We start from the raw sequence: 1,117,906 nt of genomic DNA, 5'->3' as shown, positions 1-1,117,906 counted from the left end.
TTCCCCCTCCAGGGGTTGCTGGCGTGAATCCCAGTGGGGGGGGGTCAGAGATGTTGAAAGTACTCAAACTCTGCACTCATGTAGAAGGACTGATACTTGTTTAAAAAAAAAAAAGAGTTCACTCATGTCCAGACCCGTGAAACTCGCATTCGGGTAGCGTAATCACGTGTTTGCACTTGATCGCTTCCCTTCCGCTGGATGAACGTTAGATGAAGGGGCTCGGGGACTGTCGGTATTTTTGGAAAGTCTGACTTCATGGCTAGCGCTGTGACGAAAAGCACTTAGAAGAGTTCCCAAGTCAAATAAACAAAGCATGAATTAACATGTATTAATAATAATGTGTTGCTTCGCGAACAAGACCATGCACGCTTGTGTGGGGGTGTGTGCACGTGTGTGTGCGTGTGCGCACGCAAGGTGTTTATTAAAGGGATGATGAGACACAAGTTCATTGTTAAGGAGGTTACTTTTTATTTTGTTAAAATGTTTATTTATAAGGAGCTCTGGTACTTGAAAGCAGCCCAACTGGAGCCCCCCCCCCAGAACCCCCCCCCCCCCCACCCCCGTCCTTAATGAATGGATTTATTCCAGCAAATGCACCCGCCCAGCTTTGCCCTCTCCTTTCAAAATGCCCCCTTTTTCTTTTTTTTCCGCAAGAACGCAAAGATGCCCGGAATGTCGTCTCCCGCCGATAACAAGCGTATCAATTCACATCGCACAATGACGCAGATAAACAATACACATACAGAAATACCTTTGAAGAAAAAAAAAAAACCCGAGCAATTACTACAGAGGGCCACATTCCGTTGGGAACGACAATCTGTTTCCACGGCGATGATGTTATCAACACTATTTCTTCACATTAACACCGCCACTGTGCTAAAAATGAAGACGATGAGAAGGATTCTCAGACCGTCAAATGTGACCGTAGGACCTCTCCCGAGCAACCTGAACGAAAACAAAATCCACCTCGTCGACGCAAAAAGCATTCAGCCAAAGACAAATTCGACTCATGCTGTCAGGAGGAAAGCCAAGCCCTCGATCTCGTCTGATTGTCGGCAGGTGCTGCCCATGAACGCAGGTGCAAAAAAAGTGATCAAGGAGGGCGGAGCCGGTCTTTGTCCACGTTTAATCTTTGTCGTGTGAATCTGTCCTGGGACACATGATGAGACGCCGATACCGGCCGTCCCCTGTGACCCCATTAGCGTACCTCCAAACTTTCCCATGATCCCTGAGCCTCGTTGATAACTCTCACACTCGCGTGCGTTTGCGCAACGTCTCCCGGGACGAGATTGATTAGCGATGAGGTCATAATTGCTGACGAAATCAGCCGGGGCTTAATCAATAGCGTTGGCGTGGGGATAAACGCGTCGGCCGCGAGAGGACGATTCCTCACGAGGCCGTTGCGCGCGTGATAAAGGCCGTTTTCAATCATCCCGCCTGGCGGATAAGCGGACGCCAACGGTGCGGCCATCCATCAATCAGCGGCGGGGAGGGGAGGTCAGCTTTGAAGATCAAAGTCAAGCGTGCGTGAGACCACGTGCACGGGACACGCCTTTGAGAGGGAGGCAAGGGTATAATCACCTGCTCCAGTCCACCTTCAGCTGGCCCATTTGTCTCTTAATCTGCAGGTTAACTGGACGTGGGAATAGATTAGCTTCCCATTATCGGGCCACCGACTGAAGGAGACATTGAAAGCGATCAAGAGAAAGTTCTTCAAAAGTTTGTCCAGTGGACAGTCCTGTCGTGACGAGCTTCTTTGAACGGGAACACAGTCCCGTAATATGCCAGATCACCATCCTGATTATTTGAATCAGGTGTGTTGCAGTAAAAGACAGATGGAAAACGGGTAGGATTGCGGCCCTCCAGGAATAGGATTGAACACTCCTGTGACCTCGACCTTGGATATGAATGAAGAAAAAAAAAAAACATTACATTTGAGTATTTTCGTCTTTGTCATCTGTCTGAGAGGAAATCTTTGGAGTCAGTCGTTTGATCCAAACTACATTTTGATTGCAACACATTACATATATTCTAAAGTCTCAAACTAACAGCATGTTTGCCATAATTGTTGGTCGGTCTGGGGAAAAAGGGATTGAATGGGTTTTGAAAGAATTGAAGTATAAGGATGCACGCAGACGCCGCTTGCATGACTCAGTCTTGATAAATAATGCAATGCAGAGATCCACATATCAACGTGTGATCTGAATCCAAGAAACATTCCAGGCTCGGGGTGGGGGTGGGGGGTCCAGAATGTTCCACCATTGGCGGGCTTCAGCATAATTGGCGACATTGTGTCTTAGACCATGCGGAGTCAGCAGAAACTGGCGAGGCCTCATCGCTAAACTAACAAGCGGCCGCTACGTGATCAAAGCTTTCGCAATTTCGGCCACGTTTCTGCAGCGTCTCAGGCGTGTTTCCGTCGACGTTTCAGAAATGTTTTTGATTGTGTTTGAAGAGTGATTCGGTCGTCTCAGGTCTGTTTTAGCACTCTTTCATCCATCTTTTAGTCCAATTCCAGCACGTTTAGGGTATGCGGTGCAAAAACCATCAAACTGGATCCTCAATCCTGTTCCTCAAAGGCCGGTGTCCTGTCTGTTTTCCATCTCTCCGCTGCAATGATCAGGATCGTTATCTCGCTTCTGCAGACCTTGTTCATTATCTAATCATTAGAATCAGGTGTGTTACAGCAGGGAGAGATGGGGAAAAAAGCAGGACACCGAACCTCGAGGAACAGGACTGAGAATCTCTGGTTTAGGGAGTGTTTCAGTTTTGTGTTTAACCAGAGCGGTATTTTTCCCCCCAATTTAGTTCAGTTTTTGACGCTTTTGAGTGGTTCAGTGGAGATTCAGCGGTGTGTGTGCGCCCGCAAGAATAAATGACCAAGGAGGGAATGCGGTGCGCCCCCTTCATGAATCCATTGCGCCCGATAAGGCTTTCAAAGTGCTTCTTTCTGAGCGCCATGTTTCAAAGTCTATATTTAACGTGGTGGCAAAAAGCATCATAAATCTGCAAGGTCCTCATCGCTTCTCGGCGCTGGCAGTCCAAATCAGTCAGCGTGCGAGAAGGCTGACACTCCCGCCTTTGCTGGCCCGCAGAATGGAAGCTATCTCTTCGGAGATCCTCCTGACTTGCGGGTCATTTATCAGGCGGCGAGATATCCCCTCTGCCTTTTGTCGGTGGAACGCCATATTTTTGCATCAAATCGGCGCGGCGTCCTCACAGTGACGTTGGCCTGGTCGTCGACACACAAATATGGAATCCTAATGTTGCCAATGGTTGGCGGGGGTAAAAACCGAACAGGTCATTCGCAGTTCATTAAAATAAAAGACAAAATGGGCTTCAGGAAAAGCATTTAAAAAGCTCCAGCACATATCATGTTAACAGAAGGTTCTGTTCGGTTCATTTCACTACATTTACTCGCTCAACTATGGGGAAAATGAACATTCAATAAATCGATAGTTGTTAGCACATTTCTCAGTTTCAGAAGTGAAATCTTAACTCCAGCCTGTGCAGAGCTCATTTAGTCTTCAGGTTGGCACTATTACAATGCAACTGGAAAAAATGTCTTCATCGTAACTGAAGTGCTGCCGAAATGCAAATAAAACAGCGTCCAAACTTTTTGATGAAATGTTTTTGGGGTGGCGTGCCCCAAGATTTCCCTCATTTTCAAATATGTGCCTGGTTTGGGAACCCCGCCTCCGAGAGAAAAAAAGCCGCCTCGTTCAGCGAGCCTGCGTGCTGTCTAACGAAGGCAAATATGAATAAAAGAGTTGGCGGGGGTAAAGCAGTTCATGTAAGTTGAGCTCCCTCAGATATCCATCCTTAATCCATATTCAGCGGCGCTCTCCATTGATTGGGAGCGCTCCAGATAAGAGATGCTGAATCGCGGGCAGATAATACATTCTCCGGATCACAGGAATGCAAATCAAATCTGATACGCATGCAAATTTGTGGCAAAGTCATCTTAAAGCAAAAAAAAAAAAAAATGGTGTTATTAATTCAAAAGCCCTAAATTTCTTATTTCAAGTGGGTACCTGTGAGATTAACATTTTAGACCCCGTTTTCCCTCGGATACCGAAAATATTTCATGTTTTCCAGGGAATGTCTTCTGTCTCTGCCAGAAGGTTGTCGCTACATTTGGGAAACGTCCCTTTGGCCTTGTTAGATTGTTTGTCAAACGGCGGCGATGGAGAAGACAACCGGTGGACCTTTAACGCCAATCAATGGTGAGCCGGCGACCAATTCTCTTCCGCTCGATTTGCGGACGTTCCTAGAGGATTCATCGTCACCGGAAAACGTCGAGGAATCCCGCTCGCGCTGTGGCGTAATCTCATTTTAATGAACTTCAAACAGCGAGAAAATAATTCCCTGCGTGACATGTTCATATATGTAAACTGGCCACTTCATTAGGCACACTTTGTTAAGCAAGCTGTGCATCAAAAAGATAATTAGGCTCCGTTTGGATGCCGCAATTCTGGTATTGATCTCATTACATGTGTGCAGTCCCTCAGTGAGTTGATTTGTGTTCGTCCAACAATCCACAAAATCATTTCAATAAATGAGACAGACCCGGATGGTTCGCGTACGAAATGACACGATGAAAATCAATTAGTCCAACGATCCACACGGACGCGTTTGCCGCCTCAAAAGGGTTGAATTCCATCAGCGCCGCTTTCTTTCTTGCTCTCTCCGCAAGCCGGACCCAAACGACTTTCAGGCTGCGATCAAAACAAAGCCGGGATAAGAAGCGGCCCGGCGGTGTTCGATAGAATTATGGTCTTCACAAGTCGTTAAAAATGAGAAAAGTGAAGCGCGGCAAAAAACAAATCGATGGAAGGAGCAGATGAGTCCAATTGCGCCTCATCAGAAGAATCCGCCGGGACTGCAAACCATTACTGCTCAATCCCGGCCCAAATCCCAACACAAAGCCGCCGTATCCTCGGATACAGCCGCTGAACACTTGACATGAGGACGACCCGCGATGCAGGAAGGACGTCCTTGTGACCTCGTCTGCGACATGTCCAGAAAGTTAAATTAATTTCAAAACAAATTTAAGGTGACAAATTTTGAATAATATATATATATATATATATATATATATATAAATATATATATTTATTTATTTATTTTTTTCATCTTTTTTCCCTCCCTATGACCAGCGAGTGCAACGTAATTTAAGCATTGTGAAAGAACGCCAAATGAACTATCGGTTGGCAAGACGCCGCCAACACAACATCTTCTTTTATACGAGCGCAAGGCCTTTGCACAAGATCACGCGTAATAAAAGTCGGCCTCCGGCACTCCAGCGTGTCCTTCCCCGACATGGTCGCGCTGGACGCTCGCCGCGCGATGGCCAATAAAAAGAAAAATGAGAAAATCAGGTTAGCGAGCGCGGGGCCGAGGTGAGTCGTTACCTGAAGGATGCGGCGACATTGAGAGTTGGAAGAGAAGTCGAACCGGCGACCATCTGGTGGCGCAGAGGCCAATGCACCCGCTGCTTGCTCATCAATGTCAGCGACAATGAAAGACACCAAAAGAAAGTTTTCCCAGCGAGCGTTACGCTTTCAAGTTGGCTGTCAAAATGCAGTTTGAAGCCTGCATGAGAATTTTAAATTTGGGTAAAAGTTTGGAAGCAGTTTTTCGAGGTTTCGATTCGGGTTTCAGAACAAGTCCGGCTTTTAAGAACGGGTTCATGTTATAAGGTAGGACTAAAGTATAGAAAGGGTTTCGAGTTAAGGTTCGGGTTTCAAACCAATTATAATAGATCTTAAATTAAGGTTCCAAGCCTTTGAACAAGGGTCACGGTTTCAAGTTAGGGTTTCAAGCCAGGATTCGGGTTTCAGGTTAAGAATACATTCTTGGGTTTATTTATATATTTTTTTTTAAATAAGATTCGGGATTCCAGGCTGGATTAGTGTTTGAAACAAGCCGTTCATATTCGAGTTTTGACATTTCTGGCTCCCGAGGCTCATCACCATCCAAACGACCCAACGTCACGTCGCCCTCGGAAAACGAGATGACGCCAGCTTGACCGGGCGGTACGGCGAGCATCATTAAGGCACGAGGCCCACCCGGGCTTTGTTTTTCAAGCTCGGATCTTATTCGTCACACTGTTTGCCTCTCTGGAATTGAGCCGATTGTGACTCATGCAAGTCGCTCACGCGTGACTCACATTTGCTCTTTCTGCTTTGCCGCACACCGCCACGTCCTTATGAGGCCCGACGTGCTCCCAAAAAAGGCTTTGATTGGACTTAAACGTGCGTGGTGAGCTGCGAGTGGCGCCGGGTCACTTGAAAAGCTTTGCTGCCTTTTTTCAGCGACGCCACTCAGAGGGGCCACAAATACAAAAATGTCATGTCAGGAAATATACGCGCGTGCAGTTGACATATAAGGCGCACGTACACACAAGTTTTTTTTGGTTTTTTTTAGAATTCTCGCTTTCATGCTCTGAACGTAACTTGGATTTGGAGCCTTCGTTAGTATTTCCAACAAAACTGATGATTTCAAATTAGGTTCTAAAGTCAGCTTTCAAAAAATGATTCAGGTTTTTAATTGGTGTCTCAAAATCAAGGTTTGAGGGTGACGGTTTCAGCAGAATGTTGCAGTTCCAGGCTAGATTAATGACTTGCAAGCCTGGTTTTGGTTTGCGGATAAATGTTAGGGTTTGAAAATCAAGGTTTTAAAACTGGGCAAATTTTTCAAATTAGGGTTTCAAGCCTGAAAAGTGTGACGTTGCAAGACGATCGCTTTTGGGAGTGGGAGAAAGCTGACGTTGTTTCCATACGAGTCGTTTTTGGAACGTCAGAGGACGTCTACGACCTCTGCCCTCGTATCGTTTTCATGCCACAAACAAACAAACGGCGGGTGGCGCAATGACGTCGCCCGAGCAAATGACGCATTCTCATAAAAAATGGACAAGCGAGCGCAGCTGACGGCCGGCGAGTCCGCAAAGGTCGCACGGACGCAAGCGCCGCCCGAAGCTTTGAAGCCGCGAGAGGGACCCGAGGGGGGACGCCGCCCAACGCCCGCCCACCAAGACGTTATGAAAAATGGAAAAGACGCATGAATAAAAGATGGCCGGCATCCGTCCAAAGCAGATGTGCGCAACACGGCTGACGTGTTGCGGCCGTGAAGACGAGTCGTCGCCTTCCCTCAATAATTCAACGCTTTTAAACGCTCCGCTCAGGATATCTGATTAGGCAAAGGGGGTGCAAATTAATTCAATTACGGTTTCAATCCAGGGTCAGTGTTTTCAAGCAGGATTGCGTCGTCGACACCTCACACATTCAACTCTTCTTCTGTCTTGGTCGCAAGTCACCGAAAGGTTTCTTACTAGTGACGCCAAGTCTTGATATTCTAAGTGCTCGTCAAGCTGGCGCAAAAAAACGAACGCCATTAGCGGCTTTAGCCGCGACGTCCAAAGAAGCCTGCCGCTAAATATACAAGCTGGACCACCATTAAAGGTTCCCAAGCTGGCAGGAGACGCGTCACCGCCGAGCGCTCGGCAGCGCCAGCAGCTGGCCCAGCGGGGCGTCTGCGCCGCGAGTGGCGAGCTCATTGGCCAGGCGGACGGCGGCGAGACGTGATCGGCTGAAATGTGACAGCAGACGGCGACTCGAAATTGTCAGCGGGTTTCTTAAGTTCCCTTCGGAGTCTGATGAGGATGTCACAACTAACTTTGTTTAGGCGAGTCACTTGAAAGATAAGGGGAGGTTTTCGAAGTAGGGGTTTGAGATTCGAAACAAAGGTGAGGGTTTCAAATTAAGCTTTCATACCTGGTTTACTTTTTCAATCTTTTTTGAGGTTTTCAAAGGTTGCTTCATTTTGGGTTTTATACAATGGTTAGCATTTCCAAAGAACACGATGTTATGGTTTCAAATTAAGGATTCAAATCAGGATTAGGGTTTCAAATGTATTCTCGCCGGTGCCTGCAAGTGATTTTGTTGTAATTGTCAGCCACGGAAGGCCTTGCGTATCATCCCACAGCTTGCCCGCGTGTGCTTGATGACAGTCGACATCTCAGCATGCATGACAGAAGCGCGTCCAGCAATCGGCCCTCCTTTCCCCCCGCGAGGTTCCGTTCCAACCCAACTAATGATCACCGTTTGTGTCCGCACCAGCTGGAACGCTTACACACGCGCCATCCAACATTGCCCACCTACTTGGTGATTTTCCTGCTTCGCCGAGAAAAAAAACAAAAAAAAAACGAACAACACGGAGATGCGGACAAGAAAGAAAAAGTCATATTACCACTCAATTAACTAACTAGAAAAATAAATAAATAATAAAATAATAAATAAATAATAAAAATATATAATATAATATATATATAATATATAATAAAGAGCTGCCCCCGAAAAAAAAAAAATATATATATCTAAATACAATTTACTCTAAAAGTGAGAACAATTTCTTTTTTTTTTAGGGAGAATAGTGAGGGTGCACCGTTGTCAACCTTCCCCTCGCCCTGCTCGCCGGGTTCTAATCAGGTTTCTGCCGACCTCCATCCATTGGCGCTCCACCTGATCGGCTTTGCTGCCACTCGGCCAACGATTGGATTGCGGCCACGGAGAAGTTTCCAGTTTGTGAGGCTCTTGGAGGAAATGGCCTCCCCGCGGCTTCCTGATGCCCGAGCGATACTGAAGATTAGCCGCTGGACTCTAGTGATTAGCCACAGGCCAAATGGGAACGCGGGGCAATCACTGTCAGCAGTCTCACATCTCACCAACACGCACACGCACAGTGTCCGTGTGCGTGCGTTTCATCTTGCAAAAATAAAGTTCTTGAAATTCACTTGTTAAACTTTGACTTCAATATCAGAAGAGCACGACTTTATCTCGGAAAGTTTCAGTTGCACACTGAGAACGCACAGCGAGGTACAACACCGTCTGATAAATTCACAAACACGGTAAACTGGACTTGCCCGGGCACAGAATAAAACGTGTGCCACAAAATTCTGCCGAATGGATTGTGACGGATCCTTTGAATATTTTCTCTCTTGCCGGACGTCTCTTTCGCGAAAAACTTTTCAACGCAAGCTCCAGCCAATCGCGTTGGCCACAAACAAACACAATGAAGTTCTGAAAAGTGAGCACTCATCACATCTGGCGACATGCTTTTTGCCACACAGTCCGTATGTGGTTTCACCAATTTTCACCGGCACGTTGAGAGCCACCGTAATCACGACGTATAAAACGGTTTCTCTGCTGGATGTGTGTCTGTGTTTGGCATGAAGACACACGCGCATGCCGGCCGCTCCGTATTGTCATGCCGATTGCGCTTTTGCTGCAGCTGATGAGGAATTGTGAAGCTTGCGTAAACTGCTGCTTGCATCCGTTTCCATCAAGTGTTTGAATATTCATCCCGGGCAGGGTCAGCCTTGGACGCCAGCACAGCAAATTGCGTCTCCTTCATATTTTAAAAAGCCAATCCCACAAGTCCGGCCGAGCCTTGGAGATGAAACGCTCGCTTCCGCCGGCTTCCCCGTAACGCAATCTCAAAAGAATGTCGAGCTAATTCATGAATCACGAGTTGTTATTTGTGTTCCTTTGGCGGCTTTGATGCAAAGACCCGCTTTGATTGGCCGACGGATATTTTCAGGGCTAATTGTGGATGCCGTCGTTTGCTGGCGAGCGTCTCTCGGCTCCCGGCGGACTTCGCCCAGCTAAGGCTAGCCTTGGTGGGCTAGCTGAAAGCAATTAAAAGGCACCACCTGTTTCATCCTCCACTGCGGCGTAATTGGAAACCTCTGTCTGCCGGCGCTCGGCTGCAGCTGCCCCAGAAAAAAATAAATAAATAAAATAAAATATATATATATGTCTCTAAAAATAAGTGGTTTAGGGACAGAGTACTTTTAAAATTCATACGTTTTGTTTTTAGTTCTCCTGATTAAAATAAAACTGGAATGGTTTTCTCTGTGGCTTCTTCTGACGCTTCATGGCGGGATGGTTTTTCTAAAGGCAGGGGCGGTTCTCATTAAATGCGCTCCAAGCACTTGTTCCAGGTAGGCTAGCGTGACATATCGAGTCCAAAGTATGACTGGACTTGAATAATGCCACATGGATTTGCACAGGTGGGTCAGTACCATCGATCAGGGGATCTTCCGTTTGAGGTGGGGTAAGAAATCAAATTTAAGACTTTATGTGGCCTTTTTGTCAGGTCAAAGAAATGTAAGGACATCGGACCGGTGGGACTCAATATAATATTGCAATACGTGTAATCTTCAATCATTTTTTTTCAGAGTAAAATCTGTCCAGATCAGTCCAGGGTCCGACATTAGCTGGGGTAGACCAGATCCATCGTACCCAAGATCCGATTCATCCATTCGAATGACGACTTGGAAGATAACGACATCGCAACCTGGTGAAATGACTTTGTTACATTTTGGCGTTCGAAAACAAAATACTTCAACTGCTGTACGTGGAAAAAAATATCACTCAGGGTGCCTGGATTCCAAAGCCCAACCTCGGAACGGCAAATTTTGCTCACCGCTGTCCCAGTTCGTTGGAACCGTATTGGAAAAACGAGGTCTTTGACTTCTGCAGTTCTTCATTGCGCTCTACATGACCCTCATAATCTTCTGGCCCTTCTAAAGGTCCATTAACATTTCCCGTCTGCTTTTGCACTCACCAAAGTCCGACTGAAGTGGTCGGCGAACCCGATCGGCCGTGAAATTGAGCACTTTGGGCTTTGTCAATAGGAACAAAAAGTAAACGTGACGTCGTGTCCGGGGGGATCTCGCCGTAGGGATCCAGAATGAAATATTCATGTGGGGGTGGGGCGGGGGTGTCATGAGCTCGAGTGGCCCACGTGCGAATCGGTAATCGTCGAGCGGTCCTCGGAGAGCTATTTAGCGGCACTTTAGCAGCCGAGCTGAAATGCGTTCCGTGCGCCGGCTCGCTTGAAGGACCTCCTGGTGGTTCTGTTTCAACAGCGCAACGACGGAAGCATCTCTTGGATGGAAATGACCGTCTTGACTCGGATGTTTGCGTTTGCAATGGATGTGGACTGACGCTGTGTGCTTGCCCGGTTAACTGGGGGGTTGCACTCTCGGTGGGAGCGGACCGAGACTTTCGAATGATACAGAGCAGCAAGTGGGCTGCTGTGACAAGACATTAATTTGCCACAAATTATAAAACGGATATTTGTGGAATAGGCCAAATCTCAAATCTAATAAATATGATAAATCACGCCCGAGATGTGTTTAAATAACGATGAGTTGATATCGCTGGCGTCGGGCCAAAACCTTGTACCTCCAAAATACCAAAACCACTTTTCAGGGGACCCCCAAAATGGCCATTTTTCAACACCAACAGTTGAAATTTTTTAAAATTCACCAAAATGTGGACTTGTGAGGTTTCGGCCATAAATTCAAATTGAAAATACGGTCCGACCACTGGTTGGCACCTGTAGTGCAAATATGGCGTGAGATAATGTCCGTTGGAGATAAGCCAGAAGTCGCCTCCGGCTTCTTGACAGAAGCGGCGATGGATTCCTGGAGACGAACGCAACAAGCGCAAGGTCGTCCGTTTTCCGCTAAGTCAGAATTCCGAAGCCGCGATGGAGCTCACGACGGTGGGGTCAGCGTTGTAGCTGTTGATGCTCTCCCATCCGGCATGAAGTAGCGCGAGAATATTTCTTTCTTTATTTTTGAAGCCTGTGTGGTCATGACTCTGGCACTGCACTGCCGTTGCCATGGAAACCACCTGAAAGCGCGCCAGCATCGCTTACGCTCATTAGCACATTGTGCAAGTGCTACATTGTTTTTGTTTTGTTTTTTTCTGGGGAGGGGGGGCGGGGGACCACCTGTCTCGCCCTGGATGGTCAAGAGTGAGGAGAGATGATTTCGGAAACACCTTGCATGTATGTGCGCATGCGTGTGTGTGACATGGGTAGAACCTGCTCTTTGATCCGCACTGACTCACCGCTGCTGTGAATTCATTCAGAAGGAAACAAACATGGCGAGGAGGTCGGCGAGTGCATGCACCTTTCGTCATTGCATCATTGTCCGACATCACCCTGGAAACATGCACACCAGAAAACGACATGACGTCAAATCCCATTGTGTGCACGTCAAAAAATGGAAAGCGTTCGGAAAAGGTGTTTCTTGTCACTAACCACCTCCGCCACCACAATTTCAAAAAATGTCATCATGGGTTACTTTGTCCTTCAAAGATTCGCCGCCCCAAATTATTGGAAACCTGAACTTTGAGAGGCACTAGACATGCATAAAAGCTTTTGGTTCAAAGTGTTATTTTGGAAATTTCAAATAATTTCTTAAAAAAAAAAAAAAAGCCTCAAAAGCCATGCTCGGAAAGATTTAAGTTTGGAACACCGACTCCACCAAAAATGGACTTTGCAATTTTTGAGGAAATTAATTTTCACTCAGCAACATCAAATGTGGTCGGCTCCGTTTTTTGCCCATCAAGGGACTGCAACGTGATTTCCGGCATTGAACTTGCTTTCGTTTGATTTTTCAAATGTGGAAAAGTCTCAGTGCCATCCATTGCAGTCAAAGCGGGGCGACTTCCACGCGTGTGCGTTCCATTCCAAGCGTGGACGACGCGGATGATGACATGATGATTTGTTTGGCTAAGCGCCGTCCTGGCAATGAAAACAAGCCAATCATATCAGATCAAACTGTGCTCTGCTGCACATGGCAATCTGTCATTCCTCGCTGGCAGCTTTTTAATAAAAACAAATACAAGTTACACAAAGTGGTTAAGGGCCGGCCTTTCAATCTCATTTTGATTCCGTTTTTTGTACCACATGGAACTTTATTTAGCTCTCCAAGTACCTCTAGCGTGACCACAATTAAAATAATGTAGGAGGCTGGGCAATTGAAATGCTGGAGGCGGTGCGGGTTCACAAGTTTTCTTCACAAACTTCCTAATCAGATGCATGACATAAATCAGATTTGGACAAAATATGTGCAAATCATCCATATGTGCTCTTAATGTATTTACATTTTTAGAATACATTTCTAGATGTATGTTTGACGCAAACAGCAAAAAAAGCTCAGAATGTGAAAAATGACCAATTCAAGGATGGCACAAAACCGCTCAACAAACTGACAATAAGTGGAAGATTTTTATTTATTTATTTATTTTTACAAAATAAAGTCAACCAGAACTTTTTATATTCGTGAGGTACCCATGTTTGTCCTGCATATTATTTCAAATCTGCAAAAAAAATAAATAAATAATAATTCTGCATACTCACAAAGGGGGCAGTATATGTCGCCGTAAGCGCAACTAAGCTGTGACTGCCATCTAGTGGTGAATGGAGATGTTACAACTTAAAACTTCAGTCGACCCCTGCATACCCCCAGATTCACATATTAGTTGATTTTGTTTTCCGGTATTTTATTTTGACATTTTGGGTATTTTCTGTTTTTTTTCTCAGGATTTTTTTTCTCTCAATTTTTCCAGTCAGTGTTTTTTGAAGAATTTTTTGGGGTTCATAAAAACATGAAAAAAAAAATTGTACAAATGACCTCATTGGGTTTCCAAGCTTTCTAGCGACTCGTCAAGGATGCAGCTCACCCACATTTCTAATGAGCTCAGTATGGAAAATGGATGGCTGGACACGTCAGGCAGGCTTCTAACATGGATGCGTGTGTGTGTGTGTGTGTGTGTGTGACTCCCAAGGACCAATGAGGCGCTTCAAGCCTTTGTAGTAATTGATGCCTCCACCTGAGGGCACTGCTTTCTAATCTAATAGAAAGATAAATGTGTTGCGCCGCTTCAATTAAGCGGCCATATTGTGCACCTGTTCTCAGAATAAGATGATTGTGGCCTGAAAATTAAAAAAAGAAATGAAAAATGCAAACAAAGTATCAGAAGTGAAGCACTTGTTTGTAGGAAGCCGCTTTGAAGCCGCCGCAACCGCCTCCTCATTTGGCTCTTCATTTCTTCTGCAGGCGCTCGGGAGGCCAGCCGGCGTTGGACGCGCCTCTGCCCGTTTGCTTCTCCTCTCCAGGAACAATTACACTCTCCCTCCTCGTGACTCCATCACAGGCGGGAGGCACAGCGAGGGAGGGAGGGAGGGGGTGGGGGCGAGAGGCCCCGGGCCGGGCCCCCCCACCCCCCCTCTTCATCCAGAGAGCGTCGTTTGCTGCTCATGTCCATCGTGAGTTCTTCCTTAAAACTCCTCAACCGCTGCGGCAATTGCAGAATTTCCTAAACAAACCCCCGATGCTGGTTTGAGCGAGTCGTGAAGCAACCATTTCCGGATCATCTCCGCCAAGTTGGTAGTCAATTGTAATCATTTATGCTTGACAATCCAGTGATGCTAAATTGCAAATGATTTGCCTTTCTGTCAACGTGTGTGGGCGGAGCATATCTCATCACCTCGCATGCGGCAATTGGGCCATCCAAACAGTCACAGAGAATGAAAGTCAGGAATACAATAATCAGTCCGGCGCCGATATCAACATTCCGGGGGAGGAGCCTCGCGCACCCTCGTCCTTTTCCTCTTCATCCATTTTTTATCCGCCGACTGCATGCATGCCTCGCTCATGCCAATAAAAAAAACTGTTCGGGAACGTTTTGTCTTCAAGTCAATAACTCATCTCGAGAGCGAATTTCATTCCACTGCAGGTGACCAGCGAGACTTGGACACAATTGATTTGAAGGGAGGCGAAAACAGCAAATTCACGCTGATTTGGTGACAAATTGAGATGAGCCCGCCGGCTCATTGGCAAGCCAACAATTTGACTTGACGTCACAAAACATTCACCTTGATTTGAAACCATGAAGAGAAATACTACTTTGGAGCCCCACTTTGAAAAGCAAACCCGTGCTTTAAAACTAAATCTAAATCCAAATCTTTTTTGTGAAGTTTAACATTTTTAATGGAATTAGCCACTGAAGTGAAGAAAAGCTTTAAAGTCAAAGGGCAATCAGTCAAAGAAAAATTCAGAGCATCTTTGTTTGTTTTTTTGGATAATTGCCACGACTTTGAATTCCAAACAAAGGTGTCAAATCCCCCTCGAACGGATCGCGTCGGCCTTGCGCGGCGGTTTTCTTTCTATCAATGATCCCTTAAAAGCAAAGCGAGTCTTTGAAGACCAGTTTGGCTGATGAAATAATGAAATATTTGCCTTTGAGACGACGCCATGGCGTTTGTCTGTTTGCTCGCGCTGATGAGCGAGCGAGCGACGAGCGTGCGTGCGTTTTAATGAAGCGCCGAGACGTCGTTTGATCGCCCGCTAACCGGATTAGCGTTTACGCAGAACAAACCATTTAAGAGCTCGGACGATAACGCCGCCGCGTCAACGCCCTTTTCTTAAGCGCGACCGATGCTCTTTTAATTCCCGCGCCGGGGTTGCCGCGGAGATGGCGAAAGCCCGTGTTGGATTTTGTTCGTCTGTAAATAAAATAACGCGCGGTGACTTGGCCCTCGTGTTGGACTAATTATGAGACGAGCGCCGCGTCGGCCGTGATGAAATAACACACTTTGCTGATCTTGCCTGTAACCTCATTTTGTTTTTTTGGCGTGGCGCTGCCTGCAAGCTCATTTTCAGCCTTAATTGACAAACTAATTAAGGGCAAAACACGCACCGGTTGACGGTGGTAATAAGCGTCGAGGCCGTGACACAACACCGCCTTCGATTGTCTCGCTTGCTTTATCGCTGACTTTGATTTCCCACGTCAGCACGAAAAGGCCTTCCCAAAAGTAGGAAGGTTCCAGACACCAACGGGGTAAGGTTTGAAATTAGGGACCCAATGTATTGTTGGGGTTTCTTGCCAGGGTTCGCATTTCAAATGTTTTTAAGGGTTGAAACCAGTTTTCAAAGTGGGTTCCGGTTTGTGATTCAAGTCAAGTTTAGGGTTTCAAATTGGGGCGTCACGGCATCGTGAGCCAAAGCGTTTAGCGCGCACACGCGCCCCAATCCATCACCAATAATTGAATCGGTCAAGTTGAAATTGCGCCCGTGGGATTTCCTCACGCTCGCTCGTAAAATAGGTGCGAGTGAATTAGCGGCGGCGTTGCGTGACATCATTATTCAAAAGTCGGGCAACGCTCCGTCAAGATGAGCCGCCTGCTTCGAGCTCCATACCGGATGCGGTACATCCAAAAGACGTTTGAGGCCATGCGCTTCGTTCAATATCGCCACCCAAATTTTAAAGTGAGCTTTTTCAAGGCTTCGGGCTTCAAATGAAAGTTTCGAACAAAGGCTATTGTTGAATTGTCGGCTTTCAGCTCGAAGTCGGGTTTTCAAGCCGAGCTTGGATTTTCCAAAGACATTTTTTTTTTCAGCCAAAGTCGAGGTTTAGTGTTTCAAACGAGAGATAGGCCCAGGTGACGGTTTCCAGCGAGTCATCGGACGGAATGGGTCACCTAAATGCTTCAAAAACAAATAGCGGGCAGCACTGCTTACAAAGGCCAGAAATCGAGTCTTCCGGGATGTCTTGGACTTTTGAACTCACGCAAGACGAAAAAGACGAATGAGAAGTGGGAGCACGCCGGGCTTGAATCAAAAAACACCAGCGTTGAATGAAGTGAAGTGTGAGCGCTTGAACGCACATTCAAAGTCACAGATACGACAGAATGTGAGGATGATTCCGTGCATATTTTGTATTGGTATTATCCAAAATGTTTTCAAACGTATAAATTTGAAGTTGCCACTTTGCAGATTTTTGTCGGTAAGAGAAATTGCGGTGCACTTTGATGGCGCCACGCTTCGGCGTAAACTTCCTGTAATCCCCGTCGACTGTTTCCGAGTGCAGAGCGCTTGGCCCTCGTTCATCTAATCTGCTAAGTAAACGTTTGTGCTCGCATGTCTAAATGCTAATGAATGTTGACATGGAAGCTCTCCGCTCGCCTTCGCCCGTCGCCAAAAAGCACTCGCCGACCAACGAGAATTTATTAGTCCCGCCATCACAATGGCGGCGGGAACGGCGTGCGGCGCAGTGCAAACAACCAAAGCGATTCATCAGTCCTGCGGTGATGGTGTGTGTGTGCGTGCGTGCGTGCGTGCGTGCGTCCGTTGGAGCGCGGCTGCCACCGCGGGCCCGGTGAGTGCAAAGTGACGTTCCCCGTGTAGTCGGAGCGCCGCGTTATTACGCCAGCGAGATGGATCGCCCCGTCCACTCGTCCTCCATCATAATGTCCCTGTTTACTAATCCCCCGGGAGCACACATATACATTATTAATCCCCGGGCCGGCCCGGAGGCGCGGCACAGGTCCAGCCTGTGGAAGTCTCCTCCAATAAAAGGAGTTCCGCAGGGAGCACTGCCGGGCTTCTTTAAAGTTCACATTTATTTGACTCCAATGAAAAATGGACGACACCTTGCATTGTTTGGAATGGGAATTTGTGGGAGCGGGCTGCCACTTGTCATCCGAGAAGCGTCTCGTTACAATTGGGGATTTCAAAAAAGAAAGAAATAATCGCACATCGCCCCAAAAAAAAAAAAAAAAAAATTAGCACTACGAAATAAAATGGAAAGAAATGAAACATTTTTTTTTTTTCAATAGACATTGAGCCGCTGCTTCTGGTATGCCGCATTGTTGTCGGTTTCGTACGAGCGAAAGAAGACGTGCGCTGTGCTCACGTCGTCCTTGCGAGGTTTAAACTCGAAGGACAACTCGATACAGCAAGGTGGTGGTCAATGAAAAAGCATTTATGGGGGCGAAAAAAAAAAAAAAGAATCTCGGACAGAACCAAGGCTGAGTCATGAATGAACAGCTGCCTCCTGTAAGCAATAAATTCCACGCTTCCCAACACAAAAAAAAGGTCCTTCAAAATATGGATATTGTTGAGGTTCCTTCTCCACGTCGACATAATCAAAGAACCCAAAAAAGAAAAACTTTCAAAAAGAGGCCATTAGAAACAATATATTTAAAAAATAAAATAAAAAAGGAAACAAATCCCGATTACAACGTCATTAAAGTTGTTTTTAATTAATTTTGAAAAAAAACAACCAAAAAAACGCTTGTAAAAGTGAATTAATGGAAGAAGAAAAAACACCGATAGACTTTTAATCTCACGCTCCAACAACTTGCGGAGGAATTTGGGAGCAGGAAAATGACTGTCCAAGGAACAAAAAAAAAATTTAAAAAAATAACATATGTGAACATGTTGAGCTCTAATGTGACCACCATCGTCAGTGTTGGCAAGTAAAACAATGTAACATATAAAATACACAGTCTGCACTTTTTAAAAAAATATGCATTATTAATAATTCATAATTGCTAAAATGTATTTTGGGGATCCCACAACCCGAATTGAAGCAACTCCGCAAAATGGATGACGCTGAAGGCCTTGGGCAGATGACGTTGACATGGCAACAATTATTTTGGATTAATGGAACAAATCGGAGAATTTGGGTTTGTAAATAAAAGTCCGCGGCGGCTCTTCAAGCCCGTCGGCGTCGACACTCGAGATTCGTGTCCACCTTTGGAACACTCGGATCGATACTCCAATAAGTGCGCGACCTCAGGCTTTAATAGCCGGCCGAGCCGCTTTCATTGTCTCGCGCCATCGACTGTCGGCCGAAGCGTCATCAGCAAAGCGTCGGCGTCCTCTCGCCAGCTTTTCCTGACTCCGACGTTTCCCATGACGGGACGCACGGAAATAAAGCCATCAGCCGAGAGACACGACGCCGCTAATTTAATCTCGGCCGAGAAAAGACAAAACAGATCCATTGATTTTTTTTTTTCCTGAGTGCAGCCTTCCCCTTCCGCTCAAGTCTTAATCTTGATATCAATGAGCGGCGCCCGTGTCGTAAACTTTGTGTCGTTTGACGTTGTTTTGTTTTCTCAAGCTGAGCAATTTGCTGACCTGAAAGTGAAAACGTTTCACGGCGAGGGATGACATCTCAAGAGATGACCTTCATTGGTTAGTCGATGAATCCGCTTCTTCTTTTGGATAAAAGTGAGCTTCGCCTTTCAGGACCGGGTTAGGGTTTGAAATCCGCTCAACTGGCTCTCAACGGGTTAGAAAAACGTTAAAAAAAATGGAATCAAGTGCACGTTCGGCGTTCAAGCCCGCTCATTTTTCCGCTAAGTGCATAATTCGCAAACGTTTGCTTACAAAAGGAGGAACCCCCCCCAGGTGGAAAAAGAAAAAAAAAAAAATCAGTGTGTATGAACTGAGCGATCCAGCTGTCACATGTCAGCCGTCAGCGGTGGCGTGTGGGATGATTGACAGGCACGGAACAATGCAGCATGTCACATGCGAAAGGTCACGAAATGAAGAACGCGTCTCAAATGTGACAAGCGTCCATCAGGCTCCTGACGGATTGTCACCACCGGGAAATCCACCTCCAAATATTGCCACGGCGAATTAAAGCGCGTCGGGATTAGTCGCCGGCGTGGGATGGGGGCAGCGTCGAAAAAGCATTGACGGGATGACTGACAAGCCATCACGCGACGCCGCGCGCCAGCTCCTTGTTGATAAGCCGCCGGCAATTCATCACCGTCAGAGCCCGACGCAAAGCAACTGCGGTCGCCCGGCGAGAAAAGACGCTTTCGCCGACGCCCGGCGGCTCATCCGCTCGATGAGGACTTGGCTCATGTCCAATCAAACGCCATTACGCCTTTTAGTAGTAGCGTGGGATTGGCCAGATGACGCCAATCTTTGCTAATGGTGTTAAACGCAAAAGGGCACGCTGCTGAATCTGCTAACCGTTTATTGATCGCAGAATGCCCGAGACTTTTTTTGTTTTGTTTTATTTTATTGCTTTCAAAAGATGAAGATTGGCGCGAGCTCACGTGCATCTGCGCGGTACGTAAAATTGAGACTTCTTGAATAGCTGAGCCTGGTGGTTGCTTTTATTCTTGTCCGTGTTGCCGCTGTTCCATTTTTTTTTTTCACCGATTTAAATACTCCAAGATCTCAATCAATCAATCAAAAGCTCAACCACCGTCTATTTTCAGTCATTTGCCAAAGTTAAAAAAAAAAAAAAACCTTGACACCATTTTAACAGAGTAGAAAGTTCAGATAATCGCTTTATGAAAAGGAACAAAAAAAATTACTAAATTAAAAAAATTCAAATTGTGCAATTTTCTGAAAAACAAAGAATAAAAATATTTATACTTTATTCATTCCCAGCTCAGAAATCTTCTGATGTGCATTTAAAAATCCTGGAGAGGGGACAAATGGCCGAACGGGGAACGTTTCATTATTCTCTTTAATGGTTTGTTTTGTTGAAAGATTGCGCCACTCTGAATTGCTTTACAGTTCATTTTGAATGCCATTAAATGACAATAAAAAACGTTTTGCTTGATTGCTCGGAATTTCTTGATAGAAGGCGAAACGCACATTCGTCCCGATTATGCAAACTTGATGAGACAAATGTTCACAGACCAAAAAAAAGAATTTTTTTTATTTTATTTTTATTTATTTACTTTTTTTAAGGAAAGCCAATTTTCACAACAACAAAACTTGAGATACCAGATTAAAATATTAACAGTTTACCTTGAAGTAATTTATTTATTTATTTTTACGAGTATATGAAACAAAAAGAAGGACTTTTATTATTGTCGCGCAAGCATTTTTATTCAAGTCAAAGCAATTTCCAAGCTCTTCAGCATTGCTCGAAATAAATCCGACCCCAGACCAGAAGCAAAAAATGCAAAACATCTTTTGAATATTGTCACTGCCGTTTGCTTTCTTTCAAAAGGCAAGAAAAAAAAAAAAACCCTGACAAAGCGAGAAATGTGAAATTTCATTCCCAGCTCGACGGGACGTGACAAAGTCCAGCGGCAGGATGCGACGCTTCGCGGGACGCTAATGCGAGCGGCGCCCGTTCCCGCTAATAAGCCGCGAATGTGGATTCATCGCTTCTCCTTTCAGGCAATCCACTCGGGGTCCCCTCGGCGATGACCTCACAGGCCATTCCCCCGTGATAGATTTTGGCGCTGATAGCCATTTTAATAATACTGTTTGTTACTAAGTGCGCCTGAGTCAGCAGGGCATAGCGGCGCACGCCTAATGGGCTACAATAAATGGCCACGGCGAGCGAGGCGCTAATCACGCCATTAACATTGAACGCCGGCCAAGCGACAGCGGCCATGTTTGTTCGCCGCCGCCTCAAATGAACATTGTGCAAATCGAATTAAGGACGAGCCGCCTCCTCTCGTTGATGCGCAGCGTGTCCGAGTCACCTTTGGAAACAGGTCACGTGCTTCCATTTTATTGTACATTCGCTTGAATGCGAGGAGGTTGTTGCGCATTTTATGACGGCGGCTTTTACAGTCGGCAAGTTTTTTTTTATGAGGCCCTAGGCTGACATGAAAACGGTGACAGATCACGTTTGGGAAAGAATCACAATGACTTGCCTTGAGAGTAAAAACGAAATGATATTTTTTTCATCATGTGTAAATAATTCGCGTCGTAATTCAAGTGAATCCTACTCAGCCTAAAAATATCGTATTGCAATCGTAAAATCGGAATGAATTGCATCGTATTGTAATTGGAGTGAATCGTATCACGTTGAAATGAGTCCGAACATCGCCGTAACGTAATTTCACGTGAATTGTTTGTCCTCATATCATATTTGGAAAGAATCGAATTAAATCGTATTCAGGGAGCATCGCATCGCATCGTTTCATGAATATTTTCAATGCAGGCAGTGTATCGCGATACCACCGGATATCATCCTAATCTATCGTTAAAAATGATCGTCTAACTTCTGCAGCCTCTGTTCTACGTACGAATGTTGCCTTGCATGTTTCTTTTGGAAAATGTTGACATCGACTGTACTTTGTCAGAATGTCGCCGTGCAGCAGACGGGGGCTTTGCTTTTGTCATTTCCAGTTTCTTTCCTCCAGATGCAGCCGTCGCCCGGGAGCGCTTCATCGATCCCGGCTGCTGTTTTCTGCTTCGTATTGACCGGCACCACAGCGGCAGCGGCAGCGGCTGCGGCTGCCCGTCACTCACTTGAGAGCGACTTTTCATCCCGCAGGAGCTTCCGCGACGCCACGGGAGAAGCTCGCATTCTCAGAACGTTCCCGTTGGGTACTTGCTGAAGAGTCAATGAAGAAATATTGAGAATCCGTGCGTGATGGAACGCAACAAAATCTTTGACGTTCTCATGAACAAGACTTTTCCTCTTCTGACCTCATGAAAACGGCCATTATCTCGTTCGTACTTTTTACTGCAATTTTGGTATACTGTCGGAAGTCACTTCCAATGTCGCTGGATAGAGTTCCTTTTGTAAGAAAGGACAAACGGCAAGCAAAGAAAGAATCAGGCACTGAAAAATGATAGTTTGGACCCGACAATAGAAAAGAAAAATTTGGACTTGACTGATTTCTGAAAACAAAAAAAAACAAAAAACAAAGCTGCGCCACGAAAATAAAACTTGTAAAAATTATTCTTGAACTTTTTAAGAAGAAGAAGAAATATCTTGACCATGACCACGCATCCTTGGTCTCGTTTTTAAGATTCCAAACGATCGATTACGATCGCTGAAAATGATGACAAAACATGGCGCGTTCCTCATCTGTCGGCGTTTTTGTGTCCTTCATCCAACCGCGCCTGATTGACAGCGAGAGAAGATTGCTTCCCAGCAGCGGAAGTTAAGGCCGCGCCAAAGTATTGACGGCACGCCGACGCCGCTTCGGGTCGTCCGACGTGTTTGCAAAGCCGAAGCGCTCTTTGCATAAACTCCCTTTTGATTGACTGCCGACGCATCCTTCCGAGATCACCGGAGGTAAACTACTGTATAATAGACACTTTTCATATTGACAGCTAACCGATAAAATTAATTCCCCGCTCCAGAATTGCGGAGGTGAGTAAACAAGGATCTCCACAGAGTGTTGCGCTAATGAAATGAATAAAAAAAAAAAACATTAGCTTTCTTCGCCGCTATATTTGCAGATCAAGACGCTCTAAATGCACCCGCTGATGAAATATTCATTTCTCTCCGGCATTCCCACATCGGATTCAGCCGACATTTTGCGGGAAATGTGAATCCTCGCACCGTGCGCGGATATTTATTGCTTTTCCACGTGGAACATGCCGAGAGCTTTTTCCCCTGAGCGGAATTGTCTTCCGTTCTTGATTGATGACGATGACTAATGACCACCAAGGAGCCATCTGCAACTCTTGGGAATCATTTTTCATTTGGAGCCCGAATGGACTTAAACTAGAGCCGGACTCGGACGGATTTGATCGAATTACGGTGAATGAAGACACCGGCATTGGCTTGTTATTTTCTGGAATGGAAAACATAGAGAGTGGCGGCGGCGTGAAGCCGTTGCTTTCGACTTGGACTTTATTCTGGTCGACGACCACACCGGGATGTCGCTGGCTTGCTTTGAAGCGTTGGCGCTTTGAGGCCAAACCGTATCTTCATGCCGACTAATTAGAGTTGTGAGTATTTTCGCCCCCCCCACCCTCGCCGTGCGGTGGAATGTCGATTGTCTGCACAAGCACATTTGTTGCTGAGCTGTTTTCACGAGCTGCTCGTCGTGAATACAAATATTGATTCAGATGCACTCAATCAACTTGATCCTGTCTTTGCGGTTCATTCTAAAGACGGCGACACAAAAATTTGGTTTGCTCTCACGAAATGTTTCAAATATGTCACCCACGCCAGAGGAATGAACGACGACGACTTTGTGACTCCCCACCTAAGATTCCGATGCCAGGAAACCTTTCGGATTAACGCGAGATACTTGTCATTGGAAGACTTTTTGAAAAACGCCGTCATTGAAAGGCAGTTTGAGGTCTTGAACATGCACATGGCAGTTTTTTTTAACAATCGTTTCCAAGTGGATCAGGGAGAAAAAATATCGTCGCACCAAGTTTATAATCTGTCAGAATCACTTTTGCGTCAGGAAGTGGAAGAATGCTGCAAAATCAAGAAGATGAATTTATTCATTTATTTATTTATTTATTTTTAAATCAAGGACATGAAGTAGTCGTAAATAGAGATGATGTATCGATCAGACGACATATTTGAATGTGAGCAACGGCTAAAATAACCAAAAGAAGGTGGGCAGAGATCCATTGGATGACATTGATACAACATTTTTTTTTTAAAAATCCACCCAAAGATCAGGAAAAGCGACAAGAGGAAATCAGAGTTGTGTTTGGGAGCAAAACGCGACTGAGAACGAGAGTCTCAAAATGCTGCGGCAACAATTAAGAAGAAATAACTTCCACCTGTCTCACTGAGACTAAATACCCCGCTGATGATAATCGCCAGCAGGTGCGACGCTGGAGACTCCGCCCACTAACACTCGGCGAGGAAACAGCAACAGAAGGGGAAAAAAAAAACATAGAACATAAAAAATAGAATTGTGACAACAAAATTTGGTGACTTTTCCGAATCGTCGCTTGACTCCAGCTCATCTTTGGACAGATTATTTGAGCCCAGTTTAAATCCGACAAGTTGGATGCGTATTTTTTGAGTCTTGAGCCAAATGATTCACTTGTGCACGTTAAATGTTTAAGTCACAAATAAGAGCATGTCTCTCCTCACATTGTTTATCACAACAAACAAAATAAAACAACAAACAAACGACGTCAGGTGCAGAAAGTCTTGACCCCCCCCCCCGCCCCCTCCCCAACCGCCAACAATTAACGAGTCAACGACTTCCAGGAAGCTGTGCACCTTGAGGATCAAAATGTCACCGCGTCATCTCGAACCGTGAGCGGTAGAAAAACAAACGAGACCGCCCAACTTGTTAATTAGCGCATCGAAATGCCTCACGCGCACCAACGAGCGGTCGCCACGCAAGTGTTGCATTGCTTTCTTCTTGCATCACTTGGCTCGCCCGCTCCGTGTGTGTTCTTGTTGTTTATTCCTACAGTTATTTTGCGGCTCCTTGGATGCCGCTTCAAAGGGAAAACAAAAGCCGTGAGGTTCTTTCTTGTGAGCGAGGATCCAAGCAGGTGGCCGTGCCGGAAAACGCCTCGGATAAAACACACATTTTGGACCACCGTGTCCAAATAGTTGCGTACAACACGACGGAGGGAACATTTGCGAATAAAGGCCGACCGTGTCCGCTTGCTTTGCGTAAGCGGGTGCAATTTCTTTTCAATCCAACATGGTCCACCTCAGGCGCGAGGGTCTTCAATCCTGTTCCCGAGGGCCGACCGGTGTCCTGCCTGTTTTGGCATCAAGGCCATTCAAAAGTTAAATGTTCCGTTAGAATTCTACCTCCGGGGGCAGTGTCGTACAACATGTTGTCGTCGCTGCCATCTTAACGTGAGAGCGCTCGCCAATCCACTCGATAGAAGACGTAAAGAAAGCAACGTGAAACGGCAAGAATGGCTGATTAGGGCTGTGATTGTCGTGAGTAATAGATATGGCCCATCAAGGCGCTAGAACTGCTCCATTACAAGGCCAGCATGTAATTGTCCCCGCGTTTGTTCCAAAGCTATAAATTGCTCAGACAAAAAAAAAAAAAAAACAGGCGGCGCTGGCTCGGATGGCGCCCGACTGGGTGGAAATTGATTAGCGTGCGTAAATGTGAGATGGCGACTTGCGTGGCCAAATGTAAAAAAAAAAAGACAAAACGACAAACCAAAAATGCCCTTTTGAGGCCAAAGTAAAGAGGTTTGCGAGCACGGCGATGACGGCAGGTGTGCGCCATCGCAGAGCTGCTAAATGATTAATAATAGCCCGTAGCTTGAGGTGTGATGAGGACGCCGGGGAACGTTTATTGGCCGTTTCTTTGGACCCCCGCAACTTGCGGCACCTGCAGCGAGCACCAGTTGCCAGAAAACATCATCAACACCCCCCCTCCCACCGCCCCGCCCACGCCAACATCGCCCTCTGCAAAGCAAAGCGCTTCTGGCCACTGAACGCATCTGCTCGTTCCACGCATGGGCATCATCCATTGCTCAAGTGCAATTAGGCATCAGAGATCTCAAATCAGGATGGATCGTGCCGCTGCTTGCTTTCTTTCCTTCTTTTCTTTTTTTTAATCACTCGGAGGGACATGAAAGCAACATGCGTCACTGCCTAAAAAAGGATGTAGCATTATCCGTACAGCATGTCAGGATCTGTTTTCGGGATTTGTCGGATTTCAAGGATGCAAGGAATCGAATCAAATGGAATCGTTCCATGAACCGTCTCTGAATCGTTTCACACCCTCGTATTGAAAACCTTATCAAATTGAGAAGTACAGCCCTAATATATATATATATTGGGGTGAACATTGTATTTGTGGTTCTTAAAAGTACGATAAATCAATGATTGAACGAGATAAATAGCAAAGTTCCCTCGATGTTGTAAATGGTAGCTGGGCCAGATTAAAAAAAAAATAAAAAAACAGGCCATATTTTGCCCGTCCGTATTTTTGGACTTTTGTGGTCCTGCCCGCGCTGCATCTCCCGCTTTGGCGTCGTGATGATCTCCCTTGTATAATGTTTCACCTCTGCACTGAAACGTGAGCACTACAGCGCGCGCCGCATAAAGCCGCGTGTTGGACACGATCAATCCTCTTGTCGTGCTGCACTGCAGTGGCGCATCCATCATGTTCCGTGCAAGGTCAGCCGCTAATGAAGGGATCTTTTAACTGCTCGCTTTCACACTTTTTGCTCACATTGTGCCAATATTACACATTTGTGTATGAGTGTTTGCTTGTAATTTTCTCTGCTTTTTTTTTTTTTACGCTGCATTTTCATTCAGTGCGCTGAGCATAAAAGCCTGAGGGAAATCACAGTAAGCACCCCCCCCCCCCCACCACCACCACCACTACCACTTTAATAGGTAGCACGCCACCCCAAGCATTCAGCCTCGTTCTTTGGACTGTAAACACATGTCATGGCCATTACTGCCAATATCAAGTAAAAAAAAAAAAAGCGATTCCGTAACATTATCTTGCTCCCGCACCGCTTTGAGAGCACAAACAAAGACGCCATGTTTCACTTTGGAACAACTCTTAGCGCAATATGATTTGTTTACCGTCAGTAAACTGTGTGCACATTGACCCCTGACAATTCTGTTTCTGTGCAAACTCAACGGCTTCTCCGCGTCTACGAAATGTAATGAATAGAAAAAAAGACGGCGCTTCACGTCGGCGAAACTCAACGGTGGCGGCTCAGCGAAGGAGTGAAAGCAGCCTCAATTACATTCCGTCCCACGTTAATAATTAATAGTTGATGAACGCTAACCAAGACAGAGCCAAGTGTCATTTTGGTTTACCCGAAGGGAGCTCGCTCCACTCGGAGAATGAACGACGCCGCTAAACTGAGCTCGTCTTCCACTTCGTCGGCTTCGGTGAGGTTCTTTTACGTTTGACAATTCGGCTCCAACGCAAACTTCAGTTGATTCGCCAATGTAGGACATTGTTCAACGTAGCCACAATCGGCGTCTGTCAAACGTTAATCCAGGGGTCCTCGAGGGCCGCTTTCCATCGGTCGCTGCTGCTGATTGAGATGATCGGATAATCAGCGAGGTCTGCAGAAGCAAGATTACGATCCTGGTCATTTGAATCAGGTGTGTTGCAGCAAGGACCGACGAGGACACTGAACCTCCAGGAACAGGATTGAATAATTGATGACTGCGAACCAAGAGTGAGCCAAGTGTCATCTTGGTTAACCAGAAGAATCCTTGGAGAGAGCTCGAGCGACAAACACGCTAACCAAAACTCCCTCGTCTTTCGTTTTGTTCGCCTTGTTAGGCAATTCTGCTCCGATACAAACTACATTCATTCAAAATGAAAAGAAAAATGTTGGGCTTCTCAACCGTGAGGCTTTCAGTGTCATCGTGATGTTCAAAGAAAGCACAATTGGCCTTCTGTCCTCCATGAATTGTTGATGAAGGCTGACCAAGACCTCGCTGAGTGTCATCTTGGTTTCCCAGAAGAATCGAAAGTAGCGCTTGACCAAGTCGGAAAAAAACAAAGAAGACGCAAGATGCTAAGAAACGATCCAGCGCAGCCACGGGACGCTTGATTGGGTTCAATCATGACCAGAAAACATGATCTCATCTCAACGTTTTTAAAAAATGGGTTGAACACAAAGCTATTATTTGGTTTTATGAACGGCAACCGGTGGATACAAAAAAAACTAAAATTGTCACATTGCAGTGGGCTGCAGGTAGCCAAATGTTTGTCTACGTAATAAACACTCAACCTGGACGTCGTCTTTGGCGCAATTTCTCTTCTTGGTTTCATTCAGGTTAATAGTTTCCAGACACAGACACCATTAAATTAATTAAAAGCAAAACGGAGCCGGCGCATAACAGAGATGGATGGGCGCTCTGGCAAAAAAAAAAAGAAGATATTTACAGGTAACTTAATTACATTTACCAAATAAAACACATCTAGGTCACAAAGAGGAGAATTCTAACTCGGCAATTAAGACACTGCTAAGAGCCTTAATAAGGGAGGCAAAGTACATAAAATGAAGGCAAGTAAGCGAGTGTCAGTGCAAACGACTTTGCCTAACACCATTCATCATGGGACTAAGTGCTAAAATGGTGTCGGCCTTCTAAATTCTAACAGCATTAATCCCAGATAGCGGCGCTCATAGCAGCCAAAAATCAATAATGGCAATAATAAGTCATCTATCTGGAAGCCATCCAAATCCTGACTGGCTAATTATGCTTCCCTCATGAATATGCCTCCAGGTTCTCGGCGGTGGGAGGAGAAGAGGAGAGAGATGGAACGAGGGCAACAATAGCGCCGTCGCTCATCCAAATAGCTTTTCGCTCGCCTGTCGCGGCTCTTGATCACGCCGACGTCACCTTCGGGGACAGATGCTGGACGTCAGCGTCTGCCAGTGTGACACGGCTGCATTTTATCACTGGCGGACGGCGCAAAGCTTTTTGTCTTCAGACGTCACGTCGCCTGACGCCAGGATGGAGTGGGATCACGTGAGCGGACTGAATAAAATTGCTCTGGCATTTCATTATGGATCGCGCAGCCAATGGCCAACATATCTGATCTGAGGCTCAACCAAGACCCAACCGGGCCAGAGTATTTGGGCCAAGAACTGAAACTTTGGATTCAAGCCTTGACCCCGGAGCAAGTGTTCTGGTCCAAGACTCAAAAACATTTTGTTTATTTGGTTGCAAATTAAGAGTTTCAGGTTTCAAGGCTGCGTAAGGGTTTTAAGACCGGTTTTGGGGTCTTGGGGGCTTCAAGTCCGAATTCCAAACCAAGGTTAAAGTTTCAAGTTGGAGTTAGCTGGGGTGGAGGGATTTCTACTTGGTTGTTTCTGAGCCCTTTTCTCATTAAGAATGTTCTGCGAGAGCACTTCCGTCCCTAACCTAATTCTATCCTTTAAGATGAGCATCCCCTTAACTTTAATCCCCAGTCGCAATAGCAAAAAAGCTTCCGTCCCAGAAGTTTGATCCCTCAGGGCCGGATGCCCAAATTGCGCCCCGCTTCGAGCTGAAGGTGCACTCACGTCTTCTCTCCGGAAAATGACACTTAAGAAAGAAAAAGCAGCGAGTGGATGGCGTCCAAGTATTTTCATGTTATCGCCGAGCTTTTTATACTATTGCTGGAATCCATCGTCCATAAAATATGAAGAGTAACCGAGCGCTATAGCTGTCAAATAAACATTTGGAGTGGACTCGACCCCGTTTCACTTGACTCGCCCGCCCCTTAGCGCTCGCCACTCGATGATATTATAGCGTCAGTGAGGCCGATACCGCCCTCGTCTCAGTTGGGAGAACAATGATAACGGCCGCGCTGCACTACAACTAACCTTTTGTAAAGGTCGCGTATAATCATGAAAAAAGGTTCAGCCGCGACTTAATGGAAATGGTTCTCAACGGCGGCCGGCGCCGAGGATGGCGTCGGTGTGTTCGCACTTGGCACGGATGAACGGGAAAAACACTCTCATCCATCAGCGCGCCGGCTGACTTCATATCTCTTTCATAACCGGCACGGCAACACGTGCCGTAAACAAGATGCTGCTGTCGCTTCGGGCCTGTGCTATGAAATGACCGAGTACAAATACAGAAGTTACCCGACCTGCGAGTTTCTTTCATTCGGTGAACAAGCTTGCAAAGTCACTTTTCGCGGTATCGAATTGAATTGAAACGCCGTTACCGCGCTCTATCATTTCCATTTGAGTTAGGGCGGACGGTTCAGCCACACGGCAAACAATCCAGAAGAACCATTATGTCAAGGGTCATGGTTTGTGCGGTGATGATTAAAACCGAGGACCCCGAGTTCAAGGAAGCAGTTGGGCAAAGGCAAGATGCCGAAACATGACGAAAAGGGCAAACAAACAAAAATGAACCGGCAAAGACAGAAAAAAAACAAAACGCAAGCCGAACAAGGCAACGAAGTTCGCCTGGACGAGAAGAAGCGGCCAGAAGGAGCTGATTGGTCGACACGAGGAGCAGAGTCGACGAGTCAACAAAAGCACTGATCACGACAATCGCAGATCAAAATAGATTGAACGGAAAGGTTAGGTTTGACAAGGCTTCCCAGGGGGATGGAACGATTTTGGGAGTGAAATCGCAATGTCTGAGATCGCAATTTATTTAATTTTTTAAGAGTGCTCTTCTGCCTCACACTAAACAGCGCCATACTTCGAAATAATTTTTTTTTTAAATCGTGAATTTTTTCCCAAAATCGTTCTGCCCTACTTCCCAATTAACCACTGAATACGTCTTTATCGTATACGCACGTAACTCTCCAAAACGTCGTCCACACTTATCACAAGTCGAGTAGCACGTTTTGTCGCGACCCAAAAAGTTACTCTAGCCTCTAGCACAGCAGAATGTTCCGTGAATATTTCTAGCCGACGACGTCGAGTACTCGCACCGCTTGCTTGCGGGGAAAATGTTCTTTTTCTTATCACGCTGAGACGAACACAATCCTGATACCACGTTTGTTGTGCAATCTGTTTTGCCGTACCAAGTCCAATATCATCTCTTTGGCTTTTTTCATTTCGCCGCCATGTTGCGCGATTGTGTTTACATTTCTGGACAAGACGCATTCGGAGTGTTTGCGGGTGGGGTAAAAATAAATAAATAAAAAAACGGCTTTCCTGCTCGCTTTCCTGATGACTTCTCCGCACCGGAGTCATGTTTTTATTTTAACTGTAATCTGTGTTTGTCTTCTTGCAAATAAAAAGGAATTCACTCCAAATATTGTTGGTTATAAAGTCAAGAGATGCTGTTATTTCTGTGCAGACAAAAAAAAAAAAGGAAAAAAGTGTTTTTAATTTGAGGCAGCCTATCGACCAGCACGTCTGTGAAGACTCAGCTCATAATTGAAACATATTTGAGTGGCTTTTGATTCCCAATTCAATTTGTTGCTAACAGAAAATCTCATCAAAATCTAATGGCAGGCCATTTGCGCATATGAAGTCATATAACGCGTTTACGTCACATCATCGCACAAAGCGTCGTTACGAGTGCTACAACGCCTTCATATTGGAAATGTGCAACGCCTCCACAATAAATGATGGAAAGCGGCTGCAGTCGAAGCTTACAAAGGCGTCACAATCATCCAAAACGTCACACTTGTTTGACCGATTTCAACGTTGATCGCTTTGAATACTTTTCGCACAACGACAAATGTAATTCGACGGCGCAAAATGAAGGTTTAACGTCGTCAAATACAGACGAGGCTTTTAGGCTCATTATTTCCCGGCATTTAAGTTAAAAAAAGAAATAAAAGTACACATTGAAACCTCCCACATGAAAACACATCGCCCCCCCAAAAAAAGAAAAAACAAAAAAAAACGCTGCTCGTGGTACACTTCAAAAGAACCATCTGATACAATAAAGCAGACGGCGGCGCAGAAAATGTAATCGGCGGCGCCAGATTGAGTCCAAAGAATTCCTGATCTGTTTTTGTCCTCCGCCGCATTACATTTTGTCAGGTGGACAAAGTTGTCAATCAAGCCGGCAAACCTATTTTACGTCGTCAATAGGACAGAGGAGCGACTGCTCGCTCCTTCAATAGAGGCCGAGAGATTAAAGTAGGCCAAGCAGAGAGGAAGGTAATTTTCTGGGGCTGATGTATTGACACTAAGACTCGATCATCTGCCGCATTGTATTTCTGATCTGCTCCCAGAAAGACGGCGCCGGAGGAACGCTGCCGCTCACTGCTGCTCGCCGCTTCCTCCGACTCATTTCGACAGGAATGGCTTCGTCTCTCCTTCCGTAATGACGTGGCGGAGGAGATTACCGAGGTGTTTGCGTGTATTAAAACACAAATTTGTGTTCAGCCCGGCCTGAATAATGCATATTTGAATCAACATTCAAATGACTTGCTTTTGGACGCCTTTGGGATTTGCGGCGCCACTCTTTACTGACTCGGCTTGTTTTCCCCGAGACGCACATCTCACGTCGACTGGGGGAATAAAAAAAAATTAAAAAACAGAAAGTGATGGCCGGTGAGTCGCTGATTTTGGGAGAATGTCAGCTCGCTGTTCAACAATTTCCTACCGCATCAATAAAAGGCCTTTTCATGGCTGTTGTCTGATTCAACTGGATTATTTTTCTGCAAGGATCTTTTTCTTGCCTAGCCTAAAAAAAAATAAATAAAATAAAATACAAAACGCTTAGGAAAGTAGTAATTGATGTTAAACAAGTATTAGTACTGTCAATTAAAGGTCACTGCATATTTATTACTTTTTAACAAGCTAGACACCATCGCACTGAGGTGAATGATTTGAGATGAACCCCAACGTTAAGGTTGGCTTGGATAAGATTAAAATAAGTACGTTCCTCGTTCGACTTTTAAAAAGCAAACGTTCCAGTTAAACAAGGCTGGGCAGTCCGACCCAGGGATGGAACGGTCTGACCCTCCGGCCCGGCCGGACGCCCGTTTCGGGGTCGGTGGCTGACAATTTTTTGAATAAGGCCGGAACCGTACCGAGACGGCACCCGCAGGGGTCAAGGGTCAAGTGCCCAGCTCTGCAATGCAACATAGACAAGAAATTTGCATAGGAATGAGGGTCATCATTTTCCTTCCAAAATAACTCCAAAATGAACATGCGCGGTGCAGCAATTCTTCAGTTGTTCATTTTCCTCATTTTATCGACAGACCATAAACTCAGATTATTCCGAGAAAGGGGAAAAAAAATTACAGGTGAGTATTAATAGAACGGCTTGAGAGGCCGTTGAAGCCGTTTGCAGCGTAAGGGGTTAAGAGGAGCGTTAAGTATTCACGGCATGAATATGCCATCAAAAGTGTCCAGAAACTGCACCATGACAAGCTTTTAAAAAGGCGAACTTGCAAGCGGAGCATGTTGAGTCAAAGGCGCCTCTAATCTATTCGGCTTCCAATAGGTGAACAAAAGTATCGCTACTGTACTCCATTACTGTCGGCCATTTAATGATCATGTCAGCGTTTCCGTTCAAAGGCTTCCCTTCTGATCCCCTTATTTGAATTCCCTTGAACTAGAAAATGGATCTTCCTCGTCTATTGAGGGGGTGGAACTGGATCCGAGGAGTGCTTTTGGACGGGAATTTTGGTTAACGACATAAAAGTCCCCGCGGAAAGTGACCGGCTTTCGGGAAAATTCTCTCGCTGAGCCGGAGAGCGGTAATGGCGGCCGATTGGATGACGGCAAGAACGCCGATAACGTCTGCCTGAATTGTAGATATATATATATATTAAAAAAAATATAAAAAAGTCCCGGGAAGATGCCGGTTCAATAAATGGCCTTGGCGAGGATTAGCTCGCCGAGTCGCTGGATGTTTTTCCCTTCACGGCGCTTGCAAGTTTGATCATCAGCGAATTAAACGGCCGCTTTTATCTCTCTCCTTGTCTTCCTCGTCGGCGGTAACCTTGAATGTCTTCCCATTACATCGCCCAACTCTGACAAGTATCCATTTTGGCCCCGGGGAGCTGAAGATAATGAATCAAATGTTGCCTTTATCCACGATCCTCAGCCATGATAGCTGCGGATTGAAGGTGGGAAGCTCCGGGGGGAGACGGCGGAAGGGGAAAGTCGTGTACTGCGAGGTCAGCCAAACTCTTGCGGTCGTTCCACCTCAAACCTCACGTCCAAAACGGAAACCATGAAGGTCAACGCGCACGATTCACCGGCTTGAAGAACCAAGACCTCCCAAAAAAGGGGCAAAGAGTCGGTCCAAACTTGAATGGCAAACGAGTAAGCGCTTCAACGTACGGAATTTGTGCCGGGCATTCAAGTCCTGCATTGTTCACCGTGTCTATAAACGTCCCGTCCAAAGCGAAACTAATATTTCGGATTTAGAGCATTTGCTTTGAGCTCGTTAAGACCGCATCCCGCCGGCATAAGGCCTCATCATTAAACGGCGGAGAGTTACGTCCCCCCGTTGCGAATGCCGCGCCGCAAAGCATTCTGATTCAAGCAATTTTATGGGCGCTCATATAAGCGACATTAGCGTCTCTTTCAGCGAGGACCATCACAAGTGCCGTATCGATCCTTCTCCGCTCGGAGTAAACACCTGATTTACGGGGAGGAGGAGTCCGGAAAGTTATAAAAGTGTCGGCAGCTCAAGCATCTGGAGGAGGAGTCAATCAAGTTCATTCAATCGCTCATGCTCGGGATTATGAAGCACTCGCGCCGCATGGCGAAGTGAGCCGCTGCGAGCGTATGACTTCATTTGCATCCTGGCCATGCAATATTTAGAAGTTATCTTTTCATACGGGAGGGGTTCAAGAGGGCAACGTACATGCACGTGCGTAATGCGCATCTGTTAGCCTTCATGCTAAGACGACTCAACATGATTGTCACGCCGCTAGTTTTCAAACGGTCTCGCCCATTAGATTCATACATTGTCACAGAATACGATATTGCGTAGATCTCGAAAGTCTCGTCAAAATGCTTTGAATGACTTGGCAGTGAAATGGAATTGGTCTGAAACATTTTTTCAAATCCGTTTTATTGCCACGGTCGTGTACGTGGATACGAATGCAGGATAACGCCGAGCGTCCAACGCTTCTTTGGGAAGGCCTTGGTGAGAACAACAAGTCAGCAATCAAGTGTTGCACACCTGCACTTGCACGTAACAACCAATGGGGGGGCAGAGGTCGCACGCTGCGCCGCGCACGCTCAATTGGAAGCAGGTGCGGCGTAAAGACCTAATCACATTTGCGGCTCATTACCCGGCAACTGTGTGCGCATATTTGCCTCTCGGTGTCCTTATTAATCAAGCCCAGGCAACCCCGAGTGCTCCCCGCCACTTTTCCGCACGACTTCCTACGAGCAACAGTCGGCCGCAACAAGCTGATGAGACCACCTGCCGCCGCCGCCGCCGCCGCAGCACCTGCAACGCCGACGCTCATCATCCCCCCCACTTGACCTCGGAGCGCTCGCCAAGTCGAAGAGCGCCGAGCGCTTGATTGTCGCCGCGCACGCCTCATCGCAAATCAGAGTCGAAGTGTTTTGCTATTTATGCGCCGTCTGCTTATGTTTGTCCACTTGGAGGAGGCGTCAACATGAGATCGGGTTTGCCACACTGACGAAACGGTCTCGGCTAGAGATCTTCGATTCATCGGTTTTTGGATTCCATTAATTAGCTTTTGATTGAGTTTTTAATTGGACCAATTAAAGTGATTTTTTTTTAACTAAGTACATTTCAAAATATGTATTTTTAAAATATGAGATTGATTTTGAATTTTGAATAAAAAACAATTAATTTCCGAAAAATATTTTAAAGGATTTGATTTTTCATATTTTTTTTTAGTTCAATGAGGACTGAGAGCGAATACATCCCAGAGGAAAAATATGATTTTGGACGAGCGAGGAAAAGAAGAAACTGCGTTGATGCGACAATTGGCTTGCGCACACACAAATATTTCATGGCGGGTTCAATCGGACAAAAAAAAAAAAAAAAAAGTGTTTTGTTTTTGACGCGTGTTGTTTGCTTATCTTAGAATTGGACAAATATGTCCTTCGTGGGTTTTCTTTTTTCAAATGTAATTTTTTTTAAATTTTTGTCAATATAAGTTACGTTTTCTGTAGGTTTCTATTTGGTGCACAACCGCTACAATATTTTTTCATTTTTTATAAAACAACAGCAAAGTATCCAGACGTGACATTGGAAAAAAACAATTGGGCGCTCTACCAATGTTGAAGTGGAGAAGTGAAAGTGAAGGTGAGCAAAAACAAGGACAACCGGCTTCGGCTGTCATGAATATTTCAGGACGGGATCACAGCTTGCCGGTCCAAACGGAAAGAAACATTTGCAGCAGCAAACAAAGGCTAGGTTTTTTTTTTGGGGGGGGGGGGGGGGGGGGGCGGGGGGCATTTACTTTTGGTCCCTGAAGGGGGGGAAAATTGCCTCGGAGGGTTCCACTCAGCGCTCTTCCTGTTCTATTTGGATCAGACTGTTGGCAAAATAACCTGGCCCATTTTCCGGTTTTATATATTGGTGAAAGATGTTTGACAGAGAAAAGTTTGAGTCAAGAATAGTGATTCCGTCACACTTTTTGGGTGGTTCTATCCGCCGCTCTGCCAATCAAGATAAACAAGGATGATTTATCTTGATGTCGAGAATCAAACGTCTTCGTTTTTCGGCCTCAAACCATAACATCCGTATAAGTTTCTATTCAACACTTTTTAAAAAAAAAAAATCTGCTATTTGAGGGTTGACATATGTTTTCGTCGCATTTACACAAGAAGGAAGTCCGTTGAATGCGCCGCCAATCTATCACCTCGACTGGTTTAATGATGTCGTTTGTCCTTTTATTTACCATTTTCCGATGCGGTGAAAAAGGTCATTAAAAGCGTGTTGACTGCAAGAATTTCATCCTAAGTGTCATTCAAAAGGCTGCGATGTGCAACAAATTGCAGAGAGGACTGCTCAGATGTGTAGAAAATGAGCGTAACGGCAAATTCAAAGATGTGTACCGCATACAGGCCACCGAACAAAATCTTTTCATATCATCGCAAAAGCTTACTGAATAGCGCCTAATGAAATTTGCTCTTTTGAATATTGCGACAACTCCAGCACGGAACGTCACCATATAGTTTCACGTACTCGGAGGATTTGTTTTTTTTCCATGCGTGAAAAGTAAACAAGCGGCTCGTGGATGGAGCGGGTGAAAATGTCCGCGCCGTCGGCCCAACCTGAAGCTCGCTCGGGCTCATTCTTATTCAAATGACGGCACGGCGCCCGCTCATAAACATAGCATTAGATTATGCAAATGAGCGGTCCGCGTCTATTTCCAGCTAATTCCTTTTGGGAGACGTTTTAATTTAAAGCAAAAAGGAAAACAAAGCCGCAGCAACGGGGCGTTCGCCGAGGCGATTGTGTTTGCGTCAACAGGCAAAGTGAATAATAATCTCTCAATTTGACCATCAATCAGTCATCGGCGAACACTTCATTACCACTTTAATGTCTTTTTAAATATGGAACGGTCCCGACTTGAGACGCGCGCCAGCTGCTTGTCACTCACACTGTTAGCTTGCCGCAGACGTGTCCTGATGCTAATGATGCTAATGACCTTGCGCGCTTTTAGATGCATCGCACAGCTGCCTTACACTTCTTTTGGGTGGTTTCTTTGCACACTTTGAATTATTACTTACCACTTGACAGAGCGAATACATTTTTATCGCTAAAAGCAATTAAATAAAAAATCTGCAATTTTTCTATTTTTGTAATTCTCAACTGATTCAAAACCCTTCCAAATTTCTCCAACTGCAAATATTCATTACTTTTCTCATTCAGAACTTTTTGAGTTTTTTCACAATTCACCATTTTTACTCACATTCCAAATTGAAAATGTTGAGCTCATTCAACCCTGCGTGTTAATTGAATCTTTGGAAAATTAGAATTTCAATTTTTGAAAAAAAAAAAAAACAATGTCACTTTTCACACCTGTAGTTCATGCATGTTCATCTTTGAGGTAACTCTAAAGATTGTCGTTAAGCGTTTGTGTCAGTAATTCACCTGACACACAAAAGCCAAGCTAATTGCTATCGGTAGCTTGTCAGCTAGCCGGGCGCTATTTAAAAAGCGCATGATGAGAGAAGTGTTTATCATTTTTATTCTCGTTGATCTTCCCCCGCCGTTGTCTCACTGGCTCTAATTGCCAAGAGTGACGGATGACTTGCGAAAACTTCATGGCGGCGGCGATACAATTGAAAGGAAATGGCCCCGAAAATGAAGCGAGAAGACACCCTTAGTCACACGTTCCTGAACTCTAATCAGCAGCGAGAGTCATAAAAAGATGCATTTAGATGCAAACGACGTAAAGCACGGCGCCGCCGCCTTTTGAACTCGGTTAGACCTCCGCTTAATGGAAGTCACTCTTTGGGCGAGGAACGCGATCAATCTTTAGAACAAACCACATCACGTCAGGTGAGTCTCTCATTTAAGCTTATTCTGTCCACCTGTGCTTGTCGCCCACTTTCCCGCAGCCTTCTTTGCTTTTTTTTTGTTTTCCTGACATTAAAGTTCCTCCTGCATTTGGGTCCTCCTCAAACTCCACGCAAAACCTTGACAAAGGCGAGGAACGGACGACAGTTGCTTGACAGGAGACAATGAACCGACAGGACTGAAAGGAACCGGGGAACGAAATGCACACAAATTGACGAGACAACAAGGAACACCTGGACAAGACACAAAGGGTTGGGGGTGGGGAGCTGAACACTCGGGCGTGGACGACCAGCACAGGTGGACAGGATAAGCTTTAACGAGAGACACACCAAAAGAACCCAAAGAAAACCATGACATTTAACCGAGCAGGCAGCTTAATAATATACAGTATCTGCTGAAGCAGCATGTGGCTCATCCAACCCACTGTATCCAGGCGCTTCCAAATTTAATTTAGGATTATTATTATTAGTATATTTGTGTTTGTGATCGCAATCAAGTTCATGGAAAGATACCAAAACAGACTCCTCCATGCGATAAGAAATGTTCTCATGAAGCAGCATGTGGCTGCTTGCCCAATTCTATTTCTGTGATTTCCAGCTAATTAAATAATTTCACATTTGTCACCACAAAGCAGCTCAAACTTGTAACAATTTGTGATGATGAGCCGGCTCGGTGTTGAAGAAGTCGGCAAGCATCTCCTTCTCACGTTGACCTCGACTCTGTCATGCGACACCTCAAAACGATTTGTTAACGACGGTAACGGCAGATATTCAACATGAAAACTGGGCATTTTCCTGAGTAAGAGCTTATTTTATTCAGCGGTAGACCAAACGACACGAATAAACAACTGATTTGCGGCCGCCATTTACGAGTCTATTTCTGCCAATGTGCCTCGACGATCTTCCGCCAGGCCCAAGAAATGGAACATTTTCAAAGCGCCATGAATAAAACATGGCTGGACTGCCTGTAAACGGCAGTCCGCAATGTTTGATTGACATTATATTGTAAATCAGACTATCACGCCGCACCCATTTAGCGTTTGCCGCTGCGAGAATACAAATGAGCCGTGAGATGCTGTACGGCTACATGACCCCCCCCCAAGAAAAAAAATGAGATGCAAATGGTTTGAAGGAAATGTTTCATTCCAATAACAATTCTATTCGAGCGCAGGGCTGCTACATGTGATCAAATAATAATGTAGTCGGCGCACAAGCATGTGGCTCATCGTCAAGGTCAGATTTGTACTTTCAGTTTCAAGGAACTGTCCAAAATGATGTCCGTCATCACGAGGCGGCTCATTGTTTCGTATTACTATGTTATTAACGTGCAAATTTACTAGAAGAGTATTCAGTGAAGCAGCATGTCGCTCACTGAAGAGTCATGAGCAAAAAAAAAAAGACATTTGATCAGGCGATGAGCCACATGCTGCTTCATCTAAACATTTCTTATGAGCGCAGATGAGCAAATTTCCATCTTTAGTTTTGGGATTAGCGGAAAGCTCTCCGTGCGTGTTGGCCAATTTGGCAGACTCACCTCAGCAGAAGGGACGCGGTCGCCTCAGTCACAATTTGGTAGGCTGAATTTTTCGCCTGCTCAGATCACGTCGGAGTGGCAGACAGCTGCTCGAACGCAACTTATTTTCATTCATAAATAGAAAAATAAATACGGGGGGTTGAATGGAACGATCTTTCGCACCTCTCCCAGAGATACGAGGGTCAGCCATGAAAAGAGTTTTGTAATAAACACTAATGATCAGAAAATTTGCTTTGCTATCAACCAGACTGTGCCACACCAAAAACACGTTTGTTTCTGATCACATGTAGGAGCTGGTCATGGCGCCAATGACATGATCGGAGTCAACGGATACTCAACAATAAGGGCACCCTGTAAATCACAAACGCACAATTGTTCACAGTTAATTGGAACAGGGACATTCAAAAATAACCGCCGGCAATTAGCCACATGCTGCTTCTTCAAAGACATTATCATCCGATTACACGTAGCAGCCTCTGCGGGTAAATTTCCATGAGACTAACTTCTAAAAAAAAATAAAAAAGTCTGGCAAATGAGATGCAAATGGTGTGAAGCAAATGTTCCATTCCAATAACATTTTCATTGCTGTCCAATCGACTGCCTGCGTGAGATAAAGTGTCAGTGAATGGGAATGAATGTGATGAGGAGAAATAATCAGAGCTCTTCATTAGAATGCGGCGCGACTCAGCCGCCACTCGTAATGTAAACAAATGTGGGATGCACTGTAAAGCGCAAGCGGGGGGTCAATTCGCCAGCGCGACGCTGATGTTTACTTTGCACTAGGAGGACGCCATCTGCGAAGTCGCGCGTGATTCAGGCGGGAGACGAGCGGCAAATAAGCTTCTCGGCTGTCTGCCGCCGGCGGACGTTCAGATGGACTCCTCCTTTGGGCTCAGGCTCTTATTAGCCTCGCCGAGGACACCAAAGTCCAGCCGAGGGACGCCTCGCATAGAGCCGGATGCTTACAAGCACGTCATGGGGCGCAAACAAACCGGGGAAGGCCCTTAAAGTCAGGATTTCAGCTATTTTTACCCAATAATATTACAGTCCACCTGCAGAGGACAGGCTTCCGAAGCCATAAGGCCACCACCGCGGCCCATCTGCAGGTGCGCCATAATAGTGCAAGGGAGAATGTGGGGCGGTAAGGTTTGTGTGATCATATGAGTGTGTGAGTCTGTGTCATTTGTCCCAGCCGACACATCGTCTTGTGATCATAAACATAGAATTGTTTGCAGGCAGTCAATCACATGCTGCTTCACCAAACACGTTATTATTGGATTCAAATACCTGTCAACCTCGGACAGTGACTCCCCTTATAAACCAGTGTAGTTCCCCTTATAAATGGATAAAAAACCTTATAAACACAATCGCGGCGTTTTTTAATTATATTTTGCAAAATAAACACGGAAAGTGAAACGCAGTACAATACGCATGCGCTCAAAATAATCGTCAGAAATCTGACGAAAAACCGTTCAATCTGGCCGTATCGAAAAAATAAACGCGCGGCTGAGCATAACTTTCGCTAGTTCGCTGCGCCAATCGTCGTCAGGGACCAGCGAGACGAGACATCCGAAAAGCGTCAGTCGATACCGGTTGGATCCGAATGGCGAGTCGATATCGGTCTGGACTGAAACGTCATTGGGATTTTTTTTTGTTTAACTTTTTTGTGGTTTCCCGTATAAAAGTCGTTATACGCCGTATGTGATTAGACATTGTCAAAAAACGTCTAAAATACGGGGAAACCGTATAAGTTGACAGGTATGGATTCATTGAGTAACAGTGAGCCACTTGGTGATCACAAACACACTTGTTCAGAGTCAGATACTCATTTGACATGATTGTGATTTTTTTTATTTATTTTTTTTGTCTCTCCATTTTCAGTCTGAGGCCTCTCGCTCCTTCACGGCCGACTGATTTGAGACAAATGTCGGACACGACCTCTCGCTCGCAACGTGACTGCTCTCCAGTGGCTCTTACGTCCTATTAAGCATGATCCGCCATTGCGGAATCAAAGCCACGCAAATGACCGTGCTGCCATTTGCGGCCCAATTTATCCCAATATTCTCCGCGAGACAAGCGAGGCGACTCCGAACTCCAGCGGCGCTTTGATGTGCACTTTGGCTTTTTTTTTCCGTTCTCAAATGATGTAAGCGATCGAAAACCAGATCAGGGAGCTTGAGTCCTGGGATGGCTGACGGATGACGTCTATATAACGGAGGCGGGGGGATTAGCAGGTCAATTATGTCTCACATTAATTTCCAAATAATTAAAAAAAAACTAAAAGAATTTGAACTGTGCCGCTTGAAGCGCACGTTTTCTCGATTTATTCCCGAACAGTCAATGCTGTTGCTGTTGTCTGGTTACTCATGCAAGAAAAATATCAACAACAAGAGTTTTTTCGCCCCGCCGCTGGCACGCTTGTCAAACGTGACGATGAGTCATGATGGCGCAAAGCGAAAGAGACAATGTTGTTTGCGGAATGAGCTGGAATCGATATGCCGCGTTTAATAACATTTCAAAGATGATGTATGATTGACACCAAAAAGAAACACGCCGCGTTTTCTCTTCATCTGACAACAACAAATTGGACGTAATAATGAAATGACAAATGTCGGCGTCTCTTTTTGGCCGCCAACGGGGGGGAACAAAAAACAAAAGAAAAAAATGGGGACTTAGTTCACGTTACTGAAGGTTTTCCAGCAACATCTCAGGAATAGATTTTTATAAACAACACATGTTGACTTTTCACATCAAGCGTGCTTCAACTTCGGACAAATATGTTATTATTAGACTGTCACCGCATGAAGAGGTCTTTTTTTTTTTCTTTTTTTGCTTGTCTATTTGAAAAACATGCGACAATTCAAGGGAACAGGCCTTTGCTAATGCTAACAAGGAGCGTCTTGGTCATAAACTTGCGGATAGTTTGCGGATTTGTTCTTTGGGTACAGTTTTGAAGAAATTCATATTATGGTAACAAATCAGCACAAGTCACTGGTCCGCTTGTTAATCCCCCCTGCCGCCAACCGAACGTACGCTAGAATTAGCATTTATATGGCCCGTCTTTATGCGTCCGAAAGGCAGACAGACGCTCTGTCAGGGCTGAGCCGCCGACTGACGAGTCCTCCGGCTAAATCCTGACATGAGACTCCAGTCTTCACGATATCAGGCCAAACATTAGCATTAGCATTAGCGATTGTTGGCATTTGTCTTCTTCCGGCTGGCTAACGTTGGCAGTCTTTGCTGACGGTTGAGTGACTGCGAGCTTACTGTCGCGTTCCAACATTAGCAAACCATTCCGATTGTCGAGCTGAAACCGAGCTAGCATTAGCCATACATATCAACTGGAGAGCTAACACTGCCTATTGAGCTAATTCTCAACATTGACCTCGGTCCTATCATTCTGCTAACGTAACAGAAACATGTTGCGCTAAAGCTACCTGACATTGGAAAACCACAGGACGTTTTAAGTCAAAACTGTCTCGTTTTGACAGTTTTTTGTAAAATGTTGAGCTAAAGTTAGCGGGACTTATCTCAGCTCATCCTCAAGCTAAACTTTGTTCACATTTGTTTGAACCGTCGACAATAACGGTTCCGGTAAATGTTCCGAGCATGACCAAACGTTAGCCACAGTTGGGCAATCCATGACGGATGTCAAAATAAACCAGCCCAGCATTTGTTAATTTCAGCCAAGCGTTGCCCTAAAGCCACTGAGCATTAACAATCCTTCCCAATATGGCGTTCATTTTCATTCGCATCTGCCTCAGGCTGCCAATCCTTTCTCAAAAGCAATACTGCGCTTATAAATAAAACCCCAATAAATCAGCCACATAAGTCAAATATTGATTTAAAATAAATCCATGTATTTTACAACAAGCTCCGGAGAGGATTTAAATAATCCTATTCCGTCCAGTCAAACCTCGGCAAAACATTGTATTTGTTCCCCATCCGTGATCCATCTTTAGCACGGCATTCAAATCATTATCCAAATATTTCTCTTCCCAAGCAAGGATGATGTAAATAGGAGAAATAGAATCGTATGTAGCGGCACGGCGGACCTCTGCCTCACAATTCAAAGGTTCCGACCTTGAATTTCAAGTTCACTTGCTCTCGCCATTCATTTGTTGGTTTTCCAATTTGTTCCCAAAGTCCTCAAAAGCGTCATTGAATTCTTGAAATTGTCTCTTGGCTTTCGATGCCCTGCGGTCGCCTGGCCTGCACTCTAATGAGGACCGATGGAAACTGGATGTCTGCGGAACATCGTGTGTTATTTTGATGCCTTTGATTGACACGTATCTGGCTGGAGGGGCACCGCCTCTACTGCCCCGAATGCAAAACCTTCTCTGACTATCACGTCAATGGCGGAATTGATGAAGGTCAACGAGAACGGCGAGGCGCACCTTCCTCAAGGAACCGCACATGTCATGCAAAGGCCTAATTGATTGCAAGTGAAAGCGAGTGTCCAACCTCTGCGGGTGGTGCGCCCGCCAATTCCCCCCCCCCGGCCCCTCTCCCTCCACTTGATGCACCCCGCCAGGCGTCACCCACCCCATTGTGCCATCCAGGAAGGTCTCATCGTTGCTTCCCGCTGAGATTGAAAAACGAAGCCGTGCTCTTATCTGCTGTCATTTCTCATTAAAGAGATACCAATCGCTCCCGACACCGTGTAATTGTTGAATAGTAATTTCTGAGAGGAAAAATTCCGAACGAAAATCACACTTTGAATTGGAGATGGGGGGGGATTATGACACTCAAAAGCTAAAACAACAGCTTAGTTATTAGTACTGTCAAGCGATTCAATTTTCTAACGAATTAATCGCAAAAAATTCCGTAATTAATAGCGATTAATCACATTTTACAATTTTTTTTTGTGACGTTTGAAACAGTAATTTACTTGGATTATATCTTGTCATGAAAGTAAAATCATCAATTATTACATTTATTTTAAGTCAAAAACTGTTCTAATAGCTTTCTTTGATCCTTAAATGCAGTCTAAACGGTGTCACCTTTACAGGCATTAATCGTCGAAACGATTCTCCACACTTATACAAGAAGTTGTGTCCACGAGCAGCAAACTCCAGCAGTGATGGTTTGCAAGGCCCAAGTGGAAATTTGAGCACGGTGTTTTTGTTCTGAGATGATGTGCTAAAGACATACACCTAATATGGTACAGGAAGATATGCAAATTATTTTTGAAGTAAATCAAGCTGAGTTAACTGAGTTACAATATTTAATTGCGTTAAAATGTTTTTTTAATTAATCTTGAGTTCACGCTTTAGTTTTGATAGCTTTATTCTAAACAAAGCGGCATACATCTTTTTTTTTCAGTGCGTGGGAGAGTTCTGACCGATGCTTGCCCTCTCATAAGCAAAATATATATAAATATATATAACACAAAGGAATAACACTGAGGGCTTTTTTTTTCTTGATTTAAGGCCAAAATGTGTTTCATACAGACGCAAGCCAAAACAACGACAAGCCGAAACAGAAAAGCAAGAATTGGAAGCTACTGACTTTTCCCTTTTTGACAAAAGTAGCACATGAGGGGAGTGAAGTGAGTCGGATCAGGAAGTTGTGACGTTCGACGGGCGAGCTACAAGCAGGCGGCAATTCGAACTTCTAGCGGTATAAAGCCCCCCCCAGGAAGGCAAGAGAGTCCAACGCGTCACAGATTTAATAGCTCTCTTCTTCCTTTTACATTCCTAACGGCAAATCTTTTATTTTGTGTACCCTCATTCTTCATCAACACCCTCTTCTTGGTTTTGTGCAGGTGCTCTGCGGCGCGTGCACTCCAGCCCGGGAATGAGCTCAACTTGTTCCAGCGCCGTGCTATAATTGGTCAGCTAATATAAATAATAATAAAAAAGAGCTGAGCCAGGCCTGGCATCGCCTGGCAACAACACTGATTAGCATCACTGGGAGAACAAAATAAAGCAATTAAACAATGCTAATAATCTGACAAAAAAAAAAAGGAATCACGAGGTCGAAGTTTGAAGAGGTTGCGGAGCTTTGTAAGACCACGAGTTTAACTTTTAGTCCCTGGAGAGATCAATGAGTTTTTAAGTCTACTCCTAAATCATTTTTGAGGAGAACGCGGCGCTCTTACCAGGAAGGCTCCTGGGGAGGCCGTACGTCATTCTACCTTTGCCGCAAAACCATCGAGATCTAAAGTGATTACGCTGGGATTATCCAGGGATTGATTTGATATTAAGAAATTGGCTTTGGCTCATTTGGATAATTAGGCTTTATTCTAATTAAATTGACATCAGATGCGCGCAACACAAAAGCCATCCATTAGTTCATCAATTCATTCGTCAATGATGATTTTCATTACGTGCACTAATTACGAGGCTTTGAGTTTCAAGCCAATCATTTCTAGTCATTCCATCTACATCTGCGTGTTTCTTGAAATAATCGAAAATGAGAACTTTCATGATCAACGATGGGCCAAAATGAGGTCGAGCCTTGACAACCCGTTCCAGAGCTTCTGCCTTCTTTCCTTCAGTCTCCGTCCAATGTTAATTTACAATTCCTTTTCTCGGATTGCACCTCTGCGTGTCTTTCCTGCTGCGATTGCGACGAGATGTAGTATCACCTGATCCCAGGACAAAAAGATCCAAATCCATAAACAACTTGTAGCGGCCGGGTCGTCAAAGCAACAGGGGCGTACTTCCTCACGGGCTCATCGCTCACATGGGTGCCCGCTCGCCATTGGTGATTCTGATTCTGATTCAGTTCCAGTTCTAAGTCCATTTGCTGTTCAAATTTGTCTTTGATTTCTCGTCGTCCGGCGAGTGAACATGAAGTCCGAGTTTTTGATGTTGGATTCCAAACGCCAAAAGCCATTGGATGGGAACGACATGAGCAGTCTGTAAAACGGTGGTACCACGATTATAGTTTTGAATTTCATTGGCCACCGTGCGAACAATGTTCCATTTCAGATGTGTTTCACAGTCAACACGCGAGGTTGCTCTCACATCGCGCTTTGCCTCTCAGCCGCCAACAAGATTTACACGCCGCCGCTGGAAGGACTGAAAGGTGCGTCCAGCGATAAAGTGGCGGCAGAATAAACACAAATGCAAGCGCGCTCACAACACCATACAAGCCTTAAATAACATTTTAAAAGGTTAGTGTCGGAAAGAGTCAACAACAGATGGATTTTAAAGCCGACTGTGGCTTCTATTTCATTTCTATTGCGACAGACAAATTCTGGCTCGCTCTGCTTCATATTTACAGCCTGCCCGTGTCCTGTGCTTGAGCTTTTAGCCCCAACCCTCTGAAATAAGGACCAGTTATATGGTTCTTGCTGGCTCAAACTTGGTACCACATATCCGGACCCTTTAGAGATTTTAGTTGCGGCCCCAAATGTGCTGGCGGTGGCCACCTCCAAAAGTGACATGCAGGTAAAACTCGGCGTCAAGTGTCATCCTATTCAAATGCCTTCCTCGAAGCCAAGTGTTATATTGTGCAGTCAAATTGGGAGCGCAGGTGTTCCTCCAGTCAGCCACTTTATGAAGCCGGCTGTTGCTCCATGCGGACCAGATTCACTCTTCATTAATTGGACCACTGCTCCCATTTGTTGCCGCCATGCATTCATCGTGGAGTCAACACGCGGGAACATCGCTCGGCAGCTGCAGCCTGGCGGATGGCTTTGTTAGGACCACACCGCACTCCGGCGCCTTTGACGGATTCATTTGGAGGGACTTGGAGGCCCGAGAGCAGTGCCGATTGTGGACTCGCATTTATCGGCCGCTTGGCGAGACAAAATATTTGAAGTCATCCGGCAGACCAGCGCCAAGGTTGAAGCATTGACCAAAAAAGCAAATTGTGTTTTTTTTTTTTCCATCGGTATGGTTGCATGCGTCAGATGGCGAAACGCTTTTTGAGCCTCGGAGGCCGTTTTTGTGTCAAACATGGAAACGAACGACTCGGTTTTTGAGGGGATTTGTGTTTATTTTTCCGTCTGTGCCTGTCATTTTCTATTTCACCCAAAATAATCAACGCCTGTGTGAAGCTGAGAAACATCAAGTGAGTGTGCCTTGAAATGCTGACGTAATTAGTGGTGGACATTTTCAGCTTTATGGCTATTACGTCATTATATGTCACATATTAACAAAAGAATTCAAAATCTGGAAAGCCGTCATCAAGCCCTTTAATTTGATGTGTAACTTGAGGTGTCGAAATGAAATTTTTCACGTTTGTGATGAGTGAAATTTGAGTGAGCAGAAAAAAAACAATATTCCGCGTTTGGCTTTCCTTTCGTTTACCTAAATTAATATTTCAAAAGAAACAACTCTTAAAGAATAAATTTCCTTAACTTAAGCTAAAGTACATCAGTCACTTCACTGTTTCGAAATAATAAATGCAAAACCGCGTACACGAGTGACAAGAGCACAAGCTAACGTTGATTAGCTTGCGCCAAGGGTGTGAACAGCAGCACCCGTTGAAATAATATTCACCTCCGCTTATTTACAAGTTGCAAAGAGGCATCTCAAGAGCAGTAAAGATGGTAAGAAAAAAAAACGGACGGATGGAGAAGAGTAATGTCGCTTGAGAGAAGGCGAGAATGATGCCAAACAAATTGCTACATGAGGAAGAAGAAGAGTGTGAGTCATATTCCATCTCGCAAAGAATTGGCCAAAGCGATCCGGCAAAAGTAATGAAAATGTCGACCATGTAAATACAAGCCGGCGTGGCTATAATTACATTTCAAATCCACTATGGCTAAAAAGTCGCAGCTTGGATCTTAATAACTTCCCTCATGAATCAATTTCAATTTCTGGGCGCCGATCGATCGCGTCGGATGTGGAACGTTGCCGGGTGGGTGTGTATTGTGTTTTTTTTTTTTTTTTTGACGGTGAGGGGGTGGGGAAAAAAAAAAAGTTGATTAATTTTTTCTTTATTCCTCTGTGTGGAAAATGGAGGCAGACGCTTTGTTTGCAACGTTGTTTACATCCTGGCCTCGTTTTCCCGCAAGTACATTTGACACAAAACCGTATCAGTCAGCATGATGCAGTGCAGTGGTACGGCGCCACATGGAAAAAAAAAAGGCCAAGCACAAACGTGACTGCCTCGCTGACAGCGTCAATCAAACGTGAGCTGGATTGTTTTTGTAAAGACTTCAATTGTTGATATTGGAGCTCATTAGATTACTTACCAGGTCTTCACCGCATGAATAAAGTCTTGTATTTATATATATATATATATATATATATATTTTTTTTTTTTAATTAAAAAAATGTTTTTCATGACCAGATCATATTACTTGGCTTGACATTATTTCCTATGGAAAGGATTGCTTTGGTTTTTGCTTTCTGGAATGGATTACTCACGAAAACCAACATTCCAAAGAAAACATAAAACCAAAAAAATTACTGCTTCACGTACTTTTCCAGTGTGATTACTGTCTGATTAAAAAAGAAATTTAACTCCGGTTATCTGTAAACCTGTTGGCAAAAATGCGTCCGTTTGAGTAAAGGTTCGGGTGGATCGAAGAGCATATGTCAACATCTGCAGCCGCGGAGCACGTGAGCAGCATGTGCGGTGGTCAGCAAAGATAAATTCCCGCCGCTGCTCTCCCGAAGTGTCGACGCGTCTTTGTGTACGACAAGACAGTTTTACGGCAGACAGCTGCTGGCTCCTCTCCGCTGTAATTGGTCCAGCTCCGCAACGACACCATCTTTTGACATCTGGCAGACGTGGTGCCGAGAGAACGTGCGGCTCGCCGCGGGCCCCGGATGGCGACGAGAAAACACATTTCACGTCACCCGATATAACGTCTGCGCTTGGCACGGCGATTCTCCTCTGACAAAGCGGCCAAGTCGGCGGCGTGAACACGAGTCTGACTTCCTCCTGACTCACCTTGGCTCGCCACCACCAAAGAATCTAATTACGTTACGAGCTCAGCGCGTGTACGTTTGCCTTTTATAGCTCGTTGCGTAACTCCAGCTCGCCTGCCATCTGCAGACTTAATGAAAATGTGTAAAAATTAGAGACGTGATCATCTGCATTTTCATGGCCGGTAGCGAAGGCCGAACTTTGCCGCCATGCCGCAAGCCCGCCTCGTGTGATGAAAAGTCATATGCTTGGCAATTGAACGTCATCCATCTGTCTGATATCGCCTGTCGCAATACGCAAGCGATGCAATAATTCCCCGGTGAGAAGAAGGTTAACGCGTCATTTCTTGTCACGCCGTGACCAAGGATGGAATGTTATTTCGGGATCTCCTGAGGGTGGCTCTCCATTTTTGGTCAAGATGGGAGATTGGGAGGTGTGCTTAGGAGAGTTTGGAGCGACTACGGAGCAAGTGTTGGACGACCTAGCTAGTCCCACTTGAAAATGCCCTCGCAAGTGTATCTGCAATTAAATCCACACTTTTCAAAATCAAGAATATCTTTCAGATTTTCGAACGGTCGCCAGTTACGACTTTCTGTTGTGTAGATTTCGCATAGCGCTGCCCCCCCCAAATCACAAGACGCGTTCGTCGCCTTCACTGCAAGGCCAGCGAGAAGGCCTCCCGGTCATCAACTCCTGATCTGATTGGCTATCGCAACCGTCACCTGTAAAAGCCCCCTTGAGACACAGAAGAGTCGCCCGCACGATTGTATCTAAAGGCCGAATGAAATTAATGAAATCTGCCTGGCAACACGAGCTAGCTGAAATCTGATTGGATAAAAACTCTAAGCTACAAATTCCACACCAGGATATGATATGACATCAATGTGAAGAATATCATCATGATTTCTTCATCGTTAGGTCAGCAGAGAAGACCTTGAAGGCCTTGACCGCCCACCACTGGCACGGCCCATACATATTTACGGATATATAGAGAGCGTTACGATGATTTCACTGGAAGCTTTTCTTCAAGGGAATGACGACATGTTCAGTCTCCCTCGTCCGCCCGCCCCTGCTGAGCGTGACGTAAAGGCGAAAAAGAAAAGAATGAAAAAAAAAAAATGAGCTGATGAAAGCGAGGCAAAGGGTCATTAAACAGCAGGTCGGGAGATGGCGAGCGACAGCGAGGGAGACATCGAGTCCCAACTTCATCAAGATGGATCACTGGCATCTGGCGCCTTGGAGGACCTAGTTAGTAACCCTCCTCACAAGCCCCTCGCTCGGGTGTGAATCATGGATGCCAGCCGCTCGCTTGTTGTATCTTTTGTCACGCTGGCTGACAACAACAACAACCCCAAAAAAAAAAAATGGGGTGTAATGAGAATATCAACACAAGCGTGTTTTAAATCAGACGGCATTGACGGCACGCTGGCTGACATCAGCTGTTGCAATCAACAAACACTTAGCGGCGTGATTAAAAGGGCCAATTAATGTCCCGACATTAGTGAAAAGGCACAACCACAGACCATTTACATGTGATTTATGTCAAGGGCAAACATAAATCAGGCTTTTTTCTTTTTTTTTTTCCCGCACATACATGCGTGCGTATTCATGCATGGCTTTAATTATATGTTGGCGGGAAAAGAAAAAGTGGGCTTTCCGTTTATCCGTTGCAGATCCGCATAATCAATTATAATCACGACTGTAAAGCTGAGGATTTGGTCATGTGCCGATCCATATGAGCGCCTCCGGCATGTGTGAGGGAGACGTGTGTGTTTTGACGTGGACAGCCATGATACACACTGAATTAAAAGTAAATAATTAGCGGCTAGGAATCCTTTCGTCCTGCGAGCAGCTTGCACGGGGGTGGCGGCGAATTGATGGTGGCGAGAGGACAGTAGACAAAGGTCGAGTGGGATGCGAGCAACGGGGATGGCGGGGGCGAGGGGGGGGGCGGTGTTGGAGACTCCTCTGTGCTAACGACGAGCCTGAAGGAGGCCAAGCATGCCACATTGTTTTTGTTTGGGCCGAGGGCTGCGTTCGCCTCGGTTGTCATTAGCTCGAAACAACAACACCACTACAAAGAAGCTTTTTTTTGGGGGGGGGGGGTATGTGCTGCAAAACGCGACATCAGAGCCACGCGAAATACATCTGATCATTTGCAACTCCTCACCTTCATTTCTGACAAACACTTCCGAGTAGTTGGGTTCAAATCTTGAGCGCTGCCTTCGTGTGTGGAGTTTGGATGTTTTCCCGGAACTCGCGAGGGTTTTCTTCAAGTGTCTGTCATCGAGACCAACGTTAGAGTCGACCTTTTTGGCAAACGAGTGACCTTTGTCCTGGCTCTGCACCTCGCACACTAACCAATCGAATCCAGTTCGGACCATCTCGTCACACATTGTCACACGGGCGAGGTAGAAGGACACATCGGACCTTCTTCCACTTGAGAGAGCCGAGAATGGACACTCTACCGGTAGCGTAATATTGTCAACATGAAAGGTAAAAAGACTGGTAGAAGTTGGTGCCGTGACCCGGATTAAGCATTTTTTTTAACAGTTTTACCGATCCCAGTCATTTAAAGGACTTAAAAAAAAAAACACGACGCCGCAGTGTAGCTACCTAACACGTGACATCAAACAAAACGTTTACAAGTGCCTGGGAATGAACGCCGAGCTGATGACAAAAGTATCTGATCTCATGTGGAAACCAGCGCGGCGACAAGCGCACGATTGCGAAATGCAATTCAACTCGTCGGCTTGTTGTTATTGTGCGGCAAAGCCAAGTATTGTCAACCCGATAAGAGCGACAGGTATTGAAATCTTCCCGCTGCGTTAATCTGATGGAGACGCTTCTTACCCATGCGCGCTATCGCAAATATCATATCCCGTTTTCCACCGGTCCAGTCCTGCCTTTTTCCATCAGTGTATCGATTGGTAGGAAAGTGAAGCGATATGGATATTAAGAAGCTGGAAGCTGCCCGAGGGGCCCCGAGTTGATTCATTGGCGTTCTGGAGAAGGAGTTCATTTCCGGCCCGGTTGGCATTTGAAGGAATCAAACCGAGAATTTGGCAGGTGGTGCCCGACGCCGCCGTCACTGCCGTTATCTTTCAATTACCCGTCCTAATCCAGAATTTGCCACGATTTATTGCCAAGTTTGACTTTCTCCTCATCGCAATCACGGCGGAATATTTCATCCGAATGGCGTCCATTGTTGCACAAAATCACCGCGAGATTATCATTCGGCAGATGAGGCGGAGGATGGAGTGAAACATTTTACTACGGGGACGGGCTATTATTATTATTTTCCTTTTGCGGTAATCCGGTACCGTCCCCCTCCTTCTCTCCCGCCCTTCCTGATATAGCCTCAACCTTTCTTACGGCTGTCACTGCAGGGAGCCAATTAACACATTGTGTCCGAGGGAGTCATTCCTCCCTTGTGTTTTTGTCACACTGCCGGCTCGTGGGCCGAGCCACACAAATTAGCAGTGTGGGCTGGAAGGCTCAATTACCTTTTAAGGGCTTCGGAGGTAGTCGGTGTCAGGCTGCCTCGCAGCTTCCTTCCACCTGCCTCCACAAGCTATCAAATGAGGGGTGGGAGGAAGCGGGGCGGCTTGCCGTGTGATGCCCAGGGTCGAATTTCCAACTGATCTCATTCGCACATCGGATTCGCAGCATCCCCGTCGCTTTCCACCCCCAGCTTCTCCTGTCTCGCCCTCCCTTTGTGTTTTCTATCAGTGGAAAGGGGGGTGGGGGGGGGGGCGTGGTGGGAGTCAGCAGAGAGTCCATCGGATCAGGCAGACTGATGGAGGTGTGGTCTCGAGAGGCAAGATGTTACCTGACAGAGAATGTTCGACATAGATGAATGCTACCAGTTCCCCCCCTAAAAAAAAAAAAATAAATAAATAAAATAAGAGAGCACATCAGACATGCTTGAAAGCATCCACAAGCATTTTTGTTCGTAAATGTTGACGGTTGTAAGATTCAATGTAGACTGAAAAAAAAAAATCGGCTTTAGCTCACTTTGAGAATCGTTGTCGTTGATATTTACAAATCGCTATACTCGGCTGAAAATTGTTCAAAAGTTTCGAACAATGTTCGTTCCCCAAAAAAATCCATGTAAAGTTCCATGAAGGTCAGCACGCTAATAGAAACGTTCCGATTGTAAATGTATTTTAATTGCCGCATCAGGGAACCGAGAAGACGACCTGTTCACATCAACTCCTCTCCGTCCGGAGAGAAGTCGCCGTCGTCAGTCGACGTGGAACATTAGCGAAGATGACGGCTTACAATTTATTTATTGATAGTGATATATTCATCTGGGCGCATGCATTATGCATGCGGTCCTAAGGTCTGCATAAATCTTTGCACAACAGGAAGGGCACGGTGATGAAAGAGCAGGTCCGCCGCCGAGTCGGCACGGCGATGATTAGTGGCCGCCCGTCAAGTTGCAAATCAAAGCGCAGAGGCGAGGCGCTCGCACAACCGCGCCGTGTCGCCTCAACGCAAACATAACCTTGCTTACTCTCTGGCGACTAATTGCGCCGCTAATTAATTGAGTACCGTCAACCCTTGCGGTCTGCGGGGATTCGAAAAGCAAAACCCCGCCCGCCACGTGGAAACATTTGCTAATATTGGACGCCCCGCCACAAAAACTCATTTTGGGCTTTCAACCCAAAACACCTTCATATCATTTCAAACCCATCTCGACGATTCAGATACACGTTCATCAAAACTTTAGTGGTCAGAAATGATTTATTAAAAGGAAATTGTTGCCACATTAAAATGATCAAAAATGTATTTCTGATTAGTTTAACGTTATCGAAATTGGGAAAAAATGCATTTCCCTTCGAAATAAAGTTTGGTTTTTTGGGGGTAATCATTGACCATTTGTCCTCATTTTTGTCCAAGTGCAAGGTTTGCTGCGTGTTTTGCTAATTTTGGCCGACTGTTGTCGTCTTTGTTGTATGCTCTGATCACTCCCACTGCGGCGCAGCCCTCCTACAGATCTGCCGGCCGGATTGTGCAGGATTTACACCGGAAAGCAGTACTTTAATTTGAATTTGGTCAGCTACTCTGCTTTACAATGAACAGCTAGCTTTGAGAGTTGAAGTCACGCAAACGCTTATTGACTGTCCACCATTGTGTGTTTTTCCATCGTTCCCTCATGAGACCTTGCAGAAGTTGTGTCCTATCTGCTAAATGCGCTCTTGAGTCGTGCCGTATTCGCAGCACAACAGAACTCCGCTTTTTGTTGAAGCTCTGAAGTGGCGTGGGACGCGAGTGCGGGGAGAACGACCACTTTAGCCCACAACCCAGCCTCATTTCGTTTACATGCAGATGAGCAGGAGAGGAGTCACATGATGCAAACAAGCGCTCGGCTGCCTGCCTGAGTGGCAATAGCACCTCTCAAATCTTCATTTGAATCGCCAACCCGCGTTTCAAACCCTAAATGTGTTTCCAAAACCTGATTTGAACCCCTGATGTAGCTCAAAATCTCAATTTCAAACCCTACTCTCATTTGAAACCCGAACCCTAGCCTGAATCCTCCACTCTGTCTGCCTGGTTGAGCGCCATTATCATTGAGAGAAGAAAAAAACAAAAAGGAAAACAAAACCCAGCAACCTTGTCCTTCTTTCAATTTGTCACGACCACCAGGGGTCACTGTTGTGCCGGCAGATTGATCCGGCCTAACCCCCACTCGCCGCCTGCCGCCCCAGAAACGATCAAAGCCCTGCGACCATTGTGAAAAGCAGCCAACTGCATTCGTCACAAAGCCATCGACGCCTCACAATTGACACTCGTAAGCGCTCGAAATGTTTAACTCCAAAGAAATCCAACAAGATGTGTTGAAAATGACAAAACACGCACATACGTTTGACAAGAGGAAGGCGAGGTGACACATCGGACACTTCATTAGGTACACCTGCACCATTTCATGTGATTCTCCAAACATTTGGTTCTCAGCGTACGAGCACAGAATCTGGATTAATGCGCAACATTCAAATAGCAACAAGGTGCTTTTTGTCCGTTTCCCTGTGCACAACTTGCTGGTATGATTTTTGCAGCTGCGGGTACACCTGTTTGCATTTGTGATCAATTAGCCGTCTTCAAGCTTCCCAGCACACCTGCATGTTGCCTGATCGTTCCTTTGTCTTCTGTTTGCCGCGAGCATTCTCGTTTGATCCTCTTTGCTTGCAGTCCAGTCTCGTGGAAGTTTTTTTTTTTTTTCTAGTATTAATCCTTGACGGACAAGTTTCTTAATTGATGACTTTTTGTTTGTACTTTGCAATTCATCCTTGTACTTTTTGCAGCGCTTTATCTTCATTCTTTTACTTTGTATAGTTCTCTCCATACAAAAAAACTAAAACTAGTAAAAAAGAAAACAAAGCATTTCGACAATAAAATGTTAACAGACCTGCTCTAAAAACGAACTAAAATTAAGCCACAAAAGTCACAATTAAATCAAACTCTAGTGAATAAACCAAAAATCTTCCAACCTTGCTCGACACCCTAAATTCTTATCTTCTAACCTCAACTATGGCTTGAAAAATGTAAAAAAAATTCTTGTTTATTCCTTTTAAGCCCCGTCAATAATTCAAACGTTCTCATTTGAAATTTCGGCCACCGACCTCATCACATGCAAACGTTTCGACTGAGTGGAGGTCCGAGTCCTTTGCGATGACATCACCCTCCACGAGAGCCCAAGTTTCAAGGCTTTCTAAAAAGGTCGCCATCACTTTTTCCCTCTCGGAGGTAAATAAACATTGCGAGCGGAAAAGAAGTGCAAGTTGAAGCAAAGCCGGTTCACATGCCGACGCGCAAACAAAGTCATCCATCACTGACCGCCGGCCGGCGAGGTAAAAAGGTCGGCCGCAGTTAACCTTTATTGGCTTTAATGCTTCGCAGGCGCAATCAAGCGAGTTGGCCGTCCCCCGAGGGCCAGCGCCGGCACTTTGGAGAGGTCGCCACCTCGGACGTTGCGTGACCATTTGTTCTCATCGCGTATGTACGCGCCTCGCCTCGTTAAAAGATGTTTTTACAACAAGTCAGCCCAACAAAGTTCGCCAGTCGCTCGCATTCCCTGCCGTCCGTTCAAGTAAACCGAGCCTTGAACTTTGGCTTGAAAGCCCAACGCCGACTTGAGAACCTCATTTGAGACCCGAGTCAAGGTGAAGGTTGAACTTGGAAAAACTAACAAAGACAGAAAGGAAATCATTGGAATTGTCACAGATAAATAGCATCTGTGTGGTCGTGTTATAACTTAAAGAAACAAACGGTGGAGCAACAAATGTAGACAGGCAAATCTGTAGAAATTGAGGCAAGAAGAAAAATGGGAATTTGGATAAAGAAAGGAAATCAAAGCAGGAGGAAAAAAAAAAAACAACTTCAGATGTCATTTACTTTTTCTATCCGAGAACAAAATCAGTTAAATTTTATTGTCAGGCCGCAATTCAAAGTCCTGGATCCAAACATTTGCAAATCACGACCGTGTTTAAATCTCCCACAACTTTAGTGCCGTCGTCCTTTTTCACGAGCTGCAAATGTTTCTCATTGTTGTTATTACGTCAACGCGCTCCCGCCCACGTCGAGCCATCAATCCGCCTCGTGTTGTTTCGCAATGACGCCGTTTATGTCGCGATAAAAGTCAAATAGATGAGCTAATCTGCCCTGACCGTTCTTGTTTACGGCGTTTTCTTTTTTACGTTCTCGCCGCCAGCCTGCTGTTTGGCAAGTCATCATTAGGATTGGAAATGATGCTGAAGATTTATTTATTTTTTTAATTTTCTTTTTTTTTGGGGGGGGGGGGGGCTGCTACAGAAATCTGTGACATCGACGGCTGCTTCGGCCTCCCATTTAAAAATCAATAAGCTCCAGTTGATTGATTGATTTATTTTTGGTCCCGGACAGTTTTGGATTTATTCCGGGAACTTACTAAAAGGATTCAAAAGACTAAATTGAGGGCATGTGGAATGTGAAATTGAACACAAAAACATAACTCGAAGAAAAAGACTTAAAAGTTCCATTTGGTTTGCAAGCACCAACCCAACCTGGAAACTCTAAACCGAGGATTTGTGTTCAAATATTCATTGCTTAAAAGAATTCTTTACTGTGTCTTTTCAAATATTATGTGTTAGCATTAGCATTAAGCTAGCAGACTTTGACTTTTAAATATCCTACATGTAATTCTTTGTCTTCCGTTGAAGAATAAACTTCCACTTCTTCTTGAACAGCAACATCATGAGGTATTCTAAAAAAATAGAAATTAAAAAGTCACCACCTTTGCTATACAAATCAAGAAGTGAGCTGCGGGAAGATAAAAGTGTCTCCCACGGTGATTAGCGAAGATTCATAAAGCTGGCGGGTACTTAGCATTAATTAAGACGCCATAAAATATAAATCAAGACGAGTTTGTCACCGTCGATCTTACGAAAGGAGGAGCAAACACATGCAATAGTTGCCCGTGAGTGACGTGCTCGGGCGAGCGCGTCGCTCCATTATTAACGCTGACGATTATGACGTCGTCAATTATTAACCAGCGCCGCTCGGGTTTCCGCGGCGCACAAATCAAAGACGCCGCTTCGTCAGTGAACGGAACAATGTTTGCTCACTCCAAAAGTCAACTCGTCTTAACAACCGCTTCCTTCTGGAGATAAAAGCAAACTACAACTACTTAAAAACTGGAACTCGTGTTTGGAACTGAAACAAACAAGACGCCAAGCCTGACTGGAAACCGTCAAACTTGTATGAAACCCAAATTTAAAACCTAACCCCGGGCTTCAAACCAGAATTTAGAGGCCTGGATACTTGACGAAAGCTCCTTTGAGACTCTTAAATCGGGTTTCAAACCAAATTTTGAAACAAAAACTTGAAACCATCGCCTATGTCTCCGTAAAAACCGCAACTTTGGGTTGTGGACAATCTGACCGAGCACAGGTGTGGACAATTTCTCCAAAAGAGAATGAGACACAGGTGGAGGCCAGCATCGTCAGGAGGAGACGCAACTTCTGAAACGTGAGAAAGCGCTTCCAACAAAAAGCAGCAACAAGGACGTCAAAAACACGATTTCCAAACTAAGAAGTTGACATGAACAAGTCGTACGTTTACATCGGCAACATTTCTTTAATCCAATTTGGATTCAAATGATGACATGGACAATAAAAATATTGATTCCATTCGGACTTGCCTGTTCATCACAAACAACTGTTTTGACACGTGCAGATGGACCAAATATACTCGGCAAGATACGTAACGTCCCGCGGGGAAGTCCGGTACTTCCACGTCCTTGAAGTCCAATAAAATAAGATTGCATCGCGCATTGCACCCGAGAGACCAACCGGTGCGGCAGCAAGAGATTCTTCACGAGACAAAGAGCAGCAAGGAGCCGTTAGTCCTCATATATTAGGAGTTGGTCGCTTAAAGAAGGATTGAATCATCCGAGCTCCAGCGAGGGTCCGATTCGCTTTTTTTTTTTGTCCCCATCTACGACACGTTTATTGCGGTACTGTCCGACCCACCTGGATGGAGGAAGATTGGGTGTCCTTCTTGGGTCAACCTTTTATTGAAACTAAGTCAAGTTGGTGTCACAAAGGTCCGATTCCAAGTTAAGTCCGAGTCCACAAGATCTGAGTCCAAGTCAAGTCCATATGAGATAAAGCGTAAACCATAAGACGGAAAAATATTCTTTTCACAACCACAAAAAGTTCCTTTTGAAGGAGGAAGTTCATTTTCACAAATAACAACAAAAACATTTGACTCGGTCGAGTCGATACAAATATTTTGCCAGTCCAATGAGCGTGTCGAATGCCAAGAAGTCCGAGTGAAGTCCGAGACCATAGAGAACCATGTTGAGGCAGACTCGGATTTGGGTACTGATCATTTGAAGACACAAGATGACATCTCTGGTGTAAAATGTTCACCTGGCCTTAAATGAACTCCGGATTTTGCAGTTCAGCTCTTTTGTAAGACAACAAAATATGCCAAAAAAAACCTGAAACAACGAGCAGTTGGCCATTGTTATTCCTCAACGATAAATCCGCCACCTCATGGATATGCATGTTTCCATTCCATACATCCAAGTTTTGACTCGGTTAGCTGTCGAGCAAGTGCATGGGCGTGAATGTTAAACAGCGGATTAAAAAAAAAAAAAAAAAAAGAATAATCATAAAAGCAAAGTCGACAGTGCCTCCACCGGGAGAAAAGGCGCCGTAAGAGCACACGGGCGGGCGGGCGAGAGCGTGGACTTGATTGCGATTCTAAACAGAAAGCGGCGCCGCTTGTTTATCTGCCAGGCAGAAGGCATCGACGGCCGCTTGCTTGGGCTCCTTTCATGGCGTGCATTAACGAGTGCCACGGCGTTCGCGGGGGCGACAGAGGTCACGCGTGGCCGCAAAAGTGCCAAAGCTGAATGGGAAAATGACAAAAAAAAAGAAAAGAGAGGCTCCATTTTGACTGAAGAGGATTCTTGTTTTAATTTTTGTTTTTTTGCAACAGCGGTAATGCATTTGATGCACTAAAACCTGTTTGTTTGGAGTGTTTGTCAGTGTGTTTTTCAAGAATCAATACGGTGCTTCAGCGTCTGTCAGAAAGAGTCGGTCTGTTTTTTTTTTTTGACAAAGCCTGAATTTTAATCTGTGAATTTGGCAAGGAAAACGTGTAAAAAGTCATTTTCTGGCTTCTCACACAGCTGCAGAACGTGCGGGGGAAGGGATTTACGCCAAAGACCTCGATTTTTAGCTAACGTGACTGTGAAATTCATGTAGGACCAATTCGATCAGCTAAAGCAAAAAAAAAAAAAAAAAAAAACACTCTTACGCAAGTTCGCTTCCGAGCGAAGGAATTTTTTTATTTAAAATTTTAGTGTCGGAACAACGAACAATAATACGAAAGACGTGATCCAGCTAAAGAAACATCGCCTGCCAAGACTTATCAGCTCTTTAACGAATACTTCCTCGACACCGATAGTTGCTTAATTTTTTTCTTGTGTTACAAAACGAGCAACAAAACTCACGAAAGGTGAATTCCTCAGCGAATGGCAAAAGGACCGTTTCAACTTAGACGAAATTGTGGCGAGGTGGGGGGGCTTTCCTACATTTTCCGCCCGGGGCCCCGTTTGAATCCACTTTATTTTTCGAACTCAAGGTCAAAAACCGCATTCCTCCTCCATGATGTCTTGCTATTTGCGAAGCAGCTGAACCTCATATGAGCAAGCGCTTGGTGACAAAGGCGAGGTAAAACTGAGCCCGGGATCTCCGGAGGAACCTTCTGCAGCGGCTGTTTTAGTGGAGATGAAGACAGAAAACGTAACAATAATTCATATTAGACACGGACCAATTTCCAGCCGAGCACAATCTGATTGGCTGCTTGCAGAGTTGAGAAAACCAGCCCCCTCTTTGAAGTTAATTGCCTCCAATTAACTTCTTCTTGGTGAGCAGAAAGGGGAGTGGTGAGCAGTTAAGTGCAAAAGAGCAAGAGGAGGTTGGGTGCAAGACTTTTGGCTCCGTTGATTGCATTGTCCTAAAAACAAAGAAACAGCGCCAGCGGGTGCTCGTTAGCCCCAAGGACAACATTAGTAACAACAGTAATAAAACCTAAAAATACCTTTTTATATATTTGTTTTCAACTTCCGTAATCAGTTTGTGACATTGCCGCAACGAATGTCGAAAAGTTTCAAAACAACCACAATGTTTGTCCCTTCCTGCCGCTTCAGAGAACTTGGGAAAGCGCTAAATAATAGATGAGCATATTTGGAGCGGTGTCCTGCGCGTCCGCAGGGGTTTTGGGTCCTGATACTTTGGAGAAACAAGCAGGCAGCCGCTCGGCCGCTCTCCCTTTTCACACATTTAACCGGATTGCTTCTTGAAAGCTTTGAGGAGGAGGCGCCAGTGTGAAAGTTGCTCTGTGGAGGCGTCAGGAGAAACAAAAAAATGTTTCCGGAATGAGCTTCTCCGAGTGTGATTGAGCGGCGGGGAGATAAGGACGGTGACATTAGATATCCCGGCGGGTAGGGGATGGGCCATTAATCTCATTGCGGGTGATGATGTGTCTGAAGTGAGTGCCGGTGCCGGTGCCGGTGGCGGTGGCGGCGGCGGCGCGCTCGCGAGCGCTCTCGGAAGGCTCCTTGGCTTCCAAGGGCAAGGGGAGCGCTCACGCGGGCCGCCGCATTGATTGCTTGGCGATTTGATTAAACTCTCGGCTGTGCTCCAAATGTAAGACAATAGCATCGGGGTAATCTCACCTTCCCTCCCGAGGTCGCGTGTAATGCGCTTTCACGATATGGCCGCGCACAAAGCCTCGGCCGGGACATTTGGAGGAGTTACACGCACGCGCAACGCACACGCATTAGATCAGCTTCGAGACCAGAAGAAGGTAAAGTGGGGTGACTAAGAGCCAAACGTCTTCTTGCAGTTGTCAGTAAGTGCAGAAAATACAAAAGAGTAAACAAGGACACATCGTTTTTTGTTTTTTTTGTCTTGTTTTCATGTTTTTCCCCTAGTTGACCATTTTTATTCTTGCTTCATTTCAACTCAAATTGAAAATTCAAAGTATGGACTCGTGCATAAATCATGCGAGATTTGACATGATCAAGAGCCCGGAAGTATGTGTTAAATCCAGACACTCCCTCCTTATTGAATTTAATTTAAATCTAACTTTTCGATGTATTAGAATTCAACCCATTCCAAATCAAATAAAGTCCAGGAATTATTCTTGTGTCTCCTGAACACAAAAGTTCACGCCCTCCCCGTTGTGGAAGCTACTTTTGGCGCCACATATTTCGCCTCCAACATTTGTGCTGGTGAAGCCAGTGTGAGGCTAAAAAGGAGCACGAGTGGCCCGTGGCGAGCGTCTTCGTAAAGCTCATTAGCGGCTCTCTTGCAAACACGGGTGCACATTAGCGGGCGGGAAAGCAAAACCCCCGGCCAAGCGCTAATTGACGCTGCCGCAATTTGACTCATACGCCACATTCGCTAACGACGTTGCTCTATTTGCTATCGTACATAAATAGTCCTTCCTCGGCCTATCTGCGACCTCTCGTTTGGCACGAACGGAAATCCGTCCAAGCACAAGAGAATGGCGGTTTGTGCTCGTCGGGAAAAGCCTCGAGGGGTATTCTGAGGTGGCTGCTGCCTTTCCACCTCAACTCTTGACAATCAATCAAATCCATACGAATGTTAAATTCTGTTTAAAAATGTTCCCGATTGTTTGAGTCTGCTCCCCGCGAGTCGGCCCATCGATGTGGTGAGGGGTCAACGGGTACATCAAATCACATTTTAATGAAAGCTAAATTGGCGGGCGACACCGCAATGGCACCTGCGCCTCCTCGTCCCAACAGGGCAGTCATTTCCTCGGCGCGAATCCCGCAAGTGTCGAGATTCGAGTGTAATCTTCTTTTCTGAGACCCCCTCCAACTCTTGACTTTCCCTGCCGGTCTTTGCATCTCCTGGGCTCACTCCATTAAATCCCGCAAATCCCTGTAATGACGACAATTAACCTGGAATAACGGTAATATTAGCCACGCATGCTAATCGACTCGACTGTTATTAATTTTGACGTTAGGTTCCAATTAAAGATAGCCAAACACTGATTTCATTTCCTTTTCATTTTGGGCTGGCAGATAAGGAGGCCATTGATCACACCTGAATGACTCGCTATGTGTGCGCCGCTAATTAAAGAGCCAGATTGCAATTAAGATTAAAGCCGCGCAAAGTTTTCAGACACACAAAATTGGGTCTCGTTGAGAGTATGATGTCACATAATCCGAGGACAACCCCAGGGTTGGCAATTAGTCCTCGCTCCCGGCACGGCCCTTGGATGAAATATTCAGAAAATTGCTCCAAAACTTTACTCATCAACGGACACCAAAGTCGATTTGTCAAGCACTTTTTTTCATTGGGCAGGTGTGGAAAAGGTTCTCGACCAGGTTGCCTCTGAAATGGCGCCGCTGCGTTCACTGTCAAAATATTTTTCAAACTGATTTTTACTTTTTTTTTTTTCAGAGCCCCAAAAAATCTTTAAATAAGGACAATTAAGCACCCCTCCCCCCAAAAAAGTCAAAAAATAATGGGGAAAAATGACCCCAAAAAAAAAAACCAGAAAATTTGTGAAACGCCAAATCGCAAGTATGCAGATTTGTCTGTAGCTTTAAGTTGTAATATCTCCATTCACCACTAGATGGCAGACATCTTAGTGGTGCTCACTCCAAGTCATATACGGCCCAATACAACAACATGAGTAAGTCTTGATTTTGTTTTGGTGAAGAAAATGTACAAAATAAGTTCTTCCCAACCAGGTTTCTTGTTCTGCAGTTTTGTGCCTACGTTGAATGCTAATTATGCACTTAAACTGAAAAAAAACCCCACAAACCCTTTGTTGTTGGCTTTGGATAGTGGATCTTCTAAAAAATGGATTCCATATATTTTTGTCTTGGATCTGGTTCTGAAGAGGGTGGTCCTGAGTGTCTCTGCGGTATTTTGCGAGGCTGAACCAAATCAAGTGTTGAGCGGTCTCCCTCGCCCATTTGCAAACATGTTGTAGTTGTCAAAGAGCGCAATCGCTACAAGGTAAGCGTGTCATTTTCCAAACCTGTTGTGGGGAAGGCCGTCTCATTAAAAACAATGCCGCGCCGCGCGTGCATAATTAGGCCGCGCTTTGGATTTTTTTTTTTCCTCCCAATGCAAATGCTGACCTGATTTTCCTAATAAGTCAAAGCCGAGCGACCGACGTTCCCGGGCTGTGACGTTGAAAGGAATGCGGCCTAATTAAATGAAATATTCCTGATGCGACGGGCGCTTGAGAGGCAGGACGGTGATTTTTTTTTTTTATTGCCGGTGCAAATCCACATGCAGATTGCCCACCGCTAATGCAGTGGATGCGATTTGTCATTCATTATTCATCGGCCTCACTTTTCCATGACCTTCTTCAAGTCGCACTAATGAGCACAGATTCTTGTCTGACGTGCCGCTACTTAACTTTGACGAACACACCTTGATATACTCGTGCTCATCACTCACGTCACGCCACCTCATGATGGCCGCCATTTTGTGTGTTTACACCGTGTTGCTTGCTAATGAGTCTTGTATTACAAGCAGTTGGAACACTTGCTACTTTGACAACTAAATTCAAATCCGCCCAGAATACAAATTCAACAATTCCCATTCATTAAAAGAGACGACGTGAAATATAAAAAAAAAAAAAAAAAACTAGGCAAACTAAGTACATCGCTGTCGTATTGGGTAATAAAAGAGATTTGCAGAAAAGTCCGCAATGAGATTTTCGAAGAGAAAAAGCCTTTTTTGTGTTCCACAACCAAGATGTGTTCAATTACGTCCATTTAACTTTTTTCATTTTCTCTCGCCCTAACTGTAAGATTGCCCCCCCGACTGTACTTCACCTTCACTTTAACCGCATACGCCTCACCCCAACTTCATTTGCCGAAACTTCGACGTTGCTCAAAAAAAGTCAATTTGAAGCGAAATGACTCATTCTAATCAAAGCAACCTATTGAATTTTGTCATAAGCACTCCCACTAAATCCTCCTTAATCAACAAGAACCCTAAACACACGTTGCCACGGCAACAGAGCCCGATTGGCCGTCTTGTCGCTGATGGGATTCCCGACGATCCCGACTAAGTCGTCCTCCAGCTTGCTTGACGCTTGGCAGCAAAGAAGAATAATTAGGCGGCTTTTTTGCGCTTGGCGGGCAGGTTGCAAATTGATTGCACTTGAACTATTAGTGGATTTATTAAAAATGCACATCCCACTCATTATCCCGGGCGGCTTGCTGTCTTGTATCATGTTCTTACATTGTGCTCCACGTGTGCGAGAAAGCATCCCACATGCGCGCTATTGAATGTAAAATGTCCTCTCACACGACGAGAGCAATTCGGCGTCGCCATTAGCATGTATATCCAATCACTTTCTTCTTACTGCCGCTAACAAAACGTCTCGTCAGGAAAAATGAGGTAATTAACACCAATAAATTAATCAGAGATGGGGAAATTGCAATTATGCATCTTCTTAAGTTCAACCATGAAATAATTTCTTTTTTTTTTTTTTCATTAACGCATTGTTATGTAAGGCTCATTATTTAAAAAAAAAAAACCAAAAGTGGTTTGTTCTGAGAAGCTCTGCAGATGTTCTTAGGATTGGTCTTTGCGGATAATTATCATCTATATTGGATGTCAAGTAGATGCCAGGACAACAGGAGGCGCTATATCTCAAACCGGAAGGCCATTTTAGCGAATCAGAATCGTTCCAGAAAAGATGCCTTAAAAACCGTGAATGGAGAAAAAATTTGAAATGATAATAAGTGAAATTAAAATGGCAGTAAAAAATTTTTTTTTGTATAATATTCATATTCTTTATTTTCTATTATTACTGCAGCTTACTGAGGAATTGCGGCCGTCTCCTCGTATTGACAGTGAATTCATCATGATACACAAACTTTTTGCTTATTCACATATTTGGCTTTGGAAAGTATAATATCATAGAGTTTCATTTTCCTCAGCGCTATGTATTAAATGTTTGCGGACATGGCCTCATCATCATTCTCGCACTCAGGTACTGAAGGAACGACCACCCGCTATTCGAGCAGCGGGTTTCCTTTTTTCTGCACAGCCAAACAAACAAACCAAAAAAAAAAAAAGGAAACAGATCAATTTTAATAGCAGTATTAAAAAAAATCAAATAAAAATCCAGTTCCAGATGGTTCAACACCGAGCGGTCACGCAAACATTCTCAGAAGCCCTCCGAGGCGTTCGGGGGTTGTGTTAAGTCAATGGAGTCGCTGTTATCAAGCTGTGCCCAACACATGCTGGCAACGCCGTTTTGAGCAGCACGCCGCCCACCTGGGAAAAACGCCGCTCAAAATTGCCAGTCCTGAAAAAAAAAAACATTTTGAGAGGGGAAAACAAGGTCAAAGAGTGACTGGCCATTAAATAAACAAACGGAAATACCTCGAATCCTTATGCCACCTTTACACATGGCGCAGTTTAATAGCGCCACCTACGGGTATGCAAGTCGGCTTCTCTGTGATCACGACTGATCAATTGAATTAGATTAGATTAGATTAGATTAAAACCTGATCTAGTAGAATGGAGCCACCTGTTTTCACTGAATTCTGCATCGAAAGGCTCTCACCATCACCACCTTGGCAGAGGTAACATATTTACATAGTGAAGGTCACAAAGCGAAGGTGTCATACGCAGGACATCCATAAAGCTGTCCGCAAACTTGAAAGCCGGCCATACCGTCAGGGCGAGCGCAAAGTTGCGGCAGCTGTGGCTGTCGCTCGGCGGATGGATTAATGTCTCGTAATCACACTTCATTATTACGCCCATCTGCCCCGTACGTCCCGAGATGGCGCCACGTTTAAAAAAAAAAAAAACGAACTGAAAGCCAAGCACGTCTCTCCCGGGAGCGGCTTGAATGCCACCAGGCGGGCGACTTGCGCGAGGAACGCTCAAGGCTGCCACGTCGGGCCCAAGAACATTTGGAGAATCGTTGGGAAAAAAAAATACACAAAGGTCAGCGCTTCAATGCCAGAAGCAGAAGCTATGACAAGATGCCAACGTCGTCCTTCATCGGATAAGGGTCGATACTAGTGCTGAAGGAAATGATTTGATGAGCTGGTTGAGGGAAATCACCTGGAAAATCTTTGGGTTGGACGTTCTGTCAAATCACACCAAAATGTTTGGACTGAACGTTTCCTCAACCGTTTCTTGGATGTCTGAAAGTTTATCGGTTGAGGTCGAGGACTTGTAGCGCACGTCTTTATAACGTCAGTCCGTCATTCTGTCTTCACAACTCCGGATGACGGACAGCGAAAGCATCCGGGATTGGGTAGCCTTCAAAATCGGCAGCGCTCTCGGTGCCAACAGTGAATAATCATCTCAGAGATGTTCTGTGAAATCGCATCGTATCGATCGATCGGAATTTCAACGATTTCTCAAACACACTGTGATCGCCGTGAAAATAAACATGTTTCTTGGTCTTGAAATCAACACGAATCCAAGAGCGTCGGAACGTTCGGTCGAAGGGAACACGGAAACTCCTGCTGATGTGATTTTTGACCTAATTTTTCTTCAGACATTCTGTAAAATTGTATGGACTTGAAAAATGCGTTCCAATGAGCCGATGATATTCGTTGTTGTTGCTTTCAAATGAACGTCGGAATTTGCTTTCATGCTTTGGCGCTGGACTGGATCGTGGTGATGCTTCACATATTTCTTTCCGGGGCGTTATTGTGGTCATCGTATGACGCGAGACGAGGAAGCGGACATATTTTCGACTTCCTGCCGCAATGCGGACAATTAGCTGCGCCCACAACCGCATTCCGCGCGCACAAAAGTGTTTTTTTCTACCTCCGTTTGTTGCGATCAAAGCGACGGCGGCGTTTGTCTGCTTTCCGACGAATTTGCTTGGTATCTCATTAAAAGTTGCCGTGTTTATCTTTTGCCATAACTTAATTGCCGCCGGTGGAAACAGATGTCTCGACACCTTTCATTAGGCAGGGGTGGGCTGCGAGATCCAAGAGTACCGCTCCGCAGGCCGCCACAAAGACGGCAAATGTGCGCTCATTGGATTAGCGAATGGAAATTAAATAGCATCTTAATTTAGCTTTCAGCCCAACAACACAACATTCTTTGGAGTTTAATGAGTCTTCGTCGAACGCTCGCGCTGAGTGTTGCATGACGAAGAGTTTAATTACGTTAGAAGGCAAATATATGAAGCTGTAAGTTTTTGTTTTTTTTTTGCTTTCGACGCAACATCACACAACGAGCTCTCCAGCGGTCGCCGGGGCAAAACGACACTGGCGGCATTTTGAGTGAGGTAATGAGGCGCGGCCCCAGGTCGTGTCGTTCCCACTTCGTACTTTGGAACGCGGCGGAGCAGCTAAAAGCAACATGGCAAGCAGTAAATTGAATGGCTAATGTGCCCGTGTTTGTTTATTTCCTCGCTGATTCATCTTTAATAAAGAGGAATGGATGGGCTTATTACCGTATCTTTCCCAGACGACGAGACGACTCAACAACAGACAGCGCGAGCTTGATTTATACGAGTGCCTCAACTTGTGACTCACTAGGCAAAATTTGGGAATCCGTCAAGAGATTTCATTGAACTAAAAAAAATTCACCAATTGTCTTTTCGATATTGAGCGGGACAAACAGTCAGACAAAATGAAAACACTCACAAGGAGCAAGCACATGGATTGTGTTTTCCGAAACATTTTTAACTCACGAATATTCTAGTTGACTTTCCAAACCCTGTGTATCAGCTCGTCAAATAAAGCCTCAACGTGCTCTTCAAAATGGTGACTAACGATGAAATAAAACCACAAACAGCACAGTGGGAAGTAGACGGTCTTTGCCGTCAAGCACATCAATCGGGAGTCCGGCATTTCTTTTCCAATTATGCAAGCTGATCGATGATGCTCACTTCCGGGAAGTGTACTTGGTCTACTTTGTGGTGACGTTATAATTACTGTCACAACTATGCTCATTTCTGGTAGCGTAACGCTAATCAGTTATCCTAACATTAAGCTAGTGAACTTTTGTCAAATGAACGTATATTTATTGGAACATTTAATTTGACTTATTACTTGTTACTTTTTTGGGGGGGCGTTTTACAGAATAATTTAACGGAGAGTGACAGATAAACACATTGAGTGCGAAAATCACGCGATCCCAAGAGATGACATGCTGTTGTCCTGTCAAAGGAACCATCACGCTTCCTCCTCCATCATCATCATCGTCATCATCACGGTGGCACTCAGCGCCGCGGCAGATAAATCCCCCGCGCCGCTCGCTCGCTCGCCACGCCGCTTATCGTCTGCGCCATGATGCGGTTGCAGCATACGCAGCGAAAAGGAGACTGATCTCCACTAGGCAGGAAGTCACTACTGCTGCACACACGTCAGATTGTCACTTCTTTCCAACCCCGGAGTCAGCTCATTTCACGCGGAGAGTAATTAAAGTTGCCGAGTCGACATGATTCTTCAGATTTTAGATCTTGATTCCTAAAAGAAAAAAAAAAGTTTTGACAGGAAGCACTAGTGGCTTTTCGGAATATTATATTCTGGAAATGACAGGCCAGCTAAATCCTTTTGATCAATACGATGTGACGTCTTGTTAGCGTGAGATAAGGAGGTCATTTTACGGCCGGGAATGTGTGGATAACGTACTTCTTTGAATCACTGGAATATTTTGGTTTTTTTGTCACTGACGTGTTCTTAGCCTCGCATGGAAGAGGATTCGTGATGAAAGCTAAATATGATAGCTGCAGACAGGTGGCGCCCTCGTCTGTCTGAGCACTTGAAGCTTTCATCAAATTAAAGTACGCAAAATGAAAAGGACGATGAGAAATTGCATGGCTGGCATAAGACACGTGCTGCTTCACGCTGCCTTGGCAGAGGTCTGCACACCACTGATGGACATTTTACTTATAAATGGTCATCATTAAATTGCTGAAGACAGCAAATTTAACGATGCTCAAGACTTTCTTGTTTGTTTGCTCCACAACGATTTTGCGAGCGCACCCGGCGTGTGAAATTGTCCTGTCCCACTGTCCCGCATGCTTCACGGGGCCCCGATGCCTCATTTGCTCGCCCCCCTATCCAAGCATGTGACACTCACAGCGCCGCCCATGTGGATAATTGGGCGCCGTTTCAAGGGGGTGGAAGTTAACGTGGCGACGCAAGGTCGTGCCGATCGGCATCAGAACAGTTTCGAAGGAGCCATATTGTGCGTTTTGTTTCACACGTTAAAAACGGTTCCCAGGCGTGCCTCTGCAAAAATACTCCAAGGATTAAGATGTATTAGTTTTTACAATATTTCTTGCCCGTGTGAAATTGGCTAATTTTACGGGCAGATCGGTTTCATCCCACTCCATTGGCGGAGAGCACTCAAGCGAGCGCCCACAGAAATTCCAATTTATTGTCACCGGTCAAGACAGAATTTCATTACCAGGCCGCCAATACCCGCCAATACCCACTAGGTGGAAAACTTTATTCTAAAATTATTATTAGACGCTAATATTTTAGCTAATGCTAGTGCAAACACCGGAGCTCTGTTTGTCTTTTTGGGTCCATGGGACAGACAAAATTCCGGTCACCCAGGCTGTGATCGTCAAAAATGCGGTTGTTTTGAAAGAGCAATATGTATACATAAATAGAAGGTTGCAATGTCAACCTGGCTACACTTCACACATTTTTACTTAGCGCAGAGGTCATTTGATTTCAGTTTTCCACTTGAAATCTGAAGAAGGTCTATATCGGAATATAAAGACGAAAATATAAAACGTGATACTTGTGAACCGCGATTGCATCCAAACGATGTCGGTGCGCTTGAGCCCATCCCAGCTGATTTTGGGCAAACTCGGGCCCGGCCGCCAGCCAATTGCAGAACATTCAAGTCATTTTTCCAGAATATGCCCCCTTTAAAGCTCAACCCCCGCCTTGGGACCCCCGCTTAGACGGTTATGACGATGCGCTCATGTTTAGTGATGGCACGGCCACAAAGTTTGGATGATTGCAGTGCACAGGGTATAAATTTCAAATATGAATCGCAGCCTCGCTTTGCATGGCCCAAGGCCAGGTGCGGGATGATGGCAGGGGCGAGCGTGGCGAGGGGGGTCGGGAGGCGGGGGATGACTTTTAAGGTGGCGGGTTTCAACCCTGACAAAATGGACTTGACAGGTGTGAAAGATTTAGTGGACACCATTTAGAGTGATCATCTTTTCCTCTTTGTCAGCAGGTAGAGCGCCGCCCTTGCCGCGTCCTTGATCCCGCTTTCGACGACCGAGCGGGAAATCCCCTCCCTCCGCCGCCACCTTCGCCGGCGCGGAGGCCGCTCGTCGACTAATGACTGTTATCGTTGCCGTGCGAGATGATTATTATTAGCTGTGAGCCCGCGTACCCCGAGCGTGATTTCCATGCGGCACTTAGACGAATGACTGCAGCTGTGTGGGCATGGTTGCACTTTAATCTGCGGATGGTTATCAATCAAAAGATTATTACTGTCCTCTTGAAAGGAATTGCCGTGCTTTTGTTGTCGACTTCTATTTCCGCACACCGGCTGAACTCGCCTCGGCGTCACAGTTCAGCGAGACTTTCAGCAAACTATGAAATTAAATACTGGAGCTCCTTCTTGAATTGGATTTAAACATGGCCATTACTCTGGCAAATGAATAGGGGGGGTAAAAAAAAAAAAATAATAAAAGGAGCTAGATTAACTTTTTAAACGATGGTGAGAATCCTCCAGTGCTGCTGCCTGGTAATTGGCTAATTAGCGCAAGCGTGATGAGTCTTAATCCGTCCCGGTGGCGAGCGCGATAGTGCAGATCCGTATCGCGGCGCCGGAAGTCGCAACTATTTTTTTGGAATCTTTCTCAGACAATGAAAGAATACAATGATACAAAAAGTGTCTTGAATGGATGCATCTTAATGGCAGCACTCAACCTCAAATGTCTGACGGCAATTTGTTGCTTTCTTCCGTCGCAATTGCGCGACGTCGCGGCTAAAATGGAATTTTTTTCATCATGACGTCATTCAGACTTCCGAGTGACTTGAAGCGTTTTCTGAGGCCAACAAAGTCGATCATGTCATTTGACTCCGGCAGAGTGATTGAGAATTAACTCATTCACTACTATTGACGGATATCGAAGCCCCAAAAGTACATTCATCCATAAAGCAGTCTTGCAATCAACCATTTGATGAAAACTCAACTTTTGGAGGGAATATCTGACGGTGCAATCCCAAAACGCAACCTTGTGGCATATACGTAAATCATCGGTTTAGGGAGTGAACGAACAAAATAAGCAGAAAAAAATTGCTTTCTGTATGTTTAAATGACTGACTGAAAAAGTTGAGCGATTTGAAGGTAAACAGGAAGGTGAAACGACAATTACCGGCGAGACTGCATCTTTCCCGATATTGCGCATAATGACATGAGGTTTGCAGTGATTTAGCAATTTCATTCTGCACATTTATTATTATCCCTCCCTCTGTGTTTATCACACACTAAACAGGGCTGTCGCTCAGCGGATGAAATACCTCAATAAAAGAAGGAAATTAGTGCCTTGTTCATAATGGAGGAGGTTTTACAACCCACACACTTAATGGTCAGGAAACAGACTCTCGAAGAATAAAAGCGGAGTTTACGGATTAAAAAAATAAAACACAAAAAACAAAATCTCAAAGCACATTCTAAACAAGTTCAGATTTCTTTCTTTCTGCCACTAGGGGGCAAATTTGCGCCATGTTTTTTTAAACTCATCTTTGGCGGTATTGCGTCGTCTGCTAGCATTAAACGAGCAAAAGTCTAATTCCCATCTTTTTTTTGTATTCATAAGCTCCAAACTGAATTATATATATTTTTTTATATGCCATGCCTGGAGATACAAGCTTTTCATTGGCGAGTGTACTCATTTGTACTTGCTGCTGAAGCCCAGCGCAGCGTGCCAGTGAAGCACGTTGAACAAGTGAGCAGCGCAGGCAGGAGACGAACCTTTGCTCTCAAACATGTGTTTTCCCCCTTGACCTTTTTCATTTGCCGCTACCAAAGAGGTGCTCTTGAGAGACAAAAGCTCTTCCTGTGGAGATGTGCCACCGCCTGCACTCGCGCTTGTAAAAAGCCACAGCCTGGACCAGCTGATGACTGAAAAGAAAAAACTTTTTTTATTTTGGGCAAATGAGAGGATTATGAAGCTCCTTGTGTTTTACTCTCTGATGGCACATTCGTTTACGCTTCATCACGCACAAACGTCGTGCCGAACGATAATCAAAGCAGGACAACAGAAGAGAACGCAGCACATAAGCATATACAGTCCCTCAGGAATGAAGGAGTTTTATTTAAATGACTCCAAAGGAAATATTTATTTGCAATTCCAACTTGATGAGCTCTGTCACAAAGAAAAACAACAAAGCATTTCCCGCCTGGATTTCCGATCAAACGTTTTTGACGGAATTCAAACACCGGCCACTTGATTAGGAACGTCTGCACAGCGCTTTACATGTGTTTACAAAGCCGTATTCACTTGAATCGTTGAAATATATCGGCGTGTGTAGCGCACACCGTTGTTTTGACAAAGAGAAGTTAACCATTTTATTTGAAAAGAATTTCCTCATTAGTCCCATTTTAAAGCTAGCCATAGCGCTATTAGCCTCATCCCGCCTAGCAGTCAGCTAGCTCATCTCTTAGGTTCGACGTCCATGTTTGAAAAGCACCTTTTCTTTCTTGCTAGCACAACGTTAGCCGGATAAATATTCATATTGTGAGGACGGTGTTATCCGGCAAAATATTCCCATAACTACTTCGGAGTATCTGCTTAAATGTAGTGCCTAAGTAGCTTTCACACATGTGCACTCACCATGTGGATATATGGCGACGGGACGTTCCTCTATTTCGACAATATGTTATGACACATACTGACTGGATTAGCGCTCATTTTCACTTCTCAGTGATTTCACACGATTTTTTTTTATTATTTCCCCAATTAACGTTGAACATTACTGAACATTTCAAAATTCCCCGTTTTGAATTATAATGGAAATTGTACACCCCTTTGTCAACCTAGGTATGAATCATGCTGAAACTGTCAGAGCCCGAAGCAAGATTTGATAAGTGTCGTGATGAGGGCTGAGCTCCGTAAGAAAGTGGAGATATAAGAGACCGGCTGGAAAAGTGCATGAAAAGTAGCTTTAGAGGAGTCAAAACACTCATTATGAATGAGGAAGCTTCCTCAGAGGAAATTTTCACGAGTGCGGGGTTTCTCATATAAAAGCAAAAAAAAAAAAAAGCTCCAATATAAGGGGGCTCTTTGGGTGCCGCCGGGAGTAAGGGAACGAGTGAGCGGGCCGCTTTGAGCCGCTACAGCCGAGGATTGTCTTTGAAAACGTCTCAAACTGGCGACGTTCCAAATGAAAGAACGCCAGCGTCGGATAAAAGAGTCTCGAAGTTTGGTAACGGCGGCGAGCACGGATGCAGCGATGGGCCGCAGGGAGCGGGTGGAAGCGGCGGCAGAGACGAGCGGACATCCTGGCCATTTGCGCCGCACGTCTCACTTGTCGCCTCCGCCAGATCCATCACGGCCATGATTGGAGGCGGAGGTCAAGTTAGCATCTGGGCCCGTTTGGGGAGCGCGTGGGGGCGAGCCGCCTCGGCACGCTTGGCCTGTTTGAGGTGATGCAAAGCGTTCCTGATGGATGGAGAGCTTCCATTCCATCCATCATCTTTGCGCCCGGAAGGGCTTTAATCTTCCACAAACACGCTCTTCATCTCTCCCACCTTGACTCCTTCTGAGGCGCTTCTGTTGTCGTAGCGACGTAGCAGGGCAGATGACTGTCTGGAGGGGATTGTGCATGTACAACATTTGGACTAGCGGTTCTCAAACTTTTTGTGGAGGATCAATTCAAAGGAAACAAACAGTTCCTAAGATGTAATTGCAAGTACATTGAACTTACACAGACTGTTCCTGTACTACCAGAATCTCTTTTACCCCAACTAGAACTTTCTAGACCATTACAACCCGAAGAACTTTCTTAATACCCACCTTCACGACCTACTAGTGGACCACCAGAACCCCCTTGATCAGGACTACAGCATCGTCGACCATTGGAGGCTATGAATCATTCCTAATTACCACGTTCGCAACCTTTAGTGGACTGTCGGAACCTCTTTGCAGATTAAACAGTACACATAGGATGTTAGAACCTCGAATATTGTCCTAAAAGCCACACCACGACCGTATCGTCAGCTAACAAACTCCTTGATCATGACCAGAACATCCCAGACCACTAGAACCTTGGAACTTGGAATATTCTTAATTTCGATGCGTACAACCTTGGAAGAGAGATCGAGAACTAGAAACTTCTTAATGCCAATTTTGACAACCTTGTATTGAATTACCGGATCCTCACCTTTAATACTTCTAGACCAGGTGTCTTTCATTCCTGTTCCTTGAGGGCCGATGTCCTGCCTGTTTTCCAAACAACTGATTCAAATGATCAGGATCGTTATATAGCTTCCGCAGACCTTGCTGATGATCTGATCATTTGAAAACAGGCTGGACACCGGCCCTCGAGGAACAGGAATGAGGAGCCCTGTTCTAGACCTTTACAACCTTCTTAGTAGTAACAACCACCTCCGTTGTGGTAGACTACCGGATTGTCTTTAACCACCACAAGAAAATTTAGACAGGTAGAAACTCTAAAACCTTAATGTTGGAGACAACTTTTGTTGTTGTTGTCATAGCAACACAAACTCACTGTCGTTCCTGGTTCGTGGCGTGCTCTGGAGGTGGGGAGCACGCCGGAGAATCCTCACTGTACCTGTCTCATTATTTATTAGCGCACCGACATGAGTAATGCACAAGCAAATGTTTGCTGACGTGCCATTAATTGGTATCAGCCCGGCCGCTCGACACCGCACCCTGGAAGTTCACGCAAAGCGTCACCCGTGCCTGACAGTCGTCGAGGAGATGCAACACGCACACGCCACATTAATCACGTCGAGGTTTGTGCGCTCGGTGCAAGCTTGCCACTCACGTTATATCAGTCGCGCGCGGCGGCGCAGGCACAAACTGACACGGATGATATTCTCTCTTCACTTTGCATCGCCGTCACTTTGTCTTTTATGATGTCAGTCAATTGTGGCCAGCTGTTTCCAGATGCGAAGGACAACAAGCGTAATTTGCGCTATGTGAACTTTGCAGAAGTCATGGGCCATCATCAGATCTGTTCTTTTGGCAAAGTCAAAATGATAGAATGAAAAACACGAAGCATGAGGGTGGGGGTTGCAGCAACATCCACACGTTCCGACGCCGTGGACCATGGCGCACCTTTTTAATCGGCCTCAAAGTTGCCGGGCCAGATCTTCTTCATTGACATCACTTTGCGCCACGTCGGCGACGGACTGGTGAGCGCATGCCATTTTTAATATGCTGCTGACCTTTAACGAGTTCATTTAAGACTCTCCGTCTCCTTTTCGTTTCAGCGGGAAGCTCATAAGTGTGAAGACGAGGTGCCTTCAGGCAGTGACGATCTTCAGGATGCCAAAGTGAGCCTTGTATGTTATTATTATTCTACCTTGAATAAATTTATATCTAGATGCTGTATTTTTGGGGAGAGGAGGCAGAGAAATGGTTATTACAAGTTGTTATTATTAGAAATAGCATGCACTGCGAGCAGGCTTAAGCATCGTTTGGGATGTCACAATTATCTGCACGAGACCGAGAGCCTCAACACACATAAATGCTTGCGTGTGCAACAAACTTGTTAAGTCCACACTGTACTTCTTCTTAAATGTGAACTCTATTTCCCAATCGTTACCGATTGCAATTGATAATAGAGTGGCCTTCAAAGAGCCAACGTTTGGTTTTTCTTCTGCTTCCTTCGCGACCGATCCGGCGCAGCTGCCTTGGGTTTCTCCCGTACTACATAAGAGGAATTATTTAAGGCTCTCGAGTCCAATTCCGCACGCCTCAGCATTTCCAAATCAATGGTGAACAAAAACAGATCCCCTCACATCCATTTCTGTGCTTCTGTCTTGCACCTACGCACGCATGCAGGCGGACAGGCGAGCCGGCAGGCAGGCACGAAGGCACCCGTGTGCACCGCCAGCGTCTTTTGCGCTGGTGTGCTGCCAGCCGGCGTGAAGCTGGGTGGCCGCTCTCTTGAGTATATAATCACTCTTTTCTCCGCCATGTTCCCACAGGCCGACACCATCAATCCAGGGGGGGTGAGAGCTGCAGGGAACAGGAAACAAAAAATATAAACAACATTGTGACCACCAGAGAGAAGAACAACAAAACAAGGTTTGCACAAACGTAATCGCAGAAATACTGTCGATAAGCTCCCCAAAAACGTGACTGACAGACAGCGCTGGTTGTGTTCAGTTTTTAACGTTGAACGTCTCAATAGTCGAATTATTTATTCAACACATGACGGTAATAATGACTTCCGATTATTAATATTATTTAATAGATTTTTTTTAAATTAAATGACTATTATGCTAATTCTAGTTTATTTTATTTAGCAAATTCCCGTGACTTGCTGTGTTGCTCATGTATGATCTAGCATTCGACTGTGTACCTAATATATCGGCCAATCCAATATTTTGATTGACAGCTGAGTCACCCTGAACAGACTGCTATCATCACTTTGGTCTCCAAAACCATTAGGAGGTAATTTAAAATATTTTTGGGAGTCTGACTGTATAATTGGAGTACGCGGTGAGGAGTCACTGCAAGCTGCATCTTGGATTTGAAATAAGTGGAAGTTGAATTCTTATTTGGAGTTTGTGTTAGCAAGAGTCAAGCATCTAATTGCGTTGGTTTATTGGCGAGTGGGCCAATCATTAGCCGCGTCTGAAACACCATCTACCTTCATTTAAACCTCGATTAGAGCGGCATGAGCGCCAGCGCCACGCTGGGCTGGCTGCCTCGCAACCCCCCTCCCCCTCCTTCCCCCCAAATGATGCTGACACCGTGTTAGCCCATGTGTCACTGTCGGCGTGTTCAGCACAAAATAGTGACTGCGAAAGGAAATTGCCTCAAGAGTTACTGTGTGAGAGCTTTATTTGGTCGAGGCGAGTGGGAGGCCGCTGCCGCCGTCGCCGCCGCCGCGTGCTCTCCAGAAATATTTAATGCCCGTGAGAGAGACATTTTGAGTGCTCAGACTTCACGGGTATGCACACAAGTTGCCGTTTAATGCCACCGATTTAATGAACAGGCATTTTCAAGTCATCATTTTTCTACAACTGCTGTTGCGGAGAGACGTAAAGAAATAAACTAGATGTCGTCTTGACGCAGGCGGAACAAGCTCAATGGATATTTGAGGACTTTATAGAAACAATCAATACGATGACAACGTCTTAGTCTCATTTATTTGAGCGTGTGATGGGAATTTAACAAGAGTGCTGTGATACGATAGTTTTGTGAACCGGGACGTGGCTCCTTATACAACGTTATGTATTATTTGTACTCGGTTCCAAGTTGCTGTCAAGTAATCGATGTGACACTCGCCGGTGCATTATGATGATAAATTGGCCAGATTTGGAGCTTGATTCACGCCTTTCAGAATAATTAGAAAAAGACCCAATTATTGCATGCCTCGGACAAATTATCCCTTGGTGTAGTTATTATTATTTCCCAAAGCGCTTGTAATATAGTCTATCTTAGAAATGTTTCAGTAGTTATGATTAGAAAATGTCCTTTTACGTCAATAGAGAGGTGGGATGAACTGCAAACATGGTGATTGCGACGTAAAACTGAACGCAAGATACACACAGACTGAATTTGAGAATTTCGCCCTACTTGCAATCAAAGTCTGCCAAGGCCTGATTATCGGATGTCTTAAAAGATGATCCTTGGCAATTATCCTGACGAGTGGGGTTTGTTTGGAGGATCTTTAGTTTTTATTACTCAATCGGCTCGGGAATCGTGGAATCATGAACTTGAAGCACCCCGGCAAAAGCGTCCCTCACTGCCGACGCCCATTTATCCTCCATTCATCTTCATTTAGACCTTGTCCCGCATCATGTAGCGATGCATCCGGCCTCGGAAAACACAAAACGCAACGACACTCGCTTGCTCTTTCGTAATTCCAGGCGCTTCTGGCAGCCCGCGCCATTTATATCGTAATTATCGAGGCGTCCCCTCGTGGGCATGTTGTCCTTTGAGGCACAAGTGCGAGGTGCGAAACACACTCCCACGCCTCAGACAGATGTGTTATTTTTTATTTTATCTGGCTGTTGGCTGCGCGGCCAAGTGAAGTGTAAAATCACAGAAAATGTTGCTGTGCCAAAGCTTCCCTCGGGCTGCGAGTCAGCAACAGGTCTCGGGAATCCGTGAAAAACCAACACTAATAATAAACATGGCACGCCGAGTCACACGTGGCTCCGCGTGTGTGCTGCTTTTACAATATTTAATGGCACCGTTTTTCTGTGGAAACCGTCGTCTACGGGTGGCATCAATAAGGCGCTGGCGCAGATGGGAGCGAGCACAAATCATGACCTTTTAGAATGAATAAAAGCGAGAGAAAAAAAATTAGATCAGGACTCGAAACAAGCTTGGCAGGAGCAGAATTTGGACGGCGACGAAGTCCAAAGCAACCTTTCGAGTGTGACGTCCCCCGCAAATTCGCGGTTCAGCATTTAGACATGAGACAACTTGACCAGATTTGAAATCAGCCTCAATTCTGGGAAGCAGAGTTCACGTCGGGAATTTCAGCTTTAACCGTGCTATCTCTCCAAAAAGGTTCCTGGACATCGATTGTGTAGATTTGGACTATTCCACCAACAGGAATAAAATCAACAATACCTTGCATGTACACGCTCAAATCGCAGGTTTTCTGCCCTTGCATGTTCACTAACGGTCCGTTTTCAGCACACACATGATATGGACGGAGATTTTCTTCAAGTGCAAAGGCGAGCGCCCGTCTGTGAAAGTGTAAAAGACTCTTGTCTTGTTGCCATCATCTCCTTGACTGAGTGCATATTTGTGTTAGTTCACACTTGCCTGAGGGCAGAGCGCTGTAGAACTCAGCTCGGGCTGCAAGTGCCAGAGGCAGCGCTCTGGCCTGCACTTAATAAATAACGAGCAATAAGAGGCTCTATTGTGATGGACTATGAAAAATACAGCATCCATGCCCCTTAACCTAAACAATTTATACACTGGGGCTTTGAAAAAAAATCCAATCGGGAGTTGTCAATTCATTGCTGTTGTAGCGCCCAAATTAGTGGACAGGGCAAAGTTGTGCTTCAACCCTTACAGGTAGTCACTTTGGACAAAAGTTCTGGATGGGAAGTTTGCAAACTGACTTCCTGATGCAGAGTCTGACCAGCGTGCGAGTGGAGGCGCACACGGAGGGATGCTGGCTGCTAAATAAATAATTCCCCCAAGAGTTCATGCCTCGCGGGGAGAACACAACAAGCCGTCTCAACTGGGAAAATCGCTGCTTGGACTTCACCTCCATTTCTGTGACTCACCGAAATAAATGTATGCAGTGGAGGTGATTTAAATCAGTGCGACACAAAGGGAATGGGCGCGTGGGTTGGAAAAAGCAGCGACCGTGACGTCACTATGGTTTTCATGTGGACCCGGAGAGGGGTATTTATAGGGACACGGTGAAGCTACATGGAGGCCGTGTGGACCCGTCCAGGAAGTATGATGCACAAAAGGTCTAACTTTGAATCATAAACACATGGGACAAGTCCTCAATAAGAACATTTTTACCAACCTAACCTGTCCAACCCAATCAGCCTTCCGGTCCCGCCCACCTTCTGACGTTCCCAACTCACATACTGACTTTTCTATCCTACCCGTTGATGATAATAGATGAAAGCAAATGTCAGCCACCACTACTTCCTACCCAATCCAACAAACTACCTTAGCATACTCACCGAGCTCACCAAGCCCATCCATCTGCCTACCGACTGAACTACCCGCATACCCGACCCATCCAATTCCAGACACCATCCAACTACCTCGCCTACCTAACCCACGACCTATCTGCTTGGACACTCTTTATATCTGTTTACGGCAGCAAAACCTGAGTTGAGATTTGAATCCAGAATTTACCTGCCTGCAAGGCAGGCATCCTAACGCAACTTAATGTTCTGCCTCTGACAGAAACAGAAACATCAAACGTGCACTGCTTGCTACTGCTTTAAATGACTTGCTACAATAATAGCGGAGGCCCAGCAGCTCTCCACATGAACCGGCAACAACCTCTATTCCCTCCAAGCACTTTTATCTTTGGAGGATGCGAGCGCAACTAGAAATCCAATCTGCTTCCCAGAAATCACTCCCACGTCCGCTTCCCCTCTCCGGGTGCCTCTGGCTGCGCCACACTGCTCGAGGACTCTTCACGGCAAACATCAGCCGGGCTGCCAAGCCGTGACCTTCCAAACAGAGCTCACTTCCGTTCCTAATCGAAAACCATCGCACACCTCATCCACCGTGTCCCGCCCCGACAGGGTGAGAGGTTCTTGACACAATGGGGTTAAAGGACAAGGAGTGGGTGTACTGCTCATTTCGGGACAATCTCCTTCATTTCATTTGCATCGGTGGCTGGAGAGGGAGCCCTTATCCGCGATTCATCAAGTTATTTCTTTGCGTTTTCAGGAAAGGGTTCCGGAGACTTTTTTTTGCAGGTGTACTCTTGATGGACATGCCAACCAAAGTCCGCTTTGCTGAGTGAATCGGACTTTGGCACCTGAATTTTCTTGAAAGTAAAAGCCTCATGCCAGTGTTCTCACTTGCTCCAATTTGAAGAGTTCCAAACACACACCTGATGTATGTTTAAAATAACGCTCAATGTAAAGTCTTAGAGTTCTTCAAAAGTGCCGTCTAATTTTCCACCTGCTGCTTCCTCGCATCATCAGTATTCAGCCCGGCTACCCGTTGCTTCGTGTCGCCCCCTTACAGAGCAGCCCTAAGGGCATCCGCCGTGGACCTCTAGCCACATGGGACCTGCTGGTCCTCGTGACACCTGTCTGCCTCAGGTTGACCCAAGTCACGCTAGGAATCACACGACAATGCCTCACAGTCGTAATCTGCCAGCACGAACGCACTTTGACGGGCAGACACGGGCGAACGTCACGCTGCAGAATTTTGAGCACAAAACAACCTTCTGTCGAGCCCAAGGAAGAAAAAAAGAAAATTCTAATATTTTCTGGTCACTTTCACCATGTGACGGTTGGTTGTTTGTCAGGAGATACACTGCACGCCGTCAAAAGAAACTGAAGAAGCCATTGATTCGGAAATGAGTGGTGTCGGCTCGACCGTGATGGACAAAGTATGACCCGGGGCCCATATATGTCATCAGTATAAATATTATTTCTAAATAATCATTTCAAACTCATCTAGTGATGACCCGCATCCATTAAATGCAGTCGTTGAGCACACAAGTTCGTCCACCCTTGAGCTCAACCGACCAGATCACAACCTCACGTTTATCGCTGCACTTTTGTAAGCAATTCATATTTACGTGAAATTGAGAAAAAGCGTGTTTGTCTTAAATCGCTAAATTGAATTTGCCGTTCACTCCAAATAATTTGTTTCTCCACCTGCGGCAAAATGAGCCGGAGGATTTTTGTCTTGCAGATGTTGGGATTACAATATGTCTTTTCATTTGTTCAAAGGGATCAACTTCATCCCCCCTCGTAGCAATGCCTCCATGGATGCGTTTAGAAAAAAAAAATGTGACTAAAAGATGTGCTAATACTGTAATACATTTTCAAAACTAGTTTGTTGTTTGCAGCATACTACAACAAACAAAGCACCTCGAGGGTACCTCCGGCAAACAGTCCCAATCTCGCTGGCTTCTTCCTACATAGAATTCGATAGAATGCATCTTTTTTTTTCGACAGATGTGGGTGAGAATGCTTGTTTGCTTGCCTTGTGATTGACCTGCAACCAGTCAAGGTGTACCCTGCCTCTTCCTCGAAGTCAGAATAGGCTCCAGCTGAACCCTGATGAGATGAAGTGGTCTGGAAAACAGATGGTTGGTCTTTACATGATGACTTGTTCCATTTTGCACATCGCCAGCGCTGCCCGACACATAAATGCTTATACAGAAACGAATCTGACGGGCAGTACGTTTGATGCAGGCCTCAGTATAAGTTGCACGGTGGCGACAATGTCCCCGCCATCCGTCACCGCCCCCCTCACTGTGCTCTGAGTGTCATGTTGCAGTAGCATCTGCGCAAAGACGGCGGCGTGAGGCCAAACACAGGCACAGGCACTCACCTCGCGGGAGGCGACGTTCAGTTTGTTTGTCATCTCGCTACCTGCTGAGTCGCATGCGATGCCGGCAGCCCTGCCAAGTGACCCGTGACATGTTTCTTCTTTCGTTAAATGCGCCCTGCACAGGCGATCGCCGACACGAGGAGATGGCAAACGGGGATTTTGATGCTTTTTTTTTTCTGGGAGTGTTGGTCTGAAAGAATTTGCCGCTGGAGGGAATTTTGAAATGCCCCAAAACCGTTGGAAGACATGAACTTCCCTGGCTTACTGATGCTGTTTGATAATTTTACTCATTTAATTTGAATATTTGATTAATACATATACGGTAAATGAAAAGGTCTGCACCGTACCTTATACATCATATCTGATGCAAAACAATCCTCATTGCAAGACTAATGAAGTTTATCTTATATTATCTTAGCCTAGTTAACAACCCATACCCGTTCAACAGGGATTTCGCCTTTTCACAAGAGTCCGTGTGTTTAAATTTCCAACTGGATGGAATTCTGAAAGCTCCAAAACTGTTGGCAAGATACGCAAGTGTCCGGATTTTGCCTATTCAGCCCGCAGGGGAGAATTTTTCTGGCTCGCTTAGCTTTTCCAGTGTACTGGTGCTTCTTCAAACATTCGAACGGCGTCGCTCAAATATTCAGCCGCTCGCCGCGGGTCATCTCTACGGCAACCTGAGTGTGCGATAAGGACACAAAGATGTTGGGAAAACGGGCAGATGTTCAGTGGCTGCATGCATGCATACTGAAGTGATCCTGCTTTGGATTGATAAACAAACATGGAGTTAAAGAAAGGCGGCCAGGAGCGACAAGCAGGCCAAGTGAGTTTGCGCCGGGGCTCCCGCAGATGTGTGAAATGTGTTCTTGTCGGCCTTCGGGGAGGGAAGCTGCAAGACTAGACGACAGTTTGAGGAAGCACACGGGGGAAGAAAAGATCTGTCCTCCGTAGAGACCTTGTCTGCGAAAAGCAGATATGGCGCCAGCAAAGATCCGCGGACAAAAAGTTCCCAAAACACAGCTCCCCGTCTCAAAATAGTGCCGAGTGTTGAAAGGAGGCAGAAATGTCTTGACGGAAGGAACAGCGTGGAGCCGCCTGGGGACTTGAAGAAATAGCCATCTGTGTCACATGCCAAAGCCGACATCCGCTTTTATTTCGGAAGGGCTGTCAAAAGACTGATTTCGGGAAATCACTTTTTTCACTTTCACATTTGATGTCTCCTTGGACGTTTTCTTGCTTGCTTGTTCATCCAATCGAAAAACTTCAAACGCGTGTCTGCGTGAGGGCAAAAGATGAGAAATAATGAATCTTTGCTCTAGACGACGTTCCCAGCGAGCTAAACAGCAGATGACTTGAATCACAAGCAATGGCCTGAGTATCGGATGTCCAGAGCGGTGACCCTGAGTGAGTAACTTGTATTTGGGGAACGATCGCATCTGGTCAACACAGAAGTTGACTGAAGTATGGACTCTCTGATTGGGACTTGAAAACAAAACCAATTAACGATGAATCCGCAGTTCCGACTGTTTCCCTGGCTTTAGAAATCGTCCAGTTTTGACAATGTAGGTGTGACGGATTTGCGTCGTAAGCGTCGTGTTGCCTTTTGGAAGAAAGACATAAACTACCCGGTAAAGAAAAGTTAGCGTCGCGGCAGCAGGTTGAACGGCCTTTGATTCGATCCGCAGGAGAAGATTAGAAGGAGGAACAAACAGTTAGCGGTGGCAAAGCGCAATCTCTGAACCCGACACGGCATCTCCTTGATGTGCGACGGGAACACATGCGGGCGCAAAACACCAGAGAATACGCAGGAGCTAATTTAAATGGAGCTTTATTTTAGCGGCGCAATAGAGATGGGCCACAGAGGAATCGCTCATCAAACAAAGCTGCAAGCGCCTCGGCGGGACGGGAAGAAAGGAATAATAATTGTGTACACTCTGAAGGTCTCAGATTTGTCATTAGAGAAGGAGAGAACGGAGGCAGAAATAATGGGCCGGGGACTTTGTCGCGTTATTTAAAGACGTTCTAATCATTAGGCCGCCGTGCCGCGTGGCCGGGGAAGCCGCCGCTGCCGCCACAACCTCCTCCGGCGAAGCCAACGCCATCAAAGAGGATTAAGGTTAAATAAGTTTACGGGGCAGTTAGACCACGGAGCCAGCGGGGATCGCTCGCCCAGTGAAGAAATAAAATGAAATAATACGTCTGGCCGCTTTATCCCAAGAAAGTGAAAGGGCCTTGCATCTATCCAGCAGGTGCCCGCTCCAAGTTGACTCGCGACCCACTGCGACCAGGCAAAGGAGATCAGTGGCTTTTGCAAATGCTATGAAAATGGGAAGTCATGTTGTGAATTTAATCCTAAATCAGATCCCTAAACGTGGGTCTCTGCTGAAATTGATATGAAAAATGGGATGAAATAAAACACGGCCTCAATGGCTATTTAGTAACGGTAGCGTTGACGACAGAGTTGATAAGGCGATAACCGTATCATCCGTTTTTCTTTTTCCTTATGTGTTAGATTGAGACAAGCCCCAAGATGTTTTTGCAAGGCCAGAGTTGAGATTTGATTTGACTAATGTCCGACGGCATCAAGGAATTTAAGGAGCTTTCCAGGCGCTATGGCTAAAATGCGACAACATATTCCACCTGTTGCATTCCCCCTCCCAGCCATTGTGGCATCGATGAACGGCAAGTTGCAAAAATGACGGAACGGCTCTGCAAAATGATTCGGACTCCAACAATGCTCTTCATCATCTTATTTTCACTCCAATTTAAGGCCTCCCAATTCTTCGTCTCCATTACGTGCGTTCGACCTTCGGATCATCTGGACAGCCGGGATAAATTTCATCATGTTCTGATGTCCCTTAACGTAAAACGCAAACGCTTTAAACACGGCATCGATTCTCCAATAACGCCCAGGGCTCTTTTAAAAACACTTCTCTTGTGGCACAAATGACAATGAATAGCTTTTAATATGAACGCCAGTGAGTGTTTTTTTTTTGTCGAGTCAGCTGCACGGAAAGATGAATCACCATTATCAGGACAATTTGATGATTTGTTCAAGAACAACAAAATGAGAGCTTCATTAGCTTTGTTTCTATTTGGCTGCAAATGAGCATGTCACACTTCCTTCCCTCCCTGCCATTAGTCACATAGGCCCATTTATTAAACCTATTGGCTTTTTGTTGATAAAGTACCCGCAGAGGCTGATGGAGACAAAATACAAATAATATGCTGACGCTGGCAATGTAACATATCATGCAGGAGCCTTTCATCTCGGCAGAAGTGACTTTTTCTTCACGAAACTGTTTGTCCTTGGAATGACGCTACGCTAAGCACCTATCAGTTTGCTTCAGGAGTTGTCAGAGATCGGCCGCCGCCGCCGCGCGAGGCTCACCTGACAGCACACAACCCTCTCGTGACAGCTGGATCAACGCCGAGGTTGTCACTTTGACTGCAGCAGCGTGACAAGCGCTCGCTGGAAAACGGCACAAGTGTCTCATTGTCCTCGATAAGCAGACATAATTGTTGATTCACGTGGGATTGCTTGTTAGAATTCACCTCGGATTTAATAAAATGGCTGGACGTGCCTCTAGATCCTTTCGAGGAGGGGTGGCAAACTAATTTTTATGGACGGGCCACATTGGAGTTCGAAGCCAGTAAGTTATTGTTTGTTCAGCAATTTTTCAATTTATTAAAAGGGAGGATCGGAAACAAATAAATGGCAATGTCGCATATCTCAATGTTGTTAAAAGTGAAGAAAATGGGCTAGAAACAGGAAGTTGACGCTCATGAGTTGCTCTTTGCGGGCCACAAAAAATGAACTCGTGGGCCATATCTGGCCCTTGGGCCTTGAGTTTGACACCGGTTATTTAGATACTTAGAATCCCAAAGACGAAAGAACGATGAGGTGTTCACACGTGAACTGACCGTGTTCAATTTTCAAGCAGCTTCAAAGGCAAAGGAAATGAAACTTTTTCTCAGATTGATTAAACCAATTAATGAAATAATTATTTTGCTCACAACGCCAACATGACTGTGTTCGGTTCAACTCTTTAATTGGAGGGCGGGAGAGTTTTGTAAGTGCACAGTAATTACCACTTTGGATGTTTTCCTCAGATCATTCAGCTTTGTTGTCTGAATTAACAACACGAAACATCACATTTTGGATCCTTTGTAGCTCCTCGCGTATTTGACTCTGGTCAAGTTCTAGTGATGGGAAAATGAAGCTTCAAAATTGCTTCATGAACCAGTTGTTGTATTGTTTTTGTGGTGAGGGGGGGCGGGTGCTCACTTTTCCCGCACGAGAATGGCGTAAGTAAGAATGTTTTCTATTCACCTTGTCTTTAACATTTGTTATAGTCAGTTAGACTTTTTCTCGGATTGAGTTTTTGGTCCTTTTAATGTAATCCGAACCAAATTGTTTTCGGCGCACTGCCCGCATTACTGTGTTGTGTTGACCTCTTTAAGTCTCATAAATTGTTTTCTACCACCAGCGAGAGGGAAAGCACTTTTGGACCCATCTCATCTCACCCAGTTTAATCTCTTTGACGGCCAAGGCGGGCAAGCACGGCGAGTCGAGGTCGGCCGCTACACTGAGCTAAATTAACTCCGGGGAGTTTGGGCAAACAAACAATATTTGTGTCCTGATCTCCCGCGGCCCCCCTGAAAGGAGAAATCTCAAGCAAAGACAGCGTTGTGGTGGTGGCGTGTTTATGATGATATTGTTCCCGGGCAGCGCAGCTCAGCAGTCGGCGTATAAATAATGAAGCAAAGCCCCGATAGCGCAGAGAACTGGCAGATAGATATTAGCCGCCCGCAGATATCCAGGTATTGTCGGGATGCGATGCGTGTTGCCTTTTCATTATTGTCAAAGCTAAATTCTCTTTTTGTGTGGCGGTGCTGGCGAGCTTTCAAGTGGCGAATGCGCGCGTGTCACAACAGCTGCTGAGCGTCATCATCAAACTGTCATGTTGCCCAAGAAAAACACACACTGTAACTAACTAAGAATGAAAGAAATTGGCAGAAGCGACACCAGTTTGGAAAGCCGCCGCAAAGTCGTTTACGCGCCGCCGCTGATGAAGAGCTCGTTAATTGGAGGGAGCATTTCATAAATGTAATTGCCTCTTTGATTGTGCTTATTGGATCATTCATCCACATTGTCTGCATCGCGTAAAATTTGGAAAATCTTTCCTCAAGCTTCTTGATTTGTCACACGGACGATCAGAGTTTGTTTGCAATGGAAAGATTGTTTTGCATATGCCTAGAAATTGTCGCAAAAAAAAAAAAGACGCTAGGTTACTGAATTGAAAGGTCCAAAATCAATGCTGCCTCTGTGTAAACAGGATTTCGAATTCATGAACAGCGTAAATGCTAACAAATTTAGCTGTCAAATTGAATCGACCCATTTATGTGTTGGTTTTAGAGTTGAGCAAAATATTTGTGGCTCAGAAGCGCAAACATCAGGTCAGAGGCTTAGAACAAGTAAAAGTGAAGTTAAATGCTCCTCAAAAGTCTGTGAAGTAACGTGGTGTGCCTCAAGGTTCCATGTGAGGTCCTTTATTGTTTCATTTATATATGCTCCGCCTCCGTCCGGCTCCAGAAAGGAAATACGGAAAAGTTCGATGGAAATATGAGTGATCCGCTCAGGTATGCTTTGATTGAGAAAGGCTGCAATCAAAAGCGGGATTGAATTGGGTCAGGTCAAAATCTGCATTTGAGGTCTGCGGGGTGTCGCCACTTGTGACAGAACGCTGGTTTGTCCATAAACGATGGCTGCTGACAGTTCACCACTGATGTTCTTTGAAGAACAGCAGCCCTGGGGCGCTTCTGCTGCGCCGTTTCTTTTATTAACATGTGGGCTCAACGTACCTGCACGGTGGCATCTCTTTGGATGTGAAGCCCGAGGTGCGGCGCATCACTGAAGAGAAACAGAGGGCTCATTATCAATCGCACACAATATGATTCTTTGTGAACCCTAATCCTAACAACTCATGCAAATAAAAAAAAAAAGGCCAGAATTAATTTGAATGCCTGCTTAAGAAAAAGGACCGCAGCTAATTAACTAAATTTCCTCTCTTTGAAAAAAAGACACCAGCACTGACCCCCTGTTGGAGCTAAAACAAAGGCAGGGTGGCATTTTGAAAAAAATAAAAAAATAATTATAAAACATTTATATAACCGTACGCGCTTTCTTCGCGACCACACGTCCCACGGGAAAAGGAAGAGGAGAAGAGAGATTGGAAGGTGCAAATATCTTCAGTCCATTTGAAGCTTCAAAGCCCAAGGAGGTGCGTGCTATTAATTCATTCTGCCTGCAGGGACTCCACAAAAGCATTTTCTGTGCATATCCATTTGGAAGTTAAGGCTGAGATGTCGATGAAACAATGCAGATGGGCTTCAAAGGCACGTACGCACGCGCTGATAATTTGGCCGAAATTCAACTCACCCTTATGATTAAAATCATCAAAGGCCCAATTATCGGACGCCTGTAATGTGCGATACACACTTACAGTTAATCTGGCCCGATTATCTGATGGCTCTAAATCAGGGTACGTACGTACCACTAATCGTTCCTAATTCGATCAAGTCGCTCCTCCCAATCAAAATCAGCCACGGTCCAATTATCAGATGTCTCCAAAGTGAGTACATCAAAACCGATAATGGAGTTGATTTTCTGTCCGTTTTACAAGTTCAGATCAAGGTGAATAAAGGCATGAACACAGATCTCTCGAAAGCAGGGCTTCTCAAATAGTGGGGCGGGGCCCTCTGGGGGGGAACGTGTGACCCTTTGGAACATGCTTTTTTTCTGCCTACTACAATAAAGTGTAATTGCACATCCACTCCATAAGATGGCAGTAGCGCTCTCCTTCGCCATTGTGTGCAGCGAGTATTAACTCTTTGCTGTAGGTTTGTCTTACAACAAAATTATTTTTAGTTGTGGCCGTGATTGGGTGGGGGGGGCGCAAATAGTTTTCTTCATGCTGGGGGGGTGGCGTAACAGAAAGTAATTGAGAAGCACTGCTCTAAAGCGAGCTACGCAAATATCAATAATCTTGGGGAATCCAGCAATTGGCGGTCGACCAATTCACGGTGTACGCGGCGCAAACATTGCCGGGTTATAATCAAGGTGACCCTTTTACTACTCGAGGAATGGAAAATGGATGGATGTTGTAAGTCGATGCGTGTGTACCCCACTTTAATGATACCAAACACTCTTTTATTCCCTTTTCTCCTTGATGGGAATAACAACGACACAGCAACTCGCCATCAGGTGGACTCATTACACGCGATGCATAATAACGGCGGCAAGGACACGGACGAGAGGAAGCCATTAAGAGCGCCAATAAGAGTCTGATAGCAAAGGTCAGTCCGGTGTCATGTTGTTAATCGACACAATTATCCATCAAGGAGCAAATGAGCCATCAACATTTACCGTGCGCTCTCCATCACACAAATCACCGCTGATTGCCGTCAACCACCGCGAGACCTTTCTGTCCGACGGATGTCCCTTCCTTACGCGCCGTTAAGCCCACCGGAGTGGTCACAGCATATAACTTTCAAAGAACAAGATGTTTTAAGGCAATTCAGCGACGGATATTTATGTTTTAGCTAAGTACACGGCTTTTCAATGAAAAAAAATTGGACAGTTGCGGATTTCCCAATACATAAATCAAGCTTTGGGTCGCCAAACTCAGATGAGCTACAAGCTCCTTGGGTATTGGTGAGTCGAGCGATAGTGATGTTTCCTCTAAAACAGGGGTGGCTAAACTTCTGTGCCATGGGCCAAAACGTGGCTAGCTGTTTAGCAAGCTAATGCTAACCCTACTAGCCGTGTACCTGCAGCATTTTTAAGAGTTAGCAAGCTGGGGACTTGTTAGTCTGCTTGTTAGCCAATTTACCTTTTTGTGTTTGGGGATGCAGCTTGGTGGGTGCAATAACAGTGACCAAATCATTAGCATAATTATGCTAATAGGGCTTCTGGAAGCGGATTTACCTTTCTAGAAATATGCTAATACTTTTATCCAACTTTTTTTTCTTTTTTTGGGGTACCAGCTGATCTTTTCCCTTCTCCCTCATTCACGTCCTAGCTCCACATGCGCTCATTTATTCAGCGGCCAACACATCTCCTGCAGTCTGAATCATTTGGAGCAATCTGCCTTGTGGTGGGCAGGCGGGAGGTCATTTCCTCCTCATTACTCGCCTCAAGCATGTATGAAATAAACTCATCGACGTTCGCCGTGCACCACAAGCACCAAGTCAGGCTTTTTTTTTTTTTTGTCTTCCCTTCCACACAAAATCAACAAGAAGAAAAGACCGCCGCACGGCTCCACTCTGCGGCGAGTCTAAGAAATGGTCTCGCTCGCCGCCTCCATTCGTTCAGTCCTCGGCCGCCACGGGCTATATTGGTTCTGGACTATTTCAGCGGGAGGGATTGACGTGTGATTGAGTTGTTTCCCTGTCTTTTCAATCTTTTTTGCAGCGGGACTCGTCGAGAGGAGCTTGTTACCAAGCGCTGGATGTTGAATGCACGTGTTTGAAAAGCTCGCAAGCAGTTCAATCCGAACCAACAGAAAGCAAAAAACTCAAAGGGTCTAGTCAAAGCTAGACCTCTCCTCTAAAAAAAAAAACATATTACTGCCAGAAAATGAAGAACCCATGAGTTAATTATTACCTCTACCAAGCACAAAATAATGCAGTGGATGTTAAGTGCATGCGAAAACATTCAGAATAAATTTCTCACAAAGACCGATGACGTTATCAACATTGTCAAAACAATTATTTTCCGAAGTGTTGCGTGGCATGACAAGCTCACACTCAAGCAACGCGTGGAACGACCATCGTCAAAAAGCATCACTAAAAATAACCTGTGGCGAACAATCTGACACTCATGTTGTCAAAACAATCACTCTCAATGCTGCGAGTGTCATAACAATCACAGGCTTGCAAATGAATGTGCGGCATCAAACTCTCACCCTCAGCTCATCGAAACAATCATGTAAAAAAACGAATACTTCAAATCACATGCTCGCGTCCTCACAAAATTGCGCTCGGCTATGTGTGGCAGAACAATCCTACGCTGGAGGCCACATAAATCGGAAATCCAAACCAACTGTTCCTTTCTCTGAACGGTGTTGTTTCCAAAACTTTTCCCAAGACCTCGGCGTGTCTGTGTCCATGGCGCAGCAGACGGAGGAAGACACGGCAGCTCAATTAGCGGCCGGTGCTGCTTTTTGTCCTCACTCTGTCGCGGCTGATGGAAAGTTCTGGCCCAGTTGTGGATCTGTGCGGGTCTGGAGGGCTGAGGAGAAAAAGTGTGGCCTCAGGCGTGGGCAGCTGTGTGCTGGGCTGTCACGGGGAATACGTTGCCCTCCCTCCGGGATAACCACAGCTCCCTGGTCACTTTCACTCCGTGACCCAAATGGCCGCCAAAAATCTGCTGCGCGCTTTAATTATAGATGTATATCCCCCAAATCGCAGCATAAGCAATCCACACTGCAATTATGTATGAAATGCGTGCCTCTGCTTGAGGATCGATTAACGAGGAGTCACGTGTTTGGTAAATCAAAGACACAAAATTGTGAGTGACAACGGTTGTTTGTCCACACCTCTCGCCCAAAGTCGTCTGGGATAAGATCCAGCTCGCCCGCAACCCAAGCGAGAAGCCGAGTGACAATTAATATTTGTTGCTCTCCAGCATGACTGGGGGATGATATGTATTGGAGGATCGATGCTTGTTTACCGCAGTATTGTTCCAATTTCCTTCGGAGTCACGGAGGCACTCAGTCGGACGCAGGCGTGCATTCAGCATGTTGTGTCCTCTCTCATGATTTTTTTTTTTCTGAACAGAAAAACATCTTTGTGCCACCAAGGCAGCACACAATGGGGCTCGTAATGTTGCCCCTTCGATGTAAGTCACGGTCGTATCGAGTCCTACTAATTGTTGTTGTTGTAAAGTTTGGATCTTTGGCTAAGAGTGAAAAGAGGTCACTTTTTTTTTTTTTTGGTTTTCTGTCAACCATCTAACCATCCCATGCTGGTAAGAACCATACCACACATGGCCTGCAGGGGATTCTTCCTGATTAGTTATGCTTGCAGTCAGATGGCTGGTTCTGTCCTTCTCCAGCTTGGTGGGTGTGAAACTATCGAAACAATCAGTCTGAAATCGGCGTGTGGCATAACAATCACTTTTGTGTCTCACGTCACCATAACAATCTACCTGTGGCAAAACAATTGGCGCGTAAATGAATGTTTTGTTGGTGTCTTTGCAACTTTTATTATTTCTTCCTTCACTTTCTCAGAAATAACGGCACATTTGAGACAATTTTCTTCATATTGTGACTTTGAATTTGAATGAGCGACGATCCTCGTGGATTTGCCTGCATGGAACTAAAAGCTGCGATGAGGATTTTGAGCTTTACTCACTTCTTTAAGCGCGTTGCTATTATTCGGAACACGACCGCATCGTCTACGGCGGGCGTGGTGACATGAAACCACGGGGCGATGAAGACAGCCATTGTTGCTCTTTTCCAACTTTTATGCAGCTTTTCCACCCTGGAAGCAATTAAAGGTCAGGCGTCACGCTCCCCGTGATGCCGGGCGCGCTTGAAAAGGGCAAACGTTAACGAGCGCACCACGCCGTGACGCGCTTCTCGACACAACGTCGTCCATTATTTAAACGCTCCCATGTGGACAATTTGCGACCAACAACCTCGGTGTACCAACACACAAAAGGCTGATCAGCGTGACGACGCCATTTGGGCAACTTTCTTCATGCATTCAACCCTCGCAATTTGCTTGTGTTAGCGACCCGCGTCTGCCACGAATAGCAACGACTGACAAAGATTACAAACATTTTTCTGGATAGCCTAAATCGTGGTAAGGTTAGGTTAGGGTTAACCAACACTCGGTGGATTTTTTTTTTTATGGCATTTGGAGCAAACTTGTGGTTAATTGCCAAATGTGATTTTTTTTATTTTTACAAGGCTAGTCATCAGGTTTAAAAAAAAATGTGTAAAAAATATGTTATTTTTATTATTTAATTAATTGGTTTACTTCAATTAAAATGAAAAAAAATCTGAATCAGAAATCCCTTTATTGTCATTGTACTCAAGTGTGCAACGAGAATGTTTTTTTCTTACAAAAAATCTATTTAAATAAAAAATTTATATATTTCAATAACTCAATTAACCAAATGAAAATGACATGAATTAATGATTTATTTATTTTTTTGGGAAGGAGGGGGGTGACTGGATCAATTCCTGCACAGGATTCTTGATGCATATGCTTGTTGAGCCCAAAAACGTCTTTACAATACTTTATTTTAAAAATAAGTATGTATATGAGTAAAGAAAAAGGCAAATAGGAAAGTAGTAATTAATATACAGACTAACCTCATTTTTTTTTTCAAAATGAAATAATCTATAATTATGTTTAAAAAATTGATTTGGAATCCTAGTTTGTCATCAGTGCAAGGTTTAAACTTTGAATATCGACATTTCTACATGTGTCTTAGGGGCACGGCGACTATTCCCAAATGTTCCTAACCCCCGCGCTTGTGGAGGTTAGACTTTATACACAAAAGTTCATGGAGCTGCGTGACGACATTCGCATGTCCAGCCTTAGCTTTGTTCATTTTTAAAACATAACGCCACACAAACCAGTGCACGGACTGTTTACTTGTGTAATATTTCTTTTCAGCGTCATGATTTTTTATTTTTTTGCAGGTGAAAATGCCGATGGAGGCAGGCACCTTTCCCAGGGAGCCGTTAATAATGCATCATCCCTCTGCAAAGCTTTGAGGAAACGCAATGTAGCTTGACCACTTTTTTGACTCTTCAATATTTCAAATGCATAAGCTGGCGTTGAGTGGCGTACGATCGCTTTGAAGCACGTCATTGCCACTTCACGACTCTCCTGCCGACGTGTTGGCGCACGCAACTGCGCATCACAGAATGCAGACATTTTTAGATTTATTATTTTTTTTAATGGATTCATCATGGTTAACATCTCGCTTTGTCATAAATATAAAAGCTCATTAGCAGCCGTCGATGTCGCCTGAGGCAGAAGTGAAGGAGCGAGCTAATTAGCATTGTGCATTAGCATAGCAATAGATTACCAATTGCAATACTTCACACTTAAGAAGCGGATCCGTTCCAATTGCTACTTTAACACAATTTGAACTTTTCTTCCTCTTCTGGGATTCGGAGGCAAAATCTTTTGGGTTCGGAAGCACATACCTGGGGTCAAAAGATCCCAAAATATGAATGACTCATGTTCGCGTCACAGCGGGCGAAAGACTCACCGGATTCCAATTAGTTTCACAATGTGTGCTGACTTCATTATCGACATCCGGAAGCCATTAAAGCATAAAAGTACGTCTTAAAACGGTGATTCCAAGACACATGCTGTTTCTTCCTCAAAATTAAATACAAAAAGTACATCAAGCACCTTTGGGAAAAGCGTCGGCATCCTCCCGGGGTTGGTGCGACTCTAAACGCTGACATCAACAATTAGCATCTTGTTTGCACTTCTCGGCACTTGAGCTTGGCGGAGCCCCGGATGCATCCTGTGCGCTAGCCTCCAGCTTTTCATTTTATCCCGTCACTGTCGATTGACTGCAGCGGTGCACTTTTCTCACCGCGTCGCTTTTGGCTTATACATTTAAAGAGACTCGATACAGAAATAAGAACCGACTCAAGACTTGTCTTCAGTAGCGCCGGACTCTAAATCTTCATCCGGAACATGCCATGTGGTTATTATGTGCCTCGTCAAAAATTCCAAAATGGAAAATAGAACAAAAAGCTACTTATTATTTAATTTTACAGTGGAAAGGAACTCAGGAGACCCAACTCCGCTTATTAAAAAGTCAATTTGACAAAAGATGTTCCTTTAATTGTGGTTGTCTGTCAGTCTGATTCTCGCGAAGGTCCCAGAAGCAAAGCAGCAATCTTTCAGGTCCGCCAAGTCAAACGGAGATCAGCAACACATGCTGGTGTGCCGAGTATGTCGCCGTGTACTTACAAGCTTCAAACGCCTTAATGGAGCCCATGCCCTCAGGCGGCGTGTGCACCGCACGTGTGTGCGGTACCGTATGAGCCTTCGCGGGAATAAAATGGCTTTTCACCTTGGATGGGCCACATCTGGCGCCATGGCAACGCATGCCGTCGCCTCCCGTGGGAGATTCCAGGCAGAGAGCGCACTTTATTCACTCGACTGACTAGCTAACAATCTCCTTTGAATATTTCACCTCCGAGATACTTGCTTGCAAACACCACTTTATAGTCGGTGCTGTCTCCATTAAGGAAGAAAAAAAAAAAAAAGGGCCCACCGCTTTTATTAGAGCTGCGCTTTAATCGTCAGTAGATCGGCCCAAGTGTGATCGTAAATATTGAACATGGTAAACATTTACGATAGTGGCCCGTGACGTATTTCCAAGCAGATCACGGCGGGTCCTTCTGAACACACCCCACCTTATCAGACTCACTTCAAGACTTTGACCGTTTGGGAGGGAATCGAGCTCGTGATCGGTCCGGTTGTCGGAGGTGCGAACCAACTTATGACTTTCCCAACAGCGGGTACATCCGTGGCAAGTGTTTTGCTTATCTGATATTAACTTATCTGATATGTTCATAACGAACCCACCTCTGCGCTCGACTCAAAGTTTAAGGTTGTCTCACCTCCCCACCCTCATACGTGAATCTTCTGTTTTTGTATTTGCACCTGCCGCAAAATTATTATTTCTAGATTCTAGACTGCTTTAACAAAGCTGCATTGTCATCGGTAGCACTCCACTTCCCATCCAGCGTGTGTCATCTTTTCCCTGCACGTGCAAAACAGACAAAGTTCAGGTTGAAACGGCGTGCTCTTTTCCCACTGAATCCGCCGCATTGTTTCTGATTGCCATTGACAATCTTCCATTAATGAGGCGCAAATGCGAGCTGTCATCTGGCGTCTGCTGGCTTTGTCTCCCCGCCGCACCGTGTTGACAGCGTTTGCGTTTCCCGTCGCGCGTGCATTGCCGCCACGCGCTGGCCTTCTCGCAGGTTTTTGTTCTGCTGTCACGTCGCCGCGTCCTTCGATTTTTCCGTCCTCTGTGTTATAATGAAAGACTCGGCGAAGAACTCTTGATTTGTAAACTGTTGGTGCAGCACAGACTCATTTTTGTCAGAGTGCCGAACATCTGAAAAGCTCCAAGAGGACATTTTGGGAGTCTTGGACAAGCAGAAATGTCTTAATGGCATTCTGACCTTTCAGAAAGAGAAAAAGAGGGTGAAGGGAGGCAAACCTTTCCGCGGTATTCAGTTAGTTTCTGGTATCAATTATTGGTGACGGTACCAGAATATCCGATCCATGCAGTTTTGGAAGTTGGGGTCTTTAGGCACTAAAACAAATGTTCGAAAGAAGATTGTGACGCCAATTGAGTGGGACATTACTTGGATTTTCATTGACAAACATTTTTTGGGTGTCAAATGTTGTGCAAGGTAGCAGAATTTCAGAAGGCTACCGTTGGGGTCTTCAGACTCAGAAAACATGGTGGTGTTAAGGCACTTAACTGAAAATGCTTTTCAGTTCCTGTAAACGCCAATTAAAAAAAAACAAGTCGGCTGAAGCTGCAAAGACTTGAATACCTTGGAGGTTCATAGAGATGCTTTTACAGCTGTATTGTTTGAATTGTTTCCACTGTTCGCACAAACAAACCTTGCGCAAAATACTCCTTAACTGCTACACGTGCGTTTTATAAAGATCTTTTGTGCGCTTACCTTGCTCGACATTGGCGAGGTTTCAGCATCGGCGTTAGCCAATGACAACAATGTACAAGGTTCAAGGGTGCCACAAAATTGCGCTTGCACCTTCCGTTCTCCAGCTGCGATGGCATCATTGTGGCAGCACAATGCCATGACAAATCGCAGCGGCTCGTCGTCAACAAACAAGCCTTGACCCGCGCACTCCTGACTTGAATGCCGTGCTTGAAAAGAAAATGAAGAAAAATACGGTTTTGTGTTGTTGTTCGGGATCTTTTTGTGTGTGTGGTGGGTCACGCAAAATTGTAGATGTACAACGCCAAAGCTTAACTTCCTCCCGTCCTCCTTTTTTGTTTTTGTGCAAAACGCTTCCGGTTATTGAATATTTCTTGGAGTGTAAGGCGCCCTTAAAATCATTAAATTTTTTCCAAAAACGACAGCAAACCTTCTAATTGAGTGCCCTTATGTGTGAATGTCAATTGGAGGTGGAATGAAGTGTGACTTATTTGCTGTGCTGGTTTGTTTCCTTTCATGCACCTTATTACCCGGTACGCCTTAAATATGGATATTTCCCAAAAAATCGACCTTTTCATTGAGATTTGGACTTATCATCCATTGCACTTTATAGTCTGAAAAAAAATGCGTAAAAAATATTGGAATTTATCTTGTGAATGTATGGAACTGTTCTTTTCGTGTTTAGACCACCCGAGAAGGTCTCGCTGCCCCTGACCAACGACCCCTCTTATCTACTGAAGCATCTTTCCGTCGTATTTACCTTCTATGCAACTCTGATGCAACATATTTAACACAAACACAGACACAGAAAGGGATTGTCAAGGGAATTTGCTTGCTGGCTTCTTGCCTTTCACACTGCCTGCCGCTGACACACACACGCACGATCACGATGAGCGCATCCGTGGCACAAAACGAGCACAAAGAAGCGCAAGAGGCAGCAAAACAGCGCTAATCCCCCCGAGGAGGTCTCTAAAAGGCTTCCTTCAAGCACATTTGCAGCTCGCCAAGACTTTCCAGGTCAGCTCTGTTTACGGTGGCGCTCAAAAAGCTTCCCGCGCGCCACCTTTCCACTCCGCTACTTCCTATTTCCTCACGCGGCCTTTCCGCCGACCGCTCGTGCCCTCTCGCATTTTGTCTCCCTGCACGGGGGAAAATGTAGGCGTCCACGCGGAGAAAGCAAAGGCCACGCGAGACGCTAAACATTCGCCAATCAAAGTCTTGCGACGCCAACCGCAACATCCCGTAGAACGTGAGGAAAAGATTTGTGGAGATTGTCGGTGGGATGATGGGTCGGTTCAGGTTCCGGTTCGGGTTGGTGTCTGTTTCTTTCAAATACAAAGTTAAAGCACGAAAGTAAATGGCGTCCACGTACTTCCAAAATGCATCAGCAAGCAAATAAGAAAAAAGTTCTCTCTGGCAAGTGATAAAAGGCGCTCCCCTCATGAATGCCCCACCTCGTGTTGTCATTGTGTTCAGCAAAAATGTAAAAATAAAATTACTGTACTGGTTTGTTTCCTTTCATGCACCTTATAACCCGGTGCGCCTTAAATATGGAAATTTCCAAAAAATCAACCTTTTCATTGAGATTTGGACTAATAATCCATTGCACTTTATAGTCTGAAAAAAATGTGGAAAAAATATTGGAATTTATCTTGTGAATGTATGGAACTGTTCTCAAATTTCAAAATCTGAAATGTGATGAAAAATGAAATGTACAACTTGACTTGATTTTGTGCCACATCGCGGTGAAGTTTGGTTTGTTTTGTGGTGTTGCTGTTTTATTTTGAAAGGTCGACTCTCCTCTCGTTTCAGGTCACTTGCTCTTCCTCCAGTCTGATTTTCAACCTGGTCCTGATTGTCCCCACCTGTTGCCCCTTTACCTCGTGTTTAAATTCTGCTCGTCTTTCTTTGTTCCTTGCCAGTGTGTTTTGTGTGTCGGACGAACAGCTAGTTTGATGGTTTAGCCTCGATTTTGGTTGTTGGAGTTTTGTTTTGGAGTGGTTTCGCGTTCCTTACCTTTCCATAGTTAAGAGCCGCCAATTTTCAGGGGTGTTTTTTGTTTTTTTTTCTGATGTACTGGATTTTCCTCCACCGTTTTGGAGTCATCTTTCATTTTGAGATTGCATTAAATAGCCTATGTGTTTTCCTTATTTATCTAAAATTTTCGAAATCATCTTTGTCCAAACCCAGTATTGAAACTTGGAATCTATTCTTGTGTACATGCGTTTTCCTTGAGTGGAAGTTGTCTGCAACACATTTTGTACTAACAAACCAATCAGGACGCCCCAAAAAAATGTAAAATAAATCATAGTTTTGCATATTAAATTATTTGATTATCGTTATAGAGTCGGTATCAATGGCAATATGTCACAACAAAATGTTGACTTTCTCTCTTTCTAAAAAGACAATGCTGTGCTTCAGTGTAGTCTGTCCTCATCTTGGAAGTGATTGTGGTGTTTATTCATTTATTTTTTTGGTGCACGCTTCTGAAAGCATCTGCGAGGCAGCTATATTACCTGATTTAAAAAAATTCTTTGAAGCATACATCGCCAAGCCCAAACGTAACGAAGCGTAAAACGGAGCGTCTTGCGTGTGGCTTATTAAAAGCGATGGCGCTCGTAAACAGGCCGCAATGTTTCCGGAGATTGTGTTGCTGCTGATACCATTTGACAAATATAATTGTGACAAATTCACTCTCTTATTACCTGTTTCATCTGGCGCCCAAAGAGCCTTCAAAGCGTCTATTACTCAGCGCCGCCCCTCACGGACGCTATTTCATCATTTTCGCAGCCTGAGGACACGGCAAAAGCCGACAGAAACAGATGTGTTCACATTTATCTGACGCGCTTCAGGTCGCCAAAACCAATATGAGGCTTGCAGTTGAATCACACTCTTGTTTAACTTTGCGGGAACTACTCAAAATGAATGCCGGCGTGTAATTAGTTGGCAGGCGTCTGAATGAATCCATCGGTGAGACTTTGGATGGCTTCGTTGCGTCCGGCGTAGCGTTCCAAAATAATAGACAAACAAGGCCACTAAAAATGTCTGACACCGGCCAGTCCAATAAAAAAAACTTGAAATGGCTAAAATGGGCAGAAAAAAAAGACATCAGACTGTTGACTTGCACTGAAAAGAAATAACACTTAAATGTTTACATCAATTTTTTTTTTTTTAATTCAAACCTTCAATTTGATTCCAGACAAACAAATCGCTTTTGCTGGAGTCACCAATTTACTTGACCGCAAATTCTAAATACTACATGTCAGGCACCACATTTTTATGTATTTTATTTCATATTTATTTTTATTTAATTATTTGATCTATTATTTATTTTAATCAAATTTTAAAGTAATTATTTAATTGATATGTTCTGTTATTTATTTATTTTATTTTTTTTTACAATTAAATTACAGAGCCAAAGTGTTGAAAATGAGCTATTTTCACTTCAAGGGGTAAAAAAACCAAATTGTTTTATTTTAATTACCTGACAAGTAATGATTTTGGAGAAGCGAGCATTCCGCCCTCCAGCGATGTTATGCAAATAAAATGTGATTAAAAATGTCCACATTGTACTCGCTTGTTGAATTATAAACGCATTCAATAACGTCTTGATGATGTCAATCAAGTCAGCATTAGCATGTATGCGAAGGCACGCAATTAGACAGGCCGTGACGAACCGCACGGATTCAAAATAAGCTTGCAGGAGGTCACGATAGCAGCCGGTTTGCCGCCAAATTGAGATTTTGCATGCGGGAGTGGTCGCGCACGCACGCACGCACGCACGCACGCAGGTGGTGTCGTGACTTCATTTTCCTCGTCGGTGATCCGTGACGGCGTCATGTTCTTCGCGCCTCATCGTGTCTTTACACCGCGACCTTCATCCCGCTTGTCCAGAACCCGACTCGCCCCTCCTCCCCCACGTTCCTCACCTGTCTCCACTGAGACACCAGACATCCACAAATAAAAAGTCTACACACCCTCTGGCAAAAATCAGCATTTTGTGATGTTAAAAATTAATTGTGATTTTTTTTTTTTTCCCCACTCTTAATGTGACTAGAAAACTGGGCAGCCCGATTGGGGATAAAAGTAAACAACTGTCATGATGTGGTTTGTAAGAGTACGCACACGCTTAGAACGAAGACAGAGTGGGCGCCGGCAGTGTGAACGGGATGAAGCCAGCATGCAGATTGGCTTCACAAGCCCTTCTGTGTTCACGTGCGTGTGTGTGTGTGTTTAGGCGACAAAGAGAGCGAGCGCTTGTGGGGAGAAGGCTGCGAGGCGTCAGGGAATTAGATGTGAACGACAGGCGTAAATAATTCCACTTGATGATCCCCAACTGTCTTTAGCGAGGACAAGTTAACACAGCACGGGGTACAAACGTCAACAAAAGTCTGACTTGAAGTAAAAACGAGAGCTGCGAAAGCCGATCAAAAATGTGCATTATTATTCTTGGAAAGATGTAGAACATTCCTACGTTTGACAGCGCAAGGAACGTGAACATGAAATATACTCCAGAAAGAAATATTGTGGCCTTTGGGCACCCCTGCTCGAATAGAAACGTTGAACCTCCGAATTTAAACGGGTCGTCATGCGGGCAGTCAATTGTCTCCCAAACATTGGTGCCAATCAAACTGGAAGATTGACGTCACCTTCACGACATCCAAGCGAGACTTTGGCGAGCTATTATTTTGGCGAATGATGACAGCAAAGAAGAAGCAAAGTGACGCTTTGATGAAGTGGAAAGCAATCATTCCGTGAGTGCGGGACAGTCTCGGTCCGGAGGAGATCTAATTATCAGTGACAGCAAAAGCTCACGCCTCGCACTTGTTTAGTTGCTTTTTTCCACAATGATGATTTATTTTTTGGGGCTTTTGACAGCAAAACATCCAAATAAAACATTTGGCCGGCTTAAAAGGGGGGAGCCGTCTGCCTAAATTATTCACACACGGACTTAGTGGAGGAATGAAAGCGTGTGTCTTGCGGCTAATCCGCAGCAAAGCTTTTGGCTAATAGTGCAGCGCCGGAGACTTGATTCTCACAAGACTCCATTCAGCAAACTTTGCCGTGTGTGAAATGGGCGGCTGACAGCCCCCTTTTTCCAACGTGATGGCGCCGGTTGAGCCTCCGACACAAGCGCTCCATCTTCACTTGGCTTGGATTTTAATTGGGATGTGTGAGGGCTGCTAATCCAGCGGTCGGCCGCCACTTTGGCGAAGGCTGATCACTGCTCATCGTTCTTCCCAAATGAGGGCAAGTGTTCACTGCAAGGTGTTGAATGCCGCTCCTGGATCAGGTTTAATGTCAAACTAACAATCAAGCAAAGAGAATGTTATGTCATCCAACCAAAGCACATCACTTGCAAAAAGTCCACTAGCATCTTGCTGAGAGAGAGAGAGAGAGAGAATTTTTTTTCTTTAGCCTAATGTGTCACTTAGTCATGAAATTCTTCTTTCATTTCCACCAGAAGCACATCAGTCATGAATTATTTTATCAGCCTCCTGTATGCTGTCGAGTGCTAATTTCCCTGTTTAAAAAAAAAAAAACCTGTTCCAAAAATATTACAAATGTTTTTTTTTGAACCGGCACTTCCATTCAGTTCAATGAGTAAAGACAATTTGGGAGTGTTTTGAAATGAACAGGGACACTCGACGGATTAAACTTGTCAGTCAAGGCGCCCTTGTGTATTGAAATTACATTCATCAGTTAAAAAATGGTGTAAAATACATGAAAGGAGAATGCAAAAGACTGAAGTGGCTTTTATAATTGGATGTACTGTTGCATCCGTGTGTTCGATGCGTGAGTGACCTCAAGAGCTGGAGTCGTATGTGGCAGATCCTTGTGAGTGTTTTCATATTGTGACTATTTGTTCCCTCCAATAAACAGCTGAAAGTGCACATGTAGAACGGCCTCTTTTGAAATGTAAGCAGGAAAGAAAGAAAAAGTCCGAAGTACGTTCTATGCATAATCAACCTATTTCTTTTTGAGAACTTGCAACTACTGGTGACTTTTGAGCAAGATCCACGGACTCAGGGACAAACAGTCCACAGAGACGTTGTTCTGCTCGGCTAAAGTCGGGTTTAGCTTGTCCATCCTTGAAAGACTTAAGCGGGAGAGCGTCTCCCCGGGGCCAAATAAAGCTCACAAAATGGCTCGGGTCCCCCGTTGGAGTTGAGTTTGGACCGAAAACTCACGGTGCCGTCATCCCCAAAGTGCAACTAAAAGACTCTTCATGGTCACACGTAATGCTTTTGCCGTCATTTGTTCTTCTGGAGCCACATTTCATAATAAACGGGGTTTTTTTTCCAAGTCTGATAATGGATGGGCAGCTGCAAGGAGAAAGTGCGGTCACGGGAGAAAATACTTCAACACTCTTACTGCACAACTTGGTAACTCTCTATTGACTATTGCAATCGTTCAAAAAAAAAAAAAAAAAAAAACCTCTGGCCTATATGAGTGATTCACACAGTAGTGGAAATGAACAGCATTGATTTTTACACCGGAGAAGAATTTTTAATTACAGTGAGTAAGTGCTTTTTTTTTTATTTGGTTAAAGATGGAATTAAAAGGGAAATTTTCACTTTTAAACTCGTTTTGTAAAAAATAAACACATAGCACGCTTCTCTGCATTAAAACATTTAAAATCATTTTCAAACAAAACAGTTACATATTTACCAAAGAAATAATTGTATCGCCTTTGTTTTGGTTTCACTTGAAGGAAATTTGGGCTTATTCGCTTTTTCATTTGTTTTACACAGAATTGCAACACCTGATTTGAGCTGGTGGCATAAGCAACATTTGCATTCTGAACAATTTGACCCAATTGGAGAACATACAAAAGGGGGCCAAAGATTGACCCTTGAGGGACCCCACACATCATGGCCGTTCATAAAATAACTACAACTATAAAATATAAATAGTAGCCTAGCAAAACAAATTCTAACAATGTTTGTCCGTACAGTGACGAATCACGAGGTGAGCGCAGAGCAAAGACGTCCGAGGGTGTGAATTAGCTCAACGCACACCTGACCCCTGCCACAGCACCTCACCCTCTCCTGGTTGTCTTCCTCTCATCCGCGGGGCTGATGGATGGACGCCGTGACGGACGCCCCAGACGCATGCATCAACCGCGGCGACCTCTGCCAGCGCGCTTGTCAAGACCACACAAAAAAAAAAAGAAGAAAAATCCACAGGAACGCACGCGGCAGGAGCCGAGCGGCGTTACCTTTGACACTAAAGGATGTTTCTCCATTTCTCTGGTGGGATCGGGCGACTTGTTCACGTGACTAATTAGCGCCGGCCTCCCCGCGGGCTGCGGCTCTTCATTAGGCCACAAGAGCAGCGCATCCATCACCGTTAAGAGCTGATGATGAATTCACCTTGTATTTTTAAGACGCCATCAGTCATCATCAGTAGCGCGGGAGAAAGGCAAATCAAGCCCACGTCGTTGGACGCCGCACCAAAGAATCGCTTGAGTCGCCCATCAAACATGACAAAGGACAAAGCTGCCTCCGTTTAATAAGCCGCAAAGTTTCCACAATGAGTTTTTCATGTGGTCTGGGGTTTATACATGCACAAACGAGATTCAAAATCGGGTTTTAAACTTTAGTTCGGGTTTCAAACAAGGTTCGGGTTTCACTTGTTGTTTGAAGTTGAACTTGGACTTTCAAAAAATGGTTTCAAGCTGTTGTTGATTTGAAACAAGGTTTCGGACTTTGACACAAAGTTGAGGTTTCAAATAAAGGTTTGGAGTTTTTAAGTTAAGGTGTGAAGTCAAGGTTAGGGCTTCAATTTAGGGTTTCAAGGGTTCGACTTAAGGTTTCAAACAAGGATAAAGGTTTCAAGAAAGAGTTTCAAGCAAAAGTCTGGGTTAACGTTTCACACTTGGGTTAAGGTTTCAAAACAGTAAACACACTCCGAAGTAGAGTTTTGCACAGGAGACGCGTCTCCCTGTGTGTCCTCATTCTGTTGAGTACATGTCAACATTCTCTCTGCGCGTCTCAAAGTCACCCGGACAAGCGAGCTCTGTAATAGCTCCCCCGATGAGTCAGCACCTTATTTGCACTCGTACGGGACGCTATAACGCGCCGCGTTAGCGAGGGCGATGGGGGCGGGAACGGACGGGCAAGCCGCACCAGGACTGCAGTCACACGATTGACACACAGGTGCTTTTAGCATTAGGGTTAGGGTTGTAAATCAAGGTTAGGGTTTTAAGACAAAGATTAGGGTTTCAGGTCTTGGGTAGGGTTGTAAGTATAAGTTAGGGGTTTTTTTGCGCGTTTTTGGGTTTCAAATTAGGTTTTTAATTAAAGTTCCGGCTTCCCAAATGGGGTGTCAAGGCAAGGGCAGGGTTTCAAGCCAGCATAGGGGTTGGGTTGTAAGGCTAGATTTTCAAGCACAAGTGCGCGTGTCAAAGACTTTCAATGATGGTTCCACAGGGTCAGGGTTTTGGAAAAAGTGTTTGGCTTTCAATTTATCTTTTCAAAGTTTGTCAGGGTCAGGTTTTTAAAGGGAGGGTTTCGACTGGCCACCCGGCTCGCTGCTTTGCCACGAGGGTTCGGCCGGTCAGCATCTAGGAGCAATTAGCGAGTGTGCAGCTTCAGACACGACCATCCATCACCGAGCTCATCCTTTACAAGTCAATGAAGATAAGCGCCGTACTGTCCTGTCCACCTGAAGCACGCTTATTCTTTGCACCTGACTTTGACTTGATAGCAGTCAGGCGCGCGTGCGCTCGGAGGAGGTCATAAATTACAGACAGGCAGCTGGGGGCGGCGCTCGCAAGGGCGGCGTGCTCCGTGTTATCCCGGGTGGCTCCAAACAACACCTTGTTTGTCACCGTCTCTTTAAAAGTACCCCAGCGGCCGTGCTAATGCTAAGCCGGGTGCCCGGTGGTACGGTTTCCAGTGAGTCACTCAAGACTGGGATAGGGTTAGCTCTGGCCTCCGTGCTCCAAGTTGCATTTTTTTTTTCCAAGTGTTCGTCGATCACCAAAATTTGCCAGATTGACGACCCGGGCCTCGTTCCTCGATGTTTCCTCGGAGCTTGCCTTGGAGGAGGTAAAGCAAAGCCGAGTGTCTCCAAACATTTGTGGTGACGAAGAGATGAAACGCTGCAGCTCGGAGGCGTCGATTTTTGTCTTCCCTTTCGTCACGATGGCCCGAAGGCATGAAGGATTTCTCGGAGGAGACGCCGGGAGGCACCGAAAAGCCTTCCTGCTCAAATCTTTTTTTTTTTTTAGATTTTACTGACGGCGGTCACAAGAACTTATTCAATTTCACTCTAAAACTTTATTTTTGGTCATCTATCTATGCCAGTAATTTCTGCGTAAATTCAGCCATATTTAGCGTATAATGTATACGTTTTGTGATATTTTTGTGTATCATGAGAATTTCCTGTAAAATACAGAAAGTCACAAAAAAAATGGTATTCATGCTGACGGGCTGCAACGCTTATAATATATTTGGATTTTACTGTCGATTTCGGGTACATTCAAGAAAAAAAAACATGCGCGGGTACGGGTCCAAGTTATCTAACCCGAATCTTCACCCATCATTTCACGTGCGTGAACCAACTTTTTTTTCTCTTGTGGAGTTCGATGTCCAAGGTCACCCAGAAGGTTGCTTGTATATCTGCTTCAAACGGATTGCTCAAACGGACACCTTATATGTTCCATAACGGTTCGCTGAGAGTCTTGTGAGGAACTCCACATGGACAACCATTTTGCAAATCACGTTAGCGAAATGAAACGAATCGTGCGTGACCTTGAAGTCGTCTCTGTCCGATTCACTTGGCGTTGCCGCCCCGCCCCATCCGTCACGTTCTCCTCTTCACCTTTTTGTCTCCGAGGCAACATTCGCCACCTTCTCGCTTCCTCCCCGCCAGCCCACCAAGCTCCCCCGCATCCCCTTCCTCGTATGCTCGCCCCTCCCCTCCTCGCTGACATTTGAGGGGGAAGTCGGCCACAGATGTGTTGGCGTGGACGCGGCTCGGAGCTGTCAGGGATGCTTCAAGGTCAAGAGTGCTTAGCTGGATATTGAAGAGACAGATGGGTGAAGGGAGCCGGCGAGATGGCCACGCAATGCAATTACCCGAGTCGAGCAACCCGCGATTTATTCAACTATTCACAAATTCACGCACGGTAAGCTTCAGCATTCCGGACACATCCGCAGTCTGTGAAAATCTGCAATACAAAAAAGTTTTACCTCGCCACGTAACCCAAGAGCCGTTAAAAAAAATCGGTATTAATCACCTCATTTTCTGATGGAGCAGGAATTTAGTAGAAAAAAAAATCAGCAATACCGAATGAAAATGTTAATGAACTGCATTTTTTTTACCACCATTTTTTTTTTATGAAACTTCAATCTCATTTATTCACTCGCCTCGTTTTTTTGTGCTGATGCCGTTGCCATGTCTCATGTAAGAAGTATCGATTTGCCGCCATCTTGTGGCATCTTGGTGCCGAGTAACTATTTTTGAAGTGAGGGGAAAAGCATCATTTACACATTTATAGCACTGTCTAACAAATTAAAAGTAGTGCTTTGCTGCCATCTTGTGGCATCCGTAAGCAATTATCAAACTTGAAGGTTTCGTTTGAAATATCGTTACGGGTCAAATTATAAGTTGCGAATTTTTATCTGGAGCTCCGCGTACGATGCCACTCGGGTGATGTGGGGAAAAAAGTAACCAGAAATATAAAATGATGACACTCACAAGGAGCATGAAAATGTAATCTCTTAATTAAATGTAATTTTTTAAAATTTAATTAATTGATTTTTTGAGGATGGAATGGATATTAACAACATTTCAATTCATTTCTACAGGAAAAACTTTTATTTTTTTTCACCAAAGTGACTGGAAACAAAATATGATTTCCCCTGCAGACATTTTCATGTCAGCGTAAGAGTAAGTTCACGCTTGTTTGTGCACGTGAGCGCCCCTCGCTGGGGGTCCGCAAAGGCGGGTGGGCGGCGACATCGTCTGATGGTGGTTGTAACGGCTCATTAAAGCGGCTGAGCGACGGCGTGCGTGCGGCAAGAAAAGAGAGTGAGTGATTGATACAGTGATACAGAGTGTGCTCCCTCCACAAGCCCATTAGAGGTGATTTAGTGCCACTGTGGAGTGCGGGAAAAAAACAAAACAAAAAACAGTGTTCTCTGAATGTCTGATAGCAAAAAGCACCAGAACGTCTCGCCACAGTCGGCTCTGATGGTTTTTTTTTTTTTTTTTTTTGGGTGGGGAGGGAGATGATTGCACAGGTAGCGTAATTGCCCGCGTAATCGCCGGTGGATGCCCCGCTGGGTTAATAGACTTTTATCGTCTGTTTGTTTTTCTGCCCCGGGTCATGATGCACACAAACATTGGCAGTCGCCTCTCATTAAACGCTCGACATTTTTTTGGGTCCGGGTGGCACGGTACGAAAATATGACGAGAAAAAGAAAAAAACGTGAATGAATCGTTAGGGTGCAAAAGATGGACGGAGATTTCCTACATTCTGATTGGGTTCAAGCTTGAGTGCAAAATTCTCGGGAGTTTCAATTTTTGTCAGCATAACCTCAACGCTTCGCCGTCTTGCAAAATTGACTCCCACTCCAAATTTTGGCTCCCTGACTGCAGTTGAGCTCCTTTTTTGGCCGTCACGCTGTTCCGACGTATCGTACACTTCATGGCAAGTTTTTTTTAAAGCAGGAAGTGGTTTTTTTTCCACCACGTGACGGCGATCATACTACGACCTCAACGGATGCAAACAAACTCGTAGCGAGGGCGTTTGCACAAAGCCAGGGGAATGTTGAGCCACACTGGACGTCGTTTCGGCCGATGCTTCAAAGAGTGACGAGCGTTTGCATGTGCCAGCATCTCCGGCTTAATGCCTTTGAACAACAATAACTTTGTTTTGGTAGAGAAGACGAAGGCTGACTCACTTCACCGCCGTCCGAGCTGTCATGAGGCGGATGGAAATCAAAACGGAGGCAAGCTGGAACTTTCCGCAACTTTGAAGAAGACCAGTCAACTTTCTTACGTGGCTCTTGAAGTCAGTCAATAAAATAAAACATTTTTATTTCATCTTCACATCCTGCTCGTTGACGTGTGGAAGCAAACACACACGCACGCACACATACGCTTTGTTTTATTGAGTCGGCTTTGTACGCTTTCAACGATTCTTTGCGGTTTAACATTCCGCAACTATCATTTGAAAACACACTAAAAATGAAAATTAAAAAAAAGAAAAGCGCTCGTATAATTGAGACTTTTGTCCTCCTTTGATTTATTGTAACTCACTTTCCTTTGTTCTAAATAAATCAAATAAAAGAATGACGACATTTTTTTCCTGCGCTCATATTCGTGACTTGTTCAATATATAAAATAATGTCGATTTTAATGAAGTAAAACATATCAAATAACAGCATGTGTCTGTAAATAAATCAATGCTGCGTCTGGTGGTTTGTAAGTGAATTTTGGCTCCTTCCGAACTAGATTGCCATCTGCAGACATGTCTGCAAGAGTCATTTTGTGCCCCCCCCCCCCAAAAAAAAAAAAACATAACACGACATGAAATGCATCTACACAATAAAAGACGTTTGTGTGCTTGATGACCGCGTCGCTCGTCAAACAAGACCAACATAAACGAGTCAACGTGAGTTCATTTGTTCCGAGCCAAAATGAAGAATCTCCTCCCAGGACGGCAATGACTCGTTTAGCGGCGGTCCACATCTGTTTTTCTATCTCATCTTTAAATTGTCACTTTGGCTCATTGTGCCGCTTCCTGTACAAAGAAAATTCTGCTCGCTAATGAGAACGTCCACACGCAGTCCCCCCTTGCAGACGCACATCAAAAGCTTTTTTTCAAAGAATGGAGAAAAGATGTGGAAATGGGAAAGGAAATGCATAAAAAACCTTTTTCTTTTTTTTCCCCAAGTGTGCCGGCATCCAAGCAAGTTTTTTGTTCTTTGCCTCAGGCAGACATCAGAAGACGTCAAAGGTGATAGCATTAAAAACATGAAAACATCGTTTGACATGAGCAATTTCATTCTTTTAAAAGAAACATGATCATTTTTCAACATTTTAAACATATCGCAAGTTCCCCGTAACAAAAACGGGCGGTGACATTTTTCAGTCCAACTAAACGGTGGTCAGAGACGCCCCGACTCTTCTGTCGCACGCCGGGAAAGAATCCGAAGCGGAGCAACAGGCTGAATGAGATTGGAGTAGATCGCTGACTCATGTGAAGAGCAGCGGAACAGACAAAAAAGCAACAAAGGCCTTGGGGGAAACTCGTCTCTCCTTTGAATCATCGGGCTTCCAAAAGAGTTTCAAAAGAGAATCATGAACGCGCCGCCGCCGCCGGCCTATTGAACGCTAGCCAATGACCGCGTTTCATCCGCCATCAGTGGCGGCGGAGACGACATGAGAAGCGACAAATGATCAGTGGTGACGAGAATAATCAAAGGCGCTTAATCTGGATAGATTGATTTTTTTTTTTGCAATCAAGCACGACGTTGGAGGCTAACCACATGTTAGCTTTATTGCTAAAGGGTGGTGAGTACGTTTGGCTCCCGATCAATAAAGAGCTCACCCCTGCTAAGCGTTTGTCAAAACCAGGTTAAATGGGTCGGTCGAGACCACGATTGAAGACCACTCATTTAGAATCATCAACCAACTTCAGAGTCAGCTTAGACCAAGGGTAGGGAGCTCCGGTTCCTGTCTGTTTTTTGACCTCCCTACTCCAAACACACCTGAATCCGATAATCAGGATCGTTTGAGGCTTCTACAGAGCTTGTCGATGTGTTACCCCTGGCCTAGACTCTGGTACCCTAACCAACCATATAAATGATCCAATCGGGCCAATTTAGCCCAAAAAGTCGAGTGGGTTGACATAAGTTCGACCCCAAGCACACAGACCTCCCTCGACGGCTGAGACTTCGTAGCTAAAAATAGTTCCTTGTGGTTGAGTACAGGAGGCCGGCGAAGACCCACCTTGGACCGCCAAGATTTTTGGGTTCTGAATTTTGGTGACGTTCCATTTTCGTTCAACCGGAACGGGGAAGCCCCAACACCAACCAGAATGTTTCGGATCAACCTGAAGAAAATCCAAAAAGTTCAAAGCTAAGACGCAGACCCAGAACCTCTCCACTCGTAACCAATAGCCACCCTGACGCCCCCACATCTGTTTGAATCCGACTCAACGCTAAGTTGTGTTGAAATCAACTTCCAAACCGAAGCGCGCCAAGACGGCAGCTTGTTTACGAGGCTTCATCATGTCAGACATTTGTGATCTAATTCCACCGGAGACGAAGAGCAGCAGACGTGAGACGAAGACGACAAAAAATGACGACGTTGCGGTCTCTTGGGTCTCTCTCGGCAGACGCAAAAGTCATTATCATCCCGGCGAGTACATCTGCTTCAAAACAAATAGACGCACTCGCTTAAGTAGCGCAAGAGAACTCCGCACTCTCTCCTGCTGTTGGAGTTTCCTCACTTTTCTGCACGCACCGTCGCACTCGCACAAATCGGCACTGCGTTCAAAATTCAAATGCTCATTTTGGAACGCTCCCTCATTTACAAACATGATTTTTATTTAACTTTTGTCTTCTTCCCGGATGCAGTGGGGCGGCTCCCTAGCGCCCTCTATTGACCAACCGCCACTGACACAAAAGACAGTGAAGATATGGACAGCCAAAGAAAGAATTTAGGGGGCCTTAATGCACAGAGTGGACCGACTTTTATTACTCTTTTATTGCACTTCAGTCTGCAGCAAGCACTTTAAATGCCACTTCAAGTCCCTGGCGAGCGCAGAGTGTGACATCTGCCAATGAGCGGCCATCCTCCCGAGCCGAAGACCACGACGACGGCGGCGTCGCAGCCAATCAGCGCACACGAGTTCCAAGTCCGCTTTAATGACACCGCACCAGCCGGCGGCTTTCTCCCCGGAAATCCTTGCAGGTGAAATCCATTCAGGGATCGTCACAAGTAGACCGGCGCTTCCTCTCGCAAGGGATTAGCCAGTCATAAATAAATTAGGAAACTTGTTGTTTGTGGCAGGGATGAGATGAGATGGAACCGGCGTCGTCTTGTTTGAAAAGTTGCTGGAGACTAAACACTCTAGAACTCAGTCGTCTATTCAAGTGATCCCATCCCCCTCCTGATCCAGTGAAACTTGATGACAGCCCACCTGTGCCATAAAGTGCTGGTCCTAGTGGGCTGGCAGTGTCCCCCCCCCCTCCGCCTTCCGCCTTCTCTCTCTATCTCCACTTCCTGCGATGACGAGAGGCCGGCGGGTCGTCAACAGATGGTGACATTCAAAGCCTGAAGGTTGGCCTCGAGTCGGAGGAGCACCTGTCAACGGGCGGAAAAAGGCCCTCAGGAACTTTATTAACCTGCGTTGCCACATGCACTTAAACCATCAATAACGGATGTGCGTGCGTGTGTGTGTGAGTGCAACCTCTTGTAAACATTTCATCATGGAGGACCTTTGCCCGTCTTGCCATCTGGAGCGTGTCACCTCCACAACCGCAATTAATTGTTTCTCCTCCTGCAGGCTGTTGTTGATTTGGACACTTTTGCATGTATTTGCCCGAGTGGAGCGGCGCCTTGCATGAGTGCTTAGCACGTCCGCCTCAAAGTTCCGACGTTCACGAGTGGACTCTTTGCTTCGGCCTACCTGTGTGGAGGTTGGATTTTTGGAACTTTTTCATCACCGACCGAAAAAAATAACTTGTGTATTTTTGGGGGGTTGGGGGGGCCTGAGGGGCCTGGGGGGGGGATCAAAATATGACTTAGAACATTATTTTATTTTTTTATTATTTGAATTTCCGTCTCGACGTGTGAATGCAAGAAATGAATGTCACTTTTTCCATAACGTGTCTTCTTTCATGATCCATGCGCTCCAAACACGAGTTAAAATTGTTATTGAGTTTTAAAGCCTGTGCTAATGATTTCAAAGCAAAAAAAAAAAAAAGATCTGACTAATAATAATAAAAAGACGCAGCAAGATAGTGAGTGTGAGATATTTCGGAAGGGGAATTCTTATGCTGCGCAGGAGAAAGAAGAATCTTCTCATCATGCGAGTCGTTCTAATAAGAAGAAGCTCCTTTGCCCAAATAATGATGCAACTTCTCATTAGAATTACACTTGGGTTCTCCGCTTAATGACTCGCCGTCTCGGGAATAATCATTTGCCAACTATGAGTGTACTTTCTTCAAATAAGTACTCGGCACTTGCGTCCCACAGTACTTCAACAGTCGCAACTCATTTTTAAGAGATTTGGGAAGGTTTCTTTTTTTTTTTTGGGTAGTCGTTGAGACACATTTATGATTATAAGATACTTTGTATTCGGGAACGAGGCGTCCTCACAGGGCTCGCCGTATTTTTAGTAAGTCCACTTTATGAAGTACTTTTAATATAATGAAAACATCTCATTTATTTCAGGTCTCAGCATGCTGGAAAGCGGACTATTTTTGCAAGCATCCTGCTGAAAATGTATTTGGGGAGATTTTTGAGGTCCCCACAACAACCATCTAAAATGTACACAGAAATTTGGAAAAGAATTACCGGCGTTGCTGCAGCCGTTTTGCAGATCGACACCAAATTGCTTGTCGAAAATGACAGGACGTGAAAAGGTTCAAGGAAACGTGCTCAAAGCCAAACAGGAAGTCGACCATTTTGGTTTTGTACTTCAACAAAATAGCTGGCTCCCTCTAGTGGTGCAAGAATTAAATCATTCAAACGTTCCAGTGTGTTCACTTTTTTTTTAATCCAGTGACTACATGACATTTGATTGGCACACTTGTATTGTTGTATTTAACTTGGAAGTACAATCAATCTTTTACAAATGTTTGTTTTTAAACATTTATTCATGGAAACCATTTTATTTCACTGATGTGCAATCTTCAGAACATTCATAACAATCTACATCAGCTGCAGATAGAAAAATATGAGGCGAAAAAAAATGCAACTAACTTTTAAGTCTGATGCAATCCTTGCAAGGCCGACACCCGTGCAGGCCGCAGTGCGACACCTCTGAGCCTGGCGAGGACCGTCGCGCTATTCATATTTCATAAGAGGAAGGCGTCCGGGTCCGATCCGGTAGAGGAGAAGACCTTCACTTCTGATGCGCAAGCGCGAGAACACACACAGATACAAGCACACAATTTCATGCAAACACTAGAGCACACACAAATATACAACTATGCACACAAGAACACACACACATTCACAAGAAGAAACACACACTCGCAAGAACACGCATACACTCAAAAATACACAAAAACACACAGAACATCAAATACAAACACACACAAAATGCAAGCAGTAACACACACAGACAAATTGGAACACACACATGGAGGCCCTGAGGACACAAAAAGCAGCCAAAAAGTGTGCGTGTGTGTGTGGACGTGGTCCCCGTCCCCAAAACAGCACAACGCCAGCAGGGACGGCGGTAATCTAGCAGCCTTTGTCACAAATCTGTGCATGTGAGTTTGTGTGTGTGCGTGCGCACAACCCGTGACCTCCCGACGGCGCTACAAGGTCCAACACAAAATAATAACTGCTTTTCATATTCATCCTCATGCAAGGCCTTCAAATAGATTAGCATCAGTAGTTTAGACGCTCATGAAATGCTCAACAGTGCTCTTTTTGTTTTTTTTATGTTTTTTGCAGTAGAAACAACAAGAATTGTGATGGTTGTCATTGTGATGCGTCTAAGAAAAAAAAAAAAACCTAATATAGCGATGTCGATGAAACTCTATTTTAGAGAGCGATTTTGTGCCAACTCCAGATAGCAACAGACTGGAAGAGTCACAGGAAAGCATCCAAGTGGATGACAAGTTCCTGCTGTACCTTGAAATTCCTCCGGGGGCACCAGTGAGTTATTTGTCACAGACTTCCAGCTCAAACATCATAATGAGTCTGAAAACAAATCTTCCATCTTGTCCAGATATATTTTTAAGCCTGATGTCGACGGTGACACGGGCGGCTCCGACCGAGGGGGGTCCTCGCGGGGTCAGTGACAACACGTATGCGAAGGCAGAAGAAAATGAGGACGCTGGACTGTCAAGTTTTCAGTCTGGTGCCCGCCCGCCTGCCATCGCATCCAATTAAGGTGGAGAAACAACGCGCAACAAAGGCGCTGCGGCAAAAACACAAGTGCAGGGAGGTGACGTGAACTCACTCCGAGAATGTGACGCTCACACCTCCATATGGACACAAGCGTTGACAAACAGCTTATATGTATATATATATATATATATATATATATATATATATATATATATATATATTACTGATTTGAAAGATGGATCGTCTTTGTTGGAGAGCTATACCGTAAAAGGACACGGTACCGATAAGTTCATTCACATGAATGTAAAAAGACAACAAAAAAGTAATAGAGCGAGTCGAACCATATCGAATCGAATCGAATCGGAACCCCACTGAGCGAATCGTTCCAATTTCAAATCTAACCGTCTTTGAATCGGATCGAATGGTCTTTTGTGGAGAGACGCACACCCACCCCCAAAATATAAATATCCGTCCATCTTCTGATGGGATCTGTTGTTCGTTTTTTTTCGATGATGTCCTCCAAAATGTTGATTGCGTTAAGTGTACTTTTGAATCACACGTCCTCCCCCTATTAGGAAGCTTTTTTTCTTTTTTTGTCCCGGTATTAGTTGAAGTTTCTTTCCATCGGGTCCCAAACTCTCTTTTTCCTCTCTCATCTGATGTGATAATGGCGCGACACAAAATGAACGTCGGACGACTTCCTCTGTTGTGCTGACTCAGGATCAGCCGCGCTTGTGCGCGCCTTCACAGCGGCCATCATTTATCAGGGCCGGGAAATAACAAAATGTTTTATGCATTGCCCGGCGACAGCCAACATTATTTTTTGCTGTATTTCTCGCTGATAAACAATCCATTAACCAGATAAGGCGGCCGCATACAAATATGTCGGCGCGCAGTTTTTTCATTGGCGACTTTCAACCGGTGAGCTATTTCTTCAGCATAAGACAATGGCGGCGCAAAATAATTGCCTGCATTATTATCAGCGGCGGCGGCTAAGAACAAAAAAAAAAAAAAAAGAATGAGAAATCGGAGGCCGGCTTGTTTTCACGTCATTGTGATCTTGATGGAGGGAAGGCGATCTTAAGAGGAGCGATAGTGCTTATCATCGGCAGCAGGCCAGCAGATGCGTGTTCTGCTATCTGTGATGGAGGATGGAGGTGCAGGGGGGGGGGGCATCCTTCCCACAAAGGGGGTGGTCTCTGATGCCGGCCGGCTTTGCACCTCGCCACGTAATAGAATAAACGGCGGCTATCTTTGGGCGGAAAAAAAATGAGATTGTGCAAAGTGTAATCCGAAGCGCGGGGGGATGCTTTCAGTGTAATCAATCTGCAAAAAGGCTTTTAATGCAATCAATGCAGGCGAAAGGGGATTGATTTCCACACATGGGGGGTATGTGGGGGGAGGGGCTGTCGTTTTTAGACGTCAAAATGGCTCCGTGCCGCCAAGTAGGTTAATTGTGTATCGAGCGATGCCGACCGTTTATTTCAAAGCCTATTTTAAATGTGGACATTTTTCGGACACTGCCGTCGTTCTGGTTTCGGTGTTGGCTGGAAACATGTCGCGTGTTTTCTTAAATTGCGGTCTTGACAATCGTTTTCACATCGAATGACCGATGTTGTCTTTTTTGAAGTATTTCCACACCCGTCAATGATTTCAAAGGCAATCGCATCTTTGTCTTTTGCGTCTGTTACGTTGCGGTCAAAGTTCGAGTCTGAACCAGATCAGGGTTGAATTCTGTCGACGTTCGTTCCTTATCCCTCCTCAATTTCGAGATCCACACACACACACACACATGCGATGTGTCTCCATCATGTCGCATCACGGGTCGGGGAGGACATCGGCCCGGCGGACACGCGTCTCTGCGGTCACGTTGCTTCTCGTTCCTAAAGGAACAAAAGAAACGATTCAGCGCAAGGCCGCAGGGCTGCTTTTGTTTTTGCTTTTTATTTTGATTTCAAATAATTTTCACGCCTTCACGTCCCTCGCGGTGATCACACACAAAACTCTTTGCTTGTCATGACACGCCTTGATCACAGACACTAAAAAGTATGAGCTACTTTCGAATTATTCAGCGTGGTTCTGCACTTATTTTTAAAGAGGATCTTTATGAATCGTAACAGAACTTTATTTGTTCCAATCCTGTCCTGGGCTGGTTCGGATGATTCTTGACAGCGTGGAGCGTCATGTTGTTTGTTTTTTTTTTTGTATGTTTTTTTTTTGATTTGGTGGTTTTTGTCATGTTTTCCCTTTTTTGTCCGTCTCTGTCTCATTAAGTTTTTGCGTCCACCAGTGCTCGTCAACCGGGTCGCTTGTCTTTGGCAATCAGCCTACTTGTGTCTCGTCCAGGTGTTCCTCGTCATCTCGTCAGTTGCTTCATTCTTGTCAGTTGTCACATTCCCACGGTTTTGGACTTTTGTATTTTTTTTTTCATTCCATGTGAATTGTTTCCTTTGTGGAATTTTGAGGTGCAACTTGTGATGGTCCATAAGAAAGGAACGAGTCAATAACCACACCAAGAACCAAGTCAAAAATCAGTCAAGAACCACATTGAAATAAAAACTATTTTTTGGAGATGCACAAGTACCCGAGTGACACCCAAGCAGCATTGGCGTTATCTCAGCGTGAAAGGGGTATTAGCGGAGTGATTGATTCGGTTTGGTGGCACGCTTTGTCTGTTTACGCTGCCGGACTTGTGCAAATGCCGATTGAAAGATCTATATTTGAATTTTCAGCAGAACATCCTTCTATATTTACATTTCCTTTTTCTTGGAAATTCATCCATCCATTCAAGCTACTAAAAGCTTCACTTATGGCTAAAGATAGCAAACGCTCATTAAAGCTGCAACAGCATTGAGAAGGGCGCCGATGTTTCTGGGTCACTTGGTGACTGGCTAACAAAAGCCGACCACTTCTTTTTCTCCAGTATGGGGGAAAAAAAAATACCCAAACGATGAAGGAGCTTGTCTCAAGTTCTATTAACTCATTTAATGCCAGCCATTTTCACGAGAGGAAACACCTCAATCAGGGCATTTTTTTTCTGTATTTTGACTGATTTTGATTTAGAATATTGTCTTCTAAAAATATGAAAACATAGAGGTATGATGCAAAAAAAAAAAAAAAAACTAATACGTATAAATACGTCTTTGGGAGGCAGGGACTACAATTTTGAAAACGTATATATTGAATGAGTTAATGATTATAAGCTTTAGTTCAAACTTTCAGTTTTGATTTGATCCCAATCAAAATTATTAATTCCATTTGACTCCGCCAAAAATGTACATTAACTTGACGTCTCTTCCTTATTTTCACTCGCAAATTCTTTACAACTGAGATGGTGCTCAGGACCATCTATGGAGATATCTTTTAATCAAGCCTTTACTGACTTGGATTTTACACTAACTTTATTGTGTTCCGCGATGACATGTGCTCGTGCGGGAACATTAAGTGGATCATGCGAGCCGGCATGCGTATATCCGACCGCCATGTGGTCTCCTTCTGGCCTCGGGGAGAGAGAGCAGCTTGTGCAAGAGAAAACCTGATCTAATCAATACTTTGCAATCTGCCGTCATCGGCCTCATATTAATACATCGTCTGCATATTGATTAAAGCTTCAATTCTGGGAATATACTGTCGGAATTAAGGCCATTCCAATATCAGTGCCTTGTTGATTTAAGTATGATTTCATTTCAGAAATGTTCTGCATACATTTTGAAAGAAACCGAGCTCCATTTGATTGACCAAGGTCGCCTAAGCTTTTCATTGGCCCAAAGCTAAGGACTATCACAATTTTACGCGTTTTGGAGTTAGCAGCCGCTGATCGGTTGATTATTTGTGAAGACAATTCCAGGTTGTACAAGTCAGTCAGTCAACTGCAGCGTAGCGATATGGAAAATGTTCTGACGCATTCATGATGTTTTTACAGGTTCATAGCGTGGTTGGGAAAAACAAGAGGAAACCAAAGTGAAAAGCACTGACTGCACCGGATGACTCTTCCATTTTGTTGTTTGATTGGTGACCTCTGAGCAGACGCTGCCCGAGGGGTCCGCCGCCACCTTTCGGGGTTTCGTCATCTTGTCCCACCGCCGCCCCTCCCACCTCCATGCCCACAGGGTGCGGGGCAGACAGGGGCCAGCGATTTTACAGATTCCATTGCCGATCGGGTCCTTTCAGGCCCCATCAGGCAGACAGGATGTTTGCTGGCATGTCATTTCACGCTTCCTGTGCGAACGGTGCTCAGTTGGTACCGTACTGACCCGTGACATTCTGCATATGGTACCCCGGGCGTCATCCGTCACTTTTTGACAAGCCGTGCTGTTTTGCTCATGCAAATTTGCCTCCGCGTGCCCTTTTTGTTTCCGAATTCCACATCCTGAGGATTTGGGTTATGCAGAGGACGAGGGCGTCGGCGGGCGGCAACGGCGTCCGTGGCGGCGCGGCGCAGGAGTGGAGGATAGAAGCCGCCCCGCTGGAGGCGTGCCGCGGGCTATGTCTGACATCCCTCTCTCTGACGGACTGATGAGATTACCCTGACATTTTTTTCTCTTCTAACTTAAATTGCATTACCAGCTGGATCTTATGTTAGGCAGATCTCCATATTATTCTCGGGGGATTTAAGTTCCATTTTGCTCGCCGATTCATTCTCCCCTCACACTGCCAGGGATGAGATCGTCTTTGCATGTATTATCCGTATCAAGTCTCCGTATAGCCCGTCGCAGTGCTGGCGTCACCGCTTTCGGCAGGTCCCGCCCCCCCAGGTCAGCGGCAGACCTTTTAATAGTCAACTATCCTTGCACGGCCTAGTGTTAACACAATGAACTAACCAAGCAGCACTGCTGGAGGGTCGCTGATAATTAAAGATAAGCAATGTGAAAAGCAAATCCAAACATAGCCCATGAACCGTACAGATTGGGGTCAGGAGCGCATGTTTTTAATGCCACTCATTTGCATTCACCCTTTGCAGTTTCACCTTGACATTTAAGGTTAACCAGCAAATTAGGGGGCAGGGTGAGTGTGCGTGTGTGTAAGTGGGGGTGTTTGTCTTCTTGCATGCGGAGGTGCCGCATAGCGTAATGGTGTCCATTGGTCTTGAAGTCAGGGAATCTACTCCTACCTCACTGCATTGGGCTGTCCTGTCTTGTCCTTTCCTGTCCTGTCCCCCTTGTTGCCGGAAATAGTGAAATACCACAAATAAATTACTTCCCTGCAAAACATGTTCAGAATGGATTTCTAGCGGACTAGCAGTTATAATCCTGAAACACTTGACGACCCTGCAATGAACTCAAAGGTTATACATTGTAAACCTCGTTGTTGGGGGAAAGTCACAGAAGACGACAGACCAGCAAAGGGGAACAGAGAGACGGATTAGCATCCAATGACAGCAGACATGAAAATACCCGGGGAAGGGTAGCACACCAAAGAATCGGAATTTGTAAATAGCGAACCATGAATACACGAGGGAATCTGTATATAAAACTCGCACAACATAACTGTTTCAGCATTGAGAGCCAGACACATCTCGAGCCTGCTGAACAGGACAGGTTAGAAAATAAATAAATACAAGTTAAAGGATAATTCACCTCACCGAGGGCTTCATTTCTTCCTAAGCAGGAAATGACACTTGAGTAGCTCTTTAAAAAGACGATGAGGACACACCAGGAGATGAATGCGGTAAATCAGTTTGGAAGCTGATAATTTTGTGAGGGGGACGACATCTTCAGACACGCAGGTGACAGCGGAAAGCGCGCCTGGCCGCTTGGAGACGGCGTCCAACTCGGATAAATGAGACTAAATGATACGTTTTGTGTGTGTGTGTGTGCGTGTGTGTGTGTGTGTGTGTGTGTCACACGCCGTCATGCTGTCTATGCAAAGCAGAGGCGAGCAGCAGGTAGCGCACGCACACTGTGAATTATTTCGGGTAAGCGGCTCAGGGACGTCGGCGGTGACCTTGGATCCGCCGGCAGATAAAGATCTTCTCCATATTCATCCCCATCCGGACACCATGACTTAGCAATCATTAAAACGCTTATAGATTTCTGCTCTGGGGCTGCTGCCATTTATCACACCTGTGCTTACATATTAGCGCGATTGTTAGCGTTCCAGAGAAGCGAGGAAGGACAAGTAAGCCAAAACACAACTAAAGACTTTGGTTTTTTCATACAAAACTTGGTGTGTGTAGTGTGGCAATTGCTGTAGAGCGTCAGGGACAAACACAAAACCTGGGGTAAGCCTCAGAGCTCAGTCTTAAGACTACTCTCATTCACTATTTATACAAGTCCTATCATACAACCAAAATATTTTCACCCAAATTCTGTCCAGGAGCCACTCCAACCCAGATTTTCTCAGATTTAAACCATTTAAACCATCCTTAGCCTCAAAGCTCATGCTGACATGTTTCATTTTTCTTGTGAGCTGGACCATCACAGTCAGCGTTTAATTCTTGTCGAACTCTTCAAGAAGACCAAAGACTATGTTTTCATGACTTTCACTCCGGAATTAGAATTGTTCTCACCACAGATGGTTGATTTGTGTATTCAAACTTCCAAGGACACGCCAGTCGTTTGGTCTCCAAGCCTCCCAGACGTTTCAAGGACCCCGTAACCCTTTGAATCGCTTCAACCGCTTTGAGTCTCCAGTTTCTGTCACAAGAGCAGATTGAGGGTGAAGAGCCTTGGGGGGAAGGAGGGGAGGGGGCGATTGGTGGCAGCTCGTAATGGAATGAAGTCTGTTGCTGCATTGTTGCGACATGCGTGGGAGTCGCGTGGGTGGAGTGGAAATGGAGTCAGAACGCCATTCTTTCCTGACATGTCGGGCCTACAGGCCGCCGCCCCCAATCCTGCCGCCTGCGTTTGATGTCCAAATGGAGCTCTGTTTCATGCGCGCCCAATCTGCACTCGTCTCTCTGCCACTACCGCGGGCACAGTGAGCCTCGTGTTGGACTTTGGATCCAAAACATGTCGCCCACCGTGTAAAATGACAAATGGCGCTTGACGAACAGACTGGTTGCTATCGCACTCTCACCTCCCAAGGTATGACGACACCCGAAGGTGTGCAGCGTCTGGGTGCGAAAGCAGAAACAGCAACCTCGTTCCAGGGTTGAGCGCAATTTATTTTGCTCTGTTCTGGGAGGAACGTAAGCACGGCCCATCCGTACGTTACTAACAATTCCTGGACGAGTCCACGTTTAAAGGATTCAACATTGGCGACGTCATTCCAAAATGGCCGACTTCCTGTGTTGATCTGGGCATGGCGTCTTGGGACTTTTTGTGGGTCTACCCATGATAGACATCAAAGTTGTATTTTGCGAAGGTCAACTGCGTCCAGGGTCGGAATTTTCAACGCAATGTCATATTCAATGGAAATGTGTTCAGTTTCGTCCACACGTAAGGTCGCAAACTCGTGATTAGCGTTTTTTGTCTGTCTGGTAAACATGGCTCCACTTTTGAGTAATTGGAGAATCCTTCATGAAATTTCCCTAAAATGGCCACTTAAAAGCAAAATGGCATCTGACACCTTCTCTTTGGAAAATGGTTTAATTGGAAAGGAGACGATTTCCCATGATGCTTTGTGACATTCAAAATCGCAATTAAGTTTTTTTCCCCTCATAGGAACTTTGTGCAAAAAAAAAAAAAAAAAAAAAAGCATGTGTGAGCTTGTTATCTTACACCACCATTTTTTTCAACACATGCAGAGGCCAAACAGGTTGCCATGACAACCAATCAATGCATCAGTGGCGAGAATCAGAGCCGCTCAGAACCACACAAGTCGCCACTTGCTTTGTTTGGAACTTTTTTCAAAGCGGTCAATACGCCTCGTGAAACATGAACCGACCAGTTCCATTTCAATCCATTTTGGGTATCATCTGAGTCAAGACGGGACCACTGCAAGGGTCCGGCCCTCAGAGTCCTCACGGCACCTCCCGTCTGTTCTTGTCCTCCCTGCGCCACTGAGTCTAACCAATCACGGTGCCGTTTGGTTAGTTGTCAGGATTTTCTGCTTTGTCCATTTTTTATGTCTTTGGACAGGTTCAAAGAATTTTGTCGCTCCATACCCGTCCGTGCATGTACAATCCCGACAAAGTTGACTCCATTCAAATTAAGGCTTCAAGCCGTGAGTTTCAAGGGTTAGGGTTTGGACTCAGCGTCAAGGTGACCTGAAGGCGAAGGCGCCCCGTGCGCGGTGGCACTTCCTGGTAATTGCGAGCGCGTCTTGGTGGGGCGCCCTCAGCTCATAGGCGGCGCCCAACATGCTCGTTAGTTACACGCCTGTTCCCCGCAATTATCTGCCGTACGCTCAAGGTCGCATCAATTTCATCCGCGGACCTGCTGCCTCTTCCGAACGCAATCGCACACACACACACACACACACACTTAAAAGCATAGCGAAAGCCCCAAATGGCAATTATATCACGCAATCATCGTCCTCGCACTGTCAGCCTGCAGCTTGTTTTCTGGCCTCTCTCGTGATTGGTTGCTCTCCGTCATGCATGTTGACTTGCTGAAAATGATGCCGCCGATCCCCCTCGGGGTGACTTCCCGAGTCTCCGCACGTTGTTCCGCTCACATTACGGCTTGTGTGTTAAAAACCGAGTCGATCACAGAAATATGTCAACGCAAAATCGGATGTTTGGACACCAGATTGGCGTCGAGCATAGCCACGAGAATTTCATGACTGGAATTGCAATTACTTGATTATTTGATGAAAATGTCGTTAGGATAATCGACTCAATTGAAAATGACTCGATAGTGACAAGACTACCAAAGAGTGAACCGTTGTTTCCATGGAGGGTTCCAAACCAGAGTTTAAACAAAAATTAGAGGCGATGGTTTCAACCCCACAATAATGGTTTTAACCGACGATAAAGTTTTGAATTGAGATTTTGAGACTTTGCTCAAATTTAACATGAGGGAAGCAAACCAGATTTCAAGGTTTCGAATTAGGGTTTGAAATTGGGGTGTGAACCCATTGCGTTTGCGCTTTGGCAGCTTTGTGCTTCGCTCGAGTGCGCTTTAAAAGCTGAGCACTGCTCCAATCAAGGCGCCGCGCTGCACGACATCTGTTTGGACATTTTAGTTCATTTGCTACCACGTGGCTTGGCAAAGCGCCCACGCCGCCACCTGTTTACCACACCACTAACTCAGACCGCCACACCACCACTCAACACGCTCAGTCCCAATTCAGCAGCGCAACGGGAAACCTCATCCGAGCAGCGCTAAGTGGCCTTGATTTGTTTGCGCTGCCGATGAAACGAGTGAGTTGTCATGTGCCAACAACGGAGGAGGTTCTGGTGACACGGGCCGATTGTGGCGCTGATTAGCCAAGACGCCGTGGAAAAGGGGCCAGGGGGGAGGGGATGCTTGTTTTGTGATTGAGTGACGGTGTGTCAGGAGTATCGGGCCATGCCATCAGCGACACGTGTTTGCGCGTCCTCGCCGCTCAGCTGATTGAAATTTATCAGTCAACAGGCAGCAGCAGCTTTGAGTGGGTCCAAACACCAGGTCAAAAGCTGGCTAATGTTTTGTGAATCATGCAAACGATAGAAAGATGAGAAGAGCGAGAGGCTGAGTGCTTAGCATCAGACCGCCCCTCCTTCCTCCTTGTCCTTCGCCCCCCAGGGGGCGTGGGCGATCTCGTCCCGGGACTGGCAGCTACTTGGCCTAATGCGTCTCAAAGCTGTCCTTGAGTGCATCCAGCAGCCGCCGTGTCACCGCCGCGTGATTAATTGCCGGCCGGCTTCGGTGTGGGGGGAAAAAAAAGGTTGTGGATGCCCCCCCTGGGGAGCAAACTAAACCGCTTAACCATTTAGCGCCTGCAGGTAGCACTCCATCCACACACCTGACACCAGGAAGTGTCTTACAACATCCTGAATCTTCTTCATGTAGACAAGAAGGTGAGCTCCAGACAACCGGCTCAGGGTTTTACTGGACAGGATGTAACGTGGTTTTACTGCTCGTAACGTAGCTGAATGCTCTCATATAGACGATTTTGAATCTTGTGTAGTTTTACTGAAGGTAATGTGCTTTTATACGCATTTGTTTTACTGCTTGGGTGCAAGGAGACAAATGTTCAAAAATAAGTTCCACAGAGAGTCAGAAGGAGGCAAGACTCAACTAATGAGAAATAATTACTTGTCTGTTAAATTCAGGAGTCGAGTGGTGTCATTATCAGCTCGTGGCTGAACCCCCCGCCCCCTCCGTCCAAAGCGACCCCGGATTTCCCCTCCGAGGCTCCTGCGAGACGTGAGTGTGCAGAAAAAGCTCAAGTGTGTCCTGATTCCCGGCCAATCCCCTGACCGGCCAGCCTGCGAGTGAGACCGCAGACAGACTTCTGTCGGCGCTGATAAGGGGGTCGGCGCCGACTCCTGGCGGTCAGAGACCTCGGCCGCTCGAACAGCCGCACCTGAGCTGACCCACATTGGCCGACGTCTCCAATTGGCCCTGAAGGAGTCGGCGGCAGATGGCCGTCATACTCCACAGGCTGCAGATAACGGCCATTCATCAAAGCATTAGAGCGCTGCCACAGAAGAAGGCCAGCGGACATGCATCACGCTCTCCTCCAAAATGTAGCCCATAAATAATTTGTCCGCCTTAACAGCCCCGGGCCCGTCTCGTCGGATGGCGTATTTTCATAAATAAGACCGTTTATGGCCGCCGATGGCAGACTGCGTCTTCCCCCCCCCCCCCCCCCCCCCACCCACCGGCTGGCTTTGCTGCCCGTTAGCGCTCTTGACCTTTTTTCATTTTCTGCTAAGGAAGAAGAAGAAGAATCCTGATATGTTCCAGAGCCACAACTCAGCAAGTGGAACTGATTTACTGGATCCGATTCTTGTAAAGCTTTTCGGAGCGACAACTGACACCTCCACAAATGCACTAAAGACACGAGGATGGCCAAGTAGCCTCGGTATCTTGTGACGTAATTGTCATCAATAAAGTCCTTGATGAAGTCTTTGCGGATTCCAGTCCAAGTGTAAACTCGCCCAAAGAAGGCCACCACTCTCCATCTTGAGGAGCTTGATTAGCACCTTGCAAGGTCTCACTGGCCACCAATAGGCTTGATTATAATTTCCAGCGCATTGTAGTCACCGCCGCGTCGCCTCCAGACGTTTAATTTGAGCTAATCAACACAGCGCCATTCCGGGGCGATTTGCGGCCGCCTGATTGGCTATTTGTCATGTGCCGAAGCTTAAACGGGCGGCATTAGCCGTATGGGTCAGCGGTCGGAGTCAGCCTGTCATTGACCGCACGGCACGCCGACATATTTCGTAATTAGCTTCATTGTCAAAGTCATTAAGTGGACGACTTGCTCGTAAAACATGAAAAACCACGCGCAACAACCGTCTGCTTTTTAATAATCGAGCAAAACTCGACACACTGAACTGTTTATTATATATTTTAGTACTTTTCTGTCTTTGATTTTTCTTTTGTGGTCTAAAACACTTTAAAGACCAAAAGTATCTTCAAGTGTGATCAAGTGTCATTTTTGTCGCGTCAATCCGAAAATCGTCGTAACCATCGACGGGAACTTTGTGATGTGAAATGGAACAATAACCAATCAAAAAGTGATTTGACGCCGTCACCATCTGGATTGCGGTTGATTCTTGGTTTTGATTCGATTTTGTTTTTTCATGGTTTCCATGTCGGTCTCGTTATGGTTTGGTGTCCACCTGTGCTCGTCAACCAATCGGCTCCTTCAGCCACACGTGTGTGTCTTGTCCAGGTGTTGCTCGTTGTCTCGTCAGTTTGTTTGCATTCAGTTGACTGGATCCTTTCAGTCCTCGGCGGATTGTTTACCACTTGAAAGTCATGTCTTTTTTTTTTTCAGTTTTACTTATTTTGGACTTCTGCATTTCATATTTGTGTACCAATTCTACTTCCATGGCAACTTGGAATAGCCGTTTCAAATGACGACCGATTCAAAGAAACGGCAAAAGTCTTGGGATTTGAGTTCTAAAGTGTTTTCCAATTTATCCAAAATTCCAAAGACAAATTCCTTGCTTGTGTTGTGCAAAAAAACAAAAATCCTGAATGTGTTTCCGATAGCGATCTGTTAGCAATTAACAAACGGAGAGTGAGCGAGAGCCAAAAATATCCCACGTGACGCTTGGGATATTCTCTCATTTATTTGTTTGTGTGAAAGTCTCGTTCATTGTGACGCACGTTTGTACTCAAATGGCAAACTAATTGAAATGGAACGCTTCCTTCCGCTTTCATTTGCCGACGATGCACACGTTGACGGACGTTTGTGTGGCAACGTAATTGCATCGGAGAGAAAAGCGAGCGCATTAGCGGCCTGCTCATCTGTGCCGTGTATTTTATTTCCTCATCCTCTTCCTTGATGGAATTATTAGCCTCTTTGTCCCGAGACGCAGGAAGCCATCAGGACGGCAGCCCACCCCAGAGGGAAGATGGTCCCCCGCGATACGGCTCCAGAGATCCTCGGAGGGCAAACCGTCAGATTGGAGGATTTAGAGCGACACTTTCCTCGGGATGGCGCCGCGTCCGTCATCTTCTTTGGCGGACTTATTCCCGAGCCCTCGGCTTTCCTTATATTTATCCTAAACATTTCGCGAGGCATCTGTTGTTCCGGCATTCTCGCACGAACCGTGCAGATTGGCAGGATTTTCTCCTGCCTGAACCTTATCCCCCCCTCCCTCGTACCACAATCTCACATATGGATCCAGCCCGGCTTATGGTCTATCTTCTCCGATTGGCTAATGATCCATTCGGAGCAGTTGGGAAAATATCCGTCTCAGTTAGTAGCGCTGCGCCGAAGTTTGAGGCATCGGGAGTGTGAAATCAATACGGCTATCAGGGAATGCTGGCATGATGTATGCCCACTCCACCGGAGCAGCCGTGAGGGGGTGAATAAAAAAAAAAAAGAAAGAAAAGTTGATCGCGACTTGTCGTTTTTTTTTACAGCATAAACACTGAGCAAGATGTAGTGTTGTGGAAGCCTTTAAGTCGGAGGTTTAAACGTTGCTTTTGTTGACTCGGCAGGAAGCTTCTTTGGGTCAGGCGCTTTTAAACTTTGTTGAGTTGACTCCCCGGGTGTCCAGAGAGAGCATTCAAGTCTTGGGAAAGCACTTACGCTAGCTTCATGCAGGATGCGGAAACACTTTTAGCTCAGTAATTATTTGCTGCAATTACAAGACGGAAATAAAACAGGAGAATTAAACGTCGTTTTTTTTGGGTTTTTTTTAAACTGAAAAGTCATATGACGAAAGTCTGTTAGCCTCATGCTAGCATACCATTTGAAACGCTCACGCCAACTAATTAGCGTAAAAGTGTCAAAATTGGTTTTGCAATTTTGTTGACATCTGGGCCTCGTTTGGACCACAACATGGCGTCCTCCCTGGAGAGATCGGTAGAAATCGTCCGTCCGTCCGTCCCGCGCTTCCTTGGTACAACGTGTCAGAGTAGTAATCCCGGACGGACGAGCCAGAATTATACCTGCAATTACAGCGTTAATCTGAAAGCTCTCGCTCGCTCGCTCGCTCGCTCGGTGGCAAGTTGGCATCGTCATTCTTTTCCAATCCAGGATTTAGCGGCGCGGCGGGAGCGCCGGCATTGTCTGAGCATGCACGGCTAAATGAAGAAATATATTTTGTTAATGAAAAAAAAAAAAAAAACGCAACAGATGGCGTCGGTAAAACCCGCTCCCCGCAGAGCTTTAACGTTTGCGGCGGCACGGCGCCGCGGATTAAGGTCATTTTTGCCTGCTTTTTCAATTTTGAAATTCATGCTCGGAGGGAGAGAAAGTGGCAAGCTGCCCGCGCAACTCGCAGGAAAATCCAAATGTCAATGAGCACATATTAGAAACGAGCAAATATTAGGGCGCGAAAAGCAAGGCACGAAAAAGTGCCAAAGTTGCGCCGAGCCCTTCAGAGTTGCACCGTTGTTTTTGGACGTGTCATTCACCGCATTCACTTATGACTCGAGCTCCATCTTTTTATGAGCGCTAAAAAGATTCTTTTAGAGTAGAACGTGGCTTCAATTTATTTTTTCCCCCCTCCCTCCCTCCTCCTCGCGGTGTCCTTGCACAGCCGGCAGACTTGCACCAATGTCGTTTGAATGTCAGCGCTTGAATGGAGCAATTTTGCACAAGACAATGGCCAATTTCCAGCCGACAAATTACATTCCATTTTTCTCCCACTGCTAAGTGAATTGAAAGCGCGCCGTCGTGCCTCCGGCCACAGTCATTTAGGGAAAAACACAGGTTTTAGTTTGTGTTTTTTTTCATCTTCTTGGTCTGCAGCAAAATGTCATGTTTGTGTTGACTGCGCGGCGACATGTTGGCATGGCAGCACACGCTTGCTACAAACACTAATTACGGCCGTGATTGCAAAACACGCGTCGCACCGACGAGCTCCACTTTCTGCTTACTGTGGTTTGAAAATGTCAAACGCCATCGCCGCTGTTGCTTTTGTTATTGTTGTTGTTGATGGTCACAATGGGGTGGGGGCGCAAGGGGGGGGGTGATGTTGTTGATGTTACTGCTGGTTGCCATCTTTTTTTTTTTTTTTTGTTATTTTTTTGGGAGTGGTGGTATTGAAAATACACGTTTGTATAATAATGCAATATGTTTCGTCTTTAAAATGACTATTATCATTTTGAATATAAAATGGTACCGCCTCATGAGCCAAATATCATGAGACTGCGGGCTAAATTTGGCCCGCGGGCCAGAGTTTGACACCTATGCTGTTGAATGTTGGTATCAGTGTTTCTGTATTTGATGTTTTAGATTTTTACGGCCTCAGCAGCGAGGTCCCTCTTGTTCTTGTTCTAGAAAAGATTATTTATTTGAATTGTTGCGATTGTTTGATGGCAATATTGAACGCCCTAAACATGCACGAAAACTCTCCAAACGTTGTGAGTCTCATCGGGCCTGGCGATAAATTAGATATTTTCAAGTATTGTTTTTGTTTTTGGATGATGACGCTATTTGATTTCCCACTTGTATCGAATGAATCGGAAGTGCATGCGAGTGTTTATTTCGAAGGCGTAATTACCATAATGAACCCTTACGTCGCCGCCGTCAAATCCCAAACCTTAAGAAGAAGAATGGAGTCATATTATAGCGTTGATTTAATTGTCAAGGCCATGCATGAAAAAGCGAGTGATATTGCAAACTGCAAAATGGCAGCGGATCAACGCGGTGCTGGCAGCTTAACGCCATTAGCACAATAAGCACGACGAGAACAATCGGCACGCGCCTCAAGTGGCGTGACAGATGTCACGTTTGCATATGTTCGTCCTCAACAGAAACACAGCGCGCCGCTTGGGAAACAACACTTTTCTCGTAATCCTGCCGCGATGGGAGAAAGCTTGCGCATGAAGAAGGGGGCGGGGGGGATTATTAGGTGGGCTTGTTTGTCATCTTACAAAAAAGGAGGCTGGCAACATTTAACCCCTTGCCATCTGGACTTCAACCTTGAGTGTCTTTAATCTTCTCTGGCTTTTATTGCACAACAATCATCATCAGGATAACTCGCAAAGCCGTACTTTTAAGTTGACTGCTTCCTGTCGACACGTCATAATAAGGAGCAGAGTCAAGGTTAGTGTTAAAAAAATGGTTTCAGATGGATTCAAGGTTGGGTTTCCAATTTAGTGTTCAAGCCTGGGTTAGTGCGCCAAATTTAGGTTTAGCCTAACCCAACAAGACCACCATCCATGGCGACACGAGGGGCGTGGCCGAGGATGCTGACGATGCGACGCTACGCTAATGCCAAGATACAGTGCTCGCGGGAGATGACGCACTCCCGTCAGAATCGAGGCTCGAGTGAACTTCATCCCGAGCGTCAAAGTGGAACGAGCAGCAGGTGAAGCAATGTGGGCGCGTCGTATTTTTAGAAGCCATCAACCTGGGCATTAAATATAGCTCAGTGAAATAGGCCTCCTTGTTTCACTCCACTCAAGTCTTGAGGACGTACGAGGCTCGTCACGCCGCCTCATCCAGATTGATGGACGCGGCCCCGCCCGACCGCCGGCAGGAAAATTCCGGATGACTTTGGGAAAGCTTTGCGAGCGCCACTTTGTTGTGAATCTTCTCGTGTAACAAACGACTGTACGCGGCAAGTCCAAATTAGGAACGCGACATCTGTTGTGTCGTTCCAAAATGAGCCAACGTGACTTAAATGTATTTCAACGTTTGATTTTGTTATTTTTTTTTAAATATTTTTAGAGTTTCTTCTGACACACAAGATGCACCAATAATTCCAAGCCTCCGTCTTCCACCGTTGGGCCGGATTTTCCATTGACGGCAAGCTGATGTGACTGAGTTCTGTTTCTCAAAGGCGGAAAAGTAGAAAAGGAGAAGTGTGATGGTGGCAAGAAGAACAAAGACCAGCGGCGCAGCAGCCCGCCCGCCTGCCGCTTTTCTCCCCGGGGTGTTCGTTAATCACCCTTTTAGATCCGTCAGCCGGTGGGTGGGCCCATTACCCTTCAACGCCGGCGAGAGACTCTACCGCCGTTGCCGGCGCTCTAAACTGAGCAAGACAAGAGTTAATGAAGAAATAAACACAATCAAGTGGCAGGAGGAGGGAGGGAGGGTGCGAGGGAGGGCGGCGCCAAGAGCGAAGTGCTCATTAGGACAAGGTGCCAGGAACCACGCTGGCACCCGGTGGAAAAACCGCAGCTCGCCACGGAGAAAGTTCTTTGCATCTGGGGAAATGAAGATCCACCTTCAAAGTCGTCTTTGAGCTTGATGGTGAAACTTGGAATCCACTTCAAGGAGACGTGTTGCATGTTGCCGACCAAATAAGCGGCCAGATCAAGCGGCTTCTGCTCTCGACTTGAACAAATGAAGCAGTCGCAGGTTTTGCAAATGAGCGAAACAAGCCATTACCTTAATTGACGTCGTCAATAAATAAGCAGCCAATTAGACTGTCGTTTGGACGCCATCTGCTCTTTGTGAAGCCGGCCCGGTCTGACCTTGACTTCATGAAGGTCACGGGTGGAATTGAGTCACAGGTAAAGGAGCTGATGCGCTTCTGGAAATGTCGACAGAAAGGGGGTGCAGGGGGGCCTATATCCCTTTTTGGAGCAGATTGGCGGCAACTCGGTTGATGGCCGAACGCCAGCCAGTCAACTCCTTCCGGTGTTGACTCACTCAAGTCAATAAGAAACAAATGAACCACAAGTCCACAGATTCAGCTCTTATCGCCTGACACTAAAGTCCAGCGGGTCAAACCAAATAACTTTTAACGTCTCTCACGTCACGTCATTTTAAACTGGGTCTGTGTCTTCTTTTTTTAAAAACATGTTGAGTTGTCTTGCAAATGAAAAGGCGCAAGGAAGTGAAAGCGAGGTGTTGTTTTCCAGCGAAGCGCCGCTGCATTAACACTGTCAATCCAAAAGTAATAAAAAGGACGTTCGCCGATAAATAAAATGGAAATCGAACAAGAAAATGGAAGAACAAACAGATGGCAGATGAATTAAGAAGCTGCCTCCCTACGTACGCATTAACATTCACCACTGCCATGTTTCCTGTTCAGAGAGAAACAAAATGGGGAAAAAAAATCAAATGGTCTTGTAAGCACTCCTCGACGCTCCAAAATGAAATGATGCGTGATTTCACGCACACACAAGACAACAAACGCATAAAAGCTTTCAGGCTGCGCAAACGCCGCAGGAGGTCGTACGTCCCAATTAATCCTGATTGCTCGCTCGCCTAATGGACACAGACAACACCTTGCCAGGTGGAATCGCATTCCTCCCCCCCTTAGGAGATGTTGCCCGGGTCCGGTTAGATGTCCACTCCTTTGACAAGAGCATTTGATCATACACACACATGCACGTGCTACTGGGAAGAACGCGGGCTTGTGATGTCATCGGAGCGGACAGGGCATCATCCAGCGTGCCGCTTCCTTCACGTCAAAAAATGCAAATGAGGACCACAGCAGGTGGACATCTGCGTTCAATGGAAAAGCGAATGCATGGAAAGGTGACGCAAACAACGTCGAGCAGGTTAATGAGCTTGCGGCCTCGTCCGGTGGATAGAACGCGGCGGTATCATTCACTTATTGGATTGTCTTTTGGGACAAACGATTTGGTACCAATGATCGGTGCAAGTCAATCCAAAAAGTTGGCAAAGTAAAAATTAACAACCGAGATCATGTGGTTGCATAAGTGTACACACCCGCTAAAAAAACAATCACATTCAAACTGCCAGCAACAAAAGCGCCCCTGGTGAAGTCTGAATGTTCTATTCCTGACAGGAAGGATTTGTGACTCCTGTTTGAACCGTTCCCAATTTCCTTTGCGTTGCGTCTGGCCGGAAAAGTCAGAAAAAGCCCGCTAGAACAACTGAACACCATTTGGTGTTAAATCAGAGGCACTTTAAGTTTGAATGTGATCAGTTAATCTTCCCGTATCACAAAAAAGCTGTCTTTCCAGCAGGGGTGTGTAGACTTTTGAAATCCACTGTCGAAAATAAATGAATGGATCCATGACGGCTTCGGGTGCTCATTCAATTCGGAACCGCTCCGAATGTGATGCGGCGCGGCAGGCGGCGAGTGTGTTATGTCAAGTGGCATTTTCACCTCATTAACACGTCCGAGCAGCCTCCGTGTGGACGTCGCAGTGGAACATGAAAACGGGTTGTCCTTGCTGCAATTGTGTGCTGGAGTTCCTCATTTCAATCAAATATGATGTGTGTGTGTGTGTGAGGCCAGCATAATGTTTGCGGTGGGGGAGCAAATGAACGAGTGGTTGTTTGCATGTTCTTTGTTTACACAAATAAGGCCTGATGCTGCGCGGCAGACGTACGTCTTTGGCTACCAAAAATCTCCACTCGGAACTCAACCGGCACATCGCACACAACGGGACAGTTCTGCGCATGACCGCTCGACACGCTGCAGTCATTTATTGATCATACATCAAACTGGATTTGATACAGCGGCCGTCATTTAGTTGGAAATTGTGCAAAATAATTGGTGGTGTTGAAATTTGCACCAATTGCTGTGGCACTCATTTTGTCGAAAATTGTTCGTGTTACAGCTTAATCGTACATGGAACCATATTTGGTATCAGGGTGGACACGAACATGGACGTGCACCAGATAATATAAAGCAATAGATGTGAAATCAGGACTAATAAAAATGATGAATGCATTTTTTTAAAAAAATCTTTTTTATTCCTGTGACGGTTTGATGTGATTACATGTTCAAGTGTCTGGCCTTAGTGCTGCCTTGAAGGTGGAGGGGGGGCAGTGGGTCGTGGTGGGGGGACGTGCAGTGACAAGGTCAAAGTCATAATAATGTTGCCTTTATTAGTCCCACAATGGGGAAATTCGAGATTCGAACCCAGGCCTCCTTGGGAGACTGGGTCCTGAACGCGGCGCCTTAGACCACTCGGCCATCCTGGCAGCCATCTACATGTGTCAGGGAAGTGCGGCGTTTGGAGAACGCTTCGGTCGGCGACCACAAAGGAAACAGAGGCGCGCATCAAACACGCGGCTCTTGGCCTCTGGGGGGGTCTCGGTTTGCCGCTCACCTTGGATGCCGCGTCAGTGTCAGCTGTCAGTGTCACGACGTGCGGCCCTGATGCTAACGGCGGCTCACAGCCAACCGATTTTGACAAGATTTATATTTTTTAAAAAAATAAAAAATCTGCATCAGAGTTGCCTCCACTTAAATACAGTCAAACTATCAAGATCATGTCGTAAGAAATGTCGAAGCATTTGCTGGAGTTCTGCGTTCTCTACCGCTGGATTTAATTTTACTGTGCGCCACAGAACACGTGGCCCAAATAGAGTAAAAAAAAAAATCCCAAACCACATCCCTCCGGTTTTGGCGACGTGAACGCAGCTTGAACCGTCGCGACCTCACTTCACTGCCATTATCCAGAACATTCTGGTTGGGTCAAAAAAAGAACCGGAATGTTCCGCTTTCACTTGGACTTCTGACTCCGAACAGGCAAAAATGGGAGGAACCTCGAAAGAGTCCAAGTCATGTTTCTGGTATTTCAGTTTCCCAAAGCTGCGTTCTACTGACCAAACGTGGACAGAAAATGAAGCCAACGGCGAATGAAAAGTACGTCAGCGTGAAGTCGATGCAAAGACATCAAATTTAATCAAGAGTGACAACAACGTTGCCCGAAGGGCAGAAGCTCGACGATGTCAAATGTTTACGTCCAATCCCAGCGGAAAAAGAATCTCAACTCATAAATCAACCACCAATTACATCTGCATACTCGGGAGAAAAAAAAAAAAAAAAAACGACATCCCGACAATTTCTGCAGCCGTCGAGGCGACGTCCCGCTGCTCGCCATCACGAGGTGGACAACATCGGGATAATTAGTCCGGAAGAAGAGCGGCAGCTGCTCCATGTCCTTCTCGGGAATCTGAAATCCGGCATGTGTTTAATCGCAGCATGTTGGAGTCTTCTCGTGTTATTAGACCGGAAATGTGCTGGATGAATAATGACATTTTCTCGCACCTCGCACTCATTTTTTTTTTTTTGCTCTTTTTCATTTGCCGATGCCTTGGCAGCATCTTTCTCCTCGGCGGGAGGAAGTCACCTTGCTCTGACTCCACGGAGGGGATTGAACCCGAGGCAAATCTCGCCGCCGCCACTTCAGCCGTTTTCCTCCTGGACCGTGCAGGGAGTCGGCGGTGGGGGGTCTTGTGAAAAGGGGCGGGGGGGACTGCGAGGTGCCCATGCAGAGACGACTTCTCAATCCCAGCAGAAGGAGTGCTGAGACGGAGACTTTCCCAAAGAGGTCAGGAGGTATCAGCCAGCCGAGGCTTTGGATTGAATCACTGAACGGGGGGATGCAAGAGGGGCGGGGGCAAAGCGGTTCGAGGAGGCCAAACTCATCGGAGCGCCAACATGGAGCCCACGATTGTGTCTGTTAATAGACTCGGCCACTGGAGATAATAAGAGGGGGAGTTGTTTGGGGGGGTTGGGGCCGGTCACGGCCGATCCGGCAGAATGAAGGACGCGGGATGCGTGCGGAGCTGCTGCGTTGGGGAATTGCCCGTCCTTTATTTGTACAAGTTCACCGAATTGGTCGGTCATTATCATTAGCAATTAGCAATTAGCGGTTAGCGCAATTATCACTTGGCCCTGAGCAATTCCAGACACCTGGCTCCGGAGGGAGGTGTCGCATGCCGTCGGGCCCCACAAGTCCACACGTGTGGGCCAGGAAGTCTTCCCAAACAAATCGGACAGCCGACATATTCCAGAAGCGCCGTATTAGTCAACGTCGAACCGAATCATGTGGACTTTGTCTTTTCGCAAGTAAAAGTCAGCACAGCTGTGTGTGGAACAAGTTGTTTCACGCGGACTCGACAAAGACGGTGAAGATCTTTTTTTTTTTTTTTTGATTGACAGAACACGGATGGATGTATTCATGGACTTCAAGTGCCTTCTTCCGTCACCATCGGCAACATCAGCGTCGCATGCATGGATTGCTCTCCCCTGGTCGGCCCAACTCATCCGACGTGACCTTTTCACAACGGGGGAATGATAGCGGCCTAAAGAAAGTATCAAATGAACCACGAGCGCAGCAACATGTCTCAAACGTAATAAGGCGCGACTCCTGCTGGGCTCGTCGGAGGGTTTCTTTTCCCGCAATTACATTTTCTGAACTGGAGAAAGTTTCTCATTTGATGACCTTTCGGAAGGACGGGCGCAATTTTGCTCGAACAAGTGTATGATATGTCAAAAATCTATTTTGATTTTGAAAATATGAATTACGTTTATTAGTCGTAGCATCATTCATTCATTTTCACACCGATGAATTTATCAGCAGGTGCTGACTCCTCCTCACACTTTGCGACGATGTCATCAGTCTATTTTGTGCTTGCCGTGGACGCCCTAATGACTTGTGCATATTTCATCGGCCAAAGCGTCTCTGGGCCGCTCCCGTCACACATGATCGCTGGAGATACGGCACACGGGTATTTATAGTTGTGTTGCCAGAGCGGCCAGCCCGCAAAGACACGCGCTGATTATGTTACAGTGATAAAAATAATGCCGGCCATCCATCACGGGCTCGCCGGCGGCTTTGTCTTTATGGGCGAGCCGCTGGAAAGTAACCTGACACGACAGATGGATTTGTGATGGAAGCCACTGCAAAGCACTTGCACCACCAAACTCGGGAAGGCGACGGGACAATACTTGGTCCTTCTCCGACAGATCGATCCTGTTTACAAAATGTATCGATGACTTTGTGATGTACTATTTTGTGTCCAGGCAAAACGTGATGAAAATATGCCTATTTGTGCCGATAAGTGAAGATGAAGACGTAGTGGGAGTACAGAATATGGTTGCTGTGGAATGCGGGGAATTTTTTTTTTCTTTAGGGGTCGCTATTGAGCGAGTTTCCCTGGATGTGCACGAGTGACAAAAATTGTCAGATATGTCAAAGACTCCAAAGCGGCAAATGTTTCTTTAAGGTTCTGCAAAGCAACTCAATTAACAGAGCGTTTGCTGTTCCGTTCCGATAAAACTGCTCCCGCGACAACCGTCAAACTATCGTCTTTTGCCACTCATTGTATCGCGAGCAAGCGACTCCCCAGAAGATGCACACTGGTCGTTATTTCGGGGATGATTTCGAAGAATTCCCTGAGTGTATTTTCACAATGGTAGCAACAACAATCATGTGATGTCCGGCGAGTGCCAGCGAACTCTCGGAGGGGGAAAAAAAAAAAAAACATTCATTTCCAGCAAAGCTCGCTGGGAGTCCAAACATCCAATCTCTACCTGGCAGGTTACCGGAGCGCTGTCCGGATAACAAGCTGCTTTTGTTTTGGGGGATTTTTTTTGTGCGTGTGTGTGAGGCAGTTGACTTGTAATTGGGCAGCCAGAGAAAAAGCACACAAGCAAAATGGAAATATTTACACAAATGAATAAACTCAGCAGCTTGGGAGGAATGTGAACAACCTTCTGCCAAAATTTCAATTTTTTTCTTTTTTTTTCAATAATAATCGCTCCCAAAAAAAAAAAAAAAAAACGGAATGAATGAGTTTCTACTTTTGTTTGTGACGCACTTGACCTCAGTTTGCTTTTACGCTCGTGAGGTAATTCACGACAAAAAGACCTCAGCATTCCCGCGCAGGAGCTTCCTGATCCACAAATGTAAGATGAGAAGACTAAAAAATAAAAAACCCAGGAGAAGCTCGTCGGATGCAAAATGCTGCCAAGTGAAGGCAGACGCGTCCTCTGTGGTTGAGAAACGCAAGTTGGCTCTTTTGGCGCTCGAACTGCATGCGAGCCCAAAATAATGGTGAAGCAGCATTTGGCTCATTGTCCAAGGTTATTCTTGCACGCTCTCTTCCAAGTTACGAAACAATTTGTGCTCCCTGCTACAAGTAACTGGAACCCCCCCCCCCCTCTGGTTTCCATGTTCTTCGGGACTTTCAGCAACGAAGATGCTGCGAGTAAATCTGGTACGGGAATGTGTCTCCCTCAGCTCATCAGCGTCGGAGAGACGACGCCGCCAGCAAACACTTGGAGAGCACATCCCATATCTCGGACATGTTTTGCCCTTCCGTGGAGATAAGATGCAATCGGATGAGCCGGCTCGTCAGCCGTTTGGACCAATCAGTGGTCATCGCGCGCGCGAGAGAGCTACGCTAGCACAATCGCCAAACGTGTCAAATAAGCGCAATTATCGCGTCAGTTCAGAGAACAGTTAGAACGGGCCACAATTGTCCCTCCGGATCGCTCCGCTTTAAACCTCGCGTGGGGAATAATGCGAAAAAGAATTCCTGCCGGAAGAAGGCTGCATTGTATGCGCACAACAAAAGGAATACTTCTGAAACTTCCTGCTGAGCAGCTGAGCTCTCCAAGCACACGAAAGCCGATGGGATTCATGTTTAATTTCTTTTTCTTTTCTTTTTTTTACGTTTGCACCTGACTCTCAAAGGCAGCGGCTCGAAGCAGCTGGAAGAAGGTGGCTGACGCGGAGGAGGAGGAGGAGGAAGATTACCGTTGTGCTCCCGTGACAATGACGCCATTGTTGCTGTTTTCCGCCTCCTTTTTGTTCATTTGAAACAATCTGCGCGCAATTACCGCCGCCATGCGAACGCAATTATCCCCAATGATATTCTTTGTCAGGCGCGTAACCCGCATGCAGATGGCCGCCTCGCCAGCGACGCCTCTCCGCGGTCGGCCGCGGCCTCCGCCTGGGCCGCAAAGCCCTTTCATCAGTTGCCGGCGGCGGACGGCAAGCGTTACTTAACGGCATGCGCGGCCCGCCGCGGGAATTCCGATGGGCGTCTGCTGCGGCGAGCCTTCGTCACTGAGGTTGGCCGCCACGCACGCCTGCAAGTTGGAAATTAGAGGTTGATTTGTCAGGGCAAAAAATAGACCACGGTCTTTCGCTTTCTGGAGTTCTGGGGGTGTTGTCAACGCCACACAAATTATTCTAATAACAATAATTCACCACCGATTGGACTTCCGGGTTCTTTTTCGAGTCATTGTTGGGGCTCGTCATGGGCTGGCGGTGGGATACGTTCCACCCACGATGGCCACCATACAAAACATTTTACCTCCCACAAGCGTGAAACATTGTGAAACTTACATCATTCAAACACGTTGAAAACAAAGTTGATTTCGAGAGAGACCAGCATGCAACCAGATTTTGAGGAAATTCCGCTCAGTTTTCCAAATGTGCGCGGCCATTAGCGTTAGCATACCGAGAGTGCTGTCCGGGCAAGGCAATTTGCTTTTAGCGTTCGTCCTTTTCGCCGTTTATGTTGTGACGTAGGAATTAGCCGATGTCGCTTTCAAGCTAGGGAACGTATCATGTGGTCGGAAACGGCACCACATTCCTCCGTTTGAATAGAAATGAGAGAAGCTAGCTAAACGTGTTAATATGAACGCTACTGACAAGCTAACTGCCATTAACATTTTATCCTGAGTGATGAAAAAGTGCAAAGAGAGCATTTTAAAAAAACAAATCAAAAATGCAACCCATTCGTCTTTTCAAATAACTTTTATCAGACGCCAAGGTTTACTCACAAGGTTTGCACACCTCTTTCATGAATGTAAGGCAACTTGCGTGAAAAGGTCCAAAAGTGTGCAATTTATCTTGCCTGCCGGCGAGCTGAGCGCCCGCAAACGTCTGATCCCCGACTGGCCCGTTCCCGATCATGTTCATAAAAGTTTGAAGAAGATCAACGCTTCTCCCTAATCTTCTCGTCAACAAACCTCTCATCTTCTGCACTCTCCGGAGCTCTCGTGGAGTTTGTCATTAGCGTCCTCCAGCCACGTCTCGACTTGAAGAAGGGCTGTCGGCCTCCTCCTCATCTTCCTCTTCCTCTTCCTCCTTTTGTCTCCATCGCACTTGAGATGCTTGTGGCTCACAACAAGCCTCCACTTTCTTTTCCCGCCCCGGGAGCCGGTTCGTGAACTTTGTGATGTCACGCCGACGCTTAATAAGCTTCATCGGCGGCTGCTGCTGTTGTCACGGCGATGACAAAGGAGGACTACGTTGTCTCGGGATTCTTGCCGTCTTACCGTGCCATTTTAACTTGTACGAAACAGTTCAGGCTTCAACAATATTCTGACAAAACGTGGGAAATTCAAGCACTAAAGGAGGCACAAGTACCTGGAGAGAGCCGATTGGCTGACACGAGGAACGAGCTGATGAGGACAGCTGAAGATGAAAAGCTAACAAATGCAAGAGAAATTAAAAGCAGAGCAATTATGAGTCAATCATACTTAAACGACTAATAGGAAAGTAGTAATTTTCCAAAGTTGCCTTGAGTCAGCATGAGGGGAAAAAAAAGAAAAAAAAATCTTCCCTGTGGTGTGAAAAATCATCAGTCATAAATCAATACGTTGTGTCGCCAGCCCAAAAGAAGCGGCGATGCAAAGTGGGACGCGTAAACGTTCTACTTACGTGAATCGCCGCACATTTTCTTGTCACTTTTCCTTGTTAGCGTGTCGCTCGCTGTCCGCTCGCTGTGACGCCAGGTTGACGCGCACGCACGCACGCACTCGTCATTAAGATGATATTGTTTGTTTTGAAGGAAGAAGAAATGGCAAAAAGCATGCACAGATCATCAAAAAAAAAAAAAAATTATTATTTAACTCACTTCAATATCTTTCATTTGAATTTTTTAAAAATTGCGAGTACTTTTCAAGGGTACGCCGTCTGAAAGCAGGTCGAGTGGGCCACACAAATAGAACATCCTAATGAAGCTCCTCATTCTGAAAACATTCGTTAACATTTTCGTTTCTTTGCTTTTATTCCCCCCCCCAAAAAAAAAAAAAAAATCCCAACATGCCGATCGCTGCACAACACGCAAGCACAACAAGGCAACGTGCAATTTAGCAGCCAAGCATGCCACCGCTGATGATGTTTCCCATTAAGCTTCATCGGTTGCCATGGCGACCACCGCATTAATTAGGAAGCAAATGCTGCGGAATTCTTGCTTCCCTCGCGTCATTGTCAGGTTTACGAGCACTGAGACGCTTTTTTTTCTACCAACTGAAAAAAATAAATTCATCAATCAACCTGGGAGAGTTGAAAACAAAACACAAAAAGCATATTTTGGAGGCATAAAGGCATATCTTTATTTTCATCTTTCCGACATCTTAAGTCAAAGTATGAGAAACCTTTGTGAGCAAGCACGATCAACTCGGCTAACGAGTGCGTAGCGGTGTAGCAGGCGCTTCCTCGGCGCTTCCTTTCGGCGCGCCCGCTTGCCATCTCGTCCCGCGGCGTTCATGTAAATGTCAGCGAGATAAAAGGCGGCGTCGCCGATGGGGCGTCGAGGCGCATTTAACGATGCGGGGGATGCGCGGCGAGTGCCAACTCTTGATGGACGCCGAGCGTCGGATGGCGATGCCCTTTTCAACCGCCGAGCTCCCGTTTGTGTGCTGGAAGATTCTTTATGCTGATTTGGAAAAGCCCTCTCCACCGGATGACTTTGGAGTCGTTGCGGGTGGAAAGAAGACACCAGAGAACAACAATCATCATCGAAAGACTTCCACCAAGGCCCGACTTTATCCTTCCAATTATTTGTCATATTCTTTATCCTCTGCAAAGAACACGCAAGCTATTATGTAATTATTTCATTCATAGCGTGCCTAAAGCTTACTCCAGACTTTGTTGTTTTTTTTCAACATTTGTGTAGCTCACCACAAGAATTAGCGTTAGATTTGTACAAATTCTCAAATGCGTTCCTTTGCGAAACCAGTATCAAAATTGCTAATCGTTTGTGCTGGGCTAATTACGGAGCCCAAATTTCTGTCCCGTTCCAGATTTGTTGGAGACTCGACAATGTCGACCTCTCTCGCCTTCACCTGCGGACTAATTACCCGACTGCGAATTGAGATAATTAGTGGAACGGCAGCCCTCGCTTTTTGTTGGCCTCTCATTAGAGGCGCTCGCTTTGCGGCCGTCTTAATTTCAACGCGCCTTATAGACATTTGCCGATGCGCGATGGACGCGATTCAGGATCCTGACTTTGGATTGTAGTTTTGATTTTCCTGCCGCTGTATCGTTATTTGTTTGCTTTGATTGTCTTTGCGTTCTTTGGTCAGCCTACGCGTCGTCGCGATCCATATGCCCACGAGGCATTGCACGCTTTACAAGGTGGAAAGCACTCAACTCTTCCAGTACGCGCCGCATTTCTTGATTTGAACTAAATGCCTTCAACGTGACGTTAACATCCTTTTTTTTTTTTATCTCAATTTACGGTTTAAAAAGCACCCCCAAACACAAAACGTTGTAATGCAGTGAGTTCAATTAGCTTGATGCTACGTCCACAAAAAAAAAAAAAAAATCATACAAATTTAAAAGTGTCCTAAAGAGTCGGATATTAGACGTACAAGCATGATGAACATGTTGTACTTTTCTCCGTAGGTAGAATTCACTGTCAACACTTTTTCATGACAGCTGTGTTAACTGTCTTTTATTGCTGCATGAATATTTCATGTTCAGTCAAGAAAAGTGCTTCAAAAAGAGCTTTTTTTTTTTTTTTTTTCCTCCTCGGAAAGAAATTCAATGACAAATTATGCGCTTAACATTTGTATCATTTGTTTTTTTTTTTAAAACGGCCTTCTTTTATTCGTTGGCTGTGGTGAAACGTCGTTTTTCACCACGCACACACACCCACATGCTAAGCAAACGTTTGTCGATGTGTGTGCGTGTGAACAGGTGGCGGTGAGTCGCTGATGCTTTAACACGGTGATTGCGAAACATCCGAATATATGAATGTGCGATGCATCTATCACCTGCGTGTGATGACATTAAGCGCGTGTGTGTGTGTTTTCTAGTCATGTATGTATTCAAGAGAATTTTTGTGCGTTATTTTGGGGCCAATTTGCCAACAGATGGCGCTGTGGTGAGCAAGCCGCATCATTTTAGAATTATTTACAAGAACAGATTTAGCCTGACTGACATTTTATTTTTATTTTTTTAAATTGGGCTTTGGAGACGTGAATGGAATTATGCCGCATAAAATCTGCCTAGCAACAAGCAGCCAATAGTGGGAGACGACCGTTGCGGTGTTGCTGGCAGGAAATGTCATCTTCATTTGGCTTGTCAAAAGAGTTATTATCTGCAGATTCAAGATACCAGAAAAAAATAAAAATGAAATCATTTTATCACGCACGTTTTACTTTTTCATTAGTGAAGTTTTAATATGAATCACGTTGACGAGTGCCCACACGCAAATTACCGTTAGCCGACAACCGGCTTTAAAAATAAACTCAGTAATGACTGATTCAAAACCCCGTTCTGCCTAGCAACAAGTGACTGCAAATTTCACTCCCCTTTTTTAATGCCAAACATATATTAGAAATATTTGGGGCCCTTGTAACCTCATAAAAAATACAGAAAGGCGGCCATCTTGGTTTGAAGCAGCCACCTTGCAATTCGGATTCCAGCCCTCGCAAAATCGTTATGAAGAATTTGTCCAAATAAAACCCGCCAGAAACAGATGATCAAATTCATTACATACAAAACATCTTTGCTTAACTCGGAACAACCGCCTCGAGCACAACGGACATTCCAAAGAGGACGCGTATATTTGACACGGAGGACCCGATTCAGCTCGATACCGCCTTCATGTTGGCGTGGGGATGTTAAAAGTACACTTCGCACCTCCAGGGCAAAAGACCAGACAAAGCTGCCAAGCAGACTGATACTGATGAAACCACTCCGCGTGTGTGTGTGTGTGTGTGTCGCATCTAATTGACATATTTAAGCTACGCGTGTCAGTGATTATATGAGAGTGGGACAAGCCCCCAGCATGCCCCGTGTGTTGTTTTTTTTTTTTGGAGCGTCCTCACATTGACAGTGTTCCTTGCGGGGCGGCCCTCTAATGGAGCATCGCACTTAAAAGATGGCGGCGTCTGGTGCGAGCGTTCCCCAGGTCGGCCTGAAGTTAATTACCTGCGATTGAACGGTTACTTTCCGCCTCTTTGGGGATGCGCACAGGAGAGAGAAGCCACGCATATCCAGGTCAGTGCCGCAGGAAAACAAATAACTTGTTTGGACTTTTTCCTCATTTAAATCCGCTCGCGCATGTGTGTGTGCGTGTGTGTTTGATTCATGCATTTGGGCAGAAAAGTTCCCGCTGTGAACTCGCTGGCAAGACAAATGATCTTAAATAAACATGCATCAGATAAAGAATTTGAGTTCAAAATCATTGGCAGGTTTCATTATTTTTACGGCAGCAATAGTTCACGTCAATTCGCGTTTGCCGACACCCGACATCATTCTGATGTATTTTTTCAACTTTTTGGTCATTTACGGCCGCCAACCACTAGGGGCACCAAATGCAAAATTATAAAGACACCTTCAACGTCCGTCAAAGTCCGCCCGATGTCACGTTTCAAGTATAAATACCAACATGGGAAATCATGATCATGACCTTTGACCTCCATGCAGGAACTTTGAGTACTATTCGCTAATTGTAGCTAAATTTCAATTTACGTTGCCGGTTCTGTTCAGATATTTGCAACGCTTCAAACCTCGCCATTGGAAAGGTTTTCTTTTTGGTTCCTCATATATCACCCCAGTCACACAAAAGTCCTTGAAGAGTTCTGGGGCTGAAGTTCCTGCTGTCCAAATGCGCCATTAGTTTGAGCTCGGTCTCATTTCCACGCTAATGCCGTGTCAACATTCTGATTTATTTTGCGCTTTTGATAGCACGCTGTCAAAAAGAGCAAAGCGGCCATCAAATGTAATCATTCTTTAAGTGAGCAGCATAAAAGCGGAGCTGAGTCATCAGAAGTTATGCGGTTGCCATGGCGACACCTTCACATGCCTTTTTCCGCGTGTACACTGTAAAGCAGCGTCAAGTCGCACGTTTCGCCCAACGAGGGCAAGCGGAAATAATTTGCAGGGTGTACGGATGGGGGATTAAAAAAAATAAATAAAAAATGAAATAAAGACAGACGGAGAAATGGCCACGAGCCGAGGCGCATTTATGGGGCCGGAGGGGCGATGAAGAGTGTGGGGGGGGGGGGATGATGGGAGGATAAAGCGAGGAGGGTGTGGTTGGTGATGTTTATCCCCGAGCATCCGGCCGGCGAGTGTGCAGCGAAGTTTGCCTCGCTCCGTAGCTTTTAATAGGAACACGGCTTAAGAGGCCCTTACATCTCTCGTTTCACTTCGACTTGTCACTCACTAATCCCTCTGTGAAGTGTAATGCTGCCGGATTAGCGCCGTCAACCCCAGATTCTCAAATTATCATTACAAACCTCCCCCCACCACGCCCCCCCCACCTCAAAAAAAAAAAAAAAAAAAAAAGACACACTGAATGTTGCTGCTAATAGGAAGAGAATTATGCAAAAGAGACGGAGCACCCGGCCCCTCCCCCCCGGCCACCGCCGGCCGCCCCCAACCTTTGGCTAAATTCATCACGTCACTTTAGTGAGTACACGTTGTAGCGACGCAGATTAGCATGTCGCAAAATTGATGTCCAACGGATGAGAACAAACAAGCACGTGAATGTACAACATCGCGGGGGGATTTGTTCGCCGTGTCCAGTCGGCGTCCATCTGCACCGCTAATCCCGCCACCCGACACGACAATGCTGAGCGCGACCCCCTCCCCGCCCCCGACACGATAGTTGCAGACTTTTTGTAGCCGCAGCGAACGCCATCACAGCAGCCACAATCCGTGGAGGAGTCACAAACTTGGAAATATCCTCAGGAGCAAGCTCAGGTCCCAAATTCGGGTTTCAAGGCAGCATTACGGTTTCAAATAAGGGGGAAGTTTCCAGTTTTGTGTCAGTTGATTTCGAGCCTGGGTGCAAATATGAATTTTGCGTTTCAAAATTATTGATTTTCAAGATGAGATCTACTTTTCAATTTGCTGATTCAAGACTGGATTAGGGTTTGTAATTTGGGATTCCTGACTAGGGGTAGGGTTGCAAGCCTGGTTTGGGGGTTTTCGATTCGGATTCAAACCCACAATTTGTTTTGAAAAAGGCTCGGAAATGTTTTACATTTTTGAATTTCAAATTTGTCTTGGATTAGATTAGGATTATCTGTGTTAAAGTTTCAAATTAGCCAAGGTTATAACCGTTGCTATAGTTCCAAATCGGGGTTTGAAGCCACGATTCAGGGCGAGGGTTGGTTTTTTTTCGTTTTTTGACTTTTCTTTTTGGCTTCAAGCAAAAATTCATTTTAACCCCGAGTTAGGATTTCATACAAGGATCACCGTTTTAAAATTTGTCTTACAAACTAAATTTGCATTTTCAAATCGGGGTTTGAAGACACAAACATGTTAAAGGCTCATTTAGTGAAGTCACATTGCGGGGGAAGTTTTTCCGGACTAAATGTAGCAGAGGAGACGCATTAAAGACTTTTTTTTTTTTTTAATGAGGTCTCATTAGGTGTCGTGATGAATGCGACTGACTTTATGACGCGCTTAATTGGAAGACTTAGAGACGGCCGGCGAAACAATCAATAGCGACTCTTTCCAGACGTGGCGCTCCGAACAATCGTCTTGGCGATCGTTGCGCTTTCAGAAACGGCAACAACGCAAACATCCGCAAAATGTGGTCGCCGCCATGTTTCTCGTGTCGTTCCCCGCAGGCACGCCGCTTGAATGGCCGCTGTGTTTTCCCGCCTCAACAGCTGATGATCACAAGTATCCCTTGCAGGTTTGACCTCGATATGCAGAAAATGAAGCGAGCTAAAAAAGACGACAACAACAAAAAAAGCCTTTCTCCTCCCCTGCCCTTCGGGGTCGGGGAAATCACGGGATAAGCAGACAAAGAGGGGAATGATATTTTCCGACGACTTGCGTGATAAAGGATGGAGGAGATAAAAGTGGGCCGAACCAAACCGCGTTAGCCAGTGTTTCTTCTTTCTTTCTGAGGAAGGGGAGGGGCTTAGGGGTCGCATTGGAAACGGCACTTTTGACCTTGACGTCATGTCTAGAGAAGGACAACAAATGCTTTGGTCCAGTTTTTAAGCGACCTGCACATCACAAGGCGGTTTGGAAAAGAACCTCAGTGGAAAACGAGCATCTCACGCCTGCTCATGTTTAACTTTTTTTTTTTTTTTTTTTAACTTGGCTGGTCGTGAATGAGTTAAAGACTAGTTTGAGAGTTTTTAGACTGAGCCCAATCACAAGGAACTTGACGTTGGCGAGGGAGAAAAAAAACAAACAAAAAAAAACCACAAAGGCAGCCGAGTCCTAGAGATGAGCGCTTCCTGTCCGGCACCGTGACCCTCCGGTGGAGCGCCGCCGGTAGAAAGAAGGAAACAAAAAAAAAAAAACACAGAAGAGAAAGTAAGCGTGCACATTGTGAAGGCATCATAAATCACGTTGCTCACGGCAGGCGGCCCAATTGTGTCGCGAGGGCACGCCGTGGCCGCCGTCGACCGAACATCCTCCTTTGAGTCCACGGGCTGCGTCTGAGGGAAGAAGTGGAACAGCAAAATAAGATCACGCTCCCACAAGATGATTCCCAAAAGGCAATTCCAGCGAGTCAATTTGGGACAATGCAAAATGTAAATTTCTGTGTGTTGTGGGTCGCAAAGCGGGACGTTTGGATTGGACGCATGAAGCCTTTCGCTGGCAAAAGTGCGGGTGTGAGTGAATCCTGATGTGCTTAGCTTCTTTTTGCACTTGTATGACAGTTAAGCATGTAAAAATGTGTTCATTAAAACGCACTTGAAAAACGGTTGGGTGAAAAATTTTGGTCAAAGGTTGACTTGGGTTAATTTGTCCTAAATTTCAAATGCTATCAACCCAAATAAAAAAAAAAAAAATTCTTTTATTTTACAAAATTATTTATTTATTTATTTATTTTTATTTTACAATTTTTTTTTTTTTTTTTTTTAAAAGGGTCCAGTCCATTTTTTTTAATCAAAATGTTTTTAGAGATATTTACCATGATATGTTGCAGATTAAATTGAAGCTATTTGAAAAAAAAATGAAAAAAATGTTCATATGATTAGAATTAAAATTATTGTTGGCTTAATGAATTCCTTAAATATTTTTGTTTAAACAATTTTGCTTTGACTGTAGAGAGGATACGCTTATTTATGTCCTTTATAAAAAAAATAAAAAATAAGGTTAAAGAAATGTAATATTCATGGTCTATTTTTTGTTTTTGCGGGGCTGATTTAAACATAGAGACGGTTCCGCTGACCCATGAGTGCTGTTGCTTAGAAACAAACACGACGGGAAGGTTAAAACATGCCCTGCGCAGTTAATAAAGGATGAAAGATGGCGGCAGCGTGACCCTGGAAAAGATTATTTGTGTTTACATGATTGCATACGGGACAATTTGATTGTGGCTCGTGTTTACTGTTTGCCGCTGATACGGATCGGGCCGAAAATTCCCTCCAACAGGAAGCGGCCTCGAACGGAGGTCTGGCGTTCACGTTACGGAGTAACCGCATGGCCTTCTGCGGCCGTCATGTGTTGTTGGGCTGTCAAGGTTGGCGCTTGGCGTGTCGTCTGGGGCCGATCTCCGAGAGCAGCGCCCCCACTTGGCCTGTCCCGCGTTTGACGTTGATGCCGGGGGGAGAAGTAGTCGCTTGGAGACTTTTCCAAAGCGAAAATCAAGACACAAGCGACACCTAAAAGGTTCACTTTTGACTTCATTTCCCAGGACAACGACCACCACACACTTTGCAATCCAGATCTGATCCGGATTGGAACATGAAGTCGAAGATCACCATGGCCAGGAAATCCGAGTGACGATGAAGATTGTTTTCCCAGAAGATCTTGAATGAGAGTCAGAATTCTTTTTTGTTGTTTAGATGCTGTGATGTGCGAAACAAAATTGGATCTCGATTCAATTCGGTTTCGTGCCAATGTAAACAAAAGCGCATTCGAAACCATCCACATTGGAACAGCTTTACAATGGGAAATCCCGTGACTTGTGAAGATAATTTTGTCCGATGATTTTGGATCAGATAAACTTGCTGTTTGTTTGATGATCTGCTCCAGATATTTTCACTTCACTCATTGGCGGGCATGTCGAAGCCTTGGCAGAGGTCCATCACCCGGAACGGGGACGCGAAACTCCCGCCCCCCAGCCCGACCGATTTGGGGAAAATGATCTTTGCTATCTGTGGAGTAAATGAAGTGAGTTGTTTTTGCGGCGCGCATCTCTAAATCTCAACTTCATTATGCCACGCTTTACACAACTTAATGACTTGGCTTTCTTGTGATAATAGCATTCCTTATCTTGTCATCGGGAAGCAACACTTTCCAAAGGAATCCCACCTTCGACACCGCGCCGGCTGATCCCCGCCGCAGATACGCTCCACGCTTCCCATCACACCAAATTACATTTGATAATTTCATTAAAAATACAATCGTGGCGGTTGCTTTTATCATGTTACATTAATTAAGAGTAAGCTTTACGCAACTCTCGAACGCTCGTTTGGACGCTTCCGATGTTCTGTTTGCGACGTCGACGTCGCGTCGAAAGGCTTATCGCTAAAATGTGGGACTTTTTCCTTGTCGAATATTGCAGCTCCATGTTTGCGCCACAACAAAATTGCAATTGTTGAGGTTGCACACGGTCGCAAAACTCCCCAACCTCATTTCCAACTTGTTCAGCTCATAAACATTTTATTTGTCGTCCGCTCGCTAAGAGAGCGCTTAAGAGTTCATTACATGTATATGTCCACACGCACGCACGCACGCACGCAGAAGAGATTAGAGGGCAGTAATCTGGTGGAGGCCGCGTGCGCTGGATGAAGCAGTGATGAGCTGCATTAGTTTGATTACTCTCTAACCCAGCAGTTTACATGTTGGCGCTCTAATCTGATTTCTGGCCGGCACACCCGCGCCTCCTCACCCCCGTCATCGGCCTCCCAAAATGAAAGCAGCCCGACTGTCAACATCACTAAAGACACAAACAAAGTCATCGACCCCGCAAAAAAAAACCAGAAAATGTTCGCAATGGGGTGACATCGGTCAAACCGAAGGGGTCAGGGTAAGCGACCCTGAGGGATGCCATCGATAATTCTAAGCAACAAAGAACACCAGCAAGGGTACTGCTCTGAATACAAAAGTTCTTAAAACTCACAAACCGAAAGTAACCCCAGCAAACAAAAAGACGGAAAGAAAGCAGCAAACTCAACAGACAATGAGGAACACCAAGAGCGGCTGAAGGAGCTGAGTCGACCACACAAGGGACCCTCTTGACCAGCAAAGGTGGAAAGACACAAGAAAACAAACCCCGAACAAGAAAAAAGACACTTAATATAATCCAGACAAAACACAAAACGCGTCAACAATGACAATCCAAAATAGTGCAAATTACTCTGCCAATGAAAAACAACATTTTTTTTTTTTTGCTTCGGCTTTGAATAACTGCATGTAACATGCACCCATTATCCAAGCCGCAAACAAAACAAAAGATCAAAAAAAAAAATAATGTCTTCGTCGTCAAAATCATTTTGCATGAATTATTCAGAACTGTGACATTTATATTCATTTGTTTATTTTCCCAAACGGAAAATTGTTTTGTACCAAGTCAATATGCATCGGAAACCTCAATTCCACTCAGGAAATGTATCAAGTGAAAATAGATGAAACAGAAAGTGGCGTTCAAGTTGAACGCGGTGCTTTTTCCTCGCCCCCCCCCCTCCCTATCGCCCCCCTCCATCCCTCTCCGTCACCCCCTCTCTCCCTGCCGCCTGCTGCCGGGGACTCGACAGCCAATGGGCGGCTGGCGTCCCCTCAGCCTCCGTGTCATCCAGCCAGCGAGGACGCAGTTGCTGCGGACGCACGGCCGACGCAGGCTGCTCTCAAATCGGATACTCTCGCCCGCTTCTTGCCGCTTCTTGCCGCTTCTCGCAGCCTCGCCGTCGTGCCCAGGTGAGAGGCTCTTCTTTCGGCTCGCTTTGCGCGCTCGCCTCGGAGCGACCGGGCGTGCTTGTTCCGGGCTGCCGAGTTTCTCATCATCCCGCTTGTGTAACAAACGACCTCTTTACGCGTTCATGTTCATTGGCGGAACAACTTGAATCTGTTTTTCTCCCCGAGTTTAATTTAGATATAAAAGCCAACACTCGCCCCCCCCCCCCCTCGCCCAGAAATTAATTCGCGAGTAGTCGCGCGGTTCATCGGTGACACACGAGTCCGACTTTGTGCTCTTTTATCGGCGGGGGGGGGGACTTTATATCGCGCCGCCTGGGTCGCATCCACTCACTTGCACCCCCCCGGGAGGGGGGAGGGGGGGTTCTCCGCTCCTCTGGCCGGGCCTCCTGCAGCGAGACTCGGCTGCGTCCAGGTGCGACGCCCCGGTGCAGGCGCAAGCTGCTGACCAACTGCATGGGCCTTTGTTTTTTTATTTTCTTTTTATTATGTTTGTTTACTGGCGTCTAGTTTGCGCTCGTTTGAAAGATACTTTTTAGAAGCGAATGAATTGCACAGTTAAACACTGAAAAGTGATGTTGGATGATTTCTGTGAAGTACTGCAAGTTTTGAGTAACCAGCATGGTTTTTAGACGCTTGCAGGCGGTCAGTCTGAACTCCCCGCTGGGGTTGTGATTGTGATTGTGCAAATTGTGAATTTAGGATTGAGATTGAGTGCAGCACACACTTATGTTCTCTACACACACACACACATGCGCTAATGAGAACTGGACCAGGCAGGACACTTGCTGGACAAGCCTCAGCTCCTCCTCCTCCTCCTCTTTCTCCTCCTCACCCTGGTGTGAACAAGTTGCCTGTTGTGGAGCTGGCCATGGCGAGCCGCCCGGTGAGAGGAAACGAGCGCGAGCGGGGCAGGCTCGCAGTGCAGGTTGCACCGGTTTGATGCTCGCACATGAAAGCTGGCACAGTGGAATCGGAGGCTGATCAAAGACGAGCGGGGAACACGCCAGGTGCTGAATATTTAAAGGGGCTGCAAATAGTACAGGCTCATATCGGCATGTTGGGTCCAGTGTGTGTGTGCGTGTGTGTGTATGGATACGGTAGGTGTGTGTAAGCGAGAAGAACTGATGTGACAAGCAGGGACTGGGAAAAAAACAAAAAACAAAGCGCCATCAGAGCGCTTTGCATCGTTTCGAGCAGAGTTGCAATTCCAAAAGACACGAGGTTCACTTTTCATCTTTCTCATCTCACCAACTCAGCAGATTGGGTTTGAAAAGAAAAGGTCTCCATCTGTCCATCCCCGTGCCCCGCGGGGCCATGACGTCACCCGATGGTGGCGCATACCCGGCGGCGGCGGCGGCACGGGGCTGACCGCTGACCCCGACTTGATGACGTTACGTGCGCTCCAGATGGGCCACGTCGTTTGCGATGATGGCGAATGTTCTTTCCGCCACACCGCCGCCGCTCCGTGGCCGAGATCTGCAGCTAATAATGTAAAAAAAAAAAAAATCCCAGCGACCGGCGCCCCGTGGGAGAGCCCCCCCCACCCTCCCCCCACCTCCTGACTTTTCTGGAGCGAGCGGTTGGTGATTCTAATGGACGTACGGCGGTGACATTTGGAGACGTGAAAGGCCCCTTCAGGCCGGATGTTTTCAGTCTGAAATTTCACGAGAAATGTAGCTTAGCTTAGCAACTGACACGTTCAATTTGCTGGGCATGATGATGCTTTGGGCTGGGAACATTTAGCGAGACACACGCAATTTTTTTCAAAGCTTTACAGTGATTATCAGAAAGGTCAACGTGAAGGTCAAATTTCTAAAAGAAAAAAAAAATTTGTTTGTGTGAGAAATTTCAAGCTAGATGGGTTTAAGGGCTGTCTGAATTGGGGATGCTAATAAAAAAAAAAAAAGCGGCGCCATGTGATAAGCGGCTGGCGCCGTCCGTTTTTTTCTTCAAATTCCGTGTTTCTGCACGCAATGATTCAGCAGAACATCCAGAAAAAATCTTTGTGAGAAATGTCAAGCTTGCGTGACTTGTGGGGTCCCCAAATTGTGGCATGGAAAAAAAAAAAAAAAACCCCACCACCAAATGACAAATTGCTGAGGAAAACAATAGAACAGCCGATACCTTCGGGATGCACATTTAACAAAAAATGTTTGCTGAGGGAACGAGGAAGCATATGTTGTCAGTGACGGAAAATTTCAAGCTACGTCGACTTGTGGATTTTGAAATTTTGTTTCTCAGGAGCTATGAAACCACATTAGCATGCGACGGATTGCTGAGGCAAACAGTCGCGTCGCCGAGACGGACTTGTGTGAAAAATTCCATGCGAGGCTGACTTATGAGCTGTCAATTGTGTAACTTTGGCATTAAAAAAAAAAGAAAGAGCAGCAGCATGTGACTGATTGCCGAGACAACAGGACCACATCTGGTCCGGGTTTGTGTGAGAAATGTCAAGCTTGGCTGGCTTATGAAGTGTGAGCGGCGAAAAGAAAACCGAACGACAATGGTGACTGATTGCTGAGAAAAAAAGGAGCACACCTGAGCTGAGCTGCAATTAGGCGGGAAATCACCGAGTCACAGTTTGCTGATCAAAACAATCGCGTACCTGGTGAGCTCCAAAGCAAGCTTGTTGAAGCTCTTTCAATTAGCGATGCGTCTTTTGCTAAAGTTGCTTCCATAGAGGTGGAGTCGTGTGGTTGTTTGTTTTTGTTTAAGATTGCTTGACTTGTGTGGGAGCAAAATTGGAACTAAAAAGCAGCGGCACCATCCTGCGGATTGTTGAGAAAAATAATAATAATTAAGGATGCATCTTGGGCTAAAATGACGCGTTTCTGCATTCAACATTTTTTTTCAAGCCATCTTGACTTGTGGTGCATCAAAATTAAACCATAAAAAAATGTCATTGTGTGGCAGTTTGCTGAGAAAAACAAGAACTCAACTGAAGATGCTGCGAATGCTGATTTTTTTTTTTTTTCTGGCTGAAATTGTGTGTTGCATGGAGATTTTGCTTTGGAGAAACAATACGACACCCGATACGTTAGTGATGCATCGTTTGCGTCTCATGCCAGCTGGCACACTTGTTTCGCATTTTTTGCGCAGCCGCCATCTTTGTTTGCTCTCGACTTGTGGTCATGTGACGACAAGAGCTTCTTTCGCACCCCCGATTCCTAGCGCGCAAAATCCTGAGCGGAAGACGTCTGTTTTCCGTTCCGCCTGCCATCGGCCCGACTGGAATGACTTGACTTTTATGACTTTGCGTTTGCCGCGACAACTGACGGCGATGAAGAAAAAGGCCTCATTTGTCTCCCCATGTGGCAAAAAGATAAACATGCACGGATCGGCGCATTCGCACCTCGCAAAACAATGCCTCATTAGCTCTCCTGCTTTGTGCGACACTTACGCTCAAGTCCTAAATCTATTTCCAAAGAGGCTGGCTGGAGATTGTGTGTGTGCGTGCGCATGAGTGTGCGCCGACTAAAGCTGGCAGGATCGAGCAGATGCCGTCAATTGAAAGTGAAAGAGTTCCACTTGAGGAAAATGTCTGCAAAGCCGACGTCTGGAAGATAATGCAATGAGCTCAGATCATGTACTACTGTCGGTATGTTGCCGGCAACCTACTCAATTAGGATTGATTTATTTCAAAGTACTTCTTGGGGAAGAGTTGGATTTTTAGTTCAAACATATAAAGAACTTAAAAAAAAAAAAAGATTTACCTTAAAAAAAAAGAAGGAAAATTTTACAAGAATAAAGTTGATTTTTTTTTAATTTGGAGGCAATCTAAAATATTTTTGTTAATATGTGGTAAATCATAAACTTATAAAAAAAATCCAGAGATAAATGTTTGTAATGTTATGGGAGTAACGTCTTTTTTTAGACATGTTTGTATTCAGTCATTTTTTTCAAGACAATTATATTTTTTTACCAAATGAAAAATAATCATATATTTTTTTAGAATCATGTTGTAACCTTGTAGAAATTAAATTATACTTGGTAGCGAGTAACATGGCCTTTTTATCCGTAAAAAGTAAAAAAAAAAAAAAAAGATTCATGTCAGACCACGTTGAATAACACAACAATAAATGCATAAAAGGTTGCTATATTTTAATCCCGAACGTCAGGCCAACATAGTGTGAGAATGGGTCCAGATCTGGCCCCGGCGCCGCCTCTTGATGACCACGAGTGCACAATGAAAGAAGTGACGATGAAAGAAAAAGTCGCTTGGCGTTTGAGGATGAAATCACTTTGGATTTGGTCTTTTGGGTGGGAGGCGGTAAAGTGCTGCCAATGTTGAAGAAGCGGCTGCCAGAACCCCCCCCCCCTCCCCCCTCGCCTTACCCACCACACCCCCCACCGCACACGCTGGCCGAGCGCCACCAGCGTTTCTAATTATGAGTTTTAGCGTCCTAACTTGCATGCTGACTGTCAGCCGGGCTGTTGGTCCTCACAGGTGCAAAGAGGCGTCAACAAAGGGCCATTTTCCTGGACGCCCACCAGCATCTCCTGAAAATTTTGGGTTTTAGTCTTTATACACTAATTTATCGTGACAAATGAATTAATTTGTTGTGCGTTTTTTTTTAGGATGGTGTTTTTTTGGAAACACATCCAAATGCTTCATTTGTCCTGCTTGTTGCTTGGTACGTGCCCCTCCTTCTCACGAAATGGACTAATCCATCTTCTGATTGCACAAGAGCAAAATTGATTCAGGAAAAGGGTCGCACAAGCAAAACAAACTTTTTGGTGCACTCTGAGGAAAATGAGGGGGCGTTATGTCGGTGGAGCGGAGGAGAGAACGAAGATAAAATGTTCATTTTTTTCAAGTCTAAAACCTTCATTTTAAGATATGAGGACATATTTTTGAGAATTAATTCAAACTTTTACAAATAGAAACAATTTTTTTCAAGACGAGTCCTTTTTCAAGAAAAAAAAATAAAATAAAAATAATCTCGTGGGAATAAAGTTGTAATTGTAATAGATTTTCAAAATATATTCAACTGCAGTAAAGAGGTGCATTATTGTCGAATAATTTTTTTTAGAGCGGAAAGTCAGAATCTAGCAGATTGAAATAGATTTTGTCTAAAATGTTTTAAAAAAACTCCCATAACAATAGTAGTCATGAAAATAAAATTTTCAAGAAAAGTTCTCATTTAAGTAAGTATAATATGGAGGTTTTTTTTATCAAGAATGAATTAATTAAATAATAATTAATTTCCAGAAAACAAAACATATTATATTGATATATATATTTTCCACAAATATTTAAAAAAAATAAAAAAGTGATTTTTATCAAAATGCAATGTCAACGTAGGAGAATAAAGTCAAATTATTATTTGTTTTTTTAATTTGATAAAAGTTTTATTTTGGATGATTCTGTCCGGAAAAAAGTCTTTGGAAGGTGCAGGAAGGCTTCTTTTCCAACTCGGAGACAAGTGACTTCCCTGAAGGATACCGAGTATCCGTCTGTCTCGCGTTTGAGGTGAAATCGATTTTTTGACCCGGCGACGGCACGCGGGGGGGCTTTTGGATTGGATTTGGAATGAAATCCTCATATCCAGCGCGCGTGTGTGTGTGTGTGTGTGGCTGCACGGTAATAATCTAATAGTGGGAATCACGGATCCAGATCACTATCAAAATCTAATCAAGTCTCGCATGGCTGCGGGCGCGTCGGCGGCTCGCGTTTGCATGCGGCCGCTTCCTGCTGAGCGGCGGAGGTGACCACGACCACCGCCACCACCGCGTGCTCAAATCAACTCACTAAATTACTTTCCCAAATTGGAACATTTTTGTCGCCGTAAAGAACATGTAGCATTACGGAAATGATTTTTTTATAAGCATGAAAATGATCTTTTTAAGAGAAATAAAATGCCCACAATATAGTCAGAGTTGAGGTTTCAACGGACAGCTTCAAGATAGGATTAGGTTCTGAAGTTCGGGTTTTTAAATGATGGTCTCCAATTCACATTTCAAGCCAGAGTTGTTTTTTTGTCCGTTAACTCTCTTCCCTGTTGTCCTTGCAGCATGTTTGTGTGTAAAGAAGTGTGTGTGTTCAGATCCCTCCTGACGCCGGACCCGCCCCCGCCCCCGCCCCCTCGTCCACCAAGTTCTTGTCGATGCAAAGCCCCGCAGGCTTAAGCGGGCCCGAGCGAGCGGACGACGGGGGCGCGGCCGCTCAACGTGACAGTCGGTTAATAAGCGAGCGCGCGGCCGACGCCAGGGCCGACATGGAGGTGTGGGTTCGGAGGTAGTAGCGAGGACGGCGGGGGGGGGGCTGATATAGACCGAGGGATGACAGCGGGCTAATAGGGGATCAGAGAGTCCACGACGAACACAGATGCACTGCAGAGCTGAGCGAGAGTCACATGACCGGGGGAGGAAGTCATGAGGGAGCATATATTCCTCGAAACATTTGAACTATAATCATTTTTTTGTTTTGATCGGCAGAATATCAAATGACATTCTTGTAGCGTATTTCCTCACTACTGCTTTGAAAAAAAGTTTACATGAAAATTCACATTTCTGCCGCAGCCCGTTTAAGCAGCAAACTTGTCGTGTTGCAATGAAGCACATGGATTAAATTTGGCCTGACAGAGAAAAAAAAAGAATCCTTGACAGTTGATGAATCAGCAATCATGTGCGTGTGAAAGCAGTCTCATCATGAAAAGAAAATATTTGCATCTGGACGCCCCTGAAATGTCGCAGCAGCAGCAGCCCGTTTAGGCGGCAAACTGGTTGGGCTGCAGTGACCTTGCCGCCGGCCTGCCGCCAATCGCATTCATCCATCTGCTGGAGCGCAAATTTAACATGGTGGACAAAACGCTGATGAATCAATAATCGATTAGTCAGGTCTGTGTTGTCTCATCAGATGCCACTCGCCACAATTGTGTGTGTGCGTTTTTGTGCGCGTGTGTGTGAAAGCAATCTAGTATTAAAAAAAAAACAAACAAAAAAAACTTTTACCTCCAATGCACTCAAAACTTGGCCCAGCTTTTGTCAAGCTTCACAACTCGTCGGGCTGCGATAAACTGTGAATTAAAATGTACACGATGGACAAAAATGTTTCAAAATGGATGAATCGACAATCGATTAGTCATGCCTGCCTGCTGGTTTGCAGTCATGATGCTTCTTGTGCGCTCGGCTGAAGGTCGTCTCTTCAGATGCCACATAGTTTGTGTGTGCGCGTGCACGTGCACGTGCGTGTGCGCATGTGATTTGCTTGTGCTCTCCAGCAGCCTGCAGGAGGAATGATGGGCGTTATTGCAGATGACAGCAACACTGCGGCTTTTAAAAATAAAGAAAAAAGTCTCTTCCCTGCTAGGCTGGAGGGGAGGGGGGGGTGTTATTGGGAGATGGGGGGCAGGGGATTGGCTGTCTTGGTGCGCACAGTTCTTCCCCCCGGGCCTGTCACCCCTCCTCCTGTGGATAATGGTCTCCTGTCTATTTGGTGAATGATATCTGGATTCCATTGTGTGCACAAAAAGCCTTTGTGACTTTCTTCTTATCATTTTTTTTTTCTGTAAATGAACAGTCGGCATATCAGCAAAGCTCCTATTTTTCTTTCAATCCGGCCTCCCAGTGAAATTGGTAAACCGGGCATGATTGTGGGCTCCCTCTCCACCATTTCTGCGCTTCACGGACAAACCGGGAAATAAAATGGAAGGCGCTTCGAACAAACTACCTGTCGAACGGCGTTGTGGCGTCGTGCGCGGGCAGGACACAAAGCTCACATGTGTGCTAATAATAGCGAGCGAGTGTACAAGCCCGTGCTGGCGGGGGCGGCAAAAGCCGTCCACTTTGAGGAAAGGTCATCCTCGGCGGCGCCTTGACGCACGGCTTGGATGGCGATACGTGACAAATGGATGTTTGGGGTCTCGCAGGCCTCCAATTATGTTTTGACGGAACGGATGCAGGGCGGGAAAAAATGGGCGGGCGGACGCTGGCGGTCTAATGAAGCCCCACTCGAGATACGGAAGCGCACAACATGTTTGGACTCCCCAACGGATTCGCTTAACGTTCCCATTTGTTCCGAGGCAACAACTCCCAAAGAGTGTTAATCAAGTCAAGTCGCAGGCGTTCAGTTTTATGAGGGGAACAAGGGGGGGGGGGGCGTTGTGGAGCAGAAACTTGACTGCAACGCCGTCTGATTGAAAACCATAGGAAGACTCAAATGATGATTTCGGCTTTTGGGAAGACAACGGGTGTTCATGTCAACTGGGAAGCTTCCCGTTTTCCAGTGACTCCCGTAGTCTGGGGATGGGAGGCGGCACTATGGGGTCGGTTGGTGTTTCGCGGCAGTGATTGGATTACAGCGCAGAGTCGAATGGATTAAAAGCAGAGGAGGACTCAATGGATGAGGCCATGACGTCGCGGAAGGACGTTCCCGTCTTGAGGGCAGTCAGCAGTCAGGCCACGCATTTCCCCTCCCCTTCTGTCTCGCTCTGGTTTGTGTCAAGTGGAAAGCTTCCAGTTTTCTGAAGAAACAAGGGCAGGGAGCTGGAGGGTGGGGCTGTGGCCGGGGGTGGGTGGACACTAAAGCGGTTGGATGGCGGTGCGGAGAAAAGACGGAAGCTCCGATTAGATCGAGTTTGTCGGTAAAAAAACAAAAGGACGACTCGAGTGAGGATGCCAGGAAGGGCCGGGAAGTGGGGCGGGTCCTGCCAGCGGAGGCTTGGCGGCGCGATGAAGCCCCCCTCGAGTGTCAGGAGCTCGGAGCAAGTTTGATCTAATGAAGGCAAAGTCGGCTTCTTGTTTGCCAGAGGATAATCCCACTGTGTGCTCGGGCAACGGCGCCGCCGGACTTTCTTTGAAATGGAAAAATTGCATTAAACATTCCATTTGGATTAATTCTAATGACAATCTCATTAGCATCGGCGCTCTGAGGGTTATAGACACACATATATAGCTGGCCTGTTGCTGCGATAAATCAACGCGTCAGCCATATTGGATGTGGCGGCTCCGCCCTACAAACGACTGCGACCGAACGGACTGAACTTCAAAAAGCGACGACCTGCAAACAATGGGACTTTTAATCTTCTTCACATCTTAAATGTTTTGAAGAGAAACAATGCTACCAAGGTTTGGGGTCCGTTATTTTTGACAATTAATATAAAATATAAAAATGTTCAGGGCTAAAAGTCCTGTCAAGTCTTAAACCTGAGCTGGTTTGGACTTGAAAATGTTCGTTACGTGTCCAAAGAACAAATGAATCAAGCCAGAAGCCCCCCCTTGGAGAAATCCCATCGAAATTTGGCGTTCGCGGCGGTCTATGTACGGACAACAATGGACTGCATTCCTTCTCCTTATCTAGGCTGCCATGATGTCACCCCGTGACACGCGACGTCCAGACGTGACGCTCCTACGAGACGTCGCTCACTCTAACGCTAATTTGATTCCGCAAAGCTTTAATTCAATCCGGCGGCCTGGGAGCCTCTAAGTGGCTTTTAAGAGAGTCTGAGGGGGGCTGGAGGGCCTAGATGAGGGAGCGAGTGGGATTAGGTGACACACCAGAGGTCGTAGGGTCGACTAACAGCAGCAAGTAGCGCTTGACAAAAAAAAAAAAGTGATGGCAATAACGAAAGCGCTAAGGTCAAGTGGTGCACAGCAGGAGGGCCCCAAATGTTTTTGTTTTTTTGAACAATAAACTAAAAATCTTCCGTATGCTATTTCCTCTAGAGCAAGGGTGTCCAAGTCGGGTCCTCGGAATCCCCTACCCAGCCAGATTTCGATGTTTCCCAAAGTCCAACACGCCTGATTTGTATGACTCACTGTCGAATTGCGAAAGGTTCTTTCTTGTTTTTGGGACGATCTCCCGAACGTTCAAGGCGAAACAGAGCAGCGAGTGGTCAGGATTTTACTTTGGGGTCGTTGGACCACGAATCAGAGGAAATCTGTCCGACTAAAAACACAAGACGACAACTGATGACGAAGGCCTCGGACGGACGGGGTTCTCGCTTTCAAGGCAGATCAGAGTCTGTCCGACGGGTTAAAACCACAAGAAAACTCGAGTGATGACGGCGCACGGGCCTCGCGGAACCTGTTCCCATCTTCAAGACTCCAGTTGGGACGGTGGACGCCACTGTCCTTAGCACTTTCTCTCTCTGGTGAGAAATGGTCCTGCTTGTGTTTCGGAGGAGCTCGCGGCCCACGTTAATGTCAAGTGACGGCCCACCATATTGGCGTCAACAAACACGCGTGTGGCTGGAGGTGCCCGTTTACTTCCTCCTCACCAAACGTGAGGCTCCGGGGGCATTGTGTGCGTTTGGGGGGGGGGAGCAGCAACAGCAAGCGAGCGAGCACGCTGCTATTTTTATTTATGGAAGCACAAGCAGGACGAGCGACTCAATTTATGCGCCGAGCAAGTCCGAGAAGAATTGTCGGAGGGACCTCGTAAATAAACTGGGGGGGGTCGGTGAGGTGGGCGGGGTCAGCAGGGCGTCGGCCGCAGTGGAGCTTGTGCTCCGTTCGGGACATGTTGCCCATGTGAGGAAAGTGGTGTTGACAGAAAAGCTGACTGATGCTTCGCCGGCGTCCATTATTTATGAGCGCGTTTCGCAGGTGCCTCCTGCTCCTTCTTCGATACTTTGTGCTGCATTTGGGGTGAGCACGTTTCGGCTCGCGTGGGTGGCTGAATGCGCGTCTTGCCCGATGTGCAAGTCCAGGCAACTTTTTTTTTTTTTTTCGGAAGACAACAGCAGTCCTCCACAGGGAGCCGCGTAGACGAGGAAATGAAGCAAACTTTGGAGGAAAGCCGGATGAAACATGGCAACCACCCGACTTTGGCCCACCGCATAACACGCTCCTGTTTTTTTGTGCCAGCAGTGAGCAAGCAGGAAGTCAGTGTCAGGTTAATCAAAGGGAAAAAAAATGATCCGGACACCTTCGAGTTTGTAGTTTTACTCAGCCTTCACACTTTCTGGGAAGGTGAACATGTTGCGTGATGCCACAAACATCAAACTGAGCCTCCACTTCTCATCTTGTCTTTAATCCGAAAGCCTCCACACACCAATCCGACGTCAGCCGTCGGAAAGTACAATTGGGTCGGGCTGTCGGGTTCAACGAGCACTGTGATTGGCTGTCAGATAGCGAATCGGAGCCCTGGACAAGACCCGGAAGTGACGAAAGCGGAAAATTGTCTTGAGAACTAAAAGATCTTTGGCGCTGGCATGGAGGGGTACTACATCTCACATGCGCAGAAGGCTCAGAGTTGTTGGCGACTCTCGGTTATCTGGATTTCTTCCCCAAAACAACGAAGGGAGCTTTCACACCACCAGAGTGAGTGAGTGGGGCAAAATAAAAAAGGTCGGTGCGTTCAAGTCGGGAGCGACTTCCCCGGTGTTGGCGGCATCTTTGGCAAAGTCTTCTTGTTTCCAATCTGACATTCAAGATCATCCAACAGCAGCTGCAACTGCAGCCCCGTTCGCTTGTTTCTCCGTAAAACTGAAACTTGGCACTTGTCAGAACAAACGTCGCCAGATCTCCCCCAAAACAACAAGGGAGGTTTCGCACCACTCGAGCGCGTCTGAGTCAGTCGGGCGAGTGGAACGTCTTCCTGCGTACGGGAGTTTTTTTCTCTCCGTTTTATTCTGCCAGAAATCTACCGCCGCCCAAGCCTCGTCTCTTCTTGCCGTTTACAATCATCCAGCCAAGTCTTTTATTTCGCTTCTTATTCGATAGTTTGTGGAGCTGGTGGGGGGGCGGATCCTAATGAAAGGGGACGGAATGAGAGTGTTTGATTGGCGTCTGGGGGATTGCGAGGCAAGTCGGGCCTCTTCATAAGTGCGCCTTTGTTTTGTTTTTTTCTCATAGACGTTCCCAACAAAAAGCTCCCTTTTTTTTTTTTTCCCCCCTCCATGGCAGCTTTGGGAACGCAGATGCAAATGTGCCGCATGGACGAGTTGCAAAGAGGAAGTGGGACCGCAGGGCGGCCCAACGGCCTTTTTCCCCCCGCTCCTTCCCCTCCCTCGTGCAGGAACAGGAACGTCATCAGAATTCCGTCCGGGGAGCGGTCATCAAATCGAGAGCACGGCAATGCTTTTAAAAGTCTGGCTGGGAATCGTGTTTAAAACGTCCATTGGTCGCTGTGAATCGATTGGCCGCCAGCCCCGGCTCGCTCGGCAATAAACGTGGTCACCTTTGCTGCAAAGAAGGCGAGCGCAAGTCTTTTAACGGCGCGAGGGGAAGCGAGCGAAACATGCGCTGACCTCAAACGTGACCAAGTGACGCTTGAAGTCAGTCGAATTCCGATATATCATTTTTCCAGTTGCTGAGCAAGATTAGCTGCTCAAAGTGAGCCGGTGACATTGGCCGGCGAGGGGGACGCATTAATGCACTATTGATTGTTTATCTCGAATAACGGCGAGGAAGCCGGGTGGGGGGTGGGGGCGGGGCATGTGGGCGGCAGCTTTGCGATAGATAATTCCGTCTTTTGAGCGCCGATTGTCAATCGGAACACGAGCTATCTCGCAACATTCCAGGTGTGAAATGGGAAATAGAAAGTGGGCCGCAATGTGGTGGCCACGCGATAACGACAAATAATTCAATCTCTCATCCGGCCCGGAACGACAACTTCCTCAGAGCTCGCCCGGGTGGTTCGCTTCCAGCCAGCGTGAACTTTCACCCGCTTTTACCGGAGGTGTCGGACACACCTACGTCCATCTTCAGGAGAGCGGCAAAGTGACAGAATGCAAAACGTAAAAGTGCTTTGCTTCTTTTGGGTCACGAGAACCAAATTTGTTGACGTGTAAATGACGTTGAAATCACACATTCTTACGAAATATTACATCAGTAGTTTGTCATCCTTTTAAGAAATAAAATGTTAGCGGCGACAAAGAAGCAGTTGTCATTGCCTCGACGCCATCTGACGGCTCGTATTTCATTTTAAATTTCAGGGCAAATTCCGACCCCGTCGTTCCCACGGTCCGCTTTGGTCTCGTTACATGACGACGCTTGGCTCACAATACGTCGCCTGTATGCTCACTTGCAGCCTCCCTGAACTCTTCGCTGGCTTCTTTGCTGCCTGATTGCAAACAATCAGCAATTCAGCATCGCGGAGAGCGCGACCATCGGCGAGGCCAAGCGTGCGCCTCGCCGCCGCTCGGGAATCCAACGCCGATCAATCGGACTCCTTTGTTCAATTAGGGGCCTGCTCCCGTGGGGGTCGGCCAGATGGCCGTAAAAGCAAAACAGAACATCACAGGCCTCATTTGGCCGAGCGGGCGGCGCCCCCGGGGGGTAACTAGCCGAGGTAAATAAAGGTGAGTCACGGCCAAGGTTAAAGCGCATCGCAGCCGAGGAAGCGCCGATGCCATGGTTTAGGCCAAACACGGGAACACCATGACGAGGAATGATGATGATCAGCCAATCGGCATCAAGAACAAATAATTGCAACAGACCTTGTACATCAACAGAGCTGGGCACTTGACCCTTTTTTGCCAGTCAGTCCCCCACCCTCCGGCCGCTATCTCGGTACGCAACGGGCCGCCACCCGCCGGCCTTATTCATAATAATTGTCGGGCCCTGACCCCGTTCTGCCTCCCACGTGCTATTTGGGCATACCATTGCAAGAAGGGGGGGGGGGGGCTATAAAAATCATGAGCTGGCTAATTTACTATTAAAATGGGTTGGGTTCAGGATTTGATTTCTCTCTTCTCTCTTTCTAACATTGTCCACTAAATTGTCATAACTTAGCTTAGCGTAGCTTGCGCTAAGCACTGATGGAGCGTGAGTGTAAAATGACGTGATGATTGTGGGAAGGCTTCAGCTCCGAAAACGGAATAGAAAACAGCACGGAAATACGTGAAGGAAGTTGTCTGCGAAGGGTGAAGGCCAAAGAGCAAAAGTCTGTTTCTTCGCGGCGCACGTGCGTTGCCTGCCGGCGAGTGACAAACGACTTCCCTAACACCTGCTCGCCTCGTTGCCGGCGCGCAGTTTGGAAGAAATTTGCTCCAATTTAAGAGGCGTAAAAAGGCGGCATGTGAGGTCGTTAATAACGCAAAAAACGGGCGCTCCCGACTGTCAGCGTGTTGTTTTATGGCGGCGGCGGTGTAAAGGTCGTTACTCTCCGTCGAGGGGGAAACTATTTCCAACGCGCAGCCCTTTTATTGCGGCCGTATTTTAGCCGGGGCTTTGTTTTAGCGCCATGTATTATTTAGTGTTGTGTGCCAATTGTGTTTTCTTGCCATTGACCCTCTGCTACAGTTAACGTGCGCCCCCATGAATACGTAGCCCCCCCCCCCCACACACACTTGCTCCGCTCCTTTTCCCTCCCCTCTGGTAACCGTGGTGACCAACGTGGGAACAGAAGTCCACTTTGTGTGAGGGTCAACGTGGCCCCCGAGACGTCTGCTTCTTCCCGAGTGCAGCATGATGTCATATTCATGATCCATAAACGGCAGCAAATCATCCCAAAGAGTCACAAAATAACCGACTTGGAAATGGACATTTTTTACATTTTTTTTTTGGCATTTGATCGTCTCACTCGCCGATTTGCATTGAGCCGACTGGCCGAGGACCACAAAGACCACAGCGGGGGAAGCAGGAAGCCAGTAGAACCCCACTCCCCCGCCCCCCACCTTTGTCGGTCGGCCCTTCGTGTGCGAGCTGGTGGCGAACGCCACAAGAAAAAAGGAGTCCAAAGACGCCTTTGATGTCAACAGACGGCCTCCATTCATTCGGCAGTGGCGTCGTCTCTTTAAGGATTTCGACTCGCTCCATGAAGGAAGTGAGCTCGTTGTTTCTGGCTGCTGATTGGCTGACAAATGTTATTTTCAATCAGTCAATTGCCAGCCAAGATTCGAACCCAGAACTTTCGGCTTCGTCACAGACGCGCAAACCACCCGCGCGTTTCTCCGTTCTCATGTCGCTTTTATTTTGATGGCATTTTCACATTTGGGAAAAAAAGTGTCGGTTGTAAGCACCTTATGCACAAAGCCACCGGGTGTTTTGGAGCAAGTTGGTGATGAAGTGCTGCCTCCACCAGTGAAAATACAACCCACCCTTGTACGAAATTTGCACTTGCTTTTCTAAACTTGGGTTGGATGGAGCCCAATAAAAGAAATAAATTGCCCCGCCTCCTTCCATACGTTGGCAGAGAAAAAGAGCTTTGGTGGGTTTTGCCGCAAAGCCACGTCCAACATAAAAATGTTGCATTGGCGCCACCTTGCGGCCAAGAAACTGCACTTTAGTGACAGACAATTATAAAAATTTGCGGGGTTGCTTGGCATGTGCTGCCATTTTTTAAGCGAAATACAAAACAAAAGCAATTCAATAATCAGTGTACATGCGGACGTGTCGGCGGCGTTTCCACGTGAGCGGCGAAACGAGACGTGGACGCAAAATGAAGGGCGAGTCGGGCAGGCCTCGGCGGCTTCCAAAGTGGGCCACTCCGCAGCGCCGGACTGACGGATGCGAGGGGAGAACGAAACGGAGGCGAAATTGGGGGCTCTCGTCGACCTGGCCCAGATTGTGTGATTTATTCCACTTATTTGCAATGCGGCGGCGGCGAGAAGAGAGCGCGAGGGAGAAGAATGAGTTGGCGGCGGCGGCAAACACATTTACGCCAACGGCTGCCACTCACTCGCTGGCATGTGGCAGAATGATCACGTGATTAATTAGACCAAATGTAAATGATGTTACGCAAGCATGTTGAGACAAACTAAAAATCGGATCAAAAAGACGATGAGGAAGAAAAGAAAAACTGGAAAAAAATTGCATGCTCGATGGGGTTGAGGTCAGGTGATTGGCTTGGCTTTTTTTTCAGAAGGCATCCGGTATTTACGAGTCCTCGCAAGCCTTTTGGGTGGCTTTTTCTTTTTTTTTTTTCATTTTTGGACCTTGATTTGAGTTGTCGGGACTTTTTCTTGTTCTAATCATAAACACGCGGCGGATGCAAAGTGATGAGTGTCCTCACCTTCACACATCACATAAAAAGCGGCGTCGGTGTTTCTGCGACAAAGCGTCCGGGAGTCTAGACGGCGGTACAATCGATCAATACGTATCGATGAGCTTCCGAGGGGCTTATTTCCGTTTGAATCGGAAGCCGAGCGCAGACGGCGATTGGCGTTGTGATAAATGAGGACTTTGCATTCGTCACGACATTTACAAAAATGATGAATTATTAATCCTTCACGTTCCAGAGAAAACATCGCAGGTCGGCGTTCGATGTGTTGGAAAAACTGTGCGGCGGCTACCCAGACACTTCTCCGGACTGTTTCAAGCGTCCTCTTCAACCGTGATCGGACAAATAGAATCGTCAATTAGGCAGCTGCCGTCCGCATCTCTGCGGCGGCAGCGTCATGCACGGACGTTTTTTGAACGACGTCGGGGGCCGACATTTTTCATGAATAAGGCCGGAGGGTCGAGGCCAGAACCGTACCGAGATCTCGGCCAGAGGGCGGGCGACTGACCTGCAAAAAAACTTTGGTCAAATCGATTTTAGGAAACGATGGTCAAAATAATGATCTTTTTTCAATTTCATTTTTTTTTTTTCCTGGTGATTTTTAATAAACGTCATCCAATTCCCAATTTGACCCAAACTGCTCAAGCACGTCCAGGTTCCGAACCTTCCCGGCAGCTCGCAGCGCCTCCGTGTTTATCCGTCGCATCGCTCCCCTGCGCGCACCTGCCCCCAATCTCTCTCTTTCGTCTCCCATTTCTCACCTCCATCACGCTCGCTCGCCCACCTGGCTGACATTCTCCTCCCTCACTTTTAATTGCACCCCCGGGGCCGCGGCGGGCGCCATAGGGTGCTTCGCCGTGTCGCTCACGTCGCTCGTTAGAGGCGAAATACAAATTCAGAGCAAGGCCGGGGTGGGCCGAGGATGGGTTGGCGGGGGGGGGGGGGGTCGCTTTCCATGTAAAATGCCACCCGGCCCGTCCGCGCACATGTGAAAGGCCATTAACGACGCGTATTGATGAACGCGTTTGTCTCCATGGTGGCGGCGAGCGCATTCGATAAAACCAATAGCTACCTTTAATGGCTAATTGTTGTGATTGTAAATGTTCCGGCGGGCGCGCCGGCGAGCGTCCAATCATCAGGTTGCACGCTGGGAAAATTGGCAGCAAACACATTAATCTTGCTTACCGGCGAGCGTGAACGCTCAGGTCTTATTGCTCTGCAGCCTGCGACACGCAATTTAAAGCAATTTGCTTTTTTTTCATTTTCATTTTTTTTTTTTCTCTCATGCAATTAGGCGGCACATGATATGAGGCCGAAGCCGAGGACGAGACAAAGAGGCCGGCGGTGTTTCTGCCAGGGCCGAGAAAATAAAGGGCGCCGTGGTGTAAACAGCGGCTCTTAAGTGAGAGAATATGATTACGGTGTCATGTTGGATTACACACTTTGATGATGACGGCCGCGCTCGTCCGTGAACGCAACACCGGTGAGGCCTTTCCGAAAGAATGACAGAGGAAGACGCTTACTTTTGCTCTCCCACAAAAAAAATCAACTCGAATAATGATCACTATTCATTTAAAGGCCACTTTATGATCCAGCGGAGGCGCTTTTTTTTTTTTTTTTAAACGCTATTAAGTGGAGATAAAAGCCAAAGAGAAGAAGTGGCGCGTTCCAAAAAAAAAAAGGCAAATTTACGCAGCTTTTATACACACACGTCGCATTCTTTGCTTTTATGTAGAGCATTTTGTGCGACACTTAGTAGGCACGTTGTCTTCGGTTGTCATGGCGACGCCAGCTCGATTGATCGCTGACATGAAGCATTTTGTTCGCGGATCTTTATTGGATGCCGAGTGCCAAACATTTTGGGATGTCCTGATACTTTTGTTTGCCATTTTTATTTGTCAATTTTGGTGTCGTTTTCCTCTTCCAATATGTTATTATTCGCACTTTGACTGCCGCGAGTGTCCCAAAACTTTTGTCCAGCCGGATTGAGAGAATTTTGTTTGTTGTGCAATTTTCTTTCTATGTTTCTCTTTATGCGACTTTCATTTTTTAATTTGCCTTTTTTTTTTTTCCTGCTTTGAGTTGGCGTCCCAAAACTTTCGTCCAGGGTCCCTATTTTCACTTTTCATTCCGTGTACGTGTCCCAAAACTTTTGTTTGCTCCCTGCGGTGCCGTTTATGATTATTGATTTTTGAGCTTCATTGAAAGCTTTTGTGCGAGCTCTTCGGTAAAAAGTGTCTCGTGTGTCTCTTCCTTGCAGTCTGCCTCCATCTTCCCTTTCTCACCCTCGCGCAGCACAAATGTAGCACGGCAGGCATTTTGTGATCGCCACCGGGCGACACGCGGCTCCATCGCTTTCCTAACCGGTGGTGACTTTATTATTTCTTTTTTTTTTTATTTGACACGGCAAAATAAAGCTTTGGCCGACTTCTTCCCGGTGTCGTCGCCTTGCCAGAAGATTTACGGGTGCGGGGGGGCAGGGAGGGCCGCAATCTGGCCTCGGGGCTTTGACAAATGTGGTCAAGGGGGCGAGTGTTCCTCGGGGAGGCGGCGCCCGCCGCTCCCGACGACGCAGGCATTAGCTTTTCCGCAGTGACATTATGAAGAAATCCATGGAAAAGGCCGACGCGGCGCTGCTGGGGGACGGCGAGCAGAAAGCTTCATGAGCCTCCTCCAGGGACGTCTTGGTATTTTCCAGCGAGTCCAGGCCTACAGCTAATCAATGGCTCCCCGTCCCATATGCTCCGAGCTGCCGTCAATTAAGTCAATTCATAAAGTCCAACGTGCGTGCGGGGGGGGGGGGAGGGGCACGCCGTCATTTAGTGGATTTGGAGAGAGAGGAGAGCTGAGAAGAACGTGCTATGAATCCCGTCGGCATCTCAATTGGAATTTTCTTCCACCGTTGGTTCATGAGGGCGTCCCAATACTTTTGTCCAAATTCTACATTTTCTCGACTTTTTGCTTCCTTCCCGCTTCAATGACGTCAATTCATCAAGTCAAGTATGAGCGAACGAGCGCGGAAGCGAATCGGCGCAGTCATTTTAGTGAATTTGCGTGGCAAGGGGAGCCGCAGTGGCGGTCACGGTCCGGCCCACCGGCGCCATTATTAAAGCACCGGCTCACTTTCACCTGCTTCCATCAGCACCTCCGTCACCGTTTCAGTTTTTTTTTTTTAATTCCCGCAGTGGCTGCTGATCCCGGCAGAGGACACATGCAAAGTGAGTGGCTTTCAGAGCCAAGCAGAGCCGTCATGCATATCCGCTTTGGCCTGTGCAAGCAAAGCAAGCGGCTTCGGGTGGGGCGGGGGGGGGGGCGTGCTATAAAGTGCAACGCAGAGAGGGGGGAAGAAAAAAAAAGAGGCTTCAATTTGCCTCATAAGGGGAAAATGAGGGCACGGTGGCCTGGCGGAGACAGTAATGGATGGACCCGCGTCCCCCGTCGGATTGCTGACGCTGCTCTGACAGGACGTCCCCTTCACGCCATCCCCGTAAACCTCCTCTCACGCTTACGTTAGGAGTTCGTCAACGAACACGGCGGTTCAAAGATGATGGGGGACCTGCGCCATCGGCGTCAAGGCAATTCCACGAGTTTCTTTCTTGTACTTGAAAGGTCCAGTGAACGGGTACCCGCTTCTTCATTTAGAAAACGGGAAGATGTCAAATATTCATCTCGCACCGACTTCCCTCTCCCGAGCCACTTCATCCAGCGCCTCCGTGGGAACGGCCCAGACCAACCGAGACGTCCCGAGTCGGACCACCTCCCCCTCACCGGGGAGGTGTCCAGGAGGCCCAAACCAGATGCCCGAGCCACTTCAAGTGGCCCCTCTCAATGCGGCGCAACCGTTAGCTGGTTACGACGGCCATTTTCTCTGCAGAACTTGATTTATGCTCCTCACCCGCATCTTCCGCTGGGAAATATCTGGCAACACACAACTCCCAGCGCAGCAACTTTTAGTCATCATTTTCGGTCCAAGTCAGCGATCGTCAGCTCGCTTTGCGGCACCGGGAAGTCGCTTTGTCTGTTCTTTCTAAACATTCTGGAAAGGTCTGCTCTATTTGTTCAAACTCCCGCAAGTGGTGACTTTTAACCAAGAAACGGTGACATCATCACGAGCAGCCCCTCCTCGGCCGTCACCTTTCCTCGGCCCGTTTTTCTCGCTCCATTTCCCTCCGTCCCTTCGGAGTCTTCGGCTGCGCTTCGTCGTACAGGTCAGGCTTCTTAATTCATCACTTCTTCATTTCCCAGCATGCACCACACTGTGACAGCTGCCCCCTAGTGGACCCGCTGAGATCACTCCCTTCCAAACGGGGAATGAGAACGTAAGAATGGGAACCAAAAGTCCAGTACGCCAGCACCTTCTTTTTTTTCCGTGCTTCCTTCGCCGCCCACGTGGGCCTTCCTTGTGTACGTTTGGCAAACAGTCATTTACTGTAAGGCGCTATCTTCGAGTAATGAAGTGAGCTTGACATTGCCGTGGTCATTCTGCCGCGCGTGATAACGTGTGATGCTTTCAACAGATACAGACCCGCAAACCCCGCCCCCCTCCTGCCGGGCGCCCTCCACTCCATTATGTGATGATTCTCAGACTCAATGCAGATAAAGTGCAGTCGCATCCGTGTCCAACCACGTGTGGCTTTTCTAATCTGCTGTTATCGCCGCAGGCCCGTCCATCAAACGGCAAACACATGATTGCGCAACGGCTCCAGCAGGAAGTGTCCATCAAAGGCCCGCAAGAAGTTTGAAAGCTTCTTTCACGCGCCGGTTCCGCCAAATAGAAGTTCAAAAACTGCCGCATCAAAACGTTTCGTCCGCCTCGTTTTCGCACGTGTTCGCAAAGATCCCGGAAAAGCCGTACTGTACCGTGCTCGGCATCGTCCCTCGACTGGTTTGGTCTGAAATTGCTTTTCTTGATTCCAGGCGCGTGTGAGGTGTCACTTCCTGCTTGCAAACCAGTATGACGACCGGCACGTCACTCTGACCCGAAGACTGCCGGAGACAAAGCGTCGAGGGAGGGAGGCGGAGAGAGGCGGAGCGAGGGTCTGAGGACCCCGAGGCCCGGTCGCCATGGCAACGCTGTGCGTGTTGATGGCGCTGTGGGCCGCCGCCCAGCTGGGCACCGCGCCCGCCGCGGGGCTGAGGCCGGCACGAAGGACAGCGGCGGGCCTGACGGGCCAGGACGCCAACGGGGTGCCGCTCAGGCGCTCCAAGCGAGGATGGATGTGGAACCAGTTCTTCCTGCTGGAGGAGTACACTGGCAACGACATGCAGTATGTCGGGAAGGTAAGACGCAGAATTTCAAATGTGACGTCCATGACTCCTTTAAGCAGAACTCAAAGCGAAACTCATTCTCATTTTGTCCTTGGCCGCCCTCTGCTGGAGACTGAAATGGATGTGCCTTCGGGCGCGCATTGCGAATGGTTTGCCTGTTTTCTGGCTCTGGTCACGTGACATATATTGAGACTAATAATGTGAATGTTTGCGTATCCAACGTAAAAGAGGCCAAGACGCTAATACCGTATCGTGGTGGCGACGAGAGTCGTCTGCCGGTCCACATGACGGTGACGCCGCCGCCATGGCAAGGTCAGGCTGTCAGAAGAAAAGCGCTTTTGTGCTTGCCACTGAATGGACTTGACTACTTTGCATTCGGCCCGCGCGGCAGGACTCAGGATAGACTCCTTGCAGCAAATGAGACGGGGGCCACGTACGTCCTCCCCGAGGCGGGCGGCGAGCGAGCCGTGACTTTGAGCGAGCCTCTAAAAGGATTACATCGGCGACAACACAACACGTTCCAAAAGAGGACAGCGAGGAAACAAAGCGACACTCAAAAGTGGCGTTGCGCTCGCCGCATGTCCTCACTAATAGACAAACCTGCGTGTGCGTGCATACAGGGTGTGTACATCCTTAAAAATGGTTGTTTAAATATAAATAAATAAAATATAAAATATAGTAAGGCAATTTTTTAAAAAAACGACCGTGTATAGCAAGGCTTTGGATATTTTTTTGTTTTGTTTTTTTAAACGAGCATGTATAGTAAGGCTTTTTTTTTTTTTTTTTTTAAACGACCATGTAGACTGTAGAGTAAGGCTTTAAAAAAACAAAATAAAAAAAAACACCACGAATAGTAATTTTTTTTTTTTTTTTAAAAGCGTTTAAAAAAAAAAAAAAAAGACGACCATATCGTAAGGCGCTTTAAAAAAAAAAAAAAAAAAAACTACAATGAATAGTAAAGCAGTTTTTTTGTATTTTTATTTAAAGGCGAATAGGGTAGTCGTGAAAGTGGCGCTAGTTTTAACTATTTTTTTTCCTTTTTGGGGGATTTTGCTAAAAAAAAAGAAGTTCATTACGGGGCCGTGCGCCGCACACACACACACACACACACGCGCGCAAGCTTGGTGGCCTGCGGTGGAGTGCCAGTGTTTGTGCGGCACTATCATATCTCATCAAGTATTTACAGCCCCTGATAGGCCGCCGCTGCTGGCGGGCCGACTGGGCAGACCTTGCCGTGTGGCGAGCGCGCGGCTGCTGGGTGAGGGCGGGGGCAACACTGCCAACTCATTTGCGAGGCATGTTGCTGGCTGGCAGCTCCAGTTATTGCTACAAGTTGCCAAATCAATTATGTGATTGCCTCACGACGCAACTTTGGCAAAATACAATGCAAGACCAAAACCGCTCTCAAAGATCAAAAGGTCATAAAGTTCAAATAAAGTTCAATGGACCTGAACTGTACCTAACAAATATAGAAATACTGTCCAGAATGGGAAAAAAAATACAGTTGACGCTGCGGTAACATGAACATTATATTAGTGATTCTTTCACATGCCACTAGAGGGAGCCTGCTTACCACATTTTCGTTGTTGCCTTCACATTTACATCGGATGAGTTTTAAAGATATGTTTGCGTAAATACTTTTGGGGGGAATAAAGTTGCTAGGATAGCCGGGAATCTAGCAACAAAAGTGCTAAGTCGCCATTAATGGGGTGGGGGGGGTGGCCTTGAAGCAGATGAACGCGGACACAATAAGCTTGCGAGCGCTGCATGACTCAGCGGCCGCAGCAAAAGACGGCAATGTTTTGTGACGGCCCAAAGCGTGCGTGTGCGTGTGCGTGCGCATGTGTGCGTGCGTGCGTGCGCGTGCGTGTAGCGCGGGTGGCGGTGGACCAGCTGCTCGTCTTGGCACGGAACAAACAATATGGTGCAGGCCCTACGCTACCTGCTCCGTGGCAACCCCCCCCCCCCCGCAGCACATCAACATCATCTTCTTTTTTAGCCTCACATCCAAAAATGCAAACGCATACGCAAAAATGTCTGTATGACGGTGCATCTTCGTGGAGAGCTGTGACATCTCTGAATAGTAAATGGACGAACTCATCATCATCGGATAATAAGAGTGTGCGAGGAGGAGGGGGTGTGTCAAGGGAGGGGGTGCTCACTTTTAATAACACTCATCCCCTTTGCAGCACAAGGATACACCAAGATGAGGATTCATGACCCCCGTGAGCCGGCGCGATATTAATATCATAATGAACATCATAACATGCACTTCATCTCGGTGATCTTGAACCTGCCGCCATCAAAGTTACGTGCAAAGCTTTCTGGATTTCTTTTATTCGGGACTGCAACCGTCGTCGCGTGACGTTCGCCCGGCAACATTTTGCTCCGAAATATACGTGTCGGGACACGTGATGACTTGATGTGCAGGAAGATCACGTTCACGTTAGCATCACTTCGAAGGGACAAAACAAACCAAAAAAAATTCGGTTGCACCTTCAAGTGTGCGCTGTTCCTTTTCTTTCCACATCACCACACGTTGCTCGCTCGATTTGTGAGCGAGGCGACCATCTGGCCACTTGAAGGCAGCCAGTTCTCTACAGGCCAGGACACGAGGCCTGTGAGGCTAACTGGCTAATTGCCCTGAGTGCCCCCCTCTCCCAACCCCGCACCCCCCCTCGCCCTCCCGGCCACTTTCTAGTGCCATCTTCGCGACCGGGCACGGCTCGAGCGGCGTCTGCATCGATCGGGTGCTAACATTTGCTGCGCTCCCGGCGGATTCGCTTTCCCAAACAAAAGATGGCTGGCGGCTAAGTTGCGCCGCGCAGATGTCTGATAAGCCGCGAGATCACAACGGTTAAATGACACTTTACGTTTTCACAACACAATTCAGGATTAGAGCTAGCAAAATTAAAGCGTGAACTCAAGATGAATTTTGTAAAATAGTAGTTGAAAAAATGAAAAATGCGATTAATCGCATTTTGTGCGATTAATTAATTATTATATTTAAATTTTTTTTTTTTTTTTAATAGTTGTGCTCATGCGGCTAACGCTTGTCCAGCTGTGCCACTGGAATTGTATTTTCAACAGAAATCGATCGCGTGTGTGCCACGTCGACCTTGTGAACGCGGCCGCATTGATTTCTGTTCCGCTTCTTTTTGGCCTCCTGGTGAGCTGAGCACGTCGTCAATGGAGCCGCCCGGGTGCAAAGGAATGACATAAGCAAACATGGAGTGTCACCTGTTTGAACCCGGGGATGTCTCAAAGCTGTGGTCAAAACATGTGCAGGTCACTTAGAAGAGGGTCAGAAATCATGAAGGAGGTTTGAAAGCAAAGTTCGGATCGCTAGACAATGTTAGAGTTTCGACAATGGATTTATTTTTTTGGGGGGGGGTTGAAATTGGAAAAGAAGTAACGACGCTGTTTTCTTCCTCGCAGCTCCACTCGGACTCGGACCGCGAGGACGGCAGCGTGCGCTACGTGCTGACGGGCGAGGGCGCCGGGACGCTGTTCAAGATCGACGAGAATTCGGGCGACATCCACGCCACCAAGCGTCTGGACCGCGAGGAGAAGGCCTACTACGTGCTCCACGCCAAGGCCGTCAACCGCTTCACCAACGAGGCCCTGGAGGGCGAGTCCGACTTCATCATCAAGATCCACGACATCAACGACAACGAGCCGCGTTTCACCAAAGACCCCTACGTCGCCAGGGTGCCCGAGATGGCCGACATCGGTACTTATTTGATATGTGGACCGCGATCGGGCACGAAAAAGCCCTTCCAAAGTGATAAGGGAGTATTCGATTAATCGTGATTAATCGTTTAAGTAATGATAAACAATAATAACATTTAATTATTAGAACGCGATTATTAATTTTACCGAATATTTAGTCACGTGATAATTATGAATAATAGCATTCAAATATAAAAATTGAAGTACTATTTTATCATCAAAATAAACAATTTCACACCTAATGAAGTCAGCTAAAAGGTAATCAGTCAGTGGTTTCCGTGGCAACAAGCCAAGCTGTTAGCATGTTAGCATGGTAGCATGTGGCCTGATGGATGGACGCTTGCGCTTTCAGCAAATGAGCCAAGATGGCGGCACTCATGCGTGTTTTTATTTTTGTACTTCTCGCCCATTAAATGTTTCCCCTCAATTAAGTCGGCGCCGAGCGTAATGAGGCAACGCGGCGGCACCACGCGGGAGCTAGCACTTGGCTAACCGTTCTTTAGCGACCCTCGTTTTCAGTTGGGGTACGTCACAATCATAGCAACCGGGAAAATGTCGTCAAACGTCATGGCGGGCTAGCGAGTTTGGACAAATCTGAAATGCGGTTCATCGGTGGCGCTAAACAAAAAATTTTGATCCAACCTTGCAGGCACCGCCGTCATCCAAGTGACGGCGCTGGACGCCGACGACGCCACGTACGGGAACAGCGCCAGGGTGGTCTACAGCATCCTGGAGGGCCAGCCCTACTTCTCGGTGGACCCCGAAACCGGTTTGTGGTGTCTCACTTCTTAATTTGCTTCCTCTTCATTGCGCTCCTTCCGGAAGTCATGTCGGAACAATCCTGCAGAAATAAGGACAAAGTGATGAAATTATGCAAAATATTTTACTCTCAAATTTGACCAAATTTTTCAGAGTAAAACGGAAATGACAAGCATTTAAGCAAATAAAATCAAGTGGGTTTAAGTGGAAGCAAAATGGCGTCACGTGTGCTGCAGCGGCTGGCTGCAAGCCGACGGTGGGGGTGCAGCGGCGGAGGGGTCAGCGGAGGTCATGTGGGGATTTGGAGCAGACGCACACACACGAGTGAAAGGACGCTTGCTACTTTTAATCATTAATGTGCGCTTTGGATCCCATCCTGACCATCAAACAAAAGGCCGGAGAGGGAAAAAAAAAAAACAAGCCATTTGCAGATTAGCAGCTGCATTAGCGTTAATATGTTTGAGGCCACATGTGACGTGTAAGATGACATGAGCCGCACACGCATGGATGCACACGGTATGTTCGGCAAACCATTTCCGCACACAACGCAAACGTGCAACTCAAAAGTTTATTTTTGCGAAATAAAAAAAACTCGGCAGCTCTCATCCCCTTTGGATTTTTCTCCGTTTTTATTTCCCCGCGGAAATCTGCTTTTGACATTCGGGTGAAAGCGATGAAAGGTCGCGAACGCTTTTGAGTTTGCATTTCGGCAAAGGTTTTTTTTGGGGTTTTTTTTACAATTTTATCGATTCATGCCAGTTTATTTTTAAAGTTCCTCAATAGATACAAATATAAATATATTTTTTTAAGTCAGAAAAAAAAAAAATTCAATGGTCTTAATTGAAGGTCATACCCGCTTCGGCTCAACTCAAACCAAATGAAAATATTTTTATTATTAGATTTTTATTTGCTTGCCCTTGACGTGATGAGTTGACGAGAGCACGTGAACAAGATCTCGCGCGTTTCATCTCCGTCTCACACGTTCGGGTCACGTTTGCAGAACTCGTGCAGAAGACTTTTTATTTTTGATTTTTAATTCCACATAAAGGAGTGACAATAAAAAAAGTAATTAACGATCAGAACTCTTAATTTGCGCAAACGATCCGCATAACGAGGCGCATCGATCACTCGGCGACGACCCCTGAATTAAAGGCGCGCCACGCGCTCGCCGGCGTCTCGGCGACTTCATTACGCGCCGCATAAATCTCCTTCGCTGAAACGTCGTTAATTCCGGGCGACTATTTTGAGGTGCGCGCTGGGATGTTTGATGCGCCGGGAAGGAAGTTCATTATCTTTACGATGACGCTTTATAAAGCTGCCGTCAATTACGCGACGGGGACCGCAGCACAAGGATTCACTTTCAATTCACTTCGGGTGCAGCTGATTATTAGTATTATTATTATAATTATTATTACGGGATACGACTTTCAAATACATAAATTCTTGTTACTGATTTTTTCCCACATTCACTGACAGAAAAAGCAAATGAGTGACATTCAAACCAAATTTTAGTTTTTATAAAAAAAAATTTAAAAAAGGCTGCATTACATTTGGAGGAATTTATGGATTATGAATTCTTTTTCTCAAAATTGTCACCCAAAAAATAAATAAATTTACATGAAAACAAATTACAAATTTATTGAAAACAGAAAACTTATTAAAAATAATAAATTAATAAATAAAATTTTGTTTTTATGTTAATCCAAGGCCTTTTTTTTTGTTGTAGGCGTGATCAAGACGGCACTGCCGGGCATGGACCGGGAGGTCAAGGACAAGTACCAAGTGGTGATCCAGGCTAAAGACATGGCCGGACAGATGGGGGGGCTCTCGGGGACCACCACGGTCAGCATCACCCTGGCGGACGTCAACGACAACCCGCCGCGCTTCACCAAGAGTGAGTCAAGATGAGAACGAGAATGCTCGTTCAAACGTTTCGGGGTGTTGGGGGCCTGTCGGGGCAAGTTCTGCTTTTTTGGAAAAGAAAAAAAAAAAAAGCGCCGTGATTTACAGCCTCCCTCTGATTTCAATGAGTCACGCTTCTTGGGCAGTTGCCCACACATGACGATGGTGGGCACGACTGAAGTCATGACGGGAGATTGCGCAAGCCAGGCGTGATTCACACGAAAAATTTAATTAATTAAAAAAAAAAAAGGTGGGGCGGGGGGCCTGCAGTTTCAGAATTTTTTATTTATTTATTTATTTCATTCAGCAATCTATGATTAATTGCAATAATAAAAGGCCCTCTCTGTTATCAATTCCCGCCCAAATGGTAATTTATTTTTTTTTCTCCAGCTCTCTACGAGTTCAAGGTGCCCGAGTCCAACGCGCTGGGCTCGGCGGTGGGCGTGATCCGCGCCGTGGACAACGACATCGGCGAGAACGCCGAGATGGACTACAGGATCATCGGGAGCGACGGGCCCGGGATGTTCGACATCGCGACCAATCGCAGCACGCAGGAGGGCGTCCTCGTGCTCAGGAAGGTGAGCGACGCTCGGCTAGTCGCGTTTCACCAAATTGTGAAATTCTGACGGTTCTTTTCGACTCACCCGCCAGTTTTTAATTGCTTATGGTGTACGGTAAATCTCCATTTTCTTATTGTGTAGAAGCCATATTTGTTTGTGTATTAATTAGCCTAACGTGAAGGTGATTTTTTTTTCATCTCCACGCGTTCACGCAGCGTGTTGATGATTGCGAACATGCTAGCTGCATGGCGTCAGCGCGTTTTGATCCTTTTTCATTGGACGTGAGGGCACGGTGACAAAATTGCCCTCTGTTGCCATGGCGGCACCGGGGGCAGAGCATGTGCGTGCGTGTGTCCCGAGATCTCAACCCGCTAATTAAACTAGCTCGTCAAGTGGGAATAAGTCCCATCTGGGCTTTAAAAGATGCCAAATAAAGGCAGTGCCAAGGGTGTGTGTGGTTACCTCCTCCAGGGAGCTGCAGTTTACATCGCTTGTTCACATGGATTTTGAAGGAAGACATTCACAGACAAAAAGAAAAGAAAATGAATTCTTCTTTGTTGAGAGAATGAGGTCACAACGGGGTGCGCAAAGTGCGGCCTGTGGGCCACGTATGGCTCGCTGGGCTCTTTAATTTGGCCTACCGAGCATTCATGCTATCAAGCATCTGTAATATTTGTCGTAATCATTTAGTAGTTAAAAAAAAGGAGACTTAATATTGAATAGTTTTATTCATTTATCTCATTCAATAATTAAATTATAAAATGTTGATAAATAATTTTAAATAAAATAAATTACTATTATATGATACAAATGCTTGGAAATAAGCAGGACATTTTATTAAAAGCAAATTTTTGTTTGCATTGATTTTACAATTTTCCCCTATAAAATTAATTACATTTTTTCCCATTAAATTGGATAATTGATTTATTGTAAACAAAACAGTGAAATATGTTAAAAATAAATATATTAACTATTGGTTAGTAAATTATTAAATTAAAAATAATAAAATTGGAACATGTGAATGAATTATTTCATGAACAAAACAAAACAATTGACTGCATAAATGTTGGCATGTCGCAGGGATCACGTGTGTTCCGCCGCTAATGGGCCTCTTTTAAGGCGGCTCAAGTGTGGAATCGAATTCAATTCCGATGCATTCCTCTCAAAGTTTAGGTTTTCCTCAACTCTAAAGCGACGCTTCCTCTTCTAGCCGCTGGACTTTGAGCGCAAACGTCAATTCAGCCTGCGCGTCCAGGTGGAGAACATCCACGTCAACCCTCGCTTCTTCTCCATGGGGCCCTTCCGGGACGAAGCGTCCATCAAAGTGACGGTGGAGGACGTGGACGAGCCGCCCGTGTTCGAGCGCGCCAGCTACGTCATGGAGGTGCGGGAGGACGCCGCCCCCAAGACCGTCATCGGAACCGTCAGCGCCTCCGACCTGGACGTCAAGCGCAGTCCAGTCAGGTAGCAACGTCATCTCATAAAAAGTGTCGCGCGGAAATGCGTCACAGCAAAGCTCAGGCGGCCGAGTCGAATAGTCTTCATTTGTCACTTTCACTCGCAGGATAAATAAGAAGCAGCTGTTAAATTTGGCTTTTTCCAAATGGACTTTGGTGGCGTTTTATTTGCTATTCATTCTTCCTCCAAAAAATGTTCTGCTTAGTGAAGGGCTTTTTGTTGTCTTTGAAAAGGAGCAACCTTCACTGATCAAATTGAACAAAGAAACATTTTTCTGTCAGTATCCAATTCTTTAAATCCAAGCGCAACACTGCCCCCGGAGATTGACAGAGGTACTGCAACATTTAGGTTGTGTTCCAGGCGGCGCATACAATTGCACGCAAGACGTCTCCATGCATAATTTAATTTCAAGTGTGACGACGAGCCCTCCAGGGGAAATTCCGTCAAATAATAATTCAATAAAAATTCAATGACTCAGTGAGTCATTAAAATGAGAAGTATTCCCAAACAATGGAAGAGGCTTCAGAAGGACACAACTTACTTGGAGTAGACTGACTTTTTCAGGGAATAGTGGAGGGGGGGAGGGGGGGAATGCCGGTGGGTTGCTGCACCTCGGCTTTTTCTTTTTTATGATGCGCTGAGGGAGTTGGCTCTCAAGGTTGAAGTTCTCGCACTTTATTGCAGGTGTCAAATAGGATATGATTCTCTTTTATCGGCCATCATCAGCAGGCTAGCTGGCCCGTGGCATTTGGGGGGGGGGGGGCGCAAAGGGGGGTTGGGGGGCTGCGACGCCCAGAGGGGGAGGTAGCGGAGGAAAGGGAAAGGGGGGGGGGCGCAACCGGTCACGAGGAACCTTATCTTTATTACGAGGTTGACGAGCGAAGTTTAAGAAGCCACACACGTCTCCCGCTTTGAAAATTTCAATTTGACTTCTTTACAGTCGTTCAAAGACGTTTTTTTTCTCTTCGCACTCGCATTCGTGTCACCAAGTTGGCTTCTATTTCATCATTTGCACTTTACAAAGACAGTACGATGATGTTTTGCACCTCACGTATCACGAAAGGTTTATTTCATGTTTTTGGACGGACGGATGATTGACAGCTGGACGCAGCTCATCCATCCGAGCATCTTCTCGCTCGACGCCTTCACTGAACGGAAGTCAGTTTTGTGCAAATTTGGAGGCCTATTTTTCCCTTCTTTAATGAAAAAAAGATGGAAATAAATGGAGTGCCTAACCTCTGCGCGTGTGTGTATTTCCAACGGCGCCGTAATTGAAGCCTCCTGTTTTGAATTTGCGAGAATTTAAGCGGCGGTGGCGGCAAAGTGTTGAAGTCGTTTGCGCAACTCCACTTGCACTTGTAAAAAGCAATTTGCGCCCCGCTCCACAAACATGGCCTCTCCTTTCAAAGACGACGCCACGCAAACAAAAAAAAGTCTTTTTTTTCTTCCTTTCTTTTCTGCTTCTCCTCATGAAAATCGGCAGGGAGAAAAGAAAAGGCGAGGGCACGTGAATCATATTTAAAGGAGACGTAATATATATTTTTTTATTTTAACAAAATGTGAGCTGGTTAGCACGTCCGCCTCGCAGTTGTGAGGTTCACTTTTAAAAGCGACTTTGTGCGTGCGCACGTGTGCACGTCAGGTACTCCATCGACCGGCGCACCGACATGGACCGCGTGTTCGACGTGCACGCCATCAACGGCTCCGTCTTCCTCCTCCGAGAGCTGGACCGCGAGGAGAACGCCTGGCACAACATCTCAGTCGTCGCCTCCGAGTTCAGTGAGTCGACGCGTGGATTCAATACGTCCACAAATACGCCATTATTTACCAGATAAATTCAAGTCCGCAGATTTTTGCTCTTTGCGGCAGTGATTAGTGTAAAATGTTGTGCGGCAGTCATTTGTCACCATGGAAACATCCTCCAATCAAGCGCTAATTAAGGCGATTGTGTGTGTGCGCGCATTTCCCAGACAACCTGCATCAGATGAGCCGCGTGTCCGTCTACATCAGAGTCCTGGACGTCAACGACAACGCGCCGACCTTCGCCACCAACTACGAGACGTTCGTGTGCGAGAACGCCAAAGCTCAGCAGGTGGGCATGCCGCCGCCATCGTCGTGGTTACGCTTAGAGGGTCTCGGGACTTCTGGGAAGATTGACGTCATTAAGAAAGCATGTCATGATTATTGTTTTGTCTTACCGTGACATCATCGCATTCTCTCGAGCTCATAGCAGACGTCCATCAGGATGCAGGTGGTACTGGGAGACCTTGTTTTTTTGGGGGGGTTCGTGGAATAAGGAGAAACAAAGCAGCAGAGTTGCACAATAAGTTAGGCAAGAAGAAAAAGGCTTTCAGCATATCATTGACCTGAGAAAATACAGGAAATTTAATAAAGAAAATATTTTTTTAAAAAAGAAGTGGATCCAAGGTCGATCCGTGAGGAACGCCTCTCGGCTTTTGGACATCTTAATCATATTTTTGCCTTGGTCCTATTGGACTCATGGTCTTACCAGTGTTCTAATCCTTGTCAACTTTGGTCTTAGCAGTGTTCTTACCCATGTTCTTTGGTGTTCCAGAGAATCCAGACAGTGAGCGCCACGGATCCAGACGAGCCGGTAGGAGGACACCGCTTCTTCTTCAGTCTGGCTCAGGAGGCGAGCAGCAAGGCCAACTTCTCTGTCCGCGACAATAAAGGTAGTCCGCTCGCCATCTTCTCTTAATTCCTGAAAATGACTGAAGTTGTGACGGTCCCAATTTGGCGTGCTTTCAGATAACACGGCATGGATCCTGACGCGGAGGAACAGCTACAGCAGCCTACTGAAGAGCGTCTACCACGTGCCGGTGGTCATCTCGGACAACGGGAACCCCGTGAAGAGCAGCACCGGCACGCTGACGGTGCGCGTGTGCACGTGCGACCGCGAAGGCAACATGAAGCTGTGCAACGCCAAGGCGCTCACCGCCAGGGCCGGGCTCAGCACCGGGGCGCTGGTGGCCATCTTGCTCTGTGTCATGATCCTGCTCAGTGAGTATGCGGCAGACTTGTTTCATGGCTTCACGTGTTGACCGCGGCCGCCATTTGTTCGGGTCTAAACAGAAGTTTTAGACGCTTACTCATTCGCTGCCAGGCCAGCTGAAATAAAATGACTTTTTGACGTCTATATCCGTCAATGGCAGTGAAAGAGTTAAGAAAGAGGAGAAGGCGCAAAAGTGATCTCCCATCATATTTTCAAGATAAGAGGGGCCTGCAACAGAACCTCAAAAGTTCAGGATGGCTTTAACATCAGCTAAACATTACAGAAGAGTGGAAATCAAATGAAAAGATACGTGCACACAATATATGTCCCCAATGCCGTTCTAGTGAGCATAAAAAATACATCATAAATATTGATATCGGTTGCAGTCGTCGAGCAGAACGAAGCGGGTCCGTGTCTGTGTCGCACTCATCAGAGGGGCGCTTTGTTCAATTGTGATGTTAAGCAGCGACATCTGCCTAACAAATCCGTAACGCGTCCGAGCGCTCGCTCGCTCGCTCGCTGTACAAAGTCCAAAAACATCAGTGAGCGCTCGCCACATCAACAGGCGCCCCTCGGGACTCGGAGCCGCTCTGAGTTGCTTGTTTTGTGCCCGCAGTGATCGTGGTTCTGTTCGCCGCTTTGAGGAGGCAACGCAAGAAGGAGCCTCTGATCATCTCCAAGGAGGACGTTCGGGACAACGTGGTCAGCTACAACGACGAGGGCGGCGGCGAGGAGGACACGCAGGCCTTCGACATCGGCACGCTGCGCAACCCGGAGGCCATCGAGGACGGCAAGCAGAGGCGGGACATCGTGCCCGAGACGTACTACCCGCCCGTCCGCCGGCCCGCTCCCCTCCCGGCGCGGGACAACAACGGCGACGTGCGGGACTTCATCAACCAGAAGATCCAGGACAACGACGGCGACCCCACGGCGCCGCCGTACGACTCGCTGGCCACGTACGCCTACGAGGGCGGCGGCTCGGTGGCCGAGTCGCTCAGCTCGCTGGAGTCGGCCACCACCGAGGGCGAGCAGGACTACAACTACCTGAGCGAGTGGGGGCCGCGCTTTAAGAAACTGGCCGACATGTACGGCGCCGACGACAGCGACCGGGATTCCTAACGACGTCTCGCCGCGTTCGAGGGCGGGGGGACATTCGGACGGACCCTTTTGAGTGGACGTAGGCCGCGTGTGTCCCGTCGAGTGTTAGGGCAGGGGTGTCCAAATTGCAGCCCGGGGGCCATTTGTCGTCCATTTTGTCGCAGCGTATCCTCCAAAAGTCAGAGCTTGCGACATTACTTTTTTTTTTTTTCCTTTTCATTACTGCCATTAAACTTGTTTCACCTCACACGGGCAAACGTTTGCCCAAACGTAAGACCCACTCCCCAACGGGTGCGACACCCCTCCTTGGCGGCTGCAACGCCGACTAAATTGGTTTTCTATTGAGACTTCCCCGATGCAAAGAAGCGATTTCCAACGACAAGAGTCACGCCATTTCTTTGCGCAGTGAACGAAGACGATTGAAAAGCGGTTTGCACTTTCTGCTCCGTGTCAAGGTCGGATTTGTAAACGCATTACGTTAGCGATCCTCAAGTAAACGCGGCGAGAAACATTCTCGGCTTACTCGAGATTTGCTTCTGAATGTGGAGATTTGGGGGGGGGCGATTTAGTCGACAGCGGTACACCTCCACCCAAAAAAATAAAAATAAATAAATCAATCAATCCTTTTCACCTTGAGTAGAAAACGATGACGTCAACGCTGGATGGACACGTTTTGAACAAAGTTGAAGAATGTCAAAGCATTCTTCAACTTTTCTGTACACGGCCCTCGGAAGCAAAAGTTCGGACACCCCTGTGTTAGGGTATTGGGTGTAGGCCACGCCCACGTATATCTACCGATGTTTTTTCTTTTGTTTTTCTTGATGCGGCGGGCGCCGAGCGGCGGCGTACTTTTCCGTGTTTCTGCGCCAAACTGCTGCCGCGTATATCGTGATCTTCTGCTTGTGTACGTTACATGATACAAAACACTGTACAGCCACTTCACTTCCTTCATCTTCGTCCTCTCACGGCGCCCCCTAGCCTTCAGGAGCGGCATCGTCGTCGTCACGCTTGAAAGCCGCTGCGGTCCACGTCGTCACTTTGTCGAGCGGGCGACCAAAGCCAGCAAATCGATGTAGATGTCATCATTTCGAAAAACTCATCGGGAAAATTGACTTTTGTTGCGGCAGCTGGACGCTTGTTGAAGACATTTCAACTTTAATCCAAAAGGATTCTTCACGTGTCATTTCTCAGATGTGGAGTCCTTTTCATGTGGCTAGTCAGTTTTTCGTCATCGAGTAATTGGACCTCCAAGTACCAACGTAAATAAATATTTGAAATCAAGCCGTTCTCCAGAGTAGTTTTTGTCAAGAGAATCGTTGGGCTCGAAAGTTTGTCTCCGGAGGACACGCCCACCAAAGACGTCTGAAGAAGCCTTTTGGATTAAACATCTTCAGCAAGCAAGAAATTGCCTCCATTCAATTTTTGTGGATTATCGCGACCCGACCCGGCGGGCTGAGAAACTACACGGACGTTGCTTGTGCGGATTTCGGCCGATCTTTCCGGAAGTCCGTCCAGGTCAAGTGGTCCTGACTGATGATGGCGCTTGTAGATGTGTTTTGGTGCAATGTGGTAAGCAGATCACCAGACCCGCTTGATGGAACGGCCCGGCCCGCTGATCCAAAAGGCACCGAACGGGCGCTTCGTCCTGACGGCATCGCTCGTTTCCTTTTTCCACAAAAACGCTCGTCAAAGAGGCTTCTAACAGCGAACAACGAGCTGAAAGTTCATCTTTGGCCCCACCAAAGAGAGATGACAAAAAAAAAAAGGAAAAAGCAGCCTTAAAGAGACGTAACGATGCAACCCGAAGACGGAAGAATGAAAAGTGGAAGAATGAAGCAAGCTCGTATGCTCCTGGAGCATCCGTCACGCGACTTTGTGGCCGTTTTTACGTGGCGTGGTCAGCACGTGGTCATTCTGCTTTTCTTCCTTCTTCCAAACCCCGCCCCCCCGACCCCGACGCAAACGTGGTGGCGCCATCAAGTAGACGTGTGCTTGTCGATGTGTAGACGCCGTTGGGCCGCTGGTGACAAACGTGGTGGAGTCTCTGTGAGCGTAGAAAAAAAAAAGTGTCGAGAGTGGGGGGGGGGGGGGGGGGGGGGGGGGTTGGCGAGGGTAGGGGATCGCCGTCGCCTGGCGGGCCCGCAGCGTCCATCAGTTCTGCTTTGTACAACGTGACATTTTGTACTGGATATTTATATGACACGATTAAATATCTTCAAAAGCTGCTTCCTCGGCGTCTTCTCACTCGCCCGCCGCCCAGGAATTGGAAACGGATCGCATGACGTCACTTCGAGGAAATGAAAAGACGACCCGCTCGCTCGCACCGATCTCGACGAGGCGAACATTTGAAAAGGAAATTAGTAATTGCTATTTTTATGGCTCCGCAACCTTCTTGGCGAGGAAAACAGACAATTAGCCGACCTCTAATTAAACTCATCTCGACAGCCAATCAGATTTGAGAGGGTAAAAAAAAAAAAAAATGAACCCAAAGAAAGAAAAACAATTTCATTTGGATTATTACGGGGGATGAGTGTTGAGATGGAAGACAGATGGTGAACATTTGGCAGCGGACAACTTGAATTCATTATTCACTTGACGGGCAGACAACTTTGTTAGAATTTCATTTATTTACTTTCACATTCAAGCTTAAAAAAACGTTTGTGCGGCGCGGGCGCTCGCTTCCGCTACGATTTCATGCAGTGAAGAAAACAATCGGCTTGAAAACTGCCGTCCGCGTTTCTTACTTTGGGTTTTCCCGCCGTTTTCTGGCTTGGGAGCGAACGTGACGTCACCGGCGTGACTCGCATCGCGACGTTGCGACACAAACGGCGGCGAGTCCGGAGCGATCCCGACCGCTTCACTTCCTGCCGGCGTTGGGCTCGTCGCCGTCCTTCTCCTGGCGCTCCCGCTCGCGTCTCATCTCCTTCAGCTCCTGCCGGTACTTGCGCTCGATGAAGCGCTTCTGATGGGCCATCTGCGGGAAGTTATCTGGCGCGGCGGGAGAGAACAGAAAACGAGGGTGACCGAGAGGAACGCGTCATGCAAAAAAAAAAAAAAAACAGGCGTGGCGTAGCGTGGCGAGTGGCTGTTTAGCGGCGGTCTCACTTCGGTCCAGTGAGCGAAAAGATTGGAGGCGGTGCGGCCACGTTGTTCTTTGGTTATTAATGACGCCGTGAAATTGGACGAGCTTGTTTGGTGTCAGACATCGTTAATTAACAGACGAAGACTTCATGAGAGGAGTGACGCATTCGGTACCTGAGCCTTCATGGAAAGTGAAGGCGGTGGTTTGTGAGCAGAGAGCCAAGATGGCCACTGGCAAGACCCCACCCCCCCCACGTGGTTTTCCAGGGACGGCGGTTCGGACAAACAAGATGACTCGGTCTCGGACCGTCACGCTTACACATGGAAGGTCGCACTTGAAGCAAACTTTGCCGTCAAAACCGAGCGATGAACACGTGAATGCGCACTTGAGAGTGTTCAAAGTGGAAACGGGCTCAATTCCATGGAGAACGCCGAAAAGACGCGCCCGCTCGCGTTGGTAATTTGCACTCTGACCCGCAGACACTCCACAAACCGCTCGCGGCGCTTCATTCTGCTCGCCGGCGCGGCGACTCGCTCGTATCAGCGCCTCTGAACAGGTGCCGTCGCGTTTGACAAAACCTCAACGCTCGGATGACGATATGCAAATGAGCACTCGTCGTCTTGCGGGATGGACGCTTCCGTTATGGAACACACAGGCCGACATGTTGACCAATCTGGCTGAAGCGAGCGCGCGCCTCATCTGCATGCGGATGAAGTCCACGCGGCACCTGCAAAGCCACTTCCGCAACCCTTCGTCCTTCCCGAAAAATGCAAACGCCGTGCACAATTCCAGGAATTGCTCCCAAGGAGGTCCGCTTGGTCAATGTGACAAGTGGACTTTTGTCCAAATCCACTCGGACATTCAATTCCCCTTTCACAACACGTTTACGCCATCTGGCGTCGATGGCAGAGTGGGCATTTCGCAACTAACAGAAGCGGACGCGATGAGACGATTCTTTTTTTTTAAATAAATGAAAAAAAAAATGGCAGTTTTTTTTTATTTTTTTTTTTATTCTTATTCACGTGGTGGTCGCTAATAGAAATGCGTCGGAACCTTTCACTCGATAAAAGAATGAATCACTTCGTCTTAATTGCTGACAATAAATAAATAAATGGACTGTTCCCGCCTGTCTCCGAGCGACATGACAACGATCAATTGAAAGAAGCGGGCGTTAAGTCTCTCAGTGTGTGCGGAGCTTTGGACAAGAAAAGCTCCGTCTTTGCCCACGAGCGCCGCTGCGAGTGTCGGTCAACACGCCAAACGCACGCCAAACGGCGATGAAGCGGATTTGCTTCCACGGCAAAGGCCAAACAAAGAGCGATCCTTCACGCTCCGTTTTGCTCGCGTTACATCAGACGCTTTCATCGGGAGATTACCAGCTTTGCCGGGAATGGAGCTCTTGTGGAGACGCCGCCCCTTTTTCAAGCGTCATCGCATTGTCAGGGAAAGAGAAGGGCGAGCCACGAATGAGAGCGGCTTAATCCTCTCTCGTGGTTTTATTATTTATTTATTTTTTTTAAATGTCGTCTTAGCCCAACGAGCGCGTGGAGCACGCCGCCCGAGGCGCCCGCCGAGGTGGTTGGCGGCCGCCAACGCCTTCCGCCGGCGCCGGAATCACTCGCCTACCTCGCTACTCGTCGCCTTTTTCATTGCTCTTCCACCTCGCCGACCTTCGGCGCTCATCGCCCGTCTCGCCGCCTTTTGGCCTCCATTTGTTTTCGCTCACGTTTAATTCTGCTCTGATGTGTGCAGGCAACAGGCGTCAAAACGCGCTCCGTCAAAGTACGATGTGAATCAGCGGCGCCACCAACGGACACACACAAAAAAAAAAAAAAAAAAGAGAGAAAGGCCGTCTGAAAGAGCCCGCAGCTGTCGGCCTCTTTTCCAGCCTCGTCTTTTACCTCCGACATGGCTGCAGTCACATATCCTGTCAGCCTGCACAAAAGTGGACGCCTTAAATAAAACATGGAAATGTATCCTGACACACAGAGTGCAGCAGCCGCCGCGAGCCGCGAGCCGCGAACCAGCCAGCGAGCGGGAATGTTCGGGTCGATGTCGGCGTGCGAGAGGAGCCCGGGCTGAAGCGGACGATCAATGACACCCGAACTCGTGTCCTTGATTAGGGACGTTGTAGCCACAAATGACGCGCAGGCCTCAAACATGGGCGGCTCTTGATGAGTCGGGATGGGACCGTCACACACACACACACACACACACGCATGCTCGGAAGGTTAACCGTTACTCAGGACGTCAACGGATTGTATAAAACGAGCAGCGCTAAAAGATGTCAACAAAATGTCCAAACGGATTCCTAAGTTGCCGCAAGTCGACGGATATTGTTCATAAATGGCGGCTCTCTTATTCCGCCGTTATAGAAAGTACGGTAGGCGCACTAATATTAAGCCGTCCGAAATATGTGCATTAATATCTTGGAATTATGCAAATATGTCCTGCAGAAAGACGCCGGCAATATCGCGCTAATGTCGGCCGACGCGCGACGTGAACTTCTTCTTCTCCGCAGCAAAATGAGAAGCACGACAAATATCGGAGCATCAAAACAAGCGCATTCATAACTTTGAATTATGCAAATGTAATCCAGGAAAAGAAGGCCGTCATATTGCGCAACTAAAAATCTTTGTCAACAAGTTAGCAACGTGCGCGCTTAAATTGGACTAATAGAAAGAAAGCACGCCGACTCATTTTGCTCAATTACGAGCGCTAATATTGTAGCGTAAGCGTGTGAGTTCAACGAGCCGACGTGAAAAGACGGCAAGCGGACTAATCAGGCCAAGGCGTGACGGGCGGGAAGCTCGCGAGCAGCCGTCAAATGTGACTCGGGGCAATCAAATCTTGACCTCCGTTTGCTCACGTGCGCACCTGCGACTCATTACGGACTGGCGCCGTAAATCATTCAAAAAGAACAAACAAAGATGAAACGGATGACATCATATGTTCGGGTTTGTTTCCATCATGCGCCGCGCTCGCTCGGACGGAGGCCGAGATTTTTTTCATTTGTCAAGTCAAGTCGGCTAATTAGCATACAGGAAAAAAAAAGCACACACAAAAATAATGAAGCTGCTCTTGGTGGAAATTGAGGTGGGTGAAATTCTGTAGTCAACTCATTTACCGCCATTGACGGCTAAAGACGTCAAAGATATATTTTTTTTTTACTTGGCTCGGAGTGAAAGAGTTGAATTTCTAGTTCGGCGCCAAGGTTGACTTGCAATTATTTTGGAACTCTGTGGTCAAGTTTTCCGTTTTGCGGCAAAGCAAAATGCTGCAGTGCCTAATTCTTGGGCCAGTTCCTCATTAATGTGAACATTTGAACATGAAGTCTTGTAACGACTTGACTGTGCAGAGAAGGACGGCGGTTTTCTTCTTCGAGTGGACTTTGAAGACAAGATGGAGGGAAAAAAAATGAGCGAGGGAGGAGAGACGCCGTGAAGACGACCAAAAGACGAGCGGTGAGCTCCGAGCATCCCCGAGGGCGCGAAGATGCAAAGTGGGCGCGGCCCCGCGCAAGCACACCAACGCCAACGCCCGTTTCAACTTCCTTCAAACTCGTATTGAAACAAAACCAAGGGCAAAAGTTGGCGTACAAATTGCTGGCAAAACAACAACAAACTTCAAAAGTTCACACGCGTGATTGGCAATCAAACGTCCTCAATTCATAACTAAATTGGAGTTTATGCCAAAAGAAAAAAATTTAATAAAATAATTTGCATGTTTTCTTTTTTGAGGGAAGTTTTTGAAATTGGAGATAAAGTTTGAGAACATAAACAAAATTTTTTTTGAAATAAAAATGTTACATGCGTGTGTGTGTGTGCGTACTCACATTTGTTAAGCGCGTCCATGGCAGCTCCCATTTCCGCCTGCTGGATACTAAACGAAAAAGAGGTAAGGTCTTTAGCATATTTTGCCCCAAATGCAATGGAACGAGGGCGGCTTATTCTTATTTGTTTGCAACAATGACAGCGAGCAGCACAGGCGCCACAATCAGGCGGCTTACGGGACACCTTTGGCACCCGTTTGCGGTTTTTTGTTTTTTGGGAGTCAGGAGGCTTAAGTGCAGCAAGGCACAAAGATCCAAACTCATCTGCACATGAGCTTGCTTCGGGCGTTTGCGTTTGTGACCGATTCAGCCGCCGCCAGGCCTTGAAACCCGAACACCGACTTGAAACCCGACTCGCAATCCGAAGGCAGATTCAAATAAAGACTCCGATCCGGTCTTGAAAGAAAGCCTCACTGGAAATCATCAACATGGTTGAAAAAAACTCAAAACCGGGCTGAAAAAGAAAAACATGTTTGAATCCCGAGTGCAAAGCTCAACGTCTGAAAGTCGAATTTGCGTCCTTTCAAAGTGCCTTGAAACTATTTGGAAGTCATCGTTCGGGAAGCCGACGCCAGTCTCGAAAGCCTCATTGTGGCACCTGACTGGAAGAAAGCAAGCCCGGCCGCCTGCTCGCACCATCTGCCCGCCGCTCCCGTTTCTCCAGAACGCAATTTACGTCAAATCAATAATGGATCGATTTATTTTCATTGTGCATAATGCGTCTCCCGATAGAATGGGGCCGACGAGAGCTTAATTGCGGCAATAAACGTCGGCGCTGAAGCGCCGCCGTTACTCTGCGGCCCATTAGGAAGGAGACGGCGGCCCGGCGGACGAGGACGTCGCGTACGCCGGTCACGAGGAAGTCTGCCGTCGTCACCTTCATCCTTGGAGGCGGGTCATTACTCGGGTTGCGCAACCGCACTTTTGGCGCCTCTTCCAATCGCAACGAGGAATCTTCGATGGCACTTTTTGGAGGTCTTAAGTATCGCTGGCCGGTATCGCTCAATACCTCAAAATAAGGTCGGTATCGGCCCGATACCGATTCCTGAAATCTATACTTGCCTATGCTTAGCTTTAATCAAGGTTAGGGTTTTAAACGAGGGTCTCAAAATGGGCATATGAGCCTGGGATAGGGTTTTAAACAAAGGTAAGGTTTTTAATTTAGGTTTCATAAAGAGTTTGGGTCTCAACGTAAGCCTTGAAACCAGAATTTGTGGTTCATCTAAGGAGTAGGGTTTCAAATTAGGGTTTGACAGGACAGTTTTGGAGCCGTGTTTTAACACCAGGTTCAGATTTTACACAAGTGTTCGGGTTTCAAAGTCGTGTTGGGGTTTCGAGCCGGGGCTAAGGGATTGTTTTCAACAAAGGGTGGACTTTAAGGCTTGAAATTTGGGGGTTCAAGTCAAGAATTCAAGAATGTTCGAAAGTGGGGTTGGAAATGAGGGTGCGAAGCGCGCGCGCGCTGACCTGGGTCCTTTGCCGCAGCCGATGCGCTCGCCCTTGAAGTAGACGGCGACGGTGTAGGTGCGCGCGTGCGACGGCCCCACCGTCTGCAGCGTCCTGGAAAACACAAACACACACGCAAACGTCAGCTGACATCCAAGCAGCTCCACCCGCAGGCGACGCTGAAAAAAAAAAAAAAAAGTGGAACAAATGAAATGAAATTCAGCCCCAAGAACACGGGAGGGCGCTTGATTTGAAGCAGACCTCAACGCCGCATTCAAAATCAAAAGCCGACTTTGATACTTTGCTCAAAACCTTCATTTGAAACCTTACCACTATTTAAAACCCTGACCCTGAAGCTTGCTCGAAACCCGAACTCGGAGCCAAATTTAGAACCTTAAACCTTGACTTGAAACCGTGCGAGAGTCGCCCTGTGCTCTGAAGCATGTTTGCCAGTCGCCATGGCAACAACAATCGAAAGGTGACGGCAATGGCGAGAACGACGCCGGCGCAAACAAAATCCGCCCGACGACTGCGAGGCTAAACACGGTTGATGTCGCTCACTTAAGAAGACGACGACGAAGAGCCGTCGGCCGCGCTTCTTCAGCGGGGAGCGACGGCGTGAACAAAACTCGGCCGATGTTTGAAATGTTAACATTTGCATAAACTGAATTATTCACACGCAATTGACTTATTTGCGGCGAGCACGCGATCCATTTTTCATGCAACCTGGTCACTTATGACAACTCGTCAATAATTCACCTGCCGCTGCAAACGAGACGCGGCGAGGAGTCGCCGAGGCGGGCGTTCGACGGGGCGCTCGTGAGCACCGCGCCAGCATCGAGAAAAAAAAAAAAAAGCCCAACACGGAAAATTTGTTTAGAACCAGAACCCGACTTAAAACCATGTTTGAAGACCGGAACCTTTTGAAAGCCGAACCAAACCGTAAATTCAGATTTGTATCCAAATCCGAACCGTTGACTTTACTCCTCGAAAGCCTCTTTTAAAACCAGAGTTTGAATTTCTACCCGAGGCTTGAGAACCTTGCCCGTTTTTTTTTTTTCTTCCCTTAGCGCTTCATCGCTGATCAAACCCAGTTTGACACGGCCAGAGCAAACCGTGTTTGTCCGTCGCCATGGCAACAAGCACGGCCCGAAAGCCATGCTTCGGCCTTGACCTTTGTGTCCAAGGGCGAGGGCGTTTCTTTATCACAACCGAACGCGGCGGCGGTCTTCGTACACGTTTGCCAGCCGGGACGAGGAAGGAGGAGGAATGCGAGCGCTGACGCTCTTTGTGAAGCTCCGATGCTCTGGTGAGGTCAAACTGGAGGTGGGGAAGCTAAGCCAAAAAGTGCGCCATGCACTCTAGTCTTGTTTTTAGTTTAAAAAAAATAAATAAATAAAATGTTGATTTGATTGAACTTTTGTTTTTTGACATGACTTACTTGTAGAGCGGAATGTCGGGTTCCTTGCCCTCCGTCCTCAGCGTCAGGCAGCACTGCTGCAGCTGAGACTTGGGGTCGTTCCAGTCCTGGTTGAGAATAAACTCCTGCAAAAAAAAAAAAAAAATAGAAGAAGAGAGACGCGAGGAACGAACAAAACTGTGCGCTTTGCAGTGGCTTTTATTTCATTTGTGCCGCCGTGGAAGCTCCCTCCTCACGTGGAGCACTCTCCGTCTGGTCTTGGTCGCCCGCGCCGACAAATCACAGGCTACTTAAGACAAAAGGCCAATCCGCGTCCAGAAATACCAAGCGGCCGGGAGTGTCCCAGGTGTGCCGCCCTGATCCAGGAGGGACTTCTAAAAGCTCTTCCATTAACAGCGAAGAAGCCTTGTCATAAAACGGCCGACTTTGAATCCGCAACTGTCTGCTCCGATTAATTTTCCACAAAGAGTGCTGCGGCTGCCCGCTCTCTCGCTTTATTGCTCGCAACCTCTCGGTCTGTGCCGCGCCGCACTTTGTTTCCCTTTTTCTCCTTCCCACTTCCTCATCTCTTGGGCAGGCGGCGGCGGCGACGGCATCGGCGGCAGCCCATCGAAAAGAAATGTGGCTGCTTTGTGCTCGGACTAGAAGAAGTCATTATAAGGGAGGGCCCTTCATGGCTTCTCTGTTTCCGTCCAAATTGGATGAAACGCGAGGCCGCGCAACTTTGGAAATGAAGCGACGACGCCGCAGAACCCGGCCGGGCCCGTCCAGAGTCGGCGAGTCTCCCCGGAGAGGCTCACCGAGACGGCAATTAGGCCGACGCATCAGACCGCGGCGGAGGCTTCACAAGAGGAGGCCGCCGCTTTTGTCGCAGCGTCGCGCGGCTGCCTTTGCGGCGTTCCCACGCCGACGCCATTAGCGCACGTTTACGCTTTGCGAGGCCGGATGATGAAGTCGCGCCTCGGCCGTACATTTGCACGACTGCGGCGATTTGAAATTGACGTTACTCTTTGCACGCGTTCGCTTGTAAAAAATATACAACGGTTTAGGAAAGTAGTACATTAGAAGCAACAACAAAGAGTTCAATGACTACCGAAGGATTTTTGAAAGTTACTTGAGATGTTCAGATAAAAACGGATTTATGGAACTTACTCCCATGCGATACAAAGTCCGAACCCGACGTCACCCTCCCATCCTGCGTCGGAACCTTCCACAAAGTACAGCGGGAAAATAACGCGTCCTGGTCTTCCTCCGCACGTGGAAGCGCTCTTCTGAATCAACGGCAAAATAGGCGACTAACAAGCCGGCAGCAGATCGCCGGCAGCGCGGCGATTCCCGTTGAGGACGACCAAAAATAGCGATCTGAACGCCACACGCCGCCTTTGCGTCAATGCTCGCGCCATTAGGCCAGCGCCATTAAGGCCTCACCCAATTGGGCACACTCAGCGGCTCATTGATCAGGCGGCGCCGACGGCTATCAATAGGCGCTCACCTTCAGTCGAGGGAAGAAGCAGACGTTCATGAAGGTGTGCACGAATTCCAGGTCCTTATCGATGTAGAGCGCCGCGATGAAAGCTGCCAGACAGGAAAGGAATTTCTCTCAGGGATTTTCGGGAAGTTTATGACATCGGCAGAGCAATTGTGCAATCACGAATGACGGATTATGTTGGATTTTAGGACAGTAAACCCGTTATTCGACAGTATAAGAATGAAAAAAAAAAAAGTTTGATGATTGCCAAAATGAATAATTTAAAACAGTAGTTTCGCAGAAATATTGACTATCAGTACGAATACCGCTGAATATAATTTCAAACTGGCTTATAAATGATTCGATTTTGAATGAATGCACCAGAAACGGACATGTGGCAAAACTCTGTCACTTCCACTAACAACCCAGGCTAAAGTTAGCTCCATTGCATCCTACCTGCGAAAATGTCAAAAATCGATGGCTCAGCGCTTTTGCTGCCAGTTTCAGGCACGCAGAGAAGTCAAAAGCGAAAAGGAGATGGAAGATATAAGCTGAGTCAAAGTGTGCGGCCCATTTGAAATGGAAGCTGCATCTGGCCAGAGAGGGAAGATGGGTAATATTTGCTCATATGCGCAAAAGAGGCGCGCTGCCTTTTTTTTAAATTTTTTTTTTTATTTCCGAGCTGACCCTCGCCTCCTTCCCGCGCTGCCAATTACCATGGCGGCCCGACGGCGCGAGCTGAAAGGCAAACGATGGGAGGTGTTTTGTTTTTATCTTTCCCTGCATCACTGATGGCTCCTTTCTCTTTGGCTGCACTCGCCAAGAGATTGATTCTCAGCATGCTGCAAGCACTTGATGATGACCATTCTCCTCCGAGTGCTCCACGATACTAACAATCCTAGAAAGAAAAATGTGGATGTCCTTTATCTATGCAGACTGGATCTTTAACAAGGGCCGCGAATCGCAGATGCAATATTTTTGCAAAGGTTTCATGCATATATTTGTGATAAAGTGACAATTGAGGTAAGAAAAATTCCAGACACAATTTATAAAAAAATAAAAAATTCCATAAAATAAAAATTATTTAAAAAAAAAAAAAATTAATTAAATAATGTTATATATATATATATATATATATATATATGTGTGTGTGTATGTGTTGCTGATTTTGGAGTGCTTTGAAATAAAAACAAAAAAATAAATATTTGCTGCTGCATCGATATTGGTGCTGAGCAGTCAAAATAATAAGATTTATATCGTGCCTCTTGCAGGGAGCCGAGAAGAACACTTAAGTATAGGTTTGACGTGGCATGATGAAATGTTCCAAAGTGTGGAGAGCATTAAGTGTTTGGACTGGGAATAAAAAAAAAAAAATGGGGCGCCTCAGCAAATGAACACAATAAAGACAAAAGTATTTTTAGACGCCACATCATTTGTGTGATTGCTCTTGCCGTGCAGTCATTTGTCCAATTGTAGAAGGCGACGCAACACAACTAATGACCGTGTTTACATGACGTAAGTCCCACACGCGAGCTGACGAGCAGTAAAAATGAAGATTTAACGACGCGTCTCGTCAGCAGCCCAAATTGGCCACTTGTTTGTCCGCGAATCACTCGCCGCGTCTTGTTTATTTATTGTGCCGGCCAAATCGTTTTGAGTCACACTCCAGGAACGGCGGATTGGAAAAGAAAATATTGAGCAATAACGAGCGTTTTAATTAAAAGCTATTGAATGCAGACGCGCCGAAGCAATCCAGACATGATGGAGAAAAGTTGGCGTTCGGAAACTTGCTTTTTTTTTTTTTTGTTTGTTTCCAAATTTGTCGAGCTGTGCTTATTTGAACGGATGCGCATGCACGTAATCAATACCGGTCCAACTGTAATACGCTACTGAAAACGGACACTTTTGGGATATCAACTGACAACTAAACGAGCATGTCATCTATCAGCCGCAAAGTTTGACACGGCGTGGCCTTTGATCTTCAGGGTAACCACAGCGGTAGAAAAACTAGCGGATTCCCGGACGATTGAATGCACGCTGCGGCCACTACATTTCAAAAAAAGGAAAAGATTTTATGTTATTACACTGTAATTACCAATGTTGTTTGCAAGCCTGTTTTGAATGTTGTGTCACCGCTTAGCTTGCGGAGATTCCTAAAGCAAAGTCGCGGGGGTGTTTTTAATACACAATTTTTTAATTGCCAGCATCCAGCCAACTAATTTTGAAATAATGCTTGCAAGTCGAAGCAAAAAATGAAAAATGGGTAATTGGCGGCGGCCATTTTTTAAGCCTTTTCTCAAATTTACCAACAGCAAACGTTGACTGGGGTACACTATTTAACGTCTTCATTTCGTACTTGATTCATTTAGATTTTAACAGAGTTTACTTAGAATGAATTAAATTTGATGCAAAAAAAAAAAAAAATCTGAAAGCGCCGGTTGGTACGTACACTCCAGCAAGTCGGCCAGGGTCTTGGTGCGGAGCGCCACGGGCCTCTTAGTTTTGTCGTTGGTGATGGCGAAGTCCTGCATGCCGAGCTCCACCGCCACTTTGGCCTGCGTGCGGTTGTTGACCAGCGAGCTGCGCAGAAGCTAACACAAAACACAAAACACAAAACACACAGTCGGAACAGGAAGCGTCATGCGGTCGTCCGCTCAATTAAATTCGTTCGAGGGACCCGATTGACATTTTTGGGGCCAATTCACTCGCTGGATCTTTTGCTTTGCGTCGCGAACCGCAAGACAAAATGGAAACACTCGCAAGGAGCATGAAGGACACGCAAATAATCGCAAGACTGGAACCTTTTCAACGGAAACAAAAAAGTCAGCTGTCGCTACGCTACATGAAAAGGATCATTTTGTCTTCCATTCAATTCTTGCCCACGACAATTTCTTTGCCAATGCCGTTTGCTGACGTGTAGCGTTGCGATCTAAACATTTTCTGCATTTTCTGCTCGTGCTCCAGATGAGGAAAGTGTGACCACTGTAAAGATCTCAAATTCTTTGATATTTTCAATCTGACTGCGCTGCTCGTGTCCAATTTGCCGCGGTGCAAAATGTCAAGGAAATTACGACAAAGCGACTCCAATTCCGCCAAATGCGGTGCAGACGTGAGGCCGAGGAGGAATTAAATGCAGGATTTTATTTACTGGGAATAATTTAGGAGAAATTTCTTCCTGAAGAATGCACGAGCGCAATCCAGACATCTTCCGGCGCGATGAAGGTGCTGATCCTTCTTCTGATTGCTGGGCCTTAACGGAGATTTTGTGCTCCACCGAGGGCTCGTCTAGATTGAATGCGGTTATTTGGCAGTGTCTCCAGAAATTTGTACGAACGGACGGATGAATACATGTGATTACGTGTTTGTTGTTTTTTTTTTAAGTACATAATAAAAAGGTGAAAACAAAGCGGTTCTCTCAGTTCTGGCAGGCTGTCTGCGAATCATACGCCACCAATGCGAGCGGGAAAATTGCGAGCGTCTTCCTGGCACCAACGCGGCAAAAATATTCCCGTCTATCACTCACAGCAGACAACGTGGCACTCGAAAGCGGTCTCGCCAGCCCAAAGCCTTCCATAAACTGGCTGGTCGCATTTCAAAGCAAAGCAAAAATGTGAGCCCCCCTTGCTCTTTCATTGTTCTCTGACGGACAGGCAGGGACTCATGGTCAACAACGAGGCACTCTTAAGTCGCCACACCAAACCGGTCCTCACGTCAAATCCAACTTTTAAAAATCAACTTTGCTTGCGCTTCTGTCACTCGCGGTCGACAACGAGGCTCTCTACCGCGCTTATTTCTTTACCGCCCGAGTAGAAATTTTTCCGTCAACTTGGCCGACAAAAGCAGGTTTTCGCTAGCAACCGGCTTCCGGATTGGAAAACGAGCACAGCGGAACAGCCGAATGAGGCGCCACGTGAAATTATTCATCACAGGCAGAAATGGTAATTCCACAGTAAATGTTTCGGGGAGATCGCACGTCGCTCTGGTAAATATTGTATGCTCGACTCGCGGCAGAGCGGACGGCGTCGTGTTCTGCCGACTGAGGTACAACATCCACGTCCCCAAAAGGAAAAAAAACAAACATGTTAAATATAGCTGCGAGATGCATCCACGGAGGGAAGGCGGCGGGGGGGCAAACAGAATGCAAGATGATGTGAAGCTCTCTCGCACACGCTCGTTGAAGAGGCGCTTTTATTGAAATCCATTTCAGATGTCGCTTATCTCCATCGGGGTGGCTCGGCGGCGGCGATCGGGCCTCTTAATGCAGCCTGACGTCACCACGGTGGGGGGCTCTCGCTCGCTCGCTGCTTTCAGCCCACTTCAAACGCCGCAGCCCGCAGCTGATCGTCGTCGTCGTCGTCAGAGCGAAAAGAGAAACGCTGACGCTCGCCAGAAAAACAAAAAAATCTAATAAAAGTCATAAAAATGGCCTGCCGCGCCTTTTCAAAAGGTGCGACGGCTCGCTTTTGTCGAGGCGCTTGACAGCCTCGACGGGAGGAGAAAAATGCCGACAAAGACGCGCGGCGGCAAACCTTGCGAGGTTTGTGTCCCGCGACAATTGACGAGGTGCGGCAAAGTAAACATGACGGGAAGGAAGAATACTTACCTGACAGACAATGCGGGACTGAAAAGACTGACAGGAAGTCGACAAGTGAGGGAAAGACGTGAACAAAAAACGGCGAGGAGATCAACGAGCGCGCATGTAAAAAGCGTGTGAGACAAAGGTGTCAAAAGAAGGAATTTCAAAGCTAAACGTCGCCGCCCGCTGTTGCAAATGTCTGACGGAAAGTTCAACGCGTCCGTCATTCCGAAAAGAAGAAAAGCGCCCGACGGCTGCCGAGACCAAATGTCGTCTTTTACGCTGCCAGGCTGTGATGTCATCATCAGACGCCAATTTTGGATCGCGTCGGAAACGTGGAACAATAAAAATCTTTTCTCTGCTGCTTTCCATAATTCAAATTGTTTTGCGGTTTTTGCGACCCCTGTTGTGAATTTTTTGTTTTTGTTTTTTTTTGCCGACGCACGAGTCTGTGTGATTTCGAGCTACAAACGGCTCAAACTGTTTGAACCTTGACTGAATTGTACGAAATGCCCCCCCCCCCCCCCAAAATGTCAACAAAAATAAAAACGTTTCAATCTTGAAATCGACGCCCTTTCTCTCGCATGGTCTCTACTAAAGGGCAGCCTGTTGGAACGTTGGCTCAATTGCAGCTTATCGAACGTTGCCGGTCCATAAATAAGCACAAAACCTTTCAGAATGCTTCCTTCCGATAAACGAGTCTCGAGCTTACTCAACAAGAAACACTCAATAAAGTTGCGCTCGGGATGCTTTGTGCGAGGCTACATTCCAGAATTAAAAAAAAAAAAAAAAGCTGAGTCAGGAGGGCGGGCTGATCCGTTTTGGCACCGACCGATTTTCAACTGCTGCAAAAAAAGTGTGAGAAAAATTTAAATGAAAACGCGCATGCCGGGCACTTGACCCTTTTTGACTGGTCAGTCCCTCGCCCTCCAGCTGCGTTCCGGCCTCGACCCTCCGGCTTTAATCGTAAAAATTGTCGACCCCCGCCCCAAAAATGGGCCCCGAGTTGGACTGCCCAGCTCTGCTGAGCTGGCGCTTTTACGCTGCCAGAAGTGTTCACGACGTAACGCCATTTCCCCGTCAAATTTCCAATGTAGAGTGTCAAAAAGAAGCAAAGAGGCGGCGCGCTTACGGTCAGGTGTCCCTCGTGGTGGTCGGGGAAGTGGATGAAAAGATACTCGGTGGCCACCAGCTGCATGATGGAATCGCCCAGGAACTCCATCCTCTGGTTGTGGCCCCTGCAACGACAGACGACACACGCGGTCAATAGCCAACAGTCAGAAGCCGAGAACGAGAAAAAAAACTAAAAAACTTCTTCAGACTTGGGCTTCAAGTCCATGAAAGCAGCAGGAGAGAGAGAGAACAACCTTCTGCTTCTTATCAATTCCAGAAAGGAAGACGTTTGGCGGCGAGCTTCGCAAGCAGGCTGGATGGACGTGAAGAATGCTACTGTAGCGGCCATCCGGTTAAAAAAAAAAAAAAAAAAAAGGAGCATTGTCGATGGAAGGTAGCATGCAGACAACGACACAGCAGCCGTCCATCCGCCCATGCGAGCTGCCGGCGGGCATGAGAGAACAGGATTGCGGAGGAAGAGGAGGCTGACATCAGAGAGAGGCAAAACATGTCGCAGATTCTTCTTGGCTTTCTCGGACCGCCGCCTTTTATCAGCTGTCCAAATGCGAGAGCGACTTCAGTCCGATCAGGACGTGCGCCGCGGGGGGGCGATTCAACGTTGCTTAATTGGACTGATTATTCATTTCTTATAAATAATGTACGGAAAGTTTACGTTTCCACAGGTGGGCGCGCAAGAGGGTCTTGTCAAGCTCATCTGTGAAATTCAAGTGCAATGCGCTCATCAGATAGCGAGCGATTATCCGCGGCGGTCGCTCGTAGAAAACGTTTGTCGCCGTTGTGACAAAAAGACCAGGCAGATCACGTCAATGAATGGCGAAGGCCGCGTAAAAACGGCAATCTCGCTGTGAGTCGCGGCCGTTTCTTAGTTTTGTGATCAAAAAGTCTCCTTTTACAGTCGGAGGTGTCACAAAAGCGCTAAATACGAGCGTCAAACTCAATGTTTTCTTTTCACCAAGAGCTTGATTTGTTCACTTTGTCGTCAGAAAATGACATTTCTGGTAAAACGACCCACGCTGATTACTAAAGAAGAGAACAATTCTATTCTACCGATACATGTGCGGGTCTTGAACGAGCCGTCCAAATGCTCCGAACCGGGCGACGAGGAGGCTTTAATTATGCCTTTACGATTTTTTCCAACTATTTGTTTTGTGGCGCGCTCTGAGATTTTTCTGGGCTCAATAAAGGTCGGAACTTGTCGGCTGGCGAGGGACGGCCATTAGACGTGTCGCCGTGTCAATCATATTTAAATGATGCCCATCATATAATTGAGGCGCTATTTGGAATTCATTCATTCACTTGCAATTTTTTTTCTCTGTTTACCTCAGAAAAGGAAATGCAGCACCCATTGCCCTCCGCATCTTTAGGAATAATTGTACCGTATTTATTTAGATTTTTTAATCTGACAACAAATACTTGGGCCCCCATTTACTTGTCACGTTTTTAATTAAGTCTGATAAAGTCCATTATTTAAAAAAAAAAAAGACTTTTCCTCAGGGCCACATCATTTTTTAATTAAAAACAGCTCAAAATGATTTATTTTGTATCATATCAAAGTCCCTGGTGAGTCACACCTCACACTGGCGTTCAAAACGTGGGCTTCATATTTGCAATGTCTGAGGAAGGTCTCGAATTAGTTGGGATTTAATTTAACATATTTAGTGACATTTTGTCTGGCAAAATCACGCAAACGTTTTTTTTTTCTTTTGCGGCGCCCTCCGGTTGGGGATGAAATTATTCCCAACCTCCTGACTTTATAACGCAAAGTGTTCAAGATAGACAATGCACTGCCCCGTCATAACGCCAGGCCCCCTCTAGGGGGCGCACCCCCAGTTTGAAAACTACCGTGCAAAAGGGTTAAAGTTAAACTGATGCTTTTTTTTTTCGTCATGTCATTGCACACGTCATCACGTGACTATTGGCCAATCGGACAAGGTGCCAAAATTATAAACAATGTGAAGAAAATTGGACATTTTACGGACATCTTTTTGTTTGTTTTTTTAAATAAACCAATTTATCAAAACTTAAGCAACCAAATTAAATGTGCTCCAGGGCCCAATTACATTTTTAAAAACATATATATGAGGTAAAAACAATAAAATAAAATAATTAATTCTCATCTTTATTATTTTTAATGAATTCAATTGTTATAAAACTAATTAATAAATGCTGCATTATTTATTTGAGTAATTTTCCATTTGCAATAAATGAAATCATTTGAATGAACCAATTTAAGCGGGAAAACCAATAAAAAAAAAAAAAAAAAGTTAATTGATTGCAACACACGACAGGACCGTTGATTACGTAAACATTCCGGAGAACTGATTAAAGAACTGAGCAGGCCGCACTTAAAAGGGCGAAACTTTGTCTCCGCCATGCTAAAATGACTTTAATAGGCGAGGAAGGAGCGGCGGTTTTCTCGAAGCAGCAGCACATTTCTTCAGCAACAAGGGGAAGAGGAGGCAAACGAGAGTGGGGGGGGGGAGTGACGAGGCGTTGGAAGCGAGGGAAAAGGGAGGTCAGAGAGGAAGGCTTTGCTGTGCGAACACTCTCGTCCTTTATTCACTGGCACAATGCGGCAGCGAGCTGGAGGGGAGAGACGGGAGGAAAGCGCCGCACTTCCGCTTTGATGTGAAACACCTTCATCAGCTCGGCTGAAGAAGAAGAAGAGGAGAAGGAGGAGTGCGAAGTAGGGCTGGCTGCTCGCTGCAATGGGCGCCATTTTTGGAAGCCGACTGAAGAAGACAAGGAGCGAGCGCTTTGAGGATAAATTGCAGCGCGTCAAAACTAAAAGAAGGCAGACTTGCTCCAAGGCCCAACAACCTCAAAACGTGCCGTCTTAACTGACGAATAACAGCGTGCCGCGTCAGGCGGTTCCACTCCAGCCCTGTAGGTGGCACTGATTAACATTGCAAAGCCACATACAGCAAACTTTCTTTTCGACGGGAACGAACCAAGTCACGAGCAAACGAGCGAGTGAACTGAGATACAAATGAAACGAGCATACAAACAAGCTAACTAACATACAAACTACCTAATTGGCAAACTCACTCACTCGAGAAAAAAAAAATTAAAAAAAATTAATAATCAACAAAAATTGCCGTGGATTGAATTTGATGTTTCTATGTCAGTTAAAAGCTACAAAAAAATATATAAATATACAGGAGATAATTCCAAAGGCACTTTGGTGTGCCCACAAAAATTCCTCCCATTAAAACTATCGAACCCATGTTCAAGATTTCAACATGCAAACCAACACAGAGCGAGATGGAGAAATGGTTGCGGCGCTAGCGAGCTAAGAAGACCGGCGGCCAGTCGAGGGTCCGCCTCTCCACAAGGTCACCTCCCACACTTGCCATTTTTGAGGTCACTTTGTCCTTTGTCGCCAGGCGAGAGGTTTCCAGGTCAGCCGGCGTTCTGTCTCCTCATCTGCTGCCTACGTGATTGTGTGACCTCGCTCCATCTCGTCTCACCTTCTACCTCTTCGGCTCGCTTTCGCTGCAGCTCGACCCACTTTACGCTAACCTTTGCTCTTTTGGGAGCTTTGGCGCCTTCAAGAAAATTTCCACTATTTAGGTCGACCTACCTCGAGCCGGTGTTGCGCTCATGAACATAAAGAAAATGCAAGCACTTTATCTCAGTTGTTTCGTTTGACTTTCTTTGATTTCAAATCCGTCCACACGAAATAAACATTCTCTCTACGTCGTTTAAAATCGTGCCGCCATATTTGTTCAAGATGCCACTTACAGCGTGAGGTGGTTGAAGCCCACCGTCCGCAGCGTGAAGGCTCGGGCCAGCAGGCGCACGTGCGTGAACAGCACGCCGATGGACTCCTCGAAGTTGGTCAGCTTCTGCAGCACGGGCGACGTCTCGATCAGCTGACGGTCCGTCTGAGGCTCCTGGACCTGGTTGCGGTTTTTTTTTGCCCACAAACAACATACAGTCAGTCTCATAGGGAAAAAAAAAAAAAGAAATTCTCAAAAGAATATTCCAGCGCCATCGGTTCACTGCAGGACAAATCATTTACATACGGACGGCCTTCAACCTTGACAGCGAGTGAAGTGGACGACCATCCAAACTGTCACAAAAAAAGAGATTAAGGCTGACCCACATGTCACCTCTTGAGAGTGGAAGACCTCTCTGGTCGCCTCCGGGACGAATATGCACGTGTCGACAATCGGACGAAAACTAAATAACGATGACATTCTTGCTCGAAGGAAGCCTCGGCTCTAAAAATAGAACGGAGTTGATGGCTTCAATGTTGCCAGAAAGTACACGGACGATTCGTACGATGGGAACTACCGCGACACGCCATTTAAAGAAGAGAAACTTTGGAAGAAAGGTCCGGGGCCGCTTTGCTCCTCCTGGACCTAGACGATTATATTGAGAGTCATTCATTTCCAGTTGAGAGTAAAATCATGCAACCATACTGGGAGCCAAAGCCTTACATTCCTAATCCCGATTGGCCCAGTCACAATTGAACAAAAATCGCCAATCGGGACGGTTATCCAAAATTTTGGGCGGAGGGAAAGTGCAACGGGCACAACGACAGCCGTTGACCGATGACGCAAATTTTTTCAACTCAATTCTCTCCAACAGGGCCAAAAGGTCTCAAATGGAGCAAATTGGAGTCGAGTCACAAGCGGCCGCACCACTGGGCGACGCCTCCGAGCGTAGACCGAGAAGAAGAAGAAGCCACTTCCTCAGTGCAGTCATTCCCCCTGCGAGTGTCCTGAAATCAAACATGCGCCGCCTAAAGTGTGTTTTTCCCTCCGCCTCAAAACAAACTCAAGAGATGGAATCTGGTCGTCATTAAGTGCAAAGTCAAACCGTTCCCTTTCTCCTCTGGCCGTCGCGAGTGACTCAAAACACTCCATTAATGCCGGCGTTGCGAGGAGATCCGAGCTTTGATCAGGCTTTAAAGGCCGGCCGGCCGCTGCGGATCGGACGTCAGCGTCAGCCCGAGGGCCCGCCGAGTCCGGCAAAAAATAACTCATTAGAAAAACAAGTCATATGCTAAGAAAATATGTATATGCATGTTTGTTCAATCAAGATGGCGTCCTCATGGGCGCGTTAATTAGCCTACGAGAGACGTCTAATTGGTCTCAGCGTGCTTCAAGCGCGAGCTTGACCGAGACATCCTTTTTGCCAGGAAATTAAGGCGCGTTCCCGTGACCTTGTGGGCTCGCTTCATTAGCCGTTAGCTGTAAAGCGGCGCGGCCGTCAACAAGAAAACGGCGCCGAGCTCGTCCTCGGGCTTTGTCTTTACGTGGAAATTGCAAATAAACGACTTGAGTGTATTTGGGAGTGTATTTTTAAACAGCCGACTTTTTAATTGGAACGCTGCCGGTAATGATGTCACGACTCCATCTTCCGACACGTCAGAAGAAACATTTCATTGCCGTCACTTTTTCCACCCTCCGTTAATTAACGGAAGGCGTTTAAATGTCACGCATCGCAACTAACGACATCTGAAGAGTTCGGCACTCGTGGGCGCGAGCTATCCTTGGGGGTAATGGTCAGCGACGAGGCTTCAAACGCGGCGGATGAGGGGGGAGAACTGCACTTATGAAAATGTAAAAAAAAAATAAAATAAAAAAAGAGACACTTTTGAAGGGGCTTCAAAGCCTCACTTTCAGCTCAGCCCGGAATCGAGCCAGAATGGGAGCCTCGGTCCAAAAAGTCTGCCGGCCGGCCGGCGAGAGCAAAAGGAGACGTTTTGAAAAAAGATTGTTAAAAGTGAATTGACAAAAAGGTTCCAAACATTTTTGGCCCGGGTGGTCCAAATGTCACATGGCATTGTTCTTGCACTCAGCAGCAGTTCCACTTAACGAGCTTAAGTGGAATATCGTTTTCTGGTTACAACCGAAAGGACAAAAAATATTTTCTTGATAAAAATCAAAGAAAGGCTTACGATTTTTGGCGCAGGGCTCGGCTCTCTTGATCGACATTAAACCTGAGACAAAATGTCACCGTAACTTGCGCTCCCATTTTCGACTCGCGTTCACGGTCGAAAAGGTTCCGCGCCGCTCGGAGACGTTTGGAAAGCTCGGCCAGATAAGCGGCGCGGCGCTTAATTATCCTGGAGAGTTGCAGGTGATGATGCCGACGAAAACGTCGAGCACGCCGCGTCCCGTCGCGTTTGCGAGGGCGCGTGGCTATGCTAAGCTAATGTGCGCGCGTACGCCATCGACGGCGCGGGCATAATTAAACGCCGCGGCGAGCTGCCACGGCTGCGCACTCAAAACTCGTTAAGGCGAGGCCTCGTTCCCCCTCGCTCGAATTTCCTCCTGACGGGAGGCGTCGGACGGCGAAGCCTGCTTCGCGCTCACAACAGACGCGGACGCATTCAAGCCCAAACACGGAAAAGGCCGTCATTAATTATTCAATAAATCGTCAAGTCATTCAACGAGACAAGCCAGGAGGGTTTAAACTGCTAAATTTGATCTGACGGAACAAAACGTAGCAAAACTTGAGAGAACGCGCACTCAATTTAACATTCAATAGCAGCTCAGATTAATGGTTGAAAAAAATGACTGATGCTTAAAATAAAACTTATTTGTCACTGTCTCAGAGCAACGAAAATCCGGTCATTGCAAAAAAAAAATAATAAATAAACCTCTAGCGCAATCGCACTTAGCGCTAAGCAGATGCTAACAAAGTCAGAAAAATAACGAAAAAAAAATGTGGAGGTAGAATCGACTCATTTTGGACTCATTGCAAACAACCGAATTATTTATTTATTTAATTTTTTTTATTGTGCTCAGACAGGATGTTTTCCACTGCGAGCCTTTTGTTTCGCTCACGTATGCAAAGTTTGGAGGTTTAATTTCTCTTTTACGGAAAATTTGAACAGAAGCGTTCCAAAAAAATAAAAATGTCGGTACAGGAAAAAAAAAAAAAAAACAATCGCAAGCTAACTCATGAGGGCAACATTTTGTAAATCATATCACCACATTCTCATGTAATTAGAGCTGAAACGGTTTCACAATATGACAAAGCGCGAACATGCGCATATTACACTTTCAACTTTCGCAAATCATAACCACCTTAATTAGCTTCTGTGAACCGCGGAAGCCACGAACCAAGCGTGCGAAACCAACGACAAGATGACGCTACCTGAAAACGATGCGCAATACCGCTTTTCATGACGATGACATCGCGCCATCCCAAAGTTTTCTCAAGCGTGACTCACATGGCAGAGGAGCGACCACCCGTTGCGGTCACGAGGTTTGCGGCGGCAGGCTGCAAACAGCCGCCGAGGTTGCCGTCACACCGCAGGGAGGCGCCGGCGGCCCGACCCGGGCGCTCCACCCTGACCATGCCGGCCCGCAACTCGGCAGCAGAAAACAAACACGAGTGCCCCTGTTATTTTGGGCCAAACGCGGATATGCAAAAAAATTTAAATAAAAAATGCCCGCGTGGAGCCCACGAAGGGAAGAACACGCGGCGTCAAGACAAAGAAACGCTCGCTCCTCAGCAGCACATCAGAGAGCAGGAAGCCCGGCAGTCCCTGTGGGGTCCGTGTGATCCGGGACTGTAATCCTGTTAGCGCATCTTTCATGTGCTCTCCCCAATCCTAATTTCAACACAAACACCCTTGACGTGTGCCGCGTTTTGTGGGCAGATGATGCAAAGGCACTCATGACATCAGCCACAATTTGCAAAGAGGACCGAACGCCGGGGGGGGCGGCAAAAACCTCGCAGACGCTTTTTGGGGAGTCGACCGGAGGGAAGACAATAAATCAAAGGAAGAAAAAAAAATGGGTACCTGCAGAGGGTGTGACGGGTAGTGGAGCCAAACATCCTGCAGGTCCTGCAAAGAAAAAAAAAAAAAAAAAACAGGGTTACGTGTGTTAATACATCAAATTCTAGAAATGTGGAGCTCGGGCCAAAAGGGGTTGCACGGTCGTAGACGGCACGATTCAATCAATAAATCATCAGCGGCAAGCTCGGCCCTTTTCCGGTCCGGAACAGAACTTTTGCACCGAGGGCCTCGACGGAAAGGATGAGGCCATTTTCGGAGTCAAGGACGAGCTCCGGCCGGCGTCCATCTTCAACATCTTTTGAGAGGCGCATCTTAGCCCGGCGTAGCGGGCGCCGCTAAACTTAGCATTAGCGCTTAGCAACAAGAGCCGGGAATGTGATTGCGTAGGTGTGCCTAATGAAGTGGTAGCGCGGACCCCGACGGCTTATGTTTCAATTACAGCCGTTCGCTGAGACGAGGCAGACAATGACTAAGCCGGCGTGGAGTGGGGATTTAAGAATAACATGTTTTCTTTTCTTTTCACCCCCCCCCCCCCCCCTCCCTACCGAGACGGCTGTAATTACCGGGTGCGCAAATCAACTGCAGAGAAACGGAAGAAACGGTGTTGCGACGGCATCTTTAATGGGATCTGGAATGAGGCGCCAGATGAAACTCAACGGACTCCCCGTCAACATGGCGCTTCAATCAAAGGAGTCTTTAAATCAGCGCCGGCCGGCACGCCGGGATGGCCGTTCTCCACGCGGGACCGAGGGGCCCCTCCATGATGGGGACATCACGGGGCGCCGCTCCGACAAGGTCCGGCGCTCGCTGACAAATTGGTCTCCGGTCGCACGCTGCCAATCAATCCATCAAATGTAGTCGTGCAGCAGAGCGATCGATAAAAGATGGACCGGCGGATCGATACGCGCATGAAAGCCACCACCGGGTCCCAAAGCGAGCGCGTCGTCAGCGAATGAGCAAGGTGAAAACTCATTTGGACGCTTTTGGGCTCGCGTCGCCGTGTGGGCGGGAAACAGGAATGTGTCGGGACAATGGCGAGCCGAGGCCTTCCTGTTACAAAAAAAAAAAAGCAAGGACGCCAAGCAAAAAATGCTAAACTTTTTGCTCCAATGTTGAAAATATTACTTTTGAAATTTAAAGTTGGCATGGAATTAATAAATGAGCGAAACTAGAATGTCACTCAAGAGCTGATCAATCTTTTCTTTTTTTTTTTTGTAAAATGGCGGCATTCCCGCTCCTGTTCACGCCTACGGACAATCTAGTGGAATTTCAAACGGCACGCCTGGTGATCCGTCATGCCACAGTGGTTGGCAAAAAAAAAATTGAAAAAAGGTGATCACAAAAAAAAAAAAAGATCCCTGAAACGGCTTCAAAAGTGATTTTGGTGCGACTGAGAAGAAATCTGAGGGGCGTTGTCGGGAAGTGTCATTAAGCACATCGGAGTCGTCAAAGAAAACTTTCCATGCTTGTGCGTGTGCGCGTGTTTGAGAGAGAATTAATGAAAGTACGAAGATTGGCCAATGGGCACAAAGTGAATTCATCAAAATGATGATTGCGCCTCCACAGAGGGAATTCCCCGAGGACGGCGCGGTGGCATTAAAATCTCCTCTGCCGAGTCCAGGTTGGACGGGAGCGACTTGCGAACGGCCCCGCCCACCACCGCCGCCGCCGCCACAAGCGCGGGCTGTCATTCTCCCCACCGAGGCTTTAATAACCTCCACTGTGCCGTCATTAGACAATTAGCATCTCAAATTTGCTCCCGGCTTGTTTGGAAACAAAAGGTGACGTGACGCCGGAGGAACGAACAAGAAAACGTTGAGATCCGCTCAATAATTTGCAATCAATTTCGATTCAATGGAAGAGGCCCGCAAAGCAAAATTAGGAAATTGAAGAAAGTGAGTGACGGGGTCAAAAGTGGGAGTTCACATGCGCTTTTCAACTTTAAAGTTAGACGCGTCAGGGCAGAAGCGGTGCAAAACATTTTCAAGGGTAAAATTACCCTCGAGTGATGATGAGCGGAAGGAGAGCAAGAGGGAGAAAATAGTCAGCATCTTATTGTTGCAAGACGAAGAAGGAGGAGGAGGAGGAGGAGAATTCACTCGGCCAGGTGTGAAGACATTTTCACCTTGAATGGGGGCGGGGGGGGGGCTACACTTTGCCTCTTGCATCTCATTAATTTGGTAATGAAGCCCACTCGGACGCTGAGCACACAAATGGATTTTGCACAAAGCCCAAATATTCTGCACCCCCCACCCCAAAAATAAATAAATTAATGGAAAAAAAAAAGATTTCAAAACCAGCCACGCCAACCCACCTCGCCCACAACACCACCCAGACGGCCGTCCGCTTGCCTCGCCCGCCTGCTCGCCGCGTCCATCTGTCTCCTCCTCGCAGCTTTGTGCAGCAGAGCGGCCGTCGGGAGGATTCGGCGAGGACGGGTTACAAGTCAAGCTATTTTGATCGACAGGCGCCGCTAACTTTCAAAGTTGTCCGACTTTTGCGCAACGTGCTTCGCTTTGGGTTTTTACGCTTGTTTTTCATGCCGGGAAGCCATTTTTGTTGACTGATTCATGAAATAATTTTTTCTTTTTTCAGATTATTCTTTTGTTTTTCTATCGGATTTTTCAGCGGCCTAAACTCAAACAGCAACATGACATAAATGAGGGTTAAAAATTGCGGAGTCCCACCTGGCACCCCTTCGAGGACCCGATTTAGTTTCAAATTCAAGCCGGCTACCGTTGTAAAGTCCGTTAAAGAGACTTTTTTTTCCCCCAGGCTATAGAAACTATTTTAAATGCTTCTTTGGGATAAATCTCAGGCTAATCCCCGTCAGATTAAAAAGGCTCTTATTTAAAGGGGATTACCTTTGTGACGGTGCGGAGGAAAGCCCAACAATAAAAGCTTTAATGAGCACCGATTGAATACGTCCTCACGGAAGATGAATATCGGCGTACTTACCAAGTTCAAATGTCTCCACGTTGAAAGTTTAATAAGAACGGATGAAAAAAAAAAAAAAAAGCCGAGCCAGAAGACAATAATGAAGATGGCGAGTTGAAATTGGTAAATTGAAACATTTGAGTTGAATGAAGAAGATCACTTTTTAATCCTTGAAGCCATCTCCAGCTGCTCTGACTTTTGGGAGATGCCATCCATAATTCATGATCATTTCCCCCCGTAGTTTGGAGCGCTGAGATGTTCAAATATTTAGTCGTCAAACTTTTTTTGATGTGCGGCGTCAAACATCTTCTCAGGTCTGGATCAAAAGACTCGGCCAAACCACCTCGTGTCTTGTGTGGCTTTGCGAGTGTGCGCCGACTTGACATCTGACGCACTCTTTTAATTGACTCGAAGCATTCGTGGCCAAGATAAATGCAAATACTAAAGAAGCCATCAATTATTCATGGTTGACAATCGCGCGCACACACAACAGCAGGTGTCTTGCGGCACACTGCAAATGTTCCCGCTGCACTTCATCTATTTTTCACTTTTGACTTCTTCTTCATTCTATCTTGATGTTTTCGTTTGGCAAACGAGCCCAAGGAAGTGAGGATAAATGAAAATGAAAAAAAATAAATAAAAAATATTAAGGACTTTCATTGGTTATATCGTTATTATATCGTGTCGTTTAATATCGATTATGAACTCATTTGTGGCCAGGATTTTTATTTTATTTTTTTTTTAACTCGGGTGGTCGTGAATGAGTTAAGTCCAAAGCAGGTGAGGTGAGGTTAAAGCGCTTCGTTTTTTTTTTATCTTTATTACGCTTCGGGCAACCGAACCGCCATTTGAGTGCTCTCGCAACAAATTATTGTAACTGGGATTTTCTTTTTTTAAACTTTGCCATTTTGGTTTGAAGTAACATCATCATCATTTCATCGGAATGTCCTTTATGAGGAGACGCACACCAAAAAAGTGGCAAGAAGCCATGTTTGAAGACACGCTGGAAGTCGGCCATTTTGGTTTGAAGGCAAAACTTGCGTACCCGATCTCATTTGGTTCCGAGCTTTCGATGTTGCGGCTGCATCTGCGCATATTACTTTGCATTATTGAAAGCCACTAAAAGCAAGACAACTAAATTAAATCTCCATCTCAAAGTGCAGAATGTTTCAGATGCCACCCCCCCCCCCGGCCCCTCCTCGTTCTTTTCATCCAAGAGCATCAGTAGTCAAATAGCGTCGGTTGAAAATAAATATGCAAATGTGAGCCATGTTTCATGTCTGGATGCATTGCTTAAAATAATAAGAGCAGACGTTCCAGCTGTGAAGTTGCGTTTCCTTTCTCAAATCGTACCGCGTGTCAACTTGTGGCCAACTTTCATCTCCCTGTGAAGTTTTACTCGCAAATGAAACGCCGATGTTTATGACGCGTCTTCGACCGAGACCGGAGTGCGTTCGTCGGGCTTGATCGGGAGCGACAGAAAACAAACACGGCTGACGAGATGAATAGAAAAGATGAGACGGCGTGAAAAATTACCTGGCCGTTGAAGAGAAGTCGTCCGAAGAGCTGCCGGGCCTCGTCCAAGCCGCCCTCCAAATAAACGGCACCTGCGCCGGACAACATTTACACTTGAGTCATGTGACCACTTGACAAAAAAAACAAATCCATCCAAATCATGTCACGACAATTAACTCTTACGTCCTACTTTTTGGCGCCTATATCCGTCAATGGCAGTAAATGAGTGAACATTGAAAATTGCGTAACGGGCGCAAACGAATGTTTGTCATTTTGAGCCCTGCGATTGGCTGCCGACCAAAAGTCACCCGGCAGCCTAATGAGGGCGAGCGCCGCACAAAATGGATGAAGAAATTGCTTCATTAGAAGGCAAGGACTGCTCCTATCGCTTTGTCGTTTTTAGGACGCAAAATGACCCCGAGGGCTCGTGCGAAGACGAAGGCGGCAATAAAAACTCCACCCCGCCCACCAGAGATGATTCGCATTTGCCCAACTCGGAACTATAAAAGTCACAGCAAATACTTCAACAAATAAAATAACACAGCTTTGTTTATCCGCCTTGGAAACAAAAGACATTTTTATGCAAGCAGCGCACACCCAAGCAAGACAAAAAAAAAAGATGAGGAAGAGAAAATAAATTGGACAAAAGGACCGGTCCAGAATGTAAGAACGCTGCTGGCAGGGCGAACATCACAAACGTGTCTCTCGCTCGCCCGCTCACTCGTTCTCTCTCTCTGTTGGAATGATTTGCAGCATCTGGCTCTCTTTTTTTTTTTTTTCTTCTAGCAGCAAGTCAGCGCTCCTCCGCCTCTTTTGTTCTTTTACTCAACTCGCCGCAACTATCAGAGTGCCTTTAAGCGGCGCGCAACTTGCAACCATCACACTTAGGGCGGCTCATTCAATTTGGAAAGTAATAAGCACCTGGCAAATTGGGTATACAATCATGCGGCCCTTTTTATTACGTGCATAAATGAGGCGCGGGGAATGGGCGCGCACGAGAGAGCGAGCGGGGAAGGCGCGAGCGGCTTTCATGGAAGACATCAAAAACATATGAGGGATTCATCATCAGGGAGGAAAAGTGCTTTCAGATGGCAAACAGGCCATTTGCAGCGCCGTGCGGCAAAAGCCCAGAAAGAAATACAAACAAATGACAAACACGCAATGGCGAACACTAATAGACGCGCGCACACACGCGCGTGAGGCTGGGCTGGCGCGTCCTTCGCCAGCAAACTGCTGGCGTGGAACAAATGTTGTTGAAATGTGATTAAGTCTACTGACGACTTGCTTTGACCCGGTGAGACGCAGCCTGCGGCTCACTTGTTGCGCGCACGCGTCGTCGAGCTCAGAGCTAAAAGGGCGACATTGGCGGCAAAATGGGTCGTTTGAACGCCACGTCCTCGAAATATGCTTACGGTCACGGTTTGAAAAAAAAAAACAACATAATTGTCATGTGGGCTTCGCTTTGACGTCACTTGATTGGAAATTTTGCGTGAAGACTCAAGTTGTGAATTTCTTTTTTTGGGGACCAAGATTTTAAGGGAAATCATATCTCGAAAGTTATTGCCTTCATTTTGGACGACCGCTTGTCCTCATTTTGGAGTTGCGGCAGTTGCAGCGGCTCGCCAAGTTAAGTGGAAAGGCGGGAAACCGGACCGGTTGCTCGTCAATTGCAGACATGGAAACAATCTAACGAGAGCCAACACCGTCGCAAAGCCAAAAGCAGTCCAAATGGTTTTCCAAATGCGTCAACGTGGATATTTTGAAAACAGAATTGGCAAGCGGCCTTGAGATTTAAGTTGGAACTTGAAGACTGAGGACGTCGAGGTTGGAGTTGCACCAAAATTCACATTTGGACGTTATCTACAGCATTTGGTTGCTTTTGAAGCGCTCAAGAAATAATGTTGAGTTTTTCAAACGCTCCAGGTATGTTCTTTTTAACGGGGCGGCCATTTTGTCACTTGCTGTTGACTGAAAAAAAAAAAATTTTCTGCTGAATTCATATCCCGCAAAGTACGATTTTCCATAACATTATTTGCAACGACAATTTTCCCCTTTAAATGGGGCAAAATCGTCCATCCAGCATTGTTGTTATTATGCCTTTTACCAAAATGGCTTTTACGGAAAGGCGTACGTGTTGGCTCGTCAGCCGACGTCACGTTCATTAATGTAGGCTGAGGTATTCGCAAGAAGCGTTTTTTTTATAACTAGTCACGCGGCACGTCGTGCAGCCTGGACGTAAACGCTGCATGAAAAGCAGCTCACTGTTTAAGTCCTTTCAGATGTGCGAGGCAAGTGTCATTTTGTCTGGGGAGGGCGTGAGTCGCGACCGCATGAAGCTCTCCGGGATGCTCTCCGCTAAGTATCGGCACTTTGTGGTTTCTTGCAGAGTTTGACAGATGTTGCCTCTGGAGACCAGCTGGGAGACAACATTTCAATGGCTTTTAACTAACACTCATAAGATATTTGTGTGTGTGTGCGTGGAGGGGCTGAGTCGATGAGGGCGTGTCCAGGAGGCAGTTAACTTGATTCTTTGATGACACGACACATTCGGAAAGCTCCCCCAACGGATGCGTCAAAGTCATCGAAACACAAACTTTTTGTGAGTGATCACATTTTCTTAAGTTCTCCCATGAAGGAGCAGAGGGGGGGGGGGGGCGGTTGAAACGAGGAGAAACCAGCGGAGCGCCGTGGGGGGTTTGAAAAGGTATTAAAAATCTGAAAGCAACACCTTTGGTGTCAATCAAAGGGCCTTTGGATGAAGAAAGCAAGATATGCAGTTAATTCATGACAAGGAGGCAGGAAAAAAAAAAAAAAGTGCCCTAAAGCCATCCCATAAATTGCACAACTTGGTGCAATCATTAAACGGAGACGTGTGAGCGCACCGCGGTCCGGCCCGGCAGCGGCGCCAATTAAAGATGCCGGCATCCCGTTTGCAGAAGAAGCATGACCGGGCCAAACCGCCGCACGGCTTCCACAGCTGGACGGCGTTAGCGCCGCAAGACTTCCCTCGTCATCGACACTTTGAAGGCGCTCGCTTCCTTTCCATCCAAGCGCGCAAATGTCTCGATACGACGAAGAGGACTCGTAAAAGTCGAGTTTGAAAATCCGTTCTGGATGTGTGAAGATGTTTGCTCACAATCATTTGCGGGGATAACATGAAACGACTTTTCACCATTTGTGTTTCGTCATTTTGGGGGGCGTGGCTAAAAGGAGGTCCACGTGACACGGCGGTTGTGGCGCTCAATGGCGACGCGCCGGTCGCTTTGCCGACAGCCCAACAAAGCATCTTCCACCGTTTGCGTTCGAGTGCCTCGTTGCGGCCCCCCGATGACCCGGCGGCATGTTCAATCAAGTCACGGGAGGCTCAAGCAGGTCGCGTCAATTTCCCCAAATCGTATCGCTGTTTTTGATTGACAGTTGCGCACGGCGTGGTTTCATTCGCACGCCCCGAGTGTCCGGATTGCTTTGTTGCGTTTTCCCCATTTTGAAGCCCCAATTTAGATAGTCAGCACTTTTTTTCTTTTGACATTTGTCAGTTTTGCCAAACGTGGACGAAAATTATTTTCCTTTTCTAGTGGCTGACATTCCTGATCCCTTTTTTCTTTTTTTTTTCAGAGCGAATGCGCACAAGGTTTTTAATCAGTGGCAGCATTGAGGCCTCACCACACAAGGGCAACCTCCGCTAAAAATTAACCTTCATTCTTTCTACAATGGAGCGTTTGTCCGCTTGAAAGGAGACAAAATATTCCGATGCACGGACACCTAAGCGCTCCTCGATGGATCTTAAAAATCATAAAGTGCGGCATTCCGTCAACTTTGCCACGACGGGCTTTGCTCAGTGCCACCATTAAAGCGGCAAACGCGAGTGCGACGGCGAGCCAAAAAGTGGACGATGGTCAGCGAGACACACGCTGAAAGTTTTCAGGAGAAGGCTTGCCTCTAATGAATGTCCACATCTGTCAGAAGCCTCATTCCGCCGCGCCACGTTTGGGAGCGAGAGCCTTCCGTGACCACGAAAAAAAAGCGCCAGTCAGCGGCGTAGCAAACACCAGCGGCTGACAGTCACATTAATAACCCAGAATGAATTATTCAAAAACGCTCAGACTCTAATCCATCAAATAATATATTAAGCTCCCTCTCAGCTCAATGCGGGCTGAAGCGGCAGACGGACGCGCAAAACAACACGCGAAAGAGCGAGCGACAAAAGGAGTCGGCGCCGTTGCAACATCAAACAAGTCGGAGAAACAAGACGGACCCCAACGCCACTCTTCCTTCGACCCAAAAAAAAAAAAAAGGACATTTTTGCAGCGACAATTGCTGCAATTAACAAAAGGAACGGCGCTCGCACGAATCTGATATTGGGCGAGCGGGAGATAATCCTTTCTCTCCGTTCTTTTAATAGGAAGAGCTTAGAGAGAGCCCTCACAAAAGGTTCGCCATCTGTGGCTGCTGGCGGCGTATAATCCACAGATCAACCGTACAAGGAAATTAGGGCCATCAAAACAGAGCGAGGCCCTCTTTTCTTGGTCTTCGCCAGCTAGCGTGGCTTTCTCTCAATTCCTTTCAGTCGCAAGGAAGCCACGGCAGGCTTATCCGAGTCGAGGACCTGAGAGGCAAAACGGTCGGGCGAGCGTTTCGATGAACACGGCGAGTGGGTTGGTTTTTCTTTTTCTGCAACACCAAAGAGGTAAAGTGGGCGCCGCAGAAGAGGAAGGTGTGCGGGCCAAAAGAGCCCAAATGAGAATGGCCCACTCTGGCACAAGTTAATGAAAGCGAGATTTCCATTCAACCCTTGGAATTATTCAGGGTTGCAGGGCAGCCATTTGCATTGCAGATGTCTTTGCTTTCCATTCTCTCTCCGCCAGAGAATTGCCCTGCCGCCGGCTCCAGATAGACGCCTTCTCCGCTGCGCCCATGCAAAGCGGCAGATTATCTGCCACTTGCGACGCAGCGCAGGTTCAGCGGTCACCGCGCCGCAGAAACAAATAAAACAAAGGTCAAAAAACATGCACGCCGACTCAAAATGTTACCAGTGCGTTCTATTCAAAGACGCAGAAAGGAGGAAAGCGGCGGCGCGCATTTGCAATTCGGCACGAGGCGCGCTCGGCCACCGGGGCGGATTGGACGAATCAATCGAGTCATTAGGAATCGTGTCCACGGCGGAGGACTTAATTAATACTTGGCCCTGACGAGGATGTCGATGTCACGACCTGGCAACGGGCTCGACGGGCTGCGAGAGAACGGAATGACAAGACGGTGAACGGCGGCAGAAGAAAACAAGACAAATATATGAATCGGATCTCATTAATTAAGGCTCAGCGGGTGCGCCGCCGCACAAAGAAAGAGTGTCAACGTTTTTATCCGAAAACACATTCGGAATATCAACGAGAACAAAATGAAAATGTCTTTCTGATGTCAGCGGAATAATTTTACATTTGACAAACTACAAACTATTTGACTAGTGGTGGTGGTAGTTTGTAGTGTGTGTGCACATACATTATGCCATCGCTTCTACTTCTGAATTTAAATCACCTCCGCCATCTTTTCTCTCTTTTGTCGATTAAACATAAGAAACGCTTTGAGCTGCTTTGAAAGGTTCGAATTTCCAAAGATCCACCGTGTCCATTTCGGCAATCCAAAAGAGGCCCAATGCTGCCATCTGATGGCCATAATTATTTTTTTTTTCTTCACGGCTTTCAGATCAAACCTTAGCAGACTTTTCTCCACATATTCTTTTAAAGAAACGTAGATGACGACAATGTCCGTCGCCGGTGCTCGTCATTAGGGTTGCCATTGACGACCTTCCACCTCGTTGGTGCTCAAAGAGTTAATTGAAGCTGCCTCAACAAGCTGCAAGGGAAGAAGAAAATAACAAGATCCGGAAGAAACCAAATAAGTCTTTGTGACGCTCAGTCCGGTACGGGGCGTTAAAAAGGACATCTCCAAAAGTAAATAACGGAGAATTGTCGCCTTGCTGAGACTTGGGGAAAGTGTTATTTGTTATTTGGGGGGTGGCAACAGTGACAGCATGACTCATCGCCTGCGTGGCACGTCTCCCGGCTAATAAGAGCCAAAGCCGAGATGAGAGCGCCGGAAACGAGGCGAGCCGAGCGAGAGCACAAAAGACACGCGGAGCAAGTCGGAGACGGCTCGCTAACAAGGTCTCGAAGCCGGCGTTTGAGCGGCAAAACTGAAATGAAGATGACAAAAAGTCCCAGCGAGAGAAAAAAGGCGACATCAGACGGGAAAGTGACGCCCTCAAAGGCGCGTCACTTTTCCTGGCGTCTGCCGTTTTTTTTTTTTTTTGTGTGTGTGGCTTGTTTGGCAGCGTGTCTCTGACAGCACTTTTCCTCGCGCAGGTTCCCTCAGAACAGCGTGTTTATTCATCACTTTTATTAAGTTCAAATTGGAGATGGGAGGGGCCGATGAAAGCGAGGAGACTTCCAGCTTGGCGTTCTTGCTCGGATGCGCGCCGCAACGACAACGCCGCCGACAGTCACGGGACAGAATAGATTACCACTTTGTCTAGGCCGATAATGAACCCGTGACAAGTGCGGGGGCCCCGGGGCCGACAGGGGGGCCGCGATGCCAGTCAGCACTTTCCCCCCCACCGCCTGACGCGGGGAGGAGGAGGAGGAAGATCTCTCGAAAGCCGGCGCGCTCCCTGCTGCCGAGCGCGGCAATCAGGATCGAGATAAGATAAGAAAAGCTGCAGACGCTGCGGCTCTCCAGGAGGCGGGCCGGGTTTAGCTCGCCGGAACTGGCGCGCATGTATACGTGCGCGTGCACGCGTGTGCGTGGGCATGTGTGTGAGGCGACAAAGAGCAAGGGCAAAAAGGGGGTTGGCCGGCCGGTCCCGAGGTCATTCAAGGTCCATACAGCGACCGGGAACGAACACCTCTACGGGAACCGACGCTCGCGTGAAGGTTTTAAAAGCGAAAAGGAAGTCAAGTTTAAAGGGAACAGAATGGACAAAAGATCCAGCAAGATTGAAATTGCTGCCAAAATTCATCTGGGTGAGATTATGTGCAGATTTCTATACCACTAAATTGACTTTTATTTCATAAAATTCATAGAAAAGACATTTTCACCAATTAATAAATCAATTGTTACATTTTTACTCATAAAAAAATTTAAATAGGCAGTTGTTTAACTCATTCACTGCCATGAGTGTACTTTTTGACGTATAAATCCGTCAACGGGAGTGAATGAGTTAAGTGTAATGACAGTACATACTGTAGTATTCGTGTAGTGAACGCGTGCCTGCAAGGAGGTGGAGCTGGGCTGGCCGGTGAGCGATTGGGTGAGTTGTGGCCTACAGCAGCTCCTTGCAAGTGTTCGCTTCCGGTGATGGGCCGTAACTTGAAAAATTAAGTTGGGGGACTTCGCAAAGTTACAACTGTATGTACGATTTGTTATTGGGCCAATGTTTGGAGGTGTGATTTTTTTTTTATTCGTGACTCATTAAGAATGTTAATTGAAGTGTTAGTTTGGCTGTTAATGCAGGAGCTACATGGGCATCACTTGCTTTCACACTTTCCCTAAACCGTCTATTATTCATTTCCTGTTTTATAACCATTGTAAGGAACAGGTTGATGACTTTGCACGGAAGTGGAAGAAAACTGTCAACTATAGTTCAAGTTCAGAACAAAACTCTTTGGCGGAGGTAACCGTCTCACCGATGAGGGCCTCGAAGCAGTTAGCCATGGCGTGCCGCAGGTCCGACTCCCGGCACAGGTCCGGCCCGTGAGCGTAGAGCATGAAGCGATCCAACTCCAGTTTCTGGAAAACAACATCGGTATCAAGGAGGGCATTTTCTTTGCAAACCGAGACACCAAGTGGCTTCACCATCCTGCGAGGTGTTGGAAATGAAAAACGCCATTCGCATGCTAACCGTTAGCACCAGTCGTCTTAATATTGGTAAAGGAATAATATTCTTTGTGGGAAAAGTGTGGTCACGGAACAAATTCAATTTGTACCTCAAGGCATCACTGCATTTATTAAAAGCTGTAAGTTGTATGGTTTCAAATAAGCGGCAGCATTTTTGCAAACTTGCAAACCGCAACTTGACTTCCTCTAAAGCACCTCCAAAGTCCAAGTCGCCTCGCAGCCGACGTGCAAACAAACAGCTTAATTACGGCGGCAAACCGTTGGGGGTATGCCACCCGCTGCGACTCAAACGCCGCATTCCACGAAGGCTCCAACTTTCAAGTCCTTCATGCGGCGGATTGTGACGATAAATACACACATATAATTTTCTTTTTTGGGAAAAGATAATTACGAGTGTTCTCGAGCGGACGGTTGAACAAGTTGGCAACGGCGAGGCGCTGGATGGCGCTCGCGTCAGCGCGAGCGGCAAATCGAAACGAGGCCGACGGCGGCGCGGCGCTAACGCCGATTGGAGCGGCCGCATCTTTGTATTCAGCGGGGAGCCGCATGAAAGATGCGACTTTTTAATTGCTTTCGCGCACCGTCGCCGTTGTGTACTTTTGCTGGCGAGCCGGTCCAGCGAACTCAGCCAGCATGAGGAGGGAAGGGATGACGAGGTCGCCGAGGTTTGAAGCCCCCCAACCCCCCAGGCCCCTCCTCCAAAACCAATTACAAACCTGTAAGGCCAAAATTAGGGAAAAGAACAGACGAGGGGATGGCAGCTCAACAGGATTCCCGTTCTCCCATGCGCCCTCTTAAAAAGAAGCGGAATCTCAAACGATCACACAGGGGGTGCGAAGGGGTGGGGGGGCGACTCACCTTGGCAAGCATGGCCAAGTGCTGGTTTTGCACGATGGCTGTTCTGTAGGTGGCCAGGCCTCCTTCTTCCAAACTGGGGAAAAGGTAGTACAAGTGGACACTGCGGAAACAAAACACACACGTTCCACGGTATTCAGTCTCTCACCCAAAACTTTGAGAACATTTCGGGATCGTCTCCACCTCACCCACGACACGAATGACGATAAAGGACTGAACCGTCGATCGTCATTTCGAGGCGGACGGTTGAGTTATTCTCCGTCGTAATTCGTTGATCGAACTTTCGGTGATGACTTTGCGAGGCCCGAGCTGGTTGGAGCCCGCCAGCGGACGCGTCGGTGCTTTGGCAGCTGGCTTTCCGAGGCCAGCCGCTTCCATTTTCATTAGCAGCCGGCGTCGGCCAAAGCTGCGGCGTCATTTTGATTTCATCCCAATCACCAACAGCCGTTTAATTCCGCCATTTGTAATCAACGGCGGCGTAGGAACGCAGGTGGCCAAATTTGTGCTGGAATGTTGGCCGCGAAACAAAAGCGCTTGAAATGAATAAAAGCCACGGAAAAAAGATTATAAAGTTTACTTAGAAAAGGGCAAAGTGTGGGAAAAGACAGATCAAGAATCCTCCAATGTTTGTCCAATTTTTTATTTTTGTTATTTTGTCGTAAAATGGCTTAGTTAAAATGAATGTATTCCTTTTATGTTTTATCTCATTAAAAATTGAGATGATTATTTCAGTGTGAATGCTAAAAAAATCTTGGAAAATATTATTCATACGTCCGTTAAATAGCTTGATTTAAATTAATAATCAAATAATTACATACATGAAAATTAAGCATTATTGTACTATTAAAATAAATATTTTCTCATATTCATACACGTAGTCATTGTACATTTTAATTCAGCGTTTAATCAGTTTGTTTATGTATTGTGTCTAATATATTCATATTAGTAAAATAATTCAAAATTAAATATTTACATGCATTTTTCAAAAAAGAAAAATAAATAAATAATCTATCACATAATTGAAAGAAGGAATTAATTGGACTAAAAAAACAATTATAGGCTTTGGAACCCTTTTCTGTCCATGTCGGCACGCTTGGACGACTTTGGTGCACAACACCACCTTTGGAACGAGCTCAAAAAGCCAAATTCCAAAAAAATTGCAACACGCGCAAGCTCCCAAAACATGAATCGTCTCCAAGAGGAATTCGTCCAAGACGGCGACTGAACTTTACTTGCTCCATCCTCTGAAATATTTATTCGCAAATATTGCTGGAGGACTTATTTCTTTTACATCATTTGTTTTTAAAGCACATTCCTCCACGAGGAGAACCGGCGCCACGCATCGCTGCTGCTCCCGTGTGCGGAATATTCTGCTGGCTGGACAGTGCCGGCTCAGATGGCCTCCGAGGGGCAGCACACTGTGGGGTGTGTGCATGTGGGGGGGGGGGGGGCAGCAGGCATTTTGGTCGGATCTGCTGTAGCCATTTAACTGGACAAGAGGCTGATAAATAATTCAGAGAGCCAGAACGCAGGCTGAGCATGTCTCATCCGACGCTAACAATCCAAGACGTGGGCAGAGGATGGCAAGACGGGAAGTGCTGGCCAATTCTTTGTTGTCTCACAAAGTGAGAGGCTGTGAACCAATGAGACATGCTTTCCATCTGGACAAAAGCCAGTACAGAAAAAAAAAAATGACTTTCTTGTGTGGGTTCTCCCCAGTTACTTCCTCCCACATTCCAAATAAAATGCGGCGTGGTAGGTTAATTGAAGACTCGAAATTGTCCATTGTGAGTGTGAATGTTAGATTCAGGATGATGCTTTGGTCTGAGGTGCGTCAAAAGCGGTCCACGATTTTGGGGTCGAAAAAGGCTCAAGATCATGTGAATAATAAAATGACAAAATAAAACTAAATCTTTAAAATTCGTTTTGTTTTTTTCTTTTAGTCCATACTTGTGTAAAATACGGTCCCCCGTTCTGCTGGTATCCTTAATTAGACGAGTGATAAATATGCATGAATAAAGATACCGTTAAAGGGTCAATTATTTTAAATGTAAAAAAATATATATATATATATATATATATATATATATATATATATATATAAAATATATGTGAGATTAAGGTCTTTCAAAAATAATCTGTTCTTTTTTTTTTTAAATAACTTATTAAGATATATTTTATAAATTGACATTGGTTTAAAATAAACTCTTTTTGAAGCTGTTTTCAAATGAGTTATTTTTAATAGGTACTGGTAAACTTCATAAACAAAAGTGAAAGATTTTTATTTCCTCTCAAGCCGCCCACCCCTCATTTTTAAAAAAAATAAATAAATAAATAAAATCAAATAATATTCCTGGTACTGCCTGACGCGTAACGACTAAATGGAATCTATTGTCGTCTCAAAAACAGATCGCCTTTTGTGAGCAATTCCTGTCTGGATGCTTTTTCTCTGCCAACTATTTGTTGAGAAATCATTTTGTTTCGCCACTAAAGCCCCCCTGGACCCGATCATTTCCTTGCGGTCAAATCCACGTAAGCACGTTGGTCGTGGTAGGCGGTGCGCTCGATTAATAATGGCCACGTATAATTAGTCCCAGGCAAGGCTAAATGGCGGGCAGCAGTGACCGACTGCGCGAGCCCCGCAGTCAATAACACGCTGAGCGTTGCAGACGGCTAATTGCAGGTTGTCATGACAGCAGGCCGGCAAAAAAAAAAAAAAAAAAAAAAAGAATCGCCGCGTGGTCGGGGGAGGCAGGAATTACGTCCACGCTTCCAATTACCAGCAAATCGCTGTCTCTGCACGTCCAAAGTGCAGAGAAGACTCGTGACAGACAGACGAAGAGGAAAGAAGGAGTGAAGTGGTTGGAAGTGGCGGCGAGAAAACGGCTGACAGCGTTTGCAGTCGCCTTCAATTAGCGCTCGCGTCCATCAGGCGTGGCGGCGGAACCTTCTTCTCACCTGGTGAGGAATTCCACCACAGCGTCGCCCAGGAACTCCAACCTCTCGTTGTGATTGATCCTGACGACGGCGAAGGAGACAGAACAACATGAAAAACGGCGGAGAACAAACGCGCACTCAACCAGAATAGAAGCGCGTGGATGCCGAAGAACGAGCAGCACTCTCGCACAACTTGTTCATAGATTTTTTAAAAAAAAGGTCTTACCTTAAAAATCGCGAATTGTTCTCACCCCCCAAAAAAAAATTAGGATTTTTATCGATTTTTCCTCTTTGTTTGTTTTACTTCCCCTGATCCCAAACGAGCTTTGAAACATTTTTGCCAGCATTTATTTCATTCATGTCCACATAAAAAAATGCTTGGAATTATTTTTTTACTTTTTGGGAGTCGATGGGAAATGAAGTCCCATTTCTCACTCGGCGCTTTAAATATTTCGACGCTTCCAAATTTGTCAAAAGTGGAAACTAAGGATTCTAAAAGCCCAACAAAATTCTTATCATGTCGCAAAGTTTTATTGAAGAGTTTTTTTTTTTTTTTCGTAATCTTGCTTACAATCAGAAATGAAGGCAAAACCTCCCCGGCGAAGGCCCTTAAAACGATCTCATTTCATTCTCAAGTTAATTTTCCTGTCAGCGGGCCTGCGGCAAATCTTAATCAGGAGACCCCGCTACCTTTGATTGCTCCCGTGCTTAGCGATAGCATGAAGACGCATTTGCGCGGCGGCAGGCGGCCTACCTGGAGGGCGACGGGTCATCCTGGCCCAGACGGGACATGATGTTAATCAAAGTGTTGATTCCTGAGAGGGAAAGAAAAGCAGCAGGGCGGCGAGGTCAAAGTGCAGTCGACGACGACGACGACGACGAAAGCTCCTCACCTTTCTTTCTCATGTACATGTGATGAACTTTCCTGTCGCCGTATTTGGGTTGTCGGATCCCGCAGTTGGACAGCGAGTTGCGGGCGTGGTCGGGGTTCATCCCAAAGTTGAGATGGTGACTGGGATGCGTCATGGCCAACTGAGGAAGACGAAGACGAAGAGCAGCATGAGGGAAAACGTTTTCCGCATTTTTGATTGAAAAGGTCATTTTGCACAAAAAAAAAATCGTCACGACAATTCAGGGAACGGGATGAAAAGGTGACTTTTGTTGAGCACTTGTCTGCAGTCGGTCTGCTGACTGATAATTCGGCTCATGTATCATCCGCCAGCAACAAAAACAAAAAAAACCTTGAGATCGTCCTTGGCCTGATCCAGGGCAAGATTTGCCTGACGAATACCTGACAAGCGCAATCGGCGTCGCGCCACATTATTTCCATACAACTTGGACAACAACAACGGCAGCCGTGACAAAGGACTGAACATAAAACACAAAAAGACAATCGTAAGATAAAAATAATGCAATCGTAAACGGCACAGTGGACACGGAAAGATTAAGCCGAGAAAGTTCCGCACCAAAAGCAGCAAAAATAAATAAATAAAAATTTTGATGCGTGTGAGATTTAAAAAAAATAAAAAAGATGCGGAAAAACACTTATCAATGTTACATTAGGCGAATGTTAGTAAAAAATAAAAAAAAACACTCATCTGCGCTCCCCCGTCAACTTGTCGCCTTTCAGACAACTTCAAATCAATTTCAAGCTCCAATGAGATATATATGTAAAACCTAAACGCGTGCGCTTCAATATTTAGCCGAGCACAAGAGGCCGTCTGCTTTCAAGCTGTGAACACACTCCGCAAAATTCGACAGCCATTGTACTTTTTTGTCATCTGGCTTCTGTGCGAGAGACGAGCACATTTGTTTGCCGCCGCCGCTCCATATTGACACTTGGATAAAAAGCAAATAAAACTTTTTTTTTTTCTTTTCTTTCCAAGTGGTAGTCCGCCGCCTCCTCACTCCTTGGCGGCGTCAAGCCATGTCACAGCTTCAAAGAAAGAAAAACACATCAGTCACTTGAGCAAACACGGCGGCTTGTTTGCGCTTCAGGACAACGTCCCAAAGCAGCCATGTTCTTTCGAGAGCGGCGACGCGCGTTCCGCTCAACTTAACCAACGAGCAACGATGCCCGCTCGCTCGCTCGCCGGGTCGACTGAAGGCCCATCAGCTGTCCATCTGCTTGGCAACGCCGCTCATCATGGAATGCTGATTTATTTTTTTTTTTTAAGTTAGCTTTTGTGTTTCTCAATCAATTACTTTACATTTGTAACATTTGCAAATGTAGCAAGAAAGGCACTAAAATATCATGCCGCCCCCAAAAATAAAAATTTAAAAATAAAAAATAAATTAATTAATTTAAAAAAAAAAAAAAAAAAATCAACCTTTAAAAAATATTTTTTTATTTTTTTTAATAAAGTCTACTGATATAAAAATGTTTTGGTGTACATTTCCGTGTTTTTTTTTTTTTAATATAATACGATTTCAGATCTAAATGCTGTTTGTCATGAGTTGAATTCAATTGAATTTTTTGGCCCACAAGTTAAGGAAAAAATGAATATAAAAATTGACATTTGGTTGTGTTTCAAAACCTTTGAAAGCGGGCTCAGTCGCATCTCGAGGGAGTACAAAAGAAGCCAACTAGCGGCTACAATTTTTTTTTTTCTTTTAACATAATTGATTTGGTTGACCAAAACATTCCATTAAAAGCATGCTCATTATTATTGTATTACATGACGACTGAAATGACTTGAGAATTCATGACTTAATAACACACTGCCTCATTAATATGTATGACGCGAGTATTTGACTGCAGCGCCTGACGACTCGCATTACTTGATGACATAAGTAGCCGCAACAACATTCCCTTCGAGTCCACGCGGGCGATAACAATTTGACGTGCCAATGATTTCGTGACTCCTTCAACGTTACAGGACGTGCGGGTCAGCGGCGTCGCACTGGGCGCTCGTAACATCATTGCCATGGCGACCACACGCCGTCCGGGCTCGGCGAGGAAGCGCCGTCAAACGCCATTTATCATTTAGACAGAGAGAGAAAAGAGCGGAATGTGCTCAAATGAAATGCGGGCCAAACAAGAGGCTCGGCGGAAAGTCGTGGTGAGAACCGGCGCGGCCATGAATAAGACGACAAATAAAATAGTGATGCATGCGCAACGGCGTGCGTCGGTGGGGGGCGTGTGACAACACAAGCGGGATGGGGGACTTGTACACTTGAATTATTGAGATGTTCTGTGATGCCTCTCGTGCCAGCGTGGGTCCAAAGTGAGGAGTGGGGGGGCCGAATCAACGGGGGGGGGGCAGGATTAAGGCCGGCCTTGATGGATGCACTCACATGCGGCGGGCAGACATCAACACACAGCGATGACCCCCCCCCCCCCCCTACACGCAATCCCCCCCCCCAACTATTTACATGCGAAATGTTTAACAGGGAGCCTCTCAGAAGAGGAGCTTCAAAGCCCGCGGGGGGGGGGGGACACACAGAGGCTCTCGTCATTTGCCTCACGCTATCTAAGAGCGGTACTTGAGTAAAAGTAGGAGTATCTTTCCAGAAAAGAACTTTGGTAGAATTAAAAAAAAAAAAAAAAAAAGGAGAATATGGAGTAAAAAGAAAAATCTAAAACACTCAAGGAAAAACAATGAATTCCAATTCTGAGGCAGCTCAAAGAATTCAGAACCAAAACGGAATTGTTGATCATCTCTTCTGGATTCTTCATTGATTGTGCCGCCGCCCCCCCTCCCAATTTCAAATGGAAACATTTTGTTTCGCAACCCTCCAACACAAATGAATCATGCTTGCGGCTTGTTTACCCGACTCGAGGGGCGTCGCTCAAAGGGGGGGGGGGGGGGTAGTGAAGTGCGCGCATGTTCCAAACTAAAACTGAAAAAAAAAACATCATTGAGACCTCACCTAAAAATCTTGAAAAATCTATGCAAAGTGTTTTAAGATAGGAAATTATGACCGGTGCACATATTAAACATTTTGGAAGCGTCGAAAAAAACCTACAAGCATTTAAAGTCTTTCATTTTTTGAACATTACGCCAATTAAGTTTTTTTGCACTTTCTCCCAAAACACTCATTAAACTTTGCCCGAGCAGGCTCGTCGACGAGCCCGATTAAAATTATTTCAATGACCCACATTAGCCAAACGCACAAGTGCGCACGTGCTCAAATCAAATTGCCATTAATAATTCAACAACGGAGCGGAATCATTTCTACAAACCACACGAGCGACCACAACACGTTTTTGCAAACAACTTCATGAAGAGCTAGAAACAAAAAAAACGTTTGCGCTTCAGGGACATCGTTCTCAAACGATAGTCGAACTCCGAGACTTTCCAGGCAATTATTTGATTCATTTCGTCTCGAGAGGAGACGATCCGGCGAGAAAGGAGGCCATGTCGCGCTCCGAATGAGCGCTTGTCAGCCGGCGGCGAGCCTCGTAGCGGGCCGGCGTTTCCTTTTTGTCGCTCATTATGACAGCTCGTCACGGCACACTTGACAAATGGCCGATCAATATGTGCAAATTCCGCCAAGCTCGGGCACCGGGAGCGCTCGGGCTTCTCGCGCAAACGCAAAAAAAAAAGAGGTGTGAGTTTAACGATGAAAATGGCACAGCGCCGCGCTCTCGCTGATGGCACCTCGGTCGGGCTTGCGGGGGGGGGGGGGGGGCCGTGACGAGGCAGAGCTGGCGTTTGGCAGGACTGTACTGTCACGGCAAGACACAGCCGAGCCAGCAAAGTTGTGACTTGGGTCGGCGCCGGCTACCTTAAGTGACTCCCGCACCGCTCTTTCCGCCCGAACTGTCTGAGCGGAGGCGGCGCGGGTCCAAATAATGAGGAGTCCGCTGCCACACAAGCCCAGATCTCACCGCAGGCAGGCAGGCAGGCAGCCGGCAGCCTCAAACCCAGCGCGCTCGGCTTTGTCTGGTCGCAGTTCTTAACTATGCCGGCCTTTAAATAATGCAGCCGTGCCACGGTGGTGTCACATCACTCTGTCACTCCGGCTGTCCAACGCAGACGGATTTTGAAACATGCGGCAATCTGACGACTGCATCGACGACAAGTTGGGCAAATTCAATTTGAACCTCACCGTAAAATTGATTTGGAATTGAATCTTGGATTTTGTCCACCAGCGCAGTCGGTATTGACTGCAAGTTTAAGAGCCAATGCAAAGCGACCTGACATGACAATCGCGGGGGAAAAAAAAAAAATACAGTTTGGATAGCTAGATGGCTAAATGGCTAGTTAGCGAGATAGCTCGAGAGCTTTTTTGCCGGGCAAGACCCCGCCCTCCGGCCGCGATATCGATACCGTTCCGACCTCGACCCTCCGGCCTTATTCAGAACAATTGTCGGCCCCATCCGTGCATGACGCCGTCGCGGGAAAGGCGCTAATGGCAGCGGTTTATTTAAACATCATCAGCTGGCTAATTTACTATTCAAATCCGCCACCTTGTTTTCGGCTAATTATGGTCCCCCCCCTCTGCTTGGAATGGTATGCCCCAGTAGCAGGTGGGAGGTGCGGGTTACGTGATGTCAGAATAAGGAAGCTAGCTTAGCAGCTAGCTAGCATGTGCACAAAAGTGGAGTCAAGTTTGGCCGCATCGTGTGGGGGTTCTTTAAACCGGACAACATTATGAGCTTTCCATTCCAGACAAAGTAAACGAGTGTCTGCGCACGTCTTACCTGCAAGAGGCAGCGCTCCTTGAAGACGTAGCCAATCAGCTCGTCCAGGTGCATGAGGCACTGGTGGTAGCGGATGTGATGGGTGAGGACGGGTAGCATCATGGCGTGCTGTGGGAGCACAAAGAGAATTCTCAAGCAGGCGGCTCAGGAGGGGGGAACCTGAGTGGGGATCATGTCTGATATGAAAGAGGAGTGACGGGAACATGTTGGAGGGGAATGTGTGATGAAGAGATTGTCAGAAGCAAAGGCTGAGAGCTGATAGCGGGCAGAAATCAATCAGACGCTCATTATTTATTAAGTGGCGCTAGGCAACACATAGATGAAATAATCACAAACCCGATGACGGACAGGAGGGAAAATTCACTTTGGGGCAGGGCGGTGGGATCGAAGCCCATTTGGCCGCGTTGACGCGCTCGCCCTCACACGGACCCCGACAGCCTGGCGCAGAGAGAGCAACGGCAGCAGCCGCTGGTCGGCGAGGAGAGGAGGCGCCATCATTCGAGACTCGACGCAAGATGGCCGAGGCGCTTTTCACAACATGAACCCGCCGCCCGCACGTGAGAGACGAGCCCGGCGTCCTTGTTTTAATTTGCGCCGCGGGGCAACAGGTGTTGACAAGGAAACCCGGGGGCCGTCCCCCGTTTCTTTGACATCGTTAAGCAGCCAATTCAAAACTAAACAAGCTTCGTTCCCTTCGAATTTCTGTGAATGGCGAACAGCCTTCGAACGGCCGCGGAAGGCGGAGGACAACGGCAAGCGAAAATTCCCCATCGCTGTCAGTAAAGCGAAGGCCGGACCTTGGAAGCGCCTTTCAAGTGAAATAACCTTGGTGGTGTCGAGCCACGCCAATCACAAGCGGGCCCATTTTGCTATCAAATAGAGCAAGTTTGGGCTTGAGATCTGCCGCTATCTCTCGACAGTGCGACGCTCGGTGCAGAGTGTAGCGCCTGAAATTATTCATGAACCAATTAGTCGCAGCAGTCCAGCTTGAAGCAAATATAATTGGGTGGCAATTATGGATCGGATCCTCTTTGCTAGACCTTGCTGCAAGAGAGGTCTGGCTTATGAGACTCACACTTTGCTGTCATGCCTCTCCAAACGTGAGCAGCGGCTGCAGGCGATGCATGCGCGCTCGCACAAGACCGCCAGGCTGCCAATTATTGCTTTACAGTTGACGGGCGGCACAATTGGGAGAGCATATTAAAAAAAAAAATAATAAAATACGAGAGAAGGAATTGTCAAAAATAAAAGCAGACGACAGCGTGGCACTTGGCATGCAAATTTACGAGCTGCCGTCGTTTCATTTCGGGCTGACAAAGATCGCTTTTTGATCACAACGATATTTCGTCAAACTAACGTTCGTGGACTCGCAAGGGAGGCGAAATGAAGCCGGAAATCGCAAGCCGATTCACTTATTTCAAGTTTATTGTCAAACAAAAAATAATGACAAATTGTCGTAACGCTCACTTCCACATTCCATCGCGACTTTCTTCTTCTACTCTTTTTATCTTAATGTAAGCGGCACCACACTGCCCCCGAGAGGCCAAAGCATGCAAAGCAGGACGAAATAATTCCACTTTCGACGAATTTACACATTTTCTTACGTTTGACTTCTGAATGGGCGGGCACCGAGGCCGAGAGGTTCGTTAGTTCGCGCAAATCGCTGGTGTTGAATTTTTCAATTTTGTGCAACAACAACTGGAAATGATCGTTTCTTCCATTTCCAAATCGCGAGTTAGGTCAAGACCGGCGCTTAAGTGTGCCTTGAAGCAAAAAAAAAAGCACAGAGACGAGAGGCAACGTGAGGGCGAGACGGACTGAAGTGGCCTCGCCAAACGGAGTCAAGTTGTGTACGAGCAAAGTGCCGACGCATGAGGCACAGCCGGGCCGTAACGAGGGGGGGGGGGGACGAAGAAGCACCGGCGCAGCGGGGAGTCCACTTTGGCCATGCTCATATTGAACAGGGGGAGGGGGGGGGGCATGACGCAACACGTGGCAACATCGCAAGTCAACTTCAGGCCCACCCGGCCGGGTCGACCCGTCTCGCAGTCACCGAGCGTTGAATTATTTACAGCACGACAAGACGAACTTGACCAGTGAGCTTGCCGTCTTCATTCAGGGCATTGATTTTTTTTTTTTTTTGCAATAATTGAATTAATAACTATTTAAATATATAAATAATTGTAGAAAGCTGAAGTAACATTTGTTTGAGAGAATAAAGTGTTTGGGAGTCACAGTTTAGGGTAGATTTGGGGTTTTCTAAAAGGGTCAGGAATGTTTTTAGGCCAATATTTAAAAAAAAAAAAAAAATCTCGTTTCGTGGTCCCGTTACACTTCCCAACAATTCCGATCCGAATTGCATTTGACTGTTTTGCAGGAAACAACGCGTCTGTGTTACCTGACAGACGTCGGAGCGGATGCCCGTCTTCCAAAATCCCTGACTGCTCAGTTCCACCGTCACCTCGCGGCGCATGGTGTTCTTCTGACGGATCTTCTGAAGAGCTTCCTGCCAAACAAGCAGCTGGTCAATTATTGATCAATGGCAGCAAAGCCGGCGGGGACGGCGCCCATCCTTAGAACACACACACACGGAGACACCAGCGTTCATATTCCAAAGCTCCGCTCAACCCTCAACCAGTTTCATTCCCGCTGTGCGAACAGATGCCGCGTGCAACGTACGTGACACACGCGGCGGCGGACAGCGACGGCATTGCCGCTTGCGACTGCGTCGAATTGAGACCTGGCCGTCGGTCGGCTTGGCCTGTCAGAAGCTTCATGCCCGAGCGTCAGCCCCGAGCAAGAGCACGGGCACCGGCTTCCGATCAGGTGGCAGGGGAGTCCATCTCAGAACGGGGAAACCACTTAAAAATATAATTGGCCGTGCCGGGCAGTCCGTCCCGGGAGCGCCACGGGGTCGGAGGCCGACAATTTTTATAAATAAGGCCGGAAGGATACAGAGGTTGCGACCGGAAGGCAAGGGGGACTGACTCTCAAAAAAGGGTCAAGTGCCCAGTTCTGATAATTGGGTGCCAAAAAAAATCTGAGTTGGCTTTGTGCTTTGGTCTGAAGTTCGTAGTTCAGTTCACACTTGGTAGAGTAAGGGACCAAATTGCAAAACAAAAAAAAAATTGTTGACTTGCTTTAACTTTTTCAAATCCACTACAGTGCATGTTTATTTTTTGAAGTATTTCACTTTTGCTGTGCATCAACGCGGTGGCACTTGGTGCAAAATGTCTGCGAACCGCCGTCCGTAGGTGGCGTGACGCACACCTGAGGTTTCAGACCAACACGCCGACTCTCGGGAACATACAAAAGTCATTATATACATATAGCACGTCAGCATACGTGGGTGTGTGTGTGTGTGTGTGTGTGTGTGTGTTACAATGAGCCAAGACGCAATCGACTCCCGGTGAGCCGCCTCAAATGGAACGCCAGGAATTTTTGCCTCGCAGAGGAAATAAGAACAACAAAGGAATGAATAAATAATGCCAACCGACTTTGAACTCGGCATCAAAGTGAACACGCTCGCCCACGCCGCCACGGTGCGCGCACGCACACACGCCCGACGTGGGCGCGCTGCACAGCTGCATCGTTGCAAATGACATGGAAATGTTTGTGCTGCGTGGTCAGGGGGGGAAGGTCACGAGGACTAATTATTGGAAATTTGGAAGGCTGGAAGAGAACGCAGTCATGCAAGTTGAAACACACCTACGAGGTCTTTTCAAGGTTCGATTTAAACGGCAGGCGCCCAATTCAAGTTTATTTTTAAGTGTCACGTATCCCAGACGTCACCAAAACCGTGTCTTCCATTCACAAGACTCTGAGCGGGGTGTGTGAATCCAGAGGGACATTGGAACCAGCAAACTTTAAAAGTCGAGTCCATCCTAAAATAAATAAATGAATGAATGAGCCTACCTTTCTTGAGCGGATGAGAGAAAATGGAAACATTCCTGTTTGCGTGGAGCTGCGAGACGTCTCACAAGTGCATTGACGTGATATTTATTCAAATAAGCATTAAGACCATCAGAAAAAAAAAAAAAGAAAAACGCCCATTTCATGTTCACCAAAGGAGGCTACAAGACACGGTGTGACCCACTTATCAGCATGCTTTTGTGTTTTCTTGGAAAAAAAAATAAGAGCAGCACTTAAAATATCAAGTCAGACTGCGAGTGTGTGCGTTTCCTTTTATGACGTTTACGAGTCAAAAATTTATTCGGACATACAGAATGGCCACTAATTTTTATTTGTATTACCAAATTATTACGAATATGTATCGTCTGCAAAACGGGAGGGACATTACGCACGTCAAAGCATGTTTTTTTTTTTCCCGGTGAAAAGGTCAGACGGTCTAACAGTTCCGCTGTTTACATATTTGAAATAAATATGCTGCGGATCATTCATTTCCTTTCCTCACAGCAACAACAATTCAACATTAAAACGGTGGTTCCTTCCAAATGCAAAGTTTAGCGATGACTCCAATCCTGTAGACGGCGCTAACGTGCCTTACAAACTCATCGCCTCCAAAAAGTACAACAACAAATGAACGTCATCTCCTCTGCGTCGACAAAGGTTAACGAGTTCTTCCCTCGCCCACCCGTTCCCAAAACTGGATGGAAATCAGAAGGCTACTTCTTGACACACACACACAATACATGTTGTACACCAAAAATAGCCCCCTTGGGGGAGGTAATGAGTCCTGACAGGGCAGCTAAAGCACACAAGCTGAAGACACAGCGCTCTACCTAGCAGTGCACGTGTGCACGTGCACGTGTGCACGTGTGTAATTGCCGCACTTTGACAGCAGGACATTCAGGCCCTGTTGGCCAGAGAGCGAACAAGAAAAGAAACTAATTGAGTCCAACTTCTCGCTCCTTATTGGTTGCGCTCGTGTCAAGCAGGATGTGGATGTACTGCCGAGAGGTTAGGGGGAGTCCCGTGGGGGGGGAAGTTCGTGAATATCACCTGAACTAAACGATCTCCATCCCCAGCGTTGCTGTGACCTTTGCACTCAAGGCTTTCGACGCTTACAAAAATGACGAGCCGGCGAGCGTGCGGGGGCGCGAGGCACTTAGCGCCGTCGTGCACGGCCAATGAAAAAAAAAAAAAAAAAAGAGCAGCAACGATTAATTGAAAAGAGACGAGCGATATTTACGAGATGCGCCGAGCTTGTCACGGCGAGAGCGGAAATGAGCGGGTGGCATTTAGAGAAAGCCCGCAAAGAGCAAACTTCTTCATTTTGTTCCTTCATCAAAAGCTGCGTCGCTGACACTCGGGATGGTACCTCTGCCGGGGAGCTCGTTACCGGCAGACAACGGGACCCGGCCCTGCTGCCATTGGTTTAAAAAAACTAAATGTTTAAATTTTTCTAAAATTGACCTCACTGTTTAACATCTGACTTCCTTTCAAACCAAGTTTCGTCGGGACCTGATTGATTATTCTCGGTGTGCGAGGCGTTCCCACGTATTCCATCGAAACGATTTCTCGGTCACATCTCATCGTGAGAGACGGCTTTGTATCGGATGATCGTGGACTTTCAGGAATGAGCTCACCTCCCTTTGCGTCAGCTTCTGCTTATCCAGTTGCTTCACCTTGGGGCTGTTGGCAAGCAGGTGGCGCAACTTCACGTAGCTCTTCCACAGTTTTTGGTACCTGGCAACCAGGAAAGAAAAAAAATGTGAAAAATGAGGATTCCAAGTCCAACTTTCATCCGCTGCCCGCCTGATATTCAACTTAATTGGCAAGTCGCCCGCAGACGTCGCTCCATTAGCCGCTTTTGTTTCGGGGCGGCAAACGTCCGAGGTTTTCGTGTCTGCCGCGTGAACTCCGAGTCGGGTTCACCTGCGTCGGACTTTCTCGCCCGCTCCTCACTTTCATTCCGCGTTGTCTTTGCTCTCATTTGCATGTGAAAAGCGAGTCGGGTGTTATCGGCAAGGTGACATGGAGCCGCGGCGGAGACCACCCTCCACCCCCGCCGCGCCCCCACATTTTCAATCAGGACTTGTGATTGATGCACCGAGTGTGACCGTTCTGCTCCCATTCAGCAGACTTTCTCCTCATTTAGCCAGAATTATTCAATTATGATTGGTGGGGTGGCGAGTTAAGGTGGCGCGGCGCGGCCGATCGGACAGAGTGAAAGGGCGAGAGCGACGTACGCCGAGATATGAGAGCGCGGGTGCCTGAGCCAGCGAGGAGGGCAGCGGAGGGGGCCGTCGCCGAATAGAAGAATTATAGAGCTTTAATACGGGAGACTTCATTAGAGGCCGAGGCGAGGGAATGAGACGGCTTAACGGCGGCGATTATCAGCTGTCCGCCTCCGCACGGAAGCGAAAGAGGAGACGGCGAGGGGGACGAATATCCAGCCTGGGAGGCCCACGCGTCCCCAGTCTGCAGCCGTGACCTTTCCCGGAGATCCGATGTGATCTCGCCGCGGCGCGCTCGCCTCTGCATCAGCATATGCTAGCGCTTCCTCTGCACACCTCCAGCGGTTTTTGGCGCGGAGTTGGTATCAGGTGAATCGCTCGCCGTGTTTCCCACATTGGGTTTTTCAGAGCAACTTCGTCGTCGTCAAGAGGCTGGAGTTCAGATTCGTAAAAGGTGCTGCACATTCTTGAAATCATTCTTGGATGAAGGTTTTCCAGTCAGGTCTGTTCCGAGTTTTTAATGACACTGTACGCTTGTTTTGTTGGATCTGCGGACCACGCCATTTGGTTGGCTCGTTTGCAGCACCAAGTGGGCATTAGTGGTAGCGCTCCAGAGTGGTCTCGATCCAATTTGGCACTCGGGACTTTTTGTGTTAGCCTTGGCTGCCTTGAGTCCCGCTCTGCCCGAGCGCCATATGGAGTTCCGCAGGGTTCGGTTTTGGGGCCCCTGATGTTTTGATTGTATTTGCCGTCTCTGGGGTCCATCCTCAGAAAGCAGAAACGCGCCGTTTGTCGAGTGCTTGCGTTGACATTGTCTGGCGACCGGTCCATTTTGTTTTCCACAATTGACCTCGGCGAGCAATAATGCAATTGAATCTCAACGCAAGACAACAGCGTTGGCTTCTTCTAAACAACACTTACTTAATTGCTTTGTGTCGTGCCTGCCTTGCTAGAGCCAAGGCGAGCTTGCGGGCCACGAGGTGAGCGCGAAAGCATGTCTGGAGCCGCGTTTTCGTTGTAGCGGTTCGACCCTGTGAGTGCTTGCTTTTCCATGACACTTTTCAGAAACTCCGCCGAGGCGTTCGCTGGCCGACATCACTACCTTCTGATTGGCCGACAGATCTGGGCTTTTCTTACGCAACGTAACCAGCCATTTCCTGGTTTTAAGAGCCGAACGCTCAGCATGAATAAGCACTCGGGTCGAGCTTTATGTGCCGTTTCATCCGCGGCGCAAGTCAAATTGGAAATATTGTTGCGATACAACGTACGGGATATACCACATTTCAGTCTTGACCGTGTCTCGCCGGCTTTAACACAGAAATTGATTTTTCATCCGGCGATGGCAATTCACATTTTGAAATCCGTGTCCAAGACTCGGCACTCGTGAAATGCGAGTGTGCACTTCGGGCTTGCAAATTCTCATAATCAACATCAAGCTTGACAAATTGCTTTTCACGAGCCCAACATTAAAAACGCTATTGTTTTGGGCTGTTTTTAGTCAAGATACGATCGCGTCCGATCTCTCAAATACACAAACCCAAGCGACTGTCGAGTGTTCTCTGCACGCCAAAGCACCCCAATCGCCTTCTCCGTTCGGAGCGCGTTAAATGTTAATGCTCCCATGTGGCCGCCTCCTCCTCCATTTTATTCCCTGACCTTTGACCCGTCTCCTCAGTATACGCCACACAGCAACTTGAGGGTCCGGCGAGGGTGGCAACACCCACGGCATCTTCCTTCCAGCGACTTCATAACGCATGTGGCGTCCGCGGCCCCGCCGCTGCCACCGACACGCTGCTCAGCGCCGCAGATCATTAGCGGCGGCGGCGGCAAAAGCCGATGCGCCGACGCCACTAATGACGTCCCGGTCGGTCCATAAATTTGTCGGCATGTGCCACTTGGAGCCGTTGGACATGGCGGCAGGGCGTGCGATGGATGAAAGTGCTCAGTGGGCAGGCGGCGAGGGGCGAGGACATGGAGGGAGCGCAAATTAGTCCTGACTAATAGACCGCCCGTTTGCATCCTCATGTCGCCTCCCGACGGGAGTGGTCAAGAGCTTGGCTTATTTTGGAAAATGGGGCAGCACGGTGGCCTAGTGGTTAGCACGTCTGAAGTTCAGGGTTAGAATCCCGCCATCAGCAATTTCATTTCAAATTTTCCATCGTTGTGAATAAGAATGCTCGATGAGAGAGAAGCGCCCCTAAAAGACGCCAATTTTCACCGAGGCAATAAATATGCGGTAAATACAAGTCTATCATTCTTGATCCTTGGGGGTATTTCGACAAAAGCATGTGACATACTGTACGAGCTGCTAAGGCACCTGGGAAATGTTTCAAATTGCGAGTTGTCCTTTAAAAGCCAAGACAACTTTTTTGCATCACAACGCCTCCGGGATTGCAGCTCTGATGATCTTCGACATCGCTTTTGTTAATTATGCAGCAGCACAATACACTATTCCCACCTGCGGGCCGCGCCATCACTACGTTCAAGAAATAAACCGCACGGGCTCCCGCGGCGCAGCCACCCGACGGAGGAAGCCGGCACCCGTGACGACGCATGCCAAAATGTCACGCCGCTCGTCCTTGTCGCCATCTATTCCCTTTTCTAATCTATCAGTCTGCCCGCACTTTGCCTTCCGCAAACTCTCCAGCTTCGGGCGGCGGCGTGGCGCACAGGGGGACGGCGCCGGGCGTCTGGGGAGACCGCCGCTGAATAAGGAGGAGTGGGAACAAGAGAGGGAAAAAAAAAAAAAAAGCTAAAAGGAGCTGGATGACATTCATCTTGGGTCCGACGACATTGCTTCTCAGATTCCATGAAACGATGATCACGAATTACTTCGATTAGAATCGCCTTCAGTCGTGAAGCAGCAAAATATTTGATGGACGCTTTGTCACATGGAGCCTCCAAAATAATTTTGAGCGATTGGCATCCAAGTCTGCTTCGCATCTAAAAACGCATGCTCGATAGGGTTTAAGTCTAGTGAGTTTTTTTTTTTGTTACTCCCTTCATTCTCTTCTTTCGCGGGTCCCGAAGTTTCCGAGTTTCCTGACGTCCCTACGCAGATTAGACAAGCTGAATTTGGACTTAAGTCGGAACTTGCCGAAATGAAAAACACACCACTGAGTCTGACTCACGGCGCGGTGTGTATTTGTTTCCTGGAAATGTATTTATTTATATAAAGCCTGTTAGAGCACACGTACTAAAATCTAATAGAACAATAAGTCCGTCACTAACGGAGCATGGTCACATAAATCTACACATAAACCATCGCATGCCATTCGGAAGCCGTAAAACCTCGGACCGCCTCGTCCCGAGCGTGAATATCAAGCGAAGAAGGCATATTTGTCTGAAATACTCCGGTTGGCATTCATCAGTCAAGTGAAAGTAGCAACAGATCTTACTGAGGGTCTCCGGCGTAGCTGAGCTGGGCGGGCCGTATCCCGAAATGAACGATGATGGGGAAAGTGATGACGTCTGGGTTGAACTGCTCCCGGTCCAGCTGGTCGATCCGCACCGAGCTGGGTTTCTGGGGAGCGACAACGCCAAACGCGGAGGTGAGCGTGTTAGGATTGTAAACAAGCCGGCCCACAATCATTGGCCGCACGGGACGCCGGCAGCAAGCGGACCCGCTCACGCCCGTCGTCAGGTAGCCAGTCGCACCTCGGGCAAAAATCAAAACATACGGCGTGAGGAGCTCCTGCGGCAGATGGCTCTACGTTAGCCGCGATCACGCCACACAAAGTTGTTTTTTTTGGGGGGGGATTCTCACCAGTATCTTGCCCTGACTTGAAATTTGGAGGTTATGACTTGAGACTCGCAATCCATCAACTGTAAGTACGGCGGATGCAAAGATATCATCAGGAAGAATTCCTGGAAGTGAGCCGCTCATCCAATGCGGAGCCCTTGCACGTCCACATTGTCAATGCAACTAATAACCACCAAACTTTGATTGACAGCAATGCCAGAGATTAACCGACCCCCCCCCCCCCCCGAGACCTTGACCAAATACAGCCAAGGACACCTAATGAGGGTGAAGTCACAAATATGCAGTCAGAAAAATGTGCTGATTATTTCATGAATTAAATCGTTGTGAATAAAAGCAAATCTTGAACAACAAAAAATGAGGAATACTGAAAACAGGAAGGTGAAAATGGATGACAAAAAAAAAAATAATTGGATGAAACGATCCCTGACAGATCTCACGTTTCCTTCACTTTATGCAGGTGGAATGCGTCCCAATACTTTTGCTCAGGAATAAATATAGCATCAGTCAGTCATTTATGATCTAATGCCTCGCCGCTCTGATGGAATTTTCCGGGTCAGTGCCAGGTGAGCCTGCAAAAAATTGGACACTGGAAGAAGACGGCGAAGAGCAGAAAGCGTTGTGAAGGCCAAACTGCCATGAGGAAAATTATCTTTTAGTTTTTTTTCCAAGATTTGTCCATCCGCTTGGTATACATGATGAACACCCCCCTCGTAACTTTGACAAAGTGATGTCTTCATCGACGGGCGAGTGCTCCAAACTGATTTGATGATGAACACACACACACACCCCAAAAGCCCCCCCCCATACCCCGTCCCCCCACCAGCTATCTGACAACCCTGACAGCGACCGTTCCGAGTTGCCTCGGGGAGGAGCCGACTCAATAAGTCACGCTCGCCAAAGGTCGTTGGTATGCAGCGCTTTAGCCGGCCATGACATCGCATCCCCTTCGCCGGACACAATTATTGCACGGCCCCTCAAAGGCTGCGCCGATGCAGAGGTGAGCTAGCGTCATGGTGACATTAGCGTGTAGCTGGGGGAGGGTGGGGGGGGGCGGCAGGGGGGGGTGTGGTCTACTGTATGAGGATAGTGACAAGCAACGCCCTTGGGGATAATGGGTGAGCGTGCCGGTGTCACGGGCTCACGGGACAAACGCTACAACGGGTTGCGTATGCCCTTGGACCGGCGTCCTACGGAGCGAGCCAAAAAAGAAAAAAAGGCCTCACTAACCGAGCCCGGGTTGGTGACGATCATGCCCTTGCACTCTTCCGCATACTTCTGCCACGCCAGCTCCTCCCACTGCAGCATGTCGGCGATCTGCTCCTCGGGGACCAAAGGCTTGCTGCTGTTCAGGAGGTAGAGCAGCACCTGGTGCATGGACAGCACCTCCTTACCACCATCTGCGGAAGCGCAACCATTAGCTCACATGGAGAAACGGCGCAAGCAAAAAAGTTGAAAAGACGCGCAAAAAGTACACCTCTTTTTTTTTTGGGTGATTTAAAAAATAGAAACCATGATAAATGAATATTGTTCATTATTAATGTCACCTGTGACCTGTACAAGTCAATTAAAAAAAATTAATTTCTTTTTTTCCATTTGTTCAGACGGGGGCACTTCTTACCTTTTCGGTCAATTATTTCACATGAAGATTAATTTTTTTGACTTGATGAAAGCAAATCAGATTTTTTTTTTTTTTAGTTTTTTTCTCTAATATAAGAGTCACTTTAAATGGCGGCAGATGTGTGCTGACTCCATTTAACAGTTATGTGAATGCAAACACACCACCACTTCAAAGAGGGTGTGCGCACTTATGCAACCACATTGCCGCAGTGGTTTATTGTTACATCCCCGCTCAACAGCTTTTATTTCATTGAGCTATACAGGTTATAGGTACAATAATTGATCGGGTCTAATTTTTTTTGACCTGCTGTTTGAATAGGGGTGTGCAGACTTTTTGTATCCCGAGTATGTGTGAACGTGCGCGTTTGTATCAATACGCAGACGAAGTCGCATTTCAAAAGAACGTCTCCCTGAGGAAAATAATGCAAATCATCAGTTGCAGGCTCAACAACAGAACAGGTTCACAATCGAGGCAACGCCATATTGTGATATATTCCCGACGACAACATTTTATGTAACGCTGTAAACCATCAACCAGGAAGTGAGCGCGTTAGAAAAACAATCCAGATGGTGCAAAAATGACACATTTTTATGTTTGACATCAACCAAATATTAAAGCAATAAAAACGATGAACGTGAGCAGCATGAAGCGATGCGCTGAATTTTGAACACTTTTGAATTTGAAAGAAAAGAACAAATTCCCCCAACCAAGGACAAATATTTCACCAGCTTTTTCTTCACACTTTGCGTATTATTGGCTTCACAAATCAAGGCTGATGTTGCTGCTCGCCGCCCCAGAAAAATTAAAAATTCGCTGTGCAATGACAAGCGGCACAATGTCAACCCCGTGATGATCTTTCTCACACACACACACACAAACATTAATAAAATGGAAGGGGAATTCTAAACGCAAAAGATGGTGTAGATGGGTCAAGTAGAGTTGGCTTAATAGACCCTCATGCAATATTGATCGACCTGCATGCAGTGTTCTTGCACATGGACACGCACGGGCGGTGCTGGCTCCTGGAAATGCATTCGGACACTAATAAATACATGCCCACACACTCACACAGACGGACGAACGCTGCATTGGAGAAGTTTTGTGCTTTTTGTAAAAAGAAGAAAATATGTGTGAAAGGCCATCTGACAGGGGGGAAGGGTGGGGGTGAAATTGTTTATTGATGGAAGGTAGGTAGGTGGCTGGCTGCGCTGCCATAACAACCGGCCAGTGGGGGGGAAAGGAATGTGGCAGTGCAGCTGCGCCATCTAGTGGACAAGGGAGGTGATGCGCTCTTTTCAGGAATACGGTTAAATAATGTGGCGGCCAGAAGAAGACAAAAAAAAAGTGGTGGGAGGAGAAGTAGTGACATTCACGACTCACCGGGTAAGAGTCGAACAAAACGAGGCATGAAGTGGAAGCGCTGGCATCCGCCGCCATTATTCTCCCAATCGGGGCCTGCAAATGATGGCAGAAAAAAAAATTAGAAAGCGAACAGAGAAGCGCTCGGAGCTTTGATGGTCATTTGGTGACGCTTTGACACGGTTTTAAGTCCGGGCAATTTTTCGGTGCCGTGTTTGGAAAAGCACAGAATTTGGCACTCTGGTCGTTATATTTGGCAACTTTTCCGAAAGCTCCAGAAACTAATTTTCTGTAAAACGCCACTTTGATGGCTCATTTTATGCTAAATGGAAAGCAAATACTTTCGTTTGGTCAATACAACACATCGTGGCGACTGACAAGTTGTATCGATTTGCGGAAAAAACATTTTTGACAGGTTTCGTCTTGACGCCAGCAAATGGAAAAAAAAAACTGAGGAAAAAGTGTTTGAAAGATTTGTTATCAAGACAAATAAAGCAAAGGCCAGCCTCCCCCCCAAAAAAAGCTAACGTCAATTTAAAGTCAAGGTCACTTTTGAATAAGCAAAGAGCGAAGCGTGGGGGGAAAAACATTTTTTAAATCAAGAGACATTTTCGGCCATTCCTGCAAAGTGTGGAGCAACTTTGTGATCTCGAGGACGAACTCCGAGGTACCTGCGAGGTTCCAGTCGTACAGCTCCAGAATGTCCTGGAAGAGGAAGGAGGCGAACAACTCCAGGCCTTGGACGCAGTAGTTCTGCAGACGAGAGAGCAGCGTGATTGCGAGCGCTCGGCGGAGACCGCCATTATGCAAACCGATGCGACGTTCCAACTTTATCGCGTAAGCCACCTTATCGACGCCATCATCCCTCTCGCCTCTTCTAAAGGGATTAGCACCTCGGCTCAGGAGGCGCTGAGGTGTGAGGGGAGACGCGTGGCTCGGCGGCTCAGACAATCCGGATAAAAACAAAACAAAAAAAAAAAAAAGGCCGCCAAAGGAGTGGCGAGATAAAAGGAGCTTGCACTGACCTCGGGCGCCATCTCCTCTATGAAGTGGATGGTGTAATCTATGTTGAAGCGGATCACCCGGCACAATGGAATCTGGGATGATGAAAGGAGCAGAGGAGGCCGTGAAGAAAAGACGCGCCGACTCATTAGCGCCGCGCGAGGCCGAGGTGACGGCTTTGCGACGGAACTCATTAAAAGCTCGACTTTGGCAAAGCGCCGCGCGCGACCGGGGGCAAAGACGCCGTGTAACGTCGACGCACACGCTCGACATTTAAACACCTCAAATATCACTACCCACATAAGCCCCCCCCCCCCCCCCGCGGCTTTAATCTCCCGGTTACACCCGCTTTCTTGTCCGAGCGGGGGCACTTTGAGAGATTAACCTGCGAGGCACATCCGCGGCGCTAACCAGCAGCTCGCCGAATAACGCGGCGCTCCGAGCCTTTTAATCCCCGAGCCGCCACCAAGCGTTTTAAAGGCGGAATGCTTGAAATGATCCGGTTCAAATCGCGGCTAATGCTCAGGATGCCCCCGCTGCGAGAAATGCGCACCCAAAAGGTCTCGCATTCAAAGACGCCACGTTATCAACTTGGGCGTCAGCGCTCGGACTCGCGTGACCTCACTCGGGTTGGACTCGCTTTGGAAAGCTCAAAAACGCTGACCACGAGTACTCCGAGGACTAGACTTTTTCAAGAAAAAAATTTAATAAATAATTAATGGAACAAAGATTCAAAATGTGGCCCACGAGCCATATTTATGAACCATAATTCACAAAATTTAGCAATTATTGATGACGCAGACAAAAAGGTGTAGAATCGTCGATAGATATCACAAGACAGCGACAGAGCACTACTTTTTTCATTGGCAGAAAGGAAGCTTCTTAGCTTCACTCGGTCCTGTGGCACCAAGATGGCGCCAAAGCAATACTTTTATATTAGAGCTTTGCCCTCGCACAAAAACAAGAGATTTGTCGTCACATTTAGGAATTTTTTTTTTTTTTTTTTTTTTCAATATTTATATTTCTCGAGCATGTATTACCAGAGCTCAAAATAGCTCGCCGGAAGTTAGCATTAAGCGGAGCTGTCTGAACAGGAAACCTTTTACATGACAAAAGTATTGACCACACCTTTTGACTGGCAGCTAATTAACTTTCGCACCGAGCGAATAAACAACGGCGCGTGACACGTCGATCGATTCGAGCGATTGCCAATAAATAGTCGACGCTCCCTTCTGAAATAACGCCACGGCGATCGCTTTCAAATTATTGAAAAATAAAAACAATCTTAGAACTCGGTCAGAGCATTCCAGCGCTGGGAAATGACTTCATTGAATGAATACTGCAAAAGATAAATATTAATATAGGAAGAGCAAATGGAGATTTCCCGTTGCCATGGTGACAGGTGCGCTTACACTGGTGAGACGAGTGTGGGAGAAAACGGAGAAGCCCTCGAAAAGATAGTCGTGCTCGTCGTAGTTGATCACAGTGGGACGGTCCATCTGGAACGCAAAAAAAAAACGACAAGAGGAACGCAACAATCACGACGAGTCTTGAGCATGTAAAAGCTCGGCAGCGTTGTTGCGAGCGAGTCGATACCAGGAAGTTGGTGGGCGGAGACACGGTTATCCGGTAGTGGAACAACTTCCCGGCGTTGTTGTTGATCCCGCGACACAATTCGACAGGCTGGAAAACACAAATTTCAAGTCGACCAAAGTCACAAGCGAGGAAGGCAACACAAGACCCTCCCGCGAGCTCAATAGAAATCAACATCTTTTTGGGGGTTCGGGGGTGGAATCATAATTTTTAAAAACAAGTTGCACGTCCGGAATATCGAAAACTACTGTGGACTTGGTTCTCAACCATTTTAAATAGCACCATCAAAAAGATGGAAGTGATTTTATTCCTAAAAAACATAATTTAAGATTATTATGTGCCACATAATGATCAGTCTTCAGTCAATTATGTCCAAACTTGAATCATTAATTTAGAAACAAATCTCTGAATTTAATTTACAAGTTCTTTAAGACGATGTCAAATTTTGCACAGTTTGAGGATTTAATTCTGCTATTATTTGTCCACCACTAGAGGGAGCCATCACACTTTGACAATCGCACAGAGGCACATGAGAATGAGGATGTTTCAAGGAGCCACATTCAAGATGGCGCGATTTTAATTGTAGCTCGCACCTCTTCCCCCGGGTAGATGCTGTGACGAATGCCAGTTCGTCGAGCCTTGGCGCTGCACTTGCAAAGGGGGCCGTCGTTCATCTGGAGGAAGGCAAAAATGTGACGTCAATCAGACGCACACTGAAAGGCCAAGGCGACAAAATGGAGGACGACGAAGACGAGCGCACCTGTCCCGGGTCGTTGTACCACAGCTCATCGTGAAGTCGATCCGGATGCGCTTTCTTCCTCTTGATTTCGGCAATGACGTCAAACAACTCCGAGTCGGAGCTGCTCGAACAAGAACTTCCACCCTCGTCCGACTCGCACTCCGACTCGCTGCTGCTGTCGCCTGAAACACGCAAATAAAAAACATGATCGCGCTCCGAGCGTCTATTCCAACATTTATTGAGCGCAAAGCTCAATTTCATTTTATATGAAATACATTTCCCCTCCTGAAATGCCCATGATCATAATGATTTTTTTTCTGGAATAAGCGCACCGGGATCCTCGTCCAGTTTGGTCTGAGGCGGGTCCCACTTGGGTCGAGACCGCTTGGCTCTCGCCTGCCGCTTTCCCAGCTCTTCTTCAAAGCGCTCGTAGAGGTCTCGCAATTTGCTCGTGCCCACCACAGTCGAATCTCCCTGCGGTGAAACAAAACTAGTGCGTGAAGCCACACCCACAGGGGAGGGGCTGACGGACGCAAATACCACTTGATCCATGGGGTCGTTGGAGTAGAAGCTCTCGGCGTGAGTGCAACGGATCCAGGCGGGTTTCAGCAAGTCATCGTCCTCCGTCTCGTCCTCGCCTCGATCCTTGTCCCGCTCGCCGTCTCCTGGCTCTCGCTCGCCACCGCTGGCGCACTCCTCGGCATCTCGGCTCCGACCGAAGGAGCGGCCGCGCTCTCGGCTCAATGCCGACGACGACTCGGAGCGGCGGTCACGCTCCTCCTCCCAGCGACTGCGCTTCCGGTCTCTGCTGGTTGAGCGACTGCGGAGGGGGAGAAATGAAATATGAGGACAGAGACGTGGCAGAGAAGGCGGCAGACATTTGGACGACGGAGACGTCAAGAACTGGTCAAATATGACGGCCAAAAGTGACGACAGTCATCAAATTGGGATATGAAGTAGCTGACGGATCCAGCGTACCTGCGAGGCCTCTTTCGATAATGTCGGTCCGGCGTCAAGGATCTTCGACTGTCGCGATGGCGGTAACGTTCCCTTTGTGCACACAAACAACACAAAATGAAGACGTTGAGGGATTTCAATAGAGTGACTACCTCTGAGGTGCCTCTTGTCTATTTCATCAATGTTTTTTGTTTTGTTCTTCTTTAGAAATATTTTTTGAAACCTTTGGGGGGGGGATTTTTATTTTTTTTTTTAATTAGTCAAAGATGCAAAGTTTCGTTTACCTGCTGCGATCGCGACTCCGGCGTGAGCTGCCGGGGGAGCGCCCTCTGTCGTACTCGGACCTGTACCGCCCGCCGTCGGTCCTGCCGTGCCTGTCCGGGCTCCTGCCACGGTCCTTGCGATCGCCGGGAATGTCCGCGCGGTGCCTGTCGCCATAGCTCCGCTTCCGGTGGTCATCGTGGCGATACCCTCGCTCAGGGGACCGCCGCCCGCCATCACTGGGCTTCTCATACTTGTACTGCTCCCTGCGGTGGAAGCTCTGCTCGGGTGTGAATGAGCCGGGGCTCTGGGTGTGTCCCGGTGTGAAGGCAGGGGGAGGGAAAGGTGGGTGGGGAGGATGGGGGTAGCCCATGTGGTACGGAGGGGGATATGTCATAGATGGAGACAACTTTGGAGGTGGCATGGGAGGGTGGGGCAACGGCGGCGGTGGCACAGGCGGCATCATGTAAGGGTGGTAGGCGTGATGCGGCATCAGGGAGCCAGCCACGGGAGCACCGGGCAAGGGGGGAGGCGGAAAGCTCGGCGGTTTGCCGAAGGGTGGACGCACTGGAAACGGGTGAAGAGAGCCCGGCGGTGGGGGAGGCACTGGCGGCGGGTACGACATGAAGTCAGGGTGGGGTGGCAAGTAGCCGCTGCTGTTGCCGTGGAAGCCCGGCGTGGTGGGAGCTTGAGGGTCATACTTATGAGGGGGTAAAACAGGCTGAGGCGGTGGGGGCCTCAGTTTAGTGGCTCGGTAGTTTTGCCCGGTGGGCACTCCTCCCCTGGGGACCCCACGGTCTTGATGGAAAGACATGACTATCGGATAGAGGGGAAAAGTAGTTGAAATATAATATGCATTAAACCACAATAAATCACACATCTCTTCATTGTGTCTGCCAAACATTATTGCAAGCCTCAATAATTCGGCAAACACATTAGCAACCAAATTATGAATTAATGCACACCATGAAATTATTTTCATGCAACCAATTAAGCAAGTGTAGCAATGAATAAATGACACTAAAAAAACGAAATGTTGCCGTAATGTTACAGTGGCGAAGCAAGAGCTTGCAAGAGCTTGAACATCATCGCTCTGTTCGCGACCCAGCATGCTAGCAAGCTCGCCGGTCCATCGAGCAAGAAGACTTACCTTAAGACGTAAATACCACGTTGAGCGGTTCGGAATGCACTTCATCAACGTAGTATCGTAAAATGCATATATCGCACTTGTGTACGGGGTGAAAGCAAGCAGGTTAGGACAAAAGGTTGACACAACGATGCATAATGCAGTCTAAAAATGCCGAGCACTACGTGTTTGCAGTCGGAACGATTACTACAAGACGCACAGATGGACCAATCACAGTCCTCTGTTTATGGTGATTGGCCAATGACAAGGCGTTGTAAGGTTTTACTTCCTGTATGCCAGTACGTGCCTGTCAATCACGGATTTATACGTGATTCATATCATGTTTATGTGTATATATGTAAATCCCATAAATTCATATACATTTATGTGGCGTCAATACGTTCTGAGGCATTATTTAGTCATATTAATCGTTTAAGGAATCAGCTTTGAGATCGTCTCTTAGATCGACGGACAAAATATTGGGTACACTTTGAGAAGCGGCTGTATAAAACGATAACAATGTTCATTTCTGATTAAACTATCATAGCTGTTAGCATTAACGACGTTGTTGGCAGTGGTGTCGGATTACACAGCTCCGTACATTACTGCAAATAAGCAAAACATCTCTTGGCCATGGTTCCACTCGCTAGCCTGTAGAGGGCAGCAGAGGAATATTAGAACTCGGCATCGTTGAAACTGCGTTACCATGGCAACTCCCTGCGTTTATGCAAAGAAGAGTCCGAGGAGGATGACATACACGGTTGAGTTCATTCACTTCCTAAGGCAAAACTCATTTTGTGCATTCTTGAAGAACTCAGGGAGGGGTTCTATTCGCTTCCACATCACTCGCAGTGGGAGTCCATTAAACTCACTGCACTCTGTATCCATCCATCTCATCAGGTGATGATGCGACGAATTTCCACCTCACAGCTTTAACTAGGGTGGCGCAAACAAGTGTAAATAATCATGTATTTACGCCAATAACCATCATCATATTTTAGTGAGTGTGCGAGCCGAGCTGGAGTCTAGCTCAGCTGACTTTGGTTAGCAACTGACTTGGTTGGTTGGAGTTGTTTTGAATCGAAGTGTTTGTGTGTGCCCGTGATGGCTCAGCGTTCATATTCGCCACCATCCTGCAGCCTGACTCATCTCTCCCTTATAAAAGGGCAGAAAAAAAAAAAAAAAGGAAATTGGTCTTGCAGCTCCTGTTTTAGCATGCGTGACGTTACGGTCTAAGGGAGCCTCAAACCGTGCTCCTTTGAATCCTATTGTTGTTCGATAATGTTTTCTGTCCTTGCACAACATGATTGCCTTCATCCCAGGAGCGTGTGTGACAAATAAAATGTTCTGGCAGAAGCGGTTTCTTCACAAGGGCCGCATTTTATTTTTAAAACAAACAGATGGGCGCGATCATGATGTGAAAATGACAATAAAATCTATTCGTCCATCTTCTATTGCACTCATTCAGTTTAAAGTCACAGGAAGCTGTAATCTATCGCAGTAGTTTATTCACAAATCCTTTTCATTTTTAATTGAATCGTGTCAAATGAATTGAATTATTTAATAAACTAAACTTCTTATTGTGCTCCTTAAAACCGAATCCTGAAGCTTCTTGGCAACATATTTCTCATCCGGTCACTGATGATGCGCTCAGGTGGATTATTGAGCAAAAGGAAATGAAACAAGGGTCAAGGAGTTTTCCCTCTGCGGACTCCTTAAACATCTCAGATGCTGTGAAATGATCCCAAGAAATATTGGACTCCAAAAAAATGAATCCCTTGATTTGAGGGCTCACAAGAAGCGAGAAAAGTGAGATTGCTCATCTTCTGACGTGTATTAGCTCCAGAATCGCCATGGAAACCAAATTGTCTTAACAGGCGTGCGCCATGAGGCCAAAGTGCACACTTCACACACGTTCATTTACATAATCACAATTATGCATTTGAAGTGCAAAAAAAAAAAAAAAAAAGTTTTCTCGGAACTTTCGTGTTTTCAGGCATCTTGGGAATCCATCGAAAGGCGCATTCGCCTTGCCAAGAATCGACTGACTCATGTTGCCGTTTGCCCCGCCGTGATTCACAACGCTGGCCCTGTAAACAGGAAGTAACCGATTGATTGACAGCAAGTGGAGAGCACGCAAGCGGCACAAAAAAAAAAATTCCAAAATATTAGACACGAGTTCACTCGGCTAGGAGATGGCCGCTTTGTTTGCCGAGGAAGGCAAAAGCTAATTAGCTCTCGATGACTTATTCACAACCTGCGACTCGACCTGCGGATGAGCCGTTCATCATCTTGCGGAACAACTTGAATATTTCAACAGAAACGCCAACTAGAACTAATGAACGCCCAAGCACAAAACACACACCAATGATTCAAAACAGCAAAGAGGTCACCAAAATGTTGATTTTTTTCCTTTCTTAACCAGTTTCCAGTTAACAATTTCTGATTCTGAAATCGCATGAAATGATTGTGAAACCTTGCAGGCAAAATAATCTTCACAACCTGTCGCCATTGGCCAAATTTGATTGTAGGATTTCTTTTGCGCAAAATCACCGATTTCCAGAGCTGGGCACTTGACCCTTTTTTGCCAGTCAGTCCCTCGCCGCGACCATCCGGCCTTGTTCATAAAAATGTGTTAGGTGTTCGAGGGGTTGCGGGGTTGCCCCTCTCTCTTGGAATGGTTTGCCCCAGTGGCAAGATATTTTCTCCCGATAATGAAACCAAGCGAGGCAGTTTTCGCAGCCACATTTCGTCAACGCACGAGGCTTGGAATCGTCTCAAATGGCGACTTCAAAGCAAAATGTCCGACTTCCTGTTCCTGTTCATCTTCCAACGTGGGTCTTTTTATGAGCCACGTTGGCCCGATTGTGTGTGGAATGTGTTGCTGGAAGTGGTGTGAGGCGCTCAAATGTTTCAGGGGCTGCTCCAAAGTGAGTATCGCGTCCATGCCTCCTGTGTTGATTCTGATCGTTTAGAAAACAGCTGTTTTGCTTTTTTTTTTATGGCTCACCGCGAGAGCCGGCACATGCTGTGCTGCCTGTGAGTGCGTCGTGACAACGTTGCGCGAGCAAGAATGAGGACTGGTGAAAGAACAGGAAACAACCATGGCAACGTTGAGGCTCTCGTGGCTGAAATGTCTCATCGGGATGGAGGATTTTCAATTTGGTCCACGTCGCTTCCGAGATGGTGTCGGAGGCTGTTAAGTTGAACAAGCCACGATGCAAACGTGAATCCATTTTCCATGTGCTTGTCCTCAATGATCTTGCTACTAAGGCAGTTTTGGAGAGCAAAGATAACGGCTTGATTTTTCTCACCATTTTGAAGCGTCGTTTTAAATACTTGATTTATCAATTTGGCATTTTGCCGATGATCCACATCAGCCTTTTTCTTTTTTTTTTTTTAATTAAAGGACGATAAATTAAAAGCTGGTTTATTTTGGTTTGCTGCAGCACACTTTTCTCGGCTGTGCTGGCGACCTTGCCTGCAGAAGCGGCGCCGTCTGATTGTTGTTTTTTTTTTTTGGTGCAGCCAATCAGCAGGTCCTGTGAGCAGAGGGACGTAAGGCAAAGAGACTTCGCCGAAATATTTATTAATGAATGTCAGTCTCCTGCAACTCACAACTAAGAGAAAACTTGAAAGAGATGTTTGTTTTCATTGAACGAGAAGACAGGCAGCTGAGCGTGGGAGCTCAGTGCAATTTTTGTGAGACTTTTTAAATGAAATGGACTATTTTCAAAGACCTAAAAAAGCTTTAACAGGTTACAAATCACTAAAGTTGTTTAATAAATGTGCTTAAAGGCATTTAAACTTTATAGGGACTTTAAAAATCAAAAGGATTTTTTTTGCCTCTCACAAAAAAAAGAAATTTTTTACGTAACCTTGCATCCCGGTGTTATTATCTTTTTATGAATTTCTTTTTTTTGTCACTCAGCAACCGAAGCGCTGAGTGAAGAAGGTGAACAAAGCCGCACCTCGCATGCACACTCGCTCATATTCGCCACTTTGCACTTATTTGCCCGATGATTTAGGGAGTTGATGCCAATTTGTTTCCTGCAACGCCGCATAAGATTCACCGGCATGAACGGCCACTTAAAGCGGCGGCGCGCTCGTCACGCCGCAAGTCGAACGTGAAGGAAGAACATTTATTTCCGCCTGGCGTTCAACAACATCTTTTGTTTGTGAGGAACGCTCGGCGGAAAGTCGCATTCACGAGAACATCCCGAATTCTTGCATTGAGACGCGCTCTCGTGTTCATCGACTATTTTCAACATCCACTAAATTGAACTTTTTGGTTTTTTTTTTTGCTTTGATGAAAAAAAAAATAAAAAATCCATGTCAGGTTGCGTAACTGAGAAAACTGATGCAAATGTGGCACGAGCACGTCAACTCCACTCGGTCACCCACAATCAAAGCCTGAACGTCAAAAATGCGAGGCAAACGTGTGGACCGTCAAGCCCACCGCGCCGGTTCCGTTATTTCATCATAGAAAAGAATGCAGAATGCAGCAAGACGATTTTGATCCATCAAGGCCATCGTCCTTAATGACGTCGTTCGTTGGACAACGCTGAGTTGTCGCCTGCAGTTTGCCCTTCACGCACGCACACGCGAAATGCAAACGTCAGAGCGAGGACCAAAGATGACAACTTCTTGGGCCCTCTTGGCTTCGACGCGGCCGTGCCGATTTCTCCGTCAAGAAGGAACAACGTGAATAGAAAAGTAATTGTGCCGGCGCTCCAAATGCTCTCGGCCACCTGACAGGAGGTCACAAGTGAGAGTTTTGCAAAGGTGGGGGGAGGGGGGGGGGAACGCTGTCGGCATGCTGAACGCTAATTGCTCATCAAATTGCAAAAATCAACGTTAAAGTCTTTGTTTCTGCTTGTGAATTTGTGACATTCCTCAGACCAAAATGTACAGAACGCAAACGTCATATTTCCTTTGCGGGCTCCTTTTTTTTATTTTATTTGTATTTTTTTGTGCGTGTGTCCGCACAGGTGCACACTCAACGATTTGCATGCGGCAGCTTTCCGAAAGTCACAAATGGCTCTTGCGTAACACCCCCAAGCTGTGGAGCTGACTCGGCGTGCATGAACGAGAACGTGCCGCGCAGTCATGATGAGTCGTTGAAAGTTACAACGGTGCGCTTGCACCGCCATCGGCGGGAGAGATTTTAATTGGAGCGCCCCGCCAATCGGTGCTCAGGGTTTTTAGCGATTTGAGACGGGAGATTCCGAAATTAATTGTGATCGTTAAAGGGCTTTAATGGCTGCCCGGGCAACACGAATTAAGATGCAAAGGGCCTCTTGGATTCGTTTGGAGGTGAGACAAGCCACTTTGATGTATTTAATTAAAAAATTATTTCATAAAAAAAAAAAAGTTTTACAGATCCAACAAGAAATTGTGATGATAACAGGAAGCAGAAAAATAATCATGCCAGATTGTGAACAGGAAGTCGACCATTTGAAAAATGAAAATTTGAAGCTTGGATGCGAGATGAACGGATGAAATGAAAATTGTGAAAAATCCAACTTGTCTTTACTGGTGATGCCCTGAGAAAAAATAATTTGGAGCCGCGTCGTCATTTCGGCAACATGGTAATGATGTTCATCTGCGACGAATGACGCCCTCGCCGAGCGTCTGTCCTCCTTCAAATGCATTATCAACGCGGCCACATTCGCACCGCCGCGTCTCGCAAAGTCAACACTCCATTTTAGGCGCGCGACCGCCGATCTGTCGCGTTCGCTGACTCGCGTTTGTGTCAAGTGGCGCTTGATCTTTTGTGGAGATCGGCTTCAAAACGGCTTTGTGCAAAACTCATTTTGTGCAGCGGAGTCCTCACAAAAAGTTAACCATGTTGCGACTCAATTTTAGGATGAATCCAACATGCAGAAATGGCTCAACTCAATCTGACATTTTGAGAATAATTTTTTTTTTTTTGCTGTTTCATAAGAAGGAGCTGAATGGCAAAATTAATAGTGAAGAACAACACCCAAAAAATTGCACAGACCGAAATGGCTGAACAATTTAGCAATTTGGAAGAGTACAACCAAATATTCCAAAATAAATAATAAAAATGTGGTTCAGTCACCTCAATGGCGGTGGAAAGTATTTCATCTTCCGTCCGAGTCCACTGTGAAGGTTTTTCTTCCACCGCAAACTCTTTTTGGTCATCTCACGCCTTTCTGGGCTCGGTTTTGTGCACTTTTGGAACAGAAAAGCAAGTTGATGTCGTAAGTGAGCTGGACATGACAAATGAAGCGCGGCGTTCATCGTGAGGTTGCTCGGCGGCCTAAAAGAAAAGAAAAGAAAAGAAAACGCGCGCGCGCGCGAGTGTGTGATTCTTTGAGCAGATCAAGGTTTCTTTCAATGTCAGCGACACGCTTCACTAATGTGTGTCGTCATGGCGACTGCAGCGTCCTCAACGCAAGCACACCCATGCGCACAAACACATGAGACACGCTCACACTCGTTTTTTTTTTTTTGCCTTTTGTAAAAATTGAGACGAGGATAAATCATCGTGAAACTTTTGCCACCTGCAAATTGAATGAAGCGTTTGCACCAACGTGTGTGAATGTGAAAGCCGCATGTCCACTTGGAAGAGGGTGTGCACACTTTTGCAACCACATTAACTCAATTGTTTATTTTTACCTTATCTCTTAAATATAATTTTTCCAGTTCAGTTTTCTAGCTTTTAAATATTATTATAATATATTTTTGAGGGACACCAAAAAGGCGGACTGGAAAACTTGGGCGTTTTTTTTTTTTTTTTTGTGTAACTTGTCCAAAAAGTTCCACATTGAAGGACCTCTTTCAGCGTCTTTTGGTTACAAGCTTCTTGCAATTTTTATTTGAATTAATTCCAGTGAGACAACTGAGCAAATCCTCACCAGGATGAGCACGCCTGCACCAAAGACGACGAAGCGGCCGAGATGCAAGCCGTGCGATGCGGCTCGGCTAATTGAACGCGACAGCGAAGGCCTGACTTGGGAGTCAAATCAAAAATTATTTGCAAACGTTGTAATTGGCCGCAAGCGTGCAAAAGCACCCGGGAGGACGACGCGATCAGGATGGCACGCGGCCAAATAGAGCTAACGATAAACGCGGACGGCTTCTCTCACAAGAGCTTCGATTCGCAATCGACTTGAAATCGTCCATCGTGGCCAACGAGGGCTGTTTGGAATTGTCGCTTCCACCGATCATTTGTAGCCAAAGTGTTGTGCCGTTCTTGAAATATTTACTGTCGAAATCGAAAAAAAAATATTTTTTCTTTCTCAGTAAGATGCGAGTAGAACAAAACTATTTTGTCAGCGCTTTTATAATTTTTTTATCGTATGAAAATTTTTTTTTATACATTCCAGAGTTTTACTATGAATGAAGTAACAACTTTTGAATCGTTTTTAAAGAGTCCTCAGCTTTTGATTTTTCACTTGTGCTGACGTCACAAATTGTTTTCAAGCGAAACTTATCAGTTGACGTTCCTTCCACAGACTTTATCATCCCAACTACGATACAGTAGAACTCAATTTGTTTTTTCCTCTTTTTGAACGACGAGCAAAAGTTTGTCGCTAAACGTTGCAAAAGTGCGACGAGGCACCGAAGCTCCGACTGAATGACTCGTCCTTCGAGGCAGTTTTGTGGCGCAGCCTTGAATGCCTTCTGAAGAGGCTGAAAGTCTTTGTTGGCGCTTGAAAAGCGTCCTCCCGTTTTGCGAGTTGATGTTTTACACAATTTGTTCGTCGTCTTTTTGGAGACTTTGCCTGCTCAATCGTTCCATTCATGAACATCCTCTCCTTTGGAGGCTTCTGCGCCAGCCAATGGGAAAGATGAGCACCGAAAGCAGTGGGGGGAGTCGCGCGCGCGTGTGTGTGTGTGTGTGCTGAGAACGTATAATAGCGGCAAGTGAGAGGCTCGCACTCACCATCTCGCCGTTGGCCCTCGCTGCACTCGCTCGCCGCTCTGTCCGCCGCCAGCTTCGAGTGAGGAACAACCTTTCCGGCGTGGTCCAGGTGAGCAGGCCCTCCTGAAAAAAATGGGGACTTGTGAGGACGCAAGTTTTTAGAAGCCGGCGGCGGCGGCGGCGGAGGAGGAGCAACGATGAACGCCACGGGGCAGGAGGGAGCGACGGCGGGCTACCACAACGGGAGCCAAGCGTCGCTGGCGGCGGGGGACGCGCAAGCTCCCGAGCGCGATTCGTCGGAGGGCTGCTACGAGCAGCTGCTGATCTCCACCGAGGTCTTCCTGACTCTCGGCATCATCAGCCTGCTGGAGAACGTCCTGGTGGTGGTGGCCATCGTCAAGAACAAGAACCTGCACTCGCCCATGTACTTGTTCATCTGCAGCCTGGCGGTGGCCGACATGCTGGTGAGCGCCTCCAACGCGTCCGAGACCATCGTCATCGCGCTCATCGACGGCGGCCAGCTCAGCATCCCCGTGCGGCTCATCAAGAGCATGGACAACGTCTTCGACTCCATGATCTGCAGCTCGCTGCTGGCGTCCATCTGCAGCCTGCTGGCCATCGCCGTCGACCGCTACATCACCATCTTCTACGCGCTGCGCTACCACAACGTGGTGACGCTGCGGCGGGCCACGCTGGTCATCGGCGGCATCTGGAGCGGCTGCACCGTGTCCGGCGTGCTCTTCATCGTCTACTCGGAGAGCACCGCCGTGCTGGTGTGCCTGATCGGCATGTTCTTCACCATGCTGGTGCTGATGGCTTCGCTGTACGTGCACATGTTCCTGCTGGCGCGGCTGCACATGAAGCGCATCGCCGCGCTGCCGGGCCGCGCGCCCGTGCAGCAGCGCGCCAACATGAAGGGCGCCATCACGCTCACCATCCTGCTGGGCGTCTTTGTGGTGTGCTGGGCGCCGTTCTTCCTGCACCTCATCCTCATGATCAGCTGCCCGCGCAACCCCTACTGCACGTGCTTCATGTCGCACTTCAACATGTACCTCATCCTCATCATGTGCAACTCGGTCATCGACCCCCTCATCTACGCCTTCCGCAGCCGGGAGATGAGGAAAACCTTCAAGGAGATCTTCTGCTGCTTGCACACGCTCGTGTGCGTGTGAACGCTGGGCCGGTTCAAAGCGCAAAGTCCAGGACCGCCGTGGACTGGAAAATGTTTGTCGTGAATTATTTTTCTTTTAGATTCATACGACAATGTTCATCCATTCAAACGGAGATTGCAAACATAAATTCGAAGCGGCGTCCCAATACTTTTGGCCAACATTCATCGATTGCAGCTTTCTCTTCATTTTCCCGAGCACGTCCCCCCCGAGGTCCGATTCCAGCGAGCGTGTGGGAAGAATCGGGACACCCCGAAGGGCTGCCGGGTCATCTCATCGCAGAGGAATAAAAAAAAAAAAAGAAGTGCGCCACAAACGGCGCCAAATGTAAGCAGATTTACTGTGGCCTCTCCCAAAAAAGACGGGAACGAGCTCTCTCTCGGCAAAATCGCGAGGCGACGAGAGATTGGTGCGCTCGGCACAAAGTTCTCGTGAAAAGTCCGAACGGTCGAGTGGGACTGAAAAATTCACTTCATTTGTCCGCTTCGCTACACACGTTGGCAAACACAACGCGTCAAAAAATAAATGCCTAATGTTACAATGATAAATTTGTAGTTTTGGGGAGGAAAAAAAAATATTTTTAGCATTATTGTTTAACAATGCAAGTCAATTTTACTCTGTTGATGTCACTCCTTTAATTCTGTTCAACACGCCTCTGCTCTCTAAGAAAAGTAGCAGAGGAGTTTTTGTTATTTGTTTGAAAAAAAGAAAAAAAATCAGACGTCTAAAATAAAAAAAAGAAACATACACATTGCCTTCTAAGAAATATAATGAGACTTTTCTTGTAATAATACACAAAAAAATATATATATATTTATGTCGGGATGTAACCTTTTTGTGACGATACGTTCCAATCATATCAGCGCTTTAGCGTGTTCGTGATCGACAAACGCGCACACAAAATGTCATGTTCATAAAATGATTTGCGACTTGAAAATGATGTCGTCACGCTGAAAAAAAAAACTGAATTGTGTCGATTGTGTGTCGCGTCACGTCCATGTGGCGCTAAGCTAGCATTAGCCGTCCGTCAAGATGAACGCTTGGTTGCGGTTCCACTCCGCTCGCGCTTCGCAATCGACCGTCACGTCTGTCAATACGACCATGTGACTCAACGCGTCGTGGTGGAGATCTCAAAAAAGTGACACGAGAATTTTCTTGAGAACAGTTGCAAAGCGGCACCGCAGCGAGCGCGGCAAGGACGAAGGGGCGGGGCCAAAATTTTGACCTCATGCGAGATTGGGCCAAAGAAGGAAAAAGTCCAATGACTTTGACGTGAGACTAATTTGAAAAGTGGTCCCGACTTGTGAATTGCCTCCGATGAGATTTGGGGATTCGCTGCAGACTCACCAAGTGATAAAAATTTGACGAACAATTTTATTTCAGGACCAGCAAAAGAACCGGACCAAAAGATACTTGGGACTTGGGAGGATTCTGAGACCGTTCTTCTTTGGGAATTTTAGCGACACAGCAGACTTGGAATTTGCGGCACAAAACGGGGAAGGTGACTCAGGAATAGGTCGGGACTGAAATTGGGCGGGACTTGGACCAAAAAAGGATTCGTTGAGCGGTCGTGAACTGGTTTGATTTGAGACTTGCTGGAGTGGATTGTGTCACAAGTTGCTTCTTGTTTCTTGGCCTTAAAAGTGCAGCGTCAGCATCTCCAAGAAGAACGGAGTGTAAACGTGTCGTAAAGATTTTTCTTTTTTTTTTTGGGTGTTCTGTTGCTCAATGTGACGTCATGCTGCTCGGCATCACGTGATGTTCAACTTGAATAAAAACGCATCAGTGTTTTTAAAAGGCCTTTGAGTCGGCTTCATTTTCATTTTTTTTTTTTTTGAATAAAATGAAATGCGAATCTCATCAATTGATGTCCTGAGTTCAAGGAACATTTGTTGGTTCTTCATTAATATTAAACAAAACAAACCAAGCCATCAGAATCCAATCCCATTCAAGTACACACAAATCAGCTCAGTTCTTTTCAAAAATGATTTCAGCGCGTTATATTTCGTCGTGTTTTGGCAGACTGATTACGAGTTTGTTTACAGTCAGAAGCAAAGCTAAACTTTATTTATTTATTTTTTTTTTCACGTGAACATTTGCGACCTTTGGACAAAGTCACTCAAACTCACCCGGTCTCAGAGGACGCCACTTTGCCGCTGTACAGCAAAAGCGGCTCCATCAGGCTCATTTGCATAAAAGCAGCCAGACAGCGTCGTGGAAAACGTTCCTCGCAGGTAGAAAATGTGAAAAAAAAAAAAGAAGAAGAAATGAATGAAATGGAAAAAGCAGTCGCCAGGAATCTTAGCTTGTCACATTAATAAGAGGGGGAGAAAAATGAATTACATGAAAGAATTAGCTGAGTTGGCGCAATTATTAAAAAAATATATAAGATAAAAAAAAAAAATGAACGTCCACATGTGCCGCAACCAATAAAAAAGCCACAAAACCAGCACAAGTCAAGCAAAACTTGTTTGGAATAATATCATAGTCATCGACATAAATCAAACGGCGGGATTTTCTTGTCAGGATGTAACAAACAACCTCAAACAAAAGCAATTATTTCAACCAAATGCGATTCTTCGTGGCATAAAAGAAAGTGAAAGTACAGGAAGGCTTTGAAAAGTGCATTTAGGGGGAATGTGATGAGAAAACGCTTGGAATTAAATGTGGGATGACTTATACAGCCTCACAAAAATACTTTGGTTTCCACGGCAACACAGGAAAGGTGAGCATCCAGAGGACCATTCGGGGACGGAAAGCGCGTTCAAAATATTGATTATGACAGATGGAGCATTTAATTAACAACAGGAATTCATCAAAGTTTACACCCACAACATCTGGGCTTTCTTTTTTCTTCCATCTCTTTTTTTCTTTTGTCAGCTTGTCGCCCAAAGCAAAGTTTGTGGAATGGACTTTTAATTAACATATTGATGACTTTCAAGTTTTTTTGTTTTTTTGTCGCTGAGAGGTGAAGTAAGTCAGTCAGAATCTCAAAACTTTGGCAAGTCAAATGTCAAAAAGCAATTAAAGTTTTTTCAGATTACCAGATTAAATCACATAAAGATGCCCATATATATATATATATATATATATATATATATACATATATAGTATTGCACGCATAGCTGAAAAATCCACCCAAGAATTGCAACAAAAAAGTATTTGTGGATTTGTTATTTCCCCGCACTGGATGTGCAAGCGAGCACGCACGCACACCCAATCAGAGGTTGGTGCGTGGTTCTCATGCGCAGACGCCGGCCGCACCAATCAAATGCTAATGCATGTGAGCGGCCCGTTTCATAAATGCAGTAAATGGCCACGAGCGTCCGGTGCGGCTGTGACGGGCTAATTGGCGCTGATGGGCACACGCCCGCCCGCCGCGCTCTCGTTGTTTTGCGGCCAGCTCCTGCCTGTCTGCAGGTCCGCTCGCATTTCCCGGAAAAAAATGAATAAATAGCACACAAATCACGCACAAGACAACCGGAGAACACACACTTGCACTTGTTGAACCGAAAAGTCCCCACAACAAATACAGTGCGGCCAAACAGCAACATGTGACGCTTAGTGACCCCTACAGGCAGTGGCCTGAATTGCATTTTTGGTCGACGGGCCGTCAGTGTCAACGAGACAACATTTTAATTGCGCCACTATCGCGTTCCAGTCAGAAAATCTGTCAGTACGATTAAAAATATGGCAAAACTGTGCCATAGGCATCACCGGGAGAAGTTCCCAAATTTTTACTTACTAGTGTGACAAAAGCAAAAAAAAAATAAAAAATACAAATGGAAAAACTATTTTGCTCTGACTAACCAATCATTGCGTCTCCGAAACAAAATCAGGACATTGAAGTGATGATTGCTGTTTTTTTCCCCAAACTGGAAACTTTGAAAAGTTTGTAAATGTGAACGCAAACGTGCACGTTGGCCAGCAAGAAACGTACACACCGAAACATTTTGTGAGGAAAATGTTCAGTGAAGTGTCGTAAACGGCAAACACACTTTATGATTTCAAGTGAAGTCACGTCGCAGATGCTGAGTGCTTAAAAGCAGCCGCTCGTTCATTTCAAATGTCACATTTTGCAACGCGCCGCTAAAAGGCTCCTTAAGCGCGCAACCATTTTCGATCGGACTTGTCCTCATCAGCCGCGCGGCCAAGATGGAGCCGATCGCTGATGACTTTGCGTGCCGACGGACAATTCAGAGTTCTTTCTTGCTTTTAGGATGACGACATACAAAGCGCAGGGCTGAGAACCAAACGCAAAACTGCGAGGCGGGAGAAATAAACACGACTCCACCGTGTTGTAGTTAATATTTGTTAAATATTAATAAATATTAATTTACTTCTAAATACAAAAAAAAACAAAATGCTATAGTTTGGTAGTTTAGGGCAAATAAGGGACTTCTATGTCCGGCAATGGCAGTGAATAAGTTAAAAAAATAAAAATAAAAAAATGAGAGTCACGACAAGTCCAAAGTAAAGTTCCAAGACGAAGACGAGGATGGCGGGACTTGACTTGACTCCATCGAGGACAGAGACGGCAAACAAATTAAAAAAGGAAGCAAACAAGGACTGCACAAAAGCAGGAAATGAAAGACAAGCCAAGTGACGAGACGGCAAGAAAGAAACACGTGCTCAACACAAGAGTGTGAGCAGGCAGCCGATTGGATGAGGCGAGGGGTCGGGTTGACGAGAACACAAAAATCATCATCATCGCCATCATCAGGATCCGATCATTAGGCACATGTGTGTGCGTGTGTGTATAATTCCATTTTGATTCAGCACTTGCACCCTTTCTGCTTTATTGAGTGTCCAACCTGCTGAGTTGCCATGGAAACGTACAAGAGCTCCTCAGCGTGGAAGGACGTGGATTTTGTGCTGAAAACAAGTCATGACTGCAATCTTTTTTTGCTAATTAAGCAATAGCCACGCAAGGATTGATGTCACTGATACGTGAAAATAGTGTACAACAATGCAGAAGGAGAAGCAAAAAAAAAAACTTCAAACAAGTTGGAAAGGTGATCAAGGACGCTCTGGTCGTATTTAAGTCGCAATGATCCAAGAGTTCACAAACTCCTCCATCACATCACACATCAAGACACAGGCTCACGAAAACTAAACATACAACTAATACGAACAAAAATAAATAAATCATTAATGAAATCAAAACAAAGCGGAACAATTAAAAATTATGAAAGACGTGATTGTCATTATTGGCTGGGCGGGTTGTTAGATTTTTTTACATTATTATTATTATTAATATGATTATGATTACTGAAAGGAAACGTCACAATGTGAAGTTCACATTGTTGTCATGAGGTCGTCAAAGGCAGCGTTGTGGCGCCCTCTGTTGTTCAAAAGTAGAAGTGCGTCTCGTGTGAAGCTGTCGTTGAGATTGGGCGCTTATTTTGTTTTGTTTCCTCCGGTTTGCGAGCAGATGTTTCCACGCTGATCGGATCGTCATGCTTTGATGCACACACACGCGCACAAACGCACGTTGTCCAACAGATACAGGGGGAAAATGGCAACTTTTTATTTTCAATCTCTCGCCACACAAAATCTGAAATGAAAACAGCACTTGTTATTCTCTGATCAGAAAAAACGGCATGTATTAAAAAAATGCAATTTCTGTTTAAAAAAAAAAGTGTGTAAATGGTGTCGAGCTGATGCCGAACTGAAAATGTTGCGGAATGGAAAGAACTGTTACATGGGAGAAAAAAGTGAGATTTGCAGTTGGATTATGTGAATCTCTCCAAAATGTGTCATAAAATAACCAGACAAAAACAAAACAAGTTATCCTACTGCAGCTTTGCTGTGACATATTCTTCTTTGCGTCTTTTCATCAAATCAGCAGACTTATTGACAGAGCACTTAAAAATAAGAATAAAAATAAAAGCAATAACAAATGATGAAATCATCCTGACATTAGATTTGTTCTGAACAATAATTGATTCAAATGAAACATTTCCATTCCAATTGTAAGACTTGACATGGCGTCATCATCACCTCTTCAACATTTTCCTTCTCTCCTCAGCACTTGCACTTTCTCATGCTTGGAGCGCCTCGAACGGCCACTAGGGGGCAGGCGAGCACAGTCGTCCATAAAAGTTGGAGTTAAACATCCATTTTTTTTTCCAAGGAGCTTTTTTTCCAAACACCTCGAGTGTTGATAAGACGGGGGTGGAGCTCCACGGGGTAATAAACTATTCATTACCCAACATGCATCACTCCACGGACACTCACTGTGTGCGCGTGTGTGTGTGTGTATAATCACACATCACTCACTTTTACTTAGCAAGTCAGCCGTGAAGGCACATGATGTGTTGTGACGCGTCCGAGCAAGATGCGGATGCTGGCCGGTCGTCACGGCAACCGGGGGTGAAGTTCAACAGCAGACACGTCAAGTTCTCATCATCGAGCTCAGAGGGTCTCAGACTGGGGCCTGTGGGTCCCGCAAAGATGGGCTATGTCAAACGGCCGCATTGATTTGGGAATTTAATGAGATCAACAAGGTTTTATTTTATTTTTCTAATTAAAAAAATAAATAATACTACATTAGTCAAATGGCCACTGAGCTGCTCGTTCTGTTGTGCCCATTTTGGCCACCAGAGGGTAGTAGAAGACAGACAGACTGTTGACTGGGTTGTCACAACTCCTCTCTCAGCTCATCATTACGGCACTGATATCAGTCGTTGAAAAGAAAAATACATCCAATCACGTGTTGCTGCACGTTCTTGTTGAACACGAAAAGGTTCAAGAACGTTGATGCTAGTTTACTTTAGCATGAAGCTAAAGGACCGCAATGCTAAGTTGTGTGGTTGTTTGACACAAACGCGTAATTGTCTTTGTTGAATGTTTAGTTTGAAAATAGGCAACTTTGCTAGATTGACGTAATTCTATTTAAAAAAAAAAATCGCCTGAAGCGATAAAGTTTGAGAAGCACATTTGGACTTCCTGAGCAAAGGCATCGACGTCGTCGTCATCGTCTCGGAAAGAGCGAGTGCAACAAGACAGCAAACATTTCTGGAATTGGTGAGGATGAGATCGAAGGATGAGGAGGTGAGGAATGGAAACGTGTCGCACGGGTTGAGAAGGACGTTGTCGCTTCCGACGCCTCCTGAAGGTGACTCGGGATTACTCGTACGTACTTCCCATTTCGTAATCGACTCCCGGAATCTCGGATGGCGACATCCCGCGGAATAAGCGCCTCTTCCTCCTCCTCGCTGGCTTCTTGGTGTGTGATATGCTTTCAAAATGAGACGTGAAGAAATGAAAAAAAAATGGGTGTGAAAATGACACCATGTCAACAAAAGTATTGGAACACGAGTCGTGCATTTGCAGTCTTCGTACAATCCTGACGTTTCTTCTCCTTTTGCTCGTTTTGTCACTTTTGCTTGTTTTCCCTAAGAAAAGTTTTTCGGGGAGGAAAAGGCGTGAAATGTCACGAGGTGAGAGGCCCAACCTTTCGACATTTACGCGGTAATCAATCATCCCGACAGCTGCTCGGCCTTATGACGACTGGTCGGGCGTCCGCTGCGTTTTGACGAGGGGGGGGGACGCGGTCGCTCGGGCACAAGTCGTTAATTTGCAATCATAGCAAAATGAGCAATTACAAAGACAGCGAGGTCCACGCTCGCTCGCTCGGCCTCGATGCTTTCTCAGAACAACAAGCGGGCGATTGAAAAATGTCTTCAGCAGGGCGCTGGCCGGCACTGAACAATGCTAACATGCTAACATGCTAACATGCGATGACGTCGGTTGATGGAACTAAACTGCTGCGCTCTCTAAAAAAAAAAGTATCGGTTTTGAACACGTGGATGAATAGAACAGAACAAAATGGAGGTGTCAAACCAAAGGCAGGGGGGCCAGATGTGGCCGGGTGCATCATTTTTTGGGGCCCACTGAAGGAAAAGCACAACAGAGACTGGATGGATTGGCCGAAAAGTTCAGTAAATGTAATGTATATATATATATATATATATATATATATATATATATATATATTAAGGTGAGAAGCGAAAAGAATAAATCTTCCCAGTTGTAGTCAGGTGGACGTCACGGAGGTGAGTAGTTAAGCACTTGTGATGTATTTGGCAGCAAGCTGGCGCCTCAGCGCTTGTCATCTAAACATGATTAATGTTTTCTGTGTGCCACACTCGTCTGCGTTCGTAAATCAGCCCAAAAAGAGAGCGTCCCGCCTGAACAAGTTTCAAGGCCGACCCGAGTGAAAGACGGATGACGTCGGAACCACATTTTTGGGGGATGGCGGCAAAAGCGAGCCAAGCGGAAGGGAAGGAAGGCCTTGTTGTAAAAAACAACCCCAAAAAAACGATGCGAGCATCCAGACGCGTTTCGGAAGCGATTGAGCGAGTCAGGATAGAAACGGGATAACAGAGACGGCGAAAGACATCTGCGCGTGACCTCACGACCTTCAACAGCCGCCTCAGCGCCTTGGCAACGCTCCACTCGCCACTTTAAAAGAACAAAGTGCACCTCCAACCCACGAGAACTCGGGAGCATTTCGTAGTTTTTTCTTTCGTTTTCAAGGGAAATGTAAAGACATAAACTCTGTGACATAAAGCGAAACGAGGCGTCTTTTCCCGACAAATGTACCCAGAATTCATTGCGTAAGACCAGAGCTGCTTTCTTTGTGCGGCACCACAAAGACACATTTTTCTTTGTCGTTTCATCATCAAAAAGCGTCCTCTCGCTTCATGTGAGGTCGTTTGCAGCCTCAAGTCAAGACTCGAAACTTTTTTTTTTTTTTAAACACACTTGGCCTCATCTTTGTCACTTCTTCAAATCGAACCCAATCCACACACAACTATTTTTTTAACACGCTTATTTTATTTTAACTCCTAATCAAATGTAGCACCGTAGTTTGCCCAGAAGATTCTTTTTAGCTGCGTTTTCCTCGCAGGCTGCTTGTATATAAAAAAAATAATAATAATAAAAAAAAAGAACACACATTTTAAAAAAGATATTTTCAACATGTTCTGAGGGCACGAGCGCTAAGCAGAAGGCACCAAAAATAAACCGATTAATTTCACCTCCCGGGAGGAAGCGCCCTCTTCCAAGAAGTCTTTATTATTATCATTATTATTATTGTTGTTGTTGTTACAGCCTCCTCCTCCTCCTCCTCGTTCGTCATGACGCCATGAAGAGCGTGTTGCGCCTTTTCCTTGCAGGCGACTGTAAGAAGTCGGCTGACACATTTTTTTTTTTTTTTCAAGGTGCCGGAATGTGCATGCGATTCATCAGTAGCCTTTGAAAAAAAGTCATCGGGGTGAGGCGGGGGGGGGGGGGGGGGGCCTTTGGTTGCGAGGGTTGCTGTGACATGCATGGCGAAGACTTTATGAAGACGCACGATGGTGAATAAAAGTTATCCGGAGTTCATTAACCTTGGGCTGGCAATTTTTTTTTTTATCGCCGAGCGCTCAATGAGACGGAACGCGCGAACGTTTGGTGCCCAAGCAGCCATTTTGTGGCCTGTCAGCTGACGGGGAGGGAGAAAGTTGCACGAAATGGCTGCAAGCGTATTTTGGGTGGCGTCTTTATGTTGTTTAGAAGTAGAAGAAGACATAAATGAGTTGTCAGTGTGACAAACTGCCTCAGTATAGCGCCAACTAGTGCCGAGGAGGACATACTCAATGTCCAATTTATCTTTGTCTCAAGTATCGGTGGCTGCTATCGGCAGTTTCTACAAGATGAAATCAACTTCTGAATTTGAACGTGAACACTTGTGGCGCCATACGTGTCCTGCGATTGACGACGGCGACCATTCCCAGCAGAAAGAAGAAAATCACGTGTGTGAATATACATGATGATTTCTCGCAACGTATACCGTCCGCGCTTGTTCCTGTCCTCCCACAGCCGTGTTAAAATATGCACACCGCTTCTGTGCTTTTTCTTTGCTTGAATGTGAGACGAAGACGAAGAATATGTGCGGTGTATTTTTAATGTTTGCTTTTAAGAGTTGTCTGCACTCAAGCCTTGCGCTGAAAAAAAAAAAAAAAAAAAAAAAGCACAGCAGGCACGCTAATGCCAAACATGAACAGAACATTTTTTATGTTGCTTTTCATGTGATCCAGCTTGTGGCTCGTGCTTAATATAATATGACGGCAGCTGTCAAACTTAGGATGATTATTTCGCATCTGCTTTGCCACTCCCAATTTGTCGTCTTTATTGTCGCAAATAAAAAACGACAACTTTTGGCGTTTCACAGTCAACAATTAGATTTGTGAGCGAGGATAAATGTGTCACACAATTTATCCTCTTCATCTATTAGAGTAGCCGCCACATTTAAAAAAAATAAATAAATTGTCTAGCACGCGTCTTGTTTACAATAAACAATTTAGACGAGATTTGCGCGAGCGCGTCAATGAAATATTGAAAGCGCTTTTCCCCGGATGAGGCGGAGATTATGCATGAGGGCGAGATTGCCGCCGCGATGGCTCGGATTGCTCGGGTGGCTTCTGCTTACTCGAGCGCGGCTCCTCCGGCCCGATAATGCCAGCAATAATTCACGGCGTAAACATTGGGCCCGACAGCCATTTGTGGAGCGTTTCATCCTCGCTCATCCCGACCGCGGAGGGGGCGGAATACGTTTGCGAGGAGCGAGCGCCGCGGCTTCCATTATGGTCGCCGAATGCACCGTCTACCTCGTGAGCTGACTTGGCGCCGCCCCTGTCAAAGATGGCGGCGGCGCCAACACAAAGGAGCTGATCCCGCCGCTTTGTTGAGCCGCTGCGACTTTGATTTGCTTCGGCGCTGTTGCAAGAATGCGAGCTTTGGAAAAAGTGTAAGCCGAGGGCGACGGAGGAGGTCACGCAGACGATTTCGTCGCTTAACATTCAAACCTAATCGAATGTCAACGATCCTTTTTTTCCCCCGTTTGGCTTCCAAAAGTGATGCGTTGGAGGCAGCAGAATGCCACAAAATGTTGGAAAACATCTCATTTTGAAGGCGAGATGTGAGCTTGCGTTACTTCATCACAAATTCGGCACATTCTCTAGTTACGATAAATCCGAAGTTTTATTTTCTCCCGTCGAGTAATCAGACTACAGTTACGCTAACTCAGTGCTTCTCAAATAGTGGTTCGCGATGTGATGCTGAGGTGGGCGCCCGGGAACCTGGGGGACATGCTTTTTTCCCACTGAACTACAATTAAGTGTAATTGCACCTCCACTCCACTAGTTGGCAGTGGCGCTCTCCTTGCCCATTGTGCGCAACAAGTATTAACTCTACGGTGTAGGTTTGTTTTGCAACCAAAATGCTATTATTTAAGAGAGTGGGTGGTGGTGGGGGGGCATGAATTGTTTTCTTCTTGCTGGGGGGGGCGGAACAGAAAATAATTGAGAAGCACTGCGCTAATTTAACGCTACTACATAGAACGTATTGACATCAACTTGACAGTGTTTCAAAGAGTCGCACCTTTACCCACCGAGTGCAGTTGCAGTAGGCCGCCACCAGGCTGCAGCAGTGAGAAATGATGAGGCGCTCGGCATATGAAGGATAACGAAACGTTATTGCAGCACGGCATATAAATGAGAGCATTCAAATTATTTGGACAAACTCGGCCTAAGAATGAAAACCAATTAATCGCAGGGTGTTGTGTTAATGAAAACGTAAATTACGTAATAGGAGTGTGGCATATTAATAAAAGCATTTTGACTCAATAGAGACGTTTCTTGTTGCGGGTGCAAACTGATTAAATGTTTGCTCAATTAATGAACGCGTTTCGATTCATGAATAAGGTCACGCTCCTCATTAATGTACAATCGGACATCCAATCAATAAATGAGAGCGGCTGGAAGTCAGGCAGGTGTCGCTCGTTATCATGAATTGCGCGTAAAACTCCCGCAAGACGCGCCATCTCCATCTCCATCTCCATCTCGGCGTTAGCAAACAATCAAGCGCTGGGTTTAAAAATAAAAATCCCCGCGGCTCCTGAGAGGCGGCCTGCTGCTCCCTCTTCCTCCTCCTCGTATCGCCGGCTTGCTTTTCATCCGCATTGTTTTCTCCTAAAGGCTTCTTAACCTCAGCAACGCCGCGCAAACAAAGAGACGCAAACGTCCTCGTTAGCGTAACATGGCTGCTGTTGTTTACCCGCTGTGTCGCCGTGGCAGCTGCTCAAACTACAAATGAGCTTTCTATACGTTCACGCTACTTTCTAACGTGCTGGAAAAGGCATTAAGTAACAATCGAGCAAACAAAACCTTTCGTCAGAAAACAATGTGACTGATGAACACACTAAACACACTTTCCATTAAATAAATATAGAAATGTAGATGCATATTATAGATGTATAACGGTTTTTAGCTGTCTTCAAATTTGCAATATTGTGTTAGTATTCTATAAAGTGTCGCTGTCTTTTTTCTTGTATTTTTAGGTTAATGGGGTTTCTGCACATTTTTAAAAAATGGACATTTTTCACAGAACAGCCATGATGATGATACAACATTCAATCATAAAAGTATTGGTGTCCCATTGGCGGGGTAATAGATAGCAGGGAAAGGAAATTGCATGCTTTCTCAAGATGAAAAAAAACAAATACAATGAAAACAGCAGGGGCCCCAAAATTTAACCCTGCGGAACACCACACAACAGCTGGGCAGACCGGTGACACTTCCGAGCTATCTGGCTACACAACCAAATCGAACTGTCACCAGCGTCCATTAAACAACAAGGGTGCCTGGCATGCACATCGTGTTTTCACCGATTGCCCTTTTCGTCAAATTTCACATTTCATCGAGTCAGGATGCTACATTGGAAGGCAAATCAAGCGGTCGGGATCAAGTTTGGAATTTCACAGGCCAACTTGAAGTTTTAGTGAGTACAAGTTGAGCCAAAGTTGACTTGAAAGCGCGATGGCAAGTTCCCCCAAAAAAAGCGCAAGGTGTCACATTAGATTTTCGCATGAACTTTCCCAGCGGACACATTTTTGATTTCATCTTTCCAGGTGAGAGATTCTGTCAGCAGGGGGTCGTCTCAAGGAATCGGCTTAGCCCTGCGCGCCGGTGCTAATCTTCGCCGCGTTCGTTAGCGCAACGTGCCAAATTAGCATTAGTGCTTCAAATACGCACACGGCGGCATCAAAGCGCGGCCGGCGACGTTTGCAGGCTGTGTGGCGAGCACAGGTGGGAGCAATTAGGCTGAAATATGGAAAAGATGTCAGAGGTGATGAAAGGCCGTTGGTGCAACGAGACTTTGGAGGGGGGAGATGGTCAGCCGGGATCTCGCGGTGCTAATGACTTCTGACGGGAAAAAGAGAGAGAAAAAATAATTTTACGGATGAATGTGGTCCTGAATTCTCATCGGGTCACATGATAAGGTAGGCCGAAGAAGAAGATGAGCAGATTCAGGTTTGGTTTGCTTGTCGAGAGCGGTTTTGCATCGAGATCTTCAAGACTCGGGTATCTTTTACAAATTGATATTATTTCTTGTTGGTCCCTGAAATTTGTAGTCCATGTACGGATTTTGGCTGTTCCGAGTGCTCCCGTACGTGTCTTTTCCAAAATCGATATCTTTCCTGCTTGGTCTCACATTTGAGGATTTCGTCTGCTGGAGAGCTGACAGGAACTTCATCTCGGGTCTTCCTGAGGTGGCGCACACTAAATGGCTTTGCAAGATGGCGGCTGCGGGTGAACGCGGGGGAGGTGTGGTCATGCATCACGCCGGCGGTCCGCAGCAAACGAGCGGCGTCCGACATCCAACTGCCGCCAGCGTCATTAGAGCGCCGGTGAGCGGGACTAATGAGCCGATGAGCGATCCCGCTTCGTGCGTCTGCGTCACGGCGGCACCCGATTGTCAGCGTGATGGCGGTGGCTTGCTCGTTAACCTCATGAACAGCAGGTGAGCGGCCATGATGGAGCGATGTCGCCGCTGTTGCCGCCGCCGCCGCACATTTCGGGAGACAGCTGGCGCCGTGTTCATTTAGTTCCAAGGTAACATTTCTGACCAGCCCGCCGCTCCGGAAAACTGAAAAGTCAGAAATTTCATTGGAGGTTTTGCTAACAAACACTCCTTTTTAAACTATTTTACTCTTGCTTAATTCTTTGAATTGAGAATTTTGACTCGACTCTCGTCTTGTTGCTGATCGTGGCTGCTCGAGTGCAGACAAGAATTGTTTGACAGCTCCGCATTTAATCGGCGCTTTTTGCAAACATCTTGATTCAGGAGTCTTTTGTAAAAGGATGCACTTCTCGCTTGATCTCCGACACGTGAACATTTTGGCTACGCCAGCGTCGATGAGAAACGTCTTTTCGCCGACATATTGTAAAAGGTGTTGGACTTCTTTTGCAAATCGCAATCTCCGGTGACGTGTGGGTTGAATCACTTCGCTGGTCCGAGTGCCGATGAGAACTGACCTTGAAATCTTTCTTGCAAACAAGAATTTGGACAGCAAATATTCTCGACCGCTTTCTGATCTCGTTGTGTTGAGTGATATTTCCTTCCAGTCTCCCGTTTGCAGCTTTTGTGGTTAAAGCGTCACCTCTTTCTTTTTTTTTTTTTGTTTTGTTCCGGTCGTCATCATCGTCTGAGTGCCGCAACGCTAATGGAAGGCCGCCGGCGCGTGCCACGGCCAATACGAGCGCTCATTATCGTCTCGTGCGCCTTGAAGACAGACATGAAAGCGGCGGCGTCCGCTAATGGCGTACTTACGCCCGTCCAGGCGGGCAACTTTTCAGCCGCCTTTGCCCGGCTGGCCCATTTTGTGCTTAAATACGCTTTTGTCTCATCGCCACAGGGCCTTTTTTTGCTTTCCCGCCGCGGTGATAATGGCGAGACCCGGGCGCTGGTTTTTGAGCTGCTTCCCGGCTGCCTCCCGCAATCAAGCGTCATTTAAGATATGACACACGTAGGAGCTAAAAAGGCGCCTGGCCACACGAGGGTAATAACGCCGTTATCTGACATCTCGCACCGCTAATGAGGTGACGAGATACATGGACGTTGGCCGTGATGTGATTCGCCACATGCTAATGCTCAACACGCCTTTCCAATATTTGCATGTCTATTTGAAGATTTGGCTCCTCGAGTGCAGAGGAAAACATTTTTTTTTGTTTTTTTTTGTAATTGCAGCAACGTTAGCAGGGATAGGCGCCAGCGCGCCCACGACACTCGTGACAGTTTCGAAGTTGACACGAGGAGTTTAGCTGTTAAAGCGCTGACTAGAAATGTCTGTCAGACTGACTTTTGACAACAAAATTTACAAGCGACTCAACTCATTTTTTTAAATGAATATTTTGTATTTTAGTGTAAGAGTTTGAGGACTCCTGCTGCTCGAGCAGATAAGAATAGTTTCTCAACGTGACTTTTGACTTTCTGCTAAGCACTACATCGATCCGCTGTCATCGAGGTGAAAATAAATATTTCCGAAGCGGGAATCCTGGGGCGGCAAATGCAACAAAAACAACAGGGGCCCCAACATTGAACCATGTGGAACACCAAACAAATCGGAGCAAGCAAGGCTAACATTTTTTGTTTAATTTCTGACGGAAATGGCTTGTCGTCATCTTTACTCTCGACTGCAGCTTTTGCAAACATTTTTGTCTCAGACATATTTTACAAATTGATGAAACAGGATTGCTACTCCTATTTAGAGTTATTTGTAATTCTATACAATAGATTCCTTTTTAAAAAAGACAACGGTGCAGTTAATTTGTACGGGCCGACATGATTGTCATGTTTTGTTTTTTGTTTTTTTTTAAAGCATGACATGTTTTGATTTGCCTGCAAATCAAGGCGCAAGCACTCAGCCTTTCAATAAAACAAGACCAGAGTGACAAAATGACTTGTTTCTTGGATTGAGGAGTCGGAGGAAATTACTCTGACTTGGCAGAATGACTTTGTCACCCAATTTGGTCCCGCTGGAGCGCTGCCAGGGAACGCTACGTCCTTTTTGGACTTCACTTCCTACTGCGGGGGAGAAAAGTGCCGCATCAATAAATGCACGCACGTCGAGCTGCTTCCTTCTCAGACGCGCAAAACAAGTCTGGCACAAATGATGATGTGACTCGTCAACAGCTAATCCACTTTTTAATTGTAGCCGATTGTATTTGATTTGAATTTTCTTCTGTTGCATTTCGATATTGCAGAGTTGAAAGAAAAGAAACATCTCCTTTCCATCCTGGCAAACACTCAGCGGAGATGCTGAGCGAAGCTCTCGAGGCTAACGATTTCCTCCCCGGCGCGAGCGTGACCTCACCTCGTTACGACTCGGCCTCGTTAGCCGTCGCCCACCTTCCTTGGAGGCCGTCCATCTCCTCAAGAGAGACACTCCAAGTGAGATGAGCTCTCCTGAGATGATTTTCAAACTTCCAGAAAAACATGGCCGTCTGCGCTCATCCTCATTTATAGTTGGCTGCCATGCTAACGGAGCTAAAATGCTAATCGAGCGGCTCCGGTTTAATGCTAGCTTAAATTGCGTCTATATAACAGTGCATGAAGTCCAAGAACAGCAGCTTGTGGGCTCTTGCGGACCCGATTAGGGCCCGAGCGGTGGCGACACGTCAGTTTGAAATACTGTCAATGTCGCAACCGCCGCTATCCCTTCTGAGCCGCTTTTAGGTCGCTTGAAACGAAAAAAGAAGAAAAAAAACTTGAGTTGCTGCGTGATGGAGAGCGGCGGCGAGTGCGTTTGCGAGGCTAATAAATTGTGGAGTGCGCGGGACGGCTGGCTGTATTTACTCTGCAGTCCTCTTGACAGCACCGTGAATGTGCTCTTTTCCTGCACGGGGACAATTAAAGAAGGTTCCAGAGGGAGGCTTTCACCGCGCTATTGATTTCATCCTTTTGACCGCATGCAGTGGGGGGAAAAAAAAAAATGCAGTGTGATGAGATGCTAATGTGAAATTTGAACTCGGGCAAACTTTGAGTGTGAATGTGTGGGAAGTCAAGAAAAATATGCGGTTATAATAAAAAGTCGTCATTTTTAATTCAATTTGCCAAGACAATCCGAACGGTTTGATTCGTCAGGTCAAAACGGCCTTAATGATTTCTTTCATGAGTTCAGGCTCCTTCCAGTTTGATCCATCGACCACCAGGGGGCAGCGAAAAACGGTAACAACTTCTCAATACGAGTAATATTACCGCTCGTCAATTCTTGTGGAATATCTGTAGAACTGCAACGTGGCCACCTGAGGATCCCGCTCTCGTCTCCCGAGTCAAGGCTTGAGCTGATTACTCTTGGGCCTAAAAAGTCTGTGAAGGTCTGCTCGCCAAAAGAATGAATCGCACGTTTTGCGCTCGAGAGGCCAAACAAACGCACACGAGTGACAACAACGAGTGTTGTTATCAAGCAGACTTGACAGCAAGTCCGCCTCTCCGAGGGACACAAAACAGCTCAGAGGAACACTGACAATTATTTCTCTTGCTCACCCTGCACTTCATAGAGACTCTGCATGTGTGTGTGTGCGTAGCTGAATGGGAGCAAGTCGCAAAGATGGAAAATAGAGTTTGAACGCTTTCAATTCCCTCCGACTTGAGCCTTGATTGTGTTTTATCTCTTCTAAGACTCTCCACACTAGACAATGATTACAACAATTGTTACGGCGAGCAAGCAAACATTGTGGCAGCTGTGGGAATTTGTTTTCACGCTTCTTTTTGTGGATGGCTACTTTTTTTGTTAGTTTGGCAGGAAGCCAGGTAGGTTGGGATCGCCGCTCGGTTGCTTGTTCGGATGTCGAGGTAGTTGCATGGAGACGTCTTTGGTCAGCTAAAGAAGAACCAATGTTTGGACTGCTTTTGTGGTTACCGGTTTGGTGGAACACGCTCGGTTGGATGTTTGAGTAGATGGGCAGGTGATTTGTTCGTGATTGATGGAAGTTTTCACGTCGGAGGTAACGAAAGCTCGTCAAGCAGCATGAGTCACTTCATTCCGAGTGAACGTGAGCCAACGATGGCGGGGGAGCCTTCCGGTGTTCATGCCACACATTTTGGGGCGGGGCTAAAGCAACCCCTTGGGCAGTCAAGTGGGCGAGAGGGTAGAAGAAAGGGGGAGGAGGAGGTGAGGATGCCAAGCAGAGCTTTCATGTCCTTCCAGTGGCAGGCAAGGCGAAGAAAGGCTTTAGTGGGGAGAAATGTGCCGCCTGTGCTCCTTTTTGCCTCCCTGCTGGGATTTGTTTCCACAAAAGGGAGACATTTGGACTGGAATCATCTTGGGCGCAGACCTCCAAGCCTCAGCTGTGCCAGAGAGCCTCGTCGTCTTCCCTGCCAAGCTCCTGAGATTCGGGGGAGCAACTCGGCAAAGTCCACTCTGACGCGCCGCCGTCGCCAAAAACAATGAGCGGCGAGTGTAAGACCAGAACGCGAGACGACAGGCGACTCCGTCGCAAACAACTATTTGCTTCCCTGATTCGCGATTTCTGTGCTCAGTCCAAAGACGTCAAATAATAAAATAATGCCGTCCTCTTGTTTAAAAGGCAAAAAAGTGATGTACTGCCATCTTGTGGTACTTTGCAAGTTGGAATGGTTATAATAACCCATTTTTTTGTCCATTGAATTTGGGGAAAAAAAATAATAATAATGATAATAATATTAATAATAATTCAAAATTAATTTGATGGCTTCCGACAGGCGCTTTTCAGCACCGGCACAATACCTGGGCCGCCCCCGCACGTACGCAAATGAAATCCACGCACACGTTTGCAGCTCTTTGTTTCAAAACACGCCGGCTAAATAGAAGCGAGCCACGGAGATGAAAGAGGAAAAGATGAAGTTCCGTTTGCACTGAAAGCCACTGGGACATTCGGAGCATTTGGGAACGGCAGACAAAGAGGGCAGCGCGGGTATTCAGCGATGCGGAACGAAAAAAAAAGGTTGAATTCATGTGCTAATTCATTAGAAGCTTTGCAGTCAATTAGCACAGCTTGCAGCGGGATTGAAAACCATACGAGCACAATCATTTGGTTGGAGCACAATCATTTCAGTCGCGCCGCGTGATTGCATGTTCACAGACAAGACGATGGACATTGTTGGAGGGGCAAATTACATTTTACAACTTTTTTTAATGCGCTCAAATACACCGTGTTTTGCATCGCAATACAGTCAATGCTATCATATTGGCACTATTATGCTAATTAAATGTTCCAAAATATAGTCATACGCGGACATCGGTGGGTTGAGTAGTGGGAGGAGCCAATTTAAAGTTTCAGGACCCTTTTTTTTTTACCTCGGACTCGCTGCATGTCACACAAACAATTCATCCTCAGACTTGTCAACATTTTGAAATAGATCTGCACGATAAGAGTGTTTTATAGATGAGCAGCATTTCTGGAAACGCGGCGGTGCTGTGCAAGCACAACGTAAAGTACAGCTGTCAAACTGACGGCTGCTGTTGGGATAATGACTCCAAACTACCTCCAGATTGTAAAATAACACCTTGGCGATGAAATCTGTACAAAATTGGGCAAAAGTAAAGAGGCCAGGAGCATCGTATAGTGACATGCGCAGAATCATAACAGAAGACCGTCAAAATGACGGCTCTGGGAGATCTGGTGTCAACCATGCAAAAAATGTATTTTTTTTTTTTTTAATGCCAATTTGCAATCGTTTGATAGAATTTTCCGAAGAATCTCGAAGGAACATCATATTGGACGATTGCAGCCCGACATCAGACTAACAGCTAACATGCTAGCATGAATTATTATTATTTCAAGTATGGTTATCAAAACTAACAGACACACTTTTTTTAAAGACAGCGTCTACAAGCAATTGATGACGACAGAAGTGTTTCAACGGCGCATCTAAATGCTGTCATGCATTTCCCTGGTGGTGGTTTTGGCGGTGATCACAAAATGTGCCTTTTGCAGCATGTCAGCCAGGCAGAGGAAACAGACGTGTGGCATTACATCAAGACGCAACACTAACTGCCATTTATGTGATATTGTCACGTTATAAACTGATTGAGTGGACTTTGCTTCCGCTCGGCTGATGTCTGGCAGGCGGGATGTACTGACAGCAGCGGCACATCAACTACTGCTCACTTCCTCTCGGATGATTTGTTTGCCGGTCATATCCTGGTTCTTGTGCATCCGCCACTTGTGCAGATTGAGGCTTGGATTTCATTTCTTAGTCGGGGTACGACGACATGAACATTATGAATTCTACTCTGCTTAAGAAGCATCAGCATTCTATATTCGAAAGTCATTAGATGTGCACATTTTGATTGCATTTCCAAAGGTACAAGAAGATGAGTGGCGAGATTCGTAATCCATTAGAAAAGACCCGAGAACATACGGAATGAAACAGTAGAATTGTTAAGAACAATTCAGTTTTAGTTCCCCTCGGCTGTATTTTAACGTTGCCAATGTTGGTGGCACTTTGAGTTCTTTTTTTCAAATGGCCCAAAAAAAAAAAAAAAGTTTGGCAACCACAGCACTAGAACACACAAGTGGCTGGATTTGGACTCCATTTGAAATGCACTAGAACATGCGGAAATGGATTTTATTTGCATTTTGAAAGCACTCCAATATGTGCAAATGGACTTCCATTCCATTTCAAAGACTCAATAACAAGCGTTAATGGCTTTGATTCTCTTCGGAAAGCACTCCAAGCTGGCTTTTTCGCCTTATTGTCCAGTAAACAAGCTCCAGGACGCACCTGACACATGCTGTCAAATTGGGTCTTCTTTCATGCGTTTTCCCCGTTAGGTCAGGCGGGGAATGAAGACGATGGAATCCACTTCAATCAACCGTCCTGAGCGGGAAGCCGACAGAGCCAATCAGCACGCCGAGTCCCGACATTCCCTCCAGAAGCGTCTCCCGCGCATCGTCGTCATCCCACATTAACTTCCCGCGGAACTCGGCCAAGCTCCTGTGGTCACCTGAAGTCTGCTTTCATCGCAGCTCCACGATGGCTTGCTTCTGAGGAGCTCATCAGCGTGGCAGGTGAGAGCAGGAACTCTTCTGATTGGCCGATTGCTCGCTCACTCGCCAATTGAGTTCAAACTCTAAAGGAGACAAATACGGACTTTTTTTTCCCCTCAAACAGTTTGCCAGGTGTTTTGATTCTTAAAGGCCTCTCCATTCAACATGTACAATCGGCGAAATGAGCATCGTGATTGGCTGTTAGCTAGCAAATCGGTGCACCGGACAAGAACCGGATAAACAGAGCTGAATGGCAAAATTCCCAACATGAGACGCAAGACGATGCTTTCCAATTGATCGCAGTTGGAAGTTTTCGCTGCACTTCGGGTGTCATCAGCAGGTGGCGACAGAGACACTGGAAGAGTGGCAGAAAGGCAGTTGAGCCCCTCAGCAAGAACGCTGAATTGAAGTTCACTCATTTTAGCTGCCGAATGTCTTAAACTCCTCAAATAGATGGCGACATTTCCGATGGAATGGGAGTGCACCCGCCACGGAGGTCCGCGTCCTTCATTTCTTGTCATTTGCATGTGAACGAGTGTCGTCAGGCTCGTTAGCGCTCGTGTTGGCGCCGTCCCGCGTGCCCCGGTGGGATGTCAAACGCTGAGCGGCTGATTGGAGGAAATGTCAGCGTGATTATTCCCGCCTGGGAAAGGTCACCTGCGAATGTGGCGCGGGTAAAAACAGAACATCCACACGGAGGAGCCAGCAAGGAATGGATTTTGTTTTTCTGCTGAGGTGAGCACACACGTGCAAACGTGTCAAATGAGTCATGTGACACCGACGCTCGTCATTTTCCTTCCACAGGTGAGCGAGCCGCTTCCCGCTTTTCGGAAGACGAAGGCAGATTGCTTTTCCCGGATTGTATTCTTGACAAGGCAGGAGGAGGTTCTCCTCCGATGGCCGCAGCAATTTTAAGGAGACATTTCACGAGAATGTCACTTAATGGTGGCAAACAAACAAATTGCTGTTATTTGGTCTTAGTACAACTGTGATTTTTCTACCTTATGTGGCTTTTTGGGGGTTTGGTGTTTTTATTACTTGGTGGTGTCTTCATCCATCTTCTTTTATTTCAGTCGTTCCATTTCAGGGCCGACAATCAGAAAAAAGGAAATGATGAAAAGCACTTTATCCCCACATTCACAACCAGATCGTCTCTGCAAATGTATCTTCAAACACGTATGCGTGTGCGCAAACAAATCAATGATTTCACTTTGCGGGGACTTGAAGTGTATTTTGGCGACTTGTTGATGAAATGTTGCATGAAGCGTTAACGTGATGCAATTGCGACATTGCGGCGCTGGCTTGATGTGAGATAACCGCGTTAGCTTCTGATGTACGACATTTACTTGATTGGCCCGTGAAATTGTAGGTTGGCTATTGGTGTTTACAGTTTGGAAAAATGTTGCCGTCGCCGTGGCTGCTTGTTTGTTTTCCTCACGCTGGGCTTTGCTTTCTTGGCTTTCGCAAATAGAAGCAAGCAAAAATTGAGAATAAGCGAGCACGCTGCTTGTTGACAAGGTTGTTGTCGTGCGGAAAAATGAACAAAATTACTCAAAACTGCTTTAAAAAAAAAGGGGAAAAAAAGAAATAACTGCACCTTATAAACTACAGCAAAAAGGTTTTTTGCCCATTAATATCATACATGAGCTTTTGATGTTCATTTTATGTATTTTCAGGTCATATTTATTTTAATTTGGATTGAGAATTGGAGTTTATGCAACAGTTAATTTGTTGGACTTTGTTCCGTATTTTTATAGTCACAAAAAAAAATAAAACTTGAAAAAAAAAAATCATATTAAGACTGATAATAGTAATAATAAAATGAAGCATTTTTGAAAAAAAAAAAAAAATATATATATATATATATATAAATATATATTATATATATATATCTAAAATATATAATAAATAAAATATATAATATAATCTATAATATATAAAAAATATGAATTTCAATAAAAGAAATACATTAAAAAAATACTAAAACTAATAAAAAAACTAAAACAAATTATTTTTGAAAACATAAAAAGAAACAAACCTGCTCTCAAAACTAAGCAAATTTCAAAAAACTAATTAAAAAAAAAGTCACAACCAAAGTAAAAACTAGCCACCATGAAAAAATGTGCCAGTGTGGCTCTTTGCAGAGGACAGATTGAACCACCCCTAAAACAAGACATTTTCACCATTGTTGATCTCTGGGCTATTTTGAAAAAGGAAAAAAAACATGCCACAGACGTATTATTAAGACTGACTCTGTTGTAAATTGTGAAAAAGAAAAAAAAAATGTTTGCGTCTCCTTCAAAGCGTCAGCTCTGGGTGAATTAGAGCCTATTGATGGCGGCGCTATCTGCTTTTCTGCTTTTGATGTTGTTGGGTGCGACTCCCCACCGAGGTTGCTCTGCTCGTCGTACGGCACATTCGGCAATTTGCCTGCCGCCTAACAATGCAAATAATTCGCCTCTGCAAGCTCACTCGCCTCCGGAGTTAATTGAGGGATCTTTTTATGTTTTCAATTAGCGCCTCCTTTTTCTTCTTCTTACATGTCTGACATTTGTTCTAATTGCACAAGAAGCGCGCCGGCATCACAACAACAACCTTTATTTTCCCGTCAATCTCCTGCCACGGGGGAGGAGGTGTGAGAAGGAGTTTACGAATAATTACAGCCGCGGATGGGAAGAAATAAAAAGATTTCTCTCGTTTCTTCTTCTTCCCGGGAAAAAAAAAAAAAACCTCACACGTATTCCTCTCAGGATGTAATTACACCAAATATCGACGACTGAGCGGCGGCATCGTCGGTTTCTCTTATTCGGCCTCGTTAGAGCGCTCCTTCCTTAACTATGCGCTAACTTCAAATCAAAGACCGACGCCGAGCGTGACGTTGCTTTCAAACGCGCGAATCTCCGCACATTTTATGACTCGGAATCGATCAGATTTCAACCACCTGACGAGAATACAACACCGACGACCGGGCGATCACGGCGATGTCGGTGAAAGTAGAAATTTGGACGGGATCGGTAAAAGATCTTCACCGATGTGAATGAGGCTTATTTTTGTTTTAAACTCGATTACACGCTTGCCAATAATCAAGGCTCGGGTGATTATTTTTTTTCTCCAAATCTAATCAAACTCAGCAAAGGCCCGTTTATCGGACGCGTCAGCCTAATTAGGTTTTAGAGTTAGGTAGGATTTTTTTTTTTTTCCCTCGCTGATCTGCCCAGAAAACAGTTGGGGCCGGCAATCGTAAATGTTAAACATGTTTCATATCACTGATGGAAAATCTGTGCGTGTGTGTTCTGGCCGGTAATCCACCAAAAGGCAAGTTCCTCATTCGCCGGCAATCGAGTGTGAAATGAGCACTTTGTTTGTACTTGGTGCGGTTTAACTGGATGCTGAAGTTGAGAAATATTTAAGTCGACATCTGAACGTGAATTTCCACGAGCTGAGCATTCCAGAGTACCAAAGCCCAAACGGAGAATTCTCTAGAACCTGCCGACTTCTTTTTAGCTCTTGGAATCTCCAAAACGCGGTAAAGCCGTCAAAAATCATGACGAGTGAGCAAATTGTCCCGGGTGGCTCCCGTTGTGGCACTGGAAAGAGGTTAAAGTCTGTGCGCAACGCTTCCCCGGGGAGCAAGTGGCAGATGCACAAACGCACACAGAAGCTCTCCAGAGCGGCGTCTGAAGCGGAGCCAGAAAACCAAGCTGGGCTATCCCAGGAGGAGCTCAACACAACCACGGACTCGCCCTCCAATCCTGTTGGCTCGCGACCTCCGCACGACAAACTGGAGGCGGCCAGAAGGGACATGCGGGGGTGTTGGGGGGGTTGGCTTGGTTGTTGATCCAGTTTTCCCAAAAGGTCCACCCAACCATCCATTTTCCAAGCCGCTTCTCCTCACGAGGGTCGCGGGGGTGCCCGATGCAGTAGACGGGGTACACCCTGGACTGGTTGCCAGCCAATCACAGGGCACACAGAGACAAACAACCATCCGTGCTCATACTCATACCAAGGAACAATTTCCAGTGTTTGATCACCCTGCCATGTTTTTGCAATGTGGGAGGAAACCGGTGTACCCAGAGAAAACCCACGCAGGCATGGGGAGAACATGCAAACACCACACACCGGACCCACGACCGCTGCACTATGAGGCCACCGTGCCGCCTACACAGTCGTTTGGGTTTAGTGCAAAACAAGATCATCTCACAAACAAAGAAAAGTTAGGGTGAGGATTCTGCAGAAAATGTTTGCATTGCGTTGCTGACCTTATGTCAAGCGAGTTCCAAAAATGTACGGTAGGTCTGCCTAATGATGCCTTCCCCATGATAGAAAATCCATTGTGGTCCTTTGCGATGCCGTTTGTCATCTGCAAGTTGGATTTGACAAACAGACAGACTTGGAGAATCTGTCGAATTTTTTTCGCTCGACTGATGCAATACTTTAGATTGCATTTTTTTTTTTCATTGGCCCGCGTGGGATTTGTCGTGCAAAATCTCGCACAGAGCCCACCTGGGGCGCACTCACGCGTCTTTTTCGAGACAATCCACTCCACTGGCCCTGTGACTGACATGCAATTGCACGTTAGGCTTTGGAGATAGATTAGCTGGCGAAGCCCGTCACGATCAAACCTCGGCGGCCTCGCACTCAAGTTGTCTCCGCGCCCAAATTATTCAACAAGAGCGTGCAGGACAAGAGGAACATAAGGAATACTTACTAATTGTTAAAAATAGATGCGACGCTGCCGAGAAGATGGTCGAAACACATAAATCATGCACCCAGCATTGACACCTCTCGACAGTCAACAATTCAACAAAGTCGGCGCGGCATGTTTGCACTTTTTGTTTATTTGAGCGTTCCAAACGCATTTGGAAGAAATTATTCACATAGTTAGTCGTGTACTCTTTTATGCTTTAGGGGCGGCACAATATATTGATAAAATATCGTCATCGCAATAACGGCACCAGTTAACTCAATGCTACTTGCTAACAACTATTTGCTATTTGAAAACGTAACTCTCCAGATGCGTTGCCGTTGTGCATTGATTCCCAAAATATTTTTAAAAAATGACAAAATGAGGACGCCACATATTTTGATGTTTGTCAAGTATATGAAGAATTAGTCCTGACGTGAGTGTGCTTACAGCAGATTAGGATTTGCTATACATGACTGAATAATACGATATAATAATCAATGTAGATCAGCCATGGGCAAACTATGGCCCGGGGGCCACATGCGGCACGTTAAACGTTTTAATCCGGCCCACTGAATTTGAAAAAATGAAATGAATAAACCTTGTTCATGTTTTATTTTCCCTGTAATTCTGATGTGTCACCACTAGGAGGCGCACTCTAAGACAGATATTTAGTTGCAATGCTTTTGTTTATTTTCATTTCGAATGAAAGCATATTTTGGCTATATACGATATGTATTTTTTTCTCACATGAAGTGACGTTACCAAAACACTCCATCCATCTGCTCCTGGTCCGGCCCCTCTGTCAAATTTTACAACCCCTTGTGGCCCATGAATCCAAAAGTTTGCCCGCCCCTGATGTAGTTACACTTGTCAGCCTCATGAAGCCTTTTGGCCCACTTGATGTTTCTTCTTCTTTGTCTTTAATTGTTTTCGCAAGGCTCCGCGGTGGATGCGTGGACATGGCCTTATTATGGCGGCTGATCGACGTGATTTATTGCTCCTGGAGGCCAAACATGCAAACTGTCTCATCTCCTGAGGCTAAAGCGCAGAAATCAATGGCTCACCGGCTGGCTGCGCCACAAAGCATCACGGGAATCAAGTCCAGTCCACAGACTTTTTTTTTTTTCGCTTCATCTTTTTTTTTTCCCCCACACACGCTTGAAAAAAATCCAGCCTGGTGATCCACTTGGAGTGTTTTCATTGAGAAAGGTTTGCCAGCATGCAGATGGCAGCCTTGTTTACATAATCCCATCAATGTCCTCCAGCTGTGTTGCTTACACTCAACAACATTTCATACTTGTTAGAATTTTGTTGAGAAAAAAAAAAAAAAAAATTCACCAGCACACGGCCCGAACGTCAGTGGTCTTGTTTTGGGTAAATCGATCGCTGTGGTGCTTCAAGCTGATTGCCGACAGCGTCGGGTACAATGGAAGCTCGCGCATTGGATTCTTCTTTGCTCTTAATTCCTTTTCATTCCTGAAGCGCCGCATCCACCAGCTGCCAGACAGCCCATTAAAATCAACATGAGAGCACGGACGATCGATACGCAACATTTTAGCCTCATGCTTTACGACTGGAGAGAAGGAGAGAGCCTCGTTCTCGCTGTCAGGGCGGCAAAGACGTCCAAATTGTTGCGGACCCTCCAGGGGGAGCGGGCGTCAGTTGGTGTTAAATATTTCTTCGGGGGTTTTCTCTTGTGACTCCAGCTTGCTCCCACGTTGCAAAAAAAAAAAAGTCACCCTACGTTCCATCTAATCACTTTGGTTCCGTTGAGTTCTGATGCCATGTCCATTGTCCAAATAATTCTTTGCGCACGTTGGGAAAAAGTATCACCCGCATCCATTTTTACCTGTGTCACGCTGCTAAATGGCGTTGGCGCAGAGCCTGGAAGCTAACGGCGCGTTGCTATCACCTCCCCGGCGCGACGCCAGGGAGCTTTCTCCAGAACAACGGAGACAGAGCGGCGGAACACAAGACGCTGGCCGCACGCCACTAAGAAGCTCGTCGCTACCTTGCAGGAACACCAGCTTTATTTCAAGACGCCTACTCCAACATCATTTGGAGTTGGAGAACATTGATGGAAATAAATCGTCTTTTTGAGGGCGTTCACATGCCCAAAAGCTCATCGATGTTGGCAAGCCACAGCATCGCATCAAAATAGTCGCAAATGCAAATTGGACAATTGGACTATTTTTGGGAAATGTCAGACCGTACTTATCGCAACCAGTCAAGCCAAAACATTTCTTTACAATTTCTTCTAAGCAGATCCATTCGTCCAAATATGGCCTTCTGATGAATATTGCAAAAAAATACATTTAATTTGAAATGAAAGTGAACAAAAGCATTACAAAAATATATATGCCTTTTTTTTCCAAGTTCGGCGGACCGGATTAAAACGTTCAACGGGCCGCATCTGGCCCCCGGGCCGTAGTTTGCCCACACCTGCCGTGGACTTTTTTTTCGTTTCTCTCTTTGAGCTTTGTAAAGAAGCTCGTGACTTGAGTCCTAATGATTCAATTTGTTCAACAGCTTGACTCATTTGCGGACAATAAATGATTCATCAGAGGAGGGCCGCGGGTAGTAAACATTTACTTATTCATCAAACATATTTCTGGTTAATGCTCATGTTTGTTCATTTCCTCATGCTGGTCTGCAGGGAGCGGCCCGATAAAGCAATCACTCGCCTCGCCGAGGCGCGATTGCACCTCTCAACGGGGTCACAGCCACCGAGACGTGGGGGTGAGGGAGAACCTTAAGAACAATCTTAAAAGTGGGCGAAAGTGAGTCGGGAGTGAGCGAATTTCCAATCCCGCGGGTTAATTTGGTGCCGTTCAGCTGCAATTGGCGTGTCTAAACATTCATGAGGCGAGCAGCAGCAGGGTTACAGGCGGAGGGGGGGAGGAGGGAGGAGGGAGGAGGGAAGAAGGAGGGAGGGCGAGGGCAGCAGGAGGATGAGGAGCGCCGGGAAGGCAGTCAGTGCAGGCAGAGGCGAGCCGGCAAGAGGAAGTGTGCATCATCCCCCGAAATTTGAGGAGCAACGAGCAAAGAAGGAGGAGGTGCCGTCGGTTTGGTTTTGCCAAGATTTCGAAGAAAAGAAGTTGAGCGTCCATTTATCAAAAAGGTAACCATTTCATTTTGTTGACGTTGCCTCTCAGCAGTTTAGAAAGTGACGAAGGAGAATTTCTCTGTGGGTTGGATGGTGGAGGGAGGAAGAGGCGGTCAGGAGCTCTGTAACCACGGCAGCCAAGGGGGGCAGCAGAATTTCGATTTTGCAGCCTCCGAGACACCAGGCAGCGATGCCAAGTCCGCCGCCTCTGAGGAGAAAGATTTCATTGTGCGGCCGATTGATGAGGCACCGACGTGACCCCGCCACAACCTCCCAAACGACTCTCCGCCGTGAGGCTGTTGTGGCATCAACACTTTCCCCAAGCGACGTGCTGAATACTAAAAAGGAGTTCCATTAAGCCACGCGGGGTCAGCGCACTCGTCACCGACTCTGAAGTGGCTTTCTTGTTTTAGCTTGTCTTCTTCTCGCTAATTCATTCAAATCAGGCTCAGAGTCAAGGTCACGTGCGGCCAAGCTGTTGAGCTCGAACCTGATTTGGGTGGCGAGAACCTTAATTCCAAAAAAAGTCAGAGGCAAAACATTTTGGAACGCAACCAGGTTCTAAGTATCTTCCACGGTGACTTTGGAGTCTGGTATAAGATCCTCGCTTGAATCTTTTAAGTGCTCTGATTTGAAATTAAGAACAAAGTGGTAGCACGGTGTGTTAATGGCGAGGTGGTGTCTGCCTCACGACTCCAAAGTTCTGGGTTTGAATTTCGGCTTTGGTGTGGAGTCTGCATGTTGTCTCGGAGCTTGAGTGAGTTTTGTCCCCGGCATTCCAAAAGCACGCATCTAGATATATACTCTGTTTGTCTACATGTGCCCTGCCAGGAAATGGCGACCAATCCAGGGCAGACCCTGCAAATCTCACCCAAAGTCAGCTCTGATCTCATTGACGATAGATTGCGTCACCACAACGTGGATGTACGGGAAATATCCAATTCTGGTTTTCTTGCTGGGCCGGAAGGGATAAAAGGCATTTCCATGCATTGTAATGGGAAAACTTGATTTGGGTTTCAAAGAAATGAAACTCAGTCGTCAATGCAGCGCTTCAGGTGAATCGGGAAACTGAACACCTGTCACGTATCTCCTGTTGTGTTGGTTTTCTTTGATGATGCTTTTGTTATTGGACACCCCGGCGTCGCGCCGCGCAGGTCGTCATGGCGATGACAAATAAAACATTGGCTCCAGGGGCTTGCTGACGATGATTTTTTTATTTATTTATTTTTTTTGTGAGCTTTTCCGCAGGGGTTGCGTTTTGTTTGGAAGCTCTGAAGGCTGAGGATGGATCAACTTACCGCCGGGTTCATGTTGCAACAACATCCCGAGCGACAAAAATAAAAAAATAACATCAACGTTCGCTTGAAAGACACATGAAAAGAGCACACAGGTGCTCGAGCGAGGTTTGAGAAGCTTTGATACTTTGTGTTTGGCCTCCCCAAACGGACCCAAAGGGACACGGCCCTGTTTTGTTTTGGTTTTTCTTCCCTTTTTTGTGCATGGCACGATCCTTATTTGGATCAAGTGGGTCCAAACTCATTGAAGGCTGATGCGCATTTGTGAGTTTCCATTTGAATGAAGCAGCTGCTGCAACGGACTGGACTGCAAGCTCACCGAATGATTTGTGGCTGGCTTGAAGAAAGCAATCAGTGACGCAGGCTGAGGCTCCGTCTATTACACCGAGTAATTACATCCCGTAAGAGACACCGGGACCTCCACTGCTCAATTAATTGGGATTGATTCACTTCCTGCTTCCATTCAAGTCGTCAAGGACACGTGTAGAAATAACAACATTGTCCTTAGCTTTTAAGGAAAGGGTGGGCAAAGTACAGCAGGCGGCCCACGTGAGGCCCGCTCCATACATCAAACCGGCCCAAAAGAAAATCGAAATAATTGAGAGACCTGAGGTATTTGTTGCGTTCATTTGTTTGTTTGTTTTTTTTTCTAAAATTGATGTCTTAATCTTTTTTTATAAATTCATCACGTTTAATAAAATAAAAATAATACTATATAAGATATAGGGAGTAGCAATAAAATTCAAATTAAATAACTGGGTGATTAATTATGAAAAATGAACTATACATGATATTCAAAAATATATTTGATTACATAAAGGGCTAGATGAGCAGGAATTCTTTTACACATTTTACACAACTGACAATTTCATAACCTGGCGCATAATTTAAAACAGTGAATTGTGGGCCTTGAGCAACAAAGTTTGCCTCAACTTGTACCCAAGGAGTACTTGGTTGTACTTGTCCTTGTTGCATACACGTGTACATCTCTTTTGTACTTCTGGCACTGCTAACACGGGTTTGTGATGTGACCTCAGGACAAGTTCCCACTGCTCGCTTTCCTCTACGACTCGTGACGTGCGGGTATCACCAAACTTGGCCTACAGGAACGCTAGCAATGAAACGCGATACGGACACGCTCACATGCACGCCTTTCACAGGGGACCCGCACGTTTATCTCCTGCATCACTTGCATCTGATGTACGTCCTGTTGCGTTTTGAAGCATCTTTCAAGTGAATTTTGTTGCTCAAATTGGACACGCTGGGGTCCTTTTGACAAAACGACGGATACTATTTTTTATCGAAACGTCTATTCAGTGAACACGGGATGTGAATGTGCCCAGAAAATGTTATTTGCTTAATTCTTTCATGTTCCTAATGAAGTGCAATCATGGAAAAAGAGTTATTGACTTTTTGAGGAGCCTCTGAGCCAACAAAAGGTTTATTAAAATAAACAAGTGATCGAAATGATTTCTCTGGGTGTAAACGGCTGACTTTAATCCCGGTTCCTGCATAAATCTTTCTTCCGTTTTTGTTATTAGCTGACATGTCGTCTTTTGTGGCTGCTGTTAAAGTGTTTGGTGTTGACGCGCGGGAAGCGTGACATGCGACATGCGAGGTGGCGGCGCCGCGTGCAAACAAAGCAAAGCGGAAGCCCGCCGAGTGCTGGATGGCGGATTTGTCAAAGTTTGTCATCTGCGCCGCACAGAAGTCAACATCTGGCGGAAGCCACGCAAACACCACACGCTGAGCTGCCGAAAGCGAAGATGCCCCGCTGTTGTAAAACATCACTCATCAACGCGTCGGCGCTGGCGTGCTAAGACAAAGCAGCCGCACTGTTTTCCATTTGAACTTAAATGGCCATATCATGGAATATTGACTTTTAATCATTTGCATACAGATACAGTGGTACCCCAGTTTATGGCTCTCGAACGTCACGTCTGATTCTGGACTTGGTCACGTGACATTTGACTATGACATCATGGAGGGCGGCCCTTTTAACCAGCTTTTTCCCGCAACGTAAATACCAGTCTGTCTCCAACCGTGACCAACACGAGTGCTCAGACCGGTCAATTCTGCAGTACTTTGTAGTCTTGAACTTTACCAACAGAGGGCGCTAACACGCACCGTAAAATGCCCTCAGTTGGTCAGGCAGAGTCACACGTATACAGATCTATGGAACTTGGTCTTTATCCACGTCCACTCACGCAATTGGCTCCTCCCATGACTCTGAAGCTAGGGTGGGTGAAGGTCCACCATTTTCAAGTGACAGCCGCATGAGACAATACAACTCCATCAAAAGAGACTTAAAAAGGTTGGGGTATGTCGACAAAAGTTACGGGAAAAAAATCATTTCAATGTAATAATGAGGCCTCCTAGAAAATTAATGTTGCATCGCATTTTGAAACATGGACAGTCGTGCAGCTCTAAAATGAATTAACCACCCGTGTCATGTGAAGCAGTAAATATTTTGACTTCAGACTGGTAACAAATGTGCCGTGAGTCGGTACTGGTCCGTGGCGCAATAGTAAAGCGGTGACGATTTCACGCCAGATTAATATTTCTGCTCTTTGGACTCCAAGGTAGCGGTGTTTTGCTCACTCCATCAAAAGCGAGCATTATTATGTTTATAAAGGTAAACATTTTGTAAAGGCATCTCGTCAGAAAATTTAAGAGATTTAGTCATCGGGTCGTCAAAGAAAACGGGCTGTTTGCAGAGATAAGTGGCGCTTCGTGAGAAAGCAACAAAGAACATGTCATGTAACTTGCGACAAATTGGCTTTATCGCTTTAATCGAAAGTGTACGCAACATCGCATGTCATGCACGATGCATCGCGTTGTTATTTTTTTGGGAGTCTGCTGGAAGGGACCGAAAATTGGGAAAAGGGGGGGGGGTCTATATGGGCTGTTTATGGCAGACTTGCATCTTAAGTCAATTGTCAAGGTGATTTATGGAGATGTGGGCCATCTCCACAATGCCTCCTCAATCTTCTCTGACGAATGGCGCCCATCAGCTCATGTAGAGGCCGTTTGTTTCCCACCGCCGGACAATTTTCAGCCAGACAGACGAGTTTAATCTGCCATGTTTCTGCTGCCGGCAATTTTATCCTCGCATTCTAATTTTTTCCCCTCACATATAAGGTGTGTCCAAAAAGTTTCAAGACTTGCCAAATCTAAACTAGAAAGTTTTCCCTGGGGAAGAAACCCACTGGGGTTTCACGCGTTTATGAGCGTCTTGATCTTGGGAAAGAGGGAAAAAAATCACAGGTGGTTAACGAGGTTACACCAGCACGTCAACGGTCTTCTCGGCCAGGAACTGTCAGATGCTCAGGGTGTTGTCATGGTAATGGAGATTTGAGGTGGGGGCAAACGGGACTGGATCTCTTTGTCGCCGTGCTGCTTGATTGTTTGGTTTGCACAGAAAGGAAAAACAAAAACAAAAAAAACTTTTTTTTTTATGACTTCATTCCTGGATCTTTTCGGACACACCTCGTATGACCCGCTCGTGATTTCCCGGATGCGTGCGATCGACGAGAAGAAACAAATTTGTGTCAAACACTGCGGCGGCCCGGTTGGCCTGGTAATGAAGGTGCAGTGTCCAAACACTTAATGGCTGTTTGGATGACACGCACCACTTATTGTCCCAATCATCCGTTCTCGCTCAGCAGCACCACTTGATTAATGCGAGTGTCAGGATAAAAGCCCGCGCATATTAGCGAGGTGATTATACCGCCCAGGAAACTCTTTGGAAAACAACAGAAAGCCTGTGCAATCAACACGCTAACTTTTTCAAACTTTGCCTATTTAAGTTTTTTAATTGACTGCCCACCCCCGAAAAAGAAATGAAGGTCTCTGGTGAGCAATCAGCTTCATCTTTTGCTCAGACTCTCCTGCAGATGAAGATGAATTAACGACGGGCAGCGGGAAGTTGTGACCTCCGTAACGTTCGGGACCGTGCGCTTGCATGCCGTAAACACTCGGGCATAAAAAAAGGAAAGAAAACACAACAATGGAAGAGAAGCTATTCAAAGGTTCATTGTGGAGAGACTTAATGAGAGTCGCCTGCTCAAAGGACAACCTGTCGACTTTCACTGCAGAGATGCTCCAAGAATAAAAAAAAAAAAAAGGAATCCCGAATAGACAAATGCTAATGAGGACCGAAGACAACAACACTTCCACTAGTTTTCAAAAAGGTTGCAACCTTCTTAGGACTTCACATCACAACAGTGCGGATTAAATGAGCCTCAGGACAGCGCAGACTGCCAGCAAACTTCAAATCAAGATAAAAAAAAATTGAAGGAAATGTTTGTCTCAACGGCAGCTCATTTGTAAGGTTCAGGATCCACATTGTGGCCCTGGCTGTCCACGGTAGATGAACTTCCCGTACTTGTGCAGGTTTTCCCCAAAGACTCGTGCTTCCGCCCATGTTGGAAAGACATACAAGATCAGTTTAGAAGACAAAAATGGCCATTTACATAAATGTTTGTCAAAGTGCATCCTGCGTTGGAATGCTGACCTCTCTTGTGTGTTCCTCACATCTCGCCCAATGTCATAATCATGTTTAAGCAAGGGGAGGAGCTTCATGGAATCAGCCCAAAAAAAACCTTACATAGAAAAGTAGTGCTTTGCCACCTTTGTATTGCGTCTTTACTAAGTGTAGAAAATAATTGCCTTGAGAGACCACAAGATGGCGGCAAAGCACAACTATTACACAAGTGAAGATCCTCAACTCAACTCAACATCGTTCCTTGAAGATGGCTGCAAAGGAAAGCTTTTATTCCCTTGGCTAGAGAACAAACAATGAGTGGAGGTAAAACGTTCCTTGCAGATAGAGCATCCGCCATCCGAAAAATCATCAGTTAGCTGCAGCAAAATGTAAGCCCCCATGACAGTGGGCAAAATTAAATCGAAATTTGAATAAGTACTTGATGTGAAATCCACTCAACATGGTCACCTTGGAAAAAGTCACAAGACTGCCACAACCTGTCCTGGCGGGATGGTCGTTAGAGGTGGATGGTCTCATAGCGATGAGCAGGACAAAGAAAAAGCAAAAGAAGAGCGCGGCGCTTGGTGATTTCAGGACGCATGGGTGCAAAGCACAGAAATAAACACGCTCTTGCTTCACAGTAAGACTTTATCAGCAAGCCAAGCGAAAGCCGAAACACTCGCAATCCCAATTTCATGCGCACAAACAAACAGAGAGGCAAGCGGCGCTCAGCGGGCGCTCGCCTGCGATTGCCGCTCCCGCAGCGTGATTCGTGTCGACACGCTCGGCAGACGCACCTTGAGGACGTCGCATGGGGTCATGAGAGGCGGACGCTCGCCCGGGGGGAAAAGCCGCCGAGCAGATGAGAGCGAGCGAGGGACGAGGAAGTGGAGACAACTGGCGCGCCGTGACATTTGGCGGAGAGCGCTCCTTCTTGACTGCCGTTGCGATAAACAAGCGGGAGAGCGCCAGTGGAGTGATGAGGTCCCATGTGACAAGTTGATCCCACCTCAGCAAGTCCGATAATAGCTTTTGTCTTTTGCAGCTGTGAGGTTAACTCCACATCCAGACAATTGTTCCAAAACCTTTTGGGACCGGTCGGCAGCATGTGGCGACATCTGGTGAGGACGAACCCTTCCTGAGTTTTGGCGCCAACGTCATGTTGGACTTTGTGGTTCTTAAACTTTTTACGCTTTTTCTGAGGAACCAATCGTCAGCTACGCCACTGAAAATCACTTGAGGTTTTTTTTTGTGCTCTTTCTGTACTGTCCTAAGATACCACTATATGGTGGCAACTCCCAAAACAGGAAAGTAGTCTTTGGTGGTCCAGATGGCGTTTTCGAAGATATTTGCCCGTTTGGGTAGAGAAGACGCCCACTTCTTGTGTGATCGGAGCTGCGGCTTTTCGTCAATGATTCTGTGTCGATTTCGTATTATTCCTTTCACCTGATCTCATTTTTTGTCTTTGTGATCATGCCGGTGTCTGTTCAAGCTATTACTGCTCCTTTCACAGAAGAACCTCCGAAAGGAAACGAGCGACTTATTTCGCGGTCAGTCAGCAATTAAAGCCTGCTGAGATGTTTTTGAATGGACTCAAGATAAAAGAAAATGAGAGTCCAGAATGTCACCCAGGTCGTGAACCTCAGGCAACAAGCATGGAACGCTCCCGAGTCCATTATCTCCCTTTGTGCGGATCCTGCTATGTCATTCCTGCCGCTGGTGCCGACCTCCCAAGTATTTTTTTTTTTTTTTGTGAAAACAGAGAGCTTCTTTCACTGTCTGCCAGGAGCCGGCATTTGGGGTCTACCTCCTGCTGAGATCACAATACTAGAAGATTGACTCAATGAACACAATGAGAACTTGGCAGACTTGACAAAATGGAGAAAGCTCCAAGCAAACTCAAGGATGAGGGAGTAAATAGACGAGACACGACGTTAGGTCGGATAGGCTGACGAGAACAAATTGGCCTATCAGAGGTCGAACGGTTATTTGCGTCAGAGTATTTCCATGTGGATGCAAAAGCTTCTTGGGTAGCAACAATCGCTTTCAACACAAAGTCTGTCAGGCGTTGAGCTCTAAACTGTGGTTTCCTTTTCCGATGTGGAATTGGAAGCCTCTAAATTTGCAGGGTGGCTTGCCTGAAGATGCCACAAGATGGCAGCAAAGCACGACTGTCTCGATGAAGCGCCTCAACTTAGTTCAACGTATAGTAGTCGTTTGAAGATTGCAGCAAACATGGCTGCCAAGTCCTGCCTAAAAGGAAAGTAGTACACTGGAGACAAGGAACTAGGTTGAAGTGAGATAGACAAGCTGTATAATGGCCACGTTTTGCCTGGATTGTGACCGCAAGAACTTAGTCCGCCATTTTTAGGGTATTTTTTTTTTCAGGCTTGGGATTGTAGTTAGGGGTATATTTACGTTTTCTTTAAAAACGGTTGTCGTCAGTTACTTGTTTGCTTTATTCTCAGTGTTTCAATTTCTATACCTTCTCAACAGCACAGAAAGCTGGCCAAACTCGGGCTTTGATGGCCAGTGTGAAAGGGGAGCACAAAAAAGAGGCAGGAAAAGTCTTTCAAAAAGTTTCAGATCTCAGCCAGGGCAGCCTGCAGAATTACCCACAATCCCCTTCCCAACACGTATGGTGCAACACCCCCGCCGCCTTGTCGACACGCTCTGATGTGATGCGTACAAGCAGCAAGACAAAGTAGAATGTCTGGCAGGCATGTGTTTGTTCTGTTGCAGAGTGAAGGAGAAGATGAAGAGAAGATGTCAGGATTGATAGCCAGCTTATCTAAACCTCATTGATTTTCACGTGTTCTTTGTAGCCCGTGCAGAAAGCCCTCTGAACAGACTCGCTGGGAAGCTTGTCAGAGTGGATGAGACTGATGAGGAGAGCGGCAGGGGAAAAGAAAATAAATAAAGAAATAAACACAAATCTGTCCGCCCACACCTTCCTCACAGCAAACACGTTTCCCCTGTTCAAACCAGAGGACGGCGCTTCTCCTGGCGGACACACAACGGCGTTTGCGCACAGCACAACATGCGAAGTTGGCCTCCAAGCCTGCAGGTCTGCTCGGCGAGGGTTTGACCCATCAGCCTATTTAAGGAGCACGAACGCCCACTGAAGTATGGAAGGCCCAACACCGGCAGTCTCCAAAACATTCCACGCAGAAGACTCGCATATCCAACTGATGTCACCTGGAAAACTATCCTGCCTTTCAATTATTCAATCGCTCCGAGAGCCGATTGAGATGCAATATCTTCGGCTTCAGTTCCTCTGTAGCCTCAAATTATAACACGGCACACTGGAGGAACCTGACAGGACTCCAAATCATCGCCCTTTCACACAATGGACAAACATGACTAGGTGAGCAGAATTCTAAGAAGTTTGTATAGCTCCACAGGAATTAAATGGAATAAACCAGGAGTTTTCACATCATTGAATGTTGGCCATCGACTCAAATCCATCATTTTCTGTGGCTGTTGGAACAATCGGGAACCCTTCCTTGCGGTATTCCACAAGGGTCAATCTTAGGTACTATCCTTTTGCACTCAGCAAATATCGACTATAATTTGTTCTAAAATATTTGGCTTTCATGCAAGGAAAGTGGTACTGTATGTTGCCCATCTTATTTTCAACGGGTAATTTTAACTCAAACAGGGTTGTTGTTGTCACTTTTAGCGTGGGTGACTGACTAAATGGTGTCAGAAGTGGGACATTCAGTCACGAGGCCTTACGTCGTTTCCCCTTGGGACACGGTGAACACTCAACCATGAACAGTTGCCTGCTGTTTGAATAGACTGCTTGTGCAATGCATGCCATATTTTTCTGAATATTCGCCGTACTATTCACAATAACCTTGAAGACGAAAGACAGCTTGCGTTACATCATAAAGACAAATGACTTGCTGTCTCGCTTTCCGAAGGGATGAATGACAGGAAAACATGACAGCATTTGTCATGTTTCATGTTGACAACAGTGCGCTGGGTTAGTTTTCCGCAAAGAACTCAAGAGTTCACCTGCTGACAATAAAGTACAGCTCACGTTGCGGTTGAGAACGTTGAGCGTGAGGAATGAATGTCACGCTAAGATGTGAACAGTAACACGACGCCAGTGTCCTTGGGCTTTCGACGCCATCCAACGATGGCAACTTTAAAAAGAAATCTGACTTCCTGTGTCTCTTCCGTCATGGTTTCTTGAGTTTTTTTAGTGGGTGTCGTCATCATATAGATCCATCCATCCATTATCTGATCCACGTCTCATTACGTGGAGGGCGTGTTGGAGGCTATCTGGACAGCAGCCAGGACACACCCTTAACTGGTCGCCATCCAAAAGGTCTACAAAATGTCATGCTGCAAAGTAAAAGCGGCTTTGTGGACTAAATTTATCAGACGTTTTTGAGACCTTTCTGGAAATAGCCAGAAGACCATCAAAGGGCTGCTTTGCTCCAAAATGGCAGACTTCCTGTGTCTTTTCAGACATGTCTGTCCTCATCCAAACATAATCCCTCCACGGGGATCCCGGCACCATGTTTAACATCTCCATTTATCTCCCTCCACCGTTGGCAATGTCGGCGCTGCCCAAATCCACAGGACTGCCACCTGCTCCCCTCGCCCCCCCCCTGCAGACGTCTTTTGAAATTCTGCGCTCTGATTTACAACAGCATTTACGTGAAAGGGAATCTCTGAAGTTATCGGGGGTGGGGGGGGCTTGTGATGCAACACAAACTGTGACACGTGGAAGTCCGCTGGGTTGGAAACGAGCTGGGGGAGGCACTTTTATCCTTCGTTGTCATGAAAGTCATCGTTAAATCATCTTTACTGCCATGCCAACATCTCGCCACCGCGGCTGCCAAGTGTCATTGTCACGCTGATGATGATGAGACACATAGAAGGGTTTGGTTTTTTTTTGGTTCTTGCTGAATGGAAACCGTTTATTTATGCCCGCAAATGTCCTCAATCTGCTTATCGGTTTGATAAGCACATAAATATTGTATTCAATGATCTGATGTTCATTTTGTTTATAGTCAGTCTCATGCAGAATAGATGACAGTTTGGATTTCTTGTTTGGATTTTCATACCGCTGACGTGGAGCAGCCCTGCATATGAAATCAAGACGTTCATGTTGCGGAGCTTCCCGCCTTCCTGACTGACTTTTTAATTCTGTCAACACGACATCTTTTATATTTACCTCAACAGACAGTCGATCCTCCACTTAGCTCTGCATAGATCAATCGGCAGACTATTTAGCTAATTGTTGCCACTTGTGAACCGTGTGTAATTCATCCCAGAGGTGTTTGAGCGTGGGGGGGAGGTTCAGATGTGGGGTGAGGCAATCTGTCAGTGGGTCGATTGTATCGGCGCGTGGAAGTCTGCATGTCTCAACGTGTGTTTATCACAACTCTGCAGCTCGGAGGAAGAGGAAGAGAACGAGGAGGAGGCTTATTAGTCTTGTTGATGGATGGGCCAGATGCTCTCACTGCCGTATTAGTATTATTATTACTTAGCTGGCGTTATCATGTTTTTTTTCCACACCAGCAGATTAAAAAACTAGAAATTGTCTGCATGCTGTCAACAAGCAAAAGTGCCACACAAAGGCGATTGAAGACCGCGTAGCAAATTTCGCCATTGTGGGACTGATAAATGTTATCTCGTCTTGTCTTGGAGGCTGTTCATGGATTGTTAAATTCTCAAAAATGCAATGTGTTGGTTTCCAGTTGTTCAGAAGTGGTCAAGGCAATGTATGATGAAGCGAAATTTGGGTCATTTGCATATCGCCTCTGTCCTGTGAAAAACATTTATCGTATTTATACTTACTATAAGGCGCACCTGTATATAAGCCACAGCAACTCTTTTTTGGGGGAAAAAAAATATATACAAGCCGCACCAGGGTATAAGCTGCAGTTTTCTATATTGAAAAAAATGAGTTGTTGACTGCATGTACAGAACAATTTTGTACTGTGAATGCACATAAAAGTACATAAACATAGTGTTAAAACAGTGCCTTTTAACACGACAACAACTTTGCTCATTAAAACTTGAACAGACCCAAGAGAAAAAAAAAATCCAGATTTATTTAGCGTATTTTCTGAACTATAGAGCGCCCCTAGTGGTGAAAGAAAAATCCACAGAAAAGCCACGCCATCGTATTAGCCGCATGGTTCAAAAATCTAGGAAAACTGTAGCGGCTTATAGTCCGGAAAATACAGTAAGTCCATTTTCAGATTTCTTTTTGAAATTATTTTTACGCTCATGGGGTGTCTTTATTAGACAACCCATAAACATGAAAAAATTAAAAGTTTGGACACGTTTTTCATAGGACAGTGCCGATATGCAAGCCTGTATTTTCTTGTGTCCTACTGAGCCCAAATCAGCCAGTCCATTTGGTCAGATTTGTTTAAGGAGAGGTGTAAATTTTGTTCAAAGCGGTCTTTAACGTGACTTTCCAAGCCCTTCAGAAACCCGGTAACACATCACAAACAATTGCTTAGTGAGCATGTGTCTACTGACGCAGAATCACCTTGAGCAAAATTTAAAACGTGTAATTCTCAGAAGTTCAGGTTTTGTGTCAACGCTGACAGTCAGATGCTTTTGCGGGTAAAATCGATGGCAATGCTGACATGGGGATTGCAAATCAATTGTAGTTAAAAGGAGGCACAAGGCGGCGAACAAAAGCGCAACATCTTTGCACCTGAGAGCTGCACGCCGCTGCAGCCATTTTCTTTTTTTTTTTTTGCCATGCACACACAAATGAGCTTGGACAATTTGCGCCAATAGAAAACACTTTCAAGAAGCCTCACGAGTTCTTCAGTGCACTCTCCATTAAACATAATTACATGTTAGCGGCGCAGGCTGCACGCTAGTTTTATTCACGTGACACTTTTCACACTTTACAGTACCTGTCGTGATGCCCGCGAGACCCTACGGGATAGGCTTAGCCTCGGATGACTCCCGTTTTCATAATAAGCTTAAGCAATAATCAGTTCGGATATGAAAACCCTCTCAAGACAAAAACATTTGTGTGAAGAGTGGGGAAGTGTCCGTGTCCATGTCAAGTTGTTCAGTCCTGAATGGAAGTTCCGCTTCCCTGCAGCGCTGAAACCGGAGCAGGAAGCGGCTACACGGAAGGCAGTCGTGTTGTACGTGCTGATTCTATTCAACTTGATGTACAGCGCCAAAAGAAGGCGGAGGCACAGCGTGACTCCTATTACAGCTTACGTCTCATATTGTGAATCATTTATTACATTTGCCCACACGGAGGCACGAGCTAACGAGTACACGTCAAAGCAACAGGTGGCGATACAACCCCTCACCGCAAGATCATCTGGACTGAGGAAGAGAGAGGTTGAAAACGCAATCTTTTTGAAAGTTAGCATCACACATCTGTCGTCTCGTGTTTCACATTTGGTAGCAATAGCATCGCAATAGCCTTTTTTTGGGGGCGAGGGGAAGCGACTAAATTTCTTGTCGCTAAACACTCAAAATTCGGATTTATCACCGCGTAATTCAGAATTTTTTTTATACATTTTTTAGGGCTGTCAAAATAAAAGCATTAACTCAAGATTAATTGTTTTTAAAAATTAATGCGATTAAATATTTTAACGCAGTTAATTCAGTTTTATTTTTTCAAACAATAATTTGCATAACTTAACAAAAGCCAAATTCCAAATTAGCTGTTCATCTTTAGCACAACAAAACACCCCAAAAGTTACCACTGGGCCTTGCAAACCAACAATGCTGGAGTGTGCTGCTTACAACTAAACGTACTGTATAAGTTTTGAGAATTGTTTCGAAAACAATTCCTGACTCCGTTTAGATCATATTGGATCACACACTTTATATTTGGTGATTTTACATTAATTATAATATATTATTCAAGTAAATACCTGTTAAAAGCCTCACAAAAAATAGGAGTAGAAAAAATGTAATTAATCGCAATTAATTACTGATTTTCTTTTGCGATTAAATAGTTAAACATTTTAATCGCTTGACAGCACTAATATTTTTTTTTTTTAAATATCCCTCCTCATCTATTCAAGGGTTGATTTTCATTCTAGTTTGCAAACGCGTGACTCAGTGAGTTTGCATTTGCAATAATGAAATCATTTGGTTTTAAATTTGAAGAGCTCCTTCTTAGGTCATGCTGCCTCAACCGAGGTCACCGCAGTCCGCGATTTGAAGATGATGAGCCAAATCGCAAGTAGTCCTCTTGTTATGATGAAAGAGTGAAAAGGTAGCGGAACATTTATCCCGACCGACAAGGGGGGGTAGCGCAGCAATACGGATAATTACGTTTCTACCTTTCTCCGCCAGTCGCATTCATTGTCGTAATTAATTTCATTATTTCCGGCGCTGGCTGTTGAGAGCAGATTAGTTCTGTCGGAGTCGTGGGGATAAACACAACGTAATTGCTTATTGCTCTCTGAGGCCGCCACAGATTATAGCTAAACTAATGAATGAGAAAATATCCAATCACCTCCAACACCGCCGAGTCGCCGCCGGCCGCTTTGTTTGCTCGCCTTTTGTTCCGCTTCACGGGAAGTTCGACTTCTGACTCAAAAACTCTTTAAAGTGACGCCCCGTTGACCGAGAAGCGGAACGCGGGAAAGACGGACAAAAGTATGGGGACACCCACCGGATTGGTGCAAATAATTCCATTTCAAAAATATTCCCCTCAATTGATTGCATCTTGTTGCCAAAATCAGACGAGGCATTTGAAATTTCTCCAAAAAACGGTTGCAATTTCAACTGCATGATGAATCCATTTCTTGTTTTTAATATACTGCAAATTGTCACTTGTTAAGATATGAAAAAAATCATCTCTAACTGAATCTGATGACTGACCTTTCGCAATAATTCATTTCTTGGAACATTTCTACCGAAGATATTCATTTTCACAGAAGCGTATTCTTCACAGTGGAACGTGCCACAGACTTTTATAGGAAAGAGACTTTCCTTTCTCCCGAAACTCGGCATTTTTCGCAGTTTTAGGAATCAAATCCAGAGTCGCAGCCAATTTCAGGATGTCAGTTACAGTAAATTGTTGTCAGTGTGACCTCCAGTGGATAAACAACAACAGTTAGCCTTATTGAAAAATTGCCGTCATTGTCTTCTTGATCCCAAATGGCCAAAATGGAGCCCCTGATGGGCCCCTTCTGCTGTTGTTGTATGTCCTAATAAACACTTTCTAAAAATGGATGCCTGCATCGTCCCGTGTCCGAGCAAACTTGTTAGAAGCGTTAGCGAGCAGCCACTGCAGTCTCGCTCCTGCCGAGGGGAGTCTGGCACATGAGCTTCATCCGCTCTCAGATCTTTCCCGCCATCAAGCAGCGTCAACGTGGGCCGCTGTGCAGCCAAGCAGAAATTCGCTCTGATGGAGCAGAGGGGCTGCGCGCTGAACGCTAACGCTAAAGCTAATGGGGTCAGACAGCTGCGTATTAGCCGCGCATGGTGTGCTCTGACGCACCGAGTGGTGTGCATACCTGGACCTGCAGGCATGGAACGGCTCAGGAGTGGTGAGCTTCCCCAAATACAACCTGCAGGTACTCCAACCCTCCACTTTGAAACTTTTTGCAAGCTACGCAAGGTTATGCAGGGGGCGCTCAGTTTACGACAGAATTCCCTTCTTTGGACGTCATTTGAATTTGCGGTGGGAATTTATAAGCGCGTATAAACGTGCCACTAATATATTTAGTAAAGTCATTAATCACGAAAAAAAAATTTTTTGCAAGTCAGTAAGTTAAAAAAAAATGGAGGTTGATACTGTGTAAATTGAAGAGTCCATTTTAAGCCACGTCTACGAGTTACCATCACTCGGCATGGCATCCGTGTTATTTCTGTAATATGCCGCAATCCGTTCAATACTGGCAAGCCTTTATGGATCTTTCTGTTTTGAAAACACTCCTGGATGACACCCGAAGATTGCATATCAGTCCTGACTTTCTGCACTCCACTTAAGAAAAAAAAAAAAAGTGAGCGGTGACAGTTCTGTGAGTGTTAAGGTGTCACATGCCTGGGAGAAATGAGTCACGAGTGTAATTGTCCCCAAGGTAAGCCCCAGAAGTGTCACATCCTCACAGAGTCGCACGGTCAACTACGACATTTGGCCTGATTTTCTTACGCTTTTGTCAAATATTTCCACACGTCAGACGAGCGACTCCCTCGACTGCAACTTGTTGACTGTGACTTTGATGCTCACGTATGCGACGGAAGTGTCACGTTACAAGGAAGAGTCAATGGAGCGGGCAACATTGACTTGGGGGGGGGGGGGGGGGGGGGAATAAATCACACCCGTGGCAATCGTCCTGCTTTAGGATGAAGCCCAAAAGTCATTTCCTGTTGCTTTGGATCAGTCATCAAGCGGCATTGAGGTCAAAAGACCTTCACGCTTCCTTCCTGCGACACAACAGCACGTCAGGGTCAGGATCCAGTCAGAGAACCTCACACCATCCCCTTCTTGTTTTTGTATAAATAAAGACTTTGTTGGGGTGCGACTTGGGTCAATTTCACGTGTGTCGAGCATTTTCAGCAATAGACAATGTCCCGGAATCGTGATCATTTATTTTTTTTTATTTATTTATTTTTTTTAAAAACAGGTGCTATGACATTTGTATGAGGCTACTCGTCAGAAGATGACCTCGGTCTTTGGTTTCTAACGAAGCTCATCAATGTACAATGAACAAAAAAAATCATCCGATCAATTAATATCAGACAGCCTGTTCGTGGAGATTTAAAAGATTGCTAGCTCATAATTCGATATTATCTGTCTATTACGAGGATATTCTTGGGCCAAGTTAAATTTACCTGGAACATATTACATGCGCTTGGAAAATGATCAACCAGTAGCAGGGTTCAAACCACCTTAAAAGGAAGCAGTTTGATGAAGTTTGTTTGAAGTTGGCGAGATTTGAGATGTCGACAGGCAGGCGGTGTCACTGTTCAAACCCACGGAACGATTGCCTCCTGTGATCACTGGCTCAGGACTCGTCCCAACACACACAAAGCAACACAGGAGACATTAATCTGCTGTGTTCCAGGTTAGACAACCCCCCCCCCCCCGACCCGCTCCATGCCTCAGCCCCCCCCCCCCCGGTCTGCATGCCAAACGTGTAATGAAGCATGCGCACTGGCTTCTAATTGTTATTCCATTGACTCTCCGAGTGACTCGGGCCGACCTGCTGATGCGTGCGCCAGCGACCGCGACGTGAACCAAACGAGTGAGTCCATCCAAGGGGGGCTGTTTCATTCCATTCCCTGGGGGAGGGCAAAGAGGACAAATGTAGATGCTACACTAAACAGCCTGTTTATTTATTTACTTAATGGACGGTTGTTGTGGCATGTTCCAGATATTCGAGAATTGAGTGCCAGAAGCAACCCTGAGTTTCATGCGATCTTGATGGGGGGGGTCGAGGCAATCCCGTCAACTAAATCGAGTTTGAGGAGGCTTTAACGTGCCTCAAAACTCGCCATCTTTGACAAAAATATACAACATGATGAAAACCGATGTATGTTAGTGGTTCAGAACTGGAAAGTTACAAACTATCGAGCCTCTGACCACAGATCCACCAGTTGGAAGACAATAATCCTTGAGAGTTTGAATGACATCTTCATGCTGCGAGGGATCGGGGGATGTTTGGCTGCGATGTGGGGACCTGTAATCCTGCCCCCCCACCACCACCACAAGCTCACTTGTGTTTGCTGTCAGAGTGAGCGAAGGCACTCATGTGTTGAGTTGCAGGTTAATAAATATTGAAGCTGCATCCATAATGGAGCCGCTCGCTGTGTTTGCCTTGCGTCAGTCACAACACGTCGCCAGGCAGCCACTTCAAAAGCCACTTGGCTCGCTCAGATGTGCTGGCGCAAGAAGGGGACACCAAGAACAGGGGTGGCATGGGGGTGACCAAGTTCCAGGGGGGTTGGGATTGTTAAAGTATCAGAGGGGTCCACGGTCCCGCCGCTCCAAGGCCTCACATCTCCTCAGCTCCCGTCAGCTCATCAAGGCCAGGTCCCCGTCGGAATACCGTATCAAACGGCTCGGGGAGCCTTTTATCCCCAACGCTCGCCACACTTATTCCCCCTCCCCGTCTTAACACAGCCGGGAAGTTTAACATGGCAGAGCGAAAGTCAATACCCCGCCACGCACACACATGATGAAAAGGTCACTCGGAAAAGGATCCAGAAAGAAACAGCTTGTCTGAGGCCAAGCCGCCCGGCAGGAAGTCACATGACGCCGCTTAATGCCACGGTTCACTCTCCCGACCTTGCGCCAACTGCGACGTCTCACAATTAAAGCTTGGAGCCACCAATTACTGAAAAGGTTGCCGCTTTGGCGCACTGCTGTCTCCCACGACAACAACAACAACAACGGCGGGGACTCATTGCCACATTTGAATTCCCATTCGCCAAAATCAGCAGAGATGGCTTAAGTGCTCACGATCAAGTATAGATAAAAAAATAAATTGAAAAAAGTTAAAGTCAAAGCATTGGTTTAATATTCAACCCCAGTAAAAGTAAATAAAAAAAATTGACAAAAATCACTATTCCACAAATACGATCATCAGAATATCGTGTTTTGCCTAGTGCTGACGCGAAAAAAAAAAAAAAATGGGTTGGTTCCAGTTTTCTTCCTCCAAATTGTCCTCAACATCTAAATCCATCTCACCCGTAGTTGACTTCCTACCTCTATTTATGTCTATTTTTATCTCATACCTAGCTTGGAGGTTGAAAAAAAAGTACCCAGCCAATTTGGACCAAATAAGTAGTAGAAAGCTTTCAAATGGAGGGCGTATAACTAAATAGTCATCGAAAAATTAAAAAAAAATAAAAATCTACCAAAGTATTGCAACAGAGTATTGGTGAGTGGTTACTTCCCGCCGCAGCGAATTAGACGAGAAGGTTTGTGGGCGCCCCCCAAAGACACGGAGGAGCTCTTTGTACGTCTCCGTGACGTTTTTAATGTGAAGCAGCAGGGCCGAGAGCTGAGCTTCTTATCTGAGATGACACGGAGGCTTTAGTTCCTCTCCGGGCGTAACCGTCTTTCACGCCGACTCTTCATAGCGCCAGCGATACAAGCCGAGCGCTACGTGGGCTCGCTAAGTGAGGGCAGGTTGTTTGCTTCTGACCCAAAGTGTTTCTGTTATTCCGAAGTGCCTGCCAGATGCACAAAATGAGGATTCAAATTTGCAACTTCAGTGCTTGCATTCCGTGGACGAGTAGTCCGGCCTGTGAGTCACGGCTAAAAGGATGTTTTTTTTGTTCGTTTTTTGGGACAGAGAGTCCAACAAATAACATTTCTTTAAGAGGCAGCGTTTCATTCATTCATTTTGGGTGTCCTTAATGCAAACACTTCCTTTGGCTTTTGTGCTAGCAAAAAAAAAAAATGAACGCTGCAATGTCAGCCCAGTATAATAACGTGAATACATTAGCACCTCATACACACTTGCATATTTCAGCTAATATTTAAATTAAACATCAGCAGCACTTAAGGACAATGCACGCTTGTTTGCAGTCATGCTTCGGTGGCTCATCTTATTGCATATTCATGTTTTCGCACATTCCGTGTGCATTCATTTAGCTAAGCGTCAAGCGCCGACTCCTTCTTTAATCAGTGGGACCGTCAGACGTGCCCCTAAATCAAGAACGTTACCATCCTGTTGTTTTATGTTCGTGGTGTGCTAACATATTGAAGGACAAACCGGCAGACAGTTAATTTAAAAAAAAAAAAAAAAAAAAAAACGGTGTGCAAGTCACTTTTTGTTTTTGAATTTCTCATGAGCAACAGTAAGTAAAAGGCAGTCACTCGACCGCAGTGGCCAAGCGGGACAATGAAATCTACCAAGTATGAAGGAACCGGACTATTGAGGACACCGAAAGTGACAGCTTAAAGTTTTGGACCAGATCCAAAAATGAAAAGGGACCCCCGCCCCAGGAAGGTTGCCAAAACAGGAGCGATGTGGCCGAACTTTGGAGTCGAAGCATACCAGCATCGTTTGAAATGGACTTAATCAGTTTAATTATTTGGACACGGTCTAATGAAGATGAGGATTGAAGTGCAATAATCAAAATGTGAGGAGATAAAAGCATGAAAGATCCTCTCATCATCTTATCAGGGTAAATAGAATCATCTGCATACAAGTGATATGAAATACTTTCACATTTGCAGAGAGGAAGAATTCTGAAAGGGCCCCAAGACTGACCTTTGAGGAATACCACAAGAAATGCTACAGACTATGCCAACAACCACGGGATTTTTTCTGTGTTAAAGACGGTCCCAAGATACTTTGCCAGTCAAAGTCCGTCAGTCTAATGTAAACGCTCTCTTTAAGATGCAATCTAAGTACAAAAAACAAAAAAAAAAAAAACACCAAAAAACTCAGCCGCTATTTTGCGCTAACATGCCGGAGCGTCCCGGAGCGTCGCTCTTGTCATCTCGCACCTTTTTATTCATCAAATGCGCCAACCAAAGCACTCTCTGCTCGCTAAGCGTCCCCCGTGAGCTCATTAGCCTAGCATGGTAGCGAGGGCTTGCCTCACTTCGCTTCTTGAAAAAGATAAACTTGTCTGCTTTTTGTGCTGTACTTTTAACTTTTTTGAACAAAGACAGCTTTTTGCACATTCTCTTTTTCCCCAAAGTTTGCAGAGTCCAGTTTTTGCAGACTTTAGGGCCTGCGCTGCTTAAAAGAGGGATATTATGCAGGCGGGGGCGAAACATTACCACAATTTTTGTTAAGTGTATTTTAATGAGGAAAAATACAGTAGAAAATTGTACAGTAATGACGTGATTAAGAAAAAATAAAAATAATTTTATAATAATAATAAACACTTTTTTACAGTAGCAGACTGAAAAGCTAAACTGTTTTTCTTTTTTTTTGGGTGAGCAGGTCACCTTTTACCAAAGTGCTGCTCCCTTTCCACAACATGTCCCTTTTAAGAGTTTTGTGCATAAAATGAGCTTTCATGAGGGACCCGAGGAGGCGGCGGATTTCCGGCGAGCTGACCCGACATGCGGGGCCCTTAAAGGAAGCTTTAAGGGGAGGCGGACTGGAGGCCACGCGTGAAAGCACCGTGTCCGTTCAACATCTCACATATTAGCCGCTAACCAAAGTCCACAAGCTTGCGCCACGCCACTGTATCCAATCTATTTCTACGGCGGATCTGCGCCTTTGTGCGGCGGACCTTCACGGACTTGTTTTCCAAATACACCCCCCTCCCAGCCTCCCCCTGTCCCCCCCTCCACCAAAAACAGACTTTCAAAGCTGCTCCATAAGCCTTTTGGCTTCAATTTGTTCTGCCAATTATTATCCCGGCTCTGCCACAGTGATGGAAGCTCCTGCTCGGGGGGGGGCATTCTGCCTTTTCTTCCGTGGGAGGCGGGCCTGCTCAGGCACCCGCTGACAGATTGACTCGGGTACTGAGCACGGACAAAGATGACGGGGGGGAAGGAGGAAGAGTTTGAGGGGACTGACGGGGGTGTTGAAGAATGACCCGCACACCAGAAACAGAAATGCAGAAGAAGCAGGGAGAAGTTGACTTCTTCAACCAGCTGCTTGTCAGGAGCTCATTCAGTTGAGTGTGAATTTATTTGATTTTTCAAAAATTGTTTAAAATGGATCGGGACCTGTGAATTAAACAAAATGAACGGAATTTGACGTTACAGCTTACAATTTTTTTTTTTAATGTTTTAATGTTTTAAATACATTTAAATCAAGTTTTTAAATTTTTCAACTGATTAAAAAATGGTCAGGAGTGTTTTAATTTCACTTCAAAATTGTATGTTATGTAAATATTTTTTTAAATAACTCATGCTAATAAATTTAATGTAATTTTCCTCTATTTTTTAATTGTATCGAACCTTTTAATTCCGTCTGATTCAATTGTGAAATGCAACAAAATAATGGCTCTGGAATTAATTTAATTAATTGTCGTTTTTTTCATTTTTCAGAATTTTCCTTAATTTGGTTGCGGCCTCTCAATTTTAATAGACTTAATATATGATGATGTGCGTTATTTTATTTTTGTTTTTTAACGTGACGGGACCATACAGTTTGTAAGATTTATTTCGAATGTATAATAAAAAATAAATAATTTTATAATTTAATTTAATTTAAAATGGTTGGGTAGCCAATTAAATTCAATTTCATTTTATTTACCTTTTCTAGTTTTCTGAAATGTTACCACATTTAAAAGAAAAAAATTAGGCACCTTTTAGAATGGACACACAAAAATATAAACAAGAGAGGGAGGAAGGCTGATGGGAAGCAAGTGCAGACTGACCTTGCACACCACAGAAAAGATGTCGAACCCCAAAGAAACATGGCAAAAAGAAGTTTTCCTCAACTGCCTCCAGTCTTCAGCGTGTTTTTTGAGTGATCGAGAGGGGGCGGACTTTGTAGGAAGTGGAATTTTCCATCACTTTAGTAAATCCAATATTTAAACACTTGCGAGTGTGTAATGAAAAGCAAGAAGGCGTGCACGCAGCCGCCTGTTCCTCTCTAATATATTCTCATTTCGCTTCCAACATGCTCCATCGCCTCTCCGATATGATTCTCCCGAGGAGGAATGCGCGTCGCCCGCTCTCTGGCGGCGCCGTTCATTCCGTGATTGCCTTTGCGAGACCCCTCGCCTTCTCCCAAAGCACGGATCACATCTCCGTGACCGTCGACCAATCTTCCCCCCGCCGTCGTTTGTGAGCGCCCGCTCGCGCCGGCTCATTTTTCAGCATTTCTCTACAATTTGGGAAACTAATTGCCGCTCCTCTGACCGGCCATGGGTGCAATAACATGGGAAGCTTCATCTTTTATGCTCATGAATTCCTCAGCAGGCTTCATTAATGCCAGCTGCACTCCGAGTGACGCCGCGCGACGCAACCCCAAAATTACAGAACGATTCAGTCGCATCGCTTTTGCAAGCAGTTGTGCTGCGATTCCAAAAGTCCAATCGTACGTGAACGGCATTGCAGCAGCGGCATAGGGATGCGCACACTTAATTGTCTTCATCCACAATTTCCAGGAGTAAAGATGGCAAACTCACACTTCAGCCACGGGGACAGGCAAACAATCATGCGAAGGTAAAACTCGTGCTGTGAGGTCGAAAGCGGAGTGGATTGAAGAGGTGGTCTTGTCGTGTCTTTGATGAAGCACCGTCAAACAATCTTGACAGCGAGCGAGTCATCGACAAAGCTTTTCGGCTCATTTGTATGCCTGACTGTCAAAGACGAGCTTTCTGCGACTGACAGACAGTGACAACGTTTGCATCGGGACGGGAATGAATGAAAAGGATTGTAGAAGGGACTCTGCCTGTCTCTGACCTTCCTTGCATGTCACTTTCCTGTAATCGCATCAGCCTTGCGTCCTCGAGGTCAGGTTCGGATTTGAGCCGTCCTGCTTTCTGTTGGCCTGTCCTGTCGACCGTTTGTGTTGGGCTGCAACCACATCGCAGTTTGAGTTTCGTGTGGTCTAGTCTAGCGTACCCCTGCTCATACCGCGACAGTTTGTGTATTTTAAGTCAGTAAAGGAAAAAGCGATCTCACTTCAGGTTGAACGAAAAACAAAAGTCAAAGGGTCAAATTTGACTCAGAGAGTAAAGTAAGTCTGATTTCCTCCCCAGCCTCTCAACTATCACGTCGTCAAATGCCATCTTGCAGCCCCTCCTCCTCCTCCTCCCTCCTCAGTCTCCTCCTCCCTCAGAGCTCTCAGGATGGCTGCATTAGCAGGGGGGGCCGTCCCGCCGATTGCATGAAGCAGGACAATTGGCGCTCGGTTCCGATTGGCTGCCCAGATTAGCAACGCCAGCGTCCATGTGGCACAAGAGAGCGCAGAGACTGAGGAGGCGGCCAGTCCAACAAAACTCGCCAAAAGGAGCGAGTGGGTGAGGACTCAAGGTGACTTTGCCTGGACGAGAGATAAGTTAGCGAGACGAGACGAGGACGCGGAGGAGTTGGAGAGTACGAAGGTAAGACGAGATCGTTTGAGCTGTGATGTCACACGTGAAGAAAAAAAAAAAAAGACACTCGAGAGCCTTTTGTCCTTTTTGACCGACTCCTCTACTTTTCTCCAATAGCTCATTTGCATTTCAACTGTTGCGCACGGTCGGAAGTAAAGAAGTACTTTAGTACTTTGGTACCGGACTGAATTGAATTTCCAGAGAGACCGGGAGAGTCACAGAAAGGAATCGAAAGTGTGTACTCGACTACATTGGTACATCGCGGCTTATAAGTTGTTTGCCAAAAACACCAAGAAGAAACCGAACACGACAAGTCGACCGGCTAACATTCTTCGGAAAATAATTTGCTTTTAATCCGGCATGTTTTCTTGACGAGCACTTTGGGACAGTTTATGGGACTCAAGAAACAATTCTTTTTCGACCAATCAGTGGGCAGAATTCTGTTTAGATCCACACAACAAGAAAAAATAAAACATTTGAAATTTAAAAAAAAAATGTAAAACAATTCGTGCTCTACATCAATTAAATTTACTTCTAATTTTATTCACATTTTAATATGAAGAAAGTTGTCCTTTGTTTTTGTTTCCTTCTTTGCACGTTACATTGTGTTGCTCCACTATGGAGGACAACCAATTCTGAACCTTGAACTGGACCGGACCACTTGGCGGAAACGCGACTTCAGACTTGTGAGGCCTGACCTCGTGGTGATTTTTGTAAGAAGATGGCAAGGAAACACGTTGGAAGTTGTCGGATGTTCTGCTGAGTTGCCATGCGGAGCACGCGCAAACGCCTGTTGGCATTCAGACCTCAAAGCTCAACCTGAGCCAGCTGAGGTTCAACTTTCTTCTCATGACTTTTTTTTTTTTTTTAAAAGATCCAGACCTGAGGTTGAGCTCTGAAGCCTTTTTTTTTTTTTGCAAATGAACCGACGGCAATGGTTGACTCTCCGTGATGTCGTGTGACTTAATTTGAACGGATGCGTGGCTTCATTTGCCTGACGCTGATTGCAAAAAGTCTCCGTCTTGATGTTCATGCCCAGTGACATCATCCCCTCGCCTCGGACCGCTGCCAGTTTGTGTGATTTAATTTCGTAAATGACAAAACTCCTTTTATGGCATTCGGCTGATCGCTAAATGAACCCGTCGGGCTTTGAGCGACAAGTCACAGGCCTCCGGGCTTTCGAACCGCTTTCAAATACTGGGAAGGTAAAAAAAAAAAAAAGTATTCCACAGTGTTGCGCAACTTTTGGGGGGAAGATTGAGGTGTCACTCTCAACTTGTTGTGAATTCTTTCCATGCACAAACGTTCCAAAGCAGCCCTGCTGGGATCCGGCGTGTAAAATTGATTGCGCTTAACAAATTGGCCGTGACCCTTCAACCAGCCAGAGGGGGACGGGAGCCTTTTTCACGGATCCTCCCACTTTGAAAGAGCCGTTTTCACGGCGTGGGGGGTTTCTTTTTGCATCGGAGGTGCGCGTATAGCGCAGACACGACCACTGTGAAATTAACACTTGATTGCACCTCACGTTCCCAAATTGTACGTTTGTGCCACACACTGAGATGACTTTAGTGATCTCAGCCAATTTCATGGCCAATCACACTCAGGAGAGTGCAGACCTCCACCAAGGCACAACATCACAATGCATACACTGCGCTCTATTTTCTTGACTTTGATTGGAGAACATGGATATATAATATAGCTTTTAATTTTAAACAAATACATTTGATTTCTATGATTTTACTGGCATGCGTTTGAATCTATTTTCATGCCCAAAGAAATGACTTTTTTTTTTAAATCCTCAACTGTTGAGCTTGCAAAAAAAAAAAAAAAATGTTAAAATCCCCAAATCGTGACATTTTTGCAAATGTAGAAAAGAAAATCCCCAAACATGCCACGTTTATCCATATTTGCAATTAAAATGTCTCCTGTCCTTGGCTGTTGAATTCTTTACTTTCCGTAGCGCCAAAAGAGTTGAAGAGTGTGTAAAAGTGAGATTTAGTCGGTGGGGCGGCTTTGGGGTGACACATATTGATGAAGTCGTAGCTCGCCGATATAGAGTACTCGCATTCCGTGCTGATGATGAAGTGTGTTGTTGCTGGTGCATTTAATGGAGCAGCAGGTGGAGCGGCGCTGAGGCCGTGCTCCATCATTCCATCCCGGCAGATGCTCGCGCTCGCCCGCCATCACCTCCTGCTTTATTTGCCCTTTTACGACGTCAAACAAAAACGCAATTTTTTTTTTCCCTCTTTTGGGTTCAAGAGCTGACGTCGCGTGCGTATTGGAATGCAGTGGGGAAAGTTAAGTCAACTCGAGGCCTCCTCCTCTTCATCTTCAACCAGCTGCTCATTCTTAAACAAGTGGCTGGCGAGTTTAAGGCAGCGTGCGTCGCCTCCAAAAGCTGCGAAACGGCTGCGACCTCACAGGGGCGGAGTGGGAGCAAATTTGGCTTCATTGTGGAGAGCGGCGAGGTCAAATGTCAACCGTCCCGCCCGCCGCACGCACACAAAGCGGCCACGCCCCCCGCGAGGGTCCGGACAATGATGGAGCGAGCTGGCAGATTGAGCGAGTCTGCAGACAGTGACACAAAAGCGCCGGTGCTCACAAAAGCATCATGGAGTCCGGCAGTCTATCGGCCTCACAAAAGTGGCATGAAGGCGCAGCAGTTAAGAAGGAAACTTCTCGGCTCCTCCCACCTTGCTGCCTTTTTTTGCCGCCTACCGGCTTCTGAGCAGATGCGCGCGTCCAAAGCACGCAGGCGGCAGGCACTGCATGACAAGTGCGAGCCATGGAGCAGAAATGTCAAGTCCACACGGCCTAACGCGAGTGTGCGGGGTTGCCATTCAAAAACTGCAATCGCACACGCTATCAACCGTCACAGATGCACACGTCGCATCCCATGAGCATTTTTAATGAGACACAGATTTTCAATGTTACAGCTATTGCTATTCTAACAACTCTAATCATTATTTGCAGACAAATTACCAGTGCCAAGAAGAAAAGAAGACTAAAGAGAGGACTAGGTCAGTGGACTTGATGATGGAACCCTGGTTGGCATCGTGGCTGCACATGACCCTCTGCGTGATGAGCCTCCTGCCCCAACACCTGCTGGGTAATTACGCAGACTCCACGCTGAGGGTCCAGAGGGTCAAACGAGGTTGGGTGTGGAACCAGTTTTTCGTCCTGGAGGAGTACACCGGGCTGGACCCGCTTTATATCGGAAAGGTAGGGCAACACACACCGACACAAACATCGCTAAATGTTGATTGGTCCATGGCTGCGCCCTGAGACAACTTTTGTTGTGAAAAGGAGCGAGATGAAGAAATGAAAGTGAATTGCAAAAGACAATCCCCATGTCCTCTTGTTTGTCGCCGAATTGCAAACTTGGTAGAGAACTTGCAGCAGCGGCATCCTCAGACTTAGACAACTTCCTGAAAATGTGCAGTCTTGATCCTGAAAAGCCGGCTCGGAGAGTTCACGTTGACTCAACGGACTTTGGCGGTGTTGGAGGTATTAAGCGATCATCCTTTTAGAACTGATGCAAACCCAACTAATGAGCGCGGCGGGGATTCAGGAGGAAAACTGCCCCCGAAAAGACCACAATCGCTTGGCCGGCTAACGAGTCCGGAGGGAAAGGCATCTTGGGAATCCAAGAATAGAAGAAGTGCTCCGTTTGTGGATTATCTCAAACCAGTCATTGGGAAAGACACTCTTAATCTGCTTCAACTTTGACCGGACCAAAGTTTCCACTCGCGCCTTGAAACAAATTCTCAAGTTTTATTCCATAAAAATCCTATTTTCTGCTTCAAGTCAATGATTTTCCCTGCATCTTTACAAAATCGGTAAGTGCGTCCTCTTGGGAAAATATTCCATTCCCTCGTTACTTGCGTTGATTAATACACAAGAAGGCTGTCAAGTGGTCCATTTAGCCGTGCTGTTTGACAACGACGAGGCCCTTGTCAAAGCCCAAAGTGATTTCCCATCAATAGGCTGCCATTTGCACTCAACTCCCGGACCACAAAAGGGTTCTGATTGCGGCGCACGGTCGTCCCGGGCAACAAAAGGGCGGTGATTCGCTTCTGATTCTACGGTGATTAGGAGTCACCGCACCGACGACATTTCACCGCTGGTATAATTTTAGAGAGGTCAACATGTGCTTTTGTAGTTGCGTTCCAAATGTCAAAATTAGCATTGATTGCAGCGCTTATTCTTCCCTGCATTATTTTTAATTAACATCATTTGGAATTAGCCCCCCGCAGAATCAAAGGATTATCCCATTTTAAATGCAATCATGAGTTGAGCCGGTCGGCCCGGTGACATATTCGGAATATTTCATTACAAGAACAGACGGATCTTTACTTCCATTTCCATGTGTTTAAGATGAAGGCTTAAGATTGAGCACATCATTTGTTGATCTTTTCTTTAGTCGACTTTGTTTAGAAGCGTGCTCATCAGGGAGGGAGTTCGAGCGACTGATCCTCCACGTTGAGAGGAGCCAGCCGGTTCATTTATTCTTCTAACCAGGAAAGGCATTTGAGAACAACAATGCAGACGTGACACTATTTAGGCTTCAGGGTCTCTCCCACGAACACTTCCACAGCAGACGGTCGGACGAGCCGCTCCACCGACCTGGAGGAGGCCCCGGGTCGACCTAGAAACTTTGTCTCCTGGCGGCCCTGGGAATGCTTTGAGATTCCCCCCAAAAATCTGTTGTTGAAAAATCCGTTGTTTTCCCGCAGCTGCACTCGGACATGGACAAAGGCGACGGCTCCATCAAGTACATCTTGACGGGCGAAGGCGCCGGCACCACCTTCACGATTGACGACAGCACGGGCGACATCCACGCCATCCAGAGGCTGGACCGCGAGGTCAAGGCTCAGTACGTGCTACGAGCGCAGGCCCGCAACCGCCTCACCGACAGGCCGCTCGAACCTGAGTCCGAGTTCATCGTCAAGATCCAAGACATCAATGACAACGAGCCCAAGTTTCTGGACGGACCCTACCGGGCGTCGGTGCCGGAAATGTCCAAAATAGGTACACCAAGTCGGCTGATGAAATACGGGCAAGCTTTTTGCACATAGTACATCGCTTAAAAATCCAAATCCGTCATTTTCATTTCATCTCCAATAAGTGAAATTGGACAATGTAACTCAGAAGACCTTCAATTTAGTCAAGCCATGACCTCCATTAATAGAAAAATTGCACTTAGTTGCCATCTGCATACAATTGAAAACCTCCATTGGCAGATTTTCGCTGTACTGAATTTGAGATGGGATCCAATTCCTCCTTTTCAGGAACGTCAGTGATTCAGTTGACCGCCACGGACGCCGACGACCCAACGTACGGCAACAGCGCCCGGGTGGTCTACAGCATCCTGGAGGGTCAGCCTTACTTCTCGGTGGACGCCAAGACCGGTACGCAATACCCATTCACTGCAACACGTGTTTGAATGCCGCAGAAACTTTAAGACCAAAGACTCTGGACTTGGCTTTTCGGTTGGGCCTAACCGAGCGGGTTTCTCCTCAGGTGTGGTGCGGGTCTCGCTGGCCGACATGGATCGAGAGACCAGGGAGAACTACACTGTGGTCATCCAGGCCAAGGACATGGGCGGACAGCTGGGTGGCCTCGCCGGAACCGCCCGCGTGGACATCTCGCTTGGCGATGTCAACGACAACCCGCCAGTCTTTGATCAAAGTGAGACAGCAAGACACTCCAGACAATTAGCGCCATTTTGTCTGAATGCTTAGGTTGCAAATTAGGGCTTTAAGATCTGTTGGGATTGGAATTTTAAGCAAGGGTTCATTTTTTTCATGTGACGAGAGGTAAGGTTTCAAACTAGGGTATAAGCCAGGTTTCAAATTAGGGGGTTTTCAACCAGGGTTAGATTTTTAAACAGAATTCCAAACTAAGATTGGTGTTGAGCCTGGGTTCGTACTGTAAGCAAGAGCCAGAATCAAAAAAACAAACTTGTCCATAAAATTCTAAACAACTACAGTACCAAAACAAAAAAATGCAATTTAAGGAAAATTATATTTACACTTTGTTGTTTTCAATGAAAATTCAGCCACTTTTTTTGTAGTGTTTTGTTTGGATTTCTGTTGAAATTCCTTAGTCGCCTTCCTGAGCGGAGGCTTAGCTCCCTCTGGCGGCGGTTTGTGGAATGACCAGGGCATCCTGTGAACAGGGTTGTACCAGATGAGCATCCCAGAGTCTGCCTCGGTGGACTCGGAGGTGGGACGCATCTGGGCCAAGGACCTTGACGTGGGCGTCAATGCCGACATGGCGTACAGCGTCATCGACGGCGACGGCAGGGACACCTTTGGCATCGTCACCGACCCCAGCAACAGATACGCCATCATAACCGTCAAAAAGGTAGGGCTTCGATATACGCCATGTCTTAAATAAGGGTTAGATTTCCAGGTTAGGGTACCAATACACAATTGGAGTTCAAATTAAAGTTTGAAACAAGCATGGCTCCTGGTTTCAAATAAGGCATTTTTTTTAAGTGAAGCAAAAACCAGTGGTAAGGTTTCAAATTATAATATAATAATAATGCCTTTATTAGTCCCACAATGGGGAAATTCGAGATTCAAACCCAGGCCTCCTGGAGAGACTGGGTCCTGAACGCGGCGCCTTAGACCACTCGGCCATCCTGGCAGCCACGAGATTCGAACCCAGGCCTCCTGGGGAGACTGGGTCCGGAACGCGGCGCCTTAGACCACTCGGCCATCCAAATTGAGGTTTTAAGAGACCATGAGGGTTTCAAATTTGAATTTGAAACCTCGGTTATGGCATTAAACCCAGGTATTGGTTTCAAGAGTGTGTTCAGGTTTCCAATTCGGGTTTGAACTGTTGTCACGTGTTTGTGTGGCAGCCGCTGGACTTCGAAGCCAAGCGCAGTTACACACTGAAGGTCGAGGGCGCCAACACGCACGTGGAGCCCGCCTCCTCCTCGTTTTCCCGTCATGGCATGACGGCCTTGCATGACGTGACCATCGTGCACGTGAGCGTGGACGACGTGGACGAGCCGCCTGTGTTCGACGCGCCCGCCTACCTGGTGGACGTGGCTGAGGACGCCGACGTGGGCACGCTGGTCAGGACGGTGGCCGCCCGGGACCCGGATGGCGACAACAACACTGTGAGGTGAGACGTCACGTCACGTCATCAGGGACACACCTGCTCCACACGCATCAACGGTGCAGGTGTTCCTAATTGTGTGGCTCATTAGGGCAACGTGTCAGCTGATACTAGTCAGGCGCAATTCTGCTTTGTTGCCAAAAGAGGTCGCCATTACATCACAAAAGTTCTAAGGGTGATGAGCAGTCTCCTCTTTCTCTTCCCTCTTCTCCTCCAATTCCTCTTCTTTTTCATATTTTTTCTTCTCCTCGTACCCACGAACTCCTTATCATCTTTCTTTGTCTACCTCGTCTTCCCTCACCTTTTCATCTGCTCATGCGCCTCCTCTTGTTTCTTCTTTTCCACCTCATCCTGCTATTCCCCTTCCTCTTCTCCTTGTCCGCTTCACCCCCCCCCCTTCCTTCCCAGGTACTCCTTGGACCGTTCCAGTGACCCGGACAAGTTCTTCTACGTGGACATCACGTCTGGCGCTCTGATGACATTGCGTCTGCTGGACCGTGAGCAGCTGGGCTGGCACAACATCAGCGTGCTAGCCATGGAGATGAGTACGTGCAGCGGGCGCCACTTTTGCCTTTTAGCCGAAATGCAGCATCAAAGTAAAGTGGACTTGGCAGAAACCAAGATTAGGGTTTGAAATTAGAGTTGAAAACCAAAGCTCAGCATTTTAATCAGTTTCAAGACAGGATTAGTTTTGTTAGCGGCGGGTTGTGTCGCAATTCACGGTTTCAAGTCAAGGTTAAATATTATACTTGTAGGTGTGGTCATGTTATGTTTAGATCATCGTGTACTGACTTAAATGCAACGTTGACGACATGCAATACAAAAAGTAAATGGCATAGGTGGGCAAACTACCTACCTTGTGATGATGAACCAGTCAGAAGTGCACATTCAGCACAAAAGCATAACACGTACTTTGTAGGAGGCTAACAGCACAACTAAGCAGTCAGTGTGCCATACCTGCTCATCTTCTCTTTTCTCTGAGTTCATTCTCTCGCCTTTCCATCACTTTCACTTTTTTAAGGGGGCAGTAATCCTTTCTTTTCAAGTAACCTGGCAGGGAAAGAGAACATCAAAACACATCAATCACGTGACTGGATTGAGATTTGTATTTCCAGGAAATGCCTTTCACATGATGTCTTAAGAATTATTTTTTAAAAATGCTCATGAGCCCTACCTGTTCAAAGCAGCTCTCCACAACTATATGAAAACAGGTCAGCTTCATGCTAAAGAAAAGTTACACAGAAAAAGACATCAATACCATTTTAGTTATATTTGCAGTGTTTTGTGATTAAACAAAGTAACCGGCGTGCACGCGGATGAGCAGGCAAGCGGACGTAGACGTTAAAAAAATATTCATGTAATGTTGTCAATACTGATAAAATGGATGTTTAATTACGTTCATGTACAGTATGGATCTTTTTTAAATTGCAATGATGGACCAAACACACAAAAGTTCGTAAGTCTTAGAGAAAGTGGAGCCTGGGGCTCCTCGCCGCAGGTCTGCAACCGCATAGAGACTACAGGATGCCTGTGTCTGAATCGCTTCAAAATTAAGTCAGACGACAAAGTGAGACCGAATGGACCAAGTTAACGTAATCATGCAAAACCTACCAGAAATTGCAAGCTGACAGTTCAGAAAGTTGTGGTATGCTGCTCTCCTCGCTGCTCCCGCAAAATGGGTCCATACAGAAACGCCGGTTGTTCAGGCGGAATAAATATTCGCCAACACGCAACACCAAGGAGTCTGTCAATCATGGTCAGAGGGGTGGCCCGGCCATCGTTATGGCGAACCGAACCAAACTGCAATCGTCAGGCCAAATGTTATTTTAACCGCGCTTCTGTCATCACTTCCATCAGTAAATTTGACCAGTCCCACAGTCCGTCAATCCGTCAGTCGTAGTACAACTCCACAAAAAAAAAATAGAATGGCAAAACCTTGTCATTATTCTGCAATTTTTGACAACCTATTCACTATTTCAAGACATAGAGTTTAAGTTAAACCAAATGACCAAAATGACTTACCAGATATGAAATGAGCGCATTCCCGATCGAGTCCTCGATCCAGTTTGAGCGTTTAACTTCCAGCAAACAAGCTCCTCCCATCTTTCGTAAATGGCATTCTTTTTTTAGAACTGATTTCAAGCATTTCCAAACTCTGATTCGAACACAGAACAGCTAATAATCTTGATATTGTTTGAAACTATTAAAAAACTACGTTTGAAAATAATTCACAACCACGTGCGCAGCTTTTGATGACGTATTTGAAAATGGCTTCTTCTCTTCTTTCTCTCCTTCTTTCTTCCTCTTTTGACCCGTGCGTGCTTCTAATCCTGCCCAAATACCTTTGAATCCTTTTCTTTTTCTCATTTTTATTCATCATCTTCTTCTTTTTCTTCTTCATAATCATCATCGTCATCATCGTCTTCATCGTCTGCTTCTTCTTCTTCTTTTAATTTATTGTCTGCTTACAGCTCTTTGGTGCATACCGCCACCTACTGGACAGGAAGCGCAAAGGTGTTTCCAATAGAGTTAAAGCAAAGTCGGCAAAACGGGCAGTCACGGGTTGAAAGGTCCTTCAATACTTGGCCCGTTTCGTGACAATTACACCACCGAACGAAAACCTACATTCGTCAATGTTTAGTCTGTCATTATTTATTTATTTATTTATTTTTATTTTTGTTTTTCTTTAAGTTTCTCGTCAAATATCAGTCACCTCTCCCTGATACCTTTAATAAGTCCGGTATCGGCCCAATCTGTTACCTGGTATTGGTACTATTGCATCCCTAAATTTAGGGTTTTTAACCAAGGTTAGCGTGTCAAGGCATGGTTAGGTTTTCAAAGTACGGTTTCAAGCCAAAAGTTTGTAAATGGTGTCAGGGTTTCAAGTTATAGTTTCATGGGGTAGGGTTTGGAATGTTTGAAATGATTGTGCTCATGTTGTGCCTGTGGTGTTTTCCATGTGTGTGTGTCAGATAATCCTTCTCAGTTGTCCAGCGTGGCGGTGTCCATCCGCGTGCAGGACGTGAACGACAATGCGCCCATGCTCAGCGACTCCCTGGAGGCCTTCGTGTGCGACGGCGCCAAGGCGGGACAGGTAGGGAACGCGCGTCACCTGACGGCAAGCGTCACTTCAGCTGCTGACGTTCTCTGCTATCATAGTTGATCCAGGCGGTCACAGCCGTGGATCCTGACGAGCCCCCCAGTGGACATCACTTTTCCTACGCGTTAGCGCCACATGCCGCCAACAATCCCAACTTCACCCTGCGCGACAACCAAGGTAAACCAAAATAGAGAGAGAGAGCCAGATATTTTGAGAATGCTAATATCATCTTCTTCTCGTCTGGTCAGACAACACGGCCTGGGTCCTGACGCGTCGCGGTGGTTGGTCCCAACGTGAGCAGAGCGTTTTCTACCTTCCCATCACTGTGACGGACGGCGAGGCGCCAGTGCTGATCAGCACCTCCACGCTGAGCGTGCGCGTTTGCGCCTGCGACCGCGACGGAAACCTCATGACCTGCAACCCTGAAGCTTATAGCCTGCCCGCCAGCCTCAGCAGGGCCGCGCTCATCGCCATCCTGGCCGCCATCTTCGTGCTCCTGGGTGAGTGACACACCGCAAGAGCTAATAATCGAAGAGTCGAATTTACTAGCTAAAAAACTAGCTCGTTAACAAATAACACGATAGAAAACACTCTTAGTAGCTGTCAGACTAGCTTCCGAGCTAATTGTTGTTGTTGTGTCTTGTGTCAGTGATGATCTTGCTGATGCTGTCGCTACGGACACAGCGCAAGAAGCCATACCTTAGCAACGAGGTGGAGAATGTGCACGAGAACATCGTCCGCTATGACGACGAGGGCGGTGGCGAGGAGGACACGGAGGCCTTCGACATCGCTGCTATGTGGAACCCGCGCGAGGTGCACTCCCACGCGGGCGAGACGCGGCAAGACATGTTTCCGGAGATCCAGACTTTGTCTAGCTACGTACCGATGGCTCGCACCGGCGGCGGCGGCGGCAGCGGCGTTCACGGCTACGTCCTGTCCAAGCTGCTGGAGGCAGACGTGGACCCGTGCGCGCCGCCCTACGATTCCCTGCAGACGTACGCCTACGAGGGCGAGGGCTCGGTGGCAGAGTCGCTCAGCTCGCTGCAGTCAGGCGCATCGGGCAGCGAGCACGAGTACGACTACCTCAACGACTGGGGGCCGCGCTTCAAGAAGCTGGCCGAGATGTACGGCGTTCTGGATGCTAACAGTCCTCCTATGTGGTAGCAACACGCACGGTCTTCGAGAACCTTCTGGAACCAACACAAAGCATCAAACTGAATTGAAATTGGATTCTGGGCCTGGTTTCAACCCTGCAGCAACTTCTTGACAAGTTAGTTACAATGTCAAGACTCTCTAACATGGTGGTCACACACTGGACTTTCCAGAACCATCCCGAATGATCATAAAGACAGAATTCCGCCATAACGGGCCTGGTTCAGTGGTTTCCAATTCAGGGGCTCCAGTGAGTCAACAAGACGAGCGCCTGAACAAAATGCCGTCACAAAAGTAGGATTAAAAAAAAAAAGGAGAATGCCAAAACCGCCGACTCATCGGGTCTGGAGCTTAATTTGTTTGGTGTCTATTTATGTTGGCACAAACTTGTTTCAAAACAAATTCAAGTTGTATAACATCCTGGGCTGGGAGAATCCATCCAGGTCGTAGCAAAACACACGGCCATCAGAAGTCATCTGGAAAGAAGACAAAGCAGCAGGAATCGAGTGAATTACGCCTTGACAGGCCTGGTTGAAACATCCAGTGGTGCCTCGATGGTTTAGCGACGTTCACGTTTCAGAGACTCAAGAAAATGGCTGCGATGTACAGTGTGCGAACAATCCTCTGATGTGAAAGAACTATCTTGAAAGAGATCGGCCTCGACGGGCCTGGTTCAGTGAGTTCCAATTGGCAGCCTCCAGAGAATCGACATGAACGCACACTGGAAAAAAGGGCATGACAAAAGAAAGTTGAATGTGTCTCAACAGACAAATGCTGACACTGCCACCAACTCATCGGGTCTGGATCTTAATTTATTGGTCTATTTATGTTGGAGCTAACAAATTTGAGGAACTGATAAAGGACCAGGCCAAGATGTATGGGGTTCTGGACGAAGTGTCGTTCATTAAGATGGATCTAATTCCACCTAGACGGGCCTGGTTGTGATCCGTCAGTGGCTTCTGAGACAGAACTACTTGAGAGCGTCAAAGCACACATGAACAAAACAGCACCACAAAAGAATACCGATTCCCAGAAGACAAACACCTTTGCCGCCTCATCGGGTCTGGTGCAAAATGTATCGTTTTCTATTTATATCGGAGTTAACTTATTTGAGGACAGGAAGCAGCTGCTCACTCAAACAAGAAGTCATCATGAGCACTTTTCATCCCGGAGACCATCGTGCCAGTCCGACGGCCGCACGCATTGACGGGTCGGCTATGTCGTCGCCGCCACGCGAACGCTACTTGACGCTGTCGTCTGCATTAAGTGCCAAATGTACAAAGAACATTTTAGGGTTTTAAAACAAACAAAAGAGCACCAAACCGTGAAGGTACTTTTTGATCTTTTTACTTGAACATGTCAGGGTGCTCATGCTAAGCTAACGTAGTAGGCGAATGTCGGTACTTTTTTTTGTATTCTTGCTAATAAAACACTGAAAAGTTATTTTGGTGTCCTGATTATGTTATTACAACGAGGCAAAGCAAGGCAGCTTTACGTATCTCATTCACTGCCAGCCCAGGTAAAATGAATATACTTTTTGACGCCTTTTTCCGTCAATGGGAGTGAATGAGTTTAAGATACTGGGCTGGGAGAATCGAAAATGAAGAACTACGTCACATTTCATCTTCTAACACCACAACTTTAATGACAACACCGACTCAGGTGACAGTTCATACACAGGCGTTGTCCTTTTCCACTCCCAAGTCTACGTCCATGGATTCACATCAACAAATGATGGACTTGAACTTATCACAAACTAAACAACCAATCAGACAAGCCTGAGCCTAGAATAAGAAAAGGGTCAAGGGAAGGACTGGATGAGTTCTTGAAATTGTTTGTTTGGGAATGTTTCGTCTCCAAAGGTTGACCCACGAAAGGTCGTTGACCCCGGCGGCGGTTCATCCACAGGAAATGACGGTGAAGCGCTTGGAGACGCACGACATGTTGTGCAGCACGATGCCGAGCAGAAAGAGCAGCACGCACGCCACCAACACCACCGTGCACACGCCCGACCACGTGGACCCCTTGGCCGCCACGCCCGCCGCCGGCCCGCTGGACCGCCGCTCCCCCTCGTCGCCGGCCTCCAGCTCCAGAACGCCGGCCAGAGGCCGCTGCTCGGGCACGCTGACCACCGCCACACCCTTCTGCCCGCCGCCCGGCAGAAAGCGGCACGCCAGCAGGCTGGGCGCGTGGTCTTCGTCGACGGGCAGCGGCAGCACGTAGCAGCCGCTGCCGGGCAGGCGGATGAAGACGGGCGTGCGCTCGGAAGCGTGCGGGATGGTCACGGCGGCCACCGCTTCGGGGTCGTCGGGCAGGTGGGCCACGGAGAGGCCGGGCGGCAGTTTGGTGACGCCGCGGCACCACGGGCAGCGGATCTCCTTGTGGCTGCTGCGCATTTGCGTCAGGCACACCGAGCAGCACGTGTGGCGGCAGTCCAATAGCTTTGGCCGCCGCCGCGGGCTGAAGTAGTTGAAGCAGATCTGGCATTCCAGCAGGGAATCTTGCGAAAGAGTGTCCATGGCGGGGGAAAAAATGATCCCACGATCCCGCACTGATATCAATTCACCTCAAAGGAAATTCAGAAAACGTCCTCGTCCTCGCCTGATTCTCTGCCTCGATGGCGTCGCAGCGACCTCACCGCCTGCTCGCGGCGACATGCTTGTCCATCTGCAACAAAAGAGATGACGCGTGAACATTCAAAAGAAGCCTTTCGTGATATTTGGACACATTAAAACGCTTCCCAGAACAATGACCGCTCGCACTGGATTTCTTGATCCCTCTCAAGGAAGTTTACAGAGCAGAAGTTGCAGTACCAACATGAAGCCCCAGGGGGAGTGCTGGCATTGGAAGTCAATAATTTAATTTCATTTAATTAATACCCGAACCTAAATATAAAACCCTAACAGAAACCCCGAAATTGTGTTTAAAACACTAATCTGCAAGCCTGAACTTGATGAAAGGGTTTCACACTAGGGTTAGGGTTTCAAATTGGTTTATGACTTGAAATTAGGGTTTTAAACTCAAGGTAGGGTTTGAAATTAGTGTTCCAATCTTGGATTATGGTTGAAATTTGTGTTTTAAACTGGGGTACGGTTTGAAATTTGGCTAGTTTAAAATTCAAATTTGCTCTTTTTTCACCAGTGACAATGCACGGTACAAAAAGGGCGGAGCTCAATGGTGATTGGTGGCGACATCCATGTGACATCATGGCTGCTTTCAGTGGCGAGTTTGTCAGCGTGGCTTGCGAGAGTTAGTTCAAAGTGCCGACTCATGAGTTGGCGGCGAGTGAGCGTGAAAAACGCAGAGTCAGCGCTCGGCCCGCTTCAACGCCCGCGAAAATCATTTCAACAGAAACAATCAAAGACGCACTTGCAAAGACATTTTCAGAGGAAAAGGGGCGAGAAAAATCACCTCTCCATCACTCACACGTTTACTCTCGCTCTCTACGTCTCTTCTTTTCGCTTTATCGCCATCTCGCTGGTTCTTTCTCATTCTCTCAATCTTGTCCTCTTTTTTTCCTTTCTTTTTCTTATTTGTTCTCTCACATCACTCTCTTTTCCGCTTTCCTCATCTCTCTCTCGGCCTATGTAATTATTCTTTTCCTCTCTTATACTAGCCTTCAAGAAAAAATATTTTTCTTCCAGTGACCACCAAAGATCTTTTCTCTCGCACTCTTTCTTTTCTCTGTCACCCTCCATATCATCGCATCCTTCTCATATACATTTCTTTTTTCTTTCTTTCTTTCCATCTGTGGGGGTGATGTGTGCGGACTGGTCTCGTCCCACATCCAAGAAGTCTTAAACAAATCTCAGCGACTCTCCATTGACGACATTAAAGGCTCATGCACGCCACCAGACCAAATTTTTGCATTTTGGGTTTTATCTAGGTCACCTAAAATAGACGTTTGTGCAACAAAAATGATAGAGAAATGTTCAAATGAAGGCGATTGATGTGGGCGTGGGCATGGCGCAACCATGACAACCATCAATGGAAAACGCGAGCCTCTAGGGGGTGCTGTTCCGAGGTCGCGTTGAAACGGCAAAACAGCGATGATGTCATTTGATTTATGACTGGGAGCTACTTTGTATGACCCATTTAAAACACATGCACACGCACGCACAAACGCATACACGCTAATAGGCAATATTAAAAAAAATATTATTGTTAAAAAATTACAGAATTTTTATTATTAGTATTATTACTATTACACACATTTGAAAGGCATATAAAAATTAAGCGAGTAGTTAGCAGGATAGGATATAATAAATAGGAAGTAATTATACAGTACAATTATTAATTTATTGTATTTTTTTGTCCTTAGCATGAGTATGAATAATTTCACCAGAGGGTGCTCATGACGTCATCAGGGCAGGTGGCGCACACGCACACACACTCAAACGCACGCGTAGACTCCCTCGAGGCATCCACATACAATCAGCCAAAGGCAAAGTGCACAAGTTAAAAATAACCACCATGGCCGGCAGCATACACGCACACACGCATTCACACGCACACGCACACACACCGGCCATGGAGTGTGAGGACGCAGCAAAACACCTGCAAGAAGCAGCGCAGCTCGTTAAATGTGAGCCCCCCCCAGCTAAAAATGTCAGGCAAATGTCACGCTAACCCCATCCGGCGCTTGGCGTGACCAAAGCGTGTTCGTGTTAGCACCACTGGCAGAGCGAAGGGGGGATGGTGGGGTCACTGGCCCCCCTGGAATATGCGTAACCCCCAACACACACACACACCCACACACACAGGTGCCAGGCCAGATCATTGATATTTGGGTATTTTTTCATTTTTCCAGGAATTTTGTTCCACATTTCCCCACATCCGCCCTTTTTTTTTTTTTTGCGGCAAGAGTGGGAGCCCAACAGGAGGCGCCACATGCCCTCAAAGATAATCAGAAAGCAGAAGAAGAGGAGCGCAACAGTGAAGGTCAATCACTCATGAAAATGACGCTAATAAACATTCATTGCGGCATTTTACGACACCGCGTTTTCTCTTGAACGTTTGCCAAGTGCATGCGGCTGCTCTACAAGGGTCACACACACACACACACACACGCACATTTGTTCTTGTCTTTGTGTTGTGGGACGAGCTGCGACAACAGTACAATGGGGGAACAAGGCTTAGTGAAGTAATTCTACTGCCTAAACGGGCTGCAGAAGTCATTTTAACAGGAAGCAAGTGTTACAAGCGCAAAGAAATTAAGGCTGTTGCCAAGATTAGAACTTAAATAAAAACATCTACATTCCCTAAATTCAACCGGAAAAAAGAACAGCTGAAATGTCCACTTAGTAAGTTAGTTAGGTAGTCGCCTGGATGGGCAGCAAAAAGATATTGAAAAATGTCTCGAAAGCAAAATTGGGTGCAAGAATCAGTTTGTTGGCAAATCAGCCTTCAACTTCGTTCAAAAAAAAAAAAAATTGTGTGCTAAATTTGCTGCCTAAACGGGCTGCAGGAGACATCCACTCAGGAATTTAACGATACAAGAGTTTAGTTTGCACGTGAATAAGTCTGCATTCAAGGTGATATAATCAGTCAGGACACAAAGTCCAACTTAATTGATTTCCGTCAACACACACACACACACACCTGGATGCCTTATCGAAACACTTTGGCCCACCTGAATCATGCTCATGTGCTCGATCTGATTACAGCAGAGGGTGGCTGCTGTGTTACCTCTGCCAAGGACATTGATTGGATCAACAGGCGCTAGATTTTTTAGGGGGTGGGAGTGAAGCGCCATGTACGCACTCACTCGCTGATACTGATCTTACAATAAAGATCAATAAAGTTTCTTTGATAGCTTACGTAAACTAAGTAATCAACCTTTGATTAGCTGCCTGGTCGAAAGTACAGCTATGCTAAGCTAACACTAGATGAGCAGGTGACTGTCAAGATAGCAATGAAGCTAACAGTCAATGTAGCGCTAATGCTAAAGAAATGAGTCTGCAGAATTTTGCTGAGGTGCCAACCTTTTAATGACGTCCTCGTCTCGGCTAAGCGAATAACGCCAAGCTAAAAAGTGAGCCAGGATAAATACAGTCAGAAATGAGCTGACGCCAAACCTCTGCTCTGATAAGATCGTACTATGAGATTGACCAAGTAAATGTGTAGTCAGCGCTAAACAAATTAGCCCACGGGAAAACCGCTGAGGACTTCACCAGTTCATGACGTGTCGCAGCTATGCTAAGCTAACACGCTTTTTTGCTGCCTGTTTTGTCTTTGCGTTGCCGTGACAAGCGGATGCTGGCGTCATTTGCATTCACTCCTCAAGGAGGAGCAGCAGCAGCAACACTCGTGCGCACTCACACTTGATTAGCCGAGATAATTGATCGTAATCGTCTCCGTGTTGCATTCGGGCAACCGTTCATTGACGACGCACTCGACTTCAAGTGGTCCCAACAACACAACACGCAGTCCGCATCTCTATTCACATTCATTTTCTAGAGCGTTTCTCTTCACCGGGGTCGTGTCCGAGTTGGACGCCGGTCGCAAGGCACACACAGGATAGGCACTTACATTCCCATTTAAGGACAATTTCGAGCAGGGCTCACCAACTCCGCTCCTCGAGGGCCTCTATCATGCAACTTTTAGACGTTTCCCTCCTCCAACGCACCTCATGCAAATGATTCGGATCGTTATCAGGCTTCTGACGGACTCCTGAACTGATGAGCCGTCGAAAAGCAGAGTTGGTGACCCCTGATGGGGTGTCTTCATTGAACATGCATGTTTCTAGAATGTGGGAGGAGGAAACCTACAGGGGGGGACATGCCAAGGCCGTACTTGGGGGTCTTCGACTGGATTCGCAACCGGCCCCAAACTCAGAAAAGTGGGGCAGTTGTGTTCACCACTGATCCACCGTGCTGCCTCCTCACACACGTCTTCATTTCTATTCACGAAATCGTCTGCTTGATTGCTTTTCCTGGAGCAGCATCCCGCCAATTAAAAGACGGAATGATTCCGTGCTCGCGCAGTCGCGAGGCGGCCAGCCCGCGGGGTTTCTATCTCATTAGCGGCGTCATTGTGGCCCGCGGCGGACGGGCGGGAAGGATTTTAATAACATTTTGTCTCGCGTGCGCTCGCCGGCAAACCAGGTGTGAACTTCAAAGTGGGATTAACCCACAATCCGATTCGTGCAAAAAGCCGCGCAGGTGTGGGCACTGATTTGCCACCTGTTAGCTGGCTTGAGACACAAGTCCAAAGTGGGAATAATTTACTTGACCCCATCTTTAAATTCAACTCTTGTCCAAAAAAAAAAAGAAAGAAAATGCATCCTTCTTTCTTTCGACCCCACTGAGCTGTGTGATGTTGCTACACACACACAACACACACACACACACACACACACACGTCAGTGCCAGGCGCACCATGTGACCTCCCACCGCAGACCTTGCCAGTAGCAAGGTGACGGGCGAGCACCCGCCATCGGCTGGCACGGAGGTGCAACCGCACGTTTTAGGCGGCAGAAGGTAACTTTGCCATGTGCTTCAGTACCGATGCTGACTAAGTGAGGCCGGGAGGAAAAAGAAGAAGACAGAAATATACTGCATGAATAATACGATAAAAAGAGTTAAAAATAAGACTTTTTTAAAATTGTAATAATTAAAAAAATGAATGGAAAAAGGCTTAAATAATTGAAAGAAAATAAAACCAAAGGATAAGTGATAAAAAATGAAAAGCAGTTAAATCAATGTCAAAGCCAAAAGAAAATCTAAAAAAAATAAAAGAAAGACAATTATTTGAAAGTATTGAAAATCATAAATACTGTCATTTTAGAAAATTAAAAGAAAAATTATGACAACAAAATCAAAACTAAAATATGTTTTGATTTTTTTCCAAAGAGCTCAAATGTGAGAATAAAAAAAAAATTCAAAGGAAAAAAATCTAATATAATTTAAAATTAGCATTTTTCTAAATAATTTGAAAGAAATATAACAGTGAGAAATAAAATTGTAAAAATTCAAGTTAAATCAAATAAAAAGTTAAAAACAATTTTAAAAATATCATTAAAAACGCACCAATTGGCTGGCAACCAGTTTTGGACACGGCCGGCCTCTCGCCCTCCACAACTTCCAACACAAAACTAAAATACAAAGAATCAAAGAAAGATTTTTTTTTTTCTTAAGAAATCCCAAACTAATGTCTTGGTGACTTCCACTCAAGGCACATTCGAGGCGCCCGGCGGAAGATTTGCGCTCTCACGCTGCTGCAGCCCCCTTGGTGGCCGCCATCAGCTGCTTTCTTATCTTGTCATCAACACGTGCGCGAAGGCCGCACGTCAGCTCCAAACATCGGGTCAACAAACATCTGCGGGGGCGCGTGTCGCCGCCCGACAGACACGCACAGCGCCTCTCACCACGACGTTTGCGGGTGAATAATGCCGATATCAGTCACTGATACTGAAGATAAAAAATTTTAAAAAAATACAAATCTGCCCTCAAGTAAGTCCTCCTCACCAGTAGTTGGCGTCGTTTGACATGGCTGAGTCATCGTGTGAGAAAGAAAAAAGGTTGTCGTTCAAAATGACCTGTGATTGCCTCGAAATGTTTATTCCCAGACGCGATCATCGTCAGACGCGCGAGCCAACGTGATGGTGTGACTGTTTGTGCGTTTGACCCATCTCAGCTCTGTCTCAGTCCAGCCTGGAGAGAAAAAAAATTCTATTTTTGCATCCCTCCTTTTCCCCATCTGGCAGGTCGCGGCCCTTTTCCTCATTAGTCAAGGTCAATGACGGTCACGACGCTTCCAAAAAGAACTGCAACTGGCTTCATCATCATCATGGCGAGTAGGAGGACCGACGAGAGGGAGGACGGCAGCCAAACCCGACTATGACCTCAGTTCGCCTCGGTATCTTGATTCAACATCGACTGGATTCTTGTTCGGAGACACGCTGAAGCGTACAAATCAGATGAGGCACGCAAGAAAATCAGTTTGAAGTCTCGCCCGGACGCAACACAAAGCTTTGAATTCTTGAAGACCATTAAAGTCAACACGTAGTGATGTGCCTTTAGGGGGCGTGGCCTAATGAGCGACATCAGCGGTTAGCCATGCTCATTGCGAGTGCTTTCATTTTGCGTTTGACTGTTTGTCGCGTTCCAAATTAAATGCTTCAAAACAGCTGACATGAACAATTGGAATAAAAAGAATGAAAAACAATCCTGACTCATAAACTTCAAATTCAAATCGATGAATCACCGAGCCCAAGAAGAAGATTCAATAAAAATAGACGCAAATGATACATGATTGCGATGCTCATCGCCAATAAACTTTTGACGCCAGGCTGACATTCTCTTCACGTGACGTCAGACAGAACTGGCGGCCGCCTCCCTGCGCTTCTGGTTTTGTTTGAGTAGCCCCGCCCACTTCCCCTTCGCTCGACACCACCCAAATAAAAAAATAAAAGCCACAAAGAGACCCATCAGAAGCCACAAAATGGTTGCAAAATGCATCCCGACAGATGGGGAGCAATCACGCAGCCGAGCGCGGACAAACACGCTCGGCCTTCCCGGGAACGTTTCGGGAATGCAAATGAAGTGCAGGTGCCGGCCGAGGAGAAAAATCAAAGAGGCGAAGGAAGCCTCATTAGCTTGCTATGCTAATCAGGCGAGCAGTCTGATCAATCGCACATGTTGTCGGAAACAGGTGGAACGTCCTTTAAGATTCACACATTCTGCTATAACAAAATGCAAAATCCAAGAGCCGAAAAAAATTTGAAATGATTATTATGACTTTTTAAAATCAATATCTTAATGTAACGCATTTGAGTATGAATGAGAAATACTTTTTTTTAATCCCTCATTTAAGTGTTATCTATGCTAAATGTGCAAAAAAAACGACCAATTTTGACTTTCATTGGTTGCATAAATCAGATAAATACATTCCAGCACAGTCAACCAACAAGGAGTTCCCTCAAGACGCATTTGGGCCCCTCGGGGCCCTTTGGCCTCTGAGCCCGTGATTTCATGAGGCTAAAGTGACGCCTTGTTTGAGATTCCCGGGAAAACAACAAGCGAGGGAATGTTTGGCATGTTCTCACTGACTTACAAAAACATCTTATTTCACACACACACCAACACGCGCACCCCCCCCCCCCACACACACACACACATCCCCCCCCCCCACCCCCACACACACACACACGCACACGCACAGAGTTGTAGACAAGAAGCAAAGAGCTGTCAGGGACGCTCTGTAAAAACTCGGGTAATCCTGCAGGCAATTACACGGGCAGATTAAGTCGACACTTCTTAAAAGTGGGGGCACATCCAGCTTGTTATTTAAAGAAAACCACTTTTAGAGAGGAGGGGGGTACGGGGGGGGGGGGGTCTCAAACTCGTCCTGATGTGACCTTCCATGATTCTTGCGTTCACACTGGGAAGAGCTGGGAACGTGGGGATGAAACAACAACACGCACACAAAATGACTGATGAATTCAACTTTTGTCTGCTTGTCTCGCGGTGGCTGGGACAATGGAAGCGTGCACGCGCAACGCGCGCAACACGCGCCATTCACAAGCGCACACACAAACCAACAGCATCTTTACATGAACTTGAACGCACCATTTGTTCCAGACACAACGGTCCTGCACGAAGACACACGTGCGCGCACGCAAACACACGCACACGCACACACACACGCCAAGAGGACGCAAATCGTGACAGTCAACACAAAACAAAAGGCGAGGAGACAAATGGGGACGCAGGAGGAAGCGACTCACCTCGCGCGGCAGCGTGCGTGTTGCTTGTGCGTGTCTGCGCGTGTGCGCGTGTGTCTGCAGCTGGTCCTCGTCGTCGCGAGAACGCGACACAACAACACAACAACACAAGGGGAGCGGACACACTACAAGGAGGCGAGCAGGCGGTCGCCTCTCCTAAGGCGGACACGCCCTCCCTGCCCGCCTGCCCCCCTCGCGCATGCGCAGTCACTCACGCGCAGGTTGTGCAAAGTAGGTTTGGGGATTGGGATCGTGTGGTTGCACAAGTGCGCACACCCTCTCATAACTGGGGATGTGGCGATGCTCAGAATTCAACCAAGCACATTCAAACAGACGAGTTGGCAGCATTTCAAATTCCAAATAAAAATGAGATGTTCTAGTAGGCTTTTCCCGACCTTTTTGTTGGCAGCGCAAGCCGCAATCAGCACAGCGCTTCCACTGATATCAATCCAGAGAATTCCCAAGGCATTAAAACTGCATTCTCTGGACTTGTGAAACAGCCACCATTACTGGAATTCAATTCGGAACTTTCTCTGCCTTTTCTTCTAGCGCCACCTTCTGGTGCGGAAAATTACTTCCTCCCAAAGGCCAGAGCATCTGTTTGCCTCCCAGAGGAGGCCGGGGGGTGGGGTTAACCTCACAGCAGCAACACACTTTGCCTCATCTGCTTGTCGGAAGGGAACAAGGAACGTCGGCTTTCCTGGAAAAGGAGGTCACACGCAAAACGGGGCGACAACCACACCAAAGACGACGCTCTTCGGAGGAAATGCTGTTCGGCCGTGGTAGAAGGCGTCGGTAAATAACAGGAAGATTTCTCATCCCAATGGGATCAAACTCTATAAAGTGACGTAACGCGGCGGCCACCACAGCGTCAAATGGCCTTCTGGCGTCTGACGCTTGCTGACATGCGCACCGAGTGAAGCCCACTCACGTAAATCTCCCACAATCCTCCTCATTTCTTCAACATGGAGAGGGAGAGAGAGAGAGAGTCATAATCTGTGAAATTCAAGCACAACAAAATCTGTCGGCCTCTTGGCAGCCTTCCTGACCACATTTCTTCTTTAATATTTCCTTATCTGGCCAAAAGTCTGACATATATTTTTAAAAAATGTCAATAATTATGATTTCATTCGAAAATGTACGACACTTTTGACAGGCCCATTTTGCAATCGTGGACCACAAATGTTTTCCCACCGCGGTTCCAAATTCAGTTCTTGCTCGTTTGTCCGCGAACGAATTCCCAGTGTGAGACGAGCCGACATCATTAAAAACGTTTCCAAAAACCAAACCTGATCAGTTATTTCTCTGCTGCAAAGTTTTTCTGTTCACATGTTGACTTTGTGGCTAAACCGCCGCCGTCGTCGTCAGCTTATTGATCAAGAAAAGAAAGAAAACGCCGACTCAAGGTTGCATCGCGCTCGTGTTTATTTATGCGCCGGCGATGGCGATGAATGACAATTACGATAACGACGCTCGCGATCAATGTCACTCGGCGGCGCGTGCGCGGATGCTAATTACCTGCCACTTTGGCTACAAACTATAAATTGGCGCTAAGACGACGCTAATTAGCTGCAACTTGGGCAAGATTAAAAGTTTGGTCACATTTATGAAGTGAATATTTATTTTTAAATTATTTGCGGCCTATTTAAAAACTTAGCGCGTCACTCCCTGATCGAACCGGTTTAGCGTGTTCTGTCTTTTAGAGTCAACATTTTCCACGAGTGTTCCCAGCCTAATTACAAACCTTCAACATTGTTTGAAAGCGTGACTTAGTCCTTAAATCGTTTTTTTTGTAACATTTTCTCCAAAATAAAAATGTCTGAATGCCAGCATTTGTTCCGCCGCCTCTGCCCTCATCCCAAAACTCTGAACGTGGGCAGGCTCATTTTGACTCTCGTAACCATGACAACAGCTTTGCAATTTTCAACTGTTCCATATGGAGCACGTCAGAGCCTTTCCGTCCAAACGCAATCAAAATCTCCGCGGTGGTCTGGAAGGTGACCTCGGTGCAACGTCGGATAATCGGATCCGCTGTGACGGGGAGATTGAGTTTATTCCGGCTGCGGAAGGTCCGCTCCGGCCGGGAGATGAACGCCCGGGAACGAGCGGAATCACTTTATTGGGCCGAGATGGAGATTCTGTAAGCGGGTTAACCTTCACCAAAGTCGTCCTCACGCTGTCAATATCATCTTGCACTCCAAAACATTTGAGTAGATGACGCGGGGAAAGACCAAAGTCTTTCTCGTTTATTCATCGCAAGGAAGAGAAATTGTTAGGTCACAAACGCCATAACGAAAAGCAAAACTGAATAAAAATAAAAAAAAATCTTACATTTGCTAAATCAAAGGTGGCGAATATTTTGGGTTGTTCTCGAATGTTGAGCGAACGTCTTTGCAACCGTTTGCGCTCTTGAACGAGACCTAAACCCCTTAATCTGAACCCCTCGGAAACTTTCCCCGCACGTTTTGTCAGGTCGTGAGATTTGTGTGGTTTTGGACGTCGTTTGGCCCGCAGTCGCCGCAAATGTGCCGGCGACGCCTCGGCTCAGCACTTTTGCTGCTCCTGCCGCGCTAATTAATTCTCTCATCTTCTCGCCATGGGTGATGAATGATCGCCGGCTAATTTGCTTTTCACTTTGGACATTTTGGAGCTCGGCTGAGGGGAAGGTGGGGGTGGGGGGGCACTGGGAGGAGGACGCATTAACATCTTGGAAATGAAGAAGAAATTGAATTTTCAGGCTAGGCGCCTCATTTTTTTTTCACCTCACTCCTTCCATCTTTCCTTCCTTCCTCCTTTTCGTTCTGTCGCCTTTCCATCTTTCTTTCCTTTGTTTCTCCATCCCTTCCTTTCATCCTTAATCCTCATTCCGTCTGCCTTTGTTTTCTTCTATCCTCTCTTCCTTTAAAAAAAAGTTCCTCGACACTCACGCACACACCTTGACATTTGTGCAACGTGTGTGTGTGTTTTTTTTTCTTCAATCTAGTTTGTGCAGCATCCGGAGGTCTAATGACTTTTTTATGAGCTGCATGGTCTCCGTCGTTTCCGAGACCTGTCAACGCGCGCACTTGAAGGCGGCGCCGCACCGCACCGCACCGCACCGCACCGCTGGACATCTGCCGCCGCTGATCCGTGATGCGGTGTCGGCGGCCGGGGATGAAGGATTAGAAGGAAAAAAAAGAATATGATATCTTCTGTGAGCAGGAGCAACTTCTTTGACTTTAAGAGTCGTCTTCAAGTTTGTGTGTTTACGAGGAGTGTCAGAGCACTTGCAGACTCAAGCCTCACACCCTACCTTGCATTGAAACCCTAATCCTTGTTTCAAACCCTGATTTTTCAAATCAAAACCCTGATGTGAGACCCTGCCTTAAAACCTGACCCACGCTTGAAACCTTAACCTCAACTTCAAACCCTAATTTTGTGTGAAGCCACACATTGAAACCTTATTTTAAAGCCCTAGCCTTGTCTTGAAACCTTAATTTGAAAACCTAAGCGTGGCGACGCAAGCGCCGAAGCTGACAATGCAAGCAGCAAAGCGGACTGCGGTCGCGATCAGCGTTGAAACGCAAAGTCGTGTCGGACGTTGGATCAGCGTCTCATCCATCTGCTGCTGCTAACAACCGCCACGACCTTGATGGCGTCCTTGCCCACACACACACACACACACACACACACACACACCTGAGGGCGGGAGATCCCAGAGGAACGCCAACTGCCGCCAACTCAACCAAGCTGAGCCGAACAAGAGAGCGAGCTCGGCCCTCAGTGGGGACTTACCCGACTTCACGTTTTAACATCGCCAACATTACATTGACATTATTGAAAGCATCAAAATTGAAAAGTTGATATTGGGAAATTTGTATTGAGAATGACAATATTTCTATTATATTCTCAGTATCAATCCTGCCAAACACTACAAAATGCTTCCCACGCTTTTGAGTTGTGGAACGACCGTAAGCACGATATTTACTTTTTTGGATGGAGGTCAAATCAGCAAATCCAATCATAAATCAACGTAAGAAACATCCGAAACAAACGCCTCGAACGCAAGTCTGCATGTGTGGAACGGAGCCGCATTTTCATATTTACTTGGCCCGCAGTCAAGAAAGCGATTACAAACGATAGCACTTTCCCGTGCTGCACTACGAGAGTCATTCAACGCGACGAGCGCAGCCAAAGACGCCTAATCACCCGATTCAATACCGCGTCGCGTGAACTCGAATAGCTTCGGATTCAACACGATTCATTATTTATTCAACACGTTTGCGCGTTTTCAGGCCCTGCGGTCTGACATTACAAATTATCGGCCAATAATGGAGTTCACGGTCGCCTGCGCCGCTTGATAGAAACAATGCGGCTTATGTGAATACACGGCAGTCCAACATTTATTTGAAAATGGGCACCGTGATGTGATCAATAAGTTGATGAATACTGTCGTCATTTCAGTTTCCGCAGTTCGCATGATGCAGACGATGGAAAGGTAACGGCGTTCAATGCTAGCAGGAGTATTCGGTCTGAGAAAAGGACAAAATGCCACACAGCACAACTCTTATTTGTGGGCGGAGATAGAATGTTTTGACAGCTCAGTACCAACATTAACCACATTACTATCCTACCTAAATTTCAATAATGCCACTTTCACACTTAATCAGGAAAATTAGATGCGTTTTTTTTTTTCAAGTGGGGGTTAATCACACTTAATTTTAACAAGACTACTTTGCCTTCAACTTGAACAGTAAAAAGGTCACTAATCTCTCATGACGCGCTTTTTGATTTCAATTTCTATAGTTGGCCTTAAAAAAAATAAAAACGCCACTACATTTTTAGTTCCCATCGACTTTTCTTGCAAAATACTTTGAAGGCTTTGTTGTGTTTTGCTGCCCCCATCGGTGATTAAGTGGTACTGCTTAATTGTTTCGATCACAACCGGCTCTGACAAATGAATTCTCATTTATCATTCCCGTTACGATACAAACAAGGCAACCAAAATAAGTCAAAAAGTCAATTCTGTGTTTATTTCATGATTAATAAATAGTGAACATTGTGATTGTAGAAATAAATAAGTGGAAATAATTTACGTGTTCAAAACATTTTAAAAAAAAAAGTGACGGATTGGTGCGCTTGTGCAAATCAGCATCGAGTGTCTTTTCTGTGAGTTCCTGCAAAGACAGAAAAGAAGGTCAAACAATTCACAGGTTGCTTATCTTAATATTTTTTCCCAAAAGAACATGAACTTTTTATCAGTGAGACGGAGCGATGAGGCACCTTGTGAAGGTGACGACTTGTGTTGGTTCAAGTGTGGTGATCGCGTGACGTCAGGATTGGCCTTTTCTGCTGCATGAAAGAACAGCGTTTTTTTTTTTTTTTAGGCAAGAACGATAATGGAAAATGCAACATACTCAAAAATCCAAAAGGCTTATTCAGTTCAGAAGAAGCCTTTCAAATTAAAAAGGGAAAACCTCACCAATTGCCTCAATAATATTTTTGCAGGTTCTCGTTTTAAATATTGAATTTTCTATTAAGACAAGAGCGGGATAAAGAAGCATACCTGTTTGCCACCTGTGAGTCCAATAAATCTGGTCGTGGTGCCGCCACGTATTGTGCGGGGACGCTGGCAAGTTCTCGTCCAGCTCTCGAATGGCGTTGCCGTGGGGACAGTGGTGCAAACGCTCGCAAGACGCAAGTTGGCGAGGCGGCGCTTCGTCACACGTGCAGTTCTTCTCCCAGTTCTGCTTGGAGCCCAGCGGTCTCTTCTGCCTCCCGGGTCGCCACTTGAGGCCCGCGCGACTTGAGCTGTTGTCCGATGACTCGCCCTCCGTGTCGCGCCCGAGCCCGGCAGCCCGGAAATCGGGGATGGAAGCTTTCCTCCGAATTTTCTTGCTGGTGCGAGCCTTGCAGGCGTCGCAGGTGGACATCAGGGCCTGGTTGCGTTGCTGGAAGGGGACGGCCTTTCTTTTGAGGCCTGGACCGGGCTTGGCCAAGCATCTGGTGCACAGTCGCTCACTCCTCAGACGAGAGCGGTTCTCGTTGAAGGTTCTGGTGAGGCAACACTCGTTGTCAGAGAGGCTTTGTCGATCCATCTTGCTTTTGGGTTGGTATCGCTCCTTGGGCTTGCGAACAGAAGGCTGCTCCAGGTACTCCAGCTCCAGTTTTCTCCTGCGAGTGGGAACCTCCAAGACCATCCGGTTGACGGCTTGGTTCTGCTTTTTGGGAGTGGGTGGCATCTTGCTACAAGCATAAATTCGGTCAAAGTCTGCCAGCCAGCTGCTGGAGGGAAGGTACGTGGGTAAGGACTCAAACGAGGTGTCCTGGTGCTCTTGGAAGATTGGTTCTTGCCTGGGTTGGGTTTTAACTTCGGGATGAGAACTTCCCAAACCAGGCGGAAGAGGAGCCTCGGCTTTGTGCTTCAGCTCAGACGATTGGTCCATCATAAAGCACACCTCCGCTTCACAGATCATCTCATTCTCCACGGAGGGACCGGAGTCTCCGGTAGGAGTCGCATCCGAAGGCACTTCCTCAACCACATGAAGCCTTTCATCGGATTCCTCCGTGTGGGTCGGCGAGTCAGGGGAGGGAACCAAAGCGTCCTCTATGGACCACACCGGTTGCTCGTGCCGAACTTCAGATTGGACGCTGGATTTTGAGGCCAGCTGTAGAACTTTCTCATCAGTTCTCTCCGGAACCACAGAACCAGCGATGGCATCTTGGTGCTTCTTTGTCTCCTCCGACCAGAGAACCTTCTCACCGCGCAAGAGGACGTCAGGACAAGGTTGGTATGTTTTCTCTGCAAGAAGGCCCGGCCCGTCATTTGTGGGGAACCCACGGGAGACCTCGGCCGTCTCGCGGGAGGGAAGAAGTTGGAGTCCCACGGGTGTGGTGCAGCATTCGATGGTCAACTCCTCTGTCTGGATGACAAAACTTCCCTCCGGAGGAGCTCCCACCTCGAGATGACACTCGTCATCACTCGGCACCGCCAAAGCGGGTTGGTGGGGCTGACGGGCGGGTCCGTTCGGTGCGTCCTCACCCCCACAGACTTGAACGGCCTCAGGGTTGCTGGCGACATGTGCACCAGTGAGCGGTTCTGTTTGGACCTCACTACTGGTGACTTCTCTGGCCGGCGCACTTTGCTGGTAGCGGTACCGGCGGGTGTGGTAGGCCATGGTCTGGTAGTAGTACGGGTTGAGCATGCGCCTGTAATCTGTCAGGTGGAGGTGCGAGCGGGGCATGACGAAGGTGGGCGTCTCCACGTAAGGATTGGGTGGGAAGTGTGGCATCATCGGCATTCCGTAACCTGGAACACACGGCACGGACTTAGTGGGAAGCGCCAACATAGTTGATTGGATTTTTGGCTTCAGTTGGGAGCAGCGTCACTGGGTGTCTCCAAAGAACGACCCGCAGGCCGCTTCACTTTCTGATCCAACGACTTCAAATTAATAAAACTTGAACCAAAGTTGCAAATGTTTTAATAATACATGTGAATCATTTGAAATTTTAGCGACATTAGCGCGAGACTCTGTGTGCAAGCGCGAGCGACGGAACGAGACGGAAACATAAACCAACCTAAAGGCGGGCAGCCGTAGTAGGCGTTGTAGCCGAGCGGCACGGCCATGTGGAGCGGCCACTGAAGTCCCTGCATGGGCAGATAAGGCTGCGAGGGCGGAAAGTAGAAGAGCGGCTTGCGGTTCTGCTGTCTGTGCTGCTCGTCCGGGCGCGGCTCTCCAGGAGGCTCGCGGGCCGGTGGAGCGCCATGCGCAGGTCCGTGAGGCACGTTTGGACCGTGAGGGCCCAAACCGTACGAAGCGTGCGCTTTCGAAGAGTCTGCGGTCTCCATTCCTAAGTCATGACGCAAAGAAGAACAAAACGTGAGTTGGAAACGTGTCGAACGAGCAAGCGAGGCAAGTTTACTCACCAAAAGAAGCTGCGGGACAAAGCAACTCAGCTCTCATGGCGGCATTGAGGCCAAAGCGGCAGGTGAGCACTCCTGATAATGCTTCACAGCCGGGAAGGCTCGGCACTGATTGGATGGGGCGTGGCTGCACGTAACGAGCGCCCAATCACATCGATGATGTCTTGCAGCTGAGCGCGCAGCACAGATCGAGTGCAGGGGGCGCTCGTGAGGCAAGCGAGAGCTGCCGGCAAGTTTGCTCAACTCGATAAACTGCACACATCAAAAGGGGCGGGCCTTCTCGTATTCTTTTTATTTTTTTTAATTTATTTAGTTTAAATTTATTTATTTTTTTTATCATCTTCTATTTGACAGTCAATCAAAAAGGTCTGACTTCCATCTTTAGCGGAAGGCGGCATGAGACGTTCAGGCTGCATGGTGAAAACAGGTGTGAGAGTGTATGCCTCACAGAGGTCCGGGTTCCAATCGCAGCTCCTGTGAGCAATTTTGCAAATTGGGGGAAAAATAATCATCAAAATCCATAAAGAACAGTTGGACAAATTAGCATATTTGCCTCACAGTTCTGAGGTTCTGGTTTGAGTCTCGTGAACATATCTATCTGAATTATTGTTGTATTGCACTGGAGAGGGGAGCTCTCTAATCTCGTTGCACACTTGTGTACAATGATAATAAAGGGATTTCTGATCTGAATATGAGGACTATGAGTGGTTGGGAACTACACACACACACTAGAAAATGGATAGATGTACGATGTAACTTTCTATTTCCAGATGTGTGAAGTTAGCTTGCAGTATTTAAATGCAACTGCATTTGACAATTGTAAAGAAATTATTTTTCTTTCAAATTGAGAAATGCAATCTCTCTAAATGGATGCGACACAAACTTCCATGCGTCAACGTTTGTAGTTGTAATAAATAGAAGACAACAGTAATGACAACATTTTATTGGACTGGCCCCAAACAGTGACATCAACGGCAACACAACCTTTGAGCCCACATGCCTCTTGGTGCAATCCAAAAGTGTGAAAAACATTTTTCTTTTTTTTTTCTAAAGGCTATGTGCTGTGCATTTACACCCGGTGCCCTACAATTTTTTTATTTTTTATTTATTTTTTTTTTTAAACATCCTCGGAGAATATTTACACCATCAAGGGGGACCTGTGGAGGAAGAAGTCATGTGATTAATAATATTCATAGTACACATTGCAAGCATGGTGACTCACAGTTCAATACAAGTCAGTCATGAGAAATCATCTCGGTTCTCTCACAAGGAGCCTGGAAGAAAAAAAAAAAGACATTTGAAAATTATAGCCCACGAAAAAGAAAAGAAAGAAAACCCAAACAAACAAACAAACCTCTGTCCCAGTGCAAGGGCAGCAGTTCCTTGTCATCATCGTCATCGTCGTCATCTCGGGGCCTTTGGTACGGCATTGCTTTCCTCGGAGTGCTCGACTCTGTCAATCAAACGCCAGTTTGGTCACACGGCTCGCCGTCGATTCTACGCAAGTGTAAATCCGAACTAAACCAGGTTTAAGCGCCCAAAGGCGCTCAGATGTTCCCGAATTTCATCACCAAGTGCGCATTTGTCTGCTCCGTCTTAAATGCTGCAAGTTGCACGTGACAATCAAGTCATCATCTTTGGACCTTGTCGCTGCAGAGGAGACGCTTGCCATCTTCTGGGAACGCCGCCGCCGCCATCGGCCCTCTTGCCTTGCTCCGACACGTCGCGCTCATCTCTGCAGAATCCGTCTGCAAACCACCACATGACTGCTCACAACCTCGATCGCCACCAATCGGCAATCACAGTCCTGTTAAGTCCTCACATCACACTCGATTTTTTTTTTTAAGGTTGAACATATAACAAGAGCTGACACACCCTCACAGGTTCGGCATTGCACCTCGCCGCTGCTCGTCTCGCCAGGCTTGCCGTCATAAACGTGGTCCGGGTCTTTGTACTGGCTCCTTTTGTACCAGGCCATGGCAGGCTGTCTCGGCGGGCCCACGTGAGACTTCCTGGGGGCAGGATGCTTTCTGAGTGGGACTCGTCCGTAGCGGACGTCCTCTTCGGACTCATCCCAAAAGGCCTTGGCACCGTGGTGGCCTTTGCTCCGCGTGCCGCCTTTGGGAAGACTTTTCCCACAGCAGGCGCAAAGGGGCCTCTTGGGGGAGGGAAGCCACGCGTCCGCCGCAGCTTGCTCGCCACCCACCACTTCTGCCAACCTTCCGCCCGAGTAGGCCCGCCTGGGGAAGAGGTCCACGTCGTCCAGGTCTGTGGAAAACATCTCATCCCGAGAAGAGAGCTCGTCCAGTGACGGGCTGAGGACGCTCATGCGCTCGTGGGTGGTCTGCACGGAGAGGCGTCGGTGGTAGTAGGGCGGAGAAGAGGGCGGGACGTGGGATCCTGCTTCTGGCGGGAAAACACCTAAAGGCAGCCGGAGGATCTTGTAATGAGTTTCGACTTGGCTCAAAGCTTTGGAGAAACTCTTCTCATCCGAAGGCGTCAGAGAAGGCGATGGAGGCCAGACGGAATCGGCGCGCTTCACGTCGTCGTCGTCGTCGTCACATTTGGGAGTGCTGCGATCGGCCACACGAATATCTGGCTGGATATTTGTGACCTCTGACTTCTCATGAGCGAGGAAGAACTCCAGCGACGGCGAAAGCTCAGGATCTGCGGCGTCCTCATGAAGGGACGAGCTATCAAGCGGCAGATCCACTTCCAGCCTTCCAGACCAGCACACCGGAGGGCTCAAGGGGTCCAAGCTCCTGTGGCTGGATTCGGCATCGTACACGGCTGTGGTGGAGTCGCTGAACGCCACAGCCGGCGACTCCAAGCGGGTGGCATCCGGCACCTCGGGCAGAAGCTTCGCGTCGCCCTCCTCTTGACCTTTCTTCTCCTCCACCGGGGAGAACATGCCAGAGGAATGCGACGCCATCCCGGAGTCCAGCTCCCTCTCGGTGGCTCGGATCTTGTCCAGGCACTCCAGCAGCTTGCTGATGGCGTCGTTGGGGTCAGTTTGGACCTCGGAGCTGGCCGTCTCTCGCCGGCCGTGAGACTGCTGAGGCTGCGGCGGTCGTGGACCGTCGTTCCAGGCGGGCGCGTAGAAGCGGGGCTCAAACATGCGGCGGTAATCCATGGGATACAACGGAGCGTGAGGGACAACAAAGCCGGGATACGGCAAGTACTGATAAGGACTCATGTAGGGACGGCCGAAATGAAAACCTGCATTTTAACACAAAAAAAATTAGCCTCATTAGTAATAGAAGAGGTGTCCGTGAAGTCACTTTAAAGTACGGAATAGCAAATTTATTAGAAAAAAAAATTGGAACAACAAATGTGGATATTAGAAATTCAGAAGACATTCAATTTTTTGGCCTCTTGTCATTTCCTGTAGCACAGCCTCAAAATTGATGACAACGGCAAAGACGATCTTTCTCTACAGGTTGTTGACGACCGATGTATTTGTATAATACACGATGTCGTTCACATAAGCCCATCGAAAAAGTCCCGGGGAATTCCTTATGTGAAGATATTTTAATTTGATACCTGGTGGCAGACCGTAGTGGTTGTACGGGTTGTGCATCTGCCATTGCTGGTAATGGTAGTAAGGTTGGGATGGAGGCTGCACGAAGAAAAAAGGTCTGGGGTGGGGATTTCTCTGCTGCCCGTTGCCACAGGAATGTGGTGGCCTGCCTCCATCTGGCATTAAAAGTACAATTTAAAATGTCATTTTCTCCCCTTTTACTCGGATTCCTTGCAATTGATTGATTATGCAAAGTACATTTTTATTTATAGCAAAATACTTAAACTTTCCAGAGTTGATGTGAGCGTGTCAAAGCGTTGAATGAACAATTTACCTTCCATGTCTCCCGTCCTTCTTTCCTTGCACTCCGCCCGTCCGAGAAAAAAAAAACACGCACCACCGAAGCACGACGGCCGACAAATAAACAGCAAGAAGCTTGCTTTCACATTTACTGTCCGAATCGTTTAACGAGTCGCTGAGGATTTGTTATCACGACGTCCACTGACTTGCAATCAGTTCAACAGCGCACACCTGGCTGCAGCTAGACCTGTCAAGTACACAAACTAACAAAATAACAAAACAAAATCAATAACAGAGACATTCATGGTGGCGGTGTGACACGAAATCAACGGTTTGGTGTGAAATAAAAAAAAAAATAAACAAACAGACGTGTTTTGAAACAATTAGGGCAATAAAAACTGTGAAAAAAATGCGCATGTTGAAATCATGGACAGTTTATACGCATGCGCAATATGCTCGCTCGGACAGTCGGAAAAAAGAAATATAAAAATTAATGAAAACAAACAAATAAATAAATAAATAAATATGTAAATAGATAAAATTAGACAGTCAGTCCAGGTGGTGGTCGGACACTAAGACAACGTTTTGGTATGAAATGAATAAATAGACAGACGTGTTTTAGTGAACAATTGAGCCAGTTAATGTGAGTTTGGAAAAAAAAAAACGAACGCACTTATTGGGAGCATGGACAGTTTTACACTCGCTCTCGGACGTGAATGAATGAATAAATACATAAATTAAAAAACGATAGACAGGTCTTCACTGTGCCAGTTTGGCCGGTAGAAACGTTTACGTGAGTTAAAAAAAACGAATGTGGTCACTGAATTCAGTGGGCGATTAACACGCATGCGCAGTTTGCTCTCACGCTGGCATGGGGAAGTGAACAAGTAAATAAATACATAAATAAATCAGCATGCAAACAAACATTTGGAGTGTTTTTATAGCACTAACACATATTCTTTCCTCCATTTTATACGTTTATGAGGTAAAAAAAATGACAACGAATGTTGTTACGGACAAGTGGTGAATTTCCCACGCATGCGCACTGCGCTCCGTCGGCCTCCACTGCTGTGTGCTTTCGGGCGCTTGAAAATGCGCTGGAAGGTTGTGAGATCGGCTCAACCGAACTCACTTATTTACCATCGAACTCACCTTTGGACTACGATCGACACCCTCCCGCTGGCGACAAACCACTTTGTGACGCTTCATCGCGCGGAGTCATCATCAAACTCGCGTGAGAAAAGCATTTTTTGGTTGAGTGTTTGAGGTTCTCCGGCTGGAGGAAGAGCCAGACGAGCTTGGAGTTAGCCGTTAGCCGAGCCGTGTCGTTAACCAGCAATGGCCGCCCTCTCTTGTTTTTTTTCTCCTCTATTTTTTTTATGATCAAGTTTTAAACGTTTCACTCCATCCATGTGATATTTAGACTTTGGCTTGTGACCAGGCGGCCCGATCGATGGTGCAAAGACGGGGAGCTAAAAGTGCTAACTAATTGGCCGCGGCGTTGCTAATGTTACTTGAGCCGCGTATGGAACATTACATAGAGGCGGACTGATTCAGACGTGTGCTCGGTTAAAAAGGCGAGGGCGCTCGTCAACCGGCTCCTCGGGAGTGATTTGTCAACCAGCCTGCGAGAAGAGTGTGTTAAGTAACAGTTTAATGCGTTAATGCAGAGGAGTCGATTGTTTTATTTGGGGACAGTGACGTGATGACGAGCTAACAGCAATTGTGCATCGTAAGGTTACTTGCAAAACGTGATGGATGGAAAAGTCACTTGCAACGAATAGGTCGCACGATTTTGCTGTTTGCCGACACAGTGAGAAGAGTGGCTTGCTTGTATCATCCAAACCTCGCTGCTAGCGTTTGCATGACACCGCACCTCGCAGCGGATTGTTTTCGTTGATCAAAAACGTCGATGGTGTTCATCAAAGAGGTGAATCGAGTGTAAAGGTGCCAAGAGGGCACTTTATATATGCAAGATAGATGGGCTCATTTGTAGAGGTGAACTTAGTGATTGTGTCTTGATTTGGTTTCAAGTTGCTGGTGAATTTTCAATTAGTTCTTGGATCAAACTGCGAACAGGGAATGTTTTCAAGTAACATTATCAGCAGTCATACAAGGGAAGCACTGTTGAGATGAAAACAACAATAAACCTCAGGGGTGTTTGTCATCGGCTTTTCCTCCGAACATGTGACTCATCCCAGCTGCTCTGTTGTCTCCCGTCTCTCGCAGGCCGCCGCTGATGCAGTCGTGGTGTGACGCTGGTCCCGCGTTCCCGCTACCTCCGGCCTCTTCGCCGTCGTATGACCTCTAAGCTCCATCCGCTGCACATCATCAAGGCAGAGGATACCTTCCGCCGGGGCCCGCAAGCTCTCCTTTCGCCTCCTCGCCAAGAAGCAGCATAGCGACTGTGCTTGGACCAGAGGAGCCGTCGGATCCCCCGCCCTCCCTCCTTGTCCCAAAATCCCAGAGATAAGCGGGTTTTTTTTCTTCTGGTGGTATCGAGTCCGGCTCGGCCGGCCGCGCGCACTCTTCAAAACTGGGGCGCGATTCGTGTGATGCGACCATGTCGGGTCTGGGCGAGCGCCGGCCGGTCAACGCGGACTATGCCGTCTCCCTGCTGGAGCAGCTCAAGTTTTTCTACGAGCAGAAGCTGCTGACGGATGTGGTGCTGCTGGTGGACGACACCGAGTTCCCGTGCCACAAGATGGTGCTGGCCGCGTGCAGCTCCTACTTCAGGTCAGTTAGTGTGTGTGTGTGTGTGTGTGTGTGATCCCTCCCTCCTCCCCCAAACATAAACAACAGGTGGATGTGCAGGTTAAATGTGCCTGCCCGTAATTTCAAACTGCAATGCAACTCGTCCTCGAAGGCCGGCCTGCATGTGCGTTGCCTTCATCGGTGGAAAAGTGCGACACAAGAGCAAGGATGTGTTTGGGGTTGAAAGGCAGTTGGTACATCTTTGCTGGGCACTTGTACACGCCATCCCCTCAAGGCCCTCTGGAGGCCCCGTTTGTAGGTTGCGTAATGTCGCCCGTGCTTGCTTGAGCTGCAGCAAATTATGTGAGGGGGCAGCAGCAACTTGGTCTGGGATGGATCGTTGCCAATATTAGACGGTACAAAATAGACATTGAAGTGAGAAGTTAGGTCTCACGCTATACTCCACCATGGCGTGGACGTCCTCACGGGGTGTCCGCCCCTCCCTTCCTCTAATCGCCATGCATTCCGCATTCCAAGAAATCAGCCCACACGCGTCAAAAAAGCCCCCCACTCTCCTTCTGTTTCCCGTGCATTTGTGATCTGGTGTGAACATGAGAGGCATTTCCCCTTCAGGGTTCAGAAGTTTCGCACGGCTTCCTCTTGAATGCCACTCGGCCCTCCTTGCTCCAACAAAGCACGCACACCGTCTACACGCAGTCACGCCTCGATAGGGCTGAGCGAGAGCTGGCGACTATGTTGCCGCTGAAATTTTGGTCACGTAGGTCCCCAGATGGAGAAAAAAGAAGAGGTTTGGGGGTGCGGGACTTTTGCTGCAGGGTTACGTAATGGCAGATATTCACCCCGTCAGCGTAAAGCCGCAATTGCAGTGACGACCGCCTCCTTCACATTTGACATGCAGGAGATTGTTGTTGACTTGTATGTGGCGGCGGTGTGCGTGCAGGGCGATGTTCATGGGCGGCCTGAGCGAGAGCAAGCAGACGCACGTGCACCTGAGGAATGTGGACGCCGCCACGCTGCAGATCATCATCACGTACGCCTACACAGGCCACCTGGCCATCAGCGACAGCACCGTGGAGCCGCTCTACGAGACGGCCTGCTTCCTGCAGGTCGGCTGGCCGCTGCCGTACACTCGCGCAAAATGTTATTGAGCTGAAACGAGTCCTGGCGTCATTCGGTTCTGTCGTCCCCGTCCAGGTGGAGGACGCCCTGCTGCAGTGCCGCGACTACCTGGTGAAGAAGATCAACCCCGAGAACTGCGTGCGCATGCTGAGCATCGGCGACCTGTTCAGCTGCAGCGAGCTGAAGCAGAGCGCCAAGCGCATGGTGGAGCACAAGTTCCCCATGGTGTACCGGCAGGACGCCTTCCTGCAGCTATCGCACGAGCTGCTGCTGGACGTGCTGAGCAGCGACAACCTCAACGTGGAGAAGGAGGAGACGGTGCGCGAGGCGGCCATGCTGTGGCTGGAGTACAACATGGAGGCGCGCTCGCAGCACCTGTCGTCGGTGCTCAGCCAGATCCGCATCGACGCGCTCTCCGAGGTGACCCAACGGGCCTGGTTCCAGGGCCTGCCGCCCAACGACAAGTCGGTGGTGGTGCAGGGTCTCTACAAGTCCATGCCCAAGTTCTTCAAGCCGCGGCTGGGCATGACCAAGGAGGAGATGCTCATCTTCATGGAGGCGCTGTCTGAGATGCCGGTCATGAACGTGATGATGCCGCTGTCGCCCGCCGCCATGGTGTGCTACAGCCCGCAGGCCGAGAAGGTCTACAAGCTGTGCAACCCGCCGCGAAACCTGCAGAAGGTGGGCACGCTGGTCACTCCCGACAACGACGTGTTCATCGCCGGCGGCGAGGTGGTGCTGGAGAACGCCTTTAGCCGCGGCGGCGGCCTCCAGGTGGCGGTGGACAGCTTCTTCTGGCTGGACGCTCAGCAGAACGCCTGGGTGGCCAAGACGCCCATGCTGTGCGCCCGCCTCAAGCCGTCGCTGGTCTACTGCGACGGCTGCATCTACGCCGTGGGCGGCGACAACGTGGGCGGCGAGCTCAACAGGCGCACGGTGGAGCGCTATGACCGCGAGAAGGACGAATGGAGCATGGTGAGCCCGCTGCCGCTGGCGTGGAGCTGGAGCACGTGCGTCGTGGCGCACGACTGCATCTACGTGCTGACCCTCGACCTCATGTACTGTTACCTGCCGCGCGCCGACGCCTGGGTTGAGATGGCCGTGCGCAAGACCAGCCGCTGCTACGCCTCGGCCGCCGCCTTCGGGGACCTCATCTTCTACCTGGGCGGTCTGCATGTGCGGGGCGGCTCGGGCCGCGGCGCGTGCCCGCCCCCCGGCGCCACCGACGCCTCCTCGCTGGACGTGGAGATCTACGACGTCAACAAGAACGAGTGGCGCCAGGCTGCCAACATCCCGGCCAAGCCCTACTCGGACCCCAGCGTGCACGCCGTGGTGCTGCTGGACGGGCTGTGCATCTTTAAGCGCGAGACGCACATGAACGACCGGCCCAAGTACGCCATCTACCAGTACGACGTGGCGCTGGACCGCTGGTACCTGCGGCAGCCCGTGTCGGAGCGCGTGCTGTGGGAGCTGGGCAACGGCTTCCACTGCACTGTGGGCAAGCTGTACCCGTCCTGCCTGGAGGAGTCGCCGTGGAAGCCGCCCGCCTACCTCTTCTCCCCCGACGGCGCCGAGGACTTCAACATGGACGGTGAGCTGGTGTCCCTCCCGCTCGTATAGCTCTCAAGCAACCCCTTGGCGAGCCAGCCCGGGGGCGAGGAGGGCGTTAATGTCGCGTCCATAGACCCTTGAAAGAACGCAGAGACTGCGACTCGTGGACGTTGGTTGATCTCGCCAACTTCTTTCCTTTTCTTCTTGAACTCATAACGCAGCGAGGTGGGGGGAGGTTGGGTGTTAGCACGTTTGCCTCACGGTTGAGAGGTTTAGGATTCAAATCTCTTGCTTTGCTGCGTGGAGGTTGCATGTTCTCCCTGTGCTTGGGTGTTTTGTTTTGGGTTTTTTTTCCTCCCAGCTTCCTCCCACATTCCAAGAACACGCATGTCAGCTCAATTGAAGACTCGAAATTGGCCAAAAGTGCAAATGGAAGTTGCAATGCTTAACTGGGACTGAGCCCTGCCATTAATAGCAAATACCACAAGAGGGTGGCAAAGCACTACTTTTGACTAACTCCTTAATACTTGTTTTACACCAAGCAACAGAGCGAGTGGAAGAGTCACAGAAAAGGTTCTATTAAGATCACTTTAGGTTCATTCTGAAATTTCAGCACCTAACTTTTTGGGAGTTGTGTGCCCTGCAACCTCCTCTTGCCCTAAAGGCAGCTGGGATCGGCTCCAGTTCTCCAAAATGCGGCGAAGGGCTCCCCAAAATGGTTGGATGGCTCATCTGCGGGCGCTCGACTGTGATTGGATAATCTGTTCAGAGGAGCCGATAGGGAACCCCGGGATCAATCTATCAAACTGGCTGGCATCTTTCTGGGTAAAAAGTACAAAATAAAAAAAATAACAAAAAAAGGCGTGGCGCAGCAGCACAGGGATGGGGGGGGCGGTGGTGGATTATTTTTTTTTTTCTATGTTGGGGAACAGCAAGTGCGACTGCGGGTCCAGTCGCTTGCGTGCTGTGCCCTCGGCCACGCCCATTGCGCCCGGGGCCTTCCACACCTTCGGTTTACGCCTCACGCTGCGCTGATCGTCATTGGTAATACACACACACCTCCATTATCAGCATTTCTCATTTCCAAGCTGCTGAAGTATATATTATATATATATAAAATGATAAATATCTATTTTTCATATGTTTTAAACACGTGTTAAAGTGTGTGTGTGTGGGGGGATAACCAGTTCTAGTTTGTATTAGTTTTTTATTTTTTTTTTAATTTAATATCAGACATTACTGTAGTGCGATTGTGGCTAGAAGTTGGTCCTCATTCGTTAATGTTGTTTCTGGAGGAGTTACAGTGAAGCAGTCATGCGGGCCTGGGCACTTGTTGCTATGGAAACCAGCCCCTGGCAACCACTACCAGTATTCTGGCGGGGTGGGACCTTAAACTCATGAGCACAGGTGCTTCATGGCAGACGTTTCCTTTCGAGCATGTTTGGCTGCATCATATTCCGTTGGCACTGTTGTTTTGTTTTGTTTTGTTGTTTTTTCAATGAACGTTAATTTATTAAAAAATTATTTACCAAAAAAAGAGTTTCTCCTTTTTATTCATGTCCATTTGAAGACGCGCCTAAAGATTTAATTGCAAAAGGCCCTTAAATGACAAAAGGCCTTTATTTTTCAATACAGCAATATAGTTTCTCTTTTTAAATTACAAGCATCTGTCAAGAAAATAATTTCAATACACTATTTTTTTAAATTACAAAATGGAATAAATTGTCAGAGGAATAAAAAAAAAAGCAGCTTGACATTTCTTACAATTAAGTATAGATAAGAACGTTCGAAGGGGCGAAAACATTTCTGAAGGACATGCTTAGTTGTGTATACTGGAGTTACATTTGTCACACAGCATGAAGGTTTTTTTTTCCCAACAATACAAGTTTGAAAACATCAATTTCTCCAGTGTTCAGACAAAACATGAAGACAGATATTTGATTTCGGAACATCATACGCAAATAAATAAGACCAATAAAAGTAGAAAAAGGCCAAATGTGACGAGCATGTGAAGGTTGTCAGTTTTCATTCGGGAGGTTGAATTAACAAAAAGATTCTTGTCATAACAATGCGTCTCTCTCGTAACAACATTTGCTTACTTTTCTTTAAGCAGGTTGTCAAAGAATCATTCAAGTACAAATCATTTATGTCTCATACGGAGGTGTCAAAAACATATTTATGGTCTCGAAAATCCCCAACTTACCTGTTACTGAGCTGTTAAAATAAGCATGTCGATAGCCTAAATATTTTAGAAAATGGGGAATTTACTCAAGTAAAAATTTACTCATTAAAAACTGAATTCAATAAACTATTTGCGACTTCCAAGCTTACATTTGAGCAGTCAACAGTGCCGCGATTCCACATTTGTTACCATAAATTCTTTACAAATGTTAACATTTAACCATTACTAAGACAAGCACATTGTTGCCAAGGTAACCAGGCTGGGACCTTGGCAACTGTACTGCTACCAGGACAACCATGCTGTTACCAAGGTAACCACGCTGTTGCTCAAACCATCGCGTTGTAAACAAATATGGAGTTACCAGGACTACCAAGTTATTCCCATTGCAACCGGTCCGTTGCCAAGGTAACCACGCAGTAACCAAGACAAATACAACTGCACCTTTACGAAGACTCTCACACTGGTAAAAAAGCTTACAGGTTGCAACTTTGTTACTATGGCAACATGGCTGTTCCCAAAGCAATCGTGTTGATTGCAAGGCGACCCGGTTGTAACCAACGTGTGCTGTCAAAGACAACTACCGTTGCCAAGGTAACCCAGCCATTAACAACCGTGCTACCAAGACTGTTACAAGCGGCGGTGTTGCAGACACCAAAGCAACCATTTTGATACGAGACGTTAGCCGTGTTACCAGGACAAGCGGTATCCTCAAGGTAATCATGTTGTTAGCAAGACACCTATGCTGTTACCAAGGCAGCCACAATGTTATGACAGAAGCAGGGCTGTTGTGGTATCAAAGCGACGGCATCTGGCATGCGTCACAGAGGGTACTCCAGCGAGCCGAAACGGCAGTGATGTGAACGGTGCAGTCACGTTGGCGCCACTTTTTTTTTTTTCTTGTCAAGAGGTCAAGTCTCTGGTAGGGGTGGGTGGGTTCGGTTGGGGGAAACAACCCGAAACAAGCAGGTCAGGGTTGGGCCCGGTCAGTGGGAGCATCCGGGTGGGATGCGGCGGCAGGCTGGGCCAAGGTGGAGAACCAGGTGGACATGGCTGACTTGGCGCTGGTTAAAGCTCCGCCTACTGACTGACCTGAGGGTACAAGGCGGTGGATGGCCAGTCATCAGCCAGAGTGAGTAAAGGGAATTGGACTTATTCAGCGGTCAGCCAGTTCACTCTGAGTTTAGCTACAATGTTTTCCAGAGACCGAGCTGGAAGAAATGCATTCAAATTCTTCCAAATTCAATGTTTCTTCAAATAGCAATCTAAAATAATGCCAATTATTATAAAATGGTATTCAAATGTAGTTTGCTTGTTTTTAATACAATAAAATGTTTCTGCTGACTCACCGACGGCCTTCCCGGTCTGGACCACGCTCCTGCTGGTGGTCATCATGGCGTTCCCGATCTTCTTGCCGCGGTCGCTGTTGTTTACCGAGCTGCACGCAAGCAAAGTTGCAAAGTCTGTCTTGGGAAGGTTCCCCGACTTTTTGTCTGCTAGTGTTGAGCTGCAAGTGGGCGGGACTCACTGTGTCAGACGCAGTTTGACGTCGGCAACGCTGTACTGTCCCTGGAACGGATGTCTTTGGCACACAAGAAGTTTGTTGGATAACAAAACATTTTGTACTTTATTTTTACTTTGTTTAATCATCACCCAACTAAAGTTTCACAATTGCTTATAAATGCCACAAGATGGCAGCAAAGCATTGTTTTTCGATGAGGTGAATGGTGTATCTAAATAAAGACAGGGAACCAAAAACGCAAATAAATAAAAATGTGTAACGAGCTATTGGAAGGGAGGACGGACCGAGCGGGTCGGGCATGTGTAGATGACAAAAGAACAAGGCGGAGTTACCCCGGCGTGACGGCGGCCATGGCGGCGTGCTTGTTGCTCTGCCACAAGCGGTAGTTGTGCGTCACCTTCCAGCTGGCGATGAAGGGGGCGCCGTAATCCGCCAGCAGCCTCTCGTTATCTGCCACAAAAAGATGTGTGGGAATGTTTATGGCTTTCTGTTTCATCAAATTATATTTGCGTATGCCCAAAATGTCAAAATGTTTTTCGAACTGATGCAGCCTTTATGGCTTGACTTTGGACGTGACTCCGCCCACCTTGCTGCAAGCAGGACGCCAGCAGGGCGTGCAGGTAGAGCGCAAACTGCGCCCGGATCCACTCGTCGCCGCCCTCCCAGCCGGTCCCGTCCAGGAAAACGTCGTCGCGGTTCTCCGTCACGTGCTTCAGCAGGTAGTCGGCAAAGCGCAGGTCGGCTGTGGTCAGGCCCAAAACTTTGCGCAGCTCGGCGTCGTGGATCTGGACGCTGGCCTGCGGGAAGTCACGTGAGCGATTCGACTCCAATCGGGAATAAACGCTTCGAGGGATTTTCGTCCTCGCTCACCTCCTCGACCTCCACCACGGCGTCGCTCAGGTGCCTCTGCTGCCGGAATAGGATGTTGGTTGCCCCGGCAACGAATCCGCGCACCGCCACGTCCGACAGAAGGTGGTGTTGCTGCAGCGCCATGTACGGGAGACACAGGTAACCCTGCGTGAAAGGTCGGACGCTTCGTTAGGAACGGGCCACCGCAAAAATCATTTGACTTTTCATCAGGGAAGCACGCTGGACAAGTGGTTTGCAAGTTTGTCCAACTGTGGCAAAGTTCTGGGTTTGAATCTGTGCCCGAGCCTTTCTGTGTACACCGACATTAACCACTCGTCCGCGTGCTGCCACACATGAAGAGCGACGAGCACGTGAGTGTCGACTGAACCAATGTGGAGTTGCGTTTACTTTGGTGAAGATGGCGAGCGGCATGCCATACTGGTCCTCCTCCAGACCCGACAGTAGCCCCTGCGCGACTCCGCCCTGCCCCCCGAGCGGCTGCACCGTGATGGGCGCGGCCGGTGCCCCGCCCTCCGCCCCCTCCTCCAGCACGCCGGGGTCCAACGTCTCCCAGTCGCTCTCAGACGACTCGGGGGACGCGCGGGAGGGCGGCTTGAGGTGGGGCTCGCCGCCGTTGCTGGAGGGCGACGACTGGGCGTCTCCGTCCCCCCGCAGCTCCGAGGCGGACACGGACTCGAACTCCTCGGCACCAGAGACGCTCGCCGCCAGGTTCGAGTCCTCCGACACGCTGCTCTTGGGCCGGTAGTGCGACGAGTCCACCAGGCCGTGCTCCATCATGCCTGCGCTCGCGCGCGCGCGCACACACACATGTGAATGCTGTACCTAATGAAGTGACCACTGTTTGAGCATAACGCACCTGGGAACAACGACAGGACAGTCATCAGCGTTCCCACGAGTCTGCTGACGGGCGACACGTAGAAGAGGACCTACGGAGGTGATCAATCGTCAGTCCCATACGTGCAACACGGACATGGAGTGCGTGTGTGTGTGTGTGTGTTTGCTTGCCACCTTCTTCTCCAGCAGGATGAGCTTGAAGAGGATGAGAACCTGTGGAGATGAAAGACGATTATTTGGATTTGGTCATTTAAATTTTTACATGGTGGATTTTGCTGCTTTTTTGCACGTCCCCCTTCATCTCCTACCTTGTGTCTGAAGTGCAGGATGAGATCTCGCGGTGACAAGCCTGCAGGGAAACCAAAGCGCTCATCACCGAGAACACAAAGAAGAGCAACGGTGGACATTTGGCCCTGACAAGGACGTACCGAGGAAGACCTGCGAGCCGTCCAGAACGGAGCCCCTCAACGAGCCGTTCATGTGCTCGTAAAGCTCCTGCGGGAAAAGCCAGCAAACGTGAGTGGCGTCCACACGTGAGGTGCGGGGGATGCTTTCTTACCTTCAGGATGGAAATTTGAGAGAAGTCTTTCTCCTCAAAGTAAGCGTGTGTGATCAGCTGCAGTTTGGCTTGAAGAAGACCGAACAGTGGCTGCAAAAACAACTCAGATGTGGACAAAGGTTTGTACCCGGCAATCGATCAGACGATGGACTTTTTGTAAGTTTGCACTTTCTGTGGGTGTCCCAATACCTTTGACTTAAGACCACATTTTTATTTTTCACTTCCTCTTTAAGTGCCCCGATACGATTTATTTCATGTACTTGAGGTGTCCCAAAACTTTTGTTCAACTTTCGCATTGTTCACCTCATGCCCAATTTCACTATTCTGCATTAGCGTTGGCAACATAGCATCATGTTAGCGGTGCGCCTCACCACCCGGCTCAGCACGCAGACGCTCTTCTGCACCGTCTCCCGGGTGACGTCGGCCTGTCGTACCTTTAGCGCCTGAGGCCGGGAACGACACACGCACACATTCAAAAAAACAATTGGTGCACTGTCAATCAAACTCGTCGCCGTGCCAACGTGACCGACCTTAGCCTCGATCTGCCGGTAGCAGGACACGCCATAGACGCACTTGTCGTCTCTGCCGAGGGGGGGCAGGTGGAAGTAGACCGTGTCTGCGGGACACAAAAAAGTTTCATGGGTGAGGGGCGGCCATGTTTGTTTGACACAGGAGGCTAAAATTAGCTTCTGAGTTAGCATTAGGAAGCTAAGTGAGTTCAACCCTCACAGCCCTTGAATGAAAAACAAACATGACAACGCTGTCCGTAACTGAGCGGCGACGCCCACTTGTTTCTGCATGAGTCATGTGACTTGTGAATCACTTTCTGCTCTTTTGTTTTTCATGTGTGGGAAGTCACATGACCGCCGCTAGACCAATCAACAGTCTTCACTCACTATGGAATTAAGTCTGAAATTAATCATATGAAGATGTGGAACTACAATATGTGCCAAGAGGTGGCGCTGTTTTTTTTCTGTTATGTATTTCATATTAGAAGCCTTAAACTTTAAGTTGCGTCCTGTCTTGAAACCTTAATTTGAAACCTTAACCCAGACATTACACCCTAATTTGACACCTTCCACTTGGTTTAAAACTGTCGCTTAATAATAGTTTTGTTAAATAGTTAAATAGTTTAATCGACACAAGTATAAATCTTTTTTGTTGGTACCTTCCTGGTAGTTGTGCGCTCCGTCAGGGAGCGCCAGGAACGGGAGGTACTTCCACTCCTCGGGCAGCATGTTGCTATCGTGACCCTCATGCGGCATCAGCGGCGGGTACGAAAACTCCACCTGATGTTGGGAAGAAAGAAAAAAGTTGATACTGGAATTTGTAACTCGGTAATTCGATGGTTTCCATAAATTGATTTGTTGTGCTTTCATTGCTCAGTCGGCACATTTAAATCCCTCCCAAGTGACAAATGCCACTAAAGACTACGATTGCAGGCTAACACAAGTAGTGACATTACAAAACTTCACTAGTACACATCTATGAACTAGTGCTGCACAAGCAGCTTGCAGTTTTGCTTCACTAGTAACATGCAGTTGCCCAACGAGTGTGCAGAACTGTCAAAGACTAGCAAAACGAGTTGCGGACTTCAGCTGTGTGACAATGCAATTCGCACACAATGGAAGAAGAAGAAGAAGAGCCTGTTGGCAGAGTCACATGCTTCCAAACCAAGCGTTCTGCTTTTGTCATGCAAAAGGCGAAATGGCAATGTGGCCGCCTGACAGGTGTTAAGTTTGCAGAACAGGTTTTGTGTACGAGTGCAATCAAATCACAACTTGCAGGTTTGGCTTCCCACCAACAAAGATGACGACAAAGGACCAGCAAGATTGTTTGCCAGGAAACCCAAATCCTAACCCTACATTGACATCATAAGGCAGGCTCTTTGACACCTTAACCCTGGTTGCAAACCCTAACCAAGCCTATTTTATAGACCTTATCTCTTAATTGAAACCTTAACATGAAACCCTACCCTTGTCTACAAATCTTAAATTGAAAGCCTAATCAAGGCATGCCAGCCCAATCCCAACCCTGGTTGGAAACCCTACATGGAAAGAAACTAATCCAGACTTGAAACCCTACTTTAAATCTTTATACCACATAGACAACCATGGCTGAAACCCTAATCCGGTGTTGAAACCTTAACCATGACTTCGAAACCGCAACCCAGTCGAAAAAAGCCTACTTTTCTACTTTGGGACACACATTTTGTCGCCTTTTTGCAACAACAGCTGTTAAGATGTGCAGGACATTACGTAACCGCCAGGGAACAGCTGAGCGCATCATCATCATCACCATCATCCTCCTTCTACTTCTCATCGCCCCTGTCTGCTTTCATGTGGACGTAATGTAGCAGTTAGCATGTTGCTATCGCGGTAAGTAGCAGAAACAGTAGGTTGACGGACCTGACAGCCCTTCTTGTGGTGAAAACCGACCACCACGATGTGGAGCACCGGCCCCCGTGGCTCGTCCACGTCCTGCGGCTCCATTCGCTCCTTTCGGGGCTCCCACTCGTGGGGCGTAACGGAAACACTGCAGCGAAGGAGCCGCGGTTTAATGCAGTCAACCCACAGCTGAGAGAAACACAACAACAAGCACGGTACCGTTCGACTTGATTCTCACTTCCGCTTGGTCAGAGCGACCAGAGAACAAAACATAGTCAGAGAGTACACTGCGATGCATTTCCGGGATCACGCACTCGAAATCACGATACATACAAACGATCAGAGATCATACAATTATGATGGTATTATGTGTATATAGGCAACGTTTTAAGAATACATTATAAAGTGTATTTCTATCTGGTTGTTCTACTTAATTTATTTCGTGTTTCGTGTTTTTTATTTTGTTTGAGTAACCAGATTCACGTCAAAAACGACCGCCATCTTGCCAGCATACCCCAAAATTATCTTGATTTAGACCCTGTACTCTTTGAAATTCAATGATTACGTCATGTGTTGACCAAAACAAATTGCAGCGTCGCGTGATACCCAATCGATTTCACCTTTGTTTAATATTAATTGAACCGAACACTCGCATCTTTTTTTTCACACCCATTTTTTTAATCTAAATTCACATTCGACAAGAGAAAATACTGAACGTCGGCAGCGTTGTTGATCGATCTGGACTCGACTGTGTTGGTCTGGCTTGCGGCCTTCAATTGCTTCTGTCTGGATGCTTTCCTCAAACATGGCGGCAAATCAAGCAACGAATCCTTCTCAGTTGCTCCCTTTGGGTTTGTACATTTTAAGATTTTTTTCCGAGTATATATTAACATTATTACGTTGGAAAAATGACCCTAAACACACTAAAATTCGCCTTGCTTTACTTTTACGATAGTTAGCGTTTACAGCTCTTGTAAGCGTCTTTGGTCCAACGCGTGCTCGTCACATTTAATTTTTATGATTTTTTTAAAGATAATTTTATAGCATGATGTTGAATAGTGGATATATATTAAGGCTACCTGTTGTAGCAGTAAATTAAACCCAGCATGATGACACAATTGAATGTGTTACATTTACACGCCAGTGCAGGTGTCCTGATTCCAAATTGCATTTTCACAGCTGTATGCATTTTATAGTTCTATAAAATAAATATTATTTCTATTATTTCTGTGGAAGTTGATGCTGGGGGAAAATACAGAGGTGCTTTGGCATCAGTAGAAATAAAGCAAATCATCTGGATGGTGGGGGTATTTTTGAGGTTATATACCCTCAGCTCTATGTGGCCCTGTGTTTTTCCGCGTATCTGAATAAATGTTTTTTTTTTTGGTGTTCCAGAGCTTGTGGACAAGTGCATCGGTTCTCGCATCCACATCGTCATGAAGACGGATAAAGAAATCGTCGGCACTCTGCTGGGCTTCGACGACTTCGTCAGTATCCTAAAAAGCAAACTCTGTTATGTTTATCATTTGGCTATCCTGATCATGGAGATTTCTTAACTTGTTTTGTTAAGACATGGTTCTCGAAGATGTGACTGAGTTGTAAGTTGTACCTTTTGTATTTTTCTGCTTCGTCTTGATTGTTCATTCATAGCACATTTTCTTTTTGCGATTTAGTGAACTAACACCAGAGGGTCGCAGGATAACCAAGCTGGACCAAATTCTGCTCAATGGCAACAACATCACCATGGTAACTAACTGCCCAGTGTGACAACTCATGAGTAATCAGTATAAAGCTTGGAATAAACATTTTGTGTTTCCTGTGCAGCTCATCCCAGGCGGAGAAGGCCCGGAAGTTTAAGACCAGCCACTGTTGGAGTTTTCTTTTTTTTATTTGTTTATTGTTGCTTCTTTAAGCAGAAAAGCACTATTTGTAAAAATGCTTCTCAGTTTGACAATAAATGACACAGACAGACAAAAATGAGACATTTTTATTATTTCAGTGTTGAAGCCAGTTTATCTGATCAGGATTAAAAAAAAAAAATGCCTGTTTCAGTACATGGACGGTTTCTCCTCGCCTTTGGGATTGGTCACCTTCTCCAAGTTCTTGCTGATCATGTCGTAAAGTTCCACCTGTAGAGAAGGAAAGCGGTGAAAGAAAAGCCGTTTGCGGAACCATATGTTTGTGCAACTCACGTAGAAGCTGCGCAAGTCTAGGATAATCATTCGGATGTCGGAGTAGACGGCCACGTCCTTCTCGTGGACCAGTGAGCGATAGTCCATCTGGAAAGAAAATAAATCCAGCTCCATGCTCCGGGAAAAAAATGTCACAAAGCTTTAGCGATAACTCACCACATGAGTGTCTTTGGAAGCGTTGGCAACGGCGTCGCCTCTCTCAAGCAAGTACCTAAATCAGATCACGAAGCGCCCATCACAACACGCAAGTTCTTTTTCGTCTCTTCACACCTCACGCCACCTACTTGTTGATGTTTGTCTGGAAGCCGTCCACTTTTGTTTTCACCGCAGCGATTCGCTCCAAGATTTTCTCCTGCAAGCCAGCAAAATGAATTATACGAATTGGAACATTTTAGCATTGGGGCAACAATATCCAAATTAGCCCTACTGTGACATCACAGTCGAGGCAGGCTCAACTGTGATCAGCACCCAAACTAAAACATACCTGAATGGCGACGCCAAAGTTGTTCCCGTCTTCAATTTTAGGGATGAGGTGCTGAATCCAGCATGTGACCTACAAACACAAAAAAGAAAACATGCAACAGTTGAGTCCTGTGGCGAGGGACTCTGAGCAGACGCGCCGCCGGCAACTCACGGTGATGATGGTCTCTCGCAGGCTGACGATTTCGGGTTTCAACTTGCCCACCAGTGCCAAGATCATCTCGTGGGACTTGATGAAGCCGCATTTGGGTTCTGCGGGAGCAAGCAGAGGGCTCAAGCGCCATGACATCACAACCAAATCCCCGCCCCACAGAAAGCATAAACAATACTTGACTTTTCTTCTTCTTCTCTTCATCTTCACTGGTCTCCATGTCCTGTCACAACATCACATGAACAAAAATAATAATAATAATAATATCTCCCACCAGAAATGCCGATTCAGCATTTCCTGATCATGTCATCCATTGTATCAATCAAGCAAACTTTTATGATTAAAGTCAAGCTGCAAAATGACAGACACAATCGACTGACACGCAAATTTCAAAGCAATCATGGTCCATAGAAGAACAATTGGAGAGTCACCACCTCATCGGGGGCAGGTGGGTCAGGTATGGGGATGTCCAGTGGAGCTTTGAGTGAAGACATGTCCGTCACGCAGACATCCTGACAAGAAACATGTTATCGCTTGACTGCTTTGATATATCACATGTGACTTTTTAGGAAGGATAAAGTGTAGCTTTGATGAAGGTGTGTGATGCTAAGCCGTAGAAATGTTCCATTCAGTTTGAGTAATTTGATCCTGACCTGGAGGAGCGCGTCCATCTGCAGGATCTTGGAGGGAATGACAGTGGAGAAGAGATTGTTTGCCTAGAGGGGAAAAAGTCATGTGAGTATCTCATCATGAAGTCATGATTTGAGGACAATACATGAGTGGTGTTTTCTCTGTATTTTTTTCACATTTGTAATTTATAAGAAGAGGAATCAAAGCACATTCTGAGCACGAACCTCATTAAACAAGGCCTGGTGGAAGGTTTCCACCTGTAAGATATGACAAATAAAGAAGTGAGAACAGAATATAGCATTTTGTCCCTAACTGCTGACTCACTTTGCATTTTACTTTCGTTTTGTGTCAAGTGAATGGCTTCCATTGCCAGTAACACTGAATGTGCTGAACAGGGCAGGATCGTGATGCTTAACATTGTAGAAAGTAGAACGATTCTGCAGGCGAGTTTATGCTCATTTTCTTTTGTTTAAAATGAAGAAGAAAAAGATAACTTACCCTAGCTGCATTCTCGCTGCTTATCTTCAACACGGTACTTTTGGGCATGTCAGGTAGGAAACTTTCTGTTTCAACTAATAAAAACAAAACCTGTGAAAGTCAGAAAAGGTTCAGCGGCAAGACTCAGTAAAGTTTTATTTTATTTCCTCATACGCTTGCGTTTACTTTCGATTTGAAGCACCGCCTACGTCTATCTTCAGCCTGACTGAAATCATTTCCGCTTAGACTTTCACGACAAATAAAAAAATATTATTCAAAGAAATAAATCATATCACTAAACCGTATTACGTATGTTTATGTTTAAATGTGGTTTATAATGACAATTTTCCGCTTTTCTGCAAGATTTTCCTTTGAAAAACACAAACCATGACTGAAGTATACTCCGAAACATTTCATTTTGCTTTTACTCTGAAAAACAAACAGCCCCCGACAAGAAGTACAGTTCGCACCCAAACTTCCGCCTTTGTACGCTTGTTTTCTTACCATCTCCTTCATGACGGTTCGCTCAAATTTAGGTGAGAATAAACTTCGCGATTGTGACTGCTTCAGTGATTTATTCTTAAATGCTCCCTTTCGGGTACTCTGGTGTTAAATTAAAAGTTAAGTCAAGTTAAAAAGAGCCTAGCACCTAGCTGTATGAACGTGATGACTCTTATCTAACTAAAGCAAAGTTGGAGTAAATGGATCGTCGACGTTTGGCCTTTCGGTTGCTAGTTAAACTCAGTCAACACATATAAAGAATTAAAGATGTTTTGACAGGATGTTTTTTTTTTTTTTTTACATTTTTTTTCTTTCTTTATTAATTTTGTACTTTTAACTTGTGCCCGGTGCCTCAGATTTGCGGAGCAGACGCTCGGGGTGCGTAGGACGAAGCCAAAAGCTCTGAAGGGATCGAACCGTTTCCCCTTTCTCTTTGGAATTATTAGAAATAAAATGAAATGACCCCCCGCTAAACGTTTGGCAAGCTTTCCATCTTTAAAAGTCGTCTTAAAACGTTTATTCTTTGACTTTTGACTCAGCTTGAGTCTTGGTTATGGGTTTACTGTTTTTGCACTTTTTATTACTCTGTTATTATTTGATGGTTTTATTATTTGATATTGTATAGCTTATTTTTGCTCCATGTACTCTGCACTTTGTATTCCTTGGTGATTGTCTTAAAGTGATCTATGAGTTGAGTTGAGTTGAGATATGTTTTTCCTCTGAGTTTTGGACTTCCCCTTGACAGGGACTTACTGGTGTCAGTGAAACAAGGCAAGACATTTTTGGCTCAAAGAGACTACCAGAGGAATCATTTGCAAGAAAAAAAACCTACTTAAGTTCTGATTTCTTGTCTTTGTTCTCTGCACTTTAAGTGTACTAACTTCTCTCAATTGTTCTCCCCAAGTTTGTTTGTAGTGAGCAGAAGCATTAGGCAGATGGAGGAGGCGAGGGAGAAAGGCCAGGCCATCCTTCTCTTCGAGATGGGCCAGGGCCTGAAAGACCAGGTCAAGTTGATGGCCAACTACCCGCTGCCGCTTTCCCAGAAGTACCGTTACCTGGAGGTGGAGACAATGCTGATGGAAAATTTGTCTGGCAGCAGCAAAGCTCAGGTCAACACTTGATATTATTCATATTTTGCTGGTTAGAGTAGATACAAGTAGAAGTCCGTAGTGGTGGCTTCGTCATCCATTGTCTACCGCTTAGCAAGGTTACGGCTGAGAGCTACTTGGATTCACGTGAAGGGACATCATTTTCATACACACTCTGAAAGAACACATTTGTTGAGCATTATCATCTTTTGCTCATTTTGGAATGGTCTCCTCGTCCTGTTTTTGTGTGTTATTTTCCATTGCACTAACTATTCTCTTATTTATCAAATTTATATATTTATCTGAATTATTGTTGTATTGCACTGGAGAGGGGAGCTCTCTAATCTCGTTGCACACTTGAGTACAATGACAATAAAGGGATTTCTGATTCTGATTCTGATTCTGTCAGGTGTTGGCGTCATTGAATAATTTGGTGAAGGCCTTGAGCATCCTGGAGAAGTACGGCTCTAACCTGACCAGCATCACCAGGCCCAATTTCTGGCGCAGCGTCAAGTTCAACAACCCGGTCTTCAGATCCACCGTGGACGCCGTGCAGGTGAGCGCCGCCACCAGCGTCACGTTGCCGCCCAAACCGGCGCCTGACGACCGAGGTGCCGTCACGCAGGGCGGCCGCGCGGTGCTTTTCCTTTACGGCTACACCAAACAGCAGTCGGACGGCCTCAGCTTCCCCGATGACGTCACAGAGCCTGACCGTGAAACAGTCGCCGCGGTTACGCTGGAAGTCATGACGTTGCGTTTGGAGCTGGACATGCTCATGAAGGTTTGCCTCATCCGAAACCAGCCTTTCGCCAACTTTGCCGATTCACAGTGTCTTATTTATCCATCTTTAGGGCACGCATCCTCATCAGGAATTCTTCAAAGACTTTGTCCCGGAGTTGGCCGTCCAGCAGGTCCGCGTCATATTTCGCACTCTCGCAAAGCCACGATGGAGTGCTCATTTTTATCTAATTCCATTTTTCTAATCCAGGATGCGACAGTGATCGACGCCGTTGTGATCCCCCCACAAGAGGAGAAGACACCAAGCAAGCCGCCGCCTCCGCCGCTGCTCCCTAAGCCCAAACTAGCAGGAATCGCCACACAAGCTCCCAAACCGCCATCGTCATGTCAGTTGCACGCAAATATTGACTCAGGCGCCGCCATTAATCAAATTGAAATTCTGAAATTGTGCATGCAGCGGACCAGTGCAATTTGTGCGGCGGCTCTGCAGCGGTCGTTTGCCCTTCGTGCGACAACCAATCCTTTTGTGACGCCTGCGACGACCTCTTCCATCGCCACCCCGCCAGGGCCAATCACAAGCGCGACCGAGGGCTCAAAACAAAGCAGGGTAAGCCAATTTCGACGTCAGACTCCGAATTTGTTTTCCTTTCCTTGAACTTTTTTTTTCTGTGTTTGTCGCGTGTGAAGGGCTGTGTTCCATCTGCGGCGTGTCACCCGTGCACGCTCAGTGCCCCACGTGCGTGCACATGTTGTGCCTCAAGTGCGACGGCCTCTTCCACTCGCACCCTGAGCGCCAAGGTCACAGCAGGAGGGTGCTCGCGCCCGCCAAGACCAACAGGTAACGGCCAGCACACCGCAAAGTGTGTTCTTTTTTCTTTTTTTTTGTGTGTGTTTTGTTTTTTCTTTACTTTCTGGGTTTTCGTGTTATTTAATTTTTCTGCGCCCAGCACACCTCCGTCGAAGTGGACATGCGTTCACTGCGCCGCCGTCAACAATCCGCACGACTCGCTTTGCGTCAGCTGCCAACGCAGCTCGACGCCCTCCAACGCAGGTGAGAGGCTCTCCTTGCTGTGGAGATGCAATTTCGAAAAAGTTAAGATGGGGAAGTTTTTCAAATGAAACAAATTAATCATCATAAACTGACATGCATGCACGCATGCATGCAAAAAAAGAAATTGTATATGAATTTTGTGTTGCTAGAGTGGCCGTGTAAGAGCTGCACGGTCATCAATCCAGGCAGCAGCATCCTGTGTCAGGTGTGTGAGCGCCCCCGTCTGGCCCCTCGCCCATCTGTTAACCCGGTGCTTTCCACTTCTGGTTCGGACACTGAAGAGAAGGTTGGTTGTTTGTCTGTCGCAGTTTGACTTCTACGCAATTCCGAGAAACACTTAAAACAACTATTGATTATTTTTTTCACAAATACTTGTGTGGCTGATGATTTTTATTATTTGCCTCTTTCTGACCTTTTCTGTGAGCAAGCATTGAAATCCTGCCAATACCTAAGAGTCGGGCCAAATAACCACGTCCAAACCAAGTTGCTCGGCCAATGACATGGGCTGTCTTTCTGCTTTCCACTGCTGGAAAACAAGGCGTGATGGACATTTTTTGTCTCCCTTAGTCTCATTGGACGTGTCAGTCGTGCACTTTTGTCAACGCCACGTCCGTCGAGGCGTGCGAGTTGTGCAGTTCTCCGGGTAAGCCGTCAGACCTCCGCCCGCGTCCTCCGAAGGCCTCAGGCAACGCCAAGCATCAAGACGCATCGCCCAAGCCCAAGCCGAGAGTCAGCCTGGATCTGAAGAGGCAGGAACGTATGAGGGAAGACGGCTTCAAGCTGGTACGCCAGATCAAAGTAAGGATCGCTCGTCGTTGCACCGTGTGGCAGACTTTGGAGGAGCAATTAAAACATGGTTTACTTTTGTGGAAAACGGCATCTTTTCAGAACAAAATCACATTTTTTGTGATGTTATTCCATTTTTTAGATCACACTCATAATAATTGCACCATTGCAATAAATGTAGTTGAACGGTGCAAAGTATCACGCTCTTCCCATCACTCCAACATAGTTGGCGCCAAAGCAAACGACTCTAAATATTTCTCCGACATGGCTTTGGCCGTAACGCGACTCTTTGATTATAACGCTCTCTCTGCCTGCAGGAAGCCGAGAAGCGCGGCATCACCCCCGAGGAAGTGTACGCCGCGCTGCGCGCGTGCGACGGCAGCGGCGTGGACCCGTGTGATTGGCAGACGGCGGAACTGCCGCACCTGCTGGACGAGATTTGCGCCATGGCCGCCTCCATGCATGCGAGCGTCTCGGCCGGCGAAGGCGAAGGCATGAAGCTGTCCAGAGCGGAGGCCAAGCTGGCCTGGTTGGCATCGGGGGGCGACACCGAGCGCGCCGTGACGCAGCTGCTCAGAGACCGACAGATGAAGGTCCGAACTTCGTTTCACCCACTTGCCTTTTCCCGCCAATTTGGCATGTGGCACCAATGAAAACAAATGTAACATAAAACATTTTTTATATATTATGACTTTTTTTTATGCCATATATCGCATTTATGTTATGGGAGGAAAAATGTGAATTGTGTGACGTACAGCATGCAGTGATTAAATGCAGCGTTTTGGACGGCCGGTGTTGCTCTAACTACGCGAGATGTACGTCCAACTAGCTGACTGTAAGAAGTCATTTGATGAAATACTACAAAGTTATCTCAGCTTGAATTTACGATTAGATAATGTCAAATAAATCAAAAATTTTAATGAGGCGCCAACCTATGAGAGACAATTCTCCTGTTTAAATCTGTCAACCTGCGCAGCATAAAGTAAGTTAGTGCATAAATTATTGGAAACAAGGTCAAGCAGATGGCTGGAACAGCTTGTTCAAGGCTAATAAGAAAAGAAAAAAAGAAGGAGGGAACTTTATCGCAGGGTGAACATTCCAGACCCACTCACAATAGGTGAAAGTCCATGATTTAGTGCCATCGTATAAAAACAATGTAAATGATCTACAGTTTTGTTGTTATTAAAAAAAAAAAAAAAAACATGATCTGAAATATGTTGTTGTTTTTGCAGCTTTTCATTTGGCGTGATTTGAGTCCAGGTCCGAAAATGGCCGGCGGCTGATTTCTGTTGTTGTTGTGTGAACAGATGAGGGAGCTCCAATCTCTGGGCTTTCGCGACGCCTTCCAGTGTGAGGAGGCCTTGCGGCAAAGCGGCGGTGAGGTGAAGGGAGCCCTGTCCGTGCTGCAGCGACCCCTACTGGACGCCTTCCACAAGCGCATTTGGAGCGAGCAGCCAGAGCCGCCCGTGGACCCCAACCACCCCAACAAAGAGGCGAGCGCTTAACGTGCACGGCAGCATTTATTCGACGTCCTTGATGCGAGCATCCACCTCGGAGGATGCTCTTTGTGCTATCTTTCCACAGCGAGCTTGGCTAATGTCTGTCTTCCACCCCGCAGCGGATGTGCCGACGTCTGCTGGCGCTGTACGGCCTGCCCAGCTGGGGGCGCTGCGAGCTGACCCTGTCGCTGCTGCAGGAGCCGGGCGTGGCCTACTCGCTGGAGGACGTGGTGCAAGCGGTCAGGGAGTCGCACGACCGCGACTTCATCAGGCGCGTCCTCAACAACGAGTGTCCGTGCTGCCTGTGCATCTTCCCGCGGAGCAAGGTCAGCTCGCCTGCTGTGACCCAAACAAAAAAATAATAAATCAATATTATCTAGGAGTTCTCATTTGCGACCAGCCGAGTAAAAAAAAAAAAAAAAAAAAAGAATCTTTGACGTCTTTAGCCGTCAATGGCAGCAAATGGCAATTGAATGTATTCATTCCTGATCAGATGCAGTCTCTGACGTCATGTCAGTGCTCGGTGTGTCTGGAGTGTTTCACGCAGCACTTCACCATCATGGTGCGCGACAGGCACATCTGGGACATGGTTTGTCCCATCTGTCGCGGGCCCGACATCACTGACCCCGAGCAGCTCAACAACTACTTCTCCACGCTGGACATCCAGGTGCGACCTGGAAGCGGGTGTTGCATGTGCACGCAGGATGTGAGGAGCCGCCGTGACCTCGCCGTGTGTGCTTTTGCAGCTGCGGGAATGTTTGGAGCCTGACATGTACGAGCTGTTCCACAAAAAACTGACGGAGCACGTGCTCATGAAGGACCCCAACTTCCTGTGGTGCTGCCATGTGAGTCAACGTGGGCGCATTGTGATCAGTATTGTAACTTCCCATTGACTGCCGACCATTCTTGGCGACCCGCCCAAGTGGGTTAAGGCGGCCCAATTTGGAGCGTTTCACCTCTGGGTGCGCTCGCTTTTGTTGCCAGTCGTTTACACGAAGGCCATTGCGTGACGACGGATTTTTACGTCCCGCAGTGCGTTTCGGGCTTCATCAATGAAGGCGACCAGCTGAAGGTGACGTGTCTGTCCTGCCGCAACAGCTTCTGCGCAAAGTGCAAGAAACCAGTGAGTGACGACGCGCATGCGCTGTGACCCGTGTCGCCTTTTGATACGCTCACCGCTCGATTCTGTTGTGTTGTAAGTGGGAGCCTCAGCACCTGGATCTGACCTGCGAGCAATTCCAGCAGTGGAAGCGGGACAACGACCCCGAGTACCAGCGGCAGGGCCTGGCTGGCTACCTGAGGGACAACGGCATCAGTAGGTGGCGCCATTCACTTGGCTTTCGCAATTCACGAGTCAGCACGCACCCAACACCATTTCAAGTTCAGCTGTTCTCGTGAATTTGATGGGAGGCCGTGATATTGGAATTTCGTTTGATTTTAAGGTCCAAGCGTTCACACTCACTCGACGATGATGATGCGCGACTAAACGTTGGCTTGTCGTTGCAGCGTGTCCTCATTGTCGCTTCCAGTACGCGCTGGCAAAAGGCGGCTGCATGCACTTCACTTGCTTGCAGTGCAGGTACCAGTTTTGCAGCGGCTGCAACAACCCTTACTACACGGTGGGTGACCAACCTGACCTGCTGCTTTTATCGCACACGGCGTTAACGACGGATTCGGCCTTTTCTACGTGCCGTGCACTAGACGTCAATGATGTTGAATCACAACTTTTCCACACGAGAATGTCGACAGTCTGCCCCCCCATGTGCTGCGTGTTGCAGACGGACTGCAGGACCGAGCAGTGCCACATCAAGGGATTCCACGCTCATCATCCTCGCGACTGCCTCTTCTATCTGCGAGACTGGGAGGCCACGCGGCTGCAGGCGCTGCTGCAGAGGAGAGGCGTGGACTTCAACACGGAACCTTCTGATGAACTGCAGGCGGGTATGAATTGGAAATCCTTTAAGAACGCAGGGGTCTGCACTCGGCCCACTGGTGCTTAGCATCAGGATGATGAATTGTTCTCCTGTCTGACGCAGACACGTGTGGCGTGATGGAGCAAAAAGAGGAAGAAGGTCAGCCCGTGGACTCGCCGTGTGGCGTCCACACTCAACCGGGCCAGGCCGGACTCTGCGAGTGAGTACGACGCTCCTCACTCAATTCCGTCTTGACTACGCCCATCTGGAGTCGACATAGAATTGTCCGCACAACCGTATGAGCCAAATCACTCCAAAGCACAGCCCAAGATCATTTTTAAAGATATCGGATCACTAAAGACAAAACTGGGCGGGTTGACGGTTGTCTGCGTTGTTGTTATGTGCAGGAAACACTACCGAGAGTACCTGGTCAGTCTGATCAACGCCCACTCGCTGGACCCCGCCCTGCTCTACGACGCCCACGACCTGATCCGAGCGTGCGAACGCTACCAGGTGGACACGAAGCGGGCCGACAGCGAAGATGATAACGCCTACCACGCTCGACTACGCAAGGTAAAATCTTTTCATGCAACAAGGCAACGACTTATGAAGGCCCTGATTTATGTTTTTTTTTGGGGGGGTGGGGGGGGGGGCTTGTTTTTGTTTGACCTTGATGCTTTCCTGCAGAAACTGATGGATGTTCCTCTGGGCGAAAAGGTTCCCAGGAATGCAACTCATCAGCCTCACACAGGCTGAGGCAACGTTTGTCCAGCGTACAGCATGCAGTGTGCAAACATTTTCAAGTGGCTGCATAGCTCATGAGTCACTGTTCAAGGTTCAGCAGTCATAAATTGTCCGGAGAGAACAAAGATGTTTTGTTGGATTTGTCTATCCTCTTCCTATGTACTTAAATGTGTCAAGACTTGGTGCTTTACTGATGACGATCAATAAACATGTACTCACCCAGCAAGTCTTTGTGTGACATTTTATTTGATTAATAGCACATTTGTTGCATTTTCAATTTTGGAAAGCAAGACAAATGCAACATCTTAAACAGGAAGTGTTTCGTGGCCTTTATTGCGCATTACCTGGACGCCTGACGGTCGACTCAGACAGAAGAGAAAAAGCAACTTTTTTTATTGACTTTAACAAAGTGAATGATTAATACGATCAATATTGTTTATAAAGCAAGAAAAATTTTATTAATACACCTAAGAAACTCCTTCAATTCAAATTGTGGCGGGATATACATCGTAATGAGTCCTCGACAAAAGGCGCAGCTGATTGTGCTTATGTACGTTGTCTCCCCCTGGTGGCTGGCAGGTGACAGGTTTTCTTTGAATCACGTGATTTCTCCGAAGCGCCTTTCTTGCTTCTGGTGCGCGTTCGCGCGTCTCGGGACCACACAACCACGCCCGCAAACAACTGGAACGCGCGCACAATAATCCCGAAACCAGAGCAAAAGAAGCTGCGGCGTCCAACGAGGTAAACGAAACTTAAATCTACTTCCGAAATGTCACCGCCGACCCTTTGGGGCAATTTTAGAATCATTCTCGCTTTGCTAATTGTTTTTTTTATCGTTTGAGCGACCGAGAAAAACATTTAATCGTCGCCGTGGCTAGTTTTTCATGAACAAAAAGTGTTTATTGAGGAAGTGCCGTCTCGCGGACTAGCGGAATATATCGATGCATTTATTTAGAGTTAGCAACGAATTATGCTTAATTTTATTTGTTTTAAACGGATCTCCAATCCCCCAATCCCCCACCCTCTTCCACAGCGTGCCCCGGAGTCGCTTCCTTGGGAGTCATGGCCCCTGAGAAATTGCGACGCACCCGCAAACTGCGCGTGTGGATGGTGGAACAGGTGCGCTTGAGACAGCTCAGGATATATATATATATATATATAGATATATAGAAAGAGGGAGAGACTTTACATTCTAAATGTAAGTAAAAGAAAATTATTGATATTTCATATCTATAAAAGTAACCAAGAATTAATAATACACATAGTGTGCAATTTGAAATGGTACATTTTCAAACATTTCTGATAAGTTGTCATGGAATACCCACATCGGACAAGTAAAGAGGAGAAACATTTTCAAAGTCTCTCAATCATGACTAAGGCAAAGCAATTCATGATGCTCTCCGAATCAAAAGTGATGCGTGTTGACAGGTGAGCAGCGGGCAATTTCCTGGTCTGAAGTGGGAGGATAAGGCCCAGACCATGTTCCGCATCCCGTGGAAACATGCAGGCAAGCAGGACTTCCGCAAGGACGAGGATGCCGCCATCTTCAAAGTGAGCTGCATGTACATGTGTGTGTGCGTGCTTTTTGTTTTGGATTCTGTTTGGAAGGGCATCCTATCCTATCCTGCTACTGGGCCATATCATCACAAGATGGGGGGCAATGTCACTTTTTTGGAAAAATAGTTGCTAGAGGGCTCAGAAAAGTTGCTAAATGTAGCGACCAAATGGCTAAACTGGGAACGGCGAGCTTTCGTCTGTTCGTCACCGTGTGGTTGGTTGGTTGTTGTCATTTTCCTCAGAAGCGGATAATTGTTGTTGTAAGCAGTTCACGTCAGCAGAACGACACAAGTTGCCAACAAAAGAGGACAAATATGCCGTTTGTTTTTGAGGCGTGGGCGGAGTTCAAGGGCAAGGAGAGTGACAGCAACCCTGCCAGCTGGAAGACGCGCCTGCGCTGCGCCCTCAACAAGAGCCCCGAGTTCAGCGAGGTGGTGGAGCGAGCTCAGCTGGACATCTCGGAGCCCTACAAAGTCTACCGACTGGTACCTCCCGGCGAGCAGGGTGAGAATGGACTGGTCGCCATATGACTAGAATAAAGTAAAAGTACTCCACATTACCCCACTGTATAATCAAATAAAATGAGTGCATTAAAAGAAAAAAAGATAATGACTCTGTTTGTTTGTATGTCTATCCAGAAGCACAAAAGCCAGAGAAGAAATGTCGTGAAAAAAGCGTGAGAAAGTCGAAGCGCAGGAACGGCAGTGATGTAGCGGCGGGTGACGACGTCGTTCACGTCAAGCACATGAAAATGGCGGATGACATCAAAATAGAGCTGGTGCGTGCCAATCCGAGTGTACAAATTCAAAAGATTCTTGCCACACTATGTCCCAAAAGACAAGAAGATGAGAAGGGAAGCTCGTCGCGTTAGCCTGTTAGTATCCTTTGTGTTTTGTTGCTGTTAGCGTGTTGGCATGCTAGCTTGCGTAACATTTGTTTTCTGGTTGCGGCGCAGTGTGCTGAAAACGAACATCTCCTGACAGAACAACTTCCGGTCCAGATGGACGGCGCCGCGCAGGAAGCCGGTGAGTTTCAACCGTCATTCTAAACACCGCTAACATGCACGACTTCTATGATTTATTTATTTTTTTACACAAACACTTTGAGGAACGTTGACTGAGTGCGCCCTTTTTTTGCACCTTGCAGCGCTCAGCGAGATCCGATTGGACGTCCGCATTGAGGAGAGCGTCATGCCTCCTCAGGAAGGTAAGCGCTCCGCTACGTCTGTCCCGCTGTCTGTCTGTGAAAGAGAACAGAAAATAGAATGTCATTAACTGCAAAATAAGACTCAAAATTGCAATTATTATTATTTATTTATTTTTACATAAAAAGGACATCAACCAAAAGGTAATTAACGATAGAATAAATGGCAAAATTCCATCTTATTTAGATTTTTTTTAAAACAAAGTTTTAGAAAAGTGAAATATTGTAACAAGACAAATTGTAAGTTTAGAAAAATTATTAAAAAAAATAAATGTAATAATTGTTGCAAATAAATTTAAAGTTACGTCTTAAAGCTTGAATTAAAGATAAAGTAAATAATTGCGATTTGTATGTGACATACATTCAGTAAAATGCAGTAAGTAATAAAAAGCTAAATAAATAATCACATTTGACAAAAAATAAATAACAAATCCGATTTGTATGATATGAAAGTTTGCCTGGAAAAGGACTCGCTCCATGTGGCGGTGCACTACTTGGGCCAGCAAGTGTTGACGCGTCACATCCACGGGCCCGACGTGCGCGTCTTGTACGCGCCGTCGTCCTCGCCCGTGCCTCCCACGCCGGCCCCCGACGTCTGCTTCCCGCGCATCCATCTGCCCGAGCCGCCGCCGGAGCCGCCCGCCAACAGGGCGGCGCTGCTCTCCCTGTTGCCCTTCATGGAGAAGGGTGTGGTGCTCACGTCCACCCGGCAGGGCGTCTACGGCCGCCGCTTCTGTCGCGGACGCGTTTTCTGGACGGGGCCGCACACCACCTCGCCCGGCCTGCACAAGATGGAGAGGAACTCGGACCCCCTCCTGCTTTTCAGCAAAGACGCCTTCAAGCAACGTGAGTTTGGATTCTTATGCGTCAATATCTGCTGAGTGACCCACTTGGTTTTTAAGTTGTTTTTGTTTCTTTTTTTTTTTGATTTTTCAAAAAAGATGCTAAGAGTTCTTTTGTTCACAATTTAAGAAAAAAACAAAACTTGCATTGGTGTCGCAGTAATTGTGAACCGTTAAACAAGTATCTGACTCCAAGCGCTAGAGACTTTTAGTTCTGACACGCATGTACTCTTAATCTTCTGCAAAAAACAACTAACATTACGCAGTTTACTGAGTCACTTAGTTGTGAGCATCTTCCTCATGTATACACGCATGTAGTGTGAATACTAGACTGCCCCCTGGTGGCCAAGGTGCACAGACGCAAAGGGCATTCCAGCATGACATAATGCACAAAAACGGATGGATTATTTTCATTAGGTTTTATTAGACTGCATTTTTTTTTTTAATTATTCCAACTTTTGGTTTTCTTTGACACAAGCGAGGTCACTCCCTCCTCTGAGACATCTTCAAATGCCAGGTGACTTTTTGTCCGGTTTCAGAGTTGGACAACTTCCGTGTGAACGGCGGCGAGCCGCCGCAGTGCAGCCTCACTCTCAGCTTCGGCGAAGAACTCAGCGGCACCGACGATCCGTCCGGAAAACTCATCATCGTTCAGGTATTTGAGAGCCGGCCGGCGGTGGCGCTTCCTGGCACGTCCAGGGACAGATCACTTGTTCAGATGTTTGAGTGGGCATCACGGTTCATTTGTTGTTCTTGGCGGCGGATGTCAGGTGACGCTGCCGTGGGCCGAGCAGCAGGTGCAAAACGCTCGCTCCGTCCTGGACACCTTGGGCCTGCTGCAGTCTCCGCTGGACGAGATCACGCTCAACTTGGTGGCCGTGCAGACGGCCGAGCCGGCGCCCTGACGGACGCTCACGGCAGGTTTTGTCCCCAAAATGGCACTGACGTCACTTTTCTTGCATTGGCGGGCGTCATTTCATCAAGTTTGAACTCTGCCTGACTGAAGGTCTTGAATGGAACGACGTGGCGCACACTACAAACTGGAACAAAACACTTTGGCTGAAATTTCAACGGAGCCCCAAGTGGAAAATTGCAATTGAATGCCGAGATCAATTTTTTTTTTAGTCTCGGGACATAAAAAGTCTACACACCCCTGTTAAATGCTACATTGTTGAGGTATGAAAAAAAAAAAAAAAGACCAACAGATACGCCCTCTTATAACAAGCAATGTGTAGTGTTCCGAATTCACAATCGCATAAATAATTTAATTGCGGGTCAGGGACCCACGAGAACAGCTGAACTTTATTTGTGGTTACTGACCATTATGAGTGCAGGTGCACACCACATGTGTTGTTTTTGTTTACATCGCCTCACAAAAACATTTGCTTATTTGCCCCAATTAAGTTGGACAGGTGATCACAAAAACTTTTTGTCCAACATGACTGTTTACATTCTTAGGACACCTCCAGGCGCTCAAATTGCATGCTAATAACTCCACACGCGTCAACACGACAACATGGATGTGTGCAATCATACATCCAGTAAAAAACACAAATGTGAAATGTTACTTTGCATTTGGTTAGGCTGGACTGACCTGCCCAACTTATTTAATGTTCTGTGCACCTCTAATGTACTATTTTTGGACCATGTTTCATGTTCTTTGCTTGAACAGTAATGTGGATTTAAAATAGTTTTTTTTTTTATGTTTATTCGTGTAGGCGTCTCACGTTGTGTATTTGGATGACTTCGGAATGTTGTCGACTTGGTTTATTCCCAATTGTGGCTTGAGTGTGTGTGTGTGTGTGTGTATATATATATATATATATATATATATATATATACCTGATTCGAATGATCAGGGCCGTCAGCAAGCTGATTTCAATCAAGAGTTGTGAGTAGGAAGGCAGAAAAGGGGTTCTTTAGGACCAGAGTTGCCTACCGCTGGTTTAGACAAAAGTACCGGTAGTGCTTTGCTGCAATTGTTTGGCATCGACCGGCAATCAAACCATTTTTTTTTCAATTGTTGGTTTACTAACAAACACAGTGCATGAGTTACAGTAACCTGTTTTTATTAAACACACTCACTAATACATTAGAGTCATTTAATGTCATCTTAGGCAGAAAACTTGGAAGTGGGTGGAATGAGAAGTGGACTCTTCTAGGGGGGGTGTTTACATGTCCTTGAAGTCATCATGACATTCCGCTGGAAGAAAGGGGAGGGAAGGGTGGGGTTGGAATCTCCCGTCGCTCTCGTCATTTGTTCTGTTTTTCGATTGTGTTAGTGAACCAAAAAGAGCAACAATAAAAACGTTTCGACAGCTTGTTGTCGTCATCGTCCCTCCGTATTACAACAAAAAAAGAAAAAAGGTTGAGGAATTACTTGGAGCACTTCTCCCCAGGGTCTAGATGTTGCCATTAGCCGGCGAGGCCAGCTCGGCAATCTTGGCGTTGAGCTTCTGATTGGTCCAGTCTCTGGTGATGTCATCCAGGTGGCTGTCAAAATCCACCAGGAGCGAGTGGTCGCCTGATTCCAGCATCTGGCCGGCGATCGCACGGGTCTCTTCCCACTGCCTCAGCATGATCCTGAATGGAAAAGTTAAATGTTTTTTTTTTTTTTTCCAATGCAGATTTTCAAATGAGCATTCCTTACGTGTGCTTGTCTTTCAGCATCCATCTAGAGTCATTGCGTTCGTACATGACGATGGGAGGAACGCGGTAGTCTGGAGACATCTTGCTCCCGTCCAACTGTCAAGGACGACAAACAAGACAACAGATGAGGACGCCTCGTTCGGCAAGTTTGTCGGTATGTCATCGTTGAACGTTCTGACCATGAGCAAAACGGCGCCGTCGAACTGCTCGGCGATCTTGTCGGCAATCTTCAGTGCTGCTTGTGTTGGGCTGAGAAAGGTCGGTTGCTTCCGTCACCAATCTTGGAACTCAGTTTACTTGAACATGCTTGACAGACTCACCTGCAGTCTGTCACGCAGGCGTTGGCTTGGTAGTATCCCACAATCCTTTGCTGCGTCTGCGCGCACCACACGTCCACCTGCAACATTGCGATTGTTTAGCCCATGTTACATTTGAGTACGTTGGGTCAAAAGTCTCAAACCATCTAGATGGGTTTACTGTTTACCTGTGTGAGGGCCAGCTGAGTGACGGGCGCAAGAGACAGGTGCGAATGTAGCAGAGGCACGCAGTCAGTCACGCAGACGGCGCCCTCTGCCGAGCTGGAAGACAACAGCAGTCCGTTGACGCTGCAACGGGGGAACAGGCAAGCGTGCAGATACATCTTGACGTACGCCCTGCATGACAGCTCCACCTCGCCCATGACGACGGCGGCGTCTTAAATTCGAAGAGCTCCGAATCGTTAGCGAGTGAGAGGCTAAAAGTAGCTCGCTAAAAGTGATGGAGAATGTGTTATATTAGCATGGGATTAGCATCGACGCTAAACGTAAGCAGTAAATGCAGGCTTACGTCGAATGCAATAAAGATAAACATACAAAAGCGTCGACTGTCGCCTCGAGAAAATCAACTTGTTACAAAAATGTAGCGATTCATTTCAATATATCATCCAAGAGCGAACAAAATAAGGAGTCTTGTTGACAGCAACTACATCCAGTCGAGGTGCTGCTACTGCTAACGCTAAAGACTTGGTTCTGTTGCCTAGAACAATCATTGGCCAACAGTGACGTCACCTGATTGGAGGAGACGCGAGCCAATTATTTTTTGTTCTTCTGCGACATTGTGTCCTGGCCTCTCCCGGAACAGATCATCCATTGGTTAACATTGTGTCACATGATTGGAGGAGAGGCTTGTCGGTTATTTCTGTTTCTTCCGCGGTATCGTCCAACCCAAAAATAAATCGTACGTAAATGAAAACGAAAAAACATTTTACTTTATATTCTAAATACATACAAAATCATTGTACCGCAATGTATTTTAGTATAATACCTTCCTCTTGACTCGCGAAGAAGGAGGAGGAAAAGAAGAAGGCTACACATCTCTACCAGCTGTATTTTCAGTGAGTAATTACAATATCTTTAAAGTGTCTATTTGCCGTATATGTATGAATGTAAATGTATATATTTACACAATTTATGCGCATAAAAACGTCGCTTAGACGGGCGCTCTAGTTTGTCTATTGTTACTCACTGGACGATATTTTGACGGAGAGCATTTACAACGTTCATGTTTTGAAAGGCTATTCCTTCTCCGTCCGCTTGGAGGCAGTGTTGCCATCAGTATTGAACGGGAATGCACTATCTCCTGTTTCAAATTTGAAAATTGAAAAACTGAAAAGAAAACGAGTCTTTACCTAATCCTTTAATCGTTGTATAATACAACCGTAATTTGTTTCCATTGAGCTTGTTTTGCCTTGACACAAAGTCAGCGGATTCTTGTTGCAAACAAAGTTCTGATTACAGCAAATAAAACGGTAAAGCGTTAGCAAAGTCAACTTGGTATGAATTTGAAGACGAACATGACAGCGTTTGCTTCTTACGTCGCATTATTGGTGATCGTGAATATCAGTGTCTTCTTGTCTGCTTTTGTCAGAAAACAAAACCTCCATACTCCAGGTCACAAATACATCGCATTTCCCACCCACAGAAATACGATGAATAAAAAAGTCAACAGGGCCATTAGCTTATCATTCTTGTTTTATTTTTCATAGAAAGTCTCCCTGTAGGTATAAAACAAAACAAAACAAAACGAGGTGGTGCCACACCCCAACCTGATGAACAAATCTGACAGGTCGTGGAAGAGCAGGAGAATATGAGATTAATACAGAAAAAAAATCTTTAACATTCCTTGTTCCCAAAGCTTGAGCACAGAATCCCCATCAGACACATTCATGATTAAAGTGGTCGCTGAAGCCAAGTGCAAACCACGCGGGCCTTTTGTTTTTTTTGTTTTACATGCTACATGCTAACGTAGCTAACATTTCCTCGAGTCTTGCAAATGAAGCAGCAGCTCCCAGTGCCATGGAAACCTTGGGATGGATGTAGAATGGAGAGAGAGGGAAAAAAAGACCAGTTTGAACATTACCGGAAAGCAATCTGAGCATTTATTGGACGAGCGAAAACCTGAGCCGTAATTATTTACAGTTCCTGTTCACAGACGATACGTTTGCACCGGTGAGGAAGTACGCTTGTTTTTGTTTCAAATGAAGCTTATCGCAGGTGAAGAACATCGAGCGGCATGGACGCCGACTTGCTAGTCTGGCGCCGGCCCTGTTGTTGCTTGCATAACTCTGTTCCCAGCCGACCGGCATTTCTGCGTAACTGATGTCCTCTCTCTCCCCCAAAAAGGGTTGGAATTGCCGCAAGTTGGCAGAAAAACATTACTTCTCGAAACAAAGTTCTTCAACTAACTTAAAAATAGTTCCTTAGCACCAAGATGCCATCCTTGGCTTTGGCCTGAGTACAAAAACTGTGAATATGGAAGATAGGCATTTAAAAAAAAAAAGTACCGGTAAATCCAGAAGCCGCGAATTATGCTGAATATGAACACTGCAAAGCGCTGCAAGGCCGACTGAGCATTTATCTATCTTAAGGTGTAAGCGCGATTACACTCTTTGTCCTCACTAATGAGATAATTCAGCACACGCGCAAATTGGCTGTGCTAGTTATAACTAGTTATTTTGCAATTCCACTTTTTCTTTTTTTTATGGGCTATTCCTGTACGGGGCAGTCTCAAGTGAGGGCCGCTAAAACCTTTTTTAATTAAATTTGATTGGACCATCTTCTGATCGGATCGGTGATCGTTTTTTAAAAACTTGTGGATTGTCTCCAAAATCCTGATTGTGTAAAGCCTTGCTACTAGTACTACGAGTGAGGTGCTTGCTACATGTTAACTTGTAGACTGTAACTAGTAGGCACTGTTTTGCCTCACTGGTAACATTTAGTTGGCCTAGTTTAAGGTCATACTAGTGCTAGAAAAGAAAAAAAATGATTGTGACAGTCATTCTAGTAGTGTAATGAATTGTTTTACTAGTGAGGACAATCCGGGTACTAGTACCTGTACAACCAGCTGGATATCAAATAAACGCGCCAACGGCTTTGCAAAGAGGACCAGACGCAGAACGGGTTTGTCACCGAGACGACAAGACTGACAGAAGACTATCCGGCTTTCGGGTGCGACCAATCACGAGAGGTCACGTTTGCCGTCATCGTGACGACGGGGAAGTTAAAAACAAAGCATCTTACGTCTTGAAATGAGCTTTATGTACACGCGCGCTCGCTCCCTGGTCTGATTGTCCAAAGCAAAAAATCCACAAGTTGATCCCGGAAGAACGTGGCCAGCCGTCCAATCGGAAGAGTCCGTCGAGTGTGCGGGAGGGCGGCGGCCACAGTGCGCTCCTTTGTTGGGGCGCCGGCACTTCCTGGATTCCATCAGTAGTCTGTCCAAGGTCAGCTAGAGGTCAGAGTTGACGGGAGGTGAGGGAGATCGAGATGGCGGACGTCACAGAGCGGTGGAAGTGAGCTTCTTCACACCCCTCCGCTGCGCCAAAGTGGAGCAGCCCACCGGCTCCAGAACCGGCGGGACGTTCCTGTTCAGGGCCGAGTACGTGGCCGCCATCGCTCCCTGGAAAGCAAGACCGCAATTAGTCACGGTCTTCATACGGCGCTCGAGTGAGCTGATATAAACCGAGAGGGGCAACTGAAATCTTTTTTTTTTTTTTTGTCACCTTGACGAGGTGCGGCGCGTCCTGCCTGTTGAGCGTGTATTTGGGCAGCTGGTCTCGGTGTGTGACCCACGGGTGGCGCAACACCTGACCGGCCGTCAGTCGCTGGTGGGGGTCCACGTGCAGCATCTTTGACACCAAGTCCTGAGGGGCCACAAACGCAAACATGCTCATCATCATTATCGTCATCATCAGCCGGGGCCAGGCGATATGACTTCCAAATAAAATATTTCAATGAAACTGATAACATCGCTTCAGCTCTTGCGTTGAGTAAACGTGTGTTCTTGAGGGGAAGTACCTTGGCCTCAGAAGACACAGAGTTCCAGTATCCTCCAGTGAGCGAGAACTTCCCGCTTCCAATTCGAGCCAAAATCTCCTCTGGCGTGTCCTCGGGGCCGTTGGCAAACGGAGTGAAGCTGCAAAGAATATGACAAGTCATCAAAAGTCACACTTGGGCAAGGAGGAAATTGAATCTTTGCAACTTTTGTACCCAGTTAGCATGGTGTAGAGAAGCACTCCAAGACTCCAGATGTCACAGGCTGCGTCGTAACCTTGCTTCTTCAGAACCTGCGAGCGACACGCATATCAACGGTGTTGAGGGCGTGACATCTTAAACTCACAAAAAAAAAAAAAATCAATAACACGACCCACCTCGGGAGCTACAAAGTTAGCGGTGTAGCACGGCGTCATGAGCAAGCCGTTCTCCGCCCGTAGCTGCTTGGCGAAGCCGAAGTCGCAGATCCTGATGGATTCGGCGTTGCCGCTCTCGTCCACGTAGAGGATGTTGCTCGGCTTCAGGTCTCGGTGCACCACCTTCATGTCACGCAAATTCAATTTAGGGGTTAAAAGTACACAACAAGAAAGGTCGTGACGTCGGGCGTGTGGACGTACCCCCTGCACGTGAAGGTACTCCAGCGTCTTGGTGATGGTGAAGAGAACGGCGCTGGCCTCTCGCTCGGAGAAAAACTTCTGCCGTAGGATTTTGTCCAGCAGCTCTCCGCCCTTCATCAGCTCCGTCACCAGGAAGACGGAGCGGCCGTCGTCGTACACCTGACGCCACGAAAAAGTGAGAAGATATTGTTGCGAAAACTCCGACGGCAGCCACACGTTGTGAGTTTCGACTCACGTCTTTGAGCGTGATGATGTTGGGGTGCTGGCCGTAGCGCAGCAGGATTTCCACCTCTTCTGTGGGGTCCCGCTTGGCTTTGTTGATGATCTGCAACCGGAGGTGCCGTTTAGGGTGGCTGCGACGGGTTGGGCGGCGTACACCGTGCGAGGCGCTCCTACCTTGACGGCATAGTCCATGCCGGTGCCCTTGTGCACGCAGCGCTTGCAGATGGAGTAGGAGCCCACGCCGATGTCCTCTTTCACATCGTAGGCGTCGCAAAACTGAGACGTGCTCCGGTGGAGCTGCTGCAGGGCGAGTTGTCCAATGTCAGTCACAAATTATGGTGTGAATAAAACGTGGGTGCATGCGTGCGCACCTGAACAATGGCGTTTGGCATCGGTTGCGTCTCCTCCTCTGTGATGGCCACAAAACTGAATCCTCGGAAGAGCTGATGGGCGTTGGCGCTGGGCGGGACTCCCGGAGAGTCTGACACATAAACGCACTCGTTAGTTTGTCCGCCCTGACTCCATGTGTCATTGTGAGGGGGTAGGCTGACCGCGGGGCGTTTTAGCGGTGAACTCTGGGTCAAAGTAGAACGTGTCGTCGGGTCGTCCGGCCGCCGGCTTGAAGGGAGGCGGCAGCTCTCGGCGAAAGAGTTTCTGCAGGATGAGAGAAGGAAGCATCCGGTGAGTGAATGAGTCACCGCGGCTGGGACGGACGGAAAGAAAAAACAAAAACGGACATTCCAGTCGATGGTGCTGAAGAACTGATGCCTCTTGATCTCCTCCACTCCGTCTGGACCGGCGCCTTCACACATGGAAGTTTGCAATGAGCAACTGATAAAAAATGATCCGAATTGAGTGCAATTGAAGCTCACCTAATCGGTTGGACGGGTTGCGTTTAAAAAGGTTCCTGAGAAGACTCTGGGCTTCTGAACTTAAAAACTGCGGCATTCCCAGCTTGGCCCTGCGCACACAAGTTGAACGCTGAAGATTCAAAGCCATCCAAGGTGACAAGTTGATGTTTCCCTTCGGCTTTGCGGACTCACTTGAGGATCATGGTCATGGTCTCTTTGCGGTCTTTGCCTTGAAACGGCAGAGTTCCCGTCAGCATCTCGAACTTGAGGAAAAAAACAATCCATCAGGAAGGACACACGAGATGATACGATATGACCACCAAGTCAAATATCAGATTTCTTTCACAAAAAAAACAAAAAAAAAACAACTCTGCGGCTCACCATCAGCACGCCGTACGACCACCAGTCGGCGCTGTGGGTGTGCCCCCGCCGGTTGACCACCTCCGGGGCCATATACTCCACCGTCCCGCAGAACGAGTACGCCTTGTTCTCGTGGTCGATGGACTCCTTGCTCAGGCCGAAGTCTGCAGGCGCACGCACACAAATTTGAGAGCCGCGTCGGTTGAGGAGCTCGGCGGCTTGGACACGAATGACACACCTGTCAGCTTGATGTGTCCATCCTCGTCCAACAGGATGCTGAAACAACAAACGTTCACGCTTCAGAGCCAAAACCTTTTCCAAAATGACCGCGTGCACGTGCACATGCACGTACTTCTCGGGCTTGAGGTCCCTGTAAATGATGCCGAGGCCGTGAAGGTGATCGAGAGCCAGCGCCAGTTCTGCCAGGTAGAATTTGACGTCTTCCTCCGTGAACATCACCTACGGACGCCATTTTGACATCAGTGTGGACGACTGAAGTGAATCGGATCAGGATTCGGATAAAAGCTTGCCGTGTTACCTCTTTGGAAAGCCTCGTGAAGAGGTCTCCCCCTCTCAGGAAGTCCAGGATCAGGTAGAGCTTCCCCTCCGTCTGGAAGGCTGAAGGAGTAAAGGAAACGATACAGATAAGATGCGCGCGTCGCCTTCCTGTTGGGGAAGCTAAAAAGTGGACAGGAGGGCTGCGATTGGCCGGATGCCGGCATGGTGACTCATTGCGCCGATGGACCGACTCACCGTAGTGCAGTTTGACGATGAAGGGATGGTTGACTTCCACCAGGATGTCCCTCTCCATCTTTGTCCTGACCCGGTCACGCACTAAAAGCACACATGTACACGTGAAGTTTTAAAATTGACGTCATTTTACGCCTTTGGCAGCTGGCGTTCGCTGGCAGCGCCGCCATGTGCACGGCACGCACCTTTCAGTGTTGCTTTCTTGAGGACTTTCATGGCATACAGTTGGCCAGCGTCGGGACCTGTAACCTTCCTCACCAGGAACACCTGAACACAACGGACACACGCAAACACGCGCGCACGAGTCAGCATCGTGTTGCTTGCGCTTTTCACTCCGTCGGTGTGTGATGGAGTTTTATTAACCCGAAAGACAACGCAGGCGGGAGACTAATTGCTCATTCATAAACATGATGACACTCAGCGGGAGCGTGAAGGGCCCTCAGCCTGCCGTCTCCATGGCAACGGCCTCTCAAACATGAGCGCGGGGGGCCCTCGCGGAGTGCATCGGCTGCGAGCACACGCGCACCTTGCCAAAGGATCCTTGACCCAGGACTTTGCGCAGCTCGAACTGGCGCGGGTCGGCCTTCTCGCATCCTTCCTTCACGTGGTGAGTGATGCTTATCTCCTTGATGGGCACGTCGTCCTGCAACACACCACAAACACACCAGGTCATAAAGCGGAATTACTGGAACAAATTATTGCCATTTGCATTCATTTCAATGGCGAAAGTTGATTTGAGCTATTGCATCTCTTTCTACATTGCTAACATGGATAGATGAGCAAAAAAAAAAAATTGGGGGGGAGGACAATAATGAATACTTTTCTGACCAATTGAGCAAAATTGAAGCCCTGATGATGTCTGGCACATCGTGGTTAGGAATAACTGGCGCGCATGTAATGCAGCCCCTGTAAAGAAAGATTTTGCCTTGGTGGAGGTCCGCCAAGTGGCCGCCTCGCTTGTTGTTCCGCTCAACGTCACAAAGTTTGCGGGAAATGAAGCAAAACCACAACGCGCCGGCGTTTGACGACAGCCGGCGACAGGTTGAGCAGGCTTGCTGGGCACAGAACAACGTGAGCGCACGGTTGTCATGGAGCCGCCCCCGGTACCTGCTTTGTGTCAGAGTGACTAATGATGGCCTACAGTGCCGGCCTTCAAACTCTTTGCAAACGGAATCAGAATCCTCCTCCTCCTCCCTCTTTGCCGCCTACCTGGCCTTCCCAGGTGGCCGACCTGCCGGCTCCCGGTGCATGCTGGGTCCTGTAGTCCAGGGTGTGGCCCAAGCTGCGCGGCGACAACATGCTCCTGCACGGCGACGGGACTGAGCGGTACCGAGCGGCACCGGCTTCTGATCATTCTTGACACTTTGTCGTCGTCTTTCTCTCTCTCTCGCTCGCTCGCTCACAGACGTTCTCTTCTCCTTCTCCTCCCTCCTTTCCGCTTCTTCTCCCACCTTGCCGCCTCCTTTCTGCACACTTGTGTCTTTCTTGGAATACTTGTCGCTATTCTCACCATGACGCAAACAATTTGATCCTATTGGGGAAGCGGAAGTAGCCGAACAAATCAACTCTCGAGCCCATCCGTGTTTTATTTCGGGGTTTTTTTGTTTTTTTTTTCAGCGGCTTATGATTAAGTCTATGCAAGTAAATGGTGATGACAATGTTAGTGTGTGCAACAGTTAAAAAGAAAAAAAAAATCGATTGACCGCGGTTTGAAAACAGGAATGTTTGACATTTCAAATGTGCACGCATGTGTGAGTCAGAACACAGATGGCAGATCAGAGCCGGAGCGACACGATGCTCATGTCGCACCTCTTAATCACGGGATCAAAAGTACAAAGCCAGCGCCTGTGCTCAACACACGCACACGCACACGCATATTCAACCGTGGGACAGTACAAAGGAAGTCACCTTCCACGTAATTTCTTCTATTATTGTTTCATGTCGACACACAAGCACACGAGAATGTAGCCAAGACAATGCTAAGCAGGTGGGTGGGAGTGGGGGGAGGGGGGTCTCCATCTGAAACATCTCCCAAAAAGTTGAAGCGAAATATCTCGCTCTCGCGTTTTGATATTGGCAGTGCTCATTTTTCCACAGCAACTAACGTTCCTCCAGACTCACGCACGACTTGGTGCCGAAATAGTTGGCGCGGTGATGCCGAGCCAAAACTGAGTCACAACCAAAAAACGTCACAAGTTGAAGATCCTTTGCATTTTGCAAGAAAAATAATTGAACAAACGGCAAAAAAAAAACAAAGAAGCCAACGCCGACACCCATGTCACTCACCAGGTCAGACACACAAAAGTCACGGCTATTCGGGCGTGGGACGTGTCGATTGTGACTGTGCGGCTTGAGAACATGCGTGCGAACCGACTCACAGTCCAGCTGCGGGTTGGCGACCCCAAACAGCCCAACATCGCCCCCCTCTTGCCGGCCGGCTCGCGGCAGCCGTCGTCCGTCCTGGGGGGCGGCAGGAAGTGACGGAGCGCTTTCAGTCGGCCTCGCAGCGCCCGGAAGAGCCCGGTGAGAGTGCACACGCGTGGCGGCTTGATGTGAGGCGCGCGGTGCGTCATTGCAAAGAGTTGCCGGCGGAGCGACACTTTGTCGCACTGTGACGGTGGACGAGTGCGAGCCGTGTGAGGGGATACCCATCGTAAGAAGAGATGTGGAGTGGGGGGGGGAGGGGGTGTCCAAATGCGGAGCGGGTGGTTACTGGGATTCCCCACACTCTCCTCCCCTTGTGAGTCACACTCATAACCTCCCATCCAGAGTTTCCATCAGGTGTCCTGTAGATTTCCCCCAACACGCACGCACACACGCTGCCCGATGACTGACAATCGGCGTTAGTTTTTGGAGATGGCCTGCATGACGAAGCGGCGTGCAGCCTGGACTGGTCGCCGGCCAAACCCAAAATGAGTCATGATGACTTGTTTTGGTGAGTGAAGGAAACACAGCTTGCCAGCGCAGGTCGAACTCGCCACCACCTTGAAAAATCGCACACAATGTGCACGATGCCAGCCAAGCGGCGCTGACGGCCGGGTGACATTTCTTCGGTTACCTGCACCTGTTGTCGCCCGCCGCGCCAGCACACCCTTCCATTCGCGCACAATCAACAGTGGCGTTGCACGCACACACACACACAAGAGAAACAATGTACAGAGTGGATACGCACACCGAGACACACTGAGAATGCGTTTCCGTCAGCCATCAATTGAAATCAAGTGTGTGTGCGTGTGTGTGGCATAGCATCGCAGATCAAGCGGTGGTGGGATTCCATTCCACACAATCTGCAACCTCTAATCCTGTTACGCAATCAAATTAACAGGCTGGATGGCCACCACGCACACACACACAAACACGCGCATGCACACGTGGGATTTTGTCAGGTTGTAAGTGCATTTCCGCTTGCTTGGACATCATGGATCCAATAACAGACACACCTACACTAAAAAAAGAAAAAATAGGAATTGAATATTACATTTAAGCATAACTGTTAACTCGGCAAGATTTCTTAGATTAAAAAAACATCTTAACTAATGTTATTCATACTACCTACACCTACAGACTGAGGGGATTTCATATAAAACATAAATGAAATGATAGTTATCATTGTGTTCCTTATATTTTATTCTTTATAAAAAAACTCAAAGGAGCATGTATCCTATCTTGACGTGCTTATTTTTAATTTTTTTACAGAAATGTTTCGACATGAGAAACTTGAAAGTGACTGGGCGCACCCGAGCACCTCCTTTTGTGCCCACAGCACCACCTACGGGAACGTTCACGGCATCCTTGAGGAAAAATGAGCGCGAGAGGCTTTCTGACCGGAGCGCGTGAAGACGACATGATGATGGGGTGAGTGTGAGGGAAAGAGAGGAAGGAAGATCGATGAGGGGGAGCAAATCGGGACGTCATCATTTATTCAGGAGCTGGCAACAAGCGCACACGCAATCGCTGGCACGCAAGGACGCTTCCATCATTGTGGCGGGCGGCTGCATAATTCGGGAATTATCATACACAGCCAATCGCTGTTAGGTGAAGATTTGCAAGATAGAAAGACTTTTTTTTTTTTTTTTTGGAAATTGATGCTATCGAACGAGACGCACGCCAACCCACTGGCGGGTTTCAGGTCACATTTAACAGCATCACCAACGGCAGCGCTTTCCATTGCTTCTGCAGCGATCACAATAAAGTCGATTCTGTCATGACTAATCGCGCGCTCGCTGTGTGTCAGTACAGTGCAAACACAAAATGACTCAGCCAATCCACTCATGCCACTTTTTTTCCTCTCACGGCAGCAGCAAGGAATGCTGGGAAGCAACAAAGGCGTCTCGATGCGAGCGGGACGGCCCGGGTCAGAGGTACGTGTCCCACGTTGCCACGGCAACATGTCCATAACACACACACACAACAGAGTGCGATGATGTTATTGACGGGCGGTCGGGACATTTTAATTCTCGTCTGTCCACTCTCACCGTTCACCCTCAAACACGCGCACGCGCACGCGCCTCCCTCTCTCATTAGTGGAATCAAAGCAGTTGATCGGCTGCCAGTGGAGCCTCTGCAAGCCTCTTAATTATGTTCACAAATGCAACACTATTTTTTGGGAGAGTTCGGTGGTGGGCTGGAGTCGACCACAGCAGACCTTCGATCGCCTTCAGGCCATAAATAGACAAACACGTTTTCAAAGTCACAGTGGACAATTGAGAGTTTCCACTTAACCTTTGAAGCATGTGTTTTGTGCAATATGAGAGGAAAGAAAACAAAAAAAAACACAAGCATCCATAATTGGCACAGACGCGATGTCAAAGCAGGGCGCAGCGTTTTGAGAAAAGACAATTAGTGACTGGCAGACACACAAGAGAGCGCTCTCAAGGTAGGAAGGCTCTCACTCTCATTGTTGTCGTTTTCTTTATTGTCTCGCGTCTGCTTCAAGTATCTCATGACAAACGGCAATTGGCCTGGCGTGTTATACAACAAATCGATCCTGGCACCAAAAACAAACACATAGCTGTCAAGACTACGTGCCTAATGCTGCCAAACGGGACCACGTAGAAACTCTTTGGAACCAGTTTGACGTGTACTACTACGCACACACGCTCGTTGTGCTTACAAGATAATTCCCTGCACTAGTAGAACGACTAGGGCACAGCGTCTTAAGAGAACGGCATTCCCGCTCCTCGTGCCATTTTTAGCCGACGTTACGATGACGACGACAGCACGTTACTAGTGAGGCAAAACGGTGCACTAACTTCATGCTACTAGTGCAAATAGTCGATAAATCAGATGACATCTCGCATTTCCCCCGTAGCAGCAGCAAGACACACGTCAACTAGTGCACATTTTCCTTCATAGTAACATGTTGCACAATTATGTCAAAGATGTCTACTAGTCAATCGACTAGCGCGCTGAATCGTCAAACAAGCAAGCGGATATTAAGTCACAGGCAACATCTGTCAGCGATCGCGGCACGCGTGCCGCACTTTGTACCTGAAGTGGTCGTCCCCTGACGTGCAGCAAAAGCGTCTTCATGGCGCTCAGCCCGTCATGGCGCCCGCAGAGCGCCTCAAATCGCAAGTTTGAGTGAGAAGCGGCGAACCAAACCCGCATGCACGCACAGGAAGGCCCGCCAGCTGCTCGTCACGTCCTGTCATTGTTTCCCTGGCAACAACATCTGCGCAGGAAGGCAAACATCTGTGCACGGAGCCACCCATCTCACGCACACACGCCCACATGCGCACGCAGCCTCCATTCAGCGTTTGCATGTTTGTGTTCATCATTAGACGCATTGTAGGGAAAACACTGAGATTTCCCACTGGTCTTTGAACGCACCGTCAATCTGAGATGGGAAATGGTGAGGAAGCATGACGGTGCTTGAAATTCCACATGTGCCAGTGAGGAGGAGGAGGAGGACGATGAAGGATGACGGGAGGAAATGAAAGCAAGTTTGGAGGCTGCGTGTCAAATTCCTGCTCAGGTCAGCGCAAGCCCAGCCCGCCGACTCCTTCTCCACTTTCATCTCAATTTACCAAAAAGGACTTTACGACTCATATTCATAATCAGCCGTGAAAGAGGATATGTGCTACCGGACAAAGGTTGTCGACCGCTTTTTCTTCGGTGTTTTCGCACTGTGCAGGAAAACCAAACAAGCTGTGCCAAATGTTCATTTGAGTTTATGTTGCGGCCTGCTTAAAAAAAATAAAGAAAAAAGAGATAAATAAAAATGTTAAAAAATGGACGGCCTTTTTTTAAACTGTCCCCTTTAAGAATCGGAATTCGAGAATCGTTTGGAAAGGAAATCTAAAAGTATTTAACGACCGTCGTTACAGCTAACATTTTTTTTTTTGCCACAAATAGAGCCCTTGTTGTGCTAAAAGAGCGCCAACTTGGGATCAGACACACACACACACACAATGTCCTCAGAATGATATTGTGTGACGCAGCTGTGATTGGTTGCTTCCTGGAAAGAGCCACAGTGAGCGAGCGAGAGAGAGAGAGAGAGAGAGAGAGCGTCAAGTTCAGGAAGGCGAGTTGGACACATTACATCATCACCCTGTGACCTCTCACAATGGCAACACCCACAATGCACTGCTCTCAGCACACCACCACGCCTGGTACAGAGGATGCACACACACACACACACACCCCCACAACATTCACTTTGATTCCCACATCGTTTACGTTTCTTTTTACGTTATTTACCCAGACGTGAGATGCACACACCTGACCGAGCAAGTAGTGGGGGTGTGTGTGCGTGTGTGTGTGTTTAAAAAGACAAAGTCAGTCCAGATGGTCACACAAGATTAAACTTCATCTGCCAGTGAGCACTACACACAAACAACACACACACACACACACACACACCCCCATTGTGACATGATATGTGGAATGTGAAGAACGGGTGGCCAAATAAAGAACGACGTTCATATTTTTAGCTTTGGTGCAAGAGGCCTCGCTCCCTTTCTTGAATAATTAATGCTTCCTTTGATCATCAGTCTCCAGACCCGGCCAAAGGCGGGCGGGAGATGAGGGTCCACATGTCATTAGACCGTGTGTGTGTGTGCATGTGTGCGTTACTTGGGACGCTTAGAACAAGTATGGATCAAGTAATCGGTCATCTGAATATTTGAACAAGCGACCTCATACAGTACTAAATGTGATACACACGCACGTGCACATGCACACATACGCACACACCTGAGATGCAGCAGATGGCAGCAGATGTCAGTCGGTCTCTCAAGAGAGCAGCAATGCTCCTAATGTGGTCTGGAAGCCATTTTCTGTTCACACTGGGCGTGCGGGCGCGTGTGTGTCCCAGGGCCCATTTGGGACATTCAAACTAAACTCAGAACATTTGTTCCCTTCACAAGGTGACTTTGCACATTCAAAACACACACTCACCCAGAACACAAAGCATTTTAAGTCCATTATAAGTGTGCTCTTCATACGCAAGGGTGTCACAGAGTAACTCATTATCCCAATTTAACCTGACGACACACACACACACACAACCTTGTGCCTCTAAGTGGAGAATCCGGGGTGTGTGTGTGTGTAAGTGAAGCACTCTGGAGAGACAAGTAATGACTACTCAGCTCTTCTGAGACAGACGATCCATAAGCCATCTCCTCTGCATTTAAAAATCGATGACTGCAGCTGCCGGCAACACAAGCACGCATGCACACACCCTTTGACACACACACACACACAACTCGAGCCTTTTGCGTGTTCAGAATAAGAAAGAAACGGCACGACGTCAGTCAACCTTCAGCGTCTACACAAGCATGCTTATGTACTGCGGCTGCATTTTATGTTTGATTTATTCTCAACGATCTATTTTCTTGACTGCATTGCTTCCAGTATGTGGATGTTAGATTTTTACTTTTTTTTTTTTTTTGCCCAATCAGATTTCAGCCCCAATGTGTTGCCATGTGAATTTAATCCGCCCGGGGCCATCGGCATCGATAGCGCCGGCCCGTGTAACTTCAACTAGGAGCAATGCGACGGTTTCTTTCACCAATGGCGATTTAAATTCATCCTTCAATCTCATTTTCCTGTCCTCTGATTGGTTGGTCGGAGCAAGCCAAGTTGGACTTGCAAAATATCTGACGGCATCTGCACACATGCAGTACGTTCGAGGATGAAATGTGGCAAAATGAGGAGGATCATAAAAGGGGGAGCATGAGGAGGTTTGTCCGCACGTCGCCAAACGTGGAAAGGAGGACGGCAGCGGTGCTAACGAGCTGAGCTTGTGTATGTTTGGGGATGAGTCACACGCGGCTCGGCAGCCGCAGCAAGCGTCACTCTCGAGGCGGCAATTATCCTGAAGGAGTGGGCGTCAACCCACCACTTGTTTGTCAATCACACACATACGGCATGCCCACAATTGGCACGGGTGAGGTGTGTGCGCTGCGCTGGTGACACGCAGCCAGAGAGAGGGGGACGCATGAGGAACTCACATCGCAGTGCGTCACGCCGTCGTCCTCGCCCACCGAGTCCTCAAGGTCGTTTTGAGCATCCTGGAAGAGCACAAAGGTTAAAAGGTTAACATGGGAGTTGTTTCCTGTGTCTGACAATGCTAAGCTAAGATACACTGACGCTTTTCTCAACCCGTGCACACATACCGTAGTATGCGCCAGGTCAATTTTGACACGGGAAAAGAATATTCTCCGCTGCTAGAAAGCAGAAATTTCTCAAAAATCCTACAAGAACAGCTCAACTTTATTGGGGGTTGGTCAGAGGCCTCATTTGACAGGACGGTAATTCTAAAAACAGCCACGTGCAAGTCATAAGAGGGTGTGCACACTTGTGCAATCACATTGTTTCGGGTGTTTATTCTACTTCCGTTCTTGAAAAGTTTTTTCTTCTCCAATTGATTTGTGCAGTAAGCCAAGAGGCGGAAAAGCAGACAGGAAGCGGCGTGAAATCCGGCTGCTTAGCGGCCGGTCGACTTCCCTGCTCAAACGACAGCTGTGATTGCGACATGGACGGCAACAGCCGCCGATTACTACTTCCTGTTGTCGATATCCTGCGCTGAAAAAGAAGCGGGCCACGGCAGACGGGAGAATTTGGAGGAGGAGCAGGCGCACGTTGGAGGAAAAAAGAAACGGCCGCCACGTGCTGCGACACGCTGCGAAATTCCAGGTATGACGCCAATTTGACTGCAGCGAGGCTGAATTTGATACTTGACGTAAAGAAACACGCACCTGACGACCTGAAAAGATTCAAATATTACCGTTTTTAAATAACCGGACAATCTCAGGACGTGTATGGACTACTCGTGCGCTGAGTTGTCGTACTTGAGGACACACATAAATACGGAATAAAAACTCAGGTTTTCCATTCGTGACAGTTGTCGTCAAACACAAATTTAAAGGGGAAGTCAAGTCAAAATTGAAAAGTCAAAAACTTGAATATTCTCTTCCACGGTACCATTCATTTTGGGAATCTGAATGAAGCGGCAAAATTAACACGCTTCGATGCATCGCAGGGGGCGGCCATTTTGCAACTTGCTGTCGACTCAACATGACATCACAGTTGCTCAAGGCTCAGTTAACGACCAATCAGGGCCAGAATGTTTTCCGAGTTTCCTGAGCTGAGCCGTGATTGGGCATTACCTGGACGCTGAGCAACCGTGATGTCCTTTTCAGTCGACAGCACGTGTCAGCACAAAGAATATATTATTTTGAATAAACAATTTTTGATTTGACTTCCCCTGTCAAGGCAAGATGTAGGGTCAAAGTTCAACGTCCGTCGTAGCTCCGGTGACAACGCCGGTACGCAGGAAGTGGACGCGCTTACGCAAGCTCCTTCCTGAATTACGTGGCAAAAACGCCTCCTGTTCGCTGCTGAGATTTTGAAAAACTTGAAGAACTGGAACACGCGGGCGCGCGCACGCCACTGACTCAGTTGGTGGAGCAGTCCCACACTTTTCTTGAAACATTTCCTGCGTGTATTCATTCTTTTGCATAACGCCACAAACTGCTAAGAATAGAACGCAGAGCACAAGACAGGCTTTGACTTTCAGATTCTATTGACGTCTGACATCCATTAGGCCCAACTGATGTCATTAGTCAGTCGGCAAACTTTACAGCACCATCTCTAACTGCTCTCCAAGACTGTGCATGCAATTAGTCTCGTTCAAGGAGCACAAGACGATTTCATCCAATTACAAGATTTTCATTTAAAATGGGTTTGTTTTTAGGTGTGTTTGAAAGCCACTTTCAAATTTACAAATAATAAAGTGGGTGTAATTACGCAAGTTACTAAGTGCTTATTACAAATATTTTGGTCTGTTCTGAAGACATTTTGACTTGGGCAAATTTGTCACGAGGCTAAAAGAAATGTAACATGTCAGTTATAAAAATTCCGCCCAAGTGAGGTCAATCAATCTCAAACATGCCATGTAATAACAAAAATATAGCAGATTTATATGATTATTGAAACTTGGAATGAAGTAGCCATACTTCTATTTGAATGGCAAGTGGGTTTTTTTGCCACCCCGGATAATTGATAGTAGATGGGGTTTTTTTTACATTGTATTCAAATAGATTTCACTCCGCATTTGTTTGACTTAAGTGCACGAGTTGAATGAGTACCTCAACCAGTCTCTTTTTTACTTTTTTTTCCCACACAAGCACCTGTACTTCTATAGCATGAGTACTTGATTGTTGAAGTCGAAAATGCGTTTTTACTTGGATACTAAAATACAGTGCAGACTTTTCTTGACATTTAAGTACTGGGGTTGATGATGTTTTGCAGTTAAATTGCATGTTCATTTTGGTACTCCAGTACTTTCCAGTCTGTATTATAGTAACTACTACTTACGTACAGGAGTTCAATGAAAATGTACTTCTACTTCAGAAAGAGTATTTTTTTTTGTTTGCATAAGTACTGAACTGTCACTTTGTACTTCGGTTTAAGTGTGAGTACTTTGGCCATTTCCGTGTGTGGTTCACTTTGGACTTAAAGACTCACCTCCCCCGTCGTGCCCCCCAGCGGCATCTTCTGCCAGGGATCCGCCAGCTGAGCCAGCGGCATCTTGTCCTTCCTCTGCCTCGACTTGTCCTGGTCCTCTCCCTGCCGCTTTTACTTCCTCTTCCGTGGCCCGGGACCTGCAGTCAGTGCAGCCGCCCTCGCTTCTTTTTCTCTCGCCTTTCTTTGGCAAAATGTGAAGCTAGTTCCGCAACACTTGGCCGGTTGGCGCCGACCCGCCACGGAGCTCTCGAGCCGATGGATCGCGACCTATCCGCGGGTGTGGAGTGGCGCCGAGTCCGCCCCTTTCTCCGGACACTTGAACATGAGAAACGGCAAATCGGACGCCGGGTTTTGTTTTGTTTTTTTTCTCAACCTCGCAGCCACACGTAACAGTCGCCAATCACTACCGTAGTCTATCTGCCGCCCCCTCTCTGTCTGTTCCGTCTTCCCCCTTCGCTCGCTCTCTCGCATAGACTTCCTGTACTTCCCAATATGGCGGCCGGTGTCGGCTTACCTGTGCTGCTTCGTCACCCTGGCGGAAATCAGCCAATCGGACTCGTAATCGCCAAATAAACGACATTAAAATAATCGCTTTGTACTTGTCCTCGCTCTAAAACGAATCGTAGGCAAAAGTAGCCAGTAACGCGTTACATTTACTTCATTTAAATAACTTTTGTGGATACATTGTACTTGTTGGAGTGGTTTTGATGCAACTTGAGTATTTTTATTACGAATTCAATTTTATTTTTTGTCTGTTAGATCTTTTTGAACCGACCTGCGTGAGGTTTTTGTTTTGGTTTGCCAGATTTGTCACGTGACTGTTTGGAATCGGTGGCGACGTTTTACTCAATTTGACCAATCAAATGGTGACATTTAGTCACATGACGCGAAAGGAAGTTTTTAGAAGTAGATAACGTTTAACTTGTTTTTCACATTTGCATTTTTATATTGTTGTAATTGGCACTCAGGTTAAAAATTAGTCACGAGTGTCAAAGTACCTGTAGTTTTTTAAAATTAGTCTTATTCACGTTATTTGGAGGACAGTGTTGTTTTAACTATTACTTGCGTGATACTTTTCAAATAAAATAGTAAAAGAAAAATGTAATTCAGGTAGCACTGAGAGATGCATGGCGCAGTGTTGTCGGTGCCGTCCGAATTAGATTTTTTTTGTTGAAATAGTTCAGTGTTTGGAATTCAAATTAAAATAATTGGGTATGTGTGTGTGTGGTGGCGTGAATATTTGAATGTACAAAAGATTTGAATGCATGTGTGAAAACAAGTCAGCTTGTAACAGTCTGTTACTAGCTTCTCAGACACATTTAGCAGTAGATTTTAGAATAGGAGAAAAACTGCAGCTCAACTCTCGGCACTGAAGATGTTGCAAAAACTGTGTATTTTTCCTCTTTATTTTACTTTGTAAATGACCTTTGCTGTAAAACTGACATGTAAATTGACAACGTGGAAATTAAAGTGCTCCTTCTGAAATTGTATGTTTAAAAGATGGTAAACATTGGCAAGTCTTGATGCATGGATACAACTCGTAATATTGCTTAAAATGGAGTAATAAAAAATACTGTATTGTACAGTCTTCAACATATTCAGCAGTCATATCAAACTTAAAATAAACAATCTGAATATTAAAACTTAATCCTGGATGCAACTACTTTCAGGTGAAACAGCAGTTCAAATAGAATACAAGTTCATATATTAATAATAAATACATCCATACAAAAAAAGAAAAAAAAGGAATAGGTCCAAGTCCCAGATGAAGAATTCTGGGCAGACTCCATTTGCGGGTCCAGCTGCTGGTCTAGCTTACCGACTTGAGCACTGACCAGGGGTTGGTCCCACGTACCTCCAGCGGGGGGTCATTTTTAAAGATATGGTTGCACATATCGTCCAAAGGTGGCTCGGGGTCAGCCGTTGCAAATTGCGCTGCCTCCTCCACCTCCTTCCGAATGGCCACGTCTATTTCCTAACGAGAACAATACAAGCGTCACAAATGCAAGACATCAATGCATAATGTTTGTAAACAAAAGATGCCAGGCTCCTTCTGAGGAGGCAGAGCAGAGAGAAGATTGCGGGTAACAAAAGTAGCAACTGTAAATCTCACATACATTTGTAGGTAAGCATTGGCTATTCACAGATTTTATTTCTCTTTGGTGCCATCTGGTGGAAACACTGCGCTGTTAGGTTTGATAGTACCTCTCTATACACAGCGACTTAAAAATAAATAAATTAGAAAAAAAAAAACGTATAATCTACTTCACTGTCATAATTTGCCAATTTTCTCCCCGGTCAAATACTGTATTTCATTATTAATGAAATGAAATTGTACATGTTTTTTTTTGTCCATTCAGATTTCAGCCTAGCCAACTGTTGCCATGTCATTTCATTTTTCCTTATTTTCCTCTAATCTCGTTGCACACTTGAGTACAATGACAATAAAGGGATTTCTATCTATTCTATCTAATTGTCCAACATGAGCACCATGACATACTTGAAAGTGAAGCGCAAAAATCAAAATGTATGACCTTCAGTTCCTCCACAGACGACATGTTGTTGCTAAGCATTTGTTCCTTCAAAAGGGCGATGGGGTCATTTTTGCTGCGCACTTCATGGATCTCCCCCCGAGAGCGGTAGCTGCGGGAAGTTGCATCACAGACTGTTAGGGTTCATCTGTGAACGATCGATCAAAGATTTGGAGTGAGACAATTGGCAAAAAAAACAAAACACCGGCGGTACTCTCGCTTTCGTGTTACACTTCCACTAGGCCAGAGTGCAATTTGTCTCTTCGACTGACAAAAGTATCCCAATTGGCGATCCCTGATAAAGAGAAAAAGAGTCCCACCTGACACCAGGATCACTCATGCTGTGTCCATGGTAACGGTATGTCTGCAGTTCCATCACAATTGGACCCTAAAACAAAAGAGCAAAAGTGGGTGTGATGACTACATAATGACACAAAACTGCCGCACACATCACCTGGAACAGTTCAGAATCAGTGTGCAGCGAATAAGGAAAAATGAAATGACATGGCAACAGTTGGCTAGGCTGAAATCTGAATGGACAAAAAAAAACATGTACAATTTCATTTAACAGCTACTGTATTAGAATGATGTTTGTGAACCTAGATCTGTGCTTCCCATCCAGCAGAAAAGGCATTTCTGTTCCTGACCGCCAACCACAGTGACCATGAAGCACCACAAGCGAGCCTTCTCACCTTTCCGGCTCGACAGAGATCCGCTGCAAACTTGACTGCCTCTCTCACACACAGGACATCCATCCCATCCACCTGTGCCAGAAGGACTTCATTAAAGTAACAAAGAAAGTGAACACACACACACACACACACGCACACACATGCATGCATGTTTTGTATGCAGTATCATACATGAGCATCAGACAGCTGGGTACATGCTCACACCTGCAACTGCCAGGACGCAAGGCAGGCGTCTTGTTCTAATCTAGGTCCATGCAGGGCAGCTCCAGCAAACGGTCTTGCTGCAGCCGCGACCCAGGACCCATTAAATATTTTCACTGTAACGTCGCATATCGTCATTTCTAACAGAACCATATTCAGAAACATGACATCATGGGGGTGTCACTCGATCACGATTCTCACTCGTATCCCCGGGATGTAGTCTCCTCTCTTGTAGTAGTCGGTGCTGGCCGACGCCCTCTCCGCCGACGTGCCCATGCCGTATTGGTTGTTCTCGCAGATGAAAATGCACGGAAGCTTCCAGAGGGCGGCCATGTTGAAGGCCTCAAACAGCTGCCCCTGTTTGGTGTCAGGGTTGCAAAATGACAGGAGTTCTTTAAGTTGCAAACTTCTCATAGGAATTATTTAGAAAAAAAAAAGAACAGCAATGTATTAATTTCATAATCCATTACATTTCGTTTTAAATCTTCAAGTTACGTTGTGTCACTTGATCAATGTTGTTGCTTGTTTGTAAATGCCCAAAGGTGAGTTCAATGATTTAAGCAAGTTGCAAAATAGTCACACCCTGAAATGAATGCTTCATTGATATTCCACATACAATAATCATTAGACGAGTGAAGTTAGTTTGTTTGTTGAATAATAATATTTACGCAACATGAGTCCAGGGTTGTGCGGCTTAGATGCGTCTCTCCATTTTAACTAATTTGGTGCCATCTTGTGGCAACTCTACACAATTACATCTCTGAAGCTTTCTGGGAATTGTTCATTCCATTAATCACTGAACATTTGTTGCATTTAGACATCATTTTGTTACCTGATTGGCAGCGCCGTCGCCGTAAAGTGCTACACACAACTGATTGTTGCCCTGGTACTGACATGCCAAAGCGATACCGGCTCCCAGTGGAACCTGAACACAAAATAAGAACAGAAAATAAGTTCTGCCAGGACAGTGGGACATCATTTGTTTGGTGGTGTGCATTAAGATTTTTCACATGGAAGAAAAAAATACTAAAATTGTGTTCATATTGCCCGCTCACCTGTGCCCCCACAATGCCGTTTCCTCCGTAGAAACGCGGCGCGTACATATGCATGGAGCCTCCCTTGCCTTTGGAGACGCCGCCTCGTCGACCTGCGCAGCGACACAGCTGAGGCTTGGCGTTGCACCGCTCGACTTCTTTTAAATACGTTCTTACCCGTCAGCTCGCACAGGACCTCCTTAACAGACACGCCGCGGGTGTACGTGTAGGCATGAGCGCGGTACGCCGTGATCAGGTGATCGGTGGGGTTGATGGCTGCCTCCACGCCGGCAGCACAAGCTTCCTGTACGACACCAAAATATATATATACATGTAGTTTTTTTTTTTAACTTACTGGCATCAAGGCCTTTTCGATGAATGCAGATTGGTGGTTTTGGTTAAAAGTTGAAGAAAAAAAAAAGATGCATTGCCCGATGCGCAGCACACATTTTCTGACCAGTTTGGGCCATCCACATGCATATTCCCCACCTGTCCATCATAGAGGTGGCAGAAGCCCCGGATGATTTGCTGCTTGTACAACTGATCAGCCTTGAGCTCCATGCGCCTCACCGTCTGCATGGTGCGGTAATACTGCAGGCCCTGCTCCCGCGTTAGCTCCGCCTTAACGGAAGGCCCCTCCTCCAAGCGGTGCAGATCGCATTTCTGTTGGTAGTGATGAAACATTGAAAATACCATAAAAAGCAAATGTTTGGAAAGGGGCTGGGCGACTACATTTTGATGGGGAGGATTATTTTATTTATTTTTTTTAAATCTTTTTCCAAAGTTAACCGCCCCATAGCGCAATTCGCCCAGTCCTGATGAAGTTCGATTGCTTCTTCAACACACCTTGATGTCCAACGTCACCTGAGGTGTAAAGTCAGCGAAGGAACGGGAAGCAGCGACGCGGGCGGCCTGGAGACACACACACAGACACACACGAACTACTAGCAGACTAAACCCAGAGTAGAAAACCTAAAGTCCACATGTCAGCGGATGGGGAGGCGCCGTCGAGACTCCTCACAAACAAACAAGAGCCCCTTTCCCATGCGTCATATTATTTGAAGGCATACTTTGAAGAATGCTGCCTGCAGCCCTCGGATGAAAACGTTTAGACGCCCCTGTGCGAGCGAAAAAGTCAATGAAATTCATTTGTGTACAGGTTTGGCTCAGATTCAGTTTTTTGGCACCATGACTTTAGTACAGATGAAGAAGGCAGATTGATCCGAAGTTGAGTGTAAATGTGGCCCATGCCCGAGTGTTTACAGGGAAAAAGTTAGGAACAGGCACGCAAGTAGACATGGAGGCCTGAGTCTCCGCTTCTTACTGGTGTGGCTAACGACGTGCTAGCTAAGGGCACCGGGCTGGCTTTAGCGCCGACTATAGGCGAAGGTTTGGGGGGCAGCTGCTGCGTCTGTGCCAAGTCGGGCGCCGCCGGCAAGGTTAGACTCACGTACTCTGACAGGCCAATCAGCAACTGGGGAGCACAGGAGCCAACCAATCAGAGCCAGCGAGAGACGGGCTACCGGGACTCAACACAAAGCTTCTAGAAGCCAAAAGCAGAGACTGAGGCAGGCCAACTGTGTGTATAATTTGACATTTGAGCGATGACAGTGCGTTTACACTGATATGACATTATTTAAACACGACCACTTCCCGGGATTACTTCTAAATTCCTGAGGGAACAGTCACACGATTAAAATAAAGTAACAAAACCCCAGCCCATATTTCCTTTCATAATCTTATTTGAGTTTTTCTTTGTGTGTGTGTTTTTTCACCCACCACCATCAGGATTAAAGGGCGAATTCTCATACTCAAAAATACTTTTGAGAAAGCGTTGTGAACAGAACCTAAGAGAAAAATATTAAGTAGGATAGCTCTAAGCACAAATAAAACAGTTCAAATGGCTGCTTCTTTCAAATTATAGGATGGACTCCTTCTCTAAAGCAATAAGTGTCATTGTGGTGTAAAACAATAAATGTTACAAAGGATGCTGCGAGGGGAAAAGATTAGGCACAAACTGCAGCTGAGTGGTGAGCATCTTACCTCCGACACGGTTTGGGGTCCCTGGGGTTCCGGTTGAAGTGGGACAAGAAGCAAGACATCAATTTGGCTTTGTGAGCGATAGAGCATTAAAGAGGAAAAACAATATGTGATACATTCTGTACGGTGGAGAAAAAAAAGTGAATAAGCAGGATCAAACTTCATTTTCTTTGCATGTTGAATCTCTGGTAAACATATTATAAAGGTCCCCAGTGAGAGAGGATTGTGAATGCCACGCTGTTAGAACAAGGAAGCACTATTGTTTCAAAAGAGAATGTGCTGACAGGCAACCTTGCTCATGACGTACTAATCTGCAAACTTTTTCAAATTATCTCACTCAGCCCATCTAATGTTATTATTGCGACATGAATGCACTCCAAACTAAAACCTATTTGCACTATGCATAGATTTGTAACACATGCATCCTAAGTCATACCATGTCTTGAAAAGTCAATAAATAAAGAAATAGCAAGGAAATATAAATTAGTGGAAGTGTGTGAACATTGAGACTCTGGCAAGGTCAGCAAGCACTCAGCCTGCACAGCAGTAGTAAGCTAACGCACTTAGCATCATGAGCTCGCCCGGAGGAGGAGGACGGAGAAAAAAAGCCCCCCGTTAGACGAGCACCGCGGCAGGCACACTTACCGCAGCCCTGCCGGTGATCCGACACAGCGCGTTGGAGAGGAGGCTCAGTATGTTCTGCATGCTCGTGGTTTTTTTAAGAAGATTAAAGGCGATTTGTGGTGTCGCCTCCGCAAGACGGCGGTTGCGCGGCTGCGCTGTTTCTGTCCGTCCCCGAAAGAAGGCCGATTGACAAACGCAGTGGGAGTAAAAAAAAAAAAAAAGAAATGTTCCGCATTAGGATTTATAGTCTGCGTAAACCCCGCCCACTTTACTGTATGTTCATTTATCATTCATTTGGGATTATCTCTATGGAGGAATGAAAGTGCCTAAATTAAATACATAAATACACCATGAAATTTTTAATTTATTCATTTAGCAATTTTATTTAATTAGTTAATGTGCATTGATTGAATCATCCGATTTATTTAATTCCATATATCATGAATGTATGACACAATTAGACAGGCAAGTAATTTATTAAACTACTCAATACATTTGTTATAATATAATTAAAGATGATCATGAGTTGTTTTATTTTTCCGATTCCGATTTTTAAAAAGTATTTGCGGCGCTCATCCATCTCGAGTCGACTGCCCCCTTCAGTCTCGCGAGATCTTGGACAATCCCGAGATAACGGCCGCGGAGCACGGCTATTTCAAGGTACGGCCAGCACTTTTCTGCTTTTATTGACTATGACTTCGTTTTAAAATGGAGCATTCTAACTGGTAATTCTCACCATGTGTGGTAATTTTCCACTTTTTGTCCCCGAATTGTGGGTTTGTTGCAATTTGGGCCAATTTATTGTGGCCACCGCCGGGGCAATCGGAGAATCCTTCGAAATAAGAGCACAATGTTCTCCGCGCCTTTTGGTCCCGTGTGAGCTGGCTTAGCTTCAACTTCTCCTTCCGAGCAGCCTGAACCTTCAAACGGGGGACAGAACCTCTTCGGAACCGACGTGTTGTCGAAGTTATGCGCTGCGAAGTGGACTCAGCGCCCCACGTAGAAGGCGGCGTTTTTTTGTGAAGTATTAGCATTAGCGTTAGCATTAGCATCGAGCGAAGGCCTAGTCAGGAAGCGGGAGGGAGCTTTTATTTTCCAAAACTTCTTCTTATTAGTCGACTGCGAGTGCTCTCCATTCGGCTTTCTCTAAAGCGTTTGTTTAATTCGCCTTGGTATTTCTGTGACAGTTATAAATGTCTACTAAAATAAAGCTCAACTTAAAAAACCCGAAACTTGCCATAGAAATGGAAGTCTAGCTTCAAACCGTATTTATACACCAGAACCTTAATGTGAAACCTGGCTTTCAAACCCTACGTTGACTTAAAACCCAATCTTAAATTCTTAACATTCCTTAAAGTTCTAACTTTGGGTCAACCAAAACTCGACTTAGATCTTAACCCTATCTTTAAACCCGACTTTAAAACTAGACCTCTGGCTTGAACCCTTCCATAGAAACCTCACACGAACCCGAACCCTGACACTGAACCCCAAGCCCATATTTAAAATCCCAACGCTGTGTAATTTTTAAACCCAAACCCTTGCCTTATTTAAAACCCTAACCCCAGCTTTTGTTTCTTGCAGATCACAAGTGACATTAACAAATTACTCAACTTCTCAGCATCTCTGGCACACTGCTGACAGTAAGAAAGTTTTTTTCAGTGTTACACGCTCTAGATACTCCTGCAGTGTAACTTTTTTTAACGTAGATCCCCGCCTTCACACTTTAAAAGCATTTTTAAATTCACTCAAACAAACTAACATATGTCAAAGGTCACTCCACTCATTGTCACCTTTTTTGCTCACACACTTCTCATAATAACTTGAATAGCATGCTTGCTTCAAGCTGTTAACTTCCTGCTCCCAGTTGCCTCTGTAATCGACACATTAAACAAAAGAGAATTTAACATTATGTAAACTCAATGCTTAACCAAACCATATCATTTTATTATAACTGAAGTATGCTAGATCTGTGTTAATTAAGAATGTGAATCACCGAAGACTGGCACAAATAAATTATCATCAATTGATGGAGTGAGGTGAATAATGTCGACTCTCTTGTAGGGATGGCTCACGGCGCCAATCATGGCAAGCTGCTCCTGCAGCGCCTGCATCAGCAGCGGGAAATGGACTTCCTGTGCGACGTCACCATCATGGTGAGAGACGTGGAGTTCCGGGCGCACCGAAACATCCTGGCGGCGTTCAGCAAGTACTTCTCGTCCCAAGCTGAGAAGGACCAGGACGTCACCACTTTGGACCCCGACAAAGTCAGCCGCTATGCCCTGGAGAAACTACTGGAGTTTGTCTACACGGGACAAATGAACCTCAGCAGGTAGCCTCCCTCCTCGTCATCCAGCCTTCAGTTTTACTCGGGCTTCATTTATCTTTTCAGCTTTATCTGTGTCACAGAAATAATGATTTTTCTTTTCTTATATTTTTAATAAGATTTTTGCCTATTGTTGTCGACCAATATGGTTGTATTGATGGCGATTAGAGCCAAAAACAGAATTTCATCCGTACTTAAATAGAGGCCCGAATTATTTGTAATTGGTTTCTATCTACAGCTGATTATAAATGTCTTATATTTTGTATGTATGTTATTTTCAGCACCAGACAATCTGCTGTCCGCCGAGCCGCCATCTTCCTGGGAATGTCCGATGCCACAAGGTATCTGGAAGGAGTTTCTCAGACGTCCGAGGCCAGCGAGGCGTCCCACTCCGAGTTGGACAAAGAGGCGGGACTCTCTTCGCTCAGTCCGGGCTCCCCAGGCAGTCCTCACACCCCGGTTTCTCTGTCCATCGTCTCAGTGTCTGGTGCATGTGTCGATGAGGGCCCGGATGGTCAGGATGGCGAGGGAGGTCAGGATGGCGAGGGAGGTCAGGATGGCGAGGGAGGTCAGGATGGCGAGGGTGGTCAGGATGGCGAGGGTGGTCAGGATGCCGAGGGAGGTCATGATGGCGAGGAAGGTCAAGATGGCGAGGAAGGTCAGGAGAGTAAAGGTGTCTGTTTAGGTGAGGAAGGAGGAATTCCGAGCGGTGGTCCGGCAGAGCCCACCAGCTCGGCCCACAACATCCCTAAACCTCCAGCCCACAGGGGGAGGGGCCGTGGCCGAGGTAGGGGCAGGGGCAGAGGAAGAGGAGGACTAAGCGTGGTCAAGACCGAAGAAGACTTTCTTGAGGATTCTGACACCAGCGTGAAGGATTTCGGCGACACGTCGGCCGACTGGAGCCCCTCGCTGGACGAACCGCCCGCAAAGAAGCACCGCATCGGGGAGGTACGGCGGGGACGTGGCCGGGGCCGAGGAAGGGGCAGAGGGAGGGGCCGCAGCAGGAGCAAAATGGAGGGCGAGTACGACGACGATAGCGGCGAGGAAGCGGCGGAGGATGCAGAGCAGAACCCCTCAAATGTCTCGGAAGAGACGACACGGTCCTGCATCGAGTGCAACAGAACGTTCAAAGACTTGTGCAGCCTGCGAAGGCACGAGCAGATCCACGCGGGCCTCAAGCCCTTCATCTGCATCTTCTGCTCTAAAACCTTCCGACAGGCTACACAGCTCAAAACTCACCTGCGCACGCACACGGGTAAGCAGCAGATGAGCTCAAAATCCCTGTATAATGATTAAAGCTCTTTTCACACTGCACTCAGCAGCGTGCTTTTTGGCAAGACGCCTCAAATTTAAAAAAAATATCTTTTCGAGAGCGTGGTAGGCTGCTACGTTAGCAAATTTCTAATAGCTAAATATGTTGACTGTGGCACCCGGGGCGTCGTCGTCTCTCTGCCCTGCTGTTCAACCCTTTCACACTGAGTGAGCGCACTGCGAAAAGGTCCCAAGGAGTCGGGAATAAGTGATAACTGTGTTCGGAGTCATTAATTATTCCCCACTGTCCAATCACTATGCAGGCGTCCTTTAATTTGAAAACAAATGATCACATTTGAACCGCACTACAAAATGGCAAACTCACAATGTGAGTCCTTAAGAAATCCTACATTTTAGTCTTGAGTGTGAGGCAAAGGTCATTTTGACATCACTCGTCTGTGTTTGGCGCAGGTGAGAAGCCCTTCAGCTGCACCGACTGCGAAAAGTGTTTTGCTCAGAAGTGTCAGCTGGTGGCCCACCGCCGCATGCACCACGGCGAGGAGAAGCCGTACACATGTGATCGCTGTGGCTTCAAGTTTGCCACCTCGTCCAACTACAAGATTCACGTCAGGTGACGTACCGCACGGAGACTCGGGCGTGGCCCAGTGTTTTACTATTAATTGCATTTTGCTCAATGTTTAGATACATATGTGAACATGATCCCAAAGATGTCAGTCAGAAATGTTTATTTCTGTTACTACCCCCCACCCCCTCCAGGCTGCACAGCGGCGAAAAGCCATACGTGTGCGACGTGTGCGGCCAGGCCTTCGCCCAGTCCAGCACGCTAACCTACCACAAGCGGCGGCACACGGGCGAGAAGCCGTACCAGTGCGACCTCTGCGGCATGTCCTTCTCCGTCTCTTCCTCGCTCATTGCACACGCGCGCAAGCACACGGGTAAGCAAGCGGGCCGCCGTCACAAACGGACGCCGTTCGACGCCGTCCTCGTTTGACCGCCTTCTGTTTGCGTCCAGGCGAGACGCCGTACAAGTGCTCCCAGCCGCAATGCGAGAGCAGCTTCGTCACGTCGTCGGAACTGAAGAAGCACATGCGGCGACTTCACCCTGGTGAGCTTACTGCCTTTGAAATCATTTTTCGACATTTTGACTTCACTCATTCATAAGGCTCTTTTGTGCGCGTGTGTGTGGACTCAGACGGCACCAACGGCGTGCAGTGCCTGCTGTGTGGCAATCGCTTCGCTAGCGTGAAAAACATGATCAAACACCAGGAGAAGGCGCACGCCGATGAAGTGCGACAACACAAAGAGAGAGCGCGGGCAGGTGAGTCAATTTCGATTTTGTCGCATTTAACACTGAGCCAAAAATGACACAGCGTTTTTCCCGTCACGAGCCATCACATGGTTGAGACTCAAATGTTACAGATGCGCTTTCAGCTGTTTTTTTTTTTAACTTTTGAAATGATCAAGCTCAGAAACACTGCTCAAATTGATTTTATGGGCACGTTAAAATCAAAATGACCACTGCAGCCATAACAGTGTCTTCTTGAAAAACAAACTCCTGCCGGGCCTCCACTTAGGCCAAAGTCACATGGCAATACGAAATGAGGACACTTTTATTAACTCAGCGCACGACTTAATTGATTCAAGTTGTGTGACCAGCAGATGGCAGCAACCTTCTGGTCGAGTGTTCTCACTCAGTTCACAACATGAGCAAGTTTTTGGTTTCTCATTCTATCACCATGTCTTTGGATTTTGTCACCCATAACATGTCCACCTTGTCGTAGGGAAATACCAATTCAAAACCTTTCAAAAATTTCATATCGTACTTGTTAAACAGTACACAGCTTATAAAGTGAACCATGTCGCAAAGTGACGAGCCTCCATGTACTCCATGTTGAAGTTAATTTATATAATAAAAAAAACAAAAAACGAGTGGGCGCTTGACCAACATGCATTTCAGCATAAAATCAAATTAACCCGTAGAACATTGTTACTGTTGGGCAGATACCTCGTATGCCCAAATATGATCAATTTAATATTTTTTTTCCACAAAATGAAACTATTGTTTTGGCTGTGCTTTGGCCTGTTATTTTCACACCTTTTTTTTTTTTTTTTTTTACCAATTTAAAGTGTTGAAAATAGCTTGATAACAAAACAAGTTTTTATTACCCCTCTTAAACGCTCCATTGTCTGAGAAGTTTTGTAAGACGCCGCCTATTCCGTCTCACTCTGCGGGAGCCATGCAGCATTATGCCACCGAAAGAATTTTTGGGTAAGCCTGTTTTGTTAAAAACGGATCGCTGTCATATTTCAGTACAGAAGAAGCAGACGCAAAGGTAAGTTGCATTTGTGATTTATTTCTGCCTTTTACACTGCTTAGTCAGCTTGTCGCCTTTTTATGACATCACTCACGCCTCTTAAGACTTTTGAAAAGGAAGATAATGTAAAATGGGCAAGTCTCACAGGCACCTTGTGATGATATTGACTCTTAGTTTTACACTAAGTTCAGATGCGGAATCTTCTTTTATAAGAGTCTTTTAGAAATGTGAAGTCGAGAGCGTGAGAACATTTGCCCCCTCTTGCTTTTAAGCGCCATTTTAATAACTTTGTGCTTTCGTATCCTCAGTCGTCCTGCTGGCATCCAGCCACCCGATCGCCTTCGTGCAGAGCAAACTGAGCAAGGACGGCAAAAGTCTCAGCTCCATCCCCGAAGCCGAGCCCACCAACCCGGAACCGGCAACACCTCAGGCCGGCGGCCCGTCAGACGCCGGCGTTCTGAGCGACACTCTGCAGCAGCTAAAGGTGGAGCCTAGCCACACGGCCATCTCCCAAGCCGAGCCGGTGGCCTTCGAAGCGGACCCCGTGTCCACCATCAACTCGGAAACGCTCCACGCGCTAGTGGAGCAGCTGAGGCCGCCGCCCTCGCCGGCGCAGAGCTTGGAGCAGATCGTCATCATCCGCACGGTGGACAATATGGAACAAAACGCGGCGCCGCCGCAGTGAGGTTGGTCGGCCGTTTGGATGGCGTGGCCTAAAGAGCAGCTTTTGTTAACGTTGGAGCGGGCGGCTCTTTCGTATCCCGGATAGACAATTGTGGGTCCATGTACTAGTACGCTCAATGACGTCTTTATCTTTCTCATGACGATTTTGGCCTACGAGTACACAATTAAAAACATTTTTAGTGATCACCAAGAGGGTACTACTGCTGTGGTACATGGACCCTGATTTGGATATTCTCAAAGAGTTTCATTTTAGCCTGTATTCCCTCTCCAAGGTCCATCAACTATCAGAAGGACAACAATAAGTGGCGAGAGAGGCAAAACTGTACACTCGTTGGCAACTGCCCGCTTTTAGTGCTACTCATGACATTGTATCGTTCTGCCAGTTATCTAGTGAACTTAGTTAATTTCTAGCGGAGGGGTCGGCAACCTTGAATACTTTTTTACCCGTATGTATGAATAAAAACGAGTATGTTGCAAATTAATGAACTGCTACAGAGCACACCAAATCTTATCTCGCGTTACTCTTCTTGGATTCCTGAAATTAAAGCTACATTTAAATGATCCACGTGCGGCAAAACAAAACTGCTGTGTTGTGTAATTATATTATTACAGCCAGCTGTTTTTATGAAAGTTTGTGTTGGGAGCGGCACTCAACTGTTTATTTTCTCCAGACGCTTTTCTTGGACTTATCCATCGTTTGCCTACCGGAAGTCAAATAGCTCCGTAGGTCATGGCACCAGGTGATGCATATTTTTGAGCAATTTTAAAAAGGCAAACAACAAATATTTTAATGTTACAACAACACAATCATCTTCAAATTTACATTTCCATTTTGAAAAGAAATGAATTTATTTCATGTCAGAGAGAGCCAGAGCAGTTGGATGAAAGGCCAGCAAGTTGCAGACCGCTGGCGTTTCACTTGGAGCATGTCGTTGGCCGACTTGTGTGCGCAAATGTTCAAAGGTCGTAGGGGAGGCCCCGTTGTCTTTAGACATAGTAGTGAGGACAAAAAGTGTACTAGTACAGAGACCTTAAAGTGTATATGAAATAAGATCATGTGTGTGTTTGTGGCTCATTTCGTATTGTGATGCAAGCACAACATCTTAACCTGAAGACAAACCTGGCCGCACTCCCGTTAGAACATTTGAGACGTGTGATGTAATGATGTAGTGCTTCTTCACCTCTTGCACATGCTAAATGGGTCTTCTTTCTTTTCTTTTTTTTTTTTTTTGATGAGCGTGTTGATGTATGTACAGGAATACTCATTACTCTTGTGACTGGATAAAAAAAAAAAGCGATTAAACCCAACTTGTTTGTCGGCATTATCTGTCTTCTTCCAAAGTCACCTTTTGAGAAATCTTATCATGCATTTTATTGCAGTGCAGTAAAAGAGTGCAACTTCCTGGCAGAAGGAATGCAATTTCAAGTCATTTCAATCACATTTTATTTCTTTTTAGAAATACATTATGTGCAAAATTATAACGTATCATCTCTATACAATTGCTCTTGTTTGTGAGAAGTAAACTTTTATTTTTTTTTTTAATAAAGCAACATAACACCAGCCCTTCGCAACTCAAAACAACTGCACAAGTGTGCTAACTTGTTTTTGTCTGCAGATGGCTCGATACTATAGCTGCAACAGCAGCTGTTTGCCAAAAGAAAAGCGATTTGCAAATTTGTTTGCGATGGTCGATATTTTGACTGATTCATTCATAGCAGACAATATTGTTTTCGGTTGTTTTGTTACCTGACATGTTTTTCGGCGAGTCCTTCAATCAAAACTCATCGTGGCCAGCAAAGACATTTTATGACTCTTTTCCGCTTCCTCAGGAACCAAATCATGGCACAGCTGGGCCTGTGTTTTCCTAAATGCATTTTTTTTAAGCACCAAAAGAGACAGCAGGGTGCACGGCTCCGATTCCACATTTTGGTTGGAAGGCCGCATGAGACGCTTTCACTTTTACCATTGAGGAAGGACCTCATTTTTCTCCCCGAAATGTCACCGGGGTTCCGTTCCAGCTCATACGCAACCATCAAAAGTCCACGGTTGCCAACGCTCGTTTGTCTTTCCGTGCCTTGTCATTGACTGGCGACCAGTCCAGGGAACAGGATGTGGTCCAAAGTCAAGTCCCGGTCCCCCGTTCGCTTGCGTCTCTCATTGAAATGTTCTCCTCTCGTTTTTTAGTGGTCCTCTCCGACTGTTTCCTTTCTTCTTCTTTTTGTTTTCCTGACGATGACAGCCAAGCAAACCTTTTCCAACATCTCAAAGTGGAATACTTTGGAGTTTGTGGACATTTTGTACGATGCTGACCTGTCGTTCTCACTGCCTCTTATCTCATGAATGTCTTACAGTGGAAGTCAAAAGTCGTTATATGACTCCATTCTGTGTCGTTGCGCTGAAGCAAGATTTACATTTGTACTTGGTGTACAAATAGATGACCGCCACCATCGTCGCGCATACGAGCGCTCCGAGCACGCCGAGCACGATGCCGGTCACGTGGGGTTGGACTGCAACAGAGGATTAGAGTTGAGTTGTTAGTCGCAATGCCATCTTGTCATTTCTCAACAGCAGCAAGCATGTCAGTGCTTTCTAAAAATATGCAAATTAGTTCAAACCTCAAGTCCAGCCTAAACTATGATTCCGAGACATAAGTAGTGTATATCGCAAACGATGTAGTTGGGCACGTTCACCATTGCTAGTGGCGCTCCCGACCGTTCTGTGCATCATCTTGACGGCTTTCTTGCCAATTTGTGGCTGTGGTCGACAGCAGAGGAAAACTTTAAAAATAAAGTTTGTAATATGGTGACGTGTGTTTGCATACGATAAATGTGTTGAAACCTTTGCCTGTGAAAAAAAAAGAGCAAATGACAATTCGCAGCTTGACGAGGCTCGACTTGACGTCTATTTGTCTATTTTAGTGACGTCTCCGCAGTTGGAGCTCACCGTCTTCCGTCCCCGTCACCCTCAGCAAGACGTGGTGAACGCGCGTTTGCGTGCCGTTGCTCAGCGTGCACGTGTACGTTCCGCTCTGGTGAGCCGTCAGTTCCCGCAGGTTGAGGCCGCCCGCCTTGGACGCGCCCTTCACGTGCTTTTTCCATTCCTCAGCAACTTGGAGTTTGTGGCCGGCGTTCCTGATGGCGATGACGTTGCTGCGGTTGAATGTCCACACCAGGCCGATTTGGTGAGTCACGGGCGCACACTCGATGCTTGTTTCTGTGTCGGAAGTGTTCACCACTGCAAGGAGACATGAACCGTTGAAGTTGGCGTCAGATTGAGTGGTGGGGATGGGCGATAGGATTTTAAAAAAAATTAAAAAGCCCCCAAAAAAGTTATATTCCCCCTTTGCTGAAAGAAGATGCAAATGACTCTTATTAATTTCCATTTCAGGGATTTACTTAATTTCTGATACCCCTCAAAAATATTTTTTTATCTCCCCATCTAACTGAATTTCCACAGACACAATAAAAAAAGTGGTCATTTTTGGAGGGGGAATAATTAAAAAATGGCGCCACGTCTCACTTGTTTTCCTCCACGTGGCTCTGCCGCTGCTGCTGCTGTTGGAGCTGATGACGTCACAAACGTATTCCACATCAGGGTGGGCGTCGCCCGCCAGCTCCAGCGAGCCGCTGATGTTGTAAAGCCGCGTCTGCGTCTCTCGGTGGACCTGGCTGGTGTTGAACAGGGCATGAGGCAGCACTGGCTTTGTGGACCAGCGGAGTTTGGGTCGAGGGAAGATTCCGTCCGATCTGCAGATGAGCTGCCGTCGGTCAGCTTGATGAAAATGGATTTGTGCGACTGGCGCTGCAAACGGACAGTGAGAAAACAATGTCCAGGTAGCTCACCTCCATTGAAGCTTTGCAGATTATCATGACCTGACAAGCAGGTCCTTTGGAGACTCACCTTCTATGTGGAGGTTGATGAAGGTCTCCGATTGGCCCATGAAGGTTCCCACATAGCACTTGTACCTCCCTTCATCTCCAACAACCACGTCCCTGAGCAGCAGAGAAGCGTTCCCTTTGCCGATGTTCTCTTTGAACAGCGACGTGCGGCCCCTGAAGCGCTCGTCCTGATTATCTAGCCGATCGGCATCGTGGTAGAAGGAATGAACCTGAACCTCCTGCTCCTGGATCCAGTGGATGACCACGTCATCCCCGAGGGAGAAGTAGGCCTCTAAAAGGCAGCCCGTGTTCCAGCGGCACCAAACGTCGACATCTGCAAAACATCACCAGCAGCAAATCAGATTTAGTGGCATCTGAAAACAGATTGAAACCAGAATTCAATCAGATCATAATTGAATCAAGAATACTTGACCCTTTTTTTGACAGACAGTCCCCTGTCCTCCGGCCATTATCTCGATACGTTTCCGGCCCTATTCATTAAAATTGGCAGCCCCTCACCCCGTTACGCGATGCCGCCCTCCCCCCCAAAAAAAAAAAAAAAAATTCCGTGCATGGCGAGATGCTAAAGTCCGAGGTTTGTTTAAACATCATTCGCTGGCTAATTTGCTTTTCAAATCTGCTTATTATGGATTTATTCGTCTCATTCTTCATTCTTCTTCTCGAACTTGCCCAATGCTACTAAGTACGCTCTGTTGGTCTTCTAGGGATTGTGGTACGTATTCGGATCAAGGGAATCCGATTGAAAGTGAAACTGAAACGACACTGCATTTATACGTACAGGGAAGTCAAGTTGAAACCACAGTGACTTGCTATGAATACACAATGCGTGTCTCGGTCACACACACAAGAATGTACTGGCGTCCTCGCTCAATCACAGATAATGCGCCGGAATGCCGAGAAGCTTAACTTTGTTTTTCCCTTTTATTCAAGCAGCTACGTGTAAGTCTGACTCGATATGAAATATCCTGTTCAAAATGGACCTGCATAAGATGGCGCCACAGTTGAGCGTAAAGCGTTCAAAAATACAAACGGCAACATTCAACTAATTTCATGGAGCAAAACTCCCTGAGACAGAAATCATTCCAGCCTGACGAGAGGCGCATGTTGGGAAGGCGCGACCTCGACCTTGGCATTTGCTTCTGAAAGGTGATACATTGTGACGACATTGCAGCTTTTCTCTTACGAATTTGATATTCGCTCTCTGAAGGAAGCAACCCAACGCAGCTGTTTCCGCTGGACCTCAAACGTTTTACACCAAGTACCAAAAACTAAATACGTTTACTGCAGGCTGTCCACGTCGCTCCATCGTGACCGACATTAAAGTACATGAGCGAAGTCGGCCCAAGTGAGGTTTTATTCGTTAATATATCATTCCAAGTGAAATACAACTGAACTGTAAGTCGGCAGTTATTATTTCCCTTCCCACTGGTGAGTTTGATGTAGTGGCAGAGAAAAACAGAACGTGATTTGTTTCTCCCAAAAGGTGCCTTTTCAGACTTCAGTTTCTTGTAAACGTTTTTGTCACGCTTTGACACAAATCATCGAGTGGAACAACAGCGTGCAGAAAGGAAAGCACCAAAGTCGATTGCATGCGCTGTGTTTAAAAAAAAAAAACACAGCAAGTGCCGAAGGTCTCTCTCTGTACTTAAGTCGAAGTGCTGATTCAACTCTTTTACAAATGTAAAAGTAAAGAAGTAAAGACTTTTAAACAGCACAATGAAAGAAGCTGACCCACCCCAGATAGTTTCCCGGTTTCATTAAGTAAAGAAAATGGGAACTTTTCTGCCAGCTAAATACTGACGAGCTTCTCCGGACGGAACCGACAACATGCAGGTCCCACACGGACAAAACGAAACGGAACAAAAAAAAAAAAGATAAATAGAATGACTGAACAAATCAAAGATTCAGATTCCATTAGATGAATTTTTGAGCGTGCCAAACTTTTCATACTGTACAATACGACGGCGCACAACGTCAAACAGTTGCCTCTTTGACATTCATCCCGTGAAACGTGATGTTTATTTTTTCCTGATGTGGAAGCGGTATATTCTTCCGTGGATGCCTGAAAATCTTCTCCAAAATATTTGTTCATTGTTACTTCCCAACACTGAAGACTTTCTCCTCACCTCCATTGACCAGATGCCCCAAGAAGTGGACCACCAGCACCAAGTTCAGCACAGCCGTCCGCGTCTTCCTCATCCTCTTCCACTCATTGACGTCGACGTTCACAAACTGCTCCACCGACATTCCATTCCATGCAGCTGGAACTCAAATTGTCGACCGACCAAAAGCTCTCAAGCGCAATCCACAAAGTGTTCTGTGTGTGTGAGTAGCGAACTCTCCCCCACTACACACCCACAATCACATGTTGTGTTATCGCCACCCGAAGATACTTCGCATAGTTGCTTTCTCGCACTCACACAGGATTTATTTTTACAGTACTTGTCATTCATGAACAGGTTGAACTTTTAATGAGTCATCAGGTGAATAAACAACTCAAGTGCTCTCGAGCGCTCTCTAAACCGGCCGCCGCTGATATGTTTTATCCCTCAAAAGTGAGGACCCCCCCCCCCCCTCAAATGTTTGCTTCAGTTTGTCCAGCAAGGCAGTGGTCGTCTTGGCGCTGCGTTTGTGTCATTGGAGTGTCGGAATGCTGCCCCGTGGCCCACTTTCTGCAGACAGATGCTGACATTTTTGGCTCCCTCAGCAGGGGGGCCGGGGGGTGGGGGGGGGACCAGCATTGCTGTTGTTGAATGTCCATGTTGACGGCCTGAACATGACTTCGCTTTGGGACTGAGTGACGCTGAGTCAATGCAGGCAGGACGTCAGCAAAACATTCCAACGTGCCTTCTCAGGCAACATCGCACATTGAGCTCCCCTTCCCAAAAGAACATCTGGATTGCATTCTCTCTCTCTCTCTGGGGAGCTCAACGCCCAAATCCAGAAGGTTTGTTTTTGATCCAAGAAAGTTTCCACGGAAATCCACTTTTTGCCTTTCTGTCACACTTCCAGTCTCAGTCGCGACCCGCTGATGGCATTGCAAGCTCGGTGAGAACCGCTTTGAAGGCTCGCCAGAGCGTCGTCAGCGGCTCACAGAAAGGCATAGACGTCAAACGTTCATTTATCAAACATCCGTTGTGAATTTTGCCGGTCAAAAGTCTACAGAAAGTCGAATAATGTTCACGTGGAAAGCTTTTTGTGTGTTTTCGGTTGATCCTTACATTTCAAGTTTTTGTGAGTCGTTACATCTCTTCATACAAAATGTCTTTACAATAGACAAATAATTCTGTGTGCGTGTGTGTGTGTGTGTGTGTGTTTTTGGTTGGTCAGGAAAGGCCCGAATGTCCGTTGTTGCCTCCAGCGGGAAAACGATTGCTGTTCTCGCGTTCGTCCTCCACGTCTGAAAAGGCCACAAAACACCGTAAGAGAAATATCATTTCACACAAATAGTCAATTTGGCCGATGTGATAAACCGGTAACTATGAAAATATTATTTACACTGTTCAAGGGCAAATTAATATCAATATCAAATATTTTTAAATATTAATGAAATATATTTTTAAAAATAACATTTTTATTGATTGTGCTCATTTAATCCCTCAAGGGGAACATTTACCAAATTAAAAACATTTTTTACCATCAAACATCTGAAATGCTGGAGTCATTTTTTCATTTTTTTTTTAGTGCTGATTTAAATTCAATGGTCAATAATGAACGTTGCAAGTGGACTCTGCCAAAACGATACAATGGCGCCACTTAGTGTTCATGTGGGAGTATTGCAGCCTTTGCTCGACTGTCCCCTCTGAAGTACCTTTAAACTGAGTTCAGCTCCGTCTCCTCCTCAGGGTCACGTGAAGACGATTTCTCTGTGTTTCCTGAGAGACAAACAAACACACAGATTGTGAAAACACACACACACACAAACATGTTCACATGCACATGCCTCCCGTCGTTTCACCTCGCAGCTTCAGGTAGGCCAACATGGCTGCCAGTGCCAGGATCGTCACAGCCACCACCAGGCCGACAATCCACCAGTATGACGTCTGCGGCGACGTGCTGCGATTGGCTGCACACACACACACACACACGCGCGCTTGTAGTTCTTCTGAGAACTCTTTTGGGCAAGTCGCGGTTCATGTTGAGCAATTCTTCTTGACAATGTAAAACTCCAAGTTGTTTTGTTTTCCGTTTTGTGTCCATGATGCTGATGTTAACGCCTCCTTCTGCTTACCAGTGGGAGAGTTGATGGCGACGTCGGAGCGCTCCGTGTGCGTGTTGTACGGCATGGAGAAGACGCAGCTGTAGGTTCCCTCGTGGCGTGCGTGCTCGGGGTCCATCAGGCGGAGCGAGCCGTCCCCGAACGGAACCCTGAAGCCGTCCAGCTCCACGTGATGCTCCCAGGCGGCCGCCGAGGTGCTGTGGTCCGAGCGGCTGTCGTAGGTCAGGATGTGCGCCGGGTCCTCGCCGTTGGAGAAGCTCCAGTGGAGGACGGGGCTGTTCAGGTAGGGCGGGGCGAAGCAGGGGATGGTCAAATCTCGACCCTCACTTCCTGTTATTTCTGTCGGGGGGGGGGGGACATCATTGCATTCGGAATTGAGTTAAGCAACAAACCAAAAAGAAAAATTTTGTCCCAAGAGGGTTGATTGTCTTCGCAAATTAGAATAGATTTTTTCTAGTTGTCTTAATCTCCTTGATGTCTGCCTTTGAGAGTCAAGCAGTTGCTACATCTTCCCCCATTGCCCCACTTTGTCGTGTCGCTCAAGATTTAGCTCTTAACGTCAACACTCTTACCTCTCTCCCGCAGCGAGGACGTCCACGCCGGCCCGCCGTAGGAGGTGGTGACTTTGCAAATGTAGATGAGTTCCGGCTGGCCTTTCAGAACCTTCAGCCTGCTGTCGGCCGTGTACAGACCCCGCTTATCGGCCAGCATGCGCGTGATTGGCCGCAGGTCCTCGAAGGTGGGTGGCTCCGTGGCCCAGGTGACCCGGGGCGGCGGGAAAACGTCTCGCACGGTGCACTTCATCTCCTCGTAACCGCTCAGCCGTGAAAGCTCCAGGAAAAGGCCGCGGATGGGCGCTGCACGCATGCACAAAAGTCAAACTAGTGGCAGGAAAAACATTAAAAAAAAAAAAAAAAAAAACATTTCACAAGAGCCACTTTTTGGAATTTCCGCTCTATTGCGTCGCTCAAAGTCTGATTGAGGACATGAAACGTACCCTCCACCTTCAAGACGACTTTGGCGCTGTGTTCCCCCTGGGACGTGCGAACGTGACACCGGTATGTGCCCCGATCCTTTAGGCCCACCTCCCTGAGGACCAGTGTGGCGTTGCCCCCCGCGATCACGGGCGGGGACATAACGGCCCGCCCAGCCAGCGGCTGGTTCTCGCCGCGCTTCTCGCCGAAGCTGAACATCACCACGTCCTGCCGGAACCAGCGCACGCTCTGGTTGGGGGCGGGCGGGAACATGCACGGGAGGTGGCACTCCTCTGACATCAAACATGTGACGGTTTCATCTGGGTCGGGAAGAGAAGACTGTGGTGGTCAGAGTGGATAGCCAAAGTCTACACACCCTTGTTCAAAGGCCGGCTTTACATGAAGCTCGTTTCCACCATTAAATGTGACCCATAATCCGTGCGAGATTCCCGTGAGAGAGGGTAAAAATCAACAACTGGCACTTGAAAAATACAATTTCTATACATGTACATACTATATATTTATACTGAGTACATATAATTGTCAGTTTTATTATATAGAAGTAAAAATTACTCATGTACCTTTAGCAGATTGTTTCTTGAACTCAAGTATTTTATCTGTACTTCTACTTAAAAACAAAAGTGAATACCGAGAGCAGATTATTGCGGCAGTGTCTCTCTTTGGCCGCTAGAGGGAGACAGTAGTGCGCGTGCAGGACTGCCGACTGCTTCCACAGCACTCGAGATGAATTGAGGTTACACTATTAAACAGTGACGACAAGGCAGTAAAATTTTAAAAGAGAGGATGTAAAGTAATAAATGGTTTTATGAGGAGTGATTAAGTGAATGAATCCAAAAGTCACGCGCCTACTGCTGGAGGATGTGTGCCTCCAATGGGCGTGGTCTTGTGCATGAAGTCAAGGTCTGCTATCAATCGGGTTAGCGGTTTAGTTCAATTGCAATTAGTTGAGTGTTCGCATATGTTCCTTGTGAGTGTTTTCATTTTCTATTAATGCGTTTAAATATTTGTCTCATTCGTGTGTCGGCGACTGGCTTGTCCTCAACTAAACTGCGATTTGTGATTTGAAAAGCTCCAGGTTGGAGCACCTTTGTATTCAGGTAGCACGTGTGTTTGTACCTATGTAACGTCCCGCTGACGTATTTAAGTAGGTGTCACTTCCTCTTTGGGTTTTCGTCATCTGACGGGCAGGCCGTGACGAGGGTTGTTCACTACGTCCAAAGAGGAAGTGGAGCTTAGCCTGAAATGTTCTACTTTGCATTCCGTTGGCCAAGCGGAGGCGTCGCAAGCGTTCAAATGACTCCTGAAAGAGCACTTGATGTGTGTTATTATTGTCCCGGAGGCTCTAAAATGAGGCCCTGACTCTCCCGGTCTGGCATGACTCTCCTCGGGCATCTGCCTGCTCCCTCGCTAGCAGACGGGACGGACGTTCCCGTCATTCCTTGGCTCAATTGCAGCACCGACAGTAGCAAAGCAGTGAGTCACTTGGCTGACTCAGCGAACAGATTAGCACAGACCCAAAAAAAAAACCTCCCTGATGTGCTCACCTGTTCTTCAGGAAAAAAAATTGGGGTGAAGGTGTGAAAATGTTCCATCATTAAAAAATTGCCAATTTTTGAGAAAACAGTCGTAACGTTACAACAAGAAACAAACATTTTGTCAAGTCAAATAATAATACCAATCAACCGCGCACTTTTTGAGCACGATCGTAACTCAGAATAACCCGAGAGCATGAAATGGATCGAACAGCCTGTAAATGTTGTCTCATCTGTGTTTCAGAGATGAGTCTTTAAGAGGCGGGGCCCCGTGAGGCGGTGTGCAATGCCGACGAGGTGCCATGTGAGATCGTGAGCGTGAGCTGGGGCCAACAGCAGCTACCGTGTGAGTGTTCTCATTGTCTTCATGCGTGTCGCGTGTTACTGCTCTCCTTTGGGTTTGTTTTTTTTTGCTCTCCCTTTGCCCGGAAGAATACAGTCAAAACATGACCCAAAAAAATACACTTTGTCTTAAAATTCGTGGACTCTTCAGGTGTGTGAATTTGAGACGCACCGCCTCAGAGGAAGCAAATCCAATCATGCGCGTCTGATGTCAAAATGTGACCCGCAATTAGTCGAGGTGAACGGTCAGCAAAGACGCCGGCGGCACATTTTTGCCCCGCGACTGACTTCCTGCTGACTTGTCTTGACGGGCCACAGCTGCTTCTTTGTGACCGGCGGACGAGCTCATTTCCAACAAAGCGCTAAAACAGCCTGCCGTCGTACGAATGAAGCAAAATTTGATCGCTGTGAAAAGTGACGTCTCTTGTTATCATAAGTTTTGAAGTGACGGAAGTGGGAGTGGAAGAGGTTCGATTCAGAAGCTCTAAAATTGCAAAATGTCGCAATATTTTTTCCTTTCTGGCATTATTTCAAAGAAAAGATCGGGATTAATGCACGCCTGCCTTCTAAACTCACGTCAGCGTTTTGCAAAGCTTTTGTCAATCAGGCCCAATCTGTGTGTCTTTCTGAACTTCCAGCCAGATATGTGATCCAATTGGGTCACTTTTTCCTCTCAAAGCGAACTCGCTTGGGGCTTGGCGGGACAAAGACGTGTTTGTGTCTCACCTGGCGTTTTGTCCTCTGCGGCGGCGGCGGCGGCGCTGATCCGGAGCAGGAAGCAGGCCCAGATGCAAACGAACGCTGACATGGTTGTTGCCCGAAAAGTCACGCAAGCCTTCAGTCCATGCTCTCCGCTGCGTCGTCGCGCTGCTCCCGGCAGGTTCGTCTTCGGCTCTGAGCGCTTTGGCAGCCCACACGCACACGCTTGAAAAAGGAACAGAAAGGCATAATTACAAAGCGGTTGGGGCTGATGTGGACACAGCGAGACGGCGGAACGTGACCGAGCATGTGCTGCTCTTTAGGGAGAATCCGGCTTTTGATCCCGGAGGATTTCGCTTCAACATCCCCTTTCATCACCTCCGAGTCGAGAATCAAAAGTCAGTGACGTCCTTCCTGGGAATGTTTTTTTCTTCCACATCCGTCGCGCTTTGTTCGGCATTTCTTGGCATTGCGCTGAAGACCTGATGAGTGAGGCGATAAAACGCAAGATCTTGTCACGCTCCAACACAAAGACCGATAAAGCGCGCTGATCCACACCTGATAAAGGCGCATCCATTTCCAAGAAAGTGTCACCTTTGCAGTTGACACAATCAGCACTTGAAGTAATAACATCAGCACTCGACCCAACAGTGGAATCAATGACGACTTGCGGATTGAAGCGTGTCGAGTCTGATCTCCTCCACCGGCCCGGCCAGCACTTGATATCAATAAGCACTTTATTATGAACCGCTTCATCAGCGCCGTTTGTTACAATTCCTCTCATGGACTGATTGAAGTCCTTCCTGGATAAAAGTGGCGGGACGGGGGCCGACAAAAGACCGGAGGGTCGAGGCCGAGATAGCGGGCGGCGGGGCGGGGGACTGACCGGCAAAAAAGGGTCAAGTGCCCAGCTCTGGTTGTGACTTACAAGACGACCACGCTCGTCCACGCAGCAATCTGCGAGGAAAAAACGGATTGTGGGCATTTTCTTCGGAGCAGTCGCGTTTTTGTCAGTTTCCCCCTTTCGGCCTCGCTTTTGTTCGCGGTCATTTATTGGTCGTTGGATGTGTCACATCACCGCAAACACGGAAAGACTTTTTGGCGTTTGTTCAAATCTAAGAAAAGACTCATTTCGAACAGCGACGATGACGAAACCATCCAGATGACGCAAGCGAGCTGCGTTGCCAGTAAAACTTGAAAACTTCCTGCTGACTTTCATTTTTACGTATGAGACTGTGAAAAACGTTTGGTCTACCCTAAGCGCAACCTTAGTGAGACGTCAGGAAGTCAGTGCGAGCCAGCGTCCAGTCAGGTCGTGAGTTGGCAGTTCGGTCCGAGGCTGGAAGAGGCGTGAGACCGCTGGAATCTTTTTAGGAGTGCAAAAATGCCAGATGTGAGATAATTGAGGCATCGCAACATTCCTGACGAGAGTCAAATCAAAACGTCTGAAAGGTGGGAAAAGTCACGAACCGAGAGAGGAGAAACTTAAGGAGTGAGACATCAACTCAAAAAGCGTGTAAAGGAGGGTGATCTCCCATCCACTCAGTATGCCCGAGAGGGGGGAGATCTCCTGGTGTCAGTGCAGGAGGAAGCCGCCTGGAGGAGTGAGATTAATGTCATCGCGTATGAGACAACCTGTCGTAACGGTTGTGAGAGGAGTGAGACATGAATGCGTCTGAGAGCGAGAGAGTCGTCACTTAGGAGTGAGGCATCAAAGCGAGTGAGATCAAGATGTCGGCGGCTGTGTGAGATGTGAGACACCCAAACTTCATGTGAGGGGTGAGACATCACAAAAGTGAGACGTCGGTCGCGAGAGGACTGAGACATCAAAACAAGAACGTGAAAAGTCAGATCAAAATATTTGAGATGTGCGAAATTATATGAGAGAAGAAGTGAAGATTCTGTCCTAATTAGCCACGCGTGAGGAGCGAGACGGGAGGAAGTCGGGGTGCAACTTACGCTGACTTGAGGTGAAAGAGGAAGAGCGAATGAGTGCGAGAGCCCCGCGAGTGCCTGAGCTTGACTGGATCAACAGGTTATTTAGAGAATAGACGCTCGCTCGCTCGCACGCGCGCACGCCCCCTCTCACACACTCCGCCAACACTCTGTTTCTCATGGGTGGAGTTTGCTCGGTCACACACGCGCACACGCACACACGCACATACAACTGTTTGCTGAAATTTCCGAGGGGTTCGTTTTCACGGGTCATCTTGCGTGTTGCACTTCATTCACTTTTGTCCCTCAATGTATTCATTTTTCTCAATGACTTTTTGTTGCGCAGAACGAAAAATATTGATAAAATAGCCAAGCAATCATTTTGTTCGCATCTGCCAGTAATTGATGCTCACCCAAAAAGGTTTGTAGTTGCCTCGAAATACCACAAGATGGCGGCAATTTTTTCCATTAGACAAGGTTGAGGCCTGATGGAAAGAAGCTCCTCCCCTCGCTTGATCGTCGTTCCTTTTTCAATGCAACGTCACAAAATGGCGCCAAAGCATTAGGTTTAGATTAGACATGGCCGGAACGCAAAAAGCACATTTTTTGTGCACTTTTCATCTTCTTTTAACTTGGCACATCTAAAATGTCAAATGAGGCACTTGTGCTCCAAAGTTTGAACCGGTAGTCGGCCATTTTGGTGTGAAGGGCCAATTTCGGTCTTTTTCTTTGCCAAATTGTTGTTTTTGCTGCCCCAAGAGGACAAACACGTGCAACTGCAACCTCAATTTGCGTGTTGTGATTTGGAAATCATGGCAAACTCTATTCGCAAATTGAAAATCTGGATTATTTGCAGACAAAACATGGCATCACACCTACCTATCGACTGACACAACGAGTGTGTGTGTGTGTTGGATTATGTCTTTCCGCAGGTGTAATTTGAAGTGTGAGATGAGGCGGGATTAGGCGCAGTTTGTTGGGATTAGCGTGACAATTTGATTGCTTGATTGCATCTTCAACGTTTTGGATTCTTTGGTTTGGCCTCACGCACGCAGCTGTAGACACGCACACACCCAACACACACACGCACACACACACACTTGTCGCCATGTAGTGTATGGGCACGCACGCACAAAAATTGAAGGTGCAATCCCAACAGGTGCCTCATTTTTTTATGGAGCTGTGAGAAAATCCTGATTAGTACTGAGTGTGTGCGTGTCGGTTAGAGAAAGATTGCTGTCTGTGGATAAGAGGATTAGTGTGGAATTAGTGTCATTCCTCTATCGCCGGGAGAAATGGATTCATATCGATTTTAATCAGAGAGAGAGAGAGAGAGAGAGCGAGCGCGAGAACAATCGACAGATGAGGCAGGCTGGCAGACGGACGACGACTGATGTGAGCCCGGAAGGCAAACTTTCCCGGAGATGAAGGATGCTGCAGGAATAACACGAAGAAGAAGAAGAAAAAGAAGGACGACTTCCCGGGATGCTTCTGCAAGCGTTGCCGACCGCCCGCGAGATGATTGACGTCAGCGTCCGCTCTTAGTGGGCCCGACGGGAGACGTGGAGGTGTCCGCGGCGGTGGGGGTGGCGGCTGGTGATGATGCTGTGAAACATGAAGGTGGACGTGCTGACCTGCCTGACCGTAGCCGTGGCCAGCCTGGTCGCCATGGTGACCGGCGGACGCAGCTCCGGACGCAGGAGGCACAAGGAGGTCTTTCTCGGGGAAAACAGCAAGTTCAAATTTGGAGGGTGAGGGATGCAAACGGACACAATTCATGGCGTCATTGAAAACATTTTAAAGTTGTCTAAATGACAGCAATGCAAAAAAAAAAAACATTGTTCATTGTGTGTGTGTGTGTACTTTGGCCAGACGCATTGACTACAAATTGAAGAAGCAGGACAGCACCAAAACTCTGCTCATCAAAACTGAACAACTGCTGAGGATCGAGGAGCACGACTTCGCCATGAGACCGGGCTTTGGAGGTCACGCACACGCACACGCACACACGCACACACGCGCGACGTCGATGTTCAGGTTTTGTGCACTTGACCCATTTTTGCCGGTCAGTCCCCCGCCCTTCCGGCCTCGACCCTCTGGCCTTATTCATAAAAATTTTGGGCCCCTCCGACCGCTCCGAACTGCCCAGCTCTTTTTGGACAAAAGGAAATTGTATAGTTTGACTGCGAGGCTGAGTACCGTTGCAGCGAATTACTTCCGAAAGAGTGTTGGAATCAATTTCTCGTGTTTTTAGCACGACTTGGACGTCTCGCCAAGCGATTTGTCCTGAGCGATGACGCACGCGTTGGCGTGACGACGGCGATGTTGATGACGTTGAGGATGCTGCTTATGACAAGAACGCGACAGCAATGACAATGACACTTGACCCGATGATGTGATGAAGGGCACTGGGACGACTCGGCCAATCCGCAATCACTCAGCACATGACCCAAATACCAACAGGATTGCGTGTGTGTTATTGTAATATAACGAGCGTGTGCTGCTATTATGTGAGGTGGGGGCGGTGGCGTCTGGTGGAGGTCATGAGCAATAATCTGGATTATATTCCTGGTCTGGAGCAGATGGAAACAAAAGTATTGTCTGAAATGTTCCACACACGACAATAAGCACGATGAGGCACAGCGACTCTTTTGTTCAAAGACTTCAGAGTGAGACGGCACTCGCGAAGGCATCATAGCAAAAAAAGAAAACAAATAATTAAAAAAAGAAAAAGGTGTTTGAGTTTGAAAACAAACAAAGATGTCCTTAAAATGACACTCTGGATGTTCTCAGAATTGAAATTTACGTTCCTCCTGACCGCGTCCTCGGACAATATTTGAATGCAGGACCTGTCATTTGGTCACACACACACACACACACACACACACACTTTTCTTCATGTCACAAAAGCACTCACTTCCTGAAAGCACACCCAACATTTTATTGCATGTGCGTGCACGTGTGTGTGTTGTTGTTGTTGTTGTTGTTTGACTTCCTTAAAGTATTTGTTTGTTTAAAAGTGTATTCATTTGTGTGCGCACTTTCTGTCGTGCGTAGTGGACATGATCGTGTATAATTGTCGTGAAGTTATGAGTGTTTTTATGATGATAATATTTTTTCAATTATTATTGGGCCGTGTGTGTGTTTGTGTGAAGGAGTGTATTTGTGCATTTGTCACGAGTTGTCATCTCTTTGGTGACCATTCCACGCCTTTATGTCTGTTTGTTGTGTACGTTGATTTAAGCGCTTAGCCTTTGCGTGTCCTTTTGTATAATTATAGTGTGCGCGTGTGTTTGTGTTTGTGCGTGTGTGTGCATGCCACCGAAAACAAATGAGCCCTCCACCACCTCCGCTCCGCGTTGAGGACACTTGGTTCTCGCACACACGCACGCTCCGACTCCATCGCAAAACAAATCACTTGAGGGGATTTGAGCCTTTCATGCACCAGTGTCAAACCCAAGGCCCGGGGGCCAGATCTGGCCCGCAACCTCATTGTATGTAAATCTTGTGCGTCAACTTCCTGTTTCTAGCGCATTTTCTTCACTTTTAACAACATTGAGATATGAGAGATTGACATTTATTTGGTACCAATCCTCCCTTTTTAAAATATTCTAACGGCCCTCTGAGTGAAACCATAACTACGATGTGGCCCGTCCACCAAAACAAGTTAGACAACCTTGTTTTAAGGCTTCGGGAAAGTTGAACTTTGAAGAGGCACTCACGAGAACTGTTGATTGGTATGATGAGTAAAGAGTGTGTGTGTGTGTTTGCATTGTTTGTTGAGTCAATATGGATTGTGTAGGAGTGAGCCGCCGCCTTCTATTTCCTCACACCGTCTTCTCCCGCCGGCCCTGATGCAAAGAAAAAAAAAATCTCAAATGTCTTTTTGTCGAGCTCATCAAGTTAAAAAAGAAAATCCCGTGAGATGGAGAGACCGCCGTGGCCGAAAATTGTCACTTGCCACTCAATGGCAGCGTGAATGCTTGTCTGTCAACACTTTGAACAAATCGGTGACACTTGAGGTGATGCCAAGTCAGCAAACTTAAACTTCAAAAAAGCACCTCACGCTCACACACACACACACACACCGGGATTGGGGTGAGATGTGAGTCACCCTTCCGCTCACTTTTTCCCAGCACCGGCATCGGTTGTCACGGCGACGGCCTCTGTCGGAGCTCTGTGGAGCTTCATTAGATAAAGTGCTTATTGAGCTGCCGTCATGCTGACGCTCAGGTGGAATTAACACACTCTTTTATACACAATGGAACACACACACACACACACACACGGGCAGATGCGGTCAGTGAGCAAGCCAAACACCGGCGTATCCTAGACAGCCCGCAGACGTGGTCAAAAAAGCCTGATCATTACAATGTTGTTGTTTCATGACACCAACATGAGGCACACCTGCACACATGACCACAACATCACCGACAACAAGCATGTTGAGGACATTTTCACCGTGACCTCACATTCTTGGTGGCAGCAGACTTTCTTTGACTTTTTGTCAGTTTGGAAAATCTCAAATCGAAGACGTGACGTCCGGTTCAAGTCGACCGACGTTCCGAACAGTTTCTGTTCTCTTTGTAAACAGCTCGCATTGGCCGTTTTGGTACTGAAGTGGTTGAACCTTTTTGACTGGCAGGAGCGGCCATCCCCGTGGGCATCGACGTGCAGGTGGAGAGCATCGACAGCATCTCCGAGGTCAACATGGTGAGGCCGTTTCATCACTTTTTTAAAAAAAATTTCCACAAAAAAAAAAGATTTTTTTTCAAACAAAATGGACAGTTTGACAGCTAATTGCTGTCCTGCCCAGCTGAAAAATAAGCAAAGCTCATTTGTGTTTGTGAACATTACAGAATTGGGGCCCTAATTTCATAGTCAGGCGCACATTTTTATATTTTTGTGCCACGGCAGGGCTAGTTTACCATATTTCAGAATCTGGCACGCGCTGGGCATTCCGGCGGACAATTTGTATTGGCGAGGAATCAAGTGGGCTCACTCCCACAACGGCGCAAACGCCCATTTCTGAAGAGTACGCAAAATAGGGCCGCTGATGTCAAAGTCACGCAATCGCGTTTGTCGGCAGGACTTCACCATGACCTTGTACCTGCGTCACTACTGGAAGGACGAACGTCTGGCCTTCCCGTCGCGCAACAACCAGAGCAGGACGTTCGACTCGCGGTTGGTCAAGAAGATCTGGGTGCCGGACGTCTTCTTTGCGCACTCCAAGCGTTCCTTCATTCACGACACCACCATGGAGAACATCATGCTTCGCGTGTACCCGGACGGGAACATCCTCTACAGCGTCAGGTGGGCCGCCAGGATCGCATTTCAGCCACTTGATGTCGTTTGCGCTTTGTGAATAAAAAGCTGGCTGCTGCCAGGTTGCCGTGGCAACACCAGCAGAAAGGTCAGTCGGGGACAAGACGGATGCTGTCTGGCTGCTGAAGACTTTTGTGTTGCTTTCAGGGTCACCGTCACGTCTCTGTGCTCCATGGACTTCAGCAGCTTCCCGCTGGACACGCAGAACTGCTCGCTGGAACTGGAGAGCTGTGAGAAGCGCGCGCACACCCACGCATATTTACACGTTTTTACAAGTTAAAGCGTAGTCTGCCCCAGCAGTTGATCATTGATAAAGTTTGGTCTCCAAATCAAACGGAGTGACTTGGGAGGGGCTTTGTGCTGTCCTCAGATGCATACAACGAGAACGACCTGATGCTCTACTGGAAAAATGGCAACGACTCCCTGCGAACCGACGAGATTGTTTTGTCTCAGTTCTTCATCGAGCACTTTCACCCGTCCAGTGGCTTGGCCTTCTACAGCAGCACAGGTTTGACGAAGAAAGTGGCCATGTAGGACACGATGCATTTTTTCCCATAGCCTTGATTTCCAGCTTCATGTCTTCATGCCTAAGAGGGTGTGCACACTTGTGCAACCCCAACATTGTAGTTGTCTACTTTTACTTCCCTTCTAGAAAATATATTTGTTTTCAAATGAATTCTACAGGTCCACTTAACTGTGGGAAAAGTTTTTGAGTAACAAAAACGTTTCAGCAGGGGTGTGTATACTTTTTATAAGCTACTAGTGAGACAAAACCACAACGGGGCATATTGGGGCTAGTATTTGGCTCGCGGAGGTGACCAGTGGTGACGCTGTGTGTGCGTGTGTGTGTTGCGTGTGTCAGGTTGGTACAACCGGCTGTTCATCAATTTCATCCTGCGGCGGCACATCTTCTTCTTCATGCTGCAGACGTACTTCCCCACCATGCTGATGGTGGTCCTGTCCTGGGTCTCCTTCTGGATTGACCGCAGAGCCGTTCCGGCCCGCGTCTCTCTGGGTGCGCGCATACACACACACGTACACAACTAAAGCCTCTCGACCAGGGCAATGTTTGATTTTGAAAACAGAAGTCAGTAAACCGTGCGTTTAAGAGGATAAACAGAACTTTTGTTCATCCCATGTATGTTGAGGCACACGCATGTTCTGACCTTCCCTTGTCCCCTGCAGGTATGACTACCGTACTCACCATGTCCACCATCATCACTGGAGTGTCGTCCTCCATGCCTCAGGTAGCACCTGCATTCACCAGCTGAGTACTCACACTGGCTACTGAAGTACGAGTATTCTTACTTGTGGCAAAGACCGCGTCCTGATCGAACTCCGTTTCTTGCAGGTGTCGTACGTGAAGGCGGTGGACATCTACCTGTGGACCAGCTTCCTCTTTGTCTTCCTGTCTGTAATCGAGTACGCGGCGGTGAACTACTGCACCACCCTGGAGGAGATGAGGAAGATGAGGAGAGGAAAGGTGAGCAAACGGGGAAACAGCGCCCTCGAGTGGACCAGTAGCGCATTTCAACTCTTCTGAGAATAATTGCAAACTTGCTTTTGTACGTCTTCCCAGCTGCCGTCCACCTTTAACGCCAGCCAGGCCATGGCCTTCGACGGCTGCTTCCACGACAACGACATGGAGCTGACGCCGTTCCCTCGCACAGCTCAAGGTCTGGCCACCGACCCCCCGGCGGCCGCAGAGCCGCCCTCGGAGGGGACGCGCCTGCGCCGTCAACGCTCGGTGCGCGAGAACGTGGACCTCCTGGTGAGCAACAGCTACATGATCGACTCGTACTCCCGATTGGCCTTCCCGCTGTCCTACCTCCTCTTCAACACCATCTACTGGAGCCTCTACTCCTGAGACGTATGTGCCAGGGCCGGCGGGTCATCGCTCGGCGGTTTTATCGGCTCATATTCGCCCTTTGCAAAAATATTCATCATCTGTCTGAGTTTTGCCAATATATTCTTACTTTATTATGAAGTTCAGTGTTGGAGTCACCAAGAGCGATTGTTTGAGCTCAGCACTTCATGGTCAAGGAAATAGTGGAGTTAAAGGCATGTGAATGAAATGTAGACCATCACGCGTATGTTATGTTTTGACAGTAACATCATTCTTGATGTTGCTTAGGAATTGAATACATCTATGGTCCAAGTCTAAAGATAAAATCACTAAATGTTTTTTTTTCAGTTTTTTTAAATTTTTTATTTTGTTGTTTGTGTACTTGAAAATTCCTCTCTGGGCGCGAAGTCAAAGTAAAACAGTCAAATGTTCTGCCTGTAATTCACATTTAACATTATTCCTTTTACATGTTTTTAATTAATTGTCCAATTGATAGTTTATCAGATATTTTTCCTGACAACTCTCAGAATCCGCAGTCGCCTCAAATCCATTTGGATCAGGTTCAGCTGTGTGCACAGTGATTTTTTTTGGGGGGGGGTTGTTTGTTTTTTTAAGTACGTACATGAATGTTTGAAAACAAACAGTTCTGAAAGTAATATATCTGCAATATATTGGATTAAAAAAAACCTTACTGTAACATACACACTTGAGTGTTGTTGTTTTTTTACATAGACGAGTAGTGGGAATATGCGTAAAAAAAAATTCAACGTGAAACTCATTTTTGGGTCCCTATTTGAATATTTTCATTTACTTTGCGTCTGTCACGTTAAGCAGGAAGTGCGCTGTTGCCGTAGCAACTCCAGACCTCTACTGCGCAGGCGCGACAACAAGCCCTAAATCACTCGAGGAAAGCGCGGGTTCTCTCAGTGATGGCCAATTAGCTCAGCATGCCCACTTGAAGTAAGTTCCTCCTTCGACAAAGGAACTGCTGTACCACTTTCCTTCTTTGTCCACACAAATGAAAATGTTGTATTTAGTTAAAGTTGAAATTTGAGTTTGTGTGTAGCGAACGCAACCGCTTTAGTTGGATGGAATTCCAGAGCGAGCAAACGTCTTCGTTAGCACGCTAGCTAGCTAGCCCACCAGCAAGGCTAACAAGCTAGGCTAACACGTTGAGCAGGTGAGCTCTTAAATTGGAAAGGTTTTTTTTTTTTAATTTTATCCTTAATCCTGCAAGTTTGTCATCTTTATGTTTTTTTAAGATTAGTTCTAGGTTTTTACTGATCGTTCATTTGTAACACAATTTGAGACTTAATTTTCAGATATGATAATGCAAAATTTTCTTTGAATGCTGTTTGTTTTGTAGTCCTACAAAAAAACAAGATTGATTATACACGATATAAACATGTAATGTAGTACAATGAAGTGATTGACAGTACGTTTGAAGCATAGTCCAAATATAAACAGTCGTACAAAAATACTAAAGCCCGTGATGAAGCACATGGAGCTAAGTGCTGTTGGTTCAGAACAAGAGGGGGTTGGTCAGTATATGCAGAGGCAGCTGGAGGAAAATGTTTTCTCAACCTGATGACTATAATCCGAATGTTCCTATAGTGACTCCTAAAGGGGAGCAAACGGTCTGCATGATGAATGGCAGGAATCATTTCTGATCTCTATTGCACTTGGTGAACATATCTGCAATAGCAGGAATTGTGTAAAGTGACATACGCAGATCACAAAAACAGTGGGGAAATTTCAGGATGAGCATGAAATGCACTTTAACCCTCACAGGTGAACTTAATTTGACCTCTAAAGTTTTTGCCCACGTGGGGTTACTTTCATCTTGCAGTGGCATAGGAGTAATGTTCCTGTTCCTTCGGGGAGGGGCAAAAGCGGCAAGGGACGAGTTGTTGGGAGTGAAAGAGAACGAGACAGCGGGAGAGGACGAGAGTTGAATAGTGGGATGAGTGGGAGGGGGAGTCCCGCACTGTGATTGGGGGCCACTGGACCATGTGCTGACCCGGCTCACTGTAGCCTCTCAGGGTCACACACACACACACACACACACAGTTGAGTGGCAGGGACATCTGAACCCCTTCACATGTGCTATTCTGGGTAAGGGAGGGGGTTAGAGGGTTGGCCGGTGGGGAGTAGAAGCACTTGTCCTTTCCGCATGTGAGTAAGCCCATGCGAGGAACTTCTCATTTCCGTGTGTTCTTGCATTAAATTGTACCCTCTGGCAGGATGGGCTGCTGCTTCAGCAAGGAGGCCGGACCAGACCAGGCCAGCGAGAAAAGCAGCTTACTGCAGTCCCCCCACCCGGACCGCATCCATGACAGTGTGGACCAAGTGAGGCACCAGGCCGTGGCCGTGGCCCAACATGTTTGTCTACAAGAAGAAGAAGAAGACTCTGGATCGGACCACGGGGAAGCTCATCCCGGACTTGACGGCAAAGTCCGGATGGTCGACAGCGAGAACAATGTCCAAGCTCGGAGCTCTCACAAGGAGGAGTCAGCTATTCTTATCCCGGCCGGCGCAAGCGTTGTTGCGGACTCGGCGGCAGGCATGACCCGCTCCCCCTCTCACAGCTGTGAGCCGGCCCCCTATATGGAAGTGCTCTCCCAGAGTCTGGCCCGACAGAACATTGCGGAAAACGCCGCACGCCGAGCCCTGTGGTTCACGCAAAACCTTGAGGGTCACAAGCTCCTCCACACAGAAGATTGTAGGTCCAGTTCCACTTGCGACAGGGTGTCACATGACCCAAAGTTGTCATCCGTCTCGGGTCTGGATCACGTTTCCCTCATAAGTGAGGACTGTATTTTCGCAACAACACTGGGTCAGGACTTCCAAACGAGGACTCAAAAGTTCTACAGCATCTGCTCCATCGACACAAACGACCTTGACCACGACAGCCACGGCCAGGTCCAAGCATCGGGAACATGTACCGGTCCCAGCCCGTCGCAAGCGGAATCACCTCGTGTTCTTGTATCTCCGCAGCTGCTCGACCAGCCCTTGCACCAAGTACCTCTGACTGGCGCTTCAGAAACAATCCCGGACCTTCAAGTTAACCTGCAGATGGTGAGGGAAATGCCTGAAGGCGACGTGCCAATGTTGACAAAATCAGAAAATGACCCGTGTGTGCAGACATGTGACCAGATGACATTGACTGAGCAGAGTGTGTCTTCCGAGGTCCAAACCTCAAAGGAAACATCTGACAACTTTCAGCAGAACCAAATCGACCACATCCAACATCCACAACCGGCTCAAGAAAGTCACAAAGAAGTCCCTTATTCACATCTGGAACCTGACGTCACGGAAGAGCACTTGAAGGAAGAAGATAAACATTTACTGAAGAGAAACAATAAAGTCCTAGCGAGTCAAAGTGAGGAAGACGAGCTCAGCCACATCATCAACGCGACTTTCGCTCAAGTGTCCCCTCCCTCCATCCTCTTAACTGCGCCAAATCAATGCCAAAGCGGAGAAGTTCCTCGACTGGATGACGGTGATTCGTTTGCGCAGGCAGGTGAAAACCAGATGACACTCACGGAGCTCGGTGCATCTTCGGAGTTCCAAATCTTAGAGGATACGTTTGCCAACTTGCAGGAGATTCAACAAGACCAGGTCCAGCATTCACAACCAGCTCGCGAAAGTCCCAAAGATGTGCATTCCTTTACGCAACCGGACGTCACCGAGCAACAAAATGAGCAAGAAGATAAATGTTCACAACAGAGACGAGATGGTGTCCCCGCAAATAAAAGTGAGGAAGAAAAAGAGGTCATCGACAGAAACATTCCACCATCGGCGGGCGAAAGTCTCAAAGAAGTCTCTGATTCCCATCTGAGCTGCAGTCCTGAATCGAACGTCACGAAGCAGGACGACGAGGAAGAAGACTCATGTTCGCTGCAGAGATCAGAAGAAGACGAGCCAATCCGCAGCGATGTGTCTTCTACCCGCGTCCTCTCAACCTCGCCCCACCAGTGTGGAAATGCTGAAGTTTCAGAACCACTTGATGAAGACATGAGCGTGAAAGTCACTTCACGGGTTTTCTCTGAGCAGGACGCAAGTTCGGAAAGGTGTCACGAGTCCGACTTCAAGGTGGCGCAGATGAACCGAAATTGTCTTGATTCAATTTCTTCATCAGTTGAGAAAACAAGCAGCGCCGACCTGGAATCTCCACAGGAAGTGCGTGAGGAAGACGTAGAGACAGCAGAGAGTCTACGTGATCCTCCACAACCACCAAATGGACCTCTATGTGATGAAGAGGAAACGGGGCCCTTGCCTCCGGAGGAGCGTCCAAAAACTCTCATGTGTGTTTCTTCCGACGTCGAAATGGTCACCGCGTGCCGTCCGGACGAGATTTCATGTCAGCTGCAGGACCTCGGTGTCCAGGTGGAGTTGGACCAGCTGGATGTTCACGCGCTAACGCCATCCTACGAGATCCACTTCCTGGGTCAGGAGGCGCCCGCCGAGGAGGGCGAGGGCGGCATGCGCGAGTTGGTGTCCGAGCTGCTGGGAGAGGACGCCGACGGCTCCGCGGGCCCCCGGGATCACCGGACCTGGATCGGGCCCACTGTAGAGGACGGCTGCCCGGCCTGGCTGCAGGGGGCGCCGCAGAGCTGCGATGAGATGGCCGGAGAACTGCAGTCCATCGCGGTTCTGCTGAGAGCGTTCCCGTACAATAGCGTCATGCCTCCCGTCCCGTGCGAGTGGGTCTGGCACGCTCACAACGTAAGTGTTGCGCCTTCTCTTTCGTGCTTTTTGTCACCATCCAGTGAGATGATGACGTTGAAGCGGCGTGTTTGCGCTTCTTTCGGCAGCCCGAATCTTTGCAGAGCCTCAACCCTGATGCTGAGGTGTGGACGGGATGCGACGACAACTTTTCACAGGCGCAGCAGCCTTGGCTTCACCTTCCCAACGAGCAGATGGACCTGCAAAGTGAGCTTCTTTCAACTTCTTGTACTTTTAACTGAGAGAGTTAATCTCAAGACAGGCGAAAATAAACGGCGACATAAAGTAAGGTGAATGTTTTGACAGACTTTCACTTCAACATCTTGAAAGTATTCCGTGATTTTACCTCACAAACAGGAATGCGCTCTTCAGAATGGTTGTTGCTCTTTGTTGTTGTCGAATTAGAATTGGCCTTTATTTTCTCTTTTTTTTTTTTTCCGGTCCCTCACATGAAAGAAATTGCGGCTGTTATCTCTGGCAAAGTTACTTTATTTTTTTCATTTTTTTTTGCTTTGTGATGATTTGTTCTGTGTTGAATCGTCCAATCGGTGTTTTTCCTACAATCTCTTGAAGAACTCTTTCTTGAAGAAAGAGAAAGTTCAGATGATTTTTACCCCAAGTTGAATAATGCAGACTTCAAATCTCATTTTGTCCTGTTGATTTAATTACATCTGGTGACGCTGACATGCTGCGTGGCTGGCGTGAAGATCACGGACTGCACATGGAGCTGGCCCACATGAGCGTGGGCGAGCCTGAGGTTGAAGACCGACCCCAAGCAGCCGAAAACCACATCGAACCCGAACTAGACTCAGGTATCCCCAACATGTTGCGCTCCAGTTTGTGGCCTGAGCTCACGGCTTTGTGTCTGTCCTTTTAGGTAAGCTGATGGAACAGCTGAGGTCCGTGCTGGAATTCTGTCTGAGTAGGTAAGAACATTTCTCCTCGATGAGACACAAAGCAGTCATAGAAAATTGCGTCACGCTTTTGGGACCTGGTGGAAACGTCCCGGGATGTTTTTCATTTATTTTTGCTTTAATTACAAATAGTTTGCGATTCATTGATTTGATCTATTCCACTTTGTTAGTTTCTTTAAATAGTTGCAGATTTGAATAGTTTTCCACAGAAATCGGACGATCACGATTGTTTGCCGATCGCTGTGATCGCCGCTAATTCCATCGTATCTGTAAAGAACAAAGTGTTTGAGGATTACTATAGAAGTGGATGCAAGAAAATGATCGATGTTTGTTTGATCTAAATAAGATTAAGTGTCTCAAACCTCAAACTTCTCTTCTTGAATCAAGTCAGTGTTGAGATGTTTTGTGTGCGTTTGTCGCCAGGGAGCACCTGGCCAGCGATTTGTACCTCCAGTCGCAGATGGATGACGAGCAGTACGTTTCCATAGCGACGCTGGCCGACCTCCACGCCGTCAAGCGCCTCGGCGCCAACTTGCAACTCGTCACGGACGCGGTTAAAAGTCAGTGTTGATGACGTCATCGTGTCCTTCCAAACGTGAGCCACTGAGACGGTCTTTTTGCTCCTCAGCTGTGCCGCAGGTTCAGATGTCGCCTTGCGGCCACAAAGTGCGAGCCAACCACGGCCAATATGTCCTCATCCTGCGAGAGATCCACAGCAGTACGCCTCGCGAGGAAAGACCTGCCTGACTTCATCCTCAACCTTCTGTGTTCCGCTCATTTAATAGTGGTGATTTTGTCACACAGGACGTGGAAGCGCTCTTCAGTGACGAGAAGCTGCCCAAGTTCCTCAGCTGCGACTTTGTGAGCAGCGACAACTGGTTCATCACCTTCCCATCGGAGGCCGACGCCTACCAGGTGATTGACAGACGTCATGACACGGCCGGTTTGTTCTTGATCATCTGGGGATGAAATATAAGGAAGTGGGATAATAGCCATCCATATACTCAGGGTCGTGCTTTGATTAGTGAAAAATGGATTTGTTTTTGAGGATGACCCTAAAATGTTTTTGAAATGCCCAAAGATGCCACAAGATGGTGCGAAAGATTTTTAAAAAAAAAAACAGAATACAAACCATCTGGATGTTACGTGTGCGAAACCACAGATGGTCTTCTTCCCTGTCCCTAATGAAGTGGCCATCCAGTGCTAACTAAATTTTGTGCGCGTCCTCAGGCCTACAATTACCTCCGAGACGAAGTTCGGCTTTTCCAAGGGAAGCCCATCAAGGTGCGGATGAAAGCCAAATCAACGGCCTTCACGCTCCGCACGCCTGTAAACGGCTTCGGCCCCACCCGGCCCAACATGCTGGCCGATCACCTGGCGTCTTATTTGCCCCCGGACGCGTACCAGCAACTTTACGATTTCACCTACCCCACGTGGTCCGATTCGGGCTATTCGGACTGCGCTGAGGTGAGTCGTCTTGTCAAAGCTTTCCTCCTCACGCCGCTGAGAACTTTTCTGCTTTTTGTCACAGCCGCCTGAGCTCGGCGGCGCCCCGAATGGCTTCCCGGCAGCCCCTTACTTCCAAGCTCGCGGCCCACGTAGAAAAAGGTACAGCAAGGAAATTCACCTCATCACGCGCTTGTCGTCGTTAATTATGGTTGCCGGCACGCAGGAGCGGCGTCAGGACATTAGGATCGCATCATATCAGGAATCAAAAGGATTTTGCCTTCCCGACGAGGAAACCTTCAGAGGAGAGCGGCGCCTCCTCGAGGCCGGCTCGGGGGTGGTCCCACTCAAGAGGCGGCAGGCCTCATCACAGCCGCCGTGCCAACGGGGCGCCACCTTCAGTGGGGGGAAGGTAAAAAAAACAAAAACTTTTCGGGGTGGGTGCGAGTGTGACGTCACTGCCTTGATCTGCAGGTCAGTAAATCATGATCAGAGAAGGAGAGAAAAGCTGTTGTCCGCTCTCAAGACATCTGGAGTCCATCATGTAAGTTGGACCGGACTCTTTCTGACTTTGTTTGCGTTACACCTTTGATATTTTGCGTACATTTGTGTAGAAAAATCCTTCAAGCCCTCGCCAGTCGTCTTCCATCGAGCTCGGAGACGCCAACTTTCCTCCCCTCGCCGCGAAGAAGACGCCTGAACCGGCTGAACCGCCGTCCGCCTCTGCCAATGACATCACCAGTGAGGTAATGCATCAAAATGTGAAGTTGTGATTATTGGCCAGGTGTGACTCTGACTTGTGATTGAGCAGGTCCCGCAGAAGCTGAGCTACGCTGCCATCTGCCAGAAAGCTTCTGCTGCCAGATCGGCGCCTTCTGTTGAAGAGAAGTAGATGGAGGGAAACACTTTAAGTGTAATGTTAACGTGCACCTGGTGGAAATGTCTTCATGTCGTATTTTTTTTTTTTCCTTCTCAGTGCTGGTTTGTGTATCCTGCACTTACGGCTCTTTTTACGAGCTTTGCTCACGAACATTCTGTTGCCCGTGTGAGTGAGATTTCCCACAAAGTCAGATCCTGATTTTTTTGTTAGTTTTTTTTTCTGCATGCATTTTATCGCTTTTAATTTCATTTGGTGCCACTTTTCAAGGGTGGGCATGATTGAACTTCAGTTCTTGAAATATTGTCAGTTGAATTTAAGCAGTTACAAGATGCAAAAAAATATTGTTTTTAATCGTGAAGTCCGTATGGACAAGAAAATATTGAAAAGGCTGGTGAGTGAAGTTTTTGTGATATTTGAATGTTCCGTTGAGGTTGTAATCATTTGAGTCCTCATCAAAGAAGTGCTGGATTCCTCGCAGCTGTTTTGTTTTGACTGTTGTGTTGAAGATTTTACACATCAACAAGGTGCGATGTCTGTCTGTAAAGTTGTAAATAATTTTGAGAAATATTAAACAAACGCCTTTTTGACTAGAACACGTGTGGCTTTTCCGTGCGGCTGCTGATGTCTTAAAATGTCGATTGTTTTTATTTGGGTCACTGTTGCAGTGTGACTTTGTGTCCAGTAGGTGGCAGGTGAGTTCCATCCCAAGCATGACCAGAAATGAGGACGTTTGAGGTTGGTGTAAACAACCTTCTGTCATGAAAAACATCAGCAATATGACACGTGACAGCTTGAGACATATGCGATTATTCAACGATTTAAAATACTGCTCCCCGGTGTCCCCACAACATATCTGGCGTGATTTGGTCAAACTATTTCAAGGATCAAGCAAAATTCTCTTATTTTAGAGGTAAGTAAATTGCTTAAACACACATAAAATTTTGTGGCAACTGGGAATGTTAAAAATTTAATAAGGCGCTGCTTAGTTTTAAATGTTCCAGAACCAGTTGTCAGTCCTCATGGAGACTAACTAAAATCCACGTCACGCTGTTGACTAGGTGTGGTTGCCTGCAGCGCCGCCTGCCGATGAAGAGCCGCGCCGCATCTCCTCCTCCAGTGCCTCGTCGTCGTCACGTGACCCTATTGGCAAGCCAAGCAAAGCGGCAGCAACGCTCGGCGAGCCTCCTCGTCCTCATCCTCATCCTCCCCATCCCCACCGCGAGGAGCACGACCAGCCCAGCCCAGCTCAGCTCAGCCACTCCGCCGCGACGGACTTGAGCCATTCGAGGTCGGCGGACGCCATGGCGGACCCCCGCTAAGAGGCGAGACTTTGGAGCCCCCTTTCTTTGTTCTCCTCGCAGTCGTCGCGCGCGCCTTTCGCCGAGGAAGAAGCGACGAAGAGGAGGAGGCTGAAGGTGTTTTCGCCGCGTTACGAGGCGGAATGGCGGACCGAGAGGCGTCGCCGATCCCGTTGGAGATCCGAGCCCGCCTGGCGGAGCTGGAGCTGGAGCTGTCAGAGGGTAAGACCACCCCCAACCAACCCCACCCTCATCCAAAGCCCCGGTGTTCTCTTATCTCATCGCCATCCGCACCGACACTAACGGAATTTAATTGTTAGCACCCCCCTTCCTCCTCCTCCTCCTCCTCCCTACTCCTCTTCCTCCTGCCCCTCCTCCACCGCCCGCCCGCTCCTCCCATCCAGATGTTTGTCAGCCAGGCACCGGCCCGGGCAGCTTCGTGCAGCCGGCCGACGGCGAGCCTGAGCCGGGGGAGGCCGAGAGCGAGCCTCGGTCCGCTTTGGTTCTTTGTTTGGTCCCCGGGTGTGAGGACAACATATCCCTCACCCGCAACCCCCCTCCCGTTTTGACCTTGAGATGTTGACAACGCCATGCGAGGCTACCTGTGCACGTGCGTGTGCGCGTTTGAGCGGGAGCGCGCCCGTCGATGGCATTGCGATGCAGCAGATTGGCGCCGATATGTGGGCCTTCTGACGTCCGACATTTGATGCTGGCGAGGCCTCCTCCTCCGAGGAGGATGCTCGGGAAGATTTTTCAACCTCACCCCCCCCTTCTTCCCCTTGCTCCCCCTTTTCCTGCCACACGCACACAGTGGGCCTGCATGCATGTGGAGCTCAGTCACAGCTGCTCGAACACATAGCAAGCATCTCACATTAGAACATTTGTGCCTTATATAATGGAAGCGGCATCTTTTATTCATACGGGCTTACACGGCCTAGAATCACACTGGAGATGATCTGCCACACACTTGCAGTGTGCACATCTGACTGTGTGTGCGTGTTGCGGTAAAAATTACCCAGTCTACAACCAGTTTGTATTTAGTTCCAGCTATGGACGTCACAATCACATTTCTTTGCACCCTGGTCAGTGGACTTAAGTGATTGTGAGAATCCGTTGAGTCCAATACCTCGACAATGCACTAAGTGGAGCACAACTTTGGTTGTTACAAAATAATTGACTTGTATTTGAAGGCCGGTCGTTTGGGTGTCCCACATTTACTCACCTGTAGTTCTTTGAACCCCCTGAGTGAGCAGCATGGCCATCATGTTCACTCCGGTGGTCTGTGCGGCTGGGCAGACTTGGAACTCTATTTTTTAGACTGTTAGATCCGATGTTCTCATTTTGCGGTCAAATGCAGACCGAAAGACCTGCGGGTTGGAGGGCTGCGCCGCTGTGGGAGTGGTCAGACCAAGGAGTCTCATTTTCATTCCCAACATGGCTGATTGCAGAACACTCGTCGCTTGCTGCGACGAATCTCACCTCTTGGTCTTAGAGAGACTCGTCCTGTTTAGGAAAGCAACATTTGAAAACATCATAATCGCTGGCTTGCTAAGTGCAGTCGGGTACGTCTCCTTTTCTAGCCCGTGAGATAACTTTGTGAGCTCTTGGCTGGAGATGTCCAACGCATCCTCAAGTAAGTACCCAAGGCTGAGGCACATGTAGAAAAATCTCACATCACGCTACCAACCCAAAAATGTCACCAAAAATATGTGCAGTCTTTACCTTGTGGCTTTAAGGAGCTTTATTTAGTCAAAAGTAGTCCTTTGCCGCCATCTTATTGCATCCTGGTGTCACAAAACTACTTCAAAATGAGTTAAGGAGCTTTATTTCTTCATCTTGTGGCAATATGAGCCTTTCTGTGGTGACGTCATGTATTTAATTTGCAATATTTGCATCTGCTGTGGAATCTGGACCTGTTGACTTGAAGACAAAGCTGATCGACGTGAGCCACATTAGGACTTGGTGTGTTGCACGAAGGGCAACAGGTGCTTGCGTAATTGTATCTTCCGAGCATTGCGGAGGTTCTTTGTGTCAATTTATGTCGTTGGCAAAGATGGTTGAACATTATTTGTCTGAAATGAAAAATAATTTCTGGGCCAATTAAGTGAGATGGGATAATTTCCAGCAGCACAGCGGTTGCTTTAATGAGCACACCTCCGTGCTGTGTTTGATTTGCTCACCTGAAATCAGTTTGAGTAACTCGAGTGTGGAGCTGCACTTCACATCCGAGTTGTTGCAGCTGTGCGTGTGTGTGTGTGTGTGTGTGTGCGTGTGTTGGAGAGACTGTGGAGCTTTTTTCTGCTGCAGAAGTCACCATCTTTGTCACGGTGTTGGTGAATAATCGATGAAAAGTTCAATGTTGGTCATGCGCTCGACATAGATCGATGAACGTGAGTGAATGCAAACAAAAGCGGCCAGTTTTGTGTAGGACTTTTTTTTTTTTTTTTAAAGTTTCCACCTAGCGATGATTCTTCCACCGTTTTGGTCTGCAAATTTCCGCTGACTGAAAATGAGATGAAGTCACTTTTCTGCAAGTTTGCGCCACTTACTGAATGTCTGTGCTGGAAACATTATCATTGATTTTCCATCGTGTTTATCCACATTTGGGTCACGGATGTTGAAATGAGATCGAAAGCACACCCAGGATTGGTCGCCAGTAGACATTAGATTGTGACGTATGATAACCATGAGCAAAAATTTCGCAGTATCACAGTGTTAAGATGACCGCGCTAAAATGACCTTATTGGGTAAATCAAAACTCGATTTTTTTTTTGGACTGCCATCAGCATTTTTTCTTTTTTTTAACAAAATATAAAATAATTGGCACAGCCAAACTGTGAAGTATGTCAAGTTTCAATAAATAACATTCTTCTTCTGTTTTAATTGTTCTTAGGAAGTCACAATGTCCCATCACTGGTGACCTGTTTTGAGCACACAAAATGTAATCATTTGGATTTTAGACAACGACATCATGTCACAATTGGAGGCAGCATCTGACAGGGAGGCGGGATTATGCTACGTGCTAACGCGCTACATGCTACGGGCCATGTTTTATTTTCATCTCCTCAAGTACCGTGCTGCTATTTTTACACATCTTGACGTCTTGACCCATTGAGTCACCGGCGAGGCCTACTTTGTCTTTTTGCTGATGCTTGTCTAGCTTTGTGTGTGCGTGTGTGGGCCAATCAGCTCGCGGCCGCTCTGCAGACCACACGGGTCCCTCCATGTGAGTGTGACAGCCCAAGGTCCCACTGCATGACGCATGCTTGTGTGCGTGTGTGTATTTTGTTACCATGGAGCCTCCACGTGTGTGTGTGTGATGAGAAAAAGGAGATGAAATAATTCTGGATGTCAACAGTCGTTAGTCGGAAACAAAGAGAAACAAGATGGCGGATGAGGATGCCGCATCCGTCCTGGCTTCTTTTTTCACTTTGTTTTCCTAATTGTGGCCTCACATTGACGAGCGACCCGTGCGTTGTTTGGCTACATGTCCTGTTGTTGTGTGGCGACCAGTCCACGGTGTACTCAGCCAAAGTCAGCTGGGCGACATTCCGGCTGACTTGCATCCCTAACAAGGAAAAACTGTGACAAATTAGATGGATGATTTGTCTTATCAAGAAGAAAAACTCCCGTGTCGTTGATGGCCTCTCAGCTGCCTGCCAGACCGCAATGAGGGAGCGGCGGGCCCCGGTTCACGCACACACACGCACGCACGCACACACACACACCCACACGCCTAACGGGTCTGATTAGCCCACTTCTCACATCTGACGCTCCACATCCAAGATGGCCGTCTGGGCTGCGGCCTTCTCCTGGAGAAGCGTTGCTAGGCAACTCCCTCCCTGTTCCACTGCGCTGTCGGTGGAAGATGGCTTCTCCCTGTGGACCCGCTTGCGGTGTGTGTGTGTGTGTGTGTGTGTGTTTGCAAAAACGAAGGCTGTTGTTGAAGCTGATCGGAGGCGCACGCGTGAGACGTGCGCAGACGTCGACGCGTTTTCATCGGCTGCTTCGCCAAATCCGATCTCGGCTTTCCTTTGATTGACACGATGTGCAATCACACGTGATGACGGATGCTCGGTGGCGTCTGATTGGTCCGCTGCAGTCCTCCTCCTTTTCTCCTTTTCACCATCCCCTTTCTCAACCTACTTTCATCCTCCTTGTTCCTTTGCTTCCTTCCTCTTCTCCTCCTCCTTCTTCATGCTCTTCCTCTTCTGCTCCTCCTCCTCCTCTTATTTCCTCCACTTCCTGTTCTCCCCCTCCTTTTTCTCATCCTTATGAACTTCCTCCTCCTTGTCCTTTTCATCCTCCCAGTACGACCTTTAACCCCCCCCCCATCCCTCCATCTCTTCCGCATCCTCCTCCTCTTGCTCCTGCGTAGTTATTAGCAGCACCTCCGAGGTTTTGGGTTGTTGTGGAGTCTACGGATCAATAATCAGTCAAGCGGTGCGTTTAATGGAGTACAAGCGGAGGAATTATCTGTATTAGTGCTACTAGTTGCACCCGCGGGCTCGCTGAGTGACGGGACCACGTTGCCACGGCAACTTGCGGCAGGGCCCCACGTCCCTCCGATCGTCACCGGTTTGGTTCTTAGCCTGCCAAGTCCGACACATTTGAGAAGCGCCGTTTTGGCTCGTCCATCCATTGTCATCATCGCATTTTCATTTTTTCACCTTTGAATCCGGTGCCTGTCACTGATTGGCCGAGGCGCTTTGTGTGTGTGTTTGCAGGCGACATCACTCAGAAGGGTTATGAGAAGAAGAGGTCCAAGCTGATCCGAGCGTTTGTTCCACACGCTGGAGGTAATTTAGCCACCTTGGAACCCCCTCACATAGCTAAAGTAGAAAAAAATAAAAAATAAAAATAAAGGCAAGTCGCCCCATCGATTCGCAATCACGACAAAATCCGACGGCGCTTTATTTCGCCGCCGCCGTTAGCTGACGTAGGCTAACGCTCCGTGGAGCTCAGCTTGGGCCTGCTCTCCTGCACGTGCGCGCTCACGTGCACGGCAGGTTCTGTTGTTGATGCAAACAGCCAATCACCTTTCATTTGATTGATCACTTTTTTCGTTTGGGGTGCTCATGTTTTTAAGTTGAGATTTTATTGACCACTTATTTCATTTGATCAATCCAGAAAAAAATGATTTTTTTTCTGATTAAATCATCTTCACGTTTTCCGTTTTATGTTCTGCTGTCGTAAAATTGTTTTGTTTGTGCGCGTGACTGAACGTGTGTGTGCAAATATGAATGTGTCTTTGAACATGTGTGTGTGTGTGTGTGTGTGTGTGTTTGCATGCTGCTCTCTGCAGGGATGGAAGGTCCAATGTCTCACCGGGTCCCTTTGGGGCCGCCCTCTGCCGCCCGCTTCCACCGCCGGCGAACATCGGGCACCAGAGACGAACGCTACCGCTCAGGTAAAGAACCTTGCAAAGTGACTACACTCCAAAAAGTTGGAAATTCATTTTTTCTGCTCTTGGAACCCCTTGACTGCTGACAGGGCAGATCTTGGCCCATTTGTCAGAATCCTTGATTCCTTACCGCATGTCACTTTGATCATCACCACGTAACCACAATGGGGAAGCGGCAGTCAAACAGCCCAAAATCCAGACGTCTGTTTAAACAAAAAAAAAAAAAAAAAAGCCTTAAAATCGAGAATTAAACATTTCTCGAGGTAGTGGTTCCAATTTCACAGATGAACATTTTCACAATTAACATCACGTGACATACTGACGCTTTTTTCTGTCTCAGACGTCCACTCAGAAGCTGTCCAGGCCATGCTGGCGCGCCACGTGGAGAGGAAGGTGGCGGTACCCATGCCGTCCAAACGGCGCTCCCTGGTGGTGCAGACCTCCATGGACGCGTACACGCCGCCAGGTGAGCGCACGCCGCACGGCGCCGCCGCACACACGCAACGACACGTGACTGACCCTCACTAGGCCTGTCGCCCTTGTGCTCAGACTCCTCGTCGGGCTCGGAGGAGGAGGCGGGCCCCTGCGACGACATGTCGGGCATGGAGCACTGGATGGGCCGGCCGTCCCAGCTTGGCCCCGCCCACCTGGGCTCCACCTCCTCCTCGTCCTCGTCCACGCAAAGCGGCGGCAGCGGCAACGCCGGGCGGCTGGCCGACTCGCTGGCGCACGCGCACATCTCGCACCTGGCCCATTTGGGGCACACGCACCTGCAGCAGAGCCACCTGGCGCCCTCGCACCACGGTAACACAATCGCACGCTTTCCGAACTTTACACATTTTAGCAGAATCTTGAAACCTGAATTGGAAACATACAAATAATTACAGCACAAGTGGCGAAAATATTTTCTCTCTATTTGTTTAAAAAAAACAAAAAAACAAGTGAAATGTGATTTTTAAAAGCACGTGATTGACGCATTTGCGTTGGCACTGGCAGGTATCGGCCACCTGTCCCTGAAAAGGAAAGGAGCGCTGAGCGTCGCTGAGAACGGAGGATCTTTGCGGCGGTCCTGCGAGTTTGGTTCCGACATGCTGTGGCCGCCGCCGCTGGAGTCTGACGGTACGCCTGCGCTTGCGGCATAAAATCACCTCCACGTCCACCTGACGACTAAACGCGGCTTCCCTCTCCTGCCGCCTCCAGAAAACCACTCGGGCCCGCCGGACGTGACGGGCTACTCGTCGGACTCGCCGCACTCCCACACGGAGCGCCATCCCATGTCCAACATGGGCACCATCGCCCGCAACACTCAGAAGTACGGCAACGCTGAGCGCATGGAGACCGGAGACGGTAAGATAAACAAATAGCGTTTTTTTTGTCGTTCAATTTTTTTCAGCAAACGGCATCACCCTTTCAATGTGATCTGAAAGCGCACGAGTAGCTCTGATTTGTGCTTGTACCGCAACCAAATCGTCCGCAGCCTGCGTAGAAAGTCGTCAAAGCCGCGCGGTGGCAGGTTGACGAGAGGCCCGCCGTGTGACATGGTGCCTCTCATCACCTTTTTTGTTTTCGCTTGGCAGGCGTTCCAGTCAGCAGTCGCGTGTCGGCCAAGATCCAGCAACTTGTCAACACGCTCAAGCAACCTCGACGGCCGCCGCTCCGAGAGTTCTTCGTCGATGACTTTGACGAACTTCTGGAAGGTTAGAAGTCACGAATCCCAAATAGGTGCCGTGCAGTGTCGCCAAAATGATGCTGATATGAGTTGAGATTTTTATGGCACGCTTCAAGGAACTCCTGAGGGTAATTCAAATGAAATCAATATGTCCACTTGACCCTTTTTCGCCGGTCAGCGGGCGACTGACCCTCCGGCTGTGATCTCGGTACCCTTTCAGCCTCGACCCACCTGCCTTATTCATTAAAATTGTCGTTCCCCGACCCCGTTTAAAATTTGTCACCCCCCCCACCCCAAAAATGTGCCGGACCGTTCCGCCCCCCGGGACGGACTGCCCAGCTCTGTCCCTCCATTTGTGGTTCTTCTTAATGCTAGAAAAATACAAATAGTGCCTCCTCGTGTCCAGTTCAACAGCCGGACCCCAATCAGCCTCGTCCCGAGGGGGCGGAGATGATGCCGGTGCGAGGCGACGCCCTCGGAGTGGTCACCAACTGGCCGCCTTCGCTGGAGGCCGCCCTCCAACGCTGGGGTACCATTTCCCCGAAAGCCCCCTGCCTCACCAGCCTGGACACGGCGGGCAAGCCCCTCTACGTCCTCACCTACGGTAGGTGGGCGGGCATGTGTCGTAAACCCCCCCCACCCTCGCGCCAATATTTGAAGCCTCATCATGTGCGTGCAGGCAAGCTGTGGTCGCGGAGCATCAAGCTGGCCTACAACATCCTCCACAAGTTGGGCAGCAAGCAGGAGCCCATGGTGCGGCCCGGAGACAGGGTGAGTGGCGCGCCTCATTTCTTTGGACACGTACTCACGGTACAAATTTCAACACGCCTGTTTGGAAAATAGACGGCTTTTTGAATTGAACACAAAAAAAGCACCAGTGAGCTGCATCTGTTGAACGTCACACACTCGTATTGCATTTTTGACGTGCTCTCACCTACAGGTGGCGCTGGTGTTCCCCAACAACGACCCGGTGGCCTTTGTGGTGGCCTTCTACGGCTGCCTGCTGGCCGAGGTGGTCCCGGTTCCCATCGAGGTGCCCCTCAGCCGCAAGGTATGCCTTCCGGCTGATAACAAAGCTGCGTTTGGCAGCCTTTATTGCGCAACGCCACGCGTCAACGTGACAACATTTTCACGGCACAACACCGATCGAATATCTATTTGGCGTACTTCTCGTGGCCGTTGAGCGGCTCAGCTCCAAGCAGGGGAACATTTAGTCATAAAGCACCACAGGCTGAAAAGCCTCTTAGAAAGCTCCTCCCACTGCAGGCCTGCGTCGCCGTGGTTACGGCCTACCGACAGCCTCTTCCCACTTGCGCGAAGTCACACGTGTGCCACAGATGGACACATGGCTGGCGATGACGCAGCATTTAATCAACGAGATGCACTCTGGCCTCCGATCGGAGTGGCACCTTGTTCTTTTGCGGCTCTGAGAACGCACGTGTCACTCCAAATGCGTCGGCGGCGCGTGCCAGCGAGCACCTTCGGTACAATGGCGATGGGCCATTATTTGATTGCATTGATCCATTCTAGTTTATTGCGATGGGTGATTAGTTTTTTTTTCCTCGTTTATAACGCATGCCCTGCTGAAGCGTCGTTGCCGTTCTTCTTGTGTGTCCTCCACAGGATGCGGGAAGTCAGCAGATTGGATTCCTGCTGGGAAGCTGCGGCGTCACCGTGGCGCTCACCAGCGACGCGTGCCATAAGGGGCTGCCCAAGAGCGCCACGGGGGAGATTCCCCAGTTCAAAGGTCTTAATTTTGTACTTAAGTGCATTTGACCGCAGTGTCAAATCACAACTTCTACTTTGAACAGAAAATTATTTATTTCTTATTTCTGATGTCTTGGAAAATGCCGCCTTCTTTTCTGTGCGTGCGCAGGCTGGCCCAAACTTCTGTGGTTCGTCACAGAGTCCAAGCATCTGTCCAAGCCGCCCAGAGACTGGTTCCCTCACATCAAGGATGCAAACAACGACACGGCTTACATTGAGGTAGGGCGCTGGATTCCGAAATGGGTCTGGAACATCCCCGGCGATCATTTGGGTTCACTGTCAACTGTTTGATGTGCGTGTGCGCTCACAAATGTGGTGGCGCCTTTTTCAGTACAAAACGTGCAAAGACGGCAGCGTGCTGGGCGTGACGGTGACCAGGATCGCTCTGCTCACACACTGCCAGGCTCTCACGCAGTCCTGCTGCTACACTGAGGGTGAGACGCATGCGCATATGACGACTCGCAAAATGTTAAGAGTGATCAGCTTTTGGGTGGAATTTGGACATGAAGGTTTAAAAGTTTCAAAAAGGACACATATACTTCACCTCTAAAGGTTCCAGTGCAATTTAGGTCCAGGAATGTCACCCAAAAGCAAAATATCCCAAATATTTTGTGAGTGGCGGACATGCGCACAGAGCGCCCCCTGTTGGCTGCAAAGCAACTTTGTGAACATGTCTCTCCTCGCACAGCCGAGACCATCGTCAACGTTTTGGACTTCAAGAAGGATGTGGGCTTGTGGCACGGCATTCTGACGGTAAGAACTATGAAAAAAAAAAACCAGATTTATCCGTCATCCAGCCATCAGCCTTTTTTGTTGTCATGAAATTTTAGCGAGAAAGTCAAAATGTTTCTTTTCACCAAACGCTCACTTTCTCCACTTTTTCTTTTTGGGTTGTTGAAATCAACCCATGTTCTACTGCTGACTTTTTTTTTCCAGTCGACCTTTGAAGTCGTTTCTGTGCTTATGTTTTTGTCACAGAGCGCAATATTCACTCAAATCTTGCATTTTTTTTTCCACATTGAAAACGGCTGACAGTGGATGAGTTGCATCGACCACGTTTAATGTTCTTTTGGTTTCATGAGTAAATTCGTCCGCTAGTAAATCAAGATTATGGCTCTCCTCTTGTGACGACACATTGCTGATGTGCGTGTGTGTGCAGAGCGTGATGAACATGATGCACGTGATCAGCGTGCCCTACTCGCTGATGAAGGTCAACCCGCTTTCATGGATCCAGAAAGTGTGCCAGTACAAAGGTGAGCTTGAGAACGTACGTTGCACTTCGTCGAACTTCACCTGTCGGTCAAATTAATGAATCGTGTGTGTGTTGCAGCCAAAGTGTCCTGTGTGAAGTCCAGAGACATGCACTGGGCTCTGGTGGCCCACAAGGACCAGAAGGACATCAACCTGAGTTCCCTCCGAATGCTTCTCGTGGCCGACGGATCCAACCCTTGTAAGAAAAGAAAAAGTCAACCTCGAAAAGTGGACAAGAACGCGGTCGTTTGAGTCGATTCCCTCGGCACGTTCCTCTTGTTGCTCCCAGGGTCCATCTCGTCGTGCGACGCCTTCCTCAACGTCTTTCAGACCAAAGGCCTGCGAGCCGAGGTCATCTGTCCCTGCGCCAGCTCGCCCGAGGCTCTGACGGTCGCCATCAGGAGGTACGCGCACATGCGGGCCATCTTGCCGTGTCCGCTATGAACACGCAGAAGCTGCTTCTTCAAACTCTTTCTTACTTTGTCACGCGTGTGCGTGCGTGTTTTCAGGCCGGTGGAGGACAGCAGTCAGCCACCAGGTCGCGGCGTGCTGTCCATGCAGGGTCTCAGCTACGGGGTGGTCCGCGTGGACACGGAGGAGCGCCTGTCCGTCCTCACCGTGCAGGACGTCGGCACGGTGGCGCCTGGAGGTGCGTTTGGTTTTCATCATTTTGGCATACTTGCAATAATAATGAATCGTCAGCGTTGGGAACGACACGTGTTGTGACTCGGGTGCGCATTGCTCATCCAGGCTTGGTGTGCGTGGTGAAGCCCGAAGGCGTCCCTCAGCTCTGTCAGACGGACGAGATCGGCGAGCTGTGCGTGTGCGCCATCGCCACCGGCACTTCCTACTATGGCCTCACCGGCATGACCAAGAACACCTTCGAGGTCAGCTCCTCCCTTCTAATTGTTGTTGCGATGCATCTTAAAGTGAAGGAAATGCGATTACAAAGGAGGAGGTTTCGGAAAAGGTCTCCAGAAAGACCACTTGCTGACGTCTTCGCCTGCAGGTGTACCCGGTGAGCGGCGGCGGCGGGCTGGTGAGCGAGTACGCCTTCGTGCGGACCGGCCTGCTGGGCTTCATCGGACCCGGAGGCCTCGTCTTCATCACGGGCAAGATGGACGGCCTCATCATGGTCAGCGGGCGTCGGCACAACGCCGACGACATCGTGGCCACGGCGCTGGCGGTGGAGCCCATGAAGTTCGTCTACAGGGGACGGTGAGCGGCAAGAAATGGAATGACGCACTCACGAAGGACGTTTAATGAGATGAACTCGTCGCTGGTGGGCCAGCACGGCGAGAAAAGAAAGGTGGCGTAAGCGTTGACGCGGTTGCGCTGCTGCCGTTGCAGGATAGCCGTGTTCTCTGTGACCGTCCTGAGGGACGAGAGGATCGTGGTGGTGGCCGAGCAGCGGCCGGACTCCACGGAGGAGGACAGCTTCCAGTGGATGAGTCGCGTCCTGCAGGTTGAAGGCCGCACATCGCAATGACTTCTCACGTGAGCTGGAAATTCTCACGCGTGCTCCATATTGACGCGGATCCGTTTGCCTTGCCAGGCCATCGACAGCATCCACGGCGTGGGCGTGTTCTGCCTGGCGCTGGTTCCGGCCAACACGCTGCCCAAGACGCCGCTGGGCGGCATCCACCTGTCCGAGATCAAGCAGCTGTACCTGGAGGGGGGGCTGCACCCGTGCAACGTGCTCATGTGCCCTCACACCTGCGTCACCAACCTGCCCAAACCACGACAGAAGCAGCCAGGTGCGTCGTTTGAATTTTATTTGGAGTAGTTTTAGGATTAGTTTCGTTTAGTTTTTTTATTTCCTTTTGCTCCATGTACAACACTTTATATACACCGGCGGTTGTTTTCAAATGCTTCATAAATGTAGCGGAGTTGAGTTTGTCTGCCTCCTTGATTGTGCGTTCGTGTGCTGCAGAGATTGGCCCCGCCTCCGTGATGGTGGGCAATCTGGTGTCGGGCAAGCGGATCGCTCAGGCCAGCGGGAGAGATCTGGGACAGACAGACGACAACGACCAGGTGAGACGAATCATCTCAATTCAAAACTTCTGTTCCACGCTCTTAACTCTCTTCTTTTTGCGTAGTTCCTGTTCCTGTCGGAGGTTTTGCAGTGGCGAGCGCAAACCACACCCGACCACGTTCTCTACACTCTGCTCAGTTCCCGGGTAAGGACGCCACTCCAGGATGCAGCTCGAAGCGTTTGTTCAACTCCCTAAAAGTCACAAAAGAAACTCTTGACTGCATCTTCTGAACGCTGCACTTCTCGCCGCCTCCTCCAGGGGGCAGTCTCCAGCTCCCTCACCTGCCTGCAGCTCCACAAGCGGGCGGAGCGAGTGGCGGCCCTGCTGATGGAGCGAGGCGGCCTGCAGGAAGGAGACCACGTGGCTCTGGTCTACCCACCAGGTAGGACTCGCTCCACTGAGCTGGTCTGGAACACTGAAGTCCCGCTGACCGCACGCGCGCCCCGCAGGTATCGACCTCATCGCCGCCTTCTACGGCTCGCTGTACGCCGGCTGCGTCCCCATCACGGTGCGACCGCCCCACCCGCAGAACATCTCCACCACGCTGCCCACCGTCAAGATGATCGTGGAGGTCGGACTTTTCAATCTTCAATTTGTTCATTTTTATTGAATCTCCTCACCCGCTTTTTTTTTTTTGGTTCTGAGCCGTCTCGTCCTCTGCTGCAGGTCAGCCACTCGGCCTGCGTGATGACCACGGCCGTCATCTGCAAGCTGCTCCGCTCCAAAGAGGCCACGGCCACCGTCGACATCAGGAACTGGCCGCCCGTCCTCGACACCGGTAACACACGCACAAAAATACCCAAATTATTTTTAGGTATTTGTACATTCTCGAGTATTATTTTCATGTTTTTAGTTGTACTTTTAGTTTAAAAACAGATGACGTGTATGCGACCCTTTACTTCAACGCCAGTCCTCGAGGTTTTCGATGTTTCCCTCCTCCAACGCACCTGATTCAAATGACCGGCTCGATGCTGATCATTTGAATCGTTCGCGTTGAAGGATCGAAACATCTAAAACGTGCAGGACGGTGGCTCTCGAGGACACCTGAGCTTTACTTTGCCAAATTAGGCTTTCGCAACATCCGAGCATGTCGGCACGCTCAAATGAGTCGGTGATGAAACAGCTCAGCACACAGTCCTCGCTTTGTGTTTGTGCTGCAGATGACCTGCCAAAGAAGAAGCCTCCGGCATTGTATAAGCCCAGCAACCCGGACGGTTTGGCCTATTTGGACTTCAGCGTGTCCACCACCGGCATGCTGGCGGGCGTTCAGGTCAGCTCAACACCACGCAGCCCTGCAGGGGTCTCCATTGTCCCCCTTCATGCTGACTTCCAACATCGCCATCATTTGTGCCTCCGTCTATGACCCCCCCCCCTCCCTCACAGATGTCCCACAATGCCGTGGGAGCCTTCTGCCGCTCGGTGAAGCTGCAGTGCGAGTTGTACCCGTCCAGAGAGGTGGCCATCTGCCTCGACCCGTACTGCGGGCTCGGCTTCGTGCTCTGGTGTCTGTGCAGGTTGGGCCTTTCTTTTGAAGCTCGCTTATTTTGTCGCGTGGCTCAAGTCCGGTTTGCCCAACAATCCTGGACTTGAGAATCGTAACCTCCGTGGAAAAATGTGCGGGTGTGCTTTTCTTTGAAACTGCCTGCGAGTGAAATCTAAACTTGGCCCGCCGACAGACATGAATCAGCCTTTCGCTAATAGATGTGCTCGTCGCCTAATGAGGATGACGCTGTAATTATTATAAAATATGAGCGTGAGACAAGTACATGTCGCCTTCTCTCCGCTAATAGAACTGATTCATGTTCCTTTTTACTGCACGCAACTATTCCAGTGTCTACTCGGGCCACCAGTCCATCCTGATCCCGCCAGTGGAGCTGGAGTCCAACCCGGCGCTGTGGCTTCTGGCCGTCAGCCAACTGCGGGTGCGAGACACCTTCTGCTCCTACAGCGTCATGGAGCTCTGCACCAAAGGTCTCGGCCTGCAGACGGAAACCCTCAAGGTGGGTTCTCGTCTCGTCACGTCACGTCTCGCCGCAGCTCGGACCTCCAACGTCACGTGCCGGTTTTTGCTTCGTGCAGGCCCGCGGTCTGGACCTGTCCCGGGTGCGGGCGTGCGTGGTGGTGGCCGAGGAAAGGCCCAGGATGTCCCTCACGCTGTCCTTCTCCAAACTCTTCAAAGATCTCGGCCTGCACCCGCGTTCGGTCAGCACGGCCTTCGGCTGCAGGGTCAACTTGGCCATCTGCTTGCAGGTAAACACGTTTTTTTTTTAATCCTCATTAGGATAAGTGCTTCTGTGCCTTCTCAATTTATTTCAACGACGGAACAAAAGTTGACTGGTCGTCGTACCGTAACTGTTGCAGGGCACGTCAGGACCGGACCCCACCACGGTCTACGTGGACATGAGGGCGCTGCGCCATGACAGGTCAGATGTCCAAGTGTCTCGTCTCGGGTCTCGAGGCGTGCTGGCATCAACGTGCGTGTGCGTGTGTTTTAGGGTGCGTCTGGTGGAGAGAGGTTCTCCTCACAGTCTGCCTCTGATGGAGTCTGGAAAGGTGAGCACACGCGCAAACGCTTTTTGCTAGTCAGTCGACTGGATTGATCCAAAAAAAAAGTTGTCAGCCAATTGAGGACATTTTGAAGGAAATATCCCGAGAAAACGATGGCATCCATTTTTCCCTGCAAAAGTTAAATGTCAAAAGACTATTTGCGGTGTGGACCGCGAGTCCTCCCACAGTCGAGTGACTCAAGTCCGTCTGTGATCAGCAAGCTCCTCGCCCACCCGCTCGTCTGCACATCCGGGCTGCCGACGTGTTTCCTCTTCTCCAACACAGGAGGAAAGATTCTTGGAAAAAGCCTCGCGAGCCATTTAGAACGCATTTTTTTTTCTTCTTGGGCGGCGGCGACGAAAGAACATCAAACAAAATATGTTCATCTTTGTCTTTCATCATTTCAATTTCAAGAATTGAAAAAGGAGGCCCTGCCACCTTTTTCCCCAGAATAGGTTTGGTTTAATGATTGTGACAGTAACCATGGCAACACCACATCCCTCTCTCTGACGTGTGTTGTTTTAGATCCTGCCGGGAGTTCGCATCATCATCGCCAACCCCGAGACCAAAGGCCCTCTGGGAGACTCGCACTTGGGAGAGGTGCGCTTATCAGACGCGTCGCGATCGGACATCGCGATCGGACATCGCGATCGGTTGGCGGAGCTGACCTCGCTTCTTGTTGTTGTCGCGTCAGATTTGGGTGCACAGCGCTCACAACGGCAGCGGCTACTACAGCGGCTACGGCGAGGAGGTCCTGCAGTCGGACCACTTCAACTCCAGGCTGAGCTTCGGCGACACGCAGACCGTTTGGGCCCGGACGGGCTACCTGGGCTTCCTCCGCCGCACCGAGCTCACCGATGCCAACGGAGGTTAGCTTTTAACGTCTCAATTCATCCAAATGAGCTTCTTGTTTGGAGGGAAACTCAAACGTGCACTCAAGGTTTTCCTGGGTCCTTTGAGGGGCGGGATTTATGTGTCCGCTGTGTGTTTGTGGCAGAGAGACACGATGCTTTGTTTGTGGTGGGCGCCTTGGAGGAGGCCATGGAGCTGCGAGGCATGCGCTACCATCCCATCGACATCGAGACGTCCGTTATCCGCGCGCACAAGAGTATCATGGAGTGGTACGTTGCCGCTTGTTACGCAGGCTTCACTGTATACCATAAAAACGCATAAAAGGAGATCTCCTGCAATATTCTGCCGCTGCGAACCTCAAGAACGTACAAGCTGTGGTTCACCGTGTATGTCTACCGTACGTGTTGCGCAACATTGCAGCTCAGCTTATCTAAAGAACGGGTGTTTGTTCCTCAGCGCCGTTTTCCCGTGGACCAACCTGCTGGTGGTGGTGGTGGAGCTGGAGGGCTCGGAGCAGGAGGCGCTGGACCTGGTTCCCATGGTGACCAAGGCGGTCCTGGAAGAGCACTACTTAATCGTGGGCGTGGTGGTGGTGACCGACATCGGTGTCATCCCCATCAACTCGCGCGGCGAGAAGCAGCGCATGCACCTGCGTGACGGCTTCCTGCAGGACCAGCTGGACCCCATCTACGTGGCTTACAACATGTAGCGTGCATGTGTGTGTGCGTGTGTGTGTGGGGGTGTGTGCGCGCGTGCGTGCATGTGTGTCTGTGTGTCTTTTCTTCTTCGTTGGTTGACCGAGGGCGCTACCGACGTTGTACTCGTGACCTGGGAAGCTTCGTGGGAACAGAGGGAAAACCAGTGAGGAGCTTCTTGTAAAAATATAAATATTGTACATTGACATAACAATCTATATGGAGAGGAAGTGAAAAGACCAAGAGGTGTCTAGTAGCCCCAATATGCAGCCCTCTCCCTTGCCCTGCAGATCCCGCGTGTGTGTGTGTGTGTGTGTGTGCGTGCGTGACTGGGACATTTGGTGTCGCTTCAGTGAGAATTTTAACTGATTTCGGCTGTCATCGATTACCGTTGCAAAATTGCGCTCATTTTCAAAATTGGAAGCTTTCTGTGGGAATAAACCAGAAATTTTAGCAAGTTAGAGGATTTTTTTTATTAAGAAAATATTGCATAATAGTAAGCATCTTTTGATTTGACACTTTTTAGGTCGAGTCATGCCTTAAGGTGTGAGTATTATGTGGTGGCATTAAACTCAATTCACCTCCTAGTGAGGAAAAATTAAAAAAAAAAAAGAGCCAATTCAGTTGAATACAACAATACTCACAGTCATATATTCTTTATCCTCTGCAAAAAATGACCAATATTACAGCAGTAAGTAGAAGTGCTATTCTTCTTCGTTTGTGTCTGCATGTCGTATACTGCCTCCCAGTGGCCAACGCAGCACATTGAATTGGATTGCGGCCTTAAAATCACGACGCCCAAACTCTCTGGAATTGTTTTACAGCGTCTTTTTATAACGTGGAATATGCTATTTTTCCTTTTTAATTTTTTTCCTGGAGGGTTGTGGAGGCTAAAACGATTAGCTACTGTAATGCCCTTGCATGTGGGAAAGGAGAGCTCTTTATTTTGCATGGGTGTCTGCTTTAAAAAAAAAAAAAACACACACACACACACATTGATGGTTGAACATTATATCTTTTTATTTCAGTCCCATGGAAAGCTTCCAATTTTGAATGTTTCCACAATTGCAATGGAAATTTTCCAGAAATATTTGCACCCCGTTCCAACCCGAGTCATGAGTCGTTCGTGTGGAGTCAAAACAAAGTTGTGTGCTTGTAGTCGCAGCACGTGGACGTGTGTGCGCGGCCGCCGTGACATCCGTGCAAAAGCGGCCACGTTGGCTCGTCGCTGAGGGTCAGAAGGAGAAAATCATGTGGCGGACATTTACGTCTGGTTTTGTACGCCGTGTTGCTTACATCAGGGGTTCTCAAACTGTGGACCGTGGACCCCTGGGGGGTACATAAGGCGTATACTGCCTGCAAAATCATTTAATAATAAATTACAATGACCTTTTTTAGCACTCTTATCTTGAAAAAAAAGATTGGCTGTTTTGTGGCGAGGCTGAAGCAATAAAAGTAGTTCTTTGGCGCCTTCTTTTGTCAGTATGGAGCCAAGGAACTATGTTAAATGCATTGAGGAACTTCATTTGGGCAAAAGTAGTGCTTTGTTGCCATCTTGTGGCATCGTGGTGTTGAGGAACTATCTCAAAGTAACTCTCTTTATATATCCGCCACTATAGTGCAAAAGAATGATGTTGAAGTGAGTTGAGGAGCTTTATTTAGACAAACAAGAAATAATTTCAATGGCATTTAAGGGTACACATGGTTGTTTGTTTAATTGGAAAAATGATTCCCCTTTTAAGAGGTCCTTGGGACCAAATAGTTTGAGAAGCCCTGCTATATATATGGAGAAACTGTTAGCGCTAAGCTAATACTGTAGCAATAGGAGCCGCAAAGTTGTACGTGCGACCTTTTTTAACAAGGTGACGCCTGTCAATGCTTTGGCAGCCTTCACTTTATTTTCTCTGCGACCTCAACAACAAAACCTAGGTTGCCCTCGCTTCCTTTGCCAGCTGAAAAAAAGAGCTTTGCTTTATTTTCCCCATCGAAAACAGTTGATATAGTTGGCATGATTTTAAAAAAGTGATGTTTCAAATGTCCTCCTGCATCACAGAAAAAGACGCACGTTTAGTCCTCATTTAGACTAACATGTTGGAGTCAAATTCTCCTTACCACCTTGAAATCATTTTGACCAAGACGAGAATCTTTAGTAAAGTCGTGTGTTTGCGTGTTTTGCTACAAAACACTTTTGCTGTGTCTTATGTGCACTAACTCAGATGTTTTATTCAAAGTCTAGAACGGATGCAGAAGATTAAAGATGACTATTTATTACAACTAAAAACTTGAATATTGTCAGTCCATCCCAAAAAGGTGGAGGTGTTGGTGTTGGCTAGCTTTGCGCTGTTAGCGTAGTTAGCAGTATGCCGCGGACTGTGACGCAGATTATGTAGAATATTTTCAATATGTGTATTTAAGTCTTTTATTTCACCACCAAAAGAAAGGCAGAGGGTAAAAAAAAAGACTTTATGCATATCAGCTAGTTTAGTGATGCTAGCAGTTTAGCGGCCGTGCCAAATTAGCCGCTGTGTGTGTTCAAGCGCGACAAAGGACGTCCCATCAGGTGTGTATGCGTGTGTGTGTACCTGCGTGTGTATTGTATGTAAATAGTGTTGATTTTGTACGGTACAAACGTGTGTGACTTGTTTTGTACACATGACTTCAAAAGATGAAATGACACTTTTATAAGAGTCTTCTATTGGCTCACGTCACACTATACAAGTGCAATAAAGTGCTTTGATTGGCTAAAGAGACTCTGCCTTCAAGTTGTACTTTGTATCATGTGACACCTACAAACATAAAAATGTGGTAAATATCTTGAAATTGCACTCCTTCAAAAATGCTGCTGGCTGCCACACAAAATTCCAAGATGGCTGCCCGAAAAGTTCTCCACAGGTATGTACACGCTCTAGCTCAACAACATTAGCAATGGACATGATTTTGGTACCAAAATGTCCACAATAGTCATATTTGTATTGGACTGTAATGCATTTTTACATCGGAATCTTGAATTTTCAAAGCTATAACTTCAAATTCATCACTCCTCAGTGTTTACAAGTACCAATATGCTGGCAAGTAATAGATAAACAAATTGACTTAATACCAAAACATCCGCAATACTCGACTTTATATTCAACTTTTGTATAATTATGTGGCTTAAAATGTATACATTTAGTGAGGATAAGCAGTTTGGATAACAGATCGATGCTTTTTAAAGGAACAATGTGGGGACGCCATTTTGGAATTTTTATTTCCCGCTGGATTTTGGAGGCAAATATGAATTAAATTGTATCTTTGTACAACTGTTTAAACGATTCTTGCAGTATTTGCAATGATCTGTTCAACTAAAGACTTAATTACTTTCATGACTCTTGATTACACGAACTCAACTTGGCCATTTTTAGAGTTACGTTTTGGTCCAGCAGAGGGCGCTGTGGCGCTAAAGGCGTGATTGCACGCGCGCGACTCCCATTCGTGAGGCGAGCGCGCGCACGCCTTTCAGTGAGCTGCATTTGAAGCTGCACTCACTTCTGTGCTCCTCTACACGAATGCACTCAACATGCATGGAAAAGTTTTTGGCTTTCTTGTTCATCAAGTGAACTTTTAAAGGACTTGTCGTGAGTTCATGAAGAAGCGCAGACTCGAATGTGAAGAAGAAGTCAGGCAGTCTGCGAGCAGCTGGATGAGAAGATCATGAGGTTCATCCTGATGCTCGTCTTCCTCACCCACGAGGTTGGTCCATCATATTGTCAGGATTTTCTTCATCTTCTATGACTTCATTTTCCCAACTGCTATGATGTTATCTTCCTTCTTCTCGGGCAGTTTGATGTCCTATTCTAAACTGCTCTCATGCACTTGTAACTTTGTCACATCTCCCTTGACATCATATGATCATTTTAACATCTTCTCATGTCATATGCCATCATTTACATTCACATTCTCATGCGTGCTTACACCGTGACGTCACATTCACATGCACTATGGCATCCCATTCTTCTGCACTGCATGTGGTGTTCAACTATATGATGAGGTTGTGTAGCCACAAGTGCGTCTGGTTAATGTTTCATCTTCTTTATCTTTTCCATGTTATCATTTTGTAGCAAAAGCACACACGCGCGAGTCAGCAAACTGTTCACATGCGTGCAAAATATGAAAATATGTCACTGATAACGGCTATGTTCTGGGTTTTCTTCACCCCAAGTTGTTTTTGTGTGCGTGTGGTAAACGCACTGAAACAATCTGGCAGCTCATAAATGCTTCAGAGTGTTCATGTAAACAGCCTCTCCTTGAGCCCCCAACACGCACACACACAATCAGTGATGTTCATTTGACAGATGGACTCAATCCATTCTAGTGTAATTCTTATTTTGCACTTTGTGTGTGGATGTGAGTAAATTGTGGTCAAAGAAGAGGATGGTTTTAATAATGATGAATAAATTAATCTAACCCTACCCCTGAGCAATTCCACATTTTGTTTCTTTTAGAGGGAAACATTAACGGAGACAAACTGTATTGTGCATTTTTTAAAGGATTGCAAATATTTATTTATTATTATTTTTTTGTGAGGCAGCTGCATTTATCACACTGAACTTTTGACTTGTCGCCAATTATTGTGACCGGCAGGCGGCGAGCAGATTTCCACTTTGCCACTTCACGTGGGAGATGAAGCGAGCAAGCCAAGAGTGCCACGCCGGCCTGCAGCAGTTCACAGCGCCCCCTAGAGGTTTCACTTTTAGCCTTTACTCGCAAGTCTTGGTTTGTTTTCTAATCAACTCCAGCTTACGAGAATACTTGCTCAAAGAGCTTTGCATTTATTTTGCGGATGTTTCAGGATGCGTCGGCGAGTGGGACAACGCTTCGTGCTGGCGCAACGCGGCGGTGGGCGAGGTGGTCACCCAGCCCTGCCCTGCGCCCCTCCAGCACCTGTTTGGCAAGAAAGGTGAGTCGTTAGCATGTGATGCTAATTTAGCAAACTTCTTAATGCAAGACGAGGCTCTAGGGATAACGCTTAGTGGATATTTGCGAAATGTTGGCTACTCTCTGCTAATTGTTAGCTTCCGTTTGCTAACTTTTGGCGGGTAATTAGTTGCTAACTCTCAGCTTCAGTGATTTGCTAGTTGTTAGCTTATCTATGCTAACTGTTGGCAGATATTTGCTAAGTCCACCAACTGTTGAGACAGCTTCACTGTCTTCTGGATGTGAAATGTTGACAAACACTTGCTGACTGTGAATGTAAAAGCGAGATTTGATTTGATTTGATATAATCAACTGCGAGTGTGATGTGTCATAGGCAACCTGAGCAGGAAATGCACCCAGCAAGGTTGGTCGGACGTTTACCCCGTCATCGCTGCCGCCTGCTCGTCCAACGACACCGACCAACCCAACGAGGTGAGCCCAGCACATTTTTTTTTTTGTGGTTTTTTTTTTGGGCTCACTCCAACATGGCCACGTGGAAAGTGGCGACTTCCTGTCAGTGCTCGTCATCCGCCTGTGTTTACGTGAGCAGGAAGAAGACATGAAAGAAGACTTTGTGTTGTCATCACCGATAAACAGTGTGCCACTTAGACACACACACACACACACACACACACACACAAAAACAACACTTCAACGTCCAATAGGCGTGAAAGATGAACACACACACACTTACACCCCTGGCATGAGATCTTGTCCAGAGCTGTCAGGTGGGGGTGTGTGTGGGTGTGTGTGAGACTTCATCTCAGGGAAGCTTCTGTTTGTTTCCTATTGGACGTTCCAGGCTTTTCCGTCTGGAGAACATTTCGTCGAGAACAGGCGGACGCACTCACGCGGACATGGATAGACATGCATTCACAGTAACGCACACACACACACACGCACGCACACACACACCCCCACCCCACACTTGGACCGATGAACACACGGGCACAGATGGATGTACACAAAGACATGAACAGACACTACGGCTTAACACACACACACTTGAAGCACATGCATATAAACGGACATACACAATTGCAAGGAAGGACGTGTGTGTGTGTGTGTGTGTGCTTTCTAGCCAAAAACCAAACACGTCAAAAAGACAAAATGCCTCCAAAAATGGACATCTTAAAGCGAAGAGGCTCATAAAAAAAACGCACAGCAGCTGCACACCAAGACAAACTTTAGTGGGGGAGTTACTCAAGAGGTGTGTATGCGTAAGCGTGTTTTTGTGCACGTTGCACAAGCCGGGTCAGAATTCCTCTTATTGTGCGTCTACTTCCAGAAGAATCTCTTAAGTCTGACACGATCCTTTCGGGCTCAAACTTTGCAGGCAACACTGAACATTTCAGACGGCTGCACAAACACGTCATGACCTTAGATGATGATGATGATATGTGGGTGTGTGTGTGTGTGTTCAGTTGGTGTTCTACAAAGTGGTGATGGTTCTGTCCACGCTGGGTCATAGCTTATCTCTCATCAGTTTGCTCAGCAGCACCGTCATCATCGCTCTCTTCAGGTGCGCACACACGCACCAAATGTTGATCATGTTTACAGTCGACATCGTCCTCATTTTTGTGCGTGTGCGTGCGTGTGTGTGTGTGTTTGCAGGAGGCTGCACTGCATGAGGAACTACATCCACATCAACCTGTTTGCGTCCTTCATGCTGAGGGGCGTGGCCGTGCTCACCAAAGATCTTCTTCTCTTCTCCAGCGAGGAGCAGGACACGCTCGACTGCAGCGTTCAGCCCTCGCTGGTGACATCATCAACACGCGCCGATCAGTCATCAAAATGCATCCGTCAATCAGCTCCGCATTGCCTTCAGTTTTCACTTCCTGTCTGTTGCTGCAGGTGGGCTGCAAGAGCAGTCTGGTGTTCCTGAACTACTCGATCATGGCCAACTTCTTCTGGCTGCTGGTGGAGGCGCTCTACCTTCACACGCTGCTGCTGGTGGTCCACGCCCGCTGCGTGCGACTTTCAGGCTACTTGCTGATTGGCTGGGGTAAGACGCGCACCAGTCAGATGCGATCCATCTGCTTGAGTTTGAGCGTGCCGAATCCTTTCTTGCAACCCTGTCTTGAAACTCTACTTTCAAACTAATTTGGAACCACATCCAAACCCCGATTGGAAACCATACTTACGAAACACTGCTGACATTTTGCCAAAGCAAAACGAGTCATCATTCTCGGTGCCAAAGTGTTTGCATTCAGCGACGCGGGTTCCAAACACCGTTTTGCCGACACCATCCATCACGTGCGCGCGTGCGCACGCACACGCGGCGTCTGGCCGAGCCGCAGTGTAAACACTTTGTGCCTTTGTGCCCTTCAGGAATCCCGGGCGTGTTCACGGTGGCGTGGATCTTATGTCGCCTCCACCTGGATGACACCTGGTGAGTCCTTCCGGAACTTTTTTTCAAACATAAGCCACCAACATGTGCCACCAAAGTTCTTCATTATTCTTGTTGTTATTATTATTAGCATCATTGATCATTTTTATTATAGTCCTTTTTTTAACATGATTCAAACATTCCAACTTTAAAATATCCACAAAATTCCAGGTTTTAACTTGCCCAAATTTCCTACATTCCATTTCCTTTATTCCACATTTTCTCATGTTCCGTTGGGACTGAGGACACAAACGCAAACCACATCCCGATCAGTGTCTTTTGTTGTCTCTATTATGGCGCAGCGGCGAATGGGATGTGGTGGCACCTTGATGCTTACGAAGGCTGCCTTCTTTAGCGTAGCAAATGAGTTGATGATACTGTTTTAATTCTGCTAACAAATGAGCTGCTTTGTTTTCGCGATAAAATCCTGCGTGGTTGATTTCAGGTGCTGGGAAAGGAACGACAACCCCGTCCCTAGCCGAGTGCTGGACTGGCCCATCTTGGCGTGTGTCATCGTACGTACACTCAACAACAACCAGTGCTGGACTGGTTTGGCAGCCAGTCCAGGTTTTTCCCCGCCACTCGCCTCACACTCAGCTCCAGTTCACCCGTTCAACTGTGTGTGTGTGTGTGTCAGGTGAACTTCATCCTGTTCATCAGCATCATTCGCATACTGGTGCAGAAGCTGCGCTGCACCGACGTGGGCGGCAACGAGCAGTCGCAGTACAAGTAGGCGGGCGTCCGTTCTTTTCTTCTTTGCTCACGTTTGTATCTACTTTGGACATTAATTTGATTTTAGGGCTGGGAAAAAAAAGAAGTGGGCTACAAAATGAGTCCACACATGTTTTGCGAGCTCAATGTTTCGGGATCCACGCAGATGTGTCGTCAACACATCTTTGCGACTGTTTGCAGTCTGTTAGCGCCCTCTACTGAAGGCAAACTGTTACTGCAGACAAGCGATTGAAAAAGTAAATGCAATGATCTGCTTGGCACAGTTTTGACCCGGCAAACAGACAGACTGCAAATCCATCCCACATGTTTTTGTCGTGATTTTCATTCACGTCCGCAGTAGTCACTCACATTTTTTGCCACCTGGAAGTCCCGTGGCACTTATCGCTTGCGAACATTCTTGTCATATTGAGTGGTCTTGTGCTTGTGTGTACAAGGCGTCTGGCCAAATCCACCCTCCTGCTCATCCCTCTGTTTGGGATCAACTACGTGGTCTTCGTCCACCTGATGGAGCCCACCGATAAAACCATGCGGCGCGTCAAGATCTTCTTTGAGCTGGGGCTCGGATCCTTCCAGGTCTCCGCAATCTGCTTGAAATTAAAAGAAGAAAAGAAAGAGAGAGAATGCAGTACTGGTGTTGATGCTCATGAAACATTTTGCACAATTTTGTGATCGGTTCGATTATCGATGATTGGTTTATTGAAACTTGTTGATCGGGGATCGCCCCGATCAACAAGTTTCAATAAACCAATAAACCCCAAATCCCGCTCGTCCAACTTTGGCGTGTGCGTTTCAGGGGCTTATCGTGGCCGTGCTGTACTGCTTCCTCAACTGTGAGGTGAGCTTCCCTTTTCTTGCACTTCTTCATCCTTCGAAATGTTTTGCTGAGCATTTTTTTTTCCAGGTCCAAGGCGAGCTGCGGAGGATGCGTCGAAGCTTGTCCCTCAAGCGTTACGCAGGCGGACGCGAGTGCAGTCTGCGCGCCGCCTCGCTGGCCCCCAACGGCAACGAACACTCGGCCCCGTTCCCCAGGAACTCGCGAGCGGCATCCATCTTGCAGACGGAGACCATCCTGCTGTGACCGCCGTGACCCTCAAGGTGCCACTAGAAATATATTTTTTCTCATGTTTCAATATACAAATGTTACCATCACATGCAAATGTTTAGCTAGTTATTCGGCTTTTTTTTGTTTCCCCACCACTTGCGTTCAGTATTATGTGACTAAATGCAACAAGCACTCCATGTCTGCTGCCCCATGGCCTTCAAAGAAAATCTATTTTGCTGGTAAAAGCAATTTCTGATTGTAATCGTTGTTGACCTTTTTCTTAAGAAAAGGCCACCTATAAACAAACAACAATTTAGTCTTTGCTGCAGCTATAATGCGTGTTTTGGGAAGAGAAATCCAAGGCGAGCATGAGGCGCAAATGCAAATTGACATAGGAGCGGATTTCAACCCCCAACCTCCAAACTGTGGCGGATATGTAAACTCCTCCTCCTCTGTGATGCCGCTGCTGAAGTCAACAATGAAAATGGGAATAAAAACGACAGACAATCCTTCAAGTTATTTTTTTTAATTATTATTTTTATTATTAGTGACCACTAACGGTGATCAGCCTATTTTGGCATCATAAATAGAAACAATTTCATGAAACAAAATAAGTTACAGAATCAAAGTTTGCCAATAAATAATCTATTAAATAACCAATAAATAATTACAAGACCCTAAAGTGATTCAATCTTCATCCACCAAACAAAGTGCTCGTCTTCTTAACGAAGTGTCGGTCGGAGGCGAGGGGAGAAGGAGGACGATGATGAAGGTGGAGATGATGAAGGGGTGGCGGTGAGGATGGCGAGCAGCGAGATTTTGGATGGCGGGCTGCTGGTTGAAGCCTGTGCGGCTGCGGCGGCGGCGGCGGCCTTCCTGTATAGACGCAAATTGAGAGGATGATGAGGATGATGATGAAGATGATTGGGATGAGGATGACGGCGAACGTCACCTGATGTCGGCAGCCTTCTGGCGGACCCATGGGGCGTTGACCGCAGCGCAGTAATAGTCATTCTTGGTGTAGAAGCTGCACAATGACAACAATTAGCATGGTTAGCTTAGCGTCATTGAGACAATGTAGTTCCAGCGGGAGCAGCACTAGAGGGCGCTGTTGCGCATGTTTTCCTGAAAGCTGCAGCGTTCAACTGACTGTACTTAATGTATGGAAGTTTGCGTCCCATTTGAGTTTGAATTTCAAACTAGCGATAATTCAAATTCAAACTGAGATGGCAGGAAAATATTATATATTTATTTATTAATATATATATATATTTTCTTCGTACTTTCCTCTAAATGAAATTCACTCCAGAAACTCAAGATGTCACCAAATCCAAATCTGGATTTGCCTGAGTGGGCCAGCAGGGCTGAAAAATAGCGCAGTCATCTTCAGACTCTTGCTCGCTTTTCTAATTTCCGAGTTGACGCAAGCCAGATGAGCAGCTTTTAAGAAACAAGAGCAGCAGCTGAAGTGATACTCACATGATGGCGGGCAGGCACGGCGCTTGAGGAATCTGCACTCGGAATGCGAAGACTTCCTCCGTGATCTCCTTTTTGCTCACTTTCGTGCAGCATTCGGTGGGCTTCCCTACTGGACCGAAACGCAACCAGACTTTAGTTTCGGCCTCCAGCACAAATCAAAAGATCAACTTACCTTGTGCGTGTCCGCGCTGGGCCAAAGCCACCAGAACGGTAGCGAGCAAAAAAGTCTTCGGAGAGTTGAGCATTTTATCACCGCCGGGAAGAAGATTGGAGAAAAGTCCAAAGCTTTCTTGTCTCTCGCTTGAGTGCTGGAGAAATGTGTGAAGCGACAACTCGAGCGGCCGCTTTTAAAGCGTCAAAAAGCAGAAGTGAGGTTGTCTCGTGCTTTCGTCACCCTTCTTCCTGCTTTTCTCTTTCTCAGGCGCTCTTTTTCTCAATGACTGTTTGCTGGGAATTGCTAAAAGTGACCAACGGCGGATCTTTCCGAGTTTCATTTTCCACATCCGTTTTTTTTTTTACCTTCTTTCATCGACATGCTGATGAAGAAATGAAGGAACACTAATTTACGCTCACATGTCAGAAAGTAGCACGAAAATATTTAAATGAAATTTAAAATGAGCAGTTCGGTATTGGCATTTTTCGGTATTAATACTTTTTAATTTTTTTTAATTTATATATTTTTTTACATTATTTCTGAATGAACTGGCGCATGTTTTAAAAATCAGATGTGGTCTTTGAGCACAAAAATTCCAACATTTTATTTTAACATGCCATAGATTTCGAAGTGAAATATACTTTTTTTTTTCAAACAATCATATTCAAACAGACTAAAAGGATATAATTAGTTTTTCGTTTGAATAATGTGGCAATTGAAGCCACGTTTGAGGACATGGAAAAAAAAGTTCAAATTCTCAGTTGACTCACCGAGTCAAAAGGTTGCATTGTGAAACAAACTGAACATGTCGTGATTGTGTGTCACTACCGGATATTTGTGTGACTTTTTTTTTTTATACCTTGTCATCAATTTCTTCATGACATGTCACTACATGAGTCGCATGGAAACAATGTCAAGTCCTTCAAGTCGCCGCTGTCTCATCCCGTTGCAGCTTTGGTTGCACTTCTTATCTGCTCTTGACATCTCGTCCCCCTCGCCTCACTGACCGACCAAATTCGTCCACCCAACGGCCGTACACGGTTTCACTCAACCGGTCAAAAGTTCCGTTTCTTGTGACCGTAGAAGGTAGAAATAAAAATGGCAGCTGCTGCCTTAGCGATGAGAAAATTGTTGTCCACGAGTTCAAATGTGCCTCTCCACCTGAATTGTTGAAATGAGGCGCCTGTCTAAACTGAGCAATCGCTGGGGGAAGCGCTTGAGTCAGGTGATCAAGACTTTCCGGAAGGACGACCAACTAGCAGCGCTCCACCAATCAGGTCTGTTTGGTGGAGCGGCCAGACGGAAGCACTCCTTGCTTGAACATGGCAACGTGGCTGGGATTTCCCAGAGACACCTGAACGTCTCGCAGAGCATGAGAAAGAGGATTCATGGGTCTGACGAGCCAAAGATTGAACTGAATTTGAATTGTTTGGCTTCTGGTGGGGGAGCGGGTCCTGCTTGTGTCTTGGGCCTGCGCACCACACGGCAATGTGATCAACAGCAGCTCCTTGTGAGTGTTTTCATTTTGTATTGGTGTGTTTCATAAAAGAGTGAAAGTGCATTCGCGACTTTGGCTCGCCTTGCCCAAATGCAAGAATGAACCCCCCCCAACCTCCAAAATGTGATGCTCAGCACTTGTTCACTTAAATTCACGATTGAAATGTGAATAAACACACGAGACAAGTTTGCACTTAGTTGATTTTATCGTTTTTTTTTATTGGTGATTAACACGCCCATCATGACATCATAAATAAAATTTGTCATTCATGACACAAAATAAGTTACATAATATAACAAGTTTGGCTGATAAATAAACATTATCACTCCGTTCAATTATTAACCCAACAAATAATTGTGCGACACTCAAGTGATTCAATCTTCATCTTCCAACAAAGTGCTTGTCTGCTTCGTGAAGTGAGAAAGGAGGATTAAGCTGAGGATGATGATGGTGGCGATGATGATGAAGATGCTGCGGAGGTGAGGAGGGCGAGCAACGAGCTTTTGGAGGGCCGGCCGGTGGTCAAAGCTTGGGTGGCGGCGGCCTTCCTGTGAGGACGCAAAGCGAGAGGAAGATGAGGATGACGATGATAAGGATGAGGATGAAGGTGAACGTTACCTGATGGCGGCGGCCTTCTGGATGACCCACAGGCTGCGCGGAGCGGCGCAGTAGAAGCCGTCCTTGGTATAGAAACTGCAGGACGACAAGCGTTAGCGTCGAGTCTTTGCGAGCAGACGTTGATTGTGTTGATAGCTGTGATTGGCCAGAGGGGGCGCTGCTGCACATGTTTTCACGGAAACGTTTGGAGAGTCCAAACTTGAAATGATACTCACGTGACGGCGGGCACGCACGGCGCTTGAGCCGTTCGGTCCACCCGGAATGCGAAGACTTCCTCCGTGATCTCCGTTTTGCTCACCTTCGTGCAGCATTCAGTGGGCTTCCCTACTGGACCGAAATGCAACCAGACTTTAGCATCGTCCTCCAACACAAATCAAAAGATCAACTCGCCTTGTCCGTGTCCGCGCTGGACCAAGGCCACCAGAACGGCGGCCAGCAAAAAAGTCTTCAGAAGGCTTCCAGAGGTCAACATTTTAACAGTTGTGAAATGCGCAATAGAAATCATGTTTTATTGTATTGTAGAAGACAGGAAGAATGGAAAGGAAAGGTTTGTCGCTTGCGTGTTGGAGAAGTGTGCGAAGCGACAACTCTCAGACATCCAAATTTAAGGCGCCAAAAAGCGGAAGTCGAATCATGTCGGCGTTTAGTCATCCTCCCTTGGTTTTCTCTTTCGGGACTCTTCTTCTGAATGACTGACACCCTCGTTTGCTGGGAATCACTCGAGTGAGCAGCGTCGGAGAAGCACCCCGTCTGAACTTTGATAGCTTCTGTCATCAATTCGCTGATGAGGAAATGTTCACAAAATTCGAAAGTCCGAAAACTTGCACCGCGAAAAATAAACGAGTTGAAGAAGTATGCTTCCAATTTATATTAAATTATGATAAAATATTTGAGCTGTTTGATTGATATAAATTTGATGCCATTAGATTTTAATCACACTGTGTTTTTTAATCCTCATGAACATTAAAAAAATCAGTCAATTTTGCATGTATTTAATATAAAAGTGGCAGCACAAAGTAAATAAGTCATTGAGTACAGTACACACTTAGACGAGAAAAAAAAATATGTCAAGTGTCAAAAAAGTGCTGAGTGATGGAAAATGTCGACACAAGTGGTGATTTCTAAACGTGTCCGTGATTCCTTCCTGCATGCGTGTGTTCTCCCTCCTTCACGCAAACAGGAAGGATGTGTATTGCTTGGTGTCACAAAATGTGTGTGCGTGTGTGGTCTGCTGACAACAATCCTCATCAATGATTCAGTAAATGTGGAAGATGTTTAGAAATTGTTGGGTCTGCCACAGCATGCTTTCCGCCATTCTGTCTCTTGTAACTTTTATTTCGTTATTTATATTTTTCTTAAAATAAGAAAAAATACCGATTGCTCTTGGGAATATTTAAAAAACGTTCCTAAAAGACAGTGGTAAACTTAAAAAGTGCACCGACTTGCCTCGAGTTTCACGCCCTCACTTTTCTTTGGCGACATCAAGTGGACAAGAGTGGCACTGCAATCAAAAACAACAGCAAAATCTTGGCTCACTTTTCAATATAATACAATTTTATTTATAGAGTGAGTTGTTTATTTATTTGACACCAAATAAACATTGTAAAATCATTTTTTGTAACTTAAAAAAAGATACAAATATACAAAAATAACTTTTTGGGCTAAACGAATATTAATGTAGAAAAACAATAAATAGAAATTGTCTCTCTGGTGGGACGTGTTCAGTTGGCGGAGCGCATGGACACGTCCGGAGGACACTTGAACTTGTTCTAAATGGAAGACAAGCAGAAAGTGTGACAAATTAGCACAAGTGCACATTTGATGAGCTCGACGCTTCGTCATAATCCCGAGCACTCTCGGAATAGACTGTTCATCAGTCGCGACTCCTCGACAGCGCATTTTTATTTTTTGGGTTGGCTTTTTGTTTAGAATACAAGAGAAGTGTGTGACTTCAGTGCAGTTCCACGGAAGAGCGGAACAGCCCAAGTCGTTATTTAAAGGTTTACGATTACACAATAATTGAGGTTAGGTTGTTAGTATCTAATAATAATAGACATGATTGCTCTCTAACAACTAAGAAATACTTGTTTTAATTTGTATTCATTTTTATCGATATTTATATTTTTATTACTAAAACATAAAAGTGTGTTTTAATAAGTTTAAACAAGGATTCACTCTGCCGCGATAAGCACCGACGACAAATGCGCCCCAAATAAATGAAAGCCATTTGGAGAATGATCGTAAAGAGAGATGATTTTGTTTACGAGGAGCGAGTGAGCAAGTGTTGATGTAAGATTCTCCTCTTCCTCCTTCGTTTCCTTTCAACACGCTGTGGGAACGTTGTTCTTCTTTTGTGCTGTTAACATTCCGACTGTCATTGCAACCCTTGAAATGTCACAAACACTTTGAGCGGCCCGTCTTGCTCCTCCTGCAACCTTTTAACTCTTTACGTGTGGGAGAAGGCGGACTGCGGAGTTCACTTTATTTGCCTCAAGTCCAGATGAGAAGACTGGGAAGGGGTTTGAAGTCACGTCATGTAATCCAGAAAATGAGGCAGGGAGGTCAAAGGCAACGGGGTTGGCAAAATAAAATCGTTCCAAGAACGAGTCCAAGGGCGTCTTGCATACGCGTGTAACAAACACTCGAGTAATGAGTCGGTGATCGGGAGAGCTTGAAATAGTTGATCAGAGTGGACAGAGCGACGATGACTAATGTGGGAGGATCAGCAAGGTTGCACCATGATTGTCTTCACCCCGTCTGTTCTTCTGTATTTTAATTCTGGTTGATCGTGTTCTACATATTTTATGGAAGCCCTTTTATTCATCATGCCTACTTCAGCTGTTGTAAAGTGATTGGTGAATACATTCACAGAGGTCCCCTGAAAATAGATCTTTAACATTTTATTTGAATGAACGTATTTTTACCGGTGACAAAAAAAAAACGTGAATGATCATGTCTACTCAATATATTACTTTTGGCGTCCCACAGGAGTCGGTACTGAGGGCCCATCTGTTTCTGATTGGTATTAAGATCCTGGATGGTTGACAAATGTTCAAGACTTGTTGAGTGTTTCAACTTGCTGTCTTTGAGCCACTTCGCCGCAGGACTGACGCACCACTTTTTGACACTCTTGGTTACGATGCTACAAAAGAGTTCAAATTGAACGATTTTGCCCCACGCAGGTCCCGAGCTGAGTTCCCGTCGCTTAAATTCCAGGGACGATCCGAATCAAAAGAAGACTCCTGCCATGTTGTGTTTGTGTTTGTTTGTGTCGCTTACAGGAAAGCGTGCTGCTTGCAGTCCTCTCGCGGTTTTTGCCCAAAACATCGCTTGATTCTCGGAAGCCTCCTGGAGCCGACGCCGCGGCAGCAAGGTAGACGCACGTCCGGAACGCTGGAGTCCACTGTCGCAACACAGAACAAGAAATACATCTGCAGTGGTGGGCCATGTATTTTTTTACCGTGGCAACAACTCTGTGACGATGATTTGGACATCTTGCATGTTTAAGTTACACTGGCCAGCGCTTCTCATGCTCATGGACTTGGGACAATGACGTTGACATGGCAACACACGATTGGACAAAAATGTCTGAACCTCAAGCTAAGCGAGTTGTGTCCAATAAATTTACCTGGTATAAGCGCAAGTCCGAGTATAAGGAGGAAAATCCAACATTGGTCTCGACAGCGGTCCACATCCTTTAACGCTCCGCTCTTCTGCGTGTTGGTTGTCCTTATGTACTGCGACGACGCGCCACAAAATAGGAAGCTTGCGCACCATTCACACGTGTGTGAAGTGGTAAATATCATTAGGCAGTCGGAAAGAAGCTGCCAGTTTGGCATCATTGTGCCCATATATCAGAATCAGAAATGCCTTTATTGTCATTGTACTCTGTATATGCGCAAAGGTTTCTTTTAGTACAATGTGTGACTCAAGGGGAATCACGGACCTGCTAAGAAGAAAATTCATAGGGAGAAAGCTACTAACTTACTAAGCATAATGATCATAAGAACATTGTGGCGCGAGACACTGCTGAAATCCCCAAAAAGAAGAATTAGTCACAGTCAAGGAAGGAAACCACGGGCTAAATATTAAAAGTTGTCTTTCAATCATCTCACCGTTTTTTTGCAGTGGTCATCCTCATCAAGGATGCAGGTGAGCCAGAATTTGAACCCACGAACCTGCACTGTGAGCAGCTGAATGTTGATATTATTTGAGACACTGGGAACTTTGGTCGATTAATGCTGTTTTTTGCCAAAACAATGGCAAAATCGGAGAAACATTTCTTCAGCAAAAAAGTATCTGCCTTAGAAATCAAGATTTTATAGCAGCCATGAAACTGCAAAATGACAGAAATGTAATTTCCTGATTTACGTTCTCAGTGGCTCATATCCTTCAAAATATTGAGAATTAACTATTGCAAATGCCTCCGTCTCTATCTGTTTTTTTTATCATTTCACAGACTTTATTGTAATTTTGGGCAATGCAAATAACAAAAGCAGCAATTCCAAATCTTAGGCAATAAGAGCAGTTTAAATGCAACAGCAAGATAAAAAGGCTCGGCTATTTCCGAGATCTAAAATAATAACCTACTTCAAAACATCTGTAATGTTTATTTTTTGTAGTTTTTAAACAAACTTGTTTTATCAGACAGTTCATTCATGAGCGCCGTCATGACGTCAGTCTACGTCACAAACATCCTCGCGAGACTTGCGCCACAGCGCCCCCATGTGGATGTGTGTGGGAAAGCTGACGGGCGGTATGAGGAATACGCCGCTGCTAGCTGTAGCATCCAACACAAACACGGACTAAATTCCGTTTCCTTGCCCGCTGGCTGCACCGACGCTCGAAGGGAATTTTTATTTCGGTTCCAAGCTTCCTTTTGGACGCCTCAAGCCCACCGAGGGGAGCAACGGCAAGAGTTGAACCCCGCTGACAACCGTGAACAGCCCCCGCGGCCTGCTTCCCAGCCCGCTTTCCGGTGTAGCTCAGGCTGCTGGCGCTGTCACGAGAGCCCGAGGCTTCCGCTGCCCTCTGCTTTTGGCTCCCAACCGAACCGGAGGAGCCGCGAAATTCGTCCTTGACGAACCCTAACTCTCTCCTGGAGGCGACTGCGAGCTCGTTGGCGGCCAGGCGGTTGTTGCCTGTGGCCGAGGGAGCTTGTTGGCTACGCCGCCGCGGCCTTGTGCTTGGTTTGTTGTGGGCCGCCATGAATCTCGGCGAACAATAACAAGACGCGGAAGCCGACTGCTCCGGTACCGAGCCCGCCTTACATGACGGCAGCAAACCGGGCCTAGCACGCACACCAACTATGGAAGTATCGCGGGGCAGCCGCAGCAAAGCGGGTCATTTTTTTCACCAAAGCCCCCGTGTGAGAGCCCCGACCGAGCGGCTCTGAAGCGACGTTCAGGCTCCGGTCCGCACACTATGCTCCACAGAACCGAACCAGGGTCTGCTTGTGTACGACTCAGCATTGAAGATGTATTCGTGATGGGACTGAGGATGCGCAATTAAGACCCGGGCCCTCTTATGTTGTCTTCAAAGCCCCCAGAGTCCATTCACCGCGTGTCGTGTTTGTGTTTCCCGGACACTTTGTTGCTGCTTTGAACGCATCGGAACCGAGCGGACCGGCCGCTGCGATGAACCCGGTGAACGCGACGTCGCTCTACGTATCTGCGAGCCGCTCGGTGCTGCAGTGCGACCCCCGAGACCCCCGCGCCCTGGCCGAGCTGTGCAAGCTTCTGCCTTTCTTCCGGCAGTCTGTGTCCTGCTTGGTCTGCGGTGAGTGCAACGCTGCAACAATCGCGTGCAAACGCGTGCACGGACGTTTGCTCGCTTGGGTGTTTGCATAAATGACTGGTGTGCTTTGCGTGGTTGTTGTCAGCTGCCATGCGAGCTTTTTCGACGACGCCGCGTTCAAATGCTGTCGGAAGACCCGATTTTCATGAGTAATTCACAATTTAGGCGCAATGCATCTAACCAAGTCGTTGTCGCGCATCACTTTGAATCACCGTCTTCCATATCCGTCGCACTATTTCACATTCTGGTAGCTTGCTGACAAATCAGAACCTTGGCGCGTTATAAGTGTCATCTTGGTTACATTAGGCTAAAAGTATTGTTTGCAACATGTTCGGCACGTCAGCACATCGATCGTGAGGGGAAAGTGATGAAATGTTGGTCTCGTGACTCGTGAGCATCTGTTTTCCAGAGGCAGTGAACGCATCTTACAGCATCACGACACACCCCCTTTTGTGCTCTTGTGCGCGCTTGTTTGCATTTCTGTGACTCGAGAAGAGTTTACAGTGACTAAAAGTTTTAATAATTTGCATTAAAAATTCAATATTTAGCTGCAAACATAACTGTGAATCCATACATCATACTGCAGGTTTTTTCTTTCCTGTAAGTTTGTGCAGCTCTGCCTCACAATTGAGACTTCCTGCAACTCCCCTATTTAAAAAAAAAAAACAACACGTTAGCTACATTGAAATCTAAATTTGCGATAGGTGTGAGTGTGAATGCTTGTTTGCCCTGCGATTGGTTGGGATCGGCTCCAGCTCATCCGGAAGCCAAAAGTGGAACAGTGGATGCTTGTTTGTTTTTGGGATGTTACAAAAAAAAAAGAGAGAGAAATAGAAACCATATAATTAAAAATAATTCATTAACTTATTCCAACACATTTTAAAGAATTCCCCAACAACTCTTGTCATGCTATCTTATCAAGTAACATTTGTTCCTGCCTTCATGCTGTAAAAATCCATGAACAAGCGCTTAAAGCCCACGCCACAGACGGGTCGCACCATATGGAAAGTGGGTGGATCGGTATGTTAATTTGATTTGTTTTATGTTTTCTTTCTTTTTTATCCTCCTCACTCTGAATGAAAGATCAAATCTGATAGCGGCCCAAACGAGCTATGGTTGCGCTTATCAATGGGCCTTCATCCTTTTTCCTGCATGCAGCTGCAGACGCTCGCAGGCCAGCGTTGCTAAGGAAGCCGAGCTCAAAGAGCGCTTGTCGCCGCGGAATATAAATAAACACACTTGGGGCAGCTGTGAGGAGACAGGAAGGAGGAAAAGTTCATCAATTCCAGACGTAATGATCATGATGAAAGGGAAAAAAAGAAGGAAAGTGGATGGCACGCGTCGTCGAGAGTCGACTGAGTTTAATCACTTTTGCTTAGTTAGGTGAAGACAGTTGAGTTTGTACTGGCTGACTAATCAGTTTTGTGTTTTGGGTGAGCCGTCTAACACGCAAGGGCCAAAAGTCACTTTTCTTATCATTTAGCGTCTGAAAATGTTTCGGACATTGACATGGCTGCAAAATTATCAGTAAGTAAAACTGGCTTCGGTGGCTGCATCAAAAGCTCCTCAAATTACTTGTACTTATTTACTTGCACCATGGCGCCACAAGAGGGCGGCAAAGCGCAACATGTTGCAATTCAACTCACTTCAACATAGTTTCTTGCCACCAAGAAGCCACTACTAGGTGCCAAAACACTACTTTTATATTAGCCCAAGCTTTCACACGAGCACCGAAAATGCAATACAATTTTATTTATATAAAAATGAAGAATAATAGAGCATAGTTTCTCCTTTATTGAGCGTACATAAAATGGCTTGTTTGTGTTTTCTTTTTGAGGGCTTGTTGACAACGTTCAAAAATAATCTTTGGTGTCATCTTGCGTCACAGGTAACCTGTTGCAGGATCCCATGGCGCCCACCGACTCGTCGTGTCAGCATTACGTGTGTCGCGGGTGCAAAGGTCAGCGGATGCAGCTGAAGCCGTCGTGCAGCTGGTGCAAGGACTACTCGCGCTTCAAGGAGAACCGGCAGCTGTCCCTGCTGGTGCGCTGCTACCGCAAGCTCTGCCTGTACATCACGCACTCGCCGCTCGCCGCACACATCGCCGGCGCCGCCGCCGACTCGCCCGACCTGCAGGCCGTCCTCAACGAGGGCCTGCGGTTGGCCGAGAGCGAACCTGAACCCGACGTCGCGGAAGCGGATGCGCCACCCGAGGAAGCGCCGCATCCCGACGAGGTCACCGCCGGCGTCAACGGGCTTCACGATTGCAACGGACTGGTCGCCTCGCTGGATCCGAGCCGAGCGGTCGTCAAGCAGGAGGACTTTTGCGAGGAGATCCCGCTAGGGGGTGTGGCGGCACTTTGCGACATGGGCGGCTTCGGCGACGAGATGAAACACGGAGGGGGGCCGCTGCTGCTGAGCGTGGAGGAGGTTCTGCGGACTCTGGACACGGACACCGAGCCCGACGACCCCCCCACGCCTCCTTCCGTCAATGGACCTCTCTGCCCCGCCCTCCCCCTGGAGAGCAGCTGTCACCCCTTCCACCCTCACCCGCAGCCCCCCCCTCAATCCCCCAGCACCGTCCCCCGAGGTCCGCCTCGCTGCCACCGCAAGCGTTCCCGTTCGGAAAGCGACAGCGAGAAGCTGCGGCCTCTTCCCATCGACAGCCTCCTGCGGGGACCCCCTCCCGATGGCGCACCCCACTGCCCCCGCCTTGCCGCCACCCCCGTGTACGACTTCTCCGCCGCCACGCCCCACTTCCACCTGGCACCCGTGCCCAACGGTGGCCCCCCCAAGGTGGGAAAGGGCCCGCCGGGGTCCGGCAAGCCGCCCAAGAAGACGGGGGAGCACCATGGGGGCGCCAAAAAGGCCAAGGCCAGGGCCCCCAAGCCCCGCTCGCAACCCCGCGGGCCCCCCCACCCCCACGCTCACCCGCTCAGTCACCCGGCCAGCCCCTCCAAGCCGCTGTACAAGAAGCCCGTGGAGAAGAAAGGCTGCAAGTGCGGCCGCGCCACACAGAACCCGTCGGTGCTCACCTGCAGGGGGCAGCGATGTCCGTGCTACTCCAACCGCAAGGTGAGCAGCTTCACATTTAAAACTCTTGATTTGGACTTTCCTGCATATTTCTGAAAAAATGATTAATAGAGCAAAGAAAAGAAACTACATACATACAATGTCTCTCTACATATTTCTATCGAACCTTTTTTTGTGCGTGCGTGTTGTAGGCGTGCCAGGACTGCATCTGTCGCGGCTGCCAGAACTCGTACATGGCCAACGGCGAGAAGAAGCTGGAGGCCTTCGCCGTACCCGAGAAGGCTCTGGAGCAAACGCGGCTGACGCTGGGCATCAACCTCACCAGCATCGCCGCCGCCGCCCTGCGGGGGCCGCCCGGCGGCCCACCCGGCGCCGCCCTCCTCAACGTGGCCGGCGCCACCGGCTCGCCGGTCGCCACCGCCTTCCTCTCGGCGGCGGGCCACGACGGCCGCGCCTTCGACGACTCGCTGGAGATGCACTTTGACTGTTGACTCCCCCCCTCCCCCGAAAACTCGCCTCGCACTCATTCCCGTTGGGTGGTCTGGGACGCGGCGGTCACGTTGCTTTCGCGTCGCGTCGCGCCGTTGGCTTCGTCGTCGTCATCACTGACTGGTGTAATTTATATCGATGAATGTTTTGTACATGAAGCCACGTGGAAGACATTTTAGGATCTATTTTCTACATGAAGTCTTTGACTGGTTCGCGCTTCTGGCTCACAGTTCTGGGTTGGAATCTGGCCTTCCTGCGTGGAGTTTGCGTGTTCTCCTCCCACATGCCAGAAACGTGCACGTTAGGTTAATTGAAGACTGTAAATTGTCCGTAGGTGTGAACGCAAATGTGAATGCTTGTTTATCCTGTGATATACTAGCAAGGCCTGATCATGTTTTTTTGTTTTTTTTTAACCTGAGCCCGAAACCGAGTCCTGATGCGATCCAAAGTGTCTCAGTTAATTCATGTTTATCTGAATGAAGGTATCCCAACACGATACCTTTTTGGATGGATGTCAAATCAAGTAAACAAATCCAATATTTTATTCTTGACTCGAAAATTCAACAATAAGATCTTTTTCAGCCGATATTGATCAGCTGAAAAGTCACGCAAGCGTAATGAGAACAAGCAGCAGCGCCTTGTTCGAGTGGTTAGCACATTTTTGCGGTTCTGGGTTTGAATCCGACCTCTGGCTTTCTTTGGAGAACTTTTCTTCCTCCCATATTCCAAGAACATGCATGCTCGTGGAATTGAAGACTCTAAATTGTCCACAGGTGTGAATGCTTCTTTGTTTGTGTGGACGTGCCCCCGACATTGCTTGGCGACCACGAGGACAACAAAAGACGGATGATCGAAGTCCTGTCTGTGACACAGGCGCGCCACGGAGGATGGATATTTTTGGCGAGCAAGGCCGGAAGGTACAAAAGAAAAAAAAATGTGACAGGAAGGGGAAAAAAGTACAACCTCCACCAGCTTTCATGTGAGTTTACTTTTCATTTTCCTCTCGGAGGCATTCGAGTGCGGGTTCTTGTTTAGGCGCTCCTCTTGTTGTTGGCGTCGTCTTTTTTTTTTTTTTCTCCCCCTCACCAACTTGCTGCTAAAAGGACGAGGAAGAAGTTGATCTGTTTTTAAAATGTGCGTTTTGAGTATTTATTGTCGATTTTCTGAGGGTCGCTGTCTTAGCGTTTAGTGTCTGGTGCCCTCCACCCCATTGCTTTTGGTTCAAACCCCCCCCCCCCTCCCTAACCACCTCCACCCTCCTGGGGCATTTGAATACCTGTAATATAACTGTATCATATTTCCACAAATGAAAGAAAATCCAAACAGTTGACTAAAGTGTGACTGAGTCTTTGATGCACTTCTTCCGGTTGTCCACAGGTGGCAGCACAAAGCATATTGACGATTAAGCAAGTCCGTTTGGAAACAACGTCCTCTAACACGAGACAAAAAAAAACAAAAGTGGTGACAATTTGTTATAAATGTACAAACTCTTTATTGCACATATTTACAGATCAAACATATTTACATTCACGTTTTATTTACAACTGAGAAGCAATCTTCTCTTCCCTTTATTATTGAACTCCACAAGTAACGGCGTTTGCAGTTGGCTTAAATGACACAAGATAGCAGCCAAGAGCAACTTTGGTCCAAGTGAAGCGCCTCAACTCACGTCAAGCGGTTTGTCGAGCACCAAGATGCCACCAAATGGTGCGAACGCAAAGTTGTTCAGCAAACTAGGGCATTTCCAGAAGCTGAATGGCAAAAATGTTTTACGACTCAACACCAGCAATGATCTTTTAAAAAACGACTCACTGCAATGCTGCGTTCAGGAACGTGGGGCGTTTGGCCATTCATATACAGTGGATAAGATTCAACACGCATTTCGCGGCTACATATGAAGACATGAACAAAACACAAACGTGGTCAAATGCTAACATCTTTACGTACACGCCGATGAACCCTGGAAGTTTTGACGACCAACTTTTCTCGAATGCAGCAACGTTCGCAATTTGAAGTGCACATAGAAAGGACACAATTCCTCATTTCTTATGGCGTCGATCAGCTAATGGATGTGAAACCATCAACAAATGGACGGCCCGGGGAAGGCAAATCATTGACACATTTACGTATACCACATGAAACAAGTTTTTTTTCCCGCCACTAAAAGGCAGAATACCCTTGAACAAATAAACAATTTGAAGTGCTTTGTCACAAACAGCTCAATAAAAATGACTGTCACATGAGCGCTTGTTTACAGTACGAAAAGGAAAGGCTACATTAGTTTCCAGCGAGTAGTCGCTCTCGACTAACTACCACTTATGGAAATTGGAGCGTTTATTACAAATCCTGAATATTTCCACGTACTAGTACACGTTGTCCTCAATAGAAAGACTCTGAAGTGGACTTGTAGAATGACTGTCTTGCTCGTTACATTAATTTTACCCACTGGTGTATGACATTTTTCAATGCAATTTATTAGTTTACAAGATTAATAGTCAGGCAAAAATGGTGCTTAATTTTTATACTGCGGAGGACAAAGAACGCACTAGTACATGGATCTTAAGGGGGATATTAAGAACATTGAATAATAAATGCTCAAACAATTTTTGGAATATTGTACTGGTCTTTAGTGTGTTGTGAGTTGAAGCCACCTAGTGGCCGAGTTGGGTGTTTTTTTTTTAATTTATTTATTTAATTAATTAATTAATTATTTTGCAATTTAAAGAGAAGTTTGCGAATCGTTGTGTCCATCACCACCTCACCTCCTGCCGTCCGTCACTTGACGCCGCTCCCACCTTTGTCCTTCGCTCGAAACGTCTTTGCGTTTGATGTCCACCAAGTTTTGCTCAACAGGTTCCTCCGCGTGCCTTTAAAGTGCAACAGCGCCCCCTTGTGGTCTAGCTGATGAGAAAGGCACCGAAGAAGCTGCTCTTCTCGTCCATGTCCACAGCGGAGGCGTTGGTCACGGTGACAAAGAGGCGGTCCCCGGGGCTCAGGGAGAAGAGCCCCCCCTGGTGGGCCGAGTGCAGCGAGAATTGGGAGTCCCGGGACCAGCAGGAGGTCCTGCTGGTCTTCATCAGCAGGATGGGAACCGGGTAGGTGCTCACCTGCGACACGAGGGACAAAAAAGTTCATCGACTTTGTCCACAAATGACATTTGTGTTTTTTTTTTGCTCAAGCGTGTCTTTGCTGATGTGCACATCTTACACCAACAACATGGCTACGCTACAAGACAGATATTGCTAATTTTGTGATCTTTTTAAACCTGGAATATTATATTTGTTCATGATTGAAAAAAGAGTGAAGGTTAAGCTTGGTGTGGAAAATGCACAAGAGCGCCCTCACTTTCTTGTAGATGTACTGCAGCAGAGGCCTTCCTCTGTCCTCGCCGCCGCCGCCGCCGTCGTCGTCGTCCTGGGCGTCCTCGTCCAGTGGGCGGCTGTGCCTGAAGTAGGTCTGGGCGTAGACGTAGTAGAGGCCGGGCCGCGGGACCACCAGCTCGCCGTCCACCAGCTGGACGTCCTGCAGGAATGCCAAACCCTTCTCGCCTTCCCACCACGAAATCTTCTGGCCGTGAACGCGTCGGCTGGCCGCGGTTGCGCCTGAGGAGGAGACTGAACACGCCGACAAATCAGCTACAAACACATTGACAACAGTTAACGCAAGAGTTTTCTCAAATTTCTTTATTAAACAACGAAATCTCACGTCCACAAACATCACCAAAAGTAGGAACGGTCGCTTTGCAGACGTGCCGCAACCAACAAAAACTGCAAGGACTTGACACGTGCCTAAAAAGGTTGTAATTGCTGCAAGATGCCACAAGATGGCAGGAAAGCATTCATGATCTCTTAGTGGTCATTTTGTGGCATCTTGCCACCAAGGAACTATGTTGACCCAAACTGAGGAGCTTCATTTATATAAACGTAGTGCTTTAACGCCATCTTGTGGCATCTTTGGGCAGTTACTAACCTTTGTAAAGAGCTTATTAAATATTGTATTTGAGTAAATAATTGAATATGATTATATTATAATGCGCATAGGATGAAATTATTCAAATAAGTTTTCTATGCATGTTTGAAGTGTTTGTTTAAAAGAGCAAACGTGTCTCTCGAGCCCTCAGCTGCGGGTAAACAAATCGTCTGATGGGTGACATTTAATTTTGTGATGCGTGACATTTGATTCTCTCGTACACGAAGCAGGTTGGGCAACAATTTTGCGGGTCGCACCAGACGCCGCTAAGCTTTTCATTGCTTGGTTTTGATGACAGTTGTGGGAATATGCAAAGCCGGCTTACTATTGTTCAAGTCGATAATTTATTGTTGACTTTACAATTCCAACAAGCGGCTGCTGAAGTATGTGGACCGAATTGAAAATGTCAAAACATCTGCGGCGTGGCCATCGGACACATGTTCCGACATTTACGATTCTTTGAAGTCGTGATTGTTGTCTGTTGCTGTGAAAGTGAAACTTTGCCGTTGCGACTTCAGCAAAGTACGATCGCGTCACGTCGCGTCGCGTCGCCGCCATCTTACCAACTCCTCCCCCTCCTCCTTCCAGTTTGGGCGCGAAGCTTCCGGTGACGTGAGCGGCGACTTTGGGCCGCGGCGACGTGCCGTCCTCTGGCACCAGGGAGGGCAGAACCCGAGATACTTCATCTGAACAGGAAGTGGCCCAACCGTGAGTCAAACAACAGCAATGCTCGCCATTCAACGGTGCTATTGTTCTCATAAAGAATAACTCACCCAACTGCACGTCTATTCTGTCCAATGAAACTTTTTTTTTTATTTAAAATTTTAGTAATTGCAATTTGCGCTGGGCAGTGCATCATCCACTCTTATATCAGTTCTGTGTCATAACATAAAATTCCCAACACTTGCTTGGAGGCCTCACCTTTGACCGCTGACGAGATCTGCTTCTGGTAGCGCTGCGACAACGACTGCGCCGCAACAAAAACAAAAACACGCACATCAGAGCGCAGTCGAGTTTTGTGTTTCACTCGTGTCATCCAAATTGAGGAAAAAAAGCACAAGAACCGGCCAAGATCCAGAAGCGCCGTAATAGAAAAAAGTCGCATTCGCCCCTTTCCCGTCGGCCTTCGGCGGAGAGATACCCGATGGAATGCGGCACGTTGCGATTATTGAAAACCGCAAAAGTTTACAAGCACGCAAACATGTCTTCGAAATCATCTGGAAGAGTTCAAATTGCCAAATTAGTTCAAAACAGGATAAAAACATCAAACGTGATGCCAAGCGAAATAAAACATCATATTCACCAGAGACGCTTGCAAGCAGTGTTGCCACGGTTACTTTGAAAACGGAATCAAAGATTACTTGACTTTAAAAGTAACTGAGTTAGGTTACAAATTATTAATATTATCATTATTATTATTATTCACATTCATGTATTTTTAGGTGAGACTTTTTATCCAATCAGAATTCAGCTTGCTTGTGTTTCCGGGCAGATTTCATAGCATTCGTCCGAGGCTTTTCTAGCTACTCTGTGGGAACGACGGCGAGCCCCTGAAAAAAAAAAAAAACAAGGACCGCGCCTCAAGAAAAGGCTCATTGTGCACGGCAATTCAGTGAAATCAAAGTCGATATGCAGACCTGGCACGAGTGTAAGATTAAGTTAAAGAAGACATCTGCCGTCACATCCGAGAAGAAAGTTAGGGACGCAAAGTGGATCAAGTTGGATCAAGTGCGGCCGCATTTAAAATCTGCTCTTCATTTTCAAAATGATTCCGCTCGATTCATTTCCTTCCATTTGTTGCATCGGAAGTGGACTTGATGGCCGCCATGGAAAGTAGCCCCGCCCCCTCATGAATATGAATATGAAAATAAAGACGGGTCGTTGAGTCCCCACCACACGACTTTGAAAAAAATAAATAAAGACTAATCAAGTCCACATCTTGTCTGGATTCAATTTCAAATCAGTCTTTCGATGCTTCAGGGCATTTATTTGTTTGTTAATAACGTTGCTTAATCCCCCCCCCCCCAAAAAAAAAAAAACAACAAAAAAAATCGAAACAATGCAATGTATTCATTATTCCCAATGATGGATTAGATCCCAAGTTGAAAAGTAACGAATGTCCGGCAAGTTTTAAATCGCTCCGCATGTGCTTCGTCTCCTTTCAACAAATAACAATCAATAACTTTTATCGGCGGCCTTCGATTGCTCCACCGGGAGGCGTAGAAATGTCTTTTTATTTCTTCATTTATGGGATGAGAACTTCCTGCGTTGGTGGTGGCACAAGCCTGCTCTCTTATTGTGTGTGTGTGTGTGTGTGTGTGCGTGTGCAGGTGCACGCATTCCAGTGGCGATTAAAGCGGACAGGATCACATCACACACACGCACACGTCAATGACTTCATTGTGTGTCAACATCGTTTTTTTGGGGGGGGGGGTTTTCAACTCCCATGCTAATCGTACAGCGATTCGGATGCCCCAGGAAGGAAATATGAAAGTTTTTTTTGTTTGTTTGTTTTTTTGGACCTGCAAGTCGATTTTTATTCCCGTCTTGGCTTGCTTTACGGAACTCTTCGAAATTTTGGCCTTGACAAAATTGGAAGACGAGTGGAAGTTGTTTTTCAAATTTTACTTGCGGTTAGGAACTTTCTTTTTTATTGAGGGGGGGCAAGAGAATATTAGCAATGATAAAATCAAACATTTGAGCGGTTGCTATGCTAACGTTTAGCAAGATGACAATCTGAGGAGAGAAAGCTCAGCGGCGATGGATGAGCATTTTGAATCACGTTGCCGACACGTCATCGTCGTCGACGACGATGACGACGATGTCGACTTCCACAAAGTAACGATGTTTAAACGTCAGCGATCGCGCCTTGAAAACGATCATCCAGCTGACTTTTGATTGACAGCCGTCACGCTATCGGTGACGCAACGTCTTTGCGTCGTGCCTGCGTTTGACATTGCTGCAAATGTCTCCGCTTTGCGACCAAACGAGCTCGTGAAAATATTCCAAACAGCTCTGACTTTGATGCGGTGCAGATGTGCCAGCGTCATTCTAAACATATTACAATTAGGATCTTTATTGTCGTCGAGCAGCGTGGAACAAAACTGGGTGTCAAGTTAAAAGGCGCCACGTGATCTTTAAAAGTTGGATCGACTCGATGTGACACGGACAATCGTTTCCGTTGGCTGATTGGCGGCGTCTCGCGTCACGTTGCCGTTAAGCGAGTGGACTTTGGTCAGACGATGAAAAGACTATCTTCCATTTTATGGACTTTTATTTTTTTCAAATTTCTATCTGTTTTTTTATGATGAACAGAAGTTTATTGTGCGAGCGAAAAATATGGAAAATATCACAGTTGTGCCTCGGCAGCGGTTTGCGTGCGTGCGTGCGTGCGTGCGTCTTACCTTCTCGATGAGTTGGTGGAGTTGCTGCGTGACCTGCCAGCACGGATCATCTCGTACCGCCGACATGCTCTGCGTATCCCAACCTTTCAGACACGACACGCTGCTCCTGGAGAACGTCTCCTTCAGCTGCGCACGCGGAGACCAGCGTCGGCACGGCAACGAGAAGACAACGACACAAAGGTGAGCAGGACCACTCGTTTTGAGGTAAGACTAAACTAAAACATTTTTGTACAATACAAGCAGCAAACGATGACCTCGTCGCCAACCAATCGCGAGGCACATATAAACAAACACGCAATTAATTTGCGACAAATATTTTGTTGAGCTATCTTTGCCAGTGACGCACAGCGACAACAAACCTGAGCGGTAACGTAATCGAATTCAGAAAATATGCGTTTGCGTTCAACAAAAGCAGGCCCACATATCCCAGCCACTCAGATCGCCATTCTTTCAGGATAAATACTTTTATTGTTTGCTGCTGTGCCGTGAGATTGAGGACAATAAAAGATGCTATGTTCGAATAATTCTAATAAGAATACGTTCGCTTTGGCGCCGCTCATGAGTATCCATTATTCTGTATTTTACATGACTCACTGATTCAACTTGACTTTGTTGGACTTGAGCCAAAAGGCGCGCATGCACAGTTATAAAAAAAAAACAAACAAAAAAAAAAAACAACAACTTCCAGATTGCTCGCAGGAGCTCAAAACAACTTGAACTTTTTCTGGAGCGTTTTTGTGTTCTCACTTAAGCGTTCGACGTCTTTGTAATAAACACATGTGGCAACAGTATGAACAGTGAACGTAAGTCAACTGGTGTAAATACAAAATAAGACTGGTCGCAGAAGAAGTGCTGCTTTCATTATCTGTACTAGAGTAAAAGCAAGAGAAAAAAAAAGAGGAGTTTAATTGTGTCATTGTCGAGTACTCGTTACTTCCAAAAATAATGAAGAACAAAAAAAGCCTGACAGGTCGCCAGCGAGCATGCGGATGCTCAACTTTTCTTCGGCACTCACTGACTCACTGACTCACTCAGTTACTTGTTCATCCGCTCACTCTTGTCTTTCACTCAGTAACTCACTCACTGACTGATTTTTTTCACTCACTCACTCGGCCACCTGCTCATTATGACTGACTGAATCAGTCGGTTACATCCTAACCTACTCAATTACTCACTTAGTTGCTGAATGACTGAGTGAATAATTCACACACTCACTCTCCCGCCTCACGAACTGACGTGCTTATTAACTCACTAACTTAGTGACTTAGTCAGTTACTTTCTAACGCACAAATACTCATTTATTCACTCACTTACGAACTCATTTACATATTTACCCACTGACTTACATAATTGACCTGCTCACCACTTCACCTACTTACGCACTCTCATTCACTTATCTTTCTTGTTTACTTGCATATTATTTTACTCACCTATTTATTCACTCACCCAATTACTGACTCGTTTACTTGCATTCATACTTCGTTACATTGTTATTCACTCACTCACCTACTTACTCGGTCACTCACTTATTTACTTACTTGTTTATGGAGTCCCTTCGCCTACTTATTGACTCACTTTTTTTTTGTTTTACTTCCTCGCTCATTGACTTCTCTATTGACTCGGCACACACGACTCGCTCGCTCGCAGCTTCCTCGATTGACGGCGGGAGAGATTTGCGGCGACTTACGGCGTTGAGCGACGTGCTGAAGTGCAACACGGTGACGGCGACGAGGACGGCTTGCAGCAGGACGGCCAGCAGCAGCACGACACCGAACTGCGGAGCGGAGCCCGTCATGGCGACAGAGCGCCGCCCGGTACGCGGCCACCGACTTGCAGCACGCGAGCGCGAACAATGGCCGAGGAGGAGTGACGAAAGGGAGGAGGAGAAAGTTGACGACGACGACGACGACGACGACGAGGAGGTTCGGGGGAGGCTCCGCAGCTGTATCCGAACCTCCTCAACCCTCCCCGCCGGCCGGGGGAGGATCCTGCACATTGTTGCCTTTGTGTGCTACGAAAACCTTTTTTTTTTTAACTTAATTTTAACTTCATTCCCTCATACTAAAATTGAAGCTCAAGTTCCTCTCAACGTGGATTATTTTCTCTTCAAGAGGTGTGATGCTAGCATGTAACACAGTGACGTCATCAAATACGTGACGGAGAGCTGGGCACTTGACCCTTTTGTCGGCCCCCCGACCCCGTTCCAGCAATTTTTGCCATTCGCCCATTTCGTGAGTTTGTATATCACACGCCCGAGGGCCGATTTGTGGGCCGGACTAATATCAACCTCCGGTCTTTGTTAACCTTTTTTTAAAATTTGTCATACACACATTTTTTTTTTAATAACAGGTGAGCAGCTAGCTAGAGCGCGGCCATGGAGCCCCTTGGGAGATAATTGGATGGAAATTGCTGATTATCTGAATGCTTTGACGTGTGAAAAGCCAGCAAAGGTCAAAGTTGTCCGTGCGGTGTGAATATCAAGTGTCGGGCTGTTAATTTGTGAGGAGGGAAAAGCAAACAGACGCCGACGCGTTGCTTGTGTGGCGTTGAAATGCTAACTCGCTCTAAAGAGCCGTAGAATACAAGGAAACGCGCCGTTTGAATGTTCACCAACTGCGTCAAACAAGATAAGTTGGTCGGGAGCATGAGTTCAAAGAATATAAAACAAAAGAATGAAAAAGCCGTAAAGTCCAAAGTACACGTGTTGCTTTCATTGCCTGCTGTTAGCACGTTCCTCTTATTATTGCCCCGCTGTGCCGACGCAGTCAAGATGGACTATAAACACGAGCGCGCACAAAGAAACACAAGGCTAACATGCGAGCTTTGACGGACATTTTTCTTTTCTTGGCTCTACGCGCAATCGCTGGACTTCCTGTGTGGCGTTCGGGGAAAAAGCCTCACTTAAGAAACGCAGGAAGACAATGAAAGTCCGACGTTTACGAGTGGACAGTTTCTGTCTCCCCCCCCCCTCCCCTCCTGGCGTAACTGGTTTCAACTCCCACTGCGCCCATGTGTGTGTCCGTTTTACAACTTTATTGAGTCTGCATCAGAACCGGAAGATCCCCGGCGAGCCCCGCGATGGCCAGCCTGCCGCTGGCGGCGTCCTGTTGCACATCGGGAACGTCGCGGCCTATAAATGGATGCCGCTGGTTGGCTGGCGGCCACATGAGGAACACCGACATCTGGCCTCAATCTGTATCGCAGATTGCCTCGCAGGCCCGTGGGAGACACTCAACGCTGAAGTTACACTCCAGCGCTATGCCGAAGAGGCCTGCTGGGGGCAAGCGTGTGTGTGTGTGTGGGTGTGTGTGTGTGCGCGCACGCGTGGAGGTCATGGTCGTCCATGACGACATCCTCTCTCACTGCTGACTCACCAAAAAAACGTCTGGACGAACCTTTTTTAAAGTAGTTAAAAAGTCATATGTTAACAATTTTCTCAAACATACAAATGCATACATGTACATTTATACATATATTAGTACGAAAACACACACACACACACACACGTAAGCGCTGTATGGCGGCAATGAACTCAACTCCCTTGACAACAAGCAGCGATTTGGCGAAGTGAACATTTTTGGGTTCAAACAATATTACTAATATATTAATACTATTTAAAACAACCGTGCACTGTCGTATATTCTTTGTCCTCTGCAAGGAGCTGAGCCAATTATATTGCACAAACATCCACGTACAGGACCGAATGTAAAGAAAAATCGGACTTTCTTTCCTTAAAACTCCATCTTTTCAAACATGTGTGCCTTTACTCTCTCGGTTAATTGTGATTAGTCTGTGCAGCATCTGTTTTTGTTTTTGTTGAAACCTTAGAAAGCGGTTAGCAAGCGATGCACACGCACAGATGAAGATGTCAAAGATGCTAAAACTTCTTGTGGCCAAGATGGGTTATTAGAAGTAGGTGCTGAGTACAAAGAGAAAACAATAATGTCAGACTTGACAGAAATGAGTTGCAAAACAAAAGAAAACAAAACAACTTCATTGGGTCTTTACTGGGACGAGCTGACGTGTTGACAGGTTAAAGTTTTGGTCTCTACTGGCTACAAAAACAATGAAAGAATCCAACCGCGGACATTAGCTGATAAATGTTCCTTTCTTGTCGACTTGCCAAAGTCGACGCCCTCCCGACAATATCTCACACGCACGCACACGCAAACACGCACACTCACCATAGTGTTGGTCACGTGGGCACGCCAAAAAAGCTGACAGAAGACCAACCACAACGTAACAAAACTTTTGGGGACTTTCCAAGAATTTTTTTTCTTGCCTGTGCTTGCTTTTCTCAACTTTGTTTTTTTGCTCTCGAGATGACAACTTTTGCCGCGTTCGTGTCTGTGTTGTTTAATTTCAATTGAGCAATGTGGACTAAAGTTCCCAGGCAAACATGAGTGAACAATTAAGGCTTTTGATGAGACAGATAACAAATTGAAAGTATGCCAAGTACATTTGTGTGTGCGTGTGCGTGTGTGTGCGCGCGCGTGAATGTGGATTGCGTGACTGCGTGAAGGCAGGTCACATGATCACATGGAAGCATCAACACGTCACACATGACATGTTGTCCCTTTGAGAAGTTACCACTGGTAAAAAAAAATAAAAACACGACAAGTTACCAGCTGTTCGCGGGCCGGCACCGACAGAATTTAATTTTTTTTTATTTTTTTTTAAGCGTCTGCCAATCATCCCAAACGTAACCAATCAATTGATTACATTCCGAAGGATAATATAAATATTGCCGAGTGTCAGGGTTGAAAATGGTTATATCACGTGACCAGCCGTAATCATGATTACGTCACCAGACTTGCTGGAAATGTGCCCGGCTGCAACCAATCGGAGTCCAGCTTTTCCTTCTAAAGTTGATTCGCAAGTTGAAGTAAATAGAATCAGCCAAAACGTGAAACAAGAAGCAGTAAACAGAAAGAAATGCAAACAATGACCGAACGTGCAGCTGATGAGCAGCCATGACTTCCGAAGATGAAGCTATTTGGTCAAGAGAAGATCCTTTCCATCGTTCTTGTGGTGCTGTCCTCCAGAGCGACGTTGCGGAAGGTTTGTCCTCAAAAACCGTCAATCCAGCAAACCTGTTGAATCATTTGAACAAGTTGACACCCAAGTGGAAAGCAGGAAAAATGCGAGCAGACTTTACACAAGCTGCCCACATAAACGGGAGCAGTTTAGCCGCTGCTAGCTATCCGGCAGCCATCAATCGTGCCATCTTTTCATTTAAACTTAATTTGTCTGCAGCTATCCTACTAGTTTTTTTGATTAAGTAGATATTTTCAAGAAAACACTTTTCAATTTTAAGAGGAATCGAGTTGTTTTTGTTTTAAAAAGTAAAAAAAAAAATATCCATATTTCAAAAAACATTTTTGAGAATTAAAGACAAACAATGTGATTTTGGAAGGAATTTTATTTAGATGCCATTTTTATCGGGAAAAAATTGTCATTTTTGTTTAAAAAAATAACAGAAAACATCTCTCGTTAAAAACACTCTAGTGTGAATTAAAAAAAACAAAAAAAAATTTTGTACATGCATTTAGAGCAGCGTTATTTCCAAAAATTGTTTTCATTCGTGTCAGTATTAGTTTTCTGCCCAGCAGTAAACATAAGTGTGGAAACAGCGGAGCAAAGGCCTAGCCATTACCCCCCCCCCCTCCTGGTGCCCGATGCCCCCCCACGCGCCGGGCCTGTCAGGAAGAGTGAACAATGTGCCCCTTAGCGGCGGCGATAACATTCTCCCTAGAGAATTCCTCCCGGCCGCAGCTTTCTTTTCACATTCTCGCTGCTTGTTTTAACTGCCGCTGCCAGCGCCTGTGTTTTTCTTCAACCTCATCATCTGGCCTCTGATTAATGAGGAGGGGCGGTTGGGTACACAGAGAACACACACTCACACACACACACACACACACACACACACACCTTCCTCCCCACATGTGTGGCAGACATGTTTGTTTTCAATCAGTGAGAACAGTTGAATCGTGGTTGGATGTCTTGTTGCTCTTTTGCTCGTCTGCAGGTTTGGAACAAGCTCCAACAGGGCCTCGGGGGACGGCATATTCTAGCGCCCCCCCTCTCCTCCCTCTCCTCTCCTCCCGGGATCACATTCTTGTACAACGCCACCCGGACGTAATTCAGAGCAGGAATTGTCAAGTGTAAATCAAATCGGAAGCTGTCCAGAAGAGGGAAGGGGGTGTGGGGGGGGGATTAAAAACGACTATCATGAACGACTTGTAACGCCATGAAACATCAATCACAATGTGAATGATGATGGTGGCAAAATGTTCAACTCGTGAGCGCCGTCGCTGTGATGTCAGATGGCGCATCCAATAGGAGTGGAGCCGGCGGCGTGATTTCCGAGCGCTAATAAGAGCAATAGACCAACCAGAGAGGAAAGCATCCGCGCTGCTTCCTGGCATGCTGCTTAGCAACCGCTCCCAAATCTGGGCAAGTTTGTGCCGACGTCCCACGGCCGTGAAACGCCTTGGCCTGGCCGCACACGTGTGTGCGCCTTCATCGTGCTCGGTGACAGCATGAAAAGTCTTTTTTCAAGCGGTCGTGACGCCAAGCCTCCGCCCTGAGCGCTCGTTAGCGGCCAAAACCTCAGCACAGGAAATGAGCATCAAGCTGAAAACAAATCAATAATAATGCTCAACACTACAGCATCGTCTTCACACGACGACGAGCACATGTGTCGCTTGTTAGCGCTCATGTGTCGCACACATGGCTGGAAAATGTCCTTCTGCTCGGCGCGCCAGACGACGACGGCACGAGAGGTCGGAACCCAAGTCGGTCTCGTGCCGGTGAATTGGCAGGTGAGCGAGCGTCTCGGGCATCGGCCAGCACCGAATTGAACCAAACGTGACAACGCTAACAAATTAAGACAACAAAACAACAATGATGGCATAGCCATCAAAAGAGCCAACCAGGATTAGGCCCCACAGGCCAAGGAGTTTTTTTTTTTTTTTTTAATCACACTATGCTAAAGTTGTTTTTCAAAAACTCAGTTGAACTGTGAAAAAAAGAATTCATTTATTCGTTTAGTGGATTGAAAAATCATCGATTCTCAAGAAAAAAAAAGTACTTTTTTTTTCACTGCCAGCTCGGTTAAAATTGACCTTTGACTTCATTAGACTATTTATCACACACTTTTTAATACATTTGTTAATTTAGTTTTTTCTCCCCCACATTTCTTATCTTATCTTCTCATTTTTTCAAGAAAATAATTCGCGCTTTTGACACATGAGAAAACATTTTATTTCTGTCAAGAAAAATTTGGTTTTCAAGAAAAAAAGCACAATTCCCCCCCACCAAGGTTTCTCAAAAAAAACAAGTTGTTTTTTATTTTAGTTTATTTTTTGTAAGGGTCCTTTTTCCAAAACAAGTTCCGCCCTTTGAAGAATACCGCTCATATAAGTCCCCATGTGACCGCATTAAAGAGTTGTTGTTGCGTCCTTTTGTTAAAACAATTCCAACCTCCATAAGTTTCACTTTTCAGTCAAAAGCAACAACGCGGAACAATGTTCCGAGTAATTTATTTCAAGGCGGCGACACATTGAGCCCGTCTGTGGGGAACAAAGCGCAAATGGACGCAAGCTTTGATTGGGAAACGTTTGAATGTAAAGAAGTTTGACACTTCAAAGGCCAGTTGTCGTCGTCTTCTGGTTTTTGTCGTCGTCGCCGCAAGTGCCGCCGCTGGGAGCGCTCGGGCCGCTCCATCAAGCACCAGCGCGTCCCAAAACCGCCGGCTTTTGGGTCCAAGCCGCACTCTGGCGGCTGCTTTCCAAGTGGCATGCGAAGACGGCGGATAACGAGCAGCTGCAGCTGCGCCACTGCAGCCCGCCTGACCTTGGAGCTTAACGCTAACACGCAAGTGCCAAAGCAAGTCGTCGTCCGCGCAAAATGACGATCACACCTGCCCTGAAGGACGCTCGTCTTTAACACGCCCGGCGAAGATAAACGTCTCGCTCTGAGAAATCCCGCACAAGTTGAACCCATGTTTGAAAATAACGTCAAATTAAATGGAGATGAGATCATCTAGGAGGGGCTTGTGGTGAGCACGTCTGTCTCACAATTTGCAGGTTCGCGTTTCCAATCTTGGCGGTCCTCGCATTGGACCAAAAACAGAAACATGTTGGATTCTCAACTCACTTCAACTTCGTTCCAAAGCATCTTTTGTGCTTGACCACAAAAAACAGCAAATAGGTGAGTTTCCCCGCAAATTATGCAGGACTGGTTAAAAAATAAAATTCTGACTGTCACTGAATAAGCAGCCTGCGATTGGCCGGCGACCAGTCACGGGCATCCAGAAAAAGGCACGTGTCCCTAATATTGTGGCTGAAGTGTGTTGAGCTTTTTCGTTCTCAAACAGTATTTTGGCTTTTAAATGTTTGTGTTTGTATCGTTTTACGCGTGTGTGTGCGTGAGTCAGTGTATGTCCACAAATGTTAGTTTGGACCTGTTTGCGTGTATATGGGGTGTGTATGTGCGCGTGTGTGTGTGTTTGTGGGCACGCGTGTGCGAGTCTTTTTACGGGCATGTATGCGAACATCTACAGTACAGTGTATGTTTGTGTGTGCGTTTGGGCCTTAAGATGTGTGCACTAGGTGTGTGTGTGTGTGTGTTTGCGGCGGCCATTTTTAGTGTGCTCATGTGGAAGCGTGCGTGCGTGTGAAAGCCCACTCCCTCGCTCATTGTTTGGTCCGAATTTTTCCAAGTAAAAGGCCAACTTGGCTAAAAGCGGGAATGAAAAGCAGGAAGCTTCCAGTGATCAAATCCAACCAAAAAAGCGTCAGACTCTTCTTTGGCTTGTGCTTTCTTATTTCTTTTCTTTTCGGCTTAATCGCTGCCTTCTGTTCCTGGCCGCAGGTCTCCTCTGTCACTCAGAGACAGGTTTACCACCTCTCTCTATCTTTGTTCTTGTCAAGAAGCCCGAAGACGTTTGCGCTGGGGCCCATCCCCCCCCCCCGGGGAACGTTTGTGCTTTTCTACTTCCGGGCGGCAGAAACGCGAGTGACTTGGCAGCCGTTTGAGATCTTTTCAAATTACGGGCCCATAAAAATCCAGTTGACTTGACTTCTGTTCAACTGAGCTAAAATGTGCTTTGGGTTGCAGTGCCAGATAGTCTTAAAAAGGGTGAAGATTTCATTCAGTTTTCCGTTTACAAACAAAATCCAAAACATAATAACTAGCCTGCTAGCCATTATGTCATCATTCAGGCTATTGAGCCCGTTTTCTCAAATTTGAGGAAGGGTTTGTTTACTACGGAAGAGTGGAACCGTCAACCTGGCGTAGATGTTTTTTTTTTTTTGACTGGGCCATACTGTTCAAGCGTCGCTCTGACGAGTCGGTGAAGTCATTCAAATGACCGTCAATATGTTTGAACGTATTTGGGAAGTCATACGGACATTGTTTGTGCACTAATTAGAAGTTGCTAGTTTTTTTTCTCCACAGGGTGAAAATGTCTACGGCAAAGCTCACGTCAGAGGTTGTGATCCAGCCATCGTATGTAGTTGTCGACGGCGCGGCGGCCCACGGCGGACATGACAGGCAGATGCGCGAAGGACATGCACCCGTGGAAGCCGTCCTCGTAGTGGTCGGCGGTGACGCGCACGCCGGCTTGCCGCAACCTCTGCGCGTACATCAGCCCGTCGTCCCGCAGCACGTCAAACTCGCACGTCAGCACGTAAGCATCGGGCGTCTTCGCCAGAACGTCTCGCTCGGCCAGCAGAGGCGCCGCTCTCACGTCCAACAGCGCCGGCACCCGGTCCAGCAGCCCCGCCGAGCCCGTTTCCACCACCAGTGGTCGGAAGTCCTTCTTGCGCTCCGCCGGCAGCAGAGCAGTCCAGTCCAGCCGGGATCGCGCCTCAGGGCTGATGTCTGGCTGGTCCAGGGCGCTGTGATTGTTGGCCAGCAGCGCCGGTTCCAAGGACGGATCGGCACCAAGGTAGAGCAGCCAGAAGCGGGCCATGACGGGCCGGAAGAGGATGGGCACCGCCTGATTCTGCTGGTAGGACGGCGTGTGGAAGTCGAGCGCCTGCAGGACCGGGTAAATCAGCGCCTGGGCCTTGAAGCGAGCCGTCAACGTGACGTCGGAGCCGAGCTGCGGACACACACAACCGTGCTAACCACTCAACCAACGTACCACCTCACTTTTGTGTTTGTGCGTGTTTTTTTTTTATGACTGTGATGAAGTTTATTTCACCTCCTGCGCGACGGCCGCAGCCAGGTTCCCTCCCGAGCTGTCACCCGACACGCACAGTCGCTCCCGGTCCAGGCTGTAACGGTTGGCAACCTCCTGTGACAGGAAGGCCCTCGACGCCGCCAGCGCATCATGGTACTGGTCTGGGAACACCGCCTCTGGAGCCAGACGGTAGCTATGGCAACGTCATTGTTTAAAAAAAAAAGAAACAAATTAACATGAACATGAAGCAGCAATTTTTTTTTTTTTGGGGTGAATGCTGTAATGTTAGTTGATGATTCAGTAATTATCAAAGTCTAATATGAGGGCTCCCTCTAGTGGTTAAAGAAATAATCACAGAACAAATGCTTTTGTGGCTTCAACTTTTTTGTACCCGATATAGTGAATTTGTTCAACACAATACAAAAAAGTTTAGATGTATTTAATGTTTTATTTAGTTTTATTTTATTTCATATTTTATAAAGTTTTAAACACGTAAGGACAGTTATTGTTCAACTTTTCAATTAATTTAATAAGTACAGTTTTGAATTTTCATGTCAAAGATTCTAAATGCTTTCTTAGCGGTTTTATTTTTTCTTGTATTTGTTCGTTGATACTCACTCGACAGACATGACGACAGCGTCGAGCTCCTCCGCCATCTTGCGGCACAGGAGGTCATATGATCGCATCCCTGAGGAGAGGAGGAGGAGAAGTGGTCATATGATGTACATCAACTTAAGGGCGAGTTTTTTTAGTGACGTGCATTTGATACGTGGGCCTTGAACGGAACAAAATGAAATAAAAATACACAATACTTACCAGGGATGCGGATTATTTCATGTGCTAATCGCTACACAAGTATTTTGTCAGTTGAACAGCTTTGCTTTGACCAACCAATTAGAAAACAGAAAAGGTTGACAAATGTTAAAACTGATTCATAAGGCCAGCTGTGAATTCCTTGCGGACAGTAACCGCTAACTGCTGGTGATTGACAACGGTCATCCTCGTTTTTTTTATTCGTTTTAGTTACAACAGCGACCTCTGCTGTACGGTCGAGGTAAAACCATGGCCCCAAGACAACTCAGTCTAGCTGGACTCATGTGTGCGCTGACTTTGTTTTTAAACACATACACACAACAAATAAACCTGTTCTACTCACGTCCAGTTCCCAGCGCCCACCCTCCGCCGTGGAAGTACATGACCGCCCTTCTGGGCCACCGTCCTTTCGTGGCCTGGAAGATGCGAGTGGGCACGCCCCCCAGCACACCGTCACGGACCAGCACGCCGGCGCTGGGGCGAGCCTCGATCACCTCGGTCCACGACACCACCCGGTTGAGTAGGTGCGCCTGGTGGCACACGCCCAGCGCCTGGGCCACGTCGCCCTGCGGGCACAAAGCACAGGTGCCCCGGCGTCATCCTGGGGCGTTGCAGAAAAGTACACGAAAGAAATTGGGCGTGGGAGCCAGTAGGGCTGCATTCAAGCAGAACAAGTCCGGCACGTTGCACAACGGTTTTTTTTTTTTGGGTTACGCAAGTGCAGGTTAAAGGTTGCACGGCTTTGAAGGAAACTGCAGTTTTCTTGTCCAAAGGATGAACTTGCATCAATTTCCACAGAATATAGATAAAATAAGAAGTACAAGGACAGAAATGCATCCAATTAACTGGGCAACCCGAATGCCAACTATGTGGCAGGGGTCCTTGAAATATATTAAGTCATTATGTTGGATACAAATTACCCGTAGTTACGTCTCTATATGATAACAGCTTAAGTCAAACTTTATCATTGTACTTGCAGTACGATACCAGGAGAAGAATGACATGATTTTTTTTAACGGGCCAGTTATTATACTGCTATAAACCCGATTACAAATGCCGTAGGGCATATGGTCAATTAGTTCAATGTATAATACACATTTTTTAATAGTAGAGCGTTTTACATATGTATTGCATATCGACCCATTTCTAACTAAATTAATTATCCTTAATATTATCTGAAATCTAAACAAATCTGAGGGATTTTATTGCTATTTTCCTCAACAAATTTCCTACTATCCGAATAATTTAGCTGAGCTGTTTTTTTTTCTTTGTTGTTTTTTTTTCTTGTTGTGTTTGTTATTCTTCATCCTCACGTGAAACAGTAAGCAACCCTCCCCCGGTGCAGCTGTCCTGTCAGAGCTCACCGCACGCATGAAGCCCCGGATGAGCGCGTCCAGCAGCATCAGTTTCCACGGCTCGCTCACTCCGCCCGGTAGCGGCAGGTACACGTAATAGGCGACCGCCATCAGCAGCACGGCTCCGGCGAAGTGCAGCCTCATCGCTTGGCCGTGAGTGGGTACCGAGTACCGACCGGTCTCGGCTCACTCGCAAACACCCTCCCCACCCGGGTCTGCGGTTCCCTCCCCGGGTCTCAGGTTGGAGGAGACAGCTACTGAACGCCGGGCAATGACCCCGATTTCAAAATAAAAGCGACTTTGGACGTTGGCGAGGATCGCCAGGGCACGGCGACAATGGAATGTTGCGAGTTTGATCTTATTTTGAAAACGCGTTTGCGGAATTTGCGTAGGTCTTGCGTACGCCCTCTAAACGGGAAATGTAGTTCTCGGTTAACGGGTTTGCCAGATCAATGAATAGAATTAGCCGTGTCTCTTTTAAAGCCGCCCATCTTTTTTCATGACTTTTTTCAAGACACAAAAAGAGAATTAGAAAAAAAACGAACAAAAAGATGTTTTGTCACATTCCTTCTGAAAACCTGCCGAAACAGGAGAGGGACCCCTTCCCCTCTCCATCAACCATCGAGACAGACCCCCAACAGCGTCTCAACCTTCCAGCAAAGCATCGTGAACAACTGAACTAAACGAGTCTTTCACATGATTTAATTTGAACAAATGTGCCGCACTTATCTCTTTCTACCAATACTAGTCGTGGGCACTAGAGGGCAGCATGTATTCGCTGTAAATCGCTGGTAGTTAATGAGTCCGTTTCACAATATTGTAGTTATGTATTACTGTAAATCCACCCATACAGTTACATTAATTTTGAATATTAATATATTAATTATTTATTGAAATAAACTAGCACATTTTTACATGTATATTTTTTATGGAATCATTCATTTAGCCTTCATAAATAACATTAACAAACATTTATTTTATAATTGGTTGAATATAATTCTATTGATTATACATACTTACAAATGTTATCAATGCATTACATTCACATTTTTAACCTAATCTGTCAGTAAAACGTGGCACGAGAGCACAAACGCTTCCTCGCCAATTTGTTTTTTATTAATATGTTGTATACAATTGATTAACTGATTTACTGTATATAATTGGTTTAGTAACTAATCTTAATTATTAACTAAAATTAATTATGACTATACCATTAAATAATCATTTAACATAAATATTTAATATATATGTTTTACATTTTTGTTTTAGATTGCTTTGCCTCTTTAGTGGACTTTTTTTTGGTCTTTATGAAAAATGACGTTTCCAGAAAAGTTGTTTTCTAACTTAGAATGCAATAAAGTTTTTTTTAATAATTGAAACGCAATGCGCATGCGCTTACGAGACTCATCGGCATTCCTGCTAGCAGTTAGCTTGTCGCTTCTCGCTCACTCACTTGTTTCGGTTTAAACGCCTCTTGTGACATTTCTCAAGAAGTTGAGCGTTCCGTTTCTATCTACTTGAAGTGTTGGGACAGTCATTTGAGGGAATATGCCTAAAAATAAAGGTGAGGTTGGATTTGTCTTGGTGCGCACCGCGGCGACACGGACAAGACAAGCACGGAAAACGTGATAACTAGCCGCTAATGCTAGTTAGCTCCGCGGATTACAATAATGTTTGTTGTTGATGACGCTTTTTCTTTTGCTGTTTATTTTTGACGGTATTTATGTCCCGTTTTGAGGGTCGCTTAGCCGGCGAGCTCGAATGCGAACGACGGGCTTGCTTTCCTTCGCGGCTCTTGAGCTCCTTTGGAGTTTCACCACACCCGCTTTGGCCTCCACATCTCATTTACTTTCTTAATTTTTTTGTCTGTTTCACTAAAATCGTAACATGGTGCGATTTTACATCGTGTTGTGGTTTTAGATAGTGTTGTGTTATGCTGGTTTAATACTTCTCTATTTACCCAATGGGTCTGATCACTGGCTGATAGACTTTTTTTTTAGGGGGGGTCCAACTTTTCATTAATTTCTTAATAAATATAAACATATTTCTGATGGATCTCTCTTTAACAGAGGAAGTCACGAAATAACACACTTCCTCGTCAAAGTTGACATTATGTTGATTGTCCTGTGTCCCGATTGTGTACCCTTGCAGGTAAGGGAGGAAAGAATCGGCGGCGTGGAAAGAATGAAAATGAGTCTGAGAAGCGAGAGTTGGTGTTCAAAGAGGATGGACAGGGTAAGTTCTTCACAATAACATTGTCACGCATGGACATGCTATAAATGATGTAGTGGATGAGAGCTGGCTTAAAAAAATTGGTGTTCTCGCTCTCTTGACCTTTAGTAGACAACTAAATATATCTTTCTTTCTTATTAGGATTAGTCACGTCCTTAGGAGAAGAATCAGAAGCCACCTAATAATTTTCATGACTCTTTCTGCGTCTCCCCTCCCAACTGTGTTTCCAGAATACGCTCAGGTGATAAAAATGTTGGGGAACGGCCGTCTGGAGGCCATGTGCTTCGATGGCACCAAGCGGCTCTGCCACATCAGGGGAAAGCTCCGGAAAAAGGTACACACACTGACACACACGCTTGACTTAAACGCTGAGTCGGTGTCCTTGTGTGACCCCCGCGCATGGGTCATTGGGTTGAAACTTTGGTCATGTGATGTGTGCAGGTGTGGATCAACACGTCGGACATCATCCTGGTGGGCCTGAGAGATTACCAGGTGACGCTCTCCACAAGCCCGCCATTTTGTTGTTGTTATTGTTGGGGCCACTCGATTGACCGCCGTTTGTCTGGTTGCAGGACAACAAGGCCGACGTCATCCTCAAGTACAACGCAGATGAGGCTCGCAGTCTGAAAGCGTACGGCGAGCTGCCAGAGCACGGTGAGACTCATGCATGGCCCAAAGACTGACACAAAGATGCCAAGATGGCTCAATAGATGGACATAGAGAAGGCTTTGCACAACTTTCATTTTTTTTCATTCGACACTGTGGTGAAAGTTGAGTCGGCTGATGACGTCATTAACATTTTCAGGCTATAATTGAACATTTACAAAGCGATGCTTTGCAGTAATCTATGTTCACCAACAATGGGACGCTCATGCACATAATTTAGAATATTTGTGTGCGCGACGAAAAGTTAGATAATTGACTAAATGCATGTATCAATACTTGTTTCATCCGGAGGAAATTGTCACAGCAGTGATTGCATACTATATAAATATGTATGATTGATGTGCAATATCCCAAGGTAATTTATCTGTCTGATTTTATTTATTTATTTTATTTAAAAAAAAATTTTTTGCATCTTGCAGCCAAAATCAACGAGACAGACACGTTCGGTCCTGGAGACGACGACGAGATCCAGTTTGATGACATTGGCGATGACGATGAAGATATTGATGACGTAAGTTTTTATTTTATTTTATTTATTTATTTATTTTTGTTGTTTTTTTTGGAGCCGTTGTGGGTGGGTCACATCGCCTGACCTCAACTTTGTTTTTGTTTTTCTTCTCTTGCAGATCTAAAGACTTCCACATACATACACGCATGTTTATCTAACGAGGATATTTTGAGCCGACACAGCGCCATTGGGAAGAAAAAAAACTTGTTTTATAGAATCCCATGTATAAATTGTCAAGTCTGTTTCCATTTCCATCGGTAGACATGTTCGTTGTATGTGGACATGATGGAAACAAAGCCCACATCATTTTCTGTTCCCACTGAAAACCAGTTCAACATTTTTCTTCTTCTTGCTTTCTTCCTGCGTTTCTTTGGAGGAGCGTGACTGCGAAAACATTAAGTCCTTTTAAAAAGTGTATTTATATTGATTTCACGTCTGGTGGAATTTAAGAAGAATTTCAGAATCTTTGGATTCACCAATAAACACAAACCATTTTTCCTTTCATTTTTCTTTTGTCTTTCTCTCGCGTGCCGTCTTTGTTTGCGTCATGTTTGCTGTGACTTAAGGGTGTGTTCCAAAGATGGCAGGGGCGGCCACCAGCACGCCCGCGACCATCGTGAGGAGAAGCGGCTCAGATAACGTGGATGAACTATTTTACATTTGCCAAACAGTGAAGTTACTGAGCGCTGCAAACATAGCAGCTAAAATAAAGGCTCGGAAATTCATTTGAGATAATTGCAAATTGGCTGTTATCAATTAATGAATAATTCGTCCAAGCCACATTTAAAGACTAGAATTTAACAAAGAAGTAAAGAGTGCAGCGATTTGTTTTTCTCATTTATTCCAATTTTTATTTTTCACCATAAAAAAAACGTCATCATGGGAACAAACAGCTTGGGGGGAAATGGAAACTCGAATTGTCCAATAAAGAAGTTTAAAAACCAAACAAAAAAAAACAGCTTGGAGTTCAAGTCACGCAAACGTGACGTCATCGCGTACTCACCTCAGCTGGCGTCGGTCGTGACGTCACGGCGCCGCCAGGGGTTTGCCTGCTGACTCCCGCACGTGCGCCAAATGAGAACACGTGAGGAAAAACGTGTGTCGAATTCAAAAGCCTGTCATTTTGGACATTGCATACGGGCTGTTATTGCTATCGTGATTGTTATCAAAGGTTAGTCTCGAGTTGGTTGCTTAGGTGATTTGACGAGTGACATTTCGTCAAATGGATATGCAAATGAGGCGGCGGTGACGTGCTATCTAAAGCTAAGCTATAATATATAATATATAATATAATAATAACTCACAGTGTTGGAATGAAACCGTGACAAAAGTGTGCCACTCCTCGTTATTGTTGCTGTTTTTTTTTTAAGTATCGGTTACGACTGAATGCTAAGCTAAATTAGAGCAGGTTGATGAGTGAATGGAAACAGACCGGAAATCCTCCCCCTCCGTTCCCCTCCTCCTCCTCCCCCCTCCATCCCTCTCTCCTCTTCCCAGCATCCCTCTCATCCTCCTTCTTCCATCCTGAGTCATCCGAGTGCTTCCAAAGTGCATCTTGGACTCGGTTCTGCCCCGGCTCGTCCTCATCATGACCCAAGTGGTTCAGACCCATCCGGCTGCTTTGACAGGTTACTTCTTTTTCTTCATTTCATTTCACTGACATGCACAAGAAAGGATTAAGGGAAAGCCTTTGGAGCATTTATTCCATATCAAGCTCAAGGTGCGTGCACTAGTATACTCATTGTCTTCACTAGTAAGACAATCCGGTGCCCGTCTTACTCGTCATGTTTTTCTCTACAGCGAGTGCGACTTTTTGACATAATAGTAAAAAACGTTGACCATATGCTGGGCGTCTTGCAGCAGTCCCACTAGTAAGTTGTATTACTGGTGTTTGTGAAATGTCACTAGTAGGACATGTCATTCTACTAGTGCACTCTGAGAGATTAAAAAGAGTGCACTACTACTTGTACATGACTTGGCCAGTTTGAAGTTTTGAATGTGGAAACTGGAGGTGAATGTCTTGTCAAGCTTTTATGTTGAATTTGAGGCATGGGAATGAGCTGAGCAGTTTGAAGTTGGAATAGTTTCAATTGGTCATGCAGTGCGGAAATTGAAGAATGTGCAAACAGAAAATCATTTGTGTCTCTGCATTATTCAAATTATGATATTTGTGATGCAATGTCATTTGCATGTCAGTGGTTGTTCCAATTTTTATAATGGAAAAGATTGAGAGGTCCACCTATCAATTGAAGGGTTCTTGTTGATTGACAGGTGATTATTTACATATTGTGTGTGTGTGCGTGTGCGTGTGTGTGTGCGCGCGCGGACGTAGGCATGCGTGAACTCCGCAGCGGCGACGGCTCAGTCACGTTTTCCTCTCCAGCTTATGTTCTATATTTACATCTGTGACTTTCCTTCCAGCATAATGAATCATGTCCCAAAACAAAAATGTTTACAGCTCTGGCCCCGCCTCCTGACACCCCACCGACCAATAGGAAGGCGTCTCCATGTCGTTCGCCCTCTAGTCAAAGGAGCCCCACAGGTCAGCTTTGACCATTTTTCTCTCCAGTCCATTTTTTTTGGTCTGCATGTTTGCTGACATTGCTGAGCGACCAATCCACTGTTGTTAGTCTGTATGTGGCGACCAATCCAAGAATGACTGAATCGAAGTGATGTCATTTAATCGACGACGTGCCCCGATGCTCGCTCGATTCACTCGATGATCGCAAAGATGACCGAACGCAATCCACGGGAAGATGTTGACGAGCGCAGCTTGCACGTGTGCGTCCACGTGTAACCGCATCGGCGTTTGTGCGCAGAGCTGTCGGAGGCGCTGCGGGACAAAGATCGGCGCGCTCAGCAGCAGCTGGAGCGCAGCGGGCAGCAGCGAGAGCGCAAGATGGCGGCGCAGAGGCGTAAGGAGCAACAGCGCCGCCTGGCGGCCGAGGAAAAGCGACGGCAACAGCGGGAGGCCGAGAAGGTCAGAGGTCACTTTGACTTGTCTCATTTGCATTCACTGACCGAAGGGGCAAAGCTGAAAATCATATTTCATGTTCGGACAATCCAGGGACGCATGATTATACACAACACACGTGTGTAACAATTCCCCACATTCTTAAATCGTTCTTCATGATTTAATCGACATGAAGTGTGTTCTTGTGTGTGTTTGTGCACACACAAGCGGCCGGTGGCCTGTGACGGGTGAACGTGCCCCCGAGGCCGTCTGGTCCTCAGGGGGCGTCGCCATTTTCATTCAGCACGTCCGTTGCTGCGCTCGCAGTCAATGACATCATGATCGGTGGCCACGGAGAGCGATGACGTAGCGTTTACGGGAATGCGACGTCCATTTTATGTTGTGAGTTTAATTTTCTCAGAGCTTTTCTGCTTTTATTATTATTATTATAATTTTTTTTTTTTGCCTTAAGTATCGGTGGCTGGTATCGGCAGCCTCCATAAGAAACCGATACCTTCAAATAAGGCCAGTATCAGCCTGATACCGCTACCTGGTATCGGTATTTGCCTTTCCCAGCTCCTCTAGAGGAGACATCATGTGAGGACGTTACGTGTCCACGTGTGAGAATGTTCCATGACTGAAGATGCCTTCCCTAAAGGGAGAAAGGTAAGGCAGTAGAAGGCAGAGAGGGAGGGGGAAGATGGAGGCTCTGGGGGAGGGGAAGGAAGGAGAGCAAGTGAGCGAGGTGTGCCGCGGTGCTCTCTCTCTCTCTCACTCACTCGCTCTGCTCTGGCATCAAAGCGGCGAGGCTTCACGCCAAAGCAGAGCAGCGGACAGGCGGCGAAGGGGCGAGGCCGCTGCGCGAATGCGGTTACCATGGCGCAGCCGTCACCCTGCGCATCGCCGGGCGTGCGTCGCCGTAGCGATGGCTCAGTGAGGGAGTGTCTCTTCTTCCCCGTGTCTGAACGCAACGAGCAGGAGAGGCTGGAGGCCCTGGTGCGACGGAGAGCCGGGTGCGGCGGCGAACGAAGGGGAGGAGGAGGCGAGGCCCACGAGCAGCTGGACAACAGGCCCAAGCGATGGACGTGGGGGGGGCCGCCCGATGGCGTGGAGGGTGAGTGTCACCGACGGATGCTGGAGGTCACCAAGGAGACAAAGAAGGAGGAGGAAAGGGTGTGGAGGCGGCTGCAGCAGGAGATGCTTTGTCTCCTCCTCCTCCTTCTCCACTCCTTTCGTGCGTTCAGCTTTAGAAATGTGCCACAGGTGTGTGCGTGTGCGTGTGCGGGTGCGGGTGCGGGTGGAGGGGGTCGCATCGCAAGCACGTAACCTTGACGGCAACACGGCCACGTCAACCTTTCCCTTGTGTTATTTTCCATAGCAGAGCGTCACTGCCTCGCGCGTCACGTGACGCATTCGCAACGCCGGCGTCAATATTTCATTACCAGGCCGTCCTGGCGCTGACCTGCGATCGGACCCGCCCAGCGGCCCGGTTCACTGCAGCACAAGCTCGGCCGCCATTACGCGACCGAGACGTGTGCGCACACGCCGTCGTTTCGTGTTGGAGTACTTTGACCCCCCCGGTCACATAAAAATGGAAAGATGATGTCATCGTCGCTTGGACGCTCACCTCACTGTGAATGTTTGGCCGCCATTTTAAAAGTGGCTTCCTACTCTTTGTTGGATTTCCTGATTGCGTCATCATGACGCGTTCTAGGCAACGTGCGTATTTCATTCTTTACACGTTTACATACATTGGAATTTTTTTTTTCCAATCTACAAATGGCCTGGCCCATGTGGCCCTTGAGCACAAAAGTCTGCCCACCCCTCCTTCAATTGGACGTCAAGTATGATGTCATCACGACGACGCCCTCGTTTGTATTTCTTGATTCTTTTATCTTTTGATTCATTGAGTTCGGATATCAAAATGGAGTGTTTGAGTCTCAGCTTCGGCCTTCCTTTACGTGTTCAGCCGGAATGCAGCCCACCCTGACCCTAAGACGAGCACTCTTCAAAATGGATAGCTGTTTTTTCCCAGTTTTTTTCCTAGTTTTCCTGAACACATCATCAGATGAGCGTTAGTGTGCATGTTTATTTCCTGTCTGCCAGCCAACGTAACGCTTTTGCTTCCAACCTGTGGGCCAGGTAACACTAAGACCCCGCCCTGCCACGCCATTGGCTCCGCTCAGCCCAATGGGCCCCCCGCTGCTTCCAGCACCCACCGACCCCGTAACGGTACAGATCACGTGACTGTGTGTGCCCCGCCCCATTGCTGCCATGCAGCTCGCTTGTCGCCGTCTTTGCATGTCGTCGTCACGGCTCTTCTGGTCCGTGTTTGCGCTGTGCGTGTTTGTTTCTGTTCAGATGTGATATTCACGTGCAGTACAGCCATAAAAACATCGGCAACCTGCCTCATGTATGTGTGTATGTTGTCATGAAGTCCCGCCCCCCGCCCTCGGACCAACAAAGGGCTGCGTCTCTTCCTGTCCTGCTGATGTTTACTGATGCACACTCAAGCGCACACACATTCAATATTGACGTGATAATGCAGAAGACAATCGACCCAAGAACAAATGGAGACATTCAATCCAGTTCGGATGGGCAATGAAAATGAAGTGGTTCCTTGTTTGAATTGAACATTTAATTCCGAGATTCTTTCGCGGCCTTCCAGAGGGAGCCCTTTGCCATCGAGATGAACGTTTTGTGAGCCTCGTTTAAATTGAGATTAGACTGCAAGCGAGTGACATCGTCCCAAAAATGTCCCATGACTGTCGATGAGTTCTCCTGCGTCGTCATCATCGTCCATTTCATGATGAAGCAGATTCTTCATCACCATGGTAACCCGGTGACATCACTCTGTGGCTCGTCCGTCGTTTTCTGAGCTCGCGCTGACTGACTTCCAGCTGACTTCCCATCTGTGACATTCCCCGTAATCTTTTCTTTGACAGCTTGTGAATTCCTGGCTCCGCCCACCCCATCAGAGCAGCCAATGAGCAAGCAGCTGTCCAATTCGTCCGCTGCCCTCAACTCCTCAGAGACCGGTGACTCACAAACTTGCACGTCTTTATTTACTCATCCATTCTCTTCTTGTTAGCATCTACCGCAACGTGTGTGTGTGTTTGCGATTTTGTGTTCTTGTGTGTCACCGAGCAGTTTCTTCCAACAAGCACAGACCTCACAGAAGTTCCTCCAACCGCAGAAGCATCGCCGCATTCCCAGAGGAGTCGTCTCGAGCCAGAACGCCCACGGTTGGCGTGCGCTCACACCACACAGTTTTGTCGCTACTGAATCTACAGAATTCTTTCGCATCATTCCCAAATGTCACTTCCAGGGAGAGCTTCCTGCTCCACCTGTTCGAAGTTCATCCTTCAGAGCCAACAGTAAAGGTCCTGCGACGCCAAAAAGGTACACACGCAATGAAACTAAAAGTGGTGGTGACAGTTCATTGAATGAATTGTTTCACGGGTGGCGTGGTTTGGGTTCCAGGATGCGAGCGAGCAGAAGTCGGGCTCAGTCGCCCTGCTCGCCGGGTCAGTACCCGCCTTCTCCGCTCCGGCAGAGGGCCACCACGCCTGGCGGCGACGACAGGGCTCACCACGGCACCCTGGACAGGAAGTCTGCCAAATGTGAAAGCGTCGACAAGAAGATGCCCAAATCTACCAGCAGAGAATTGTGTGCAGGTGACAAAAAAGAAAAACGCAAATGTCGCCTCAAATCATCGAGGTCAAAAATGACACGCATGGCTTTTGGCCCTCGCAAGTTGGCGTGAAGTCTCGTATTCCCCCGGCGATTTTCAGAGTCCCCGGGAACGCCGACGGGCCGCAGCGTGGGCGGCACCATGGACGCCGAGGAGGCATCGCGGCTGCTGGCCGAGCGGCGCCGCCTGGCTCGCATACAGAAGGAGCAGGAGGAACGGCAACGGCAGGAGGACGAACTGTGAGTCCACTTCGAGTTGAACATTCTCAACATGGAATGATTGCTTCAGCATCTTTGCTTTTATTAAACGCACTTTAATTAATTTTATTAATTCATTTAAGAGAAACTATTTTACATAAAGTGCGCGTTTGTGTCGTTATATAACTTGTTCATTATTATAATTAATTAATTGCAACTAATTAAAAACGAGAAAGATTCAATGAAAATCAATGTCCAAGTATTCTGAAATTTTAAAACGGTTAATGAATTTCATGAAATTATTTACACATCATTTAAAAATTTATTGATTTATTTTTAAGTTATTTTGTTAATGTAATTATCTTTTAAAATATACAAACCCCAAATATGTCCTATCATTTATTTTTAATTTGTCATTTTCCCCAAAACCTTTTTTTTTTAAACCTTATCTATGAGAATGTGCCCGTTGTCAAGAAGCGAACGCCGCGTTAGCTCATCACTTCCTGCTTCCCGCAGTCTGCGAGCCGAGGAGGAGCGCATAAGGCAGCGGGAGGCCCGGGAGCAGCAGGAGAGAGCGGCGCAGCAGGCGGAGGAGGAGCGAGCCCGGCGTGAGGAGGAGAGGAAGAGCAGAGAGGAGGAGGAACGCCGGCAGAAGGAGCAGCGATGGAAGAACATGCAGGAGCAGCTGGACAAAGAGGTCCTCCTCTCCACTTTTTGTTTCTTTTTATTTTTCTTTGTTTTTTTTTTTGCTGATGTCTTTGTTGCTCATCAGAGGGAGGAGGCCTTCCAGCGAGCGCAGAGAGAAGCCGAGAGGAAGAGGAGGGAGCGAGAGCAGCTTCACATCCAGGAGGAGCAGGAGAGGCAGCAGAGGAAGAAGGTGAGGAGCAAGACACGTGCGTCTCCTTCTCGTTAACCTGCAGCTGCTTCGTCATAGTCGTCACTCATTTCCTTCCGTCTTGTAGCGAATTGAAGAAATCATGAAAAGAACCCGCAAGAGTGACGTGGAAGCTCCGCCTGATGCTGCAGGTACCTCCGCCATCTTCCTATGTGGACACAATCTCCTTTTAGACCTTCTTGAGGCAGCACGTCTGCCTGCCTCACAGTTGGGAGGTCACTGCAGTGTGACTCAGCAGCCGCAGACAGGCGAGGAAACAGCGCCCTCTGGTGGGCCGCAGCAGCACTACTGCAGTCCATTTCAAGTGAAAATGTGGAAGCTCTTTTTTCAATTTCTAAAATAGAATCTGAAAAAATTCTGTGTTTGAATAAAAAAAAAAGGCTATTTTCCAAATCAAGATTGGTTGTCACAAAATACCATAAGGGGTCAACATTTTTTTTTAAATAATTCATCCATGTACATAAAGTCAAGGTACATCATCCAATGTGACACTAAAAGTTTGAAGATATTTGGGTTTGAGATCAAAAAATGAATACGAGACAAGACCTATCAGTCAGATTTTCCAAGACTAATCACTTTGAATCCAAAATGAAATCCAACTTGTGCGTTGTCAGCGTGCGATGTGAGGTCCGAGATGGCGCCGCTGGTCCTCGAGGAAGACGCCTCGACTCCCGCTGAGGCGCCCGTCATCCTGCTGGGACCGCTGGAGAACAAAAGCTGCGTTGATGAGCTGTCGGACGGCGTCCAGTCCATGGACGTCAGGTAAGGCAACGCAAATTGTACGAATGTACGAATGACCAAAGAGGAATGAGAACGTCATCATTCAAAAATCAAAGCTAATCTTTTGGTCAGCATCGGTTCCTGTAAGTTGTTCCATCTGTGTCCGTCAGTCCAGTGTCCAGGGACGAGCCGGCCAGCGCTCAGGAGTTCTCGCCAGTGACGGACGGACCGGACCGCTGCTCCCTGGAGCACATGATGGACGTGGAACCGCAGGCGCCGCCCTTCGCCAAGCTGCGGGCCGGCAGCGGCGTGGGCGACCTTAACGAGAACCTCCTGATCCAAGCGTACAGCACCGCCGCCGAGTCCTCGCCGCTCATCCACGGCGTCGGCCCCAGTCAGGTGGACTTGTAATCCGCTGGATGTGGACGCGCAGGTACGGGGTCATATTTTTAACCGTTGATACTGCAATGGTAAAATGTAGACTTTTTAATACACATTGTTGATAAATGTAACTTTGAAATACGCGGATCTGTTGTTTAGTTGTCTTTTTCTTTCTCTCTTTTTTTTTTAACGCCATAACACTTTATCTACTGTACGGAGTGTACAAACTACCTTTAATATTTTTCTTTTTAAGCTGTCAAACTCTCAATGTAACGACTGTGTTTCCAGCTTCACAGACACAGTGGAATATTTTCATTTTTATTTTTTTTTTAGGAGATTTGCATCCTCAGCTTCTTGACTAACTGCAGCAGCAGTGATCGCCAATTTCCCTCCGGGAACAGCCGCTCGCTGCTCATCATCATCCAACCTGATGGGCAGCCGAAAACATCCCAAAACGAGCACGCCTCATCCCCACGTCACTTCTTCAGTAACTCGAAACTTGATTGGTGGATTTAGTGATTGAATGATGACACATTTCAATTTGCCAATTTGTAACGAGTCCCAATTTCTTGTCATGTAGGCACGCTGCCAAGCAAAACAACGCAAATTGATGATTGCTGAATATTTTTGTCCGTCAAGGTTTCATCATCTCGATGAATTCAGTTGGCGTGCATGCCTGAGCTGAGTAGACTCCACCGCGCTATCCATTTCGAATTTGAGCCATTAATCGGAGCATTAGAAAAATCGGGCTCAAGCGATGGTGGCCTTCTTTTGAGATGAGGGCGCTCACCAAAACGAGCTCACAAAAGGCTGGGCTCATTTTCAAATGATGGTGGTATGATACCTACCAAGGTGAAGTCAAGTCCAATCAGGTTGGGGGGGGGGGGAGTGGCAGTTAGAGAGACAAGTTGCTTAAGTGGCATTTAATTTCTTGCGATTTCTGGAATTAATCAGCCAGTCCCGGTGTGTTGCATCACATCATTTTGGAATCAATTTAGCTGTTGAAATGTAAATTACAGCCGTGGCCGGGTCTCCCTTCTTAGCAGTTTACCTCACTAAAATCATTCCTGCAAACCATGCATTTAGCTTGTTTTCACCATCACACCATCTCGGACCGATGACGGTTTATTTATTACTGGTGCCATCGGAGAACGCTTCGACATCCGGATGACATTTAAGAGGCCAAAAAGATGATGACGATTATTGATCTGATAACTGCAGATGTTCAAAAAGGTGTCTGTTTCCTGCTGAAGTCCTCGTGGGCTGTCTTTAATGCCGCACGCTTGACTCGGCTTTTGGGACACATGTAAATAGCGTAGATGGGAGAGAAAACGTCTTCACTGGAGATGCTAGCGGACGCACCCGTAGCTTGGTTTCTCCATACGGTTGATTTGTAGCCTGTAGCTTCGGCTCCGGCGGACATTTTGTGGACCAGATTTCACCGCTGGGAGCGAAGAAATGTCACTTGGTTTTGAGATGTACACTAGCCACAAAAAGGTTGGAATAACAAGCCGTGAGGTGAACTTTCCAGACTTTTTGCAACGTGGGTACGTGTGTAGTTGTAAAGCACCGACTAACCACGCTAGCTGCAGTGTGTCGTATGCACTCTTATTACTCGACTCCATGCTCACTCTCGCCCCCGCAGCCCCTCAAATATACCTCACCCGTGGACACTCGTCACCTCTGAGGCCTTCAACCTCGAGCGCACCTCCAAGTAGCCACGCGGGAGGTGAGGGAAGAGCAGACAAACATGTTTATACACTGGTTAGCTTTGCGCTCATGGTGGCTGCGAGGCCAACATAAAGGCCGCCCGTGTCTCCTCTAGTACTCGTACGCCACAGCCTGGTTGAATATATCATTGTAGACGTGATGCATGGATTACTGCTAAGTAGCATCAATAAACTTCATCAAGCTATCAAGTGTGTCTTTCTGTCGTTTGAACGATCTACAGCAGAATGTTTAAATGCTCATTTGTGTGTTATTATAATTCTGCAGATATGACTAGTTTCATTATTTAGTTTTGAACGCGTGCCCTTTTGGATTTTCCTCTGACACAAGCTTGTTATCAAAATAAATCCGGATCAATCAAAGAAAGCTACATCCAGAAGTTTCTCAATTAATTTTAAGTGTTAAGAACCTTAACCATTCAGTGACTTCCAGACCGGTCGCACAACTTTCAAGTCTTTTCCACAGCTGACTGGTTCGTGTAAATCCTTTAGGACTGAAGTATTTTTTTTCTGTTCTCTTTATTTTGGTTAGAACTCAAGATGCAGCTATTTGATGGCGTCCCATCAGAAGAAGTCTACTGGAGATAAAAGCATACGCTTCTTTTGGTCTGCTTGGAGTAAGCAACCCATCAATCTAGGAATGTTTTTCATTTAGCAACAAGCTGCTTTAATGATTTATTTTCATATGACTCCTGAAAGTTAAATCCAAATCTATCGCCACGTAAACCAATGTTTTGGACAACCTGTCTACTACTTGACAGCTGTGCGTCACGAGTGTCCTACGAAACCAGATTTGGCGTAAAGACATGGAAAAATTAACAGTTGATGGCGGTAATGCGTCTACATTTCATTTACCAACTACCTAAAAACAAGCGAAGAAGAAGCATAGCAAGAGGAAGGAAGACGCGACAAAATACGGACGCGCATTCGGCCATTTTCCGTCCCATTTGGGCGGCGAAAAGCAACTTTGGCGTGTACTTGTATGAATAAATAGGGCTGTCAACTCAAATCATCGAGTGTCGTATTGTGATTTGTGCTTGTGTGTATATCATTTTTGAAAGCGCCTTGGTCGCTGCTGCGACACAAAACCGAGGACGTCTGGGTAGACGAAGGGGCAGGTATGTAGCTAAATGCTAGTTAGCATCTTCATGCATGTGCTGACACATCTTTTCGTTTTATTCCAAGCCTTTGTCGAAGATTAAAGTATAAGTAGTAAGTAAAAAATGGTTATTGAAGCGCTACCATTAGAGTCGATGCGCTACGAGCAACCACTGTGAACTCCACGTGATTAGCGGCAGCATCATGACTATAACTTGAGATCAATAATTACAAATTTATTTTTTATTGGAATTTAAACACTTGTTCCACTTCCTCTAAACTTAGTAAATTCCAATAACACCTTCAGGCAAGCTGTGATATTTCTGTTGGAATCATTTACAACATAAGCCAGTGTGTAAAAGTACCACGTTGACATTGTTCTGACAGAACTTTTTTTTTTTTTTTTTATCTTCAAAGGCAGCCAGAATGTCCAGACGGATGTCTCTGTCACCGCAAAGCAGGTAGATGCATTGACAGCGCACAGGTCCCATTTGGCCATCCCTCCAGAATTTTTATTTATTTTTTGCCATCTCTCACATGGTCATGTATCACGTTTCTGATTCCATTACACGTTCTGATTAATTAGAGCTGAGGATAACTCATGATGAATTAATGTGTTGATTTGTTTTCGTTAAATTGATGAGTCAATAAAAACGTTTTCAATTTCCACCCTCTGTTTAAAAACAGGATATTGGTTCAAATTGACAGTAGAGAAAATGCACAAACACAAAATGGTTATGGTTCACTTACTGGTTTGGTTCATAAATCCGCAAACATTGTTGAACATTGTTTTCCAAAGTAAATATTTCAATTATTAATTTCAATGTCTGTAAATGATTATTAATTTGTAATTATAGTCTTTATCTGAATTTGATTAAAAAAAAAAAACATTTACAGAGATTGAATTTGCGTGAATTATTGCTATCGTGGCCGTCCAAATTCTTGTAGGGACTTATTGTTGTATATTCCAAAAACATTCCATGCACTTATTGTGACTGCTCTGCTGTCCAGGAGGCCACCATGGGACGAACAGAGACCTTACCGAGCTTCAGCAGAACTGTATAGGAGTCTATTGGACTGGAGGCCCACTGCCAGAGATGAAGAACGCAGGTTTGGTGAGGACATGTTCTCAGAAGGCCAGAGGAGATTCCCTCCTTCTCCGCAGGATCGCGTTTGGCTTCAGCAAGATCAGGAGGGAGGTTTTCGGCGGCGGCCGTCACCTCGACGCAATTTCAATGACCACTATGTGCCAAGACGCTCCCCCCAGCGGGATGGCGGTTCCGATGCCGACAGACCAAGCAGGGGCTTCAAAGAAGACGCCCGGAGTTTTAATAGCAGAGGAAGGTCACCACGTTCGCCTCCGATGTTCCGGAGGGAACAGTTGCCGCTGCCCACTAACAATCTCTCAGGTCAATCGCAGGGAGCGCCAGACTGGAGGCGGGGAGCAGAGTGGCGAAGCCAAGGGCGGTTCCGAGACAGCAGCCCCGGTGTTAGATCCGAGGAGCAAAGAGGAAGCAGAAGAGAGAAGAGCGCAGAAGGTTCGAGCAGAAGTAGGCAAAGAGAGGATGTTCCGCCCCTCTTGAAGCGACCGAGAAGAGAAATGGACGGCCAACATCAAAGCGGGTAAATTAACAGCCAAAAGAAACTTGTGAGGCACCAAAACATCCGGAAATCCTTCTTGCGTTGTGCTTCCTTTCTCTTGTTGATGTTGACGTGTCCTCTCGCTGTCGCAGGTTCAGGCGGGACAACAAGGATTTTGGGGATCAGCGCGACTCACCCGACAAGGTTGGCAGAGGCTTCCGCGGAGATCCACCCGGCTTGGGAATTCCTCACTTCACTGAGCACGGTCAAGGATTACAAGACAACAGGAAAGCACCGCGGCGGGAACACTTGGATAACGACGGACAGCGTGACATTGACATGTGTCACAAAAACGCTGGTTCAGCGGGCTCCTCACAGGAACAATTTCGGACTTCGAATAGCAAGCCGGCGATCCGAGGAGATTCCAGAAATCGCCACTTTCCAGATAATTGGACGGATGGCTTGGAAAGCAGGAGGAGCCCCTCGACGCAAGAACAAGAAAACATGACCAGATTTGACCGACAAGGTGCCCCCACAAACCAGAGAGGGAGGGGCGGGTCTCATCCGCCCAGAGGGAGGTTCACTCACAACGGGAACCGGGCCGACTTTCAGCCGACCTCCCGGAGCTACCAAGACCTTCCTCGTGCGGAGCCCAGAACCGGATACCGATCCCTGATGGACACTTGTTACTCCAATGCGGAGAAGGAAGACAAGGAGCCCAACTGGACACCAGATGACAGACGCTCGGAGCAGGTCCAGCCTGCCGGTGTGGACCGAGGCCTGCACAGGAGCGGCCTGGACGTGGACTGTCCCCGGCCGCGCGTGTGGGAGGAACCAGACTCCAAAAGCATGACTGTGGTAACGGAGGAAACGCTCACCATCAAAGTGGACATGAGCTGGACCGCCCCGCACACAAGGTAAAGTATTCCCATTGGTCCTCGTCGCTCAAAGTCCAAGTTAGAAAAAAAAAAAGCAGGAAGTGGAAAGAATAAAAGTTAGGGTGGGTTTTGACTGGGAAGTGGATGAGTCGCAAGAGTGACTCTGACATCCGGAATGTTCTCCAGGAGGACAGCATGTGACAGAAGGTTGAGCGAAAACATCTTAGCATATTGTGGAAATCCAGAAGGAGAAAAGAGAATTCAAATGGAAACATAAACATCAGGTGGCGCGTTTTGACTTGAAGTTCACCAGAAGAAGCTGAATTGGAATGCAAACACCTCATGACACGTGCTGACATCATCACATCTTCACTCACGCGTCTTCATGGCATCCCTGGAAGAGTTGGAATTCCAAAGGATGATTTTTGCTTCCTGTCGCCAACGAGAAGCTTTTTTGCGTAGATACGACGCATCGGGACGGACGAGAACGAAGTCTGCACCTTTCTGCTGCATCAGCACATTTAGAATGCGTGCGCCTCGGAAATCGCATCAGGAAGACGTTTAAAAAAAATAGCAAAAAGAATCAAGTGGAAGGTGAACATTAAGAAGCCTAAGCAGAAGAGAATCAACATCCAGGAGGACGTTTCAGTTGGTGATTCGAGACATCGTCGCCGAAGCTCTCATTCAACGAAATGTTTCAATGTACCATCTGTTGGCTCGCTAATTTCTGGAACGTGGTATGAAAGATTTGGGTGATCAGGATGAAGTCTAAAAAGCTTGGTTGGAATGTGGCAAAAACCGCCAAGGCCGCTCTCAAGCGAAACGTGGTCATGTGACGACTCAAATGGCTGACGAAGGAGGAGAGAGTTGAAAAGCCGTGAGAAACGTTTCTTGATCGACACGACGTAGAGACGAAGGAGCATTTCAAGTCAACTTCATTTTGAGCAACTAATGGATGGCCTTCCAGCTGAACGTGGATATTGAACATGATGAAGAGTCGTGTACATTTGGGGCTTCCGTATTTTTCATTTCTAGGAAAAGTAACCGCAACAGACGTCTTTCCATTCCCAATATGCGAACGACCATCTTTTTCTAGCCACAGTAGCGTATCACTCAAGTCCTGAAGTGAAGTAAAAAACACAAGTACTAGATCGCTTGAACTCAACATGGATGCCAAGAAACACGTTTGCTTAAAGGAACCACAAAAGTGTGGCCAACCTGTTGAGGATCCCGTCTTCATTTCAAGGTGGAGACGTCCGTTCAACGCTTGTTCACAAGTCCGAATGAACGCAGAGGAATGGAAATGCAGCGATGGACATTGTTCCTTCCAAACTGACAAATTGGACAGGATGCTGATGAAAGTTAGCGGAGTCATCTTGATTGAAAGGAACTGCCAAAAAGATCACCGGCATTCGTCCTTCAATGTGACTTTGGCAAAGAAAATATGAGCTGGGTCTTTGAATCGCAGACTTGAGGCGACGCAAGAGTGTCAACGAATAGCACGTGGAACCACCAGGTGGAAGGATGTGACGTCACTGCCGTGACATATGCGCACACTGGTTGTTGCGTAACTGTGAAGATGTGATGCAAGCTCACACAGTCAACCGGATGCAGTTGTCAGGAGGAGGGAGAAGAAAAAAAGCAAGAGGCAGAACTGAGATGGCCGCAAAATCAAGAAATGAAGAAGTGAGGTCAGATCGGCAGTCGGACCGGTTCCGACCATGCAGGACCATCACCATGTGACACAAAAGTACGTTGGTACTTTCGGTGAGTCACGTGTGGCTCGGCATCAAGACACGGGACGAGAAGAGGAAGTGACATCATCGCATTCCATACGAAACTTTAAACGACTTAAAAAGTTATCCTGTGACGCTGGATTGTCAGTCACAGCAGAAGGCGGGAACAAAAAAGAGGAAGTGACATCACCATCATTAGCAAAGCGTCGGAGATGTGAAGATGAGGAAGTGACATCATTGCCAGTAATTGCTTTCGGCACTTGAAAGCGTGCTCAGGACGTGATCTGAGGTCAGGCCGTGTCGCGGGCCGCCTCGCGCCACCGTCATGTGATCAAGGATGTTTCTCGCGTGTCAAATGTGGGCGAGGTCATCGGGTGCCACAGCGACAGCCGTCTTCACGGCCTGCGTCGTCACTTCCGCATGCGACGCCGTCGTTGCCTGCTTTGTTTACCCGAGCGTTATTTTGAGCAGAGTCGTAGCAAAGTTGAAAAAAAGTTGACTGCAAGTTACAAAGTTGGTCAGGTAAGTCCCTTTTGTTCTTTTTTGTGACGTCCTTTGAACTTTTAAATCATTGAAGTGGAAACTTATTTTCAACGGTTGACTTGGTGTGAGCGCCTTCTATCAGAGACCAAGCCCAGACGCAAAAAGCAAAAGTCCACGATTGAAGATGCCACGCCCGCAAGTGTTAACGGTTTAAACCCAAACTACGATCGTACTTTACTATGACTTCCAAGTCTCTCATCCATCCGTGCTCTTCTCCTCACTTGGGTGACGAGTGAGCTGGAACCTCCTGAGGCAAGAGGCGAGCTACAACTCGGACCGCTCGCCAGCTAATTTTCACGGCACCGCAAGTCAGACCAGACCCATTCACACCTGCCAAGTTAGTCCTCACCGAAGCGATCCTGCCTAATTTTGGAACGTTGGAGGAACCCACGTGAGCAAAGCGAGAACATGCAAGCTCTAAAAAGAGCCGACTGGATCCGAACCCCACAACCTCAAAACTGTGCTGGCCCTCGTTTCAATATTAGAAATAAACGACAATTATGTGTGAGAATATGTGAATTTTGGGCGAGACAAAAACTAAAAATGGTTGAACGTCCGTCTTCCTCCTCTCCCTGGCAGCTCGCTGTGTTACTCCGCAGAGCGCCAGCTGTCGATGGATCTGGTCAACGTGGGCCGCCAGCGTTTGGATTCCATGCCGGAGAGCGACGGCGAGCACGGGGGAAAGTTTGCGCAGGAAATCATCACGCTGGTGCACAGTGTCAAAGGTCAGGATTGCATGTTGGCCTGCTCGCTTGACGGGAAGTTGCAAAGCGCTTCATACTCCCTGTGTGTGCGCGTGTGTGTCGCAGAGCTGTACTTTAAAGGCAACAGCATCATGCTGAACAAACGTTTCTCTGCGCCGCAACAAGGCGGTTACGGTGAAGAGGAGGAGCCGGGGCTGACACTAAACCAGCGGTTCTCATCCAACCAGTACGTTGCATTCGTCGGAATCAGTCCAAATCAGAGTTATCCGTGTCACCGGTCGGCGAATGTTGTCGACATGTTGGACTTGACCTTCTTCACGTTCATCCTCAGCATGAACACGGCGCTGCCGCCCAACGACATCCCGCCACTCATTCCCAATATGAGCGGCGCGCAGGTGAAGTCGACGTCCTGCCGTCCCGTCTCGACGCCGGCGGACGCCGCGTTGACTCACGCCCGCCGTTTTGTTTGCTTTGCAGACCTCGCACGGCCCCGGCGACCTGAGACACGACCTTGAGAGGCGGCGGCAGAAGCGACTGGAGGGCATGACCGTCACCATCCGCGGAAGCGGCCAGCCGGGCCCTGCCAGCGTCCGCTACGGCGGCGCCGATGTCATGTTTTCGGACGAGCGCGACTACAGGCGGGACGGCAACACGGTGAGTCCGAAAGCACGGCTGACCCGCCTGGCGGTGAAATTGAACCTTGTGTGTGTGTGCAGGGTCCCGGGCGAGGAGGTCCTTACAGGATGAACTCGGGCGCCACGTCGAGGTTGAAGAACCGACCGCCTGTCAGGATGCAGAATCACCACAACAACAACGAGGGTACGCTGAAAATAGAAGCCATCTGTCCTCTGTAGTGCGTCATTAAAATGCCAAGTGAGCTGGAGCGTCGGGCACAACATGCTTTCATCATAATTGCAATAATATATTTATTAATATTAAAAAAAATTGTTATATTAATAGTTTAGACATATTTATTACTGATGGGGAACAGATGAGATCCATTTCTGAAACGTCATTGCTATCAATGATCATGCATTCAAAATCCGGATTGCGCAAACTTTTAGAGGTCAAACTTGTGAGAGGAAAAAGTAAAGACATTTTTGAAATGAGCATCAAAAATACATTTCGGGACACACAAATAAATCCATCTTGGAATCCAATTTGCCGTTGACAATTGTTGGTTGCAGTCCGAGTCGATCCCAGACCACATGTGGCTACTGACAACTCGTTTTAAGTCGTGCTGAAATTGCATAATCGCGTCGATCCCCTTTTAGTGTTCGACTTGTTCCCTCTTGCAGCTCAGCACGTCTTTTTTAGATTTCTTTTTCCGCGCCGGGCTTGTGTAACAAGCGCGTCGGCCGCTCTGACCTCAGACTGCATTACAGCGCTCGTCCAATCCTCTTTCGTCTCCTCGCTCGGCCACGCCCACGTGGCTAAAAATCCTCCGCCGCTGCCGTGATCCGCATTAGAGCTGCCGCCTTTTGACTTGACCTCAATTTCTTTTTCCCCCCTTGCTGTGTGTGTGTGTGTGTTTGTTTGTTTGTCCTCCACGTAGGTCCCAGCTGGTGACGCCGCTCGCCAACAACGACCAGTTCCAATGTTTAGTCTGCCCCACCACTTCCCCTGAAGCTCTTTCCTCTCATCCCTTTAAAGTGAGTCCATGTGTCAGTCCATTGTTCTCCATGTAGTCTTGTTTTAGTTTCTACCTGTTCCGAAGGTTTGAGCATTTATTCCATATTCGATGAGCGCCATGCATTGTTTTGCGAGCGAGTGCAGCACATACTAATATATGGACCTTAAGATGGAAATCTGAAAAAAAATGCTCAAATACCTTGCCATGTGGCTCTTCTTGATTTCTTGTGCGACACATGGAACCGTAGGCTTTGAGCAGATCCAATTTATTTTTGATCTGTTGTGACATGTTATGTTCAAACAATAAAAAACAAACAAAAAAAACTTTACCTCATGTTTTGTGTTGTTTGTAAACGTTGATATGAAACAATAACAGAAGTGACAAAAGGCACCAATTAAAAATCCTGCCAGGAAAAAAAAAGTTTTTGTGTGAGAGTATAAGAAATATCAAAGTTGGGTACGATAATCAGGTATAATCTGACCTTCCAATCAAAGTCCATTTTATCGGATGTCTCTAAAGATGATCCTGAGCCATTATCCTGCACATGCGAGAATTTTTTTTTTTTTTTTGCCTCATGTCTTTGAGCAAATCCTCAGACTCCGCGATTGCATCGTGGAAGGTAACCAAGGTAGCCAATCAGGAAGCTGGCTGCTGTTGTTACCCGGAACAAATGTAAATGGGATTTCACTTGTGCAGCGCTCTACTACCTTGCAGGTACTCAAAGCTCTTCGTTCACGTTGCGATGACGCCGCATCACCAGGGACAACCTCCTCCCTCCAAATATTTGCAAGAATTGCCCGCTGAGTGTGTCTGAGCGATACCCCCTTCCACATGTGCAAGTACTCCCAATTGTCTTTACGTGTCTGTGTGGGTTGTAGCTCCGCCCACTCCGCGTGTCATCACCATGGCCGCCGAGCACATCAAACTAGAGGCGGGAGTCGCACGACAACGGCCGGAACGCCACCTCCGTGTTCTCCTCCATGATGATGTCAAAGCGGCACATCAGCGGCCTGGGCGGGAGCAGGAAATATATTATCAAGCTAGAGGACTGACTTAGTCAAAAATAATGATTTGTTGAACATGAGTTAGTTTTACAGTTGGAGTGACAAACAACTACAAGCTCACTCTTCTCCTAATTGGAGAAGTGCAACGGGAGCTTAACGGGTTGACCTTTGCGCTGACCTTTGCGGGCGCTCCAGCGGCGTCAGTCGTATTCGCAGCAGTCTGATCTTGTAGCGAGGCCCGATCACGTTGCCCGTGTTGATGCGCAGGGAGATCTTGTGCACATGTGGCAGGTCTTCGTCGAACTGGGCCAGAAGACGCGTGGATGTGAACTGCTCGAAGCGAAGGAGCTTGCTGCCCGGGGGAGCGCAAGAGCAACGTTGGCGACACACGACGAGCAGAACGCAACACGTCATGTCAGGGTAATTAATAACAAACATTGGAAAAACATTTGTTTTAACAATGAATACATGAATGAACAATTTAATAACGAGAATTGCATTGAATTAGAATTGCATGTAGTTGCCACAAGGGGGCGACAAAGTACAACTTTTAAATTTAACAAGGCTTTGGCCTGAACAAAAATGGTTCAAACTGGTGAATAGTCGAGTGAGTAATGGAAGAAAGGTCCCATAGTAAATTTGTGAATAGGAAAATATTTGGACTGTTATTAGCACCAGGAATGTCGAAGATTGTGTCGCAACGTATTTTGTGAGGAGACGAACTCACTGGTCTATGCGGGCCTCTGTGACGTTCCTGCCGCTGTGCAGACGGATGTAAACCACCCCCCAGCGGAGGTACTGGTTCCAGGTCACCATGTCCACTCTGTAATTCAGCTCTGGAACACAAAATGACATCAAAAGTGCATGATTAAGTTCAGTCTATTCAAGCCCTGTGACCCCCCCTCACCCTTCTCCGCCTAAAAAAAAAAACCAAACAGCCGGACTTACTGGTGTAGGGGTGCGAGGCAGTAGTGCTGAAGAACACTTTGGTCTGTCCAAGTCTGAGCAGACTTTCCCGCCACTGGATGACATCATAACCTGCATGTGAGACGGAAACGTCAACCAGCCGACCAAAAAAAAAGAAAAGTCAAACTTTGTTGGTAAGTAAATCTTTATTGAGCCTTCTGCCATTGAGGGAACGAGCATTTAATTATTCCGTCCGTCACTACATGTCGCCGCCATAGACTAAAAATGATCCATGATGCATTAGTTGTAAATCAATAATCCTCATACTCAATCGCTCAACTAACTACCTGAACTTGTTGAATGTTAGAGAAGGCCTCACCGAGCTCCGGGCAAGAAGCGGGTTTGAAGGCCTCGCACTGCAGGCAGCGTCCGTCCAGGAAGTCGGCATAGGACGCGCACGGGTACGCCGTCAAGCTGCACGTGCCGTTGAGGGCGCAGAGGTACAGGAACATGGAACGTTGGTGGTCGCACACGAAGTAAGACTTTCCTGTTGGGGGGGCGGGGTCATGCAGACCTCAGCAATGCCGAAGCATTTGTTTGTGTACGTGCGCACGTACCGGCAAAGATGGTCTTGGGACAGCCGGGCTGGTCGTACCCCCCATTGGCGTAGAAGTCAATGTGACCGTGCGCCCCCCGCAGGCCAAACGCTGCAACACAAAAAGGATCATTAATAACATTATGTATTATTGTTGCTTTCGCATTAGCATGTTAGCTGGTGAAGTACGTTGATGCTCACAGTCCATGTCGGTGTGCAGCACGTCCACAAACATGGCGTCCGACGGGTCTAGTCTCTCGTCCGGTGTGGCGCTGGTAAAGAGCGGCCCGGCTGGGTCTAAACCTGAAAACGCAACGAAAGCTCCAGAGGTTTCACGTACAAGCTGTTTCAGATGCTTTATAATCACAATCACACTTATCGTAGGTGGGTCATTGCGGTATTCAGGTTTCACGCGGAACTCCCAGTCATGTTACCTGTGATGCGTCCGATCTTGCCCTTCAGATTGGCGCCTACAAAGCCGGCAAGGTGCGCCCCCAGACTGACGCCGATGAGGTGCATGGAGTCCAGTGAGGCTCCTTCCTCCTGAGGAGAAAATCATGAATGACCACCAATTTGATGGAGTGTGCCGGCAAGACTCGGACCATGACGCTTTCACCATCATGCTTGACCGTAGGCAAGACAACCCGAACCAAATAAGTATATTTTTGTCTCATCGGACCACAAAAAAATGGTTGCAGTTCAAATATCTTTGCATTCGGGGGTCCTCACTTTTCTGAGGGTCTGTATGTCAGGAAGTTTCACCTGCATGCTCCTGATGAATCCCGTCAGGTTGTGGGCCGCCTCCCTGGTGTAGGCCACGGCGGTGAGATAGTTGAGGTTGGCGGCCCCCCGGTTCCAGTCCACCACGATGACATTGACGTCCCGCCGCTCGGCCAGCAAGCGGACTAAATGGTCGATCCACACGGGAGGCGCTCCGGTGGGCCGGTAGCCGTGGATGACGAAGGCGGTGGGCCGGGAGAGGTTAAAGAACGGCTCGGAAGGAAAGCGCTGGTGGTGCAGCTCGCGCCCGCACGCTGGGATGGCGCGAGTGTACAGCAGCAGGCGCACGTACAGGCTGGTGCCGAGGAAGCAGTGAGACAGGTTGAGGTCCGTGAAGTTGTCACACGAGCCGTCGCCGTCTTCTTCAAAGCCTGAAACAGAAACCTTGTTCTCATGCTGACCAAAATAATCTGGTATGGTCTAAAAGCAATCTAAAGTGTTGCGAATCCTGCTGGTGATCTGGTCGAGACATTTCTGTTGCTATCTAAAGTGTTTATGATCCCGTTGTGTGCTGTCGTCTAAAGCGAAGAGTACGTTTAATGGGACACAGTGGAAGAAGTGGAGTGCGACAGTGGCCTCAATTGGATCAGGGTGCTATAAAAAAAAAATCGCAAGAGGTGATTACAGCTGTCAATCACAGGGAGAGGGCGGAACATCAACTGAAAACCACAACGTGTGCGTGCATGTGCGTGCGTGCGCGCGTGTCTTCATGCAGCAAGCCTGTAGGACATGTTTTCAAAGTAAAGTACAGATACGTGGGAAAAAGCTACTCGGGTACAGTTCCAAAGTTGAGTGACTTTATTTCCCTTCACCGGCCACGACAACATTTCATTTGCATAATTTAGTTCAACGTGATCTGCACGACTGCATACTTTGGATTGCTTATGACTCTCTTTACTTTGTTAAATGTGTGTAAACTGTACTGTTACGTCCCAAACGTGTATCTTGTCATTGTGAGGTTTTTTTCGTCCCAAAAAAGGTAGCTTGAGTGACTCCAACTACCAGAGACAAATTCTTGGTGCAGAAAAGAAAGACTGTATCTTAAAAAAACATTAAATATGTGTTTATAGGAATAAAGTCTCTTTTGGTTACCATTAAGGCTTGCTATAGATTTATTTTCATGACATTACTATACTACACAGTCATACTGAAAATTCTTTACATTAAATGCTTGGGAGCATGTCTGCAATCATTTATACTGTACTGTATTTTACGAAACTATATTTAGCGGCGCGGGAGTGATTTCAAACGCAAGTCGGTCTTTGCTGCACTTAAGTGAGAAGTTAGTTGGCATCTTGTGGCAACGTTTGCATAGATGATGTTGAGTATGAGTTATAATTGTCACCATGTTACCAAAAGCCGAGATCAGTCTTACCTTGGCAGAGCAGCAAGAGTCCCAACACAGCCAGTCGTGTGCAGGACAGCATCCTTCCTTCCTTCCCTCCTTGCTCCCTTCCTGCCTTCCTTGCTTAGTTCCACACGCGTCGGACTTTTCCGATCAATGACAGACAGACCGCAGCGGCTTTCCCGGGAGGCACGGAGGATTTGATTTCCCAGTGGGAGGGGCCAAATTGAGAGTGGCACGAAAGCCAACCAATCACACACTTTGTGGTAGCCACTCAGGTTCAGCCAATAGGAACTTCAGCCTGATCGAACACTCAGATCGACAATTGACAAAACTAACGAAATTTCAATAAGGTTTATTTTAATATCAAAGCAAAAATATTTCAACTATATTATTGTGCATAAAAGCCACATTTAAAACTCTTTATTTGAAATCCTTACATCTCGAATTTGATTGTGTCGAATTCGCTCTGTAAGAACTTTTAGCAAGTTAGTTTCTCTGGTTTCCGGTCGGAGGGGACACCGTCCTTTTTTTGGACGTCTAACCGCCATGTTTGGACTACAAACTTGGATTAAGTGTCCAATTTGAGGTAAATTGAGCTACCATGAGGACGTAGGGTACCGATGATAAATATTTTTGAAGATATTTGACAAATTCGGTTTAATGCTAATTCGCTACTGTTCTTTTTCGGGGCCGCGCACATGATGCTATATCGCGACGCCTTTCAACGCGCACGTTTCTTTATAAACTGCCACTCTAATTAGTATCTGTAAGCGTTACTAAAACAACATAAAATTTATTTGTGTTTTTTTATTTATTTATTTTTCCTCAGCACAAAGCGAGCAGGAGGACCTCGGACCAGGGCTCGTCCTGTGTACAGTGATGAGAACTGTTTTAAGGACTAGGACAGTGTTGAGGAATACACTCCTAAACCAGGTCGAAATAAGTTTGTGTTACATTTCAGCTTGGTTGTGGCATTTGTTGATATAAATATGTACACATTGAATAAATAAAAAAGTGTGCTTTCTAAAGTTATGTCTTTTTACGTCTGTGTCCAATTTTAAGGGCCAGACTGCGCACAAATGTGCAAATTGCAGCTTTCATCTGCCTCAACAAAAACAACAACGGTTTTTATAAATTCTCCAAGTGAGTTGCAGTGACACGCTCACTCACCACACTGAAAGGTCAGTCCAACTGAGTGGAAGTAAAGGTAAGCAAAATTGTGTTTGTGTTTATGTGTGCTTTTAAAGTTCCTGGTAGTGTTTTGCGATAACATAAGAATTGTAACTCCTGAACATAAACTTTGTTGCATAATTTAAAGAATCTCCATGTCTGTGTTGTTAAAAAATGCTTATTTGCATTTTTCTAACCATGAATGTCCGCTGTTGCTTATTTGCATCAACCTACAATTTTCGTATTTCAAGTGCTATGTTCAAATTAAGATTTAATTATTTCATTAAATCAACGACAAGCTTAACCGCAAGTAGAAGGCCGCAGAGGTTTCTGGTGGTCTGTGTTGCTGATGAGGGGTTGCAAAGTGGTTGTTGATCTATTCTGAGCTTCAGACGGCTTCCAGCGCCAACCACAAGCTGCACAGCCAACGTGTCATTTAGCCGACTGTTGCTTAACATCCATCTTGGCGTGTACTTGTACTCTCGTTGTCCTCACTGTCAGCCGATTCAGTGCATTTCCAGTGACCTTTTTCCCTCGACTGAATGACATTTCACCACGATATAAGAGTGTGAAACTAATGGGCAACCTGGCACCACTTAGTTTTTGTTGCAATGAGAGAAGGTTGTTGAATTGTCATACTGTAGATAAGTGAGAAAACCTTAACTTTTAAGGTGGATTGTAAAACTCAATTAACGGAGCGCTACTGTGGAGTCAGCGTCGTGGCTTTGGCTTTGGTGTGCTAGTAGAGCAACTGCAGGTTAGTATTGTCAAAACCGTGTGTGGGCATTTTTGATGTTTTCTGTACAAAAGTTGCTGGCGTTGTAGCAATGCGTTGAATTGACTCACTTGTGAGGACAAAGATATCAAGGATATGGAATAAATGCTCTAAGGCTTTCCAGATCTGCTGGTCACGACTAATGTCAGGTGAAAGGTCGCTGATAAGTCACAGTGTTCCGCTTAACAAGCTTTTCCCTGGAGGCCACGCCCCCACGTCAGTCACATGACTTGGCCGAGTCGGGAGCGCAGCGTGAAGAGATTAAAAAAAAAAATGCAAAGCAACAGTCTGAGCTCGTTTTGGATGGAAACGCGACGTTTGTCAACACGGGATTGACACACTGCACTTTTAAACTCATGTCAGCAACACCGTGTCAGCGTTTGCTCTTAGAGCCGACAAAAAATAGATCGAATGTTTGTAATTTTTTTTTTTAATGTTTGTATAAAGAGTACAACATTTTAATGGATACATTGGAAGAAAGGTGACAATAAGAACACGTATTTACATTTGTATACATTATGTACAAGAAGGTCAATTTACTCTATTTTTGTCACTGTTGAGAGATTCTGGTTTCCATCCTGGAACTTGCATGTCGCTGTGCTTGCCTGGGTCTTCTACGTCCCAAAAACAAAATCTTTTCATCTCATGCGACCAGTCCAGGGTGGACCCTGCCTGACCCAAAGTCAGCTGGCATTAACTCCCCCGCCTACGACCCCACTGAGGGCTTTACCCGACGGAAAACAGATGGCTGGTTGGGATTTGTTGAGGCAGCACGGTCGCTAGTTGGGTAGCCCGTCTGCCTCACGGTCGAGAGGTTCTGGGTTCGAATCACGTCGTCCTTTGTGGCATTTGCATGTCGTCACTGAAAAGCTCGGAGCGAACCTTCCGGTCCTTTTATCTTTAATGCTTGCAATATTATGAAGACTCAGGAGAAAACGAGACAGCGACACAACAGCCTAGCTCAAGTCACCGATCTACTTACGTGCCAAAGAGGCCTAACCTGACATCGCCATGTACAACCGTCTCTCGCCTTGGTTGGCTGGATAGGTTCCAGCTCGACCGCGACACGAGTGAGGACATACGGGCAACGCTTCATAAGGAAAGAGCCGGTGTGGTCTCGGTGTCCGTCCCGACCGACGGCCGCTTGGGAACCACCTGGAATTTGGCGATCCCGCCTCTGCCCGGTCCACGGGCGCACGAGTGCAGCAACTTCAGGAGGTCCTGCCTGAAGCGCACCCCGACAAAGACGTACAAGAAGGGGTTGAGGCAGGCGTGCGTGTAGGCCAGACTCTTGGCGACCTGCCCGGCCACATCGAAGCGCTTGACCACGCTGCAGTCGGTGAAGGTGGCGTTGGCGGCCTGCGAGGCCTCCACCATCAGGAGGCCGTTGTATGGCAGCTGTGAGGCCAGGAACACCGAAACCACGATGAAGATGACGCGCAGGGCCTTGTGCTTCTCAAAGCTCCTGGCCTGCAAAAGGGTGCGGATGATGACAGAGTAGCAGAAAATCATCACAAGGAGAGGCAGGACGAAGCCCACGCAGATCTGCAGGGCCAGCACCAGGATCTTTGTGCGGTTGTTTGCGTTGTTCCAGTAGACCAGCACGCAGAAGGATGACCCGTTCAGGTCTGTTTTCACGTGGGCGAAAAGGAACTCGGGCAAGGCAAAGAGAGTGGAGACGAGCCACACCGCCAGACAGGCCAGTTTGCTGTAGAACAGACGCTTCTGCTTCCAGTTCTGAGCCTTGGTGACCTGCACGATGGCGATGTAGCGGTCCACGCTGATGCACGTCAGCAGGAAGGTGCTGCTGAAGAAGTTGATCTTGTAGACGGCAGACACCGTCTTGCAGAGAGCACCGCCGTAATCCCAGCCTTTGATGGCATCGGCCGCCCAGAAGGGCAGCGTACACAGGAAGAGGAGGTCGGCCACGGCCAGGTTGAGCAGATAGACGTCCGTCATGGTCTTCAGGCGGTGGCGCACGCTGGTGTAGATCCAGACCACCAACAGGTTGCCCACGGCGCCCAGCACGAAGATGGTCCAGAAGAGGGGCGGCTCGTACCACCCTCGGAACTGCCTGACCCAGCTCCTGTCGCACATGCCGGTGATCTGGGTGGGGCCCGTCTCATAATCGCCCGAGTAATCGAAAGGGTCCTGCGACGACACAAAATAAATAATCAACAACCTTTTTTTTTTTTAGATTTGAGCCTTTGAGTTCTAGGAAGTAGGGGCGTGGCCAGATTTTTTTTTTTTTTTAGTGGGGTACCCGCAGTGGCACAATTCTTCCCCTATTAATGTATATTTTTTGGGGTACAGGAGGGTGGCCAGGAGAGTTCAAAGAGGTCGCGTGGTTGCCCCGACCAGGAATTAAAAATACCAAGAACAAGAACTGCAACCTTAGCGATGAAAAGTGGTTCCAAAAATGGAACTTGACGGCGTATTCCTGCCACCAAAACGGATAATGCGATGAGGCCATCTAGTGGTCGGGGTCTAAAGCGCACGGATGGACAAAAACAAACTGTCAAGTGACTGCTCGTATCTCAAAGCGTTTACATGAAGGCAGCTTGTATCTCAAGGCTGCTCTTTAAGTTCTTTAGTGTTGACTTTATCTCTCAGGCGGGGTAAGAGATGCTACATTTTATCTTTTCATTTCCTGTCATGTATGTAAACCATCTCCTGCCACACTGAGAGCACACAAAGCAGCTCCTGGCGTAGATGCGGTGACGTGACATCAAACACGCTCACACGCACACGCAACAACTTAACCAGAGCGAGGGGACTCAGTGCGTCTCGTGCAGCTGCTCACGTTTCGCCTGGAGAAACCACATCGCTGCACGACTTCCTGCTGCTATCCAAAGAGTGTGTGTGTGTGTGTGTGTGTGCGCGTGTGCGTGTCGGGCTCAACGATCCTTCTCTCTCCCCCCCCCCCCCCGGCACAGGGTGGGGGCGCCGGTTAGGGCCCCGTAGGGTTAGATGAGGGCTACAGATAAAGTAAAGAACGGTTTGCCTTTCTCACCGTTGATTACGAGGCAGGTGCGCCAATATTCGTTTTTTGGGGTAAAATGAGGTGTTGGCAACTGGGGAATGTGACAGAATTAACTTGGAGACCAAAACTTAGCCAGCGAGCTTCCTTGAGTGTAGTTTAACCTTATGTAATAGAGAGTGATCTTTGCATCTATGCATTTATAGAACATTGCAAGTCTGAGGAGGTGTGCTTGTTTTATCATTTTTTGCACCCCCCCATCCAACCCCCCAACCAGTTGTCATTTTGACAAAATACATGACATAAATATAGAAATACTGATAATAATATTTATTTATTTATTATTATTATTATTATTATTATTATTAAAGCTTGATAAATTAAACAAGAATTTTTTTTATTATCCATTACCCACTCGTTCAATCAATATTTAATTCAGTCTCTCACACAGAGGATCATTCCATTTTTTTTTCATCAAAATAAAACCAATTGCATTTTATTTGCACGAACGTGAATAAAAAAATTTCATAATGTTGATTACATGTGCCAAGCCAAGCAGATGTTTCATATTGGCAAAAGAAATTGGGCCAAATTCTCTGATATTTATACCGGTTGAACCCACAACATAAGACGGCTTCAAAGAAGGAAGCTCGAAAGGGAAGTCTAACTAAATATGGATTTGAATTTCTAATTTGTATTCCAATAGAGAAAGTTCAGGGCCATGAGAAAATACGCCACAAATACTCACCGTGACAAAGTCATCAGTAGCTGTCGTCATAAACGGCGAAGGAAAAAAATCATCCATGTTATCTGCAATGATACACGACCTCCTTAAAAGATGATTTCAACAATATTGCGTCGCAAGAATTCATAAGTGTTTTACCTTGTGGAGGAGTGCGGCTCTCGCAAGTTCTTCTTTTGTGCGAGTGCGACTCATCCTCGGCTGTCTTTTATGACTCCTCGAGCGCCACAAGATCACGTGCTGATCATTCCACTTCTGTCTCAATCATCAGCGAGCACGCACACACGAACGTGGGACCCCCTCACGCTGCAGACTGCCTCCTTCTGCCCAACGATGATCCATTGACCTTGCCATCGTTCAGCGCCGAAGCCCGTCAAGCATGCCCATCAGACAAAACAATTACACTCCGCAGATGCTTAAATTTCAGGTTATAGTTAAAAAAAAAAAAAAAAAGCTTTATTTAAACAGGTGGAGCACTCAGCTTGACTGATGCGTGAAACCCAAAACCTTCAGGTGGGGATTACGATGGAGTCCAGTCCAGTTGTGGGAAGCGTCCTTGATGACACCCGAGGCGTAATTTGACACGTGATCCTCCACTGTCACTTGGATGATGAATGACAAAACGGTGACGTGCACCTCGGACATCTGCGCTTTTGCATTTCCAGGTCATCAGATGTGATTTGATGGATCACTCACATTTGTGTCTTCGTGCCAGGTATTGGATGGCACCGGTCAGGATATAAGCGCAGATAACATTGTTTCAGGACAAAGAAATCATTCTTCTTGACTCAGTCAATTCGGTTCAAGCCTCAAATTGAACAGGAAGTCCAACATTTTGGTGGGAAGCATTCAGTTTGGATGAACTGCTCGCAAATTGGAAGCACGTTTCAGGGTGAACCTTAAGTTCTTTTTATTTTTTTATCAAGTAGGTGCAGCCTGGAATCAAGGGTTGATGAAAATCACCTTTTGGGGGACTTGAAAATGCCCGCATCGTATGTGGTTGGAACATGACGTTCAACAAAAGTTGAATGATTCCTGAGAGGACTTTGTTGGGAAAAAGAGAGGCTGCCTATTGCATGTTTAAAAAAAAATCATTGAGGTTGTAGTTTACATTTGTATTGACTGCGTAGTCCTGAGAACTATTACTTTTTGCTAAATAAGGAAATGAAAATGTACGTGTTGTGCACTTCTGCAACTTAAAAGCGCAACGATAAACATGAACTTAAACACCGGACGATGAAAAGAAGCCAAATTAAGGCGGACATTTTCTTACATTTCTTGTATTGGCACCTTGCATTGTGTTGTAGGATGACGCTGCTCAAAAACGTTCATGTGACATGAGCAAAAACAAACAAAAAAAAAAGTGGGGCATGCCAGTCTTGCCACTAAAGGGAAATGCATCAAATGACCCAAGTCACATTCTCAACCACAGCAGCACGACACATGCTGCGCAAGGTGACGGTCGCTCAAAAACAAAGCTGACGAAACGCAAACACGCCAGTCACGCCGTTTGATTGACAAGCTGGCCTTTATTTCACAAGTCACTTTTGTGGGCGTGTGTCCGTTTGCAGCAGCGCGAGGCCCCGGGAAACAGCTGCAAGCACACTCACGACCCCAAGAGTGTTTCCTCCACGCATATCCGTGTGTGTGTGTGTGTGTGTGTGGCTGCTTTCACTCAAAGAACAATGCCAAAATCACCGAGGCCGGAAAAGTCATTGCCGTTGTTTTTAGGTTGAAACATGCAAATAAAAAAAAGAGAAGAGGAATAAAAGCAAAGTGATTTTCACTGGTGGTGAATGAAGTATTCACTGCGACTGAAAACTCATTAGGCACCGCCATTAAATAACCCCCACCCTGTTTTTTTTTTTTTTTTTTTTTTAAGATCAGAAGCACTTTTAAAGCAAGAATTTTTTTGTGTTTTTCTTTTTTTTTCTCTGGCATGCTACCTGTTGTGTGTCATGGACTCACCACATTAACCCGTGTGAGTGATGCGCATTTACCACCGGGTGGAAGGCGGGTCAGATTGCGGCAAGTTTCACTGAAAACAACGGCAGTCGAAGGCTTGGGAGCAGGTGACAACACAAACGAGTATCGAAAATACACCGTACGATTACTTTCTAAATGTGGTCGGCATTTTCAGTGGTGCACGACGACACACGAGGCAATTTTTAGCCTAGAAAACTAAACATTAGGCTATCGGATTACAGTGTGGGACTTTTCCCTTTTCCCTCTTGTGTCAAAGTCGGCTGTAACAAGTTTTGCTCTGACCAGAAGACAGACACCCACTTTCTGAGGACCAATTTGAAACCCGATTGGTTCAAGAAACTCATAGCTGATAGAATGAAAGTTCCACACTTGTGATTCTGAGGACACAGAAAGCCTGAAATCTGATTGGACAAAAAGTCTCGAAAAAGGGTCACGTGCCAAGTTTTGGTGTTTACTGTCTGCATACCGTGTCCGTTTGGGTTTTGGGTTCTTCATTCGTTATTTATAGCAAATCGAACAAATGAATCAGCCATGACCAAAAAGCGTTTATGCAGTGACAACTTTTTTTAATTCTCAGAGTACAATTCAGTGAAGGCCTCTTCTAGCAAGGGAACCGATTCACAAACCTCAAGAAGCTTCTGATCGGCACATCCAGAACCAGAAGCCAACAAAAGAGGAAAAAAACAAAAACCGATCACATTACGCATGAATCAACAAGTTGTCACAAAAGTGCTGGTTTGTTCTGCTTGCATCAGGATGGACGCGTTCTCATCCCAAAACGCATCGCACGTTCTGCCTCCATCTTTCGAGCTGAGATTCCCTTCAGACCAGCCAACGCGACTCATTCGTTCGGCTCGTATCTGTAAGAGATGTGAAAATTGAGGAATATTTGCAGTTAATCTCGGCAACAGTAAAAAATACAAAATGAGGTGGAATTGTGGCACGGCCACTCGACCCAAATGCAGCGACCATTTTGGACGTGACACATGTGGACGTACTTCTGCAGGCGTTTTCTAATTTCCTTGATCTGCTCGTTCTTCTTTGTCAGGATCTCCTTCATGTTGCGATAGGCCGCCGTTTGCTGAAACTTCTTGTCCAGCTCCTGCGCGCCGACGCAAACGCACTCAATGAAAAGGGAGAAAAGTGTTTGTCTCCGACACGCACCAACAAGAAGCCAACCTTCTCGGCCAACGTCAGCTGCTCCTGCACTCGCAGCAGCTCGTGCTTGGCCGAGACCAGGTTCTCCTGCAGGTCCTTCTGGGAAGCGGCGTTGACGCCCCGCGAGCGCTCGTAGTCCTCCTTGAGGGCCGCCACCGTGTCCTCCAGACTGCTGATCTCCTTGGAGCGAGCCGTCAGCTAACAGGTGCCATTTTGCAATTTAGAGCCAGAATTTTGTTTTCAAGCAGTCCCAAGTACTTAAAACGAGCTGTACCTGCTGGTCACCTTGCACCTTCTGGAGATCTTGAAGTGCTTTTTGAGCTTTTGTCTTCTCATCCAGCACGTTCATTGCCTGGCGAGACGAGACGAAGGTTGACTCATGCGTTGCTTCGAAGGCTCAAGATTAAAAGTATGCATTCGTACCTGCGATTCTAAAGTGCGCAGTTTGGCTTTCAGGTTTTCATTCTCCTCCTGGAGTTTTGTAATCTCCTGAAATATATCAACAAGTATGAAAGGTGCAGGATTAGAGTGCACCTTTTCTCCATGCGAGTGAGCGCCACACCTTGTTTAGAAGTTCCGAAACTCCGCCTTCATTAAGCGGCGCCAACTTCGGTTTGCTGCTGTCCTGGTTGGTCTGGCGCAAGGACCAAAAGACACATTTGAGGGTGTTCAAATTCAAAGCAAGGCCTGCTAACGTTTGCTCGTGTGTGCTTCAACTTCTAAGCTTTAGAACTGGAATCTGACACTCACCTTATTGGCCACTTTAAAATCAGTCTTCTCAAATTCAGCCACTTGCTCTAGTAGCTCCCTGTTTGGGTACAGAATGCGGGTTGAACAAACTAGTCGACTTTATCATGTCAAGACAATAAAAAAATGGACAGTTGAAGAGAAACAAAATATTGTAGCCAGCAAGCGTCTTTAACAATTTAACTCCTTGCAGTGTTACATTCAAATAGACAACTATTCGACTATCGCTTGACACATCTTTCTGCATGCGTTCACATTTTAACATTCGTTATTATGAAGATAATTCTACAATGATGACATGGTTGCAGCCTTGTTGTTGACAGCAGCTCAGCACTGATTCTAAAGATACTAAAGCAGCACTCAGATGTGGTTTGAAAAAGCGGCTCAAGTGCACGTAGATCGCTGCACTCGACGGGGCGTACATGTTGCTTTAGAAACTATAAGTTACGTAGGGCTGAAAGAAAAAAAAGACAATTCAAATGCACCCATGCTGAGCATGTTTAGGGCAAAGGTTACTGAGGTGAAATGTTACATGGAGTTCACCAAAACATTGTAGTATTTAAAAAAAAAAAAAAAAAAAAGCCCTGCTGTAATGAAAAACACATCCAAGCATGGGCGTGGCCTCAGTCAATCAATCCAATTTGGACTTGCACTCCAGCACCAAAACTTGGCCCGGTTGTTGCGCACCTGTTCTCCAGCTCGGAGATCTCCGTCTGCAGGCGCAGGTAAAACTTTTCGGCCTGGAAGAAGAGCTGCCGCAGAAGCAGGACGTTGGTGTGCGCCGTGTTGATGAGCTCCATCTCCACCTCTCCGCGTACCACCGCGTGCAGTCCGTCCAGCATGTCGCGCACCTCGTCCACCGTGAACGTCTCCTCCACCAGCCTTTGGACGTAAATGCATAAACTCTAGTTCACCTGAATCCCATCGGCAGATTAGTGAATGGCGTAATACCACGTACGAGTGACATCATCCTGAATTGTGGTACTCGTGCCGGCAGGCTCCCGAGAGTGGTATGCAAAAGAATCACTGTCCAAGTATAATTCAGTTGTATTTAACTTTAATAGCACAATACATTAAATCAAGTTAACTGGTAGGAAAGGAAAGTATCTTAATAAAGTCAATTGTGTGAACTGCGTGGATTTATGTTGACGTACATGGACACACCCACCTACTGTCTTTGAGTTCTTCAAAGCAGGTATCCACAGTCTTGAGCCTCAACAAGCGTTTGGATCGAGCAAATCGCATGTAGTTGATCACCTCGTTCTGATGATGCTCATTACACCCAAATTCAGCCTAGGTGAAGGCAGGAGGGAAAACGGGAACAATTTGTTGCTTTTGATGGATTCCTTTGAGTTTAATTCGAAGAATCTGCAGTAAAGTTTACGAATGTTTATGGAATTTGGGAGGGGATCGGACTACCCGGAGATTATTGCATGCAAACTCTTCACAGAAAGGCCTGAGATTACCCGTACGAACCTCAGACCTATGAAGATGATGTGCCCACCGCTTGCAGCCCCGTGCCGCATTTGCTCATTTTATTTTGTCGAACATTTTCAATGTTTATCTCTGCAGGATTGTGTTTAGGTGCCTACTTTGACAAAAGCAAACTTTTTTTAACCACAGTATCTGTGAATAAAAAAAATATTGATTTCTCTTATTTCTGTGGAAGTTGACACAGAAAGGTGCTGCTAGGGGAAATGTTTGAAGGCGTAATTGGTATCAGAATTAAAGCAAATCCCTGAAGGGGAAAAGGTCTGCGCGAACACGGCTAACATAATCAAGAGGATGACAAGCAGCCAGGTTGTTAAATTTAAAGCGGAAACGGACACTTGACAACACCAACATTAGAGGTAACGATTTATGAAATGGCCACAAGAAATTATAAGAAAAGACTCTTACCATGTTGGCTACGCTGCTAACGGTAGCGTCACTTATACAGCTAGCTTGTGGCTAAAAAAGGTAAGCGATGATGTGCGGCAGATTTGGGGGAAAAACAATAACAATGCACCAGCGTTACTGTGGGTTGGTAATGTCGTTTAAGCAAATACTCAAACTCAATGTACTAAAGGAGTTATTTGACAGTGGTTGTGGGAAGATAATCTGCCCGATTGGTCAAGATAGCAATGAAGCTAATTTAAGTGTTTGCAACGGAGCGTCATTGCCTTGGTTACGAGCGGTGCGTTCAGGTCAGCTCCGTAAACCATAGACTTCTACAGTAATGACGCCGATGTCGTTTCACAAGTAGAGAAGAGCAGTCTTAATATATTATGCAAATTTCACATTCATAAGCGTAGATTTAAAAAGGAATAATCACAGTACGTTTTTATTTTAGAGCTTTTAAATTAATCACAAATTTAAAAAATCAATTTTAGATGTTTTTTCCCTTCGCTTTTTGTTTGTACATTGATATATATATATATGCATTGTTAATAACACGTTTTTTACAAGTCGTGACTGTGTTCCAGTTTCATTTGTGTTTTTTTTTCACAATTACATTTATTACGCCGTCCAAGCTTGGCCTGAAATGTCACTTCCTCAAATTTGGTCAGTACACTGCCACGGTTAGTGGGATTCAATATTTGAAGTTATTGTTGCATCTAGCAAGCTTCTACAATAAGGGTTCCAATCAAGGTTAATGTTTTAAAAAAGGCTTAAACTGGGGTTTAAAATCATGGTTTCAAGCTTGGGGTTGCCTTTCAAATAAAAGTTTTAAGACAGAATTCAACTTTGCAGTCAAGTGATGTTTTTATGCACATTGGTCAATCCCACTCATTCAACAATAGATGGCAGCATTGAGCCAAGATAAACTTGCCGTTACCTTTTCCATTGAACTTTGAACATATTGGCTCCGTTTTGGATGTACAATTGGAGCAACGTGACACTAATGCGGCAGCAAAATTACATTTAGTACGACTGCATTCTGATAACACGGTGGAAGACTGGTGGGCTCATCTGCGCGTTTTCTTCTGAAGTTTGGAGGGTCAAAGGTCGCAAGGCCTTCCCTGTGTGGCGCTTGCATGTTCTCCCTGAGCTTGTGTGGGTCCTCCCAACAGTCCAAAAACATGCATGTAAGCTTCATTTCAGACTCGAGATTGCTCCATAGGACTGAATGTGAGTGTTATGTGCCCTACATCCCTTCTGTACTTAAAGTGTGATTATAAGAAAGGACAGGAAACTCCACCCCCGAATTTCTCTGTAGCTCTTAAATGAATTAGACTTAAGGGGCAGCGCATGATTGGTCACCAAATCAGATGCTTCATTATAACGTGACTGACTGACTCCTCAGTAAATGTGTTGGAGCCCACTCAAGTTGAGTGTGCGGGAGTTCAAGATAGAGGCCAAGATGTTTCCTCTTTACCTCCAGTCAAGGTGAGTTACCTCACATTTGAGTACAACAGGCCAGAGTGCTAAAAACATTGGAATGGCTTTTTCATCATGCAGAAAATAGTGATTGAATTTCTCTTTGCTGGTTGGGAGGAAATTACAGGTCATATGTTCTTGGATAACCAGAATAAACCATTTTATTTCTGAAGTGGAACTACTTGACTATGCGTTACAATGAGTATAGGTGATGTATTGGGACATTTAGATAAGAGCACAATAGTACAGTAATAATGAATCACGTTTATCAAGACGTAGTGCAAGGCCAGTCAGTGTTTGTGCAGATTGTCTACGATTGCTATTAATATGCGTTTATTTATTCATTTATTTTTTGCATTTTTTTTGTTGAGTTCATTTTTTTATCATTGCTGCCACTAGAGAGCACGATAATCCTTCTATCCAAGTGTTGCAGTTTCTTCATCTTTTGGTTTGTTGTTCATGAATATTGTTGGAAAATCTTTTTGGTTTGAGTCAAAAATGTTTCCCAATATTTTGGTATATGTTTTAATATTAATTTTTCCCCCTATGTTTTACCACCCCTCATTTTTCGTATAAAACGTATCGTGAATGTTCGTGGGCCGGTCCCTCTCCTCTATCCTCCCCCCCTGGGGGGGGGGGGGTCGATTCGATTCACATTTTGACAGTAACAGAAATGGATAATCGTAACTTTACAACTGCTCTACAATCAGTTTTCCTATCCTTTCAATTAAAAAAGAGCCCCACGCGGGTTACAGGCTGATCTGGAATCAGCACGCGCCACCTTTCGCGTTCTGACAAGCCAATCAGCTGACCGCCGCATGACAGGCAGGCGTAGCGCATGCGCACTAGCGCACTCTGGCTGGGAGGAATATGGCAGCGTCCTGAGCGCTGTTGGGGGGAAACTACGGCGTAAAGCGAGGACCTTCGGCACCCCAGCGGCCAAAGCGAGAGGCGGCAGCAGCAGCACACCGACGAGGGCGCGGGGCCTAGGGCCGGCTGTAATTGACATCCGCTCGTGATTTGACAGGTACATCTCTCCCTTTTCGCCGCTCTCTTGGAGCCATCTCGCCCATGTAATTGGAGCCTGCTGCTAATGCGACTAGCTTAGTGATGCGCCAGCTAGCCGCTAGCCTTAACATAACAAGATGGAGCGCCAAACTCCGTGTGTGTTCGTAACATTCCATTAACGCATCCCGGACTTTGAAGTGGTCTCGTTTGGGTGGCGGTGTGGACTCGGAGGCGTCGGCGTGTTAGCAGGGTTGTCACGAGTCAAGCTCCTCTTAGGCCGCTTTGCAGTGGAGCAGTCTCGTTAAATCAAGTTGGCGACTGATAAGCCAGGTGAGGAAGCGCAAATTAGCATTCGTTGCCCATGAAGCAAAAGAAGACGCATATAAACGGCCAAAAGTGGTTCCGATGAGCTTTTGCAGCCTTCCTCAAATTCATACATGACATGACAACCACAGGCGTGTTTAGTTATTAGCCACGCTAATGATTTCGTGTTGTTTATGAATTGAATAGCCATTTGCATTCAGGCTCATATCATCATCATTCAGTTTTTTATTAAAAAACCGTGTAACTTACAATATTTCTTATAATAAAAACTATCCAAAACAGGAGACAATTTCACATTGACCATGTGGAAAATGCCTAAAGATAAATGGAGTGTGATTCAGGTACTGGTTTGGACCGTGGACATGTCAGAGAATTGAGAAGCAAATATCTTATTTTGATTCCATGAAATTACAGTCAGCGTGATTTCGCGGAGGCCTACAAATATTGGAGAATATTTACCGTTAAATTGCTGAAACCAGAAAATTTAGATTGTTTCAAGTTCAAGATGGGCAACTGACTCTAAACGAGATTAGAGAAAGCAGAGCATTCTGTTTGTTGTTTTATGAAGTGCAATATTTGACTCAACGAGTTGAGTCAACTAGTTTGTAAGTCAAGACACCACTGTATCCATTGGAAATTGCATTTACCCTCAAAAGCTGTCAATAAAAGAAACATACATTAGTCTGACAGGAAATATCTGTATGAATTGCTTTTTGTGTCCAGTTTGTTACTTGCCCATTTTGCCATAGGTTGAACTTTGCCCCCTGGCTCTGCTCCGGTCACCCAAATATGAGTTCAAGATGCACATGAGGCACATTTCAAGAGTTGTTGGCCTCATGAGTTGTGTTTCGGTGGCACAGTTAAACAATATGGATGCTTAAAACCATCAAAAGTCGTCGAAAAGCCGCTCAAGCCATCTGGATGGTCACGGTGGCGTGTAAATGTTGGGCTCTTTTCTTCTTCTGGGCCATTAATACCTCGCTATTGATCGGCCTTCAGACAGGAAGCGTGGGCCGGCCCTGTGTGGCTGGTCACATGACCGCCATCCCAAGTGGCCTTATTGTGATTTTGGACGCGTTTGCGTGAATGTTCTCGGTCATGCTTCGATTACAATGTCCAAGTCGTGCTTTTCAGCAGCAGACGTGCAGGCATTCCTTCATTTGGCCCGAGAGTAAAGGAAGGAAAACTGGAGTCCGACTTTCCCTGGGTCATGGCAGAATGCTGACACAGGTCCGCCCCCCCCCCCCCCACTCCACCCAACTCCACTTTTATCACGGTGCATCCGTCGAGTGCTGGGGAAAGGAAAGACGACAACTATAATAATGCTTTAAATTGGATTTATTGAGGAAATGCATGCGTTTCACTCCCTTTTAGAGTTAGCGATTATTAAACCTTGACCTTTCTAAATGTGATCAATATCCACGCTGGCTTTTCACTTGTTTTTTTATTGACTGAGTGATTGCTGTGTTCTTGACCCTCGACCTCCTTATTTTTGCACTTGTAATCCATTCTGAGCGGCCCGATTGATTTCAACCCGATCACGGCGCTGATGCTGCTCGGAGGATATGTCAGCCCAGCGGCGTTTTTTTCCCGTCGGGCCGCAGAATGTCGAAGGGCAGCGTGAAGTGTGTGCGTGCGCGCGGCGCAAAGCTGGTCATGCCGATTTGGAGATGGCCGCGCAATGTTCTGACTTTGTCGGCGGGTTCCGCCGGCGAAAAATGGGCGACTTGTCGCTTGTCAACTTTCCCACGTCTGCTGTGCTTCGCAGGTCCTGTGAAAAGATGAACGTCCTGAAAGACAACAAGGACCTGGCGTGCTACTACACCACCAAGCACTCGTGGAGGGGAAAGTAAGAGCTTTTCTTTGCGTATGCATTTCATGCTGGGGCATCTTTGTGTCGGGTGACGGCGCTGACTGTTTTGAGAAGGCCATTGTGGGGACTTCCTTTGCACCGATTGAAGGCGACCGGCTCGGTGCCGTCAGTGCTGTCATAAAAACGAGGCTGCCGAGCGTTTCGCTTTCGTCAGGCACGCTCATTAGATTCAACGGACCACACCATGCTTTTTTTTTTCTTTTTTCTTTTTTTTGTGATCATGTTTACATGAGTTGAATGAAGGAGAAGTTATTCTGTCCCACACGGGAAGTTGCTTAACCTGCTGCGTTATGAAATATCACAAGTGGAAGGAAAAGCTTTTCGAAGGGCGTGCTGAGTGAAATCCAAATCTCGGCCTGAAAGGAAATGTCGAGTCGTCAGCACGAATGCTAGTTGAGGTGCTTCATTTGCCCTCCGCGCAGACGTGATTTAAGTGAGAGCGAGCGTGTGACACTTCATGCCTCGTCATACGGGCTGATTGGCTCGTCTGTGGCCAAGATGGCTGATGTCAGCATTTCACTTGCTAATAAAGAGCTGCTCTGCTTGCTCATTAACCAAACTCTACAAAAACACGTTACGAATGTCAAAGCTGTTCGACCACAAAGTAGTCCAATGTTTTGTTTTTTTTTTCATGCAAAAGTGAGACCAACATGGCGGGAAGATTTGTTGAACTCATCCAGTGGCATTTTCAAACATTTAATTAATGCAAAAAAAAACCTGAGACACATTTTTAGGTCTACAGTTTTTTTCTTTCTTTCCCAAGCTGGTATGCGGCTTGCACTGCAGAAGCATTTTTTTTTTTTTTTTTTTTGCCAGAGAGCAAACTGCATTCAAGTAGCGTGACATCAATCGTCAAGCGGGACGGGCCTCGGTCGGGCGACTGCGTGTCCTGTCTCTCGGCGTTAAGTCGCCTTAATGGGGCCTTTGCTCCAGCGCACCAAAGTTGTGCGGCCTAATGAGGATGTGCGACAGGAAAAAAAAGCCCAGTCGGCATGTTGAGCGTGTGGGCTCCTCGTGGACGTCTTAAAGGAAAACCGTATAACGGAGTTTGTTTGGCAGATAGTTGAAAGCCTCTGTGACAATTCACATCTGAAGCTTTTATTGATTGGTTTGGTGTGGATTTAAGATGTCCTTTGTATCAACCGTTTACGACACGCCTCCTAATCAGTTACCTAAATTGAAGAAACCACGCCGCTATTTTGTTTCGCCTCGCATTCCTGAACATGTCTGTTGACAAGCTATTTTGTACTTATGATCATTTAAAAAAAAAAATAAAAATCCAAAGTGCGTCCTAACCACCCCATGCGGAGTTTGTCGGCTTCATGACTTGACGATCTTATCTGGGTGACAATCCAGAGCTACTTTCAAGCGACAGATGGAATCTTGTTGTGAGCGGCATCCCGATCAACAAATAAACATAATTTTTGTGTGTTTCAGGTACAAGCGCGTCTTCTCCGTAGGAACTCACGGCATCACCACGTACAACCCGACCACGCTAGAAGTAACAAATCAGGTTCGTGACATCAACGGGGCGCGCCGCTTCCTGATGGAAAATCAGTGCTCACGTTTGCCATGTGACTTTTGCCAGTGGCCTTATGGAGACATTTGCGGAATCGGCCCGGTGGGCAAAGGCCAGGGCACGGAGTTCAGCCTCACGTTCCGAAAAGGCACCGGCAAGAAGTCGGAGACGCTCAAGTTCTCCACCGAGCATCGGACGGAGCTGCTCACAGAAGCTCTGGTGAGCGCCCAAGTGCATCCGTTCGATCCCAACAACCCCGCCGAGCACAATTTGTCGTTGCTCACCAGGTTTTTCTCCATTCACAGAGATTCCGGACTGAATTTTCAGAAGGGAAAATAACCGGCAGGGTAAGTACCCTCGGTGCAAGAGAGTCCACTTAGGAATGTTGAGTAATCACATATTACGCCAGCGGTGTTCAATCCTGTTCCTCGAGGGCCGCTGTGATCAGGATCGTTACCCAGCTTCTGCAGAGCTCGCTGATTATCTGATCACTTGAATCAGGTGTGTTGGAAAACGGGTAGGACAGCGCCACTCGAGGAACAGGATTGAGCACCTCAGTCTTAGGCAAACAAAGTTCTTTAAATAGGCATCATGTTGGGGAAAAAAATGTTTGTGTTCTGTACGTTTGTCTCCACCCTGAAAAAAGGCAAAAGTGAAAAGAATAAGTTTGAGATTTGAGTGAGAATTTGTAATGGTATTACAAAAACAAGGTTGCATGTTGTCCCCATTTTTTTTTGTTTGCCTTACCCGATTTGTTGCCACATTTATGGCTTGCATTGAGAGCTGCGTGTGTGTTTTAGGATTGCTCGGATGTGTATGCAAATATTGTTTTTAGGCTCTGCCGGCAGGGGCACGCTCATGTTTTGATTGCATTTGATTCTGGCGACCACCAGAACGACTTCAATATCGAGCGCACACTTTCGTCAGACCGCCCCTTCTACAAGTGGTGGAATTGCAGATTTTAAAGTGTTTCGCAACAGCTTTTTTGCTCTTCCGGCACTGCCCTCTGCTGGATATGTCTAGTCATTACACCACTTGGGCAAAAGCTGAAAATAAAGCCCTCATCCTGAACTCTGTGAACCAACGCGCAGACTGTCTCAGAACGCTTTTTTATTTATGTATTTATTTTTTTAAAAATCTCATCCTATCTGCTTTTCCGTCCACCAGCGCTACAACTGCTACAAGCACCACTGGAGCGACACGCGGAAGCCCGTCAACTTGGAGGTGACGCCGGGCGGCATCGACCAGATCGACCCTCACACCAATCGAGTGCTGTGCTCCTACGACTATCGCAACGTGGAGGGCTTCGTGGAGACCTCCGACTACCAGGGCGGCTTCTGCATCCTTTACGGCGGCTTCAGCAGGCTGGTGCGTACGTGACGACAATTCAAATTGGATGACGGCTGGTCAGTGTGCTGTCAACGGTTTCATTCTGCGCTGGTTTGCTTTGTTCATGAAACCAAAGCAGCCGCCTGATCTCGCGCTTTCTCCCTCAGCATCTGTTTGCCTCCGAGCACCGGGATGACATCATCCGCAGCGCCATCGAGCACGCGGGCAACTTCATCGGCATCATGCTGCGGCTCAGGAAGGAGGCGCTCACTTTTGAGAGTTTCGTGACGGGCCGGCTGGGGAAGTACAGCTCGGACGAGAGCATCACGTCGCTGGCCGAGTTTGTGGTGCAAAAGATCACAACGCGCCACCCGGTCAGGACGCCATCTGGTCACGCCGCCCGCTCCTTTGCTCTTCTTTACTAAAGCGGAGCGTTCTCTCGCTTCCAGGAGCCCGTGAAACGAATCTTGGCGCTGACCGAGACGTGTTTGGTGGAGAGGGATCCTGCTTCCTACAACATTGTCACCATCAAACCGTTCGGAGAGGTGCGGTCACAGCATTTCTGTCTTTGTGTGGGGCATTTTTCATTTATTTTTTGTAATTCTTTCTCTTGTCTTGCAGGTGTTTGCGCTCATCTGTGATGTGGACAACCCTCAGGTGTTTACAGTCGAGTTCATCCGAGGCCAGATCAGAAAGTTCTCCTCCACAGAGCGGTACATAATAATTCATGTTAATTAGGAAATGTATTTCATAAACTAGCAAATTAGGTTCCAAAGCTTAGCCACGAAACAAATGAAACCCAACGGTGAAGATGCCGCCTTGTATTTTGTCTTGGCCATCATGCGTGCTGCCTTCCCGCTTCCAGGGACTCTCTGCTGGCCAGCCTACTGGACGGCGTGCGCGCTTCGGGCAACAGGGACGTGTGCGTCAAGATGGCCCCCACGCGGCGCGGCCAACGTTGGGGCCTCCTGAGCATGCCCGTGGACGAGGAGGTGGAGAGTCTGCACCTCAAATTTCTGGCTGCGCCTCCAAGTGAGCCGTGCCCCGTCGCGTTCACGAGCACTTCACTTGCGTCGGAATGTTTGATTTATTTTATTTTTTTTGTGCAATTCACCTTCTTTTGATTTGATTTCTCAGATGGAAACTTTGCCGACGCAGTATTCCGATTCAACGCCAACATTTCCTACAGCGGCGTGTTGCACGCTGTAACACAAGACGTGAGTGCCTTCAAGTGTGTCTGCCACCACGCGCACTAGTAGTTCATCTTTTTTTTTTCTTTTTCTTTTCAAGGGTCTGTTCTCCGAGAACAAAGAGAAGCTCATCAACAACGCCGTCCTGGCCCTCCTGTCGCAAGACGCCGAGCTCCCGGCGGTCAACTCCGAGCTGGAGAGCCACTTCCAGGCCATCCGCCGCCTGGTGGCCTCCAAGGCCGGCTTCCAGGCCTTCACTCAGCTGCCAAAGTAAGAACCGAGGTGGCACGAGCGCACGACTCGTGCATTCATGACTCAGCTGCTGGTAACGGGCATGCTCTGTCATTCCAAGGTCTGGTCAAGGGTCTGGACTCACAGACGGAACGTAAATATCAATCCATACATCTCAGTCCGCCCGGCGTCTGCCTCTCTTTCCCGCCTTTTTTTTTTTTTTTTTTAAAGCTTGCTTTCCCCTGATATGATTTTTTTTCTTTTGCATCTCTCTTATCTGGTCGGCCTGGATTTGTCATCTTCTGTTGTTTTGTCTGTCTTTTTGCATTTGGCGTCTTTTTGGGTCACTGAGATGTATGAAAGAAAAGTGTATTTATTAGCTTTTTAATATTTTGCAAATGCTGAGCTACAGATGAAAGCGGGAGACAACTGTTTCATCCCGAGAGCCGTGTTTCCCCTCTTGTAACCACAATAAAGGTTTTCAGAACTTTTGACATGCTTCAAATGGCAAATCTGCTACAGTTAGCCCCTCCGCATTATACTGCTAGCTATACAGATTTGTTCCCATGACGACAAGAGACAGAGGAGCTCGTCGTTTCCCATAACAAGTCCCCATTAAACTCTGAGCATCGTCAACGAAAGCCGATACTCCACACCCTAACTGGTTTTGATCTTTTGTCCCAAGTCTTTTCGGATCTGAAGTCATTGCATTTTGATGTTTTTCAGGTTCAGGGAAAAATTAGGAGTGAAGACGGTGAAAGCTTTAAAAAGGAACAACAACGGTGTGACGCACGCTGCTATTGACATGCTTTGCGCCCTGATGTGTGTAAGTAGCGTGTCTTTGTCTCGGCACACGAGCCACACGAGCGCCTTTCTGACGAGCGCGTCCTTCCTCCTTCGCTCAGCCCATGCATGACGACTACGACCTGAGGCAGGAGCAGCTCAACAAAGCGTCTCTGCTGTCCTCCAAGAAGTTCCTGGAAAACCTGCTTGAAAAATTCATCACCAATGTGGTCCGTGCTTTTATGAGCGTGACCAAAGCGGAGCATCGTTTTTATTCAATTGACTTTTTTTTGTCGTCCAGGACCAAGGAACTGGGGCTTTGGTCATCAGTTCCCTGCTGGATTTTTTAACGTTCGCCCTGTGCGCCCCCTACAGCGAGACCACGGAGGGGCAGCAGTTCGACATGCTGCTGGAGATGGTGGCCTCCAACGGACGCACGCTCTTCAAACTTTTTCAGGTCGGCATTGGCTTCTTCATTTTTAGTTTTCGGATCACGTGGTGTTACAATTTTCTGACTCCTAATGCTGGAGTTCCGTTTGAAATTCACTCACTGTTTTTTTTTTTTTTTTCTTCTTAGCATCCCTCCATGGCCATCGTTAAGGGAGCCGGTCTGGTGATGAAGGCCATTATTGAGGTAATGACTGAAAATTGCTTGCATTGCTTCACGCACATGGTCACTCTCTCTCTGACTTTTTCAATCCAAGGAAGGAGACAAGGAAATCGCCGCCAAAATGCAAGAACTGGCTTTGAGCGAGGGGGCCCTTCCCCGCCATCTGCACACCTCCTTGTTCACCATCAGCGCCGACCAAAGGATGCTCACCAACAGGTCGCAGAGAGCGGCGGAAGCAACGACGCTGTCATAAAATTGAAATTGAACACGTCTCCTTGATTTGCTCCTTTCAGACAGCTGAGCCGTCACCTGGTGGGACTGTGGACCGCCGAAAACCCCGTCGCCATGAACCTCCTCAAAAGAATTTTGGTAACGTTTGAAATGTCATGAAACTTCCCCGAGAGTGGCGACGTTTGCCTGCTTTTGTCATTCCCGACGTCGTGTTTTCATTTTGCAGCCGACGGGCCTGCTCGCGTACATGGACAGTCCCGATCCGGTACCGGAGAAAGACGTGGATCGAATGCACGTCCGCGATAACTTGAAAATTGCCACGGTAGCGTGACGACCTCACATGTGACATCACAATCCACCCGCCCTCTTTTCGGAATTGTATTTTCTTCCCGATGTAGGACCTCCTCAACCGCAACAAGGTGCCTGAGTGGCAGCGACTGGCCGGCAAAGCTGCCAAAGAGGTGGAGAAGTTTGCCAAGGAGAAGGCGGATCTGGTCCTCATGCACTGGAGGGACAAGATGGGCATCGCTCAGAAGGAGGTGAGGAGGATTTTAATTTTGTCGGCTGAACGGGGTGCTCTTGAACAGCTCCCGGCCTCGTGGTGGGGAAGCCACGCCACCATCTTGCTGTGTTTTCTGCACCAAACAATAATGACTCTGTTGTCTCCGCCCCTCCCCTCTGCTGTTAAAATATTGTAGCAGGACAGAAATAACCTGGTGAGTAAAGCGTGGCCGACGGGATGTGTGCCCTTTTCTTCCCGTGTTGGCCCTCGTGTGCTGTCTTTCCATCCAAGTGTTCATTGCTTCCGTCTTCCCATGAAAAAGGCAACTTCAAGTCGCAGAAACAAATAGAAGATTGCTTGACCAAATGGAAACACGCAGTCATGTGACTAAAGCCATTTGTACTTTGCGTTAGACTTGGGGAACATACGCTGTGTAGAAATGTTAGCGTTTCCTGAATTTATTTGTATACGTGCACGTTGGTGCCTTTTTTTTGGTGCCATTTTGCCCTTTTCTTCACTCTGATGCTGCCATCTGAAAATGTCTCTCTCCTCCATGCAAGTTGTCCTTCCATTCCTGTGCAGTCAACACTTTTCTTCTGAGCCATACGTCGAATATGGACCCATTTCCAATGTTTATTTTTTTTCCTCATCTGGTTTCAGAATGCCAATCAAAAGCCCGTCATCCTGAGAAAGCGACGACAGCGGATCAAAATTGAAGCCAACTGGGAGCTTTTTTACTACAGGTAGGCGCCGCTGGCTGCACCAAGAATTCCGAGGCTACTTATTTACGAAGGAGCTGCACGATGACGAATCCTCTCATCCCTTCAAGATTCCAGCTTGACCACGCGCGTTCCAACCTCATCTGGAATCTGAAGACCAGAGAGGAGCTGCGAGACGCGCTGGAAGGGGAGATGCGTGCCTTCAACGTGGACCGCGAGCTGGGCAACGCCACCGTCATCTCTTGGAACCATCAGGAGTTCGAGGTTCATCACCAGCCTGGACTGTTTTGTGAATATGTGCCACTTTGCTTGCATGTAACAGCAAACCTTTTGTGATGCGTTGGCAGGTGAAATACGAGTGCCTTTCCGACGAGATCAAGATCGGTGACTATTACTTGCGCCTCCTGCTGGAGGAGGATGAAAATGCAGAATCGAGTGCCATCAAGAGATCGTAAGCAAACAAACTGTTGTGATATTTCCATCCGTGATGGTAAATGTTGACCGTTGGCGTCCTTTTTCCAGGTACGAGTTCTTCAACGAGCTCTACCACCGCTTCCTGCTCACTCCCAAAGTCACCATGAAGTGCCTGTGCCTCCAGGCGCTCACCATAGTGTACGGCAAGTGCTTCGAAGAGATCGGCCCCTTCACCGACACCAAATACATCGTGGGCATGCTGGACCGCGTGAGTTTGGCCAGCCAGCGGCCGCAGACGCTCGCTTTTGTGATGCCGCGTTTGACTGAATGGGAAATTGTCTCTTTGCAGTGTGCGGACAAGCTGGAACGAGACAGACTCATCCTGTTCTTGAACAAGCTGATTCTCAACAGGGTAAGCGAGCAAATGCTGAGAGCTCTCCCTCCAAAATAACGATTGACAAAGCAGACGTTTTGCTCCGCTGCAGAAAAACGTGAAGGACGTAATGGACTCGAATGGGGTGCGCATCCTGGTGGACCTGCTCACCTTGGCCCATCTGCACACCAGCAGAGCTACGGTGCCGCTGCAGGTAAACACGTTGAGTCTTCGTTTGCGACTTTTCAAACGTGTTTTACTGCGAGTATGACGCATTAAATGAGCGGGTCCTGAATTTTCCCCAGAGCAACGTCTTGGAAGCGGCGCCTGACATGAAGCGAGAGAGTGAGAAGGAGTGGTACTTTGGGAATGCAGACAAGGAAAGACGAGGACCTTTCAGTTTTGAAGAGGTCTGGAGTCATTTTAAGAGGAGAGCTGAATTCCGGGTATTTCCTGTATTTTATATATTTATTTTTCCCCCATGCGATGATTTCAGATGCAGGAGTTTTGGACCACAGGCGTCCTGTCGGCCAAGACGCGCTGCTGGGCCCAGGGCATGGACGGCTGGCGCCCCCTGCAGGCCATCCCGCAGCTGAAGTGGTGCCTGCTGGCCTCCGGGCAGGCGGTGATGAACGAGACGGACTTGGCGACGCTCATCCTCAACATGCTCATCACCATGTGCTCCTACTACCCCAGCAGGTCACAAGAGCTTTCAGCACGCATCGTTACGATATCACTTCAGAATTCAGAACCATGAAGGACTCCTTTTTTTTTTTCTTCCCCCCAGGGATCAAGATAATGCCATTATTCGCCCGTTACCAAAGATTAAGAGGATGATAAGTGACAGCGCTTGCCTCCCTCATATTGTTCAGGTATTATGTGAATCCTCAAGAATCGACACTTTGAGCTTTTCAAAAAGTCACCGCTGCTTTTTTTCCCCCCTCCTCCTCAGCTCCTCTTGACGTTTGACCCAATCCTAGTGGAAAAGGTGGCCAATGTGATGTACCTGGTGATGCAGGACAACCCCAACTTGCAGCGGCTCTACTTGACCGGAGTCTTCTTCTTCATCATGATGTACACGGGCTCCAACGTGCTTCCTGTCGCAAGGTACTAAAATGCGCTTCTGTTCGTCTGCTTGGTTTGACATTGTGAAGCTTTTGGAGCATGTTGTGAACCTTTTTCTCTTTTTAGGTTCCTGAAGTACACACACTTGAAACAAGCCTTTAAGTCAGAAGAGGTAAAGAGGATTTTTTTTTTCCCCAATACAATAATTTTTTCAAGTATATATTCTTTATCCTCTGCTTAAAATGATGAAGTTACTTGCAGTTTTTTTCCTGTTGTACATCATCAAATTCTTGTCCATGGATGTTAGACTGCCCTCTGCTGGCCAAAGCGTGCACACCAGACACTTAAAGCCCTTTGAATTCATGCATGAAGTCTTGACGCACAAACTGTTTACAAACTTTTTCTCCATTTGACTTTTGATCTGTGGAAACGCCGCCTGCCTGTGTGCTTAGTCCAAAGGCCAGGACATCGTGCAGCGAAGCGTTCTTGGAGCGGCCCTTCCCGAAGCCATGGTGTGTTACCTGGAGAACTACGAAGCCGAGCGCTTCTCGGAGATCTTCCTCGGAGAATTCGACACCCCCGAGGCCATCTGGAGCTGTGAGATGAGGTCGGAAGCCAAATCTCCTCGTTTGAAGCAGCGTTGACCGAGAACGAGGACTATGAACAACGTGTGTCTTTCAGGCGCATGATGATCGAGAAGATCGCCGCCCATATCGCCGACTTCAGCCCGAGGCTTCAGAGCAACACGCGGGCCCTCTACCAGTATTGCCCCATCCCGATCATCAGCTTCCCGCAGCTGGAATACGAGCTCTTCTGCAACATCTACTACCTCAGACATTTGTGTGACACCATCCATTTCCCCGACTGGCCCATTCGAGATGCTGTACGTGCCTGTTCTTGTTGGTGTGTTTTAAGAAAGACACTTGATTGAACATAGTTTGCCTCCTAGGTGAAGCTGCTGAGGGACACGCTTGAAGCATGGAAGAGGGAGGTGGAGAAGAAGCCCCCCTCCATGTCAATAGATGACGCTTACGAAGTCCTCAACTTGCCCAAAGGACAAGGAATGTGAGTCGACTTTGTTCACTCTGAATCATGTGGTCACTGCCATTGCAAATACTTTTTTTTTTTTTTTTGAAAGGCATGAGGAGAGCAAGATCAGAAAAGCTTACTTCAGGCTGGCGCAGAAGTACCATCCGGATAAAAACCCTGACGGCAGGGTGTGTGTGGTTTTTTTATTTTTTGTATTGTTTTATTTTATTCATTTATTTTATACATCGCCTGTCACTGACACTTTTTCCATCCCCACTTGTTTTATTTCCACTCTTTCAGGAAATGTTTGAGAAAGTCAACAAGGCCTACGAGTTCCTTTGCACAAAGTCGGCACGAGTCCTTGATGGGCCCGACCCCGAAAACATCATCCTCATCCTCAAGACCCAAAGCATCCTTTTCAACCGGCACAAAGATGGTATGTTTATATAGTTCTTGTTCAGAAAAAAAACGGACTCGGTGGGGGGGGTTGTTGTCATGGCGATAGACTCGCAAGTGTTAACTCGGAGTGTACTGTTTCTGTAGTTCTTGATCCTAGCGCCTTTGAGCTCCTTCATTTAGGCAAATACTCCACTGATGTGAATCTGTTCACGTCTCCATATAGAACTAGAGCCCTACAAGTACGCCGGCTACCCTATGCTCATCAAAACCATCACCATGGAGACCCAAGACGATCATCTCTTCTCCAAGACTTCTCCTCTGCTGCCAGCCGCCGCCGAACTCGCCTTCCACACCGTCAACTGCTCGGCACTCAACGCCGAGGAGCTGCGGCGCGAGAATGGAATCGAGGTGGCTTTGAATTGTATTTTTTTTTTTAATGCGTCAACATGCACAGCCTTGCAGGATTGTGATCGTACATTGTGGAAAAATCCTCAGGTGTTGCTGGAGGCGCTTTCTCGTTGCGTTTCCGTGTTGACGGCATCCAGCAAGGCTGACGACATGGCCGTTCAGGTACGCGACGTCTTGCTTTGTCTGTTCACAAAATAAAACAAAAAAAAAAGTAATAATAAATACGGACGAATATGTCTAAGGTGTGCGGGCACATCTGCAAGTGCTACAGCGTGGCGGCACAATTTGAGGAATGCCGAGAAAAGATGATCGAGCTGCCCTACATCATCAGAGACCTCTGTCACATCTTGTACTATGGAAAGGTCAGCAATGAAAATGTCAATTTCTACCGGATCTCTTTGTCCACTAAAAGACGGGTTTTGGAAATACACTAAGAAAGCAAAATGTATTGTTTTGTACAATACTCACTTCTAAAAATATGAATCATCTCTCCCGCCTTCATTGCGACTGAGCAAAAGGTTTTCTGTCTTCCAAGTGACTTGTTAGATTTTGATGAGGTTGTGCGTTGTGGTCGTCCTCCCTCAGGGTCTCCCCAAAACCGCATCCCTGGCGGTCCAGTGCGTCAGCTCCTTCGCGGTGGACTTTTTCCTGCAGACGCAATTGTACCACGCCGGCGTGCTGTGGCACCTGCTGGTGCACCTCTTCAACTACGACTACACGCTGGAGGAGAGCGGCGTCCAGACCAGCCAGGACACCAACCAGCAGGAGGTGGCCAACCACTTGGCCAAGCTCAGCCTGGTGTCCCTCAGCCGCTTGGGCGGCTACCTGCCGACGCCGACCAGCGCCAATGGCGGAAACGCAGCACCTGAGACCAACGGCGTGGAAAGCGCCCCTCCGGAGAACCCCAGCATCCGCAAGAGCCTGGCCGCCATGCTGACGCCGTACATCTCCAGGAAGCTGGGAGTGGGATCTTCAGCGGAGGTTGGTTGGACTGGCAGCGAGGCAGAGCCGCTTTGTGCGGGACAACTCAAATTGAGCTTTGTTTGATCTGCGAAGGTCTTGAAACTGCTGAACAGCAACACGGAGAACCCCTACCTCATCTGGAACAACGGAACAAGAGCCGAGCTGTTGGAGTTCCTGGAGAGTCAGCAAGAGGGGAACATTAAAAGAGTAAGAATGACGCCGGTGTTTCCTTGCAAGTGACGTAGCCAACTCGGGCAGCACGGTGTAATCGTGGTTCGAACGTCTGCCTCGCACTTCTGAGCTTTTCATTCGAATCCCAACTGGAGTTGCCATGTTTTCTCTGGGCGTGCCATTTTGATTTTACTCATGCACACATACGGGACTACGAGATTCATAATTCTTTTGAAAACAATAAAAAAAAAAAAATGCTTTTTAGGCAAACATATCCGACACCTGGTGCCTGTTGATGAGATTGGGACCGGTCATTATTTTGTCTTTTTGAGTTGCGAGTCCACAATGATAGATTGAGAATCTACGCAGACGGGAACAAATTATTTGCTCTTGTCTGAAGTCGGCTTCAGGTAAAATTAAAAACGATTTTATGCTGTAGGTGAGTAGCTTTCATGTTTTTTTTTTTTTCCATCCTGGCCATGCAGGCAGTTCCTGAGGTGAGTGTGGCAGGCTCTAGTCAGTCAAGAGAGGATCTACCCTGGGTTGGCCACAGTAGAAAAAGAGGAGAGACACAAGCAAAGCAGACAGAAAAAGCGAGAGGGAGAGAACACGGAGAGGCAGGAGGCCACTCAGAGGGAGAAGAAGTTAACTTTATAATGTTTCCGAAAAAGCCAGCCCCGAAAGTTGTGGTGGGTTATTGGTATTCAAGACAAATGACAGTTTCATCGTGTATAACCTGTATGCAGGTAGGCAAGTTTTTTTTTTTTAAATATTTTTTTCCAAATGGCTTTTTAGTGTGATAGATATATTTGAGGCTGCGACGCTCATGAGAGTCCGAGCTTATAAGAACGAGGATGGATATCTTAGCTCATCTCACCTCTCGTGCTTTTTCTCATTGGACAGGGGGAGAACGATGAGAGTTTTGGTGTGGAATTTGCATTCAGCGAGCACAGCAAAGAGCTTATCGTTGGGGAGATCTTCGTACGCGTTTACAACGAACAGCCAACTTTCCCACTTGAGGTAAGCTCTTCCCGGTACTGTTGGGAATTGTTTTTTTTTTTTTTTAAAGAACCACCTAATATTTTAAGACTACCGTGCTGCAACAACAACAGCCTTGTACATTCCAACAACCCGACATTGGATTCTAAAAACTTTATTTGCTCCATTTATCTCTGTGTCGTGAAATGATTCAAAGCATCGTCTCTCATTTAATTTGAAATTTGCTGCTTCATAGTACATGCATGTCCGTGTGAACATGACTGAACCGGAAGCTCGGACGCCTCCGAGTCAGACAGGCCAACCTCTCAAAAATGAGTTTGAAATCCTGGATTTATTGTGACACGTTAAGACATCTGGGAACTGTTTTAGTTTTCCTTCTTGCGTGCAGTATCCCAAAGCATTTGCGGCGAGCCTGCTGGACTACGTCGGCTCGCAGGCGCAGTACCTGCACACGTTGCTGGCCATGAGCCAGAGCAACAAGGTGGAGTCCCAGCAGCACGCCGAGCGTCTCCGCTTTGCCGAGATGGCCCTGGAGGCTCTGCGCAATGTCATCAAGAACAACCCGGGTGGGACGCCGCTCTTTCTTGTCGCGGCCTTCGCAGATGATACTGAATAAAGTTGTTTTTTTTCCCTTGTCATTTTAGGCTCTGAGACGGAGTGCATCGGCCATTTCAAGCTGCTCTTCTCCCTGCTGCGGGTTCACGGCGCAGGAAGGGTGCAGCAACTTGTGCTGGAGGTGCAAAAACTTCCCCTAAACAACTCCTCAAGTTTCTTGAGCGCCGCTTCATTCGAGTGACGTCCGCTTTCCTCGCAGGTTGTCAACACGGTGACGTCCAATCAAGAATGTGTGAGCAACATTGCCGAGTCGCTGGTGCTGTCCAATCTTCTCTTGCTGCTGCACTCCCTTCCGTCAAGTAAGACGAGAACCAGTCAGAAAATGTGCTTCTGATTTGTTTTGCTGCTCTTATTAGTCAACGTTTGTTCCCCTAGGCAGGCAAATGGTATTGGAAACACTTCATGCTTTGACTTCCAACACCAAAATAGTCAAAGAGGCCATGGCAAAAGGTTAGTGTCAACCTTTTCTCTTTACAGTTGCTTAAAATCATTTTACAAAGCCAAAGCAAATATTTTAGAAAAACAACGCCTCAGTTTAGTCATGTCTTCTGTCACTTTCTGTATTGTTTCTTCTGCCATCTAGTGGAAGTGCATGTAATTGTTCTGCCTGTCATCGGTAGAAAAAAAAAAATCATTATTTTGATACGATGGGTCATGCTGATGACTTTTCTTTTCTTGCGACAGGGGCTCTCATCTACTTGCTCGATCTCTTCTGTAACTGCACCCACCCTCAAGTTCGCACGCAGACGGCCGAGCTCTTCTCCAAGATGACTTCGGACAAGCTGGTCGGGCCCAAGGTGGGTGCGGCAAACCCGCTTTGGTCGGCAGAATCCACCCGTGTGAAATGTTTCGGGTTTTTTTTTGTTCCACCCGCCAGGTTCGCCTGACTTTGATCCGTTTCCTCCCGAGCGTGTTCATGGATGCCATGCGGGACAACGCCGAGGCGGCGGTGCACATCTTTGAGGGGACGCACGAGAATCCCGAGCTCATCTGGAACGACGGCTCCCGGGAGACGGTGTCCACCACCGTGCGGGAGATGATGCTCGAGTAAGGAGTCGAAAGTCTGGAAAGAAAGAAGCAGCCAAAGAGTTCAAGCGCTTGATTTTCTCTTTTTCCAGGCACTTCAAACAGCAGAAGGATAATCCTGACGTCAACTGGAAAGTAAGTTCCCCGAATGTGCCGTACGTGTTGTGCCGAGCCGCTGGCTGTGTGATTGTGACGTGACGCAGAACGATTGTGAACCGTTCATTTTTTTTTCTTGAAACAAATTGGGGTGTAACATTTTACCGAAGAAGAACGAATGATGACCTTGCATGTTTGTGATCAGCTGCCAGAGGACTTCACCGTGGCCTACGGAGCCGGCCAGGGCGAGCTGGAAGTGGGTGGAGTCTTCTTGCGCATCTTTATCGCACAGCCAGGCTGGGTGCTGCGCAAGCCCCGCGACTTCCTGGTGTCGCTCCTGGAGACTCTGACGGAGTTGCTGGAGAAGAACAGTCCCAATGTGAGCTGAACGCGGGATTCTGTTTTTAAAAAAAAAAAAAAAAATTAAAAAAATTGCATTCATTGTTGAAACATGCTTTTAGGGGGAGGCGCTGGAGACGGTCACCACGGCAGCGGTGTGTCTGTTCAGCACACAGGCGCAGCTGGCCGATCAGGTTCCGCCTCTTGGTCACTTGCCTCGCATCTTAGCCGCGCTCAACCACAAGAACAACGCCATTCCCAAGAGTTCCATCCGCCTCATCCACGTGCTCTCGGATAACGAGGTAATCGGCCCCCCACCCCCTCGTTAAACCTGCGTCAGCTTCACACGGGTTATCTGAACTATGATTCCAAAACAGTATATATGCACTACATGATATTGTGTTTTGTTTTTGTAGCTGTGCGTACGCTCCATGTCTGCCCTGGAGGCCATCGGGCCGCTGATGACTGGAATGAAGGTCCGCACAGATATGGCCGGGCTGGCCTGCGAGGCGCTGAACCGCATGTTCCAGAAGGAGCAGACGGAACTGGTGGCTCAGGTAAGGACACGTGGCCGCGTCGCGCTTCATGTTCCGATTGAGAACATTTTTGGCGTTCCTGCTGCTCAGGCTCTCAGGGTGGACCTGGTTCCGTACCTTCTGAAGCTCCTGGAAGGAGTCGGACTGGAGACCCTGGACAACCCGTCGGCCACCAAGGCTCAGATTGTGAAGGCGCTCAAGTCCATGACGCGTAGTTTGCAGTATGGAGAGCAGGTTGGAGGCTTTATCTTGGCATGTTGAGCTTTCAATGTCAAAAGTTTCTCTCGTTTTTTAAATTCGCATTTCTTCTTCATGAGCTGCTGTTTACGTCCCTGAATTGATGTTTTGTTTTATTTCAAGTGAGAGGTCCCTCTGCGTTACAGGTGAACGAGATCCTGGCCAAGTCCTCCGTGTGGAGTGCCTTCAAGGACCAGAAACATGATCTCTTCATTAACGAGTCTCAGGCCGCCGGCTACCTGACAGGTAGAGTATTTTCTCGTCATTCACTCTGCTTATTTTTGCATAAAATGGCAGGTGGGGCATTCTTCCGGCTTGGTTCTAAACACACACGCCTTGCTGTTGAATCCAAACCCTTTTTTCCCCCTCTAATTCCCTGAATTTCCTGCCTCTGCCTTTTCCCGTTCTGTCCTCCTCCTCATCTCCTCCTCAGGAGTTTCCACTCCTTCTCTCCTGGCCGCCAGCAGCCCACTCCGAGGGGGGCTCTAGACTCCCCAGCTGGGCCCTCAGAGCCCTCCTCTCTGTTGCACTAATGCAGGTATACTCGCACTTCCTAATAGTCTCCCCTTTGCCTGTTCACCACTCCACTCCATTCCTGTCTTGCCACCTCCTTGCCAATCCTCATTTAACCACATTTGACATTTAAGCCAAATCCAGAAAGTCAACCCGCTTGCTGTCGAGGTCGTCCAATAAGTATGCTGGAAGAGTACAAAAATGTGCATGAGAATAGCGGTCAGCTTCGTCAACTCAAAGCTATTCCGATTGCCACTGGGTCTTAAAATCAGTACTCAGTAGACCGAATTCTGACAGTAGTTGTTTTATCTCTAACCTTGTCGTCCCGACTCCCTCAGGGCCAGGAGTAGCCGGTTACCTCACGGCAGCAGGAAGCGGCACCACCGTACTGCCCAGCGTCCCACCCCCGGTGGACAGCGACCACGCCGATCAAGGCTGATGGGGAGGACGTGCACTCACAACAGCCGCAGCCGCAGTCAGGTTCAGGCACACAAGCCGCCCCGTTTGGCTCCCCCTCACCCGACACGCACGAGGGTGACGCAGATGGGGAGGAGGAGGATGTCGGCGACTCCTCCCCGTATCCCCACCTGCCCTCTCCGACCGGCACCTCGTAAATTGTTTGAAATCGTCTTAACAGATGGGCCACGTTTTGTTTCTGTGATACACCTTTCTTCAGATGAAAAGCAGAAGAGTTTACTTTTTTTGTATGAAGATATTTTTTACCGTCGATTTCCTTCTGTTTCTCCTGCGGGAAAACCATTGGAAGACTGTTATTCTTTGTTGATTGTCTCTTCTCCTTCATCTTCGTCCTCTTGCAATATCCTGATTGGCTCCACTGGCTCCCTCCAAATTGTCATTCTCAGTCCTGGAGTTTTGTTCGAGGAAATTGCAAATGAGATTTCGCCTCCTTTTTTCCAACTAAAGGATCTATCGATGGCTCCTTTTTGACCTCTATTCCTACTTCATTCCATGGCTACTCCCTCAATTTTATGAAATAATTCCCCTTGCCCAGAATGAAAAACAAGCACTAGAATATTTATAAGTGAATAACGTCAACCTGAAATGAGCTTCTGCTGTGTCGACGGGACGAATTATGTTTGAGTCTGTGTTAAGGACCGGTGCAGTTTGTGACCTGTTCAATGTAATATTGCGTATATAAACTTTCTATATTGAATGTACATTAAAACAATGAATCAGTCGCACTTGTACATAAAATTTTAAGAATAAAAGGGAACCCACAGTGTTGTTCATTTGTCTTAAGTGTTTCCGTATGTTCTACACTTGAGTTATGTAGAAAAGTGTTGGTTTGTGGACTTAATTTACTTTTTATTTGAAATTCAGTAATGCCAAGTTGGACAATGAGGGGAATACTTTGTTTACAAAATATGACGTTTCTCAGTTATGAAGTATGTGCTAAGAATTAACTGCTTTACTTAACGACCCAAAAGTGTTTTTTTGTAAACAGAAAATAACCTGTACGAAGAGTACATAGGACTCGATTGGTTTGTAGGAACTCTGTTAGTCAGTGTCACACTCCACTCGGTTTAATTGGCCTGTAACACCGGTGTCGTGCCAAAGTACTTACCCCCAGAAAAATCTGTATCCCCTGACGCGGGAGCGCGCACGGATTGACTGAAGGCGGCGCGATGTTACTACGTTTGTTTTCATTGACAGGCGTGGAGAATGTATAATTTTGTGTTTTTGATTTGCTGTAATTTAAACCAGGTTTTGCATAAAATAGGTAGTATCCGTCGGTGTGGTTTTCAGCACACCATTCGCTACAATTTAACACGTAAAGTAAGCGTTTGACTCCGCCGAAATTGGGGGGAAATTTCCTGCATTTGCATTCGTTAGAACAAAGAAATTTCGCAATCAATGAAGCTACCTTCAGTGAATTTCAGTGATCAAAACACGATGAAATGGGGTGAGGATGAGTGAAGTGGGCTATCATGTTTCCAGCGAGATCAAATTAAGTGGCAAAATACAGATAGGTGGTATCCTGTTAGAGAACACGTAATTGTATTTCAATTGACTGATTTGTTTATTTTTTTATAACCACTGATAGCCGCGTCAAGGGCAGCAAAAGAATTAAAAAAAGACACTCGCGTTCTGCGTCGGACTCGAGGTGCATTCAATGACCACTTACGCAGTAGGAAAGTTACCAGGGGATACTGATTCTGTCAGCACCTACCAGAATAAGTACCCCCCCCCCCTCCAATCACAAAAATATTAACCCCAAACATCAAGTGACTTATTCTGTGTCAGGGGGTACTGATTCTGGCAGTACCCGCCAGAATAATTACCCACCCTCCTATCACAAAAAATACCATTACTATGAGCACCGTATATGCCCTTCCATCACGCCTGGTCGATGCTATTGTTTCCACACGGTTCGATTAGCTTGTAACCCTGCAGAAGTGACGCCGAGGCGCGAACCAGATCAATTTGACATCGAAAAAGGGAAAGAAATGTGGTATTCGCCACTTTTGCGACGGATTAACCGCGAGTATAAATGACATTTTATCAAATAGTAAAAGTATTTTAGCTCACCGGTAACCGTCTTTAAGTAATGTTTTGACTTGTCTTCAAGTACATTTTACTGTCGGTAGAATTTTTTGACGGTCTTCGAGGCCCCGCAGGAGGTAAGTCGGTTGGCTATGATGGAAGTTTGATGATAATGAAACTGTAGCTAACGCGGTAATTGTTATTCGTAGTAAAATAATCACGTCATCCGTGATCAAATGCGCACATTAGATTTTAAGTGGTGTCTTGAAATGTATTTTTTTAGGTTGGTCATCATGTCCAAAGGATACAATGGGGATTTTATTGTCAAGTTTGTAGGAAGTCAAGGACAAAGATCAGAGTATGCTGCCAAAGCTTATGAGGTGAACTGTTGTCTGACTTAATTCCCGTGGAAAGTTAAAAAATTCTTCCGTTCATCCATCTTCAAACAGTCACAATTCACATTTGCAGCTGTTGATTATGATCTTTGTCTTCAAATGTTTTCAGGCTATTATGGAGCTTCAGTCTGAAAAATACGTCACGAAGATCAGTGAAAAAGATGTGTTAAAGATGGACCACAAGGATAAGTCTTTGTTTGTCTTCACTGACTTTGACACGCCCGCCTTCCAGCACTGCAAGAATGTATTAACCTGTCTCACATTCTCATAAACGTCAATGCCGACTTGCACAGAATTCTTGGACGTTATCTTCCCTCTTTGTGTCTGATCTTGTAGCTTGGCTGTCGGATCGTGAGTCCGCTCGTTGTGGTTTTCTGCCTGCCGCAGCAGCTTTGCGTACCCAAAGCAGAAAAGCCGGTCTACAACATGGCCATGGCCAACGTCACCATCTCCTGCACCAGCCTGGATAAAACAGCACGGGTTCGTCATCTCATTATTAGTCACAAATTGTGTAAATTTGCAGACTAACGCAGAGCTTAACCCAATGTAACATAACTGGCGTATAGTATGTCAAATATACTTTGATAAAATAAAATTGCATGATACTAAATTGTGTTTTTTTTTTTTGTTTTTTTTAAATGAAGTTGTAATAAACTCAATTAGGCAGTCATTAGTTGCGCATTATTTTGATTTTTTTTTTTTTTTTAACGCCTGTGTGCATCACTTTATTTCGGTAAATTGTTCTTATTGCTTGTGTGTTTGCAGGCTGAGGTGATGGATCTGGTGCAGCTGATGGGTGGGCGCGTTTATCTGGACCTCAACGTGTCCGTTACGCACCTGATCGCCGGCGAAGTGGGCAGCAAAAAGTACCTGGTGGCCGCCAATTTGGGCAAACCCATTCTCCTTCCTTCCTGGGTCAAAGCCTGCTGGGAAAAGTCTCAAAACAGGTAACCCCCCCCCCCCCAAAACATTGTTCCACCACATAGTTCATTGCATATCTTCTGGGTGGGTGGTTTGCAATATAGGACTGTGAACCTGGAATCCGCAATGGAGGGGGAATTACTGTATACTTACTGTGATGTCCTCACATGTGGGAAAGGAGAGCCAGTCAACATGTTTCCGCAGTAACAGTAAGCTGTCTCCCTCTTCAGTCTGTTCAGGTACACGGAGCTGCCCGTTGAGGAGCACTTGTGCCCGGTGCTGCGGGGCTGCGCCGTGTGCGTGACGGGCCTCTCCAGCATCGAGCGCAAAGAAGTGCAGCGTCTGTGCGAGCAGCACGGTGCCCGCTACACGGGCCAGCTCAAAATGAACGAGTGCACGCACCTCATCGTTAACGAACCCTCGGGCAAGTCGTCGACCATTATTATTTGCCGTGACGCGTCTTAAGTCCCCCCCCCCCATCTCATTGTCTTCTGTGTTTGTCTGTACAGGTCAGAAGTACGAGTGCGCGCGCAAATGGAACGTGTACTGCGTGTCTCTGCGCTGGCTGTTCGACAGCATCGAGAAGGGGTTCAGTCAGGACGAGAGTCGCTACATCGTGCAGCGTGCTGCCTCCAAAAGCTCCCGGCCAAACACGTCCACACCCACCAACTCCGGCAAAAAGGAAGGTAGGCGTTGCCGTTCGTTTCACGTGAAATCATGATTTGAGCAACCACTGCTCTTGAGGGTGTTTCGTCTGCACTGGCGAAATCAACGCCTCCTTTTGCATCCAGAGGGTCCTTCACTGCTGGGTTTGAGTCGCATCTCACTCAACACCAACGTGACAGTTAACGACACGGCCCTCACCAATGCAAGCGTCAGCCGCGTGGATGCTCCGGACCCCCTTCACAGTCTGGATCTCACCATGCGACCCTCGGAGGACCTCCTGGACGGCTGTAAGGCAAGTCCTCCGTTCATATAAATGAGCAGACTTCTCACATTTTTGTAAATATCTGATTCTATCTTCTCATGGGGAATGCTGAGGTATTAACACTCTGCTACAATTGGAATGTCTCGTTTGTAGAACTAGACATTTTCTATCCCCTCAAAATAACACCCCCCCATTAATATGTCAACCTTCAGCAACAAAAGTGAGTACACCCTGAAGTGAAACTGTCAAAATTATGCAAAATCTTCAGTGTCTGGCTTCTCTTAAGTGTGATTAGGGAGCAGGTGTGTTAATTTTGGAGTCACAGAACATTTGGGATTCATAGAAGCGTAGTTACAGTCGTGTAACCTTTGATTTATTGCGCTCACATTCTCGCTGATGTTTTTTTGCCAGTTTTTGTTTCATGATTTTCCCCGGTGACTGTGGTGCAGCTGTACCTGTGCGGCCTGCCCGTGAAGAAGCAGGAGAAGCTACGGCGGCTGGTGAGCGCTGCGGGGGGTCTTTGCTTCAACCAGCTCAGCGAGGAGCTCACACATGTGGTCTCTGGAGAACCCGACCAGGACCTCAAGACTTTTTTGTCCAAAACGACTCACAGGTTGGCTTCAAGTCCAGGAACGTCATGGAGAAGACGCTCGCGCTGACTCCGTTGTGGTTGTTGTTTGCCAGACCTCACGTGGTGACCGTCCAGTGGCTGCTAGAAAGCTTCTCCGAAGGCCGTCTCCTCCCGGAAGAAGGCTTCCTGCACCCGGACTGTCTGCCTCCCTCCCCGGCAGAGGTGCTGGTTGTGCCGGCCCGTCGCACGGCCGCCTCCAGGCTCTCGGTGGGACCTCCCGCCGCTAGTCCCGCCACGCCAAGTCTGAAGCAAGCGGAGGAGGACCTCCTCTCGCAGTACATGGATGACGACCCGACAGTTAGTAAGTTTTGTCGTAACACTGCACTTCATTTTGATTTGTATTTATTGTGTTATTTATGATTTCAAGTTGATGAGCCGCCGCCAGCCGAGCACGACAACGAGACGGCCGTCAATGCGGCCGCCGAGCATTCCTGGAGCCTCCACCGCAGCGGCAAATCGAAGGCGGACTCCACCTTGCACGAGGCTAGTGAGGCGGGTCTCTTTGCCGGAAAACGCTTCTTGCTGCTGGGCTTCGGCGCCGAGGCCGAGGGCCAGCTCTCCTTGCTTGTGACGGAAAACGGAGGCCGCGTACTGGTGAGCGCCTCGCGCGCCATCGCCGACTACGCTGTGGTCCCTCTGTTGGGCTGCTCTGTGGAGGCCACGGTGGACGAGGTGGTCACGGATACCTGGTTGGTGAGTTCACATCTTTTCTGTTCCCCTGCATATTTTCTATTTGCAGATTTTTTTTTGGGGGGGGGGGATTATTTTCTTAAAATGTCAGCTATTTCTTCCTTCACTCAAATGTTTGTGTCTTCAGGCCACGTGTGTGGAGAGGGAGTGTCTCCTGGAGCTCTCGTCCAATCCACTGTTCACTCCCGTTCCCGTGATGAGCGGACGCTCGCCTCTCAACGATTGCGTCCTTTCTGTCAGCCAGTTCACGGGAGCCGAGCGCGAGTCGCTGGTGGAGCTGGCCAAGCATCTGGGAGCCACGTAAGTCTTCCTCCGTCACACGTTTCAAACGAGACGAACAATTTTGCAATTAAAAAATGTCCAAATTATTTCCGCTTTTCAAGTTTGTTTGACTCTTGACTGTGGCAGTGTCCAGGACTATTTTGTGCGCTTGGCCAACCCCAAGAAAGCAATGCTGGCCAGCACTCACCTGGTGCTGCAGAGCCCCGACGGCACCAAGTACCAAGCGGCCAAGAAGTGGGGACTCCCGGCCATCACCATGCACTGGATCTTGGCATCGGCCAGGACCGGCCAGAGGGTGGCCGAGGAGCGCTTTCTGGTTGACCTGCCGCCTTCGCCCGGTTTGCAAAAATTCATCATTCTATGGGGCAGCCGCAAAGTATCCACGTTTGTTGTTGTGATGTTAAAGCCTTATTCCAAAATGATTAGAGCTTAAAAGGTGCAATCTAGAGGAACGTGTGAATATTTGCTGGATGCACCATAATAACATCCAAACCTTTACAAGGATCATAAAGCTCCACTATGATTGACCAATGTTTTATATTTCATCCCCAGAAAGGGAGGAGGAGAGTTTTGTCGGCGCGTCCCAGGGGATGTCCATGCCCCCGCCGCAGCCCCGACCGGCACGCGTCTCTCCAGAAGTCCCGCTGCTGCGTCCGCAGAACGTTAAGGCCGTCACGCCGCTGGATCTGGGACGCTTCCAGAGCAAAATGTTCCGCTCGCTGCTGGATGAGAAGAAGTCCAAGGAGGTCGCGGGCACACCCAAGCAAAGCCAGGAGGACGGTCGCAGGAAGTCCCTCGGCACGGAACCCTCGTGGCAGCTGGACACGCCGTCCCGTTTTCTCACCCGGGGTCAGCTCTTCAGGCCCGCATTCAATGTCAAGGTGGGGCACAATAAACCAATAAAAAAAAAGATCAAATACTTTTTACTTTGAATTTTAAGGAGAAATTGTGTAAGGACTGTATTTTGCCTACAGGCCGGTTTGGAGCTGCTGGACACGCCAGGCGGGCCGTCCAAGCCCAGCGAGAAGGCGGAGACGCCACTGACAGACGTCATCAACAGGGACCTGAAGGTGGCGCTGGCCAATAGCGCCTGGGGTTGCAACCTCGCCGACATGCAAGCGGTCTCGGCCAGCCCGCAGCTCGCCACCGTCAAGAAGGAGGTTGGGACCTCACCACACATCTGTTTTTTTTTTTCCTCCCCTCAACTTTTTACTGCTCACCTCTTTTGTATACGCTATGGGTCAAACTTTGGCAACCCCTGACATTTTATTGTGTCCAGGCGTTAAAAAAGGACGGCAGCCCGTTGACGGGCGTCGTGATTTGCGTGGGGAAGAAGCTGCGCAAGATGCAGATCGAGCTCAACGCCGTGGCAGCCTCACTCGGAGCCGAATTCAGGTTGTCACAGTCGGCTTTAACGTCTTTGAAAGCAAAGAAGCATGACAATCGGAAAAAATAAAAATAAAGCGAAGCGTCCTTTTCGTGTGTTAAGATGGGCCTTCGACGATACGGTCACACACTTCATCTACCAGGGCCGATCGGGCGACAACAGTCGGGAATACCAAAGCGTGAAGGAAAGGGGCCTGCACGTGGTCTCGCAACATTGGCTGGAAGCTGTACGTCTCCCGCCGACGCTGTCCACGTTCCCTGTAAGACCTCAATGCCGACATTTGTTGGTTGTTGTCTTGTAGTGCGCCGAGGAGCGGAGGCACGTCCCGGAGTCTCTGTATCCTTTCACCTACAACCCCAAGATGAGCCTGAACCTCAGTCAGGTTCCCAGCAACTCGCAGAGGTCTCCCCCTTTCACACGAACGCAACGGCAAGAGAACACAGAAGACAAAGTAGGTCCAAATGATGCCAACCAGTGAGTCCTCCTTGACACTAGTTGGCGCTGTCCTGGAGCATTTTGACAGAATCTACAATAGAAACAAAAGTCTGTGTTCCTAATTTTTTGTCATTGAGTTCAACGAAATTTTATATATCAAAAGTAATTGGTGAGTACTTCAAGAGTGAGTACTTGTACTGGTAACAGTCTGGGGAGAAAAATGGTGTCAAACATTCCTAATTATTTTTACAGTATAGCTTTTGCTAGTGTATGATGGCGAGCCGTCATCGTTGCTAACATTTAAATATCCATCCGCAGTCTGAGCAAAAGGCCGCAGAGGACGCTTCCACTTCTTGCCCTGCAAGTGATGGGAACGGAGATCAAGACGACCCTGCGGACAAAAAAGGTCGGTGTTACTCCAGCTCGCTCCTTCAACTTCAACTAAGGTCGCATGTCATGTCTTTCAACGTCTTTTCCAGATATTGCCGAGACGCTGCAGATGAGAGAGAATCTGCAGAAAACACTCCAAGAAATCATGTCGGCCACCAAGAAGACGACCAGCAGGCGGACGGGGGGCGCTGACTCCACCCCTAACACTTCGGGCAGCGGCAGACGAACTCTGGAAGCGTTGAGGTCAGAAGAGCGGTCTGCAGAATATTTTTTTTTTAAATGCAAAATAATTGGATTCCTTTGGAAGATCAAATGGAAATGTAACCTCTTAACATGAGATTTTCCTCCTCGAAGGGTCTCCAGAGCAGCTGCTCTGGAGCACGTCACAGACTCCTCTCAGAGCGAGCAGATCGTTTGGGACGATCCGACGGCCAGAGAGGAGAGGGCCAAGCTGGCCGACAACCGACAGTGGCCCGGTAGTCCCTCGCAGCACTCTGAACTTCTGACGGCTTCTTCGCAGACCGTCCCGCAGCATGTCGGACAGCTCACGGACTCCATGAATGACTCTGAGCTGATGGCGATGGGTACGTAACAGGTTGAAGTTTATTTAATTAATTTTCATGAACAAAACAAACCTTGGTGCATATGTGTTTTGAAACGTGCACCCATGTCCCTCACCCCCAAATTAAGATTATGTTGTTGGCCCTTCTTCCTCTCATCAGCGGCCTGTGACGTCATCGAGCAGCAAATGGGCAAGAAGGCGACAGCGCCCCCGCAGGAGGAACCGCAGAATAACATCCTGACTCCCGAAGCACCGAGCATCGCCTTCCCCCTCGCCAAGCCCTCGGTGGCTCCCGAGCCAGAGGTGAGAGTTCGAATTGAATGTGATGGACGAGTGGCGGCGTCCGGAGGCTGAAAGCGCGTCTTGCTACTTTTTAGGAGGAAGCGAGGACGCCGCCCATCTTCCAGATGTCCTCGCTCGCTCCTCAGGAGCGTATCGATTACAGTCACCTCATCGAAGAGCTTGGTGAGTCCTGCTGCCCAAATTGTGTCTGTAAACGAGCTCTTTGGAAATGAGCCTACCTGTGGCACGGGAATGAAATTGCATGAATGAAAATGCTTTTTTTTGCTGAATGAAACTAAAAGAGTCTGCGACTTGTTTCTCTCTAATTGCTCTGGTCTGCTCCGCCTGTAGGTGGCGTCATCCTGGACAAGCAGTCGTTTGATTCCAGCTGCTCGCACATCATCGTAGGCAAGCCCCTGCGCAACGAAAAGTACCTGGCGGCCATGGCGGCCGGCAAATGGATCCTGCATCGCTCGTACTTGGAGGCTTGTCGATCCGTTGGCCGCTTCATTCCGGTGGGCCCGACGACGCGGCGACGTACTCCACCCACCATACGTGCGATTAGTCCTAATTGTGGTTTTGTGTCACGCGCTCCAGGAGGACGATTACGAGTGGGGCAGCAGCTCCATCCTGGACGCTTTGCCCTCCATCAGCTCGCAGCAGAGGCTCTTAGCGTTCGCGGCCATGCGCTGGAGGAAGGCGCTGCGGGGACCTTCGGAACAGGAAGTGCGTGGAAGCTCATATTTGACCTTGCAAGTCCCTCTGAAATTGTGTCAAAATGCTAAGATTTTCGAAAGAGAGATTTCATGAAATGTGGTGTTTTTATCACCAACCTTAATTTTATCACCAAAGTATTTTCAAATTAAAAAATTTATGAATGGAAATTCATTTTTTGAATAATCGAGTCATCACAAAAAAAAAATCTGTTTTTATGAATAAAAGCAACTAAATCGTTTTTCAGGTTTAAATGAAATGGAAAGTATTTAAAAGTAGCTTTTTCTCTCACCGAATAATATTCTTATGAATTAGCGTGCTAAAAAATGTATTCGAGGAGTGAGGATTCAACTTATTAGAGTTCATTTTAAAGCACCCTTGTGTTTCTGGATTTTTTTTTTTCTTTCTTTTTTTTTTTGGGGAGGTAGCACTGTCTGTGTTTTTCCAGGGAGCCTTCTGCGGCTGGACGGTGATGCTGAACATCGACCAGAGCCGAGCGGCCGGCTTCAGGCGCTTGCTGGAGTCGGGCGGGGCCAAGGTTCGAGTGCCAGCTTTGTCATCAACGTAACAACACATTTTGGCTCACTTTTTTTTAATTTTTTTATTTTTGTGCTCTGATTTCATCCAGGTGCTGCCGAGCGCCTCTCCTGCAATGTACAAGGTGGCCACGCACTTGTTTGCCGACTTCAGCCGCCTCCGTCCGGGAGACGTCCGGGTGGACGTGTCGGATGCCTCCGCCCAGGGCGTCACGTGCCTGAAGCCTGAGTACATCGCCGACTACCTCATGCAGGTCACTACACGTTGGGTCATTTTATATCTTTTCAACTAAGCCTAAAATTTTATTTATTTTTTTAAACAGCCTTTCTTTTATTTATTTATTTATTCAATTACTCATTACTCAAAAATATAACGAATGAATGATACACAAATTGAAACGATAAATAGAAAAGAAACAAGGGGTTCATTCCCGTGTCTTTTGGACACTTTTATGCGTCGGGATTTACGAGGTTTTCTCCCGCTGCAGGAGCCCATCCCTCCTACGGCGCTCTACCTCCTCACCGAGAGCCCCCCCGAAGAGGCGCCCGGCTCGCCGTCACTGAAACGCAAAGCGGCAGAGCACACCTCCCGTCTGAAAAAGTCTCGTCTGCACTGAAAGCACCCCTGAGCTCTCATACCCACCCCCACTAGAAAATATTGTAAATAAGATTGTTTTGTTGTATGAAATAAAGTAAGCATAGCGCTTGTGGCGTCCCTCTGTTGCGTCTGGCTGAGGACTGCAGTGTGGCTGCAAGCAGTGATTGATGACTCTGAGGAGGGCCACTGCAGAAAATGGCCAGTCATGCTTTATTTTGGGGTGCAGGTACAGTGGTTGGTCTGCAGGGGGCGCCAAATCGTCACGCTTGTGTTGATGCTTGATGTGCTCTTATTTTTTTTAGGCACGCGGATTCATTTGATTCATCATTGGGTGAGACATTTCTCATTATCTCACTTTGATTAATTGTCTTTTTTTTTGCCAATTGCAATTCTGCTTGTGCGACTATGCAGTAAACACCAAATTGTATTCGCGTTGATCATGGTGGGAGGCACAATTACAAATACTTTGTTACTGCACTTCACTGCACGATATTTCATGTTTCAGTACTTCGTTTGAGTTTATACTTTTCTCTCATTTTATCTTTCTACTTTTAAAAGCAGGCCCCTTCATGTTCTCCAAATTAAGCTCATTACTTTTTCAGAATTCGAAGACAACATGTAAAAAATGGAGAGAGGTTAACCGTTGTGGAGCCCGATGCATCTTTAGCTGCGTGAGGTTTTTCCTCTCAAAAGGGAAGCAAAGCACATTAATTCAAATGAGTGGACTGGGGTTGATTTACACAAGACTGCACGCCATTAAGTTGGATCCTGAATTTTGAAAACTGCACCAGCGGTGTGCAAAAACAATATATAGTACAAGAACCAAAATAAAATTTAGATATTGAATGTGACAGAGAGGAAAGAGTGTGTAAAAGGCTTAAGTTTGGGGTAATTTCATAAATTCAATCGCTTTATTGAACCAAAGTAACAAAATAAACTCAACAAACAACCTGCTTCTTTCACTCAACACCAAAGTTTAGCCAGCAACAAGCAACTCTTCTCTCATTCGCTGACTCGCAGGCCTCTTCTTTTAAAGGCACACATTCATTCACCGACACGAATACTACAGTGCCTAATAGTCATGGCGACTTCAAGTGGACAAAATAATACCAGCAAATGTGTAGTCCACTTTCTCCATTGAAATGAAACGAAAATCAATGGATGCGTTCTAGCCCCACCCACCCCCCAAAACACCCGCAATTCTTTTTTGTCTCCGGTTGCATTTATGATTGGCTTCAACCATTCGCGGCTTTTCACAGTTCGCGGACCGACACGGTTCTTATCACCCTCCGCGATTGACGGGGTCCACCTCTACCTTCCAGGCGCTGTCGACTGTTAAGTGCACTTGGAGCTTCTTGTTGTCTTGTCGCCTTCAGCAGGTGCTTAGTTTGCGGCTCCTGTGTGACCAGGATCCCGTCGGCCGTTGCCACCGCAGCCTCACCGACTGCAGCATCCCCCCAGCGTCCCTCATTAACATTCCCTCCCCGTCTGCACGCCTCTAGGTCCTCCCTCACACTCGGTGGGTGGCACCGGCGCGACCAAAGCCCGACGGACGGCCCGGTCGTAGGCGGGGAGAGAGCTGCGTCACAGGCGGGGAGCAGAGTTACGCCACCGGGGGAAACGTAAGGGGGTCCGACCGGACCGGGGCTCCTCAGTCAGCTGGCACCGCCTTGCGCATCGCACCCCCGCGGCCGGAGTGTGGACACCGAGCGCCCCTTCGATCTTCGCCTCCCTCGGCCGACCGGCCGGAGCGGGTGCGACACTTCCTAGCCACCCGGGCCGGACCATGTGCGCCTCGACGCGGTGAAGTGTGACTCGCCACCGGTTCGTGCGCCTCGCAGTCGGGCTCGGACACGCCGACGCTACCACGCCGTCATAGGTGAGTGGAGTGCTCTTTAATGACTGCCGCGCGTATCGATCACATCTATCGATTTGGGGAGCTCGATATCACGCGACTGCATCATTTGGAACACATTGGCCAGACTGGGTCGTTGGTGCCGATTTTGACGTGCAAGTAAATAAGTTAGCTCAATGCACTTTTAGTACAGAGCCGTGCAGGGCGGCCGTTTGCCTCAACCAGACATGCAGACGGTCATAAAAACAGAAAATTCTGAGGGACTTGGGATCAGTGCTGCTACATGGTGTGTGGTATAAGCGAGTCTATCTACTACTTATTTCCTATCAGGATGCCTTTCAGTTTCTAGTCCCTCGAGGGCAGTCTTCCCAACCTTTATTGAGCCAACGCACATATTTTACATACAAATTGTGGCACCAGACCAAACATAATTGTCACAAAAAGTGGATTGCACGCTCATAATAATTCCCATCTAGTGGAAGAGCGTTTAAATATTCTGCTTGTCACGACATGTAACTGGCAAAGATAGATGAACTAGGATGCGTAATTTGTGGGAAATGAATCGTTTTTGGAGCAGTGACGTGAAATTGGAATGTTGTTTTGACGCCCACATACATGAAATTAGGAATGCAAAAATGTGCTGCGGTCATCCATCGCTCCATTTTCTGTAGCGCTCGTTCTCATCACGGTCCCAGGTGAACTGGAGTAGATCCCAGCTGACATTTTGGCCACAGCTCGGCATGTGCAGGACAAATCTAACCAAACGTACCGTCTGCGTCCATTCACAACTACAGACAATCTTCAAAAAAGCTGACGTGCATGTTTTTTTGTCACCTGAGAGGAAAAGAAATGAAACCCTCCATGCAGACATGATACATCATTTCAACAGAATTATTATTATTACGCATGACGATGGATGGTTTATTGTCATACGACACAAATAGTCAAAATGAGACAACTCGCACATGTGTATTCACCTAATTGGCGATTTATTTATTTTTTTATTCCAATTTATTTTACAACAAAAAAGGGGGTCTCAAAAGTTGTACAAGTGGAACTAGAGTTGAGCTTCGATGTTGTTAGCTTTAAACTTTTATGCAAGTTCCCTCTTTGGGCTCCCTCGCTTACTTCCCCCCCCCAAGAAAAGTTTTCCAAGAGCGGCTTGGCGAGGCTTTTCCCTCGATTGTGGACGGAGTCGAGCGACAAAGCGGATAATAGGAGGAACTCTGCTAAGGCCAAACGCAGACTGCCAAATTGTCGTTGTTTTCGAATCCCGATTCAACCTGCTGGCCAGACCTCGCCGCTGTGGCCGGAATGTTTGCTCGGCCCACTGCGCTCCCTCACCTCCAGCCTCCTTTTGTTCTGCTGGACAATCCCCGCACCCCCACCACCAGTGGTGCCGTGTGTGTTAGGAAGGCGGGGTCAGCGGGGGCAATGACATCTGGAGCGGACATCGTCCTCGGGGCGAGCTGCCATGCTGGGATGGCTATTAGGCAGCTTCCCAACAAAATGGTCACAGCTAATGAGGACGTGTATTTCTTTTTGCCGTCGTTTGTTTTAGTGATCTAAGCGAAGCACGCGTAGCATGACACCTCCATTTATAAGGGAATATGTTGCCGTGACAACACAAGTGTTAGTTCAAAAGTACCTCAACCGACACGATGGCAAAAAGCTGAAGCATTGGAATAAAAGACGACCAAACAAATCAAAATAATATTAGTTGAGTGGACCCCGCTATTCGCAGGGGATAAGGAACTATGCCGGCTAATTTTATGCGCCTCGGTGCATTTTCTTCTTTGAAATATCAAAGATGTCACGTTATTATCGCTATCGTTAGCAAAGATTTCGCTGTCTCTTTATCAAGATGTTTTGCTTCCCCTCAAATGTTCCAAAGTTTCTTGTCATTGGCCAACCTCGAGTCCATGTTAGGCAGAACGCTCGGCGTCGTTGGACTCTTATCAGCGGTCCGGAAAAGTCTGAAAAACGCCCGGAAACTATCAGCTGTCCCATCCCGCCTGGACAAACCTATCACAGGAAACAGTGGATGGGGGAGGGGGGGGTGACGCTGATGGGAAAGTATTAGGGAATGTGCCTGCGAAAGGTTTTAATCGTCAACTTAGCCCCCCCATTGGCTGGTAGCGAGTGGTACACGGTGAGGTGGAATGTAGCCCCCGCGGGAGCGCTCACCGTGGACTTTGCGCCGTTCTCCCGGCTGACAAAAACACCAACGGCTGAGCAGGATCCAAACAGGACCCGTTGCATTTCTTTTCCGCTCTTTTGAGCACAAAGTCTCAGGAACACTTTTGCCTCATCGCGACGTCCGGTCATTCGCGTTCGTTATCTAGCAAGCCTGTGGTCGAATTCACTCCACTGAAAAAGAAGACAAACTCATCAATGATTGACTTTGCGATAACAAAGTCAAACAAACAATGCTGCACTTTGTTAAAATGACAAACTACCAATGTTGTACTTTCCTAAAAAGAAGGCAAAGCAATGATATTGTTCTTCAAAAGAAAACTCATAATGTTGCACTTCCCCTAATAGAAATTTATCATCATATTTTTTTTCCTAAAAATATGACATGTTTTATCAAGTGGAAGTGATTGGTTACTGTACCATTGGGCCCCAGTGCATGTGGACTGTAACCGTGAACAGCTGTACTTTATATCTAATTCCATTTAGATCTAGCAGCTTCAGGCTTGAAATGCCGGCCACAGGAAGTGCGCCGATAATGAATAACTCGCCATTGTAATGATTGTTGATTGGGGGGGGGGGTGCACGGCGGGTGCACCTGGAGATAAGAGCGAGGGTGACCGTCTGAGCACGAGGGCGACGTGATTACCAGTGGGGAATTCCTGGCATTCCCGGACTGCGACCGTTCCACTCTGATGTGCGCCCCCACCCGCTGACACGCACCTCCAGGTGCCACCGGGGATGGGGTGGGGGGGGTCTCGAGGAGCCATTCGGTTCATCTAATCCACTGCAACCGTTGTGTAAGATCACTTTGTATCGCTCCAGAGAGCTTTTGAGTACAGTAAACTTTACAAAACGTTCAGTGGATTTCTTGTCCTCGTGGGGATTAGCCCCCCCCCCCCCCCTCGCTTTTTATCCACAGGAAGTTACCAAGCGAGTGTTGTTGGTGGTCCATGTGAGGTGTCGTCGTCCGTGTGGGCGTTGCCAGAACACGGTGGCCCGGCTTCTGCCTCTTCTTAAAGCGGCACACATGAGCGCCTCTAATTGGATTAGAAGAAGACCTGCTGGCGAGAGGTGAAGGAGTCCTCTTCTTTGCGCGGGGGTGCGGGCGGGGGTGCGCCTGTTACCCCCAACTCTGAGGTGATGGGGTGAGAGTGCAGAAGTAATACATAATGACTGCAGCCTCACCTAGTATGAGGATTAACATCATTTTACAATTCTTTGGCGGGGGGCATTCCATCAACAAAACAAGAAAAGGCCCTCTCTTGTTACCGTGGCAACTTGTTCCGTGAGGATGATTGTAGTTAAAGCTTTGATGGCTTCCCAAAGCGTTGAAATCAAACGTTGTCTTGGTGTGATCGAAGCTGCAGATCAAAGTGCTTTGTGAGTTGAGGACCGCCTCCTCACGGGATGGAACGCCTGTCCGCGTCATTGTTAAGATAAGATGTCCTTTATTAGTCCCACAATGGGGAAATTTGAGATTGTTGAGCGTGATCTCCATCGCTTAGTCAGAAATGTTGTCATCTTTTTGTGCCCACTCTTCAATAACACCTCTTAGTCCATATATTTTTTTTATTCTATATATTTTGACTGATACACGTACCCACGGCTAATATTAGCTTGACAATGAAGATGTCAATCTTCTTTTTTTTTTTTATATGGACACCTACTCTTCATTAGCAACCCTTTATTCTATTGATATTTGTTCTATATTTCTTTCGCACAACCGTAATATGCTGGCACAATTTAGGGCAAAAAGACTTTTAATTGCCAGGTGGAAAAACATCACACTCTTAATCAAGAGCTTTTTATTGCAGTCATGCTGCATTTGAGGCGGGCGGGACTTTGAAATTCTCAGTTAGCGAGCATTTACGGTTCATTCCAGATTTTGGCAGGTGTGAAATCATCTTCATTCTTGTCGATGAAAAAGCCGTTCAGGTCCAGCGTGCTGGCCGGCCACCATGCCGGGGTTAATCTTGGTACAGTCGAGTCTGCTTTGCGGTGCTGATGCTGCGTCACCATAGCGACAGCGGCCGTCATCCGAGGTGCGCAGGGCGGCAGCGGGGTGCCAAGATGCTGAACATGAAACGACGACAGGCGTCAAGCTCGGTGACGGGGAACAGACGGCTGTGGGGAGATTTTTTTTTCATCATGGCGTCCTTCGCGTCATTCTTTCATGGGATTGAAGTTTCGAAACAGATCCTATTTAGGAAAATACAGGTGTACCTAATGTTGTGTCCAGTACCTCTAGGGTACAAACGGGTCGTCTCCTGCATTGCATTTCTTCGTTGTTGTGAAGATGGAATCGGAATCAGTGCTTGTATTGTACCTAATGAAGTGGTGTGTGTGTCGTCAGACAATAGCAGCTTTAAAAAAAAAAAAAAACAGCGAGAGAGGATAAAAAACTGCTGTTCCCTTCTCTCCCACCTTCTCCAGGGCATCTTTCACTAATAATAGATCTGGCCGCTCATCTTTTTGTATTGACGTTGCGCACCTGCAGCCATCTTGGCGTCCCTCGAGGTCATCGCGCTTGACATTTAACGGTGACGCTCAGAAACGGGCCGCAGCTTTTCCATCGACCTTGGTTTTGTCTCGCTTTTTATCCCGACAGGCGACCTCGGTGAACGGCTCGCCGTGACAGTAAGTGGTCGAGGTGGACTTTATTTGGACGGTGCGAAAAATGCACATGACATGAGAGAACGCGATACAAAAATCGGCGTGTCTATCACGAGCAGACCCACAAAAAAGTCTTTAGAATCCATCTTGCGAAAGGATGTTGGGCATCTTCCAAATTAGACGTCTGATAACATCAAAACATTGGAATGGTGAGTCATTATTCGCTAATTAGTCGGTTTCGAGGTCGCCTGGCTTGCTTAGGAATCAGCGATGATGATGGGACATTTCCTCAGCAAATATGAATTACTCATCAGTTGGCGGCTCTCTCTTTGCTAACGACGCCAGAAGAAGTGCCGGCCGGCAGGCAGGAGGGCTTAAGGCCGAGCGATCCGCGCTGATCCTCTTGCATCACACTCGCGCCACTCAATTAGCCGCCGTTAAGTCGGCCGTTACGCCAAGCCGAGCCACGCGTCCACGTCTCGCTTCTTGCTGGCTTGCTTGTTTGCCATCGTCGTTGTCTTTGCGACGTTTTGCCTCGTTAATGTCAGCTCGTCATGTGATCTTTTTAAGGTCATTCGCTCTAATTGTGTCCGAAAAGTCATGTTTCGCCTGGTTTGCGTCATGGCGCCGCCATCTTATTGACTTTTTCGTCCCTCAAGCGTACATCTGGAGAAATATCAAAAGCAAAGCAACAACGCCAAATCTTTCCCTCTGAACAACATGCGGCCCAAAAAGTGCGGATGAATTACCTTTAGGGACTTCCAATTTGTTTTCTTTTTTAAATTGGAAATTACTGTTTATGAATCGATGGACGACAAACCGCGTGTGCGACGCGCCACTGTATTCGATTTAAAATTAAAATAAAAATTTTCAGATTTTCCGACATGATCGTGACTTATGGCGAGCTCCCAAGCGTGCGTGCTTGTGCATCAAGTGAGTTAGCCCCTCCCCCGTGCCTCCCTCCTTCCTGCACTTGTTGAAATCCCAGTAGCGCGATGTCCACGCTTTCCTGACGTTCAACTTCCTGTCCTCAACTCCTGTGCTTGAGAATTTTTCTTTTGACAGGAAACGGTAAATTCCTCTCGGCCTGCCGTTACTAGCGCGATTGTTCTCCAACAAGAATTCCTCAGCGCTTCCTGACTGTATTTTTGATTGTCTTTCATCCGCTGCTGTTCCTGTACCATATTTGATCACTCCTGCTTGCGTTCAAATATGTGTTGGACGCATACTCACAGGCATCTATTCTTTATCCTCTGACAAAAATGTCAAAGGTTATTTCGTCTTATTTGCGACCGTCTTGTTGTCCGGTTTGAAAATCTTGACGAAAGTGAAACAGCAGCTCGGTCATCGGGAATCTCCAGTAAGAATAACGATGGTCACTTAGTCGTTCGAATGGCGTCCTGCTTTGGGTCAATGAGGCATTTGCATAGCTGAGGTTAGGCAAATTGTGGCTTTGTTGTCATGGCAACGCCGCACGTCACTATTTGTGCATGAAAAGCAGTCTTGTCTCGTTCTATGATCATTCTCTTGCACGTTAAAAATGTGCTGATTTGTACCATACCTGCAAACGGTTGCCACGGAGACCACCAATGATGACAATGGGGAACACGGTGTAGTTTGGACTTGGAGGGACACGAATCGAGCGGTTGGAAATGGGCCATTCAAAGCGCAACCATAACAGGAAGTCGAGGTAACAATGGCGCCCGGCTTGGCCCGGTGCGTCGTCATCGTTGACGTTTCCGTTTTGCTTCCCGGTGTAAAACGTTTGACAGGCGGCGGCGCGTGCCCGTCAGGGTGGCGCCGCCGCCTCTTCAAAAATAAACCCACCCTCTTCTGACTGTCGTCTTGTCAGATTTTCAAAAGAATTACATTTCTGATCAGATGCCATCTTATTGAGGGAAAAAAATGCTATTGCCAAACCGTATGCCCGCTTTGTGTTCACACGAAATTGAGCAATCATGTGGTTTTATTTTTTTCTTTTTAATTCATATTGCGACTCGCATGACTTTGGCAACTATGCTATGCCATTAGGCTAACTTTGTGAACTGTTAGCGCTTAGCATTGCTAGTGTAGCGGCACGCCAAATGATCCCGAGCGAGACGGCTTGGTGTGCTGACACGCGGACGGCGAGACGGCGACAAGGAGGACGTCATTTATGACTCAGACGCTAGCGGCTAGTGAGCTGCATCCTGATTTTTGCCCTTTACTGCCTTGCCTGCGTTGGGGGAGCCGCCGAGAACAAGAAGTAGTTTTTGCGTCTTTGTTTTTGTTGTTTTGTTTTTTTAAGACGTCGCTGTCTGCAAGACATGAGCCATGTTTGTTTTCATTTAGTTCATGTTGCACGTCGCAAATTTGTCAGATTTCACCCATGTGTTGCCATGCCAATCAGTTCTTGCTGTTTTTTTCTCTATTTTTTTACTGTTATGCGTATTTTTTTTTATTTGCTTATTGTGGTGTTGCCCTCCCTCATATTTTTTGTCACTACAGCAGAAAGTGCTCACTGCCGAGGCGATCCGATCTGCGTCAATCACGGCCACCGCCACTGACGCAGATCGGATGGGCTGGTGCCGCTGTGCCTAATGAAGTGTCCGCTCAGCGCTTACGTAAGAGCGGAGGTGTGATGCTGACGCTCCCCTACTGGGGGAGCCTAATATTCTTTTAATGGCCGACACACACATGCAGTGACTCAGCAAGTCATAGTGTGTCACGGAAGTGGTGTTGCTGCACCAAACGCAGTCTGCTAGTGTGTGTGTGTGTGTGTGTGTGTGTCACACAAAAGCAAAAAAAAAAAAAAAGGTGGTTTCATAACAAGGTTGTTCAGTGGTAATGTTTAATCAGCTCGTTTTGTAACAATAAGCCACTTTGCCGCCGCCAATGTTGACTAGTAAAGGATTGAACATTCCCACGCAGGTTCGAGGCAAGACGGGAAGGAGCAAAGTCGGCCGGAGTCTGGTGATGCTGTGAAAAGAACATTTTGAGTTGACATGTCAGACAAAAGATATGCAAATGTAAAGAAGCGAGATGAGAAATATGCAATTGTAAGATATGTATCCAAAAGAAAAAGATAAAAACACAAATATTAAAAAAAAAAAGAAGTCGATCAAGGGCGACACACTCACTAGACGCCTCATGACCGCTCGATGTGCGCGCCATCTTTCTGCTGCGCGCTGGCCTCGACCTGAGTGCGATGTTGATACGTGAGCGCCGAGCTTCATGTGACCGCCTGTGTCGTCTTTCGTCTTTGGCAGAGAACCATGAGCACTGTGGAGGAGGACCCCGAGCACATGATACCATGAAGACCAGCCTGGAGGTCCTGCGCTGCCAGCTGCTGAGTGAGTGCAACCCTGGGGGGGGGTGATGAATACATCCCTCTTTGAAATAACAAAGTCGAAAATACCACAATGCCAAAATATTACAATTAAAAATATTGGGAAGAAAATATTTAAATAAATACAGAAGGGGAAATGTGGAAATATTAAAGAATACGCTTGATTCCATGATTTTGAAATATTTGGGGGAAAAAAAAGTTTTTTTTTTTTTTTTTGGCTGCCTATGTCGTCAAAAGATTGATGATCATTTGAAAGCTTGGCCTCGAAGCTCCAGCTTTCATGTCGGATCACTGAGATGTTTGTCTGCTTCTCATTTTACATTTCAGACATTTTTGGGCTTGGCTTTAATGGACCAATTTTCGCGTTCTTTCCACAATCCGGAGCACTTCCTGTTTAATGTCACAGCTTCCTGTTTGCTGGCCATCGCTAAATCAACAACGCAGTAGGCAGCACCACAAGGTGGATTTTTAAAATTTTTTTTATACTCTTCAAAGCTGCTGAGCAACAATTAGCGGCCCATCCAAACAGGAAGTGGTTGTCTTTATCTGCGTGCTCACATCTGTTGAGTTGTCGTCGAGCACGCCGCCCAAGCGAGAGCGTCCACAGGATGAAGACTATCTGGATGCCGAGGGACACGCCCGCAAGCTAATGTTTGTTGCTTGCGTCACCCCTGAAAGCGTCGCTTGAACGCAAACAAAAAAAATACTCTGGCTTTACATCCACGCCTGTAGGGGGCAGCGTTTTCCCAAGTGGTAGAATAGCCTAAAATGTTAATTAAAAAAATGATAATAAGATTCAGGAAGGTTGTTGGACTTTTCCGTCAGGTTTCGTCGGAATTTAATACAGTGTAATAATTTGGAAGAAAATGCGAGGCAACGCTTGCAGACAAAATGGCTCCTGAGCAAGGACGTTCCGGCCCGAGGTGACCCCAAAACGAGCAATGGTAACTCCGCCCCCTCCCCAAAGTGTGACGACTGCCGCCATCAACCGTGTTATTGCGCTCCTGACTTGATGTTTGCTGACATTGAGGCTGCTCACCAGTCGGCATGCCGTGGCCACGCCCCTTTATTGACGCCATCAAGCGCCGGGCGCTCGCAACAATGTCGAACCGTTCACGTGTGTGCGCGACAGCCGTCCTCCTTCCCAATGGAAAAAGCCTTTCAGCGTTTATTACAAAGCCTTCACGTCCTGCTACTCGTGTCGTGCCTTGTCATCATCGCCAAAACTATTCAGCACCCAACTCGAATGAATGTCTTACGACTAATTATTTTTCCCGCCCTCTAATCTTTAAGATTTCTCAGAAGACATTTTTTTTTGGCTTCTTTAAGTTGACTAACTCGTGGCAGTCAAATCAAATCGTGTTCGGAAAAAAAAGTCTCATTTTTTTTATGTCGTTACAGAATCATCAATATCATTGATTTGGATGTCAAGTATTTTGTCGGGAGGATCTTGTAATCTTCATCGGTATTAAAGCGACCTTGAGGGAGGTATCAGCAGAGCGAAGGAAATCCAATAGTTGCCAAATGAAGGATAATCGCCGTCTTCAAGTTGTCATGTCGCATGGACGGAAGGAAGCCGTCGGGGGGGTCAAATGTCACATTGGGCCTCAAAAGAATTTGGGTGGCAAACGACGCTTCACATGACGCCCACGCCGTGTTGTCCTCGCATGCTCACGGCTATCGTGTTGCGATGTAAAGACGAGTCGCAAATTGTGCCTCGCCGGTGCGCTTAATGAAGCAATCTCGTTAGAGGAGCAGCAGAGTGACAAACGCACTCAATTAAAAGTGGCGGCGCGCCATGAATGCCAAACAAGTGCGCGACGTGCCCGACTGCACGTGAAGGGAAAGGAGGACACGAAGCGCAGTCGAGACTCACGTGAGGTCGAAATCCGGGATGTGCTCCAGCCCACGTTGACATTTGGAAAATTTGAAGCGCTGCCGTGCGATTGGCCAGAAATCAGGAACAGAACAGAATGGGTCAAGAAAAAAAGAAGAAAAATGTCAGGACAGCTTCAGTCACACGTGGCCATGTGCACGCAATATACAGTTGAATTCGGTGCGGGACGACCATCATATCTCAAATCATCTTTCGCCGTTAAAATAAAAACATCCAAATTATTTTCTTTTAAACATGGAAGAAAAATTGCAATTGTAGAGCTGTACGTCCTAAAATTTGACTCAACCCGTCACATCACGAACACGTACGAATGCTCGTTATCACAGCACGAGTTTGGTCATGTGACGATAAATTTGTTCGACAGCAGAGGGCGACATTGCCCAACGTGTTGGTTCCCTCAAATGGAAAGGGATCAAGTCATCTTTTATGCTTAATCCACAAATACAATATTAATCCTCGTCTTGTTTACACTTGTGGTCTCACAAATAATGTCATCTTGTAAAAAAAAAAAATAATTGGCATGAGTTCCACTTACGTTCCTGTGGACTGTGTCCGTGATGCTGTTCGGTGAACGCAATGTTTTGGTTTCAGGTGTTCTCGCCTTCCTCGCGCTGCCAGTCGGACTGGCGTCATCGGCACACGAGCTTCACCTCGGCCACACGGCCCCTCAACAGGACTCCATCGCCATGGCAACCGCCACCATCAGCGCTCCCCGCCCGGACTGGCACAGAGAAGGCTCCAGCAGCGGCGAATGGTCGCCCAAAGGCGACGTCATCGTTCACACCTCCCGGGCCTCCAACCTAGACGCCTCCCTCAGGGAAGTCCCGGCACACCGCGCCATCACCTTGAGGGAGGCGCCCGCCGACATGAGCGAAGCCCCCACCGACCAGCTGGAGCCGGCGGAGTCCGTCACCCCTGCAGAGGCGTCCCCGGAGAACCAAACGTCCTCTATTGACGCTTCCCAAGAAACCAGCCTCCGTCCCATAGAAGGCGCAAGCAATCGCACTTCCACCAACGAGAGTGCCGGGGCGGTCACGCTGGCGCTCCCTAAGCCGAACGCCACGGACAGCGACCCCCTTGGGGTGCGGTCGGCGAGCGTGTCCGCCTCCCCGGACGGCCGCGCATCCACTCTGGCGACGGCGTGGACGGACGGCAGCAGCCGCTTCCTGAACCGGCAGGTGCCAGCTACCACGCGGGACCCTTGGGGGGTCGACAACAGCTCGAGGTCCGGCCTGGACTCGTCGTCGTCGTCGTCGCCGGCACCGCGCGTGGCCGTCTGCCTGAGTCGCATGGACATCGTGTGGATCGTGCTGGCCATCAGCGTGCCTGTGTCCACGTGCTGTAAGTTATCACACCCTTGCTTTGGCGCCATCTGGTGGCAAGGAAGTGAGATGAAGCATTTTATTTAGACAAGCTGGCATGGCTTCAGGATTTTTGACCAATACATTTCAAAATATAGACTAGAATATCAAACAAATTGCTGGAGGAGCTTAACTGGGGAAAAAAAATCTTTGAATTTGCTGGCCCAGAACCACGAGTGATCGTGTTGTGATCCATCGGCGCAATGTTCATGTAAAGTGTGAATGTGTTCTAAATCGTCGTTTTTGTGCTTTTGTAGCTGTGCTGTTGACGGTTTGCTGCATGAGACGCAGGAAGAAGTCGTCTAGCCAGGAGAACAACCTGAGCTACTGGAACAACGCCATCACCATGGACTATTTCAGCAGGCACGCCGTCGAGCTGCCGCGAGAAATTCACACGCTGGAGAGCGAGGTAGCGACACGGCCGCAATCTCTCTGCTTGTACAAATAAATTTACGTGAATTATTCATTTTCTTCACTTTCCACTTAATCCTGCGAATCATGTCCAAATACATTTTTACAATTTATAACACTGGTCAAAAAGGTTTTGCATTTTTATTTATTTTTTTTAACTTCTAGAATGCTTTTTTTGTGCTGATTTGAATCCAGTGGCCATTTTTCTCCCTTGTGTTACGTCGCCCTCTAGTGGTTGCCGCCTCACATAGCAACATTTCCTATCTCCATTTTTGAATGGATCAGGAAACTTTAATCATTTGCCACTCACTAGTATTTTTTTAAACTGTGACTTCCAGTAAGTTATTTTATTTTTAAAACTTGTTTTATTTTAAAATCTCCACAGTAAGGCATTTTTAAACTCCACACATTCATTTTGAAAAGCACGCCAAGATTTGATTGAAAGTTGTGTTTTGTTGCAGGAGCACGACAGTTGCCTGCCGCCAAACGGCGACTACGGCGGGGGCAGCGTGGTCCTGGTCAACCCCTTCTGCCAGGAGACGCTCTTCATCAACAGAGACAAAGCCTCGGCCATCTAGCCCTCCCAAAGAAGACCCCCCAACCCCACAACCCCCACTCGCCCTCTTCCAGACTTTCCCACTGCAGCAGCAGCACACAGCAAGTGCTGACATGCGTCAACACCTTGACGACGACGAGGAGGCGCGCTCCTATTTTTCTGCTGTACGTTTTTTACACACTCACAAAAAAAGCGTCCTAATTGTGATAATTTTTAATGTCTTTATAAATACACAACGTGTGGTTTGATTTCATGACTGAAGCGAGTGCTAAGAGCAAGTGCTTTTGTTTTGAAAAATCAACAGGAAATGACTTGTTCTAGCCTTTTCAACTTGAATGCAGGTTTTGTATGCGTCTCAAAAATCCGAACACAATTGACGAGGTTCATTTATTTATCTAATGCAATTAAAAAAGGTGAAACACTACACTTGCAGATTCGTTAAACATGAAAAGTTGTTGAGAATTTCTAGAAACGATGAATCCAAATTGACGGTGAATGAAATCATGAAATATTTCACTCTGTGTGCAGCAAAACGAATATGAATATGAGTTGTTCTTTTTAAGTGCACTACAAAAATGACTCGTCATTCTACAGATTGACCACACACAATGAATTGTAATCACGGCTTCCCTGTGAAGCTCTCCAAATGATTTGCGCCGTCTTTTCATGAATCTGCAAATGTGAGTTTCACTTTTTGAATGCAACTACTGAAAGTTTTTCATGCATTGGAATTGGTTGAGGTGCACCCGTGTATTTAATATGTTTCAGGTTTCTGAGACGCACGTTTCCAACATTTGACAAGTGTGGAAATGATGTGCATTGTCAACAGTCTGACGTCTTTTTAATCATGTGGTCCAACTAGAAAGCGATTCTTTTTCAATCAGCATTTTAATCATGAACAAATCTTCATTTTGCACATTTTTGTCCTCGTGTGAGAGTTACAAAAATGAAATAAACAAGCAGTGCAGTAATATTCTTCATGGCTAAGTATATTTTTGACTACGCATTGATAAAAGGCGGGACCATAAGCTTGTTGGCGTGGAATTGACCAGACAAGAAATCACCACCGGACTTTTTCCAGCAGGACGTTCAGACGGGAGACACTTGTCGTCAGGACATGGTGGACCATGCACAATCTGTGCGTCTGCTTCATGTTTGTGTCTGGCGGCCTGCTGCCATCTGCGTGCAGGCTGAGCTGCCCGAGGGTCAAATGCGGGTCATGTGCTGTTGAAATCACAAGTTTAAACACACACATTTACATATATAAGTATTAGGAAACAGACTTTAAAATTGTGCCTCTAATATTTCCCCATCTCACAAAGCTCACACTTTGAATTGAAGATAATGTTCACTCATTTCGTAACAGTGACATTGAACCCGCTGAGCAGATGTCCTCAATTGTGGAAGGATGTCCCGGGCCAATCGCAATGTTTAAGGCCTCTTTTTCCAGGGATCCTGGAACAGATTTGGACTCATTCTTCAAAACAACGAAAGCTGAGTTTTCATTTTAGTACAAATCTCACGTTGTTGTTTTTATATATTCCCAAATGTAATATATCTACATAACATTTACCTTAAATCAATCCATCCATTATCCGAACCACTTCATTCAAATTAATTCGGACCAAAGCAACAGACGCTCTTGCATAAATCACATCTTGAGGTTATTCCTCCGTGCTTAGATAGTTCCAGTGCACTTGCTGCCATCTAGCGGTGACCTAATAGAATGCAACGACCTCAGTTCGAAGCGCCTGAGTCCAAAATTGGCAAGCCTGCCTGCCACCAATTTTGCGAAGCAAAGGTACCAGCGAAAAGTCATCACAAACGACTTCAAGTATTCCCTCGAGTTGAGGGTTAAGGGTTGTTTTCTATCGCTCCCTGTAGCAACACGCATAATTTAAATGATCTGATAATTCGCAAGATCTGCAGAACTCTGATAATGTTGATTCATCAGGAGGATCATTTGGATCAGCTGGGTCTCAGAAGGGCGCGATGGAAATCATTCAGGAAAGGAACAGGACTGAGGACCCCGAGATGCCTCAAGTGACCAAGTAAGTGCGTTGCATTTGTTACACATGCAGTAGTTGATCCAGCAAATTTTAGTGTGTTATTGAACTTTTTGTGAGGGGGGGCTTCTGCTCCCATGGCAAACATGTTAACATTTGATGGCTCCCTGTTTGAATTTTTGTATGATCCACTTTATTAAATAAAAAAATACAAATAATAATAATTAAAAAAATAAATAAACAATACATTCTGCCACAGGCGTGGCAGAACTGTTGAGTCCGGCAAGTGTGCCTAATATTATGCCCCTTGTGTGTCTCCTTTTAGCCTCAAGGTGGCGTAGCTTGCACGTTCATTTGAAAAACAAACCAAAAAAGGCCCTCCTGAACGTTAAGCGGATAGGATCGCCCCCTATCGACTATTGTTGGTACTGCACGATGCGAACCACCTTGTAACTCGAACGGCAACAATTAGATAAGATGGATTGTGTTCCTTTAAACGAATCCAGCGTGTTGTGATGCACTCTCTGTTTAATCACAACCGGGGAGTGTGCTGAAATATGTGAAAGGCTCCCGAAGTAGAGCAGCACCTGTAGTTGGGGAACACGCCATCCATCTTGCTGCAATTGTGCAGGGAACAGTGTGCGTGTGCGTGTGCGTGTGCGTGTACAGGGTAGACTTAGTGGTGAGCGAACATATGTGACCTCTCGGTCTTTGAGTGGGCCCACAGTGGAGCAGAGGAAAAACACAATAAAGGTCAAAAGTAGGCTGTGGATTGAATACAATGAAAAGGAAACATAGCACAAGCGGGGGACCCCCCCACACCCTCCCCCCTCCAATGGGAGCTCCACCTGCAAACATCCCATTCTGCACTATCGGCCCACAATCGCTCCTCCACAAGCGGCTAATAACTCAGCCGAGAACGAGAGACGTTTCCATTTGATGTCACTCATCGGCAGTGTGATAAGTGCCGTGCGTGTGCGTGTGTGTGTGTGCGTGTGTTGTTAGTCACGTCCACGTCCAGTGACAGCAGAGCATCCATAAGGCTGTGACAGAATGATTTACACTCCCCGGCCAATGAATTCGGTCCACATGCACCATGTAAAGGCGTCCAATAGTACTTGACGAACACACTCGTCTTCATTTTGAAAAGTGACATCATCAGAGAGGTACCTGCAACACTCCAACGATGTTTAGTCGCTTGTTATCGTATTGAAGCATGTACACGATTACTGAATCACATTTAAGAACTCGTTTTAATAATAAGATTATATGAAACACAATCATTATAATCAAGGTAAAGTCACCAAATAAGCCCCCCCCCCCAAAAAAAGCGACATTTTCACAACTACGAAAGCATTTGTTGCTGTTCAAAGCGCACTGTCGACGTTTGCATCCACCACGGCCTAAACGAACGAGGCGTAGGCGTGCGGCTGATAAAAGAGGAGGCTCAATAATTCATGTTTGATAATAAAGCGATCAGTGGGCGTCGTCGAGCGTCGAGCGGCACCGCCAGGCCTCGGCGTGGAGCGTGGAGCGGCAGGGCGGGCGTGAGACGAATGCTGCCGATGAGGCCCAACAAAAGCGCTGCGGCGCCGACCTGGACCGCCGCGCTCGCCTTTGATGTGGACCAAAAACACAGAAGTAGCATGAAATATTGATGCCTTTTTCTTTGCTCTAACAGAGTCCTGGGGGAGCGAGGTGGGCTCCCAGGGCGTCCGTGTGTGTGCGTGTGCGTGTGTGCGTGTGCTCCATGAGCATTTGTTTGGGGGAGTGTTATTGGTTCTAATGGGCATGAGCGCCACAATGCGTGAGGAGCACAAACATGCTGAATGCACGTCAATCGTGAAGGCCTCATCATGAGTTTAATTGGATTGTTCACCGCGTGACCTCACTTGTGTGTTTTTTTTTTTTTAAGAGTAGCCAATTTGGATTGCGGCTCTAAATTTGAGTTCCAAGTGTGCGAAGTTCACAACAAGTACAGTTTGGCAGAAAAAAAAAACAAAAAGAGAATTGTGAGCAGAAAATTAACCAAATGACATTCGCTAGCTTAATGCTAAGACACAATACAAAAACCCATAGACAGGCTAACGGAAGTAGCATAGCCATTCTGGTAGTTTAAACCTTTGGGTGTGCCGTTCAATGAACACGTCTTCAAATTGAGCGGCAGAATAAAATGGCGATCCAAATTAAGAGCAAAGCAAGACGAGAGCTGGACGTGTGTGCGTGTCCGTGAGTGGCCACATTTTCAGCGGGTCGATTTGACCCGCTGCATAACAGCAAGCTTTAGAGATGTTTACGTTTTGACGTGAAAAAACCCAAATTGAGTTTTATTGTCCCGGTTTCCTCCCATGAGGCCTTGCACATCCTCACCATGTAATACGATTTCACAAAGTTTGAAGGGACTTTGCATGAAAGTGACCCACATTGAGACAAAAAAGCAGAGAAGAAAAAAAAATCTGAATATTGATAAGTGCCTTGAGTGCTTTTTTACTCTGTTGAACTTACAAGAGCAACACGCTCCAATCGGAGGAGCCCAGGGAGGATTTATCGCTCTCCCCGCTGATAGACGGCGGCCGTAATGACTTCTGTGGCGAAGAGCAAGTTGAAGGAAGCGGCAGCGAGGCGGACGGCGACGAGCCGGGGGCAGCAGATAGTCTGGGAAAGGTCTGGCGCAATCAAGGCGCCGCTTGCCATTGGAGTCCATTAGATAATCATATTCATGCCACACAAGGCTGCAAAGGCGCGCTTCTTGTTTCATGATTCCCTTTTAATCCCGCCTGATAAGGACGAGGGGGTGCGCGGGGGCCTTTTTATGATGCCGTCATTTGGAGTCGGCCCGCCGGGCGTCACCGCGTGGGGAAATTGCTGCGATGGGCCGAGTGCTTACAATGCGGCCTTTTATGAGTTCGCAGGGATGCACAGGGGAGGGGGGGGGGATGTTTTTTGGGGTGATTGGATGCCCACGCGGAGGTTTTATCAGACGTTCACACAAATGGCCAAAACATTAGGTACACCTTCATAAAATAATGAGGCCGAGCCATGACTGAAAATGTAAGTTGTGCTCGCCAACGCTGAAATGTTCCCCCCCAAAAAACACGTTTGGACATTCGAGACAACTTTGAAGTTTCCGTCAACGATTGTCACGTTTCCCGCCGCCTAAGCTTTTCCTCGCCGTGGCGTCGGTGAGCTTTCGCTTCGACCGTCGTGTCGAGCGTCACGAAACATGATGGCAAGTATCGATTGGCCTCACGCTGGCAGCGCGTGGCCGTGTTGCGCAATCAGCACAATCTCTTTTCCGTCGGCCAGAGGCGGCGACGACGATGGCGGAACGTCGCAGCGGCCGAGCCGTCGCTCAGGCGGTCACGGAAATGTTGCCGCATTTTGCAGCCGTGATGGAGAAAAACAAAAACACGATTAATGCAATGAGGATTTTTGCAACAATATGCTTTATTATCGATATTTGGAGAGGTGACTGCATATATTATTTTAAATATGAGCTGTTGAAGAGCAACATTTATCAGAAGACAATTTTGTAAAAAAATGAATTACAATACAAATATAATAAAATTGAAATTGTCAAAAAAAAACCTGTAATTGTGAAAGATAGTATCTAAAAATATTAATTTCTAATATATGCATCATGTAAAAAAAATTAACGAGCTCAATATAATTGTACAATTCTGAATGTCGAAATATGATCATCTCTCAACTCTAAAAACAAACATGCATTCGAATGAACTTTAATTTAATTTCCTTCTGATTGGCAGCTTCAGTCAGTCGTCAGGTGACATTTTGCAACCTCCGAAATTGTTCACTTTTTATGCATCTCACACTTTTGCATGTGCGCTTGACAAAATGTCTTCTTGAGAAACATTTCTTTTCGATGTGTGTGTGTGTGTGTGTGTGTGGCTTGCACATGTGAAGATCTCAAGGTTTGCAGCGACCATTCCTTAATTGGGGTGAGATGCTGGGCTTAAGGTGGGAGTGGGGGGGGGGAGGCTTGACGGGACCCCCCGAACCTTCCTTTCTTCCTTTCTTTCCTTTTTTTTTTTTTTTCCTTTCTTTTCTCTTTCTTCTCGTCAATGGCTTTGGCGAGTGCCGAGGTGCTTTTGATGTGTGCTTTGGCTCGCCGGGTCCGACTTTGGAATGTGAGGAAGAGCGAACGGAGGGTTAGTTGCCTGCGGGCACAATCGCAATCCCCGAGATCCTGGCCCCTCTTTGATGGAATACTTTGGGGAACCCCGCTCCTCTTGCCCCATTGCACAAACCCGGCCCCCCCTTTCTCGCCCCCACCCCTCCAAGACGCCCGCCTAACAAGGACTTGACGTGATGGGAATGAGGCCCACTTGAAGAATTACACCACACCCTGGACCGGCTGCTTGCCGTCGTCATGGCAACCCTTCTGACGATATGGGCCGCCCCGTGACGTCATATTTAACAAATCCGTAGTGAACGTTGAAGTAAAATTCGAAATTCCTTTAAACTCAAGCGGATTTTACTGATGGCGGCAACGCGACGACACCTGGCGTTCGCTGGTTGAGTGGTCGCCAATTCGGGAATTTTGCTTTTTATTCGCGGACGGCAACAAAGTCGTCGGCAGCTCATTTGTTTCGTGACAATGCTGCGGTCAGACAAAACAAATTACAACATTATTTGTATGGGGTTGTGTTCACGCCCACAACGGCTCAAACCGCCCTTTTACAAATATGTCGCCTCGCCAGATTTGCAGCAGACAGGAAAAAATTGTTGCCTTTTAAAAATTGATTTTAAGGAAAAAAAATATTGGTCAAATTCGACAGAGTAATAGAGAAGAAATGTTATCCTACTTTTTTTAATAAGTTTAAAATATTTAGCCTTTTAATTGTTAAGCCTGACTCGTTAGACTTGTTGTCATTGTAAAAGAAATCTAAAAAATAATGATAGAAAAAAAGTAGAAAGTTCAGGCTGTTGAAGTTTGATCACATTTCTATTTTTTGTATACAGAAAGACTCACTTCATTACATTTTGAAATGCAAAACAAAGAAGCGAAATAACGCTGTAATCGAATATCCAACTGCTGCGTTTGTCCGTCATCTTATCCACTTTGAACTTTCGACCACACACACGCACAAATATTGAAGTCCCACTTAACGCCTTGATTTTTTTTCCCCCTCGTAGTTCTGCATTGATTAGCGCGCCACTAAAGCGCATCATTTGCCCGTCTATCGGTCGATCATGTATATTGATCAGGCTCCTGGGCCGAGCAGCTTAAAGATCCTCGGCGGCCCACCGCACTCTTTTGGGGCCTTGCGTGCTATTTTTCATATTTTGGTCCAAATGTATTATTTAATTTAATCTTGAAGACTCTAAGCATTTACTTAATACATTTTTTATTTAGCTGTTAAGTACATTGCAATTTAATTTCATCATTATGTACACTTTTGTTTTCTTTCTAATAGTGTTTATGTTCAAAATGTGCATAATCTCACAGTGGCTTACAATGATATTAAATTAACGTAAATATTTTAATAAAACCCAACGTGACCACTTAGACCTACTTTGCTCCTGCAAGTACTCAAGCTAAGTGATTTTTTTTTATAGGGGCGACTTGGTGTCAAAAGTTCAAAATGTTTTGGTGCACAGGCATGTGGTGAAACTTGCAAAACGATGATACACACGTCGATGTTTCATTGTGGGGGGAAAAAAAGTTGTGTCAAGTGAGTGGAAGCAGGAAGGGGGGAAAGAGGGGGGTCCAAAAAAAGGGGGAGGAGGAGGAGGAGGAGGCGGAGGAGGGCTGCGTGGAGTTGAAGGAGGGAGGAGTCAAGCGGGGGGGAAGGAGCAGCTGGAGTTCCACACTTCGTCCTCTCTTCTCGAAAAAGAAAAACGCGCACAAAACGCAACAACACCGCCAGTGTGACGCGCCGTGCGCACTCTTCTTCTTCTTCTTTCTTTTTTGGCGTGTCTGCACACTTTTGGTGGAGGGCGGCAGTGGACATTTGATTGTCCGACGGCCCATGAACGCAGCAAAGGCGCCCAAACAAGAAGAAGAAGAAGAAAAAGGAGAGGAGGAGGAGGTGGACCAACTCTGGCCGCGTCATTTGGGAGTTGCAGTGTGGAAAAGGGAGAAGAAAAAGAAGGAGGACGAAAAGAAGAAGAAGAAGAAGGAGGAGAAGAAGACTAAGAGGTCCCGGGCTCCTCCAGAGGCGCATCTGCACCCCACCTGAAGAGGGAGGAAGCCCCCCAAGTCACCCCAAAAAGTGCCCAGAAAGACATTCAAGTAAGTCGCGTCTTCACAGGCTTTTACGCACTTTTTTTTCCTTTCGTTCTTTTTTTTTCTTCACATCTGAAGCTCCTCTAAAAGTTGACTTGAGCGCAAATTTGGTACACTTTCATGCAAAGTTTTGCTTTGCAGTAGGAAAGAAAAGAATCCACTTTTAATTCATGTTGTGTGTCAGAGAAGAGAAGGGGAGGAAATGCTTTGGAGCAGATACAACTTTTTGGACACACTCGTGTGTGTGTGTGGGGGTGTGTGTGTGTGTGTATGTGAGAGAGAGAGAGAAAAAGAGAGCGGGGTGTGCAAGTGTGTGTGTTGTATGGGGCCGCATGTGTGATCATATTTCACTGTGTGTGTGTGTGTGTGTGTGTGTTTCTGACTTGTTGAAACCATGAAGCAGAAGACACGCACACGCACACTCAAAATGTATTTCCCACTCTTGTGATTCTGAGCATTTGTCATCGTTTCAGTTTGCTCGTTTTGTGTTTCTTGTGTGCTGAAACAGTTTACAAGAAGTCACACATCCTCAAGATGCATCTCATGGCCAATAATTTCGAATGATTGCAATTTTTCTCATTGCTTTATTGCGTTTTTGCTTTTATTTTGTGTGCTGCGTTGTGCTTCTGGCATGTGGAAACTTAACTAGAAAAGACACACACACACAATGCATCCCATGCAGGTATCATCATCATCATAATTCTTGCTGTTCTTATAAGTGTTACAATTATTATGAGTAGGTTAAACTTGAAAGCGCTCAAACAAGCTGCTTGTGTCACAAGGCGTGTGTGTGTGTGTGTGTGTGTCTTGTTTTTCACCTATTCACAAATGTGCATGCATGCATCTCACACTATTGTTTTTATCGTCACAATATTAATATTTGTAGTTGCATTTAAAACACTTATAGCAAAGTTGCATATTTATCTAATTGTGTGCATGTGTGTGAAAAGATTGCCAACAATACAGGTGTACACACACACACACACACACGCACACTGACTGTTTGTGTCATACGCTATCTTTTTGAAATGATTATTATTAACATTAGTTACAGTTAAAAGTATTCCAACTGATTGTTTGTGTGATGCATGATGATGAAAAATATTGAATTGACACTTTGCCAATTCCAAAATCACGTTTATCACTTTGTTGTCATTGAAAAAAAAAAGGCGTTTTCACAACTATTGCTTCAGGCCACATCATCTAAATAAAATGAGTCTTAGAGTTGCGGCAAAATCTTTTTTTTTTTTTTTGCATTCTGCTTGTAAACAAAATTGCAATTTTCTTAATTCCAAAATCAGGAATGTGAAATGCCAGCATTGCATGACTTTATTCGCAAGGGGGGCAAGTTTATGTTCATTTTTATTTTAATTTTTTTTTTCGTGTCCACATGAAAAGCGTCCACATGTGGAGATATTTTGTTTGAAAGCCGCGGCCAGCTGCTCCACATTTGATGTGCTCGCTGGCTTCTCGGGTTTCCTCGTGCCGGAGTCGCCGGCACCACGGCGCACTCGTCCTTTTCACACCTGGGCCATTAGCAAAAAATAAATAAATCCCTTTTTTTGATAGAGGATTACTTGCCCCTCAAGTTATTCTTTTGCTGCTTTTTTTTACTGCAAAAAAGTTTTTCATGAACAAATCAGACTGTCAAAGTTGAAATCAAACGAGTCCAATTCAGCCTTAAAATGCCAACCTGAGTTCGGTTTTCAGTTGGATTTGCACAAATTGGCACTCTATTAAATATATTTTTTTTAATGAATATCTTTGGGGGATGACTTGCCATGCAGCAGGTTGGTTTGATGGATTTAAAAGTTTAGGAAATATTTTTAAAATGACAACAAATATTCAAAGAAATCATCTTATCCTTGTATAATTGTGCTTTTATTTTTTCAATTTGTTTTTTCCTTTTTAAATCTGAAGACTAAATATGAATACCTCAGAATAATTTGACAGCTCAACATTAGTATCACATGCCCAAAAATATTGGCGATAAAAATCCAAAATATTGAAGTGAACATTGTGTCAATTGGTCAATGTAGTTTTTGTGCACATCATAAAAGATAATAAAGCAAAAAAAAAAAAAAAATGCCGTTAAAATGTCGACTTGAGCCGTTTGCTTTACGGGTTAGGAGTCAAGGTGACTGTTGTTGAACAGGTGCACCTTGCACAAAAAAATTCATCGCGGCCTTGAGACGCTGATGAATGCGTCGGCGTTGAAGATGCCAATCGCCGCTACCACCAATTTTTTTTTTTCTTTCCCTCCTCTCGGAAGCTGAACACCGACATAATACTAATATGGCCGATAGCGTTTATCTCAACCTGCAAAATCCAAATTATGCAGAATTTGTGCTCGCCCCCCTCCCACCACTGGCCCGGTGCCCCCACAGAATGGAGGCTGTCATGTTAATGCGAGGAGGTGACATTCTATTAGCTTCTTGAGCTATGGCCTCTCCTCACGCACACACACGGGGAGAGCGAGAGAGCGAGCGCATATCAGGCAAGAGGCCCTAATGAGCCCTGTTGTGTTGCAAATGCTTGCGTTGTGTGAAGGAAGTTGACTTTCCTTTTGAGATAATTGCGTGCTTGTCGTGGCTTGTTTGTTGTTGTTGTTTTTTTTTAATTTTTTTTTTATTATAATAATGAGGCGTGCCTCCATTTAGCGCCTGCAGAAATGTTCCATCGGGGAACCTTCGTGATGCAGAGGAACCATAGGCTTAAAAGAAAAAGTTGAACCCCTCCCACACGCTTCAGCCACTTTGGAATGCAAAAACACACTTTTGAAAGTATTCATTAGTCTCACTTTCTTGTTGGCAAGAAATCATATAACATCACTTTGAGGAAAGGAAAAGAAGACTTTTGAAAAAAAAAAAAAAAGAATAAAAGGTGTCAAGTGTGCTTGCTTCAAGCTTTTTACTGGAAAACTGTCAAATCAAACAAAAGAAAATTCACGCTTGTAAATGTAGACACCAAAATGTTCAAGCAAATTATATGACAATCCCTTAAATTTTTTTTAATTAAATTTTTTTAATATATATAATGAATTTTAAAATAAACATTGATAGAAAATAATATTGGAGAAATTGTTGAATGAAAAAGTTTTGTCTTCTAAGTGTAATTGCTGTTAGTATTTTATTATTTGTGTGTTGTATGTGGGCCTTTAAGGGGCGTGGCCTAGTGGGTGACAGAGTTATTTTATCTTTTGTAAACCAAATTGTATTATTTCCAAAGTCATTTTAATTTACTGTCACAATATACATAAAAAAAATAGCATTTTTTTTTCCTTCATGTCTGCTTGTCAGTCGTTTTATAAAATGACCTACGCAACTCTGCTTTTAGGCGAGCAGTTTGTGGTTTGAGCGTTCGATAAATTGAGCGTGGCTCTCCTTGCCCTCGCGCGAGGGCATCCCACAACCTAAAACTCGCTAGCAGACGTTCTCTTGCTTTGATTTGTCTGCAGAAGAAGACCAGAGGACGTTGCGGGTGAAAAGCGTCCAAAAGCGTGCGAGCGGGCGGGAGGAATGGGGGTACGCAAGGGGGTGCGCCTCCTTGGCCCGCTAATCCCCCGGCCGGCCGTCCCTTCAGGGCATGCCTCAGATCTGCCTCCGTGCGGACCGGCCCTGCTCCGACGGCCCATTTAATATGCTATGTGTTCCCCCCTCCGAGCTCCAACCATCATTGTCCCAGAGCGGGACCCCGATGCCCCCCCCCTCGCACCCCCTCAGCTTCAAGGAGCCGCTAAAGGCACCTTTCAAGCCGGGCGATGTCTTTGGATAAGGCGCACGCACGCACACGGTGGAGGAGGAGGCGGCGGCGCAAGATATGCCGTAACTTCAGATATGTCGACGCGTTTCTTCCGCCTGCTTTTGCTCTGCGCGACCTTTCGCTTAATAAGCCGCAGTGACACTCAGAGGAGACGCTGACCTCCGCCAAGGCTCCGTACTATCTAGATGCCAAAGTTTTCGCTCCGTCGCATCGGTGCACGTTTCTCGGCTCTGCGAAATCGATGGCGGGGAAGAGCGTGTGTGTCGACGCTCGCGGCTCCCTCGTGTACCGAGAGGAATTGCGCAATCGCCCCCTCGCCCCCGTCCCGCTTGTGAAAGTGTTGTTATGGCTGCCTTGGTGTGACGTGTGGCGGCATGAGCTGAAGTGTTAGGCCCAGGGGGGGGCGTCAGGTCAGGGTGGGGCCCATTTGTCGACGGTCTAGAATGCAGGACGGGGTCCGGGGGGGGGGAGAGGGGGGAGTCAGTAGTTGTTTTTGCACATGTGGCCTTGTGTCGTCTTTGATAGGAGCTCCCTCTGAGGAATTGTTTCTTTTTTTCTGGGGGTGGGGGGGGGGGGCAATAATCTGTTTAAGTCCGTCAAGAAATCATTCATATCACTTTTATAACTAGGGCTTTATTCTTGTGTTGAATGTGTGCCTTTAAGGGGCGGAGCCAACCAAAGCTCAACTTGGTTCGTCTGCGTGTGAGCGTGAGTTGTGGTCGACAGCAGATCCTTGCAAGTATTGCCATTTTGGTTTTTTGCGTTAGCTTGAGAGCAAAACTGCTCAAGTCCTTTTGGAGTAGTTTGCCGAACAAGAAAAAATATTATTCCTCGATTCAAACTTTGTGGCTTGACTGAGAATCGAAATGGACAAAGAAAATGCATTTTTTCTAGTAGGTGCACTATTAGTATTTTTTTTGTTTTATTATGTGTGCATTAAATTAAATATAGCTTAGTAAATGATGCTAGTAGGCTAATGGTCCGTGTGACTTTTGACAGGCAGTAGCGTGGTCGGCCCAAGTGTTCATATGCTCCTTTTCACTATTGTCCTCGTCACTTGTGAAGCTTGGAGGTCCGCTGTATCGTTAAAAAAGACAAAATTAAAAGTTCAACACAACTGAGCTGAACGACGGCAGTCATGCCCCCACCCCCTCGCCCGTCAAGCCCCTCCCCCACCCTTAGCACACTTGGACAAAAGTAGCTCTAAACACTTTTAATGGAGTTCGGCATTGAAGGCCTGAATGTTTTGCAGTTTTGTCTTTCATTTTGGAGCCTCGCCGCAGTCCCGGAGTGGAAGCGAATGCGCCGCCCATTGTCGGGGGGGTCGGGGGGGTTAATACCTGAAAGGAGCCCCCAGCAGCCAACCTCGCTTTTCCCCGCTGTTCATTTCCGCACAGGTTGGAGAGGCTGCTTTGCTCTCGGAGCTTGTGAAGAATGCTGACGCGAGCGAGCGGGCGGGCGGCTTCTACCGCGCCTCGTCGTCCTCAACTCGAAGAAACAAAAGAGGAACTCAACTATCGCGGCAAACTTCTGCCCCCAGCTCCTCTCCGCAACCCCCCCCCTTTGGCAGCGCTCTATTTGAAGACTAATCGTTTTTTCTCATGCAAAGCATGCTGTTTTAAGAGGGGGGGGTCCAGAGTTGGGGTTGGGGAAGGGCGTGTTGTGTTTTAACAATACTCCACGGGGAGTTTTGGGGTGGTGCTGTGTGGGTAAGGGTGCGCAAAGGGGGGGGGGGACCTCTCTGATTTGCTCTGCAGACAAAGCCCAATTTCTTTCAGGGCTGAAGGCAGGGGGACTTGGGGTGTGTGTGTGTGTGTGTGTGTGTGTGTGTGTGTTGGGGGGGGGTTCCTTGAAAGAGAGGGAGACATTTTTAATGACAGTTTGTCATCATGGCGCATGAACTTTACGGCAAAATCGTGGGGGCGGCCTCTTGTTGACAGGCAAAAATGTATGAAGAAGCGGAAAACATTAATGTGCACACGGGGGGCTCGCACCCCCACCCTGAAAAAATGGGCTCCACTAGTCCAAGCAGTTTGGTTTTTATTAGAAACTTATGTGGCGGGACATTTTTTTTCCCGTAAGTGACATGAAAACGCTTAAACATACGCATCTCTTGTCTGTAAATGTAAACTCAAATGAGACAGGGGGTGCGCCGTCTTTGTTAGGATGTCGAAGTTGGTGCGTGGCTTAGAAAGAAATTTTGAAATGTTCTTTTGCGCTTCGATTTATTTTGTTGACCTTCTGATCTGTCAGTTTGCGTTCCTCATTTCCTTGATCGTGTTGTAGACTTTACGTTCTGTCCACACAGAGCAGGGGGTGCACCACCTTTATTCTGTTCGGGATGCTGTGGTGCGTGGCCTAAAAAAATTTGTAAATGACTGTCTTCCACGCCAACACTTCATCCTTTTGTTGGCTTTGTGGTCGCTTTGGTGATTCCCGTAAGTCGTGGTGACATATTGAAGAAGGTGCACCGACTGGCATAGTTTTGTTTTGGTGACATAATGCACAGTTAAGGACATAAATATTTGAGGTGTGCGCCAATTCAGCTTGAAGAGGTTGGGAATGACTGGCTGACATGCATAATCGTTGTCTTGGCACCAATTCAAGTCTCGGCGGGAGGTGCGCACAAGAAAGGAGGTGCGCCACATCTGTTGGGATGTTGAAAGGGCTGCATAGCTTAGAAGCGACGGCAAATACTAGTTTACACATTTATTGCTTTATTCATTATGTTGACATCAGTCCACGTGTATGAAAGGGTGTGCGGTGGGGGTGCGTCACCTCTGTCACAGGATGCAGCTTTGTTGGAAGTATATCTTATTCATGCCGAAAGCCCAAAGAATTCATTATATTCCCACTCGCACTTTATGTGGATGTTGTAAAAAAGCTTCCGTGGTCACCAAGGCGTCCATTTGTCAAAGCCCCCCCCCCACGCACCCCCTGAGCCCCCGCACCCACCTGATTCCTCAACTTTTCCCCCGCATGTGCAGTCATTGTCTGGACCCGGGCAGGACATTAGTCACCGAGGCCTCTGGGTGTCCTGACTGAGACCCCAAGGAGCCAGGCTGGGGTGGGCGGTGTGGGGTGCGCAATCTTGCGTACTATATATTGCGGGTGAAATTGACCCACCCCCCCACCTAAACAACCCCCCCGACCCCCAACACACACACACGCACACAAAATAAAAAGCGGGAAATGTTCATGCAAAGTGAGTGTGTGGGAGAAGGACCTCTGAGGGAGGTGTGGCGGTCCTGGGAGGGGGGCGGGGTTGGTGCGCCGGGGGTGTTAGTGAGTTGAGTGGAGTGTGTAGTTGCACTTGGGGGCTCAGCAGTGTGTAAGCCCCTCACTAGCACCCCCAAAAGCTGCTTTCACAAAGAGATTTACAAGACAGCTCTCCGGTGTGTTCGGCTGCCCTGCATGATAAGTGGACGACTTGCAGCCAGCCTGCGTTGGGGTGTGGGGGTGCGCGTGTGTGTGTGTGTGTGTGTGCATAAGAATTGACCTTTTTTGTGTGTGAAGGCATGCCGCACGTTGACAAGGCATCCCGTTAGCTTTTAGAATTATTTATAAAGCTTTTGTGTGTGTGGCGTCTCCTCCTATTACGTGAAACGGCTCTCTACCTGTGTGTCTCATTTATTTATTTATTTTTTGCCACCAAACGGACCCCCAGAACCTCTGCTAGTGGGCGGGTCTTAATTTTTCAAGACTGGTGCTAAAATGCGGATGAAACTTACAAGGAAGCCCCCGTTTAATTCAATGGTTTTACGCATATGATGGATAGTTCGCCGAAAAGGGGGTGCGCCATCTGTTTTTTTGTCGAAAAGGAGTGTGCGTCTTTTGGCATATTTCAGATTTGAACAAATTTAAAACTTTCATATATATTTTCAGTATGTGGCGTTTCGAATCCGACGACAAACAGTGACGATATTTGCCACGGCTTGTAATCGGCTGCGACGGCCTCGCGGTTTTTAGTTGCGTGTGCCGCCTGTTGCTTTTGGTGCGCACGTGCCAGCCCCAAAATGATTTTTGAAAGCAGAACCAAATTTTTTTCGTCAGCCTTCCGTTTCCTGTTATTTTATTATTTTGCCATCTCCAAAATCACGAGAAGTCCACGCTGACCCGCCGCATATGGCGTGCGTTACAGGCTAATCCGCTGCCGCTTCCCCTCTGGCTTTCCCCCCCGCCCTCGCCGCACCGAGCCAGGTTTGTGCGTGTTTGCCGAGGTTTATGTTAATGTTGCCTTTATTGAAACAAGCTGCCGTGTGATTAGAGACTTGCATGCCACGCTGCAACAGCTCTGTCATCCCTGTGGCATTTGTGGGGGTTGCGCTGATGTCGGGGGACCAGGGGGGGGGGACGGGGGGCGATCAATGCAAACCAGCTCACGCGCGCTAATAAGCCATTAGCGCTGCCATTGTTGGCGCTATTTCCATACGAGGACCTGCAGGACTTGCAAAGTCGCGGTGTTGTGTCTGCGAGCGACGGCTGATTGCGCGGGTGAGCGATGAGGCCGTCGTTGTCGGGGTGCGAGTGCCGACGAGCTTATTATCCCGCGCTCGACTTCCAATTAACCCGCACATCTTCATTAGGACCCCCTCCTCTCCTCTCCTCTTTTCTGACGTCCGCTTCAGTATGTCTGACATGCTGCCCGTAAAAACACCCGCATGCAGCCGGAGGAAGTGGCAAAAATGTGGGTGTTGGAGTCGCCACACTTACCCTGTGATAGGCCTCTTCAGCTGCACTTCTCTGCAGGCCCCCCCCCCCTTCACCCGTGGGGGACGTGTGGGTGTTGACACAGCCACACTTTTCATTGCCTGGTGAATGTTGGGATGTTCGTTCGCTCTTCTTGTTTTTTTTGCGTGCGGGTCGTCTTTTTGCGCCTCGTGGCTTCCCCAGTCGCCGCTGAGACTTTTTGATGGCTTTCCCATCAGTGTGTGTGTGCGTGTGTGTCTTCAGTTGCACTGCAGCAAATCCTCGGAGACCCGCCGCGTGTGTGCGCGCGCGCTTGCGCGGGTGTGCTCTACAAGTCGGCGTGGAGGGAAGCGTGGCAGCGGCGCGTAACGCGGCCGATATGAAAGCGAAGGGAGAGCGTTGTCTCCAAAGTCGGCGGGACGTCATCATGAGAGCCGCGCTCGCCTTTTGATGTGCGCGCACCTCCGCTGCGAGTCCCACGCACGCACGCACACACACGCTGGGGGTCTCACAGGATTTGCTGCTACACACACACACGCGTGCGCACACACACATTCATTAAAGCAACAACTAACTTTGGGAGTAACTTGAGGCAACTGGAAAAATCGAAAAAAATGATGGTAACGTCGCTTTATGTAACTGAAGGCGTAAATTGAAGCAACTTAAAGGAAACTTTGAAGGCCACTTAAGAAATCCGATTGTAAGTTAAGGTAAGTTAAGGAGTATTTGCCGCAGGCAAGAAAGGCACGTTGAGGAGTAACGTGAGGCTTGACATCTTTTGGACGTTAACAGAAGTCAAGTTCGCGCGCGGTGCGCCGCTTCTTGCTAGGCAGGAATGTCGCCGCCGTCTCGGAACAGATAAAGTCCACGTGCAGCCGGAGGAAAGTCATCGCTCTCAGCACGCTCGGAATGCGAAACCCGCCGTTTACCCCCTGGAAGGTTTCCCATCCGTGCAGGAAGTGCAACATTAAGACCCCCCCCCCCCCCCTCCATTCCGCCCTCCCTCCCACTTGCCGCCCGTCCTTCCCCCTTTCCCGCCGCATTCCTCCCGTGGCGCATTTCAGGCCGAGCTTCATCGGGCATTCCTTTACATCCCGACGGCTTGCCTTCTCAGCCGTCCGCACGCGTCAGCCTGAGACTTGATCACGCCGCAGCCCGGCGGCGAGACTTGGACTTCACGACTTCATCTGGTCCAATTTGAAAGGCGTTAATGCGCTTGAAATGGCGCCGGCGCGGGAATTAATAAGATCCAATAATGCCGTCCGCTGAGCCATCCGGTCCGGTCTTTAAGTCAACATTATGACTTCTTGCTGCGGGGGGGGTGAGTGTCGGGGGGTGTCGCTTGATGAATCGCGGCGGCGTTGGGGAAGAGCTCATTTCTCACTTAGCCTTCCTGATGAGGCGAGCTAATAGGCCCTCAACTGATTGTCTGCCGCTGTGATTATTGCGCATTATACCCCCCCCCCCCCTTGGCACTTGTTTTCAGGCCCCTCGGCCTCGGAGCCGCTCGCCCGATGTCGCCATTAATCACGGCGCCGTGCAAGTCGACGAGAGTAACGTAAAGGATATGTCAGGAGTGAATGAATACAACAAAATAATTTTTTGAAGGCAAATGAAAGGGGTGACTTCAAATAGGGAGGAACGAGAAGCCACGTCACGAGGAATGAGTAACTTTAGGCAAGTTTAAGAGTAATTTAGAGTCATTAAGAATGAATGTAATCTTAGTACATTAGGGTAACTCAATAAGTAACTCAGGACAATTTAAGGAATAATTTAAGGCATTTTTTTCATTTTTCAGCGTGTTCTGTGGCGGTTGGAACCGATTAATGCCATTTCCATTCATTTCAATGGGGAGGGATGATTTGAAAATGAATGTTCAATGGACCTGCGCGATTTTGAAATTGCCGTCAAAGTGACCAAACCCGGAAAAAAAGGTGAGCCATGCCCGAGGGCACATTGGTGGCAATTCGGTTGACAGCAGGGGGCGCTGCTTGTGGGGACATAAAGAACATGTTATTGCAAAGAACGTTTTTGACTTTAAAGTGGACCCAAGCCTGACACAAATTGACAGCAAAAACTTTCCCAAGGACCTTGATCGTGTTTTGCTCAAGTCGTAATCTGCATTTTGCGCCACCGCAGCGCTGAATAAGCAATTCTGCCGCCCGTCAGGAAAGTGTCGCATCAAAGGCGTCCGCTCCAAAATATATAAATAATACTTGAATATGCTTTGCCGTGGAGTCGGCGACAACACAAACAAGGCTGCCATTGTGGAGCGCTGGCTTTATTTGGGCCTTATCTGTCGCGTAGCGGGCACGGCTAAAAAAAAAAAAAAGGCGTCGTGTAAGCGTCGCGATTACATCGTGCGGGTTTGTTCCGCAGGAATGTAAGATGCGCTCGGGTCCCCGGGCGGCATTGTGCTGCAAGTGGAGAGGTCGCCGGCTCGCGGGGATAATCCTATTAGCGCCGCTCAAAGCCACTATTTGTCCTTGACGCAAAATATCAACAACGAGTGGTTGGCGGTCGCTAATGCACGCTGCGCTCTGGATAGTCGACACAAGCAAATAAATCAAACAAGCCCGCAAAACGTATTCCTTTCCTCGGGCATGTTCAATGGTTAGTCTAGTGATTAATTAGATATCATTTGCGGAAGTATAATTTCATCCAGCTGTATGGCAAGGGCGTGTCAAAAAACAAACAAACAAAAAAAAACGTGTCACTTGTTGCTAGGCAGAATTCAGAGGGCTCAATTCTGCTTGCCCCCAATTGAAAATCAAGCCAACTCTGCCGTTTCCTTTTCAACGTTTTCGTAACACGTCAGTGATGTTACAGTGCTGATCGACCACACAAAAGGGGGGGGGGGCTCTTTGCATGTGCGTAACTACAAATTAACGTGCGTGTGTGCGTATAATTGTGAGTGTTGCGGGGTGTGACTAATTCCTGCTAAATGGCCCTCCCTCAAGGACCCCCCCCCACATGTCAGACCGGGTGGTGCCATCTGGGCACCCTGTTAGCATCGCCTGCTGTACGATCACGCTGACTTTGCTCCTCCCCCCCATTATATTTTGTGTGGAAAAAAAGTAATACGTTTTTTCAAGATTGTTTTTTAATGTTTTAGCCAATTATTTTCTCTTGTATTTTTAGAATTTAAAAGGGTCAAATTGTCCCCAAATCCGCTGCCCCCTCCCCTCCCACTTACCGTGATGTTTGTCGTTGCCTTGGTGCGTCTGGCCAACACCTTATCCAATGCAAACACATGCACGACGTTGTGTTTTATTGCGAGATTGGGATAATCTTGCTGCGGGGCTTAGACACCGCACAACCCCCCCCCTCCTCACCCCTATAGCCCGCCCCTCCACCGCCCTCACTCCCCCCCTCCCTCGCCCCTGGAGTGTTTTTAGTTGTTCCAGCTGTGCAGCAGAACCTTCATGTTGTTGGCATAGCTGTGAAATTTGCAAAAACACACACGGGAAAACATGCTCAGGCATGCAGGGGCACCTACTCACACACACACACACACACACACACACACACACACACTCATTGCTCCCTCTCCCCATTCATTTTAAATCCCCCCCCCTTTTATCCCACTTTCACTGGCAATCTGGCCCAATCGTCTCCATCGCTTCCCTCCCCTCCGACTTGCGGCGTCGGTGCACTCGTGATAAGGCGCAGATAGCAGATCTCGGTGGTCGCTGATGTAATGATGATGAATGCTGCTCCGCCGCCAGCCCCCCCCCCCAACACCTCAGAACACCCCCCCGCCCCCTCAAGGGGGACGGCGGGACCCAAATGAAATGAAGACAAATAAAGCAGCTCGTGTTTGAGGAAGAGGAGGACGACGTGTCAACACTTTCCTCACAATTGAGTGAATCTCAATGACAGTATTTGATGATTTTTTGGGGGGATTTGGGGACAAAAACAAATTTTTCCAATATCACGCCAACTAATTTTCTTGAAAAATATTCTCCAAAAATGACTTTTTTTCTTGTCCTGGAAACTGACAACTTTGTCCTCGTCAGGCTGCTTCTACTTCCCCGTCACACTTTTCCGTCCTTTTTTTTTTTTTTTGCGCGAAAGAAGTTTGAAAAAAAAAAAAAAAAAGCAAGCAAGAGTTTATTTTTGCTCTTCACTTTGATGTGTTCAATTTGACATTCAGCTCGCCGCCTTTTTGTGCGCCGGGCGTATAATTTATGTTAAATTGATTTGCTTAATGTGCTTAAAAAATAAGGATGTTTTTGTGCGAATTGCCGCATTTTAAACCTGTTAAATGGCCTCGCTCACTGCATGGAGGGATTACGGCGCAAAATGAAGACATGCTTGTTCCCCCCCCAAAAAAAAGACATGCAACCAAGTTTACGGAGGAGAGAAGATCTCTGCGTGTGTAGGGCGTGGCGTGCAGGTCGGCAGGATTATGGGTGAAAAGTTCTGGCTTTTAATTGCCGCTCCGTCGCTGGCGGCGCACAAAAAGCCGGTCAGACACGCTTCAGTGGGCCGGACTTGGGAATGCCACTTTGAATTTTATTTATTACTTTATTCATGAAATTATTTTGCCTTTAAAAATACTCAGACTTAATTCTTTTTAATACAAACAAAAAAAAAGAACTAAAAAAAATCAAACTTTTTTCCAACAAATATAACGTTGTTTATCAAGATAAAATGCGCGGTTACAACTCCGAGAAACGTAATCATGAACCAAGATGGTTCTCCTCAATATTAAACAGTGCAAAAGCCGTAACGTCTGATCACATGACGTGTTCGCATCTCCCAAAAAAAAAAGGAACAAAAGTGCAAACATTTCAACATTTCCGTGCGGATCAAAACGAGGCCTGCACATAAATCCTGACGTGTTTGTTTACAAAAGGTAGCTGCTTCTGTGCAATTCCAAACACATGCAACCACTTGTAATCTATTATTTCACACCACATTGTTTATTTACTTGCTGTTTTTTTTCCCTCCAAGTTTCCAGGAACAACAAAACAATGCTTACACACATTTATTTATTTTTATTAACTGTAATTCCATGGTCATCCACCTGCGGCCCGCGGGCTGTTTAGCAAATCAAAGCATCCCGGCAAAATGGATTTAGCCGCTTGATGGCGTTCCGTGTCATGTGGGAGCCATTAGACGGCGAGCTTTGTTTAATTCTGTTTTGATTGGTTGGGGAGTAATTGTGTGTGTGTGTTTTTCTTTTCTTTTTTGTTTTTTTTTTTCTTTGGCGAGCTGGCAATTGCTTACAGATGCTGCCTGCCGCTACGGGTCAGGATAGATGACATGCACAAAAAAAAAAAAGAAAAAAGAGTAAAACAAACAAAGCGCGCAGTGTTTGTCTGAAGTTTAGCCCTCGCTACTTCCGCCGTGTCGCCCCCCCCCAAAAAAAACACCCCTCACCCCCTAGTCTGCTTGTAATAAAGCAAGCATGTTTACAGAGTGCATGGCAATGAAATGTCTCTGTTGGCTAATTAGACAGTCTGTATGTTAGACAGACTCAAAATTTCCATGGCGTCGAAGCACTTAGCTGGCTTGGGCGCTAGTTCGTTTCAGACAAAGCTACGTATGAGCTAGCTCGCTAGCAAGATTGTTGATTGCAGTGTGGAATTTCTTTTCATTTCTATCGAATTACACAATGTGTGGCGACATTCGGATCATTCGATTGCTCTTCCACTCAATGGCGGACTTGAAAATTAACCTGGCACCTGTTGGCATTCATAAAACGTAATTATTTTTTATATCAAGTATTATTATGTCATTATCTATTCTGCTACAGTGTAGCTTGATGCATAAATTATTTAGTTCATCCATGAATTACTAAATACTGGTTTACTTTGTTGGGTAGCGAACATAAAATGGGAGGCATGATGTTATCTATTACAACAATCATGTGCTAGCGAGTTAGTTAGTTACTGGCGTTGTTTTAATGACACCAAAAAGGTCGTACAGTTCCATCACCAGGAACTTAATGGCCAACAATGTCCTCCTCCATGAAACAGCAAGTAGACTTAGCCTGCACAGGTTTTTGGCCAACGTTTATGCTAGTCAGGCTATCCATTTCCGTGACTGATGGCAAGTCAGGTGCTGACCTGTCCTGCACTTACTGGCGTGTCAACGGTTGTTTGGCTAATAATCGCAGAACTGCTTGACCTAGATGCTGTTGTGTTTGGAGACGGCCTCTGAGGTTCTGAACTGCCAGACGGCACGCTGCGGCGCTTGCTTCTAAACACACAGACGGCATTAACTTCAACCACCTTTTATTCTTTGAAAGAAAATTTGCCCGGCACCATGATATTCCCAACGGGACCTTCAAACAATTCTTGTTTTTCCAGGACCGCTTTTTTTTTTTTTTTCATACTTGTTCTCCGGTATATACCCTTAAGGTTTCTCCTCACTGCCTAACACGAGCATGACTATCTGCACTCGCTTTTACTTTGTTTGTCAGATCCCAGATCTGGTCTTGTTGTGTTTGTGACTTGTTTTTTTTCTTGGCACTAAGTCAGAAGTTTTAGGTGACATACTTCTAAATAACTTTAGATTTTAGATAGCCGGAAAGGAACGGAGCCGAGCAACTCCGTATTCAACACTTTCCTTGATGCTATTTTATGTTTGGATTCTTATTTATTACTTTGCGCGTAGCCGGTTAGCTAGTTTGCTAGCTACGTAGCTGGATGCTATAACTGCCGAAATAATTTCGAAATGTCTGTTGAGCAGAAAATTAAAAGATTTTAAGTTATGAATGTATTATTTGGTTTGTTTTTTGTTTTAGTTTTTTCATTTAGTTCGTTAGTTAGCACATTAGTTTGTCAGCTAAGTAGCTTATTAAATGGCTTCCTTTACACTACGATCTCAATTCTGATTAATTGCCTTGATTGTCAATTAGCTAGTTTAATAGGTACGTACTGTACCTTGATGCAGTAGGTGGCTAAATAGTTTAGGGTTGAGATTGAATTTTTGGATTCAGGAGTTTTTGAGTCACTATGGCGTGAATAGTACAGTTGACATGACAATACGACAAGGCAATTGTTTTTTTTCTCATGATTTTGGCCCTCTGCACAGTTGTGAAAACTGATTTCCTGAGTTCTAAACGAAAAAGATTGTATTAAAACGTTGTCATCACCTCCCCCCTCAGTTAAATCCGTCTCCATGCTGTGCTGAGGAATGAGCATTCGCCATGGAAACCCAGTCCCAGGCCAATTCTGCAGCTGAGAAGAAGAAGAGGGTGGAGTCCATCGTGGCGACCAAGGGCTCGTCGGCTCGCAATGACATCAGCGAGAAGGCCGTGGCCTCCAGCACAACGTCCAACGGTACGACACACTCTCCGAGGACGCCAACGTCATCTCATTATGTAACCGATTCCTAGACTTTTGTCCTTGTTGTATCGAATTATCTACTTAACTCTTTATTGAGTTGAGGCAAAAAGAGAGAGCCGTTTATGAACGTATTAATTAGCTATATTATGTTCTCGGAACAATTTACTAGTTATTGAGGGAGGAGGGACGGTAGCGAGGGAGGCAGATGGTATGGAACAGTTGTGCAAAAAAGGAAAGTTGACAAAAAAAAATAATAAATGTAGTGGTTTGGTAGCTGGTTATTCAGCCAGTTAACCAGTTACTTTTGGTGAGTTAACTAAGTAGTTGGCTAGGCTACTGGAGCCTTACACCATCCAAATATCTGCTAACCTGCAAAAGCAAAAAAAATAAAAATAAATAAATCAGCCATTGCAAATTTCTCTCTGACTTCATTTCAAGATTTTTCTAAGTGATGTCGTGTCCTGTCGACTTTTATTTTTTTTTGGTGTCACAGATTGAAATGTCGCGGCCACATAAGCTAATCACTCATCACATTTAAGTGCAGATGTCCATGACCTGTTGCTTGTTTTTCTAACCGCGATGATATCATTTCTGAGCAACTCCCAAAAGCTGCATTTAAACATGCGACTGTTTGCTTTACCCCCTTTTTCCCATGCTTTGCTCTGAGTCATGCCGTATATAACACTGTCGCTCAACTTGTTTACATAGCAGTGCCTTCAATTTATGCTCTTATGAATGCCGGGTACCTTACTGCTCGTTACGCCTGGAGTCATCTGGATGCCAAAATGAGGTGTATATATATATATATATATATATAAAGACATAACAAAACCAGAGTTGAGATTATTGCTGCCGGCCTTTAAGCCGCAGCTGCGCTCATTAGTAACGAGAGGATTTTGGACTGGTTTTGAGGGTTTGGCGGTGGACGGCCCTAGCGGAGGCTTCTGTCAACCCAGATAATCCCAAGTGTCCCGTGTATAGGGTAAATATGTGGTGGCGACATTCATCCTCCATATGGGAGTTATCACAGGAAGTGGGTAAAGTAATACTGAACATCCCCAAGCATCCTGGGAAAAGTCATTGCCAGATGGCCGATGCAGTTTTATTAATTAAGGGGCCCGCTGAAGGGGGGCTGTGGAAAAAGCGGGGATATAATTTGGCTCTATAATTGTGAATTTTTCTTGCTGATGTAATGACTGTTTGGAAAACTGCTGGAGGTAGACGCAAGATTACCGGCTGCGAGCCAGATTAGAAAGACCACGATTCGTTGCGGTCCTGCACCTGTATTGTATTTAAGTCCTCTTTGCACTTGCCGGGTGTTTCATCATTCTGTGTCAAAGGTACAGTTATTAAATATTGTGCGAAAGGTGATTCACGACCAATTTCTCAGCTTTGGAGTTGGGATCAGAGATGGGACGGCATCTGTGTGAAATTGAATAGCGGAAATGGATGTGAAGTTTAAAACGCAAGACTTCTCTTAGCGTGTGTGAAAACGGACTCAAAGGTGGAACTATCCTGCTTTGTTATGTTCCGCATGAACGTCACGGGTGAATATATGTCACATCTACTCACACGGCGAAGGTAAGCTTCAAAGTCACCGAACCGGAAGTTTAAGACCACCACTCCCCGAATCGCTGTCTTGGAATCCGAAGGCAGCTAACATTCTTTCGCCGGTTATAATTACGCCACATTCCCCTCCACCAGAACTCATAACCTCTTATCAGGTGTAACACTACACCCAACTTTAACCCCCACCGCCTGCATCCCCATTCCAAACAAAAAAGTAATTGTGAGCAGCTGCCGAGCAGTCTCTTAGGCGGGTTCCGGAAGAAGACCCGGATCCCGAGTCCGCAGAAACCCCCCGTGGGCCCGAGATTCAAATGATAGTGGAATAGTTTTAAGTCTGCCGATGGGATATTTCACAAAGTTCCCCGTCGCCATGCCCCCGTTGGAAGTTTCACGCAGGCACCCGCTTGTTGTGATGTGGTGTGCAACTAAAAGGTGGCTTCATCCTGTGTGCCGTATCTGCGTCAAACTCACGCACCAGCGCACCCCCCTCCTCTTCCTCAATCCCCTTTTTCTTGCCTGACAACTCAAAAGAGCCGACTGTGCCATGACAATGTCCTGATTGGAGGGGGGTTCAGCGGAGCCCCCTCACACCCACCCCCTACTTTCGTCATTCAACGGGCAGGTGGACCACAAAGTCCTCTAATTCTTTTGTTGGGTTAAAAAAAAAATCATCACTATTGACGGGATGGTTTTACAAAATGGCATATTTAGGAAAAAGTGTGGCGGTGAGTCGGGGTGGGAGCATGAGAGGCGTGTGAAAGATGTTGTAAAAGTTGTGTAATTGACGACGGGATTTTTAGCAGTTCAAATAAGGACAACGAAGGGTTTGGCCAGAGAATTCCGAGAGCCAAAAAAGAACGCTTTCAAGGGAAGAAAATCTGACAGGTGAAGAGTGGCAAGAGGGGGAAGGACGGCGGTCTGGAGGGGTCGAGGGAGGCCGTCTTTTTAGGCAGCCATTTAAATGATCAACAGTAAATAGAGGGGGTGGCGGTGGCGAGGGGGGTGTCATCTGACAGAAATAAAGTTCCCGTTAACAGCACGGATGGAAAGTAATTTACAGATACGCTGTCCCCCGCCATCTTTGTGCCGCCCAGATAAGGTTTCATTTCACAAACGGATAGGAGACATTTTCACTTACGGGCCGCCATTCTGGGACACCTGTGATAACAGCTTGTGGACCCCTAATTGAAAATGGGTTTCAAAATGGATTTCCACTTTTCTTCCTTCCCTCTTTCACCCCCTACCTCACGGTTTCCTCCATCTCCCCCGTGACCGCCCCCACCGTCCGTCAAAAGCACGCTTCATTCCGATTTTTAACCTCCCCCCAACACCACTCTCCGTCTGTTTTGGCCGGCAGGGCGGGAGAACTGCGAATCGGGGGGGAAAATGGAGCTTTGGGAGCGGATCATCCCTCAGCCCGTGTCAGCACTATGACAGCTGCGTGATCCGTCTTGTTAATGAAATCATTGATCACTTGATGGGACTCATAATCAACTGTTTCTCCACCGTGTTCTGCCCCGTCTCCTCCTTCTCCTCCTCCCGCCTCGTGTCGCCACCAAAGGGATGAAAAATCTCCTCTTTAGTTGTTCAAGAATAAAAAAAGTATGCGAGTGATCTGTGCTTCGGAACCACTCAGAGGGGGATTCCTTCTTTCTGTATATGAGTGCGTTTGGGGGGGAGGGGGGGTCCAGAGGAGGAAGCAAGGGCCCCCTTCATGTTGCTTTGCTCAGAGTTCTTGGTCTGTACGGCTAATGAGAGAGGACTGATGGAGGGATAAAAGACCTCCAGGGAGTACTGCCTGGCCCGGGGGTCAAACAGCACAATAGGGGAGGCGTTTTGGGGATGACACACAAACCCCTCACAGCAAAACTCTGTATTTGTGTTCAATAAAGCCGCTGCTTGTTGCATAAATAATACATAAAAATCCAGGAATATTTTTCCTTACCTGTCGACACGCAAACTGTGGGCGTGCTTTGCTTTAATCAGTCAGTCACACTCCTTTCACGGACGTCTGGACTGAAGGCAATTTCCTGCAGCAGCAGGGGGACGGGCTTTGGCAGTGCCACCTCGCTGGGGCCTGAGGCGCAGGATTATCTTCGGCTCTCTGCTACTCGGGGCGAAGGGGAACATGAGCCTTCCAGTCCGGCCTTAGACTCGCTCATCTGGCAGACTTCCGTCCGCAGCGCCGCCGGGTGATGCACGATTGCTTCAATGGCCTCAGGAGTCGGGATGGTGTGGCCAGAAATGTTCCTAGCCATGGCGGGACTCGGGAATGGCGGAGTTAGTAACTTTGGACCTCGGAATTCTAGCCTGTCACAGTTTAGACAATCAGAGAACTCTTTGCTGAAGAAAAGTGACTGCAGACAAGGTAAATTGGTAGTTTTGGCAGATGGTTTATAGTCACACGAGGCCCAACTGGTGGTCACCGGGGGTCACACAAAAGTCCCCAGACCATCACCGCCACAAGGAAGGAAAAAAAAAAGATAATGAGCCCGTCCCAAGGGATATGATGTAATGGGGTTAGTGTTGGGGTTAGCCAAGCAACATCCCAACACTGCTACACCAATGCCAGATCTCATTCCTCCGAGGGTGGGAGGTGCAGGGGCCCCATAAACCCATAAAGTGGCGAAACAGTAGTTGATTATGCTTGTACTTTTTTTCTATTTGTTGTCAGGCATCGGTGGCCTCCCCCCTGCCAGTAGGAACAAAAGCAGGAGCGTCCCGAGCCTGCCAGGAGGATTTATTATGGTGCGTTCCTTCCCTGGCGCTCTGTTATGCTCGCCGGCTCTCGGGCCTTTGCTAAAGTCATGGTGGCAATGCGTGGCCCTGGCCTAACAGGACTGGCGTTTCTATTCAAGCCGTGATGGACATTCGCGTCGAATGGCTTTTGCACGCCGCATCTGGTGTTGATCATAAGAAAATGTGCGATGACAAAAACGTTTTCCAGTTTTGGCTTTTAAATGCTTCCTTGACACACATCATCATGTGGTGAGAACATATAATTAGTTAAAGGTTCAAGTCTGGCTGGGGAATTACTTGTGGATTTTAGTTGGACGAAAAGGCTAAGCAGACACAAGTTGAATGGCAATTGGTAGATTGCAGATCTCGGCCAAGAAAATACGCCAGATGCGGCTTTTGTAAATGTTAGTTTTCATTTATGCTTGTAATTCCGTGAGAAAATCTTAGACCCTTATCGGAAGACTTTCAGTAACTTATGAGTAACTTTACCTTCATCTGCAAAACAGTCTCTTGGATTCTTCCTTGTACCATCCTGCACAAAGTTTGGACATTTGTTGTGTAGTTTGTCTTTAGTCCTAAAAAACTTGCACCAACTTTACCTCCTTGGCTGAGACCTCCCATTAAATAACTTTTCACAAAAGTCTTCGGGTGCTACTGTCGGTATTCTAATGGCAGAAGCTTGTGTCTCAGCCTCTGACAAACTTGATCAACTCAAGCTTTCAGGTTTGCTTGAACAAGAGGCCCCCGCATCCCCTTAATCTCTCCCCCCTGACCTCCACTCCCCCTTGGGCCTGGAGTCTCACCCTTCTCCCGCCTCCCCACCAAGCAGATCTCTCTTTCTCTCGAAAGAGGAGCTCGGATCAAAGGCCAAAAAGCATGGCAGTGATTCCTTGACGATTGATTGGAAGCAGGCACGGCGGAGAGGCAGCGGCGCTCTCTGCGCTCTGCTCAGCGCTCTCTCGTCTTCCCACCCTTGCTCCTCCCTGGGCTCTCGTAAATAGCTCAGGTTTGGAGTGTGAAAAGAGTTGCCACTATTGGCAGAGCGAGCCCGGGATCACATCCACACTGGTGTGTTGGGGAAAAACGGAGATGAGGAACTGGAATAGGGGGCTGTCAGCTGATAAGAACCATTTGTCGGGTTGGATCCGGGGAGGGACGGTGTAATCCCTTTGCCCCGCTCTGAGAGGAATTGATTTTCCGAAGGAGAGGGCATGCAGAGAATTGAACTCAGATGTGTTGCGCGGACGGCGTTTGCCAAGGAAACAAATGTGTGTAGCGGTGGTGCAACGTGAACTTGAGCGAGCCCTTCTAATGTGAAGCAATTGCATAGCTGTCTTTCACCAACCACCCCTGCCGCTCTCTTCCCACTCCTTCATTCTGTCAAGGCATCTTAAGAGGCCCACTCCATTTTGTGACAACAATGAATGCACTCTCCCACCTGCAAGGATTCTGTGAGGTTCTTTTCACACTCCGTTCTTTTTCGCAATCTAGACAAACTTTTGGGTCATATGTGAAGACTGCATATTAAACTGAAGTCAGGATGTTTTCACATTTGGTCCTTTAATCCGGGCCAATCCGACACGCCAAAAGAAATCTGAGTGCTGTGAAAAGGGTCTCAAGGTTGGAATCGCTTCACATCTGCATCGGTTTAGAGGTAAAGTGCTCCCAAGTTCACAAGATTGAATTGAGATCAGACCCAATTAGAACTGAAGGGTAAGAAAGTATTTATTCTTTTGCTTCAATGTTTGGTCGTATTTAAGAGGCCATTTGAAATAGATCCTCGTTCGCTTTCCCATCCATTACTGTTCTGATGAAAACACGTTACGTTTTCAAGTACAAACCACTAAAGTGGATCAGAATGTCTCCTGCAATTTGGTTCAAAAGGGGTCCTAGCTCTCTTTCTGGTGACTGTACACTTCAGATCAGGACAACATAGAAATGAAGAGGTGCAGAACCGCTTTGTGTTCACATTGCGCCGGTTAAGTAAAGTGGATTTGAAGTGAACCGATTTCACATCACAGAAGGCGATCTGTGTCAAATTCTTGTTTGAATTCGGCAATCCTAAATGGATGAAGTTCTCTCTTCACTGGAGTTCCTTCCGACTGAAAAGTTCCAAGGACAAAACACTGCGTTCAGTTTATTTATGAAGAATCACAGTTGAAAACACCCTGAACCACTTTGAGACATTCTTGTCTTCACCCTCTTCAAGCTCACCTGAAGCTGGTCGCCCACGCCGATGTCCAGAGGGCGGACCGGACTGCGACAGCTCCATTACCGCCCGGGTGTGTCTCTGGTCTGACAAACTAATAAGGAAAAGGGTGGGGGTGGACTTCAACTTGGTTGGAGCAAAGCCAAAAGTTTTGTTTTCCCTCCACTGGTATCCACAAAGAGCCCGCTGGAGTATCTGATTACGTTTTTAAAAGCTTTTTATCCGTCCACACTTGTTGCACACCACCGGCACTCACACATGCGTGTCGGCGCTCATTTTTCTCCGGCGGTAAATGGCGGTATTGATGGTGCTAGTGTTAGGGGCATTATTATTAACTATTGGGTGACCTCATGACTTCATCTTCGAGTGCTGTCAGAGGCGCTCCATATTATGTCTGGGCCTCTCTGTGGGTTCTTTGTTTCTGGGTTTGGCTCTGGGACAGCTCTGCGTGGGTCTGCGCGAGTCCCCCCATAGAGTTCACGAAGACGGGGGTTTGGAGGTGGTTTACAATGGATGAAAAGGGGGCGGTGCATGCAGTCAGGAAATGAAAAGAGTTGGGGTGGGGGGGGACAGTAAAATGTAGGATATGGAGGAGACCGTCACGAGTGACTAGAGATTAGTGAAGGTTGGGAAGGAGACGGGGGCGGGGGGTGGGAGAACACCACCCCACACTTAAATCCTAAAGTAGCCTTGAGCTTACGGTGATCACTTTAAACGCCACTTTCCCTCCAATCCAGTACGGACGGCAGATATGCGGCTCAAGTCAATATTTATGTGGGATGTGGGATTAATGGTGAAGTCATGCCCAGATTAGAAAAACGGAGGCGCGAGGTAATGCGAGCATCAGGACAGGACAGGACAGGTCATTAAAGTGGAGCGGGTGTCGGAGTGCGGTGTGTTGCAGAAAAGCCACAGATGACATTTTAAGTGAACGACCATGAAGCGGAGCTGCTATGTTTGGACTCCACCACTGCAACCAGCAACCGTTTTTCCGCACCGTGGCCCCAAGATGACTTGGAGTTCACTTTAAGTTTTTCTCTTGGGCCGACGATGGTCTCTGTCGTACCTGTATTTTTGCTGACGTTGTAATGATGTTTTGCAAATTGGAAAGCAAACAATGCTTGACAAGCTCATAAAAGAATCCTTGTGAGGCGCACCGGCGCCTCCGAGCTTTTGCAAAATGATCGAACGTTATTCCAAATCACGTGTTGAGCCGTTAAGCCCAAACCTCGTTGCGATTAGCCTGTCGTGAGGCGGTGCGTGTCCAGAACAGCTCCTCGTTGTGGTTGCCCGGTTTGTTAGCGTGGTCCTTTTACGGCACCTGGCTTGCCGTTTGGAATTGTGATTGCCATGCTTGGTGGTTTAAAAAAAAAAAAAAAAAACGCGATGTGCTCGACAGCGTGAGTGTTGCCAGCTGCGGCATGAAAGGCCCGACTGTGCCATTCCGTTCACCCGAATTTGTCACACTCACGCGCAGCCCCTCGTCCGACGCGTAATGGAGACGCTCGGCCTTCAGCGAGCGTTGGACTGAGACTAACGCGCCGTTAGCCATGCAAATTAGCTCCTCGCACCTCGTCTGAGCGATCGCAGCCGCGCTGCTCTCCCGACTGGACAGTATGTGCGTGTTTCCAACGTGTTCTGGCTTCGGATGCCAACATGCCGAGTCTGTGCGATCATTGCTTCCGTTCGCTTCCAAGTGTGTGCTAGTGATGTCATACGTAGCGCTACGCTTAAATGAGACAGATTGTGACTTTTGTTTGGCAATTCAAAACGGTTCCCGAGTGTTTGTTTGAAAGGCCAAGAACAGCAATGGCCGTTATTTTTCCGTCCTTTACGCCGCCGATGCTACCACGACTGTTTCCAAACTGTGTCGGCGATGTCCCACTTTCTGCATGGGTCGCAGTTGCGAGTGCACGACGGACGGCGGGAAGGCGCAGGGAGACCACGGCGGAGTAGCGCCAGTCATTGATAAAGTGCTTAGCGCTAGGAAAATTAATGAATCCGGGCTTGACTCAGAGAGTTTTTTTTTTTTGCGGGGGGGCTTATGTGTGTGTGTGTGTGTGTGTGTGTGTGAGGGGCAGGATGCAGGGGAAGCAGGCGAGGCGAGGGGGTGTGGGGTAATCCTGTTCCAGATAAATGGCTGATCCCCCCTCATTCCTTAGCTATCAAATGTCAAAAGTTAAATTAGCCCGCTAGCCTTCGTTAGGCGGTAACATGCTTGTCAACGGCTGGCGGGCAGGTGCCTCATTAAGCCAACGCCTCCCGCCGTCATCGACTTGGCTACTCTACGCACGCGTCTCCATTAGGCCTCCGCATACCGAAAAAGTGGGAGTTTGCATTCTTCTTTCTCGTTTTTGGAATTTTTTTTTCATTTTTTAGTCTTGTCTCATTTCACAGTCCACTTCACTCATTAACTACCATTGACGGATAAAGACGTCAAAGATCCATTTTTTGCTCGTGAATGGTTTCATTTTTTTTTCCAGGTCTCTCATCCAAAAGAGTGAAATGTTTTAAACTTTTTTTTGTGCTTCCCAATTGCTACAAAAAAGTTGTTTTGAAGCAACAGGCCTCGTTCTCCACAATGCTTTTCGGACACTTAAGTGCAACACGAGCTCTTAAAGCACTTGAATGAAGTGCAATGAACTGACGCTTGAACGCAACGTGCACAGTGGCGTTTTTGGATTTCCGTCATCATTTCTTTTCCCTCCTCTCTACTGGATCCCAACTGTTGGCTCGCCACTTCTTTGCTTTGGCCACGCTTCCATTTCTCTTGGCGAGCCCGTGCTAATCGGAGTGCCACAGACCGGTCCGGCTCGCTCTCGCTCGCGCGTGTGTGGCAGAAGTCCGATTCTGCCGTTCGGGCCCCGGTGGAAACTGGCCCACTGCTGGTGTGCTGGGAAGCGTGCCCAGATCAAGCCGCCCCAAATCAACGAAGCATTGTGCTAATTCGGGGGCCCTCGTGTCGAATTGTTCCAGAGGACAGTTGGAAGTACGGAACAGGTTACGGCCCATCGTCGCCGACTCGTCAGCGTCTGAAGCTACGCTGATACGTTTCGTAATCCGATTGGGCGGGAGCGTTAAATAGAATTTCTGTCTTTCAAGCTGCGTTCAAATGCATTTTTTGGAGTCTGACGCCGCCAAGAATGCGGGCCAAGGTGCCCTTTGGCGAACGTCATCTCGGGCCTTGCGAACGATTGGATAATTGCCCAAAAAAATGTCATTCTCGACGCTTCACCAATCGAATCGTCACCGCATATTTACTGCATCACTGTAGGCTTTTGAGTCGCCACATCCAATATACTGTACTCTATGTATTTATTTATTTTATTTAACCACAAAAACATGGCACGATTAGGAATATTTGATCATTGACAGTTGGCGACAGAGACTCTCCACGCTTTACTTTCTAGCATACGTTTTAGCTTGTAGAAAATATTGAGAAACCTCTGAGAAAAAAAGTCACGTGTTCTTGGAGTACAAAGGAAAGTCCAAATTATGATTACATTTATGAATAAATTCCAAATCCAAAACGTCAGTATTTGAACGTATTTTCAGAATTTCTCAGTCATTCCACACTTCAACAAGATTAGATGGCCAAAAAAAAAAAAAATCAGTTCTGTCAGTTCCCACACCTGCTACTCATTTCCTGACCTTACTTTGATCACGATTGGACATTTATAATGTGTTGGAACTAAGGAGCCGTGTGTCAAAAACATATTGAAAAAAAATGAAATACATATGACAATGTGGCTCCACGGCTGAACATTTGGTCCAGAGCCGTCAGTCGGGACTTACCCGAATGGCTCCACCTCTTAATACCACCGCAATTATAGAAAACATGGAAATCAAATTGGTCATACTGTCGTTATTCAACGTTGTGATGTGTGCCGATTGCGACACTCGTGTTTTGCGTTCCAAGTTGGCTGTGAAACGTTTTACTGGAAAGAACCAATCGGAGACGCCCCGCCCCCTCCAAAAAAAACAACTTCATTGAGTGCCAACGCTCTGGCCCTGCGAGGATGAATTTGAAAGTCACATTGCGTCGACGTGAAGTTACACGGGCGCGCAATCACGTCGCATTGTCACAGCGGACAGTTTGAAGTACGCAAAACGTTACGGCCCGTCGTTGACTGTCGAAAAACGATTGGCCGGGAGCGCCTAATGGAATCCTGGACTTTGAAGCTGCCATCAAATGCATCACTTGGTGTTTGATTCTGCTAAGAATGTGGGCCAAGGTGTAGTAAGTCTTAAAAGCTGCGTAACTATGCCCCGGTCAAAAAAAAAAGAAAAAAAGGGCATCAATGTGCATTTTAGAGTGAGCGCTTTTTAGCTGGAGCGGCCCAATGCTCATTGCTCCATCACAATGTGGGCCTGATGACATGCTGGTGGGGTTTCGAGCCGCCGCGCCCCTGATGGGCGAACAAGGGGGAGGCCGAGGGCGCCGGCGGAGTCTTGGCATGACACAATCCCGCTGTGAGCCTGATTTGAGGTGAGCGCCAGCAAGATGGAAGGAGCCGGGCAGGCTTTGATTTGCCCCTCCCCGCGGCCGGGACTGCGAGAGGCTGAGCTCCTGGGGGCCGGGGTGGGGGGCGTCCCTGCAGACCCCCGGCGGCATAGAGAAAGAGGGCGGCGGTTGGCGTAGCTGGGGGGTGGGGGGGGGGGGTGGTTGGTGAACGGGCTGCTGGGAGCCAAATTGAGATGTGGGAGTTGTTGAATTTGCCTGGATGAATATTGAAGTGGGCATTTGTGGGGTGTGAAATCAGCTGCCGACTGCTAACCAGGAGTGGGAGCCTCGTACCTGCTGACAGTTGAATCGGACTCCACAATGCTCGCCTATGCGCAGAATTTATTAGGAACAGAGGTTACATTGAGGCGACGCACAAGTTTAGTGGGCGATATACTGGTGGGGAAAACCTCATTGAGAGCAAACTTTTTTTTTGTTTTTTTTCTCGAGTGAGGTCGTCAAGCAACAGCATTCACATTGACTAACAAAGACAATTTCGAGTCTTCAATGTTTGGAATTTTTTTCCATTTTTCATGTCTAAACAAAATATTTATTTTCATGTATGTTTACATTGTTATATATATTTATTTTTTATTTATATATTTTTTTAATTATGTTTGTAATTTACAAACAAATGTTTACAGTTTTCACATTTGTATTTTTAATTTTAAATATTTTGTTTAGATTTCTTTCATTAAATCTTTTCGTTTTATTTTTATTAGACATGTTTTTTATTCTACATTTTATAGTTTTCTTTTTTTAACGAACAATTAATAATGAACAATTTTCTTTTTTTTTTAATTATCCTGTTTTAATTGTTTATATTCTTATGTTCATTTTACAGGGAATAATGTGTACATATATATTTTTTTAACATCTTTTAATTTTCCAGGTTGCTTTTGACTTGCATTCATGGGGGAGGAGGCGTCACGTTTAAGTATCTGAACTGAGCTAAGTAAGCAAAACTAAGCTAAGCCTCTAAAAGGCCGCTTGGTCCTGAGCGTGATGTCGACTCGCCTCGTAAGTCACGCGCTTACAGGAAGTGAAGTCACCTGTCGGCGGGATGGGAACGTGGCCCTGTCGTCTTAATCCCGCTCGCTGTGGTTGCGTCGGGCTCGGCCGAATTTCTCCGCCGAGTCTTCCAGGCCGGCCGTTAATCAGCGCCGATTCCTCCGCGCCTATTGCGGCGAATCAGGTGCATAAGCCTAAGCGGCTTGGAGAGGTGCGCTTATTAAACTGCAGCCAGCTGCTGGAATTTTCTCCTTGTCCCCTCCCTCCTGCTCATTGTTAATTGGGGGGAGTCTCCTGTCTTTCCCGGGAGTCGATTTGCAAGAGAAAGACGAGGAGGAGGGGGGGGGGGGGGTAGAGGGGAGCAAGAGATTATTGCACAGGAGGAGAGGAGCTTTGAAGACGAAGTGCTTGTGCGATTTCGCTTCATGTCTCCTCCATGTGCAGCCAAAACGTGTTTGTGCCATTGACAAGCACTTCTTTGAGACGCCCAAGGTGGAGCGCCGCTTCTCTCTGGCTTTGGCTCAGAGGTACAACAACACCTCTTCTGATGTTCGGGCTTCACAAAAGACGCTGGTTGGGGGTTGGACGAGAGTTGAGGAAGGGGGGGGGGGGGGGCGGCAGGGTTTTTTCTTTTTTTTTTTTTTTTTGTGGGCCTTTGTGCACCCCCTGAAACGCGCACGTCCCGGCCTGGGAGACTGACAAGACTTGAGGCCGGAGGGCAAATCAGATGCTTGAGAGTGAAAGCCGGATTAGCATGTGGAGGAAGGAGCAGTCCTTGTTTTTTAACCTCTGCCTTCGGCGGGCGGGGGGGCGTTTCGAAGGTTTCTCGGAATTGTTGGGGTGCCACTACATTCATCGAAACACTATATTGTGGACTGACATTTTTTCTAACATTTTGGGCATATCAAAATATTTTTTTTTCACATAGTCAAGTCCAAATTTAGAGTTGGGCACCTTCATTGTCGTTCCACATTGCAGCGCAACAAACCGGTGCTGTGCAGACGCCGAGTGGGACAGAAAAAAACCCAAAAACATCAACATTAGCCCATCTATGGCATTTTACGTATGTTAGCATTTAAATATGCAATGATTGATTATTTTTGGTTTTATGGACCAACAGCTTGAAGCAAGCATGCCTTGCCTCTTTATTTGCAGAATGGTGACACAGAGAGGGTGAGAGCAGGCAAAAGTGTGCTTGAATAAGTTTAAATATGTTTTAAATATCGCTCACTAGTTAAATCTAGTACATGAATGATCATAATGTAATACAGATTTGTATTTTTTTTTTCTGCTGTGGCAGCAACATGCTTCCGCAGGAAAGTCGCAGATCATAATGAACAATCATCGCATCCACTCTTGCTTTCCTCCTGAACGTTTGCGACCCGTTTAGACAATAGTGACACGGACAAGAAGGCGGCATTTGCGATTTCCGAGGCTTTAATGAGCGGCTCGCAGAGGTTGAAAGGAGCGAGCGCGCAGCTACGCTAAAAGGGGCTTGGGGAAGAATGGCGCAACGGAGCACCGCGTACCTTTCTAGTGGCGCAGGGAGTAGTAAAGGCGGTGCGCGCGCTCTGATCAGGACGGCAGCGAGCACAATTACCTTCTTTTCAAATCCTTCAGTGACACTGCAGGAGGAAGGAGGACTTTGAACAGTTGAAAGGCGCCAGCGCGCTTTCAAGCTCAAACGCGAGCAGGAAAGGCCTCTGAAATTTGTTCAGTGCTCCCCATCCACCATTAGCTTGTTTCTTCCTCTCGCCTGCAGGCATTTAAGCGCTTTTTGAAAAGATGTTAAGAAATTCAATCACCACAGAGAGTGAGCGAGAGGGGGGGGGGGGGGACAGAGTTCTAGTATTTTTTTTTTTCGGCATTTGTGCTGGTCTGAATGGATCCACGATCTGGTAAAGGTCTGCATCCGGCAACCATGGAAAAAAAAAGAGGCAAATAAAAAATTAAGCAAGGGAAACTTCTTCTGAAATTTTAAGGGAAAAAAAAGCTTCTTCATCATCTTGTTGGGCTGGCGTGCACCTGGGAGTCAATTGAGCTTTTGTGCCTCCGAGTGTTTGGTTAACCATCGAAGGCGCAGTAATGAAGCCCCTCAAGGTGCTACACGTGACATTGACACCCTCCCCTTGGGCTCGCCACGGCAACGGCGAACGTGTGACACGGCTGTGATTGAGCCATTAGTCGCTTGACCTCACCGGGAGGGGGAAGTCGTAAAGCGCTTTCACACCCGCCAGCCAACCTGGACTTTGCCGCCGTTTTCCCCGTCGTATCGGCGGCAAAATAGAGGCCAATGGCGGCACTGGCTCAGTGTAAATGTTGCCGGAAGGTTCCGCGCTTAAGATTATTATGCGAAGAATCACAAATGTTAATTTTTTTAGGGAAAAAAAATCTGATATGAGTCACATATGGACAAAAACATCGGAATTAACTTGCGATATGTAGGCAGCCTTAGACGCAATCCGCTTCCGTGTTTCAGTGTCGGTAATGACAGTGGTGTAAAAAAGTTTGAGAACGGCCCCAGTTAAGCAATGCGAGGCGGCAATCCGAGCAGCCAATTAAGAACAACAAAGCAAGGCCAGATTAAAGAACGTTACCTTAAGAGAACCACGTGAGGGAGGCGAGATTGAAAAAAAGGGAGGGGGGGTGTGGAGAAGCTCTGCGGCGCGGCAGCCCACGGGTCCCGCTCTTATTTCATGACGGGTCGGCGGCGGCCAAGGCACGCCGGCAAATTGGCGGGATCCTTTAACGCGGAACTGACAGGCTGAGAGAGGAGCGAGCCGCCCTCATCCGCAGGAAATGACAGCGTCAGTTATGATATAAGCATTTAATCCCATACTGCACAGCCCGTGATCTTATTAAGGGAATAATGGCATTTATACGCTCTAAAGCTGGATTAATAGGTCTGGCTCTTGCAAAGCGCAATATTAACATAAAGGGATTTCGGGAATCGGGTTCATCCGCCGCTGCCGCCGACACGGGCTGGAAAAAGTGGAGGCCGCGAGCGCCACGCGGGCTCGGAGGAGGGGGAAAAAAAAAAAAAAGAGAAAATTTATCCGCCGCTTCCCGCGCTTGGTCTGACGTCGACATGTGAGAACGCGCAAGCTGACTGGAGTACATATTTATGAGCTTATTTTTCTGATGTTTTATAAATGGAGCCATGTAGCAGTTAAAAGGCTGTTGGGCGCGCATGTCTTCCGGCCAATTTTTGCTGTGGAGACGCACTTAAGAGGCTTTTTGCACCCAGGAAATGCAAACATTTGAAAAATGGTCCCAAGTGGAGGATTTCCAAAACACCGCAAAACGCCGAGAAGTGGCGTTGCCGACGCATTACAAAGCTACGAAGTTTAAACTAACACTCGCAACAACAGTTAAAGCGGTTACGATTTAAGTATGGCTCCCTCTGGTGGTACGTAAAGGAATCCCTACCTAATTACAGTTCAGTTATATTTAACATTGCAGTTGAAAGATGTAAAAAAAAAAAAAAATTAAAAAGGTTGTTTAAAAAATATTATTAATATTAATTTTCTTTTTTTAACATTTGTTTGACAAGCATGAATCAGAGTCGGCCACTAAATCAGCATGCAACATTCTGTGACATGTTGGGTCAAGTTAACCCATTTAAAAAAAACTATTTCCATTTTTTTTTTTTTACGACTTTCCCCTTTTTTATTACTTTCTTGTCCTTTCGTGTAATTAAGCGGGTCATTTTGACCCATAAACATTCTTAGTATAGCAACGAAACAAACACAGCAGGAGTCTTAACGCTTAATCCTCCTTTCGGGTGGCTGACTGACTTTGCGCCCCCTTCGTCCCCCTCTTGTGTCTATGCCAGGTGAAAGGTCAAAGCCCATGTCAAAGGTCGCGTCTTTCTTGGCTGAGCTCAGCCCTTGAACTCAACTCGGCGTTTATCCCCTTCTTTAGCCAGCGTGCCAGGAAGCTTTCCCCCCAGATATCCTGCTCCTCCCAATTTCTCCGTCAGACAGCGGATGAGAGATTTAGTTTAAGAACAGTCCAAAGGGGGGGGGGGTGAGAGGAGGGAGGGCGGGTGCTTGATACAACCCATGACGCTGTTTAATGGGCAGCTTGGAATGCGGTCGGGAAGCCTCTCTTGCTCTCTCTCTGGGAATTATGAAGGAGAGAAAAAAAAAAGAAGCTGAAATCCTCAAAACGCTTTTTGCCCGTAAACTCCACAACTCTCACATGTGGCTCAACCCATGCGTGTGTTTACACTGATGATAAAAAGCCTCAGCTGGTTGCAGGTGAGGAAAGTCCATGTATTTTATTGAATTTTTTTCAATATATATAACCTGGAATCAGTCCGAGCAACAAGACTAAAAGGACAAATGACATCACAATCTGTCAACCACATTGTGCAAAATTATTTTTGTAATGCGGCTGACTTAAACTTTTACACTGTGAAATATTTCTGCCTTTTCTTTTTGCACTAAGACTGTTACGACTAGTACTGCCGAGACGCTCTACTTCTTTTTTTTTTTTTTTTTTTTAATTGTCTTTGTTCATAGTTGGGAGGACGACTGGCAAAGTGTAGAAAGCATTTCAGTGCCAGTGCTACGATTGAAAAATGTAAATATTTTTTCATAAGCAAAGTTACACTCGACAGCATACATAAAAATTAACTCTCCATAAAACCTGCAAACACGGAACACGGAACCCAAAACATGATTTTACTGTGAATGGCTGATCTCCAGATGCTGTGGCGCCCTCTATGTGTGGGAGTCTGAAATGTTCTCGTATTTGCAACGTCTTCCCTAACGACGCCCCGTTGTGGTCATTTGGCAGAGGACGAGAGCTCGGGCCCGCCGTACCACCGCGAAAGGCGCAACGCCCTCAGCTCGGAGCGCGGCGTGACCGAAGAGCCGTCCACGTCCACCGAGGAGCGACCCTCGCCGCTCAAGAAGGAGCTGCCCGGCGCGCTGCCCCACCTGGCCGAACACGCCTTGCCATACCGGGGGACCCTCTTCGCCATGGACCCCCGCAACGGCTACCTGGACTCGCACTACCGTAAGAAACTTTTAAGTGTTGTTCGTAGCAGTACCGGCTCGCTCCAATAGGGTGTGCCAGTGAGTATTTTTTCAGCGTTCTCAAGTGTTTTTATTTTTTTCATTATTGTGTGTGAACGAAAGAATGAGAGAGCGTTTTAGTCGCGGCTGTGCGAGGTAATCCCGTCTGTCCCTGACGGCCCGCCTTGCATGGCGGGCGCAGGCGGCGTTAGTATGGCCAACGCGCCTGCTTAATTCCCTCATTAGGCCGGCCTGTCTGAGCGCCGAGCTCGCTCTCGTCAACTCACACTTCAAACGGCCCAAAGTCAAATCGCATCTCTCCACCCCGCCCGTCCCGCCCCCCTTCCTCCTCCCGCCTCCCTCCCACCTTTCAACTGTGAGACCTGACAAGCCGGCGTAAGCCCTCCGTGAGATAGTGGAGATAATCTGAGGCAAAGGTGGACGGCAGCGAGATGATTGGGTTAGCAAGCGTCTGATTAGGAGGCTAATTGCCTGTTGGGTTTGCCATCAATCGGCTCTGAACGGGCTTGAGGCCGATTGCTAATGAAAAGTCCAGCGGACCCCGACCGGCGAGTGTAAGTCTATTTACTCAAGGGGAAGCGTGCTTGAAAAAGGAGGCGGCGGCGCTGGTGGCGGTGTGACCGCCGCGACATTAGCGGCAATTCCATGCTGGCCCAACTCAGCAACTCTGCCACTTCTTGTTTGTGCCTGTGGAAGGTTGGAGACCACTGAAGCACTCGTGGCAAGCGGGGGGGGGCTTTGGGGGTTTGCCACTGTAGCTGAGGGTCACACGGAAAAGTCAATCTGATTTGAGTTCAAGTGCTGAAAAAAGCCAATTCATAGACCAAATTGCGAGCAAACAAGTCACTCAAACACATTATTGGGAGTTCTAAAATTATTTTTCAACTTTTTTTTTTTAATGTAACTTATGCTCTATCGTGCAACACACTCACGTGCGCTCTGGCCTCCTAAAATTCATCCCAGGTGTGTGCTGGCGATTAGAGAGGCCCGACACAATCGCGGCGAAGCTCATAAATCGGCTTAGTGTGGTTTGTGGCGCGTAATGCGGCTAAATGCGACGACACCTGCAGCCTCCGCACACCTGGCGGCGGCTTCCGCAGAAGAAGAACAAGGAGGCGAAAAGAACAAGGCTCGTTGTCTCGAGACGTGCGCTGGTCCCGGGCCTGAGCCGCTGTTTACTTTTGGGCTTTCCACCCACTTGAGCGCAACACAGACGAGCCGCGAAGGAAACATGGCCCCTTTTGTTAGCATTAGCTAATCGCGGTGATGCCTGGGTCTTAGCCGCTTTTCTTGGGCAAACACACAAGATAAGAGTCCGCATGGCGTCTTACCGCCGCGCTAATACACCCCGGCTTTTGGCGGCGGGGATAAGGAGGAACGGATTGAGCCGTGGATTAATGAGGGAGGCGGCTGTTTGTTTTGCAACATCCTAATTGTCTTTAAAGTGTGAATGCGACATCTGTTTACATTATGCGCCGATTAGCCGGTCAGCCGTCCAGCGACAATCTTCTTCTTTTTAAAAGTGCTTCTTTCTTCAAAATTTGGCCCTCCTCTGCCAAGACTGAAAACAAAGACCATTCATTCTTTTCACGCTCACGGATTTCTTGCAAATGCTAAAACACCAGAGAAACGCGGCGGTGAAAAAGTCCGAATCGCTGCGATTAAGAATGCGCTTGGCAATGTGACTTTTTTTTTTTTTTTTAACAACGTCGTGATGACCGTCTTTCGGTCCCGTCAGATCCTCGCACAAAAGCCTCCTTGTCCTTGACCGAGGGCACAATCTGAGCCCGCTAAGCCGCAGGCAGCGCAGGCGCGGATCTTCCGGGCCTCGCAATTCCCATTCACGAGCATCCTCGCAAGCCCTGCCGACTGAGCCCGGCCGGAGGTGACGAGTACCTGGATCTGTCTGGGATCGGCGGGGAAAAAAAGAGGTCGGGTGGTGGGGTGTTTAGTTTTTCCTTCGCCTCCCGATCGTGGCCGGAGGTGGCAAATACCTGGAGCACCCTCGGATCTGCAAAGGACAGCAACGGAGGTCGGCGGGGGGGCGGTGGGAGCTTGATCGGTCGCAAAACTGCTGCGGCGAGCTGATCTCGGGGTTCGCTGGGCCGTAGCGCGTCCGTCCGTCTCGACATCAAAAATGCAGCTGACCAGTGAACTGAGTGAGCCGGCTGTCACCGCCACGGAACGTGATCGGCACAACAACGGCCCGGCACTGGCCACATGTAATTACAGTGCTCCGTTGCATTTGGACTGCACGAGACATTTTCATTTATCTTCAAGTATGTTTCGGATGGAGGAGGAGAGGGGGTGACCCTCGCAGAACTTGACAAGTACCGGTAGCGGTCTGGCGTGGCTTCGGAAAATTATTGGAGCACAAATGCAATTTTTATTTCATGTTGTTTTAAACTCTCCCGCGTTTTACTTTGCGGTCTGCAGCCGGTTGGACATTGCAAATGCAAAACCGTTCTCAAAGGCCTTACCTGGATGAGAAAAGGTTCAAATGGAGAAATGTCCTCCTCGTTTTGTTGTCTTCCGAGAGGTTTGGCGCGCCTTCAAAGCAAGCCCGAGGTGCCAAGACGCGGACGGGCTAAATGTTTGTCTTTGCGACGCCTCCGATACGCTACGCGGCCGTGGCGAGGTGCGCTCCCTCGGCATCCGCAGCCCCGGGCGCGCTGCAGGCAAGCCAAAGGGACGCCTTCCATCCGTGGCCAATGCCTTTCATCAGGACAGAACAACACGGGGGTCCCGGTGGTCCGGCACACCAGGGATAATCACATGATCCCCTTTTTACATCTTATTAGCGCCATCGCTCGCTCACAAGATAGGCCCTGATGTGCCATGCGAGTTTTGTCTTTGTAGCGAGCGCCTCATGACTTGAGGAGGAGGGAGGGAAGGGGGGGGGTGTTCTTGCTCATCAGAGTTTCAAGTGTCTTAAAGTCATGTGACACGGTCTGGAGAAATAACGGCGCGTCTCGTTAACAATGACGAGATTAAACGCGAAGGGGGTAAAGGAGAATTAAGCAGAATTTCCAGGGAACTTAGCACGTTCAAAGACGAGCGTTTCGCCGGCGTATCAGCCGGGCAACATCTGTCGTTTTTTTTTTTTTTCTTGCAACTTCCTCGTTTTTCATAATCGCGGCGGCATTCACCCGCGCGCACAAAACATTGTGCTGATGTGGCCGAGGCTTAAAAACAAGATTTGCGGCATCTTGACGTCAATAACAATTTGATTATAGCCTCGCTAGCCTCATTATTAGCAGAATAATAATCGCTTGTGTGTGTGTGTGTGTGTGTGTGTGTGTGTTAGTTCAGACCCATTGCTCGTGTTGTTGTTGTTTTAGATTTTTTGTGTGTGTGTGTTTACAGCTCCATAAGATAAGCGAACATCATTGCCTTTGCTCAGCGGGGCACAACTTGATCTACTTTGCTCTTCTAATGAGATAAAAATAAATAAATAAAAGAAAACGTGCTGTCACCTTGCACGATAAAGACTTGGACATCTTCTGGCAAAAGTTCATGGCTAGTTAAGTTGAGTGAAATCGTTCAAGTGTGGCTCTTGTTAAGTTTCTTGCGGTTCTCCTTCAGCGCTTTTTTTTTTTATTGCGGTTCTAGTATGCTTAAGTGTCGTTTTTTTTTTTTTTTCATCTTTTTTAGGATTTATTTCAGTACTAGCGTCCTTGATTTATAATTTCTTGCCTAGCACGATTCCAATGTATCTTTTGCTTAGCAGGAGTGCAGCTCTAGTAAAGTCTAGTTTAGTTGAGATCTGGTCTGGTGTGCTCTCGTGGAAGTTCGAGTTTTGTGAAGTAGGATTCAAGTCTTGTACCCTGCGAATGAGAGTCAAAGAAAAATACATTTTAAGCGTTTCGACTAACTGCTGTTTTTGTTGTTCTTTTTTTTATTTATTTATTTATTTTTTTTTTACAAAAGTTACAGTAGAGCAAATTTACCTGAGATAAACTTAAATCGAGCCGTTTTGGTTTCTATATTTAGCCGAAGAGCACAGGTCAATTAATCCCGCTTCGACGTGGCCAAGACGAGCGGACGAGAGTCTGCAGGAGCAAGAAAGCGAGCGAGCGGCGGCGGCGGACTGAAGCGAGGGGAGGTGTGTGAGTTACAAAGCCCGAAATGAAGAGAGACATAAAAGAAAGAGAGCGCAAGGAGGTCAGGCCCATCACAGGCTTTCGTGTTGTCTTCAAAGATGCCTGAGACAGGTGGCAGCTCCAGACAATCTCACAGCGCAGAGCGGCATCCTCGCAGGAGGAGATAAGGGATTCCTCCATGCGGGCCACCTTCCCCTCCGCCCCTGCGCTGCCCCCACCGCCAACCGCCCCCCCCCCCTACGAGTTTCCTTTTTGATGTGGCTCCGCCGCCGGCACCACGGGGGCCCCTCGGGGCCACGAGGGCGAACCTTCGGGAAGCGGCGCCCCAGCCCCGGCAACTTCTCAGGTCTCATTAAAGCGCTCCGCCGGTGCTTAATCCTCTCGGAGGTTTTCACAGGCGGCCCGGACCGAGGTTTGTCTGGGCGCCCGGGCTGCGGGGAAGCCCAGAGCGCCACCTGCGTGACAAAGAGGCCAAAAAGCACCGTGACGCAAGCCCCCCCCCCTCCTCCTCCTTCACGTCCAATCGTATTCCGGCTCCTGCTTCCCTTGATAGCACCTTCCAATCTTGGCGGATTATTCCGGGGTGGACGCGGTTGACGGGGATGCGCTAACTGGATTACAACTTTGTCCTTGTTTTGGAATTCGGGCTGAAAACAAGCGATTAGCTTCTCCAGAGAAGGGGAAGGAGACAAAAGTGAGAGAGCAGCTGGAGTTGAAGTCCAACTTCTACTTGAGTTCTGATGTTGTCCTGTTTAGTTTTGGGTCAGATGAAGTTCTAGTTGTAGTTTAGAGTTTGAGAGTTTTTAGTCCGAGTTGTCTGCTCCTTTTTTTGATGACGCTATCGTGTGCTTCAGTTTGAGTTTTCACTCTCGGCTGTGTCAGGTGTGGTTTTATTGAACGACTTGGTCAAGTGCAGCTGACGTCAGTCCCGCTCTGGTGTGGTTCTGGTCCAGTTGGAGTTGCCGCTTTGCACTTTTGTCTTTTAATCTCCCCCAACAAGAGTTTGAGCAGCACTTACTTGGCAGCGGCTTTATTTTGAAAGATTGTGGCCCGTGTTTTGTCATATCTGCGATATCAGCGACAACGCAGGGTAATAGCCGGCCACATTTACAAACGCTGCAAGACAAAACAACAACAACATCTTTTCTTAGTCCTGAGCTGTAACACTCTCCATGAGCGCAGAATAGAAAAGAAATCCCTGCGAGGGTGCAAATAAAATAAACGTTGCCGGCGCTGGAGAGTTTACTTGAGGTTTAAATCCACTCGCCTTGTGTCGGAGACATATCAGCGTTTGGGGGGGGTGGGGGTGGGGGGGTCTGAGGGAGATAATAAACTGTTGTGGGGGAGGTGTGTGGGGCTGGGTTTTTTTTTTTTTTTCTTCGTTGATTTCAGCTACTAAACTGCTGTGTGAATCTCTTTCGGCTTGGGAGGGGTGGGGGGGGTCGTTTGGGGCGGAGAGGCCGGCACATAGCGCTTTGTTCGGCTCCCCCCAGCTTATCCAAATCTGGAGAAATTCAGCAAATGTGGGAGATAGATTGGCGCACCGCTGAGGCCTGATGGAATAAAGCGCATTCCCTCATCCACTGAGGGATAGACGTTGGGGGGGAGGGGGGGCAGCGGGTGAGTGGGTGGGGTCACGCATGCTGAGTTCTTCTCTCCGGCAAGACCAGGGTCCTCTATTTATTTCGGGCTAATGAGATGATTAAAGTGCAAACAATCGAGGTCATTAAGCTAAATCAAAAAGTGGGTGGGCCGACTTTGGTCCTCTCGAGTCGCTTTTGATTGACTTGGAGGACAGGAAATTTAAAGTCATTAAATGTGAAGAAAATATATTTTTTTATTGACATTTTTTTCAAATATTCTGTGTAAAAAAACAACAAAGAAATAGACATACAATATTACTATCATCCAGTTTGGAGAGGGAGTTGATAATAAACAACAATAAATAATGTGGTTGCATTAGTGTGCACCCCCTCCTAAAACAGGTTGTCATTTTCAGACTTCACCAATCATATTCAAGTGAGAGTCAGCCTTGACTCGTGCTTCTTAAACTTCAGCAGTTCATTTTACAGAAGGATTTAATAATAAAATGGTAATGGTATTTGCATTTTATGATTTTCAATTTATTTCATGCTATTTTTAAATTATTATTGATAGTATCCTCTCATTTCAGAAGATTGATTCATTAAAAAAAATTCAAGTAAACAATTTAGAAAAAAGTGATGACTGATAAAAATACTACTGTGTGTGTGTGTGTGGGGGGGGGGGTGCGCGCGTGTGCAACCCCACCTCATTGCACAGAGCGACGACGTTGCGTATAATTAGCGCGCCTGATGATTGACAGCCCAACATGTGCGTGAACGTCTACCAGTGAAGCCGCACAAACCTGATATGAAGTCCAAATGTTTACCCCCAAACTTAATCACAGCTCTGCGTTCAGCCCTTTTTCCAGAGGCTTGTTTTTCATCTATTTTTAAATATTTTGGGACATCCCTCTCACAGCGCCATCTTGCTTCAAGTGCAGCTGTGGACTTAGGCCAAGCGTGCCTCGACGGTGAGCGAGGTGGCATAAGAAAAGGTGCTTCATATTTTCCACATTAGCGCGTGGCAGACCTCCCCCCGCCCCCCCGCCCTAGAGCCCCTCGACATTCCGTTTTTTTTTTTTGCAGCGCTGGCTGCCCGCCGTCGCTCACGCCGAGACGGTCAACTCCACCACGAGCTGGCTTGACAGCGACAGACCGCGAATGGAAATTGTTTATGAAAACCTGATGGAGATTTACGAGCGGTTCCACGGTTCAGTGAAGCTCCGCCGAGGGGGAAATAAATGAGCTTGCATACAGAATTTTTCAATTTGTTCAAATGCATTGCACATAAAAGTGAAGTAAAAATAGACATTTCTAAAATATTAAATGCAATTTTAAAGTTAAAAACAACTGAAAGCTGCTTACCAAAAATACCCTCATGGATTTGAAACCAAGTTGAAGGGAGCCCGAGTGCCCCGAGTCGTACTCAAGCTTTAGAATGTAAAAGATGTGCTTTGGCGTCATAACGGTTGCTTTAAAACACACGTTTGAAAGACACCATAAACATGCACGCATGAAAATTTCTGCTAACAATGGGATAGAAAACTGGAAAAAGGTTGAAAGGGGGCGCCGATGTGCTTCGGGCTGGTTCCGCTTCTGCTCTTGACAACGTTGAAGTGTCCAACAAAGGACGAGGCAATTAGCGTCCCACTTGAAATGGAGGGGAACTTATATTTCGGTGTGGAAATTAATGAGCCGGCTCAAAGTTTGTCTCTAATTGGCTTTTCATTAAGTCTCACTTGTAATCATGTCTTAATGATTTAGAGTAAAATAAAAAAAAAAATGCAAAAAAAAAAAAAGAAGCGCGCCATCAGGGTCATTAGGAGGAAACATTTGGATGATGATGATGAAAAGTCTTGATCAAAAACATCCACTTTCAGTTTTTTGTGCTCAAACTAGCCCCAACCAAACCTAGCTCCATTCTAGTGCACCCCCCCCCCCCCCCCCCCCCCCCCCCCGACTGTATCCGCGGCCTCAAACGGCCTTCCTTTTGACGATCCAGAAGAGCGGCTGCAATTTAGCCCAGAAGTAAACACTGAGGAGTCCCCACAGGAAGCTGTGGAGATGGATGGCCGGATGGATCCAGACAACCCCCCCCCCCCACACACACCAACCAGCCCCCCCCCTCTCCCCCTTGAGTGTGTACATTCCCCCCGGTGACACGCGGCTGTTTGCCTCGCTAATGGAAGGCGGCGCTGCCGTCAAACTGTTTAGACAGAGCTCGACTTAAGTCAACTTGGGAGCCCGACTCAAATAAACGGCGCGAGCCGACAATGCGAGAATGAAGGAGGAAGGAATACAAAGAGGCATTCTGGGTAATGCAGTCCAGTCAGGTTTGTTGAAGTTGGGTCTTTGGAGTGGTGCAGCGATGAGGTCAACCAACCTGGGCGCTCCTCCTCCTCCTCGTCTTTATAAAGCGCCGCTTGTTGAGCTGTCGGCCACCTGCCATGGTGCCACATGTCGCCAGATGTTTCCTCCTGCCAACAAAATTAAAAATGACCCCACCGCCCCCCAAAAAAAAAAATATATATATAAAATAATTTATAAATAATAATTTTAAGACATCCCGATTGCACCAGAGCGCCGCTGCGTGAAGGTATGCAGATGTTGACACATGCTTTGCCTCAGGGTGCTGCAGCTTGGCAACACTCAAGACACACGTGCGCTCTGTGTGAGCCTGCGCGTGTGCGTGCGAATGAAGTTGCGCGCGTGTGCGTGTGTTTGTTTTATTTAGCGGTGGAATGTCATTGCTTGTTGCTGTTGAACTCCTTCCAAATTTGACAAGCGGACCCGTCTGGTGATTCGGAGGCCGGTCGCAGCTTGTCCGTCACCTCGCGTACGCGCACAAGCGTGCTTTTAACGCGGCAGTGCAAGTGTGTGTGTGTTTAATAGGTGAAGGTACAAAAAGAAAGCGGGAGTTTTTGAAAGCCGCCTTAATCGTTCTTCTGCTGCTCACATTTGTGAGGGAAATTGTCTTGTTGGTTCCCAAAAAAATGGCTTTTTAGGAAATTAAATGTTTTCACAGTCTGAACATCACATTTGCCGGCAGGTTCTTTTTGGTTTGGCGTTTGAGCGCCACCTGATGCTGCGGCACCTTTTAAGTCTTCATTGTTTTATTTTTTTCAGCCGCACCACAGTTCTTCCCGGCCTTTCACCCGCCGGTGCCCATCGATGACCGACACGCGCAGGGTCGCTACATCTACGAGCCTTCGCCGGTCCCTCCGCTCCACATGTGAGTAGCAACAGAAAAAAAAAAAAGTCATTTTGTGAAAAGCTTCCAACATAACATTTATGAGACCATGGCGACTTAGTGAAAGCATCTTTTGAAAGGCGCCTGGAGAAAATCATATAACCTCACTTTGAGGAAACAAAGACTCGCTCCCCCAATTTTCGCACGTTTGTTGTGAAAGCCTTCAAATCTTTTGCTTAAAAGTCCAAAGACCGCAATATAGCAGAGAAAATCACACGCGCAACAAGGCCCTTAATGGCAATCGGAATGGCGCTGGCGAGTTTCCTCGCAGCTCTTCGGTGCCTCAGAGATCAAAGGGCAGCGGCGAGAACACGATCGACGCGTCAGACACGCGCAAATGAACATGTCAGGGAAGGCGCGGGACGCCCGGAACATGTGAACCTCGTAAGAGTCGCTCATCAAGTGAGACCGCTCCAACGCACACACGGCTGACAAAATGTGTGCTCGCCGGCCCTTCGCTCGAGTTTTTCCACCTCTGACTTTGATGCCAAAAAAAAAAAAAGCATCTCCAAAGTGTTTGAAAAGCTGCGAGAAGGTACATTCACGGAGCGTTCCACTTGGTCACTTTTGAGTATTCAAGTTCCACACACACACACACACACACACGCACGCTTTAATCAGACATTTTCACTCCCCCTCCGGAACACGGCGTCATTTGTATTCGCCGTGTCGGCACGCCTCGTCGTCCTTGCGCCGTTTGTTGGGACACGAAGGAAGCGATCAGCGCGCGACGAGGACAAATTGGACGGGGCAGCTACTTGGGCCGCATTATGTTTGATATTCCTCATCATTATCAGCTCCTCCTCCTCTTCTTCATGCCGTCATATCTCCCCCTGGCCGCTGTGCCGCTAAGCGTAATGAATTTTTTATGCGGCGGCCCATCACACCTCTCGAGGCGAGCTGATTGATGCCCCGTGTCGGCGCAAACAAAATGGCAAATATAATTTAGCATTTAGCTTATGCAGAGATAATGGGGCGAACACGGCCGCGAACAAACAGGCTGGCTGGCTTGTTATCCATCAGGCGGAGAAGGACGGCGAGCGGGAATTGAATTAAGGTGGGGACAAGTTCTCGGGAGTTATCTGCGTGCGCCGCTACCGCCGCACTGCTTTAATGCAACACTTCTTGTTGCGAGTCTTGCACGCTGTCAACTCGGCGCAGTTACGCTTTATTAGTCTTGAGTCTCAAACAAGCGGAACTTCGCAAAACTTTTTACATTTGGAAACGAGTCTCGGAAGACCTGCTCACATTTAAAGATGAGTTTATCGTCACCGCCGAGTCTCCGATTGCGATTTGTCCAAGACTTGTCCTCCGCCCTCCGGCCTCGACCCTGCGGCCTCATTCAAAAAAAATTGTCGGCCACCAAACACCCAAAAATGGGCGTCCGGCCGGGCTACTTCCTGCTTTAACTTCCAGACGTCAAAACGACTAATGAAATCCCAGATTTCACATTGGGGCAGTGATGCATTCCGGGAAGCGTCGGACAAACGTGGCGTGGAGAAATATACCGTTGTTTTCAACAAGTTCTCCTCAGTGAGAAGAATTCATCGTTATTAGCAGCGTGCGAACTGCGGCTAAGTACACAGGCGCTATTATTGTGGTACTTCCCCATGCAGCCTCTCATTATGGGCTGTAATTACACTTGGGTCGGACCCTGCGGCGCTTCCATCAATCCAGCACCCCCCCTCCCTCTTTTTTTATTTATTTATTTATTTATTTTTTAACGGCAGGCGCGCAAGGCCGCCGCAAACAACGCGCCGCGCTTGTTTCCTCCTCCGCCGTCCGTCCGCGGCAACGCAATCATATCCTATTAGCGTGACGGCCTAATTGAAACATGTTTATTTATGGCCGCTGCTTTGGGACGAGGTGCGGCCGTTAGCGACGCGGGCTAACGGGCTCCGATGTTATGAGGCGGGAGGAATTGAATTAAAAGCTCATAAAATGAAATATGCTCCGTATTAGCTGTTTGACACTTAATTTGCCTTCAAATGAGCAGAGGAAATCACAAATTAACTGTCCTTTGTTTTTCAGCTCCATCCCCGACTCCCCTTCCTCACCTCTCCTCTTCGCCGCTATTGGGCAAGGGGGAGCGCAATTACAGACACAGACTAATCGTTTACTTTATGAATTTCTGAAGGGGGGAGGTAACAATATGCCATTGAATATTAAAGCCCAAGGCTTGGAAAGGGTGGTGGAGCGGGTACGAGTTAAAATCCTTTGCGCTTCGACATTCTCACCCGTGAGTACCTCAAAAGACTACAGCTGCAGTGACGTTACTAAATTGAGGCAAAACATCACAAGTGAGCTAATCCTAAACCTGCTAAAGTAATATTTGTCATTTTTTGCAAAAGATGAGTGTTGGTATATTGTCTGTCTACATGTGTTGCGCCACTGCTTGAGGCTTAAGATTTATTCTTATTTCATTAGCTGGCATATGGTGTTTTATATTGTTTGTTAGCATTAAGCTAAACAGACTTCATGAAGGCAAAGGAATGAGGTTGTTTTCGTGTAATTCTGAAGTTAAGTTTAACGGCAGTTCATGAACTGAAGCAAGATTCCCCATTGGAAATCACTTAAATCCCATGAATCCGTTCCAGCCAACATTTTCATCAAAGAATATATTTTTGAGGGTGAGGTTTTCCTTCACCACTCCACACTTATGAAGTCAAGTTTCCATTTTGTGTGATACTCAATTAGCTGTGTTCCGAATTGAGCTTTTTGTTGCGGCGCCAAATGTGAACCGGAGCGTAGCAACTCAGTGGAAACGCTTTTCAGAGCAAGCAGCAGCTTCCTTCTCAAATAAACATGTTAACAGCTGAAGAGCCGAGCCACCCGCGGGGGTCCCGCTGCCGCCTGCCACGGTCTTTGTGCCGGGGGCGAGGGGTCCTTCAGCCCGGGGCGCTCCTTTTATTGCCCGGCCTCGGTAAACACGGTCAAGCTTCGGCGCCGTCACCTAGCGACCGCGAACGACAATCGCAAGTATTCGCACGGAGTCAATGATCGGCAACGCGGCTCAGTCGGCTGTTTTGTTTGGAGGGGGGGGGGGACCCCCGGACCCTTGTTGTGAGGACTGCAACGACAAAAGCTTCTTATTGACTGAGCTGCCTTTTGACCCAATGTGGATTTAGGAGATGATTACTCCAAATGAGTCAATTAAAGCAGACGCTCTCAAACCAGGGGACATTGTGCTGAAGCCGACAATGAATTCAAACCACTCTTTGCGTTTCGAAGGGGAAACATTTTTTTTTTTGCTGCTGATGGTGTCCGAAAAAGGAAGTTTATTTTCTGCCTGTCTGGATTGTGAGCGTGTGTGCTTTTTATTTCATTCGGGAGTGTGTTTGTTCAGCTGTGGGAGAGTTTCATGCACGCACAAGCACGGAGACGCCACGAACAACTGGACTCAATTTAAAGCAACGCAAAGATTTGAGTTTTATGTTTTTTTTTAACCTTTCGGCTCCCCCTGCAGTTTTAAGTAAAGTTTTATTTCTTTCGTGCTTTTTAACGCTTGCGATTACAAAGCATGTGACCGAAACATAACAACAGACAACATAACAACAATCTTAGCATAAATAAATATGTTGATGAAGCAGACGAGGAGGCAAAGGTGACAGCAAGAGAAATCAAATGCAGCGCAAGTGAAATAAGATGAGTTTGTAAAAAGAAGAAGATAAGATTAACTTCAATTGTTTCGCTGTAAATGCTACATATTTTTTAAGCTGCTGCGTCGTTGATATCATTCAGAATGTTTCGGACTCATAGATGATGAAGCGCGCTAAGCTAGTTCTATATTATACAATACAATACAACTTTATTGCTTTAAGGCCGCCCGAGTGACACTGTTGTCAACAACCTCCGAATTAGCATCAAATCTAAATTCCACCACAAGTTTTATTGCTAACTTTCACACACCAAGTCCTCTGTTGCGTGCGTGCGTGTGTGTTGAGATTTTCAAGGATGTGCGCCCGGTTTTGTTATTTACATAAACTGTTGTCAGAGCGCCCAATCTGCGCATGGTGGAGCGGCGCGGCGCTTAGCATAAAGAGCGCAGCCTTATCTCAACCCCCCCCCCCCCCCCCCCACACCCTCACCCCATCCAGATGGGACAAGGCCGAGAGTGTGCACGCTAACACACACACACGCATGCATGCATGCTTGCATTGTGGAAAAACAATAGAAAGACAAAAGTCCCTTTGTAGTTTTTGATGTGGAGAAAAAATGTGTATTTTCTTACGTTTGTGTGCTTGGGTTGTATTTAATGCGGTGCAGCGTTGCAGTTTGCATTTGTTTCTCACAAATGCATGTTGCGGCGTGTTTGTGGTACGAGGAACGACCAAAGTGTATTCGGGCTGCACTGAAAAAAAAATGGAGAAAAAGTCCAAAAAGTTACCAAGGGGAAAAAAAGTTGTATTATATGAACAAAAGTTGGAATTTTCTGAGAGTAAAAGTATAATATTGCATGATGAAAAAAAAAGTTACATTTTTGACACTTCTTCTGTGTTTCATCTTCAAATCTTCGTTTTGTGATGCTGCCCCCTGGTGGCGTGCACGCAACTCAAAGCTCATTGAAGGAAAGCGTCTATCCAATTCCTCTTTTTTTTTTTTTTTTTAAATTTTGGTGACGCATTTGAATACGGTCTAGACTGAGATCGATTGCGTCATAAATTACAGCCGCCATGCGTTGCTCATCTCGTCCGATCATCTCTGTCCAGATAGGGGGCGCTGTCACGGATGCGCCAGCTGCTTCTTCATCTTCCTCTCCGACTGTCCTGGGTCGCCTCTCGTCCGCCCGCCCCTCCCTCGCCACTTTCCCACTTTCTGCATCTTGTTGAAGATGTGTGTGTGTGTGTGTGTGTGTGTGAGTGGGGAGGGTTATGGGGGGTGGGGTGGGACAGGCGGTCACGCAGTGGCTCTCTTCATGATTAATGGTGTTTATTCTTGACAGAAGCCTCCCTTTATTTATCTGCATTGCAGCTCGGCTGATACGATCAGTCACCTGAATGAAAAATATTCAGTCATACCAATTTTGCAGTATAATTGAGTAGAGTCACTTCCTTTCACTGTCCTCCTTCTCCTCCTCTTCCTCCTCCTCCTCCTCCTCGTCCTCGTCTTCGTCCTCGCCGACTCTCCCAGCTCTATCCGGCAGCCTTATCGTCACCGCGGTAATTTTTCGCGCCGCATTTGTTTGATATGGAGAGGCTGGCTTGAGCCGCATTTGACATAAAGCCTCTTCAATTTTCGAGCGGCTGGGGAAAAAAATGCAGAAAGTTATGCAGCGCCGTGTGAAAATGCAGGATTTCCGCAGAAAGGAGATAAATATATGGGGCAGATTCAAGCTGCTTTTTTTCCTTTTTTTTTTTTTTTTATCAGCAAGTTTTTTTTTTTTTTTTTTGAACACACATTTCCGGACCCTAAACGGGCTGCTCTGTGCACTCCGCTGGGATTTTTTATTTATTTTTTTTTTTTTATTGAATTTTCAGATGGGAATGAAGTGGGAAAAGGCCAGCGTAGTGGTTTGCACGTCTGCCTCGCAGGTCTGAGGTTCTGCATTTGAATCTGGGCTCCCTCCTCCCACTTTTCAAAAACAGGCATGTCAGGGAATGCTTGTTGGCGACCAGTCCGGGGTGTTTATTTTCACCAAATGACAATTCTGCACTCATACTTTACTGATTTCCTTGTAGAAAAATCCCACCTTCATGATAGCGGCGGCATGTGCTAAGTGCGTAAATTACTCGCGTAATTTATTCTATTCTTAATGTGTAAATGCTGAGTGACGTCAAGTAACGTGTCATTTCAGCACATTATTAAAAGGATAAAAGGGGGTGTGGGGGGCGTTGGGGGGTTACATTCATCTCTTGTTTGTAGCACGTTAGCAGATTAGCATTTCTTAACACCAGTCATTTGTCCCCAGCAATTCATGTTTGAGGTCTCCATTTGCGGCTCTCCCGCGGAGCACAAAGGAGGTGCGCGTCTGAGGGGACCAGATAACGGCCAAGTGTGTGTGCGCAGGTGTGTGTGTGTGTGTGTGTGTCACCTGTGCTTCCTTTCTATTCCCATTCACCTGCAACATGGCTCTTTTATCGATTTCCAATATCGTAACGATGACGATGCTAATTTGTTAATTGTCAAGTTCATTTAAGAGTAAAATGAACTCGTATGATTTTATTTTAGGAATAATAATCCTCACTAGCATCAATTGTCGCTGCGATCACGCGGGTCGAGAACCTTCTTGACCTTTTCTTCTTTGTTTCTTAATTATACTTTGTCTTCCAGGATAGCTCAGTGCTGCCCAGTGTGGCACCAAGTGGTACTGCACTCTAAATTCAGACTTGGCTGTCCGCTTGTGCATGCCCTGAAAAAACGAAACTAAAACAAAAAGGATGAAGTGTTCATCTTGCCTTGCTGTGAGCGCTCCCACCACACAAATGTGGACTTTGCATTAGTCTCATATGAGGCGTCCAGACCCGACGAGTCCACTCTAGGGGCCACTTACTGCCAGCGAGTGAAGGCGAGCGAGCCAGAGGAAGGCCGTCGTAAATCCACTCTTTTTCCATCCTCTCTCCAACGAGCGGCATTCTTTATCGGCTGGAAATTTCACTCCTTTTACACCCGCGAAAATGAATTCACAGCGCGTAAAGCCGTCCAACTTATCAGATGTGACGTCCATTACTCCTGATAGCTGTATCGGTTCATGGCAAAAAGAAGCCCTTGACACACTTTTTTTTAATGAGAAACAAAAAAATGTGGAGTGCATCTCCAAAAAGTTTTTTTTCTGGAGCTTCAGTTTTCAATTTTTTTTTATTATTTGTATGGTTTGTTCATTTTATTGCAGTGTCATAATTGCATATTTTAAAACTTTAAATACAGTGAATAAAACGTAAATAAAAATTATTGTAACTGTCATTTTAATCAAACCAAAATGTAATTGCTGTATAAACATAATTCTCCAGAAATTGACAGAATTTTCCCACAGCCGTTTATCAGTTTTATGCGTAATGCCGCCGTGTCGTGTCAGCCTCGCAGCCGAGCGCGATGATGAAATAGGAAGGAGCGCCGCTTGACGTTTTATTAGTCCTACAAGATGGATGAAATGGCCGCCACAAAGTAGGCCGGCCGCTGGCTTCTTCAGTTGTTCCCGCGCTTGTCCGCTTTCTCCATCCTTCCGCACGAAACGCGGGCAAGTGTGTATTAAAAGCCAGTGATGGATTTCACGGCGGAAAAGCCAACATATTCTTCCCGTCTTGTACCTGATGCTTCCCCTTTGTTCCCCCTTTCCCTCGCTGCTTTTTCGATGATGCAGCTCGGATCAATCTGAAGGATTAGGCGTCTCCGGCGGCGCGTTTGTGCTGTCTTGCGGCGCGCGCTATTGTCTGTGGCGGGTTCAGGCCCGACCGTGCGGCCGCTCGTCGCACCCGCCCGGCGTGATGCGGCGGATTGAAAGGGAGGGGGGGGGGCGCTATCATGTGGGGTTGAGTCATGGAATCACGCCGCTTTCCCTCACCTGACACACTTGCGTGTGGGGGTCAGGGGTTGGAGTGGGGGGGCAGAGGGGGGAGCTTTAGCTGCAGGCGCCAGGCGAGCCCCTGCGCGGAACCATCAGACGGTGGAAAAAGAAAAGATGGATGCGCTTCCTTCCTGTTTTTGTTGTGGAGTGGCCCGCTAGCCCGGGGCGAGCCTCAGGAAGTCCAAACATTGACAGCTAATTCCATCGCCGCTTAGACTCTCACCTTGCCCTCACCTGTAAACACAACACAATAACAACGCTTCTCGCTTGTCTGCGGAAAAGTCAAGATATACAATGAACCGCAGTGGGGATACCTAGCACACCTGAAAAAAAGAAAAACAATTCAACATACTTTTACCTCTCCCACACGCTTTAAACGTATTGTAAGACACTTTTTCAACACTTTCCAAATAAAAGGCAAAGCAATTTCCACTCTCATTTTCTGTAAAACGAACACATTTGTCGAACGAAAGAAAGTCCACTTGCTGCACGCGAACATAAAATACAAAATGCCATAGACGGGCTAAAAGAAATTAGCATCGATATAAAGTCATTTTAAACCTGCCTCTGAAAACTGTAGATTTTATTTTGTTGAACAAAAGTCCGCTAGCTTAATGCTAATGTGTAATGTACGTCGTAAACTCATTAACACGCCGCAGGTTCGACTCCCAGCAAGAGAACCAATATCCAGCCGAGTCCGCTTTCAAGTCAGGATAAAAATGTGTTGAGTATTGGCCGAAAGAGAAGCCAGTGTGAAAACAGATGTGCCAAACAATTCATGCGAGTGACTCGCTGCGGCGCCCCCTGCAGGCTCAAGTCCGAAGTCGCAACAGCGGAAACGCATCAAAGTGGAACCTGCCATGCACTGCTCGTAGGAAAAAAAAGGGTGGGGGGGTGGAATAAATGTGGATTGTTCCCCCGATTCCTTTGATAGTAACGGCGGGGGGGGGGGCGGACATTTTTGTGTAATTTTGCTTTCAAGTTTCCTCAGTAGACTTGTTTTGTTCTTATCTCGCCGGCTGGAATGAACTTTGATTGCAGCGTGGAAAATCGGCGTGGCCATGTGAACTTCAAAACTAGACTGGAAATCCATCGAACGCGGACCTGACAAGCCTGATTTGGATCCGTATGGCGAGAGTTTGGCACAAAAATAAATCAGCAAAATGCAACCTTCCAAAAAATTAAATATTGCCAGAATCAAGTCACCGCTCGTGAATAAAAATAATAATGTGGCAATGACGTCATGGCACTGGATGAAAACTTGTGAAAATATAGCATTGATGACAAACGTGACTTAAAATCATCCAATCAATTGACGCGAATGTGCGTCACGCCTCCAGCAGAGTCCAGTCACTCGGTAGAAAACCTGACTCCGCCCCCTTCCACCCGAGGCCTTTGATGTTTGCGAGGAGGGGGGGGGTGCACCTCACTCATTGGGGGTCACATATTTACGCTGGCTGCCTGGCAACTCCCTCCAACCCCGGCCAGGGTCTCGGAAGTTCACATTTCACCGAGGCCTCGCATCCTCAAGAGTCACATTTAATTTTTTTTTTGATTTATGAGGTGGGGGGGGGCACAACCTGTTTTTCGTGGAAAACGTAGGCTTAAACTTTAATTTTTGATGGATTTAAAAAAAAAAAAAAAGCATCCTCAAGTCTTATTTCGTTGTTTGTGTCTCCTCTATGCTCCTTGTGAGTGTTTTCATTTCTGAGACTCACTCGCAACTCAGTTTTTAGCTCGCCACACAAAGCAAAAAAAAAAAAAAAAAAAGCGCGATCAGAAGCTCGTAAGTTTGGGCCGCTTGAAAACTCAAGGTTTTGTTTCTGTATATCGTTCTGGAGGTATTCCGGCGTGGCGCACTTCCTGTTGTTGCAGACCGCTGTGTCAACACCGGTCCAGCCCGGTCCAGCGGCCGCCGCCGCCGCCACAACGATATCTTCAGAGCCTAAATGAAGCCGTCAAGCGAACGACAGCCTCCGCCCGCCCCAACGAAAACGCGTCCGTGTTGACGTGACCTCACTTCCCAAACAAAAGACGAGTTTCGCTTGGACGCCATGAAAAAAAACCTCAAGCATCCGTCGGTGGCATATTTATACTCTGGCACATGCCGAGTCGAGCGGGAGTGGGAATAAAACAACATCCCGTGGCCGCCCCGCGTGTTAACGTGCCTTGTCGTAAAAGACGCCGCTTTGAGCCGCCGGGAAGGAAATGGATTCCACATGTGCGTTACTAACTCTTTCCTTGCACGCCGTCGGCTAGACATCATCGGGGCGCTTTGGGGAAGGGGACAGGGGGGGGCTGGTGTAAATCTTTGTGAAGGTGTGAGAAAAAGTGACGCACATACCAAATGTCGCGTTGGCTTCATAAACTGGACAGTTCATTAGGTACACAATATGCTTCGTTATTTTTCGTGAAATTACATAACATCGGCAAACATGAGCTTTGTTACCTCCACCAAGGAGTTTGTCATTACTCGACTTTACAGATCCCAAATCTTCTACAAGCCAGAATGCACGGTTGCAGTTCGTCGTGTTCCATTATTTTCCACTCCAGTCCAGAAGGGGGCGACGTGGTATCAGATTGCTTTCTGAAAATGTGTGTGTAAGTGCTGTTCGATTGTCGGTCTGCGACGTTTGCGTTCAATGTGTTACTTAAAGGCTTCGAGCACGGAAACAGAGATGCTATTTTGCGTTAGCATTACGCTAGCGGAATGAGGCGATATGCAGTAAAAGCACACTGGATCAAAGCCCAAATTTTCTTTTTTTTTTTGACAGCTTATTTTCCAAAGTGTTGATGTGTGTGTGTGTGTGTGTGTGTGTGAGACGTGTCATCACACGCATACACGCCCAGTAAAAGCCTTGAACACACCCCAGCAGACCCTTTGGGCTAATTAAAGAAAGGCGCCGTTAGCCGTGAGTGTGTGTGTGTGTGTGTGTGCGTGCGCGACCTTTAATAATGTGTGTCGGTCTCATTATTGGCCCCGGGCCTGAGCTCTTTCATTAGCTGCGGCGCGGCCGGCCGGCGGGGGGATCAGGGGATGGGGCGGAGGTCGTAATTGGGCCGTTCCGCTCACCCCCCTCCGAGGCTCAAGGTCACGGCGAGGCAAACTCTTCGGCCAGGTCTCGCCACTCGCTCGCCCTCCTCATCCTCGCGGGGTCTTTGGTCACGGCGTACGCGGTCCGCTGAGAGCATGACGAGGGGGGGAGAGGAGGGGCTAATTCCGTCTAATCTCTCAGCCTGTTAATGTGCGGCTGATATGTGGAGCTCTCCTCCTCCTCGGGGGAAGGCCTTTGTGATGAAGGCCATCATTAGGAAGTTTCCTTCCCCTCCGAACCAATTACAAGAATGGAAACTTTTGTCCACACTTCAAATGGCTGCAGAAAACACAGCGGCGAGCGGGTCGATGACGGCGCCGCCGCCGTTAAAGCTGGCTTTGATCCCGGGAAGTGTCGGCGTAGGAAGGCGGTTGCACGCTATTCATTTTGAATTTGTCAAAATGGGCCAATTGCAAGTCGTTATCAAACCTGGTTTCACGTTTTTGCTGCAGATAATCATCACTCGTTATTCCACGTTTTTTTTTTTTTCTCTACTGGTTTTCCTTTTTCGGTCACTTGACTGAACTGAAGAAACGCTAACAAAATGGAGTCCACGCAAGCGGGTTTTTAGACGAGATGCCAAAAGGCCACGTCTGCCTTTTTAAAGGCTCACACACATTCAACATCACAGATTCTACAGTGTACAATGTGACAAAGAAATTCTTGATTTGGAATGATGACTGATGTTGCCCCCCCCCCCCACAGGCCTCCGGGGCTGGCGGGCAGTCCGGCCTTCTCGGACATCTCGCTCATCCGCATCTCGCCGCAGCGGAACCCTTCGGTGGGGGCCGAGTCTCCCTTCCACCCCTCGCACCCGTACATCAACCCCTACGTGGACTACCTGCGCTCCCTGCAGCCCCTCGCCAGCCCTTCCATCTCCGTGCTGTCGGCCACCAGAGGCCTCAGCCCCGCCGACGGTGAGAAGAAAAAATATTTATTTATTTTCGTTGGTTTCAAAAGTGGAGGCAAAAGGCAATATTTGATGTCAAAGTATATTATTGATATTTAAAGAACTGAAGTTGCGTGTCGAGCCCTCGAGGGTTAAAACAAAAATTGCTCCGATTGATTCGTGAGCTTTGATGAGGACACGCCTGATTGCCGGGATCTGGCTAATTCCCGGTCGGTGAGGAGCAAACGGATCCGTCTCTATTAGGACCCAGGGGCTTGCTTCCATGAGGGCCCAGTAATACAAGGAGGGGGGGGTGATTGGGGGGAGGGGGGCTGGGATTGTGAGGGGGCACAGGAGGCTAATCCTTTTTGATCTGTGAGTCGTGTCCAAGACCGCCAGGGTCACTTACTGTTCCACCATAAAGGGGGGAGGGGGGGGGGCGGTCCAGGCAATCTATTGTCATTGTTTTTTTTTTGAAAAGACGATTACATTTTCTTTTTATCCATTAAAATGTTGTGCGTTTGTGCAAACGATGAGAAAGACATTTAGGGACATGACTGAAAAAGATAAATACTCTCCAGCCACTTGATTAGGTACACCCTTTTGGGATTTGTTTCTGAGGTTGGTTCTTAGGGCAAATCTGCCCCACAACTATGAGGTTCAGGGTTCGAATCTGGCTTGGGCTCTTCTGCGTGGCATCCCTTTCTTGCCCTTCCTTCCACATTCCCCAAATTTGGCAGGATTATTGACGAGGCAACAATGTTTATTTGTCCATGCGCAGCATGTTCGGGTTGATGATGCAAATGTCTCACGTCTGTCTTCACTTTGTGACGATTTTGACTTTTTTTTCCCTCCCTCCGTGTTTGTGATCTTTGCGCTAATGTGATCTTTAATCATCACTGGGCTTAATGAACCCGTCAGTGGCTTTGGTCTCGTTGCCTTCTTATTGGACAGTTAAAAAAGGCGCCTTTGATTGCTGATGAGCGAGCGAACGGCATCTAATGGAGCTTTAAAAGTGGGTGGGATCCTCCGCTTTCTCATTGTCTTTTCCGATTAGGAGGAAAGTGCCTGAGAACATGGAGTGCCACGTCGTCACACCCGCACGCACGTACGCACGCGAGATGCCCTCAGGATCGCTGTGCAATGCCAGCGTTTCTTATTTGGAAAGCCAAGCAAAGCTTCTTCTTCTTCTCTTTCTTGGTGTTGTGTGCATGCGTCCTCCTGAATGGGCCACATTACGGCTCAATGCAAATGCAAAGCTCGGGCGGAACAGCAAAGACAATCGACAAACTCCCCACTTCCGCCAGGGATATAATACCCAGATCAAATTAATTTAGCATCTCCCCCCCCTCCTCCCCTGTACCGCCATTCAGCCAATCGCATGCAGGAAATCTCCTCATTCCGTCTTTTCTGGAGCGCGAGTGGAGGGGGATGGCGGGCTTGAACTCTGTGGTTTCTGAACGCATTCCAGATTTGCATCCAAAACCGCCGTCTTTTGCCTTCCCTCTTTCAGGGAATATTTGCATGAGCGAAAGCCACCAGCGCCAGATGTTTATTTTTAGGCTCCGCTTGAAGGACTTACGGCACGCCGAAACGAGGGGGAACGACTCGTAAAATGAATGGCAAGGCGGAACGAAGGCGGGATATGCAGCGCTGGTGCGTGCGCCGAAGGTTTAGGCCTTTTGTTTTCCCGCACGGAGCGTTTAAGGGAGCGGGTTGCCTATCTGCACACGGCAGATGCAAGATGCCAGCGAGGCATGTGCCAACACGCCCGTTCATATACGATTGAAAACACGTCATGTAAAAAAAAAAGAAAAAGACAAAACTGCCATCAATCATTTACTGCTGCCCGCTTCAACCTCTTCAACCATCGCCTCAAAATGTCCAATTCTACAGACGTCTTTGCATGTGTGTTTCGTCCCCGCAGCCCCCCACGCAGGCCTGACGCCCTCCGAGTACTACCACCAGATGGCGCTGCTGGCGGGCCACCGCAGCCCGTACGCGGCCGACCTGCTCCCATCTGTGGCCACCTCGGCCGGGGCGGGTGCCGCCGGCGCCCTGCACATGGACTACTTGCAGGCCATGGACAGTAAGTGCAAAATGCCGACGGCGCCGCTTTTGGGAATGACAGCTCTTACATTTACGTTTCGTACAGGTTGTCAAAAAAAAATGTCCATTTGGCTTTTTTAAAGAAATTTCCTGATTATACGTCTCATGAAGTGTACATACTTTATTGATTCTGGTAATGTGATAACATTTGCGATTTACAATAATATATATATTTTTTTTACAGTTCTGTAGCCTCAAAACTTCTCACCCCCCCAAAAAAATCACTAAAATTCACAAACTTGAGTGCCTTTTTTTTTTGGGTTGATGCTGACCTGCAATAGACCAAATGGGCCACCTGCGTAAAGGTTCGAGTGATGTCGAAGCGAGTGTACATGCGCCCAACCGCTCCACTTGTGCCGACATGATTTAAATGAGCCGTTCTCTTGAGGCGACTTATGCTAATGAGTTATTTTAAAGTGTAAATAGGAAATGGGGGCGAGGTCGGAGCGCCGCGCTCCCCGGCTCGCTTTGATGCCGGGCGGGCGGCGGGCCTCGTGGTCTTCGCCGACAAACTAATTAAAAGTCGGCAAAGTTTGCGCGGCGAGCAGGAAAATTAATTGCGCTTAAGCGGGAATCGGAATGTCCCGCCATTCATCACGGGAGAAAATCCTTTCTTCTTTGTCACGTTTTAAGATTAATGGTGTGAAACAAAACAATTAGGGCCACGTACGTCTAAGCGGGGATGCGCTGCTCTTGACTTAAAAAGTGGCTTGTGATCATCGCCGCTAATAACTCATCAACGGCTCAAATTTCAACAAAATGGACTCCATCAGGAGGCTTTCGGTGATAATCTGGACGAGGGCGACTATTTGAGCGTAATTAGCGTCAGTGTGAGCGGCGCTAAAGAAACAATGGCCCCCGTTGGCTTTTTCACAGGCTTTTGTCGATGTTCTTATTGCCTAATTATGCTCATATTAGTGCACTATATTCACGTCTGGATTGATTGGCTAATTTCCCGTCTAGATTAGCCGCCTTTCTTTAAGCGCCACAAGTAAATGCTTGAACTCACTTTGGTACCCAATTAGCATGAAAAGTGAAAACAAACAAACAAACGTTGTGTTTAAGAAGAGCTTGGCAACTTGTGCTTTTTTTCCGCAATCTCGGTGCCGTTCCGGCCTCGACGCTCTGACCTTATTCCCCAAAAATTTGTCATAATTCGCCCGCCGCCCCAAAAATAGGAGTCTGACCGGACCGTTCCGCCCCCGGGACGGACTGCCCACAAAGGCCAGAATTTTAAAACTTAAATAATGATGCCAATTTTGCCGAGTGTTATTTAAGTTGGGTGAAAAAGTCGAACGCCGGTGAGGGACACTTTGCAGCACGCTCGGGGGTGGGCTCCCGACGCAGTTGCAAAGGCCTCACGGGACTGATGTTTATTAGCGCGCCGCTCAAATGATGAATCGGCCTCACGCCGGCCCAGAGAGAGGGGAGCATCCCGGCCCCCGAAGCGCAAGCGTCCCTCTAATTTCCTCTTGATTTATGGACGTTCGAGGACGCTTATGCGGCGCGCCATTAATTCCTGCGGCTGCACGCGCGTTCAGAGATCCGACTGACAACAAGCCTGGAAAAAATCTCCCAAATATGAAGCGTGGCGGGACGTGTTCTTCGAAACCTTTTTGGGGACCTCGACATGACTGAAATTTAGCGCCCGACCGAAAGGGATTTTTCGCAAAAAACTGGAACACAAAGTCGGCCGTTTAGTTTCAAGGTGCTATCTTACGGCAAATACTGGTATTTTGAACTCCCACAAAATGAAGCCCACGTTTTTTTTTTGCCGATGGGACCTACTGTGGGCGGAGCATGGCGTCACTTTGGTGATCATTTCAGGGTGCCCGGGATTGCATTCTGAGACTTTCTCCATGTTTTGTTAATGTAAAGGTAGTTGTTACTTTGCTGATGTGAAAACCTGCCGCAACACTGTAGCTACACACACACACACACACACACACCCCCGCACACGCACACGCACACCCCCACACACACTAATTAACATGTGAATGGAGTGTTCTGTAATCATTGGATGTGTCAGCCAAAGAGACGGAGCATTTACATTTGGGAGATGGATGGATTGTGGGGGACGTAAAACGGGGGTGGTTGTGTGTGTGTGTGTGTGTGCGTGTGTGTGTATGCCGAGAGGGGGGGGGTGATCTAGGCTGCGTAAGCCGTTTTTGTTTGCCTTTTATGAAACAACTCCAAATGTTTTATTTGTGAGTCTTGAGTCACAAAGTCATTGTGTCACAGTGGCGCATCCCTTTAGTAGAGCCCCCCCCCCCCCCTCCGCCCCCCCCCCCCCCCCACTGTTGTTCACTGTCTTGTTTGTGACATCGGCGTGTGAAAAGACAACAAAAGTCATGTTTTAATCTCCACCCGTGGCTCTTTGTGCGTGCACACAGAGAATGGTGGCCGCCTTTTGCCGCCTTTTTTACCCATTTAAACCGCCGTTGTTTTTTCTTTTTCTTTTTTTTTCTTAATTGCATCCGAATGAGGAGTCAAATTGAACCGGGAGACGTATTAGCATACACCGCCGGAGAATTGGGCTTGTTTTCTTCGGCGTGAAATGCAAGCAGTGCATCAAGTGACAGCCGAGCGCTCCGTCACGCCATCTCTTTTGTTACGTGATTGACAAAGATGTCATCGGGAAAACTTTTGTGGTGCTCCGACTGAATTTTTTTTTTTCACACTCGGGATGAACTTTTTGCTGCTCCCAGGTTCTCGCTTCCCGAGCCCCCGGCTGCCGTCGCGGCCCAGCCGGAAGCGACCGCTGCCCATCTCGCCGCTGTCGGAGCACAGCTTCGACCTGCAGACCATGATCCGCAACTCGCCCAACTCGCTGGTCACCATGCTCAACAACTCGCGCTCCAGCTCGTCCACCAGCGGCTCTTACGGACATCTGTCGGCCGGAGCCATTAGGTAAACCTGCAAAGAATCACCCGTCGTCTCATCAAAACCTTGACCGCATTTTTGCCACCATAGGGCGCGCCGTATTATTGGGCGCCGGCATAGCAAAAATGAGCTGAAAAAAAACGCAGCTCTGCTTACCAAACAACTTTGACATGATCACACCGTGGCGAATGGGGATGGGAGTCGTGACTTGAAAGCGGCCCTTGATCTTCCGCCAGACTCACCGATTGCCCGATTGTGACATCACAGTGGGGCAGAAGTGCGCAAGGGTTCGCTCAGAGACACTTTTTCAGAAATAGGAAACAAAAGATTTCTTTGCGTTGTCCGCATAAAGGAAGTGTGTCGATTGCCGCGGGCGACCATTCATCGTGACGCCTCGCTCTCAGCGGTCCATAAGTCTGCCGATCTTATTACCGGCGTGGAGGGAAATCGATGTGCCGAGGCGCATTTGGGGGCCCGCGAGCTTGTCATATCAGTCACGGGCGCAGCGCCTCGGCCTATTTGGGTTCTGTCATCGGGACGGCGGTCCGAGCTCGCCGCGTGATTGATCAGGCTCCCGGCGCGAATCGCTGATCAATGACCACAGGGTGGGGCCATGGATCTTTCCCCCTCGCCGCTTGCTTCTGTCTTCTGCTTTGGCCGCCCGTCGTCTGTCCGCTCGCGTGACTGACACCGGCCGCCAGGGAGGCGGCGGATCCGGCTGGCCGGGAGATGCTCACCCACACGAGGGCTTGACGGCGACGCAAATTGAAGCAATTTAATGAACTAACTTGCAGTTGCAGTGAGAAACAATTGACGAGAGTTAAATAATTAGCACATGCTTCTCAGCCATGGTGCCTCCTTCACGCATGCGTTGGTCACATTGTCATTTTCCACGCTTTGATAGCTCATATTACCACAAACAGCAAGCGAGGAAGGCGCAAAATACAGTCACTATTTTGAGTTTGTGCCATTTGAAAGCAAAATTGGGTTGTGCTGTCAACAGTGTGTTTTGTAGCTTCAAGAACAAAACACAGGATGCGTGTCGTGTAGTGATGTCATTGAGGCTTCATCGCTTGGTAAAGTAACTAAAACCGATGTGCTGTATTGAGGTCAGCTGTCTCAAATTTGTCAGCGCAAGCTAACGATGCGCTTGAACTCAACCTTCCTGTTTTGTAAGGTTTTGATGAATCGAGTTCAATTTCACACTTTTTATTTATCATACCGATCGTTGCCCGTTCCGAGGATGTCGTCGTTGCCGCCGGCCCGGGCGGTTCCGGCATTAGCGCAACCTCGTCTCCTGTCAGATTGTCCTCAGGGTTGGGGGGGCGGGCGGCAAATTGCTTGCGTTCAGCGGCACTCCACCAAGTCTAGCATCACTGCAGTGATGACACTTTGGCCTGGAACGATTTACTCAATACATTTGAATGAAATGTAATTGAAATGTCAAAACAGATTGTATGCACATTGTCTTGCTCAAAAATGTTGCTTTTTATTTCCAATCTCGCAAAATAGTTTTTCTTGTCATGTGACTTTAGCCCCGCGTTGAGCTTCGCCTACCCGCCCACGCCGGTGGCCCTGCACATGCACCAGCAGCTGATGGGCCGCCAGCCGGGCATGGTGGGCTCCGCCTTCGGCCACAGCCCGCCGCTCATCCACCCGACGCCGGCCTTCGCCACCCAGAGACCCGTCTCCGGCTTCACGGCCGCCGCCGCCGCCGCCGCCGGACTGGCCGCTGGCGAGCGCTCGACCGTCTCGGGTGACTCGTCGCAGGTGAGAGAAGAGGTGCCTTGTATAAAAATGTCATTTCTGTCTTGCCGTTTTTTTTTTCCTCCACTTTCTCATCATCAATATCATGACCACATATTTAGCATTGCAGTCTGCTAGCTTAATGCTAATGCTAAATAGCATTCATGCTGCCGTAAGCAACGGACAGAACCATATAACAGTCACCGTCATTTATTCTTTATCCTCTCCAAAGACCGAGAAATATAAGTGCCGTAGTGATGAGCTAAAAGGAGTTGAGACGTCTCAATGACCACTCTGCCCCCCGGTGGGCACTCCAGAAAGTGCAACACATTGGCCAGTCAATTGATGGGAGTGCCTAATTCTATTTAATTCTCTTTCATGATGTCATTCCTGTATGCTTTTCCAAAGTACAATAAATACAGAATTCGACTTGTACCTCAAGGCACCCCCGCGTCTGTACTCGTGTCCAGCTAGTGACTACTTTTGCCACCTCTGGCCATTCATCATGGCGGGTAATAGATAGCTGGCGCCGCACGCCAGCCACGCCTCGGAAACGCTCGCCATAGCGTCCGTCCTCCCGGGAGTTCCGCCGCCCGACAGCGAGGGGCTTGTTAGCATCGCATTTCGCCGCTCGCTCCATTAATCACGAGAGAGGGAGGGGGGCCTGATATTGACGCGGATGGATGGATCCAAAGGGGTTTTCCTTTGCTTTACCTGAAGCCGCCCGTATGTGCGGGCCCGTGTTTGAAGCGCCTACTCCGTCTTTATTACCACTGCCAAATTCACCCAATATTAGATCAGACTTCAACCTCACAAACCAAGCCGATCGCATTCCTTAAAGAAACATGAAATGTGATGACGACGTGCAAAGATTGACGACAATTAGCTTGTAGCTTTAGCTTCATTACGTTCGCTAGCCTGCGAGCTAACAAGTCCGCGGCGGCCAATACGTCAGCACCTCGCTCGGTGTTGTTGTTTTTTTCTTCTTCTTTCATCATTCAAGTTCGACAACCGTAATAATTCCCTTTGTTGTGTTGTGTCGCATTTCCAAGAGAAAAAGTGACGTTGACGTTCTTTTTGCCGACTTTGTGCAGACGAAGCCCACCAGCGAATCGGCCGTGAGCAGCACGGGCGACCCGATGCACCACAAGCGCTCCAAGATGAAGCCAGAGGACGAGATGCCCAGCCCGGGGGCGCTCAGCATCCAGGTACTGATGAGGCGCCGCTCAGTGACCTTTGACCTGCGCTTATTTTGCCATGCCGTCAATTGCAACACCAAGAGCGAGCAAATCGATGCAGTTGAATAATAAATGCTGACCCGAAGTCCAGACAAACTAACTAGTTTTCTAGCATAACAAGAACTATTATTTTGAAATTGATTTGATTTGAAATGATTTTTGAAAATTACATTTTTTTGTCCTTTTCCTTTTAAAAAAAATGATTAAATTCTTTTTAATGCAATTGCAAACTATAATCGGAGTTCACAACATTTTCTGCACACGCAATAATATGTCGCCAAAAAGTCAGCAGCTGGCGGTTTGCCTTCAGCCGGCATGACTTTTACGTGCTTGAGGAAACGTTTGTTTCACTTGAATCAATAAATAAGAGTGGAGAGCGCAGTAAGTGGCCATCGTGTAAAAGTGGAGGCCAAGACTGTGAGCAGCGAGTGGGACAGTGAAATATGCGTACGCTAATGGAGCCGCCTGCCGCAGGAAGAGAGGCTCCCGTTTCCCCCTCCTCCCCCTCGTCCCCTCAACCCACTCTTGAGCTGGAAACAGCCGTAAAAATCGAGAAGTCTGCCTCTCAAGGCCAAACGGTCGGGGTCACCGCCAGTGGTGACTCACGTCGTCATCGTTTACGAACCTCATGCCAAGCATGCAAGACATTATTTCCAGCTTTACAAATTCCAACCTAAAGATCCGTTTCCGACATCAGCGCCCTTTATAATTTCATGTCAGGCTGCTCCTTTTGTTGGCTGACAAGCGGCACGCTTGTGTGGCAGGATCACCCCGACGGCATGACGCTGGTGAAGGAGGAGGGCGACAAGGACGAAGGCAAACAGGAGCCCGAGGTGGTCTACGAAACCAATTGCCACTGGGAGAACTGCTGCCGCGAGTTCGATACCCAGGAGCAACTTGTACAGGTACAAGTAAAAAAAAAAACAAACCCTGGGACAAAAGTATCAGGACACGCCCAAAAGCATAAAAAGCGACAACGGGGACCAATCAGCTGCCATCCATTCACGCGCATTCGAGTGTGTTTTTGTGGATGAGAAGCTTCTTTGTGAGGTCACAGTGCTCAGCCAGCGAAATCAAGTTTGGTGCTCGAGGGCGCGTGAAAAGGAAACGCGTGCACGTGCACGCGCACGGCGCAGTGAGGATAGAAAGATCCGGCGCTCGCTCTCCACGCTTGTCTGTTGTGCGTCTTGACACTGCAAAGGTGGTGGTAACCTCTATCTATAATTGATATCCTCACCTGCCGCCCGCGTTTGAAGGGCGAGACTCAAACGCTTGAGGAGCTTGACAACTTCTTGCGGCTCTTTCAGCCGGCGGGGGAGGGGGGGGGTGATGGCAAGCCGGTTGCGAAAGGAGATCCCCCTCGTAGCAGGCGGCCGTTTCAGACAACATCCTCGTCTTCTGATTAGCCACAAATCGCGTTTTCCCCCCTAAATTGTTTTTGCTGCCTTTCAGGGCAAATTTGCTTGCCAAATATGACACTTTTCGGGAAAATAGAGCATTGAGCTGCCAAACAAAAACATATATTTATATAAAGATAAAACTAGCATTTTCATCATTGTGTTTTTGTGGAAAATAATCCAACTGTTTTTATGTAGCGCATTCCACAACAGCTGGAGCTGTAACAAAGCACTTTGTAAAATAAATTAGCACACAAATTAAAAGACAAACAATAGATACCAGAAGAACAGCCGTGTATACTTCTTAAAAAAAAATGTAGTCTCCGCCTACCAAAGACGTATTTATACGTCTTACGTTCATTTTTACGCAACAGTGCAAAGACGCTTTTTTGCATTTTCCTGGCATTTCCATTTTTGCGCCTGCATAGCAAAATATATTTAGATATTTTTTTTATGTCAAATTGATTTGTTTTTTTAAAGAGAATCTTACGTCAGTTTGTAGCGTGTCTCCTTATTTTTTATGGCGAACCCGAGACTTTGAGACAAAATGTATTTTGCTCATTTTTCTCCTGTTGTGTTTTGATGTGAGGCGAAAGGACGCCGCCCCCTTTCGCATCGCAGCAGGTGGCCTCATGAGCCGACGTCCTCTCCTCCCTCCCATTATCAACAAAATGCATTTCCTGCCAATTGTTTTTGCTATTTGATTTCTTCTGCGGCGAGATGCCATTAAAAGTCGCTGCGTCCTCTAATTCAAAGCGAACCCCAACGAGAATGCGCTCTTATCTGCCTTGTGCCCCCCCCCCTCCTCCTCCTCAGTAATAGGATAAGTACAGTATTTGGACCACAGTGGGTCTCCCTCACAAGCCTGCTGGAGGGTTTGAGAGGGGGGTGGTCGGCTTGATGGGTTGAGGTGGGGGGAGTGTGTGTGTGTGTGGGGGGGGGGGGTTCTCCATATAAGCAAACAATAGAGCACCCCCTTCCCCACTTCTGCATTTATCTTCTGAAATAGCTTTAGGGGGGAATGTAAGAAAAAGATGGTTGGGTGGAGAGGAGACCTCCACCAAGTCCCAACAATGCTCATTTGGATCAGCAGTTGTTCATTTTCAGAGATCGCCTCCCATTGTGTCGAAAGGAATTTATTTCATTTAACTCCAGCTAGAAAAATGAATCAAAACTTTTTTTTTTTTCCAGAGGCATGTTAAATTCATGTGCTATTCGCTGAAAATGTCAACAAAATACACCCCCCATTACCCAGAAAAAAAATGAAAACCATCATGTGCCAGGCCTCCATCTGCGCCATTGGACCCTGATGCAAGTGGACTGTAATACCTTTCCAAGCCTTTATTTGGATACGTTCTCAAAAAGGCCCCATTTCTTTTTCTGTCAGTGCGAGATGGAAATGGCTTTTGTGGTTTTTGCTGCAAACAAACAAATCAACAAACGGCAATCCAAAGAAGTCGCCCGGCGCTCTGCTTGGCGGACTTGATGAAACTTAAAGCGCCTCCTTGATTGGAAGCATTTCTATGGAGGTGTGCCCATGAATCGTTTCAACGAGCGGACGGCGCCTTTGTGCTTGGCCTCATTTCCAGAATTAAGCCTTCACACCACCCTCGTCGCGCTCCACCTTGTTCAAAAGCTTTCGGCGCATATTTTCCCAGCCTCAAACATGCCAAGCGCGGCGCCGCGCCGCGCCACGCTACTTTATCGCCAGTGCCGATAAGATAAACGTCGGATCTGTGCAATTTAGCTCACTTATCTGGCCGAGCCAGTCAGCACAAGCGAGGCGGGTGTCACTTTTACTTTGCGCTGTTTATTTCATTGATTCCATTTGTGGCACTCGCCCGCTCAATTGGACCCTCCTCTTGACTTTGGGGGGGTGAACCTCAACATCCCCCACACTCTCATTTTCACTTTCATTTTCCCTCCCTTGCATTTTTTTCCTTCTTTTTCAAGATAAGGCCTGGTGGCTTCTTTAATGTCGAGCTTCAAGTGCTTTTTTTTTTACACACACCCCACACACACACCCCCCCAAAACTCTAGTGTAATGCCGTCGTATGGCTTTCCTACGCCAACTTGTATTGTTGCACAGGTTGCTCTGAATTTGCCTTAAATTCTGACTAATGCACGTGTAAAGTGCAAATCTTTTTTCAAATTTAAACAATCAAATATTTTGCCCAAGAACATTATTTCCCATCTTTAAAGGGATGAGTTTGCTTGTCACGGTGGAATTAAGATTAGCCAGGGTTGTTAGCGGAAGTCACAGTGCATCTTTTTACGCACAAATCACGCTTCCAGTGCATTAATTATAAGTTTGAAATGATATCGTCATTTATGGTCTATTTACGCTTGAAAACTATTGACAATATTTCACTATTCGGAGCAGGCTCGGTCCCTTTTACGATTACTGCAAATCATTGCTTGTCCTTGGTCCAGTTTGGCCTTAGTGGTCTGCAGGTTTGTGTGTTTTCCCGGCTCACCTCCGTAGGTGGCGCTGACGAGGGCCTCTTTGGCTACGTCTATTTAAGAGAGTTAAATGTCAAGTATCTGAGTAGAAACGCCACCACGCCCCGCCCCCCTCGTCTTCTAACTGCAGGCGCAGGCCTTTAATTGGTAAAATGCAGATTTATTTTTTTTTTTTTGATGGGGAGAAGGATTAGGCCGCTTATCGGCGTGGAGTATCTCGCCGCGAGATGAAAAGAGTGCGCTGAATTACACATGCCAACTGCCCCCCCCCCTCCCCGTTCTCAACCAACCACCGCCTCCCCTCTCTCGTCTTTTGCCTCGCCTCTCTGCGCTTTTACAACAAAGCACTTTGGCGAGTGACATCACAAAAGAGCGTCTGATTTATTAGGCGGCCGTTTGATAAAAGCTAAACGACGTTGCGGGTCCCAAGGCTCTCTTGGCAGGGTGTCGATTGCCGTGTAAACATTTCCATGCATGAGGGGCCGCATCCCACCGAGACTTCAATAAGGATGCGGGAATCGGCTACGGTTTGTGCGTCCAGCTATTTCATCCATCGAGTGGTTTTATTTGCCCGTTTGGTTTACGGCCAACCTGTCCCTGGTGGGGACTGATCACATGTCAGTCACATGACTGACAAACAACCACCGTGTCCCCCCCCCCACATTTGCAATTTACTTGTCACGTTGCTGTTTTTGTGCTCAGGTGTAAAATGAAAGTAGTGCTTTGGCGCCATCTTGTGGCACCTTGGAGTCAAGGAACTATGTTGAAGTGAGTGAAGGAGCTTCATTTAGTTAACGTGAAGAAAATTGTATCTGCAGTTGTATTCGTCGCAGAAGATGCGTGGACACGGAACCAATTCTACTGAGAAGTCGAGGTGCTGTTATCGCGGGAATGAGCAAAAATGTTAGCGCGGGGGAGTCAATCAAGTCTTTGGTGCCTTGACTCAATGAAGGTTGGGAAACTGAAAAAGCGCCGCAACCTAAGCACCGCCCTCACGTGCTCTCTGTCAGCCGCCTCCCCCTCCCCAAATCCATCTTGGTGGCGTTTTTACAGTTGTGGTCCGATAAGCTGGCAGGAGGAAGATGAATAAGCGCCGCGCCGCCGCTATCAGCACCTGTTTGTCGATGTAGCCGGCGCTGCTCAGCATGGAGATTATTGATCCAATAAAAATTGCCATTAGCTTTGGCCTCTCGCTGTCAGCTGGCCGCCTCATGCATCACATCCGTCAAGCGCCTCCTTCATTTGTACAAACACGAGCACCAGCACGGATCCGTCCGCCGCTCCGACACGCCGTCCGTCCATCGCACTCGGGAGGATATCGAGCGGTGGGTCGACACAACCATCGCTCGCCGCGGGGATTCCCTCGCAAAGGCAAAGCGGCGGCTAAAGGGCCTCCGACGCGGAGATCAATCTCAGGGGGCGAGGATGGGGGCCTTGCGGGGGGAGGCGGACTTCACTAACGCTCATCGACCACACAATCATTTTCCACGGGATTAGTCTTGTTTTGTCACTTTAAAATGAAAAAAGTGCCATGTGAGAGTAATGAGGGGCCACTTTCCAATGAGCCCGGTTGTTGAGGCCGGGAGGTACGAGTGTTGCGGAAGTCGGAGGCTTGGTGGGTCAGAGTCGGGCCAAGGGGGTGGGACAAAGATGCCATTGTCAAGGGGGGGCGAGGTGCCCGGTCAGGACCTGACCCTAACAACTCCAAGAAAGCACTTTGGCTGTTTTTCTTCAGATGTTGAAGAGCTTTCATTGTCCAAAGTCTCTTCAGGACCGTTCGCATTGGCCGCCGAGGTCAATGCGAACGGTGTAAATTATCTCCAATCGAGCCTGAAGGGCCTCACTCATAAAACACTTTGTCTCTTTCAAAAGCTTCATTTGCAGCTAACCCTTAGATTGGTGACCTTAACCATGCCCCAATCCCTAAACCGAACCCGACTCAAGTCGAAAAAGAAATAAAAAAACTGAAAAAAATCCCAAGCCTTTTCTGAAGCGCGTTTGTGTGTGTTTGCAGCATATCAACAACGACCACATCCACGGGGAGAAGAAAGAGTTTGTGTGTCGCTGGGAGGAATGCTCCCGGGAGCAGAAGCCCTTCAAGGCCCAGTACATGCTGGTGGTCCACATGCGGCGGCACACCGGCGAGAAGCCTCACAAGTGCACGGTAACACTCGACCCGCCGACTGACTGACTGCGTGAAACACGTGAAAGCAAAAGAAAGCTCAAGACGGCTGCTGTCTCGCTTGCAGTTCGAGGGCTGCGCCAAGGCTTACTCCCGTCTGGAGAATCTCAAGACTCACTTGCGCTCGCACACGGGCGAGAAGCCGTACGTGTGCGAGCACGAAGGCTGCAACAAGGCCTTCTCCAACGCCTCGGACCGAGCCAAGCATCAAAACCGCACGCACTCGAACGAGGTACGCGTCGACTCGCTGCACTTAATCTTTCCGTTGACCTCATGCGACCTCGCCTATCTCGCAGAAAAGTGCGCTTGAATATGTTGTATTCTGTATTTATTTGTTGACAGAAACCGTACGTGTGTAAGATCCCCGGCTGCACCAAGCGCTACACGGACCCGAGCTCCCTGCGCAAGCACGTGAAGACGGTCCACGGGCCCGAGGCGCACGTCACCAAGAAGCAGCGCGGCGACTACCCGCGGCCCCCCGCGCAGCCCCGCGAGCCGGGCGCCCACGGCCAGGGACACTCGCCGGGGCAGCTGGGCCTGGGCGGCTTCGCGGACCAAAGGGAGTACAACAACCACGTTACCTCCAAGCAGGACGACTGTCTGCAGGTCAAGTCCATCAAGACGGAGAAGCCCATGGTGAGACTCTAGCTCAGGATGGCCTCAAATTCGTTGCTTACGATGCAACTCCAGTTGGTTCCCCCTTGGTGCGGTTTCATCTGGTGCCTGCTGCCTCCGCCGTTGTATTCTGCTCTTTAGTGATGGGTGAATGAAGCTTCAAATCTGCTTCATGAACCACTTGTAGTATTTTTGGACTCCTGTAGATGGCAGTCTCTGTTCAACATTGGGCTGAAAGCACACTGACTTGCCATTTTTAAACCCATTAGCAGCAGAGCCTCGGTTCGAAGCAAGTCGTTAAGTCAAAACACTTTATTGTGACGAAAACAACACCACGTGTTAGCTAGCAACCATTTTGGAGCCTTGCTTACGGTATCGCCGGCGAACTCCTTTTTTAATTTATCCATTCCGATGATCATTTTTCAACCTCTGGAATTTGAGGTCTTTTTTTTTTGTTGTCCAGACAATCGCTTCCTTTATTGCCTCTTCGTTCCGCATCATAGTACAGGTGGAAGATTTCTGTCCAACCAAAATACGAAAACCAACCAACTGCACCGGGGGGAAACATTTTTTTTTTTTTTTTTTACGAAGCCATCAAGCAGTTGATCTCTGAATGAGGCCGAAACGTCTTCTAACGAGTGCATGTTCTCTTCTACCCGATGCTTGGCATTGCGCTTGTTGTCTTCTAAGGACAGTGGGTAATCAGGTGAGACGGGCGTCCTCTTCTTTCACAGTCTCGTGACTCATCTCATCACAAACGTGACGTTTTCATTGGTGTTGGCGTTCCATTCGTGTTCATGAAAACTTTTGCCTGCCCTGTTGTTGGCTGCAGTCCGCTTCGCACAATGGCTGAAAGTGGGAGTGGCCTGTGAAGTTGTGGCCAAAAAAAAGACTTTGGACCGCATACTTTTTTCCAAGGTAGTTTGAATGGCGCGACTAAGGTGGGACGGCACCTGTAGCCCCTTTCACACTGTTGAGTTAAAGCCGTCTTTACGTTTCACATTCCGCTTTGCCAAAAAGGCAGGACAGAGGTGCACCCACTTGTCTCATGCGATACTCTATCACTGTCGTCTGCATGAAAGGTCTGACAAATGCGGCACCATTGCGTGAAGGCCGATAAATGCATGAATACTTGGTTGTCCAATTAAAAGTGGTACGAACAGCTGCAGGTCAAGATTATGCTGTGAAGGCTTTGTTGCATGTTGTTGTGTTGCTCACTGAGCCTGGCTGGCGACCAGTCCATGGAGAAGCTTGCATTTTTTCTCCCAATGCTTGCATGTTATCCGGCTTCCTGTGCATGTTATATTGATTGATGACTCTTAGACAGTCCGTGGGTGGGAATATGAGTGTGAGTAGTAGTCTATAAATGTCCTGTGATTGGCTGACAACCAGTCCAGGGTGTACCCAACCACTCCCTCTAAGTTACCCGGGGAACGATCCAGCTTACTCAAAGAAGCAAATCCTTTCTATAACATGAAAAGTTAAAGGGACTGTGAAAGGTTCCAGGTGCCACTCCCATGAGAATTAATCCATGTTTTTCGTCATGAAAGTCACAAAAACGGGATGTTGTCGCGCCAGCAAGTAAAACTCTTCTATGTCTCCTTAGACGTCTCAGCCAAGCCCTGGCGGTCAGTCTACATGCAGCAGTGACCAGTCCCCCGTCAGCGTCTATCCCAACGGTGGAGTCCAGCTTACTGTGAGCGCCGGACGCTCACCAGGGGAAGGGCTGGACGAAGAGGAGGAAGAGGCGGAGGTGGGCTGGCGCGGTGGGCCGGCGCCCGTCATGGACTCCACCGTCTCCACGGCAACGGCGGCCGCACTGACCTTGCGGGCGCGGCGCGGCGTGGGCCGCCCCCTGCGCTGGATGGAACACCTGAAGATGGAGAGGCTGAAGCAGGTGAACGGAGCGAAGCCCACCCCGGGGCCCCTGGCTCCCACGCCGCCCCCCAAGGGGTCCATATTCGGCGGCATCCAATCCACGGGTGAGTCCCGACGGTTTGTTACGCCTCGTTGGGTTGTTAGTTTGCCAACATTATTATTTTAAAACATATTTGTTCCCTTGAGTTGAGTCGTAAAGTCCGTTGCTGTCTGTGTCTCCTCAGGATGCTGTCTGGGAAAGCAGTGGGCATTAGCCGCACCTCAGCCCCCCGCTCCTCCCGAGCTGGGCGGCACGACCGAGTTAACGGTGCTCAACTTGCTGCGGGACCGGCGCGACAGCAGTGGGAGCGCCGCCAGCTCGGCCTACCTGAGCAGCAGCCGGCGTTCCTCGGGTATCTCGCCGTGCTTCTCCAGCCGCCGCTCCAGCCAAGCGTCCCAGAGCGACGGCACGGCGGCCGCCTCTCACCACCGCCGCCGACACAACCTCAGCTCCACCGACTCGTACGACCCCATCTCCACAGACGCCTCCCGCCGCTCCAGCGAGGCCAGCCATTATGGAGGCGGGGCGGTGGCAAGCGGTGGCGCACTTTCGGGCGGTGTCTCTGGCGGCGCCGGCGGGGGAGGAGACCTAGGAGGATCCCGAGGGATGTTCACTTTAACCCCAGCACAGCACTACCACCTGAAAGCCAAGTACGCTGCCGCGACCGGCGGTCCGCCGCCCACGCCTCTACCCAACATGGAGCGCATGAGCCTTAAGGCCCGCATGGCCATGATGGACGAAGGCAACGCCAACCAGCCTTTGTCGCCCCTCGTCGGGCCGCACCGCTGCTCCGAGACCACCAACGGCTTCATGGGACATTCAGGCTATAGGAGGAGGGTCTTCTACCCTGGCGAGGGACCTGTGGCGGGCAACCGGAGGGCCAGCGACCCAGTGCGGACGCAGCCTTCCGACGTTTGCGCTCTGCCACCGGTGCAACGCTTCAACAGTCTGAGCAACCTCCACCCTCTTCCGCCTCTATCCCAACCGCAACCGCCACCCCTCGACGTGCGCAATCTGAGCTTGCAGAATTACACCCGCTCCGAGGGGAACCTGCAGAGGGGCTTGCAGCAACCCGCATACACCCCAAGCATCGCAGAGCACGCCGCTTTGGAAGCTCTGGCCATGGAGGGTGACGGGGAGGCGTACTCTCTACTCGGGGATGAAGATATACTTCCAGATGACATGGTGCAATATCTCCGCTCCCAAGTCCAGGTAGACGGTGGACCATACGTGCACATCGAAGACCAAATATTCTCTGGCGAAAGGGACAGCTCGCAACACTCAATGGAGGGAACAGAGGCGGTGAACTTCCAGGACAACAATTGCCTCCAACAGCAGCAGATGGTCCAGAGGAGGAGCCCCAGCTTGCTTCCCATCCAGTGGAACGAAGTGAGCTCCGGTAGCGCCGAGCGCTCTCCGCCGAAGGATCGCAATTGCGCAAGGTGGTCCGGCGGGCAGGCATCGTCGGAGCCTTTTGGCAGGTTCGGAAACATGGTAGTGCAGCAGAATGCGCCGCTGGGTTTCCACAACAATTGCTCCCACCCCAACCAGACGCAAAGCCCCGCGGTGGTGAAACTGGAGACGTCGCCCAACTCGTGCATGCAGACAAGAGGAGCCGCACTCGATGGCTTGGCCAGGCCTTACTTCCCCAAAGCCTCAGATGGACCTCTTCGGCACCAAGCTTCCAGAACTCAGAACCACTTCCAGCCGAACCTCAATAGCAGAATCCCCTGCCACACCCTGACTCGGGTCTCCATTGACAGTCTCCAAAGCTTCTCCCAAGAGAAAGTCCATCAACTGAATCAGCAAGGCCCCCCACGCCCGCCCATCAACACTTACCGGAACTTGATGAGGAACCATCTCAACCCGAGAAGCTGCACTGAAGCCCCGCAGCAACTGCAGAATGGTGGGAGCCTCTTTCCCCTGAAACTGGAGGCTCCAGAACACGGATACCCCCAGCAAGGCTTGGATGATCCCATTTCCTTCCAGCAAACGGATCCCAAGCTTGCCTCATTCCCCACCGTGGAAGACCACTACTTGCTGGACTCTATAGATGGCAGCAGCGGTCCTGGCGACTCCATCTCTCTCCTGTCTCCGGCCTCCGACCAAGTGACAAGCACCGTGGAGGGCGGGACGGTGGATGGCGGGATGGTGCCCACAGCGGCGTTGGACGACAGCGTCACTCTGGACTTTGGCGCCATGATGGAGGACGGCTTTGACCAAGGCAGCCTGGTGTCGGGCCCGTTGAGCCCCTCCATTTTCCAGGGTCTGTCCAGAAACTCGTCGCGGCTCACCACCCCTCGGGCGTCGGCCGCCTTCCCGGCTGCGGTGGCCCCCGGCGTCAACAACATGGCCATTGGTGACATGAGTTCCCTTCTCAGCAGTCTCGCCGAGGAGAGCAAGTTCCTCACCATCATGCAGTAGTCTCCCTCTCTTCTCTACGTTCTCCTCTCGGGAAAAAATGGTGTATGTGAAGGCAAAAGATGGAATGAAAATGATGTGTAAATTAATAGTAGTTCTATTCCTTTTTTTTTTTCAGGAAGGAAGGCTGCTTTTCAAGCCCTTCTCTTTGTATGACAATGTGAGTTCACTCCTTCAAACAGTATTCTTGCGTATTGTCACTGTTTTTGCTGTACACACTGTTGGTAAGGAAAAGAAAAACAAGATAGGAAGCAGAATCAAAATGCATGTATTCAAGCGCAGACACCGTCCTTATAAGGCAAGAATTCCTGATCGAGCCAGTCCTCAAACTTTGCCGCCATGCTACGCCTGCAAACAACGATGAAAACTCAAAATGTTAGCAATTTATCGTCGTCCATCTGTCTACCATACGTGCTTCAAATTCGGTAGCAATTGGACTAAAGTCTCTGGGACTAGTTTAGTCTTTGAACAAAACCCAAAAATGGCCTCAATGCCTCCTTTAAACCAAATCGCAGACTTTCTGTCTTTTCCTGCATGACTTCCTTCTTGAGACTTTTTGGTGGGTCTACTCATTAGAGGGATGACCAACAAATGTCAGGTTGCTAAATCAATCTGGTTTCGGGATTAAATCTTCCAAATAGTTTGTGTTTATGGGGGAAGTCATCAAACTTTGCCACCAGGCTTTACACACAAAAACGATAACTCTAAAATACTACGAACTTCTGTCAAGTTTAGGTAGTTCAAATTTTGTAGTAGGCTGTAAGAAAATGCCGAGGACAAGTTTGTCTTTTAACAATCCCAGGAAACAGTCCAATTGACCTGCTTCGAGCCAAAATGCCAGACTTCCTTTGTCCTTTCAGGCTAGATTTCTTGAGACTTTTTTGTGGGTCTACTCGTTATAGCTACGCCTACCAACTTTGTTGTTGCGAAAGCAACTGAATTTTTAAAAAATTCAGGCACTATTGTTGGTCTTTGAGTACCACCGGAAATGGTTAAAGTGGAAGACTTTTTGGGGTTTTGGGGCATTAATTTTTTTTTTTATTACTTTTTTGTGGGTCTATCCATGATCTACCAAATTTCACATGGGTAAGTTAAACTGCCAATGAGGGCTGAATTTTTTTTGGAGGGGTGGTGTTCTCCTCCTGATCAACATTTCTACCAAATTTCAAGATGAATTTTCAAAGATTTATTCGCTGGTTGCATCATGTTATAACAAATTCAGGAAGACTTTTTAATGGCTCCTGATGGGAAAACGAGAGAGAAAAGGTTTTCCAGCCAAGATTTCCTGTCAAGTGTTTCTACCCGGTGATATTTTTAAGAGAAGGTACAGTACAAAAAAAAATTAAAATGAAAACGAGGCTGAAACAATCAAGTATTATGATTGAGTTTGTCTGTTCCGGTACAGCCGTGTATATAGTGTAACAGTGTTTTTATATTGTCCTTTTTCAGGTGCTTACTCACATGATGTACTTTTTGTCTTAATGGACGTTGCAAGCACATGATTTTTCTTTTTTATGCTGTACAGTGATGTGTTTGTTTAGTTTTTTATGATTTTCGTCTTCTCCAAAGCTCTTAAATTCTGAATGTGTACCGCCGTCAAGTATTGCAGAGACGTCGTCGCCAGTGTTAGTCTTATTGTTGCCTTGCCTTTTATTTTTCATTTTTCATTTGTACGTGTGCGCAAGTTCAAAAGTAGTTTAGCGTCAACGCAATGAGGTACAATTCTTGTTTTTTGGTACTTTTTTTTGTAGCAGGGCATTGATGTTTTTCCTTTTGATTTTAATGAATATTGGAAAAAAGAACTGTTTCCTTTCCTAAGGAGGAAATTGCATTGAGGTATGTGCCTTATACGTTTCAGTAAAGAGAAGAAACACTGCCAATCTTCCATTGTGAATAATGAAGAACAAAAAAAATAAACATGGAAAAAAAAACATTTCTATTAAAAATGTCCAGTTACGGGAAAAGTCCAGATTTGTCAAATGCATTCTCATTTCATTTTGTTTCCACAATTAACTGCTTTTATATACACACACATGAACCCACACCCCCACACACACATACATATATATATATATATATATACATATATATATATGTATATATATATATGTATATATATATATATATACATATATATATATATATATATATATATATATTAGTATACAAATCTATAAAAAAAAAAATGTGTCTATACATTGCGCTTCGTGTAGGAAAAAAAGGGGAACAAACATCCTGGATGCCAGCAGAGGCCTCCTGGTCCTGGCTTGGACAGGGGTGGGCCTCCTCATCGGCCCACCCGGCCACCCAGAGGGGCTGCACGCTCGCTCGCTCGGCTCTTTTATAACTTGACTCCAAATGTTTGTATTGTTTTAATAAAAATGGAAATTATATTTGACGTGACTTGTTTTTCTTTCTTTTTCTCTCAATGTGAATGTGGCCTCACTCACTGACAATTTTTAGAAGGAAACAAACATGTATTACAGCTAGTTGTACCCAATAGATATCAACATTTTATTGAAATATTAATGAAAAATTAACAAGAAAATAGCTTATTTAATATATATGTATTTATTCAAATGTGTGGGCAAATGATTAGAAACACGGTCAACCACACTAATGAAGATTAATGTCAAAACTGAATTTTAACAGTATAAGTATATTTTTTAAGTAAACCCAGTGTTCAAGTAAAATTCAGTCTTGTAATATTCTGCAAATTGTTTTGAAAATAAGGATAGTTAATCCACGATTTACGCCTTTGTTTTGTAATTTAACACTAATAAATTTAAAATTGAGTATATGCTGGTTTATTTAAAAGAATATATATAGAGAGAGAGAGTGAATGAAAATAGTTCTATATACAGCAACTTAATATAAAAGATGCTTACATCAAGTCAAATGACGGAAATTGTTTTTCTTTTCAGCGGGCGGGTTGTGTATTTATGACTTGGTCTATTCTATCTGAAGCGTCTAGCGTACTCTGGTGGCGAAAGAGTGAAACTCGCTCTGTGGTGCAATAGCAGTGCGCCGCCTCTACTGCAGGGGGCGCTTGTGGTCGTCTTGCTGTCCACTCGTGGGCAGGAAGAAGAGGTCCTTCGGTTGTGGAAAATGGCTGACGTCGAGATGGAAATCGCGTCGAGAAGAATGAATAATTTCAACGAGCACGTGTAAGGCTTTTCCTCTCGGATTGTGCGTTCACATGTAGAACTTTTTATGAAACGGGGGGCATATTCCTGATTCAAAAGTGAGTGACGTGGGAGGTTAAACACCGGAATGTCAGTCGTATTGTTTTCTGCCAAGCCTCGCTAATGTTCTTAGCTTAGCTGCGTTAGCTTGAAGTTTGGCTAAACGTCAAGCAGACGTTGATCTAAATCCCCGCCGTGTTGCATTTACACCCTTGCGGAGTGTGTGTGTGCATTGCGCAAAATGAGCTCCAATTGTGGTCACGTCGTTCAAACAATTTTGCTCCGATCGCTTAGCATTTCCGAGCTAATTTTGGAAAACCATTTTGAAACCGGGAAGTTCAATATGTTCGCCAACAACAGCAATACAACTTATATAACCTTTGTATATATGTATTTTTTTTTACTTCTGTTGCTGTTGTAAATAATTGTCATCGTCAGTTCTACTAAATTGGTTGTCTGGATAACCGCTGTCCACCCTTGAGCATGCATTCAGCAACCTAATCATTCTTCCGCTTCAAGAAATGCAATTTTTGTTGTTGTTTTTCATTTATAACGAATGAAGGAATATCCAAATAGTGCAAGCTAATTCCTCAGATGTTAAAGTGTATTCAATATTTTGTTGTGCTGAAGAAAACGCGCCTCCTTTTGGTTGCCAATGGTTACGTTTGTTTGTGTGTGTGTGTGTGTGTTATCAACAGATAAGCCTTTTTAAATTTGTATACTTTGAAGTCTAATCGGGAAGACTGTGCAAGCTATTTTCAAGTAAAAGCCAAATCATAGTTATGCTTCTACCATTAAAAGTCACATTGTATTTTGTAGGTTTTGTAATGCAAGATATGATGTCCAAATGTCAGAACCTTTTTTTATTTATGGTGTTCTTTTGTGGTTTGATGAACAGAAAACAGGAAATGGAAAGCCACGAGAAAAGTGGCAATGAGGACAGTGGAGACGTGTCGGAGGAAGAGGAAGAAGAAGAGGTAGCTACCTTCGTTGGTATTACGTCATGGTTGACGTCAATGCCTTGCATTCCTTTTTAAAAAATAAAATGTTTTAAGCAGGTACTGAGAACCCGATAAACGGGGCTTATGAGGTAAAAGTCTGCTATATCGAGCTAGCAATAATTTTCAAAATATTTTTACCAATCCTACCCACATTAAATACTTTTAAAGTAAAAACAAACCACTATTCATAAAAAAAAAATGTCAGTTGGGGTCTTAACTTTGCATCGTGTTCTCGCTCTCTCAGGAGGAGGCCGAGACCAACGGCGAGAAGCCGGAGGAGGTCGCCAAGCAGCACAGTGGCAGCGGCGGCAGCAGCGGCGGGAAACACAAGCGGAAAAAACACAAGCATCGCAGCAAACACAAGAAACACAAGCACGCCTCTGAGGAGGACAAAGAGCGAAAGCGCAAGCATCGTCACAAACACAGGAAACACAAGCGCAACAAGGAGGGCGCCTCGCCCTCCCATGCCGCCGCCGCCATCTTCGCTTCTTCCGGCCACAAGAAAGGCGAAAGCTCTCCCTCCTCGGGCAACCCCGGCTTGGATGACCGAGCGCTGCTGGAGGACCTGGAGAAGCAGAGGGCCATGATCAAAGCCGAGCTGGACAGTCAGCTGATGGAGGGCAAAGTCCAGTCGGGCATGGGCCTCATCCTGCAGGGCTACAACTCGGGCTCGGAAGAGGACGGCGGCGGCGACGCCCGCGTCCGAAACGGGGAGCAGCGCCAGAGGGGCACCTCAGGGAAAGTCATCTCCCCCCGCGCAGGGGGGGCTGCAAAATCCAGACGGGACTCCACGGAGGGCAGCAGGACCGCCTCCAAGCGCCACAGCCCCAGCAAAAACACAGAGCGTCCCGCCAAGGATTCCAGGCAGGACAAGGTGAGCAAAAGCGCCAAGGACGCTAGCGTTAAGGACAGAGGCCACGCTAGGAGCGCCTCAAAGGAGAGGAAACATTCAGACGCCACCGACAGGTCCAAGGAGAGGAGCAGGAAGTCCCCGTCTGAGCAGAAAAGCGCCCGGCCTGAGAAACAGCGCCACTCGCCGCATCGGGATGAACGGCACGCGCAGGAAAAAGCGCGGCCGCGATCTCGCTCGCCCGGCCGCGAGCGACCCGCTCGTCCTGACGCAGAGCGAGACAAAAGACCGACCAAGTCGCCGTCCAAGGACGCCTCATCCGGCAAGGAGAACCGCTCGCCGCAGCGACGGCCGCAGCACAGCCCCGTCAGGAAGCGCAGCGCCTCACCTCGCCTCAGAGACGCACGCCACGCTTCGGCCGGCGCCGCCGAGCGCACCAGAGCCAGGTCGCCGCCGCCGCCGCCCAGGAGGATGCGCTCGCCCGACGTGCGGAGGAGAGAAGCTGAGAGGCAGGAGTCGCCAATCAGGTAGTTGGCTCACTTGCATGATTCGTTTGGTGCCCTTCAAGTTGCAACTTCCTCATTTTTCGTCTGTGTGAAAGGCAGCCGCTAGTATTGTACTGATGATGGCGCAAAAGGACTACTTTTGTTTAAATGACGCTCAACTATTCCTTGGTTGCAGGATGTCACCAGATTTTTGCCAAAACAATATTATTATGAACAGCGAAAAATGGAGGGCAAATTAAAAACATTAGCAATATATTAAAATAGCAATAAAATCTCAGATTGTTTTGCATTCCCCCTGTCATCGAAAAATCAAGCAACAATAATCAAAACAAGTTTTGACTTGAACATTAGTAAACCTTTGAATTTCGGTTCCTTCGTGTCCCGCTGCGATGCCCACACAGGAAACGGCTTCGAGCGGAAACCGGGCCGGGTCGAGACCGCTCGCGAGACAACAGTCCCCCGGTGTGCTCACGCCGACGGGTGAGCCGCTCGCCGCTCAGACGCCGCTCCCCGTCGCCGCGCCGACGCTCCCGCTCGTCCCCTCGCCGGCGGAGCCGCTCGCCGCTGATGCACAGGTGATCATGATGATGATGATGATGATGATGATGATGGTGTCGGAGTGATAAAACCCTTGTGTTGTTTTTGTCAGATCGGGTGATCGAGACCGCTACGGCAGGCTGCGGCAGTACCGGCGCTCCATGTCACGTGACCGCGACAGGAGACGACGGCGCAGCAGAGACGAGGACAAGTTCAAGGGAAGCCTCTCGGAGGGCATGAAGGTTGACCAGGAGTCCTCAGAAGAAGACTTGTGAGTGTTCTCCTTTGTGGAGGTTTACCGAATTCATCAGCCAATTTTGTTGGACGTTGTTTTAAGTTTCCCTCTGCAAGAAATAAATGTAATTGTTATGAAAAGTACTTGTATACCGCTTGAAACGTCAATTGCGCAAATGCTGTTGAAATGCGCAGGTTGGACGATTTTGATGGCGAGGAGGTCGACGAAGAGGCTTTGATTGAACAGCGGCGACAGCAGCGAATGGCCATCGTGCAGGTTGGTCTGTCTGACACGTCCCCGATATGCTGCCGTGGGTTGCCACGCCGCCTCACTGTGGCCTCTTTCGTGCGTCAGAAATACAAGGCGGCGAGCGAGGACCCCAACATGGTTTCGGAGCCCAGCAGCCCGCAGAGCAGCACGCGCAGCCGCTCGGCGTCGCCCGACGACATCCTGGAGCGCGTCGCCGCCGACGTCAAGGAGTACGAGCGCGAGAACCTCAACACCTTCGAGGCCAGCATCAAGGCCAAGCACAACCTCATCGCCCAAGAAAAAGACGGTAATGTTTGCCACTTTGATTACGCTCGAGTCTCATTCGAGGGTGGGCCGACCCGACGTCCAATCAGACCTCACAAAGCACACCGAGCGAGTGTTTTCTAAACCGGGGCTTCTCAAACTTTTGGGGTCACCCCTTCCTAAGTAATTTTATTCATCAATTGAATATGTAATCGTCGTTGCGAGCTGACGTGCGCTGCTTCCACTATTCATATATCATAGCGAGAAGCGAGGCGCTCGTCGAACAAAAGTGTTCCCGCCGTTCAACTCGCAAGTAAGAAACAGAAAACATGAGTGGAAATGGAAGCCCGGTGGAAGGCGATTGCGGCGACGGTGGCGTTGAACGCTTCCCGCAATTACGTGACCGTTTTGACGTTGCAAAAGCTGCCGTTTGTTGGCAACTTTTGACGTGATGCGCGTATGCGGTACAACTCGCCACATGAAAAGAATGCAAGAGAACTGGAAACGCTGCATGGATGCGAGGAAGTCAGATTTGTCATGACATTTGCGTTATTATTCTAATCACAGCTTGGACGCGAAAGTAGGAAGAAGTAAAAGATTTTTCCGGAAGTGGATCGGCGCACACGACATGACAACTCGTTGCCAATTGGTGATCGGAGCCCCGATGTCAGTTTGAGAAGCTCGGTTCTAGACAGACGCGAGCCAACATTTTGCTGCCCAGTGCGTTTAATTGTGCGTGTGTGTGTGTGTCTCTGTCGTGTTTTCATTCAGTTGCTGGCTTGTTACCCAACCAGCCTGGCTGTGTCGGCCAACCTGCAGCTTGTTTTGATCTCTGCAGAGTATGTCGAGCAAAACACATGGCGCAGATAATCATTCTGTCCTTTTTGACTCTGCGACAAGTCGGATGGGCCGGCCGCACGCACTCACCAGCTTTCGCCCTCTCTCTCTCTCCCTCCCTCCCTCCCTCTCTCGTCCCAACTGTCCTCGTTCTCAGGAGCCAACCCCAAGAAGCCGTCGGCGCCCGACATGTTCACCGAGTCGGACGACATGTTCGCAGCGGACTTTGATGTAAGCCCGTCTCAAAATGTGCATTGAAATTCTTCATTGGGCTGCGGTCAACTTGTGACGGTTTGCGTGCAGAGCGCCCGCATGCGAGCGTGCGGGGTGGGCAAAGACTTCAAGGAGAACCCCAACCTCAGGGACAACTGGACCGACGCCGAGGGCTACTACAGTAAGTGGCGTCCAACTTGAGCGCTTTGCAATCTGCTTTGGTCTCACGGACGCTTTTGTCCCCCAAGGGGTCAACATCGGCGAGACGCTGGACAAGCGCTACGACGTCTACGGCTACACGGGCCAGGGCGTGTTCAGCAACGTGATCCGAGCCAGAGACACCGCCAGGGCCGGCCAGGAGGTGGCGGTCAAGATCATCCGCAACAACGAGCTCATGTATGTATTTACCACAAATTCGACATGAATGGGTTTTAGGGACGGTGGACAGGAAGTTTAACGAAGAGGACGAGCTAAGCGATGACGGATGTCGCTTTTGGGTGGCTCTATTTATTTGTTGTTGTTGTTTGCGTGCGTCAGGCAGAAGACGGGCTTGAAGGAGCTCGAATTCCTCAAGAAGCTCAACGACGCCGACCCCGACGACAAGTTCCACTGCCTGCGTCTCTTCAGACACTTTTACCACAAGCAGCATCTGTGCTTGGTCTTTGAGCCGCTCAGGTAACCACAAGAAGAAAAAAAAAAAGGAGCCTCGCTTGGCCTCCCTTCCAAACGCCGCCGCCGGCCTCTCACGCTTTCTTTCTTCTTCTCTGTGGTCGTCAGCATGAACCTGCGCGAGGTGCTCAAGAAGTACGGCAAGGACGTGGGGCTGCACATCAAGGCCGTGCGCTCGTACAGTCAGCAGCTCTTCTTGGCCTTGAAGCTGCTTAAGAGATGCAACATCCTGCACGCCGACATCAAGCCCGACAACATTCTGGTAAGGCGCCGGTGATGCCGCGCCCCGACGCCTTTTGGAGCCGCAAAACAAATGTCGAGCAACACCTTTGCCCAAATAGATCCGGACTCTCTTTCGTGACTTTGTGTGATGGCCGTCCCAAAATGAACGCCTCACCTCTTGGATGTTTTTCTCTCCCCTCTGACTTGACATGATTTGAAATACGCTGCTCAGTCATTGACGGCCAATTAGAACGCACGTGTTTACCAACACATTCGCTCCTCAGGTGAACGAGTCCAAGACCATCTTGAAGCTATGCGATTTCGGCTCGGCGTCGCACGTGGCCGACAACGACATCACGCCGTATCTGGTCAGCAGGTTCTACCGAGCGCCGGAGATCAGTGAGTTTGCGCTCCTACTTTAAAAAAAAAAAAAAAAAAAAGGAGAAGAAATAAAAATAATGCGTTTGCTTGCACATCACCCGCCAGTCATCGGCAAGCCGTACGACTACGGCATCGACATGTGGTCGGTGGGCTGCACGCTCTACGAGCTCTACACGGGCAAGATCCTCTTCCCGGGCTCCTCCAACAACCACATGATCAAACTGGCCATGGACGTCAAGGGCAAAATGCCCAACAAGGTAGGATTTTTTTTTAATTTTTTTATTTTTTTGGGGTTGCATCATCATCATCATCAACGTGGCTGCTGCTTCCTCAGATGATCCGCAAAGGATTGTTCAAAGACCAACACTTCGACCAGAACCTCAACTTCCTCTACATCGAAGTGGACAAAGTCACAGAAAGGGTGAGATGCGAGAAATTTGGAAAAGCGCCGACAGAAAGCGACGGCTTCACATGGTGGACAAAAAAAATAATTTCAACACGCATTTGTCAAGCCGTGGAAATGAATTGAATACAACAAACAAAAGTAAATACGTAAAAAGAGTTTTAATTTTTCTTGGTGTTGAAATTGAATTGACACACATAATTTGGAGTATTTCTGCGAGGTAAAGTAAAAAGACTTTGAGCGGTTTGAGGCTTTGTCGAACGACGACTAACTGGAAAAAACAAAACAATGGAAGGCAGTCTAAATGTTTTTGGTTTGCGTGCGGCTGCAGGAGAAGGTGACGGTGATGAGCACCATCAACCCCACCAAAGACCTGCTGGGCGACATGATCGGCGGCCAGCGTCTGCCCGAGGAGCAGCGCAAGAAGGTGATGCAGCTGAAAGATCTGCTGGACGCCACGCTCATGTTGGACCCCGCCAAGCGCATCAGCATCAACCAGGCCCTGCAGCACGCCTTCATCCAGGAGAAGATCTGACCGCAAAAAACTACTTTTGGTGGCCTGCCTACCTTCCTTCTTTCCTTCCTTCCTTCCTCCCTTCGCTCATCTTTGTGTCTTTGACTGTAAATACCACTCCGGTAGCTTACCTTTTTCTTTCTTTCTTTCTTTTTTAAAGCGGCCCAGTCATTGTAAACTTTCACAGTGATGATTTAAGTTAAGTGGCGTGAGACCAGTGTAAATAGTGGACGTCGACATGCATGTTTTCAAACGTTCCGTGTACAAATGGCAAGTTTGGAAGAATCTTTTCTTTTTTTAAGCACTGGTGTGTTTGAGGCTCCTCAAGTGCCTCCTCCTATGACAGCTGACTACTTTGCCCCCGCTCCTCTCTACCCTCCTTCTCCTCCTCTTCGTGTACATAGACGCACTCATCATGATTCTTTGGTTCCCTGTTCACAAATAGATGGTTTGGTCCAATCTTGTGATATCAATGAAGACTTCAGTAGTTGCTGCCCAGAGAGCTCCTTCACTATACTTTTTAGTAATAAAAATATTTCTTATTACCAACTTTACTTCTCCTTTATTTTATGCAAGTACACGCATTCGGTATTAATTAGGAATTATTTGCTATTAAAATTGAATGGCGCATTTTTTGAGGAACAGCACTCGCTCGTTTCAAAGCGCAATCAACATTAATAGGGTTGGTTGAGAATCGTGGAATCACGTGACCAGCTGCCACCTGTGAGTAGATTTGCTCCATCAGACTCGCCGGAATTGTGCGCCACTGCTGCCAAACCGAGTCCAGTTTTTACTTCTGATGTTGCTTTAAACAAAATCCGCTCATACGTGAAAGAGGAAGCAGTAAACAGGAACGAAATAATGACCGAATGTGACTTCCGAAGATGAAGCTATTTGGTCGAGAAGTTTCTTTCCATCGTGAGCGACGTTGTGCAAGGTTTGTCCTAAAAAACAGACAATCTAACAAACCTGTTGAATCACTTGAACAAATTGACACCTAAGTGGAAGGCAGGAAAAATGCTGCCCACGTAAACGGGAGCAGTTTGGCCACTGCTAGCTAGTAGCAATGATGCTAACGCCAAACTTTGGAATTATGTTGACTTTTTAAGGCGTATTCATTATTTCCGATCGGGTCCATTTTTCGTACACTAGTTCAGTTGTGCCTTTGTTGTAACGTTGCAGCTTGAAGTGAATGATAACATTTTTCATTTTGTTTTTAAAATGTACTTCCTTTCTTGATAAAGGAAGTATGTTAATGTTACTCCGTAGTAATCTTTGCTGTTATACTATTTATAGCCCCGCCCCCATCTACTGTACGTCACGATATCCCAAAATATTACCGATAGTTAAACATTTAAAAAAGAAAAGGGGAAAAAAAGAAACTAAAAGAATACAAAAATATTGAAAAGATAAATATTTTTTGAATACGTAAGTGCTCGTATACAGTCCGTAGTTCCATGAGTTGTGACTGAAATGACCACACGATGGCGTCGTAGGCACGAGATTTCATGACATAAATAAACGTTTTGCTTTTAAATCCGTATTAAAAACTGTTTTCCCCTCTCATTACTTTGATTGAAATAAAGCCCTCCCTTGGAATATGCAAGGTTTGGTTTGGCATCTTTTCCATCCATCGTAGTTAAAAAACAATCCTTCGTTTGAGGCCTAACGATACATCTCATATTCTGCCCTAAATTGAGTTCTCTGAATCACAGTATGAGACTCGTTCAGCAAGTGTAAATTTTAGAAATCTCTCGCTTTCAATCATATTTTCTCGTACTGGACATCATTTTTCCATTGCAAACGTTTGCGGTGTGGAGGCGGCATAATGTGCAGACTGTGCAAAAGGCGGTCCAAGCGTGCAGACGCATCCCATCATTACAGAGAGGCGAGCATGTGTGGGAACGCCGAGGCTGCAATCGTCACAAATCAGATCAGCTACAGTGGATAGGAAAAGTCTACACACCCTTGGTCAGATGTCAGGATTTTGCCACATTCAAGATTGTTTCCAAGCGTTTTCTACCATTCATGTGACCTGCAAAACTCAAAAAAAGAAAAAAAAAACTTCAAGAGATCAAGTGCTACAAATCCGCAAGTTCGCTAATGTGCTTGCAAAAGTTTGCACACATTCTTCCAACTCGGATGCGGCTGTGTTTAGAATTGAAGAATCTCATTGAAACTCATGTCCAATTTCAAGTGCCTCCAATTAAACCTGAATAAAGTTCAGCAGTTCAAGTAAGCTTTTCTGACCTTTTGTTTAGCTTTTTGGCAAATGCCTGAAGGCCTCGCCATTCATTTTGGAAGAACGTCCACAGGTCTGTGTGGCTTGCGCTGCAGGACATGACTACAAAAATGGCAGGAAAAGACATTTAGAACACCTGAACTTTGTTTTTGTTTTTTTTCTAAAATAATTTTTAAAAAATAACGGGGCGGGGGCTGTTTGCATCTGGCTACATAGTTGAGCACCATGGAAATGCTTCCACGTTGACATTCTACTCCTGTTTTCTGCATTTGTTTCTGTTTTATTTTTTACTTTTAGTGGTCGCAATGTGCTACCATCGTCTGGAAGAAAATGGCTATTTAAAGTAAATAACCTTTACTTATATTTAATGACCACAGTGTGGATTGCAGTCTGGGTGTCATGCTGTACTTTTAATTCCTGCTTGGAATATGTTAAGACAGAACTGTAGTTGGTCTAAATGCTATTTAAAAGTGCTCTCCTTTTGTTTAGAAATAGATCCGTGGATAAATATCGTTTGAGTGACTTGTTTTTTATTTTTACAATTTTTTTAATTGTTTTTTTTTTTTTTTCATCAAAGGTTGACTTGAGTCAACTTAACATGACCAAGAAGTAGCAACAATTGGGATTGGTTTTTTTTTCTTTTCTTTCTTCGGAATGGGCGTCATCTGCGACTTGCAAAGCCTTCCAAGTCCGACTCTTGTTTCACTCCCTCCTCTCTTCAATCACGCCACGTTTGACTTCATCTGCTGGGCCGAGCTTAGTCGTATCGCAAATTTGATCGAGGAAAAAAAGAAAGAAAGTAAGCTTTTATTTTTTATTTATTTATTTATTTTTGCTGTTCTGTGTCCAGCGTCCGTCCGTGAAGGGAGCGCGTCGGCATGCCGGACTGAGCGGCATGGCTTCGGCCGTGTTCGAGGGCACGTCTCTGGTGAACATGTTCGTGCGAGACTGCTGGGTAAACGGCGTCCGCAGGCTGCTCATCAGCTCTCGGGGCGACGAGGAGGACTTCTTCGAGATTCGCACCGAGTGGTCGGACAGGAACGTGCTCTACTTGCACCGCAGCTACTCGGACCTGGGTCGACTCTTTCGGCGCCTCAACGACTCGTTCCCCGAGGACAGCGGAGACCTGTCCGCCTCGCCCCTCACCCAAGGTCGGTCACTCGCTCACTCGCCCGCCCGGGGAACCCTCGAGTACGGCTAAAGCCGTCGAAGGGGCTTTTGGGGGGTCTGACTCGACTGGCTCTTACATGTGCCACAAATAGTTTTCGTCGTTCCACCAGGAATACAAGTTGCGTCGCGTAAAAATAGTCTGCGTCATCTGTGAAAAACGAATAAATCATCTTGACAGAACTTGACCGGCTCAAAAACTCTTTAACTTCTCCTTTTTTTTTTTTTTTTTTTTTTCGAAGTTTGATGTGGCGGTCCAGATCTGGCCCACGAGCCTTGCTTTTGACAAGCACGTTATCCGTGATAAAAATGTTGAGGAAAAAATACCAAATCATAAATAAATACATTTAGAATTTCGACCAAGAAACACATTCCTACATGGTACTGAAAAGAACTAAAACTACTTTTCTTAGAACTACTTTTTTGGGTCAAATTTTGCGCATAAAAAGCCTCTAATTGAAGAACGTAGCCAGAAAAAAAACACATTTAAAAAAAATGTGTTTAGCATTTTTATTTTTTTTGCCAAACAAGAAGTTCCTATTTGGTACAGGAGTCAACTTCTCAACAATGCAACATTTTATTTGCTTTTTAAATTTTTTAAGAAGTTTCCTAGTCGTCATCGCAACGCATTTTCATTCACTTTTCGCAAAAGTGACACAACACAACTAATTTGTAACTCCGAATCAGATTTGATAATAGCAACCAATTGAGAAGTGCTTGTGCACATTTTCCATCCCTGTGGTTCGTGTCCTCATCTCAATTTAGCGCTTAATGATGCGTGTCCGTAAAAGGAAACAAACAATCATCGGTGTCAGTCACAACTTCTCGTTTTCAAGTCACTTTGACATGTTTGGACAGGGTCAATAATGAACAAAGTTCTCTTTTGGATGTCACGTCAACAGGCGGAGTCGAACGCCTCAAATCAATTTTTAGGAGCAGAAGGCAATAAAATCTGCTTCCTCAACGTTTCGTTTATCGCCACAAGTGTACTTTTGTTCAAGTCACGATATATGTACACTGAAGATGATGTTTTGGGTGTCAAACACACACAAAAGCTGCTGCTATTTCAGTCTGTTTAACGCATGGAGGGGTTTGTAGACATAGGTCAAAGGTCAGTGTCTATTAATGCTCTAGTAGTTCATGTGATGCACAAACAAGTGACAGAACGTTAATACTCACCCTCGCAAGTACTGATATGAAAACAAACAAAAAAATCGATAAAACTCAAAGTACTTATTCAACGGCTGTTGTAAACGTAAAATCATCGGAGGAAGAATTTGATCTGAAGTGCTATCTTGTGTCAACTTTGCCGAAGTTGAGAGCTGAGTAACAAATGATGTAAAAAAAAAAAAAAAAAGTATTTGTACTTGGATAATTCCCTCCACCGCTTTCTTTGCAAACTGCCGTGTGGACGGGCAAATATTTGTCAAAACATCCCTGCAGCTGCGCCTGGAATGTTTTGACTTCCCGCGGCTGCACAGAAATAGCGGACAAGTTGTTGACAGGTCGGGGAAGAGTCTTGTGTCGTCTTTGCTCGTCTTTCCTCTCGTTCCAAAGTGCATCGTGGCGCTGGATCGTCTCTGTTTTTCTGTGTCCGCTCCTCGTCCGGGCAACAAGGAAGGCGTCACGCACTGATGTCACGATGAGAGCGAGCGGGACCGCGCCACTTCCTATATTTAGCCCCCACTCCGGCCTCTGACGGCCACCGCAGAGCTTCCACGCGCTCGCGCAGACAGGAAGCGATTTGCTCACAGACGTTTGAAAAGAACTGCGCCGTTTGGGAGCCACGGAGAACGCATCCATTGGAATATTCGGCGTGTTTGTGGGAAGGTCGTTGTGTGCAGGCGGACAAGAAAGTGCTTGTTGAAGACTGCACAGGCTTGACATGAAAAAGGGTTGACGCGTTCTTCATCAGTTCCGCGCCAACGATAGCTGACAATTAGCGACGCCGTCCGGCATCAGATTGTTGATCGGACCGACAAATTTGTTGCCTTAGCTGGGCACTTGACCCTTTTTTGACAGTCCGTCCCCCACCCTCCGACCTTATTCATGAAAATTGTCGGCCCGACGCCCCCTGGTGTTTGTTCGCATGATTTCGACGCTGACGTTGAAGGCGATGATCCAAGTTAGCGTTGTTCGGCCGTGCTGGATCTGTGAACGCGTTTTAAGGATGTGCTCAACTGCCGCTCTCACGAGATCATTCTTACGATACCAATATAAACCACTTCCGAGATGATTCCACACACTTTGAATCTCACTCGTAAGCGATTGTTGAAGGACTACGGTGGCCCGGAAGTCAGCGCAGGAAACCAGAAGGTCTTTAAAGATCTTTGAGCGAAGATTTCAAACTTCCTGCTCGGGTGGAGTCTCGTTGCGGTCGAGTCAGCCGAGCAAATTTTGGCGCGGAGACTGACGAGCGCTTCGTCGCTCCTTCCACGTGGCGGGAATGTTGACATCATCTTGAAATGACGCTCATGGGCGACGCCCGCACGAGTCGATGTTGTAAAATGTCCCTGCAGGCTTGCTTACGTCATGTTTCATTTGGGAACGTTTTTGGAAGCAAAGGCTTGACTGATCCCAACGATCGACTCGACTCCATTCCGCCATTTTGTCATTTCAGGCCTGATGAAAATCAAAGAAGCAAACGACATTGAGGAGAAACTAAACGAAGTGGAGCGGCTGCTGAAGAACGCCATCAACATGCCGTGCAAGGTGAGGCACGTTTTTTTGCGAGCGACTTTTTTGCCGATGCGGAGCTCATCCCACGGCGCTTCCGTAGTATTCCAGATCGGAAGTCATGCTGACCTTCTTTGAGCGCTCGCCGCTGGATCAGGTGCTCCGGAACGACAAGGTGCACCGAATCCAGCCCTGCTTCCAGAGTCCGGTCAAGATATCCGGTAGTTGCGCCGTTCTTCATGCCTGATCGGTCACCGGAACGCGTTTACACCCGTTTGGATCCTTTGCAGAAATCATGCGCTCAAACGGATTCTGTCTGGCGAATACCGAGACCATCGTGTTTGACCACAAGCTGCCCGACGAGAAGGCCAGACCGTCTTCCACCGACTCTGCGGAGCACACGTGAGTCAAACGAACAGTAGCCATGCGTCGGAGTAGAACCGTACTCTTGACATTTTTTTTTTTTGGACTGCTCGGGTCTGTCCTTTTTTTGGAAAATACAACATCGATAGTCAATATCTTTGCGTCTCTTTCCATTTATTATCTTTTCACATAACTTGGGCATGCCAAGGAAAACATTTCTAACTGAACAATGACCACTTCCCTCCGAGAAAAAAATGTCTCCCGCCTCGGTGAGTGTGTCTGCTCCTCGTAACGTGAAGTCCGACTCGAGACTCTCCTTGTCCGGTGCACCTCTTCCTTCCCCGGGTGTGCTTGCGAAGCGTCGAGAGGAGCGCATTCCTCGTTGGACTGCAACGCAAATGTTTCACACAACTCCACCAATGCGTTTTTTTTTTTTTTTTTTGCTTCTTGCGGCAGGTACGACGACGGACTCGAGTTCCTGCCCATGCAGGTGGACGCGTGCGACAACGAAACGGAGGCATACGTCACCAACCTGTCCTACTACCACTTGGTCCCGTTTGAGGCCGACATCCTGGAATGAGGAGCTGGCCTCTCCCGAGCGACTGTTGAACCAGTGAAAGATGGAAACGCGACAGCGAGATGGCACCACCGGAGGGTCTTTTCCGGCGATCCATCCTGGAGGATGTCGGGGCAAAATGACACGTGCTACCTGGTCACCCTAAATTCAAAGTCAGCATTTTAAGACCTCCACTGGCGTTCCTGCGGGATTACGATAAGTCGTTAGGAACCTCTTTCTGACATCTTTGTTTGTTGTGCTATTTTGGTGCACCTAATGCAACCTCTCAAAGAGGATTTGACGGCTAAAAGTGTTGGATTATTTCTCATGGAAGTGTTGAAAGAAAAAAAAAATCGTCATGGTGTGCCACCTGGAACCCTTCGAGGTCCGTTCAACATTTCATGTGATGCAGCTAAATTTGCACATATTTAAGTTTGCAGCAATTTTGTGTTTTTATTCCTCAGTTTTCTATAACGCTCGGGTCGAAGACGACCCGGAGCCTGCTGTCTTTAAAGCGAGAGGTGGGGGAATCCTGGACTATTCGCCAAACAACCATTCATGCTCACGTTCACACCGATTAGCAGTTCATTCTTCAGTTAACTTAAAATGAAACCAGAGTACCCGAAGAACTCCCATCCAAGCACTGAGAAATTATGCAAACTCCAGAAAGGACGTCCGGAGCTGAGATCTCAACCCGGCGTTGCAGATTTATAAGACAGATGTGCTAACCACTAGCTCAGTGCACTAATGATTTCAAGTGTGATTATATTTCAACCTAGATTTGTAATATTAGGAGGACAAAATGAGTGTTGGGGTCATGTGATGGTCTGAATCACCACCAGAAAGGACGTCAGGCCGCTTGAGGTCAGTGAATTTACTGAGAACCTGAACGTGTGTGGGGGGGCATGCTGACTCAAAACGGCGTCTCTTTATACTGTTAAGCAAACGGCTGATTAGAATTAATTTCTTTTGTGTTGTATGGGCCCTCCTGTTTGAGGGTTACACTTTTCCTTTCCCTTAGTGCCTTCTTCAGCTGCGCCTGCAGACAAGATGGAAAATTGTAAGCTTGTCTTTTTTTTGGTGTGCATCTAAATCCACTTTTGTCACTCGAATTGCCCCAAGCAGGAGACGGGCCCAGTATTGTGCCCCCCTGCAAATACTGAGGCATTCAAGCCTCACAAAGTTGGCACACGAGGCCTCAGCATGGCTCTGTTTAGTAACACAGTCATGCTCGCCATGCAGCCAGTGAGAAAGTACAGCTCGTTCTCAAAGAGGAACTTTTGGCGCTTTACTGCTTTGCCTTGAAGAGACACTTTACTGACAGTTAAAATAACCATTCATGTCCTACTGCAGATTGTATGAAATACCGGTACACCAAATCACTTCAATGAGGGCAAGCATGGCTGATAATTATGAAATAATATGACAGCTTTAATTATGTTTTTTTTATTAATGTGAATAACCAGGGTGGGTTTTATGAGGATTATGTCGGGAATGTTTATGTTGTGAATTTTCTGTTAACTCTTCTGACAGTATTAAAATGTATATTTCAAATATGTTAAAACCAATATGTTTTTAATAAAATGACTAGCGAGCAAGCAGGCTCTTTCTTGTGATCTTTCAGCACCATCTTGTGGCGGGGTGTGGTCATGTATTTGTATTCTATCCATCTAGCTATCTTTTTAATCTGTTAAAGATGAATATAAAATGTATTCTCCATGTTAGTCTATTTGGTGGAAAAATAAAAGCAATTTAATTTTTTTAAATAATTGGGTATGGTAGGTATGGAATATACGACGCCATTATAAAAAAATATGAATACTAAAAAACGGTTAGCTATCAACTTCGACACGCGCATGCGCAGAACTCGTTTAACCCCCCAGTGACGTTCTCACGCGCATGCGTAGACTGGTCCCCTTTTGCGGCTGTATTTCCGCCTTGCTGTTTCCTATCGAAGCGATGGCAGCAGTGGAACTTTCGCTTTTTTATGGAGGTACTCTCGTTCTTTAAACTTCTTCTTTTCCTTTTAAACCATTCCCGTGTGAGAGCACAGCTTCTGTCCCGCTCGTGGTCGAAAAGCTGCTGTTGTTGATAGTGTGGCACCAAATGATGCCAATGATGATGCTAGCTTCTTTAGCCTGGTGGTGATGCTTCCTTGCTTCCTTGCTCCCTGGCTCCCTCGCTTCCTTCCTCCTTCCTTCCTTCCTCCTTGCATGCTTGCATTTGCCACCAGGATGGAGGAGATGCCATTTCATCTTGTCACACCAAACCGTTACATGAGTTTATCTTTCTTCTTGCTTGCTACAGTTATTGCTGCCTTATTGCGATCGGAGGTGTTTGCCTTTGTGGAGGATCTCGACGACACGTAAGTGAATTATTTAAGGCTTGTGGGAAATTGTTGTGTATGTGTTAAACATGAATCAATGCAATTACAATGTCTTATGCCCTGAATTTGTATATTTTTAATGGATTAAAAAAAAAAGTGAATTTATTGTTTCCATTATGTCCAATTTGAGTCATCTTTAATGGTGTCTGCTTTTCTGTTTGGTAGATTTAAAGAGACCAGAGTGAATGACATCTGGCTGGTTGATGTAAGTTTCAACACACACGCACACGCACTCAAGCACACACACAAAGGCATAACCAACCATGCCAGGCCGGATGCCACCGAGCTCATCCCTGGCGGAAGTTGCAACGTGCGTGGTGCAAACGGACGGCGGGGCCGAACGGAGGGTCACGTTGTGCTTGTGATCACGTCAATGACAAGCCATGCATGGAGGGCAAAGCCAGGGGGGCTTATGTTACAGTCGGAGTCTCTTTTGAGCCAGCAGAGCTGATGAAAATGTAGCCAACACAAGAAGTAGTGTCAACGTTTTGTGAGGAAGTAATCCTAAAACGCACCCTAAGAACTCTCTTGCAGTTTTGGTGAAGTGGAAACGTTACAAATTAAGTCTGCCTTTGGTAAAAGTACAGCATGAGAGTCACGGCTACGTTACATTTTTTTTCAAGCTCATCGCGGCGTCTGATTGGCTCATGGCTGTCCAGAAGGTGTTGTAACTCTTGTCACTGACTTTCCTTCAGTTCTACGCACCGTGGTGCGGCTACTGTAAAAAACTGGAGCCGGTGTGGCACGACGTGGGCGCCGAGCTGAAGCTCTCCGGGTCGCCGGTCCGTGTCGGCAAGATGGACGCCACCGCGTACTCGGGTGAGTCGCTGTTGTTTCCTTACGTTTTGTTTTTAGTGCCGTAAACGTGAGCATTTTCGGATTAAAGGAACGATTGTTCTTTTCTTTGGTAGGAATGGCGTCCGAGTTTGGCGTGCGCGGCTACCCCACGATAAAACTGTAAGTGTCAGCGGCAATCAAACTGTTTTGATTTTTTTTTTTCCCATCAACAAGAAGTGATCACAGTAGTCAATCAAGTGCTTGGCACATCTGCCTCACACTCTTGACGTTTGCATGTTATGTTCGCCCCATGCATGTGTGAGTTATTTGCAGGGTGTTCGCCTTCCTCCCACATTCTAAAAATCAGACAAAGTTGTTGGCCTCATTGTAGACTCGGTTGTCCCCGAAACAAGACGAGAAAACTGTTGGCTTCCAGTTGTCTCTAAATGTGCGTGGCAGTGAATTGTTTAATGATGTTGAAAAATTGGCTTGGTAATTTAGAATTGAAATTCAAAGCGGCACTGGTTATGGCAAAGTCCCCCCTCCCCATTCCTACTTGAGCTTTTCATTTGCATGAATTTTCCTGCATCTGGAGTGTCTTTGGTGCGGTTTGTTCTGGATTCCTCTCGAGTCTTTTCCCCAAGAGGTTCGGTCTGTGGAAATGTGTCCTTCACGATGCAACACGCCGTGCTGCTGCTGCCGCTTGCCTGAGGCGTAATCAGGGCAAAACTTGCTCACCTAAATGCGGTTACCACGATAACTCCTGATGCTTTTAATCCGACGCGACAATGTTCACAAGAAATGAGCGTTTTCTTGATGTTTTAAAGAATACTTTATGTGTAAAAGGCATTTTTCTTGTGTAAAGTAACCGCGATAGGCGTTTCATCGTGCTCCCTTGGGGAAGTCCGTTTCATACGGCACATGCGAGTGATGAAACTTCCTTCAGAAGACCGCAGGAGCTCCCCTCCTCTCCCAACCAGCCGATATAACCTTTTCCTCACATCTCCAGGGAGCATTAAGCCCTGCGGGCTGATGCAACTGCAGCCACACTCCCCGAGTTCCTGTTAAATGCTGGTTTTTAAAAGGGTGTAAGAAGAAAAAAAATACCAATACAATTTTAATTCTATTCAAAGGTTAACAATATAATTAAATCATCAGGGATGGGCGGGTATAAATATCTGGTATTGTTATCCCAGCTGATACTGGCCTTATTTGAATGCATCAGGTACTTGCAGTGACTACCGACAGCAAGCACCGATACCGGCACGGGGAGGTCATGCAAACTCCACACAGGAAGGCGGGCCCGGATTTTAACCATGAAATGCAATGACTTATTCTAGGATCAATACACTGTTTTAATATTTTAGGATCAACATATTCATCTCCCAGTAAGATCGTTTCCTTTTCTGAGACTAATTCTGGCATTTGTTCCCCCCTCTAAACCAAACTACAAACTTGCTCAATGTCTTGAAGGATCAAGTCAGGTTCACGTAAAGATTTTTCTCCCCTCCGCCCCATCATTGCATCTGGATCCACATTTGCTACTTTCTTGACTAAATTGTTGAATTTTTTTCCTTTACAGGTTGAAGGCTGACCTGGCCTACAATTACAAAGGTCCACGCACAAAAGACGACATTGTGGAATTTGCCAATCGGGTGGCGGGGTGAGTCCTGATGCGTCATGACGACCGACTGCACCAAACGACTCGTTTGAGTTGAATTAGTTCCTCAGCTGCAGTGGGTGCTTTTCGCCACTGGGTGGCACCACAAGCTCACAATGCAAATTGACTCAGTTGCCCCCACATGGAGAATTCTTGCTGTGCTGCACTAGAACCGTTTTGTTTTTCCACGTGAGCTTTGACTAAAACATTTTGACCTCTACACATAAGCACAGTATTAGAAGGAGCGCTGATTGCGATCCAAAATGTTTGCGACAGCTCTTGGATTGGATCTCCTGAGCTGGTGTACCTAATGTCGTGAGCGCCTGTTCTCCAGTTTGTGGCCTTGTTCCAATCTTGACGACCTGAACCCGCTCGTTGCAGGCCGGCCGTTCGAGGCCTTCCCAGCAAGCAGATGTTCGAGCACATGATGAAGCGGCACGACGTCTTGTTTGTGTACGTCGGCGGTGAGTCTCCGCTCAAAGTAAGTGTGTGTCACGTGAATGTAATAACTAAAGCTTTATAAAATATATATATATATATATTTATTGATTTATGTTTGTGTTGTCTCGGCAGGAGAAGTACAACGACGTCGCCACCGAGCTCATCGTCTATACTTATTTCTTCTCGGCCTCAGAAGACGTCCTGCCAGAGGTAAGAAATAATCCAAAGATTTCAACAGGTTGTTTTCTGGTTTGTCACTCAAGCTGTGATCAATAATTTCACATTTGCATTGATAGTAAATTGTGGTGTGTGACATTTCATCATCTGTGTGATGTGCAAATTTCATCACCCTGTCTAGTGAAGCTCGGAATCTGTGAAATGTGCTTGGCGAGGTTATTTGTCATGCTCGGGTTTGCTGTGCTGTTTAAAATTCTCTGTGTGTCAACTCGCTTTTTAAGGAGTCATTTTTGTGTTTTCAGTCTGTAACCTTGCCCGAGCTGCCTGCGGTGATCGTCTTCAAAGATGGCGCCTACTTCACCTATGACGGTGAGTTGCGTGTCGTCGGCACTTCTGTCAAGCCCCCCGGCTCGCCCCGCCTGCTCCTCTTGAACCGCGTTCTTCTTTCAACTTTGCGCCGCTGTGCGGTCAGGCCCTGCGCCATGTCACTGCGCTTTTCTCCCCGGGTGAACCCGCGTAGCGGGCCGGCGTGGGCGTGGGAGACCGCAAAGCTTGTAGCGTACGCGCTGTCGAGCTGTAAATGATATGTGATGCGGGCGAGGTCGGGAAATAACACTTCAGCTTTGCCCCTGCCCGGTTTTGAAGCGCCACGCCGCAACAGTGTCATTTCACCACGATGTCATTTGCACGCCGAGGCCGCTCTGGCTCGTCGCTGCCAGGCGGGATTTTAACATGTCAGTGCCAATGGATGACATTTTGTTCATGTATTAGCCCACGTTCAAGCTAAAGCATGAAATCCCAAACATTGTTTTGCTGACTTTGTACTGAGGGTTGCGGGCTACATTAGTCAAGCGTAAGCTCGCCTATCATTCCATTTTTACTGCAGCCGGTTTAGGCAACAGACTCGTTGGGCCAGTGTCTCGCTATGATGAAGACTGAAGACTCAGAGATAACTTGGGGGCCTCCTTGAGGTTTGTATTGCCGCATAGACTTTTTCTGCGTCAAAGAGGCAGCTTCTTTTGGATTCCTACCGCAACCCATTTAGGCGGAAGACTATCGGAGGGAGAAATGCTTGCACCCTGGTCCACCCTGGTTGCTGGCAAGCAATCACACACTTTCTGTAAGGCTTCTGCTTCTTTAAGATAGCTTCTTCATCCATGCCAAAGGCAGCTCTCAAGGTCCTTGGACAGAAAAGACAGTTCCAAGAAAGTTAGCGCAAAGGTCAAAGCTCACAAAAGATACGGAGAAAGGGAGAACTGAAGTGTCATGCGGAGATTTGTCCCTGAAATGTTGTCCACACTGCATCTGTATCGCCACATGCACTTTATGTGTTAGCTTTAAGTTCCTCCTGCAGCCCGTCTAGGCAGCAGACTGGGAACGAGAGCAGGATGCTGCCTTTTGCATCCTAGTTGCTGACAAGTAGTCACACACTTGAAGCTTCTGCTTGATCTAGATAGAGCGACTGCGTGGTGTCGTTTTTCACGCCACTCGCCTCCAAGCAGATGTTTGTCTTTTCTGTCTTACACTTTTTCTGCGTAACTGGGGCAGTTTTAGATTTTGACCACAGCGCATTCGTGGAGCCAGAGTTGCAGGAAAGCCGTCACGTTTTATTCTTATCGATACAAAGGTTGAATTCAATTCACGTTCCCGACACTTGCCAATATTCCATTCCTCAAACACGCGCGTCGCCGTACCGAGGCAAACAATTCCTAGAAAACGCAAACTGGACGGCCTCCTCGCGCTCGCTTAGATTGCGCGACGCCGCTCTTGTTGCGAGTTTGACGAGATGAGCCACGGCGTCTAAATCCGGCCTCTCATTTTGCGTGCATAATTCTGCGGCGCCTCGTTGTTTAGGTTTCGCGGCTTAAGCGCACATCACAAGCCGCATCAACACCCCCCCTCCTTCAAGGCTGCTGTTAAAATAAGAGTACATCACCGCGGCTCATGCATATTTAATTTCCCACAATCCTTCACGCAACAGAAGTTGTTGCTCGGGAGGTTTTGATCAGCCGGACGACGGCGCGTCTGAAGGGTGCGATGAGCGACAGGGTCGACCTGGATGCTACGCGGAGGAGGCCGCTTCGGCGTCGGACCGTCCTAGTTATCGCTCGGCTTAAAGTCTCTCCGCTAATCTCTCTCCTGTTTGACTGCGCCGCTCCTCCTTTGGGAGCGTACAAAACGCAGCCAGCTGTGAGGCGGAATTACTTTGCATACATTAACGGCGGGCATTTAAGCGACGGGCCGCCTAACGCGCCGTGACAGCCATGACAAGACGCCGCCGCGCCACTGAAGATGACGAGGATGCCGCTGAAAGCGATGCGATTGGTCCAAAGTATTTAGAACGGATGTAAAGTTAAGAGCTGTCTTGTTCTGTCATCTAATTATAAAACAAAATACTGTACTGGAGAAAGAAAAATGCTGTGTTTCGCCATCTGTTGTAGAAATTACACTCACCACCATCATTGATGGAAAACAAACATTAAAAGTGCAGCTCAGTGTAATACATTCTTTGCAAAAAACAAAACACTTTTTTCCTCAATTCCTTTCTTTAAAAATATTGTTGAATTTTATGGATAGAGTAATAAATTAATATCGATATCTATGCAATACGGTGGTATTCATATGATGCCAAGATTTGTATTCTTTGCGAACAGTCGTCAGCTCGCAGCTACTGAGCGTCACGTGACAGTTTGACTCCTTGTAGACTCTGCCGACTTTGGATCAGTGGCGTTGGGTCATCCGGGGTCTGGTGTGCCATTAATCTTCCTCCTTGAATATGTCACGGCTCCTCATTCCTCGCCCGTATCATCTTGTCCGCGTGTGTGTTTGTTTTTTTTTTTTATTCCTGTGAACTCTGGCAGGCCTGGTTGAGAGCGACTCCGTCGAATATGTTTCAAGGTGAAGCCGATGCAGCGGAGATGGGCGGGGCGCCGTTTAGCGTGGGGAGGTTGGAGGGGGTTCAGCTCTCTCTGGGGGAAGGAAGCGTGTCTGCCCATAAAGCCAGAACATCTGTGGAAAGAATGCGCTGGGGCTGACTCAGCAAGTTTCTCACAGCAACTCAGCACTAATATCCACGCCAATGATGACCTTGCGCTGTTGGAAATGAAGCATTCGGAGCATCGCGTTGATGATTTGGCCCTTTGGGGTGGGGTGGCTCCCCGCCTGGCTTAAAAAGCGTGTCAAAGTCATTGGCGATGTTGTAATTACTCTCACGGTGGCCGTGAGGTCGTGATAACTTATTAAGGTGTCGTAATGAGGTCCCCGCGGGCCTTTGAGGCGCCCTGTGAGCGCTTTTCAGACCATTTTCATCCAGTGGAAGCGCAATGGGCTCTACATGTGGCCGCCAGATGTGCGAGTGGCAACATGCGGCGTGTACCCGCACATACCCACACTGGAGCCTTTTTTTTTCTTCTTTTTTTTTCTTTTCCACAGTGCCTCTGTGTTGAAATACATACACAGGTTCCTTTCATGCGTTTTTTGCACAAACTTTCAAACAGATTTCGAGGGTCAAGCACTCAAACACTCAGACATGGTTTTTTGCCTTCTTTCTTCACATGACCCCCCCCAAAAAAACAAAAAAAACAAAAAGAAATGAAGCTATCGCTGTTCCATTTGGGCAATATCTTCAGACTTAATCAACGTTTGTTGCTAATCTAGAAAAAAAAAAAATGTGTGGCTTTTCCCACCCGATACGATCAGCTGAAAATAATTTGAAGAGCCCCGATTTCCAATCTCGTGCTTGGATCAGGAAGACTTTAATGTTTGGTGTTTTCATGCTGCAGAGTACGCTGATGGCAGCTTGACCAGTTGGGTCAACAGAGAGCGTTTCCAAGGTTACCTGCAGATCGACGGCTTCACGCTGTACGAGCTTGGAGAAACAGGTACAGTTATTCCTCCTTTTTCGGAAAATTCCTGCTCCAGAACATCGCTCCCTGCAATAAAAAGCTGCCGATCGGCAAGCAAATAGTCAGCATAATTATTAATTGGTGCATTTTTATGCTCCGTGCATAGAAAACAGCAACAAACATTGTGAGGTGCAGGTGTTCTTTTTGTCCACTTTCTTTCATTCTGCAGAGTAATCTCTGTGACCTTGAAGGGGTGTGTGCGTATGCGTGTGCGTGTGTGCGGGTGTGTGTGTGTGTGTCTTAAAAGGCAGTCGGCCATTTGAATGACGCCAAAGTGAGCCAATCAGGACGGAGTGTTGGCAATTATGTTGACTAGATCGCTGTTGCCGTGCTTTGGCGGCGGCACATTGCACTTTAGCTTCTTTGGAAAAGTGTGAAATGATCCCAAACTTCTGCGATTCTCGTCTTTTACTCTCGTATTATTGCGACGCAAGTCTTTAGTAATATTCTGTGTTGAGAAATACATGAAAAAATTCCCAAATAAGTTAAAGTAAAATTGCAATGCATGAACCTGTAAAAAGTGAACCGTGATAGAGCAAGGGCCGACTGTACTGTAGATGAACACCCCCCCCCCCTTTTTTTTCTTCCAACTTCAATTTATTCCCAACTATCCCAGTCTCCGATATAGCCGGCGGTCGAGTCGTTTAAGGACATTCCCTCCTCCTGAAATCCGTAGCACGTTGCTCTACTTTGCAGACGCTCCCTCCCACAGGAAGTCTCCAGCTTAGTGCAAGCAGCAGTTTCAAGTGAGGCTGCGCGCCGTCTAATATTAGACGCAGCAGCGTTTCAGCTTAATGTGCACCTTCCTGTGACGGGCGCTTTGATTTAGCCGCTTGTCTCACCCCGCCAGCCGCGCCACCTAACAAGCTCTCCCGCCACACAGAAATGCTTTTTAATTAGAGCCTCGCCGATTAAAGATGGAGGCTTTGAAATAGTCGCTTAGATATCGGAGGAGTGCGACTCTAATGTGAAAGTGTCGGGGGATGCGAGTGTGTCGCCGGCGGAATAACATTTTCCGCTCGGCGGCCCCCGTCAGCCACGCGACGTAACTCGTACTGACACGGAGCGTGGCGTCCGTGTATCCGAGCCCGGGCGGCGCCCCGACCGTGTCCTTTTGATTCCATTTGAGGGCAGAGGACTGCGACTGGGATTGGTCGCCGACTTAGAATATTTATTAGAACAACACAAGCATTGTGTGTGACTTTTCATCGGGAATAAATACACCAGCCACCTAAAATGAGCTGTAACAAGAGTATGGATACTCAGAGTTGATAATAGTTTAAAAAAATACTTAGGAGTGCCACAACTTGCGGTTATGAGCCATAACTTGGAAGAGAAGGCAAAAAAAAAAGAACTATTAAAGGGAAAGTCAAGTTGCGTTTGTGAATGTTTTGTCCGTCTCAGGCGGCGGCCATTTTGCTTCGTGCTGCTGACTGAAAATGACATCACAGTTGCTCCGGGCTCACTCAGGTCACAACCAATCAAGGCTCACCTATTTTCTGGATTCGCTCTGAGAAGCTGTCAAGTCATTTTCAGTCGACAGCAAGCGGCAAAATGGCCGCCGCCTGTGATGGTTCAAAATGCGTGGGTGGCTTTTGCTGCGTCATTCCGATTCCAAAAACGCAACCCTCACCATCAGACTGTCGTGTTTAGACTAGTGGGGCCGCATATTGTCAAGAAAATTTTTTGACTTGACTTCCCCTTTAAGGCACTTGAACGCTCTCTCATGTGGGCAAGGCGAGCCAGCCCATTTAAAATATTATACACAGATGTTTTTTTTTGTTTTTTTTTTAGTTTTATAGCTCATTTTCTGAATTCCATCATGATGCCACGCAGAACAAACAAAGAGCCTCGGTCGTGTTCGTGCTTTCCTTCCTCTGACTCAAGCACAGTTTGTACGATGGGTTTGGTTCAAAGCAACCGCTTCCACTTTGCCGCTTGTTGACCAGTAAAAGTGAAGTGACAGGTCTGCAAGGTGCCGTCAGGGGGCACTCCCGTCACAATCGGCCGATGAGGGGCCCTGGAAAGGTCCACATCCTGTGTTTTCTCGAGGATTTATCCTGTTTACCTTGAAGGCTTGCTCGGATATTGTAATCAATACATCCATTTTTGCAAGGATATTGTAATCAATCTTTCCAATTTCACCCGAGTCCAGCTAAATACGAACGAATAAGAATAAGGCTCACTTGAGCATCTTATCTGGCTCACCCGCTGCCTGTGATTGCCTTTTGTAATCTGCCAGCCCTCCCCCTCGTCTGCGCCCTTTAGGCAAACTGGTGGCGATTGCAATCATCGACGAGAAGGACCCCACTGAGGAGAGTGGCAGGTACGCCAGCGCCTTCAAGTGCACGACGAGCCAATCAAGATAAGACTCGCCGACAATTTCAGGGCAAGTTTGCTCACAGTCTTTTTTTTTTTTTTTTGTGTGTGTGTGTGTGTGTGTGTTGTTTTCTTTTTTTTCCTCCCCCAGATTGAAAGTGTTGATTCAGACGGTTGCCAGGGAATACAGAGAGCACTTTAGCAGGTATGACATCCAATTTGTTGGTTTATTCAGAGATGGCATGGCCATTTTTCATTGTGCTTCCGTCCAAGAGGTAATGATGCGGTTTGGATGCTCCCAAATATTGGTGCACTTTTAGATGTCGCTCAAAATCGTTTTCAAGGCGACATATGTGTTCCCTCCCGACAATTTAGTATCTTGCACCAACATGCTTTTGTTCTTTAGAACTTGTCTTTCTGAGCCGATTTTGTGGAGGCAGTCCGGTCTAATGAAAAGGCGCCCCCTCTACTGCCAATGCTACGTTATCACGATAGGGGCGGGGCTACTTGTCCATCCCCAATGCTAAAATGCGCCAAGTAATAGCGTCGACTCAATTTTCCACTTGAGGAGGCGGGGCTTCATCACCAAGACAGCAAATTTCACTTGCCAATTAAAGTATCGTGGTGGCTTTTTTATGTAAATTAGCCCCACTGCGACGTCACAGTGTGGCAAAATTCAGTACGGCTCACTCACACTCATTTTCGGACACTCCAGAGTGCCAACTTCCCAGCAGTCCCTTTTTCATAATATTCCGAATCAATGCACGTAAAAAGTACACAAAAAACCCCAAAGCCCTTTTTGAGTTATTGCTTGTGGAATTTTACGTCAAATATCTGCGCTCCTGTCGGTTTCCGATTGCATGTCTGCCCCTCCCGCCCTTCGTCCTTTCACGTTTGCGAGATTCAATTTTAGAAGCCTTTACCTCGAGAAGCACCGAGCCAATCTGATAATAAACGCGCCTTCAATGGATATCCCGCTTTATGGATTCATTTCCTCCGGGGGAGGGAGTTGAAGAAGTGGACTGAATGAATGAATATTCCTGTCGTGGCGATCGGGAAAGGGTGCGCTCCATTTGCTAAACTTGGGCCTGAAAAAGAAAAAGTAATTACATCTTGTATCTGCATACGTCCCCCGGTCCCTTAATAGACATTCCGATTGCGACTTTTTATTAGCTTCATTCACACTTGTCAGCAAAATTATCAATAAGCCAGAGTGATGTTTTCTATTGTGTTGGCCGGATTTATGACACGCTTCCGTCTTCTCCTCATTGACACGAGCGGCGCCGCCATTATGTGGCGCCCGGAGGCTGCAATGAATAGCGAGAGCTCACCTAATCAGTCATTCCCCCGGACGCCTGCTGCGGCCGTCTTACCTGGACTACCCACAATGCACTTTGCTGACACAATCACATCCTTATAGAATTCCTCACCCTGCTGCCGTTGTGACGATTTATTCCCGAAAATCAGTCTTGCGGCCCTTTCGCGGTCGGATCATGCAAATGGAGCCGGAGTGTATTTGCATTCCGCCCGGGCAGGAAGTTGACTTTTGTGTGTGTGTTTTGTGTACATAAACTTAAGCCGCACTTAATTAATGTGGCCTTGTGTCCACAGAGACTTCCAGTTTGGCCACATGGACGGGAACGACTACATCAACAGCCTCATCATGGGGTGAGCGGCAAAAGTCGGCCTTCTTCCCTGCTCACTTGTGCTCGCGTGCAGCAAAACGCCGCAAATCTGCTGGTGTGCGACGCTGACGATAAAACGGATGATGGGCCTTGCATATGAGGATTAGTGGCCATGTAGTGACACGTCTAACTTCACGGACGCCTCGCCGACAAACAGCAGTCACGGAAAGAGACGCTTTTAATTAGACCGTTGATGCCAGCATCCGCCTTATCAAACGATGCGTCTTAATATAATCGAGTATACGAGTAAGGCGGCATCTGTTTGTATGCTTCCTGGCAAACAGCCAACGCCGTTTATGAAACAGTCTCGCTTGGAAATTTGCCGGCGTTTACCGGCCGTGGATGAAAGGAAGCGATTGGCCTTCCCGCGCTCGGTTTTCCAGGGTTTTGCGGGTGTTTGGACGCAGCGGCGCAGGATTAATTGCCCTCCTTTGAGGGATGAAATCCTGGCCCCGTCAATGTCCACTAATCCCCTCCCTCCGGGCACCCGGCGAAATAAATCTGATGGCTTTTTATCCCGCTTTCTGTCATCACAGCGATTACGGCGTCCTGGCAGCAGCCTGTCTGGCATCGGGCTGCCATTGCTTTCACCCCGCGGCGCGCACGCACACACGCAGGCACATGGAGGACATTACTTAGCGCAGGAAATGAGTGGAAGCCTATCCCGAAAGTCATCCACTCTTTGCCGAACTCCATCCCACTTGTTTCTTCAAGTTCATGTCATGCACTCTGGGAAGCCACAATGCACCACCGACTGATACACTCGGCCCCCCTAAAAAATATTTTTTCTGTTTAAAAATACCCACTGTGTGGACAAAATAAGCATTGGCTGTGTGTTTAAATTATTCATTCGCTTTTCAAGTCATTAAGCTGCCCGTCTCCTGGTGCCACTGCCATAATTAGCATTTATATGAGATCAGAATTGATCTTAATATACACTCGCTGCATGACCACAACATTAGGTGCCTCTGCACAGTAATGAGAACCAATACAAGATCTGGATTATTTATTTATTTATTGCCTTTACATAAGATGATAATACTCAAAGTTTGTACCCCTCTCGTGTAGTTGGATGAAATGCGTTTTCACGAGATGGCAGATGGTACAATTTTCCTGTCGATACACCTCTTGGCATTCAAACGACAGTTTAATATTTTGCGTTCAACTAAACGGCTCTAGGTTTTGTGTGATTCAAACGTTTTCCACCCTACAACCGTTGATTGTTCTCCAGTCTGAGTGAGGTTAAGAGGCTAATCCATATTTATTTAAAATGGCCTCCATCTGTTGGGGTGGCAGCACATCAGGTGGGATGCCCATTTTGTGCCAGGTGTGTAAGCGTGACTCGGAGAGCTCAGCTGGTCAGCGCGGCGAAGGTTTTGATGACTCCACCGCGTCGAAGCCGGTGATGGATGCGAACGCATGCGTGTGCACTTTCCTCGGCCCGTTAGAGTAACACGGCGGGGATGCGAGATGGCAGCGGCGTGATGGAGTACATACGAGCCATGGAGGGGGGGGGGCGGCGTTGCTTGTTTGCATGACCTTGTTATCTGAGTGAGTTGTGTAATTCCTCCGCTGATATGTCCAAAGCAGGCGGTGACCTCACTGTGCACCGGACGGGTGTCTGTACAATTTGTATGCCGTCTGCAGCACAGGTCATTTCAGTTCACTACCATTGAAGAGTAAAATGCTGATAATTAGCCAGGAGTGGAAAATTTGGGGATTTTTTTTTCATTATAAATGGTTTTTATTTCGTTTTGACTTTTTTTTTTTTATTCCGTTTTTAGAGCAGATGTGGTTTTTTTTCAATATGAATGAAGTAATTGTTTTCCATGCAATTAGAAATGTGGTTGCAGGGGGTTGCTGGAGCCTAAAATGTGCTGGACATTTACAGTATATGTTGCAAACGTCGTGATTGTCCACAAGTTGGAAACAGTGTTTATTTTTATCACAGGTGTCAAACTCCAGTCCTGGAGGGACGCTTTCCTGCATGTTTTCCAGCTCTCTCGGCTGCAACTCATCTAATTCAAATGAGCAGCACTTATCAGGCTTCTTCGGGGCTTGCTGATGAGCTGATCATTTGAATCAGGTGTGTTGCAGCGGGGAGAGATTGAAAGCATGCTGGAAAGCGGCCCTGCAGGACTGGAGTTTGCCATCTTTGATTTCATATGGTGAACCGTTCCCTGTTTATACCATGCCCTTCTGAAGATGATAGAACATGCATCCCTGGACCACATTTTGATAACTCCGGCTAGAAGCTGTTTCGCTTGTGCGACAGACGCCAAGCCGAATGCGCTGAGTGGCGCAGTGAGTTTACCAGTTTCCGACGTTGTGAACGTAACCTGAATGCATAATGAAGCTTCCGTGGCGAGTCTGTAACGCACTGTGAGTCTGCCGTCCGTGAGCGTGCTTTAAGGTGTTTGACACCCTAATTGCGGTTTATTGTCAAAGTAAACGTACGGCAGAAAGAATTACTTGCATTTTATATTTAAATACAAAACCTGCTTCGTTTTGAATACATCGCGAGCGCTGCAGTTAATGGAGGGCACCTATCAAATGATAACCGGAAATTAGCATTGACTTCGGCAGTGATAGTCTTTCAAAGATGCAAACTCTGTGAAAACACAAATACAGGTAAGATAACACTACTTAAAGGCACAAAATCTTCCAAACATGAAAAACGAGTTATATTAAATTAAACTTTAGTCGCAACTTCTTCAGGTCTCATTCTGTGTGTACGCCATCCAACACGGCACCACACTGCCCCCAAAAGGCCAAAACGCGCAGCAACAGTCGGCAAATGGGATTTTTTAAAATGGCTATTATTGTCGTATATTCTAACTGTTCTCATGTACCTTGTTTTTTTATGTTTCAAATAAGAAATAATTATAAAAAAATAATGAGAAACAAAAAGGGTTTTTGGATTGACTGACTGACATAAACCCTCCGAGCTTTTGACGATTGCATGCAAACTGTATGCAGAAAACATTGAGTAAATTCCAAGGTTGGCCAGTCCATCTGCTTTTCGCCTTCTCTCCGGCACACAAACAAGGAATTCTCTCTCTGAAAGCATTCCCATGGGAAAACTACAAAGGCTTTGTTGATCACGCCATTGTGCTCTTCTGCGTGGCAATTTGTTACCGCAGAAGCCACAATTTGTTCTCGCTTTGATGATGATGGTCCATGCCACGGAGAGGATTAAGCATTAAAAAAAAAACAAAAAAAAAAAACACAAGCTCTTTCCTCCTGTTTTGTTTTCAGTGAGGTGACGGTGCCCTCCATTATCGTCCTCAACACAGCCAACGAGCAGTACTTCCTGCCCAGCCAGCCGACTGAGACCGTGGAGCAGCTGGTCCAGTTCATCAGTGGCGTTCTAAACGGTTCCGTGCCGGTATGAAATTACCTTTCTCACGCTTGACTGTGTTTTATGCATTCCGCTCACCTCCTGCTAACTATTTAGAGCCCAAGCACCAGGAAAGTTGGATTTTAAAAAAATAAAAATAAATAAATAAAACAGACCCCAACATCACTTTTGCACCAATCTGCACGAAATTGGGTGGGCATGTCTGTCATAACAAGACACGTCTGATAGCGTTCATCCGATGAGGTATTTGTTGCAATCTCCTTTTGCGTGTTTAGATTACATGTCGCTATCCCTCCTGAACAGATTATCTCCAAATAATTCTTTTGGTCCAAGTCAAACAGTGAGATTAGTACACGACACGGCGTTGTAATCCGCACACCGCTCAGGAGAGGCGGTGCGTCAATTGTGAGCCCGCTGTGCGTTCAAAAGCGCCAAAGCTAAACCAGCATAGTGAAGCTCTCTCCTCTTTCCTGGAAAGCGGCTCGCTATTTCTTGCCTCGCATAAAAAAAAAAAAGACACTTCCCCAGTGCGGTAGCTAAAGTATGTGCTCAATAGTAGATTCTATATTCTTCAGAAATCAGAAATCCCTTTATTGTCATTGTACTCAAGTGTGCAACGAGATTAGAGAGCTCCCCTCTCCAGTGCAATACAACAATAATTCAATGAAATATATAAATTAGATAAACAAGAGAATAAATGGTGACATGTAAAATTATACGAAATAGGATATATAAAAATAAGCGTCTTGGATAAGTGATGGATGGATAATATATCAAATTCATATATATCAACAGCTGTATAAATTTGTCCATGAATTAATTAGTCTTATTAATATTAATAACATGAACAATTTTATCTGTACATTTAAACTGTTTGTTTTGGCCAATAATTGATTAATTGAATTATAATAAAAAAATTCCGAGTCTATTTCATTCATTTATGTAGTTCATGTGAATCCATTTGTTTTATTTTATTTTATTCTAGTTTATTGATTTAATGTTATACGCAGCCGCGCATTCGCAGTCACGGCGTTCCAAAGGCAATATTTGCTGTATTGGCCGGCGAGCGCACATGCAGATACCTCGTGCAGGAGCGGAAATAAATCCCGCGGCTTCGTCATCTGTAAGAAGGATGAAACGCATGAGTGAGCTCTTGTGTGCGGGCGGCGCAGTTAGCCGTGTTTGAAGCGCCGGAGGATGCGGTGACAGGCGGCGGCGGCGGCCGCGGCTCATTTGCAGGTTTTTCATGACAGTTATGAAGTGTTTTTTTTTTTTTTTTTTCCCCTCCCTTCCCCATCTTTCCTCCTAACTGCTGTCTTGCTTGCCATCCAGGATTTGATGCGGCAACACGGCGACAACAACTTGCATGTAAACAAATCCGACTTCCCCGCTCGCCAAAATTGTCAGAGCTGAACTATAATTGGCCCATCCGCTGCCCGGGAGGTTGTCAATAATCGAGTGCGCATGCAAATTTTCCGGCTTTTGGCAAGAGCCCCGATGCTAATTGTCTTGTGCGAGGAGCCCTTCTTAAACGCGCCTATAATTGCAGATTGCCCGAGTTGTCGTTGCGTAATTGCGACAAATGGCCGACGGCGAACGGCACGAGTGTGAAATTAGCATATAAACAATATCCTCGAACGCGCCGCCACTCCATTAAAGTGTCTTCGCCTTCCCGCAGGCTCAAGGAGGTGACGGCTTCATCCAGAAGATCAAGCGTGTGGTGTTTGACGCCAGATCCACCGTCATGGTAAGTTCCCATTCCAAGACGTTGACGTCAATCAAAGGAGATGAACCAATGTGGCGTTTATCTTTCTGCTGTGTTGCCACAATAAATAAAAATTTAGTCTACACATTCCAGCGTTATATCGGGGAGGGAGGGCAGGAATATGTAGAATCTATATGAACAAGATGTGCTTCAACTGCAGATTTTCATTTTTATTTTGAGACCATTCAACACCCAAATCAGTTGAACGGTGTTCAAATGACATTTTTTTACGTGTGCCTCCCACTTTTTTCGTTTGGTAGCTTCTTACTTCTCCCACTTTAAGTTATGTTATTTGTCACAGGGCCCCTTAAAAGACGCTTTAGACAATCATTTAGAATTATTTTACCAGCAAATTAGCACATTTAAAACTCATGCCTTTACATATAAAATGTTTTTGCTTCCATGTCAAACTGCCATCTGCATGTCAACCGTGAAAGAATTTAGACATTTCTGCATCTGCTTGGCCTCGAGTGTCACTTCTGGGTCAATGTAGTTAATACAACCTGCTTGAACTCGGTTTGATATCTTTTAAAGCGCTCTTGCCTCTAATTTGTAGTTGCTTGCGTCTTATCGCCACTAAATGTCCTGCAGCATTTCATAAAACCAGTTGCTGAATTCAGCACCGCTTACAGCCTGGACGCCACCTCAAAGAAATGGAAAGAAAATGGCTAATTAGCAGTAAGCCTCTAATATCAACACTTCGATTTTTTTTTTTTTTTGTAACCCTCTCTCAGCATCTCGGTAAGCGCAAGCACCCCCCATTAACCGCCTAACAGCGTGCATCTGTCCAAGGTGCTCGTGTGGTTACGTTTTCACTTGAGCAGTTTTAGATTGTGGCACTTGAGCAAAGGGTTTCCGGGATGTTGCATCGACCGCGCTGTTCTCGCCGCGCATCTCAATACGGAGCAGGCGAGGGCGAGCTGTGACACAAGTAGAACAAATGCGCCCCGGCGTGCGCGTGTGTGCGCATGCACTTTACCCCTGGGAGACAAATGACGTTGGCAGGGCAGGAATATGCAAGGCAAGCAGTAAACAGGCTGAGGTGGCGGGCGGGGGGGGTGATGTGCAATTGATGGAGGGGACGGTGGGGGCTTTTCCTCAGGGGCTGTGCTTCTTTTGGGACTAATAATGTTTACTCTGCCGTAGCCGTGAGACGACTGCTTAAACATCTGGCGCCGTTGTACTGCAAAGCTCGTAAGCGTTCCTCCAGGCAAAGTTTGTGATGCGACCAGCTGGATTGGGATTGCGTCGCCCAAAATGGTGGAAAGCTACGCAAAAAGTTTTGGAGGCATTGAAATGTCGGCTCTCTTCCGCTTTGTAAAGAAACATCAGAACAGAAACCAACTGATGGTCGCCATCCTAATTTTCTAGCTCGCTCGTTAGTATTCGATTGACCAATTTTTGAAACAACAACTCACGTTGATGGTTCTTGCAAATGTTCATTTCACGACAGCCAAAATCATTTTTGAACGTCCAGTTGCCTCAGTTCAACATTTTACTGAACAAGTATTTTTTTTTTTTACTCGAGCCGACAGTACTCTACAATTTGTGGCTACTCTTGCAGCAGCAGTTTTTGACCGTTGGGATGTGCGTCTCATCCCGTCGTAAGGCTCCCTTCCCGCCATCTTTCCAGCGTGTTCCACATTAAGGCCTGCTAACTTATTAGCCGAGGAGAGCGTTTACTGAAGGATCGGATAAATGCTGCTCATTACCTTCCTTCCCAGTTCCCATCTTGCCAAGTCCGTGATCGCTGAAGCATTTTTACCAACGTGACGGGGTGCTTCTTTTGCAGCCCATTTAGGCAGCCATAGATTTAATAAAAAAAAAAAGAAAAATCAATTATATAAATACTCTGATGCTTCTTCCACATCCCGTTTAGGCAACTAAATAACTTAAGACTGCCTTCATCTCACCTCATCCATAATGAGTCCCGCTCAGCAACAGGAAGCCTTTAAAGAAGTTTGACACGCGGTCATGCTTCTTCTGCAGCCCGTTTAGGCAGCCGCCTGAATTGCCTCCTCGGTTCATACTGAAAAGCTGCCACGATGCCTTCGTTCCTCCAAACTCTTTCTTTATCGGCACGATGAATGTAACTGTATGCTCTCTTGCCCCGCCTCCATCCCCAACCGCCCCGACCCGTCTTTTCCTTTCCCACCCATCAGTCAGTGTTCCGCAGCTCGCCTCTGTTGGGCTGCTTCCTGTTCGGCCTGCCGCTGGGCATGATCAGCCTCATGTGCTACGGCATCTGCACGGCCGAGACGGACGACGGCTCGGATGACGTCGACGCCATCAAGCGGGAGGGTCTGACTGACGAAGAGGAGGAGGAAGAGGATGAGGAGGAGGAAGAGGGGGAGGAAGAAGCGAGAGAGGAGGAGGATCTACGGTTGGAGGGCCCCGAGGGCGAGGTAGCGTTGGAGAAGGATCCGGAAGAGAAGAAAACGGATTAACGCAGGGCTGCGTGATGGATGGATGGATGAGTGAATGGATGTGACGTGGAATTCAAAGACGCATCGACGACGCAAGCCGTGTCGCCGATCTTTGCTTTTCCATCTCACTCGCCTGCTTCAAAGCCCGTCTTGCCACAGACTCTCCTACCGTTTTTCCTTTATTTAACATGGCCTTTTTTTAAAAAAACAAAACAAAACAAAAGTGTTTTCGACGGAGCGTGAAAATGGGACCCTGAACGCACCGCGTCTTGTGCGACTTTGTTAGCTAGCTGCTATTGAACGTCAAAACCATTTCCTCCTCGTGACACCACTTTTTTGCACCTGCCCACTTAGCCTCCAGTAGAACACAAAACGGGGTGAACGCTGCCTTCAAACAAAAAAAAAAAGTCCTCCATCAACCATCCAAATGAGCACAAATAATTGTTGAAAAACATCGCATCCCCCCCTCCCCCATCGCAACTTGACATATTTTTCATTGTTTATGCTGTGTAAGGGTTCCATGTGCTTTAAAAAAAATCTGTGCTCTTTGCTTTGCCTTCTGGTCTTTGTATTTTTTTTTTTCAACATTCGACCAAAATAAAGATTTCCCCTTTTTCTTGTTGATTGACATGTTCTTTTATTCTTCGCACGTCGTTTTGTATTTTGATGCAAATTACAGCAGCCATTAATTAATGACTTCTCATTAATGTGAGTCTTGTTCATCAACCATTGAATTGTCGTGAGTGTAACAAATGAAAAAAAAAAAAAAAAGGAAATGGACATACTGACAAATGATTACAAAATTAATTCCCTGGCTTCAATATTACGTAACTTAATTACATATGAAAAGGGAAAATAAAACTTTTACACATGTAACGAAAGCAAAAATTGCTTAAATTATTTTTCCAGGGGGTTTAAACATCCCAAAATGATTTATTCTTTCTGTGGCCAGACATGTTTGATTTTGTCCTTTAAACAATTTATTGCAAAATAAATGGCTTAAACCCTCGCTTTTCTGTTTGAACCTAATTTTCCAGACTTAAAGCTACCAGCGGGGAGCTTTGTATTCTACAGAAGCGACTCAGCTGGGAGCTTCTATTTTCTTTACTCGCTTTGCATGACAAGGTTGTGTTTGTGACACTTCCCAATCAGTTCACGTTTTTCTTTTTTTTTTTTTTTTTTTTTGAGTCTCAATTGCTTGATGCCGCGTCTCGTCTTTGTTGGCCTTTTCCGCAAATGACTTTTTTTTTGAGCTTCTGCTTGGCGAACGGGACATCATTCACCATGCAAACCAACTCATGTTCTAATTGTTGATGTCTATTATGCGTATGTGTGTGTGTTTATATATATTTGTGTATCCGTGTGTCGTTAGCAACCAAGCTATCATGCAATAACTGGTGTTGCCATTTTATAGGAACATTAGCAAGAAGCATTTATCACTTTTGGAATCCTAACAGCATTTAAATTATCTGCCGTCTGCTACTTTTTGCAATAAAAATCCACCTTTGTCAGCTGGTCGAATATCCCTGGAGTGACTTGGTGAGTCATTATTTTCTCATTGCCACAATATCTGCGACAAGCTGATTTGATGAAATGTCACTGAAACTGCCTGACGGGATTGAAGAGTTTCCAGGTCTAGGAAATAGTAGTGGACAGATGAGAATTATTTCTGTGATACTCGTGTTTTTGTACGTGCTTATGTGCACGTGGAAAAACCTCGTCGGACGCTTTTAAACCCCCTAAAATGGGATAGGGATGAAAAACGAGCAGAGCGGCTGAGTGCTGTACTTCAAGAAGCGAGCAGGATTTATTCCATTTAAAAGCTTTTGCACATGATAATCTTCTTCAGGGTTGTGCCCTTGATGCCATTAGTTTATATCGCATATATTGGCAGCCATTTTGATCAAGTGCAAGTCAGCATTCATATTTAGCCACTAGCATTTTTTGTTTATCGGCTGTCTTCGGTGAGACAGAATCCATCAAGAGCATCTTCGACTGTGGGTCCACATTAGCTACTCTAGTTTTCATGTTTTAGCTGCTCTTGCTAATGAGCTAGCTCTGTCGACACTGATTTACCTAAATGCCACATAATTAGTCTCTTATCACAAAAAAAAAAAAAAAGTCTCGCCAAGCTTTTTTAAATGGCTTCTTTGGACGCGTCATTGTAATATTTTTTGCAATTAGTCAACCCTAATGATCTGGTTTGTGAGAATAAATCAACTTAAAAAAAAATGAAGGTGCGAAATAATCTCCGGATGCGTGCATGTTGCTAATGGCTGCATTTAAAATAAGCATTAAGAAGACTGCGGGCCAGTTGTTGTTTGTGGGAAGTGAACGGTAACGGCCCCCTCCGGGCTCGCTGATAACATGAACCTTATCGCTCGTCACCAAGCAAAAAGCTCTTTGTTTGCCTTATTGTTCCCCGGAGACCACAACGCTGGCTTTCACAAGCGCTTGTTATTTGCGTGCAACCATGTCCGCTTTAATTTAGGGCGCAACAAACGCTCAAGAACACAAAATAGCCTGAAATTGTTTGGAGGGTCACGTAAAAAAAAAAATGTTCTCCGAGGGGTTAATATTTTCACATTCACACTTTCAAATGGTAGCACAATAAATTTGGTCCTAACTGAAGCGCATCGCGAAGTGTTAAACCAATGTGCCAAGTAGAAAATGGCCCAACGGTTTCGAAAAAGTCGTCCCTCCCAATATGTTGCCGGCGTGGATGCGAGAGAAAAACATGACGGCTTATCGAGCGTTTGCGCCGCCGTAATCAAGCGGGTTTGTCTTGATTGACAGATCGCCCACCCGCCCCCGTCCACAACGCTACGTCCAGACGGGCCGATCCCGTTCACAAGGTTCCCGCCGCATTATCGCTCCTGACTCATTGGCATGACACACACACACACACACACACGCTACATCATTGGCATTAGCAACTTGTTTGTGTGTCGCATTGTGTCACCTCTGCCGGAGCGCTATTTGGCACGTTGGCATCGCTCGCCGGACCAAAATGAATCTATGAGCTGTGAAATTGCTCGGCTTGCGTAATAATGAGCTATCGGACGTGTCGCGTCGCTCGCACCGCGCCGGTGAGCGCAAGCGCGAGTTGTGCTGAACTTCCTTGTTTGTTTCAAAGTCCTGTTCGGCGATTGTGATGCCAAAGGAAGGTGGTTTGATTTCTTGTGGAAATGGTTCAAAGCGTTGACAGAAAGTGGAACAGTGAAAGTTGGAAATTTCGAGTTAATTTGTAAAGCAGAGCTGGGCACTTGACCCTTTTTTGCCGATCAGTCCCCCGCCCTCCGTCCGCGATCTGGGTAGCGTTCCGGCCTCGACCTTCCGGCCATTTTCATAAAAATTGTCGGCCCCCGACCCGTTGAAACAAAACGCAGGCCGAACCGGTTGATTAAACAATTTCTTGCGATCGGGAGCTGATCCCCGCAATGGTTCTGCTCTCCGACTTAAAAGCTTCCCTCTGCATTCTTCTTGGCAGCTCATTCATTTTGGTAATATATCTGCAAAAGCCTGATTGCTCCTTTCTTCATCATCTGCCCCCCCCCGACTCGTGTGACACGCGTCACTCAGCATCACGCGCAAGCAGCCGATGTCAAACGGAATGAATATGCGAGCCGCCGCATTCCAGTTTTTTATTGCCTATTTTCTGCTCCCACTCTTGAGGATACAAGCGATGAATAAAACATTTGCCAATAAGCATATATATGGATTTAAATAGTACACAATCAGATCCCTCTTGAGATTCTTTTTTTTTTCCCTCCACTTTCCCTTTTCATCCATTATTTCGCAACCATTGGCCATTATCACCTTCGAACCGTCGTGCATCCCCCCCCGCGACCCCCCCGCATTTCACCCACTCTGCTGTCTGCAGGGAGGCCAAATTTAACGGCAAATTGGTTTGATGCAAACCAGAAGGAAGCCGCTGACCCTCAAATTGGGAATTTTGGGCCCTTCATATGCGCTTGACAGCTTCGCTTCGCTCATCCGAGATGACAAAGCGTCGTGCGGTATTTCCACCGATTTGCGTGATCGCGCAAACCGCCGTGGCTTTTTGCCTCATGACACCGTTGGGCGCCATGAGTTTTTCATCAGCCCGCAGACCAACAACTCCCTCCCTTTCAACTTCCTGTCAGCCATGAAAAGAATTTGTTGGGGTCAAGAGTTCCCGCAAACACATTGTCACTAAATTTGAGATGTTTCCGCGCTGTCTTAGTTTTTCCATAAAAAGGCAAAATGTGAAGCGATGCACCAGAGAAAATTTGCGCGAGAAGGAGCGTCGCCTCCAGCGAGCTGGGCTCCCACTGCGAACGGCGGGCGGGAAGCATGGAAATCTGGATTTGCCCGAGACCAGATGATGTTAAAAAGAATGCCTCATGTCTTAGAATTTTGCTTGGCTAGCGTGCTCGCCCAAATGCAAAGCTGCCATTTTGCATATCCTGCAACGTTCGATTCAAAAAACGCCATTTCAGATTTTGGGCGAATTTTTTTTCTGCCTTCGCAGCTCAAAAATGTACACTTGCAATCGAGAAAGCCATTTCTGTTCGATGTACTGCATCCGTTCTTCCGATTTTTATATCATTGCTTAACGTTGTTACAGTGCAGCGATATCATTCACCCGGCGGTGTACAGTAAATATCGGCCAAGAGATTGTGGAAAAGAATCTCAAAACGTCGATTCCGGGCGGAAAATTTGGAGGTCACCATTGATTGGTGCATGCAGGCTTCTCTCTCGCCTCTGTGTCATTCCAAGCTTTGACTCTTTGAAATGTATTATTTATTTATTTTTGCGAGCGCTGACCGATCAATAGGAAGCCCGCTTTGTGCAAGTCTTGGTGGCACCGAGCCTTCCCCCGCAGCGCCTGCGTAGGTCACACCAAAGCTCTCGCAGAAAAGGTCAGCACAATGATGGCAATCAATGGAGCAGGAAATGTCAACTAATATGGCCGCCAGTCGACGCGACGCGACTCGGCTCCAAATATAGCGGTGCCTTGACTCACGAGTGCCCCAACATACTAGTATTTCATTAATTAAATTTTCTTTTTTTTTTTTTTTTTTTTAGCCAAAATTGTCTCGTAACTCAAGTCTCCAGTGTAATTGAGTATTGTTTTGTTTTCTCTGTTGTTCCAAAAAAGTTACAACTTGGCCCTCCTCATTGTCTGAATAATTACGGAACAATCTGGCGTGCAATGTTAATCTTTTTTTTTTGAGGGGGGGGGACTTGGCAAGTCAACGAGGTGATTAATTACCAAACGGTCTCATTATAATCCTGTTGAAATGAGGAGCGTGAGAGGAATAATCAGAGTAGGTGCGCTTTTATACGGAACCAATTGTTTAGTTTTGATTGCGCTTCAAATGAATTTTGCGTATAAGTTTTAGCTGTGCGTAGTAACGTATAACTGCTCCTTGTGATAGCTACGTCGCCAGACAAACGATAACTAGCTTGAGAAGCTAACTAGTTTCCGTAATCACACTGACGTCATAAGACAATTAGAAACTATTTGCAACACCATTACTATTAATCTCAAATCTAATAAACATTTTTCATGGACAGGATATTAGCTAGCTAGCTAGCTAGCTGCCCGAGACGATTGCTAGGAGGGCTAACTCGCTTACTTTGACAGATGAATGCGGCAGAGATTTATCCGTGGTAATGCAAAGATGTTACGTAAATGTCTTTGTAGTATGAGTTCATGTTGATGGAACAAAATAAATATTAGCTTGTGGTAGCGTTACGCAAGTGTTCCTAATGAAGTGTCTAGTGATGTTCTCTAAGTGAGGAAGAAAGTGGTGCAGCGCGAGCACTCTCAACGCACCCGAGGCTCAGGTGTTGTTGAGAGTGATAACAGGTGATTACGGACACATCGACAACCTGCAGCCGCCCGGGACGCCCCTCGGGGCCGCGGGGCCTCTGGCTCGCATCGATCTGCGGCAGGAGGCCTCCTCGCACTCATTAGCTGCGTTACGCGCCACACCACAAGGGGTTCTTGGCTGGCAGAGTGCGTCGGTGGCGGTGGCGCTTTTATTTATTTTTATTCTTTCCTTCCGAGGCCAAGGAGCACCTCCGGCAGATTAGCGGGAAGCACGGCCTGAAATGTTTGCCAGTTTTGCAGCCTGCTGGTTAAGTGCAGTGTAAATGAGAGGGTCAGCTGCAAGAGACTTTGCCTCAGGACGTCTTCTGTAGCTGCAAGAAAAATAACGACTCGAGTTATTTTCTCTGATAGGATGAGTGAATGCCCGACCTCAAATGTATTCAGTTCTAGCAAGCTCCTTCCTTGTTCTACTTTGACTTGACGTCAAAGTCGATGAGGTTTTGTCAAATTTGACCGCGTTCCCTCACAAGTGCAAAACGTGTTCTAGTCGGTGGACTTGACCAAGGGATGCGTAATTACGACAAATGCCAGAAGGCATCGTGAACGTCAACGCAGAAATGTATCTTGTTTCTCGGAACAACTGATTAAATCTTTGCCCCATCTGAGCGCTTGAAGAAAACCGGCTTTTCATTCCGGAGGTTCAAGGTTCATCCCGTTTTCCCAACTTGACCTCGCGCCCACCCACAATGACGGCTAAAAGAATGCCTGCGGTTGTGAATTAAAAAAAAAAAAATTTTAATTGGTCAATGTAAATAAAACAAGATTCCCCCACCCGTGTCCTCATAGACGGCGAGTAAATCGCATCCAACATGCCGAGATTCAGTCGGACAGATTTAGACTGGAGTCGTGGTGACGACAAAGCCGGCAAGGCAGGATGTGCCGCATTCCAGACAAAAAGGGAAATGATAAAAGCATCATCCACCTTTTCATCCTGTACTGTTGGTCCATTGATGGCAGCTCCAACCCACATTTTTGTATGCACTCATTATTGCCGGCGCAATCACGCATTTATTCCAAGCTCACAGATGGCAAGTAGACCCCCAAACATTTTCATATTGGATCAAACTTTGAAGCAACGTCCCACTCGTAGCCGCCGCCACCGCCGCCGCCGCTCTTGAGGGAAAAGTCCTCTTGAAGACAACGAGTGGGCTCGGCGTCCTCGGCATCTCAGGTGTGATCACAAAAGTGTCGCTAAGGCGGCGCTCACAATCGGCGTGACAAAAGTAGCGCCGTCTCCTCCCCCTGAGATGTGCCGGATGCTTTCGCCGCCTTTCTCAACAAACGTCTGCCATTTGCACGCTCAACGCTGCACTTTGTACTTTTGTCAAAAAACATTCCCTTTGACTTCCACAAACACTTTTTTTTTGTTGTCTCAGGGCACCTGACGTGCACAAGAAGGCGACCTCCAAAAATAGCCTGCTTATTTTCGTAGCCGGTGTTAAGAGCTTGTGATCCGGCTCGCCTTCATGTTTCCCTTCGCGGTGAGCGTGAAACGTGCCGACGCATCTGAATGTCAATGTGACAAATGTGGCAACGTCTCGTTGGGAAGGATGAATGCAGCGGTCGTTGAAACAGATTCCCTTCCCTTTGGATGCGCAAATGCCACAATCAAACGCAGAACTCTCGCTGTGAATCCACTTCGGGACCGTCTTGCTTCGGAGCACTTCAGTCCGCTCAACGTTTCGTTAGGTCTTCGCTGACCTTTGTTATTCCTTTCCGCAAAGGATATTTGTTGCAAAGTTTGCCATCATAACAACCAGAAAAGTCATTGACATTGAGACACGAAACGAAAGGAAACGAAAGAAATTGCCTAAATCCTAAACAGACTTCAAAAATGTCTCTCTGCCGGAAAAGACTTCCCCTGATCTCGGTCTTCCTCCTCCGGCCCGGTTGGACGTACCTGGAGTACTCGTCGATTAAGGCCCCGAGGTGGCTTCTGAGATAGCCCAAGCTTCTAAATGAGCTTCCTGCCCATCCAAGGGTCCGCAATCTTGCGCTTTTAGTCGCTACCTTGACCTTGTGACCGTCAAAGAGTCTTGCAATGTCGGTCGACCGTGAACTCTTCGAGGAATTCTGCCGCCCCGTTAGACGTATCTGGAGACCGTCCTCGGGCATCCAGGTGGCATCCGAGATAGAGAGCACCTTACTGGCTTTCAGACAGAACTCTCCAAAACATTTTTTTTTAGGTGCAGGGAGAACATTTTTCAGTAGGAACACAAATTCCGAAGTAGCAGCTTTTCCCTATTAAGCACAATTACCATATGCATGCCCAAATGCCAAGGGACGTTTCAAGCTAAATATTCATGACCTGTTTAATACGAAATAATTTAAGAAAATCACACAAAATTAAATATTTATCGTTTTTTTAAAAATTTTTTTAGCTGGCACCAGAAGCGTGGCAACTCGTGATTTTAATTTCCGCTAAGAAGGAGTGGAAAACAATGACAATTATTTATTGCCGATTATTTTGTGCATCCCTCAAGTAACTTTGCTCCCATCGTGCCTCGTTGCTACGCCCGTTACTGATTTCCACCGTTGTGTCGGTAGCGAAGCAAGAGGTTTAAGGTCAGGCAAAGTTTGGGTTCGAGTCATGGTTGCGGTTGGAAAAAAAATGTGACGCTTTCCTCTTCAGCCATGTTGTCGAAACCGCTTGACCTTTTCACAAACTTGAACTTTTCTTCTCCTCGCCCAGAAGCTGATTATAAGGAGGCGGTTCTGTGAACACGAGCCAATCTGAGGCATCCATAATGCATCCCGTTATTGAGAAGGAAATCCTCCTGCGGGGCGCTGACACGATGAAGCGAGAATCGTTCAACTTGTGAAATGTTTCCTCGTGCTCTGGGATTTTTAATGAGGGCAAAAGCAGGAGTAGGTGGCATTTTTTAGCAAATTTTTCATTTCCACGGAAGACGCTGGTTGAAGTCGTGTGTGGGAGGACATCTTTCTTGTGAGCTGCCCTGAGTCACGGTTGCAATAATAAGCACGTTGTTAAGGCGAGAGGTGGATCACCAGCATGCGCTCTAAAAATAAAACGGGGCCACTCTGGGGAATGAGAAGCAAAGGTGTTTATTTTGGACCCGCACCTCGCTCCCGCACGCCGTCATTCGATTTCCTCCTAATGACGACGCACGCCGGGGGGGAACGTCAACGTAAACACGGCTTGTCATCCAGCGATTCACTTGATCTCCTTTCTTGGAACTCATTTCGGATGATGAAATCTTGAGCGCGTGAAGAAATCCCGGGTTTTCATTTTCCGGAGGTTCAAGGTTCGCGCCGTTTCCCAAGTTGACCTCACGCCCACCCGCAACATCTCGCGGGATCAACGGCTAAAAGAATGCCTGCGGTTGTGAACTAAGAAGATGCCTCATGAGTTTTAAGGACGGGGGGCGGGGGTGTGTGCACGGCGTACTCCAAGAATCACTGCCTGCCCGCTTCGGCATTCAAAGCACACAAAAGCTCGGCTGTAAAAGTGAATCTTGTCACAAAGAGGGCCGACTTTCTCCCGGCACGACGCGTGACAGCCACCCTCTCTTCGCATCTGCCCTTTTCTTGCTCCGAGTGTCGCCTCGCCGCAATTTCCTGGATATTTGATGTCAGCTGCGAACGCGCCCGCTCCCTTGCTGCTTTTTGTCCCCCAGCGACAATGATTTGATTTCAACCTGTCCCGTTGTGTGGGACGTTGGCAGGTGGTGACGTACGCACGGCCTGATTGGTGTCTGGTGTCATTAAGAACTGGCACGTGGGTACGCCTTACGCAATGTCACGCTCAGAACGTCCCTTGGGCGGAGGCTAGCCGCAATAAAAAAAAAAAAGAAAAATACACATTAATGACTGCGACGTGAGATTTTTTTTTTTCAGTCTTTAATGCAAACGGTGTTGTAGTCGAGTATTGGATTGAAACTGCTTTAATTGGATGGCTTTGCCTCCTCTTATTAGCTGAGCCAAAATTGTTGTTTGAAAAACGTAGTTCCAAAGCTAGCTAACGTACGTTGGGCTAACCTTCGCAAACGCTAACGTACGTTGGGCTAACCTTCGCAAACACTAACGATAATATTTTTGGCGGATTAAACTGTCAAGTTAAAGTTGCGATGTTTTCCTGAGAGTTTTTCGTAGCTCTCGACTGCGACTTTTTCTTGATCATGATGACAGGCTTTCTTTCCTTGCTAATGGAATGACTTCCCACAATGTCCAAGGTCACGACGGTCGATTGGTCTCGGAAATGCCACCCGACGCGATTCCGCAGCCCGAATATCTCAGTGTAATATCTGCAGTCGCTCTCTATTAAAGTTATCCGGGCAATTTGGAGAGGCGAAGGCTGATTAATGGGCCTCATCATTGGCCAGAAACGCTTGTTGGCTTTGGAGAGAGAGATTTTTTTTTTTTTTTCTCATTGGGCTCATGCGTTCATCACGGATGGCTGTGAGACGTACTCTGAATGTCAAATATTTCAACATAAACACTCACTTCAAGTGCATTGGGTCGTCATCACCCCGCCATGATTCGAGATGCTTTTCCTCTCGATGGCGTGCCGGAGCCTCGCTCAGCCGTCTTGGGGCGGTTCAAGTTATTTGCCTTTCAAATGGACTCTTTGGGGTCCTCCTGGAAAACAAAACATTTTAAATGCAATTTGGATATGATTCTCCACTTTCTGATATTGAAAATCTTTTTTTTTTCCTGCATAATTCCTAATGCGACTTGTCACATTGATCCGTTGTACAAAACTCCGCTGGATGATTTTTAATTTTTAGATTGACTTGCAAAGACGTCTGGTTCATATTAACATATCCGTCACGTCGACAGCATTGAGCTTTCTTTTATGAAGTTCATTGTGGTGTCCGTTGCGGCGTGACTTTTTCATCGCTCTCGCCGATGCCAAAATAACCGCATTATCAACACGTAGGGGGGGGGCGGCTGGAAGGAGACAATGGCTTCTGCCATTATCGCCATGGCAACATAAGATGGTTTATTACGCCACTCTGAGAGCTTCGGCTCGCTCTCGTTACGAGGAGAGGCGCTCGTTCAGATTGTGTAGCCTGCAAAATGGGAAAACGGCGGCGGGAAAGAGCACGGGAGATCTCGTGCCTCAGATGAGATGTGGCGAGTCTCTCCAAATAAACTCAATCTGTCGCCGAAACAACGGCTTCGGGCTGTTCTCAAAGCGGCCCGCTTGCACTCCGAGGTGGCGTTATCGCAGCTTTGAGGAGATTGGTGGCCGGCCGGGCCCGCGGCGGCCCGACTTTCAGGTGGAGCGAACGCAGGATTTGGCGGCTATTGCCGTTCATGGACGTCCAGATTCAAGAAAAAAGAAAAAAAAATTTCCCCAAAATACTCATTTTTCATACAAATGTTTTGTCTTACAAAGTTAAATACAACTGAACTGAAGTACTCTACTGGATTTTTCCCAATTTGAACGTTCGCATGATGCTTAAATATTGGAAAATATAAAACGGTGCTTCCCTCAATGCAAATGTGTTGGCCATAAAATTGGAATCAAAGCCGACGTTCAAGTTGACGCCTTCGTCTGCACCAGGACGGCGCGCGTCGGAAATGAAAATCCAATCATTCACTAACCAATCATGAATTTTGGAAGCCGCTCTTCATGACCTGCCGTGATGAACGCCGCACGCGACCGGCCCTCATTTGTCGCCGCTCAGAATGCGCAAAGCAGCCGGCAAAGCAAATACAATTGCCAGGAAAAATGATTTCGCAAGAGTCGGCGTCGGACGCGCGTCCTTCTTGGAAAGTGATTTTGCTTTCCAGCTTTTCCGCGAAACTTACCACCGACGAGTCTCGCATGTTTAACCAAGTGCTATTTGCGCTAGCTACTAGCTTGGAGCTAGCTTCCGTTTCGTCCCAGCAAATCTTGTCGTACCATTTTTATGCTGTGAATCTTTGCATTTTAGCTTAATGGAGATCAAAATTGTCCCAAAATAACACAGATTTTTTTTTTTCATTATTATTGGGGAGTTTCAATCATTTTCTGTTAATGTCGCGTGAATTGACATTAATTGACATTCTCAATTGACATTAATGTGCTTTTGAAAGTTGCTGAGATGCGTTTCCATTGAATGGATGTCACCGCCACTTTTATTTTACTGTCGGCGTGGCACAAAATGACCGAATGTGAAGTGAAAAGCACGTTTATGTCTCACCTCTCGAAGGGAAATGAAGGAAGGTGTTTTCTCATTTCATGAGGCAAACGTCTCGCCGTCAAAGTGCGCGGGCGGGCGACCATCAGGGTCCATTTAACAGCCAAGTGTCGTTTGTCTTTTGCCCCGCTTTCTTTCGGTGCTTCGGAACAATTTTAAATTTCCATGTCAAATACAATGACAGTTGTGCAAATTCAAGAAGCTCCAAATTTCCGTAAGATGAGTTGCCTGATGTTTACTGTTTGTATGTTTTCTTCAATGATGCCATTGTGAGGCTTCCCACACTTCAGCCTACACGCGCGTTAATATTCATGAGCGCCTCTTGTTTTATGGCCTTTATCTATTCGTAGCGGCACATGTTGAGAATCTTACAATGTATGCATGAAATAACAGTTGGGATTGGGCTCATGTTTGCTTTTCGACTTATTGCTTAGTTGTTAGAATGTTGGGCGCCTCAACAAAACTGGGAACGCTGTTTGCAGGAAGTCTTGACAAATGAAATGTGAAATCGTCACAAGTTTTTTTTTTTTTTTTTTGCCTGTGCCATCAAATGTTGCCGTCTGACTCGGCGTTGACCTTTTGGAGAACCCCAACGAGCCCGAAATCTCACGATTTTGGCCAAATTGGAAACGCGCCTCCCCAAAACTCTCGCTGGTGCCCTCTGCAAAGTTTGAAACGTTTGCCTGCACCTTCTGATGTCGTCGTTGCACGATCGATGATCGCTTGGAAGATTGCTAATGAAAAATAATTATTTATTTTTTTTAATTGAATGTTATTTATTTTGTTGAGATTCAACTCTCGAAGCGTGCACGACTTGTATCTGTCACGACAGGATGCAGGAAGGCGGCCATTTTGTGTTAAAGCAGACAAATAGGCATTGGAGGAATTCCCAATTGGAAGCAAAAAAAAAAGGAAGTATCCTTGGCAGATGGATGGCTTCACCTTGAAAACAAATTTTGATGTCCCTGGTGTTTTGTGACAGTTGTTTTATTTTTCCGTGTAACTTTTTCCAGTTGACTTTTCTCACTTTGCTGGAGTTGTTCATTTATTTTCTTTTTTGGGCGCGTGTAGGCGTGAAGCGGCGCTTCAGTGACAGGAGTTGCGAGCTGACGAAACGTCAACATTTTGGCCCAGTCCATCCGTTCGCTAAAGTTTTTTTTTCTCCGAGCTATTCACATTAATTTTTTTCCTCACGCGATGAGCAAGATTCGGAGTTCCTCGAAAGAGAACGCTCAGATGTTTTGTAGCAGATGATAGCGATTAACGCTGCTTTTTTTGCTTCAGGAGGGGACACGTGACAATTTGGTGTTCTACATGCCGTTCGCATGGGAACGTCTGATTTAACTTGCGCCAAACGTCATCCCCAAAAGCAAGCCTGAAGGAGGGCTCGAGAAGAATTTGGTCTCTTCGACATTGGAATGGCAATTTAACACCGAGTAGCGAGTGAAACTGTTTAGTTTGATAGCAAAGTGGCTGCGGTAATAATCTGCTTGAAGCCTCCTTTTTTTTTTTTTTTTTTTTTTAAGAGCTGTCAGCGCTACTGCAGCAACATTTTCTGCACACAAATGGCTCCCTCCAACATTATTTGCAGACGATATTTGCACAACGCGATGCAAAAATGACAACAAGGATGAGAAATGTCACAATTGTGTGCGGGAGAATGAGATGATACATTTTTTGTGTCTGAATTAATCGCTGCCTTTGTGAGCACGACAGCATCTGAGGTCTTTTTTTTTTTTTTTTCCAGGCTTCTGATTTGCGAAAGTGAAGTTTTTTAAATTTTTTTTGTGTGGCCATAAAATAATTGCTCTATTGTGGGCATTTGTTTTTGCTTTTAACCTTGGTCCACTTTCCATGAGACGCATGCGGCGATGATACGTTATTAATTCGGATCCTCTGCAAGGTTCCACAAGGGAAACGGTGTCAGGGCGAAACTTGCAGCAGTCGTGTTGGTGGTGCCGCTGAAGCTGCAGGCGAACACTATTAGGAGGTTTGGCCGAGCAGTAAATTGGCCTTGTGATAAATGGCCGCAAATGTGGTCCTTTAACATTTTACCGCTCTCTTCTTTTTTTACAGTACACAATAAAGTCTCCCCAAGGGTAGGACAGCCTGTTTTTTATTTATTTATTTATTTCCCCCACTTTCTAAAATGGCTAACGCATTCCCAGATCAGCCCCAGGAAAGTTTTGTTGGCCACTGGAGCATTTACGGGGAATTGATCCGGGCCAGAAAAGTGCCACGGGCTGTCCGTTTTTAAATGGAATTTCCCAGAATGCTGTGGGTGAAGCTTTGCTAATATAGGAGGGCGAGTGCTGCTTTTTCATGTTGCTGCTCTACAAGCACATGAAACATGAACAACAAGTGTGCCATTTTTCTCTCTCTCTTTGCGGCGCAGTTCAGAGTGTGCAAAAAGTCAGCTGCCTTCGACTCTGCACGCAAACGCCACGCAGCTCCGTCACGTCTTGCCGATAGGCTCTTGCCACCAGTTGAATCTCATTTGAAATGGAATCAGTGCAGCAACTTTTTTTTATGTGAAATACAACAGGCTGTGAGTGTGTGGATGACAGGCATTGTTTGGTTGGCGATTTGGAAACAGACAGATGGGCCAAGATATTTGAAGATTCGGGCTAGGGAAAAAAAAAAAAAAGGAAATTGCTTGAGTTACCAAACGCTGACGTGTGTGTGTATAAAGTATTGTTATGAAATGTTGCAGGAACTTACCATCAACACAACTCCGCCCCAAGTTTTGTTCCATCATTCATTTAATACAAAAAAAACAATCATGGATTTATTTATTACAGTCATTCAGTCAAATGCAAAATAAAGTTATTCTTATTTTTTAATTGTGTGAATATTAGAAAATTCTGAATGATTAGAATAATTTGTGGCAAAATGTTTGCCCCCCCGCCAAAAAAAAAAAAATCTTTCTCTTTTATCACTGTTGCGTCAATTTATACTTTGTGAATTCACAAATAATCACATGAATAAAAAGAAAACATAAAAGCCAGCTTACATTTTCTTCTATTTGACAAATAAAACAACCTAACAGGAGGCATTATTAATTCACCAAATGTCGACGTAAACAAATGCCAAATGAGTGCAGCATTTCCGAAGTAAAATATTCTTGTGAGACTCGGGGGATGTCAAATAAAATCAGTTAATTTCTTCCTAAAAGAACAAACGTAGAAATCCAGCAGGAAGATCAAATCTTGATACAGCCCCCCCAACCCCCCCCTGCCATGTGAAGCGTGTTCCACGCTGCTCCACTCGCTCGTTGCCACAGGCAACCGTTCACGAGTCAAAAACACGACAGAGATGCTGCTGGTTTTGTGCGCGTGCGGCGTGATTGGATTTCTTTTTGGTGGATTTATCCCACATTAGGAAAAAAAAAACATTTTGGTCTTGCCGTTCAAATCAGCAAGCAAATGTTTTATTTTCTCCGTGTTTGGCTTCCCACGGTGATAATGGTCGCTTCCGTGTTTCCGGGCCTGTCGCCATCTGAGTCACTTTAGCCAGCGGAGCGCCCCAACTATTATTTGAAGATAGATTGACATAATTGTGCCTTCCTTTTTAATGACGCATACGTTTAACGACCGCGGTGTCGGTTCTGAAAAAGTTCAACCCGTCGTCTTCCTGGAAGCTGAAATGAATACTTGCGCTACTCGCGTCTACTTTCAAACCTACCCAACAACCGTAAATATAATATATAATATTCACCTCATGCTAACTCCCCTTATCTTACCTTACCTTACGTTATCTACCCCCGCTCACCCGGAGCTCGCTCGGTTGACGCTAAAGTCGGGTTTTTTTTCATCATTCAAAAGTAGTCCCGTGAGCACCATCGTTCCCTCGCCCTCGCTTCTTATTTCCAAAAGTTCCGAACGGAGTTGTTTGGAACATGGTAGACATCTGTCGCGCAAACTTCAAACGTGACTTTGGAGGCGCCCGTTGTGGCTCGCGTTTGTCAATCAAGTCAGGAGAAGAACGGCGCGGCGGTGGTGATTGATCGGGAGGTCCATCTCATCTCAGACCTCTGAATGTTTTCTCCCGGCGGAGTCATGGCTTATAAGGCCATGAATCCCTTTCAATTGTTTTTCTCGCCACCATCAGAAGACGGGGCGAGGGGGCTCCTTTGCCGTCGCGTTTTAATAAGACGGATGAGATTGAAAGCCATGTGAGGGCCAGACAAATAATCAGAGCGCGGGCGGGCTCCCCGGCCGGCCGACCGGGGGCCGTATGGCAAATGAATCAATTGACTATTAGCGTCTGGAGACGGCCGAGCGACGCTGTCCTGTCGCGTCTCCTCGGGCGCCGTGAAGCTTTTGTTGTTAATGGCGCAATCCGTCAAAGGCGGACGTTACGACTGGTCGTGTTTCATGGCAATTGCATCACTGAGGCTAAAAAAAAAAAAAATAATACAATCACAAGTGATCTGTTTGTGTGCCAGAATGCGACACTAACTCAAAGGACTTTGCAGACGCGGCGCTATGTCGCATTTATATCATACCCGTCAAGCAGTCTGACTGACTTTCTACTGCATATTATCTTTCTGAAAACCAATCTACCATACGCAACCGACCTGCACTAACTTCATCGCATCCGCTTACGTACGCATGCTTACCTTACCTCATCTACTCTTACCTTAGTCCCAAAAACCTCTACGGTTTTGTCTGGCGATGTATTTTTCCACAAAATCATTCCAGCCGGCTTCATTTTTAAGATGTTGTCGAAAAAAACTTCCCCGGTCACGTCAGTAATTCCGCTTTGACCGTCTCACGTGCTGGTCGAGTTCAGTTTTTTTTTTCTTCGTCTGGCCGCGATCAGACTTTGCATCGAACTCGTGAAACGAGCGGGCCCACCCGAGCGTTTCCCGCTGAGCCGATTCGGTTTATCTGCGACGAGCGCTAGCATTTGTCAACAAACGCAGCCCGTCGCCCCGGCCGGCCAGCTGAGCGGGAAGATAAAGCGTCCGCCTCGGCAGGAAGCAAATGGAGCAAAGGAAGCGTCCCGGTTTTGGTTCTTACGCTCGTGCATACCAAGCGCGATAAGAGAAATTGTGTTTTTGTGAATGCGCAGTCGGCCAGGGAGATGCCATCACAAGTTCGGGCTGCAAACTTTTACGCCTGTCTGAAGATCCAGTCTGGCCACAGGAAACAGTTTATCTTACCTTACCTTACCTTACCTAGCGACCGACCAATCTCTAGCCACCCTAACGACAAGCTTGACTTTTCCGTCACGCTTTTGCTCCCTACGACTTTTAGCTTTGTCGGGTCGCCGCAGCGAGTAATTGACACATTTGTTTCTCCTTTCCTGATGCAATTGTTTTGAACTTCCGTCTTCGAAGTCATCGGTGCTCACATTCCTTTCCCAAGAGAAACTAAAGTTGAAACGATACCACCCCTTAATCGGTCAATGACTCGGCTAGTCTGCATTCCTTGCATTTTCCTGGCGCTTCATCATAAAAATGATGAATGCAAATGTTGTGAAGCACCTCCGCTGTAGTTTTTAATTATTTCTTTTTTTTTTTCTTTTACACAAAAGTGCCCTTGAAAGTCTAAATTTGTCAACGAGGGCGACAACGCCACCAAAGCACTTCCTCATTATTTGCCGGCGGGAGTGATGCCAAGAAGCGGACACATTTTTGGCTGTCATTGAAGAGAGGCAGTCATTTATTTATTACGACGGGCCGCCTCGCTTGACACGTAAACGAGCTTCTCATTAGAAGCGGGCGGGCGGCTTTGAACTAAAAAAGCTTCCCAAAAATGACCCGTTGTTTTTGAAGTGATTTTAACGCCAGCTGATCGCTTGAACAACACCCACTTGACTTCCATGAAATGAGACCAAATTAGCTTTGTTCTTTTTAAATTGCGCACGTTTGAAGGTTGAAAGCAACGAATAGGACTTTAAATCATGTAAGTGCTTGTTTAAGAATAAAAAAAAACTAAACCCAGTGCGAGCGGGGCGGGGGCGCGCATCCAGAATGTCCGCATACTTTTCCCACCGGCGGTCGTTAGAAATCGCTTGCTAGGGCACTTTTGTCGTTTTCGCGACATTAACGGCGTGAACGTAAACACAATCGAGTTCTCTCTCCTGTCAATAAGGTCTCCCTGCCGAAAATACAATTTCAAGGTCTGTTTGACGCATAGCGGAGCAATGACGCGTTGTATTTAAAAGATAACACACTTTGCGCTGTTCTTCATCGCTTCGGGAGGACAAGCGGCGATAATTCTGACGCGACCACTTGTGCGTAAACATTATCAAGGCACGAATAACATATTAACACGACATCTTGTGAATTGGACAAGGTAACGCACGAACCAACACGAAACGACGAGTGAGCCAGCCAAGTGAAGAAGATGTTTTTAGCGTGCTAGTTGCCAAAAGTCGCAAGTTAGCATCATTCAAGTGGTGTGATCAGAATCGTGGTAATAATGTTTTGATTGGAACACAAATGGTGGAGCATCTCAGAGAGCAAAACGCTTGCAGGCATTTGTCGTCGCGAAGCACCTTCGGCCGCCGCCGTGACGTTGCAACACAGACGTTACCTTTTGTCATTCCGGCAAAAGCCGCGCGCCGTGCGCCGCGCTCGCTTTTAGTTTGTCAGCTTGGCAGGGCGGCGACAATTTGTCACGTTGAATTGTCGGCAAGCTTGTCTGATTGAGTGGCCCGTGCGGCGAGGGGGAGGCCGCTGGCGGGATTACGACGGATGAAATAGTGCGGACAAAGCGAGGACGCAATTAGACGGTACGGAACGCTCAGACGCCTTTTGTGCTGCCCCGGCCTGCCCTTTGCCAAAACTGGACTGACAAGCGAGGACGCGTGTTGAGATTCCACATATTATCCGAATCCACGGGGGGGGCTTGACTTCAAAATGTCTTTCCATCATCAAATTGATTTTCCTCATTGAAATGAAACGACAAAAACTTCAAATAACTTGCAGCGCTTTTTTTTTTTTAACAAATTTTGGTATTTTAGTTTAAAAGTGTAAAAAAAAAAAAAATCCTCCTGTGTTGACGTGGCTACATTTCAAGTTGTAACTACTCTTCCGTGTCGTGTTCACGCCAAAGAATTCTATTTGAGGTATTCCAGCGTTTGTGGACAATCTGTACTTGAATCCCCTCTAATGCCGAATCTCAGCGCACATCTGAACGCGAAAGTGGCTTTAACTTGAGTTTATTTCAGGCGCTCTCAGGCAAAACACACTCGCAGGTGCGCTCGGGAAACTGCACTCCCACGCACCCCCGTGGGTGCGCCGTCGCCCGCGCAAACGCAATTAATCTGCCACTACGTCCTTCCGGGCCCGCTTAGTCACGCCGACTCGTTCGGCCCCCAAAAGAGTCGCGTCGTGTTAATATTTCAGCCGCCTGTCGCCTCGGCGCTGCCTTTCCTTTTCCGTCAGAAGGAAACGGGATGTTCGCGTTTGTCATCCACCGCCAGCCCCAAAAATGGCCGTCCGACCGGTCCGCCCTCGGGACGGACGGCCCAGCCCGGCGTATTTGGAGCTTTTGAGCATTTGACAAAATTGGAAAAAGTAAAAACAGAAGTTTTAGTTTGGTCGCGTTTGTCGACTTCAGCGGTGGTAGATTTCCGAGTTCCACTTTTCGTCAATTGGCTCCAACTCAACAAAACGGCAGCTTGTTCTTGACTTAATGGGAAACCTTTCACAAATCGTGGCGGCGCCGCTCACAACGTTGATAAAAAGACCCACATCGTAATTTGATTCATCTCCTTTGATGCGTCTCGACGATGTGAGCGACACACAGTAAATATTTTTAATAATTCAAAATGCTTGCGGAACGCGGGGGAGAGCTGATAGAGTCGTCTCAAGAATGACAAATTCACTCAGTTGCCCCCCAAAAAACAAAAAAACAAAAACGGGGAGAGCTCTCTCCTCGCTAAGTAGGTTTGATGTTGTGAAAAATGCATGCTCGGGTTATTATGAAGTGCCGCGCCGCTCGCATCCAAGGAGCAATATTTCATGATTAAGTCGTCTAATGGCTGCCTTTAAGGAGCAAAGTCATTATTTATTATACACGCTGCTCTTTGCGAAGCAGTCCGACTCGCAGCGTGCTCGCTTCATTTCACCGTCGGGCCAATCGGATTCAAAGTGGCGGCCGGTCTGCATCTGGCGCCAGAGTCGGTCTGATTGCGCTGCGGGAGGCCCCCCCCCCCCCAACTCGATAAGAGACCGGAGAGCCGATTGCTCCGATTGCAGCGCCCTGTTGGCTGCTCCAGCGATGCGGAGCCCACTGCGGGTCAGAACGAAGAACCGCCTCAAACGCAATTAAAACTGAAGGCAGACATGAACGGGTTGTTTCAGAAAGTGGGAGGGGCCTCAGGTTGAGGACTCACAGAGGAAATGGGGGCGTCACAATTGTCTTGTTCGTGTGCTTCGAATTTGCTCGCAATTGGTGTGAAGGCACTTGCAAAATTGGCCGCTTCACAAAACGAGGTGCATGGCCACTCCATATTTCCAAACTTTTGAACTGCTGCCATGCGTCTTTCGTCCAAGGCTTGGAAATGACCCAAAATGGCCACTTGAGAGCAAAATGGCAGGCCGCCTGCATCTTTTTACAAAAGGCTTCTTGAGACGTTTTGGTGGGGTTTCCCTTGATGGAAAATACGATCAAATTTCATGTCGCCGAGGGAAAGCGGCAGCGGGCGAGGGCTGAATTTTCTTTCAATTGGCCAGTGACTCTTTTTGGGCATGGGTGCTTGAGACTTTTTTGGTGCAGTTCCTCCTGATAGCTCAGTTGACTAACATGAAGTCAAACTAGCTTGGTGACCAACTAAATTCGAACCTCAAGCCTGCAAAGGGCAAAATTCACCCCAAAATGGCCGCTTGCGAGATCTTTTCAGGTTTGGCTGCCAGAGAATTTTTGTGGGTCAAATCAAAATCAAAACCAAATTTCAGGCACGTGAAAAGAAATTGTTTTTTGTTTTTTTTTTTAATTCCTGTTTTGGGGAAAGCCGTGATTTTTTTTTTTTGGGGCTTCAGAAGAATGACGACGCAGAAGCAAAAGCTTTTCAGGAAAATGCATTGCGCCGTAGGACACCCGAATAATTAAGGTTGTCTTTTGTTGCTTTGTTGGCTCCGTAGGCCATGACGACTTCTGATCTCGGCGCACCCGCAGCCTCCCCCGGGCTTGTTATCGAGCTAATTGGCGTCGCTCGGTTTGTTGGCTGCGCAGCGACCGACAGTCATTTCGAGGCTTCGGATTTGCCTCAGGCCAAAGCTTTTAATGGCATGCGGAGGACTTGCGAACACTTTTGGGGTCGAATGCGAAACGTCACGGCTCTTCACGTCGTCATAATCATTTTTTTTCCCATTTCACCATGCTTTCCTCTGATTTTTTTTTTTTTTTTTTGCTTAAAGGGAGGCTTCACTGATGTTAAAATTGGCACTTATATAATCAGTTTGCATGTTAAAATGACATCAAGACTGAAATGCTCCCCCTAAAAGACTCTGTCGTGATTCTCCGTTGACACAGGCAGAAGCGGACAAGAGCAAGAATGCGCACACGAACCCCGACTGGTTTAGCGACGCTAAAGTCGTGTCAACTCGAAGGAGGCAGACGGCGGCAGACAGCGGCCGGTAGGTGGGTGTCTTTACCCAGAAAAAATAAATAAATAAATGGATAAAATATATATATTAACTGAGCTTTGACACACCACAACATTTAGAAAATAAAACATAAACAAGGTTTATTAATTTTTTTTTTTTTCAAGTTCGGCGAGCCGGATTGAAACGTTTAATGGGCCGCATGTGGCCCCCGGGCCGTAGTTTGCCTTTAAAGCAAACTAGAAGGGAGTTGATAGAAGAAATACTTGGCCTTGACAGTCCAGCACAATTCAAGCTCAGCGCATGCCAATGAAGCCGTAACATTTTGGAAGGAATCCCCTCGTTCACTCGGTGGTCAGCAGTCCGCGCGAGCAATGTTTTCGTCTTATCTCGGGCCCTGAATCGTGCGAAGCTAAAGGCAAATGCGCCGACACGGGACACGCGAAAGGTTATGAATATCATTACGCTCCTCTGCAGACCGGCAAAGAAGTTGCTTCCGTCACGCTGGCGAATATGTCAGATCGGCTCCGCTCGCGCATTGTCCTCACGACAATCAGGCGATACGGCTCCGGCCACTTGTAACGCCGTAGATAACCAGATAGGCGAGCGGCACAATGGGAGGCGGTGCGAGATTAAGCCGCTCGCTGGAAACAGAAGAGCTCGTGACGGACGCTCGTGGCCTTTCATAAGCGAGACGCACAATGAGAAGGCCAAAGGAGTCATTTCGCTTCTCCAAACTTCCTCTTTTCATTTCCTGGCCTCCTTTTTTCTCGCCGGCGCTAAACGCGGCTGAAGTGCATCGTGCCATTCGCAGTCTGAGCACGACAGGCTCATAATGAGAGGCCGTCGAATCACAATGCCGAGAGGCCAGTGGAAAATATTGCGCATCGCCGGGTGTTGGCCCGATTCCGATATTGCCGTGCACTCTTCGCAAACGCTCTCGTTTTACATTTTTTTTTTCGACATTAATTAACCTCGCCTGTTCTCATATTTTTTCATCAACTTTCTAAAATGGGAAAGTAGCCATCGGTGTCATGGAAGTGTGCAATTCTGTATGTTGGGGAGGAGCTAAGTTTAGCCTGGGTTGTTAGTGGATCATACGGAGAGTCTCTCCTAGATGTGCACTTTTTCAAAAATAAAATTTTAAGCTTGTAATTTCAATATTTGCGTCAGAGTTTTTATAGTCACTTATTTCATGAAATAATTGGTTAATTTTATTTTGTTGTAAATAATACAATAATAAAATAATTGTATGTCAAAATCTTTTAAAAAAAAGTTGATTAATTGTCAAGAAAGAATACAATTCAATGTATCATAATAATAATAATAGTTTTTTTTTCATTTGCGCTTATCGTCAACATCAAGTTGGCACATTGCAGTCAATCAAAAGTTTCAAAACGAGAAGAAGAAGAAGAGCGCAAAGGGCCGGTTGGCAAATATCGTCAAAGACGTCCTGCCGACGCCTTGTCTGAGAATGTAATTTTGTGCGTGGCGGGCGTCCTATTAATATGGAACACGCAGCAGTTGCATCGTCCGTGAGCTGTCTGCTGACTTGGAATGAAGAAAGCACACCAAGCCAGTCGGACGCGATATTTGCTGGGGAAGATAACTCCTGTCTGGTTACAAAGGCGTCGACGACCGTGTGAACCTTTTATTTATTTATTTTTTCAAATGGCTTCATCCTCCTCCAGCACGCCGTCCGTCCTTCAAACGCTTCGTGTCAGAGTGCCGTAATTGCACCGTGACGGGACTCATTCCTCGTCCCCATCAATCACCCCGTGGAGATATCGACTCATGTGGCGAAAACCAATCCGACATAATGTAGGTCGACATATGCTAAGCAGTTTAATGTCGTTAGATTTAAAAAAAAAAAAAAATTTACATTACCCGTGGCAAAGCAAATCATTCATTTATGTTACCTGTTGATGTACATTTGAATAAATTACTTGCTTTGAATTTTTATTTTTTGTCATTAGGTTTCCAAAACACAAATGGTGACATCACGCTCCGAACGTTACTCTCCGGCGCAAGCTACAAGGCTAGCATTGTTAGCATAGCACGTGCGGTTAACGTTAGCAACCAAATGTTAGCATTTTCTAGCTAACGCGCTAACAGAAGGATCTCATTATCTTTCCTGACGATCCGTGGGGCCGAGATGACCGTTTTTGTAAGGGTAAAAAAATAGCGGTGATGCTCTCGCACTCCTGAAACGCTGCTTAAATCAAGCGCCTCCTTCACAGCCTTGAAGGAGGTCACCCCTCACAAGTGCGGGCGAAAGATAACAGCCTCGGTGATGAAGCGCACAATAGCCGTGACCAAGACGTAGTACCCGTTACGTCTCGCAGGTTCACACGCCGGCTCCTCTTTTCATTCCATTCATAGGCTGCCGCCGCTCCGTGCAAACGACTCGTCGGCTTCATCGGCGCCCTCATCGGCTCTCTTTGAGGCCGCTAACGCGTTTTTTGTTTCTTATCAAAAACCAACAGAGAGAGGGAGGGAGGGAAAAGTTTACAACGATAACATCTCGCTCCAGCGCAGCGTGGCAAGAAAACTGAATTTGCCCACCAAGACCGAAGGAGAGACTCAATTCGATTTATCTGCGGTGAAGTTGAACTTGATGTTGAAAAGCAAGTTTTATAAGAGTCGCAAATCAAAAAAAGTTCTCCACTCGTTGAAAAGGCGAACACAACTTGCTTGCTGTCGGACTCGAAACTTCAAAAGAAAATTTTCTATGCGCTTGTCGCGTCGCCTGACTGCAGTGTGGCGCTCAATCGAAAAGCAAAAAGTCGCCGCTCGCTTCCAAATCGTCGTTGATCTCATTGGTTGAAAGCAAATGATGTTTGGAAGTTGCCGACGACCCGCAGCATCTCTGCAGGAAACACGATAAAAGGATTATAAACGACTCGGCTGTTGGACATCAAGCGAGGAGTGCTATCTTGACAAGATGAGTAAAAGCGGCGGCACGCGTCTCATTAATCACAATCAACTCTTGCATGTTGCTGTCAAAACGCGGCGTCCTGACGTATTATTATTGCGGCATCTGCATTACGGGATTCAGGAACACTCACCGAAAAAAAAATCGGGGCGACAAAAAGGACAACATGTCGTCACCAAGCCACGTGTGGCATAACAATCCTGCTCGTTTTTGGCCTTGAGATTCTCCACGCTTATTTTTGCGCGAAATGAAATCCGAAGCATTGCTCTGAACGCTTCGTGTGGCAAAACCGTCACACATTTTGTGGCAACAATTTCACACTGGTGTCGTCAAAACAATTGCTCTCAAAGCTGCATCACAATCACACGCTGATTTTGCAGAGGGATTTTTTTTTTTGTGCGTCCAAACAATCCTTCTATCTTGAAGTCAAAACAATCAGTCTGCGAGCTAATTGTGGCCTGGGATTCCGTTTTTAAGGACACGTGAGCCATGTGCGGCCGGACACTTTCTTGTTGCTCGTCACTTGTTTGTTTTGCCGTTTTCCGCTCGTGGCAATAAATGTGTGAGTGACACTGAAGTGAATTGTGGCATAACAATCACAAGCGTGCGGCCTTGCCATTCTTGAGGCTTATTAAAGTTATGAGTCACGTTAAAGCATGGTGTGTTATCAACGCGAGGTATGGCATAACAATTTCAGTCTCGTAGAAAACAGCGCCGTCATTAATTTGTCACATTTTCTTTATTTTTTTTGCAAACAAATAGCAAGTATCATCCAAGGGTACGGCTTAGAAAGAGTTGGATTCTTGTGCGTTTTATTTAAGAATGAACGACCCTGGGGAGTTGCGCTGCGGAGATGCTTTTCGCCGCCGCCTTTTTTTTTTTCTTGTGAATTATCAAGGCTTTTCTTCTACCACAAAATCACGTCCGGAGTGCGAAGGTGAAATTCCCGCAACCCTCATCTTGTTGAAAAGAATCCGAAAAGCGTGACCCCGGCTTTGCCTTGACCTTCACCGCCGCTCGCTATTAATCACAAATCACCGTGGGAACGAAACTGGATATTTTCGCAGTGGACGTCGTTATGATGCGAGCACGTTGCCGATGTTTGCTCGATGCCGGAAGCGACAGGAAGCGAGCTAGGCCGCTAATCTCGCAGCCCGTTATGCTTCAAAAAAACAAAACAAACGTTTCCTTTTCCACTGTCGATGCGCCGCAATCCCTTTGCACGGGTGTTTGTTTCCCTTTCCAATTTTTTGTTTTATTTTATTTTTGTTATTTTTTTTTGGGCTCTCTGTCTTGCAGCCAGTTGGCGCTCGGCCGCTCGGGCACGGCGCGACGATTCGCAACGTTCAGGGGGAAGAGGTTAATGGACTCGTCACCCCTCCGCGGGTAGCGCCGTGATTAATCAGACAGCGGGAGCACTCCCGACCGTTTAGCGAGCTGGCATCCTCTGCCGGATGGCGTCGATGGGATGCGGCGAGCGCAGCCAAATCAAAGGTAGTCTTCCGAGGAGGCGGCATGACGCCCGCGGGCTCTCGGAGGAGAAATAAACCCGAGAGGATGCACCGTGGCGAGGAACGTTGCTTTAATTGTCACGCTGCTTTTGTGGCAATCGCGTTGTTCAGTTGCGAACGGGCCAAGTTTCTGGCGAAAGGGAGAACGTGTCATCGGCAGACAAGCGACCTCTGAGTGATGTTGCGGAATAAAATGGCAGCAGTCTGCCTCCGCTACCACAGGTGGCGCTGTTTAGACGTCGCCATTATATGATATATTTTTTCATCTCATTTATTTTTCAATGCTGCAGAAATTTGAAAACTTCTGTAAAATCGTTTCCTGAGGCACATTCCTACCTCTTTTTTTTTTTTTTCCTTGGGACATAATTTGGATTATATTTGGAGGATGAATGATTTCTAAGCCAAAATCAAAAAGCAACAAGTGTGAGTGTGGAGAAAAGGCGTCAAATGGCCAAGCAGAACTCCAAGCGTCCGTCCATGTGGGGAAAAGAAGCGTTCTTTTGTTTTCCGCCAATCAGTCCCCAACAAGTTCAAAGTCAAGCAGCTTGTCGTGTTTTTTTTTTTCTCTCGCGCTGCGCCGACACTCGGTCGTCTTTGTTCCGACAGTCGGAGATGACGCGAGCGCGGCGCCTCTGTTGAGCTAAATCTCGAGGATGAAAGCGGATGCTCGACTCACCCCGCTTGGAGTGGGAGGCTCAAAGCCGACACTCGCGAAGGGGGCGCTAATGAGCTCGCCGAGTGGCCCTCCAGAGGCGAGTGCCGAGGACAATTAGCGGAGCGCCCACTTGACGCCGAGTCGCTTTCCTCCGCCGGGAATCTTGTTCAACGTCTTGGGTTATTTGTCGGTCAGCTCGTAGGTTTAAGCCTTCATTGACAGATAAACGGAGATTTGCGTAGTATTTTATTTAGAATAGATCCCATTGGATTTTCTGTGACAACAAGGCACTCGAAAGTGGCCCCGCTCGCTGTCAAGTTAGACAATTAAAAATCCATTTCCTGCCTTCCGTCAGAATCTGTGTGCACTCATGACCGACAATGAGGCACTCGCCTGCCCAAAGCCCGGTTGGGTCCACGTGAGCAATACATTGACGAGTACTGAAGAATTAAAAAAAAATAGAATAAAAATTTGTTTAATACGTAGAGTTGTGTTTGAATAACCTTCAATGTATTAAAAAAAAAAAGCCCAATTTCCATCGACAGACTGAAGACATTCATTTGTCGTCGCCGCTTTAGTAGCGTCGACCTTCGGCCAAGTCGCTGTGAGCTTTTTTCCATGAAGTGCGTTCCTGAGCTTCTGATTAAATTAGCCGCAGAAAAAAAAGCGTCCCAAAGCGTCCCTCTACGGTCATGAAAAATAAAAGAGATACAACACCCCCGCGCAGGGGAAGGCTTTCAACCCTTTGCTCGGCCTGCCACTTGAATATTTCATGGCCGCCTCGACTTATTTGAGTGGGAATAATTGATCTGGAAGGAGGGCTGCCACGCACAAAAAAGCAACGCTTCTGCAAAGACCCGAGCGGCCGGGAAACGTTTGAGCTTTTGCTTCATAACAATCGTACCTGCGTGCGTCCTTTTCCTGGAAATCCGCTTGGCAGAGGCGACGCTTCTCTCGTTTATTTTGGGGCATCGTTTCTCGAGTTGCAAAATGACAATAAGCGGCTATATTTGGGGCTTGCTTCTCAAAATGGATTCTTTGTCGTGCTCAGGCTTAACCATTTGCAGCTCGGCGAGAACGTCGCGAAGGCGAAATCCGGTGAAATTCGGACAAAAAATTATTTGGGCCACTACACAGTCAATTTTTTAAGACGGCTGCAAAATTTGGGCAGTTTTTGAGGTTGTGAAATGTTCATCATTGTGGTCACCTCCAGCCAATCGCAGGTCAAGAGTGATGATGTCAAAAGGGCAATTTCTTTTCCCAGTGACATTTGAAATCCCATCTCGGCGATGACGGCCGATGCCGCGGCTTGGATCAAACCAATTATCCTGCCTGGCGGGGGCACGGGGGGGCTCAGAGGATCAATGAACTTCATCAGGAAGCCAGTTAAGCCGAAAAACAATTGTTTGATGCGCAGCGATACGTGCCGACGGATCGGCTCCGCTGGCCGGCCACCGATCTGCGAGATATTGAAGACGGGGATGGAGTTAGAGCGGCGGACGTGGATCGATGCCGCGCCGTTTGCTATCTGCGCCCGTCTTGTTCAAATGAATCGCCCGACACTGGAACTCAATCTCGGGCATTACGACCGTATAGTTTTACGCCCTCCCCCCGCCTCGCAGCCTCCTGCCATGAAAGCGAACGAATGTAACCCGATAAAGTGAAGAGCGCCTCGTTGGCTTGCGCTCGTGCGCCCGCTTTTGGATCAAAGCACTTTGCCCACGCGTCTCGTCTTCACCGAAAGCCAATTAAGGCTCGTTTAGGATCCACGGACGCGCCAAAATACAAGTGGAGCCACGGTAAATGTCACGGACCTCATACTTCCTTGGGGCCGATTTCTTTGCTTTAGCAATCGAGTCCTCAATAAAAATGTTCCCGAAGAGAAACGTGTTTTTGTGATCTGAATAAGATCAAACTACCATTGCGTTCTTCTTCAAATATGTTATTATTATTCTGATTATGAAACAAACGTGCCCTTAATACTTGAACAACTTTGTCATCATTTCAAATGCGCTCAGCATAAACCCCGCCGAGCTGGTCACAAAATCGTTTGTCTCGAAAGCCATCAAGAGACGCTCGGGGCGCTTGTGTTCTGCGTGTCGAACAGCATGTCCGTGAAAAGCAATAAAAAAAGTAGCCGTCAACGTGTCACCTTACATCGGCCCGCGGCCGGTCTATCGGGTTGCCTCGGGCGTAGAAAACGCTGACGCAGCCGTTTGTTTGTTTGTTTATTTATTTATTTTCCTGAGCTATCGACTCATCGCCGCGTTCTGTTGCGCTTCGCCGAAGCGGCTCCTCGCGTCTTCTCGGAGCGTGTGCTGTTCACCCAACGGAGGAGGAAAAAAAACCAAACAATCCATATACTTGGAAGGTCGCGAGGAAGAGAGCGGAAGCCGCGTGAGCAAATGCGCTGACCCGTAAATGTGACAGATGCGTACATTCGGGCATGCTCGTGACAGACCAGAATGGATTCATGTTAGAGTGGTGAACTCGGGGAACAAAACCGCAACGCCGTTTTGTGGAAATGACAAACCGATACCATTGAGTAAATGTCCTGATAGGAGGTCATGCCGATCGCAATGGCCGCTCTTCACAAGGACTGAGCGGCCTGTCAATTGCCAAAGTCTGCGGAAACTTTTAGAATTGCAAATAATTCCATCCAAATGTGTACTACATCATTGTCATAGGATCGGCTTCCAGTTCTATGGTTATCATCATGTTTTTCCACTTCCAAGGAAAATCATTTTGGATTTTGTACCCAAAAAAAAAAAAAAAAATCAACCACCCCAAGAATTGCAAAACACTTGCAGAGTATTGTTGATCTTTACCAAAAAAAAAATCAATAACCCAATCGTGCGAGAAAAAATAAATAAATGCCTTAAAAAAAGTTTGTTTGGCTTTTGAGGCGCCCTTTGCACTTGTTCTTATGTGAATATGCTAAATCCTGTTCCGTCCTGTTCCGTCCTGTTCCGTCCCGTTCAGTGGGCCTGGCGTGACTTATTTTGTGGCTGTCACTGAGTTTGTTTATCTCATGATTCTTTCATCGGCGCTGCCAACAGATGCTTCCATTCCACTCTTGCTTTGCTTCTCTTAGTTTTTTATTATTTTTTTTTTAATTAATTTTTTATTTAGGATTTTTTTTTTTTTCAGGCTAGCGTAACGACATTTTTGCGATGACGGTGCAATAACGAGCCCAAGCGCTCTTCACTCTCCCCAAGCTGGCGGTATATCCAATCATTTATCATTTAGCCCCCCCCCCCCCCCCCCCCCCCCCTTCTGTGTCCTTATTGCTATTAGCCTTGTCGCTAAGTGTCCCTGGCCGCGTTGCATCCCTTGCCAAGAGCGATGGTTTCATACGCTAACGAGCAGCGCTTGCTGGCGTTGGCGCGCGATGACAGGATTGCAGGCGTCAAAAATGCTGCGTGCCTCACCTTTCTGCGCAACGTCGCCGTTTTTTACGAGGACGCACGCGCGGAATCCGTTATTTGTTCTTTCGCCATCATGGAAAACAATGACTTTGATTGTGTTATGTCGTCAAGTAAGTTTTGGCGCCTGCCGCCGTGCCACGCTTGCATCTCAAGTCAAAGCCAAAAAACAAACAAACAAAAAAAAAAATCATCTGATTGTTGGCTCATGTCTCGAAATTAGCAATTTCTCTCGATGAATCGTTACATCTCTAGTATTACGTTAGCAGTGAAGCTGGTTTTATTGCGCAAACATATCTTTACTAAAACTCCTTAAAAAAAATCTAGATCACATCAACACATTTCAGCTTGTTTTATCCTTCTTTTGTTTTTCTTCTGAGCCGAAAATTAAAATCGTGCTCGATTAAAAACGAAGCACAAAACAATCGATCACTTTTTCATTTGAAATATTTTTTTCTTTGTCCGTCGAAGATGGAATGTAACTAATGATACACCGACGGCCGCCGTGTTTTCTGCGAGCATTCATCAACCGGCACGCGGCACGTTGGGGCCGAGGCCGGCGGTGACTGGCAGCGAGAACAACAACACGCCTCTGAATGGCATTGATCTCAAAGTCTCAATAACAACAAACTTGCACAATCAATCAACTGCTCCTCTGCAGCATCTTAATATCGCAGACGGAGACGCGGCGGCGGCGGCAAAACAACCGGCGGTCGGATCTCATGACATTGACCAGGCCGGATTGCGACTTCCTTTCCATGAACGATTGAAAAACACGCAAGCTGAGAAATGTTTTTCCTCACTCGCCAAAATGAGACTTTCTCCAAATGTTGGCGGGCGGTTATGCGTTACTACGTTGCATCTATTGGGAGAGAACTGTTACTAGGGGTATTATTCGGAACCTCCGCAGAGACGATGTTGGCCGGCGGTGGCGAACGGCGGCCAAACGGCGAAATCGCTCGCCATGCGCCGACGCATGTCGACTCAAGCGGCGCCTTCAAGGCCTCACCGCCGCGCTCTGGCTTGGATGCGAACATGTGTGTCGCGTACGTGCACGTATACGTGCGTTGGTGCGTGTGGTTGCTTCAGTCATGCGCGACTTGGCAGGCACGCGCGGCTCAACAACTGGCAGCGCGCGGAGCCCGCTGTGAGCGTGCGCTCGCTGATAAGCATCCAGGCCGTCGGCAGGAAACGCTTTTTGTGAAACGTTGGGGCGTCTCCATCGCAGCCTTTTCACGCGCCATTTGCGTTGTTCACGTCGAGCGATGTTGTTCAAACGCAAACAACCACAAGAGCCCCGTTGACCGCCCAATAGGGATGCTTTGATCCAAAATGGCTGACTTCCTGAGGCGGGGTCTCGATATACTTGCCTTGTAGATAAGGAAACTTGTATTTTGAGAGGTCCTAACTGCACAAACGCTAAAAGGGAAAGGAAAGAACGAGTGGTCGGACAAGCGAGGCTGCCATGTTATATTAAGTTGTTGCCTGTTCAATTATTCGGCATGGAGCTTGACATTTTGGCCGCGAGGTGAGCGGAGGTCCGGGGGGGGGGCGGTCGAGCAACGCGGAAGAGAGTGATGAATGATGGATGACGGCGGAAAGCCAAGCGAGAGGTAAAAGGTGGAGATGAATCAAAGATTGAAGACTGCGAGCTTGGGGGGGGGGGGGTCAACGTCGGCCTCTGATCTCACATTGTTAAGGAACGTCCACACTTTTTATTCCTGAAGAGACGGAGCACAAGCTAACCGCGTTTTTCATTTCTGGACCAGACTCGGATGTAACGTTCGGATTAAAAATATGAACACGTGCGGCTGGAAAAGCTCATCTTGGAACATTTTGTTTGGAATGTGTCGGTGGGAATTTTTAGAAATTCATCTAGAAAAATGTCAAAGAAATTCGGTTGTCATATAATCAAGTTTCAAACTATGTTTTCAGGTCATTTGATTTTCAAGTGAACAGTGTACCCTTGTTTTCCAGTGTTGACAGAAGTGCCTGTACTGATAGAAAGTGACAAGCCAGGCGCTCATTCCAGACTGATACGAAGTAAAAGTGTCTGAGATCCAAGGACGCAAACTGAAGTCACACTGACCGTTATGCAAGGGGTCTTTCTTTTCTGTACGAGTTGCATATTCAAATTGCTTTGCTGCGAAACAATAAAAGCCTTGCATGAACAGGAAGCAGGAGCTTCACCTCTGACTTCAGGGGGCTGCTCCGCGCGAGACACAAAGACAATCTTGGCTGGTTGACTCATTTGTCCAGGCTTGTTTAATAGACAAAAAAACTAGCACTGTTAGCTTAGCTTGCTAAGATAGGCTTTGTGCTCGCACAACCTTACAGCCTTAAATTATTTAACTTTTTTTTTTTTTCAGAGCCTGCTTTTGTTTTTGGCAAGTTTGCTTTGCTTTGCTCTCTTACTTCCCTTCAATCTCTCGACAACGATCCAAAAATATCAAACGTATTATTGAGCCTCTACAAACAACCACAACGATGTACCGGCGCTGGCCGCATAGCGCCTCTCTCTTTGTATAATGTTAGCTCGTTTTGTTAGCATGCTAGCAACAATTTAGCATAGTGTAGCTTTTGACTTTGGACAATTTTATTTATTTTCCATTTAATTGGCTGATTTGGTTCAAGACCCGCCTTCCTTCTTTGTTTTTATTGCTATTCTTCATTTTAGTTGCGTTTTCTCCCTGCTTAACCTACAGAGCAATTTATGATTATGCTACTCCCATTTGATTGGCCAAGAGTTTGATACAAGAGTCGACTTTCGATAGATTCTGTATTCATACTGTCATAAACCAATAAAAAAAAACATGGCCGCCGGTGCAAACGTTCATCCTTCAAACAGCATAAAAGGAATGAATGCAGCCAATGAATAAAAGAAGCACGTATCGTAATCGAGTAAATTCCCATTAGAATTCCCGTTAAAGAAGAGATGCGGTGTTGTTGAACATTACACACCGCATGGGAGCACAACAATCTTTCTAAGTGTCGCCCAAAGGCCCGGCGCTCTCGGAGCCTTGTCGCGCTCACCGGGGATTCCCGATGGCGCTAAAAAGCGGGCGGAAAAGTCACGCGGAAAGGCGCGCAAGGTTGCAGCGGAGCCGAGCCCACCTGATGGCTGAGCCTTTAAAACGCCGTAATTACCGCCGCCCGTTGACAGCAATCGCTTTATTTCATTTTCAGCAAATGGGCATCACGGATCACGTTGCGCCCGTTTCCTGCGGTGCGGAGGAAACGGGAGCGCAACGTATCATCATCATCGTTTCAAAGCAGTTGGCTCACTTTGTGGTTATGTTGCATTTGGACGCTTGTTTGCTAAAATAAAAAAAAACGTGTGAGACTTGGTGTCAGCAGTGACCTCCCCCAAGGCCAAACAATCCAATATCGCACGTCTATAATCCAATTTTGAAATGTTGACAAAAGTGGGGAACAACAACTATCGCCGTGACACTTTGACTGGTTGTGTCCAAATATTTTTGCTTTATTTGGAGAAATATTGAACAAATTTCCAACTTTTTTCACATATCTGTGATTTTGTTTTATTGCAGTCAGGTGAATTTACATTTTTAATAGATTTTATTTTTAAATATACAATATTTTTCTAATTAATTAATTTTATCATTTATTTAACATATATAAGATTTTTTTTGTGATGTATGTATTTGCAATTGTTTTCTGTCTTTTAATGAACATATTTTCAAATATTGTTCAATCTATTTTGGGATTTGGAATTTTAAAAAATTTTTCCTCCGGAATTATTTTTATTAATTTGCTTTTTTTTTTTCATTCCAGAAATGAAAGTCCCTCGCTTTTTGACTGCGGCTTCCGTCAACGCCAACGACTTCCCGCGGATTGGCGACGAGTGCCACTTGAGGTAAGACGGCTAAGCGGACTTGCTTTCAAGGTGATCTCGGCGCCGATGATGACGGATGCGCTTTTGCATCGTTCATTCTCTCCCGCAAAGCACAATTTGGCTCTTCCAGTCCGTCCATGCGCGTTGGTAGGCGTGGAAAGCGCTGAAAAAGGGCGTTGGGCCGCCCTCCCCGCGGGCTGCCTTAAAACGCGCCTAATTAATGTCCATTAATCAAATCAGCCGCCAAGGACGAGCTCATCAGTCAGAAGGCGCAACCTCCACGCCGCCACATGCCTGATGAATCAAAAAAGAGTGTCAACGTGCTGGCTAAGCGTGATGCCAAGTATGCTAATTGAGCCCGCACACGTGCGCATCTTGCAACAAAAGTGCCTAATGGATGATCAATGCGAGAAAATCGCGCTAATGACGCTCACTCACTTAAGAGCGGGAGTATCGATGGGGAACATTTTTGCACATGCTCGCGATCCTTTGAAGACGCGGTTAGGGCGTTAAATTAGGGTTTCAAGCCCGGGTCACAAATTTAGGCTTTGAGGTCAGGGGTTAGAGTTTCAAAATCAGGGATACGCTTTCGAACGAGGGTTAGGGTTTCAAATGAGACATTCAAGCCGGAGTTGAGGTTGCAAATTTTGGTTCACAAATCACCAAACTTTAATAAGGCAGAATGTCCGAGCTTGACAAAACATCACGAAGGGCCCCCGTCTGGCCGATTAGAAGAGCGAGCAGGGCCTGTTTGATGGAATCGCTGATGAAGGACTGCAACGTTGGGGCCGTCCGTCGCTTGCTTCTAAAAAGAGGAGCTTGTCGAGAACGCTCTGAACATGCGCTCATTCATGCAAAAGAACAATAACTCACAAGAGCAAAAAGAAATGGACCAAGATGATCTTTGTCCCACGCGATCACGTCACCAAGTCGATTTGACGGGATTTTTATTTATTTATTTATTTTAAATCTCAGTACTTTTGCAACCATATATTTTATAATCGGTCATTTTTTTTTCATAATTTTATGAGAATAAGGAGTTTATTTTTTATTTTTATTTTTGGCTGAATTCAATTTATTGTTCTCCAAAAAATTACTTTTTGGGAAAAAATTTTTACAAGGATTTAATGATTTTTTTTACTATAACTTATATATATGTATTTATTCCCTAATACTTTGATTTTGGCTCTCACCGTAATGACTTTTCCGGTGTGGCCGAAGTTTCTGCGAGAAAAAAAAATCAGAGGATTGACTTGAAGGCTCGGAAAGGCACTTCCGCTTTCTGCCAGGGCGCTCAGAATTCCATTTTTCATCAAAGTGTGTTTTAATCTGCGTGCGGCGCTCTCATCTCCACTCGCTCGTCCTTATCATATATTTGATTCTCTGACGCTCTCGTCTGAGCAAGTGAAAAACTTCATCACTGACGGATTCTCGAGAAAAGAAGAGTGCTTACTCTGCGTAATTATTTTCCAATATTCCTAATCTTATTACGCGCCTGTAAAACACATTTATGGAACTCGGCACATTTCGAGTTTGGAAATAATTTTGCCTTTCGGGTCGTGGAGGTGAAAGCAAATCAGATCGTCAACCAAATTGCATGGTCGTCCAAATTTCGACATTTTTGAAAGGCGTCTAAAGCATCAGAGTTGTACTCGGTAGCCCTCTGATTGCTTTTCTCGCCATTGTTTTTGCTGTGAACTGCGGATGAACTTGTGCTTGTTTGTGGGTTTTAATGAAGCCCGAATAATCTCATGAATTTATGTAACGCCGTGTTGAGGGAATAAGACAGACTGCCAAACGTCTGCGCTGATCGCTTCCTCTTCTTCATTTATTTTTTTCTTTCCTGGAGAAGCTGCCTTGAGTGACACCGGAAAGTTGTCTCGGGAAAGTTGACTGCATGTTTTACGCCACCGCTCTCGGCCCAACTCAAAGAAATCTCCTGCACAACAATACAATGTTTAATTCAAGAACTTTTAAGAAAAAGAAATGGTGACGATATGCAACTCGAAACCAAAACCAATCCAAATGCTAACGTTAGCTTAGCGTTTCCGTTTCCTTTTCATGATTTTGTAACGTCGTGACTTCATTTGGGAAATGAAACCCAAATGCTAACAGTAGCTTTGCATTTTTGTCATTTCCTTGTTTACAAAATATGAACTCACAAATTGTTCACGCGTTGCCTCCTCAAAAATGAGCAAATACTTTCGCTCTCCTTCATTGTTCTTATTTTTTTTTCACTCCCGCGTGACATGTTCGATGCAATGTCGTTTTTGCAGTTTTCTAGCTGAAGCAGTTTTGCGATTCTTTTTTTTTTTCCCCGTCATCGTGCGCTGCTACTCAAAATTCAAATGATCCACCGTGATGCCAAATTTAGCCGTTTGAAATATTTATGCGCTGTTTCCCAGCTTGTCGGGGGGGGGCAGAAGATGGTGCTGAGGGACGGGGGGGGGGCTGCTTTACAGGTAATCTTTCCAACAAGCCCGAGCTGGTTAATTTTTCATGCGTTGAGCTGAAGGCAGCCAATTTTCCCACGGAGAAAAAGCTTGCTCGTTAACGTCATTAGAGACGATAGAGCGTGATTGATTGTAGCCAGCCTGTGGATTGATTGATTGATTGATTGATGCATTGATTGGTTGACTGATTTCCTGTTGGACTTCATCTCTGGAAGAGAAGTAAACAGCTTGTGGCTTCCCGTGACTCCGTCCAAAAATATCTGCGTGAAAATGTGAGTTGAATTCCCAACTGGACATTTTGGAATGCGTTCTACTGAATCTGATCGCAAAATGATTTTGATGACTGACAGGCCCTGCCGTTGAGCCGAGAAGCCTTTGCGACGCTTTAGCGGCAACGTTGGCCGCAGGGCGAGACTGCGGCCAGGGCGGCGGTGGAAATTCTGTGCCGGTGAGGGGATGGCGAGAGTCTTAAAAGAATTGCTCGTCCCTTTGCACCCAGCATGTCGCATTTTTTAATAAGGGCAACCACCGTCCGTGCACGCTTCAGGGAGGATTTTGGTTGCAGGGGGGTGGGCTTCAAACAGCCCCCGTCAATCTTGTCCCCCGAGTCGGCCAGCCTCTCTTCTCTCGTTAGCTGTATCGGTCGCCAGGCAACCGTCAGCCGCCAAAAGTATGCAAGCGCGGCTGACGCGTTGACGTACGTCTGAGGCTAATTGAGGCGCGCCGGTTGAACTCGGCCAGGCGCCAACTTCAGCTGGATTCGATGCACTGTCGGCAACCAGCTGATAAGTAGATCCCGAAAACTGGATGTGGCGAAAACGCACTTTGTCAGGGTCGCTCATCACCCATCGTTCCGTGCTCTTCACTTCTTGGCTCACTATATAGCGCTTCACTTTTTGACTGCATTGTGTATTTTTTTTTTTTAAGGGCTTTGTTATGGTATGAAAAGCTATGACACGTTTTTTAAACATTTATTTCTCTGCAATATTCTAATGCTGAGTGGCTTTCACACTACGCCTCAAACTATATTTTACCACGACTTGTTTGATTCCCTTGCTATGCTCTGCACTTAATGCTCACGGCACACACACGCACACGCACACAGCCGGGCGAGAGAGAAAGAGAGAGAGTGAGAGAGAGAATTTGCTCTTGAAGCCACAGCGCCCTCTTGTGCCCACTCGGTGCATGATTTCCCGGCCGCTTCATTCGCCCGGAAAACAATCAGTGTTGAACTGCGAGACGACAACGACGCAGATTGCACACACATGTGCGCGGCATCAGGGTGTGTGTGCACCACTAGGCGCGTTTTCGAACACGCCAGCACACGTCGACACGACACCTCCGCTACGTGTGTGGATCTTCTGGAATAGCCATCATCGGCTGCCGCTGCCTCCTCCTCCTCCTCCGGGGAGGTTGATTTGCTGCGCACAATGTGGAAAAAAATGCCCGTGAATACTTGAGGAGTGACGACAACTTTCCTCCCTTTTCGGACGTGGAGAGGAGGAGTTGAAACGCGGGAGAGGGAGTGAAGGAGAAGGGCAGGAGTCGAAGGGGGGCTTGTGGTGCGTCTGCGATCCGTCCAACCCCCGCCGCCTGAAGCGGTGCCGTCCGGGCTAAACGCGAGCAATGTGGCCCGCGGAGGAGTGTCGCTCGCCGCTGTGCAGCTCCGCGGATGCTGCGGCTCGCTCAGGCTCCTCGCGGTGCCTTTGTGGACCGGACACCGACTGGGGCTGAATCATGTTTATGCAACCGGTGGAGTGTTTTTTTTTTTTTCCCTTTTTTTTTTTGGTGTCTTTGTGTGTCTGTGGACTGATGGAAACATGCGAGGCAGTTCTTTGGGCATTCTAAGACATGTCTCTTGACTATCCATGTGCGGACATGTGGAAAGTGCACTGAAGTTTTTCTCTCCATGAGAACATCTTTTTTTGGGGGGGTTACTGGACTTGACTATGGGATGTTCCGTTTTTATTCAAAGGATCGTTTTTAAGCGTTGAGCCCCAGGATGACGTTTAACTGGACTTTCTTTCTGCTCCCACTCTGGGCAGTGGGAACAGCTTTCTCGGGGGTGCTTAACGTTACTGACAGAGACGCTTTCACGGGCGACATGCTTCAGGTTCAGTTGTCCGGCGACCGAGTGGCTGATCAGCAGGCGGCATTTTCCCACCCGGGTCTCTATTTCGGCCCAGGGGATGTACAGCAAATGAGGCAGAGGTCCTCCGGCAGCCACAGCCACATTTTTAAAGTCATCCGGGCTGCGGCGCTCACCATGCTGTCCAACGGTGCGTCTTACCTCCCGCCGGCCAAGCACGAGGAGTTTACAAGCAAGTGGAACGAGATTTACGGGAACAACCTACCTCCCCTGGCGCTGTACTGCCTGCTGTGCCCCGACGACTCGGCCGCCCTGCAGTTCCTCATCAAGTTCATGGACAGAATGGCGGAGTACCCGAACTGGAAGGTCACCAGCGCGCCCCAGGACGAGGTTCCGATGGCGCACTCGCTCACAGGGTTCGCCACGGCCTACGACTTCATTTACGCCTACCTGGACGTACGGCGGAGGGACGTTTACCTCAAGATGATCCGCTCGCAGACGGCGGCGCTTTATGGCTTCTCCAAGTACCGGGGCTGGGGCCGGCAGTACCTCCACAATCACCAGACCACCAACGTCGTGGCCCTCCTGACCGGCGCCATCGTGGTGGGCTCGCATGACGACCCGGAGTCCATGCTTTGGAAACAAGTGGCGGTCAACTACATGGAGAAAACGATGTTCCTGCTCAACCACGTGGTGGACGGCACGTTGGATGAAGGCGTGGCGTACGGGAGCTACACGGCCAAGTCCATCACGCAGTACGTCTTCTTGGCGCAGCGGCACTTCAGCATCGACAACACGCAGAACAACTGGCTGGGAGCGCACTTTTGGTTCTACTACGCCACCCTCCTGCCTGGCTTCCAGAGGTCGGTGGGCATCGCCGACTCCAACTACAACTGGTTCTACGGGCCGGAGAGCCAGCTGGTGTTCCTCGACGCCTTCGTCTTGAGGAACGGCACGGGGAACTGGCTGGCTCAGCAGATCCGCAAGCATCGACCCAAAGACGGCCCCATGGGACAGTCGTCAGCGCAGCGCTGGGCCACGCTGCACACGGAGTACATCTGGTATGACGCGCGCCTGGCCTCGCAACCGCCGCCCGGCTTTGGCACAGCCGGCATGCGCATTTTCTCCAACTGGGGCGTCGTGACCTACGGCGCCGGGCTGCCCAGCGGCCAAGGGAACACTTTTGTTTCCTTCAAGTCCGGCAAGCTGGGAGGCCGCGCGGTCTACGACATTGTTCACGAGAAACCGTACTCGTGGGTGCACGGCTGGAATAGTTTTAACCCGGGTCACGAGCACCCGGACCAGAATTCCTTTACCTTTGCTCCTAACGGGCAAGTGTTTGTCTCGGAAGCACTTTACGGGCCAAAGCTGAGCTACCTCAACAACGTGCTGGTGTTCGGTCCGTCGCCTACGAGTCAGTGTAACGCTCCGTGGGAGGGTCAGCTGGGCGAGTGCGCCAAGTGGTTGCGATGGAACGACGAAGGGGTGGGCGACACCAGCGGCGAGGTGATTGTGGCGTCGACACACGGGGACGCCATGTTCGCCAGCGGGGAAGCGGTGTCGGCGTACTCGCCCGCCATGCGACTGCAGAGCGTGTACAGAGCGTTGGTCCTGCTCAATTCGCAAACGCTTCTGGTGCTCGATCACGTGGAGAAGGCGGCCGACTCGCCTGTGAGGCTGCTCAGCGCTTTCTTCCACAATCTGGACATCGATTTTAAATATGTTCCATTCAGGTTTATGGAACGCTACAACGGTGCCATGATGGATGTTTGGGACGCGCACTATAAAATGTTTTGGTTTGACAGCAAGGGACATAGTCCGGAAACGCGCATCCAAGAGGCGGAACAGGCGGCCGAGTTCAAAAAGAGGTGGACTCAATACGTTAACGTCACGTTTCCGATAACAGACGCGGTTAGCCGGGCCGCTTATGTGTTCCACGGGCCGTATGTCAAAGTGTCCGCCTGTAAGTTTGTGGATAGCAGCAAAAATGGCGTCAGGCTCTCGTTGATGATCAATAACACCGAGACGATCGTGTCGATAGCGACAAATTACAAAGACATCGGTGCGAGGTCGGCGTATTTAGGCTACGGCGGCCACTGCAAGGTGGAGGATCGATATCAAATCACTCGCTTCGGCCTCGGGACGCAGGCGGTCCCCAAACGGGCGAGCGGCGACAATCAACTCTTTGACTTTGCCTTCCGGCTCAACGTGTTAGCCGGTTTGGTTCTCTGCGTGGTGGTGGCGTTCCTCGCCATGCAGAGGAAGTTTTACGACGTGTGCTTCAGGCTGCGGCGGCTAATGCGCTACGCCTTGCTCGCCGTCCTCTTCCTGTGGGTCGCCGGCCTGCTCTTTGTGTCCAACAGCTGCGATCGGCTCCTCTGCGGCGTCAAGTGGAAAAGCGAAGCCGACTTGCAAGTCCGGCTGCACGAGCAGCGGTCGCTCCCCCTGCCCACCGTCCTCATCGCCACTCTGCCCGGCTCGGGGGCGGAGATCCTCAAGCACCTTTTCTACAACAGCTCGGACTTTGTTTACATCAGAGTGCCCACCGAGCACTTGGACGTCCCCGAGACAGAATTTGAGTTTGACTCCCTGGTGGACTCGTGCGAGTGGTCCGGGTCGGAGGCCAAGCAGGGGCGCTTCAAGATGATCCAGGGCTGGCTCCACTCGCTGGTCTTCAACACCAAACTGCACCTGCAGAACATCCAGCTGGCCGAGGATGAGCGGGCCCGGCTGCCCGCAGGGGCCGCCTCCTATCCGGACCCCAAGAAGCGATCCAGGCGGAAGGCACCGGCGGCGGAGCTGAAAGGCAAGCAGCGAGCCGGCTCGGACAGAGACGTGGAGTACGTCCGGGAGCTGAGGCGTCACGTGGCCTCGTTCCCAAACAGCCGCGTTGTTCTCAACATGCGAAGCGGGAGCTGGGCGCTGAAGCTGCCTTTCATCCGGGAGGTTGTGGGGCCTTCCCTGAAGAGTCTCTACGTGGTGAGGGACCCGCGAGCGTGGATTTATCTCATGTTGTACAACAGTCAACCCAGCTTGTACTCCCTGAAGAACATCCCTCAGCACCTTTCCTTGATATTCAAGGAGGACGCCGTCAAGGATGGCTGCCTGAGCGTCGCGCCGGAGTTTAACACTCTCAGAGGATTGATGGCCCGCAAGGAGAGCGACCCGGTGTTGATACTGGCCCACCTGTGGCTCGCCCACACAGCCGCTGTGCTGCGGGTCAGCCAGAACCTCCCCGAGGACTCGTACCTCCAAGTGCGCTTCGAGGACGTGGTCAACTCTCCGCAGGGGACGGCGGAGACCATCCACGCCTTCCTGGGGGTGCCGGTGTCGCCCGCCGCCCTCAACCAGCTGGCGTTCACCACGTCCACCAACTTGTACAGGCTGCAGTACGAGGGGGACATCTCGCCGGCCAACATCGCGGCGTGGCGGCAGAAAATGCCGCGGCGCGACGTGAGGCTGGTGGAGGACGTTTGCGGTGTTCTGATGGAGCGGCTGGGCTACGGCCGCTTGCCCGGCTGACCGCGCTGCTGTTGTCGTTGTTTGCAATGATTTTCAACTTGACATGTTGCGCGGTGAGCCGGCGCGGGAGGGCCGTTGACTTGGAAGTGGGGGGGCATTTTATATTAAAATGGATGCGCTCGATCGTAACATTCACACTTAATGAGTGATACGTGTCTTAAAAGTGACATCGGACGTAAACGTTTGCGTGAGTCTTAGTAAAAAAGGACCAGTCGTGAGTCCTCAATCTGTGATGTCAGCGTCGGTCTTTTTTTAAACTGCTGAAGCGACGTACTGTTACGGGACGCGTTCGATGAAGTTATTTATTGACTTGATTATTTTGGGTGATTTACTTCTGTCGAATGTATGGTTTGTCGTTTAGGAGATCCTCAGGTGTCCCCCCAAAAAAAAGCAACAGGTCTCATGAACACGTCTGTCAAGTTTTGCATAGCATCTTCAAATTTATCTCATGACATTTTCTTCGGTGTCAGGCGTTGTCGCATGCGACGTTAACCAAAACAAACTTCTTCCTCCGTTCACGAGCAGCCCAACTCGCTCCCGTCCGCGTAGCTTGCTCTATTCTTCGGTTGCTCGTCAACGACTTTGGCACTTGTCGAGACCTGTTTCTTTCACATCCGACACCTGAAGATGTCTGAAAATTTCCCGGCCTCATTCGGCTCTTTGATGGCGCGCCGCTTCCCTTTTGTGGGAATCGGGGCTTTATTTGAACATGTCACGACTGTTTGCGCACTTTTCACTCCATTTGGGGCACTGTTGATGTACATACTCCCATCATGGCTTAAGAGCGTTTGAAGTGTTTGTGGCTTCCAAATAATGTGTGTCATCCAAAGCGAAGGCTTGCGGATATGATTAGCATTCAAACTCCCGCAGGCGTTTATTGAATTAGATCAGAGGAAAGTGTTTAATGGGGATCAGAAAAAAAAGAGAGAGAGAGAGTGTTGCTGTCAGCTGTGGCACATTTCCAGTCAAAGCAATTTTCCAGAGCACCCCCCCCCCCCGTCAGTCGGCGACTCGTATTAATCTGCGAAATGTTACAAACGAGGCGTCGCAGTTTGCCTTTTTCTGCCTCGATCAATCAGTGGTCTAATGACGATGAGGACGCGGGAGGTGCACTTGTTACACTGTGGCTCTGCTCCGGTCTCGTTGGCGTCGCTTCCGAACCCAACCCGTTTGTGTGCTCTTTTCATGTCAAGGAAAATAAATGGAAAAAAAAAAAAAAAGAAATCCGAAATATGCTGTCTGTTTGGTTTGTTGAACAATCCGTCGTCATGAGTTGCATGTGTTGTTTTGCTTTGAAGCACAAAATAAAAAGTCTGCATTTAAGGAGAATGCAAAAGTTACTTGTTATTTTGGCTTGGGTCCAAATTTTAGACACGGTGAGTATTTTTTGTTGTCTTCCTGAAGAATCATTCATTTTTTCACGACAAATATTGCATCTTTTTTCACATAACTTGCGTAACCGTCCATTGTCATTCAAACTGATTTGGCTCATTCACTTTGTCGGTGTACCTAATGAAGCGGCCAGCGGGTATTTTCCCTGCAGATGTCCAACAAATTAAGTTTCAAGAATTCAAAATGAAACTGGAACAATGTAAAAAAAAATAATGATAATAATTTGATGTTGTTGTTAAGTTATAAGAAAGGCAAAACAATGAAAACCAAATTGCAATTTTCTGTTCTGGCCGAATGCATTTGTGTTATTCTCTTAATGTCGGGCTGATGAAAGCGAACCGAGGTAACTTTGGGCAAAGTCCATCCACGACGGTGCCGGCTGAAAACACCTCGGGCAAATACTTGAACTGACGAAGCTCAACTTGTTTGCACAAGATGAACAACTTTTTTTTTTATCTTGGGAATTCCCGCACATGGGAGTGTTTTCACAGTTGAGAATGCTTTGTTGATTTTATCATTATTCGGATTTGGTTGTAAAAATGTTTTGACGCACTTGATTACGTAATCAAAACTCAACATACGCGTTCAAAACCACCGTTCATTTTTCATGCACGTATGCAACATTCCGAGTCAACAATATCCTCCTAATCATTTTCAGTTTCAAATTTTCAACTCAAGATCTTTTCAAAATGTATTTCAAGCCCGTCTGACACTCGTAAATGCATAATTAATGTTTCCCCCCCCCCCGTATTTTAGAGCGCTTGTTTTTTTTTGAGGGTATAAAAACGTAAATTGCCAACTAATGTGATGTCTTCTTTATGTCTGCTCGTTCTCATGCAGTTTGGCATTTGTGCCGTAAGCTCGTCGCGGTTAATCGATCAGCCGGCCGGCGTTATGACGCTTTGTCAATTTGCAGCCGCCGGCCAGTTAATTTGCGTGCCAATAAATTAATTAACGCAACTTGACGAGGACAAAAAGGCTTATCTGGCGTTGGTCACGGTGCAGGATTACAAGACGACAACAACAGCTTGCAGACAACAATTTCATGCACCAAAAGTAGAATTGACTTTTTTTTTTTTTTTTAAATCAATGCCCGACTGAATTGGCCCACTTTGGAGTCAGAATTCAAGTTTAAAGTTGTAATGTTTATGTTGGCACACGTCGTTCGACGTCTCGAATGCACAGAAAATGCGTTTGGATCTCGCGAGCGGCGCTTTTGCTTCTCGGAATGGCCTCCGCCCGCGCTCCGCTCACGTCAAGGCGCTCGCTTCCACGCGGCAATTGCGCATTTTCAAAGGAGACATCTTGACAATGACGAGGGACATTGTTCCTTCTTTTTTTTTTTTTTTTTTGGGCGTACTTGCAACCAGATGGCGAGGCTCTCGGCTCATATGCTTCTTCTACTTCAGGAAAGAAAGCTTGTTGCCGCCGAGGGCAAATTTGAGACGGGATTACTGCGGGTTCACGGCGACAGGTGGAAAAGTACGGACTGACTTCGCCTGGCGTTAGTCAAATAAAAAAAAAAAAACACCCCGGAATCCACTGGCATGACGAGAAAACAAAATTCAAACAAAGTTCCATCGCATTTTACCGGTGGCGTCAGTTCTTGTGGTTGACCGTTGAAAGTTGCAAGAAAAAGTTGCGAAATTTGGCTTCAGGTGTGAAGTTAACTCGTGCGCCATCTTTGACGGCGACGACGACAAACGGGACGCTCCCTCCGGCCGGGCTGCCTCATTAAACGTCGGCAGAGCGACGGGCCTGCCGCGGTGATGCATTATTGATGCGGCGGCGTGATTAATTGAAGACATCCTCCTCCGCAGAAGCAACGCGTGCGTGCGTGCGCGTGACCTTCAAGTGTCTTGGCTTTCGTGGGGAACAACCTCATGCGTTTTCTTCATTGTTATTCCGCACAGACCGACGCCGCGTGCGCAATCCCATCGCCGCCGTTCTTCTTTTAAGGGCGGCTCGATGGAGACGGACTCAAGGCAATTTTCCACGTCTGCCGTTAAACAACGACCCAAAGTTAAGCTCATGTAAGACTTTGTCCCGCTTTGCACCAACGATGTGTTTGGGGGATTCTGTAAATTCAGCGTTTTTATTTTTTTGGGACGTGGTTCGTGAACACACAAAAGAAAACTTTTCATTGAGTCAATTAGTGAATATGCGGAGATGATGGACTGATATAAAATGATGAAAGATCTTTGGATGTGTGGTCGTGTGGATGGAGAGAAATAGAAATTTGGATGGAAAACCAACCTAAAAATAATTAGAAATAGTTGATTATTTTTGGAGCACGGCTGTCTGCAAAAGGCACAACGCTAAAAATGACCAAACGTACAAAACGTCGGGGAGTAACGAGTCCCTCGAGCTTTGCGTTATCTGGAGTCACCAAAGCAAAACACGTCCGCTCTGAGTTCAAGAGGTAGCAAAAATATTTGAGTTGCTGGGCAAAAAAAAAAAAAAAAATTCAAAATGAAGTTGATTGTCTTGTTCCGCTTGAACATAACCTGTCGAACAGGTTGAGGTGCGCCCGCAAGCAACGTTGAGGTGCGCCGCGCCGCGTGAGCCGCCACTCGAGTTTGTGCTGTTCCCGACTGAGAAGTTAATAACGCCGTTTATTAAAGCACGCGCGGCCTTCGGAGGCGGCTAGCCTTTTTCTTTTTTCTTTTTTCTTTCTGTTCTGCCGCTGCGCTTTCATGTCGTCTCTCTCAGAAAAAAAAAAAAGCATGCGGCGGCGAGCAAACTCAAAGGCATGTGATCGTTAACATTCATTTCGTTTCAAAAAATAATAAACACAAAACAAACATTGAAGACATTTTTCCTTTTTGCCTTCAACGGAAAGCGTTTTTTTTTTTATGGGTGGGTCACGTATAGATAGATGGTGTAACAACTGAGATTCTGCAGTCCTATTTGAGTGCAAATTGAGAAGTGAGAGAAGAAGTTGGGAATATGGAAAAGTCTCAAAATCAAACAAATTGTCGGCCATTTTTGTTGAAAGCAATTTTGAGTTCTGACAAATTACAAATTGTTATACAAACCCGACAGGAGGGGCCAACGTGGCACACCTTTTTTTGCTTTTGTAATCTAGCAAACTTGTCAACCTACTTGCGCGATTTCTGCGCTATTGCGCAATACCAGAGATGTTTCTTCACAAAGTGATATCACCCCCTACAGGCCTGGCATGCGTAATACATCGATTGAAATGCTTTCTGCGCCTCTCTGTGAAGGAGCAGCCCTTTTTTTTTTTTTTTACAAGGCAGTTGTATTAATGTGTAACAATATGGTATGCTGTGTTATCAGGTGCATCAGTAGGGGGCACTGCAGGGCAGTTGGATGTGTGTAAGCCTGTTGTTATGACTGCAGGGCATTCGAGGAACACGTTGTTGGAAATAAACGCTGGCCAAGTTGGGTCAGAGCAAAGAAACTGGACTTGTATCTTTTCTTAGAAAACCCCACTTAAACATAATGTACATTTAGCTCGTTAGCCTGGAGCCCCCGAGACAAGCAATTAGCGCTTCCTAAATGTCTTGAATTAACTACACTGGATTTTATGCGTCTTAAACAAAGAGCGAGTCCTTTGTCCCGAGCCCGCCTTCGCTCATCAATTGCGTTTTTTTTTTTTTTTTTACGAGGCCGCCGGAGCTGCAGCCGCCTTTGGAGATTGTTTGCTCGCCGCGATGCTATTTGCCCTTCAACTGGAAACTTTGCACAATTTAATTTAACAACTCTTTGAGCCGTCCGCTAGCTCGATCAAGGCCGCGTGCGCATATCGTCTTTTCTTGACATTTTGTGTATTTTCTCCTCAAGGACGAGCTGCCGCGATAAAGAAGAGGAGGAAAATAAATAAAGAAATAAAATTTAAAAAAAAACACTTTCCCATCTCGGCTGATGGAAATCGCTTCAAATAAGGTCCAAGTCGCTGGAAATAAATAAAACGCTGTGATGAATCGGAATAATTGAAAGCAAAGTTGCCTTATTCGTCTCCGTTTTATTTGAATGTTTTTTTTTTCTCTTCTCCCCTCGCTGGTCTTGTGCTAATTTGTTCCAAGGTCTGATAATTTGATTTGATGTCATCTTTGATTTTTTATTTTTTGCAGCCTGATGGCGGTGCCAGCGCTTGGCAGACGGAACATCAATATCAGCCCAGTTCGCAATCTTTTCTCTGCCGGCTGTGCCAAATTAGCGTAGACGCTCGTCGCGGTTATTGGCAACGACGCCGCGCTAATATTTAGCGAGGCGGTAGGGGGGAGTGGGGGGGGGCGAAGGGGGCGGGCGAGCGAGTACAAAGACGTTCTCATTTAGCGCGAGCCAATATTTTTGCAAGTGATTGACGCGGCACCTGCTAAATAATCAATCAGCCTGTCAGTTGGACTGCACGCAACCGAGTTTCACGAATGACGCCTGACGAGAATACGATTTTTGACAAACGGCAATTTTCAACCACACGAGCAAAGTCATGAGAAAAGATTAAATAATAAAAGTAAAAATAATAATTGATGGCAAATATTTAAATTGGACTTAAATATATGTGCGGAACAAAAAAATTAAAAAAAACAAAATGGATGGAGCGTTTATCAACCCACACCAAACGACTTTGCCGAATGAATAAAGTGTTGATTGATCTGTAAAAGCAAACCTCCGAGCTGCAAGTGGTTGCTGTTGCGCAAATGAGCGCTTTTGCGTACGTCCTCGGAAATCATTTTGTCATGGTTCTCTCAAATTGCCTCCCCCGGGTGGCTGACGAGCAATCAATAGGAGCTATTCTGAGGGGCTTTGCTGACGCTGTCGCCAACGTTTGCCTGCGCGCTCGCTCGTCAGCGACGGGCTGGATGACACACCAGGCCACTCGGTGCCTCCGTTTTTGTCTTTTACTCACAAAAAAAAAAAGTTTACTTTCCGCTTCTTTTTGTGAGTCATTTCCTCCGCGTTCCCACCAGATGAATACACACTTTTACAGGTCACTTGCATGCTGGCGGGAAAAAAAATGGCGTCAGTGAGGCTAATCGTGCTCACGGCTCAGAGCACTCTGAGAAAATGGAAAGCTCGCTCCAAAGATAACAAAATGTGGCCGACGGCGTTTACGCGGCTCACTTTTAAGATTCGGCCGATGAAGCGCCTTCTTGGTGCAGCGAAAAAAAGGAGGATGCAACTCGAGCGGACACCGAGGGCAAGGTCAAAGTTCAAATTGATGGTCTCGCCAAGTCATCAAGTAGAAATTCAAATCTTTTGCAGGTTTTCCGAGAAAATTGAAAAAGGGAAATCGGTCTCGTGGCCTTTAAGATCGTGGATTGACGCCAACGTTATCATCGTATGGCCTCGTTCCTCGACGCGATCTCCATTTCTTGTTCAGTCGGCGCAGGCGACATTCGGCATTCGGCATTCGGCACGTGCTTTTACTCCAAGTCAATCAAACGTCCGATCGTTCATTGCGACGTACTTTGCGGATGCGATCTGTAAAAATGAAATCACTTACTCAGCCAGCCCCGCCGGCCCGCCGAAAGTTTTTCATCAGGCTGCGATATTGAACTGCGTGAGTTGTAATTAAAAAATGGAGGCGGAATTAAGCAGCCGCCCGGATTGGCACATTCCTCATTTAAAATGGAAATGGATTTCTCCACGCACAACAAAACAAAGTCTGACCCCATGAATAAAATATTAGATCAAGAAATCATGCCAAGGAAGGAATTCATCCTCATCCTCATCTTCGTGCTCGAAACATTTCTGCAGTTGCGTTTTGTTTTGTTTTGGCGGTTGTCAAAGCCGAGCCGCGACACGAGGGACTCATTTCCGTTATTTGCACTCGCTCCGGCAAAGCCGTCACCGCTTTGTCACCGTTGCTGTCAGCCGCTTGACACGTCCGAGAATCGTCCGATTGAACCCATGACCCGTCCCTGATGGCGTTTGTCGAGAGCTCGGCGTCAATGTCAAACGCGAGCTCCGGTGACAAGCGCCATTAAATATTTAAAACCGCCACTGGTGCGACGGGAAAGCGTCCCCTGCACTCGATGCTCGTTTTCTTTTTGGATTTTCACCTCCGAAGGTCGACGGACGGGTGAGGCGAGTGCGGCGAAAGACGGAAATAAATTCCTGCTTCCCAAGTAGCGCGTAGATAGACAACCTCCGATAAGGCCTCGAATGTCCGAGTACTTCAGAACTCATTTGCCTCAGCTGCCGGCACGACAATGTTCACAATTCATCCTCGCAAAAAAAAAAAAAAAAAATGGACGCCTGAGCTGCACGCCGGGCCGCGACACGCGCCGACTTGATTTGCGCTTGGATTTGGCCAACAATCTCGTCTGTCGGCGCGCTCGTGAATCACTCGGCTTGTTCCGCTTCCTCAATCGGAAGTCGCTCAGCAACCGCACGCGGCGGACGAGGACTCGGTGACTCACGGTCGCCGCCGACCTCTGTTTACGAGCCGATGGCGCCGGTCCATTTGTCATGTGTGTTTTTAGTCGGTTCCCTCTCGTGGCCTCTGCAGGTTTTGATGAATGAGCAGCAGGCTCGGGACGCCTTAATAACCTTTCCGCGTGGTGCGCTATCATTGTAGCCACGCTCTCACGCTTGATTGGATTCTCCTCGGAAAACAAGCCGCGGCGGACCGGTGCATCGTGGTACTTAATGGCGGTATTGATTATCTACTTAACAGAAGCAAAAGGGGAGCTTAAGATTAGAATCGCAAAGCCTGCAGCCGGTAAACAATGAATATGTTAACGGCATTAAAAATGGCTTCGTCGCTGACATCTGCTGGATGGTTGTCGTAACTGCAGCTCGATCGATGGAACAAATTCACACGAGGCACATATCGCTTAGTGGACACCAATTTTAAGTCGTATGCACTCCTCTAGTCCATTATCAATCCGAATGTGGCGCCGCGTATGGCTAGCGGAGAACATTGGTAGCAATTACGTTTCTGGGAGTATGTTAAGATTTGAAGTGACGTCACGAGCTCTTCTGATGGACCCAAAGAAGAACACACTTAAAACACTTGATTCTTAAAACACTTAAAAGGAAGACATAGTTTCGCTGTTGTGGTCAGTGCTAATTGTATTTTAATGACGTCAAGCTAGCATAGCCAAGTTAAGCCCTCGCATTGTCACCGGATTGGATTTTTAGCCACATTTGGAATTCTTTTTACGTCATCGTGGAGGAAATTCAGATTAATTGTGCGTCATCTCTGTGGATGCGTCAGAAAAAAAAAAAGAAAGGCGGCCGCCATCTAATCGGAGCCTCGAGAGTCGCTCGCATTTGGCAGCAACTCGTGTCGAGTTGCACTTGAGCGTGGCGAGCAGAACGCCATCACGGACACGGTGAAATATCCCAACGCCGTTTCTCTTGGGAACTGCCGGGATGGCGTCACATCAAAAGGGAGGATCAATTATCCGGGAGTTTTGTTTTGTGGAAGCCAATTTGAGCGCGTCACATGAGGAATGGAGTTATTAATGTAGGCCAGATGGCAGCCGATCGTCTGTCTGCATCGCTCTGCAAACATGTCGGCCTCGAGTTGTCCCAATTAAACAAAGTGACGCTTCTCTTCGCCGGCTTTGACAGCTCGTGTGTTTGAATTAGTCTCACACATTATTCAATATTCTCTCTCGGGTGGTGCCAAGCCCCGTCCGTCACTTCTTGTCTCAGACGAAGCTTTTGCTTCTTCAATTTGGAGAAGCGCGCTTCAGTGTTGCACAAATTTGACAAGTGTTGGCGCTTTAATAAGATTGGAGAAGATCACATGTGCTCCACCTCACAAAAAAAGCTTTGTAGGCTGGAGAAACAAATACAGAAACGAAATGATAACTATTTTGTCTACGGGTTTTCCATTGAAAATGTAATACGCAGGCCAGGCCACTAGGTGGCAATGTTGGACCAAAGCAAACTCACATTTGTGCGTTTTCCAGCTCTGGAACAAAGTTGTCATGTCAGCAAAGCGCCCAAAGTAATTAGTTGTTCTCATTTTTTACAACAACAAAAAGTTCTACAAAGTACATTTTGTTTTAAAGGAATTCGATAATTTTTTTTAATAATAAATTTGTTTTTCTTCAATTTTGGCAATCGGATGCATTTTGTTACAGATTTACTCCCGTTTACGAAAGCGTGTCATGACATCGGTCGTGTTTTTCGTTGCCGCCTCCAACACGGCAGCGCATGCTGGCATTTGAGCGCGAATGAAAATGAGAAGCCTCTCGCGTGCCGCATTCAGGCGCACCGGTGAACGTGTGCGCGGCAACCACATGAGCGAAGCAGCTCGGCAATCGCAGCCTTTCATCAGGAAGCCTGCAAAAATTGTCTTTTATTCCGCCGCTCTTGCTCTAACTCATCATATTCGATTAAAATGTGCCCAGCATCACAAAGGTAAAAAAAAAAGAGAGAGGGGGTACGCCAGTGCGATGGGGAGCGAATTTGAGTGAGTCGTCAGGCAGTTTCCGCTCAGCTGCGGGAACTTCAATCATCTCGTTAATTAGTGCATGATTGTGGAACTGTGTTTCCATCTGTGTTCATCGGCGAGCAAAACAAAATTGCAAATAAGTAGGACGTGCTGCGCACCAATCGGCGGCGAGTCAAATCGAGTCGCGAATTGGCCGAATCCCAATTTTCCCTTTCACTTTTGACTCCAAAAAGTGTTTTTGGGAAAAGCAAATTTTCATTTATTATTTTTGCTGAGTCTGTTTAATGACGTTTCTTTTCACCTAACAAACTTTTTATTTGCTATTTTTTTTTTTTCAGAAACCAGCTTTTTTTTGGTGAAACCAACTTATGTTCTCCTGCATTACATTTGAAATGTGAAGTCGACGTGCACACTTCGCGGCCGCTGCTTCAGCTAATGCATCCATCTTCATCCGCGTCACTCATGTCGTTAACATCGCCAACCGCGTCTTCATTTTCCGTTGTGCCAAAGTCACTGTAATTTAATTACACCGCCCAATGATACAGCCCATTAGCTGAGACTTAATCAAAGTGACGTCTTCATTGAAGCAACCGATGAATATTCATCAAGTCGGACTGTCCCGTAATATTCACTTGAGGGTGGCCCGTAAGGTCCCGCACCGTTCAAGTTTTCATTTGGGATTGGAAGCGATGTGTGGAAGCGAGTCATTGATGTAAGCGGTGAACAGGCTGTTCCGAGATGAAGAATATAAAATAAAAAGTAGCCTTTTTTTTTTTTTATGAAGGCAAAACTCTCAACCTGCGAATGACATCAAATGTCAAATAAGTTATTCTTGCTTTGTGTAAATGTACAAAATGCTCTCATTGGCCGTGTTCTTATATGATTTAATGTCACACAATGTATTCAAATGTTTTAACTGAAAACAAATGTAAAAGCTTAGCAATGCTAGCAGCTAGCCTTTGTTGTCAAGTTTTGTCAAGCTAGCAAAAGCGACACACAAATCCCAAATCATGAAGTTGATGTTGATTTTAAGCGCAGCCGAAAAGTTAATTTTCTTGTTCGCATTTCCGCTGATTGGCAACACGGCTTTGCGGCGCCCGAGGGACTTAGTGAAGCCATTTGCAGAATGCTTTTTGGTTTAAATGTCATGCATAATTAGTTCCACGTGCGCAGTTTAATTATCATGCAAAGCATGGATGTGATTTATCTCACCCCGAGACAGTCTCATCTATTTTAAATGATGACAAATGACACCATTATGTGACTAGTTGAAGGAATAAAGCCATTTGAACATCCTTGATATGTCAAATCTTCCATGTGAGCAATCTTTGTATCGTTTAAGCAATTGATGCATAAAACAGCAGCAAACATGCTTCGTAATAATTCTGGAATGTAATAATAACACGTGAGCACGTGCAACACATAATTAAATAATGGACTGAAATATTTTTCAAGTCAACAAAATGCTTTGCATGAGCAACACCTAGTGGCCGCAAAAGTCACCAGACATGCATTTCAACCGATTTGGCGTCTTTTTAACAAATGAGTGGGCGTCATTTCACACCTTCTCATGAATAATAATGATAGTAGTTAAAAAAAAAAGAAAAGTAATACCTCTTTTAAATGCAGGACACTTAACTTAACAAAAAAAAAAAAAAACATTGTAATTGAATTGATTTAGGATGTGTACTTGGACCTTTTATCCACTAGATGGTGCTGTTCACTCAAAAATGCAAAAGTGGCAGTTGCGCTTCATACCACGACCACTGATGTATGTTTCATCAAATGCGATGCTTCAATTGGCATAGGATGCAAAAAAAAAAAAAAAACAGTTCCTGAGTCCTTTTCAGAAATCATAAACAATCAAAGAGCAAATGATTTCATGCCCTGTTATAATAAAAAAACGTTTTGTTTCGTTCCTTGATTGCGTGAGACTGTGCAAGTGTACCTAATGTTTTGGCCAATGAGTGTGTGTGTCTCACGCATGCTGTGAGATTTGTCTGTGCTGTGCAATTTGAAAAAAACAAAACAAAACGAAAAAGCGGCAGAAGAGAGAATCCATCTCGGGGAAAGGTCGGAAGGCTATAAAAAGCCCCGGAACGATATGCCGGCGCAACTTTCTCATAAGATGCGCCGTTTGACATCATTCACGGAATCCAACGAGATGTCGCCAAGTGTCAGCATGCAACTTCCCGCTCACATAAAGTGAAAAACTATAAAGAATCGTCGCCTCCCGAACATTTTGATTTTCAATAACTCGCTGTAAGCAAAAACATCCCACCAACTACCGTTGATCCTTTCAAATTCATCTTCTACTCAAATACTTGAAATGATTTTGATTTGCGCCGTACTTGCAGCAACACTCTGTAACTGGCTAACAACCCAGGCTAAACTTAGCTCCTCCGCTGACAACCAAACTGTATCGCTCAGACGAGGTGACTCACTTACTTCCTTGGCACCAATTTCTCATTTCATGACATTTTCAGCTCTTTTATAACCACCACTGAACAGACTTTTTCTTTTTTTTGGCGAATAGTTGCGGATCGATTCAATGAATTCTTCAGCGCAAATACAAGGGGGTTGACTCTACACGCTAATGCGGGTGCTCTATCAACCCTGTGAACCCCCCCCCCTCCAAAAGAGGATCCGTACGATGCATTTATCCGACGTTTGCGGTGAAGGTTGAGCCTGACAATGAAGCATCTTTCTATTTGTCTTCAAGGACGTGAACCTGCCATGTTGGGCTCACGCACGCATGTTTTTTTTTTTTTTTGCTCCCTCACTTTTAAAAAGGCGGGTGGAATGAAGTTGTCCAAGGTATACGGGCGGGAGGGACGAGGCAAGGTCGAAGCCGTACGAAGCAGTGTTTATGAACACCTTAAGCAGAGGAGGCGGGGACATCGCCTGTCCGTCACCGCCTTCGACGCACCCTTGAATCGCGGGTGATTTGTGTCCCGGGTGAAAGATGAGCGAGCTCACCGCTTTTCGGGGGAAAAAAAAAAAAAAAAAAGTGGTGGCAGAAGAAACGCTTGACTGGAGACTCTCATTTCACGATCGTCTGGAGAAAGGTTGGCGAGTTAATGACGCGACCTCGCATGCCATAAACGAGCGGCGGATATTTCCGAGGCCGGGTTATAATAGAGCGGTGCCAGTCGGAGGTTTATTACGTCGACGCTACTCGCAAACTCGCGAGCGGCTTTTGTCATGGTCACTTTTGAAATTTCCAAAAAGTCGGTCACGGAAAACGCCATTTTCAGGCCGCCGTTGATCACTTGAGCAACTCTTGTTTTTTTTGGTTTTCTTTTTTTTCTGAATATAACTTTGGCAAATTATGATTATGTTCAACATGGCTGACAAAAGTTGTTTTTGACATTCTGGTGGCTAATCGCTAACTTTTTTTTTTTTTTTTTTTTTTAGCCGTTTGGCCTGGACAGAAAGCAGCTGCGGTTAATTGGTTACTGCGGTGTTTTGTTTTAAACTATTAAAGAAAAAAAATGCCGAAGGGCACCGGCGCAGTTCATCGTCTTTCCCCGTTCAAATCCACATCCATAATTGGAATTATGAATACTGATTAGGGAAGTGCTGAGTATGCAAATGAGGGTGAAATGTGACGCGATGAGCACTACAATTATTGTTTTTTTTTTTTTTTAATTTCAATCAAAATTGCCTCTTTAGTCACCCCCCCCCTCCTAAAAATAATACATAATGCATCAGTGCATGCGGCATGCGTTGTGCCAAGTGCACGTCCCACTTCATTAATTCATCCATAATGAGTTTTGCAGCCTGTGAGAGCCGCTCGCTTGCAGGCTGCCCCCGGAGTCACAGCTAATTAAATCACAATCTTAAGTCCCCGTCGACACGCGTGTGCGTCTTCCACCTTTTGTTTGCAAAGCGGAGAGTGAGAGGGGAAAAAAAACAAAGTTCCCCAAATGGCAAATCAAGCAAACACAGAACGTCGTGAGAAGAGACGCCAGTAGGTGTCTCTCCAACACTAAAGCTGCACATGAGGCCATCTTCATTTGTGTGTGTGTCAAAAAGTGAAACCAAAGTGCAACGGTGCTCTTCAGCGTTATGAAAGAATATCATATTGCATACTCACGCAACTACTACCACTCTCTGCTCTCATACAATAAATTTTATTGAGAATCAAAATGTTGAACGCAAGCTAGGCCATTTCTTGTCATTATCACTGTAATTTCATCAATGAAACTGAATAATAATAACTAGATCGTCATAGAAATTGGATGTGAATATTGAAATGCAGAATGGAAAGTTGAAATGATATCAAATGAGGTGCAATGTTGAAAGTTATGGAATCATGTGGAATGGGACTGAACGATTTTGGTGAAAAATTGTGACGAAAATCATGGATGTGAATAATTTTGAATGCAGAATAGCAGCAAATTTTTGAACGTGACATCGAAAGCGAATGAGGAATTTTGGGCCGAAAAATGTCAACTTCCGTGCAAGGTGGGACGTTTTTGTTCGCGCGGGTAAAACAGATCAGAATGAACGGCAAGGCCAATTGAATTTTGGATGGGAACGATGCGAACTCGAACACATAGCCTTGGAAATGATTGAGGACATTTTGGGGTGAAAACTGCAAAAAAAAAAAACGGGCATTTACGGAACACGCCGAAATTGGTTGAGAAACGTGGAAGGAGTTCAATGAGGAAGCACGGCGTTGTAATAATAATTTTGAAAAAATGCCGGTTGAATATTGAGTCGGCGACAGAATCGAATTGATAGTTTTTTGCTCCCATTTCGGACCTTTCCCGCCGCTACGAAGATGGCTGAAACAATGCCAGATGAGCATCTTGAACTTGTTTCCATTTCTGTTGAGCGTCGCACACGCCGCATGTGAATGCGTCCAAACAACTGGTGCAGAATGTTAATGTCGCTCCAATGAGTTAACGACGTGCCGCGGAAAAAGAGACGGATGCTGTCGCTCGCGAGAAAAACAAATGTACAATCCCGATAAAGATCCTCATCTTGACACACTTGAGCCGTCGCTTTATCGCCGCCTCGGACGTTAAAAGTCGGCGTTGTGGCGTCGCCATCCGTCACGCGCGTGCCGAGCCGAGGTGGTTGGCCCGCATCGGGTCGCACATCCAACTCATCAACGCTCCCAAATTATTCAAAAGGCTTCATCAGGAATTATGATTGACCTCCGTGAATGCCGCCTAGCAACAAGTGACTGTTGAGCTTCATTGCGGCGTCTCACTAAAAAAAAAAATAATAATAACGAAGTTTTTCTTCCATATTCAACTTAACAGTATTTTTATTTATTTTTTTTTTAAATAAAAAGCAGTGAAACCATTTATTTAATTTCCCTCTTGAGGGGCAGTTATAGTTGAGCCCCATGAAGTCTGCCTAGCAACAAGTGAGAAGTTGCTGTCGAGCAACAACCAAGCAACGAAAAATTCCTAATGAAGTCCGAGATTTGTTTTTGTCATTTCATATTTTCTAGGTTTGTTCTAAAATGAGCCGGGCACTCGCGTTGACCTTGAATCAATTCCTCGCTCAAGTTATCTCCACGTGCGGGCGGATCTTTGCCCGGCAACAACTGTATGAAAAAAAAAAAAAGAATCTGTGATTTGAAGGCAAAACGCAAAGAGCGCCTGGAGGATTAAGTTCGGCTTATGCCAGAGACAATGTGAGAAAAGTCATCCCTGACCTTATCGAACGTGGCTGTAAGCACTAAATTCACCTGTTGAAGTGCGGCTGCCGCTGCTTTTTATTTAAAAAAAAAAAAATGGCATTCTGTGCCGAAAGGAGCAAGCGAGGAGATGAAGTCCAATTTCAGCAGCGGTCGCCTTCTCTCTTTCTTTTTTCAAATGTTTTATTCCATATATCCAGTCCATGCGCCGCAATCGTGTGCATTGCTGTTCTTGTTCAGTTTGACCTCTCTTGTCCACTAAATCCAGAAAGCTGACACCTTTATAGAAATAATTCATAAATCACACTGCCGCCCTGTTTTTTTTTATTTTTTTTTTTCTTATGAGAACCTTGCCGAAACATTTTTTTTAAATTGAGGCGCAAAGCACTTGTCGAGCCGTTTTCACTCCCTCCCTCGCACTCAAAGTGGATGAAATGGCGTCGCTTTCAGCCGTCCTCAAAATGTGACATCTTAAATTCGTTCATTTCCTCCCCGGCCAAATGAAGACTTCTGCGTGGATTTTATATTCAAGACAGTTGAGATCCGTTCGGAAAGTAATGTCATCTAATTATTCTTTCAAACATGGCCTACTTGCATTTTCTCGACCCATTTATCCGTTTTGGCGACGTTCTGATTGCCGCTCAGGAACTTTGCTTAGCAACAAGTGTGAATTTTGCTGTCAAGCTAAACGATTTTAGAGTTAATCACAGATTCCATTTTTTTCTTTTCGTCATTTGTTGGGCAGTTCTGATTGCACCTCACAAACTCGTTTGAGTTTTGCTGCAACTAGCGACTAAGCTAGCAGTTGTATTTTTTGTCACAAATCCAATTTTCTCTGCTGGTCAATGATAATTTTTTTTTTCTTCTGGTCCGTTGTCGGCTAGTTCGTGTACGATATTTCGAAAAAGAAGAAAAAAAACAACCCGTGAAAATTATAAAAAGTTTTATCATGTTCTATTGACGTTATAAGATTGTGCCAAAGCACTACTTTTATATTAGACAGGACATTGGCGCCATCACAGATCACGAAACGTTTTTAATTTTTTTTATTTAGTGCCCCCCGCCCCCAAAAAAACACTTTGCTATTAAAATTAAATTGGCCTTGTGGAAAGGCGTCGTCGCCTGGAGATGCTAAATTTTGTGGTTTTCCTTGGAAAGTGGCTATATTAAAAAAATAAATTAATTAAAAAATAAAAAAATCGCTTGGCCATGAAGCAGCTCCAAAATGTATTTTTGGTGCTCGGCACGTTACTGCAAGATAAGGCGATACAATATCTGTATTTTGTATTTTTCCCGCCTCTCCTCGCTTTCCGCTGAGCTGTGATCCATTACTCGCCGTCCCAAATGCGCCGAGCTGGCCTCAGCACACACATAATAATATCAGCACGCTGTTTATTTTCCCAACACGTGTCGGCGAGATGATGGCGGCGATCCATCCCGTCGAGCCGAAGGCTGAGCGACAGATTCGGCGCGAGAGGCAACCCCAAGGTGATCATTTGCATTTGTTTTTTATTGCCGTCATTAGGACTCCCCTGCTGGGGCGTCGGCACGGGCCGGCGTGACAGAGCTCGTGTTTTATCTCCAGCCGGCTAGCTGCGAGGGTTACAGTTTGTTGTCTTCATAAAGAAGCGGTCGGAAAAAAAACAAGGCTGGCACCGCAGCCACGCTGACATGTGCACAGTTGTCACAATCTGTGATTAGAAATGTATTTTAGAGATGAATTTGATCTTGTCGCCGGGCGGAAACGTGGCCTTGATCAGGAGCCCTGAAGATCTCGAGAGGTGCATCCGATCCTTTGTCAGCTCAGGACAATTCAAAATGAAGCGTCGGTCAGCTCACATGACTCCAACAGGCTCAATTGACAAAAGTATTGGGACAGCTCATCTTTTTTTCTTTTTTTTTTTTTTACAAGTGGTTAAACAAGAGTTCGGCAACTTGAAATACTCAGTTACTTTGAATGTCTTCCACAGTAGGCAAAAAAACAAAAACAAACCTGTGATCCACAAAAAAATTGTTGCCATATAAAGTGAAAATGACTCCTGCATATTCTGTAAATAATATTTAAAAAAAGGAATCATTCAAGAAATTAATAAAATGATCATGAAATGATTCACGGAAAATTGCACATTTTTTTTTCATTTGTGAAGTCAGCTGTCCCTTCGCTCGACCTTTATTCATGAAATTGCAGTCTACGAAAAGGACTCATACGGTTACGGCAAATGTGTTGCCGAGACGACCAAATTAAGTAGCCTCGTTGAACCTCTTGGAGTCATTGATTGCTGAAGAGGTTGGTCTTATTGTCCGTATGCTGTAGTGGAGGACTTCTCCGTCGTCGTCGAGCTTCTCGTTGTGGAAAATAGTCAGATGGCAATTTCCACTTGGCGCCTCGACAATCATTTAAAAAAGAATTGCGTCAGACGCAGACTAATCATAATCCACCTAAAGGGGGAAACGATGCCGGCGGTCGAGAGGGCGTCCGCGGCGGGAAGTTGATTATAACGCCATCGTCACGTCGCCGCGCCTGTTGGGCTTGTTAAAGGCCCAACTTTGCCGCTCGCTTAGTTGGCTTTTGCCCGCCACTTCTTTATGCCGGCAAGTGTGGCCTCGCTCGTTTCTCAATCGGCGGGGCCGCAACCTCCCGAGACGTCGTCCTGCGGCAATTATCCAGTTGCGCTAACGTAATGTACATCCCCGCCGGCATGCCCCAATGAGCTCGCTGAGGAAGAACACGGCGCTCTCCCACGCCTGCTAATCTGCCGAACGTTGAAAGTGGCACCTGTGCCACTGTTGGAGTCTTGCGAGAGGTCGCGAGCAGTGGTTCTCAAAAGGTGGCACGCGGGCTCCCTCAAGTGGTGCGATGAAGTATTGCAGAATTAAATGTGGCTTTATTTGTTATATTTAAAAGTTCATATTTATAAATCTGATCACAACTTGTTTGTAATAACCACAATAATAATATGAAAATAAAATCACCAACCGCCAGAATGTGGGATCATAGTAAAACGGAAAAACTTTTTTTTTCTTTTTTTCCGTAATTTTCCGATGACTTTATTGAAACTCTTTTTCCTCTGAAATGTGCACCATTTTTTTTCGCATTCCTTTTTTTCACCTTTCACCGTAATACTTTCATGTACTTGAATTTTCAAATTTTCAAAAATGTATTTTCTTTGGTCTCACCTTGTCACAGTTGAGAACGAAGTCGTACAAAACGTTTCTCCCCAAAATTGTTTTGTAATTTGATCTGCTCCGAGGTTTTGTCCTTGAGCTGCAGCTGCTGAAAGTCTTCATTTCAAATCGTGTTTCTGACTTTTTGGTTCAGAGCAACTTGGGCTTCTTGAGCGCCCCCTGTTGGAGGTCAGAGAGCATGACCTAGCCGTCGTCTCCTCGTAGGACATAATTGATCAGAAAAAACGCAAGAAGCCTTGGGCAAAAGTCCACATTCGGCAGCTCTCACCTTTGACCTCCGTCTCACTCGCTCAATCGGCGACGAGACCATGAGAAGCCATTCTGGAAGTTTCTCATCGATTTCCATCCGACTCGCACATACGGCCGCTTCCACCTCGCTGACTTTGACGTCCTCACTCGGACGGATTTTTAATAACGCCTGCTCGCACAATAAGTGTAAATCAACATGTCGGAATAATAATAAGCGATTCCCCCGGAAGTGTCGGGACAATAACGCGGCAGCTGTTGGCTAAACAGGAACGCGCCAGCCGGCGGGGATCGCGAGGAGGGATTTAATAACGCAAAATGAGCCTCTGATAGCGGATTTGATAAAGACGGGCTCCTCCAAACGGAGAGAACAACGTGTCCTGCGCGCTAACGGCGGCGTGATGACTAAATGATGGAAGACGTGAGCGGCTGATTGAAGACCGGAACAAAAAGCTCCTCGCAAGAGCAGACGGGTGACTTGTTCCCTCCAAATTGAGGAATTTGGACCATTTGCAAATCCGCTCCACAAACTTGAAAACATTTTCATGGGCCACAAAATCAAATGCGAATTTCATTGAGACAGTCGGCAATTAAAAGTTTGTTTTTCAATTTATGGCGCCGCGCTCTTTGTCCAAAATCCAATTTTCTAATCTCAACCCGACGAGTGAATCCATTTTCAGCGTCTGATTACAATTTTTCATTTTGTTTTTTTAATGGACCTAAGCGGCACCTGCGAATCAGTGTGATTCCCAGCTAACGAGCGTCCATGCCGCTTCTCCGGCGTTTTGTCGCACATGAAAGGAAAGGAGGCAGCGCGACAAAAAGTAACGCAATCAAAAAACAAGAAGCGACGGGAGCGCCGCGGTCGTCGCGGCGCTCCCGTCGCTCTTTGCATGTGAAAAGCGAGCTTTGTTCTCACCTTCCGCAATCACTTTCCACCGGTGAAATCAATCAACAAACATCCTCCCGCTCCTTTTCAAAGAGCGCCTTCGTCGTCCTCAACGCTGGCTTGAGGAACAGGTGCGCCTTTTCATTACCATTCTCCGAAGAGACGCTGGCAAAAAAATACTCGTGGATTATCACAACGGAACCGTCGATGGGGCCGATTTGCTAATCGGGGAGCAATTCTTCTCGTCTGTCGGCACAATTTCATGTCGGAAAACTTTGATGATGATCGCTTTCATGTTTCTCCAGCCTTACAGCAAAAGTCTCAAATTAATTTTTTTTTTTTTTGGAACCAATTAAGGGCATTTCCATTCATTTCAATGAAGAACGATGATTTGACATACAAGTGCCGTTCAAATGTTAATACTTCCATTTGATTAAAATTTATAAATTAGCACTCAACAGAAGCGACTGTACTTCTTGAAATCATTATTAGCGGTCAAATTCAAATATATGTAAATGAATCAATAGGAAATTCATATTTTGTATACATTTCTACACATAAATAGTCTTCGTATTCTTATCATTTTTTTTTTACATTGTTACGTGTTGTTTGACAAGCAAAATAAAACGGCATTTAATAATATTGTAATTTTCCATTTTCTCATAAAGTGTGGATAATAAAAGCGCTTTTAATGGCAAACACAAAGCTGCCAATCAAGGATGCAATCAGCGTGCTGTTAAAGTGATAATTGCACTCATTGTTAGCGCCGCCGGCGCCATCTAAACAATTTACACAATGTTATTTTTGCATTTAAAAGTGTCGTAAGAGAGAGAGAGAGGAACCAAAAAAAACTTTGGCATGTGATTAATTAGCGCGCTATCGTGCCTGTTGGAGTGCATGACTGCTAATCATTTGTCTTAAAGGCCAATTATGTTGTTCTTCCGAAAGGGCAAAGAAATGTAGCTCTCAATCATTCACATTTGTTGCCACTCACACTGACATCTTTCGACATCTTATTCAATTATTTGCATTTTTTTTTACAATTACAAAAGAAAAAAAATCAAATTTGGTTCTCACGCTAGATCATTTGCATTTCACTTTCGAGGACAATTTTCAATTATTTGTGCTCAGTGTTCGAAATAAACGTCGCAATGTGGAAGACAACGGAAGTTCCTTTGATGGCAAACGAAGGAAAGAAATGCTTCCGAAAGCGCCGTCGTGGTCCCGGCGAGGTGTCCTATGATGTATCGGGAGATGTTTCACCTCAGCCCCCCCTCGTGCTCAGGCCGGCCGGTCGCCATAAATAATGCAAGGCAGATACATCACACTGATGCGTCGCTTTAGCCGACATGTGTAGCTGTCAGCTTTGATAAATGGCAACACGGCCAAGATGGCGCGAGCGTTTTTATTTTTGGGAAGATGCCATATTGTGCGGCGCTAATTTGCTTACGTTTCAGCCCTCGAAGCCGACTCGTTCTGCACGCGCGACTCATCAACAATTTTCAAGATTGCCGTCCCGTGCGTCCTCGTTTGCTTGTGCCGCTAAGATGCCATCCGCTTTTTTTTTTTTTTTTTGCCCTCCAAAATTCACGGCGTCGTCATCAATGATTCCTTCAGTTTGAAGACTTTTCCACCGCTCGTGATTAGCATGAGCAGCAAAATTTGGATATTTCTTCTTTGCAGGTGTCTTTTTGATTTCCGAGTCATGAAATGTTGTTGACACCCACCCTCGCCCGTCTTGGCGGCGATGATCACAGAGCGGTTCGTCATGTCTGGCAAAAGCCAAGTTGAAATGACGGCTAACTTTTGCTTTCTGCTCTGATGAGGCAACATCTCGTTCCTTTTCCACGCATACATCAGCGCCTCATTTGCATCGCCGTCGTGTTCGACAGCGCTGCGGCTCGAACTTCCTCGGGAGGAACTTTCCCGCCCGAACGCGTTAGTGTCACGTCAGCGCAGAGGAGGCTTCGGAATACATTTAGCGCTCAGGTAGCTAAAGCAGATTCATTTATCTACAGCACCCTTTTTCGTTTCTTGCGTCCCCTCAAGGCTTAAAGTGTCCACGCCAATAAGCCTCAATGCTTAATCCGGAGGCTACAAGGAAGCGTGAAATATCGATCCGAGGAGTCTCAAGGTCCATTTTTACATAAATGAGCGAAGGACTGCAATTGGGAGAAACGAGCACATGTTGACGGCATGCTGAAATCTTTCATAATTTTGCCTACCTGCTCCCAATTAGCGTTCATTTATTCCAATTCCCTCGTGCGGAGTTCATGAAAGCATCCAAGATGGCTGCTCCCGACAAAAAGGGATGACTTCCTGTTTCATTTTAAGAACGCCGTCTTGAAACGTTTTTAAATGTCTTTATTTTTGTTAAGAAATTATTCTAACCGCTTCTCATTTGCATTCCCGAACCACAAATACAGTTAAGTATTCCGGGAGTTGATCGTAGCTTTCGTCCTTATTTTATTGTCAGATAATTAGCTTTAGCCGTTAGCATGAAGACAGCCAACGGAGCAGCGACAATGACCGCATCGCAGCTGCTTGGAGAACATTCCATTTTTTTTTTTTGCACGTCAGGACTTTCATTTGCCTTCCTTTTATCCTCTGCCAGCTGCGCTAATGTCCAACGTTGCCAGCGCGTAAACTTTCCGGATCTCATCTGGCTTTTCCGCTCTGTCAATATTCCCCCTCACTTGTGAGCAGCAGGTGCGCAATCCGAGGCAATAAAAACGCATTTTACTTTGACGTCGAACAGCCAAAATTGCTCGTTGAATGCAATATGTCGCAAAGTGCCGTCACTGGACGCACTTTTATCATACGCAACGCAAATACGCTACTCACAAAAAGTCAGGTGTTCACTCAAACATTGACGGGTGAACTTCATTTCACCTTTTGGAAAAATGGGGTCCTCCTGAAATTTTACCTGAATATCCCTGGCTATTTATTTATTTATTTATTAATTAATTATGTATTATTTATTTATTTATTATTAATTTATTATTTCTTAATTATTTATTTACTTATTTATTTTATTTTAATTTTTTTTGTAGTAGTAGTATATTTGACTAGCACATTAACAGTAAGCATTTACATCTAACCAATTAGGAAGAGTATCACTGCGCAATTTGCTCATGAAAATGCTCTGCGATGAACAGTGACAAGAACCTAATTGAATGTCAAAACAAAGTGGAAACCACTCCGGACTTGCTGCAAAAGTCAGCGTTAAAGTCGAGGAGGCGTCGAGGTGTCACGGCAAATCCCGCGTAATTAATTTTGTTATCTGTTAATTGCATTGCGTGTCATTAGCAACGCTCCCGATGAGTAATTGCTCCTTCCTGCGTCTGCCCGCCAGCGTCGTACTCTCTTACAGTTGATTATTTATTCGATGTATCTCATCAGACCAGCGCGCGCGCTTTTATTTCATTTGTGCTGCCGGTAAGCTTTTCTCACAGGAAATTAGACGCATTCTGTACACAAGGTAATTGTTTCATTTGGAGAACTCTGACAGACCCTCGTGCCTTGCTAAATGGCGGTTCACTTATTACGAGTTCAGATGTATGATATCACGTAGAATGTCATTTCTTCCCTTTTGCAAACTGAAACGTTCGCAAACTAAGGTATTATATCCCATTGAGAGGAATGGAAATGCAATTAATCCGTTCTCTAGTCTTGATCAATGTGTGGTTGAAAATTGAATTCTGTGCAATTTAAGAATTTCTGATGAAGTTCCAATGAGCAAATCACATTTATTGATTTATTGATTTATTTTTTGGGGGGTTTCAGTAATGTTTCCGTTGGTCGTGGCCAACTTCCACATCATTGACACCTTTGTGTGTTTTTCGGCTGCGCTTCCGACCGCTCGCGTGTGCATCCGCCGTGCAATTGACGCCCATAATCCTCGAGTGCTCATCCTTGTATTGTTTATTAGTGCGACTGGCGGCGCAGCGGCGGCCGTCAGGAGCAGCTCATCAGCGCAAAGCCGCATGTGTCGGCTTAGTGCGACATCCAACTCGGAGCCCAAATGAAAAATGGCGACAATTAGGAGAGCGGCTTGATATTTGACTTGATGGCGGGACGGCTTAATGTGCGCCCGCGTCGGCCGAGCGATGCGCTCGTAAAAGACTTGCTGCGACACCCGACGACCGTCCCCGCTCGTGTTGTTGACCTAATTCAATTTTCTTTTCAATTACCTGCGCTAGATTAGCATTAGGGCCGGCGCGAGCGGCGCATAAATCAAGCCGCCGCCGCGACCCACGACCCCCCCCCCCGTCGGGTGACGCAGCGCCACGTCCTGTCTGTTTCGCTTCGACGTATTTCGGATAAAAGGCGACGAAAAGCAGCCGGCGCCGTCGGGCTCCTTCAAAGGAACATTTTGTATAATTGCGAGCGTTGGGGCTCACACCAAAATGAGAGGCGGTCTGAGAAGGAAGCACAAAGACTTTGGGGGATGAAGATTATTATTAGCGGATGCAATTAAAAGACAGAGGCCAGGAGGGCGCCTTTGTGTGAATCCTCGCTCGCTTGCCGGGCACATCGGAGCTCGTGACGGCTCCAGTCCAGCGAGCCGCCGTCGTCGAGCGCGCGCGGGGCGATCGACTGGACTGCGTCACCTCGGCGTCCCCGCGAGCTGAGAACTGAAATGAATTCACTGCGGGAAATTTACCATCAAGTGGGCCCCAAAACACCTGGTAATCAATAATCAACGCAGCGGAGGTAATGTGACGGGAGACTGATGACATCATCGCCGCCGTCAGCGCTTATTTTACTGACAAGTCCAGCCAAGCTTAAACGGAGGACGTCAAGTCCACAAAATGCGCTCGATGTCGTCCTCGCTTGTCTAAACTTGTTTTGTTCGTAACGTTGCATTTGTGGACGTTGCAAAAAAAACCGCTCATTTGCGTCCATCTCAGTGGGCGGCCATTTTGGCGCCTGTTGGCGACATCACAGATTAGGGACGATGACCAATCACGGCTCACCTGTTTTTTCCGATTTGCTCCCGTGAGTCGATTACGATTTTCGGTGCCTCGACCGACCGAGACCGATTTCTGATATGGATTGATTAGCTGCGCACAAGTCGCCCTCTCTCGTCGGCGACTAATTGTGAGTTTGGATTGTCCATGAAAATCCTCAAACTTGAGAATTGCTCGTTTCCTTTCATCGGCGGCGTCGTCATTTTGATCATTATCTCGTCTCCAACCAAAAATGATTTTTTGTCGATTGTGTGACATATTTTGTCAAGAGTTGTATTTTCCGAACGTCCCAGTACGCATTTAATTCTCTTTCTGCCGAATGAACGTGTCTGCAAGTGGCCCAAAAGTTAAATTGTCTTTTCCTTCTCCGACCGTTTTTTTTTTTTTTTTTTGCTTTTAGTAACTGTGTTGTGAGTGCTTCAATATAATTGCCCAAAATGGATTCCTGGGCTGCCTGTCGCGCTTTATTTGCCCATTAAGAGCAGCGAGAGGAGCAGCAAACACAAACGATTACCGTCCATGACTTTTAAGCACCGCGCTCATTATATTTAACACTTGTCCCCCATAAACATTCGCAAGCCTCCTCCTTGTTTTTGCTTCCATTTAAAGTTGACTCGAGTGCCGCAAGACCGATGGAGGCGACCGCTTGGATTTTAGTTGCATTTAGCTTAATTGTTTTTTTTTTTTTTTGCTAAACATTTCTCGGAGGCGCAAAGCCGTGCGCAAGTCATCTCGTTAGCCGTGTGAAAGTCGGCGCAGATAAATGAAGCAAGTTCGTCCCACCGGAGTCCTCGTTGTGGTCGCAAGATTTGGTGCCACTGCAGTCTGACGACACAATACAAGAAAAAAAAAAATTCTTGATCAAACTCTTGCCGGATATTCAAAGTAAATTGTGTCGGTCTACCTAGTAAGTCAACAAATGAGCAGTGCGACATTAAAGAGTCGCAGCTTCCGTTTAGAAAGAGTCGTAAAGATGTAAGACGCTCGTTAAAAAGGACATAAAAGGGAATGTCTAGGTGTGATGTAAAAGATTTTTACGGCGGTCAAACGGAAATCTGCGGCCACATGTCGTCCCACGCTCAACTGAGAGATGGAAATCACGATGGGCCAATCCGTCCCAACGATTTAAACAATGTTGATTTATTGTTGCACGATTACGACACAAAATCAAATTGATGGTCGTTGAAATGCATTGGGAGAAAAAAATAAGACAAATTAAAGCCCGAAAAAAAATTCTTCCAAAATTGCTGCAATTCAAAACTCAGAAAGTGGCTTGATGAAAAAATAAAAATCGAAATCCAACCGTATATGTTGAGAAGCCTTTGCTTATTGATGATGGCGCACACATTATTATGATTTTTTTTGCCTCATTTATCTTTCAAAAAGACTTCCAAGAATTGCAATAAGCCGTCACGCGTCGACGTGAGACGTCAAGTATCAATTTTGCGTGATTCTCGTCCCCGCGCACGTTTGGCCGCAAGTTGAAGGCTCCCCGGTGCGTGTCGGCGCTCATTAACGTTTGTCTGGGCTCTGGTTTATTTTGCACCCCGCCGACTTTGTCCCCGTGGGCAAGCGTTGACGCCGTTTGCGGTGGCGCCGTGGCGCTTGCCGCCGTCGTCATGACATTTCTCCGTATATTATTTAGAATGCGCCGCGTGCGGCCACGCCTGAACGATTTCCGCGGGCTTGATGAGTTTATCTTAAACACGTGGTCATGTGAGGACATCAACTAACGAACTTCGGGTTGTGTTTGTGGTTGGCTGCAGCATGGCAGCAATTTAAAAAAAATAATAAAAAAAATCGGATTGATTTAAAATCAGGAAATTGAGGCTCGAATGAATCGTTTCATCTCGAGCCAATTTCCATCGTATGTCAGGCCGCCGTTGTGCAATTCCGATATGAAATGTGTGATCGCTCGTGTACGTGAACATGTTTCGACGTCCGCTGAGACTTCACGCATGCGCTTGGAATCCGTCCCATGGAGGAATTTCAATTAGAAGCCGTCCTGCCGGATGCGCGCACGCACACACAAGCACACACTTTTTTTTGTGTTGCCTTGTAATTGGCGCGCTAATGTCAAGGTGTCCCCCGCGCGCCTGCGGCTCGTCCGTGCCGAGCCTGCGCCGCTTGTAATCGCTTTTGCGAGCTTCTCGTTCACGTCGTCTTGTCGAGGTTAAAAAGAAACACAAAGGCCCTGCCTGCTCTTAATAGAAAAGTTGGAAGCCAGCGCTCGACTTCTGGCAAATTATTGCCAAGCTGCGCGTTTGACCTTCAGGAAAAACGCAAAAACATAACTTTGAAAAATAATATTGCCATTCAAATTGTTTGGATTTTCATGGCTTGTTCCGTCCAAAACAAAGCAGCTGTGGGGATTTTTTTTTTTTTTTTTACATTTCCAAAAACATTTCACACAAACGCGCCGTAATTGCCACCGTAAGGAATAACATGTCCGCTTAATAGTGATGACTAGTGCACATTTTAACCCTCGCAATGGAGAAGGAAAGCAAGCTTTTTATTAAGAAACTGCTGGAGCAACTTGTAGCCTGGAAAGGAGGACTTTAAAAAAAAACTAACAAAAAAAAAACAATCCATTTGGCAGAGAAGAAAAAGCAACAACAAATGAGCCACAGGAGACAGACTCCAATCCAGATGGAATAAATCCAGCAAATCATCCGACGGGGGTGCGCCGGGGCGGACGAGGAGCCGATGGTCGTGACGCGTTTTGTTTTTAGCTTTCCTTTCAAATCTCCTGAAGGCCTCCCATCGATTGCAAATCCTCGCCACCTCAAAACGTGAATGCCAGCAGGTGCGCCCGCGATGGCAATCGATTACCTCTGCCTGATAATTGCTCAAAGTCGCTCGTCGACGTTTAGTCTGCCGCCTCCAAACAAAAAGCTCGTCATTAGTGTTTGCGTTTTCGGCTTTTAAATCTCAACTCGGCATTGAAGTCATTCCACGGAGGCCGATGACGTCAAACGCGACACAAGGAGACTTTAGTTTCACTTCAAGACGGAATGTGAGAAGCAGTCAGCAACATCCGATATTTTCATATGAGTCAAGAACGAAATGTAGGAGAGCCGTTTTGCAATTGAAAAAAAATCGTTCGTCGAATCGAATCGAATCGTTCAAAGTGATCTGAATGAATCTTTTCTTGGTTTGAATCACGAGCAACAGCTTGGACGGTTGAAGCCTTGCGTTCCCCCAATGAAATATTCAAGCGATGCTTTTCCCACCTCACCGTGAAAAAGAAAAAAAAAATGTTAGCACGCCCGCGGGCCGGAGATTAGTCGGCGCTGCTCCCCGTCCCGCTGTTAATATTCAACCCTTAAACTGACATTTCCCTCCGCCTCGGGCGACTTCGGAGCTTACAAATAACATCGGAGGTTTGTAAGCGGCTGCGTTATCGAGCAGCCCGTGTTGGCTTTTTTTTTTTGGGGGACGTTTGGCCGAGCGGCGATCGCGTGAAGGATGTTCCCGGAAGGTGGCGGAACGGAAACGCGAACGAAAAGAACAAAGTCATTTTCAAGAACCACGAAGCCCGATTTGCTTTTGTGGACCACGTGAAATGAGATGAGCCCCCGCCAGGCTCGCTTGCGTCAGAACGTCTTCCCGTGTAAATCCTTCACGATGCGCACGACACTCGACTTTCCTTAACGCTCGGCAACACGTGGAGGAGGAATTTTTATTTCGTTCCTTCGCCGCCGCCTTTAAACGGCGCCGCTCATCCTCGTTGTCCCACGGGCGGCTCGCTTTCCGCCAACTTAGAGGACGTTGTCGGGACGCGGCGACTAATACATGCTAATGCCGCCGCCTTCCTCTCCGGTGAGATTGATGGCTCGGCGGCACTTCTCATTGATCAGTCGGACGCAACGCGCGTCTCCAATGAGGGTGGGCTGGCGACTTTGTGCATTCTTCCGGGGAGGCCTGGTCCCGGAGGCGACGGCGCTGCGGCACGTCTCATCGATCTCGTGAAACTTATTTGCGTAAATACTTTGTAACCTTGCCCGTTTTGCATCCGAGCGACCCGGGAGGAAAGTGCGGCGGATGCAGAGCTGGGCACTTGACCCTTTTTTTTGCCGGTCGGTCCGTCGTCCTCCGGCCGCGATCTCGGTACCCTTCCGGCCTCGACCCTCCAGCCTTAATCTCGTGCTTAGTCGCGTTATTTTTTTACATTCGTCACCCCCATTTGCCTGCCCAGTTCTGGTGCGATGTTGGCATGGCCGATGGAAATTTTAACCGGAAGGTGTTTGCCTGCAATCAAATAGGACGACGCATTTCCTTGAATTCACGAAGGATTCTTGTGCTACATTTCAATTCTACTCTTGTCTGGGGCAGGCGAGACAGCGTGATGGATGGGAAGGGGAGGGGGGGGGGGGTCGGTCGGTCGGGGGGGTTCGGATGGACGTCGGTGGGATGCTGGCCTGCTGCTTCCGTCATTTTCTCAGGCTGCTATCCGGAGGGGGATTAATTATGCATTCATCGTCAACGTTATGGATTGCACGCGATCAAACTCCAAACTATATTTCCCCCGAGAGGCGAGGCGAGGCGACGGCTCGGTGTGGGGTGGGGTGGCGTCTGCCGCTTCCTTTGGAAAACACCCTTTTCACTTCTCACTCTGCGAACATGAAACTTGACTTGAGTTTTTAGGGCCGACTCACACGAAGCCGTTTCAACCTGAGTGTTGGTCATTTTGCAGATATTTTTTTTGGAAGTACGTATACGCCGGAGCGCTCTCGTTACGAACGGAACGCGCGATGGCGGTAACGGCCGCTGACGTGAAATTGTCTGCACACCTCATGTATCTACGCCTCCTCTCGCCGTTTCCCCGCGATAACCTCCGCATGGCACGATAGAAATAATCAGCGCTGTCTCCATTTTCCTGGTTTGTGAGGCAGTCTCTGCCCCCACGCCATCAGCGAGATGCGGAGGTGCACTTGAAAAACGAGGGCGGCGGCGTCCTTATTTGTCACCACTGTCCGCCTATTTCCCACGGCTGGAGAGACAAAGGCCGAGCAACATATGAGGCGAATGCATTTTTAATGCGACATCCTCATCAAATCGGCCGCGGCCAGCCGAGCGGAATGCCAACGACGTTTCATCCCGTCTTGCCGTGGCGGCGACGAGGACGACAGCGCGCACGTGCCCGTGCGAGCTTTTGAAGGTCACATCCGAGCGCCGCCGTGACTGCGACGCATCCGCCGGTGAACTTTGCCGCCGCGCTTAATGAGGAAATACGTCGGCAAGATTGGGGCTGGGAAAAGCGTGGCAATAATCACCTCAATAAAACATGTCGCTGACACAATATGGAGGCCATCTGTCACACCTCCTGTTTGCGCCGCCGTGGTGGAAAGAACAAAACAAAAATAAAAAACATGTTTAGATGGCAACAAAAAAGACTTCCGTGGGTCAGTATAAAATAAATCAAAGTCATGTTTAGCATGCTAATGCTAACTTGTATTTAGTGTTTGTAAAAACGTTGCCCACTTGAAAGATGAAAAAACATTTTTAGAACACAAATAAGTGGACGAGGCTTCGTTTGCTTCTTTGTAGTTGCTGCGAATACGTTGCCGCCATCCTCTGAAAAGTATTCATCTCCCATTTTTCTTTAGCTTTATGTTTAAATGAAAAACGGCCAAATTGATTTTCACAGTTGCAAAAAAAAAAAAAATCACATAATGTAGCTAGCTAGCATGCTAACGCTTTGCTAACGTTCCGAGTAAGGCGCCAACTGACAACTAAGAATCAATTCATTGTTTGATTATTTTTATTGTCTCAAGGAATCAAATGAATATCCGTCCATGTATTTAAAAAAAAAAAACTGCAATTTCAAATTGATTAATCAACTAGAAAATTGGCAAATTTCGTTATTGTTTTCCAAAGTAAAAGCAAATGTCTTTTATTTTTTGAAAAGAAAAACAAACAAACAAAATAGTCTGATTTAATGTGAGGACTCCTGAAATTTGAAAATATTTACAGTTGAAATGCTGAAAGGAGGATCTGACTAATTTTAACTTAACAGGTCTCAAAACGATTAACCGACAATTTAATCATCAATTAGTAGTCGATTAGTCGTTACACCTCTCGTTCAGAGTCGTGCTTAGTGTTTGCATCGACTAAACGTTATCTTGTTTCTTTGTCCTCAACCATGCTGCGGAGCGAGCACATTTTCTCTCCCGAGAGTTGCGCTCACGTGACGCCTTCCCCGACACAATTGCGGCAATTTGACCGTCTCACTTTTTTGTCTGCCGAGCGGTCCTGCGCGCTCGTTATGTGTCCGGCCGTCAAATGTCAGCCTGCCGTCGCCGCGCTCGCTGAATGTAAATAAATTCCAAAGCAAATCTCTCGTCTGGCGTCATTCAAATGAGGTGAGGCTCAATTAGACGAGGCTCCCGCTCGGGCTGAGTTGAAATGTCACACGACGGGTCCTGACATTTCTTGCTTTGATTCGCCGTCAGAATCCAAGGCGAAGCCGGACGACAGAGTCCGAGTGCGAGCGACATTTACGCCGCCCTGTTTTTTTTTTTTTAAGTATAATGATGGCGTCCATTACATGTCGACATGCAATTAGCCCCGTCGAAATGAATGCACTCATCTTTTACTTCCACCGCTGTGATGAGAATCAGCGGGCTCAAGAAATATTATTTTCTCTAGCGTGACAATAATTCTTTTCTTTTCACATTTTTTTTTAATATTGTTAAAACGGTCATTAGCAACTGACCGAAGCACTTAGTATGTCATTCTGACTTTGAAAGTTTTCTAACAGTTTGTCCGTCGCCAAGTAGCGCACATACAGAAAGATTGCTGCAATTGTTAAGTCTGTTTTGTGTCTCTCGCTTGAATTTTTAGCGCCACCTAGCACCTTAGAAATGTATTGCAACCTAGGAATATTTCACAAAATTCCAAAATAAATGAACCATGAAGCAAATTTCCTCCCCCCAAAAAATCGTAACTATATTCCTGTGATCGGTTTTATCAAGTGGAGGCGTGCGTTACAACTCGCCAGTTGCTCTCGTCTCATATCTTGCGCAAGCGTTTGCCTGACAGTGGGGGATTTTCATCTCTGCCCGTTCCAATGAAGCGCTCGATTGTTGTGCAAAACGACAGCGAGCGAAATAGAAATCCAATGGTACGTCCGGGTTGACGTGGGGGCGTTGGAGGGCCGACGATTTGCATGAAGGCCGCGAGTGTCCGGCACAAAAGCGCCAGTGTTTGTTCTTTGACACAAAAGCGGGCCGAGAAGAAAACGAGGAGGGCTTGCTCGTTTGGTGGCCGTCTTTGTGACCATTTGCCGGTGCGGCCATTGTGGCGAGTCAATCACTCGAAGCAGATTGCGTCCGCCCGGTGTCCCCCGGCCGTCTCCGAAGCGGCACAAACAAACAAACAGGTGGGTGTGGCGTGGCGGGGGAGGGGGGGTGGGGGCTACATTGCCGAGATAATTAGATGCGATCTCCGAACGCGCAGGGAGAGGTATTGGCTTGCAAGGAAATATGACGCGGGCTTGCAAAAAGAGGCCTCGACACAAAGACGGAAAAATCATCATAGTTGAGGACCATTTGGAAGCGGTGTGACGCCGCTTTTGTTTCCGGCATTTCTTGTTTCTTTAGCGTTTTCTCTAGGTTCCATAAGTGCTCGTTGTTGTTCATGTAATTGCACCTCCTAATCATTTGAAGTCACCAAGATGCTGGATTGCATTTCGACGATCGCGACCGCTGTGTTAGCATGCTAGCTTGAGCGCTAAAATTACGGTTCAAAGTTGTTTGGTGCTCAGCTCCATTTTCAGTGTCTTAGTTTTGGTGCATTTGTCAATAAATAGATGCGAACGCGCCAAAATAATGAGAATCAATGATTGAAAAGCAATTAAAAATAGGTTGGATTCTTCAGATAAAAATACCAAACTAAGCTACGTGATAGCATGCATGCTAGCATCAGCGCTCGCGTTACTCTTCAAAGTTCTTTTAGTCAGTCGCTGTTCAATTTTTATTTGCGACGAAAAACAACCCACATAACCGTTTCAAACGTGCCAAAATGATCATGAAAAAAAAACTATTTTTATGTTTCAGAAAAAGAACGTGTTCGCATGCTCCCCATCAGTCTATTTGTGTTTATCGACACCGGCAGCAAAGCGCCAAAGACTGACAGATTGTTTTGGAAATCTTTCATTACGACATCATCAAATGTACATTTCTGGAAAAGTTCACTTTCGTGGTGCCTGCGCATTTATTGTATTTTTTTCCCTCAAAAGCCGATGAACAATGAAAAAAAGAAAAAAACAGCGTTGATGTGGTTTCACGACGCCTGATTAACGTCAGTGGGAATTCTCGCCGCCAACTGTTTCCGCTCCGTGCACGCGTAAATAAATAGCGGCAAATTGCTTACTAACAAGTACATGATGCTTTGACATTTCCCTGTTGTTTTTGCTCATTTGGGTCCTGCTTGTAAGACAACAAGCGGCGTGGCGGCGCTGATTGTTTTTACAATGCGCAACTAAAAAAAAAAAAAAAAACAACGCCTCCCAAATGACCAATTAGGACATTTTGGCTTAGAAGGTAGATCCAAAAGAAGTCAGGCTGAACAGATGATTTATTTATTTTTTTATTTTTCCACCTTTCATGAGTTGACTTTCTAACATTGTCCAACATAAAGCAAGTGTCTCCAAATGTAAAAAAAAAAAGAGAAAAAAGTTTCATATGAAAATCAATACACAATAGGAACGAGCAGAAAAGGTAGGCTTACATTTTTTTATTTTCCGTAGAATTATAATTATTATCATTTCCCATTTATGAGCTTGCTTATTTAACTCTTTATTTATTTATTTATTTTTAATTTATTTATTTATTTATTTATTTTTGTGTTTTGTTCTAATGAGCTTTTTGCTGTCTTGAACAGAATTTGACATTTTGCATGATGAAGTCATTCAGTGCCTTCGACGGCTATAGAAGTCAAAAAGTACATTCATGAGTTAACGATCATCCTAACCTTGCACAACAGAAATAAACAACAGCTACCCGTCAAGTCCGTTTTTAATGTCCCTGCTAAAAAGCTTTTCCTGTTGGCTGCATTTTCATGTCTTTTGTTTTTTTTTCTAAAATGTCTGTCTGTTGAAATGAACGCCGCTCCTCAACGTGAAAAGTTCATTTTGCAGAATATGTGTCCCTGCTACGGAGCTTTTTTCTTCCGCCTTCACGGCTCGTTTTTGGCTTTGGTGTCACTCGTTCTTATCCCGAGCGACGAAATGCAACCTTGCGCAACCGAAATAAACAAAAGGAGCAGACTTTTTCCCTTTTGCATAATTTGTCTCCTTTAACAAGGGCTTTTCTTGTTTCATGAGGTTGCCACAAGGTTAATCTCATCATTTCCTTTGGTGAAATCTGCGCACCAAGCGAAGCACATATCAGCTTTGACATTGTGCAACGCGCCGACACGCGCCCCCCCCCCCCCCCCTCCTGATGTCAGGGGCTGCTTGTAGCCGAGCGTTGTAATGTCCCGACTCGGGCGTGTGCGGAATGTGACGGTCTCGGTGCGTGCCGTGCTTAACATTGTGCGAGCGCCGCTCGTTGACGCTGTCACGTGACAGCCCGCCGCTGCCGCCGCAAATAGCAGCCAGCGAGGACGGGAGAGGCGTTGGAGGGACAGATTTTTTTTTTTCAGTAGAACATGCGTTAGTTTGCAGAAAAAAATGAACTTTTTGCACGACTGTATCACACTTTTCATCTGAAAACATGTCCAACCGCAGTTTTGGTCCATCCGAAGCTCTGTCGAGATATGTCGCCCAACGGAAACGGCGACGTGTAAAAATAAAAAGCCTTTTTGTCTTGCTGCCGTTTTCTTTTTTTGGACGCGACTCGCTGCAAAAAAAAAAAAAGGCTTTTGTCCACTTTGGAGAGCAGACAAGGGTTGCTATTGTCCGTCTTTTTTGGGGCTCTGGTGTCGAGCCCGCCGCCGACTTGTAATGAGATCACTTTCTGCTCAGCGGCCAGACATGCGTCGACGCTTTGATTCCAAGGATGTCGTCGTCTCGTTGTTTACTCGCTCTTTGTTGGATTCAAGTCTACTTAGCAACATGTCGACTCATTTATTCGCGAATGAGGCCCACTGACGTATTAGCATAGCCGTGTTAGCTTTGTAACACCATTAGTGTGTTAGCATCGCATTGTTAGTAGTGGACAACCATGAGTGTGTTTGATAACATTAACCTGTTACCATTGTTAGCATTGTGATGCTATCTTTACTCTACAAAGCTAAGCTAAGCTAACGTACCGCATGTTAGCTTAGCGCCACTTTATTTCAATAACGTGAGCGGCACGCACCAATACGTTATTTTTAAAAACCAATTTAAAGTGTACTTTTCAATCCTAACTTATGTTTTGACATCGCTCATCTACTTGGTCAAAATATTATCCGCTTCGTGGCTAAATAAGCAATTTAAAAAACAGCCTGTCATATCTTCCTGAAAATATTCAATTTAATTGTTACAAAGTGTGCCTCTTGTTTTTTTTTTTTAACATCATCCATCACTGTTTAATCAACTCTATAAATTCATATCTTTTATGCTTGTTTACGAACCATTTATCATGTGCCCTTAATTTCCACGCAGCGTTTAATGAAAGTGAGCCCGTTTCGCCAACACAAAACTTCCCCCCCCACCCGTGACGTCTTTAACACACATTTGTACAACAAAGTGAAGAGCGCCTGCAATTGCAGTCGGCCAAATTAATATTTTGACTTTGCGAGCGTTGCATCTTTAATATGCTCATTGTGCAATCTCTGTGAAGTGTTCCGAAAATTCTCTTTCCCGCTCTCCGTCTCCAACTAACGGCCGCACTTCTCGCAATTTGCAGGGCCATGACGACGCACTCCAAATGGGAAACGCTGCCGACGGAACGGCGACAGATTGGACGCTGACAACCTCCGTTGTTTTTTTTTTCCGGTAGGCCCAGAAAATGAATGAAAATATGCACGTGACACAGCAGCCAAAGATTTAAGAAAAAAAAATTGCAAAAAGTTGTCCTGTTTTAGACGAGTTTCAGCGCATGGCCGGGAGGCAGCGTGTTGCCCGGCGCAGGTAGCGGGTGGGAGGGAACAAATCATTATTGAGCCGAGGGGGGTGCCGTGTTGTTGTTGTTGTTGATAAGATAAAAATGGACTGCATGGTGAGACACTTTTCGGAAAAGTACACACAGTCAAAAGAAAAGACTTAAAAACATTGTTCAATTGCCCAACTCGAAATTCGAACTTCACCCAACAAGCGAGTTTTCACTGCAACAAAATTGAAAAAACATATTATTATTATTTTTTTTAGCATTTATCTTTGCTATTTTCTTCACCACTTTGAACCAATCAATTTGCCGTGTATCCCGACAGGATGATTTAACGCAAGCATGGACACGAAAGTGAGGAGCGTGTTGGCAGCCGTGACGCTGCTGTCCTTGCTGAGCCCGACCAACGGCATCGCCGAGGGCCCGGAAGACCGCCGCTCGGCGCTGGCCCCGCCCCCGGGCCCGAAATCTGCGGGCCAGCGCCATCGCCACAAGCGAGGCTGGATCTGGAAGCAGCTGTTTGTCCCGGAGGAAGACCCCACGCCTCGCGTCATCGGCCAGGTACTGAACCCCCGCCACGTCCTTCGCGCTCCGATCTCACGGACGCTCTCGTCACGCAGCTGAAATCGGATTCCGACCGCGGGGAGTTTGGCATCCGATACATCCTGTCAGGGGAAGGCGCCGGTGACGCGTTTGAGATCGACGAGTACTCGGGCGAGATCCGGACGCTGAAGAAGTTGGATCGCGAGGAGAAGGCCTTCTACGTGCTCCAAGCGCAAGCCATCAACAGGTTGTCCCGGCAACCGGAGGAGCCCCAGTCGGAGTTCATCATCAAAGTTCAGGACATCAACGACAACGCGCCGCGGTTCCACAACCAGCCGTACCGGGCCAGCGTGCCCGAGATGTGCCCGACGGGTACGTTTGGCACACCGACTCAATGTCATGTTAGCTTTGCAACATGACACTTGCAAAGCGAGCATTTGGTTTTACGGCCAGATTAGCTTTAGCTTTAGCTTGGTAAGTACGTCAGTAAAGCGAGATGAAACTTTAGCTGCAACGCCATGTGATGTTAGCATTGTAACATTAGCTTAGCAATATGTCTGCTTTGCATTTCCATACAAATGTTAGCATAGCAATGCTAGCATATGAGTCAGTTAGCACTTTGCGCTATCGTAGTACGTTAGCATAGCTACATTAGCTTTGTAAAAGCGAAAATCTTAGCCTAGCCACTTTATCTTGACTTGACTACAAGTTAGGCAACCATCAGATGAGATTTGTTTTACGCTCGGCTCATTAGCAGAGCAACATTTTGTTAGTTTGTTAGCGTAGCGACATCAGTTGAGCATAACATTTTCTTTGCGCTAGCCTCCGCCATCTCCGCCTCAATATAACCATCGTAAATAAATTCTTTATTATTATTTCCTTCAACTGCACTTTTCAAGGCAAATTTATATCCTGGCTGCAGATTAAAAGCAGAAGGTTATATGAATGTCTGTCATCTGTCCACATGCAGGAAGTTAAATGTATTGCTTTCTGTATCGCGGCCTGGATGCCTTTTTCTTCTTAAGTAATGTTATTACAGCCGCCGCTGCCCTTTCACAGCGCAAACATTAGCATTTCAATTTATGTGTAATCTGCCTTTTGCAGTATAATATCTGCCTCCTAATAAATCAGAATGTATTTGGCGCCGAATCAGGGAGCGCGGTGACGCTTGAACACGGACGACTCGCGAATACGAAACGTGGAAAAGAGGCGAGAGGAGGACATTTGGGGAACGGGAGGTTGGCTAAGCCCCTCACGGACATTTTGTCAGCGTGGCCCGGCTGGCGCTGGCACATGATGCCGGAACGTCTTGTTTCTCATCGCTAGCTCACCTTGAAAAATATTTGTTGCTTTTATGAGACATTTAGGAAAAGTGAAAATTCAGATGAATATTTCAGTTCTGCAGCAAAATGCATCCAATTTGTCGGGAGGCGGCCATTTTGCCCCTTGCTGTCGACTGAAAATGGCATCACAGCTGAAAATTTTGGGACTGACTTCCCCTTTAATCTACTTTGCCCCGCCCCCGCCCCGCCCCCGACAGGCACCACGGTGCTCCAGGTGACGGCCACCGATGCAGACGATCCCATGTTTGGCAACAACGCCAAGCTCATCTACTCCATCCTGCAGGGGGAGCCCTACTTCTCTGTGGAGCCCAAGACAGGTGCGAACAAAATGAAAAAATTCAAACCACACTTTTCACATCATCTGTTATCTTCGGCAAAAATTTTGATGACCTCGACTGAGCAATAATTTTTTTTAAATTTTTCAATTTTCTTATTTTGGTTGGAACAGAACGCCTTGAAACCCGGTTTGTTCAAATTCTAGAAGAATCTTGTTTTGGACGAAATGAATAGTTCTTCATATCCAAAGATTTCATATCAACCTCTTGAAAGCTTGACACAATCTTTTTTTGACCAACATATTTTTCTCCACTTCAATACTTCTTTCTCCCCTCCGCCATTATAACCAATCGATTCCAAAAACGGAACCTTTCACCTCAAGGCGTTATTCACGTGGCGTCGATGGAAATTTGAGATTGGCGGTGGTGCCGTCTGCCAGCCTGACCCCAAAAAAAAAAAAAAATGAAGGAATGGATGATGGCAAAAAGTTGGCGCTCCTTCGTCACTTTGTGAACTGACCTCTCCTTTATCGACGCTCTCAAGCGACTTTTGTAAAATGGTGGCGCTGCCCACCCCGGGCCAGATGATTGTTATGCCTCGCACGCCGTTGACCTTTAATGAGTGTTTAAATGCAAAGCGACGCAAAGCAGAACCCGAACGGCTTTAAGTGGCCGCTTTTCCCAAAGCGTCGTTTGCTCGCAACGCTTCTCATCGCTCGCTCTCGTCACTTCCCCGCCCGCAGGCATCATTGTGACGTCTTGGCCCGACATGGACCGCGAGGCCAAAGAGCGCTACCTGGTGGTGGTGCAGGTGAAGGACATGCTGGGCCTGAGCGGCGGCTACTCGGCCTCGGCCACCGTCAGCGTCAGCCTCGGCGACATCAACGACAACGGGCCCATCTTCCAGCACCGTGAGTCCCCGATGGTGGAACATCGGCAAAAAACAGATCCGAGCGTAGGGCGGCCCGGGTCAAAGGTCACGTCGTGTCGCTTCTCTCGCAAATGATTGAATGGCGCGGTCTTTCACGGACATCCGTCCGTCCGTCTATTGATCGATCAATCTTTCTCTCTCTCTGTCCGTCCGTCCGTCGATGCGACTTTTGCGGGGGTCGTCCTGGCCTTGCTCATCTGCATGTCGCCTCGCGGACGGCCGCAATCCTTCACACGTGGCATCGTGACCTTTGCAAGCAAACGTTTGGCGCCCAACGGCTGCTTCCCGGGAATGAAATCAATTCCGCGGGAGTGAGACGAGGACGACTCGCCGTCACGTCGGCGTTGGCGCACTTGTGTCCGAACTGTGGCCCGTGTTTGCAAATTAGAACGCGCGGCGACAACGCGGACGCAATCGAGAATGAAAATGAAATGCCCGTCATTTTCCTTTCAGATTTATACACCTTCGCCATACGTGAAGACACGGCGGTCGGAACCACGGTGGGCCGGGTCAAGGCGGACGACGCCGACGTCGGCGCGAACGCCAAAATGAACTACAGCCTGCCGGCGGACTCGGAAGAGAACGCCACGTTCACGATCCACAGCGACCCGCTGACACAAGAGGGCGTGGTCGTGCTGGCCAAGGTGACGTCGGCGCACTCCCGCAAAAGTCGTTTGGTATTCGTTTTTTAATTACTCGTGTCCCGGTGCAGCCGTTGGACTACGAGACCAAGCGGCGCTACGCGATGGTGGTGGAGGCCGTCAACGAAGACGCCGACGCCCGCTTCCTGCCCCCGGACGAGTTCTCGGACCGGACGTCGCTGAAGATCATGGTGGATGATGTGGACGAGCCGCCCGTCTTCCTTTCGCCGGGCTACGAGTGGAAGGTGGCGGAGAACGCGGCGGCGGGGGTCGCGGTCGGCACGGTCAGCGCCCGTGACGTCGATGCCGCCGCCGCCGCCGTCAGGTAACTTTCGAGCAATTGGGACTCGTGTCACAATGGTTTCACCTTTTTTATTTTTCTGAATGCGACGGCGACCAAGCTAACGTATCGTTCAAGCTAACGTATCGTTCAAGCTAACGTATCGTTCAAGCTAACGTATCGTTCCAATTTTTCGGAAGCCGACTTCGGGCCCTTTCGCATCAGCGCAACAAATCGAGACTCAAATCAAATTCAGTCCCGTGGCCCATTTTTTTCTTATTTTTGATCCGAGCGTAAAATGGAAAGACGTAACTCGTGTCATTTGTTTGCTTTTTTGCGGAATTCAATTGTCATTCGGAAAAGGAAGGAACAAATGATGCGCGGATTATTTTCCTCGGCGCTGTGAAAAATGATTCCATTTCAAATGGTGTTCCTTCCCGGTTGCATCCGTTTTTACCCTTGATCTCTGCATCCGGTCATATTTATCTCATATTAGTTTAGTTGGAAATGAGCCCGCTGAATAAATCATCATGATTTTTTTTTTTTTTTTCCCTTCATACCTCACAGGCTTTTGCTATCTATTGCGGTATTATCACAAAGCGACGTTCGCCACGACGTGGGAATGTAATAAAGCGCCCTGCGAGGCGGCGCACGGGATTGAAATTTGATGTCATTTGCAAGTGAGGCACGTTTGGCTGCCTGGAGTCCGTCGGCGGCGAGCTTGCCAGTGGCAGGTGCCGCACATCATCCGCCGCCCGCCGTCCATTAGTGTCCCTTTGGTGACGCCGTCGCCGTGATGAATTCGTCCTGGCCGACATTTTAGGGCTTTGCAAAGTTCCACTAAAAATGATGAAGTTTGCTCTTGTTTTCGGCGTCGTTGCCGGCAAAATTGGCCCCGGGCCATTGCGAGGCGTTGCGCAACACAAAATGGATGATTGGACGGATCCCGCCATCGTCTTGTGCTTTTAGGGCCGCGTGTGCAAAAGTATTGGGACACATAGACCGCATGCAAAATTCTCCGATCGAAGCCTCTCATCAGTAAATATTGTCTGCGTTCGCGTCATCGACACCCGGGACTGGTCGCCAGGATTTTCCGACTTCAAGCGTCATCCAAATAATCGTGCGCCCGCCGCCAGATATTCCTTCGATAAACCCGCCGGCGCGGCGAAGGCGTTCCGGATCGACCCGCTCAACGGAACCGTCACCATTGCCGAGCCGCTGGACCGAGAGACGTCCGCCTGGCACAACCTGACCGTCGTCGCCAAAGAAACGAGTAAGCCGGAAGACTTTGGTCCGTCTCGGGCGGAATGCGGATGGTAAACGTGTCGCCGCTCCTCCTCTCTCAGCGCACAAACGTTTATCGTCCTCGGTCGCGGCGTCCATCAAAGTGCTGGACATAAACGACAACGCTCCGCAGCTGGCCGCCCGCTACCGGCCGTATATCTGCGAGGGGACGCGGGCCGGAGAGGTACGTGCGAGCGGCGATTTTGCCCGTGCGCATTTTGCGAGCGCATCTTTTTGTGTCGCAGCTCGTGGAGCTGCTCAGCGCCACCGATGCCGACCGGCCTTCCGAGGGTCACCACTTCTACTTCTCCATGGTCCCCGACCAGCACATCAATCCCAACTTCACCGTTCGGGATAACCAAGGTGCCCGTCGCCTCGACCCGTTTGCGTCACGGCGGGAAAGAAAAATGCAGCCCAAAAGTCAATTTTGTTGTTTGTGAAAAGCGTGTCATGTTTCATTCTTAAAGCTCCAGCAAGTATTGGAACGGATATCCCAAATGTGCTTTTACACACGCTCAATATTTCATTTTCGCTCTCAGCTTTGAAATGTGTTCCATATTCACCCGAGCAGCTTATTCCCCCCCCTCCCCCGCTAAAAATATCAGCGCTCACATGTTTTTTTCAAGCGCGCGGACTGAGACGCGTCTCCTTCCTTCTTCTCCTCGCCGTCTCCTGCAGACAACACGGCGGGCATCGTGGCACGCCGCAGCACGTTCACCCGCAAGGATCGCAGCCGCTACCTCCTGCCCGTGGTGGTGACGGACAGCGGCTCGCCCGCCTTGTCCAGCACCACCACGCTGACGGTCAGCGTGTGCCGCTGCCAGCCCGCCGGCCACTGTCCCTCCGGCGGCGTGGAGGCCCTGGCGCTGTCCATGGGGGTCAGCCCGGGGACCTTGGTCACGCTTCTCGTCTGCCTGCTCTTGGCTGCAGGTGAGCCGTCGGGATGACGACGTCGCTTGAAAACGAGCGTGATGTCAGCATGTTGCGCAACCGTGTGAGAATTTGAAAGAAGCGCAAAGTGTGAAATGTGACATCAGAAAAAAAAGACCAGCCTCCTTTTTGCATTTCATTTTAGTTGAAGTTTTTTACCTGATTATTTTTTTTCACCCAATCCCCACTTATTTATATTTGTATTTACGCGAGCTCCACTTTTTTTTTTACCCAGTCCAATGCTTATTTTTTATAATTTTTTTTCTACCCCCCCCTCGTTTTCCCGTGAAAAGTGTGGCTCCAGTCCAAGTGGCGATTGAATTCATGATCTTTGTCACAGATTCAATTCAATTCAATTGAACGAATTGTAGCCACAATTTTTCTCCATGTCACGTCCCGAGCTCTTTCGCCCCCAACTTTAAAAAAAAAAAAAAAGTGGATTTGTTCCTTTTCTTTCCCAGCAGATCCTCTGCGCTAGAGCGTCCCCGCCCGCCGTCGCCATGGCAAGTACACAAACGTCTCCTTAACGGCGGGAACATCCCCCCCCCCCCCACAGTCGTCCCTTTCAGTTGGCCGCGCGCGCTCTCGTGATGCCTTGCGGCCGTTCGCCGTCATCCCGGGACGCTGACGTCGCCGGCATAGTGAAGAGCTTCATTATGACCTCTGCTGCTCGGCGTGGTCCCCGCGCCCACGCTATGAAAGATTAATGGCGATGCCCGCTATGCTAACACCCCTGACAGATGAGAGGAAAAACAAATGCTGCTGCAGCCCATCACTGCAACATTCTTGGCGTACAATGGCTTATCTCCCTCTCAGGTGCTGCTTTTGTTTTTTGTTTTTGTGCGTGTGTGTGTGTGTGTGCCCTTACTTGAGAGCAGCCACACAGCGTGTGTTAAAAGTATTGGAACACGCCTCTTTTCTTTCCCCAAAATGAATCCATTTGACGAGACCTCCACGTTGTTGGTGTTAGCATGTAGCATGTTAGCATGCTTCCAAGTTTGAGCGAGGTTGTGTCAAAGACACGCGCGTGGATGAGAAAAACGAGCCAACAATCGTACTTTTTTAGTTGTGCAGCAACACCGCAGACGACTTCACTCCTCATTTTTTCTAAAATGCTTACTTGAACGTGTGTTTGCATTCGTAACTAACTAAAAAGCTGCCGTCCAGTCCGTGGACACTATTGTCATCTTTTTGGCATCTCCAGCGAGACGTTCCGCTTTAGTTTCACGGCATTTGCGTCCACTTCAGGTGCATCGTGTAAAAACCACAACCGTTTGGAAGGAAGCGTCTTGCGACACTTGGCCGCTCGGGCCAAGTGGTTTTGTTCCGCTTTCGTTCTGACAATCTTTCGGAACTCGCCGACTCGAAGCAACAAGTGAAGGCAACCAAAGACTTTTTGAAGGCAAACGTTTTCTTTTGGTCTCTTCGATAGTCAAGTCAAAGCGAATCTTGCTCGTTTCCTTTCACGTCCGTTGAGTTGATGCCGAGAAACAAAAAGGTGCCAATTGTGTCTGTGTCGCATTCTTTATGCAGCTGACAATCTTTTTTTTTTTTTTCCTCACGCCGCCATGTTGTTTGTGCAGCGTCGTCCATCATCACGCTGTTGCTGTGGCGGCGCAGACGCAAGCAAAAGTCGGCGCACCAGAAGGCCAGTGAGCTGGAGCTGCCCGACACCGTCTCGCAGAAGGTCTTGTACTACGCCCGGGTGGGCGGGCCCAACCCCAACCGGGGGCGGGGCCCGAGCCCGCCGGTGGTCCCGCTGCGCTCGCACCCGAGGCGGCGCGAGAGGCGGCTGGCGCGCGAGGAAGTCCGGGCCAGCATCCGCATGTCCCTGCGAGAGTCTCGCCTGGTGGGGCCCGAGGACGACGTCTTCAGGCAGTTCATCTTGGATCGGCTGGACGAGGCGGACGCCGACCCGTGCGCGCCGCCCTTCGACGTTCTGACGGCGTTCGCGTACGAGGGCTCGGGATCCTCGGCCGGCTCGCTCAGCTCGCTGGAGTCGTGCGGCGGCTCGGTTCCGAGGTCGCCCTGGGCCAGACTGTCGCCGTGGCGCGGCGGAGGCGAAGACGACGCGGTCTTCTGACGAGCGCGACATCAGGTGTGACAAAAAAGAAACGAGACTGAGGCAGTCGCCGCTCTCAAACGGTTCACTTCTCTCACGTGGTGCTTCTTTTTCGGGCACACGCTTGCTCACTCGGTGCTTGATTTGGGGATTTTCTTTGCTTGTTTCTGTCCCCTTCTTGCTTTTCCGACTTTTGTCACACGTTCTTCATCTCTCTTCATCTCGACGGGTGTGAACACGTGAGCGAATGCGTGTGCGACATTTTCAAATAAAGATTAGATTACCTGAATGGCTTTCACGCCATCAAATATGCATCAAGCCCGCCAGTGAGTCGGCGTCCGCTCGAGCGCTCGCGGCCAATCCGCAGGACATTTTTCAGGAGCAAAAGTTCCTCATTTGAAATGGAGAAAGATCGAGAAAAAAAAGCGGCGTGCATAATGATGAGCGTTCGCAGCGTAGGTGTCAGCTCGCGGGGTAATTGCGCGGCCCCGCCCCCTTTGGGCTCGCTAATTAGGCCGAAGGTCAGACGTTGGCCAAGTGAAGTGCCGAGAAAGACGGACATCTTTTTTTCCCTCGCTGCGCCGCTAAGTGCTCCCGCGCCGCTCACACGGCTACGTTTCCTTTCGTCTGAAGAAGGAAACGAGCGGCCCAAAAGTTATTTGTTTCGCCCGTGCCGCTTCTCCTCAAGTCGTCACGTTTGGGCTCGTGTTGTCCTTTGAAAGCCTCGGCTAATTTCAACTTTTCTCGCCGTAATTATGTCACCCGTCGCGGCGGCCTTCATCTTGGCACAAAGATTCGAGAGATTCATTTTGGGAGCTTGACGTGGCCGACACGTTGACCGCCTTTGATGTTTAAAAGCAATCGAAATCTACGGAAAGTCCCTTTTTTTCTCGCTTGCGATATTGCGTAACGTGCGTCCGAGCAATCGAAGTTCCCGGAGTTCCCGCCACAAGTGTGATGCCCCGAAAAAAAGAATCCTGAGCGCGTTTTAAGCATGTCCGAGCCATGAGCGAATCTTAAAAAGCGGATAACGTGCTTTGAATTCTCGTTTGACGGAGACGATCGGAATGAGTTTATGACGCGCATCGAAAACGAACATCACGTAAAGGTTAAAGGTGACCGAAAAGCCGCCTGACTGGCGTCCAAAAAGTTTGAGCGTGACGAGGAAAAACAACAACAGGTGCTTAATGACGAGCGCTGCGGCGGATGTCGACCCGGGTGGGAGTGGACGGCGAGCTTCTGTCACGTAGCGATCCTTTAAGTTGGACTCCAGAATCGCTCCGGCTCATTTTTGGGCAAAACGAAAACCTTTCCTTTTGCCGATGCGCCGATATCGTGAGCTGCAATTTTCCCACGTGCCAAAAAATGAAGATTGCCGAAGAAGTTGTTGGTGTCGTCGTTCGGAATTTGAGTGAGCGTCTCAACTTGGATGATTTCATGGATGCTTGCGTTGACGTTGTACGGACGCCGTGGCAAAGGCCTCGGGGGGGCAAAGTGTGAAAAGTGTCATTGATAAAGAGGACATTACGTTCTGCGCCTGCCGCCGCTGAAGGATTGATGCTGATGCGTGACATCCGTCAAAAAAGGTCATTGAAAATCTCCGGCGGGCGCGTCTGCTTGCTCGCTCGCCGTTTGTCGCTCATTCTTTGTTGTTCGCGTCATCATTCAAAAAAAAAAAAAAGTCAAGCTGACAACTTCCTCCTTCCGCGACTGCAATGAGAAATGACTTGCACACACTTTAGCTCCTCTTCATTTTCTTGCCGAATTACGAGCGCGCGCACACACACACGGATGATTAGTGAAGTCTCCTTCCTCTAATCTGTAGAATGGAAAAATGTTTTTTTTTTTTTTTCCGTCTCCACAGCGGGTGACACGGGCTTGATTTAGTCGACTTTGACACCGCGGAGAGCGATGGCCGCCGCGCACCGCTAATTAGCTGTCATTCATAATTGATTCCGGTCGGAATGGAAGTATTGAATTTTATTTGGACGGGGTTGGGGGCTTTGGCGTCTTGTCAAATACGTTTACGTGGCGGCGCCGTCGATGCAAGATCACTTGATTCAATCAAGCGGAGGAAAAAAAAGGCCTCGGAGAAATTGTGTGTTTTTGCTGCTTAAGTACTTCGCGTCCGTCCGTGACGAAAATGAGGAGCGCTGGCGAGGCAGGAGGCCGACTGGAGCTTTCTCGTCACGTGCTCGCCTCTATTAGACAATTGAATTTAACTTTTTTTTTTTTTGGGCCACATCAACTTTGCGTCAACTTTTCATTGAATGTCACTTGTTGATAATGCAAAGTGATAGAAGGCAACGACATTGCCTCATTTGATGTCGCACTTTATTCAAATAAGCTGGAGTTGATGATGGACAGGCTGCCTCAAAACAAAATGGCCGTCCTGTTCAACTTTGTGACTTTTTCGTGCGTCCTGCCCCCTCAAAAAAAACAAAAAAATGACATTGGTCAGCACATTTTAATCCGAGATGAAAAGTAAGTTGACTAGCAAGAATGAAAATGCTTCCCTATTCTGTGAGTTGATCGGCGTTGAGCATCCTGCGAGGCGTGTCGGCGTCACGCTTGCGTCACGGCGGCGGCCAAGTCGCACATCATTAATAACGAAGAGACCTTTGAAGATCCCGCATAAATGTCGAATTAGGTTTGCTAACCTTTAGAAAACACCCGCGCCGGAATGCTAAGCAGGCCAGGAGACGTGCCGCGGCGACCAGTCAACATGTGTGGGCCGGCGTGTTGACATTGAGCGGCTTTGTGACCCCCCCCACCTAAAATAAATGCTCCACTTTCAAAAGCAGCCCTTGGGACACAATTTTGTTGCTCAGGCTTAAATGGAATAAAATTTGGCAGAACGGGACGCCACATTGCTGGCGATGCGGTGAAGCAGCAAGTGGCTCACGGAGCCTATTTTGCCGGCCTGTCCTCCGTCCGCGACCTTTCCGACATCGTCCTTCCGTCCATTCGGAAAATAATCGTCCCTGTCCTTTGCACTTCCGTTCTTACATTTCCTCAGTCCACCCGAAAAATAATAAATAAAAAAATTGGCGCATGTCACCAAGCTGCCAGTCATAAAACGGCTGCGAAAATCTTGAGAGTGATTGAATTTGCAACTGTTCACGGCGCATTTGAGGATTTGCAATCCAAAACATGCCCATGTTGTCGTTGAGTTTGACAAAACGCCGCTCGTTTGTTGTCCGGCTCGTACGCGTCGCCGCCGCCGCGTTTGCACTGCGTCACCTTCGGGACGCTCATGCGCATTTCCTCTGCCGCAGCCGAGCTGTCCGCCTCCATTAACGAGCCTTCTGATGTTTGTGCGTGTTCGTGCGTGTGCGCGTATCATAAATAGGTTGCAGCGCATCTGCCTGCGCCGCTCATCTCGGGACGTCGTTGGCTTTTATCGCTTTGCCTTCCTTCTCGGCACAAAAGTCTGTTTAATGCCAAGCAACATTTGTGCTGACACCTCATTTTTTTATTTTTTTTTCTTCTCCGTGAGGTCACGTTTAGATTTTTTACAACCCCACAAAGACGGGAAGAAAACAAAAAAAAAGCATTTCTACATTTGGATGCCGTCGGAGTTGCCGTCGTGAATCATTAGCGTGACGACGCCGGAAACGTCCCACTTGTCTTTGTGAAAGATTGCGCACTTGATGCAATTTCCTTTTGCCGCCGCGACAATACTTTGATCTTACGGCAATGAAATCAGACGCAGCCAGTGAATGGAATTCGACCTGCGATCGCTCGTGAAGCAGCATGTGGCTCGTCCTTCAAGGTTGTTTGAGGAATTACAAAGACGAAAATATTTATACTACAAAGAAAATGTCTGACTTTATTTTACGACTAATCTTAATCGATGAAATAAGAACATTTTCAGTGTATCATAATAAAAAAGAAAAAGTTGATCCGAGAAGCACCAAAGACGCGTTTGAGCGTCTTTGGAGACCTCCAATTTTCCGAGCGAGCGAGCGAGCGAGCGGCAGCCGATGGGGAGACGCCTGATGTTGCGATTGGCCCCCAGGGGGCGCTCTGCAATCAGCGTCACCTCAAACAACACTTCACTGCTGTCCTTTGAGGATCATTCGGCTCGGCGCACGCCTCACAAATCTTGAACAAGGGGAAGGATTACGAGTCGGCATGCACGTAGAAGAGAAAAAAAAGTTGCAGTTACAAAGCGGGGAAAAAATCATCAGTTCATAACGTTCGAATTTTACAAAAATGTTTTTATTTTATGGGGGAAAATATATTTATTTTTTAAATGTTTTTTGTGATTTTTAAGAATTTTTTTTTTTACTCCTATAAGATCATTTTTGTAATTTGACAATACTTTTTACAGGAAAAAACATGGCTTTTATTTTTTTCCAGAGAACCTGGACTGAATTTTTTTTTTATTTTAAATAGTTGTTTTTATAAAAAAAAAAAAATGTTTTTTTTTCCAATAATGAGAAAATTAAGGAAAAGAAATCCGGATTTATTGGAAAAAAAAAAATTCCAAATAATTTGGACAGTCCCAGTCGTACAACCACAACTTTTTTTCTTAACATTCCGACGTTGTCATTGGCTGTTCCTTTTGTATTGCGTCCAGCGCGTGTGACTTTTCGTGTTGTCCGTAGCGCCGCATTGGGAGACTTGACTCAGTAGCGGAATGTTTTCCAAAGATCCTCGTACGCCCGCCCGCCCGCCGGCGGCTGCGGCCGCGGCATGTGCGGTGCGTGGCGCATTTGCAGCATCTGGCCGTTGTGATGGAAGGTGAAAGGAAATGACAGGCCATTTGAAGATGTTCTAGTTGCGGCGGCATCATGAATAATGCAGCGGGTGCGCGTGAGCGGCTTCAAAGTTGAACGTCTCGCCGGGACGGGAGAAAGCCAGCGAGTGGCGGCGGCGGCGGCGAGGCGAGATTAGGCCGACACGGAGCCAAGACCTGGTCAAACTCAATTAAATGCAAGCGGGATCATTTGCTCTTCTCATTCTACTATTTTTCTTTTTTTTTGGGGGGGTGGGGGGGGCGACGGGTGAGACAAAAGGCAAAGCCGCGCTCGTAGTGGAACGATGCGGACAACTGGATGCAGAAATATGCAAATGAGCTGAGAGGAAGCGTGCGCGTTATGGCTAATAAGCTCCAACAAATCGTGGTGGCGGATGGCGTTGCGGATGCGGCGTGGCGTCGTAAAAAGGGTCCCCATCAGCTGCTGATGGATTTGCAGAAGCCCGCTGATGGATTTAATGGGCCCTTTGATAGATGATTTACTCGGCGCTCGCATTTCAATGCGGAATTCCTCGCAACAATGCGGAGATTTCCAGCGACTCCGACATTCAAACGTCAACCCTCCTTTTGCAAACAAAAAAAAATAAGTCATGACATATGCAGAAACTAAACAGGATTGGAACGCCACTTTGAGATGTTGCGTCGCTTTTAGAAGGAAAGTTTGGGGGAGGGGGCGGGGGGTTGTGATTTTTTTTTTTTTAAGAACATAAAAACTCATTTGATGAAAAAAGAAAGTTACAATTTGAAGGAAGCAAACTGCAATGATGCGTGCGTATTTTGTCGGCGCCGACTAGCATGCGGCGTTGAGTCGCGAGTCGGCTTTAAAAGCGACATCGCAAGCAGTCGCAATTGAAACCGCGACAATCCTCCCAACAAGACAGCCCGACGCCACTTTTTTGACTCGAACAAATGTTGGGGCGTCGATGAGCCCCGCGGGCCCGCCCGGCGTGTTGTCGCATGTAAAAGCGTTTAGCGTGCCGACATGCTAAACAAACACTTAGCGCCGCCCACGTGTCGAGCGCGCCATCAATCCCGACTCGGCTAATGATGATGAAAATGCGGCGGAGTACAAAGTGGCGCTAATGAGTCCGCCGTCGATGACGCCTCATTAGCGCCGTGTTTTCGTGACAGGTTGCAGCTCGGCCGCCGCGTCAACTTCGAGTTTAAGACAATAAAGAAACCTTCAATCGACTTGTCGTGACGCAGACTTTGGAGCTCTAAGCTGAGAAACTTATGGAGACAATAAAGTGCATTTTTTTTTTTTTTTTAAGAATATTTTTCGAACATATGTAATGACTTTTTTTTTTTTTGCCTCATGCTGCAAAATCGAAAATTTAAAACTTTGACAGATTAAATAGAAAAGAGTGAGGGGAAGTGACATTTTATAAGCGATAAAGCTAATAAACATAAATGAGACAAAAAAATCAAATAAGAGTTTACAAGAAAAAAAATTGCCGTTGTATGATGAGATAAGGTTGAGAATTGGAAAAAAAAAAAATTTTTTTTTTTTTCTTGAGAGCAAAAATGTTGCTTTTTCTCGCATGACTTGAAGGCGAGCGGCCAAAGTCAAACGACTGCTGAACATTTTGTTGCGACGATGTTTTCGGGCAAAAAAAAAATGCCAACTGCGTTCATGTTCCAATATTTCTGTCGCTCGCGTCGCTGCGATAAATATTGGATGGCGAGGCGCTCTAACGGCGTGGACGTGCAAATCCGTCCATTGCGCGCGTTGCCGGCGTTGCTGCAGGCCGCCTGTGAACTCTGCTGAGAAAGAAAATAAAAGCGCAGCCTGACGCCGCCGACATACTTGGACTTCTTTTTCATCTGCCGCCTTTTCTCTTCTCTTTCGTTCAGGACCGGCAGCCGTCGTCAGAGCGCCAACCCCCCCCCCCCCCCCCCCCCCCCCCCGCTCTCGCGCCCCTTTTTTTCTCTTTCTCTGAAGCGCAAAGAAAAGAAAGGTTTTGCTTTGGAGTTGTTTGTTTGCTGCTGGTTGACCACACAAATGAATATTCAAGTTAACTTGACTCAGGTCACATCGCAATTTGTTTGTGTGTAAAAATGAACTTTTGCAACTTTGGTTGTTTGCATTAGTTGAAAGTGTCGTGGCGGGGCGATTAAAAAAAAATTGATATTTTAGGAGAACAATTTTCAGAGAAAATGTTTCGAAAACAACAGCAGTAACGAAATCAAATGTTAAAACCGGATATTGTTGGCACGGTGCGTATAAAAAGTCTACACACCCTTGTTCAAATGCCGCAATTTGGTGACACCCATTTTTTTGTTTTTCATCTTTTCTCAAAAAGTTGATGTGGAAATTATTTAGGCAAAAGTAAGCAAAATTAGGTGGTCACGTTAAGTGTTAAAAAAATTAATAAATAAATTGAAATGAGTTCTCTCGGTTTTCACATAAATGTAGGAAAAAGTTTTAAAATGGGTTTTTTTCTGTCTCATTTTTTTTCACATCACAAAGACCAGATATTGGACCAGGGGTGTGTAGACTTTTGATCTCAGTCAGTCACACGACGGCCAAGCGGACGTCCGTTTGGAACTCAGCGTTCCTCCGTCGAGCCAATTTTGTGCGGCCGATGCCGGCTTGCGATAAAAATGGCTGCCGGCGGCGTTCGCGCCGCCAATCAGCGGAGGTCCCGATGTCGCCGCCGATAGCAAGTAGCATCGCCTGATTGTCGCTAAGTAGCCCCCGCGGCAAGCATCCTCCTGATTTTGACTGACACCTGTCGCAGACGTTTACGCTGCTGCACGTTTTGCAAATTACAATTTGGATTTTTATTTTTATTTTTTTTGGGGGAGTCAGCGGAGACAAACATTCCAATTCATGGCTTGATATGAACATTTTCATTTCATTTGCGATACGTTCGGGAGACGCCTTTGCGTGTGTGTGATTGTTAAACGCCGCTTGTAGATTTTGTGCAAAGAGCCCATTAACGCTCGCGCAAAATTTGGTTTGTATCAGACGTACGTGACAAAGCAATTATTTTGAGAGTGGTTTATGGCACGCGCGGCTTTGCTTGTCGGCGTCCACGTGCGGTCGAGACTTTGAGTGAAAACCTGGAAAAAGACACCCAACAAGTGCGCAATTTGACTGAATAGCAATTTTTATTTCATGAAAAAAACGACAGAATAAAAAGTCACAATCCTGCCTGCTGAAAATAAATAGCAACACTCATCAGTTGGACGTGAAAGTGTGTGAAAAAAAAAAAAAAAGAACGTGACTCTCATACTGTGCGTGTTCGATGAATAAAGTTGAGCAGATCGTAGATGCTGGACTAGCAAAAAGCAAAAAAGTTGTGAGCGCCACTCGTCGTCTTCGTCTTCGAGCGTCTAAGCGGTGGTCGTGTCACAATCAAGCGCAATAAGAACGGTGCCCGCCGACACTTGACACGCACACACCAAAAAAATTGTGTCTCGACCCTGCAAAGTCAGATTGTTTTTGTCTGGCGAAAAAGAATAAAAATGAGAGAAATGCGACGTTTCAACATGGCGAGGTGTGAGACAACAAAACGAGACCAACTTGCGGCAGTGGCAAAAACTTTCCCATTTGACCTTCGGGAAACTTTTCAATGCTGGTCCAAATGCGCAAGTTGCTGCTCCAACGAGCAAGTTCAGCCACGTTGGCGGGGAGAGCTCGTCGGGACTTGAAGGTTCATCCTGAAATGTCTTTTTTTGGGGACGTAGCGCACGTCTCGCTCATTCGGGTCGTGACGACCTGCAAAAGTTGAATTGAGCCAACTGGACTCAAGCGTCAAGAGTCCAGTTGGCTCAACCTTGCGCTCCGGAAATAGCAAAAGGTCGGCGGGTCGGACGGTTGGCGCCATCGGCGGCGTCGCGTCACCCTGTGGAAACGCTCCTCCCGCTTGCCGTGACGAGAAACGGATTTCAAGTCTTATCCATCCGAGGAGGTAAACGAACGCCGACGCTTTCTCAAGAGTCTTCGGCTCGACTTGTTTTTCTTGACGAAAGAAACGTCTCATCCGTCAGTGGCCTCCGCCGACATCGGAGAAGACGGCGCCGCCTCCGCCGACGTCGGTGTTGCCGTACAGGTCGGCCAGCTTCTTGAAGCGCGGCCCCCAGTTGCTGAGGTAATCGTAGTTGTGGTCCGAGTCGGCGCCGAGCGACTCCAGCGAGCTGAGCGACTCGGCCACCGAGCCGCTGCCCTCGAAAGCGTACGTCTGCAGAGAGTCGTAAGGCGGCGCCGTCGCGTCCACGTCGGCGTCCTTGAGCCGCTCCCAGATGAACTCGCGGAAGACCACGTTGTCCGGGAGCGACTTGTAGGCCGGGCGCGTGGCCCCGCCCGCCGTGTAGTGGAAGAAAGTGGGCGTGTCCGGCGTGACGTCCCGCCGCGCGCCGGGGTCTCGGATGACGTTGAGGTTGCGCAAGGCCACCATGTCGAAGGCCTCCGTGTCCTCCTCGCCGCCGCCCTCGTCGTCGTAGCGGACGATGTTCTCCCGGATGTCGCGCTCCTCCTCCAGGATGAGCGGGACCTTCCGCCGTCGACGCACGCTCACGATGAGGAGGACCATCACTGCAGAAGACAGCGGCGGGACATGACGCGGTCAATATCGAGGGACGGGAAAAGCCGTCAAATTGTTGACGTTAGCAAAAGACTTGAGGCGAGACATCGGAGTGACGTGCGCTCGGAGGAGGCGCAAGCGTCAACCTGACGGCGTCGCTCAAAGACGCACTTGCAAAATATGAGACGCAGTTTGGATGATTCTCGAAGAACAAAAAACTTGTCAGCTTTTCCCTTTTTCTTGTCTGTAAGGCAAAAGTGTAATATTTCAGAGGCCATTTATTACCATGGAGCGTTAACAAAAAAATAGTTGTCGGCATTCCTCATCCGTCATTTAAGATTCGTCCCGACTGGAGCCGGTGTCGTCCAAAAAGATTTGGCCTTTCTTTGCGCCGCTTGTGTCAGGAGCAGGCTCGCAATTAGCAAAATATGCTAACGATCAAAAGTGGCTCAAAGCAGAAGTTTGCCTGGAAAGCAGGAAGCAGCTCGCCGTACGCGAGCGGCTGAAAATAACCCTCCGCCCAAGCAAACTGGCAAATGTCTAACGACGCTCCATCCATCAACGTCAAGACGCTGCCAGTGAAATATCATTTCGGGAGCCCACGTTTTGGTTTTTGGCAGCGGGCGCCCGCAAGAAGATTCCAGCCCACTTCATCGGCGCTAATAAGCGAGCAACGCCAAGAGAAAAAAAATGCGAGCGAGATGAACGGGCATCGCCCCGCCGCAGACACGCAAAAACGCTCGCCAAGCATTTTGCACGAGCGCCTCCTCGTTTCGACTTCCGCGGAACGTCTTTAAGCTTTAACGGCCGCCAGGCGGCTTGGAAAGCCGCCAACGTTCAATCAGACGAGCGCTGAGGATGAGCCAGTTAGAAAATGTCAGCCCACTTGGCCGCGGCACAAAATTGGACGTTGCGACGTTCCTCAATCAAGCGCAAACGAGTCGTCCGTCCCGATTCGCATGTTGGGAAATCTTCTTCAATATTTACCACGAGCAAATCTGTCACGTTCTGACCAGAGAGAGAGAGAGAGAAATTCCTGACTCATTGAAGACCAGCGTGCCAAATTGTTTGTTTGTTTTTTTTCATGACGACGACGACGTCCAAAATTTGGACGGCTGCTGGCATTAAAAACGCAACGGGGAGCAAAAAAAAAAGCCGTCCTGACATCGCTGCCGCCAGACACGATCTCATTCCGCGGGACAAACGAAAGCAAAAGCGACAACGGAGAAAAAGTGACGACGTCTTCAAGAAAAGTCCGATTGCCGCCACGCAAAAATGACACTTTGGCGTTGATTGGACCGCATCAATTTTTTTCCATGCGAAAATCGAGCAAGTAAATTTCTTTTGATTGCTTTTTTTTCCCCAACGTGACGAACAGGAAAAGCGCGCCTTGTTCCTTTTTTTAAGATTTCCTCAAATAACCTCAAAAGGTCTTTTGTAAACTTGTGCCAAACTGTCACCGCCGTCCTCAAAACGGCGCCGTTCTTCTTCTTCTTCCTTTCCCAAACAATTAGGCCGCTCCGACGGCAAAAAGGCGGCCGGCGCGCGACGGCGGAAGACAGACAGCCGTCCGACGTCTCGACGCCTAATTGGCCCTCTCGGGGATCGGCGCCACGTCGTTGCTTCATTAAAAAGCAACGCAATTTTTTCAACGGCGGCCCAAATGAAAAGGACATTTGCCGATGCGAACCGGATAGAATGTCGCTTCCGATGTGTTTTGCGCTCGTCGACGTGACTCCCGCCACCTTCGCGTGCATTTCAAAGAATCGCCGCCAGCGTTTGACAAACGGGGATAAATGCGATCGCGGGGTTAAAAGTTGCAAGGTGAGCGCACACCAAAAAAAAAAAAAAAAGTGTTTCTTCTTCATCCGGCAGCAAAGACTCCACGAGGCCGAAAAGCCGAGCGGCAACGTCGACTAATTGATTGCGCCGTCGAGCTCGGCAACGTGCGCGCCGTTACTCAGAATCAGCCGACCCGGGTCACGCGTGTTTACCAGACGGGAGATTTGGCCTTCTTGCGACCCCCCGCGCAAAAACTCATAAAACGAGGGAGGGTGGGGGGGGTTTGCCTTGCACGGCAAAGCTGACCTCGTCCAGCCGCTACAATAAAGTGTGACATTTGCGCTTCGTCGGATCTCGACTGCAATAAATTAACTCCGCCGGCACTCGTCTCGCACTTTGTGACGCTCGTCGGTGTTTCTTCTTCTCCTTCCAATATTTGCGGCTCCGACGATTTGGGCTTCGGACCGAGTGGTGAAGCCCAACCCGAATCCAATCTTGATTAAATGTTCGGCCAAAGTTGCAGACTTTTAGTCGGACAATTTGAAGCTTAGATTGGAACGTTGGCGAGTGTGTGCGTGTGCGTGATGAATGAAAAAAGCGCAACAACATTTTGGAGCGATGACGAGGCGGTCACGTGAACGAGCGCTTCCTGCTGAGTTGCCGTCACTCCGTGCTTGTTTTTTCACCAAAAGTCAAACTCGTCACACATTTTGGACCTTTTTTTTTTTTTTGCCCTTGAAAGAACACTTTTCAGGCTCATTTTGTGCGACGAACTTGTTGTTCTACTCGTCTTAGTGTGTCAAAGGTCACGGCTGCTGGAAGGCAAACGCCGCCCCCCCCGCGCGCTCCACCGGTGCTCGGCGCATCAACTAAATGGGCGGAGGTGGCTGTCGGCGGGCTTCTTACCCAGCAGCGTGAGGACGCATCCCAAAATAGCCAAGAGGGCGCCGGTGCTCAGGCCGGTGGCCGTGTAGGCCACGGCGCCGCACGACAGGGGCGCGCCGCCGGCGTCGCACTCGCACACGCGCACCGACAGCGTGTTGGTGCTGCTCAGGGCCGGGCTGCCGCTGTCCACCATCAGCACGGGCAGACGGTACGCCGCTTGCTCTCGCCGCCGGAAGCCGCCGCGCTTGGTCAGGATGGACGCCGTGTTATCTGAAAAAAAACCACGACAACGCTGATTGCACTCGGTCTTTGCGTTCACTCGCATTCCAAACCCGCAAACCTTCAAAGTCGCAACTGCCGAACGAAATATTCATCTTGTGGCATGTTCGGGCATTCTCCATGAAATAAACGTACGTCTTTAAAAACAAACAAAAAAAACTCTTTGCTGTATATGGTCGTTTTTTTTTTTTTAAAGGCATTACATCGTCTTTATATAAAAAAAAAAAAAAAAAGGTCTTACTATACATGTTTTTTTGACTAGCCCCTCATTGGCCCACCTTTGTTGTCCCGCAGGGTGAAGTTGAGATTTGCGACCACGGCGCCGTCCAAAGAGAAGAAGAAGCGATGGCCGCTCGGAGGCTCGTCTTTGTCCACGCCGCTCAGCGTCTGGATGACCTGCGACGGACGAAAAGACGCAAAAGCTCGTCTGCCCATCTCGCAACCTCAGCCGGAGCGTTTAGCTGCTCAAGAATCATTTTGCCCAATTTATTTGTGTTCTTACAATGTTTTTGAAGTGAAGAAATTTTCTTGATTTAGTTCAAATACAATCATAAAAAAAATATTTTGACATCAGATGTGATCCTCATTTTTAAGGAGGGCAGCCCAGACTTCTTGGCTCACTCTTAAAGTCCAAGTCTGGTCCACGAGAACCCCCCCCCCCCCATCGTGATTCTGAAGTCTCCCTGATTCAAAAGATTAGCTCATCAGCAAGCTTTGCACAAGATCCCTGAAGTTTGAAACCCTAACCCAATTTTGAAACCATATTTTCAGGGTTAATTTTGAAATCTGAAGTTTAAGAAACGCAGCATATTTGGTCAGAGACAACATTTGCCATTGCGACTTTTCAAATGTATTCTGGGACCAGAAAGTGTGTGATGACTTCTCGCGCGAGATCCGAACTCCCGTCTGAAAGCCTCGAAATCGTGATCCAAAAGCCTCGCAAGCCGCCCCAAAGATTTGCACGTATCAAAGCGTCTGCGACAACGTCAATCAAGTTTGTTTATCGGCGGCGGCGGGATTAGCCGAGACCAAACCAGGTGTGCCTAATGTGGTGACAGCTCGCCCAAAAGCCGCCATTGAGCGGGCGGATCACGCCGGCACTGTTCTGGAAATCTCGACGACGAGGCGACAATGACGATGAAAACGACGAGGGGGAGGCGGCCCGAACACAATTTGAACCTTTTCATGTCCTTTGAGTGTCGAAGACGACTCGGGCGGCGGCGGGGAAAAGCCCCCCCCCCGCCTGTAAATCAAACACTTTGTCATGTATAATGCCTTTCATGAGAACGCGCGGCGCTTTTTGCCGAGGAATCCTCTCATGGGCCGAGCGGGGAAAGCGGAAAGGCAGCGAGCGGATGGAGACGCAAATTTGCCTCAGCGACGAGGCCGTCCGTCACCTGATGAAAGCGCCGAGCACGCTCCAAAAGGTCGCGGAGGGTTTTTTTGGGGGCTGATCTGAAAAACGATCCAAAACGTGACTCGGCGCCAATGATGAATCTGCTTTCCCTCATCGAATATAAGATTGGCACAATATCTCAAAATAGAACCCTCAAGTACCCGCTTTGACCAGTGGAAACGCATCAAACATTTTGTTCCCGAAGCACGACGGCGTGTCAGTGACATTTATAGCGAGGCGGCAAAGCAAGTAAACACGATTAATGAACATTTCTTGCTTCATGAATCGTGACAAAAAGTTTTGTTAATGAGGCAATAAAATCAAACGCCGCCGTCATTATGGACTTGATGTACGACGCCACACTAAAAAGTGTCCCGTGCACCCTTCGCGCCCAATTAGGACAAACGTAGCGCTTGTGCGCGCGTCCTTACGGTGACGACAATGAGCGGCGCCAAATTCAAACGTGAGCATTTACGTTGCCTTTTCTCACTCGTTGCTTCCCGTCCGCAAATTCAAGTCACAGACTCATTCGGACTTGTTGCGCAACATTTCGAATGACATGAACGGACATTTTTGTAAAGTACAACAACATACAATTGGATTCTTCACGTTGCAAAAGTTTGTTGCTTTTATTGGGACGAGATTCTTGTCCTATCCTGTCCCGGGAGAATGTAATTTCGATCGTGATTTGCAAATAAAAGTGACTTGACTTGACATTGATAAGACACGCAAGCGCTTCGGAAAAAGCCAATTATCGTGCGGCTCGGCGACTTTAATGAAGCCTAATAAATTGTTTCCAAAAAAGCGACAACATTCTTAGCGGGAGGGAGCCGACACGCCTTGTGAAGAGAACCGCGAGCATCGAACGTGACAGAGAACACGCCCGGGTGCCTTCTTTGACATTAGCAAAGAAAGGAAAACACCTCCAGTCTCGTTAGAATATTCTAATGCGCATTATCAGACGCAGCCGAGCGTCTTTGAAGCAAACGCAAACTTCACTCGGGCCCGCTTGGCAGTGGAGGAGATCAAGGCGGCGCGTGGAAGTTGAGCAGAGAGCCGAGAAAGAAGCGCGGCGTCAAATAGGTGGCACTTATCGCCGTGGCGACGTGACAGCTGTCACCGCGTTTGCCGACGGAGGACGTGTCGAGGCCCGCGGCTTTCGCAGTTCGCGACGCCGACGACCTCGTTCGGCGCCTCGTTTGATGTGCGCCGTCGCCGCCGCCGCGATCCGCCCATCTCCCGGCGAGATGTTGCTTTCTTTTTATAGCTCGCGTGGCGTTGCTTGCCGCACGCCTCGACATGTTTGTTTTCACCTCTCACCTTGTGGGGTGAAGTGATAATTTGGACGGATGCCAGAGGGCATCGTCACTCGCGACTCAGGCGGAAGTGGCGCCGCTTGGATGGAGCCAAAGTGCAAAAAAAAATTGGGCTGAGAAAACGCATTGAGGAGAGGTGGCAAAAAAGTTTTTTTTTCTACTTCAGTACAAGTAAAGACTTGATATTCCAACCGGTCCGCAAATCATTTTGGTAAATCGGTGCAACTTGAGAATAGTTTGCCGCCATTCTTAACTTGCCTCGCGCTGCTTTGTCATGAGCAGAGAAAAAAAAAAGTGCTCTCAGAAAGTCTTTTCACAGCTTTGCTAATGTTGTAAAGTGAGAAACAAAAAAAAAAAATCACATCATGATAACAACGAAACAACAACAACTAAAAAAAAAACAAAAAAACAAAACAGCGCTTTTCTTTCAGTGGCAGAAGCGGCAGTCATTTGCCACATCTCGAAGAAAACATCAAAACATTCTCTTCCTATTTTGAATGTCAACTTTGTCAATGTCACAAAATCTCAATCCATCAAAAATATCAAACGTGGTTCACTATTCATGACTTTTTATTTATTTATTCATGCCTTGCCATCATTTGCAGAGGTTGAAAAAGTAATGAGCCCAATTGAACCAAAACGTTGAAAGTGAAGATTTCTTTTTCCAAACGAGTAAAAATAAACACAGCACAAGCCAACACACACGTAAAAGAAAAATCTAATTAAAGCGAAACTCAAAATGGGCGTCTTTTATCTGCTGCCAATTTGTTAAATCGCCAAAGTTTTTATTCTAAAAAAAAAAAAAAATGCATCTTCTCGTCTCCTGGCATATTGACAACGTTTCACGCGTGACTTTTCTTGCAAAATTCCCGCCAGTGTGAAAGAAGGCGCTCTTATTTATCGTACGTAGTTCGTAAACATTCGTGTTGCCGTCCTCGCACAAAGTTGCCTTCCAACCTTCGGCCGGTGAATTTCTGGTCATCACCACATCAAACGTCATCAAGACGCTTGCCACCAACATCGACAAGACACAACCAAAAGCGTCAATTTCATTCCTCTCCGAACGCTGTCGATGAAAATTGCACAATCTGGCACCAGCCCGCCGATGGGAGTCGTTACACTTTTTTTTTTTTTACGTTACGGCATCCAAAGCGGACGCCGGCGGCAGTCCCTCGCCGGGCCGTGCCCTCATCACCATCTCAATTAATAAAGATGGCAGACGACAGACGCCGCCGATGATCCGTAACAAGTGGCGAGTGCGGCCTGCGGGGAGCCGGCGCCACCGGGCCGCCTTAATTAGGCCTGAACGATGGCAGGTTATGCCCACGCCAGCCGCCCGCTCGCTCCCGTCGCGCCGGCGGGCGTGACAGCCAGTGGGCGGCCTAAGCGAGGGGACGCGGCCATGACCGCAAAAGGAGCAGTCCGATTCATTAGAAATCAGGAGTCGGTCCGCCGGCAGCATTTGGTCCCGCCTACTTGGAATTCAAACGTCGTTCTCCCATTTAAATGTCAGCCGCTCCCACTTCCCGCGCATCTCGGCGCCGGCATTTCATCATGAAATCTCTTTTATTGCACGCTTCCCCAGCAAACGACCGGGAACAAACGTCCGATTCAGATCGGAACCGTGGACACGTCCGCCGTTTTCGACAACGCGGAGGTCGTATGCAGATTTGTTCAAAAACCATATCGGATTCTTTTGGGACGAGTCCTTTCCGCGTCACGTCCTCATTAAGGAATTGAAACGCAACGCCGCTTTCGTGAAGTCGGCTTGAGCAGGCGAGCGGCGACTTTTTCGGCCCGCTTTGATCGTCAACGAATGACTTTGTCACACCGACGTCGGGCATAAATGAGCCGCGCGGCCGCTGCGGGACAAACACACAAAGGCGCATATCGAACGGCAGCGCCGGCGGCGTCAGATTGATGGCTGATAGAAAGCTGCTGCTGCTCTCGTTCAACAATAATCATCGGCGGACAAGTGGAAAGGACGATAATCATCCGGCGGCGGCGGCGGGATGTTTTGTCGATAACGGCGGTGGCTAATGAAGATGCAATGTTTACTCTAATAAATACTCTTCGTCCTGAGGGTGACGCACGGATGAAACAATTTCATTTTCGCTTCAACTGCACTTACCTGCTTTGTGTTTTAATGATTTTTTAACAGCAAAAGAATTAAACAAAACAACTCGCAAGTCGGAATCGACTCGCTCCTGCAGAGCAAAGCAATCACTTGCTGCTTTGGTTGGTTTTTTTTCGCCTCCCACATCTCAGCCTCAGACAAATAACATATTCCAAAAATGGCCCGCTGATCGATTGCACGGTCGCGTCAACGGCCGTCTCGTCGCTTTGGCCGAAAGCGGTCGCTCGACAAATTAGCGACATGCTAACCCGCGGCGGAAATGCGTGGACGTACCGTGCCCGGCGGCGCGTTTTCACACACGAGGCTCTCGTAGTCGATGGCGAAGACGGGCGCGTTGTCGTTGACGTCCAGCACGTTGATGATGGCCACGCCTTTGCCGATTTGGTTCGGGTCCTCTGAAAGACAAAACAAAAAGGTTTCCGGACGGCAGCCACCAAGAGTCGCGATGAGATATCGATCGTAACCTCGGCGACCTCCAATCGGAACAGACACGGCCAGTCCAAATAATCCACAAAGTCGGCAAAGGAGCCGCTCCGCTCGGCCGAATGACGTTGTGGCAAACGTCGGACGCTTAAAAATGGAGGTGACAAACGCGCCGCGAGCTTCCACCGAGCTGCGAGTTTGACGGCAGCCGACTCGGGCCGGTTTGCGACTTTGCGCGCCAACGCCTAAACGTCGCCGGCCGGGCGCGCCAGACGATAATTCGGTTTGGCGGGGCCGCCCGGCTGGCCCGAGATGATGCGCTGACATTCAGGCGGCTGACGCGGCGGCGACAGAAAAAGGACACGCGGCGCCCCGGGGCCGCCGACTGGTTTTGGACGCAAGCGGCTGCCGGCTGGCGGATCTTCTGATGCAAAGCGTGTCCAAGTGGCAACACGCCACGCACACATGTCATCAAAAAAAAAAAAAAAGTGGCGGTCTTGTGTACAAAACGTCTCTGGAGTGCCGAGTCAATCTTTTGGGAGCGAGACCTTCAGAAATGATTAGATCATCATGTTCAAGTCCAGGAAAACAAAACAAAAAATGCTCATCAGCATAAAGTGAGAGCAAAAGTGATTCACGATAACTTGCACGACAACAATAACGATAATCACTACAAATCAACCACAAAGTCGAAAAAGAGCCACAAGCGCATAAATGCGACAAATGTGTCGTCTTGACTCGCTTTTGTAAAAAGCAAACTGAAATATTATCAATCATCCAATAATTTGCCCTTCCAGCAGTTGTCGACCCAAAAAGATAAAAAGGAAATCGATTCTCAAAATAGTTGTCGATTAATCGAATAATGATAAATTGGTCATTAGTCGATTAATCGGCGAAACCTCAAGGCGAAGTGTAGTCGGCCGATCGGTTCATCTTGTACTCCAAACAGGAAGTCCAAACCGCGATGGAAACGTGACAAAAACTTGACGTAATTTACGTAATACAAAAAATAAATAAATCAATGAAAATCGTCTCCGGAACGCGCTGAAAGGGTTTGATCGTTGTGTGTGAGATGATGCGAAAAGATTTTCCTTTATGGCCAAAACGAAAGAAGAAAACAAAAATAAAGCAAGCGCGCATGCTTGGCCACGTGAGCGCCGCCACCCTGAGTCGGCGTGACCCCGCCCCCCGGCCACGCAGAGGTCAGAGCGGCCGTCGTCACGAGGGACCTCAATTAATGTTCGCTGACATCCCTGACAAAACCACAACGCTACAAAATCTTTCCGGCGTGTCCCCGATGATGTGCTCCATTAGGACGCCGACTCGTCTCGATTGACGCACGTAAATGCGAAAAATGTGGCGCCGGAACGTTGGCCGACTCACGACTTTCGATGGCGAGGATGGTGATGTTGTGCAGCGAGTTGGCCTCGCGGTCCAGCGGCTTGGCCGTGCTGATGACGCCGCTCAGCGCGTCCACGTTGAAGAAGCGCTCCATGTCCGTGTTGCGGTCGATGGAGTACCTGCGCACACGCAAACGGCCACGTCAGACAAAATCAATTGGAGCGTGCCAAAAGAATTCAATTCGAGAAAGAATAAAAGAAGAACTTTGCCGCGACAATACTGCCCTCATTTCATTCTCTGATTTGCGTTCTTAGCCATCGTGGCGGACTCAATTTATTCAATGAATGCAAAGCGAGGCGAGGAGGGGGGGGGGGCTACTAAGGGGGGCACGACTCCAGAAAGATTGGCAGCCGGACGCTGTGTTGGGAAGCGAAAAGGCCAGCGTGTTAAGCCGCGACCCAACTGAAGGAATGCCCTTTTTCTGTCGTCAAGATGCCATTTCACTTTTGCGGATGCTGCATGCCCTCGCCCTCGCACACGCGGTGCCATCTGGCACTGACTTTGCAGGCCATTAAGACTCTCGCCCGTGTTTGTTTAAGAACGGCGGCGGCGGCGGCGGCGGCCTTTCACTCGCCAATCCCAATGTTCAAACTCTCGCGGTAATTTGGGAAAAAAAATCAATTCCAACTGTCTAACTGTGTTGTGGTCGCTCACCAGCCGTTAGCAGCGCCTCAATAAACTTTTTGGGACTTCGCAAGCTTGAATTTTTTTTTTTGAATGAAGCTCCAATTTCTTTTTTTTATCCGCCGGATCACACTTGAGCTTGGGAACGTCTCTACATCCTTCGTGCCATACCAAAAAACATGATCGATCAACAACTTGAGCCTCACGCTACTCACTACCGCACCCTGGTGGAAATCGCCTGTTACCGTCTTCTACGGTTGGATTTTTGTCAAATTTGTTGAGTCAAAGTAACTCATTCACTCTTTGAGACCAGACCAGACGATTGATCCCCGATGGCGTGCAGCAAATATCCCGGCCGTACCTGATGCCGCTGTTGGAGGTGTCCGGGTCGTGCGCCGACACCCTCCCGATGGACGTGCCCACGCGGGCGTCCTCGGAGACGGACATCCTGCCGAGCGGCGAGGCGAACACGGGCACCTCGTCCACGTCCTCCACGGTCACCTTGAGCTGGGTGGTGTCGCTGAACGGGCCCGAGTTCAGGAAGTTGGAGTCGATGTTCCGGTTGGTGGCCTCCACCCGCAGGGAGAAGCCGCTCTTGCTTTCAAAGTCCAGAGGCTGCCGAGTCGCAAAATGGAGAATGGAGTACGAAGGAGGCATGACTCCAAAGTTAGCGCAAAGACGTCGCTGATGGATTCCCGTCAGCGTGTGCGGCGAGGGCAAAATGATCGAGCGGCGTGCAGGCAAACGGCGCCGTCATTTCACTTTAGCGTTATTGAACCGCGCGTTGCGCGTTTAATAAAGCGCAACTTGACACTTTGATCGGCCCGACTGTATTCCTAATTGCAGTGCCGCAACAAATCCGACAAAAAGATCCAACTGGCCCGCGTGACGCCGCCGGCACGACGGCCTGGAGACAATTTGGACGAGGCCGAGCAAAACCGAAGACTTGGGGCCATTTCCTTCTTTTATGGTGGAGGTAAATATCAAAAGCATCTGTTGCCATGGTGGCACAACGTCTGTTTGGAAGTGGCCACTTTTGGAGCAAAACAACTTGGAAGCTTTTGAAAAAAATAAAAAATATTTGCACATGAATGGGCGTTGAGTGACGCGGCAGCAAGAAGCAAACGTGAGCGTCACACGACAGCAGTCTTGAACGCAGCTCGCATTTTTAGGAGTCCACTCCAAAGTCGGTCGTCCTCGAGGGCCGCCGTCCTGCTCACACTTGATTCAAACCATAGAATCTTCTTCAGAGTTTGCTCGTGAGCTGTGTTGCAACGTTCACGACCGGAGTGACTACACACATCTTCAAAATGTATTTGCTCATTTTTTTTAAATGTATTTTTAATTTTTTAATAGCATTAAATCATTTATTTGATGTGGATTTTTTGGAACGCGAATGAATGGAAAAAAAAAAAAAAAATTTTTTTTTTTTGCTGCGGACGGTACCTTTAATAGGAGGAGCACTCCCTCCTGCGTGTTCTCGTCGGTGGTGATGTTGAAGACGCCGGGCCCGTCGCCGTCCATGATCCGGTAGTCCATCTCGGCGTTGGGACCCACGTCGGCGTCGGCCGCCTTGATGCGGGCCACCACCGAGCGCACGGGAAGCGACTCCAGGACGGTGTACTGGTTGACCTCTGGAAAGAAAAGACCCCCGGCGAGGTGAGAAGCGCATTTTGGGAGAACGAGCGGCCCAACAAATTTGTTCGCTGCGAGTGGAACAAACTTTGGACTTTGGGCAAGGCCAACAAACGGTAATTGGGGACATTTCTTTATTGATGTAGGCGGTCAATATTAAAAGCATCTGGGTTGCCGTGGCGACGAGCTCTTATTTACACAAGTCGGTGCGGAGGCGCAATTTTGGACCAAAACTGCTAATCGGCGGCTCAGAAGCGTTGGACAAACATTTCCTATGAATGAGCGACAAAAAAAAAAAAAACAAAGCTCCTGAACTCAAAGTGAGTTTGCACACCAACAAACTACAGAAGCGCGATTACAGCGGAATCTCTTTTCATTTTTACACAAAAGGCTTTTAAACACGCTCTCATCGTTCCCAACAAATTGCGGTCGGAAGACACGTCTCGCTTGCGACGCAGCCGAAAAGTCTGAATGCTTAACAACATTTTTCTTCTGCGGACGAGACTCGCTCTCATCCGGCGGACTTTCGACTTTAAACGGTGTGGCTGAAATCTTTTTTTTTTTTTTCCCCAATTCATTGCTCCTTAAATGGAAGTTCAACTCCATTGTGTCCTTCGGTCCTCCCGGATCCAAGCGTCCACTTGGCGACATTCAATTACGCCGCGCTTTTGTTGCATTTCAAGTCGTCGGCCAAGAATAAAAGAATATTGGTCATGATAATCTCGGGCCGATCGGCGTGACGGGAGCTCACGATGAGACCTTTCTGCGTTCGGGACAGCGAACGTCTAAATGCTAATCTGCCCCACATTGTTTGCTGCCATGTCATCTGGATAATGGCTTTTTAATTTGCCGTGGAATAGCGCCGCTTAAAAAAGGCGAGCGGGCGGAGGGAGAAAAAAAAAATCCCATTTGTGCTTCCACCTTTTCGCCTGTCCAGGTTTGCCGTGTGGAGCTCGAGGGCGGGTCTCTCCTGGTCCATAAGCGACTGAGTCCTGACCCAGCGAGGAAAAAAGTGAAAAAAAAAATGTGTCCCTTTGACACCCGCTTCATCCAACCTCAAACGGAACAAGACGCCGTTTGTAAAATGAAATTCTTGGGGCTCATCCCAATTCGGAATCGTTTGATCAACTTCGACTCAGGAATTTGCCAAAATAAGCTCCAAGCAGACGCAAACTTGTCAAGCATTTTGGTCTCGGCCATCGGATGTCCATTTTTGTTTCTTCTTCTTCTGATGAAGGAATTTCCCAAAAATTCCAAAAACTGCTTTTCACGAGCGCGTCTCCTCAGGAAAACTTTTTTTGTCCCGAACACAACGCCAGCCAAAACTCATTCCGGTGTGTCTGAATTTCAAATCTCAAATCAATCTGGAAACTTCCGCATTTTGCTTTGAAGCAGCTACTTCCGGGACTTTGAAAAACTTTTTGGGCCGATGCATTCTCAACTTGAACCCGACGAGGTCTTCGGGAACGAAAGTGAAGAACTTCCCCGAGAGTTGATCACCTCGGTGGGATTTCAGCGCCATCGATAAGTTGGGCTGCAAACTGGCTCGCTCGCCCGCTCGCTCGCTCGCTCGCTACGTTGGCACCGGGAAGCAAATTGAGCGTTTGGGCCGAGCGGCTGTCGGTGGTCAACTGATTGCTGGCGCTTTGGATTATCACAAGAAGGAGCCCCACGCGTCTTTGAATCCTCCAGCTGAGCCGGGAAGCCATTAGCACGCCAGGAAATAAACCCACAACAACAACAACAGCAGAGAGGAAAAAAAAAAAAAAATGGAATCCGATTCACTCCAGTAATTCGACGCCAAAGCTTTCCGTGAATTTGATGAGGAATGAAGCGGGGAGAAAGCTCACCTTGCAGCAAAGTCGCCTCCTTTTTTTTTTTTACGTCAGCTCGTTAGCAAAGTGGTGCTGTGACGCCGCAAGGTTGGGGAACTTCCCGAAATAATGAAACAAATAATTCTTCAATTTTCTCCGCTTCTTTATTTTTTTGATTGGATTTACGCGACTATGAAACCGATGCGACGTCCAACCCCCCCCCAGACCTGCGCCAAGGTGGGACCGGTTAAAAAACGTTTGTTGGTCAAAGCTAACGAAAACAAAAACGAACAAACTGATGAAGAAAATCGCGTAGAAAATAATCAACGAACGCGCCGACGAAAAACTGAAAAAAAAGGATTCTGCTAACTCACAAAAAAACGAGGAACAAAAAGAACAAATGAAATTAGCCAAGTAACTTCCAACCGAACGCGCAAATGAAGCCTCATAATTTTTGAATCGACAAATTGAGTTAGAGCTCGCTGGCTTTGAAATGGACCGAAGCCAACGACAAAACAAATCATCAATAAATCCAACAAATGTACGTCGGGTGAGCCAAACGTACTTTAAAGTATCCGAAACAAAAGTTGGCAATTATGTCAAGTGGCAGTTTAAAGCTTTGGAGCGACTCTCTCTTGCCACTCAGCTTCTCGAAAAGTGCACTTTTATCACTTTATTTATTGCACATTATTTCAATCAACACAAAATTGAAAGGCAGAAAAAAAAAAAAAGTTTCTTACTCGCTTGCTTTTGTCCACTGAGAAAAAACATTTTTGCCGGGGAAAATGCAAAAGTGTTCATCGTAAATTTGCGTTGGGCGATTGTGCGTCTTGAAATGGGCGGGGCACGGTCGTCGTGACTTACTGTGAGGGAAGCGAGGCGGATTGTCGTTGACGTCGGTGAGCGTGACGGTGACGGACGTGGTGCCCGAGAGGCCGCCCATCTGGCCCACCATGTCCTTGGCCTGGATGACCAGCACGTACTGGTCGCGGGTCTCGCGGTCCATGTTGGGCAGAGCCGTCCGGATCACACCTGAGACGCAACAAAAACATTTTGTTCAAAATTTCGCCCACCGCAGACGAAACGCTTCCCGCTCCAAAACAAAAACGCAACTTTCCGAGCACTTTGCTTCTCGGTCGTCGAACGGCAAGAGATGAGCGGCCCGGCCCGGCCCGGCCCGGCTCGGCATCCGTTGCACGGCCGCCACGCATCATTTTGATGAACGCCGCCCGTTCTGCAATCGAAACGTTATCTCCACAATATTTCCCGATAAATTAGCGGCGGGCGTTTTAAAATGCAGCGAAAGCGCGCGAATCCTTCAAAAGCAATCACTGTTGCTTTCAAAGTTAATGACTTGCCGTTCGTTCATTAAACGACGCTTATTAAAGATTCCCGCCGAATGCCGGAGATTACTTTGTCATTTCTCAACCGCTCGGCGGTTTGATGGAGCAGATCAAAAAGGCAAATTTCTCGTCATCTTCCAGCGAGGCGACGCGCAAAGCCAGAAGAAAACGCCGCTCGTTAAACACATCGTTGCGGCCGATACGCGATGGCGGCTGTTGTTTTTAGGCGCACAATTAACGGCGGCGCTCATGGAATGAAAGAATCAATCGGTAATTAAATAAGCGCGGCAAACTTGGCACGCGTGGCGCACGGCCACAAACAAAGCAAATCCCAACGGAGGGATGACGTCGCGAGAACAAACATTTCAAAACATAAACTGCATTTCCACTAAAGTTTCGGGTGCAATTGAAAATAATTTAATTAAATAATTACAAATAATTCAAATATATAATAATTTAAAAAAATTATTACAAATATTTTTTTGTCTTCATGTTGGTAAAATATGACGTCAAATTTTTTTTTTGTCACATTGAAAAGTGCTTAACTCATTCAATACCATTGACGGCTAAATACGTCTTTTTTTTTTTTACTCAGCTGGCAGTGAAGGAGTTAACAGCTCCTCATGTTCAAATGTCACTTGAAATTGTTTTCTTGGGATGAAAAAAAAAAAAACACGTAGAGAAGGACCATGAAAGTGAAGTGTGTGCAAGTAGCAAAGCTTAACAATGTGCCCAAAGTGACCCGGCAACATGGAAACGTTCTCTAATGAAAGCGGCAGCGACGGCTTTTTTGTTTTTCTGGAAAAAGGGTCCAACTTGGACGTCGTTGTCGGATGTTTCGGGTGAAGTCTTTTGTTGTCAAGCGACTGCCTGGCTGGTTGGGGGGTTGGGGGGGCAAGTCCCATTGCATTGCGGCGGCTGTCACCACTTCAACCATAAAAAAAACGGCAAATAAATCAGGGTGGCTTGTGTGCGTGTGCCAAGAAGCCAAATATTATGGCGAGCGTATAATTTCTTTTTTTTTCCATGTTTGTAGCCGCAGCTAATGAGGCCAGCGTGACAAGGACGATAGCGCCGAGCCAAACTGCCGACGTTTCAGCAGACTTCCTCCCTTGCTTTTTTCTGTTTGGCTCCATTTAAAGTTTATCGCAATCTATTGAAAATTGCGTTGTCAATATTTGCATCAAAACAGATGTTTACACGAGCAGATGTCGGCCACGTCATTCACGATGGCCTCCGACACACAACTTTAAAGCTCGCGCACTCACGACCCATTGTTTTTTTATTTTCCCCCTCACTCACACAAAAAGTATTGAAATGCTCTCATAAATCATCCTGAAATACACTCAGTTACCGAAATATGCGTATGACGAATATTGGGGTGTGACGACCTCATCTTCGCGGAGAAAGTTGGCGCGAAACTTTGTACCAACTTACAGATTCAACATTCAACAGCAGTGGATCGTGGCAAAGATTTAACGGTCGGTGATTGCTTGCCATAACGAGAGCGGGAAGCAATCATGTCCACGTGGGAGACGACGGCTACGTTTTCCATCCAGCTATATCCCAACCTTAAACCCGGCGACACGCGCGAGGTGGGTGGGGGCAATTCTAGCGATTTGGGAGCCGCAGAATGTGGAATGTCAATGACAATGTGACATATAGACGGTTGCCACGGATGAGCGTTACCATGGCAACATGACAAAAAGGTCACGGACGAGATCATGTTATTTTCAGTCTTGGCAAAAATGGAGTTTCACGATCTGTATTTGGACTTCAGTTGGAAAGAGAGGAAAAAGTGAGTCTCGGGTCGCCGCCGCCCAGCGTCTTTTTCTCATCGGAAGCGTTTGGACTTCACCCAGCCTCCTGCCGTTAGAGGCTCCTTTCATATCGAACGACAGGAACCAGCTGGCTTTGACCAGCGGTGAAAAAGTGGCGAAATTCGCGTAAGTGCCCGCAATTTCTCCGAGCCGCATTTTCATGGCACCGTAAACCAGTAATTAATTTCCTCTTTTGGCAGCGGCACATCTTTTGCGACTACTTTGAAACAATTTGTCGACACGCCGAGGGTGGGGGGGGGGCGGGCCTCCGAGTGTTTAGCGGATGATCGCGACTTCCTAATTAGTGGCATTTGCGGCCAACGAGCGAGTGGGTGGCGAAGGGTGACTTTGACAAAGTGCTCCCCCCGCAACGAGGTGGCCGAGGGGGGCCGAATGGTCAGGAGGGCGACGATGAGGAAGAGGAAGAGGAGGCGGTGCAGCTGCATCCCCCGGATCGCTTTCTTCCAGCCATTCTGCTTTTTCTTAATCCCAAGTTGAATGTACAAGGTGCCCTTGGGAAGCGCTTCTTAATCGTGAAGCGCTGCAGCCGCTTCCAAGCGATGCGTAATACGAGCCCAACACATACGTCGCCTCGCCCAAAGCGCTTCACGTTTGTAATTTATAGTGATCGATTGCTTGTAGTTTCGCTTGAAGGTGACGTCGCGGAAAGGTGCGAAGGCCCGGGCTTTTAATTGATAGCCGCCTGGAGCGCGGCGGCTCCTTCAGCCGTAATTATCCGCACACATTAAAGCCCCTCAAGATGCAAGCATGCAAAGTCAGGAAGAACGAGAGCGCAATCCAGTTAATGGCAAACGCCGGCTGCCTTAATTACATTCTGAAGGCTATTTAAGGCGGCGACACGACTCGCCTCGCAAAAAGAAAAGCGCGTCCACGTGTCGGTGACGGGTGACAGCCGGCGAGACGGCTTTGTCGGCGAATCTAATTAATAGGCGGGCGCTCAAACAAAAGAAAAGGCCACGTCCAATCCCGACCGAACGCCCTCTCACGGCCCGGGCGAAAATGTCAAAAAGGAGACGTCTGCCCGCCGTGATCGTCTTGTGATTGAGATGTTAGCGGGGGCGGGGCGGGGGGCTTTTTGTGCGTGCGTGCGTGCGTGTGCGCGTGTGTTGCGGCTCCGCTCAGGACTCCCGCTGCGGCGGCTGCTCCAAATCGAGAACATTATGGCCCGAGGCATCTCGTAAATCTCGCCGCCTCCTGCTGTTGGCTAATATAGCGGCTTGCCGTGCAATTATTTCCCTCTGATGACAAACAACAAACCAAAACATGTGCGAGTGTGACTAACACGTCCTGTCAGGAGGCCATTGATGGAGCGTTCAGCGAAAACCGCATGTCGACATGCAGCAAATTGTTGCTCGGCTTCACTCCGAGAAAGAAAAAGCCGCAGAAACAATTCCGCCATCGGTGATGACGTGTTTGAGGGCTTTTTATCCTGGCAAGACTTTTGACTCCAGAATTCTTCGAGTTTGAGCGCAAAATCAGAAGAGTGTGGAGATGACTAATCCAATAAGTGGAGCAGCCGGCGACTTTGCTGGCAAACAACGTCGCAGGCGTGACCAAGCGGTGGTGTCAGCTGGCCACGAAGCGACGTTGGGATTGTTGCTATGCGACCATTAAAGAAAGAAAAAAAAATTAAATTTGGTTGCTTTTTTGGGGTTTTTCACATTTGGCCGAATATATTTGCAGCATTTTAACGTCGTGTTTTGAGTCTTTTTCTTTCTTTCGCCCCATATTTCGGACGACAATGTTTTACGAGTTCTGGAAGGAATCCAGTGATGGGAAACGGAAAAATGAAAACATTTTTTTGGGTTGCATGTTGGGGTTTTTTCTTTTATCACCGACACTGGGCAGCACAGTTTGCTTCAGAATGCGTTTTGAGATTTCACCGTAGCTGCCACGGAATGGAGACACCTTGAGTCGGATGTTGCAACAAGTACAAAAGTCAACATGAGAAGTTGTCGGCGTTTCTCGTCCAACGAGCTCGAAAAACATTTTCAGATCATCAAAATGTTTGCTTAGCTTGCTAACTTCATCTTAGCAAAGCGAAGGCGCACCGAGCGCTCAGAAAATGCCGGCATTATTTACGAGCACGAAGTTCATCATCGAAAAAAAGTACCTATAACTTCCCCAATCAATTGGAAGTTGAATGCAAAATGCTTTTTTACGCTCTTACGCCAAATCCGTCCACGTGGCCAAAAACCTACGTGGCAATCGTGCCAAGCGGCAGGCGTCGACGTCGCGTTTTTGGTCTTTGGATAATAACGCAGTCTTCTTTGAATCGGGCGCTTGAATGTCACCTGGCTGGTGACGCGGCTGCCCCGCTTTTGTGTTACGAGGATCTAAAAAAACAAAAAAAGGGGGCGCCCGGGGGGGCCTCACTAATCCCATCGTGCCCTCTTCGTCTTTAAGAGCTCATCAGCGTCATCAGCGCCGCTCGCGAGGCTGCCCGCCGAGCCACGGGCCTCCTGTGAAGTCGCAACTTTTATTTCCTCCTTTCAGACAAATGTCAAGTATCCGGCTTTAGCGGGCGGCCGCTCGCCACCTGTCTGCCGCCAGCGGCGCGGCGACAGCCAGATAAATGCGCCGCAACGACGTGTCTGGTTAGCACCGGGGGCGGCCAGTCAGAGCGCGGCGCGAGGCCGTGTGCCGCAGAAGGGATTTTAATCATCTCCTCTCCCCGGGAATGACACCGGCGCCGCACGGGGTAACAAAGATAGAGAGCGGCGGGCGGGGGGGGGGGGGAGCACTTGGCAGACAAACAACAACCTCGCCAACGTCGCTTGGTGACAACTATGTGAGCTTGTGGGCCAGGCGAGAAAGAAATGTTGCTGCTTTTATTATTTTTATTTTTAGGATTCACGGCAGGCGGGAGCATATTCAATTCTCACGGAAGGCACTCGGTCAACTCCTCTCTGAAATATCTCATATACATGACGTCCTTTTTAAATAATCGTGTGTTCTTGAAATCAAGCACGTTTTCCAATGTGAAGACTCTTGACGGCCTTAAATAATGCGCCATTTGTTGTGCTTTGTCAGGAAGACGCAAAAAATCAGCCCCATCATCTTGACGTGCGCGCCAAGCCTCAGGAAAAAAAAAATAGCCAACAGGGACGGGCACGAACGTACAAATCAACAGTAAGCTATAATTGTGCCGCAACAAGAACGTAATTAACGACGCGACCATTTTATTATTTTTTTAAATGATAATAAACTATACAGTCCATTATACAAAAAGCCCTGTGTGGTGATTACGGAGCAGAGAATGAGTCAACAAGAACACATTTGCTCATTCGCTGCTCCCCAATCGCGGCGCGGGGATTTTTACAGGACATTTTAGTAAACACACAAGATACCTGTGTACATGCTGAAAACTTGCGTGTGCGCTTTCGCGAGGGCATTCATTTTTCTCACTGCAGGCTGCAGCCCGAGTCCGAGTTGCTCGCGCCCGTTCATCCATCGCAGGCGTTATTACAATCCAGCCATTATCCGGGCCGCGGCTTCGCCTTTTCCTTGAGTCAAGTCGGCGCTCGGGAAAAGTTTGGCGCTCGTTCGAGTTGTTGAGCTCGGCATTACGGCTGTCTCGCAGCATTGAGGGCTTGATGGAGCCTTTTCGAAGCAACTCGGTAAACAAGCTTCACAGGTGTGCGGCGGCGCCGGTTCTGCTGCTTAATTGGCTAGCGAGATTCGCGGTGGTGGTAGGAAAGCACACGCGAGCAAGGCGGCCGGGTGAAGTGAACGCTTCCGCAGGACGGGATTGGCATTTCAGAAAATAAAGAAGTTAAAAAGACTCGGCGACAACATCCCACTGCGCATTATTTATAAAAATGGCCGCCGATTGCGTTATTGACAAACATTAGCCGGCTGCAAACTGAAAAGTCGACCGCTCACTGGAATCTGGGATGACATTGGATGGAGGAGGCAGAACATTTTTGACACTGCCACCCAAGTTCACATGAGCTGTACTTTTAAAACAATGAGGGTGCTAATCATTGATCCTTGAGGATCCCCAAAAAATGAAGTTCAAATTCGCGCTTCAAAGCAAAATGATACAATTTTTGTGCATCTACTCATGATGGACAGGACAAGGCAAATTCATAATCTTGGACTTTTTTTTCAAGTTCCATTTCCATTCCAACTGGGATCCGCCCACAAATCCCCCCCCCTCAAACACGCACCTGTTTTGGGCTCCACAGAGAAGTAGGGCTGCCCGTGCACGATGCTGTACACCACCCTGGCGCTGTTCCCGTACGTCGGGTCGTCGGCGTCGGTGGCCGCCACTTGCACGACCATGGTTCCTGCGGGGGCGGACAACCCTTCATTAGTTACCACGGCAACCGCCACAAATTGTGGCTAATTGTGGAAAAGGCGACGCGGAGCGCGTGAGCGATTACACTTGAGAGCCGAGTCAGATTGGAGGGAGAGAAAGTTGCGAGGCGCTAAATAATGTCATTAGGTGTAACGCTGCCATTACTTGCTTTGTTATTTTCAGCACTAATGAAGAAGAAGAAGAAGCGTCTCTGAAAACAACATGCGCTAAAACGCCCACTGGCACCACGTTTGTTCAGCAGCTCAAGTGTAATTCCTTTTGCTTTCAACTTTGGATTCCCCTCGTTTCCATTTCCAGTCCAAATTGTAGCAGCATTTTGAGCGCCCCCCCCCCCAAAAAAAAATGGAAGCCAGATGGCGAGTGTGACCCATCTGTCCATGTTAACGAGGACTTAAGCCTTGTTTGCGCATTTCAGATTGCGATGAGGAACGCCAGTGGCACACTTCACCAGACCCCAGCACACGTTATTCTGCAAGCAAATGAAGGTTTCAAGCCAGGGTTAGGGTTTCAAGCAAGTTAAACATCCAGTTTGAGGTTATGGCTTCCCAGAAAGGTTTCAAGGCTGCGGGTGACCAATTTTGCTTTCAAGATAACGTTGGTGCTTCCTGGTAGGGCTTCAAGTTTGCATTAAGGTTTCAAACAAGGGTAAGATTTACAAGTTAGGTCTTTAAGACACGGTTAGGGTTTGGAATGGCGGTCAGGCTGCTCAATTCGGACTTCTAGATTAGTTTAGGCTTTCAAACACGCAACTGGGCAGTCTGTCCCGACGGTGGCCCCCGCGGGGCCCAGCAATTTTCACGAATATCACGGTTTATTAAATTTGCTTTTGGATTCGACTTTCAAGAAAAAGCATTTAAGATGTTAGCTGTAATGCTAACCGACTGGAGTGCAAACTGAACGTTCTCTTTTCTACCACAGAAGAAGCACGTTAGCGTGTCGCAAATAAGTCACGACATCATCAAGAGGAAAGATGCCAATTTCATCAAGTGGCTAAATTCAAAACTTTTGCTGTTGGCGGCCATCGCTTGGATAACCTTGAAAGGCATCAAATGAATCGTTTCCCGCCTGCTTTTCTGCAGCCAGCCAGCGGAATATTTCACTTGAATGAGGCGCACGTTTATATCGGAACATATGACAGAAAAGAACCAAAGCCGCTCGTAAAAGAAGAAGAAAAAAAAAAAAGCGACGCGAGGCGTGTTTTACAGGCTTTTACAGAATGAAGTGATCATGGAAATTGAAGATTAGAGTCCGCCGTGCGCCTCGTAAAATAGCACAATTAACGGGCGGCGGCGGCGGCGTCTCCGCGCGCTGGACGCCGCCCGAGCGACCGGGCAAGAGTTATGGTCGCGCCGGCCGGAGAAGGACGCCCGGATTATATCATCACCTCTTAGTCGTGACAGCTTCTATTACGGCGTGTTGAAAGCGCCAAGGTCAAAGGAGCAGCGTGTGAAAGACAAGTTGAGCCGGGTGTAAATCTTCACGCGAGCGCCGTATTTAAAACACTCATGAGCCAGGATCCTCATCCCACTCCAGGATTTGTCGCGTCACCTCACTTGAACTTTGCCGGCCAGCAAAAAAAAAAAAAAACGGCAATCGAAACAGCAACCGTAGCTACTTTGCACTCGATCCATTTACAATCGGTAAGATTTGCGAAATCACAAATTCGATCCAGTGCAGGTACAGAAGTTAGTGCGTCAATCTTTGGAACGTTGCGGCGCCGGTGACATCCAGCTGGCACCGTGACGAGATTACAGCTCCCGGCCTGGCCGACGGCATTTCGACATCTCGACTGGAGGACGCGACGAGGCCAGATAACGTCGCGATGGACGGAATCCGCTTTGTCCCCCATCGCAACGTATTCGTCGCCGCAAACGCCAACGTGGAAAGAAAACACCCTGGAGGTGTTCCGTGCTTGCCGTGCGATCCCGACGTTAGCAACGCTTGAGCGGCCTCTCAAACATGCGTCAGCCGTCAACAGCCTGCAGGCCGACGCTGGCATTTCAGGTGATGTATGTAAATCAAGCGACGAGGGGCCGACACTCTAACAAGCCCGGCTGGTATTAAAAAAAAAAAAAAAAAAAAGACCACAGGCTGCTGACCGAAGCAGACGCGAGGAGGCTAACGGCGAAATTGCCACTCTCTGCGAGCTTCGCTGGCCTCGGGATGTTGTTGTTTTTACCTGGATTTACTCGCATTTGCAGCGCGAGCACGCCGAGGCGGGCTTGAAGTAAGCAAAGGGGGCGGTGAAGAGAAGAACTTTGGACTTAGGGGGGGGCGGGGTGGCGGCTCGGGTTAAGCGGTTTGGATATTGGGGGCGTTAGCACGGGTTTAGAGGAACTAGAGAGTTATTACGAGACACACCTTTTCACAACCAACAAATTGTTTTCTTCTTGCTCGTAACGTAAAATAATTGAGAAGCACTCATTCAACACATGCAGCTTAAAATCTACGGAAGTGTGCGTGCAAGCTAACGCGTGCGCTAGCATGAATGCTAGCATATGTTGTAGGTTCCCTCACGTCAGTGCCCGAGAGTTTGACGCACGCCACAATTCGCAATCCGAAATCGGATAGCGAGCTCACCTAGCGGCGACATCTCAGGCACTCCGGCGAAGTAGGGCCCGTCCAGAAACTTGGGCTCGTTATCGTTGATGTCCTGCACTTTGACCACAAACTCGGAGCGCGGCTCGACGGGCAAGTTGCTGAGCCGGTCCACGGCTTGCGCCTGCAGCGTGTAGTAGGCCTGCGCTTCTCGATCCAGCCTCTTGGTGGCGTGGATGTCGCCCGTGTTCTCGTCGATGGTGAAGATGGAGGTGGCGCCCTCGCCCGACAGCACGTACTTCACCTTGCCGTCGCCCTTGTCCACGTCCGAGTGGAGCTGTTGGGGAAAACAAAAGGCAAAGATGCGAATATGGCACTGAAACTGGCCAAGGTGGAAAACTGCGAGCATGTTAGCATTTGATCAATTCGATTCAAGCAGTGGCGGAACGGCCAGACGGCCATTTTTGGGGCAGGGGTCGGGTGACATTTATTTGAAAAAAGCGGTTCAATTAACAAAGACCGGAGGTCGATTTGATTTTTACGAATAAGTCCGCAGGGTTGAGTCCGGAACGGTACAAAGATCGCGGCCGAAGGGGACCGACCGGCAAAAAAGGGTCAAGTGCCCAACTCTGCAAAAGACGGAGTAAAACCCTTCTCAGTTGGCCTTTGTGCTACTTTCTCGAAATCTCAGCACTTTACACTTTACAATCATTTTCTTTTTAATTTTTTTTTTTAATTGAACATGTTAAGATCGTTTCAGGAAATTAGAAAAAAAAAATGGAGTCTACATTGCAACCGCAGTACGGAAACAAATGACATCCTCAAATGTCCCCTATTAAGGGCCTGGCGCATATTTGGCTTGCACGGACGTATTTATGGTCCATATGTGATGCGGAATGTGAGCCAGCAGCGCAGAAAGGAGTCAGCTGGGCCTCGTTCAATTCGTTTTATGCACTTTGGAACGCAAAAACTGAGCATGTTCTCCTAAACGCTCAAAGCATTGTGAGAGCGGCTGATGAATTTGAGATCGGAAAGATCCTTCGCTTCCTTCATTCTCGACTCGAGTTTAAAAAAAGAGGATTTTGGTGAGTATCAACAGCGAGCGCGTGGGTCACGTTTCCCGAGTGGGATAAGTCCCTTTTGATTGCTTCATATGAAATTCTTGTGAGGACAAAAAAAAGAAATAAAAAAATAAAAATAAAAGTCTTCATCTTGCTGAACGAAACCAGGATGCATTAATAGCCGAAAAAAGGTCACAGAGGTCAGACAGATCAGCGGCAGACGTCAAGACAAACCTAATAACGCGCGTGAATGCGTGACGAGTACGCGGCCTCAAAAGACGTGTCGCAAAATCCCGAGCGATGTCCGCCAGCGCCGTCTAATGAGCCGCGTCGAAGGAGCGAGCTTTCGGGTTGTCGAGATTTGCACCGTTCTACCTTGAAGCTGCTCAAGAGTGCCTTGTTGGTCATACGGCGCCGCTGCTCGCTTTTATTTGTGCCGTACAGAAAAACAAAAAAAAATCATTAAAAAGGAACGCAACACAAAATAAAACGCATCAGCGGAAACAAAACTTGTTGGATGAATAAACTTTGGACTCGCCACCGCCACTTTCCGGCCTGCTATCAAATTTTAGAAAAAAAATCGACGACTCCTCAAATGCAGACACTAAATTGGAGCCAGATGAATCGGATTCTGAATGTGCCGCGGCCGTGACGCAAAAAGGACTCGCGTCTTGCTCAAGGCCACATCAACGGACATTTCGCTCGTGGCCGCTTTTGGGCTCCTCGCTGTTCGCGGGTCGCCCGTGTCAGACAACGCTTGCAAACCAAACAACAAAGCTCAATCGCATTTATTTATTTTTTCCCGCTTTCTAGGCGTGCATTTCAATTACAGTGGGAAAAATAACAATTGGCTTCATGATAATTATTTTATCGGCTATTGTGTGCGGCCGCATCTAATTACGTTTGCGCGTGTTTGTCATCCAGCGCGGCGACAGGAGGTCTCTGTAAACATTTTCTTTGCATTACCGGCGGATTATTGTGGAAAGCGCGCGTTCAATCTATCGCAAAATGTCAACATGTCGTTAAATGAGCAGCACCACGGCAAGTCTAGAGGCTGCGGTCAATATTACATTACGGCGCGGGAGAAACACGGCGACGACGCCAAAGGTTTTGATGAATGGAATCCATCAGCGGTGACGGTTGGCGCATTCTTTTTTGGGGGGGGGGTCGCCAAAATTGCCGTGGCTTTGACGTCCTCGAGTGGCTCCATGTTTGCATGTTTACTCGCCGCGCCATGTCAACATTTCATCTTGGCAACGTGGGAGGGGGACGATTCGTTCCCGACGGATGCCACCGACCTGGCAACCGCGGGAGGTCAAAGTTCAAATGCACCGTGCCATATTTGAAGTCTTATTTGCGCGTGCTCACGGATTGCGCAATTGTTGCGCTACGTCCGCTAACGACTCGCGCCAACTCTGGGGGGGGGGGGTGGAACAAAGGGCCATCTCGAGTCGTTGTCTGCCGCATGATAAATAAGTCCCCTTGCGTGCAGCGATTGGTTCTTATTGATTTGGATTTCAACACACAAGTGTAGCGCATGAAAATGGCTTTGTAGAGAAAGTGCGTGTCGGCGGCAGTTGTGCTGCAAAATGAAACTGAAAATTCAATCAAGGCTGGCAAAAAAAAAAAAAAAAAAAAAAAAAGAGGTTGTTCAATTCAATTGAGTCATCACAAAGCCAATAAAACATTTTGATTCTTTCAGATGTCAGAAGTGTTTTAGTTATTTACGTGATTTCCGACTCCTCTGTAAAATAACCAAAGTAAATAAATATTTGAAATAAATATTTGACAGTATTCGACTTTCTGCCTTTTTTTAATTTCTTGGTGCAGCTTCAGAAGCTGGACCAGCAGCTCAAGGTTGTGCAACTGGTCAAAAAAAAAAAAAAAAAAAAAAAATCACATTTCATCTTTTTGGAATGTCGGAATAATAATAATAATAATATTCCCTTTATTAGTCCCACAATGGGGAAATTTGAGATTCGAACCCAGGTCTCCTGGGGAGACTGGGTCCTGAACGCGGCGCCTTAGACCACTCGGCCATCCTGGGTAGACTTATACAAATTTGTATTTCTTATCCTCTTTTTTTTTTTTTAAAAACTTTGGACACCTCAATCAATGTCATCGCTCCTTTTAGCTAATGCGATTTTTGTCCTTTATTGATTTCACGGTTGACAAATGTTGAAGTCTTGGCAGAATTTTTTTTTTTTTTTATGCACTCTGCGCAATTAGCGCCTTACCAGGTGTTCTTTAAAACTTTTGACTCTTGAGAGACTTGCAACGATACATGTGCGTAAAATAAATAAATAAAAAAATCAATCAAATCTCCCCTGCCGGCAAAGCTCAAAGGCAGTGGGCGGGGTGATGGCAAAGACGGTGCGATGTCGAACGTGAACTCGGGTTAAATGAGCGCCGTTCATCCCTTTTGTGAGCCGACGGCTCTCCTGGGAGCAGCCTGCGAGCTTTGTGTTCATCTTGTTTATCGTGTGCGAAAAAGCACGAAAAGAGCTGCTGTCAGGCGCCAGGTGGTTGAAATGACACCCCCGATTGTGCGTCGGAGGCCCGCCGCCTTTGAAACTTGTGCGACGGCGGCGGCCTGCGAAAAGGTCCGCACCTGCGGGCCACCTTCGGGCAACGGCGCATCACAAAGGAGCTGGAGAGCCTTCAATCAAAAGCGGGCCTGCGGATGCTCCGCCGTGTACTTTTGGAATTGAGTGGCGCCTGCAGCAAGGCAGTGACACAGAAGGAAAGAAGCGGTCGGAAAATGAAACATGCCGACAATCGTTCCCGGAATAAAAGTGTCATTATGGCGTAATACACAACGCCGGAGTTATTGCTTCCTTGTTTGCCTTTTCATTTTTTGGACTAAATCCCGCTTTGCAACCTGTGGTGAGCGGTCAGGGTCAGCAAGGCCGTCGTGTCTGCCTGACTTTTACAAGCCGAATTGGAATGCAGCTTTTCATCGAGAGAAGATTTTTGGAGAAGACTTGCGAACCACTTGGCACTTTGCCGCCATGTGACATTTTTTTTTTTTTTTTTCACTCGGCTCCGCACTTTCTATTTCGGTCCAAACATCATTTCCTGTCCGCGTTTCATTTAATTGGTCATGTATTCATTTTTCTCGTTTGAAAATCAATAACCGAGCAGACGTTTCAATCCGGCAGGCATAATTCATTAAATTCAAGCGGCAAATCATTAAAAAGGAGGCCAGGCCGAAAGGAAGATGTGTGACTGGGCTACCAAGAAAAAAAATGTAAAAAAGGAGGTGACGATATAATGCAAAGAGAGCTTGTGAGCAGCTGGCACGGACATCAGCACATTTCATCTATTCACGGCGTCCACCTGTCGCCATGGGAGATGCGTAACACATGCTCACGAGGCTTCAATTCAGCGGGAGGTGTGCGTGTGTGTGTGTGTTTGGAGGGGCCGGGGGGGCGTCAAAGGAAGCATCGCAACGAACTGACCACAACTTCACCAACCAAATCGAATGTGGTGCGTTCAAAATTCCTATCTGGATCATTTCTGCCTCATCAATCTTGAGCTGTTCACAAATACTCGTGCAAGCGTGTGGAAAAGAATTTTCACACTGGAATCGGGTTCAAAGTTCCCACGTGCTTTCTGCCAATGTAACGCAACGCTCATTATGGACGAGTCGCGACCAGAAATTTGAGCGGCGCCGAGAACTGTGATCGAACTTGGGCTAGAAAAGCGACACACACAAATGGTCCTCTCAGAAAGGAGAGTGCCATTTCCTTTTCTGTCCGCAGGTGGCAGCAGCGAGTCAAAATTGAAAATCCAGCCAGTCCATCTTGAAAGTCTGCGAATAGAAATTTCAATTATTTTGCGAGAGGATGAAGAAGTGTTAAATTCCTGACACGAACAAGGCTGTCACTCAACTAAGTTTGCTCATCTCTGATTCAAAATGAGCAGCTGTTTAATGGGCACAAATTCACAATAGCTTGCCAGCGTGAACAAAGACGGCCGCTTCTGGCTTGCATTTGCACTCTCCACTCACATGGCCGCCGCTGCCACGGCACTCCGAGTGCCTTGCTTTGATACCAATTTCAAAACAAATGGCCGCGATGCCGCTCCAAGCGTGGGAAACAATGAGACGTGACATCGGAGGCAAAGGAAGGCGAAGCGGCGGCCAAAGTTGCCAAGTGAAGGCCAAATGATGAATAGCGGACATTTGTGCCGGGAGTTTCTATCCAGCCAGAGAGACTGATGGTCCCCTCGTGCTCGAAACACACAACTTGTATGACTGCCAAGCGCCATGCAGGCCGGCAAGGCCCACCGCACCTTCGGGGAGTCGTTTAGGCTCAAAATCGCCCATTATTATTTGTGACAGGCTAGGGCTGTAAACACTGCACCAAAAATCACATTTTGGTTTATTTGATCATATAGAGCAGCTTTAAGTTTTAATAAGTGGCTGGAGAAAACTCACAAGCATGCAAACTCCACGCACAAAAGTCAAAGCTGAGATTCGAACGGCGAAACTCAGCCAGACGTACATTAGCGGTAGCACTCGAGAGTGGTTTTGATCCGATTCGGCGGCAAGACTTTTTAAGTGAGCCTCGGTTGCGCTGAGGCCCAACTCTGCGCCAATGTCGTTTGGTGTTCCACAAGGTTCGATTTTAGAGCCCTTGCTATTTTCACTGTATTTGCTGCCTCGGGGTTCCGGTTTAAGAAAGTATGATATTTCCGTTCATTGCTATGCCAATGGGGGTCAGATCATGCGAAGCAAAATTTTGCTTTCTCCTTAAGACCACTTTTTTTTTTTCCTGTCTGAAAAAAAAATGGATTTTTAAAACTCATACTAAAACTCTTTTTTATTCATTGGCTTTTGTTTTTGTTTTGTGTTTGCTGTTTTTATATTATGACGTTATTGTTTTCACTGACTTACTTGAGGATTTTTTTGCTCTATGTATCGGTGGCTGGTATTGGAAGCCCCCATGAGTACCCGATACCTTCAAATAAGGTTGGTACCAGCCCAATCCCGAGAGCTGGCCCATCTCTAAGAAATATCGCTTGCAGCTTGATAGTAGTCTTGTGCTTTGGTGTACCTAATAAAGTGGTCATATGACGAGAGAGCTGCAACTTGCCCGTCGACGTGGCCACCATTCGCTCGCTGCCACATCAATGGACTTGATCAAAGTGGCCGTCAGGGCAAGCTATTGTATTTATTTGTTTATTTTGTCAACGTGTGTGTGTGTGTGTGTGTGTGTGTGTGTGTGTGCGTGTTGCCCTCATCACAGGGATGCACTTGAATGGGGGGACAGGAATAGGCATCTCTTTCAAATCATTCTGGAGGAGGGAATCAAAGTCCCTTTGTCAGATAAAGACGAGTCAGATGCAAAGCGCCGCCACCACAGCCGCTATTTTGTTGTGTGTTTTTTTTTTGTTTTTTTTTGCCCCCCCTCTTTTGCGCAGCGGCAGCAGGAGGCTGCCAGCCGTCTGATGGACACATCTAAATAAAAGTGAACAATGGGAAGCCGACTATATCATATTCGCGTCGCCTGGTGTCAATGCGAGAGATGCACGAGGTGAACGTTGTTATTTGCTTGAGCGGCGAGGTGTGCGAGCTGCAGCATGACGGCCAGATGGATACGAGACATCAAAATTGTTCTCGGCCCATTTTTGATACTTCGACCTGGATAGGAGGAGCCCATACCAGTTGACTTTGAGTAAAAGGTGGAGGATTGCAAATGTGGGCGGGAGGCAAACAGGAGCTGCGAGGCAGACAGGCCTCCCACTTGCGCACTGCGCTGCAATTTGGGCGAAAAGGTCTCTCAAATTGCTGCCGAAACGGGCTGCGGTGGAAAGTCAAACAAAACCAAATGAGACGCTGTCATGACGAGCCACGTTATAATCTGGATTCGATTCGGACAAAAACTGAATTAAAACACGTTTCCACTCGATGTTAAACCGAATCTCAATCTGGCCGCAAATGCTTCCGCCGCTCTCAAACGTCATCGCATCGGCTCGTCATTTGTTGCGCTTTTGTGGGCTCTTATCGGATCCCGGAAGGACATAAACTTGAGCTCCTTTTTAGCTATTAAGATCCTCGCTGCTCGTCATTGATTTCACGGCTGATAAATGTTGAAGCCTTGGCAGCCTGGCCAGTGTTCTTATTGGACTTGGGCGAATAGACAGGACCACCCGGCCCCCGCCCCCGCCCCCGCCCTCCCACTGATCCAAAATGAAATGAATGTTACCGTTGGTGGCTAAGTGCCGGAAGAAGCCATGCATCACCTCGGCGTGAGTCACAGCCTGCGGAGAAGAGCTCCGATGATTTGTGATAAAGCGCATTTAGAAATTGCCCCCCCCCACCTCGGCACAAAAAATACAAAACGAAAAAAAAAAATAAAAAATAAAAAAAGTAGTGATGTTTTTAACTTGTTTTGGCAAGCAAGAAGTACAGCTATAAATATCTGCCTTCTGGAGGCCCGGCCAGATATTTCCACCTCTGATTCGGGCTCATAAAAAGAGTTACAACCTTGTGAATTCACACACATGCGCACACGCACACACTCAAACACACAAACAGGTTCTCCGGCGGATAGCAAATAATATGATTTGTTGGAGGGGCTCGGAGGGGGTCAAGGTAACGATTTGACACATCTTCTTCTCCGCCAATGTGCCACAATAACAATTTACTAGTTGCGCCGTCGGTTGGAAACGCACACATTCAATGTCGCAAAACCACGACGAGCGGCATTTTACACACCGCGATTCCCTTCACGCTTTCCAGTTGGAATTTGGTATTATTATCGTTAGTACGAGGAGCAGCATCAGGAGCAGTTATTGGACGATCATCATCATCATTGTAAGAAGAATTATTTTAAATAATATTATTACTAACGGTAGACATGATATTGTTATTTCACCAGAGTTAAATTATAAACATAATTATATTGATTAAAAGTAGAACTATTTTTAATTCTGATGAGTCAAGTCACAGTCAAGATTCAGCATTTATTTTTTATTTCTATTTTATTTTATTATGCATTGGATTGTATTATGAATGGATTTATTTATGCATGTATAAGTATCGTACATTGTTATTATATTAGTATCCCTGCAAATTATGACTGGACAAACGTGTGGCGTCATCTTCCGTGGCCTGATGGCGCATCCAACAACACGGCAGCTCGTGTGTTCCTCATGAGATCAAACCAGGATGCAAAAAATATTCCAGGACATCTAAAGTACTTCCTTGATGATTGATTTCTTGGTACTTTGTTCCTAATTCGACCGTGGAAAAAAAAAAAAAAAAGAAGGAAACAAGGTTGTTCCGCTTCTTGGCCAAAACGTCGACGCAGCGTGAGGACGCCGCTCCGAGTGACGGATGGAATCAAATGCTTGCTTAATGGCAGCGCTGGTGATTTGCGGCAGATTTTACGACTTTGTTGCATTGTGAAGGTGAGCCATCAAGGTGAGTCGCACTCTCCCGCTCCTGAAAAACAGTTTGCTAAATCCCATTTTCCGGCCATATGATGAAAAAACGAGCGGCGCGGCCGACGAGCCATTACAGCGGCTGCGGAGGCTGCCTCTCCGAGGGGAGTTCCTCCAGCGCCGCTCCGTCTTTTCTCTTTCCTTCCTGTCTTGATCTCGAGGGTAATGACAAAGTGACAAAGCCCTTCACTTTTTTTTTTCTTTTCCTTCCTCGCCTCCGCTGTCCAATTTGCACGGCACCTACCGAAAAGCAAAAATTGGCAACTGCGCTCTGCTTTGTGGCCTTTCTAAAGACGCTGCTCTCCATCCGTCTTGCCGCCGCTCTTCATTGTCTTGGAAAAAAAAAAAAAAAAAAATCCCAGATAAAAAGTCCTAAAAGTTCTCTTCTGCAGGTAAAATGAGGAAGATTTGCCATTCGTCGCTGTAGCGCCATCCATCATACCTTTGATATCGCCACCTAATTATGTTGGCCTTCGTCTCGGCGTGCGTGCGAAGCCACTATTCATCCTGTGTGATACTTCAGCCTGTTTTCTTTTTTTTTTTCTTGGTGGGGAGTCGCACACTTCATTTGATAGACAATGGCGGCGACATACCGGTGCAGATGGTTTGGGGTCAATGAGCTCGGAGGGGGGGGGTCGCACTGCACTCATAACACTAATTACAGTCGTGATGATTAAACTCCCGACTCATTCTAGCTCGGTAAGGAAGTGTGTGCGTGCGTGTGTGTTTTGGTTCCCTGGCAGACACTAATCAAAACGGCAACACTTTAAGGCTTTTGAAGGCTCTCAAACGCAGTAACGAGAAAGCTAAATTAACTTCAAAGATGGGCAGGTAGTCAAGAAAAAAAAAAAAGGAGAAATGCACTGAAAGCAGAAAAAATGCACAAATGGACCCTGGCGGAGTCGCAGCCAAGGGAGGGTCATCAACTATCTCATTTTAACGTCGCCCAACTTTACGGTTTAGAGTAGCGGCCCGAAAGTACAAGGGTTTTTTTTTCTCAAACTTTCTCGGGGACAACATTAGCATCCGCCAACATCAGCACGCCGCACTTGTTAAAACGAAGCTGGAAACACGACAGCACCCGCAATCTACACGATAATCTCGCCCACGGGGCGAATTACGGGACTCCAAAGTAGCCAACAAAGCCACAAGCTGAAAAAGCCAAGCTATAAAAACCCGATGTCGAGGGGGTACAGACCTTGAACATTTCAGGGTACCGCCACAAGTCACGTTCGCCCTCAAGGTGCAGGCGTGCACTGGAGTGACTTTTCAGGAGCTGCTTTCTATGTCTTGTGGAACTTGCTAAGTGCTACAATATTTGCATTTATTACAAAAATAAATGATGAACGGTGGCCGAAAGCCAAGAGGGGATTGCATGAGTGCACCAGCGCGACGTCAAGAACAATGCTCCGTCTCGAGAGTTGAAGAGGAACATCCACTTTAGCTCTTCTTGGCCTCCTCCTCCTGAGAGGGAAACGCCACTTTCATATTTCCTTAATGCGTGCTGAAGCGTAATTGCCTGTTTGTTTACGGCGCGCACTCGCAGGCTCTCGCCCGCTCCGTGTTCGACACACATCTGATTAAAAAACTGGCTCGGCCAAGAGCACTTGTGACTGGCGGCTCTCCGTGGTTAACGAGAGCGACGGCGCTAATCTCCTCGCGGGGCGCCCGAACCCGCAGATTAAGATGGCCGACAAGGACGAACGGGGCGAGAAACGGAGATGTGGATCAGCGGGTGATGGCGGCGCACGATTAGCCATGAATCACCGAAGTTTGCCGACGAGGAGGAGTTCCGCGCCGTTATCGCTCCATCGCTGAGCTCATTTGGATGCTTCCGATACGCAGCGGAAGATTCATTGTTAACATTAATCCAATTTACAACCAATCCTAAAGTTGTTTTTGTCCAATCCTTTGGATCTGGGAAATATTTTACGATACCGTATGTCAACTTGACGGTTAAATCTGGTTGAGGTGAGGAACAGGAAACGAGCGGCAGGCCTAGCAAGGGGCGACTTAAGTTAAAAGTCCTTTTTTGCTGTGAGTCGCTCATTTCACTTTGGTTGAACGTTGCAACAAGCACATCTCAGAGTCAAATTCAATCAAATGTTGAGTCATAAAATCTAGAAAAGTCGGCACTTGACTTCCTTGTTCCTGATGCCAAAATTGTTCCTGCGTTATTTTTTTGGGTTCTTCTTCCCAAGCAATGGTGAGGTCAAGGATGGTCCTGTACGTCTTTCAGTTCAAGGTTGGTGAAATTACAATTTGGGGATGTTGAGTTCAGAGTAAAGGCTTTGTTTCATTGCATAGAATCCACAGCGACATTCTGTTTCCTGTTCCTGCAATTTTGTTCTTTGTCCATCCAGAGGGAGGGCGGGGCAGACAATGTTTGGATGAGCGGGACTCAAACAGAAAGGGCACGTCTCCATGGCGCTGCGTGCAAATATTGTCCTCACCACGGGGAAAAGCAGCCAAGTGTTTACTTCTCCGCCTCCTTCAGCGCCGACGACGACGCAGACGAGCGCAGGAACGCCACCATGTACGGTCAGAGAGCGGCGGCCCCTCTTTGCCATGCCATCGTCAGCAACAAAAAAAATGTTTACCAATGTTTGGCGCCTGACATTTATCAAAAGTGGCCTTTAGTAAAAGTCCTCGGCGAGGCGTGAAGAGGTTTCCTGATGAGGCCGGTGATGTTTGTCGCTCCTCTGGGCCAGTAAGACACACGCTGGTGTTTCATAGAGCAATATATCCGCCCCCCATCAACTCACGCTCCAATCACACTGAAAATGAGCTCGGCCTTGGATTTAAGATGCCGACTCCGCGGCAAGTGCATGCACGAGTCGGGAAGATGGAGACGGTTTGCGCCTCATTTTTTTTTACCTCATAGACACCGCTGACATTCACCGCATTTGGTTCCCCGAGGATGCGGTCCAACAACTTTTAAAAGGAGCTTTCCATTTTTCTTTCCAGGATTTTAATAACATGTCGATTGAATCAAAATTGAGAGGCCGCGTGGTTTTTTTTTTCTTTACAATTGAAATGTGAAACGTTGCCATCCATTGGAGCACGCGCGCGTCACGCCAGCGTCCAGACCGGAGACCGACACAGCAAATGAGCCACTGCTCAGCCCACACGCCTCTACTCGTATCAAGCCGAGTAAGACTTTTGGTTACCACGGCAACAACTGAAATGGGGTAACGGACAAGGCAAATGTCACATTGTTCTCCACAGACAGCAAAGTCGTTCAAAGTGACTCGACAGCGCCTCTGCTGGTCACAGCCAAGCAGTGCACTCAGTTTTGCTTCCATTCCTTCAAAATCAACAATGGATTCCACAAACAAAAGCCGCTCTTCAAATGGATTAAATGGCCAAACCTCCATCCAATCAATAAAAGAATCTTCATCATTTATTACATGAAACTTAAATTTCACAGCTATTTGTGCATGAGGGCGGAGGAAAATAATTATGGTAATGAAGCTGTTATGTATTTTTTTTTTTTTTTCAAGATGATGAATAAATTCCAAGAGAAATTAGCATGTAATATTCAAGCCCCGGGCCGGTCTGCTAAGAAGCGGCAGCGTGTCAGCGGGTCGGTTAACGTCGCCTTTAAAACAGACTGTTTCCGTTCAAGCAGATTTAAAGTAACGGCAGATTTTTTTCTTCTCTCTCACTCTGGTTGCTTGTCGCTCCACAAAATAATTCATCCACACGTCACTCGTACGATATTTACTTGATGGGAATTTTCTCATTTTCAACATTTCTTGCACAACGGAATTTTACAATTGAATGAATAATGCGGCAAAGACGTTTTTTGTGAGCATGTGGGGCAGTTGTGCTTGTGCCCTACGAAGTGGCTGAAATTAAGGGCTTTGGCTAATACATAGGAAGGAAAAAAATTGTTTTTTGTTTTTTTTTTGCTAACGTCTCATAAAGATCTGCATTCAATTTGTGCACTTTGTGTGTTGTGGTCGGAAAAAAAAAAAAAAAAAAAAAAGTACTTTCCTTGTAAGAAGTCTACCCACAGTACGCGATCAACATTTGAATTCCCGTACAAAAAAACGCCCCTGGCCATGTCATAGCTTATCGGCAGTTACACTTCATTTGGCTTGCGGCTATTTAACAAAAATGTATTAAAAAAAAAAACGCCTTGTACTTGCATATTTGTTGCATGCCAGCCAATGAAAAATGTGATTAGAATGATTTTGGCTGCCACTTGCCAGCGTGTGATACAAAGGCTCCCTCAGTGTGTGTGTGTGTGTGTGTGTGTGTAATTTGTACATGACTGTGTTTGGCCCGAGTACATCGACGACGAGCTCCTGGCAAGCAAGTGCGACGTTTCATTCGATGTGCTCTCATTGATCGACTGCCACGTAAAGTGGATCCGATCCGCCACGGGAAATGAAACAGTCGCAAATGACCCTTGAAACTATTTACCCAGCTGCATTAGCGTCCGCGGCTAATTCGAAGGAAAGGCGAGCGCTCCTCAGCGGGCCGCATGCCCGCACGGACGACAACGGCACTTCATCACCGAGAGCTTTTTGTTGGTCTTCCTCTCTCGGCTCGGGTGACGGACGATTCATCGGAAGACGCCGAACGCTCGGCCTCCCGTTGGGCGAATTCGGCGACCGAGTTTCAACGCCGTTGCTTTATTTCCGACGACGGACAATGACGTCAATGCGACTCGCGATCTGAAAGCGGTGCAAGCTCGGCATTTTCTGAATTATTTTTTTTTTTTTTGTTAATTTAATGACAAGAGATGCTTGAAATACCCGCGCTGGTGACATTTCTCATCATGCAAGGGAGTGCGCAACGGAATCTGGAGGTGCTTCGCTACGACTCGTTTAGCAAAGACTGCACAAACATTCAGAGAACGGCGCATTCCAGATTCGAGAGAACTGGTCTTAAATGAAGAAATAAGAAATACGACATTTTGTTTCCACTATAGAAAATTTAGAGGACGGAAGAAGCCCTTTGATTTTGGCGTGCACCTGCAGAAAGTGTTCACGTGTTGTTCATTAGGCGGCGACAGCTTTAGTTTGATTTCGGCCGGCCTGCGGCGTGTCCATTTCATCAACTGAGCCGTGCTAATTCATCTTTATGAGCGACATAAGTCAACGCCTCCCCCCGCCGCCGCCGCCGCACGGACGACCACCTGCACTCCCAAAGTGACCGTTGTGGTAAAAATTCATGAAGGGCCCTCGAGTTGGCGCAATCCCCAAAAGTGCCAGATGACGGACTTTACAGCATCCCCCTCAAGTGGGACCAAACGGCTAACGCGGCCAAAAGCGCCTTCCAGTTGGTACAGTACGTACAGCTGCATCCAAACCGAATGAGCGATTTTACCTTTCATGACTTGAAGGTCTTTGACGATAATTTGGATTCAATGTGAAAATCCAACGATATGCACAATCAATCAGATTTTTGAAATGCCATTCAACCGTCCCGCCGCCATTTTGATGTGCCAAAACAAAATAAAATAATTGAATGATTATTATTTATATTATTTTTAAATATATTCTATAATGAATAATGAGCTGTGCCTTTAAGGGGCGTGGCTGAGCGTGAGCATGACGATCGACAGCAGCTCCTCGCCAGTGTTGTCATTTTGCATCGAATATCTTTGACTCTTTGTCCCGTTGGCGAAACGTCTCAACGTTCCTCAGCCAGCGCGTTTCTCCTTGCCCACCAGCGAGGGCATCTCGGTCACTTCATCGTTTCACTCGAGTGGCGGCGGCTCAAGTTTTGCACTCAAAACCTTTCACTTGATCTTTTTGCCATCCCACCAAACACAAATGTTCAAAGCTGCCACTCAAGCTTCATTTTACTTGTCCAGCTTGATTGAAACACTCCCAACGCTAAGTCGGCTGAAAGCAGAATGAAAACATCAGCGTGATGGCTTTTCTTTTCTTTTTTTTTCTCTCTCTCCCAACAGCAGCAAGTGCAATCCGAGGGGATTACAAACATCTCCGCTACTTCAAACAATCAAATGCCTTATTAAACAGCAACATGACAGCGCCTGCGGGACGGCCAGACTTTTGATGTGTACACAATCCTTCCACTGGGCCAATATATTTAGACGAGCCGCTCGCGTCGCCGCCAAACTCAATAAGTGGGCGGCGGCCATCGCCTCCATCTTGCTCTGAGTCATCCCGCAGAGTCTTTGCGTAGCCTTCGCCCCTTGGCGTCATTTCACACTATCGCATCGTCAACTCAGCTCCTCTATTGAAAACCGATCGGCCAGCTTCCAACAAACGGGATATCGTTACACAAATCCCTGGTTTTTTTTTTTTTTTTTTATTATCTCCGCCGCCCTTTCTCCCACTAATTTATAACTGCAGCCCGGCTGTGGCAAAGTCATTTTCAGCGCCGAAAGAGCCCAATTGGGATGAGATGGAGTCTGAATAGAGGGAACGTCATTTGTCCGGAAATCAGCAGTTGTCAGGGAAGCGCTTCATTGAGCCGACAAGCAGTTTTTTTCTATCGGAAATGGACCTTTGTCAAAGATCATAAAACGCTCTTCCTTCTCCCAGCCGAGCGTGAAATCATCATAATATATACAAATGTAATCAGAATGGCGTCAACGGCGGCTATTATTATTCTCAAGTACATCCATGAAAGGATGGTCCGGTTTTTTTCACAATAAAAAGAATGCAAAGACAAAGCAAGTCTTCATGTGAAACCTTGATTCACTGTCCGAGACGTTTTGAAAGTACGCAAACATTTCACGACTCTCACCTGGCATTCGAGAGCGATAAAAAGGTAGCTGCACTTTGAAAAAAAAAAAAAATTTATAAAATCTTGCATTCTTTAAAATATATTTTAAGGAATTTTAGCATACGTTGACACAAAAAGTCTTGAGATTTTTTTATTTTTTACATTTATCCTTTGCATCCTAAATCAAAATGAGATGAAAATTGTGACAAAATTTCTGCTCCTGATTATCACGTGGTCAGAAAATGAAAGTCGTGCGAGACAAACTTGCAAACGCCATTTAATGGCGTCAAGTTCAAGGATTTGCCACCAAAAAGTCACCGCCGGCGCCCTTTTATTATTATTATTATTATTCAAATAAATCGCAATGGCTCTATCACTGAGGCGCTCGGGCACACGTGTGATGAATGACTTGCTCATCGGATCATTAGACTTGCTTGTGATCAGGCATAACTCACATCAATTCATGAAACCTGTTCACATATTTGAAAACCGAGACATATTAGTCGACAAGACGGGAGGGGCGGCGCCATTTGCCGCGCAGGAATCCTTGACCACATCGCAAGTCCATGAATCTTTGAAAAGGCGCTACCTGATATGCAAATGAGCCGCCCGCCCGCCGCACTTTCAAAGTCATTCGGTGTGTGTGCTTGTCATGCTTTGTGAGCGCACGCACATGCCAAGGAAGAAAGCTGAGGCGTCCGCAAGCGCCGAGAGCCTTGCTCGCACATGTAGGTCATTCCCACTCCCGCTGGAGATGGAGCCCCTTTTAGGATTAGAGGCCATGATTCATTATGATTCCATTTCATTACAGCGGGAGGTGGCCCACGTGACCACACCCCTCCTGCACCCCCACTTTCAGCATATTAGGCTCTCCTTCACTGGATGGAAAGTGTGTGTGTGTGTGTGTGTGTGGGTGTGTGTGTGTGTGTGTGTGCGCGTGTGCTCGCCTCCAGGTGACTTGAGCACAGCTGCAATTTGGACTTGTTTACACGCACTCATGCACAATAAAAGCAGATTAGGGAGGCTAATCAGGTTAGGACGAGAAATTCAACTAACTCGGTTACGTCATTTGCTCGGCTTCTTCCAAAGAAAAAAAAGTCAAAATTAATCAAATGAAATAAAATTAAAATACTCATAATAAATCAGCTGGAAGCTTCAACTTTAACTACTTTTGTGGATTTTTTTTTTTAAAGGTTCCACTTTTGTGACATTGACACGTTTGGGAATTTTGCAGGGAACATATCTGCATCCTTCGGGAAAATACCTCAGTGCAGATTGCACATTAACGACAATAATTAAAAAAAAAAAAAAAAAAAAACACACAAAGCATCCTGTATGTACCATATATAGTCACAATAACTCTTCAATGTGCTTAATTTAGTTTATAAATATGATTTAAAATGTCAATGAAAGTGATGTAAAACGTATTAATAATTTAATATATAAATTATTTTACCAAAGAAAATCCACAATACAATCACGTTAATTAGTACTATTCTTTATAAGTCGAAATAATTCATACATTTTAATAATGCCAAAGTAACACAAAATGATCGATTAAAAAAATAAAATTCAATTGAATTCTGGTATTAATTTTTCAAACACTGACTACAGTTTAATGAATGCAGCGCAAATAAATCTGCCGTGAAAATATTGTAACATCATTAAACATTATGAAAATTTAAACTCATTTGAATACGCACAAAAAAACGGAGTTGGCTGTGTTTTGCTAATGTCACAGCGTTATCAAATTGGCCGAGCCATTAAAAATGTGTTCGTTAAATGACTTTTGAGACTTTTCATGGCGTCTTTTTAGTAGCACCGAGGCCACTGAAGCAGCTGCTTAGGAGACCAAATACGCTTCCAAAGCGCGACTGCCCCAATCATGACTGGAATTATCGGTCAAATGTAGACTTTGCCGCCTCATTTGCATTGATCACAGTCTGCGGCGCCCATTTTATGTGCGACGCTTGACGAGGCGATGATCGTGCCGAGATGAAATGGAATATGACTCCAGCTTGTAAAGACAAAAGGATGTGAAATTACCTTGAAAACAGCCCATCAGGCTCATTGGCTTAATAAAAGAGCCGCCGTATATCACAACGTCCACCGCCCGCCTGCGCATAAATCATTAATACTCGCCGTTGTAAAATGGATGATTGCCAAAAGTGGAGCGCTGTAAATTCCGCTCCCCTCCCGCCGTGACTCGCTTCGTCACGTGACCCCCCAAATGAAATCGACAACATACCTTGAAACAAAAACTTTTTTTTTTTTTTTTTGAACGTGAATTCACAGCACACCAATAGCACTCGGCTGCCGCAGCAAGCGGACCGCTCGCTGTTGAATTATTCAACACTCAGACCTGTTGGGGATGACGAAAATGCGATACATCAGCAATTCACTAGCCGCCCCCCCAAAAAACCAAGACGAAAAAAGAAAAAAAAAGCACATAAAAGGAGGCAGGCGGGAAAGTTGGAATAAAACTGTTCCATGCACGTCCTCCTTCGCCCCTTCCATATTTCATCACGTTAACGAGGCTTGCTTATACAAACGCCAAAGCTTCGGACCAGTCGTCACAGAATGCCGACACACAACCAGTCAAGACCTGGACGTTACAGATGGGCAACTGGACTTCTTCCGACGGGGGCTCAATTGGACATGCCAGCAAATTTCATGGATCAAGGGGAGAGTGACTTCTGCGAGTGTTTTACGCAGGCTCCCTCTAGTGGTCAGCAAAAGAATCACTCAATCACATCTTCAAAGTGCATAAATAAGATTACGGCAGCTTTTTTTTTTTTTTTTAATCGAGCGAAGTACTCATTGTGGTACCGTGACTACTGTGCCACCCCGTCATCCTAATAATTCATTACCCTCCTCCTCCTCCTCACCATCATCATCTCAGCAGCGTGCACTATCGAGCGTGACCTTTGCCGCCACGCCGTACGCTCGCGCTGCGATGCTAACCTTTTTGACAGCGGACATCCGCGCGGATGCTAATGACCGTCGCCGTTATGTCGCCGCACGAAGCGGAATTAGTGTCGGGCGCGTCACCGGCGTCTGGCTGCCGGGTGGCAAAGTGCGCGTGACTCATCGTCGTAAACTTATTTATGGTCTTTCCCGTAAATATAATCATCCATCAGGAGGCCCAATCATAAAAAAAGCGGATTCATGAAGCGGCTCCAAAGGAAAATGTTTTCATAGCCCCGTCACCTTATGGCAAATAAGAGCGGAACGAACTTTACTTTCAAAGGACAGGAGCACACATTTGAACGCCGGCAGTCGAAACTGTTGCAAAATTATAAAGAAACAAGTCGACCACTCGCAACAACCCGGGGAACGAAACTCCATTAATGTTGCGCCACTCAATCAAATTGCAATAAGTACAAAATTCAGATTGGAAGACCAGAGATCGTTACTCTATTCCTGTATTTATTTCTACTGCAGCCCATTTAGGCGGCAAATGCAGAAACATCACTATCACCGGGAGAACCTCGCTCCAGTCATTTTCCAATGATATCGCAATAAGTGCAAACATCATCATTTCCTGATCGGACTTCTAGGCAGCAGATTTACGAATATCACGAGCACTCAGGAAGTACACTGCGCTCATTTGACACCACCCTGGTAGCGATGATATTACAATTGCCTTCTATCTGCACTCCGGCTGTTGATTTCCACTGCAGCCCATTTAGGTGGCAAATGAGCAACCACCACTGGGAGAACCACACCATTAATTTGACAGCACTCTTGCAGCTCTGACATGGCAACAGGTGCAAACTTTTTATTTGGAAGCACAGCAAATGTTGCCCTCTTCCTGATGCACTTCCTTATTGTGTTTCTACGGCAAAGTAGTTGGAAAAGAACTTTGGAAACGCATCAGGTAGCAGGTGCGCTCTGCAGGCGGTTCAGTCAAGCAGCGGCAAATTTTGCCCCAAAGCCCCGCCGGAGAAACATGTGCAACCGTGTGAGCGTTTCCCACTTGGGATCATGTCGGGGACGTCCGCAGGGCACGCACGCTCGCCCGCGACCTGCGTGCACCTTTCAATCGCAGACGTGCAAGCTCGTAATCCCCCGTGGCGGCCGCTCACGTCCCCGTGGGACGGGCGTTGCAGCTAAGAGGAGTTCACTACTTCAATTTGGATCCAAGTGTTGCACAGTCACCCGCAAGGGAGGGCCATTCAAATACATTTCCTTGATCAATGGGCGTGAAAATTAACATAATATATCACTTGATGGCAGAAAACAGAAGTGAAGAAGCAAAGCCCGAGGCTCATGACGGAATAAAGTTGAACTTCACCGTGCTGACGAACATCTCTCCGTGGTCTCGACATCTTCTTGTCATGCAAATGCAAACACGCTCTTAGCCTGTGTGCTACCACAGCCCGTCTAGGCAGCAAACTGGTTGGCATTGCATTGATCTAGCTAGCATGGGGTGGCACCAAACTCGAGCTTGAAATAATATTTCAAGTACAAATTCAAAACGGGAATCACACCAAACATCACATCCTTTCCCGTTTACTTCTGGTTTGGAATTCTACAGCAGCCTATTTAGGTGGCTAACTTCAACTGCGGGAAAACCGCACTCCAATCACGTTACACCACTTTTGTAACGGTACACGACATCACGATAACGTGTACAAACGTCACTAAATTTGAGTACTACCCAGATTGATTTTCCCGACAGCCCATCTAGGCAGCAAACAAATCGTGCCTGAATTACACACACATCTTCTTTTCAAACCTTTTGGATTGATCAAATTCCAAACGATCGACAATATTCCGTGCATGACCTGCCTCAACTTTTGGCAAATGTGCATCATCGCGCTGGAATTTTCCAGTTTACCGCACTTCAATTATTTTCTCTTGACATTCAAAGAATGGACCAACGAGAGCAGCCTTTTATTTCCTCTGCCTTTCAATTTTTATTTATTTTTTATTAGTCATAGGAAAAGAAAAGTCATTTTCGAATGCCCTTGCAAGCACACGGCACGCTACAAGGTTAGACGCCTTTTACCAAGCCGCTAAGACGCCTTCAAAGACTGCAAGTGGAAGCTTTCCACAAATGGAAAAAAAAAAATAATACATTCAAATAACGTCTTGTGGCCTTCCGGAACCTTCTGAGTCGCAATCAAATGCACAATTAACACGGCTGGTGCGAAAGCGCGGCATTTATGTATACCAGCGAGCGGTTCAAGTGCTGCGTCACCGGCGTGGAATGATTCCGGTTGACTCGTCTTACGCGGCGCCAAGGCGAAATGAGACATTTGCTGGCCAAATTTGCAACGTGACGCAACGCATTAAAGGCGAGCAGCAGGCCGCGCGGCCAGCCAAAGTCGCGACTTTCCACTTCCACTGGATCACTTCTATGGACTGCCCGATGACAGTTTGGACACAAAAAGTTTTCTGACGCCGCTAGCGAACATCGCCTACAAAAGCATGCCTGATAAATATTGGGAAATTTGCTGAATAACTGTGATAAGCGTGAATTATTTTTGAATACCTTAACAGCGGACGTTTAAGAGGAATCAAAAGATTTGGCGTTTTGCTGCCCGACGAGGCAACTCAAAGGACTTTTTGCACAAAACTGTAGAAATCGAGAAGTGAGTTTTCATGCATACGAGAGTATGGAAATTAAATTACCACGACAACAGCCCAACACCCCGACAAGGTGACTTTTTTCCCCACATTGTCTAAGAATTCTAAAGAGGAACACTAAGGAAGGCCTAACGCCGAGAAAAATGCCAATCGGGGTTTGGGAGCAGCGTTCCAACGGAAACGGTATTCTCGTTAGAAGCCCCCGGACGAGAAAGGACCGCGACATGAACCCTCGTTGGGATGCGGACGCGCTCCCACGGCAACCCTCGGGCGGGAAAAGAGGAGAACAATCGGGCAGTCAAACGCATCCCAACGGATTCCGGTTCAGAGCCGGCGAGGAAACGGCTTTGCCAGAGAGCAGAGCCGCACGGCGGAGGAGACGGCGCGCAGAGGCTGCTGATCAGCTCGCAGATGAGCGGAAAGACCCAAAAGTAATTTGATAATAAGACCAGAAAATTCCGGGGGGGATGTGGAGAGCGTTCCATCTGGCGCACCAGCGCGCCTGCCGCAAAGCCATTTAGTCCCAACGACTTGACAACGGGCAACAGTCGTGCAGTGCAAGCCATACAAGGACGACGACCACACAAGTGCACTTTTTTTGTCCTCCAGAAATCATCGAGATATACTTTAGAACAATTCTGCTTTTGCAAACTCAATAAGTGTTGGTTTATAAGTTTACTTATTGAGACGATATCGACTAAAACAGAGTTTGGTTGGTATCGCCGATACCAAAAATGATACCAGTACTGATATGCTCTCATCACATTATGAAGACTGAGAATTATTAATAATAAAAACAATTTTGATATCTCAATACTTTGTCCTGGGAATCCAAATCAGGTTGCCGTTTGTTTTTTGGCGAGCTGGACAAAAGAAAGCACTTTGAAATGAGTTGTTGTAAAGATTGTTTTAGGAGTGATGCGCAAGTTAAAGAAAAATCTTTAAAATTATGGAGCAGATGTGGTTGCAAAAAGTTGTTTTTTTTCTTTTCTTTTATAAATTAATTCATTTGTAAATAAATCCTGCAACAAATTAAAAGGCATACAACATGCTGCTACTCCAAATTGGCATTGATTGGCCTTGGCGGAGGTCGACAGGTCCTGAGCGCCATTTTGTCTCGTTTTGCACTTGAAGGCGGGTTTTGATTTCATTGCGTTTGGATCTGATGTTTATTTGTTGGACTCCTCGGCAGAACTAATAGCATCAATAATTCATACAAATCCAAATACATTCCCGGCTATTTTCTCTGTTGGTTGCCAACTTATTCTTAGAATTCACAATAAACTCGTCTTCTGTACGTCTGGCCACAGAATTCACGGCCGAAAATAAGACATTCATTACACTCTCAAGGAAGCGTTTTTTTTTTGGTTTTTTTTTTGGGAGCCAGTGAGGTTGTTAGTGTCGTCTCCACGGCAACACGAGGACCTTCTGGAGGAGTCCTGAAACCAGGCTTTCAAATTTGCTTTCTTGTGCAGCGGGATTAATTGCATCTGCTTCGGCTTTTCTCTCTTCCCCTAGCGTGCAACGCTTCAGCTACCTGAGGACACGACGCGAGCTTCCACATATGTCGTTGATGCGACATTACTCACGTCGTGCGTGTGCATGCAATCAACAAGACGTTAATCTTCCATTTAGACATCAACCCCGAATGGCTTTCTACTTTATTTACTTGCCAAAAGATGCATTGCGTTCCTTCGGCGGAACCTCTGCTGGTCAAAGTGCGCACTTTAGGTGATGGACGACATTTGCCGTGACCGTGTCGTAAAAGTAAACGCGCGCACGTACACGCGCACGCAGCTCGTGGCGTTATCATTCGTTTAAGGTTTAAAAAAAAAAAAAAAAGATATTGCAGGCCATGAAAGGAAAGTAAGAGCTGATTAGTTAGAGACTTCATATTCTATATTATTGGGACACTCCTTACGACGTTCGCGGGCTAGTTGGAGTCGATCCCGGCTGACTTCCAGCAGGAGGTGGGGGACACCCTGAACGGGTTGACAGCCAATCACAGGACAAACAAACATTCACACTCACAATCTTGATTGGTTTTGGGGGGCTGAATTTTCAAAGGTGCTAATGTCTGCTTCAAACCAAAATGGCCGACTTCCCGACAAACATTGAAAGCGGCAACATGAGCGTGACGGTTCACTCACCTTTCCGACGTAGAGCGGCTCGTTTCCCGTGAACTCCTCCAGCACAAAGAACTGGTTCCATACCCAGCTGCGCCTGTGTCTGTGCGGGCCCCCCGCGGGGAGCGCACCTGAGCGCTGGGACTCGTCGCGGTCTCCGGTGCCGCCGCCGTCGGGCCCTGAGCAACCCCCCTGTCGGATGGGAAGCAGGAGGCCCAGGAGCGCCAGGAGAGCCAGGGCTCTGCGCACGGCTGAGCGGCGCCGCGCCATCATCTGCGCCACCCCCACCGCCTTTCCTCCCCGCGCTGCTCCAAAACACACTCAGGCCAGAAGAGGAGCACAAAAATAAATAAAAAATAAATTGGAAGGGGAAAAAAAAAAAAAAGCTAAAATGTCAAAACCCCTCCGGGTTTTTATCCACACAGTCCGAGCTCGTTTCACCAGGGTGCAGTCAAGCTCGGCATTCTGCTGCGCGCGTCCTGTTTTTTTCCCGATTGGAGACTAAAAGCGAGGTAATTCCTTCCACTCGGGCGCCGGGGATTTGACATTAAAGGTGGCTAACAGGGTCAGCGGCGGCGCAGAAGCTTTTCCACGGTAGGGTCCGATAATTGGCACCTATCGGAGCGCAGAGAAGACAAAAAAGAAAAAAAAAAAGACGTCAACGTCAGCAAAAGTGGCTCAGTGACCGTAGCGAGTAATGTGATTACTGGCGCACCAATAATGACATGCTCTCGCTAATCATATAGAAACTCAAAAGACAGTCAATTGGGTCACCAAGTAAAGTTGAAGTGCAAATGGTCATTTTTTTTTGGAACGAGAACATTTTCAGTGTGGATGAAATTTTCATTTGCAGGATGTCAAGCACACAGCCCAACAAAAGGTGGCGCTATTTGCATTTATTTTGGTCGTTTTGGGAAAAGGAACAACAACAAATGGGACCGTCTTAACAAACAAGAGCTGTGGTAGGAACTAAGAAAAAATTATATTGCGATAATGGCCAATGCAACATACATCGCAATTTAATGTAATTGGATGCTTTCATCTGAATTTGACCAGCCAGATGCAAATTAAAAACAAAACAAAAACACGCATCGCCTCTTGATCGTTGGGAATTATCTAGTGGAATTAAATTGAATTAGCCAAGAACACGTTGAGCTTGCTTATTAGCGTTGTTGTTGTGAACGGGCTCGGGGGCCGGCAATTTTTATGAATAAGGTCGGATGGTCGAGGCTAGCCAGATCGCGGCCCGAAGGCACGGGACTGACCAGCAAAAAGGGACAAGTGCCCAGCTCTGGATAAAAATATAATTTTTTTTAGGTACATGTTGAATATTGCATTAATCAACATCGCTACAGTCAACATCTGCATTGCATATTGCATGTTTTTCCCCCAAATATCAGACACCGTTGAGAAATTACTGCAAACTGCAAAAGAAAATTTTTAACTTTGTGTTATTTTTTGAGGGTCTCCTTGTAATCGGCATGCCTATCAAACCCACGTTGTTGTAAAACTGACTTCAGGGGCTGGCACAAGTCGGTCTTTAAAAGACACCTGTAAATCATCAATATGAGCAGAAAATGTGGCTTTAAACCGAAATGGCAGACATACGTTGCCCTTTCGGGAAAGGCTTTTTTTTTTTTTTTTACTCATGATGGTCATCCCCCACCAAAGTCAGTCAGTCTTGTTAAGTGAAACCGGCTGCGGGCCACCACCTTGGCAGCGGCAACAACAACAGGAGCGTGTCCTTGACCTGTCGTCACCAAGGATCGTCAAAGGCCGCCACGCTAACGAGCGTCCGACGTGCGGAACAACAAAGGCCACTCATCTGACTCCCAATTATCTGGCTGCACTCCAGCAAAGGTCATCATTGAGCCACGAGTCTCCGCGGCGGGCAGCGACACTCCGCGAGTCACGTGCCGGACGCTCTCGCGGGTCAGATTGAAAATAAATCGGAGGCGTCAGCGCCGCCTCTGACCTCTGGCCGGACGCTCGGCGGCACGCCGCTCTTTGTCTTAGCGCCTGACAGATTTCCCAGCATGCCAAACGTGGCGGAGGAGGACGACGAGCTCGCGGCGTCTTGACGCAAAAAGAATCCCAGCAGGTCCGAGCGGCCCTCGTCGGGAACGCGGCTGGTTAGCCACGAAAGGCGACACATGCGCTTCCTCTGGCATCCTTGCGGCTAACAAATGCCACGTAAACGGCGGGAGGTCATGTGAGAGGAGACGTTGGGAGAGCTGGACTTGCACGCAACTCGCGTGTCCTTAAGCGCCTCGCTTGCCTGGACCCGGGATGACGTGGAAGACTAAGTTAGCACACCAAATAAGTTGGAGTAATCGAGTGCGGATTGAAGGACGCTGGCTGGTTTGTTGAAAAATTAAAAATTATGAAAAATAATAAAATAAATAAATAATTTAAGCAGTCGTGCGATATTATTTTTCGATATCATTGGTATCGTCTACAGCTGCACGACCAGCTGTTAAACTAATGAATGAATGATTATTTTGGGTTTATGAAATGATTCGATTTGCCTTCTTACATCATCATTAAACAATATTGTAATCATATCGTATTGCAGTCGCATTGATTTCATGATGATCCTATTGTGTTGATATTTTTTCATGATGGTATTGTACCGCGATAACAACGGTGTCGCAATCATTTCAACCAATCAAGAGTTGTTTTTTTGTTCTTTTTATCATGCTTTTTATTTATTTATTAATTTATTTTTCTAGAATCAGTGCCAAAAAATGTATCCTGAAAAGAATACTTGCATTTCTGATCAAAATGTATTTAAATATTGAATAACCAGTGTCATGTCACAAAATAATATTGTATCGCGTGTCACCAAGTGATCGCTGGTCGTGCCCAAAAAGAGCAAATGGTCAAGCACACCGTCAGCGAAGCGGCATGACGTTTTGATGGCTCAAGTGGAAAGTGGAGCAGATGTGTCTGCAGGGCAGCACGAGTGTTGAAGGTACAGCACAGTCTGGAGGTGGAGGATGGGCCACGCCGGCCGGGTCAGCCAACGCAAACAAGCGCCGCAAGAAACATAGGAATATATATATACGGTGAAGAAAGGGAAAAAAAAAAAAAAAAGGAAGAAGAAAGTTCAGAGGAAAGGAAGGAAGCAGATGCGTGAGCAAAGCAATCGATAAGTTTTCCACTCCACTTTTTGGCATTTTTTGACACTTGGCTTAAGTTTCACTCCAAATTTCACTTTGTTTCCGACGACTTAATCCCTAATATTTAACTACAGTGTTCAAGTATTTCATTGGCGTGTGAGATAATCAATTCATCGTCAAATTTTAATTTCTACAACATTGCAACTAAAACAGTTTTCATTGGCAACTTGAGCTATGAGTGACCCGCTGGACGAATTTTTCAAACTATGAGCTGTGATTTGGATGATTTTGTTTTGTTTCGTTTTGCAAGCAACTCAACTCACCTCATGAGATTGAATGCACGAGTGAATGAATCTTGAAAAAAAAAAAAAAAACGCTTTAAATTGCCACTCCCAGTTGCAGTTTAGACAAACTAAAATAAAAAAAATAAAAATATTCAAACCACCACACAAGCTTATTGCTAACACACGATACATGAAGGATACCAACACCCGGCGCATCGATGCTAATCGTTAGCCCGTGTGTCTATGGAGTTTCCCGTGCTCGGTTAGCATTCAGGTAGCCGACACTTGCATCCGTTATCCAAACCGCAGTTAACTCCCAAAGAACAGCTTGGAAATGAGCACCTTTCCCTCCAATTTATTCCCAAATTTGTGCTTTCGAGACATTGTGACCTTCATGTGGCCTTCCCCCCGGGAGGCCGTTCAGGGGGTGCAGGAGGGGGTGGGGGGGGTCAATGTGATGAAGTGAAAACACGAGATAAAGCGGCCAATGTTCAGCCCCCGCCGGTCGTCGCTGGGCCGGCGTTTGGCTTCCACGCAGTTGTTCTAATCCCATTTAGCAGTCCCCCCCCCACAACAGGATTAGCAGCGCCGCGGGGCTGGCCGACCAATCACGCGCTCGCTGCCATTTCGCGGCCTCCTCCGTCATTATGTTCGCTTACAATCTTATTGTCATCCTCACAAGCTGACGGAGATGCGAGGTGCCTTGCCCGAGGGCCCCCTCGGCAGCGGCTCAACAAATGAGCAGATTTGACACGAAAAGCCAAGTCCGGGTGACGTTTTTGAGAGGTCGGATGGAGGACGCGAGCCCGTCGGCGCCCAAGGTTGGTCGCCTCAAAGCCGGCCTTTGATTCACGACGCCCCCTTTTGCCCGGGTTCGGATTGGCCACGCGTCCCTCAGGGAGCCGAGTGACAGCCAGCAGAACACAGCGGCAAATTTTTTAGACAGCAAGTCAACGAGAAGGGCAAAAATATTCATCACGCTGCTGTTATTTCAGGACGGTAAGGGCCATTTCATTAGGCACACCTGGACCACAGGCACCACAAATATGTCAGAAAAAATGAATGCTCATTTCCAGGGCATGACTGAAAGTGATTTTTTTTTTTTTTAAATAAAGCATGTAGTTGCATGCGAAAAAGTGTTCATTGAATTGCAATTCTCAGTCACTCAAATGGGCACATTGTTTTCTCCAGTGAATGAATTCTGCATTTCATTCTCGTCAGCCAAAGGTGAGCCAAATGAAGAATTTCTTTTCTTTCTTTTTTTTTTAATAAAATCCAGCACGTCATTTTTGAGTCCAGTTTCTTTGCTTACATTTTGGATGCATTTTCATTCATTAAAGAAATGTCAGTAATTCAATTCCCAAAGCAGATTTTTAGCAGCGTAAAAGCATAAAGTGCTAGATCCGAATTTCTTCTATTGAGAGGGGGGGGTGGTCACGGGGGGGGGAAAGGGGGCTTCTATTATCTTATATTGAGGTGGGAGTATTTACGTCCTCTCTCCCGGCATGCAAGACAACTGCTGCTGGGACGTGCGTGTTGCACATCCATCACCGTGCAGCGCCAAGTGCCACGTAAAACACACACACACATCAAAAAGTTACATACGCCCTCATCTTCTTCATTGACAAGTGGCAGCAATAGCATAGAACGAAAAAAAAAAAAAAGGCGCCGCGCAGGCAGAGCAAATGAGCACAGAATACTAATGATGCGCAACCAGAAAAAGCCGAAAGATGCAGCAAGCGTGCAAAAGAGAGACGAAGCAGCCACACTCACCCGCTAATAAAAGGTGTGAGAAGTTCCCGCCAGCGCGGATGACCAAAGTTGACCAAGCAGGACAACAAGACACCGAGGAAAAAGAAGAAGAAAGAGAAGGAGGAGGAGGAGGTGGAGGGGGGGGGAAGGAGTGGAGCGTGCGTCACGTTGTTGAACAAGTCGTCAATTAGGTCCCGATCGTGTTGATTTGTGTTGCTTGTGTTCACGGAGCTGCTGCGCGCACTCACTCTGCCTCCACTCAGATGGGACTCGTCTCAGCCTCACTCGCTCGCCCGCTCTCTCTCTCTCTCTCTCTCTCTCTCTCTCTCCCTCTCCTGCGCAATGCCGCCTCCTCCTCCTCCTCCTCCTCCTCCTTTTCTGTGCATGGGTGACCAGCTGCAGGCATCTTCTACTTCTGCCGGTACGGAGATCTCAGCAAGCGCTCGACGAAAGGTGTCCAACCTACAGCCCGGGGGCTTTTGCAGTCCATTTTATGGCAGGGCGGTCGCTAAAAGTTGTTTTTGAAAAAAAAAAAAGTCTGAAAAGTCTTGACCCATTTGCTTTGCCACCTTGAACACACGCGCCGCGCTCATGAAGGAGTTTTTCCAAATGAAAAATCAAATACTTGACTCAAAACTATTAACGGCAAAGAATTTCAACGTGGCCTTTGCAGCCTTGTTATTTTTCTTCACGCGCCGCATGGGAGAAAATGTTTGCGCACCGCTGGAATGGACTGACACAAATCATGGAGGTGCGAGCAAGAGACAAGAGGTGCAGGAGATGATCATAAAAAGGGAGAAGGATGGTGAGAAGGAGGTTTCGCACTCATATAAATCACTGAGACAGATAGAAGGGGAGGATAAGGACAGACAAGGCAGAGAAGAGGAGAGGAAATAAAAAAGGGAGGAGCGAGGAGGAGGAGGGAAGAGATAAGAGTAGAGGAGGGGTTACAAAATGAGACGATTAGGGAGGAGGCAATGAAGATATATGAAGGGGCTAGAGGAGGTGAAAGAGACAGGAGGACGAAACAAAGAAAGATAAGGAGGTGAAAGAGATTGAAGAGGAGGAAAAGGAATGAACAAAGGGTGAGGATGATGAAATGAAATGTCAGGACGCAGGAGGAGATGATAGAAACGGACGGTCGTGAACCACATAACAGGAGGAGAAGAAAAAGTTAGTAGAGGAGGTGAAGGAGAAAAAAAAACAAGGATGAGGTGAAAAAGATAAAGGAGGTGAGAACAGAGAAGAGATGAGGAGCTGGAAGAAAGAGGAGAAGGGCATAGAGGAGCTGCAGGTAGGCGAAGGAGATTAACGATTGAAATGAGATGGACAGAGGGAGAAGCAGCGAAGAACACAGGAGGAGGTGAAAGTGGAAAAGCAGGAGGAGACGCAGCAGATGCAAATAAAGATAAGAAAAGGAGGCAAGGAGAAAGAGTAGGAGGAAAAGGAAAAAGAAGGAGCAGCGCAAAGAAGGCCGCAGGAGGAGAAACCAGGAGGGCGAGAAAGCTGTGATGGAAAAAAGAGGAGTGCGAGAAGGAAGTGAAAGAAGAGCCAAGAAGGATGAGGTCACGACGAGGAGGACATGGAAGTGGTCGTGGCAGAAAGGAGAAAGGAAGAGAAGGAGGTGAAGGGTGGAGGAGGCAGACAAAAGGAGGTTGAGAGGAAAGAGAGGAGGAGGACATTTGGTGCGGTACAGAAGTAAATTTTGAAAGCTGTCAAGTTGTCATGGGCAGATGGCTTGCGAAGGAAGCGCTCAAACTTCCAAGAACATTGCGGACACCTTCGTGCACTTTCCTTCCTCGCACTCGCCAGTTGTCACCTTCCGGATTCACATTCATTTTTTTTTTTTTACATTTTCATAAATTTAGCTCTTTTAGATTTCGGACGCATGTAAAAATACAGCAATGCTTCTTTGTCTGGCTGCGTCACCTGTTGACTGTGCGCCGCACGTCTGACAGCAGAAAAAGGACAAAAATATGGAACGTGTGTCATTTTATTTTTTTTTTATAAGAAATTTTTTTTAAAATAAATTAAAGACATAGAAATTGAATGAAACAACTTGGCGGGTTTTCCCCATTTTTTTTTTGCTTCAATTCAACGGACATTGTGCTGCCCCCTTCTGGTAAATGCGTGCCTTGCAATACAACTCTTGAGACTGCACTCACAAATGCAAAGTTTCAAAAGCAAACAGAAAGTATGCAAAAGTGCCCAAACGTCTCACCAGCGCTTGCATTTTCTTCTTTTTTTATGTCAAATTAAAACAATGGACTTCTCTTTTTCCGTTTGACTTCACACGCACTTAGTCGCAGGTATTAGTCACCCACCGCTTGCTTCCCTTCTTGCGGTCTTATTTGCATTTTGCAGCCCCAGTCCATTGTCTGGCGGGAGAATGGCGAGCGCTGACCCAAACTAATAGAAAGAGCAGCCCCTGTCTGTCAGCGGGGGAAGAGCAGTTAAGCGTCGCCCAAGACTCGCGTGCAAAGCGGTGCGGGATAATATTGGGGGAGGTGCCAAGGCGCAAACGGCGAGTCAAAGGCGGCATGCAGATAGATGAGAAGGGGATACGGTCGGGGGGGATTTAATTGGACAGTGACATTGGGAGCTCATCAGCAGTTCGCCATCAATCACCAGATGCCCGCAGGCGATGCGGCCACCCCAACCCCCCCCCCACGTGTCCACCGCCCCCACCTTACTGGCCGTGCCTTTATCGGCTGGCTTCTCCGCTTAAACTCGCACACCTCACACGCCTCCCCGCTCGTCTTCCGTATCGTGACTGTGACCTCCGGTCACCTGGCCAACGGTTATCTGCTCCCAAGTGACACACCGCGTGATGGGGCACTTTTGTTCTTGGCTTAACAAGAGAAACAGGGCGGAAGGTTGGTGTGTGGAGGTACAGTGATTAAAATAGAACCCCCAAGGATGACAAGGTCAGAGGTGATAGCGGTCGGTAGCTGCTTTCTCCCGATGGACCGCCGCAAATAACCAAAATGTGTTCAGGTGACGGTAATTGGCGGCAGTTAGGAGGTTCGCCGTTCCAATCGTCCTTTCGGCGTGGCTTTCGTCAGGCACTCTGGCTGCCTGCCACATTCCAAAAGACGCCTTTGTGCCTCATTGAAGATGCCATTTGTCTTTTTGTGGCCCACCTTTCGCTAAAAGGCATTCTGGAGCCATCCTGAAGGATGTCCTTTAAGTTCCAGCGGTAATCGATATAATTTGATGTCATGGGGCGAAGTACTGCACGGGCCTTTTTAGTCTCTTGACCGATACATACTCTTGCTCTTAAAAGTCAAAAGTACAAACGGTTCAAAAGAGAAACTTGGAAGGTCGCATCCCAATGACAAAGTACTTTTTGCTTTCTACCATCTTAACAAGCCACAAAACATTTCGTGGGCTCGTCTAAGGTCTGAGAGGCAACATGGAGAACTTGATTATCGAATGGAGAACTATTTATGATTGTTGGTCTCCCGGGTCATGGCAATCCAAAATGGCTGAAATCAAATATGTGTCTTCTTTCGTGAAAAGAAATTCATTGGAGATTTCATGACAGGGGTTCTGCGGGTTTTGAAATAGTCACGCTCCTTCGGCCATAAATGGAAAACTCAAGTAAGTGAGCGTGCTTTCTCGTACCAGCAAACTATTTCATTGCGCGACATTCGCCGCTTTGGTTCTGTGGTAACAAGAGCAACTCCTGTATTTGTCTCGGGTCGTATCCCAAAACCATCACCTCCAAAATGCTATTCTCCACGAGGGGCAAACCCAACCGAGAGTCTTTCAATGACTGTTTCCACTTGGTAAACTGGAGCCTACCTTCCTTCCAGTTCCATTTGCTCTCCTTGCAAACCAGCAAGCACACCAGCCGATCAGTAAGTACCACCAGATCAATAACCCGCCAGTGGACAGGTGACAGTATCGTTCCAGTCGCCGCCATTCACCAAATCTCGCTGCTCTGTAACACACTGACAGACTCCCAAAGGACTATCGATCCCCCGAGTGGGACTTTTCAAAGGAAACACTTAAGCTGCTGTCATAAAATATGACAGCTTTTTAAAGCCTTGGTCAGGAGTGGCGAGCAGAGAGGACGACAGGCTTTTTCAATTCATTTCAAGTTTATGTAAATAGAATTTGCCCCTCTGCTCCTTCTGCTTCTGGAACACTGGAGGAGCAATGACTCAGAGCGGGTGACCTTTCCGTCGCACCGTGACTCTCAACGGCGGGTGGCTGATTTATCATCAAACCGGATTCCGTTTAGCGGCGGATCAAATGCATCTTCGCTCTCTGTAATTGCGCAAAGACGTTTCCCACCGAGGAGTCGGCTTGTAATTGTATTTTAATTCCTTCTGCGCGCGATTGTGTTTTCTTTTAATCATCTGGAGCTGCTGTGCGGTCGCATGGCGCCTCGGCGGAGAGAGGCCTTGATGTTAGAGCCGCCCCCCAACGCCGCGTCGCCACCAGACTCCTACGCCACCATCAAACCACCGAGGCTCGTCTTGTTTGCATCAAAACACCCTTTGAGGATTCGTCATCCAGAAGGTATTGAGCCATTTTATTTTCCTCGGCGCAGCCCAAGAGGGTCGCGGGGATCAAGTGGACTCAGGCACGACCTAATCACAGAGGATTGGTCGCATCGATTGCGGCTGTCTTATCATTATTGGCCGTTGGGCCGCGGGTGGGGGGTTGGGGGCTCTCGTCCCTCGCCGGCTCAAAGCTCAACATTCAGGTTGCATTCATTGAGTCGCTACCTCCGCTCTCTCTCCCCTCCGAGGCCGACATAGATTACCATCCGTCTGACTTGTATCTTACAACTTCCACTGGATGATTTCCTCTAAGCGGGTTTTATCAACAGCACTCCCCCCAGACCAACAAGAGAGGGCAGCCTACAGTGCTAATCCACGGTGATATGCAGAGGTCAGAAAATGGAGAGAGCAAAATTTTGGGCATTTAAGGACAACTCTAGGAATAATACTGGCAGAAAAAAAAATTCTGTTGATTAGAAGTACCCGGCAGCAAATTGACCGGCTGGTTAGCTTGCCCGCCTCACACTTCAGAAGTGCAGAGTTTGATCCCAGGCGCATGTTCTCCCCGTGCCTGCGTGGGTTTTCTCCGGGTACTCCGGTTTCCTCCCACATTCTTAAACCATGCAAGGCAGGTTAATTGAACACACCATATCGTCCCGAGGTGTGATTGTGAGCGTGAATTTTTGTCTGTGTGTGCCCTGCAATTGGCAGGCATCCACATCAGCGCGGACCCCGCCTACGACGATTGGCACCCTTGTGAGGATAAACGGCTCAGTTTATGGATGAAAAAAAAACAAACATTAAAAACATTAACCCCCAGGCTTTGGGATTTCTCCAGAAGAACTGGGTGAAGTGGCTTGGGAGAGAGAAGTCTGGACTTCCTCGCTAAAGTTGCGGCCCCCACGACCGACCCCAGATAAAGGGAAAAACGTGAATGGATGTATCACTAGTCAATCTGGGTACACTCTCAAGACTTTTAGTTTTGGGTGGTCTGAAGAAACTCTTGCTTGTTATTGTACTCCTTCTTCTTTTCAGCAGTCAGGTCTCTCGGGCCTCTCACGGGTATTGCACCAGATTTCTGATTTGAAGGAGACTATCAGTGGGTAGAGCATAAATTTAGCTGACCATAAACTCAAAGCATCTGTCACATCTATATGTAAAGCTACATTTCCGCTCCCTCAAACAGTAAACAAGCTTGGAGGTCATCCTCGGTTGATGCCCCCCTGCAAGCGTCACAATGTGTTACGAAAAGAGAAAGTGCAGACAGACTCGTTCATTCATCTGCGAGTTTTGTCGACTGAGGCGGCATCCTGATCCGAATCCTAATGACGCGCCGGGCCGGCTTGCATTCAGCAGCCTGTGTGTCGCACAGCCGCTCGGTCGGGCTTGGATGTGTGCAGCCCCTCCCGCCTCTGCAAAAGACACTCTGAAGTTTCTTGTGCTCAACACTCTTGCTGCTATTCTGCATTACACAGTACTTACTCGCTGGAAATGAGAAAGCCAGCTTTTAAGTCGGATGGCCATTTTGTATCCATTGAACTGTTTTGAATAACAAATGGAGGCCCCGCATCTGGAACATTCAATTTCACCATTTCAAGGGCAAATGTAAACACTGCTAAGCGACAAAAAGAAATGAAATGAAATCGAAAATGCTAGTCATGTTGATTGGGCTTTTCCTTCTTCAGAAAACGAATCAAACCTTTAATCTTCAATAATTTATCAGCCGTACAAGAGCCATAGGGTGCGCACGGTGGAGTCCGGTGCTTTAGCGCAAATCCACTAATCATTCCCATCTCCCAAAACTCTCCGTGCACTTGCTGAAGTCGCACATCTGGAACTTCAAGGCCCATTTACATTTACACATCAGAAGTCGGTGCAGATTAAAGAGAGATTAAGTCGTAGGCGCCGATAGAAGTGCGGCCTGCCTATGATGTGAGATCAGTCCGGCTGGAAGCGGTTGGATGGTGGCGGATGAGATTCCACTCCAGATAAGAATGTTTAAGGCGTCCCCGACCTTTGAGTGCAGCCGGCAGACGCTAACAAGAGCTTGAGAAGCCTGTCCGAATGCATCCCGCGTATTTCGGCAAAACTATTTGCTTTTTGGGGGGCCTCAGACACAAGCGCAATGAGGCCAACGTATCGAACAGTTGGAGAACTTTCTGATTGTTTGGGAGACTTCATTGCTTTAAGCAGAATTACTTGGAGTCAACTTCTGTGAAGGCTGATGCGACTGAAGCTAACTTTGCGCCGCAGCCATTGCGGCCCACGGGGGGCGAGCGCTTATGCACATTCCCATAAAGACGACACACAATCACTTTAAAAGCCTTTTTCATGCTTGCGTGTCTCCTCCCGTCGGCATTCAGGTGTCGTTTTTTCATTTGCTGTAACGGCGGAGCGGCGTTTTTCAATTAAGCTTTCCTTCGACCCACCCCCCGCCCCTGAAAAAAAGGGTGGCATATGTTCCCTGGCTTTGGACAGCAAGTCTTGACAGCATATAACCCAGATGCTCTTTGTTCCGCTTTTCCGGAAAAGAATGTCACCTTGCGTTAGGCACAATGAGGAAGGAAGCCGGCAAACAGAGAGCGCAAACAAGCCCAAAATGAGGACAGGATGAGGCTTGGTGAAGAGCAGGACAGGGCGGCATGGTAACAAGGAAAAGGCAAAGGAATCGGCTTTGTCATGACATGTCGTCTCCCCCTCGGTGCCAAAGCAGTCAGGCTGAAAACCGCCGCCTGTTGCATTCACGCCGGCCCACGGTTGCTCACGGTCGCCTGCTTGGCAAAGGGCTTGTTATCTCCAACCTCCTAGCGTCTCTGCCGTCTCTTCATGTGCTCGCCACGTTCCTCTCTCTACAAGATCCGGCATTCTTGCGGCTATGAGCATGGCGCCGCGTTTCCCGGGCTTGGGCATAACGAGCAAAACAACAAACAGCTGCCCTTTCGGCTCCCGCGGCGAGACGCAGGTGAACGCGAACGGCGTGACCGGCGGGCGCAGGTGTCGTTGGCAGGCGTCTCGATTCCTCACATTCAAATGCATAGCGTGGCAAGTGGATGGCGAGGGCTCCCGTTGGCATCCTGAGCCGTCCCCACGGCGACAGGTGAAGCCCCACCCCCGACCCCCCGAGTTTGCAAGTTTTCCCACGGAGTGTTGCGTTTGCCTTCATGACCATTTTGGCTTACCCAAAACACCACGCTCCAGTTTAGCAGTTGTTTTGAAGTGAAAAATTGGGAACTCCGTCAGATGACTGTACTTAATGATGACCAGACATAACAAACGCTCGCCTTGGAAATTGCGACGAGAAGTCTGCCAAATATGACGAGAGGTCGGGGCTGTGATGCCTTGCTCAAGGACACGAAACTGCAAAGGTGGCAGGCAGCCAGCGAGCTCGTCTCATTAACGTCGGGGAGCCCGTTGAATTCAATCCCATCCTCGTGAGTCAGTCGTTGGAGGACACGCACAAGAAAAATATCTTCCTCAACTTCCCTTTCTTTTTTTTTTGTTTCGTTTCCACCCTGTCGCAAGTACGTCTCCAGCAGGCAAAGTGAAAAGAAAGTCAGACGTCGGTTTTAAGATAAGACGTGAACGATAGACTTTGCAGGTTGCGGGAGACGCAGTTTAAAGAAGAAGGAGAACAAGGACAAGGAGCGTTTTCCTGATGCAAAGTTACCAAGAGGACTGAAAATATCTTTTTTGCGTTGCTCGGAGGCTGCAGAATATCGAAACAGGAGCGCCATAAATACGAGGTTGGAGATGAGATCCCGCTCAAAGCGTCTTGATGAATGCTGATCAGATGCACTGTCGGCTTGCATTGTCGACAATTACAATAGCAAATCAACAGAAATCAATGACGACGAGCGTTCATTCGTTCGGCTTTGAATTCACATCAAAGCAGGTTTTTTTTTTTTTTTCCTTCCCCTTTCTGGCTTTTTGATTTCCGCTGCGACTGATCATGTGAAATGAGAAAAAGTTCTTCTCTAGTGCGGCGGAACGAGCTCAAAGCTCAGCCCGCAGTGGCACAACTTGATGGAGCTGATGGCCACAGAGTGTCGAGCCTCTTCCAGAAAGAACCCCCCCCGGGGTGTTCTGTGGTTGAAGAGCGTGTATGCCCTCCCCCCGGCCCCTCTTCATGGTCATGGCAGCTGCCAAGCATGAGGAGCATTTGGTGAATAGAAGCTCGCTGACAGAACCTGATGTACTCGCCCATGTCCGTCACAGCTTTCATTTCCCGCGCCGGGCCATTGATTCCCTGGCTGGTTGACATTAGTGACACTCGCTTTTAATCTGTTGTAAAGCGCCATGACCCCGGGTGGCGAGTCTCCAGAGGACCACAGCAAACTTGCTGCTAGCATGTCACTTTCTGGAGGAAACTTTAAGCACGCTGACACCTCTGAAGCGGGAGGTTGTTTTGCCTTCACGGAGGCACGATCCCGTGGGGGGGGGGGGGGGGGGGGGGGTTACCGGGCGGATTGAGAAAAGACCTGTTTGAAAAAATTTTTTAGGCTCCAGAAAAGGTCTGAAAATTTGTTTTATAATTCATAGGAGTATCTTTGTACAGATTATCCCTCGACGGACAGAAAGCAACTTCTATTTCAATCTGTAGCGTTTTGCGAGCAGGGTGACTTCAAATCAAAAATCACTCCGAGTGGCTCTCAGCATCGAGTGCAAGCTTGAAAACACATTCGAGAAAGGTCGTCTGTATTTATAAAAATTGAATTAGGAAACTATCTGAGCGCAGCGTTGTCCGCCAGACATATCAGATTCAAGAGCGACGACAGTTTGAGCGGCCCCAGCTCGCGGGAAACGGTCATCGGCCCGCTCCGATGTCGTCAAGGCTGCTTGACGTATTGTTTGAGGAGCGTGAGAGGAGGCGGAGCGCGCCGCTGTAGACACAAGCCGCTTGTCTAGCGAGCGACATTAAAGAAGGTCTCTCTGAGAAAGGGAGAATTAATGCGCGCCATCCATTTGTGCCTTTATACAAGAAAGTGACATATTTCAGGCTGACACATTTTAATTAGGCCATCAATAGCCTGCCGACGGCGGCTAATGGTGCAAGAGACGCGGGCGGGACAAGTTGCCGTCGCTTTAACTCGCCTGCGCGGACATTTAAATGGCCCTTTAAAGCGTCGTGTCCAGACTGCCGTTATTTACTTTTCTTCCCCCGTGCTTAAATTGGACATCGTTTTCACTCGGGAGATCTGCATCAGCTGTAATTTCGGGAGCCTTGTGTTGCGCAGATAACACACTATTTACAACACGCACTAAATGGATGCACCAGATTTGTTTTTTGCTTATGGTTACGACTTTTGTCCATCATGTTCAATTTCGTCCATAAGCAGTTACGTTCTCGTGGCTTTTCTCCGGGTATTACGCTTTTCTCCCACATTGCAAAAACACGCATGCTAAGTTGACTGAACACTCGGAATTGCGATTGTGAGCGTGAATGGTTGTTTGTTGACGTGTGCCCCGTGATTGGCTGGCAACCGGTTCAGGGTGTAACCCGCGTAATGCCCGAAGACGGCTGAGATCGGCTCCGGCGTGAAGAGAAGCAGATCGGTCGGTTTGCGACTACTTTTACAAGCGGCCTTGAACTACGTGTTAAGAAATAGCAAAGACAGCAAGAAGCAAAAAACTAAAAGCCAACGATTCCACCACAAGATAAAAGTTGGGAGGAATGACGCCAAGAGATGCTCGCTAGCCGTGCTTGAGGCATTTTTGGTCGAAACTGAATTCTTTCTACTTCCTATCAATAGTCTAACTGCTTCTTTTGTTGGACCAAAAAAAAAAAAAACATGACAAAAGCAGATTGGGGGGTCTTTTCTGGAAGAAGAAGCCGCCGCCCCTCCTCGCGAGCCGCTCTTCAAACCTCTCGGCAGAATAAATAAGATAACGGCGAGCGATGAGCGCGTCCATCATTCAAAGTGGAAAAGGGTAATTTAGCCCGGCCCTCCTGACAGCTTTACAACTTTGCGCGCTATTCCATTTTAATTGGCAATCATGAATTAACTGAATGAGAGCGCCGCTCGCCGCCGATGCCGCTTTTAATTGGCTCGACTCGATGAGTTCCTGAGATAAAAGCAGACAATATATTCTCATGATGGGCAAGTCGTTTGTTGCCATGTAATTAGTCGTCAGACAAATCAAGCCGCGACTTGCACCTCCTCGCTCCTTCAGCCGAGACGTCACGCGGGATTTAAGGAGCACCTGCAAAGTGTTTTATGGCGAGGCGCTGGCGTGCTCGCTTTCAACGCCGCGCGTCTTGTTGTTCGTTTGTCTCCAGCAATTATTGATCATCCGGAACAAGGTGGCCTGTTCCGGTTGTTCCCATTTTCCCCAACATTAGATCATTTGAGCAAAAAAAGGGACGCTGTTTGTGTTTTAAAAAAATAAACTGAGCACCGAAAGCATCAGAAATGCCTGGAAAAAAAAAAAAAGAAGTTCTGTTTTGGTTCTTGCAGGACTACTTTGAGGTGGGTTCCTTCGACCACTGAACTAAATCTCAAACATCTGTGGGGAAAGTTGCAACATGCAGTCTGCGGCACTTTGCAATTACTAGAACTACGTTTTAAATCACATTAGTTTTTTTTGTTTATTTTTAATTCAGCGTCTTTGAATATTCCAGGAATATGTTCCGTCAGGCCAAACCGAAAGCAACGCCTAAGTTCATTGTTATAGGACTGGGGTCACTTTGATGTGTCCGACAGCCATCTTGAAATATTTCGTTTATTTTCTAAACAATTTCTTACATTATTCAAAGCCATGCTTGCTTGATTTTTCATTGGTTACGTACTGGGGCTGCTTTGCTACACCCAGCGCCGTGAATATATTTCGCATAAAAGAAAAAAAAAAAAAATATATATATATATATATATATATATATATATATATATATATATATATATATATACACATATATGTGTGATGATGAACTTATTTTTTTAATACTAGTACGTTCAGTTCTGAAGTTATTTCATTGTCCATCGAGCAAAGGAGAGCAAGCATTTTGTCCTCGTGTGTTGAGCGTTCTCCTTAATGATTAAAGACAATCCCTCCGGCACCTCAGACTCACCCTACACTTTTTACATATAAGGTCAAATGTTCAAAGCTTTCCTCCGCTCTGCCTCCCTTTTAAAAACAGTGAAGAAAAAAAAAAGTGGAGGGGAATTAAACATTAATGGGCTGATGAATAAATATTTTGTGTCTCCAGAACTCAGCACTTTCTCGCCGTGGCTGCAGCTCGCTTAATTAACTCTTCCTGCAGCCTTTTTGTAAATGAACACATCCCTTTCAGTGTCCTCCCCCCCAGCCCCAGTCGACCGCCCGTCTCGCTTTAATTTGCCGGTCAAAATTAGGAAAACTTTTTTTTTTTGTTTTGTTTTGTTAACACATCGGTATGCCACACACACACACACACACACACACACACACACACAGAGGGACACGTTATTACGATTCGACCTTAAGAGTCTGTATTTTAACTTACAGCGCAGATTTTATCTCCTGGGATGAACGTTTGCTTCGGGCAATAACACTCTCGTTCCCGGCACATGTTTTTTGTACTTACCAAATAGCTGCGAGCGCAAGATTTGGGAGGAAAATTGCAGATCTTTGTTGGGGGAAAGCCGTTAAGATACAAAATGTCATCACACCGCTCCCGGTGCCAAAGGAGTTGATAAGATCTTTTCTATCCGTTATTGAATGTACGCTACTTGCATTCTGCCGAGGCTGGCCTGATCCGTTGGGAAGTCATTGCATTTTTAAAAAGGCTTCAATTCCAAGTCCATTTGATGTCGGGGGGGGGGCGTGGGGGGGGGGATGCAGCGGGTGACTGGTGAGAAGAATTTCGTTAAGTCTTACATCACGACCTGGGGTGTAACAATTCATCCGGTGATCGCGGTATTCATTTATAATCCAAGCATCCTGCTACATCAAGCTCAAGCAAGTTGTCTCTCCGTTGAGACGTAGAACTGATCGAGACTGGACTTGGAAGTGTTCATTTGGATAACAACGTTGAAATAGAATTTGAAAATAATGCATTGAATTTTTCCAGTTTCCTCCCACATTCCAAAAACATGTATGATCGTCACTTAGTGGAGCCCAGAGTTTGAAGCAAACGTGGTGAAGCGGCATTTCGGTCTTATGCCGCACACAAGTGGAATACGCTCCGACACAAGTCAAGTCAGTCCGAGAATAAAAAATTTGAAAAGCAGATTAAAAACTTTGCCCCCACCGACCCCATACCTTTGACTACCGTCCTCTAAACGGTTTTAAAAATTGTTTTTCTTTTAGTCATTTTAGAAACCTACTTGCATTTCAATGTTTTTCAAGTGTGCCGTTGATGTGTTAAATGTTGCTGACGATGAGCACATCGAGTTGCCTTGTGAATTAAATCTGCAAGAGAAATAACGTTGCCGTGCCTTTGCCGAATGAAGTAACTGGTGACCGTTGCGAATTGCGACTGTTGCTCCGAGCTCTTCTTGGCGGCTTCCACTCGCCTTTTGTTTGCTTTTGTGAGCGAGCCATAAAAGCGACGACGCGTCATTAAATGTCAGGTCCTGCCGTGTCAATGGTGGCGGAGAAAGCCGGCGCAAATGGACAGGTCGCCCGCTGGAAGGTTCTCGCGGCGAGGGATCAATGGCTCATCGAACTCCCGCCGCGGACGTCATCAAATTCTTGGCAATGAGGCTGTCCAGCTGCTATGAGATGCAAACACGCGTGCTCAGAAAAGCCCCCGCAAATCTAACATACGTGACGGCCATCATATTGATTGCACGACCCAAGCGCGCGCGACCATGCGAAGCAGGCAACGGCGGCTTCGGCAAAGCACAAAGACGCAATCATCTGACAATGGGAGCGAAAAGACGGGCAGGCCAGTTCCGTCTAATGACGGCGCTAAAACGCAACAAAGAACTTGTCTTTTGCCCGCGTGGACAAGATGATTTGAGACAATCACGTTACCAAGGAGATGGCGAGAAGAAGAAGCGGCAGCAGGTCCATTTGGACGAGAGATACCGGCCCACTGTTCTTAGAAGTCGGACTTTGCTTTCCAAGTGTCCTTGACTTCAAGTCACGCGAACCCGTTTCAGGCAAAAGCACCATGTTGAAAAGATGTCGTCAGGGAACGGCTAAGCAGGTTAGCTAGGCTACATAGCTAGCGGCTAGCTAAATGTCCAAAGCGACTGTCGCCATCGCCTATTTGGACTGAAAACACAGAAAAGGCAAATTTTGCAAAACAAACACAAAATACCTCCAACTTTAGAAATCCAAAGACTCGGATGCAAACAAGGAGATAGACAACAAAGCTGAAGAGATTTGAGAAGAGCTTCTCGCACACATTTGAAGGCATTTCTCTTGAGTTTGTTTTTTTTTTATTTTCATGTTTCTAGCGAGAGAGCCCATGGCGGCATTGAGGACAAATACTCAACCTAGTGGAGGGAGTGTGTTGCTCAGCTAGCTTCCTTCTTGCCTTTTTGTCAAGCTAACCGCGTTTTGACTCAAGGACGACAAAATAATTGACTCATTCACGGCCGTGGATGTTTTTATGAAACCCGACCGTTTACTGCCACAGACGACGACAACCGTCAAGCATTTATTTATTATTATTTCAAATTCAAGGTCCAGCTTGTGATATTCAACTTTGTAAACCACAGTAATGATGAACGGATCCCAGTAGATGGCGGTATTGCAATCATCTTGGAGAGGAGGATAAAGATCGATTATGAAATGTTGGACGTCCGATAAGTTCAGGCATGTGACACAAACGGATCACGTCACGGTTGGTTCATGGAGAGAACGAGGAGCTAACAAATGCTCTTATTTTTGTTTTATAGTTTGAGGCGTCATGAAAGCAAAAAATAAATAAATAAATTTTCTCGTGCTTGAAATGTTTCACTTTTTGATCAGAAATCGATATTTTTGGTGAAACCAACTCATGTTCTCACAGCCCAAGAAAGCCAAAAACATTTTATTTCGGTTGAAAAATGAAGACTCCGAACTCTTTTAGTCGGTTCCGCACTAATATTGTCACAGAAGAGAATATTCTGCGGTGCTTGTCTCAGACAAAAGCACGAAAGTGGCCTTTGAAAACGGCATCAGTGAATGAGTTGAGCGGAATTTCTTTGGGTGCTTTAATTGAAGTTTTGAACGGTTTTATCACTGCTTTTTGATCCGCAGATTAAGATAAGCTACGTAGCTTTAGCAGCCGCAGATTGCACCTGAATGCGTCTTCAACGACTTTGAACCGAATATACTTTTGGAAACAAACAACAGGTAACAACCTCGAAAACCTTTGCAATCCAACGCAATATATTATCGGCTCATATTTGGCTCCTCATCTGACGCAAACGAGGTGAAACTCAAGAAAGTTGGAGTGGATTTACAAGAGTTCGACACACATTTCAAGACAATCTCCACAATGTCCAAGTTGGATGTCGAATCGGTAGAATGCCGGCTAAAAATGGTCGTTTTGAATGCATATGAGATACGTTAGCGGGTCCACGGAGACGTCTTCGGAGGATGACGGCGGCGACGAAAAGTGCTTGTGGTGTGTTAAGAGTCCGCAGGCTATTGGCAGAACGATGTCTCTCGCCCGGAGGAACGCAAACAGCCAGACAGGCAGAAGAACAATCGGGATTCATCAAGCGGCCGCCTCGCGAGCCCCTGGATCGTGACCGACTTAAATGAATTGGTCTATCAGCGCCACACCTGAGAGTCGCTCTCTGCGAGTGTGTCAAGATAAACTCTTAAGGATCCTGCGGCGCGGCGCGGCGCACTGCAGCAAGGTCATCGTCACCGTTGCATCAAAAGGCGCCGCTGCCGGGCCGGCTTTTTTCTCCTCTTGTGTGAACTTCCATTTTCCAGAGGAAACAATTAAGACTCGTCTGTCAGCAAGGCGCTAATACGTTCGCTCGCCATTCCGCGCAGGAAGCCGCCGCGCCGCGCTCATTTGTGCTGCCGTCATTAAGGCCTGATGTCTTTCGGCAAATGTTGCTGCCATATTGCAGGGAGGGTTCTTTTTTTTTTTTTTTTTTTTCGGGGAGGAGATGATATCTTCAAGTTGCGAATCATCTCAAATCGTTTCCCAGGCTCAAAATGGTGACAGGTCCTTTCCAAAGTGTCCCAGTTTGGCAGCGAGCAATCACTGGGCCGCCGCTTGGATGTCGTGACGGTTATCAGATGTGACAGCTCGGACCCAATCAAGTGGAGGTCTTTAACAAGTTGTTGGGTTAGTACAGAAGGTGACGGCGAGATTCCATCTGCAATTTCTTGCCTCACCTTGCTGCTACTGATGTTTTTGGCAAAGTTGGAAGTCCGAGGAAAAGTTCAAAAGTGTCCGTTTGAAACAACACGCAAAGGTGGTGGAACGGCAAGGTCAAGTACTTTTTGTTGGCGGACAGATCACAAGATGAATATGAGACAAAAGTTGACAATTGCTGCGTGGGACTGGAAATGTGACAAGCGACGGTTTGAGGCCGCAAGCGTGAAAAAGTGGAAAAAGCTGTCCGACGGGTGATTTGCGATCCGGACTTTTGGGAACATCCCTTTGGGCTCCTGCAGGTCCATCGGAGATTGCGGCGGCAAGATAAAAGCCAGGCGGCTAACACATTTACAATGTAGAGAGCGGCCTGCTGTATTGTGCGCTTAAAGACAATGCAGAAAGAACAAAATTGGCAGGCAGTCAAAGTGTCATTTTAAGACAAACATCCGCTGGCCAAAAGGGGGATCCTTAATCTCCAAAGGGCTTGCTTTCAAATTTTATTAATGGGACATCTTTTCTCTACGTTGTTTTTATTTTTATTTTATTTTTTTTATTTATTTATTTATTTTTATTTTTCCTCCACTGTCGCATTCCAAACTAGCCGAGTTGTGTCATCATCTCACGTTATTGGGGGGGATGGCTTTCTACGTTTCACAAAAGCAACCACGAATACGACACTGACCAAGGCCAAGACTGAAAAATAAAGCCAAACAATGGGCTGCTCCTTTATTAGGGATTTGCGGAGTCCTGAAAAACAGCCCAACGCGGACCTTCACTGAGGCCAAACTATTTACAAAAGCAGAAAAAAAAAAAAAAAAAAAACTGACAATATCTACAGAATATGCCCTTATTTGGGTTCTTAAAATTCCAAATATCATGCCTGGGATTTTCAACTCAACCCGAAAACTGAGTCACTGTCGGACGTGAGTCAGAAAAGTTCAAGGACTGGCACCACAAAAGTCCTCCTCTGCCAAATCCTCTTCATTTTCTATTGTGGATTTTTGGCTGCATCACAGTATTTTTGTGCTGATCTTTTTTGGAACAAGGATTAACGTTCCTACAAATTCAGGAGGAAAGTGTGACGTGTAAACACGCAACCGAATTGAAACTGTAAAAGCTCATCCTGGCTTCAAAATGTTAAGTGAAAGCACAAAAGCGTTGAAAAAAACCTCACCCACGCTTCGAACTCTAATTTGTAAACTTAACTCCTGGTCTGAAACGGGAACCAGGCTTAAAATGTAAAATCACAGCGGAATTTTCTTCCTGCTGAGGTCGTTTTTGAGCACGGAAACAAACCTTATTTATCGCGGCTTTTAATTGCATGCCGCGAGTCCACAAACGTCAAACGTGTGCTACGCATGCCGCAGGCTTCATGGCTGACCTTATTACCACAAGTCTGCTCGTTCCAGTAAAAGGTGTTCGACTAATCAGTTCATCTCCATTTCTAATTCTAATGACATTCCAAGAATGTTCACTGAAATGTTGGTATTCATGGAGAATACGCTTTGGGTCATGACTGGATTATTAAAAATTTGGATGGAAAAAATTCAAATGACTTGAAGAGCGGCGTCAGAGAGGAGGCAGCTTGAACGAGTGGCGGCCTCACACGCATCGAGACGCCGCTCCTCCTCATAAACGAGTTGGAGTGCTTCCAAAAGCTCTTTATCTCGTCCCACTTTTTCGCCAAGACGAAGCTCAACTACTTCATTAAGTGTTTGCCTTCATTTTGTGCTATTCCAGGAAGTTTATTTGTTTGTTTTAAAATAGCGCGAAAAAGCCACCGGAGGAAAACTATCGGCGGCGCCGGGGAACATTTCAAATATCCGGGACCCATCTTCACGTACGTGCGTGCGTCTCTCACGGGCTTTGAGAAACATTCCAAAGATATTTAGCCGTCGTGACGGGAAACTTACCGAGCGACTTGCAGCAGGCAGGAAGGAAAAACTTTGGGCCAAGATGGCGAGCGGTGGCAGCTGGCTGTCGCCGAGTCACCTTGAAGAAGACAAAAATGAAATTTCAAAAATATTCATATTTCGGATTTTTCTCTTTGTGCTTGGGTCTTTTTTTTTTTTTTTTTTTTTAGTACAGATTCGATGAGACGGCCCTCAGTTCACGGCATTGTATGCCGCTGAGACTCGTTAATGTAGCGGAAGGAACAAGTGGCGTATATATTTATATTAGGATCGCGCACGGGTGACCTTGCTGATTTCCACACAATGGCGGCTCGATGTTGCGCTTATTCACATTAACGAGATGTATCGTTAGAAAAGGACGGCGCCGAGGCTCGGCTCGCTCGCTCGCTCGCTCTCAATTTATTATTGCCAATTATTTTTAGTTATTTCTGTTTGTTTGCTCGGGGCTTGGATTTGAAGTTTGTTTGCGTACATGCTAATTTTAAACTCAATTTGAAACTCTCATTTAGCTAATCTTCGCATCCTACAATGCACTTTGAAACCTTAAAACAAACAAAAGTCAAGTTCAAGAAATCTCGTTCATCGCAATAAATGCGAATCAATCAGAAGTCGTTTTTCTGCCTCCTCATCATCAATCCGACTCCCATCTGCCAGCGGACTATTTACGATTTATGATATGATTATTCGACAACGACGTTGTCATTAGGCTTAATTATCCATGTCTTAACGACGGACGGCGCGGAAGCCATCTCCATCGATATTCGCCGTGACGAGGCGCCGTTAGCGGGTTGAGGGCTTTCTTCTCATTCCAACAAACGAGCCGTCGCGGTGTTTTTCTCGCCAAACCGGATGTCGGATGTCGTGTCACAAATATTTTTCAAGGCTTACAGAATGATTATATGCTGATAATATTTGCTTTGTTGACACCTGAAGCACCTGAGCAGGACTTCTCTTTCAGAAAGTACCAACAACAACAACTTTTGTTTGATGCAAAATTATGTATTTACAAATGAAGAAAATTTGACTTTTGACTAACTTTTCAAAATACTTGCACCCAACTTAGTAGTAGTAGTATTTAACAGTGTGCGTGCATGGTGACCGACAAGTGTGTAAATGACATTATCGCTTCTATGACAAAATTGAAATAATCTCTATCATTTTTTTTCCGTGTTTTTGCATCCACATAATTTGGATCCACTGTGATCTTATCCACGCGAGACCCCGCTGCCCTCTGATGGCCATCATTAGTGGATTTTTTTTTTTTTTTTTTCAAAAGGTTCCCAGCCTAATGATAAAACTAGAATTGGCCAAGACTTTTTTTCTCAGCCAATCCCCTCCCAGAAAAAAAAATAAAAAATTCAGGTTACTTTCACATTGCGAGCTTGTAAACACATCAATCATTTTTTTCCTATAACAACGTTTTCAAGCTCAAAATCCTGTTTAAGTTTTAGCTGAATCTCCCAGGTTAGCCTCGTAAAAGCGAGAAAGTCGCAGAATGAGACGACGACATAGAATAAGAAAAATAACGACGCAGAAGCAGAAACGAAATGGAGAAAAGGTCCTTCGTGCCCGCGCTCCATAAAAGCGGCGCGTGGAGCTCTTCCTGTGGGCGTTTAGCAGAGCATAACTCTGCACAATTAGGCGAGCGAGCGAGCGGCGCTCTTGCGATGAGTGCGTTGTTATGGACGTTAGTTATGGCGAGGACTTGATGGCGTTATTACAAGCACGGAAGAGCGCCAGGCCTCGGATGCTTTGTGCGAAAAGGATGGCACGGGGAAGGCAACTGTGGCCTAGACAACACAGGAACAGGCTAGGCTGTGAAGAAATGTCCTGTGCTAAACCCCAAACTTGTTTTGATACCTACATTCCTTTCTTAAAAGCATAACTTCAAAACAGAAACCTGTCGAGGAAATCTAATCGGGCCCCAAGCCGGGCTTCAAAACCTCATTTGACACTTTAATCCGTGACCGAAACCAGAACAACGGCTCATAACATTCATTTAAAAACCGAACCCTGGCTTGAAACATGAACTTAAACATGAACAAGAATGTCCCAAAAGCAACGTTGAATTATCCTAATGCGCAAGTTTTATTATGATGTCAAAGAAACGTGCAATGGCTTGGCCTTGGCGTGAACATATGCTTGCAAAACACTATTCTGCCGCTAACCCCGTTGTGGCCCCGCTAACATTTTAGCTCAGCAAAAAAATAAAAATCTGGAAGAGAAAAGCGGTGCAGATGGAAGTCATGCAACTGCGCGGGCAAAACATTTGATCGCGCATGGCTCTCCGCCAAACGTCGTTTTGTGTGTTTGTTTTGTCGCCGACGAGGACGCGGACGACTTTCACGAGGCTTTGGGTGCTAACGTTATATAGCAGCTGTTGTGGGAAAAAAAAAAATCTTTTACGGTCATCTGTCAAGGTTAGCGTGCAAGTCTGGTTTAGCTATAAAGCCGCGTTAGTTAAGATCAAGGTTTAAGAAGTGGAGGCCTGCGACAGGCGCAGTAAATTTGCCGTTCTTGTCCGACATTGTTTGGCAAGTTAGTAAGGAAAGTCGAGTAAAAGTTCTCATTTGTTGATGTTGCAAATGTGTGCCATAGAAAAAAATGTGGATTTGAAAGAACAAGTATAAGAAAGAGGTCATGCGAAGGAGGAATAACAACAAAAAATATTCATTCTTGATAAATAAATTCTTGGTGATGAATGAAATGCTGGTTTATTTTGGCTGACTGCAGCATACTTCTCTCTCGCTCTCTCACTGCTGTGCTGGTGGCCCTGCCTGCAGAAGCAGATTGGCCCGCCCACAGCACCATCTGATTGGTTCCTTGTGCAGTGGGTTCGAGCCAATCAGCCGTAAGTTGCCTGTTTGCTTTTTCATCTCGAGTCACACGCACTGCGGCAGAGGTCCCGTGAGCAGGTCCCGGAAGGTAAGGCAACAGACTTTGCCGAAATTTCAAGAAATGTCAGTCTCTTACGACTCACGACTAATAGAAAACTATTTGCCGGAGTAAACAGCTAAAAACTGCCGAATTTGCACCCCAGTGATTTTCCAAATGTTACGTGAGTGGCATCTCAAGGCACAACTTTAGCGCCATTTAGGATTGGCCAACTTGACTTTGTGGCCGACCTGCGCCAATCTGACGGATGCGTGTCCAAAAGGTGGCACGTTGATGTCAAGGTTAGCCGTTTTCAATATCTATAAGAGGCCCGGTCCATTTGCGCTATATTGGCTTTTTGGTGGCGGGGCCCATTTGCGTTGCTCATTTGGTGTGATTTAGTGGCGGGCCGTGTGTGCTCTGGCATCTATTCATCTGTGTTTAACATCTCCAGGGCCACGGGTTCACCCGCTTGCTCGTGTTTCCCACCGGAGCTTATTAACCGCCAGCGCAACCGGTAGCACTCCTTGTTAATTACATAAATGGATATGAACGCGGCGAAATAGAGCACATCCCCCGTTTTATCCCATAAATCAGCCCGCACAAATCTGCGTGCGAGTGCGGCGGGAGGTATGGCTGGCGGTTGCGATGGCGGCGGCGCTCTTGCCGCCTTCTTCAATTCCCACGTTTTTCCAAAGAGTAGACTTTTGTTAGTCGGCCACTTTGACGCAAATGTCGGGCGGGCTATAAACGGAGACATCAACGAGATAATCTCATTAGGCAAGTAAATAAAGTGTGAAATGAAATGTGGCTTTGTACTTTCACCTCCAGCGGGGGTTAAAAAGTCCTTATCGCTAATTAGCTCCTTTTAACGCACTTGTTTACTTACTGCATTATCGAGCAGCGCGATCACATTTTAAAATGATTTTGTTCATATAATTACATGAAAAGAACCGAGATGGAGATGGGGAGAGAGAGAACGCGAGCGAGCGAGCGAGTCGGTGTCATAATGGCAGTTGAACACGCAAAAGCTACGTGTGCTATTGCTAGCTCAAATACGTAATGCTGAATAAATTTTGCAAGCTAGCAAACATGTAAAAATTGCTTTTTGTAATCGTCTAAAAAGTCAATGTAAAATGTTCGCAAAGAGAAATGTGTGCTTTTGTCAATTTCAACTTCAATTTAATTATGACAATAAAATGTGCAAAACGGTGGCTTTGCACGCCAAAGATTCTATATTTTTATTCAAAACTGTCAAAAGACAAAAAAAGTCACTTGAAATGCATTTTTAGACCGCCCGCTAACAACATCTGACGAGCGAACCGCGCGTTACCGTCACCATTTCGCTATTAGCTCATCTTGTACACCTGAATGTCGTACGGCGCGTTTCCTCTTGAGTCAAGCCAACTTTTCTTGGCGGAAAAAAGTACAGAGAAGGACTTAAATGTGTCTCTTAATTTCCAAACTGCCATAAACTGTATTGCGCGCTGATCACCAGGGAATTTGCGGAACGCTAAGTGATCAATGGTGAGCAGGTTATTAATATTTTCTTTTATGTGCGAGACTTGAGACGTCCCTCTTCCCCCCCTGCGCCGCCACCAAAACAACAGGATTATGAAAAGGACCAAAAGGCTTTGATGATGCTTGATAATATACGTATGTTGCTGCCACGTAAAAATAGAAGTCGCAGGAGATGCCGACCGGCAAAAGTCACACTCGCTTTTGAGGTAGCAAACTAAAAATACCAACAACAACAACAACGTGTGCGCTTTTCAAGAGAAGGCAACTTGGGTAAAGAAAGATTACAGGATATTTTCTTCAGTCTTCCCACTAATCTCAGGAAAATGCAAAACACAAAAAATATATATAAATAAATGCTTCCCACCTCTTCCAAATCAACAGCATTAATTGGCCCACTGCTGGGCCCGCTGTAGCTTTCCCCGCGGCTTTTTTTTTTCCCTCGCTAACCTTGAAGGGAAAAATCAATTATTTCCTTTCAGCCCCGAGGTGATCCAACAACTCCCTCGCCGCAATCAGCAGCTACATCACAACACATTACCAAAATACATACACGTGGATATTTGGCTGGTTTTTTTTACGCCAATTTCTTCTTGGCTAATGAAGGAGTGGCTCGAAGTCATCGTTTATTTCCTGGTCGGATGTGCGGTCATTCCCGCTGCCCACTTTGTCTCTCAAGTGAACTAATTAGCGATGCATGGAAAACCTTGACTTCAATTAGCTACTTTGTCTCAGTCACCAGGTGGAAGACAAGCAAATCAATTGCCGACGTCTTCGCGTACACTGCTACAATATCCAAACTTGAGTCCTTGGATGTTTGAATATATTCAGGTGGGGGGTGCCAAAATGAAATTGGAAAAAAGCGAAATTGTTTTGCCGTTTCCCTGAAATGGCACCATCTTCATTTGTTTGGATCATTTCAAAACAAGCTACTGCCACCTACAGGACTGAAGTGGAACAGCAACAGTATGACACTTGTTTGAGATCTCTTGTATATGCAACAAACAATTATTACAGCATATATATATATATATATATATATATATAAATAATCAGCCTTGATGTTTTTTGTGCCAGGTGCAGCACAGAGTGAAAGCAAGCAGACAAGGACACAGAACACAAACACTTGTATGCCTTGAGGGAGGTAATAATCAAAGGAGTCAAGGTTTCAAGAAGTAAAGCCTGACATAAAAAGAAACACTGCAGTTGTGTCCAAGGATCCAAGCCACAAATTTCAATTTGGAAGGTATTAACTTGGCGTTGATGGGGGAGTCGACTTCAAGGCGAAAAGCGGCGCATTGGAAAATCTGAATATTCATGTCACACGGTCCACCCTGCAGCAGATGGAGAGGACCAAAGTCCAGTCCCCCAATGGAATTGATTGGGGATTTACAAAAAGATAGTTGTCATTTGTACAGCTGAAATTGGGGGAAAATACTTTAGATGATTCTAGCTTAGTTTTTGTAAAAACAAAACAAAAAAATGTATTAAATGAACTCATACAGCATTCCGCCAGTTATCGGTCCACATGTGCGATTATCTTCTAATTCGCCAAAGCGTGTAGCGCCACCTGTTGCTTTGGCATGCACTTGACAGCCTGCTGGTCTGTTTTCCACGTGCCTTAAGAAAAAAAAAAAAAAAAAAAAAGTATGATATCGTTGATCCACTGTGTGTTTTTTTTTCCTGCCTCATTATGGAGTGTCGATCCCTCAAGTCAGTCTGAGGGAGTCAAATCAAATGACAACATCTTCCTTATTGTCTCCAACGCCGAGCGGATCGATGGCTTTCATATGAAGGTGACTTCCACGACGTCTTTCCGACTCCCCCCTCCCAAAAGGAAGCGCCTCAAATCCTCATCTGATGGAGGCTTTGCGGGGAAATGTCGCCGACTTATTTTAAAGCCGGCCGGCCGGCTGGCCGGTTTTGGGCATTTTGTAGTTAACACCTGAAGGAAGCTAATTAGCACAAGACCGGCGTGTTTAATCACGTTGCGCCAGTTCGCCACGGCCGCCTCTACTTCATTTATTAAAACTATTATGACTTTAAATGAAGCCATCATTCACTGTCATGCCTCAGACATTTTGGGCACCCAAGGTCTAATCTTTTTATGAGTCGCGAGTGTGTGTGTGTATGTGTGTGTGCAACTGTTTTAAATTAGCCGCGTTAAAATGTGTGAGACTAAACTTGTCCCTCCATACGACATTGTGCACAAACAGTTCCTCGCCGAGGTGGGAAGAGCATTTCCTCGAGTGACGTTTTCACGGGCCTAGTCTCGTCAAGAGTGAGTTTTTTTTAATTTTTTTTTATTAATTAACTGCCAATCTGAACTAACATGCTTAACACATGATTAAAACGATCGGTGGGTGGTAAATCATCTCTCTCAGTGGCCATCTTTCGCCTCTTTGCAAGACAACACCATGCCCGAGAAAAACAACCAATCGGAGACGGCCGGGCCTGTTCATGGTAAACCGTCAAAATGATCCAACTTTGAGTGAGTTAGGCCCCGCCCATAATAGGAGGGGGGAACGAAAAAATTCTCTGCTTTTGGATGAGCCTCATTTGGGCGAATTCCTCGGTGCGACTCAAACACAAACGATAGCTCGCTTACATCATCAGCATTTCAAAAATAAATGCTAGTCGCACAAAATATTTGTATATATTTTTTGCCGTTGTTGGCATTTATGAGACAAGAATGGCAGCATGTTGAGTCGTTTCAAGGGCACGCTACCTTTATTTACACGGACTACTTGACATTGTAGCGTGTGTCCCTTTTTTTTTTTTTCTCCCCCCCCATTTAGTGCCACGCAAACTAATTCCCAAGCCATATTTTCCCTAAATGTGAGGCGTGTACTCATTTTAGTGAGCCGATGCCGCTTATTTCCACTTTTGATACGTGCGCCGCTTTGCAGCAGGTTTTCGGCCTCCCAATTAACATTGCGAAAACTCATTAAGAGCCATGGCAGCTTTGTTGGTGCGTGACTTCCACATACGAGCGGCGTAACGACGTCCTTTGCGATTGCGAGCAGATTGAAGGCGATATATATATGTTCCACGCCGCGCCCGTTAATTACATCCAGCAGAATGCCGCTGTGATTAGGTTTGATTCGTCAAAGAGGCCGCTGATTTATTCCCCCACTGCGCCAGCGACCAGATGTTTAATAATAACGCTCGACGTCCAAAATGCGAGCAACATACGCAACAGCGGCACGGCTAATGTTGCGCTGCGTAAACGGCCGCTCTTAATCCCGCAGGAAGAGGAACATCGACGAGCACAAAATCACGACTCCAACAACTTCATTTGCATCTTAAGAGGAAACAGCCGAGCATATGGTTGTTTAGGGCTCCCTTGATTATGGAGCGAACTACGTGCTGATGAAACATTTATAAACAATAGAATACACTAACATACGCTTATCATAATTTAGTCGCACGTATGTGAAGGCTGCGCGGCACTTTCTGGAAAGAGACAAAAGTGCTCGAATGCAATGCCCAAGCGAGTTAGTGACAAGTGGCCAGGCGGGCCTTGGCGGGCGTGACGGATGTTTCGTCCCAGTGACCCCACCCTCCTCGTTAAAATTAAAATTACGGGCCCGGGAAGAGCAGCGGCTTTCAGCTGTCCAAGATGAAAACCGCCAGCGAGACCCATCAGGACAAAGTCCAAGACAAAGCACAATTTGGGAAAGTATGGCTTTCAACTTTGTGAAAAAAAAAAAAAAAAGCCCAATGGAAGTGCAGGATTACAATGCAAGTCAAACACACAAAAAAAGGAATTTGGGAATAAGGCTACGGTCACACTGCATGCTATAAGTGCCAACTCGGATTTTCTTGTTAAATCATTTGTGTAAAAATTAATTAATTTCAAGAATTTGTGCTAAAAAGTGACCCGACCTGCCGTAAGAAACGTAAATTCGAAAGCATCTTCATTTGATGACACCAACATTGTTGTGAAACAGTTGTCCCACAAAATCTCTGAACCAGCAAAAAATTGCATCACAAGCTAAAAGCGAGCAGAAGCAGATGGTACATGTGCTCAAAAACATCTTGCAAGCCATCCAATGGCACGGAAGGCGAGATTCCAAATCAGAGCAACATTTGCAGGAATAATTGGCCTGACCAAAAGTTGGACCCGCCCAAAGAACATTTAGCAGACCAGAAGGCGAGATTCAAAATGTTTCTAAAAGGCGTCTTGCTGGAAATTTGATGGCCCCGAAACCCTAAAAAATGTCAAGTTAGCCAAACATTTCTGTGACAAAATGCGCCTCGAGTGTTCCACAAAACCTCCGAAAGCACAAGCTAGCCGCATCAGGCCAACGTCGAAGATCATCGTGAGCGCCGCGAGCTGAAGCGTCGCTTGTACGGCAGCGAACAAAAAGCTCGCCGACGTCCGCCATGGAGAACACGAAGACTCGGGTGCAACGCCATATGATTGCAAGAGTTAGCAAATTTCTTCTTCTTCTTCTTGCTTTAATCAGGCGGAAATTGATGATGATTAGCGGCGTCGGCGGGAAGCCCTTGGCGGCGCGCTGCCTATTCTTTGATGTTGTTGTTGTGGATGTTGCGCCGCCCCGTCATTTGAATATCACAGAGAGGGAGCGCCGAGTCGGCCACTGGCGGCGCCTTTGTTTGCCGTGATTAAAGCAGGTGTCGCGCAGGGTTGTGTGCCTTAATGACACTTCGCATTTAAATAGCTGTCACTTGCCTGTCAAGGGGGAGGGGCACCGGCGGGGGCGGAGGGGGGAAATGTTTGTTTTCCGGGCCCTCCGACGTACTTGAAATGCATCTCGTTTACATAAGCTTAACCTAGCTTTGCAAATGAGCCAGCTAAAGTTTGCAAACCTGGAAAGACGTACGGCAAACTTTCAAGCTAACCCACTTGCGAGAGTGGACGGAAAAGTCACAGGGAAAAAAAAAAAAAGGACGGAGAAGGACGGTCGACTGCGGGATGGAGTCACGCTTTAGTAGCGGCGCCGCAGGCCAGCGATGATCTCAATCAACAATTGTTTAGAGTGAGGGTGTCAAACATACGGCCCGCGGGCCGGCTCGGGCCCACAAACAGGTGGTTTGGTCCGTGAGATGATTTGGTCAAGTATAAAAATAAGGCGGTCAAAACAAATGTCAAACATAATATAATAATATCAGACATAAATGTGCTAAATATGACATTTTTTTCTCCATGTGGCCCCTGAGCTAAAATGAGTTTAGAGCTGAAAATTGGACCGAATCGACCGATTTCAACGTCTCCACTATAAATAAACGCATCTTCAATTAAGAAGGGCCCTCCGTTTATTTTAGAAACCGTCCAAAAGTTTGCCGAGCACTTCATTCGAGACAGCCGCGCACTTGCTGTGTTTTCTGTCATTTCTCACCTTGTGCGCCTTTCACTTTGAACCAGCCGGAAAAACACGCACGAGTTGGATTGGGTGGCATGTTTGCTGAAGAAAGAAAAGCAAAAAGCCAGCCAGGCCACGACAGACGACAAGCTGCCAGCTGGAAAAAAAAAATTTTCTCTGCACACAGAATGTTTTGAGCTTGTTTATGAATTATGTTTTACAAGACAGCCCCGCACATGCAAGTTATGCCAAGAATTCGAAAGTTGAGCCCAAAAAAAATTTAAAATAAAAGTACAGTGACTTGACGGTGTATTTTCTAGATGAGAGTCTCCCCCGGAATTTAGACTAGAAAACGAAATAAACACGACAACGGCGTCTTTTCAAATATGTATCCATCCCAAATCGCATTCGACTCATTCAGGTTACTCATTACGCTCACCTATCGATCGCTTCGTCCTGCGAAAAGGAGATTAGCGTCGCTGCGATCGATAATCATCGCTCTAATTGGGAAGCAGCGGCCAAAAAGTCGACTCGCTTGTCACGTAAACAAAAGAAGAAGAAAATATATGACAGGATTTGTTTGGCTATTTTCTTTTGAAGGGAAAATTGACTAATTGAACGCAATTACGACGCGACTCGAACATTTGCATTTCGGGACAAGGTGGGGCGGGTGGGAGGACGAGGGGGGGTGCCATTTGCATGTTGGTGAGCGAGTTTGTAGATTGATTTGTGCGTTAGTCGTCTTCTTTCTGTGTAAGTCACTTTCACTTTTTGTTTTCGGGTAATGCCAAAAATCTGGCTTGAAAAAAGTCATAAGATGAATATAAATTCCAACGCTGCAACCCGCCCGCACGATAATTGTCTGTTGGGCTTTATGGAGTGCAAGTGAATTTTGGGAGGCAACAAGTCACTCGTCGCCAGTCTGGAGTGCGAAGCGAGCCCAAAGTGACAGATGAGCGTTTTCGCGCCTCCTCCACTTTGTGTCAACCGTGATGAGAATATATCGCGCCCTCCAACGAAAGTCGTGCTCGTACATCCTTGCGACCAAAACGAGACCTCGGGGTTTGATGTAGCAACTTGCAAGTTGGAGTGGTTGCCCCCAAGATTTACGGCCAAATAGTCAGCCGGTCAAGTAAATGCGTACGGCGTCAGCCAAGCAAGCGGCAAGAAGCGGAGCGGAAAAGAGGAAAATGAGTTACAAGTTCGGAATATTAGGGAAAAGGTTTTTAAAAGTAAAAAAATAAGTTTAGTTTCATCAGAAATGTTGCAAACCCCAAAAATAGCGTCAGAATTTTCAAGCGATCCAGAATATTCTACAAATTTACGCTTGAAAACAAAAAGCCTTATTATTCTCAGAATCCTTCACGTCACTTTGAAATTGAAGGTTTGAGACCGACTTGTGGCTTGCACGTCTCATATTCGCACCTCTGCCGTCTCAAAATCATGCTTTTCTTTTTTTTTTTTTTCGTTTTTTTTATTTGTCCAGAGCCCGGGAAGCCGGCTCTATCGACCCCCCCCGCCCCCCCACCAAGTCTTCATCCGCATCCCAGCTGGCCGCCCGTAATCGTGGCGCATGGGGGCCCCGAGGCCAATTAGCTCAGAGAGCTGAGCTGCGCTTAATCACCAAGAGGAGCTTCAATCCCGCGGGCGCCATTGCAGCTTTCAGCAAGTACCAAAGCAAGTGCCTTGTTTGGGAAGAATGGCACAAGTGTGCGCCACGCTGATGCTCAAATAACGAGCAGCCGAGTCAGAGCCGCGTCGCTTGGCCGGCCTGAAAGACGGCGCCACGTAGGAGACGACCGCCGGCTGAGCTTCCATCAACAAAGCTTCCCGCGTTGTTTGTTGAAGTTCGGACAACACTTGCGGACGCCTCATCGACTTTAATGGAAATGAAGGTTAGCGCAGGGGATGGCGGCCCTTAATTAAAACCGCAGCGTATCCAAGCAACAGTGTTGGAGTAAGGAAGGGTTGGGGGGGAGGTGGGGGGGGGGGACAGCACCACGAGGGCTCCCGTTGGCCGCCGATGACCTCTCCGCCTCGGACAAAAGCGCTCTTCCCATCATGCTTTGCGGGCCGGATAACAAACGCGAGGATTATAGCGCGGGATGCATGGCGTGGGCGGCAACGGACAAAATGATTTTGTTCCATTTCGCTAATTGTCTCGCCGTAACGGCGAGGAGAGCAAAAGTGCAAGTCGACGGAAGACCTCCACCAAGGACAAGGCGTCCTAAATTGACGCACCGCCGCCGTCAAAACGTGCCGTCGGGATTGGTGGAAATTAAATAGCGTCGGCATCCTCATCACAAATTATTTGTGATATTTAAGATTCTAAAGAAGCCGAACTTCCTTGGAGGAAGCCCAAAGCAAAAAAAACATGACAGGAAAAGAAATTATACATACAAGAAAACAAAATGCTATTTAATCACATTTATCTGTTTTTATAACTTTGGCTTGATACTTTTTTTACCCCGAAAAAAAACGTCATTTTTTTCACCAACAGATAAAGGAACAAACTTTGGCCAACCCAAAAGAAAAACATATCTGTTGACGAACACGAGTTTAATGCTGAAATCAACCAAAAATTTCCTTGGGGGAGGTCCAAAGAGATTAATTCATTCATTCTCAGAAACGCCGATGATGCCGACATTAAAGTTGTGATTATATTTTTAAAAATAAAAAAAAGCGACATAAAATGGGAAAAAGGCCACTCTTGCTGACACACTTACTGGTTCGCGAAACACCTTGGCGTCTGACGGAGTGGAAGACGACGGTCATGATTTGCGAATTCAGCACTGAAAAACATGGGAAGAAAAAAAAAATGCCATTAGGTTCGAAACGTTAATACTAAAAACTAAAATCGTCTGCTTTAAATGGCTGAAATATACAATGTAGAGTTTGTAGGAGTGAATCACGGCGCCCCGATGGCTCGGAAGTAGCCGCATATGCTAATGTTTGTTGTGGGGCGCTACATTATTCAAATGCATGGAGCCTTTGGGGTTAGCCGCCGCCGCTAGCTATAGCACGAAAGCGCAGAGATGTGGTCAGTCGGCGTGAGTAATCGCGCCCTCGCGCGAGCCGGCTTGCGTCAGGAAAAATAAGACTGCTGTGATGCCCGCTTGACAAGCGCACGCAAAGGTTGGTTCGCTGTTACGAGTCACCCAATCGTCTCGTCGTTGCCAAGTTCACTGGTGACCTGACTTACAAGTTGCATTTGTTGCTTGAGCACGCTTGCAACTCAAAACAGAACCTTTTCGCAACATGTCGTTTTACGCAGAAGATAACAAATATAAGCCTGTCAGTGTTGTGTAAAATTTTAAAAGAATTTTAGGTGATTTTTGTGGTTTATTTGCATCCGACAATGTCAGGCAGCCTTCAAGACTTTTCGCTTCAAAGCAAAGTTGTGACAAATGAAAAATTGGAGACAAAGTCAGGGACAGGTTGAAGACATTCTTGCAATCCATTTTCAAGATGGCTCAGAGACATGAACCTCCACTTTCTGCATTTTCATTTTTAGTCGTGAAGGACAAAAATGGCAGAAATGTGAAAAATGCATCTGGCTCGTCATTCCTGAGGTGAGAAGCGCTCGCTGGCTGCCCGCTCAAATTGACATTTAACAAGCCGTTTGATGCCTTGGCTGCTAGTTAAAGCCGCTAACTGCTAATTGCTAACGCATCGTATCGATCGCGTCTGAGCGAGGCCGGACGACGACGGGCGGGCGAGGACGCGGCCGTCATGTCGCAAAAGTACAACGTGCTCAGGTGTAATTAACGCTAACGTGCGTGTTTAATGGATCAATAATGACGGACAGATGGGACGGCCATGAATAGAGTGATCAGGGAAGAATGAGGAAAAAAAAAAAACAGAAGCACTTAGGCGGGCAATTAATATGTCAAAGGAAGCGAGGAGAAAAGCCGATAACATAAATGTAAGAACAGCTCGGAGGACCGTTACTTGGGATTATCGTCATCGATTGGCTCCCGATGCCAACGAGTGACTTTCATGTTAATAACGTCATTGATTCTCCACGCGGGGCAGATTTTGATTGACCAAAAAAAAATAATTTAAAAAAAGACGTTAAAATGTTTTCGCACGTTGGTGAGCTGAACTACGGAACGACTCAGAAGCAGAGTGAAGCATTTTTGACTACGACGGGTTCAATGCCTCCATCAAAAGGTCAAAAAGTGGCCTATGTTAACATTTTCAGACTCTCGGACAAGGTAAATGGTTTAAAAATCCCAAGGCTACTTCCTAGTTGGTGAAGGAGGACGCAAGAAGACGTAACATTGAGCCTTGGACGTGCTAAATGGGTCCACTGGGCCACAAATGACAAGAAAATGAAAAAGTGAAAAACAGATTGTGGTGTTTTTGTTTATCGAACATCAGTTTGTTAGGCGACTTACTGGTTCAGAGATGACTTAAGATCACAAGACAGAAACATAGTTGACTCCCAGACAGGGAGAGTAGTTCCATTCGGCCTCAAAAGAAAAAAAAATAATTCAATCAATTCCTCCAACACAGTGAACAAAGTGCTCTTTGTTCATCCATTTATGAGGCGACTTCCCGGTTTAACAATGTTGATGTCACATCCCATAGTTAGATTGCAGTTTGTTGATCTAACATGAGAGGACTGCAAGATCTTTTCTTGTTGGACAAACTGAATGAATGATTCAATTGAGCTTCAAACACCAAAAATGGGAAAACAGATTTCTGTGACAAAAGTGCAACAACCTTCATCCATTTAGGTTAGTTTGCTCACTACTTCCTGCAAATAAACCACATCCACAGTTGACCCCAGCGGAGTTGCGGTTGAATTGATTTATTTATTAATTTCCGGTGACGAATTTAGCAGGTAATATTGGTAAATTGTCGCTTCAATAATCAAGTTGTGCTTGACTCGTGAGGGCAAATTTGTAAGTGAGTGACGTGTTGTTTACTTACAAGGTGAAGGTGAAGCGGCTAGCATGCTATGCTAGCTCTTAGCATCCTCCATAGAACAACGAACAGTCCGGATGTTTGTCTTTTGCCACGAGTTTCCCTGGAAAGTTCATGTAAAATGATTAACTTCTGCGGGGAAAACCCCAAAGCAAACTCCAATACAGTGACCAATTCATTTGCTTGGAGTCACGTGTTAAAAGCAACCAGCTGTTTCGTTTAATTGCTGGCTAACCAAAAACGAAACCTAAACGTGGCACAACAATTGGGGTCGATTTTGGGCGATTATCCATTTAAATTCAGGACTGTGTGGTGTGCCCCCCCCCCTCCTGAACCATTCATTCACTTTATTTAGCAATAGTTTCCCCTCCAGCATTTCAGTTTGACTTTTCAGACAGCAAGCTAACTCCTTGCCCCTCGTCGCATATCACGTGACCAACGTAGCTGTGGCGACATCGGCGACTAATTGTCACTAGAAAAAATAATTACTTGAAACTGTATTTTATTTTCTTTGTTGTGTATATTTTCGAGTACATAAAAAGTATTATTTCCGTGGTGTATGTATATTTTGTATTTTAACGGAATTTCAAAACATTTCAACTGCATTTCCCCCCTGGGCAACACAAGCACACATTTTGACAGCCAAACTCGGCAAATTTCCTTTCTCGCGCTGTATTTTGAGCCTCGTTCATCCAAGGCGTATAAAAGTGTTACATAAATACTTTCCAACAAGGCCAAGTAATTGCACTCGGTAGTGTTCCTCCGATCACTGATACAATATGCATATTAATTCGCATATCAAGTTTGACCGCAAAAAAACGGGACGTGAAATTCAACGAGAAGGTGCCGTGCGGATAGCGAGCAAGTAAATGGCTGCAGGTGGTGGAGGTCGACAATATGCTGCCCTCATCGCTTCCAATTAATTTCTCATCACTGTTTTGTATGCACGCTGACCAAGTTTCCTCTCAAAATTCCTCTGGTGGCCTCGCACAGACGGCAAGTCCAACACGGGCAGGCAAAATGCTTATTATGATTACGCTCCCGTCCTAAATGCTCAAGTCGTGCGTGCGTGCGTGCGTGCCGCACTGACCTTTTTTGGAGGCCTTTAACTCACGAGTACCTTTCTCCTCCTGCAGGCAAAGTCAAAGCAAATTTGAAATTGTTGGGTGCCGAGGTCAGCCATGTGCTCGCAACTCAGACACGAAACTTCACTTTGCGTTTGCACAAGCTGCAGATGCGCGCTGCTGTCTTTTGCTCCAATCAGAAGGTGGAAGAAATTTATTTCTGGAAAAGAGACAACGGCGGACTCAGGAGAGGGAGACTCACACATGCCGGGTGCGAATATTGTAGAGATGATCTTCCGGTGGACTTTTTTTCCTGGAGGCGCCGGAGAGTGAATTTGGAGTGGGAGGGGGCTACTCAGCGAATAAAATGGAAGCTCTTTACCGTGGTTTTCTAAATTCCCCCTTTTCAGTGACTTAAAGGCTGCAAATGCATTAAAAGACATTTAGGCACGAAGCCCATTTCTTGTAGAGGAGGTAAACAAGCACGGTGGTGGTGCTTGAATAATTAATTGCAACTTCTGATGAGCCTGAAATGGTTGGCAATGAGTTGTCATTTCTGGTGTATTACTGACCTCTGGCGGTCAAGATGAGTATGAGCAAACAAGGAAGAGCAGAAAGAAATGACAGCGTTCAGGATCCGTTTTGAAAATGTGATCTTCTTAAGAGAATAAACTTAATCGGTTCAGTGATGAAAGTAAAGGAATTCAGTTGAAATCAACTTTTGTTTTTTTTTACTTTTCGTCTACAATTTCATGATTTTATGTGATTTTACAACTTTATTTTCTTAAATCTCTTCATTTGACTTGACCACATTTCCTTGCAATAGTACGTTTCTCCCGAAAATATTACAACTTTATCCCGGTAATGAACACTTTTTCCTTTAAATGACATTGAAAAATGTAAAAATATTTTTTTCCTCTCTCTTGATGAAGAAGATGCCACTTGTGGGTGTTGGTTGCATAGACATTTTATTGTGGAAAATACAGAAGACAAGGCAGACGGTCTTGTGCGTGTGTGCGTGAAAAACAAGGTGAGCGAAGACCCTCTCACTTCTTGCAGGGATCGGCGTCGTCCCTCTCCACGGGGAATATTTCAATTTCGTCAATGATCCGTTTAGCGATAACCTTGTTGTTTGCCGACACCATCCTCCGGGACATCAAGTCAAATGGCCCCCCTAAATTTTGCCCAGCAAAAAAAATCTTTACTAACAAGTTTTTTTTTTCTTCAAAAATACACCTTCGTGGAGTCGCAAAAAGCATCCCCCAGCCCGCCGCCAGCGCACGCACCGTCTACATCCAGCAGCACTCCGCCGGCTTCAGTCACAATCACCGCCCCCGCCGCAATGTCCCAGCAGTGGATCCCGATCTCGAAGAAGGCCTCCACCGCCCCGCACGCCACCAGGCACATGTTGGTGGCGGCTGTTCCCGAGCCGCGTAGCCTGCGGGCAAACGGTTAACATTTGTGTCAAAGAGACAATGAAAGGTGGCGCCGGAACGAGAACGATACGCAACACGTGGCACTCGAACACAGAAATGGGAGGACATTTTTAGCCAGTCATTGTAGAAAGAAAAAAAAAAATCACAAATGTTTGTTGGTAATGATGAATTTAGGTTGAAAAAAAATCCCAAATTTAAATCAAGCATTTGAACTCCAAAGAAACAATCTAAAAAAGTACATCAATTGAATTTAAAAAAAAAATAGAAAATTAAAAAAATCAATGAAAATTAATAATTGTGAAATTAAGTAAAATTGGCAAGAAATAAGAGTAGAAAATGTCATTTTTTAAAAATAAAAATAAACGTAGCCAATCAGAAAACAGAAGAGACTAACTTGTGAAAAGAATGAAAATGGCGCTGACATTTTTTATAAATATGTAAAAATTAAGAATTAAAAAAGGCAAACCTGCAAACAAATGATACAAATTCCACCAACTTAAGCATTTTCTGATCAAACATAAACCGGAAGAAAGTCCTGATCATATATGGCGCGCGTATTAACATTGAGGAAGTGGAAAGAAAAGAAAATAACTTTGAATGTGTATTATTTTTCCATTTCCTTTTGTTGTTGGTGGAACGTTTCCATTTGCAAGCAGAGTAGCACGTGAGGGCGTACTCACCCGTGCACGGGGATGCGGAGGATCTTTTGCATGGTGGAGAAGATCTTGGTGACCTTTTCGGGGTTCCTGTCGGTGCCGTGCTCGGAAATGATGATGGAGTTGTGGATGTCTGGCGAGACAGCGGGGGGGGGGGGACGTTTAGCAGGCGGGGACTCCCAAAAACCACCGGCAGCGGGTTACCTTTCACGTCCGACACCCGGATGAGGTCGTCGTTGCAGAAAGCGCCTTTGCCTCTTCTGGCTTTGTACATCTTGTCCTCCAAGCAGCTATACACCACACCAAACTCCAACTGCAACATTGTCAGGAAAAAAAAATTAATTTGAACTATTTGAGCACAACCAGCGCGAGGGGATAATTTTCCCGTGCCGACTTACCTGCTTTTTGACCGCAAAGGCGATAGACACGGCCACAAATGGGAACCTGCGAACATTGCCCACAAAAAGTTGCCAATTTGTATTAGCATGGACCGAGTAACGAAAGCTGAACAAAAAAAAAAAAAAACTTTTATCATCTCAAAAGCGTTAACTTGTTCAAAGTTTCATGTCAGCAACCTGCTCGTTTCCTTGGGCTTGGTGACGTCACGTGCACTACGCAAGTACCAGAGCAGAAATGACGTTCATAACGCTCAACAGCAGGGGGCGATATTGCACAAGATGGCGGCCGCCTCGAATGGATGAAAATGGATCAAATCTTCACATTTCATTCCACCAACGCAAAATTGATCAGAATACAATAACAAAAAAAAGCGAGCTTATTCCTCTTTCATTGATTAATTAATTAAAACAATAAAAAAAAAAAAAAATGAATGAAAGTCCAAAGGCGAGGTCTTACCCATGGACAAAGTTGGTGGTTCCGTCCACCGGGTCGATGATCCACGTAGGTTTGTCAGTCAAGATGCACGATTTGCCTTTCGCCACCGACTCCTCGCCGATGAAGCTGCGGCGCAAACACACAAGTCAGGACGGCACGCCGCAGCCGGTCGGGCCGAAATGTTGGAACGAAACACTTCGGTCCAAGTCCAAGCAGAGACGTCACAGTTGTAGCACACTCGGAATGGTTTTCCCACCGTTGGAATGCAGTCGTACAGGCGCTGCAACTGCAGCCGAAATGGAACCGCTAGCACCGTCGTAGCATTTGGAAGAGGGATGTTGGAGAGAACTTGGCTTCAGACTCATATCGGCACGACTATTCACTCTTTGAGTACTCACCAAGTACTCCGAGTTCAAATACTTTTTCATGCACATCATTTAAATTTGCAAAATGGTTGGATTGGATGCGGTCGTTTTAAGTGAGTTGACTTCAACTCACGCATCAAGACTAGAAAGGACGCCAGATTTATTTATTTTTTGCCTTTGGTATCGGTGGTTGATATCAGCATCCTCTGCGAGTACCCGATGAATTCAAATAGAGCCGGTATCGGCCCGTAAAGTCGGAAAAAACGTGCCACTGACGCGACAGTTGTAGAAGTCCAAACGGAATAGTCGAAGCGATCGGAGCGTCGTCGGAACGGACGGGTCACCTGTGAGTATCGCGTCCAAACTCTTCTTTGAGCGAGTCGATGATGATTTTCTCCACCGCCTCGTCCGTCTTGGTGACGAGGTCCACGTCGGTGCTCTTGGTCATCACATTGATTTTGCGCTCGCCGGCTTTCCGGATTTCCTCCACGCACACACAGAACAACATTGACTTGGGCAACTCCACGTGATGACATCAGAGCAGCAAAGCTTTTCAGTCTTCCGGTGGCAGCCCATACCCAACCAACACCCCCCACCCTGCCCCGCCCCCGCCCTCACAAAGTTCTTTTTTTTTTTTGCAGGTGCAAACATACCTTACCAGCTTTCCTTGCCACTTCCACGGCAAAATCGTACGCCTTCTGCCACGGGTCTGTGCATGCTTGCTGCATTTTCTTTCACTGCACACACGCACACACACACACACACACACACACACAAAGCAACTCTGTTTGGTGTGTAAAAGCAGCGGACGAAGCAGCAACAGCGCCGTACGAGAGGAAAGCCCAACGGGCGGGGGTTTCGCTGTCTTTGGAGCGGAGCGTGTGTCACAGAAGAATGACTTATGTAACGAACATCCTGGGGCAAACCGCCTTCCTTTTGGAGTGGCCCGGCAAATACGCGACAGGATAACATCTGCAAGAGTTTTGCCGGCGTTTTGGACTCGGATGCGAAAGGCAAACAAGAACGACAAGCAGCACCTTACCTTGAGACGTGATGTGAGCGTGCGACGAGACGTGGCCGACCGACTTGTGGTGTCGCGTCTTATGCAAAAGCAAAGTTAAAATGCCCTAATAGGAGGGTGGGTTGTTCTGTAGCGCTGTCAAAGTAGGAAAAGTACTAGCACCGCCTCACTCACTCGCAAAAGAAAAAAAAAAAAAAAACACGCACTTGAGGGCAACATGCAACAACACGATGCCACATTTAAATGTAAGCCAGTGGAAAATTTTCCAGTGAATCATCAGGCTTGGTGTGCACGTTTTGGCAGGTTTGCGACGCAATCTGCACGGGAGTTTTCAAATCAAATGGAAAGCAGATGAATTTGCAAGAAAATGAAAGCTGCCCGAGCCTTTCAACGGGTTGTTGTCATTGCGATGCTTCATGAAAGGATGTTTCCGTCTGCACATGGCAACTTCAAATGTGACATTGTGGCGCGGCACAGGTGACTCGACAGGCGCAAATGTTGCGGCCCATCTCGTTAAAGGCCACGAGACTAAATGGAGTGAACGCAACGACCAAGTGGCATCAGTTGGGCACGGCGTCGTGCTCCGCTGCTAATTTGGCCGCAATTCCAAATGTTGGAACGCAAGTGTGCAGATGTTGAAGGCCGCAAGCTTAGATGACTTGATGTTATGCCAAAAAAAAAATTAAAAAAAAAAAAATCTTTTTCAGTTGCCCTTAACTCATTGACTGCCATTGACGGCTAAAGACGTCAAAGATCCATTTTTTTTTTTTTACTTGGCTGATAGTGAATGAGTTCATTATATATGAATTCATAGTCCCATCGTCCAGTTCCACCAGCGTCAGCAGAACTTTCTAGAAATCTTTCACGATGGCTCGAATGAGCGAACGGGAAAGATTTCAGGAACCACCGAAGTAAAAGGCCGAGCAAAACAAATACATCAGTCTTGTTGTCCTGCCATGAATAATTGATCGTCAAAGACGGATGATTTGGACGCCGGCCTCCCGGGATTCGCAGCTGTAATTGAGGCCGAGCCGTCGGTCAAGGTCGGCTCGTTTTTCTCCGGCGTGGCGGCACAAACTAGATGCATTATTTACCGGCGGGAGGCTGCGTGATGCGGTGGCATCCACGCAGGACTGAGCGAACGCGCTCCTTCCATTTTTGGACAAGCTTCCAATTTAGTTTCCTTTTTCCTGCCAGAGAGGCCCAAATGGGGACAAAGTGCCGAATTTGAAGACAGTTTGCCATATTTAGCGAACAAGGTTAATGATAGGGTGGCGTTGCATTTTTGGCAAGGCTCCGCCAGCTGCATGCCTCTCGGATGTCCAAATTGCAGTCGTTCACACGAATGAAACTCGACTCGGTCGAGACGACGTCGTCGTGAGAATGCGAGCTTCTATGCGAGCAATTTGAGCAAATTTCCTTTCGAAGTTCTCATTGCAATCGATTTGAGCCGTTAAGCTCGTTAACAATTTTTAGGGAAAGATTCTGTTCAAATGACTTAAACGACGACGTTACGGATGTTTTGCAACGACACCTTAGCAAACTGTCAACTTTTACACACTTTTTTTTTTCTTCGTCCACTATTTGAACTGTGGGTTATTTTTAGCACGTTTTTGTCACACCGTAGCAAGCGATCTTAACAGCTGCGGATGATTCATGAAAAATGTGCGTTGATGATTTCGAATTCGATAGCTTAAGCGACTATTTTAACGGCTAGGCTAGGTTAACATTTTTAATTTTTTTTTTTTTGTTAATTGACCATTTTTTGGACGCTTCTGGATATTTCGTGCTTTCACGCCTTCATGCATGCAAACAGACTATTGTACATGCAAAAGGGGCAAACGCTGTTCAACATTAGCGCCGTTTGGCTAACTGCTGTCCCAAATTCGGAATAAATGGTTGGGTGGTGTCAGCACGGACGTCCGGTGTGCATATTGCGGTAAACAAATCCCAAAAGTAACTTGCTCTGGCAACCCCAGATAGGAGGAGCTCAAAGTCGCAAACAAACAGCCCATTGTATACCCAATTTAATTCAAGGTCAGCATAGCGTGGTTAAACTTCATTGTGTTGAGAGAAAAAAAAAAAAAAAGGCATTCCAGTGGTCGCTGGCCCATGTCCAGCCGTTTTACAAGGCAGCGTGAAACATCGATTAAAGGCGACGATTTTGAAACAATAGAAGAAGAAAAGTCACGTTACTTTGCGTCCTCGTCCTCGTACAGTAGATGAAGAACACGAGTCGTCTAACAAGAGCCGTTTTTATGTGACGTCTGAAAACGGGCCCGCAATTCAACTTGATTGTCAGGAAGAAGCAATCGTTCCTTTCTTTGAAGATTTCTTGGTGTACAAAGTCAGTCACTTGAAAAAGGTTTGAAACATTCATAAAGGGCCGAGAGGGGGAGGAGGGGAATAAAATAAAATAAAACGCATCAAGCATTTTGTCAGCGAAATTTCCCATGGGACATGTAAAATTCCAAAAGGGCAAAAATCATGACGGGCGGAAGGAAGCGTTTGATCGATTTGACGAAGACGACCAATTGCTTCGTCACGGAGGACTTTGGAAAAAAAAAAAAAAAAAACTCCATTTGGAGTTGAACTAACCAAAAGTCGTCGTCAAAGTGGCGTCCTCTTCCTGTCACTGTTTCGTGCGTTTCACACGCGGCACTCGATTGTCCCGCCCCGTCGTCTTAAAAGCATTCGCCACTGTCATCAAAGTATGTGCGCTATCTCACCAATGTGGGCGACACCTCACATTTGAAAAACGGCAAGCGGCACTAAATAAAGTTCCTGCCATTTAAGCACACACGTGGGACATTCGAGATGTTGCCATGTCAACTGGAAGTAGAACAATGGGGCGCGCTTCCTGGCGGACGCGCGGGAACAAGCAATAAAATGTTGCTTTTGATTGGCAGATTTTCGGTTCTACGCCGTTAAGCTCATTTAGCATATTTCATTTTATTTGATTTTTTTTCATTACGACAATTTAGCAAAGCACATTAACCGTTCGGTTACATTAGCATGTTGAGTGAGCATTTTTTTTTATGATGTTTGATGATTGCAGTGCTTCCGGTTTATTTATTAGTCGAGTCTGTAAAAAATTTGATCTTGAAAAGGGAGCGGCTCGTCTGGGAAAATTTGTTGATATTTTTGATTAATCAATGAATTAGATTCAAAAGAAAAAAAAATCATTTCCGGATTTCTATCCTTGGATTTAAATGGAGAAAACGCACAAACAAATTGTTCGTGATTCCGTTCCTGGTTTGTTCCACGACACGTCCGAATATTTTTAAAAAAGTTAATTTCCAAAATAAAAGCAAAAGTCTGCAAATACTTTATTTTGATTCAATTTAAGTTAAGTTAAGCTAGCTCTCAAAATGATGAATGAATTTCTAAAATAGTGGTGGATTCATCAATCAATGATTGCACGTGGAGCACTCACAGCAGCGGCTCGCAATGAGACTTTTCCGAGCGAAACGTGCAACGTGCCGACGTCCGCTCACAGCAAAAGCGCCGAGAATGAGCAGACACGCCCTTGTAATCGCGAGTGTCACGTTCCCGCCGTTACGTAAGCCAATATATACTTTCAATAGGATTCGTGCTCTGTGGAAGAAGCTCGTGTCGACAACAGAAGATCATGTGGCAGTCGATGACGCGACTGGTCGGGGAGGTTATCAAGTTTACCTTGACAACGAGCCCATTTGAGCTCATTAGCTTTACTAATTTCATGCTAAAAAAAAAAATGCATTCATCCTGCCAGTGAATCGCCGTCGACAGTTAGGAGACAACTGGCTAATTTGTCATCATTAAAAAAAATCACAGAGAAGTGGTGTCGTCGCCACGCCTCGAAAAGACAAAAGCAAGGCAAAGCTTGCTGCCTAAACGGGCAGTGGAAGAAATTGCAACTTGCAGGAAGAGTTGACCTTAAACAAGCGACAAAAAAAAAAAAAAAAGACATTTCTTGTGGGAAAAGAATTGCTGAAAAATCATTTGCAGCAGTTTGCGTCGCTTTCAAGCAGCGCCTGGGCAGTCGGCTTTGCTACGTCGCTATAAGTTGCGAGCTCATATTTCAAGCAAACAGCCCGCTTGAATTTGTTTGATTATTTGGCGCATTTGCACGCGAGAATGTTGAAGAGCACACAGCCTGGGGGCTTTTCTTTTTTTTCTTTGTCCGCTCCCCTCCCGACTGCATCCAACTCGGAACAACGATTGGCCTCCCGATTGCCACACGAGACGTGTAGCAACAAGGAGAGCAAATAACAGAAACGAGGGGGGGGGGGGGCGTTCAGCGAGGCGTTCGTTGCACGCTTGGAGGTATTGTCTTTCTGCTTATTTCGAGCAAGATCACAAAAAGTATGATTTTATTTGTGACGCCATATCATAAATTCATGTTTCACGCCAAAATTCCGCCGACGAGGGAACGGCGGCAGTCAAAAAACGGGTGACATCAAAGCACACGCGCGACGTTTAGTAACTTGACTCCAATGACAAAGTTCATTTTAACAAAAGAATTCAGCCTCACTATATTTTTTTAGAAGAAAAAAAAAATCAAGTCCAGTCATGCCGCAATGACGACAGGACCGCTGATGACGCCGCCGCCGACGTATGTTGGAGTCTCTCTTGCGCCACGTGGGCCTCGCATGAAAGTCGCCAGTGACACGCATCACGAGACGATGACGTGCGCCCGCCAACAATGTGACCATTGCGTACCCTGCCGCCCCTCGCCGCAGCCATCTGACAACCTCATGACTGACGCCGGCTCGGGCTCAAGTGTTCGCTCACGCCTCCGCCATCGCTTCAAAGGAACTCTCCAGTCAATCAAATGTGAACTTTCACAACCCAGCGCATCTTTTTGTCAAGAGGATTGCGTTAACGAGACGTTTGGAATGATACTGAATTGGGACTAGTCAGCTCTTTGACATCATGGAGGCCCCAGCAAGAAAGAATATTGAAGGCTGGGCCAACGCAAAAGCGTTAGCGAATATGCAAATGAGCCACTCGATTGTTGTCCACTGTTGTTTCTTTTTCAAAGTGTAATTCGGCAGCTGGGTGATGAAGTGCTGCCTCCCTGGTTGAAAATGCAATCAAGGAGGACATGCAATTCATTCACAGATTGGATGAGATTTTATCGTGGCGTGAAGAGTAGACGGTCGCTTTTGCTTCCGGCAATGCCTTAGCTCCGCCCCCCTCATTTGCATTCGCCTTGCGACAGAATCGCATAAAAGCCAAAACGAAGCGATTTGAAGAGTTCCTTTTGTGTGTCTCAACAGAAGAATGTGGAGAGGTTTGATTAGGACATCTGGGAACTGTTTAAAATTGTGAAGAAAAAAAAAATTGCTTAATACGCCGCCTTTAAGCAATACGGATTTGGCACCGACTTCTTCCTCTTTGGGACTGTGTCGAAAGTTTGTCGTCGCCGCAAGGAAGGGTTGACCATACAGAAAAATGCACAAATGCGACTTTGACCTTCTTTTTCCTTGAATTTGTTCAAAAGTGTATTTTATTTTTAAAAAAAAAACAAAACAAAAAAAAAAACAGCTGCGTGGCTAAGCAAAAAGATCCGAATTTTTGAGTGGTCAGTGTCCGCGTGACATCAACGCAGCGGTGGCGTTTTTTTGGCATTTGCGACATGTGCGACCGTGCACCGATTTTTCAAACCGTCAAAAGCCTCTTTATCTGTTCTCAACACAAAGATGCACAAAATAAAGCAAGCCATCAATAAATCTGCTCCGATAATCTCAACACAGACCGCCAAACACAAAGTCGTTTTGTGTCACCAACAAGCTGGAAACCTCAACGGCATGTTGGCCTTATCAAACGACATCTGACCCCAAGCGAGACGGCCGGGAAACAAGAGAGAAAACATCACTCGGGCAGGGGGGATTTTTTTTCTCATTGGAACAGAAAATCCCCACTTTAAGAAATAAAACCATGGAAAGTTTTCAAATAAAGATAACAGCTGGTGTCAAGATCATTTTTGTCCGAGAAGGGATTTTTGTTTTTATTTGCCGCCGCTCCCTCGTTCGTCAGTCAGGTGGCTTCTTGATTGGCTACATTCCGTCACACCGAATCACACGCAGGAAGACGTCTGCTCGCAAATCCAGCCAATTAGGCCATGAGTTGGAGGGAGTTTTTACGCACTCCCCTTGACGAATTTGCGGCGTTAGGCGCCAGTAAGCGAGCTTTCTTTTTCAGTCGTTTTTCTAATCACTTTTTTTTTTTACGAGCTACATGCGTCGTCTCGGCCAACGTGGAACTCTGTGATGTGTCTGACGAGGCGTTCGGCCGCGATCAGCCGGCGGGACATCAGATCAAAGGGCCCACCTGGGCGACACAAGACCACAGGATGCACAGCGTCAGCCGCTTCGGTTGGCGGGGGTGGCGCGCTCAAGTTACTCGTGTCCCGCGCGTGGCCGCCTCGCATGTTTGGCCTCGGCGCCGTCGGGTGACGCACGACGAGGCGTCTTTGAAATCCACCGATGGCGTTTGAGTTCAAATTTGAATAAGGCGCCAGGCTTGACGGGCTACGGCGCACGTGGTTGACAGCGTCTGTGACGCATACGCTTAAGGAAAGACAGATTGAAGATGGTTTAAAAAAAAAAAAAAAAAGGACATTGTCTTCCTAATAGCAGCTCACTTGATCCTGCGAGTGTGACTAATTTTGTGGCAGGAAGTATCAATGCTACTGGAAAATGTTCTTTTGATACTTGTCCGCACTCAAGATAAATTGCAAAATTTATGCGGGGAAGAAAGACTAAATTTGGGAAATTACCGGTTATAAAAGTCATCCTGAAACGGAAAAAGAAAGTGTTGTTTTTTTTTAATCACGTCAGACGAAACATTTTTAGTCTTAACTTTTTTCAATAAAAAAAAATATTTGTGGAAAAGTTGTGATTTTATTTTTTTGATGTCATATTTTTGCAATTTAGGGGAGTTTGATTTTCAGAGAAACGTCAATGTATGACAGAACATTCTCAATAAAGTGTAACAGATTGCAGCCGCAGCTTAAACATCACCAGCCAACATTTCATGTTGAAAATGGAAAATTTAGAAGAGATGACGACACCTTGTTGAATCTACGCCGACATCCGTACGGTAAAAAGGTGCGCGTTACGCTGCTGATATGGTCTGAGAATGTTGCGCAACAGCACAGGATGTAAAAATGTCAGCAACCATCGCTCAAAGCTTTCAACACATTCCAACTTCCTGTCTTGAGAAATTCCCTTTGCCGACTCTTACCTTGCCTCGCATTTATTTTGAATCAAAAGACGACACGGTCGACTCTGGATGCAAACGGCGGCGGGCCAAAAGTACGACGACGGCTCACCTGAAACGTCCACGATGACTCCGCCGGCCTCCGTGAGCACGACGGCGCCGCCGGCCATGTCCCAGCAGTGGATGCCCAGGTGGTAGTAAGCGTCGGCCGCGCCGCTGGCCACCAGGCACATGTTGATGGCGGCGCTGCCCGGCGAGCGGATGCTGAGGGTGCAAAAGGCACAATTTCAGTCACCACCTTGCAAATTCCACTTGGCACTTTAAAGCGGTTTCAATTTTCTTCGTGAGGCAATTCTTCACATTTTCCCCGATGTGACGTACAAACCAATTGAGTGATTTGATGTGATTTTTTTTTTTTGGGGGGGGGGGGGGTGCGCAATCCTTATTCTAGATGGCATGAAACAAAAGTTGATTACCCGTGAACAGGGATAGTGAGGATGCTCCTGAGGTTGTCCATCATGGTGTCGAAACGCTGCGCATCCGTTTTAAAGGACACCTCGGTCAGCACCAGGCAGAGGCTGAGATCTGCCACAAGTGCACAAGAGAGAGCAGGTGAGGCTGGCAGCTGAGATGTGGGCGCCCCCTGCTGGCTACAAGCGCTAACGCAGCCGTCCAAACGGCCCTTCCTCACCTTCCTGGCCCGAGACCTTGATGGGAAGGCCGTTGCAGAAGGCGCCCTGGCCTTTGCGCGCCGTGTACATTTTGTCCTCGATGCAACTGTACACCACGCCGAACTCGATCTGACGACGGCGACGTCACGGATGAAAGTGGCCGTTATCGAGACGAGCCAAAGAAAAAGACGCCAAGGCATTGCGGAGCGTCAACAAGCAGCTCGGCCTACCTCTTTCTTGATTGTGAAGCCGATGGACACCGACACAAAAGGAAACCTAAAAACAGAAAACATAACGCCCCCGTTTCACAGGCCTCCCTTTGGGTTGAAACTCACACACAAAAATTCCTCGTCCAATTTAAAGACAAAAGTAGAGCAAGCAACCTGTGCACAAAGTTGGTGGTGACGTCAATGGGGTCGATGATCCAAGTGGGGGCATCGGTGAGGACGTTGGGGGCGCCCGCCGCCACCGACTCCTCGCCTATGAAGCTTCAACACAAACGACATTGTGAGTCATCTGCATTTTGGGGGGATATTCCACAGCCAGTTGAAACAATTGCCGCATCTAACCATTATTTCAATTGCCGATGCATCTGTTGATTATTTTGTCAATGAATCAATGATGTTTAAAAAGCGTGTTCCATCCCCATCCCAAACAGGACATTGACAATTTTTTAATCAGACGGGAGACGTCGAACTTGCGCACCTGTTGCCTTGATGGAAGATATGATGAGGCGCTCCACTCGCTGGTCCGTCTCGGTTACAAGGTCCACTTGTGAGCTCTTGTGCATGACGGCGATGTCGCCCTGGAGCGCCTCACGGATCACCTGGTGGGGGACCAACACAGCGGAAGTTCTATAGCGAATAGCAAGATGAACTTCAGACCACATGGTGTTCAGGCCCTAAAAATAATTGTGCATTATACAGAATAATAAATGTAAAGGTGGCAAATAGAGGACCAGAAAGTAGAAATCTGCCACAAGGGCGCTTCTACTAAACCAGCAGCAATTTTCAAGCCAAAACCAGATGCTTTCTAGATGCCAGTTGTTTTAACCAAATTTCTATATGTCATAAACTAACCTTGCCAGCTTGTTTGGCCACCTCCACACAGTGCTCCATGCACTCGTGCCAAGGGTCACTCATCGCTGACATTGTAAACGATGCAAATCCGCCTGAAAGACAAAAAATGCAAACTGTAGCCATCAGCGTCACGCGACGATGAGCTGCGATCGGAAAAACGTGACACAAGCGGTGCGGTTAAGAAAATATCCAATATCATATCAGACCTGACAAACCTGTCGGGCGAGTGAGTGGTTAGACTTTAACACGATGCCTGCGGGGATGCTTAAAAAAGCCTCACGTAAGCTTGGCGGAAACGTCGGCGAAGTGAAGGGTGGAGTGTTTAGCGGGCTATCTTTAATGAACCTGGTCACACCTCGCCCCTCGTTTCTCTAGTTTAGGATGACGCTCAAAGTGGAAATTGGAAGTATAAAATGAGATTAAAAGTCATTTGGCTCGGACACTCGGCAAGCTTCCGCGTTCGGCCCTGTGCGTGCTCCGATTGGCCAGCCGAGTTCGCATCACGTGATTCCATTCAGCATTCGCATTGGCTAGAATGCTATCAACGATCATAAAATCGGCATTAATCATTACTACTCGTAGACAGCTAAAGGGTTAGATGAGGGACATAACGGACGCTGAAGACTTTAAAAGTCAGAGAATAATTACAGTTATTGAAAAACGACGAGTCACTCGGAGATGCTGTGCTTGGTCAGTTTGTGTCACGTGGTTTCGATTCTGCCAATTCATTGACCAGAGCGATCTTAGTGACAGTTCCAAGAGCATGTCTTCAAATACTAATATGAAAATTGGACTCAATATGAGCCCGAGGCACCCTGAGCACGGATGAACAATGCTGCCACCTAGTGGCTAGAGAAAGCAACGAATGGTTATGTTCATGTATTTGAGCAGCGCAATTGACAAAATCAAACACTGAATTACATAAAGTTCCCCATTTGGATTTAGACGCTATATTCTAAGCAGTGCTAATGCACACCCTGGGATTGCACAAAATAACTTTTGTTTTCTCTTTTGAATGCTTCTGTCTCTTTCGGTGACAAACAGTATGAAAGGTTATCTCGTCCAATAACGGCAATTAAATATTCTCTTGCTCGTCGAACTGACATGCCTCCTCGCAAACAAACAGCCCAGGCGTTGTGTCAGGAAATTGGTCATGCCACCCTAATAGGAGTCATGCGGAGGCCCAACATGCAAGCAGGGCCTTGGCGGAAAACATCTGTCCTGCTCACAGGGCACAGGCAAGCGGCAACGCTTTTTGGGAGCACGCAAACCGCGCTGAGCATCATCAAGTGGAGGCATAATAATGGAGAGCACGTGGTTGTCCTCAACGAATTAGCCTGCCCTCAAAGTAGGGAGGCAGGCAAAGGCTTGGCGTCACTTGACTTGTTGTGTTTTGGCTTCTTTGCGAAACGGATCATCTTTGGTGGTTGGTGTGAAGCGACGCCGTCTCAAGCGATCTCTCGGTGGGCAAAGGAGAGGGTTACCATGGAGACGTACTTCAGAACCAGCGTGGCTGTATGTAAGTTCTACTGTTAATAGAATAAAAACATTTTATTTCCACATTTCTACTGCAAAACAAATTCTACCTTGATTAGCTTTTTTTGTGCGGAGCTATTTTGCCAAAAGTTGGATTTTGTAATGAGAGTGTGAGAAGAAAAAGCAGATCATGTCTTTTGAATTATAGCCTGAAATCATGGGAAATGTACTTATTAACAAATTACAAAATAAGTCCTAGATAATGACATTCCACTCCCACAAAATAATTGGCCGATTTCTGCCGCTTTTTCTCTTCATCCTTGTTTTGTTTCGCAGGTTTGTTGGTACTTTGCATGTGCACGGCGGCACTGCGAGCCCATTTGGGCACCACGCCCAACATTAAACACATCGTGATGGGCAGGTGCTTCAATTACGTCACACTCGTCAACCCCGACATCAGGTAACCTGCACAGAAACCGTTCCAGAAAATTAGCCAATTGTGTCGTCTTTTTTTTTTTACTTCCATTTTCGTGGTTATTGTCGTGATGATTGCGTGCGTGTGCGCGCGCAGGTCGGACTGCGAGGAGATCTGGCGAGGGTTCGAGGAGGCGGTACTGCGGCAGGCCTCGTGTCACGTGACCGCCGAACACTACCGTCGCATGTTCCGAGCCATGCCGGAAACGGCGGCCGCCTGCGACCGGGTAACCCACAGAATTCTGTATCCACTGGCAACGAACACAAGACAAACATTCAAGATCATTTGTCCTTGACTTGAGTGTTCAGACTTTTCCCTGAATTTGATATCAGATGATTTCTCACTTTGGCTTGTTTTGGGTTTTTGTTTTTTCAGTCGCGATGGGGGGGACGGAAATGTTGAAGTGAGTTAAGGAGGTTCACTTAGGCAAAAGTAGCGCTTTACTGGCATTTTGTGGCCTCTTGGCACCAAGGAACTATTTTGAAGTAAGTTGAAAAGCTTCATTCGGACAAAAGTAGGGCTTCATCTTCTGGCCAGTTGTGTCAGTGAATTATGTTGAACTGAGTTGGGGATTGTTTTTTATTTAGACAAAAGTAGTGCTTGCCACCATCCTGCTGAAGAGGACCGATACTGACGTTTTTTACCACCTTGTGGCCGATTGGCAGCATTTTGTGGCCCCTAACTGCCAACGAACGACAGTGTGTCAAAATGTATTGAGGAGTTTCATCGAGACAAAAGTGGTGCTTTGGTGCCATCTTGAAGCACGCATGGCCAATGATTCCCAGGAGGGCTCAGAACTTTTTCCCCGCAAATATTACTTAAATAACTCAAACATCAAAATTTTGCTCCCTGGGAATGGGAGTAAAATAAAATATATCAACGGTTCTGTTTTTGATCAGTTCCTGTTGTGGAGCAAAACGAGGACGCTGATTCAAGACTACGCGGCGGTGGCGCGTCACATGTGGACGCTGGAGGACACGCTGGCGGGCTACATGTTCAACGACCTCATCTGGTGCGGCCAACAGGAAGACTCGGGTTCGTCACTTCCTGTCACGCCGTCGTCACGCCGCCAATCCGAGACCGTCCGTCTCATCGTCCGTCTTTTCAGATTTCGATTTCGGATCGTGTCCCGAGTGGTCGGCGTGTTTACATCATCCCGTGCATTCCTTGTGGAGGCAAGCGTCCAAAAATGTGAGTTTTGCCTCAATGAGCATGACATTGACAATAACAAAAAAATGTCTCGACATCTTAAATCCAACTTTTGGGAGAATTATTTTCCTTTCGATCGGTAATCTTGAAAAATGAGCGATGTCTTAGGAAAAAAAAAATTAAGTCATTTTTACAAGAAAATTTTTCAAAAAGATATTCACAATTTCAGAGCATGATTTTTTTCTTTCCCAAAAGTTTTAATCTTGTGAATTTTTTTTTTTTAAGATTGGTAATTAAATGACATCATTTTTGCAACAAAAAGAACCACTTTTTTCTTTATGAAGTTTTACTTTTGGAGCAAATAATCTCCCAATGATACCGCCATAAAAAGCCTTACGTAAATCAAGTCATACTTTTTTCCAAGATTTTTTTTCTTAGAATTTTCCAAGAGGAGGACGAGGGCGAAATGTTGTGAGAACAGTTGCGCTTCCTCACGGCTTCTTTTTTTTTTTCATAGAAAGAGTTGAAATCATTTCTTGTCTTGTTTTTTTTCCTAAGAATCTTTGTTGTGTTTTTCTTGTGGTTTTTGTTTGTCAGTTTGCAGAGACGGCGTGCGGCAACGTGACTGTGCTGCTCAACGGCTCCATTGAGAAGGCCTTCAACAGGAACAGGTCCGGCCTTGCTTTCAACTCTCTTCAAACTTGAGTGGGACTAATTCTTCTTCTTCTTCTTTTGCCCGTCTTGCAGCATGTTCGGAAGTGTGGAGCTGGACAGTCTGAATCCGCAGAGGGTCCACTACGTTAACATCAAAGTGGTGACCAATCTGGATGGCCCCTTTATGTGAGCAAATTCAACAAAATGATTTCTTCTGACAAGCAATGACGCGTGTCCACTTTGTGAAGACAAAACACAACACGTGTAGAAGCCGGAATAGCGGCGTATATTCCTTATCCTCTGCAAAGAATGGCCAAGAGAGGAAGTGAACCTCCATTCCAAATGTGGAACACCAAGTTCCAGGATTGAGGACTTTTCTTGTGGTTTTCCGTCCGCAGAGAATCCTGCGGCGGCGGCGGCTCCATTGCCGAGTTGATCCACATCCTGCAGACAAGAGGATTCCGCTGGACCTGCTCAGACAACAACCGGTAAGCCAGAGACACGCGCGCACGACTCCGATTTTCCCGGCCTAACTCGGCGAAAATGCGTCCGCAGCATTCTGACCATCCTGCAGTGCGTCCACAAGCCGCAACATTCGGCGTGTCGGACTTTCACCGACGGCCATCCGGTGAATTGACAGAGTTTGACTTTGAAAGTCTGACAGTTAAGTTGTATTTTTTTTTTTTTCATTTTTTGTGAAAACCAATTTTGTTATGGCAATCGTAAAGTTGGTCCTGTAAGTTTTGAGAGTAAAGCTGAATTTTTGCAAGAAAAATAAACTGAGATTTTTTTAAGTCTGTTGTTCATTTTTTTTTAAACATCATAAAGCTGTGCTTTTTTTTTTTTTTTTTAATTTGACAGAGAGTCATAGTGGACGTTTTGGTGATATTCCGATTTTCAAATATGAATTGGAATTCTATTGCAACATCGTCGTAATTAAAAAAAAATACCGTTTTATTTTTCAGAAGAGAAAAAGAATAAAATTGTTCGTTTGTTTTTTTATTTAATCGTCTAAGAATCAGGAAGTTGCACATTTTAAAAAAAAATATTTTTGTTAATGAATTTCAAGTTATCCATGTTAATAAGGTTAGTTATAGTTATAATAATTAAGTATATTCATTTCCTTGTAAGGATAAGCGGCTCAGCTAATATTTCTTTTTTTAAGCTTTTTGCATAACACCAAGCGTTGCATATGAGGTGAAAATATTATTTTTGTCCACTGGAGGTCGCCAACCTCACATTTGATACAAATCGCCTCTTTGACCGTCAAGGTGCGTGCGCCTTTCCAAGACGACCTTTCCTCTTGTGTGAGAGAACCAAAGAGGATTTTTACAGTTAGCTAGCTGATAAGTATACTGAACCTGCCAAAAGTGTCCGAGTTTAAGTAGCATTTGCGTTGAAGCGAGTTGATTTAGTTCTATCACCTTTTAATCGCATCCAAAAATATTTATAAAAAAATTGGGTATTTTTTTTTTGTACTTAAACAATCGCTCGTTTCCTCCAAAGTTGCATAGTGAAATATACATTCAGATATTCAGTTGCACATTAAAATGTCGATCAATTACTTAGTGGATTTGTAAAAAATATTTTTAAAAAAACAAAACAATTGTCCTTCCTTTGGCTGCTGCTGCTGTATTGCACTCAAGCCGCTCGTGTCCCAAACGCGTGCGGACCAGAACCGGCGTGGTGTCCGGTCTAGCTGCCGCTACAACCTGTCCCACCGTTGCTGCTACGAGATCCCTGCTGGAACACGAAAAGTCCTTTTAATAAAAAGATGACAAAAAGATTTGTCAAGAAGAGTTGGTGCCCGTACGCGTGACCGTGTGCGTCTTCTGGCAAATGTAGTTTATGAGATCTTCACAGAAGAAATCGTTCCACAGGCCGTCGCGGATGAGCCCGGCGCAGTTCTCGCCACCCCCGTGGCCGTGGTCCCAGTTGTCAGGCTGGCCGGCCTCCCACTTCCTGCAGGGGGCAGCATATTTGCAACACAAAGCAATGACATCAAATACAGGGAACCAGGTGTCCACGTTTATGTAGCAGGAAGCAGACTGTTTGAAAGATATATTGTAAATATGAGCTGCCAGCGAGCGATATACTGACGTGAAAGCCGGCTGGCTGCCGTCCAGCCAGCGCCACACGTTCTCCTGCACCCGGTCGGTCAGACCCATCCAAAAGTAGCCCATGCCGCTCGTCTGCTTCTGCAGCCATTCCTTAACACACCCCAAAAAAAAGAAAAAGAAATCAGGTTTTTTACACCCTAAATACAGAATCTTGTTTGACATTTCAGGGACGTGTTTATAATATTCAGAATTTATAGAAATGATTTTTGATCTCTAATCCAACACAAGGGCACATTTACAAATTCAAAATCATTGACGCATATTTCTATTCTCATTTTTTTTTCATTTTTCTTATGGCATTCCTTCGACAAAGCAATGTTTCTTTTTTTGTCACGACCGAACGGGACTCACCTGTTGGTCCGCGTCGTTGATGATCAACAACGAAGCCGAGCTACGTTCGCATGTGGCTTTTGCGTCATCGAAGGTGCGCGACTCTTTGGACAGCAAGTAGCACTTGTCCTTGAAGCGAAGCCACTCGGGTGGACAACCTGTCCGACAACCAATCATAAGTTTGCATCAATTCAATATACGGCGCAGAATTTGAAGCAATGTATCAGAGGGGTCAAATTCAGGTCCAGAAAGTCAAAACCCGGCCACAGTTCGGCTTCAATCGCAGGTGATTAAGTACCTGTCCTGCCAAACTGAAGCAGGGTTTTGACTTTCTGGACCTTGTATGTGTTGCTGCTCTGTGTGGGAGCATTCAGTCCCCCGTGGTCAAGAGTTTGGTCGGATTAATGATGGCGGTCTTGTCGGAAGACGTACCTGGGGCGTCTTGGAGCGACACCGGGCTCAAGGGGATGGCAACTCCCGCCGGCCCCGGAGGCCCCACTGGTCCCTGCGGTCCCCTCGGCCCCTGTTCTCCGGCCGGTCCAATCGGACCCCGGAGGCCTGGGGGGCCTTGCGCCCCCTGCGGACCGGGTTGGCCATCTCTCCCCGGCAGACCGGCGGCGCCCGGCTCGCCTTTACCTCCGGGAGGTCCGGCCCTTCCGCCGGAACCCCTGGGGCCCTTGGACCCTGGGTTGCCCGGGACGCCCGGAAGACCCCTTAAGCCCGGAAGACCCGGCTGGCCCGGAATACCTTGCTCTCCTCTTGGCCCCCGTATCCCAGAGGCCCCTTTGTCCCCTTTCTCGCCCTTTTGACCGGACTGACCAGTTGGGCCTGGAGGTCCTTTGTCCCCTCGTGGCCCTTTGGGACCAGGAGGACCTAAAAAACCAATGCAGTCTACGTAAACATTGTGTGTCCCTGTGTGACTGGCCACCAGAGATTCTAAACGCAACCCTCAGAACTGTGAGACGGACGCCGTCTTACCCTGGAGGATGGTGAAGTTTGTGATCAGCTGGCTGTGCTTGGTGTCCACCAGTTTCATCTCCTCCATGACGATGAAGAGGCTGCTGACTTCTTTGTCCAAGCGTTCCGCCAAGTCCTCCTGCTGGGATCGCAACCCGGACACATCCACCCGCATGTCGGCCACGCTGTCGTTGAGGCGCGTCAGCAAGTCCGAGTGGCGAGCCGCCGTTTCGGAGCAACCGCGCACGGCGTTGAGCTTGAGGTTGATGGCGCCCAGCATCTGCGTGGTGAAGCTGACGTTGCCCGTCACGCGGTCCAGGCCTCGCTCCGACGCGTCCAGCCGCACCTCCAGACGCTCCAATTTGGACGACGTGAGATTGCTGAAGTCCCTGTGCTGGTCCAGGATCTCCTTCAGGGACTGGTCGTGGGCGTCGGCCAAGTTCCTGGTGTTCTGCAATTGGCCGGACACAAAGGCCAGCTGGGATCCGACCTCCTCCAGGCTGTCGTTGTTGGCTTTGGAGAGCACGGAGGCATTCGTGGCCAGAACCTGCAGGTCGTCCACTCGACTCCGAAGCCACTCGGTATCGGTGAGTGTCTGTCTGGTGGTCTGCTCCAGACTTTGGAAGTCATTGCGGACTTTCTGGATGTTCTGAGCGGTGTCGTCCACCGAGCGGTGCAGAGCCTCGATGAGGCTTCGCTGCTGCGCCTGAGTGAGGTTCAGGCCACCGATGCTCAGCAAGACCTGATTCTGGAGCTTCACGTGCTCCTGGAGCTCTCTCTGGAGCCGGCTCGTGTCGTCCCGCAGATCCCCGAGGACGCCGCCGTAGGAGTGCAAGGTGCCGTTGACCGAGCGCAAGGCGGCCTCGTTGCCGTCCAAACGACCCCGAATGGAGGCCTGACTGCTCTGGATTTCCGATCCGAGGTTTTGCAGCTGGCTCAGCTTGACCTGGTCGCCGTGGAGATGCTCCTCCATGACGGACAGCTGCCTCTGGAGCGCCAACACTTTAGTCTTGAAGGCGTGGATCGCCGTGGTGGCGTTCTCCGTCTTGTCCGCACTCTCATCATCTGAGGAGAGACACTACGTTGATTTTGCAGACTGTGGCATTTTTGGAAATTGCCGCGTCGTTGAAGGATTTTTAGGATTCATTCACAGTGCGCCTTGAAGCCACATTATAAAAAAAAACAAAAAACGGCTCAAGTGGCACACGGCACAAGAAGGATAAGCAGCAGGTTGGAACATGTCAGTTGAAGAGAAAGACGAACATTTGTCGTAATCAAAATTGAGGAATTCTTGAGACGCTTACCTAGTTTTTTCAAGTCCGTCTCCACGGCAATAATCTTCCCTCCATAATTGGCGATGCCTTCAGAAACGCTGTCAACTCTTTGCACCACTGCCGCAAAACACAAGATGAAGGTTAGCACGACTTTCGCTTTACGCCGGAGCCGCAAACGCCCTCCAACCACAGACGGCGTTTATGAAAACGGATCAGAGAAACTTAGGAACAAATCTCGCCACATTTCTCTCAGTCATGCAATAACGGTGGAAGTGATTTAGTGCAACTCACTGGATTTAGTCAAGCAAAGTAAATAACATCAGCTTTAATTAGGTGGACTTTGAAAAAGATGGTCTGGGGGGGGCAGTGACAGGACGAGCTTCCCTTGGGACAGAAGGTGACCTGACGGGGGGGGAATCAAAGACAAGCCAGGGGAGGGGGGCTTTTCACGCCCCCACAGGCGACACCGGCGTTCATTTCCTGTGGAATGCGTCTGAGATTTCGAGAAGGCGGCCCACCGGCAGCAGCAGGAGAAAAGTGGGGGGGACCACTTTGGGGGTTCTCCGCTGGGAAGCGAATTTGTGGAGATGAGCGCTTGGCAAACAGGACCAGACATGAGATTACGTCCTCGCAATTCGGTCTGGGAAATGGGGCAGGTTAGCTTCGAGCAATAAAGAAATTCAGTCTGCTCTTTTGTCCCAAGTTAGAATTGCTCACGCAGGACATCTTTTAAAAATAATAAGAAAACTGCAAAAATAATCAGCGACACATTTTGGTTCAACAACCGCAAGTATCTAACAAACGGGACATAAATAATAGTAATAATAATAATAATAATATATAATGATAATTAATAAATAAGTAATTTCCGGACAATAAGGCGCAGCAGCGCTTTAAAAAAAAATGTTAAAAAAAATCGAGGAAAAAAAGTAGCGGCTTATAGTCCGGAAGATACGGTAATTACATCGTCATTAAATCGCTGCTAAAACAAAACATCAAAAAAGGACAATTATGCAAATCAAAGGTGAAAACGTTTGCATTTCAGACGGATTTTCAAAGGTTAGCCAAAGGAGCCCAGCGACAGGCTGACCTCATTTAGTCTTTGCTTGCGAGAGGAAGTCGCAGAGCTAAAGGGCAGAAAGTCGTCACAAGACCCGACCCGCGTCCTCGCCGTGGTTGCCTTGACAGAGTTCTGCTGCGGTGCCAGAAAAAAGCCAGTTGGGCTGCAGTTGCGCTGCAGTTGCGCTGCAGTTGGGCTGCGTTCGCTCACGGCCCATCTGGGATCGATTAGGTCCGCATCGAAGCGTGGGGCCGAGAGCGCACGGGGGGACGCAAAGATAACCCCCTGAACGTATTAATGTCACTTCACCGTTTAAAAAGGATTGGGCGGCGGGGTGCATATGGCAATGTTTATGACAATTACGGTCGGAGCATTGAGAGTCCCCTGAAAGAATAAACCCGACCTGAAAAACATAAAACGAGCCAGTTGAGATTCGGTCCAATAGAAATTCAAACTCAAACGTGTGGATAGACGCAACAGAACTTCACTGGCCGGTACTTAAACGAGTCCGATTTGTTTTTGGTTGCTTGGGACTGCTGACTCCAGCTTGACTTTTTGTACCGCAAGGCGATGAGATTTCCCAGCGATGTATCGCTGTCTTTCAATAACGCTCAAGAAAGAGAGCCAGTGACGGATCAAAATTCTTTCGCCGTCCAAGTCCTTAAAAGCGGCGATCCTATTTCATGGTAGCATGAGGTGGACGTGAAACAGGATTGGATTTCAATACCTCCAATGCTAAACGCTCAAATACAGAAAATCAAATCCCAGCTGCAATCCTGTATTTTGGTTTTCTCCCAAATTGAGAAAAACAAACAAAGAAATTGTCATTTGTCATGACGGGCTCTATGATTGGCCAACGACCAGTCCAGGGAGGACTTTGCCTCACAAAGCCCACAAGGATGGCTCAGCCATCCATTTACAACAGTTGAATATAATTTTTTTAAAAAGTCCCATATGGGCAAAAGACATGTAACTCATTAACTGCCATTGACGGCTAAAGACGTCAGAAATTCCTTTTTTTTTTTTTCCCACGAATTGTGTTCCTCGTCTTACCTTTATATCCGAGTACAGCAACGGCGATGGTGAGGAGCGAACACAGCACATAGAGCAACGCGATGGAGGTCTTCAGCGCCCATTCCTTCTTGCACTTGGTGCACTGCGTGCCCTCCTGGATGGCTGCGGGGGGGAGGGGGGGGTCAATCAGTCTTTACAATGTGCTTTTATGTTTGGAGAAGTAAAGCCGAAAAAACGGATCACGTGTGTTGTCAAGACCGGGACTCCCACATCTGGACAAACAGCGAACGGGGGTGGACATGAAACGGTTCCCTTTGGGCCCCCGCGTGGCGACGGAGCAAGGGGGCACCAAAACAACCTCCTCCCCTGCTAACTTGTTTACACTCGTGCTTTTTTTTTCTTCCAAGAGATTTCAACGAACCTGACGTGGAAAAGGAAACAGCGAAAGACGAGCTTGGAGCTCAACCTTGCCACTCTCCAGGTCGAATTGGGAGTGGGATGGACGGAAAGCTTTGGGACTCGTGGAACACGCTTACGGGAACACAGCTGGGGTTCATTTGCAATTCACAAAGTGTGCGTGTGCGTGCAGGGGGGCAAGTTTTCATGCACCTGCAACGAAACGCAAACCCTCGCGTTGGGGCGGGCAAACTTTTTGATTGGCGGGCCACAACGGGTTGGAAAATTTGACAGAAGGGCCGGACCAGGAGCAGATGGATGGAGTGTTTTGATAACCTCACCTCATCGGAGGAAAAAAAATATATTTCATTTGAAATAAAAATGAACAAAAGCTTTACAACAAAATATCTGTTTGACACACCAGAGTATTTAGAAAATAAAACATTAACAAGGTTTATTTCTTTCATTTTTTTAAAGTTTGGCGGGCCGGATTAAAACGGGCCGCATGTGGCCCCCGAGCCGTAGTTTGCCCACACCTCGCAACCCAACCATACCTTGTAATGCCATACCCGTGAGGGGCTATCGATCCTCTGCCATGCAGCCCCGTGCTCACCTGTTAGCGTGGGCTTCAGGAGCTTTGCTGAACCTAACGCGGACTATCAACTTCCCGAGGGCACAAAAAAAAAAATGGCCATTTTTCATTTTCCAATAAATGGCGAGACTAGCAAGACTCGGTTTTAGACTTTAACACTGCAAAATGAACGTCATCCTTGCTCCAAACCGAGCCCTTACGCCACACGCCAACTCGAACCTTCAATCCATTTCCTAAGCCTTCCCTAATCGAGCCTCCGCAACCCTAACCCGAGCGGAGTTAGCGGGACTCGGTTATCGAGTGCCAAAGCTTCCCGCACCGACCCAGGTTCATTCCTATCAAAACGTTGCGTCCGTTAGCCGTCACCGACCGGCCCGTGTTTGAGTTTAGAGACGTTGGGAGGAAGCTCATCTCACCGCATTGCCAAGCTGCGAGATTTACCGTAAAGTTGGAAAAAAAAACACAGCGAGTAAGAGCAAAAGGGAGCGGGTGAAATGGAATACGCTCGTGGTTTGGATTTTGACCCAAATCAACGAAGCTTTCAACTAAGTGATTTGTCACCAGTCCTTGTCCTTCTGCTCCGAATGCCGTCAAATTGTTCGACGGACACGAGATCACATCTTCATGCTCGTTTTTTTTCTAACTAACCAGATGGAGTCAACGTGTTGGCGGGTGTTCAGGTCCAAGTCCCACCACGGCCTCTTTAAATTGTATCAACACATATTTCGACTTGCGGTGCGGCGCAACGTCGTCCCTGCTTCAACTTTCGGTTTTCTGAAACAAATCAGAAGACGGCAATTTATTTGTTTCGCTCAAAACGGACCAACACCAAAAGTGAATTTATAGCGTAGAGACATTCTAAGCATGTTTCCCCACACACGGAAATTCCAGGATAAAAGACTCTGAATTCCCGAGTGTCCTCCAGGCGACACCAACCAAACGTTTTCCACCTTCGTCACGCTAACAGAGCCGAAATGTCACACGAGATGCAAAAAGTTTTGCGTCTCGTGAAACGAAACGAAACAGAAATGTTCAAATAACGCTTGACAAGCCAACGGAAGGGTCACACGTGCCCCCCCCCCCCCGCCCCCCCCAGGGGGACCCGCCCCACTATTTAACTGTTCTGCCCCAGAAATGCCTCGCTTATTAAAACGTGACGTTTATTTGCGGAGAATAGCTGTCAGGGTTTCCGTGGTAACAAATGGGAAGAGGTCACACGCTTTTTAACTTCCAGGAACCACAGATGAACTCCGTAAGGACAAAATCAATTCATGACGGTCGGCACCACAATGAAAAGTCGTTGAATTAGCGAGTAAACGTCCAGTCCAAGTGCAACCTCAAACCGGGAGAAGTAAAAACTGAAAAAAAAAAAAAAAAAGGGGCATTGCGTAACATTTCTGACAGACTTCAATCTGCTGCCAAGTTTGCGAGGCGGGGGGGCCACATATGAGTCATACACATCTTGGTTTTCTCGCCCACAGTGTGTGTTTGTGTGTGCGTGTGCGTGTGCACTCATCGACTCGAATCGGCGACTTTCCGTGACCTCGAAGTGCCGCCTCTCTTGAAAACCAAACTCCAAATAAAAAGGATTTCCACGTGGGTTTTGCCTCGTTTCGAATAACCCGACTTTGCCGGCAGTTTGTTTTTCGATCCGGTCTTCAATGACGGACCGACGACAACCGCACTCGTGAACTTGAACAGCACGGTGGCCTCGTGTTTCGCATCCAAACTCCATCTCTCCTGCAAAGGACGGATGGGATTCACAAATTTTGCCCCCCCCCCAACTTTTGACCTACCCCCGAAAAAATGTGAAAGAGGCATTGCCAAAACACAAGTTTGTCTCCCAGGATTCTCAGCTTCCCCTCCCAATGTTGGCGTGTTAACGCTTTTTTTTTTTTTTTTCTACCTGCCAATGACGCAATGAGAGGAAGTGCAGAATGAGGGCCAAAATTCTTCCAAGTTCATGTGATGGCTCTGGGGACCTGATTAAAAAAACAAAAAAAACAACACAACTTCATGTGTGGCTTGGTCTTTTTTATGAAGCGTGATGGAAACCAAACGGCTCCATCATGCGGGCTTGCGGTTGCGAGTGAGCGTTACTCAAAGACTGCTGGAGAGCGAGGATTGAAGGAGGGCTTTTTTTTTTTTTTAATCTACGGAAGGTGAGAAATTGGAGCGCTGTGACGGAAGAGTCGTTGAGGCCTGTTCTATTTATCCACGTAAGCCTCCCCACGATTGACATCATCCAGTTGAGACAAGAACAAGGCCTTTTTGACAGGCCTTGTCAAACGAAAGCAAATCAATTCAGTTCCACCGAGAGAGGAGCGGAAAGCGGAATTGCTGAAAAGTCGACGCGAAAAAACATTTTTGTTGTTTGTTTTTTTTTTGTTTTTTTTACAGCCACCGCTATCACAAAGTTTTTCACATAATATAAAACATAAAGCGCAATGACGTAGCATTTAACGAAAAATGTACGAAGAAAAAGTCTCGGTTCCTAACCTCGGGACCAATCAGCTTGAATCCAAAGATAAAACGGAACATTTGCCACTAAAATGCCAAGTTGACTTGAGTTGTGGCAGCATCCAGAAGCCCCCCCCCCCCCCCTCCTTGGGCCAGGAGGCCTCGCTGGGCTCTGCAAAGATTCAGAAAGACAAAGAGGGCGACTTTCCAAAGAACTACATCAACAGTGGAGTTGAGAAAGGGAATGGACTTACTCAGCGGAGGGGATTTGATTTTTTTTTGGGGGGGGGGGGCTGCCGAGTGACTTGAGGGTCAGTTACAAAGCAAAACATGGGAGGTGAAACACTCCAAGCGTTGCAGCTCTGTGTGTGTGTGTGTGTGTGTGTCCTACAAGCTAATGAGCGGCTGATTATCATCTCGAAAACGAACGTAATGAATGCAACGCGATAGCAGCGAAAAGAGGCAAGCATAAAAGCCGAATAAGCGAGATTTAATCCTCCAAAAACAACACGATTCCAAAGCCGCTGTTCTTCCGACAGCTCACACTCAAACTTTGATAAAGACGTGTTTAATGTTCAGCTGCAAGAGTCTGGAAAAAAAAACAAATGTTCCTCCTCCAAACACCATCTCGGAGGCAGCGTTCTCAATCCAAATGTGAAAAACGCCGCCAAAGCCGAGGCAAGTTCTTCAAAGTAAAATAAACAACGACATGTCACTCGATGGAGTAATGCAGAAATCAAATAAATAACATCGTCCCGCTGATGAGCAGCTGGGATAATAAAGCCCGACCGACCTCCTCCGCACCGAAAGACGGAATTCACGGCATGTCTTTCCCTGCCTGGCCTGGTTGGCGGAAATATTGGGAGGGGGGGGGGGGACATTTATTCTTCTGATGCTCTTTCAAATGTTCTTGACTTTCACGCTGAACGAGACCACCAACAAAAAAAAAGGGGGGGGGGGGTGTTGCACCCCGCAAGGAAGATTCGCGACCAACCAAGTTAGTTCGCTTGCAGTCCGATAATGAACCCGATGAGTCGAAGAACAGAAGCAGACTGCGACTCCATCCTGAATTCCGAGCGCATGGAACAACGATGTGAAAATAGCTGAGTCATCTCGGTTCTTCATATTCTTGCAGCGAAACGTAAACAAAGCAAGCTTCAGTTCCGTTCCTGCTGCCAAATCCAGGAAGTCATCAAAAAGTCACGCCGAGTTCTGTCAGGTTGAATTGGATGGAACGAACCGCAGAGAGTTTATATCCGCTTGTTGACACGATTCCACGGCAGAAGAGGAAAAAAAGATCGAAGGAAGGACGTGACGGGGACAGAAAACGACACGCAAATCGTCCAAAATGTCCTAAAGATGAAGAAGTAAGATCGGTGACGCGCCAAAGTCGCCACTGACGGCCGATGGACTTGATTAAGACTCGAGTTGCAAATCCGTCAACTTCTAAAGAGACAATTTGTCACCGGAAACGGGACGATCGCAACAATGACTCAGCAGAACATTCAATTACACGCCGAAGCTTCCAAAAGCAACACGAGCGTCGACACGACGACGAGCGGGAGCCCGATGAGCGGCCGCCGCTCTCCCGGGTGGGCAACGATGGAAAAGTTAAGCAGTTCCTTCTGGGTGGCCCGGCATGCCTGCGGTCAACGAGGGGGCGTGGCCTTTGCAATCGGAAGCGAGCCGGAGCTGTGTCGCGCTACCGATGGCGTTCAAGACAAATTGGGCGTCCATCTGAATTCTGATTGGATAAAAACTCAAACGCACAAATTCAACACTAGGAAATAATATGACATCAAAGCTTCCAAAGCAGGCAGCCGAGTGTTGATCTTGGCCTGCCGATTTTTGGAACAACCTTCCGCATCTCCGTTTCTATTAAAATAGGGGGGGGGGGGGGTGAGGGGGGTAACAGGAATTCCCAAATAACTTGTTAAAGTGCGTCTGTGTGTTCGGCTGCCGGGAAGTGTTCGGCACTTTCGTGCTCGACGGACATTGGAGACTTGCAAATAAAAAAAACACGACGTCGTCGAAAGCGCCCCCGACACGCGAGCGTCGAACTCAAAAGTCGCAGCTCGCCAACACTGAACTATTTGATCGCATTTTCCGAAGAGACGCTAAAAGAACGCAGGTGCCTTGGATTGTTTCCTGCCGCATTAATGAGTCGGAGCCTCGGATCGGATCGGATCGGAGCGGCCCATTTCCACTCCGGCTGCCTCTTTTCACGTCAACTCTCTTATCTCCCAAACCGGGAGCCCGTCCGGCCTCTTCCTGTTCGTCCCTCCAACACCGGCTGCATCTCTTCCACCTTCTGCCGCTTCCTCCTTCCTTCACTCCCTTCCGATGTGCCCAGGATGAAATATCTCCTCGGCGGATTCCGATCTGGCCTCCCAACTGTCTGGCGGTACATTTTGGGGGGTTTACACATTCTTCGTTACATTCCCACTGAATATTATACACAAGACGTGGTCTAACATGGAACGCAATTTGGTTGCGCGACCTCATTGATCGTTATTCGCTGCTCACGGAATACGGAAGCATTCTGACACGGAATGTACGAAATCGTTCTCTGAAAAATGTATAAACAACCAGAAGGCAGAACGAAAGCGGACCGCAACAAAAAGAGGCCACGAAGACTCCAACGCTTTTTAGCTTGGTGTTGATCAGCTCACGTTTGGTCGCGTTCCATCACAAATGCAGCGAAACGCATTCCTTTTTTTTTTTTTCTTCTCTCGAGGTACCGCAAGAGTCGACTAAATGTGTTTTTTAACGAGAGTCATGCACACTGGCTTGCGTCTCGGCGTGATGATGTCACGGAGCTAATCGTAGATTACGGAGGCTAAAGAGTGCGCGAGGGGGGGGGGGACAACAGCAAAGCCATCTTGACGCTCTTCTCCTCACACAAAGTCAAGAGTTCCCCCGAATAAAACACTTCCCGGCGCTCCTCTTTGCTTTCTAATCTAAGCCATGGCTCCGACTCGGGCTGGCAAAAACAAACAGGATGCTCCTCCTCGGGTGACTCGGGTGACGGGGAATGCGTTTGAACACAGTTTGAGGTGGCTGAAACCCCCCCCCCCCCAAATACGGGACAACCCTGAACATACAAAAAAAAATTTGCCATGAAGCATCACAGCGAGAGGGTGGATTTATTTGGATATTTGCTTCTTGACCGCTTTGAGGTTTGCACATTTAGGATTAACCCGCAATTCTCAGCCGGGATTTAAAGATGCTAATGATCGTTAGCATGGGGAGGTAGCGAGCGCGGTTCTGTCTTAATTAGCCCCCTTGCCCCCCCCCAAAAAAAAAGCATAAAAGGTGTAATTGATCACTCACCAAAGCGCTTGTATCCAAAAGACTGTACTTCCTCCTCGTCTGCAAAGTCGTCTGCGTGACATAATCAGAAACACATGACATAAATGGCTGGCAATGGAAACACAAGTCAAGCCTAAAAGTGATTTTGAATGTTCATCGTCAGCCACTGTGATGAATTTGCGGGCGGCTCTGAGGTTTTTTGGACTTTACACACTGTACTGTAAAATCCGTCGCGTGAGCAAACCCAGAAAACTTGCTGCGTATTGCGCAATAACCAGCATGAGGCCGAATATCGGCAAAACATGGTTTGATTTTTGTCCAATCACGCACGATTGCCCGCTCGGAGGATTTTAGCAGTGGTGGAACGCAATCTTTATGTGTGTGTTGTTCTGTTTTGAGCACAAAACACACAATACGACCAAACCGTTAAATGCTTCTTTTTCTTTTTTATTAATCTTCATGTGTGGGGTCTGTGCAAAACAAACTTTAAGATTGTAAAAAAAAAACGTGTGCAGCAAGCCTCGGGTTGTTCCCCGAAACCAAGAGCACAACACTGCGCTACATCAAGGTTTAATGGTAAACAGATGGAGCTAACTGGGGGGCTCCTGGGGGAAGAGACTGATTAGATGTTTTGGTGAGGGAGGGGTCACGTTATTATTAAACTAGCGGTTTAATAATAACGTGACCCGGAAAAAAACGGAAGGTTCTAACAATGCCAGTTTTTTTTAATTCAATATCAAGAACTCAAAAGAGAACTCGGCTCTCCAAGTTCCACCATAACCTTCAACATTAGTCGGCATGAGTGTGGACTGAAAACGGATCAGAGGTTTTACTCTTAAAAAAAAAAATGGATGTAAAAAATGCTCGATACAAAAATTCAAAGTAAAAAAAGAGCGGGCTGGATTCAAAAGACAAAATGTTTTTGTTTTTTTACACGATTCATGCATGCACCACACAAATATGTTAATCTGATTGCATTGCAAGCTTCTATTATCATATAATTAGGTGATTCCCCCCCCCCCTTACCACTAGATCGCCCTCGTACCACACTTTGAGAATCGGAAATTGACAGTGAAGCTAACATGCAAGTTTTGGAAAAGTGAAAACAAGTCTGAGATTCAAACCCAGAACATCTCAACTGTGAAGCAGATGTTCCAACCACTACCACGCCGTGCTTCCAATTTATTTTTACAATTTTTAATAAGACAACCGTACCGTTTTTCTCTATATTTCTTTGCTGTTTATCCATCCATCAATTTCGCATAACTCATTAAGCCGCAGGAGGAGAGACAAACATGAAACCTCAGAAGCATTCTACTAGTCCACTGTGCAGCCGAGCAAATGATGACTGAAGTGCAAAAGCGTGAACGTTCCTTAACGTGACTGCTGAAGTCTACTAGTGATGGAAAATGAATGATACCTTTCATTGCGTTCTGATAGGTCGCTGGGGACAGAAGAAGACACGAGGATCGCTGTCAGTCACTTTGTGCGCATCTCAGCATCCGCCGCAAAGTGGAACAAAAGTCAAAGTTTCCTTAGTTTACGAAAGACTAAAGCGTGGCGGGAAAAACCGGAATCAAATCAACGAGGAAATAAGAATGTACACTTGTCGTTGGAATGCCATCGTTCTTGTGCTTCCTTTAAGCGGGACTGATGCTGCCGTTTCGGGTTCTCGCGCCGTCGCTGGACTGCGAGGAGAAGTCAAGCGAGATGTGATCACTTCCGGTTGGAACCTTCAAAATCAAATTGAAGAGGAAGTGTCGTCCACATACTCTTATTGTGAAGTCCAAACCAAATACAATCGTGAACTATCGCCAGCTTTACACGGCCAAGATTGTTTTAATTGAATGAGGAAAAATGCAAAATCAAACGGGGGTGAGATTAGGTAACCGGGCACTGATGGAATCTGCAATCTGGACACTCTCAACTGACTCATCGCAAACTCGAGTCGTAACTATGCAGGAAGAGCAGCTGCCCACGTGTCTTGTAAATGTAGAGACAAAAATACAAACTGTGACAATGCATGAAACAAAAACAAATAAACGGGTTCCACCAAACTAAACTCTTTTGAATGGAAGCCGCTGACTGACAATTTGCAGATTTCAGCATCTTGAGAGCTTTCTTGCCGATAAGTGGCAACGTTTTCCAAGGTTTTTTATGAGCAAGGATGCTAGGTTTCTCCCCAATTTGCAGTTTAAAAAACGCTTAATCTAATCTACTGCCCATGCTACAAAAGATATTTGAAAGCTGGAGTCGTGAAGAAAGTGGAACAGGTGAGAAACGCACCGCCATTTTGTTTTGTTGCAACGGGAAAGCGTTCACGATCTGTAGGTAAGAGAGCAGCTTGCCCACGCATGCAAAACTGTGGACAACATTGCCACCTAGAGGCGAGAACGCGCAATTGCGGCCATTTAAGGTGGAACGAAAAAGTTAAGAAAATGCGACCGTGGAAGCAATATTAGTGTTCTAAAAACAAACAAAAAAAACTTTAGCGTCGTCACGTGGCCTTCATTAGGCATTACTTGGACGGATCTAGCTTGCAAGAAGGGTGACATTTGGATAAGCTTCGGCGAAAACGTCTACTTGAAATCCTTAAAAGAAAGATGACTCACTTACATATTACATTTAATATTAAAAAGCACCTGAACTCGAAATCACCCCCAACAATCTTTCATGGGCGTGGTTTGATGTCATACGCAATGACGTCACATTTTATACTTCCGGGTGTTTACCAGCAGCTCGCGAAGACAGGCGGCGAAAAAATCTTAAGCGCCGATCTCAAGTTTTTCCTTTTCCTAATCAAAATGAATCGTCTTTTTGGTAAGGGGAAACCGAAGGGTCCACCGGCGAACCTTACGGACTGCATCGGAACCGTGAGTACAATTCGTTGTTGTTGTTTTTTTCTCCTCCCACCGAGTAAACAAAGACGAGCCCATAATGCGTAATTAGTTCGCACTAACTTTGTCGAGTTTTCGCACCTCTAAAAACGAAGACGTGTTTTGTTGACTGGAAATTAATATTTCACCATACTATTATTAATATTGACGAGGGGCGAAACCCGACGCGGCGTTGCAAATACCAAACGCAAGCCGTGAATCCGCGTCTTTGTCTCCTTCGGAATATTTCAACAGCGAGAAATAAAGAGCCACAATAGGAACTATTTCGTTTTGAGTGACATAGAGCAGACTGGCATGAACCGGTTCGACAGGTTTGAAAAGATGAGTTTATTTTTAGCTTGCATTAGCATGAAATTGGACATACGTTCAGAAAGGAAACTGTGTGAAATTTTAGGGGCCAAATTTAGCACCTTTTTTTGTTTCGCTCTCAGAGATGCTAAATACAGCAGAAACTATGATAATGTTTCAAGAAGGCAATAATATCCATAAAAAATGCTTGTTAATGAAACATTTGGTTGATTGGAAAATGGAAAACGCCCCGTTGTCCAAAAGGTGGATGCCCGTTCGGAGTCTGTGGATAAGAAAATCGCCAGGCTGGACGCTGAGCTGGTCAAGTACAAGGACCAGATAAAGAAGATGCGAGACGGACCATCAAAGGTAAAAGTGCAAACGCAATTCCATGTCTGTTTTGTTGACTGTACATGTTTCTTTGTGCACCCAAATCAGAACATGGTCAAACAGAAGGCTATGAGAATCCTGAAGCAGAAGAGAATGTAATTAATTACCTTTCGCTTTCATTACTTTTTTTTTTTTTTTAATCTTTGTTTCAACTTGAGTTTGCCGTTGCAGGTACGAGGCCCAGCGAGACAACCTCATGCAGCAGTCGTTTAACATGGAACAAACCAACTACACCATTCAATCCCTCAAGGACACTAAAACCACAGTAAGAGAATGTGTTTATTTTTGGGTGCAATTCCACTCTCAATCACTAGATGGCAATGTAAGAAATGAGGAAAAAGTGAAGTGCTTGCATCCGTTAATGAGTCCAACTTACTAATGTGTGGTTTTCCTTAAGGTGGACGCCATGAAGGTCGGCCTGAAAGACATGAAGAAAGCATACAAGCACGTCAAAATCGATCAAATCGAGGTACTTTTTGACCGCCCGAATCCCATCAAGCATGACGTAAGATTCTTACGTTTTGTTTTTTCCCGGTTGAAGAACATCCAAGATCAACTGGAGGACATGATGGAGGACGCCAACGAAATCCAGGAGGCGATGGGCCGCAGCTATGGCACGCCCGAGATCGACGAGGATGACCTGGAGGCGGGTCAGTTTGAAAAAAAAAAAACACGACTGATTATTTTCAACGTCACATTTATGAACAGTTTCTCATCACATTTGTGTTTTTATTTTGACATGTGTTTAATTCATGTTTTCCTTAATTATTATTATTAAATTGTGTTTCTTGAATAATTACCGTGGATAAAGCTTTTTTTTTTTTTTTTTTTAAAGCAGCATTCAAATAATGACACTTGGCTACTAATTTGACCAGAAATTGCAAACCTACTTAGTTGTCAAATAAAAGTCAAAGTACGTACTCACCACCCTGTGACGAGGCAACGGCAAGCGGCGCCGCGCCGTCGCCCCGATGATGTAGCGAAGTCCTGTCCGAGGCGAGGACGCCGTTGACGCTTTGTCACGTTGTAAGCGTTTGTTTGGTCGGCAGAGCTGAGCGCCCTGGGAGACGAGTTCCTGATGGACGACGACAGCTCCTACTTGGACGAGGCGTCTTCGGCGCCGGCCATCCCCGAAGGACTGCCCGCTGCCAAGTCCAACAGGGTAGCCCGTCCGCCGCAAGGAATATTCATTTCAAACTGCTCCTCTAAAGATTTTTACGCTGCTCCCGCTCACGTTTGTGTTCTTCTCTGATTGCAGGACGGCATCTTGGTGGACGAGTTTGGCCTTCCTCAAATTCCCGCCACATAAACAGCCAATTATTTTCCATGTATCATACCCCCCCCCCCCCTTCTATTTATCCAAGCGACACTCCGTGCCTTGGACTTGAATCGAAAAGATCCAATTGCGTTCCCATTATTATTCTTGATGATCGTTTTACTCATGGAAGGTGGAACTCTTCTCTAACCTCGCAGAACACAATAAATTGTATTTTTCAAACAATGCCGCATGTTGACACGTTGTCATTATTCCGCATGCAAAAATATCACGATATGTATGGAAGAATTTTTGTTTATTTTTTTCCCCCCTCTCACATTATCACCAGCTGAGTCTGTAGCTATGAGGGAAGATTTTCTGGTGGAGGTAATTGCTGACGCTGTCCTTGCTGCGCAGATGCTCAAATTCGTAGAAGGGGATCTGAAGCGCAGGAGGACGGCGTTAACAGATGGAGCGTCCGATGAAACGAGCGGGAAAGAATGAGCAGCGTACCTGAACCACTTGGTATCCCAGCAGCCTGAGGTGGCGATGTTTGATGCTCTCGCTGCCGAGGAGACGTCGAGTGTTGCCGCTGAACCGCCGCTGGCCGTCGATGCACAGCGCGATCCTGTGCACGCGCACAAGAAACACACACTTGTTCAATTCGTTTTCTGGTTTTGTCAAGGTGGAGTCAAAATATTTGGACCGTTCAAACGGACTCGCAGGCCGCGGGAGTGGATTATGGGAAAGCATTTTAGAGATATTTTTTTTCCCACTTAATGCCACGGGGGTATTTCCTTCCGCATTTTTTAAAAAAATATTTAATACCTTTTTTTCCCCCCTTTGATGAAGAAAAAGGTATACACGTATTTCTTGATCTCTTCAATGAGCGTGTGGAATTGACGCACCTCTTGAAGACCTCCCGATGGCTGGCGGGCAGCACGTAACCCTCCTCGTCCAGCTTGATCTCCACATCTGCACGCACGATCACGCATCAAAACCGCGTCACGCTTTTTTGGAGACCGTCCGCCAAACGCTTCCCTACCCAGCGTGTAGCAGTAAGGCGTCAAGACTTTGGAGGCAAAGTAGGAGCGAGCGCCCAGCAGCTCCACCAGGCCCGACTTGACCGAGTGGTAGAGTTGCGGCTCCACCGCAGTTTCCAGGGAGCATCCCGGCATCAGGAAGGACTTGACGCGGTACTTGGGGAGAAGCTGGGGGCCCTGAGGACATGCGACGCAGCGTGAGGATTTCAATGGCGGCCCGTCGAGGCAGCACACTAGTCAGGAGGCCCTTTTCCGCTTGTGTCTCTCAAATCGGAGACATTAATTATGTTAGAAGAGACAACTCCTCCGACGTTACCTCGTAGAAGGGACACTCCAATTTGACAGTCATGTAGAGTTGAGTCAGCTGGGCCAGGACAAAACGGTCCAAACCGTTCCCTTCCTCTGAAACACGACAAACCGCATTTGTTCGCTTGTTCCCACCCGGCAGTTCAACTTGAATTCTAATCGAGACCTGAGTGAGGGGGAAAAAATTAAACTAAACTTGCCAATGTTCGCGAGTTGCATGCAAAAATTTGCGAACACGCAATACAAAAACTTGACTATTTTTCTTGTTGAAAAACCTGACGCAAAAATTTCGTTTGTGTTTTTTGGCATTTCTATTCATTGTGAAACATCCGAATGTTTCCGCCGAGTGGAAATGTTGCACCCGTTTGCGACGGGAGTCACCTTGCAGCTGCTGAATGAAGACGTTCCTGAACACCTTGGAGACAAAGTTGACGGGGAACCTCTCCACCAGGATGCACGAGTGCAGCAGGCCCAGCAGCGTGCGCGGCTGGAACTGCGAGAAGCGCGACCGCAGGACGCCCTCCACCTTTCGGAAGAGCTGCCCGGCGTTGGGCGGCAGGTAGGCCAGTTTCCCGAACGCCGCCATCTGCCGCGCCACCTGCGCCGTGGTGTAGCCGTCCGCTCGGTACACGAAGCTCTCGGCCACGGCGTCCAGCGCGGCCGGCGACAGGATGTTCCTGCGTCCCAGGAACTGCGTGGCCTTGGTGAGCGTTTCAGGGTGGCACGTGAAGGCGGAGTCGGACACGCGGCGCTCCAACGCCTCCACCAAGTAGCGGTCGCTCTGACCGAAGTGCATGAGGGCGGCGAGGACGGCGGTCAGCTGCTCGTCGGAGAAACGGGGCATGTGGCGCGCCGCCCGTTTGCAGAGCTGGATCACCAGCGGCGTGGCCTGGCTTTGGTCCAAGTCTACCAGAGCGCCAAGCAGCCCGCTGACGGCCGCCTCGTCCATGGAGGGAGTCACTGTCACGGCGTGGGTGTGCATGGCATTCAGGAGGTCACGATATTTCCCGCCAACGGCCGCGCCGTCTCGCAGGAGCTGATAAACGGACGCCAGTTCGTCTAAGCTCCAGCACGGGGGTCCCGCTTTCTGGATTTGCGCCATTACCTCCGCCAGCATGGCGCCTGCGGGGCCGTCCGCGGCCAGCGTGGCCCGGCCCAGCGTGCACAGGTGGGCCACGCTCATATCGCCGCCGTCCAGCCTCTCCTGGCTCTCTGACAACAGACGCACCTAAACGCATGAAAACAGGCTGATTATCTTTCAAATAAGACATTTGCCAAAACTCTTCGAAAAAGAATGATCATCATTTCTGCCAATGCGACGGCAAACAGGCCAAACAGTAACTGAATCGCATCATGAAAAAATGTCTTGTTTTTAAAATAAAGGATAGAAAAAGAAATTGCACCATCAGGGTGCTCCAGGGGTCGATGTAGAGGCGCGTGCACGCCAGAAGCGCCGACACCAGAGTGGAATGGGACAAAAGGCGCGAGTCGCGCTCCAGCTGCAGGCACAAGGCTCGAACGGCGTCGTCCTCCAGCACCGAAGGGTCCCGCAAGGAGGGGCTCTCGTCCTCCTGCCGCTCCAAGTCGGCTATGCGGTGGAGGGCGGCGGCCGCGCCCGCGCCGTCCAATGCCTCAGCCGGCGAGCGCAGCAGCTTGATAACCTTTGCAGAAGAACCAAAGGCCAATTTTAAACTTCAAATAATAATGAATTTAACGGGCAAATTTGATTTAAAATGCGTTTACGCCGATGCAATCCCACCAACATGGTTCCCAACCTTCAAAATACTTGTTACACATCAAATTTAACTTTGAAAATGCAAATTAAAGGAATTTAATTTCAAAGAAAATTAGTGAATGTGAATTTGACATAATTTCAATCCAAACTTTTAATTTAAATGCAAATCTATTTTAAATAATTTGTACTATTGAATTATAAATAAATAACATTTGCCCAATACCTTTGCCGATGATAAGCAGGAGCTCAAACGCTTGCGGAAGTGGCACTCCTCCTTATCGGCGTCGGCGGGACCATGCCGCTGCGTGAGACGGAACCTGGGAGTCGAGTTCCCGTGCGGCCCCGCGAAGGACGGCTCCCGGACAACGGCGGTCAGGCTCCTGGTGCCCCGGCGGCAGCCCCCTGTAAGGAAGCAGCACCTCGCGGACACACACAGGCAGGCCACGCACGCCGGCCGGGCCGCCGGGAAGACGCAACCGGTGAGAATGCCCACAGGAAGTCTCTGGATCAGCTTCAATGCCATGAGCACAGTCCCGATGTCATCACACTAGAATACAAAAAAATTAGAAGGTTGGAATTTTTGTATACAAACAAATCCATTGCAGCAATTTACACGTATTAACAGACACACACATTGGGGCGCATTTTTCGACATTAACACACACAGCAACTTCAAGCATAATAGTATGAATAATAGTGTATGGATTTCTCAGTTTCATAATAGTTGAAACCGGTGGTGACTTCTAATCCAAATGAATATTCTCAACTCACTTGAAATGATTTCTTTGGCACCATTTCGCCACCACGTGTTATTACTTTGGCATCTTTTTAAAAAATAAAAATAAAAAAAATTCCCAATGACCAATATACGAGGAACATTTGGAAAAGATGTTTATTACTATATCACTTAATACAAGTTCATATAAATCAGCGTTACTTATCTCTTTTTGAAGACAATTTAAATCATAAAAACAATTGTGTTTTTTTGTGCCACCGTAACTGATTCATGACAAGTGAATTCATTTTGAACGAAATAAACTCGCAAGTCAAGGTTACCCTGTTTCTAAATTAACAACATTTGACTGTGGCACGGAAAAACAAGCCACGTCGTAAGTGGAAGCAGTGCTAGCGACGATGAATGAATGTCGAATTAAAAAAAAAAATTCTCTCCTGACCCCCAAAGGTTTTGACAGTCGCTGTTCTGAGCAAGCTCCGGGCAAGCTATTAGCAACCTAGCTGCTAGCTTTGCGGCAACATGGGAAAAGCACATGTCAAGAACTTTTAAAGACTGACACTAAATTCCAAAAGTGGTTAGGGAAGAACAAATGCTTAACACAAGATTAATACGCACCTTCAGCCTCAATTGCCCGGAAAAGGGAAAAGACGAGATGTGATCCCGCGCAGCTGGTGAACATTTGTCTCGAAACCTGGTTCCGTAATCGCGCTTGATGCGTTCAAGGGAAGGTCGTTTTCTGACAATCGAGCTAGTTTTCGGCAGTAACACGGTAGTCTTACGGAAAAAAATCTGAAAGTTTCAAATCAAATCAAATGGCTCATTGAATGAATTGAGACTAAATTATTAGGTTTTGGAAAACGTAAACAGCGATGGTTGTTTTGTCCGACAACATTCGAATGCACCTCCTTGTATGACAACGCTTCGACACTAGAGGGCGACAAAGTATATGAAACTCGTGTGCAAAGTGGATCCTCCAGACAAACGATGTCGCACGCAGAGATAGGCATGGGGCACTTTTGCCTATTTTGCCGGTGTCGGTACTTGTCCCTTCGCGACCTGGGCACACTTCTGACATCGTCCCTACGTCCTTATTCATAAAATAACCGCTCTGCGTCATTTTTAACGCTTCCGCCCACCACGCACAAAAAAAAATTAAAATGTGCATGGCAAATATTATTTAAAGCTCATTCACTGGCTTATTTCCATTATGTTCGAGTCACCTGCTGTAATTGCCGACGGACGTTTGTACCTTTGCAATAGTTTAATTCCCAAACAGCTATTGTTCAACTTGTTTTATTTCCACTCTTCCTGTATTTTAATTGGTCTAGTAAGAGTTTACATAACTTGGAAAATGTCTTGCCAACATTTTTGGTCTCTGATTTGATTTGCTGTTTCTGCTCTGAGGGATTGTGCAGACTTGACAAGAATGCAAATGGGTAAGATATGCCGACATAAGTGCACCATTTATTCGAAGTGCATGGCACAAAAAAAATCCAACATACAGAGGGCTTTATTCGAAACATTTATATTATAAAATGCAAAACAAACCAAGTCATCTTAAACCCGATAGTGCGTCCGATGCAGCAGAGAATTATTGCTTGGGCGTGCTTTACAAAAGGGTTTATTACAGAACAGTTGAGATTGGCAGCACAGCGGTCATAGCTGACACACAAAGTGGAAAAAACAATCCGCTGGTTTTGTTTTGCTTTGGCTTTAATCGTCCTTATCCTTGGCACCGTGCTTGAGGATGCGCGTGAACTCCACGTAGTTGAAGTTGCTCTTCTTGTCGATAGGTGCCTCGCGGAACAGCTCGTCCACCTCGTCGTCCGTGAAGCGGTCGCCCATCGTCGTGAGCAGCTCCCTGAGGTAATCTTCCGGGATGAAACCTGAAACAAACACGAACAGCAATTCAGTTTTTGTCCACCATCACCCCGAGACGCTTTTACATTTTATTTTATTTTTTTAGACCTGTTCCCTCTTCATCAAAGCAAGCAAAGGCGTTCCTGATGACGTCCTCGGGGTCTGTGCCGTTGAGCTTCTCTCCAAACATCGTGAGGAACATGGTGAAGTTGATGGGCCCGGGGGCTTCGTTCATCATGGCCTCCAGGTAATCGTCATTGGGATTCTTCCCTGTGAACACAACGCACGTCACAAGATGGCACTTGGGTGACTTTACGCCCAGCGGCCGGCGGAGACGAACAGCTGCCGGCGGAACCGGTTTTCAAAGCGCTGCCGCTTGAGAACCAGAAGTTATTTCATCAACAAGTTCTGTCGATGCATGCTTAACAAGACAATTTGAGATTATTGGGAGATGAAAAACATGCATCTCCAGACCCCGCCCACTGCAGAAAAAAAAAAAAAATTTGTTTACATTGAGCAGTGGCACGATTGCATTACGACAAACATTCAAGTCCAGATTTGTATTTTTTTTCATCCAAAACAGACTTCTTCCAACCATTTTTCTAATTTATAGTCATGGTAAATTTGGGGTAAGTTTTCCATTGGGCGGAGCCAACGTTGCATGGGCTAAACGCAAGCGAGCGCTCACCGAGCGAGGCGAGCATGTCGTGGAGGTCCTCCTTGTCGACAAATCCGTCACGGTTCTGGTCAATCATGTTGAAGGCCTCCTTGAACTCCTGGATCTGCGACTGGTCGAACATGGCGAAGACATTGGAGGTGGCGCGCTGGGGGCGCTTCTTGGTGGTCTTCGACTTTGTCCGTTTGCTCGACATCTTGGCGCTTTCGATCCCTGCGACGCAAATTCAAAAGCAACACTTTGAGAGACATCATCTGCTCCCGAACGGCATTTCTGACACGGCCTCGAGCGCCGTCTCCGACGCGTTCCGTCCCGAGCGGCGGAGCTATAAATGGAAGTGTTGGCCACCTTTCTAGATCGCTGCCTGAAGATGGGAGCAAAGTTAACGATGTGCGCACGGATGCCCTTATGAGGCCACAACTCCAATGTGGACGTTTTGCATTCCGAGACTTGTGGAAAAATGTGGAATGAGCTGCAACAGGCCCAGACAGGACCGATTTGATCCATTGGCTTGTTAAAGCACTCTCATAAATACCAATTTGAATCACCTGTACTTGTATCATTAAAAAGTGCACAATTTAGACTGACAATTGTCAGGAACATTTGGAAAAACATTTTGTGCTCATGACCTACTTTTGTTTTAAGAGTTTTTGAGTGAGATAGCGTGAGCTTGTGAATATCCTCAATGGGAGCAACAGCAACAATATTAGCGCTGCAACCCAATAATCTTTTATGAATTAAATCCACATTTTATAATTTTATTAACACTCCACCCAATTGGCTTTAAATTAAATTAAACACTGAAAGAGACGTCAAAGTGCCCACAGGCTCGAATTGTGAACGTCACAGCTCACCTGTTTTCAGGGTTTGTTTACATGACGGGTTAAATATGAGCACCAGGGCACTTTGACGTCATTGTCAGTGGACAGCAGGGGGCAGTAATAGGGAAAATGTCAGCCCCTTGAATAGGTGATAACCGGTGGTCTAGTGCATTGTTACAGCTCCAGCTGTTGTGAAATTAGTTTTATAAATAACGTAATAACGTATCGTAAGCATTCGTTACTCTGAGATAGGATTACATTTTGTGACTAAGAAATTTTGCTACATTTTATGATTATGCTAAGAAATTTTCCGACACTTTATGAATATTCTGTTTTTTGACTTTTTGTCGAGACGCGGACAAAAGCATTACTTACTTGCGCAAATAATACACACGCTTTAGGCAGAATAAGGGACCATTTAGCTCCCCCTCAACGCGTCATTTGTCGGAAATAGGAAGAGCCAAAGACAAAACGACGCAATGCACAAGCAGATTGGAATGCGGCCCGGCCCGGCAGCCGCACAAACGAAACGACGTCATTAAAAGTTGGAGGTTTAATCACACACAGAAATCGATTTCCCAGCATGACATATATTCGCGATTCAAAGACAACCCCTTCGTCTGATATGTGTCGTATTATTTGCACCACAAAGAGTCGAAACAAACAAATAAGTGACGGCCGCCACGAAATGCTAACGACAGCTTAGTTGGCTAATCGTCCCATTTTTGGTTTGTTTTTAAGCATCGTCCCCACAACAAAGCTCAGCCACTTTGCGCTACTTGATATGTCCAGCATTTGACAAACAAAAATAATAATCGCGTGTTGGTAAACAAACGGAGTATTTACCTGACGGCAAGAACTAGATCGGTGTCAGCTTAGCTCAACGTCGCAAGTCTTCTCGCAACCACCGCCCTTCACTTCCGGACTAGTCATGTTGGCGTCGTCCAACCGCTTGGGACGTACCAACTACAAAAAAAAGAGGGTGTCTCGCCTCGTCAACAACCTGTTGCAACATGTAATAAAAATCAATAAAAGACATTTAAGATCACACAACTACACGTACAACTTAACAATATAGGGAATACATATAATGTAGAAAAGGTTATAAAACATTCTGACGAAAACATCGATGGTTTGTATCATAAACCCCTACGAGAGTAAATGTACCATCCCCAAACGCTCTAATACGTTCGTTGACGTTCCTGATATGCCCAAATATGGCAAGAGAAGTCTAAGCCATTATATTATGCAATCAAGGGCCATTAAAACAAAACATTAAGCAAATCACCTATCGCACTCAAATGAGGAAATAAGAAAATACACAAATGGAACTCAGTTTTGTTCTAGTGCTGGCGTGTCATTGCCTTTTCCACCAAGCTCACTATTTTGATGATAAAAGTTGGCACGGAGAAGTAATAAGATGGAAAAATGCAGATCGAATTGATAAGAATAGATGTTGAATGAGCCACAGGACAGAGCAGGTGTCATCGCTGCATTCTGCGCAGGGAGGATTACTAGTCCAAGAATTTAACAGTAACATGAGTCAAGAGGTTTGCAATCACTAATACTCAATTTACTTTTTAGCTTTGTACGTACGCCCCCCCCCAATACAAACGTTCACATGGAGTTATTTCATATTTGAAAAATGCTCTGGCTTCCATCCACATTCCAAAAACATGTATGTTAAGATGATTGAATGCATGGAATCACAAGTGTGATTGCGAATGGTTGTTTGTATCACGCCCGCGACCCTCGAGAGGTGAAGCAGGTCAGGAAATAAATTGGATGGGATATTTTGAAAAACATAATTTCCAACTTTTCCTCATGGCGTATCGTTGTAATTCGGAGTCCAAACTTTGTCGTCATCTGGCGGTCAATAAGCAGCACTGCATCCTCGTGCTCAAGAAGGTTGGATTTTCTTTCAACATTCCAGGAGAAAAATGACAAATTCTCTGCACCAGAGCAGAAGGAAGACTATCCAAGATGCAAGTATTCAGTTATTAACATATTGAATCCGTTTATGATGCATTTTAAATAAATTAGATTCATGTCCTCCGCTTCATTGTTGAAGGAAGGTGAAATAAAGATTTAATTCAAATGTATTTTATTTGGATGTGAACTAGATTGTACTACAATGTGTGTTTAGTTTTTTTTCCCAATTGAAATGTGCATTTATTTTTTTATATATAATTAATTTGATTTTAAAGTGAATTTTATTGTTTATTTTTTTTTGCGTGAATTAAATCCAATGTAAATAAATGATTTCAAAGTACATCCATGTCATTTCATTCAACTGTAGCTACTGCTGACATCAGTCGTCACAAATGCGATTGAAACCAGAGCTAAAGAGACTAAGAGAGAGAGAGAGAGTGACAATCACGAGTAACAATAGCCTCGATGGCGGCTAAACTTAGAAGCGGCTGTTGTGCTCTAAGCTAAAGCGAAAGATAGAAAACGTTCCCTGGGGGAGGTAATCGGCAGGCACATTGGGGCTTTACGTGTTTGAAGCAGCTGCACACGACAACAATCCGAAAGTAAAACAAAGTGGCAAACAATAATTTTCTTACATTAAATTGGCAAGTAAGCAACAAGGTGCTGATTTAGTCGTTACTTTAAATCGGAATTGTGAGTAGATTCATTTTTTTAATTTCAGATTACACTTCGTTTCGATTTATTCTTCGAAATGTTTCTCAGATCGTTTGTTGGACGAGTGGTTGACGGATGATGATGCGCTTTCACCTCAAGTCTGGAATTTACCTGCTTATCAGCCATCGATTGCTTATTGGCCAACGACCTGCAACATTCCCCCCCGCCACCCGGCTGCCCACGCTATATTTATCTCGACGCAGGCCTTAAAAGGCTGCGGCTGCTGCTGGGACAGACTGACCGGCTTGTTTGTGGGGGGCGACTGGTATTATTTTGGTTGCTTGTCCACCTGCAGTCGCTGCTGTGCCTTCGTTGTTTCCTACCTGCTCCACTTCGGAATTGCCCCTAAAAAGTCAAGCAAAAGACCCGCAAGGGGGGTAAGTGGCGAGAGTCCCGCAGACGCACAAAGGTGAGTTTCTGGTTGTAAAGGCGGCGCATGCGACAAGTTGCCTGAATACGAGTGGACTGCTCGATTAACGATACATGTTTGGCGTGGAGGAACATGTGAGAAGCTCTTGAACGCTAACCCAGCAGAACAAAATCCGCAGGCACCCGCAAGCATGTCTGCCTCGGTACCGTTCTACCGCAAGCACCAGCGCAGCTACGACAGGGGCTACCGCTACCTATCGGGTGGCAGGTACTCGACCGGGACCAGCGGCGGCACCAGAACCAGGGGGTAAGACAATGGAGCACCCCCGCCCCGCCCCCGCCCTCATGTGGTCACCTCCCTCTTAACACCATTTGTCCAGAGCGCTCCATCCTCACTCGGGATGATCTCCATTCCATTCAGAACACACCTGAGCATCGCTGCTTGTTGACTTTGTGCATGCAAGCTCATTTGCATCATTTATTATTATTATTATTTTTTTTTACTAACGTCTCTTAAATTGTAACGCATCATTGCTGCAGTTAAGAGGAATCCCCCTAACTCCAAAAGCATCACTTTTCAGTAACAAAAGCAACATTGGATAAGACGTATTTGTTATTTACGGCCGCTTCCTCGTTGGTCTTTGATTGGCTCATTGGACCCCCGGGGACCCCGCCCCCTCCTGACAGTCCATCTAGCGCACAGTCGCGAGTGGTGAGGTTTTTGTGAGATCACGTGCGACCAGTCGAGATTTCGGCCTCAGAGGAGTCGTTTTGAAACGGCCGGCGACAACATAACCAAGTGCTAAATGCTTTTATCTTCAAGCGCGTGCTCTGCACCAGATCAACAATCTTTAAAGATTTGAAAATTCCTTCTGTGTGTATCAGGCCCAAGAGAAAATGTTCTAGTAGAATGCTGAACTGTCTTGCGAGTGTGGCGAGAGTGTCCGAGGACATGGTCCAAGAAGCCGAAACCCAAGCTCAAAGAAATGAGACTAAACGCTCGGAGAGCTTTGCGAGTTAAACCTTCTGGTCTCGGTCCGTGAAGGATGATTCCGAGCGACAGCATACACGGCAATAAAAGCCGGACGTCTTTAAATACACTTGCTCGGAGCGTGCGAACAGCTCAAGAGGGTTTAGGTTATGTTAGCGCCACCTGATCTCTCGTCTGGGCGTCGCACCAAGACGGGGCGAGGAACGCGAGGCGAACGATGCGGCGAGCAGATGTTACGTCGTGATGATCTGATGACGGCTGACGTTGACAGTTGAGAGCCTGAGTGGCTGTCGTTTTGGAACGCACTCTAAGAAATGACGATGGTCCGCAGCCACAACTCCAGGTGTCCCGTTTTGTGGTTGTAGACGTCCCACGCACTCAAATTTGGCTTTGACTTGAACTCCAAGACTTTACAAGTCATGATGCTTGCATTTGAAAATCTCAGTTTAAAAAAAAAAAGAACAAAAACCAAGGTTGCACTCCACCCAGTGTAGAAGATCCACTAATATAACAAGAACTTGTCCAATCAGATTGCTAAAGTGTATCTTTTATGCCTCAGCCTCGATTGGTCGTCACAACCCTTACTGGACCCGCTGCCCAAGAGAGCCAAGCCCTCCTACTTGGCCGTAGACCGGGAGAACCAAATCATCGGCTACGTGGTGCCCATCTTCAGGAGCAGGTACCCGCTTTAGTTTGGAATCTGGCGAGATCAAACGCGAGGCGCTCACCACCAGCGCACTTGTCGGCCATCAAGTCAAGAATTTGCGGCGGGGCATTCGGACGAGACCAGACAGCGGGACACCGCCGCCTACATGGAACGTCGCAACCTGTTCACCAGCGGCCTGGAGATGGAGCGGTCGGAGCAGATCTCCAGAAGGGAGGCCGTGCGCGAGTCGGCCCAGCGGATCTCCTTTAATAAAACGGTCAGTGGGAACTTTGGGGCGAGGGGCGGGGTCCACCCTGGAGTGGTCGCCAGCCAATGGCAGGTCACATGTAGACTACAAGTTCTCACATTCAAAAGAGCGTCTTCAACTAAGCGTGTCTGGACTGGGAATGTGGGCGGAATTCCGATTATCCGGAGAATATGTTACTCCACACTCAAAGGCAAATTTCGAACCCTGAACCGCATAACTTTGAGGCAGAGGTGCTAACCACTCGCCTCGCGTGCCAAACGGGGATTGGTGATGATTTAGCCGACACGCAAGGGAGACATAAATATCCCTCGGCTCGTTCATCTTGGCAACCGGACGCCACTGCGCTCGTTTCCTGAAGAGTGACAAGTTCCTCCGGCGTTCCAAGGAAGCGCCTCATTTATCCAGTGGGTGCTTTTGTGTTGCGTTCGCCAAGGCGTGGCGATGCACAGGATGTTCAGGGAACATTACGCCAAAAAGAAAAAAAAATGCAGTTTGGTATGAAGGCTTTTCTTTTCAGGAAAGAAAGCTCATTAGTTTGAAGAGCTCACATCCCGCCAAGAATAAAATCATGTCAAGTCATGTGCGGGAACTAACCAAAAAGCTCCAATTCTTTTTTTTGCAGCTCCACGAGCACGAGGAGCACTTCAAGCGCATGAACGAAGACAGCCTGATGCACGTGCCGGAGTTCATCATCAAGCCTCGCTCACACACCGTGTGGGAGAAGCAGTGCGTGAGGTTGCACTGTACCGTCAGCGGCTGGCCGGACCCCCGAGTCGTCTGGTACCAAGTCAAAATCACAAGCAACAATTTCTTTCAATTCTTTTCCCAATCCTCAGAAATGTGAAATTTTGTCTTTTTCCCTCCCGCAAGGTACAAAAATAACGTGGCCATCGACCCTCTTGCCAACGCTGGCAAGTACAAAATCGAGAGCAAATACAGCGTGCACTCACTGGAGATCAACAGGTTGGTGCAACAACACAGATCTTGAAGAAGTGTCTTTTCGATCTTTGAACATTGAGCCGTTTGAAATCACCAAATCACAAACGTCCAATAGTTACAGACACTCTGTGCCTAATGAAGTGGCCGGTGCTGACATCACCAGCTGTGTTTATATTTAGCGTCAGTATTCTTGGCTGGGAGTTAAGAGCGCGCCTTACGGTCACATAGTCGGTATTATTTACAAGGGGGGGGGTTAAAGGCACGACAGAATGTGTGCATTACCAGCGCCGGTCACCTGACGTTCTCTCCTTTCCAGCTGCGATTTCGAGGACACGGCCCAGTATCGCGTCTCGGCCATGAACGTCAAGGGGGAAGTGTCGGCCTTCGCCTCGGTTGTTGTCAAAAGTAAGTCAAAAAGATAGCGACAGTGTTGGGATGCCTTTGCGATGAGGCGCCCGCGGCCCTTCAACATATGGCGAAACGCGGGATCGGGTTGCAAATGCAAAGTAAACATCAGAACTTTGTGTCATCACGCAGGGTTCAAAGGGGAAGTGGACGAGTTCCTGCCGGCGCCGAGACGTACGTATCGAGTCAATATACGGCTGTATGATCTCACGGCGTACGGGAACAAGCTCAGTTAGTGAGAGATGTTCTTGACAATACTTAAGGTTGCCTGTTCTGGTAACTCAGCTTGTAGAGCCGAGAAAAGAGAGTGACTATGGCATGAGTCGGGCACTACTATGCGGATTTCATCTATTGTGGGGGTCTTTCGAATGTAACCCCCCATGAAAAAACTAAAAATAACATTGGACTTCTGATTTGAACAAGACGCATAAAATACAAGGTTGTGTCTTGGCTAAAGTTAATATGACTAAAATGACAATGCAGTGAGATTTACTTGATTTCGTTTTTTTCCTTGCTGCTGCTGCAGGCTCTGGTGCGAAAGGTAACTGGTCACATGGTTCTGGTGTGGCTAACATCATGTAGCCACAACACGTGTGCATGGTCACCACCAGTATTGTTTTAACCCATCACTAGAATCACGACAGTAGATACAAGTAGTGACTATTCTTAAGATAGATTTTATTATTTTTTTTAATTTGCTGTGCTGAGATTTAGGGTCGGTCATCACCTTTGATTTGTGGTGCCTCACGTGTTTCGTGCATGACCACACGCGGTCTAATCACCAGGTCGCTTTCAGCTTTCCCTGTTCCTTTTCACTGATTTTCTTTTAGTTGGTCCCGTCTCCGAGTACGGCATCAACTTTCAGACTCACATCGTCGACAACTTCGGCGTGTCCTTCGGCAGTGAGGGCGAGACCATGAGCTTGGGGTGCACGGTCATCATCCAGCCAGCCTTGTACGGCTACCAGCCCGAGGTGCAGTGGTACCGAGACGGTAAGCACATTCCCGCCTGACACTTTTGCTTGACTTCCTTTTGATTTGGCAACGTGTCCTCAATTCAGGGCTTCTGCTGTCCCCATCCAAGTGGAATCACATGCACTGGAGTGGCGACAGAGCCACACTGACCCTTACACACCTGAACAAAGAGGACGAAGGACTCTACACTCTGCGCGTCACCACCAAGTCCGGATACAAAACCTACTCCGCTTATGTTTTTGTGAGAGGTGAGCTCAGCCACCTTTGCGATGCTGAGGGGGGCGCGTGTGAAGCCTTTTTTCTGCTGTACTACAATAAAGTGTAATTGCACATCCACTCCAGTAGGTGGCAGTTGCGCTCTACTTGCCGTAGTATTAACTCTACGGTGTCGGTTTGTTTCACAACGAAAATGCTATTATTTATAGTTGAGGCGGAGAGTGGGTGGTGGTGAGGGGTTGGGGGCACGAATTGTTTTCTTCTTGCTAGCGGGTGGGCGTAACAGAAAATGTGCCACGGAGTCAAAGTCACAACAACATGACCTGTGGCATGTGAGCTGCTGCTTTTAAATAATCTTCAGGAGAGCACAACAGCATGGAAAAAGAGGCCGGTGAAATTTATCGTGGCAGGCCGCCCCTCGGAAACCATCTGACATTTGCCATCTGTCCCAGGTGGCGCATGGCGGGAATACCACAACACTCATCGGCCGCTGTCACAGTCTACTTCAGTTGCACTATTCTAAGTGGGCTCAGATACGGAACGGTCCCATGAGACAATCCCGTAATTTGAATATCAGCCTCATGGGCTGCCCAGTATTTTATTCTTTGGCGCAGGATTAATTGAAAGCAACGGAAACGTCGATGGATGATCCGAGAGCGACGAGGCAGGCGACTGACCTTTCTGCTCTGTGCAAGATGCTGACGCCGAAGTGGAAGGCGCTCCGGGGGCCCCGCTGGATGTGTGCTGTCTGGATGCCAACAAGGACTACATCATCGTTTCCTGGAAGCAGCCGGCGGTCGATGGCGGCAACTCCATCCTGGGTTATTTTGTGGACAGGTTAGACGACAATAAAAGACCGACCCTGATCTGAAACCAGGTGACAAACCTGATGCAATCCTGACGCCTCCCTTGCAATTCGTACAGGTGTGAGGTCGGGACAACGCACTGGATCCAGTGTAATGACACGCCCATCAAGTTTGCCCGATTCCCGGTCACCGGATTGGTCGAGGGCCGCTCCTACATCTTCCGTGTGCGTGCCGTCAACAAGAGCGGCATGAGCCGGCCTTCCCGGGTGTCCGAACCCGTGGCCGCCATGGACCCGGCCGATCGCGCCCGCATGAGAGGTACCGCACTTCAGATATTCTTTTAAACGGCAACTACTAAATGGAACCCCCGTCGTATTGCTGTCAGGTACCTCCGCGCCTTGGACCGGCCAGATCATCGTCACAGAGGAGGAACCTGCAGGTTTGTCAGATGAGCAACTCCTACAAAAATAGATTTTTCTCCTACAGGTTAGTATGTCGATTCCTTTTGACTTTTTTTGGCAGAGGGTATTGTTCCTGGCAGACCTCGAGAACTGCAAGTGACAGAAGCAACCAAGAACTACTTAGTGCTCAGCTGGAAGCCGCCTGGCGAGAAAGGCCTGGAAGGTGTCATGTACTACGTGGAGAAGGTAACCGAAGAAGTTATGCACTAACCTGAACAGAAGACAAATTCTCATTGAGTGGGTCAGTTCACTTTTGTTTGCCTCAGTATACTTTGAAACGCTAAACCGTGATCTGGGTTACTGTCCGCCACCAAGAGGAGCCTGGGTGAGATGGCGAGCTGTATCAGTTACGTAAATAGTGCCAAATCTCACTGGTGTGAAATTGTACGCCGCCAAAGAAGACAGGTGACACGGTAGAGTTCAACAGGCTGACACGAAGAAACATCAACGACTTTGAATCCGCTCTCTGTTCGCCAGAGGTGGGTGTAAATCACAAGTGAGAAACTAAAATTCAAGTCTCCACCTTCGAGTGCTTCACTAAATTTCAAATTGAGTCAAGTCATTAAAGAAGACAATAGCCAAATCATGAGTCCCAAGTCGTTAAATTAGTGACTTAAGTCCGACTTGACTCAATGGAAGTGATCCAAGTCTTCCACAAGAACTGCAGTATGTCTAAGGTTACCCACTGGGGCGCCAACCCCAAAAGTAGGACTTCAGAAAGTGGCCCAAGTAAGGCAAAGTAGGGTCAGTCGCCCAAAATTTGATGACGTCGATGTTGAGTCCTTCCGTGTCCTCTCAGTGCGTCTCAGGCACAGACAGCTGGCAGAGGGTCAACACCGAGATCCCGGTCAAATCGCCTCGTTTCGCACTCTTTGACCTGGCCGAGGGCAAATCCTACTCCTTCCGCGTCCGCTGCTGCAACGCCGCCGGCGTGGGCGAGCCGTCCGACCCGACCGAGGCCACCACGGTTGGCGACAAGCTGGGTCAGAAAACGCCCCGGTCTTAGAAACGTCCTTGAATCGGCATTCTCGGCTGTGACGGGAGGAAAACGTTTGAATCCGCAGACACTCCATCGGCTCCGAGCAAAGTGGTCCCCACAAGGAACACGGACACATCTGTGGTGCTTTCCTGGGAAGCGTCCCGTGACGCCAAGGAGTTGGTCGGCTACTACATCGAGGCGAGCATTGTGGGCAGCAACGTCTGGGAGCCGTGCAACAACAAACCCGTCAACGTCACCAGGTCAACTTGAACTTTTCTAGCGTCACTTTTGGAGCTCAGAAGTATCTTTTTGTGCACGCCTGTTGGTTCTTCTTGCAAGAATATTATCAGAATCATTTTTAGTCTTACCCAGGTCTTCTGGATTGTGTTTGACCTACTTTCAGGTTTATCTGCCACGGTCTGATGACAGGAGAGAAGTACGTGTTCAGGGTGAGGGCTGTGAACGCCGCGGGACTCAGTCAGTTCTCTCCGGAATCGGAGTCAGTGGAGGTGAAGGCTGCGATTGGTGAGGAAAAGCCCCACTCACGTATCTTTGAAGGACCGGAAAGGATGTTTATAGCTCAGCATATGTGATATCCAAGATGTGGCATCTGCTCACCTGTGTTCTCTTGAGACCATCTCGCACTCCCACACTGTTGCACTCTGCCACCGTTTATTGTCTGCTCCACTCCACCTACATCTACCCAAACACCCCACCAGCTCCCTGCACAGCCTGAGGCGGGTCAGGACTTGTAGACTTCCTCTAATTTGGGTCAATGTGATCCAACTCAGCGGCGGTTACAAACCAGCCCAAGAATCACAAAACCAACAACCTTCCCTTCCCTCGCTCCCCCCCCCCCCCCCAATTTCCCTCATCCGTCCGGGCACGCGACGTGTCGGCAAAGCACTCCCCAGTGTTCAAGGTACCAGTGCATGGCCCCCCCCCCATCCAAACCTGACAAACTAACCTGGCTCTCTTTGAATGTTTCGCTCATTGACTTGCATAGTTTTAATCATTCTGATGGGAGCTTTTCAAGGGGAGGCGCAAAAGAAGTGAATTTATCGGTTCTTTGTGTGAGAAAGAAGATTTTATTCTGATGTCAGAACACACCGAATGTCCTAATGCATATTCGGTGTCCAAATGGTCTTCAATACACTGTCCCTGCAAGGCCTCTTGTAAACCTCTTCCAACCGCTTCGAAAGATTTTTTTAAGTCTAAAAACTGCAACTTGGCATGTTTCTTTCCCATATGTGAAGCAGATCATTAACTGCAATAACGTCCATGTTTTTCTTACTGACAACACAGGGAACGGTCAAAATCAGTGAAAGGATGCAAAATTGTTGCAATAAACTGTTGTCAATGGGAACTACGTCGACATTGAGTGCAGTAATCCCCGTCAATTTAAACTAAACATCTCACAAATTATAATCCCAAAACAGTTGAATCTCATTTCAAATTAATTTTAATCCGAAAAAATTAAAGGCTGACAGATAATTTGATACGCCCGGCAAGACTCTTTTCGAACAACCCAATTTAGCTCCACCCAGACTTCATGCATCACTTCAAAATACTTCCTTGACACCAATGCACTACTTTTCTATTACTTACTCATCATGAAAAGGTGAATTTGTTTATAGTGAAACACAAAAAAACGGGAGATTACAGTCGTGTGTTTGTCTGCATGTTTTCCATCATGTCCTCACGCTGATGTCACTTGTTGGCCATCTTGTCTTCATTGTCCCTCCCAGTCAGATGAAGACATTGTTTTAGGTTTTTTTTTGCCTTTAATTGTAACTGTACTTTTGTGCTTGTGTTTAAAAACAGCCTCTCTTGATTTTCTCTGCTAACTCCTGTAGGGGGCGGCATCCCTCATGGTGTGTTGCCGGAGACGGGGCCGGGGGGTAACCAGGGCCGACTAACCGCGCACAGGCCACACTGGACGGGCGCGCATGACACTGTCCAGCTCCCCGCTGACACAAAAAGCAAAGCTCAGGCCGACCCCGAGCTTCTCGAGCGGGAGTCCGGGGCGGCCGCGGCGGCTAGCACCGGCCCCTTGGACAACAAAAACCAAGGGTCCGAGAGGGGCGGCCCGGGTTGGATTGGACTTAACGGGCTGCCCGCTGAGCCCCCGCCGGGCTCGCTTTGTGAAGCACGTACTGACGTAGCGGCACACTTAGGCTCACCTCGCGCCGAGGGGCCGGCTGAAAAGACAGCCGAGGGGCCCCCCGGGGCCAAGCGGGCATGCGGGTTGTCAGTAGATGCTTCTGCTAACCGGGAGGCGGCGAAGCCAGATGCACGGGCTGAAGGTGAGCACCGGATGAGGACGCGACGTACCAAAAGTACCCCAAAAAGCTCCCCAAAACACTCAAACTGTTTGATTAGTTATGCCCACTCGGTACTTGCAGTAAGTTCAAGTACAACAGTTTTGTGAAAAAAGAAAAAAAAGGACAGACTGAAACATGCCGTCGCCATGTTTTCCTAATTTTATAAGCATTTATCTTCACAAATATTTTTTTAAAACCAGTAGTACAATGCAAAATGGAATTCAAGTAAAAAGTCAGCAGAAAAATAAATAAATCTACCTCAACTCCTTCTATTTGACATCACCACAAATGCCCAGTAGGTGGCGGACTCGTGTGGCGTTCTCCAGGCAGGTAAGTCCGTGTGAAAGTCCACCTGAAGGACTCTAACTCCCGAGCAGCCACGCACGCGTAGACGACCTGCTGGCTTTCCACATCCTTCCCACTCGGGGTGGCACGTTGTCCTGCTGCCCCGAAGACCCTCCGGCGCACCCCCACACCACCACCAAGATTAGCACACGCTACCAGTAACCACCTGCTACATCTTTTAGGCAGTCTGATATCAACTAACAGCACAAAAAACAACAACAACAAAATATTGTTAGCCCAGTTAATGAGCAGCCTCAAAAATGAGCAGACTTTGAAAAGTTGTATGTAAAAATATTTGAAAAGGACTGACGGAATGGAGATGACTGCAAAAACTTAGCTTAGCATGTAGGGTGGTAAATGTGGGATCATGTGTACTTACTGAGATGAAAACATAAGTTAATGTTTTTCAATTTAAATCTTAATAACATGTGTAATAGTAAATGTGGTCCTAAACTAGTAATTAGCAACTACGATTAGCCACAGTCGTCTTAATAAAAGAACAGAAAAAGAATTGTAATTACAGCTAACTTAGCTTAGCATTTGACACCAGAGCTAAATGTTTTGCCTGCCTCTGAAGTTATTCAAATGTTGTGGTGCTAGCATATAGGTACTAGTTCATTTGCTGAACTGTGGCTTCCCAAGAAAAAAAAAAAAAAACAGGAAAGATATATATATATATTTGAGCTCCATTAGCTTAGCCTGAGTTAGCCAGTCTTGGTATGAAAATAATTCACTTTTTAAAGCTACTTAAAAGATTATTTAGCAAAGTGATAAGTTGTATCGTTACACAAGGACAGAAAAAAAATTGCTGAGCACCAAGAAAGAAAATTATTCACCAGCTGATTTGAGCTCATGTCTGTCACCTCAGCGTCGCCCGCGCCACCGTTCGGCATCAACGTTCTGGAGTGCGTACGCGACTCCATGGTGCTGGCCTGGAAGCAGCCCACGTTCATCGGCGGGGCCGACATCAGGGGATATTTTGTGGACTACCGCGAGGTCGTGGATGGCGTGGCGGGAAAGTGGCACGAGGCCAACATCAGGGCGGTCAGCGAGCGGGCCTACAGGGTGAGTCTCAAAACAGAAAGATGAGAAAAGTCACATGCTTTCCTGTGGAGCGTTTGAAACTTTGAGAGAGAATAAAAAAAATACTTTTTATGCGGGCAGGTGACAGATCTGAAGGAGAACATGAAGTACCAGTTCCAGGTTCGGGCAGCCAACATGGCAGGCGTCGGCATCCCGTCGCTTCCCAGCGACACGTTCCTGTGCGAGGAATGGACCATTGCCGTGCCAGGTGTGATGATGCACATGAAATCAGCGAGGCCACACAAAAAAATAAAAAACTTTTAGCGTCATTCTCATCACATGCAAACGTTCTTCTTGAGACTTCATTCTTGCAATGACAATTTCCGTTTTGGCACCTTAGGACCTCCTCACGATCTGCAGCTGCGAGAGGTGCGAGGCGACTCCATGGTGCTGCTGTGGAAAGCTCCGGTGTACCAGGGCCGCGATCCCGTCACCGGCTTCTACGTGGACATGAAAGAGGCGGAAGCCCCCGAGGAAGCCTGGAGAGGACTCAACACCAAGGCCACGGCGAACTCCTTCTTCAAGGTGTCGGAGAGAGATAATAGCCACAAACCTTCAAATGGATTTTCCCCGACGCCATAGAGAGAGCGAGAGAGAAAAAAAACGTTGCTCTTCTCGGTTGCGCAGGTGACAAATTTGAAGGAGCAAGAGTCGTACGTGTTCCGCGTTCGCGCTCAGAATCAAGCCGGTGTGGGGAAGAGCTCGGACATCTCCGAAGCGGTCCAAGCCGTGACCAAGCCAGGTAGGAAAGCGCCGAGACGATTGGTTGAGGCGCGACGTTCACGATCATCCGGCGCGGCGTCGCAGGCACCAAGGAGATCTCGGCGGACGTGGACGACGACGGCGTCATCTCTCTCAACTTCGAGTGCGCCAACATGACCCCCGACTCCAAATTTGTGTGGTCCAAAAACTACGAGGACGTGGACGACTTGTCGGCTCGCTTCAGCGTGGACACCAAAGGCAACAAGTGAGCGTTTGACGAATGGACTCAGCGAAGATGTTCGCTCACTCGGATGATGATTGCGATTTTTTTTTCTGTTCAGGTCCAAAGTCACGTTCAACTCACCTGGAGAGGAAGACATCGGGATTTATACGTGTCTGGTCACCCACACGGACGGAGCTTCGTCCAGCTACAACATCTCACCTGAAGGTAGGAAGATGGCCTTCTACACATTTCTTTTTTTTTTTTTTTTGGACGCGATCTGAGTAGCCTTCCGGTCTCGACCCTCCGGCCTTGTTCATAAAAATCGTCGTTCCGTTGAACTTCGGTGATCCATTTTTTCCTTGGAACATCACAACCGATTAGTCCGACTTGAATTTCATGACATTGAAAAGTCAGATTGAACGTTTTGCTCGTGACAGAGTTGAAGAGGCTGCTGGAGATCAGCCATGATCACAAGTTCCCCAGTGAGTAGCGCCGCATCACTCCTTCCAAGTAGAAGTCATTCAAGTGATTTTTGTTCCGCCTTCACTTTCCCGTTTTTGTCTCGCGTCCTCGTTAGCTATTCCCCTCAAGTCCGCCTTGGCCGTGGAGATGCTGGAGAAGGGGCGAGTTCGCTTCTGGCTGCAGGCCGAGCAGATTTCGGCCAACGCCAAAGTGGACTACGTGTTCAACGACAACCTTGTGGCCCAGGGCGAGGTGGGTTGACGAGACGGGAGGCGTGACGCGTCTATTTTTAACGCCTCTCCCACCGTTTTCGTCGTCAGAAATACAAGATGAACTTTGACAAGAACACCGGCGTGGTCGAGATGATCATGGAGTCGCTGATGCCCGAGGATGAAGGCACCTTCACCTTTCAGATGCAGGACGGAAAAGCCACCAACCAGTCCAGCCTGGTACTCATAGGCGACGGTAGGAGGTCCACTCGCAAAAATGGTTCTTGAGAGGTGCACACACCAGACATCCACGGACGGCACTTGGCATCGAATAAGGTCGAAATTTGGTGCTCCGACCATGAAATATGCACAAAATGAAATCGCGTACTTCGGAGGTGCACAGACCGAGCGATATTTATTGGCACAGCACTGAGGCATCTCATCACTTCAGGTTGTGTCCACTGGAGGGCAGCAAAGCTTTCCGATGCAACTTGAGCTTTTGCTTTTGCTTTTTCAGTCTTCAAAGATCTGCAGAAGGAATCCGAGTTCCAGAGAAAAGAATGGTTCCGAAAGCAAGGTTGACTTTACATTTCCAGTCGATAGGTACGGGCAATGTCCATCTTAGGTTCCAATCGTCATCTTTTGTCTCTCCGCCATTTTGGATGTTCCAGGTCCTCACTTTATTGAGTATTTGGGCTACGAGGTCACTCCAGAATGTTGCGTGGTGCTCAAGTGCAAGGTGACATTTGCGTGGCTGGATTTGTTGGAATAGGAGAAATGTATTTTGGGATGACACGATCGTGTTGCATTCAAGGTGGGAAACCTAAAGAAGGAGACGTCGGCGCTTTGGTACAAGGACGGCCGCGAGATCAAGGCGGAGGAAAATCTGGGTTTCACCGAGGGAGTCCTCAAATTGGAAATAGCTCAGGTAAAAAATCGATTTCATCCAGGATGCAGACATATTGGTCATGAATTGAGAAGAGTTATGAATGGAATCATTATTTAACAAGCCGAATAATTTCCATCCACTGCATAAAATTCATCATCATGTACGTGCGTTCATGTCGTAAGTCATTTGAAACCAAATCAATGTCGTATTCATGATCTGTCATCTGTCTCTCTCTCTTGTCCCCTTTGATGCTCGCTCGCCCCATCGCACGCCACAATAAAAAGCTGCTGTCACATTATTTTTCCCACTGCAGCCCGAGCCGCCCGCCGACTCTGCAGACGACCATATCGGGAGAATGCTTAAAGTTGGGATCACTTGCCGTTTTTTTTTTTGCATGCTTGCTTGCTTATTATTTCATTTTTGTCATTTTTATTTCCACTTGCTTGCTGATTTTTTTTTTTTTACTGCCATTATGTTTTTCACGCCGCAACCGTCATCATGTTTTCTAATTGTTTTATCTATTTATTTATTCTTTAATGAGATGTCAGATTTTCTGCAGCATGATACCTCCAACGCATTGGCCTTTTTTCGACAGATTTCCAAGAAGGACGCCGGTGTGTACGAGATGGTCCTGAAGGACGAGCGTGGAAAAGACTCGTCCAAGTTGAATCTGACCGACCAATGTATGGAAAACCTCGTCGTGTAACAATTTAGGAACTAAACTTTGCAAGTTGAATAGCATATTGAAAATAGACAAAGGAAAAGACTTTACATTGCTGAAGCTAATTAACCCGTACGCTGTGAATATTTATGATCAAATGTTTTTCCTTCCAGGCTTCAAAGAACTGATGAACAAAGTCTTCAACTACATCGGTGAGATGAAAATCTGTCCCGTGCCGATCCGGTGACTTTTCGCCGCCTCAAATGAACCGCGGCAAATGTCGTTGGGCTTTTTGCAGCGAACTCGTCGACGCCACTGAAGATCACCAGCACGGATCAAGGCATTCGCATCTACACGTTTGTCAGCTACTACAACGACCTGCTGCCCGTCACGTGGCATTACAAGTGGGTAATATTAAACAATAACAATATTTGCAGACCACGGCCACCCGCACTAAAAAATGTTGCGTGTTGTCAATAGTGGAAAGTGGAAATATTGATTGTTTTGGGCTTGTGCCCCCACCAGAGACTCGGCCATCGCCTTCTCGGAGCGCCTGAAGAGCGGCGTGGTGGGCGACCAGTTGTGGCTGCAGATCAGCGAGCCCACCGAGAAGGACATGGGCAAGTACGCCATCGAGTTCAACATCAACGACGGCAAAGGCGGCCTGAGGCGCACCGTGGAGCTGTCGGGCCAAGGTTGCTTTGGCTTTCATATTTTTGGGGCACGGCTTTCCAACCGGGCTTGTTCCTCCGTTCACTGTCGTTTGCTTCCACTTTTGCAGCGTATGAGGACGCTTTGGCCGAATTCAAGAGACTCAAGTGAGTAGAGTGGCATGTTTGCGGTGTTCTTCAACACTCCTCAGAGGAGGACAACATTTGATTGACGCGTTTCATTCCTTCTTCAGATCGGATGCGATTGCAGAAAAGAGTAAGTGACGGATGTGTTCTGCCTTTCATCATCCAGTTCATTCACCCATCCCGCATCCGCATATTGAACTGATAAAAGAGCCAATGACTTCAAAATATATGCATCCATTCACCCATGCAGTCATCCGTTCACTCGCTTTCATCCATTCATTCATCAATCATTAATTTACCTATTTATCCATTCTTTCGTCCCTCACTTTTGTCTATTCTTCCATTTCATTGTCAATCATCTGTCCATCCATCACTTGTTCATTCATTCATTCATTCATCCACTCACCCATCTCGAATCTGTTCATTCATTCTTCATTACTCCACATTCATTAATTTAGTCATAATTACGCAATCATTAATCCACTCTTCCCTTATTCATTCATTCATCCTGTGTTCATTCATCCTTTATTCATCCATTCACCACATTCAGTAATTATTCATTCATTCATTCTTTTTTTATCATCCATATTTCTACTTATTCATCATTAATCAATTTATCTCTTCCTTCATCATTCATTTATTCACCCATCATTTATCAGCTGTTAGCCTTTACTTAGTTTGTTACTCATTAATCCATCCATAACCATTTTTTGTCCATTCATTCTCTCATTCATCCATCCACGAAGTCTGAGCATGTAAAGTTGCGTGTTTGTCCACTAACTTGAGTTCCTTGCGTCTGTTCAGACCGCGCCCGGGTGGCAGGCGGCCTTCCCGACGTGGTCACCATCCAGGAGGGCAAGGTGACCGCCGCTAACGCTCAAGCGCGTCGTCGTGGTGGTTTCCTCACACGGCACTAACCCGATGTCTCGCTCGCCGCTTCCGTCACGACAGGCGCTCAACCTGACCTGCAACATCTCCGGCGACCCGCTGCCGCAGGTGACGTGGCTGAAGAACGACAAGGAGCTGACGTCGGACGAGCACTGCATCCTGCGCTTCGAGTCGGCCAAGTTCGCCAGCTTCACCATCACGGCGGTCAGCACGGCCGACACGGGCAAGTACAGCATCCTGGTCAAGAACAAGTACGGCACCGAGAGCGCCGAATTCACCGTAAGTGTCTTCATCCCCGAAGAGGTGGCCGCTCGCAAAAAATGAGATGACCGAATCTCCTGTTGAATGTGGACACCTGGAGAAAAACAAAAAGAAAAAAGAAAAGAAAATCAGAAAAAAAACACAAAAAAAGAGGTTGTGTTGATGCTTAGGGCCCGACCGATATGAATTGTTTTGAGGCCGATGCCAGTATTAGGCAGAATACAATTCTCCTCCCCGGATTAATCAGGCAATTCATTAAAATAATAGTAATTATTTATTAAAAAAATATTTACATATATATATTGGCTGCCAGGATGGCCGAGTGGTCTAAGGCGCTGCGTTCCGGACCCAGTCTCCCCAGGAGGCCTGGGTTCGAATCTCGAATTTCCCCATTGTGGGACTAATAAAGGGAATATTATTATTATATTGTTTTTGGGAGGGGGTGCGTTTGAATGTCACTGTCTTTGTCTTATGTTGCAATGTGTTCATGCGTAGAAAAATAAAATGAAAAATGTAAACAAATAAATAAATAAAAAAATCTGAAGATTTTTGCCAAATTCAAAAAAGAGCTAATATTGCCGACTAAATGAGTCGGCCAATTCATCGGTCGGGCCCTGTGATGTCTCTGTTTTGAAATTGGTGCTGCTTTTAGGCCAGGTCAAAGGTCATGTGGTGTCAGAAGTGAGATTTGTTAGGAAGACAACGACGTCATACTTCTTTCAAATGTTTTGATTGAGATGAGAATGTTTCGTTTGCACAAGCTAGCCTCGACTAATTGTTGTGTTGTTTTATTTATTTTGCGTTGGCACGACGCATCAACGTTCTCCATAGCAACTGTCTTTCGACATGTTTGACTCCTTTTCTCCAAACGGGTCGTAACTTGCTGCTCACCAAATCAAATTTTGAAATTTGGAGATATTCCAAGAGGAAACGTCGCATGAGCTTTCTTCGATGCGGCGTTCATGTACGTTTCTCAAAATTTGCTACTTGGGTGGTTCGGTTTGAGAGTAATGAACAAGGAAAAGTCCAAGCTCAAAAAGCCGCAACACATCCACTTTTTGGCTTCGATATCCGTCAATGGAAGCAAATGAGCTTAAGGAGCACAAGACTGACAACGTTTGTTCCCAAAATGAGGTCAAACATGATCACATGTTCACCAGATTGTTGTGCTGTGCTTGACTTGAAATGTTGTGATCATCAACTTGCGTCCAATGTGAAGATCGCCGATCACCGTGGCTGCCACCTCCGACCTCCCCTGTCACAGCCTTTTGTGTTTTGCAACGACACTAATGTTAATAAAAATAATTAAAAAAAAAAAACAAGCATGTACTTCCCTCCCAACCCCATCTGTGTGAGTTGTGTTACTTTTTCGTGAAGTCGACTCCCTCCACCTTGGCACCATCCACGCCCTTCACTCCCACTCCTGATCCCTGTCGACTGGCACCCGCCACCAGCATGGACACCAAAACCTACCGGTAATCCAAATATCAGATCAACTCAACTGACTTGTTGTTGGCATTCCACAAAGACAAAAAAAAAAAGCCATAGCGAGCATCTCGTAGAACGACTTCATTCCCCGACGGTGATAGTCAGAGACTCAACGGGAGCATGAGACTTGCACATTTCCAGCTCAATTCCCGACTTTGAGCGCAAACTTCCACTGAGTGTGTTTTGACCACTTGGTGCTCGAGTCCTAATAAAAAAAATAAAAAACAGCGATTTGTCGGCCACGTTCGCTGTGCCTAGTCAGGCAACATTCGTCTCTAACGATATCTCGTGAGTGAAAAATATGGATGGCAGATTTGGCGGCGGCTCACGGAGCGATATAGATGAACATCTACCGCGCAAACTCCCAAGTTGATTTGAATACTTTAATCACGTAAAATTTTTTTTTTTTTTGCAATCAGTACAAGTTTGGCAGGGTGAGTAGAGGAAATTGATCATTTGCTTTCCGCTTATTTGAGCTTTTGATTTAGTGCGCATGATGTCGTTTGTAGCTGGAAGTAATTGAGGGAACGCCCGACCTGGGCGTGACCTCGTACTGGACCGACGCCGAGGGGAACGTGGTGTTTGGTGCCAACACTCCCAAGGAAAAGATGAAAACGCCCGGCACCGGGATGAGGAAAGGTAGGAACTTGGCCATCAAGCCATGCCACATTGGCCATCAAAACATCTTCCTCCCTTTCACAGACTCTGGAGTGGCAGCGGAGACGACGGACAATTTGACAAAGAAGCCAGAAGAAGGAAAAGAAGAAGTCAGTGTTGAAGAAGATGTTGGTGACCAAACAGATTTAGCCTGAACTTCCTGACATAACTGTTTGGACAAAGAAGCGTATGTGGACACTTGTATCTCAAGGCATAACTGCAGAATGTGTTTCATCTGCTATTATTGAAAAAAATATCAAGAATACAATTTCACATTCGTTTACACTTTTGTTTATAGTTTTTATGAATTGTTTGTGTTCACCGTGTCTCACCACTCAAATAAAAAATGAAAATGAAACTGATTTCAGTCGGAGGCGGGCGGCAGGAGGAAATTCGCCAAGTAAAACCATGAGAAAGTAATAAAAGCGGACAGGCGAAGCAAAGGCAACAGTGACAGCTTTTTATTTACGTTCCAGGTGCCGCATACACATCCAATAGTTGCATCGGGCTAAATAGCTTCTTGCATTACATTCCAATTAAAGCCAAATCGGCTTTAAATGTTATACATAATTATACATAAGCTCGTTTTTTTTCTTCGTTTTTATTTTAAGATTTATAAAACAATGTATAGATTTACTGTGGTTATTTCTAGTATCATTATTATTGTCCAATATTTTCCAAATTTATTGGATACAATCTGCTCACTGCTACTTAAAAAATAAATGATAGTCAATATTTTTTTTAAATGTTTTTTTTTCGATTATCCAAATAGTCATGACCTTGTTTTTTTTTTTACATTATTTTGTTGAATTAAGCGGTAGCTGCGACGCTGCGGTGACGTCACCGAAGCGCTTCTGTCACGTGCTGCGTTCACGGTTGTCGGCGATTGAAACGAATTTGAAAAGAGCTCCAGGAGGAGGACGAGAAGGCGACGGCAGGTGTTCCTCCAAGACAGGTGGGAACAGCGAAGCTAACCATCCCGAAAAAAAAAGAAAAAAGTCTTGCACTTGTTCGTGTGTCGTCCACGGAGTTATTAAAACGATGCGAAATTACTTCATTTGTGTTCAACACTTTTCTACTTACAAACATTTTTGTGTCGGGTGACATATGTGTCGTCTTTACGTCAGGGCGAACATCTAAACTGTGTTCTGATAGTATTTCCCCGCAAAAATATGTTTTAGCTTAATTAAAAAGAAAGAAAAACGAAACGAATTTATGTTAAATCCAAGCGCAAAATTGTGCTCCTGAACGCCTCATGGTTTTGAAATACATTCGTCCGCACCACTGCAGGTCAAAGTTGTTGTTTTTTTTAAATAAGATGATAATTATTTAATGATCACTCAGTATTCATATTTTACACTCAACAATTACTTTATAATTTAGTGTGTATTCTATCTAATAATATTCGCTTTTGAGTGGCTGTAGTCATTTAAATGTATTATTGTCCTTTGTGTGTGTGCTTTTTGGTATAATGCAAAATAAATATGATTTTGATTTTGGGCAAATAATCTCAGGCTCACGTGTGTGCACAGCACAGCACACACGTGGGCTAGGGAAAGCTAAATTTGCAGCGTAATCTGCTAAACTGGATTAACACTATTTAACGTCTCGCTCGCCCCACCAGGTGTCATGCTCAAGTTTGTGTTGTTGACTGAGGAGTTTTTGTTTACTGAAGCCTCCGACATAGGGCAGCTACAGGAGACCCCAAAACCTGGTTCTCATATTTGGTCCGAATGGAACATCTCACAAGCTTTACCAATGTATCACCGAATTGATGGAGTCTCACGAGATTCTCCAGAATTTCACATTTGTCGATTTTAGACATCTTATGAGTTTTGTCAGGGATTCACTGAAATGAGAGTCAATTAAATCTCATGAGAATTTTTAGAGATTCACTTGTGTTGCACGCGAACAAATTACTTGGCAGAGTTCATAAACACGACATCCATGTGTTGGTGTGCATGTGCAAATATATGTAGCTGGTGGCCATCAGCATGAACTACGTAGGTCAGCTGGCGGGCCAGGTTCTGGTGACAATCAAGGAGCTGTACAAAGGTATCAATCAGGCCACGCTGTCGGGCTGCATCGACGTGGTGGTGGTGCGCCAGCCTGACGGATCCTTCCAGTGCTCCCCCTTCCACGTACGCTTTGGAAAATTGGGAGTGCTGCGCTCCAGAGAGAAAGTGGTGAGTGCCATCAAGGAGAACAAACCAACAGAATGAGATAAGTTTAAAGAGTTTGGAAACGGCTGGACATGATTTGGTAAATAAGGAGATGAAAATTTGCCAGTGTCTGGCAAGAGTCTCATAAGATTTTCAGAAGTCTCTCAAGAGTCAACGAAGTCTGACAAGAGTATCTCAAAATCTGCCAAAATCTCAGAAGATTCTGAAGAGATTTAGCAAAGTCCAAGGTGGTTCGCCAAAATAGATTTGCAGAAGTCTCCACAGATTTTTTTTTTAGTCTTATGGGTGTGTACTGATTTTGGGATATCCCCAGTAGCACGTTTGGCTCATTTTGTGGACATTCAATTTGATTTTTTTCATAATCCTGCAGATCGATATAGAAATAAACGGAGAAGCGGTGGAGTTGCACATGAAGCTTGGAGACAATGGTGAGGCTTTTTTTGTCCAGGAAACGGAACCATACGATGTAAGAAATACTTTGAAGACAATCCCCCCCCCCTCCGTTGACTGTGACATTTTATTCCAAATTTCCTTAAATGCTTTCAGGAGATGGTCCCCGCCCACCTGGCGACCTCGCCCATCCCCACAGATGGGGCCCTGATCAAGAACCAAGAACCTGAAAGAATGCAAAGTCGCCCCCTCAATGGCCCTGAAGAGGTCCCCAATGCGGGGGGGAAGAAGAGGAAAAGGCGGAGGCGGAAGCACAAGGCCGAGCCCCGCAAGGAGGCACACAGCCAGCCAGTAGGGGGCGAGCTGGAGCTGCCTGGACTCAGCTCGGATGAGGAGATATCGTCGCATAGCACGTGGTGAGTCACATTTTTGGATGTCCTAAAACTTGTTGATAGAAAACTTTTTTTTTTCCAGGATATCTTCAACGATAAAGGACAACGCGGAGCACTTTCGGTATTCTCCAGCCACCAACCTTGAGTGGGACAGCTACCCTTTCTCTGATGGCGACTGGTCCCCTTCTTTCGAGTGAGTTCATCGTTCCGTCCATGAAGGCGACCCAAATGGTTAGGTCACTCTGTGCTCTCTTGATATGCGTCAGCACGATGTCTGAGCCGGCGTCACCCAACAGCGACTCGGAGCTGATGGTGAAGACAACAGAGAGCATGCTCCGAGCCGATGCCCACATGCAGTGGAGCTGGGGCGAGTTCCCAGAATCCACCAGGGTAAAACCAATAAACGCATGTTGCTAACCAAAACAATACCAATTACTGAAGAGTCTCTTGAAATTTGTCAAAGTCGAGCAAGATTTTCTGGAGCTGGATTTACTTTCATTTCAGGAGATTTGTCAAACTCTGACAGAATTTTACTTCAAACAGGTGACCAAAAGGGAGCGGTCCGAGCCAAAGGTTCTGACCATCCCCCCCTCAGAGAGTACACATTTCCGAGTCATCTCTAGCCTGGAGGAGCAAGACCAAGATGTCAAGATTCTCTGCAGCAGTTTTAAGCACCAAACCCAGAAAGCTGACCCAAGAACATCAGACCCCGGTGGGAAAGCTCCTCGCAAGACCAGGTGGACGTCTTCTGCGCCCAGCCGCAGAGAATCAGATACCAAGTTAGCAGAGCTTGCTGTGAAGAGACAAGGTGAGCCTAAATTGAACAAGTCTTAACAAAATCTTACAAAAAATTCATCAGATTCTCATGAGATTTGCTTCAGTCTCGCCAAAGTCTCAGGACACTTGCCGCAATCTCACAAGATTTGCTGGAATGTCAGTAGATTTGTATAACTCCCAGGAGATTTGACAGTGTCGCATAAGATTGATTTAATGTGTCCCAAAAGAACTAGCCAAAAAAGTCTCATTAAATTCACCCAAAAGCCTCAATCTCGCAGGGAAGTCTCATGTGATTTGTCAAGAAGTTTCCCAACATTTGCTGTAGTCTCACGAGTCCAACAAGACTATTTGAAGTCTCACAACTACTGCCACATTTTTAGCATCTCTGAAAACAAATTGGTGTTGGAGAGACATCGCAAATACAGGAAGGATGTGGTGCACATGAGAATAAGAACAGGAAACGAAAGAAACCCAAGTCATCCCTCTCTCACAACACGACCGCTTCCCTTTACCGAGGTGTGAGGAAGAGGAGTCAGCATCAAGGGCCCGAAGACATCTACCTGGACGACCTGAACGCACTCGAACCCGATGTCGTCGCTCTCTATTTCCCCAAAAGGTAAAAAGGTACCTCCTACCAGGCCAACATGGTTCATCTCATTTAGGAGTAACGAGCGTCTTTCCTTACTTGTTAGCCATTTATGATTTCTGCAACAACTAATTCCTTCTTTTGATGAGTAGGATACATTTTTTTTAAAAGATGTCCACCTGTGTCTCCAGCGAATCAGGTCAGGTTGCGAGGCCATGGGCGGAGACGACTGCTACAGGAGGTACGCATTCAGGTTCACTGTCGCCGCAGTCGGTGGGCAGCAGCAGCAGCCCCGTCGGCGGCGGCAGTCTCGGGGACAGCGGGGCCGAGTGTCTTTCCGACTCGGCCGCCGATCTGCCCGACGTCACCCTGTCGCTCTGCGGCGGCGGCGGCGGCGGCGGCGACGACTCAGAGATTGACACCGGTAACCAGCAACACTGGCGCCACCTGTTGGACGACAGCAGAATACAAGAAATTGATTTTTATGTTCTATTTCATGCAGAAAAATTCTTGGAATACATTATTAGCTATCACGAGTTTGCGGGAAACCCGGCGATGATCGATAATCCCAATTTGGTGGTTCGGATTGGACACAGGTAATCGCACATTTTAAAGGGTTGACTTTATGATGTCAAATTATCTGTAATAATTATTTTAATTGATCTCTCACACAGATATTACAACTGGACTCTGGCGGCTCCGCTCATCCTCAGTATGCAAGCTTTCCAGAAGAACCTCCCAAAGGTATATTAGTCTTGAGATGTGCGAGTCTCACGAGATTTGTCAAACCGTTGACTTTTGCCACGGTCTCTCAAGTCTAACAAAATTTGACGATGTAGGCCACAGAAGAGGCTTGGGTGAAGGACAGGATGCCCAAGAAGTCCGGGCGATGGTGGTTCTGGAGAAAGAGCAGCGTCAAGCAGGTCTTCAGAATTTCCCGCCTGTTTTTGCCTTGCAAATATCTAACGATAATAAAATCACGTAAATGAACTGCTGGGAGAATACCTGCTTTGCATGTTGCCTTCAGTCCTCCACAGAGAGCAAGGCGGAGCAACAGGAAAGTCTGACCAATGAGAGTTCAGCGCTGAACACAAGTCCTGAAGCACAGTGAGTCGCTTTGAACAAAAAGTTCCCACCTGATATCTACGAGATAAGCGCTGTCATGTTCCTATTGTAGTAAAGTCGCAAAACATTTTAATAAAAGTTAACAACAAAGCAAAAAAAAAAAAGATGCTTCGCGTCCCTTTAGACAGAAAACCTGCGAGTGGTCGAGTGACGACGAAACCAAAGAGCTCAACGGCGTGATCGGCCGCCGGGCGCCAAGTCGGCGTGCGCGGACGGAAGCCCCGGGCCCCGCCTACAGGAAGTCCCTTCGCCTGTCGTCGGAGCAGATCGTAAGTCGTCATCGCGTCAAGCTTGAAAACGAAAAGCCTCGACATTCCCTCCGTTCGTGCAGGAGGGTCTGAAGCTGAGGGAGGGGCCTAACGACGTGACGTTCAGCATCACCACTCAGTACCAGGGGACGTGTCGCTGCCAGGGAACCATCTACCTGTGGGACTGGAACGACCAGGTGGTCATCTCCGACATCGACGGCACCATCACCAAGTACTGCAAGCCCCGCCCCCCTCCACCGAAATGTACTTTTCGAGGTCTGCTTTTGTAAGCGGTTTTGTCACGGCAGGTCGGACGTGTTTGGTCATATATTGCCTCAACTCGGCAAAGACTGGACGCACGAAGGAATTGCCAAGCTCTACCACTCCGTGCACCAGTACGTTCACTCGCCTTTGTGCCAAAAAGAACTCTGGATCACTTACTCGGGTTTGTTTTGTGTCAGGAACGGTTACAAGTTCCTGTACTGTTCGGCGCGGGCCATCGGCATGGCCGACATGACACGCGGGTACCTGCAGCGGGTCAACGACGGAGGCACGCTGCTGCCCAGGGGGCCGCTCATGCTCGCGCCCAGCAGCCTCTTCTCGGCCTTCCACAGGTACGCGTATCACATGTTGCCACTTGATGATCGAGAAATGATGACTTACTGGTCTTGTTAGAGAGATGATCGAGAAGAAACCCGAGAAGTTCAAGATGGAATGCCTGTCGGACATCAGGAAGCTTTTCCCCGCCGGCGCGCACCCGTTCTACGCGGCGTTCGGCAACCGAGAGAGCGTGAGTACTCGCTGCGCTTTTTATTGTGAAATCCCCGCCGCCTTCTTCCAACTCGCTGTGATCTTCCAGGACGTGTTGGCCTACCGGCAAGCGGGCGTGTCGCCCTGCCGCATCTTTACGGTGAACCCCAAGGGGGAGCTGATCCTGGAGCAAGCCAAAGGCAACAAAACGTCGTGAGTGCCGCACGGAGACAGCTCTTGAATTTTTCACACCAAGTTCCACCTCCAGAAATTCATAGCTTAACAGCGATTCAATGTACTTTAATGTTAAATACAACCGAACTGTACTTAGCAAATGTATGGATTAAAAAAATTAAGTAGAAGCCACTGTAACGTGATGCACAGTTGAAACATTTCATTGCGTGATCGTCCACATTGCATACTTTTGAGAGTCACCCCGTGTTGCGTTTGCGTCTCGTGTTGGTGGTCAGGTACACACGTCTGAGCGAGCTGGTGGAGCACGTGTTCCCGTTGCGGAGTCGCCAGCACGCCGCCGCCTTCTGCTGTCCCGAATTCAGCGCCTTCTCGTACTGGAGGCAGCCCGTCACGCACGCCTGCTTGGAGGAGCTGCTTTGACAACAACAATTTGACGCTCAATTGATCAAGTTGACAATTACACAAAGAGGTACACATTGTACAATGTGTGGCCACTTCTTTCTGTGAAAGGGACTTTCTTTCTTTGTGTATTATAATAAGCAATACAATTTGATTTAATGGTTTTTTTCGTATATTATTGTTAAGGATGAATTGGAATGTAGCTAGAGTAGTTCAACAGATGTCAGGAGCAAGAGGAAAGTTTCTTGTAATGCCTTCTCTGGGCAGTAGGGGACGCTGCTGTCACTGCCGAAACTAACTGAGGCTTTTATTTGGCCTCAGCAGTGCTGATAATGAGCCGTGTGCATGAAACAGCGGTTGATAAATTGAGAAAGTGCATTTGACAATATACACAAAAAGTCACATTAATTACTGCAACTTCAATGTTCAGACAAATTCTTTATTTTCATAAATCCTAATTCAAAAATACAACAATAAAAAAATACAAGATGTTCTGACAACCCTCCGAGTGCACGTTGCCAAAAAGTGATACGGATCACTGACTTTGGTACGCTCCACCAGTGTTGGTGGTTTTGGTTTGTATTAGTCACACTTCCACTATTCCAAAGCTGCCATAAAGTGGTATGAAACACTTACGTTGGTGGTGTGTATCACTCCTTGGTACCCTCACAATTATATAGACAGCGCCAAAAATTGTACGGCTCACTCATTTTGGGACCTTCAACCGGGGTTCAAGGTTTGGATTCGCTACGCTTCCACTGTTGGAAAGGTGCCAAAAAGTGGACTGCATCACTCATTGGTGAAGTACCACGATGGTTGAAGGGTGCCAAATAGTGAGTGGTATGAGTCACTTATTTGAGTCTCCTTCAACAAGAATACTGCATGTCATTCTTTTACCTTTTTGCCTTTGCCGGCGCTTACATGAAAGGCGTGCTTGGTTAGCGACTAGACGCGTAGAGCAGGATGCCGCTGAAGGACGACAGGATGTGGGTGGAGTCTGTGGCGGCGAAGGCGAGCTTCCCCGCCGTCAGCGTGAGCGCCGCCCGCTCGCCCCGTCTCATGGGCACCACCATGGTGAGCGAGGCGGGAGCGCAGAGGCCGGGGCACGTCTCAGTGGCCGCCCCCGCTGTGGAGTCCAACCTGTGGACGATGCGCCGGTCTACAGACAGGGCCGCCTCCATTTTGGTGTTTGGCTGGGCGGCGAGCGTGGCGCTAAGCAGGTAACGGCCGTCCACGGGCGCTGTGAAGACGCCTGGCAACACAGACGTGCTTGTTAGTGGGTTCGCAGAGCACGACGACCTGGTTCACTTCAGTCAGCTTTGTACCAGCGTAGCCAGCATAGCATAAGAAACAAAATATTGAATTACAAAATTAGACTGGCCCACTAGCGTAATGCTAACATGAATGGAAAATGCTATTGAATTGTTAAGATTAGCCTCGATCATTGCTCTTTTCTGATTTGTTATACTATACTGCCTCCTGGTGGCCACGGCAGAAACACCAACACACTGAACCGTTTCGTGTTTGACCTTTTATTAGATAGTTATTACACTCACCAGTCCTGGGGTCATAGTGTCCTCCATCGTTGACCAGCACTACGTCAAATCGGATAATTCCCGCCTCGCCGTCAACGGGCGGCAGAGGTAGGCCGGCGGAGAAGGAGATTTTGTGCCATGCCACCACATCTGCTCCACAAACACCAAAATGTGGTTAACTTCAAAGCCTTCGAATAAAAGTACAGGAAATAAAAACGGCATTCTCACCGGAGATGGGAGGATGTGTGTATGGTAGGGGCTCAGTCAGCTTTACAGGTGCAGCTTGGTAATAAATTAGCGCAAAAAAAAAAAAAAAACACCAAGCAGTGAGACACAAGTGGCTTCGCCACGTCTCAAAACAAACATTTGATTGGGAAACTCACCCGGCGCTCCGGCGAAACCGAGCACAGGTGCGGTGCTGCCATGCGTCCCTTTGGGAAGCTTGGACGACATGGTCATCCTACCCGGGGGGCCCGCCACGCCCATTTCCGTGGCCAATGGCATCTGCGGGGGCGTGGCCTCGGCTCTCGGAGGAGGTCCCGCGTCCGCTGTCACGCCTGTTGAGTGCAGCTTGTTTTAGCTCCAGATTCATCGAGCTTGTTTGCTAATCTAATTCTTACATTTTTGTAAACACAAAAAGTATGAAATAATGCCAAGGACAACGATCAGGGCGGTTAGGGATAGAGCAGAGTACATTAATAACATCAAATCCAAATAATTCAATCGGAGCAACCTAAATATGTCACTTTTTTGGTCCAAAATCCTACAAAGTGGTGCCAGGAGGTGATGACTCACTACGATACTGAATGCACAAACAGCAACCGAGCCGTTTAAGCGGCGTGGCGTGATGCGCGCGTGGAAGCCAAAAGGTATTGCTCAATACGAGTGGGCGCCATTAAAAAGCGCAGCATGTGTGTTCAATCAGCGCCGCTTCCTGCGACTGACGACGCGCCTGAGTGAAAACGTAACCTCTCTAAGTGTTTGCTTTTTCCAAACAAACATATCACAGCCTCTTTGGCAAGACTCGTTTGTTTTCGGCATGATTCAGGTGTTTTCTCAAGGAAAAACGAGGCGAGAAGGCACTTGAAATGAGTGGAGAACTATTTTAAGAGTTGCTTCTTTGGGTTAAAATTTGAAATTGATGTTCTGAAATTGTTGAAGTGAGATTGGCTCCAAAAATGAATGCACTTGAAATGAGTGTGACCTTTGCGTCTTTTTTGGCTCGAGAACGTTTGCATCGGGATGGCGACAAGTCAAGATTTCCACTTACAGACAAGATTGACGTCAAGTTTATCGGGAGAGGTTGGAAAGTGGCTGCTCTAAATCTTGGCACAGCTTATCTCAGCAATTTGTCCCCCCCCTCCCCCCCTTTTTGAGCTTCCATGGCTGAGCGCATCTTTTCTGGAGACAAAAGAGCCAAGAAAGTCCCAAGGGAATCTCGTGTGTTTTCTGACTTTTGGAGGATTTGGTCCAAAATGAACCCAGCACAGTGTTGATTTTATTTTATTTTTTAAAGAAAAATCTGACATTTGCTATCATAGAAACATTTGGGTATTTTTTTCCCAGGCAACCTAAAAGTTAAATCAGGTTTTTGGTTTATGCAAAAATCCTGCAGGCGCTTGTTCTTGGGGCAATGCAGCCAAAAGATCAGCACATTTGCTTTTTGCGACCTCTTGATAAGAAAGACGGACATTTGCTGCCTCAGTGGCTAAACTGGTGACCGTGCTGGAGATAAGGCGCTCGTTCGCTCGGTCAAGCGTGATAACCTGCTGAACTGCTGACAAGACTGGATGGAACGCAACACGACAAAACGACTCGACTTTTAGTTTGGCGAAAGCTGTTTGTCTTGTCGCCATAGCGATTTTCTCACATGATTTGTTTGGCAGTTTTTAACGGCGGGTCCCCTTCCTCCTGGCTGCCCCGTAAAACAGTCGTACATGTTCCATAGACTTCTGTGGCCTTTTCACCCCCGGGGGTCGGGTGGGGGGCGCGAGGGGGCAAGTTGTACGTTGATGGAACACGTGTGCTGGTCTTGGTATGCCGGTATGTCTTTAATGTGCTGCTGCCGTCCCGTTCTGTGTGCCCACCCTGCAGGCAGCCGGCGGGGGGGTCGGGGGGGTCTGATGTGTGGCTGATGAGTTGATAAACTCCAGGGTGCATCTGGCCGCCACATGACCGGAGATGTGGTTGCATCACATGACCGCCACTAATAGGCCAGAAGTGCCTTGAAGGCGGCACAAACCTGTTTGGTTCTACAATTTTGGAGCCTGGAGGAGGATTTGGTACAAAACGTCACGCTCCGGAATTAGTAGCAGCTCTGTTTTATTTGGGCTTTAAGGGGAACGAAATCCAAAAAGTCAACATTTTATATTATATTCTAAACGGTAACTTGTTTATTCAGCCCCCTGTTTATTTTGGGTGTAATTCCACTGCTGACCACTAGATGACAGAAGAATGAAAACGGGAAGCATATCAGCTCAGTTCAAGATTGAATGTCAAATCCTCTTCAATCCTGCTTTTAATGCCGACCAAAAGCGCAGTGTTGAAAAGTGCTTAAATTATTTTAAAAGTGATTTTAAAAACCTTAAAAAAAAGAATGTCATCAATGTTCTAAAAACATGCCTAGGGAGTATTTAAATGGGTATTTCCATATCAATGATTTCACTTAGTCAGAAACGTTAACCCCTCGATAGAGGGAGGAGTGGACCCCAAAATTTTTTTTCACCGGTTCATACAAGTAGATGCTTTTCACGGACTGGCAGCTGAATTTAAAGGTTACCTGTCTGGATCTGGAGATCCTTCGCCACTTCCATCTGGACCTTGCGCCAGCCCTCGGCCTCCAACTGCCTCACATCGCCGACCACCTGTGCTCCGGCCACTATCCGGGTGCCGTCGAGGTCCTCTGGCCTCCCCACACGATCTTTGACGGCGGTCAGTTTGCCATGTAGACTTTCCAGGTTTTGAAGACGGCCCTCCATGCCTTGAAGCTTCTCCCAAGCGGTATTTTGACTCTTCTCCAAGACGGACAGGTTCGCCTTGCAGAGTCCAAGGTCCAAGACACTCACTGTGTCCTCCAAAGTGTGTAAAGAACCACTGAGTTTGTTTGCTTCATTTCGGGGAAGATCTGGAGGAGTTTGGCGGTTGATGTTGGAAAGACTGTCCTCCATTGAAATGAGCTTCTCCTTCAGGTCTTTGATGGCTTCTCCTTGCTCTCGCTTCACATTCTGCTCCGTTACAGAGATGTTAACCAGTCCCTCGATTTTGTCGAGAAGCCACTCAGGAACCGGTCTGGTTTGCAACTCCTTCAGCTCGTTCTTCAGCTCCTGGATTTGTTGGCGTAGGTGGTTTTCTTTGGAGTCCATGCGCTCAGTCAAGCTGAGGTAGTGCTCCTCCTGGTCCTCGCACTCGCGGTACATGCTCATGATCTTGTAGTCACATGAGTTCTTCAGGTCAGCCAGCTTGATGTCCATGCCCTCCATCAGCTCTTTCCTCAAAGTGCGGATGTTCTCGTCCACGTAGGCCCGAAGGTCCATGATGGGTGGCAGTGCAGCGGGTTCCTCCATTAGATGCTGAATTTGCCCATCATGGCGGTTGACACGTTCCTCCAGATGGTTCCAAGTGTCACTCCTGCTCTCCAGGAGGCTGATCTTATTCACAAGCTCATCCACAGAGAACAAATCCACAGTCCTGGTCTGGGCGCCTCTGGCACTGGCAGGCTGGCCAATCTGGTCCAGCAACACGGCTAACATCTTGCTTGCATCCTCCTGGAAGTCCAGCCTCAGGGTGGACGACATGTCGGTTATCCTGGTTTGCATGTCCAGCACCATCTGGGAGAGCCGCTGTACCTCGTCCTCGAGGCGGGTCGGCCCACCGGGACCGCGCCACGGATGGTTGCCGTGGCGGTCCCCCAGGTGGTCCGTAGGCTGGGCTGAAATGTGTCCAGAATACAACGGTGCCATATTCTCTGGGTTTCGCTCTCGTTGCTTGGTGGCGCTTTTCACCTCCATGCAGTCGTGGCCCTGGTAACCCGGGCAGCACCTCCACTGCAGCGTTGTCACCGTCTTGTAGTCCAGCTTGTACGTCGGCCTGAAGTGCATGCGGTATCTAGAGAACATGTCGGCGGTCAAGTACGTTTATGTGGGGAAAATGGACCCATGCCAGAATGTTTTTCAAAAGTTACAAATTTAGGGTGAATACCAGGCCTTGATGACGGAATTTATTCTAATACGTACCGCAGAATGACCATTTTGAGGTTCGCAAGTGAGAAAGAACATATAATTAACACATGGGCAACACCAACTCTTTCCTATGCTGCCATCTTATATGGGCGTTACATGACGTCTAAGTTTGCCGATAATCTTGAGGCTTCACCATAGAGAAAAACAAGAGCCCCCCCCAATTAAATGCTGAGAATATAGTGAAAAAAAAGAAAAGAAAGTGCCATGACTCAATAAAGGTTGGGAAACACCGCTCCATTCCACCTGTCAATCAAACGTCAATCCATCCAAAACAAACTGTAGCTTTTGAGACTCACGTGACTTGCGGTGCACAGTTGATCATCTCGGGGGGACAAGACAGAAGCTCGGGCTGTGCAAAGCTCTCCGATCCCGCCCGCACGACGCAGCTGACGTTCATGTGCACGACGTGTGCGCACCAGTTTCTGCGGCGTCAAACGCTCCATTAGTCAGGATGGACGCTCGCCTTTTACGCAGCGTAAAAAATGCAGTTATAAAAGGGAGATTTACTTGTTTCTTTGGCGCATTTCGAGGGACGAGTGCGCGCCCTCATGTCGGAATGGGTTTCCTTGTGAGACTTGGGCGCTTGTTAAGAGAACGACGAGCGGCAAGACGCGCATGGAAGACTTCTTCATGGCGGCTCCAAATGGCCCCAAGTCGATTTGGAATATGTGTCCGACGCGCTGATGAGCCATGAAGGCAACGGGGAGAGGATCTGACTCAACTTCAATCCAAAGTCCTTCAGTAGTGTCTCGTTACGGGTGTACCCCCCCCCCCAACACCAGGGACCCCGCCCCCAACACCCGCAATGAATGACCGACACCCCCACACGGCTTTTTCATTACGTCACTCACACTCATTCTGTGCATAACATAAGATACACGTGCACGAAAGCTGCACGGAAAAAAAACAAGGTAGTTTATAAACTGTTAATATCTGTCTCTCAATTTATCTCTTTCAATGTCTTTGTTATTGAATTATTGCTATTTTATGTTCCACTCTGTGTTAAGCGCTTTGTTTCAGTCACATTCGTTGTGAAATGCGTTTTGAAAATAAACTTGTATGGAATTGTAACTTTTCTCCCAACCTTCGGGACGGACTATTATTTAAAGAAAATTAAAACCCGCTGCATCACAGAGTACGGCACTTCCGGTTTCAGAAAGCGAAAGCAAAAACCAATCAGATTATTTTTGGGTGTTTAGCCACGCCCAGAACCGAGCTATTAGCTACGGCAACTCGGATGATCAGGCTCGCATTCAACGCTGCATTAGAAAAACTTAAATCAAGACTTTTCATTATTTGCAAGTAAACAAAACAAGCCCACAATACGTTTACAACCAAATACGCTAAGAACTGACGAAGTTTAGCATCGCAAATAATTTTACCCTTTAGATATTTTTCCTGAACGGTCTAAAATATCAGATTTCCGGGTGTCCCGGAACGCACCATTCCATTGTTGCGTTTGAGGCTAATGGCGGCATCCTGCTTCAGCAAAACAGCAGACATAACCCAGTGTTTTTAATGCATTTATTTAAAGCCGAGTAGCGCGACAATGTCGGTGGTAGCGGAGGACACACACGGGTGGCTGCTGGACGCCTGCTCGCTCATCGACCAGGATTATGCGAGCTGTTTTCGACTGCACGGCGATCTCAAGTCGGAATTGGTGGCACGCTTTAAAAGGCAATACTTCAGCATTTTAAACAGTCATGGGAGTGCAAATAAGAAAAGTAATCAGAATGCACAAGTTGAAAACCAAGACCTCTTGCAGGGCCAAAAGAGGCCTTCAAAGGTAAATAATAAACATGTTGACCTTTCGGGGGCACATTTGAACATGAGAATATTCACAGAATTCACTCCCTGATTACAGCAGTAGCATTAAAAACAAAAAAAGTGAAGACATAAAGGGAGCAGCGGTGAATTTTCAATGAGCTTGTGTTCGTTTTAGAAGCGGAAGCTAACGCGCAGTGAACTCAACCAGGGCGAGATCGAGTCCAAAACCTTTCATGAGAAGGTAAGTCAGGCCAACGATACTGGAAGAGTTACAGAAAGGCTCAGAATGGGTGCACTTGGATATCAATTGGATGATTTGTCAATCAAACACCTGTTGTCATTTCTGTAAAAAGTAGCAGTTTTTTTTAGGTACGTGCTGAAATGATCTAATATATATAAAGATGCAATTAACAATTGGTTTAATAGTTGAGTATTGTTTTTTTAATTAATCGGTTAATCGGGCTAAAAAGAAAATACACCTTTTGATCATTGATCGATGTTTGATATTATTGTATATTAATCGATTAGTTGTTGCACCTCTACTAATATCCTTACCTTTTTCTGAGTAGTGACTGTGAAGTTATCTTGAATCAGCCGAGTCTTCTTTTCCTTCTAAATGGCTTCTTGTCCACGCAGGTCCGACGTGTCATTCTGGAGGGAACCGAGTCCCTGGTGGAGTCTACCACACTTTTGGGCTACCTCCATGGCGGGAAGGATGCTGTGGAGGGACCCCCAGTCTGTGCTGAGTGCAACCTGTCCAGCTTGTGCGACATGGCCAAAGAGCTTCCTCTAGTGGACGATGAGGACCAGGAGAGCTGCGTGCAGTCGCTTGACGCCAGCGGCCGCACGTCCCATCTGGACTTGTTCTCCCGCATGACGGAGAACCTGTCAGAACATGCGGCCGTGACAATGCTGATGGGGGAAGAGTACGTCATCCCCCCACGCGCAGCCTTCCTGCTTTCGGATTTCTCTCGGATGGAGCCGCTCCTCCGATGTGAGTTCCCCAGCCACCCCCCCCCACCCCGAAAAAAAAAAAAAAACGAAAACGTGAAGTTGTTAAACTTGCTTGCTCCCCCCACCCCACGTAGATGGTCGCAAGTTTGACGTCATTGTTGTGGATCCGCCATGGGAAAACAAGTCTGTGAAGAGGAGTCGGAGGTAATTTTTAGATAAAAAAAAAAAGAAGTGGTGTGTTAGTCCTAAGTCGAGGTCCCCCTGTTTGTACAGGCAGCTATTCGGTAGTCTTTCATTGGATCTTGATTGGCTGTTTCCTCCATTTTGTTTCCTGGAAGATACGCTTGTCTGCCTTCGTCGCAGCTGAAGCGACTGCCTGTCCCCCGCTTGGCGTCCCCCGACAGTCTGGTGGTCACCTGGGTAACCAACCGGCCCAGCCACCTGCGCTTCGTCCGCAACGAGCTGTACCCGCACTGGGGGGTGGAGCCAGTGGCCCAGTGGTTCTGGGTGAAGGTAGGTGGGAAAACGCGCAGAAAGGTCACATCAGTGTCATTAAATGCGATTCTTCAAGAAAAGTAATTGTAGCGAAATGTGTCCGCTAATGACGTTCTGAAATTGGATCAGAATTTGACGCTTGATCGAGGTGCAAAGCTGCCAAGTTCAGGAGCCTCAAATATTTTTTTATCTCTTGCAGGTGACCGCAAATGGTCAGTTTGTGTTCCCGCTTGACTCACCGCACAAGAAGCCGTACGAGTTGCTGATCCTGGGGCGATATCGTGGCCATTCCCGGTCGAGGTGACTTTTGTGATGTTGGCCTTGAGAGAAGAATGAAATTTGAGCAGCAATCTAACAATTTGAACTCAGCCCCTCAGAGCGGAGCGCCGACGCCCCCGCCGTGCAAGATCAGCGGCTCATTGTCAGCATCCCCTCGGCTCTCCACTCCCACAAACCGCCACTCGCAGGTAATGGAAGAGAGATGAAACGCTCATCAACATCTGTGTGTTGTGTCGCATTCGAGAATTTACAAGAAAAAAAATTAGAATTAAATATGGGTCGGTTTGACCTGCAGCACGACAAAAGGCCAGCTTGTTGTTTGACATGTTGGCCACTAGAGGGCACTCCGGCAGCAGCGATGAGCAGTACTCGGCTGCGGCTTTCACCCTTGAAAACAGTTTTGCCTGCAATCAGATTGACCCAGACACTTGCTAGCGGTTTCTCAGAAACAAAGCAATTTTACAAATAATTTTCTCTTGACTTTTACTGTAGTTGGTTTGTTGGACAAATAGGCAGCTTCCCATGAGCACTTGTGTGGCCATTTGCTGGCCTTTGTGCACCTTTGCCACAAACGGCGGCACAACGTCAAAGACGTCGCCAGTGACACTCAAAAGACGAGACGTTTGACGTCATCCCCCCCCTCTAGAGGGAACGCCATTCATAGTGCGGTGTGTCCAGCTGAAGGAAGATGAGAGTGTGTCTGTGTGTGGGGGGGGGGGTTGTTGTGTAATGCGTTCGCAAATAAAACGGGACAGTTTGCTTATCGTTCGCTTGTATTGCTAACAAGAATGGGCACTGAAATCCGGACTTGTTATCACGTTCTTTTTATTTTGATTTCATTTGTCTATTTTCCAATTGCCGTTGAATTGTCGGCTGACTTGATGGCGTGGCCTTTTCTCAACGGGCCGGATGAGCTAACGCGCATCGATTGGCAAACTCTCTCGAGGAGTTACGAGCAAAGGCCAAGCAAAGGGGACGGTAAAGCGATGATGTCACGGCACCGCTTGCAGACCGATCGATGGATCCCTTCGCCGTCGTCTTGACCGCTTGCAGCCAGTGGGGGGCGCAGTTGCCGTTCTGTGACAAGATACCGATGGCATTGCTCACGCTCAGTCTGTGAGGGACTGTCACTTTTTTTTTTTTTTTTGTCTTGTCATGTGAGGCCGCCAGCCCGAAGCGAGCCACACCCCCCTTGCCCCCGCCTCTTGTTCCCATCTCACATGGGGGTTCCTGTCAGTGACGTCTTTGCTTGCCACGAGGGGCATAGAAGGGGAAACTCTCCCCACTTTACAAGCACGACACAGCCTAGTGCCAGATGGTCAACGCTCGCACAGACTAAGAAGACCCTCCAGACTCTTTTGAAAGAATCTAACCTGCAGAAATTGCCATTTCCTGGCTTTTTGTGCTCATTCGCTCACTGCATGTTGGCAGAGGAGGTGCGATTGTCAGGTGTGGAGGCTCAAGGTCAGCGCCGGGCACTGGGCTGTGAATGATATTCGGGAGGGGGGGGGGTCAACTGTGGCCTGATGTCATTTGTTTGCACCCTGAAGCGTCTTCCAAACAAACAACAAACAAGATTCATTGATGAATATCATCTAATGCGGCCGCCGATCCTCTCATGATGCACGTTTGCTCCGCAGAGGTGTTGAAGCCATACATGAAAGCGGGCGGCGAGTGCCTGGAGCTGTTTGCCCGAAGCCTGCAAGCGGGTTGGACCAGCTGGGGCAACGAGGTGCTCCGCTTTCAGCACAGCAGCTACTTCACGCTCACGCCTGCCGGCCAGCCAAAGCTCAACTTTTAACTTCAACGCTTTTTAATAAACATTCCCAAATGAGCTCTGCGCTAGTTCCTTTTCATTTCCAAATCTGGAGGGATATTTACCATTTTTTTTTCTATTTATTCTTCTTTGAAGGTGGTGAGTCATTTGGAGACTTGACTTAATTTGACTCCCGACTTGTTTTGCTCGCTTTTGCGCAGCCAAACTAACAAAAACGATGGCGTCCGGTGTGGTTGAAAAGGTTCTGTTGCTTGATTGTGCACGAAAACAAAATTTTTTAAAACCTCCACAGTGACAAGTGGCCAAATGCGACGTTTGGAAGTGGAAATGCAAGCAGCTTACCTGCTCATGAAGGAGGCCACCGTGTTGTCCAGCTTCTTACCCTGTTTAGGAGACACACACACACAAAAGAATTATAAGCATTTCAATCTTTTTGGGTAAAAGACCGGGTGTGTAAAAAAAACTCCAGAGGCTTCACGATTCACTCTAATTACGAGACTTCCTGTTATATTGTCAATCTTAACGGTGTCAATTCGATACTAAAATTAAAACTCGCCAGATGATTCACTCTCTGCAATTCATTCCCAATCATATGCAGTTGCACGATTTGCTCCAATTAGAGCGACGCGATATGATTTGCCTTAATATTGTACAGTCGCAATTAAGAAGTGATTGACAACGTAAGCTTCGATTCACTGCATTTACGAAGCGATATGATTTGCCCGCCCTCTCGTGATCCAATCAGAGTGCGCAGATGGTTGCAGGAGCCACTAGGGGGCAGACTATTTGAACGCCTTCAAGCACTCCATTCAATTTCTTTGCCCTTTTGGTTCGAATGACATCATCTCTTCGCATTCAAACGCGATTTCTGAGGGAACTGACATTTCTGCTCCCGTCTCCTTTTTTTTCTCCTTTTATAAAAGCCTTTTTACATTTCAGGATGATGTCACAGTGCTCATCTCCACGGCGCCAGAGGAAGATGAAGCACCCCCCCCCACACACACACACACACCCGCTTCCCTCCAGTTCGCCTATTATGTGACGTTTGATTTTGCTGCAGACTTTTCACCATGACACATCATTGACACAAGCGAGTTCGGCCGCATAATGGCCGCGTCACCGCAGTATGTGAACGGGAAGCGCTAAGAGCAACAGTTCAGCCCACATCCTGGGGCCGCTAATTGACCCAATGTTCAATCAACTAGCTCATTAAATATGGAATTGCCTGGAGGTGAACATCACACACACATGCACACCAAACGGAATTAGCAATTAGGTATGGACAGGAAATCACGTCAAACCTCTTAAAAGGCTTCGGTCGGCCTGCGTTGTCGTTGGCTACCAAAGTTGATTGAACAGTGAATGCGTAGGGAAAAAACTGTATTGTCCTATGAACAAACACTAATAAATAAATAAAATGTAAAGAATTCAACCGTTTGCTCAACATGACTTAATGCTGCAATTCATGTCAACGTGCTCCTCCGCCTGTTCATGCCGTGGCCACCGGGTGGCAGTAGAACACAGTCATGCACACCAATGGCCACAAGCGCAAGTGACACAAGGAGGACGCTGTAAGATTTTCGTTGAATATATGCTGGTGATTATTAATATGAGGCAGAGAAGGTCCCCAAGTAAACTCCAGTCATTTTCATTGATCGTACTATTGGAGAGGAAAAGAGTACCGTTGAATGATCAAATCAATTTTTGTTCTGTTCAAATCGAACATTTCAAACTCAAAGCTTGTTAAAGAAGCACGGTTAAACTGGCATGGGTTCAACTATGAAGACTTTTTTTTTTTTCACCTCGTGCATGTGCATCTGCAACCACCATAAACAAGGTTTCATTTTTATTCCTTGCTCATCTTCCTCCTCGAGGGAGGCCAAAGTGTTATGAAACATTAAAATGATCAATTCTTGGCACCATGATGTCATCGCGCCGTTTGGCGTGCTCGTTTCTGCGTCATGGGCTTCAAAGAAACTCTCACACGCGCACACGCTCTCCAAGGATTCATTCATTTCCCAATCAAAGCAAACTTTTTTTTTTTTTATGTATTTTTCAAGCGAGCATCTTCACGTAGTCTGATTCAACACAGCGGCAAACACTTTGATGAAAGCTTTGGAAATGGAGCAACAAACGTTTGTCCGTCCGTGTCGTTTGACGAACACGTGACGACCACGCAAGACAAATGTCGGTGAGTCCTGGATGAGAATCACGCAAAAGATGCATTTCGAGGGGAGACAAGCTTGACGACAGGCAAGCTAACTAAACGGATCGCCAGCACCTGAACTTGTCTGTTTGCATGTTAACAATCCTTTGACGGTTTCTTATTAGCATGCGTCGGCAGCCAAGCTCAACTTTTGCGGACGGCTGCATTCATATTCATTCATGCAGCTCGTTGTCAACTCGTGTCGAGCAGCGTCCACCTGTCAGTCATCGGCAGCGGGTCAAGCGAGTCCGCGGCCGAAGCATCGGCACGCGAGCCGCCAATCCCAAAACGAGGATATTTTGCACACAGACAGGCAGGCGGACGGCAGCAGACAGGAAATCGAGCTTTTCACATTTTATTAAATCTATTCATGACAAGGCGTCCTTGCAGAATTTTCTCAATGCTTCATTTCGATCAGACGTCTTTTATGACTTTTTATGACTCGTCCGTATTTCAGCAGCAACGCAAGATGCGGCCTCTTTGTTTCATCCCGCTGTGGTTGGAAGGGGGGACCCCCCCCCCCCCCCGCAACCCCCGACGGCGTGACGTACGTGACAGCAGTGGCGGGAACGCTGCGCCCCGCCGTTCTGATCTGCCGTCAGAGGGGGAATACCGTCGGGCCGCCTGCCTCCCGCCGACTAGCAAAGGTCAACGCGCTGAGCTTTTCTCGGGCGGATTCAACAAACACACTTTGCGCTCGTCACAACTCAAAAGTGGCTTCAATGATTTTGCTCGCTTCTTTCGAATGATTTACTTGCCTCATGAATCCATTTGTGTGTCCGTCGCGAGTTTTTACCGCAGCCATTTCCATCATGAAAAAAAGAAATCCGGATTCATGAATTTTGCCACAAATTTTGATGGTATTCTTTCTCCTCTCTGAAGAACAAACGACAATTTTAGCAGTTTAGTTGTGATGAATTTGTGTTTTATGATCAAATCTGTGTCGTGCATCTTTATTCCTTTTATGGAAGAATTATGATAACCTGCATCGTGATTTTTCTGGGGGGGATTAATTCATGTAGGTGAGAATAACTTTTGACTAGTAAAGGTGATTATGATAACGCCCCCTGGTGGCCAAGGTGAACACGACAGAAAAGTCGCATAATGAATTTAAGGGGAAGTCAATCAAAAAGAAATATTTGCAGCAAAATTTTCTATGCGTCTTCACAAGTCCAAACCGTGCATTCGGATTAATAATGCATTTGAGGAAGACAAATTAAGCAGCAAAATCCACCCATTTTTAGCCATCTCAGAGGGCAAATGGAAAACAATTTATTTCTTTTGTCCCTTCGGATGTGAAGCAACATGTTTCTGATAATCAAAGTTAATAGCTCAAGTGTTGCACTTATGACGTGAATGCTAATTTTCAAGCACTTGGACTAAAAAGCAAGCATGACGCAGAAATGGGAGATGTCAATGGGTGTGAGGGGGAAAAAAAAAAGATCAACTAGTCACCGACGAAGGAAGCAGTTTGATGAGCAAACAAGTGAGCGAGAATAACAGGAAAGATTGATATGAACATGTGGCGATGAAGTCATAAATCCACCGAGATGTGGACACAACTTAATGAAAAAGATGCTCATAAACGTGCACATGGACATTTTTAACAAACAACTTTACGACTCGCAGCTTTTGGACCGAACAGCATGGCGCGTGCAAGCACGTTTTACCAGATGATCATTTATTTGGTATTGTATATTATAGTGCGTTGTTAGAAATAAGGAAAATAAATATTTGTAAACGACCTCAGTTTCACATGAAAAGCTGTGTAAGCTCCTCTCAGGAAATTGCAGCCGAAGACAAATATTACGAGACTTCATTCATAACACTAGTTTCCTTTCGTGAATGGCTTGACTTGATTAAAATATGGATTCAACAGTTCAAGTATAGTAACCGCCCCCGCCTTTGTGGAGGCTGTATTCCAGACCACCCACTTTTTATTTTGACAAAATTAATACAAACCTTTTCAAAACGGCAGTCACCAATTCCCAATTTGGCCAAAAGTCCAAGCAAAGTTAAAAGGTTAAGTACAAATCGAGTTGCGAGGATGTCAAAGAAAAGGTGTGTAGAAATTGAAACTTTCCGCCGGTTTATTAGTTGAGTGCCAAGTGTACCGACAAGAGTGTAGAGCCATTTGCAGCTTTGCTTACCACAGCAGGTGTGCAGGTGTGCCGTGTACCAGATGTTCTTAGCGTTCCAGTGTCCTTGCCTGCAAACTCGATATCTGCAACAAAACATAAACAGGATGTTGTGGGGTAGCTAATGACACAAGGTTGTGAGATTTTTTTCCCCACACTGGCTAAGAGAATTCATGAACCAGTGCCAAGACCATTTTTTTCCCAATGACATGAGCTCATATATGAACTAAATGAAGGACCGCTTTTCACTTTCTCCGTACACACATAAACATTCAATTCCAAATTCCGCACGTGTGGCGTAACTACCGCACGAATAACTTTGTGATAATCTTCAAACGTGTTCAAAAAACAAACGAAACAAGGCATAATTGAACACTCACCGCTCTTCTTTTCCGTGCGCGCTTTTGAGCAGTTGAGATCGCACGTGCTCATCTAACTGAGCACGTCAAGCTAACGCTGACAGCTAGCTAGCCAAAGTTGAATTCGCTCGTGTGACAAGCTGCTGCTGCTTTGGGAACACTCTTAACAGTTTTGTTGTCTGTTGAGGATGTCTCGTTGCGTTAATTGACTCATGATTTAAAAAGCTCTCGCTTCGACTTCGCTCGTTGAAATTTGATTGACAGCCCGACGACAAAGGCGGGACTTCCGGTCTAACGAGCATTTTGATAGGCTGAGCGGCAATTTACGTATTAGTTTGTTTATATTTTTTTAATTTAATTTCCCCCTCAGATTTGCTTGGATTTAATACATTCAAAACCAAAACTAAATCAGAAAATCAATACCTAATTCATTGATAAAATGATATACACTTATTGTGCACTTTTAATGGCATTTTTAAAAGATAAAGATGTCCTTTATTAGTCCCACAATGGGGATTTTTTTTTGCTATGAATGGCAGATAGTAAGTCATGAAAAATAAGTTCTCAGTACTCCATTTTATCAAGGTAAAATGAACCACGAGCCGTCGTTTTACAGAGGATTTAAGACTCAAGAATCTCCAGCAACAACTTGACTGAGCTTGAATTGGTTTGTTACTCTTCTTCTTTGAAATTTACAGGTTCATACTAAATCTGTGCCGTCATCTTGTGGCCAACAGTGGAATTACACCCAAAATAAACCGGATGCACAATAAAATGGAGTTACTATTTGATACAAATGTAAGAGAAAGAGAAAGTTTGAAACACTCAATGACAACATTTGGCTGAATGAACGACACATTGAACGTAGTTTTGCTGCCTCGCATGTGTGTGCGCTCGCGTGTGTATGTGTGGCTGTTCTCCGTCGAGATTTGTTTAGTGGCTTGGAGCCGTCTGTCAAAATTCAATGAATCTGTCAGAGGTTATTGGCCTGTCAAGCGCGGCGCATTTTAATAAAGTTGAAGGGCTTTGATAAGCCTCGGCTTTAATTGAGACATCGAGCCGGTGATACAGCCGCCTCGATTCATTCCCTCCTTTGTCCACGCCGTTGAGATTTCTCGTGGCGTTCCCCCCGGGCCCCCGAGCAACGGAAAAACAATAACAAAAAAAAAAACGAACTGGAAGTGGTCACCGGGGGTTGTCTGGAAAAGGACAGCAACATCCCGACGTCGCAGCCGAGATGACACGTCGCTTTTCCGTCAAAGTGGCACATGTGGCGCCCCCTGGAGTCAAAGGTCACATACGATATGTTTGGTAGCAGGCTTGAAAATAAATAAAAAAATAAAAAAAATATATATATATATAAATAAAACAATTTGATGAGATGTTGTACACTTTTGAAGCTGACAGGAAGCGAGTAAGTTGACTTGCGTGAAGTTGTTTCTTGTCCCCTGGTGGCCTCGTCCTCAATAATCCAGATGACGTCATTGCTTGTATTTGGAGCTTTGCGCTTAATTAGATGACGAGAAGCCATGGAGTTTATGATGAAATTAAAAACATACAAGCAAAAGTTTGCTCCTTTTTCTTTTTATTGTGCTTTAGTTCATTTTAAAAAATGTGGATAAAGAAAAAACAGTAAACTGATGACATGAAATCATATTAAAGAAAATACATTACAAGAGTGGTTGTCAGAAAAAATAAATTTGTGAACACGCAAAGGCGAATATCTGGGTATCATGTTGTCCATATTTTACGTCTGCCCCTATTTGCTGCTTTCCTGCATGACTTTGACTTGGCAAATTGTGATTTTCGTCGGAAAAAACGCAGTGTGGCATGTTTACTCATCGAATGGCACATTAGCTGATTTGTGCAAATGGCATTTCCTGTCAGATTATCGTCAAATTAGGCGAAGCGCGAGGCTCTTGTTTCGTTTTGACATCAGCTGAATAAGAAAATGCGGCACTTGTGCTTTTAGCGGCGGCGAGGCAAAGTCGGGTCAAAGGTCACTTGTGACGTCAGCAACTGCTTGAGAAAAAACATTATTTATTTTTTTTTTTATAATTTTGGGGCGGTTTGGTCCAAAGACACACATGAAAGAAGGACCTGGGATTTTATTCCCAGAATTATTTTATTTATTTTAATTATTTTTATTATCAGTTGCACACTTATTTCCCCCATGAACTTTGTTTGAATTTAGCTTTGGATTCCCCCCCCCCAAAAAAAAAATTATATTATGAGAATATAATCCAAATTTTAAAGAAAATGAATCAAGTGAAATCTTTCGAGGAAAAAAAAATAATTTCATGAGAATGATGTCAAATTTGAGGGGAGGAAAGAAATCGAAATCTTTGAGAAAAGTATTTTACGTTTCTTTGAGAAGTGGCATCGCCAACTAGTGGCCTGGAATGCACATTACAACATTTTCTTAGCACTCTGGAGACATTTTTGTGGTTTTCATGCAAAACATGAACTCCACTCCACATTTGTGTCGCATCTTGTCCAATCCTCAAAGCAAACATCGTTCAACACCCCCTCGGACTTCATGTGTTGTTTCCACGTTAGCGTTCTCCGCGAAGCCGCCGGGAACGGTCATTACGGGCGATTATGCGGGACATTGTTCCGTACGTCACGGACGACCTGGTGGCGGATTTGCAAGGCACAGCCGCCACGGGCGATTTGGAGTCCAATATTTGAAATTATAATAAAAGCGGCGAATGAGCGAGTGGGCGGCGCCGCTTCCTGATCCGCTGTGACGGAACGGGACCAGATGTTACCTCCCTCAGGGTTTGTGCGAGGGTTTTTAAATTTGAATTTGTAAAAATATAAAAAGTACAATACTTTGAAAAGTAGAGCACAGCAACTTGTGAAAAAAATATTCAGCAATGAGTCCTGATCATAAATTGCGCCCGTTCGTATTTGTTTATTCTGAATTTGGGACAAATCAGATGGGCTGAGTTCACTTGCTGACACTTTCTCCACTCTCCCTTGATTGGGCGGGAAGCTCTTTTCACAGCGCCAGCAAGAAGTAAAGGTCGTCGCGGCCGTACGGCAGAGGTGGAACATTAGGCAGGTGGCAGGAACACCGCCGGGAATGTGACGGATGAGGACACTTTTGAATGACTGCAATTTTCTGTGCAGCAGCAGCGGCGGCGGCGCTGACAGCGGCATCATCAACTGGAAAGTCACGTGGCGCTGCTAATACAAGAAGACGGTGGTGGGAACACTGTCAAGTACAGACCGAGTCTCAAACACGACACGAGGAATAGTTTTCTCACATTGGGGACACGGTAGTTTTCGACGACAAGGCAGCAAAAGACTCATTTGTGGCCCAAAAAGCCATCATTTAAAAATTTAGTCTTCGGTGAACATAAAATGGATGATGTTGGAAATTGGGGAGAAGACAAAGTACCTCGCAGAAGCCCACACGAGCTCCGGGGAGAACTCACGAAGGCCAGAGCGCCCAGTGGCTGCCGGGTAATGTAGTCGTCCGCTGGGGACGTCATTAGCGGAGACGCCACCTGTACTTCCTCTTCCCCTCGCCACCTGCAGCCCCGAGACATTCCTCATTAGCGCCGCCGCAAATTCAAGACTCAATTAAAAGCACGATGGAAATGAGGCACTCATTAGCAGTAGCCACGTCACCGCGTGGATCTGGCGCGTTTTCATTGTCCTCAATCCAGGCAGCAAATCAAAACACGTAAAAAAAAAACGTTTGTGGCTTTTAATTAAATGGGCATCAGCGAAAAACTTTCAAAGCAGCATAACCTCAAATGATCACAACGATTGAAGGTAAACAAGACAAATCTGGTGACTTGCTCGTACGCTTTTCAACCAATAATCCGGCAGATGGCAACAAGGTTGACGCAGATTTTTGGGAGAAATCGAGTATTTAATTGTTGGCATAAAAATAGTAGGGGACTTGGAAAGGAGCCCTGTGGCACACCAATCCCTAACGTCAAACGTTTTGAATTGCGTAATAATTAGCATTGTGTGCTGACTACTGAACTTATTTCCCCCGTTTCACGTTGCCCTTTTGTCCTCATTTCCTCGTCTTTTATGTCTTTAGCCTTGGCGCTCTAGTTATTTTGTTCTCTGCTCCTCCCCAACGTGCTCCTTTCTGATGTATGACCTTTACCTAATTGTTTTACGGTTCACCGTCGACCGCTCACTCCTTGCCGGGGGACGCTTCGCCCCGCCCCGCCAAATAATCGGCATATGGGTTTTAATAAGACGGACCTTCTTTTGTTGAAGCGCCCCCGTTTCTCAAATGTCACAATTAATGACTCCTTTTTTGGAACCACACCCGACTTCTTTCGAGACATTTTTCAGCCAAGGAGTTTGCATGACAACACTGATAAAAGTGGCTTGATCGGAGAATAAATAGCGCGGGATTGCCACGTTGGCTCGTCAAAGCCTCAAAGTAGGAAAGCGTTATTATCGGCATCATCGGGGAGGCTGCTGCAGAATTGGAAAAAGATCTCATATCTCGGGGAGATAAAAAGCTTTTCGGAGAGGTGACGGTACACAGGCTGCTTTCGGGAAATAGTTCACCTTTCGCCCGCCGGAAAAAAGAAAAGCTTCTCTTACATTTGGGAGAAAGAAACGCTGATGGGCTGGAGCGCTGGCGCGGGGGTGCGCCGCCTCAGTCGTGTCACGCAAACCGTCGGACGGCAGAACCTGAGAAAAATGATTAAATCATGTCGCCTTCACGCCTGAAAGCTGAGCAAAGGGCCGGTTTTCTTTATGCGGCAATGTCACCTCAAAAAAGGGATTGTCAATGTGTTGTTAAGCAATTTGGTGTGTTGCCTTCGAAAGGAGCCCTGAGGCACACCACTCCCAAGTGTTCGCGTTTTCTTTTGTCAAATAAACCGGTGAAGATGACGTGATGGTGATGATGATTTTTTTTTTTCCATCTCGGTGACACGATTGGACGCAAACCATTTTTGGAGAGCTTCCGTATGCTTCTCACCTTCGGAAGCTTCTAGAAACATGAAGACAAAAATTTTTGAAGATCATTTGCCTTCCTTGACCGTATAAGGAAATCGCGCTTTTATCGTCTCGTAACGACTTGCCATTATTTACGGTACCGGCATGAAATGAAATCTGTTCATTTTAAAAAGCGTCGACCTACTTTGGACTCGCCCTGTAGATCCAATTTGGTTATTGTGTTGACTTGGAGTGCGCGTGCAATTAAGACATTAAAACGCTCTCTTTCTCTTCGCGACGGCGAAAGCGACGGTGATCTTTTACGACGTGCGGTAAATAAGCGGCTCGATAAGCCGCACATATTAAGTATTCAAAAGGCTTTAATGAACCCCACAGCCGGCTCAATTTGTGTGCTGGTGAACCCCCCCCTCCCCCCTCCCCCCTCCTCCCTCCCTCCCCTCACTCACTCCCCCCCTCCCTCTGACCGACATCCTTTATCGGCAGTATTGAGTCCACATTGATTCGATATTGATTATGCCTCTCCTTCTTTGTCTGCCGGGAAGAAATGACGCTCAGGACGCTCACACTCCCAGGACACTTTATTAGGCACACCTGCACAAAATTGTCATTAGCATGTAGTTTCCATTACTCTAACGTTTCTAGATGGATTTAACAGATTTGTAAATTGCAGAAAATTTGAGGGCTATGAGTGGAAAATCACATTAAAGACTTTAATAACGTGCTGGTATATTAGAACAAATACAAATATTTTAAGCAATAAAGAAATCAAGTCAAGTGATGTTTTGGTGAAGCAGCTTGTGGCTCCTAATGCTCAGGTTAATGGGAAACGTGTTCGGAGCAAACAATGTGCCATTTAGCACGACAGCGGCTGTTGTGCTAAAGCAAAAAAAAAAAAAAAAAACGTGCACCGATGCATTCCGTGCATCCCTTCAATGCAATTTCTCCCCCCCCCCAATGACAGCAGCAAGCAGCAAATAATTTTGAATGAGAGGTGACACTTATGTAACACCCAAGATATTAGCCGGCAGTGTTCCGGACCCCCGTTGGAACCGCGCGCTCTTTTGATATGGAAATCAACTCGCTAATTTGGTGGCACATTTTTCCCGGGAGAGTTGGTGGGCCGCTGCTCTGTGGTCAGAGATGGGGGCGGTGGGATTTAAATTAAAATAAAGTAGTAACCGCTGACATTTCTTTCATCTCATCCAAAATGCCAGCGGCAACTCCGGCGGCACGGCGAGCAAACGTTTAATTAGTGAGTTGCCGGCGACCTGTGTCGACGTCGACACAAAAACAAAAGCTTCAAGTTGCCGTCACGCTCATTAAACTTGTCGGCCTTTTACTTATCACAATTGTCTTGAAATTTGATTTCAACCTTCTTTGCGCAATTTATTTTTCCACTTCTGAATATTACCACATTATCTAATTGAATTGAATTGAATTAAGTTCTACTTAATTTATTCCTCCGATTTTGGACCAATCTTTTTCTTTCACTGAATTTGACGAGAGAATTCTTGCCTAGGTAAACGCGTTCAAGATTAGCATCTAGGCCGCTTCTTCTTGCCGCCATCTTCCAAACTAATTCCGAGTTCATGAAAGCTCATTCACCTGGAGACGGATGGCGAGCGTTTTTCCGTGTCAAGCGCCGCCGCTTCGACAAGCCACAGATGGACACGCCGCAAGTCATTAGCGGCGGCCGGCGACCGATCCTTAACCTTTACGGGCGTTATTACGGTCGCAGTGAAAAGTCATTTCCATGCTCCTGCTCACGTCCGCTAGGAGGGAGATCGGAATTATTCCGAGGCCAATTAGCGGCTGGCCAAAGCGGCGGCTGCCATAAGAACGCGCGCGTCAAGCTAAAAGAGTTGACCCCGAGAGTTTATCGAGTATTGCGATTTATAGGAGAATAAGATAAAAAAGGTTTTATATTTTAATTATTTATTAATTTATTTTTTAAATTAAACTTTTTGGGTTCAAACAGTTCGAATTGACTAAAGTGGGGTTGTTCCTTTTTGACCCATAATTGCATTTTTTTTTTTTTTTGCAGCGCACGCTAAATTGCGGCAAACATTGCTCAGCGTTCATTTTGGATTTCGGTTTGCCGGATAACTAATCGTGACTAACGGCAGCACACATGCAAACGCCTTAGTTGTTTGTTTTTTTCCCCCTTCACTCGACGGCCTTGGGTCTTTATTAGTTCATATTTGTGTTTGCTGTTGCCACGGAAACGTAGACGCTCGGCCTGAAGTTTTCTTTTATATTCGCTGTCGTTAACGCGCAACAATTTGTTTGTTTGTTTGTTTTTTTAAAGGCCTTCCTGTCCAGTATGAGCAAGTTTGAGCGTGTCACAAAGTCAGCGTACATGTCAGCCCAGCCACCGTCGCCATGGCAACGTGCGGAAAAAAAGGGGACACAAACGAGGTTCTTGACACTCGAGAGAGGCGAGGAAGGAAGACGACGAGACATTGTGTTACTTTTTTTCTCTCCGAGTTGAGTGTCGACACGCAACTTTTTTTCTTTCTGTTCTCAAGGACTTTTTTTTTGTGTTTCAGATTAATAAAAGAAAATACAACAATTTATGATGAAAGGGTTAAAGGCAGAATCAAACATAAAAGCAGTGGCATCTTTTTACATATTTTGGATTAGATTTTAGATTCTTTTCACTCCAATCGTGGTCATTGGACGATTTCAGTAGGCTGCCAAATTGTCCTTTATCGCCCTCTGCTGTCGACCAAAATTGCCGTCAAAGTGCCCTCAGGCTCATTTTGCCAATGTCACGGCGCACCTGTTGGGTGCATTTTGTCACGCGATGTTCGCAACGCAAGGCCGAGGGCACATGGCATCAAATTCTCGCGGGCAACAAGAAATAATAAATTAGTACTGATACCAAAAAGAAATCAAACATTCAGGAGACCAATTGTATTTGTGCTCTAAGGCCACGGGCCGGGTTGGGCCATCGACAGATGATTATTTTGAATTCAAATGTTTGCTCGCAACTCAAGACATTTATTTAAAAAAATAAATCCATTTTTTTAATCTATCAGCTGAACGACCACTCATATCCAGAAAAAGGCGGAATTCGGGTCACTCGTAAGCAGAGGCAATACTGTCGAATACTGTACGAGTGAAGGACAAAGTGGGACAGGACCAGAGTGGCTCTTTGAAGCTGACAAGATGCTGGCGACTGATGCCAGATTAAAGGCGGCTATTGTGCTTTGACGCCGTGCCGCAAGCGTGTCGGCGTACTCTCGCACCCTCACCTGACGGAGATTCACTCATTTTCTCCTGGTGGATGTATATAAAAAATTATATATATATATATATATATATATATATATATGTTGGATTGTAAATGCATCTTTAATCCAAACTATTGCCTGCATCATTTGGTTTGTAAACGCAATCGGCCGCCTGCAGGAGAAAGCCAGCAAGCTGGCGCGCGTCGCCGTCGTCAACATGTGCGATGCCAAAGCGCAATTAGCCTCCCGCGGGCCGTCGCCGCTTGTGCACTCGTTCACCCGCTGAGCTTTCATTCCAATCAAACGGCAACAAAAAGGATTTCCTTTTACACAGGCCAAAAATTACAACACTTATTTGGGGGCAATGCATTTCAGACAATGACAGAATACGTAGCCGACACAATACGACATTTGTAGGCAAGCCTGATTTATTTATTACCAATTTCTGATGCGATATAACTCAACGCGCTTCACATTTTCGTATTTATAAAATCGTAACTAACTGCCGTGAGAATTGTCAATGAATTAAATACTTTTATATTTTATTGAATGTGATTTTTATTTGCTGTTTGACTACTTTAATTATTATTTTTTTCTGTATTAATTTTTTCAAACTTTCAAACAACTTTTTTCACATTTCCAAAAGGTCGCGTCGGGCTTGACGGAACTAAACGAAACCAGCGTGACTGACGGAACGAATGAGGCGGCGAGCATCTGTGGCCAGCCACTCCAACTTTAATGAAGCTGATTAATGGACACCATCCAATTACAAGCACACACCCCCCCCCACAATCTTATCTAGCATCGCAATCAGCTAAAAAAAAAATTAAAAAATAAAAAGTCCATTCCATCCGCAAATGAAGCCCTTTTGGGTCCAAGCACAACTTTGACACCAGCTGCTTGATACAAACTTTTGTTTCACGCAGGCCAAGTTCGTCTTTATTTCGGGATCAGTTTTCAAAGATGACGTGCGGGCGACGACTAAAGATAGCCGCCCTAATTTGGAGCCGCGATGAAAGATGAAAGAAACATTAGCAACCAATGACGGCGCCATTGTTCATTTCCGCTGCAAAGTAGCGCGAGGGCGAGGGGGACTCCTGTCAAAGGCAAAGTGGAGCTTGTGGGCAAACATGTCACAGTCAGGAGACAAATGGCATTCGAGAGGAGACTACGGGCAACTGTAGCAAATTAGAGAGCATAAATTATTGTTAAAAAATCCAGAAGAATGAGAGTTGCTGCCCAGGTTTTATCCGAGAAGAGACTGCGGGCGCTTCCTGTATTGGGGAATGTGTCCCAATACTTTTGCTCCTCTGGTCTACTATTTCGACTGCAGCCGCCGTGTCTAACCACATGTGACAGGAAATTAATTTCTTCCGAGCGTAACGCTGGGAATATTTCATCTCTTGATTAACACTTCTGGTCATCACCTGCGCGCGTGCGTTAGCAGAGACGCTAGTAGCCGGAAGCCGCTCACGAAGACAAACAAAAGCGAACTGATTCCAAATCTGACGTTTAAAAAAAAGTTATGAATGAATTTATTGCCGTCCTTTTGAAAATTAGTCCGAAAAATTGTTTGCACTGTCTACTTTGTTGCTGTAAAACTTTCATTTGTCCAGTGTGAGACATATCAGACTTTTTTTTTATTCTGTCCTGAACAAAAAAAGCCTTCATTTAATTTTAATGAGAGTTCCCTCGGCAAGAGCTTCTTTATGATTGCTTTTATCACCCGTCCTTCTTTTCGCATGAAATACAACTTCTCACTCGACGGGAAGCGGGCCGACTGAAATCTATCCAACGTGATCTTTGGTCGTTGCATCCTACTGGGGAGCGGTTGCTAGGCAACGCTGGCTGATTGAGTTAGGGAGGGAGGGAGGGAGGGGGGAGGAAAGAGGGCGGAGCTTGGGATCCAGCCCAAGCCGAGGCTGCGCACGGCCTGCCCAATCGATGCTTGTTCGCGTCGTGCTTTTGATGACAGCCGGCGATTTTGTTAGATTTTTTTTATAAATCGTCATGTGCTGTAATTCGAACTGACACTTAAAGGGCGACAAGTTGCCACTCGGGGGGGGGGTCGTCTTTCCAAATGCCACTCGCAGGCTCACCCGGGTGGGTGCGGGGGTGTGTCCCGGGTTTCTCCACAGGCACGTGGGCACCCCGGTCATGCCTCTCACATCACAAGTGGTTACGGTCTACTTGCACTGGGGCCGGCTGGAGCCTTCTAGGTACATGAGATGGAGTAGAAGGGAGCTTTTTGAGCAATGGGCCCCACTTGGTAATTTAAATTACTGCCACCTAAAGGGCTGGAGTGGAACTGCATCGGAAGAATTCTTTTTTCACTTGAAAGCACTTTTGGTAGTTTTCGAGACTAAGTGAATGTTTGCTTTTGAAGATATTGAACGGGGGCAGTCTGTGTGCCGTGACGGCATCGTCAACCTTCAACTGCACGCCTCTCCATTAAACGGAGATCGTGCGTGCGTGACCGTGACGCTTGTGTTGCATAAATAATTTTTTTTCACATATGTCAAACATGTCCACTTTTTCTCCCTTTTTTTTTTTTAACTTGTCTTTTGGGGGCGGGGGGGTTCTTGATAGGAGCTCAGATGTGTGGTGTGGGGGGAGGGGGGGACACTCACAGCAGACCAACTGGTGTCAACGTTACCATGGAAACCGAGCTTTAGGACTTTGACTTGAACTCAACCGTGTTCCACATTCAAATCAAAACGATCAAAGATCAGAACATTGTCTTGTTGTTTACAAAAATTTATTCCAACAAATTTTACAACACTTAACCAGATCATCTACGAATAATGATCAGAATAATCATGTTCTGCACAGTAAATAGAACTCTCAATATCATTGTAAGGCTTTTGGCTCATGTCGTACATGTGAGACGTTTTCCTTGCCTGAACTTAAAAAACACAAAAATAAGAGAGAGGGGAAAAATGGTGCAAACAAACAAACAAAAAAAAAAGGCCTGACGAGGATGGAAGGAGGGTGAGCTTGAAATGTGAGCTGATGATGTGCAGCATTCTAGGGCCTCTTAAATAGCCATCTGTCATTCAGGGCCATTTAAAAACAAAAACGAAAAAAGTCGATGCAAGGTGGCGCACAGACGCTAAAACCGCTTCCTGCGTCACAAAGCCTGCAGGAGAGTGCACAGCAGTCAACACAAAAAAAAAATGCCACCCCGATGCAACATTTGCACTTTTGTCTTGCGGCTTTTTTGTCTCCGCACACAATCATAAAAATCAAATCAAGTCAAAATGTCGAGCAGGACATTAAGAGCGTTTGACATTCACGTAACGACGCGGTCACGAGACGTCGCTTCTTTCTTTGTTGCAGTGAGCAAGTGCATGCTTGGCTTTTTTTTTTTTTTTTCATTTTAATCATGCATTTCATTTTTTTCTCTTTTAAATATTTGTTTGTGGACAAAAGATGACGAACGAAAGCACAGAAGCAGAACCAGAAGTTGCAAACGTCATGCATCTCTCGCTCGTAATAACCATGTAACAAGTATTTTTATTTTTTTTTTAGGTTATGTTTTTGAAGCTGAAAAAAAAAAAATCCTCAAATTATAAAGAAGACCTGATTTGAAGCAGGAGCTGAACTTTTCTAACTAATCCACAAAGGGATGAAAAATTACTGCCTCCGACAGGACTGGAGTGGAACTGCATCAGCAGTTTTAAAATAGTCGCGTCCAAGATGAGGCACGAGAAATCGAAAAGTAATAAATATACATTTTTTTTAGTTATCTTTAGAATGCCGTTTTCATATTTCTAAGTAAAGTGACACAAATATTTGGGAGAATATTTGTAGCATCGTGAAATTAGGGCCAAAGTCCTATTTGGAACATTTTGCAGCCGCAGATCGAGATCAAGGAGCAGAATTTCACTTTTAGTCATCGCAATCAGCTCGCAGGCTCGTTTGAAGTTGAAAAATGGCAGAAAGATACTTATTGTATGGTCAGAGAGAGATACGCTGAAAAGCACAATTTCCTTTTTTGTTTTGTTCCACACACACACACACACACAAGATTGGCATTGAACAAGAGCGGCTGAAGGTTGAAGCTCATTCGTGGAAGGAGAAAAAGAGTCAAAAGACGGACTCAAGAGATCCTCACATTTGGGATAGATGAAGAAAAAAATCAGCAAAGGAGAGAGTACGAGGAGGAAGGGAGGGGGCAGAAGACCTAAGACACGCCCCCATCCTCCCAAAAAAAAAAAAAAAAAAAAAAAGACTCACCAGGAATTTCTGGGAGAGCCGTTTGAGCCAGTCCCCCCAAAAAGCCTCAAAGTCGTCGCCGTCGTGGAGGGCGTCAAAGTCGACGCCGCTCAAATCTATGTCTTCAATTCTGTTGTGGATAAACGACACAACTACAGAGGCTTAATGTCACAGACGGCAGCACGCCGGTTGCCTTTTAAAGCATTTATTCCCCCCCCTTGCAAACGTTCAGAAGACAAACAAAACACTGGAAGTACCGGAAGGACGGAACACGCTCGTGCGCGAGTGCTCGGCAAGTAGTCCATCAAACAAATTATTCTTATCAAAATATTCCTTTTAATGGCTTCCTTCACAACTTAAGAAAGGTCGCTACAAGTAAGTCAGCCGCCGTCCTTTGTTGTTGTTCCGAACTCGCTGTCTGTACCTTTTGCCCAGCACGGCGGCCAGGTACTTCTTGACCGCCATCTGCTTGCGGTAGCGGCTGTAGCTGTCTGTGAAGATGCCGTCCGAGTGGCGCTTGGACAGCGGCTCGCCGTTGGCCTCCAGCACCGCGCCGCCGCTATGCCAGCGGGAAACACACACACACACACACACACAGAACTATGAAGGGGATATTCCTTTCAAAGAAAAGTCACACTCAGACAACAGGGCTGAATTCATGAAGACGACAAAAGTGTTGCGGGAGGATATTGATGACAGAACAGATGGCCCAGAATGACATCACACACACAAGCGGAGTGTCAAAGTGCAAAACAACACAAAGAACCGACCCGGCGCTCCGACTTACCCGACTCGCTTGGCCATGAGAGAATGAAGATACTTCCTGGCCGACAACTGACCCAACGCTTTCCTGTACGCTTTGTTGAACATGCCGTCTGCGTGACGTTCCGTCCTGGACACAGATTGAGGGACAAAACAACTGACGATTACCGCAGACCTTGAACGCAACTTTCTTTTGGACATTTGCATTGGAATGATATTTATTTTTTTATTGGCAAACTTTGATATCTTGCACATAGAATTTAGTGAAAAGAGAAAAATCGGGGGGAAAATGAGATGTAATTTAACAACAATAAATGGCAATTAAATAGAACTAATTAAAAATTAAAATAAAAAAATAAGGAAATGCAGTCAAAAGTAAAATCTAATAACATTTTTTTTTTAATTAAAAACTATTAAAAAAGTAAAAAAGAAAGTAAATATCTAAATAAAATCCCCAAGACAAAACAAAATCAAGGCTAAAAATTTGCTAAGTTAAAAAAAAAAAAGAGCAAACAAATTTTTGTTGGCAAGTGCGAGGGGGTCGTACCTTTTGTCGGGCGGCGGGTACAACAAGGAGTAGACGTCGCCGTCTTGCGTGGACATGGGCGGACTTCTCAGCTGCAGCTGCTGGCCATCGTAATCCAAAGGCGGCAGCGAGTTGCCGTCCTCGTCGTACAACTCGCCCTCAAGTCTGCGAGCGCCAACAAAAAAAAAAGGAAATAAACATTCCAAATTCAAACTCAACGCCAGCTTTTCTTTTGGCCACTTTATTAGGGGCAAAAATCAAAATGGGAAAATCTCAGATTTCCGTTCATCCTTGTGGTGTGGCATGAACGGAAATGTAAATCCCATTACTGTGACTGCCTGTCCCTGGTGGATGTTTGGTGGTCATTTAGTATGGATTTGCTGTGCAAGGACATCAAGCAAAGAAAAAGACAAGACGGCGATGACGTGTACTGTAATTGCTCGCTAAAAACACAGCAGGAAGTAAAATGATTCAAAAGAATTCATTGCAATTCCCCGAGATAATGTCCAACTATCGGCAGCCGACGTGCATCTAAGTTGGCATCTGACTGGTCCAATTTAATAGAATACATTGAAATGAAAATCTGTAATGATGAATAATCGATACGAAAATCAAGGAAAAGCAGCGCGATTGAGAGTTTTCCACGTACGTGACGTGCGGAAAGGCGAGTCCCAGGTGCGATCCGGTGCCGGCGCCGTGCCGTATGAAGATGCCGTAGATGAGCAAGGCCAGCGTGGCTTTGCTGGACATTTTGCTGCAGAAGCAAAACAAAGCAGACTTTTTCTTAGCTGTCCCATCTTGAAAAAAGAAAAAAATAAATAAATAAATTCTCGTTTTGCGCTTACCGGTGGAAGAGCCCCGCTGCACGCGAGAGTGAGATGCAAGCGCCTCTTTTTCTTCTTCTTCTTTCCTCCTCCTCCTCCTCCACGTCGTCGTTGTCTTCTTGTTGTGGCGGTGGTGGGTGTCTCGTGTCGTCCGTGGCGTCGCCGCGTCCTCCTGCAAACATTTGCGTGCCAGCCAACTTTTTGGGAGTGTGCGCGCGTCCCTCCCTCTGCGCTGTCTTGTGGCTGCGGCGGCTTTTTATACCGCCTTCGCCGGTGGCCAAGGTGGGAGGCGTCGGTCGGACGGGAGGGAGGCGCCCACGTCATCGAGTCCCGCTGGAGTTCGCCCATCCGACCCGCGTCGGTCCAGCTCGCCTCCATTTTTGAGGATGCTCGCTAAAAAGAGGAGTGCTGAAATGCAAAAGTGTGCCACGTTAGGAGATGAGTCATCACATGTTTTCAGGATATTAATAATGTGCTTATTAAACATTTACAAGCACTTCGTAGAGTTTGCGTTTCCTTATTGGAGAGATGACTTTACGTAATAGCAGTGAAGGACGTTTTGGGGTCATTTTCATTTCATTTGACTCCTAACAGCCATGACCATTTTTTTTATTTCTAATAGAGAGATTTTTTTTTTCATGTCACTTTGATTTTATGAGGAATTGTTTATCATGCTTTAAGTCCTTAACATTTGAGGTCATCCAGAGCTAAATTTCATGCAAATGTCTTGGGAAGCCCTAAAGATCGCTTTAACTTGGATGGTGAAAATCATCGACAACGATCACGACTTCGATTTTGTTGCGCGAAGCCGCAACTTGCGTCAAATGCTGTCAGCCCACCCAACTGCACTACCATAGAACCAAAAAAAAAACACATAAATGAATTATTATCAACCACAATTGTTGGCATTTTGGAACAGCAAGCGAAACAAAAGTAAAATTCTAAAATGAAATGAATCTATGACATATGAGAATCCCAGCGAGTGGTACTCTGGCTCCCTCTAGTGGTAGATGAATGAATTACAGCCCATTTAGAGTTCAGTGGTATTGAAAGTTCAAAACTTTGCATTTTATGTTGAAGAATTGATTTCTAATATTTCTTGGGTAGATTTTAACTAGACAATATGTGCAATAAGTTCTTTATTTTTGGAACAGCGCAGTCAAGTGGAAAATTTCATTCTGGAGGAACACTGCCTCCAAGTGGCCAGAGGAAGAAAGTGCAACGCACGGCCCAAACATGAGGAACAAGTAGATTAGGTCAGTCAAATGATCCACAAGTCATCTGCCAAGATTCTGCACCAAATGACAGCACTCAATGTGTCACGTGAAATTGTCAATTCGAAAGTTTCTTGAATGAAGTCTCAAGCCAATCATCAATGTCGTCCAGAAAAAAAGACGAGCCATTCAGCGTCAATTTGTTGACAGGGCCAAAAATAAAGTGATGATTTCAGAATTCTAATTTTAGAAGCAATACTATTTATAGAAGTCACCGCCGCTCTCGTTTTTTAAGTCTTTTGTCATTGAAGTCTCGGGACTCGGAATGTTCAAATCCGCTCACGATGGCGTCACTGAAAGATAAAGATAAAGATGTCCTTTATTAGTCCCACAATGTGGAAATTTGAGAATCGAGTTGATAGTCAGGCGACGGTTGAAAATGGAAACAAACACAAAAAAAACGTATGCCATCAAATCTACTAAATATAAAAGTATGTACGTAACAAAAACAGGAAATAAGGCATTCAATAGAGTATCTTTAAAAATCTATCAAATGTTCTAAATACAGCCGAATGAAAATAAAATGTTCTGGCAATTGAGGTGGTTGAAAAACAAAGCACTGCAATAAATGACAATTTAACGATGGAAATTTAGTGGGCTGTTTCAGTTGGAAAAAAAAATAAAGGGTGCCAAACATGTGGCTCAGGGGCCAGATCTGGCCCGCCAAAACATTTCATGTGGCCCGCAATAGCAAATCAAAAATGCCGCAACTTCCATGCTTACTAAAATCTCTACCAAAAATTCAATTTGTCATGCGAGGTAAATGACGCTTGGATATTCCAAACATTTTCTTTTTACGTGATTAAAGTGACTTAAACAATAGTTGAACAAAGCATTAATTTCAAAACGAGGTTTATTTCTCACAGTTGTGCTGGCTGTGAACCTCCACCTGAGGTCGCCAAAGCTCCACTTAAGTCAACGAGTGTCCTTTACCCATTGAGTCCTCCCTCCCTTCCTCTGTCTGTCTCACTGTGTGTGCGTGCGAGTGTGTGTGTGTGTGCGTGTGTGTGAGTGTGCTCCTCCTCCTTCATTGTGCATGTTGTGTCCTCCTGCAGAAGCAGCAGCAGCAGCAGAACGGGCCCGGCTACAAATCCCAGCCGTCACATCGGCGTCTCTGCTCATCTACGCTGGCCCAAAGAGGCTCGCGCCGGTTGGGGAATGCCGAGGCCGCGCCGCACGAGCGCGGCAGTGTCCGAAGGGGACGCGAGCACAAACTGACTTGAGCTGCCGGAGCATGCTCGCACCTCAGCAGCACATTGCTTTCCACTTAACAGCAGTGGTGCACGCACGCACCATGAAGGCGGATCGCTTCCATTTGGAATAGTACTTGGGTCCCCCCCCCCCCCCCCCCCATTTTTGTGACTGACTGACAAGAAGAAAGGCAGTGAAAAGGAGGCACCAAAAGGAAGGGAGGTAAGGACAAATGCAAAGTGGTCTTTGTCACGTGAGGGTGGGCCTGGCATCAACAAAGAAGTCATCAGTATGCAGCACATGCGACTAAAGTATTGGGACACACATCTTGAATTTATCATTCATCGGAAAGCATTTGGGACCATTCCATGCAAGGCGACGCTCTCTGTGGTATTCCCAAATTGTGGCTAAGGGCCCCAAAATAGCTTTTTTTGGGGGGGTCGCCAATTTTCAAGTGCATTATTGCTTAACTTCACAATTGAAGCCGACAACCTGACAGGGCTCCGCTGTTTCTTGCAAAGACCTGAAAAATTTGCCAGTTTAACTCTGCTTCTTTTACGCATACAAAATGAAAATGACTTTGTACCTATATACATATATATACATGCACACACACACACACACACACACACACACCCCAACACGTATACATACACAGTAGGGACACCATGTGACAACCTACTCCATTATCAGCACCAAACCAGTGAAACCAAGAGTACACTCGACGTGACCTACCACCCGAAGATGAAACCCCCCGAGAAATTGTGACCTCCTACTTCGTCCATTATTACCATATCGCTCAGTCCCAACGACTATAGGCGTGGCCTGGACATCTTGTGTCTATAACCTACTCTTTGACGGAACCTCTTCACATCACCTGACGAAGCAGGTGTCTGTGAAAGCTCGGGTTAAATCAAACAGTTAGCCACCGCTAGCTTCAACGTGCTACTATTTGCTTATATTAAAGTTAGCTTCTGCGTTTCAGTGGGAAATACAGTATGTACTGTAGCCCTCTCGCTGACACGCCCCCCAGCCATAAACATTCATGCTACTTATTCAGCCCGAGTAGAAAGTGACCTCATTTTAAACTGGCACGCATCCCTTTTAGCGCTAATAAAATACAACGTCCAAAAAAAAGGAAGGAAGATGCTAACATGTCAACAATTTGATGGCGTTTGATGACTTCCTTTCTCATCAACTCCTCACCTTTCTCGGCTAATGCGTCTTATTGTGCGTTTGCATGCAAAGCAGGACAGTAGGTCGCGTTCCCTCGGGCTAACGGGATGCTTTCTGTAATGAGAATGCGTTCCAATAATTAGAACGAGGCGGGTTTTCCTGGTGCTCCCGCGGCCGCTAACGCTCTTTGACGAAATTGACTCGATTTTTAAATTAAACATCCTCCGGGGGGGAATACGTATTGATATTTTGATATGGGAACCCTCACTCGGCTCATTTTCCACCAGTATGCGTTGACTTAACGCAGAATTTTCATAAAATGAACTCTGGCCTGCTAGTTTTTGTTGGGCGAGCCAAAAAGGCGCAAGCAGACTTTTGCAAAACCTGACGTGCTAATTTTGCTAACCTCACGTCAATCTCGCCACTCGCTCTCTTGCGTACGACCACGAAAGGGTCATAATTAGTCTTCATGCATCATTAAGAGACTAATTTCATAGTTTTGGAGTCCGACGGTCGGGTTGCCCCAAAAAATGGGTCATTAGATTCCAACTCATTGTGTCATGAGAAATATAAGCTTAGCTTTTTTTTTTTTTATATGATCCTCTTAAAGCAAATCCTCCATTCTGGTAATCTTCCTTCTGGTTCCATCTGGTGACGTTGGCCCGACCTGCCACTTCCCCTCAAAGCACATCAGAATCAGCTGTTTTTTTTTTGTTTTTTTTCGTGTGTGTGTGTGTTCCGATGGTTTCCTTTGCAGTACAGCTGCGAGAACCCAGTGAACTCCCCCCTCGCGCCTCTCCCCAAAACCGCCACTTGGCAAATATCCCCCTTGCGCACGTCACATTGATCTCGGGAATCAAATGAGAGCTTGTCGCATGCCAATTAACTCTCCGCAGCCCGGCTTGGCTAATCAATCCACGCGGACACCCCAGGACCACCCCGCCCCCTCCTCCTCTTTCCAGGCGTTTTTTTATGAGTGAGCGTGTCAAAGAAGAATGCCGCTAATGCCAGAAGGAGGAGTGAAACCCGCGCTGATGTTTTCAATCTCGCCGTGCGGTCGGGCACGGCGGGGCCTCCGAGGCGACCGCAGCAAAAAACGCATTGCAACGTTTCACATTAGTTTTAGTTTTAGATTTAATGCAGAGCCGGCGTTTCAGTCCAAGAAACGCTGCTGAGCGTTAGCGTCCACATTTTTCAGTGGCGGATGATTTCACGCAGTTTGTGGCGGGACTGGTTCAAAGCGGATTTCTTCCCCGTATGTCCCAGTTGTCGCACGGCTTATCGTCTTAGCGCCAACAACGAGATAATGTCGGGACATGCATGACATTTGATTTTTAGGACACGTCGCCACGGCTTCATGTCACGAAGGCTGTGCTTTAATCCTGCGGCGCTGTTGTGTCTGTCACAGCGGGACGCCGCGATGGGCTGCGTCAAGAGCAAAGAGGCCAAAGGGGCCGGCGTCAAGTACGGCCCCGACAACCCGGCGCTGTCCGACCCCAACGCCGCCGCCGCGACACCTCACGTGGGCCACTACGGGCCTGATCCCACCCAGCTCCAGCCCGGTCTGGCACCCTCCGCCTCCTCCTGCTCCAGCGCCGCCAACTTCAACTCGGCCTTTACGCCCTTCGGGGGCTCTTCAACCGGGATGACCCCTTTTGGGGGGGCCTCCTCCTTCACCGGCCCCGTGTCCAACTCCTTCTCTGGATTGGTCCCAAGTAAGTAAAAAAAAATGTAAAAATCAAGTAGAGTGGAGTATTTTTCCATGGTATGGTGGCAGTGAACTTAATTCAACTCACTTCCTAATTTGCAAATTGTGACTAATTCCTCCAAAAAGAGGCTCCAAGTGGTTTCATGCCATTGCCAGATGAGCTTGACCCCAAAACAAAACAGAAAATTACACGTGGTTGAAGACTTCATTTGCATGCTAACAGTGGCAATTTTGTTTACATTTAACGTTAAACTGCTAATTGTGACGTTAGCTTGTTGGCCAACATTTTACAGTGGCTTGATTGGACTAAAATGATTTTTTTTTTTTTTTGCAAAATTTCAATGTAACAAATACACCAATGTGTCCCTTCGACGTCGTAGCTAACATTTCCCGCAGTGGCTCCATTGTGTCAAAAAATAATAAAATCTAATAAATTTATCACCAATTTTTTTCACTGTTAGCCTGAAAGCTAACTTGTAAAGTTTTCACACAATTGACAGGACGACAATCATTTCATGTTCCATATAAGGTTAACCAACAACGGGTGGATGCTAATGCTAATTTAGCGTGTTAGCCGACTAAAAACCCTCCAAAATGTGTTCAAACGGACTTTATGCTTCATTTGTTAGAAGTCGGTGCACTAACACGGATTATTTTTTAAAAAAAGATGTTATGACGAACATTTCCTGATTTCTTTATAAAATTTTATTTATTTATTTTTTTTAATGTAATGCTTCAACTAGTGTCACAGATTGATTAGCACCGTCGGTGGTTTTCTCTCTCCCATTTTCAAGCCATAATGAGTTTGTAAGCACGATCTGCTTATCGGCTATCATGACGCGCAAGCCTCGTGTTTCGGTGGGATTTAATCGGTAATCCTCATCCGTATCGGATGATGAGATCCCGGAAGGAAACGTTTGCTGACGGACGAACGTTGGCATCTTCACTAAACGATTTAGTTTGTGCGCCTCGATACTTCTCAAGTGCAGCGTCACTTTGTACGTTCCAGCTGGCGTGACCTTCTTCGTGGCCTTGTACGACTACGAAGCCAGGACGTCGGACGACCTGTCGTTCAAAAAGGCCGATCGCTTCCAGATCATCAACAATACGTACGCTTGCGCTTCCCGTCACAATGACAAACGGCAAAGCGGTGACTGTCCATTTCCTATTCGCAGTGAAGGAGACTGGTGGGAAGCTCGCTCCATCACCAGCGGGATGAAAGGTTACATCCCCAGCAACTACGTGGCGCCCGCAGACTCCATCCAGGCTGAAGAGTAAGTAAGAGAGCGCCGGTGAACCACGACACCATCCGTCCGTTTACAAGCTAGTCCTCCTGAGCCGGCTCTGTGAATGACTACACCAATAGGTTACTTCTTGTCGGTCTTCCCAGGTGGTACTTTGGTAAAATGGGTCGGAAAGACGCGGAGAGATTGCTGCTGAATCCGGGGAATCATCGAGGGACGTTCCTGGCGCGAGAAAGCGAAACCACCAAAGGTGACCACTTTTTGGCGAGCTGCTCGCCTCTTTTCACGCTAATTGCATCCTGGCCGTTTTGGCGTCCAGGTGCTTTTTCTCTCTCCATCCGCGACTGGGACGAAACCAGAGGCGACAATGTGAAGCACTACAAGATCCGCAAGCTGGACAGCGGCGGGTATTACATCACCACGCGAGCGCAGTTTGACACTTTGCAGAAACTCGTCAAACACTACACGGGTACGTCACGACGGCCACAAATGGAGCGAGACGCGTCGCGCCGAACAATAACGGACGGTCCCTCGCGATATATTTCAGAGCATGCCGACGGGCTTTGCCACAAGCTCACCAGCGTTTGCCCCACGGTCAAACCTCAGACGCAAGGTCTCGCCAAGGACGCGTGGGAGATCCCCCGCGAGTCGCTCAGACTGGAGCTCAAACTGGGCCAGGGCTGCTTTGGAGAAGTCTGGATGGGTACGTTGGGATTACAAACGTGAACAATTTGGGGCAAAACGCTTTCACAAATTATTTTGGACCGGTGTGACTTCTTGAATCATCCATGTCAGCTATGTGGAACAGTACACGATGCTTGAGTCCAAAGCAATAAAAGCGTAAAAATCAGCGCGGAAATACCCATGTTTTATTGGAGCAAACGCGGGTGTCTATTTTTGGTCATTTCTACTGTCAGTCGTCGTTTCATCTGTGGAGATGAGCTCACTCCGAGGTCGGGCCAACACGTTAGTCATCATTTTCTTTTGTCATCGACCTCTGTATTTTTATAGTGCGACTTTTTAACAATGATGAACACGACAGAATTCATATTTTTTGGTTGCATTTTTTGCAGCATTGTAATCACGATGTATTGCGCAACCCTCCTCCAGGACGCGTTCCTGCAAGGCAGGCGTGACGGCACCGCGACGAGCGCTAACAATCCTTCCCTTCGCCAGGCACGTGGAACGGCACCACCAAAGTGGCCATCAAGACGCTGAAGCCGGGCACCATGTCGCCCGAGGCCTTCCTGCAGGAGGCGCAGATCATGAAGAAGCTACGACACGACAAATTGGTGCCGCTCTACGCCGTCGTCTCCGAGGAGCCCATCTACATTGTCACCGAGTACATGGCCAAAGGTACGCACGTGCGCGCCTGCCACGTTTAGCTTGAATGAGGCTCGGATTCATTCTTTGCAACAAAAACTGGTTAAGTTGGCCGTGTGTAGCGCTGCTCCGAAAATCAAAATGTGTTTTTAGCTTTGTTTTTGTTTTATCGAGTCTAATGTTGGGCAACGGCTGTCAAAAAGCATCATTTTACGGCTATTCCATCGGAAATCTACGGCCGGCCGTTGGTGAGGGGGCTTCTCGTTTTTTTTCTTCACGGGTTAAACTGATGACCCGTGAGATTGCGTTTCCCGTGCTCTATTTATAAACGCATCAAGCCCGACCGAGCCTGCCACGTTCAAGATGTCAACCCACCCACTCTAATTTTCTTTTTTTTTTTTTTTCCGAGCACACTGTCAAGGAAATAAAACATTCGTAGAGCTTTGAATTCAATTGGACCTGCTGTGATTTTGCGTGCATGGATTCACATGCATTTTATGACTAGCTGATATTCCGCTCTGATTAATACTTTTGCTGATGGGGAGTGACCATTAAGTGAGCTTCATCGACTATTCATGACATGCAAATAAATGTACTGCATACGGGTGGCACATTTGTATGCATCCTTGAAGCTATTTTAGGATTTTTTTGATTTTTTTAAATTAACAGGCAGCTTGCTGGACTTCCTCAAAGAAGGTGACGGAAAGTTCCTGAAGCTTCCCCTGCTGGTGGACATGGCAGCACAGGTGAGTCATGTCACCCCTGGATGATGTCATCATCCTCCAAATGTTCCTGCTCAGGCCACTCCTTTTGTTTGTTTCCAAATCATTTGCATCAAAATCCAGAACATTGCAACACCCTTTTCAAGTGTCATTGTTGATGTTTTTCCTAAGATCGCCGACGGCATGGCGTTCATCGAGAGGATGAACTACATCCACCGGGACCTTCGTGCCGCCAACATCCTCGTGGGCGACAACCTGGTGTGCAAAATCGCCGACTTTGGCCTGGCCAGGTTAATAGAGGACAACGAGTACACGGCGAGGCAAGGTCGGGGATATGCATCCATTTGCCGTCTGAAACATTTTGTCAAGATTTTTCCCACCCGGTCGATGGTTCCAAAATCACATTTTGCTAAAATGGGCCTAGTGGAGACGAGGAACCAGAAGAGGACACTTGGGCGCCCTCTGGTGGAGCTAATGTCTTATGTTGCTTCCAGGAGCTAAATTCCCCATCAAGTGGACGGCACCGGAAGCGGCGCTATATGGACGCTTCACCATCAAGTCGGACGTGTGGTCCTTCGGCATCTTGATCACCGAGCTTGTCACCAAAGGAAGAGTGCCCTACCCGGGTGAGAATCCCCTGACTCGCACTCGCACTCGCACGACGCAGATGCGCCCATCTGGTGGAAGACCGACCAGTGCTCTTGTTTCTCAACATCTGTCTCGCTGATATTCCCCGAAGGCTTGCAATGTTGTTTGCTTGTGTCCAAAGGCGATGCACGCCATGCACGCAACGCACATTTTATGAGCTCAAAATTCATGGACATAATTAGGCTTGTGCTTGTGACCCTAATCAATAATCACCAACGAAACAGAATGATTTCCACATTTGAAATACACAAATCATATTTGGCAAGTTTGTCTCTAACGCTAAAATGAGGCTTTGTAAAATGAATTTCACATTACATTTGTGTTTATATTGAATGTACAAGCAACGGATTGAACACAAACAGTACAGCAACACATGAAGAAAGACAATGCAAAAGTACTCACAGACATCTAATCTTTTCCCTCCGCGAAGAACGACTAATATTAGCGCCGCACTGATGAGCTGAGAGGCGCTGAGTCAGCTCAACCATCAGTGTCTGTCCAACATGGCCAAGGCAGGCACAACCTGAAAGAGCAGCACATAGGCCATTCAATTGAAAATTTGGGTCCGGTCACGTGCAATATCATGGAATGACAACATGAAACATGCCTGAAGGTGACCGGATGCCTCGGATATCTTTCAGGCATGGTGAACCGCGAAGTTCTGGAGCAGGTGGAGCGCGGCTACCGCATGCCGGGCCCGCAGGGCTGCCCCGAGTCGCTGCACGACATGATGAAGCTGTGCTGGAAGAAGGAGGCCGACGAGCGGCCCACCTTCGAGTACATCCAGTCTTTCCTGGAGGACTACTTCACTGCCACGGAGCCCCAGTACCAGCCTGGGGAAAACCTATAGCTCACCACGGGGAATCGAGAGAAAGAAGAAAAAAAAAAAGTTGACTGTTATGGGCGTCAAATTGCAATGGACTCGTCTTGTCTCGTCATTAGGTACACTTGAGCAATCTAAGACAAGAACGGAAATTTTGCTTTTGCAAATACAACAATGTAGAAATATTAACAAGGATAGAGATTCATTTTAAGTGGTAAAAAAAAAACGCTGCCAATTGAATGCAACAAAGTTCATGAAAATGCTCATGGTGCGGGTGAAAGAACAATTTGTGACATTGTGCGAGTGTACCTACGAAAGCGTCCAGCGGTGTTGACGTTATGCAAATTGATGATCTCGCTCAATTTGCCGGCGTGTTTTACAAGGTAGTTTAATAAATTATGCATTGAAAGCATTCATTATGAATAAAGCTACAACGGAGAGTCCCGCCGGGGATCGGCGGCCTTCTGTCATAACACGTTATCCATATCAGGTGGTTGTTTTCGCAACAACCGTGCATTCCAAGGCCTTTCAAATCTGTCAGACATGCTTACAATTGCAACTTTTACATTGATTTATACTTTTTTGTTTTAGATACTGTGTACATTCTGGCAGGAGTGTGACCTAAAACTCTTAAAAATGTGACTGAAGCCTTGCGCCATCTCAACTATGTTCGTCAAGCAGCCGAGCAATATACACTAACTTGTTTATGTACACACCCCCCTCATGGGAATAATATTATTAAGCTTTGTATATGATGGGACACTTTTTTTTATATAAGCTAACTGGTAATGCTGAATGGGGAAAACTCACCTTGGGGATTTGTACAATAAAAGGAATAAGCTGGTCCTTGTCTGCTCCGTACTGCCACCTAGAGGAAACGGAACGCACATACACGCATGGGTGACTGCAGCACGATGCCCAATAAATAGATCATATTTATAATGTTTATGATGCTTGTAGAAACATTTTGTAATATCCTGACTCTAATCAAGATGTTGGACATAAATCAGCACATAAAAGGAGGAAATTGACTTACATGAATTGGGAGTCTCATGGGTTGGTTGCCATTTATAGAACACGCCTGCTTTTTCAAAGGAAGACGTGTATGCAAATTAAATCCCACCGCTCGCTCTTTATTTAAGTAACAGTCCCAACACACAACCTATTCTCAAATATGAGTACAGAGGAGCGTAAGCTTAAATGTTTTTTTTTCTTTTTAAAAATGTCTTTAATATTAAAATTTTAAAAAGATTGCAACTTAATGAGTAGCAGTAGTTGTTCGTTTGTGTCAGCATGACTATGACTTTTACCTTCTGAGTTTTTGTGACCCTTTTGACATTTTAGGAGTTAAAAAAAAAAAAAAAAGCGACAGGCCTCACACGGCCATCTCCATCTTGATGGCGGGGTGCGGGTTGTAATCCACAATCTCAAAGTCATCGGCGCGGAAATCGTCAATACGCTCCACTTTTCGCAGGATCTTCATTTTGGGGAAGGGGCGGATCTCCCGCTGCATCTGCCAATCAAGTGAGAGCAAAATATTACACACATGCGAGGTGGCTTGAGCTTGGCGGAGGTCTGCGTTCTACCTGCACTTTCAACGGTTCCACGTGGTTGACGTAGACATGCGCGTCGCCCAACGTGTGGACGAAATCGCCGGGCTGGAGTCCCGCGATGTGCGCGATCATGTACGTGAGGAGGGCGTAGCTGGCGATGTTGAAGGGCACGCCCAGGCCCATGTCGCCCGAGCGCTGGTACAGCTGGCATGACAACTCGCCGTCGCACACGTAGAACTGGCACAGGGCGTGACACGGCGGCAGCGCCATCAGGGGGAGGTCTGGCAAATGACAACATGAAAAGACATCAAATGAGAATGTGACAAGATGTCGATGAAGACGATGACAAAAAATGGATAGCGGCTCTTGAGGACAGGATTTGGACAGCCTTGATCTATATCTTTTAAAATGGAACAAAATGTCTGATTTCTGTGTCATTTTGGACAAATAAAAAAACTCAATGGCCGCCCGAGGGCAAACATGAAATAATTATTGCATTTGTCTGCACCTTTTGGGTTCCACGCGCACATGATAATGCGTCTGTCTTCTGGATTACTCTTAATGGTGTCGATGACTTTCTGTAGCTGGTCCACGCCTTGCCCCGTGTAGTCTGCAGGACGAAAAAGCCAAAATCAAAGCCACATAAGTCTGGAAAGCTTGTTGGGCGAACCACTCATCCATCCGTGCTGTCTGCATAAAAGTCAGTGGCTGGCTAAAAAGAATGTCAACAGCACCGGGAGAAGTACCGGCGTTCATGTCGGTGTACTCGGCGCCAAAGTGGCGCCACTGGAAGCCATACACGGGGCCCAGGTCGCCCTCCTCACGCTCGGTGAAGCCGCATTTGTCCAGGAAGCTCCGCGAACCGTTGGCGTCCCAAATCTTCACGCCTTTCTCCGACAACTCCTTGGAATTGGTCGAACCCTGGCGACACAAACCACGGAAAATCCCACGGTTGATAATAAGCTATCAAATGATGCAGAGAACGTTCCGGATCAGCAGTGGACAACGTTAATAGTACGGTAAAGCAAAGATGAAGAGTCCTTTAGCAAAGATGCATTGAAAATAATGCATCCAAGTATCACTGAGCCAAAAAACACACCAGATAGCTCATAAACGCACCTTGATGAACCAAAGCAACTCTTCAAGGATTCCTTTCCAAAATACTTTTTTTGTTGTCAGCAAAGGAAACTGATCTGCAAAACAAACGAGAATTTTACAAATATTACAAACAAAATCAACTCATTTGAGACACTAAATGAGAACGACTTTACAATTGCTGCCAATGTTGACTGTCGTGGTTGTACATAGAACCATGCTTTATTCTTGAGGATCAATTTCCATCATCAAACACTAATGAAGTGGTTAAAAAGTATGACTTTTTTTGCGTCCGTCTCTCTGTCTGACACGGTACCAAGCAGCCCGTGGACCGGTGATTGGAGACCGATGGACGATGGCCAAACAACATAACCAGACGTGCCCACATTGAGACGAGAACATGATTATTACGTTAATATTCACAATGACTTTGTGACATTTGCTTTGTGGAGTTCCGTGAAATATTTCAAATGTAAAACGAATGTCTCGTGTGAATAAAAGCCTCTCCAAGTGTGTGTGTGTGTGTGTTGCTAATTGTGTGCCAAAGGGAGGCTTGCGTTCAGTTCAAGCAAGGCTCACCGCGAAGGTTGAATCTGGCCTGGGCGCCGAACACCGAGAGGACCCCGGTTCCGGTTCGGTCTCCCTTCTTGCGGCCATGCTCCATGATGAATTCCACCAGGTTCAGATAGCCGCGCTCGTCGCAAAACAACCCCGGCGAGCTCTTCTTCTCCTCCAGCGGCTTCTTGTCGCCGTGTTCGTCACTTGGGGAAGGCATTTTGTTAATAAATGTAAGAAAGTTAAATACAAACGTCACTTATGTTCTTGAATATGTCGCTCCAAAACTTCACGTGTGATATGTAAATCTCAGATATCAGCCAATAGCAGAACGAGAAACTCTTCCTTGTTATTGTTGAAGCCTCGCGAGAGCTCAAAATGGCGCTGGTCTTTTTTCTTTTCGGTTTCATTTAAAACCTGTCAAAAACCGGCATGCTGTCTTAAAACCTTACTTTTAGATTATATCCGTACACTAAATTGTTTCGTAAAAATAAGTATAATCGTGCTAAAATATTTTTAGTGACGTGCATGTCGCATCATAAAATAAATTAATAAAGAAGAGTCAAAGAAAGGAAGTCACTTGCAATAGACGTTTTCAGCCTGTGAGGGGCGCTACTTGCTTACACTTCAACACGATCTTCTGTACATGCGTGGCTCAAAAATGTAGACGCAGTAACTTACTAAGTGAAGTGCTCATCAAAAAGAAGGAATACGTTTTTATCTATGTACTTGAATTGATGAAAATGTGTTTTCAATTTCATCATTCGTTATTTCATTCGTTTATGTAAACCACACCAAACTGCAGCTCTGCTTACCTTTTGGGTTGTCCATGATTGTGTATTGTGATTCTTAAGATGGTTCAGCAAGCCTCGCCGATGAGTGCGTGTCGTCGTCAGAGAAACTCTTTGCAGGCGGGATTGTGCAATGTAGTCGTATTGTGACGTCAGATTTCATTTAATAGCCATCCATATGTCCCCTTTAAAATATATTTAATGTGTCATACAGACGAAGCCAATTTACATTTGCGAGTGAACAAACATAAGAACAACAAATGGTAAAATGACAGAAATATCCCCAAAATAGCCTTCCATTCTTGGAATATTTGAAGTTATTTTTGTTGCCAGAAAGCCTAAAAATAGCTGGGAAACGGGCACATGTGCTCATGCAATTCCATTCATTTGCTTCTAGATTCTATTTCATTTACAACACAAGTGTCCTTCCCTGCACTTTGCTCGCTGATGGACGAAGGTTGACATGCTACAAGGACAATCATATTACACTCTACGTACTGATTGATAATCTGCAGGTAATATTTGAGCATGCCGATGGGATTATTAGGTCGCCATGCACAGCACACTTGACGGGATTATTCAGTGTCAAGTCATCGATGTGGATGACCAGAAGCCCTCTGTCAAATTTTATACTCAAACACACCCTCAGGATTCCTCTTCTTAAACATGAAATCTTCTTTTGTCCAAAAATGATTCTGATCTGTTTTCATGCAGATCACGCAAACTTTTTATACATCATGGTGGTGACGGGTGGTTAGCCCAAAGGCACATTTGGTCAGAAAATCCTACACGGAATAAGTGGTCGTCAAACTGGGGTTACAAACCTACCGTAATTTGGATATGATTATGTCATGCCACCTCTTTCTGCATGAACTAATTTGAGGGGTTTAGAACAAAGGCCCTTCTTTTAGATTATAGTCCTTTTTTTTTTTTTTTTTTAGAATGAAGGCGTCTTTTCTGTAATAAAATGAAACAAAAAAAGTTTTTGTCTTGTAGCCCTTGACAAATAAGATGGCACCTGTCTTTTCAATCTTGAAAAGACTTCATCTGAGAAAATGTTGGTCCATCCCCAACCAATGTCCACCTGGTCACCATGACAACCTACATTGCGGTGCTGATGCGGTTGGGGCCACGTCTCTCAAGTTTGTAGGAAATGGAGGACAGTTCCATTTTCAGTTGTCCGGGTTCTGCGCCATCGTCTTCTCATGCCTCAAGTCCCAGAAGCTGTGCTTAAAGTTTTTGTCCTGGCAGGACGGAGAATCATACAGAAGACGTTGGCGGTGGCGGCCGAGATTTCTTGAATCAGCAACTAAAACGTGAGTTCCTTTTTGTCCGGTGAGTCTCGTAGTTCGAACCACCGAATCAAATGAAAAGAGTCATCGCTAACAGTTGACCGAATCATCTGAATCCTGCAGTCATTCTGAGTCCGACGATATGGTTCAGATTATTTGATCTGCTGACTCCAGTTAGTTGATGTAGATGATGACTCGCCCATCTGAGTCTGGAGTGTTTCTGATCAATCTGCTAACTTGAGTCAGTTCACCCCATTTGAGTCTGCTATGTCGAAGGTGACTCGATTCGTCGGAATCGTTCGCTTCTCCAAGCAATGTCCACCAGGTCGCCACGACAGTCTGACTACATTGCCGTAGTGACGTGGGTGAGACCCAAGTCTCGGGAGTCTTCTTTTTCGGCGTGGGAAACGGAAGAAAGTTCCACCGCTAGTCATGTGGTCTTACCGTTGTCATCCGGGTTCCTCAGAGGCACGGCAGCCTCCCGCACGGCCTCCAGCGCCGCCTTCCTGCTCCTGGACACCTTCTCCCGCCGTAGCCTGGCCGAAATGCAGAAGTCCTTGAAGCAGCGCTTGAAGTTCTCATCCAGGAAGGCGTAGAGGACCGGGTTGAGGCTACTGTTGGTGTAGCCCAGAGCCACGCAGAAGAAGTAGGCGGCCATGATGGCGGTGGTCTCGGGAACGCTGACCAGCACCTTGACCAGAATGAAAATGTGGATGGGGGTCCAGCACACCACGAAGACGGCCACCACCACCACCACCAGGCGGGTGATGCGACGCAGGTTTCGGTCCTTCACCCGCGAGCCGGAGAGCATGCGCACTCGCTTGAGCCGGAGGAGCATCAGCGAATAGCACACGGTGATGATCAGAACCGGGACCACAAAGGCAAACACGAACACGCACATCTTCATGAGCGTGTCCCAGTACATGTATGGCTCGGGGAACTGTAAGGCGCACTCCGTGATGCCTGCAAGGGACAAGGGCAGAAAAAAGGGAACATTTTTATGAATAAGGCCCGAACGGTACCGAGATCGCGGCCGGGGGGGCAAAAAAAAGGCTCAAGTGCCCGGCTCCGCTTGGTGAATGAAGCGGGATACAACTCACCGAGGTTCGTCTGCGTGCCGCCCAGGACGAAAGCGGGGATGCCGGCAGCCGAGGACAGGATCCAGATGCACACGTTGATCACCTTGGCATTGACGGGCGTTCGGAAATCCAGCGCCTTGACCGGGTGGCACACGGCCACGTAGCGGTCCACGCTCATCATGGTGAGCGTGAAGATGCTGGTGAACATGTTGTAGTAGTCGATGGCGATGAAGACCTTGCACACCACTTGGCCGAAGGGCCACGTGTTGAGGAGGTAGTCGGTGCTCTGGAAGGGCATGGTGGTGGTGACCAAAGCGTCGGCCAGGGCCAGGTTGAAGATGTAGATGTTGGTGGCCGTTTTCATCTTGGTGTACCTGTGACGACATGGAGAGATGCGCCGCGCTGATAACGTCTCCACCACGGCTTGAATTAAGCATCGGCTCGCTTCGTGCAATCGCCGCTTCGTTGTTATGCATCGTACGCCTCCGAGACTTGTTTTCTCCACTTCATTAATTTGGGGAAGTGAAGTCGCACTAAGTAATTACTTTTCCCTCATTCTGCCAGTTACATTTGTTTCGGTTGTTCTTTTTTTTCACGACGGGCACGTCTTCGGGGTACACAGCAAGCGCGGAGAAGAAAACAGTCTTGAAAATTCCCTTTACTTTTTCATGACTACCTGAGGCCAAACGACATTATTCACCTTAATAGCATAACGCTGTAGTTCAATTATTGATCTGGAAGGCGCGCACGCTCCAGGCAGGATGTGTTTAATTAGTGTGAGCAAAAAACGCGGCCAAGTCATCAATAAAACAATTCGCCTAATCGCGTTTGTTTCGTCTTGCCGCTTTGCTGTATTTAAACAGTCGCGATTTTTTTCGCTACACTCGGGGAGTATTTTCTCTTAGAGACGTTTTCAAAAAGGCCAAATTCAGTTTATTAAACAAGAGCTCCGTTTTATTTGAGTCATTTGTGAAATGATTCGCTTGAATCACTGTTACTGGAAAGAAAGGAGCCAAGTCAGATGTTCGAATCATCTGAGTCAGTTCCGGTTCAACGGGTTCAACCGAGTGCACGATGTTTTCGCTAAGTCTGCAGACTCGTTCCAGAGAACCAAATCATCGGAGTCTGTCGTGCTTCCAGGGAGTCTGCTGAACGTCGACCAGATCATTTGTGTCTGCTGAGTCAAGTCAGTCAACAAAATAATCCGAATCTACCGTGTTTCTGGTGAGTCGGCTAATTTGAGTCAGTCACCCGATCACCTGAATCTTCTGAGTCTGTAAATTTGCCTGAGTCACCCAAATCATCTGATTCTGCGGTGAGTCCACTAACTCGAGTCAGCGAAGCGAGTCGAGTCAACCAAATCCTTGCTAACATGAGTCAGTCAACCTAATGATCCGAGTCTGTCGTGTTTCTGGTGAGTCGGCTCATTTGAGTCAGTCACCCGATTACTTGAATCTTCGGAATCTGCATTCTTTCCGCCTCGGTCACCCGAATCAGCTGATTCTGCGGTGAGTCCATTAACTCGAGTCAGTGAATCGAGTGAACCAAGACCTTCCTAGCATGAGTCAATCAACCAAATCAGATGAGTCGTCCATCAGCCGATTACCAAAATCATCTCAGTCGGTTGTGTTTCCAAACGTAATTGGCCCGGTGTACTTGCGGCAGCAGTCAACCAGACAACTCACACGATCCTCGTGAACGGATTTACAGTTGTTCACGCCTGTCGCCAATATCCAAGTGTTGACCTAAACCATCGAGTGTACGGTTAATAAGGCGACGTCGTCCAGCTTAATTGGTTCTCGCTCGAAGCGGCGCGACATCAGCAATCAGGACCCGCGTGACACCTTTCTAATACCGAGCGTCGCGTAATCAATGTTTAATATAAAGGCATCGATTGGAAGGCGACCTCGTCGCTCGGCGTTTGAATGAAATGCTCCTCTTCAAGCGCTTCGAAAGCCACCGGTGTGGCTAGGTGTCACTTTCGATTTGAGATTTTGATCGGCTACATTTTTGATTGATCATCAAAGCGGATTTTCCGCCTCCGTGTGTCGTAAATAAAGAGCCAATGTGGCCCCTCGGAGCTATAATTAATATCATGTTGAGCGGGCTGCTGGGAGGATGTGATTTATGGAAGATTTGTGATTGCTTCCGTGGGGCCACTTCTCAAGGGGGGGGGGTTCGTAAAACGGACTCGTCGCCGGTCAGGGGCACATATCAACTCGAGCAATCGATGCGGCATGTCACACATTTAATGCTGAATTAATGACATTGTGAAAGTGAGACTCCACAGGTTTGGCTCGTAAGGAAACCGGTCACTTTATTAGGCACGCCCAGTCGTGGAAAAAATGCCGCCACAAGCAGCAAACAAAAAGTTAAAGTTTGTCGCTCTCCGGCTGGCAAACTTGGACTAAACCTTCTCGGGAGAAGGAGAAAACTAAATTTTCAGTTTTTGTCTGACTAGATGACGTGGCGGGGCCCTCAACTTTTGAATTTCATATTTTATTGGCCACAAGAGAGAAAATGCTCGCAACGATTTTGTAAAAATGACACATAATAAGCAATTTCATGCCGAGACCACAAATAAAAGTTATTGCGTGAGCACAAAATGTTTTGGATTGAAAACCACATGCAGATGTTGTGTCCGTGAGAAGAGAATAAGAATGGCCAGCAGAACCTTTCTTTCCAGTTTGAAATTAGACTTAAAATCCTTTGGAGGGAAACAACAAAACATCTAGAATGATCATTTTATTTGTAGTCCGCACACGTTTATAAAGTAATTTGTTCCAATCAATATTTTAAATTAACTTTTTTTTTTTATGTAATCCCTCAAGGGAAATTCTAAAATGGCTGGATGTTATTTGCAGGCAATTCTATTTTTAATTATATTTTTTAAATGTTTTTTTTCATTTCATGTGAATTATTTTTTCTTAAAATCTAAAAAAAAATTTAATTAATTGAATTTATTACAGTCCTGTATATAGTCAATTTATTTCAAGTTCTTTCTCAATAATTATCATAATAATATATATATATATATATATATATATATATATGTATATATGTATATATATATATATAAAATGTCAAACGTATTCTGTAAATTGACGCGTGTGCCTACCTGATGATGACATACATGACCAGGCAGTTGCCGAGCAATCCCACCACGAAGACGAGCGAGTAGACGGCGGTGATGATGGGGATGATGGGCGACAAGGCGTCCTGCTCCCAGCCCTCGTCGCTGCTGCCGTTGCGGCTCCACGCCAAAGCCGCCGAAGCGTTGCCGGCGGCCGCGCTCGGCGCATCTTGCTGCGGCCGCTCCCGGAACGTCTCGGCCGGATTGGCGCTTTCCATCCTTCAAACGCAACTCAACTTCTCGCTCAAACACGTGCACACACGTTTACTTGCTGTGCGCAGCAAACTTTGGCGAGAGGCGGAGATGACAGGAGAGGAGAGGAGAGGAGAAGTCGTGCACGCGCAACGCACACTGGCCACATGCGCGCGGCACACGACGTGGCGCGCGCGCGAGAGAGAGAGAGAGAGCGACGACAGCGGCGGCGGCACAGCCACGCGCGTTCTTCTGTCACTTTATTAGGTACACCAGCTCAAGACATCCACTGCGAGAAATAATAAAAATCCTCGCGAGGCGAGACTTGAGCTGAGCGCGAATGCAAATGATTGGAATGTTTTGCTGATATCTCATTTTATGTTACTTGAATGTTTTCATTTGGCAAAGAAGATAATTGTCCTCATTTCCATAAAATAGGAACTGAAATGACGACAAAGCTACATCTGGGTGAGCAAGTTTTTTACTTTTTTTTTTTTTGTCTTCAAATCTTGTGGTTCTCGGGTAACCAAAAGTGTGATGATAACCATAGAGTGGGAAACGCAAGCATTTTATTTCCGACCAAAATATGCCTAAACTCCGCCAAGACTTCAGTTGCGTCATCTATTTTTGTTTTGCTTTTTCTTGGGCTTTTTAGAGCAAATCAGAAATGCAAACTCTGAATTTTGTCGGTGACAGAATTATTTCCATGATGGTGACGAGAGGAGCGCGCCGTTTTTTTTTTCCCCGAGAGTTGCTAATGTTTGAGAGCCGCTGTCTGCATGTCCGCGCGTTATGACGCAGACGTGAGCGTGTTATCCTTCATTTACTTGCGTTTGCGATGGCGAGCGAGCGAGCGAAGGCCAATTTGGTGGCAGGAAGTGCAATTTGCTTTCTCCTCGGGAGATTTCACATTTGCCACGCAGCACTTAAAGGAGCGTCGTCAGACGTGGTTGGCTTGTTTTAAAAGCTTAAAAGCGACATAAATAGCCAGCGACTTTGAAATGAACGCGCTAATGTACTTTAATGTCGCCTGCCGTCACATTTCAAAACAGCAAAATGGATTTTGCAATTGCTCCTGTTAGACAAAGAACAATGACGTTTTTTTTTCCTTCCCTGGATTCTTGAAACTTGTCACCTCCACTTGACACACGGCCATTTGAGACTCCACTTGAATTTGACTTCCTGTGACTCCGTCGAAGTGACGAACTTGACAAGTCTTGCGTGTTCACATTTAATCAAATCTGCACTTTGGAGCTTTGGGACCGTCGCCAATGTATCCTTTTTATTATGTATTCATTTTACTGAAGCGAGGCAATTGAGAATAGATTTTCTTTTCTTTCGCCGTGCTGATCTGGCAGAGATGACGCCAAACAAATGTCCAAATAACGTCTTTCCCCCCGCCCCTGTGCTCATCATAAAACAATACGAGATCAACTCCTCCAAAATAAGGGATTATCCAGATTATGGCGAGAGCCTGTCGCCGTGGTTACTGGCAGGCCATGTGACTCGCCACGTCGGTGGCTTTTGCATAGCAAGTGGACTGAAGACTCCTCAGTTATTTCAACAAGCTCTCTAAAAAATAAAAACGAAAAAAAAACAAAAAAAAAACCATGCCAGACAGTCAGCGTCATCCGAGACGGCCCAATCACTCCGACGGATTTTTTGTTGCCATTTGAGGGTCCGTTAATTGAGGTGACCAACCCAAGCGCACTCGACATTTTGAAAGATTGTCATTTCTGTGTGTGTGTGTGCGTCGATGATCTATGAGCTAGCGGCAAATGGTAGCGAGCGTCCGTGGGCTAAATCGCCGACTCAGCATCACGAGATGGATGGCGACGGGAATTGGCGGGCGGGACCGTGATGATGCGCCCACCGTTTTTTTTTTTTTTTAATTTAATTTTTTTTTATGTGGGATCTCTGTGTGAAAAAGACGACAGATGGTGGCATCATCCTACCTTTGCTGTGCTCTGTGTGGAACGCAAATGAAGGTGTTGCGGAAGATTTCACGGGGGAAAAAAAAGAATCGCCTGCCTTGGCTGTGTTCTGCGTCAAACACAGACGTGGATGAATGCCAGGTCTCATGCATCCATTTTTTGTTGGCTTTCCGTGTAGAAGGCGACATTTGTGGCGTTTTGCTGGCTTCCGTGTGAAAATCATGTGCAGCCTGATTTTGGGCTGCCCGCATGCAGCAATTTTGCAGGACCTCTTCGAAAAGTTTCTTTTAAAAAGGAATCAGGCTGACGTAAAAGAATGCAAGACAATCCCAGGAGTGCTTTTTTTTTTTTGTTTAGCTCCTTTTGTTGCAGCTTCAAAGCAAAGTTGTCTTTTCTTCCCTTGACATCAATGCGTGGCGCAGCTTTTACGCGTCGCTTCTTCTTATTTTTATTATTATTACAAAAACGTCACCGCAAAACACGCATGGATCATAACAACCCAAGTTTGAATAGTAGGATAAAAAAAAAGAAGAAAATATTAAACGCTCACTCTTTCATTTTTTTGCTGTGTGTGTGTGCACGTTGTGAATAATTTAGTGACAAAGAAACGTGTCTCGCAGGTTCTGATGAGCTCATAAGAGCCGTTGTGACGCGATCATTAATGTCAACTTTTTTCTTTTCATAAACGGCAACACGTTCAAAGGTAGCTCTTTTCTTTTTTTTTTTTTTTCTTAATCACGTGACCACCGTTAGAAGCTCCTAAATATTTTGCTTTCAAGTGTCAAGAGAGTGTTAAATACTCACACACATACACACGCATATCAATCTGACCTTATCGACATTCTGCACAGACGAGCATCCATCAAACAAAAAAAAAAAAAAATTTTTCCATCAGTTCCCCAGGTGACCACGGATGAAAGATGATGGGCACCAACCTCTACGGTCTTCCTCCTCACATTCCTCTCCCCCATCTTGCGCCTCTTCCTTTTCTCCTTCGCTTTCATGTGTGCTGCACGAAAAAGGGAATTTGAGACATGGAAATAAAAAAAAATTAAATAAAAAGCGTATGACACCAATACGTTGTTATGCATTCATGGACAATGGTAATGGCGAGAAAAACTGTGATTCTGGATTGTTCCTGAAGGCAACACCACATGAGACTGGATGGATTTTTTTTTTTGCTCTTTCAAACATCCATCCATTGACGACATACGCGATCCCATTTGACTTCGGGCAGGAGGCGGGGTTATACCCTGAATTGATTGCCAGGCACAAAGACGAACAATCGTTCAGTCACAATCACACCTCGGGACAATTTAGCGTTCCATTAACCTACCATGTGAATGTGCAAGGAAACCGGAGCACCCGGAGAAAAGCCACAAAGGCAATTTTTTTTTTTTGTACTCACGTGAATCATAAATTGTCCGTTCTTTTGCTCATCTTCAGGCGGGCCTTCAATTTCCATGGCGTGTGCACGTGATTCTGATAAGAGCAAACATAAAAGTGATCACACGGCCATAGCGATAACAAAGGAGCTTCGATTAAAAAAAAAAAAACGACACGGTTGGAGCGCGATAATAGTTAATTAACTGTCAGATTTGATCTCTGCGTGCTGAAATGTTTCAATAGCTTCTGTTACTCACATTTGTGAGTCCTCCAAATTTTTTTAGAAATAGAAATGATAAAGGACATTTTGGAGCAATCACTGAGTTGTGATTCCACACTGTCGAAGGTAACATAAATTCACGAAATTTTGTTTTTCTTAATGAAGTTATGCACAGCACATTGATGAACATTACAACAAACTCTTGCATGTTGTTGGGGAAAAACTATGATTTCCAGCAGCTCCTGAATGCAACACGAGACAAATTGGGATGTCTTGGATTTTTACAAATGGCGAACTTTTTTGCCGGCGTTTAAATTGGCTGCACGTATCGTGCTCCTAAAAATTCTGCTTTGCGTCTCAACCAGAAAGGCCGCAATTGCGCTTTGTTGCCCATAGGTGGCAATGTTTTCCAGAGTTTTGCATGAGTCAAGACGCTGTTTTTCTCACCTACCTACAATTTAAAAGTCTCTCACTCGACACTTCACGGGCCTTTAAATGAGACCCATTTTGAAAAATCCGACTGGCAAAAAAAAAAGGAATAAATTGAGTTTGAAAAGTCCTACGACAAAATTTTGACTGCTTTGGCAACTGCGTGTTCATTTCCTCTAATGAGCGCAAGATGGCGCGTGGACTTCCCATTCTTCTTCTTCTTTTCTGGCAGGAACACGTGTCACGTGGTAACAACCTTCTCGTTAGTGCACCGAGATGTCTCATTAGCCACGTGTTGCTCCACCAGTATGTGTCCGATTTGACTGGCTGAGTGGGAGCAATGATGATGATGATGATGACGATCATCATCATCGTCATCATCGGTCCCCCACCGTCCCGCGAGAGCGTGACGGGATGGCGTCCCAATCATCAAGAGACAAGATGGAGCTCACGATCCAAGGAAGGAGGGCGACCAATTATAAATGCAAAAAATAAAATAAAATAAATAAAAAAAGAGACCGCCAAGGTTCTGCTTTCAAGTAGCGTGATGAAGCAAAATTAGGGTTTCAAACTTTTGAGATTAGGGTTTCAAGGTAAGGTTTTAAAGTCGGGTGTTAAACAAGAATTGTGTTTCAAATAAATGTTCTGAGCCCAGCTTCATGTTTTCTAAGAAATGTTTGCGTTGCCAATTTAGTTTTGAGGCCAGGATTAGGGTTTGAAATTCAATGACCCAATCTGGGTTACGGTTTCAAGAGAATTCGTGTTGATCGGAGCGTTGCGTGCTTCTGTTCTTTAACAACCTCTCCCACACGGCCACCGCCGCATGTTGTGCACTCAGCATGCATGTGGGTGGAGGATGCACGCCATGTGTGTGTGTGTGTGTGTGTGTGTGTGTGTGTCTCTCTCTGCGGGACCATTACAGTGATGTAAGGCCTGCAAACACGTGCGGCCATGTTGAGTGTGGGCGATAGGCGGCTTCACGTCCGCCTTCAATTGAGTTGTGATTGCTGAGCGTGTACATTGGGTGAATTTATTGTGGTATTTTAAGCTTGGGCTGATACATCTTGACCGTGTTTTACGGCGGCAGCCATTCTAGCATCTTACGGCTAACAAGCTGTTCATTATTAATGGCCACCCGCCACCAACTGGCAGGAAATATCGGCGTGATAAAACAGCAACAGCTCGCCTTTACTTTCTTCTCCTTGTTCTTATTTTTTGTGGTTGTTGTTTTTATGATGAGTTTCGGGAGGCAATTTAAGTGCCAGAGGCCACGTGAGGCCTGAAATGAAATCTGGTGCCGGATTGATCCTTTGAGTCCTTACAAGCGAACTATTCCTGAATTAATACAGCCAGCAGTCACTGCTTCGGTAAGGCAGCAAGTCCCGAGGCCAAGCGCAAAAATTGGCAAATAACGACTGTGTGCCACCTATAAATAATTATTTGAATAGTTGAAAATGCAAAATATCGCCCAAAGGGGAACAGACGCTATGTAACCCATAAAAACAAAAATGACAACTTCTCTATTAGTCAATGATACACACGAAGGATCTGAGCTGTGCAATGAATGGCTCAAGTAGTTACCTGGAGATGGCGGCAAATCACAACATTTGTCCAAATGAAACTCCTCAACCACATCCACATAGTTCCTTGGCAGCAAGAAGGCGGTGAAGCATGACCTTGAATCACCTTTGAAGCTCCTCAACTGACACTGACAGATGGCTCCAAGACACCACAAGATGGCGCCAATGCAATGTTTTTATTGCTTCGTTTGGCCTGGGCATTAAAAAAAAAAGCATAAAGACAGGCTTCCAAATCCAATTTGCTAACTGCAAATATTTGGCCCTTCGCTGGATACATATGATAGCAGTTACCAATCCCGTCAAGTTAAATAAGGAAAGCTACAGCAAGTTTGCATGGACGGATGGATAGTAAGATGAATGAACGAGATTCTTACTTGCATGATAAAAACGCTCGCTATGGGAGAATTATGGTGTGAAAAGGGCCGCTCGCTCCATTTTGCACGCACGCTAAGACAATTCCTTGCTAGTCTATAGTCCTCTGAAACGTTGAGACAGGATTAACTTCTTCCATTTCTTATTTTAAAACATGAGCATAAGGCTCCCACTAACATGTTTCTCATCCCAGTGGACGATGATCGAACTCTTTGGAGCCGTCGTGACTTGGTTCGTGCAAGACGTCACAACCTGTTTTGGGAGCGGAGCTTTACTGCCCTCTGGTGGCCGCTATGTATATTGCACCTTAACGGCACAGCCGGCCGCTTTTGTTATATTGGACTGCATTTGAAAAGAAAATCTTGATACTTATAGATTTTTTTACGTCGGTTGAATTATATTGAAGCAAATGGATTAAAGAGACAGTCAACTGCTTAGATTTGCGCATGCGCAAATCTGGACACCCCCACCACCACCCCCCACCTCCAACTCCGCTGCCTTCCTCCCCGCTGCAAAAACAGCACCTGCATTCATGGTGACACAGTGAGTACATACGAGTGGGGCTTTATTTGCAACATTTTCCGTATTTATGCAAGTGGGGGTTGAAGAAGGTTTGAGTGTTTGCTTGTGAGTGTGCTTTTTTTTCCTGTGTGGAATGGTGCCAATGCAGCATCCAAACCCAGGCTGGGTTACTTACTTGCATTTGCATGCGAGGCGAATGCGCAGCACGACTCTTTAGAATGCAAATATTCGGAGCCTTTTCAATACAAATTAATGCTTTTATATGGCGACGTGCATGTTGATGGGCTTTTGCAAGAGGCAGATGGATGCTGCCTTGTCGCCAGGTTGAGTGACGAAGAGGAGGCTGCATTCATTCACTGAAGGAAAGGGTGGAGGGTGGGCTGCGGAGGGGGGTGGCGGGGTGTTGCAGATGTGACTAATAGTGCACGCACGTCGGACGGTGTCAAGTGTGGCGTTGCTCGCGTGCAGTTCACGGGCTCGGAGTGGCCGGAGATGCGCAAGAGGCAGCAGATGCAGGTGCACCAGGAAGCCGCCGCCGCCGCCTACCTGCACGCCAGAGACGGCCGCCACGCCATGGCCGACGCCCCCTCCAACCCCTCCAACGCCTCCAACGCCTGCTGCTTCTGCTGGTGCTGCTGCTGCAGCTGCTCCTGGTAACCTCAAATTAAAAAAAAAAAGTCGAACGGGGTTGGGCCACGATGGGATGACGACTAGGTCTTTGGAATAGTAAAAAATCATTTATATTAGCATTATACAATGTTAATTAAATGATCAATTAATTAACAAAGCCCCAAATTTAGATTAGTAATTTATGTTAAAAAAAAGGAAATAACCCACATTTTTAGGTTCCTTTTTTAATTAGCCAGTACTTTAATGACGTAAAAGGTGATTTTTTAACTATCAATACTTATTTTTCTAATGTGATTAAAGTTTTTTTTTAAATTATGACGGTATTTTAAAACATCTTTATTATCCTGCATTTGTATTCTGTTTAAAAAAGTTTTAATTGGCAATAGTGTATTTTTGGTTTCCTGTAAAATTGTTCATTTTAATATTTTTTTAAATAAAAAATATTAAAATATAAACATGATGCACTTACAATTATTCATAGTTTTCATTTTTGTACAATTTTCTGCATGTAAAATAATGTGAAAGTGGAAAAATATATGTTAACAGAAATAAAATAAAGCAAAACTACTCACCCTTCGGATGACATAATGGAACAGAATCAAAGAGTTAACGTGAATCATGTTAATATGCAGCATTACTTTTCGACCGACTTGACAGATCATAAATGTTTGACTATCGTTCAGCAGCTGCTCGCCACGTCGGCCGACTCAAGTGAATGTTTGCAATTATTTCAGGACGGTGTTTCAATTTGGGTGTTTTTGGAATCATGGCGCGCTTACGTCTTTGAGGGATTGTCTTGAGTGATTGTTTTCGCTCCCACGAGGCGCCTTTTAATTGTTGTGCCGTTCCCAAGTGGGGCAGCAGAACCAATTAGAGCCGGTGTCAGGTGCTGCCGACATTTTAATGACGTGACTTCTTGCTATTTACGCGGAACACGCCCGACGACTGTTACCATCTCTGAATGGCCGGCCCTGGATTTATTTTGTCAGATTGGACATCCAGGAACGGTGACAAACATCTCCTTTCTTGCAGCTTAACCGTTCGAGGCGAGGACGAGACGATCCAGCGATCCGCGTGCGATCGCAGGACGGAGGACGCAAACAACTGTGAAGAGAGGTAAGCTCCACTTGGCAAGTACGAGGACCCGACGGGCCGTCTGACCCCCCCCCCCCCTCTCTCCACCCACCTTGTCGTGCGGAAGCCCCAAGGCCACGCTGGAGGACGCTCGGTCGTGGACGGCGTCCTTCGAGAAGGTGATGAAGAGCGCGGCGGGGCGCGGCTGCTTCCGCCAGTTCCTGCGCACCGAGTTCAGCGAGGAGAACATGATGTTCTGGCTGGCCTGCGAGGAGCTCAAGAAGGAGACCAACAAGACGGTGGTGGAGGAGAAAGTGCGGCAAATATACGAGGACTTCATCTCCATCCTCTCCCCAAAGGAGGTGAAGAAACCACGCATAACGCAAGCGCCTCGAAGCAAAAGCCGATGATGATGAACAGGCAGCTCGTTTTTTTTTTTTTCCTGCAGGTCAGCCTGGACTCGCGCGTACGCGACATGATCAACCGCAACATGCTGGAGCCCACCTCGCACACCTTCGATGACGCCCAGCAGCAGATTTACACGCTGATGCAGAGAGACTCGTACCCACGCTACATCAACTCTGCCGCCTACACCGATCTGCTCAAGAGCCTGGAGGAGCCGCCGCCGCCAACGCCGATGCCAACGCCGCCGCCGCCCCCTCCAAAGTCATAGCAGACTGACCATTAGCTTTAAAAACGAAAAAAAAACAGCATGTGTCACAAGGAAGTCGTGCATCCCGCATCCACGGCTAGCCCGCAAATGTCTATTTTTCTATTCTCCCCAAGTTGCACTTTTCTACCTTATTTCCAGAAGGGGGCAGCGCAGCCACCACATTTCGCTGTCTTTGAGGTCTATCACGAGCCTTAAAAGCATCGAGACGTTTCATTATGAAGACGGAAAGTGCCTTTGGGACAACATCTTCTACACGGGGCACATTTCCAGTCCATCCGTCCGACGTTGGTGCTTTTCAGCTCTTCTCCAGCTTAAATAGACAAGATAGATACCGATATCTAGCAATCTCCATCCAGTTGTATCTGCGGATATATAGGACGTGCGTTTCAATACTGTGATTCTCAACGAGGAGAGACGATGTGAAAACATGACCAGTGGTTTAGTTGCGTCGCGTCTAAAGGCAAAATGTTTGTGTGAAAAGCAGTTCAATAAAAGCACAATCGTGTTGTTTTGATGGACACGTTTCATTCGCTAGCGGTGAAAATTGTTTCATGGCAAAAACTGCAAAATGGACAACAAGATACCCAAAAGGTTTTGTTTTTGTATTTTCCCTAACTTTTTTTTTTTAAATCAACACTTTGTGACTACACTGGGTCACATTGACCCCAAAACAACCCAAATAATATCTTCAAATGAACCGAAAAAAATACATTTGGCAACAATGCAATTAAATTGTCTCATTAACAGATGGTAAGATACAAGTCAATTCATTATAATACATCGTTAAAAACACAAAAATAGAAACAACGAACAAACAGACATAATAGGCCATTTATTATGCGTTAAAAGTACAGCTCTCGATACCCCGGAACAGGAAATGGCTTTTTAGCATCACAATCAAGCAACTGATGTCACTTTACCGTAACGTCGCTCCATGGCGGGACGGGACGGGCGGGGCGGGATGGGACGTACCTCACCCGGAGCGCAACGTGAAGCGGTCCCGCGCACCTCTTAAGCACTAGAGCAGCGGTGGAGGCGTGTTTGTTGTCGTCAAGTGTCCTCAAGCCGAATCCAACAGGAGGAGGCGGCGGCTTTCATTCGTTGCTGATGGCGGGGAGCTGCTTCTCAATGAATCGCTTGATGTCCACCATTTCCTGTTCACAAACAACATCAGGATTTGGATTTATTACGCTTTTCCGGCATTAAAGTTGCCCATCTCTGGTCTCGAGAATCCATTTGGTGCAAACCTCAGGACAGGCGCTGTGCGGCAGGCCGGGATACGCCTTGAAGATGACGTTGTCGGGTCCCAGGAGGCTCCTCAGCTTTTCGGCGGTGCGACTGCCGAAGGAGAACGGCACCAGCGGGTCGGCCTCGCCGTGGCATTGCAGCACGGTCACGTCCTTGTTAGCGCCAGAGACGCTCGCCGCCGCCTACGGAGAGCCGTTAGTAGGAGGACACTTTCATTGGAATAACCGGACTTGCCTACCTGAGGGAAGGCGTTACGCAGAGGAAGCCAGCAGCTGAGGGCTACCACCCCGGCTAGCTTCTGCTGGCTGGTCAGAGCCGTATACAGTGACAAAGCACCGCCCTGAGATTAAAACATTTATATAATAAAATAAAAGACACAAAAAAGACCGGGGAAAACTATTTGGTTTCATACTCACCTGTGAGAATCCACCAAGGATGATTCTATGGGAAGGAATGCCGTTCTTGACTTCTTGGTCTATCATGGCTTTAACTGAGGATGAATTAAAAGTACGTGATTCTCTGAATGCAACGCGATGACATCACACGGAAGGAACAGACGCACGGTTGTCTGACGCTCTCTTGATGCCGGCCTCGTCTTCCTGCGCTTCTGGACTCAAGCCGTAAATGTCGAACCTGCACACAAATATGAAAATGTGACTCCGTTTATATGTAAATGTTTATTTCGGATACTTTCATGTGCATCCACTTACCAGGAAGGCATGGACATTCGCATGTTTAAGGTGACAGGCATGGTAGGGCTGTAAATAACAATAAACTGAATTAAGTATTGTCGTGATAAGTATCATCGTGAGGAAACAAACAAAAAATACGGTTAAGTTATATGCTAATTACGAAACAAATACATACGCATGTGGGCAAATGTACTTCACGTGTGGAATCTTGATCCCACCAAATGCTTCCGCCCAGCCGTGACTGTCAAAAAATAAATTCCGTGTATAAAAAACATTAAATGCAATAGTTAAACTCACAATGCATAAAAAGGGCCCATGCATGGGACTTTATTCACAATACACTTGTGAATACAATTTGCATACAAAAAAAAATAGCAGTCACCATATGCAGCGCACTTTCAGAGTTTTTTTTTTTACAAACCCAAGACATCTAAAGTCCTGATATTGTGCTGCTGTCGAATGCAACGAAGATGAAAGAGGAAAACAAGGACAGGTGACCTACCCGGTGTCACCGAGGCCATGCAGAAAGATCACCTACAAAGGTTTAGAATGACATGACAACAGTTAATTGTTGGGCGGGTGCTTCAGCTGCAAATTGGGGAACTAAGCGATCATGAAAGCAGCACAAGGCGGCTTCAGCAAGCGGGCGGGGATTATCCACTCACCGCCGCGGTGGCTTTGCGGGCAGCAGGCACGATGGCAGGTAGAGGCGCCGACATGTTATTACCGCACATACAACGACGCGACGCACCTGTGAAGAAGTTGCTGCTAAGCTAAATGTAAACGTAGTTAATGTCAGCCACGGAGAGGCCGCCGCTGGAAAACAGACTTTAGGGTTTCTTTCGTGCAAGTTTCGTCTGACGAAAACAACACACGAGAACACGATCACAAGAATCACACTACTTGCTACGTCGGGGGGCGGTACAGGAAGTTGTTTGTGCCTTTTCCTCTTTCTGATTGGGTCTGCTGCAGGAAGACATACAAAATTCAAGCGGCGATTGGTCCATTGAAACGCCACTCTTTCACCTAACGGTAAAGTCAAATGACGCAAGGCTTTGAGAACAGCGAATGTTATTCATGATTGTTTAAAAATAAATTAATTACATTTTTAGACGTACACAAGTCACAAATTTATATAGGAATTGACTAACAATGCAGACTCCTCGCTGAAGTGAGAATGAAGCCACTGGCGGCCATCTTATGTTGCCATTTTCTGAGCGTGCCTAAATTGAATATACTAATTTCATGTCTACACAGCGTGCTTAAACCTTTAGAAAAGTATTTTTAAATTATTTTAATGATTATATATTTTAAGTGAATTGTAACATGATTTTATTTTATGTCATGTCATCTATGTATTATTCTACTCGGGACTTTTTTCCCGCTTCGAGATTGGCTACCCAGAAGGGCGACAATCAAAATCAATTGGTTTCTGATGAAAGCCAAGCTTTGATAACTTTTTTTAATGATTAAATGTCATTTTTAAAATAATTGATAACAGTTTTGCAAGAGAATGTTTGTTTTTCTTCTCATTTTTCAACATGGATTACATGCGGATAAAATTACTTCCTCAGTCCCGCCCACCCCCATCACGTGACCCGAGACGTCCTTGGCAACAAGCTAGCCAAGTTCGGACGGAGACATGTGAAGCATTGCAACAATCATGTCTTTCCCCCCGAAAAGCGTCGGCAAGGCGTTCGAAGCATTGCGGAACCTGCCGCGTATATCCCTGGGCAATCTCAGGCCCGAACCCGGCGCCAAGAAGATCGTAAGATTCCATTTTGACACAGCGTAAATGTCGGCTAACTTGCTAGCGTGCATGATGCTAACCTCAGTTTCTGACGCTTATCGTAGGCTAACTAGTTAGTATGGCTAATGCTAACTGCCGCCTTCGACAGTCGACATCGGCGAGTAGTTTAGCTCGCGAGGCTAATGCTAACCGTTCAACTCACTGGAGTTATTTGGTCTTTGTTTAATTCTTTTTTGTAGGGTAAACGTCGGGGCAGAGGGCAACACGGCGGCAACCGGAGCGGACGAGGACACAAGGGAGAGCGGCAGCGAGGCAACCGGCCTCGGCTCGGCTTCGAAGGTGGACAGACGCCCTTCTATCTGGCCATCCCCAAATATGGCTACAATGAAGGCCACAGGTGCGCCACATGTTGCTTTGCATTACGGGTGCCCAAGTCCGGTCCTCGAGAGCCCCGAACCAGCCTGCTTTAGATGTCTCCCTCCAAGAAGGCTGGCGAGAGGCTCTCCCCCGCACTGCATGTCAAGAAATGATTTTATATATATATATATATAAAATGGCTCGACAGTGTGGTTCCTCCAAAAGTCTCCCATTGCAATGCAAAAAAAAAATAAAATAAACGTGTTGCGTTTCCTTGCGTCTCTATTTAAGGGAATAATGCCAGCGAGTAACCAACCTGTTGTGTTTTGGCCATCCCGTGTTCTTTTGTGCCATTTCAGCCGCCGTCCTCAGTACCAGCCACTGTCCCTCAGGCGCCTTCAGTACCTCATCGACTTAGGCCGCGTGGACCCCGGCCAGCCCATCGATCTGACGCAGCTGGTCAACGGGCGTGGCGTCACCGTGCAGCCGCATAAGAGAGACTTCGGTGTGCAGCTCGTGGACGACGTAGGTGCAGCATACTAGAGAGCAGAGACAAGATGATTTTTACTTTGTTTAAAAAAAAACTTTGACAATCTCAATTTGCATATCTATTATTAAAAAAAATCTGAATTTAATGTTAAATAATTAGTGAAAATTAATTCCAATGCCAGCGTTTCTCTTGAATTTTTTTGGCCGCGTAACTTTGGAGTCTACCAGCAGATGTCGCCGTTCACAATTGCACACATGCGCTTTTGTGTTTCCAGGGCGCGGACGTGTTCTCGGCCAAAGTGAACATCGAGGTCCAGCGTGCATCCGAGAAAGCCATCGCCGCCGTGGAGAAGAACGGCGGCGTGGTGACCAGCGCCTTCTATGACCCCATCAGCCTGGGCATCCTCATCAAGCCCGTGCCCTTCTTCCAGCGCGGCCAGCCCATCCCCAGACGCATGCTCCCTGGCGAGGACCAGCTGCCCTACTACATGGACCCCGACAATCGCGGCTACCTGGCGCAACCCGACGACGTCCAACGGGCACGCCTTGCCCTGGCGCTCAAGTACGGCTACGCGCTGCCGGACATTTCTCGAGACCGACTGTACAACATGCTCGCTGCCCGCAAGGACACGCGGCAAATCTTCTTTGGACTCGCCCCGGGCTGGATTGTCAACATGGCCGAGAAGAAGATCCTCAAGCCCTCAGATGAAAAGCTTCTGAAATACTACGCCTCCTAGTGGACATTTTGTGTACTATTTAAGACAGTGCATATCACAAGCTTGAGTAGTCCAAATCATTTGCAATAAATTGTTACTTATATAAAACGTCAATAAATCTTGTGCTGAATCTGTAATTTGCAAAGTGTGCTCTTGGGATCTCTCTTGTGGAATCCAAAAGTACTACTGTTGCAACATTCAAATTGAATCATTGCACAGTAGCTCCATTTTTTTTGCAGGGGGGCAATAACTAAATCTTTTAAATAATATCGATTTCTATCTATCATAAATAAAAATATATCTACAGTGTATAAAACTTGGAGGTGAAAGCAACAATTTTTATAAATTAAATTCTCCTTTCCTCCATAAAGGGCAACCTTTGATTCCAATTTCATTTTGGAGTACACGAGGTAGTTAAGAAAATGAGGTGATCCTTGTGGAAATGAGCTTGCGGCGCTCATTCCGACACGTCTCGCAACGTTCACGGGAAAACGATTGGTGAGCAACAGGTGAGCAAGTGGGAACTCAAGATCGGTGAAAACAGGAAACAGATGTCAGTGACGTGTGCCACTTCCAACTTTGAAATGAGTCACACCATGACGGACGCCAGCTGTATCCTGCGTCACACACTTCTTCGCGTTCGTCTTTCTGGGAACAAAGTCTCGGGCCGACGTACGCGGCCTTAAACATTTTACATAACAAAGAGCGCACTGTTAGACAAAATGCACATTTAAGTCCAGCAATGAGCTACTTTCAACGAACTGTCAACGGTTCTTGGTAAGTCAAACAAAAGATTGCCGATGTCCCAGTGACAAGCCGTCGAAGCCTGAAAGGTCTAAATGTCGTACGTTCTCTTTTTTTTTTCTGGCAGTGTACGTGAGAAGTTGCGAAAGGTACTCGGGTGTGATGTTTATTTGTTCGAAATGGCGGCCTGGCTATAAATAAGTGGCCTATTTGATGCTTCTTTATCAAAGGAAGCATAATGTTTGTGTGTCCACATTGTGCTCCTTCACAAAGCCAAAGCAGTCACAAGCGCAGGCCACATTTAGTGGAAGGGAATTCAACGGAAACGGTTCTTTTTTTTTTTCTTGATGGGTGGTGGGGGGGGGGGCTCTTTGAGTGGTTAAATGTGACGCTGAAGCGGCGTTCGGGCTGAGGACAAATCTGGGCCGCATCCTTAGCACATCAAATAAATGGGAGCGCAGGAAAGAAAACGCCGAGTCATTGTTTGCAGGCAGGCGGGCGCGCTGGCTTATCTTCAAAGAAGCAGACCGTTTGCACTTCAACTCTCAAAACGCTCACTCATTTTGCTTGCTTTTTTCTTTTTTTTTTTTTTTTTTTTTTTGTACCCTTTGAATCCAAAACTTTGCATTTCCATTTTTCTGCATTTTTAAGATTTGTCTGGCGAACATCACTTGAAAAATTCATTTGTTGATTATATTTTGGATGAATCTTTTCATTTCAATCCCTTGAGTGAACGGCTGGGATGGCGGCTCCCTCTACTGGTACTGCATGCAAAATAAATAAGTTGTTGAAAATCGATTAATCGATGACTTGCTGCACCGCACACTTTTGTCTTGTGCTATATTTTGTCGCATTGTTTGTAAAAGCGGCGGCGGCGAGGGCAGCGGGCGAGCGTAGACGACAGCAATCAGCGGCTTGAAAAGGACGACGTGGCTCTCTGGCTGCACATTAATTTAATGTCTGTGTCTAACCCGTTCACACTCAGCTAATTAGAGCAGCCGGCAGACATTTTCTGCCACTAATGAACGCAAGCGAGCAGGAGGATTTGTTTGGGGGTGTGGCGGCCATCGAGGGCCACTTAATGGCGGCTCCGAGGCCGGCTGGCCGCACGTGGCGGCAAAATGGAAGAAGACGTCCAGACGTGCTTCATTTGTGGCGATAACGAGCTGCCTTATCGGGGCTTTGCTCACTTGCAAAGGAAATTAATTGCAGCCTCAGCAGGCCGGCACCACGTCAGCACACATTCACTCACGTCTTCTTTTTTTTCTTCCCTTTTTATGAGGAAATATATTTTCAAAAATTTGGGACTTTGAAATTATTTTGGGGGGTTTTTCTTCTCAGTTTTTTGTTTCATTTTTCATTTCGTCTTACACAAGCTTATCTATTTATTTTTTTTATTTTTCATTCTTGGAGAGGATTCATATTTTTTGTGATCATATTTTTATTTTTAGATTTTAAGTAAAAAAAAAAAGTACTATTACATTTTTGCATTTAAATATTACATTTTATTTTTTGGAAGTGTTTCTAAATTCACTTTGAATTAATTCAATATTTTAACTTCTATTGAAACAATTTTATTGTAATTTTGTCAAGTCTTTTATCTCACTTATTTTTTAATCAATAAATGCCAGCATCATTTTTCCAGTGAAATAATTATTAAATAATTTCCATTCTTCTCCATGCAATTATTTCCATGCGACGGTTCTGCATTTCTGAACTGAGGAAAACTCAAATCATCTTGACTAAATAATTGCAAGTCTTGCGTGAAATAAATCCAGTAAACTTTTACTAACATCAGCAGTCAAGAAAGCAAATTTGGTTCCTTTATTAATTCTGAGATTTGACACACCGACACATAACGCACGTCTTGTAACATGTAATGGGAGGGGGGCGTTTGGGGGTGGGGGGGTCTTTTTGGGTGTTTGAAGTCTGGCTCAGTCCACGTTGTTATCAGCACCTCATCATTGTGGGGGCCCTAATGAAGGGGCGGGGGGGCTTGTAATCCTCTCAGCTGGCCTGACGTAAGGCCGGGCAGGGCGCTGTTTACACTGGGGGGGGGGACCCCATCCCCACTTAGAGGGGGTGGGTGGTGGGGGTCATAGTTGGCTGCATAGAATGCTGTCTGAGCTTTCTATGGATCTTCAGCCTGCTGTGCCGATAGAATACAAAGCCCAAAAGAAGAAGCGCTATCACACCATGCAAGGAATACAGTGCTTCATTATGACACCTTCATGTTATGGGGGGGCAATGAAGGTGGGGGGGGGGGTCGTCCAAACATTCCAAATAAGCCACAAAAGTCAACACGTTCCATGTGCTTTTGAGTTAAAAGTTCAAGAATTCCAGACAGTTGAGGTGAAAAGTCTGCACACCCCACTTGAGCAAAAAGGCAAAAATACAAAAAGGTCAGACAACGCAATGTGACGCAAACACGTGAAAAATGTGCGCCGGCGGCCACATTGCCGTAGGTGCCAGTGTCACCGACGGACCCTCATGACAAAATGGACAGCAGCCTTTCAGCCAGCTTGTCAGTCGTGATAAGTTTTCCTCATCTTGCCGTCCGTGCCTTGAATTTGTCATCCTTGTTGCCGTTGTTCAACCAATTCTGAAATATTATTTTTTTGCAGTACGACTTATTCGAATTTGTCAAGATTTGTTCACAATTCAACCTTGTTGGACTCCACATGATGTTTGTTCATGTGTGACGTATGTCAGCCAGCAGGGGGCGTTGCGAGCCGAAACCAAAGTTAGTGTAGTCCCGCTGTGCCTAATTAATTGAATCCATTACAAGCGGCAGCGTTCTTGTACTTTTGGGCTTTTCACAGCACATCGGAGCGAGCGTGGCCTTCAACACCGCCGATGTGGATTCTCGCGAATGCAGACCCCCCCCAGGCCCTCCTGCGCTCCCGCCCCTCCGCTCACCAATCAGACGCATTTTGTCTTGATGAGCCTTGAACACATCAAGCCTCCTCTGACAAAGTCCAGGTGGGATCTTTTTGTTTGGCTGATGACACCACGCACCGTGAACGTTTCTCTCGTTGCGCGTAATGGCCTCGTGACGTCACACGTCTTTTAGCAAATTCCAATGCACATCTTTGCGACGCAAAGCCACAAAAGGAGGTGCAGGTGCAAAACGTTGGGCAGCGTTTTGCACAGGCAGGTGTCATGCAGCCAGACCTTAATGGATGGGGGGAATGTTTTTTTGTTTGTTTGTTTTTTTTGTGGGGGGGGGGGGTGTCACCGGCCATCCTCATCGACTACACAGCAGGCTGCAATATTATCACGTCAACATTTAATTTCAGCACTTTTTTTTTGTTTCCGCCTATTATTTAAAAACGCTTAAAAATACCTACAGCACCGAGCGTTATTTTATTTGAGAGATTACAAATCAATTCATAAAAAAAAATCACAAAATCAAAAGTCGGTCAGGCTACATGACAAGCCTGATTTGAAATTATTTTGATTGAAAACAAAATCAATCGATGAGTGTCTTGCAAGCAATTTAAACTTTACAAATAATACAATTCTACGTGCCCGTCAGTTTTTGAATGAATTAACTAAATTAATAAATTATTATAAAATATGGTCGCATTTCCTGAACATTATGCAGGAAACGTGTGCATGTGTTTTTGAAACGAATACAAATAAAATGAAATAATTATTTTTTAAAAATTCTATACTTCAATTTTTTCAGTTTTTATGGCTGCAAATGTTAAAAGCCAAGCCGGTTTCTGTGAGTCTGTTAAGCCTTCAATACACTTTCAAACAACACTTGTTGAATTTTGGCTTTGAATCTGAGGGTCGCCCCCCCCCTTGCAGTTGAGGAATTAATTGCCCTTCATCATCATCCTCATCCTCATCATCGTCGGCGTCGCGCGTCTATCAGCTCAAATATTTGACAGGCGCGTTTCATCATCTGCACCGAATGGAACAAGACAGTGCACCGCGTCTGATAAGAGGGGGGGGGGGGGCAATGTAATTAGTAACTAGCCCCCCCTCACATTCACACTTTGATGTACAGCCATCAATACTGTCAGGACCTATTGATTGGATTCCAGCGCACTTCAACGGCGCAAGAAAAGATTCGATTAATAGAAGAAAAGAGATAAAAAGACGCCTTCAAAGATCGCCTCAATTGATGCAAATAATGCAGAAAAGAAAATGTGAACGAAAAGCAGGAAATGATGCATTTCCAAAAAAATAAAAACACGTGATATTGTTTCATATTTAATTTGCATTTCATTAAAAATGCTCGTGAAAATAAGCGCAGAAAATTGAAAAAATAACCACTCATTTTAATGCGGAAAATCACTCAAATATTTTCATTCCAACCAAATAATGAAGACGACGGTGCTATTTGTGAAGTTGAGGAGGGGGGGGTTCTATCGCGGCCTCACCTGGAGTTCGCACCTTCCATGCCGTCTTCTCATTGGCGGAGCCCCCAAATAAATCCGGGGCTCCTGTGACGGAGACCCCCCCACGCCCACTCAACATGCACCGCTCGCAGACGGCCGCGGTCCGCGTCGGCGAGCCGCCGTGCGCCTCCGCTCGCTCGGCACCGGACTCGAGCGGGGGGGCCAGCTCGGGGGTCTCGAGGCCTAGCAAGTGCGGAGCCCCCCCCGGGCAGCGCGTGCGGCGACCGCTCAACGCCTTCATCATCTGGACCAAAGAGGAGCGGCGGCGGCTGGCCCAGCTCAACCCCGACTTGGAGAACACCGACCTCAGCAAGATTCTCGGTCAGATACGCGCGCGAGCACGCACACGCACACGCACACGCACAACCACAGTTGACACCGGAGCGCCCCCCCCCCTGCCAGCCTGGAGGGCCCCTCAATTAGCCTTAAGTCACATTGATGATGATGATGAAGATGATGAAGATGACTACATTTCCGTGTCGTTATTGGTAACAAGAGGTTAAAAAAAAATTGGAAAATTTTCTTTACGATAGTGTTGTGCTTTTATTATTGCATTTTTATTTTCATTGATTTTTTAAAAATATTTCAAGTGACATATAGGAGCAATTGTGCCGCATGATAATGATGATGATTTTAATTCTTAAACGATAAAAGCGCAAATAAAATCCCTTTTCCTATATTTTGGCTATTTTGGTCTGAACGTGTCTGGGCTCTCTTGACATTTGCAACTTTGTGAAGCCGGTTGGCCTCAGCTCACCCGTTTGTGACGTCGGCGTGTTTGTGTTTTGCGCCCAGGCAAGACGTGGAAGTCGATGTCGCTGTCTGAGAAGCGTCCGTACATGCAGGAGGCGGAGCGTCTGCGCGTGCAGCACACCATCGACCACCCCGACTACAAGTACCGCCCCCGCCGCAGAAAGCAGCTAAAGAAGAGCCCCAAGACGCCCGTCGCCGAGCCCCTGCGCCCCCCCGCCGCCTTGGACTTGACCTATGACCTGGCCTGCCTGCTCCACAACCAGCAGCACCATCTCCACGCCTCCTTCCCGGCCGCTTATTCCACGCGGGGCTTCCCGCCGAGCGCTTTTTTCCAGGAGCCCTTGCGGGATTCCCACCCGAGCGAGCCTCACCTGCGTTTGGGGGGTCAGCGGCACGCGGAGCAGGCCGAGTCCAGGTTCTTGGGCGGGCCCTCGCTGGACATCTACTTGGAGCGGGTGCAGCTGGACACGCTGTACGATCTGGACCGCAGCGAGTTTGAACAGTACTTGGGCCCGCCGGGTCCCCACAGGCCCGACGCGGCCGATCCCGGCTGCTACCGCAGACAACAACGCTCGCTATCATGAACAAAAAAAAAACAACTTAGTGATACATGTCCACAGAAATAAAAATAAGAAAGATATATTTTTTCAAATATTGATGAATGCACAAAAAATGTCTTTTTGCGACGCGGGGTAAAAGAGGGCTGGTGCTTGAGCACCACGCGTGCTTTCTGTGCACGTGCCTGTCCGTCTATATTGTGTGTGCTTTTTTTTTTCCCTCAAATCTGATCCAATAAATAAGATTGAATTCAACTGTCAACGTGTGTTTAAATGCGACGCTGAGGGGGAAACGGGAGGGCGCCTGCGGGGCATAAACTTCCCAACTTCCTGTTTCATTTCATTTCACAAAGGCACTAAAAATATGACCCAAAAAAAAAAAAAGTCAACATATCTCAAAGCTGACACGTGTTTACGAGTTTTAGGGGAATGTTTAGGTGCCTGTTCACAGGTTAACGCCTCTATTAAGCCATTACAGCCCCCCCCTCCCACAGCCCCCCCCACCCTAATAAACACTTGCTGCGCTTAACAAATGCAAAATGAAGACGAAATAGTTGTTGCGGAAACCATTAGCTCGTTGCCATGACTACCATTCGTCCACTACCGTACTTTTGGTAGATGTTCATCGTCGCGTTCCATTTAGAAGACGAAGAAGAAGAACGGTCGTCATGGCAACTGACTTTGGCTGTCTAAGAGTTTTCACCTTTCACCAGAAAAAAAAACAAAAAAACTTGCCCCTGCTTGGCTGGCTGCGATTGTTGCTTTTTGATTTTCGTCCGCACGCGTTTGCGCGCCAAGCGGTGTTCTCGCTTGTTTTGCGACGACGTTTGGCCCCTTGGCAACAATTACGCTCGCCTTGCACGAACTTCCTGGAGGAAAAACAAGATGATGACATCAGCGAGTAACAATAAACTCGTCGCGGTGGCGGCGGCTCAACTCAGCATAAATTCAGTTTGTTTTCGTCAACTTCAACGTTTGGCCCCCCCCCTACCCCCTAAAAAAAAAAAATCATAACAGGTCACGGAGCGCTTATCCACCTTTCATCATGACGAACCAATGCGAGGAATCTCATCAAACACGCCGCATAATTCCTCACCAAACATTCCCGCTTGGAGATTAGGAAGCAAAAATGCCACCTCTGCATGTCCAATATTGACAGGAGGCCAAAGGTCAGTTTATGCAGACGCTAAAAATAGATTTCCCACTCGGAACATTCTTGAGCTTCGCCATAATTAGCTGGACGGCGAGGCCTGGGGGTCACTTCCTGCGCCGGCCGACTTGGAGGTGCGGCCGAGTGGCCTGCGGCCGCAAGATAATGCTCATCCCGCTTTCATCCCGCACCAACGGGGAGGAAGCCGTGACAGGAAGCCGCTCGCCGCTCGTCGCGTTCTTACGAGAAAGGAAACAAGCGGCCCAGCTAGACCTTTGCGGCGTCGACGGAACCCCAACAAAATGACAACATGAACATGATCATGCCATGACGTGAAATAACGTCATGTGACATTCGAAGGACATGTCTTGTCCTGGAAGAAAATGTCATGTCGCGACGCCTTCGATTTTTGCTTCGTGTGTGTGGGCGTGTGGGTGCTCACCATGAAAACACGCCGTGTTTGTCTTGGGCGAGAGCGAGCACAAGTTGTCCGGCAGGGAGGCGAGAGCGTCGACACGGCAAGCCAACGCGGCCCACCTGGCCCGGACGAGAACATGAGAAATGAAATGTGACGACATTACCATACAAACGTGCGTGTGTGTGTGTGTGTGTGCGTGATACCTGAACGACACCTGCTGGCTTTGCGGCCTCTTTGACGCCTCACTCATTAACTTTGCGGGACCCTCACAGTTGGTCGGGGGTCTTCGGGGGGTCCTCACGATGCAGTGGACTGTGTGCTAAAGTGGATGCTTGCCAAATGAAGACAGCATCCCTTCTTTCCTTCCGTAATCTCTTTGGTGTGCAACATGAGGCACAGGTTCCCTTTGAGGGTCCATCTCCAAATGGAAGCGTTTTTTTTTTTTTTTTTTTTGCTGCATTTTTACGTGATGATGCGCAGTTCATTTCAGATTTTGTTTTGGATTCATCCTCCTTCTCTTGCTGTGCTTTCCTGACGGCCGGCAAAAAAAATCAAAATTTGGTTCTCGGAACTCGAGTAGCAACTTTTTTTTTTTTTTTTTCAGGCAACCTTCCGACTTTGGTTTGCCGGTGTAATTTATCAACTTTTGGGCTTTGTGACAGCCTTCGACTTCCGTCTGAGATTTTTGCGCGTTGTGGACACAATTCCCTGCGCGACGAGCGAGGAAGGGGCGCGTATGGTTTTTGTGCCCCCCCCCAGCCAGCGGGCCACCACAACGAGTCCCCCCCCCCCGCCCGTGCCCACTGTCCTGTAATCACCGACGACATACACACAAGTACTTTTCCAGATCCGGCTTCCTGTCCTTCCAGCTGCGAGTAGCACAGGAAGAATAACACAAGTAGCAGAATGTGGCCTTTTCCAAACACAAGGAAAATCATTATCATCATCATCATCCTCCAAAAAAAAAAAAAAAAAGAAGTTAAGCGAGTCGAGGAAGTCAAGCTACGGCCGACCTTCCTCAACTCGGCCGCGCGCGCAACAATAAGCTGCCAATCAGGCCGCACACGTCTGTTTTGTTGCGCTCATGTTAACGTTTTTTTTTTTTTTTGCTAATCTCCAAAAACGGACGGCAAACGCTTTGCAACTCGCCGACACAAACATTTCTCCCAGTCAGGTCAAATCGCTTGGATTAACAAAATAAAAAAAAAATGTCATGGATCAAAACAATTGGCATCATAAGAAAAAGAAAAATAAAAAAAGTGAAGTTGCTAAAATGTGTAAATGTAAAAAATGTGCAAACACGATGACGACGACCAACGATTGCATTTGGACGCCCTTCACCGCTCCGAACTTTCGTCTTGGCGCCCCAATGTCAGGCGTGCGTTTCATTGCTTCCTCCTTCCTGCGTGGCCTTCACTTTCCCAGGCGGTGTCGGAGAAGCCGCGGGGGACGGAGGGGGGGGTCGAGGTTTTTGGTCTCGGGAATGACACGGGGGTCCGGCCTCCCATTGTATGTGTGCGTTTGCTCGGCATGGGAGCGCAAGGACAGTCAGCCGACAAGAATACAATAGGCTCATATTTATTTACTGCTTAGCGGCACCCCCCAATAGTCGCCCCCCCTCCTCCCCCCCTTAATAGCTGATAGTGAGTTAACAGTAATAGAGCTCTCATAAAGTTGAGTGAGGGCAGGCGGAGGCCACACTGTGTGAATAAACGTCTCCGCATTTTGTACGGAAACAGAAACATTTATTGGGAGCACGCAAAATTCGGATTCATTTGGAACTGTATTGTTTTCATCCCCCCCCCCAAAAAAAAAATATATTTCCACTGGAGAGGCTTTAATTTGTAGTTAAATTTACGTCATTTACACCTCGTAGCTTCATTAATTTTGAAACAAAATGTTTTAGTCACTTTTTAAATTTAAGTTTGACTTGTTTTTAACTGTAGTTTGTTTTGGAGGAAAAACGTGCGCCATTTTTGCTTTTGTGCGCACGCACACACACACTCACAGCAAGTTGCTGTGCTCATGCGACAAGTATCGCGATAGTTATGCATATGATTCTTTCTTTAAAAGGACATTAGGAAAGGATTAACCGAGACGGTTTGTTGTGATGCTGCTTGGATGCTTAATGCTTGTGTCGTCCAGTGGGGGGCGCTCTCTTCTTCTCTGAGTTGACCAGCAGGCCCACCCAAGGCGCAAAGCGCGTGCACGTCAACGTTTTGTACTCACGCTGGCCGCTTTGAAGCATTTCAAATTGTTGTCGTCGTGCGTCTCGTCTCCTCCACGTGACCTACATCAACAACAAAGACAAATTCGTGTTAATTGGAAAAGCCCGGCCTGAGGTTTGAGTGGCGCCGCAAACAGATTAACGGCGGATTAAAATGGCAAAAATAGAGAAATCCCTTTGCAGGTTGATTAAAAACGATGATGCTGGCAGCGGAAGCTCGCCGCTCTTTTGTCGACTCCAAACACGTCACGGTCGTGCACGGGCCTTTTTCTGAAATCACACTTTTTTTTCAATTTAAAAAAATAATAATTTGAAGTGACTCTTAAACCGAAAGTGTCATGAAACGTATTTGGACTTTGGTTTTCTTTCATGTTGTCTCGTCAACTTGTGTCGTTCCGGTTTTGCGTCCACCCGTCCTCGTCAGCCCCGCCCCTTGTGTCGATTTTCAGATCAAGCAATTGGAAAAAACGAATTTGCATCTCCTTAGAAGCAACGATTATCTTTCGAACGATGATGACATCCAATAATTCAAATAATCAGATCAGTAAAATAATTGATTTTAAAAATAAAAACTGTCCACGCAGTGCATCCCGCGACCCGTTATTCGAATCACCGACACCTGTCTCGTTTCAAATGATCCGAGTGCAAAACTTTTGTTCTTCTGGGAAAAAAAAAACGGAGGGAAAATCCCGCCTCGCTCATATCATGACACAAAGACTTGACATGAGCTTTGTGTGCTGACATGCTGCGAAACAATACACACCCCAAGAGGCCAGCGGGGTCGACTTGCTCTTTTCTTCTGGCCGAACACACACACACACACACTCGTGGAAAACATGCATGACGCCGCTCACACGAACATGACTGACATCATCGAGTCCTTCCTTTCCAAACCAACACTTGGTCGGAGCAGTCGCATGATGAGCCATCCAAAAAAAAAGAAAGATAACATCGCCCACTCCAACGCCGATATTGATCACCAAAACTATTTTGATCACGAGCTGGTATCGATAATGCTATCGCTGATACAACACCGAAGGAAAAAAAAACAAAAACAATCGATTGATCCATTTTCCAAAATGACCAGAGGAAAAGAAGCGCTATTGCGTGTGTGTGTGTGTGTTGTGTTTTAGAGTGCGCTGCAAGGCTCAGATTTGCAGAGTAAATCAAAGCGGACAATTTCCTGCGCTGCAAGGAAAACCCCCGGCAGGAGAATGAGTGGATAACGTCGCAGCGTTTGCCCACGGCTTCCTGCCACACACTGACAAGAAGAAAAAAAAAAAAAAAAAAACACACACACACTTGAGACGTATTGTTCCTTGGCAGGCAGGCGGGCGGCGGACATTTTGATTCGAGCCGCTGCAGCTCGCAGGCGCTTTTTAGGAGCCGACGAAATAATGTGCCAGTGCAGCTTCTTGCGTTGAGATAATGAGATGCGTGCCGACGACGGTCGATTTGGACGCGCGACGCTGCCGACTGGGCCCGCTGACGGTCAGAGACACGCACGGCCGCAACACATATTCAAGCGCCGTTTGCCGTTGGCATCTGGAGTCAACGTTCCTTCTTGGAAATGTTGATCCCGCTCACCGATGTCGAGTCGCCGTCATGTCGTGCGCGGAAGCGACGGTTTCGCTCACCGACCGAATGTGATGCGATATTTTTGCGGGCAGGTGGGACGACTCTGCTGGGAAGCGCAGAGGGAAGTTGCCGTCCGAGCGGGGGAAGTGACGCCATTTGCTTGAGACGCACACACACACGCACACGCACACAATGTGTGCAATGCTTTCTTTTTTTTTTTTAATGATTTATGCTGTTTATTTACATTTTAATAAATCCGAAATTATTTTTTGTACTTTTTGTTTAAACATTTCATGACCGCAATTTAAAAATAACAGTTTGAATCAACCGACTGCGTTGGACTTGAGAGTTCCCGCTGTTTGTTTTAGGTTCCTTAATCAAAGCGCTCATCCAGACAACTTATTTACCGACGCCATTGTGTGGAAACAAAGACGGCGGTGCACCTCGGACGCTGCCCTCGAAGCGACGCCAAATTTAGGCCTTGCGAGATTGAAATTTTTTTTTTAAATCTCCTAAAAATAGAAGAAAAAAGAAGAAAGGTCAAAGGTGAAAGGACAGCGCTCACGACTCAGCTTGCCGGAACGGACGAGCTCGTTCATCTGGAGAAGCAGAAGTTGAATGAAATCTAACGAGTTTCCAACCTATCACGGCGAGTAAGGGGAACAACGTCAGGGAGGAAGCACTCACACACACTCACACACATATCGACTACATGAACAAACACACACACACACACACTGTGCATTTCCTCTATAAAAACACATCTGTGGGAAAAACAAGATTTTTTCTCCACTTTTAGGAAGGTGATTACATCGTCATCATTAAGCGTGCGGGTGCGTGTGTGTGTCATGTTTAAGAAATGCCACAAAGTTATGAGAATTAAAAGATGACGCAAGCTAGCCTAGCAAAGCAGAAAAATAACTTTCACAATGCCTTTTATGTTGAAGCACTACTTTTATCCCACTCCAGCCAATCCCTTGAAATTACCTACTTCACAACCCACCTTTTTTTCCAATTTACTTTTAACTCTACTCAAGCGAACAAGCTAACAAACTAACCTACAAGCTAACTAGCTAGAAAAAAAACTAGCTTGCGCCTTGCTTTGGATGCTAGCTAACTAACCCCCAAAAAAAAAGATCAATAAAAAACTGGCACATGCGACCGAACCAACCACAAAAAACTGCAACAAAAGTTTGTTTCAACGATACACGTTCGGTTTTAGCAATAAGAAGCTGTGTGGACACGGCCTCCAAGGCTTTCCGTGGCCTTTCGCGTGTATGGCGTATTGATCCAGATTCTTTCCAATCAAACACGCGCTAGCGATGGTTAGCACGTTTGTGGGCTATCTACGTGTTTGGTCACCTTAGTGTGGCGCACACAAAAAGGCCGACAAATCAATGCGCACGCAGATTGCGGCTCACAAAGGCCGCACTGTCTCTTCCTTGACTGAATCAATTGATTAGCAATGATTGGTCGCTGGCTAATTGATCCGGTGTCCAAGTGTCAACGTCAAAGCGACTTGTGGACGTGAAGATGGCGTGCGGGGTTGAAGGCGGGTCAGCTTATTTGTTGTGAAACACAATCAAGCGACATCATTCTCACTTGACTTTGTCAGCACAAAGGCCAACGTGACACCGCAGCAAATGTTTTTAGGCTAAATGACTTTTTTGCTTCTTGGCACCGCTTATTGTTTTTTCTCTTTGATGCTGGGAAAGAGGATTCATTGATGAATTTTGTTCACAAGCGACAGAATTTGGTCTTAGCTTGAGTCATATACTTGAAAAAAAGTTTACTCATTGACTGCCATTGACGGCTAAAGACGTCAAAGATCCATTTTATTTACTCGGCTGGGAGCGAAGGCGTTAATTATCGTACCAAATGAATAAATATTCGTTATCTCTCAAACTAACTAAACAATTAGCTAACAAGCTAACTAGATTAGCCACTAGCACAAAAATGAGCCAGCCAGCCACATAATGAATTAATGAAAAAAAAAAAAAAAAAACTATGTCAACATTTCCTAGCAAAGAGCTTGCAGATATATTCGGCTTCAAGTGTCAAGGCCAGATTTTCATTTTTTTTTTTTTAAACCAAGAAAAGAAGGGGGTCATCCCAAAATAGACCACAGGTCTTATCAGTTTGTGACCGGTCGCAGGGCAGCTGAAAACAATGCATGGCGAGGCGTGATGGCAGTCGCAGTTGGCCCGGCCGGCCTCATAATGCCGGCGACCTGTCAGGGAGCTCCGAGAACAGGAAGTGCTGGCCAGCTCTGTCTTGATGGATAAAGTCAGAAAATGATAAACACGCGCTTCAATTAGCGTCAGCCGGCCAGGACGAGGAGTGGTCGCCGGTGGTGAAATGCCAATTCCACTTCTGCCAATTGCGGTAATTACTCAACAAGTTGTTTTCGAGCACTTAATTAACAATATCTTGCTTTTTTTTTTTCGCCACTTTCCAGCGTGCATTATTTTATCACGCTCTACGCCATTTGGGAGGCAGCGAAACTCCGCACACCCGCAGTCGCAGCGCTAAGTGTCACTTAAGAACAGCGTGATCGGTAGCTGACAGCTGAAGTGAATCAAACCTTTGTGGCAATTTGGATGAAAGGTGGCCTTTCGATTACGAGACGACATTTTCGCACCCCCCCAACCCCCAACCCTTCTCCTCGCGCTACATCGACAACAAGTCCGTCGCTCCTAAGATCAGGTGTTGAAGAGGGAGGACGTGGTGGTCTCATCAATCGCGACACTTCCTATCTGATATTGACACACGTCTGCAGGCTGCAAACAATGCATGCGAAAAAACTTCAATGACGCCGTGGGGAGGAGCAGACCTCCGCCAAGGCACGAGCGGCCTCATTTGGGCTGCATACAGTGAAGCAAAGTGCAACATCAAATCGCTCCAATTCGGATGAACTGTTGCCCAATATTTGGGTCATTTCGCAATTAAGGGAACACAAAATGAATACATCAAAATGAATGCTCGATGAATTGGTGTGTGCTCGGGCCGCCGTGTTAGCATAGATACGCCATCCGTCCGCACAACGCTAACGCTAACACAGTGCGATCCCCGCAGCCATTAGTGAGCGGGCGGCCCACCCGCGCTTTGCGTTCCCCCGCTCCCCTCCCACTGGTGCTTTGTGCAAGGCGGACAACTTGTGCTGCCGCGCCAAGGACAGGAAGCGCTCGCCGAGGGGACAGGAAGTGCTCACCGCCGCCGTTAGCCGAGGCCTGGAACTGAGATAATGCTATTGTGTAAGCAAGACCGCTTGACCTCTCCCTGGAGCGCACCCCCGTCCAGAGGCTGGCGTCGAGAGGACCGGCCCCGCCCTGCCGCAGACTCCCCAGGCACGGGGCGTAGGGATGGGAGGACCGACGGGCGTGGGGGGGGGGAGGTTTCCCCCAGCGCGGGACTGATGGCGAGCGTCACCTTAGCGGAGGAAATGTGGCGAGGTCGCCAGACTTTCTGACTTCTCCAATCAAACGAAGGCATGTCCCACGCCCAGACATTCCCACAGACACCCACACGCCGTGTCTCGCTGGTAAAATGGACGATGACAGCATTACGGCGCGGATCGGCTCCCGTGCCGGCATCGCACTGTAAGCGTCCCTCGTATTTCTGTCAACCCTTTTTGAGCGGGTCCGCGACGAGATGGGAGAAAACGGGGCTGCCGGCGGTGATAAGAACGCACGCATTGCGTTTTTTTGCTGAACCAACAAACAGCGACGGCGAAATGAGCAGTGTGGCGCTAGAAGCCTTCGCTGTAGAGGAAGGACAACAGGGTTCAAGTTTAAAGAATGCTATATATATACACACACACACACACACACTCACAAAACAGCAGCAACAATAGTCAGCAAAAAAAAAACACATGGAACAATATCTATATACATAAATTTAATTCTAAATTATATTTCTTATCTAGTCGCAAAAAATCCATAATTGTGATTCATCACATTTCTCAACTACTATTTTTTTAATCTTGTAACGGGTTTTTACTTAATTTACGTAAAATCATCAAATATGAAGTGTACTTTAATCTAAAGACTAATTTAAAAGCTCTCTTTGACCCTTGAATACGATCGAAACTGAGTCAGCTTTACAGACATTTTCCTCCAAAAATTATGCATTTTGTCGTGCCCGCAAGCAATTAATATAGTACAGTATTTGAATTTGGCTATGCAAGAAATGCAAATTAATTTGGAAGTAAATTAAACTAGAAAATGGTTAACTGCTTTGTTGAGTCTTACGTGAGGGTCCAAAATATTAGAGACAGCTCCCAGTTCTAATACTTCTATTATTACTGTTTTCTAACCACAATTAACCCCCTCAACATTTTCCTCATATTTAATTCCACAAAATGCGCTATATAAATAAAGTTGTATTTTATTGTATTTTGGGGGGAAATTTTCCAATTATTTTCTTTTTTTCCAACTCTTAAGTGTCCTGTACATTTTGTCACGTTTCCAAATCAACGCGAGGCATTTACGCGCAAGCTCCCAAATAAGGTCAACAGGAGGCAACTTTTAAACACCTTGCTTCGTTTAAACCACGCCCCCCTTCGCCCCGATTGGCTGACCGCGTTTATAAATAAGGCCAACATGCACGCGGAGTAGGCGTGCTGCGCGACAGCTTCTCTACGGATGCGACGAAACTTTGGAAAGATTTACAGCTGTTTAGTTCACGTTTTGTTTCGTTTGGATTGCAAAAGTTTTGGTGAAAAAGGAGATGAGCAGTCCCGATGCGGGCTACGCCAGCGACGATCAGAACCGGGCAAGGTGCGCGATGTCAGTCATGATGCCTGGGATGGGACACTGCCAGTGGGCCTCCGAGCCCCTCGAGGACCCCGAGGCCAAAAGCGAGGCGTCGGGCGGCCTCGGTGCGGCGTTGGTGGCGGCGGAGGGGCCGGGGGGCAACCAGCAGAGTCGCGGCAAAAGCGAGCCCAGAATCCGACGCCCCATGAACGCCTTCATGGTGTGGGCAAAAGACGAGCGCAAGCGGCTGGCGCAGCAGAACCCGGACCTGCACAACGCCGAACTGAGCAAAATGCTCGGTAAGTCACGCATGCTCACGGTCGTCACTCCACAAGTTAGTTTGACTTCATTAAGTGAAGGTTCCTGCTGTTTTATGCACTCGCTTTCATTGGGTTTGGTTCGACAGTCCATGCAAGCATTTTGAAAGCATCACTGTGTTACTTTCAAAATGTACGGATTACATTTAGTTGATTCAAACATAAATTCACTGTGTGTAACATTTGTTGTAACTAAACACAACTTAGTCTTCCTTAAATGTATGAAATGAAAAGTGGTGTCGTGTACGAGTCTTTTTAAACGCATCATTTCTTCTTCTGTCAAACATTTCAAATGTGATATTAAGATGCTCGCGTGGAAAAAAACGTTACATTTCTTTTTGCTTAAATATCACTGAGTGTGATTAGGAAATGTTTTATCACCTCAGACAACAAAGGTGTCATACATTTTCTAAAAGTCATTATTTATAAAAGCACTATTAAGATCTTTGATATTTGATGATTGCACTTTTCACTTCAAACAACGACGAATAGTTGATCACATTTGTAGTTAGCAAAAATGAGAGAAATTCTTTTCATAATTCTTTCAATGATTGCATCATGATGTCTTTATATTGATTAAAAGTCATCTAGATATTAAAAAAAAATATTCAGATCATCTTTTCAGTCATCTGACATCCGTTTACGTCCCATCGCTTGGCGCAATATCTTGAAATATTTCTGTATTGAAATATTCAACATCAAGTTTGATGTCATCGACGGAGAGTGTAACGCATTTCATTTTTTCCTCTAAAATATTTCAATTTTACTTTCATTTGTCAGAAATTTGTTATGATATGCGCCAATCTTAGCAGAGCCTCTAATTGGCCGAGAGCAAATTTTGGGGAGGAGTCACTGATTTGAGACACCTTAATTATTTTTTTTTTAACGGTCACTTTCAAAAGTGTATTTTGTACTCTTCACTTTTTTTTTTTTTTTTTTTACATTTTTTGCTACTCAGCTTACAACGTAAGCAAAACAAGACGATGAACGCGACAACGCTTTTTGATGGCATAAAATTGGAGCCAACGCAAACGGGCTTGACCTTAAACTGCAACCTGGCACAGTTTTTTTTTCTTATTCTTCTCAGCTGCAGCACAATGAAAGTTGATAAAAACATTTTACATTTTGTACTTTTACTTCTACATTTACCAGTTCTTTTCCTTGTTTGTTTCCTCTTAGAGTGGACACGAATTTGATTCACTTCAACTTGACACCAAAATGCCATAAGATGGTGGCAAAGCACTAGTTGTGTCTAAATGTAACTCCGATGCATTCATTTGAATGTGAATGACAAACCCGTTTGAAAATGCTTTAAAGTCATCCCTCACTATCGCGCCGTTCACGTTTTGCAGGTTCAGTTTTTTTGTTTTTTGTTTCATCAACATGGTTAGCTTACCAAATATAGCATCCCGCTGCTAATTCGAGCTAATTGCAATCCAGGTGGTGAGAATAAAGGGAAGATGCACGATGCACGTTCGCTGACTTTTGGAACAAACGGTTGTGATCCCAAGTGGACAACAAAACGAGCTCCACCTCACATGCATATATTGGATTATTATTGGATGTCGGCGACGGTTTGAAAAGTGCGAGCGTCTTCTTGCCGATCGATTCATGCGCATACGAGCTTTTGAAGTAACACATTTGCTCAAAGGCAAAATGATCTTATCGGCGTCGTCTCGCCCGCGAGCTTTTTCTCGATGCCTGCTCTGATTTGACACGAACCGATTTTGTTTTTAAGAATTTTTAAACCGTGTGAACAAAAGATGACCATTTAATGCAAAATATATTGTCGCCATCATTATCATCGAGTGAACGTCCTCGTGACATTTTTGTCCGTGTTGTCGGTGCAGGCAAGTCGTGGAAGTCGCTGCCGGCGGCGGACAAGCAGCCGTTTGTGGAGGAGGCGGAGCGTCTGCGAGTCCAACACATGCAGGACCACCCCAACTACAAGTACCGGCCCCGCAGGCGCAAGCAGGTTAAGCGGATTAAGCGTCTCGACTCCGGCTTCCTGCTGCACGGGGCTTCTGAGCACCGGGCGCCCGGGGACGGGGCGGGGGCGGGGCCGGGATCGGGGGGGCCGGCCTACCTGGAGCATGCCGGTTTCCCGCCGATTCATCATCAGCAGCAGCAGCCCTTCGCTCAATACCCCTCGTACGAGAGCTACAGCCTCCCCACCCCCGACACCTCGCCCCTGGACGCCGTGGATGCCGACGCCATGTTCTTCCCCTCGCAGGAGGACTGCCACATGATGTACGCTTACCACCCGCAAGGCGGCGACTACCAGCAGCAGCAGCACGCTCCCTACGTGGGCTGCCTCAATTCCTTGAGCGCGTACTACGGCGCCCCCAAGCGGCACCCGGGGCCGGGGCAGCTGTCGCCGCCGCCCGACGGCGCCGCCGACAACGGCGAGCTGCTCTCGGAGATGGACCGAAGCGAGTTTGAGCAGTACCTGGGCTCGTCGGCGTACGGCGCCGCGCACGAGGCCGGCGCGCAAGGACCCGACGGCCTCATTTCGTCCGTGTTGTCGGACGCCAGCACCGGCGTCTACTACTGCAGCTACAGCAACTCGTAAAAGCGCGCCGCCAAAATCGGACGTTTTTGAGCAAGCGCGTTTTTTTTCTTTTTTTTTTACTGGACTTGCTCGCCTGCGCAGTGATAAAGTTGATTTGTACAGTCACTATTTCAGTCGTTGTTTGTTTTTTTTATACTTTTGCACTTTTGACAAATAAATTTTGCAAACAAATCAACGCTTGTCTGCTTTTACTTTTTGTAGTTTGCCTCCCGAAAGACGAAAAGCGTGAACTGTGGAAAACTGCAGAGTTCGCACGACAACGGAAGAAGTTTTGCAAACGCCACGAACGAGGAGTTGCGTTTTGAGAACGTTGCCATTCTCGCCTTGCCTTGGGGGAGGTCATCGACATACTTTGGCATTTCGCTTTCGACAAGAACGAAGCGCTTCCTCTGGGTGACTTCTGGGATGTTTTGCACATTTTACACGTGTTTGTTTTGCATCCAGCGCCTCTCACCTGGAAGCTCGCCGGCGCTCTTGTCGCAGACGTGAGTCCACTTCCTGGACCGGACGCTTCCAGAGGTCATCCACGAGTGTGTGCGTGAGGTTTACACACGGCTTACATGTTTTCGCAGCACGTTTACGCGGCGGACATCCTGTCTGTGCATGGCGTGACTCTCGGGGTGACTCTGTAACGTAAATTGTTAATTGACTCATTTAAGAAGAAGAATGTCGACACGTCATGACGAAGATTTTTCTTTTCGCTCATATTGGATGTGAACATTTTGATCTGACAAAGTCTAGTTTTTTAGTTCGAAACCCATCGCAGCGTGTGTGTGTGCGTGTGCGTGTGCGTGCGGCCGCGCAACACAATCCCGTCTAATTGTGATGAACGTCTTTCTATCGGGTCTGCGGCTGTTGTTGCAGCTAACGGCTGCATAACAAGAGGCTCAGAACACCCCCCCCCCCCCGCCTCGGGCCACGGCAACGTGGGTGGGGGTCACCTGCGTAATTAAGCGTAGACGTGAGCCGATAATTGCCGCTGACACAGGAAAGAAAACGGATTTTGACGTGTGATTCCTTTTCTGCTTTTCAAATTTCAAACGTTTTTATGCTCATTTCGAAACTATTTCGTGCTGTCACACTGAAGAACTCAATGTTTTTTTTTTACCCGCTGAAAATGATTTTCTGCTATCCTAACGGTTTCAGATTTTTTAAAATATTTTTTTACAGACAACACTTCAACTATTTCCTTTTTTTTTTTTTTTGCTTGTGCATTCAAATGCAATTGCGTGATCTCAGCTAGTATTTATTGATGCGCTGCTGCAGTTCAAAGCTGCAAAATCAGCTTTTTATTTCTATAATTTTTTTGCTTCCTTTTTTCTTTTAAGCCGTTGCAGGTCTCATCGCTTATAAGCAGAAGAAGAGCCGCAAGGAGGCGAAAACTTCTTCCATGTTTTCTTGTTAATGAAGCCTGACAAAATGTTTTTTCTTTTTTTTACATAGACTATTTGGGATGATTATAGGATGTGAAAGTTCAGCAAATATTTAATAATAATAATAATAATATAAAATATTGTTTTTCACCAAGTCAGGATATTGAAGGAGATGTGTAACTTTAAACACATGCAACCTACTGGAAGTTAAAGTGGACTAAATTTGGTTGGAAAAAAAAAGGATGGGCATGCACAGGGAAAAGGGGGTGCGCTAACTCAATTGGGATAATGAAGGTGTGTGATTTGTAAGATTTGAGACCTCAAGCGTGTGAAAATGAAAGAACATGAGATGTTTTTACTTTTTTTAGGGTGGGGATGCGCCAAGTCTGTATGTCGAAGCGGGTGCATGATGACATTGATGTCGAAGGGGGTACGTGACACTTGAAATGTCACCTACAGGAAGCTCAAGTATAGTCGTTTCAATGAGGATGTCAGAAAAGGGGTGCGCTTATGATGCAGGCCCGTGCATGGCCGTGTTTCAAAGGCCAGTCGCCGGAAAGATGGAAAAACAAAAAGGACGCCTGCTACCTGTTTGATTTAGCATCGTGCACATATTTGGGAAGATATTTTTACACTCGCCCATGTGGGTATGTGTGTGTGATGGAATCGGGAAGAAAATAAACGATGGAGTCAGCGCGTGACTAAATTTAGCGCGCATCACAAGTGGACGCGGGTGCGCGGCCGACACCATAAAAGCAATGGTTGGGGCAGCATTCGTGCGGATTAGCGAGCCCCTTTGGACGCACCCCTCCCTCTCCTGCAGCTGTCCCAAAAGGCTGCTTGTGCAATCTACTATCAATGACTTAATCAGCTAACAACCGCCTGTGCACCCCCAACGCCAACACTCAGTGACCTTTAAAACATCTTTCCATTGTCCAATTGTTTTTTTGCACGTCAAGTAAGCTGGGCACGCGATACGCACAAAAGGATTGGCACACACCATTTGAGCCGTTATTCATCACTAATGGGTTGGACGCACCCCCTTACTCCGGCACGCACCCCGAAGGTAAAAAAAACCTTACAAATTTTATTTCACTTCCTGGAGAAAAACCAAAAAAACAAAAAACATCTCAGATTGCCAAGTCCCGCACCCATTCTCCAACCTGACAGGGTTGGCGCACCTCCGCTCCCGGACACATACACTAAAGAAAGTCCAAGCAACTTTTCACTCCCACAAATCACAAAAACACCCTCAAAAACCCATTAGAGTGGGTGCACCCCCCTTTCCCTGGAAATACCATTAAAACATTTGTTGAGAAAGCCCAACTCACACGTTTGGTATAAGAAACTATTTCCACTAGCGTTGGAAATCAACCTTGTCAAGCCAACAACCCACTATACCATGCTGACTCAGCGCACCCCCTTTCCTCCGCAGACACTCATTTTTTTCCTCATTTCACACCCATTGCACAGATGATTGTTCAAACGGCATACTGTAGCCCTTAAGTTTTGTTTGAAGGTATTTCTTTTTCTTTACTGCAACACACACTGTAAATTACATTTTTTTTGGGTGGGTGCTGTGACAGGAGGAGCTTTGGTGGCGCGGACGCCGGCCTCCAGTGATATGTTCCTCATTCCCCCCCCCGCGGCATTCGGGACAATTTTTAGCCGGCGTCCATAAGCAAACAAGCGAGCGAATCCGACGACGACGTCAGCTTCCTGCACAGCAGACGCACTCCACCTTCTCCCAGCTGCTCGCTCATTTCATGGCACCCCCGGCCGGCGCACCACCTTCTCGTTTGAAGCCGCACGCCGGCCGGGACCAAACAATGGCCGTGACTCAGCCGCGGGAAAAGGAAAACAATCGCTCACACGAGTGAATCAGGAGTCAAGGTTGCGGCGAAGGCGACGCGTCTCAACGACCGTTACTCAAGCCGACGGCGCACCGCGCTGCTTGCGGGGCAAAAGTTCACGCAATTGAACAGACAGAAAAAATAAAAAGCACATTGACATCTGGCAAAGGTCGGGATTATATTCATGTTTGCAAGTGGGGCTGACACAAGTCATGCATTTGTAACTCAAGTGCAGTTAATATTTCCACACAATGTGTATTTAACTTATTATGCGCGTGTAATTAACATGTAATTAATGTGTATTGAACAGAATGTGTGATTAACAGGAAGGTCATGTGCATTTGATATGCAAGTGAGGTGGAATTAACACAACGGGCAATTGATAGCTACTGAATTTGTAATTGTGTAATTAGCATGTATGTCATTTGTAGTTGACATGTAATTGACTTGATTTGATCATATGATTAATGTGGAATTAAGGAGTAATTTATTATTCATTTTGTTTATTAAATCCCAAAACGTTAGCACCCAAATAAGGCCAAAACACTCAACAAACACAACTGGGAGTGTTTTTGATGTGTACGTGTGTGCGTGTGGCACCTGTCTCTACTTCCACTCGACGTGCATGAAAGATGGTCTGGGAACATCCTGTCATCATGCGTGTCCGACAGGAAGTGCTCCTCTGTGATATTCGCAGCCCTTGTTTTTTTTGATGGCCAGTAGCACTTCCCCTAAAAAAAAAATAAACAAAAAAGTAAGAATATGGTACAAAAAAAGGGGGGGGGGTAGCACTGCTGGTAGTGCCTTCGTCACGTCATAATAGAATTAATCACATCATATTCCCAAAAATTATTTGTTGGTCCTCTGAGATGTTTTTGTGGCGAATAACTGTAAAAAAGCGCTGTCCAAGTGAAAGTCCACAACCAAATGTTGGTAGCTTGCAGTGCCACCTTGCACCACTAGAGGGCATCAGCTGAGCGCCATTGAGCAGCCAGCTCAAGACGAGACGATTGCAACCTTCAATTGCCTCTCAAAGTTACATCTTTTTTTACTGCACCACAACTTCAGTCATCATTCAATTTAATTTATTTTGCAGTCACATTTATTTCTTGAAATGAAATAAAACTTCATTCTAATTTGGTTTAAAAAATGTACATGTGCCAAATTGATCCCTGTTTTAAGGTCACTGCCCCCCTTTTAACTTGCATTTCCACCTTGAACACAAAGTTACGGCCCGTCCTTTATCATGCAATTTGGTGCACCCCCCTCTCACCCACGCACACCCCACCCCAAAAAAAAAGTCAAAATGACCAATTTCTTTCCATTACCACCTACTACTGGTCCCATACTTTTGACAGATATCCAACCCTGCCGACCTCCCAACTAGGCGCACCCCCTACAGCTCCCCAAGTAAACCGGTTCAAATGGTTCCATCCATTTGAAGTTAGGCACCCCCTTCAACATCCCCAATTTAGCAAGGTGGCACACCTCCTCTGTGGCACAAGATTACGTCGGCGCACGTTATAAGATTGCTGACTCAGGGAAAATCAGCGCTCATGTCACACGCTTGTTGTGAGCCTGCAGGAATGTCAAGGCCGCAGCAGTAAGTGCATGTCAGAGTGCCCGCCAACACTACACTATCCGTATTGTGTTACATTGCATGCCTGTGTGTCGGTAGCATGCAGGGGAGGTGGGGGCCTGTTTCGCTCCTCGTGTCGGCGCAATCAAGAGGACGGCCGAGTCGTACGGATAAATCAGTCCTCGCCCGGCTGCCGACGCTGTAAGATATGCGACGTAAGCACGCAATAAAAAGCAAGTTGTGAAGTCAATTGATCATTTCTACAACCAACGGTTATGTCAAACTCTTAACTAATGTGGCTCTAATTTCATTTTGACTTTTGGGGTGTTAGCCTCATAGCTTTAAGCGCTAATGTGCTTATAGTTGGTAGAGAAAGTCTACACACCCCTGTTCAAATTCCTTGCTTCGAGGGAATTATGAACAGTGCCAAATGGCATTCGGCGTTAGCACAAATTTTCGTGTTTCCACTGGAAAGCAGAAAAATGGCAGGGAAAGGCGACTAGAACAGCTGAACTTTATTTGCGGGCCATCAGAGGCACTAGAAATTGAAACATAAAAGTCCATTTAACCTAAACTTGCATGTGACTCACTAGAGGGTGTGCACACTTGTGCAACCACATTATCCACAATCCTTTATTTTGACTTCCTCTCTTTTTGGAGTTGGAGAGGCGGCACATCACGAATAACTTATCTTGCTCTCATTTACTGTCATTTAAACAGGGGGGTGTGCAGACTTTTTATAGCCTCAGTATGTGTCAATCATTGTCTTTGTTCATCTTTTTTTTTTTCAACATCATAAATCCTACAAGGGGATGGAAATCACTCAAAGGGAGGAGATGAGAAGGTGAGGACAAGCTGCAAGCAAGTGAAGGGAAAGATCGCCTAATTGAATAACGGCGCACTCGTCGGGGGGCCAAGCGATTTGCGGAGCGCTCATCTCCTGTATAAAAAAGGGCGCAGCTGACGTCGCCCTGAATTCAATATTTCAGAGCAATCAAAACGTGGCTTAAAAGCGAACGGTCGCCGTGCAGCTGCAAGGCTTCTAATTGAATTCTTGAAGACGGCGACAACGCGACAGATGCCAGCTGGCCGACCGCCACGTTACACTCGTGGCTGCACGAGTGGTCGCCACGCGCGACAAGACGCCGGGCCGGGCTATGCGGCGGCAGCTGCACGTCGCCGTGACCGATTTAGCCCCGCTTGCATTTTTTCCCATTAACAGGCGAGGTTGGAAGCGCGCGTGGCGCCAATTAGCCGCCGCCGCCGCCCTCCAAATAGATGCCAGGCGGCCTTGAGGATTGACGCGCGGGCGACCGACCCGTTCACGTGTGATGACGACAGAGGGAAAAATTGAGAAAAGGACGGCGCTGGCGTCACTTGCTGCCTCCTCGCATGTGACGTGCGGACCTCCACCCGGGAAATTTTCAACACAAATCACAAATCCAGACACAATTGATGGACATTTGACAACTTTTACATTTGGCAGAAAATGCGCAAAAATGCGGTTGTTCGGCCTTCCTCTCTTGTCCCTCGCGCTTTTGACTTCCCAACTTGGAATTTTTGACATTTTTACGCCCGGCATTGTTTTGGGAAGGGGGTCACGAGCTTCGCATTCCTCTCTACTTTTCCACTTGCACGAGGGAGTCGCGGCCTTATCTTTTTACGCGCTTTTTCCTGCGTTGACGGGCCCGGTCGGGGTTGCTGGGGGTAAAAAAAACAAAACTTGCAGTTAGCGCATGTCAAGCTGCTAATTGCTAAAAGTCACAAAAATTAAACTCACAAGCAAAATGTGTCCAGCAGTAGATTATTTGGACTAAATTTAATTTTTAATGGAAGAACCAATCAACAAAATACAAGATACATTTAAAATAGACAAAATGAAAAATAAATATTTTAAAAGAAAGAAATAACCCCCAAAAATGAGAAATTTATTTTAGAATTTTTTGGAACAAACTTGATTATATTATTTGTATTTGATGTGATTCGAATTTATTCGACAATTATTTCTAAATACATGTCAGCAGAATTGCCGCATTCCATTCTGGTCTTGTGGGCGGGACTAAAGCTTCCCGCTGCGGTGACGCAAATAGCGCGACTCATTTTTGGCAGGCCGTTACGCAACATACGCTAAGCTAACGGATGAGGTTATGTTAGCCGCACGCGATCGCGGTTGGGCGCCGAGTTTCAATTGTCAACAAAGTCAAGGTTTGCCCGGCAACTTTATTGGGCGCGCCAACAAACGAGCCATGTGGGCTTTTTGACTTTTTTGATCAGTGAGCAACGAAAACACGTCGAAAACATTTCCCTTCATTTCATCACATCCTTCTGTCCTTTCATACGATTATTTCCTTGATTGCTTTCTCCCTTCCTCCCCTTTCATTCCATTCATCATCCCCTTTTTTTTCTACCCGATGTAAAAAGTGCACCTGTACCTGCTTTTGTCCGTCCCGCCCGTGTGTGGATTTGCAAAGGGGAGCTTCTACGCCACGGCTCTTCAATCGTGTTCCTGTATGGTCTGCTGTCGGGCCTGTTTTCCTGGAACTCTCTCCCGGCTGCAACGCACCTGATTCAAATGATCAGGATCGTTATCCAACATCTGCAGACCTTGCTGATCAATTCTGTTACAGCAGGGGGCAGTCCAAGAAAACAGGCCGGACAGCGGACCTCATGGAAGAGGATGAAGAATTTGAGGAGGCAATTTGAAAATGTTATTCAAGTGTTTTGGGGTTTAAGTCTGAATCAACGCAATGCTCCCGCAGAGCTCATTTTCCACACAAAGTGTAGGCTTCACTCTTGTCATTTTCGGAGGGTCTTGCGAACAAGCTTTTAATCCTTATTATGGCAATGAGATTAGCCACACCCCGCACGAAGGCCACCGCACACTCCTGTTAGCCACGTTAGCATCTGTCTGTGCCAGCCGACAATTTTTTTTTTTTTAATCAAGGTGCCACCGCAACCACTCCACAAGCGCCAAAAGTCTCGCGAGCCCAAGTTGACCATCTGCACAGGTTCGGTGGTGACACTTAAATGTGGACGTGATGACGATGGCCCAGCGTGCGGCGCGCTAGCATTGGGGGATTAGCGCCGAGCAAAGATTAAGCAAATTAGCCGCGATGGTGCGGCCCGAAATTAACAGTTGCCGTGGAAGCAAGCCGGGTGCAAGTCGGGATGTAGAGCGCTGTTGTTTTTAGAGCCTCCAAAAGAAGGAAATAAGCAGTCGGCACTTTCAAAATGACCACTTAGGTGAGTTTTGGATTCTTGTTATGGATGTTGTGGTATGATTTGGACTGTCGATCCACCAAGACCATTGGAAGAATCTCTTCAATTCCTTCCAAATTTCACGAAAGGTCTGAGCTCAGCAGCGTTCGGCTTCAATTAATGAGTCGGAAATTAAGATTTTTTTGGTGCTTGTGTAAAGGCAAATAATTTTAAAAAATTCTAAAATTCTCATCTGTGAAAAAGTTTCCTTGCAAGAAGCAAGACGTAATTGATGGAAATAAAAATTCAATTGTACGACAATCAAGTCGCAAATGAAAAGATTGAGGCAGCCCAAGATGCCAGGTGGTCCGATGCGTTTGGTAAGCGCTGCGTGTATTTTTAGCTGCACTGCTAAAGTCAATTAACGCTGCATGCGGGCCCTCGAGGGCGCTCGCATGATTTGACAATTTCAAGTTCATCTGTAGTTTTATTTTCAATCCATTTGAAGGCATCTTTTCATGGAATTGACTCCAAAATGGCTGACAACCCGTTTCATTTCGGACAGTCGTCCTCGCACGATGCACTTGTCGTACAAATTTTAAAAAACCCGGACGGGAAACGCCCACGTTTTGCGCTTGCTGGGTTGCTAAGCAGCAAGCGAGAGATCACGTTTGCGTTGGCGTCTTTCCCCAAAATCCGATCATGTCGTCATTTGACGACGGGGCTTCTTTCAAGTCCAAACAACATATGTTGGCCTACTCAGCAGGTTGTCCTCCAACGCAACGTATGTCGACACATTTGTGGAAGGTGGCCATCAACCGTCAAGTACGCTTTCAATAAACTCTGACTCGCTTAAGGGGATACATTGGACAAAAAAAACAAATTCAGACTCCTGGTTTGTTGTTTCTGACACTTTTTTATTATTAATCACATGCCAAGTTCAATTGAGCCAAGAAAATTACTGTCGTTCCAAACACACAAACAAAATACACGCTACAAACAATTTGCACAAGTTGAAATGAAAGTTACATCGGAATATCTTCTCCTCCGTCACAGCAAATCACCATGATGAACGAGTCAAGCCTTCGCAGGATCCCGCCTGAGCAGTTGTCGGGGAGTCTGCGCACCTTCGGCACCCCCCGCCACGCGAGTGTCTCCAACCCCATCGTGTCCAAGCGGGTGTGCTTCTACAAGAGCGGCGATGCTCAATTCGGCGGCCTGCGCATGGTTGTCAACAACCGCACCTTCAAAACGTTCGACGCCCTCCTGGACAGCCTGTCCAAGAAGGTGCCGCTGCCGTTCGGTGTGAGGAACATCACCACCCCCCGGGGGGTCCACGCCATCAACACGCTGGACGAGCTGGAGGACGGCAAGTCCTACATCTGCTCTGACAACCGGAAGGTGAAGCCCATCAACCTGGCAATGGCCAGGAAGAAGCTGGCGCCCTGGTACCACGCTAGGCCAGTGAGCGCCCGCCGACAGAACTTGCAGCGGGCCTACCCCGGGCGGCAGGAACCCATGCTTGTGCACACGCCAAAGAGACTGGTGGTCTTTCGGAATGGGGACCCCTCGGTCAAACACACGGTGGTGCTCCAAAAGAGGAGCGCGACGACGTTTGAGTGGATTCTGGAATATATTTCAGAGATGATGCAGTTCCATGTGGCGAAGCTACACACGGCGGATGGCAGACGCGTAAGTGGCTCCATAACTTCTCCTCTTTGGTTAGCAGCATGAACGACCCATATAGGACTTCCTTAGCACTGGCTGGCCCATAAAGGGAAAGTCTTAAGCTTCTTTAGCATCCCCCCCTTAATCCCTCGCACTGTATTCTGGGATACTGCCATGTAAGGCAACTGGTCAGGGATCTGCTTTTGACTGAGAAGATCCTAGTGACATGCACAACAATGACCTCATCAGCTATGGCTCCATCTGTATTTTTTTCAATTGACTCAGTCTGGCTTTGTCGCACGCCCTGAAAGTAAGACTTCTATTTCGTTGGTCAAAGGTGGAAGGGCTCCCAAGCTTGATCCTGTGCTCCGGCGTGGTGGTGGCGGCGGGCAAAGAGCCATTCAGACCAGCAAATTACAACGCCCAAAAGTCACCGGGATCCATGAGGCCGCCGGGCAACCGGATGAGCGTCAGGAGACTGAAGGCACTGAACCGTAAGTTCAATTCATTTCTATCTAGTAAGGCCTTCAGTCATGTGACCTGTGTAATCTACCTAGTATCACAGGATAAAGCCTTAGAAAGTGCTGACGCGATATTATCATGCATAACACCGTAGATGACCCACATACGGCACCTGTGACGCCGACTACTCATAGACAGACCATTTTTCTGATTGGTTTTCTCTCTTCTTCTTTCATGCCTCTTGGGTATCCTCCCCGTCTTCACTGCTGCATGAAATCTTCTGACTTTTTTTCCACGTCTTCGTGAACGAAAAGGCAAAAGGAAGTCACCGACATATGGGTCCAAGTCAAGAAACTTCTCCACATCCTCAGAGCGCTACATCATTAACAAGATTCACAACTCCCTCATGGGAAGCTCATGCGACCCCACCAACTCAGGAGGATACGAGTCTGGACATGTAGCCGGCGAAACAGAGGGTGAGGATCTGGACTGCGTGCAGCCGGATGAGGACGACATCGAAAAGTCCTTTCGGGTGAACCAAGATGGGAGCATGACAGTGGAGATGCGGGTACGCTTGACTGTTAAAGAGGAGGAAACCCTCCACTGGATGACCACCCTGACCCGCTGCAGCGTGGCCAATCAGCTTAACGCGGCCTGTTTGCCCGAGCCGGAGTTGGAGCAGGAGGTCTGTCCCGCCACGCCGGATTTACAAGACCAAATCAGCTCCAATGAGACCATCAACAAGGATGAATCCAAAGATGACCACGATGAGAATCCGCCATCACTCGGCAACAGAGTTTTAAGTCAAAGCAGCTACGAAGAGGACGCTGTCAAAATCCAAGCAACATCTTGGAGAGCACCAACCCCGGGACATGCACAAATCAGAACGAAGCAAGGTTCAATGGAGAGCATTGGATCTTACTCTTACAGAGAAGAGACAGAAAATGGAGCGCTCACGGAACAATACGGCGTGGTCAGGCAGAGCAGCACCAAGCCGATACCCAAGCCAAGAAGGCTTAGCTCTATGGATGCCAACAGCTTGAACAACACAAACATCTCATCATATAAATCGGCTGAACTCATGCATATGGAATCCAGCGGGGAGGAGATCACTGAAACTGTCCTGCATATATACGAACAGCAAACTTGCCAGGATAATTACAATGCAAATGTGGGTTCATTTTACAGGCCCACTACTTCAGAAACTGGACATCTACACAGAAATGACGACTTTGAACACAAGTTGTGGGAACCCACAACAGCTTCTGAATCTGTTAACATCTGGAGTGCTGGTAACATGCTAGAAACTGCAGATTTCCCTCGTCCTAAGCACGGCAGAGTAAAAGCAAAGACACAGGTAGCCAAACCCACCAAAGTCAAAGAAAAACAACCTCGGCCTAAGTCCAGAAGGAGCCCCAAAGGAAGAAACAAAGGAAGGAGTCGTCTTCCTTCACCTGGTAAAAGAAAGAGAGAAAATGTATCAGGAGACAAAAACAAAGGCAAGAAAGCAACACCTTTCTCTAGCGCCGGGTTCATCAGGAAGATATACGGTACTAAATTAAAGCCAGCAAAAAAACCAACAAAGCTCAAAATGAGAACAATCAAAAATATGGAGCGGAACGCTGGTGCAAAGTCATCAGATAAAACACAGCATAAAACACTCAGGAACCCAGTGCTCACCCGACAGACGTCGGTGCATCGAGACAAGCATTGTGATGTCAGCGCGCGAATGTCCCTGCCTGCTTTTGACTCCTCCAGCTCAGTTGCTAATGAATATGTTCAAAACTGGCTCAAGAAAGTTCATATTAAACAATCAACGGACTTCCCAACAAAGACCAGTGGGACAGAAAATCAGGGACTTATCTCTATTGCTGCAGCGGACAATGTCAAAGAATTAACAATGCAAACATTGCCTGAGGATGAGCAGGGAACTTCTGTCAGAGACAGAATCCAGTCCTGTGAAAACAACATGACTCCGTCAAATCATCAGACAAATGGACAGGGAATTAAAGCGGAAACTAAAACCAACAGTGCAACCGGAAATCATGCAAGACTTCAAGACCCTTTGGATATTATTTCAAGAGATCTCTCACTACCCCCTCCGCCCCAAGAGGAAATGCCGGAAGAATCAGATCCCGAATATCACGTGGCCTGCAGCCCAAGGTGCGTGCAACCAGCAGTGAGAAGTCAAACGTCCGATAATCTCCCACCATCTGCCCAGGCTTTGCCGCATGCACAGCACGTTTTAAGAATCACTCAACTGATAGAGGCTGAGGTCTCAAGGGAGAAAGAAACAGTGTCCAGATCGACATCTATCAAAAGAGCACCTTTGGTCAGTAATGTGTCTCTGGAAAAGAAAATGTCCCTCAGAAAGTCCAGTATGGAAAAATGTACCATAAGTAACAATGAAGATCAACAGCAATCACTCTTGGCTCTCAAGAGCAGCTCTTCCGTGTCGCCAAATAGTCTTGTCTCAGAAGAGAGGCTGTCTTCATTAAGTATGCCATCAAGTGAGGTTCCAACATCCCCAAATAATCTCCCAGTGCCCAGTCCAAAAATCATGGACAGTCAAGAATCACAATCCAAAAATGTGGCTGATGAGCTTCACAAAAGGTCTCATTCATTACAGTGCCATCCTGTGGTCAAGAAAACGACACCAAACGTCAGCCCCTTGCCAAAGAAAAGGCAGACACTGTCCAAATCTGGGCAAAGCAAACAGACCACACATTCCAAGTCGATGGACCTGGCATCGCCTCCAGTCAGACACAAGTCCAAAAGAAGAATCCTCACCCGAAATTCAGCATCAGATTCAGAGGATGCAGGAGTAAGCAAAACTCCAACCCTGAGAAAGAAGATGAACTCTCTCCAGGCCATAAAAGCGTCAGTAGGTACTGTTGAAACTGCTAAAGGGACTGATAAGCACCAAAAGAAAAACCAAGAGAAATTCACAACTGACACAAAAGTAAAAGCAGAACTGCCAAACATCGTCGACCAGCCAAACATGGGACCTGTCTTCGAGAGCGTTTGCTTTTCTATCAAATCCATCCGGCAAAGTCCATCATGCTTGGAAATGTCCAACAGCGTCCAAGACTTCTCCTCCCAGGTGGCCTCCACATTTGGCTCCTCATCCAAAGTCCTTTTGGCGTTCTTGTCCATCATGGCGCTGAAAGACAGCATTGGCAACCTCAACGTGGACCAGCTGAAAGCAAACGATGTGAGCTCTGCTGAGGCTTTGAGAATGCTAAACTCCCTGAGGGAAATCGCGAGCATGGAGGAGTCCCACCAGTTAGAAGAAAGTCTGTCGGCTTTATGGAAGTCAGCTTCGAGGCACATCCTGGACAGCTGGAGGGACTTCCAGTTGCTCGGCACCTATCAGGAGGACCAGTCCATTGATGACCTCATTGAAGGGCTTGACGGGGCCAAAATCCTTAAAGAAGAACTTGTGTCTCTCTCAGCTGTTTCCGTTTGTGCGAATCAAGAGAAGATGAAGGCTAATTCTGGGGGCTGCTGTTCTGGGACTGAGGAACACAATGATGAATTGGCATGTAATGATGAAGGACAGCAGAAATTGAACCCAGACCATGTATCAATTTCTGCTGTAGAACGATGCTCGGAAGAGGAATATGACAACAAAACAGAAGGAGAATGTTACGTGGAACTGAATCCCAGTCGGAAGACAAGATCAGAAAAAGAACAATCAGAGACTGAAGGCAAAACGCAGAGTCAGGATGAAGACCAAACAGAAGTTGAAGACAAGGAAGAACTCGGAAACGAGTTACTGGGCATACCGGGCTATAAAAGACAAATTTGTAACACGGATCCAGAGAGAGACCATCCTCGGGATCCGGCCGAAGAGGACAGCGGTGGCGACCTGAGTGGTTGTGATGAACACGCAGAGTCATCGCCACTTGAATACCAACAAATTCAAAGCTCCGCTGAGGAAGAATTTAGCTTCTATGAGAAAGCGTCAGAGGAAGAATGCGGCTATTTAGCGGAATGCCGAGCCCCTGTGACTGACACAAAATGTGACAAAGTGGAAGTTGCCAAAGACCAGTCCGATGAGGAGCCATCCCAGCCTGTTGCGGTAAGGGTGAGTCTTCTGGAGAAACAGGTTGCCGATGCCCAGAAGACAAGGTATAATAAGGATCCCGGTAAAAAGGTCTCGCTTTTATCGGAAGAGTCCATTGAAGCATTTCAGCAGTGCACCCGATCCGCCCCACAGTCGTCACTATCCTTCAGCTACGACTCTAGCGGTGTGGTAACCGCGGAGCCTGAAGGCAACCGGGTCAAGTCTATCCGAGAAATGTTCCTGGCAAAGAGTTTTGCAGACAACACAAAGCAGAGTCTGAATACAGCGCTGCCTTCTGACACGTCAGAAAGTGGAGGCTATCAGACACGAATGTCGAGTGAGCAGTCAATCAGCGAAGAAGATCCGGTGCGGAAGTCTATCAGCAAAGGCTTTGTGAGGAGAACCATCGAAAGGCTTTACGGGAAGAACAATAATGTCGACAGGCCCCCGTCGGCCCCCAGAACCAAAAAGAAGCACTCCAACATTTTCTTGCCTTTTCACACGGCAAGATGCAAAGCAGTGTCTGAGTTGTCTTACTTCAATTCTACCAATGCTCTGGACACCTTGACCGAGGCAACCCGTTGCATCGCTTTCAACGCACAAGTCGGGCCAGGTGACAGCGTTCCCATCGACGAGGGACGATGGCTCATCAGGGAGAACACGCTCATCCGAAAATCGGTTTCTGACCCGACCGGAATCAACAAAAACCTGGTCAACTGCGCCCAAAATGAAGACGGCTGCGAGGACACGCAGGAGGACGCTCCCTCCTCCCTTTTTAGCACCACGTCTGAGCCAGAAGACCACAAAAGGTCCAAAATGTGTACCTATTTCTCTTTGCCGCACACCAGCGACTCGGAGGTGTGTCAGGATGAGCCGAGCGTCCTGGACGCAAAATTGGAAAGCGCAGCCAAAACGCGGACCGAGAGAAACGGTTCTGCTGTCGGGATGCAGGACAACAAAGTGCACCCGTTGGTGGAGCTCCCAGCAGACGGTGAAGCAGTGGTGGTGGGACAGCCCAAGAAAGGACACGGGGTGATGACCCGAAGTCTTCAGGAGCCAGACGTGTTGGATCTCTTGTACAACTTCTGCGGCGAAAACTGTCCCATCTTGTGATGTGACGGAATGACGACTCATGAAAATCATTTTGGTGCCTATGTTTTTTTTTTCCATGTTGCCATAACCTTGGCATGAACATTACTTCACTTTGATGTTCTACATTTGACTATTGAGGGTGTAATGGGACAAGGCATCCAACCGCAATTTTTATTTATATTTTTTACATGCCGTTACACCACTAACGTCAACAGTCGGCACTTCCAGTCCATCTTGTGTAGCTAAAGGTGTTCGTTTTGTTTTGTTTCTCTTCACGGTTTTTACCCATCATCAGGACAGAAGCTCTGGGAAGAATTAGCGTAATCTGCTTTTAATGCTCTTAAGAGAGATCAAGTCCCAGCGGATGTCAGATGTCAAGGCAGGAGGTGCAGCTATGATTTGACCCAAGGTTCGGGTCACGATGTACAGTATGTTTTTCATATGCCGTAGTTTGCAAAGCGGGGATACACGCATACCGATTTTGAACAGCTTCACTATTTTTTTTTAAGACACCAAAGCACGAGGAAAAAAAAACCTTGTCCTGCGCAGTACTAAGATTGGCTTGTGACACACATGGAATCCAAACCACTGGAAAACAAAAAGTAGCAAAAGTAGGAGATGTCGAAGAAATACTTTCCTGATTGGCAATCGACTTTATCCAAATGCTCCAATTATCGGTATGTGTGAAATCCTCTTAAGTGTTATTGAACAGATTGTGTTTAGCTAAAATTGTGTTCTCAAAAGAGCAGTTTTACTGGTTGAAAATGTGGCAGCTGTGACGACTTTGTGTCTTTAAACTCTTGTGGAGATATTAAAAAAAAAAAAAAGTGTATTTCCAAATCGAAGCCCTTGTATCATTTACCACGCGTCAACACCTCAGACACTCCCGCAGACAAATAATCAAAATTGTCAGCCATACCTTGGTTGTTTTTCGACCCGACCTGATAGCTATCTCCTCTCCCAGCTTGAGGAAGCGTATTTGTTGTTCCAAGCTTGTTTTTGCGTTTGTCAAGCCGGCTCGTGTTGTGACAGGAGTGTGGAGGAATGCACTAAAAGAAGAAAAAAAATGCCAGTTATCGTTACACCCACTAAATGCTTGGAATGCTAAAACACGCAAATATTTATAAAATAAATTACATCACCGGCCACTAGGTGTCACTGCTCATGGAGGTCTTTTCTCTGTGTCACTGGAAAAAGAAAGTGGGCAGGAATAGGCTGCAATGCTTTTAGTTTATTATTGAAATATATATTGACAACTTTTTTTTTAATAAATCTCATCCATACACAAAGTCATACGAGGAGGGGGTGGGCGCTTGAACAATTTTAACATTGTTTATTATAAATGTTATAGAACGCATTTATCTACATGACGATTTCATATAGTACAGTGTAAATTGCGTATTAAGGAAAAGGATGATAATCTGTTCTATGCAATGAAAAAAAAAACAGATAAAGAAATGAAGCCACTGTTAATTAAATTCAGGCACAACATCAACAAGAAAGCCTGTGGGAAATTGGAAAAAAAAAAAAAAAAACTATTAGGTTATAATGCCCCGTCGCTTTAATGGCGAACAGTATATGGCTCAGTTTTTAACAACAACAGGCAAAAAAAAAAATGTGCTCAAGAAGAGGAAAAAAAAAAAGCTACAGGTCTAAACATTTCTTCTTCAGATATTCGGATATAAAGTACCCACAATTGTTAGTTTGAAATGTTGTGACAAACTTTGCTGGAGGGCGTGAAAGGGTTTAAAAGTGAGCAGCCATTGATGGAAAAACATCACAAATTTAATCGCATGTTAATCAATGGGAATAAAATGATAATTAAAGGACATATGATTCATTTTCTCCAAAGTAGTTTTAGGGCCTCACTGAAGAAAAAAAAATATATAATACAAGATTAAGGTCATATATAAAAAAAATAAAAAATTTGCGAGAGTTTGCGAGAAAACCAGTAGTATTTTTTCGAGGTAAAAATCATTATATAAACTCAAATGTTTTCAAGATAAAAAGTAAAATTTGCAAGAGTTGTACATTTTACGGATTGCAATCGTAATATTACACGAATTAGTTTGTACATTTACAAGATACGAATTTATCAATTTCAAGCTCAAACTCGCATTAGGAGAATGAATTTGGATGTTTTCAGGATTAGCATTTTTTTTGGGAGTCAGACAAATTGCTTTTCAAAGTAAAAATATACTTATATACTTCAAATTTTCCGGTAGTTATTTTTTTAACAAAAAAGCTGCATATTTTCTTTTTTCAATAAAGATAATATTTTTCAGATTAGTCATAAAATCATTTTAGAGAAAACAATTAGTAAATACTTCTGTAATATGAGCAATATTTTCTCCAAGATAAAAGTGTATAATACTGATTTTTACCTCCAAAATATCCGATTTTATTCTCGCCTTGAATCTTGTAGAGTGATGCTTCTTTCTTTTCAGCGTTGCCTCAATACTCCTTTGGTAGTTTCTGCTTGATGCTGCTTCAAATTAAATCAGATTTTTGAATGACAAGTGTGAATTTGTTCATCCTGAGGTTAGAACCAAGGCATGTCCATTTTGCGGGGAGACAAACGGAGGTCCGTCAGACGTCTTTCGGTGAGGGCTAGTCCACTCGGGGCTTCGCCCTCGCCTCCGGGCTCGACTGTCATACCGAGTCAGTTTTGGACTGTCGCGAGTGCGTGCCGCTGACAAAGTTGTACACCAAAAACTGCGAGGTGCCAAAGTAGTGAGTGGCGAAGAGCTTGCCGTCGGGCGTCGGGTCTGAGAAGGCTATCTCGTCTTTGCTCAGGTACGACCCGTAGATGAAGTTGTTCCTGAGCAAAGAAAGAAAATAATCCACTTTTAACAAAACTGAGGCATTCTAGTACGTATTTTTCAAAATACCAGCCGTCACAAGCACAAGATGGCGGCATATATTCTTTATCCTCTGTGAAAACACCAATTGCAATTCAATTTGACATTGTAAACTTTGTAACCGTGGGCGAGGCGGCACCGACCTGAGGCACTCGACCAAGCGCGAGGCGATGGCTTGGCGTCTCATGATGCTCACCACCCAAATGCGGCTGATCCCGCACAGCGCCGGCTCGGCCGTGGTGGAGCAACACCACGCCCGCTGACGCTCAAACATCACCTTCTCACCCTCTGAGCCCTCGGGCTCGGGCTCCTCGATCACCCGGAAGCCCTGCGTAGAGAGTCCAAGCGTGCGGTGACGCGGGCGTGCTGAGCGGACAACGTTCGATGTCAGCGGCGTCACGGGGGAATCACCTCGTTAATGTGCTCGGCGATGAGGCATCCCGCCACTTTCTTGTCGTTGGTGATGAAGAGGAAGGTTTTGGTCATGGAGGGACACTTTGTCCCCACCTGCTGGAAGCCGAGGTCATTGTCCACCATCTCCCGTATCTCATCAACCTGAGCAGCGACAAACTTAAGTTTATTGTACCAAATCTGTCTTACTTTTTTTTTTCTAGAAAAAGGCAAATTAGCTTTTACAATTGGGGGATACTGAATTTTCACACTCAAAAATGTTTTTAAGCTCGATATTTATCAACTTTGATTTTTTTTTTTTCATTTATTAACATAAAAATGTGCAGGTTATTTAGTTATCATGCAATCAACGACACGGCAAAAAGCGTGAAGGGCAACACTAATAAACTTTGATGCCAAGTAGAGGGTCACAAACTATCATTGCGCGGGTCGCAAACGGCCCCTAGGCCATGAGTTTGAGTCCCTTGAATGATATGATTGCAAAGACTGGATTTCTGTACCTTCTTGAGAGCGTATTTGGGATCATCAGGCAGGACCAGGATGATTTTGCCATCGGGAAATTCTCCCAGAATCCTCTCCTTTTTCCAGCCCTGGCAATCACAAGATCGAAAACCAATAAAACATGATCAACTCACTACAAGACGAGTCTAAGTTACCACAACTCTCCATCTTCTCACCACGTATTTGACGGCACTAATGAACTGGTTGTGGAAGAGCAAATGCTGCGATTCGTCCTCGGGGTTAGCGGCCGAGTACAGCATCCCGCACACACTGCAGGCCACAGCTCCAAAGTGCTTCTGTCCAGCATCCTGTGGTACCAAGACAACAGAAACGTACGCTCACATCCCGATACACCGACTTGAGGAGTTCCTCTCATTGACTTACAATGATGGTTTGGCTCTCGTCTTTGTCGGCTGCCTTAAGTTTCTTCACTTCTCGTTGCAGAGTCTCTGCGTCTAGCTGCTGCAGCGCACCACTGCAAAAATATAAATTCCAAATTAAAAATATGAATATAGATTGCAGTCACAGTGTCCTGTAGGACACGATGGGACTTACTCTTGACAGGAAGTGACTGAAGTATGCCCATCCTGGGCTGTCTTAGAGGTATCAGACTTTTGGCACTGATCAGCAACTGTCAGACAAACAAAGATTATTGTAAACCACAAAAGTTTGAACGTAGAGAGAAAGTGAGAAAAAAACAGACCTGCAGGCTTTCCCTCCGATTGCTGCGTATCAGGTGGATGAGAGCTTTCTTCTGAGGGAGGGGGAGGTTTAGGTGGACTTGATGAACATAAAGCTCCAGTAGCCTAAAAAAGATTCCCAAAAATATATTTTTAACTACCATAAAAAATGGTTGACATCTTAAATATAAGCAAAAGTAGTTACCTTGCATTCCTTGTCAGTTAATGTCTGAACCTGGAGCGTTTTTGCAGGACCTGGACCTCCATCAGATGGAGGACCACAAGGCTTCATCTGGGACGAGTTTGAAGCTGTTGGCTGGTTGGTCTGAGCTGGGGCAGTGCCAGATGTTTTTAATTGGGGCGTAACAGAAGCCGCTTGATGTGCCTTAGTTCCAGCCAAGGCGGGTTTTACTTGTAGAACCGCATTGGAAGGCGACAGTATGGTAGGAGCAGGTGTAACAGAGGCTTTTGACTGGGCGCCATTGGAGACGAGATGTTGTCGACCGGGAAAACTGGTGGGTTTGGACTGACTTGAGGTTAAAATGTTGGGTTTTGACTGACCTGCGATCGCTCCAGATGAGGTGGTTGAGGGTTTGAGTTTTGCCTGGCTGCCAAGCTGAAGTGTGGCTTTGGACTGGGCTAAGGGATTTGACTGAGTGTGAGGCTGGATAGACCTCGGCAGAGGACCAGAGGTCTTTGGAGGCGCTGGTAACGGGTCGTCATCGAGTTCAAAATCATCAGGTGAATACCTGGGACGCGGTTTGTACGGCTTGTACTCGACAGGCTGCGGTTTGGACGCCTTAAGTCCGTTGGGCATGGGTGGGGGGACGGACGGCAGAGACCTCCTGGCGGATGACCTGGTGACTTTAGGGGTGGGATTTGGAGGAGGGGTCACCTTAGAGGTCTGAGCCTTGCTACTTTGCCTTGTTATTCTCGTGACTTCGGCTTTAGCAGGTTCAATCGGAGGAGTTTCTACTTTTGAGGGTTGAGTTTTGCCTTGTGGTTCAATCTTGGAGCCGTCCGCTTCGGGGGATTCCGTTTTAGCAGCTTCACTTTTGAGAGACTCAGGAGCTTCTGGCTTCGGTGATGCAGGTTTGCTACTTAAGGCAGAATTTGGAAGTGGTGATGGACTGGCCTTGGGTGCAAGGTCAGTGGTTGGGGCATTGTTGGGAAATTGAACAGGCGTAAACATTGATGCTTGCCAGTCCATGTCAGAGAATATTTGATTTGCCTGGTCAGACTTCATTTTCTTCATGCGCGCCCATGACATCTTCTCCCTTTGTAGTTCGACCTGTCTTAGCCTTTGATATCGAGTTAGCTTCTTCTTCTCATGAGCCTTCAAAGGCACGGAAACTTGTGAGACGAAGAAACGCCTCTTTGGAGGGTCCTCTGACATCTTAGATTCAGCACTGGGAGGTTGCACCGCAGGGGGCTCCTCAGCAGGGGACACCTGTGCTGAGGAGCTTTCGGGTTCAGCAGGGGGCTTGACGTCAACAGGGGCCACTTCCTGCACGCTCACAGGTGGATTTTCCTTCTTGGCAGCCTCGCCTTTGGCTACCGCTTGTTTTTCTTCCTCAATCCTCTTTAACAGCATGCTGTCTGTGGCTATGTCCTCAGCAATTTCCTGACACAACGCTAAGAGGTTGAGCTGCTGTTTGTTGGCCGTCCTCTTCATGGCGGCAGCTTTCTGCTCTGCCAGAGCAGCCAGACGCGCTTTGGTTCTCGCCTGGGTGTTCATTTCTTGCTTCTTGGGCTTCTCAAGAAGTATCTCGTTAACGTCTGGATTTAAGGATGAATTGTTGGTCTTCAAAACATCTATATTTTCAGTCTTTTCTTCTGCCTTTTGTAGAGGAGGTGCTTGAGTGGCGACTTTGTCTACAATCATAATGTCACTGTCTTCCTGATTCTCGACCTCGACTACTACGATCTCATGTCCGACCTCCATATCTTCCAGAATTTGTAACTCCTGGAGGGAAACGTCACCACTGCCGTCCTCTGTCGCCACAAAATTCCTACCTAGAGTTTGAGAATTGGACATTTCTACCGATTGAACTAAGTTGTCTGTGGCGAACTCATTAAGTTCTTGTGAAGGTGGTGCAGGTTGACCAGCTGCTTCTTCACCTGAAGGAATCACTGCAGCAACTTTGACCTCAGGGGGTGGCTCGTCGGCCTTCGAAAGGCAAGTCTGTTGAGGTTCGTTTGTTGCCGTGAATGCAGAGTTTGGATCCACCTGGTTCACCAAACAGCCGTCGGACAGACCGGATGCGACAGCAGCTTGAGAGACGATGTCCAAGTGAATTTTGCTCTCAGTGACTGGCTCGAGAAAGACATACTCATCAGATGTACCATCTGGTCGAACCACTGCAGGTAAGGCCGAAGGGGTTTTCAGTGGGAGGTCGTCTTGCAGGTGCTCAGGAGGAGCTGTAGTGGCCTGTTGTGGTTCCATTATCTCAAACACAGTTTTTTCATCTGTCAGTTCTTTATTGGTAATTTCCTCCTTTTCTAGTTGCAAGTCCACCATTTCTTGGTTTATTGATACATCCTCTGAAGACACCAAATTTTGGTTCTCCAAAGCCGCAGAACCACCTCCATCTTGATTTGTCTGTGGACTCGTCTCTGGATCTGTGGCAGTACCTTGTGGTATTTTAACTGTTGCTTGGCAAATTCTCTGTTCATTTTCAGCAGTTTTCTCATTTTCCTCTTGTAAGTCGCGTTTCATGTCTAAAGACAAATCTTGCTTCTCGAAACACACAGTAACATCCCCAGATTGGTTATTCTCTGGGCTAGTCTCTAAAATGATGGTGGTCTGTTCTACCTCCATTTCAGCAACTGCGTGGATGTCTGTCCATTCTTCTTTAGCAGTTTTCTCATTTTTCAGTCGCAAATGACTAGTCTCATTAGGACACAAGTTTTCCGTTTCTTGGTTACTTGGTACATCCTCTGAAGACACCAAATTTTGGTTCTCCAAAGCCGCAGAACCACCTCCATTTCTCTGGGGACTCGTCTCTGGATCCGTGGCGGTACATTGTACACCCAGTTCGACTGTTGCTGGGCAAGTTGTATGTTCCTTTTCAGCAGTTTCATGTTGTAAATTGTCCTTCATGTCTAAAGACACCAAATTTTGCTTCCCTAAAATTGCAGCAGCATCTTCAACTTGGTTACTCTCTGGACTGGTCTCTGAAATTGTCGTTGTCTGTTCTACCTCCATTTCAACTACTTCTTGGACGTCTGTCCATTCTTCTGCAGCAGTTTTCCCAATTTCCAGTTGGAAACGACTAGTCTCTATGTTTTCTTTAAGAGACAAGTCCTCCTTCATTTCTTGGTTACTGGGGACACCCTCTGATCCATCTTGGTTCTCCAGCATCACAGCAACAGCACCATCTTTGGCACTACCTGGACTATTCTCTCTAACTGTGGTATTCAGATGTAACTGTTCTTCTTTTGCACTGTCAGCATTTTCTTGTTGGCAAAGACTAGCCTCTACACTTTCATTTGTGAATATGTCATCCTTTTTTACTAGACTGCTTGGTACTTCCTCGAGAGACAACAAAGGCTTCTCCAAATTAGTCGTGGCATCTCCATTACGCTCTGGAATTGTGTTGGCTGGTTGCACCATATCCATTTCAACATCAGTTTGGTCAACTGCTTTTTCTTCTTTAGCGGGATCGTTATTCTCCACATGCAAATAACTAGCCCCGATGCTTTCATGAGTAGACAGGTCCTCATTCATGCCTTGATTTCTTGTTACATCCTCTGAAGGCACAAAGAATTGCTTCTCCAAAGTCACTGCATCATCTCCGACTTTGTTACAATCTGGACTACTGTCTGGAACTATGGGGGTCGGTTGTACCATTTCAACTGCCGCGTTGCCATCTGTCTTTTCTTCAACTTTTTCATCCTTTTCCAGTAGCAACTGACCTGCCTCTGTGCTTTCATTAGCGAGCCCGTCCTCTTTTTTGTCTAGATTTCTTGGTACGTCCTCTAAAGATTTCTCCAAATCAGTGGCGGCATCTGCATTACATTCTGAAACAGTTGTGGTCAGTTGTACGTCCTCCATTTCAACTGCAGTTTGGGTGTCTGGCGGTTGTTCTTTCGTGGCACTGGTATCAACCAGGTGAAAATTACTATCCTTTATGCTTTCATTAGCAGACAAGTCCTCCTTCGTGTCTTGAGTCATTGGTGCATCCTCTGAAGACAGCAAATGTTGCTTCCCCAAAGCCAAAGCAGCATCGCTAAATTGGCTCCCTTGAACTATGGTGGTCTGTTGTACCTCCATTTCAACAGCTGCTTTGCCATCTGTCTGTTCCACTTTTGCACTTTGAGCATTTTCCAACGGCCAATGACTATCATCCACGCTTTCGTTAGCAGGTAAGTTCTCTGTGTCTTGCTGACTTGGTGCTTCCTCTAAAGACATCAACGCTTCATTCTCCAAAGCAGTCGTGGCATCTCCTTCACACTCTGAAAATGAGGTCACTTGTACCTCCTCCATTTCAACTGTTGCTTGGTTGTCTGTCGGTTCTTCAGCGGTTTTGTTATTTTGCAGCTGCAAAGGACTAGCCTTCATATTTTCATAAGTAGACAAGTCATCCATCATGTTTTGAGTATTTGGCATGTCCTCTGGAGACACCAATTCTTGCATCTGTAAAGATGATCCAGTTTCTCCATCTGTGTCAGTCTTGGTGGTGGTGGGTGGGAGCTTTCTCATTTCAACTGCGGTTTGGCCACCAGCAAGTTCTTGTTCGGCAATTTCCTCATTTTCCACTTGCAATTGACTCGCTTCCATGCATTCATTATTACACAATGCCTCCTTCATGTCTTCAACATTTGATATGTCCTCTAAAGAGACCAAACCTTGCTTATCCAAGACCATAGTAGCATCTGCAGCTCCATTACTCTCCGGGCTACTAATAGGCTCGTACACTATCTGGTTTTCAACTTGTGACTCACAGACTGCCTGAGTCTGCTCTTCTGAAGTTGTGGGTACAGTAACAGTAGCAGTGTCAGTTGGTTGGACAGAATCAAGGACTTGGACTTCACTGCTTGGTGATGCTTCTTCTGTGTCATGATGAATGACTGTCTTTGCAGTCGTGTCGTCATCTTGCCACACCGTCATCTCTTTTAATGGTGAATGAACAGATTCACCCAAGACAAAGTGATCAAGACCATGATTTCCTGAATCAACACTAGCCAAAGCAATTTTAGCCAACTCGTCACCTAGAACGAGACTTGTTACTGCATGAGGAGTGTCTGCTGTTTCTGCAATTACATGCTTGAGCTGAATGTCAGAAATAAGACACATTTTGTCTGCATTTTGCACTTGTATTTCCTCAGTCGAAGCTGGAATCGAGACAGAATCCGGTTCCACTTGTATTTCCATTGCTGCTTGGTTTACAGCAGCATCCAAACCTCTGGTGCTGAAATCTGTGACTTCAGTGTTCTCCAAGATTGAGACGATAACCGTAGATTCACTGTTCTTCATTTGCACATCCTCTTCTTCGACTACCATTTCTACTTCTGCGACACACTGTGTGGTACCTTTGTTATCATAGCCATTTGTAGTAAAATCAGCACCCGTTTGAACTTTACATACGTCCAGTGCAAGTTCGGAGACTTCCTGCTTCTTGACGCTTCCTGCTGGGTCAGAATCCACAGGTGCTGACGTTGTTTGTGAATTGTCTAGCAAACATGCATGTTGAAGGTTCATCATGCCAGCTTGATTTGAATGATTTGTTGTGGCATCTTGACAAACCTCATGCGGCTGCTCAGTTTCATGTTGTATTTCCAAGTGAAAGGTTTCCACCATTTGACCTTCCAAGTTTTGTGTCTCGTAAGAAGCCTCTGGTGGTAATGTAGTCCGATGCTCCTGAACAGAATCTTCATGCTCCATGTCTTCAGATTCTTCTGCTCGATTCTCATGAGGATATAGAAAATTTGCCTCTTCCTGGTTTTCCTCTGTGAGGGCTTCAGAAGATGATGTGTCTGCTGTTGGATGCATGTCCGGTTCTGCTTGGATGATTTGATTTTCTGATTCCTCCAGAGGATTCACCAGGTCTTCAGCACTTTGAATTTGGACTTCTGCTGGACTCACGGGTAGAGCCAGCGAGTCCAAATTAACCTTGTTTTCATCGTCGTAGACATGGCAATTTGGAATCACGTCCATCTTGTCTCCCTTGCTTGCTTCTTCTAAGTTCTCCATTTCAGGGATATGCTCTTCAGTTCCGCTGGTCATGAAATTTGCAAGTACTAACCCTTTTTGTGTAACAACAGTGGTGCGATCGCTCACTTTTGAGCTCTCCTGGACTTTTACGTCTTTCACCACTTCTGTATGAGAAATGTTTGAGTCCTCAGTAATGGATCCAAAGTTCATTTTGTCTTCATTTTGAGCAGATTCACCAATTCCAAGATGTATGTCACTGAGATTGTGTGATTCGTTGTAATTTTGAGGGTTGCTTCCCAACGAATAGGCAGGATGCTCCACATTCTCTGAGACAGCTGAAGCGGTGACGTCCATTTTATTCATTACTGATGTGGAATGTTCAAAGCACATATTTTCCTTTTCCAAGCGAGTGGAATTCCCACTAATTAACTTATTGTCAACAGTGTCATCAACATTTTGCCTCAAGTGATTGATTTCCTCCTGAAATGACGCAGAGTTCAATCTTCCCTCAGACGGCTTTTCCTCATTTAACTTCAGCTGCGAGACAATGACAGATTCACGGGGCATTTCCATTGTTATGTTTTGCTTACCAGCCGCCTGACAGTGGCGAGTCAACACCTCCGTTTTTGGCACTTGCTCCTGCTTTTGTTCAGAAGAACTTAGGAGGATTTGATTCTCAGATTCCACTACTTTCTCCTCAACCCAACGATTTTCTACGATTATTCTATCGGACTCTATTATTGGTAAATTTTGATTACACTCCACAGGACTTCCGGCACTGGGGTGTCCAACAAAGCGCTGTTGTGGAACGGGTTCAGTTTCCTTTGAAAGTAAAGGATTTCCTGACTCCATTGGTGTTAGATTTTGTTCAAGTTGACAGTTTGGGGTTTTTTCAGACTCCATTTCACCCTCTGAAATTTGGCTTCCTACAAGGATTTCTTGTGCAGTGGGTTGGGTTTCTTGTGCAAGCGACACATCCATGTGACTTTGTGGTTTTGTATTATACTTCATTGCAGTTCCATTTTCTGCCTTGCTTTCGGACTCCATTTGCACCTCCTGTGGCATTGTTTCACATTCATGTAAAAGTGACAAATCTTCGTCATGACTTACTGCAGTTTGATTTTTGTCCATGGACACCGTTGGTTGTTCAACTTGATTCTCGGTATTAAAACAGTTGTTAAGCACTTCTTTTGGTGTGTTTTCAGTTCCTTGTGAAAGTGAAGGACTCTTTAGGGGTTCACTAAACTCTTCAACTTGACACTTTGCAGTACATTGGTCAAACGGGATGTCTCGCGATGTGGGTTTTGTAGATAGTGACATTTTTTCAGCCGTATTCTTTGGAATTGGACTAGCCTTTGGTTGATCGTCTGAATCACGACTTTCAATGAGGACCTCCTGCGACATGGGAACGGTTCCCCTCAAAATGGACAAATCTTCGGTCGGACTGTCTGGGTTTCGATCTGACTCTATAGCACTTAGATTTTCTTCAATGTGACTTGCTGGGGTCACACCAGATTCAGTTGCTTCTACGGTTTCTTCAGTTGGATCCATTTGAATTTCCTGGACTTGACACTCAACATTGTAAATTCCTTCGAGGACTACTTGTGGCACATCTTCGGCCTCCTTCGAAGGCGACTCAGCCAGACGTTGTGGGGTTCCACTATCCTCCAACTCAATTTGGCACACATTCTTTCTATCCATCTCTGTTGATGCCACATTTTTGTCAGCAAGAATAACTTGATTTTCTTGGATACATCTTTCTGGATTTCTCTCTAAAGCTATTGTGAAACCATCTTCAATCTTACTTGGCAGATTTCGATGAGACTGTGCTACTTTCTCAGCATGACTATGCCAGTTGCTATCAGAGTCCGTAACAGTTGGGTTTTCTTTAGTCTGGCGACCTGATGCTGATGTAAGAAGTTCTTTAAATTGAGTCTCTGGGTTTCGGTCAGACTCCGTTTCTGTGACCTGAGTATCTGGGCTTTTATTTGACTTGGGTATTCGAGTTTCTTCACTGCTCGTCTCCGGATTACGACTTTCTAACACAATTTTGTCAACGATGGCATTCGGAGCCAACTGATCTTCGCCACATACATCATTAAGGCTTGCTATGACATCACTTGGCGTCATTTTATGCTTCTCCAAGTCTGTATTATGTGTTAAATCCTGCTTTATCAAACTTGAAATAGTCCTTCTACATTCACTGCTGGAATTTGTTGGAGATTTTGGTCCATGACCTAACATTTTAAGATGTACATCTCCGTTGCTGGAACAAAATGTCCCCACCGACTGGCTTCTGATAGCAGCAGCAGCCTCTGAATTAGATTCCATCAAGGACGATGCTAAGGGATTGTTAGCAGTAGGCCTTTGGCCCTCTCCTTCTTTTCTGTCTTTTTCTTCAGTTTGGAATTTGCTGTCATCAGCCGTACCTTCAAAACTTAACATTTTCTTTGTGATGTTTTCTGTATTATCCAAAATGCTGTCAAGACTGGAGTCTGATGCTCTACCATAACTGTGCTCATTCTGGACAAATTCTGCTGGAGCAGATGCTAACACTTCACTCACCTGCGTTGAGTCAGAGCCCAGCTTGTCTGGTACTCGGCTTGAGTATTTCTTGTTGAAAAGTCCATCCTTGCTGCCATTGTCAGGCGTGTTGTCAATATTGAACTCTGTGTTAACATTGTGTTTTGCATCGGGCGTACCTAAAATACTTCTGAGAGGGGAACTCTGTCGGGAGGACTTGGCTGGGTTCCCTTCTGTTGCTGCTTCTTCTTCTGACAATTTCCTCTTAATCTGAGGGGTGACAGCGTCCATCATTTCATGCATATGTATTTCTTTGAGAGACCTGTTGTTGATTGCTGGTGCAGTTTCGGACTGTAGCGCGTCGCCATCATCATCCAACCTCCTTGATTTCGCTTGAGGATCGAGGGGCTCTTCTGTACCTCGCTTTGAGGCTGGCATTCTGTCGAAAACAAACATCCATCCATCCATTATCCGATCAGCTTATCCATTTTAGAGAAATATGACACAACTCAACTATATTTATTAGTATTTTAAAAACAACCATCACTACATATAAAGTGCTGTACATGGCGTGGAAAAATAAATCAGACACATAAAAGCAGTTAAAACTAATTCATAACATAAAAACATTATTCTAGAGTTTGTTGAGAGTCATTGTATTCATCTATACAGTCGGGGCTGACAAGCATAAATATTCAATAATAATAATAATAATAATGCCTTTATTAGTCCCACAATGGGGAAATTCGAGATTCGCACCCAGGCCTCCTGGGGAGACTGGGTCCTGAACGCGGCGCCTTAGACCACTCGGCCATCCTGGCAGCCACGAGATTCGAACCCAGGCCTCCTGGGGAGACTGCGTCCGGAACGCGGCGCCTTAGACCACTCGGCCGTCCTGGCAGCCAAATTCGAGATTCGAACCCAGGCCTCCTGGGGAGACTGGGTCCTGAACGCGGCGCCTTAGACCACTCGGCCATCCTGGCAGCCAAAATTCGAGATTCGAACCCAGGCCTCCTGGGGAGACTGGGTCCTGAACGCGGCGCCTTAGACCACTCGGCCATCCTGGCAACCCGTTCAACATTTAAAGATGGGTACAACCATGCAGACCACTGGGCCACTTTGGACCAGTTTTCCTTTCTTGCAATCAAAGTCAGCAAAAGTCGGCTACTCGACGTAACTAGAAGGTTGTGTGTGAGTGCTTATCCTGCGGTCTGGGGTGTATTGAAAATCAATTTCCTCAGATCTGTTTGAAAAACGGTCAGGGCGAGCAAAGTGCATTTCTTTGAACTTATATATTTACGATACAGATTATTTCAAATTGGGAAGCTATTTCTTCCTCTCCGATGCTTCTTTTCATTTGAATTTTGTGGCAGTCTGGATGACAATATTACAAGTCAGTTTTGGTATAGAGTTGTGTTGGTCAGCTGGAGTACACGACACAGTAAAAGTGCAACACGTATGGAATTTTTTTTAGATTTAAGTGAAGGCATGTATGCATTCAACACTGACTGGCTGTCTGAAGCAATGAGAGACAGTCTGTCTTAATTTCCAATGATTTGAACCTTTTGATAATTGGAAAGAGATTTAACAAGTTATTTAATTCAAAACACAGAGTCAACAAAATCTCAGTCAGCTTTGATTTTGAATGAAAGAGTCATAACTTTCTTATATGTCCTGGCAAAATGATGCTCAATAATCACTGGAATTGTCTTTAAAAATGATCTGTCTGATAATGTTGGTCCCATGCAAAGCAATTAATCTTTGAATCGTTCACACGTCTCTCACACATTTTAACAAGATGTTAACAACCCCAACGTGTGCACCTTTGCTAAAGTCATTTAACTATTGATGCACTCCCACATACTATAGTGGAGGATTCTAGACAACATGGAAATACGCCCCCAAAATGTTTGCTCACATCCAACGATGTTTGGTGGATGACGAATGTAAACATTTGAGTCAGAAATGATGCACAACAACGCGGTGAACTAACGCGTCACGACACGCGCGAGTTATGACGTTGGCCCGAATATCAGCGTCCTAATAAAACAGTTTAGTGGTCAAATACGTTGAGTGGGCAGTGGTATTGATACTGGACATGGCAGCTAGTTAGCAAATAGTGGCTAACGTGTTAGCTACAAGTGCACAGTAGCAGCGATGCTGGTACTGGAGGCTAAAGCTAAAGTTAGCAACTTGGCAACAAAATGCCGCTCGCGTGGCAAATAAACAAAGTAGCAGCTCCGCACACCAACAAGCGCGTTCACAAAACGTCACCCGGGATAATTACGTCAGCAAAATGACGAGAATTGGACGTGGTAACTCACTTTGATGCTTTCTTTTTTTCGTACACCAGCTGTTTTTTTTTCTCTCGTGAATAAAAATTGACTGTATTTCCGGAGACTAGCGGCGGATGTGACGTCACGGTTTTCGCGTCCTATATATTTTTTTGAAATCATCTACGGAAAAAATATGCAGATGTTGCACAAATATTTCGCAAATAAAATAAAAGTAGATACAAGAATACACGAGTTAAAAAAAAAGGTACACACATTTCAGTGGGTGCTCAATCGTCCATTCAAATTGTGTGGTGTTACACTAATAAAGGTGAGATACACCCTAGACTGGTCGCCAGCTAATTGTAAGACATCCATCCATCCATTTTTGATAGCTGAGTTCTTGCTGACCTTCGATGAAAGAAATGGAATACACTCTTGACTGGTCACCAGCCAAGCACAGGACATCCATCTTAATTCTATCATGGTTGTGCTTATTTTAGTCCAGTGAAGTGCAGCCCATCCTAGTTGATTTTTGAGAGTGCACCCAGGACTGGTCAGCAGTCAATCAGAGGACATGTACAAACAACTATTCACAGCCAGACATTTTTGTCTTGAATGAACTTAATAACGTGCATGTTTTTGGAATGAGACGGAGTAAACCTGAGAAAATCGAGCCAAGCATCGGAAAAGTTGTGAGGCAGACATAACAATTTTCAACAACAAACAATAAGCCACATTTTTTTTTTAATTAGGTTTTATTGGGTGGCATCAGTAGCAAGTAAAATGATGTTTTGTTTTTTATTTTAAGTTATTTCTTCATTTCTAGGATGGTGCTTCCCGGCCCACGCCTCTTTGCGCTGCAGATGTTGCAAAACTGCACCCCAGGAGTCTAACCAAAGAAAAAAAAAAAAAGAATATTAGGAAAAAAATTCATGCTGGATGATTGTAATTGTAATTTTTCTAACCGTTCCCATGGAGGGTAAACATTCCTTGTGAAACATGTGTCTGCAGTGGAACACCACCACGCTGAAAGCTTTGGCCATGTCTGAAACACAGTGGATTATAAAACATTGAAATTGTGCTTGAACAACTCTTTTTTTTGTGCTTAACCAGAAGCATTTTAAATCCAAACATATGTGTGCCCACATCTCTCCAAGATGTCCTAACGAAAATTTCATTTTGGTTTCTGTTAAATTTTACAGGTTTTAGATCACATTAATGAGGGCGAACAGGGGTGTGTTGACTTTTTCTATCCACAGCACTATAAGCTAGAAAAACATTCAAAGTAAAAAGTGACATACCTGAGGGTAAAATCGTTACAAGGCATGATTCACAAATGTTCTCCTCTGCAACGAAAATTCCACAATAGTATAAACATGAGTTTCAATATGAAAATACTCGGACCCGACCGATTTTTCTAGGCCGATTCTGATAAAAACATTTCAGACAACTGTTTCATTGTCGAATAATTAAAAAAAAATCTATATAAAGACAAAGGTAACGGTTTTTGGTTCTGAAACAACATTGCATTTGAAATATTATGATGTACAGAAATTCCTCAGGAATGATGCCTATTGGATTGAATGAAGTCAGAGCTCCCGCTCAAGGACGTCATTCCGTAAAACTGACACGCATCGAGTCTTTCATGAGAAAGTAGGAACATGGCAGGGGATAATCTGCAAAACTCTGGCGAACTATGATTTTGTTTTTTATTTATATATTTTTTTTGTTGAAAAAAAAATTCAAATCGGACGATAAACCATAAATCGGTCGGGTCGTAGAAAACAGCAGCCCAAAAACGTGCACCGACCGTCCACCACGATGCCTCTGCTCTGCGTGCGATGCATTTTCTGAAGCAGCGACAGCGAGTCGGCCACCAGAATCTTCTTACATCCTTCGCGTAGCATAATCTGTTGACGAGGAGGAAACGTGGCAAGCTGCAATGATTTCTTGCAACATCAAATATTGAAAACAAAATTGCCATTATCACTTATTTGTAAACATTTTTTGTGAGCAGAAACCTGCAAGTTGTAATCGTGGAGAATCTTGACGAGGGAATCCCTCAGGTCGGGGATCTCCATGCCCTCCTTGATGCGATGGATCAGCAGAATGGGGTCCACGTGCGTGCCGATGTTGTTCAGCAGGCCCGTGATGAACGCTGGAGACGCAAAAGAAAAACAAAACTCAGCAAAGTGAGCGGGATTTGCCAGGCTGGCCGCGTCAGAGCGGACGACGGTCGGGCGTCTCACGTGGCTTGTCGATGGAGTAGGTGATGAGATCCTCCCACAGCTCGGCGTCGTCCTGCTCCTTGGCAAACTCGATGGCCTTGTCCACATCCTCCAGCTCCTTCATGATCATCTGCAGCGCCCGTCTGCAGTTCCCCATCCGGCCTGCGGATGCACTCGCGTTAAATCGATTTCGGCAGGGACGTGCTCAAGAGAATTTCAAGATTTAGACTTACTGAGCAGAAAGACCGTCTCCTCCACAAAGTGTCTCTGCTGGCAAACTTCCAGAGCCTGCAAGAAGAACCCGCTCGATCAGTGGTAGACACTCAAAATTAGTTTTCAATTTAAAATGAATTTTTATGTTTAGAACCAATATTTTAGAAAAAATATTTTCATGAGATAAAACAATTGAAATATCCTAAAAAAAAAAACACTATTCCAGGACTTTAGCCGTACAGCCCTTATAGGGTAGATGTTGAGATGTTTTCCAGCTGTGCGTCCTTTGCCGCCTGAATTGCGAAAACGGTTTACGCTAATAGACGTCAAGGTGCCAAGAGGACGAATACCTTCTCCAGTGGACAGTGTGTGCTGTCCCTCAGGAAAGGCAGCAAATTGGGCCGGTCGAACTCGGCATACAAGCAGATCTGCTTCTCGTGGTACTTCTGGCCTTTGTGGTGGTCGCGCTTGAAAAGTTTGTGGAGGTACTGCCCAGTCACAAGCGGCGGATGCGCACAGTGGCATCGGGAGGAAAGTTAAAGTACTTTCAGAGACACTTCAAAAACAACAAAAGGAGGAAGAAGAGGAGGAGGAGGGTGGTCAACTCACCACATGAAGAAGTTCAGGCCTGTCTGCCAATTCCTCGACCACTCTGTCAATCTAAAAAAAGAGAAAAAAGAATTTGTGAGCATCATCATCATCATCCTTACAAACGAAGAGCGTGACGTCGCACTCACTGATATTTTGTCTTCATTGTCCAGAAGCATGTCCACAGCTTTCTGGACACACATGCGCAAAAAAAAAACATGAGCCGACAGTCTCCATGGCGACAGGGGATGCAAGACAAACCTCTTTATCAAAATCCATGAGGAGCACGATCTTGTCCTCGATGGAGGAGAAGAGGTTGTGCTTGTGGATGAGCTGGTAAACGTCTTTGTGGCGCAGACGCAGGTAGATCTCCAGCGCTCGGTCGTAGCGCTGATCGTACGTGTAGCTATAGACAAAAAAAAAAAAAAAAAAAAGTTCACCGCTGGCACCAAAATTGATTCCCCGAATAGGGCGACTCACAGCTCGGCCAGCGTGGTGAGGAGGGTGGCGTTCATGGGGTTCCTGCTCAGATGGTCGGTGACGGCCTGCACAACGGCCATGTTGTTGTAAAGCTCGCCCGGCCACTCTCGGATCAGCGTGGCAAAACCCTGAGCGGGCGTGCGGGTGGACAAAAGGCACTTTTGAGGACTTGGGAGGCTTCAATGCTCAACACATGCACATGCAACTTCAAGTACCTCGTAGTCCGTTTTGAGGAATTCATGCAAGATCATTTCGTAAATGGCCGGCCGAAGACGCAGATCGCCTCTGGGCAAATACTGACTGATGGCCTACAATTCAAAATGCTGAGTTAAAAACTGACGTTTGACGTCGTTTCATGACTTTGTGACTTACCTTCAATTGTCCGATGGTCTTGAACCTGTACACCTCGTTTTCCCACAGTTCCATGTTTTTCCCAAGAATCTTTTGGCACTTCCTGCATGAGAAAACGTTGTACAGTATTATGCAAATATATATGAGACACATTCGGTCATGAGATGCAAAGAATAAAAGGTACAAAAATACCATAAATGCTAAGACAATGTCAATTTAAGTATAACGGTGTATAACGGTGCTCAGTAAGCGTCATGACGCTAAGCGAGCCAGCAGAAAGAGCAACCTGGCGGCACCGTCGTAGTCGCCCTTCTCCAGCAGGTGATTGATGTAGGCCATGCCGATCTTCTGCACGTCGTGCCGCTTGATGTTTTTGAAGCTGATCTCGGCGGCCATCAGCGCCTCCTCGTACTTCTTCTTGTCCAGCAGCCAGTCGATGTGGTCGTCCTGGTCGCGTTCTTTGGCCACCACCACGTCTTTGGGGCTGACGATGTAGAACAGCGACTCGCCCTCCGAATGCTCTGCTCGCCAAAACACATTTGTGGACCTTTGTTTTAGAGCTCGCCCGCCTGAAAAAAGCGCGGCGCTGCATCCAGACACGAGTCGAACTCTTTTCGAGGTCCTCTATAATATTGTTCTTGATGAAAATATGCATCACGATTTAATGCTGTAATCCAATTCATTGTGCTCCTCCTTCTGGTTTGCCCGCCTTGGCCACCAGGAGGCAGTATAATAAAGCAAAATACTTCTACTGGAAGTAACTCACTAAAATGCTCTACTCCGTCAGTTTTCACAGAGGATAAAGAATATATGCATAGTTCTAAAACTGATGATCATCAATGCATTTCAAGCAAAGCTATGTGGAGAAATGAACGCTCAAATCTTTCTGGGGGGGGGTTTAGGATATCATTCGATTAGCTCTTGGTGGCTTTGCACAAGTGTCATTCATTTACAGTCTGGACGCAGAGGCATGAACGTGTCAGAGTCTCTAATAATGGCAGAAAAAGTTGCTGGATTTGCTGTTATGGCAGTCTCACCGAGACGGTAGTCGCGGCACTCGTTCTCCTGGTAGTTGCGCACGGTCAGGGCGTCCGACGAGATCTCCTCACATGACTCGGGCAGAGGCTGGATGATGTCAAGACGAGGCCGTGCCAGGAATTCCACGTCCTGACCCCGAAAGAAACGTTGCATAAGTGTGGTCTGAAGTTGTTTTGGGGCTTTTGCTTACCATGTGCTCTGGGTTCTCCTTCACAAAGAACAAGGAGACCAGCTGATCAGCCAGCGGCGCCAGCCCGCTGATGAAGAACTCTGTTTCAAAGGCGGAAACTGCACAAAACAAAGACAGGATTTGTTTTGTCAACGTCTCACTTGTCTGCATCGTTAATTTCCTAAAAAGATGTGTTGCACTTTTCAAGAAATAAAACCTCATATAATTAAATGGTCGAAGGTTTCCATACCTATTTCCACATAACGACTGGGCAGATCCCTCATTTCTGTGGGATGTCGCTCCTTCACGACACAAATCTACAAAAGGAAAAGATAAAATGACTCCAAAAGTTGCTTGATGGAGTCAATTTAAAACGGCAAACCTTGATGGAGGTGCCCCAGCCCACGATGAGGGTGGTGTTGTCCTTCCAACACAGACTGCACGGGTACATGTCGGGCCTCAAGCTGACATTGTCGCGCAGCACGTTGGTGATACGCTGCTTGGTGCTGATGTCGTAGATTTTCACACCCTAACACCCAACAAACGGCGTTAAGTCACAATCGTGCGGGATTATAAAGGATGCGCTACAAAAAAGAAAAGGCTGCGAACCACGTTGTTGGCCCAAGCGATGAGGTTGGTTCTCCACTGGACGTTGGTGATGGTGCCCTCGCCTTCGTGCAGGAGGGACATCTTCCAGCGGTTCATCCAGTTGCGTTCGTACAAGAGAAGCTTCGAGGAAAGGCCACAAGAAACATGTCAGTGGAGAATGTGTAGTGGTCACATGCAACCAATAGAGGGCAGTGCATGCACAGGAGATTGGTGAGGGAGAGCTGCTTACTGGAAGGCGTTTCATAAAGCGCACCTTGAACAAAGCAATTTTTTTTTTAACACGGCAGCACGGACAGAGTCACCTCTTTCTGTATTATCATTATTTCTCATTTGTGAGATTGTCTGCTCTGTCCCAGCTAACGTAATGAGTCATTGAATCCACACACACGGTCTCGACACAAAAAGCGGCACAACCTCAGCGAGAAGGCCGAGAGCCGGCCACTAATAAACGCTCGGGCCCACCAAGAGTCGGCGCGACAAAAGAACGACGGCATCAAACATTGAATTTCTCTTTGGAGCAGGACGCGTCTCCCGTTGCGGCACATTGATTTCCGAGGCAGGCACCTCACCGAGGCCTTCAGCGAGAGGAATCGGTGGCGATTCAAAGAAAATGGCAAAGCTTCGTGCGAACAATGACGGGAAAGAACTGTTGCGTGCTGTATAAATGTCAGTGCGCGTCATCTAAAAATAATCCATGGCAACCTAACATTAGATGCACCTGCTCCAAAGATCTTCAAACTACACTGAAGGATTATTTTGTTGAATGAACACTTAGCCGTACATCAAATGCCATTATTCAGTTGCAGCCCCATAAGAAATACTGCGCTTTTTTGTTCGGCGTATTGTATCAAACTATGAAAGGAGGGAAGGACATGCAAGGACATCACATTCCCCGTAGTGCTCCGTTAATTCTTCACTTGACTCAAGTGGCAAGCGCGCTCGTAACTCAAATTCGGGCTTGCAAACTCGCAAGCCGAGGCAGCACTGTGTGTGGCATTTGTATAATGATCCACTCTCCTGCGCGGAAATGTCTGGCATTGCTGGACAGCACTTTGTGAAAATGGGCCGCTCTCCTGAGAGCACTCCAGAGAGACAGAAAAGGCCTTTTTTTTTTTTTCTTGTTTTTTTTTTTTTTCCCCACAACAGACAGACAAAGAAAAATTGTCTTCTTTCGGAATAGTCAGTATGTACCACAAATGATGGACTCGAGAATGGAACATTCAAAAACTAAATAAAAAGTCAAACTGTAAATTAGGGCTTGAAAATTCCATTCAAAGCTACCTTGTTGCCGCCGGTGACAAACTGCTTGGAGTTGGATCTGGAGAAGTGGGGGTGTAACGCCACCACCTGGCAGGACAAATGACACAGTTAGTATTGGGGGGAAGTGAAATGGGATTGATGTTTGGCAATATTCCGGTTAGGGAAATACGCCACATGAATAAAAAGCGTTGTCACATGTGACCAGAGGAAATTCAGAATGGAGTTGCTCTCCACTTTTTTAGGTCTTAGCACACAAGAGTTCCAAGTGGGAATTTTTGTATCATTCATCCAGACACAAATCAGTGAAGGCATGAGAGGTGCATCAAAGGCCAGATCGCATTTGGACAAAAGTGAGTTTTGAAGGCAATGCAATTTCGCTCAGCACAGGGCATCTGTTACTTACTTTAATGGGACAATCAAAGTTCTCGTGGAAGCCTTCTCTTGTGTAGAGGCCAAACACTTGCACCTGCAACAAAAGGTGAATAACTCAACACCTCCGCTTTAATTGCCGCCTCTGCAACCAGCACGGACCTTCGGGGAAAAACGGCGGAAAGCCCGACTTTGATTTGTTCCACCAGGTCACCAATTAGTGCACACCTTGATTCCGGGGGAGGAAAAAAAAACCCTGCGGGTTTTAGAAGTTTGCTAATCTTGGACTGTGCGCCACCTCTTGTGTGCTGTAAGAAGACCGCTGAGTTGCCATTAGTGCATCACAGCCATCTAGGGGGAAAAAAATAACACCAGATCCCGATGGCATCTCAGCGGCAATTAAGGATTAAGCGAGATTTGTGGGGGATTAGAAGGGTCAAGTGTGAGCGCATCTTGACTGGTAAACTTCGGATGACGATAATTATCAGTAGAAGATCATTTCCCGAGATTAAACGGCAGGTTCACACGGGCGGCGTTAAACGTGCTCGATATTTCAGTTCGGCGGTATTAGCACAAAGTTTGGCGACGGAAGAAGGCGGCGAAAGCTGTCCAACCTTGCCATCCTCGGAGCAGATGCCCACGTGCTCGCCGCTCTCGTCCAGGCTGATCTGGTTGATCTTCACCGAGCTCTAAAGTGACACACACACACACAAAAAAAATAAAATAAAAATGGCCGTAACTCAAATGCCATCAAACGGTTCCAGCATCCCCCAAAAACAACAAATGCATGTCATAAAACATTTGTTATCAAGTTATTGTATTGTTATAGTTTTATAACCAAACTGAGTGTTGTAAAAAAAAACATTCTCAGCCACGGCTCAAAACAAAACAAAAAACAAAACCTCTACATACATCTAATTTTTAAAATAAGCCCCCACCACCCCCCCAAAAAATGTGAAAAAAAACTATGACATTACTATGTGTATTCTTACACTCCTACTCACAATTTCAAACTTCTGGGTGACATTTCCTTGGATGTCCAACAGAAAAACCTTCCCAAAATGTGTCCCCAGAGCAAGAAACTGTAAACACAAAAGGCAAGTAGGAATTCAACAAGAGAAATCGAACATTTTTGAATTACGAAAAAGAAATTCTGCTTGGGTGTAGGTGAAGGGGATTAAAAAAAAGAAAATGAGTACGGATGCGGATTGGGTGAGCTGGTGAGCTAAAGTGTGAAATTGCCATTGCTCTTTATTAAGTCAGGCAGTGTGAAATGGCATTTCTTCTTCTTAAATTAAAAGGCTTCAGCATAATAAATGCGCTCTACGTCTGACTTCTCTTCACCCGCTTGCTGCTAAACTAAGCTAAGCACACAGCTATTATTTCCAAGCATTTTTCTTTTTTTTTTGGTGCTTCATGTGGCCACTGGGGAAAAAGAAAAAGTATGAAGAAGAAGAAGAAAAAAAAAGTGTGGCTTTAAGTGTGTGTTCTTGCACCGCAGCCTAATCCCCCCCTGACCCCCTCCAACACACGCACACACACACACACACACCTCTCTGGCGGCATGTGGCCCGGCAGCATGCTTGAGTGCAGCCTATAATGAAATGCTTATATTTACAGGCACAGCTGAGCGTGTCACACAGAGCCCACTGCAATCTTCCCAAATAAAATAAGCAGCAAAAAAACCCAAAAAAACACACGTAAATAAATAAATAAAAAGGTTGGAGGCTCGCGAGGCGCAGCGACTTTTAAAAGGGATTTATCGGGACGGGGGATTGTTCAAACGGAAATCTCCATTCAGACGCTTAAAATATGAGGCCACATGCTCGCGTTCACGCTAGGAAGTGAGCGTTTTCGGGAAGGCCACGATTTTGGGGTGGGGGTGATGCTGTGGCGTCCTCTTGGAATGAAAACTACATTGCATTCATTTGAGACAAAAAGAGGTTAATTGAAAGCAGAAGCACGGCCCGGCGGACGGCGAGCGATGACAACCACCGCGCGACCCAGCGGGAATGAAAAGTGGAGCCGACAACGGCGTCTGGCGCGTCTTCTTGCGAGGAGCGGCCGTGCGCGCAGGTGAGAAAAGAATGTCCCCACGAGATGGACTGCGAGGCCCTTGCAAGATGAGGCTCAGCTCGGCGTGGCCCGAGCCCCGCCCCCCTTCCCCCGCCTACCTTGTCGTGGACGGTCATACAGCTGGCTGCGTCGCTCTGCAAGATTTCCGTCACGCCATTGGAGAGGCGTTCGTATTTCAGCTTGGGCTCCTCCTCGCTGTCCTCCTCCTGGATGACAAAGAAGATGTGCCAGATGATTGGTCAACATGGAGATGCCTTCAAAGCATATTCATTACCGGCAACGTCCTGAACATGACATTCAGGATCTGGCGCATTTTTGCCAACAGCGCAAGGTACAAAATATGCCTGCGAGGTGCAGTTATTATTTTTGTCCACTTGGCTTTGCAATCCTCACATTCTACAGTCCTGTAGTATCTGGACTTTGACTGAATGCGTGTTTTGCCTGTTGAAGCACATTGGAGTCAGCAAATGAGCACAGAAAATGCAAAAACCTGATTTGATTACGATTCACTTGCTGGTTTGGACTGTAAAATCCATCAGGAAATCGGCAAAAATGCTGATTATTGTTGTTTGCAAATGTCTCATTTGGATTCAGCACAAAGATAAACAGTCGGCTTCCATGGAAGACTACATACAAACGGGACGATATTTTCTGTTGAGAGGCTGCAATTCGGAGAATTTGGACAATTTTAAGTTGATTGGTAGAGGGATGTTATCCTCGGTTGGAAGTGTAAAACTGTGACTTCCAACAACAACAAAAAAAATGCGGCGATAGATGGCAAAAGTTTGAAAGTGGGTAGTTTCTCTGCAGAGGGCTACAGTTTGGCTTTTTCTCGTTTGATACGGCGGCGAAGCCCGTGACAAATGCCCTCGCATCAAAGCCCTCGCCACAGTAATACACAGGAAATAGCCTCGGTATGGCATTGTTGAGTGGGAAAGGATTGTTTTTGAAAATAACACTTTCTCCACGCTCTTGTCCCACCGTCAGCGCCACCCTAACCCCCACCTCCCAACTCAGCGGGACATGAGAGTGCACGCAGGCAGCGTTTGGAGTCGCTGCACCCCACAGACTGTGCAGCATCGCTCATAAAGCCGATTGTGAGTAATATTCAGCCCGTGACGCATCGGCCCGCAAGTGTTGCTTCGTGCCGGCGGAAGACTTTAAGTTTGTTTTATGAGAAGAGCAAATGCGTGGGGATGAAGCTTCCTTATGACAAAATGAAAATGCTCTGGTCGCATTTCACGCAAGATCATGGAAATGCGCCCTGGTGCCGCTCTCCTGCGCATTTTGCAAGGGAGAGAAGTCAGAAATGACAGCAGGTGATATTGACAAATGCTGCTAAACAATAGCACCTTTTAATTTGGTTCTAAAACTCTACTGTTGACCAAAACAGCAGCACCTTACGAGGCAAGTAATTAGCCTCTTGGATGAATCACAGTGTAGCGTCTTAAAGCAGATATTTAAAGATGGCGTTACGTTATGGTTAGGACTATAAGCGCTCAAAAAGACTCGGCTGTGTGGTCATGCTGCACGTCATGTGTGTTGCTAACCAAAACAGTAGCACCTACTGAGGTAAATGATTTTTTAAAAAATGAATGAGATTTTAAATGTTTACTTTAAAGGGGAAGTCAAGTCAAAAACATCTTTATAATAACATACAATGATATTTTTAATATGGCCGCACTAGTGTAATCTGATTGGTTGATTTGTACAATATGAATGAAGTATCAAAATGCAGCTGTTTTGAACCAGCTGAGAGGGCGGCCATTTTGCCACTTGCTGTCGACTGAAAATGACATCACAGTATCGGGCGGGCTTTCACACCTCACCTGTTTTCTGGTTCTTTATCATTAATGGAACAAGTTCGCTTAAGACGGCAGGCTAAACTAAGCCAAGTGGTGTTATGATCACTTTGCATTCTACATCGCGGGATCAGTAGTCGTATTTATTGATCTTACCTCTGATTCATCTGTAAATTCCTCACTTTGTTGTCTGCTCTGTTTTTGGAAACAAACATTAGATTAAATCAAACTTGATTCCTGTTAGACGAGTACAATCACGTTGACGATATTATTATTCCAACTTAATAAGTGAAAAATGTGCAATTTTGCCTGTAAATGGAAATGGGGGAAGAAATGGTTAGAAAATATTATTTGATTTATATATTTTATATTATTGATATTATCGTCAACATGATATTGATATTATAGACATGATGGCGTACGAGGAAAAAAGACATGACAAGAATGCCACAGCTACAGCTCTACATTTGAAGTTAGTCCAGTTTGTTTGGTCATAGCAACAACATTAGCAGGCTAACCTTAGCATGCTAACCTTACCTCTTCCACCAATGCCGCCATTGTTACGCCGCGTCTTATCCGACAATGAACACACTTCAGCCGGGCTTGAAACCTGCTAAGAAGTCCCGAACAGCACGGTTATGCCCCCGGCATGACAATAAATAAATAAATATTCACGACATAGCAAGATTGATGCTTGTTGACCCCAGACTGAAGCTCTGCAGCCTCTAACTAGAATCACATGACAGCAACACTGCCGCGGGGAATTGTGGGTAGTGGAGTTCTCTTGCTGGCAAGCGGGGCAGTCATGGTATTAGCAAGGCCGACATTTCGCCAGGTATGAACTCATCCGAGGCGACAATTTTCGTCGATTTTTGACGTGGTTGCCGTTACTTTTCACTGCAATATATTAAATTAGCCAGAAAAGAATCTTAAACGATGAAGAGGAGCAGAATAAATTGAACAGCATCTCAACAGGTGACAGGCCTTGTTGAAATAGACACGCCGAGTTGCTGTAGTAGATATTGTATGAAAAAGGAGTTGAAAACATCCAATGTGTAGACAATGTTTTGCTTACTAAAATGCTTTTATAATGTCGATATCAATGGTGTGGTGGGGAAGCAATTTTACAGGGGGTATTTTTAATTTTTGTTCTATAGTGGAGCCATTTTCTATCAGATGTTGTCTTTTGGGAGCTATTGTACCACACAGTCTTTTTTTTCTTCTTCTTCTTTTTTTTGTTAAGTCCTCCAATGGGTCATACCACACATACCCAAAGATGACATGGAAGGAAACAAAAACTGCATTCCCTCACAAGAAACTTAGCGTTCTCTGCGAGGGAACGTGAAACTCCAAAGGAATGAAATCTCAGATTCTGCTTTGGTGAATTAGATGCCCAATTTTGGAAAAAAAAAGATAATCTTTGCAAAGACGATTGATTTACTCAATAAAATCGATAAATTGCTCAGTCTTGTATTTTGGATTGATTGTTTTTCTTGTATTTATAGCTTAACCTGGGAAAGTATTTGATATTCGACCTCCCATTCATGCAGTTGGAAGAAGACCCAAATCCATTCCGCAGCCTTTCATCGACTCTCGGGGAGCTCCTCCTTGGCGCTGATGGCTGCTCGCCAACTTCCGACCAAACGGCAACGGTATGATTTGCCTTCTCTTTATTGAGATTGTCTCACGCTGCCATTTTCCCCTCTTCGTCCGTCCTCGGGAGAATCCTAATGCACTAATACCAAGAAGGGGATTTTACAATCTACTTAATAATGATTTATTGATTGAGGCTCGCACCCTCAGAAAGAATTACCGATCCCTTTTTGGGAAATCAGATTTTCACACCTTTTGGGCCGCATGGCGATGATCCCCGGGGATGGCGCCTCTCGCTTTTGAGTGGCAGCGAGTCCTCTGTAGTATCACTCCGCTGCAGTGCCCGCTGTACAGCATGCCACTCTCTGTAGACATTTACATTATTTATAGCTTGATAAATGCAGTGTCCAAGCTCCACTTCAGAGAGTATTTTTCATCGGGGAAAATAAAAGCAGAAAAACAACCCTTACCCCTCATAGGAGGAGTCATATTAGGGCACTGAAAGCTTTGATGCTCCAGAATGTCAGTGCAGTTGATTGATCTAGCGAAGTAGAAGAAATATTTAAAAAATAAATAATAAAACAGGCACAGATATACCTGGCCAATCAGAGGCTGCTCCCTGTTCCGGACCTGCCGGTGCCGATTGAGCTTCAAAGAGCTCCTTTTAATACACTGCTTCGATAACACGCCGTTTGCACGCGCCCTCCAATCATCCACCAGGGAGCGTTTTGCTGGAGAGAGAGAGAGAGGGGAGGAGGGCGAACTGTTGAGCCTTTTAATGAGTGTGATGGGAGGGAAAATATCAACTTCATTCTTCACCACATCAACTGCTGCTTCTGGAGAAGAGGAGAGTAAGCTTTAGTTGCCACTGGTGCTGCAACATAATACCTTAAAATGAAATCACAGAAATTTTTGATTTTGATCATTTTTTTCCCCCCCTGGGGTGGGTGAAAATATCGATTAATCAATGCATCGCGATACTTCCCCAAATTAAATCAATTAAGCAGATCATCTGATGTGATTCACCTCCTGGCCAGTGGGGCGCTCTGCATGTGATTCATGTATCCACGTTTGACTAAACGACAAAAAGGTGACCAAAGCAATTAGTTGTAACGTAAAGTCCGTGCCTTCAACTCAAATTTGACCTTTAGGCTCAATTTGAATTCTTTTAGAATTAAATAATACAGGAAATAGACAAAACTAATTCTTATTTAAGTTTGCATGCACTTTATATTTTCAGTGTTTATATTGAACTGCCATGTCTTCTACTTTGGTCCTCCACCTGCATAAAAAGTTATTGTACAGAAAAAAAAAAGTTTTTCTGCTCAAAAAATGTGAGGTGACAAAGACTTAGTGACTATGTTCACGCAGGCATACAAATAAATCTCTAAAACCCGTCAACAGTTAGTCTGCGGATGTACATCAAATTATTTAAATTAAATTGAATCACAACATAAATCATCAAAATATAATTGAATTGTGAGGTTTTCATAACAATTTCCATTTCATCTTGATATTTGACTCTGTTGTATTTCATTCTTAGACATAATCACAATACATCGCGATATGTTGCAAGATATCCAATGCTGTTTTGAAATGCGCCATACAAATAAAATTGTATTGTATCATAACAATATGATAAAATGCGATGACAATATCACTAAAGATAAAATATTAAAATGTTGTGATTGATATTTAAGGCTGATCGTTGCAGTATGTTTGAGACAATGATACGCCACAACACCATATTGATAGTTCGCCGCCCTCCCCCCCCCCCCCAACAATCAACACCCTCCCTCCCACTTATGTGTCCGGGTAGTTGATGGCGCCCCTTTTGTAATGCGCTTGTCACCACACCGGGCCCGCCGTTTGACGTGACACATGATCATCTATGAAAATGTTAATCAATAGAAAGAGTTGAAGCTGTCGCGCCTGCTCAATATCGGCGCGTCTGCTAACAACATCGCTCGTCATCTCACTTTGTGTCGCATTTGATTTTTGGAGTGCATGCACTTAAATCAAATGTGGGCCATCAAAGCACATGCTCCCTTTTGGCAGCCCCCCCCCCCTCCCGCCGCCAAGTCAGCCCTTCCCCTGCCCGCTCTCGCCTTGATAGGTCCACTGGAGGGCAAAATGAATACCTAATTGAATCTCGCAGTCATCAAAATAATCAATAGCTTTTTATTATTTATTCTTCACAGTCTGTTGGCTGCTTGAAGGCTGCGAGGGACGGCGGGGGAGGAGCCCACAAATTTCACAACGTCATTTTCACTGGGGCATGAGAGTTTGCAACACCTTTCAAATGAGAGCAGTGTTTCTTTTTTCTCGGTGGAATGTGTGTGTGGGTGTGTGTGTGTGTGTGTGTGTGTGTGTGTGTTTGTTGGAGCGCCCCAAAAAAAAAGAAAGAAGAGAAAGCATAAAAGAAAATGGGAATCTTTGCCCCGGCAGCTATGATGAAAAATAGAATAAACAAGCCGGTGACACTTTGGAGACGAGCAGCGTTCTCTCCGTCCATCTTTTTTTTTTCTCCTTTTTTTCCTTTCCCCTTTCCTCCTTATTTCATCATATCATGAGCGTGTGGCGCTACCTCCGTAATGTCGGCATTCCTCTTCCTGACAGACTCCAAACAAGTGCCAAGAATGAGATCAGGACTCTAATCTTCCTCGGGCTTGCGAGGCTGCGGGATGATGATGATGATGGTCGAGATGGGAGTTTGGGTTGGAGGGGGCGTGCTAGTGGAGGGCCACATATCTCAGCAGCTGCCTTAATTGAATGGATGAAATTAAGCGTTTATTCATTTACCCCTCTTGGAAAAATGCCATTAAGGATGAGAGGATAATCCGGCTGTGTAAATTGGTCATAGGCGCAATATATTACGGATGTGCAGATCAATTATTTTATTTTTTTTGCACCTGAGTCAGATTCCAAGTCACTTTGCTTTGAGGATCTGAGTACGGATTCGATTAATTCACGTTAATATCGCCATGTTTTGTAAATGATACCATTTATTAATTATTGCTGACCGGATTTCTTCTTGGTGTGGTGCGAGTGTCTCTCAGAATTCGATCACAGCGTTAATTGAATCAATGAACGAGGCGTTTATTAATTGATCGGTTTCGAGTACGCTAATGTCATTTAGGACAATGAGATAATCCCGCAACATAAATAGGTCATGAAAGGGATATTAACAAAATTACCGTGGGAAAGTCAGTCAAGACTGTTAAATATGAGCCTAGCAATTAGCTTCGTTTTGATGAGCAGGAATGTGTGAGAGCTCAGGAAGAAGTAAAAGCACTCCTCATCTTATGGAAAGAGATTTTCTGGTTAACGGCATCAGATACGGCCTGAGGTCCTACACTGGACGAGGGAGGGGCGACACCGGGCTGGTAATTGATCCTTGAAAAGGGCACGGGGGATGGGTAGATGATTGGCCAAGTGTATTTGAACATGACCTACTTGGGAAAAGTTATAAAAGCTCCATCGTAAACATGCCGTGATTATCATTAATGGCTGACCCCCAAAAATGACTTGAACAGGAAAATCGTTTTGGATTTCAGAGTGATGTGAGTGCACTGGCACACCAACCAATGGAATTGGTCCAAAAATACCAAATCTGGCAGTGATGCAACGCGGCAACTTATCAACACTCACAGGTATACATTTGCGCTATCCCCTCCTCCTCCACGTGAGCTGCAGCCGATCGAGTCACCTCAAGTAGTTGTGAAACTCTTCTTTGTTTGTGTCTGCATGACCGTGTTATGCGGATGGCCAAGTCACGTACAACAGAAGGCGCCGCAACCAAATCGCGGCACCGTTGTCACCAACATTAATAAAAAGCACTCTAAAATAGCGAGAGAGAAAAAACATTTAAAAAAAATTCTATAGAAATGGTAACCAAAAATCTTTCTTCTTTTTTCTTTCTGGTTTCTCTCTTGCTTTCATTGTGCGCGTGTACACACGCTGGTCACCTGCCCCTTGCTCAGACATATTTAGGTTGATCCCTAAATAAGGAAGCGTAGCACGGCCCCGCTGCTCCTCGTCTGCGTCTCGGAGCCCGAGGTGGGGTGAACACTGTCTGAGGAGTTCTCCGGTGGCCAGACACAAGGCGGAAGAGACAGATAGAGTGAGGGGTGAGGGTGGGCAGCGTGCGATGGTGCAGAGGGAGTCGGGGGGGGGGGGGGGAGGAGGCGGCGGCGACATCCCCGCCGCTCGTCGTTAGGAAGCCACCTCAGCGTGAAAGCCGCGCTGGGCGTCCACGTGCTGGCAGCTTGAGGTGGCGCTTTGCGCTCGTTGGCTCGCGAGCAGGTCGTCGCGGGTCGTCATGTTTGATGCCCCCCATCTCAAATTTTGACTGATTTCAACTTTGGGAACCTCGGCAAAGCTTCGTTTTGTAATTTTTGATTTGTGTGGAGCTCCGTTTAGGTAAGGTTGCACTTTGTCTTTTTTACTTTGCAAGATATTATTGCGTGAGATTTAGCGGATAAAATATCTGACGTCGTCATCATATCAAACCATGATGTGCAGTGTGAGCAAATTTGGGTATTCTCAAATAGCGTTCAGCGGCCATGTTGACTTTGCATCGCTATCGCTAATTGAGCTGGAAAAACGCGTCGCTATGATCGTCGAAAATCGTAGCCGATCGACATGGTATCGTCACAGCACCACATGGATTGTTGTTACTTTGAAATGTTCCCGTTTTCACTAAGATTGATGAACTCCTTTACGGCCATTGACGGCTAAAGACGACAAAGATCTTTTTTTTTTTTTTTAATTGGCTAGTCGTGAATGAGTTAATTCCGTTACATTTCCTGGTATGGTTTGTAACATCTTTCAGGAAATCATCGAAAATGTTGCTCATTGTTTTCTGACGTGGTTGTTAATTGTTTCAACTCCGGTGTCTACTTGTTTTCACTTTTTGGGGGACATTTTTTTATTGCCAGATGTTTATTAATTATTCAATTTTTATTTGAAAAATATGGCGCCCGTATTGCATTTGTTTTTATAGTTGTTCCTTTTGTCGGGTTTGTTTTCAATGTCTGGCGTGTACCTGCCTGTGAAGGTGGAGTTCTGGAAGGCTCCGAACAGCGCATTGTTGGCTAAAACCAAGCGTGTGTCAGCTCGTAACGCTACTTCGCAGCATCACTTTGGGATGAAAGGCAGCCGGAGAGGGAGGGAGCAGGAGGGGGAGAGAGAGAGTTGTGGGGGTTGGGGGGGGGGGGCATCGGGTCTGGGGTAGAAAGGGGGAATGTGGGTAGAGAGAGAGTGAGTGTGAGGTAGCCAAGGAGCGCGCCCGAGCACATTGTAACCACGGCTGCGTTTTTCTTTTTTTCCCTCCCTCCTCCTCTGCTCTTGGCCGCCTGGTCCGCATCCCACCTGGCATCCCTCCAGCTCCTCCGATGCTAACGGGGCAGCTGAGCAAGCCGCTGCTCTCGCTCATGCGCGGCGGCGGCGGCGACATGAGCGCGCTGGATCTCGGCGGACGTCCGGACGACAAAGCGGCCGGCAGCCCCGACAGCGAGCTCAACGACGAGACGGCCGTCGTGCCGGCTGACGGCCCCGAGCGGGAGGGCGCCCCCGCAAAACTGTACGGTGAGTGGGGCTCCGCGTCTGCGTCTGGCTCGCAAGTGAGGACCGGCATGTGCGACAAACTTTCAAGTGCTCGTTGAAACTGACTCCCATTTGGCTCTCGTCGTGCTTCAATACTTTTCAGCCGTCTTTTTAGGAAGCATAAAAGGACATTTGCGTTCCAAGGCTCGTTGTCGATGCTTCAGTGCGCAATATTCAAGTCAAATTTGCTTTACTTTGTCTTGCCTGGAAGCTGCAGTCATATTTCATATTTTTTAGATTTTTGGTTTCGCATTAGTTTCCCAAAGTGAAAAAAAAATGCTTACTTTGCGCCAGCTGATCGTTGCGTGTAATTTGAAGAGTTTTTTTTTTTCTTCCTCCGTTGACAAAGTGATCCATGACGTAATTATTAGTTTACTCAAATGCAAACCTCCCAAACGCATGTCAGCGACAGCAAGAAATGTTCGTTTGAATGTCATTTTTGCGTGAGGCCATTTTTGAACAGAATTCGACCAGCAATGACGCTAATTGTTGTCACCACCTTGTTCAATTGAGGCCTTGTTTTTTTTTTTGTGTGTGTGTGTGTCATAATACGTGTTTTTACAACAAGACGGATAAAAGTAAGTGTTGTTTGAGTATTATCATTATATTTCAATTGTTTGCTTTGTCTGATTTAACGTAGATGTGCGTGTCTGTGAGAGTGTGTATTACATTTTATTTTTGCAGTTTCTTGATATCAAATTGTCCCTAAGATTTTTTTTCAAACTATAATATTTTAGTGTCGTTTTCAAAATGCACCGCATGTCAGATCATTCAACTTTTGCAAGAGTTGCCGAAAGCGATTCAGCCGAAGCGTGTTGAAGCAAATTATCGCTGCCAAACTTGGTGTGTTTTTCTTGTTTCTTCGCAAGGTGGCAGGTTAACGCAAACGGTTGCAATGTCAATTCATTTAGCATCTTTTATTTTGAATGACTCATCATCTGAGAATTTTCGATGCATTGGACTTTTGTTTGCGTGCCGGCTTGCGTGTGACCGATGACGACACAATTTATCGTCAATGGAGATGTTTTTTCTGGAGGCGCTCGAGTGTGAATTTTGGGGGGTGGTCACCGTGCTTCCTCACTTCTTTTTTGCCCAGTGGCAGCACTCTTGGCTGTGGACCGTCTTGCCTTTCCTTCCTGACCTGTCAGCCGGAGAGACAGGCATGAATGAGCACACGTGCAGCACTCTTACAATATTTCGATTTCAACGTCAACGTCCATTACTTGCTTTTCTTTCCATTTTCCACAATTGAGTCAATGTTTGTTTTATGCATTCCCCCCCCCAAAAAAAAAATGTTAGTCAAAAATTAACTTGAGTAATATTAACGTAGCTGTTGTTGTTTCGACACAGCTGTCGTAAATTTTGCATACAAATAAGCGCTATACAGTTTTATGACTGACGGTCTGACACACACGGCACAAAAGCAAATGCTCACGAAGTTGCAACAAAGCTTCTCAAATATTTTCACGTATGCCCCCCCTAGGAAGGAGAAAATATTTGCTACAACTACAAATTCTATCAGTTGTTGTCAAATAGTTCTGCATAACACAGAACATTATTTCACGTGATGAACATTGTTTTTAGGCTCTCATCATTGTAAAATTCTTTAACATTTTGTCTAATGAGGGTTAGTTCATTGCATTTCATGTCTCCTGTTGTGTGTGTGCGTGCGCGCGTGTGTGTGCGCAGGCTCGGTGCCGAAAAGAAGCCCGTGACACCGTTGAGCTAATACACCCGACGCACATTGTGACGATGAAAGCGCCGCTGCCACCTACTGTGGTGTGCAAATGCACTTGATCCTAGGAGGGCTGCGACCTCCCAGGGGGGGGGGCCGCCACATTATTTGAGAAGGACTGAGTTGCAAGGAAATGTACCTTACACACTCACAAACATGGCCGACATGCCATCATAAAAAAAAAAAAATCCAAAATACAAATCATGTTGCTTTCAAAGCAGTTTTTTAAAATATCCGATTGACACAAATTCCATCATGCACGTAAAAGGTTGTATTTTGCCGCAAAAAAACAAAACAAAAACGGAGCATTAGAGATTTTTGTAAGTGTGTGAAAATGAGGTGATGTTGCGTCAGTGTGTGTGCCTCAGCAACATTTTTCGGACTTTGTGACTTTATCGAATGTCGGCTCAGTGATTGGCACAGTTCAGTTGTATTTCACTTTTACATTCAGTACATTCACAACTTTTTTGGTGCAAAATTTTTGATTGAGGTACAATTTGTATTTATGTGCAAAACATTTTAATTGAATTATGACTTTTGTTACATTTCAGTTTATTTTTTCTAAAATTCTCAAATTTTGTGAAGAACATTTTGACTTTATTCCTCATATTTTGACTTTTGATCATAAATGACAAATATCTTGCATGTAAAGTAACGACATTAGTTGTTTGATCGAAATTTAGCTATTTTCAGTTTCTAAAAAAAATATCGCATAAAATGGAACGGAATCTATTCTTAAAATAAAATCTTTCTTTTAATATTCCAACATTAGCAAAACAACCCTTTTCCTAATTTCTGCTCCATATTTAAGCTTGTTTCTTTTTTTTAATTGAGGGCGGGGGTGTAAAAACTTGTTGTGAGTGTAGCAAACAGACGTCAGCGATGACAATTGAAGCGGCGTTTGCCCGACACAAATTGTGAACCTGCCGAAAGCGTGCGCTCCTCCAACTCCTCCTCCTCCTCCTCCTCCTCCTCCTCCTCCTAAAAGCTGGCCTGTGCAAATAGTCTTCCACTTGAGCTAACAGGCGCTATGAAGCACCGCAAACACGCCGCCGCCGCCTTTTATTCCCGAGCAGAAGTGCTGGACATTAGGTGTGGAAAGCTGTGGTTAGTACGAGGGCAGGCATTTGTTGTGTGATTTATTTTTTTATTTTTGGGGGGGGGTTGATGCGCGTTGCAGCTTTTGTCTTCACTCCTCAAGTCAAATCTCCCTCTTGCAGACATCAGCCGACAAGATAATAAGACACTCAGAGCACAATTCCACATTGTATTGGGCGAGCGCGGGCTCATCTCTTGTCAGTTTGCATTTAGTCTTGCGAGGATGTGACGCTTCCATCATCACGTTGTCAAAAGCGAGCCGGCCCGGGAAGGACAGCACCGCTCATTTCGCACACTTACTGTCGGCGCCAAATGGGCCGCACTTATGCCCATTGCTGCAAAATGGTGGGGTGGTTTTGCACAAGGTTGCCCACAAACACCGCCCACGGCTTTTTATTTGAATTACCGGGCACGGCAAGTCATACGGATCAAAACACACGTTAGTGCTAATATCGCAGCGCGCTTTTTAGGCTCCGTTTACAGTTCAATTGTTCCGTTTTTCAAGCTTTCAGTGTTCGGATGAGAGTGACATCAGTTTATGGCAAAGCGTGCCCGGTGCAGAGTGGAGTTGTTAAGACAGAATGTCAGAAAATTCCCGTGAGCAGGAAATATACGGTGAATTCTTTGAAATCAGAAAACAACGTAAAGACTAGCGGTGACACATATCGCAAACATGGCCGACATGTTTTGCCACCAAAAAAACGTACATTGCGCAATCACTTGGAAATATTTAGTCTGGCGCAGTTCAATTGATGGCATATTCTTTGAGTGAAAACTATTAGCCGTACTTTAAAGAAACAAACAAAAAAGAGTTATCACTTAGCACAGGAGTGGACAAACTTTTTGATTGGCGGGCCACAATGGGTTCTAAAATTTGACAGAGGGGCCAGACCAGGAGCAGATGGATGGAGTGTTTTGGTAACCTCACCTCATCGGAGAAAAAAAAAATTTATAATTTTGAATGAAAGTGAACAAAAGCATTACAAACAAAATATCTGTCTTTGACACACCAGAGTATTTAGAAAATAAAACAATAACAAGGTTTATTCATTTCATTTTTTTCAAGTTTGGCGGGCCGGATTAAAACGTTTAACAGGCCACGTGTGGCCCCCAGGCCGTAGTTTGCCCACGCCTGACTTAACATATCTGAAAGCAGTTGGCGCAGTTTCATGTTCACGCAAACTAATATTTTTAAGTCACTCCAAAAATCCCAACACGCTACATTTCGTTATATTCAAGGATGAATGTAAGACACATGAAATACATTTTTCACTTTGTCACTTTTTTTTTCTTAATATCCGCGACCCCTTTTAAAGCACAGACTACATTTTTAAAGGAATTTGGGTCTATTTGCTGCAAAAACCAATTTGGAGCAAACCTTTGTGGACTACACACACTGAGCGTCAGGCGGGAGTTGTTATTATTTAAATCATCAAGTGCCGCAAAGGAGTTGCGAATGGATAAAGAAAAGTGGATAAAGGCAGCAGAGGGAAGCGAGCTTGGTTGCAAGTCTTTTCCCCGGGAGATGGATCTCATTATGTGCATTTCACATCTCTGTGCATGCAAAGCAGGTGTCACACACTCACTAATGCGCTCACAAACGTGTAACACGCTCACGCGTGGTGTAACACATTTGCGGAAAGTGCAACACGTTGACGAATAGTGTAACACGGCGCTCAGACACGCTTGCTAATGCGTCCATCTTGGCATGAAGACGGCGAGCACTTGAGTGAAGGTCGTTCCGTTTCATGTCGACTTTGTGCACCAACTTGGAGGAAAGTAGGAAACAAATTGAATTTCAATATTAATTCTTTTTTTTTTTTCCACAACAGGAGCGTGCGCTTGCTAATCCAATCCCGGCAAACCTTTAATGTTTTGCTAACAAAGCGGCGCTGTCGGTGGCAGCGAGCTACAGTCGTGTTTTTTTATTTATTTATTTACTTTATTTTTATTTGAGGGGTGTGCGCGAGGGAGGTCGATGGAAGTGGGGGGGGGGTTGTTGTGGGGTAAAGAAATGACACGTCTGGTATTTGACTGGTGTGGCGTGAACCAGAGACGCATCCCGGCGGCCCGTGTCCTTCACCGGCCTTTTATTATTTATAACGTTGGCTCTTTGAGCAATGACCAGTACTAATGCGTAACCTTCTGTCCCGCCGGCTGATTCGCTTCCTTTGAAAGCAAAGATTGAGGCGGGAGAAGTGGGCGGATGGTGGATGAGGCAGGCGGGGCGCAAATAGCACGGAGGGGGGTGGGGTGCACGCGCAGGGGTGTGTGTGTGTGTGTGTGTGATCCAAGGAAGTTATTATGTTTCCCCTCTTTTATATCTCGGGATGTGGAATAACACCCTGATTCTGCTTTTCTCCAGAATAGAGTTATCGGCTTCAAAGCAATACTGTTTACACACACACACGCACACGCCAGTTTCTGCGGAATAATGTGCTGGGAAGATGGTCAAAATATTTGTTTGTTGGGAGAAATTAACCTCAAAAGTCAAACAAAACTCGTCCAGTCTGTCATTTTCCTCATGCCGTAATTTGAAAGCCGTTTGGTCAAATTGATTGAAAAGAACCGATTATAATTTCCCCATTAATTGTTCCCGCCACAAAGATGGCCGACCAACAATTTCTTTTTTTCCTCATAAATGTGCTTTCATTTTTCAGCACTCAGGACTTGGTGTTATGATGTCCTGAATTTTAATTAAAAATGATTTTCAAAATCTGTCACTTTGCCACGACATGCTTGAAAACGTTTCGCTCACCAATTTCACACTCCTCAAACATGGCCGACAAGCTGCTTGCCACAAAAAGGTTCCCTTTGGCAATATGACACAAGAGTCACCGTCTTGATTCCAAATTGAACGGCGACGGAAGCAAGCTTGCAGATGATTGTGCGCTTGGATTGCCTTTTTTTTTTGTATCGTTGCGTTGCCGTGTTGGTGGTGGATGACGTTTGTCAAATCCTCCGTTCGCCTCCTCTACTGTACCTTGATGTGAAACACGACGACGATTTGACTTGGGCACTTCCATCGTTGCACATGACACTGTGGAGCCGTTTGTATCAGCTGACGTTGTGGTGGCGCATCGCGCCGCAGTGATCCATTGTCATTACGGGCTTACGACAGAAGGATGGGATTGGGGGTCAGGGGGGGGGTCTGTGTGTGTGTGTGGGGGGGGGGGGGGGGCTTGCTTGGGCCAAGGAGGAGGGCGGGCTTTGAGGGACAAGGGCTTGAAAGTGGGACATAGGCAGCATTAGGGCTGCATCGCCTGGAGCGGCCCAGGCTGATGTGTCAGCCATGACATGTGAGTGTCTCGCCCACCACACACACACACACACACTTGACGGCGGACTATCCCTCACACCCCGCTGGCTACGTCTAAATGTCCTGCTGGATGGACAAAGAAGCCCCCAAAATGTGTTGTTTTACGGCCACGACACACAATGAAGCTCATGCCCGCTGATGGAATCGAAAGCCGTCGCCTAGCCACCTCATTAGGGACCGGCCGTCCGATTTGGCTGGAATTGAAGCCATAAAAGAGGATGTCGTTGGATGATTTGGAGGAATCGCTTATCGTGTACAATCATGCCTCGTTGGAAGCCAGTCAAATTCAAGACGGTTCATTTCTTTCCTTACTGAAGATTACGCTCAAATTTGGGAGAAAAAAAAATATCTTTAAATGATTTTTGTCGAGAGTGTTAACATGTGTGGACTAGAGTTACAATTAGGAACTAATCCACCAAATCATGAATTAAAAAAAAAATAAAAATCTAACCTCGCATGTACAAACAATAAGATTTTTTTTTTATTCAGTGCAGTGGTCGTGGGCTATCGCTCCCATCTTTCCCGCTGGAGGCCTGCGCGGGGCTGCGGGCAGCAGAATCCTATTTACAGCAAATAGCATTTAAGTAATGCTGAGGGAGGGAAGAGGAGGAGTGCCGGCGGAGCAGGCGTCTCCTAAAAGGCTTACGGCGCTCCAAAGCCGCTCTTCATCTCGCCCTAAAAGGATGAAGCATCATTTGGATTGTTATTTGCCTCATTCAACCCTCAGCTAATCAGCTTGACATTGCTTGCCGAATGAGGAGGACGCTCTGTAACGGATGCGCTCGGCTACAAAGTGTCCCGCGGTACGCGCGACGATGCGACACAAAGCCCTCCGTCGCCCGTTGCGCCCTCCTCGTCCTTTTCCACTCGCCATCACACCGGCTCTCCTTCTTGACCTTTGAGATGGGCTCGGGTGCCTCTTGTTCCCGTCGCCACTCCAGCGTCAAAGAGGGGGTGGGGAGTGTAGGGGGGGGTTACAGGTAAGAGCGTCAGGCCGGAGCACTCGCACGTCCGAGAGCCTTTCGGCCGGCCGGAGAACGAGAGCGTGGAGTGGCTCTCGTGCCGTCTACGTGCAGATCGCTCAACATCTGACGGGCGGCTTTTGTCTCTTGTTTACATTTCAACAAGAAAGCCATTACGCCGTCCAATCACGCTCACCTCTGCCCGTCCTTGTCGTCGTCCTCCAAGGGGACATTTACATGACACGTTCCTCGCATGCCAAGGCCAGATCTCGGCTTGTGGCTGAAACTTTTGAAGCCGTGCAGAACTCCGAACCAAAAGCACATTTCTTCACAGCAAGAATCGGTTCGAATGTTGTCATAAATTATATCAAAATATTATCTTGGGCATCTCCGTTTCGAAACTCCATTGCAGCCCTCGGTCCCGATAACGAATGAGTGAGTTTTCCCTGCCTAGCGCTCGAGATGCCGGATTCCCGCCGAGATGTCGGCGGCCTCTCGTGGCCTCTTGCCCCCGCCGCGGCTCTTCATTAAGCTAATGACAGCTCCGCGGCCGGCCCTATTGCGGCTAACGGCGTTACGCGACGCTCCCACCGGGCGCTATTGACTTCTCCCGGCCGAGCCTCCAAACTGTATTACTCCTCTCGGTGGTCCGGTGGGAACCGTCCGGCGCTTATTGGAAGCACATTATGCTGTTTGTTATCGTTGAGGGCTTTGGTGAGAGCTCGCTCGCGGTTACGCCCACTTAAGTGAATTGTTATTGCCCACATGGCGTGGAGAGTACGAGTTTTTGGAGACCTGAGCTGTCATTCGGCCATTTTTTTTTTTTTTTTTTTGCTTTGACTTGCAAGTGCAAACTTGAGATACGGGATCTGTCTAGTCAAAGTAAGAACCTATTGGTAATTCATTGGCAAGACTTTGAAAAAGGAGATCGGTCTGGACTAGAACATATGAAATGTTGAATTGGGTTGTCATTTGCTGGACTTTTAATGAGCATCTTTTTTTTTTTAATTGCGGCGGCATCCGAATTTTTGCCCCCCGGAAGAACGTGCCACTTGATGGTGAGATCCGCACGCGCCGCGATGTCGAATTCCCGCTTTGGTGTTCAACCCCGACTTCAATACACTCGGCCTCATGGTCCATTCTGTGCCGCCGCATGCGTTTGTGTCGCGCCGCCCCCCCGACGCCGCATCAACTTTTCCAGTACTGTTGACCAAAATCGATGGCCAAACAATCTGGGGCATTTGGCTGCGCTATTGACGGAATGTTTATCCTTTATGCGTCCACCGAGCAACACAAAGTGGCCGCAATCAACAGCAAAGGACACGTTTGATCACATTAATAGATTGTTTTTCTCTTTCTTTATCCATCTGTCAGCGGCACGACACGCACCCCCCCGGGGGGCTTTTTGGGGGGGTTATCTTTGGAGCATTGACTTCAATTCCCGCCTGCAGCCGCTTTGCACTGGTTTCTTTTTCACCGCTTTCCTTGCAAAACGTCCAAGCGTCTGCCTTGGTGGCGCCAAACAAGCAGCTGGCTGTTGTACAGATGACCACAAACTTTGTGTCCGATTCAGATTTATTGACCCGAGCCAAAATGAACAGAATTTTTTTGGGCGACTATATCCGTCAATGGCAGCGAATGAGTTCATTAAAAACTCAAAGCAGTGAACTGTCGAGGATTATTTGTCGGCGAGACGTTTTGTTGAGCGCACGAGCAGGTGGCAAGATGAAGACGAGCGCAAACATGGCTCGCCTCAAATGTTTTGGCACAAGTTTATTTTTACAAAGCTCCAACTTGATGGCATCATCTTCCATATTTCCGGTGGCTCATTTCTGCACATTCATTTGCTTTGTAACAAACGCCACCGCCGTAATTCGCATTTCAACATGTCATGAACATGTTGTGGCGTGCCCCTCGAATTCCTCCGGCGCGCTTTCGGTTTCGGCAAACGGTGACAATGATTGACAAGTTGTTCATCGCAAACAGCCGGCCACTTTGAAAGGCGCCATTATAAAAATGGTGCTCGGCAGCCCCGGCGTGAATAGCCCGCCAATCGTTAGCGGGCCTCTCTCTTGCCCTCCCTCGCTCGCTCTCTCCGCTACATTTGACAACTTACATAATGCCTTTCCACGAAAATAGCTTAAGTGTCACGGCTTCTTTTATGGGCAGAAATTGATTCATAAATGCAGCCAGGCGAAAACTAACCTGGACACAAAGCTTTCAATAACGCCCATTTTAATGTATGAAGCGGCTGCATTAGACAAGGTGGCATGCTGATTGCTTTATGAAATCCAGGCTAATTGTTTTGTGCCCGAGTCCTCGGGGCACCCTGCATGAAGACGCACACGCTCACGCACGTAAATGCACTGGCATTGAAAGTAGCTCTCCGGTGGCCACTTTGGTGATCAATGAGAGAGAATTTATACGGCGTTTGGAAACGGCGGCGGCGCCGTAAATGTCAGCCCCGGCGCTTTGCCACACGTGGCATGAGATCACGTTGCATTTAAATACATTTTCTCCCAAAGTGGCTCCGTGTTACCGTCACGGCCAGAAGACGATCTGCGGATAGAGTCGCAACATCGCCCGTGACAGCTTGATTTCGGGTCGCTTGTACCGTCGCCGCAGACATGAAAGCGCAAACGCCTTCCGTAGATTCAATCTTTCATCTTTTCATCATCCAAACATATTCCATTTATGACCCTCCCCGCCCCTCCTAACCCCCCGATCGCGGTCGAAGGCTTTCTTTTGACTTTGCATTCTGGTATTTATCTTCATCTACAATCTCTTTTCTGATCTTTTTTTTTTTTTTAAAAGACGTTAAACATGTATCAAGGTTTTGATCATAAAAAGATCATTCCAGATGGACTGGCTGGCTAACTTGCCGAAGGAATTCGGCCCTGCGTGTCAGGGGCACAGGTATTTATTTATTATTGATCTCTTCCCAGCCAATAAACATGTTAACCTTGCTGAAATTGTGAAGAGGCATCGAGGAATCCTTGGATCAGAGATGATGCTTTCGACGCCGCCGCCATCGTCATTGATGTTTTCGTGATTTGAAAATGAACGTTTTTCATTTGGATAATTGCCTTTTGTGGCCGCGCTTTGATGCTAATGAGATAATTGGATGGCGTGAAATGTCCACGGCAGATATCGAGTTGCATTTGTCAAAAAAAACACAAAAAAAAACGCTTGAACAAACCTCCACAAACTTATTTATTTCCATTTTTAATTAGTTAGCAACAATTAAAAGAATAATTTTTTTTATTTTATTTTTTTTTTTTTATAGAAGATTTAGAATTTTTTTAATTGAAAAGAACAAATTTTGCATTCATTCAAATGGAGTCGAATTGTTCTTAAGCGCCGGGTGGGTCTGCTGTATTGGCGGAAATAATTGGTGAAAGGAGACGCGCTTGTCAAAAAGCGTCCTCCTCGCTGCGGACGTCCACCGAGAGCCGGCGGTAGAAAACCAGCGAGAAGAAGAAACAAGCAAGCGAGCGTCTCCCCGTGGGCTAGCGCATGCGACGCTTGAGGTTCATGTGACGGGTCACGCCATTCACCAATTATTCGGATTTTATGGGGGAAGATGAAATGATTTTGAGTTGAAAATGCCTCGCATAAATATACTTGACAGGCAACGAGATCTCGCCGGTCAACTTGGAATTCAATGGTACGTTTGATCAGGCTCGCTTTGTTCAAAATGAAGACAAAAGAAAAAAAAAAATTCAGCCTTTAAAAGCTGCGATAATCCATTTAGCAAAATCAATCCTGATGCTGAAAGGTGATTTTGTTTTGCTCGCCATTCATTGCCGGTGTGCTGCTCTTTAACAAGGGTGTGTGGCTTTCAGTCACATTTGCGCACGCTTGACTTCACTTCCCCCCGCAGACTCCACTTTATTCCCCGGGAAGGGAAAAAAAAATAAAAAGAGCCGCTGTGTGAAATGTGAAGATGACGCGCAGCTCTCGTCGGGCCTTTCGCGTTGGACGCTGAAAGCTCTTCTCGTCGTCTTTGCAAAAACGCGGCGCATGTGCAGTAAACAAGTGAGCGGGGAACATCAGTCAGGCCGGCAAAGCAAAACAAAACTAGTCTTCTTTTTTTTTTTTTTTTTGCTTTGTCTCGCACATCAAAGCAGAAACTTGCCGAATGTCCTTTCATGACTGCCGTCATTAGCAGGAGGATAAAAAGAAATTAAAAAAAAAAAAACCTCAGAGATAAAAAACAAAAGGTCTCTCAGAATGACGCTTTGGATCAACGTCGCGATTGCAAAGCAACCTTACGCTTTTCATCCAAAAAAATCGTAGACGGGAGAGATCCGGATTTTAGAAAAAAAGTTTTAGATGGCCAAAGAGTCTTTTTGATCTATGGGACTTCCAAATGTCTCCTAAACAACGTTTCTGAATTTTTTTTTAATAATTCATTTTTAAATGACAGAGCATGAAAAGATGTCAAAAGTGGCCAACGAATGCAAACGGGATCCATTTCGGAAAGGAAGACCGATGCCGTTTCCAGATCGCAACTTCTTTGCCTTATGGGGAGTTGACGATGTCATCAAGCGACATTCTTGATGCTGGATAAACGAGGCCTTGCTGAAATGTGAAAAAAATTTGCTTCCACCTGTTTAGTGACGATGCTGAGTTGTTGATAATTGATCATTTTAGACGTGCTTCCTGGAAATATTTGCTCCAAATTTTCCTGCCAGACTTGTCAAGCTTGAGTGTCCGAGCACTTTCATGATCATGCTGGTTCTCCGTCAGTGGATTAAGCCGCCGCCCCCCCCCCTTCGTCGTGGGGGCCCATTGTGCGCCTCCCCGTGCAGCCGGCGCCGGGGAGGCAAGCGGGATCACGCGGGTGATACTCTCTCATGTAAATGGCGGAATAATACGCTCGCCATCTCTCAGCGCTAATTGAGGCCAACGGGGACCCGCCGGCACGCGTCCGCCACTCAGCTCATTTGTTCAGCACGGCGGCGCTTATTGATGAAACGCTTAAATAGAAATTAGGCAGCGGCTCGCCACCCTTGCCCGGGCTTCCCCCGCCTGTCGTTGTGTCGTCGGCACGCTCGAGCAATGCGCACCCCCTTCATGGCTTTGACCTCTTTTTTGTTTTTTATGTTCCACGGCAGGAGCCCACGAAAGTTCGGACATCAGCGGCAGTCCCTCGGAGCTGAGTCAAGTGGGCCAGTCGCACCCGGCCTACGCGGCCGCCATGGGGCCGCAGGTCAGTCAAGCGCTTTTTCTGCGCGTCTTTTGCGCTTTCCAGTCAAACAATTTAGCGATTTAACTAATCAATTTTCAAATAATCTTTTTAGTTTATAGTTATAGTTTATTCCACAAAGTATGTTTTTTTTTTTTTTTGCTGAACATAAAAAAGGCACGCAAAAATGTTTTTCAAAGAACCCCAAAATGTCTCCAGTTGTTTTTATTTATTTATTTTTTATTTTTTACTTTTTATCCAAAGCCCAAAGAACATTTTTTTGTTTTTCTTATTAGTAAAAATCTGTTTTTTTTTCACCCAAATAAAACATTTCTGTTTTTGCTTTTGTTTGTTTGAATTAAAAACAAATAAAATTTGAGATATTTGAGCAATTTTTCAAAAGTACAGCATGTGTATGTATCGGTAAATGTTGAATGTGATTTTTCTTTTTTAAATTGTTCTTTGTCCAAAACAAATTTTCAAAATCATCTCCAAAATATTGTCGCCTTTTGTGAGCATTTTGTCTTTGCAATGCACAAAATTGTTGTTGTTCATATGTTGAAGTCGATTTCCATGTTTCTCGATTTTTTTGTATTTTTTTATTTATTTATTTTTTTTTTTCTGTGTAATGAACAACTTCCGCCGGAAGAGCCTCCGTCAATGTAGCATGCTGAATAATTGGTGGCGCCAATGTGCCGGAACGAAGCTCAACAGGTCAGGCCCTGCCTTTTAAAGTCACACGCATTCAGTCACAGATGCTACAGTGCCGTCGAATGTGTTAATGGCGACCACAAGTGGACAAAAAGAATAAAATGGAAGTCCCAAAAATGGCACCTCGGCATGACATTAGAATGTAGCGTTGACGGAACAAACGAGGTCTAGTCCAAGCACTCGTCTGTGCACGTACGTCCACCTGCCGCCTCACTGAGGTGCGAAATGAAGAGGAGGAAAGCAAGCAGCGCTCACCAGCCGCCCGCCGTCTAATATATGAACGTTGTCAGGCCGGGCCGACCCGCGTCAAGCAAACACTTTGGAGAAACAAAGGCGCTCTACCCAATTCTCCTCTTGCCAGATCAATACCTTTGATAGATTTCCCGCTTCCGAGCCGGATATTGTGGGACAGACCATTATCCGTCGCTAGTTTTGCCAACGTGAATCCACCTTGCCGTGTGTTGGCGCCGCCGTCGCCACGACTCGCCTGCAGTTAGTGTGACAAAAGTCTGCGATCTGGACCATTACGGGCAATTTCTCAGTGGCCGACGCCGGAGCCTCCTCACACCCCCGATGGGCCCCGTCTCGTGTGCGTGCGTGTGAGCCCCCCAGGAGACCACTTGTCATCAGTCAGCTGTCAGGCATGCCGAGTGCGACGGCACGGCCAGGAAATCGCTTGCCAAACGGAAACGGGCGCCACTTGCATTTGCAGCTTTTCTTGAGAAACGACGCACCCTAAAAATACGTTTTGTGGACCATTACAGGAAGTTGAAGTCACAATGATATATAAAATAGATACCCCCCCCCCCCCCCGTCGCCCATCCCTCCCCTCCATTTTTTCTATTTCACTGGCAAAATTCGGGCACGTTTGCGTGCATCGGACCAAACGGGGCCAATTTGGCCTTGGTGGAGGTCCGTATTGATACGCAGGTGTTATGTGGCCCCTCGTGAAGATAATAAAAAGTTGTCTTGCCAGCTCCTCCAAAAAGCGCCTGTGATGCTGAATAAATCAGGCCACCGTGTGATAATTGGCACATTGCTGTCGGAGCCCCGGCAATGTCGTTTCGTCTGAAAACGTCGAAAGAGCGCCTTTGATTCCACGCGCGCGCTCAATTACATTTACCTACTTGAAAATCTTCCGATGAAAGCGTGCCAACAAACAGGTTGCCTCGTTCTCTTTTTGTCTTTTGAAAGCTCACGGCAGGCGGCTCCTCATTTTTCCTTGGGTGTGGATATTGTTGTTTTGAAAGTGGCACGACCTGCCTTCGCCGCCGCCGTCATCGCAGTGACACTCCTGCAGCCGGGCCGCTCGGGTTCTTTTGTTTGCTGAAAACAGGAGCAGATAGATGACAGCGGGAGTTAAAAGCTGGCCGGCCGCGGTTAAAGCGGAGTTGCCGGGCCCAACCGAGCGGCTGTGGAGCATTGGAACCGTCAAGTCCAATAAATGGGCAGTGTGCGCACATTTTTGGACATGCGGAAAAAGAAAAAAAATGTGGGTGCGAACACACAACAGGTTGATTTTTTTTATTTTTTTCTCCTTTCTCAAACGTCTTCACTACAAATCACAACATTTGGTCGAATCCGTGTTGCGCATTGACTTGTGTGATGTGTTCCTGCTTGAACTTCCTCGTCAATCGAACAAGCTGGAGGTGCCCTCGAACTTTTGCCGACAACTCACTTGCAACATTTCATCTGCGTTTTGTGCCACTCGCTTAATTGCACATTTTGCTTCATCAAAATGAAGGCAAAGCGACATCCCAACTTCCGCCGCACTCAAAGGCGTCGAGTACATTTGAAGCCGCCTCCCCCTGCACGGCGCTCGCCTCCTTATAACGCTTCTTTTCCTCCACTTTTCTCGTCAACCAATCACGACGCGAGCGATGCTCCCTATCATCCGTCGCAAGAGTCAAGTCGTCAAACTTTTTGTTTTTTTTCTTTCCCCCTCACTAAGCGTTGCGCATTTGGCTCCGCTACGAGGGGATTTGTTCAGTGGCACGCAGCGTAAATCACAGGCAGGCGCAGAAATTCCCACATTTGATCTCGGCGAGGAGCGACGGCTTGAATGTGGTCGCCGTGCGGCGCCACGCAAAGCCAAGCCAACACGATGACTTGCGTGACTTCAAACCTTGAGTATTTTTTACAGACTTAAAATATTCTGTAACATCAAACACTTTTTTGGAATAAATTGCAGGTTTTTTTTAAATATTTTTTTTATTTCAATGCATTCTATGTTGTCTTGCTGTTTTTTTTGTTTTTTTTCGGCAGACATTCACAACTTTTGTCGGTGTCAAACTGTCGGCGAAATCCTGTTGAATTTGGAATGTGCTTTTCCGCAGTCGCTTCTGGTGGCCCAGCAGCTGGCCAACGCGGTGGGCGGCGCCATGTCCGGCGCGGCGGCGATGAACCAGCCGATCCTCATCCCCTTCAACGCTGGCGGGCACCTGGCCGGCCAGCAGGGCCTGGTCCTCTCGCTGCCCGCCACCAACCTGCAGAGCCTGGTGGCGGCGGCCGCTGCCGGCGGCATCATGACGTTGCCCCTACACAACCTGCAAGGTACGCCGCATACCTTAGGCTGTTTTCAATCAGGTGTGCAACGATTAATCGGCAACTCACGGATTATCGAATCATTGGAGGATTAGTTTGGAAATTCGATTAACCGTTTAGATACTTAATTTCATTTCAAATTTTAAAACTCGCCGTAATCTCACCTCATCACTAAATTTCTGGCTTGGTGAAGCAGCATGTGGTTCATTTTGTTGTGCTTGTCCGTCCTGTCCTGCTTTCATGCAAGAATAACTTAATAATTTGCCAATGTTATGAAAATGGGACAAATCAAAAGAGCAAAGCTGACATTGATAAAGGAGATTTAAAATTGTATTTATTTATTTTTTGCTTCTTCAGAAAAATCCCATTTCCGATTTTCTCTTCATTAAAAGAGTAATAAGATAAAGTACAAAAGTAGTACCTTTGATGAGCAAAAATCTGCAGCGCCGCAATAAAAAAAAACTAATATAAAATAATAATATAAATTCAGTCTGTATTAACAATAACGCTAATAATAGATTAAAAAGTTTTATTTCTAGTTATTTATTTTAGTTTTATTTGTGCAAAAAGAGTTGCTTCTCCAAAAGCCAAAACAAGCTTTTCTTTTGGTGGCTCTCGATGAGCAAATTTGAGGCATTTGAAGAAGATGGCCGTTGACCAGCATGTCGTTCAAAGTGCTCACGTCTTGAGTTTGACACCGTCATCGTTTCGAGAAGGCCAACCTCTCTCCATTCTGAGACGGACGCTCGTCAAACGGCGGCGAGACTTCCTTCCTTGCTTCCTTCCGAGCGGGTCGCCATCCTTCGAGACTTTGTCAGCCTCGCCTCAACCGGCCTAAAGCAACAAAGCGTATTAATTACAGGTCACCGTTTTGCAGTGCGGCGCAAAAGCACTCCTTTTCTCTCGCTTCTCCCTTTTTCGAGCTCGCCCTCATCCTGCGCTTCTGTGTGCCTTTGAAACTTTAATGTCCAAATGTTCCCTTTTGATCATACTTGTAAATGGTTTTCATTTTAATGTTTAAAACATTGTCTCTTTTATACCATTAGATTGAGCGATGGATGGGATGGCGGGGGGGGGGGGGGGGGGGGGCCACGCACGTCTGTCATGAATCTTGGATGAGTGCAGCGCACTAATGTCAAAAGACGTCCAGGCCGCATGTAAAGCAGTGTGTGTGTGTGTTTTTTTTATTTAGTTTTAGGGAGGGGATATTACAATAATGCCGGTGCAGCACAAAGTGCAGGGGAGGCAAAAGTGGACGGACGCGTGCCTTGAGTGTGGAAAGGCGCGTGGCGGCCTAATGGACACAAACATGCATAAATAACAACAAGCGCGGCTGGCGGGCAGAGCTTTTAATAAATCCCTTCACATGGATGAGAATGGCTCACATTGCCATTGGCGGGGGCCGCCTTCCAGGGGCGGGGGGCCTGCCACCGATTGACAAAACGCATCGGCTCGTTTTGAATGTCAATGTTATCGTTGGAAAAATGGATTCACGTGGCATTTTTGGGCTGAAAAGCAATCAGCTACGAGTTGTCGTCATAATACGACAGAGATTTTATTTATTTTTATGCCTGCTTGCTCTCGTCTGAGGCGATGCATTGAAGGGACCCGCGCTGACAGAAAGTGACACAAGTCGCGCGTGAAGCTAAATGTCTTGACTATGTCGGGGCCCCCGAGGCCACGCGGGGGCTCCTCCGCTCGCCGCTGTCCGAGCCCATCACGGCCGGCCCGGACTGAGTCCTGCTGGCGCGGCACCTCCGTCGGACGGCTGCCACGCTGCCCTCACGCGGCGACCTAATTAGTGTCGCATCAATGAGACGACGGGAGGGGGCGGAGCCAGCAGGCAGTCAGGCCTAATGAGGCGGCTAACGAGCCGCTAATTAGGCCGCTTGTCTTGCCTCGGATGCGCGGTGAACCGCAACGTTGACTAGCATCTGCTCGCTAACGCGTGCGCGGGAAGGAAGGAAGGGTGGAAATCGCCAAGTCATTCGTTCGCCGCTTGTAAAGCCAAGCTTCGGTTCGACGCAGCCGTTTCAGGCAAATTCCAGGCTTTGGAGTGAAAAACAAGAGACCACCACAACATTTTACACCCACCGACAAAATAATTGGGCGCTCCATCATGACACCATCACAAAAAGTCAAAGAAGTCGGCCATTTTGTTTTAAAGCCGAAATGGTCTTTGTACTTTGACATAGAGTACTTGACCCCTTTTTGCCAGTCAGTACCCGCCATCCAGCCGCGATCTCGGTACCGTTCCGGCCTCGACCCTGCGGCCTTATTCATAAAAATTGTTCCCCAGCTCTGCTTTGACAAACTCCTAAAATGAGTCAATGAGCTTCTTGACTTCCGGCAAGCTAGCGTGCTTTGACCGGTATTTCGGGGTTCCGCCATGAAAAAGGCGTGGGGGTCGTTACCTGATGGGCGCTAGTCGCAGCTTTAACTTGTTTTCTATTTGTTTGCGGAGAACCCGAGGAATAAGTTGGCGAGAAACTGAATGTTTGTCAGAATGATTCACGCGAGCGCAAAAAAAAAAAAAAAAAACTCCCAGTGAAACTAAACAAGGGAGAAAGTTATCCTTTGTGACAAGAGCGCGCACAAATCCGGCTGACTTCACAAAGGCTCCAAAAGTAGGTTGCGTCACACGGCAGCTCAGTAAACACTGACGACTATTACTACTCTAAAACATACATGAGTGCCAGACTTTTAAAAACGGGGCCTTGTTTCTTTTTTTTTTTAATGAAGTCAACTTTCCTCCTGATTTTCTAACAAGGAAATGGTGATTAACGTGTGCTTGTAAAACGAGCGGCATCAAAGCAAGCCTCAACAAAGTCTTGATCCGCCGACTCGTCTTCTCCGCACTCGCAGCTAATGCGAAGGCGCCGCTTGACTTGGAAGCTCGTAATAAGCACGCGCCGCCTTATTTGCCGCGCATCACATCAGAGAGCCGCCGAAGTTCTAATGGCGGAGGTGAGAGCGCCGCCGCCGCCGTTCGTCTGTACTCGGGCTTGCCGGTTTGAAAGGTCGGCATCCCACTCACCTGCCGTAATGAGAGCCGGCGTGGCTGCCAATCAAAGCCCCGCCGCCCCGTCTGGCGTTTTGATTCCGACGCTCTGCGGTGTCGCTCAGAGGTTGCGCGTTACAAATGAGGCAAATGGCTGCGCTCATTACGCCGCCTCAGGGCGAGCCCCCAGGAGGGAAGAGTCGGGCGGATGTTTTTTTTGCAATCGTTACACGTGTCAGCCCGCAACGCCTCCGACTCGGCTGACGCCTGGTACGAGAGGCCCGGCGCCGCCTTCTGCTCCAAAGCGACTTGCCAAAGACCAGAACTCTCTGAGACCAAGACGAGATGAAGACAAATCAAGACCAATACCATGAAATTTTTTTTTTTTAAATATGACGAGGTTAAACCACATTGTCTTGAATTTTTTTTTGTATTTAGAATCAGAGCTGGGCACTTGGCCCTTTTTTGCCTGTCAGTCCCCTGACGTCCGGCCGCGATCTCGGTACAGTTCCGGCCTTGACCCTGCGGCCTTATCCGTTGTCTTTTGTGTCCGGTTTATGTGTTGACAGTTTTTGGGCTTTTGTCCAGTTTGAATTTGAGTCGTTTGTAAAAGTGCTTCTACTTCAAGTTGAAGATGAGTGCGACCGGTCTCGACATGAAATCCAGACTCGCTTCAAGACCAAGTCTTGCCGTCTCAAGATTGTTGCAGCACCACGTCCAAAATTTCCGGCAGACTTTTGAACAACTTCACGGGCAGCCAAAAGCTTCTTCAGCCATCACGGAGAAACTTGTTGCCATTTTTTTTTTCGGTTTGTCAAAGAGAACGCAAGTCCACATTTCCTCAAGATGGGAAGACAATGGCGGGCCCAGTCGTCCCTTTCCCGCGCATTTGCAGCCTTCTCGCCTCTTTTAATGATTTAACCCGAGCCGCGACTCACTACCAAGCGAGCGAGCGAGAGAGAGAGAGAGAGAGGGAGCGCTCGGCATTAAATAAATAATGGTGATAAAATGTAGAGCTCATACATTTCAAAGTTAATGCGACTAGCGGCGCGATCGGAGCAGCTGCACACAGTCCTCCGAGCGCTAATTTGATTGATTTGTTGTGACAGCAGCCAAATAATTGAGAGTGAGAGGTGCTGCGAGCGAGTGAGCCAGCCAGCCAGCCAGCGAGCGCCGCGCACGCACCAACGCACCTCCGCCCTCCCTTCCCCGACTTTCTCGTCGCCCGATTTGTGCCACTAGTTTATTGTTTGCCTTGGCCGACAAGCTGCCTTTGCGACGACTCCCAATCAAAGTGTACAGACGAGACGTGAGGGGGTTGGAATCAAACAAGCGCGTTTGCACCCAGCCTTCCGCACGCCGTCATGCAAACACGCACGCACGCACGCACGCCCCCCCGAGACGGAGAATTTACTGCGCCGCGCCGCTTTGAAGCTCGCTCTTAGCGCCTGACTTGTTGCGGGCGCACTAATGATTTGTCTTCCATATGCGGCGTAATTGCGCGCTTGATTGTCGCGCATTATGTTTAACAGCATGCATCCCCAGATATTTGGAGAGCACGCTCACGGGCGCTGACGCGCTTCTCTTCTCGTCGCTTCTCTTTTCTCTTGGTTTCCTTTGCGAACTTTGCACCTGTTGAGGAGCGAGACCGATTATCGGCCGTGTCGATTATCAACACCGATATTTGGCATTTTGCCGATTATCGGCTCAGCTTTTTTTTTTTTTTTTTAGCTAAAGAGACGTTGTGGAGATGTTGATGAAGACAATATTGTTCTCTGTATGTTGTCGTGAAGTCATCTTGAAGGTGCTGCGATGAGCACCATTTTGAAGTTAAACGATGTCTGTGCTCGATTATGTAATCGTCGACGGATGTGATCATTGCTGATGATTTCAATCCTCGGCTGAGGCAAAATAAATTTGTGAAATGTTGAACTATTTGCCAGTCGGCCGTGTTGAGCTTGCCTTGAGATGCTAATGCTAATGCTAATGTCCCGGCGACAAAATCAATGTTGGCAGTGCTTCTATATTTTTGGCTTGTGTCTTAATCAAACAAGGCTATCAATCTTCAATACTGCTTCGACTCCACATTTTGATCTTTGTCATTTTGATCAATATGCCGTGGCGGTGACTGCTTCCTGTCTGGTGGCCGCCTCTGCATATTCACCCCAAAACTTGAACGTTTGCAGCAGAGGTCATTTTGGATCCCCCTTCTCCGGTTTCGTGGCGAGTCTGAGGCCACCCGCGGCTGTCGGCATATGGCATCGGAAAGCGACTCCGTCGCTAAAAGCCGTCTGCGGTTTCTAATTGCCGACCGGGGCGTCATTACCTTAATGAATGGGGTGCGATTGCTGAGGGGGGGGTGGATTTTATCAGTATCGGCGCGGCTTAAAAGGTCCCGGGAGACGCGCTATTTCTGGACCGGCTGCATCAAAGAAGGCGTTCCGACAAGACTGCTCCGTAATCTCCAGAGTTGTTTTTTTTTTTTTCATGTTAATTCACGTCGGGCGGCCTTCCTCAGGATCGTTTTTTTAGTGGCATCTGTGCTGATTTTAACAACGGGAGCAAAAACGTTACAATTTGGTGGGATTGCACGTTTGCATTCACGTACGAGGTACGATGTTCGGCGGTCTCTCACTGTGAAATTAGCTCTCGCGCTCGCACAGCTGGTGAAAAGACGCAGATCATCCAGCGGGGAAATAAAATCGGTCTGATTCATACATCCCATGGCTTGGCTCTTGGATGATGTATGGTTGCGGGCGCCGAATTTCATTTACCGCCGCTGCCCTTTGCTGAACCTGTTGCTAGTCAGCGAGCACGATAAGGCGCATAAGTAGCGAGCGGCTTCATTCATCATGCTTGGCTGCGGGGCTCATACAGCATGCAGCCGCCGGGCCACTAAAGGAGCCCCATCGGGATGCGCCGACAATCCATTAGAGGGCATTTGCGTGCCGTGGCGACGACACAACTTTCGCCAGGCGCTCCTGGCAGAAGCGCCCGCAGGAAGCCTTGCTTTTAATTTTTCTTTATTCGGATTCTCGCTCACCTTTCGGGGCCTCCTCCTCATACCTGGCACATTTCCCATTTTTGTGTGTGTGTGAGTGTATTATTTTTTTATTGGTCCTCCTAAAAGTCACTCTTGGGTCAAATGATCATTTCAAAGTTCTGCAAATTCACTCCTGACACCAGAAAAAAAAAGTGTCCAAAGACCCAACCCCCAACTTGAACAGGAAGTCGGCCATTTTGGAAAAAAAAAAAAAAAAAAGATAATTTTCTGGGAAAAAGGGTGCAAGGGTCCTCGCCCGCACGCGAGGACACCCTCCACTTGACGCGCGTTGCCTGCGGACGTCTCGCCGCCCGCGTGTGAGCTGCTCGGCGCCGCGCTCTATTAAAGAGCATTAATAATCACAAGAGGCTGCTTGTGCTTGTGCGTGTCACTCCTTCCACATCAGTGTAGCGCTGGCGGGCATGCGGCGCTGGCGTCAAAGTGCTTACACGCGCCCTCAGACGGCCAGCAAAGGGAATCGTTAAGGAGGCCCCGAGAATGCGAGGCAAATGCCATTGTTTGCGCTCATTTCATCCTTTTCTGCGCTTCTTTGCCAAATGTGGCTTTGCGTTGGCACGACGACGCTCTCAAAGGCGCTCGCAGCGCAACAAAAGCCTCAAGATGTCCTCCTCATCTGCCTTTGGATTATTTTCCTTCTGCTTCTTCGTACATGTTGACCGCCAGTGTTGTTTGCTTTTGCCTTTTAGCATGTTTCATAAACAAGCAGCCCTTTAATTTTTTCTTTTTTCTCTGTGGGCCTGAGTGGGGAAAGTTTGGACGTCCGCGCTTTCACTAATTCACAATAGAAAAGCAATTTAAGGTGAAGCCCATTGTCAGGACGACGCCTCCTTTTCCAGAGCGCTAAACGCAGCCTCTCAATCTCTCCCGGCTTTTACTGTCAGTCCAGAAAGCACTCAGTCATCTCTGTGCATCAACCCCCCCCACCCAATATTGATTTTCCCTCCCACTGAAACAGCCGCATGAACATAAATTTTGCATGAGGCTTTTACTTGGGGCCTGCGCACTTTGCCTGTGACGACACGTGAACAGCTGCTAATAAGCCGGCCGGCCATGCAGGCAAGGCCTGCGTGGCCGGCCGGGCGCTCCAAGGTTTGTTGGGGAGCCCGGGACCCCTCGCTGGGCGCCATTGTATTACATTTTGTCAACATACTCCTTGAAATAACCGCCGAGCAGGAGGAGGAGGTGCTCCTGTGCACAAATGGATTTGTGCCTGTGACTGTACAGCCTGCCCATTTCTTTGGGGTCCTGCTCGAGTGTTCACATGAACAAGTGTTAGTCTAAAATGAGTTCAATGCTTACAAGAACAAATCAAACATGAACACACACATTTTATACATGAGCGTTAGTAATGCAAATTCGATTTTTGCCCGATTAATCGAAAGGATATACGATTCTAAAATAATCGATTGCTGCATCCTTGCTTTCAGTGTCGTCAGCCTTTGAAGCTTAACATTTCTGACTAATCAGAATGAGTTTCCGTTTGCGAAAATTGCAATCTAGCTTAAAAACACAAAAACACGTCAATTCCTGTTCCAAATAAAGCCGGAAAAGCCTCTCGCAGACGGACTTTTTTGTCCTCACTTTTTGACGTGTAAAAATCTGTTTACATTTTGCAAAATAATTGTTGAATATCTCCAATCCTTGTCCGCGTTTTCAAGAGCCTCTGGTATGAAATTTCAAGTCATTGCTGGTTAATAAGATTTTTAGCTTTTAACCTCCTCCTGTCACCTTTCATATCTTCTCACCAAAGAAGAAAATCAGAGTGGAATGAAAGTCGATCTTATTTTCACGCCAACCCGCCGGCGCAACCCTCCTCGAATGGCGACGGGGGCCCCGCGCCGCCCACCGAGGTCGCTGGGCCACTCGCCGTCGGAAAAGCGAGGAGGCATTATCCGGTCCTGTTTGTGTAACAGCTCCATTTAAAAAAAAAAAAAGAAAAGTGGAGGAGATTCTTTGGCAGGCGTCACCTCGCCAATATCGAAGTCATTACGACTACATTTGCTCTCCAAACATCCCAAATGAGCCTCTCGTGAGATTTCGTGACACTCTTCCATTTTGGGGAAGTTGTGAAAGGCTAACGGAGAGCATCGAGTGCACACGTCGTTCTTCGCTTGAGCGACCCGCTCCTCACTAATCCTCCCCGGAAAAAACGACCTTCCCCTTGACCGGTGCCGTAATGATCCCGATCCGGCGCGCTCTCAAAATCGCCTTACCTCCGTCCGAGTCATTAGCGGCGAGATGGCACTTGGAAGCTTTACCGTGAGGGATGGACTCTTCATCGGCCGGAACTTAATTGAACGGCGTTATTGACGTGCTGTCGCTATCGACACCACACACTGAACTCATTCTGCGCGTCTTTAAAGGGCTTCGGGTTTTTTATTGAGCTCGCGATGCAAGAACTTCAAACGTGCCGACTGGTGACGACGTCAGCACTTGTTGTGTTCGTGGGGCAAGTTAACGACATCCAATGGTACTGCCATTTTTCAAAATGTTTGAGGAGCTCCCCTTTCAGCTATTCTTGCCGGCTCGTCCTGCAAGGTGAACTAAAATTTTCAGATTTTCTGTATTTGCATCGTGGCTTGAGCGCTTCCGATTTGTCGACTTCCAGCAATTCGTGACCGCACGCTTTTAGCCACGCCTCTTTACAAACGTGCACACAGCGTCGCTGGACCGTGGAACGAGGACCCTCGGACCGAACAAGAGTGACCAAAGAGAGACTCTTGCGCTATAACGAGCTCGCCGGCATCTCGTTGGCTCTCACTCCATCATTCCGGCAAAGCCGCGACACAAACAATTAGCCCCGACAAGCCCGATTGTGGATTCCGCACCGAAAAAAGGGGAACACGGACGTGGCCGTCGCCCACTTAGAGAGGAACGGCGGCGGGTCAGTGGTCCTGACAGTCTTAACAAGATGACAGCGTTTATAAAGCACTGCTGTTAAAGAAGATGGTGGAGCGTAGTTACCTGCAGTGCAGCTCTGATAATAAGGCCACATGGGGCTTCTTCCATATTCCCTCTGTATTTGTTTGCTTTTGCCTCATCTTGTGTTGTTGCGCCCGCCGCTTGTTTCTCGCCGTAATGGCCCGCGCCGGAGGACATTCTCCAGTCGCCTTTGATCTCGTCTGCGCTTTCGATAATTTTCTGACAGACGTGATGTTGAAGTCCGCTTTTGTCTTCTGCTTTTGAATTTCAGCTCCACATTTTGTCAACCGCGGCGGGAACGAGGCGTCCCGACACGAGCGCGACATGGGCTTCAAGTTTCAAGTCGGAGTTGTGGATTATTTGGGGCGATATTTCTCAAACTTGCATTTTTGAAGGCTTTCCCTTTGTTACTTTTGAACAATTTACATATCGGGATGGAAATGAACTTTCGTGAAATCTACCACAAATGTTCAACCTTTTTTTTGGTCGCTACCAGATTTGAATTTAGTTGCCTAGCTAAAGACTAAAAAAATGTCGACGAGCTAAATTGTGCCAAATTTGAGTTTTTTACATTGCTTGTGAGCGCGAAATGGCTGAAAACTCTTCTCATCCTTCCAACTGTAGCGCAGCTAAATTGAGGGACTGAAACCCCCCCAAGGACCTTGTTGTGTCTCCGTGCAATTTGCGTTCGGTCCACACCTCCGAGTGTTTGTGCATGTCAATCGCAGGTGTGGGCTTGTTGACCAAACAAGTTGCCATGTGTTGATTGGCCTCTTGGTTTCATCAACAGCTACCTCAACGCTCAACTCGCAACTCCAACACCTGCAGCAGCTCCAGCAGATGCACCAGCAGCAGCAGCAGCAGCAACACGCCCACAACCAAGCGTCGTCTCAGCATCATCACATGACCCCGCCCGGCCAGCGGCCGTCGTCCGTGCCGTCGCCGGGTTCCGCCTGCTCCTCGGCGTCCGGGCAATCGCCGCCGTCGCACCGGCCCAACCACTCGCCTGCACGGAGCTTACCGTCGCCCGTCACCCCGCCCGTCCCGCTGCCGGTGAGTCGGTAACGCAAGTTGAAAGTTATACGAATACAGTCGGGTGAGTTTCTCCCAATACAATTTTTTTTTTTGTCGTTTTTTTAAATATCCATCCATCCGACTGCCCCCCCCCCAGTTTGTACGCGTTTCCATGATATGTTGCTCGTCGTCCCACACGTTGTTGAGCGTGCTCAGAAGGGATTGTGAGGCCATCTCCCCTCCTGTTTTATCCGCCTCTTAATCTTTGCTTCTTACTCAAGCGCCTTTTGCGCACACTTTGTCCGTCCATCCATCTGGGCCGCGTCGTCCGTCTGGCCATCAGCGTGGCCATGATAATGGCCTATTTTATATCCCGGCGGTTTCATTTCCAGCGTGCGGCGGCCAGGGTCGCCCGGCCGTCCCCGCTCACATTCATCAGCGTCAGCGCCCTTATTGGCTTGTGGCGTGAGCTTCTTTATGGGCAAAGATGCGTCTGGCTATTTATTCCCTCATCTTCAACACCCCCACTTTGCTGCCTTTTCCGACCCCGGTCACGGCCTGCCGAGACTCAGCGGGAAGGGGAAAAAAAAAAAACAGTGTCTGAATTTAATGGGCCTCCAAAGGCGCTATGTCAGAACCAAACACGCTGTCCGGTCTCTGAGCAGAACCACTTGACAAAAGATCGGAAACAACACATTTGACGCTCGTGCCCGAGATGGCAAAAAAAATGCTCGTTGCCGTAAAGTCTCAAGAACCCCCGAGTGAACAGACGCAAGGTCAAGTCTGCCATTTTAGTTTGGAGCGGGCACTCTTGTTCCTTTGGCCATTTCAAGAGGCCCTGCTGAGAAAATGAAGCTCCCAAAGCCAACATGAAATTTGGTCGACATGTCAATCACGACAGAGAGACTCCGAAACCCGAGCCTGAAGACACGCGGGAAATCAGTCATGTCGCTTGGTTTGAAGTAGGTCCATTTCCAACGGTCCTTCTCAGGAAATGCCGTCCCAAAGTCAGCTGTTTTCACAGTTCTCGTAAGAAAATTCAGATCACAATTTGCAACATTAAATTTGCTTGGCGTGGACCCCAAAAATCTCAGACACAGGAGCTCTTCCATTGTCATTTGAGGCGGTCTTTGACATTTGCACGGGTCCGTTTCAAAAATGAAATTTGAGACACAAAAAGTCTCAGAACAAACACGGCAAGTGTGATTTTGGCCATTTTTGATCCCGCCTGGCCGCTTGCTCGCTTTCTGTAGGAATGGAAGCAGCGAGCGTGATTGTGATGACCGAGGACAGAACTCCCTTGAGAGGGGGGGGGGGGCACATCAGCTATCATTAAGATATTGCCTCAATCAAATGGGATTAGCGTGGGTGCCACCATAAAGGCTTTACTTCTTTTCCGGTTGGGCAAGGACAGGCCGCGGCCTTCGGCGACCGCTCAATAGGATTTGAAGGCCCGCTCGGGCAGACGTGCGGCCCGGGGCGGCTGATTGGATGGCATTAAGCTCATTGGTTCATTCAACGTAAAAGTGAATCTGGGAAAAAATCTCAATGTGCAAAAATCATTTTCTTTTTATACATAATTGGATGCTTTTGTCTAAATTTGACCGGCCAAATGCAAATTTAAATGCTAGCCGCTAGTTGGATATTATTTTATGATTAATTCGCTTGAGTTTGCTTATTTTGTCACATGAAAAAAAAATCATTAGCGGATAACAAATTTCATCAAAAATAATTTGTGAATTATCGCAATATAGATATCGCCATGGGCAGCATCCATATCGTGTATCGCCTGTTATTCCAATATGGAGCATCCCTAAATCCAAATCCATGTAAATCCCTCGTTAATCCCGAGTCGTCATGACATCCCCCTTGTGTTTATTACTAATTAGTGAGACAAAAGACAAGAATGATCGGCTTGTTAGGCCCCATTGGAGTCCAAATGGCACCACGGCCATCCTGTGTGCCCTTGATTTACACGACTGCCGCTAATTTGCATCTTGAAGCAGCCGCCAAAGTGACAAATAGTCGACGTGAGATTAGCACATTTGCCTAAGTGTGTTAATGTGCCGATTGCGGGAGGCGGTGGCGGTTGCGGGATTTTCAGGCCGCAGGTTGATTGATTGGAGCCCCACGGGGTTTTCTCCACGCCCGGAGAGCTCGGGGATTTGGTGGCGGGCAGAAGTGCGGCTACGTGGCGGAATTGATCTTAATTAGATCTGAAAGAGCCGCCACAGCAGAACGGGCGCGCCGATTAAAATGAAAAACAGGAGAAATTACCGATCAAATTAATCATAATGTCGGGCTACAGCTGTAAGGTCTGCTGTAATTTGCCACTCCACTGGCTTACATCGGGCCGGCGCAGGCGGGGCGGAGGCGGACGGGGGGCGGGCTGAGCGAGGGGAGCGGTGCGACATGCTGATCCGTGGAAGCGGGAAGCTTCGGTGGGCCGGTCCACGCTGCCGTTGTGCTCGTAGCGTCGCGACTCTGTTCGTCTCATGAGCGTCGCGCTCCTTCGCGATGGCATCTGCTGACGCCTTGACAAAGCAAATCTCTGCTTCAACAAATTATTTTATGTCCTTCACAAAAGGGCATCAATGCTTTTTGACACAAAAAGAAGGAAACGCTGACCAATGGTTGGGTGTGAATTATTTCTAAACGATTGAGTTTTTTTTTTTTTATTCAATTAAAAAAAAATGTAATGTCCATCCCTCATTCAAAATGCAGATAAAAAAACAACATAAATTGATGATGAGTCAGAAAATCGACAAAAATGTCGCCTATTGTTTTCTGAAGGCAAAATAGATTTTTGTAACTTTTTTATTTTGAAAAAAAAAAAAATCACCAAAAATATTCAACTGCTCCTCCTCCTCTTCCTCCTCCTCAAAAAAATTTAAAAAATCACAAAACGTGGTTGGGGAAAGACAACTGCTCTCAGAGATGCCAAACGATGATCTTCAGAATAATAATGCGCATCTAAAATGTTATTAGATCCCGAGTCGCGATGAAAATGTGCTCGTTGGCCGCAACTTGCCGGAGAAGACGAAATAATATTTTGCAGGGAGCACAAACGGGCCTTTTGACTTGACTTGCAAGGAGGCCATAATGCAATAAGGCCGCATTAAAAGCTTGTTGTCTTTTTTTTTTTTTTTTTTCGCTGCTCGCGTGAGCTCGGCCGGTGCTCGCTCTGCGGTCACTAATGGGCACCAGAAATTACCAGCGGTGGAAGGCTACCCCGCGGGGGAACTGGCCTCCGCGCAAGAGCCGAGCACTTAGATGGTGTCTGTGAGGGGGCGGGGGAGTCCGCGGAGGGAGGGGAGGGGGGCTCGATGTCATAACCCGGACCGATAATTAAAGAAAGCGCTGTTCGCCGAGCCCTCGTCTCATTTCAAGGCGTCTGACCGCCGCCGCAAAGTAATGGAAGAGTGCGACATCAACCAAACATCACAGCAAAAAAAAAAAAAGGCATTTCAAAGACGTCCAAGTCTAAAATTTGAGCACTCACAGTGCAAAGACATCGAGAAAAAGTTAGCCTTCGACACCAGTTGGGCCTTTCCGCACCGCGCGTTGGTTACCAAAAAGCCTTAAGGACACCAAACTGACGTTTAGGTTGCAAGTCGCCATTGGGGGCAAATTCCATTAAAAAAATCTAATTAGGAAATAAATAAAAACGAGGCATGGAAAGTTAAAAAAAAAAAAAAGGAAACAAATATGTCACTTTTTAGCTCCGATTTTAGATTAATTTGAGATTTTTAGAATTTAAAATAAACTAAAATAGATTTTTTTTAAAGGGCAATTCAATCAATCTGCCGACGTCGCAACATGGTGAAGATGATGAATATCCTCCAGATTAAATGAAAAAAAAAAAAAAAGAAATATAAAACTTGAAAACTGGAAGGTGCCCGGACAAATGTCGTCCGTCGGAGGTAATAAGACGAATTGAAGTTTGCAAATGCTCGCCTCATCTCGTCATCCCTCCCTGCCTAATCCCTCATTGGAAGTAGTGGAGCTGTCATGGTCAGCTTGCTTTTTGGCCCCTCATCTTTCTAATTATTCATATGAAATGTCTTATTTTCTGCTTCAGTCAACAGTGCGGCTAAATTGCACGCCGCCCGCTTGTTATGTAAGGCAATTTTCTGCCTTCTTAAGGCTGCGTTGACAGCAGGGCGGCTCCCAAAGCGGCTTCAGGTGCGCCTTCTTTGACTTTGATTCAAAGTCACGTTTCCTGTTTGAAGACGAGTTGCGCTGATGGAGGTGCGAGTGTCCGGTGGCGTTGACAGGTCGTGCGGCGTGATGGTCGTCTTCCTTTTGATTTAATACGCCGCAAAGGCGCTGAGCCGATCTGGAAAATCAATGAAATGGATCGGTCGGGCTCGCTTAAGACGCGTGTTAGCATAATAGGCGAGCGGCACCTTCATGCCGCTGGACGACGCGAGCCAAAGTGTCACCCGATGGCCTCCGTGCTGCCCAAATGGAAGTCATCGATTTGGGCGTTTCGGAGGAGATACGGGCTTTTTTTTTTTTTCATTGCGTCGTGATCGTCTGTTTTTTTTCTTTGGAAAGTGAAGTCGCTTGTGTAAGTTTTACTCTTCCTTGGAGATTTTTTTCGTCATCCAATGAATACCACTGAGCTGGGCACTTGACCCTTTTTTGATGTTCGGTCCCCCGCCGCGATCTCTGTACCGTTCTGGCCTTATTCCTAAAAGTTCCGTTCCGAACCTTTGTTAATCGAACCCTTTTTTAAAATTTCATTTAAAAAAATCTATAATAAAAAAGCATCTACCTCCCCCAAAACTATCATTTGACCAACTTCAGCTCGAACAAGTAGATTAAAAATGTATAGAAAAAAATATATTTGTCTTTCTTGTAGCATTCTTTGCAACAATGACAAACAACTTTTAATAAAAAAAATTGGCAGTGTTGAGCTACGTATGATGCTGCTCTCATTATGGTTGCAAGACAACCAAAATGTCATTTAAAATAAAAATTACACAATATTTTAGAGCACCCCCCAGAAAAGAGAAATCCGTTTCAGTCCTTTTCATTTTTTCATATTTTAATAATGACTGTTTTGCTTTTTCGTCGAGTGCAATTAATGAACAGTTCATCAATTCAAAGGAGCGTTTTTGCCAAAAGGTCCAGCCGCCTCCGAGGCAGTACGAGGCGCTCAGCTGGAGACAAAGGGAGCCCGGGGTGGACTGGGAAGGAGGAGTTTGTTGTAGAGGACGGCAAGATGACAGCGAGGTCTCCGACGAGCCGCGGTGCTTGGCAGTCGCTGACCTTGGCCGCTCCTCAACGGAGGCTTCGAATGAAGGCTGATTGCACTGAAAAGGGGGGAGAGAAGAGGCTCGGGTAATTGCAGCACTTGCCGTTGCGGGATGGGAGTGGGGGGGGGGCCCTCTGGGCGGTCCTGTGATGTCGGGGTGCAGTCGGCGGCCAAGAGAGAGATGTCGGCCGACGCTTTGCGGCGAACCAAGGTAGGAGGTCGCCCCCCCGGGCTGTAATTAGCCCTTTTGAGTGAGCCCGCGGAGAGTGGACAGGCCCCGTGCGACCGCTCGCTGACAGCCATCACAGGCGACTTTCAGACAGACGCAAGGTTTGGGGTGGGCTCACGGGAGGATTCGTTGTCAAGCACGCTACGTCGCCATTAGCATGTTTCTTGAACGATAAGCCAGTCAAACTACAAACTGCTTGGAACAAAAAGACTGACACAGGAAATTTGCCCTCATTCTTGTTTGAAAGGCGAAAAGAGTCCGCATTTTAGCAATTCTCTTCGTCATGCATCTTGATATTTAATTTTGAGGGCTATCCAATGCACCAAATTTGCTTTTGTTGACGTGATCACGGCAGTTTCTAAGGAATTTATATTTCCTTGGGACTTTTTTTTTCCTAATTCTCCTCACAAACAATGAGCAACATAAAATTTGGTAGACTTGTCTAACGTGAGGAGACCACAAAAAAGCTACCAAGAACCTCGTACAAAGAATGCCAAAGTTTGGAAAACTAGTTTATTGCAAATCACGGCGTCCATTTGATCTTTTCCTCGCCCAAAGCGGTCGACGTGAGCTCCTCCAAAAAGACGACAAAGTGGAGCGATCGATACAAATACAGATGTAAATGTCATCAATTCACGAGAGGCCGCTCGGACGGCGTATTTTTGTCCGGGCCCGAGAGGGCGACCAAATGATCGATCCGGGCCCCCCTCCCGGCGGCTCGCCGCCGCCATTCATCTTTGAGGCGGGAGAGTCGACCGGTGACACATGACAACCGCTCCATTTCTCTTCATTAGCGGCCGTGTTTTTGGAGAGCGCGCGGCGGAGAGTCATCACTTACCTTTATTGTGTTTCTCAAGACGCGCCGCGGCTGACCCTCCTGATATTGAATTGAGAACATCAAAAGATCACTGGACATTGATTAGCGGGATATTAAAGTCATTCAAATGCGATATTGATATGTCAGAGTGCACACAAGACTGAAGAGACATTTTGCGCTCGGCGCACTTCAAAGGGGATTCGGAAAATGAAATCATAGAAAAGTTTGATCTCATATTCGAGACGCTTGGGAAGTCTCGGACTACACGCCGCCATCTAGGTACTTTTTTTTTTTTTTTCCATCTTGTGCAGGTAACACAACGTCGGTGACATGTTTCGTCAAAGTCATGGCGGAAAACACTTTTAGAAATACATTTTCATCAAACATCCTGCTCGCAAATCTCAATTTCATTTTTGTTTATATGCTTGAATAAACGATACAAAAATAGGAGAGAAATACATAAACTAACATGACAAAAATATTCGATAAACTAAAAATGTTTGTGACAAATTTTTGGACCAAAAAAAAGATCACAGAAAATTCCTCTGCTCTATCTTTTGCATCTCGAACATGCCTCGAAGTAATGTCTTGTTAAATGTCGACATTTTCACACTTTGTGTTCAAGTATCCGCGACTATCAATGCGAAGTGTTAGCATTAGCTTAGCAATGACATTT

At 46.8% G+C, this 1,117,906-nt stretch overlaps 67 protein-coding genes and 8 long non-coding RNA genes across 148 annotated transcripts in view; 37 read left to right on the top strand and 38 right to left on the bottom strand.

Annotated features, from left to right (window-relative positions):
- The first annotated feature begins 152,209 nt into the window (after positions 1-152,209).
- cdh6 (cadherin 6) lies at positions 152,210-187,342 on the top strand. The gene is made up of 12 exons (XM_088282625.1): positions 152,210-152,382; positions 173,189-173,551; positions 176,978-177,272; positions 177,921-178,040; positions 179,757-179,924; positions 180,323-180,510; positions 181,703-181,956; positions 183,593-183,729; positions 183,921-184,042; positions 184,526-184,643; positions 184,720-184,971; positions 185,580-187,342. The coding sequence occupies exons 2-12, from the start codon at positions 173,336-173,338 to the stop codon at positions 186,080-186,082; spliced, it is 2,373 nt and encodes a 790-aa protein (XP_088138751.1). The 5' UTR covers positions 152,210-152,382; positions 173,189-173,335; the 3' UTR covers positions 186,083-187,342.
- Positions 187,343-188,669: 1,327 nt separating this feature from the next.
- Positions 188,670-251,347, bottom strand: drosha (drosha ribonuclease III). Its single transcript, XM_088282624.1, has 32 exons — positions 251,151-251,347; positions 250,024-250,816; positions 249,761-249,832; positions 249,323-249,602; positions 249,115-249,256; positions 248,804-248,964; positions 248,637-248,717; positions 248,047-248,133; positions 247,863-247,949; positions 246,474-246,545; positions 246,120-246,201; positions 245,470-245,544; positions 243,699-243,868; positions 242,107-242,231; positions 238,118-238,217; positions 234,967-235,074; positions 232,569-232,676; positions 227,812-227,950; positions 227,673-227,733; positions 226,940-226,999; positions 223,985-224,084; positions 222,916-223,018; positions 215,258-215,328; positions 210,788-210,832; positions 206,764-206,921; positions 203,018-203,123; positions 199,759-199,900; positions 197,334-197,416; positions 195,863-195,966; positions 194,443-194,535; positions 192,979-193,025; positions 188,670-189,049 (listed from the first exon to the last, which is right to left on the bottom strand). The coding sequence occupies exons 2-32, from the start codon at positions 250,812-250,814 to the stop codon at positions 188,919-188,921; spliced, it is 3,984 nt and encodes a 1,327-aa protein (XP_088138750.1). The 5' UTR covers positions 250,815-250,816; positions 251,151-251,347; the 3' UTR covers positions 188,670-188,918.
- Positions 251,348-252,693: 1,346 nt separating this feature from the next.
- LOC148318655 (uncharacterized) lies at positions 252,694-322,320 on the bottom strand. 2 transcript variants are annotated; one of them, XR_015839876.1, is made up of 4 exons: positions 321,724-322,320; positions 259,042-259,143; positions 257,212-257,324; positions 252,694-253,216 (listed from the first exon to the last, which is right to left on the bottom strand). It is a non-coding gene; the product is annotated as an uncharacterized LOC148318655 (long non-coding RNA). The 2 variants fall into 2 exon arrangements; XR_015839877.1 differs by lacking the exon at positions 321,724-322,320 and adding an exon at positions 262,319-262,987.
- Positions 259,013-260,342, top strand: mc4r (melanocortin 4 receptor). Its single transcript, XM_088282627.1, has one exon. It carries the CDS (start codon positions 259,218-259,220, stop codon positions 260,190-260,192), a length of 975 nt encoding a protein of 324 aa, XP_088138753.1. The 5' UTR covers positions 259,013-259,217; the 3' UTR covers positions 260,193-260,342.
- Positions 265,907-321,705, bottom strand: LOC148318656 (uncharacterized). Its single transcript, XR_015839878.1, has 4 exons — positions 321,313-321,705; positions 320,876-320,924; positions 320,659-320,751; positions 265,907-266,628 (listed from the first exon to the last, which is right to left on the bottom strand). It is a non-coding gene; the product is annotated as an uncharacterized LOC148318656 (long non-coding RNA).
- LOC148318654 (cadherin-20-like) lies at positions 288,731-325,452 on the top strand. The gene is made up of 12 exons (XM_088282626.1): positions 288,731-288,861; positions 315,541-315,789; positions 317,304-317,598; positions 317,859-317,978; positions 318,091-318,258; positions 318,749-318,936; positions 319,439-319,707; positions 320,110-320,246; positions 322,674-322,795; positions 322,861-322,978; positions 323,050-323,301; positions 323,451-325,452. The coding sequence occupies exons 2-12, from the start codon at positions 315,601-315,603 to the stop codon at positions 323,963-323,965; spliced, it is 2,373 nt and encodes a 790-aa protein (XP_088138752.1). The 5' UTR covers positions 288,731-288,861; positions 315,541-315,600; the 3' UTR covers positions 323,966-325,452.
- Positions 325,453-325,571: 119 nt separating this feature from the next.
- Positions 325,572-334,906, bottom strand: rnf152 (ring finger protein 152). Its single transcript, XM_088282628.1, has 2 exons — positions 334,683-334,906; positions 325,572-326,620 (listed from the first exon to the last, which is right to left on the bottom strand). Exon 2 carries the CDS (start codon positions 326,470-326,472, stop codon positions 325,852-325,854), a length of 621 nt encoding a protein of 206 aa, XP_088138754.1. The 5' UTR covers positions 326,473-326,620; positions 334,683-334,906; the 3' UTR covers positions 325,572-325,851.
- Positions 334,907-339,665: 4,759 nt separating this feature from the next.
- LOC148318652 (uncharacterized) lies at positions 339,666-342,701 on the bottom strand. Of its 2 annotated transcripts, none has more exons than XM_088283160.1 (5): positions 342,586-342,701; positions 342,237-342,509; positions 340,225-341,967; positions 339,942-340,010; positions 339,666-339,835 (listed from the first exon to the last, which is right to left on the bottom strand). In XM_088283160.1, the coding sequence occupies exons 1-5, from the start codon at positions 342,620-342,622 to the stop codon at positions 339,807-339,809; spliced, it is 2,151 nt and encodes a 716-aa protein (XP_088139286.1). In that variant the 5' UTR covers positions 342,623-342,701; the 3' UTR covers positions 339,666-339,806. The 2 variants fall into 2 exon arrangements, with proteins under 2 accessions (XP_088139286.1, XP_088139285.1); XM_088283159.1 differs by having other exon boundaries at positions 339,942-340,007; positions 342,586-342,676.
- An 809-nt stretch (positions 342,702-343,510) lies between these two features.
- Positions 343,511-346,822, bottom strand: LOC148318651 (bucky ball-like). Its single transcript, XM_088283594.1, has 7 exons — positions 346,437-346,822; positions 346,126-346,278; positions 344,458-345,801; positions 344,226-344,330; positions 343,937-344,035; positions 343,805-343,856; positions 343,511-343,739 (listed from the first exon to the last, which is right to left on the bottom strand). The coding sequence occupies exons 1-6, from the start codon at positions 346,441-346,443 to the stop codon at positions 343,846-343,848; spliced, it is 1,719 nt and encodes a 572-aa protein (XP_088139720.1). The 5' UTR covers positions 346,444-346,822; the 3' UTR covers positions 343,511-343,739; positions 343,805-343,845.
- Positions 346,823-347,465: 643 nt separating this feature from the next.
- kbtbd2 (kelch repeat and BTB (POZ) domain containing 2) lies at positions 347,466-353,318 on the top strand. The gene is made up of 4 exons (XM_088283591.1): positions 347,466-347,636; positions 348,632-349,138; positions 350,058-350,223; positions 350,312-353,318. Exons 2-4 carry the CDS (start codon positions 348,966-348,968, stop codon positions 351,854-351,856), a joined length of 1,884 nt encoding a protein of 627 aa, XP_088139717.1. The 5' UTR covers positions 347,466-347,636; positions 348,632-348,965; the 3' UTR covers positions 351,857-353,318.
- Positions 353,319-353,346: 28 nt separating this feature from the next.
- On the bottom strand, positions 353,347-360,417 carry avl9 (AVL9 cell migration associated). Of its 2 annotated transcripts, none has more exons than XM_088283592.1 (16): positions 360,160-360,416; positions 358,920-359,040; positions 358,282-358,367; positions 358,123-358,194; positions 357,752-357,841; positions 357,621-357,687; positions 357,501-357,541; positions 357,367-357,405; positions 357,215-357,284; positions 356,746-357,137; positions 356,359-356,502; positions 356,075-356,285; positions 355,821-355,938; positions 355,495-355,548; positions 355,316-355,404; positions 353,347-355,058 (listed from the first exon to the last, which is right to left on the bottom strand). In XM_088283592.1, the coding sequence occupies exons 1-16, from the start codon at positions 360,241-360,243 to the stop codon at positions 354,937-354,939; spliced, it is 1,800 nt and encodes a 599-aa protein (XP_088139718.1). In that variant the 5' UTR covers positions 360,244-360,416; the 3' UTR covers positions 353,347-354,936. The 2 variants fall into 2 exon arrangements, with proteins under 2 accessions (XP_088139718.1, XP_088139719.1); XM_088283593.1 differs by having other exon boundaries at positions 355,055-355,177; positions 360,160-360,417.
- A 158-nt stretch (positions 360,418-360,575) lies between these two features.
- lsm5 (LSM5 homolog, U6 small nuclear RNA and mRNA degradation associated) lies at positions 360,576-362,118 on the top strand. The gene is made up of 5 exons (XM_088283596.1): positions 360,576-360,989; positions 361,534-361,629; positions 361,709-361,736; positions 361,812-361,884; positions 361,963-362,118. Exons 1-5 carry the CDS (start codon positions 360,929-360,931, stop codon positions 361,993-361,995), a joined length of 291 nt encoding a protein of 96 aa, XP_088139722.1. The 5' UTR covers positions 360,576-360,928; the 3' UTR covers positions 361,996-362,118.
- psme2 (proteasome activator subunit 2) lies at positions 362,108-364,293 on the bottom strand. The gene is made up of 11 exons (XM_088283595.1): positions 364,090-364,293; positions 363,816-363,848; positions 363,615-363,677; positions 363,396-363,473; positions 363,145-363,184; positions 362,965-363,062; positions 362,815-362,883; positions 362,615-362,682; positions 362,487-362,541; positions 362,331-362,417; positions 362,108-362,267 (listed from the first exon to the last, which is right to left on the bottom strand). Exons 1-11 carry the CDS (start codon positions 364,135-364,137, stop codon positions 362,187-362,189), a joined length of 720 nt encoding a protein of 239 aa, XP_088139721.1. The 5' UTR covers positions 364,138-364,293; the 3' UTR covers positions 362,108-362,186.
- Positions 364,294-364,511: 218 nt separating this feature from the next.
- LOC148318646 (E3 ubiquitin-protein ligase RNF31-like) lies at positions 364,512-378,311 on the top strand. The gene is made up of 32 exons (XM_088283561.1): positions 364,512-364,604; positions 365,474-365,678; positions 366,067-366,213; positions 366,283-366,438; positions 366,509-366,568; positions 366,646-366,781; positions 366,853-367,002; positions 367,083-367,233; positions 367,343-367,446; positions 367,596-367,732; positions 368,014-368,244; positions 368,550-368,825; positions 369,540-369,725; positions 369,851-370,057; positions 370,225-370,398; positions 370,478-370,576; positions 370,765-370,854; positions 370,932-371,046; positions 371,238-371,350; positions 371,510-371,672; positions 371,768-371,864; positions 372,052-372,240; positions 372,980-373,036; positions 373,104-373,119; positions 373,817-373,939; positions 374,278-374,449; positions 374,584-374,723; positions 374,901-374,970; positions 375,092-375,151; positions 375,602-375,994; positions 376,530-376,645; positions 376,761-378,311. The coding sequence occupies exons 2-32, from the start codon at positions 365,505-365,507 to the stop codon at positions 376,893-376,895; spliced, it is 4,437 nt and encodes a 1,478-aa protein (XP_088139687.1). The 5' UTR covers positions 364,512-364,604; positions 365,474-365,504; the 3' UTR covers positions 376,896-378,311.
- Positions 378,039-379,687, bottom strand: emc9 (ER membrane protein complex subunit 9). The gene is made up of 6 exons (XM_088283560.1): positions 379,491-379,687; positions 379,124-379,386; positions 378,960-379,036; positions 378,819-378,888; positions 378,641-378,735; positions 378,039-378,573 (listed from the first exon to the last, which is right to left on the bottom strand). The coding sequence occupies exons 2-6, from the start codon at positions 379,316-379,318 to the stop codon at positions 378,393-378,395; spliced, it is 618 nt and encodes a 205-aa protein (XP_088139686.1). The 5' UTR covers positions 379,319-379,386; positions 379,491-379,687; the 3' UTR covers positions 378,039-378,392.
- A 943-nt stretch (positions 379,688-380,630) lies between these two features.
- On the bottom strand, positions 380,631-397,206 carry LOC148318644 (ribosomal protein S6 kinase alpha-3). The gene is made up of 22 exons (XM_088283544.1): positions 396,724-397,206; positions 394,206-394,265; positions 386,276-386,392; positions 385,935-386,016; positions 385,753-385,833; positions 385,538-385,617; positions 385,352-385,458; positions 385,238-385,275; positions 385,021-385,163; positions 384,832-384,902; positions 384,661-384,749; positions 384,526-384,590; positions 384,340-384,442; positions 384,160-384,269; positions 383,963-384,088; positions 383,802-383,891; positions 383,567-383,725; positions 383,327-383,488; positions 383,166-383,242; positions 382,974-383,091; positions 382,679-382,819; positions 380,631-382,575 (listed from the first exon to the last, which is right to left on the bottom strand). Exons 1-22 carry the CDS (start codon positions 396,784-396,786, stop codon positions 382,453-382,455), a joined length of 2,205 nt encoding a protein of 734 aa, XP_088139670.1. The 5' UTR covers positions 396,787-397,206; the 3' UTR covers positions 380,631-382,452.
- An 887-nt stretch (positions 397,207-398,093) lies between these two features.
- LOC148318643 (pyruvate dehydrogenase E1 component subunit alpha, somatic form, mitochondrial-like) lies at positions 398,094-404,076 on the bottom strand. 9 transcript variants are annotated; one of them, XM_088283549.1, is made up of 13 exons: positions 403,867-404,072; positions 403,225-403,340; positions 402,506-402,655; positions 402,028-402,093; positions 401,671-401,844; positions 401,359-401,485; positions 401,203-401,294; positions 400,980-401,072; positions 400,349-400,504; positions 399,947-400,018; positions 399,575-399,642; positions 399,258-399,366; positions 398,094-398,698 (listed from the first exon to the last, which is right to left on the bottom strand). In XM_088283549.1, exons 2-13 carry the CDS (start codon positions 403,309-403,311, stop codon positions 398,534-398,536), a joined length of 1,359 nt encoding a protein of 452 aa, XP_088139675.1. In that variant the 5' UTR covers positions 403,312-403,340; positions 403,867-404,072; the 3' UTR covers positions 398,094-398,533. The 9 variants fall into 9 exon arrangements, with proteins under 9 accessions (XP_088139675.1, XP_088139681.1, XP_088139678.1 ...); XM_088283555.1 differs by having other exon boundaries at positions 403,225-403,245; positions 403,867-404,058; XM_088283552.1 differs by lacking the exon at positions 402,506-402,655 and having other exon boundaries at positions 403,225-403,245; positions 403,867-404,076.
- LOC148318642 (uncharacterized) lies at positions 402,876-411,761 on the top strand. The gene is made up of 8 exons (XM_088283543.1): positions 402,876-404,505; positions 405,907-406,174; positions 406,450-407,423; positions 407,891-408,050; positions 408,197-408,375; positions 408,453-408,545; positions 408,633-408,758; positions 410,064-411,761. The coding sequence occupies exons 1-8, from the start codon at positions 404,361-404,363 to the stop codon at positions 410,438-410,440; spliced, it is 2,322 nt and encodes a 773-aa protein (XP_088139669.1). The 5' UTR covers positions 402,876-404,360; the 3' UTR covers positions 410,441-411,761.
- Positions 411,762-416,741: 4,980 nt separating this feature from the next.
- LOC148318641 (uncharacterized) lies at positions 416,742-424,083 on the bottom strand. 2 transcript variants are annotated; one of them, XM_088283547.1, is made up of 8 exons: positions 422,505-424,083; positions 422,154-422,351; positions 419,556-419,852; positions 419,131-419,415; positions 418,571-418,897; positions 418,298-418,405; positions 418,158-418,214; positions 416,742-417,745 (listed from the first exon to the last, which is right to left on the bottom strand). In XM_088283547.1, exons 1-8 carry the CDS (start codon positions 423,109-423,111, stop codon positions 417,666-417,668), a joined length of 1,959 nt encoding a protein of 652 aa, XP_088139673.1. In that variant the 5' UTR covers positions 423,112-424,083; the 3' UTR covers positions 416,742-417,665. The 2 variants fall into 2 exon arrangements, with proteins under 2 accessions (XP_088139673.1, XP_088139671.1); XM_088283545.1 differs by having other exon boundaries at positions 416,742-417,739; positions 418,151-418,214; positions 422,505-424,082.
- Positions 424,084-424,977: 894 nt separating this feature from the next.
- Positions 424,978-431,255, top strand: LOC148318640 (gamma-aminobutyric acid receptor subunit rho-3-like). Of its 2 annotated transcripts, none has more exons than XM_088283558.1 (10): positions 424,978-425,812; positions 425,934-426,046; positions 428,707-428,774; positions 429,151-429,374; positions 429,534-429,616; positions 429,757-429,894; positions 430,249-430,401; positions 430,572-430,633; positions 430,738-430,869; positions 430,966-431,255. In XM_088283558.1, the coding sequence occupies exons 1-10, from the start codon at positions 425,676-425,678 to the stop codon at positions 431,251-431,253; spliced, it is 1,398 nt and encodes a 465-aa protein (XP_088139684.1). In that variant the 5' UTR covers positions 424,978-425,675; the 3' UTR covers positions 431,254-431,255. The 2 variants fall into 2 exon arrangements, with proteins under 2 accessions (XP_088139684.1, XP_088139685.1); XM_088283559.1 differs by having other exon boundaries at positions 430,572-430,652; positions 430,966-431,132.
- Positions 431,256-432,090: 835 nt separating this feature from the next.
- On the top strand, positions 432,091-439,402 carry LOC148318639 (uncharacterized). Of its 2 annotated transcripts, none has more exons than XM_088282489.1 (14): positions 432,091-432,192; positions 433,476-435,960; positions 436,050-436,167; positions 436,668-436,772; positions 436,838-436,886; positions 437,298-437,434; positions 437,503-437,608; positions 437,681-437,789; positions 438,105-438,341; positions 438,406-438,482; positions 438,547-438,732; positions 438,795-438,864; positions 438,935-439,066; positions 439,132-439,402. In XM_088282489.1, exons 2-14 carry the CDS (start codon positions 433,477-433,479, stop codon positions 439,210-439,212), a joined length of 3,891 nt encoding a protein of 1,296 aa, XP_088138615.1. In that variant the 5' UTR covers positions 432,091-432,192; position 433,476; the 3' UTR covers positions 439,213-439,402. The 2 variants fall into 2 exon arrangements, with proteins under 2 accessions (XP_088138615.1, XP_088138614.1); XM_088282488.1 differs by having other exon boundaries at positions 432,150-432,412.
- A 1,039-nt stretch (positions 439,403-440,441) lies between these two features.
- LOC148318638 (disco-interacting protein 2 homolog C-like) lies at positions 440,442-459,469 on the top strand. 2 transcript variants are annotated; one of them, XM_088282485.1, is made up of 38 exons: positions 440,442-440,720; positions 445,226-445,297; positions 445,804-445,908; positions 446,243-446,368; positions 446,431-446,706; positions 446,899-447,021; positions 447,103-447,249; positions 447,480-447,599; positions 447,978-448,175; positions 448,251-448,342; positions 448,512-448,622; positions 449,195-449,318; positions 449,448-449,557; positions 449,670-449,772; positions 450,027-450,091; positions 450,498-450,591; positions 450,669-450,788; positions 450,879-450,993; positions 451,099-451,238; positions 451,340-451,476; positions 451,599-451,807; positions 451,940-452,054; positions 452,145-452,346; positions 452,523-452,623; positions 452,689-452,769; positions 452,884-453,007; positions 453,075-453,196; positions 453,292-453,403; positions 453,786-453,895; positions 454,009-454,139; positions 454,457-454,625; positions 454,705-454,875; positions 454,987-455,048; positions 455,121-455,178; positions 455,698-455,772; positions 455,867-456,041; positions 456,170-456,293; positions 456,481-459,469. In XM_088282485.1, exons 1-38 carry the CDS (start codon positions 440,642-440,644, stop codon positions 456,731-456,733), a joined length of 4,851 nt encoding a protein of 1,616 aa, XP_088138611.1. In that variant the 5' UTR covers positions 440,442-440,641; the 3' UTR covers positions 456,734-459,469. The 2 variants fall into 2 exon arrangements, with proteins under 2 accessions (XP_088138611.1, XP_088138612.1); XM_088282486.1 differs by having other exon boundaries at positions 440,604-440,720; positions 446,452-446,706.
- Positions 459,470-459,563: 94 nt separating this feature from the next.
- Positions 459,564-473,926, top strand: LOC148318635 (vasoactive intestinal polypeptide receptor 2-like). Of its 4 annotated transcripts, XM_088283117.1 has the most exons (15): positions 459,564-459,611; positions 460,326-460,448; positions 461,340-461,439; positions 461,548-461,655; positions 462,007-462,104; positions 463,097-463,194; positions 463,287-463,431; positions 463,527-463,677; positions 464,004-464,064; positions 464,507-464,576; positions 464,699-464,790; positions 465,228-465,366; positions 465,587-465,628; positions 465,695-465,888; positions 472,866-473,926. In XM_088283117.1, the coding sequence occupies exons 2-14, from the start codon at positions 460,410-460,412 to the stop codon at positions 465,869-465,871; spliced, it is 1,320 nt and encodes a 439-aa protein (XP_088139243.1). In that variant the 5' UTR covers positions 459,564-459,611; positions 460,326-460,409; the 3' UTR covers positions 465,872-465,888; positions 472,866-473,926. The 4 variants fall into 4 exon arrangements, with proteins under 4 accessions (XP_088139243.1, XP_088139240.1, XP_088139242.1 ...); XM_088283114.1 differs by lacking the exon at positions 459,564-459,611 and having other exon boundaries at positions 460,229-460,448; XM_088283116.1 differs by lacking the exons at positions 459,564-459,611; positions 472,866-473,926 and adding an exon at positions 469,364-470,420 and having other exon boundaries at positions 460,229-460,448.
- LOC148318637 (uncharacterized) lies at positions 466,371-468,256 on the bottom strand. Its single transcript, XM_088282693.1, has 5 exons — positions 468,239-468,256; positions 467,487-467,658; positions 467,315-467,420; positions 466,788-466,862; positions 466,371-466,711 (listed from the first exon to the last, which is right to left on the bottom strand). The coding sequence occupies exons 1-5, from the start codon at positions 468,254-468,256 to the stop codon at positions 466,558-466,560; spliced, it is 525 nt and encodes a 174-aa protein (XP_088138819.1). The 3' UTR covers positions 466,371-466,557.
- LOC148318636 (uncharacterized) lies at positions 469,206-470,141 on the bottom strand. The gene is made up of 3 exons (XR_015839922.1): positions 469,975-470,141; positions 469,585-469,908; positions 469,206-469,514 (listed from the first exon to the last, which is right to left on the bottom strand). It is a non-coding gene; the product is annotated as an uncharacterized LOC148318636 (long non-coding RNA).
- LOC148318634 (uncharacterized) lies at positions 471,306-475,391 on the bottom strand. The gene is made up of 5 exons (XM_088282692.1): positions 473,213-475,391; positions 472,864-472,987; positions 472,545-472,726; positions 472,074-472,093; positions 471,306-471,353 (listed from the first exon to the last, which is right to left on the bottom strand). The coding sequence occupies exons 1-5, from the start codon at positions 473,433-473,435 to the stop codon at positions 471,306-471,308; spliced, it is 597 nt and encodes a 198-aa protein (XP_088138818.1). The 5' UTR covers positions 473,436-475,391.
- On the top strand, positions 474,288-480,229 carry msl2b (MSL complex subunit 2b). Its single transcript, XM_088283113.1, has 3 exons — positions 474,288-475,362; positions 477,269-478,455; positions 478,605-480,229. Exons 1-3 carry the CDS (start codon positions 475,221-475,223, stop codon positions 478,902-478,904), a joined length of 1,629 nt encoding a protein of 542 aa, XP_088139239.1. The 5' UTR covers positions 474,288-475,220; the 3' UTR covers positions 478,905-480,229.
- A 159-nt stretch (positions 480,230-480,388) lies between these two features.
- Positions 480,389-488,212, bottom strand: tnfsf10 (TNF superfamily member 10). The gene is made up of 6 exons (XM_088283536.1): positions 487,963-488,212; positions 486,276-486,401; positions 483,793-483,838; positions 483,435-483,557; positions 482,248-482,516; positions 480,389-482,009 (listed from the first exon to the last, which is right to left on the bottom strand). Exons 1-6 carry the CDS (start codon positions 488,068-488,070, stop codon positions 481,800-481,802), a joined length of 882 nt encoding a protein of 293 aa, XP_088139662.1. The 5' UTR covers positions 488,071-488,212; the 3' UTR covers positions 480,389-481,799.
- Positions 488,213-493,682: 5,470 nt separating this feature from the next.
- Positions 493,683-498,884, bottom strand: LOC148318631 (neutral cholesterol ester hydrolase 1-like). Its single transcript, XM_088283037.1, has 5 exons — positions 498,645-498,884; positions 497,624-497,846; positions 497,086-497,155; positions 496,489-496,660; positions 493,683-496,386 (listed from the first exon to the last, which is right to left on the bottom strand). The coding sequence occupies exons 1-5, from the start codon at positions 498,777-498,779 to the stop codon at positions 495,766-495,768; spliced, it is 1,221 nt and encodes a 406-aa protein (XP_088139163.1). The 5' UTR covers positions 498,780-498,884; the 3' UTR covers positions 493,683-495,765.
- A 1,130-nt stretch (positions 498,885-500,014) lies between these two features.
- On the top strand, positions 500,015-502,539 carry eif1axb (eukaryotic translation initiation factor 1A X-linked b). Its single transcript, XM_088282988.1, has 7 exons — positions 500,015-500,199; positions 500,787-500,870; positions 501,098-501,201; positions 501,309-501,359; positions 501,440-501,521; positions 501,953-502,044; positions 502,160-502,539. Exons 1-7 carry the CDS (start codon positions 500,184-500,186, stop codon positions 502,163-502,165), a joined length of 435 nt encoding a protein of 144 aa, XP_088139114.1. The 5' UTR covers positions 500,015-500,183; the 3' UTR covers positions 502,166-502,539.
- Positions 502,540-503,065: 526 nt separating this feature from the next.
- On the top strand, positions 503,066-512,796 carry map7d2b (MAP7 domain containing 2b). Of its 5 annotated transcripts, XM_088283310.1 has the most exons (17): positions 503,066-503,212; positions 503,539-503,669; positions 504,500-504,583; positions 504,861-505,021; positions 505,973-506,108; positions 507,137-507,226; positions 507,940-508,032; positions 508,145-508,239; positions 508,323-508,396; positions 508,478-508,671; positions 508,789-508,927; positions 509,402-509,582; positions 509,658-509,762; positions 509,848-509,911; positions 510,395-510,542; positions 510,671-510,933; positions 511,215-512,796. In XM_088283310.1, exons 2-16 carry the CDS (start codon positions 503,630-503,632, stop codon positions 510,909-510,911), a joined length of 1,845 nt encoding a protein of 614 aa, XP_088139436.1. In that variant the 5' UTR covers positions 503,066-503,212; positions 503,539-503,629; the 3' UTR covers positions 510,912-510,933; positions 511,215-512,796. The 5 variants fall into 5 exon arrangements, with proteins under 5 accessions (XP_088139436.1, XP_088139435.1, XP_088139437.1 ...); XM_088283309.1 differs by lacking the exon at positions 503,539-503,669 and having other exon boundaries at positions 503,101-503,212; XM_088283311.1 differs by lacking the exons at positions 503,539-503,669; positions 507,137-507,226 and having other exon boundaries at positions 503,101-503,212.
- A 690-nt stretch (positions 512,797-513,486) lies between these two features.
- Positions 513,487-521,109, top strand: LOC148318628 (uncharacterized). The gene is made up of 10 exons (XM_088282461.1): positions 513,487-513,726; positions 514,124-514,167; positions 514,718-515,329; positions 515,440-516,204; positions 519,024-519,169; positions 519,254-519,374; positions 519,480-519,543; positions 519,626-519,802; positions 519,865-519,967; positions 520,704-521,109. Exons 2-10 carry the CDS (start codon positions 514,133-514,135, stop codon positions 520,715-520,717), a joined length of 2,037 nt encoding a protein of 678 aa, XP_088138587.1. The 5' UTR covers positions 513,487-513,726; positions 514,124-514,132; the 3' UTR covers positions 520,718-521,109.
- Positions 521,110-521,170: 61 nt separating this feature from the next.
- Positions 521,171-525,604, bottom strand: lipib (lipase, member Ib). Its single transcript, XM_088282463.1, has 10 exons — positions 525,442-525,604; positions 524,049-524,437; positions 523,721-523,829; positions 523,488-523,589; positions 523,309-523,398; positions 523,071-523,238; positions 522,734-522,823; positions 522,513-522,621; positions 521,964-522,137; positions 521,171-521,791 (listed from the first exon to the last, which is right to left on the bottom strand). Exons 1-10 carry the CDS (start codon positions 525,491-525,493, stop codon positions 521,707-521,709), a joined length of 1,368 nt encoding a protein of 455 aa, XP_088138589.1. The 5' UTR covers positions 525,494-525,604; the 3' UTR covers positions 521,171-521,706.
- LOC148318625 (uncharacterized) lies at positions 525,457-536,102 on the top strand. 3 transcript variants are annotated; one of them, XR_015839866.1, is made up of 5 exons: positions 525,457-526,000; positions 526,244-526,347; positions 526,477-526,621; positions 534,116-534,430; positions 534,566-536,102. It is a non-coding gene; the product is annotated as an uncharacterized LOC148318625 (long non-coding RNA). The 3 variants fall into 3 exon arrangements; XR_015839865.1 differs by having other exon boundaries at positions 526,477-526,595; positions 534,116-536,102; XR_015839864.1 differs by having other exon boundaries at positions 534,116-536,102.
- Positions 527,895-531,308, bottom strand: ccr9b (chemokine (C-C motif) receptor 9b). The gene is made up of 3 exons (XM_088282464.1): positions 531,223-531,308; positions 531,088-531,149; positions 527,895-529,510 (listed from the first exon to the last, which is right to left on the bottom strand). Exons 2-3 carry the CDS (start codon positions 531,142-531,144, stop codon positions 528,452-528,454), a joined length of 1,116 nt encoding a protein of 371 aa, XP_088138590.1. The 5' UTR covers positions 531,145-531,149; positions 531,223-531,308; the 3' UTR covers positions 527,895-528,451.
- On the bottom strand, positions 533,611-537,173 carry lztfl1 (leucine zipper transcription factor-like 1). Its single transcript, XM_088282465.1, has 10 exons — positions 536,872-537,173; positions 536,141-536,265; positions 535,660-535,854; positions 534,976-535,033; positions 534,788-534,859; positions 534,649-534,714; positions 534,500-534,577; positions 534,247-534,423; positions 534,066-534,169; positions 533,611-533,927 (listed from the first exon to the last, which is right to left on the bottom strand). The coding sequence occupies exons 1-10, from the start codon at positions 536,872-536,874 to the stop codon at positions 533,909-533,911; spliced, it is 897 nt and encodes a 298-aa protein (XP_088138591.1). The 5' UTR covers positions 536,875-537,173; the 3' UTR covers positions 533,611-533,908.
- A 2,003-nt stretch (positions 537,174-539,176) lies between these two features.
- Positions 539,177-559,079, top strand: dnajc13 (dnaJ homolog subfamily C member 13). Of its 4 annotated transcripts, XM_088283149.1 has the most exons (58): positions 539,177-539,359; positions 541,433-541,513; positions 542,975-543,050; positions 543,126-543,275; positions 543,362-543,403; positions 544,224-544,424; positions 544,553-544,759; positions 544,835-544,930; positions 545,007-545,098; positions 545,251-545,417; positions 545,523-545,602; positions 545,676-545,845; positions 545,928-545,960; positions 546,533-546,632; positions 546,712-546,819; positions 546,891-547,046; positions 547,167-547,223; positions 547,294-547,415; positions 547,493-547,568; positions 547,657-547,752; positions 547,829-547,969; positions 548,129-548,146; positions 548,593-548,675; positions 548,762-548,915; positions 548,999-549,102; positions 549,174-549,333; positions 549,415-549,477; positions 549,551-549,652; positions 549,744-549,848; positions 549,935-550,137; positions 550,226-550,310; positions 550,391-550,545; positions 550,630-550,675; positions 550,956-551,110; positions 551,185-551,386; positions 551,453-551,568; positions 551,642-551,720; positions 551,833-551,968; positions 552,155-552,339; positions 552,427-552,501; positions 552,582-552,701; positions 552,925-553,320; positions 553,396-553,509; positions 554,377-554,493; positions 554,861-555,038; positions 555,117-555,208; positions 555,287-555,386; positions 555,463-555,537; positions 555,772-555,884; positions 555,965-556,134; positions 556,206-556,248; positions 556,415-556,588; positions 556,671-556,850; positions 556,965-557,105; positions 557,175-557,318; positions 557,468-557,567; positions 557,755-557,859; positions 558,173-559,079. In XM_088283149.1, the coding sequence occupies exons 2-57, from the start codon at positions 541,446-541,448 to the stop codon at positions 557,808-557,810; spliced, it is 6,777 nt and encodes a 2,258-aa protein (XP_088139275.1). In that variant the 5' UTR covers positions 539,177-539,359; positions 541,433-541,445; the 3' UTR covers positions 557,811-557,859; positions 558,173-559,079. The 4 variants fall into 4 exon arrangements, with proteins under 4 accessions (XP_088139275.1, XP_088139272.1, XP_088139274.1 ...); XM_088283146.1 differs by lacking the exon at positions 557,755-557,859 and having other exon boundaries at positions 539,178-539,359; XM_088283148.1 differs by lacking the exons at positions 545,928-545,960; positions 557,755-557,859 and having other exon boundaries at positions 539,178-539,359.
- A 353-nt stretch (positions 559,080-559,432) lies between these two features.
- Positions 559,433-569,199, top strand: topbp1 (DNA topoisomerase II binding protein 1). 2 transcript variants are annotated; one of them, XM_088283564.1, is made up of 28 exons: positions 559,433-560,476; positions 560,623-560,719; positions 560,844-560,978; positions 561,071-561,214; positions 561,500-561,681; positions 561,886-562,079; positions 562,165-562,341; positions 562,447-562,613; positions 563,033-563,196; positions 563,268-563,515; positions 563,582-563,907; positions 564,032-564,204; positions 564,313-564,524; positions 564,739-565,067; positions 565,161-565,346; positions 565,466-565,581; positions 565,676-565,799; positions 565,875-566,024; positions 566,327-566,414; positions 566,488-566,641; positions 566,753-566,982; positions 567,121-567,263; positions 567,338-567,425; positions 567,594-567,757; positions 567,840-567,968; positions 568,405-568,494; positions 568,585-568,746; positions 568,981-569,199. In XM_088283564.1, exons 2-28 carry the CDS (start codon positions 560,633-560,635, stop codon positions 569,107-569,109), a joined length of 4,491 nt encoding a protein of 1,496 aa, XP_088139690.1. In that variant the 5' UTR covers positions 559,433-560,476; positions 560,623-560,632; the 3' UTR covers positions 569,110-569,199. The 2 variants fall into 2 exon arrangements, 1 of the variants encoding a protein (XP_088139690.1); XR_015839962.1 differs by lacking the exon at positions 568,981-569,199 and having other exon boundaries at positions 568,385-568,494; positions 568,585-568,732.
- Positions 569,200-570,643: 1,444 nt separating this feature from the next.
- Positions 570,644-584,278, top strand: tmem108 (transmembrane protein 108). 2 transcript variants are annotated; one of them, XM_088282460.1, is made up of 5 exons: positions 570,644-570,969; positions 579,003-579,086; positions 581,571-582,320; positions 582,598-582,749; positions 583,213-584,278. In XM_088282460.1, the coding sequence occupies exons 2-5, from the start codon at positions 579,047-579,049 to the stop codon at positions 583,327-583,329; spliced, it is 1,059 nt and encodes a 352-aa protein (XP_088138586.1). In that variant the 5' UTR covers positions 570,644-570,969; positions 579,003-579,046; the 3' UTR covers positions 583,330-584,278. The 2 variants fall into 2 exon arrangements, with proteins under 2 accessions (XP_088138586.1, XP_088138585.1); XM_088282459.1 differs by lacking the exons at positions 570,644-570,969; positions 579,003-579,086 and adding an exon at positions 579,110-581,138.
- LOC148318621 (uncharacterized) lies at positions 578,568-581,479 on the bottom strand. Its single transcript, XR_015839863.1, has 3 exons — positions 580,959-581,479; positions 578,874-579,098; positions 578,568-578,712 (listed from the first exon to the last, which is right to left on the bottom strand). It is a non-coding gene; the product is annotated as an uncharacterized LOC148318621 (long non-coding RNA).
- Positions 584,279-584,280: 2 nt separating the features above from the next.
- LOC148318619 (uncharacterized) lies at positions 584,281-585,342 on the bottom strand. Its single transcript, XR_015839862.1, has 3 exons — positions 584,881-585,342; positions 584,635-584,762; positions 584,281-584,531 (listed from the first exon to the last, which is right to left on the bottom strand). It is a non-coding gene; the product is annotated as an uncharacterized LOC148318619 (long non-coding RNA).
- On the top strand, positions 584,998-665,752 carry gli3 (GLI family zinc finger 3). 4 transcript variants are annotated; one of them, XM_088282456.1, is made up of 16 exons: positions 584,998-585,108; positions 585,262-585,358; positions 607,135-607,309; positions 624,151-624,372; positions 633,205-633,310; positions 644,630-644,841; positions 646,741-646,902; positions 649,631-649,832; positions 651,341-651,587; positions 652,646-652,759; positions 653,554-653,694; positions 658,664-658,813; positions 658,899-659,063; positions 659,174-659,467; positions 661,053-661,428; positions 661,549-665,752. In XM_088282456.1, exons 3-16 carry the CDS (start codon positions 607,177-607,179, stop codon positions 663,786-663,788), a joined length of 4,764 nt encoding a protein of 1,587 aa, XP_088138582.1. In that variant the 5' UTR covers positions 584,998-585,108; positions 585,262-585,358; positions 607,135-607,176; the 3' UTR covers positions 663,789-665,752. The 4 variants fall into 4 exon arrangements, with proteins under 4 accessions (XP_088138582.1, XP_088138584.1, XP_088138580.1 ...); XM_088282458.1 differs by lacking the exons at positions 584,998-585,108; positions 585,262-585,358 and adding an exon at positions 591,183-591,569 and having other exon boundaries at positions 651,341-651,575; XM_088282454.1 differs by lacking the exons at positions 584,998-585,108; positions 585,262-585,358 and adding an exon at positions 591,183-591,569.
- Positions 665,753-666,811: 1,059 nt separating this feature from the next.
- On the top strand, positions 666,812-674,400 carry prpf4bb (pre-mRNA processing factor 4Bb). 2 transcript variants are annotated; one of them, XM_088283441.1, is made up of 16 exons: positions 666,812-666,952; positions 667,869-667,947; positions 668,216-669,348; positions 669,729-669,902; positions 669,977-670,135; positions 670,294-670,375; positions 670,454-670,655; positions 671,607-671,680; positions 671,753-671,843; positions 671,911-672,058; positions 672,200-672,337; positions 672,440-672,593; positions 672,838-672,952; positions 673,040-673,191; positions 673,269-673,355; positions 673,669-674,400. In XM_088283441.1, the coding sequence occupies exons 1-16, from the start codon at positions 666,894-666,896 to the stop codon at positions 673,870-673,872; spliced, it is 3,051 nt and encodes a 1,016-aa protein (XP_088139567.1). In that variant the 5' UTR covers positions 666,812-666,893; the 3' UTR covers positions 673,873-674,400. The 2 variants fall into 2 exon arrangements, with proteins under 2 accessions (XP_088139567.1, XP_088139568.1); XM_088283442.1 differs by having other exon boundaries at positions 666,897-667,029.
- Positions 674,401-674,577: 177 nt separating this feature from the next.
- pxdc1b (PX domain containing 1b) lies at positions 674,578-682,453 on the top strand. 2 transcript variants are annotated; one of them, XM_088283450.1, is made up of 6 exons: positions 674,578-674,788; positions 676,944-677,244; positions 679,881-679,972; positions 680,040-680,157; positions 680,227-680,338; positions 680,756-682,453. In XM_088283450.1, the coding sequence occupies exons 2-6, from the start codon at positions 676,989-676,991 to the stop codon at positions 680,877-680,879; spliced, it is 702 nt and encodes a 233-aa protein (XP_088139576.1). In that variant the 5' UTR covers positions 674,578-674,788; positions 676,944-676,988; the 3' UTR covers positions 680,880-682,453. The 2 variants fall into 2 exon arrangements, with proteins under 2 accessions (XP_088139576.1, XP_088139577.1); XM_088283451.1 differs by lacking the exon at positions 674,578-674,788 and adding an exon at positions 676,418-676,436.
- A 288-nt stretch (positions 682,454-682,741) lies between these two features.
- Positions 682,742-754,090, top strand: tmx3b (thioredoxin related transmembrane protein 3b). 3 transcript variants are annotated; one of them, XM_088282402.1, is made up of 18 exons: positions 682,742-682,848; positions 683,163-683,220; positions 683,407-683,446; positions 683,937-684,060; positions 684,153-684,198; positions 685,601-685,681; positions 686,060-686,159; positions 686,252-686,329; positions 686,599-686,665; positions 690,079-690,177; positions 692,470-692,527; positions 692,672-692,725; positions 694,132-694,188; positions 697,464-697,593; positions 699,245-699,313; positions 723,279-723,382; positions 735,671-735,752; positions 753,909-754,090. In XM_088282402.1, exons 1-18 carry the CDS (start codon positions 682,755-682,757, stop codon positions 753,927-753,929), a joined length of 1,362 nt encoding a protein of 453 aa, XP_088138528.1. In that variant the 5' UTR covers positions 682,742-682,754; the 3' UTR covers positions 753,930-754,090. The 3 variants fall into 3 exon arrangements, with proteins under 3 accessions (XP_088138528.1, XP_088138529.1, XP_088138527.1); XM_088282403.1 differs by lacking the exon at positions 753,909-754,090 and having other exon boundaries at positions 723,279-723,386; positions 735,671-735,699; XM_088282401.1 differs by lacking the exons at positions 723,279-723,382; positions 735,671-735,752; positions 753,909-754,090 and adding an exon at positions 701,494-702,381.
- Positions 735,694-800,668, top strand: cdh19 (cadherin 19, type 2). Of its 5 annotated transcripts, none has more exons than XM_088282398.1 (14): positions 735,694-735,752; positions 779,362-779,450; positions 779,885-780,120; positions 780,180-780,474; positions 781,643-781,762; positions 782,464-782,631; positions 783,105-783,295; positions 783,364-783,617; positions 784,709-784,845; positions 784,919-785,040; positions 785,102-785,219; positions 785,535-785,786; positions 787,370-787,884; positions 800,383-800,668. In XM_088282398.1, the coding sequence occupies exons 3-13, from the start codon at positions 779,902-779,904 to the stop codon at positions 787,867-787,869; spliced, it is 2,376 nt and encodes a 791-aa protein (XP_088138524.1). In that variant the 5' UTR covers positions 735,694-735,752; positions 779,362-779,450; positions 779,885-779,901; the 3' UTR covers positions 787,870-787,884; positions 800,383-800,668. The 5 variants fall into 5 exon arrangements, with proteins under 5 accessions (XP_088138524.1, XP_088138525.1, XP_088138522.1 ...); XM_088282399.1 differs by lacking the exon at positions 735,694-735,752 and adding an exon at positions 760,599-760,717; XM_088282396.1 differs by lacking the exon at positions 735,694-735,752 and adding an exon at positions 775,764-775,907.
- On the top strand, positions 739,397-743,847 carry dselb (dermatan sulfate epimerase like b). Its single transcript, XM_088283368.1, has one exon. The coding sequence runs from the start codon at positions 740,187-740,189 to the stop codon at positions 743,793-743,795; it is 3,609 nt and encodes a 1,202-aa protein (XP_088139494.1). The 5' UTR covers positions 739,397-740,186; the 3' UTR covers positions 743,796-743,847.
- LOC148318612 (cadherin-7-like) lies at positions 795,586-882,721 on the bottom strand. Of its 7 annotated transcripts, none has more exons than XM_088282390.1 (16): positions 882,645-882,721; positions 881,325-881,421; positions 880,787-880,861; positions 879,113-879,178; positions 866,665-866,743; positions 843,850-844,440; positions 820,923-821,217; positions 818,191-818,310; positions 811,699-811,866; positions 808,832-809,019; positions 807,747-808,000; positions 806,744-806,880; positions 805,211-805,332; positions 800,367-800,484; positions 799,831-800,079; positions 795,586-797,153 (listed from the first exon to the last, which is right to left on the bottom strand). In XM_088282390.1, the coding sequence occupies exons 6-16, from the start codon at positions 844,096-844,098 to the stop codon at positions 796,606-796,608; spliced, it is 2,448 nt and encodes an 815-aa protein (XP_088138516.1). In that variant the 5' UTR covers positions 844,099-844,440; positions 866,665-866,743; positions 879,113-879,178; positions 880,787-880,861; positions 881,325-881,421; positions 882,645-882,721; the 3' UTR covers positions 795,586-796,605. The 7 variants fall into 7 exon arrangements, with proteins under 7 accessions (XP_088138516.1, XP_088138518.1, XP_088138517.1 ...); XM_088282392.1 differs by lacking the exon at positions 882,645-882,721 and adding an exon at positions 882,439-882,630; XM_088282391.1 differs by lacking the exon at positions 882,645-882,721 and adding an exon at positions 882,273-882,318.
- A 612-nt stretch (positions 882,722-883,333) lies between these two features.
- LOC148318611 (inositol monophosphatase 1-like) lies at positions 883,334-886,912 on the bottom strand. Of its 2 annotated transcripts, none has more exons than XM_088282406.1 (9): positions 886,716-886,912; positions 886,332-886,410; positions 886,018-886,157; positions 885,330-885,434; positions 884,873-884,918; positions 884,679-884,787; positions 884,499-884,607; positions 883,669-883,820; positions 883,334-883,556 (listed from the first exon to the last, which is right to left on the bottom strand). In XM_088282406.1, the coding sequence occupies exons 3-9, from the start codon at positions 886,119-886,121 to the stop codon at positions 883,429-883,431; spliced, it is 753 nt and encodes a 250-aa protein (XP_088138532.1). In that variant the 5' UTR covers positions 886,122-886,157; positions 886,332-886,410; positions 886,716-886,912; the 3' UTR covers positions 883,334-883,428. The 2 variants fall into 2 exon arrangements, with proteins under 2 accessions (XP_088138532.1, XP_088138531.1); XM_088282405.1 differs by having other exon boundaries at positions 886,327-886,410; positions 886,716-886,907.
- A 256-nt stretch (positions 886,913-887,168) lies between these two features.
- Positions 887,169-896,976, bottom strand: LOC148318610 (inositol monophosphatase 1-like). Its single transcript, XM_088282387.1, has 9 exons — positions 895,860-896,976; positions 895,654-895,745; positions 895,276-895,400; positions 894,958-895,062; positions 894,805-894,850; positions 894,595-894,703; positions 894,380-894,488; positions 894,016-894,167; positions 887,169-893,012 (listed from the first exon to the last, which is right to left on the bottom strand). The coding sequence occupies exons 2-9, from the start codon at positions 895,723-895,725 to the stop codon at positions 892,909-892,911; spliced, it is 822 nt and encodes a 273-aa protein (XP_088138513.1). The 5' UTR covers positions 895,726-895,745; positions 895,860-896,976; the 3' UTR covers positions 887,169-892,908.
- Positions 896,467-900,195, top strand: LOC148318609 (ADP-ribosyl cyclase/cyclic ADP-ribose hydrolase 1). Its single transcript, XM_088282386.1, has 9 exons — positions 896,467-897,172; positions 897,466-897,589; positions 897,701-897,830; positions 898,504-898,639; positions 898,713-898,795; positions 899,351-899,424; positions 899,501-899,593; positions 899,806-899,895; positions 899,963-900,195. The coding sequence occupies exons 1-9, from the start codon at positions 896,758-896,760 to the stop codon at positions 900,042-900,044; spliced, it is 1,227 nt and encodes a 408-aa protein (XP_088138512.1). The 5' UTR covers positions 896,467-896,757; the 3' UTR covers positions 900,045-900,195.
- Positions 900,196-900,817: 622 nt separating this feature from the next.
- Positions 900,818-915,412, bottom strand: LOC148318608 (collectin-12-like). Of its 2 annotated transcripts, none has more exons than XM_088282382.1 (10): positions 914,343-915,412; positions 912,944-912,994; positions 906,202-906,324; positions 904,119-904,205; positions 902,836-903,879; positions 902,290-902,730; positions 901,879-902,015; positions 901,508-901,617; positions 901,221-901,369; positions 900,818-901,150 (listed from the first exon to the last, which is right to left on the bottom strand). In XM_088282382.1, exons 1-10 carry the CDS (start codon positions 914,347-914,349, stop codon positions 901,137-901,139), a joined length of 2,163 nt encoding a protein of 720 aa, XP_088138508.1. In that variant the 5' UTR covers positions 914,350-915,412; the 3' UTR covers positions 900,818-901,136. The 2 variants fall into 2 exon arrangements, with proteins under 2 accessions (XP_088138508.1, XP_088138507.1); XM_088282381.1 differs by having other exon boundaries at positions 900,818-901,147; positions 914,343-914,364.
- Positions 915,413-915,625: 213 nt separating this feature from the next.
- chmp5b (charged multivesicular body protein 5b) lies at positions 915,626-917,998 on the top strand. Its single transcript, XM_088282385.1, has 8 exons — positions 915,626-915,795; positions 916,372-916,476; positions 916,546-916,592; positions 916,669-916,762; positions 916,895-916,966; positions 917,039-917,147; positions 917,547-917,659; positions 917,756-917,998. Exons 1-8 carry the CDS (start codon positions 915,727-915,729, stop codon positions 917,804-917,806), a joined length of 660 nt encoding a protein of 219 aa, XP_088138511.1. The 5' UTR covers positions 915,626-915,726; the 3' UTR covers positions 917,807-917,998.
- A 53-nt stretch (positions 917,999-918,051) lies between these two features.
- Positions 918,052-922,349, bottom strand: fastkd3 (FASTK mitochondrial RNA regulator 3). Of its 2 annotated transcripts, XM_088282384.1 has the most exons (10): positions 922,188-922,349; positions 921,060-921,383; positions 920,505-920,762; positions 920,207-920,329; positions 919,483-920,137; positions 919,112-919,197; positions 918,798-918,972; positions 918,661-918,727; positions 918,266-918,380; positions 918,052-918,193 (listed from the first exon to the last, which is right to left on the bottom strand). In XM_088282384.1, the coding sequence occupies exons 2-10, from the start codon at positions 921,357-921,359 to the stop codon at positions 918,095-918,097; spliced, it is 1,878 nt and encodes a 625-aa protein (XP_088138510.1). In that variant the 5' UTR covers positions 921,360-921,383; positions 922,188-922,349; the 3' UTR covers positions 918,052-918,094. The 2 variants fall into 2 exon arrangements, with proteins under 2 accessions (XP_088138510.1, XP_088138509.1); XM_088282383.1 differs by having other exon boundaries at positions 919,483-920,329.
- A 660-nt stretch (positions 922,350-923,009) lies between these two features.
- On the bottom strand, positions 923,010-925,890 carry myl12.1 (myosin, light chain 12, genome duplicate 1). The gene is made up of 4 exons (XM_088283007.1): positions 925,776-925,890; positions 924,121-924,321; positions 923,541-923,702; positions 923,010-923,458 (listed from the first exon to the last, which is right to left on the bottom strand). The coding sequence occupies exons 2-4, from the start codon at positions 924,302-924,304 to the stop codon at positions 923,286-923,288; spliced, it is 519 nt and encodes a 172-aa protein (XP_088139133.1). The 5' UTR covers positions 924,305-924,321; positions 925,776-925,890; the 3' UTR covers positions 923,010-923,285.
- A 1,955-nt stretch (positions 925,891-927,845) lies between these two features.
- On the top strand, positions 927,846-945,926 carry myom1b (myomesin 1b). 3 transcript variants are annotated; one of them, XM_088282359.1, is made up of 41 exons: positions 927,846-927,984; positions 928,124-928,251; positions 929,495-929,614; positions 929,690-929,858; positions 930,472-930,629; positions 930,720-930,812; positions 931,105-931,193; positions 931,326-931,367; positions 931,720-931,734; positions 932,024-932,185; positions 932,254-932,415; positions 933,079-933,220; positions 933,308-933,507; positions 933,575-933,628; positions 933,712-933,836; positions 934,450-934,633; positions 934,715-934,889; positions 935,033-935,154; positions 936,486-936,935; positions 938,167-938,363; positions 938,463-938,589; positions 938,722-938,906; positions 939,009-939,123; positions 939,189-939,348; positions 939,425-939,531; positions 939,744-939,788; positions 939,884-940,020; positions 940,089-940,233; positions 940,495-940,554; positions 940,649-940,716; positions 940,792-940,905; positions 941,462-941,549; positions 941,701-941,739; positions 941,826-941,931; positions 942,053-942,222; positions 942,309-942,345; positions 942,432-942,454; positions 943,129-943,184; positions 943,276-943,491; positions 945,471-945,600; positions 945,664-945,926. In XM_088282359.1, exons 2-41 carry the CDS (start codon positions 928,136-928,138, stop codon positions 945,771-945,773), a joined length of 5,013 nt encoding a protein of 1,670 aa, XP_088138485.1. In that variant the 5' UTR covers positions 927,846-927,984; positions 928,124-928,135; the 3' UTR covers positions 945,774-945,926. The 3 variants fall into 3 exon arrangements, with proteins under 3 accessions (XP_088138485.1, XP_088138486.1, XP_088138489.1); XM_088282360.1 differs by lacking the exons at positions 927,846-927,984; positions 945,471-945,600; positions 945,664-945,926 and having other exon boundaries at positions 928,121-928,251; positions 943,276-944,878; XM_088282363.1 differs by lacking the exons at positions 927,846-927,984; positions 936,486-936,935; positions 945,471-945,600; positions 945,664-945,926 and having other exon boundaries at positions 928,121-928,251; positions 943,276-944,878.
- On the bottom strand, positions 937,103-940,509 carry LOC148318604 (uncharacterized). 2 transcript variants are annotated; one of them, XR_015839858.1, is made up of 5 exons: positions 939,039-940,509; positions 938,717-938,934; positions 938,448-938,558; positions 938,135-938,369; positions 937,103-937,410 (listed from the first exon to the last, which is right to left on the bottom strand). It is a non-coding gene; the product is annotated as an uncharacterized LOC148318604 (long non-coding RNA). The 2 variants fall into 2 exon arrangements; XR_015839857.1 differs by having other exon boundaries at positions 938,717-940,509.
- Positions 944,543-950,337, bottom strand: LOC148318602 (uncharacterized). Its single transcript, XR_015839859.1, has 3 exons — positions 950,126-950,337; positions 944,839-944,942; positions 944,543-944,738 (listed from the first exon to the last, which is right to left on the bottom strand). It is a non-coding gene; the product is annotated as an uncharacterized LOC148318602 (long non-coding RNA).
- Positions 946,497-952,817, top strand: LOC148318601 (phosphatidate phosphatase LPIN2-like). Of its 2 annotated transcripts, XM_088282365.1 has the most exons (20): positions 946,497-946,573; positions 947,598-947,804; positions 948,172-948,267; positions 948,348-948,607; positions 948,666-948,776; positions 948,850-948,973; positions 949,127-949,391; positions 949,877-949,976; positions 950,138-950,370; positions 950,449-950,542; positions 950,621-950,690; positions 950,786-950,869; positions 950,974-951,053; positions 951,196-951,340; positions 951,403-951,551; positions 951,628-951,714; positions 951,781-951,933; positions 951,995-952,109; positions 952,179-952,282; positions 952,540-952,817. In XM_088282365.1, exons 2-20 carry the CDS (start codon positions 947,613-947,615, stop codon positions 952,682-952,684), a joined length of 2,607 nt encoding a protein of 868 aa, XP_088138491.1. In that variant the 5' UTR covers positions 946,497-946,573; positions 947,598-947,612; the 3' UTR covers positions 952,685-952,817. The 2 variants fall into 2 exon arrangements, with proteins under 2 accessions (XP_088138491.1, XP_088138490.1); XM_088282364.1 differs by having other exon boundaries at positions 951,995-952,282.
- Positions 952,818-953,149: 332 nt separating this feature from the next.
- Positions 953,150-960,884, bottom strand: emilin2b (elastin microfibril interfacer 2b). 4 transcript variants are annotated; one of them, XM_088282369.1, is made up of 8 exons: positions 960,759-960,884; positions 958,733-958,899; positions 958,200-958,302; positions 956,978-958,126; positions 954,582-954,755; positions 954,427-954,480; positions 954,220-954,348; positions 953,150-953,915 (listed from the first exon to the last, which is right to left on the bottom strand). In XM_088282369.1, the coding sequence occupies exons 2-8, from the start codon at positions 958,877-958,879 to the stop codon at positions 953,602-953,604; spliced, it is 2,070 nt and encodes a 689-aa protein (XP_088138495.1). In that variant the 5' UTR covers positions 958,880-958,899; positions 960,759-960,884; the 3' UTR covers positions 953,150-953,601. The 4 variants fall into 4 exon arrangements, with proteins under 4 accessions (XP_088138495.1, XP_088138494.1, XP_088138493.1 ...); XM_088282368.1 differs by having other exon boundaries at positions 956,978-958,302; XM_088282367.1 differs by having other exon boundaries at positions 956,978-958,302; positions 958,733-958,858; positions 960,759-960,869.
- mettl4 (methyltransferase 4, N6-adenosine) lies at positions 959,856-963,765 on the top strand. 2 transcript variants are annotated; one of them, XM_088282372.1, is made up of 8 exons: positions 959,861-960,222; positions 960,379-960,444; positions 960,840-961,197; positions 961,292-961,361; positions 961,496-961,670; positions 961,852-961,952; positions 962,022-962,119; positions 963,572-963,765. In XM_088282372.1, the coding sequence occupies exons 1-8, from the start codon at positions 959,986-959,988 to the stop codon at positions 963,730-963,732; spliced, it is 1,266 nt and encodes a 421-aa protein (XP_088138498.1). In that variant the 5' UTR covers positions 959,861-959,985; the 3' UTR covers positions 963,733-963,765. The 2 variants fall into 2 exon arrangements, with proteins under 2 accessions (XP_088138496.1, XP_088138498.1); XM_088282370.1 differs by lacking the exon at positions 963,572-963,765 and having other exon boundaries at positions 959,856-960,222; positions 962,022-962,620.
- Positions 962,669-968,651, bottom strand: LOC148318598 (uncharacterized). Of its 2 annotated transcripts, XM_088282373.1 has the most exons (5): positions 968,433-968,651; positions 968,065-968,138; positions 964,051-964,091; positions 963,305-963,414; positions 962,669-963,008 (listed from the first exon to the last, which is right to left on the bottom strand). In XM_088282373.1, exons 1-5 carry the CDS (start codon positions 968,482-968,484, stop codon positions 962,881-962,883), a joined length of 405 nt encoding a protein of 134 aa, XP_088138499.1. In that variant the 5' UTR covers positions 968,485-968,651; the 3' UTR covers positions 962,669-962,880. The 2 variants fall into 2 exon arrangements, with proteins under 2 accessions (XP_088138499.1, XP_088138500.1); XM_088282374.1 differs by lacking the exon at positions 963,305-963,414.
- Positions 968,652-979,327: 10,676 nt separating this feature from the next.
- Positions 979,328-993,987, bottom strand: adcyap1a (adenylate cyclase activating polypeptide 1a). 4 transcript variants are annotated; one of them, XM_088282601.1, is made up of 10 exons: positions 993,841-993,987; positions 992,815-993,051; positions 992,610-992,730; positions 982,943-983,329; positions 982,747-982,851; positions 982,119-982,262; positions 981,597-981,701; positions 981,234-981,368; positions 980,831-980,939; positions 979,328-979,730 (listed from the first exon to the last, which is right to left on the bottom strand). In XM_088282601.1, the coding sequence occupies exons 4-10, from the start codon at positions 983,101-983,103 to the stop codon at positions 979,722-979,724; spliced, it is 768 nt and encodes a 255-aa protein (XP_088138727.1). In that variant the 5' UTR covers positions 983,104-983,329; positions 992,610-992,730; positions 992,815-993,051; positions 993,841-993,987; the 3' UTR covers positions 979,328-979,721. The 4 variants fall into 4 exon arrangements, with proteins under 4 accessions (XP_088138727.1, XP_088138728.1, XP_088138725.1 ...); XM_088282602.1 differs by having other exon boundaries at positions 980,831-981,368; XM_088282599.1 differs by lacking the exon at positions 979,328-979,730 and having other exon boundaries at positions 980,603-980,939.
- Positions 985,176-993,256, top strand: LOC148318597 (tyrosine-protein kinase yes-like). Of its 3 annotated transcripts, XM_088282592.1 has the most exons (12): positions 985,177-985,608; positions 987,971-988,277; positions 989,280-989,379; positions 989,446-989,544; positions 989,661-989,764; positions 989,834-989,983; positions 990,062-990,217; positions 990,691-990,870; positions 991,507-991,583; positions 991,731-991,884; positions 992,054-992,185; positions 992,849-993,256. In XM_088282592.1, the coding sequence occupies exons 2-12, from the start codon at positions 987,983-987,985 to the stop codon at positions 993,055-993,057; spliced, it is 1,656 nt and encodes a 551-aa protein (XP_088138718.1). In that variant the 5' UTR covers positions 985,177-985,608; positions 987,971-987,982; the 3' UTR covers positions 993,058-993,256. The 3 variants fall into 3 exon arrangements, with proteins under 3 accessions (XP_088138716.1, XP_088138717.1, XP_088138718.1); XM_088282590.1 differs by having other exon boundaries at positions 985,176-985,608; positions 989,834-990,217; XM_088282591.1 differs by having other exon boundaries at positions 985,176-985,608; positions 989,661-989,983.
- Positions 993,988-994,138: 151 nt separating the features above from the next.
- Positions 994,139-996,565, bottom strand: tyms (thymidylate synthetase). Its single transcript, XM_088282596.1, has 6 exons — positions 996,258-996,565; positions 995,703-995,776; positions 995,330-995,504; positions 995,092-995,193; positions 994,617-994,864; positions 994,139-994,543 (listed from the first exon to the last, which is right to left on the bottom strand). Exons 1-6 carry the CDS (start codon positions 996,451-996,453, stop codon positions 994,406-994,408), a joined length of 933 nt encoding a protein of 310 aa, XP_088138722.1. The 5' UTR covers positions 996,454-996,565; the 3' UTR covers positions 994,139-994,405.
- A 1,791-nt stretch (positions 996,566-998,356) lies between these two features.
- LOC148318594 (delta-type opioid receptor-like) lies at positions 998,357-1,008,963 on the bottom strand. Of its 3 annotated transcripts, XM_088282593.1 has the most exons (7): positions 1,008,644-1,008,963; positions 1,008,271-1,008,462; positions 1,006,063-1,006,136; positions 1,005,590-1,005,663; positions 1,002,514-1,005,497; positions 999,417-999,769; positions 998,357-999,279 (listed from the first exon to the last, which is right to left on the bottom strand). In XM_088282593.1, the coding sequence occupies exons 5-7, from the start codon at positions 1,002,744-1,002,746 to the stop codon at positions 998,747-998,749; spliced, it is 1,119 nt and encodes a 372-aa protein (XP_088138719.1). In that variant the 5' UTR covers positions 1,002,747-1,005,497; positions 1,005,590-1,005,663; positions 1,006,063-1,006,136; positions 1,008,271-1,008,462; positions 1,008,644-1,008,963; the 3' UTR covers positions 998,357-998,746. The 3 variants fall into 3 exon arrangements, with proteins under 3 accessions (XP_088138719.1, XP_088138720.1, XP_088138721.1); XM_088282594.1 differs by lacking the exon at positions 1,008,644-1,008,963 and having other exon boundaries at positions 1,008,271-1,008,614; XM_088282595.1 differs by lacking the exons at positions 1,008,271-1,008,462; positions 1,008,644-1,008,963 and having other exon boundaries at positions 1,006,063-1,008,214.
- Positions 1,008,964-1,009,099: 136 nt separating this feature from the next.
- On the top strand, positions 1,009,100-1,012,063 carry LOC148318593 (regulator of G protein signaling 20). Its single transcript, XM_088282609.1, has 5 exons — positions 1,009,100-1,009,184; positions 1,009,632-1,009,816; positions 1,010,826-1,010,909; positions 1,010,995-1,011,229; positions 1,011,316-1,012,063. Exons 2-5 carry the CDS (start codon positions 1,009,656-1,009,658, stop codon positions 1,011,538-1,011,540), a joined length of 705 nt encoding a protein of 234 aa, XP_088138735.1. The 5' UTR covers positions 1,009,100-1,009,184; positions 1,009,632-1,009,655; the 3' UTR covers positions 1,011,541-1,012,063.
- Positions 1,009,148-1,052,720, bottom strand: lypla1 (lysophospholipase 1). 8 transcript variants are annotated; one of them, XM_088282604.1, is made up of 19 exons: positions 1,052,706-1,052,720; positions 1,052,488-1,052,617; positions 1,040,101-1,040,231; positions 1,036,729-1,036,900; positions 1,027,056-1,027,116; positions 1,025,030-1,025,357; positions 1,024,851-1,024,945; positions 1,023,073-1,023,276; positions 1,015,904-1,016,126; positions 1,014,384-1,014,506; positions 1,014,146-1,014,231; positions 1,013,983-1,014,014; positions 1,013,656-1,013,721; positions 1,013,499-1,013,546; positions 1,013,351-1,013,421; positions 1,013,205-1,013,278; positions 1,013,027-1,013,128; positions 1,012,788-1,012,970; positions 1,012,128-1,012,694 (listed from the first exon to the last, which is right to left on the bottom strand). In XM_088282604.1, exons 11-19 carry the CDS (start codon positions 1,014,212-1,014,214, stop codon positions 1,012,635-1,012,637), a joined length of 705 nt encoding a protein of 234 aa, XP_088138730.1. In that variant the 5' UTR covers positions 1,014,215-1,014,231; positions 1,014,384-1,014,506; positions 1,015,904-1,016,126; positions 1,023,073-1,023,276; positions 1,024,851-1,024,945; positions 1,025,030-1,025,357; positions 1,027,056-1,027,116; positions 1,036,729-1,036,900; positions 1,040,101-1,040,231; positions 1,052,488-1,052,617; positions 1,052,706-1,052,720; the 3' UTR covers positions 1,012,128-1,012,634. The 8 variants fall into 8 exon arrangements, 6 of the variants coding, with proteins under 6 accessions (XP_088138730.1, XP_088138729.1, XP_088138731.1 ...); XM_088282603.1 differs by lacking the exon at positions 1,014,384-1,014,506; XM_088282605.1 differs by lacking the exons at positions 1,014,384-1,014,506; positions 1,036,729-1,036,900.
- Positions 1,015,059-1,016,929, top strand: mrpl15 (mitochondrial ribosomal protein L15). The gene is made up of 4 exons (XM_088282598.1): positions 1,015,059-1,015,248; positions 1,015,470-1,015,627; positions 1,015,947-1,016,112; positions 1,016,352-1,016,929. Exons 1-4 carry the CDS (start codon positions 1,015,144-1,015,146, stop codon positions 1,016,811-1,016,813), a joined length of 891 nt encoding a protein of 296 aa, XP_088138724.1. The 5' UTR covers positions 1,015,059-1,015,143; the 3' UTR covers positions 1,016,814-1,016,929.
- Positions 1,022,761-1,023,285, top strand: LOC148318591 (transcription factor SOX-8-like). The gene has a single exon (XM_088282611.1). The coding sequence runs from the start codon at positions 1,022,761-1,022,763 to the stop codon at positions 1,023,283-1,023,285; it is 525 nt and encodes a 174-aa protein (XP_088138737.1).
- Positions 1,033,260-1,036,443, top strand: sox17 (SRY-box transcription factor 17). The gene is made up of 2 exons (XM_088283072.1): positions 1,033,260-1,033,684; positions 1,035,553-1,036,443. The coding sequence occupies exons 1-2, from the start codon at positions 1,033,360-1,033,362 to the stop codon at positions 1,036,272-1,036,274; spliced, it is 1,047 nt and encodes a 348-aa protein (XP_088139198.1). The 5' UTR covers positions 1,033,260-1,033,359; the 3' UTR covers positions 1,036,275-1,036,443.
- On the top strand, positions 1,044,179-1,052,400 carry LOC148318589 (uncharacterized). Its single transcript, XM_088283350.1, has 4 exons — positions 1,044,179-1,044,322; positions 1,045,334-1,045,969; positions 1,046,283-1,046,439; positions 1,046,722-1,052,400. The coding sequence occupies exons 2-4, from the start codon at positions 1,045,343-1,045,345 to the stop codon at positions 1,051,587-1,051,589; spliced, it is 5,652 nt and encodes a 1,883-aa protein (XP_088139476.1). The 5' UTR covers positions 1,044,179-1,044,322; positions 1,045,334-1,045,342; the 3' UTR covers positions 1,051,590-1,052,400.
- Positions 1,052,721-1,052,881: 161 nt separating the features above from the next.
- On the bottom strand, positions 1,052,882-1,067,092 carry LOC148318587 (uncharacterized). The gene is made up of 10 exons (XM_088282344.1): positions 1,067,026-1,067,092; positions 1,056,227-1,065,140; positions 1,056,045-1,056,147; positions 1,055,897-1,055,972; positions 1,055,726-1,055,816; positions 1,055,518-1,055,649; positions 1,055,341-1,055,430; positions 1,054,841-1,054,984; positions 1,054,573-1,054,757; positions 1,052,882-1,054,389 (listed from the first exon to the last, which is right to left on the bottom strand). The coding sequence occupies exons 2-10, from the start codon at positions 1,065,137-1,065,139 to the stop codon at positions 1,054,221-1,054,223; spliced, it is 9,903 nt and encodes a 3,300-aa protein (XP_088138470.1). The 5' UTR covers position 1,065,140; positions 1,067,026-1,067,092; the 3' UTR covers positions 1,052,882-1,054,220.
- A 627-nt stretch (positions 1,067,093-1,067,719) lies between these two features.
- On the bottom strand, positions 1,067,720-1,078,947 carry vps41 (VPS41 subunit of HOPS complex). 2 transcript variants are annotated; one of them, XM_088282345.1, is made up of 27 exons: positions 1,078,698-1,078,945; positions 1,078,317-1,078,355; positions 1,076,457-1,076,564; positions 1,075,287-1,075,364; positions 1,074,897-1,074,971; positions 1,074,317-1,074,379; positions 1,073,935-1,074,000; positions 1,072,654-1,072,773; positions 1,072,427-1,072,573; positions 1,072,295-1,072,361; positions 1,072,066-1,072,163; positions 1,071,875-1,072,004; positions 1,071,124-1,071,358; positions 1,070,859-1,070,940; positions 1,070,702-1,070,794; positions 1,070,487-1,070,614; positions 1,070,268-1,070,412; positions 1,070,156-1,070,197; positions 1,070,028-1,070,078; positions 1,069,769-1,069,906; positions 1,069,439-1,069,493; positions 1,069,227-1,069,367; positions 1,068,999-1,069,135; positions 1,068,788-1,068,887; positions 1,068,279-1,068,323; positions 1,067,943-1,068,022; positions 1,067,720-1,067,866 (listed from the first exon to the last, which is right to left on the bottom strand). In XM_088282345.1, the coding sequence occupies exons 1-27, from the start codon at positions 1,078,716-1,078,718 to the stop codon at positions 1,067,786-1,067,788; spliced, it is 2,565 nt and encodes an 854-aa protein (XP_088138471.1). In that variant the 5' UTR covers positions 1,078,719-1,078,945; the 3' UTR covers positions 1,067,720-1,067,785. The 2 variants fall into 2 exon arrangements, with proteins under 2 accessions (XP_088138471.1, XP_088138472.1); XM_088282346.1 differs by lacking the exon at positions 1,078,317-1,078,355 and having other exon boundaries at positions 1,078,698-1,078,947.
- Positions 1,078,948-1,085,033: 6,086 nt separating this feature from the next.
- pou6f2 (POU class 6 homeobox 2) overlaps positions 1,085,034-1,117,906 on the top strand; it is a 41,794-nt gene continuing 8,921 nt past the window's right edge. The window contains exons 1-4 of the mRNA XM_088282347.1: positions 1,085,034-1,085,342; positions 1,097,595-1,097,689; positions 1,100,713-1,100,929; positions 1,110,698-1,110,960. Coding sequence (XP_088138473.1) covers positions 1,085,150-1,085,342; positions 1,097,595-1,097,689; positions 1,100,713-1,100,929; positions 1,110,698-1,110,960 — 768 coding nt within the window. The 5' untranslated portion in view covers positions 1,085,034-1,085,149. The remainder of the gene's footprint in view (positions 1,085,343-1,097,594; positions 1,097,690-1,100,712; positions 1,100,930-1,110,697; positions 1,110,961-1,117,906) is intronic.

The sequence above is a fragment of the Idiotropiscis lumnitzeri genome, chromosome 19 (assembly GCF_059441095.1).
Source record: "Idiotropiscis lumnitzeri isolate Australia: NSW breed Sydney's pygmy pipehorse chromosome 19, RoL_Ilum_1.0, whole genome shotgun sequence".
Classification (NCBI taxonomy): Eukaryota; Metazoa; Chordata; class Actinopteri; order Syngnathiformes; family Syngnathidae; genus Idiotropiscis; species Idiotropiscis lumnitzeri.
Note: the sequence above shows the minus strand (reverse complement) of the source record. Positions and strands in the feature narration are given on the sequence as shown.

Excerpts from the sequence above, each read along its gene's own strand:
- LOC148318646 (XM_088283561.1), top strand. The coding sequence starts at position 365,505 with ATGGAGGAGGCGAGGGAGAAAGGCCAGGCCATCCTTCTCTTCGAGATG. Across the intron at positions 370,399-370,477 it reads TCTCCACGCTGGACATCCAG|CTGCGGGAATGTTTGGAGCC; the intron begins GTGCGACCTGGA and ends GTGCTTTTGCAG. Across the intron at positions 375,995-376,529 it reads CAAAGACGCCTTCAAGCAAC|AGTTGGACAACTTCCGTGTG; the intron begins GTGAGTTTGGAT and ends GTCCGGTTTCAG.
- LOC148318638 (XM_088282485.1), top strand. The coding sequence starts at position 440,642 with ATGGCGGACCGAGAGGCGTCGCCGATCCCGTTGGAGATCCGAGCCCGC. Across the intron at positions 449,319-449,447 it reads GGAGATTCCCCAGTTCAAAG|GCTGGCCCAAACTTCTGTGG; the intron begins GTCTTAATTTTG and ends GTGCGTGCGCAG. Across the intron at positions 453,008-453,074 it reads GGCTCTGGTCTACCCACCAG|GTATCGACCTCATCGCCGCC; the intron begins GTAGGACTCGCT and ends CGCGCCCCGCAG.
- LOC148318644 (XM_088283544.1), bottom strand. The coding sequence starts at position 396,786 with ATGCCGCTGGCTCAGCTGGCGGATCCCTGGCAGAAGATGCCGCTGGGG. Across the intron at positions 384,270-384,339 it reads CACCGCTAAAACGCCCCGCG|ACTCTCCGGGAGTCCCGCCC; the intron begins GTCAGCCTACCC and ends TTTATGTGTCAG. Across the intron at positions 382,820-382,973 it reads CTGTGTCTTCTGAGGCCAAG|GACTTGGTGTCAAAGATGCT; the intron begins GTACTTCCCCTC and ends GTGGCCCCTCAG.
- gli3 (XM_088282456.1), top strand. The coding sequence starts at position 607,177 with ATGGAAACCCAGTCCCAGGCCAATTCTGCAGCTGAGAAGAAGAAGAGG. Across the intron at positions 624,373-633,204 it reads CTACCTGGACTCGCACTACC|CCGCACCACAGTTCTTCCCG; the intron begins GTAAGAAACTTT and ends TATTTTTTTCAG. Across the intron at positions 649,833-651,340 it reads CTGTCGGCCGGAGCCATTAG|CCCCGCGTTGAGCTTCGCCT; the intron begins GTAAACCTGCAA and ends ATGTGACTTTAG.
- ccr9b (XM_088282464.1), bottom strand. The coding sequence starts at position 531,144 with ATGGATGATTTTTTTCCTTCGCCGTTTATGACGACAGCTACTGATGAC. Across the intron at positions 529,511-531,087 it reads CTACTGATGACTTTGTCACG|GACCCTTTCGATTACTCGGG; the intron begins GTGAGTATTTGT and ends GTGTCGTCGCAG.
- LOC148318640 (XM_088283558.1), top strand. The coding sequence starts at position 425,676 with ATGAAGGTGGACGTGCTGACCTGCCTGACCGTAGCCGTGGCCAGCCTG. Across the intron at positions 426,047-428,706 it reads CATGAGACCGGGCTTTGGAG|GAGCGGCCATCCCCGTGGGC; the intron begins GTCACGCACACG and ends TTTGACTGGCAG. Across the intron at positions 429,617-429,756 it reads CTCGCTGGAACTGGAGAGCT|ATGCATACAACGAGAACGAC; the intron begins GTGAGAAGCGCG and ends TGCTGTCCTCAG.
- LOC148318654 (XM_088282626.1), top strand. The coding sequence starts at position 315,601 with ATGATGGAACCCTGGTTGGCATCGTGGCTGCACATGACCCTCTGCGTG. Across the intron at positions 322,796-322,860 it reads ACGGCGCCAAGGCGGGACAG|TTGATCCAGGCGGTCACAGC; the intron begins GTAGGGAACGCG and ends CTGCTATCATAG. Across the intron at positions 322,979-323,049 it reads CACCCTGCGCGACAACCAAG|ACAACACGGCCTGGGTCCTG; the intron begins GTAAACCAAAAT and ends TCGTCTGGTCAG.
- LOC148318641 (XM_088283547.1), bottom strand. The coding sequence starts at position 423,111 with ATGCCCACAATCCGTTTTTTCCTCGCAGATTGCTGCGTGGACGAGCGT. Across the intron at positions 419,853-422,153 it reads CGCAGAGGACAAAACGCCAG|ATGAAACCGTCACATGTTTG; the intron begins GTGAGACACAAA and ends TTCCCGACCCAG. Across the intron at positions 418,406-418,570 it reads CGCCATCAACTCTCCCACTG|CCAATCGCAGCACGTCGCCG; the intron begins GTAAGCAGAAGG and ends GTGTGTGTGCAG.
- lypla1 (XM_088282604.1), bottom strand. The coding sequence starts at position 1,014,214 with ATGTGCGGTAATAACATGTCGGCGCCTCTACCTGCCATCGTGCCTGCT. Across the intron at positions 1,013,279-1,013,350 it reads CAAGAGAGCGTCAGACAACC|TTAAAGCCATGATAGACCAA; the intron begins GTGCGTCTGTTC and ends ATTCATCCTCAG. Across the intron at positions 1,013,129-1,013,204 it reads TCCTTGGTGGATTCTCACAG|GGCGGTGCTTTGTCACTGTA; the intron begins GTGAGTATGAAA and ends TTTTAATCTCAG.
- msl2b (XM_088283113.1), top strand. The coding sequence starts at position 475,221 with ATGAACCCGGTGAACGCGACGTCGCTCTACGTATCTGCGAGCCGCTCG. Across the intron at positions 475,363-477,268 it reads TGTGTCCTGCTTGGTCTGCG|GTAACCTGTTGCAGGATCCC; the intron begins GTGAGTGCAACG and ends CTTGCGTCACAG. Across the intron at positions 478,456-478,604 it reads CGTGCTACTCCAACCGCAAG|GCGTGCCAGGACTGCATCTG; the intron begins GTGAGCAGCTTC and ends TGCGTGTTGTAG.
- avl9 (XM_088283592.1), bottom strand. The coding sequence starts at position 360,243 with ATGGAGCCGCAGGACGTGGACGAGCCACGGGGGCCGGTGCTCCACATC. Across the intron at positions 357,842-358,122 it reads TCTGCGTGCTGAGCCGGGTG|CCACTGTTCGGTCTTCTTCA; the intron begins GTGAGGCGCACC and ends TTGTTTTTGCAG. Across the intron at positions 357,688-357,751 it reads CTCAAATTTCCATCCTGAAG|GAGCTTTACGAGCACATGAA; the intron begins GTAAGAAAGCAT and ends CTTTTCCCGCAG.
- cdh19 (XM_088282398.1), top strand. The coding sequence starts at position 779,902 with ATGGACACGAAAGTGAGGAGCGTGTTGGCAGCCGTGACGCTGCTGTCC. Across the intron at positions 780,475-781,642 it reads GCCCGAGATGTGCCCGACGG|GCACCACGGTGCTCCAGGTG; the intron begins GTACGTTTGGCA and ends CGCCCCCGACAG. Across the intron at positions 781,763-782,463 it reads CTCTGTGGAGCCCAAGACAG|GCATCATTGTGACGTCTTGG; the intron begins GTGCGAACAAAA and ends CCCCGCCCGCAG.
- kbtbd2 (XM_088283591.1), top strand. The coding sequence starts at position 348,966 with ATGTCGGGTCTGGGCGAGCGCCGGCCGGTCAACGCGGACTATGCCGTC. Across the intron at positions 349,139-350,057 it reads GCGTGCAGCTCCTACTTCAG|GGCGATGTTCATGGGCGGCC; the intron begins GTCAGTTAGTGT and ends GTGTGCGTGCAG. Across the intron at positions 350,224-350,311 it reads AGACGGCCTGCTTCCTGCAG|GTGGAGGACGCCCTGCTGCA; the intron begins GTCGGCTGGCCG and ends GTCCCCGTCCAG.
- psme2 (XM_088283595.1), bottom strand. The coding sequence starts at position 364,137 with ATGCCCAAAAGTACCGTGTTGAAGATAAGCAGCGAGAATGCAGCTAGG. Across the intron at positions 363,063-363,144 it reads TGAAGAGAAGAAGAAGAAAA|AACCCAAATGCGGCTTCATC; the intron begins GTCAAGTATTGT and ends TTGCTCCCGCAG. Across the intron at positions 362,884-362,964 it reads TGCGAGAGACCATCATCACC|GTCACATGCTGGATTCAGCA; the intron begins GTGAGTTGCCGG and ends TTGTGTTTGTAG.
- sox17 (XM_088283072.1), top strand. The coding sequence starts at position 1,033,360 with ATGAGCAGTCCCGATGCGGGCTACGCCAGCGACGATCAGAACCGGGCA. Across the intron at positions 1,033,685-1,035,552 it reads CGAACTGAGCAAAATGCTCG|GCAAGTCGTGGAAGTCGCTG; the intron begins GTAAGTCACGCA and ends TTGTCGGTGCAG.
- LOC148318634 (XM_088282692.1), bottom strand. The coding sequence starts at position 473,435 with ATGGGCACAATGATGCCAAACTGGCAGCTTCTTTCCGACTGCCTAATG. Across the intron at positions 472,988-473,212 it reads CGGACTTGCGCTTATACCAG|TGGACTCCAGCGTTCCGGAC; the intron begins GTAAATTTATTG and ends GTGTTGCGACAG. Across the intron at positions 471,354-472,073 it reads TCTTCTCATCTGGACTTGAG|AACAAGTTCAAGTGTCCTCC; the intron begins GCAAATAAAGTG and ends TCTTCCATTTAG.
- topbp1 (XM_088283564.1), top strand. The coding sequence starts at position 560,633 with ATGTCCAAAGGATACAATGGGGATTTTATTGTCAAGTTTGTAGGAAGT. Across the intron at positions 565,068-565,160 it reads GGCCCGCATTCAATGTCAAG|GCCGGTTTGGAGCTGCTGGA; the intron begins GTGGGGCACAAT and ends TTTTGCCTACAG. Across the intron at positions 566,415-566,487 it reads CGACCCTGCGGACAAAAAAG|ATATTGCCGAGACGCTGCAG; the intron begins GTCGGTGTTACT and ends CGTCTTTTCCAG.
- tnfsf10 (XM_088283536.1), bottom strand. The coding sequence starts at position 488,070 with ATGACGGGCTCCGCTCCGCAGTTCGGTGTCGTGCTGCTGCTGGCCGTC. Across the intron at positions 483,839-486,275 it reads TCCACCAACTCATCGAGAAG|TCGTTGTCGCAGCGCTACCA; the intron begins GTAAGACGCACG and ends GTTGCGGCGCAG. Across the intron at positions 483,558-483,792 it reads GATCTCGTCAGCGGTCAAAG|ATGAAGTATCTCGGGTTCTG; the intron begins GTGAGGCCTCCA and ends CTTCCTGTTCAG.
- adcyap1a (XM_088282599.1), bottom strand. The coding sequence starts at position 983,103 with ATGTTTGCAGGAGGACGCGGCGACGCCACGGACGACACGAGACACCCA. Across the intron at positions 982,263-982,746 it reads CTCGCCTTTCCGCACGTCAC|ACTTGAGGGCGAGTTGTACG; the intron begins GTACGTGGAAAA and ends TGGCGCTCGCAG. Across the intron at positions 980,940-981,233 it reads GCCGCCGTGCTGGGCAAAAG|AATTGAAGACATAGATTTGA; the intron begins GTACAGACAGCG and ends TATCCACAACAG.
- mc4r (XM_088282627.1), top strand. The coding sequence starts at position 259,218 with ATGAACGCCACGGGGCAGGAGGGAGCGACGGCGGGCTACCACAACGGG.
- LOC148318631 (XM_088283037.1), bottom strand. The coding sequence starts at position 498,779 with ATGAGGCTGCACTTCGCCGGAGCCGTGCTGCTGATGGCGGTCGCCTAT. Across the intron at positions 496,661-497,085 it reads GCTGTCGTCATGTCTGTCGA|CTACCGTCTGGCTCCAGAGG; the intron begins GTGAGTATCAAC and ends ACGTTGCCATAG. Across the intron at positions 496,387-496,488 it reads CTGCGGCCGTCGCGCAGGAG|CTCGGCTCCGACGTCACGTT; the intron begins GTGAAATAAACT and ends GTGTGTCCGCAG.
- LOC148318609 (XM_088282386.1), top strand. The coding sequence starts at position 896,758 with ATGCCTCCTCGCAAACAAACAGCCCAGGCGTTGTGTCAGGAAATTGGT. Across the intron at positions 899,425-899,500 it reads AAGGCCTTCAACAGGAACAG|CATGTTCGGAAGTGTGGAGC; the intron begins GTCCGGCCTTGC and ends CCCGTCTTGCAG. Across the intron at positions 899,896-899,962 it reads ACCTGCTCAGACAACAACCG|CATTCTGACCATCCTGCAGT; the intron begins GTAAGCCAGAGA and ends ATGCGTCCGCAG.
- dnajc13 (XM_088283146.1), top strand. The coding sequence starts at position 541,446 with ATGAACGTCCTGAAAGACAACAAGGACCTGGCGTGCTACTACACCACC. Across the intron at positions 550,311-550,390 it reads GCCTCCCTCATATTGTTCAG|CTCCTCTTGACGTTTGACCC; the intron begins GTATTATGTGAA and ends CCTCCTCCTCAG. Across the intron at positions 555,387-555,462 it reads GCTGCACTCCCTTCCGTCAA|GCAGGCAAATGGTATTGGAA; the intron begins GTAAGACGAGAA and ends TTGTTCCCCTAG.
- LOC148318612 (XM_088282390.1), bottom strand. The coding sequence starts at position 844,098 with ATGATGGCGCGGCGCCGCTCAGCCGTGCGCAGAGCCCTGGCTCTCCTG. Across the intron at positions 808,001-808,831 it reads GAGTGCTCCTCCTATTAAAG|CCTCTGGACTTTGAAAGCAA; the intron begins GTACCGTCCGCA and ends GCGACTCGGCAG. Across the intron at positions 800,080-800,366 it reads CACCCTGCGGGACAACAAAG|ATAACACGGCGTCCATCCTG; the intron begins GTGGGCCAATGA and ends GTTTTTTTTCAG.
- dselb (XM_088283368.1), top strand. The coding sequence starts at position 740,187 with ATGACGTTTAACTGGACTTTCTTTCTGCTCCCACTCTGGGCAGTGGGA.
- LOC148318639 (XM_088282489.1), top strand. The coding sequence starts at position 433,477 with ATGGGCTGCTGCTTCAGCAAGGAGGCCGGACCAGACCAGGCCAGCGAG. Across the intron at positions 438,342-438,405 it reads GCTATTCGGACTGCGCTGAG|CCGCCTGAGCTCGGCGGCGC; the intron begins GTGAGTCGTCTT and ends TTTTTGTCACAG. Across the intron at positions 438,865-438,934 it reads AGACATCTGGAGTCCATCAT|AAAAATCCTTCAAGCCCTCG; the intron begins GTAAGTTGGACC and ends ACATTTGTGTAG.
- mrpl15 (XM_088282598.1), top strand. The coding sequence starts at position 1,015,144 with ATGTCTTTCCCCCCGAAAAGCGTCGGCAAGGCGTTCGAAGCATTGCGG. Across the intron at positions 1,015,249-1,015,469 it reads AACCCGGCGCCAAGAAGATC|GGTAAACGTCGGGGCAGAGG; the intron begins GTAAGATTCCAT and ends TCTTTTTTGTAG. Across the intron at positions 1,016,113-1,016,351 it reads GTGTGCAGCTCGTGGACGAC|GGCGCGGACGTGTTCTCGGC; the intron begins GTAGGTGCAGCA and ends TTGTGTTTCCAG.
- LOC148318589 (XM_088283350.1), top strand. The coding sequence starts at position 1,045,343 with ATGATGAACGAGTCAAGCCTTCGCAGGATCCCGCCTGAGCAGTTGTCG. Across the intron at positions 1,045,970-1,046,282 it reads ACACGGCGGATGGCAGACGC|GTGGAAGGGCTCCCAAGCTT; the intron begins GTAAGTGGCTCC and ends CGTTGGTCAAAG. Across the intron at positions 1,046,440-1,046,721 it reads GAGACTGAAGGCACTGAACC|GCAAAAGGAAGTCACCGACA; the intron begins GTAAGTTCAATT and ends GTGAACGAAAAG.
- LOC148318651 (XM_088283594.1), bottom strand. Across the intron at positions 345,802-346,125 it reads CCACTACGGTCTGCCACCAG|GTTTTCATTTCGGCCGTCCC; the intron begins GTATCAAATTAA and ends GTTAAAATGCAG. Across the intron at positions 344,036-344,225 it reads GTCTCCTCTGCAGCGACAAG|AGTCGAGCACTCCGAGGAAA; the intron begins GTCCAAAGATGA and ends TTTGATTGACAG.
- cdh6 (XM_088282625.1), top strand. The coding sequence starts at position 173,336 with ATGGCAACGCTGTGCGTGTTGATGGCGCTGTGGGCCGCCGCCCAGCTG. Across the intron at positions 179,925-180,322 it reads CCCGCCGCGCTTCACCAAGA|CTCTCTACGAGTTCAAGGTG; the intron begins GTGAGTCAAGAT and ends TTTTTTCTCCAG. Across the intron at positions 184,644-184,719 it reads CTCTGTCCGCGACAATAAAG|ATAACACGGCATGGATCCTG; the intron begins GTAGTCCGCTCG and ends GCGTGCTTTCAG.
- tmem108 (XM_088282459.1), top strand. The coding sequence starts at position 581,081 with ATGTCAGGACAGCTTCAGTCACACGTGGCCATGTGCACGCAATATACA. Across the intron at positions 581,139-581,570 it reads GCAATATACAGTTGAATTCG|GTGTTCTCGCCTTCCTCGCG; the intron begins GTGCGGGACGAC and ends TTTTGGTTTCAG. Across the intron at positions 582,321-582,597 it reads CGTGCCTGTGTCCACGTGCT|CTGTGCTGTTGACGGTTTGC; the intron begins GTAAGTTATCAC and ends GTGCTTTTGTAG.
- lipib (XM_088282463.1), bottom strand. The coding sequence starts at position 525,493 with ATGCTGTCCTGCACACGACTGGCTGTGTTGGGACTCTTGCTGCTCTGC. Across the intron at positions 524,438-525,441 it reads ACTCTTGCTGCTCTGCCAAG|GCTTTGAAGAAGACGGCGAC; the intron begins GTAAGACTGATC and ends TTTCTGTTTCAG. Across the intron at positions 521,792-521,963 it reads CCGCTGGAGCGCCCGCAAAG|GCCGCTGATGTGCCGCTTTG; the intron begins GTCAGCGCAAAG and ends GCTCCCGCCCAG.
- myl12.1 (XM_088283007.1), bottom strand. The coding sequence starts at position 924,304 with ATGTCGAGCAAACGGACAAAGTCGAAGACCACCAAGAAGCGCCCCCAG. Across the intron at positions 923,703-924,120 it reads CGACATGCTCGCCTCGCTCG|GGAAGAATCCCAATGACGAT; the intron begins GTGAGCGCTCGC and ends TTGTGTTCACAG. Across the intron at positions 923,459-923,540 it reads CTTTGATGAAGAGGGAACAG|GTTTCATCCCGGAAGATTAC; the intron begins GTCTAAAAAAAT and ends TGTTTGTTTCAG.
- LOC148318593 (XM_088282609.1), top strand. The coding sequence starts at position 1,009,656 with ATGCGCAAGAGGCAGCAGATGCAGGTGCACCAGGAAGCCGCCGCCGCC. Across the intron at positions 1,009,817-1,010,825 it reads TGCTGCTGCAGCTGCTCCTG|CTTAACCGTTCGAGGCGAGG; the intron begins GTAACCTCAAAT and ends CCTTTCTTGCAG. Across the intron at positions 1,011,230-1,011,315 it reads CCATCCTCTCCCCAAAGGAG|GTCAGCCTGGACTCGCGCGT; the intron begins GTGAAGAAACCA and ends TTTTTCCTGCAG.
- pxdc1b (XM_088283450.1), top strand. The coding sequence starts at position 676,989 with ATGGCTTCGGCCGTGTTCGAGGGCACGTCTCTGGTGAACATGTTCGTG. Across the intron at positions 677,245-679,880 it reads CGCCTCGCCCCTCACCCAAG|GCCTGATGAAAATCAAAGAA; the intron begins GTCGGTCACTCG and ends TTGTCATTTCAG. Across the intron at positions 679,973-680,039 it reads CCATCAACATGCCGTGCAAG|TATTCCAGATCGGAAGTCAT; the intron begins GTGAGGCACGTT and ends GCGCTTCCGTAG.
- rnf152 (XM_088282628.1), bottom strand. The coding sequence starts at position 326,472 with ATGGACACTCTTTCGCAAGATTCCCTGCTGGAATGCCAGATCTGCTTC.
- drosha (XM_088282624.1), bottom strand. The coding sequence starts at position 250,814 with ATGTCTTTCCATCAAGACCGTGGGGTCCCCAGGGGAGGAGTGCCCACC. Across the intron at positions 248,965-249,114 it reads CAAACTGGACGAGGATCCCG|GCGACAGCAGCAGCGAGTCG; the intron begins GTGCGCTTATTC and ends TGCGTGTTTCAG. Across the intron at positions 224,085-226,939 it reads GTGGTGGAATTCCTCACCAG|TGTCCACTTGTACTACCTTT; the intron begins GTGAGAAGAAGG and ends TTGTTTCCGCAG.
- LOC148318597 (XM_088282590.1), top strand. The coding sequence starts at position 987,983 with ATGGGCTGCGTCAAGAGCAAAGAGGCCAAAGGGGCCGGCGTCAAGTAC. Across the intron at positions 989,380-989,445 it reads TTCCAGATCATCAACAATAC|TGAAGGAGACTGGTGGGAAG; the intron begins GTACGCTTGCGC and ends TCCTATTCGCAG. Across the intron at positions 990,871-991,506 it reads CACCGAGTACATGGCCAAAG|GCAGCTTGCTGGACTTCCTC; the intron begins GTACGCACGTGC and ends TTAAATTAACAG.
- LOC148318608 (XM_088282382.1), bottom strand. Across the intron at positions 903,880-904,118 it reads GACGGACTTGAAAAAACTAG|ATGATGAGAGTGCGGACAAG; the intron begins GTAAGCGTCTCA and ends GTCTCTCCTCAG. Across the intron at positions 901,618-901,878 it reads TCAACGACGCGGACCAACAG|GAATGGCTGCAGAAGCAGAC; the intron begins GTGAGTCCCGTT and ends GGGTGTGTTAAG.
- myom1b (XM_088282359.1), top strand. The coding sequence starts at position 928,136 with ATGTCTGCCTCGGTACCGTTCTACCGCAAGCACCAGCGCAGCTACGAC. Across the intron at positions 929,615-929,689 it reads GTGCCCATCTTCAGGAGCAG|TCAAGAATTTGCGGCGGGGC; the intron begins GTACCCGCTTTA and ends TCGGCCATCAAG. Across the intron at positions 933,508-933,574 it reads CGATCGCGCCCGCATGAGAG|GTACCTCCGCGCCTTGGACC; the intron begins GTACCGCACTTC and ends TATTGCTGTCAG.
- tyms (XM_088282596.1), bottom strand. The coding sequence starts at position 996,453 with ATGCCTTCCCCAAGTGACGAACACGGCGACAAGAAGCCGCTGGAGGAG. Across the intron at positions 995,777-996,257 it reads GGCCAGATTCAACCTTCGCG|ATCAGTTTCCTTTGCTGACA; the intron begins GTGAGCCTTGCT and ends TTTGTTTTGCAG. Across the intron at positions 994,544-994,616 it reads TGGAACCGTTGAAAGTGCAG|ATGCAGCGGGAGATCCGCCC; the intron begins GTAGAACGCAGA and ends CTTGATTGGCAG.
- emilin2b (XM_088282366.1), bottom strand. The coding sequence starts at position 959,128 with ATGGCTCATCAGCGCGTCGGACACATATTCCAAATCGACTTGGGGCCA. Across the intron at positions 954,481-954,581 it reads CGGTTTCGCCGGAGCGCCGG|CTGCACCTGTAAAGCTGACT; the intron begins GTGAGTTTCCCA and ends TTTATTACCAAG. Across the intron at positions 954,349-954,426 it reads CACACATCCTCCCATCTCCG|ATGTGGTGGCATGGCACAAA; the intron begins GTGAGAATGCCG and ends TTTGTGGAGCAG.
- LOC148318635 (XM_088283117.1), top strand. The coding sequence starts at position 460,410 with ATGAGGTTCATCCTGATGCTCGTCTTCCTCACCCACGAG. Across the intron at positions 463,432-463,526 it reads GCAGCGTTCAGCCCTCGCTG|GTGGGCTGCAAGAGCAGTCT; the intron begins GTGACATCATCA and ends CTGTTGCTGCAG. Across the intron at positions 464,791-465,227 it reads AACGAGCAGTCGCAGTACAA|GCGTCTGGCCAAATCCACCC; the intron begins GTAGGCGGGCGT and ends TGTGTGTACAAG.
- LOC148318643 (XM_088283548.1), bottom strand. The coding sequence starts at position 403,386 with ATGAAGTTTGATCCTGCTTATTCACTTTTTTTTCTCCACCGTACAGAA. Across the intron at positions 402,656-403,224 it reads GACCCCAAACCGTGTCGGAG|TTGCTGATTGGCCTGTCAGA; the intron begins GTAAGATGCTCA and ends TGTGCTCCCCAG. Across the intron at positions 400,019-400,348 it reads ACTACATCCCGGGGATACGA|GTGGATGGGATGGATGTCCT; the intron begins GTGAGAATCGTG and ends CTTCTGGCACAG.
- LOC148318601 (XM_088282364.1), top strand. The coding sequence starts at position 947,613 with ATGAACTACGTAGGTCAGCTGGCGGGCCAGGTTCTGGTGACAATCAAG. Across the intron at positions 950,543-950,620 it reads GTGGTTCGGATTGGACACAG|ATATTACAACTGGACTCTGG; the intron begins GTAATCGCACAT and ends TCTCTCACACAG. Across the intron at positions 951,934-951,994 it reads CTCTTCTCGGCCTTCCACAG|AGAGATGATCGAGAAGAAAC; the intron begins GTACGCGTATCA and ends TGGTCTTGTTAG.
- eif1axb (XM_088282988.1), top strand. Across the intron at positions 501,360-501,439 it reads TGGGCCTGAGAGATTACCAG|GACAACAAGGCCGACGTCAT; the intron begins GTGACGCTCTCC and ends GTCTGGTTGCAG. Across the intron at positions 501,522-501,952 it reads CGGCGAGCTGCCAGAGCACG|CCAAAATCAACGAGACAGAC; the intron begins GTGAGACTCATG and ends TGCATCTTGCAG.
- LOC148318637 (XM_088282693.1), bottom strand. Across the intron at positions 467,421-467,486 it reads CCAGCGCGGACACGCACAAG|GGAAGCCCACCGAATGCTGC; the intron begins GTAAGTTGATCT and ends TCGGTCCAGTAG. Across the intron at positions 466,863-467,314 it reads CCGTGCCTGCCCGCCATCAT|CTTCTACACCAAGAATGACT; the intron begins GTGAGTATCACT and ends GTCATTGTGCAG.
- LOC148318610 (XM_088282387.1), bottom strand. The coding sequence starts at position 895,725 with ATGTCAGCGATGAGTGACCCTTGGCACGAGTGCATGGAGCACTGTGTG. Across the intron at positions 895,063-895,275 it reads TCCATCAAGGCAACAGGTGC|CTTCATAGGCGAGGAGTCGG; the intron begins GCAAGTTCGACG and ends TTTGTGTTGAAG. Across the intron at positions 894,489-894,594 it reads CAAGGTCTCGGGCCAGGAAG|ATCTCAGCCTCTGCCTGGTG; the intron begins GTGAGGAAGGGC and ends CACTTGTGGCAG.
- LOC148318598 (XM_088282373.1), bottom strand. The coding sequence starts at position 968,484 with ATGAGCACGTGCGATCTCAACTGCTCAAAAGCGCGCACGGAAAAGAAG. Across the intron at positions 964,092-968,064 it reads ACACCTGCACACCTGCTGTG|GGTAAGAAGCTGGACAACAC; the intron begins GTAAGCAAAGCT and ends TCTCCTAAACAG. Across the intron at positions 963,009-963,304 it reads GGAAATGGCAATTTCTGCAG|AACGGCAACTGCGCCCCCCA; the intron begins GTTAGATTCTTT and ends ATCTTGTCACAG.
- LOC148318591 (XM_088282611.1), top strand. The coding sequence starts at position 1,022,761 with ATGTCGCTGTCTGAGAAGCGTCCGTACATGCAGGAGGCGGAGCGTCTG.
- emc9 (XM_088283560.1), bottom strand. The coding sequence starts at position 379,318 with ATGGGCGAGGTGGAGCTGTCATGCAGGGCGTACGTCAAGATGTATCTG. Across the intron at positions 378,889-378,959 it reads GCCTGCGTGACAGACTGCAG|CCCAACACAAGCAGCACTGA; the intron begins GTGAGTCTGTCA and ends GACCTTTCTCAG. Across the intron at positions 378,574-378,640 it reads ATGCTGAAAGACAAGCACAC|GATCATGCTGAGGCAGTGGG; the intron begins GTAAGGAATGCT and ends TTTTCCATTCAG.
- map7d2b (XM_088283309.1), top strand. The coding sequence starts at position 503,116 with ATGAGAACACGTGAGGAAAAACGTGTGTCGAATTCAAAAGCCTGTCAT. Across the intron at positions 505,022-505,972 it reads AACAGCGGGAGGCCGAGAAG|GAGAGGCTGGAGGCCCTGGT; the intron begins GTCAGAGGTCAC and ends CGCAACGAGCAG. Across the intron at positions 509,583-509,657 it reads AGGAGCAGCTGGACAAAGAG|AGGGAGGAGGCCTTCCAGCG; the intron begins GTCCTCCTCTCC and ends GTTGCTCATCAG.
- vps41 (XM_088282345.1), bottom strand. The coding sequence starts at position 1,078,718 with ATGGCGGCATTGGTGGAAGAG. Across the intron at positions 1,076,565-1,078,316 it reads AATTTACAGATGAATCAGAG|GAGGAGGACAGCGAGGAGGA; the intron begins GTAAGATCAATA and ends TTTGTCATCCAG. Across the intron at positions 1,070,615-1,070,701 it reads TCCTCAAAACGGACTACGAG|GGTTTTGCCACGCTGATCCG; the intron begins GTACTTGAAGTT and ends ACGCCCGCTCAG.
- lsm5 (XM_088283596.1), top strand. The coding sequence starts at position 360,929 with ATGCTTTCCTCAAACATGGCGGCAAATCAAGCAACGAATCCTTCTCAG. Across the intron at positions 361,630-361,708 it reads GGGCTTCGACGACTTCGTCA|ACATGGTTCTCGAAGATGTG; the intron begins GTATCCTAAAAA and ends TGTTTTGTTAAG. Across the intron at positions 361,885-361,962 it reads ATGGCAACAACATCACCATG|CTCATCCCAGGCGGAGAAGG; the intron begins GTAACTAACTGC and ends TTTCCTGTGCAG.
- LOC148318652 (XM_088283160.1), bottom strand. The coding sequence starts at position 342,622 with ATGAGAGCTGAGTTGCTTTGTCCCGCAGCTTCTTTTG. Across the intron at positions 340,011-340,224 it reads GACTCACAGGTGGCAAACAG|CAGAAAAGGCCAATCCTGAC; the intron begins GTATGCTTCTTT and ends TCTTTCATGCAG. Across the intron at positions 339,836-339,941 it reads CAAGTCGTCACCTTCACAAG|GAACTCACAGAAAAGACACT; the intron begins GTGCCTCATCGC and ends CTGTCTTTGCAG.
- mettl4 (XM_088282370.1), top strand. The coding sequence starts at position 959,986 with ATGTCGGTGGTAGCGGAGGACACACACGGGTGGCTGCTGGACGCCTGC. Across the intron at positions 960,445-960,839 it reads CCAAAACCTTTCATGAGAAG|GTCCGACGTGTCATTCTGGA; the intron begins GTAAGTCAGGCC and ends TTGTCCACGCAG. Across the intron at positions 961,362-961,495 it reads TCTGTGAAGAGGAGTCGGAG|ATACGCTTGTCTGCCTTCGT; the intron begins GTAATTTTTAGA and ends GTTTCCTGGAAG.
- LOC148318587 (XM_088282344.1), bottom strand. The coding sequence starts at position 1,065,139 with ATGCCAGCCTCAAAGCGAGGTACAGAAGAGCCCCTCGATCCTCAAGCG. Across the intron at positions 1,055,650-1,055,725 it reads ACGAGAGCCAAACCATCATT|GATGCTGGACAGAAGCACTT; the intron begins GTAAGTCAATGA and ends TTGGTACCACAG. Across the intron at positions 1,055,431-1,055,517 it reads TTAGTGCCGTCAAATACGTG|GGCTGGAAAAAGGAGAGGAT; the intron begins GTGAGAAGATGG and ends TGTGATTGCCAG.
- chmp5b (XM_088282385.1), top strand. The coding sequence starts at position 915,727 with ATGAATCGTCTTTTTGGTAAGGGGAAACCGAAGGGTCCACCGGCGAAC. Across the intron at positions 916,477-916,545 it reads TGCGAGACGGACCATCAAAG|AACATGGTCAAACAGAAGGC; the intron begins GTAAAAGTGCAA and ends CACCCAAATCAG. Across the intron at positions 917,148-917,546 it reads CGAGGATGACCTGGAGGCGG|AGCTGAGCGCCCTGGGAGAC; the intron begins GTCAGTTTGAAA and ends TTTGGTCGGCAG.
- LOC148318611 (XM_088282405.1), bottom strand. The coding sequence starts at position 886,401 with ATGCAGCAAGCATGCACAGACCCGTGGCAGAAGGCGTACGATTTTGCC. Across the intron at positions 886,158-886,326 it reads TGGCAAGGAAAGCTGGTAAG|GAAATCCGGAAAGCCGGCGA; the intron begins GTATGTTTGCAC and ends GTGTGCGTGGAG. Across the intron at positions 883,557-883,668 it reads AGTGCTGCTGGATGTAGACG|GGGGGCCATTTGACTTGATG; the intron begins GTGCGTGCGCTG and ends GGCAAAATTTAG.
- prpf4bb (XM_088283441.1), top strand. The coding sequence starts at position 666,894 with ATGGCTGACGTCGAGATGGAAATCGCGTCGAGAAGAATGAATAATTTC. Across the intron at positions 667,948-668,215 it reads AGGAAGAGGAAGAAGAAGAG|GAGGAGGCCGAGACCAACGG; the intron begins GTAGCTACCTTC and ends TCGCTCTCTCAG. Across the intron at positions 671,844-671,910 it reads CGACGCCGAGGGCTACTACA|GGGTCAACATCGGCGAGACG; the intron begins GTAAGTGGCGTC and ends TTGTCCCCCAAG.
- LOC148318628 (XM_088282461.1), top strand. The coding sequence starts at position 514,133 with ATGTCCAGACGGATGTCTCTGTCACCGCAAAGCAG. Across the intron at positions 515,330-515,439 it reads GACGGCCAACATCAAAGCGG|GTTCAGGCGGGACAACAAGG; the intron begins GTAAATTAACAG and ends TCGCTGTCGCAG. Across the intron at positions 516,205-519,023 it reads TGGACCGCCCCGCACACAAG|CTCGCTGTGTTACTCCGCAG; the intron begins GTAAAGTATTCC and ends TCTCCCTGGCAG.
- LOC148318594 (XM_088282593.1), bottom strand. The coding sequence starts at position 1,002,746 with ATGGAAAGCGCCAATCCGGCCGAGACGTTCCGGGAGCGGCCGCAGCAA. Across the intron at positions 999,770-1,002,513 it reads GTCATGTATGTCATCATCAG|GTACACCAAGATGAAAACGG; the intron begins GTAGGCACACGC and ends ATGTCGTCACAG. Across the intron at positions 999,280-999,416 it reads CGGCACGCAGACGAACCTCG|GCATCACGGAGTGCGCCTTA; the intron begins GTGAGTTGTATC and ends TGTCCCTTGCAG.
- tmx3b (XM_088282401.1), top strand. The coding sequence starts at position 682,755 with ATGCGTAGACTGGTCCCCTTTTGCGGCTGTATTTCCGCCTTGCTGTTT. Across the intron at positions 683,447-683,936 it reads ATGACATCTGGCTGGTTGAT|TTCTACGCACCGTGGTGCGG; the intron begins GTAAGTTTCAAC and ends ACTTTCCTTCAG. Across the intron at positions 694,189-697,463 it reads ATCAACAGCCTCATCATGGG|TGAGGTGACGGTGCCCTCCA; the intron begins GTGAGCGGCAAA and ends TTTTGTTTTCAG.
- lztfl1 (XM_088282465.1), bottom strand. Across the intron at positions 535,034-535,659 it reads ATCTCCGAGCTGGAGAACAG|GGAGCTACTAGAGCAAGTGG; the intron begins GTGCGCAACAAC and ends GTACCCAAACAG. Across the intron at positions 534,424-534,499 it reads AGGTGCAAGGTGACCAGCAG|CTGACGGCTCGCTCCAAGGA; the intron begins GTACAGCTCGTT and ends GGCACCTGTTAG.
- fastkd3 (XM_088282383.1), bottom strand. The coding sequence starts at position 921,359 with ATGGCATTGAAGCTGATCCAGAGACTTCCTGTGGGCATTCTCACCGGT. Across the intron at positions 918,728-918,797 it reads GCCTTACTGCTACACGCTGG|ATGTGGAGATCAAGCTGGAC; the intron begins GTAGGGAAGCGT and ends TCGTGCGTGCAG. Across the intron at positions 918,194-918,265 it reads TGGGATACCAAGTGGTTCAG|ATCCCCTTCTACGAATTTGA; the intron begins GTACGCTGCTCA and ends CCTGCGCTTCAG.
- LOC148318642 (XM_088283543.1), top strand. The coding sequence starts at position 404,361 with ATGATCATGAGTTGTTTTATTTTTCCGATTCCGATTTTTAAAAAGTAT. Across the intron at positions 407,424-407,890 it reads TCACCTGCGCACGCACACGG|GTGAGAAGCCCTTCAGCTGC; the intron begins GTAAGCAGCAGA and ends TGTTTGGCGCAG. Across the intron at positions 408,759-410,063 it reads CAAAGAGAGAGCGCGGGCAG|TCGTCCTGCTGGCATCCAGC; the intron begins GTGAGTCAATTT and ends TCGTATCCTCAG.